General features: G+C 43.8%; 7 protein-coding genes, 4 long non-coding RNA genes and 1 other non-coding gene across 47 annotated transcripts; 9 read left to right on the top strand and 3 right to left on the bottom strand.

The window, feature by feature from the left end:
- Positions 1-152,185: 152,185 nt before the first annotated feature.
- On the top strand, positions 152,186-161,610 carry LOC138915464 (uncharacterized). 2 transcript variants are annotated; one of them, XR_011421437.1, is made up of 4 exons: positions 152,186-152,338; positions 154,215-154,408; positions 156,862-156,999; positions 159,939-161,610. It is a non-coding gene; the product is annotated as an uncharacterized lncRNA (long non-coding RNA). The 2 variants fall into 2 exon arrangements; XR_011421438.1 differs by having other exon boundaries at positions 152,222-152,338; positions 158,521-160,334.
- A 19,440-nt stretch (positions 161,611-181,050) lies between these two features.
- On the bottom strand, positions 181,051-188,135 carry LOC138915463 (uncharacterized). 2 transcript variants are annotated; one of them, XR_011421436.1, is made up of 4 exons: positions 187,372-188,135; positions 184,621-184,703; positions 183,621-184,015; positions 181,051-182,792 (listed from the first exon to the last, which is right to left on the bottom strand). It is a non-coding gene; the product is annotated as an uncharacterized lncRNA (long non-coding RNA). The 2 variants fall into 2 exon arrangements; XR_011421435.1 differs by lacking the exon at positions 187,372-188,135 and adding an exon at positions 184,986-185,082.
- A 49,807-nt stretch (positions 188,136-237,942) lies between these two features.
- On the top strand, positions 237,943-587,105 carry ASAP1 (ArfGAP with SH3 domain, ankyrin repeat and PH domain 1). Of its 4 annotated transcripts, none has more exons than XM_023648976.2 (30): positions 237,943-238,310; positions 275,922-276,006; positions 312,680-312,806; positions 433,738-433,810; positions 457,011-457,156; positions 479,631-479,705; positions 480,202-480,251; positions 486,594-486,723; positions 487,992-488,077; positions 497,996-498,071; positions 499,214-499,300; positions 505,055-505,155; positions 511,821-511,890; positions 527,872-527,959; positions 529,958-530,006; positions 534,919-535,082; positions 536,653-536,786; positions 538,865-538,956; positions 544,625-544,811; positions 545,059-545,144; positions 546,204-546,319; positions 546,476-546,543; positions 547,540-547,647; positions 549,828-550,053; positions 560,712-560,882; positions 569,201-569,270; positions 571,717-571,775; positions 579,307-579,806; positions 581,668-581,790; positions 584,452-587,105. In XM_023648976.2, the coding sequence occupies exons 2-30, from the start codon at positions 275,948-275,950 to the stop codon at positions 584,524-584,526; spliced, it is 3,396 nt and encodes a 1,131-aa protein (XP_023504744.1). In that variant the 5' UTR covers positions 237,943-238,310; positions 275,922-275,947; the 3' UTR covers positions 584,527-587,105. The 4 variants fall into 4 exon arrangements, with proteins under 4 accessions (XP_023504744.1, XP_070077927.1, XP_070077925.1 ...); XM_070221824.1 differs by lacking the exon at positions 237,943-238,310 and adding an exon at positions 275,429-275,798; XM_070221827.1 differs by lacking the exons at positions 237,943-238,310; positions 275,922-276,006 and adding exons at positions 334,389-334,957; positions 335,293-335,373 and having other exon boundaries at positions 312,674-312,806.
- A 21,551-nt stretch (positions 587,106-608,656) lies between these two features.
- Positions 608,657-763,263, top strand: CYRIB (CYFIP related Rac1 interactor B). 24 transcript variants are annotated; one of them, XM_070221809.1, is made up of 14 exons: positions 609,450-609,775; positions 649,615-649,667; positions 709,962-710,000; positions 730,391-730,473; positions 731,387-731,469; positions 738,165-738,286; positions 743,437-743,542; positions 749,808-749,944; positions 751,020-751,097; positions 753,363-753,479; positions 754,394-754,473; positions 755,724-755,850; positions 757,294-757,364; positions 762,520-763,263. In XM_070221809.1, the coding sequence occupies exons 5-14, from the start codon at positions 731,397-731,399 to the stop codon at positions 762,581-762,583; spliced, it is 975 nt and encodes a 324-aa protein (XP_070077910.1). In that variant the 5' UTR covers positions 609,450-609,775; positions 649,615-649,667; positions 709,962-710,000; positions 730,391-730,473; positions 731,387-731,396; the 3' UTR covers positions 762,584-763,263. The 24 variants fall into 24 exon arrangements, with proteins under 24 accessions (XP_070077903.1, XP_070077920.1, XP_070077907.1 ...); XM_070221811.1 differs by having other exon boundaries at positions 609,464-609,535; XM_070221806.1 differs by lacking the exons at positions 609,450-609,775; positions 730,391-730,473 and adding an exon at positions 608,894-609,134.
- On the top strand, positions 740,395-740,519 carry LOC111775116 (small nucleolar RNA SNORA25). The gene has a single exon (XR_002810617.1). It is a non-coding gene; the product is annotated as a small nucleolar RNA SNORA25 (small nucleolar RNA).
- An 8,042-nt stretch (positions 763,264-771,305) lies between the features above and the next one.
- On the bottom strand, positions 771,306-786,393 carry LOC100068503 (gasdermin-A). Its single transcript, XM_023648971.2, has 10 exons — positions 786,006-786,393; positions 784,079-784,302; positions 783,378-783,564; positions 782,419-782,593; positions 776,323-776,428; positions 775,464-775,511; positions 774,434-774,597; positions 773,920-774,061; positions 772,695-772,768; positions 771,306-771,993 (listed from the first exon to the last, which is right to left on the bottom strand). The coding sequence occupies exons 1-10, from the start codon at positions 786,251-786,253 to the stop codon at positions 771,727-771,729; spliced, it is 1,635 nt and encodes a 544-aa protein (XP_023504739.1). The 5' UTR covers positions 786,254-786,393; the 3' UTR covers positions 771,306-771,726.
- Positions 786,394-786,917: 524 nt separating this feature from the next.
- Positions 786,918-798,406, bottom strand: LOC138915462 (gasdermin-C-like). Of its 2 annotated transcripts, XR_011421433.1 has the most exons (5): positions 798,123-798,406; positions 796,836-796,981; positions 792,344-792,528; positions 789,176-791,150; positions 786,918-787,232 (listed from the first exon to the last, which is right to left on the bottom strand). XR_011421433.1 is itself a non-coding variant. In XM_070221801.1 (3 exons), the coding sequence occupies exons 1-3, from the start codon at positions 792,427-792,429 to the stop codon at positions 787,207-787,209; spliced, it is 279 nt and encodes a 92-aa protein (XP_070077902.1). In that variant the 5' UTR covers positions 792,430-792,524; the 3' UTR covers positions 787,066-787,206. The 2 variants fall into 2 exon arrangements, 1 of the variants encoding a protein (XP_070077902.1); XM_070221801.1 differs by lacking the exons at positions 796,836-796,981; positions 798,123-798,406 and having other exon boundaries at positions 787,066-787,232; positions 790,984-791,150; positions 792,344-792,524.
- Positions 798,407-808,854: 10,448 nt separating this feature from the next.
- Positions 808,855-838,398, top strand: LOC100068487 (gasdermin-C). Its single transcript, XM_070222035.1, has 10 exons — positions 808,855-809,260; positions 820,487-820,704; positions 821,398-821,581; positions 823,569-823,737; positions 832,820-832,931; positions 833,989-834,036; positions 835,794-835,948; positions 836,280-836,409; positions 836,871-836,944; positions 837,632-838,398. The coding sequence occupies exons 2-10, from the start codon at positions 820,491-820,493 to the stop codon at positions 837,869-837,871; spliced, it is 1,326 nt and encodes a 441-aa protein (XP_070078136.1). The 5' UTR covers positions 808,855-809,260; positions 820,487-820,490; the 3' UTR covers positions 837,872-838,398.
- A 39,101-nt stretch (positions 838,399-877,499) lies between these two features.
- Positions 877,500-907,064, top strand: LOC138915048 (gasdermin-C-like). 3 transcript variants are annotated; one of them, XM_070221798.1, is made up of 18 exons: positions 877,500-877,899; positions 884,083-884,300; positions 884,994-885,177; positions 887,214-887,382; positions 896,675-896,786; positions 897,823-897,870; positions 898,447-898,473; positions 898,760-898,786; positions 900,066-900,092; positions 900,379-900,405; positions 901,685-901,711; positions 901,998-902,024; positions 903,304-903,339; positions 903,625-903,651; positions 904,500-904,639; positions 904,953-905,082; positions 905,543-905,616; positions 906,302-907,064. In XM_070221798.1, exons 2-18 carry the CDS (start codon positions 884,096-884,098, stop codon positions 906,539-906,541), a joined length of 1,527 nt encoding a protein of 508 aa, XP_070077899.1. In that variant the 5' UTR covers positions 877,500-877,899; positions 884,083-884,095; the 3' UTR covers positions 906,542-907,064. The 3 variants fall into 3 exon arrangements, with proteins under 3 accessions (XP_070077899.1, XP_070077900.1, XP_070077901.1); XM_070221799.1 differs by lacking the exon at positions 901,998-902,024; XM_070221800.1 differs by lacking the exons at positions 901,685-901,711; positions 901,998-902,024 and having other exon boundaries at positions 877,542-877,899.
- A 39,960-nt stretch (positions 907,065-947,024) lies between these two features.
- LOC100068406 (gasdermin-C) lies at positions 947,025-973,508 on the top strand. 4 transcript variants are annotated; one of them, XM_023648964.2, is made up of 14 exons: positions 947,028-947,383; positions 953,676-953,893; positions 954,587-954,764; positions 956,799-956,967; positions 966,327-966,438; positions 967,497-967,544; positions 968,123-968,149; positions 968,436-968,462; positions 969,752-969,787; positions 970,073-970,099; positions 970,944-971,083; positions 971,397-971,526; positions 971,987-972,060; positions 972,746-973,508. In XM_023648964.2, exons 2-14 carry the CDS (start codon positions 953,680-953,682, stop codon positions 972,983-972,985), a joined length of 1,422 nt encoding a protein of 473 aa, XP_023504732.1. In that variant the 5' UTR covers positions 947,028-947,383; positions 953,676-953,679; the 3' UTR covers positions 972,986-973,508. The 4 variants fall into 4 exon arrangements, with proteins under 4 accessions (XP_023504736.1, XP_023504732.1, XP_023504735.1 ...); XM_023648967.2 differs by lacking the exon at positions 968,436-968,462; XM_023648966.2 differs by lacking the exon at positions 970,073-970,099.
- An 8,370-nt stretch (positions 973,509-981,878) lies between these two features.
- LOC138915461 (uncharacterized) lies at positions 981,879-1,009,031 on the top strand. Its single transcript, XR_011421431.1, has 3 exons — positions 981,879-982,019; positions 995,179-995,271; positions 1,003,914-1,009,031. It is a non-coding gene; the product is annotated as an uncharacterized lncRNA (long non-coding RNA).
- Positions 1,009,032-1,015,016: 5,985 nt separating this feature from the next.
- LOC111775034 (uncharacterized) lies at positions 1,015,017-1,145,200 on the top strand. Of its 2 annotated transcripts, XR_002810505.2 has the most exons (4): positions 1,015,017-1,015,182; positions 1,016,833-1,017,188; positions 1,067,889-1,068,029; positions 1,141,509-1,145,200. It is a non-coding gene; the product is annotated as an uncharacterized lncRNA (long non-coding RNA). The 2 variants fall into 2 exon arrangements; XR_002810507.2 differs by lacking the exons at positions 1,067,889-1,068,029; positions 1,141,509-1,145,200 and adding an exon at positions 1,023,112-1,023,794 and having other exon boundaries at positions 1,015,019-1,015,182.
- The last annotated feature ends 8,233 nt before the right edge of the window (positions 1,145,201-1,153,433 follow it).

Raw genomic sequence — 1,153,433 nt, 5'->3', positions numbered from 1 at the left:
AGCCTGTTTACAGCAGAATACAGTCCTGAGGACGGCTGGGAGCTGGCACTGGCGGGCACTTCTGCCACTCAGACAGAGGAGGCAGAGAGAGCGGGCAGGCGAGGAAGCTATTTCAAGTAGGCATGTAACTACCAACTACAGGGAGCGCGGGGACGGGATGAAAATGCCTGCAAGGCAGGATGAACTGAAGCCTCCTGGAGGCCAAAACCGCAGATAATAGGATCGAGGCGAGGTTAAGAGACACAGTAAAAGGAACCAAGAAAAGAGAGAGACAGAGCAGAAGTTAGGATTCTTCTGTTTATCTCCTTCAGCTCAGGTCACGTCTGCCTTCAGAGCCAGTAGAGTCCCCGGTCCAAAGGCTGCCTCCGCCTCTCCTAAGCTGCAGCGCCCAGGAGACTGACATAATCTCTCCGAGCCTCAGTTTCCCACATATGTAGAAAGGGTCTAGCCATCCCTTCCTTATGAGGTTGCTGTGTCAATTCAGTGTGATCCCGTGTAGAAAGCAGCGGCTCACCACTAACCCAGCCCGCTGAGCTCCCAGACAGGGATGAGAGTAGGCTGGTTCAGAGATAAGTTTCCCAAAACTATAGGCGGGTGGATGCTCTTCTGGTTCCAGCACTCCGCCATGGGTGGGGAAATGGCCCCAGACAGAAAGAGAAGGGTAGGCTCGTCCCAGCTCAGCCCTTTACCCTGTGTGCCTTAACATCTCCTGGCCGAACTCAGCCTCCAAATGTTTTTGATCCCCTCGGGTGCGAGGCGCTCTGCAAGAAACCAGGGACAGCATACTGAACTACACAGCTGTGGTCCTTCCCTGTAGACCCCTGGGGAGCAGAATAATAGACAAACTGCAAATAACTGTGTGATCCACGCACCAGAGGACAAGTTCAGGGTGTCATGAGCAAGAGTGATAGCAACACAGTGGGGACAGTTTGCTCCACACTCGTCAGTTCTTGTCTGAGCACCTACCTTGTGCTGGGTCCGGCTCTACCTCTAGAGGTACCATGAGAATCACGCGGACGCTGTGCTAAACACCCTAGTGAGTGGACAACCCCATACACACAAAGGCAACTTACAAAATAAAGAACTAGAATTACTTTTGATGGTGGAAAGTGCTTTGAAGAAGAGGGATAGAAAGTGGGGGCTACTATACATAGGGGGAGTCATCTCTGAGGAGGCAACATTTAAGCCGAAACCTGGAGGAGCCAGCCATATAACACCTGTCTCAAAATGAGATGATCCTGTAACGACTCATCAACTGCTACACAAACACATGATCCCTTCAGACTTTCCTAAGCCCGCATCTCAACCCCCTCCCAGCCTGACTCCTCAGCCTCGCCCCCAGTGCCCCAGGGGGGACCAATTAAGACACAAGATGCCATCCTGGGCCCTTCTCTGTGGGAGTCTACACGTCTCTACTAGACCGAGGTCAGAAAGCACCTCATGGATCTTGCTGTCCCTTCACCTCTGAGCAGCCCTCTTGCCACCAGGCCAATTCAAAGAGGATTAGCAATTAGGCTCTGCTCCAGCCCACGGGTCAGGGAAGCTCAGGGAGCAGCGAGAGCACTCAGTCTCCCAATGCAAGGAGACCAGATATACGAGGTCTGTAGAAGCCCTTGGAACGGAGACAGCCTTGTCTTTGGGACCCGCTTTCCTTTGCTGCCATCCTGTGGTCGAATTTGGGAACAAAAGCCTGGAGCACGGGACGCTGCTTCCTACCTTCAGTCATAAAAGTTGGCTGCCTCCAGCGTGGCCAGGCACTGTCCTAGGCGCTGGTGCTGGACACGGAGACAACACAGACCAAAGCCTCTGTCCCCACGGAGCAGACAGCCTCACTGGCCGTCTCAGACACCGCTGTGTAAAGGCTTACACGTTCCCGTATGCCAAGGAGATGACAAGTTTAAAGAGGCAAAACGTTTGCCCAGACCACACAGCCTGCAAGTGGAAAAGCAGGGTTTGAACTGAGAACTCCTTCTGCCCAGCACCCTCCTACCTTTCCATCAGTCAGTCAGGATGAGGGGAGTTGTCTCTGAGTCAGGAGCCCTATGACAAATCCTAAGGGAGCAGCAGTGTGCTAAAATGAAAGAGCCCCCAGCCGGGACCCCGGAGACCTGGGTTGAGTCTTGGGCCTACCACTTTCCGGCTGTGTCACCTTTAGCAAAACACTAAGTGTCTCTGATCATCTGCAAAGCGGGAATAACAAGACCTGTGTTACCGAGCCCATCCACGCTTTCTTCGTTCCGCCGCCAACATTTATTGAACACCTAGCCCGGGTGAGCATTGTGCTAGGAGTTGACCAAAAGCTGGTGGAGTCTTTGCTCCCCCCACTCCCCCCCTCGTGCTGAGACAGCCTCAGGCCATCCATCTCTCTAAATATCACCCTCTCTCCTGTTCTTTAAGCCTGCTGGCCCTTTGCACCCCTCCAGTTTCTCCTAGTCTGGCTGCCTCCTTCTGTCCTCATGGCCCTGCTCTTCAAGCAGTCTCCATGATCAGTCAGCGTAACGACCCCTACCCTTCTCCACCCCGGGCAGCAACCCTGACGGAGCACCAGCAGCAAAACCACGCTGATTGGGACCCCCTTACCTCCAAACTCCTCAGACCCTCCTATCACCTACTAACTGCCTGAAATGTGTCCTCCTTTCTCCATCCCTATTGCTGCTGTGCCCTTAAGCCATTGACCTCTGTTTCATTCCCCGCCCAGCTCCCCTGGCAGGAGCTGTCCAGCCTCGTCATCTCATTGCCTCACCGCCTGCTCTCTGCAGGCTGGCTTCTGTCCTCGCCTCCTCCCAGGTGCAAAGTCCTATTGACGCTCTTCCCGCACATGGCACAGCCCAGAGTGTCCAGCGTCTGTCTCCGTGGCTTCCTCTCCCTTGGCTCTGTGCCCAACACATTCTCCTGCCTCTGGACATTCTGCCCTGGCTCGCTGTCTGTGGGAGGCATCCTGTCACTTAGGCTCTGCTGAGAAATTCAGTCCCATTCCTGTTGTCTAAGTTGTCCCCTGCTGATCTCCCCACTCCCAGCCCCAGCCCTTGGCCATGTGCTCTAAGACCCTTCCAGCCAACACAGCATTTTCAGTGCCTACACTCTAGAAGGTGGTCTGAGCACGTCTCTTGAATTATCTCACCTATTCCTCTCAACAGTCTTATTAGATGGATGATATTACCCTAATTGAGGCTTATCCCAGATAAGGCTGAGGAGCTCAGCCAAGGTCACAAAGCTAGTACATGGGACAACCTACCTCCAGTGCTTCCTTCTTGCCCGTGACGTGCATCCTCTGAATTTCACTGACAGAGGCACCATCAGAACGTTGGTTTCCTAACAAGACGTTCCTGAGAAGTTGTGATGTCCCTGGACTATAGGTTCTTTGTAGAGGAGGGGATTAACTAGGCCTTTCGATGATATCAGAAGTAGTTTTCCGTCATAGCATTTATCACAACTGTTAATAGTACATTCATTTATGTGATCATATTTTAATGGTTTTCCCGTCCAGATTGATCTGGCTCTCAGTAAATAGTTACATTAGAAGGGAAAGACAGAGGAAGGGAGGAAGAAGAAAAGGGAATCTGAGGGATGGATCATGCAGGCAGGAAGTGGTCAAGACCATGCAGCTAGAGAGTGGTCAAGCTTGGGATGTGACCCCTGAAAGTCTGGCTGCAAAGCCCATAGTACTAACCAAATGCAGCACTGCCTGCTCAGTGTTTGTAAGGTCAGAGAACTCACTCATGCCGTGTACAATGCACAGAGGAGAAAAAAATGTTAGGCACACCATTCTTTAATCAGTGCCAAGTCCCTTCTTGGGCTCCCTGTGTGTTCGTTGTTTAAGTATATCTTAATCATTAGTGTCCCCTGAGTTCCTTTCTCTCCTTCTCCTTGCCTCCCTCCACATCAGTACAGTCTTCCGGGGATACCCAAATCCACGGATGCTCAAGTCCCTTATATAAAATGGCGTAGTATTTGCCTATAACCCACACACATCCTCCCGTACACTTTAAATCATCTCTAGATTACTTTTAATACCTAATGGAATGTAAATGCTATGTAAATAGTTGTTATGCTGTACTGTTTAGGGAATAATGACAAGGAAAAAAAGTCTGTACATGTTCAGTACAGTTGCAACCATGGTACCCTTTTCGATCTGCCGTTGATTGAATCCGCGGATGTGGAACCCGCGGATAACGGCATCCGCGGATACGGGGGGCCGACTGTATATCCCGGGAGCCGCGTCAATACACCTAAGATTCATTCATTCATTCAACAAATAACTATTGACTCTGTGCTAAGTTTTAAGAATTTAGAGGGGGGAAAAAAGCATTCACACAGCCCTTACCCTCTCCAAACCTACACACTAGCAGAAAAGGCAAGTAATTATAATAAAATGGGATGACTGCCACAGTGAAAGAAGTGCAAGATGCTAAGCTATTTTCTCAAAAAACGAAAAAAAAGAAAAGAAAGCTACCCTCCTCCGTGCTAGGGCTACAGTTTGACATTAGAGCTGAGATTAGTCATCCTCCCCATATTTGCCATGCAGCGTTTATGTAATCTTGGTGTTCTACCACGTCTTTTGATACTGGGTATTTTGAAGACATTGTGCGGCTCTGAGCAGCACCAGGGCACTAAGAAATTCCCAAGTTCTTTGGAAATCACTAAATTGGATCCTTTGGGGCAAATGCCTCTGAACTGAAGAGCGGATCTTGCTGGCTCGTTTCTCTGGTCTCTCGTGCTAAGGTCCCACCAACCTATAAAGAGATATGGGTTGTATGGGTGATGTCGGCAGGAAGGGGAGGGGAGGGAAGGTGTTGCCCTCCGGAGGGGACTTGGTTTCTGTGAGATTTGGTGAAGGGTGATTCCTTGGAGGCCACTGAGCCACCTGGAGATGCATTACCTCTGGGCATAACGAAGTCGAGAAAATCTCCAAAGATTCTGAAAGGTAGATTAGTTTCTGTCCTAAATTATCCTAGGAGGCCCTCAGATAACAGAACAGTAGGTGGAAAGATTGCAGAGAGGAAGCCTGGGGTCCAGGGCTCTTATCAGCTAACAGCAATTTACTCTCGGGCATGTGTTTTAAATCGCCCGTGCCTAGCGGGTTTGTACATCAAGTGAGCATTTTTGTAAGTAATGGAGTGGAAATATAAAAGGCAGTGCACGTGGAAAGGACAGGCATAATTCTGTGAAAGTTTTGAGCCACATATTACATATACAGCATGTGAGTCCTACAGGGTCACAATGTAATTAATACCTATTTCTACCTGTGAAGAGCAGTTAAAAATTTCAAAAACCAGTGCTTGAGGTGGCAGGATTAGATGTTTGTATTCTTCATTTTCCTTCACAAACTTTCTGAATTTTCTACAATAAAATTTTGTTACTTTTGTGATAACCATAAAAAGTGGGGAGTTTTTTCAATTTTCAGTATGAAAAAATTCAATTGTGGGGAAAAATTGAAAGAGTAATACAATGAATGCCTGTGTACGCTTTGGCTAGACTCATAGCTGATAGCACTTATCATATTTGATACATGGCCTTTTGCCCCTAAGTTCTTCTGACTCCTAAGATCTGGGGCATAACCACATACAATTAACATGCCCAGGAAATTTAACATGGATGTAATAATGTTATCTGATATACAATCCATATTTAAATTTCCCTAGCAATGTCTTAAAACCATAGTTTCCTTTGTTTTGTTTTTGCTCTTTTTTGTAAAATCCAAGAGTGAGTCACTATTGCACTTGCCTTTGGTTGTTTTTAAAAGCACGTGTTTTTTCACTATCAAAAATAGAAAGGGGGCCAGCCCAGTGGCGCAGCAGTTAAGTTCACGAGTTCTGCTTAGGTGGCCTGGGGTTCGCCGGTTCAGATCCCAGGGCCAGACATGGCACTGCTTGGCACACCATCCTGTGGTAGGCGTCCCGCATATAAAGTAGAGGAAGATGGACGCAGACGTGAGCTCAGGGCCAGTCTTCCTCAGCAAAAGAGGAGGATTGGCAGCCAATGTTAGCTCAGGGCTAATCTTCCTAAAAAAAAAAAAAAAATTAAAAAAAATAGAGGGCCAGCCTGGTGGCCTAGTGGTTGAGTTCAGTGGGCTCTGCTTTAGCAGACCAGGTTCGGTTCCTGGGCACAGTGGCAGCCCACATACAAAATAGAGGAAGATTGGCACAGATGTTAGCTCAGGGTAAATCTTCCTCAGCAAAAAAAAAGAAAAGAAAAAAGAAAGAAAGAAAGCAGGAGAGGGCAGAACAGATAAAGTGTCCCTTGACACCAAACTGGAGCATATGTTCATAGGGTGGCCATTGTTTCACAGGGAATTTGGGACCCGGAGTGTGCACACTGTGCCTGCAGGTGCCCTTCAGCTCCTGATTGGGCACAAGTAGTGAGGTTGAACCCTTGGTAAAACCCCGGTGACAGCAGGGCAGAACACACATCCCAGCACCATTATTTACCATCCAGGTGACCTTGGGCAATTACTCACCTCTCTATGCCTTGGTTTCTTACCTGCTGATGGGATCGTCACAGAGCTCACCTCATACCACTGTCGTGAAGGAGTCAAGGGTACCATTTATAGACAGCTGGCTCATAACTAGTGTTCCAAAAACATTAGCTGTGGTTATAAATAATATTATCTCGATCACCGTCAGGGCATTTTAATCAGGATATGCCAACAGACCGTCACTCTGAGATGGCCCCATGGCTTGTGCCACAAAAAAGAAGCTTCAACGCATCAACCATGGAGTAGAGTGCAAGCATGAAAAGAACAGGGACGTGACACGCTAGGGAGGTTCCGCCGTGGCCTCTTCCTTTCAGCTGGTCTCTGATGGTCGCTTTTATCCCTGTAGGACAGTACAAACAGTAGCCAGGAGGTTCACGTCAATGATGCAGCAGAAAGTACACGACAAGGTGAGGCCAGCATCCTATTTTGAATCCCAATTCCTTTGCTAAGTCACCCCTAGGCTTTGAGCCCCATCTAACCTCTTTGGGCCTCATTTTCTTTAACTGCAAAATTCAGAGTGCTGACCAGCATGCATCCCAACGTCCCCTGATCCTCTAGGATGGATTAAATAAAGCAACAGTCCAACATGAGTGCCGATTCTGGCAATGACAACAGTAAAATTAGTTTGAGGTCAAGAAAAGGAAGAAAACGGAGAACAAGGCGCCACTAAAATGACGGAAAGCAAATTATTTCTTTGTTTCTCACAACTTTCAAGTGCGGAATGCTTTCATCAGAACGGACAAAGCATTGATCCAGCTTTCCATATTCTTAGACATGATCAATTTTCTTCATTCCACGGGACCAACAAAAGCTAAAGGTCAGTCCAACAAGTACACAGATAAAAATTCTGGGTCAACTCCCTCCGGTCACTGACTCAGTCTTTTGGTCATAACCCTCTCCCTGTTAAAGTTCTTCAAACAGCTCCCCAAACATATTCTAAGTCAAACAAACAAAGTGTTCTGGAAATTTCTTATAGATGGATTCATATATTTTCCAAATAGTTTGGACTCTGAATCAGAATTTGTGGATCCTGAAGTATTTAAATTAATTTGACAAGCATAAATCCCCTGTATAAAATGTTATCTTTGTATCATTCCCCATTGTGATCAATCACACCCAAGTTCCAGCCATCAGTAGCTCTCTGGACCAGAGAAAGGAAGAAATCCACACGTGGGGCTGCTCTTCACCCGGGAGTGTTCTATTTCGCATGTTGGAAAGACATTGGGCAATTTCAAACCATCGTCTCCACTCTTAAGTTATCTGCTGCTGTCTGTTTGAAGATCTCAACAGAGAAGTTTATTAACAGCCATCCCCCAGGGAGGACAGACAGATTTAATCAGTTCTCCAGACTCCAGGACAGAGACCATTTTGACAGTTACCTGTGATGGAGAAAGTACTAATGTAGCTAACATTTACTAAGGGCTTACTATTTGCCAAGTAAAATACTGATGCTTATGATGGAAAGCCATCTCTGGATATGTGTCTTTCTCACCCATAAAATGCAGGACAGCACCAAAATCTGAGAGCTTAAGACGTACTTGATCCACTAACATAAAATCCTGCATAATATCAACATGAACCAGGGCACCCACTTGACAGCAAACAAGGGGCATCAGTGGGCACATGGCATGGGAGCCACTGCTCCTTTCCCACACCACACCATGCAGAATCCGACAGCCTGATAGAGTGATGAAATGGCCTGTTGAAAGCCACAAAGGAAGCACTAGTTTGGGAAAATACCTTGTAAGGAGTGAGCTCAACCCTCCAGGATGCACCCTAAATCAGTGATGATATTATGATCGCTGTGTGCCCAGTAGATGGGATCCATGGGGCCAGCAGTGGAGATAGTAGTAGGCACAGTCATGCTAACTACCACTCCCAGTGATCCACTTGGGAAATTTTTCCTTCCCATGCCTGCAACTGTCCGTTGGAAGGCGTTCTTCACCATTATCTCCAGGAACAAACCCTGAATGGGGCTGTAATGCAGCAGCATTTCCGTTTGGGCTTGTACTGTCTACGAGCTGACCCATCTGTGCACCAACCTCGGCAAGTTTCCTCCTCTCTCAGTTGATCATAAGGGACCTCAGGTGGCTACAGGTGTGAGCTGAGGGAGAAGCCAGTGCAACAGTGGCAGATGGCATGAGGTCTGGGCTGCAGGCTTGTGTAACTCACTCTGCCCTCTGGACCTGCTCAAGCCTGATTCTGCTTCCATTTTGCGATGGATGTTTTTCCTGGGCCTGCTCGACCTTAGGACTTGGTGGGTCTTGACAGAACCCAGTTCAGGAGAGGAAGCCCTGGCCACAGGGTCACTCGTTGTCCACAGTCAGATGATACTTTTCAAATAGTGTGTGGTTCTCTGCCGTAGATGACATAACCTTGCTCCAAAGCCTTACATTGTGAGTGTCCCACTGTAGCTTACCATAAGTTCTACGCAGTCTTCTTGTGGCAGACACTTCACACGTCTCAAGGACTGCCAGATTACGTGACTCAAGTGGCTGAGCTGCTTGTACTGCAGCCTGGAGTGAGGATGGTCCTTCACAGGTGCCCCAAATTGGGGTGAGGGAACCCAACTTTTGTAATACCTGTAAGGATGCAGGCTGCCCTAGGGTAGCATCGTAAACTAGGATGAAGCTACAGTCAGTCCGCAGAGTAGGACACTGATGGGAGTCTTCAGCAGCCCCCACTCCCAGCAGCTGGAGGATCTAGAAGTGGAAATCTAGCAACGTGACAGCATCCACCACGCACACCGTTACTAGAAACCAGCCTTCCTGGGTAGTTCTTACGTGGGCAGGGCTAATCCCTGTATCTTCTGTGTTCTGGGAGCCCTGTGTTCACACCCCTATTTCAGCACTCATCCTAAAGCATCTGAAGTTCTCTTTCTCTTCAGATCGATAATCAATTCCTCCAGCACAAGGAATATGTTTACTTAATGGTTGCACAGTACCCAGCATACGAAAGGCAATCAAAAAAGGTTTTCTGTTGGGTAAATCAACAAAAAATCCACCACGTGATTGGGAGGTTCGAATATGCTGGAAAACAGATAAGGCAGCTACTATGCACATCTGCCAGTGACGGGACTCAACACTGGTATTTGCCTTCCTCATGGATCCCTCTGGTTTTATATCCAGGGAACTTGGAGCAGTTGTGTCACATAAAGGACTTTCGTGCTAAAAACCTACTCATCCCTCACCTGTGTTTAAACTGCTTTATCATACTTTTCTGTTTCTTTCTTTCTTTATCCTTTTTTTCAACAAATACTAATTGAGTGCTTACTACAGAGCAGACCAGCTTCTACGGGCAGTCCCGGGGTTTGAACCCAGGGGGCTGGCTCTGGAGTCCTTGTTCTTCGGCAGTAACACAGCAAAGATGATTTCCTCCAACTCAGAGCTATAGGCTAGTGGGAGAGGAAGGCAATATACAATTTAACAAATAAAATAATTTTCCATTGATACCATGACTATATGTTTAGGCGGGAGAACCGACTGGTTGGTGACATTTAAAGTAACAAGGAGGGCTCGGTTTAACATGGCGAGCAGGGAAAATCTCTGTAGGAAGATGATTCAAACTGAGACCTAGAGGGCGAGAAGCCAGTTATGAGAAGGAGCACTGAGGGGCAGAAAGGAGCTAAAGGGAGACCGGTAATGGCTGGAGACACATTTGAAGATACGGGATTAAGCAGACCACGCTCTGAATCTGAAGAAAGTCATGAGATTTTACCCAGTGTAATGGGAATTTGCTCTTGATGAGAAAAGTGTCAACATCAGATTTTAAGAGGACCACTCCAACTACCACGTGGGGAATGGGTTTGGGAAGTAAAGTGGAAGCAGGGGACTGTTAGGAAGCTGCACATCGGTCTACGTGGGGCTGAAGTTCACCCTCGTTACTTACCCTCACTCCTCTTCTGCTGCCCTTCTCTCAGATCAGAGCCCCCAAACACCCATAAAACCCACAAGGACCCAACTGTTTCTAGACAGAGGGCAAGAGTTTTCAAGGGAGAAATCTCATACCCTTCTAAGTTAGCTATTTCCTTTTAGTTAGCTAGCTTTTGCTCTTTCCAACACCCTCAATAGTGACTAATAAAATGAACAACTCTCACCCACCCACCCAAACACCCCAAATTAAGAACTTAACATCCTATTTATAGTGTCCTTTACCTGGAAAAATTAACAGCAGATGCCAAATAATGGCAGTGATTATTAATTCTCCCATGAGAACCATTTTTAGGAAGGATACAGATTGTGTCTTACTCCACCACCTCCATTCCACCCCCTCCCAGCTGTTTCCTCAAGCTGGGTTCCCACTCACCTGCCTGACAGCAGTGCTCATGCGGATGGAGCATCTTGGCGAGGAGGGAGATGAAAACCAAAAACATCCAATATGCAGAATTGTAGCTAAACTAAAAAGAGTAAGAACAACATATGGCTATCATTGGTGAAGAGCTTACTACCGATCAGGCACTACGTTAAGAACTTAACACACCTTTTCAAAGAACTGAAATATCTCACCAATTCATTGCCAAGTTATCATGTGGGATCACACTGGAACCTTAGCAGGTGTCCCCAGCACAGCAAAATGCTACAAGCCACATATGGGAAAAACATTATGGTGGTTGCTTGGTATTTACAAAAATCCAGCCTTCAACCTATTCAAATGTCATCTTACCTAATCATCCATTTTCCATCCCTGAGTTTGAATCTCTGCATCTTCTCCTGCTCTGCTCTCCGAACTTACTGGTTAAAAGATTTCCTCATCTCCCCACCAGCCTGCACTCGTTCCCAGACTTTGATGAGCATCTATATCCTGGAGGCAAGTCCCCTCATCACAGGGTCCCCGTAATGACCGTGGTGACAGCTTGCCTCTGTGAAACCTACCTCTGTGTCTCACTGCCCTTCCAAGATTGGTCCCAGGGACTTAAGGAAGATGCGGAGAAGCATGATGATAACACTTTCAGCAAATTAATCATTACTCAATGAGCTCCATGTAACCTTAATTTTTTTCAATTGTCTAACTGTCCTTCCTGCCCCAGGTTCCTTGTAGTCAGTCAGCCTTGACTACATGCAAATACATCAGTCACTGTAGTCAAATGCAATAACAGCCACCACAATACTTCCCTCCTCTCTGTACCTATGCACTTTCCAATGTCACTTGCAGCTCTTCCCATCAAGAGAATGGGATCTATTTAATCGTAATTTGTATCTGGGCTGGCCTTGGACTTGTATAGGCCAATGGAATGTGATGACAGCAATGTGCTATCAGTTCTGAGTCTAGTCTTCAAGAGCCCTTGCACACCTCTGCTCTCCCTTGGGAAATCCGTCACTGCTGTGTGAACAAACCTGGGCTAGCCTGCTGGAGGATGGGAGACCATGTGCAGAAGAAGAGGGGAACACCAGCCAAACTCCAGAAGCAGAGCTGTCTAGCGACGTCACTTCAGCTGATTGCAGACAGATGAGGAAGACTGCTCAATCTAGAACTATCCACCTGAGGCATAGATTCATGAGCAATAGTCATTCATGGCCACTTTAAGTCATGAAGTGTAGGGAAGTTTGTTATGCATCAATGGATAACTGATACAGTCAGGAACCCAAACAGCTATTTGAGAAAATTGTCCAAATCACCATCCTCATCTACTCACCCATCAATCTCAGCTCTTACTTGTTCTGAACTCTTATATCCATGACTTCTACCTTGAAAGCTACTTAGCCCCTCTGAAATGAAAATGGGTAAACTCTTGGTGCTTGAGATTCAGTTCTACACAACAGACTCTGCTTTGAAATATAATATACCAAAGTCTTTCCTATTAAAAAAAAACACTGAAACCTTAATCATGTAGCCATGTGGCAGACACACGTTAAAATGACCCTCAGTTAGTCATAGCCAACCCTTCTGCTCTAGTGGTTAAGATTCAGAGCTCTCACCACTGTGGCCCAGGTTTGTTTCCAGGTCAGGGAACCACACCACCTGTCTCTTAGTTATCATATTGTGGTGGCTGCATGTTGCTGTGATGCTGAAAGCTGTGCCACCAGGATTTCAAATATCAGCAGGGTCACCCATGGTGGATGGGTTTCAGCAGAGCTTCCAGATTAAGACAGACTAGGAAGAAGGACCTGGCCACTCACTTTGAAAAAATTGTCCATGAAAACCCTAAGAATAGCAGCAGAGCATTGTCTGATACAGCGCTGGAAGGTGGGAGGATGGCACAAAAAGAGTACCGCTCTGCTGTCCACAGGGTCGCTAGGAGTTAGAATCGACTCAATGGCACTAACAATAACAAGTAGTTATGTCTTTGTATAATCCCCTCTCCTTCAGTCCAGGTGGAACCTGTGACTTGCATATAGCCAATAGGATATGACAAAAGTGATGGGATAGGCACTCCATCTTAGCAGACTAAAGTGAGAGGTTCTCCTGCTGACCCTGAAGAAATGAGCTGCCCTGTCATGAGTGGGTTATGTGGCAAGGAACTGTGGTGGCTTCTAAGACCTAAGATCAGCCCCAGGCTGACAGCAAGCAGGAAAGCAGGGACCTCAGTCCGGCAACCACAAGGAACTGTGTTGAGCCAACAACTACATCATCTTGGAAGGGGACCTTGCAATGGACTGAACATTTGTGTCCCTTCAAAATTCGTATATTGGGATCCTAACCCCCAATGGGATGGTATTTGGAGGTGGGACCTTTGGAAGGTGATTAGGTCACAAGGGTGGAGCCCTCACAAATGCAATTAGTAGCCTTACAAAGGAGACCCCAGACAGCTCCCTTATCCCTTCCACCATGTGAGAAGACAGCGAGAAGAGGGCCGTCTATGAACCAGGAAGGAGGTCCTCACCAGATATCAAATATACTGGCATCTCATGCTCATCATCACTAATCATCAGGGAAGTGCAGATCAAAACTACACTAAGATATCACCTTACATCCATTAGATTGGCAAAAATATCCAAAACCAAGAGCGACAAATGTTGGAGAGGCTGTGGAGAAAAAGGAACCCTCATACACTGTTGGTGGGAATGCAAACTTGTGCAGCCATTAAGGAAAACAGTATGGAGATTTCGCAAAAAGTTAAAAATAGAAATACCTTATGACCCAGCCATCCCACTACTGGGTATCTATCCTAAGAACCTGAAATCAGCAATTCCAAAAGTCCCATGCACCCCTATGTTCATCGCAGCATTATTCACAATAGCCAAGACGTGGAACCAACCTGAGTGCCCAGCAACTGATGGTTGGATAAAGAAGATATGGTATACATACACAATGGAATACTACTCAGCCATAAAAAAGGAAAAAATCGTCCCATTCGCTTCAACATGGATGGAACTTGAGGGTATTATGTTAAGCGAAATAAGCCAGACAGAGAAAGATGAACTCTATATGACTCCACTCATAGGTGGAAGTTAACATATAGACAAGGAGAACTGATCGGTGGTTACCAGGGGAAAGGGGCGGGTGGGGGGAGGGCACAAAGAGGGGACACGGGGGAGGGGTTCATTGTGGAGTCCTGAGGGGGAGATCAAGGGTTCAGATTTGGTGCTGTTGAATTTAACCTATCTGTGGGACACTCCAGTGGAAATGCCTTCAAATATGGAGAACAGAACGGCCTCGGGTGAAGGCAGAGAGTTGGGAGTCACTGGAGTTCCAAAAGCCTTTGAAGTGGTGTACCCACAACGTGACTAACAATAATGTACAACTGAAATTTCACAAGGTTGTAAACTATCATAATCTTAATTAAAAAAAAAAATGCCGGCATCTCAATCTTGGACTTCCAGCCTCCAGAACTGTGATAAATAAATTTCTCTTGTTTATCAGCTAGCCACTCAACAATCTTTTATTATAGCAGCCCAAACAGGCTAAAACAGACCCCAAGCTCCAGAAAGGAATGCAGCTCAGCTGACAGTGATGCAGCCTGAGAGACTGAGTAGAGGAACCAGCTAAGGCTTGCCCAGACCCCTACCCCACAGGAACTATGAGCTAATAACTGTGTGTTGTTTTAAGCCACTAAACTTATGAGAATTTATTACACAGCAATAGAAAACTAAAAAAATCCTATTTCTAGTTACTGCCCTAAATCTCTCACTCATCCTCTCGGAGTCCAATTCCTAGAAAAGGTAGTGGATTCTGGTGTGGCTCACATCCTCACCCACTCTTTGCTCCTCAGCTCCTCCCAATCTGCCTGCTGTCCCCAACTTTCCATTGCTATGGTGTGCGCCAAGGTCTCTAACGACCTTTACTTTAGTATCTGCATATTACTGGAACCCTCTGCAACCTTTGTTCTTCTTGATCTTCTCTCCTACTTTGAGGTTAGGAACACAGTTCCTTCCTGGTTCTTCTCCCTTCTCTCTTCTTAGTCTCTTTTGCAGCCTTTTCTCCCTTGACCTGCCTCTTACATAGTGGCATTGCTCAGGCTTCTGCCTGTGGCCCTCTTTTCTTCTCACTGCCCCAGGTGACATCATTGGTAACAAAGGCTTTTGGAACTCCAGTGACTCCCAACTCTCTGCCTTCACCCGAGGCCGTTCTGTTCTCCATACTTGAAGGCATTTCCACCGGAGTGTCCCACAGGTAGGTTAAATTCAACAGCACCAAATCTGAACTCTTGATCTCCCCCTCAGGACTCCACATTGAACCCCTCCCCCGTGTCCCCTCCTTAAACATTACCTCCTTCCAGTTGATGACCCAGACCAACCAGTGATTTCAGATTACCCTCACCACTACCCTTTCTACATAGCTGCTCATCAAACCCTAGGGCTTCTCTGTTCCACACCTCAAATCCATTTCTCTTCCTCATTTTCATTGCTATTGCCCAGATGCAGACATTAGTTTTATTTCTTGCCTGGATTATTACAACAGCCTCTTGATGATCAATTCTTCATTCTTTTCTCAATGCCCCACACATTACTGAATGCTCGCCCTAAAGTGGAAATCTGATTATGTCAATCATTTGTTTAAATTCCACTGAAAACCTAACTCCCAATGGTGTCAGGATAAAATACATATTCCTTAGCATAGCACCAGGTCCTTCAAGATGAGCCCCAGCCACCCACCCATCCAGCATCTTTCCTGTCTCTCCTCCGCATGTACCCAACATGTCTCCCACCCCTCGGTGCTCTGGTGCGTGCAATCCCCCCACGTCTCCACTTGCTGCTTCCTGAAGACTCAACCCAACCTTCACCGATTCTAGAAAGCCTTCCTTCACCACCCTCACCACCCGTCTTGTTTCTCCCTGTGCCCTAGTTAAGCACCCCCAGACGCCTTCCTCTTTCCTTGCATGCATCACACAGGACTATGGGCCTCTGCCACCACACCGTTTCCTCCTCAAGTACCAGGTTGGCTGGTATTCCAAGAGCCCATTATGTGACTAGGACAGGGGAGGCATCAATAAATGCAAATCTGAATTAGGGAATGAGTAATCAGGAGTATGAGTGCACGAGAAATAGGTGGAGGAGCTTGGAGGTAATTTAGTTGAGAAAAGATTCATAGGGAATAGGCAATCTTGGCTAACATATAAAGGGAGGGTGGGACTTTTTATTATTATTATTATTATTGTTATCATTATTGTTATCATTATTATGATTGTGGTAAAAACACTTAACATGAGATCAATCCTCTTAACAAAATCTCGAGTTACAATACAGTATCATTGACTATAGGCAGAGCAGATCTCCATATCTTATTCATCTTGCTTGACTGAAACTTTACACCCATTGATTAGTAACTCCCCATTTCCTCCTCCCTGCCAGGCCCTGGCAACCACCATCCTCCTCTTTCATCCTATAAACTTTGAAATCAGGACCTAGAAGAGAAATTGATACCACTGTGTTCATTGCAGCACTATTCACAATAGCCAAGATGTAGAAAAAACCTAAATGTCCACTGACAGATGAATGGATGGAGATGAGATTTTTCTGGAAATGGTCCCAGCATTCGCCAGTGGTAAAAATTGTGGGCAAGTGAGTTTTATTTCAGTTTTATTTCAGCCCCTGCAACCAAAATCAGCTCCCACCAGTTTCCCTCATGTCAGAGACTCCTCCGGCTGCTTAGGTCAGAGACATTAAAGGTATCTCTGACTCCTCTCTTTCTCTCACAGCCCACATTCACTCAGCAAACCCTAGGAGCTCCACCTTCAAAATAGTAAATCATGATGGCCACTTTTTCCCATCTCACTGCCACCACTTTTGTCAAAAGCACATCCTCTCGTACATGGACTGTTGCAATAGCTTCCTGACTGATGACCCTCCTTCCACTCTTACTCACTCCATTGTAAGCTTTAAAGGGACCGAGGAGGACCCTGTGAAAAAGTAAATCAGATCATTTCAGACCTCTACTTAAAACCCTCCAATAGCTTCCCATTTCAATCAGCGTAATAAAACTTAAATCCCAATGATAGCCTAAAAGTAGTATCCAGTCTACTCCAACTTACTCTCTGATTCATCTCTTCCTCTCCACCTTGTTCACTCTGCTCTAGCCACACTGGCTTTCTTGTTCTTCCTTGAACACACCCAGCTCACATCTGCCTCAGGACCTTTGCACTACCTGCTCCCTCTGACTAGAATGTCATTTCCCCAAATAGATTCATGGCTCATTTCTTTGTCTCCTTCAACTCTTTGCTCAGATATTACCTTGTCAAGGAGACCTGCCCTGGAGCCCCGTTTCATTTTACACCCTTGTTCCCCTTATTTTGCATTTGTCACACTCTTGCATGGAATTTAATGTACTTATTTATTGTTTATTCTATCATCCTTCCGCTAGAATGTAAGCTTCCTAAGGGCATGAATTTTTCTTCTGTTTTGCTCACTGATGTATCTTCAGTATCTAAAACAGTGCCGCATGCAGAGAAGGGGACCAATAAATGAGCAGGTCCCTTTGAAGGAGCCAGTGAATGTAAATTTTTTTAAAAAATCTTTTAAACCATGAGCATCCGACAATGGAACGAGCTGCCTTTACGAGCAGGGAGCTCTCCATCATTGGAAGGATCCAAATAGCTGGCAACTCCCTGACCAGCTTCCTTCAAAGAATGGAGGTCTGAATCCGGGGCCGCTAAGGTCCCTGCCACCCTTAGGATTCTAAGATTCTTTGATTCCTACCTTTCCTAAAGAGCACAGCTGCTGTGCCCCCAAGATCGTCAAAGAAAGTGGATCCTTCTACAACCATTGTCTCCACTGGCTTAGACTTCACACTGAGTCAGTCAAAGCCAGGGGGCTTCTCCTCCTGGCGAGTCAGTGTGGCTGATCAAACAGGGAGGGAAGTGTCCAGGGCAAGACTTGATCAGAGTGTTTTCAACGTGGTGGTATTTCGCTGGGCTCCACGTCTTGCCCCACAGTGCTGCACATAACTCCAAGCAGAGTGAGAGGAATCTTCTAGTGGATTAACTGAAGAAACTGATAAGAGAGCCTAGCACAGTGATAAGCAAGAACACTCCTTCTTTCCTGACATTTTCTTGCACAACAAAACATATATCTTTTACATTTCCCAGACCAATCAGAGTGGGAAATTATCATGCTGCCTTTTCTTCTCAAATACTGCCCTGCGACCGCCTGCTGGCTAACTAATGTCTGTTCCAGCCCAGGACTGGAAATAGCAGCCCTTAGCTAACAGCAAGAGCCAAAAATATCATATTCCTTCGGTGGAATAATTTAGTCACTTTAGACTAGACCCTTCATTTACTGTCCTTATTTTCAAAAGCAATGTTAAGGTAGGTTGTTTTATTCCTTATAGACCAACGAAAGCTCCATATACAGGAAAAGAAAGCATAACCCCTAATCCTCATTTTTTCATTTATTCAAATAATGTGTATTGAGTGTCTGTGTATCAATGCCAGGCATATACTAAGTGCTAGGGACAACAGGGAACAAGTCAGGGGCGTAGTTTCGGTCCCTATAGACTTCTGGTCCAGCAGAGAGATGGATACTAAATCAACGTTTTTTAAAATGATTATATAATTGCAAATGTGGTAAGAGTTGAGAGAACAAATCAGGAGGCGCTAAGTGTGTTGAACAGGTCACTGATGTAGCCCCCACAAGATGATGCTTCTTTCCTGTTTCCCTCAGTTGAATGCAGAGAAGAGCCTCGTGGTGGGCAGGAATAGCTTCAGGGGAAGACTCTGCCCGACCAAAATCACAACACAAGGGATGTAGGAAGGAAACCTCATCAGGTCAAATGTGTCGGGCAGACAGAGTAAGTCCACTGGTGCAACGTCTGTCCTAGCCTTTTTCTAAGTTCTCTTCTGGTACAGCAGAAGCTGGGAACCTGAAAAACTACATTTCCCAGGCTCCCTTGCAGCTAGAGTTCTGGACGAGATTCAGGGTCCCCCTACTGGTTTTGCTCCCTCAGGACACGAGTTCAGAAGTAAATTAACCAGAAAGAGGATAGGCAATGGGCAAGGCATCAGTTTGCTGGAGCAGCTGTAGAGGAGATGTCACGGCTGTAAGCCAGTAGTTGCAGCAGCATCTTCTTGATCCCCACATCAGGACCACAGGAGTGTTCCTTTGGAACCAACTGTTGGGAAAAAGATGCTGATTCCCCCAAAGCACCAGATACTTTTTGTGCCCTGTGCAGCATCCCTTCAGCTCCCTTGGCTTTAGCACAGCTGTGGCGGACAGTTCTACAGGCTGCCCTCATCCCACCTCAAGCCTGCACCATGGCATCTCTCTGTTTCTCTGCCTCAAGGCTTTCTCCAAAGTTGTGGAAGTTTGTCAGCCCATAGAGATGCTACCCATAATTCCCAAGGTGTTAATATCCCTGGGGCCAACCCTCAACCAACAGGGAACAGGTGCCGTGGATAAATGCCCCAGCTTCTCATCCGAGGAGAGATCATTCTGAAATGCATTCTGCCTGGCTCCTTTTAGAGGAATACCAGTTGCCCACAGTGGTCATCTGCCCATTAGCACACATTCTATTAGCTCTTCCCTGTTTCACTCTCCCCAGTGCCTCACTCTGGCTTTACAGATAACCTTCTAAGGGAACTACCAGCACCCAAGTCTCATCTCAGGCTCTGCTTTTGGGGAAGTCGAATTAAGATACCCAGCTTACAGATCAAGTCAGATGCACTGATTCCCTCTTCAGGCCAGTTCTGCAGCTGTTGCTGGACACCCAGCCCACAGCTGGCTTTTCCAGCATCACAGTCAATTCTTTAAGCAGTAGTTCCCTGCCTCAAATCCTTTTCTAATCAAAATCTCCAAGGTGGTTTGTCAGCTGTACTTGAACGCTGACTGAGACAACATGGTTTCCGTATACTGAAAGTCCTTCCCCACCCTGCCACCTCCCGCCCTGGTCCCTGGAGAGGCACAGTGGAGGATTTCTAGTCTGACGTTGCTTTGATTGCAATCCCAATGGAGCCATTTCTTCCCAGCAGATGAAGAAAACTGCACCGATTGCTTTATTTCTTTTCAGGTCTGATATATATCCCTATTATTCTAATTTGCAATTTTATTTTGCCCACGTATGACACATTTACTTATGAAAAAAATCCCTTAATTCCCTGTTTTTGTCCTCTTTGGTCAGGATAAGACCTTTGGACAATATTTACCAACGGAGAAATTTTTAAGATGTGAGTATACAATGGTTTATTAATGTTTTATGAAAACACTCAGTTCATACTTTTCTATAAGAGATTGAATGATTTCAGTGTTAAAACTAAATATTACTAGTGGTGAGGCATATGGTAAATGGGGGTGAGGTGAGGATCTCTTTTTAAAATGTTGAAAATACATACAAATACAGCAAATATTATAACAAACATCCAGAATTAACAAATGATGTCATACTTGCTTCCAGTTTCAGTCTTTTGTGAAAAAAAAGCTATAAAGATGTACAGATAGAGCTGCAACCCCTTATGTCATCCTTCCCATTCTAATTCTCCATCCACCTTCACCAAACGCATCCACTGTCATGAATTTCATGTTGAAACTTCCAGTCTATTTACATAATTTTGTTATAAGATGAATCCATAAATATATAAATAGTTTGTTTTTCTAATTTACACAAATGATACATTATATTAATCCCTCTGTGACTTTCTTATTTTACTTAGCATTAAGTTTTTAAATCTATTCGTCTTGGTACATATGGTTCTTTTTTATTCATTCTAACTGCTCTGAATAATTATATTCATTTCTCCATTCATCCATTGATGGACATGTAGATTCTTTCTAGATTCATGCTATTAAAAACTTTACTTCAATGACTACCCTTACATGACTCTCCTTGTAAACATGTGTGAAAGTTTTATTAAGAGATATACTTAGAAACGGAAATGCAAAGTATATTCTCTAGGGTGTGCACATATTCAGTTTTTTTCTAGATGTTGCCAAACTGTTTTCCAAGGTGGTTTTAGTAATTTATAATTCTATCGGCAATGTATAAAGCTTTTGCTTCCTCACACCTTTGGCAACACTTGGTATTTTCAGAAATTTTTAATTTTGCCAAGCTTCTGGGTGTGAAATGGTATCTTATTTTGTTGTTTGATTTGCATCTCTGTGATTTACTGGTGAGGTTGAACATCTCCTCTTATATTTATATGTGAATATAAATTTAGGAATGACTGTGCACCAATTATGTGCATGTCTCTATTGTGCTGCCTGTTTCCTATTGACTCACAGAATGTGTGCATATATGTGTATTCTGCGTCCTAATTCTATCATGCATGTTGTTATATCTTCTTCCAATTTTAGCTTATATTTTAATTTTGCTTATGTTGCCTTTCTCGTTAAAAAATTTAACTTTTGATAGAGTGAAATGTACCGAAATTTTCAATTATAATTCCAGATTTTTATCTTATTTAAGAAAATATTCTCTCCCCTGGGACAGAGTCTGGCTAACTGTTTGTCAAAATCCGTGTTCTCTCTTTCTTGACACACTGCTAGACCACAACATTTCCCAATACCCCAACTCGGCAGTTGGCTGGCGGGGTGCTAGGAGAAGTGACGTGTGTCACTTTCAGGCCTGGCCTCTAAAACCGATGCTCTCTTTTCCTTCATCAGTAAGTTAGATGCAGAAGAGGCAGAGAGGACCCCAACACCTGAGAGTATGGCAGAGCCACTAGATGAAAATACCCTGGGTCCCTGAATCCCACCATGGAAGGCTACCCAATGAACATCTAATTGAACTGTGACATGAGTGAGAAACACCTGTTTTATTGCATTAGAGCACCATCAGCTGATGTTTTATTTGTAATCCCAATAGGGCCTACCTGGCCTTTACCAACTAGCACATCCACTGAATCCAAAGCTTACTCTCCTATATTTGCTTTTAAAGTGGTAAAATTTTGCTTTTTTACATTTAGAGTTTCAAACCTTCCAGAATTTGTTTTCTATAAATAGTGTGAAATAGGAATCCATTTTTTCCTTCTGACAAGTTAATTGTGTCAACTCTACATTTTAAATATTTATTAGTCTTCTCCCCACTGTCATCTCCATCATATGTCAAGTTCCCAATTTTATGTATAAATCTGTTTCTAGACTTCATCCTGCTATGTCATGTACAGGGTGCCTGAGAAATTGAGAAACATGAAATAAATTTATTTTTAAATAATGTATTCATTGCATTCTTCAAATCACATGCTCAATTTAGTTTTTATCAACCTTCAGATGCTTTCTTATATCTCTAAATATAAAGCAATGAATCTGATTATCAGTGTGAGATTAGTACAACAAATGTCCTATTTTCCCTATGTTTTCAGACTTTTTTGGACACTCTGTACTGTCTTTATTATATTTTTCAGAGAAACTCATAACTTATTATAGATAATATAGTTCAGTCAAATTTAATCTTATTTAAGATCTTTACTTCAATCTGATTAGGTATTCTTTACCAAAAAAAAAAAATCTTGCCTATTTATTTAGGATTTAAATAACAACAGAAACTAGAACATTTAACAGACCAGAAATGGAATATATCAAACACTTTCATGCGCAGAGATTTGTTTTATGCTTTTCCTTTAATTAAAGCTAATTTTCTTTATAAAGAGAGACTCCAGTTTCTGATTCTCCTTTTTCCTTCCTCAAAGAGCTATATTATATTAATTCCTATGTAAAACCAAAAATTCTTTGGGAGATTTTTATTAAAGTTGCTTTTGAGAGATAAGTTAATATAATATTTCTTTTATACCCTTGAAGAATATTTTGTAACTTTCTTTGTACAGGACTTGCATGTCTTTCATTAATTTAATTCAGGTACGTTTATGTTATAGTTACAGATTAGATTTTCTTTCTATCCTATATTGCCTATTCTATTTTCTATTATGTTTCTAACTGGCTTTTGCTGGTGTATAGGAATACAGTTGACTTTCGAATCTCAGTCTTGTTTATTTTTCTTCTTTCTAGTACCATCCAATTCATTTTATAACTTGTCTGAAGATTTTGCTGCACTTTCTATGTAGGTGATCATATTATTTCAAGTAATAATAAATGTATCTTTTTGTCTCTAAAGATTAGAGACTATTTCTTTTTTCTTACCTTATTACATTGATTTGACCCCCAGAAAAATGTTGAATAGTTGATGATGGTGGATTTGTTGATTATCTCATGTATTTTTTCAATTTCTTGCTTTTTATTCTTTAAAGCTATGTTATTGGGTACACACAAGTTTAGAACTTCCCTCAGATAATAAGCTTTTTATTATTGTATAGTAACCTCTTTTATCTCTATAATCGTAACTCCCATAAATGCAGGCTGTGCACATATAATTCTGCTTTGTGTTTACCTTCTAATTCTCATGGTAACTTCATTCTTTGTGTGTTTTGTGATTTACAGTCTCTAGTTTTCTTTTTTTTTTAATTGAGATGTGGCTCACACATCCCCGGCTTTTAAAATAAACCCAGTTAAAGCTATAAATTTACTCTTGAGTACTGTTCAACTGCATCTCGCACATTTTAATATGTAGTGACATCTTAACCTTTCATTCTAAATATTTTTTAATTCTTTTGTGCTTGTTATAAGGTATATGTTATGAGGCGTGTTTTTTTAAATTAGTTCAAATGTATCTGTATATTTATAAGTCATATTTTACTTGTAAATTTCTAATTTAATTGCATTTTGGACAGGAACATGTTCTCTATGATGCCTTTGGATTTTGTTAAAACTTTCTTCATGGTTTAACATGTGGTCAGTGTTTATAAATTTTCTATGTGTATTTGGGAAAAAAATACATTTTCTATTTGTTGGATGAAGGAATATATATAATATCAAGTTTATTCTCAGTTTTCAAACTTCTGTATCCTCGATGCATTGGTAGCTCTATGACATATAGGTTTCTGAAATAAAGACATTAAAATCCGCTCTCAATAGCATACGTGTAGCAATTCTTCTTATAATCCCATCAATTTTAGCTTTACGTTTTGAGCCTAAATTGTAAGGTCAGCATAAGCTCATACTTATTATATCTTCTTTGTGAATATTTCTACTGTATTATGTGTTGTATATTCACCAGCTGTTACTATTTAACAAACCAGCTAAAAGCTCAATAGCTTAAAAGAATAAGCATTTATTATTACTCATGAGTCTATGGGTCAACTGGGCAGTTTTGTTGATCTGGACCAGGCTCCACTAATCTCAGCTAGGCAGGTTCATGCATTTTGGTCAGTTGATGGGTTGGCTGGGAGATGGCTGTTCTAGGATGACCTCAATCACACATCCAGTGTGGGCCAGCTGCTGGCAGTGACAGCAGATGTAATGGGGCCATGGTTCTCCTATCATCTAGTAGGCTAGCCCCAGCTTGTTCACATGGCACTGTCAGGGTTCCAGGATCACACAAGGCCTCCTTAAGACCTATGCTCAAAACTGGCACAATGTTACTTCCAGAACATTCTCTTGGTCAAAAAAAGTCACAAACGAGCTCAGATTCAAGGGGTAAGGAAAGAAACTCCTCTTGATGGAAAGACCTACAAAGTCACTTGAATTGAGCACACTTTTCAAGTCAGTCTATCACGTGCAATGACCCTCATTATCCCTAATAATGCTTAAATATTTAATGCACTTAATAATATTGACCTACTTATTTAATATTACTTTATATTTTCCCTACAAAGTCCAAATTTCTTGAATATCTCTATTTCCAAACAGGACAAGAAGCTTGGCATGTTTTAAATCACTGGAACTACCCCATTGTCAGCTTTCATGTTATTCTTGTCTAAAATTTTACTTCTGTCATTTTATTTAAATACAAAAATGCATGTGCGTGTGTGTGCGCACAAGTATGTAGATTTTACTGTAAATAGTTACTTACATATTTCACTAATTTCTCTGTTCACAGTTTCTTCTTGCACCTTACTTCTTTCTTCCACATTCATTTTTCTTCTTGATGAGTTTTATTTTATAGGTTTTTCAGCAAATATGTGTGCGTTGTAACTTCCTTTACTCTTTGTATGCCTGAAAATATCTTTGCTCTTATTCTTGAACAATTGTTTGCTTTTCTATATTCTGGGGTGATGGCTATTTTCTCTCTATACTTTGGGGAGGGGAATGGAATATATATATATATATATATATATATATATATATATATATATATGTATATTACTTCAAAGCCAGAATTTTGAATATATTATTCTTATGAAAAGGGTAGTTTTAATCATGAATTGATTTAAAGGAATTGATTAAAGGAAAATAACCAGTAAGGTAAAAATTGTGCATATGTTACTGGAAAAACTGAAGTATGAGGAATGACTTTTAAGCCACCCTAAGTTCCCTCCGTTCCATGCCCACATCAGCCAGCTGTCCCCCCAGGGCCTCTGTGGACAAGCTGGCTGAACTCTAAATCTGAAAAAAGCAAAAGGTTAGAACTTATCTTTCTACAGTCTTTTCCAGAATTCCCTGACACTTTGCAAAAGTGCTACCTTTATCCTTTTCAGTTTAGGGGAATGGTAAGCGCAGGATCCATTTGGAAAGGAAGAAACTAGAAATAGTTGGTCATTGAGGCATGAAGAAACCTCTGAGATGTTCTCAAAGTCCCTAAGAGGAGAATCCCCATTTACAGGGCTACTGTCACCTTTGCTCCATAGATCTTGATTTTGAGAACTCCATTCCTGTCGCTGCCATCTGTTCTTCCAATGAGCCTACCATTTAGATGCAATTCACAAGATCCTCCTTTTAACGCTATTAAGTGAAGCAGTCGGTGGAAATTTAATACCACGTCTCCCCCGACACAGCATTAGGCTAAACTCGATACCCAAGCTGAAGTATTTCCTGTCAAATGTCCATATGTTCCCATTACCAGACTGCGCTTGTTTAGAAGGAAAGTAACTAATGCTCAGAAAATTGAACTGAGTCAATGCTCAGTGGGCGAATTGCGCTGCCGAGTGAACTGCTGGCTCCACTCTCTGTGGGCTTGTTTTCCATCTGTAAAGTCCAAAGGGAGAGGGGATTTGTCTGCAAGTTCCCAGGGCTCAGGACTCCAGGAGAATGATTATTCTCCTTAAGCCTCACGACCAAATAACAGAGATTGGACAACATTTTTAGAAACTAGAACATTCATTCTTAGTTAGGATAGAGAAAAATGGACGCAGTCATATGTTCCTGAAGGGAATGCAAATTCCCTTTCTAGAAAACAGTCTGGTAGTATCTATTTAAAAACACATGCTTCCTCCCACCGTTTGCATAATTTTGAGAGAATTCAGTGTACAAATTATATAAGGATATTTATATATTGTATATTATGTAAGGATATTTACTGTATTGTTATTTGTAATGGCAAAACACTGGAAACGACTTCAGCATTCATCAACAGGGAGTTGGTTGAAGAACTACAGTGTCTTTGCTATGAAATATAGTGTAGCTCTTAAAAATAAGGCGATGTGTGAGCCAGTGCTGAGGGCCGAACTCTGCTTTGGTGGCCTGGGTTCAGTTCCCAGGTGCAGAACCACACCACTCGTCTGTCAGAAACCATGCTGTGGGGGTGGCTCACATAGAAGAACTAGAAGGACTTACAACTAGGATATACAATTATGTACTGGGACTTTGGAGAGGAAAAAAAGAGAGAGCTAGAGGAGGATTGGCAACAGATGTTAGCTCAGGGTGAATCTTTCCCAGCAAAAAAATAATAAAATAAAATAAGGAGATGTGTATGTGTTGAACTGGAGGGATGTACATAGTGTGTTATTAAGTGGAAAAAAAGTTTTAAGTGGAAAAAAGCAAGTCACAGAGTAATGTGTAAAATATCACCCCATTTTTCATTTAAAAAAGAAAAACTGCATATACAAGTGTATACATATGCACAAGAACACACACATACGAAGGAAGAAACACATATGTATATATGCAAAAATATGGAAGAATATGCCCCCAAAAAACGATTAACATTGGCTAGTATGAAGAGAAGGGATTGTAGGAAGGGTAGGGAAAATTATGAACTTTTTAAATATCTTTCTTGTTGACTTGTTGCAATGGTCCTGCATTATTTTTATAACATAAAAAATAGAATAAAGTTATTTTAATTGAGTACAAAGTATTCTGATACTGTAATATCAACAGCTTAAATAATGTGATCAACCCCATCATTCCTAAATTGAGATAAATCATGAATTTACCTACTCACTAATTCTGCATCCAGTCCCTCTACATTTGGTAACGCCTGACTTGCACCAGGCACTGCGCTACATTCTAGGACACAGCAGGGAACAAAATAGAGACAGGTGTTGCCTTCAGGGAACTTACAGTCTACAAGGTGGAACAGAAATGAAGTTAGTAAAACATAAACAAGTTGTGACAAGAGCTATAAAAATATGGGATACTGTGAGAGAATCATAGGGTGGGTATGGGGGCTCCTTGGACCGTTTGACCAAGGGAAATCACTCTGAGAGAACACATATACGCTGAGACCCAAAGGTTGAGAAGATGTAAGCCAAGAACATGCTAAGAGCTGGGATGAGCATTCTGCCAACTCCACAGGCGGAGGCTGGGTGGAAGAAGCATCTGCGGCAGGCGGGGTTTGATGTATACAGGAACTAGAAGACGACCAGTGTCTGGAGCCCTCTGAGCAAGGGAAGGTAGAATGAGATGAGGTCAGAGAGAAGAGCTAGATACTGCAGAGCTATATATGCCACAGGAAGGAGTTTGGATTTTGCTGTGAAGTACACAGAAAAAGTGAATGCAGAGAACTGCCATGATGGGATTTATGTTATGAGGCAGACATTGTATAGACGCCAGTGATACAATCCCCAACTTTGAAGATCCTAGCCAAGTGGTGGAGACATTTAAACAATAACTATGGTGTGGTGCTGTGACAAAGGGCTATGGAAGCACAGGGGAGGGAGAACCCAGGGAGGTTCCACTGAAGATATGACATTTGATGTGGGTTTTAAAGAACGATTAAGAGTTCACCTCAGGGCGGAGCCGGTGGTGTAGCAGTTAAGTTCACATGCTCCGCACTGGCAGCCCAGGGTTCGCTGGTTCTGATCCCAGGCACAGACCTACACACCGCTTATCAAGCCATGCTGTGGCAGGCATTGTACATATAAAGTAGAGGAAGATGGGTACAGATGTTGACTCAGGGCTAATCTTCCTTGGAAAAAAAACAAAAAAAGAAAAAGAAGAGTTCACCTCACCAGGCTGGGGCCAAGACAGGTGGGGATGGGAGTCAGGCAGAACCTCACAGGCAGATGGGATAGTGTGCAAAGACATGGATGCCTAAGTAAGAAGAACTTCAGGGGAAAATGATCTGTATTTCCATATAGCTGGAGCATAAGGTACGGGCAAGAGGGAACAGGAGTGAGGAGGTAGGTGGGGCACAGGTTTTGAAAACCTTTATGCGTAATCCTACTTTTTGGAATTTATCCTTTAGGACACATGATTTTAAAACAGAAATGGGTAATAACCAATTTTAATAACCACAAAGTACATTTCAATCCATCACTCCAGAAACTTTGTGCCATAAAAGAGGAAGATGTGATCATAATTTTTGAATTGGATTTGCTGTCATATGGTAAATGTGTATTTAACTCATTGAGAAACTGCCAAACAATTGTTCAGAGTATTTGTACCATTTTTAACTTCTACCAGCAAGGTATGAGAGTTCCATTGATACCACTGTCTCGCTAACACTTGCTATTGCCGTTCTTTGTAACTTTAGCCATTCTGGTGGTGCATAGAGGGATCTTATTATGCCTGACACGGAGCATTGTTTCATACACGTATTGCTCATTCATTTATCTTCTTTCAAAAAGTGCCTGTTCAAGACTTTTGCCCATTTTTAACTGGAATGTTTGTCCTTTTATTACTGATGTGCAGAAGTTCTTAATATATTCTGGATTCTTTTGCTTCACCTCCAGTCTCATTCTAGGTGGAAGAATGGAAAGAAAAATGAAACTTGGCAGAAAATGAGGAAGTACAAGAGAATGAATATGTATACACCATCTAGTACATGTCAGCCAGTTTGCTGGGTAGATTTCATTTGTTATTTAATTTTGTCCTCAACGCAGCTCCTGTAAATTAGGTGTTATTGATCCCATTGAATAAATGGAGGAACTGAATCTCAGAGGGTTTGGGAGACTGAGCCGAGATCATCCAGCTAGGATGTGGCAGAATGCAAGCCAACTAGAATCCATATCTTGACCTCTCGGGTGTTAAGAGTTGCCTCTCCAGATGGACCTCAGCTCACTCAAGATTCTGAGGTCAATGGGGTTAACGTAACCTCTCTGTACTCCTCTCTAAAGAAAGTCATTTATTCCCAAGTCCCAGCTTTAATTGGAGGATACTAATCTGCTAATGGCCCTTTTAACTGAGACACATGTCCAGCATCTTTCACCAAGGGACCACATCTCTTGTCAGTACTGGCTTTCAAAGAGCTGCCCATCAATGCCTGTTACTCCATCTGCAAATTCTCCACCCTGTGGCGGTGGCCTCCAGTAGACAAGCCAGGCCCTCGCCTTGCCATTTAGCAGTAACAGGTGACAGACAGTCACATCCACAAAGCAAGTCAGCCAGTCTTGCCCAACATGTGAGCCTTGAGGATGCTATGCAGGAGCTGGAAGCGAAAGGGTCCACGCAGATGCAAACGACATCGGTATTTCTCAGACACCAAGACTCTTAGAGGAGAAAGGCACCTCAGAGAATTGAATCCAACCCTTTCATGTCACGATGGGAAACTGAAGACAAAGTTCTCTTCTTAAAACACAGTCTGACAGTTTCATCCCCATGCTTAATGGCTCCCCATCAGCTACAGAATAACAATCATAATAATAACAACAGCAACATTGTATTTCATCTAATACAATCTGTACCATTCCTTGTTTACCACTAAGAAAAAGTATCTGCCAATTAAACTATGACACATAATCTTGTGGGATGTATGACTTGGTCACATCAGCATCTTGTTGCTTTGAAATTTTTTTCATCTATTTTGAGGAATTTGGCAATTTCTGTTGCCATCAGTTGCAATGCTTGGTATTTGCCAGGCAATCCTTCTGTATATGCTGTGGTAACAATATATAATACAGCATCATCTCTTACAGGTGTCTCCCTTCTTAGAGCCTGTAAGGGTACTTTTTTCTGGATTTGCAAATAAATATAGAATTGTTGTTATCCCTCCAATGAATATTTGCTTCATGAATTTCAGGTCTACCTCCTGCTGCTCTGTTTCCATGCCTTTCTGCAAATACAATAAAATTTTAATCCAATACTAAATCATAGAGTATTATTTTAAATATATTTTAAATGGCAACTAATTTCAACACCCATCATATCGATAATGCATATCATGCAATTGAAGCCAGAACAATATGGACAGCTATGCCCAAGTTCACATGTGCACAAAGATAACCCTGTCACATCTGCTGCCTGGACGGCAGTGATTGCAAAGTACCCTCTACCCTAAGTCACATCCAAAGTTCAGAGATGTTGTACTATGGAAGAAGAAAAATGTGCATCTAGGAATCAAAGAATTATAAGAATAAGAGCCAGCATTTAATGAGCACTTACTATATGCCAGGCATTTTTCTAAGTCTTTTTCAAGACTTAGAAAATTATCTTGATAATTTATTAAGAATTTTATTAAATTTAATTATCATCACAACTCTAAAAGAGGGGTACTATATACCCATTTTATAGATGAGGAACTAAGGCCCAGAGAAACTGACAAACTTTCCCAAGGTCACATGGCTAGTAATTAGCACAACTAGTCTTCAAACCTGCGCAGCATTGCTCTTGAGATCTCCTAACGCTGCGCTCTGTTGACTCTCTAATCTAAATTTTGAACATTCTCATTCATGAGCCTGTGCATTTGGGTCCTCTCTATTCTCTGCAGCCTCGTCTCACACAGCTTTGTCCTTAAACGCCATGCTCCCACATTGCCTTCACACTCCACACTGTCACCCTTTCTTGTCTTTGCTCACACCCTTTCTTCTCTGGACTCCTCCTCTTCTATCACTTCCCCTGGGCAACCCTCCCTCATCTTTCAAGACTCAGCTGAGATGCTATTTCCCTCCGGGAGCTTGCCAGGATGGTGCCTCCCAGACTCGAGTAGGTGCCTGCTCTGTGCATCAGTGACACTTGAACTTCCCTCTATAAGAGCATTTATCACATTGCATTTTTATTGCCCCAATTCAGAGGTGGTAGTCAATCAACATGCACTGGTTCAGAGTCCTGGCCAGCAACTGACCTGATCACATGGACCTTTGTGCTGGTGAGTCAGGGCCTTGGGGCTGCCAATCACTGACTGATGTTGATGGCACGGTGCATGTCTGTCTCTCCTAACTAATGAGCATTCTTCACATCCTCATCATAGCGCCCTGTACCTGGCACACATTAGGAACTCAATAAATGTTATAGAAGTAAAGTCAATTGACATTTGCCCGTGGTCACACAGCAAGCAACCACAGAAGGGGTCTGTTCAGCCAGCCTCAGGGATTCAGGGGACAATCTCTGGAGGATCTGTCCCATCCCGATTAGTGGGATCAGCATGAGGACAAGAAAAGAGGTAGGAAGAGTGACATCCGTGAGAAACAGCAGGCTTCATGACGTCAGCCACAGCGGGGAACTGGGAGAGGCAGGGAGCCCCAGCTCATTCAGCGAATGTCAGAGCTGCGAGAGCCCTTTAGAGACTCGATGTACCAATTTCAGGAGGGGGAAAAAGAAGCCCAGGAGGGTAGTTCCTGGCCTAAGGCCTCTCCGGCCCTTGCAGGTCCCACCTCATGCTCCATCCTCTCCACCCCACAGCCAAATGGGCTGGCTGCTGAGCTCTTTCAAATTCAAAGGCAAGGATCACAGCAGGTAGACTGTAAGTAGACTAGGAATTATAAAAGGACCACCTTCCTCTTGGAAGATTCTCCTTCGGCCAGGAGCTTACTTGCTGCATTTAGGAACAAGACGAATGAATCCGAGGAGTTAAAAATGACTTTGAGAGACATGCCCAAGGAACATGCTGATGGACTCTGTCAGGACAGCTTCCCCAGCTCGTGATCCTAAGTATTCTGGCAGAAATCCATCATCCTCGTCGTAAAAGGCAGGCGATGAATCTGGGCCAAAAAGTAGAACATTAGGACTGGAGGCGGCACCAAATCCGGTCAAAACTGGCAGGCAGTGGGACCTCCCCCCAAAGCATCAATAGGCTTCTCAGCACCTTGATTTCTAATCAATTATAGAGGAGAAAAAAAAAAAGAAGCATCCTGGACCTAAAGGAAGAGTCAAGAAGTCCCTCAAGGCAGGAGGGGTGGGGGAGACTGTGAAAACAAAATGCTGACATTACTGAGCCCCAACTTTGTGTGGCTTTACATGTGTTATTTGTTTATCCTCAAAGGAGTTCTATGGGTCATTATGCCCATTTTACAGATGAGAAAACTGAGGTTCAGAAGGTGCCGTGTCTTCACGGTAAGTGTGATGTCAGTCAGCGGTTGCTCACCTGAAAACAGTCTAGGTGTTTTACACTGAAAAGGATTAGATGGGTTAATCCTAAATAGGCATTAACAGCTTACTAAACTGTTGGAAGAACCCAATAAATGAAAGTCAGGGGGTGGGGGATGGATCTGCCCATGGCTCGCTTTCAGGTTTGCCACCACAGCCGAGGTGTAAGGATCATCACCCAAAGATGAGGATGGTGCAGGAAGATGCCCTCCGGGCCGTGCCCCCTTCCAGAGCCCCACATTGGAAACAACTGTCAGGGAAACTCAGAAGCTGCTGCAAAGAGTTTCACATCTACCAGAACCGCTACTGGCAAAACCAACGCGGCTTCCATTTCCCTTCTTCCTTCTACGACTCAAGCACATTGCATTTCACAGGAAAAGGCTAAACTGTGTGTGTAACCAGGCTGACGGACAAATAGAGGAAATATACCTCCCAGGCTTCCAATCCCTGCAATACAGGGAAGAACACAGAGAGACGCGGGAATGGTGCTGGGGCTAACAAACAATGTCCGGAACAACAGCAGGGCTGGAAACTGCTCAGTTCTGTCTGATTCCAAAACTTACACTTTATCCACCCACCGTCCTTCTAACTTGAGGAGGATACATAGGAAAACAAATAAAAACAAAAAAAGTTAAATGTTGCTATCGGATGATAAAAAGGAGTAGAAAGTTAGGCACTTTTTTCAATATTTAAATTGAACGGCAGTTGACCTGCGCAGGGCCGGGAAAGTAGTTCTGTACTCAAGCAGCTGGAAAGAGTTTATGGGTCATGATGATTTACCCGTCTCTGTGCAGGTATCCATTCAGAAATGACTGAATCCTGAACTCACGTACGCGGAAAAAAGCTAACAATCTTACAATCTCCTATCAAACACCAATGAACAGCTTCAAAGTTTGTGAAGTGGTTTTACACATGTTGTCACACCTGAGCTTCACGACAACCTGGCGATGGAGAAGGCCATCCATGACTCCTGCTCCGTGTCACAGGAGAAGCAAAGCGTGGCCCTCGAGAGGACTGACCTGGTGCTCGGCACCAGCGTGGCTCTGGGCTGACATCAGACCTCTGCACTCTCATCCCAGTTCCTCTGCTTCCTCGCTGTGGGACTTTGGTCCAACATGTCACCTTTCTGGAACATGAACACTGACTTGTTTATTTATCCGACAGAATTGTTGTGAGGACCATCCATGTCAACACATTAATTAAACATCTATTCTGCACTACGTGCTGAATTAAACTATGCCTGTGAGGAATAAACTCGGATAAAGTTAAAGAGTCATACAAGTGCCAACAATTAGCAAACCAACTTATTTTCTTGATAGTTGCTTCTTTCTAATAAAAGCCAAATGTAGGGGGAAATTTGGCTTAGTCTTCCAATTTATTTAATTCTTATTAACTGAAACTATAGAATAAGAGAGACGTCTCTGCCCTAAAGAGAAAGGATATGTAAAATATGACAGAGAAGACAAAACATAAGCAGCACATCTTGTCCGGCCCTCTTTTCCTCTCAACCTCTCCAGGACCTACAGTGTATGTACTAGTCAGGGTTTTCTGGAGAAACAGAACCAATAGGATATATATAGGAAGAGACTTATTGTAAGGAATTGGCTCATGCGACTATGAAAGATGAGAAGTCCCACAGTCTGCCGTCTGCAAGCTGGAGACCCAGGAACTCTGGTGGTATAATCCAGACCAAGTCTGTAGCCTGAGAACCAGGGGGACCAATGGCATTGATTCCAGTCCAGGTGTGAAACCCTGAGAACCAAGAACGCCAAGCGCAGAAGATGGATGTCCCAGTTCAAGCAATCAGGCAGGAAAGGCCGAATTCTTCCTTCCTCTGCCTCTTTGTTCTAATCAGGCCCTCAACAGATTGGATGATCCCTACCCACGTTGGAGAGGGCAATTTGCTTCACTGAATCCACCAATTCAAATGAGAATGTTAACCGGAAACACCCGCAGAGGCACACCCAGAAATAATACTTAATCAAATATCTGGGCACCCCATGATTTGATCAGGTTGACACATAAAATGAAACATCATGGTGGGTTTCATGCAATGGAGATATAATGAAATGCTACCTTTTTTGTCGTTACTATTTCATGGTAGCTAGGCTAGTCTCTACAGCTGGACTGCAGCCTTCTTGAAGGCATGACAGATGCAGGGCAATTAGTTTTTATCTTGAATGCCAACACTTATTGAGTGGAGGACCTCACTACTCAAAGTGTGGTCCGCGGACCGGCAGTTTTGGCATCACCTGGGGACTTATTAGAAATGAAGAAACTAGGACCCAACACCGTATCTACTTACTAGGAATCTGCATTGTAACACAATGCCCATTTAGTATGCCCATTAAAATGTCATCGGCGCTGACTTTGAGAATGGTGGTAAGTAAAACTGTGAGGCTCTCAGATGCAAAAAGCACTTTAATGTTTCTGTGATATCTTTCATGGCAAAAGGGAGCCAGAGGCAATAGGTGTCCCAACTTTGGCAAAGACCAGATCTTATATTTCTCTATCTCCAACATCACCTAACACAGTTCTGGAAAGAATTTCAGTACAGTATATTCATAATACCCATATAATGAATTCCTCTTAACCTTTTACTTATAACTTAATTTATAGATATCGTTAAGCCAGATAGATATCACAAACACATAAGATTTCCTCCACAGTATAACTGTAACGAAGGTGCTATGGAATTCACAGAGACAGAGAGTAGGCTAGAGGTGATCAGGGGCTGGGAGGGGAGGGGAGAGAGAGAAGTTGTTGCTGAATCGTTAAAGAGTTGTTGTTTGAGGTAATGGAAAAGTTTGGGAAATAGTGGTGATGATTGAATAACATTGTCAATGTAACTTAATTACTGCCACTGAACTGCACACTTAAAATGGATTAAATGGAAATTGTGTATATATAGTATATATATATATATATATATATATATATATATATATATGCATATACCTACAATAAAAATTAATTAATTTATAAAAAAGATAGAGTTGCTATGGGCTGGGGACACTGGTTTGATATCATTAGGCTGGGATCCATAGGCTGGTAACCAGTAAGACTCAAATCCTGCCTTCCTCCCATTCCTGTGAGGTCTCTAAGTGGAAGGGGTGTAAAAAAAGTCTAAGCAAGACAAAGGAGTATTTATTACCAGCTAATTGGCTGCTTAATATTCACAGAAGATACAAAAATGTTGTAGATTTTCCAAGGGAAGTGAAGGATGACAACTTGGAGAGGAACCAGGTGACTGGAGGTGGGTGGAGCCTGTGCCGGAAGCTAGCAAAGAGTGAAAGACATGACCTGGCCAAGGGTACGGGGATGTTCCAGATGAAGGCAATGGAATAGGGTGAGGAAGACCAAAGCATGCCCGGACTTGGCAAAGGACTGCAGAAGGTACATCATGGTGCAATTTCATCAAAGAACTTTATGGTCATGATAAGGAATCATCATTTTTGACCATGGAAACCCCCACACATCAGCACTAGTGTACAAATTATGTATTCCTCTACCCTTTAGAAGATGAGAGACTTTAGTTACAGCCTCACAGCAAGTTGGTGGCACAACCTGGGTGAGATGTCATGTCTCCTGAATCCCAGTCCCTTGCCTTCTGCCATTTTGAGTCAAGCACCATGGCAAGGATGGCCATCTATTGCAAATTAGTCATGAGATTCCCTCATTCTTTTGTCACAACAGGCAATAACTTATGGTTTGAAATGATCAGTACAATTCTTTAATAAATTTTATTAAAGAATGGGTCCTTCTTTCTTGTACTTTTATACCACAGACAACCATTTCTCTAGTCCTTTGAAATCTAGCCATTGTTATGGTGAAAGGTCAAGGAGTCAGAACGAACAATTAGCAAACGCATGAATCTGGGCTCTGTTTGTTCTTCTTTGCGAGAGATAATCATGTGTTAGCTGAAGTTAGACCGTATGAGTCAATTATGTGTTGGCTGAGCAAAACCACTGTTAGGAAATTCAGAAGTTATAGTTGAAACATACAGAAATTCAAACATGTTATCATTTACTCCAGAGACTGACTACTATGGGGTAACTGTTTCAAGCCAAGGAAATCACCATCTTACCTTCAGCAATAACTATGGATTGTGTACATAGGGGTGACCCACTGTCCTGCTTTGCCAAGGGCTGAGAGATTCCCAGAAATGGGACTTTCAGCGTTAAAACCAAAAGTCTCAGCTAACTGGAGCAAATTGGTCACCCCATGTGTGCACCTACTATGTGCTAGGCACCATGAGGAAGTGCAGAGAGAAGTGAAGTATGACCCTTTTCATTAAAGACATTGCAGCAATGGCAGAGGTATTTTTAGTGTTAATATGCCTTTATCTTTGCAATTTCATGTATCTGACCTTTTCTCTCCTCATCCAAAGGCATCCGTCTGCTGGGGAAGTGGAGGAATGTGTATGATTAGGACTTTGACAGCAGAAATGCAAAGAGAAAGAAAATACATTTGGATTCAGCTTTTGACTACTAAAATAGAATTTTCAAGACAATATTTTGAAAACCACACTTTATCAAGATATGGAGTATATATTCCTTAAGCGCCGATTAACATATCAAGAGGCAGACCTGGCTGACTTGAACATTGAGTTTTTTCTAAGCAAGGCACAGAGAGTGCTCAGGATATGACATGGTGGAAGTCCCACGTGATGGATAGGGAAATTGGTCATCTTTCTGACCCAGTGGGGAAAGGAGAGTGAGGTAGGGGAGCAAGCCATCAGAAACAAATGCAATGGCTTCTACCCCCAGAATTCAAAATAGCGGGTTAGATAGTTCGAAGGCCTTGCCAGACATCTCTGGTGTCCAGGCCGCCTCCCAACGTGGGACAGCCACACAGATTAGACTGATGGTTTGGCATAGTTAGGCAGAGAAACAGCCTTAATTGGCATTCTGGAGCCTACCTCAGCCCCACCCTACCCCCAGCACAGAATAGACCCAGACATCTCTGCATTCCTGGGGAGGAAATTGGGAGGTAATTTGCACTGAGAGCCCCAGCTGACCTCACAAGGCCACCATGTCAAGAGGTAAAAGGCAAAGCCGCATGGACCACAGAAGTGGGCACTCCAGCTGGAAGCAGGATACAGGGCATGCAGCATGTGAGAGAGAGACAGACAGACAGACAGAGGGAGAAAACAAACCCCAAATTCACCACCTGAGCCTCAAGGTCACCAGTGCAAGTGACTTGGAAACGATTCCAACCATCTAGACAGCAGCAGAGTCACCCCTCACCCACAGATCCAAGGCCTCCCTCCCCATAGCCACCAAGGCACCTCCGTCCTGCTCCCCAGCCAGACAACATCTTAGGAAGGGGGGTAGGGGACGGTAAACTGAATGACTGAGCACTTACGAAAATGGGCTGCTTGAAAGTGCTAGTGATCGTTTAAGCCAGAACAGACTTAGATATAATTTACAGGCAAATAAGATTCTCTCCCCACCCCCCAACCCCAGCCTTCCCTCTCTCTCAGCCTTCTATCCTGTGTCGTGGGGGCTCATGAAGATCCCGTCAATTCTTGGAAACAAGGAAGCTCCTTTTCTTTTTTCTTTCTTTTTTTTTTTTTTTGTGCATATAAGTATACACTTCCTTTATATATGCACATTTTTTTGGCACATATAAAAAAAAAAGAAATATTTTTGGACCCCACCTCACAATTTGTAGATCAAAAGGGATCACAAAGGGAATATGAGCAAATTGAAAAGGAGAGGGGGTAATTTAAAGATAGGTCATCTCATTACCTGGTGGTATGCCTTGAAAGTACAGGCACAGGCCTGGAACATTTTAAGTGAGGAAGACTTTCCAGAAGACCTCATCTCATCACGTAAGTGGCGTCGACGAAAATAATCCATAACCAAGCTGTAAATGAAAATTTGGATGAGTTTATTCTGAGCCAAAATGTGAGGACCATGCCCCAGGGCCTTTCTTCCTGAAGGAAGAAAGGGCACCAAAGAAGTGGGGTGTACAGAGTGGGTATATACCCTCAAAGAGGATGTTTCGCATATGATTGAAATGTCCCTTTTACAATAGTCATGAGACTGCTCTGTCGGCACAGCGATTGATGGACACAGCAGGTAGGTCTGCTGTCTCGGTGGACACAGCAGGGTGGCAGGTCTGTTGTGTCGAGCTGGGTGGTCAAAGGCGAGTGCAGCAATCAGTTCCTAGCCTAAGGAAAGATGCTTAAGGAAATGCCAAAGTCGGGGGAAGTTGCACCTTTATCTTAAGGGCATTTGTTCTTGTCTTTGGGACATAGGAAATGATTTAAGCAAATATACAATGCATGCGCAGCGGCCACATCAGGCCCTTTTGGGAAAACAAGGTCAGGAGGAATTAGGTTTACACCAAATGGCTTCCTCATGTACTCCAATATATCCTACTGCTTGCAATTTCCATTTGTCAGAGGCTAGACTGAGTTGCAGTGACCAACAACCCCAAAATTTCAGCGGTTCAGAAACACAAAGGTTTATTTCTTGCTCTTGCCACATGGCTCTCGAGGGTTGGTGGGTCTCTGCTCGCTGTAATACTTCAGGGACCCAGGGTAATGAAGCAGCCACCATCTGGAACTTTGCCAGTCACTGTGCAGAGGGAAAAGAGCCCAGAAGGGGTCTCAAACCCTCAATTTAACGCTTCAGCACCAAGTGATAGCAACCACTTCTACTCACAACTCTTTGGCTTGTCCTAACTCCACGACCCCACCCAACCACAAGGGGGATGGAAAGCTTAACACTACCATGTGCCCTGGAAATATGTGGCCAACCACATGTAAAATGAGACTTTGTTAATTCCTTACATCATGTTCTTTCGACATCACATGATTCAAAGTCAAATTGGCTACATGTATAAGCTTATTAATTGGCTAAAGGTTTAATCAGCAGCAGACAGTAAAGCGTAACATTAACCACATCATTAGACTAAATGCTCTGAGGTCAGAATTCATATCATATGTGTCTCTTTAAACTACAGTGTGTAGTCTTTACCAATGATTCTTTACTACAAGTGATATTAAGGCCACTCCAAACTGGTTTGTGTAAAAAGGAAATTGATTGCTTGATGTGGCTCAAGAGATGTGGATTTCAGGCAAAGCTGTATCCAAGGCTCAAGTGATATGACCTTTGTTTTTCCACTCTGCTTTCTTTGCAGAGCCTTCATACTCAGGCAGCTCTCCCCCTCGAGGTCCCAAGGTGTCTGCCAGCAGTGACTAGAGCTGAATGCTTCCTTCTTCAGGTTGGGGGAAGACAGCCTGCTTCCTGATGGTTCAAAGTAAAGTCTCCTCATTAAATCATGTGCCCATTCTTGAATCAATCCCAGTAGCCAAGGGTGTGAATTGTGTGGAAAGGCTTACGCCAATCAAGGCTCACTCCAAAAGATGGGGGTGGGCATCAATAAAAACGGATAACCTGTATTGGGCACTTACTATATGTCAGGTGGTGTCATAACAACTCCACATGCTCACCTGATCCTGAGAACAATCCCACAAGCAAGTCTTTATCATTGTCTCCTTTTTATGACCGAGAGACGGTTAAGTAAGGTTCAGTAAAGGGCTTATGTTTACACAGCTGGTAAGTGGTGGAGCTGAGATTCTAACCCAGACATTCTGATTTGGGAGCCCACGCACGTAACTACTATACAAAACTGGCCCCCCATCACGTCCAAACTCCTTAGCAGGGAAGTTTGTGGTACAGTGAGGAAGCAGGAAATTGCTGCTGGGGAGGCAACCAGCTTATGTCTACTACAGTGTTCAAAGAAAAACAACTTTAATGAGTTACAGGATGCATGTAATCTAAGCTAGACCAAAATTCCATGTAATAATTATTATCATGCAAAACTGTATCATTTTCATTAACATCCTGATTACCTACACGTAGGCATCTAGTTGCATCGTTTCCCTAGCATCCTGTGTGGATTTTTTAAATTGAGACTCTCTAAAGGGGGACTCTGACATGAACCCAGGAACAGCCCTCTCCACTCCATGAAGCATGCCCATTTTCTCGTGCCCACCTCTGGCTCCTTTCTCTTAGGTCTCCAGGGTTGTGTCTCCAAAGCCACTTGAGGTGGACTCACCAGTGCATTTCTTCTCACCGGTCTCTTTAGAGAAGAGGAACACTCTCTCCAGAAGCTTGTCCTCCCAGCAAACTTCTCCTTACATCCCTTTGGCCAAGACGGGCCACACAGCTGTCCCTTAACCAACCATTCACAAAGCAAAATGGGATGAATATGATTGGCTTGGACAAATCAGGACTCATTTCCCTGGCTGGGCACCACCTCCTTTCCCAGCATGCTGCCAATATCCAAATATAACCAGCTTCTGTTCAACAAGGAGGAAGGCGCAGTGGTTGTGGGTGAGGAAGCATCTGTATCTCCCGCATCCCGTACCACGTCTGCTGCTGCAGAGTCTCCGTGAGGACAAGGATGCTACGCCAACAGCACAACCCCTTTGCCTGGTTAACAATGACTCCAGTCACTTTGTGAGTACTTTTGCCACCACCAGGCACCTCTCCTGTGTCACTCTCCTTTGTCACCTCTGGGCATCCTGGGCTACCACACTAAAGCCCTACCCTCCTTGCAGTGCCAGACCTTCTCCAAGCAGCTAACACAAATTGTTTGCTCGTCGTGTTCCTGGCACTATGATCATGTATTAACCTTCAAACACTGTGACCAGAAACTCTGATTATCCACATTTTATAAGCGAGGAAACTGAGGCTGTGAGAGGATAAGTAAACTACCCAGGATTATCCACTAAAAAGTGTTAGCAGGTGGATTCTAAGCCAAGTCTATTGAACTCTGGATTCTGACTCTTAACTGCCACCCATCCTGCTGGATTCATTTTACATGGATGCAGAAGGCAGAACTCTCCTTTTGCATTTCTCTGGTAGTTGAGCAACAAAGCAGCCCTCCTGAGGGCTCAGATGTCTCTGAGTTTTAGTGAAAACGATTCTCCCAATTTTTAACTTAGAGCCTGCATTTCTCTCCCATCCCATCCCCGAAGATTTCTCAGACGTGAGGAAGTGGTAGCAAACCAGAGATGGAAGCCTAGACACGGGCGTCATATTGGTTTCCAAGTCAGCGCTCCCAGCCACTGTCTAGAGCTTTGTTACAAGACCCAGATTCCCACCAGTTTCCTCCTCCATTCTGTTTCTGCTTCCGTTAGAGTGAGCTCTCCTCTAGGAAGGGCCTCAGCCCTTCATGCAATACTCCCGCCCCACCCTTGTCACCTCATCTGCCCAAAGGTGTCCGAATTCCCCACAGTGGACGCTGCTTAGGCTCAAGCTGGGTCTCCCTTTATTCTGATTCTTCTTCATTATTATTCCACTTGATAGCAGTAACACAAATGCCTTACATTATTATTTTTCTAAATCATTATATAAATGGCATCGTGCCCAGACAGAAAAAAAAAAAGGCACCTAAAAAGCAACCTTCTGGAAGATGCTTCTATGATTTTCCTCATCGGAGCACAAGAATCTTGACTGCCATTCTCAGAGGAGGTCTATCCAGTCGGGAACTTGGAGGGGATCTGTAACTTGAGATTTTATTACTAACCCAGATAATAGTTGGATACTCAGAGATTTATGTACAATTAACTCAAATCCCTTCTCTGTATGGTCTGTGGAAGCCCAGAGCCCTCTATGATTTCCATGCCTTTCCAGATCTTTTTCTCATGAGCTCATCTAGTCAATGCCTATATCTGCATTGACTGTCACCATTTTGACCCATGTCACTCAGACTCAATTCCTTATTCACTTTCCATAAAATAACCGCTCATGGGAAGACTTCTGTGAGTTTATTTAAATCATATCAAGCATTAATTTTTAAATAAATTTAATGAATAAAAATTAAATAATTTAACTTCAGTAATAATAAACATTATTTAAATTCCCTGAATATTTGTGAGTCACAGAGTAAGGCAGACTCAGAATACCCCACTGTATTAGTCTTCTCCAGCTGCCATAACAAAACACCATAGACTGAGTGCCTTAAATAACAGAAATTTATTTCTCACAGTTCTGGAGGCTGGAAGTCCAAGACCAGGGTGCCAGCATGGTCCGTTTGTGGAGAGTTCTCTCTTCCTGGCTGGCAGGCAGCTGCCTTCTCGCTGAGCCCTCACATGGCCTTTCCTCTGCGTGCACAGAGCAGAGAGAGAGAGATCCCTCTCCCCCTTATAAATAACCAACTTTCCCTAAAGAACTGGTTATCATTCCACTTCACCACAAGGGGGCAGGATCGGAGACAGCTGGTGCTTCCTTCCAGCAGCAAAAGCAATTCTGGAAAAAGAGCACAATATTAAAACACAGCTAGTAAATGATAACCAGCTTCCAGAGCTCAAGCATAATAAATATTTTCTCATAAAGCAGAACCTGCCAGGAGTATTTGATTTGTTCTACAGCCGAGTATTACATGATAAAGCAACTGAGCCACTGGATAATTCCAGAGCCGAGCTCTCAGTGAGGAGGGCAAAAAAAAGATTTGATTTATGTGGAAGACAAAAAAAAAAGCAATGGTAGGAGTAAAGAAGAAACTGTAAGGGATGTAAGAATTAAAATGAAAGATTTTGAGTTTAAAACTGTAGCCTGTAAAAAAGGAAAAATGAGAATGAGAAATCTAATCCTATTGAGTTTGGGAATCAAGCTATAACAAAGCCCAGCATAAAAATACTCCTTTAATATATGGAGTCCAAATGCTGGAGACTGTTTCATTTGTTCACTGTCAATTAAGTCGACGAGGATTTACCAAGTGTCTCCTGCGCATCAGGCTCAGAGTTAAAAACATCATGGCACAAGAAAGAAAGAACTGTAGGCTTGTCCACAACATTATGGCAGCATCCAGAGAGGACCGTGAAAGCTTCTCCAGGGAGGTGACATCCTAGCTGAGCCCAGGGGAGGTCAGCCTGTCCTGGTGAACGGAGGGTGATGGGGCACAGGAAGGGGGCCCTAGAGAGGTGCTGAGCAAGGCAGGAGAATAATGCAGTCAGAGAGAGCAAATACCCAGGGTGGTGAATAACTGAATTCAAATAACAACATCCTGTTCAGAAGGCAGGGGAAGAAATGGCAGAGAAAGTGGCCGGAAAACTAAGTAACGCCAGAAGAGCTTAAACATTATGGGTAATAAAAATCACCAAAGACTCTTAAGTGAAGGGTAAGAAAGACCCTGCCAGTGCTGTTAAGAGAGGTCCCTCTGGGAGCACTGTGGAGGGTTGATCAGAGTAGAGACAGACTCAGCTGGAGAGGCCAGTAGGAGGTGTTTGTCCCGGCCCAAGTGGCCCACAATGACCTTGACAGTAGGACAAAGAGGAGGTGCAGACTCAAGACATATTCAGGAGGCCAGTAGAATGCAAGAGAGAAGATTCCAGAGTGAGTCAGCTTTCTAGCTCAGGAAGAAGAGGAAGGAGAAGGCAGAGGAAGGGGAAAGAAGGCAAACCCAGATTATTAAGAACATAGAGACTGGCCCAAACTGTGCTAAGTGAGTGGGCGCAACACTGTGGATTTAACCAGGATAAAGATATAGTTTGTACAAGAAAGGATTTACCTCACCTAAAGAAAAGTTTGTCACTTGCCCCAGCTCCTGGTTGGTAACCTCTAAGCACTTGGAATATCCTGCCTGAAAAAACGTCTTTATTTACCTGGGACCATGGCCCACACCTGAAAGTCTATACTAATGATGTGATTTGGGAGGGGAGGCCTTGGGCCATGTGGTATCAACTTGACCTCTGGAGAGCCTGAGACTAAGGTCAGCCACAAGGGCTGTAAACCATACCTATGTCACCAACCCCCCATAGAAAGTCGGAGAGCAAGGCTCAGGTGAGCTTCCCTGCTTGCAGTACACCATGGGTGCCGCCATGTCATTCCTGGGGAGAGTAAGTGCTGTCCACACGAGTCCACTGGAAGAGGACAACTGAAAGCTCGAGCCTGGAACTCTCCTGGACCCCGCCCTGTGTGCCTCTTCTTGTTGCCGATTCTGATCGGTATCCTTTCACTGTAATAAACCATAACCGTGAGTATGCTGGCCTTTCTGAGTTCTCTGAGTCCTTCTAGCAAACCGCTGGACCTGAGGATGGTCTTGGGACCTCCTGAACTGCACAGGTGGACAACACAATGCTAACCACCCACTGGAGACCTGGTCAGAATGATGATAATCATGATAGTGACCTGGCACTGTACCAATAGCTTAATCCTCAGAATAACCCATCAAATAGGAATAATTACTTCCATATTATAGTTGAGAGACTGAGGTTCATATGTGTGTTCCAACTGATAAATCAAGCACCTTGCAGTTAGAATTCTGACCAGGTCAGCTGACTTCAAAGCAGATGTTTCCAACCTCAGGCATATAATGGAGAAGAAGGGTTAATATTTTGAAATATTAACAAGGTTTGGTTTGATTTTGCCTTATACCCAGTGACCCTTTCTCCGCATTTAAGCAGCAGGTAGGACATTCAATGTTTATTGGCTCAGGGAAGAGATGACCCAGAAGAATGCAAGTAGAAAAAAGGATGGAACTGGGGGATTCAGTTTATAGCACCTGGCAAAAGCATCAGAAGAATGCATGGTGAGGACGATTGTGCCTTGGTCTCCCTGAGACCTCGTGGAGATTTGTGGTCAGGGATGAGAGGGGACAGAGCAATGGCCTCACGACTGAAGCCCAGATGGGCACATCCCATGCAACGCTGACAACACTGAGCAGCAGTGCACTCAGTTCCTTGGAGGTCAGCAAACCTCCGAGAGCTTAGACGCATCCATCACCAGGCAAAGATGCCCAAATGGACCAAATCACATTTCCACCACCTAAACCTAAGAGGCTTGAGATCAAAACCAGATTCCACGGTAGAAAAACAAAGCAAACTACATTTCTGGCACAGCTGAGGTCTTGAACCTAGATTCATGCCTGCTGCCCAGGGCCCTACATGCCTGAGGAGTGGGTGATCTGCCCAGGGGCTTTCAGCACAAACTTATAACAAGCACTGCACGGTGCCATGTGCAAGTCGGTCTCAGCTGCTCGGTGGAAGCAGATGGTTTCACTGCAGTAACTGTAACCCATGGGTAACAGTCTTTATTTAGTCTGCCAGGTCCCTGAGAGTGTTCATTTCTGCTTGCTCAGAAGAGGTTTGCAGGGACTTCTCTGGTGGGACATGTAGGGAGATGCCTGTCGAGTCCCGCCCGTGATGGCAGCATTCACAGTTAGAAGAATGGAGACAGCATCCCAGAGGGGGGCTCTGGGGGTTTCAGAAGAGCCCTGGACTGAGAGTCTGGAGGCTGGAGGCCAAGCTCTGCCACAATCAGCAGTGACCTTGGGCAAGCAAGTCAACCTCTCTTCGCTTTAGTTTCCTGTCTTAAAATAGAGGCAATTATTTCTTCACTGCTTAGTCACAGGAGTGAGACGAGCAGGGAATGAGGTCAGGAACTGAAAAAATAAGGACCAAAGAGCAGCTTGCATGGTCCCATTGTCCTGCCCTTCTTTCTTCTCAGCTTCTGCCATCATCGGTTTCAGGGCTGCGTCCTGCTTTTGGGAACATGCGCTGACCTCCGGTGTTGGAGAGCATAAGACAAAGTCCCTGCCCTAAAGGCGAGCCTCAACTTACAACCCCCCTGCACAAAACCTTCCACGGGCTTCCCACTAGCCTCAGAGCAAGTTCCAAATTCCTCCTAGGGTCTTCACCATACCCCACGGGACCTGACCCTGTGCCTGTCTCCATCCTTGCCACTTTGAGATGTCACTGTGCTCATTCGGCTCCCCCTACACCAGCGTTTTTGTTGCTCTCAAATGCTCCAAGTCTGTTCCCACCTCAAAGCCTTCATCTTTGCTGTTCCCTTTGCAAGAATGCTCTTCCCTCAGGTCTTTTCACACTCCCTCCCTCCCTCACTATCTTCGGGTCTCTGAGCAACGTCAATGCCAAGTTTCCTCCATTCCGTTCCCTCGCTTGGCAAACAACAGGTCGTCTTTCAGTTCTGAGCTTGAACATCCATCATATCAGCAGCTGAGCATCCCGCGTCCCCTCCGCTCTCCCCCCACACATGCTCCACCCCACCCTCTTCTGCATTTGAAACCCAGCCTTCACAATTCCAGCCCTACAGGCTGCCGAATGACTTCGAATTTTAGAAAACAGCCTGCAAATCCTGACTGCCATTGTCTCTCTTTACCTTAGTCCCCCTTCTAATTGTTCCCTGCTCACAGCTTTCCTCAGGAATTTAAAAACTTTTAAAGGCAAGTTTTGAAAGAGCAATAGCAACTGGTGGGCTGCCGAATGTCTCAGAAAAACTCACTTCCCACCCAGCCCTATAACCAGCTCAGTAAGCCACATTGATTCTCTGGGCTTCCAATTTCTCGTCTACAGAAACAAAGGGCTCTAACCACAGGATCCCTAAAAACTCTTTCAGTTCTGGCAATTCCTTTACAATCTCACCACAACCAACCGTTGCATTTCGTCGCCTATATTATTTCCCTGTTCCTCCATGCTGTTTAGGATTCATCGAATCTGAAGTCACATGTACCTTTTATATAGTCAAGACCCAGAAGGAAAGGCTGGCAAGTTGTCGAGGAAAAAACCGCCCTAGTTTACTCAATAATCTCTGCCTGATACTGCTTTTCCAACCGTGTGACTAGCGTCTATTTCTCTAGCCCAGCGATTTTCTTTGCCTTTAGGTTCAGTGAAACAAAAGAACTTTCCTTAAGCTAACTAAGCTAGGGAAGGGCTTGGATTCCAGACAGATCTTCTGCACACACATGGCTCCATTTGAAAGACTTCCCTATTGTTTTTGGAAGCCCCGAGAAAATTCAGCATATGCTCAAATTTTTTTTAATGGTCTCATGAAAATGAGTCAGTTTATAGTGTGTTTTGAACTGAGTTTTACATTCCTATGGGTTTGTAGCTCCTGACATTGGTGAAAAGCTACCTCCGGAAGAGTTGAGTAACTCGAAAAATTCTGATGCTGATTTCTACAAACCAAAAGCCCCAGTCTCGTGGTCCTGAGATGGTTTTGTCCTGACTTACTGCAGTGACCTCAGAAAACCTGGCTTCTCACGCACAGCGCTAAACACGTCACGTGCTTTGTATCAGTTAATGCTCCCCGCTGTGCCAAGTCCACGGCTGCATAACCAGCCACCCCAAAAGGCCGTGGCCTCAAACAAGAACATGAACTTGCTGCTGAATTTGCAGTACAGAGCATGGTTCTGTAGAAATATTGTCTCCTCTCTACTCGGCATTGGCTAGAGCAACTTGAAGGCTGGGGGCTAAAATCATCGGAGAGCTCCTTCGATCGCTTGTCTCTTGGGCTGGGAAGATCTGAACAGCTGGGAACGGAACAGCTGGGGCTCCTCACACATCCCTCTCTCCATCTCTGTGTTCTCTGTATATGCTCTCTTTGACATGCACTCCAGGACTTCCTACAGGTCATCTCAGGGCCCCCAGGGTGCATCTCCCAAGAGAGAGTGCCAGGCAGAAGCTGTATTGCCTCTCATGACCTAGCCTAAGGTGCCATGAGGAGTCAGTTCTGCCACAGTCTGTGGGTCAAGGCAGTCCCAAAGGTCTGGGGAAGTTCAAGGGAAGGAAACATAGACCCCCACCTCTCGATGGAAGAATCCACATCCTAGGAAAAGCACATGGGATGGACGTGTATTGGTGTTGCCATCTTTGAAAAATAAAACCTGCACACTCCCCCCAGTCTGTCAACTAGATATCAATGTCCCCAAGTACAGACAAAGAGAATGAGCCTGACAAAAGTGAAGAGACTTATCCCAGGACCACAGAGTGGATAAGTGACAGGGCCAGGGTTTAGGGGAAAGGGAACCTGGAGGATGGAAGTTTTGAGGATTAGAGGTGAGAAGAAGCTCCCCACCCATCCCTGAGTCACTGCAAAGGAAAGGGGCAGAAGAGGCAGAGCCAGGAAGCATGGGCTTCGGCTGTGTCCCAACGTGAGAATACGATCCACGGGGCCAGGAATGAGCTTGCTCACATCTTTACCCCGGCAGCGTTTAGCACAAGGGGACAGAGTGGTAAGGTGGGAAAGCTCAGGCATTAGAATCTGCTCTAGGTTGAAGCTGTGGGATCTTGGTCAAGACTCCTAACCTCTCTGAGCTTCAGTTTCCTCATCTGTTACATGGTAAGAATAATAAGAAGGTGAAAATAGATATTGGGTAGACCTAATAAGGCTTTATGGAAGAGTCGAGATGCTTGTGTGTAAAGTTCTTGGTGTATAGCAGGAAATCAGTTAATGGTCGCTATCATCATTAGGAATTTTCAATAGATATTTACAAAGCTGAAACAAATCAATAGGTTCTGGGAGTCAGTGTTTGTGTTAATACTTGTGTAGGCTCAGGTGGAAGGTGTGCTGGGACCTTTCATATTTGGGTTGATGAAGAGAAAAACAAAGCTGGGTCTGAGCAGAAATGGTGTAAAGGAGAAAGTGTGCATATTCAGGAGAATGGAAGCAAGTGCTCATTACACAGCTGAGGATGCTGGAAACAGACAACTCTATTCAAACTTGGTCCATTTGCTTAATCTCTCAAAGTACTAGTTTCCTTACCTGTAAAAATGAAATAAAGGTCCTGACCTGATGATCTTGGCATATAAATGAAATAATCAATATAAACACCTAGCAAACTGCCCGGCATATAGCAAATTTTTAATAGATATTAGTTCTTCTCCCTTTTTCCTTGATATCTGAGGAAGAACGGTGTTTTGCTCATGTTAATTCTTCATATTCAATAAAGTTGTTGAGTTGAATTTACACAATGAATTGATCTGGGCCATACAGCCATGCATTCAACACATACTTATTGAGCACCTACTATGTGCCAGAACTATGCTCTGTCAATTGTCACACTATGGTGGCTGCATGTTGCTGTGATGCTGAAAGCTATGCCACCAGGATTTCAAATACCAGCAAGGTCACCCATGGTGGACGGGTTTCAGAGAAGCTTCCAGACTTTAAGATAGATTAAGAAGGACCTGGCCACCACTTCTGAAAAAATTGGCCGTGAAAACCCCATGAACAGTAGCAGAGCACTGTCTGATATAGCACTGGAAGGTGACAGGATGGGGCCAAAAGACTGGTCACGGGGTCTGCTCTGCAGTCCACAAGGTCACTGGGAATCGGAATTGACTCCACGGCGCTAACAACAACTGTGTGCCAGGGACAGTGCTGGCTGCCCAGTATACAACTGAGAAACCAAAACACAGCCACTGCCCTTGAGGAGCTTCCAGGGCAGAAGGGAAGACTTGGCAGGAATTGTCAAGTTGTAGGACAAAGATAAGCCTTTTGTTTCCTCCTTGTCGTCTCTGCTAAAGTCTGGCTCTTCTGTGTTAACTCCATAGTCTCCATGAATGTGTGCTCATACATGTGACAGCAGCAGGATAGAAGCCATTGCTAGTCTGGCCAGAGCTCAGGATGGTTATAGGCAACAAGCCTTACTCTGCCTCCCTGGCTTCCCCATCAACCTCCAAGCTGCCAAGACACCTGGAGGCAGGACCAGCTGAGGAGGAAGGCAAAGTGGATTGAGACCTGCTGGTGTGCCTCCTGCCGCCTCCTTCTGCTTTCCTTGACTTTTCCGTTGCACCCCTCCCTCTGCCAGCTTCTACTTTACAGCACAAACACCCATGGGTTTTCAATTCTACTCCATATCCCAAAACCGCTCTCCACAAGAGATGTGTTCACTAGTTGATACAGAAATTTCTCTGATTGGCATAACAACTCTGCAGGTTAGGTTTCATTATCTCCTTTTTACATGGGGCTCAGAGAGGTTCGGTGTCTCAAGGGGTCAAGCCAGCACGTGGTAGAGCTGGATTTGAAGGCAGCGCTGCCCAGTTCCAAGTTCACCTCAGCATCAGTTCAGTTCCGTTCAACAAGCATCTAACACACACCTGCCTTGTGCCCAGCACTGGGGAAACAGCGATGAACAAGATAGGGTTGCTGCTCCCCAGGAGCTCACAGACAGGCACGGAAGACAGGCACACCAGGAGGAGTTTTAAACTTAAGATAAACAAGATAACGCGCTTAAAATGGTTGGCGTGATACCTGGCTCATAGAAAGTTCTCAATCAACATCAGCTACTGCTACTCTGAATATGAGTGCCAAGAGACAGGGAAAGGAAAGAGGGTCATGGAGCACAGACATCCCGATCTTGGGTGCATCAGATGTGTCCTCCATCCTGCATTCTTTGCACTTTAACTCACGTTGTGTTCAGTTTAGAGCATCATTTTGAAGAGATCCAGGGAAAGACTGGAGCAGCTCCAGGTAGAATGTCCAAGGGGAGAGGAGTTGAACTCTATCCAGGAGGACATCAAGGAGATGTCGAGCCTGAGGCAGAGAAGATTGAAAGTCCATTAGGAATTTTATTTGCCTGCTTACAAAAATGACCAGAAATAGTACTCTTTTTGTTTTGTTTTGTTTTGTTTTTTAAATCTTAGTGAAAGAAGCCTAAAGGTAAGTGTAGCAGCTCCATAAACATTAGTGGCCAAGCTCCTTATATCTTTCTGCTCTGCCAAACTTAGGACTGGCTTCTGCCCTCAAGGTTGCCTCATATTCCAAAATGACTGCAAGAGTTCCAGTCATCCTGTCTTCACTCTAGTCAGAAAGTGGGAAGAAACCAGGATGGGGAGGGAAAGGGGAAAAGGTCAGCTATTATCCCCTTTTAAGGAATTGTCTTGGATGTCCTCCACAACTTTTGTTTACATCTCTTTGACCAGAATTTAGTTACATTTCTCCAGCTAACTGCAAGGAAGGTCCGGAAATGCAATCTTTAATTAAGAACATGGTGCTCCTGAATAAAATTTGGGGTCTGTTTCTAAGGAAGAAGGTGAAAATAGATATTGGGTAGAGAACCAGCAGTCTCTGCTACAAGGATCGCAGCATCTGTCTCCAGGTACTTACACACAAGTGCTCTCAGGAGGGACAGGAATGAGTGTACTGCATAGAGGACAGAATTGGGAGTCAGGTTTCAGCTTAACCCAAGGAGGAAAGTCTCCATTTTCAGAGCTCATCAAACCATGAATGGGCTGCCTCTTGCTATACAGAGTTCCCCTTTATGGGAATATTCAAGCCGAGCCTGGATATAAGCAGGAGGGAATGCTGGGCAGAGACTGGGGACATCAAGATCAGGGCTGTGCTCGAGGAATGCTCAGATTCTCTTTCTAATTGTGAAATGGACAATCGTCCCCTGTTAAATCATTTCAGGTGTGCTCAGCTAGGGGAATAGGCATTTCAGGAGAGTAGGGGCGCATCCTAAAGTGCCTGGGAGCCCCCCTGTAGACAGTTACACACTCTGCCTGTGCATCTGTGCAAGAAGGCAGCATGGGAACCATCTGCCTATTTCTTAAATTGTATTTAAATTTTAAAGATATAAAATTTATCAGAGAAGAATTAGGAAGTGCCAATAACGGGAAACAAGGAAAATAAAAACCATCTATAATCGCTTTAATGGGAGTCTGACAGCTCTGATGGAAAGAGAGTGGTCTTGGAGTCAAATATTCCTTGGTTCAAATGCAACTGACGCCAGCTACCAGCTCTCTAAGCCTGGAGAAGTCATTCAGCTCCTCCCAGCCTCAGTTTCCTGATCTGTAAAATGGTAATAAGAGCAATTACCTTGAAGAGTCATTGTGACAATTAAATTTTTTCTAAATGCCTGTAGGGGACATGACACATATGTACTTGATACATAATACATCATCAAAAATGTTAATTTCCTTTCTTCTTTTCCACTATCTGTCCATACCACTATAAACATTTAGAGTATTTTATTCTAATCTTTATTTTGTTTTTAGGCTTAATACTATTGCAAATATGTTTTTGTGTATTTAATTTAATATATGTCAGAATTTTTTTTATAACAGATTCTTCATAAACATAATTTTCAAGGCTGTGTAGTACGCTGGCTAGTGGATATATCATAATGAATTTGCTGTCAATAATTGATATATTTCACCTACATTTATATAGAAAGAAGAACATTTTGTGAATAAGGCTTTTTTTTTCATGTTGCATCATTCCTTTAGGACATATTTTTAGAAGAGAAATCATTGTACTAAAGAGTAAAAATAATTTAAAGCCTTTGATACAGATTGCCAAATTCCTTGCCAATATTTTATTTTTACATATGAGCTGGTTTCACAATTAAGTTTTTGTCTGTTACTCCTTATAAATTGTGGGCTGCTTGAGGACATAAGCTGTGTGTTTCCATCCTGTAACCCTATCCGCTATTACAGGGCCTGACTGTAGGGTATATTTTAATAAATATTTATTTAGTGAATAAAAATGGTCGTGTCTGTTCACATCCCCATCAGCGTGAGAATGCCTGAGCCATTACATCCTCGTGACAACTGAATATACTGAGACTAGGGGGAGAGGACGCAGTGGATCCAAAGGACAAATTCCTAAATATAAGTCTGCCGTGACTTTTCTAGAAACTCCTGGGCTATTTCAAAACTTATAAAGGCTGGCAGAACCCAAGTTTCTGACTCCTCATTCAGTATCTGTCCTTCCTAACTTCTATGTACACTTGGCAAAAGGACATGTTTAGAAGCAGTCTTTGACTATTAACAAACGCCATGAGCTTTCTGCAAAATATTTATACAGTCTCTATTGCTGTGTAACAAACCACTTCAAAACTTAGTAACTTGAAAAAAATTAACAATTATTTATTTAGCTCCTGATTCTTCAAGTGGATAAAGTTTAGTCTGGGCTGAATTGGGCAGCTCATGTGGTCTTGACTAAGCTTACTCACATATCTGTAGACAGGTACCCGGTCAGCTCCGGGCTCAGATGGAGTCTGGGTGATGGAGGATGAATTGTCTCACCCTCCAGCAGGCTAGCCCAAGCTTGCATACATGGCATCTGGAAGAGCTCCAAGAATGAGAGAGTGGAAGCATGGATTGCCTCTTGAGGCCTCAGCTCAGAACTGGCACCATCGCTTCCACTATATTCTATTAGCCAAACCATGTCACAAGGCCAGGCCAGATTCAAAGAGTGAGGGAACAGACTCTGCTTCCTAGACAAAGGAGCTGCAAAGCCCCACTGCACAGGATGTGGATGCGGGAAAGGAAGGAACGAAGACTTCAGCCATTTTTGCAATTGATCATCATTTCCCCAACTGGTGGAATGCATCAGTCTCCTGGGTGGAGTTACTTAATCTTATCCAACTGGAACTTGAAGATTGTTTATCCTCAATAATAATTTATATAGCGTCTCAGAGATTTAAAGTATATAAAACCATGTTACCTTGGCTAATTTTTTGTGTAACCATCACTTTAGGCACATCGGGCAAGGGCTCCCAGCCTCAATATTTAGATGAAAGATGAATCTCGAGGAAGCTCAGCCGACAGGGAGGCTGGTAGATCCAGCAACTCCCTAAGCCAATCCTGCTTCGTATTGTCAGCACAGAAGTGGCTTATCTCCTTGCTTCCAGTGAATAGAAGCCACAATTCCATTCACTTCTAAACTGCACCACATTGTTCAGAAACATGTGATAACGGTTGGGGTGCGGGTGAAATTAGAAGAGAAGCTGTCACCAGTCCATTTGCACCTACCCTGCTTCTGGCAATGGTGTTCTGAGTCAGGCTCTGCGGCAACATTAACAGCCAGGATTTGTGCTGAGAGCTTGCAGAATCCTCCGACGGGCTCAGCTGTGTTCCCTATAACTTGGGATCTGTGAGATGTAATTTCAGGCGGCAGGGGGAGAAAAGTCCAGCCCTCCACCCCACAGCTCTGCTTGCTTGAAATTCTCATAATGGAACACCAAGGCATTCCTTTCACAGTGAGAAATCTTTTTTAAAATATAAACCACTAGGACATTAATTATTATTATAACAATTATATAATACGTTAGATAATTATGCACATATACACAATATGTATAGGCCTTTAAGGGGAGACCAAGGCATTCCTTTCACAGTGAGAAATCTGTTTTAAAATACAAACCCTAGGACTTTAATTATTTTTAATTTATTGTAATTATTTTTATACTAATTCTATAATGTATTATATATTGGACATATATATTATTCTTTGGCAAGTAGAAAAGCCATCACAGCAAAAACATAAAGATTCTGACTTTCAGAACACGTCCCTTTATATTAACACAACTTTATCTCAGACAAGGCACATTTTACATATTCTGTATCATTTGCTCCTCGTAACTGTCCAGCACATCACTTAGAATGCTTTCAACTTCAGGTAACAGAAACGCCAATTCAAAACGGCTTAAACAATAAAGGGTCTTATTTTCTCAGATACCAGAATGTCTGAGGGTAAGGCAGTTTCACAGTTTGTTCATTTGTTTCCTCATCAACATCTTCAAGGACCTAGGGTCTTTCCATCTTCCTCTTCTGTCACCCTGTACCGGTCAACCTTGCACCTCATGGTCCAAGGTGGCCCCCACGTGTCCAGATACTACGTGTGGACACACGATGTTCCCCAGAAGAAACACCATTCCTGTGGCCTTTTCTGGATCCCTATGACTAGGAAGACGCAAAGCATCTCCTCAAACCCGCATCTAGCTCCAGAGCCGGTGCAGTTTTTACTGTTCCAGGCCGGCTTTCAGGTGATCCTACCTTGGTTACGGCTAATGACCGAGTGATTTGTTGACTCATTTTCAGCAGGGAATTTAAAATAGTAATTACCAGGTTTGACTTCTTCCTAAAGAGGAAGTTTAAATTTAGCTTCTACCTGCAGTTCTCTGCTGTGACTTTGGAGCAAATCTTTTCAACATCCCATAGAAAACACTAATTGTGTCACACAGTTTGGGGATCAACCAATTATCTGCTATTCCCACTGCAGATGCTAAAAAGTACCTTATTATAGGGCCTGAGGAATACACACTTTGTTTATCACTGTGACAGGGAGCCCAGAACAGTGGGCAGGTCTTCAAGCTGGCTGCCCGGGGCAAAGGAGAGAGAGTTATCCTTGTTCAAGCCGGCAATTTATTCTGATGATGAAGTAATGTTCTTGTGCCCTGCTATGATGTAAAAGCAAGCAAAAAACAAAATACAAAAGTGAATTAAATGAGTAAATGCCCACCAGGACCCAAGTGCCACAAGCCAGAACTTAAGAGATGACATCAACAATATCACCCGGGGTGCAAGAACACCGACTCTGGCACATCCCTGGCTGGGTTTCAATCCTAGCTCTGCCCCTTATTCGTGTGTGATCTTGGCCAAGCTGTTTAACTTGTCTGTGGCTCACTTTCTTCCTCTGTGAAAGGGGATAACAGGATAACATTATCTGATGGAGTACGCAAAGGCCTTAGCACTGTGGCGCATAGTGAGCACTAGCTACTATTATTTCATCCCATTATCTCCTTTATTGGAATGTTTCTAACTCCCCCGTAGGATGGATGGAATTGGGATACTAGTAGCTACCACCTAGAGCTGTTATGAGCATGATAGGAGATAATGTGGGAAAACATTCGGTTAATGGCTGCAAAAACCATGAGGACTCACAGGACAAATGAGGTAGTGAGTTGGCAGGTCATCCAGGTAAGCTCGCCCTCCTGCGCCACAGCACCCCTTCTCTGGACACACCGTTTCTTCCCCCATCACGGTTTTCTGAGCTGGTCCCTCCATTGCTCAGCATCTCCCAGTGGCTGCCCATTACGCTGAGAATCAAGTGCAGGCTCCAGGCAACTGACGAAGGACCTGGCTGCGGCCCCGTCTCTCACCTCATCTCCTGCTGCCCCTGCCCTCGCTCGCTTGGCTCCAGGGCCTCTAACTTCTTTCTCTTCTTTCTCCACGGTCAAGTTCCTCCTCTTCTTAGGACCTTTGCCCTGGCTTCCCTCTTCCCTCAATCTTTGCAGAGCAGACTCCCTCTTGTTATTCAGAACTCAGGCTAAATGTCACCTCTCTGAAGATGCCTTCCTTGGCCACACACTCTGAAGTAACGCTGAGTCGCTAGCTAACGGATAGCTTCATTTTAAGTACAATGTGAATGTACTTAAGGTCACTGCACTGTGTACTTAAAAATGGTTAAGATGGTAAATATTGTGTTACATATATTTTACCACAATAAAAAAATTTGTTTTAATAAGACTGTGACTTCCTTCTTGTTTGCACCCTCTCTCTCTTTCCCTCTTGCTTGCTCGCCCTGATGAAGCCAGCTGCCATGTCGTGAGCTGCCCTGTGGAGACGTCCGGGTGGTAAGAAACTGAGTCCCTCCATCCAGCAGCCTGGGAGGAACTGAATTCGGTCAAAAACCATGTGAGTGAGTTTGGAAGCAGGCCCACCCTTATGTGAGAGATGCTTTAACTGCAGCCTGTAAGAGAACTTGAGACTGAAGACCCAGCTAAGCCATATGCAGATTTCTGAGCACAGAAAGTTTGAGAAGATGAATGTTGGTTGCTTTCTATCACTAAGTTGGAGGGGAGGGGTATTCGTTACACAGCAACAGATAATTGATACAATAACTATTGATTGGTTGGTTTGTGGGTAAAACAAGGAGACAGCACCCTAACCCAGACAAGAGGGGCCCCTACTCTGGTCTGGCTCTTTAGAAGGTCCTGATTTCTCCCTCCTCCTCCACACTCACCCCCTCCCATTGGACAAGGGACCCAAAGGGCCCAAGGAACACACTCACCCTATGCTCCAGGCACACAGACTCCAGAGTGCCCTGCCCAAGTGTCCCTGGGCCTGCCTGTAGGGTCTAGGGGGACTTTCCCTTCTGAGGATAAACCATTCCACTGCCAGCACAGCCTTAAGACCCAGAGACAGCTGTTGGGGGTGGGGGACGGCCTGAGCCTCGATAAGTGGGTTGGGGCACCCACAGTGCGTCAGCCTGATTGCCTACTTTTACATATTCAAACATACGGCTTAGTGCCTCCGTTAGTCCTCTTATCCCTGACCCTACAAATCTTAGAGGCAGCCCTGAGTGAGGATGATAATATCTGACGACTGAATGGGATCATTTATGAGCAAGGACCTATCACAGAGTGGGACGTGCAGTGAGTTACCAATAAATCACTGTTCTCTTCCTGCTTCCAACATTCCTGTGACCAATACAGAAAAACTGACTCACTGGATTTGCCGTAAAGACCAAGTTTCTTCCCAAAGCATCCCTGACTGACAGTTCTGGGCCTTCTGGGGTGAAATGCATTTCTTGCCTGGGAAACCTCACAGCTCTGCTATGGGAAGGTCCTGTCAGCAACCCTTGAACACACGCTTCCTGTAGTTTTCAGAAAGAAGGAACAAGGTGTGGGCCCACCTGCCAGCGGGGGCCTTTCTGACCCTGCCTTCAGGACCTCTTCAGAGTTTTGGCAATGGTTTGGCAATGGGCAATACGATTTCTTCTTACCAGGAAGCAAGAAAAGGGGAGAAATGCCCAAGTTTCTTGGGAGATGAAAACATGCTGCTTGATCTTCAAGTTGTTATTTCTTCAACAAATAGTTTTTGGAGAAAGTATAGTAGAAGGGAGAAGAGTTATATCTCTCTTTATCCAGTTAGTGTGAGAAAGATCTAAGCTTGAGTCCTGAGCTTTGCCTCTCACTGGCTATTGGGCATGTTCCATAATCCCATGATCCATCTAATCCCAGCGTCCTCATCCATCAAATGAGGATTAAGAATAGTTTCAATTGCCTCAGGCTGGGCAAGGAATAAAAAGAATGTGCTTAGGACAGCACAGGCTCCTCATCTGGAAACGGGGGTTAAAATCAGTCCAAACTCTTAGGATGGCTGTGTGAACGAGGTTAGCTCATGTAGTTTTGGTCTATCACCTACCACATGGGAAGGGCTTGCTGTGGTTGAATGGGGGCCCTGCAAAAAAACATATCCACCCAGAGTGTATGAATATGTCAGCATTTGGAAAAAGGGTTTTTGCAGATGTCATTAAGTTAAAGATTTCAAGATGAGATCATCCTGGATTGGGGTGGGCCCTAAATCCAATGACAGGTGTCCTTAGAAGAGAAGAGAAGGGGAGAAGACACCCAGAGGAGAAGGCCATGAGAAGACACAAGCGAAGATGGAAGTTATGCAGCCCCAAGCCAAGGAATGCCTGGAGCCACCAGGGGCTGGGAGATGCAGGGAGTGTTCTCCCCTAGAAACTTCAGAGGGAACATGGTTCTGCTAATGCCTTGATTTCTGACTTCTGGCCCCCAGAACTGTGAGAGAATAAATTTCCATTGTTTTAAGCCACCAAGTTTGGAGTAATTTGTTACAGCACACTTAGGAAAATATAAAATACCCAGTACTTAATAAATGTACACTATTACTATTGCCCTTCTTGGCCTCAGTAGAGTTGGAAAACCTTCTACCATGTAAGGAAGGCATACTTCTGTGAGGTCCCAGAGCTGGGACACAAAGGAGAAGGTCCATCTGGAGTTAACACAGTTCCCTGCTCCTGCCTTGCACCCGACCCCTCCTGCTGGGCGGGGCTCCAACCTCCAGTTGCCTTTGTGCCAGCGCTTCTGAGGCTGGCAGCATACCCTGAGCCAAGAGATTCCAAGCCATCGCATGAAGGGAATAATTGTCAGTGAGATCCCAGATTGTTTTGTCACATACACTTTGCAATATGACAAGTAGGCGTCCAAAATATGCTCTAGGAGGGGGGAGCGAGAAATTTTCCAAAAGCCTAGTTGGCAGCCCGAGTCATTCTGCTGAATCAAGTGCCAGTCTAGTTCTTGGCTTCGCTCCTCCTGCCATGTGATGCTGTGTCACTCAGGATGGGGAGTGCCAACTGAGTGCCACCAGGAAGAGAAAACCCTGCTCAGTGGGGTTGGAAGCATCAGCTTGACTCAATTGGCTGCTTGGGGATTTTTCTAGATGACATCATAATAATAGCTGAATTCCTAAAATCATAAAAATAACAACCCTCAATAGCTATTAGGTACAGCCCCTGTGTGAGGCACTGTGCTAAGGCAGTAATGTGCTCTCCCTTCTTTATCATCACAATAATTGTTGGAGGTGGGAATTATTATTATGATCCCTCTGTTACAGACAGGTAGGCTGCGGAAGAAGGAGGTCAATTTGCCCAAGATTCCATTTCTAGGAAGGGATCGAGGTAAGGCTGCAACTCCCATCAGCCTGGCTATAAGCTGGAGATGGGAGCACTGGATGCCACTGTGTACAGCCACTTTGCATCAGATTTTACAGCTTGTTAGAATAAGGACCATAGCATCCTCACTCCCACAGAGGGTGATTGCTTGTATGTGGGGCATACTCCCTCTGACTGGCTATTCCAGTTAGGAGATGAGTGAATAAGACTTAAAACGTGGAAAACATACGTAGTTTAAATGGAATTATTGAAGTAGGACGGATTGAGTTTTCTCCCTCTCCCACCTCTTTTCGTGGAGCCCTGCACTTAGAGATGCTAAAGTAAGAGAAAGTCTTTTTGTCACGTAACTCGGGGCTAGGAAGGAGACTGACATTCTTTTAGCACAATATGGTACAAAAGATATGTTACCAAGAGGTTAATCTTTGTAGCTGAAAAGGTTTAATTGAGGCCAGATTATTCCAAGGGCCTATTCCCGTCCCTTTTCTACTCCTAAGGTCTTACTATAGATTGTCCACCCAGCATTCATTCCTCCCTTCTTCCTTCCTAACCAAATTTCAGTTTTGTTATACCTCTCCCACATCAGACCAAGTGGTGGTTGACCTCACTCCCAGGTCAGGGATGGGCTTGATTAACCTAAGAGTAATCCTATTCTCTCTGCCAATGATTGGTTTAGGAATGGCCATCCCTCAATTCCAGCCAAGGAAACATGAGAATTCTTCCAGGGTGAGCGGTGGCTTGGTGGCTTCTGGAGAAAATGTCTTTGCTTCTAGGAAAGAGCCATAGGAAACAATGGATCCTCCTTCTTTCTCTAGATCGTGTCATGTCTGGATATGATGCTCAGAACTGCTGCCATCCTCTTATCACCAGCCTGAGAAAGAGGCCAGTTCATGATGGCAGAGCAGAGAGATAGGGAGAAACTGCTCCTGAATGCCATTGTTGGATAGCTGATTCAACTGGCTTTGGATCTGCCCTGCCCCCTGGAATTCCTGATATGTGAGATAATAAATTCTCTATTGTTCAAGCCAGCTTGAGTCAGGGTTTTGTTTCTGCCACCCAAAGCATCCTGACTAATACAGGATTCAAAGCAGATTCTCTTCCCCCTCCTCCTCCATCCAGTAGCTGAGCTGAATGCCGCTGAGAATTACCAACAAGCCATTCTAGAAGCTGCACTCAAGAGGAGGAGAGACTTTGTGTGTGTGTGGAGGTTGGGGGGGGGGGGGGGTGATGGAATACAACAGGTTCAAAGGACTGAGGAATTGTAGGGAACAGAGACAAAGAACAAAGTTGCAAAGGAGAGGAACCCCCTGTGCCACCAGAAGGGGTGGACACACAGTGTGTACTCTGCAATCTAGGACTAAGTCTGCATATTCATGGGCAAGTTGAGTAAACTAGAGCTGCCACTGTTGGATCTCTACCATCTTGTTTACTCTGAATGTTTTAGATCATAATGTTTGAACCTAAAGTATAGAAGTGATTGAATATTCTCCATAGTCTCATATGGTGCTTCCTTGGCCAACAGTTAACCATCCTTTTGGAGGCCGTATCACTCTTTCTTCCATGAAATACAGCGTACCATTGGAATTACAGATTTTGGCCCCAGCAGAGCCTTCAACAGCCAACTAATCCCACCCCTCTCATTTTGTGAATGGGGGTCCAAGGGCTGGGAAGTGGGAGTGATTTCTCTGAGACAGAGCAAAATACTTTCGTGGCAGAGCCAAGACTGAAATGTAGGTCTTCTGTCTCCAAGCCAGCACTCTCCCCACTACAACACCATTCTCCCCAAGCATATACCAGGAATTGTCAATAGATTTAACAGCCAGAACAGTTTTCCATGGTCAAATAAACTTGGGAAGTGTTGCATTAAATAAATCATGTTAAAGATTTTTCTAGTAAGAACTTCTCACAGTTTTTTGTTTTGTATTTTAAGTTTGTTTGTTTGCCAGTGATGCCTTATGAATCTTTAAAACTGAAATATATACTCTCAAATCTGTTGGACCATGGAAACTTTCTTTCTCCCAGAACATCTTATAGGAATTGTGTTCTGCAAATTATATTTTAGCAAATGCACAACACTGATCTATCTCCATAAGAAGGGAATGAGGTCAAAACACAAAAGGAAGCAAAGCCAGGCAGAAGTGAAAAATGAATAGATGAATGGTTAGATGGATGGATAGATATCGGTGGGTGGATGGGTGGGTGGGTGGATGAATAGATGGATGGATGGATGGATGGATGGATAGGTGGGTGTGTGGGTGGATGGATGAGTGAATGAGAGGATGGAGAAAGGCAAATAATTTGAGCCCCTGACCTACAGCAGACTTGTTATGTGAACTGATACATTTTTCCTCTTAAGTTAGCTTGAAATATATGTTAGTCAGGTTTTGTTGCTGTTGTGTTAATAACGCTTAATAAACAATCCCCAAATTTCAGTGACTTATTACAAGAAATGTTTATATTATACTCTTGGGTCAGCTGGGCCAGGCTAGACTCTAGGCTTCTGGTTCTGTTCAGGTCTCCCTCATCTGTCTTCATTCCAGGATCCAGACTGATGGAACAGAAGCTACCTGGTGCATGTTCTTCTCGTGGGAATACGGGGAAATTCCAGAGAACTGGTGAAAATTTGCCTCTTAAGATCTCAGTTTGAAAATGGCAGCTTGAAACTGCTATTTCAAGCCACATTCCATTGGCCGATGCAAATCTTATTGTCAGAGCCCCAAATCAATAGGGAATAAATCCACCCTCTGCCCACAGGGAAGCCAAGACAAGAGCAGGGAGGAAATGAAAACTCGTGGACAAACCAAAAACCTAACAGAAATTATTACCTACACCCCAAAGGGTCCTGAAAAATTCAGTCAACTGGTTAATTTGTAGGTTCGGATTTGGTAAAGTACCTTTAAGCTACAGAATATTTCATAGCTAGACAAAATCATCTGGTTTAGGCTCGTCAACTCTTCCTCACGCCCATGACATTTCTGTCTTCTCCACTCATCCTTATTTCAACCGTCTCTTCAGATTCGACATAAACCATTGTTTCCCTTATGTGTGTTTAATACAGACTTTTACAACCATGCTGTGGATGAACAATTCAATCTCTTATGTGGTGGGGTGGCCTGAGAGCCAACAGCTCAATCAATGTTGGCAGAGTTGCCGTCTTTGTACAGCAATGGTTGTTCGTTCAACTATTTGAATGTTTCCATTGCATTCACTATCTCCTAAAAACGAACTGCATTAGAAAAAATGACAGTATTGATCTTAGCAAGAAGAAATATGGATCTCACAAACTTAAGACATTTGTGATAGAGATGGCAATAACCAGGCATGCTTAAATTGCGAACCTTGAGTTCAAGAGGATCAAACCGTCAATTCAATTATGAAGGAAACAAACGAAATCAAAGAACGTGTCTATTGTTCTGAAACTGTGTTGTTGAAGACTGCGTTGTAAAAGTGACATATAATTGGGATTTGATGATATTTTTAGTCCTCTGGGGATGCAGAGGCGATATGTAAGGTAGAATTTGCCTTTAAACATTGACTTTCAGATATCTTTTCTGAGGGACGCACTGAAGGAAAAGAAGAGAGTTATTGCCTGTATTTATAAAATATTAACGTGAACATGGCCACCTGCCAAAACTGTGAGCACGATTCGAGAGAGCGCATTAATCAAGAGAGTGTGGCAGAGGGTATTGTCGCATACAGAGACCTAGTTCAAAATTCTAAGACTTTGGACAAATTACCTGACCTCAGATTCCCCATCTGTAATATGGCAGACAGTACCACCGACATCTCAGGGTTGTTGAGAAGTCAAAATGAAATAATACCCCACAACTAGAAGGACCCACAACTAAACTATGCAACTATGTACTGGGGGGAGTTGGGGAGAAACAGCAGGGGGGGAAAATTAAATAATGCTAATTAGCTAAACCTTCTTACTATAGACCAGGCACTGTTCACGGACTTTCATATGTTCACACGTTACATACAACCCTCTATGAGTGGTTATCCATCTTTTACAGAGCAAGAAACTGAGGTACAAAGAAGGTAAGTGACTTGCCCAAGGTCACACTGCCAGCTAGCGTAGAGCTGGGGTCTAGCCAAGGCCATCTGGATGCACAATCTATGTTCTTGACCACTTGCTATAGACTGAGTGTTTGTGTCCTCCCAAAATTCATATGTAGAAATCTCATTCCCAACGTGAAGGTAATTGGAGGTGGGGCCTCTGGGAGGCGATTAGGTCCAAAGGGTGGAGTCCTCATGAGTGGGATTAGTGCTCTTATAAAAGAGACCTCAGATTGCTCCCTCACCCCTTCCTCCATGTGAGCAAACAGCAAGAAGATGGATGTTTGTGAACAGCCAAGTGGGCCCTTGCGTGACAATGAATCTCTTGGCACCTTGATCCTAGGTTTCCCAGCCTCTAGAACCATGAGAAATAAACACTTGTTGCTGAAGCCATCCAGTCCATGGTATTCCGGTATAGCAGCCCCAACTTGTGACTGAGCCACCCCTACGCTATCGAGCCTCTGGAGAAGGGTGAGTGTGTGAAGTGTGACAGCACAGATTCCTGGGAAGTGTGCATTTCCTTCCTTCCTTCCCTCAGTGAGGACCATGAGAGGCACTGAAAGCATCGCTGGGAGCCTCCTGTGTGTGCTTGTAGCTTTTGAGCGTCTCCTGGATGACGTACGAGTGAACGGGCACGTGTGAGGCAGCTCTGCCTCCTCCCGGCTCAGTGACCCTTGGCAAATCATCAGGCTCCCTGACCCTCCACTTCCTCGCTTCCAAACGGGGCTGAAAAGACTTGCCCCTGATATTTTACAGAATTACTGTGAGGTCTGAGGAAATAACAAACGCAAAAGCCCTTTGAAAACTGAAGTCCTCTGCAAATGCTGGATTTGTCTTGTCAGATAACGCGGCTGATCGTCTAAGGTAACGTGCCAGACCCTACCCTCCACAAGAGATGGCCCTTCCAAAGCTTTCTCCTCCTTCCCCACCAAGCGTAGACCTATTCTAACGATGCCCTTCTTGCTAAGACGTGTTTGAAATATTTCTTTGGAAATTATTCTTGCAGCTGGTTTACAAGCCAAATGAGAAAATCTGTTTCATTACCTCGCAGACAGACCTCCATTTCATTCGGGGAGCCAAAAATAGTTTTTCTGACCTGTTCTCCCATCTTATTCCTAAGAAGCAGTTCTGAATGATTTATGTCTATTTTAAAAAAATCAAATCCACCCTCGGGGAGAAAGATCTGCCTCATGGAGACGATCAAAGGAGCTCGCCGCGGGAACCTGAGAGCAGTGTCGTTATCTCGGTCACATTTTACGCTCATCAAACTCGAACGACTGTGCCCCGTTGTACCGGCCGGGTCTGTGAGCGAGGGCATAGCCTGTCAAAACATCAGGAAATGCACCCCTTGAACCGTCTTTGGACTGAAAAGAACCTCAGAGGTCATGTTACCTAAATCATCCCACTGGTTCCTTCATTCATTCCTTCAAAAACGCGTTCACTAAGCACTTGCCCAGCGTCGATGAAGACGTCAAGGAGAAGAGGGAGGATGCTGCCCTCCGAGCATCCACGCCAACAAGAGAGGCACACAAGTAACCACACAAATGCAAGAAAGATGTGCTGCACGCTCTGAGAGAGGCCTGCGATTGCTGGGAGACGGAGAGCCTGGCCGGCCCGGCCCGGAAGCCCTGGTTCTCGAGCTTTCTGGTGGAGGGGCGCTGGGGCTGGATTTGGAAGGACCGGTTAGAGTTAGCAAGGTGAAGATAGGCAGGGCATCTGGGAAGAAGGAGGCACACGTACCCAGGTGCACCAAGAGGGGAAGCGCAGGACGCCTTCAAATAAGAGCCACACTGGGGAGCCGTGCACCTCCAAGGTGGCCCAAGGATGCAACCAGCCCCAGACAAGTGGGTTTGATCCACTGTGTAGACCTGCGTACCAAATGCTAAACCACTTGACGATATTTCAAATGCAGAGTAGGGAGAGGGGGATCCTTACCAAAATTTTTAAACTTCTGGATTCCCTAGAAGCTGGTAAAATGAATGGGCATTTCTCTAGGGAATTATCTGTCAGGCTGAGAAGTGCCTGTCCTGTTGGGTGGGGGCCTACTCAGCCTCTCTGGCTGGAGTTTCTCCTACAGCTGCCCAGTTGCCTCATTCGTCTTGCCTTCCCGGCTCCTGTTGGCACTGACTTGGTCACCATGCTTCCTAGCTGGTTGATACCATTTACTATGCCTCATCCAGAAATTCTTAAATTGGGGTGCAAGAGTTCAAGATTCAAGAATTCAGGAGGAAGCCATGAATTTGAAGGGGAACAAAATTTACTTTTTTTTATTTTTATTTTTTATTTTTTTTTTGGTGAGGAAGATTGGCCCTTAGCTAACATCTGTTGCCAATCTTCCTCTTTTTGCTTGAGGAAGATTGTCACTGAGCTAACATCTGCACCAATCTTCCTCTACTTTGTACGTGGGACACTGTCACAGCGTGGCTTGATGAGCGGTACATTGGTTCAGACCTGGGATCTGAACCCACAAACCCCAGGCTACCAAAGTGGAGCTCATGAACTTAACCACTACCCCACCAGGCCGGCCCTATTACTTCTTTTATTTGCTAACCTCCAACTGAAATTCAGATCTTCCTTCATTCATCAATGTAGGCAACAAGCCACAGTAGTATTCATAGTCCCTCCACTCATGGCTTCGTTACCAACAGGAACAAATGCTATTCTCATTTCATAGAAGGGTTGTTGCAGAATCTCAAAATGATGTCTGCATTCATCACTGCTTTGAAAGTGCCGTACATACTAGACCCACCACTGGATCTTATTATCTAACAATTCAAAAAGCAGATATATTTCATACATCATAAATATGATAGGTTTTTTAATACTTCGATCATTTTTCAATAGAATCAGTTTCCTTCATAATCCTACATATTTCACTCTATGCATTTAATTCATGACTCTGAGAAGGGGTCTATGGCACAAAAAAATTTCTTAATAATCCCTCACATAGGCAGTTCTATGTGCTTATAAACACAAATTAGCACGTTTACTTCTTGCTATGACTGATCAGTGATGTGGCTTTTACAGATGGAGAAACTGAGGCACGAGAAGATTCAGTGAACTCCTCACAGCCAGTAAGTGGCAGGGCGGGGCTGGGAATCTGAAGAACCTGGCTCCCGAGGCCATGCTCTCAACCACTGAGCTGTCCTGCTTTCCAGAGGAGCCTGGAAACAGGTACGGGACCAGAGTCTCGAGGCCTCAGTTTGGTCCTGGAGGTGAGTAGTACCTGCCCTAATTGTGTTGGGGCTTAATCAGCCTCTAGGCCTGAGCTTCTCCCACACACACATGAGGATTTTCAGCAGAAGAGGAGATGGTCACATCTGTGCTGGGGGAAAGACAATTTTTCTAGCAACAGAGGAGAGTGAATGGAGTGGGGGAGCCTAGAGTGAGGGAGGCCATTAGGAACCCAAAAAGCAAGGGGAAGACCCAAACCAAGGCAGTGTCAGCGGGCAAGATAGTGATGGTCCACTCCTATGGTCTTTAGGCTGTGGCATCAACCCACTTTGGTCCCCAGAGAGTGAAATGGCTTGAATCAAGTTTGAACCCTGAAATCTAAAAAGGTTCTTTTTTTCACCAACTCTACCACCCCAAATCAAGAAAATGGAAAGGTTATATACTGGAGCCAGATGTAATCCATGGGGGGGAAATTGCCAGTTCTTTAGAACATTTTAGTTACTTGGGTGGTCGGGAGAAAGGGTTTGAATTTCCAACAATTGCCAATTCAATTCTGCACCCTTGGGTAGACCTAATATGCACTAGGCACAGTGGTAGGCTTGAGAAGCCTTACGCTGTGTGGCCCACGGAAGGTGACCTGGCATTTCAGGCAGGCCAGTGGCTCATTGGGTGGGGCTATCCTGTGCACTGCAGGACATTTAACAACCCTGCGCTCTGGGCATTAAACACCTGTAGCACCACATCCCATCACTGTGAGTCAAAAAGTGCCCCCCTACATTTGCAAATGTACCCGGCTTGAGAGCCACTAGGCTACTGACAAAAGCAAGAATAACAGGCACCACTGGACGCAAGTGCATAAGAGTCATTCCCACAAGCCTGCAGCAATGTTCTGCTATTAATAATCTGATACTGACCGCCAATTCTCCCCAAACGTGATCCTTTACTGCCTCCTGCCCTGATCCATGCTGTTTCTCCTTCAGACACACTCTGCTCCTGTGTTTATTTGCCTGGAAAGTTCTTAGGATCTGGCACGTGGTCAGAACTCAATAAACATTAGCCATTGTGAGTATCTGCTCTGTGAAGACGAGGCAACTTCCCTGGGGAGGATAAGGCACACTTTCCGTGTCTGCTGTGCTTTGTGCTCACCTCCATAAAACAAGGACTAAACTGAACCGTGATGGTTTGTTTCTAAACAGAACATAAATTTCTAGTAGACACTCAAAGACGTGTGTTGAATGAATGAATACATAATATCTTAATTTGCCCAGTGATCTGCAGCAACCCTCAGCAACCCCAAGAGGAGAGAGATCAGGTAACGTTTCCATTTTGCAGAGAGGAAAACCACACGACTTCTCTCCCCAAAAAACGACTACCAAAAAATACCAAGTATTGAACGCTTAATCAGTGTTCAGCCATGTACTGTCACTTTAAATGCACAGTATCATGTAATAGTAGATCTAAAAGGTTAAGTGGCTCTCCTAAGGTCAAGTGCAAACAGCCAGTGAGCTGTGCACAGAGGTCTTCTACCTCTCATCTGTGGGGCTCGTCACGGGGCACAGCGCAAATCCAATAAGCACACATCAGGATTTCCAAAGAGGGACATATTAGGGCTAGAACTCTCTTTACAAAGGGGTTTCAGGATGATACCTTAAAAAGCATGAGCTCTCCTAATAATTTAAAAATTTTCTGACTTGCAAGAACCCATTTTCTCACCCAGTTTTGCAGAAAGGCACTAGTTGCATGAAGCAGGGCCCACTTAGGTTCCTGGGAACCCAGACATCTCAGTTGGTGCCAGGAAGCTGGTGAGTGTCCTCAGCCCATAGGACCCGCCATGTGGATCCCCTCCAGCCCCTGCAATACCTCCACTGACGTGAGTGAGGGGGTGCTTGGTTCTACTTGCTTGGAGCTCACCCGAGAGGGAGACCACAGAGCGTGCTTGGCTCCAAGAGGGAGCGCTCTGGGCTGAGGTCGGGGGCTGCATTTTGCATTTGCCTCAACACTTGGGTGGTCTTCAGGGCTGCTGCCAAGGAGCACATCTTGCAGCAATTTAGCTGGGAGACCACAGAAGTGGGGAAAGCGGCAAAGCGTGCAGTGGGCTTGGAGGTGGGCTCCACGCCCCTACCACTGCCAAACACCTCTGGCCACCCACAGGACAAAAAGGTGCTTCTGACCCGCGCACAGTACTTCTTCCAGAGGCTTGTTCTCATGCTGGACAACCAACTACCCGTCACTCCCCTCCTGAGCGTCTATTGACTCAGATTTAAAAATAGGGGTGGGGACGTCCACCACTCAGGTCTGACATGAGGATGGGATGGTGCCCTGGTTAAGCATTCATAGGTGTGAAGGGAGCGATGGAGAGAAAGAAAACCTCTGTGACCCATGAGGCTGAAAGGGTGCACAGTTCAGCTCTGAGGCTATTTATATTAACTAGATGCACCATTCCAGACCTTTCTGGAGTAACAGAGATGGAAGAGATACAGCCTCGGCTGTCAAAGCCCTGACAGGAGGCCTGGTTTTCATTTTCTTTCAACTTGGAGTGACCGAGGGGAAGGCAGTTGGGATGTGAGAGGAGAGCGAGCTCCCTGGTGGGTGGGACAGAGGCTGAAGAAGCTGGACCCCACGAGGCCTCCCCCCTTGAGGCCTGGGGCCTGGGTCAGATTAAACCCCAGGAAGAACTGGGTGACATAATGAGGGCCTGCTGTGTGTCAGCCCCGTACTGAACCCATCCCAGGCATCATCAGATAGTCTTTGAAGTTATCCCAGAATGAGTGAAGATTGTCTTCAGCCCTACAAAGGAGCCATCATGACCCCTTTTCAGAGACAAAAGATGGTTCTGTGTACAGGTGTGGGCTCCGGAGTGGAGAAGCTATGGGACTCCAGCAAGTTGTTTCACCTGAGCCTCAGTTTCTTCATCTGCAAAATGGAGAACATGACTTAGCTCCCTCCCAGGTTCGTTTAGGGAGTTTAAAAGCAATATACGTTTAGATGTTTAGCACAACATCTGGCTTATCAGCTTATCAGTTGTGGCTATCATGATGTGATGATAGCTACATAATCAAGAAAAGGCTAGATAGTCAACATAATATGTTAACTGTCCAGAACACAAGATGTTTAACAAATGTTGGCTTTTTTGCTGTCCAGCCACCCCTGAGCCCTGCACTCCCAGCACATAGTACAAAGTAAGCAGTCCCAATGCATTGCTGCCTACGGGAAATGGTAGAGAAGACTTGGAGCTGGTCAGCTTCCTCTAGATCTGTGATTCTATCAGCATCTTGTGCTGGAGCATCCTTTTGGGAACAGGAGCATGCCTCTCCCCCTGACAGACACACGCACACCACTGGCGTTAACATCTCAACCATATGTGGGTCCAGGAGAGGAGCAATTTTCAGATGCACTCCAACCCGCTACCCCTTGACGACGGTGCAATCACTTGCCAAGACCGTACTTAGGAAAGAGCCAAAACCTGGCAGCTGGAGCTACACTCTCCTGGCCGCCCCAGCGAGCCCCACGCCCCCATCTCCTTCACCTGATGGTAACCCTGTGATAGGGGCCCTGCCGTCCTAGCCAGGCTCTGCTGTTTTCCCACAAGAGCAGCCACATACCAGAGGTCGGAAGGATGACAGGAAGACCCTTAACCTGAGCATGAACATCTCCAAGAATTTTTTTAAGGGACTTCACTTTCATATGGCAGCTGCACAAAGGCACAGACAGAAATAGTTACTGCAAACTGTTTCCCTTCAAGCTCCTCCTTCAAAGGAGATGAATATCTTCACTGGGACCGCGTTTGTTTCAGAAGAGCCGATCCCAGCCCCCGGTCAGACGAGGTAGGGAAGAGCATTCCTGGGGAGCAGGGCCACAGCGTGCACATCACCAACGGCTGTCGGAGTTGAGAACGTGGAGCCACCTCAGAGTCACGGCCATCCGCACAGGCTTACATGGAACCAGACACCCCCAAATGGGAGCAAACGTGCCCCCATTGGAAGGAGAGGAGGTGCCCATTCTCCTGCCTTTCGTTTTCCCCTTTCAGAGCTAGCTTTGTGATCCTGTGGGTCTGGAGCTAAGACCAATGCTGTTGCCAGACACTGGGATTCTTTTCCCTCACTGGTTAAAATCAGGGCTTTGTTTCAATAGAGCACATTGAGTTTTCATTAAAGTCAATTCAACCAGCACGTGCTGCAGGCCAGACGCAGCAGAGACGCAGGCTTACTAACCATCCTTACTAGCACACCTGACACAGGGTCTTGACCTGGGAAACGCCCAGTCACTAAGTCGTGATCTTCCCAAACTCCCTCCCCAGGATCTTGGATTTCGTTAAAGGCGCCACTTCCCCAGTTACCTTCTCTTGGAGCCCACAACCACCTCAACGCCTCGGTTTCCTTCAGCAACAGGTTCAGACAATTCTAACTGCTAAATGACTCAACATCCATCCTTCTCCATGGGGTCCTTGTTGCTACCATCCTGCTCACCTTGTATGATTTCTGTCCAGACTCACGCCAAACTGCCCTTATTGGATGCCTCAGTTTCCGCACTTCCAAACCATCTTCACTCTGCATCCAGAATCATCTTTCTCTAACCCAGTCGGACCATGTCCCAACCCAGCTTAAGCACATTTGACAGATGCCCATTGCTTCTCAGAGGAAACTCTTCCTCTTTATTTCACAAGGCCCTTCTCAACCTGGGTTCAGCTTGACTCTCCTCTTGTCTGCAATTACTCCTCCACTCCTCTCACATTCCTGCAGGGCCTCAATTACAAGGAACCACTGGAAGCTGCCCTAACGTGGCTTTGGACCCGTTCTCTGTCATCTGCTGTCAGGTAACAGTGAGCTGGGCACACTGTCCTGCCTCAGTGGGCCACTTGACCATGTTACCCTCACATCAGTATCTCTAGTCAAGGTGGTCACATATTCTCTGCTGGGGCGGGAGCAGAGAGCTTGTGTGTACCTGGGGATGTTGGAAGGGGATGAGGAAACTCTTGGATTGGGGACTGAGTTGCTGGAAGAAGGCTGAGCAGAGTCTCAGGGCATAGAAGAACACTAATGCACACTGGCAATGAGATGACGCTTACCTATCGGGGGTCCTCACAGGATGGCTCCACACTGCCCAGCTCCCACAGACCCTGAATCTGGGGGTCCATGCAGTCTGCTTGATAGAGACTTGTAATTACACAATCTTGTGTTCTCTGGATCTATCCTTGCCTCTCTTGTGTGGCAGATGGCAGGATGCCCTCAGCTATCTCTTCTCCCTAGTCCCACAGTGGTAGGCTATTAGCTGGGCACATGGCTGCCCAAACTGGTCAACATCTCTTAGCTTCCCTTGCAGCAAAGTGAAGCCACGTGACTCGTTTCTGGCCCACAAGGTGTGATCACAAGTGGTATGCCCTTGAAAATAATATGTGTGGATTCCTGTGGTCCTTTTGGCCTTTCCGGCTGGCTGGAGATGGTGACCACCAGAGTGGACACTTTGGAAGTAGACATGGAAGTTACATTTGAGGATGACAAGTCTGTCGTCTTCCCTGGAGTTCCTGCCTCTGCAATATTATATGGGAGAGAAATAAGGGTGTATCTTATCAAAGACACTTCACTTTGGGGCCTCCATTATTAAATCAGCTCAGCTTATATCCTTAGTACCCAACCCATGGTGTCTTTATATCTAAGCTCCTGCCACAGAAAACTTGCTTAAGAATCCAAGTCTTTTTCTTCCATTTAGACCTGTGGCTTTGGGGAACAAAAGTCTGGATTTGCCCCTTTGTTTCTAGTTCCAGAGTTGGTGGATAATGTCTAGTTAGGGGTGAGGGAGTGGAAGGGAGCAAATGTCCTAGAGGATAAGTAGGAATCTAGCCACATGATTGGGGAAGCATGGGGGTTTTTTGCTCCTCTCTGCTCACCCACCAAGTACATTCCCCAGAAATGGCACCCTTTCAACTATTTCTAAGTTCATACATTTATATGACTGTTAGAGTCAGTACAAATGTTCACAACTCTTCTGGTGTTTTCTCTCTGAGCACATGTTAAGCTTGCACAATTCCTCCCTCTTCAGCTCAGGCACAGACACATGACTTGCTCCGGCGACTAGAACGTGAGCAGTGTGGCGCGTGTCCATTCTGGGGAGATGTGTTCATGGCCGGTATAGGGCATTGCAGTGCTCCTTTCTCCTGCAGTGGTGACCATGGCAGCTCACCTTGAGATGGAGCCTCCATCCTCCTGAATCCCAAGTGAACAGGCTTGGAGCAGCACCCCCATCCCACCAGCCACGGACATGCATTATTACGAGCCACCAAGATCTGGAGGTTGTTTGTTTCTGCAGCATAACTTAGCCTATTCCTGACTGATACGATGGTTATTAAAACTTTGATGAAAATCAAAGCATTAGATGAGGTATTATTGAGACACAAATGATGAGACCGTAAGACACTGAGAGAAGGCAATTCAAGGGTGATGCATTTTTTAAGTATTTCTTTCCCCACCAATGGGCCCATATTCTCTTCTCCTTGGCTCTGCTCCTAAATGGAAGAACCTGGTCAAGTGGCATTTCAGGGTGGGGGCGTGGGAATCTTCTGGCTCTGCAGGGAAGGGAGATAGAGAGAGCTGGGGGAAGTATTTTATCACTGGCATTGTCTAGCATTGCCGGCACATGGGATACTAGAAAACAGAACAACTGTTAGTCAGTTTATTCTTTTAAGTTATTTAAGACAATGCACCCTTTATTATTTTCACTGGGTAGACACCTTCCACCACTCCCCATAAGTATGTCACTGCCCTGGCTTCCTCGGGGTACAAGTGGACGAATTCAGTGCATGCTGGAGAGCTAGGTGCTAGGGTAGAGAACATCTCACCAATTAACCCTGAAATATTATGTACAACGTGAGTGTTGCTGCTTCTACCAGATGGCTTCTATTGCTTTCTTTAACTGGTAAAGTCCTTCATGGCTCAAAACCAAGTTCATGTGCCACCTCCTGTGTAAATCTTTCCATGATGCCCCCAGGCAGATGTCATCAATACTCAGCTGTGATCCCAGAATATACTTTTCATACCACTGTTACAAAATGACAATTGTTTATTTACATGTCTTCCTTTTCCACTAGACAACGAGTTCTGAGGGGTATGGTGCATGTTTCCTTTATCTTTGGGTTCTTATGCTGAGCACAATGCCTGGCCCAAAGTAGACACTCAATACATATTTATGTTGACTTTGCAAGTGTTTCTCTAGTTCCTGTCATGTGCCAGCCACCGGACAAGGCCCTGTACATACAAAGACACACAGGTCACGAGCTGTGAGAGGCATTCTGTGACCTAACTGTGTCCCCTGTTCAGGAAACGTCACTCTCTTTCTTTGCTGCCTGGATGGGATGGAAAGTCATCCTTTCATTTGTGAGCTACATCATGCATCAGAATGCAGTCTGCTTTATGGCCTAAATTATCTATTTTCCTGAAGGTTGTTAAGGGATCATTGAAGACTGCCTACTTGCCAAAAATCTATTTGGAATAAAGAAGATAAGAAGGTCATTTCATCTTTGCCATAATCATTTCTTTCCAGCCACTGAGCTCCCCAAAGGCTGGGCCTCCCCTGCTTCATCAGCATGTGCCTTTGTTCTCAACATGTGATTGTGTCACAAGGAATGATCCAGATATTTCACGGGCTGGGAAGCTTTCATTTTTACTGCCAGTCTGTTGCAGTATTTGGCAAGGAGGGGAAGGAGTTATTATATTATGTGATTTCAATATTATAATAATAAGTAATATTAGCTACCGTGCATAGAGTGTTTAGATGTGTCAGACAAGACTTTGAGCAATGCTCTTTGCATACATTTTTCTCAACGGCTCTTCAGAATGGCTCCGTGACATGCATAATTTTATTATTCCCATTTTACAGATAAACAAACTGTGATATGTGAAGGTTAAGCAATTTGCCCAAGGTCAGACAGCTAGGAAGTACAAGATTCAGAAACCATGTCAAATTCGTGTGTCTTCAGATCCTAGACCCACAGTGCTACCTTATGCAGTGATGGTTTGAGCCAGCTTGTAGTGGCTCAAGAGAGCTGACTGGACGCATCCTTTACCAATCCACATTCAGGGATGCCATGTTGGTAGCTCGAAATTGGCCATGGTAGGAATAGTTACACCATAGGAATTGTCAAGCTCTACAAACCAGGGCTTCTGTTCTTCTGGAGACACAAATGTGAAACATTTACCAGCACACCAGTAGATGTGTGCTTCCTGGCTGGGAGGAAGAAAAGAAAAAGAAAGAGGAGGGAAGGAGGAAGCATTTCTGTTTTCCTGAGGTTTTAAGTCTTCTGGCCCACTTAACAGAGAAACAATTCTGGAATATAGCCAGCTCAGAAGGAGAGCTTCAAAAAGAAATGAGAGTCTCTCTCAATTTCATCCATTCTAACACTCTGTGACTCCAGAACTAAGCTTTCTTCCCTCATCTGAATCAAGAACCTGCTATGTGCCAGGCCCTGTTCCTGGGAGCTTATATCTAGGGGCTGAAATCTTTATGCCAAAGTTCTGTTCTCGCAGTTGGAGCTGTGGGACACGTGAGTCCATGACTGGGGCTCCCAGGCAGTTTCTGGAAAATGAGAACCAGCAGGAGGAGAGCTGGGGAGTGTCCAGGTCGGGGAAGTGTGCACCCCTCACAGGTATTCTCCTTGGGTAGCCAGGATAGGTGGGGCTCCAGGAACACCTGGGAGGCGCGGCTTCAGTCACTGCCTTCTGGCATCTGGGTCAGGCCCTCCCTCTCTCAACAGCCTCACAGGCAGGGAGAAGTGGGCTGGGCTCCAGCCTGGGGCAGCAGCCAAGGAAAGGTGGGAGGAGACCCAGCTTGACACTGATTTCCTCTTAACTACGTGACAGCTAGCTAATTTATTAAATTCATGGTTCAGGGCTGAGACAGTAGAGTAGTGGTCATGGGGGTAGCCTCTAGAATGGTCTGTTGGTTTCCAAATCCTGGTTCTACCACTTTTAGCTATGGGACATTGGGTGAGTGGCTTCACCTCTCCTGTGTCGCAATTATCTACCCCATAAAATATACATGAACATGTTCTCTTTGCTCACTCTTGTGCAATTCTATGTGCCAGGCATTTGCATTATTTTAACTCATTGAAATCTCACAGCAGTCCAATCTTATTGTCATTCTCCCATTTTTCAGGTAGGAAGACTGAGGTACAGAAAGATTGAGCACATGCCCAAGGTCACACAGCTTGAAGTAATAGAGCCAGGATCCAAACTTAGTCAGTCTGGCTCCCCATTCCATGGATATAACCCCTCCTCTACTGCCGTCTTGATAATAAAGGATGACAACTGTGTCTGCCTCATGAAGATATCATGAGCATTAAGAGAATTAACATACGCATTGTACTAAGAAAAGCATCTAACCTTTGCTCCTTCCTTCCTCAGGGAGGACAGACAGCCAGATAATTCCTTGGTTAGATTTGTTCATTAATTACCAGCTATTTGTTGGGGGCCTCTCTTGTTCAGGGCCCTGAGACAGGCACTGAGGACACCAAGGAGTGTAAGACAGAGCCTGGCTTCTAGGAGCTCACAGCCCAGTGAGAGAGACAGACAGGTGAGGAGACAATCACAGCGGAAGGGCATTCATGTGATGTGGACAGAAAGATGGGGACAGAGAAATAGAGATGAGGTAGGACCAGCTCTGAATGAGGCTGTGGCTTGTGGCAACTTCACCAGAGAGGTGATCCTTGAGGCAGGCCTTAGAGGTCACGCTCAACTCAGCAGGGGCGAAGCTGGAGGAAGGGCAGTAATTATGGGCAGTGAGAACAGCGTGTGCAGGGAAAGTCAGTTGAATAAACATTTAAAGAATGGTGAATTTTGGGAAGTGTGGGCAGCCTGTTGTGACTGGAGCCGAGAGTGGTTTCAGGTGGAGTCTGCGGGGAAGTAGAAGGGAGTTAGGGAGGACATGAGCTGGTCAGATCGATAAGAGGAAGCACGATTTTTGCCTTATTTTCCATGCTAAGGGTATTGCACTGAATTCTGAGAGCAATGATGGGCTCCTGAAGTCTTTCAGATGGGTTATGGCACAGCAGGATTGGTATTTTAGGTGAGTCCCACAGGTGGACAAGAGAGGGCAGAAGGGGACACTCTTGGAAGAGGGACGAGGAAGTAATTCTGGAATGCACAAGTGTACTAAGCTCAGACCATGCAGGATCCAGCACGGAGAGGGCCAGCCCCCCTTTCCCGTCCTCACTCTCACCCCTTTGTGGGGCTAACCAGTGTTAACAGCTTGGTGTGTATCCTTCCAGATGTTTTTCTACACGTGTATCTATGTGTGCATGTATATATCCTGGTATCTTTAAAGGAGGCGGTTTATGTTGACATATCCAGGGATCAGATGTGTCCACATCTCGCAGAGCCTCCGTGGTCCTGGGATTAGTTAGCGGAGGTGCAGGCACTTGTGAGAAGCCAAGTTGGTACAACACAAAGACCCCTAGACTGTGATTCTGATGCCTTGGGTTCTGAGCTGGACCTCGCCTCTTACTGATGGTGTGTCACTGGGCAAGTTTCTTCTCCTCTCTGGTCCTCTTGAGGTTGAACCGGAGGGTCTCTGCGACGGACCTGGTCATTTTCCACTCAACATCTATACACCCTTCTCCTGGTAATTCTGTGTCAGTTTTCTCTTGGAAACATCCCCTTCCCCACCCCCAAATGCTTTGAGAAGAAGAAGGCTCAGTCCTCAGTTCTAGGGGTAGACTCTGTGATCAGACTTGGCCAATCATAATACCAAAATCCCCTGGCCCTCGGGGTTAGCCCTGTGACCTCCCCATGTTGTTTCTCCGCATAGTCTCTTCAGCAGGGTAGACAGATGTTTCTATACTGCATCACGTGCCAAAGCAGAGTTCCCTTCTCCTGTCAGTGCATTACAAGTTTATGTCATGAATGTATGGTGAATTTTGTCAAATATTTTCTTCTACATCCCTTGTGATGATCATATGGCATTATGAACTGAATATTTTTTTCCCCTAATATTCATTTGTTGAAGCCCTAAGCCCCAGTGTGGCTGTTTGGAGATGGACCCCTAAGCATATAATTAAGGTTAAGTGAGGTCATGAGGGTGGGGCCCTGATCCAATAGCATTAGTGTCCTTATAAAAAGAGATGCTAGGGAACTTGTGCTCTCTCTCCCCACGTGCAGGCACCAAGGAAAGGGCAGGTGAGGACAGAGGGAGAAGCTAGCCATCTGCAGGCCAGGAAGAAAGCTCTCATCGGAAACTGAATCAGGTGTGACCTTGATCATGGACTTCCAGCCTCCAGAATTGTGAGGAAGTAAATTGCTGCTGTTTAAGCCTCCCAAACTATAGGACTTGGTTACGGCAGCTCAAGCAGACGAATAAATATGGTGTTTATTTTCAAGTCTTCTAATATGGTAAGATGCATTGATTTTCTAATGTTAAACTAACTTTGCATTGCTGGCATCAACCCTATTTGGTTACAATATATTATCCTTTTTGTATATTGGTGGTTCGTATTTGCCAGCTTTTGTTAGGGATTTTTGTACCTAGATTCATGAGGGATATTGACCTGTAGTTTCTTTTTCTTGTAATGTCTTTGCCTCGTTTTGGTATCAGGGTAATACTGACCTCATAAAATGACCGAAAAAGTGGTTTTTTCCATTTCTACTTTCTGAACAATTTTGTGTAAAAGGGGTGTCACTTCTTCCTTAACTGCAGGTGGAATTCACCATGAAACTCTCTGGACCTGGAGTTTTCTTTGTGGGAAGCTTTTATTCCCTCCCAGAGAATAGGGACTTTATTAACCACAGCAGTAGCAGCAGACATAGAACCTGCGTGTTCTTGAGCCAATTTCCTGAGTCTCGCTTCCCACAGAGCGACACAAAGAAGGCCAGGTAACACCTGCACGTGCGTTGTGTCATGTTACAGGAGAGGAACCCAGAGCTTAGGGATCCTGATTCTTTTCAAAATGGGCAGAAGAGAAGCCTGCTCTTTGCTCCAGAGAAAGACATTATCTCAATCATCCAAGGCTGTAAGCAAATCGGTCCTTCGTACTAGAAGGAGACACTCTATCTTCCACATCGATTCACTTTAAAAACATCCTTGAAAAGATAGTGCAGAATAAAAGCAGTCGGTGCCTCTGCTTGCAACACACGCAGGAACACGAGAGACCCACGGAGAATTGTCTCCCCATAAGCTGTGAGAAGCTGCAGTCCTTGGCCATCATTGTATACTCACTGGGTAATGTTTTAAAAGAAAAGGAGTGTGCATCAATTTTTTTTCGTTTATGAATTGGCCTGTCTTAAATTGCTTGTCTTGCAAATTTGTTTCTGGTATTGACTGTATCCTCTAAGGTTCATCTATCAGTTTTTAAACGCATCAGCCAGGGCTTTATTTCAGCTTCTGCTTCCGTTCACGTTGAGATGGCTGTCTCGATATTTCTCTGCCACAGCTCCACAGTGACTAATCCCAGTAGGGACAGCAGTGGCCCAATAGCTTTGCAGTTGGCGTATTATGCAAAGCTTCAAAATTGCAGCAATTTCCTATCACCCGTTGGGAAATCAAACTTAAGCCACATAAATGTGATTCTTCATATTAGTAATAGTAAACAACGTACTTTTGTTATTGTCCACATAAAATAAAAGGAAATTATTCTTTCCGGAGTAAATGTATGTTCTTCTGACAATAAATTTGAAAATTCTTATCATACCTATGAGCAGAGATAATCAGTTTAATTAGAAGATATTAAGACTCGTGAAACACACTCAAATTTTATATCACATGTCTAGAGTGAAAATTGAGGTTTCACTACATGTTTCCTATTTTCTGACAAAAGAGATTTTCAGCGTTTTCTGTAGCCGTGCCCATTTGCTCATTCGCCAACTACTTGTTGACTGCCTGTGTCAGGTTTACAGTAACTGTCCTGAATTTCACTTATTTTTATTAACTCAAGTGTACTTCCGGTTCAATGTGCAACATTTACTTAATTAGAAAGTAATTGCTGATAAGAGCAAGGTTGTTTAGAGCACAGAAATCTGAACTTCCAGGCGTTGATGGATAACCATTGTCATCTTAGATCAGTTCCAAAATCCAGTTTAATTCTCTTTTGTTTTGGCCACAAGATTCAGAGAAAATGTTGATGCACTTAAAACTTAGTTGAGAATAGTGACCTTAAAAATCAGGGTCCTCAGTCAGTCTTCTCCTTTCCCTTCTGATGTTTTAAGCCAGCTTCTGCTATTACTTCCTTGCTGTTTAGAGAATCTTCTCTAGCCATCCTTTAAAAAATGGGTCTGATGGTAACAAATTCTCTTAGTTTTCTTTCATCTGAGAATGTCTTTATTTCCCCTCCGTTCCTAAAGAATAGTCTCACCAAACATAGAATTCACAATTGACAGTTCTTTCCTTTCAATGCTTGAAAAGTGTTGTATTACTTCCTTCTGGCCTGCATGGTTCTAGGCGAGAAATCCTCTGCCATTTGAGTGGGTTTTCCCCTATAAGTAATTCTGTTATTTCTCTCTGGCTGCTTCCAAGGGTTTTTTCCTTTATTTTTAGTTTATGAAAGTGTCACTTATGACACTTTCCTGGGTGGATTTCGTAGAATTTGTCCTGCTTGGAGGTTTTTTAGCATCTTGAATCTGTAGGTTTATGTCCTTCCCCCATGGTGCCCATCCAGTGAGCCTTTACTTTAATAATTGTATTTTTCAGTTCTACAATTTCTAATTGGTTCTTTTTTTTTATAACTTCTTTTTCTTTGTTGCAATTTTCAGGTTTTTCATTTGTTTCAAGAAAATTAATAATTGATGGTTGAAGCCCCTTTATGATGGCTGCTTTAAAATCCTTGTCCATAATTCCAACATCTAATTCATCTCAGTGTTGGCATCTAATAATTGTCTTTTCTCATTTGAGCTATGGTTTTCCTGATTCTTGCTATGACAAGGGATATTTTTATTGTATCCTTAACATTTTAGATGGTACATTATAGACTCCAAATGCTGTTTCTTCTTCTTTTTTAGTAGGAAGTTCCCCTGTTGAGATATAGATCAAGGGCCTGGTGGGTGTATATGTTCCTATGGGCCCCACCCAACTGACTCACACTGCCTCCTGCCAGATGGGTGGGGTGGAGGTACAGCTTGGCCCTGTAGATACACCCTGCAAGTTGGTGTCCCACTTCCCAGTGAAAGTGGGACACCAACTTACACCACCTAATTGCCTCCAAGTGGGGAATGTAAGCTCAGCTCCCCCACTGGGCCCTGCTGCCACCAGGAATGGTGGAGGACTGATTCACATTGCTTTGTTACTGCAGAGTTGGGGCAGAAGCTAAATTCTCTGCTGGTCCCTGCTGACACCAGGGGAGGGGAGAAGAGCAGTAGGTGCCAACTAGCCCCACCTCCCACCACCTCATTCAGCTTCACTGATGCCAAGCAGGGGTGAAGACTCAGCTTCCCACTGGGCCTCACTTACGTGGGGAGGGGAGAAGGAGGACAAGTGGAGTTCTGGCTAGACCCACCTTGCACTGCCTTGTTCAGTATCACTGATGCCAACTGGGGTGGCTGGACCCCATTGACACTACCCCAGAAATGGTACTAGTGCACCATTTAGACAATTTCTGCTGTTATCTCTTCATATTCACTTATCTTTTCTTATGCAGCATCTAATCTATGTTAACTCATTCAGTATATACATATTTTTTTATTTTTTGTTAGGAAGATGGTCCCTGAGCTAACATCTGTGTCAGTCTTCCTCTGTCTTGTATATGGGACACCAGCACAGCATAGCGTGATGAGCAGTATATAGTTCTGTGCCTGGGATCTGAACCTGTGAACCCTGGGCCACCGAAGTGGAGGATGTGAACTTAACCACTATGCCACTGGGCCGGCCCCAGTACATTTTTTATTTCAGATAACATATTTTTCATCTCTGTCAGTTCTGTGTGGCTCTTTTTTACATCTTCTGCGTCTCTCTTCATTATGATCATGCTTTCTTTACTTCCTTGAGCAATGATACATATCTATAGTAGCTGCTTTAACATCCTTGTCTTCTAATTCCATCATCTCTGTCACTGATTGATTTTTCTCCTGGTTTTACATCATATTTTTCTGCTCCTCCATGTGTCTGGTAATTTTTTATTGGATGCTGGACATTATCATGTTATCGGGTGTTAGATTTTATTTTATTCCTCTAAAGAGTGTTGAAATATTTCTAGCAGTCTGTTAAGTCACTTGCAGATTAATTTGATCTTTTGGGGGCTTATTTTTAAGCTCTTTCAGGACATGTCTAGAGTAGCATTTATTCTAGGGCTGATTTAACCCCACTGCCAAGATGTGGCTCTTCTGGGGTTCCTACCGAATGCTTTGGTATTCAGCAAGTCCGCTCCACTCTGGTAGAAACAGGTAGAATGATTGCATGCTCTGTATGAACTCTAGAAATTGTTTGTTTATACATTCCTCATAATCATTGTTTTCTTAGAAATTGTTGGTGTCCATCCCTATGGGGTTTCCTCTTATACCTGTATAGATTGGAACTCTTTCTTTACATAGGCCCCTCCTCTCCAGAAATCTGCCCCACAAATTCTTGCTGACTTGGCATCCTCCAACTCCCACCTCAATCTTCCCAACTCAGCAAGATTTTCAGGCTCTCTTTGGGTTTTCTTTTCCCACACTGTATCCTGGAAACTGCCGCCAGCCAGTAATCTGGCCCAATCATCGGGCTCACCTCTTTTGCCTTCTGTCTCTCAGAGATCACATTCTTGCACTGCCTAACTACAGTGTTTGAAAACAATTGTTTTATATATTTTATCTTACTTTCTTGTTTACAGTGGAAGGACAATTCCTATAGAAGTCAATCCTTTATGATTTGGAAGAAATTTCAACATATATATTGTTGAATAGATGAATGGCTATGACTTGCTCATGACTCATCACAGAAGTAATCAGTGTGGGAAGGGAAATGCAAAACTTTGATTGGGTAGGCCTAAGTCATGTGACCACTCCAGGGGCTGGGATAGACTAAACTCCACCAAAACTTCACCTGAAACACATTAGCTGAGAGTAGGGGAGAGAGTACTTACCAAAGGAAAATTTTAACATAATTACCAGGAACCAGGGCAAGGAATAGTGGGGAACAAACACAACATATACATTATACATATCTAGCCCAGTTCTCTGAAACAACCCAGTGGTCATCCAGAATCTTCCTGGATTCCTGCAGTGACAAGGAACTCAGCACTTCCAGTGGCAACCCATTCCATCTATGGTCCGTCTTAACCCTGAAGAAGTTATTCCTTATGCTGAATCAGAACGTGCCTCCTCCTCATAACTTCCACCTATTACTTCTAATTTTGCCATCATGAGCCACAACAAGTCCAAATCTTCTTCCCACGTAATAGTTCTTCAAGTATTTGGGTCCTTTAGAACAATGGATGATGGTATGTAGGAATGAAATTAAACCACACCTCTGAAAACTACAGCAGAGTCTACAGATCGACTATTTGAGAGAGTTGTTTGGTTACTTCAATGTGGGATGGATGTAAGTGGCTATTTTAAGTCATTCACTATTCAAATAAGAACATATTGGTTATAAACATAGACTTTGGACTAGGATTTGAATCCAGGTTCTGCCATCTACAGGCTGTGTGGCACTGGAAAATTTACTACGATCTTACTTTCTTCATTTGTATAATAGAGAAAAATAATGGCTTCCTACTTGTGAGGATTTACTAAGATAATATTTGTAAGGTACATGTTTTAGGGTCTATTAAACAGTAAACATTTATGAAATGGTAGCTGTTATGATAACAGTTGCTCTGGAAAATTAGTCAGTTCATTCAGCACAGACCCTATGCTAGGAACTGGAATATGGGATGAATCAGACTCTTATTGCCTTCTAAGAAGGCAACCAACATTAATGTGTTAAACATGAGACTAGTAATAAAAACAACATGCCTAGGAAGAAGAGGCAAGAACATTTTTCAGAGGAAGTGATATTGAAGGCGGGCCTTGGAGAATCAGCAGTTCTCCAGGTGGCCGAGTAGGGGTGGAAAGGAAGGAACGTTACAGGCAGAAGGAATTTTAAAAGCAAATTCACAGAGCTGCTATAGCCATTTTAAAACATAGCCCCCAAATTCTTTGTCACACCTTCCTTCAAGAGACAGAGTCTATGTCGTCAGTCCTGGAATCTGAGTTCTGTGACTGCTTGATCAATAGAATACAGTGGAAGTGAAACTGAGCTCTTTCCAAGCCCAGGCCTGAAGAAGCCCACACTTCTACTTCCTGTGTCTTTGAACACTCACTCTTGGAACCCACCTGCCATGCTGTGAAGAAACCAAGCAACCGCGTGGAGAGGCCATGTATGAGTGTTCCAACCGACAGCCCCAGCTGAGGTCTCAGCCCCCAGCCAGCACCAACGGCCAGCCATGGAAGTAAACCATCCTGCAAGCAAATCATCCGTGGAACTCGGTGGAGGCTGCATGGAAGAGAGATGAGCCTGCCCCGAGGAGCCCTGCTCAAACTGCAGATTTATGAGCTAAACAATGATGATTGCTGCTTTAAGCCATTCGTTTTGCAATGGTTTGTTATGCAGCAATAGCGAACCAGAACAGTGAGAAAGTTGGCAGAATGTTCATTGACTGGTAGATACTCTGATTTTAGAAAGATCATAAGAGACAAAGCAGAGAGCGGTGGACGAGGCTCTTGAGCTATTCCACGTGGAAGAAAATGAGGACTTTCTGCAGGCTGGAAGCGTGGGGATGCACAGCCATGAAGACAAAGTGTGAAGTTGCAATTCCAGACAACCTCTAGTGCAGTATTGCTCATGCAACAGTCCATGTCGAAAATATCCTATAATCACATATGCTCCATAATCACAAACAAAATATATTAAGATATGAAAGACTCTTTCCAAATATATTTTTCCAGCCACATAGCTGTTATTTCTGTGGAAGCCTGTTAACACACTGTAGTAGTTGTGTTCTACGGGTCCCACTTTGAGAAATTCTGCCCTCGCATTCTATCCAAGTGGATAGAAGATTCCAGAACTCATCTCATCTTCGCTATTTTAGAAAGGTCCCAATTTCCCTAAAGGGTTAATGTATAACTCACAAAAATTTCTCTCTCCTGGCCTCACTGTTGCCTTGGGAGAATCTGATTCAGAGGCACAAGCCACAGTCACGCAGAAGCTCTCAGGGACAAAGCGGGTTTATGTTTTCCAAGAACCAAATCAACACCAGCAATGCTTTGACTTCACCACTTCCACACCTTTCATGAAGACTTGTCAGGCCCAATCTGTTTACCGACTGGCACATCCCAGGCTAAACCGTCCCTGGGTTTAAACATGTGGTTCCTCTGTTTTCCTTATTCGGGCCAGGTGGGTTTTCCAAAATTTCTGTATAGCAGACCTCTCCTAGCTTCTACCAAACCTACAAAACCATGTCCACAACCTCAGCAAAGGTCAGTCTTGGTGGACACAATGTCGGGGGTGGGGGGGCAGTCACATGTGATTTCTATTCATTCAACAAATTGTCTCTGAGCACTGGGCTTGGCACAGAGCACACAGCAGGAAACAAGACGGATGAGGGCCCTGACGTGATGGGGCGTATAGCCTAGGGATGAAGATGGGCAAAACCAAATGAAGACACGAATACATGCAATGATTACAGACTGTGGCAAGTGCCTGAAGGAAACCAATGAGGTGCCAAATGGAGATAATGGAGCAACTTGGTTCTATTTTAGACATGATGGACAGGGAAGATGACTCTGAGGAGGTGATAGTTGAAGATGAGGAGGAGAAAGAGCATTCTGAATAGTGGTAGCTTTAGCAGCATCTAGAGATTTCTCAGTGAGCTGTACAAATCTTTAAGATCCTACTGAAGGCCCACTTGGATCAAGGCCCACGGTAGGGAACTAACAACCAATTTTGGAGGACCACGTTTCCAGTTCTATTGTGATGTTGTCATAGTTTGAATTCTCCAGAAGCAGACCCTGATGCAAAGATTCATGACAAAAGTGATGTATTAGCAAGAGTTTCCAGGAAAGTCAATAGGGAGTTGGGAGGGGAAAGGGAGGAAAGGGAAGAGAAGGAAGCCAAGCAAAGAGTCAATATCAAGCAAAGTCTCACAGAGAAAAACTTGGGGTTAATCCCATAGGAGCTTCAGAGACTGCGTAGTCACACCTGAGTCGTCCCAATTAGAGGACAAGGGAACTGGAGAACTTACCCTCCTGCATTCTTCATCACTAGTCAGAAGCTGCCTCCCAGATGCTATAAACTCCCAGGCACTTCTCATCTTTGCAGACCACAGGCCAAGCAGGCTCCAGTAGCCTGAAGCCACCTCGCTGACAAAGAGACACAGAAGCTGGCTGACGGGACTGATGACCGCGGGCTTCAATGTGTCACAGCCATCTCCTGCTGCGACTGTATTTATCTATTTGTTTCAGCTGAGCTCTCCAGTGTTTATTACAGTCATTACTGCCTGTTAGGAGGCAATCGATACCCAGTTGAACCTCCAGGTATCGCGTTTGTAACCTCAGTCAATACTGTCTCAGAATTACAGTCATTAGGAAAGCACCGAGCATTCTTAGCTTAAGCTGAGAAATGCTCGTTATCATCCTCCTCAGAGCTGTAAACAGATCCAAAGCCATACGATGTCTAATGCCACGGAGGATTGTTTATCTGGGAGTCCACATTCAGGAAGAATCCAAAGGATATAACTAGTCTATGTAAAATTTTTAAAACTTCATCCATTTTAAAAATCGTGACAGTGAGATCATTGGAAAACAATTTGCCACAGTGTGTGGCACTGAGCTGCAGCCATCAGCTGATGGGAGCAATTGGAGGGTATCATGGAAGATGGAAACATATGATCACAGGATGACACGCTCGCCTCTCTGATAATGGTTCTCAGTGATTATTCTCAGTCATTTATCTATCTATTTTAGACAACCTGCTGTGCCCAGCCATAAGCTAGGCAGTGAGAGCTAATGGGGATAAAATTCAACAAGAACCCTTTCCATAGAACTTAGCCTATGAAGAACAGAGATGACTAAATAAGCAAGAACAATAAAACATACTGCATTTTGCATGAAACAGAAGACTTTGGGAGCACATGGAAGGGGCATCTTTTATTTTCTACAAGAAAGTGCCAAGGGAAAAATTCTTACATGAGTAAGCATTGGCCAAGGGACAAGGGTGGGATCAGCATTTCAGGCAGAGGGAACAGTAAAATGAAAGCTGAATGTCAAGAGGCTAAAATCCTGGGGGTGGAGGAGGGCAGTTTGGGAACTAAAGCAGTCACCCACAGCTGGAGAAGAGCATGCACATAGTGGAAGGAGGTGAGAAGAGGTGACACCAGGAGGTAGGCAGAGGCTAGCTTTTGAAGGTCCCCAGTGGAATTTAGATTATATTCTGAGGGTAATACGGGGCCTTTGAAAAGTTAATTTTAAATGAATATTTTTGGAGGAAGCCTCCTTATCTTTATATTTAAGCAAACGTAGATACAGAACTTTATTCTGTATTTCCTTTAGAAAAAATTCACTTGATTTTTTAAGATAAAAACAGATAGAAAATTTGCAATGTAAGGCGGCCTGTAACTGGCCTCTGCCCTCAGGGGTACTTTCGTGGGAAGGTTCTCCAAGTACTGCTTGAATGTCAGTTAGTCCTCCTGAAAGGAGGAACTGTCAGGAAATTAAGGAATTTGGAAATCCAACTCCTGAAAGACAGGGACCAGATGCCCATGTCTCTCTGAGGCTGTCCACTTTGATCTCAGGTGGTTTCTTGGACCAGTGTTGATGGAGTCTGGCTTCCACGTATACAAGTCAAATTCTTTGAAATCCTCACACATATTTGTACAAGTCAAGCACAGTTTTAATTTCCAATATCCACTAATGTACTATGACCAAGGCACAGCCTTTTTGAAAAAGAAATCTAACTACTTTGCATATTAAAAGTGAAAATGAGAATGCATTCATTTATTCAGTAAGTATTTATTGAGCACCTACTGTGTGCCTGGCACTGTTCTGGGCACTTGGAATACATCCGTGAGCAAAGCAGACTGATCCCTGCCTTTATCTTAAGCTTATATTCAGGAGGTTGATATTTTTTCTTTCCTGATGCCAGGCTAGCAGCCAGAGAAGATGACACACATCTATGCCCACCCTTTCATATATTTGTCTTTGGGATATTATTGTCTGGGATAAAATGAGCTTTCAAGCCTGTTAAACCATGCAGGATCTCTAAAAATATCAACGAAGTGGATTTTATTCTCAGCAACATTTTTATCCTTCTGATTGGTTTCTAAACTTGTACTTCATACTCATCACGAAGTGTGAACAAATCCAGCCACAGCATTTGAAAAGCATTTAACAATGTACCATCAGCCTCTAACCAGGCTATGCTATTGCAGCCCTCTGAGATCTCCTCTGACTCCCCAGCCCACGTGGGTCTCTGGTCTTGGGTTGCTGGCGGAAGTGGACCCAGTCTCATACCTCCCCCTGGGCTGTAGCTTGGTCCTATCTGTTGAGTGATGTGCACGTGTTGGGCTGTTACCTTCTCGACTAGATTCTAAGTTCCTTTCGAGAATGTTCCTTTCCAAAGGCTTCTCGTCTGGCTTCCAAACAGCCAAGCAGACGCTAGCATCTTCTCTGAATTTATGAAACAGGGATCAGTAGAAAGAACTAACATCAAAGCCAATAATAATAATAGCAATAGTAACAACAGCAATGATCCTACTAGCACTTACCTTTCTTACAGAACCTTACAGCTGACAATGGCTGCCGTGTCTATTTTATTTCCTTGGTTCTCGCTCCAATCCCGTGCAGTGCGCTCCTTGGGGATCATCAGTAATTATTACCAAGTGGTGGGTGGGAGGAGGGTGGCGATGTGGATTTGGTAGAAATTTGTGGGGTCAATGCCAGTTTTTCAGACAAGACATTTAGTTTTAGGTCTTGTGATTGCTTTTGGTCTATTTAAAAAATTACATAACACATGTTCACTGTTGAATTTATAGTAAGCAAAAATAAAAATAAAATAAAATAGGACAACAATCTAAAAGTTTACAACCTAGAGAAAACCCACTGTTTGATGAAGAGCCTTTGAGATTCTTCCCCATAAATAGAGTTGTAAGTATATGCATGTGAATTCAAAGGAATGCATGATATTTACTCTTTTAACTTGATTTTTTATTTAATGTTATATTATTGACATTTTCTATGACAAAAAGCATAAATCTACACAACCTTTATCTGATACATTAAATTGATGAACCATAGTTTATTGGACATTTACATTTTCAGGGTTTTGCTGTTATGTATAATGTTGTAACAAATGTTGTTTATTACATCTTTCAATTATCTGTTTATTTAGGATGATTTCTTGCAAGTGAAATTTCTAGGTCAGAGAGCATGACTTTGTGTGTGTGTGTGTCTGTGTGTGTGTGTCTTTTCAGCTATACTGAACATGTAGGAATTGAGCATTATATTTAAGACGGGAACATTGTATAAATATATTCTCCCGGCTAATTATGAACATGCCCATCTTCCCATATCCAGGACCAAACTGGATATTATTAAATATATGTATTTATATTTCTTTGGCTTCCCTTCTTCCTTCCTTCCTGAATAATTCAGTCCAAAATCCGTTTGGCAGACCTGAATGAACAAGGTGGCCCCATGGGGATCAGGACCCAAGGGAGAAGAGCACCCAAGTGGCGTGTCAGCCCAGCAAGATTGGGAGATTGGTTAGATACAGGAGGAGGTGGACAAATAAGTATGTATTTGAAGATAATGGGAGCCAGGCTTTTCACTGTTACAGAAAGGAGTTACACATAGAAAAAGGCAAAGCCAGAAGGAGCCATGTGGTATTGAATTAGAGAACGAGAGAGCCTGGAGGCAATAATGCCCAGGTAAGAATGAGCACACCTAGCCCCCAGATCTTGGTTCCTAAATAACATTCTCCATTAAATGGAACCAGGGCTCCTTAGAGAAATGGCTCATTCCAGGGCCGGGCCAGAAAAAGTATAAGATGAGCCTGGAATATCTTGTTGTACTAGAAAATGCTCAAAGTGCTAAAGAACGATGGAGCACATCAAAGGGACCCAGGATCCAGTCTGAAGGGGCTCCCACTGGCCAAATCTGGAACAATCTGAGTATCAAAATAAATCAAGATAATAATGGATCGGGTGCCACTGAATAAGTTAAGAATCCATACCCCGACATTGATAAAAAATATGTAAATGAATAAATAAATGAGAAAAATAAAAAGCTCTTCCTCTCAATAGAATGCCAACTAATAAATGCAGAAAGAATTAAGGAATTGGAAAATCACCATTTGGCAACTGGTTTAGTAAAAGTTAATTCAGGCGAGAACCATCAATGGTGCTAATAGTAGGGGAGGTGAAATTGAACAAGGAAGAGGATATCTACATAATCTCAAAGTATCTCCCACAAAAATACTTATTAATTGCATTAATTACAAGGGGGGAAAGGGCAACTTTACAGTGGAGAAGCCTGGCACCTTGGTGGAGTGATCAATGTTAACACCACCCGTCGTGGTTAACAGCAGCATCGTGTGCCACTCGATGAGATGCAGTGAGATCACAGCATCACTTCTGTGAAATTCCCACCAAACGGTATAACCTGCAACCAATCATCAGGGTACAGCAAACTCACAGTGAAGGACACGCCACAAAATAAATATCCTATGGTGTTTAAAAAGTGGGTTTTTTTAAAAGTCATCATCCAAGAAGTGTCAACGAATCAGGAGAAAACACCAGATATTCTAAGTGCATTTTACACTGTCAAAACCTTATGATGGACCTTGAACTTGGCCAGCATCCAACCCCATTATTAATAAGCTTTATTACTATTGGAATAATAACTGCTGTAAATTGAAATAAAAGAACGTCATATTGAAAGGAAAAAACAAATGTCGAAGTCAGGAATGTCAAGGCAGTCCGGAAGAACCATTCCACTTTGAAGGAGGCTGAAGAGACACGACCACTAAGGGCGACTGAACTGGATTCCTTTCCTATCCAGGGCATGATTGGGACATTAGGCAAAACTTGGATGGATCCTTAGAAGGAAGGAATGTGAGCATTCTTTATACTGTTCTTGCTACTTTTCTGTAAGTTTGAAAGTATTTCAATTTTTTAAAAAAAAGAATAATAAGTAAGTAAACTATTTCTTTGAAAAGCATTGAGGTCATACACTTTAGAGGAGATATGACATTTTATGGATGTTGTCTTAAGTCTTTCCTACTATATTAATCCAAGCCAAAGTCTTTTCTTGCTGTTTCCCAGAAACTCTCTTTCAATAAATCCCCTTTTAGCATTTCCTCTGGCTTACATAGTTTCTTGCAAGATGCCAATAAGTGCCTTTCACCTTGGACTTGACCTGCCTGGTGGTCTCATGAGTCGACGCCACCTGTAGATAGTGTAGGCCATACTAACTCCCACCAACGCAGTTTCCTGCCTTTTCGTTTTCACCTGAACTAGAGACCTTCCATCCAGGCATTCATACTGCTATTTAGAGAAATTAGGTCTGAAACAAAGGTCACTCCCAGGGGACATGGGCACATTTAAATGACTGCCTTGTGGAGGCAATCTGCCCAGTGCTAGTGCACTGATGTCTCATTTGATCCTCACAAGCTTATGATGGAGACACGTTATTATTTCCACTTTAGAGATGAAGGAACATTGTCCTAGAAAGATTAAAAATAACTTTTGGCTTGAGGAGCAAGTGGAGTGAAGATCAGGCGAACATAATAAAATCAGCATGTTTATTTCCTAAACGTGGTCAATCACACTGGCATATAATCCACATCCAGCTCAGGAAATACACCAAGAAATAACTGCTATCTTCATAAAAGTCAATGTCTTTAAATAATCCAATTGGTGCAAATTAATCATGGTTCTGTAGTTGACAATAATAGCTATCATCACTTGAGCACCTACTATGTATGAAGCACTATGTTAGAATATTAATAAGTTATCTCGTTTGTAAAATGCCACCTTCAGCATCTACTGATATGATCAGTATTTTTCTCCTCTAATTTTTAACATCCATGCCCATCTTCCTCTACTTTATATGTGGGACACCTGCCACAGCATGGCTTGATAAGCATAGGTCTGCACCCAGGATCCAAACCGGTGAATCCTGGGCCAGCAAAGCAGAGGGCGCAAACTTAACTGCTCCATCACCAGGCCAGTCCCTCTTCTCTAATTTTTTATGTAACGTGTTACTTGCTGGTTCCTGATATTGAACCATCCTTGCATTCCTGTAATACACCCTGCTTAGATGCAGTGTATTCTTTTGACATGTGCTGGATTCCACTCCCTAATAATTTATTTAGAATTCTTTCCTCTATATCCATAATTGAGATTTCTTTTTTGTGTACTATCATTCTATTAATGTAATACTGACTTTCACCTGAACTACTTTAATCCTCACAATCACACTATAAGGTATATAGTCGTATGTTACTGATAGTGAAAACTGAGCTCAGAGAAGTGAAGTAACTTGTCCAAGTTCCATGCAGCTAGTGCAGTTGGGATTTGAGCCCGAGCATATCTCCTTCTGCATTGGACAGGGTCTGGTTCTCATCCATCCTTCACTTTCCAGGCACAGAAAGAATTTCACACCCAGAAACAGTGCCATATACTGGTCTGGGATCCTGGAGACCCAGTGCTAGCTTAGCTCTGCCTCTCAGGTCAGAGGAGTTGGACAGCTCACCTCCCTTACTGGGCCTTGGTTTTCTCCTCTGAAAATTGAGAGGATTGTTATAGGCAATTACTAAGATTCTTTCTAGCTCTGTATGCCCTCTCTCTAGACCTGTTTTTTTAGTGAGTCTACCGTATGGATGGAAATATGGCATGCATTAACTTTGTGTATATACACGTGTGCGTATGAGAGGAGGAGAGGAGAGGAGAAGAGACAGCAGAAAGGAAAGAGGGGAGGTGAAGGGACAGAGGAGGGGAGGGGAGGACAAGTTTATAAAGGAAGATAATTTGTCTAAGGGGCTTAATTCCTTTCTACAAAAACCTGCCATGTGTCCATTCTATCCCCAGCCTTTCCTATGCATTCAGCTCACCCCTATAACATATATCTAAACACATATAAAAGCTCAGCTTCAGACAGAAGTGTTCATTGCTGATAATAATTGGGCTGCTGCCTTCTGCTTTATGGTACTTGATCTCATCCTCCCCAGCTACCTAACCTCACTGACCCTGCCCCTCACTTCAAGATGCCTAAATCACAGCCTCCTGCAACCTTTTTGGAATATGTTCCTCTGGCTTTGCCTAGAGTGTTGGCTCTGGAACTTGACCCAGTATTTGCCCTTGGCTTCCAAATACCACCACTACAGGAAAAACGACTCTTGCCTTTTGCCCTGAACCAATGGGAAGGCTCTGTCCCCAGAGTTGGTGTTATCCTCTCCCTGTTCTTCAATGTCCTTTAACTGTCTCTAAGTCATGATGTTGGAGTTAAAGAACAAGTGACCATTATCGGCTCAAGGTATTTCTTCCTTAGAGTCTTAAGGGCAAGAAACAACATCAAGCAGGGCTTCCTGACTAATGGGTTAGAGATGGGCCAAGACACTGATCCTCTTGGGTCTAGGGCAACAGGGAGGGGCTGGGAGCTGCTTGAACCCCAGCGTTACTCGCTTCCTCCTGGGGGCAAGTTAGTCAGTTTACCCCAGGACTCTAGGTGTTCCATGAGGTTGGGAAAACGTTAGGAAGCCTAGCTTAGAGGACTGGTCTAAGAGAAGCCAAAGAGTCAAGCATCTCAATATCTCTACATCTCAATAGACCTGGTTCTATTGTGAAGGAGACGTCTGATTTTTTGTTTTTATTTTATTTTTATTGTTGTTGTTGTTTTCCTTCCCAATGTCTTTCTCTGATTTTCTGATCAGGACACCAATTTCTGCTTTGAGAAGAAGTTACTAGGTTGGAATGATGCTACACTAGAACTGCTGGCAGCCATCTTCCCAGCTGTGTGAAGCTGTGGAGGAGAGAACGAGGCCCCTGCACAGAGAAGAGAGAGCTGAGAGAGGAAGAGGGGAGAGAGATGGGAGAGAAAGAGAGTCTTGTAGAGAGTTTGACTCCTGCCTGTTGTTAGATCTACCCAGATCCTCACTGGCAGAGGGATTTCTTTTCTCCAGTCCTCATGTTTCCATGAGATAAATTCCACTAGAAAAATACATCTGGCTTCCCTCTCCACCCCTTTCTCTCTCCTCCTCACCATTTGATTGATAAGGTGGAAAGAGTCTGATAACCATTACCCAAAGACGTTTTAACAGACAGGATTAAAGTGTTAACAGTTACTACTTCCACGTGGTCTCCCTCTCTCTTGAACTTCCTGCCCATCGAGGAGAGATGATCCCTCATATTCTTGCATCCTAGAGTGTGTGAAATGCTTCCTTTTCCATCTCTCCTTCAAGACCAGAGACCTCACCCAATTTATCTTTGTAATTCCAGCATTGACCACAGTGGTGCTTACACATGTAGGTGCACAGTAAACATTTAATGAATAAAAGAACATCTGGATTGGATCGCAATGTCTTTCAACACTCTACTGATGCTCTCGGGAGAACAGGAATATTTTTGTGGTGAATTTGCCTATACCGTGCCCTTCACAGACTCATCTAAAGGGCAATTTGCTCTGTCTGGAAAATAGTCAAGAACCAAGAAGTAAGTTTCCACGGCCGTATGGGACTTTAACCAGAGTTTCAATTCCATTTAGCAAATGTGTTTGCATGCCTCCTTTATGTGGATGCTGAGCTAGAAATACCCTGGGCTCCCAAGCTCCTAGGAGAATTTAATTTTTTTCCCATAAAGCGAATGTCACCTCGAAATGGATTTGCTCATTCTGATTAGCTAAGGCTTTTTGAGACTGTTCTGCCCTTCCTTTGACATATGTGTTGAAGTTGTCTTCTACCAATATATGGATTGAAGATTAATTCACAGTGCATTAGAAGCCTTCAGCTTGTTCATGCTTGGTCAAATTTCTAGCTATTCTATTACTCTGAATATTACGTTTTCAATCAACCACTGATTTATTATCATTTTTAAAACAGCCCATATTCAGTTTCCCCAATCAGCATTTCTGGAAGTCTCCTCAGCAGTCTATCTTGTCTTTGGGTGGATGCAGACAGTCTCGGCAGTGTCTGAGTAGGACAGAATGCTTGTTTGCAAAGCAGGATGAGGGAACAAAGGTCCTGCGTCTCATTGAGTAATGGGACATGACTAGCGTAGCATCCAACCTTGGCCATCACACAGTGATATATGGGTTATAGACTCAAAGAGAGCCCTTCATTACATCTCAAGATGGAGCAAATTCGAGCAATGGAAAAAGACCTTTAGTGGATGTATAGTCCACGTTGTGTTAGCATCAAACACCAACAAGTCTATCAAGGAGCAAAGCAGGAATTGCTGTGCCCTGTAGTAGAAAGATCAGGAGTCTGGGAACCCGATAATTTGAGTTCCGTTATGCGCTGCTGTGAGCTCACTGTGACACATTCCTGAAATTACATCATCTTCTCTGGTCCTTGATTTGCTCATGTGTAAATGGTGAAACGTGGTGAGAGAGGAACAACTGAACCAAATTATCTCTAAAGTCTCTTCCATGGAAGGCCATGACCTTGAGTTAACAGCATAACACTTTCCAAGTCTCTGGCTTTTCTGGGACTTTAAAATGCAGGGCAAGGCCTCCTCATTTTCCCAGTCAGACCACTCACCCCTTCCCCATAGTGGCTATTTTCAATGCTCTGTGTTCTTCCCAATCCTCTATACTCCATCTTCTTACCCCTCACCGTAGCAGATGGCCCTGCATCCACCACACAGAGGAGATGGAAGCCATTGGGTGGGAATTTCCCAAATCCTAATACCATCCCTGCCCAACCACCTACATCCATCCTGTGATTGCCACCTTCTCTCCTGGCCAGCACAGGCTTTTCGCAGGCCTCCCTCTGGTCTGAGACAAATCCTAACCTGGATCCAGCCTCCTACCTTCAGAGGCACTTTGGAATGTTGGTGATGATCTCTCTCTCTCTCTCTCTCTCTCTCTCTCTCTCTGTCAACCCCTACCCTTCTCTTAGCCTTTAAACATACCAGCTCCCTTCCACCCAGCATCAGCCCTCCTTTGATCTCACACCTCCCTCCTGGGCACGACTCCATCTTTCTTCTCTCTTTCACAGCCAAGTGCCTTGACTGAGTTGTCCTGTTCTGCCTGAGTGAACCTCAGGCTCCTTGTCCACCTCCTCAACCTTACCTGATACCTCAGCCCCCTGCAACATGCCTTCTGCCCTCTCCCTCCACAGACATGGCTCTTGACTGATGACCTTTCTGTTGCTAACCCAGCCGACACTACATCACTCATTTCACTTGTCTGCTCTGTAATTTCAACATAATGAATTTCTTCCTTGTCCCTGAAATCCTCCTTCCTTAACTTCAGTGGCACTGGATTGACTGGTTTTCCTCCCTTCCAGAATGTCTCCCATAATTCTCCCTCCCAACCTGGGCAAGGCCCTCTCTTTTCAATTTTTTTTCTTTCTTTCTTTCCTTTTTTTTTTGGTGAGGAAGATTGACCCTGAGCTAACTTCTATTTCCAATCTTCCTCTTTTTGCTTGAGGAAGATTGTCCCTGAGCTGTGCCAATCTTCCTCTATTTTGTATGTGGGATGCCACTACAGCATGGCTTGATGAGCAGTATGTAAGTCCATGCCCAGGATCCAGACCCGTGAACCTCAGGCTGCTGAAGCAGAGTATGTGAACTTAACCACTATGCCACCAGGCCGGCCCCTCTCCTTGTCTTTTTCTTTCACTGGAATCTGAATGTCTTGAAGGTAGTGACTATTTCCACTCCTTTCTCTGTATTCGTTGCACAGTGCTTGTAGAAGCCTCTCGATATCTGCTTTAAATGAACGAATGAATGAATGAGAGGTTTTGAAGGATAGGCCTTCCTTTGCTCACAGTCATTTTAAAATTCTTTTTTTAATTTTCAATTTTTTTTATTTTTTATTTTTCATCTTTTTAATTGCAGTAACATTGGATTATAACATTATATAGCTTTCGGATGTACATCGTAATATATTTCAAATTCTGTGTAGATTACATCGTGTTCACCAGCCAAAGACTGATTATAGTCCATCCCCTCACATGTGAGCCTAATCGCCCCTTTTGCCCTCTCCCCCTTTCCCACATGGTAAGCACCAATTCTCTGTTGCTATGTGTTTGTCTGTCGTTGTTTTTATCTTCTACTTATGAGTGAGATCATATGGTATTTGACTTTCTCCCTCTGACTTATTTCACCCAGTATAATACCCTCAAGGTCCATCCATGTTGTCACAAATGGCCGGATTTCGTCATTTCTTATGGCTGAGTAGTAGTCCATCGTGTATAAATACCACATCTTCTTTATCCATTCATCCCTTGATGGGCACCTAGGTTGCTTCCAAGTCTTGGCTATTGTGTATAATGCTGCATTGAACATAGGGGCGCAGGTATATTTATGCCTTGGCGTTTTCAGGTTCTTTGGATAAATACCCAGCAGTGGAATAGCTGGATCATATGGTAGATCTATTCTTAATTTTCTGGGGAATCTCCATACTGCTTTCCGTAGTGGCTGCACCAGTTTGCACTCCCACCAGCAGTGTATGAGGGTTCCCTTCTCTCCACATCCTCTCCAACACTTGCTGCTTCCTGTCTTGTTAATTATAGCCATTCTGACCAGAGAGAGGTGATATTTTAAAATTCTTATGCAAAGTCTTACTACATCAATAAGATTATCTCAATTTAATAATAGTTAACATTTATTCAGTGAATGCTATGGGCCAAGTACTGCTCTCAGCACTTTGCATACAGTAATTTACTTAATTCACATAGCAGCTGTGGAGGTAGGTATTGTTATTTTTCTCCCAATTTACAACTGTGGAAACTGAGGCACAGAGAGGTTAAGTGAGCTGCCAGAGTCACTCAGTAAGTGGCAGAGCTCTGCTTTGCAAAAATCCTGTCTTATGCCAAAGTCCCTTTCCACTCTCCAAAGAGCTTACTTGGGAGTGTTTCCTCTCAACTCATCATTACCAAAAATTTGGGAGGTTAGGAGACTAGGTAAGAAAAAACGTGGTATATTATTGGTTCTTTAAGACACCAAAGCCATGCTGTCATTTCAGGGGTATTACCATGCTCCACAGTTTCCACAGTGAGACGCTTCCCTTAGTACTTCCCCAGGACGAGAAGTGAAGGATCTAATTGGTGTATTTTGTGAGCAGGAAGCAGCGAGCACCACGGGCCAGTCTTTTTGGCTCTCACTGTCTCCTTGGGACCTGGCCTGTATTCTTTATTGGCTCCCTCTGCCTTGGGGTAAGCTACCCAGGACAGTCTCTAACCCAGGGATCGAGAAGGGAAGAGACCTGCAATTGTCCACCTGCTCCATCTACGGCCCAGAGGTAAAATGAATGCAAGGGGAAAGAGCTGTGGGCCATTTGAGCCTCGGGTCCATGCCCCCTTCCCTAATCCAGCTGTGCTAGTATTGAAGGTAATTATTTTGATCCCTTTATGACTCTAGTGTCCATATCCCAGTTGCCTGGGAAATCAGAGCAGATGGGAGATGAGGAATGTGCCCTTCAGAGTCCATTGGGTTCAAGTGGAATATATTGCAACTATGTCCTAGTTTCTATATTTACAAGCCAAATACCATCAATCATTGATTCCCAACCTCTCCTGACATAAGGAAACCTTTTTAATATCAAAAATTATTACAAATGCCCACATGAGAATAACTGTACTTTTGAATCCATTGGTAATTCAAATAGATAAGGGCTGTGAATTTAGAATGTTTGGGCATGATTTTATATTTGATTATATGTGATAGTATCTATATTCATTTGAAAGACGCTTATGGGAACCTCACAGAAAGCACTCAATAAATAGTTGGCTATTTCACAAGTAAATTACATACACATGATATTTGTATTTATGAGGTCTAATGATGAGGTTTGTTGCAGAAACAGACCTGCAGCTACCTTGAGGCAGCTCACCCCTCCCCACTCTCTGCCAGGAACCTGTATCTTATGAATAATGTAAGATGTACATGATCTTAGATGCTCTAACTTTGCATATAGATGAGCATGTGTACATACTGTGGTTCTAAACAAGCCTGACTTTGCTTACTATTCGTGACCACTGTATCAGTCAGCATTCTCCAGAGAAACAGAACTAAGAATGTGTATGTATATGTGTGTGGAGAGAGAGAGAGACAGAAAGACAGACAGAGAGAGAGCGAAAGATTTAGTATAAGGAATTGCCTCACGCAATTGTGTGGGCTGGTGAGTCCAAAATCCATAGGGCAGGCCCACAGGCTAGAAACGCAGGCAGGAGCTGATGCTGCAGACTTGAGGCAGGAATTCTCTTTCTCAGGAAACCTTAGTTTGGGCTCTTAAGCCTTTCAACAGATTGGCTGAGGCCTACCCACATTTTAAGGGTAATCTCCTTTACTTAAAGTCAACTGATAGGCGATATTAACCACATCTACAAAACACCCTCACAGCAACACCTAGATTAGGTTGGATTTAAAGACTGGGTCCTATCACCTATCCAAGTGGACACATCTAACCATCACAGACATTTTTCTCCATTTCTTTACACCCACATAATGTATATGTCCATCTGTGTCAATAGATAAAGACATAAAAATTATTTAAACTCTGGATCTGCTTTTCTGTCTTTATTCATGTTTCCCTGATTGGGGACCATGAAGGAGCTGACAAACCACTTGAGCTACTTTTAACATTCCAAAAGGCTGGCGAGGATATCCTATGTTTTCTGATTAAAATAGCCTTTTTTGCTTTTGTCTGGAATGATATCTGTTCCACTTAGCAAACTAGTTATTTTATACCAAAGCAAAAAAGGATAATTTAATAAATGCATTGTACTGGAAGATCTTTTGAAATATGCAGTTTACTGTGGGAAAATATTTCTAGGTGACTTCAGTGGGGAAAATATTGGCATGAAACCAACATACAATGAAATCAAAGAGCCTTCTGCTTTAGGTAGTATAGAGTCAAAGCCTTGGATGAAACTCAAAATTCAAGCTCATTAAGCAGTTCCGTGCCCAGCATCTGTCGATCCTGTCTGCAGGAAGGAATTCACGGTTTTCTCAACCAAATGGAACAGCGCTGCTCCCATGCAGCAAGCATCCAAGTGTGGTGGGGCTCACTGCTTCCTTACTTCTGACCTGCGCTGCCTCGCAACCTCCCAGTCTGTGGATTCCCCACTCCTCAGACAAGTGTCTGCTCTGACTTCATCCCCCGCCCCAATGCCCAGGGACAGACTTCTCCACTCCACTCAACGCCATCACTCAATGCCACGATGCTATCTTCAAGGCAAAATGCCCGTCCATCTTCTGCATCCCCACCCATCCCTGACTCCAGGAAACCACTCCCAGCCTGCTCTCCTGGGTCCGCATTGCTCACAAGCTGGCTGCCAGGCATTACTTGGAGCATACGGTCACAGAAGTTAATGTCTGCTGCTCCTCGGCCAGGAGCATTGAGCCCACCAAGGAAGAAGCATCTGGATTGCACATCAATGCCTATGATTCGAGGGTCTGCCTCATAGCTGTGGACTTGGGGCTCGGGTTAACATCTCTCTCTCATATTTGGTATTTCTTGTCCTTGCCCACGGCCCTCATAACATGTATGGGATCCTATCCCAAACCAGCAGCGGCATAGGCCTCTCACTGTGCCACTGTTTCAGCTAGCTTTTGAGGGTGTCCCTTCTCAAAGCCCCCAAGACTGAATTCCAGGGCTACACAGTCAGGATTTGAGTCAAACCATCTCAAACTCTACAAATTTAATGAAAATGCATCTAGTCATTTGTAAGTGATATGATAATAGGCAGAAAATTAGTGTGTGTATACATACATATATATACATAAACATGATATATAGTAAATATACACGATATTTCCATATCATGCTTAAGCAAATATGTATGAAACAATAATAACTCGTTTCTGAGCACTTATCTCTGCCAGGCGCCGTGATACAAACCCCATATGCTTTGCCTTCGCATGATTAAATCTTCATAATAACTCAATAAGGTAGTTACTCTTTGCCTCCACTTTATAGATGAGGCTCCATGCTCTGCGATGTTGCACACGTGGGCTTGCGAGGCCTTGTGTCCAGATGTGTTCTTTGCCTTCTTACAGAGGATCCTGCTCTCTGCTTTACCGTTAGACCAGACTACCCCCCGCGCCGCGCAGGGAGAGAGGCAGGTGATAGATAAGATCATGGGTTCTGACCCACACTACCTTGGTTTAGATCCAACCTCTACCACTCACCAGCTGAAGGACTTCCCAGGATTCTCTTGACCTCAGTTTCCCCATCTGTGAAATGGGGATAATAAGAGAACCTGCCTCCTGCAGTGGTTGTGAAACGCAGTCAGTGCCAGGTTGCTTGCCCTGTATTACACCTGCCTGGTTATCCTGCCCTTTGAACATGGTCCCCGGCCAATAACACCTCCAGCCAAAGGGATGGCCAGATGTCACTGCCTGTTTTAGATGGCAGATCGTTGAGACTAGGTGGGGGAAATGTTGGTTAGTTCTTGAGATGGGAGAAGACAGGGAGGGGCCAGGGCATTTGTTCTGCTCATAGGGAAGGACAGGAGCCTGGCAGAGGGGGGCGGGGATCAATTAAGAACAGTGGGAATCTCGTCTCCTGCCTAAGCACAGGGTAGGCAGACAGTTAGCAAGAGGGAAGGGATGGAGTAGGGAGAAGCTACCCGCCCTGGGCTGACAGAAGACAGTCTAGAGCAGCGGGCAGGGATGCCGGAGCTGATCCCTGAGGGCCCGAGTGTAAGCCCTGACCCCATCGCATCTCAATGGTACGTGTTTGCCAAATTGTATACTGTCTTTTTGGTTCAGTGTGCCTATCTGTAAAATAGGCGTGATAAGAATACTGACCACCAGCCAGGACTGTGAGAGCTAAGTGAAATAATACTAAAGCACGTAGATGAGGGCCTGGCTCAGGACACAACATCTATTATTTATTATTATTATTATTATTATTATTATTATTATTATTATATATTGTATTAGTATCATATGGCTGCCGCGACAAATTACCACAAACTGAGTGGCTCAGGACAGCAGGAATTCCTTTTCACACATTTCTGGAGCTCAGAGGTCTGACATCAGTTTCCCTGAGTGAACGTGAAGGTATCGGCAGGGCCGGTTTCTTCTGCAAGCTGTGAGGGGAGAATTGGTTTCCTTGCCTTTCAGCCTCTGGTGGCCGCCTGGGTTTCTTGGCTTGTGGCCCTTTCCTTCTCACACAAAGCACGTCTCTCCAGTCTCTGCTGGCATCCTCACATTGTCTTCTCCTCCTCTGTTAAATCTCCCTCCACATCCATCTCATAAGGACACTTGTGATGATTACCTTTAGGGCCCACTCGGATAACCCAGGAGAATCTCCCCATTTCCAGATCTCTAAGCTAATCATATCTGCAATGTCCCTTTGCTATATAAATAACATCCCCAGGTTCTGGCGTTAGAATGTGAATATTTTAAGGGGTCATTATTCAGCCAACCATGTAAATTAATAATAGCTTGGCAACGGATGACAGTATGATCCACAGTATAAAAATAACAGGTGAGCGGATAACAATGATGGGAAATCTGAGGCACAGAATAGCCAGAGGAGTTTGGAGGAGAAATTGGTATGGATTGAGAGTGCTAGTTACGTTCCTGATGCTGGGAGATGGTGAGGATTAAATGAGATACTACCTGGCCAGCACAAAGTCAGTTCTCGAAAACTGCCAGCTCTTAGTGTTATCATGGTAGCTCCTTATCCTCAGCTTCCACTCTGGATAGGGTGGTACCTGCCTTCCCAACATTATCTCATCTCTCCCTGTGTAGCAGGTGATTTGAGTAGCACTTACCCCATTTTCAGAGTGAGCTGAAATGGTCTAAGTGCCATAGTGGTTGGTCCAACAGTTGTCATGTTATCTAAGATGATCCCATCCAAATTAAGATGTCTTTGATTATGGGAAAGGAGCTACACATAGGTATCTTACTACATGAAGGAAACAAGCCTAAGAAGAAGCCAACACACGGATAAGATGGAGTTGGAACCAACATTATGGCAGAGGAGTGGAGCCAGATCCCTGATCAAACTATGCCTGAGTCCTACCTCTGGACTTTCCAGTTATGTAATGCAATGTCTCCTTTATTATTAAGCCCTTTAGAGTTTGATTTTCCCTTCCTGGTCACCTAAGTCATCTTGGGGACAAGTAGATATTGTCATCCTCAGTTTGTAAGTTAGGAAATTGAGGCTCAAAGAGATAGGTGACTTACCAAGGTTGTATACCTAGTACAGAGCATCATGAGGATTCAATGCAGGACTGACCAACTCCATAGCCAGTGCTGTTTTCCCACCAAATGTGGCTGGAGCTGCTTAATCCCTTCCCCCCACCCCCCATTCTGACTACTGGGAGCTGTCTAACAGGTACCGACAGAGGGTCAGATGGTCCCTCCAGTGGAGGGAGCCACACGAAGGTGGAAAACTACATAGCGCCTGACAGAGACCACATCTGCAATCCCTCAACCCACACCACGGACGTAGGAGGAATGAATGACCCCGGAGGCTGCATCTCCTGGTATGTGTTTAACATCCTCCTTCCCAGGCTGACTCTCCTTCAGAAATGACCTCTGGAGAAATATTGCCCTTCAGCTCCTCAGGAAAGCAATCTCAGCTACATTTTCATTCTCTCCTAACAAGATGTTATAATAAAAGCTCAAAGGAAGTGGGACAAAAACTGACTATTTTCAAGGCATCTAGTGAGTGCCATGACTTACTCAAAGCACGTTACACAGGTTATTTTATTTCACATAACTCTGTGAGTAGTATAATTATGCTCATCGAGCTCATGGGGAAACTGAGGCACTGTCAGGTTAGGTCACTTGCCCAGCTGGTGAGTGGCAGAAGCAGTGTTTGAATCCCAGGCCTCCTGAACACTGCATACTGTCTGTTTCCACAATACCACTTGGCACCCTCTAAAACTATTCCCATGACCATTGTTTCTGGGATGTTGCCAAATGCAATGACCTCAACACCATCAGGCAGAAGAGCCCAGCCCAGGAGGTAATGAGAGAGAAAATGCCAAAGACACATGGAGGGCAATGGGCAGGTAGTCAATGGGATTCTTAAGTGAATTCACAGGCAATCACAAAAGCCTGCTGGGTACAAAGATAACTTGGGAACATCTTGGGGACCAGATGGCTGGAGTGGATCCCCCAAGGACAGCCATGATCTCAGACTCAGTAATTACTATGTTCCCAAAGGAGATCCAGAGGACAGTCATAAAAGGACCAATGACTCATGCTTGAAAAGGCATAGATAGGTTTTTGCTGGCCCCACAGAGGAAACCAGCCTTTGATGTTGGGGCAGGAGCTATTGCCTGAAGAAGGATGGAAAAGGCACCCGGGCATTGAGTCTTTTCTTGGCCTCAGCAATAAGCTAGCAGCCCGTGTTTGAAAACCATTCTGTAAATCAGTGTTCAGACTCTCCTCCCACTCACCGGCCCAAGCAAATGACAAATTATGATGTGGGAACCACACAGAATGCTTGGTCATCTCATTGCCTGTGTGTCTCCTGGAAGGCAAGTGGGCTGGCATGGTTTTCACATGTAATTTTCAAAGGTGCTATCAATTTTAAACTCATCCAGGGAGGGCCGTTGCTGGGAAGAAAATAACATCAACAACCCAAGGGCTCCAGGAGATGTCCCTTGACTGCAGGGGAATCTCCAAGTTTCTGTTCAGGGTTGAAAAGAAAGCCCCATTCTTGAGAATGAAGACAGAGTCAGGCCAGGGGTGGAGCAGAAGAAGAGCAGTTTCTAGGGCCTCCGGTTTGCAATGGAGGAGGGCACAACACGGAGGAAAAAGAAGGGAGTGGGGAGTAGAAGGTGGAGACCACGTTGGGACCAGAAAATACCTGAGGTTTATGTGTAAACCTATAAATGGCAAAGTTGGTTCCTTCTGAGGGCTGTGATGGAAGGATCTATTCCAGGCCTCTGTCCTTGGCTTGTCGACGGCCGTCTTCTCCTCCCTATGTCTTCCCATGGTCTTCTCTCTGTATGTGTCTGTGTCCAAGGCTGTTTCAACAGTTTGCATATAGGATTGAGGTCCACCATAATGACCACACTTTAATTTGGTTACCTCTTTAAAGACCCTGTTTCCAAATATAGTTACATTTAAAGGTACTGAGAAGTTAGGATTTCCATATACAAATTTGGGCAGAAGGGGGACAGTTCAACCCATAACAGGGTCTACTTTGTGCCAGGAGCTTTACATAAATGATAAAGCAAACATGTTTTCCTGCAGGTCTGGGAGCACCTGCAGGTCTAGGAGGTCAGAGTCATTAATCCATCAACTAGAGAGAGACTAGGAAGACTTCTCAGAGAAGATGACATGAAAACCGGGCTGGAAGGGTAGAAAGCTTTCACCAGTTGGGACGGAATTTTAAGCAGACACAAGTGCATGTGCCAGTGCTTAAACAGATGGAAGAAGGAGCCATGTTGAAGAGAACTGGGTGGAAGGAAAGGGCTGGGTGGAGGGATAATCGGACGTGAAGGTAGAAAGACAATCAGAGATCAAATCGCAAGGCGCCTCCCACGCCAGTCAACAATATTAGTAGACTTGATCCTCTGTGTTGATTCCATAAACACCTTTTATCACAAAATCATTGAGGCCATAACGTTAGATCTGGAGGGGCCATAGAGAACCACCACTTCAAATTTCTCCTGTTACAGACGAGCAAAACTGTGGCTCAGAAAATACAAGAGTTTTGCCCAAGGTCACACAGAGAGTTCGCAGCACAGAACTTGCACCATGACCCAGAGGCCTCGACCCTCTCTGGTCTCACAACATCACACATGGCCCCTGAGACTCTGCAAGTCCTAAGATTTACATACCCAAGCATCTCAGGGCTCCCGGGGATTTGAAAGGGGGGAAATCCCTCCTCTGTCACCCTTCCAATCACAATAACGCTATACCGGATCATAAGAGGGGCCAGGAAAAACAGTTACCTCCAGTGATCTACGGTCCAAGAACCGAGACCACCTACCATGCCCTGGCCTGAAGCAGGTCCCACTTCAATTTTGAAAACAACACTCTGAGCGCAGCCAGCCTGCTGGCCATGTGTCTGCATGGGCCCCTGCCCTTGCATCAGGATCCAGTAGCCTCAACAGCTCTGCATTCACTTGATCTTGCTGTCATTTATGAGGAACAGGAGATACAGGCTGATCAGGGAGCAAGGCACGATTTACTTTTGGCTCTTTTTCTGAGGGAAATTAACTCCAGATAATGCTGCCAGGATGAAGGAGTGGTGGCGGAGGACTTCCTTTGGAAACGGAGGGCAGCTGCTGACCCTGGAGAGGGTTATATAACAGGGAGGCTAAAGAACCAACCAGGACCCCCACTTGGCATGGAACCTCAGCTCACAAATTGTGTTGATCTGATGAGCCTGGATCTGCCAGAGAGTCACAGAAAGTCACACCCAGACAGAACTTTAGAAGATTTCTTGGCTATCTCTCCTTTAAGATGTGGGGAATTTGAGGCAGAGAGGAGACAAACGACTTGCCCAAGGTCACAACTAGGTAAGTGGCAGAGCCAAGCTCACAACCCAAGTCAATCGGCTCTCAGTTTAGTGCTTTTCCCACTATAGCCCGTCACCTTCTTCAAGAAAGAATGGATAGCAAAGGCTGGGGACCCATCACCTTCTTACTTGAAGGGCAAAGCAAGGTGCCATCTCCCCACCACTATCCACCACCATCCTTCCAACTGCTGTATCCTCCCTTCTGCCAGGGATGACGTTTTAAGCAAATTTCAGGATTGAATTGCTGGGTCAATGCAGATGCTGGATTTCTTCAATATGAATAAGTTGACTAGATTAACATGTCATAACCTTGGATCCTGGGGAGCCAGTGAGGACTGGGAGGGAAAGAAGGGGGAGTGGGGGTGGTAGCAGAGGGCTTCAGGTCAGGTAAAGGTTGGGTGACTACCTCAAGGTGGGAGAGAAAGGATCCAAAAGTGGGAGAAGAGCTGGTGCAGGTGGCATGGTCAGCCTTGGAATTGGATGAAGCCTGTCTCTTAATGGAGGACTTAGGGAGGGGACCAGGTGAGCATGGGTCTGGGAATCATGAGAGGCAGCTGGGGAGGGGGTGGTCCTAAGGTGCTAAGCACTCAACCTCACTGTGCTCCCATTTACTCAACTATCAAAATCCAGTTCTAACGGCAACTCTATCTTCTCCCAGGAGGTTGTGGGCAGGGAGCTGGGAACCATGAGCTGCAGAAGCAAGAAAGACATTCTCCCCCAGGTTGGATTCCCCAGGCGATACGGAAACATTGCAAGGAAGTGGCAGGACAGGAAGTGTGCTTCACGGAGACACCTGGCAGCAGGTGTGAAATCGGCAGAAAGAGACGGGATGGTGACTGGGAGGATGGAAGGGCTTGCGGCAGAAAACAGTGAGCAAACGGCTGAAACTGTCTCGGGGAGAGGTAATGAATTCCATTCAGCCGTTAGCTGGTGTTCTTACCGTACACATTGGGAATGGTGAGGTTTGACAGGCCCGAGGCAGCTTTCCAGAATAAAGGTAAAATCAGTCATTTCACAGGAAAACCAAAACAGAGTTTCTTCGTCTAATTGATCCCTAAGCTAGCACTGCCTCTGCCCCCAGCACTGCTCCACTTCAACCCCATCCCTGCCCATCCCTCCCCACTCTGTCCAGCCTTCTCCCTCTTAGGGCAGAGGGCAGAGCTGTTATCAGTTGACCTGTTGTGAGCCCCATGCATGCGCACACGCACGTACACGTACTAGAACGCCTACTTAGATTCTCTTCGCTTTTTTCCATCAGTCAGATTGGTAAATACCATATCTGATCAAACTGTAGCAGAAGGAGTGCCTGAGTTGAGCCTATAGGAGCGTGAGCACAGTAACCATTCCTCAGCTATCTTGTCCCCATTGTCCCATGGGGGCTCTGAGATAATAATCCTAAAAGCAGCCAGAACTAGTTCTGAGACTCAGACATGTGGCGTTGGGCAAATCACTTCTGCTCTCTGGGCCTCAGTTCCCTGATCTGTTAACTGGAACCTCATTTAAGATGATCTCAGAGGCCCCTTCCTTTTCTGACTATCATTGCCCTAAATCCTCAAGCTTTCCCCTACATGCCCTGCGGAAGGTTGAGGCATGTGGCTGATTACGGCATCCTTCAGTCTCCCATGCACACATCTGCAGAGGACATCAAGCCCCGGGGACCTGCTGGGATTAGCTGAGTCACTGTCTCAGCTGATGATATTGTAATGAACTCTGGGAACGGCTCTGGAACCGGGGGCAGTGGGGAGAGCAGGGGTAGTGGTGAACTGCAGGAAACCCCACGTGGGAGACGGCTTCCGCCACCCTGATCCCATGCCTTCCGACCTAGAAATGTAGTCTTGCTGCCTGTCCCCCGTGGAGGCCCCTAAGACTCCAGTTCGCATCTCCAGCCAGAATCCCCACCCTCAGGGCTTGCGGCCTGGGGCACAGGGCTGAGAACCAGCAGAGAGGGCGTGGTCTGCAGCCACGAATGGATTTTCTTTACCAGCCCACCCAAACGTTGTTTGGCTACCATCACTCTGAGGTTTTTAGAAGTGAAAAAAAGACATGGGGCAGAGGGGGACGTGCGGACTCTGGAACACTTCTGTTTTCTCAAGGGCGTCACAGTAGGTCCAAAATGACTTTGGGTTTGAAAGTGAAATGCTGGTACAGAGCAGATTCCTGACGAATGTGGCCCAGATGTTTCCGAGCGATTTATTTTTGTTAATGGAAAATGGCTGAGCTAATAACCCTCGGAAGGCATTCCCTTAGGGAGAGCTGAAGTCTGCTCTGCTTCTCTGCTCCTTGTATTGCTTGCGGTTTTCTTTGAGAGAAGAAAAGAAAGAAATTGGATGTAGGAAAAAGTCCAAGTAAAAACTTTGTCCTTTTGATAGCTGATGCCAAAATCCCAAGCCTAGATTTTTTTGACCTGATTTCTATCAATTCTCAAACATTCACTGAGGTCTAAGCATTGCTTTTCTCAGTTAATCATTATCTCCTTTAATCTCGATGGAAGGAGGAGCCCAAGGCTCAGAGAGGTGATGAGTCCTGCCCAGAGTCACCCAGCCAGTAAAGGTGTGGCTGAGAATCCAACTCAAGTGTCAGTTTCTAGACCAAAACTCCTCCCACCACAGCGCTCCTCGGGGAAATGACAGGGGCCCCCAAGGACTAAAAGAGGCCCTGGAAGGTCTTCTAATTGATCCATCTGCCTTGTGTCAGCACCTCCATTTTATGCCGTAAACTTAGTCAGAGCGTCCTTACAGGTAAAGCACTGCTGTTTGACATCCCCTCTCCCCACCATCTCCAGTGGGGGACTATAGTCCAGTGCTGTACTCACGACAAAGTGAAAAGGGCTTTGAAGCAGACAGAACCGGGTCTGAATCTAAGCTTCACCCCTTAGAAGCTAGGAGACTCTGAGCAAGTTTTTTAAGTTCTCTGTGCTCGGTTTCCTCATTTTCAGCCAGTAAGCTCTCTCTCTCTCTCTCTCCCCATCTCTGTAGCTATAGCTGCAGCAAATCGCAGAGGTGTCATGAGGACAGTTTTAGCCCAGCGCTTGGCATGGAATCAGCTCTCAGTAGATGGTGGTTATTGCTCTGTAGCTATGGAAATGAGTGAGTAGTGAAGGTGTTTCTTCCTCTCTGTGATGCTAAGAGAGACTCTATGATCTTCGAGGTTAAATATAAGGAAAAGTACACAAACCTCCTCCTTGGTGGGGGCTGTCCTTAATGTATTTGCCCTGCTGGAAACTGGCCACCTCGTGCTTGGAGGAACATGCAAATGACATTATGGGGACAGGAAAACGGCTTGAGGGGCACCATGCATGCCGTGACCTGTTTCCACATGCTGGGATCGTAGGACTAGGTGGAATCCAGCAGGATCAGCTTGTTCAGAACCTGCATGCAAGTGAGATGGAACCTAAACCATCCCCAGGGATCAATGATCGCATACCCGCCATGAGACAGAGAGAGAATCTCAAATCGTCGTCTTAGCCTTTAATACGAGCAGGACAGATAGCGAGAAGAGCGTGAGCTTCGGAGTCAGGCGGAGATGGCTTGAAATCCTGGCTCGGTATTTTCTCTCCATGAGATCCTGGGCAAGATGCTCTTCCTCAGAATCTCAGTAGAAGTGGGACCACAGCATCATATGAACTGTTTTTAACCAGATCAAGTGCATACAGCACCTAGGACACTCGGGCCCAGAGGGCAGTCAGAAGGAGTGTGAATTCTCATTTTTACTCACTCTCTGCAAAGCTGTTGCTAGCATCCTAGTTGCAGGTGAGAATGTCGAACTCCAAGACATAAGGGGACTCATCCAAAATCACAGACATCAGGAACAGGCGTGGAATGAACCTGGTTCTCCTGCATCCCAGTCTATTTCTGTTCAAAGGTGCAATAAATATCCACTGAGCATTTAATTATACCCCATGCAATGGGAGAGGGGCTGGGCGTTTCTAGAAGATCCAGGATCCCAAGGAGCTCACATCCTAGTGGGAGAAACATGTATTTGGCAAATATTCATTTCACCCATAGAGTATTTTTGGAACTGTGGTAGATGGTAGAAATGCAGTGGTGGACCTGACAGACATGGCTTTGTCCTTATGGAGCGTATAGGTTTGAGGACATGTGTTATGCACGTATTAAAGTGGAATGTGCTAAGTGCATGGTTGGGGGAATCCTCCAGCACGGGGACTCACCAAGAAAGCCACGTCTTAGTCATGTCGAGGCTTCTGGAGTGGAGCAGTTGGTCAGGGAGGGAACAGGAGGCTCCGGGAATGGTCTGGAGGACAGAGACCTTGGAGCCTTTGAAGAACTGGAGGAAGCTCAGTGCGCTGTCTTAGGCGAGCCTGGAGAAGTAGGGCTGGGCCCTGGAGCACCTTACAAGACAAGCTAAGGAGCCGGGATGTTTTAACGAGGCCAGAGCGAAACCTTCAAAATATTTTAAGCAAAGGAGTAGCATTTACGTTTTAGAAAGATTACTTGGTTACAGTTTGGAAAAAGGATCTGGGGTGAAGGAGACAGCGAATAAACCATTATCAGTAAGGCAGCAATGGTTGTGATGGATGTGAAGGGATAGTCAAAACATTTAACAATCAGTATCAGATGGCCATCAACCAAATAGAATGGAAAGCTACTGAAGAAAGTCCAGGAGACCCCCAGCATCATCCTTGAGGGTCCCAGCAAAGGGCTGGGCTGCTGGATGGCATGGAGGGGGCATTCATGGGAGGGGTGTTGGTGGTGAGGGCAATGACTCTTGAACAGTTAGCATTAATTCAACATTTCAATATTTTAGCCATAAATAAGCTTGTCCTAGTGCATTCCATTGTGAATATCAGCTGGTGTGAGGCTAAAAGTGAAGCGTTTCTGGATCCTGGAGGAAGTTCAGCAGGTTCCATTGCATTTCACCTGTGAGCAGGTAGCCAAGGAAAGGTCCTTCCTATGCTCACGGTCTGAGCACCTTGAATCTTAGAATTCTGGGTGAGATAATTATGACTTTGGAGAAGGATGTGTCACATGGAACAATAGGGACACTGCCACACTAAAAGGGATGTGGTCTCACTGTGAACTGATGGCAATCACAGCTAGAGAGCATGTCCAAGAGCACCTGCTGTCACCAACCAGGCTTTGTCTTGGATTCACCCCAACAGCTCCCACTCTTGAGACCCTTGACCTCTTTCCCTTTGTCGTGACCCTGACCAGGTCCTTGGTGAACATGGCCACTCAATTAATTTTTCTGATTCTTCTGTTTGTTTTGCATTCTCTGCAAACACCAGACCTTCCCAGCTCCTTTTTCATTTGTGTCTGTGTCTTGCAGTGTCTTCTACTTAACCGTCCATCTCAGTGCACACCCCTCATTCCCTGCCGGCACTCCAGCTTTTCTCTGGGGGAAGCCGTGCTCCAGGCAGACACCAAGATTGAGTGTGGTGTTTGCTGCTTTGCAAATTAAGATCGTCAAATCAGCAAAGCAGTTCATTCACTCGTTCATTCCATCGTTCAAGCTTTCCTGCCAGGGCAGGAAATGCTTGTGATGCTTGTGGGGTTCATCATGGTTCTCATAGCTCCAACACTCTGCCTGGAACCTACTGTGCACTCAGCAACCGTGAATAAATGGCTGACTGTGTGAATTCTTTGAGCATCTACTACATGCCTGTGCTGCGCTAGGGCTGCTGAAGATTCAACAATGAGAAAAAGATGGTCCTGCCCTTAGTGAACTTCAATCTAGTCATTCATTCATTCACTCATTCATTCATTCATTCATTCATCTAGCCTTTAGGGCCGATGGAGTGCCCACTTTGTGCGAGGCACGATGAACAAGGAGCAGCTTCTGAACTCAAGCGGATCATGGTTAAGGAGCGGAGAGAGATAGGGGAACAATTACAGCGCGAGAGGCATCTTCAACCGACAGATTGTGTCACTCTTGAAAAATGAAGACGGGAAACAAAACCAGAGTTTCTAAAGCTCTTTTCGCATTAGGTATTGACTTTGGCAAGAGGATGGAGAGTGGGTGGTCCTACTCAAATGATGAGGCCCTAAACCCTGAGCAAGGGTTTTCCAAATCCATCTCGCTTCAAAGGTTTAAGTCTAATGGGGGGAAAATGCGCTCGGGCGGCTGACTGGGAGCCAGACCTTGAGCTCATGCGTGAGACTCCTGCTGTGGAAAGAGCACCCTTAGACCCTCGGCCGGTCATGAGGGCAAAGCCTTGCACAGGTTCATTGCATCAGCTCTTTCCTGTGGCAAGATACAAAGCTCAGAGCAAGAGAAGGTGTTCCCTCAACATGGTCACGTCTGGACTGGTGAAAGTAGGAAGCGTTAGACCTGTGTCAGCATATTTAAGAGTCAAGCCTCTGCACTCCTTCCTCATTCAAAAAACATTTATTGAGCACCCGTGAGTGCCAGGTGCTGCATCAGGAGCTCGATGCATGGCCGTGAGATGTAATCCCTGCTGTCACAGACTTCATAGGCAGATGGGGCTCTCAGTCTATGCCAGGCAGCATTCTAAATAAGCCGTTTACAGATGTGGAAACTGAGGCACTGAGGGGTGAACTAACTTGCCCAGTGATGCATTCTCAGTAAAGAAAGAGCTGGGATTTGAGAGCGCACGTATGCTATCGCACATCCCTAGACGAGGGAACAACATAAGAGACTTTATCAGATACCAAGAGCCTCGAGTAACAAACCTAGGAGTTAGAGGATGACTGTGATGGGAGGGCAGGGGAGTAGGGAAACTCTGAGTGGCCGGAACACAAGGGGTGGAAGTAGTCGGCTGTACGCTGAACTGCGGAAGAGCATCCTGGGCTGTGGGAAAAGCAGGGGCCAAGGCTCCAAGGATGGAAAATGTCTTAGGCATCAAACAACGGGAGCACAGAGGATGGGAGGAGCAGCCTGAGAGGGCGTGGATGGAGGCAGGGCTGGTCCTATGGGGTCTTGAAAGTGAAAGAGGAGCTTAGAGTCTGGACGAAGAGGAATCCCTCAAGACTGACTTACCAGGGGAGGTGTGCCGGGCCCAGTTTGTGCCTGAGGATAAGGTGATGATGCAAACTCTGCGAGGATGAGAAGCACAGGCCCTGAGGACAGGTAGCCTGGGCTCACACCCTGACTCTTCCACTGTGGGCAACTTGTCTTTTCCAAATCTCAGTGTCCTTCATTTACGAGGAAGAGATACTAATACCTCCCCTATCAGATTGCATGGAGGCCATAAGGAGAAATTAAATGTGAAGTGCTTAAGACAGCGCCAGCCACACAGTCAGCAGTCTGTGAATGTTAGCTTTTATATCCCTGTCCCCACCTTCACTTCCCGCTAAACACGGCTTATGGCAATCGCATTCTGGCAGGCCCTGTAATTAAAAGTAATAAATGCTCAATGCAGGGAACTTGGAATGCACAGAAAGGCACAAAGAAGAAGAAAAACAATCATTCATATTTACACCACCAAAAGAAAACCATCGTTAATACTTTGTGGTTTTGTAGTTTCTCTTTTTCAACGCAACCTCACATAAAGTACAAAGATGTTATCATGTTTATAGATGGTTCTATAGACTGCTTTTCTTTCTTTTCTTTTTTTTTGGTGAGGAAGATTGGCTCCAAGCTAACATCCATGCCAATCTTCCTCTATTTTGTATGTGGGATGCCACCACAGCATGGCTTGATGAGCAATGTGTAGATCCATGCCTGGGATCCAAACCCGCGAACCCCAGGCCGCCAAAGCGGAGCATGCAGAACTTTAACCACTTGGCCATGGGGCAGGCCTGGAGACTGATTTTCTTTTTAACCTGGTAATTGTTGGGGGTTGGGTTCTCCAGAAGCAAACACTGAGACAGTTTCAGGGGTGTGCAAGATGTTTACTAAGGATCAACACCTGTGGGGGGGAGAAGGAGGCAGCAGAATTGGGTGGAGGAGAAGTCAAACTTTAATGCAGGTGTTACGTCTATATGTATAAATATATACATAATACACACATATACCCACATACATACATGCATATATTCATATGTGGATAGATAGATAGATACAGGAAAGGATGGATGGATGGATGGATGGATAGTTAGATAGATAGACAGACAGATAAAAAGATGGATGGAGGGATGGATGGATAGATAGATAGACAGATAGATAGATAGATATACAGGTACAGATATATAGAGATTCTGACAGGAAACATGAAATCTGTGGTTATAAGAACAGACTGGTTTTTACTCACAGAGTCTATTGGCACCAGTTCCCCACAGGATAATGCAATGAGGGCCAGAAGTGACCCTGTGCATTCATCAGGGTTGCACTGTAGTTTGCAACTCCCAAATTATGAAACTCAGACCTTGTATAGAGTGGCTGCTGCTCTGCCCACACCTCCCCGGGAGAAAGAAAGGTTTTTACATGGAATATAAACATGTGTCTCTGCAGGAGAAGAAAAGGCATGCCCAGGCCTTTGACGGTAGAAGGTGAGTGGGTGGCTGCAGGGGAGCTGAGTCTCTAAACCTCTTGAGAACAATGTACTCTTTCTAACTTCCAAGGGATCTTAGCAATTCACTCATCCTTTAACCAAACTTGCCAACGTCCTTTGCTCAAAAATCCCGGACCACGCAGAAAATGTGAAAATATTCCTGGAGAATTGTCTCCCAACAGCAGCCTTGACACACCTGGGCCAACCTCATGGGGAGCTCTGGAGCATAAATGATGTACCAGAATATTCTGCACTGGGTGGAAATACCCCTGCTCACACTGTCACTGGATGTGGGCCGGCTGAGAAGGATGTGCCCTTGGCCGAGCCTGCTCTCCACAGCGGACACAAACCCTGAAGCAGCTAGCAGACGTAGTAGCAAGCCCTCCCCTGGACTCGGATCTGCGCGGCCCAGCTCGACGACCACCACAGCAACACTGTGAACATTTCTCACATCAGTGGTTCCTAATGGTTGCATGGTATTTCATGGTCCTCATTACCCTAATGGACGAACATCCCATTATTTAGAACTTTCTGCTGTTCTAAATCATGCTGCCATGAATATCCTAGTAGATTACATCTTTGTATTCTTCCCTGATTTTGTTTCCTGAGGACAAATTTCTACAAGTGCAATTCTAGGGCCAGGTGTCTGCATGTTTTTAAGGCATTTGATACATTGTACCAAACTGGCCCCCGTTAGAGCTGTGCCTAATTACTGCAGTGGCTGAGCCTGGGGGCTTCTCCTGAGTCCTGTGTCATTGATTATCCTTACTCCTTTAAGGCATTGTTAATGTGATAGGGGAAGCAAAGGTATTCCACTTTCACTTTTATTTGCATTTCTTAAATACTGTGGCTAAACACTTTTCACATGCCGTTTGACTATTTTGATTTCTTGTTTTCTGAACTGCTTGTTTACATTCACTCTTCATTTTTCTAATGGAGCGTTTTTCTTTTCCTTACTGATTTGAAAGATCTCTTAAATATATCAACTCACTCTCCTTGTCGTATATGTTGCCATTATTTTTCCCACTTTACTGTTTGTCTTTTCATCTTGTTTATAGCATTTTTGACGTGCACGCGTTTTACTTTGTGTTAGCGCCAATTCATCAATCTTTTCCATCTTAGATTCTGTCCTTGTCATTATGTTTGCAAAATTTGATTCGTTTTATAACCTATATGCAGAACCCTGATTTCACCCTATTAAATTTGACCCAGTTAATCTCGGTTCATAGTTGCAGGCTGCCCAGGTCTTTTAGAATCTTGATTATGTCACCCAGCATTTCAGCTCTCCTTCCCAGCTCTGAATCAAATGCAAATTTGATCAGCGCTCTTTCCATGACTTCATCCAAGTCGTCCATCACCCCTTTCACATTTCTCTAATCATGTTCATTCAACTTGTCTGAACTGGAGCCAAACGGAGCCCTCTCTACCACCAGCACAGCAGCCAACTGGCACCAGGCACTGACGTGGGAGAGGAGACAGTCTCTGGCAACTGGACGCTTGGCCTGGTCCAAGATGCCCGTTTGGATTAGTGTTTTCACAGCACCTGTCACCCTTAGAACCATCACTTCATGGTCATCATCGTTTATTTATATTTTCTGCTCCCTTTGGCATATCTGTATTTTTCCTTTCTTAGCCAAGTAAACTCTTTGTGGGATGATGAGGGACATAAATATATAAAAAATAATCACGTGTTAGATGACAACAATGAGGTACGGATTGGCAGGGCAAATTGTCCAGGGTCACATTAGAAGTTCAATTCATTTCCTTGGAATATTGGACAAGACATTAAAGATGATCTGGGTCCCCACCTTCCCACCCTCTCCCGCCTGATGCTAAGATCTTTTCTGCATCATATGGGTTAATTATAGCCACCATTAATAGGGATCATCTGGGATCCAGATAGTTTTCTTACATGGTCTCTAATCCTTTAATTAAAAAAAAAAAAAAAACACTTTGCAAGACAGGTATTGTCTCCCTTTAAAGGAAATAGAGGCTCAGAGAACTCAACTCAAGATACAAGTCCAAGATCACACCGTTTGAAGATGTTGGAGCCTGATTTGAACTTGTATCTCTCCGGATTTAAATCCCAACCAAGTTGACTCCCTAGCCAATGCCAATCATCCTGCTTTCTTTGCATGCCATCAGGGATGGGAACTCATTCCTGAAGACGATTCCAGGAGTGCTCCAAGGTGGAGAATTCTGGAATTGGCCTAATTTCCCTTTCTGTGCCTTCTCCCCCTTGAAGATACGCAAAACTGCTCTTCTCGCCCTTCCTCCAAATAAGTCTTCTTATGATCATATTCTTCCTGTCTCCTCAGATGTGTCAACAGTTCCTCATATGACAGAGTTGGGAGACCATTCATCTGCTCTTGCTCCAACTTGGACTGTCACTCATTTACGTCCACAGTTGAATGGCATGCTCCAGATGGGCTCTGACATCAACAGGACTTCACCTGGTGATGGCCAGCTTCTCTCCTTCCCTTCCAGGAAGTCACAGAAAGAAGAAGAGCCTCCTTCCCTCACTGACCACACCCTACTTTCTTGTATTCTATTCTCAGGGGGAGGAGTTTTAGAGCAGATGTTTGCTTCTTATACTCACAGTAGCCTGGCCTCTGAACCCCCTTTTCCTCTGTATGACTTTTTCGTACCTGTTTTTGAGTCCAGCTCCTATCCTTGCTTGATCATTCTTGTCTCATCTCCCAGCCTTATCCTGGAATTCCTTCCAATATTCATTGAACATTCCATTTTGGAGATGCATCCCCTCACCTCTTGATGCTCAGAAGGTGAGGGCAGATGAGGAAAGCTCAGAGTTCCTGATCAGGGCTTCTAAGGTGGGCAACCACCCAGCATAGAGCCAGTGAAGGCTCTTTCAAAAGTGACTGGTCAAGTGCCTGACTTGTCTCCTATCATTGCATCTTGGAAAGAGTTGGAAAGGGGGAGCTGGAAAGGTGATGCCCCAAAGCAAGGAGGCGGGAGAAGGGAACGGCACTTCACAGTCCTTCTGTGGTCGATCTCATTTCTAGTTACTGAGCAATGTCTTTTCTTTGTGGTCTGAGCCCACATGCTTATTTCCCTCATTCCTAACATGAGAATAATAATATTACCTTCCTCATGGGCTTGTTGTGAAAATTAAACGATATAATGACTGTAAAGTGCTTAGAGCAATAAGTGCCCCACAAATGGTGGCTATTAGTATTTTCAGCCTACTTGTAGATTTAATTATTTCAATTAACAAAGCACCAGGCAGCGGATGAGAATAACACCCTTACATTTTTACCTCTTGCTTTAGAGCTTTCTCATACATCATCTCCTCCAAGCCTCATTACAACCCTGGAGGAGGCAGCATAGCAGACCCTTATTGACCTTCACATAATGAGGATGCAATGAAGACTTGGATAAATGAAAAAGTAGTACCAGAATTTGTCCATGACTCCCTATCACCACGTTTTCCCCCATCATCCTGTTTTGCTTTTAATGAAGGTTGTTGAGAAGCAACAAGGATTGACTTAGATGAGCCTTAACTTCTGTCTGACAGCCCCTACTTCCATTTTATTCTTATTCTGCCTCCTTCAGCACCCTGTAGGAGGACTCAGCAACAGCCCCCAGTTTGAGGCTGAGGCTTATCCCAGGCCTAACTCGGTCATTAAAATAGCAGGAAATTACTCAGCCCTGTATGTTGCTTCATAGTTTTGACCTTCACTAGCAACTCTGGATTCAGGCCAGCTCTCAGCTCTGGACTTCCACCTTGCAATAAGAACTGTGAAAGATCTGGGATTTTACCCTACCTAAAATCTAATAGGTTAACCTACTACAATTCTTGGGTGCTGGCAGAAGATGCGAAACTCTTGGGTCAGAAACAAAGGAGAGCTTATTATTCACAGCAATAGCAGTAGCCAGAATATCATCATTGATGCTGGTTTCCTGAACCCCAATTCCCATAGGGCAATACAGTGAGGGCCAGGTAACTTCTGCACACACAGTGGGCTGTGTTACAGGAGAGGAATCCCAAATTTAAGAAACTCCAATCTTTTAGAGAAGCTGTAAGCAAGGCTGCCCAACCTTTGCCCTGGAGAGAGACATTATTGGTCAGCAACAAATCTGCCTTCTGCCTCAGAGGGAGACACTATTTCTACATTCTGGAGCTATTTGTTATACAAACATTTCCCTCGGAAGATAGTTTCCAACAAAAGCTCTCAGTGCCTCTACTCATAAGATGTGCAGAAACTTGAAAGACCGGTGGAAAATTGACTCCCAATACCTTGTCCTCCCACCTCTGTGGTCCGCCCAGTTATTCCGCTCATAGGTTCTGGGACATTCTCAATACGTATAATAAATAGCCATGGCCTTCCTAGGCTTATCACAGCACTGTTATGAAGTCAAAAGCCAGGAGATTTTTTTAAGGCTATTGTGCCTTGTGCTGCATGCCGGCCTCACGGACACAGGCAATGTGCCTGGCTTCTCAGGGAAAGATGAAGTGTGATCCAGAGTTCTGAAACCAGTATGGATATGAGTATGAAATCTGAGATAGATTAGAGGAGACGCTGGCATGGTTTGTATAATGATGTCCTAACCCATTTCTCTAATAATCAAACTTAAGGAGTCTCTAACAACGAACGTTAACTTACTGCAAGGTATGAGCAGTTAACCAATATAGCTTCTCTTGATGTTTGCTCACTTGAAGTTTATGAATCCTGATGGACAAACACAGAGCTGGCTCAAATCAAGGGAAGTTCACTCTGATTGAGCTGACCTCTCACTTTCATGGCTCATCTAAACATTCCTCCATCCTTTTACCATTAGATAAAGATTTATTGCAGTGTTACCTTGTGCTGGGCTTTTAAGCTTAAATACTAAACACCAAGGTGCAGACTGAACAACACCATTAGCCTGGCCGGACTAAAATGACCTGCCATGAAGTTCCTTCTGCTCTGCCAACATGAGCTTTGCAAACACGTACACTCTTTTCTCTAGCAATTCCACATTTAGGGACTTATCCTTGGGAAACGATCAGAGATGGACAAAATGGCTTTTCTGAGGATTAAATAAAGTAATACAAACACAGTGCTAAGAACAGTATCTAGCTTAATATATTTCATTTAAATGTTCGGCTCAGTTTTACTTATAAGTGAATAGAATTTAAATAACCTAAATCTCCAACAGTAAAGGATTCTTTAAGTAAATTGCAAAATGCAGCTAAAATGAATCATAATATGGACATTAAAACCATACTGTAGCTGGGTTCTGCTAATGTTTAGGATGTATGCTGCACTAGCTGTAACAATAGGAAAGCACTGATAAACTAAAAATATCACAGATATCTAGGAATAAATTAACAACAGATGTGAAGACCTCTACTCTGAAAACTACAAAATGTTGCTGAGATAAATCAAAGATTTAAAAAGAGATTAAAAGAAGAAAGACATACTGTATTAATGTACTCAAATATTTAATTTTGCTAAGATTTAAGTTCTCCCCAGATTGATCAATAAATTCAATGACCTTTCAGTCAAAATCTCAAAAGGATTTTTTGGTAAACATTAATAAGCTGATTCTAAAATACAGATGGAAATGGAAAGAACCTAGAATAGCCACGATAATCTTAAGAAGAACAAATTTGGAGGACTTACATTAACGTATTTCAAGATTTACTATAAAGCTACAGGAATTAAGATAACTGTTAATTACAAGTAGACAAATCAATCAATGGAAATGAATAGAGAGTTGAGCAACAGGTCAACATATATCTGATGACTTGTTTTTTGACAGAGGTACCAGTACAAATCCAGAGAGAAAGAAAAGTCTTTTCAATAAATGGTGCTGGATCAACTGAATACATGCATGCAAAAAAATAAGGCTTCATCTCTATCTCACATGATAAACAAACATTAATTCAAAATGAAACTAAACTATAAAGCTTCTTGACAAAAACATAAGAAAATATCTTCTTAAACTTGGGGTAGGCAAAGATATCTTAGTCTATAAAAGGAAATAATCATAAATAAAAACTTGATAAATGAGACTTTATCAAAATTAAAACTTCTGTTCTTCCAAAGACATTGTTAAGAAGGCAAAAAGGCAAGCCACAGAGCAGGAGGAAACATTCATAATACAGCTATCTGATGAAGGGTTTGTATCCAGAATATGCAAAGAATTGCTATGAATTATGATAATAAAAGACAAATGTCTCAGTTTTTAAAATGGGCAAAAGACTTGAATAGGCACTTCAAGAAAGAAGATAGTTTAATGGCCAGTAAACATCTGAAAACATGCTCAATTTCATTGGTTGTTAGAGAAATGAAAATTGAAAACCATAACCAAAGAATGCCCACAAGTGCGTAAAATTAAAAGACTAACAACACTGTGTGGTGAGAATGTGGAAAAATGTGGAAACCCTCATACTGGTGGGAATATAAATTGATACAACCGCTTAGGAAAAATGTTTGGCAGTTTCTAATAAAGTTAAACATACACCCACCCTATGACCTAGCAACCCAAGGGTATAAATGAGGACATTTGTCCACAAGAAGATACGTACCAGAATGTTCACAGCTCATGTTATGGACTGAATGTTTGTGCCCCTACAGAATTCATCTGTTGAAACCTCACCCTCCTCATAGTATTAGGAGATAGAGCCTTTGGGAGGTAATTGGGATTAGATAAGGTCATGAAGGTGGAGCCCTCATCAATAGGATTAGCGTCCTTGTAAGCACCACAAGAGCGCTTGCTTCCTCTCTCTGCTCTCTGCATGTAAAGATACAATGACACGTCGGGACCTGGAAGAGAGTCCTCATGAGAACTTGAACTCAACCATCCTCACACCCTGATTTCAGACTCCCAGTCTCCAGAACTGTGAGAAACAAATTTCAGTTGTTTATGAGCCACTCAGTCTATGATATTTCTGTTATAGCAGACTGAACAGACTAAGACAGCCCAAAATTGCCAAAAACTGGAAACAACTCAAATACCCACCAATAAAAGAATCAATAATCAATTTGTGGTATATTTTTGCAATTCATCAACTTCTTAAAAATGGACACTGTCTACATACAACAAGGTAAATCTCAAAAACATTATGTTGAGCAAAAAAGAGGAAACATGAAAGTATATATACTCTATATTTCCATTTAAATGAAGTGGAGGAACAGGGAAAATTAATCTATAGTAATAGAAATCAAAATATTAGTTAGGATAGAGGGCAGGGGGCAGGAAGTAGATTAACCAGAAAGGGGCATGAGGAATTTTTCTAGGGTGATAGAAATGTTCTGTATCTTGATATGAGTTGTAGATACATGAATATACACATATGTCATAAGTCACTGAGCTATGTGCTGAAGATTTGTACATTTTATTGTACATGAATTATATTTCAATAAAGTACAGGAAAAGAACGTATTATAGATATGGCGTGGGAAAATGTTTGCGACATTATTAAGTAAAAAAAAAAGCATCTGCGTAAGAGCACACAATACGATTTCAATTTTGTAAAACACTGAAAGAAACACAAACATATCTATAAACGATGTGTATGTAGCAGGATGAGAGTTTCTTTTTCCCTCATTCAGGTCTTGTCCTCCCTTCCCCATCACCTGAGGGTTCTTTGGTAATTTAGTGAGGAGACAGGATGTTTCATTATCATGATAACATCTCAGTGTGATGCTATGAGAGAGATTTTCTATTCCAGAGAGGATAGTTTGCTTTCTTGCAGATGCTCTACCCTAAAAAGTCTGAAAGATCAAAAGGCCTCCTCATAAGGAGGGGAGGAAGAGAGAAGAGCAGAGAGAGAGAGAGAAGAAAAAACAGGAGCGGGCTTGCGGGACAGGGAGGGAAAGGAGACCATGGCAATAAAAAAGAGGGGGATCTCTGGTCCCTGGTCCCGTTTCTGAGCCAGAAGCTGTCTGGATTACAAAATGACTCACATGGCAAAGAGTTGTGGATGCCTCATCTCCAGGACTCCATATTTGGTTCTCATTGGTTACTGCTTGAACTAGTTTTCTTGCTGGTAATGAGCTGTCTCTGTAGGCCTATCCAGATATTATATGTGTAACTGAAGAATAACAAATGTGTGGGGAAACGTCTGGAAATTTGTGGACCAAGCTATTGTTAAAAACAAGAAAATGGACCCAAAGTGGAGTCACTGATGCTAAGCCCCATGTCGTCAAACTGGGACTTAGTGTTGGCTCTCCCAAAAAAATTAAATCTTAAACCAGTCAATCAGGAGTCACTCGATCAGCACTAGTGAGGTCACCTGCCTGATTGATCCCTGCCATCCCCTAAGGGAAAGTGACTTGCAATAACCACTCTGCTTTTTTGTCTGGTATAACTTCCTTGTTCCCACTCCCTTCCACCTATAAAAGTCATTTTGTACAGCTCCTGGGAGCTCCTTTCTGTCTGCTAGACTGGAGGCTGCCCAATTCACAAATCGTTGAAGAAAACCAATAAGATCTTTAAAATTCACTCAGTTGCATTTGCTCTTGAACACTTCTCAGTAGTTGCCCCCTACTCCTACACTCACGGTTAGAGCCCGCACCCGTTTTGCACCCTCCAGGGAAGCCGCTAACTCCAGAGGCTGACCTCAGTAACTCTGGGCTGCTGCTCCTCAGTCGTCACTGACTTCCCTTTGCAAAGAAGCCACTCAGAGTTCTTGTGTTCTTGATCCATCTTTAAAAGGCGCCACCTCCTACAAATTTCAGACGGTTCCCCAATACGGCTGTGGACAACCATAAAACCAAGTCTCACAAAAGTTGGGATTATGGCCTCATTAATCTGGGTTCACATGGACAGACTGGCTCTTTTATTGAACGAAAAGCAGAAGAGCAGAGGCTGGCTTGCAAGGGCTCACTCCCTTTACCCAATGCACGGTCTCCCCTCCCCAGATCTCTAGATTCAAATTCTGTACGTTCTATTTGATTCCAACTTCTGCCAGGATGCTTCTCTCTAGTTCTGGCTAGTATGGGCTTTCCCCCTCTTGGCTGCCTAGACCATTTGTAAATGCACGAGTCAGAATAGTTGATCTGAAAGAGCCCTCCCTACTTCCCCACCTGCCCCCTCAGCACCCTGGGCAGCAGCTGTAACATCACTACAGCTTATTGAGCACCTATATATTTACATATAGTAAGTCTCCAATCTTTGAAATAGGCCTGAGCACCAGGAGGTACTACCTTATTTGGCATATGAAGAAAGTGAGGCTCAGAAATTTCAGTGCCTTACCCAAAGCTGTACCACAACAGACCTGGGGATGGATGTCAGTGCTCTTTCATGCTGCCCATCCATCCGTCCATCACTGTGCTGACTATATTGCCCTGATAGTACTGGGTTCCATGCCTGTCTCCCACTGGGATCTGAACTTCCTAAGGGCAAGGACTAAATCCTATTCATTTTTGTATCTTCTAGTCTGTAAGACAGTCTGGGCACTCACAAGCTGTAAACAAATCTGACCTGAGTTCAGTGAGTACCTAGATGCAGAGTTTCCCAATTGTCCCTGATGGTCACGCAGAGGGCTGGTTAAACATACAGGTTCCTTTTTTTTTTTAATAGATTGGCACCTGGGCTAACAACTGTTGCCAATCTTCCTTTTTTTTTCCCCCAAAGATTGGCATCTGGGCTAACAACTGTTGCTAATCTTTTTTTTTTTCTGCTTTTATCTCCCCAAACCCCCCCGTACACAGTTGTATATCTTAGTTGCATGTCCCTCTAGTTGTGGGATGTGGGACGCCGCCTCTACGTGGCCTGATGAGCGGTGCCGTGTCTGCGCCCAGGATCCGAACCCTGGGCCGCTGCAGTGGAGCGCGCGAACTTAACCACTCGGCCAAGGAGCCGGCCCCCATACAGCTTCTTATACCCTTGGGCATTCTGACTCAGTTCTCAAACTCACCCCAGTATTTATAATTTTAACAACAGCCCAAGAAGATTTTTATCAACATGCTTCTCATACCACAATGTGAATACAAATTCACCTGGGGAAAATCCTCAACAAAATACTAGCAAATCAAATATAACAATACATTAAAAAGATCATACACCATGATCAAGTGGGATTTATTCCAAGGATGCAGGGATGGTTCAACATCTGTAAATCAATCAACATGATAAACCATATCAACAAAATGAAGAATAAAAGTCACATGATCATCTCAACAGATGCAGGCAAAGCATTCAACAAGATGCAGCATCCATTTATGATAAAAACTCTGAATAAAATGGGTATAGAAGGAAAGTACCTCAACACAATAAAGGCCATATGTGATAAACCGACAGCTCATATCATACTCAATGGTGAAAAACTCAAAGTTTTCCCTTTAAGAACAGGAACCAGATGATGATGCTCACTTTCACCACTCTTATTTAACATAGTACTGGAAGTCCTGGCCACAGCAATCAGGCAAGAAAAAGAAATAAAAGGGATCCAAATTGGAAAGGAAGAAGTGAAACTATCACTATTTGCAGATGATATAATTTTGTATACAGAAAACCCTAAAGAATCCACCAAAAAACTAGTAGAAATAATAAACGACTATAGTAAAATTGTAGGATACAAAATCAACATACAAAAGTCACTTGTGTTTCTATACACTAACGACAAAGTAGCAGAAAAAGAAATTAAGAATACAACCCCATTTATGATCACAAAAAAAAAAAATTAAAACCTGGGAATAAATTTAAGCAAAGAGGTAAAAGACTTGTATATTGAAAACCATAAGAGGTTGTTGAAAGAAATTGAAGAAGACACAAAGAAATGGAAAGATATGCAGTGTTCATGGATTGGAAGAATTAATATAGTTAAAATGTCCATGCTTCCTAAAGGAATCTACAGGTTCAAAGCAATCCCTATCAAAGTCCCAGTGATATTTTTCACACAAATAGAACAAAGAATACTGAAATTCATATAGAACCACAAAAGACCTCAAATAGCCAAAGGAATCCCGAGAAAAAAGAACACAGCTGGAGGTATGACACTACCTGATTTCAAAATATACTACAAAGATAGTAATCAAAACAGCATGGCACTGTCACAAAAACAGGCACAAAGATCAATAGAACAGAATTGAGAGCCCAGAAATAAACCCACATATCTATGGACAGCTGATTTTTCAACAAGGGAGCAAAGAACATAAAATGGAGAAGGGGAAGTCTCTTCGATAAATGGTGTTGGGAAAACTGGACAGCCACATGTAAAAGAATGAAAGTAGAACTTTACCTTACACCATACCCAAAAATTAACTCAAAATGGATTAAAGCCTTGAATGCAAGACCTGAAAACATAAAACTTCTAGAAGAAAACATAGGCAGTACGCTTTTTGACATTGGTCTTAGCAGCATCTTTTCAAATACCGTGTCTCACCAGGCAAGGGAAGCACAAGAAAAAATGAACAAATGGGACTACATCAAACTAAAAAGCTTCTGCACAGCAAAGGAAACCATCAACAAAATGAAAATACAACCTAACAATTGGGAGAAGATATTTGCAAACCACACATCTGATAAAGGATTAATATGCAAAATATATAAAGAACTCATACATCTCAACAACAAAGAAACAAGTAACCCAATTAAAAAATGGGCAAAGGATCTGAACAGACATTTTTGCAAAGAAGATATACAGATGGCCAACAGGCGCATGAAAAGATGTTCGACATCACTAATTATCAGAGAAATGCAAATCAAAACTACATCTCACGCCTGTCAGAATGGCTGCAATTAACAAGACAAGAAATAATAAATGTCGGAGAGGAAGTGGAGAAAAGAGAACTCTCATACGCTGCTGGTGGGAGTGCAAACTGGTGCAGCCACTATGGAAAACAGTATGAAAGTTCCTCAAAAAATTAAGAATAGAACTACCATATGATCTAGCTAGTCCATTTCTGAGTATTTACCCAAAGAACGCAAAAACACAAATACATAAAGATATTTGCACCCCTATGTTCATTGCAGCATTATTCATAATAGCCAAGACTTGGAAACAACCTAAGTGCCTATCAATGAATGAATGGATAAAGAAGATGTGGTATATATACACAATGGAATACTACTTAACTTTAAAAAAAAAAAAGGTGAAATCTTGCCATTTGTGGCAACATGGATGGAGCTTGAGGGTATTATGCTAAGTGAAGTAAGTCAGACAGAGAAAGTCAAATACCATATGATCTCACTCATAAATAGGAGACAAAAACAGTAACAACAACAAATAGACACAGAGATTAGATTGGTGGTTACCAGAAGGCAAGTGGGGAGGTAGGAGGACAAAAGGGGTGACAGGGCATACGTGTATGGTGACAGATAGTAATTAGTCTTTGCGTGGTGAACATGACGTAGTCTACACAGAAATCAAAATATAATGATGTACACCCAGAATTTATATAATGATATAAGCCAATGTTACCTCAATAAAAAATAAATAAATAAATAAATTGACCCACCTTAAAAAAAATTCACCAGGGGATCTTGTTAAAATGCAGATTCTGATTAAATAGAGTTGGGGTGAGGCCTGAGATTCTGCAGTTCTGCTAAACTCTCAGGTGATAGCAGTGTTGATGGTCCACGGATCACACTTGGAGCAGAAAGACTGGACCAGACCAGAGGTTCTCCTCTTTCATATTAGAAATCACCTGAGCACTTTTTAGAACTACTGATGTCAAAGACCCTTTTAATTAGGAAAGCAACAAAGAAAAAGAAAATATGCGCATCCATATATCTGACAAAGGATTTATATCCACAATATATAATGAACTCGTACAACTAAATAATTGGAAGACAAACACACCATTTTTTAAATGGGCAAAAGACTGGTTGGGAAAACCGCACTTACTGGTCCAGGTCTGCGGTGGTGGCATTAAATATGTAATCTCAGGCCCAGAGAGAGCCAGCTGTCTAGGGATTAAGGGCAGGATACACCTGCAGAGGGAACAAGCAGGCAAAGACTCTAAGTGGGGAATGAGCTTGGTGTGTGAGCAGATGAGGGAAAAGAGGGTAGGAGACTAGTTAGAAGAAGGCAGGGATTTGGAACTCAGAGTGTGAGCGATGTGAACACAACCTGATTTGCATTTTTAAAAAATCATTCTCTCTGTTTTGCAGAGAATAGATTTTGGGGGGTGGGGTGGAAGTAGGAATAGAGAAGAAAAAGGGAGACTATATGAAAAACTGTACAATTCAATAGCAAAACAACAAATAACCCAATTTAAAAATGGGCAACTGACCTAAAGAGACATTTTTCCAAAGACATTTCCAAAGGACCTGAATAGACATTTTCCAACAAACAGCCAACAGCTACATGAAAATTTACTCAACATCACTAACCATCAGGGAAATGTCATTCAAACCACAATGAGATATCGCCTCACATCTGTTAAGATGTCTATTATCAAAAAAAGAGATAAGAAATGCTGGCAAGGATGTGGAGAAAAGGGAACCCTCATGCACTGTTGGTGGGAATGTAAAATAGTGCCACTATGGAAAACAGTATGGATGTTCCTCAAGAAATTAAAAATAGGACTATTGTATGATCAAGCAACTTCTGGGTATATTTCTGCCACTTCTGGGTATATATCCAAAGGGAATTAAATCACTATCTCAAAGATATCTGCACCTCCATGTTTATTACAGCATTATCCACAATAGCCAAGGTATGGAAATAACCTAAATGTCCACTCATGGATGAATGGATAAAGAAGGTGTGGTATATACAATGGAATATTATTCAGCCTCAAAAAAAAAAGGAAATTCTCCCATTTGCAACAACATGGACGTTCACTTATGCTAAGTGAAATAAGCCAGACAAAGAAAGACAAATACTGCATGGTATCACTTATACGTGGAATCTAAAAAATAATCATACTCATAGAAACAGAGAATAGAAAAGTGATTGCCAGTGTCTGGGGAGGGGTCGGGGGAGGGAACAGGGAGAGGTTAGCATAAGGGTACAAAGTTTCAGCTATAAGATGAATAAGGTCTGAGGAGCTAATATAAAACATAGTGACTGTGTTTGACAGCACTGCGTTGTATAATTAAAATTTGCTAAGAAAGTAGAACTGTGTTCTCACTAAAAAAAAATAGATAAATATGTGAGCTGATGGATGTGTTCTTTAACTCGACAGTGGGAACCCTTTCACAAGTGTACATGCATCAAATCATCACATTGTGCACTTTAAATATATTACAATTTTACTTGTGAATTGTACTTCAATAAAGCTGAAGAAATAAAATAAAATGAGTGAAGGGAGTGAGCCAGTCACTTTAAGAAAAACAACTGACAGTATTAGTTGCCAATGGCAAAATTCAATTTTCCAGATGAAGATTAGAATTTCAGACAATTTCCCAATGTTCCAGACTCTTTTGACCAAATTGGTGGGGATATTAATGAATGTGATTTTTTGATACTGAAATGAATATATATATATAGTATATACCTGTATGTATGATGAAAAATGTTAACAACTGGGAGATCTGTATAAGTCATCGAGCCAATATTTTCCAAATGACCAATGCATGTTGTTTAAAACCACGCAAGGGTGAAAGATCCATTCAAAGTGCAAAACAGGTAGAGATTTTAATGGAACAGAATACAGAAAGATTTTAACTGCAAAGTCGCTGAGTTCTCTGTGTGCTTTTGAGCGCTGGTGAGGACCTGGCTTTAAATTGTTAAATCTAGGCAATGCCACATTGACTGTCCCAGATTTTATCCTATGCTCAGGGCCAAGAGGGCAATTTTGGAGGGGCTAAATTTGGAACCATGTAACTTGTTCTCAAACTCAAGAGTCATGCTCTGTGATGTGGTCCCACGTTGGATCCAGACTGTTAAATTACATATGAGGGAAAAAGCTTCCCTAAGAGGTAGTTTCTTGCGCCAAAGTAACTCTTTAGCGAGATTTCACTAAAGCAGTCACTGGGGAGTAGGACCATGCCATTGGTCACCTGGTCGCCTGTACCAGCTGTTTATGGCTAGAGTCTGTTCCGACTGGTAAGAATCTGAGTAGACAGGTTTTATTCATTCATTCAACAAATATTTACCAAGCTCCTACTATGTGCCAGGCAAGGGCAGATTTGCTATGAAGCTAAACAAGGATAACCTTCCACTTGCCTCTCACTTGCATAAACCCCTTCCACAGATTCGTATAGTCATGAGTGCTTATAAAGTATAACAAGTAAGATGTTTTACCCATAATTGGTTAGGACCACTGTCTCTTTCAACTTTAGCCTTGCCTCGTTCATACTTCCCCTCATGTTGGTTAATGTGGGAAGAGTTGCGTCATTTGGGGAATTCGGCTTAAGCTGAGATTGTGGATTCATTTGGTGCGAGTTTAGTGGGCTATATTTATGTGGCTGCAGCCACTTCCATGTATGGTTACATTATTGTTAGCTGTTCCAGAAAGGAATGATGTTCAGACATACTCTTACCGCCCACAATGCCAACCCACTGAGAGTCAGGATACAAATAATGTCCAGGGCCAGAAATGGTTTATCGAGATGTGAATGGTTTCTTTGGTGCCTGACATCAAAAATATGGGGTAGTGGAGAAAAAATGAGGTGCAAAAGCAAGCCTGTGGAAAATCCTTCTTAATTTTGTAGCTCGTATATGAAAGAAATTTGATAGTTTCCCAACTTTGACGTTACCAAAAGCAGATTTTATGTAAAGCTGAAAGAAACTTTCCTGAAATATCATCAATAAAAAAAGCAAATTTCAGTCAAGCACACTAGAGAAAAGATGGAATTGTCTTTATATTATCTCTGTAGAAAATATTGTAAAAGTTTCTGCCTATTCTATTAGTTACTGAGAAATATGTTCAAGTCTCTCGCTCTGGCAGCAAATTTGTCTATTTTTCCTTGTAGCACCATCAAATTTAACTTTGTTTATATTTGAGACTACATTATTAAGTGTACACAAATTTAGAACTGTTATATCTTCTTGGCAAATTGACTCTATTTTTATTACAAAACGCCTTTTTTATATCTTGCAATTCTTTGCCTTTAAGCCTGTTTGGTCTGATATAAATACGACAATACCACCTTTCTTTCCATTTTCCATTCTTTTGTTGTAATTGCTCATATGATTTAGATGTGACTCTTTTAAGATCATATGCCTGAAATTTTTTTTAAAATCCATTCTAACAATCTGTGTTTTTTAAAGGAATATTTATCCTATTGACATTTAATGTGATTACTGATACATTTGGGTTTAACCAACCATCTTACTAAGTACTTTCTATTCATCTACCTATTGTATTCTTGTTTTCTTCTTCCTTGCCTTAGTTAAGATTGAGCAAAAACAATTTTTATCTCATATCTTTTATATCCCCATCTATTAGCAGGGAAGTTATATACACTTTTATAGGTATCGTGATAGTTATTCCAGCGATTGCAATATGCATCCTTGATTTATCTAAATCTAATATTACCCACTTCCTGGACAATGCAAAGTTCTTAGAACACTTTAACATCTTTCCGACTTGCATACTACTGTTGTTGTGTATTTTAAATATGTACGTGTGTGTGTTTAATTTTAATTACATGTAGAAGGGGTAATTTTCCTTCTGTGTGAAGAATACTTTTTCACATTTCTTTTAGTGTGAGTGCTACAATGTGTTAGTTTTCCTGAAAATGTCTTTATTTTGCCTTCATTATTGCAAGATACTTTCAGTGGGTATCGTATTCTTGGTTGACAGACTGACGGTCATTTTTCAGCACTTTAAAGTGATGGTTCCTTTGCCTCTAGCTTCCACTGCTTCTGTTGAGAAGTCAGCTGTCAGTCTTATTTTTCGCTCCTTTGAAGGTTACAGGGTCTTTTTTGTCTAGCTGCCTTTAAGATTTCACTTTTCATTTGATTTTTAGCAGTATTGCTATTGTTTAGGTTTTGTAGGGCTTCTTGACTCCATGGTTTGATGTCTTTCTTACATTTTGAAATATCTGTCTCTGCTTCTTCAAATATCACACCCCATTCTCTGTTTCAACTTGGACTCTAATTTATTCTAAATTAGACCTCACAAGGTTTCGTTTATAGTTCTTACCTTCTTATTTTTTCATCCTCTGCTTCTTCTTGTTTCATTCTGAATATTTTCTTCTGAACTATCTTCCACCTTACTAATTCTCTCTGTAGTTGTCAAATGTATTGCTAAACTCCACCCACTGAGTTCTTAATTTTATATGTTCAGTTTTCTAGATTTAGAATTTTCATTTGGTTTCCTTATAGCTTCCAGTTTTCCTCTAGTATTCTTAATTGTGTCTTTTATCCTCTTGAGCATGATAAGCGTGGCTATTTAAAAATCAACTGTGGGTCCGTGACTTCTATTGGTTTTTCTTTGCTTGTTTTCATTCATGTGGTCTTGTCTCCTTGTATGTCTATTTGTTTTTAATTGTGTTCCAGACATAGTTCCTATAAAAATATTTGTAAAATGAATGATTGGCCTAAGATGTGTCTATCCTCCTCTGGAAAGGATTTACATTTGCTATTGCCAGGCGCCTTGAGACATTACTACTCCAGGATCTCCTTAATCCAGTATGAAAGATTGAACAGTTTCAAAGCAGAGCCCCAGTCCATGAGAGAGCCTATCTCTGGTTCATCCTTACAGCATTTAGGGTGCCACCCAAAGTTAGGGATATCCACTGGGCTCTCCTCCCCAGTATCCTTGAGAGTCAAAAGTGCTGCAGCCCTTAAGCTTCTTGACCTCTCTCTCCAAAACTGACACACTTTTCCCTGGAGGAAAAAGTAGCCCCAAAAACTGAGATCATCTCCCTGGGCCTCAGTCCTTTCCTGCTATCGGCATGATAATTTTTTTTTGTTATCTTGTCAGCTCTCTAGTCACTTTAAGAAGATTTTTAAAATATTTTGTTCAGCTTTTCTAGTTTTTTTCAGTATAACGGTTGGTTATTGATATGTAGTCTGTCGTTAGGTCAAATTTATTCTTTCTAAAAGTGCATTTTCTGTCATTTAAAGGGTTTTTGAATGGGTAGGCAACCAGATACATTTGCTTCACCCACCTTCTTGATTTTTGTCATTCACTACTATCTTTGTTGCATCAACACTTAGCACTATGCCTAGTACACAATGGGTACCAATGAACGCATGCTGCATGACTACTGCTGTCTAAACGATGCCCGACACAAAAATATAAATCCCTTCCTTGCTTTACAAAAGTCATTTTATGTCCTAACTGCTTGCTTAATCATCACAATCTCCCCAACATTAAGCCTGTCCCTGCTGCATAAAAGACGGCACTTGGAGGAACAAGGGAATCGCCAAGGAAACGTCCATTTTCCTTTGGGTTTCCTAGACAGGTAAATTTATGAGGACGCTTGGTAGGTGTTCAGTAGTTAAGTCAGAGAGACTTTTTTTTGCCTCTTCCCTCCCTTTTGTGTTAATAAGAAAGCCTGGGGATCCTCTGCAGGTGGTCTCAGACTTGAGTTTACAGGAGCTGTAATTATAGTTTTAGAAGGGAAAAATCTCTCACCAAAAGTATTGATCTGATTAAAACAGCAACTAGAAAACATTCAGGAAGCAAGAAAGTCACTTTCTCAAGCTGTGGATTGATTAATGCCACTAATGCTCAGTGGGTTTCTGCAGTCTTTGGGATGCGGATTTGGAGCATGGAAGAGGAGAGCCTCCAACTCTGATCTGCTCCAGGTTCACTGAATCAGAGTATAATCTATTGCATTTATGCCAGTTCAACTTGTCTGAGCATTTAATCCCCCAGTGCCTCATGTTTTTGTTGACTATTTCCTGCATAAATACTTGTCTCCCCAGGTAGACAGTAAGCTCCTGGGCAGACGTACCAAGATTTGCATTGCTTTTGTGTCCCTTTATAATACCTAGCACTGTGCTGGGATCTATCAAGCATGTGTCCTTCCATCTTACGTCCATCTATCCATCCAGTAGCCATCCATCCATCAATTATTTCAGCCTTCCACTCTCTCTTATTAATTATTCAATGACATCTACTATTTGTCAAGCACTGAAGGTGAAATGTTGAATAAGATTTGAGGAGCTCTTAGGCAACCATAGCAGATTCCAAATTTTCTTGCTTGTGTACTTCCATGAGGAAAAAAAAAAGTTTGAGCATGTATTTTCAATACATGCATTTTTATTTACATTTATATAAGTTACAAATAAGTGATTTTTACTTCTTATTAATGATACAAAACCCTCAATCTCACCAAAATAAAATTATCAATAACAATAACATATTTTTAGTTAGAGCAATGTGATTCAGTATGCATCCTTATTTTTTAAATGCTGGTTTCATTTTGTAACATGGCACATCTAAGTTCTGGTTTTAAGTTCAGTTTATTTCAATACTTGGTTTAAATGACCTTCATAACTAACCAAGATACCTCCTAAGGATTCATCGGTCCAATCAAAGGATTACAATGTGGCTATACTAGCTACATTATGATACTCATTTCAATTCCACCTTCAATTTTCTGAGGATTTTTGATAAAATTTGACTAGTAAAATTTCATCTTCTCTGATCTCAATCAGTGGTTCTTGCAAACTAGTCAGAAGATGTTCTATCTCTTTATATTTTGGGGGGAAATGGACTTAAAATCCACTGAACCCCTTTATTTTGAAGATTTAAAAACAGATTAGAAAATATTGTTTCCAAGCTTAAGTGCACAGTTAGGAGACGTTTTTACAGAAGCTAAGCTGCTATAATGAAAAGAACTCAACAATTGTTTAGGAGTCAAGAGACCAAACTTTGACCATGTAGTAGCATATGACCTTAGACATATCACTCATATTTCTGAGCCTGTTTCCTCATCTGTAAAGTGTGGATAATAACACCCACCTCATAAGATGATTTTAAGAATTAAATGCATTAGAAAGTAAATACATGTTTGGTATCTCACAGGCATTCAATAAATGTTGGTTGTGTCTGCACTGGTTTAGTGAACATAATTAGAATTATCTGTAAATTTTAGGGTTTTTTTTTTAATAAAGAGAAACTTGTTCATGAAGAAAAAAGCAGGATTTTAAGGCTATTAATGGTTCACTGGTCTGTATATGTTGAAAAATTGCTTAATTATCCATTTTTTTCCTTCCTGGGGGTAACAAAATTAAAAGTTGGATGACAACTTTCAAGATCTTTGATGATGTTCTCAAGCTGATGAATTAGCTAACCCTGGAGCTCCGTAGCTTAACTTAGATTTTGCTTGGTTTTCTATTACTTGAAGCTGATGTTAATGGATAACTCTCAGGTCAGGTTCTCCAGGAAAGAGACTCTGAGATGGTGGTTGATTGGGAAATACCATCAGGATCAACAACCATGAAAAAGCGATAACAACAGGACTGGACAGGAAAAGGAGTTGAAGTGCAATGTCATTTCAAAAGATTTCTCAGCCAACCCCATGGGGAGCTCTGGGACCAGGATAGACAATTAGACCAATGGAGGCAAGGGGGCCAGTCCTCTATATTCCTACTTTATGACCCTTGCATTGACCAGTCATTGGGTATGAGTTACTCCCAGGAAGGGGACACGGCCATGAACCAAGCAGCTCTCCTCAGCTGAGAGCAACACTTGGGGAGATACTTAGCTGTGAGCCATCAGCAGACAACATTGGCAGTTACTAGAAGAATGAACACATTGGTCCTGAAGGGTGATGGGGCAGCACCCCAGAGCACCCACCATATACACTGAATCTCCAATTCCAGTTGCTATGTAAACAGACGGATTCTCATGAAAGAGGTACACGATAGTTAGATCTGCTTACTATAACCAAAAATCCTAAATATGCTAAATCAGGAAATGGCATTGTCAGTTTGGTTCTTAGAATCTTTGAGCCGGAAGGGACCTCAGAGATTTTGGAACTCACCCTCCTCATTGTTACAAATGAGGGGACTGAGGCTCATAGCATAGTAAATTCCTTTTCCCAAGGTCACAGAACCATTCTAAGTCTCTGGTGGTACCAGATACAGAAGTGTGCTCTTTTGACTCATTCATTGCATTGAATGCATTGCATTGCATGACTCCAGTCCTGCATTTATTTGGCAGACGTCTCTGGCTAGCAAGATATTATGCAAAAGTTCTACCATCTATATTTAGGATGTTTTAAATAATTCTGAAAAATTATCCTCAAGAGCCTCTTAGCCGTCAAGATTTTTGCATATATATTCCATTAGCATAATTGATTAAGCCATAAATGTCTCTATAAAATTAAACATAGTCTTATGTTATCCAAGTATATTTAAGCTCTTGATGACAGATCAGAAATTTATGCAACCCAACTTTTATTCAATTCTAAGGAAGATAACTAGTTCTAATACAGGCTTCATCTGAGTAATCAGTTTATTTTCATCAGTATATTATAAGCTCATAATTTTGTAGCTTCTGCACATACATTATCTCATTTAATCTACCCGGAAACTGTGACATGGGCACAGAGCAAATTATTAACTCCGATTTAGAGATAAAACTACATATCAAGAGAAGTGAAATGGCTCACTGAAAGACACACATCCAGCAAATGGTGAAGTCAGGACAAAATTCAGGTCATCTAGCCCAGTGTAGCAAACACCCTAAGGTGACCCCCAATGAGTCGTGACCTTGTATATTCCCCTCCCCCTTGAGTTCTAGCAGAACCTGTGTCTTGCTTAGACTATGGCAAAGATGATTGGATGTCACTCTTCTGGTTACATTTTGTTATGTAAGACTCCGTAACTGGAGAGAGGCACTCCTTCTGGTCTTGAAGAAACAAACTGCCACATGTGAGCAGCTTATCTGGAGGTCCACATGGCAGGGCACTGTGGGCAGCCTCTAGGACCTGAGAGTGGCCGCCAGCCAACAGCCATCAAAACTCTGGGGCCCTCAGTTAAGTTCTGCCAACAACCTGAATGAGCTTCAAAGCAGAATCTTCCCTATGTGAGTTTCTAGATGAGAACACAGCCCAGCTGACACCTAGTTGCAGCCTTGCAAGACCCTGAGCAGAGGGTCCCTGGGTTCCCATTTATACAAGAGACATGCCCAGACTCCTCACCCACAGAAACTGTGAGATAATAAATATGCATGTTTTAAGCCGCTAAGTTTGTGAAACAATAGGAAGCTAATACACCTAGTCTTCCTTCCAATGCTCCCAGCTCAGTCAAAACTATACATCATCTAACTCCCAGGGCTCCACAGTCAACCTTCTGGACTTAACCTCAGTTCCACCACTGATGATCTTTGTGACCTAAGTTACTTAGCCTCTTTGTGCCTCAAATTTTTCAGTAAAATAGGTGTGATAATGATAGTGCTGACTTCATGGTGTTCTGAGGACTGAAGAAGACCATCTATAGAAAAGTGCTTTTCAAGTGCATGACACATAGAGAGGCTTCAGGAAGTGTAAGCTACTAGTATTAGTCTTAATATTGGTATGAGTAATTGTAGCCAATACTATTCTCCTCCATTATCTGTTTCCCAATTTTTCTATAACAATAGAAATTTTAGCTGAACATATGACTACTCATCTAAAGACTACATTTCCCATGCTCCCTGGCATTTAGATGTGACCACATGACCAAGCTCTGGCCAATAGGAAGGTGTGTGTGCAACTTTCAGGTCATGACATTGCTGACTCCCTGAAACAACCATGAAAATTGCCTGTTGACAAAGCAAAACTGAGTTTATTGCTTATAACAACAAGAGAGACCACTACCTTAGCAAAATCTTTGTAGCATCATGAAGTAGGAAAGGTTAAGGTAACATATTAATGAAACTTGAGAGTCTGGTTTAAGGTCAGTCTTTCACTGGGGGAGGGACTTGATTGGGATTAGGCAGAATTTGTGACATAGTAGTTAGAATTGGTAGACTCTGTGAGGGAACTAACCCCTCATGGAAACCAAGCAGCCTTCAAACCCTTTGATGAGCCTAGTTGAGCATCACTTGTCCTAAGTGTTATTTACTCTAATGAGGACTATCTGAGTAGTCTATTTTTCTAATAAGCGGTTTTTGAGGAAGTTCTTGAAACCACTGTAAATTTACTTACAACTCCATCTTCCTTGGCCAGAGTTTTCTAGAATGATAAATTCATGTAAATAGAGATCACCGATAGTAAGATTAAGTTAAGCCAGACGGTGATCTCTGCTCTCACTTTTAAAGAGAAGGAGCATGCCTTCTCCTTTCCTTCTCTCTCTGTCCGTGACCAAAATGCAGGTATGACAGTGGGAGCTGCAGCAGCCATCTTGAACCACATGAGGGAATCTGCATGGTGAGGATGGCAGAGCCACAAGATGGAAGACCACAGGTCCCTCAGATGTCCATCCACTCCACCGCCTTGGGCCCCTCATCTGGACCTTTATCTGAGAGAGAAATGTAATTCCATCTATTTCAAGAACACAGACTCAGAAATTTTTGAAACATGGTTTTCATTGTTTACTTGAGAGGGATTAACAACCAGAATTAAGCCAGGGACTATTCCACCTCGGCCCTTACATCTATTTTGTGGGTTCCCATTTATACCTGAACAGAACCCAAGGCCCAGCATCACCACCACCTCTCCAGGAATAGTTTTGGGATCTTCAGGGAAAAGTGGCCATTGTACTGACACGCTGAAATTTTCGAGGTTGATAATTACATGTAAAAGTGATACATCTGTAGATTTTTAAAATGATGAGGGAGAGGGGTAATAGGAAACAAGGTAAAACGTACATCAATAAGGAAATTTAGATACACATTAGAAAAGAATGAAAGCCACAGTATTCCTTCAGAAGCGCAAAGGGGAGCATGACGTTGAGGGAGTAAAATATTGAGATTTTTGTTGGCTTGTTGAGCTTTTCACTTTTCGAATATGTGGCACAAAGTTCTCTTGATAATGGGGCTTCATTGCTCCCCATTCTGTGGATGTGTAATCCACGCATCAGTAAAGACTGTTGTCAGTTCCACAGTTAGAAAGAGCTCAGTGGTTTTCCGGTTCACCCCAGCAATCCTGAGAGGTCATTGATCTTAGATCTTGAGGCAATTCTTCATGACTTAGTTATGAAATTCACCATTCGCTGTAGAAGCCACAGGGTAACCCCTTTTTACTTTAGTTTAAAGCTTCGTAGGGTGGTGACAACTTTGAGGTTATCAAGTTTAAATATCAGTAATTTGAGGAGTCAGGCTCATCTTGTTTTCGTGATGGTTTGGGTATAGTGGTTGCTTGTTGTCCACTGGCCTCTGAGTTTGTAGTAGAGAGCCAACTTGCAAAACTGTCAAATAGGATTTCACAGGGCACAATCCATCCTCCTGGGAGGCAGTTCTTCATCCAGAATTCCTTCATGTAGACAGCCTCCCCGCTGGAGTGCCTGGGTTGGCATGGAGTCCAGTGTTGTCCTGGCAGCTCACACTTAAGAGGAGAAGGAATTGGAATAGAAATGTGTATTGGATGAAGACAGTAATATGTCCTCCAGGGGCTGCAGCCACCGTAATCTGTCCCCTGATGGTGTCATCTTGTCTACAGCCCCACAGTCCTTTGAACTGCGGCCGTCATAATCGTCATGACAATTGGAAGGGCCTCAGACCACCTGAGGGTTGCTTTTTGTTGCACTTGGCTTCATCTACTAACGGAGATGTGGAACAGACCAGGCTGCCTAGACTCTTGCTTGTGACCCTATTTATGAATGTTAGTGTCATTTCTTCTATAACTTCAAGAGGAGAGCCCACATTCTTGGGGGGTCATTGCCTAATTCTAACAAAAGTCTGAAGCTCCCATCCTTGTTGATAAGCTCCCAATGTATACACATCTTTCTCCCTCCAGCCCTAGATTTTTGAAATCAATGATTGCTTTGGTCTGAATGTTTTGTCTCCCCCAAATTCATATGTTGAAATCTTAATGCCCAATGTGATGGCATTAGGAGGTGGGGCCTTTGGGAGGTGATTAGGTCATGAGGGCAGAGCCCTCATGAATGAGATCAATGCCCTTATACAAGAGGCCCAAGAGAACTCCCTTGTCCCTTTCCACCATGTAAGGACACAACGAGAAGTCTGTGACCTTGAAGACCATGCTGGCACCCTGATCTTGGACTCCCAGCCTCTAGAACTGTGAGAAGTAAATTTCTGATGTTTCAAAGCTATTCAGTCTCTGGTACTTTGTTATAGCACCCCAAATGTACAGGCACAATGACAGTCTAAGAAATGTAATTTTTTAAACTTTGAGATCATATGGAATCTTTCATTCTTTTATATTCTTAGGACCATACAGTTCTTAGAAGATACTTAATGTTATATTCAATGGAATTTTTTCTATTTTATGTGGCTTTGTCTAACATGCAGTCACAACGCATAGAGTCCTTACATTCCCCTTAGTCAAAAAATGTTTTCAAATATATGATTTACATGCCCAGATACACCATAGTTAAACTGCCAAAACAAAAAAAAGTCTTGAAAACAGCCCCAGAAAAATGACACATCACTTACACGACTACTTTTCTCCTTTTAAGTTCTTTGAAATATGTGTGATAGTTAAAAGCAAAACTGAGACATTGTCTGGTGGGATTTTCAATGCGTGTACATGAAATACACATGACAACAAAACAGAGGGAACGGCATGGGGACCTACAAGATGGGTAGGTTTCTGTATTTCACTAGAAATGGTAGAATAGCAATTCTAAGCAGACTGTGAAAAGCTAAGTATGTATGTTGTAATCCTTTGAGCGACCACCAAGACAAGGCGTATAAAGAGGTATTGTCTTAGTCAGCTCAGGCTGCCATAATAAAACGCCATAGACTGGGGGGCTTCAACAGCAGGAATTCGTTCCTCACAGTTCTAGAGACTGGGGGCCTGAGATCAGAGTGCCAGCAGGGTGGGCGTCTGGTGAGAGCTCTCTGCTTGAGTTACAGACAGCAGCCTTCTTGCTGTGTCCTCATATGGCCTTTCCTCAGTGTGTGCAGAGGGAGCAAGACAGAGAGAGAGAAAGAGAGAGAAGGAGAGAGAGAGAGAGAGAAAGAAAGGAAGGAAGCAAGCTCTCTGGTGTATCTTCTTATAAGGGTCCCACCTTTGTGACCTCATCTAACCCTAATGACCTCCCAAAGGCCCCATCTCCTAATACTATCACATTGGGTCTTAGGGCTTCAACACATGAATTTTGGGCAACACAACTCAGTCTATTGCAGATATAGTCCAAAACTCCATAGATATATTGAAATGGAATACTAAAAGATATTCAAATAATTCAAAAGAAGGGTGGAAATGGAAGACAGAAGAACAAAAGCAAACGAAAAAAAAATGATAAAATGGTAGAGCTACATCTAAACATGTCAATAATTACATTAAATGAAGATAGGATCCCCATTTTGGGGATGAGGAAGCACTGGCTCAGAGAAGTGCTGTCACTTCACCAATAGTGCACAGAAACAAGGGGCAGAGCCAAAGTTCCAGCTCAGCTCTGCCCAGGCTCCCAGGCCCACCCTCTTCCGACACTCTAAGCTTCTAAAGTCTCATCACACCCTCCAGGTAGTCATGAGCCACAGGTCTGCACATGGAAGATGCTAGTGCCCTCAGGCAGAAGACAGAGTCAGAAATCAGACTGCCAACAGGCTTGCTGCTCCAAATCTCCAAATCCCTGGGCTTCTGCACTGCTGCTCACCTCCCTGTTCTTAACGGAGAAGGGACCCGGCAATGCCCACACCCCTAAAGGCCAGCCTTTGGAAGGAGGAGGAGGGAGGGATCAACCCAAGGAGCACGTTGTAGATAAAGCAGCCTCCAAAAGTCTCAGACCAAAGCTGCAATGCCATCAGACGAGCAGCTGAGCCTCCTGGCAGTTCTAGTGCTTGTTGCCACAGCGTGTCCACGAGGTCTCAATAGAGCTTCACAGACGTGGTCTTTTCCAAATACAGAGTTCTCTTTTAAGCACCCTCACTCCACCCCCTGCAACTCCAAATGCTGCTCTGGGCTGGTTTTTCATCCCTTCGGGCTGACAGGAGGAAAGGTCCCAAGCTCCTGGACAAGGGTCTCTCTGAAGTGCTGCGCTTTGCCCAAAGAAGCAAGTTGCCAGGAGAAAGTCTGACCTTTAAGGGACTCCCTCTCCGCGCTCTCCTTGGCATAGTCCAACCAGAATTGGCCACCTTACGTCTACCACCAGAAAACCAGAGGCAGAAGCTTCCCAGAAATGGGCCCCCCTCCCCTCCATCCCCAGAGGGCAGCATCCTGCCTTTCCATCTCAGAGTGATCACAATAAAACTGCAAGCATTCCTTTATAATAACAGTAATAATAATACCGCTTCCATCTGTCAAGCATCTAATTGCCAGGCAAGGTAGCTTTTATTATCCTTATTGTACTACTAATAATGGCTAACATCGTAAAACTGCTTGCTTTATGCCAGGCCCTGTAAGAAGTCCCTTTACTGCATTATTTCATTCTCTCCTCACGTCAAATCTAGGAGCAGGCAATATTATTCTCATTTCCCACCAAAGAAGTTGAGGCTCAAAGAGGATCATCAGTCAACCAGGAAGCGGAATAGCCAGGACTGGAAACTGCTTCTGTCTCACCCCAGAGATCAGACTTCTGATGGCAGCATCATCCTCAGGGCATAGTTTAAAAGAGCAATAATAATATGTCATAATGTTAAACATTAGTAAATAACATTGTCACCAGGATCCCCCAACAAAATCAGGTCATAAGGAGGACCACACCACAATGAAGAAATTCTCTCTTCCAGTCACACTGATGTCTTGATTACATGGTATTATCTGCAGTCAGTATGACATTGTTCTGGACACAACTTTCATGCATCCATTTCAGTTTTAAGTGAGCATCTATTATATTAGGTACCGGTAGAGAGCACAATGAGTAATAAAAGAAGTTCCACACCTTTGCAAACATTTGCAATCTCATGGGAGAAACAGACAATTAAATAATAAGTTAGAGTAGAGGATGATAATGAATAAGATAAGGGAAGAACATGGTGACACACGTGACACAGCTTTAGAGGGTGTGGGAGGGAAGACTTCCCAAAATGAGCAAAACCTAAGTTAAGACCTAAGATTGGCTGAGAAAGTCAGACAAGTGTCTAAGAAGAATGTTCTTGGCGAAGAGGAACGTGCATGGGAAGACCCAGAGGCAAGAGAGAAAGTGGGTAACTTTGAGAAAGAGAAAGGGGTTCCTAGAGTGTAGGGTTTGGCGGGCAGAGCAGTGAGAAATGTGAGGAAACAGGAGCCAGGTCGTGCAGGGCCTTATTAAGGACTTTGGACTCCAACCCCTGAGCAATGGGAGCCATCAAAGGCATTTGGTCAAGAACGTAACCTGATCAGATTTTCATCTTAGACAGGCCCCTCTGAGTGCAGTATGGAGAAGACCGTAAGGGATCAAGATCAGGCAGAGAGCCCAGATAGGAGGCTGTTGCAGTCGCTCAGCTAAGAGATTGTGTTGGCCTGATGGAGTAATGGCATTGGGGAGAACTGAATTAGATCAAGAGAAGCGAAGAAAAAAGGCCAGACAGACCTAGGGATGGAGAAGATGTGGGGGAGAGAGAAGGAAAGAATCAACACTGATGACCAGGTTCTGGCCAGGGCAGCTGAGTAGTCACTTGCTAGCACTGATCCTCAGAGAGACGAGAGGAAGAGCCAGCTGGGGCAGCGTGGGCCAAGGCAGAGATCAGCTTTACTCAAGTTGGGTCGCGATGCCTGTAAGACCACCAAGTGGGAAGTTGCCTACGCAGAATATGAAGGTCTGGAGCTCAGGAGAACAACCTCGACCGGAGTTATAGGTCTAGAGACATCGTTCACAGAGAAATGGTCATTGAAACCACAGGTGTATGTGAACCTACCGAGAGAAGGGATGTACTGGGAAGAGAAGCAGGCATGAGGCAGAATCCTGAAAAAAACTAAGAATTAAGGAAAGTGCTGAACAGAGGGAGCCAATGAAAGAAACTGAGGAATGATCACAGTGATAGGAGGAAAACCAGAAATTCTGGAGCCGGAGGAAGAGAAGCCTGCAAGAATGACTTCAACAGTGACAAAAGATGAGAATTAAAGGTTCTTCACTGGATATGGTGACAAAGAGGTCGCTGAGTACAGAATATAATCCAGAAGAACAGAATCTTCCCTTCCCCATTTCAAGGAAACAACGGCCTTAAGAGACAAAATAAATTACCAGAGTGAGTTATTCCGGTTCCCTGAACAGAGGCAGAGAAGAACAGGAGACCTGCCGCCATGCTGACTTGGGACGACATTCCAACTCTGCCACTTCCCAGCCGTGTGGCTGTGGCCACATCATTGCACCTCTCAGAGTCACTGATCTCCACGTGTAAAATGGGGTTAACAATAACCAACCTCAAAGGACTGTTGTGAAAATTCAAAAAGATCATGCACAGAAATTACCTGGCACATAGTAGGAGGTCAGTAAATGGGGAACTATTATTAACAAGGAGTCAATTCATTATATCTGCACATTTCTCCCTTAATTTATAGCACATAAATTTTTACCGATATTCCCACAAGGACAGGCGCTGCAAACGGCAACATTTCTCCTGCCGGTTTATAGCCTGACAGATTCACAGAATCAGCCCCCAGTGAGTAGGGTGGCTCTCCTGTAGGTACAATGTGCTTATTTCAGGCGCCACAGTGGGGCTGGGTCTTTTCAGGGGACAGAGCCAAGATGGGGGACAGAGCCAAATTTTTCAGGAAATTTGCTTCCCAGGTGGAGATGCAGAATAGACAAAGAGGCATTGCACTGAGGTCAGACTCTGGGAGTGCTGGGGCAGCCCAGGACCTGGGAAATGAAGAGGGAAAAGAATAAGGGACAGAAAGAATAAGAGGGCAGACCTAGAACATACAGCAGACACTGCAAGTGTGGCAAGGGGTGACTTAGAACAGGCATCTGGGAGCCCCAAGGGCTAGAACTGAAGACAAGGGCTAGAACAGGGCAGAGATAAAAGGTTAGAGTTAGGGAGGTGCCCATGAAAACAGGAAGGAAGAAAGAGCAGTGTCCTGGAACAAGCGGTAACAAGGTTTGAGAAATTGAATATGGACAGCAGGAGGGAAAGGGACTGACCCAAAAATGGCTGCAAAGTTACAAGAACCGTCTTAGCTCAAGCCACCAGCCCCTGTCTTTTGTTTTGTTTTGTATTTTTGTAACAGCTGTCTTGAGATATAATTCACACGCCACACAATTCACCCTCTTAGTGTATAATTCAATGGTTTTTAGCATAATCACGGAGTTGTACAACCATCACCACAATCAATTTAAGAATATTTTTTCCCTCTCCCCAAAAAGAAACTCCATACTTTTAGCCATCACTCTCCCAAAATCTCCATCTCCCCGAGACCTAGACAACTACTAATCTACTTTCTATCTCCATGGATGCTTTGCCTATTCTGGACATTTCGTATAAATGGAATCATACAATATGTGGTCTTTTGTGACTGACTTCTTTCACTTAGCGTGTTTTCAAGGTTCATCCATGTTGTAGCATGCGCCAGTATGTCATTCCTTTTATTGCTGAATAAAATTCCATTGCACAGATATACCACATTTTATCCATTCACCAGCTGATGGGCACCAGCATCTCCTGCCTGAACTACGCACCCCACCCCCATTGGTCTGCCTGCATCCAGTTTGCCCTACCACACATAACATGACTCTACCACTTAGAATCCTCTAAGGAGCCCCATTGCTTTGGGTATTAGTCCAAATGCTCAACATAGCAAGGAAGGCCCTTTAGGATCTGTCCTCAATCTCATATCCAAGACCAGACTTGCTCCCTTCTGAATTTCCAATAGCTCCTCAAAGGCACCATGTTCTCACATGCCTCCAAAACTTTGCAAGGGCTTTTCCCTCTGGAAGCTCCTTGAAAACAGGCATCTTTGGCTGGTTTTCTTGTTCATGCACCTCAAGCACCTAGATGAGTGACTGGCATAAAGTAGTTGCTCAATAAATATTTGTGCCTGCAAATGTTCTATCTCGAGAGAGTAGGCAGCCTGTAAGACGGCCTCCAATAACATCCCATGACTCAGGCCCTGTATGACCCTCCCCTTGAGTATCAGCTGGATTTAGTGACTCACTTCTAAGTAATTGAATATGACAGAAGCGACAGGATGTCACTTCCAAGATTAGATGATAAAAAACTGTTGCTTCCACCAGGGACCCTCTCACTCTCTTACACTCTTGTTTGGATCACTTATGCTAGAAGAAACCAGCAATCATGCTGTGAACAGCTCCGTGAAGAGCGCTGCATGACATGGTGACCCTCAGTCCCACAACCTGGGAGAAAATGAAGCCTGCAAACCACCATGTAAGTGGGTGTGTCAGCCAGTCCTTCAGCCCCAGTCGTCTTGAGATGAGACCTCAGGCCTGGCTGACAGCTTGACTGCAGGCAGAGAGAGACTTGGAGCCAGACGCATCTAGCTAAGCCACTCCCGGATTCCGGACCCACAGAAACTGTGAGATAATGCTTGTTTCAAGTTATGCAAAAATAGATGGGGAATAGAGATTTTGCTACTAGGAGCGGAGTGCTTATGTAACAAAAACCTAGTATGTGGGAGTGGCTTTGGAACCAAGCAATGAGCTTGGAGCAGAATGTTAGTGAAAGCTTCGAGCATCTTCAAGACAGCTGTTCATAGAATTTTGGACTTTGAAGATACTATGTTGATGGCTTGCAGGAAAGTAAAGAAAATCTTATTGAAAACTGAAATAAAGGGGATACTTGTTACATAGTAGCAGAAAACTTAGCAACACTCACCTGCAGCCAAGCAGAAAGTAGAAAATATCCCTAATGAACTGCGTAATCTAGCTTCTGAAAATGTTCCCAAGCAAAGTGTTGAAGATGCTGCCAGGTTTCTTCTTGCCACATACTGCAAATATGAGAGGAGAGAGAGAAACGGAGGAAAGGGCTGCAAACAAAAGACAGAAAGGACTTGATGGCTTGGAGACTCCTCAGCCTCCATACGTGGCAAACGAAGCTAAAATTTAGAAATGACTTCTGAGCAAAGATCAAACCCAGGACATTTCTAGGAAAACATGGCCTAAAGATAAGGCCAGGGGTGTGAATAAGTCTTGAGATGATTGCAGCCCCAACCACAGCTTGACTACAACTTCGTGGGACCCCTTGATCCAGCAGCATCCAGCATGTGGCTCCCAGATTCCTGACCCACAGAAGCTGTGAGATAAGAAGTGCTGTCTTCAGATGCAAAGTGCTAAGTGTGGGGGTAATTTGCTACACAGCAATGGGTCACTAAAACATTGAGCTTCTGGATAGGATGTCGTTTAGAGGAAAAAATGTTGTCTGATAAACAAAACTAAATAGCATCTTTTTAAAAAGGCTGAGGCCATAAGCAACAAGAGTTCATCTTCTTCCCACCAACGTGTTTTAAATACACTGACTTTCCTTAGGTAGTGGCCACAGAGGACAGAGACGTGTGGTGAGATGGATGGTTGCTGCCAGCTGGACTCACAAGTCTTTCCTCCTGAGGGGATTAAGTGGTGTGTTTTCCTGGCCAGGGGAAAGAAGAGAGGCGGGTCTCCCCTCCTTCCTGGCTCCTCACATATTCTCTTCTAGGTAAGGTGGTAAGGATTCTAGGTTCTTCCCATTCCCAGGCAATGGAGTAGAAATCTCTCGCCTTCAGCTTTCTCCTCCTCTGACTTCCCACCTCATCCCCACAGAACAAGACTCATACCCAGTGAACCAGCGTGGGCCAAGTTCTTTAAATGGGGATTTAGCAGCTGAAAAGTCAAAGAAAAGCCCCTCTCACCAGCCTTCTCTTCACACCACCCTAAGGACTTGATCCTGGGCACACTGACTTGTGCATACCTTTAAAGAACCTCACAAAGATGTGTAGGAAGAGAATATGGGAAGGATCCAGAGCACGTGATGATTCCTGCTTTGGAAAAACCTTGAGAGGTGATCTCACCCAACTTATTCTACCACGCCTCCCCCAGCACCTAAACTGTCCACAGATCTCCCTTCATGCTAAGCTGGATCCAGTTCCACTTCTGTCACTTGGACTCAAACAGCTCTGATTGATACTGCAAGCCCGTGCCCTTCCTCCACCTTCCCCTACAGCCCTGGCCGACCACGGTGGAAAGTAGCCCATGTGCCCCTGAGAATCAGGCAGGCCAAGCTCCCCAAGAAAAGACAAAACAACTTGGGAGAAACCAAATGTTCCATACATCCCTGAGGACGCCACTGGGGCTTTCAGATACAGCCGAGGACAGTCACCACATGGCACAGGGTGGTGGCAGATACACGGGACTCCTCAAGGCTGAGATAACCCAGTCCCAAACATGCCTGGTCGCTCATCCAGGAGGATGCTACCATGCCTCCTTTGTCCTCTCCCTTCTTCAGCCTGGGCCCTCAGAGGTGACAGCATTCACTCTACAGTTTGGGAGACCGGCACACACACCAAAAGTGATAGCAGCTGGGCCGGCCTCTGAGCTGTTCTCCAGGCCTGGGAGGGACCAAAATTCCCTCATCCTGATGTCAGGGCCACTCTGTGTTCCTACTGGCAGCAGACGGGCAAAGCAGGGACTGAATGTGTAGAACTGACAGATATAGTCAGGGAAAGGCTGGTAGGAAAACGCTGGAGGTTCATGGGAGGCAGGGAGCACAGGGTGGAAGGAACTAGAAGGCTTTCTCCCTATTCCTCACCTACCCCAGATTTCTAGAGAGCAGATTTTAATACCACAGTGGATTCCAATCCTGGTTCCGTGACGTCACCTTTCCGAGTCTAGGATTCCTTACCTATAAATGAGGATGCCGGTTCCTCCCTTGCTGGGTTGTTACAAGCACTAAATTAGATATTGTCTATAAAATGCTTGACACAGCAGCAGGCACAGAATAACCTATCAAAGCAGAGCCACTATTATTGGTTATTGTCATCTATTCTTTGTGCGCGTGTGCCGTGGAGATAATTACAATCATCTTCCGTACTGGGGTCGTATTTTATAATTTCCAACCTACACCACATATATTTTCTCCCTTAGTCCTCCATCAGCCCTCTGAAGGAGATTTTATTGCTGTTACTATTCCCACTCTATGAAGGAGAAAACTGAGAAGAGAGAGAGAGAGAGAGACATGGAGACAGGGAGAGGCAAGGGAAGAAATCAGAAGCAAATTGCTAATTGGTTTCTACCTACTCAGAAGTGGGTCAGGGAAAGAGCACCACACCCTCAAAGAATTCAGGCTGTGTGCGCCAACATCCTCTTTCCAATCTCAGGAAAAATAAGCAAAAAAAAGCACACCCAAAAAGAGGGAAAACAGACACTGGGATCAGAAGCTGTGGACACACATACCAGTTATGCCTCTTACACACTGATGATGTCCTCAACTGCAAAAGAGCGATAAAATTAATACCTACAAGATGGTGGCCCTGTAGGAGAGCAGAATTTGCCACCCTAAAATATGTCTCTTTGACTTGATTATTTTTGAGAACAAAAGACTCAGGTGGAAACTTTGACCTTCCCCCTAACTGCCTAAAAGATTTTAAGACAGAAGGTCTGTGCCAGGAAGCAGCTAGCACCATAGATAACCATAACATGAACTAGGTGTGTAGACAGAGAGGAACCTAGCAAGGCCCCTTTGATCAAAGGCCTCTCTGTGTCCCATGGTTTCTGCAAGGCAGGGCAAAGATTTGTTTACCAAACATTTGCTTTCCCATCTCCATGTGAATTGCCTCCCTTCTCTTTGAAGTCCCAAGGCACTACTCCCAACATCTTTTACTTTAGCTGAAGATGGTATTTATGGTGGTGGCTTTGGCCAGTTTGGAGAGTTCCTCAGTTTTCCTGGGCTCCTCACATGTATACATGTTATTAAACTTTGATTTGCTCTAGTTATCCTGTCTCATGTCAATTTAATTCTTAGATCAGCCAGAAGAACCTAGAAGAGTAAAGGAAAATTTCTTCCTTCGCTACAGACCTAATGGGGTTCAGGGCAGAACACCAGAGATGCACCACTCTGATATGCAGATTATTTTGAGCTGAAGACAATAAAGGCTCAGAAGACTCAGGAAGAACATTTGAACTTCCCTCAAACTGCCTAAAAGAATTTAACACAGAAGGTCTGTTCCAGGAAGGAGGTAATACCATAAGATAGCTATAGTATAATATAAAATAGGTGTGATAGAAAGGCATCAAGAAGCCCATTTTTGGCCCAGAAAAACTTGTTTAACAAACATTTGCATTTCCATCTCCATGTAAATTGTCTTCCTCCCCTCTGAAATCCCGAACCACTACCCCAACATCCTCCTTTGCCTTCAGCTGAAGATAGTATTTAAGGTGGCAGCTTTGGCCAGATGGCCAAGTTGCTCAGTATTCCTGGGTTTCTCCCATGTATGCAAGTTATTAAACTTGTTTGATTTTCTCCTGTTATTCTGTCTCATGTCGATTCAATTCACAGTCCAGCCAGAAGGACCTAGAGTGAGTAGAGGAATTGTCTTTCGGCCCTACAGTCCTCTGAGGATCAAATCAGATGTTAGAGGTGAAAGGGCTTTCTAACCATAGAACAGTACCTATTTTTATCATTATTGAAAAGGGTATCTTTCAAGCTCTTCTCCAGTCTCCATTTTCATCTTGCAAATTCTCAAATTACAGATTTCTCTAGTCTTACACTTTCCACGGTATTACATATCTCTATCAAAGAGCTGAATACATTACATTGTTATTATCTATTTACATATTATCTTCATTATCTATTGCCATATGAGCCCTCCCCTTAAACCATGAGCTCCAGGAAGTCAGGACTGTGCTGTGTCAACATTATGTCCAGGTCTAGCCCAGGGACTAGCATACAGTAGGTATTCAATAAGTGCTCACTGTATAAAGAAATGAATGTGTCTCCAGTTTCTCTAATTTAACATCACTCAGGACAGGTCAGAGGAACTCTAAGAGAAAGCCAAAAAGGAAATATTCTTCTCTCTCTTGGTCCCTCCATCTCTTCTCCACTTCATTGAGTCGTGCAAATTTAGAACAAGAATAATGCAGAACAAACTTTGAAACTAGTGTTTAGGAGGATGCTTTGTATTTTTAGAGACCAAAGAGGAAAATAAACGACAGCAATGTAGGACTAAGAGAAGCTGGTGAAATTTCAATGTGTGGAAATAACCAGAGGCAAGGGATTGAAATGCTATCATGGGATCCAATACACAAGGCCAGAGGGTAGAGCTCTGATGCCGAAATTGGCCACAGGGCCATGCCCTGCTGCAGACTTGTCATCACAAAGTCAGTTTAGCGTGACTGCCAGGGGCTTAGTGAGCCAGCCAGGGGTCATAGTAACTTCAACCAGGATAGAAACAAATCTGGAGGGTAGACTCTAGCCAGAAACTTTGGCCAACATTTTATCTAGCCAAAGTGATTATCCTAAAATGCATTTTTAAAACACACTCAAAGGCAAAAATTTACTTTTTAATAAATAGGGCTGGAACAAGTAGGTAACCATTTGGAAAAAAAATAAAATTAGATCCATACCTCACACCATACACAAAAATAAACCCTGAATGGATCCGAAATCTAAATGCAAAAAAATGAAACCATGCAAGTACTAGAAAAAAAGATGGGTGAGTTCCATTCTAAGCTGGAATAAGTAAAGGTTTTCTAATTATGACTCAAAATCCAGATGCAATAAAAGAAAAGATTGATCAATTTGACCATAGAAAATTTTTTAACTTTTGCATGACAAAAACACCATACAAAGTCAAAATGCAGCTAAGTGGGAGACAATATTTGCAAGCTTTATCACAGATAAAGGGCTAATTTCCCTAGCATGTACTCCTGAAAATGGGTGGAGAGACCAAAAGCCTGATAGAGAAATGGGCAAACTTGAGTAGACAATTCACAAAGAAATATATAAAAATGGCCCTTAAACATATGAAAAGACGTGCAACTTCACTCATGATTGGGAAAATGCAAATTAAAATCATAAAGAGATAACCATGTCCCTCCTATTGGAATGGCAAAACTACAAAGATTACTAAGACATGCTTTGGGTAAGGCTAGGGTGAAACACGCCCTCTAATATGTTACTGGTGAGAATGCAGAGAGCCACACACTGCTCGAGGGGGTTGAGCAACATCTGATGAAAGTACACACGCATTTGCCTTTTGACCCAGCAATCCCAGGTCTAGGAATTCACCCCGAAGTTATATCTCCAACACTACAAAGATACATATGCAGGAGGTCATTCAGGGCAACAGCATTTACAATTGCTACATGTTGGAAACAACCTAAGTGCGCATGCACAGAAGACTGGTTGAAACGCCAGTATGTGCACACAATAGAGTGCTATGCAGTTGTAATAAAAATAAAGCCAAAACGGAGTAATTTCCAGAAAATATAGTTAAGTGAAAAGAGAAAGTGCCAAAGACTGTCTATAGTATGCCAGCTTTTATGTAAGAAAGAAGGGGACATTTTCTTGTTAAACGTATCTGCTAACTTGAGCAGAAAGTATCACCAGCAGGATAAATTAGAAACTAAAGAAATTAGTCACACACAGGGTTGAGTGGGAATGGGATCAAAGGACAGGAGGGCGGGAAAGGGAGAAAAGAGACGGGGAGTGACACTTCTCTGGATATACTTTTTTGCACAGTTTTGACTTTTAGAACTGCATTGTGTTTCACACACTCAAGAAAAAAAACAAAGTCAGAGGAGAAAAAGCAAAATGGAATGCAAATAGAAATAAATGAACCTAACTCTATTTCAAATGCGTAACATAAGCGACTTTAAGAAGGGCAATAAAAAGATCCTGCACCAGTCTCGGACATGGTATTTTGACTAGATGCCCTCAGGCTCAAGACAAAAAGAACTGTCAATAAATATTGAGCCTGCGGTCTTGGGTTTGTTTTCCACAGCGTACAGATTAGCCATTCCACAGCGATGTCGTGTGTGTTCTAGGATTCAGTAAACGAGACTGAGTTTGTTCACTGTCAGAGAAAACGGTTTCAGACACGGAATGCGGAAGGCTGGAAGGAACCCACCGGTGTTGAACGGAATCGGAGGCGTAAGTGGGAACTTCTATAAATATATAAAATATTTATAGTTTGGGAATTGCTAGATTAAACCAAATCAACAAAGTTTCCCTACTGCAGGGTTTCTCTGGGTCTTTAATTTCCTCATACATACTCTGAATCTCCCGCAGAGGATATAATACTCCGTGGTTTCCAAAAGTATTTGACCATGGAACACTTTCCCATGGGGTATGACACAGGACTAAAGCTCATCCGACAGCTTTCAAGATGGGCAGAACCAGGCTGGCAGTTCGGGCGCTTCCTAGCTGGGAGATTTGAGCAAGCTCCTTTCATCTGCAAAAACTGGGGGAAATGTGAGTTCTGAGAGGTATGGTGAAAGTTAAATGAGATCGCAGCAACTTATTAATTTTTCACTTTTCTCTTTCTCTTCTCTCCCCATTCTCCTTCTCTTTCCCTCCCTCCTTTCCTTTAATGCTCCCATCTTATCCCCTCAGGGAGCCAGTTCCCACGAGCCAGCTTCCACACAGAGCCCCTGGTAGGACTGACAGTGCCGAGAGTACAAATGACCAGGCCAGCCCGCCTGAAAGCAATTAGCTTTGTGGAACGCTGTGGCCTTTTCTTTCCTCTTTTTGAAACTGGCTCTGCCTGAGCCCAGCACCTGGGTGACAAGCTGGATTTTATTTAAGAAGCCAAAAGAAAAGGGGAAAAAAAGACGTGGAGGGCAACTAGCATGGCTTGCAGAAAATTAGAGGCCCCTCATTCTGGTCTTCAGGAGGCAGGAAGGTGGCAAGCGGAGGGCAGAAGGGTCACCCTGACCTTCCCAGCTACATAGACGCTGTTTTCCTCATGGAGGTGAAGAGCTTCTTTCTCGTGGATTAGCTTAGTCTTGGCTGGAGGGATCTAGGTCATGGGTTGCAGGATGAGCAGGCAGCTCTGATTGGCTGGGAAACCCCCAACCAATTTTAAGTGAATTTAAACCAAGCCAAACCCAGAGGAGGCCACGTCCTCTGAGAGTTGGGGACACGGTTGGAGAAGGGAAGGTGGAGATGAGTCCACTGGGATTTCTGATTTCTGAGAGTTTTATATCCTCCGTGGGTAATAACCCAGGCCCGCCTGCAGGTTCAGCCTCAAAGCTCGATGATTCCCCAAATGGGGATGAAAAATCCCTGGGAGGTCCCCTGGCAGCAGAACAAAGGGAGAAGGACCAGATCCGCCCGAGGGGCCAGACAGAGTGGCTCAAGTGACCAAGACCAATTCCATCCTCTCCATCCCAAGGGAATGACAGCCTTGTTCCACAGACCTTCCTCTTACGGTTCCTCACAATGGCACTAATAAGATCGGCCATCTGTTGGGCACCTTCTGTGTGTCAGACACTGTGCTAAGCACTATAGTGTATATATTTATTATATTTTCCTATTTAATCCTGGTAACAGCCCTGCCAAGGAGATATTCCTTTACTTAACAAGTATTTGCCTATTGAATGCATTCTATGTGCCAGAAACTGAGCTGTAGGTACTGTTAATATCATGATGAATTTACAAATAGTGGAGGAATCCCATTCTACAGTAAGGAAACTGAGGCTCGGAGAGGTAGAGTAAGTTTTGATCAAATGGCTCCCATATACTTCAACCAGTTAATGAAGGCACCACCGCAGCCCCCCAGCCGAGGCTGTGTGTGGACAAAGAGGAAATGTCTCATTGGAAGTGGACAGCACCCTAAATATAAGCCTTCACAGGAAGTTATTTTCTTTCAACAAGAAACTGAACTTCTTTTCTATCGCGAGGACAGGTTCTCCTGTTAGACAAGCAATGATTTGTCCATTACTTAATAATAAATAAGATGGTCAGCAAGAGTTTCCTGAGTAAGACTTTTAGACAGCACGTGTAACCACTCCGCCTCCACACCTAGGGGAAGCCCAGCGGATGTGAGAAGAAAAGAGAAACTGAGGCACAAAAGTGCTGAGTAATTGTCTTCCTTTGATCAGAATCACATCTAGAATCTCGTCCATCCAGAATCACAAAGTGCTAGAACCAGAAAGAGGATTCATGCACTCCTAAAGAACACCGTGTGGATGCCTCCCCAGTGTCCATCCGCTTCTCTGGGTAAGAAATCCCAATTTTCACAAAGAAAGCCACATGTCCCTTTTGTAGCCCATTTACTTTGGAGAAGCTGGTGTTGTTCCGGCTCCAATCAGGCATCCCATTCCCTGCCTCAGTTATGGATTCAGAGATGGGGATGCTGTTGACGGGTGAGTGTTCTCCAATGAGGTGCAGGCAGATGTCTGATAAACTTCTAGAAAAGAAGTACCAGTGCTCTTCTGAGACAGTGTCCTCCCTTTGGCTTTGGAAGAGGAAGCAAGGTGTCCCTTGCCTCAAAGATGAAGCTCTATAGAAGGCAAAGCAGACAGCCTGAAAGAAACTGAGTCTTGAGCACCTCACTGAACCACTGAGCCAGCTGGAAGCTCACCCTCACTGTGAATTTTGCAGTAAACCCCCTGTATGGCTTAACCCAATTTTAGTTGGGTTATACGGCACAGAGGAACAGTGGCCAATATGAAGCCAAACTTGTCCTCCTTACATGTAAAGAAACTGAGGCCCTCACAGGTCCAAGGACATGCTCAAGGTCACACATCGGGGTTGGGGGGGGAGAGTCAAATTCTTTCTGGAAGTCTCCAGAAGGAAGAACACGATTCTAATTTGGAATTTCCCTAAAAATGAACTTCTACCACGGATTTCCTGTGGGGAAGAACATTCCAAAGTTGGAGATACCCAGTAATAAAATAGGGTGCCCTTGAGGAAGTTAGATTCCCCATCATAAGAAAGGTTCAAGCAGAAAGACAAAAAGACTCAATGGCAGAGTTGCAGAGCGAGTTTAGGTCTCACGGAGATGGCTTGTCTGCATGTCCCTGACTGCATGGGCTGGAAGGGATTCCAGAAGCCACCGTGTTGGTACCTAAGAGTTCTTTCAACATGGAGGCTGTCAGCAGAACTAGGACAAGCACCCTGAATCTCTGACTCCTAGTCCAGGACTCTGCCTACCGTGACACCCAAGTTGTCCTAAAGAAGTGTGATGTGCAAGGGGTGTCAGCAATAATGGGAGGCAGCCTAGTGTCGTGGCTAAGAGAATCGGCAGTGGAAATAGAGCTGGCCCTTAGACATATGAAAAGATACCCAATCTCATGCATAATAAGAGAAATGCATACTGAAACTGCACTTACATACCACTTTTTAAATCTGTCCGATGGCAGAAACCCACAGGTTGACAAGCTGTTCAGTTGATGAGGCTGAGCAGAAAGAGACACTGTCAAACTTGCTGGTGGAGCGCATATTGGTATAAGCACTGTGGAAGATGGTTTGGTAGTATTATAAAAAATACAAATGCGTGGCAGGCCTGGTGGCATAGTGGTTAAGTTGGCAAGCTCTGCTTTGGTGGCCCCAGGTTCACAGGTTCAGATACCGGGCATGGACCTACACACCGCTCATCAAGCCATGCTGTGGCAGCATCCCACATACAAAATAGAGGAAGATTGGCACAGACGTTAGCTCAGCAACAATCTTCCTCAAGCAAAAAGAGGAAGATTGGCAAGGGTTGTTGGCTCAGGGCAAATCTTCCTCACCAAAAAAAATAAATAAATAATTACAAATGCGTACACTCTAACTTAGCAATCCCACTTCTGGGACTCTGTCATACAGATATGCTTGCACATGGGTGGAATGACATGTATCCAAATAGAATCATTGCAGCAGTGCTTGGAATAACAAAAGATAGAAAGGTTCTATGTGTCCACCCATAGGGGACTGGGAAAGTACTGTGGTTTATCCATACGATGGAATGCTATACAGCCACAGGGGAAAAAAATGAGGACACTCTATGAATTGCTCTAGAAGGAAGTTATGTTGTTAAGGTGAAAAATTCTTGGAAAAAGGAAAATGCATAGTAGCATGTAAAATGTATTACCTTTTAGTATTTCTTATATTTGTGTGAACCCTAGAAGGAATCTGGTAGAAGTGAGGATGTGTGGTTAGAGGTTGGGAAACCGGGTGCCTGGGAGTTCCTGAGTGGATGGGAGTGAAACTGTTCACTGTTTACTCTTTTAAGATTATATAATGAAAATAAGAAAATCAAATGTTTTTATTTAACAGTTATTGTAATTTCATTATGTCCTACATATTCATTTTAAAAAATGGAAATTATAGATGTAACAGATATGGGTTTTGCCTGCTCGTCATCTCCTTGGGGAATCACTCCTCCCTAACCTTCGGTCCTTGGATTTGGGGAGACATCTGTTCCAAGCCAATCCAGTCAGAAAATTCCAACTCCCCAGCAAAAGGGTCCACTCAGAGTGGGCATAGGACCCAAGCATGGACACGTGGAGACAATTCTGGGACTCCGGCCCAAACGATCAGAAAATAAACAATCTCTTTCAAGTGAGTTTACCTTGCTGGTAGACTTTGAGTTTAGAATGGCTGTTGGCCGTCTCTGCTACCTCATGGGGAAAGCTGTGGTGGATGGTTCTCTGGGGACTCTGCCAACAGCCCAAAGTGTTTGCTTCCAGGGTTTCTTCGACGCCAGCAGACGCCAACAGAAGCCTGCTCATCAACCCGCACGACAGCCTACAAACACCAGGGAGTTAACACCCCTAGGTCCTCAACCCACAGGAGCAGAAGCCAAGGATAAACATCAATACCCCCAGGTAAACTCTCAGGCAGACATTTCTGAGAGGCTTTCTTGGCAGTCCTCAGAAGTCTGGGTCAGAGTCCAACCCCACTGCCCAAAGCAGTGACTTTGATGACATACCTGTACTGGTCAGGGTTCTCCAGAGAAATAGTACCAATAGAATATATACATAAACATGTCTAATGGGAGAGATTTATTTTAAGGAATTGGCTTATGTGATTGTGAGGTCTGGAAAGTTCAAAATCTGTAGAATGTAAAACAGTCTGAGGTCTATTTTTAATTTTTTGAGCATATAATCTAGCAGTTCCACTTCTGGGTATTGACCTGGAAAACAGTTATTGGAAAAGATATATGCATCCCTATGTTCATTGCAGCGTTATTTACAATAGCCAAGATGTGGTAGCAACCCAGGTGCCCATTTATAGATGAATGGATAAAGAAGAAGTAATATATATATATATTCGAATATTACTCGGCTGTAAAAAAAAAAATGAAATCTTGCCATTTACAACAACATGAATGGACCTAGAGGGTATTGTGACAGAGAAAGACAAATACCATATGGCTTCACTTATATGTGGAATTTGAAAACAAAACCCATGAACAAACAAAACAAAACAGAAACAGACTCATAGATACAGAGAACCAACTGGTGGTTGCCAGAGGAGAAGGGGTTGGAGGGTGGGCAAAATAGGGGAAGAGGATTAAAAGGTACAAACTGCTGGCTAAAAAATAAATAAATCATGAGGATGTAAGGTACAGCATAAGGAATATAGTTAACCATATTATAGTGAAGTTTCAGAGTAGTAACTATATAGTGGCTACTAGGGGGCAGAGAATGACTAGGACTGACTGTGATGATCAGTTTTTAATGTTTATAAATACCAGATCACTATATTGTACACCCGAAACTACCATAATGTTGTATGTAAATAATAGATCAATAAAACGATTAATGAATTTTTCAAGAAAACAAAAATCTGTAGAGTGGGTGGCAGGCTGGAGAGTCAGGTAAGAGGTGATGTTGCAGTCTCGAGTGAAATTCACAGACTGGAAGCTCAGCTGGGCTCTGTGTGTCCCGGTCTGGAGGAAGAGTTGCGTCTTCAGGAAACCTCAGTCTTTGCTCTGAACAGCCTTCAACTGATTGGATGAGGCTCACCCTTATTATGGAGGGTAATCTGCTTTACTCAAAGTCGACTGATTTAAATATTACTCACATCTGAAGAAAAGCCTTACAGCAACATCTAGACTGATGTTTGACCAAACAACTGGGCACCATAGCCTAGTCAAGTTGACAAAAAATTGCCTATCACAATACCCTTAGATTGACTTCCTCCTTCACTCATTCTCCCATTCCCTCACTCCTGCTCCCTGAAATTGCTTCCCAAGTAAGTGACCTGCACAAAGTCCTTGTCTCAGGCTCTGCTTTCAGGGGAGCCCAGCACACACCACATAGAACACTATTGGTCATTTTCCCCGGCTCAAACTTGTCATACATTTCATTATTTAACCAGTTCTTTTTTTTATTTTTTTGCAGAGGAAGATTCACGCTGACCTAACGTCTGTTGCCAATCTTCCTCTTTTTGCTTGAAGAAGATTTGCCCTGAACTAACATCTGTGCCAGTCTTCCTCTGTTCTGTATGGCCACAGCATGGCCACTGACAAGTTCCGCACCCATGAACCAAACCCAGGCTGCCAAAGGAGAGTGCACTGAACTTAACCACTAGGCCACTGGGCAGGCCCTATTTAACCATTTCACACCTCTTTCCAATGTCCTTCAAATGCACTTTGATTATACAAATGTAACATAATTATTAATTACATACAATACAAAGCAGTATCATATAAGTGAGTGCTCAAGTCTATAAATATCGTGACTATTTAGAAAAGAGGGCAATTCCTGCGGGCTGTCATGGTCAGAAAAGGTTTTAAAAAGGAGGAGAAATGTTTTCTGATCTTGCAGGATGAAGAAGATTCGGATAGGTGGAAAAGAGAGGGACGGTGCCTCCCACAGGAGAGGGGCCACCTGACACAGTTGACCATTAGTGAACCCGAGCTCCGTGCCCACCACTTTTCTAAGCATTGTTTATGGATTAACTCATTTAATCCTCATAATAACTTTGTGAAGTACCTGTATTATTTACACTGTATAGACAAGGAAACAGATATAGAGAAGTTTAAGAAACTTGCCCAAGGTCCCATGGAGCTGGGATTCCAACCCAGCCGGCCAACGCCAGGTCCCACACTGGCAACTCCACCATTCTCGTTAGGCTGTCATGTGTCTCTTTTGAGCTGAGCTGAGGAGCTAGGTTTTCAGTTTTGTTTTAATTGTGGTAAAATACACATAACATAAAATTTACAATCTTAGCCATTTTTAAGTGTAAAGTTCAGCAGTGTTAAGTTTATTCACGTTGTTGTGTAACCAATCTCCAGAAATTTTTCACCTTGCAAAACTGAAACTTTATACCCATTAAACAACAACTTTCCATTTCCCCTCCCCCAGGAAGCCCCTGGCAACCACCATTCTGCATTCTGTTCCTATGAGTTTACTAATCTAGAGATCTCATACAAGTGGCATTGTACAGTATTCATCCTTTTGTGTCTGCTTTTGTCAATTAGCATGATGTCTTCAAGATTCATCTATTTTGTAGCATGTATCAGAATTTGCTTCCTTTTTAAGGCTAAATAACATTTTGTTGTATGTATATACCGCATTTTGTTTATCCATTCATCAGCTGGTGGACATCTGGGTTGCTTCCACCTTTCACCTAGCGTGAATAACGCTGCTATGAATATGGACATGCAAATGTCTGTTCAAGACCCTCTTTCAATTCTTTTGGCTATATATCCAGAAGTGGAATTGATGGATCATATGGTAATTCTAGTTTTAATTTGTTGAGGGACGGCTATCCTGTTTTCTATAGCAGCTGTACTATTCTATATTCCCAACACCAGGGCACCAGGGTTCCAATTTCTCCACATCCCCAGAGGAGCTAGGTTTGGACCCTTCTGATACGAAGGCAGGACATCTGAGTAGAACTGTCCAGGAGACAGCTGGAGACACCGACCATGACTCAGGTGAGAGGACGTACTGCTGACAGATTTGGAATGTATCCGGCGAGAAATGGGAGAAGCCATGAAAGATCAAAGAGTTCACTGATGACAGCGGAGGAAGGAGAGCAGGAGATGGGGACTAAGTCTTGGGGAATGGCCCAGTTGGATGGCACATTAATTGGCAAATGGCAGCTGCTAAATGTTTTTTAAAAACTCGTGCTCTCTGTTAAACATTCCCCTGCAGTCCCCGGATTTGCTTAGCCAACCCTTTTGCATATTAAAATAAATACCAACTTCTCTCTGATGGAGTTACTCAAAATCAAAATTAGAGACTCTGGTGATAGTTAACATCTGTAGAGGTTTTTATTTTTCATATATGTAATCCTTATAACAACCCTGTGGCGTAGACATTATTATTCCTCCTGTATAATCTTCTGGGGGGTGGGGGTAGACAGGAGCACCTCCAAGAGAGGGACAAGCTCTCCTGGCCTTGTTGCATACTCCCACCCAGGGGGCAATTAGAAGGGAATTTCTAGACTTCGGGCGCTGACAATGATGTGTCTGCCAGTTGGCAGGGATAGCGTGCATTTAAAGTGTATGCACAAAGATCAGAGGTTGTCAGGGGTCTGGGGAGAGGCAAGGACGAATAGGTGGAAAACAGGGAATTGTTGGAGCAGAAAATCTATTCTGTGTGAACCCTAACGTAAACGATGCACTTTAGTTCATAATAACTAACCCAGACTTATAAGTTGTGGAGCCAGGACTGAAACTCAGATCTTCCGATGCTAGAGTCTAATTCTTTCTATTATTCCATCCCACATCTCTAGAGGAATAAGGTCTTCTTTGATATTTAAATTTTTTTTCCAGCTTCCGAAGCTTCTAGTTCTCTAACCACTAACTAGCAGTCAATTACAGGGCGCGCACACGTGTGGGCGCATGCATGCACGATAACGTTTGAGTGTGCTTCACCCAGATCCTGTGGCTTTCCAGCTCCTTAAGTCAAACTTTTAATGTGGGGCAGGACTGTGTCCCCAGGGCTAGCCTTCCACAGAATTATACGAAGAAACACACCGAGAAAACCAAGGCTAGGGTCAGCACAGGGAGATTAAATCACATAGAGATACCCAGGGCTTTATGTCCTTGAAGAGAATGATCTTCCTGTTCGTGGAGGAAGAACAAGATGGATTCAGTCATTCGGTAAACATTTACTGGGGCCTTGGGAAACATAGATGAGTAAGATACAGTCCTTGTCCTCCAACAATTCACTGTCTCAAGGGTAGGGTGGGTAAGGCGAGTTAACATATAATTACGTGCAGGGTAATACCCAAAATATTTTACGACTGGAAGAGTATGGAGGCCAACCAATCGGAATGGATGCTCCACCATTCAGAACACACTCCAGCCATAAGTAAGCCACCTGGACACTCTCATATGTATGAGTCAGCTCGGGCTGCCATCAGTACCGTAGATTGGAGGCTTGCACAACAATGAGCATGTACTCAACACGAGTGAACTGTACACTTAAAAATGGTTAAGATGGTATGTTTTATGTTTTGTGTATTTTGCCACAATGAAAAATTAAAAAAAAATTTTTTAAGTAAGGGAGTGGTCAACAGGGTTGAATTCTGCTGGGAGGTCCAGAGAGATAAGAAGAAGACAAGTGCCCTGGCCTTATGGACAAGGAGGCTGCGGGTAAGGCTGCAGGAGCAGCAGTGGGGCTGAGCAACCCCATGCCGGTGGTTTTGGGAGAGAGTAGGAGATGAGGAGATGGAAAGCCAAGAAACTTCCCTGAGAAGGAAGGACGAGATGTGTCCACAGCTAAGGGAGGATGGGGCTGTGGGAAGGGCCTTTTTCCCTTCTTTATTAAATTCCTCTTTAAAACTGCAAAATTAGAGCATGCTCACCAAAACCAGTTACACAATACTTCAACCCACAGAGAAAACACAAATGATCCTCCCTACCCACCTCCACTCCAAGCCAGATTACTTCTGTTAACAGCCCAATGGTGCTTCGGCATCTTCTTCATGCTTAGGCTGACTTTATTCGTGTGTAGTGTGTGCAAAGGCCCTGAGACAGAAGCAGGCCAGGTTCAAGGAAAAGTCTGTGTCTTTGGGGAACGTGAGCAAGGAGGACAGAGGTAGCCTAGGGAGGTAGAAGTGAGGTCATGTGAAACCCGTGATCCTGTATTTTATTCCAAGTGTGCTAAGAAGTGAAGGGAGGATCTGCGTAGGGGAGATATGATCTGTATTATGTCCTCAGGGATTACTCTGACTGCCGGGTGAAGAAGAGACAACAGCAAGGGTTGAAGTAGGGAGACTAACTAGGAAGCCATAGCAGAAGTCCTGGTGAGGAACATGGTGGCTTGGCCCAAGATGGCAGCGTCGGGGTGTTGAGAAGTGGCTGGATTCAGAAGATATTTTGAAGAGAAAGATGACAGCACTTGCCCCTGAATTGTGCCAGTTTATCAGAGTGGTTAAGAAAAGTCCCCAAACTCAGACAGCTTGGAAGAGATGGAGCTGGGATTCAAGCTCAGTTCATCATTAGAGTGGAACACTGAACGAGTGTCCCTACCCTCACGAAGCCCACATTCTAACCAGGGAGAGCCAGTGTACACAGCAGGCACGACCCTGAAGCCAGGTGGTCGTGGTCACATCCCAGCTCTGCTCCTTAGCAGCTGTGTGACCTTGGGCAAGTTACTTGACCTCTGTATGCCTCAATGTCCCCATGTGTGAAATATATATATATCTTCTCCTGGTTCCTGGCACAGAGCTCCTAAAAATGTAATTTCCTAAGTGATAAGAGCAGTAGGAGCATCTTTTGTTCTAATATTTGGTCTTTGACACAGGAGTCCTAAGTCCCGTGAATGTCCTGGGTGATAGGAGTGTCTTTTGCTGAATGAGGTGACTCTTGGTGGGCTCCTGCATTGCTTCAGGATGCAGGCTGGCCACCAGAAAGACCAAGCCATGATTAGAAGCTTAGAACTTTCAGCCCCACCCTCATCCTCTGGGAAGGGGAGAGGGGCTGGAGATTGAGTTCATGATCCATCGTGCCTGCGTGATGAAGTCTCCATAAAAATCCCAAAAGTACAGGATTCAGAGAGCTTCTGGGTTGGTGAACACATTGATGCGCTGGGAAGGTGGCGCACCTCCACTCCACGGGGACAGAAACTCCCGCACCTGGGACCCTTCCAGACCTCACGCTATGTACCTCTGCATCTGGCTGTTTGTCTGTATCCTGTATCATATCCTTTACTATATAATAAACTGGTAAACGTGTTTCCCTGAGTTCTCTGAGCTGTTCTAGCAAATGATTGAACCCAAAGAGGGGGTCGTGGGAACCTCTGATTTATAGGTGGTTGATCAGAAGCATAGGCAATAACCTGAACTTGCAACAGGTGTCTGGGCCGGGAGGGACAGTCCTGTGGGGCTGGGCCCTTAACCTGTGGGGTCTGTCCTAACTCCAGCAGGTGTCAGAACTGAATTGAACTGTAGGACACCCAGCTGGTGTCAGAGAATTGGTTGGTGTGGAAAAACAGCACGTGTGGTGTCAGAAGTGTTGTGCGTGTGAGAGTAGAGGAGAAATACAGGAGCGTTTTTTCCAACTCTTCAGGTCTAAGAGGGAAATCGTCATCCTCATTGCTACCTCATTGCCTGCCGTGAAGAATAAATGAGCTCGTATACAAAAAGGGCTCGGAACAGTACTTGGCACAGTAGGACACCCTTTATAAATGTTAGGTAAGATTACTGCAGAGGTCAAGTTCCTAACCATTATGCTATTGGGCCTCAGTTTTAATTTCCCATCCTGACAATGCAAATTAACAATGAATTTCTTCCTTTGTTCTGCCAAATTGAGAATGTAATGTTGAGGGCTCACCAATGGCAATTGACTCTATAGATACGAGAAGTGAGAATTAATAATAATAATAAATAGTAATTAACATCTGTTAATTAGAAAAGTTGCCATATATGTCTAGGTATATAAATGCATTGAAATAAAATGGTAAAGATCAACCCCAAAATGATGACACTGCATGGACAGATCACGATGGGATTAGGGGTAATATTTGGTTTCTTTTCATGTTCCTTTTTTTTCAGTTCTCCGTAATGCATCTGGATTCATTTCCTAATCATAAAAGCAACCATAAAAGTTATTTTTTAAAGTAATCTCTGGGCAAAGGATTTGTAAGCCCAAAGGAAACTGGAATGCACCCAGGTTCGTTCCCTTTTGGTTTCATCTGAGGACGTGCCCTGAGAAATGAAAAAACACCAACTCTTCACCATCGTGCCAAGGTGAGGCCACAGAGGGACAGCTCAGAAGTGGCTTCTGACCCCAGGCAGCCCTGAGCCAGGGAAGAGCGGGAGAGCAGCAGCTGCCGGCCAGCTCTGCAGAGAATCCTCGCTCTCGAAGAAAGTGGGGCGCAGGGCGGCGAGGTTGGGAGAGCTGACAGCACGGCCTAACCCTGAACCACACAAGGCCAGACTCGCCTAATTAATCATATTAATCGCAAAGAAGGAGCTTTAAGCAAAAAGGCACACTGAACCCATCGTGCAACTAAAGAATATTCAAGCTTAGAAACCCCCCAGTCCAGCTGCCTCGTCAGGCTGCTCCACCTGCAATAAAACTCAAAAACTCTCCGGGTCAAGACTTCTTTGCTTCCGCTCCGCACGGAGCCTCGCACAGGCCCAGGTCCACAGGAAACGCCGTGCTTTGGTTATTTTAATCTATATCTCTTGTTTTCCCTCAGCAGCATCTATCGCTCCTTTTCCCCGTAAAAATCCCCCAGCATCCCTCCCAACTCTTGGCAGCCTGTCAATCAAGGTGACTTCCCTTCCCCTGCCCAGGAGGCGGGCACTGACCCTCAGCTAAGCCAACCAGATGCTTTCTGCCTTCAATAGGGTCCGAGTGGATCCTGCCACCTCCCCATGGCTCCCTCCCTCCCCACCCCCAACAAGCCTTTTCATGGAGTCAGATATTACCCAAATCCCTGGAACTGAGCTGGTCCTTATCCTTTCAGAGACCTGGTTCTGCCGCTTTTCTCCACTTCTGAGAGTACCCCAAGATCCTTCCAATAGAGCCCATTTTTTAATTTAAGAAAGCCAGAGTTCTGTTTCTGTTGCTTGTACCCAAAGGACCCAAACTATGCTATTCAGCATCAAGAAGAAACTTAAGTAAAAACAATGAAAATAATTAACATTGATTTGGCTATCGCTATTAATAAATTACTTTCATCCCCATTGTCTCCTTTGGACTTCCAGCAAACCAGTCGCTCAGAGAGGTTCAGTGCCTTGCCCAAGGCCACACAGCTAGTAAGGGACCAAAGGATGGCTTCAAACTAGCTCTTCAGCCTGCCAGACCAGAAGCTCCACAGCCTGGAGGGGACCCTCTCTTGCATCACCCCTCCTCACCCCAGTCAGTCCTTCCCTGGCTTTGAATTTTTCTCTACTTTTCGGTTGCGAGTAGGTAGCTTACAAATTCGTCAAGGACAGGAAGAAACTCTTTCTCTTGCCACTTCTTTTCCAGGCCAGGCCTCCTCTGGGAGTCTAAGTGCTCAGACCCCGTGCAAGTTCTTGACGCTAGGACCTCTCATGAAAAGCGGAGTGAGCAAACGGGCAGACCTCAGGCTTCGGGAGCACTCATGCTGCAAATATCTGGTCCTCAGGGCACAGTGGTGAAGAATGCAGACGGAAACCTTGCATTCTAGGGGAAAAGATCTTCTACAGGTGCACAAATAAATATATAATACAATACCAGGTAGTGACAAATGCCCTGATGATAAAGCAGAGTGAAGGGCTGGAGAGCGGAGTTTTGCATAGACAAGCGCGTTCTATCAGAGATTGCACTGAGGCGAGAGAGCAAACCAGGTGAATATCTGGGGAAGAGAGTCCAGCTGAGCCACAGAGGGCACGGAGGGGCTTCTGGTGTGCAAGGAACTGCGTGGAGGCCCGTGCTGCTGGCTGAAGGGGGCTGAGGGCGGAGCTGGCAAAGCAGGCAGAGGCCAGAGGAGGCAAGACCACGAGGGTCTTGGTAAGGACTTCGAATTTGGTCCCAAGTGTGATGGGAAGCCGTGGGAGGGTTGTGTGAAGAGACTAGCATAGTCTGATTCTATTTTAAAAAATCATTCTAGCGGGGGGAAACAACCCAACTGGCCATCAATGCATGAATGGAAAAACGAAATGTGGTGGATCCATACGATGGAATATTGGTTCAGCCATAAACAGGAATCAAGTACTGATACATGCCAGACACAAAAACACACACTATGGGATTCCACTTATGTGAAAGATCCAGAATAGGCAATGGACTTCCACAGAGACAGAAAGCAGATTAGCGGTTGCCAAAGGGAGAGGGGATGGGGAGTGACCATTTAATGGGGATACAGGATCTCCTTTTGGGGGTGAGGAAAATGTTCTGGAATTAGATAGTGATGATGGTACACAACACCATAACTGTAAATGCCACTGAACTGTACGCTTTAAAATTATCAAAATGGTGAATTTCATGTCCTGAGTATTTTATCACAATTTAAAAATAATAAAAAATAAACAGCTCACCTGGCTTACATGTGCAGAGAAGGGCTGGAGAAAGAATAAAACAGAGACCAGCAGGGAAGTTCATGCCGGCTCTGCCTCAGGGTTAGGCTCATTCCTTCCCCTCTCCAAGCCTCAAATCCTTCACCGGTAAAAATGGAAACTCTCACAGGCCCTACCTCTTGGGCTCGGCGAGAGGAGTGGTCCATTACTTTTGAAGCGACCCAGGGCTCAGTCCATGGACCTTTCTTCTTTTCAACTCAGACTCAACCCCGTGGAGATCTCGTCCAGTCTCACGGCTTTAAGTTCCATCTCCCAACTCGTCTGCAGCCACCTGCCTCCCTGAACTCAGCTGCTGACGCCGCATCTCCACTTCAGTTTCTAATGGGCACCACCAGCTTCACGTGTCCAAAGCAAACCGTTGATCTCCGCCCCGCCCCTCGCGTTTGACCTTGCTCCCTATGTCTGTAAATGAAAACTCCATCCGGGGGCCGGCCCGGTGGCCAAGCAGTTAAAGTTCCACGCACTCAGCTTCGGCGGCCCTGGGTTCATGGGTTTGGATCCCAAGCATGGACCTTCTCCACTCATCAGCCATGCCGTGGATCCCACACACAAAATAGAAGACTGGTGCAGATGTTAGCTCAGGGGAATCTTTCTCACCAAAAAAACCTCCATCCTTCAGATGGAGGCCAAGTATCCAGGAGTCCTGGACTTACCTCTCTCGCGCCCTCCTCATTCAATCAGTAAATGCAGCCGACTATGTCTTCAAAATATATCCAGAATCCCACCGCTTCTGGTCCAAGCCACCATCACCTCCCACCTGGATTACTGTAATAGCCTCCTGGTCCCCCCAGCTTCTGCCGTTGGGCCCCCTTTAACCTATTCTCAACACTACAAGGAGAGACCCTGTTATAGGTGAGATCACGGAGATCCCCAGCCAGCCCTCCAACAGCTTCACATCTTATTCAGAACAAAAGCCAAATTCCTTACCTTGGCCTACAAGGCTTTACATGACAAGCGCCGCTTAGCTCTCTGGCCTCATCTCCTGCCACTCTCCTGGCTGGTGGTGCTTCAGCCATCTCCTTGCTGCTCCTTGAACAAACGCTTAAGACCCTCACACTTGTCCCTTCCACCTGGCTCTTCTCCCAGATACCCATGTGGCTCACACCCTCACGTGTTCCATGTCTACACTCCAAGGAGATCTTCTCTGATGCCCCTTCAGGACTGCCAGATAAAGCACAGGACCCCCAGTTAAGTTTGCATTTCAGATAAACAAGGAGTAACCTTTTAGCATAAGTACGTATCATGCAGTATTTGGGACTTTTTTTACATTGGATATACTTAAAAATTATCTATTGTTGGGCTGGCCCAGTGGCCGAGTGGTTAAGTTCGCATGCTCCGCCTCAGAGGCCCAGGGTTTCGCCGGTTCAGATCCTGGCCGCGGACCTAGCACTGCTCATGAGACGGTGGTGAGGCAGCGTCCCACAGAGCACAACCAGAAGGACCCACAACTAGAATATACAACTATGTACTGGGGGACTTTGGGGAGAAGAAGGAAAAAGAAAAGATTGGCAACAGATACCAGCTCATGGTCAATCTTTAAAATAAAAATATCTATTGTTTATCTGAAATGCAAATCTAACCAGGTGTCCCGTATTTTTATTTGCTAAATCTGGCAACCCTGACTAAAATTGAAACCATCACCTCGATGCTGGTAAACCCCCTTCCCTGCCTTTATTTTTCTCCTTAGCGTTTATCACCATTTCATGTATCATTCACATTACTTACTCACTTTATTTAGTCTGTCTACACTCGCTAGAACTGTGCTGTTCAATACAGCAGCCACTGCCCACATGTGGCCATTAAGCACTTGAAATGTGGCTAGTACTAGTGAGGAGCTGAATACTTTATTTTATTTCAATTAATTTAAATTTTAAAGTGGATAAAATTATTGAAAAATTGATTCAGTTATTGAAAAACTTTTAAGTGTGTTTAGAACAACTTGCATAAGAGAATGTACTTTTTCAACTATAAATTTTATGAAATCAAAATACAGATCATGTATTTCCAATGAAAATTTAGCATTTAAATTGAAATGTGCCAAAGTGTAAATTACACATCAAATTTTGAAGACTTAGAACAGGAGAAAAAGAATGCAAAATATTAATAACTTTTTATATTGATTACATGCTGAAATGATAATATTGAGGGTATGTTAGAGCACATATACTGTTAGAATTAATTTCACTTGTTTCTCCTTTATTAATGTGGCTTCTAGAAATTTTTTAATTGCCTATGTGGCTCACATATTTCTTTTGGACAGCGCTGCACGAGAAGGCAGGCTCCTTCTGGGTCCAGTTCCCCTGGAGCAGAGCTGAGACCAGACTTGGGGACCTACAGTTTATTCTGGAATGTGATACCAGAAGAGAAGGAAGGGACTGGGGATAGTGAGAAAGAAGTAAAAGTCAATATGAGTGTTCATTATCGAGGACGCTGTGGTAACGGGGAGTCTACTCCATGGGGACTTCCTGAAATGTTACAGGAAATGCCTTCCATAATTGTCTCCTTAGAGACAGGAAGCTGAGCCTTTATCCACCAGCTCCCGGCCCCATGACTGCACGTTGAGGGCTCTCCCGGGGTGTTCACTCTTTCACACTTGTGGGTTGCACTTGTTCATGGGACGAAGAAGTTTGCACTGCTTTGGAAAACAGCAGAAAACCCCCTAGTTTGAGTCTTCGGTAGGACGTTGGCAGTCTGAGGCCAGAGAGCTTGCGAGAGACTGTCCACCACATCTACAGCTGAAATCAGAGGAGCACCAAGGGGACGTGCTGGGCACAACAGGGGAAGTTGTCTTATTCAGCTCTTAATCCCCAAAGCCTAGAACAGTGCCTGGAACATAATAGACGATCCATAAATAATTTTGTGAAAAATGAATAAAAATATCTGCATTCAAAAATCTGCTGCTGTGTGCTCAGTATATAATTGATCAGTAAATAACAGTTCTTTTCACTATTTTCTGTTTGACTGCCAACTCAGAATTCCTGGCTTCAAATTTCACTAGTTTTTTTGACCAGAAATTGCTCCTCTCACTTCTTAATAAACAATAAATACCATCACCTCAACCTTCTCCTGGACGTCATGGCAACAAGTCTTCTGCGCCTTCCTCCGCAAGACCTAAGGCGGCAGACAGGGCTGAGAACTTGGAGTATGACTCCCCCGACAAGAAACAGTCTGCCCCTTCAACCAGCCTTCTTTGGACATCAATGTCAAAGGGGACAGGACAGCTTGGGGTGTTTATTCCCAGCCCGTAAAAGACACAGAGTGAATGTCATTCTCTCTCCTCTTTAGCACCTCCTCTATTCCTTTGTGCACAGAGCAAGTGCTAATAAATGCTTACTAACACCTTCCAAGCTTCCATGGAAAGGATCCACGGCTGCTGTAAACCCACTGCCTACCAGCACCCCAGCATCCACAGATGACCAGCCCCTGGGAAAGTCCCTATACTGCCAAGTTCCAGGAAGCACCGACAATACTGCACGTGCTTATAGGCGTAAAAAGGGTAATTTGCTACTTGTAGGGACAAGCCTTTCTTGGATGTTAATTTATCTCTTTAACTGAGGCAGTACAGTTTCTGCTCCTAATCAAGGCCCATAATTATCTGCACCTCTTACTGCTGCTTACAACATTCGTCTCCTGCAAGACCGACCTTCTAGCTGTAGTTACAGAAAAGCTATTCCTCCAGCTTCACTGAGAGGCAGTTCTCGTTTCCTGGAGGACCCCGGTATCCTCGCAGCAGGTGAAACCAAAGGGTGAATGAGTGATTCTGACCCTCCCAATGGGTAGAAGGATGCAGGGAGAAAGGAAGAGGAGGAGACTCAACTAAGGAAAGAAAACATGTAGAAAACGATTCCACCATAGAGACTTGTCAAGCAAAATTATCTCAGAAAATGTGGCTTTAAGATCTGGAGGCTCTGGCCCAGCCAAAGTCAAATGATCACCGTCTCCTATTTCATCTTCCTGGGCACATGGGAAAACTACGTTTCCCAGCAACCTTTGCAGTTAAGCTGCTGCCCATGTGATCAGTTCCAGCCAATGTGCTATGAGCGAAATGATATGCAGCATGCTCTTTTTTCCTGTGTCATGGCCTAATTGGAAGCCATGGGTTGAGATGGTGCATCACAAAATAGTGGAGCCCAAATCATGGAATCACTGTGGAGAGGACCGATGCCCAGGAAAGCACCAGACTGCGTGAGTCAGAGACTGAGATGCTGGGTCGATTGGCTCCTACAGCATAAACCTGGCCCATCCTGAGCAAAACGGAGACTTTCTGTTACTTCCCAATCCATATTTAAAGAGTTTTGTGAAATATTCAAGGATCCTTGGTTGAATGGGACATTTCAAAAGTTATATAGTTCAAATAAATGGGGGAAATGAGATACACACAGGGAGGTCTCATCATTCACCTAAGTGCTTGACTTTCGCCTCAGTTTCCTCCTGCGTAAAATGGGAATAAAAACAACACCTATCTCAGGGACTTATCTTGAGGTTTTTAAAAAATACTCCTTTTAACAAATACGTATAGTACTCACCATGGCCAGGCGCTGTTCTAAGATCTTTACCAACGTTAACATATTCAATCCTTGTATTAGTTTCTTAGGGCAGCTATCACTAGGTATCGTAAGACAATAGAAATTTCTTCTCTCTCAGTTCTGGAACCTAGAAGTCTGAAATCAAGGTGTCCCCAGGGCCATTCTCCATCCAAAGGCTCCGGGAAGACTCCTTCCTTGCCTCTCTCCCAGCTTCCAGCAGCTCTCGGCAGCCCCTGGCATTCCTCGGCCTGCACTGTATCACTTCGGTCTCTGCCTGCATCTTCACATGGCCTCTTCCCTCTGTCCTCTTTATGTCCGAATCTCCCTCTCCTTTCTCCTATAAAGGCACCAGCTGTTGGACGTAGGGCCCACCCTCATGCAGTATGACTCTAACCTGATTACATCTGCAAAGACCTTATTTCCAAGTAAGGTCACATTCACAGGTTGTGGAGCTTAGGACTTCAACAAAGCTTTTTGGGAGACACAATCCAACACATGCAGTCCTCCTATGAGATGGGTAGTAATATTATTCCCATTTTACACATGAGGAAACTGAACACAGAGAAGATAATATGCTTGTCGAGGGTGAGCCATCCAGCTCCAAAGTCTGTGCTTTTCTCAAGACGCTGTGATAAATGTTAGGTGTCTCATGTGCCAGGCTCAGTGCCAGTGGCTGGAGACACAAGTACGGGCAAGAGAGAATCTCTCCTTCCCCAAAATTACAGCAGAAAAGAGGGAATAAAACAATAGCCCATGTAATTCAAAGCAGAAAGCTCTAAGAGTTATCAGAGAGATTGAACAGAATGCTAAGGAAATGAGAAATTACATCACAGAGAAATAGAATCCAACCTGGACATTTAACCGGTGATGGTGGGAGCAGACGACGTGGCAGACAAAACAGCACAAGCAAAGGCAGAGGGATGGGGAAGACTGAACATGTTCTCAGCAAGAGGGAGGGAGTGAAGTGCGGCAGTGTGAAAAGTGAGATACGACGCTGGAAAAGCAAGTTGGGGCCTCATGACAGAAGGCCATACGACAGATAACAGCAGTACTAATGTAAGCGATGTTGACTGAGTTCTTCCTCTGTGGCAGGCACTTTTCATAGGTTCCCACATCATTATTTTATCAGGCTAAATTGGACTTGCTGTTTGGAATGGCTGTCATCCTTGCTAGCCTGTGAGCTCATGGAAGTACGATTTGTGTGTTTTCCACTCTGTGCTCAACCTGGCACACAGGAGATGCTCAGTGAAGGAAGGAGGCAGGGATGACCTCATCCTATATCACTGGGGAGTCACTGAAGGCTTCTGAACAGGTCTGGGATGTTACTGCAGACATGGAAGTTGAGCACGAAAACTCAGCCCAGCCATTTCTGATTTGCCCCTAACTGGGCCAATATTTATTTCATTATCCTGACAACCATGAGACAACCAGAGTTGTCTCACAGAAGCTGTGCAATTCCAGCTAAAGGCAAATAAATGATGTTCTAGATGACCAGCATAACTACATAGGAGGACTGGTCATTACTTCCTGTAGGGACTTCTAAGGTATAAGAAGCTCCAGTCCAGAACCACAGAGACAGAATAATCTAGTATGCCTTCTCACAGCATTATTTGTAATAGTAAAACATTGTAAACAACCTAAACATTGATCACTAGGGAACTAAATAAATACATTTTGGTACATCCAGTTTGCGCAATATTGTATATATACCCAACAAAAGTACAATGTAGATCTATTCGCACTTACACAAAAAATTTGCAAGCAAGGTGTCCAAGAGTATGCTGAAGGGCACCCTGGAGACTTTGTGGAATTTTTTTTCTCCCCAAAGCCCCCTGGTACATAGTTGTATATTCTTCGTTGTGAGTCCTTCTAGTTGTGGCATGTGGGACGCTGCCTCAGCGTGGTTTGATGAGCAGTGCCATGTCCGCACCCAGGATTCGAACTGACGAAACACTGAGCCGCCTGCAGCGGAGCACGCGAACTTAACCACTCGGCCATGGGTCCAGCCCCCTGTGGAATTTTTTTTAAGTGAGACCAGTTAGTGACAGTCTGATTGCTCCATTGCAGAGTTCCCATCAACCAAATGGTTCCATCCATTAACCATCCTTTGATAATTGCAAAATGGCAGCTTTCTAATTCTGTCCTTCGTTCCACATTTCTTAGCTAGAATTCTTCTACAAAGGTCTTTCCTTCATCAATAAGAGCTACTTAGTTGTCTGAACATACGCTTCATTCAGGAGAGGCAGGAGATCTGCTTAATACTTTCCTTTTATTGCCTATTTTGAGAGTAAGTTGTTGGGGTCTTAATTCTTTCCAGTGGTAACCAGCACATTTAATGGATGGTTGCTTGGTTTTTTGTGTTTTTTCAATTTCTCTTTTTTATGTATGCATTATGAATTATGGTTTTTTACATGTTAAATGTGTGTTCAGACAGTCACGTTCCTTATTCTTGCTGACGTTTAAGTTGTCTCATCTTTGGTCAATGGGAGCCACTTCATGTGAACCCCTGGGACTTTTAGATGTGACCATTAACCTTTGGTGGCTTTTTTCCTTTCCCTGATGACAGCTGCAGGTGCCCCAGACTCATGTTATGTGTTTCCTCTTCCAGCCCTGGAAGAAGCGTCCCTCTTCCAAGGAGCAGCCCTGGTTCCTTTTCAGGGGAATGGGATAGAGAACACACATAGACTTTTACTTGTAAAGGAAACTGACGAGAGTATACACAAGAAACTATTAGCAACACTCGCCTCTGGCTTAAGAAATCCGATCTGGGGTAGGCAGGAGACTTATTTTCCTTGTCTGCCCCTCGGTGCTGTTTGAATTTCTTTTACAAGGTGCATGCATTACTTTTTTTTTTTTTTAACACTGACAACTAGTTTAGAAAATAAACAATCTCTAACAGTGAAAAGATAGACCATGTCCCAGGGGAAGGGACTTTCGGGAATCACTGAGGAGCTGGGAGAGTGTATTTGTTTGCTTTGCTTTTATTTAATTAAGGAGGAGGGGAGACTGGGGATTCCTCAGCCCTGAGCTGTTTCCAGCTGCTCAGAAGTTTGTCTCTGGAAAGTGCGTCTAACTGGATGGACGTCAGTTGCCACATTTTTTCCTCTTGGTTGCTCTGTCTGTTTGTTGTTACCGTGTTTTTACAGCTTTTGGAAATGGTATGAAAGTAGAGATGGCTCATTGTTTGTTTCCTGATCTTCCCTCTCCTTATGTCCAGTCTCTCCCTGGTCACAAAACACCCACGCGCTGTCACCTTTGACCCAGGATGGCCAGGTTTTGTTTCCATGAGGTGTTTCTGGTGGATTCAAAAACAGCAGCATGGAGCCAGCCCTGTAGCGTAGTGGTTAAGTTCCTGTGCTCCGCTTCAGCGGCCCAGGGTTGGCAAGTTCAGATCCTGGGCTTGGATCTACACACCACTCATCAAGCCGTGCTATCATGTCATCCCACATACAAAACAGAGGAAGATTGGCACAGATGTTAGCTCAGGGCCAATCTTCCTCACCAAAAAAAAGAAAAAAACCCACAACAGTAGTATCCAATGAATTCTACTCTTCTTGGTGCCTTGGGAGAATCCAGGCCAGTCACTCAGGCAACAACTGGCGCTGTGTTTCTACTTTCAGCATGGTGCCCTCATTTCATGCCAGGGGCAAAACTCTGACACTGGCACTGTCCAATTGATGGCAAATTCCAGAAGAAGCAAAAACAGAGAAGGAAGACCGTGTACCCAGCGTTAAGAACACAAGCTCTGGGGCCAGAGAGATACACACGGGTTTCCGCCAACTCCAGACAAGTCACTCCACCTCTCTAAGCCTCCGTGACCTCTTCTTCAAATCACGATTCAAACAGCGCCTCTGGATACGAGGCCGGGTCTGAGGATTCAGCAAGCTCACGCTAACAAAGCCCTTAGCACAATGCCTCTCACACCAAATGATCGATGCTGGAAGTGATGTTGCTGCTTCTGCTGCTGATGGTGCTGACTTCCACGATGCTGGGCTGGTCCCTTCCTTCTCGCTCCTCCCATAACCTTGCCTCTGTTTCCATAATGCTTTCCTAGCATTGGGGTTAGCCGTGAATAAAAGAGTTTTTCAGTAGTTGTGGTGCTGATTATTGTTATTGTCGGTGTTGTTACTTTTAAATTCCAAACAATAGCTTTCCTGTATGGGGGAGAAGCACCTCGTGGGCAGTGTGGGGCGGCAACATGAGCATACCTTTATACAGACAGACCCGGGCCCTAATTCCAGATCAGCCCCTTGCTGGTGGGGTGCCCTTGGGCAAATTGTTTAATAATTCTGGGCCTCGGTTTCCTTACCTGTAAGACAGGCATCATCATCACTAATTCATTCAACTAGTTTTTATTAAGTTTTCATAGGTGCTAAATACCATGCTGGGGATATAAGAACAGAGAAAATTTAAACCGAACTGGAAAGAAATCTCCCTCTGGAGTTCTCTGCTCCAGAGAACGGTGATTAAGAGCGTGGGCTTTCAATGTAGACAGACTCTGAGCTCACAAGCTGTGTGAGCTTGGGCGAGTTCATCGCCTTTCCTCACCCTCAATTCCCCCATCTCAAAATGGCGGTGGTAAGATGGCGCCTTCCTCGTGGACGGTTTTGAGGCCTCAGTGAATCCTGATGGGAAGCCCTTAGTCCAGGGCCGGCACCAGTAGGCGCTCAGCAAGGGTTAGCTGCTATGATGATAACTCAAGTGCTGCCAGCGCCCTGTGGGAAGTTTGTGCTGGTTCCAGTGGATCATGACACAGGGAGGTCAGGGATGTGGGAGTCAGGAAAGCTTCACGGACGCTGTGATGTCTGACAGAGCCTTGAAAAGTGAATAGACGTCTGCCAAGAAGGGAAGGGAGAACCAAGTAATGCACTCCAGAAGCTACAGGGCGATCATAAAGGCAGGAGCATAGGGCACAGGCCAGGGTGGTTGGCAGGGTTGGGGTTGGGGTGGCCGTGGGGATAAGATGGGCAGAGTCAAATGCTGGCAGGAACCAGAGCACAGGGAGTCTTAGATGAAATTCCAAAAACCTTGGGCTTTATTCTAAGGGGACTAGGGAGCCATTGAGGGCCCTTTGGAGCTGAGAAATGATGCCATTAGATGATCGGCTTGTAAAGGGTCTATGGATTGCAGGGTGGAGAATGGCCTGGAAGGGAGCAAGGCTGGAGGCTGGGAGCCCAGTAAGGAGATGCTGCCACAGCCCCTGGAGAGGCGAGGAAGGGCTGCACCAGGCAGCCGCGGCGAGAGCAGAGAGCAGCGCCCTAGCCGAGCTCTGCTCCTGAAGGCACGGGCTCCCTCTGCCCCAGGATGGGTCAGGATCCCGTCTCCCTTTCTCTGCCCCCTCCACCATCTCCCTTTCCTCCCCCTGACACCCCTCACCCCTCTACTCACCCCTCTATCCTTTTTCCTTTCCTCTCCTCTCTCTCGGAACTTTGCTTAGAGCAGGGAACTGAAAAACTCAGCTTTGGTTTGATCCAGACGTGCAACATCTCAGGAGGCTGGAGCGAGAGAGAGAGAAAAAGGCAGGCACGGAGATTCACTCCAGCGTCAATTTTTCTTAAAAAAAAAAAAATTTCCTTTGGCACGAGGCCAAACCCCATGGGAAAATTTATCACCCCTTGTCCCATGGTGATTTTTCCTCCACACACCGCCTTTGGACCTCATTTTTCAGGCCACCTCTGTAGCCCAAGAGCTGACAGCTGCTGGATCACCACCTTCAATCATACCTTCCGTCCACAAAACGTGAGAGTTAAGCTTACTGCAGGTACTAGGCAGGCACTGGGCATACAGCAATGAGTAAGACACTGAGCTTACACTGGGGAGCTCACAGCACAGAGAATTCCAGTACAGGGTAACAAATCTTATGGCCGAGGTCCATATGAAACCCTGCAGGACAATCATCCTCATGACCGATTTACTGAGCTCTCACCATGTTCCGGGAGCAATGCTGGGCCCTTTCTGTGAATTACCGCAGCAAAGCCTCAGGAAACCCTGTCCGCGCTGTTTGCCACCGTGTCCTAGGCACTCAGCACAACGTCCAGCACACAGTGGGCCCTCAAGAAGCACTCCCCTGAGAAAACAGCCCTCTGAGACAGGTCTCAGTCTTGTCTCCAGCATACAGGTGAGGAAACTGATGCTCGGAGTGGAGAGGTCCCTGGTCCAAGGTCACAGAGACGGCAGCAGAGCTGGGAGTCACAGCAGGTCTGGCTCAGCCCACGGTCTTGACCGCTGTGCTGTAGGGCGGGTCATAGGAAGGAAGGGCTAAGTTGTCTTGGAGAAGGATAAGGTGGAGGATGGCTTTCCAAGGGAGGTGATGTTTGAGCAGGCCCTTGCAGAATGAGCGGGCCAGGCACACAAGCAGAGAAAGAGCATCTGGGAGGATGGGGTGGCCAAACGTCAGCTGCATCTGGAGAAGCAGCAGCAGCAGATAAGGCTGGAAAAGTAGGGAGAGGCCAGAGGATGGCGGGGGAGGCTGCGATCTCATCCTCTCCCTCCCGCTTCCCCTCCCCACCCCCCCACCCCCCCACCCCACCCCCACCCGCTTGCGGCTCTGCTCTGGAAGGCTCCTCTGAACAGCGCAGGAGCTTCCTACGCCTGCCTTTGATTTCTTTTGTAGCTGGAGTCCCAGTGCTTTGTGTTGGCTGCAACATATAATATGGAATTTCTCTCCCGAGCAATTCTTCATCTCCAGCGACCCACTGGAGGTGATTTGGGCACATGTGTGTGACATTGCAGGGGCTCAGCTGTGCAAGCCCAGGACACCCCACGGCTGCCGCCGCGCCAGCTGCCCAGCCAAGATGCTGGCGCCCCTGCCAGGGGACCGAGCCCGCCAGCCTCCCAGAGGTGGCATCAGTGATGGATCCTATTCCTTTTCCCTATTTCTCTTTTGGTCTCTCCCATGGAGAGGAGGGAGAGAGCGGGGACAGCCATGTTTTCATCAGTGTCTGTGTTTCCAGCGCTCGTGGCGTGGCTGCATCTCTCTTGGAACACAAATCACCGTCTACCTTGAGGTCATGGAAAGGTCGCAGGTCTGTATCAAAACTCGGTTGGGTTCCAGTCTCAGATCTCTGAGACGGACTGACTGTATGACCTGGCGGGGGTCGGGGGGGGGGGCATTTTAACCTCTCCTAAGGACCGGTTTCCTCATCTGCAAAATGGAAATGACAGTAATATATAACTCAGAGGGATGTTATGAGGTTTGACACTCATCCATGTAAAGCACCAGGGGTAGCTTTGGCACGTAGTAGGTGCTATGGACTGAATGTTTGCGTCCCCCAAAATTCACATACCGAAGCCCTAACCCCCATGTGACAGTATTTGAAGGTGGGGCCTTTGGGAGGTGATTAGGGTTAAATGAGGTCATGAGGGAGGGGCCTCTGTGATGGGATTAGTGCCCTAATGAGAAGAGACACCAGAGAGCTCTATCTGTCTCTCTCTCTCCACTGTGAGGGGATACAGCAAGAAGGCAGCCATCTGCAAGCCAGGATGAGGAAGCCCTCATCTGGAACCAAATCAGCCAGCACCCTGATCTTGGACTTCCAGCCTCCAGAGCTAGGAGAAATAAATTTCCGTTGTTTGAACTCCCCAGTCTGTGATACTTTGTTACAGAGCCCAAGCTAAGACAGCAGGTGCTCGGTAACTGCCAGACCATCTTGCCCGTGTCTTGTCTCCCTTCTCCTTGTGGGCGAGGTCCATCTTAAATCTTCTTTGTTTTCTCCCCTGTAATGCCAGGCAGAGTGCCTTGTGCAAATTAGACACCCCATGAATATCAGTGGAAGAATTAGAGAGTGAGGGAAATGTGCAAGTGAGTTCAAAAAGAATGAGTGAGTGAGTGATTGAAAAGCAGAGAAGCAGCCGGTGGAATCCACTGATGGAAGCAGCAGCTTCTCTTTCTCTCACGTCTTCTCCGGGCACAAACATGGGTCTACCCAGTGGGCTGACCCCTACAAGTCCCTCCCAGCTTTCCAGAAACCTTGCAGGTCAGCACAGCCCGGGCACTGCTGTGGCTCCTTGCCCCAGCACCAACCACAAAGCCTTGAAACTCGCAGCTTGCATAGAGGGTCCCCCACACCAGGCTTAATCAGGGGCCCCCACCTCTTGTTTGCAGAGAGGGTCCCCACTCCAGGTGGGAACAGAGGGGCACCCACCCCAGGCCTGCAGAGAGGAGCTCTCACTAGAAGACAGACCTGCTTAAAGTGGAAATTGCATAAAGAAAGCCCAGATTACAGTGTATTCACAGATTTTTAGCTCTGAAAAGCCCCTGGGTTCCCCAGCCCACCCCACAGCCCTGACAGTCAGAACGTTGACATCAGGGCGTTGGCAAGATGCCTTAATTTATAAATGTCTTTGTTTCCCCATCCTCAGATATCACCTCCTTAGCCCCATCTCCCTCACCCCCGCCTGCCTGAGTTTGCACAAAAACACCATTTGTGGCAGCGAGACTCCCAACCCTGGCACGGAGCCACAAAGTGAAGTAATTGCGCAATTAGAACTTAATAGCTGGATTTAATTTCGTGTTTTTTTTTTTTCTTTGCATCTCAATTGTTGAAAATGTGCAGTGCCCGCCTTCGAATGTCTGATGAGTTCCTCGTGTCTGCCCCAGGAAGGGACAGGGTTGGGAAGGGCAAGGCAAAGACAGCTGGCTGGATTTTGCATCTCAAAGAGAATTTACAAAGTTAACCTTCCCCAGTGGCTGGAGGCCAAGAAGGAGGGAGAGATTTAACTCCAAGATTTGGTAGCAAAAGATTTTTCGCTTGAGGCCGGATTTTCAGTGACTTTCGACAAAAGCTGTGCCTGAGCTTGGCAGATGTGTGGCAAATCATTGCATTAGCCACCGTGCATGGAGGACACACTATGTGCAAGGCACGATACATCATTTCCTCTAAATCCTTCCGACAGCTCTACCACCACTGTCCATCTTTTTATAATGAGGAAACTGAGGCTCAGAGAGGTCCAGTAACTTGTCCAAGGTCACACAGCTAGTTAATGATAGAACTAGAATGTGAAGGCTGGAGGTAGCTTTTTTTCACCCTCCTCTCACCAAAGGGCCGAGCACAGCACCCTAGGACCCAGTAGCCACTCCAGAAAAGATGGTGACACGTGGATCTGGAAAATGAGAGGATGGGTTCACTCTCCCACATTTCCTCTTTAAGAGGAGGGAGGCTCTGAAATCCACACCATCCACACACATCCACCCACAATGCCACGCCACAGGCCTCTCTGATCTGCCCAAATGGCACTGGGCGCAGCCTTTCGAGAGCTTCTCAACAGCTGCTGCTGCCTCCAGCCCCTTTCCCTCTAGGCCCTGGGAACATGAGACCAGCTTCCAGCACCGCAGCGTCCACCAACTTCCTGGGCATCTCCTGAGCACTAATGGTGTGAAGAGGGCACCCCACGCGGCTCAAGGACCAGCCCGGTCCTGCCTTCATCACGCACTGCTGATGGACGCCTCGGGAGCTGGAATGCTGCTGACAGCAAAAGCTCTGGGAAGGGCATTTATCTGCACGCCTGGCTCAGGGTTCCTCTGCATCTCATCCTTTTTGTGTTTATGGTGCAGTCATGAATGCTAGAACTTTTGGGGGTTCACTAGATGAAATGGGCTCCTCAGAAACCACACTACTCACTTGGCCCCCTTTTGCGCTGTGACCGTTTAAATGGAAAGTTTGGTGCCCTGACCATATTCTCCTATATCCCCGCATGAGGCCAAGCCCTCACATGTGTCAGCAAACGAGCACAGCCTGAGTCTGCACCAGGGGCTGGCAAACCGCAGCCACATCCAGCCCGCCCCCTGGTTTTGAACAGCCTTCAGATAAGGATGGTTTTTGCATTTTTCAATGCAAGAAGGGGGGAGAAAAATAGTATTCGCGACACACAAAAAATCATATGAAGTTCAAATACGAGTGTTGATAAATAAAGTTTTATTAAAACACATCCACATCCATTCATTTGCATATTATAAGTGGAATAGTTGTAACAAAGACTGTCTAGCCCACAAAGCCTGAAATATTTACTGTCTGGCCCTTAACAGGAAAAGTTTCTTAATCCCTGGTCTATACCACGTGACTTACCCATTACAGCTACTTTGTACCCTGTTCTGCACCTTCTTTCAGAACCCACTTTTCCTGCCGGGCTCAGATACCGCCGCAACAGTCAGCTCGCCTCCACCTTATGTGGAGTCTGAGCTCCAGCCCATAACGCAGTAATAGGGCGTGGCAGGTCCCTAATAGGACACTGATGGACCCAAACCTTTGCCCCCATCCCTGCCAGCAGTGAGGATGGCCCAGCGACAGAGCGTGAGCTTTCAACTTAAACCACCTGCGTATGAGGCCCAGCTTCTCCGTTCACTGCCTCCGAGGCCCTCACTCAGTGTCCCTGTAAACAGGGAATAATAGTAATACCCACAGTGCCAGGTTGGTGTAAGGATTAAGTAAAAGCATACCGGTAAAGGGCTTAGCCCAGTGCCCACCACACAGTAAACATTCAATAAATGTTAAGTTGTCGCTGCTGGGTCAGGCAGACAAGGATGTGATCCCCAAACCTTTCTCAGGAGCATTCCTCGCCTGTGTGGTCCATTTCCTTCCTCCACTTCTGTCACCCACTTTACCTCCTTTCTTTCCTCCCGCCACTCAGTTCCTGTCTTTTCTCTTAGACATTATTAACAGCTTCACTCTGTCCTTTGCTGCCACTTAAAATGTTTTGCAACTCAATTTTCCCAACTGTAAAATGGGCATGAGCTTTCGTCCTAGTCTACTTGACAGGGCTGCTGAGCAAATGAGACAAGGAAAAGGGTCCAGAGAACGGATATGCAGCATGCAGTGCCCCGTGCAGGTGTTACTCATGACGCTTAATATCTTGGAAGCAAAGGACACTTGTGTTATGGGTCAAATTATGTCCCTCAAAACGGTATATTCAAGCCCTAACCCCTGGTAGCTGTGAATGTGACCTTATTTGGAAATAAGGTCCTTGTGAACGTAATCAGGTTTAAGATGAACTCATACTGGATAAGAGTGGCTCCTAATGCAAGGACTGGCGTCCTTATAAGAAGGAGATTTAGAGACAGAGAGAAGAACGCCATGTGACAAAGGGGGCAGAGATTGGAGCCATGAGCTATTATCCAAAGAACACTAAGTATTGATGGAATGCATCAGAAGCCAGGAAGAGACAAAAGATACTTCCCTACGGCCTTCAGAGGGAGCGCAGCCCTGCCGACCCCTTGATTTCAGACTTTCAACCTCTAGAACTAGGAGAGAATACATTTCTATTGTCATAAGCCACCAGATCTGCGGTTACTTGTTATGGCAGCCTGAGAAACTAGGACAGTGTCAAGGGAACGCTTCCCGGGCCAGCTCCCCAGAGGATCCAGGTGGTACACACTGTTTACTCTGAGAGGCCACCTCCTCGCTGGGTCCCCCATCACATGAGCCCCCAGACCACACTCCACGCTGCAGGATACCGGCTCATATTTTCCTTCCACTCGATACTGTGTCTGTCTCGCCATCGGTGGCGCAGCAAACACAAGGCAGCCCGCTGCACCCGGACCTCAGCAGAGCAGATGCCAGGCGGCACGGCTGCTGACGTCAGCGGGCACTGTTCCAGGCGGTTGTGTTGGAGCAAGTCCTGCCTCGCTGCCGGCCTTTGTGTAGCTGCAAAGGAGAGAAATGAAAGAGAACCCATTGCAACCAGGGACGAGCTTCTGCCTGGTACTTGGATCTCATCAAGTCCTAGTGAAAATGAAAAATTACCTCTGATGTCCCCAGGGCTGGAGTTCATCTGTTATTAATGAAACCCACCCCAAAATAGAGCTCAGAGGCATGAAGCTTAGTCTTCTTCTTTTTTTTTTTTCTAACAGTAAAAGAAAGTATCTGTCTACTTCCCCCAGGTAGCCTTGTCCACCTCCCTGCCTATACCATTCTATTCCTTTCTCTGAGCATGTCCCTCCCCAGGCCCAGATTTAATCCAGCTCAAAGGCCACCTCCTCCATGAAGCTTTCCGGGATCCACTCCAACCAGGGCTGGCTCATGGACATGAAACCTGTGCAGTCACACAGGTCCCCGAGCTCAGAAAGACCCAGGTTTGGGTTAATACTCTGCAGTCTCCATCTTGAAATTCTTTTTATGTGTGTGTGAGGAAGATTCACCCTGAGCTAACATCTGTGCCAATCTTCCTCTATTTTGTAAATGGATGCCTCCACAGCATGGCCACTGAGTGGAGTAGGTCCGTGCCCGGGATCCAAACCCTCGAACCCAAGCCACGGAAGCAGAGGACATGGATCTTTAACCACTCAGCCATGGAGCCGGCCACACTTAATTATTTTTGAACAAGCAGATTTGTGTGTTCATTTTGCACTGGGCCTCGAAAATAATGTAGCTGGTCCTGACTCCAACCTTCTCCAGCCAACCAGACTGGACAATCTCTCCTCCCTCTTGACCCTCATAATTCTCTATTTATCAGTAAATCTCTGCATTACTCACTCCAGGACCAGTTATCAAGCACCAGTGAGGGTGTCAGACACTGTTCTGGGCAGTGAAGATTCAGCAACAAACAGGATAGCTCTGGTCCCGGCTCTTGTGGAGCTGGCAGTCCAGTGTGAGAGGGACGCAAAGAACAAAGGATTAGAATGTGTACTAGTCTGCTCCGGCTGCCGTAACAAAATACCACAGACAGGGGGGCTTAAACAACAGAAATTTACGTTCTCACAGTCCTGGAGGCTGGACGTCCAAGATCAAGGTGTCAGCAGGGTTGGTTTCTCCTGCAGCTTCTCTCCTTGGCTTGCAGAGGGCCGTCTTGTCCCTGCGTCTCCACATGGTCTTTACTCCGTGCACGTGCACTCCTGGTGTCTCTTCCTCTTCTTATAAGGACACGAGTCCTGTTGGATTAGGACCCACCAGTATGACCTCACTTAACTTTACCTCCTTAAAGGCCTTGTCTCCAAATACAGTCACCTCGGGAGTTAGGGCTCCAACAGATGAGTTGGAGGGACACAATGCAGCCCATATCACACTGTCTTGTCACAAGCCTCTGCACATGCTGTTCCGTCTACTTAAAATGCTCTTTAGGGGCCTGCTCCATGGCCGAGTGGTTAAGTTCGCACGCTCCGCTGCGGCGGCCCAGGGTTCGGATCCTGGGCGCGGACATGGCACCACTTGTCAGGCCACGTTGAGGTGGCGTCCCACATCCCACAACTAGAAGGACCTGCAACTAAAGATATACAACTGTGTACAGGGGAGGTTGGGGAGATAAAGCAGGAAAAAAAAAAAAAGATTGGCAACAGTTGTTAGCCCAGGTGCCAATCTTTAAAAAAAAAAAATGCTCTTTATTTCATAAACTCCTATGCATCTTTGGGGTCTCAGGCCTGACATTGCCACCTCTCAGAAGCCTTCCAGAGTTGCCCAGAATCCTCCACATCTCACAACCCCCCAGCACCCCAACCACCATGTCACCGGGACGTGCGATTAATGGATTCGTGTGCACCTCCTCCATCCGGCTGTGGGTCCTGCTGCTGCCGGGGCTTGTGCTTCTGCTTCCTGTGGCATCTCCAGCTCCCAGCCCTGTGCCTGCAACACAGAAGGTGCTCGATTCATCGATGTGGAACTCTCCATGACAGGAAGGAACGTGAGCTCCTGGTAAGACCAGGAACCCCCTGCAACCCCGCAAGGCATTTGGCAATCATTGAATAAGGGATTAGATAAACGATCACCCACAAGGAAAAGCATTGACTCTGCTCCCCCTCTGCCAGATTCCCCGCCATGGTTTGCCCTCTCCACCACATCCCTGCACACCATCCCACTCAGCTGCCTACCCCACTCCACGTGGGACGGGAGGAACGGAAAACCCACCCAAACCATCCAAGAACCCCAATAGGAAGGAGGTTTCTCAAAGAGACTTTGGAGTCGTGAATCTCAGACAGGGATCCGTAGACACACCTGGAATTCTGCAGCCCAGGACTCCCCAATGATACACACACAGGCGTGCATGAGCATACACACAGGCATGCATGAGCATGCACTTCTCCTCCCCGGGGCACAGTTCGTCTGCTCCATGCCACACCAGCGTGTTCCGAGTGTAATTATCCATCGGAGAGTCTGCTCAGGAAAGCTTGGCCCTGGGGTCTCATTCAAAGTAGCCAAAATAGAGAACTAGAAAAGCACCCCAGATGCAATTCCAACGCCTAGAAATTGTGCGTGGCACAGATGTGCTGTGTGTGAAAGCAAACCAGTGTTCCTGGAACTGAACGCAGGCGAGGAGGACCGGAATCTCACACAGTTGCACATAAACACGCATGTGTATGTATGTGCACACAAGTAACTCTCTCCATAGATATTTGTATATGTGCCTCGCACACTGCCCATGGCTCCCACTAGAGTCAGTGTGATCCTCAAACCCTGGGAAGGCACAGGGACATGACAGTAGAGCCTGTGAAAATATACAAGATTTCCAGAGGTGAATCTGCTGGAGAATCAAGAATGGTGTAGGATAGAGAATTAGATTCATTCTGCTCCCCACCCCCCAAAACAAGTGGAACCAGGATCAATGGGTGAAAACGATGGAGACAGGTTGCAGCTCAATCTGAGGGCAGAATGGAATGGACCACTTTTCTGGCAGGAAGTTTGACATCCCAGGAGGTGGCCACACCCAGTCCGGGCAAATGCTCAAAGGAGTTCTTATGGTGGGGTTTCAGGACTGCCCAGGGCTGTTGGGTTCTGGTAAGGTTCTATGATTTTAATAAATATATCCCAAACACACCCAGCTTTATGTAAGTTCTATTAGTGCTTCTCTTATGAGAAAAATTGAGTTAGTTAACATTAACAAGTAATAATTGTTAAATATTAACAGTCGTCATTCACAAAGAGAATTTCTATATACCAGAAACCAACATATACGTGTTACGTGTCATCTCATTAAAGAGAATATTAAAGAGAACTGTTTTTGATCTAAGCGACAGAACATTCAGTTCAAACTGGCTTAAAAGAAAAAGAAAGTTATTGAGTTTCTTAAGTGAAAAAACCAGAGGTAGGAGAGAGGGGTTTCAGGCTGTGTGTGACCCAGGAGCTTATAATATGTCATGAGGACTCTAGTTCCATTTTTCTCTGCTTCTCTAGGCCCTTCCTTCCTCTCTGTGTTGGCTTTTATCTTAGCTGGCTCCCCGTACAGGAACCAAAAATGGCCAAGAAGTTCTTGATCATGAGTCTTCACTTCTTCCTGTTTTCCAGGGAAAAACACATCGTCTTCAATAAAAGGCCCAACAATGGTCTCTCTGCATCTCATCGAACCACACTATGATTAAGTAAAGAATCCTGAGATGAAGAGATATTCCTGGATTATCTGAGTGAGCCCTGAATGCCATGACAAGGGTCCTCATAAGACAGAGGCAGAGGGACACTAGACATACCCAGAAGGGGAAGAGGCAATGTGACGACGGAGGCAGAGATTGGAGTTATGCAGCCACAAGCCAAAGAATGCCAGCAGCCACCAGAAGCTGGAAGAAGCAAGGAACAGATTCTCCCCTAGGCCCTCCAGAGGGAGTGCAGCCCTGCCAAGACTTTGATTTGGGCCCAGTGATACTGATTCCAGACTTCTGGCCTCCAGAACTATAAGCATACATTTCTGGTCTTTTGTTTTTTGTTTTGCTTGAGGAAGATTGCCCCTGAGCTAACATCTGTGCCCATCTTCCTCTATTTTATATGTGGGACACTGCCACAGCATGGCTCAATGAGCAGTGAGTAGGTCCGTGCCCAGGATTTGAACCTGCAAACCCCAGGCCCCCAAAGAGGAGCATGCAAACTTAACCACTATGCCACTGGGCCTGCCCCTACATTTCTGTTTTTTTAAGCCACCAGTACTGTGGCCACTTGTCACAGCAACCTCAGGAAACTAGTACACCATCTAATACCCATATACTTCTGGGACAGGCACCATAGGACATGCTCATGTCACCATACAATCTCGTTTTGGTACATGAACAGAAGGAGTCCTCTTGAAAGCCATTCCTACACTGGGGTGGCTAGCAATAAATTTACTATATATGGACATTCCTGTGAACCACATAAATATACCCCACCAAACAAAAATGCATGCCCAACTCATGGATGCCCACGTCACAGTCAGATGCCCAAAATTCTCCCAGGCACCCCAACGGTATCCATCAGCGGGGGAGGTACAAGGAAGGGAAACTGGAGTGGGAAGAGACAGTAGTCTTAGCCAATTGCAAGTTAAAGCTCTTACTTTTGCAGGTTTCACAAAAAAGTTTATGAGCATACGAAGATGCTGCTAGGGTCCCTCTCAGAACTTTGCAAGTGGCTCTGCAAGCAGGGGGTCCCGAAGCTTCGGCTTCCATAGCTGGGGGGTGAACTCACTTCCACCTGATGTACCTTTAACATGGTCCTTTTGGCTGCACGTTGAGCCCAGATTATAAGGGACAAGGGTAGAAACAGAAGGCCTGCCGGGAGACCCTTTCACTAATGCAGGTGTGAGGTGAAGCCATGGGGATGGGGAGGGGTGGTCTGGCCAGGATCTGGACGTATTCCAAAGGTCGAACCAGTCGGATCTCCTGATGGATTGGATGTGGGATGTGAGACCACCAAAGAAGTCAAGGATGGCTGCACACTCTTGGTCTGAGCAGCTGGAAGGATACTGTTGCTCTGAACTGAGACAAGGAAGACTTTAAAAAAACCTGCCATCCTCTGTCCTGGCGCCCCCATCACACAGGGGAAGTCCTCTACCTTTGAGGCCAAGGAGAGAGTCCATGATTTAAAAAGAGACCGAATAGTCTCTGTATTTCTTTTTCTTCTCTTTTTCTTTGCCTTTGCTTTTCCTCTAGGCCTTTCTCTTCCCTGCTTCTTCTATTTCCCCCAGGAAGCACCTGTTTCTCTCCACGCCGCAGGTGATGGTCTGCCCCAGCCCTGGCGTGGTGTCCGTGCCACATTTAAGTCTTCAGTCTTGACTACAAACTGTTCTCGTCTGCCCTCGGAATGGTGCACAGGAACTTCAGAGGAGGCTCCCCAGGGCAGAGAGCAGAATATGCTAATTAACTGGCTCGTCCCCACCCACAGCCTCGCCTCCCTCCTTCTGTGCCTCTGACAGCCGGCTCCTCCCACAGACTGCGGAAAAGCGAGCTGAACCCTTTGGAGCCTGAAATACCAAAGTCTGCACTCTCTCTGCAGGGGAGTCTGGGAGCTGAAATCCTACAGCCACAGCTGAAATGCTGTGTGGGTGCTGTGTATGTGAGTTTGTGTGCATGCATGTGTCTATGTGTGTGCGTGTGTGTGTGCGTATGTACCCATGTATAGACATGTGTGCATATGTGCGTGTGTGTGTGTACCTGTGTTAGGATGTGTATGTGCATGTGCATGCATGCATGAATGTGGGTGTGTGCGTGCTTGCATGCATGTGTGTGTGTGTGTGTCTGTAAGGGCCTGGTGTCATTACCAGTTCTTGGGCCTAAACCTACTTTCCACTGAAAGTGACAATGTACGATTAATGAATCTGTTTCCCTCACTGGCTGAGAGCATCTCTTTTGTTGAAGCTGCTCCTGAACGGAACAATAATCATAGTCTTGACAATGATAACTATACCCCCGACAGTCAGTTGGTGCCATTGTCACCCACTTTACAGACATGAAAACTGAGGCTGAGGTTGTTTTCCCAAGTCACCAGGTGGCTCTTTCCCAGCTCTGGTCCTTTGTACTTGGCTGTTTTCTTTATCTGGAATTCTCCTCTCCAGACTCTTCTGCAGCTAGGTCCTCATCCTTCTCATCCCTCTCATCCTTCTCATCCTTCGAGGCGCAGCTCAAATGTCACCTCCTCCAGGAAGCCTTCCCTGACCACCCTCTACAGTAGCTCCCCCATCACTCCCAGTTTCTCTCTATCGTTCCACACTATTTTCTTCTTGAAACTCGACACAATCTATATTATTATTTGTTTATTTGTCTGCCTGATTCGATTGTGTCTTTCCCCACCAGAAAGGAAGCTCCTTGAGGTGGTGGTCTGCTCATTTTGACTCCCTCACCCCAGGCACTAGACTAGGGCTCCGCGAAGGCAGCTCAGTTTTACTCTACTGGTCTCAGCATTGTGTGCCTTCCTCTGCATGGCTGTTCACCGCGTTGGGGTGATTCTTATCCACGCTGTAGGCCATGCTGGGAATTTGTATGCCCCTTGATTGCACTGGCACAAGGTGCCATCGAGTGCCAGGTGCTCCAGGAGCTACAAATGAGGAAAATGGCCTCTGTAGGATGGATATGAACCGGATCCTCCAGATAACAAAAGACACAGACGCAGCCTGTCTGCAAAGAGAAACTATTATTTGTAAATTAATAATGCCAAATAATTACAAAGCCAAGGAGGGGAAATATCCAGCCAGGCAAACATGTCGAATATTAAAATTTCAATCTATCAATTCAATTCTCATTTTATTCCTTCAACAAAAATGACTGTTGTACACCTACTACGTACCACCACTAGGTGCTGGGAATACGATGTTGGGCAGAACCAGAAGCACATGTAGAACCAGATGTGAAGCGAGAAGGAAACAAACATAGTTCCATTGGAGGATGAAAGAGGAAACTGACGGCCTGAGAGGTGGCCAGCAAGGGCCTCCCTGAGGAAGTGAATCTTGAATTGGGACCTGAAGGATGAATAGGAGTTGAGGGACAGAGTATCCTTTGATTGGAGGGAGTATAGAAAGTTCCAGCAACTAGAAGAAAGCCAGTATGGCAGAATAAAGGGTCAGGGGTCCACAGGCAAAAGTTCACCAAATACACTAATAGAGCTGAGTCAGTTGTCAAAATACTGAAACACTTCAGTACCATTTGATAAATTTAGCCACTTCCGTTGGTCCCTTGGGTGCCCCCTCCCCCACGGCCCAGCTCCTCCTCCCCCAGAGCTCCAGGGACTGCCCCATGGTCCAGCAGCTGGAGTTAACCCTGCCTAAGCAGCAGTTAAAAGGTTTAATCCTTGGAGATATTCAGAAGCAAGAGGCCCTGCAGGGCATGGTCGTGGGAGCCTGGTCCCTATCCAGGAAAGAGGGAATATTGAGGTGCTTGCCGACTGCGGGGCTGGGAATGCACTAGGAGCAGGCGGACGCGACCATGCGAGACCCAGCAGCAGAATCTTTGGCTTCTCAGAGATGAAGGTGACTTGGAGTAGGGTGTTAGCTCCAAAGACAAGGGGCCCGATTCCGGGGATATTTAGGAGGTAAAATCGACAGGACAAACCGAAGGGAGAGCGAAGTGTCAAAAAGGACTCCAAGATGTCTGATTCGTAGAACTGGAGAGACCCAGAGAAGGAATGGCGGAGGGGCCAACATGGGGTCACTTAATTCGAAGACATATCTTTCTGCTGATGAACTCATGGACCTAGCATCAAAGACTCTAAGATCATAAAAGAGAGACAGCCAGGTACTCTGTGCCTCCACTGGGCACTCACACCACCACCACTGAAATCGTCTTCCCCCTAAAATAATTAAATTTAAGTTTGGTTAAGCTTCCAGACCTTTCAATGTCCAGTGGACGTTTTCGCGGTGATGGATATCTTCTGTAATCTGAACTGTCCAGTACGGCAGCGGTGGCCTCGTGTGGGCACCGAGCACCTGAAATTTTATTTAATTTAATTAAGTTGTGGCTAGTGGCGACTATATCGGACGACGCAGCTGTAGATCAAACTAAGGATTTATAGGAAATACGAGGGAAAAAAACCATACCATGGGCATGCAACCCGCAAAAGCCAGACAGGAGAAATTCTGCAGGACCAAAACAAAGAACGGTTTCCTCTACAAATAAATTGCAAGGGTTGAAAAAAAGAGAGAGGAAGAGGGAAATCTATCGATTAAAAGATGCTTAAAGGACATATTAACCCATCATGACGTGTGGATCTTGTCTAGATCTGATTCAAACAACAAAATTATCAATAAAAACAACCTTTACTAAACAATTAAAATTTGAACACCATCTGTATGTTAAGGATGATGTTAAGGAAACATTATTAATCCCTTTTAAGTGTGATAATGGCCTTGTGGTTGTGTTCATTACAAGTTCTTATTTTAAAGAGATACATACTGAAATAGTTATGGATGATGTAATACGATGGCTGGCATTTGCTTTAAAATAATAAGGGCGGGGAAGTGGGTGGCCACGGGAATAAGACGAGACTGGCCCTGAGTTCATGGCCAGGAGGCTGGGGTGGGTTTATGCAGATTCAGGAGACTGTTCTGTCTTCTTTTGCATATGTTAGAACTTCCCCATATTATAAAATTAAAAATTAAATTAAGCAAAACTAACCTGCCCTCAAATAAAAAATATTTTAGGCGTAATCTTGCTGGGCCGTGTGGGCCCCCTATAGATGCGCTGTCGTAACATCCCTTGTCCCACCCTGACAGCAACAGGACAGCAGTGGACAGACAGCTCTTGTCTCTACCAGCCAACTTCTTCTCAGTCTTATGAAAGCAAAATAAAGCTTAATGGAAGATGCTCTTTTATCTTTACCTGCTAAGAACCACTTTTACCTTCCCAGGTAGGGCCACATGTCCATGAGGACTAATGAGGATACTGATGAATACTCTTTCGCAGAATCGAGGTGCCAATGGCTTACACAAGACCAGAGCTTGATTATTTCTCGCTCTGCAGGAGGAGGTGGGTTTCTCTGGTCCATGACTTGGTCCAGGGAGATCACCCACCAGGTCTGAAGCACAGGTTGGTAAAAACGGCTCTGAGGTCCTGCATTAAAGGGACGCACCTGCCTGGGGACTGTCGATTTCTGCTCACTGTTGGCTCTCAACACTTAGCATATTGCAGTCACATCCTGGCAAACCACTCGCCTGGGATATGGTGTGCTTTGCACATAACCAAGACTCAATAAATATTAGTTTAATTGATTTAAATATACGTGTGCCTACAAATATATGTGTGATATATACGTAAACATGTTTATGGAGAGAACCTTGCCCAAACAGCATATGGGAAACTGTTTAATTTACATCAGAATAGAAAACAAGGGAAGAGCGGCTGAAAACTGCTCCACTGTCAAAGGAATTCTTCCTCCAGTTAAACGTGGAAAATAAACTGTCCACATCCGAAGAGAACACCATCAGGGTTTCGGTTTGCAGTCGTCGTGGAAGAGCCATCACACACTTTCCCCGTTCTCTTCCCATCTCTCTGACCATCCTTTATAAATCTTCTTTATCTGCCTGTTTCTCAGTGATGTCCCCGGGGTTCCAGCCCTAACCTCCTGCGTCCTCACCACATGCTCCCCTGATAGGTTCAGCAGCCCCTGTGGCCTTGGTTGCCATCTGTACGCCTACATCTCCCCAGAACCCAGATCGTTGCCCCAGAGCTCCTGCCCTGAACACACCGCCCATGGTCATCTCTATGTGGGAGGTCTCGCCCCAGCGTGGCTCCCTCCTTGGGGGGAACCTGCTTCGCCTTAACCTCTTTTAACCTCTGGCCCCTTGCTGTCTACCCCCAGCCTCTCGGTTCTCGGTTCCCTCGCACTTATAAGACAGCTCAAGCTCTGCTACCTTCTGGGTGTCCACACGGCTCATGGGAAACTCAGTCCATTCCGGGCGCCAGAAAGGCTGCTCCACTCTGCTCCCACCCCAACAGGTGGAGCGTGGGATGGGCCAGGCTGCTCCATGAGCAGAAGTGCAACAGGGGAAGGATGTTCCAGACACATCACTTCGAAGCCACCCCCACCCCCTGCCCCAAGCTCTGTAAATAAATGCCTCCACTGTGGCTTGGGGACCCAACGCCTCACATTCCATGTGGTGCCGCAGAGAGGGCTCAGGCACACAGCCCGCCTGGCAGTCATGGCAATCACTAGGCCACCAACTGGATGTGGGTGACATGAGGATCATAATATTGACTATCATATAGGGTTGTAGTGAGGATTGAATGAGATAGTGTTTGTAAAGCATTTAGAACCATGCCTGGCACATAATAAGTGTTTTTGTTTTATGTTTATTAAGTAAACAAACAACAAAAAAAGCACACATGAATTTGTTGAATGAGTAAATGAAAGAGTGAATGCAACCCAACAGACCTGGGCTCTACCGGCATCCCTGCGTGTATTTGCTGTGTGGCCTAAACCCTCGGGACTCAAAGTGTGGTCTGTGGACCCAGAGCTTCCCTGGGCGCAGAATCTCAGGCCACAGCCCAGGCCAACTGATCAGAATCTGCCTTCTAGCAAGATTCCCGGGTGATCCGCATGCATGTTGAAGACGGAAAGAGCACCCCTGATGCTCCCATGCTGTTCCTCGTCATTCCCTCACTTCTCCATCTGTGCTATGGAAGAGTGGATTAGATCCATGGGTTCCTCAGGGAGGACACTTCCAGGTCGGAAAGGCTTTGGGCCACACAAGCTGAGACCATCACAGCCTTTACCTGTCCCCCTGGCTTACTTTCACATCATCCCAATGGGGAGCTTCAATCCGCTTGGAACAGACACAGCCCTGAGCAGGGCCCTGGCTCACCCTGTGGGAATCCACTCACACGTGGTCCGTGGAGAATCCGCTCTTCTCTGGGAACAAAGCCTGGGAGTAGAGGGAGCCAACCCACTGGCACATCAGCCTCCCAACTGGTCCTTGTGTCTTTGATCTTGACCTTTAATCCATTCTCCATACTGACCCCAAAGTCAACTTTCTATGGCAAATTTGACTGCTGACTCTCATTTCCCTTCAGTGGCTCCCCATTGTCCTGGGGATCGAGTTCAAACCCCCTTAGCCTAGCCCACCGGCTGCTTCCCAGCCTGTCTCCAACCCACCTCTGCAGTTAACATTTGTGTACATTTACATATACCATATATGTATTTCTACAGACATTCTATGAATAGATATGCATATATATGATATTCACCACCTTTTACTTACACTAACTGTCATTAATATCGACCAGAGTCTTTCAAACTATGGATCATGATGCATGAAAAGGTTGTAAAATCAATTGATTTTGGTCACTAAACATGTGAGCTTGTTTGTTTGTTTTGTTTTGTTGTAAGGAAAAAGAATGAAACGGACTGGAACAGAGGAGAGCACATCTCATATAGAAAGATCGAGTATTGTTTCACATAACTTCTGTTTGAGTTTCTTTTTTATCAAGCCTATTGAGGTGTAATTTGCGTATAATAAAAACTCACCCTTTTTAAGTGTAAAATGTGATGTGTTTTGACAAATACATTCAGTCCTGTAACCACATCACCATCAAGATATAGGACATTTCCACTACCCCAGAAAGTACCATGGTGTCACTCTAAAGTCAGTCCCGTCCCCATCTTCACCTCTGAAAACCACTAATTTGCCTTCTGTCACAGAGTTTTGCTTGTTTCCATGTTAAACAGTTTTTGGGTTTTTTGTATGTTTGTGAGCTCCATGATGACAGGGATTTTTTTTAATCTGTTTTACTCTCTTTTGTCTCTTCATGCCTGATTCAGTGTCTGAATGTGTCGTAGTTACTAAATATTTGTTGAAAGAACATGAATGAACAAAAGAATGAATGAATGAATGAATGAACCAATTTGTGATGTAAAATATAATTCTTATGGTGGATTACAGTCAAAAAACCTTGGAAGTCCCAGTTGTGGACAATGCTATAGGGTCAGCATATTTGGGAGTTGGTCCCACATCATGAAAGTGCCACCACATTGCTTTTAAAAGCTGCAGAGTATTTCACAGTAAGAGCGCATGGTACTTCTGTTGATATATATGTGAGTTATTTCTCATCTTTTTCTCTTAATCACATCCTTATACATATGTCACTAAGCGAACGTGTGAGTGTGTATGTACGACACATTCTGAGAAGCAATATTGCTAGGGCAGGGGTCAGTGCGTTTTTCATTTTGAGAGAGATCCCTAAACAGCCCCGCGAAGAGGTTATACCAGATTGTGCTCCCACCGCAGTCATGGAGAGCCCGCTTCCCGCCTTCACAATGCACGAGCAGACGTCTTCGTTTTCCCCCGTTTAACAGGTGAGCGTGGTATCTCACAGGAGTTTAGTTTGCATTTTTGTTAGCAGTGGGAGTGAGCACCTTTGATGGGTTGAAAGGCCACTGTTATCTACTTTCCTATAAACTCGGAGCTCTCCACTCAGGCCCATTGCTTTCCTTCGGGGTCCTCAGTCCTTTTCTGTATTCATCTGCAGGAGTTCAAGCGGATATTAAGGAAATTAACTTTTTGTCTGGGCCTCACATGTTGGGAACATTTTTTTTCCAACCAGGTTTGTTGCTTACCTTTTGCCTTTATAGTAATTTTTGCAATGCAGAAAATTCTAATTTTATGATATCATACATGTCTTATACAGATTCTCATATAGATTCCGGATTTTGTGCCATGGTTAAAAAGACAAAGTCCTTCGGCATTTGGATATTATTTAAGTAAAATCTCCCATGTTTTCTTTTAATACTTTTATGAGTCTTTTTTTTTTATTTAAATCTTTGCTCCATCTGGAATTTATTTCAGTTTAAGGATCTAAGAAAGTATCTAAACCTTATTTTAGATGGCTACCATTTGTCTAAACATAACACCCTTTATTAAATAATCTCCTTTTCTCCCACTGATTTGAAATGTCCTCTTAATCACAAACTAAATTTCTATGCCTATTGGGATCTATTTCTGGACTTTCCACGGTGTTTTATTTTTCTATTCATGCATCACTACCAAATTGCTCAGTCTATCTTAGCTTTAGAATATATTTTAATATTGTTCAGACCTACACCACTTTTTATTTTTCAGAATTTGATTATTCTTATCTGTTTCTTTTTCCACATAAAGTTTAGCGTATTTAATTCTAGAAAAAATCCTATTTTTTAATTGGGATTATATTCAATTTAAATATTAATTTAGGGCCAGTTGGCATATGTGTGACGTGCAGCTTCCTCTCTTACAGACACATCTTTCCATTTATTCATATGTTTGTATATATTCCTTAGAAGCATCTTCAAATTTTGTTCATTTACCTCTTACACGTAACTTGATAACTGTATTCCCAGGTGTTTGTAGCTATTGTAAATGGACTTTTTTCTTCTGTTGTATTTTTCTGTTTAATTATATTGGAAGATACTTTGCTACCCCGACATCTATTGTTGGCAATGTTTTCTAACTGAGTACCCTGGGTGCTGTGAGCATAAAGTCATATTCATGTATAATAAGTTGACCTCCTCTCTATTGTTCACTTCTCTTGTTTCTTTCTCCTTTCTAGTCTCATCAGTTATGTCTGTGACCATTGACTAATAGTGACAGAGATCATGGACATGTCATGTTCTAAATTTAAGGGGACTACTTCTGGGATGTCACTGTTAAGCACATGGAGTGTATGTCCCCACTCCCCCACATTGTGCGTGCCCCACTGTTTTTGCAGCTGAGACTGGAGGAAGGGTGGCCCTAGGGAACAGAGGGAGAGCAGAATAGGCCCAGACAATGAGCAAAGTAGGTGAAGTCTATGTGTCCAGCCCGGGTACTCCTGGAGATGCCTCCTTCTCCTCTCTCCTCATCTTCCAACCTCTCAGCCGGCCTTCCTCCCCCACTGCGACTCCGCATCCCTCATCACGAAAGCTCACTGGAGCTCAGTTTCCAGTCCCAGCCCTGCCACTGCCCTCCTGAGCCTCAGTTTTCTCATCTGAAGGTAAACTAATACTAACCTGCTCGGGGTGCTTCCTAGGGTGGGCAAGAAAACCTCTTTTTTGTAAACAGCAGTGCAACCATGAGGAGGTCAGGCCACAATGGCCCTCCAGCCACACAAACTCTACTTGTAATGATCACCTCAGCTCTCTAGCCAACCGACCCTGAATGGAATTGCATGCATGCGAGAGATGCCGTAGGACTGTTTTCCTTTCAACTGTGTACCTTTCTTTGCATTGCATTGCATTGCCACTGCATTCCAACAGGCTCGGAGGACCAGGAGGAACCTCCCCGGTTCTGTAGTCCTGGCTCTCAGCCCCAAAGCAGAGCCCCGCACTTCCCAGGAAAGGAAAATAAACGGTAATGACATTTCTGACTGGCGCCCTGGGGCCTTCAAGGGCAGGACTGCTTTTTTCCAGGTCAAGCTGGTTGAGAAGCGCCTTGACAGCTGTTCGCAAACACTCACTGAAGCCAGCATCGAGGACCTGTCTGCCTGCCACCGCCAGTCAGCCTCCTCCAGCACCGCAAATGGCTATCTGTGGGGCAAGGCACCAGTCTGTTAAAACCTAGGCAGCCACTTGCAACTTCCAAAAACATTTTCCAAAATGCAATGAAAAAACAACAGATTGAGAGCGGGGGGAAAGATGTCTACTACAATCATGAGTATAGAGGATGCTGTCCTTTAGCGAATAGATAAGGAAATCCTCAAGATCATCAATGGATAAATGGACAAGGACGTGAATAATTTCCAGGAGAAACAATCAAGAGACATATGAGGTCTTTTTCTATCTTCTTTGTTATTTATTCATAGTTTCTTGGTGTTCTGCAAAGAGCGTTGATATATATTACTTTGGCAATCAGAAAAGAATTATTTTATTAATCTAGACAGCTATTTCTAAAAAGGCCTAAGGCTTCTTCTTTGCTGTCGTGTTCTGTAGCTAAACAACACCCAATGTGCGTTTAAACATCAGAAGCCGACAGATACTTGGCACTTAGATTAAGAGCCACCCTGGGCTCAGGAGAGAAGCCATGAGAACTGTGAAGGGAAAGAACGGAGGTTATGGGCCCTTGTCTACTGTCAGACGTCCTAGGTTTGTGTACCAGCTCGGCTACTTAGCAGCTCTGTGACCTTGACCAGCACAGTCAGGCTCTCTACAACTCAATACCTTGTCTGTAAACTGGGGGCAACAACATGTACCTTCCAGGGCTGTCGTGAGAAGTCACGGAGATGAGAAGTCACAGAAAGGACTGCTGTGTGCCCGGCACATGGTAAACCGTCAGTAAACATCAGATTCAACTTGCACTGTGACCATGCTTGAAGAAGGGCCATTCAGGATCAGGAAGGAGCCCTATCAGGCGGGATCTTAATCCTAGTCTACGGGACTTACTGGGTGACCTTGGGCAAGTCACATCACTCCTGGGTCCCAGATGATCCCAGAGGCCTCTTCCAACCCGGACATTCTGACTCTTATTCGCAAATCATCCCTGTGGGTCTGCTCCAGGCTCGGCGGGGTCACAGCTCTCTCTCCCAGTCTCTGCCCTCGCGCAGATGGGATCCCCGTGACATGGTGCCTTGGGGAAATGCCTGGCTCATAGCTGAGGCTCTGACGGTAGGAAGCTCTCACCAATGGGTGCGCCCTCCCTTCCCCAGGGAAGCCGACTTCTTGTTTGGGCCTCTCTGTCATTTCCATGGAGACAAGAGACAGACCAGGAGGGTATTGAAAAGTCCTTCCTTCAGGAAAAGGCTCCTCCCTTCCCCAGGGAGCCAACACTCCAGTGACGCAGTTTCCTGGATCCATGAAACCGAAGGGATTTCCCATCCCAGACGTCTCTGGGCCTTGCTGCAGAACGGAAACAAGGCCAGGTGGCCCCTTTGAGGCGACGCCCTGGGGAGCCAGTCCAACCCAGACGTGGCTCTGCCTCCACCCGGCAGCTTCCGTCTACTTGGGGGCGGATCCGTCCTCTCCTGCAGGTACCTGCTTGCCCTTTGGATCCAGGAGGATTTTTCCACAATCCCTTCTCTGCGAGCCGAGCCCTCAAGCGCCAGAGGACGAAATCTCACAAAGAAGACCTGGGGTGGATGGTCTCTCCTCTTGGCAGAGCTCACGCTACTGGCGCCACACACCCACCTGGACAACCTCATGCCTGATTCCAACGCCCCACCCTGACTCGGGAGCTGTACCCACCTGAGGCAAGTCCCTGAATCAACAAAGTCGTCCGGCTGGATGCTCTTCTTGCTTCTCCTCTCTGCTTTGCTGGGCCCTCTCTTAGCGCCCAGGCCCCTCAGATGCCCAGGGCCACTGTATTACCAGGGGGATAGCATGGCTGTTGGAATCTTTCGTTCCATTACCAGTTCTGTCACCTGCTATCTGAGTAATGTTAGTCAAATCATGAAATCATTTTTTATCTGTAAAGTGGGAATAATAAAATCTGCACCATAGAGTTTTGAATATTCATCAAATGCCCCCTGAGCACTGACTCAGGTGCCAGGCTTTCTAGCAGGTGCTGGAGATACAACAGTGAGCAAAAATTACCCGAATTCTCCAAAATTAACAGATACGACACTTGAAAAATTCCCTGTGGACTTCCGTCTCTAGCTATGATAGAGTATCTTGTATCACACCAACATTGTTTCAGAGAACAGCTGTATAATCTGGATAAAACACACAAAAAAAGTTTGAAAGCATAGGCCAGTGGTTCTTCACCTTAAATGTACATAAGAGAGCTTGTTGCATCCATTTCCTGGGCTTCATCCCCGGAGATTCTGACTCAGTAGGTCAGATTTAGGCTCATGAATTTGCTTTTGCAAGAAGTTCATGGATGACGCCGATGCTGCTTTCTAAGGACCACTCTGAATTATCATGGCAGAGGGGGACCACCGAGGCACCAAGATTTTGGAGATCCAGATGCTAGAGAGAGGGAAGTAAGTACCCTGTGGTGAGCCGGACATTCTGCGCTGCTTTTCCCCTTGAGGCATCTGCCCATTTTGAAGCCCCATGGAACTGAAAGACCAAGCAGAGCAGCTGATGAGCTTTCACCAGTGTCACGCTCCTTGGGAGACCAAAAATTGGAGTTCAGGGCTACCATGACAGTCAGGGGTTAAGGAGCCAATATGTTAGAGAAAAGTGAACTGCAGAGAAGTGGTCCCAACGTTCTGGACATCTCTTCCCCAGAGACATTTTCCAATTCTAGTTCCCTCCTGCCCACGCCATAGGCCTCGTGCCTGCTGTCCGGCTCTCTTAGGTCTGCTTGAGCATCCACTCGCTCGGAGTCCCCATCCACACATGCACAACCCTGACGTGCAGTGGGTTTAATGCCCCGTGGGGCGAAACTTTGGCCAGTGCAAGACAGAAGCCCCTGGATAAATTATGCCCCTGGGAAGGGTCCTGAGATACAGCCCACATGGTTTCTTGAGGGCACAGCCCTGCGAATTGAGCAAACAGTTTCTCTTACTGGTGGCTGGGCAATACTGCCTTTTCTCGTGTTCTTTCCATAACACTAGCAGATTTCTGGTATGCCACATGACAAAGTGAGACTTTCCCTTGCTGCCATCATCATCAAAATGTGTCTCTTTCTTGTAGTAATAATAGTGAACATTTAGTCAGTGCTCACTCTGTTCTAATTAACGTTCTTAATGCTTTGCACATATTAACCCATGCAATGCTCACAATAATCCTGTGAGGTAGGCACCAGTATTACCCCATTTTACAGATAGGAAAACTGAGGCACAAAGAGGTTTAAGAACTGGCCCAAGGTGTCACAGCTGGTGAGCAGTCGATCCAGGATTTGAACTTGGGTCCTCCTGCCACAGAGCCTCCTTCCTTAAACTCTTACAGAGCCTCTCAGAGCATCACTACCTTATAGCACCGTTTAGGAAGAGTTTTCGCATCTGTGCTGTTATCTGAGCCGAAGCGGCAATCTCATGATATGTACATGGGGAATATAATGCTATCTCGTTTCAAGTGGGAAAACTGAGGCCCAGAGAATATTAGGAAACTTCCCAAAGTCCCAAAAGCTAGCAAGCAGCAGAATTGACACCAGAAATTAAGCCTTCCAGTTAATAATAAAATAACTTTATTACCATGTGTCAGGCATTACGCTGAAAGCTCTACAGGCTTCATCCATCTTTGCTCTGAGGGCAAACCTATCAAGCAGTTCTTAGTTCTTCCCCTTTAGACAGAGAAAACCAAAATGCAGAGACGTCGCAAGGTTACAGCTAAGAAAAAGCAGAGCTGACCTTTTTATAACAGCTCTGTTGAGATCTAACTGAAGCACTGTACAGTTCACCCACTTACAACGCACAGCTGAATGGTTTTTCATATATTCAGAGAGTCGCGCGACCATGGCCACAATTCACTTTTGACCATTTTCATCACCAGAGCTGGAATTTGAACTCAGATCCATCTACCACCAAAAGTTATGCCCTTACTCGCTACAGTATGTTGCCACCAAAATCCCGGGTCAAAGCCACACGCATGCTACAACGCAGGGTCTCAACCACTCCAAAGCCTGGCCCTTTCCATACGAGACCCTGCGCACCGCCTGGGTTGCAGAAATCCCTGAGGAGGAGGAGGACGGTGCAGAGAGAGCACCCGGGACCCAGGAGCTGAAATGAAACCAGGGCCAGCCCCTCTCTCACGTTTGCGAATCTCACGTCTATCTCACACCCTCAGGGAGAAGGGGCTCGATCCAGGCTGACTGGGTTGAAGCTGGAAATAGAGAGAAGTGGGTCACCGTGATGAGGGGCCAAGGATGGTACAAGTTGATGGCCCAGTCCTGAAATGTTCACTGGTGGTGGGAGAGTAATCAAGAAGAGCTGTGGGGGTCAGCCCGGTGGCGTAGTGGTTAAGCTCACATGCTCCACTTCAGCAACCTGGGGTTCACCGATTTGGATCCCTGGCGTGGACCTATGCACTGCTTATCAAGCCATGCTGTGGCAGGCGCCCCACATATAAATTAGAGGAAGATGGGCATGGATGTTAGCTCAGGACCAATCTTCCTCAACAAAAAGAGGAGGATTGGCGGTGGATGTTAGCTCAGGGCTAATCTTCCTCAAAAAAGAGAAAGAAGAACTGTGAAGAGTGAAACAAATACTGAATCTTGTGCATTCATTCATGCAATGTGCACTTATTGAGCACCTACTATACACTAAGTCCCGGATTAGGCATTGGGGTGGCAGAGATACTTTTCTTCAACTTGTTCACAGTCAGTGGGAGAGACAGAGAACAATTTTTTTTCAATTTTATTTCTTTTTATTTTATTTATTTATTTATTTATTTCGAGGAAGATTAGCCCTGAACTAACTGCTGCCAATCTTCCTCTTTTTGCTGAGGAAGACTGGCCCTTAGCTAACATCCTTTCCCATCTTCCTCTACTTTATATGTGGGACCCCTACCACAGCATGGCTTGCCAAGTGGTGCCATGTCTGCACCCAGGATCTGAACCGGCGAACCCAGGGCCGCCAAAGTGGAATGTGCGCACTTAACTGCTGTGCCACCAGGCCGGCCCCTTTATTTTTATTTTTTTTTTAAGATTTTATTTTTCCTTTTTCTCCCCAAAGCCCCCCTGGTACATAGGTGTGCATTTTTAGTTGGGGGCCTAGTTGTGGCATGTGGGACACCGCCTCAGCATGGCCTAATGAGCAGTGCCATGTCTGCGCCCAGATCCGAACCATAGAAACCCTGACCCGCCGAAATGGAGCATGCAAACTTAACCACTTGGCCGCTGGGCCAGCCCCGAAAACAAATTATCATAATGCATTTAGTCATTCATTCCATAAATATATATTGAATACTTAGGATGCATCAAACACTGTCCCAGTTGCTGTGGATCCAGCGATGATCAAGACTGGCACAATTGCCAGCTGTGCCCCAGGACATTCTCCCCTCCTTCCACAGTAAGACTACATTTCCCAGCTTCCTGACAGCTAGGTGTGGCCCTATGACCAAGTTCTGGCCAATAGGCAGAAGAATGGCCAACGGTACAGGAAGTGGTGTGTGCCACCTCCAGGTCATGACTTTAAAGGGCAGGGGTGTGGCTCTTCTTCCTCCAGGTCTTCCTCTGTTCTGCTGCTGAGTGAGAACGTGGCGGCGAGCCATAATGGATCATGCAGACAAGCGGTCCCCTTGCGTTGCCAGAGTCACCAGAGAGGAGGCTCGTCCCTGTACCATGGAGCTACCACATCAGCCTTGAGCTGCTTCCACCGAGAGGAGCACGCCCCTGCTTTAAGCCGTGGATATCTCAGTTTCCGTCATAGACGTCAACTCTGTATCCTATCGCACAGAAAACACAGCCTCTGCTCCACAAGGCAGGGTGTGGAAGGGAGACTGAAGAGCCTGAGTCTGAGAAGAACAGAGGGAAGCAGTGCAACTCGCAGCGGTGAACCCGGATCCGCCCACTTCCCAAGAAGGAAACTGAAAGAGCTCTGAAGGGAGAAGCCAGCAGTGTGGAGAATCTTGAATTTGCCATACACATATCCTTGACTCTTTCCAGCACTGGTTGGAATACTTAGGGCCCCTAGAACACTGTATCCATTAGGATGTATTCAGCTGCAACTAAGAGAAAACCGTTTAGAGTGGCTAAAATATGAGTGCATCCATTACTTACTAAAGAATTCTAGAGGCGGGTAATCCCAGGGATGGTTTAGCAGTTGGCATCACCAAAGACCATGGTTATTTTCATCCTTCTGCTCTACTAAGCTCACTGCTCATTCTTAAGCGGAGCACCTCGTGGTGGCAAAATGGCTGCCTAAGCTCCAGGAACCATGTTCTCATCAGGCAGAAAGGCTCAAAGTGGAGGTAGGAAAGAAGCTAGGGGACAGGGCAGCAAGAAAGGACTTTCTTATTTATCCTTTACACAAGTGTCCTCCCAATAGATATTTTATTACATATTAGTGGTCAGAACTGGGTCTCATGACCACTATTATCTGTAAAGGTAGTTGGGAAAGTGAATATCTGGCTTTTTAAGTCTCTATTGAGGTTGTGAGCAAGGAAGAAAGAGCTGACATATTTTAACACTTAAGGGAATCACGGAGAGGTATTTAAGTCCCTGTCCAGAGCCGCATTCTCCCTCTGGGGTTGTCCTGGTTAAGACTGGGGCCTGGATACCAATCCATTTATTTGTTTTTTTAAGTTTATTGAGATACAACTTGCATGCCATCCAACTCACCTATTTCAATGTATAACAGTTTTAAGTGTACACACAGATATGTGCATTTTTTTACTCTGTGTGAGTGTGTGCTTGTGTGTGCGTGTGTATGTGTGCATATGTGGTGGTGGTTCTCAGGAAGGCAGGAAGGACATGTCCAGGGCTCACAGGGGAAGAACAGGGGTCCGCCCTGTCCCGTGGCCTCAGGGCTGCCTGTCTGAATCCCCTGCATCTCTCCTTGGTTTGGGGAAAAGCTAAAAGCTCTGCAGATGCTGAGTATTTCTGTAGAAGACATGCTCACAGAGATGAAATAACTCGCAGGTGGCTGTTTGCATCCGAAACAGCATCTCCAGAGCCTAAAGAATGGCTTCCATCACGCTGACGTTTCTCAGGACCAGAGGCCAAGCTGCAGTCTGTCAAGGGGCTTCTCAACCTGGCCCTGGTGTAGCTCCCAACACATTTCTCTTCACAGGCTCCCAAATGTGATCCTGCTCATTCCCCTGCCTATAATGAGCCCCCTCTCATCTCTGCTTGACTACTCACCCATCCCCTGGCTAAACCTTTCCACTGGGAGTAAAATCCAGACTCCTTCCTACAGTCCATGGGGCCCTGCATGCTCTGGCCCCACCTACCTCACCAACCTCATCTCCTTCCACTCTGCACTCTAGTGACATACCCAACACTCATTCCTGCCTCCGGGCCTTCGCACATGCAGTTCCTGCTGGCTCAAACCCCATTCCTCCAACTGCTTGCAAGTTTGGCTTTCTTAACCTTCAGGCCTGTCCTGATCACACAACCTGAAGGAGCCCCATCTGCCCTGGGTATGACCAATTACAACACCTGTTCGATTTTCTTCATAACACTCACTTGATGAAAATTGTCCTGTTTATTAGCAGTTCCTCTGTGTTTTTATCTGTCCCCCTCCCCACTGCTAGATCATACACTCCATGAGGGCAGCCTTTTCTGCCTTATCCAGCAGAATAAACTGAATATTCAGAGTAAACAGAATGCTTGTGTGTCTCTAGCACCTAGCAGAGTTCATGTCCCCATAGCAAGCGTGGATTTGCTGAGTAAAGGACTGAGAAGCTCAGTTTAGGTGGAATCAGCCACATGCCTGAGCTGGGAATAATCTCCCTCCTCTGGTGATGAAGCCACGCTCTCTGCCTCTCTCAAGGTCCTCAGCGCCGTCTGCCTGTGAACTTGCTGTGCAGTTATTTATAGTTTTTCTCTCCCCTCCCAGACCTCAGCTCCTTGCTCTAGCTCCTAGATTCATCTCTGCATCTCCCGCCTCCTCCCAGCCTTTAGCAAGGTACCTTGTGTTGTCGGTGCTCTATCAACGCCGAGTGAGTCGTGTTGACTGTCATCGCAGACACCTAAGGATAATTTGGAATTCTGTGCCTCTGCATACCAAGCACCATGCTCGTCACTCTGCTCAAAATGACTATGAATTTATGCGAATACGATTTCCAAAGATTAATAGTGCTAGGGCGATAGAACTGAGTAAACACGTGGCTTTGCTGGCAGGTTGTTCTGATGATAATTTTCTCCCCACATTGCGCATAATTGGATTGGCCGCATCTGGGTTGTTTTGCACCAAGTCTCTTCAAAGGAGGGTGATTAAATGCAGAGAAGGTGAAAATTAAATGCAACAATCTTATTAGGGGAATGAAAAAGTGACAAATGTCACAGGGCCTCTAGAAGGCAGCAATGCAGGGGGACTTTTCCAGGGCCGAGGTTAACTTGAGTTTAAGGGGCTTCAAGGGCTGTGACTGTTTCCGGCCTTGCAGGTGCCCACCACCAGCGCGGAGGCTGCATTAGCTGGTCTGCATGTTGCTGGGGTCGCATCCTGCTTTCTTGGTTTATGGAGATCTTACCAGATGTTACCTAGCGGTGGATGGATGTGGAGAATGTTTTTGCTTCGCCATTTGAAACACAACTCCCTCTGGCACACATGTTCTTCCGAAGGCTCCATTCCTACGCTTCCCTGACACTCCCCGCCTCCCCCACCCCAGCATGCTTCTGCCAGACCATATTTCAGGTTCCCAAACATGTCATCTTGCTGCACAGCCGTTTGCATGCGTGGCTTCTTCTGCCTGGGGATGCTCTCTGCACGTCACTACGCCCCACATCCATCTGGCATGAGATTCACGCTTATCCATTAAGGCCAACTCCAGCCACCCCTCCTCAATGAGGCCTTCCCTGAGTGATGAGTCCCGCCTTTGTGCCTTCACTAGATCTTGCTCTTGCCTTCATCATGGCAGTTGTCATGTTGAGTTGTCGGTGTATTTCTGTGGCTCCCACTAGAGTGGGAGCCCAGAGGCAGGGACCGGGGCTTTGCTATCTCTGTAGCTCTTGTGCCTAGCACAGAGGCTGGCACACAGCAGATGCTCAATTAAATGTCTGTAGAACACAGGATAGAGGACACAGGTCAAAGTTCCGACTGCCGCCCGGGATAGCAGAGTTGTTCTGTGGACACTATCGCCAGACTGCCTGGGTTCAAATCCTGCATCTTGACTTGCTCGACGTGTGACCTTGACCTTGACTTTGACCAAGGTAGATGTAGTCATTTCCTCATCCCCAAGTTAGGGATGATGACGATGATAGTAACAACAGCGCCCACCTCATAGGGATGCCTCTGGCATGAGATATTAATACAGCATGTGGCGCTCACACAGTGCCTGACCCACAGGGCCTGTTGCTGTTACTGGCTCAGCCATTTCTACTCCTCTCCTCCGGAACAAACTCACAATTGCTGAGAGGCTCCAATGACGTGGCGTGATATATGCAATTGCCTGAAAGAAGGAAAAGTATTACACAAATCAGGCGAATCCCCATGTCACGATAAATTATGAACTTCTATTTGGAAATTCATTTGAATATGTTACTCCCTCCAAATAAATTAGAGGACGTGGAAACATTAACTTGAGTGAAAAATAAAGTAAGTGTAGTCATTTCTAAATTAGGCCAAGCTCACTAGGAATAATTGTTCATCTAACCCCTTGGGCTAAGATGGGGATAATCTGCTCCTGGTGCCCAGTGGTGTTCTTGTTAATACTACGCTCCATTCTCACGCCCTTTGAACCATCGCCTCTCATCACCCTCTTTATCACATCATGCAAAGGAGGAGGGACTAGCTATGTGTCTCCCAATCTTTTGTTTCAAATAACACCAGTACAAGTTTTGCCTTATCTGCTTAATGTTTTTTCTGTAGGTTGACTCACTTTTTAAATTTAAATAAATTTATTGACAAAGAGAACTTGATATAGAAAATGGAAAGCACTTGCCATAAATAAAAAGTAACCAAAACAAAAAAGGACTACAGTGCAAACTAAGCCTGGTTATTGGATTCCAGCTACATGCCATTGCCTCGTTCGGGCACTTTTCCGATGGGCTCCTTCCTCTTTGTTCAAGAGGAAGATGGGAAAGTGTTACAGTTACTAACCCCAAGCTGAAACTTTCCTCATATTGTTACAAGAGGGTATGAAGGGGAAAAAAGTTACTGTCTTTCTCATTTTGTGTTTTAAGATTACCTAATTCCCTAATAGTTCATGACCTAAAATTAGCTCATGCATCCAAAGGCGTATTTTACTGGTGGTACCCAGGTGGCCCCGGGGAAACACCGCCCACCCGCTGGGAAAGCTTTCTTGTGGACTAAATGGCATCGAACACCCACCCTGAACACGGTCTCGACTCCTTCTTCTCCCTCACTCTACACCAATCCATCATCCTGTCCTGTCTATTCTGCTCCTTCATATCTCTTGAATCCCTCCCTCATCTCCGTAGGCAACACCATCTCCTTGGTCAGGTCCTCATCAGTTCCCCTTGGATCAGGGCAGTATTCTCCTCTAGCATCTCTCTGTCTGCCAGGGCCCTTCTGCCTCTTGGTCCATCCACCATATTCCTGTCAAATGGAGGGCCTAATAAATGTTCACAGAATGCATAAGATTCTATCTTTAAAGACCCAAGCAATAAACCACCATTCAAAAGTGGTTTTCTTAGAGACAAGTTGGAGTGAGGATGAGGTCTGGAATTTTGGAAAAAAGGGATGCACTGATCAATGAGGTGAAGCTGGGAGCTCTCTGGAGCTCCAGAAGACTGAGGGAAAAGGATGGAATGTCCCTTCCCACCCAGAGGAAGTGGCCCTGCCTCCTCCACCTTGCTGGTCCCTTAAGGGATTCCTGCCCAGTGTGCTCTGTGTGTTGTGTTCTGCGGGGCTGTGAATTGTATCCGTACCTTTCTCTCCCCGCCTAGACTGTGAGCTCATGGAGGGCAGGGAGCATGTCTTAGTCAGCTTGTACATCCCCAGTGCTCAGCACATTGAAGACTCACCAGATGAATGCTGGCTGAATCAAACTGCTGAAGCCAGATGCTTACAGATTTCACCTCACCTGTCCCCGATCGGGAACTTCTGTGCCAAGCCGACAGGATCCTTGTCACACATCCAAGGCCTGAACACATCCCAGTGCGGTTTGCAAGCAGGATAATTTGTTTCTTGTTGGAGATCTTGTCAGCCTGTTCCCTACAGAGGTGCAGCTTTAAAAAAAAAATCTTGGCAGAAAACAAATCCAATTGGAAAGCAACTTGGAGGGAGGTTAAGCAACACTCCCAAGGCGTCTCTTCCAACAGCCTCTTCCCTACGTCTTCAGATGTTCAGTGTACGGATAACCGTGGGTCACTGCCATCGTCCCCTGCCAACAGTATAATTAAATCATCTTTGTCAGTGACTGCTGGCCCCCGAGGACCTTGCAGAGGGAAAGCCATTCATTTAAAAGCAAGTTCAGCACAGGCTCTATCCTTTGCTCCCTCCACCCAGGCACTTTTTCCTATTATTTCATGAGTACTGTGTGCCAAGGCTGTAAGGTAGACACTTTAGTAATCCCACCTTCTGCAGCTGCAGGATTGAGGCTCAGAGAAGTGAAGTAACCTGTCCAAGGTCACACAGCAATCACAGTGACCAAGACCAGTGTTCCCAACCATTACACACACTGCCCAGGCATCCCACACCACCAGCCTCAGGCCATGGTCTTTAGAGGAAGGGATGCTCTAAAAACACATGGATGGGAAACATTCCCCAAATCCAGGGTCATGTAACAGAACAGATGTGAGGATTTCCAATCAGACACTCTCCACCACTGCCAAGGAGTAACGACAGCAGGGAGTGTTTCTTGAGCACTCAGTAAGGCACTGTTTTATTATCCTCAAAAATTCAATCACGTGGTCTCATTATCCCCATTACAGAGATGAGGAAACTGAGGCACAGAGAGGTTAAGGAGTTTTCCCAAGGTCACAGAAGTGACATGCGAAGGAGCTAGGATTTCTTTGAGCAAATCCGTATTGAGTGCCTTCTGCATGCAGGTGCTATTCCAGCAACCGGAGAGAGCAGTGAGCAAGATGGTCAGCAACCTCCTCCATCCGTGCTCCCTATCTTATTGGTCCACGTGCCTGAGATATGATGATGATGATGACAAATAAAATTACCACTGTTGACTGAGTACCTACTATGTGCCAGGCTGCAATTTGCTCAACTACAAAATAGTGCTGGTATTGCCTATCTTGTGGCACAGAGCAGGAGCGTACTATCTCACTTAATTCCTAGACGAACTCCATAAAATACTGTAACAATGCCCATTTTACCGTCGGACAAAGCATGGCTGAGTCAAGTGAAGTCACTTGCCTGTGAATCCAAGTGCTCCCCAGCCCCCAGTACCCCATTCACATCACATCTCACCTAAGAGGCTTCCTTGGCCCACCCCACCCCCAGCCTGGCCACCTCCGGCTCCTCTAGATTCTTATGACAATTATCTGAACAATCAGGAGACAGGCATCTAAAACTAGAGAAACATAAAAATGCGTTAGGCAATTCTTGTAAGTGCTGGTGTAAGGTCTGGGCTCTTCCCACAGCCCCCACCCCCCACACACCCCCACTGCCAATGGGAAGAGGCTTTAGGGCTTTAGCGGCAGTTTCTCTAAAATTCCGGGCCTTTGTTCTTTGAGAGACAATCAGTCCTTTATCCGGGCGGATGTGCAGAGCCAAATGCAGGTGGTAGCGCTTTCTCAGAAAGGTGAGTTCGCTCCGTGACATTGTTCATCACCAGAAAGGAATTGGGTGTAGCCAACACTGAGAACACTGCTCATTGTGACAAATAAACTCTGGGCTGCTCTCATCCACCCTTGAAACACCAGAGAAACAACTGCTTAGGCCTGGCCAGCCCAGGATAAACCTCAAGAGTGTCACATAGCACATCCATGGGACCAAGGGACAGGGGCCTTCTGCCTAGACTCTGATACCTTTCCTCACAATCTTCATTGGTAAACTCCTGTGCATCCTTCAAAACCCAGATTAAGGATCATCTCCCTTGTGAATTCTCCCTGACTCTCAGAGGCAGATTCAGCCCCTCCTTCCTGTGTTCCCCATGCACCTTATTTCTATGCTCATTAGAGTATATCCCATATTATATATGAATATTAACCTTTATACACACATGTACATATTTATATTTCTTTTTAGGCTGTGAACTCAACAAAGACTTCAACCCCATTCCTTTGTGGTAAACTTCACCTGCAAGGCCCAGGTCAAATGGCACCATCTCTGTGAAGCCTTCCCTGATTCCCCCCACAGTACTTTGTACAACTCTCCACCATAGCATTTGAATCTCCATGCCTCTGTGTGTGTGTGTGTGTGTGTGTGTGTGTGTGTGTGTGTAAAATCCAGTGCTCCCTCCAGGTCATGAGCTCCTCGAGGTCGTGACTGTTTTATAGTTTATTTCTGTATCCTTGGTTCTTCCCCCAGGTACTGAATGCTTGCTATTTGTTTGAGGCTAGGAAATCCCGAGGCCCATGTGGTGGGCTTCTGGATGCAGCGGAATTGAAAGAACCACAGTCCAGCAACCAAAGTAATGAGAAGGGATGGCATTCTTTGCCCAGGTATCTGCAAGAACTTGAAAGGAGATGCCGTTTACAACTTCCAAAGCTCCTTTCCTCTCCTCCCCAATTCTCTCATCCTCTGGAATTGCTCTGGAGCCTTTGATTGCCAACCCCACCTCCCCTTTCCCCCCGCCACTCACACACACACACACACACTCACACACACACACACACACTCACACACACACACACACACAAGCACCATGTCTAACACCAGCCTGTGCGGCTGGTTTTCCCTCCGTGCATCCTCTCCCTTCTCCCTGCCCCACCCCTATTTCCCCACCCCTGTCTCCCCATTCTTTATTACCTAGATCAACTTAGTTTTTCTGCCTGCTTTTGTTTCCTTTCTACTTGAAGCAAGAGTCCCTTCCCCTTTTCTTCCATATCTATGGTATTCTCTCTCTCTCTCCCCCTTCTCCCATTTTTATACCCTTCCCCAAGTCTAGGGAACAGGCTGGCAAAATTCTCCCTTGGAAGGAGGTGAAAGGACTCAGCGTGAGCAGGTGGCTGGGTACCCTGAGGGTGCCAGAGGCTGGAAGCATCCACATGCTAAGAAATCTTGTCTGGGCCGCGTGTGTTTATGGAATGGATGGAGACATGGATGCGTGGGCTAATCTACTCATTTATCCACTCAGTGCATATCTATACAGTGCCTGCGATACACCAGTTACAGGCACTAGGGAACAGCCCATGACAGGAGGAACAGGTAGAAATCCCATGTGATAAGGTACACTCATCAAACATTCCCTTTTCCTGGGAAGAGGGTCACAGTGTACATTCCCAACCCTCTGGGATGTGAGTTAACCTGTTTTAGGCAAAAATCCCAGTGCTAGGAGCCTCCATCTCCATTTGTTGGATAGGAACACGAACTCAGAGCAGTCAAGTCAATGACTCGAAAGACAGGAGGAAAATACGGGATCCTAGGCATTTGCCTAAATTCAATGAATATATTGTCCTGCTTGGAAATCCATGATGGAGTCTTTTGGCCCATTGACTGTTCCATGCAGTCATTTTAGGAATTGGTTTGAGCCAAAAGGCCAAAATTGAGTCATAATATAAATATATTAACATAATTATTATAACAACAATGATAGCTACCATTGACTAAGCATTTGCTGTGTGCTAGGCACAACGCTATACCCTCTTCCACTGCACGATCTCATCCAGTTCTTTCAACAGTCCTGCAAGATCCATACTATAGACCAGGAGACTGAAACTGCAGGGAGGTTAAATAACTTGTCCAAGCTCACACAGGGTCCATGCCAGAGTGAGGATTCAAACAGAGACCTGTGGGATTCCAACTATTGTGCTCTTGCGGTAACAACAGTCAACTCCTCTCCATTATCCAAGCTTCCCAGTGCACTCAGGGTAGTTTCCAGGATGCTGTGAACCAGGGTGACCTTTCCGGTCCTTTCTGACCTTTTTGCTCCTTTCTCCATCCCTTGGATCCAATATCTCCATCCTCAAACACACACGCATGCACACACACACACACACACCTGGTAAAGGCAGTGACTTAGAGATGCCATTGGTGGTAAAAGAAAACATGATCCACCAGTTGGTGATTACTGGAAGGCAGATGTGGTCTAAATAGCCTCAGCACCCTGAACAGCTCCTTCCCACCCCTGGGATGTCACTGGTAGCCTTTATAGCCCCTGCATAAGCCCGGGAGCCTGGGGAGCAGCTCCAGGGCCCTCGGCCTGCTCCATTGTGAATTGGCCTGCTCTGTTTTGGCGACTGACTCTGCTCTGCACTTCATAGCCTCTCCCCCTGATTCCACCTGGTGCCCAGCCTCTGGGTTGACACTTCATCCACACTGCCTGTCTCAGCTGTTGCTTCAGAACGCTGCCCTTCAGCCAGAGCCGGATAGAAAGAAGTGGGGCCTCCGGCAGGCAAATCATCTCATGCCCCTTCAAATGGATACTCTAAGTATTCATTCAGCATTTATTTAAAGGAAAGAAGCAGGATGGAAAGAAGACTGCTAGTGGCCACCCCAGCCTGTTCCCGTTATCACAGCAATTTGGCTCCGAGCTCACACATCCCACTTCACAGCCCCCACAACTGACCCAAGTCACAGCCTCCTGGGAGGGCAGTTAACAGCCTGGGCAACTTTTGGGAGATCTCTCCCCATAAGCATCTTGTCGAAGTACTTCTTACAACCATGTCCTGTATTCTTCTTGGAAGGCGTGCCAGAATCATTATTTCCTCCATCTTCTTACGTCTCCAGCATTGGCTGTTTATGTTTTAGTGCCCGGCTAGTGGATCCCTCCAGCCCCAGATCTCTCTAAGCTCTAAACAGGGCCCCTCAGATAGTCCTGCTCCTCCCAATGCTCACAACAGACTTTCCAAGTCTCCACCCAGGTGTAGGGGATCCCGAGCTGAGCAGAAAGGGAGTTCGAACAGGCTTATTTCCACAATGTTAACACTTCTGTAATGCATCTTATAATCGATGTGACCATGGAATGTGGCAGTACTTCTGAATGTTTCCCCAGAAGCTGTGATTGAATCAGAGAACAGCCTACAATCAACGGGGTCTTGGAAACACTTGCAGCCTTAACTCCCAGACACCGCTCCACAGCCCACACACCCAGACAGAATAATTTTGTCTTAGCCGTTTTCCCACGGCACTCCAGCTCTGCCTCTTTCATAACCTTTGTCAGGGTGCATTATCACTGTTGTTTGTGTGTGTCTCACCCATCAGACAGTGAGCTCCTCAAGGGCACAGGCTGTCTAATTCCTTTACATCCTCCAATGTCAGCACCATGTCCAGAGCTAAGGAGGCACTGAATTCGATTTGGTTGAATTGGAAAGAGACTGGATACAGATGACTCATCCAGGGGAGATATATCAGGCCTAGGATCTAGAGGTTTGGGGTTTTTTTTCACTGATGATGTAGCTGGCCTTGTCTCTCTGTGGGGGCTTCAATGCATTTGTCCTGGAGTGAGAGGACCCAAGCAGATGATGGATTTCCAGGGAAACTCCCAACCCCGGGACTGGGCTCCCATGAAGGGTCCCTTCCTTGGAGCTCTGCCTGGCCCCTGCATGGAGCTCAGGGTAAATAAATTTAATCGATGACTCACATTGGAAATTGGAAGGAACAAGCTCTTGTATCATGGAGCCCTTGCTGGCAATTGTATCATTGCTTGTTTAGCCTCAGGTTTTCCGTAAGATCTTTGGGGACTTGACTCCAGCCAGATGACCTCATGCTGATTGAGATCTATGATGTCCTGTGTCAGAAGTAAGGCTCTGAGAGAACTATAGTTATGCATGAAACTGTGTCATCCCCACGCTCCCTAATGAATCAGGCCAAGGATGAGCTGTTGCAGTCGCCATTTTGAAAAAAAGCTATCACCAAATTCACCTGCCAACCTGTCTCTTTTTAATAATTTTAATATTCACCGACATGTGTTTGTGTTTCTGTGTGTCAGATACAGTCTGTTGCACATAGTAGGCACTCAATAAATTTTTATGGACAGAAAAAATGAGTGAATGTTCCCTCCATGTTATCTCTTTTAAAGCAAGCACACAATGACTCCTTGAGGTGGACACCAACGTATTGTTTCACTGAGGCTGCCATAACAAAGTACCACAGACCAGGGGGCTTAAGTGACAGAAATTTATTTCTCGTAATTCTGGGAGCTGGAAGTCTGAGATCGAGGTGTTGGCAGGTTGGTTTCTCCTGAGGCCTCTCTCCTGGGCTTGCAGGTGGCCGTCTTCTCCCTGTGTCCTCACGTGGTCTTCCCTCTGGATATGTGTGTGTCCCAGTTTCCTCTCTGCATAAGGACACCAGTCAGATTGGAGTAGGGCCCACCCTAACGACCTCATTTTGACTTAATTACCTCTTTAAAGACCCTCTCTCCAAATACAGTCACATTCTGAGGTCCTGGGGGTTAGGACTGCAACATATGAATTGTGGGGGACACAGTTCAACCCATAACAACAGTTATTCAGACGAGGAATCTGAGGCTTGCAAAGTGACTTGCCAACACTTCCTCGCTTTGCCAGAAGAGAAAATGCATGTGCCCATATCAGTGATCAGCACCATTTCTCTTTCATCAAACCAGGGCCTTACAATGGCCTACAGACCCTGCATGATCTGGCCTTTGCCCAACTGTCGCTTTTTCACTGAGGTCTTCCCTAATCATCCTATTTTATTTTGTTTCAGTTTTTTGGGTAATGTTTTATTTTTATATAATTCCAAACTTAAAGAAGAATTGCAAGACTAGAACAAGAAAGTCCCGTGCACCTATTACTCATATTCACCAATTATTTACATTCTCCTTATTCTCTGTGGTTACAAAGTTGCTGTGAATACTGAATCATTGCTCTTAGGAGAAATACAGGGTTAGGTTCCGGCCAGCCTCTGGTCACAACATTTTCAACAATTGATCAATACACAACCTTGTTTTACATGTGTTTCTGTGTAAAGACACTTTGACATATTTTGTTGCCTAACCATCCTATTTTATTTATTTATTTATTTATTTTGAGGAAGACTAACTCTGAGCTAATATCTGCTGCCAATCCTCCTCTTTTTTTTGCTGAGGAAGACTGGCCCTGAGCTAACATCCATGCCCATCTTCCTCCACTTTACATGTGGGACACCTGCCACAGCATGGCTTGCCAAGCGGTGCCGTGTCCGCACCCGGGATCCGAACTGGCAGACCCTGGGCCTCCAAAGTGGAACATGTACACTTAAGCGCTGCACCACTGGGCTGGCCCCCTAACCATCTTATTTTAAATCGCAATACTTCTCACCATGCCCTGTCCCCACTTCTCTCAGTTATTTTTCTCCATGGCATTTATTTGCCACCCAGGATAATATATATTTTGCTTTTTTGTTTCTTTATTGCCTGCTTCTCCCCAATGAAATGTCAGCTCATAGAGCAAGATCTGTTTGTCTTGTTCACTGCTGTGTTCCTTGGCATCTGAAAAAATGCCTGGCTAATAAATGCTTGCAGAATGAATGAGTGAATAAATGAACCAAGCTCGACTCCTTGGGACCACTGCCAATTCTAGTGCAGGACTTCATTAGGCACCTGGATACAACTGATGAGGAGGGGATTAAAGCAGGGTGTGAATACCTGGTAGCCAGGGTCTTTGAGAACCACTTTAGAAGCAGCCCACCACACTCAGGGATAACCCTCAACAGGGCACACCTGGGCTCTTCCTGCCTCCTCCATTACTCCTCCCAAGAGAGGAGAAGTGACTGGTGAGTTTTAGAAGCAGGAACTGGGAGGTGTAGGTCAGCCACTCCTTCTCTCTTCCTCCTTGGGATCCACCTGTGTGTGGAGAACCAGTCCCACTTCACTACTGGCCATGCAGAGGCTGAGCAGTGAAGACTCTGTCCTCCTGGGACACATTTTCCCTTTTCTAGAGCTACTGGGGACAGCGCTGTCACTATAGTTTCAGATTTAGGCAGCCCACTCCACTGCACACCTATGCCACAATCCCCAGCCTCACCTTTATCTAAAACAAAGCTGATATTTTTCTCACCATCTGCCTGACAATTTTGTTTCTCTCAGTTGGCTTAGAGCTCAGGCAAGGATGAAAGGTGCCCCCTCAACCCCAACACCATTTGTGAAAGACCCGGAGTTTGGAATCAGACTAAGCTGAGCAGAGCCAGCATCATGGACATGGGACCCGTGCAGGCACTCAGAAGGGTCTTGCTCTCAGTTTAATGCTTTGCTGTCACCATCTCGAAATTCTTAATAATTTTTAAACAGAGGGCTCCACATCTTTTTGCACTGGGCCACACAAATTATCTAGCCAGTTTGAACCTGAGTTTGATCCTGCTTTGCCACTAGCCTCTCAGTCTTGGCACGTGACTATCCTTCTGTGCTTTTCTCATTTTCAAACAAAGGGCTGAGGACAATATCTAGCCCTAGGGTGACTGAGAGTCTCCAATGAGGCAGTATTGGTGCGACTCATAAAACTGTGCCCAAATGTTTAATCTCCAATGATTGAATCAGCCAACTCTTGGGTGACAGATGCGCTTCTGCCCAAGATAGATCCAGACCAGAATAGCTGAACAAAGGTGGTAGGAGGAAGGGGCAGGAAAGCCAGTCCAGTTCCAGCAACAAAGCATCAGTCTGAGATTCCGACACAGAAGCCAGTCTGCCCTGTATCCCAGCCATTCTATGAGCAGCTCCCACAATGCACTGCCGATGTGGCCACACCCTCTAGGGTGCCAAGGTCATGGTGGGACATGAGTCCCCAGGAGACCCAGACCTCAGGAAATGGTGAGTGAACACAGGAGAACTGGTACCCTGAATGTTCACGTTCCAAACTAAGAGGAAATGTTTGCAGACATGAGGCTATCAACTAATCATAAACTGTTGCCTGGAAAAAACCCCCAATATCAATGTCTCGTTAATATAGTTCACTGAGAAACACCAGGAAGAGATGTTTGCTGCTTGTATAATTTACTGCATTTCATGTTTAAGCTGAAGCATCTAATTATACAATTATGAATCATCCTGATTCAAATAAAGTTCACCAAAATAATTTCCTTATGTAACGTTATCTTCCAATATACCTGCTATCTTCATTTCATTATGTGCTTTTATTCTGCCAGAGTCTAAAGATCTAATTGTATTTTTAAAGTGTCCCATTAAACCAAAATAACAATTCGCTACAATAACCATCAAGAACTAGTCGGTCCCGACTTGTATTACATTTTGAAATGTCATGCTTTTTTTTAATGGTTGTTTTCCCAGGAGAGTTTATAGCTTCTGCAATTAGGCAGCCTTTACAAAGCAGGGTTTCAAATGATTTTGTTTCAAACTAACTGAGCATTTCATACGCCAATTTCCTCTGCCTTTTTTTAAACTACTAATAATGACTTTCATGCATCTCGGTTGTTTACAATTGACGGATACAATCACATTTGTTGTTTTATTTGATTCTACTTCCAGACCCAGGCTACAGGCTAGGAAAGGGCGTAGGTCACCAACAAAGCGAGAGACTCGGGCCAACACGAACGCGAAAAGAATTTACTGGCAGGAGAGCAGGATGCTCAAGTATCAACAGGCGGGCTGGCAAACCTGGCTCCGACACCAAGCGGGGACCGAGGGAGGCTGCGCAGCCGAGAACACGGCCAAGGGCTGTCACAGCCATAGTCTAATTAGAGTGTAGCCACCAGGACTGCCAACCCTGGACATCACTCGGGCTACTGGGCTTTGTTTCCTTTTTAACTGAGGTATGACTTAGAGTGAAGTGCATAATTTTTACGTGTACATCTTAAATACGTCTACACCTGTGTAGACCACTCTGTTCAGAAAGCAGAATATTTCTAACACCTCAGAAGGCTTCCTCACGGCCCCTCCCAATTCATCCACCATCCCCTCTAAAAGGTAATCACTTTTCTGACTCTATTGGCTTCGATTAGTTTTGCCTGGTTTTGGACTGCACGTAGGTAGGACCATACAATCTCTACTCTTTGGTGCTTGGTTTCTTTTTTTCTCTCTCCCATCATATCTGTGAGATTCATCCATGTGGTTTCTTGTAGTAATGGTTCATTGTTCCTTTTTTTTTTTGCAATTGCAGTATAAATACTTCGTGGTATGATTTTACCAAAATGTTTCACCCACTCTCCTTTTTATGGACATTTGGGTTATTTCTAGTTTTTGGCTATGATGAATAACGCCACTGTGACAATGCTTATACCTGTGTTTTGGTGGACATGTGCACTTGTTTTTCTTAGGAATAGCAATTCCAGTGGAACTGCTAGGTCCTAAGGCAGGCACAGATGTCCCCGCAGTAGATATTTATCGATGGACTTTTGAATCTCCTGCAAGCAGCGTGGACGTTATCCCCTCTCCCCGCATCTTTGCATCATTCCCTGCGCACATAAAATCCTCAGAGTGTTCAATCATTCCAACGCAGACCCCTAGCCCCGCCTAGCAGCCCTGGGCAGAGAAGGCCGCCCTTGGCTGCTTTCAAAGGATGAAGGGGGGCTGCCGCATGCATTGTCATTTACTCTTCATTTTGTTTTGATCCACTTTTTTTATTTTTGAGGAAGATTAGCTGTGAGCTGACATTTGCTGCCAATCCTCATCTTTTTGCTGAGGAAGACTGGCCCTGAGCTAACACCGGGCCCATCTTCCTCTACTTTATATGTGGCATGCCTACCACAGCATGGCTTGACAAGCAGTGCCATGTCTGCACCCAGGATCGGAACTGGCGAACCCTGGGCCACCGAAGCAGAACGTGCGAGCTTAACTGCTGTGCCACCCGGCCAGCTCCTTGATCCACTTTTTAAAAATCAAATAGGTTTATTTTCAAAATCACAAACAATATCACTTATCATAAATGAAAGGTGGCTGTTCAAAGTGAACAACATGGAAATGAAACAATGTTATTAGATTTTAATTATTCCAGCCAAGGTTCTGAACCTGAGACCTATCCTGTCTGTGTTAAAATGGAACATTTTTTAAAAGATGAGACATTAGCAAGTGTTTAAGCTGTGCTAACAATTTACTAATAGAAAACTGAGACTTTCTCTCTGAAATAAACAGAACTACGGAAAGAGAGTCTGGAAGGGGGTGACTTCCTCACTCTCTGATTCTGCTTTTTAACATTATCGTATTTTTGTATGAGGGGAATGCATCTCACATTCTGGAAATAGTCCAAGATGAACTAAAGCCCAAAGAGGGGAAATGACTTGCCCAAGGCCAGACAGCAACATAATGGCTGAGATAGGAAGATCTTTAAGCTACATATTTTGTGTTGTTCACTTATTCATTCAACAAACATATCATAAGAATTTAATCCATGCCAGGCATCGAGGGAGAAGTAGGTAGCAGGTGGTTATAGACTCTACTTATAAGGAACTTAGAGTCTGCTCTTTTCTGCTTTAATGTAGAATATTTCGCTCACCAGTAGCCAAAGTAGAAATCAGAAATAGAACCAGAGACGCATTAGAGAAATGTTCTTTTATTTTCGGTTGAACTTCTCTGGTCACACTGTCATCCTAGTCAGGGCTGGCTCTGAGGACACGCTCCCTGGAGGAGTTCCAGGCCGGAGACAGCTCACCTGCCCAGGTGCTGATGAGATTCCTGCCATTGGTCATTTCTTCAGGTTATTGGCATCACTAGCAACTGTGAAAATGCAAATGATTTCTGGGGGGTTATGCATTTGAGTCTCTCTAAATTTGTATTGCATCTGGCTGCATCAACTCTGTCTTCTACTGATAGAAAACAGAGTCAAGACCAGGATCTCAAAACATAATGAGGGGCCAGTCTTCATATCTTGATAAATTACAAACTAAGACCACACACACACATACAAACCAAATCTATCAATAATTACATTAAATGTAACTGAACTAAATAATCCAATTTAAAGATAAACATTGTCAGACTGGATTTTAAAAAAAGAGCAGCTACATGCTGCTCTGAAAAGACACACTTTAAAGACATAGAAAAATGGAAAATAACAAGACAGAAAAAGATATAGAATGCAAACTCTCACTAAAAGAAAGCTGGCATAGCTCTACTTCAATCAGAAAATACAGACTTTAGGTCAAGAATCATTACAAGAGATAAAAAGGAACATTTCATAATGAAAAAAGTTACATCGACCAGGAAGATAGAACAATTCTAAATTCAGAAGCATCTAATAATATAGTCTCAAACACATACAAAGCAAAAAGTGACAGAACCGAAAAGAGAAATAGACAAATCCACCGTCCTTTGGGAAACTGTAACACATACAGAGACACATATGTCTTTCCTTGCTATGTGCTCCATCCTCCTTTTCAAAAGATTTCATGATTGTTGACATTTCGAAGAGTGATCCTAAAATTTTTAAAGAAAACTAGAAATGTAAACAATTATAGACAGTATTCATCATGGCACATTTTAAAGAATTAAGCAAAAACTAATGCAAGCTATAATTTACCATAACCCAAGGGTCAGCTGAGGTCATCTGTTTTTAGAGATGAGCTGAATTAGGGCTAATCCCCACCCCACGTGCGGTAGGAAGCCCCACGTCCCTCCGGTAAATCCAGAGCTTGTGGGGGCGGCGTCTCACGCTGACGCCCCACCTCCACCGAACTCCCCACTCTCTCCTGTCTCACCTTACGCCCTGGTCCTTGCTCACCATCCTGGGTCGTCAGTTGGAGTGAAGCCCTTTTCTTAATAAATTGGGACCTCAGTTTCCCTACCTATAAAGGAGGAAATTGAACAAAATGCTCTAGTAACCATGAATCTGTGATGTCATCCTCAGTCATGAGACCTCACTGCAAATGTGCGTCTAGGACAGGAGAGCCGAGGACAAGCCCAGGGCTTCGAGGGGCTGAGCCACAAGCCGGGGAGCTTCAATGAGGGGGAGCAAGAAGGACGCCTGGGGCATGGAGGGGAGAGGGGTCAGTGACATGGTGCAGTTCACATCTTCTTGTTTTGTTTTGTTTAAACATAAAAGCATTTTGCAAATGAATTTTTCTATGTAATGCTAATAGTCTATTCCTTGATCTTAAGATGCCATTGACTATAAAATGTACCATTGATTTAATACACCTGATCGGGAATAAAGAATTGAGTGGTGAGCTTCTTCTGATGACATGGAAACATTCAAATGCAAGGAAATAAAGAAATTTTCTAGAATTGACAATAAGTCATATGAAACAGATAAAAAGGCCTGTGGCTCAGGCTGAAGGGCAGAGGAGGACTCGGATCCCTGAGAGCCAGCCTCCTCTCCCTCTCCTTGCCTGTCCGCCTGCAGCTCCTAAGGCGCCTTTTCAGAACCCTGGAAACTCCTTGGAAAGGAGTTTCCACTGGCGTAAGGGAAGAGGCTTGCGTTTTGCAATCAGGCAGATCCATGGCCTTGAGCAAGTGGCTTCACCTCTGAGCTTCAGTTTCCTCCTCTGGGGAGAATAAAATGTACTTATTGGGAGGACGCAAATGAGATCATGGAAAGGACCCAGCACAATGCCCGGCCTGTCTTAGGCAAGTGGAGAAATGTTAGTTTTCTTCCATCGCTCCTTGAGCAACAGACAGTAGAGCTGGATTCTGGTTCGGTCAACCATCTGTTGCACGCAGCATATGAGGAGAATCCAAAGCAAGGTGGGCGGTGCAGAGGAAGAATCAGCAAGACAACCCTGCCTGTTTCCCATTCAGGGCTGAGAGCAGCTGCTGGGGCCTTAGGGGGTCAGGAAATAATAATCCCTTTCTTCCCCTAGCGACCATGGAACCAGGGCAGAGAGGCGGTGCACACAGGAATGGCAATCGCAATGGCATGTTTATGGCTGATAAAACTGAGGGTAGGTCATGGCTTTATACTTCTAGCTGAATGGTTTGCTAGCACTCTTTGCCCGCTCTAGACCTAGGGACATTCCAGCCCAAGGAGAGTCCGGGCCATGCAGCAGGCATGACACTCAGGCTTGCTGCCTCCTGCGGTCTGTCCCAGCGCTTGGAGCCTTTTATCGGCTTAGCTCCACCCACTGGTCGTCACCACCAATCACATGCTCGAGGTCCTGGAGTGTTACTAAAGGAGGTCCCTCCGCGGAGACACAAGCAAGGGGAAGGAAAATCACCATCCTTGCAACCACGCCCCCCCATGCCTGCCTTGATTCTGAATCCCTAAGGCAGTGGCCTAACCTACAATCATTTAAGAACGACCTTAGGGTCTTGTTTATAGTGCTTTTCATTCCCTCCATCTACCATTTTCTCAGATTCTGCTTCTGGAAGCCCAAAGGAGGGCCCAGGAATCAGTATTTTAATAAGCATCCTTACAACACAAGTTTCACAATGTTGGAACTTCTCCGATTCACCGTTTACTGCCACAGCACTCCGGAGACGCTCAATGGGTAAACCTGTATTGTTGATTGACTGACAGGGACCACCTTCAAGAAAACCATCCTGTGAGCACACATGTGTTCACTTTGAGACATCAAATTGTAAAAATCACAATTGCTTCTTTACTTTTCTCATTCTCTCTCTCAAAGGAAAAAAATTGGGAGCTATTTAAAACCAAAGCCTGCATCTTGTTCTCTGAGGGATCCTTGGCCGTGGATCCTAAATCTGATCTCATCACTCTTTCTGTTTAAAATCCTACAGGGACTCCCCATTTTTCTCAGTGAATAAGCTCAAGTATAATGACCTACAGAGGGCTCAGTGACCAGGTCCCACATTACCTCTTCTGCTGTCATCTACTCTCAGCCTTTCATTCTACTTCTAGAATGCAGTTATCAAACACACCAGCCATACTCCCTCTTGAAAGCCTTTGAACTTGCCATTTCCTTTGCTTAAAATGGCACCTCCTTCAGGTCTTTGCCCAAAGGACACATTCTCTGTGAAGCTCAATCTGACTACTCTTATTTAAAATGGCAGCCTCCCACAGAATGGGAGAAAATATTTGCAAATTACATATCCGATAAGGCATTAATATTGAGAATGTAAAAAAGAACTTCTAAAGCTCAACAACAACAAAACCAACCCAATGCCAAAATGAGCAAAGAACTTGAACAAATATTTCTCCAAAGAAGATACACAAACGGCCAATATGCACATGAAAAGATTCTCATCGTCACTAATCATTAGGAAAATGCAAATCACAACAATGAGATGCCACTTTATACCCATTAGGATGAATACTATCAAAAATACAGAAAACAGGGGCCTGCCTGTGACATAGCAGTTAAGTTCACATGCTCCACTTCAGTGGCCAGGTGCACAGGTTTGGATCCTGGGCACAGACCTATGCCACTCTTCAAGCCATGCTGTGGAGGCAACCCACATACAAAGTAGAGGAAGACTGGCATAGATGTTAGCTCAGGGCTAATCTTCCTCACCAAAGAAAACCACAAACAAACAGAAAACAACCAATGATGGTGAGGATGTGGAGAAATTGGAATCCTTGGGCATTGCTGGTAGAAATGTAAAAAGGTGCAGTTGCTGTGGAAAACAGTATGGTGATTTCTCAAAAAATTAAACATAGAATTACCATATGATCTAGCAATTCCACTTCTGGGTAGATACACAAGAGAATTGAAAGCAGAGATTCAACCAGATATGTGTACACCCTCGTCCATAGCAGCATTATTCACAATAGCCAAAGATGGGAACAACCCATGTGTCCATTGACAGATGAATGGATAAACAAAATGGGGTATATACATATGATGGGATAGTATTCAGCCTTAAACAGGAGTGAAAGTCTGACATATGTTACAATATGGATGAACTTTGAGGACGTCATGCTAAGTGAAATAAGTCAGCATCTTGGGGAAATGGGGAGTTAGTGTCTAATGGGTACAGAGTTCCAGTTTGGGAAGATGAAAAAGTTTTGGAGATGGATGATGGTGAAGGTTGCACAACAATGTGAATGCACTTAATGCCCCTGAACTGTGCACTTAAAAATGGGGTTAAAATGGTAAATTTTGTTATGCCTATTTACACAATAGAAAGAAAAATGACAGCCTTGGCTCCACCCCGTCCCAGTCCTTGTGACCTCCCCTTCATCGATCTTCTGCTTCTCTCTGCTCCATGGACCTTATCACCTCTGATATATGATGTCATTTACTAATTTTCTGTGCTGATTTTTCCCCACTAAAATGTAGGCTCCACAAGGACAGGGATTTTTGTCTCTTTTATTTATTTTTTGTTCACTGAGATATTCTAAGCACCAAGAACAGTGCCTGGCACATAGTTGATGCTCAGTAAATATTCGTTGAATGAATGAATCTAGGAAATGCTCAATAAATCCTTGATGAATACATGAATCAATGAAGGGGCGGATGGATGAAACGATGCTGTCACCAGGCTTGCCGGGTACCACTTTCCTTTTAGAAGTCCCTACAGGCACACTGTAATCCCATTCTACACATGAGTAAAGTGAGGCACAGGTGGGAGTAATGATTTTTCCACAGTCCAAGGAGAAGCCTGGCTCAGAGACCACCTTCAGAGAAAATAGCAAATCCAATAGGAGAGAAACATCCGCTCTCAATCTCAGAAAAATACGAGATTCACCTGCTTATCTTTTTTTAGCATTTGCCCTTAGGAAAAACTTGTTCAACTTACAGTTGGAAAAAAGACTTCATGTTTTCTAGCAATATCGCTGCTGGATTTTGTCAATCTTTTCCTAACAGAAACCTAGTTGGTACCTAATGGAAAAGAACAGTGACAGATTGGGGTGAAGGGAGAGCCACAGCTTGGATGAAGTGTTGGCGTCTAACACAAAACATAATTATTTAAAAAATAGCTTGAAGTTTCCAGATATATGACTTGAAGTTGCCTAACCTTGTTAGGATTGGGGGAGCGGGGTGTATGGTTTCCTGGGGATCTCAGGAGACCAGGATTTATTCCTGGTTTTAACATTTTAACACTCTCTGCTTAAATAACTTTCCCTGTGGGGTCTCAGCTTTATCATCTGAACAGGATGGGGTGTGGGGACACAGGCAATGGGATCTCTAGGGTTTCAGAGCTAAGTTTGCGTGGAAATGACAGGTTTTGCTTAGTTTGTGTGCTAGAGATAAAAACGGCAAAGAATTCTAAAGATCCTTCCATTCACACTTTACGTCTTGTGTTTGGATTGGGGTAACTGATGAAGAGTGATGGGACAGGGGCCCCTCGGAGGCATCCCCGTGGCCATCCCTGCAGAAGGAGATGGCAGCAGAAGAGGCTTAGTGAGACAAGGTACGAACAGAACTGCATCTTGAGTTTCTGGCCTAGGGGACCCTGGAGACATCAGTCTGGGCAGGGACTCTGTGATTCTGTGCCTGGTGCTGGGAGAGGGGCAGGGCCAGGAAGCTGGGGGGAGGGCTCAAGGGCAGAGGACGGCCACAAAGGGCTTGGAGTAGATGAAGCTGAGAGGCCTGTTTAGAGCCCACATGAGACCCCCTTGGGAATCCCAGAAATAACTGGGTCAGACTTTGAGGGAGAGGGGGTGAGATCTGCCTGGGCAAGTGAGGGCAACCAGCCTGTGAAATGCAAGATGTGACTGTAAATGGAGTGAGGACTAGAGAAATTCCAGGTGCAAATTAATTAACTTTTTTCTTTTTTTTTTTTTTTTTTGGCTTTTTGGTAAGGATGATTGGCTCTGAGCTAACCTGTTGCCAATTCTCCTCTTTTTTTCCCTTTCTCCCTTTCTCCTCAAAGCCCCAGCACATAGTTGTACATGCTAGTTGTAAATCATACCAGTTCTTCTATTTGAGATGCTGCCACAGCATGACTTGATGAGCCCTGTGTAGGTCTGCACCCAGGATCTGAACTGGCAAACCCTGGGCTGCCAAACCAGACCGCACAAACCCCACCGCTTGGCTACGAGGCCGACCCCTAATTAACTTTTAAGACAAATTAATGAAAAGATATTAAAACAATTGAAATCGCTCAAAGGCTGTTCAATGGGTAGCACACGTAGATATTTGAGACAATCTGAAGTTTTAAGTATACTCATTTAATTGCCATTTGGGCTGATGTAGGAAGTTTGTGGTTAAACAAGCTGACCTTGGGTTTATGGCTGTTTAAAAACATAATGGCTATTTGGATTCATTTCAGCAAATTTGGGTCCACATCATGGAAATAATAATCCTGTTCTTCTCTGCACTGGTTAGATGCCATCTGGGGAGTTTATTTATTTCTGTGAGCCATATTTGAAAAGTACATGAATAAATTGTCATGGGGGTCAGACAAGGGGAACTGGGTGGAAAGAAGGATCTAGAAATCTGTTATCTGAGAAACTGAAGACCTGAGAGATACTTGGGGAGGATCATCAGAGCTGGGTCTGAGTGTTTGAAAAGCTGCTGGATGGGAAGAGGGGTCGGGCTTGCTCTGTACTGTTCCAGAAGGTAGAATTTGAAACATAGAAAGGAGAGTTATAAGGATAGAGGCCTTGGCTCTATTTAAGAAAGAAGTTTCTATCTGATTGCTTCTTCCAAGGAGGCTGGCCTGAGCTGGGAGCTGAGTCCTCTGGGTCTGTCTAGGGCAGGGCCATTAGCTGTGGGAGTCTGGGGCAAAGACAGCCACTGGGGCAGAGGCACGCCAAGTCGGCGAGGGAGAACAGTGCCGAGACCACAGGCGGGAATGGAGAAGGAAACGGGAGAGGGGCCAAGCCTCAGGAGCCAGGCAGAGATAGATGGGGAGCTAGCAGCATTGGCCCAACCTCAGCTGGCCGTCACCCATCAGCGATGCTATGGAATATGTGCAGAGCCATTATCTTAAGGAATCCAAGTTATAATGGAGCCCATGAGCTGGTCTCTGGCAAAGTCTGTGTGTCAGGAAATGCTCTGATCCTGGAGGTGTTCAACAAATGCCTGGTGACCATCATACTTTCATTGGTTCAATGATTTCTTTTTAAATTTTTAATCATTATAAAATACATGTGACATAAAATTTATCATCTTAAATTTTCTTATACTGTGCCATTTTTAAGTGCACATTCCAGTCTTATTAAGTACATTCCCATTGTTGTACAACCATCACCCCCACCCATTTCCGGAACTCTTTTTGTCTTCCAAAACTGAAACTCTGTACCCATTCAACACTAACTCCTCATTACCCCCTCCCCTAGCCCCTGGCAACCACCATTCTTCTGTCTGTCTCTATGAATTTGGCTGTTCTCAGTATCTCGCATAAGTTGCATTATATAGTATTTTTCTTTTCGTAACTGGCATATTTCACATAGCATAATGTCCTCAGAGTGCATCCATGTTGGAGCATGTGTTAGAATTTGCTTCCTTTCCACGGCTGAATAACATACGTATATACCACATTTTGTTTATCTATTCACCTATCAATGGACATTTGGATCAATTGTTCCAAAACTGGATCAACTTTGCACCAGGCCCTCTGGCAGGCACTGAGGTTAACATGATGACTATGATCCTCAAGGACCTCCCAGTTTACCTGGGAGTGGGGGCAAGGGCTGTGGAAGGGGAGTGAGAATGTGGCACATATGTAAATTGATTTTAATATTCAGTTCCCATATATAAAGACCCTCCGTCAGGGTCCACAGGGGATACACAGTATGTATTATATCATATACATAATAATATTACAAATATTAAACATGTAAATTGATTGAATATTTTAATAATTCACAGTGAAAGGAATAGGGGTGATGTAGAGGGAGAGGTGAGACCCTTTCTTAAAGAAGCAATGTCTGAGCTGAAGAGATCAATAGCGGTAGAGAATCTTTTTTGAAAAACTTGCATCTGGACGACCTTGTAGCCAGTGGCCCCCAAAAGCTGGGGATCAGCTGTATCTAACACCTTGGGACAGCTTTTAAGAAATATCCAGCCAAGTTCCCAAGCCCATAAATTCAGATTTGGCGACCCTAGGGGGAAGGCAGGAGTTTGCATTTTAAACAGCCCCTCCTAGGCGATTTTGATGTACCAATGCCTTGGCAGGCTCTGGGGAAACACTGAAGATTATAAGGTCAGGTTTGCACTTTAGATAAACTTCTCTGACCTCACGGTGGAGGGAGTAAGGACAAGGAGACAAAAAGGACCCAAGGTAGAGAAACTAGTTCCAGGCCCTCAGTACAATATTCCACGGACTGGAGACACTGAAGATGAGCATATGTGGTGTGTTCATCCTTCCATTCGTTCAAACAATATTTGGTACACACCTATGATTTGTTACTTGGACCACACTATGCTGAAAAATCCCTTCCTTTTCTAAGATTCTATATCCTATTGATTCTATTTAAAGACGCTCTGACCAATAGACGGTGGCAGAAATGAGGCTGTGTGACTCTGAGCTTGGGCTATAAAAGGTGACGCAGCTTGCTCCTCTCCTGCTCCTCTCAGAACCCTGCTGCCTGGTCAAAAACCCCAGACCATCCTTCTAGAGGATGTGCAAGAACATAAGGCAGAGAAGCCCTTTGGCTGACCTGGGAGATGACGACAAGTGTACTAGTGAGGCCAACTGAGATCAGAGGAAAACTGCCCAGCTGATTCCAGCCAAGTTGCCAATCCACAGAATTAAGGGCCGAATGGTTCTTGTTTAAGCCACTAAATTTTGGAGTGCTTTGTCATGCAGCAAAAGCTAACTGATACACTCCCTTTCGCCCTAGGACATTTATGCATGCTTAAAACCCTCCACTTAAAACCCTTTTCCCTCTTTCTTTGCCTAGTTAGCTCTATTCATCAGGATCAGAAGAGTCTTTCCTGATCTTGATTAGGTTAAGCCCTTCCGTTGCAGGCTTGATGCATTTTTCACCTCTCTGCTAGCAGCACTACAGGCATTGTAATTTTACATTTATTTGTGTTTATTATTTGAGTATGGTCTTTCTCCCCAGTAGACTCAAAGCTTCATGAGTCCAGGGAGAGTGTCCATTTTGTTCACCATCATATTCCAGCACATAGTACAGTGCCTAGCACACAGTAGGTGCCCACTGAATATTTGTGAATGAAAGGCTACGTATAGCAGAGGAGGAAACAAGCCTTCACGGGTTCCTCTTTAAAATAATAACCCTCACACCAATCCTCCCCTCCCACTATCACAGGAATTATAAACTAGGAGAGCCGCTGTATGAGAATGCATCTTGTAATTTTTAAAGGATTATACAAATGTTAGTTCTTAATCGTTAGTGTTATTATTCTAGGGTGGCAACAGCTGGCTTTGGGAAATCCTCTCTCTGTCTCATTCCCCTGAAACAGCCCCAGGCAGTTTCCTAGCAGCTAGGATTGTGGCTGGATAAGCAATTTACAGGCTGAAAGGCTTGCCTAGAGTTAAAATGCGTATATGTAAATATCTCTGCAGTGCAACCTAGCAACTAACCTCTGGGCTGGTTAATTGCAGAACTCGGTGGTAATGATACCAACCCTGAGTTCAATTAAGGACTATTTACAAAACCACCGGGGGAGGATTTTCCGCTTTTTCTGAAACAGTAGGCACCGACTAGAGGGACTTCTTATTTTGCACGATAAATCGATGGCTCAGATACACCATAAACTCCTTACATTTGGAGTCTGCCAACTTCATGCCCTATTTTGATCCCTGGAGCTCAGTCTGCAGCAAGAGAACACGAGGCTAATGGCAAATGGCTCCAAAGACAGATCCTCTGTGTGCAACTTTTCTGAGCCTCAGTTTCTTCATCTGTAAAATGTACGTATTAATAGTCTTACCTCATAAGTTTATTTTGAGATTAAATGAGACAATTTTGGAAAGTGCCTTTAGAGTCGTTAGCACAGTGTTAGGCAAAGAGGAAGCACTCAATACATTTTTAGCTATTATTGGTTATCATCATCATAGTTAGTTCTTAACACACACAGCTGCTTCTGCTCTGGACAACATACCAGCTCGAGAAGGGTGCTCTGAAATCTGCCTTGCCCAATTTTGCTTTCTCAAGAAGTGAGCGGGTTTCCCCACATAGCTGAGGAGCGGTGACGTTTCATAAGGTGTGCAAGCAGTCATTTGTGAGATGGGTTGAGCACACATGTGCGCCGGCACCCTGACAGGTGCTGGGTGTATAGAGGTGAATAACAGTCCCCGCCCTCAGGTCTACAGCGGGAGACGCAGTGCACTGCAGGAAAGGCTCCACCAGTGTTGATCCCCAGATGCTATAGGAATATAAATGAGGGACTGACTTCCCCCACAAAAAAAAGGTCAGGGAAGGCTTGCTCTGGGCTGCCTGAGGTTCCCAGATGGGGAAGAGGCTGAAGCTCTTATTAATTCCCACAAAAGGGAAGAGGACCTTCCTTCCTTAAGAGATTGTTGCAATGACCCATTTGTCTGACCCTTTTATCATAAAGCTCCATTAAAGCTGGAAATGAAGCTTTTAAAGTTAATAACCTAAGGATGGAAAGCATTTTCCCCCATGCTGAGCATCTCCGGAGGAAATGCCATTGGGTGTTCATGCTACAGGACTCTTTCAGGTTCAGCTTTTGCAGAGGGGGGTTTTGTTAACAAGGTGATGAGAATGACCTCATCACATCTCACCTTCTTGTGACCTGGGCTCAAGGAGTGGCTCCAGGATTGATGATGACTAGATATAGTATGGTGGCCAGGTTTTCAGAGAGAAACACCTCCGTGGGCATTAGGAAATCTAGATTCTGTCCCTGACAATGCTGGCCAGGCATGCATAACCCTGCTCCAGTCATTAACTTTTCTGTGAATTGGTGAGTTCAACTTGAGACTGTCTAACAGGTGTTCCCACCTCAGGTGGGGGATCACTGCTCACTGCGAGCTTCTGTCTGTCCCTTTCGCTGGCTCCTTCTCCTGCTCTCCCAACTGGAAAAACCAACCAATCAACCAAAATCCTCCGTGGAACCCCTCGAAGCTTCATGTTACTATTCCATCTCTCTCCCCTTCATTACTCAGTAGCTTGAAAAATAGTAACAAAAATGCTGGTACCAGAATTAAAAGAAAAGAAAAAACACTGACTACTTATTATATTCAAGCACTATTCGTGGCTTAATTCATTTAATCCTCCTGACAACTTTATGATAGGGGTACTTTTATTATCCCCATTTCATAGCCAGGAAACTGAGGTTTAACATTTTAAGTCACTAGGCAAAATCACACTTCTAGTAGGTGGTTGAGCTGGAATTTAGACCCAGGCTACCTACCACAGTGCAGGTTCTTCACCACCTCGCTGGGTACTTATGTGTGCTGATCCCACTTCCCATTCTTTCCTTACCTCCTCTCCCCCTCAGCCCCGGCCCCCCGCCAGAATGTTTTCTTCTCTGCACCAAGGATTTCCAGGTGGCCCAAATTGGAACCTCTTAGAGTGGACACTTGTTGGGTTTTGGTGCCCAGTATCCATTTCCTCTTCCTCAAAGCACCTGGTTTCCTGTGGCATTACCTCTTCCCCATTGGCTCTTGTCATGTGTGGGTGAAGTCAGGATTCCAGCCTTCTCTTGGCTAAGAGGCAGGGGAGCGGCACAGGCTGGAATCTGAATGGTAAGCAGCAAGGTCAAGGAGGCTGGAAGAATTTGGCATTCTGTTCAGTCCATCTGAGCGGGTGCCAACAAATTCAGTAATCAAGATAAAAAATATTTTAAGGCAATATTTTTAAAAAGGAAAATTAATGTAAAAATTCCAAGATGAACAAAACATCAAAATTTTAAGTAAAGACAGGGTCAGTATGACTGAATTCTCCTTTTGCCTTGGGCTCCAGTGTGGCTCGCCATGGCCCTGCTGAACACTGTCCCCCTCGGGGGGGCCTCTGTGTCTTGCCTTCCAGCCCTTTGCACCTGCCTCATGTTCTTTGTTCCACTGACACTGATGGATACACAAGGGGGTTTGGGGCTCTGCTTTTGCTCATGTGGTCCTCTCTGTGTGAAAGGCCTTTTCTCCTTCCACACTACCTTGCTGACGATCTCACCCTCCCTCACCAGTGTACTTCTCCATGCATCAGTTTCTCCATCTATAAAATGGGGGTAATAAATAGTACCTAATTCATAGCCTTGTGGGCATTAAATGAGCATTGATATCCGTATAGCACCTGTGTCAAGGTGAGCTCTTAGCAACTGCATGGATACCATCATTCTACAGTACAGCAACTGCTGACATGCCTCCCAACACCCAAAGGTCGGGGAGCTGCTCAACGATGGCTAGATGGAAAACTCATACCTAGTTCCCTGTCTACATTTCTGACCCCCCAAACTCAATTACAGACTCCTCTTCCTCCAGCTTCTCAGTAAATGTAGATGTCCCCTGGGGCTCTTGCTTAAATCTCCCTTCTTCTTTCTATCTACTCTTTCTCCAGGCCATGTCATAGATGTGCACAGCCTCAAGTGCGCCTTCTTGTCTGTAATACATCTGTGTCACCCATATCTCCAGGCCCAAATTTCCAAATGCTTGCTAGATGTCTACCTGTGCCTCCATACCACTGTGAAGGTTACTAAGAACAGCAAGTGGCGACTGAATGCTAACTAGGGGCTCCAGACTGAGCCACGTCCTTTACATGGATTACGTCACTTCATCCTCTCAAAAACCTCATTTACTGAGAAAAACCAAAACCAAATAGAAGCCAAGAGAAGAGAAGAAAGTTGCCCAAGGTTATGAACCAGGGGAGGGGTAAAACCAGGATTTGAACCCAGGCAATCTAACTCTGCCGTTGGAATAGGTGCTTCTGCTGAAGAAGATTATCCACAGTTGCAGTTTTTAAGTAACAATTTTAACGTGACATGAGGAAAAGATGATAGAGCCGTGGTTCTCAACTGGGGGCATTTTGCCTCCCAGGGGACATTTTGCAACATCTAGAGACATTTTTGTTGTCTCCTAACTGCGAGGGTGCTACTGGCATCCAGTGTGTAGAGGCTAGGGATGCTGCTGAACATCCGACAAAGCACAAGAAGCTCCCCACAACAAAGAATCATCTGGTCCAATATGTCAATATGGCCAAGGATTAGAAATGCTCCATTAGAGAAATCGCTATGAAGCAAGACGGTGACAAGTTACTTTAGGATGTTAGCTCTTTGGGTACTTACTCCTCCACTCACCAACTGTGCAGAGCCCTCTGCCTCCCCCCTTCCCACCACCCTTAAGCCCACCACCTCCTCTCCCCAGCCCAACAAAACCGCAGGCTCTTACCCACCACCCACACTGCTTTCCTGGCACAAAGCACAAACAGGAACTCATTATCTTCCTCCTCAAAACCTTCCCCTCCCATGCTCTTTATCACGGTTAAAAATACCACCCTCCTCCTCCTCCTCACAGGTGAGCACCATTGTCCCCACCTCGCATGTTCTCACCACCGCCTCCCGCTCTCCCTCCAACCTTCAGTCACCAAGCTGTGTGTGTGCCCGCTCCTGGGCATCTCTCCTGCACATCTTTGCCTTTCCTACTTCACTAACCTACTTCAGGCCAGAATAGCTTCTTATGCTATTTCTTTTCCAGTTATGAGGCTGAAGTGACTTTTTATTCATCTATATTTGAATGAATTCATTTCACCCAGAGTGTGAATTTCATGAGGAATTAAACTAGGGGGACTTTAAGAACCCACCTAACTCCTAATCTATGAATCCAGAAAAAGCTCATGATGGAACTTGCGGGTTCTGCCCCTTTCTCTCTGGTCCTCTACTCCAGTGGGCCAGGGGGCCCTCCTCTGGTCCAGGGCTTGTCCCCTCCCACCGCACCCTATATCCCATCCCCTCTCATCCTCAGGACCCGTTCCATCTGTGACGTCACCCTTCCTCTAACCTCTCCCACTCTACTGGGACCTTCTCATCAACCACAGATGCTCCCTCGCCCACTCTCTCTAAAGAATCCTCCACCCTTAACTCCCACTACCTAGACTGCCATGTTTCTGAAAGGAGTTGTCTGCACTGGCCGTCTCCCACTCACTCCTCAACCCACTGCAATCTGGTTTCCAATCCCTCCACTTCATTGAGAAGCTCAAGCAAAAGTTATCAGCCTTCTATTATCTACTGTCAAATAAAATGGACACTTGCTTTCCAATCCTTATTTGACTGAATTTTCTGGGGCATTTGAGAGTGTTGGCCATTCCTTCCTTCTAGAAGCAAGTTCTTCCCTTGAACTCTGGTGTTCCTTCCACTTCCCTTCTCTGACCACACCCTCCCTGTCTTCTTTGTGGGCACCTCTTCCTCTGCCGCCTACGGTGTCCCTCAGCATTCAATCTCCATCCCAGCATCTTCTCACTCTACACTTCCCCCACGGGTGAATTTGTCTGCAGCCTGCACCCATAGCTTTAACCACCAGGAAAGGCAGTATAGGGTGGTAGTTAAGACCTGGACTCCCAAACTCCTCTACGCACTAAGTGTTTGACCTTGGGCAAATTACTCAACACTCCTGTGCCTCAGTTTCCTCAACTGTAAAATAGCGCAAAGCTTTTTAGTCTCATCGCTTTCCACGTCTGAAGGTGCACTATTTCCTTAGATCATCTAGCACCTTGTACCCAAATATATTACGTGCTCAAGCTCAGTCTTTCTCAGGCACATAGCGGGTGCCTGGTCGACATCTGTGAATAAATGAATGAATGCTGTCCTGGATTGAGTTTCCCCGGAAACAAATCTTGAGACAAGGAATTGGGTGCAGCTAGTTTATTTTGGAGGTGATTGATCCCAGGAAGAACAAATGAGGGAGTGAGGGAGTGAGGCAGGGAAGAGAGAAAAAGCATGAAGAGTGACTTAAGGAGTGTTACTGCTGGGGGCCACTGGACTCAGTTCCTCTGGGGACCCTCTGAGGAACTGTGTTGAAAGCACGTTAGGAGTGTTGCCCCTTAGGGATGGGAGGCTGGGACACTTACCCACTGGTTGGTTGGGGACTGCTCCAGGGCTGTTGGACACTTCCAGTCTAAGACCCCACAGCCCCGGAGACGGCTCCAGGCAGAGAGGAGGAGAGGTGTGCACTTCGGGGGGACAGCCCCTTGGACAGATGGCATCAAACTGCAGCTGCAGCTGAGCTCAGAGGTGGGCCCAGGGGACTCAGAGTTGACCATCATCAGCACACGCACCTTTTGCTCTGGCTGGCAGGCCTGGGCCTCCTTGTCTACCTGGATAAGCCCTACCTCTTCCTTGAAACTTAGTTCAAGACCACCCACTTCTTGGAAGTGGTTTCTAACCTCCTGCTATAGAGTGAATGTTTGGGTCCCCCTCAAATTCATAGGTTGAGATCCTACCCCCCAAGGTGATGGCGTTCGGAGGTGGGGGCCTTTGGGAGGTGATTAGATCATGACGGTGGAGCCCTCATGAATGGGATTAGTGCCCTTACGAGAGACCCCGGGGAGATCCCTCACCCTTGCCCTTTTTGCCATGTGAGGACACAGCGAGAAGACAGCTGTCTGTGAACTAGGAAACGGGCTCTCACCAGACGCCGAATCTACGTGCACCTATCTCGGGCTTCCCAGCCTCCAGAACTGCGAGAAGCAAATTAGTGCTGTTTATAAGTCACCCCATCTCTGGTGTTCTGTTACAGCAGCCCGAACTGACTAAGGCACCCCTCATGCTGATGGAGGAACCCTTCTCCCCGCTCTGTGCCCATGACACCCCGGACAGACCTCTGTAAGAGTAATTATCTCTCTGCCTTCGGATTAGAACTTTCTTGTCTGACTTTCTTGGACGGCAAAAACAGTTCATCTTTGCAGATCTAGTGCCCTGAATATTTCTGAGCACGTTATAGGCATGTAACCAGTGCCTCTTAATGAATTTGCATCCACCTGGCTCAGCCCCTCCCCCTCGCCCCCCCCCGCCCCCCCTGCCCTGGCTCAGAGTAAGCAGTCAATAAATGTAGGCTCCTTACCTTTCCCTCCAACTCCGAGTCTGCCATCTGACTTTGGGAAAGCCCTCATCCAGCGAGCATATAATGTGATAAATACAACGTGATAAATACGTGCTTTAAATGAACAGAAGTGCTGGGGGAGCCCAAAGGAGGGAGCTATTAACTGGGACTGCACCAATGAGACTGCAGTTATGTCGTCTGACAGTCTTAATTACTTATAGTTCTAACTTTCCAGAACCATTAATAGGGCGTCTGGCGCTTCTTCCATTACACTGGGCTTTCCCATTGGAGGGCCCCTCCACCAAAGTGAAAGAGACAGGGAGCACAGGCACAGAGCGAACCTGCCACGCCAGTCTGGTTTGCTCCTTTCCTCCATTTGATATGTCTTTGTTGAGGGTCTCCTAGGGGTTAGCACTGTTCTCGGCACTGGGACACAGGAGTGATGGGGACAAGCAAAAGTCCGGCTCTAGTGGGGCTGGCTCGTGCAGGAGGAGACAGATGATAAATAAGCCACCAAATAAACAGGATAAATTAAATAGTGACAAGGGCTATGAAGGGATGAAACAGGGCACGTGATGTGCGGGAGAGGTGGGGGTGGGAGCACAGGTGCCAAAGACAAGTAGATCAATGGTTGGGGAAAGTCCCCTTTGAGGAGCTGACTTCTGAGCTGTGAGCTGAGCGCCAAGAACAGCCAAGTGGAGATTCTTCCAGGCAGAGGGAACAGCAGTTGCAAAGGGCCTGAGGCAGGACCCTGGATTCCGGGTGCCAAGCCCGGAGCTTGTCCCACAGCTTCTGATCACTGAAAAAGAGTTGCAGGAAAGAGGCAAACCTGGGTCTAAAAACTGATGTCTGGTCCTTATTTAGAGGAGAAGAGCTGATACCCAACTTTCAGTTCCTCGTGGGTTCGTTTCAAGCTTCAGTTTCCACTCATGGGCACGTTGTTCCCTCTTCAAAGTCTGATTGGGCTTCAAAGGAATTTGAAACACTTACAGCAAAACCACCGAGCTACATCCTCCAGGTAGAAAACCCCAGTGTGGCATTTCCATGGGAAACCACAATGAATTACTCCCACTGGCAGCCTAGCCCAGCCCTGACTGGACAGAGATTTGCTTTGGTTTTCTCAAACTTTGCAAAGCCTCTCCAAATTTTTTCACAAACCCCCACAGAGGCCTGACGCTCCGGTTAAGAGCAAAAATCCCCAATTCGGTGAGGTTTGCTGAGTTTCAGATTTCACCAGAAGGGGGTCTGCCATAGCCACTAACCTTTTCCTTGGCAGAGAGTAGTGTCTGAAATGCTGCAAAGAAAAATAATCACTTGGTGATTAGGAGAGAAATGAAGTTCTAAGGGTTTGTAAGTAGACATGAATACTATGCGTAGCACACACCCCATGGGTTAAAACTCTCCTTTCTCTGATATTTCTTATGGTAATAAGGATAATAATCATGGCTATCATTTATTTGAGCATTTACAATGTGTCCGTCTCTGTCTAAACATTTTGTCTCCAAATCAACCCTACGAGGGAGGTATTACACCTCATTTCACATTTGAGGAAACCGAGGCCCAGAGAAGTTAAGTGACTTACCTAAGGTAACACAGCTTACCAAAAAGGCAAAGTCCAGATTCCAACCTACATCAGAGTTCAACGTCCATACTCTTACTGTCCATACTACTACTATACCATCCTGACCCAGAAAGTTCCTGCCTCTCAGCCCTGGGCAAAAATGAGGAAATTAGCCGAGGGGAAGCAGTGAAAGGGGGCAGCCAGGTAAAGTCATTTCTGTTTTGAAAATAGGGGAAATGGCCAGGAGATTGTAAGTTCATCCTCTGCAGAATGGGAGACAGGCCAAGGCCCTCTCCTGGTGTCGGGGGCCTTAGAAAGGCACCTCCCAAGGCCAAGGATTTATGTGGACAAATCCCACCCTTCCACCGCCGGACAAGGAGGGGGCAGGCCGGCGGGGGTGTGGGGGACCCCGCCTGCCCCCCGCCCGCGCGCCGGCGGCCCAAGGGTTAAGCGAGGCGGGAGCCCCCGGCGCGGAGCGGCCGCGGGCCGGGAATGCTTAGTCAGGATCCCGATTTCCTGTCGAAGGGTTTGGATTTCCTGAAACCCGCGCCCTCCGCCGCCGCGCGGGATCGTCCGAGCCGCTCGCGCCGCCGCGGCCTCCTCCCCTCGGCACATGGTCGCCCGCCCCTTCCTGCGCCGCGCTCCGCTCCCGCGCTCGCCGCCGCCGCGGGGCCTCTGCGCTCGGCAGCCCGGCCCGCGCCGCCCGCCCGCCGCCCGCCGCCCGCCCTTCCCCGAGCCGCGATCGCCCGCGAGGGCGCCGGGGCGCCGAGCCCGCGATGGAATAATGCCCAGCGGCCCGCCCGGTCCCGGTGAGTTGCGGGCGCCCGGACGGGCTCGGCGGGGCCGCGCGGGGTCGCCCTGGGGCGTCGGCGCCCCCTGCCCGCCCCCCGCGCGGAGAGGCGCCGGCCGGGCTCCCGGCTGCATCCCCGGTCGGGGTCCCCGGGCGCCGCAGGGCCAGGCGAAGGCGCGCGGGGGGTCTGCTCCGCCGCGGCGGGCGCCGAGGTGGGGCGGGTGGGGGTCCTCCCGGAGAGGGGCCGGGACAGCGCGCCCGGTGGCCGCGGCCCCGCCGATGGGGCGCCCTCCCTGCGCGGAGGCGCGGGCGCCGGCCGCGGCATTGTCTCTCTGGCGCGGCGGCGGAAAGTTCCCCGCCGTTCCTGGAAGGGCCGACCCGGCCCCCCGGCCCGGCCCCCCGGCCCCGGCTGGGACGCGGCTCTGCCACGCAGGCCCCAGGCTCCCGGGAAACGAAAGTGGGGGATACAAGACCCCCACTCTGGGCTTGGTGTGTGTCCCCGGGAAGACTGGGAAGTGGCGTGTGTTTTTCCGCTTGGACCATTTGGGGACCTGCTGCATTTTCTGAGAGCGACATGAAGTTTAAAAGAAAAAAAAAAAAACCTCGCTGGCGTCTGGTATTCTGCGGTTTCATACATCCCGCGAGTTCTTCTCGGGCATTCCTAAAGCGGTTTCCTTTGGTAATTTATTTTTCCACTAGCGCAGGGGGACAGATAGCCAACTTCAGACCATCGCCAACGTGATCTGGGCTTTCCCTGCTCTAATCAGAAAGTACGAGAACTTTCTCCTACTTTTTCCCATAGACTCGCTCAGGTTGTCTTGGCGTGAGTGATTCGGGGAGCGTGGGTTGCTGAGTAATGTTTTGGGATTGTAAAACATAACTCAATGTGGAGGCCAGTTTTATCTCTGTTGCAACCTTCACCCCAAGGCCTTTCCATTTTGCAGCTGGAGGTGTCTGTATAGCAGGAAGATGCAGGTCTTCTGGAAGCATCAAACCTCAACAGTTTAGAAAGAAAAAGGATATTTGAGAACGGTTGTTTCAGCCCCTTCTTGTTAAACAGATGAGGCTGGGAGAGGTGACAAGACTTACCCAAGGTCACATGGTGGGTCTTCAGACTCCCAGTCCAGTGCTCCTTTCACTATGTCAGTTGATGGACTGTCAGCCAGGAAAGATTTGGATATGTGTCTTCTTTGCATTATAGCTTTCATTGTTTTAGTGCCTTCTGTCCTTCTCTTTTTCTGTCTTATCGATTATTACTGTTGTTTTTGAGATATGCAGTTATCCATAGAGGGTTAAAAAAAAATCCTCAAACCCTACTGCAGCCACCAAATGGATTTGAAATATAAAATGGGTGGCTTATTATCTAGGGAATTACTTTTCTCTATCCCATTGTTTTGTGGAAAAATAGAAACTCCAACTCTAAAAAAGGACAGTATCTTAGCACGTAATGTACGGTGTGATGTCCCCTAGAGTTGATTTTCAGCCCTCCTGTATCTTGTGAGCTAAGCATTCCATCTCTTTTCCTCCTTCTTCCGAATGGCTGGTTTTTCATTTTTAGTATGTGATAATGTTGGAGAGTAAAGACTTTTGCGCAAGCTTGCCATTTGGTGAAGGAAATTGAAATTCTCTCCACCTACCCAGTCCTCACCAGCCATGGTGAGCCAGATTTTCAAAAACATTCAGAGCTTTGCAAGCCCCAAAATGAGTGTGTGCATTCCACTGGGGCCCCTCCCCTCGCCCCTCGGGAGCACCCACCACCCAGCTGGCATCTCCACAGTGCACCCAGCTGGCTGGAGTCTAGAGGGAGGAAGGGAACCTGCATGACCTGAAACAGTGTTGTTTCTGCATCTTCCTTCCAAGTTCTCAGTTGTATTTGACTGGATCCTGCTGCCTCATTCTCATTTTTCCCCTCCTGTGTGTCTTCCTTTCCCTTCTCTCCTAGCCACTATATCTGGCATGGGTTCGAGAAGAAGTCTTTTCTATGGGATGCATGACTGATCCCCACATAAGCAGTAGTGGCAATGACAGCTAGCATTTGTTGAGTACTTGCTGTATGCCCTAGACATTACCTCTTAGGAAGTCCTAAAGAGGAGAGGGAACTCCTGAGGGAGCCTTGCCCAGAGAGGATGACACTTTGCAGACTCACCTGGAGTTGAGTCATCCTTTCATGCATCCAGCACACATTGGCTAAGTGGGAGGTGCCAGTCCTGCAAAGGTGAACAGGACCCTGTGTTCAAGGCCTTCTCTTTCCAGCCTCATCTTTCAGTGTCAGCCTCACACTTTCTCTTCGAATTGGTCAATTCAGCAAGCCTGTTTTGAGCACCTTCTCTGTGCTGAGCACTGGGTGAAGTCCCCAGCATACAGTGATGGACAAGATAGGCCCGTCCCACCCTCATGGAGCGTGCATTCCAGTGGAAGAGCTAGGCAAAAACAAAGAAGCGGGTAACTTCTAAGAAACGAAAGATTGTGGTTCTTGTTATCAAGGAAACACAAAAGGGATTGAAATCATGACCAAAGCGAAGTGGGGTGGGGTGGAGGTGGTCCTAGTTTTGCTAGGGAAAGGCCTCTCTGAGACTGAAGGGTTGAGAAGGAACTAGCAGGGCTGAGAGGTTGCAGGGGAGGGCATTTCAGGGGGAGGGATCAGAATGTGCAAAGTCCTCTGTGCACGAAAGAGCTTGATGTATTCCTGGGAGTAAGGAAGTTGGGGGGCCAGAGTGTAAGGGAGCCATGGGGAGAATGACACAAGGTGAAATTTTCAAAGGAGGCTGGGGACAGATCCCACAGCAGGTTCTAGGCCGTGTTGGGGAGGTCCCCTCACTATATGAAGGGAAGCATTGGTGAGTTTAGTCTCAGGAGTGGGATCTGATCGACACTTTTAAGAGGTTACTTTCACTGCTTTCTGAAGAGTTGATCACAGAGGGTGAAGAGTGGAAGCAAGGAGACCAGATAGGAGACCATCGTGCTGATTCGGGAAAGACGGTGGTGGCTTAGACCAGGGTGGCAGCAGTGGAGGTGGAGAGAAGGGAGCGTAACCTGGGCAGATCTTGGAGGAAGAATTGATGAGATTTGGCGATGGATTAAATGGAGGCGAGGCAGAGGGAAGGACTCTAGCATGACTCCTGGGTGCTGGCTTGAACAGCTGGGTGTCCTGTGGGGAGAGAGGGAAGACCAAAGGAGGAATGTGTTCGTGGAGAGAATCAAGTTCTGTATTGGCCATGCTAAGATTGAGATGTCTGCAGGGCATCCAGGTGGAGATTTCAGACAGACGGGAGGGCCTGTGACTCTGGATCGCAGAGGAGACTTAGTGGCTAGAGACGCTGTGATGGACACGACCAGCCTGGAGCTGAGCCACCAACACGTGCTTGCCAGCACACGTCCTGCTGTGTCATTTCTCTGAGGGTCTGCTTACATTCTTCCTCCTGCCTGGAACATTCTTCCTCTCTCCCAGGCTAAGACCTGCTCATCTTTTAAAATATACCTGTGTCTTTATCTCCTTGAAGATGCCTCCAGCTCCCTCCCCTACTCTCAGATTCCTGTGTTTACCTTCATCATCGTGTTCCATCAAAGTTACCTTTTTATAGCATCTGATGGGTATGAAAAACTTGGTGCAGGCCCTGACACGTGGTAAGGGCTCAACAAAGGTTAGCTGCTATTTTATTATCGCTATTAACATTGATGGGAGTGATAGGCATATGAACAAAAATTCCATGGTATTAGGGTAAGTGCAGTGAGAGATGACATGTTTGTTTCATGTGGCTGCTGTAACAAATAACCCCAAACTTGGTGGCTGAAACAACACAGATTTGTTCTCTAACGGAGCTGGAGGTCAGAAGTCTGAGATGAGTCTCACTGAGCTAAAATCAAGGTGTCCGCAGGACTGCATTCCTTCTGGAGGCTGTGGGGAAGAACCTGTTTCCTTGCCTTTTCCAGCTTCCAGGGCCCTCCTCTGTACCTTGGCTCGTGGTCCCCTTCCTCCATCTTCAAAGCCAGCAGTGTTGGTCTTCATCCTTCTCATGCTGCTGGCTCTCTGGTTTTCCCTTCTGGCTCTCTGCTCCACTCTTAAGGACCGTTTGGTTCCGTCAGGCTACCTGTGTCATCTAAAATAATCTCCCTATTTTAAGATCAACTGATTAGCAACCTTAATTCCATCTTCAGCCTTGATTCCCCCCGTTGCCATGTAAGGCATGGAGCCTAATGTATTCACAGGTTCTGAGGATTAGGACGTGGACATCTTTGCAGGCTCGTAAAAGGGTGTTACAGGAGCTCTGGGGAGAGGCCCCTAACCCAGTGGGGCAGGGGAGGTCAGGGCATCTTCCCAAAGGTAGTGATGCATGGGCGGGGGTCAATCTGCACTTGAATCCTCACTGTCCTCCCAAATATTCATTCCCTCCTCCAGGTTTATTCATTCCGTCATTCAAGCTCTTCTCCATGCCCGGCTTTATGTGTTGGGGAGTTGAGGGTTCATTTCGCTGTGCCTTCTTCAGGCTGCAGGCCAAAGTATTCAACCCAGGGACACTAACTCTTCTCACCCGACCTCACAAATAAGTTAAATTCGCCAGCTCGTGAAAATGCTCTCCCAGCCTGCCAACCCTGCATCCACTCCCGGGAAGGGGTGGCGAGTGGGAGGGGTTGAGACGCTCTTTAGAAGTCTGCTGTGTGGTACTTTCTTTAGACGTCTGCTGTGTTTAGTTTCCCAGCATAGCGTGAACCCCAACACGAGTGCCTTTTGGACGGCTAAAACCTTGGTGCCACAGCCACCGCTAGTACCCCCAACCTCAGTCCCCCCTGTTCCCAAAGCAAGCCACAAGAGAGGTCTGGAGAGAGCGTGTGGTTCCATCAGGACAGATCCATCTGAACCATTAGAGGAACAATAACTCGAGGGCCTGGCCTCCTAGTGGTGTGTGGCAGGTGGCCTCATCTTCTGGGAGTAAGGGAAACACACCATGGTGTGTTGTAGCCACGTTGCTGCGAGCGGTAATTAAGACCAGATTTCAAACATCCTCTCAGTTATTTGGAGAAAATGGGCGTCTGTCCCAGATACTCCCCAGAAACAGACGGCTTCTCGAGTCTCTAAGCGCCTCAGAGAGCCACTTTCCCTCTGTTGGTCCCCAGCGTGCTGAGTTGCAGAGACAAGAAGTCGCTTGCTGCCTGAGGTTCCCATCCCTTGCAAATGCCCCGAACCAGCTCATCTCGTAATATTTTTGGCGTTTCCTCTTCCTCTACCGCTCTCAGTCAGGAAATGCAAAAGTGTGGAGCGTTAGGAAGACAGAAAAGTGAGCAAGCCGTGTCTTTGCACTGGAGGGGTCCTTCTTGGAGTCTGGTTAAACTCAGGATGAAGAAGAGCCATCAGCGCTTCCCCCAGATGTGGCGGGGAGTTCCGGAGAGCTGAGCCGAGCCGGGTGCACATCATCTGTGGGCAGAACAGGAAGCAGGGGATCAGGAACACGCCTGCTTGTGGCTTCTGGGGAATGGCTTGCATTTCCCGCATCTGGGCTCCTCACGAGCGAATGTTCCGTCAAGGCTTCTGCCTTTATAAAACTCCGCCTGTGCGGAACAATACTGGGTGCCACTTTCATTGTCATTTTGTATCTAAAAACATTATTCTTTCAAGTAGAAACATGGAAAGAGTGCCCGAGTAAAAGACCATGATATATGCAGCTTGCCCTCAAATGGTTCAGAAAACGATTATATATATGTTATAAAAATTATATATGAGGGGCCGGCCCTGTGGCCTAGTGGTTAAGTTCATGCACTCTGCTTCGGCAGCCCAGGGTTTCACTGGTTCGAATCCTGGGCACTGACGTGGCACCGCTCATCAAGCCCTTTTGAGGCGGTGTCCCACATGCCACAACTAGAAGGACCCACAACTAAAAAAATATACAACTGTGTACCAGGGGGCTTTGGGGAGAAAAAGGAAAAAAAAAAAAAAATCTTAAAAAAAAATTATATATGAGTGAGAAAAAAGGAAAAAGCAAATGGAGGACAACGTTAACAGTAGTTGAAGTTGGGTAAGGGGCGTAGTAGTGTTCTTTGTACTGTTCTCATTCTTGAAATTATTTCCCAAAAGGAGATTGGTGCCAATTCACACACAAAACAGAAAGAGTGCTCAGTCATCCTTTTGTCATTGTGACCTGGATGGGTCCAGGATGGCTCAGGGGAATGGTCAGTGGACAGGAAACAAGAAGATTCCGGGGTTCACGACTTTTCTTCTGTTCTTGCGCTTTCTGTAACTGAGCTGAGATAATGAAGGAAAAGCATCCTGCACGAGGATGCTGTAAACGGGAGCCATCGTTAGAACGGTCTTGTGTAGAAATGTGTTCGCTCTTGTGGTTGCCTCACCTTCAGACTGAGCATCTTGAAGGGGGTGGGGTGGCGCTCTGTGTCGTTCCTCTCATCGCCTGTGCCCAGCCCAAGCAAATGGCACGCACTGGACTGGCAGGCTGAATCAGGCGCGTTCCTTCTGTTGCTGGGCTGTGTTATGTTTGTCAGACTTTCTCATCCCTGAGGTTGAATTTTTAATGAATCTACGCTTTATTTCTAGAAATTCTCTTTGATTCTCTTTCAGATCATCCTGGGTTTTAATCTTTGAGTCTTAGCCTTTCCTTAGAGTTTCTCATTCTTATTTCCTGTCTTTGTTTTAAACATGCTGACGTTCTCTTTCAGATTGTCCTGTTGTGTTGATTCGAGAGGTGCCTGTTCTCCCATTTCCTGCGACTTCTGGCTTGGGGGGTGTGGTGGTTCATCCCTGAATCTCCCTCTCCTGGGGAGCAGGAGTGGCTCTGCAGGGCGGTTTTATGCTTCAGCTCCTGCTCCAAGGGTTTCCTGGGTCCTGGACAAGCTTCTGTGGTAGCTTCTGGGTCCGAGACTTTTCACATGAGCCCGGTGTCTACGTATGGGCTCTACACCCATCCCTGGGGCTTTAAAGTTTACACAGGAGCCCTTTTCCCCCACCCAGACCTTGAGGCAGACACAAGCTTTTTGCCATTTCTCAGGCCCTCTTTCTGAGCAGGCTGGCATCCCTTTGGGGTCCTGGCTTTGTAGAGGGGTCTCAGCTCTCCTGTCCTTCTCATCGACACTGAGTGGAAACCAGCCAGCATAATATATTCAGTCTTCTTTTTCAGTCTAGGAAAAGAAAGAACATTTACAACAATGTAAAAATGACCATTCTGAGAAAAGAAAACCAGGATCCTTATCAGAACAGTACAATAAAGATTTGGTTCAGCTCAGCACGCACTAACAGCATCTCCTGTGTGTTCACCCTGCAGAACAGGGGTGGGGTGGGAGAAGGGCAAGGGAGAGCTGGGCCTTAAAGTGCCCTTTGCATCTTTGGAGCCCCCAGGGCAGAGAAGACAATGAATGGTTAGGAAGAAAGAAAGGAAATTTCTGTGGTTGAAGAAGAGTAATCCAGATGCAGAGGACGTCATAAAATGATGGAAATAGCACTGAGTTGAGATTCAGAAGTCCTGAGTTCTAGTCCAGGAATTGGTATGACTGGTTATGTGACCTTTCCTAGCAGTCTCTTCCCCTCTTGGAACCTCACTTCCCCACCTCTGTAAAGGGGGTGATGGGTCTGGTCCTGACTCCCCTCCCCCCAGGTCACAGTGAGATCATGAGGGTGGGAGGTGGGAGCCTCCGAGTGTAAGGGGTCTCTTGTCTTTAAGGCTGAAGGCACAGCATGTCCTCCAGCAGCACCTTGCCGTGGAGACTCTCTCCGCCTCGTACCCCCCGTGGCCCTGGCTTTTCCAGGGAAGGACTGTAGGCGTTTCAGGTCCTTAGAGCTTGTCCATACTGTTATTCTTTGGCATATGGTCAGCACTTGGGCACTGGGGGGCTGAGCCGGCTCCTGTCTCATGTGATGTTCTTTCCCTTAGAAGTTTCCCCTGGGACTCCACAGACGAGGGCCGAGGTGCAGCCAAGAGCTGTTGTGGGATGGAATTTGTGCATGGCATTGCCTTCACGACCTTTGACCTGATGTTCTCTGAGGCTGCTCCCCTGGGCAGTGGAGCTTGTGATCTCCCAGGGTCTGTCCTTTGGCCAGGCCGGAGGTGATTTGGTGGGTGGAGGGTGGGAGCATTTGTCATGATGCAATGGGGAAACCACTGGACCTGGAGTCAATAATGATAGCTAATATTTATTGTGCGTCAATACATGTCAGGCACTATTCTAAGCAGTTTTCCTATGGAAGCTCATTTAATCCTTGTATAACCTTATAAAATAGGCATTATTTTTATCCCTTCTTGTGCATGAAGAAACTGAGATACACAGAGGCTAATTAACTTCCCCGAGGTCATATAGCTCGCAGGTGGCAAGATTTTAAGCACTGCGATCTGCGGTCAGTGCCCACACTCTTGACTCTGATGCAATATTGCCTCTAAAGACTTGAATTTGAATGCATGCCCTAATTTCTCCTGTGGCCTCGGGAGTGTCTCCCCTTAGCCTTTCTCTTAGTCTTCCTGAGCTTCAGTTTCCTCTTCTGTAAATTTTGAAAAAGCTTGCAGGTTTTTAAAAAATGTATTAGATACGGCAGTATCTACAGAAAGTGGCTGAATGAGTGCCTGGCACATAATTGGTACTGAACAAAAGTGAGTGGGTTCCAAACGGGATAAGAGTTCTCATTTGCCTGATCAGTGGGGAGAGGGAACATGAAAGAACTAATTCGATTTAAAGAGTCTTCACTGTGCAGACTTTTCTTGCATATCCTGCTCTGTGCCAGGCACCAAGGATGCAAAGATGAAAAATCAAAGTCCTTGTGCTAGAATATCTTACAGTTGAGTAGAAGAGAAAGATGTGCAACTTCATCCTTTTGCACTGATGCTGGCCCACCCCGTAGGAGAGTTATGAAGGAGAGGCCATGAATGCAGGGGAGGGAGAGGATGGTCCCAGTCGGAGGGTCAGAGAGCATTGGGGACGAGTTGCCGTCTGGGCTGACCCTTCTAGGATGGGCAGGGTTTCCAGAAGTAGAGAGAGTGGGGAAGGGTATTCAAGGCTGCGAATGGCTGGATCAAAGTCTTTGCAGTAGGAATGTGCTGGTCATTTTTTGGAGGTCTAAGGAACACTTGTGTTCAAGGAGAAAGGTAAAACTCTCGGTTAAAATAAAGTGGCATTTGGGGTTTCTCCCTGGAATATAGTCATCGCTGCTATTTCCTGTCCCCTCACTGTCATGGAACTGATCTAGAAAAGCAAACTGTGGTGTTGTTTATAGAACTTCCCATAATAGCCTTTAGCAAGTTTCCTCTCCTAGGACAGTTACTTCCTCAGACTAAAATAGCCCGGCAGAGGGTGGAGAAGGGGGCATCTGCAGACTACACTGTTTTAATGGTACCTGTGGAGGCGGGTGGGTGAGAAGGTGCAGCAGACCCTGTTGGCTGCTTGTCCAACAGCCTTTGCCCTTCTTCCTCACTGGCAGAACATTGATCTTCAGAAGTCCACCTTCCAGGGCCTTTAAGGGAGGTCAGTCCCAGCCCCAGGGGGTGGGGGTGGGGGCGGGAATCGCTGTGGTCCTGTCCACCTTGGCAATGACTGATTTAGGCATGGGCATGTGACACAGCTCTGGCTATGAAATGTGAAGGGACATTTGCTGGGAGGGGGAGGAGGATGGGGAAAGATTTTCCTCCATCTTGAAAAGAGATGTTTAAGAAGAAACATCCTTTCTTCTGCTATGGGACATAGTAGAGTTGACATGGGATATCTGGATCTGTGGCAGCCATATTGGGACCATGAGGGGGCCTTGCTTAGAGACAACATGTTGAGTGGGTCCGAGCAGAAAGATGGAAGGAACAAGATACTGAACACCCTACTTTTAGACTATTTTGAGTGGAGTTTTCTCTTACTTGTAGCCAAAAACACAACTTAACTGATATACAATGGGATGGCCACCTGTCATGACATCTAGATGATTCAGGGTCCACTGCACCCTCCTTTACTTCCTGATGCTCTAGCTCCCCCACCCTGTTTGAAATTCACCACCAAATCATACACTTCTGTACCTTCACAATCTTTCTCTTTTTTTCCACCTGAATTACCCTCTCCCTATCTGCTCCACTTACCAAAAATCTAACTCATTCTTTATAGTTGGGCTCAAAGGCACCTTCTTGGTGAAACCTTTCCAGATCCTTCTTGTTGTAATTAATTATTTTGTTCTTTGAGTACCTGTAACATTTGTTGTCCCTTCTCTCATCCCTCCCTTCTCCCCCCCCCCATTCTTTATTAAGTGCCTACTATGTGTCAGCTGCTGTGTTGCACACTGGCACCATCCTTTATGAATGGGGCCAGACATGCACAGAAAGTCATGAGCCGGGGTATTTCGTGTGGTCGTACAGGAACGTAAGGTATCACCAGGTTCTTATGAAGAGGTGCTGACCCCAGCTTTCAGGGAGGGTCAGAGAATACGTGCTATTGGGTGTGATCCTTGAGTTGAATCTTAAATAATGAATAGTAATTAGCTCAGAAAAGAATGAAGCGAAGGGAAGGAAATTCTAGGTGTAGGGAACCCCTAAGCAAGGACGGGGATGGTGGAAATATCATGGTTTGTGCTGGGAACTGAGTGACTCAATATGGCTGGAACGTAATGTTTGGGGTAGGGTGCATTGAGGCCAGAGAGGAAGGCAGGAGCCAAATCCTGAAGCCTGGACTTTGTCTTGAAGCCACTGAGGAGCCCTTGAAGGTTTAAGGTGGGGGCTGGTAGGACGCTTGCCCTTTAGAAAGATGATCCTGGCTGCATTGGACTGAATGGATAGGTGGCTGAAGGCAAGACTGGAAGCTGGGAGGCCACTTAGGGTGCTCTTGTAGGAGTCTGGGAGCAGGTGGCCCTGGAGATGGAGAGGGAAGATGAAGGCAGGAGGATGGGCCAGCTTGGGGATTGATGGGGTGAGGAGCATGGGGAGGAGGAAGAGCCATTGATGACACTGAGCTTTCTCGCCTGTTCGTGAGGCTAAGTCACGTCTGTGTCTTGCAAGACTGCAGCCTCCTTAGCTCCTGGTCCTGCGATCAGATCCCCTAGAGTGCTTGGTTCTGGACTTCAAGGGAAGACGGGCTGAGGAAGAAGCAAGTCTGTCCCTCTCTTCTTTCTTATCTCCTCCTCCCACAACTTCAGCTCTTCGGTTCCTGTTTAAGTGGAACAGGAAGTGGAGCTGTGATGTGGTTTTCCTGGTGTCCTTGCTTCCTAGTTCTGAGCCTCGAGGAGAGGGAAGATTTTCTTACTGCCTGTCGCCCATTTGCTTTTCTTTTTTGCTCCTCTCCCAAACCAAACCAGTTCTGAATAAGCCTGTTCCAGCTTCTCCCGCTGTGCATCCCTGCCCTTCCTGCCTCAGATCCTGGGGGATCTCCCCTGAGTCTTCCAGCCTTTTCCTAACTCACTGCCCTCCTCTTAGTCTTGCTCTCAGGGGAGTGTCCTTCAGACCTCAGATCGGGGTCACCCTCCTGCTTAGCAAGCTTCGCTACCCATCTCCAGTGCCTGGGCGGTCAGGTGAGGAAGAAAGCAGCCTGGATTCTTCAGCTGCGCTGACCTGGGGTCAGCCCTGGCTCTCTTCCTCCCTGAGAGCCCTCGGACAAGTCGCTTAACCTCCTGAGCCTGCGGTTCCCCACCTGTGAAATGGGGGTGGGCTGCCTTATGGAGTGACAGCGGAGGGAGGAAGTACATTCAAGTGCCTGCCTGAAATACACACACAGACACACCACACACAGACGCACACGTGCCGCAGACACACACATGCCACACACATGCAGCCACACACGCAGACACACACACGCCACGCACACATGCAGACACACACATGACACACACAGACACGCGCAGACACACACATGCCACACACACAGACACGCACATGCCACACACACACTGACACACTCATGCCACACACACGCACACCACACACAGACACCAGACACACACCACACACACTGGTTTTCTGTCTCCCCTACAGTCTTATTCATCTCGGTGAATCCTTAGAGCCTGCCCCACAGTGGAACAGATGCTTAGTTTGTGTTTGGTGAATAAATTATTCCTTCCTTCTCTTTTAGCTCAGACAATCTCTTTTTTGCTAAATCTGAGAAACTCTTTCAAGTTGTCCTCTAAGGACCAGAAGGAGTGGGGCCCTGCCGCTCTGGGGAGTTCGTGGGGAGGAGGAAGCAGAAGTCAGACTCGGGCGTGGGCTTCTGACTCCACGCTCCTCGCTCTTTCCATTGACCACCCCATGACTTCCTGGGCAGTCAGGAGCCACCCACTGGGGCAGGATGCCAGGGTTCCAGATGTATCATCCCGAAAAAGGGTGGGGGCCCTGCTTACAGCTCTTATAGACGTTTGCATCAGCAGGGCCGCTTGAATTAGTCAGTGAAGTCTGCATGCGTTTTTCCGAAAGAATCTTAGTGGCCATAACGTGTGTGTGGGGGTGTTCCCATCCTGGAACGAGTGGCGAGTTGGTTGGGGTAAGTTGAGTTCAGCGATGATATTTTAAACTTCGAGTTTGAAGGAAGTCACAGTGCCGAGCGTCTGCAGATGGGAATCGTGTCAGAGCGGACGGAGAAGGTTTGCAGAGGGTTATCACACCGTCAGAAACAAAGTTGCGGTGGTGTAGACGATTGGGTGAGTTTGGATCCTGGACTTAGGTGGAGTCCTACTCGGGCTTTTACTGGCTACTTGCTTTGCTTGGGTAAGTTCTGGGTGTCCCTGAGCCTCAGGTTTGCTTCTTGTCACCTGGGATTGTGGGGAGGACTGTGTGCGGTGGGACACGGAGAGAGTGAGAATAGCTCCTGGCACACGTTCACTCCAAGGGGAAGCGAGAGCTGTTCTGATGATGATGATTGCGAGCGGTTGAGTCGTGTCCTCTCCCCTAGTCCTGCAGAATGTGGCCTTATTTAAAAATAAGGTCTCCGCAGAGGTAACGAAGTTAAAATGAGGTCACTTAGAGTGGGTTCTAATCCAGTATGGCTGGTGTCCTTATAAAAAAGGGAAATTTGGATATGGAGGTAGACATGCGCAGAGAGAAGACGATGTGAAGACACACAGGGAGAAGGCAGCCATGTGACTGGAGGGATGCATGTACACCCGAGGAACGCCCAGGATTGCTGGCTGCCACCAGAGCAGGAAGAGGCAAGGAAGGATTCTCCCCAGAGCCATCAGAGGGAGCATGCCCCTGCCCACTCCTTGCTTCCAGAATTCCAGCCTCCAGAACTGTGAGAATAAACTTCTGTTGTTTAAGCCTCCCAGTTGTTGGTACTTTGTTATGGCAGCCCTGGGAAACTGAGGTGATGGTGATGGTGATGATGGTGATGATGACGATGATGATGATGGTGGTGGTGGTGGTTTGGCATCTGGCCCAAACACTGACCAAAAAAAGATGGTCACACGTGTCTGCCATAGAGAGGCTTCTGGCATTAATTCAGCGAACGCCGGCATGGGTGTACCTTCCAATTCTGCAGTCTAGTCATGCCTCCAAGTGGCACTTGTTACACTTGTTAACTTGATGTTGTACTAGGAGATTAGAAGTCAGCGCGCCCAATCTGGAGGCTGAGGAGGACGCTGAGGAGCAGTTTTTCAGCAAGCGAAGTGACGTTCCGTCTGCTTTGTGACTGTTGAGAGAGGATCCGTAGAACAGACAGGGTATGATGGGCTGCTTTGGGGCCGAGGACGGAGACCCGTACCGCACAGGACAGTGCCCACGGCCCGTGTGTGCCAGGGGTGGGAGGAGGGGAAGCAGAAGGGGTGGTTGCTGGGGGCTTGGGAAGCAGAAACGCCTTGAGCCTGGAGAAGGGAGCAGGGACAAGAGTGAGGAGGAGGAAGGATTGGCCTTCATCCTGCCTCCAGGAAGGGGAGCTTTGTGACTCTGCTTTAGAAACGTCCCTCCGATGGGGCTCAGCTGTACCCTCTACATCTCTTCCCTGTGCCTCAGCCTCCCTGTGCCGTGCGTTGAGAGAATTCAAACTGGAGGAGAGAAACACCAGGTTGAAGGGAGGGAAAAAGTGACAGCATGAGTCCTTCTGTGTCACAGAGACAGTGTGTTGTGGTAGAAAGAACATAAACTTGGGCGTGAGGTAGTCCTGGGGCAGAGTCTTAGGTGGGGAACCCCAGCTCTCTCTCTTGCTTTGAGAACTTGGGCAACTTTGAGCCTCAGTTTCCCCACCTTTCCGCTTGCGCAGAGTGGGGATTAAAATGAGATCGTATAGGACAAGTTTGTGGCACCTGGGAGGCCCTGAGTAAAAGTCGCTTCTTCCCTGCTTCACCCCGTTTACACACGGGACTCTGGAAGAGGACTTGCGATGCTTGTAAAGCTCAGTGATCAGAGGTGGAAAGAGAGGGTTGGCATCTGGAAAGGCCTGCACCTCATGGAGTAAGGACGCTGTGGAAAACCAGGGGGCTGCGGCCCTGGGAGGGAGGCCTGAGACAGATGCTGGGGCTTCTGGAAGACTGTGATCACGTTTATTGGCAGGAGTAACTCTCATTGTTCTCCAACTGCTTAAAATACTGTAGAAAAGCAGGTAAAGCCTTCCATCCTTGGATGGCTTAAAAATAGCCGCCGGGCGCAGAGCGGCCAGTGCTGTTCTCTCCCTGAGCCGTCCATCCGCCGTGCCCTTTCCAACCACTCCTGCTCACGTCTCTGCCCAGTGGGGACCCCCGTGCGTCCTCCTCCCAGCCGCCCTGGCTACCAACCTTGGTATTTATTGCGCACATGTTTATTTGCGTTTCCACTGCACACCAGCATTCTTCTAGAGGCTGGGCTACGGCAGTGAACACAACAGAGAAAAATCCCTGTCTTCATGAAGCTTACATTCCCACTGGGGGAGACAGACAGCTAACAGACATTGAATGTATGGATGTGAGATAATGGAAAGTGCTTATGGAGAAAATTCCTCTGAAAGGAGGCTGAGGGAGTGTGCATGTCAAATGGGGTGTCCAAGGAAGCTCTCCCTGAAAAGGTGACATTTGAGCAAAGACCCAAAGAAGCTGAGGGAGTGAGCATGGAACAATCTGGAGTAAAATGTTTGCTAGACAGAGGGAATAGCTAGTGCAAGGGCCCTGGGGTAGCTGCATGTGCGACATGTTCAAAGAACCTCTGGTGGCTGGGCATTTTGAGGACTTCTGCTTTTACTTTGAGTGAGAAAGGCAGTTCTTGGAGGGTTTTGAGCATAGGAGTGGAGATGATCTTGCTTACTTTTTTGCTAGGATCCTGCTGTCTGCTGTGTAGAGGGTGGGTTGAAGGGGACAAGAGTAGGAGCAGAGAGACGTTTAGGGAGGTGTTGCAGTAATGCAGGCAAAAGGTCAAAGTGGCTTGGATCATAGTGGAAGCAATGGAAGTGGTGGGGATGGTTGAATTCCGGATTTATGGATTTCCCCTCCCTCGCTCAGCTCATTCAAACCATCCCCAAGCCCTGCTGGCTCCATCCCAGGGCGAGTGGGAGGACCTTGGAGATCCTGTGCGTCAGGTCCTCTAGACTGTGAGCTCCTTGGAAGGGACAGCAATGCATTTTCTTTCTTTGGTGTCCCTGGCACCTTGCTCTGTGCCTGATGTCACTGGTAGCCATTTTTAATGTTTATTATGCAGATGACGAGCCTGTCATCCCCTGGTCCCTAAGATAGGTTTTGGAGCCATCTCTGGTGCTCCCAGTATGCCCCTGAGCTTACCCTATCCGAACATCTGTCACACCAATCTCTCATTGTCTGTCCCTTCCCTCTGCTGGTCTCTGAGCCCCATGAGGCCAACATTGTCTGGCCACTGTCATAGCTTAGTGCCTGCCACCTGTAGGTGCCCAGGAGATGCTCATGTCAGTGAACAAATGCACCTGGTCCCTTTCATCACCTGCTGAGAGCAGGGTGTGACACCAGTGTCACTTCTGATCCCAGCATGTCACTGGGAGAGTTAAATTGTTAAAAAGCCCCGAGCTTACAAGGTGGCCCTTGCGCCTTCTGAAGGGAAGAGCAAAGCAAATACCGACGTGGAGAGGTGTGCATGCTGAAGGGCCCTTGGCAGTGGAGTGAGCTCCGAGGCTTGTCTGCGCGGCTCAGGCACGTGGATAACCGTGTCAGGAGACTGGGGCACGTGGCTGCTGATGGGCTGGGCGTCCTCCCGGGCCGGGAGACCCAGACCGACTGGGATGGTGTATCCAGAAATTCTGGTTGGCTGGGTTTTGCCTGTATGGACCAGAGAATAGACAGCCATGGTCCCGTGTGAGAGCATTACGCCCTGCTCCCATTTCCCAGCTCAGCTCACATTTATTCATTTTGTTTCTTAACTTCAAAGTCTTTCACAATTTCTTTTTTAGCAATTTTTATATTATATTTTTGTAGCAGCTTTACTGAGAGAGAATTCACACGCCATAGAATTCACCCCTTTAAAGTGCATAATTCAGTGGGTTTTAGTATATTCAGTTATGCTACCGTCACTACAATCAGTTTCAGAACATTTTCATCACCCTGAAAAGAACCCCATCCATCCCCATTAGTAGTCATCTCATTTCCCCCAGCGTCCCCACCCCCAGCCGTAGGCAGTCATTGATCTACTTTCTGTACAATTTCTCCCCCCCACTCTGAATCTAAACATAATACGTGCTCTTAGAATGTTCAGAAAGAACAGGCAGAGGTAAAAGGAGGACAGCGATCACCCATAATTATCCAGCCACCGAGAGAGAACCACTGTTGTCTGTACACATAGACTCACAGTTACATGGTTTCTCCACACAGTGACATTATCTTGTACATCCTCTTTAATAATCTGATTTTTTTCAGTTGATATACTGGGACTGCCTTTCCAAGAGGGTAAATCTAGATTTACAGGATCTTTATATGTGTGTGTGTGAGGAAGATGGGCCCTGAGCTAACATTCGTGCCCGTCTTCCTCTACTTTATGTGGGATGACGCCACAGTATGGCTTGACAAGTGGCGCTAGGTCTGCGCCCAGGATCCGAACCTGCGAACCCCCGGCCGCCAAAGCAGAGTGTGCAAACTTAACCACTACGCCACTGTGCTGGCCCCCGAATATGTGTTTTGCTCATATTTTTATTTGGTATGTTTGTTTTTCTTATTGATTTGTAGTTGTTCTCTTAATATTAATGTTCAGCTATCTCCTCAATACCTTATTCTGGTAAATATTTCTATCAGAGATCTTCTGAATTGTTTGGAGATCACTACCAGCTTATATGTTGGTTAGGATGAATATTGTGTAAAAACAGTGACTAAAAGAAAAACTTAGGTTGGCATCCCAGTGTTAGCCCAAACCCAGGTTGTATCTTTGGGAGCATCATTTTCCCTCTCTGGACATCGGTTTTCTCATCTGTATAGTGAGAGGGTTGGCTAATTGATATCAAAGTGAAAAAGAGAAGAATTCTATGATTTTATGGTGAGTGTAGCGCTCTTGGTCCACCTGTGCTTATTTAGTATCATTGAGTTTTAGATATTATGCCATGTTCCTTGAAATATCAGAATGTCATAAACCAAATAGAAAGTGGCATAAATTGGACTCTAATAATAGTTGCCGACTGACCTAAGCCAGCTGGTAATTTAATTCTGTTCGGTACCACACTTTGACATAGACTTGGCCGTCAGCTGTGATCTTGAGCTGCTTGTTCTCTCTCTCATGGCCTCAGTTTCCTTAAACTGTAAAGTGAGGGAGGCGAGGGTGGAGGTGGAGGTCATTGCCGGCGCCATCTTTATGATTCCTTGTTAAGAAGACTAGAAGGAAGTAATTGTGAGGAAATTGAAGCTTCAGCCTACCTAATGACCTGCGCTAGGTCCCCAAAGTAGCAAGGGCCAGCTGCATTTGAACCCAGGATCAGTGCCTCTGAAGCTCTGGGTCTTTCCCTGGCTCCAAGCGCCCTCTGGGCCACAAACCAGGATCTGCCGGGAGGATCGGCACTCACCAGGCCCACTTCAGTGTGCTGTGAATCCCCTCAAGAGGTTGATCGGTGGGAGAGAGTTTTGGGGACCCAGGGAAGGAGGAAGTACGAAGATTACAGGGGAAGTGTCTGGATTTCTAAGGACAATGGGGTGAGTCTCGGCAGAGAGGATTTAGGAAGGGCAGCAGAGAAGGCCAAGATAAGTGAGAAGGCAGGAAAACACACTGCGGGAGCGGGGCGCCCAGGCCAGAGAGCAGGCGCTGGATGTCCCGGGTCATTGGGTCTGTGAGGCTTACCTTTGTAAGTTACAATTTGTAAAAAACAATTATTATCATCCGTATTTATGCCACTTTCCATTGAGTTGATGACATCCTGATATTTAAAGGAACGTGGTATGATATCTAAAACTCAATGATACTGAATAAATACAAGTGGACCCAGAGCACTGCCTTTATCATAAAATCAAAGAATTCTTTTCTCTTTTACTTTGGTATCATTAGCCAACCCTCTGATTCTACAGAAGCGAAATCTGAGGTCTGGAGAGGGAAATGATTTTTTTTTTTTTAAAGCAGTTTGATTTATGCATCTTATTTCTAAAACCCAAAGCTCAAATGAGGCCAGGCTGGTCCCTGTGCAAGATGAACCAGCAGGGCGTTCTTGCCTCCAATTAAGAAGCCGGGTCTCGTCTGGAAGAGCTAGTTCGGATCATGTCAATTTTTCTGTATGGTTGTTAGGGTGTCCACTCCAGAACGCCCACAAGGCCCTCTGTGATGGCTCCGTGTTCCTCTTCAGCTTCATCTTTCACACTTCCCCTCTCCCGCCTCCTTCTCCCCCTCTCTCCCCTCTTCCCACCTCCTCCTCTTCCTCTTCTTCCCCCTCTGTGTCTTCCCTGCAGCTTTTCTTCTAGATGCTCCCACCCCCCTCACACTTCCCCCCCTATTTCAGGCCCCCACACCTTTCCTCAGGTTGGTCCCTCTGCCTCCAATGCCTGTAACACTCATCTCCTTGATGAACCCCTTCTCCTCAGCTTGAGTGTCTCCCCTTCCAGGAGGCCTTTCCTGACCAGCCTGACCCCCGGGGGGATTGACCATCTCCTTGTTTTTGCCCTCACTCTGCCTTGCGCAGGCTTCTGTCAAGGCATCTGAAACATTTAATGACTTGTTTTGTTTATACCGCTGTCTCCCTTGCTATTTTGTGGCTTCCTGCGAGCAGTTATGCTGTTATTTTATCTGGAACCCACAGAATCTATCATGGCATTGGACACACAGTAGGTGTTCAGTTGAAGATTTTTTGGGATGAATTAATGAAACCTTGTTTAATTCAATTCAGTCACTGTTTCTCACCAGGAAGACCAGGATAGTGTATTAATTTGTAATACGGTGATCAGAGCTGCAGGAACAAATAGTCCCTACGATGTTTAATGGCTCAAATATAAGAGATTCTTTTTTTTTTTGTCACTCATGTGAAAGTCCCAAATGGAAATTTCTAGTTCAGGGGGTGGCATTCCATGTGGTGACTCATGGACCTAGGCTTCTCCCACCTTAGTGGTCCAGCTGCCCCCAAGGGCCTTGTCATTGTCTGCATCTGCTGGCAGAAAGAGCGTGGAGGAGCCACACCTGCCTCTTAAAAGCCTTGGCCTCAGAGATGGCAAATATTTCTACCCTCGTTCCTTGGCTGGGGCTCTGACACGTGGCTACGTCCGGGACATGTAGTCTAGCTATGGGCCCAGGAAGAAGAAGAAACAGAGTTTTGAGAAACAGCTAGCAGTCTCTGCCACAGATGGTGACTCGGCCTCAAAACCCCTGTCACATGAGGCTTGTGTGAAGGAAAGGGGAATGTTTGTCCCGGAGAAGCAGGACTCCTGGTAAAGTCCTGTGCGACACTTATTAGGGACTCTATATTTGCTCTATAATGAGGCTAACAGTAGCTCAGATTAATTGAAAACTTGCTCTTTGCCAAGAGCTGTGCTGAGCGCTTTGTGTTTCATCCTTACTTATATTCATCTTTATTTGATAGATGAGGAAACTGAGTCTCAGAGAAGTAACTGGCCCAAGATCACACAGCTTGTGAGGGATGGAGCTGAGATTTGGGCTCCGGCAAGGTGATGACAGAGCCTGCCTGGTCAGCCACTCCACTGTGTGTTCCTCATTTGAACCTGATACCGATACTGCCAGGTAGATGTTGTTATTGTCACTGAGGGAGAGCCATCATTTGGTGTTAAGAGGAATGAATGAAATCATCTTTTGAGCTCCACCTAATGTTCTAAATACATTTTATACATTCTCCTAAGTTAATGTCACAATAATCCTAAACCAACCCAATGAAATTGGTATAATTAGCCCGATTTTACAGCTGAGGAAACTAAGACTCAGAGATGCTTAGAGACTCACCCGAGGTCACCCAGCTGGGAAGTGGTTGAGTGGGTATGTCAATTAGGATGCTTCCTGCTGCAAAGAAGACACCTGGCTTAAATGAAACAATGGGGGAATGTATTGACTCACACAGCTGCCAGTCTAAACTGGGTGCAGGGGGTGGTCAGTCATTGTCCCCACAGGACACACACAGCGCCCTTGAATTAAGATAATTCAAGGAGAATTTCATAAAGGGATTTTTTTTTTAATTGATGTGAAATTAACCAGTAAGCATTTTAAAGCATATAATTCAGTGGCATTTAGCACAGTCACAGTGTTGTTCAACCATCATCCAATCACCCTACAAGGAAACCCTGTACCTGTTAAACAGTCACTCTCCAGCAACTGGGCTCCAAGCCCCTGGCAATCACTAGTCTGTTTTCTGTCTCTATAGATTTGGCTATTTTGGGTGTTTCATATAAGTGGAATCATACTATGTGTGGCCTTTTGTGTCTGGCCTCTTTCACTTAGCATCATGTTTTTGAAATTCATCCATGTTAAAGCATGTATCAATACTTCATTCTTTTTCTTGGCTAAGTAATATTCCACTCCATGGAGAAACCACATTTTGTTTATCTGTTCATCTGTTGATAAACGTTTGGGTTGTTTCTACATTCCGGCTATTGTGAACAGTGCTGCTCTGAACATTCATGTACAAATACAAATTCATGTACAAACAAAAAACATTTGTTTTGAAAACCTGTTTTCAGTTTTTTGTGGTGTATACCTAGGGATGGAATTGCTGAGTCATCTGATAACTCTATGTTTAACTTTTTGAGGACCTGCCAAACTTCTCCAAAGCCGCTGAATCATTTTACATCTCCCCCAGCAATGTATGAGGCTTCCAGTTTTTCCACATCCTCGCCAAGACTTGTTATTTCATGGGGTTTTTTTGGTTTGTGTTTTATGGCCAACTTAGTGGGTATGGAGTGGGATGCCGTTGTGGTTTTGATTTGCATTTCCCCGATGACTAATGCCTTTGAGCATCCTTTCCCTGTGGGCCCCGTGAAGGGATCTTTAAGAAGGTATGGGCAGATGTAGGCCATGCCCAGGACAGATGGCCCTGGGTTCCCGTGCCCTGCGTAGTTTTGCGGGGCTGGGAGGGAGCAGATCCTGGAACCTGGAGACAGCGATGGCTGTGCGGAGGGGCCCTGACCAGGGCTGAGGCTTGGGTTGAAGAAGGTGACCAGTGTGCAGTGACCCCCAGAGAGGGAGCCGGAGACGGGAATGGATACCTCAGCCTCACCCTCTCCTCCCTCCCATCTCCTCCTGCTGGGGTTCTCTGTTGACTAGAACTCTCCTGCAGCCTGAGGGGTAGGGAGCCCTTGCGTTAGTCCCTAGAGGTCCATTTGGGGTATGGAAAGGGGGGAGCGTGGAGTGCGAGGGGCGTGGGATCCAGAATTAGCATCTGTTCCAGGAGCCCTGGCTCCAGTATCCTGCTGTTCTTCCATCTGTGCTTTGTGCGTTGGCTCCTCCCTGAGGCTGGTAGTGAGCCCGGCTGCAGCTGTTTTGAGCTTCCCATCTTTATTGTAACATCCAGAGGAAGAGAGAAAAACACCATTTCCAAACCCTCTTCTAGATGATCGAGAAAGAGCTTTCCCTGAAACCTCCAGCTTCAAGTCTCGTTGACCCAGGTTGGGCCACATGTCCCTTCTAAACGAATTCTTGGCAAATGACTAGGGTGTTTTTGAACCGCTGGGCCCACACCCGGGAACATGCGCTTCCTCGGAGGAGGGGAATCCCAGATGAAATCAGGAAGGAGGAAGGGTGCTGGGTAGAAACCCGTGGTGCCCTGCCCAGGGGATGCCTTGGAACATCCATGTGACGAAAGCCCACGCTTTTTCCGTTCCACCCCGCACCGTTCCAGGGGCGAGAGCAGAAGCCGGAACGAGGCCTGCTGGGGGCGTTTATGCCCTCGCTGCTGCAGGGGCTGTGGTGTTCCGCTGCGTCATGCGGGCACTGGGCCATCTCTAGCCAGTGCTGGCCTTCTCAGGCCTCCTGCAGAGGGTCATCCCTCCTTTGGCCCACATCTGTGATAATGATCCCAGGGAGTGAGGCCTGACTTGATCAGAGCCAGCGATCTGAGTTCAGGGAACGGGATCTTTTTGTAGATTTTGCCGCAAAACACAGAATTTTAAAAACCTTCCTATCCAGTGATTCTATTTATATGAAATCTCTACAACAGACAAATCTGTAGAGACAGAAAGTTACGCTATTCTTTTGCCAGGAGTGGGTGGAGGAGGAATGGGGACTACGGCTGATGGGTATGGGGTTTCTTTTCGGGGCGATGAAAATGTTTTAAAATCGATTGTGGTGATGTTTGCACGACTCTGTGAATTGCATTAAAACCATTGAACTGTCTACTTTAAATTGGAGGGTTGTATGGTGTGTGAATTGTTATCTCGACAAAGCTGTTACAGAAAAAAACAGACATAAAAGCGCGATCTGCTTCTGTTCTCTTCGTTTTACTTAAAGTTGAAGTTGTCTGCTACTTTATTCCCTAATAATAAAAATTACCCGTAGCTTACACCATGTTTTCTTTTTCCTCCCGTCCTCCTCCTCCCTGCTTTCTTACTTTCCTTCCTTCTCGCTCTCTTTCTGTCCCCTAGTTTCCTTTGGATAAGTACCCCCCTCCCTTAGTCTCTGTAGATCCTGTGGGCCTGACCCAACCCCTATACCCGTATGGGCACATGAGCAATACCCAGCCAGTCGAGTGGTTCAGCCCTGGCCACAGAGATGGGTTTAGGGATGCACACAGTCAGTCACCCTGAGACTTGAGTTAGAACTAGTGGGAAAGAGTCTTTCCTTCCACAGGGTTTGCTGAACTGGGCCTGGACATAAACCCAAAGGCCAGTGGCCCCTTGGAGGCAAGCCTGCCTGAAATACCACCCCTCACCCCTCCAGGCTTGCAGAGCCAACCGATGGACAGTATAACCCCTCCCCGACCACATCCTTTGAGCCCCTGCATTTAGCCATGCCCGAAGTCAGATGCGTCCCTGGGCTTTTCAGTTTTATCAGCCTGTAAATCCTGTCCCCTCCCCCCTTTTCTTCTTAAGGCAGTATTTGTTGGGTTTTCTGTGTCATAAATAAGTCTAGGTGTGGCTTCTGCACACTTGGGCCCTCCGGGCCCATGTGATTCAGATGACCCCTCTCCATGACTGTCCCAGAGCCGTGAGAGGGGACCGCTCTTTCCGCCCTCATCTCTTGTATTAGAATGAGCCAAGAAAACTGCTTCCACAGAGGAAACAGGCTGATGCTGGAACGTCCCGACCCAGCACACCAAGTCCTTCGTAAGGGCTCCTGGATGGGCATCTGGGGACCGCCCCGTGGCCTTCCCCTGCACCTCCTGTTGCAGATCTGCTTGTCCGTACGTGTGCGTGCAGCTGGGCATGGATGTGTACTGGGAGCTGTGGCCTTTGTTTCTCACATGGGGTCCCCCCTTTTTTTCTTTCCATTTTGGCTGTGTGTTGTGCACTATTTGAGTCAGACTCATTCAAGATTTTAAGTGTTTGGAACAAGGGCGAAGGGGCCCGGTGTCAGCTCAGTCCTCCATGTTGCCAGAGCGAAAAGTCTCTGATGCTCTTTCTGTTTTGTCTCCCCGGCTCCAGGAAGCATGGTGGTTGTGGGGCCTGGGCTTTATGATTCTGGTTTTATCACAGGGGTACCTGAGGCCTTGAGGAGCCAATGGGCTTTCTATCACATGGTTTTGCCTCCAAAGCAGGTACCCAAGGCCAAATCTCCTGCCACTTTGGGGCACTGATATTCCCACCTCAGACTATTTCCTTGTGGTTCTTTGTCATTTAGGGAAAATAGGGTTGGGGAAGGTGGGAAGCCTTGATTTCTAAGAGAAGTTTGGTTCATACCAGGCGCGAGAAGAAGATGCTCAGGGTAACCTACGTTTGAGGCGGTTGCAAGCAAGAGGCTTGCAGGGAATCCATGGCACTGTTTAACTGGTGTTGACTGGTTGGCACCTGAACTCTGATGGGAAATGAAAGTGTGCTGCGGAAGTCTTGGCGTGAGGGTGTTTGTTTAGGCGGTCATTAATTAATTCATTCAACAAATGTTCTCTGAGCCGGACACTGTGCTAGCTGCAGGGTCTTCTGGTTTTCTCGAAGTCTCCTCCAGAAGAGTAAAGATGGGAGGCAAGGCTGCTTTGCTTGCATCTCTTGAACTTGCCTGGGGTTTCCCAAGAGCCTTCGAATCTGATGGGCATCCTGAGTTTGGTGACTCCTGGGGTGGCAACACTGAGCGGTGAAGGGAGTGGACTCAAGCCTGCAGTGAGCCAGCTGCATCCAGGCTTAGCATCCCGTGCAGGTGTCGCCTGCCGCACCTGGGAGACAAACATTTGTGAGATAGAAAAGGTTTAAATCTTCATTTGAAGGAAAGAGTCTTGACTTGGGGAAACTTCATTTTGAAAAGGACCCTTGTAAACAGTGGCTGGTCCTACTAGGTTTACAGGTGGTGAAATTCCTAAGATGCAGAGATGGATTTCCAGAAAGAAGTTTGAAGATTGGGGTTGTGCCATCAGTGGCGTCCTGGTCACAAGGCTTCCCCAGGGAAGGGCTGAAAGGTGACTTCTCCAGGGCGTTCTGTTGGACTGGAGATGGTGGAGTGGGAAAGCTCAGTTTAGGTCGCACGAATATTTCCCTATAGTTTAAAAGGAGCCCCCAGTTTCCCATTTTGACAACTCGCACAGAAGTCTTTCTGCTGTTTCCCTTGTTTGTTTTTATCTCACTCTTCTCATGTTTTCAGTCAACAGGTGTTTATCGAGCACCTGTAAAACACGTTGCATCATCATGTCGCATGACTTTATTATAGTGTTGAGCCTTCGACATAAATTGCCTCTGCCTTCAGGAATGAGATGAAACTAATGAGTCAGGCTCCTCTCTACAGGCACACCCGCTCTTCGTTTTCTCTGCCAGATTGTCCTCTTCCTCTTTCAAAGCCGTCTTCTTCCGGGAAGCCTTCCTTGATTGAACCTGCGCCCCTGTAACCATTCAGCAGATACTTTTGTGTGCCTGCTGCACCTCAGCCCTTGTGCCGGGGCCTTGCGGGTCAAGGTCCACGATTTAGAGAGGAGCAAGTCATGGTCCCTGACCTGGGGGAACTTCTGGTATTGAGTGTGGTCATGGGAGCAAAGGTAGCCTTTGTATATGGAGGTTTCCAGTAGGTTCCTGCAGTTGTGTCAGTGTGGTGTTTTCTTATTTCCTCTTCTTGGGTATGCTTATTGAGATTGTAAGTCACTGAGGGAAAGTGTCAGCCCGTCAGAAAGTATTTATTGTGTTATTATGCTTTGTCCATTATTCATTCAACAAATGTATCATTCATTCATTATTCAATTATGTATCCAGTCCTAGAAATTGGAACCTTGTGCTCTGTTGGTGGGATTGTAAATGGGGCAACAGTATGGCAGTTCTTCAAAACTAAAAAGAGAACTGTCTTGTGATGTGGCAATTCCACTTTGGGTATATCTCCCAAAGAATTGAAAGCCAGATCTCAATGAGATGTTAGCACAACCCTGTTCACGGCAGCATTATTCACAATAGCCAGAGGTGGGAGCAATCAAATGTTCATTGATGGATGAATGGATAGACAAAATGGGGTATATACATACAATGGAATATTATCCAGCCTTAAAAAGTGAGAGAAATCTGACAGATGCTACAACATGGACGAACCTTGAGGACATTATGCTAAGTGAGAGAGCCAGTCACAAAAAGACAGTGAGTTATCTGATTCCACTAATAGGAGGTATCTAAAGTAGTCAAATTCATAGAAACGGGAAGTGGAATGGTGGTTGCCAGGAACTGGGGAAAGGGAGAAATGAAATGGGGAGTGGTTGTTGATGAGTATGGAGTTTCAGTTTTACAAGATGAAAGAGTTCTGCAGATCTGTGGCACAGCAGTGTGAACATACCTAACACAACTGAACTGTACACTTAAAAATGGTTAAGATTGGGGCCAGCCCGTTGGTGCAGCGGTTAAGTTCGCACGTTCCGCTTCGGCGGCCCGGGGTTCACTGGTTCAGATCCCAGGTGCAGACATGGCACCGCTTGGCAAGCCATGCTGTGGTAGGCATCCCACGTATAAAGTAGAGGAAGATGGGCACGGATGTTAGCTCAGGGCCAGGCTTCCTCAGCAAAAAAGAGGAGGATTGGCAGTGGATGTTGGCTCAGGGCTAATCTTCAAAGGAAAAAAAATAGGTTAAGATGGTAAATTCTATGTTATGTGTTTTTGTTTGTTTGTTTATTTTACCACAATTAAGTTTTTTTTCCTCAATTTTTTATTTTTATTTTTTTATTAATGTTATGATAGATTACAACCTTGTGAGATTTCAGTTGTATATTTTTGTTAGTCATGTTGTGGGTACACCACCTCCCCCTTTGTGCCCTCCCCCCACCCCCCCCTTTTCCCTGGTAACCACCGATCAGATCTCCTTATCAATATACTAACTTCCACCTATGAGTGGAGTCATATAGAGTTCATCTTTCTCTGACTACCACAATTAAGTTTTAAAAATATATGTCTCCAGTCTTTTAGAGCAGGCATATTCTAAGCACTGAGCTTTCACTGATGAACAGGCCAGACTAGGTCCCTCCCCTCATGGACCTGCACTGTGATGAGCAGCTAGTGCGTGCCAGGAATTGCACAAGAACCTCCAGAGGTAGCTGCTGACTCTCCCACTCATACGGATGAGGAAGGGGAAGCTGAGAGGTGAAACAGCTTGGCTGGAATCCCAGAATGAAACCCATATCCAGGGGTAGGAGGGCTGAGCACCTGGAGCAGGGGGCCAGGCGGCTAGGGTTGCAGTAATTCAGACACAGGCAGGACCTGGCTCACCGTGCTGGTGCAGGGTGCTTGGGAGCCTGGCTCAGCAGGCCAGACATTGTGACGGGTATCGGCGCTGTGCCTCGGATGTGGCAGAGGGGTCGGCAAGCATTTGTCCAATGAAAGCTCTATCTTGGGCTGTGGCTTAGAACTTGCCTCTCTGTGCGCTCACAAGTTCTTCTTACTGTCTTTTCTGTCTGCTATGTCCCCATTCCTCCCTCAAAACCTGCTACCACCTCCCCCGTGAGGCCACTCCGTGTCTGATCCTCTGTGTTGCTTCTGTACCTTATGCCAACATCCATTTTTTGCAGGTACCAGCAACTACTGATTCATCTTTCTGCCTCCCCCTGGGGCAAGGTGCCCAACTTGGATTAGCACCTAATGGCATCTGTTCAACTGTTGTAGGAGTGAATGAATGAATGGTAAAAGAGAAGATAGAGTCAAATATTTATTTCATAGTTTTACAATATAATGGGCGTTCATTAGATCTTGTTACCTGTGGACTGACAAGGGAGGAATTCACTTCCTTTTCTTCTTAGAAGTGCAAATATGCATGGATTCTAAGCCTGAATTTCTGAGTTACAAATGGAGAGGAGACTGTGGGGTGAAACCTCACGTGGGGGCAGGTCCACGTTCGTGGATTTTGGGTGTTCTAAAGAAGATTATGTAGGCACCTCATTTCTCACATTTAAAGCTTTCTCAGAACTTCTCTGGGCTTAAACTAGATGAGATTGGAAATTTCTTAGAGATACTTTATTTCCTTTGATTCTGAGATGCCTTTGATTGCAACATGCATTCTTGACATCATCACAGCATTGGAGGAGAAAACAGAAGCTCTGCCACATTAAATTTCATTGATAGTAAGACACAGTGTGTTCCAGAAATGGTAAAATGTGAAAATACGGCTGTCACGGAACGGAGGGAATAATGTGATTACAAAGAGCGTTGTCAAATTGGGTTGCTGATGCTGATCGGACCTGCTCCAGGGGGTTAGGAGTGAGCTTGATGGGCGAGGCCAGTCTTGCTGGCTTGTTAAGGGTCTTGTTTTAGTTCCAGCACCAGGGAAGAAGTACATACAGCAGAGACCTCTCTCCTGAGGCTGCCACTGCTCTGAGAGGCTGGTAGCGGAAAGAAGAGTCTTCTGGAATCAGATAGATCTAGGTTCCACTTACTAGCTGTGAAAACTCTTGCAAGATGATCATCCTGTGCAGCCTCAGTCTCCTTCTCTGTAAAATGGCACAATAATAATACCTGTCTCCTCGGGTTGTTATGAGGATTAAAGAAGTTATTGCTGTGTAGTGTCCGATACACATAGGAGGCATGCAGTATATACTAGCGACATTATTTTTTCAACTATTATTTAATCTTTCAGAGCTGTCACCTCCTGTGTAAGACGGGGATCATAATAAGAGCTGTGCTTCTCACTCCTCGCGCTGGGCGAAGATTCAGTGCGATTGAACGGGGCCAAGTACCTGGTGCCCACACAGGACCTGCGTGGTGCCTGGCGGGCTCTCAGCAATGGGGGCTTCCTGCAGAGGGGTGAACGCCTTTCTGTGCAAAACCCTTTCCATCCTGGTTCTCTTTTCCTTGGGCATGCTGGAGGCTGGGACACTCAGATGCTGCTCCTGGAAGGTGACTTCCAGGCCTTGGTGTATCCTCCCTGACAGTCCCTGGGGTAGTGGCCAGTGGACAGTAACATGATGACCAGCTACAGGAACCATGTCCATGGCGCTCGCCGTGCTTAGAGGCCACCACGTCGGGACCCTGGGCTGCCGATGTTCTTTCTAGTTGTGGGTTGTCACGGTCGTGGCAGCTGTTGACCATACATCTGTTCTCTGCTGGCACTTCTCACACCCTTGTCTGAGGGCCACACCTGGGAGTGTTAGTTCCCTGGCACTTCCACCTTGCTCCTTGGTGGCCAAGAGCAAGCTCTCAGGCAGAAAGTCTCAGGTGTTGCTTGCAGTAGGATGCACTTGGCCTTACGTGGACTCGTGAGTGATACCTTGATAGGCAGTGTGTGGGCATCATCACCCATGTGGGCACCATCAGAGGCTGCTGCCATCCCCACTTTCCAGAAGAAGACACAGGCTCGTAGGGTGAAGTTCCTTGCCCCAGGTCACACAGCAGTCAGGTGGGAGAACCAGTGTTGGAATGTAAGGCTTCCTGCTCCAAAGGCTCTCCTCGTCCCACTGCTTGGGAAATTCCCCCAGCACTGGGCTGCCTGCTGCTTCCTTCTCCTGCACAGTCAGCACAGATGGCTCTGGCTCGGCGTGCTCCCTGGGAGGAAACACGACGCGGTTGTTTGAAAGGCCCTCCGTCGCACTATTAAAACAGTTGGTGGCACAACAAACTCAGGCGCCCGCAGATTTCACGTTCCGCATTTGCTGTTCTCCCCAGGGGTCCCTGAAGGAAATGTGTAGTTTTGTGGTGGCACAGACTGAGTTGAGTCTGCCTCTGCTGGTGTGAGGAGTGGTCACGTGGCTGGAGAGGGAGCCTAGCCAGCCTCGCAGTACACGGCTCTCAAGGTTACTCGGTTTTTCTCTTCTCGGCTCACTGAGGCCGTTTCTCTGGCATTCACTTGTTTTAAGATTCACCAAGTTCTCAGGATGCAACTTTTGAAAATGTTGAGGATTTACTCTTCACCTGTGGTATGTAGGTTCCTATGGCACCCAGTACTTTGCCTTTTTCTTATCTCCCATGAGGTTATTTCAGATCTGATTCTCTTACACATGGGCTCTAAGCAGAGACCATGTCTGTATTGCTCACCGTTATTATATCCTTGACATTTAGCTTAACAAATGTCTTTTCAATAAATGAATGGATGAATGGGTGCGTTTCCCCAACAGATGATTCTCATTATGGGAAGCCCTCGCCAATGGGAAATACCATGTGGTAAGCACTTACTAGTGAGGCAGGTCCTGTGATGTTGTGTTCACACCCAAATGAGGTCACTTATGAGAGCTCATCCTGTCCGTTGTTTCTGCATCTGTCCCCCTGACCCCACTAGACTGTGAGCTTGACCCACCCAACTTTGCCTCCCCACTGTGTGGCCCAGTGTGCGGTACATCCAGGGAATAGAATGTAGACATGTGGTCACGGTCATCATGAATTTATAACCCAACAAGAGGGTGCTTCTACTCTTATGAATCATGGGCCCTCCGCAGTGATCTCTTCTTTGGAGAGGACAGACCCAGACCATCTTTGATTGTTATCTTAACTGACGAGTGAGGCAGGGGGACAGGGCCCAGGCTGAGGTCCAGAGGCATCAGCATTGTTAGGCAGAGCACCTCAACGCTTCTTGGATTTCTTGGGGTGGCCTTCTGCAGGCTCTTGTCTGTTTCCCTCTGTAGCTTGATTGGGTAATCCCGGGCAGGTGGAGTCAGTGGGAGTGGCCCATCCCAAACACTTGCTGATGGGGAGGAGGAAGGGGGGATTAGGAGAAACAGCAGGAGTCCAGAGTTACCTGGCCACAGGCCACAGGTGTATAACTTGGAGCTCCTCACGACAGGCAGGGAGGCAGGACTTGTTGCTTGCTGGGGGCTATAGAAACTGAGAGACCTAGGTATCGGGCTGAAATCCCCATGACCAGGTCAGACGGTCTCGGCATTCACCATTGAAGAATCGCCCCAGGAGAGGCGGTTTGACTTACCTATTTAAAACAATCAGAAAATAATACAGGACGGGAGGTATTCAGTCATAATCCATACCGCCTTGCCTAGTGTGGTGAGTAAATCCCTGAGCTTTGAAGTCAAGCCATTCCAAAGCTGAATCCTGAATCTGCCACCACCAGCTGGCCGTGTGACCTGAGAAATGTTACGTCACTTCTGTGAGCCTCAGTTGCCTTACCTGTAAAACTCAGTCACAGTTCCTTGGAGGGTTGTGGTGAGGACTGAAGGAGATAATTAACGTGCCTGGCACGGATCTGGTACACAGTGCCCAATACGAGTTGCTATTGTTATGGCTGTTGTTATTATTATTATTAGTGCAGTTCAGAAATGGACAGATTGTTGGGCTAGGAAAGTTGGAGAAAGCTTCTTGAAAGAAGGGGAATTTCAAGTGGGACTAGACAAGTTGGGCTTCTGATGGATAAGAGGGAGACTGGCATAAATATACGTTCGGGCTGTTTTCTTTAGGTCCCCGATTTGCTAAGTAGAGCTTCCACAGAACAGGAAAGAGCCGCATCAGTAAATAGGAAAAATGTTTGGCATGATGTTATGGGAAAAAAAGAAATTGTCCAAGCCGCAGCAGCTGCAGATGACTCAAGAGTTCATAACATCCTCTACAAAAGGATGCGGATCGCAACATCCGTGAAGTCACTTCTGTGAATAAAACCCGGCACCTATTTGGGGATTGGCAGTAAAGAAGGGTTGATGCGCCCAGTGATTTATGTCTCTTATTCCTGCATGACATGCAGGAATTGCTGTCCTGACTGACATACCGTAAGTCACAGAATAGAATTTCAGTGGAGAAGCAGAAATGTGGGTGGATTAAAAATGCGATGCTTGTTGGTAATGAATTCTGGTTCGCTCTAGCGGGTCCTTGCTTTAAATCCTCCATCACTGGTGGCCGCGGGAAATGAGAAGTTGTAAAGAAGAGCACAGGAGTTGAGAGCACACGTTCACTCCCTCCTCTGACGTGTATTTATTGAGCACTTATTTACAGACGCTGTGTTTTCCCTGCCTGTAACTTTGAGCCCACCCTGGAAGGCACTGCAGATGGTGCCTGTTCCCACGGAGGGCTTCCTGCATCTCTGTCTGTGGCCGTCCCCCGGCTCTGCTTGGCCAGTGAGGCAGAGGCGTGGGTGCATCAATGCTCCAGCTTCCTAACCCCTGGCACAGTGCTGATGTGTATTCTCCTCAGTCTCTCCGAGGGTCCCTGGTGGGAGTGCTCCCCTGGTGCCTAAGCGGTAACCTGCACGACCTTGGACAAATTCCTTAACCTCTGAGTTTCAGCTTCTTATAGGATGGTTGTAGGAGTAAATGAGACAGTAACATCACTGCCTCCACTCCTAGGTACCCTTTATTCAACAAGTCCTCGGGACCCATACATTATCTTACTGATTCTCATGGTGACTCTATGAGGCAGGACTTTAATTATCCCAGTTTTAAAGATGAGGAAACTGAAGTAGGAAAGGCTAAATAACTCACCAGAGAGCCATAGTCTGAGTTCTAACCCAGATGCATTTGTTGTAAGGGCCAGCATTTTTTATTGAGGTCACATTGGTTTATAACATTATATAAATTTCAGGTATACATCCTTATATTTTGACTTCTGTATGCACTACATCATGTTCACCACCCAAAGTCTAATTGCCATCTGTCACCTTACAGATTTGCCCTTTACCCCTGTTGCCCTCCTTCCTCTCCTCTGGAAACCACCAATTTGTTCTCTGTGTCTATGTGTTTTTTTTTGTTGTTATTTTATCTTCCACCTATGAGAAATCATACGGTATTTGTCTGTCTCTGTCTGAGTTATCTCACTTAGCATAATACCCTCAAGGTCCATCCATGTTGTCACAAATGGCAAGACTTCATCTTTTTTATGGCTGAGTAGTATTCCATTATGTGTATATACTGCATTTTCTTTATCCATTCGTCAGTTGATGGGCACTTAGGTTGTTTCCAAGTCTTGGCTATTGTGAATGATGCTGCAATGAACATAAGGGTGCATATATCTTTTCGAATTAGTGTTTTCATGTTCTTTGTATAAATACCCAGAAGCAGAATAGCTGGATCATATGAAAGTTCTATTTTTAATTTTAATACAGTTTTCCATACTGGCTGTACCAGTTTACACCCCCACCAGCAGGGCATGAGGGGTCCCTTTTCTCCACATCCTCTCCAACACTTGTTACTTTTTGTCTTCTTAATAACAGCTATTCTCACGGCTGTGAGGTGATATCTCCTTGTGGTTTTCATTCGCATTTCTGTAATAATTAGTGATGTTGAACATCTTTTCAGGTGTCTGTTGGTAAGGGCTGACCTTTAATAATAAGCCAAATTGTTAGAGTACAGGATCTAGCAAGAAAACTATTATTCTTCTTCTTCTCATCATCATCATTAGCAAGTGCCCAGCGTATAGTAGTTGCTCCTTATTTGTTGAATTTAGAAAATAATGAAGGGGGCCAGCCCGGTAGCATAGTGGTTAAGTTTGTAGGGTTCACTTCACCAGCCCTGGGTTTACAGGTTTGGATTTGGGGTGCGGACCTATGCTCCGCTCATCATACCATAGAGGCATGCAACCCATATGCATAGAGGAAGATTGCCACAGGTGTTAGCTCAGCAACAATCTTCCTCAAGCAAAAAGAGGAAGATTGGCAATAGATGTTAGCTCAGGGCCAATCTTCCTCACCAAAAAAAAAAAAAAAAAAAAGGAAGAATGTTAGTCCCTTGAGATCATGAACATTCTTTTGTTCTTGGCTCTGTCTTCAGGAAGCAAGAACAATCCCTGGTGCATGGTAGGTACAAAACAACTGTTTGTTGAATGAATGAATATGAAATGGAATTTTTTTAGTTACTGGTAGTTTCTGGTTCTAAGAAAATCATGTTAATTGAAATGCATTATTTATTTCACTCTTACAGAAACCAGTTCCAGGAAGGAAATAGCTTTAAGAACCCTGACAGTATTTATCTCTAGGTGTTGGGATAATAAAAGATTTTAGTTTTATGCCTTAATATTTTCCATGATGGACCTGGATTCCTTTCTTAACTGGAAAGAAATAATCTTCAGAAAAAAATCAGTCTCAAAGCACAAATGGATCCTAAGGCAGCATGAGGGAGACACTGACATGTACGTGGATGCTGACCTAATTTGAGTGGGTTCAGAGTCTAGAGAGCGCAGGATGTGAACTGACTTTGGTGTCACAGCTCACACAGCTCTTTCACACACCATCTCTCTGGAAGCTCACACCAGTCTCGTGACGTAGGCCAGACTGGGATTAGTGGCCTCGTTTCACAAACAAGGGACCTGAGAGCCAAAGAGGCTCGCTGACTAGGACGAGGCTCTGCTTGGGGGCACAGCCGGACTGGAACTCTGGGCATTTGACTTTAAGCCCAGTGGCCTTCCCACTCTATCCCAGCAGCCTCTCATGAAGACCCATTAAAGGGAGTGGGACAAGGGCACAATGGACCAGGGACTCATGTGACAGCTGTCTCTGAGCATCTGCAAGACCCTTGTATGGAGGCAAAGCCTGGCTTGGATGTTTTGAGTCAGACAGCTGGGGTCAGAATCCCGGTTCTGGCAGACACTGTCTTGGACACGTTGTATCCTATCTCTGAGTCTCGATTTTCTCATTGGTAAAGCTGGCCCAATATCCACCTTGCAGGATTGCATGAGGGTCACACTGGCACCAAGGAGGTGGGTGTTCAGCTCCACCGATTGTCATCACATCTGTGCTGTCTGTGTGCAAGACTTTCATTATTCCCAACCTGTGCTGATACTCCTTGGTGTCCATAAATTGGTGTTCCCATGTGTATGAGTCAGTTTTGGCCAAATAACAAAACCTCAGACTTGGCAGCGGCTTGCTTGATGGCAGATATTTATTTTCAGGCTCCTGGGTCTGTGGGGCAGTTGTGGTTTGGCTGGCCTAAGTTGGGGTCGGCTGGCTCAGGCTGGCCTTCTGGTTGGGCTCAGATCTGCTCCATGTGTCTTCGATCTGGGGTCCAGACTGAAAGGCAGCAGCCGACAGGGCCGAGGGAGACATACTTCTCTCCTTGCACATCCTGGGGGTGCAAGAGGGTTAGGATTGGGACCAACACACTGTCACTTCCATCCACATTCCGTTGGCTAAACAAGTCAACGGTCCAGTCCAGGATCCAGTGGGTCAGGGAGCTAACCACCACCCACTGTAGAGGGAAGCATTGCAAAGTCACGTGACCAAGGGCAGCGACGTATAATCCAAATTCAGGTTGAGAGTGAGGAACTGGGAGCGGTGGTCCAGTCGAGGCACCGTCTCAGCTCGTACACTTGGATGGAGCAGGGAAAGGAAGAGACAAGCAAGGGGGGGGAGTGGGCTGGGAGAGTCATGGATGATTTGTGCAAGTCTCCGGGCCTTATTTCTCACAGGCGGGTACTGAGTGAAGTTGCGACCAGGGGGTGAATGTTCCAGGAAGATCGCAGTCTGTGATTCTGAGGGAGAGCCTATGTTATTCTTATGCTGCTACCACACTGTCTTGACTGCCGTAGCTTTGTTGTAGGTTTTGAAATCGGGAAATGCGAGTCCTCCAACGTTGTCCTTTTGTTTCAAGATCATTTTGGCTATCCTGAGTCCATCCCATTTCCCCGTCAACTTTAGAATGAGATTACCAATTCCCCGTCTAATTTAAATGTGTGCTTCAAGATTCAGGAAGATTCAGTCAATCCCTGTTGCCATCTCAGGTTGAAGGAAGTGACTCGATCATTTATCTAACAAATGTTTATTAATATTTTGCCAGACACTGTGTGGTTGTGCTGGGGCTACACCAGGGAGAAAATCCAAACACAGTCTTTGTACTCACATAACTTATAATCGAGGCAAATCAACAGAGGTTAATCAGGCTTCACATTAATGAATACACAATTAAAACTGAGGTAAATTTTGTGATCTAATCTGGAGGAGCAGGAAGAGTTTCCCTGAGGAAGTAAGATTTAAGGAAGTATAGGTGTTAACTAGGCAAAGTGAGTGACGAAGGCTTGCAGGCAGAGGGAGCAGCATGGGCAAAGGACCTGGGGCAGAAGGACCATGGAGAGTTCCAGGATTTGAAAGAAGGTCATATGGCTGCAGCAGTGAGCCTGAGTGGACAAGATGAAGCCAGAGAGGTGGGCAAGAGTCAGACCACATTAAATGATTTGGATGTTTACCTTAAAGCACTAAGAAGCCAGTGAAGAATGTTAAAAGCTGGGGGTGGAGAGGTGGAGATGACGCAATCAGATTTCTGTTGCAGAAGTTTCATTCTGCATATGGTCAGTTTAAGGTGTGGACCTTATTTGGATCTGGATTTTTAAAAACAATTGTTAAAAAAAATGTGTAACATTTATGAGACTATTAGAAATTTTAACTTTGGATTTTTGGTGATTTCAAGGAATTATTATTATTATTATTATTTAAAGATTGGTACCTGAGCTAACAACTGTTGCCAGTCTTCTTTTTTTTTTTAATTGCTTTTTCTCCCCAAATCCCCCCAGCACATAGTTGTATATTTTAGTTGTGTGTCCTTCTAGTTGTGATGTGTGGGATGCCATCACAACATGGCCTGATGAGCGGTGCCATGTCCGTGCCCAGGATCCGAACCGGCGAAACCCTGGGCTGCCAAAGCGGAGCATGCAAACTTAACCACTTGACCACGGGGCTGGCCGCCTTGAGGAATTATTATAATCTTTTTAGGTGTGGTAATGGTATTGCAGTTATATTTTTGTAAAAGATCTTATCTTAGAGATACATGCTCTACGATTTAAGACTAAAAATAAGATGTCTGGAATTTGCTTTGAAAGAATAATGTGGGGAGGGGAAGGATAAGGGCGTGGATGGGGTAGATTAATTACAGGTTGATGATAATTGGGGCTGGGTGGTGGGTACATGGGGTTCATGATACTCTTCTCTTTTTTTGTTTTGGTACAAAATTCTGCATAATAAACCTTAAAACAAAAAAAAAGAAAAGGATTATTCTGACTTCAGTGTAGGGGAGCAGATTTTAGAGGGAGAAATGTTGACGAGGGGAGACTAATCCAGAGGCAGTTGCAGTGGCCTGGGGAGAATGATGGACGCTGGGTTCAGGGCTCTGTCAGTGGAGATGGAGAGAGAGGGACACGTTGAGAGATCTTTAGGAAGTAAGGGAGACCCAACTTGGGGGTGGATTGGATACTGGGGTGAGGGAGATGGTAGGTCAAGTGTCCCTCGGTTTCTGGTCCCAGATGGAGGTGCCACTCTGAGCTGGGGATCACTGGAGAAGGACCAAACAGGTCCCTCGGCTCATGTTGTTTTCCCACTCCCAGCTCTATTTCCCCTCCATTCTGCAAATATTGGAGCTGCTCCCTTATATAACACCTTTTATCCCAGACTTCCTGCGTGCTGTGCACTCAGCAATTAATTAAGCGCTGGTATGCATGAATTAATTAAAATCCTCTCTCAGCTTCAGAGCGGCTGTCCTGAAATAGGGATATTCGCATACATCTATGTCCTTCCTGGGGCTGGTTCACTTTGCTGGGCGAACACAGCTGCAGGTGCCTGTCTGTCTGTCTGTCCGTGGCACCTGTCAGCACACTTTAATTTCATGTTTAGGAGCCCAGGTCTAGAGAAGTTAATGACTTGTAAATTGCTCTCCAACGTAGAGCTAGAAATAGAAGGCGAGAAGGATTCCTGAGCACTTGCACAGATGCAGCGATGGAGACGTCAGCCCCAAAGTGGATGGCTGAAATAGTGGTCTCCTGGCTGTTTTCCTTCTCCTTCCTGGACAGCCATTCTGTGGGGTAAGGACGTTCCTAACAAGGGTGCCGGCCTCCAAGTGAAATCGCTTGTTGGTCTGAGACAATGACTTCTGCCCTGTCCCGCTGGATGACTCTTGTTGCCTTTTTTCCTGCCCCCCCATCCAGGTAATTTCTGATGTGACGGCTGAGACATGAGATCTTCAGCCTCCCGGCTCTCCAGTTTTTCGTCGAGAGATTCACTATGGAATCGGTGAGTGGTCTCAGCGCATCCTGTCCAGGGGGCCCAGCTGGGGACAAGTAGAGGGATTCTTTTTGGGGGTTGAAATGCAAAATTTAATGAAACTCAAGCACTCGAATCTGACGGAGACCCCATGGGTGTGAATATAAGTGGCATTCAGATCTCTGGCATTTGCAGAGCTGTAGACTTTTTAAAGTGTTTTCCATCACGTGGGCTATCTCCTTGGTATAGAAGCAGAGGTGGCGGGGTGATGGGACTAGACAACCACGTCAACACTGCCAACAGTAACAGGTGCTGTTTTAGCCGAGTGGCTCTTTAGAAACATTATTTCATTCAGTGCCCTCAACAATCCCACCAGGTGAGAATTGCCACATTCATTTTACAGATGAAGGACTCACCCAGCTGGATTGGAGGTCAGTAGTCCTGATTCCAGGTCTTCTGCGTTTTTCTCTCTGCCATGTTGCCTCTTGATAGTCGTACGATCTGCCCCATTTTGCAGCTGGGGATACTGAGGCCTGGGATGGGGCACGTGATGGGGTCTGAGGAGTCTGGCCTCGTGGGTGGAGGTTTGTGTTAGAGGGTGGTAAAAAATTAGACCAGACAGGAAGAGCCCTGAAAACGAGGCAGAGAAAACTCGTAGAGTCTGAGAATCTTAAAGTTGCCAGGGTTTCTTGACACAGGGTCGATCTGCTGTAGCTGGCATTTCCCAGAAGTCAGCTCAGTGGTGGAAAGAGTGTGGGTGCTGGGAGCGGGTGGTTGAATCCTGGCTCTGCCCCGACTTTGTGTAACCTTAGGCAAGTTGCTAAACTTCTCTGTTTCTTCTGTTTTCTTATCTATGAAAGACGGGTGATAATATTTATGTTCCAGGTTTTTTGTGCAGACTAGGAAAAAAGGTATACAATGAAGTGTCTTGCCTAAAGTGGGCACAGAAAGCATTGTAATTATTCCAATTTTGGGGATGAAAGTAATTTGTAAGGATAATTAGACAAGCAAAAGTGTTCTGAATGGGTGGGAGAGGTGAGGGGCTGGAGGCTGGGACACCAACCTGAGGGGCGTTGATGTGACCCAGACATGAGGTCATAGGGCGCTGTTGCCACCTTCCAGGATAAGTGAGACTTTGCCTGCTTATTTTCATAGTTTGACCATTACCCAAAGTTTTATTTTATTTTGTTCTATTTTTTAAATCCAGTCCAACACAAAAGTGACATTTGTTTTTGCAGGTGTCTTTTCAGGTGATAATTATAACTGCAATAACGGTGCATTATTTAGGATTAGGTTTTGCTGTGAATCATGTGAAATCTAAAAGAACATTGACTTGAAGATACAAGTAAATTTTCCTCCTTATGAAAGTTCAGACACAGGTGGTGCAGGGCCGCTACAGCAATCTGTGAGAGACCCAGGCTTCTCCTGTCTTGTTTCTCTCCCATGTGGGCCTCCATTCCCAAGGTCACCTCATGGTCCATGTTGGCTGCTTCTGCTCCAGCCATCACATCTACGAGAGGGAAGAAGGACAGGGAAGAAAGGCAGGCCCCTCCCTTTCAGGGTGCTTCCTGAAAGTTGTACTTGCTGCTTCTACTTGTATTGTATTGCCCAGAAGTTAGTCCTCTGGCTACACTTAGCTACAAGGAAGGCTGGGAAATATGATCTTTATACTGTGAGACTAGTGCTTACCAAAATTGATAGTTGTTATTATACAAAAAGAAGAGAACAGACATTGGAGGACAAATCTTTCTTTGTTGTGCAAGTAGTTATTGAAAGATTACGGTTAAGAGGGTAGGCTCTGTAGCCAGGCTGCTGGTGTTTGAATCCTGGATCCATGGCTCCATAGTTATGTGACGTTGGGAAAGCTCCTTAACCACTCTATGCCTCAGTTTCTTCATCTGTAAAATCCTACATCCTTATATGGGCTCCTTTGAGCATTAGATGAGTTAAGGTAAAGAACTTGGATCAGTGCCTGGAACATAAGTTCTATTAATGTCAGCTATTACTGCTACTGCTACTTCTATTACCAGTACTACTACTAATACTATTACTATGAGTACATCTATCACCACGATTACTACTTCTACTATTACCATTACTACTGCTTCTACTATTACCATTACTGCTACTTCTACTATTACCATCAATACTGCTTCTACTATTACCATTAATACTGCTTCTACTATTGCTATGACTACTTCTATTACCATGATTACTACTTCTACTATTACCATTACTACTATTCTACTATTACCATTACTACTACTTCTACTATTACCATTACTGCTACTTCTACTATTACCATCAATACTGCTTCTATTATTACCATTAATACTGCTTCTACTATTGCTATGACTACTTCTATTACCATGATTACTACTTCTACTATTACCATTACTGCTACTTCTACTATTACCATTACTAGTGCTTCTACTATTACCATTAATACTGCTTCTACTATTGCTACAACTACTTCTATTACCACGATTACTACTTCTACTATTACCATTACTCCTACTACTACTACTGATACTATGACTCCTTCTCTTACCACTCCTGCTGCTTCTACTGTTACAACTACTGCTTCTACTTTAGTACTACTCATCGTGACCACTACTTCCACTTTTCTGCTGTTGCTGCTGCTGCTAGTGCTGTTGCTACTGCTATTTCTATTACTATGCTGTTACTGCGATACCACTGTTGTTTACCAGGCACTGCACATACACTTACAAATTTTATACCCATAGCATGGTAAGTATTATTTCCCCCACTTTGAAGGTCAGAGTCAGGGAGGGTGGGAACCTTGTCAGATGTCGTGCAGTGGGCAGGGTGGTGCTTTAGTCCTGGGGGCATCATCCTGGGGTGGTGACTGGAAAAAGCATGAGGCGGGCTTCTGAGATTCTGCGAATGTTCTGTTTCCTGGTCTGGGTGCTGGTTACACAGGTTTATGTATTTATATGACACTTCAGTAGAAACGAAGCATGGGGCGGGCAGTGGTGGGGCATGGGGGAAGCTTCACCTGGTTCCAAAGCCTGTGCTCTCCTCACCATCACACAAGGCCCGACACTGTCATTGCATTTTGTTTGTTTGTTGGCTCATTCATGTGACATATATCGATCAATTCCTTATTCCTTATGTGCCAGGAACAGGGCTGGAGTGCTTGGAATGTGAAAGGGCAGGCAGCAGACAGAGCCCTATCCTCATGGGGCTTTGTCTCTGGAGAAACAGGAGAGATGTGAACACCATCCCAATTGCCCTGGTTTGGCTCAGTGTGGGACGCCCTGGGGCCACAGGAGGGGCACATAAACTAACCCACCCACGCAAATAACATAGATGTCCATCTCAACTGACTCCTTTGATAAGAATGCGTTCCCACATCAGCGGGTGAGCCGATCACATGAGGGCTACGGGGAAAAACACAAAGCCGTGCCCTCCGTTCCCTGCCAGGCGGCACTGAGAAGGGGTCAGCTGTTCTTTTCCTTGTTTGTCACTGTGACTGTTGTTGACCTCCACCTGGCACCCCGTGGAGCAGGCAGCGCTGGAGCTTGGAGTTCAGTAGACGAGAAGGGGAACCCACAGGGCAGACATTTTCTATATCTATCAAGGCAGAAGTCCAGGGACCTCTTACTTTGTTTGTTTGTTAAAATAAATGTATGAATGAATGAATGAAGTCACATCCCACAACAATGCAGTTGTCACCCCTGGGAAAGCTCAGGTCCAGGGGAATAAAGAACAAGGTGGTTCCTTTCTTCACCTCACATACCACCTGGACAGCCGAGGGCAGACAGCAGCTGTAAGTGGAGCTGAATCCTGAGCCAGCAGGAGAAATCATTTGGCCCTATTTCCAGGGTTTTTCTCCATAGGTAGAAATGAACTGACCTAAACATTAGACCCTCCTAAACCAGGCCCAGGAGAAACCTCTGTGACACGCCCTTTGGCCTTTCCAGAGGTCATTATCATGCCACCAGCTGTCAGCGCAAATTGAATTTCCCGGAGCCCAGCTGATGTCCCTTTTTGGCCGCAGGGCCGGGGTCAGGAATGAACGCTGCTCATGGACGGGAAGTGTGTCCCTCGAGCTGAGCTCGGAGGCACTGACCTCTCACCTCTGAGCCGCATTTCTAAGATTGTTGGAAGGGTTGGAAAGCCTTCTGATTTCTGGATACAAAAGAAAAAAGACATGTGTTTTAAAAAAACAATAGCATTCAAATTCCGCTGTGAAAGCCCTTTCAATATAATTGAGTCTGTTTAAAATTCAACCGGTTATTCCAGGGCGTCTGCCGTTCCTCACTTAGATACATAAAGGAAGGAAGTTTCTACCTGTGCCAGGCCCGATGCTGACTCTTGGGGAGATAAATGAGTAAGACTCATTGCTCCAGTCTTCCTGAGCTTATTGTTCATTCATTTAAAAAAGTTTGTTCATTCTACAAATGATTATTTGACGTCGAATTGGCTCTGGTCTCTTGTCGAGATAAAAGACATAGTTCTTCCTTCTGTGGGGTTTATACTTGATTAATTTTTTCCCTTGCTCACTCAGCAGACATTTTCTGAACACCTACTGTATGCCAGGGGTTGCACTAGCTGTTGGGATACTAAGATGAACAAAAGATAGCTTCTGTCTTGATGGAACTAAAAGATTGGACAATATTGTTTTCGTCTCCCAGGGCTGCCATAACAATAACAAAGTACTCTGTGGCTTAAAACAATAGGAATTTATTATCTCACCCTTCTGGAGGCTAGAAGTTCAAAATCAAGGTGTCGGCAGGGTCGCTCTCTCTCTGAAACCTGTAGAGGAGAGTCCTTCCTTGCCTCTTCCCAGCTTCTGTTGGCTGGCATTCCTTGGTGCTCCTTGGCTCACAGCTGTGTCCTTTCAATCTCTGTGGCCTCTGTTGCCACGTGGCCTTCTCCATGTGTTTCCCACTTCTTCTCTTACAAGGGCACCAGTCATATTGGAATAAGGGCCCACCCAACTTGTCTGACCTCATCTTAATTTACATCTTAACTGCGTCTGCAAAGACCCGATTTCCAAATAAACTCACATTCATGGGTACCCAGGGCTAGGATGTCAGCAGTTTTGGGGGGACACAATTCAACCTGTAACAAATATAGATAACGTTGTGAATAAAGCACCTCCATGGGTGCCTGCTGCTCGGTGGGTCCTGAGTAGGTGTAATTGTCCACCCTCCCTTCTTTCCACTTTGTCTCAGCATCTAAAGCATTCACGCATTGAGGGCAGGAACCCTGTGTTGCTCTGAGCGAGTGTTTCTGGATTTTTTGCCAGGGAACTGGGGCAGGCATTTCATCCCTTGCCTACAGGGACGTTCTTGTGCCTTCCCCAGTGGACAGGCAGAGCTCTTTCCTGCTGCTTGCGTCAGTTTTTATTTCTTGGGGAGTTTGATGAGAGAGTCCTGGGGAACACCCGCCTCTCCTGGAAGGCCTGGCCTGGGGGTCAGAACTGTGGATTCCTGTCCTGGCTCTGCTGTGGGCTGGGGCATGTCATGCCTTTTTCTGCCTCGGGCATCTCATCTGTACCTCCTCCCAGGGCTCTGGTGAGGACCAAGTGGGATCAAACCTGTAAAGGGTTCGCCAGAGCGCCTGGTCCATAGTAGATGTTGAGTGCGTGTCGGTGGGATCATGGCAGGGCGTGTGACACCTCCCCGGGAAAGACGCCCCCGCTGTGCCCAGCTCATTCAGCACATTCCCCTCAATAAAGACTTTTGTTCAGTGTTCAGTGCCATTCACCGTCAGAACATTTCCCTGTAGTCTTTCTAAGGAAAGTTTTTTGGAAATAGAGAAAACACCCCTAGCACAAAGATGTCCAGTGCGGCCTCATTTCAAATGGCAAACGGTTGCAAACAAGATAAAAACCTGCCCTACAATGAGAAATGAGTTAACAAATTAGGGCGAAAGGATAAAAAAAAAACTTAGGGTAAAACAATGAAGAACAATGTAGCCAATAAAAAGAAGATTATGATTGCTTTTTAAAATTTCTGAGAATGCTCATGATATAAATATCCTGAAAAAAAAGGAAAGTTTTATTTTTGAGGAAGCGACTTAATTTCTCTGTGCCTCGGTTTCCTCATCTGTAAAATGGAGACAATAACAGTACCTAGACATAGGATTGAGAATTAAATGAAATAATACCTATGAAGCACATGCTCAGCACCTGGCACATATTAGCTGCTCAATAAATGCTAATTTTTACTGTTGTTATTTATCATATGGCCTAAATTGTGTGCCAAATATAGAAAAATATTTGGAATAAGTGCCACAGTTGAAACACTATTTTCCCTTTTAGATAGCTTATTCAAGGGACTTCCTTCTGTCTGTCGCTCAGCAGACGTTGACCAACCTCTGCATCAAGCACCCTGTTAGCCCACAGAGCAGTAGATTTCAATCCAGGAGTGTGCATCAGAATGCCTTTTGGGGCTTTTAAAAAAAAAACACAGATGCTTGGAGATGCTAATTTAATAGATGTGTGGTGCGTCTCAGGCATCTGCAGTCTTAAAAACATTCCGCAAGTGATTTTGATTCTCATGGTTGATATAAAGCAGAATAACTCCCCTCAAGAAGTTTGCAAACCAGATGAGAAGATGGGAGCAACAGCTGCATGGAAAGAGAAACCATAATGTAAGGCATAATATTATATGATGCTATAGGTTAGGGGCTCCGAACTCTGGCTCCCCGGCAGAACTCTGTAAAAATAAGATTCCCTTGACTATACCCCTAGACGTATGGAATCAGAACCTCTCAGAGCGAAACCTTTCCGGGAAGTTCTGAGGATCAGTTAAAAGAGGAATGTTGATGACGACTGTCAGTGGGAGAGCAGGTCAGGGGAACCAAGAGGGCGTCTTTCGTCTGGGGTTTTTGCAGAAGCTCTTTCTAAAGAGGTAAGATTCCAGGTCAGGCTTTTGACAATGCCTCTGCGTCTCATCTTTGCATCTCCATCCTCCTGCTCCCAGCACCTACCCAAGGGGCTGCAGCATAAATTGAGGACCAGACTTCTTCCAAAGCCATTTTCTTCAAGCCATGAGGCTGATATATTTCCTCTAGTTGGCACTAGTGAATGCATTTAAAAAAATTTTTATTGATTAATTTTTAAAAAATTGTGATGAAATACGCATAACATAAACTTTACCGTCTTAATGATTTTTCAGCATATAGTTCAGTAATATTAGGTACATTCACATTTTTGGGTGACTATCACCACCATCCGTCTCCAGAACTCTTTTCATCTTGCAAAACTGAAACTCTGTACCCATTAAACAACAACTCTCTATTCCTTCCTCCCCCAGCCACTGGCAACCACCATTCACTCTACTTTCTATCTCTGTGAATTTGACTACTCTAGGTACCTCATGGAAATAGAGTCATACAATATTGGTCTTTTTTGTGACTGGCTTATTTCACTTAGCGTAATGTCTTCAAGATTCATCCATGTGGTAGCCTGTGCCAGAATTCCTTTCCTTTTTAAGGCTGAATTATATTCCGTTGTGTGTATATTCCACATTTTGCTTATCCATTCACCCACTGTGGCCATTTGGGTTGCTTCCACCTTTTGACTGTTATGATAATGCTGCTGTGAATATGAGTGTACAAATATTTCTTCAAGAGCCTCCTTTCAATTCTTTTGGGTACAAACCTAGAAGTGGAGTTGCTGGATGATATGTAATTCTGTGTTTAATTTTTTGAGGAGCCGCCATACTGTTTTGCACAGCGGCTGCACCATTTTACATTCCCACCAACAGTGAACAAGGGTTACCGTTTCTCCATATCCTTGCCAACATTCCTTATGTTCTGTTTTTGTGGTAGTAGCCAGCCTAATGGATGTGCTGGTGAATGCTTTTAGCAGGGACAAATCATTGTCAGCTTTATATCTCGCTTCTGTTGTATGGGCCAACGAAGAAATTGCCAAGCATTTATTTAAGCCACAGGCACTGGGAATACAGACCTAAATAATACGTGCATGGTTCCTGCCTTCAAGGCTCTCAGAGTGTGTCAGGGAAATAGATTTGTGAACAGTCTGATATGATGAGTGTAATAATATATCCTTAGGTAGCACGTTATGCCTTGAATACAGTTAAAAATGGTAGGAAATGTCGACGGACTTTAGTGCCTTGGTGTAAAACACAAGCAGTACATCATTCAAGTGGACTTAGAGTCCTGATGTCTGGGCTGTCCAATGGAACTTTCAGCACTGTCCAGCAGAACTTTCTGTAATTATGGGAGGAAATGTTCATTTTCTGTGGTATCTACTGGCCACAGGTGGCTGTTGAGCACTTAAAATGTGCCTAGTACAACTGAGAAATTGGATTTTTAAAGTTTATTTAATCTTGATGAATTTCCATTTAAGTTGAAATTAGCCCGAAGTGGCCAATAGCTAGTGTATTGGATGTCGAACTAATAGAGATCACCTTACATGGTTCTCCAACTCGAATATGCACATGAGTCATCAAGGGATCTGGTTAAACAGTAGATTCCCAGGCCCTCCCTGGAGTGTTTCTGCTTCCTTATGTTTGTAGTGGGGCCAAAGCTTCTTCGTTTTAACACCCACCACAGGTAATTCTGGTGCAGGTGCAGTTTGAGAAATGCCAAGCCTCGCGGTTTTCGATTTTTTGTATCAGAATATTTTCTTCGGATGAAGGCTTAAGAGAGAGCTCAGTGTGTAAAACAGACAAGAGCAGAGCTGTTCTGGTTAAGTAGGACTGGGACCCAGAGCTGCATACACGTGGGGGACCACGGTCTGTTCTCCTGGGCGAGGTTTCTTGTAGCACAATTCATACGACCTGATCTAGCACAATCTCGTCACTTTATGAATCTGAAACCATTAGATTGGTTTTCTAATAACCATAAGCATGCCAGAACCAATTTAACAATCCGTAATTACTTCTGGAAATGCAAGTTGAAGCAGAAGTACAATGTTTTAACTCGGGCTGCTACAACAAAAATACCATAGACCGGATGGCTTAAACCACAAACATTTATTTCTTACAATCTGGAGGCTGGAAAGTCTGAGATCAAGGCGCTGCCGATTCAGTGTCCAGTGAGAGCCACCTCCTGGCTCATAGATGGCGGTCTTCTCCCTGTGTCCTCACATGGCAGAAGGGGTGAGGGAGCTCTCTGGTCTCTTTCATAGAGGCCCTAATCCCATTCATGAGGGCTCCATCCTCATGACCTAAGCACCTCCCAAAGGCCCCACCCCCTAATACTGTCACATTGGGGGTTAGGATCTCAACATAGGAACTTTGCGGGGACACAAACGTTCAGTCCATAACAATCACTACATTAGTAGGCCATTGTTTTCCTTGCCCTGGACATTAACCACCCATCTTGGTGTCACATGAGGAATTGCAGAGTGGTGATTAAGAGCTCAGCCTGAGTCTGACCTAGATGTGAATGCCACTCCACCCTCAGAACTCACTGGGTGGTCCTAGGCAAGTTTCCCCATCTGTAAAATGGGTATAACAATATCTTGTTACATGAGATAATACACGTAAAACCCAGCACTTGGCACTTAGTATTAATTATCACAACAACCACAACAATAGTAGTAAAAGCTGACAGTTACGGGGCATTTAACATGAGCCAGGCGTTTTCCTCTTCTAAGCACTTGCTGTTTATTAACTCATTTCATCCTTTAACCCTGTGAGGTAGACACTGTTGTTATTTGCATTGTAAAGACAAGCCGAAGCTTCTGGAGGTTTGGAAAGTTGCTGATAAGTGATAGAAGTAGAATTCAGTTGTGGGGAGTCTGGCCCTGGAGCCTGGAATTTCACCTTTTACTCACTGCATTGTTAAATCATCCCGAAGCTCTAAGGAAAGCCTTTTAAGATGAGCCCTCTCCCCACCCACTCCCAAATCTGAAAGCATCAACTCAGCTTCTGGGAGGCGTTTGACCCCGCTGACCGCTCCCTCCCTCTAGAAACTGTTTTCTTTTGGCTTCCACGGCACCAGGCTCACTTGGATTTCTTCTTGTGACTCTGCCCTCTTTGTCAGTCGGGCACCCCTTCCTCCAGCCAACCTCAAAATGTTTTGGAAGACCATCTGTATGCTGACTGCTTCCAGATTATCTCCAGCTGAACCTGTCTTGGAGTTCCAGACTTGATTATTGCAAATATCCGATTAACGTCTCTATTTGGTAGTCTAGCAGGCACCTGCAGTTTAATGTGTCCAGCGTGCGTTATTCTCTTCTCTCCCCCTGCATGAGATCATGCTATGCTTCTGCTTAAAACTCATGAGTGGCCCCAACACCCCCTGCCCATTTTACTTAGAATGAAATCCAGACTCACAAAGGCCAGCATGATCCAGCCCCTGCCTACCCCTGTGCCCCCTTCTGCCCCCACCGCATTCCCTCAACACACTTCAGCACACTGGCCTCTTTCTCTTCCCACACTCGGCAAGTGCTGTCCGTCTCAGGACTCTGCCTCATGTTGCGTCTCTGCCTGCAGGGCCCCTCTCCCTGCATCTCCTGTGCCCTAACCTCTCCTGTTCACAGGGGTGACATCTTCTCACCCTGGAGTCTCAGCTAGGATGCTCTTTCCTCGGACAGATCTTTTGTCACCACCCCATTCTCTCTGGCTGCACCCTGGACGTTTTCTTCCCAGCACTTGTAACAATCTGGAATTATTTGTTCACCGTCCCCCCCCCCGCCCAAGACCACAGGCAGTGGTAACGGCTGCTTATTTACTAATGGCACCCTAATGCCTGGCATCGAGCCTGGCACATAGTAGATGTTCAATAAATACATATTGTTGTTGAAATCAAACCAACGGCCCCTGAACAATCATGAACATCAAATGCCAGTTCTAGGCCGGTTACTCGTAGAATCCTTTCCCAGGCCAGGCCGTCCTCCTGTGAGTATACTAGTGATTGAAGAGTGGGTGGGACCTGAGCATTTTTACGGACCTTGGTCTCTGTTTTCACATTTCTCCCTGCTGGGTCATCCAACATGCTAGAACTCACAAAGATAATCTTAGGGAAAACAGCAGCCTCGGCCACCTAATCCATATTAAAGTTGATTTGATTTTGGTTTAAAATGGAAACTGTGTGCTAATGCATTTTACAGATTTCAGTAGAGAACAATGTTCTCTGTACAAAAAGAAAAAAGATTGAGATGTGGGACACTGTGTGGGTTACCCCAGTGCTGAAAGCTCCTGAAAGGCGTTCTCTGCAAATATTTGGGGTTTGGTGCTCATAAACAACTACACAGGTTTCCCTGCGAATTGATAACCTCAGCAACAGCAGCGTCGCTTCCACGGTGAAGATGTGCTTGCCAAGCTGAAGCGTGGAGTGGCTGTTTTTGGCTGAGCTGCAAAACTGAAAATGGGGGTTTACAAAGTCACTGCAGACAGGTCATTAACACGACTGGCTGCACTGCGCTCTGCCGCGCTCTGCATTGCTGCTCTCTTTTCGTCAGCAGCAAGATAATTGGCTGTTAGATTCCTGAGCCACAGACCATGGCTGACGGCAGTCCACTTCAAGCTGCTTCTCCAAGTGAGGTACAGTTTTCAGAAGTTTCCAAACTGTGCGAGTTTGCTAAGAAAGGAGATTGGAAGTGAAGTTTTCACCGATAATTCTGAGAGTAGAGATTGTGTGTCTACAGTGTGCAAGGTTCTGTACTCAGGCCTCTGGCTGGCGTGGTGGCGGGGCCGCTGTCTGAATTCCCTCATGCCCCGCTCCATCTTCCTTAGGACCAGGCATGAGGTGGGGACAGGCAGGAGCTCAGAGCCATGGGTTAGGTCACGAGGGAATATGTTTTTGTATATACCACACAGTTTTAGTTTTGGGCGATAGAAACCCTACTCAGATCAGCTTAGGCAATAAAAATTTTTACTTGTTTATGTAGCAGAGGGCTCTTGGGGTAAAACCTAGCCCCAGGAATGATTGGATTCAAAGATTTAGTCTTTCTTTTTTGCTCTCTCCATCACCACTGAATCTCTCCCCCATCCCCTCATCTCTCAGTAGCGCATTCCCCTACGCTGGCTTTATTTGCAGAGTCTCCATGTCGTGGCTTCCAGAAGCATCTGTCCTGCAGCTCCTGGTCTAACAACCTCCGTATCATACAGAACTTTTCTTCCCAGAAGTTCTAGCAAAATCTCTAAATTGATTCCTGTTGGTCCAACTTGGGTCACGTGACCCAATCACTGGAGACAAGGTGATGAACAGGCTCATGTCACCTGACCATCCCCAGAGCTGGGGGTAGAAGGTCAGCACCATGGGAACCAAAGGACTGAGAGCTGAGAGAGGTTGGCTTTCCCAGTGGGAACTTGGAGTACAGTCACCAGAAGAAGGAATAATAGATGCTGAGAGGCAAAAACAGCGGTGCCCACTCCGCTCACCAATTCACTGCAGGTAGGGAGAGCTGAAGTGTGGCTCAGGTTCCAGTCAGCTTCCTTAGGAGGCGTTCCAGTGTCTCTGTTCTGCTTTGGCTCTGTTAAATGAATCTCGAGCACACCTCCATCAGCCAGCAACATCGCTCACCTCTGGAATCGCTCCAGGCGGTATCTGTGTGTGGACAGCGTCTGCCTGTGTTTCCCATCCTCTATTCTGAGCTCCTTTGTTCAGCTCATCCCACTGGATCAAAGACAGAGTTTGGACCTCCAGTCCCTGCCTTTGACTGCCAGCCTCCTCTGAAACATGGGTCCATGTCTCTGCCCCCTCATGTCAGGCAGCCCCCAGATCCCATACCCTTCCCATGAGTGCAGCCTCCGCCTGGTGGGCAGGAGTTTGATGGGTTGAGAGGCAGATCCAGGAGCGGGTTGGGAAGCAGTGAGGGCTCCCACGGTAAGTGCTGTGACACTGTGGTGGTCCCTCCTGTGGCTTCCTTGTCCTCAGATAAGTATAAACCTTTGCCCTCTGCCCTATTCCCCCAATCCGGCCTGCCACTGCTTCACTGCATCTCCACCACTCGCCTCTCCTTTACTTTCCAGCCAGACTCGGGTTCTCTTGGTTCCTTAAAGAACTCTGTTCCCTCCATTGCTGGGGCCTTCCCAGATGCTGCCCCTTGGCACGAACACTCTCATTGCCGCCTTCTCCTCTTCTCCTTTTTCCTCATTAACTCCTGCCCATCCGAGTCTCAGCTTAAAGGGCACTTCCCCAGGAAAGCTTTTCCTGACACCTCTTCCCAACTCAGCTAGCCTCCTCACTCTGCATCTCCACAGAACCTTATGCAACTCCCCATGTTCTATGGGGATGGGGGGTGGGGAGGGCGTACCATCTTGCCTTTATTCATGCCAGTCTCTGTCTTTCTTACTAGATTCGAACTTCCAGGAGGGTGGGAACCATCCCAGTCTTGGTTACCGCTATCCATAGCTTCTAGGATAGTACCTAGCCCATAGTAGGCACTCAATAAGTGTTTGTTGAATGAATAAATGACTGGAGGCAATGGCAGCCACCGAGGCAAGTGATGTGTGAGAGGATGACTTATGCAAGTTCCCCAAATAGTAACAGGCACCCCCCCCTCTCTGAAGCCCACGTCTTCTGACTCCCAATGTCCTGCTTTCCCCACCTCTGCCCAGCAGTGGGGTTCTCTGAGGAACAGGAGAGGGAGGGTGATGATTATAACACAGAATGAATGATTGTCTGCAGACCAGGTCATAAATTACATAGCGATGTTGACAGCTTTGATGTTGCACCTGACAAGTTGTAATTGCCCCTTCCTTCGAGCTGGTCTGTCTTATACATGGAGAAGAAGGTAGTTTATGTGTTTATTTTAATCAGCGAAGACCTTCCTTCTGTGCTGGAACTTGAGAGCATTCCATTTCACCTCAGAGTGTCCCATCTGGTTTGAGTCTTTGATCGCTCTTGGGTTGCCATTGTCTTATTTGGTGATAAAGTGACTGGTGGGACCTGGAGGGAGCATGCCTGGGACATTGACTTACCATGTCATTAGCAAATTTAATGTTAGAGGACTCTGGCTCCCCCTTCCCAGGGGTTCAAATAGGGTTCAGATGAGTGCGACCTGTGTCACAAAGGGCAGTCTTCACCTTGAGCAGGTGCCCAGCCCTGGAGAGGCGCCAGGAGACCTGGGTCCTTCTTTGGGTACCCACACTGACGCGGCGATCTGGGCAAGTCCTTACACCTCTCTGGGAGAAATACTGTTCTGTATCTGTTGGGCATCTTTCAGTGGCAGTCACTGGAACAGAGAAGTCCAAGGCTAGATCTAGCTTCAGGCACTCCTGGATCCAGGGACGCCACTGGAACTGTCAGGACTCGGTCTCTTTGTCTGTGACAGTACTACATACGTAAACATGAGAAGACTCTCCCATCTAACACTTCCCTGTTGTGTGACCTTGGGCAAGCCACTAACCACGGCGAGCCTCAGTTTCCTCATCTGGGGATAATAGATCCCTCACACGGCTCAGTGAGCATTAAATGAGCCAGTTCATGAAAGCACTTAGCACAGTGCCTGGCGCCTAGTAGGTCTCTTGGTTCTGCCGTTGTCTCTACTGGCTTCATTCTCAGGCAGACTTTCTCCCCTCTCTGGCCCTTAGTGGTTCCGGGCTCACAGCCTTCTGGCGTCTCGTCCACGGTGAAGAGAATTTCTTTTTCCCCAGGGCAGTCAGGGATGTGGACATGGGTCTCAGGCTCCTTGGGTGCAACCAGGAAGTGTTCCTCCTGGTAGCTGGAACTTGGGGAGCCCCTTGGGAGAAAGATCTGAGAAGCAAGCAGCCTGCCTGCCAGATTGGGCAAGAGTGAAGTTGGACCAGACTGAGGGTGGGATGTTAATTCCAGGTGGAAGATTGAACAAAGAGCCTTGCAAGTCCTTGTTTACTGAGAGGGGGATACTAGTAGAGAGGGTGACGATTAATGTGTGTTGGCCAATTATGATCTGCCCTTCTCTACCCCTGTGCCTCTGCACGTGCTATTCCTCTGCCAGGGATGCCCCACTCACCCTGCACACTCCCCATTCATCCTCCGAGAGCCAGCTCTTGGTGAAGCCCTTCCCGGCTAAAGTAGCCATCACCGCCCACCCCAGCCCCTTTCCCCATCATTAACTGCTTTTCCATTTTGGAACAAGCAACTACAGGGTGATGGCCCTATGTGCTGGGAATACAAAAGACAGTAAATCACAGTGCCTGCAACAGAATTAGTTTGGTCCTTCTTCTCTGCTCCGTTTCTCCTCTGTCAGAGCAGTTATTGGTTCATTCATTTATTCAACAAATATTTATTAAACACCTTCCCTTTGGCTAGGCATTGCTCTGGGAGCTGGGGATTCAGTGGATGATGGGAGAGACAATAAAATCAATAGCTAGTATTAATGAACAAGATAATTTCTGATGGTGTATAATTTAAGAAAATAAAGATAAAGAGAGACTAAGGGATCGGGAGTGGGATGGGAGGGACCCTGTGGAGTGTGACATAAAGGATGACAAGGAGGAAGTGTGCAGAGGTCTGGGTGCAGGGCATTCCAGGTGAGGGCAACAGCATCTGAAAAGGCCCTACGGTGGCACATTCCAGGAAGGACAACAAGAAGCAAGGCTGTGGTATGGGAAGAGAGGAAGAGGGTTTGGCAAGTAAGGTCAGGGAGGTGGCCAGTGGCAGGATCAGGTGAGGCGTTGAGACCCCGTCAAGGGCTTAGATTTTGTTCTAAGTGCCTTGGGAAGCCATCGTTGCAATTTCTTGTCCAGCCTTGAGTAGATGCTCCTCATTGGTCTCGAACACCGTGCTGTTCAATATGGTAGCCACCAGCCACATGTGGCTACTAAGTACTTGAAATGTGGCTGGTCTGAATTGAGATGTTCCGTAAGTATAAAATATGCCAGTTTTCAGAGACTCTTTATGAAAAAAGGATGCCAACTGTGTCATCAATAATTTTTCTATTGATCACATGTTGAGATGACAATATTTTGGATATATTGGGTTAAATAACATTTATTATTAAAACCAATTTCACCTATTTCCTTTTACTTTTTAATGTGGCGACTGAAAATTTAAAACCACCTGCCTTGCGTGTGTTGCATTATGTGGCTCTTGGACAGCACTGCCCTAAAAGTGCCTTCAGCCGATGCTTTCACTTGCCCGGGTCGTAGTCACCTCTTGACCTGTCCATGTCCCCCCTCGAGGACTGACTGCATCCAGGTGGTGGTTCTTGTCTTGTGCAGAGTCTTCAGGGGCAGCGTTGGTGTCCACCTGGATCCCCTTGGTGCACCCCGGGTCCCGTGTGCTGGGCGCCAGAGGACGCTCCTCCTGAGGTGGTCTCTGCCTGCTCCGGCTGCATATGGGTCAGTGCGGAAGCGCGGGGGTTCACTCCCCGGGAGCAGCGTTCAGCCCGTGAAGGACAAGAGTTGGGGATAAATGCTCCAGCCTCCTTGCCCTGCGGGTGCACAACTCTGAGGTGTGTTCTGTAGCATCTCCCAGAGGTCCCCAACAGGACTGAACCCCAGTTGCCCTCAGTGATAACCTGCTCTTTAACGCACCCGTATTGGCTTCCTTCCCTTCTCCATCTTATTTCCCCATTCGTCTACCTGGGATTGTTTCCTTAAATCCTTGTCTCAGGCTCCACTTCCTGGGAAACCCAGCCTGAGACAAATAGGTGTTGAGGAGAAGAAAGAGAGAGATCATTTCTCCAGCACGTCATGGGGAACAGGGGTGGGGATAGAGCATGGGTGGCAATGGGACAGGCTTCCTGGCCAGTATGCTCCAGCCTCTGGACCTTTGAGCCAGAGGACAGGGAGCAGGGACATTGCCAGGCATGGGGCGTGGTGGCTGGCTGGTCCCGAGTGCCTCTAGCTATCACACCCAGAGGGACAGATGAATCAGCAGCTGAGTCATTGAGCACAGAGCTGCCCCCGTGAGCGCTGTCCTCCTGTGTCAGTCCGGCAGAGGGGCTCAGGTGTGTCTCCCAGCTGGGAGGAGGGAGGGAGTGTCCGGCACATGCCATGAAGTAGAGTGTTCATGGGTGTGATGTCTCTTTTTCTAACACCACTTCTGACCCCAGGCAACTTTCCAATTCTCTGACACCAACTGGGTGTCCCAACAATTCAGTTCATCCCGACACAAACTACTCAGAGTTAGCACAGACCCCAAAGGTTAAGGGCTCAGTCTTGCGAGACTGCCCCTACTTCACATGCCAGTTGCAAGTCCCATGTGCTACTTCTGATTGACCAGCTGTAAATTTGGAGATTTCCACAAGCCCCTCCTCAGGTTTGATAACTCACTAGAATGACTCACGAATTCAGGAAAGAGCCTTACTTCTGTTATCAGTTTATTATAAAGGATACAGCTCAGGAACGGCCAAATGGGAGAGGTGCACAGAGCGAGCTATGGTGGTAGGCACAGAGCCCTGCGCTCTCCAGCTCGCTGCCCTCCCAGCACGTTGATGTGCTTGTCAACCCGGAAGCTCCCCCATCCCTGGCGTTTAGGGGATTTTGGAGGTTTCATTACATAGGCAGGATTGATTAATCCCTTGGCCGTTGGCGATTGAACTCCAGTCCCTATCCTCCCCTGGAGATTTATCTGATGACCATCCTGAAGCTATTTAGCCCCCTACCCACGTCTCATCTCATTAACATACAAAAGACTCTCTTATCACTCAGGAGATTCCTAGGGTGTTAGGAGCTCTGTGCCAGGAACCAGGGACAACACCAAATAAATTTGTTGTTACACCACAGTGGGGCATAGTATTAGTGAGATCAGATGAGGAAATGTGGGAAGACCGGTGACTGGCAAGTTGCCTGGATCATGACATGTTGTATGTTGGCGTGTGCATTAGAAGGAGCGAGAGAAGGAGGAAGGTGACAGATCTTGCTGTACAGAACTGCTGGTGTTGCATCCATTCTTCAGCAGTCATGCATTGCGCCTGCTGTGTGCTCATGTTGTCCCCAGGTCAAGGCCAACTTTGTAGCCATATTGAACCTTCTCAGCATCAAACCTTTTCATGGCCACTGCCGGCTTCGAAGTTCTCCCTTGCTTTAAGGGCAAAGACCAACTTCTTGGCTGACATTCAAAGCTTTCCCTGGTGGTCCCCGCCTCCCCCTGGCCTCAGCTCTCTGACAGCCTGGCACATGTCCTTTACACTCATTGCACTGAGCTTTTTGCACTGCCCCACATCTGATGTGCGTGTCAGGCGTCCACGCACATGTACCTGTTGTTCCCTCTGCTTAGAATACCCTTTGCTAGCCATCCTACTAGCTAACTTCCCCTCCAGGACGCATCTCAGCATCACCTCCTCCAGGCAGTCCTTTCCCATCTCCTCTTTACCATTGCCCTGTCGCTTCTCCATGTCCCCTGAATCTATTTCTCCTAGCACTTCAGCCATTCAACAGATACATATAGGGCACTCCCTGTGTTGATGGTACTGCACACTTAAATAATCTGTCAGCATCGATGGTGTGCCAGACGCTGAGCTGAGCACACTACTTGTATTATCTCATTTAATCCTCACGACCACCCTATGAAGTAGATACTGGCATTAACCCCATTTTTCAGATGGAAACTCAGGCTAACAGAGATAGTAAGTGGTGGAGCCAGGATGCACAACCCAAGCCATCAGACCCCAGAACTCTTGGGCTTCACTGGGAAACAGTATCATCTTTTATTATTCTGCATTATACCTCAATTGTCTGTTTACTCTGCCTCCCCGGATCAGTCCCGGCCCCAGCAGGAAGCAGATGGCACACTCAAAATAGGACCATTTGAGCAGAGTTTAATAAAGGACTCATTTGAGAAGTGTGGGTGCAGGGTAGGGCAACCGCAAGGGATGGTGGGGCACTCCAGGCTCCTTTGAAGGTCTGAGGGGCAAGGGAATGGATGCCTCTGGGAAGCGGGAGCCAGAGAGGCTGTGTGCAGAGGCCCTCAGACTGCAGCTGAGAGGGTGCAGCCTGGAGAGGAGGGGAGGCACCCCTCCCTGCACGCTCTTCCTCCAGTTGCCTTCCGTACATCCCATTGGCTGAACTCAACTGGAAGTCAGAGGGCTAAGGAGCCCTGAGATGTGTCCAGAGCAGGACAGGGAAGGGTAGTGAGCGAGGGGCCTGGTGGGTCACCTGCACACTCTCTGGTCGACTGTAGGCTCCTTGAGGGCTTGGCTCTGCCCTGCTCCTATTGCCACCTGCAGCACCTCGCTCAGAAGCCAGCAGCCTGTAGGTGGTGGTGTGTGTATCGAACGAATAAATGAGTGACTGATCTTTAGTAAAAAGTCTCCTCCCGCAGTATCTGCTTGTCAATCATGTGTGGACTCAGGATTCTAAGTGTGTATGTATGTGTCTGTCCATGCTATTCTGAGTGTGTATGTGTGTGTCCTTGTTATGTTTAAGTGTGCATGTGTGTGTCTGTCCGTGTTATCTCTGAGGTTTGTGCTGGGGAAAAGGATGGCAACGTCCTTCCAACTCTGAGACGCCTGGTTCTTTTCAGTGGTTCTCAGGAAACTTTTCACACTTCTTGCGCTATTTGAACTTGGATGAGAAAGTGGAAAAGTAGACCTTTTTTAACAAATTTAAAAAGCAAGTAAATGCCGTGCTGATCTCCCATTGGCTGCACCCGGCCACAATTACTGAGCTAATTGAGTCTTATCCGCCAGCCTTTGCCTGAATTCCTGAGATCAGGAAAGGAAAATCAGCCCTAGTGTGCAGTCTGCGGAGACCCAGCTGTGTGGACCCGTGGGAGGCGCTGGCACCCAGGGCGGAGCGCGCAGCCCAGCCCGTGGCCACATTCCCACACCTCCTGGTCCCGAGGCCCTCTCTGTGCTTCCAAATTGAAATCATCTGAAGCAGTGCGCCCAGCCAGAGAGAGAGAGGAAAAACAACCTGAATTACTGTAGGATGTGCTCCTGGAGCCCACGTTTGCTGGGTTAAAGGACCCAAAAGGAAAACTATAATTCCAAATAGGTTATAATTCTTGTCTTCCAGTTTGTGTGTGGTGTGTGAGTGTGTTTGTGTCTCTGAAAAGACAGGGGTAAGTTATGTCCTCCCTCCAAGGACCTCAGATCAGGTAGAAATCCGTGTCTTCCCATTTGTTGATTTGCTGCTCAGGTACATGTGCAGGGATGAAGCTGTAGACGGCTGATGTTGAAAAAACAGTACCGGCTTTGAAATCACACAGACCTGCTTGTTAGGATGTGGGCCAAGTATTTAACCTCTCTGTGCCTCAGTTTGCTCGTCTGTAAAATGGGGATCCTCTTGCATCCCTCACAGGTTGTCTAAAAGTTAAAGGAGGTATAACAGAGATAAAATTCTGAGTAATGGGTGGGCACTAATGGGTGTTCCCTTCCTTTCCCTCCATTTTTTGCTGGTAGAACTCCACTTGCCTGCTCTTTCTATTACACTTTTCAAAATCCTCTCCAGTGAAACCAGAGGGACGAGACCTCATTTCTTGTCTTTTTTTGCTTGCATTACTTTTCACCTTCCTCCTCGGCTCCCCCACTCCCACCCCCAGCCATAGCCAGAACCCGCGGGGGCCTCTTTTCCAAGCCAGTTCTCCAGGGCATCCCTGTCCTGGTCCATCCTACAGTGGCCAACAGAATATTAACCAGGGAGGGTGCATGATGGCTGAGGAGCATCGAATCCAAGGGTTTAGAGCCCTGCGATGAAGCACTAGTCAATAACCATAAACCATCCCTGACATTGGCCTAGTTCCTCTCCACCCGTCAGTCCCCAGGTCCCCACCAGGGAAGGCCCGTAGCTGAGACCAGCAGTGTGGAGCAGTTGGGAAACAGGGGTAGTCAAGATGCGTATTGGGAGGGTAAGGCAGCGGATCAGGGCTTCAGTGAGGCTAAGGTCCCAAAGCTGACTCTCCTTAGGGACTGCTCCTTGAACGGGCCTCGGATGATTCTTTATAGTGGAGCCTCTTTTACGTTTAGCCTTGAAGGTAATTGCAGATGCCTTGCAGATGGGGGCTCTGTGGCCAGTTATGCCACTGTCCTTAAGGGATAAATCGTTTTAGCTCTGTTATCCTCTTTGTATGAAAAGAAGCCAAGATGCATTTGGCTCCCGCCATTTTCCAGAGTCACGGGTTGGGCACCGCCCATGGAAGCTAGACACCGTGGCACAGGTTAGGATGCAAACTTGGGTCAGCTTGACTTCAACATCTGTGCTGCTGCTCCAGCAGGAACCAGGTGATGATGAAGCTAGTTTGTTGAGTGGGGCAAAATCTGCAATGTATTACAGTCAGCACGTACCTATGCTTGTTAAAAACCAATTATGCCGAAATAATATACCCACCACAGCCCAGAAGCTTGACCCTAACTAAATGCCTTTTGCATCCTCAAGAGGAGACTGCGTTACGTGGGAACATGATTCCAAAACTTTGCAGTCTCAGGGTTGATAATACTAGGATCTGGGGGTTAAACACTAGAACATAAACTACCGCCCAGATCATCTCCATCCCAGATCCACGGTGAATATGTCTCTTTTGTCTGGTGGCCTTCAGCTGTGGTGTGGTTGACAGAGAAGTGATCCTGGAGTCAGAAGAACTGATTCCAGGGCAGATGCAAATGCTTAGTCGCTGCCTGGTGGGAGGTGGGTTTCTTAGCCTCCCTACAGTTATGCTCTCTGGACGGGGTTGTGGTCAGGATGGAATGAGAAATACTGGGATCACCAGGTCCCTTGCCTGCTACATGATAAGTGCTAAACGTGTTAATTTCCTTCCTACTTGAATCTGTTTAGCTTCTCCCTCCTTAAGATGGTCGGTATTAGTCTGCCCCTGTCATGAATATACGTGTGTTGGAATCAACCTTGGCATAGATAAGAAAGCTCAAGGAACAGAGGTACCATGGGGTTCCCGGATGTGCGACCATTTTCTGGCTAGAAAAGTTGGCCCCTTTTTATAGAGATTTTTTTTTAAAGATTTTATTTTTTCCTTTTTCTCCCCAAAGACCCCCAGTACATAGTTGTATATTCTTCGTTGTGGGTCCTTCTAGTTGTGGCATGTGGGACGCTGCCTCAGCCTGGTTTGATGAGCAGTGCCATGTCCGCACCCAGGACTCGAACCAACGAAACACTGGACTGCCTGCAGCGGAGCGCATGAACTTAACCACTCGGCCACGGGGCCAGCCCCTGAGTTGGCCCCTTTTTAGAATCAAAGAATGTGAAAGATAGCCTGGGCCAGATCTTCTATGTGTTTGTGTCTGTGTAAGTATGTATGTGTTTATGTAGGTATTTATACTCCACTGTATTCTTCAGAGAATAGGGCAAATTACATTATAAAATATACCAACCAATGGAAAGATATATGCATAAAATACATATTTAGGACCAAAGATAGGCTGGAATATAAAGACCAGGGGTGGAAGTGTAGCATCCTACAGAGTTGTTACTTTGAAACTGCAGATTTCTTCCCGAGCTTATTTATTTTTTTTGGTGAGGAAGAGTGGCCCTGAGCTAACATCTGTGCCAGTCTTCCTCTATTTTGTATGTAGGATGCCACTATAGTATGGTTTGATGAGTGGTGTGTAGGTCCACGCTGGGGATCCGAACCTGTGAACCCTGGGTCGCCAAAGTGAAGCACACAAACTTAACCACTATGCCAGTGGACCAGCCCCAGTCTTCCTGAGCATTTATACATATATCATTGTATATGCAGTACTTCTATAAACATTATTATGTGTCTTTTGGTGAACATATGTATGCATTTCTTTTGGGCATTCACCTAGGAGTGAAACTGCTGGCTCATATTATTCATTGATTTTAATTGGCATCATTAGATCAAATAATAATTGTAATAACAGTTTCATGGAAAGCAGTGAAGATTCACACGCAGAGTAAAGTCTCAGTTCTTTGGACTGAATGAACCTCTATGGGACACAGAGGTTGTACCCTGACATGTATTAGCTTATTTCATATTCATAACAACTTCTGAACTTGCTGTCATTAGCCCCATTGTAGAGATGAGGAAGGTTGAGTCCTTCGCCCAGTGTCATACAGTTTGCAAATGGTAGCGTCCAGATTTGACCCCAGGTCTTTTCACTGCTCCTCTGTGCTCAGCTTGGCCATTGCTGCTTTTCTTGAGAAATTTGCATTTTCTGCAAAGCCTTTGAGCAGCAAACATTTTTTTGTTTTATGTTGATTTTGCTGGTCTGATTGAAAACTCTTCTAAAAGACCTGCATCTGGCATGGTACCTGGAACATAGCATCATGCCTCCGACCCCTCCTGATTCCCAGGTTCATCATTTTCGGTATCACTTCTTACTGAGCCTGGCACCAGTAGAGCAGAATGGTTTGCCCTCATTAGTAGGCACATGTATTTAGAATTTCTTTTTTTGTGGGGGGTGTGTGCCAGCAAATTTCTGTAGTTTTTTGTTGTTTTTTTTTTCCTTCCGTCTTTGTAGCCCGTCCTCACTGTTCCCATTATACCTGCTGTATTCAGTGTACAAAGGCCTAAAAACCAGCTCACCAAATGAGTTAGAATGGAGTATAACGTAAGAGAAAATGAAGGCCCCGTGAGAGCTGGGGGGTGCTCCTATGATTAAAAATGCATGCGTTTTGGTGCATGGGCTTTGTAGAAATGAATTTGGCTCCCTGGGGAGCTGTGTGGTTTACTCCCTGGTTCCTAATGTTCTAGAAGAGATGAGATGGGTGTGTGTGTGTGTGTGTGTGTGTGTGCACGTGCGCACACACACATGCATAATGTACTCTCTTAGAAAAGGGAAAATGTAGGGTAAAAATTCCACCCCTGGTCTGGAGAAAGATTAAGTTTTAATCTGAATTCTTTCTCTTCTCACTTACTTGCAAACATATACAGACACGTTACCTATAATACAAAAGAACAAAATAAGATGAATTTTTTACCCTCATAAAGAATATTTGGGCTACCAGCTCTAGCCATTCATAGTGTGTACAAAACCAGATATATTAACCAGTATGGAAAAATCTTTCCTTCCTCCAAATGTTTCGTCCTCACTGACGTCATTGTGGCTTGAATTCTTAAAACCCTAATGAGAATGGAGGAAAACCAAAGAAAACTCAGTCTTGACCCAACAATACTGTAGCACCCTGCTGTTGACTTATAAATAATACGTCACTAATAAAGATCACATCTATTTATATAAACAAATAAGCCAACAAGAAAACTGTGATGCTATCTCAGTTGTGGAAAGGCCACTACTGTTTGTCTTTCTGGCAGGGAAAATAATTCTGGAATTTTAAATAATTGCTCTGGAAAGATTGTGCAGAACATTGATTTTAAAGCAAAGAAGTCTTTGAGCTTTATCATCTTACTTCCTGTTTGCAGTCTGCCCTGTCTCTTTTCTCTTAACCAAATTGTGCAAAGATTGTGTAAACAAATTTGCCTCTTCAGAAATCCACTCTGTGGGAGCCTCTTGGCTCCTCTGTGGCTGTATTTCTGAAGCAATTCCTGAGATGAAGTTTAAGGCTTACAAAATGTAATGTCTGTACTTGGTAAATGGAGACCAGTCTTTTCACTGATTCTCTAGCTCCACGAAATTGGCCTTGGTGACTGTCTTCAGAAGAATTCAGTAGAATCTCTAAGCCTCTGAATATGGAAACTAAAACATAAAAGACAACTTGGGGAAAATGAGTCTGGTAGAACACTTCTAAGTTGGCCAATTTTGAGATTTAGCCGTTTTTATACATTCTTGGTTGGTTCAGCATGTTCACAGGTCCAGTGTATAAGTTAAGATTAGATTTCACTTGCATATAAACAAAAATGCAAATAACATTTGCAATGAGGGTCTTTTTTTCCTCTCTCTCAGGCCAAAGAAGTCTGGAGATAGTCCAAAGCCAGACAGTGCCTCCCTGATTATCAGGGAGCCAAGCTGTTAAGGTCTCTCTGCTTATGCCATCCTTATATTACCTCATGACCCAAAATGACTGCTGGAGTGTTGGTCATCACATCCACATTGAAGGCAGCAGGATGGAAGAAGAGGGGAAGGGCAACAGAGGTGTTAGCTTTTCTTAAGGCACCTTCCCCAAAGTCCTACATAGCATTTCAGTGTACATTTCGCTGCCTAGACTTAGGCACACAGCCATACCAGCTGTCGTGGAGGCTGGATGATGGGTCCCTTAGCTGAACACAATACTGCCCCAAATCAAACTTGGGCTCTGTTACTGAAGAAAGGGACACTGGATAGAAGGGCCAGGGAGGTGCTACTTGTACAAAGAGTGTAGTAGAGTGGGAAAGGCTTGAACTTTGAAAAACTGATAGACCTGTGTTTGAATCTTAGCCTGTCCACTTACAAGTTGCAGGACCACTTCTCTGAGCCTCAGTTTCCTATCCATTAAACACAAGAAGAGAAATAGCTACTTTCTACAATTGTTGTAAGGTTTAAACAAAATCATGCCTGCAAATTGCCTTGTATGTAGTAGGTACTAAAGGTAGGCATTTAGTTATTATTAATGAATACATTGTGCCTTCTGCCTGCATCAGCATATTATTTATTTGAGATATAATTCACATAACATAAGATTTACCCTTCGGGGTATATAATTCAGTGGTTTTAGTTTATTCACAATCACCACCATGATCTAATTCCAGAACATTTTCATCACTCCCCAGAAGAAACCTCGTAACCATTGGCCGTCACTACTCCTTCCTCCTTTCCCTCAGCTTCTAGCAACCACTAGACTGTTTTCTGTCTCTGTGGATTTGCCTATTCAGGACATTTTGTATAAATGGAATCATATAATATGTGACCTTTTGTGTCTTTCACTTAGCATAATGTGTCTTTCAGTTTCGTCCATGTTGTAGGACATATCAGTACTTCATTCCTTTTTTATGGCTGAATAGTATTCTATTGTATGGATCTGCCACAGTTTATTTATCCATTCATCCACTGATGGACATTTGTGTTGTTTCCACTCTTCGTCTCTTATGAATCATGCTGCCGTGAACATTCATGTACAAGTTTTTGTGTAGCTAAGTGTTTTCATTTCTCTTGGGTGTATATTTAGAAGTGGAATTGCTGGGTCATATGGTAACACTGTATTTAACCTTTGAGGAAGTGCCAGTTGTATCCAGGGCTGCTGAACCATTTTACAGTCCTCTCAGCATGTGTGATGGTTCTAGTGTCTCCATGTCCTCTCCAGCACTTGTTACTTTCCATCTTTTTTATCATATCCATCCAGTGGGTGTGAAGTGGTGTCACATTGTGCTTTTGATTTGCATTTCCCTAATGGATAATGATGTTGAGCATCTTTTCATGTGCTTATCCATTTGTATGTCTTCTCTGGAGAAATGTCTATTCAAGTCCTTTGCCCGTTTTTAAAACAAGTTGTCTTTTTATAGTGGAACTCTAAGAGTTTATGTATTTTAGATGCTAGATCCTTATCAGATACATGATTTGCAAATATTTTCTCCCATTTTTGTTATGTGTATTGTCTAATTTACTCTGTCGTAAACAATCCTTTGAGGTGGATATTGTTATCTCCGTTTTGCAGATGAGGAAGCTGAGGCTCTGAGGCAGTGAATATCTTGTCTAAGTAACACATTTACTATCTGTGAAGATGGTACTGGAACCCAGGAAAAGATTAACCAGGGCTCTTTTCATTTTATTCGTAGAAACCCGTCTCAGATCAGCTTCTGCTACAAAAGAAGCATAGTTGCTCACATACCTTGGAAGTCCAAGGGCGGGACTGGCATCAGATGGGATAGAGTCTGTAGACCAGTGGTTCAAATTATGTCACTGGGACTCTCTCTCTCTCTATCTCTCTCTCTCTCTCTCTCTCTCTCTCTCTCTCTCTCCCTCCCTCCATTCTTTTTCCTCTCCCTCCCTCCATCTCTTGCCATCTTTTCTTAGCATCATTCTTAGGCAAGTTCTAAGTACCAGTGGCAAAGATGGTCGCCAGTAGCTGAAGGCTTACTAAGTCCTTTTGAGCTAGACTTCCAGAGAAAGTGTACCTCACTTTTTACCCCGGAATCCTTATCAGTCCTCCACTGGCCTTTGTTGGGTTAAATGCCTATTGGAGTACCCATTGATGCTGCTTTCAGGAGTCTGAGATACTCTGATGGGACAGCCTGGGTCCAGCCCTTTGGGTGGGAAGGTAGAAACATATGATTGACAGTCTCTGAAGAATCACATGGAGTCGGGGAGGGGTAGTTCCTAAAAGAAGGGGCTATGTGGGGCAGACAGAAAATATGGTTGATGTCCTACAAGGTCTGTCTGAACGGCTAAGTTCAAGATGCCAAAATTAGTTGGAGGGTAAATGAAAGTTAATTCCTGAAACAAAATATTAAGAGAAAAGTCAGTTTATTTGCAAAAGACAAATGTAAGATATTGAAAGTAGTGATCCCCAGATCCCGTCAACAGTGAATCCTCTGCTGTCCACTCAGACATAGCAATTTTATAAATTAGATTGTATAATACCTCGAAATCTCCAAGGTCAGAGCACAAAGACTGATTTTTCAAAAAACAAAATAAAAAACAGGGAACAGAAGCTAGATGCGTCTGTTAGAGGTTTGCTAGCAATTGTAGAGTTGGTTTTTTTTTTTTTTAATTAGAGCCCCTAGTGTGATTCTGGATGTTCACATTTGAGAATGATGTTCACCAAGTAGCATATGCTAAGCAGAAAAACTCTGCAGTAGGTGGGCAGTTTTCCTTACTGAAATTGAGAGATGCCCTACATTTGACATAATTCTGGAATTTCACGTAATTCACAGCAATAGATTCATATACTCTGGGGTGCCCCTAACAGGAGCCCCCAACCCGGCACTGATGACCTCCAGACTGTTCTTCACTTCCATGTAGATCTTGAGGGAGAGCTGGGGGCCTTGTCGTGTTTGACATTGGTTGTGACACTGATGTCAAAAAAGAATTCATTGAATTACAGTATGTTATTGCCCTAGGACCTCAGAGAGCTTCTGCTCCAGGTTCCTGGTTTTAACTACAAGGAAAAGGAGACCCAAGGAGGTGAAAGGATTTGGCCGAGGGCAAGGAGCTGACCTCCCTGGCATGCCATGTTCCATCTCAGTGCTAAAGTCACAAATAGCTGTCATTTTTTCTTCTTGAGTAGTGTTTCAGACGATCAGCAGCTTTGAAAACTGCTCATAGAAATAGGTCTTACCTGGGCTTTGGGCAAAGCAGAGAAAGAGCCATACATGAAATGACTTTTGGACTTGACATTCATGGGTCACTTATTTTAAATACATATTTATTTTCTGTTTGAATTCTTTGAATGTTTCATCAGTTGTGCTGAAAACTTGTATCTCTACCTAAGTGTGAGCTCCTTGAAGGGCTGTGTCTTACGTATTCTTTTTTTTTTTTAAATTTAATTTTTACATGATTTTGTCATTCTATTACCTCTTCTCCAAGTCAGGAGGTTTTTGTGTTTTTTTTGGTGAGGAAGATTGGCCCTGAGCTAACATCTATGCCAATCTTCTTCTACCTTATGTGGAATGCCACCACAGTGTGGCTTGACCAGTGGTGCTAGGTCTGCACCCGGGATCCGAACCTGTGAACCCTGGTCTACTGAAGCAAAACGCGCAAACTTAACCACCACGCCACCGGGCCGGCCCCCTGTCTTATGTATCTTTTTGGCTCCTGAAGAGTCTAGCATAGGACCTATTTAGAATACAAGTGATGGTAGTGGTAGCTAACACTTATTGATCATTTACTATACACCAGGCAGGGTGCTAAGCATCTTGCATGGATTATCTCATTTAAACCTTAGGACAACCTTATGAGAGAGAGATCTTCTATCTTCCTCTTAAACGTAAAGAAGCTGATATTAAGCAAATTGCCTAAGGTAACAATTCCTAAGTGGCAGAACTAGAATTTCTGAATATCTTCTGAAAATTTTCCAAATAATCTGAATCCAGATTGTATGCTCTTAACCACTAGAAAGGTTACAAAGGTGCTTAATAACTGTTTGTGGAGTGGCAGTGCACTGATGGGTTCCAACCTAATACATCTTCCCCCCATTGGGGGATGTCCTCAGCAACTCAGAAGACAGTGGTCTCATCTCTGAAAATGTCCAAGGGGGAAAGAACTTGTCAATCAGGAGAGGAAAGTGGACTTGGCCAAAGAAGGAATCGCACCTACACTCTGCGTGTGCTGTGGGGCCGCCCGGGGTTGGGGGAAGGGGTGGTTGTTTACAAAGATATCTTGACTGATTCCCAATGTTAAAGTCACAAAACATCTCTGTCCTTGTTTCTCATGATTTCTTACCTTTTATAAAGGGACTCTTAAGGAAGGGCAGGGGGTGGGATGGGAAGACTTAGAATGTCCATCTACTGACGTTGATTGTCCTCAAGCTCCCAGCTTACTTAATTGACTTTGGAGATCAGGAAAGGAGAGAAAGAGACAGAGAATGAAAAAGGAGGTAGGTACTACTCCAGGCTCAGACTACTCAGAGTCTTCTTGCTCAAAATTAGGGGCATCAGTTAAGTGATCTGTGCCAAATTTTATATGGTTACCGTTTTTAAATGGTAGGCAAATGTCTATAGGCCTTCCTTGATACTATGATGCAAAGCCCAACATAATATGTTCTTAACTGGGAGTTTCAGATATCTTTTCTGGACACAACATCTTTAACTTGTCTTTTAAATATAACTAGGGAAGGTAGAGGAGTGGGAAAACCCTTGGGAACCAGAATACCTGGGATTGGGCCCTGGTTCCCCACAAATCTGCCTGTGCATGCTGGGCAAGTCATTCACCCACTTGAGAATCAGTTTCTTCATCTGGAAAAATGAAAGGATCAGAAACCACGTTATCCTTGAAATTCTCCCTGGCTCTGGTAGTTTGTGATGACGTTAGATGATGGAAGCGACTCTAAGAACTAGGATGCCTCTTTTCAGTTCTCCTCCCCCAATTCTCTCACACCCCTCCCCGAGTAAATGTTCATTCCTTCATTCGTCCATGTGTTGATTCTTTCATCCATCCCTCGTTCCCTCCATCTCTTCAGTCAGTGTCTCTTAAGCACCTGGGTCTCTGGCCTGCAGCAGTGACTGGAGAACCCCCTCGTCTCACGGAGCTCAGCCTAGTGGGAGAAATAGAACTATTTGGAAAATGGTGCAGTGGAAAAGGGTGTCATAAGAGAGGCATGTTCTCAGTCTCGAGCTAGCGCAGAAGTGGGCATGAGTAAGTGTGATCAGCTAAACTGAAAACAAAACAAATTCCTCCGCAAAGAAAAGAAACCTGGATGTTCCAGCAGTTTTTCTCATTTTTCAGGTTAATGTTTCTTTTTTGAAATAAACTAAGATTTAAAATCCCTCACTCCTACAGATTGCAAGTTTTTAAGAATCCCATATAACACCACAATTTTCCTTCACTAGAGGTTGTTTTACTTATATTAGAAATGATGTTGCTCGTAAAAGGGAGCCAGTTAAATCCAAAACACATTTATTGGGGGTCCCCTGGAGGCCTGTACTAGGCAATGCCTTCCATGGGGAAGAAAAGGCCTGCAGGGTTTGAATTCAGACTGGCTTTGAATAGTTCTCCACTTATTAACTTGACCTTGAGCAGACTGTGCCTGTCTCCGAGTTCTCTCAGCAGAAAGCATGGGACCACACTAGGCCACTGGGGAGATTTCAGGAGATGGTACTTGTAAAATGCCCAATCTGGGGCTCCAGGAACCTCCTGTCCCCTCCCTCAGTTCCTTGGGGATGTAGGTGATACAGAGAAGGTCACCATTTAGTCCCCCGGTGCCCTCAGGGAGTGACAGTCTGGGAATTTTGTAACGCAGGAAACTCAGCAGGAAGATCTGAGTTCTGAGCTGAGCCCTGCCACTAACAGAGCTATAGGTCTCCGGAGAGGTTCTCAGTGTCTCCATGTGCACATGAGTCTGAAGTCCCTCTGAGCAGTGCCAGCATGCTCCTGTTGCTACGGCAGAGGGAGAGAGGCAAGATGACAACCATCCATGCAAAGATTAATCCCAACTGGAGGACTGGAGCAAAGGGAGTGCTCTCCAGACCAGTCAAGCTTACATTTGAGTTGAGCTTGTAATGAGTTCCCCAGGAGGAAAAGAAGATAACACATGGGCTCCAACAGGAAATTATCCTGGGGCTGTAGACCCATTGTCTTGGATGAGCACGGAGTGCAGGGTGGCGAACCACATGGCTGTGAAATCAGACTGCTCAGTCTTGCTCCACCACATGCCAAGGTGACCTCTAAGCTTCAGGTTTCCCCTCTGTTTAAATGGGGACCATACCAGCACCTGCTGTATTTGGTTGCTGCCAGTATTAGGGGAGGTCGTGCCTGCAGTGGCTCAGAGTGGTATAAGGCATATAATAAGCACAACACTTATTAGTTGATATTATTTTATAGGACAGAACAGAAATATATTCCTGAGTTCATTCTGTTGATATTTGCACTATGAGCCCTCTGGATTCCCAGTGCACCGCCTGCCCCTTTTCCTCCTCCCTCCATCAACAGGAACAGGGAGGTAGAACAGAGAGCAGTTTTTTGTCTCCAAACAAACCATGCTCTCCTCTTTACTTACTGAGAACACTCTAGTGGTTTTACTTGGAGTATTTAAATTAAATTAAGCACATTTGGGACTAGAATGGGCTTTTTAAAAAAATTATTACTACATGAAATTGCATGAGTGCACTTGGGAAGCACTCATACAAGGCACATGACAAAAGTCTTTAGTTTAGGAAGAATATGGCAGCATGAGCCTAGTGCTGAAACACACAGACTCAAATACATCGTTCCCTCCTCCTCGCCCCCCCCCCCCACTTTCCTTTCTTCTAGCACATCATTAAGATGGTAGAAAATGAATTTATGAGTTACCAGGTGAAATAAGGAAATAAGAATACTTTCTTGGTTGCTTGGGTTGGGGAAAATACGTAACCAGAGGTATAGTCAAGAGACCGATTTTGCAGGTGGCGGAAAAAGTACTAGATTTCATCTGCCAGGCTCAGAGACATTAGGTCGCAGCAAGATTTCATCGTGTCTCAGTTTCCATTATTGTAATACTCCCATATCAGGACTGTTATGTGAGTGAATTCAGACACTGCATATAGAACGACGAGGGCAGTGCTGGGCCCAGGAGAGCAACTCAGAAAGCAGTATCCTATAACCCAGGAGCCTCAGGTTTCTCTCTGGTAAATCTGGGATAATTGTATTTACCTTATAAAGTTGTCACGATATTTAAAGAAGGATATGTGTGTCCAAAATTCTATACTTAGCAAAATGTCTGGTACATAGAAGGTCTCAGTGAATTTTTTGTGGAAGCAATATCAGAATTTACATCTCCAAGTAAGTGTTCAGTATTCCCATGAGATCTGAAAAGTATTGTTTACTTATGATATGTCAGACCCTGCCAAGCCCTTTATGTGCCTTAGCTCACTGAATCCTCAGAGTACTAAGAGAGAGCTATTTTCATTGCCCCTATTTTGCAGATCTGAAAACTGAGACTCAGATTGAATTACTTTAACAAGGTCTGTTAGCATGGCAGAGATGTGAGCCCAAGTCTTTCTCATATGAGAATCAGCATATAACTCATGCTCTTGCAAAATAAATGCCCTGTTCTATCCTCTAGAAGTTGCCTTGTTCAAAATATTATTCTTTACAAGAAATGTGATCCCTGAAAACAAGGCTTTTATTTTATGGTGTCCACTCACTTCTGATCCTGATGAGTATTTATCCTATTTGACTCTAGATACGGTTTATTTAGTTCCAAAATCCAGAACCATCACTAATGGATCTGACCTCACAAAGGATACTTACCAGAATAAAGCCAGGTCTCTGGAGACTATTCCCAAATCCAAGATCCCAGACTTTGGGAATTCCTGTGCAGCCTCCCCTCCCCCTCTTCTTTCCTCCTCCAGGTGACTAATTTAGAGATATATCTGAGTCGTGGAATGAAAAGAGATGTATTTATAGTCATACTTCACATAAAAAGGGAGTTCAAAGGGAATAACATTGGTTGATTGTTCACTATATGTCAGCCACTTTATCCATATCTTCTCATTTCATTTCACATAACAACCTGTAGCATAGTTTTATTATTACCCTAATTTTGCAGATGAGGAAACAAGGCTAATAAGTGACAGAGCAGAGATTCAAACCTAGGTTCACATATCACAAAGCATATTCTCTTCCCACTGTATCCCATTGCTCCTGTCCCATGAAGCCTTTGGGAGCCTTTGATGAATGCTGTTAATTCCATCCCATCAGGTTGGGATGCTGGCTAGCACTGTTGACCAGAGCATCAATAGCTCTTCTTGGTTTCTTGGGCTCACAGAGCACCCCCAACTCCTCACAGTCACTCTCCCACCCCTGGTATGTTGTTAGCCATCTTCAAATGCACCCCCTTGGTTGTTAGGCAGATGGATGAGGGTGAAGCCTGCAACTAGAAATATGACTCAGCCAATTCCCTGATGACAGTGGGGCCAGTAGTACCACCACTGTCCATAAGAATAAGCCTCCGCTATTCTTACTGCCTCTTTTCAAGGAGATGGAGAGCATCCTGCAAGAACCACTGTCTTACCCCAGTCAGCAGTGCTCAGAGTAAGAAACTGGCATGAGTGCAAGAGTGTTGAATAGTCTTTGATGGGGATTATGATGTGACAACAAAGATGATGCCTGCTGTATATAAAGCCGGGCATGCACAACTATAAGTGTGTGTGTCTGTTTGTTTCCTGGCTCTGGAAAAGATGATGTATATTTCTAAGCAGCTCCACACAAAGAAATCCAGCCTTTAAGTTTTGCCTACACCAGGCTCTATTCGCTTTTAGATATACAGGAATGGTTTTCAGGGTATTTGAGAAAATGAGAGGTGCAGATGGTTTGCACCGGGGCATGGTTTCAAATTTAAAGAGGATTATGGCCCATGAACTCTAGAAATAGCGGGTAGAGGTGTGAAGCTTTGAAATTCTAATTGCAGACCAGACTGAGGAGGTATATACTTACCGGGGCACAATATCTCATTGTTCACATATTCCTTTCTTGGCCAGAGGAGATGGAGAGGAGGAGCAGATATATAACATAATCTTCAAATGAAACTGAAACAACAGTTGATGGTAGCAGTTTGGGCTTTCTGGTGAATTCAGTCAGGAAAGAAATCCCCGGCTGTTTACTACCGCAGTTAGCTTAGCTGCTTGTAATAATCTTTATTCCTTGCGTCTGTAGACCTGAGGGTATGCACAGACTCAGCTCCAGCTGGAAGGGAGCTGTGTGGTCATTTTGACACCCACCCCTTTATTTTACAAGTCACAAGGTGACAGCAGCAGTTATTAGAAGAGAAAGGTCTGGAATCCAGGGCTCCTGGAATTGAGACAATTATTCACTGACTCTAGGCTTTTATAATGGCTTTTACTTATGGGGTGTTTACTATATGCCATACAAATGGGATGGAAGGAGCTGCCGGCCCAGCAGAGGTGACAGGCACTAGATGACAACTTGGAATAGAGGGACGAGTAGAATCAATGCAAAATCAAAGTCTAAATTGATTTCCAGACCAGACGAAGAGGAGTGGATGGAAGTCTAAGTGCTGGGTGTAATGCTCTTTACGGCTTCATGGAATAGCTTGCTCCAAGTCACAGAATTTTCCAGATGCAGGATGACCTAGTTGGTATGTGGAACTATACTTCTGGGTGGCTCATAGACCAAAAGCCAACGTTCTGTCAACCACTGCACATGAGCAAGTGACCTCTAGAGACAGGTTTTCAACTGCCTGCTATCGCCATCTGGCTGTTTCCCCAGAACCTCAACCTCAGTGTGTCCCAAACCAAACTTTGAAAGGAGAAAGTGGGTGCCCATTTATTTATTTACATGTTTTTCAGAATGCCTCTCAAAGTTGATTTCTCAACACTTCACTTTGCCAGGGGAGTCTTTGTTGGTGGTTGGTGCCTTAGGAACATCTTCCTTTAGTTAGCTGAAACACTTGTCTACCTGACAGTGATGAGCATTCGCTGGAGGCACAGTGCTGGTTCAGTACAGACAACACAGGGAGACCAACCCTCCAGCTCTCATAATGGCTTTGCTGTCCACAAAGCAGTTTCTGGTCCATTATCACTTAACAGCCTCATGGTGGTGACCTTACATTTCCTCTACACGTGAGGCAACTGAAGGCCAAAATCCCATAGCCAACAAGATATCTATGGGACTCCGCTTCTCTTCTTTTCTGCTTAAGATGTCACCTTGGCAGAGAGGCCTTCTCTGAGCATTCCTTATGCTATAGAACCCCCATCACTTTCTTACTTTATACATACTCCACTTTATGTTACGTATTTGTTGGCTGTGTTTCCCTACTAGAAGTAAGCTCATGAGAGCAGGGGCATTGTCCTTACTAAATCTTCAGGGCACATAGTAGGCTCTTAGTAAATGTTGCCACAGTAGGCGAGGTGATGCGTTTTCATTTGACAACCACTCGGTTGTTTCTCTGTGCCGGCCCAATGCTAAGACAAGGTCCCTGCCTTGGGGCACTCCGTTGTAGTCAGGGGTAAGGACCAGAGAACAGACTGATAACCATAGAAGATGGCAGGAACTCAATCCTAGGGGAGGCCACAGGACCAGCCTTCCACCCGAAGGGGGCGCATTTGGGAGATGAGTTTATAAGGTCGCTCCTATTGGTTCCAATTGCAGGAGCCAGTCGCGGGGAGCTTTCTTTTCTTTTGCCTTTTCTTTTTTAAACCAATTTCATCTGCAATCAATGGTGAGAAATTAAATGGATTCCTTGGACTAAGTCGATTGAGCTGGTTAGCCATCTGCCGGGGCCGAGGAATGAGCAATCTGTTGGTACTTTTTCCGCTGAAATTTGGCATCTGCTTAGCATTGTACACCATTTGCACCTCGGGAAGTGCCTTTTACACTCCCTGACCCTCGTCTGTCCTCTGGGTTTAAAAAAAAAAGTGCTAATGGGAAGATTAGAAAATTGTGAAAAAGCAAAAAAACTCTTATTTGTCTTCACTTAGCATTTGAGCGATCTAAGCGGCGGCGAGCGCCCTGCGAAGGGACCGCGGGCGGGAGCGGGCGGGAGCGGGCGGGAGCGGGCGGGAGCGGGCGGGAGCGGGCGGGAGCGGGCGGGAGCGGGCGGGAGCGGGCGGGAGCGGGCGAGCGGGCAGCTGCAAGCCTGGTCGCCGGCCGGCTCCTCGCCCTGGCGCCGCCCGCTCGGCCCGCGGCCCTCGCAGCAGGAGGCGGCTCTCGCGGCCTCGCCTCCTGCACCCACACGAGACTGAAAAAGCACGCGCACAACTTTTTCTGGTCCCCCTTCTTGCAAAACGCTCGCGGAACCAGCTCGCTGAAGTAATCGCTCCGGGGGCGGCCCGACACGCGGGCTTCCGGAGCCAGGAGAGCCGCGCGGCCCCCGCCCGGCGCCCGCGTCAAAACGTGGCCCGGGAGGCGGGGCGCGGGCGGGGCGCGGGCGGGGCGGGGGCGGGGCGGGGGCCGCGGCGGGGGGCGACGGCGCGTGCGCAGAGCACTTCCTTGTTTGTCCCCGTGACTGAAGCGGGAGCGCCGCCCGCTCGCCCGCCCGCAGGACTGTGCGCTCAGTCAGTCGGTGTCCTCGCCGCCGCCTGTCAGCGCGTCTGAGGAGGCAGCGCCGGCCGCCCCGAGCCGCTCGGCCCCGGCCGCCCCCGCGCCGCGCCCCCTCCCCGCCGCCGCCGGCATGAGCAGAGGGAGGCGGGTCCCGGAGAGCCCCCTGCCTCGCGCGCCGCTCGGAGTTTGAAGGGCCGCGCGCCGAGCGCCGCCGCTGCCGCCGCCGGCTTCGCCCGCTCTCTCTCCCGCCGCCGCCGCCGGGGACGGGAGCCGCGCCAGGCCGGGCGGCGGGTGGCGGGCTGCGCGGGGCGTTCATGAGCCGCCGGGCGGCCCGCGGCCCCGGGAGCCTGCGCCGTGACTCACCCCCCGCCCCCGCTTGTGTCTCGCCCCCCTCGGCAGGATGCCGGACCAGATCTCCGTCTCCGAGTTCATCGCCGAGACCACCGAGGACTACAACTCGCCCACCACGTCCAGCTTCACCACGCGGCTGCACAACTGCAGGAACACCGTCACGCTGCTGGAGGAGGTAGGTCGGGGCCGGCGCGCCCCCCGGGGACCCCGGCCCGCCCGCCGCTCGCAGCCGCTGCCTCGCAGTGGGATGCTCTCGATTTCCGAGCCGGGGAGGGAGGGGGTGTTGGGGCCTGGGGGAGCCACACCCCCTCCGGGAGACCCCTCCCCTCGCTCCCAGGTGAATGGGGGACTTCGGATGTGCAGCCCCCTGCCCCATTTGCCCCGGGGCCGATCCCCGGGGGTTGGAGGTGGGGAGAGGACTGAGCGAGCTCTGGACACCCCGAGGAAGAAGAGGGAAGTCCTCTCCCTGTCTTGCGCCCTTTCTGGATGCCAGGCAGTCTGCTCGGCTCTTTCGGCATCCTTGGGACCCACTCATAACCCGAAAAGTAGGTGGAGTCAGGCCACCGAGGGCAGAGGGAGGCGAAGCAACGTGGCCAAGGTCACCGGCAAGGGACTGGGAGATGGTCAGTGAATGCATCTCTCCATGGCCCCGCTGGGCCAGGCAGGTTTAGCTGCTTCGTTAGGCAAGGGCCGGTGGAAAAATCCCGGAGGAATGAGAGGGAACTCGGGCTGGGACTGCCTCCACCCCAGGATTCCTCCTCCAGGTGCCTGAGGCCCTGGGTGGAAAGAGAGATCTGTGCAGACGGGTCCCCACCCGGCTCCCCTCGCCCGAGGGTTTGGAGAGCTCGCAGGCGGCTGCGCCAGCAGGACTTGCCCACAGGGCGCTCGTACGCTGTGAGCAGAGACCTGAGGCCGATGCTGCCTGGAGGAGCTGGCCAGCCGGGGAGAAGGGAGGCCTGAGAAGGCAGGAAGAACAGCTCCTCTTATCTGGACCCTTCATGAAGCCTTATGGGTGTCTAGGGGCAGGGCCAAGGGCGTAGCAATTTCCTTTAAAATTTTTAAGAGAATTGGTGTTAGGGCGGGGTGGGTAGGTTAGGAGCAACCCGGGAGCCCAAGAGCTGCAGACGCCTCTGAAGCTCTATAAAAATAGGACATTTGCCCTGGAACTCTGCACCATCTGTAAGTGCCATAAAGCACCACTCCCCTCCAAACAAGCCAAACCTATTTCAACTCGAAAAGACAGCATTGGGGAAGTTAGGGAGGAAGATCGTGTTCCCTGGGTGGATTATCTTGTGGTTGGCTTATTGGAGGTTTGGGGAGCTCTTTCTGATTTATGCTCACCATGGCCAGCCCTCTGTTATGTTGAGAAACTTGGGCTTCTGTGGGTGGACTGCTCTTGATATGGCTTTGATGCTCTTCAGGCCAGGTTACATGCAGAACTGGCATTCTGAAGCCCAAGGGGTCCTAAATTTCAGGAGGGGAGAGATTTCTGTTCATGCTGGGTCCATCTTGCTTGCCTGATGCTGCAAATTCTATGCCAGTTGAGGATGCTTCTAGAGTTCTCTTTGTAGCTAATGTTGGGTTATTGAACTGAATTTTGAAATTCAGTTGGAGAAATACCACCCAACTTAGTTTGTTTGAAAGCCAGAGATAAATAGATCTTTTGTGTGTATATGTGTCTTTGTGAACTGTCGGTCTGTTGCACCAGCTCAATTGGTTCTTAGCATCTGGGATTAAACTGAGTTGCCAGGCATTCCGTCTCATGCTGGGTCTGTCCTTCACTTAATTGTGATAAATTGGAATATGTTGATATAGGAGCATTTTGCATCCTTTTTCTGTACTAACTGTGTATGTCTCTGAAGGATGTGACATTGATTAGACTGAGCGGTTATTTTCCTTCTAGATAAATTCTTCAGTGCCTGCTAATAGAGCTGTCAGTTATTTTAACTTCCCCTCCTCATCCTGTACACTCAGATAGTGTCACTGTATTCTGTTTGTGTGGGATGTGATAAGGGTAAGTAGTTGGTGATGCTCTTTGTAGGGGTATGTGCCTATATTTTGCAGCTACATCAGAGAATAGGGTGAGTGTTAAATTTCATGCAGCTGCCCTTGCTCTTAGTTTGAGGTAACTCAATTTAAAAGCAAATGCAACAGATACATTTTTTTTTGGTGAGAAATACTTTTGTAAGCTTAGGTAAAAAAATAGATCTAATCATAATACAAATGTCATCACCTATGAACTTGAGAAGGAATTGGAACAAGGCTAGAAGTTCAAAAGTGTCATGTTAGAGTACGATTATAATACTCCTGTTCTCAAAAATATAACAGTAAATGTTTCATCTAGAATGGCACAGTAACTTTGTAATTCTTTTTCTGAACTTGAGTTCAGTGCTGGTCAAGAAGTCATTGTCCCCCATCTGCATCTTTTAACTCTTGAATCCTATTCCATGAGGTTGGACTCATGAATAATTGCCTTTTGCATAAATCTGAAATAGACCCTTTGGTTCCTTGTTGGTAGATCGCCACCACAGTTGAATTTTTGTTTTTAACTCTAAGCTTACGTATATGGAAGGGGTACCTTATGATAAATATCTTAAGTGGATCAGAATTCAGTTCTTAAAAAATATGGGGCTTAAGGTTATTTCCCTCAAAATAGAAGGAAAAGTTTTGGGGCAAACCACAAAATCTTGTTAGCATATGCTTCACAAGAGAGATGCTTGGACACTTTCAGAACGCTGTTTGTGCTGTCTTGTGGTTATTCTTAGGAATAGGACTTTTGGGTACTTTTTTGGTGATGTGGAAACTCAGGAGTAGGAATTCATTTGGGCAGCTTGGAATTTTTTCTTTTTGAAAAGTCTTTTTCTAGTTCTAGTGATTAAATAGCTTCTTGTCTATTTCGGTAATTTTTTTGCCCTTTGGATTCCTAATAAACATACATAAGTCTCAACTAAAAATCTATGTTAGATCTCCAAGATTGGAACCCCAGATTACCCCACACTCTCCCTTTTACTGTGTCCTGTTGGCAAAGAGTGTGCTTTGCTTTGCAGATGTTGGTGCTTTTATTTAAATTTCTCTGAGATGAGCCCTCTAGGAAATGGGTCAGAAATATATGGTAAAAGAGGCAGAGAGTTTACTTCCGGGCTTCCCTCTGGAGGCGAAGGGTCCCACATGGCTCTGGGAGTTATGGTGTGGCTGGCACACAGTGATTGCCTGCTTTGGGGAGGCAGGAATGGATTGGCTGCCAAGATTTCATCCTGGTGTGTGAGTGTTTTCCAAGCAAAAAGCCAGTGTTTTGCTTATTCAGCAACCAAAGCACACTGACGTGTGCCATTTTACTCGTGACCGTTTGGAAGTTATGAGTAAATGACTGAGACCAGGAGAGGACAGTTTTCCCAAGAAGGGAGCAAGCAGGCCTTTCAGGACCCCTGTCAGGGCACAGTAGGAGAGACTCCGTTTAAAGGCATAGGTTGGTCGATATTTAGTGCTTGTTGAAAGGGGGTCAGCATGATAAACAAAGGGCTGCTGGGTTATTTGACAGTGGGCCAGCGTTTTATACTCAGTGACACTGGAGGAGGCATGCCATGCCCATTGATTGAGCAGCTGCTCTGTACCAGGCCCCTTGTAGGCACATGGCATGCATGATAACATTTAACCCTCATCCAAGCTTTGTGAAGAAAGGATAATTGTTATCTCCGCTTTACAGAGAAGAAAATTGAGGCCTAGAGAGGTGAAATGGTTTGCCCCAAAGTCAAATGGCTAGTAAGTAAATGGAGTTAGAAAATCCTTTAACAGTTAAGACATAAAATAGATGTTTTACATGGCTGCAGAGGCATAGTCAGTGGCTTTGTAGAGAATGTAGGAGGCTTCTTCCTGTTCATTGTACCTTTTAATTTTGGTCCCATGAAACAGAGGTGCCTCAGTTCCTAAGTGGCTTAGTTTTTCTTCTTGTTCCCATTCGCAAGAGTTCTTAGTAGTAATACTTGAGTACACTTTTTTGCCCCCTGTGCTTTCAAAGATTTGGGTATGGTTTTTCAGATTCAAATGTGGGGACTTATTTGGGCATAATCCGGGAACAGCATTCACTCAGCACATTTTGGGGAGCACCTGCTGTGTACAAGTCACTTTGCTAAGCCTTGCTGAGCTATTGGGGTTGTTTTCTGGATTGTGATACAGAGAAACAGCGGTCTTTGAGAAGGAGATAAATAGGGCTCTCACTCTTAACAAGGTAGAAAGGAGCCGTTCATAGGTGGGGGGAATATACAGACGTTCACCCCAGCAATACAAGCCAAGTCACTCAAAATACCACTCAATCAGCATACAAGTCCAGTGCCGGTCGCATGCCCAGCAGTGTGCTGGGCCCTGGGGATACCAAGATGAACAACCCTGCCCTCAAGAAGCACAGTCTAAAAGTTTTCTTAAGGGGACTGACCATTGAGTGTGGGTCTTGCATTAAAGGTCAACTTGTCCTAACGTATGCAAATGATGTGCTTAGTTCTTTTTGAAGGCACAGAAATGTTTGGCTAAATGAAGAAATGAATGAAGGTATGGAATGTAGATTGGTTATCAAGGCCTCTTTCATACGAGTTATTAGCGTTCCTACTGTGTGCAAGGCCCATACATACTACTGTTTAATGCTTACATTCACCCTACTGTTGTCGTTGTCCCCATCTTATAATAGTTAAGTATTTTGTTAAGGTCACACAAACAGTAAGTTGGGGATTTGGGAATGAATCCCATTTGTAGAGCTTCTCCATGCATGCCAGGCGGACTTCGTCTGTGTATGTTCCCCCTCCATGCGAGTTTTAATTTTTACCCATATTCTTTTGGGCTGCTTCTTCCATGCTAATGACTGAAAGTCAGCAGTCTTTGGTAAATGCTTTGACATCGTTGAGTGTTGTTTCATGGAATCTCACACATAGGACCTCTGTGGCCAGGGCTTGGAGTCTGACCTTGTTCATCAGCTCCCAGTGTTCTAGAATGCAAGAGCATTATCTAAGTTTTGAAAGCTAGTAAACTTAGTAGGAAGTACTTCTTCTATAGCAGCTGCTAAACGTGGTTGTAGTCTTAAAGAACAAGTCTCAGGAAGGGTTTAGATAAAAATCAAGGTTGGTCCTGTGCATTGCTTAAAGAAAATGTGCTGCCTTTGTCCCTGACCTCTGGAAGATAGAACAGCAAAGGGTGATCAAGCCTTCCCTTGATGCCACTGTCCCACACAGAAACCTGGGCTCTGTGGCCCGACCGTCGGGCCCAGGCCTGAGGTACTTAGGTGAACTTCCTCTGCACGTAACCAACACAGGTCAGTGAATGAAGAACACAGTTGCCTACAGAAGCACAGGGAGACGGAAACTCCCTTTATGTACCAAAACTCATGCTTTTTCTAGAATAAGGTTCAAACCTGTTAGCCAGGTATTCCAAGCCAATGCTCTTTGCCCTTTATATACATTTTTAGGGTTTAAAAAAAGTTTTCCACATCTACCATCTAATAAACCCCTGTGTGGTAGCATTCCTATCATTCTTTTATATATGAATAAACCAGAGCCCAGAGAGGTAAAGTGACTTGCCCAAGGTCACACAGTAGTAGATGATAGACTTGGGCTCTGAATGCAGGATCTCTGGATCTGACCTTTCTGTTTGTTCTGTGTCTCACTGTGTTTTGGGCTTCCTGTCAGCTAGTTTCTTTTGTTTTGCAAGGCCCATAAAAAAAATAGCTACTGATTATTTTTCTTAATCCTACTTGATTTCTAACGCCAGAGAGGAGGAGTTGGAGTAGAGAAGAAAAAGGAAAAGACAGTTTCTTTTCTCCGTTCTTTCTCTTGTTAGACCTCTCTTCAAATCTCTGCCATTTGTAGTCAGAGACAGTGCTGCCACCGGTCCTCCTTGGGCTCTGAGGAAGTGAAAATGGCCCCGTGGCTTTCAGCTGCACCCTGGCATACTTAGTCTGGGACTGTTGACCAGCCTGCCTCTGCCTGGGAGCTGCCCACAGCCCTGGCTGAAGAACCACTACTCTTGGTTGGGGTTGCTGCAGGCTCTGGCTGTCTGCCTTCTGCCTTCCTGGCCATCCACAGCCCTGCCTTTTGGCTGGGTGCTGGGAATCATTGGACAGAGTTGAAGGGACCTGGGAGAAAATGTAATCTAGTGCTTGCCAGCCTGGGAGCCTAGTCTCCGAGGGGCCCATCAGAATCGTAGTGGGGCTCTAATAGCCACTTGCAGTATTCCAGAAAAATTAGGAGACACTTCTCCTAACAGGGTTCAGCATAACTCACATGCCAGTTGTCTTTGCTTTTGGTCGAAATACATCAGCTCAGTAATGTAGCTCTGATAATCTTCCGCTGATCAGATGCTTGGATTGCCGTTACAGATTGCTAAAATTGGGAAGCAAACTGTTATCTCCTTCTTGTGATTGGTTTGCCAGAAGAACCTTCGAGTTTTGTATCCCCATGAGAGACAGCTGAGGCGGGATGAGAACCCACGCAGACCTAGTTGAATCGTATTGCTTTCACATGTGGAGACTGAGGCCTAAAGATGGGAGGGAAATATTTCCCATATTTAGGCAGGGATTTGAGTTCAGATCTCCTGACCCCCAGCCTGGGCTGTTTGCACTCTGCTCTCCAAAAGGGCTATGGAGGCTGGTCGTACATGGATGGGGGGCACCTTTTCTAGTGCCGCTGCCTAGAGCTTGCTTCCAGGTAGGAGGGGTGGAGGGTAAACCTGAATTAGGAACCTGACCTTGCTAGCCAGTCTGCTGGTGTAAGTCCTGGTCTCACAGGACGTGCTGTGTGAGGCCCAGCAGCCCTGCCTCATGCTGGGCTCAGAGGCTTTCATTAGAAGGATTGGTGGTGGTGGATGTTCAGACACTATCCAGACCTTTGCCTTTATGTCTGTGAGTCAAGGGAGCCTCAGAGAGGTGGTTTCCATTTACGTAACCTGCTCATTTGGGGACTAGAGTCAGACCTTGGCCTCAGCCATTTCCACATGTATTATTTAAACATGAGTAAGTGATGGGCTAGAGATCAGTTGCTTCCAAGCCTCAGTTTCCTCATTTGCTAAATAAACGGTGGTGTGGTGAGTGTTAAAGGAGATAATGCATGTGAAGCGCTCAGGTGACTTCATCACTGATAAAATGTGGCCCTATGAATGTCAAGGTCTGACCAGTCAGATTAGTAAGCCCTCCTCCTGTGGGTCAGGGAGGAAGGAGGTGAGAGGCCTTCCTTGATGGGGATGGGGAAAGGCAGGCAGAGTTCCCCTCTGTGGACCAGTGGCCGACATTTGGGTTCAGGAGGCTGGAGTTCCTTGCCCAGGTTAACTGCAGCGCTGTCGTCTCCTAGTCTGTGTGGGGCAGGTTACTGAACCTCACTGGGTCTTAGTTTCCTCGTGAGGATGGTACCCACCTCTCAGGGAGTCATGTACATAAAGTGCTTAGAACAGCACCCGGCAGAAGTGCTCTGTAAATGATTGTTCTTAATGTCTTCATTGCTACTGCTGTGTATTATTATTCACTTAGCTCCTTGAATGTGTAACTGGGAGGACAAGACCTGGTAGACTCATTCTGGAAGGGTGGGGGATGAGGAGGTCAGATGACAGCCGGGTGCCTTCAAGGACGTGGAGCTGGAGGCACAGAAGGGACTAGAGGGAGGAGTGGGACACCGCTAAGCACTTTGACCATTGAGGGGTCATAGTCAAAGCCAATTTGATCTGAAACAAACTGTCAACCCCGTTTTACTGTATACTCAGCCCTTGGTGGGTGCCACCCTGAAGTAAGGGAACCAGTGACCAGTGCTGCCTGCTCTGACCTGGGCCAGACTAATGGGTTTTTATTTTTACCTCACTGTCCATGCTGCTTTGTGTCACTGCTGGTTCTTTCTGTTTCCTTCCCCCCCGATTTCCCTCTGCCACGTCCCTGCCATTGATGAATGAGAGCCAAGATGGTGCTGCCTCTTTTGATTTTCACTGGGGCTTTAGGATAATGAGCTATGTTCTCTGTACATCATACATCCAGATATGTGATTTTGGTCTTTGGTGGGAAGGTGCTGGGGGAAGTGTTTATGCCTCGGCCTGACGGGGGCAGAGTGTGGCAGCTAGGTTGTGGGCTTTACTGATTGCAGCTTGAAGCACTGAGACCACAAGGAATTCTATTTTGGTTTGGAGGCAGGCGCCTTAAAGTGAAAAGGATCTGTCCTTGAATTTGCATTTCTGTGTGCCTCATGACTTCTTCCCAGTGTCAGTAAAATGAGTGTTCGTTATTTTGGGGGCAGGGGTTATGTCAGACCTGGAGGCACTGTCCCCGCTTGGTCTTAAGAGCTTCTGGGGGTTCACAGTGGGCTGTTCCGGCCACAGCGCGTTCTGAGCAGCCCTGTGTCGTGGTGCTGTTTGTGGTCACTTACGTAAGAACTGAATTTTAATGCCGAGGCTATGGTATAATTTTCCTAAAAGGACTGGAATATATGTCCCTTTGATAAGACAGCACCCAATTTAGCCACCCAGAAGCTAGGAAAACAGAATCAGAGCCTCATGCACCAGGGAGGTAAAGCCCAAAAGACAGTGGCATTTTGGTACCAGCTGTTACAGAAAGCAGACTTGGCTGAGCTGAGCTAGACCATCTCTTGCCCTGCCACATGTACTTTGGATGGAGAAAAATATAAGCTCTTCCAAGCTCTTTCTACCGTTAATACAGTCTGGATACCACGTATTTCTGTAGCATTGTGCTGAGGGGCCAGGGCAAGGATGGCAGTGTCCCCAGTGCCCAGCCCAGCAGTGTCATGATGACTGTGTTGTTATGAAACAGACTCGACAGAGCTGGAAAAGGCCTTCAAGACCAGCTAGTCCACCTCCTCCTTCCTGTGGATGAGGAACCTGAGGTCCAGAAAACCCAAGTGTGTTAGGCAGTTTTGTTTTTTTGTTTTTGCTGAGGAAGAGTTGCCCTGAGCTAACATCTGTTACCAGTTCTCCTCTTTTTGCTTGAGGAAAATTCGCCCATCTTCATCCTTCATTGGAGTGAGAGCTAACTGAAGAGGAGAGAACCACACAGGGTTGTCGGGAGAACTGGTGGGGAGGGTCAGGCAGCTACAGGCCTGGCCCCCAGAGCACTGAGAAGATGGTAGTTTCTCTGCCCTTCCCTCCACAAGTCTCGCCTCCCCTTGACCCTTCTGCTCTGTATTCATTTGGGACATTTTGAAGGGCTGTGGTCCGAGCACTATGCTGCCTAGTTGTAGCTTTCCTGATGTGGTCGAGAAAGACCAACATCCCACGCAGGGTGTGGGCAGAGAAGAAACCCCTCATTGCTGTTGAAATCCGAAGTGACAACATGGTGCTCAAAAACAGCCTTCCATATGGGGCTGGCTCCGTGGCCGAGTGGTTAAGTTTGCGCGCTCCGCTGCGGCGGCCCAGGGTTCGATCCTGGGCGCGGACATGGCACCGCTCGTCGGGCCACGTTGAGGTGGCATCCCACATCCCACAGCTAGAAGGGCCTGCAACTAAGATATACAACTATGTATGGGGGGTTTGGGAAGATGAAGCAGAAAAAAAAAAAAAAATGAAGATTGGCAACAGTTGTTAGCCCAGGTGCCAATCTTTAAAAAAAAAAAAAAAAAACAGCCTTCCATAGATTCTGAGGATGGACGGGAGACTCGGCAGGGCGGCCGGGCTGTGTTCGGGAAATTGCCTGCTTCGATTGGCCTTCTCCTGCCATTCGATGACAGAAACAACTGAGAGGCCTGCTCAGGGCTCGCAGCTTCCCTGCCACGAAGCGGTGTCTTCACTGACCAGTTACGTGCAAAGTAACATTTGAGCGTCTTCGTTGTTTGTAATGTGGGGGGGTCTTCTGTTATGTTTCATTAATCACTTTTGTTATGTAAGCCCATTTCCTTTTCCTTGTAATGTTTATTCACATTAATAGCACTTACATAAATTAGATACTCCTTATTTCCACGAAGTGCAAATCAAAATAAGCATTCACTGCTGGCCCAGCAGCTGCTGCCGCTTTAATAATAGTAATATTTTTCATAACAAAGCAAGTAGAGTGCACGGCCTCCCAGTAAATAAAATGGTGCCAAGTCAGATCATGCTGTCACTGTCCCAAGGCTTCTGCATTTTGCTTATAAGAGTTTGAACAGATTCGGCATCCTCAAACACTACAGTTAAGCCCCTGCTCTATTCTGGCCCCACCCACATCTCACTTAATTTAATTGTTCCAGCAGCTTGTGGGGAGGGTCCCCTTTTCCCACTTTACAGACAATGAGCTATGCTTAGAGGGGATTCGGCCCCATCTGTGCTCTTTCCCCCTCAGACTCATCCTCAAGAAAAAATGCTTTGTACTGTGAATGTAATGCTAATGAGCTAGAACAATCAGGAAATAGGCTTCAGCTGAAGCATGAGATATTTAGGCTAGAGTTGAATAAGAACTTCCTGGCATGGTATTAATTTTTCCCCTCTAATTTTAGGATAATTTTGTCATGGACTAGCTATTCAGCTAGATTATGTACTTACTCATGTTCATACATGTCTCTACTTTTAGTAGATTGTAAGTACCTCAGGTCCAGGGATCCCCCCCGCCTTTTTTAAACCTAGTTGGCACTCAGAAGTTTGACTGAAATAATGAAGGTTGTAGTGAAACTGCATTCAATTTGTAATTGTTGAGGGCAGGTCTGGTAAAGGTTTTCCAAATACTGCTGTCTGTTTTTCTACACTTCAGTTATATGCCTACTGACTGCATAGAGCAATTGGAAAAGTCCTTAATTACTGAATTTCCAGAAGGTCATGCCACAGATTCATGGCAGACCTGGATGCCCAGCCAAATTCTCTGTCTGTCCTTCTGGTGTCTGCAGCCTGCAGTCTGTCTCTGGGTTAGTATGTCAGGAACAGTGATCACTCTCACTTTTTTTTTTTTTGAGGTAACATTGGTTTTTAATATTATCTAAATTTCGTGTGTATGTTATTATGTTTTGATTTCTGTATAGACTACACATCACATTCACCACTGAAATTCTAGTTGCCATCCGTCACCATACACATGTGCCCCTTTACCCCTTTTGTCCTCCATGCCCATTGACAAATAGATAAAGGAGGTGTGGTGTGTGTATATACACACACACACACACACACACACAGACAATGGAATACTACTCAGCTGTAAAAAAGATGAAATCTTGCTATTTGTGGCACCGTGGATGGACTGTGAGGGTATTACGCTAAGTGAAGTAAGTCAGACGGAGACAAATGCTGTATGATGTCAGTTCTCACCTTTTTTTTGGGGGGGAAGATTAGCCCTGAGCTAACTGCTGCCAGTCCTCCTCTTTTTGCTGAGAAAGACTGGCCCTGAGCTAACATCCATGCCCATCTTCCTTTACTTTATATGTGGGACGCCTGCCACAGCATGGCTTGCCAAGCGGTGCCATGTCTGCACCCAGGATTCAAACCGGTGAACCCCGGGCCACCAAAGTGGAACGTGTGCGCTTAACCACTGCACCACCGGGCTGGCCCCACCTCTCACTTTTTGAGTGCCAGCTCCATGCTGAGTACTTCACATACAGTTATTTCTAACCGTCATGTCACCAGCTAGTACATGATGGAGCCAGGAAGCAAACCTGGGTCTGTCAGGCTCCATGGCCCACATTCCCCCCGCCCCCCGCCAGCCAGCATTACTTGGTTGTGCTTTAGCTGCAAAGTGCAAGGGAACGGCAGAGAGTCAGGTTATCGTTGACTTTCTTAGCAGAGACAGACATAAGTGTACACACACAAACAAGATGCACGTCTGCCTGTGGAAAAGGAAAGCATCTTTCCCTCCTGATTTGTTTCCTTCTGGTGGGAGCCATTTAAATTTAGATAGTTTACATTCCATTGCTGGAGCAGCCAGTTCATGGTGTGGGTGGTATTGGAGGGATTAATGAGAGAATTGGTATTTTCAAAAAGAGTTGACCTCTCTGATTTTTCTTTATAAGTGGCCAGTAGTGAGTCATGATTTTATGAGCAGTTGTGCCCTGGGTTTCTCCCCAGCATTTTTGTGTTCTTTTTTTTTGTTTTTAATAAAGATTGGCTCCTGAGCTAACAACTGTTGCCAGTCTTCTTTTTTTTTTTTTTCTGCTTTATCTCCCCGAAGCGCCCCTTACATAGTTGTATATCTTAGTTGCAGGTCCTTCTAGTTGTGGCATGTGGGACGCTGCCTCAACGTGGCCTGATGAGCAGTACCATGTCCACGCCCAGGATCCGAACCAGTGAAACCCTGGGCTGCTGCAGTAGAGCACGCAAACTTAACCACTCGGCCACGGGGCCGGCCCCATTTTTGTGTTCTTGTAACACTTCACCAAGTGCTTTCGTTATGTCTTGTCTCATTTCATCAACACAGCACTTTGTTAGGCAACAAAGCCACCATTTCCTCATTGGACAGATGAGGAAACTGAGGCTCAGAAAATTAAAATGACTCGTCAAAGGTCACAAGACTGAAAAAGTAGCGCACTGAGGCCTGAGGTTGGTTCTGCCTTCCAGTCTCAAGTGGTGTGTCCCCGCCCATGCCCCCAATAGCTCAGCGTCTGAAAGACACACCTCCAGATGTTTTGTCAAGTAATTTTTAACTTAAAGACTACTTTTTGAATAAAGAAAATATGGACTGTATTATGGATAATTTTGTAATACTTTGCATAGTTAGATTTCCCCTATACACATACACGTTTTGAGGTCTCTTTTTTCCCTAGTAGCCCAGTCCTCCAGGTGGTTTTTACTTTGGGGATGTTTCTGTTTTAGTTTATTGATTTGTTTTTAACTTTTACCCATCTATATACAGAAGTAGGAAGACCACTATGAATCTCCACATCCCTGTCACCCAGCCTCAATAGTGATCTCTTTTGGCCCGTCTTGTTTTCATCTCTACCCGCACCCCTGAGTTTTTTTTTTCCTGCATTTTGCCCCAAATCCCCCCAGTACATAGTTGTATATTTTAGTTGCAGGTCCTTCTAGTTATGGCATGTGGGACGCCACCTCAGCATGGCCTGAGGAGCAGTGCCATGTCCACGTCCAGCATCCAAACCAGTGAAACCCTGGGCTGTTGAAGTGGAGCATGTGAACTTAACCACTCGGCCACGGGGCTGGCCCCCCTGATTTTTTGAAGCAGTCCTAGGTATTGTTTCATTTCATCCATAAATATTTTAGTATGTATCTCTAAAAGATAAAGACTTGAAAAAAGAAAAACTGAACTGCATTATGATTATCACACCTGAAAAAAATGAATGTTTCCCTCAATATTATTAAGTATTCAGTGTTGAAATTTCCCCAGTGGTCGTCTTCTTTTTTTTTTAATGGTTCAAATCAGGATTCAAATGAGATCCATATGTTGAAATAGACTGATGTATCTTTAAAATTAATTTATGGGTACCCCCCCTTTTTTTTTCCTTGCAATTTATTTGGTGAAGTGGGTGGTTTGTCCCATAGAGTTTTCCAGTCTGGATAGTACTGATTGCATCTCTCTGGTGTCATTTAACATGTGCTACTATCTATTCTTGACATACTTTTGTTCCTAATGATTTTTCATTTTGGAGAATAAAAGGAATTTATTTTCTTTATTAGAAAACGAGGAAAAGCATAAAAAAGAAAATTTAAAAGTCATCCATAATCCCACCAGCTAGAGATAGCCACTGCTGTCACTTCAGGTTTATCTTCCAGATTTATCTGGTCCTGCTTAGTTTCATTTAATACATCATGAGTTTTCCTCATACCATTAAAAAGTCTTCAGTAACAGTTTATGAGGCGTGTCATTGTGTTAATGATACTTCCCTCCTTCCCTTAAGTTGCCCCCAGCTGAGGAGTTTGTTTTAAATAGTTGGCTCAGCAGTTGCCCCAGAGGAGGACCCGTTGTTGCAAACAGAGCAGTGAATATTTGTATGCATCTGTCATTATCTGCACTGCTGCTGATAGATTCCTAGAAGTAGGTTTATTGGGTCAAAAGCCAGGTCTCTTGGTAAATTTCTGATACAGTTGTCATATTGCCAGAGTCCCCTAGAATGGTAATCTGTGGCACGTTCCACCCCAGCCCTGGGCAGCCTCTGAAAGCTTTTCTTCACACAAGCACAGCTTTGAATGAGGCCTTGACTTAAAAGTTCCTTCAAAGCAAAAAATTAGACTTTGAGTCTGCTGGTTCCCCCATTGATGCGTTTGTGCACTAGACGATATTGTGAGTAGTGAAGGAAAAAAGGAGCATCGTGAGTGTTTTCACACCGTCTGCTTAGCAACCGTCTGCTTAGCAGCGTCGAGAGCCGAGAGCCGATGTCATCCCAGTGTCATGGGGAACTGGGCAGCCCTGCCTTGTGAGCCCTCCAGCCCCTGGGTGGTGACCTCTCTGCCCCATACAGTCTCTGAGGGAGTTTCTGCTTCCTGTGGAAATAGGTTCGATAAGGCCTCTGCCTCATGGGTTCAGGAATAAAGAAATAGCATTCACTCTGAAAAGAGGGACTAGCTAGAAGACCTGACGTGGCGTCTGACTCCTAGTCAGAGTGTCACCTGGCCTCAGGTAGCTCCTCCTCTTTCTCCCTTGCTGCCTGGACAGTTTCACTTCCCTTTTTTAACTCCAGGGGACATTTCTCCCGCTGAGAAACTCCTTTGGGTTAGTATCTTTTGCGGACCCAAGTATTGTCACACTATTCACCCGTGGTTGTGAATTCGTTAGTTGGGTTGTTTCCTGCTTAACACTTGGCTGAGAAGACGGGAGGGGAGATGTTTTGGAGAGGGGGCGCCTCTCCAAGTCAGGTGCGCGCTGGGGCCAGGGGTTTGGGAGCAACCTGAGGGAAGGCGAAGCAACGGAGGAGAAGGTGCAAAAGCCACATTAAGTTGTCTTTGCTGAGAGTTGGCACAGTGTTTTTAGAAGCCAAGTTGTGTTTCAGATGTCCTGGAGTTGGCTCTTGGCTAGGGATCCCCATCACTTTGTCATGTGAATTTGTTACATTATGAATTTCTAAGGAGGTTTTCCTGGGCCAGCCTGGTGGTGTTAATTTCTCAGTTCCAAAGGTTTCAGAGAGGCCGGTTCTTAAGTCAGAGACTGCCTCTGAAGATGTTGGGCCTCTGCTTCCCCAGGGAATCCAAGCAGTGGCTTTCTGGAACATTTTTCCTGTGAGATTTCAGCTTAGAGTGGCCTTCTCTAAGTCAAGGTTGACTCTTGGTGGAATGTGCTAGGTTCCATGCTGAGTACTTTACATGTGGTATCTTATGGACTCTTGAGAACATCTGGAAAGTAAACAGTATTAACTTCATTTTACAGATGAGAACATTGAGCATAGAACGATACAGTGACTTGAGCCAGCGATGCAGTCAGTGGGGAAGCTGGAGTTTGTGTCTCGAAGGCTCACGGTCTTTCCCTCATTGGTGTCATCCTTGCCCGTTTGGTACCCTTCTTCATTCTTCTTGTCCCTTTAAGACTTCCTCTCAGGGTCCCAGGACATTCTCCTCCCCACCCCACCGTGATTGCCCTGTATCTCCTTACCAAAGTGTGCTTTCAGCGAACTCTCCTGGAAGAAAATGTCACCACTGATTCACTTACAGGTATTAATGCCTGCTGAGGCGTGCAGCAGCTCGTGCCTCCCGGAGCTGTGTGCACGTCTGACAGTGCACGATGCCCTGAGCCAGCAGAAGGGTGGGCTTCCAGGCATTGTGAGGAAGCAGCTGGGAGGTCCTTTAGGTATTGAGCATGGGGATCCGCTCACATCTTACAGCGTGGTTGGCTGTCGCTCCCCACCCAGCCCTTAGAAACAATTCTAAGTTAAAGATATTGCATAATTTAATCTTTGCCTCAGCCTTAGGAGGTAAATTCTCAGGCCCCTGTTTTACAGATAGTGGAAGCCGCCCCAGAGAGGTGCCAAGCTCTTGACATATTTTATCAGTTGACTGTCAGCAAATCTCTGATGTAAGTAATACTTGAATTTTCAGATGAGGCTTGGTGGTTGGCAGTTTCCTGGCTCAGGTTATGCACTGCTGGAGGGAGAGAACCAAAGTTCAGACCTTAGTGTCATCTGTCTGCCTCCCAAGTCTCCAGGTCTCTGCTCTTAACTGCTGCTGCTTCACTTCTTACCCAAGACCCCACAGCACTGCCCGGCCAAGTCTGCTCACGGTGCCAGACACCGTGGGCGCTTCACTGGGGCTAACTCTCCCCAGCATGAGTAATGGACAGGAACTTGACATTGTGACACTTGAATCATACATCCATTTTGGGGAGCAGGGTGGCCTTCCTGGTGCTCTGTGCCTGCGCCTACCCAGGCCCGCGGGGGTGGTGGGCATGCTGTGCTCTGGAGCTGTCTGTTGAGAGGTTAGTGTCAAATTCACTTCCTGCCATAAGACATCATGTCAGTTGACTGAGTTTGATCTATTAGCACCCCCACAACCATGTGGCATTACTAAATCACTAAATATTGGTTGAAAAAAACACTCTCTGTAACCCCCCCCACAAAAACAACCAACAAACCTAGTGTTTTACTAGAATGCCTCCTGGAAAAGTTTCAGCATCCATTGCAATGATTGAGCAGTCTTAAGAAGCATTCAGGAGTCATTATAATATTAAAATAGCCACAATTTAGTAAGCTTTCTTTCGGAGCCTAGTGCTATGGTAAGTTCTGTATGTAAATATTTCTAATCCTTAAAACAGCTTTGCAAGAGTCTCCATTTTATAGGGAGAGAATAGATGCTTAGACAGGATCGGTCAATGCCCACATTGCCCAGGTGGTCTACAGTAAAGCTAAGTTTCAAACCAGGCCTCTTCAACTCCTCAAGGTCACACCACCACCTTAGGCGTGATAGCCTATTTAAAAAAAAAGGAGACACGGAATGAAAATTTTTAAATTCATAGTTTAAAGATATGTAAACGTTTTATGCATTGAGTACAAGAGTCTGAATAACACAAATATTAGTAATTGAGTATTTAATTTCTGCTCATGCCCTTTTCCCTAGAAACGTTACAGTGTGAAGGGAGAAAGGTTTGCCCTGCGCCTGGCATAAATTGTTACCCAGGGTGAGTTAATGTATGTTTGTTTCTGAAGCGGCAGTGGTTGCTTCCTGAGGGCCTCACCTTGTCTGACTCTCTCGTAGGATAAATTACTGTGTTAGTCTGTCTCGTAGGTCTCAGAGGAGACCGGGTGATTTTTCATTCCCTCCGAACTTCCCCTTTGCCTTGCAGCTACCCGTTCTTTCTCACGACTGTGCGATGCTTGGAAAACAGTGGCTTATTTGGGGTCACTCCCTTCTCCAGCCCCTCCAGTCAGCCTTTGCTTCACGTAGAGCCCACTCTGTTGGAAGGTTGGTTCTCAGCCTGTCGCATCACTGTTTTGAGGATGGGACTTCATCTTACTCATTTGTTCATCTCCAAAGCCTGGGAGCCAGTAGAATGGACCCCATTTGAATGAACAAATGAATACACTCAGGCATGCACACCCATGCACGCGCACCCATGCACACGCACCCTGGGGGGCCTTGAGGAATTTTAGGCAAAGGTGAACCTGGCTCTTCGTGTGGAAGAATTGAGGGTAAGGAGAGTCTGGGAGGAGTACTGTCTGTAGGACTGACCAGGAAGGGAACAGGGAGGAATTTCAGGGCTTGTAAGAGTTCAAGGGAAGTAATGTAATCTTAGCATTTTAGAGCCAGAAGGAGCCTTCCAGGTCATGGAGGTCAGCCACCTCATTTTCCAGATCAGTGAGGTTTCTCAGCAGCCCTGAGTTTGCAGCCACTGCCCACTTCAGGGCACAGAACCAGACAGATCTCTTTCAATTAGTGCTTTTATTGACTTAAACACTTACAGATCATTGCATTGTTTTGTGTTTTAAGTAATTGATTTCGTTTTGTGTTTGAGCCCTGGGATGGTTTTGTCAGGAAGGAAGAACAATTTAAAAAATTCCAGGAACTAATCAAATAGAACACTGCCTTCAAGTGGAAGAGAATTGCCCCATGCTGAATCTTGTGATAGCCAGGCTTGCCCTCTCTGTTCCTTCCTCTTCTCCACTTCCCCTTCTTACATTCTGTTCTCTCCCCTTTGCTCTAGTCAAGATTCCTTGTAAATTTGCTGACTCCTAAGACTTGCTCTCCACAAAAACCTAAATTATCTGTCCACGTCTTTTCTACAGCATGATCCTTTCACAACTGAAAAGGCCCCCAGCATCTCACATGCATCTGGCACCTCACAGTTTACGGACAATTTCTGTGTATGTTACTTTACTCTGTGAGGTATTGATGAAGAAATGACAGCTCAGAGAAGTTAACTTGCTTCAGATTTCACAGGGGCTGAGTGCTGATTACATGTTGATTTCTGGGGTGATGACTCTCCTGTGCGTGGCTTTGTCCATTACAAAGACCCCATTTTTCCTTTAAAAGTCTCCCTGAGGAAGAGTGCTCTACTTATGTGTGTTAAGCCTACCTAGAATTCCTTGAACTTGAAGGTTACTTGCTCTCTCTCCTCCCTCCTCCATCCTCCCTCTCCCCTGACTGCTGTGCTGCGTGGTGGGGGAATAAGGTGCCCCTTCGTCCTCGGTGTTCTGTTCACTGCCCCCACGCTGCGAGTCTGATTGTCAGGGAGTTTAATTGTCAGGCCGGCAGCCGCATTTCTGGACCAAGTGCTCAGCAGGAAGAGCCCAGTAGCAACTGACTTGGGGGAAATTGCCATGGAGGTCTGTGATCTCTTGGAGCCCCAAGTTGGTCAGAGCAGCAGCAGGATGTCAGCACTGGTGTGACAGGGAAGTGGTGATTGTCTTCACTTTGCAGCCAAGGAAACCCGGGCTTAGAGATGTCGTGCAGTTGGAAGGTGACGGAACCAAGGCCGCCGCTACCCAGCATGTACATTTTCCACCACACCCCACTGCGTGCTTTTAATAGCAGGAAGGAAAAGTTCTGCGCAGATGTACATGACCAGCTAGAGTCATGGGCAGTATTGCAGAATGTTTGCTGGGGTAGCTGTGGGCACTAAAGCTATTCAGGAGTGGTCGGGATGATGTGCTTGGAGGAGGGTCCCACTCTTTATTTACCTGAGACACGTCTGCTGCTGCTGGCTACTCTGTTGAACACTTCCTGTATGGAGAGTACTTTCATTTTTATTGAGCACTTGCTGTGTGTCAGATGCCATTTTCAATTAACTGCATCCGCTTGTTTAAATCTCACAACCACCATTTAAGGTAGGTACTGTTGAATGCCTGCCACTGCCACTTACTGACTGCTCTTTTGGCAAAGTTACTTAACATCTCTGTGCCTTAGGCACCAGTTGCCAGCATCACTTGTAAGTCTGTGCTTTATTCTCAACTGTAGTATTTACACCGTCCTATTGCCCAGTGCTGTTGTAAGGGTGAAGAGAGTGGATGCACGTGAAGCATCACGAGCTCTGTAGATAATCTGACCCCCGCAGTGCCTCAGTGTGTGACGTAGGGCAACACTTCACCCCTCTGAGCCTGTGTCTTCATCTGTACGATGGTCATAAAGATACTGACAGGAGTGTTGTGAGGCTAAAAGGAGACAATGGCTCTCAGGCACCTGATGCTTTACACTGGTACATAGTAAATGCTCCATATGAATGGTAGCCGTACCGTCCCCATGGGAACTGGTTCTCACTCTTTTACATATAGATTAGATTATAGGATCGAGGGGTCCTGTTAGCAAGGCTGACCAGTGGCCACTCTCTGTTCTAACTTAGGGGAGAGAACGTTTTGATGAAAGGGAACATTTCAGGTTGGGGATAGAGAAAAGTTAAAAGATGATTATAAAAACCAAAGAAAATACAAGAAAACAAGTGTCACAGAAGCTCTTTGAGAAGCTGTGGATAAGGTTCTGCCAGCCTTTATACTTTAATTTTCATGGGATGGAATGAAAGCTCCCCCTACCACCTCCATATACACCCAGCTTTTATTTCCTGGTAAGATTATATTTCTGTCTCATCAGTTCAGGCTGCTAAAACAAAATACCGTGGACCTGGTGGCTTATAAACAACAGAAATTTTTTATCCTCGTTCTGGAGGCTGGAAGTCTAAGGTCAGAGTGGCAGCGTGGTCGGGCACTGGTGAGGGCCCTCTTCTGGGTTGTGGACATGCTGTGTCCTTACATGGAAGAAGGAACAAGGACATTCTCTGGGGTCCCTTATAAGGCCACTAATCCCATTCCTGAGGGCTCCACTCTCGGGAGGTAGTTACCTTCCAAAGGTGCGCCTCCTGATACCTTCCTCTTGGGGAGATTATGAATTGTTGAGGGGGGCGCAATGCAAACAGTCAGTCCATTGCAATAGCATTTTTTTGTTTTATTATTTATCATGGACAAGTTACAATTTCATTATTTGGGGAGGACTACCATGCTTAATTAGCATTCAGAATTTGTAGTTTATAACAAGGATTCTGTTTGGAGTGTGTTCATTTTTGTTACATTGTGGAGACTTTCTGAAAAAAACAACATGTTGCATTGATTATCAGTGAGGAACCAGAGGCAAGTGGTTGGTGGTACAGGAAATGAACCCAGTTGCCAGTTAATATAGCAGTTAAACTGATTGACATTCCTGTAATCTGTCTGAAGCATGCACCATTCATTTGGAGTTACGGTGATAGTCTTAATAAGTAGATGCTAAATCAAACTTTAAAAATGTCATTTAACTTGGAAAACACATGAACGTCTTTTAAAATATTTTGGGATCAATCCTGTCCTTTTAGCAGCCTCTGCTGTTATTCTCTCGCTGTTGGCTGGCCAAGCCTTTCCTTATTTGCTAAGTTCTGGTGTGAGCTTGTCTGACTGCTTAGCTGTTTGTCATTGCCCCTATTGTAAAGGTTCTTAAAGTATAGTCTTGGGGTCTCTGGGGGTCCCAAGGCCCTTTCAGGGGTTCTGTGAGGTCAAAACTACTTTCGTAATAATAACAAGGCGTTATTTACCTTTTTCACTCTTATTCTCTCATAAATGTACAGTGGAGTTTTCCAGAGGCTATAATGATGTATTTTGGTGTCACTCTCTGACAGCTAGTTATGTATGTGTTCCTGAGTGGGAACATTTTCTCAGTTTTAATTTCTGTTGCAGCCAGTGTCAATAGGTAGAGCCCACTTTAAAACAGTACCAACGTCTTTGGGGTCTTCTAATATTTTAAGGATGTAAAGGGTTCCCAAGACCAAAAAGTTTGAGAACCATTGCTCTATTGGGCAGAGCCCTCCACAGCAGGCCACCTCACAGGTCACTGGCCAGCCAGTGGAGGAGCCTCCCACGAGCCAGGTGACAGTCCTGGTCCGAGGTGCCCACCCTGGGCAAAGACCATTAAGGCTATTTCTCTCAGCAAGTGGACACTGGGCATGGCAGTCACCCTGACTTCCATGTCCCATACAGACTGCCAAGCCTGTTCCCTTTCTTTTACACCAGGGGACCTTTTATTTCTGTAGATGCAGTGTTTTCAGCTTGTCTTCCTTGAGACACGGCATCTTTTTTTGTGATACTTGTAATTTCAATTAACTCATAAGGAATTTGAAAACAGAAGGACCAGGGTTTAGTAGAGTTGAATCCCTTCTGGCAGCTATTCTGCAAGGGTTGTTTTCAGAATGAAAACAAATGAGGAATTGTGGAGTTAGCGACTTTCTTCCGAAATTGAGTAATACATTCATGAGATGAAAGGTTGGACATTGCAGTTTTTCTGGTGATTTTCGTTCTAGACCTTGAGAATTCTTCCGTTGTGTGACTCCATCCTGGTCTGCGTGGTAGAATTTTAATGGCACAGCTGCTCTTCCAGACCCTCCTCCTTTTTTCCTCCTTCCGCTCAGTGGTTTGCCATGAGACCATCCCTTCATCCTTTTTTTCAGGTCTGCAGTCCTTCCTTCGTCTGACAGATGCTAGAGTTGTAGACCACAGAGGAGGGCAGTGTTATGTGTCAGCTTCCATCTGATAAGAAGAAGGGATGGTTCAAGATCTCTACAAAGCTTCTGCTGTCTCTGATATCCTTCTTGGTGAAGCCTTGGATGCTCAAACCTGTGCTGAGGCCAACATTGAGGCACCCAGCACCCTGCATTTTTGTTGTTAATTTACAGGCCTGTCTTTGTCTAGACTAAAATGAGCTAAAATCTACATAGTAACTATATCTTACTCGTTTTCTCATTTATACTGGTTATTCAGTACCTGTTTAAAGAACATGTGTAGCTCATTAAATATTCGTTGATTGAATATATCAGTCATTCAGTGATGTCTTCCTCCAAGTAGGGGTCAGCCTGAGACTAGAGGAGCCCCTCAGAGTGACATATTTATTCAGCAGCTGGGGCCTCAGAGAAGGAAACTGCTGGTACCAGGACTCCACCTCCCCTCTCTTGACCTAAGCAGTTCTGCTCTGGCCGTAAACTTGCATACCTCACTCAGCCAAACAAGGGCCCTGCAGGTGGTGAGCTCACCTTTCTTGGAGAAGGCAGCTTGGTGACTTATGTTGCTAATCTGACGTGCCCCATGGAGCTCTCACCATCTTATACTGAGAAGTTATCACTATATTATTCCTCCCAGCTACATGTGGAACGCGTCTCAAAGGGAGTAGTAGGGTATATTTTTCTCCATGTAGTTACTTTACAAGTGTATTTTAGTGCTCCATTTACATTTGTGCCCTGAGTGCTGGTCCCGCTGGCATACCCTGGTTTTGGGTCGGTTCCAAGCAGTTAGAGCAGGGTACCCGGACGCACTGCAGTGTGTGTCTTTGTTTCTGTTTACCTGAGTTTCTTTCTGCAGGGACTCCCAGCGTGTCTGCTCGCAGCCTAGCACCAGTCACGTGAACAGTTGGGTCACAACACAGATGTAGAATGAACGAATGTGAGTGTATGTTGCTCGAGAGCATTGGTCTGCATCCCGGTTTTTGTTAGCACATCAGTGCAAGGAAGTTGATCTGATTAGCTGTGAGGCACCTTGGGGAGACCCTGAGGAGAAGAGAGAGACCATAAGGAGGAGGTCTGTAGTGGCTCTCATTCTAGATGGTTCCAGTAGGGAGGGAGCAGCTTCTAGAGCCTCTGCCATAGTATCTTGAGGGAGAGGAAGGAGTTTTTTGCATTTCTGTAGTTCTTTCCCATTTATAGTGGTTGGTTGGGCTCTCTCTCTCCATCTCCCACCTTTTGTCTCTCTTTTCTTTTCTGACCCTGGTTGCATTGTGTGTAGTTGTTGTCCTGTTAACTGAGGGGTAAATTCTAGGACCTGTGCAGAGGCAAATAGCTTTAGTAGTAGAGCTGGAACTTAAACTCTCTTCTCCTGACCCTCAACTTGGTTCTCCTCCGTTACTCCTGGACTAAAAGCCAGGCGGCAGAGCAGACCACTATGGTGCCCCCACCCCCGAGCCCGCATGCCAGGAGTGCCATTGACGCAGTGGGGAATGCTCTGACCACTGAATCATTTCCCTGGAGCTGGCTTTGTGAGTTAAGTTTGCTCCCCTTTGTTTAGTTGCTGGTGGCTTCTATATGGGTGATTTTTTCCAGAAGAATATGACTGTTCTTATTTGTTTTTAAGAGCCAGTGATTTCACCTTAGAAACATTGTGGACTTTTCCTGTTCTGGTGCCAAATTGTGGACTTTGATAAACAGAGAAGCTGTGTATTTTGTGTTTGCATTGGCTCTTAAAAAAACCCATCATCTTTGATAACATTTTTAAGCCATCCACAGGGCGTTTTTCAAGCCCCTTACAGTAAGAGGGAAGTTCCCCATAATAGTCCATTTATTGCATTATTAATTTCAGTTGAGTGCTATTTAATTATTGATGTTTTATTGAAGGCTGGTTTGGCCAACAGAAGCGAGTGGCTTGACTGGGAAGAGATCCTTTAGTCCCTAATGCTAGGCCCGAACATCAGGGCACTGTTACCTGCGAGCTCAGTGACTAGCTCTAAGAGTCAGTTGTAAGCTAGGGTTTTGCTGAAATCCTCCAGCTGTTTTCTTATGGTGAGATGTGAGAAGACTTTCGCCTCTAACTGGAGCTGTTTGATGGAGAAGTAGTTCCTCTTAAATGTTCTCTGGTGGTTTCATTTGGGTTTTAACATCATTCTAGCTCTTCTTCTTGGTCTAATGTCTGGTTTGGCTGCAGAGTAAAATTTCCCTTTCTGCCTCACTAGCATCTTTTACTGAGGTTGTAAATAGGTACCTTTGTTTTTTTTGTAACTAATTTTGAAATGAGGACTGTCAAAAAGTGCAGTGCTTCCCCTTGGTTGGCTTTACGATGCTTCTCCCAAATCATAAGAGTGTAGGTTTTAATGTTGATTCCATTCTTCCTGCCTCCCTCTTTATTATTTCTCTTAAATACCTTATTTGGTACATAGGAGCCATTCGTCATGTATTATTTCCTTTAGTTTGCTGCCTTGTCTTTATGTAACTTGCTTTGTGTTTCATAGACTTAGGCCGGTGTTTCTCAAACTTTAATGTGCATACACTTCACCTGGGAGTTTGTAAAAATGCTGGTTCTGAGTTAGTCGGTTTTGGGTCAGGCTCAGTATTGTGCATTTCTGACAAGCTCTCAAATGATGCCGCTCCTGCCAGTCCACAGACCACACTGAATAGCACGGATGAGACTTGTTGATCTACAGCCTTAAACGCACTCTCGTAGGTGTGCACACATACACTCCTTTGTTTAACTTGGCCTTCTTGTCCTCTACTGTGATTATTAAGTGTGAGGCAAGAATCACTGCCTTGGATTGGTTGACCATTCATTCTTTCAGTAAACATTATCTTGGGTCATACAATTGGGAGGCCTGATGGTTTTCTGAGGGCTGTTTCTGAGGCTTCTTTCTGCGGTATTTTCATCCCAGGTGTCCATCTGTGGTGGGCAGTGATTGGATGGTATTTAGATTCAGGTGGTCTCCATTGCATGCAGCTTGCTCCCATCCTGGGCCTCCATTCCCCATGTCTCACTTGGAAATCTTGTTTCCCAGTAATCATACTTCATAATCATTCAGGTGCCTACAGTTTGCATGTTTTTTAACATACTGAAAACTTACTGCAAATTATTGGACTGACTCAGCAGCACCATAAAAGTAATAATTTCACTAACCCCTTGTTTAGGCTCATAGTTGCAGAGTAGTTAATCATGATGTATTCCCGGGGCTTTCCCAGGAGCTGCATTTCCCATCTGACCTCTGAGGTCTCTCCCTGACCAGAGAGCCCCAGGCGTCACCAGTTGGGTGGCATGGGGAACACAGCCTCAGCAGCAGGGGCTGCTGTACCCTTCAGCAACCACGAAGGGCAAAGTCAGGCCCAGAATCTGCCCCCCAACTCTTTCTTTCCATCTCTCTTTCCACTTGGGTGTTGTATACTCTCCAGACACTGTTGATTTCTGGATTTGGATCCAATCTTTCCGTATTCCAATACACATGAGTAGGGCGATTCCTGTCATTCACTGTGCCAGTTCTGAGTAGAAGACAGTGTGACCAACCGGGGTTTGACCCTGAGGGACCTGGGTTTGGATCCTGGCTGTGTCGCTCTTTATTTGTCAGATTACTATACCTCTCTGTGCCTCAGTTTCTCCAAGCCTTGGTTTCTCCATTTGTAAAATGGGGATCATATACTGACCTCATAGACAGTGAGGATGAAAGGAATTAGTCTGTTTAAATGCCTGGTGGAGGGTCTGCTTCATGATAGGCCTCCAATTAATGCTCATTCTGGTGGTGATGAAGATGACCAGTGTCATCAAACGGAAAGGAAGGGAACCCAACCCGAGAGAATAGTTGGGGGAGATCTTGCTCATGGCAGGGGAGCAAGTGATGGACAGGAAGTGTGCATTAGCTCTCTGGACCCCGGTTCACTCTGAAGGGAGGAGAGAAGAAATCAGTCATCTTTATGCTTGTGTAAATGACAGCAGTGTGACCAAAGAAGATTTTGGAAACGAGAATGAGCACAGGAAGGTAGTGAGGGCAAGGAGGGAGGCTTGATGTTCTGAAAGGGAGGTGCGAAGATCTGGGATGTGCTTGGATGATCTAAAGGGAAAGTTTATTAGTGACAAAAGGACTTTGTTAGTAGGGTGGTTGTTCTTAATCACATTGCTGTTTTATCTTAGTAGATGGAGAACTGTTGGTATTTGAGAGAGAGGCCCAGTTTTTCCAGAGTCTGAAAAGGGATTTTTGTTGATGTTGTAGTATAAAAAGTGCTCTGTGATAGGGTACGGGGCTGCCAAAAGTGTGAAAGGAACAGGAAAGCGCCACACACATGAAATATAATGGATCTTTCATTCATTTTTGTGTTTTGTTTCCCCCAAATTGTTAAATAAAAGTTTATTTTGGTCACATGCTACAGCCAGAAGTAATTTTTAAGCCATCAGAGTGGTTGTGAGGAATTGGAATAGTATCAAGATAACTGTCTTTGCTTCATTGTGTGAAGTTCTATTCAAGTTTGGTTACTTGTCTTGTGATTTAAAATCTAAAAATAGGGCCATCCTGGTTGCATAGTGATTAAGCTCAGCACGCTCTGCTTTGGCGGCTGGGGTTTGTGGGTTCAGATCCCAGACGCAGACCTAGCACTGCTTGTGAAGCCATGGTGTGGCGGCATCCCACATAAAATAGACAAAGGTTGGCACAGATGTTAGCTCAGCGACAGTCTTCCTCACAAAAAAAAAGAAAAGAAAAGTAAAAAACAGACCATATATGTTGTCTCCTGAACTCTACCTGAATTGGAGCCTCCTTGGGGAGGCTGAGGTTTGCAGAAGACTTGAGTAGTGAATGCCCGAAGAGCTGGAGTTTCGCGATAGCGTTTCATCAAGTGTTGTTCTTTTTCCGTTACCTGAGAAATCTACTTGATACACCCGATTTTTGTTACCTGGAAATGAAGGTGTAACTCTTTATTTGTGGGCCTCAGCAACTTTCTATGGATTATGGGATAATGTCTCTTCCACTTTGCAGCCAAACGTAGAGTCTTCTGCTCCTTTGCCCTCCTTTCCTGCTGCCTGAAGGAGCAGGAGCAACTTGAAAGCATCTTGCTGTTTCTCATCTCCCCGCCTTTCCCCGTAGCACATGAGCGCCTGCTCGTCCTTCTGGACTGAGCTCAGATGTCACACCGCCTTTCCTAACTTCTCTGTCCTTGTTCATGCCTGGCCCACACCTGTGGTGCTCCGTGGGTCCTGCTCATGGCTGTGGATGCCTTCTGTGGTCTCAGCTTCCATAGTACAGCACCATGCTTGTCACATGATGGGCCCTGCAGAAATAGTGCTGAATGAATAAATACATCTAGTTGTCTGTGATAGAGTTTCGTTGTATCCATACGATCAGCAAAAATATTAATCTTTTGGTATTGTGACATTGGCTGTAAACCTTTCTGCTTCAGAAAGGGAAATACCATGTCATAGTGTTTGTAAAAATTTTAATAGTCATGCCTGTTTATTGTAGAAATAAGGAAGGAAATCAAAATCACCTGTAATCCCATCATCTCAAGACAAAGTTGACATTTTGATGTATAATTCTTTGGAAAATCACCTTTTAAGTAATCCAGTTGGTTTGGATGGGGGGAAGTGCTTAAGGAGGTGAGGGGTAGATAGAAAGATAGTCTAAAGTAGATGTATAATTATAATTTCCCCTTGAGGTTTGAGAGCCACTTGTGCAGAACAGAGCATGACATGGTTTGGCCTCCACACAAAAGGTCAGTGTGAAAGGTGGAACTGTTTGGTGCTAGAATCTCTCTGAATGTTGTTATTGCCAGTTTTCTCTGTTACGTGGATACATTTTTCTTAGACAGTTCATCACTTTATTATTTCTCCTTTTTAAAAAACATTTCTCTCTAGCCACTATAGACTTCTTAGATTTTTATATAAAATATTTTCTAAAGTATTTTTTTATAAAAATGAAATGAAAATTATGCCTGTTGTACTGTGTGTGCCTTCAAATTGTGGACGACCATTGGCGTGTTAATGGACTGCTCCTTCCAGGTGGGGAAATGAATAAAGATCCCCCTTTTACTTGAAAGAAGTGATAGGAGAAGTAGAAAGTAAATTTAAGGTATGGTTAACTAGGGAAGCAGGCTTTTTATTCTACTCTCAGCCATTTAGAAGCTGTTTTTTAGTGAGAAAAAGAAAGTTCTTTTGCATTCTGGAATACTTCCAAAAGCATTGCTATTGATGCTGAATTCCATTTTGGATTTGGAATTATGAAATTTTTTAAGTGTTGAAATAAAAACTAGTTGTTCTTTGTATTATCGTTTATTTGAGAGTACAAATAATGATAAATACACTAAACTACAGTTACTTAATCACAGAAACTAGTATAAAAGTGGTTATTTAATTTGGAATGGGATTGAATGTTCAGAAAATGCAGGTGGCATGGATGGGTTTATGGACAGAATTAGGTTTCCTTTCTCAGCAGGCGTTGAGGGAGCTAGAGTGTTTTTATTAAACCCACTGCCGGAGGTGGGGGCGGGTGTAGGCCTGTGCTGGTCCAAGAATTGGGTGTGCTCGCTGAAAGCACCTTAAAAATGCAGAGCAGAAGCAGGAAGTTTCAGAAGAAGCTCTGACAAATAAGATTGTTTCATCAAAGTTGAATGAAAAATCCCAGATACTGGTTCTGAAATTTTTGCTCTATGACCCAAAACGAAGTAAACAGAGAAGCCTCGAAGGGAGGCCTGTGCTCTTGTATTTGACATAGTAGCCACAGCAGTATCTTCTGTTTTCTGTGTAAGCCTTACAGTGTAGTGTATGCCATCACAGGGTCTTGGGATTTAGTGATTCTGAGGTGGCTTGACCTAGACGTGGGGCCACAGAAGTCTGCAGGGACCCACTCTGTGTTTCTGGCTTTGGGCCTCAGTCTTCCCACTCTCCAGCCTGTGTGGATATGGTCCAAGTGGTGATAGGGGCCCTCCTTGCCCATTCCCCTCAAAATAGCCACACCTCTCATCTCATTCATTCCTAATGAAAACATCATTCCCCTCTTCATTAACACTGGAACCCACCACGCTAACATCAGCTGCCATTGAATGTGTGCCTGCTGGGTTTTAGCCCTTCTTCATATATTCTCTGTGTTCTTTACATCGATCTGCTGGGAAGTAGTCTTACCCTTGCTTTGCACCTTGGGAGAGTGAGCATTAGAAAGGCTTGTCTGACCAACATCATAACTAAAAAATGGCAGAGGCAGGTTTTGAACCCAGATCTTTCTGATGCCAGAGCCCATTTTGGCACACTCTACCAAGCTACTGCTAAGAAAAAAGATGGGCGTAGAAGTGGAAGTGGGTTTGTTTGACCTTTGGGCACACTGCACCCATTAGGACTGTAGAATTGGAGTCTGTATTCTTCACAGCTTCATGTATAGGTGTCAATTTGATACACTTTTATAGGCTCAAGAAGGATTATATGTAAAGACAGGCAGAATTCCCAGAAGATGACAAAAAATAAACCGTGGATTTATTTGATAAAACCCTGTATTCTCCCACCTCCCCTATATGGACATATATACCCATTTAATGTGGGAATGGAAACGGTGATCCATCATAAAGCTTACCTACAGGACATATGCCCTTTGGAAATATAAATCTTAAATGCTCAGAAAGGCCTCACATCAGACTAATAAGTTCTCTTTAATTTGATTCTGACATGGTTTGAGTACCTCCTGTATGCCAGGTCTGTGGTAGATGCTGAGAAGAAGGGTAATGGAATGAATTAGATACGATTTCTGCTGAAAAGGTGTTCCCAGGTGAATGGGGACTAGGGGGAAGGTACAGAGTTAACTGTGATACAGCATACACTGTGGTCTGTGCTGTGGTGATAGTTCAGAATGCTCTGGAAGCATGAGTGACGCCACAACTCCTTCCAACTGGAGAGACCTTAGAAGGTCCTTTCTGACCTAGACCATGAAGGATAGATAAGTAGAGCATTCCAGGCAGAGGACACTGTTTGAGCAAAGACCCAAACTGGGAAAGTACAGAGTGGAATGGTGACTTCCATTAGTTGGGTAGTAGGGGTCAGCATCCCCATGGTAGTGATGTTGGCTTTATTTCATGCCTCTTCAGTTTGATTTGATGAAGTGATCAATCTCTCTCTCTGTCTTTCTCTGTTAAATGCCTTTTATGTTTTGTGTTTTGTTGGGATGTGTGTGGGAGAGATTCATTTCCAGCTGGGTCCAGCTGCAATGAAAATGTCCTCTTTGACAAATTGAGGAATTAGATTACAGCCATTTCTCCCTGAAAGCCAGGGCACTAGCTGTAACATGAGACATCCTCCCTTTGCGGGCAAGACAGGAGGGAAGTGGTGATTTAGGGCTGCTGGGTCTGTTGACTTGAAAATTATTTGAAAAAATAGGACTGTGTTGCTCCAGTTGATTAATAAATATGGCTCCTCACTGAGCCACATAGGTTTTCTCCAAGGAGAATTTAGGATGGCGCTATCTGAGACTGCCCCAGTGGAGAAGGACAGCATATGCTAGGCGGTTAAAACGTTTTTATTGAAAGAATTAATGCATTTATGTGATTTTCTATTTGGTTCCTATTTCAGAGCTCTTCTTTTTTCTTAAAATGTAAAGGACTCTCAACTTCTTCAAGTTTGAAAACACTGGAGTTTTTAGTTAGCTACCCATTTAATGTGAGCCAGTAACATTTGCATAGGAGATCTGGTGTCAGGAGACCAGTGTCACTTGTAGAACTTGGAGCGAGTTGCATAGCCATCTACCCAGGCCACTCTCTACATCTGTAAGATGATGGATTTGGACCTGCTGACCTCCAAGGACTTCTTACACAGTAGCCCCTCGGAAGTGGAGTGAATAAATCCGAGGTCCTGGATCCTTACTCTGCACTTGGCAATGTAGCAGCTCTGCGAGTTCTCACGGTCTTAAGTGGAAGGAGCCAAGTCAAAGCTGTGAGGTTCTGTAGTGTCCTCAGCAAGGTAGCTTCCCATCCACGTTGCACCGCAGCTGAATGCCATATTTTGAGAGATGCGACAGAGGCCAGCATGGTAACAGAGCTGGAAGTCATTTTGTAGAAGTGGCTCAGGGAACTGTTGTGTCACCCAGAAAACAAGCAGCGATGGTGGGAATGGGGACCGACGCTAGCCTTCAGACAGTTGGAGAGCTCACACGCCCTACGTCTTGAGCTCAGTGTGAGGAAGAGGCACCCACCTTCTGGGCTGAATTGAAATGAGGTGTCTCAGAGAGCACTGGGGCCTCAAGGGGATGGTTTAAGCTGATGCCATAGTCCAGCTATTAGACATCTGGTCAAGGAAAGTATTGCCCTGGATTTCCAGGTAGTCTAGGAGGCCTTGCCTCTTTCGACTGTTACAAGTCTATTCTGAGCCATAACTAATTAATTGGGTTTTTACAGCTTTAGTCTTAATACTGCCCATCTCCCTCTTGGAAATAATTTGGTACAAGGTGTGGTTTGTGCCCAGGGCCTACCACAGAGGGCAGATGCTTAGAACTTCTTGCTTTTGTTTGGCAAAATTACACATATTTCTTTGTCCTCTCTTATTCCAAAAATTAATACAGGTTCATTGTAACAAGAATGATATAAAGGTTAAGTCACCGTGTGTTCACTACTTTGAAGACTGTTAGCCACTGTGTTACATGGCACAATAGATAAGACCACACAGCTTTGATCTGGTGGTCCTGGTTTTGAATCTCTGCTCTACCACCACTTACTAATTGTGTGAACTTGGTCACGGTCCTTTTTGTTACCATGTGTCTTGGTCATTTCCCTATCTGTCATAGTACCCATCTCAGATGGTAGTTGTGACAATAGATGAGAAATGCATGTAACACACTTAGCACAGTGACTGGCGCATAGTTGAATGCTCCGTAAATACTAACCAGCTACACTGGGGATGGTAGAAGTAGAATTAGCAGAAGGTAATAAACCTCTAAATGTGTATATATATATATAATTTTTTTTTTTTACAAAAGTAAAATCCTTTTAAATAATCTGTTTTAAAACCTGCCATTTCCCCTTAACATTATATTGAGCATTTCTCTATGTCATTAGTCTCTCGAACCATAATTTTTTATAACAGCTTTATTGAGATATAATTCACATAACCATGCTGCAGCCATTTAAAGTATACACTTCAGTGGTTTTTAGTATATTGAGTTGTGCAATCAATTTTAGAACATTTTAATCACCCCAGAAAAAGCCATGTACCCATGAGCAGTCACTCCCCATTTACCGCCAACCCTCCCAGTCTTCCCAACTAATCTACTTTCTGTCTCTATGGGTTTGCTTATTCTAGACATTTCTGAACTCTACTTTTTTTTTTTAATCTTGCTTAGGAAGATTGGCCCTGAGCTAACATCTGTTGCCAAGTCTTCCTCTTTTGCTTGAGGAAGATTGTCGCTGAGCTAACATCTATACCAGTCTTCCTCTATTTTATATGTGGGATGCCACCACAGCATGGCTTGATGAGAATTCATTTGGCGGCCCAGAATTCGAACTGGCAAACCCTGGCCTGCCAAAGCAGAGCACAGGAACTTAACCAGTATGCCACCGGGCAGCCCCCCAAACTATGCTTTTTAATGGCTGCACAGTATTCTGTTGTGTGGATGTACCTGATTTAGCAGCCAGTCCACTGCTGTTGGACATTTAAGTTACTTTCATTCTTTTAGGTAATGCTCATATTGGGCCTCTTTGATCATTTCAGTAGAGTCACCTGGGAATCATAATTAGGAAATAACAGGAAATCTTCAGCTGTGGTGCTATATTCTTGTGCTGTGAGATGCTCCTGGAACCACTGAGGAGGACCAACCTGGAGCCTAAGCCCCACTACCACACCCCTCTGAGGTCCAGTCGTGGCTGTCCAGGGGCAGCAGCCATCTGTGAGGGACAGAGGAAACAAGTGACTTATTGAGCAAAGCTATTGGAAGACAGACCAAGCACGGGGCCATAGTTGTCACCAGCTCTTCAAATAGTGCCACAGTCTCAAGCCCAAGAACAAATCCTAGTGGAACAAAGTGCAGGGAGAATTATCCATCACACCTGTGCAGAAGGGTGGAGCTCCTCTTTGCCTGCTTCTCGGGGTGTCCCTCCACTTCTTCCTTCTGAGTCCTGCTCCTGTGGTGCAGAGACTGAGTTGGAGAAGGGAGGAAAAGCCGGAGGACGTCTGATGTGCCAGTCTAAAGAGCTTAAGTTAAGATGACTTGGGAAAAAGCGATCCTAAAAAAACAGGCCGCTCTTCGTCTCCTGATCTCTTCTTTGGGATCATTTTCAAGTCCCAGGGCTGGGAGAGCTGCATTAAGTTCATGCTTTGCGTTTAAATGTTGGGATTATCGTAGGAGAATCTGTTTCTGCATGCTTGCCGTCTGGCTGTCTTACTGTGTTCAAGTTTAGAACGGTCCCATTCGTTTGTTGTTCCTAGTGTTTTCTCTACCCTTTGCTGGCCTCCAGATGGACACACTGTTAATTCAGTTTCATTGGCATTGAGGAGGCTGTTCAAGCCTCTTTCGGAGGAATGGAAATGAAAGTTGTTGCAACAGGAGCCCAGCAATGTTGCATTGACTGCCATTCAGACACATCAGTCTGTTCATGGTGTGCATCGAAACCTGTGTTTTATTTGGGGTAGAAAATTGCTTGAGGCATTTTGGCTTCTTTGTACTTAAATTGGGGATCCTAGTGCAGCTTTGACTGTTTTATAAAATTAAAGAATGGAAGTAGAAAAGTGTGGAACCTTGCAGGCACCTGAATTCTCAGGCTTTTGCCAGCAGGCTCAAGAGTACAGTAATCGTGATAGTGGGCCTGTAAAAGTAAGCTCCTTTGCGTAGTCTGTTGTGCATTAGTGTGTTGAGGCTTTCCTCATTCCTCATCCCACCGTACTAAAAGATGTGTTCTGGGAGGTGGGCAGTGAGGCACTGCATCGATGCCACTTGTCACCACCTCCTCAAACCTTCTCTGATTTCCCACAGCACTCCACCTCAAAGACATAGAGATGGTGGTTAAGGGATATGCTGTGGAGTCAAAAAGACCTAGGTTCCTAATCCAGCTCTGCCAGCATAGATTACTTCAGTTCTGTCCATTTCCTCATTTGTGAATTGGAGTCAGTGGTAGTACTTTAGTTAAAGGGTTGTTGTGAAGATGGAAGGAGAACATTCCATGTGCGGTATGTAATAATAGCACAGTTTCTGGTTATTTGGTGCTCCGTAATGGCCATGGTTACTGTTACTTGTGGTGATTTGGAGTGACTGAAGCATCTCTCAGCCTCAGTTTTGTCATCTGCAATAGGACGAAAATACCTGTCTCCACAGCAGTTTTGTAGGGACCAGGTGAGACAGTGCTGGAAAAGCATTGGCCTGGCTCCTGACTCGTATCAGGCACTTGGCACATCAGTGTGTGGTAGTTAATCAGTCAGCACGTCATCCTGTGTTGTGTTCTGTACCCTAGTCCTTTTTGCATCGGTCCCCATCAGGAACTGTAAGCAGAGGCTGTGCGTTCATCTTTGTGTATCCCAGGATGCCGAGCTCAACACAACAGCTAATCAACTTAGCTGTTTGTTTGCACTTGCGGAGCACATAGTTTAAGAACAAGTATCTCTTAATACGCTCATAGAAAGAGCAAAATGTGATAAATGGTTCCGATGTCCTTCTCTTAACAAGGGTGCTTGTGATGTGGTTCCCCAAACTCACACGGTTGGTAAGTGCAGCTCACCACTGGCCGCTCCTCACGGCGGCGCACTGTGTGAAGTTGGCCTCGGGCTAGAAATCTGTATTACCTGAGCCAGTGTTTAGACATTCTGCGGTATCTACCTTTGAAAAGCTTTGAAAGAAAAGCGTTCTCCGATATGTCAACTTCTCCTCCCAGTTAAAAAGAAACCACCAGATTTAGTCCCAAGAAGGAGCTGGATATAAACTCCTCTTGGTTTTCAGAAAAGGAAGGGTTGAAAGCTCACACGGTAATCGCTACTGCTGCTCTTCTCCCACCTCTTCCTCCCTGCCCCCAACACGTCAGTGGAGTTCTGGTCCCCCGGTTAATGAGAATGTTCGGGTTAGGAAAAGACACGCTCCCCTCGGGAAGGGCCTGAGGGCAGGGCTGCCAGTCACGGCAGCTGGGGCTCGGGCTCTTGGAGCTTTGTGGTCTCAGCTGTCAAGCTGTGTTTTACAGGTTTCAGTCGCGCTTGCTTGGCTTTTGTAGAGCTCAGGGCTAGACTGTCTGGAGACCTCGCCTGCTTCTTGCCCTAGATGCCCATGTTCTGCTTCCACTAGCTGAGGAAGCAAGTTGCCACTAGCCAAGGGCCTTTTGTTTTTCCAAAGGGGTGTTTTAAAAACCCAGTGCTGAAGGTGTGGGCCATGTGAATGTTTATTAGAAGAATCTTAAGCAGCTAGATAAAACAGATGAAGTAAGTTCCACTGAAATTTCATAGCCCTATTCATGTAGCCATAAAATCAGAGGCCTGTATTTTAACTGATTTTATGAATTCTTCTCCTTAGATGCTGTAGAGTGAAATAGGATATAATTAACTCCTTGAGCACATGTGAGTCATGCAGCGCGTGAGCAGTCAGCTCCTGGTTATCTGATGTCCTTGTTGTGAGCACTTGCCCGAGACAGTTCATCTCACTGTGCCTCTATCTCCCCTTCTACAGCACAAGGGGGTCAGGCTTAGATCTTCTTTAAGGCCTTTTAACTGTAGCTTTTAAAAATTACTTCTCTGCACGTGGAGCCAGCTTTCCAGTTCGGTATGGGATTCGACGTTTGAGTCCCTTCCTGCTTCCAAGACAGCCCTCAGTGCTCTCAGCCACTCTCCCAGACCCACTGTTGGCTGACCTTCTCCTTCCATCCTGGGAAAGGAGAAGCCAGCCGAATATTTCTGGAAGCACAGGAAAAGTTAACAGCCTGGGGAGAAGTGGGGCTGAGTAATGATCCTTGCAGGATTGGGAGGGCCTGCCAAAACCAGCCAGACCTTCCTGATTAGAAGCTCCCAGCCCTTTACTGCAAGTTGGATTCTGCTGATTAGATGATTGGCCCTGAGGGTTTTGTTAGTTGACATCTAAGGGAGCTGGCAGGGCAGGAGTGGGGTGGCCTAACATGTTTTTGCTCCCCTGGAGGAATAGAGGGTGTGACATTGTGAGGAAATCATAAACAGCTCTGGGAGCCCTGGGCAAGAAGGGAGAAGCTCTCCTGCATCTGCTCCTCTGTGCTTCTGGGTCTTTATTTATCCAGATAAGAGGTTTTGGTGCCTGGCACTCTGTTAGGCCCTGGGATACAAAGGTGAGAGCATCCCTTGAGGGCCTCGCAGGCTGGAGGGGAGATGCCTATCGTTTATCACACGTCTGCATAGTGCCCAGCATTGCGCTAGGTGCTTTTTGTACATGTGTCCACCTAATTCTAACACGGTGTGATGAGGAGTTCACAGTGGTGCCTGCCAAGGGCTGAAGGAACATAGAAAAGAGGGAGGGAACCATCCTGGCTTGAGATGGGGAATAGGGGAGACATGGACAGTAGAGGGAAGTAAGAGGGGTTGAACCTGGCTTTTTATCTTTTATTTTATTTATTTTTTGAGGAAGATTAGCCCTGAGCTAACATCTGCTGCCAATCCTCTTCTTTTTGCTGAGGAAGACTGGCCCTGAGCTAATATCTGTGCTGATATTCCTCTACTTTATATGTAGGACGCCTCCCACAGCATGGCTTGACAAGCAGTGCGTAGGTCCGTACCCAGGATCTGAACTGGCAAACCTGGGGCCACCAAAGCGGAACGTGTGAACTTAACCACTGTACCACTGGGCTGGCCCCTGGCTTTTTAAATGAGGCAGGAATCTCAGCTCTGTTACCAATGGCATTGGAATGGTGTTGACTTTCTCATCCAGCAGTACAGGGATTAGCAAGTAGAAAGCTATGCCTTAAGGAGACACACATTTGTCTGAAAGAGCCAGGAGATTTTAATACTGCCTTTCCCTGCATCTCTTAGTGTTGGTTATAGCTGTGAAAGGCTTATTTGTTGTTTTCAGAAAAGTGAACCAAGGAAAGTATGTTCCCTCTTGCTTCCCTGTACTGGTGTTTAAAAACACCAGAGTTTCCACCCTTGTTTCTCAACCCACATCCCTTAAAGATCGTCCAAAGTGTCGTGCTTCCATTTGCTTCAGTGTTGGGAGACATGCCCTCCAGGCGCATGGTGATGAACCAGAAGAACAGTCTGGGCACTGCCGTGCCCTCATGAAGAGTAGTTGGCTCTTGGTGTTTAAAGAGCCACCAGTTCTCTTCCGTCTTTGAGCAGTAGCTGTCATTAATGACTAGAGGACTCTCTTCTTTGCAGCAAATGTGTTGGTATTTCCTTTGCATTGCCCATTCTGATCTTAGTCTTTCTCATCCAATTTGATTCCACAAATGCCTACTGTGTCAGGAAGCCTAGGTGGAACTGGTCCTATGCATAGGTCGTAAGAAAGCCCAGATACGTGGGCTGGGTTCTCCTTGCAGCTCTCTCAGTCTCCCTGGCCTGGAAATGATCTGTCCTCCCTTCTCTACAGTGGAAGTCTTTGTATCTCTTTTTGCCCTTATTACATTCTCCCCTTTGTTAGTTATTTATATGTGCATCCAGTAGCTCGTACCAGATTGTAAACTCACCTTCGCAAGGACTGTGTGTTCTATACATTTTTCACAATCCCCAGCATGAGGCTTTACCATAATAAGCACTCAATAAATATTTGCTGAACTGAGTCCAGATAGCATTATGTATTTTGAGCTGAATGCTCATCAAGCACAAAAAGAATTATTTTTAGAAAGATCAATTAATATTTACTTTCTCCTGTCTAGTTCCTTGCCCCCAGTTCTATATTTAGTTAAAGATATGTGTCTCCTCTGCATCTTGAAGGACGCCAGCCTAAAGATTAGCATACAGGGTAAAATGAGGTAATTTGGGGTAAGATCAATATAATACCTCTGTAGGAGGCAGCGGGGACTCAGACGCCTGAATTCAGCAGATTGTAGTAACTCCATAATTTCTTAGCATCTAACACAAAGAAGGAGTCATGGTTAGTTACAGCATTTTCATTTTTTACCACAGATGGCATAAAGTTCATCTGCAGAGAGACTTCCTCTTGGTACTAAACTGGAGTATAAATTTTTATCACTCTGGTGCTTATGCAGTTTGTCACTGCACATACCTACCCAGTCAGTCTTCCTTTATAAGTTGTTTTATTGAATTGTTTCTTTGTTTTTCTGTGTTTTACCTGCTGCTTCTCTTCTCCACACGTCATTTTTCTCAACAAGAGACTCTAGAGATTAAGAACTGTGTCAGCAGTAGCATCCTCAATACAATATTTATGATTTGCTCTCCCAGCTCAGGACTCTCTGCTGGCACATTTTTTCAAAGCAAGTTTAATCTGGTAAAGAAAACAAGTCAGTTAGATTCAGATTTAGCTTCTGTCTTTTGACCGTCTACTATGAGCTAGTCACTTGTACATACATTATTTCATTTTATCAAAGAAAATTATAACAGGGAGAAAATTCTGTGATTGTTAAGAACTTTGCATCTCATACTACGGAATGACTTTTTTGGGGATTCATGTTATGGACTGGAGTGAGATAACCGATGCTACAGGACAAGCATGGTGTATCTTCCTGGAATATCAGTTTTACTCAAAGATTAAGGTGGGGAGAATGGGTGAACTTAGGTAATGTAAATGACCAGTAATCATTTTATATTTAGATAGTCATATTTAAATTAGAAATATAGAGGAGAATGCAAAATATGTGTGCATGTTGGTGACAAAACAGAGACTTTATTAGGATTAGGTACTTAGGGTAAGTGCTTTAGGATATACCCTCCGACTTCTAAGGGGTACTTTGTGGAAGAGTTGGAGAGAGAACCCCGATCTAGTGGGTCCCTCTGTTGTCTTCTTGTGGATGTAGGTCTCCAAGTTCACACCCCTATTGGCTGAGGTGGAACTGGAACTCCCAAGTGATTGATTGTCCTTTGACCCTACCCCATTGCCTGCTTCTCCTTGCCCTTCAGAAGCTTTGGTGCTGGACCAGATACCTATGTGTAAGCTCAGATGGTCAAATGGAGCTGCACATGAACATCAGCGTTTCTCACAGAGGTGGCAGAGTGGGTTGTCAGCTCTCGACCTGCCTCTCTGCAGTCACCTGTCTGTGTAGCCACTGGGGCTTATACCACATTTTACTATAATCCATGCATTTTTCCAGGAAAGTGACTACCCTTTGGAAGATTTCATTAGCTACTCTTCTAGGACAAGATGGCTTAGTATGCCAGAGATGAAATTTATGTCTTAGAATCACAGAATTTCAAAATTGGAAGGGCCCTTGGTCTTCTAGGCCAATATCCTTTTTTTATATGTATATGGGATGGGACAAAAAGATTTCCTCACATTTCTGGTTTTCTCTATTTGCAGTTAGGCAGGTGGCTAGCCTCTTAGTTGTTTACCTATTTTATTGTTCTGATACCTTTAACAGAAGACTGGACATATTGCTTTCGTGGGTGAAGTGTGAACTAGGGCATTGGTGTTAATGTCTGCTGACCTGATCAGTGTCTCTGGGTAGGTAATTTTACTCTTTTCCATAGATAAATTCCACTTTCAGAGTGGCTTATTAGAAACTATAAGAAGCTGTGAATTTTCTCAACTGTTTTATTACTGACACTGACAGAAAGGATTCTGGTCCCTGGTAGCATGGAAAGCTAGAACTAGGTTGGTTATAATTTTCTTTCTAACTCTTTCTGCCTCTTACAGTCCTAGTCTTCTCACTGTCTAAATCTAGGTGTCAGGTCTTATTTCTCTCTCTATTTCTTACCATCACAAATCCTGGAAACATGCGACATATGCTCATTGATATTTCATTTTGGCAGTGAAACCAGACTGCTTGATAGGAGTGATGAATTTGGTTTCTGCATGATAAATATGTTGACTTTTCTGATTATAAAAGTAATGTCTCCTTATTATAAAAATACAGGAAATACAGAAAAACTTAAAATTGCATAACACAGTTCCGAGAATTCACATAGTATTAACTAGACAGAAGTATGTTAGAGTTCACATTTCTATCCATTATAGAGTAATAGTTGATATTATATATGGCACATGTAAATAGTTGTTATGAAGTAGTTATTGTGTCATGTTATATCTACAGATTTATGTTCTGCTTTTTTCACTTACAAAGTTTTTTCTTCATCTCACTAAAAGATTTTGCCTTCTGTTGTAGTGGCTGCACAATATTCTATTGAATAGATAGATCTACTTTATTATTCATATTCCTCCGTTGATGTTGGCTTTTCCATTTTTTACTGTTATTATACACACATTTCTCTCTCTCCTTTCTGAGGACTCCTTTAGGAAGGGATTTCAATTGCTAAGTTTAAGGCTGTTTTGACACATTGCCAAATGCTCCCCAGAAATGTTACATCAATTAATGCTCCCACCATCAGGGTACAAGCATGTCCCCTCTCCACGGGCAAGGTAGTCTCTGACCCCCCATTCTTAGGGTGTGCAAATATTTGCTCTGTTCCGGACTCCCTCAGTATTCCCACACGCCTCCAGTGAGGCGACGGCATACTGCTCATTCAGGGCCGGGGGCAGGTCATCATCACCCTTAGACTTGGCCTCTTCCTCCCCATTTATTTTTTAGTCTTCATTCACTAATAACATAATCTGTCCGGGAAGTGCCAGGGATTTTTCTCAACATAATTTCCTTCCTTTTTTTTTTTCTTTTTTTAAAGGACAGAAATGGCTCTCTTAAAATTAGCAGCAGCTGGGGGCTGCTTCTGGCTACGTGATCCAACACGACAGTAACTTAAATGAGGGTGCCATTCTATTTCTGGCTGCACACGCTTCCTTGCCATCATCTTAGCATTCTTACCAAGGTGCTCAGCTCCCGTGCAGTCTCTTCTCCAAGTAACCACAGTAGTTGCTACAGAGGAAGTGAAATTGTAAAAACACTTCGGCAGACTGACAGCCGTGCTGATTGTAGGAGTGGCTGCTCTTAAGTTCTAATAAATTGTGTTCATTTTCTTATCATTTCCGTTCGGATACAGCAGAAGCTTCAGCTTTTTATTCTCCTTTTCGGTTTTAGAGTTTCTTGGTTTCTTCCCTTCTCGAGTCTCCTGAAACTGGCCAGTGTTGCCGTGGAGAGACCAGTGAACTCCTTTCGCCCCACTGCTCTCACCTGGCCATCTTTTCCATGGACCTGTTCTCCCTCTGGTTGGTTTGACTCAGTGTCGTATTTCCAAGGTGGAGGAAAAAAGATTTCTTCAAGCGTTGGGTTCTTATTTGAAGTTAGACAAACATAGGCTAAACCCCAAGTCTATCCCATCAGTTTTAAGACCTAGGGAAAGGGACCTACCTTTGAATTCACTGTTGTATCAGTTGCCCTTAGTCAGATTGTTTCACCTGCGGGCTCGTTGTGTTGCTCTGAGGATGAAAGGAGATGGTCATGAAAATGCCTCCTACAGTGCCTGGCATGTAGTAGTGCTTGGCAAAGAGCAGTTCTCCTCCTTGTATCTCCTTCTAACCCCGCCTATATCCAGCCCCTCCAACCCCATGTCACAGCAAATGCCCCTTGTTGGAAAAACATCATCTGTCCCATGGATTCCATCAGATTCTTCTGCGTTCCCTTTTCGTCTTGTCGTAGAAATTCTTTCAGTGGGTGCTTTCTGCACACCCATTTGCAAACAGTTTCCTGTTCCTTATTTTAGCTGTTTCTGTAGAAGTAGCAAATAGTGCAGCAACCATTTCTTCACTAGTGCTTCCTCAGCTCTCCCCTCTTTCTTTCTTTCTTGTTGCTGTGGCAGTGGGCAGCCCGTTAGTTCTTTGAGGAAAGGGCATCCCATCCCATGTTCACCTCTTTAGCCATGTTACCCAGGTTAGCAGTTGTCACTGGTAGGCAAGAGATGATGTATAAAGGACAGGAGTGGGTGTACACCTCCCTGGCTGGCTCACTGATTTATTCATACTTTTATCCATTTATTCAGCAACCATTTGTTGAACTTCTGCTATGTTCCAGACGCTGTCAAGCACGAGTAACACGAACAGGGTGGCAACAGGGCCCCAGGCCTCAAAAGCTCACCGTGATGTTAACCGGTTTCTAGGAAGTGCAATAAACCATGGGAGGTGTTATGATAGTACCTGTATGGGTTCTGGTGGAGGCATAAATGGTGGACTTGACTTTTCCATTTGGGGGAGGAGGCTATAAAAAGCCTTCATGTAGGACGTGTGTTCGTCCTGATTCACAGAGAAGGTGCAGCCCTTCATTCCTTACTTTGAACTACGCCCTGGTGGAATCTGAGAAACTCACGGGCAGCTCAGTGAGTCAGAGGTTCAGTCCTCTTCCTACAGTAGTTGAAACCCTGACAGTGTCTTAAGGCATTTTGGTTTATCATAGAGATGATTTTTCCCTGCAAGGGTCATTCCCTTTTGCCAGATTTTGGCTGAGAAGGGGGGGTGTCATGACCATTTTGGCTGTATGGTGTTAGCATGTAATGATGGGGGCATGGGTGAGTGAAGACTAAAAGGAATCTTCACTTGGTTGGGTACTATTCTTTTGAATTTTATATGAGAAGAAACTCAGAGTTTATGTACACTTTTTGAGATTTATTTTTTGTTTTTAATATATTTGTGGTACTTGCCTGAAAGATTTATGGACAACTATATAGATTTAAAAGAAAAATTAAAAGATAGGAAACTAAAAGCAAAATAAGAATAGGGTGTATAATGTACCAAATGATATTAGGGCCTGGAACATTCAATAGGGTATCCTATACTGATAAAAGGCTGGGAAACATTGGCCTTCAATCTCTTTGGACCTTTCTTCATGAATTCCTGTCCATTTCATCATTTGCCATAATTTGATCGTTGGCTTGTAATAGTTAGGATTAGGTAGAGCTGCATATTACAGAAAAAAGCAAAAACAAGTTAAGAGAGGCTTAAATACGGTAACAGTTGTGGGCTGCGTAACGACATGTCTGTCAACGACAGACTGCATATGTAAGATTGGTACCATATGGCCTAGGTGTATAGTAGGCTATACCATGTAGGTTTGTGTAAGTGCACTCTGTGATGTTCACATAATGACAAAATTGCCTAACAACACATTTTGCAGAATGTATCCCCGTTGTTAAGCGATGCATGGCTATAATTTATTTCTCTCCCACCTAAGAGGAGTCTGGACATAGGCCTGGAATGCCAGGTCTGTGGTGCATCGGTGATTCAGGCTTCTCTTTTTGCACCCCAGCTTCCTCAGCACATGGTTTCTGTCTTCAAGGTCACATCTTGGCTCAAGGTAGATGCTGGAGCTCTGGCTCTCATTTCTGAGATATAGATGCTAAAGAAGAAAGGCAAAATTGGGCCCTCCCAAATGCGTTAGTTTTTTCTAGAACTCACATAACACTATGATTTATTGGCTACATCTAGCTTCAAAAAAGACTGGGAAATGGAGTCTTTTATTCCCCGTGGCAAAATATCTTGCTAAAAACTGAGATTCCGATACTAAGGAGAAGAGGAGAATGGATGTTGGGGCAGGCAGTCAGCAGTGTCTGTCCCAAAGCCACGTCACGGGATACTTGGGGTAAACAAGAAGCAAAGCTCAGTGCAGCATAGAGGCAGAGGAAGTCAAGGAAGAATGTCGCTGAAGGCTGAATGTGGACACTGGAGTTGCTAAGAGTGATCTTGAGGTGGAAAGAATTGTGAGTTAGATGGCAAAGTCATCGAAATATTATTGTCTTGGAGCTCAGGAGAGAAAGGTGGTTGGCACGACCTCAAAGACAAGATTGTTGGATGATGATGGGATAATGGTGGCTGCGGGTGGACTTGTGGATGGGAACAGACAGTAGAAAAGGACTAGCTCTCTTTGAGAATAAGTCTTGAGGAAAGGAAGTGAAAGGCAGAAGTGCTTTCCTCTCCCAGCCTTACAGAAGATGGAGAATTGATTCTCAGCAAAGAAGAAACTCCAAGGGCGTGTGGGAGGGATTGACTAAAGCCAGTGGGGAGGCGAGGCATTAAACCAGACAAGAACAGAAAGGAGGGAATAGGCTAGGGTGGCAGCTATATTACAAAGAAAAAGGGGGCTGGCGTTTGGAAGTTAGGGAGGATGAGAATGGATGGGCAGAAGAAGTGTTAGTGAATCAGTTTGGGTCTCAGGGTTGCCTTTTTTGCATTTTCAAGTGTCCTCAGTGTGCCATACACTGCAGTGGGCATTTCGTTGGCAATTCCAGGTCGGTAGGCCAGCTGTTGGCAGGAGGCAGGTCTGTCTGTCCCACTGAACCTGGGAGCCCTGCTGAAGGAGGTTTTCTGCTGTGGATTCTTCATGGGAACACGGGACTGGGGAGCACAGAGGGACCTGTTTCTTGGCCCCACTTGACCTAGAGTGGCCTCTTCCCCCTAGGGAATTGAGGAGAAGGAGCCTCTTCCTTGCGCTCTGCTCACCTTTAGGACTTTTCTTCCCACTTGCTTGCAACTCTGTCTTCATTATGAACAGGTTTGTGGATAGTCCTGGTTTTGAAGACTTGCCCTCCCTCCTTAGACTCACCTTTCTGTTCCCGGTTCTCTACTCTGATCCCGGATGGGGCACAATAAGTATTTTACATGCTCTCTCTTGCTTGTATGCAAAGGAGTAGACATTTTGAGGAGTAGTCACGGACATTTTTTGTTTCTGTTTCTTCTTTTTTTAAATCCTGGAATGACCTCTCTGTGCCACTAGCATGATTCGGGGCTGCCTAACACTTTCCTTATAAAACTTGCTACTCTGCCTGCCCAGCTGATGCATACTATTAATTCTTTCCATTCGTGCACTACTTTATGGCTTACAGAGGTTCTTCCCTCTTTTCTTCTCTGATCCTCTTAATAGAACTGTGATGGAGGCAGACATTACTTATCACTTGTTTACAAACTTAGGCTCAGAGGTCACCCAGTTAGCTTGTGGGAGACCTGGGGTTTGAACTCAGCTTGTCTGTCTCCCTTTCTCACGCGTAGAGTTGAAAATCTAGTCAGTCAGTCTGCTGTCTCTGAAACAGTTGTCTGCGTATCCTGACCACATCTAAACCAGGCTTCGATGGTTAATGTTTGGTGTCATCTGTGGCTCAACTCCCTTCCGTTTGCAGTAGTTAGAGCATTTTGACTACATAACAGTTCCATCCTGGCTGGATTAAGCGGGTTTATGCAGATCTCACCCTCACAGGTGCCTCTGCAGAGTGAGCATGCTGTAGTGCTTGCCCAGATGTTGGTTCTGGATAGGCCTGGCTGTGTGTGGCTCCTAGCGTGGGTATTAGCTCTGTTAATGTCAATATTAACCACCACTTAACATTTCTGGCCTCTACCTCACCATTTTCCAGTTGAGGAAGAAACATGTAGTTCCTGGACCATTTGTTACCTCTGCAAACCTCAGTTCTCTCATCTGTAATATGGGCACAATGATTGCCACCTCCCTTGTTGTAAAGATTAAATGAAGTACTCTATAAAAGGAGCTCAGCACCAAGTCTAGCAATACAGCTGGCACTTAACATATGTGCCATTTATCTCCTCTTCTTCCTCCTCTTCATCTTTTCCAGGTGTTTGGAGAGCCTCAAAAACTGGTATGAAGGTTAAAAAATAAAGTCAAGGATGTCATAATCTGAACGCTCTGCCCACTCAGTAGAATTAATATGTGGTGTGTAAGTGCGGGGTGCAGACGTACCTTTTTGACCCAGAGAGAGAGGCTTGCACCTGACTCTTTTCTGAAAAATGTCCTTTTCCGACCATCTCAAGGGTGACTCATTCTATCCTTTCATTGATGATGCTCATTTACATGCAGTACTTTTATTTTCAAATTGACTTTCTGTCACACTGAGTTAGTGGTTCCTGGGCTGTCCGCCAGCCTAGGGGTGGACTGCGAAGAAGTGTGTGCAGGAAGCCAGCAATCTGCGGGGCTGTACTGACGTGGGGAGAAAAGGACACGAGGATGTTCTGAGTGCTGAGGTGGCATTCACTGCAGACGGGGACGTTTCTTCACACTGGAGGCTTTCGTGCCCTTTTCCCTCTGCAGAGACTGTTAGACAGTCAGCGCTGGTAGACTTAAGTCATGAGTTTTTCAGTTTACTCAGAATGTGGAAAATGTTTAAGATAATTCATAAGCTTTGAATATTCTGGGGTGGTGGTTTTAGGCAGTGAAGTTAAATTTTTTTTTCTTTTCTTTAACTGAAACCTCTGGTTTTCTGTGAGGATGTTGATTATGTGTTCTGCCACCTAACGGAGTTTCTCATTTTCAAATTGCAGCTCCATAGTTGGGCATTATAACTGTAATTTGAGGATACCACAAGGCTAGTCTGTTAACTCTGCAGATAACCCTAGGGTGAATTTGCATGAAGGCGTTACTTTAAAACAGTTTTCTTCTCTGATCATTATTGCAAAGCAAAAACAGCAATTTCCTTTCTAAGGCAAGAGATTTGGAAAGAGGGTTAAATTTATGTGTGATCGTATTGAGAGTAAGGGCAGCAGAGGTGAGGAAAGGGAGTGAACCTTCTAAAATTTTTATTTTAAGGTTATTTTATTTTTGTTGAAGGTGGCAGTGGATGGGTATGGAGGCGATATTTTATTTTGGGGATCCACCAAAGTTAGTTAAAAATGATCTGTTGGCCATAGAGTTTTTTATTCGTCAGTCATCAGCGTGGCACCTAAGCAGTCCTCAATCCTTCCTCAGTTCTCTAGTTTAGTTAGTTATTCTTGTGCCAGATCCATCCAGTTTTAATTTACACCTGGAGAGACCTTTTTCAGACAGCTGGAATAAGCCAGTGGTTCTCAAACTCTGGTGTGCATCGCAGTCACCTAGGCGGCGTGTCAGAACACCTTGCTGGGCCCCACCCCCGGAGACTGAGTCAGCAGGTCTGGGGTGGGGCCTGAGAACTCGCCTTTCTAACAAGTACCCAGGTGAGGCGGATGCTGCTGTCCAGGCACCACACCCTGAGGGCCACTGAAATAAGCAAAGCAAAGATTCCAGAGAGCCTATTCCAGCTCTGAAACAGTTGCTGTGTATGGCGCACCAGACCGTTGAGAAGGATTGACTCTTAAAGCTTTGAAACAGCAGACAGCTAAATGTTTAAAAAAGAGAGAGAGAGAGAGGAGCTGTTATTGATGGCCTGTGAATTTCTTTGTTTTCATTCTCTTTGTGATTTTGGCAGAACTCATGCATCTACACCTATGTCTATATATATATATTTTTTATTTTTATTCTGAAAAATGTAAAATAGCACAAAAGGCAGAAGGGGATAACGAGCCCCATTGTATTCAGCATCCAGCTTCAATAACAATCACCTTACGGCCGCTCCTGTCTTCTTGCTGTCCCACCAGTTTCCTCTCTGCCCCCACTGGGCTCTGCAAGTTCCAGGCGTATCATTTCATAGAGATCAATCATCTCTAAAACATAAGGGCTCTTTTCAGAAAATAACCACAATACCATGATCACACTTAAAAATTAACAATAATTCCTTAATAGTAAATATTCAGCGTTCACATTTCCTCAGTGGTCTCAAATGTTGATTTGTTCAAATCAGCATTCAAATAAGAGCCATACGGCTCTGTTGATTGATAGGTCTCTTTGGGGTCCCGCTCTCCCCCTGCCTTTTCTTTCCTTAATAACTTATTTGCTAACGCAACTGTTCCTTTGTCCTATAGAGTTTCCCACGTTCTTTGCTGGGATTTTGCTCACTGCATCCCTGCAGTGTTTGACGTGTTCCATTGCCCCAAGATTTCCTGAAAACAGATCTAGAGATTTAATCAGATTCAAGTTTGATTTTTTTGCGGGTGGGGAAGGGGAGGGTGGGGTGGAGCAACAGTGCTGCGTAGATGGTGTTGTTCACTTGAGTCAAGAGGCATATAGTGCCTGGTGTGCTCATTCTCATTCTCTCTGTGCGCTCTCTCTACGGTAAGATTGACCAGGCGGTTCAGGTGTTGGCAGCCAGTTTTCTGTCTCGTGTATTTTTTGGTTTAGCAGCTTTCAGGAGGAACAGACTGCCGGCAAGCGTGAGGGGCATCACCTGACAATGTGACCTTAGGCGAGCGTTCGCTGCGCTCATGCACTGGTCTCACCCCACCGTGTCAGTTTCACCGTCTGTGCTGTTTTGTTTAATTAACGAAGACTTTATTCTAAGTTTTGATTCACAGTAGTATTTTATCCCTGTACTGGCTGCTTTCTTTGAGTGACTCACAGTTAATTTCAGGTACATTGGTGTAGAACTGCAAACTATTGCCATGACATAATGCCCAAAACAGTGCTTTTGGGTAGGCAGAGGGCTGTAGATTAGGAATCTACAGATTGAGCTGCTGGCTAATGGTACATGCACATGCATGCACACACACAATTTAGGCAGTATTCAATTGTGTGGCTGTCAAAGACCTACCAATTTAATATCTTTATATTTTTTGAAGTACAGATAAAAACTGACCTGTTTAATCTAGACCAAAGGCAGAAGACCAAGGTATATTTCCATGTAGAATTTAGTTAAATGTTGATATACAAATGTCACTTTGTACTAGAGTGAATGCCCCTGGCTTCACAGTATAATAAAACATTATTATTTGAGGAAGGAGCTTTAATGACCATCTAATCCAGTCCCAGAGGCCCTGCCAGAGGAAGGGACTTCCTCAAGATCACGCATTGAATTAATGTGCTTGCTCTGCAGGAGCAACACTGGATTGGCCCAGGAGGTGTCTCCAGTAGTTAATGCCCATTTGTTTTTGCCAAGCAAAAGGCCACCTCCTTTTCCACGGGGACTCAAAAGGTGCTGGCACTTACTCAGAGGCCCAGAGGGCTAGCAGCAGAGGTTGGCCTTCTTTGGGCCGTGAACTGACCCATGCCATTTGAAGGGTAAGTCATTTTGGCAAGTGAGCTCCAGTGGTGTTGGCATCCCAGGACATCTAAAGAGAGAATAACAATTTTTCACATTCCCTGAAAGCATAGAAAAAGAAGTCAGGTGTCTCTGTCCTTCAGCTCCAGGTAGTTGTCAAGATCAGGTGCCGTGTTACTGTGTCCCCTTCTCAACCAAGGCTGGAAAGAACTGGAGAGACAGGGTGATGTTGTGGAAAGAGCACTGGATTCGAAGTCAGCAGTCTGTACTTTCTATCTAGGCTTTGCTGCTTTGTCCACGTGGCCGGGCCTTAGTCTCTTCATATGTGAAACTAGTGGACTGATTGTTTGAGCTTCTCTTTCTTGACCGAAGCTCTGTGACCTCTAATACATGGTTTAACCTCTCTGAAATGGTTTTCTTGCACCTGGAGTTCGGAGACTGGACTCTAAGATTCTGGAACTCCATTTACTTCACACACACACCAAGAAATAAAGTAAAAGTGGTAAGCCAAGTGTTTGTATTTCATGCTACCTTTTTGTTAATTCTCTTTCTTTGGCTCCAGGCTTCCTTGTAATTGATATTCAGTTTAGAGGTAAAAATTAAAACTGTGAAAATGGCTGTGAGCTAGAATTTGTTTTTATTGTGACTTTTCAGTAAGAGTGTGAGAAATAATCTTGCAAACTGTGAGGAAGGGATGATGCATTTGTTGCATCTGGAGGAGGCCCAGTAAATTCGTTCTCCCCTACATAAATTTTGGGCTGAATTATGAAATAAGATGGCGGAATAAGGCAAACGGAATCCAAATAGACCATCTTTAGTCCTGGTAAAGCTGTATTGCATGGCCTGGCTTCTGTCTGTGGGTAAGTAGACTTCCTAATGCCGAGCTCCAGGACTTAAAGGCTTGTCTGCTCAGCAGCGTTGCAGGAGCAGAACAGAAGGTGAGCATCTCCCTCCCAGGAGAGGTAAGAGGAAATGACTGAGTCTGCAAGGCTCAGCTTCTCCTCCCCTCTTGCCAGTTACTCTGTCCCCCTTAGGATCCAGTGAGTGCGGGAGCAGGAGAGAGACAGGGTGTCACACCAGTGGAGTGCCCTCCCATGGAAGGAGACATCTGGCCAGAGTGGGGAAGAAGCGTTACCGCCAGCAGCGTTTGTGTAGGGACATGTGGCAATCAGTGTCTTCCAGGTGTCTTCCTTGGTAGCTTGGCAGATGACATGTTTCCATCCTATTTAAGCAGATCTGTATTTTCCTAGCACAATGATTTTAAGTTCCTAGGAAGCAAGGTGTTAAGGAGGCTGCCTACCCTAGAGTAACAGCTACCTTTTATTTGGCACTTTCTTTGTGCCAGCCATTGTGCTAGGAAGCATTTTGTACTTGCATATTCTCACTTAATCCTCACTCCAAAATAAGCAAATAGTTACCATTGTCATCCCCATTTTGTAGATGAGGAAACTGAGGCTTAGTGAGGTTAAGCAGATGCCTAGGGATCGCACAACTAGTGTAAATTAAGAAAGTCACGTCATTTTATTCCATTCTGACTCTCTATTACATGTTCCTTAAATCTGCCATCAAGTGACTCCCGGAAGGTAGCTGAAATAGCATAATGGTTAAGGAAAATCTTCAGCACCATGGCCAAGAAAAAGCCGTCAGAGGAGATGCTCTGAGTTCGTCAGTAGTATCAGCCTCATATGTGAGAAACCCGTGCTTTTTTGGTAGGCTGTGAGATACAGATATAGGTACAGATATATACACTGATGCCGGTTCCACTTACTGATGGTATTGCTACGTGCCAGGACCTGTGCTAAGTGTTTTACACATACTGGTCTCTTTGAAATGTTAGTATGATAGTATGTTTAAAGGGACTGCTAAGAGCTGCAGCCTGTCTTACAAGTGCCCCATTTATCTGCCCTTAAGCCTTCTAACCGTGCATATACAGGACCTCCTGGACTAAAACACCCTTTAATGTGATCCACTAAAAGACAGTCTGTTATCTTTGGGCTGGAAACATCCCTCACCCAGAGGATGTTCACTATCAGAGAGAGGGTGGTCTGGGAGGTGGTACAGGTTGCAAGTGTTTCTTCTTAAACAAGAATTCCAAATGTTTCTTTCTTTCCTCCTCCTTTTAGGGATGTCATATTCTATTTAGGTGTGTTAGATGAAGTTTAGTTCCGGTCTGGGTAGTGTTCAAGCTCCCTTTGAAAGGCACCTTCAGTGTCCAAGGCCAGGAGCTCAGCTCCAGGGATCCTGCAGTGTTTGTGGCCAGCTCCCTTAGGCAAGTCACTTCCATCTTTGCAGTGGGTGGTGGTCGTTTAGAATTTAACAAGGTGAATAAGCAAGAATATACTTGCACATGCATGTTGCAGGCTAAGTTTAGATCTCCTCATTTAGAAGTGCAATGAGTAGCAAATCCTTACAAGTCGCATTTAAATTACTGCTTTTTAAAAAATTTGCCCTTTTTATTGGAGTTATTTGTTTTATTGGCAAATAGAATTTTTTTTTTTTGAGGAAGATTAGCTCTGAGCTAACATCTGCCACCAGTATTCCTCGTTTTTGTTTTTTTTTTTTGCCAAGGAAGATTGTCCCTGAGCTAACATCCATGCCCATCTTCCTCCACTTTATACGTGGGACGTGTGCCACAGCATGGCTTGACAAGCAGTGCATAGGTCTGCACCCTGGATCCTACCTGGCAAACTCCCGGGCGCTGAAGTGGAACATGCGACCTTAACCGCTGCTCTACTGGGCTGGCCCCTGGAAAATAGAATTTTAATTATCTAACACGGCTTTTGATTGTTTGGCCTAATAACCTTGCTTTCTGTAATTATAGATAACTTGTATATTGCTTATTTTTTCCCTTTTTTAAATAATGGTTTAACAAATTAAAAAAATGCATATGCATTGAAAAAAGACTAGGAAGAGCTAGAGCACGGTGTCAGTAGAGATGGTCTCTAGGTGATAGAATTGGCCATTGTTATTTTAGTCTTATGTTTTCTGTACTTTCCAAGATTTCCATCTATATGGATATTTTTAAATTAATTTTACAAAATGTAGCCATTGGGAAAAATTTGAAAAACAGAGCAAAATATAGGGAAGAAAATCTAAAAATCACCCGGGTCCATCCATCACTCAGGTCACCACAGCTGGCATTCGGTGGATCGCCCTTGTCACTTGGAGTGTGAACAGCGACTGTGCTGCATTTCCCAGGCCTGTGATTTGCTCCCCTTGCCCAGATTTCTGACAGTCTGCCCTCCCCAGTGTTCTCATGGAGTGGCTATCTTGCCCGCAATGGGAGCCCCTGCTGAGTCTAACATATAAGCCCCCTCCGCTGTAGACCCAAACAGGGGGCAGCTCACCAAGGAAACACTGTCCCTCTTAAGGTTGGTCTTCAGTCCCAAACTTGTACAGCGTGTGTTCTGGTGGAGTGTAATCTGCACGCCATGTTGGCATCACGTGAAGCTTGTTTATTTATAATAATAAACATGTAGATAATAAATATGTAGGGAAACTGGGACAGTTTCTGCACTGAGCCCATTAAGAAAACTTTCTATGAGTGTGGGCAAAGTTTAAACATTATTTTCTCATTTCCTTTAACAGGCATAAAGCATCCCTGTTTAACACACCTGTGCAAGAAAGTTTTCAGAGGCTTTTTTTTTTCAACTGAGAATATGTGATTTGGTGATGGAATCTATAAATACAGTGACCCATTTTTAACTAGATTGGTGGTGTGCTTTTCAGCGAGACTTTGTGGTTTAGCTAATGAAATCTTTCGGAGATGGCCCTCTGAACCTTCTGTCTAGTTATATTGCTACTGCTGCTTTATGACTTAATTGCCTTTGTGGTTTAATTCACTTCATGACACATCCATCACGATGGAGTTTATACTCTTCACCCGTGTGTGTCCTCGTATTTACTTGATGACTCCTGGGGTCAAGGAGAGGTTGAGAGGTGGTTTTATGCTATTTAAAATAAGTGGTTGTTTTGTATGGGCTAATTTGTCTTGTTTAATTAAAACGGTCCTTTTAATTTTAATTAGTGCCTAGAAGCTCCTTCCTCCTCACAATTGTCTGTTCCATAATACTATCGGCTGAGCCTATAAGAAGTCATTTTTTTCATTTGTAGAGAATTAGAGTTTATAAAGTCCTTTCATATTTATTCTATTTAATCACTCCCACAGTCCCCTCCCAAAAACCCCAGTATGGCAAATATTATTATCCTCATTTTGCAGATGAGGACACTGAGGCAAAGGAATTATAGGAAGAGTGTACCAAATCGTATGGCTAATGGAGTGCAGAACTAGGACTTTCATTATAGTAACTGGACAGTTGGGGTATTACAGTTTAGAAGACAGCTTCTGTTTCTGTTGTCTGTTATCATTGGCATTGCCCTGGTGTTAACATCTTAAAAATATGTCTGAAGGCTCATGCTAAGTTCTGGATTTTGAGAGATTTTTAGCTAAACCTAGGAAGTTAGCTTGGTCACAATTTCCGTTTTTGTGGACATGGCCATGAGTTCCTGTGGCAGTACAGCTTGCGATTCGCTAATGTTAAAAGTCTGGTTTTGGAGGAACCAACATCTGAGCCGATCTCTGTTGGCATTGAGTCTTTCCATTTTCCCCTAGTCATGGATGAGGTATCAGGAATTTCCAAATGCATCCCAGTGTAAGTCTTCCCACCCGTACCACTCTCTATGTAGAGCCCTTGGTGGCTCCCCAGTGCTTGCATGGTGAGAGCCACACCCCTTGGCACCGCCAATAAGGCCCACTTGGCTAACTTCTCTCTCTCCCCCCTCACCTGACTGCTGCTCTCAACTCACGCCCAGCAGTTACACACACACCTGTGCGTCATCCCGTGATGTGTTTGTTTACGGCAGTGCAGCTATCTGCTTGTTCACGTAATTGGGTCTACTCACTGGGAGGAGGCAGTCCAAGGGTCATATCTCCTGAAGTCCCTTCTCGGACTCTGCTAGCTGTCACTCTGTCAGACGGGGCTGGGGTAGCTTCTCCTCTGTCATTTTATAGAAACTTGTACACCTCAGTCTGAGTATTTATCCTGTTGAAACAATTTGTTTACGTGTCTCTGCCCACAATTCCACCCCCAAGACTGAATTTCTTAAAAGTAGGCCCTGTGTTTTTTAAATAGTAGGCACTCCGAGAATGGATCATCCCAGTGCTTAGCACACTCACTCCTTGATGCGTGGCAGGTGCTTCAGTACCTGTTTGCTGAAGGATGAAGGAGTAAAAATCTAAGGCTTCTGTGGTCAGTCTTCAGCTCTTAATTATCTGCATGTAACTTACAACGGTGTGGGTTGTCTGTGGCAGATAGGGAGCCCACTGGCTCCTTTTCCTTTGCCTGTGATGGTTGTTGACTCTTTTCCCTCATTCTGCACATTCACTCCTTGTGAATGATGTGTACTGAGGGAATTTGAAATTATTATTTATGTCTGTCAAAACTGTACGTGTTGAAAAAACTAACTGTATTGCTCAGAAGACCACAAAAATGACTTCGGAATTATCTGTGTTTAGGATTGTCTTCCTCCCCTTCTTCCCTGATGCTAATGTTAGTAAATAAACTTGACTACGTAATATTGCTTTATCAAAAGATCTTACACTTACTGAGGGAAGTTTTGCTTAAGATCCCACGATAATTTTTAAAGAACATTTGTATTGTATTCCAAAGGATTGAAGTTCACTTCATCCCTTGGGTCTGTCTATATTCAGACTTCTCATTTTGATCATAACATGGGGTTGGTTATTTTTGAGTTTGAGTTTAGAGTTGAGAATCTATTTTTGTAATCCAATTGTAGAAAACAGTCTAGTATCTTATTTTGAATTGGGCAACTGTGAAAATCTTAGTTTGTAGATTATCTCTTTGTTTGGAGTAGAATTTTGCAGCTATGACTTGTAAAACTTATTAAGATGGATAGTTATGTGTGTCTAAAATATTCTGTAACAATTAAAGGGGCTTGTGCTAGTGTTACAAATTCAAGGATGTATTGCTAGGAGCAAATTGAGTTATGGATTTAAAATGTGAACATTTCCTAAATTAATTCTGTGTCAGGAAATGGAGATAACATTTGAGGGAGGAAACTGCTCACTGAAGCTGTGCAAATGTTATTCTCTCAAGTGTATTTTAATACTAACATTAAAAGATATGTATTTTATGTATTTGGAAAGGCAGCTTACTAAAGGAGTGAGCATTTTGGAGCCAGAAACACCTGGTTTCAAGTTCCAGCTTATCACCACTTAGTCCTTTGTGACTTTGGGCCAGCGTTTTTACTTCCCTGAGTCTTGACTTCCTCTTGGCAGATCAGAGCATAGGAACTGGGAGATAGGGATGCTTATCCTGTTCCTCCTACCTCACCAGGCTCTTAGAAGATCAGGTGAGAGGTAGAGGGAAACATCTAAATTGTTGAGCACTATATGTCTCTGTGTGTGTGTGTATATATATATATATATATATGGATGGATTTCCCATGGAGAGAGGGTTGCATATTGGGGGTTAGAGAGAAAAGGATAATGAGAAAAACCAGAGGCAGGTGACAGGTAAGATTTTTGCCAGTTTTCTCAGGACTTCGAGACCCCTTTGAACCACTGGACACAGGAGCAGACATCCCTGGTCTCCTTGGTGTGTGACTTAGAGCTAAATCTACTGGCACATTGCTGTCTCTTGTACATGCCATAAGTCAACAGCCCTTATTTTGAGACCCTCTTTATTTTTTGCCACAGCCTCAGATAAAAATTTATGACCTTCAGTTAATTAAATACTATTTCCTGAACACTCACTATGTTCATTTATTCAGGAAATACTCAGTTGAGCGCTTACTGTTGGATAGTAACTGTTTCAGGCGCTGGGGACTACAGTGGTGAAAAAACGTAGACAAAATCCCTGTCTTCTCAGAGAGTACATTTTAGGGGGAGGCAGACAAAGCAAACAAATGTAAAGATAAGTTCAGGTAGTGATAACTGCCATGAAGAAGACAAATAGGGTGACTTGGGAGAGCGAGGGTGGGAGGGCTTAGTAAGGATTGCCCAGAGATGCGTTTGAGGAAATTACCTTTGAGCTGCATCCTGAGGTGTGAGAAGGAGCCCCATGAGAAGAGCTGGCTGCACCAGAGCTCCAGACTGAGGGAGTGCCTGGTGCAGAGGCTCTGAACTGGGGTGGCTGGGAATAGTGAACTACATGGTTCTAGTTTTGTTTGGCTCTGTCGTCTCTGCCCTGAAAGATTTAAATTTTTAATTGGAGGAGAAAACACTATAGAGATCAAACATGGAGGTGGAGACTACAAATAAATGTTAGGTTACATGGGATGGTGCATTGTGAATGCTAACAGATTTATATGGTTCGTTGGAATTTACTTCAAGAGGATATCCTAAATATATGTATGAAATAGCTTTCCAGTTCCATTCCTTTCATCCTTACATCTGCTAATTTAATCTTGTGCAAACAGCTGGGTTTGTTCCTCCTTGTACCCTAAGGTTACTGGCCTCTATCCCTTGGTCTCTCGAGTAAAAAGTTTAAGAGGAGATGAAGGACCAGCTCTGCTCAGACCTTTGACCAATTGATCATGTGAACTCTCAGGGGCTTGGTGCTAATGACAATGGATAAGGTTGTTTCTTCTGAATTGATTTTGTGGCTTAAAAAAAAGGGACATTTATCAAAGGCTAAAGGGATTGTCAGTGTGGGGAGAGGGACATTAAAAAAGAAGCCATTACCCAAATAACTGGTTGAAGAGAGTCACTTATGATGTACATTTACAGTGACTTATATTAGTAGAAGTCAGCAAATCTCTGAGTGAATGACTTGTTAAATAATAATACTTAGAATAAAAGCTAACGCATAGTAAATGCTTGCTACTAAGGCTTTTCTGTACCTAATTCTTGTGAATCCTCCCAAGAACCTGTAAGGTTGGTATTGTTGTCGCTATTCTTCAGGTGAGAAACCGAAGGCTTAACTAGATTAACCTCCTTGCCAAAGGTCTCATAGTCAGTCGGTGGCTGGATGGAACTTGGACCCAAGTCTTTCTGACCCCAGAGTCCTCCTTAATCTTAAGAAGTCATGGCTTCCCTTGATGGTGTTGGGTCTATAAGCAAAGGACATTACAGGAATGTTGTCTGGGGAGAAGACAGATGAATATGAATAAGAAGACCTGTGTGAGTATAGGGAGCCCAAATAGCTAATATAGTGGCTTGGAATAGGTATAGAGGGGCTACTGGATGTGAAGTTCTTGGTGCTGATCCCTAGGATACCTCTCTTAGGGTAGCATGGGGGCCAGTGAAACAGCTGAGGGTGAAGTCCATTTGTGTGCTGGAGTTTTGGAGTTGCTTATGGCTCAAATCACTTGCTAATTTTGACTTGAGGCTAGTTTAACCTGTCTGGTCTTTAGTTTCCTCACTTCTAAAATGAGGATGATTGATTAGTCAATTATATGAATTAAGGAATGAATCCATCATTATCAGCTGAGTGCCTACAATGTGGCGGGGATTTTTTAAGCACTATGGATAGAGCAATGAAAATCAGACCTAGGTGCACTCGTTGAGCTTATTTTCTCATAGGTGCAGACAGTCAAGAAATAAGCAAATATACAGTTTGTGAGGTGGTAATAGGCGCTAGAAAGAAAAAGGGATGAGATAGAGAATGGTGGAGGTGCGGGAACATGAGGGCAGGCTTCATGAGCAGACTTGAAGGCTGGGACCACAGAGTTAGCTCTCGTAGATTGGCCAGGGGCAGTGCAAAGGTAATCAGGGAGGAGCATGCCTGGTATGTTCAAGAAATAAGGAGGTCCTGTGGCCGAGGCAGAAGTGGAAGGAGAGTTTGGAAGGGGGCCAGATCCTGTAGGGCCCTGTAGCTATTGTAAGGACTTTGGCTTTTACTCTGACTGAATAGGGAGCCTTTGGAGAGTTCTGAGTAGGACAGTTTTGAGTTGACTTAGGTTTAAAAAGGATCCTTCTGGCTACTCTGGAAATTAGACTGTGAGAGTACAGGGTAGAAGGAGGAAGCCGGGTTAGGAGACTATAGGAGTGAGTTTAGGTGAGGTTTCCATCCAGTTGATGATATGCCTCCTGCACTGGTTTGAAAACATATGCAAACATTTGAACAAGGTGGAGATAAAAATAAGATTGTCAGGTACAACTACTGGGTTGGGCAGGTGCTTACAAGACCGTTAGTTTTGTCAATCGAAGTTGCACCTTGTGCTGATTCAGGGAGGGTTGAGTTGTGAAGGTTGCTTTGGCCCTGCCCATCATTCCATGAGACTGCTAGACATTATTAGATTCATTGATTACGATTGTTTTTCTCTTTATTCTTCTAATATATTACTATTATCATTAGTATTAATATTAGCCTGAGAGCAGACTTAAAGAAGAGATTGTAGGGTGAAATGATTTTCCTTTTTTTAGGATGAGTGTGTCAGACTTTCAAACATGACTTTTCCTCTGGAAATTAGATGTTTGTTTTTACTTCAGCCTGGGACAGAGAAATAATAATGCAATGTGCTCTTCTCTGAACCCTGTACAAGGTTAATACATATTTGGTTCTATCATAAGACTTAAGAACCATTTTCTTAGCAAAAAGATGGACTGTATCCTAAATGAGTGGTACTCAGTGGGAATGAGGGTGATTTTGCTCCCCAGGGGACATTTAGCACTGTCTGGAGACATTTTTTTTTCTTGTCCATAAACGTTTTTATTTTAATTAATAGATTTTTTTTTTAAAGAGCAGTTTTAGGTTTACAGAAAAATTGAGCTGAAAGTACAAAGAGTTCCCATATATTCCCTCACACCCCCCACCCCAACTCCCCATTTCCTCCATTAAGAACATCTTGCGTTAGTGTGGTACATGTATTACAGTTAATGAGCCAACGTTAATATGTTATTATTAACCAAAGTCCATAGTTTACATTAGAGTTCGCTCTTTGTGTTGCACATTCTGTGGGTTTTGACAAATTTATGACATGTATCCATTGTGACTGTATTACATACAGTTTCACTTCCCTAAAAATTCCCTGTGCTCCATCAGTTCATCCCTGCCTCCCTGCTTCCTCGCAACCACTGATCTTTTGACTGTCGCCATAGTTTGGCCTTTTCCAGAATGTCATGTTATTGGGCTTGCACCGTGTATAACCTTTTCAGATTGGCTTCTTGCACTTAGCAATGTGTCTTTAAGGTTCCTCCGTGTCTTTTTTTCTGGCTTGATAGCTCATTTCTTTTTATCACTAAATAATATTCCATTGTCTGGATGCACCCTAGTTTGTTTATTTATTCACCTGATGAAAGACATCTTGGTTGCTTCTCTGGAGATGTTTTTGTCACCAACTTGGAAGAAGCCAAGGATGCTGCTAAACATGCAGCAATACACAGGACACCCTTACAACAAAGAATTGTCCAACTCTGAATGTCGGTATTGCTGAGGTTGAGAAGCCCTGTTCTAATTATATCCTAAAAGATATAGACAGAGTATGTTAATCATGCACTTTTGGTTTTGCTGTACTAGGGGATAGTTTGAGAACCCTAGCCTTACGGCAATCCCCAGGAGCCGGGTGTATTGTAAATTCCATTTTGTGAATGAAGCAACAGGCTAAGAGATGTTAGGAGCATGCCTCTGGTCGTTCTGCTGGTAAACGGCCGAAGCCAGGATCAGGTCTGCAGCTTCTGTCTTTAAGCCCAAGGATGACACTTGCACCCCACCGTAGTATTAGGTATCATTGGGGTCTTCCCTTCTGCGTTATTTATGGATTCTTTTTTTTTTTTTTTTTTAAGATTTTTTTTTATTTTTTCCTTTTTCTCCCCAAAGCCCCCCGGTACATAGTTGTGTATTCTTCGTTATGGGTTCTTCTAGTTGCGGCATGTGGGACGCTGCCTCAGCGTGGTCTGATGAGCAGTGCCATGTCTGCGCCCAGGATTCGAACTGATGAAACACTGGGCCGCCTGCAGCGGAGCGCGCGAACTTAACCACTCGGCCACGGGGCCAGCCCCTGGATTCTTTTGTTTTTGACCAAAATGATCTTCCTTTTTTTCCTTGGTGACTTAAATTTCTCGTAATCTTTTCAGTGCAATTCAGTGAAAGTTCTTTAAGTACGTAGTAGGTCACTCAGTGTTGGAGAAACAACAAAGGTGAAGAAGCTGTGGTCTCTGGCCTCAGGGAACTGTCAGTCTAGTTGTCTTCTGGTTCTTGTTTCTTCACAGTTCTCTGCCCTTTGAGGTGGAGGCCCCAGAAGATAAAGGTAGAGGGATGTATGTCCTTGGGTGACTCAGCTCTTGCTAGTCCCGGAACCAAAAACCTGTTTTCTCCAGGGAACCGTTTGCTTAATGAAACTATAGATACTCGCACACCCCCTGCACCCCAGTTGGCGTCTGTCTCCAGGGCTTGGCCGCCGTCTCTGGTCTTCTTCCTGTGGCCCTGAGTCTAGGGCTCCCGGCAGATGGCACCTGATCTGGATAAAGAAGTTGGTTGTTCTTTTCAGTGCCCGTTAGAGGCCTGCCCTCTCGATCTGTTCTTCCTGTTTGCTGTGAAGAACAGCTGGCAGTATTGGTTTAAAAGCCAGCATTTTTATTTGTTTGGGGTTTTTGCCTATTCATTTTTAGCATTTCTCTCTCATCTCTTCCAACATTGGAGATAGCTATTCATAGTGACACATATCGTGTGTCTGGGGAAAATGAGTCCCCCCTCCCCCAAAACACTGCACAAACACACAACCCACCCCACCCTCTCTGAAGTGTATTTTTTTAGCAACCCTGGCTGGTTTCTGTCATGTTTATTTAATCTTGAGAGAGTTTTCTTATGTAAGGTTGGTGCAATGCCTTTTTACTGGTTTTTCAAATCTTTGTGCAAACGAGTGAATGTGTCAGGCTGTGCATGAATGCACATGTTATACATGATGTTAGCCCACAGCCACGGCCAGATTATTTATTTTCATGCCTTTCTCTCCTTTTGGAATGTCAACTCCTGGAGCGCAGAGATTATTAGTAAGTATTTGTGTACTTACCAAGTAGCTGGCTCTGGGCTCTATAGGTGTTGGGGAAACCTCTGCCTTCGTGGAGGTCACGATCTTCTCTTTACATCTCTGACCTGTTCATTCTGCTTCTGCAAATTTTCTCCTGTTTGCATGCTTTGTTTAGAATTGCAAAAACAGAGAGCCACATGAGTGAAATCTGTGAATGGAACACAATAAACAATAGTGCATATGCATATCTATTGATATCAAAAGGTAGTCCTGATATGTGAAGTGGAAAACAGCAGGTTATAAGACAACACAGGATGGAAGTATCATCCCATTTTATGTACTTTTATAAGAAAAATCTGAGAAGATGTCCAAAAAGTTTAGCATTAGTTATCTGTGGATGCTTGAGTTTAAAGATGGTTAATTTTTTCATAATGAACATGTTATACAGATTTAATCAAATAAAGAAAGAAACAGAGCAAGAAAAAACACCATTGTCCCAGATGCTCCTGCCCTGGAGGGACTCATGTAAATAACAGTGACCGTTCAGTATAGCCATTGCTTTCTGTTTATTCAAAAACTACATATTGAGTGCCAGCTGTACGCTGGGCACCGTTCTAGGAGCTCAGGCTACAGCCGTGAACACAATAGACAAAAGTCCTTGCCTACTTAGGGCATCATTCTAGAACACAATTTATATTCATTTCTGTTGAATAATGGAAATGTGTATAAAATGCTACTAGATAACAGAGAAGGAGCAGAAATGTATGTGGATTAGAGTCATGCCGGAATTTCCATTGTTATGCAGAACACACTATTTTGTTTGTGAGTGGAATAAAGGAAGCCGCCGTGTTCGTATACTTATTAAAAGAATGAGGTCTTCTCCAACTAGGCGTTGGTACATGTCATTCCATAGTTACGAGGTAGAGGAAGGTAGCCTAATGAGTTATGCAAGCCACTTATCATTAGGATAGTCTGCGTGAAATGTAAGGTACTATTTCTTGTCATGTCCTGTGTTTATGCTCGTTCCCCATACACTCATCTGAACTAATGGGCTTTTTGGCATCATCTCCTTAAATGCATCAGAGGGAATGAATTTCTCCCCTCAGAAGCCCCATTACAGCTTTGTCAGGCAGGGTTTTGATTTAGCGATAGCTCTACATGCTTTCCAGACACAGGATGGCAAGGAGGGAGGGCCCCTGCCCCTCAGTAAGTGCAGACAGCCCCTTGTTAGAGATCAGTCATCTCTCTGACAGATGCTCTTCTGCTGAACCTGGACCAGACAGGAGCCAAAGGATTGGATGTTGTCTCTTCTTCCTGTCTTGGCCAAAGGGTTCAACCCAGTGGTGGGCTTTTATTTTAGGAATCCAATTGTTTAGAAAGGGGAGAAATAAAGCAGGAAGAGATGATTTCTTTTTAGAAATCATGGTGAGGCTTTCTTATAGAGCAGTCAAGTTTGAGTTCCTTCAACTTCATTACATGTTTCAGAAATTGAGAACTTGCCTACTAGTCTGAGAAATGATATGACCGTGGTTCTCCACCTCGTCTGCATGTTAGAATCATACTGGGATCCCAGGCCACACCCTAGACCAGTTGAATCAGAAACTCTAGGGGAGGGGTCTGGGTGGTAGGATATTAAATCTTCCAGGTGGTTCCAAGGTGCCACCAAAACTAAGAACTTCTGCAAAGTGGTTATTCCAGCTGCACAAGGCAGAGGTTGACCTTCTAAAAATTAGGAAATAGGGGTAATATAAAAATGTTATCCTTTCCTTAAAAGGAGAAACATGTGAGAGGGTGAGTTCATTTAGATGTCCTAACTTGGTTTGATTTTAAACCCCCCCAATTAATTAAGGCTGAAAGCCACATCTGTTGTTCGCCTGTCTAATGGCCTGGTCACTGAGAAATTCTGGAAACATGTCACCCTTTTGCATTGACTGCAGTGTTTGTGTGTGAATTTTTCTTTTTCTTCTTGTTTGGCCAGGAAACTGTATGTATTTTAGCTTGTTTGTTTTTCCTTCTCTGTTTTGGCTAAATTGTTTTTCAAGGAACTGGCTGACTCCTCGTTTAATTAACTCCCGTCTCCTGTGTATGTGGCTCATTTCACAATCCACCCTGTCCTTTAGTGGTTGTCTATTCTACCAACAGAGATTTGTATGAAATCTATTTATACTATTCGTTTCTCTGAAGCGCGTTATTTCTGATCTTGAAATGTAATGTTTTTAAGTGTTTTTAATAGGAATTTGTTCTCCTCCTCTGAACTGCCTTTGTTGTTCCTCCTGATTCTGAATTTATTTAACTCTACTCTGGAAAGTTCCTGCAGTGTCCATCTTCTGGATTACCATCTCTTTAAATCCTAAATCAGTTTGCATTTTTCCATAATGTTGAAATGCAAGACTTCCTCTGCCTTTCTATCTTGTCACAATTTATGGGGAGTGACAACAGTGTTTATTTAAATAGTATAGCAACCAAACCCAGATATAGTTGTTTTCTAGGAAACATCCTGTCTGGGTATGCATCCTGTAAAAAGAAGGGGAGGTTGTCATGCCAGATAGTGCTGGCACACAACGGAGGGGACAGTAGACATGATCTGCTAGTGTTGTCCAGTGACTCGAATTGCTGAGTTTATTTGTGGCCCACTTTTATGTCATCCATCTCCTATACGTACATGCAGCACTGAAACAACATCATTCTTGTTGCCGGACCTCCAAACCTTGGAAAGATAACTGACCATTTGCTCAGGATCCCTGGGCTCCACGGAGTGTAGTGTGGGGTGCATCTGCACACGGCACAGTTCACAGCTTGCCTGTAAACAGTTCACAGCCTCTGCATCCGCTCCTGTTCTCACCTAGCCCCTGGGCAGCTGTGCAGAGGCACAGATATAACCTATTGGGCACCCGGCCTACCCCCACCCCCCTTTTCAGCCTCTCCTTTTAATCTTCATTAGTCTGCTCTCTTTTCCCACCTTCTTAGGAGGCCATCCATTTTGTCAACAAAGAGTTTTGTTGGTTTCTAAGTTTATACTGTGTGCCAGGCACTCTGCTAGGTGCTGGGATGCAACTGAGTACAAGACACATGTGGTTTCTGCCTCCCTAACACCTGCAGTCTGGTGGGGCAGACAGACAAGTAGACAAGAATTTACAGTGAAATATGCTAAGTGCTGTGGTGGGGAGAGGGCAGGGGTGCTTAGAATCCAGGTCAGGGGACCAAACTAGTCTACTGGGTCAAAGGAGGGTTTCCAGAAGGAATGACACTTCAGCTTGGACCTGAAGGATAGAGATGGGAGAGAACTTACCATTCTTGGGAAACCGTGTTTGCTATAGCTAGAGCATGATGGGGAAAGAAGATGGCAGTGGGACTGGAAAGACAGCAGGGCTTTATCCTGGGAGCAGAAACTTTTAGGGTTTGTGGCAAGGAATTGGTACGCTCTGTTTTGCCTTTTAGAAAGCCCACTCTGCCTGCAATGTGGGGAATGGATTGGAGAGGGCAGGCATAAATGAAGGGTAGCAAAGATGAACCAGTGAGAGCTATTGGTGGCCTGGCCTAGGAGGAGGAACTGGGATGGAGAAGGCTGGAGAGAGAGAGACTCAAGCGATGTTTAACCCGTAACTGCCCGCTGGGGAAAAAAATGATGCTTGGCCCCTGAAAATGAGGGCTTATCCTGCTTGTCTGTTATCTTGGGTCTTTGTGTTCTCTAACATGTTGAAACGATGCACATTAGCTTCCTACTGATCAAGACATTGCCAAGGATGCCGCTACTTTTACAGGTTCTGTCATTCCCTTGGTTTCCAGATCCTTGAGCTAAAGCATTGGATTGGTTGGGCAATATCCATCCTCACCAACTAGCTCTTTGTCATTTAGTTTGAATCCTAGAGTCCAAGAATGTTAGAGCAGAATGATTCCTTAAAGTTCATCCCCTCCAACCCCCACATTTCAGCAGTGAGTACATGGTGGCCAAAGACGGAACTGCCTTCCTCAAACACCCACGGAGAAGTGGGACTGGAACCAGATGTTTCAGCTCCCAGTTAGGTGATGCTGCGGGCCAAACAGCTGCTTCTCTGGCCAGTTTAACTACAAGCATGTGTTGCTTCGCCCAATTCCCTTCTCCCACTCTTCTCAGCTGCAGTAGGCTGATCTGAAATGTGTGGCAGGTAAATGAATCCAGTCTGGCCTTGGGTGTGCTGTTCTTTAAGGCCAGGATTCTCCAGAAGGAATGATGTATTATCTCCCCGCTTTGCCCTTCCTTTCTTTTTTCACTCCTTATTTTCTTCAACTCTGACGGCAGTGAACTCGATCCTGAATTCCCCTTCCTGAAGCCCCTGGGTGAGTGGCAGGGGGCAGTAGGACGCTGGGCTTCTTTATGGCTTTATGGTGGTGAGGGGTGGTTCTGCTGCAGATTTAATTTCTGTAGATTACAGCCTGGCAGCTAGGCGCCTGGGCATAGGACTCAGCCTGGGTTTGAATCCCAGCTCTGCCACTTGTCCATTGGGCAAGGAACAGTCATACTTAACTAATTAGACTGCAGATTTAGAAAGCTATATATTAGGAAATCCAGTACAGTGCTTGGCACACAGTTGATGCTCAATAAATGGTAGATATGTTTACACCATGTTATTGCTCTCTGTCCGTTTACTGTGGTTTCCCAAACCACGGATTTGATCACCACACGCCTGTCCACCACAGTTGCCCTCGTGTCGATTCCTTGGTGAGATGTCAGAAGTGTGGGGTCTTTGTTTCCACCCTTCTGAGTGATAGATGTCCACTCTTGTCTCACCCACCCTCCGTGAACCCCATCACTTAACCTTGAGAGCTACCAGACTGTGGAAGCTCCATCAGACCTTGGGCAGGGAGGGGGTTCAGCCTCAGTTACAGGTGCCTGAAGCAGAGGAACAGATAGAACATCTGTGGGAAGAAGTTTTCCTTGCTTTGAGAGCTTGCTAATTTTTTTTTTTTTAACTTTTTGTGTAGTCACCCTTATGCTCTGAAGAGACACAGGAACATTTACAAAGAAAGGGTAGGGAAAAAAAACAAGAAATGAATTTGGTGGTACAGAACCACAAATCCTTCCTGGATGCAGGATCCAAGAATGGCAGGAGGTTAATATTTGAGAACCAAGAAGTGTCATGAGTGATCAGCCTCTAGCTTCTGCTCGGCAGGGTGACGCCATGGGTTTAACAAAGGAAGAAGAAAGTGAAGGGGGAGATAGTTTAAAAATGCGGGGGATCCTGCCTTCCATTCTCCCACAGAGCTTTGCCTCAGAGTGAGCATGACTTGGCTGTTGAGCGAGGTTTTCGCAGAGCTAAGGGTGACTCTCATGAACAAAGACACCTGTTTTTCCTGCAGAGAAGCATCCGGATGCAAGCGTCAACTCTATCTGGTATTCAACCAGATAAATCTCCACTTAGTGAGAAGTGCCATCTTCACGAGTAGGGGGCGTCTTGTCCTTTGAGAAGTCAGTGCCCTGAACAAGACTGCACAGAGTAAAAGAAGGCTAGGTTTTGACAAGTCTGAGGTTCTTCTGAGAGGAGATGATCTGGAGGGCTTAAAGGCTGACCAGCTCCCAGGAAACTCCACTGGGCTGGGGTTTCAGAGGTGAGCAACCTGGCGCTTTGGCTCTTTATAGGAGAATCTAGCAGTCCCTTTGATTGGTGGTATTTTGGGAAGTAAAAGGAAGTGCTTTGAGAGGCAAAGATGGGACCGTAAAAGAAAAACAAAATTCTATTTAATATAGACAGCTCCTAAACTTAATATATTTAACTTTGAAATGTAGCACAGTCAGGACTTAGTCCAAAAATATTCCTGAAATCTCTGTGAAACCCAGGTAAGGACTGATTAAAACAAATCTTCTTGTGCCACGGCTGCATGATATTTTTAGGAACCTTTCTGAAACCAGTGGCAGCACAAATTCTAGCTCAGCATCAAGCCCACCTACTGCACAGCAGCCAGTTTGCAGCTTATTAGGAAAGACTTTCTGCCCCACGGGGGCAGGCCTTCCAGGGACCGGTCACGTGTAATTAACAGCTGCACTGACTGTGTGTTTACTTTTTGCCAGATGTTTTGTATACATTATCTCATTTAAACCTCACAGTAGCTATAGGACAGATACTGTTATTCCTGTTTCACAGCTGAGGAAAGTGAGGCAAGGGATTTTTATGTAGTTTGCCCAGGGTCACATCGCCAGTAAGTGCCCAAACTTAGAGAACTCAGCTCTCTGATTTAGGAACCACTGCTCTTTCCAAAGTGGTTCCTGGGTAATCATTGTGGTATAGTCTTTCCAGAAAAATGAGTTACCTTCAGGCCTTTAAACCCATCTGGGGAAAAGCTTAGGACATTTTTACTATTCCCCTATCTGTTATATGCTAGGCCCTGTCCACATTCCTGTAAGTTGGCTTTGATCATCTTTTTGACTTGCAGATATGTTAATTTTAAAAAGAAGGCATCTCATCCTCTTTTTAATGGCTTCCGTTCTCTCCCAAGTTAAACCAAAGAGTCGCTTGTAATTGCCTCAGTAATTGGACTGTGACTTCAGATGGCTGCTGGAGTTGGCCTTTTGCTGACTTTGTGTTCAAGAAATTCTCTGTTCATTAGCCAAGTGAAGGGCTTGACTCGTGACACTCTTCCCATGCAGAGGCAAAACAGTGGCCCTGATAAGGGGGCAGAGAGCTTCGATTTACGGGAAGTCCACTGTGCACTGGACGCTTTGAAGACTTTAAAAACATGGTCTCGTGTCATCTTTCCAGCAGCCTTGTGAAGGTGCTGTTGCTGTCTTCATGGTACAGGCACAGAAAGAGTTAAAGGCACCACATAGCTGATGAGTGGTGGATTTGGGATTCAAACCCACTTCTGTCCAGCTCCAGTCATTTCTCTCTGTGTGTGATGAATGGCCTGGCTGGCTTAAGAAGGTAGGGCTTCTTGGAATGCAGAGGAGATGACTGAGGCACTAGAGGGAAACAGTGGTACCTCTCTTGGCTCATATCTTGACTTTCTTTCAGGACCCATCACCTAATGCTTCATATTAGTATTGTGAAAATCTTAGGAGTAAGTAGAGAAGGGGTTCTAAGTCACAGAACTCTTATAATGGGCAAAAGGCAGTTTGTTTTGGTTATTGGATGGAAAAACCCTCTGGTTGACTAAGAGAGAAAACTTACAGTAGCAGCCAGCATTTCTTTTACATTGGTGTGTCCCGTTTCCTCACCTACCTTGTGTGGATGTTAACACCCACTTCGTATGGTTATGGTGAGAATTGAGAAAGGAGACAGTGATGTAAAGTACTGCCGAGTGTCCTGCACTCACGTAGGTGCCCCTGTTGCTTTAGTGAGCTGGGCGTAGCCTTGTCTTACTCGTCATTGCTTCCTCGGCACCTAGGCTGCTGCAAGGCTTGTACATGGTGCACGTTCAGTAAATGTTGGTGATTGTTGATTTCTTTTCCCCCTTCACTTACTGTACAGGTATTTGAGCCCCTAGCTTTGTGCCAGACAAGGAGGACGTGGGGCATTCATAACACCAGAGGCATTTATAAGTCTCGTGAGATATATGATCATTTACCAAACTAATCCAAGGAAAGTGACCCACTGGTGAGCGGTGGTCAGGTGGCGTCCTTTGTGGTTATGGAGTGCAAAGCTGATGTTTGAATCCCTCCCCAGCTCTGTGGCTGATTGTGCTGGGGATGGGGGAGTCCTTACTACTTCTGGCATTGCTATCAGAATTGGACCTTCTGCTGTCATTCTAAGGTGGGTTGGACCTGAAAATGTCTTGTGAGCACTCTTTGACTGAAGGATGATTTAATGTGTCATGACACCTTTTGGCTTGAGGAAATGATGGCTTGATGGGGAATAGGGGATGGATGTTGGAAGTTAGGAAAGAGCCAGAAATTAAAGTGCTGCCTCAGTTGAGTGACTGAATCCACTCTTACCTGGTGAGGCAGCCACTCACTGACTTGAAAGGGTCTTAGTGGAGCCCTCAGTTTCTTGCTACTCGCCGTAGGGTCTGGGGACCAGCAGCATCAGCATCACCTGGGAGCTTCTTAGAAATGCAGAATCTGAGGCTCTGCTCTAGAACCTACTGAATCGGAATCTTTATTTAGTAAGATTCCCGGGTGTTTGTGTGCAGTGTGGGAAGCAAACTTTGGAAAAGAAAGGGCAGTTCTGTAGATGTTGAGCCTAGGAATGAGAATGTTGTTCTGGAGTCATTGAGTGTCAGTTGTTGAGCAATCGCAACCAATTAGGACTTATTTCTCACTTTTTAAAACTTACCAAATATTTTGAGCAGCAGAATTCCAGACTGAGCTGCTAACTTCATAGAGGTGCATGATTGCCTATGAAAACAGTAGTACAATAGGGTTAAAAACCATTTTACGTGCATCCTCTCTGATCCCACAGTCTTGTGAGATAGTGTCAACTCTAGTTTATAGATAATAAAACTGAAAGCACAGAGAGGTTATGTGAAATACCCAGAGTCACACAGTAAAATCAGTTAGCAGTATTTGAACTGAGGCCTTAAAACTCCTAGGTTCAGATCCTGCTTTTTTTTTTTCATCATCTGATGTTTCCACATTGAGATATCAAAAATCCCCATCAGTGCCCTTGCTTTTGCGTAGGTGCACTTGTGCACAGAGGGGGCGTGAGACAGTTGTAGGTGGAGAAGAATCTGGACCAGGAATGGAATTCTGCAGTAATCGACTTTTGGAAAGTTTCATGGCTGTTTCAGATTTAGAGCCTGGAACAGCAAGCCACTTCCCTCCTACTTCTTGGCTCACATTCACCTCCAGCCCTTCTGTAAAGCCCAGCTCAGAGGGCCCCTGCTCTGTAAACCTTCCCTCTGATGGGGGACAGATAGTGGGTTGCTCCATCAGTGTTTTATTCATGCATATATTACAGATCTGATTACTATATCTTAACTACCTGTCTTAAGACCTTCCTATCCAGACAGCCTGTAAGTTCCCTGGGGATGTCAAAAGAAGCCTGTTCACCAGTGTAGCCCCAGACCCGGGCTTATTTTGGCCCTCCATGCGTGTTAAATGTATGAGTGCATGCATATATCATCCAGACTCTGTTTTCGCTCTTTTTCCCCTACTCTCCCCCCATTGTCGCCTTTTATGGGTTTTTATAGCGTTCAGAGTGGGGGCAGGAAGTGTAAGGGTGGGAGATAAAACTCAGATTTTTAGTTTGGCTCCTGCAGCAGCTTTTGGGAAAGTATTTGAGGAAGGGGAGTCTCGCTTGGGCTTGAGGATGATCTGGTCCATTTCCCTGGATAAATAAGCATTGACTGTGGCTGCAGTTTATGTGGAGTGCTTGCACATTATGTGTCCTCCGTGTCCCCTTGTAAGCAGTGGAATGTAGCAAGTGACACTCTAGGAAGCCCAGACTTGTCAGGCTTTTCCACCGTTTGGAGAACTTTACTTATGGTGGCTTAGGATCTAGTGAATTCATTCTTGTCTGGAAGTATAAGTGGGAGTGAATCTTACCTCCTGCTAAGGAAATGGGGGCTTTGGCTGCTTTTTCAGGTGTGAATGGGACATATTCATTTATTCACTCCACTAATTCACACTGCTCATTTATTTACTCCTTTGCTTTCCCTCATTTTTCAGACTTACCTACCCCTACTTCTGCCTCCTCCCCGCTTCATCTTGGTTCTCACTAGGACCCTGTGGGAGATAGGAATATAGCAAGTATTTTTGCTGGGTGGGAGTTGCCATCTTACACCTTCCATTTTTCTTTCCCAACGACATCAGGGAGAAGCGACAGGAGATGACTTTCTGCAGACCTTTTCCCTTAATGAGGACAGTAGGTCCTAGAGTAGGGATGTGTGGAGCCAGAGATGAGGGGTCAGATGAATAAGAAACTCTTTGGCTTGGGTCTTATATAATTATTTCCCCTGGAATTAATCCACTTGGAATATATACTCTAGCAATTGTCTGTTTCTGGCTCCAGCATTTTTCTTTGGGTGTCAATCCTGGTTTCATCTCTTGAGTTTTTTCAGCAGGAGAATTTGACATTCACATTCTAAGAATGTTCTGTAATGTTTCCATTTACATACCAGTTTCCTTCGTTTTTGGCTGGAGGGGTATGTGAATATATACAAGAATCTGAGGTTCATTTTTAGCTGCAGCAGAGGCAAGCCCCAGGGGAAAAGTCAAGATAACTGGATTCTTGAAATGGTAACTTGGCAACTCATCTTTTCTGTTTCTTAGCCTGCAAAACGATCTTTGGTTTTAGAAGATAAGTAGCTCCTACTTGTGAAGGTCTTCGGTGGCATGATGCATTGAATGCATCAAGGGGCCTTGTGATCCTTACTCCATTTAACCCAAGGCACATGCCATCGGCTTGAAAGCATATCAGAGCAAGGGGGGAGAGTATATGTGATAGGTTACTAAAGTTGGTCATGCCTTTCTGGCCCAGGGAAAGGAGGGTGAAGTAAAGTCCTGTGTGTTAAAATGCAGGTTTTGTGGTGGTTCAAAGCACCTGTAAGGAAATAGTCCCAAGGTAACAATCAGCCAGGGGTTTGGGATTGGTGGAAGGAGTTTGACATTTTCAAAGGTCTCATAAAGGAGCCTGCTGCCTGGGAGGAATGACCGCCGTTGGAATGAGGGATAGCTGGAAGGACTTCAGGGGTTCTTTATGAAGTTAGGCACACATCCCCGTGTGGACTCGGCTAGGCCAGGCATCATATAGCCCTGGCTCATATGCTCCTGTTTCCAAAAAGGCTTCTCCAGTGTGCCATGAGAGCTTATAGTTAAAACTTGGGAAGAAAGGGGGGTCCCGGATCTCTAGGTGAAGGTGTTACTGCATATTTATTGAATTAATATGCAGACAAGACTTCGGAATGCCCTGTTCCCCCTTGATCTTAGAGAGACTGTAAGAGCTGGCTGAGCTCTGTAAATGCGGGACTGCAGGTCGGACACTGCAGCTCCACATAAAACGTTTCCTGAGAAGCATTAGCAGGGAGATCATACCTGTCACAGGGGCTCTGTGTTTCCTCATAAGTATCCTTTTTCTTAACTTTTCCTATAGCAGCTATTGCAAAAGCATGGAATTATTCCATGGAGTAAGTTCTGGGCAACTAAATTGAGGAATGATGCCCTTGAAGTCACAAACTAGAACCAAAAAGGTTAGAAATCCATGAAAAGTCCCAGCTTTATCAGGAAAAAGCCACAGATGAAAGTCTCACGGAGTTTCCTGCTTGGTTGAGGAGATAAGCCTCCCACGCTTGGTGGATTAGCAGGAGAGCCACTGGAGGCTGACTGAGCCATCCGTGTGGCTGGGGCTCAGCACAGGGAGCAGAGGTCCGTGGAGTGTTGTTGGAGGAGAACTGGAGCAGGGCTTGAAAGCTGCACTTCGGGGTGCCTCTCTCCTGCTTGATGGTTGATTGACTATGTTTAGAGCATTCCGGGGAGAGGGGCCTGGACGGGAGGAAGGTTATTGCAGGGACCAATGGGGCAACAGAGTGCATGTTTGAAGTTTGAGGGAAACGTCAGATCAATTTATCAAAACTTTCCTGCGTCCCTCCTGTATGCTGGCCTGAGTGCAAAGGGCTAGGGGTACAAAGTTAACAAGTCCCAGACATGGCCCTGTAGGAGTTTACTCTATTAAAGGACACAAATAGCTAATAATGCTTTGTAAACTATGACATGATTATGGCCCCTGACATATTCTAGCTCTGGTTCTTGCACACCAACCTTGTGAGGAAGGCCTTCTTCCTAGTTTGAAGAAGGGAAACTCAAGTACAGAGGATTTGGGGGATTTTCCCACAATGCTGCGCTTTACTCCCTGACTCAGAGTTTATATCCCCATTACTGCATGGAACTGTTTTTCCCTTGGGCTGGGAAAAATTAGCCTAACTAGGCCTCCCCCCAAATCAGTTTAACTCCCTTCTCAAAGATGGGTAGATGGATGGATAGATAGATGGAGGGATGGAGGATGGATGGATGGATGGGGAGGGAGGGATGGATGGATGGATGGATGGATGGATAGGTAGATTGATATATTGATTGATAGATATGGATGGATGAATAATAGGATAAGACATTCAGCAGTATTCTTCAGAGGAAGGTGTGACTGAAGATCACCCTCTATGTTGGCACTTGTTCCATTTGTTCAAGGTCTTCCTAATCTAAAGTGACCTCCCCTACCCTTTCTTATCTGTTATTATTCCCCAGCATCCTTCATGTGGTCCTTCCATCCCTCTAGTTCACCTAACCAGTGCCTGTCTAGGTACTGTGCCTTCAGCAGGGAATACACAAAAATGTGTGAGGCTCAGTTCCTGACCTCTTGGTGCTTATGCATTCCAACATTGTTCAATTAGAATCAAATAATTCTACTTACCAGCCTCCGAGTTCCCTGTCATGACACACTCACCTCTGTTTCTCCGTTTTGTTCCTTGGGGCCTCATTACCAGGAAGGCACTCCCTCCTCTTCTCTGATCAGCTCCCTTCAAGGGCTCCCTCCAGGCTGGCCTTCATCCCTCAAATTGTACTCCATCCTTATTTACCTCCTTCAGCCCTCCTTTCATCTGTAGCACAGTCCCTTTGGCATGAAGGTCTGTGCTCTCTTGAGCTGTTTCCTCACAGTGTTAGTATATCTTACCTTGTTAATAAACTGGTGCCTGGGCTAATGTTCCCTGAGAGCACGGACTTGTGCTTCCGTATCGTTTCATAACGATGAGCACAGAGCCAGTAAGGGTGTTTGCTCATTCGTGCATTCCTTTGGACGGTCGAATACTTTGTTTAGCTCAGTAGATGTGTTGGATGCTCTGAATCTTGATCATCCACTTCAGTCCAAGTGTGAAAGAGAGCTTGAGGGTGATGGCAGTGAACCCATACTGAGCATTTGCTGGGTGTCAGGCACTGTTCTTACTGCTTTACTTTCTGTAACTCGTTTAAATCCTTGTAGCAACCCTCAGTTTACAGAGGAGAAAACCGAAGCCCGCGGTATTAAGTATCTTGCTCAAGCAGGATTAAAACCTCAGGGATTCTGGCCTCCAGACACCATCACATGAGAGATTCTTCTACCTGCTGTGACTCTCAATTTTCTAAATGGTGTTTTTCTAGATATCAAAGTAAGCGATAGGTTTAAACTGTGAACAGAAATAGAATCTCATGCACAAGGTGAGATGAACATCAGTAAAATGAATGCCAGCCTTGTTTTTAGTTAATTGAGAATAACTTTGTCAGTTTGTTTTGTGGCACCTTTTTATTACGGCCCCATTTTCACCAAAGCTCATCGTTAGTGTCGTATAAGTAGTAGTGCACTGTACCTCGGGTGGTCTTGGTTTCCAAAACTTGCGCTGTCCTTTGATGCTCTGAGACCTAGAGCAAATTACTGTGCTTCTCTGAGCCTTGTTTTCCTCATCTGGAAAGAGAGTAATTCTACCTGGGAAATTTCCTGTGAGGAGTGAGAGAGATCACACACGTTATCTTCCAGTTCCACACCTGGCACACAGTGGGTGCTCAGTAACCAATGGCTAAAAAGAAGAGATATTTCAGGAACCTGCCGTTAGCAGCCAGGGATTTCCTCGTTTAGGATAGGTCCTGAATTATTTGTTATATCTGTGCTACTAAGGCCTTGGCTACCTATTTTGTTTTTGTTTCTTTTCAATCGATATTTGGAGCATTGTTGGTACTCAGCAGGGAGAGAACATCATAAAGTTAGAGCAGAAACCAGAGGCAGCACGCCTTCCCCTGTGGTGTGCATAAACAAATATTTCATGTTTTTAAAGACAGTCTGGCTATTACCTATGGAAGATAAAAACTGATATCAGCTTTATTCCAACTAAATTTGAATGCCAGATTGACACTGAATGTGGCTGCTTTCCCAGAGCTTTCAGAAAGACAAAACCAACCTGTTGTGTTTGTTTAATTTTCCGAAGATGTCAGGGTTACAATTGGCTGGGTATTTTAGCTGCTACACATATGATGACTCTCTTCACTTCAGTAATAAAAACAAATTTTTTTAAAAAGATGGCTTTTGAATGGATAAATATGATAATAATTACATTTTTCCTTGATTTTATTTAGACCACCAGAAATGACTCTAATGATAACATCATTTTGTTTTGGCCAATGTGCATAAAGTTCTCTTCATTCATGAGATTCCATGTTCGCTAGTGCTCACAGGCTGGCACCGAGTCAGTTGTTTTTTTAACTTAATGGTTTGAAACTCCTTGAGTATTCTATTTTTATTTGCACATGTTTCTGGATGTTCTGTAAGGATGATGGACTGTTTAAAGTCATTACTGGTATGTCCTAGTATCTCTTTTGCTAATCTTCCCTCCATGCTTCCTGTGGAAAGATGAGTGTGGGTTGCCAAGCCTTCCTTTTGTTTTTGGTCTAGTGTTTCCTGAAGTAATTCACTCTAAATTTTGTAGTCAAGGAAGACTCAAATGTTAAGGAAGCACTAGGACCATCGTTTTTAGAGACTGGTTTTTACTTTTCTAGGTCTTGACTAGAGTGTGGCTTAGGGAGCTTTTCCAGTTCTCTTTCACAGGCTTTAGGACCAGTCTTTGTGGGTAGCCACCCACTTATGATGAGTGGGTAAAGGGAGTGGGAAGGAATGATCAGTTTCATTACCTCCTAAGGAGATCACACTTTATTGGGGGGAAGGGATATCGGGAAGGATGTTTTCTTCTTCTTTGCAAAGCTGTCATGCTCTGTCAGTGGTTGCTGAGATACTTATAAGTGTGTTCCTAATTACCCCTCCCTCCCGGTGGCTGCATGTTAGTCTCAGTCTATATCTGCATCTCAGTCTAGGTATGGTCACCGTGCTTCACTGTTGCTGGTTCCCTAACATACCCAAAGGAAGCCATTGGTCTTATTGAGTGGTGACGTTTGTCTGCATGCATCCAGCTCATCCCCTTCCTGTTTATTCTCAGCCCAGCTTCTGTAGTGCTTGCTTTTCATGAACACGGCGCCTTACCCTGCCTGAAATCTTTCTTGAGCTCCCCACCACCTTTAGGGAAAAGTTTAGCTATCACAGTTGGCTCATGTTTTTGCCTTTCTGGCCCTCACTTGAACCTCACACCCTGTGGGCTGAATTAGACTATAATCACTTAAATCCGATTATATATACAGTTTATGGGGTCTGGCTGTTTTTAGGATACTTGTTTGCCCACTTTTCGTTTTTCTACTCTCATTGCTCCACTATTTTGAGATCTCGGATTATGATTACTAAATTTCTGAGTCTTATGTATAGAATTTTTTTTTTAGAGGCACTCTTTAGGCTCCCCAAAACTTTCAAGAAACACTGCTATTCAATTGGCCACCTCAGTCCCTTTCCAGGGATGGGTCCTGTTCATGAGAACCTCTGTCCTGCTTGTCACTGTGCTGGGAGTTTAGGGATGACGAGATGGTGCTGAGCCTTACAGAGCTGTCCCCATCACATGCTCAGTCTGCCACAAGGTTGTTGTCGATAGAGTCAGAGAGAAAGCCACTCGTGAGGTGTCCAGACTAGTTCCTCATGGTTTCTGCTGATTTCCTGTGTCGGATGAATTTCTGCCTGTCCTGAAGCTCTTCATACTGATATGCTCAGGAGAACTTTGCCTTCCATCCAAACATGGGTTTCTCTTGAGACGTGGCACCATTTTGTTAGGCCTTTCGTCTTTGTGGGAGTTTATCTTGCAGCTGCTGACAGTGGTTCTACTTTGTCCGTCAAAGCAGATCTGAATTCCTCTGCCTAGTTTTAAGGGCCCCTACTCTCTGACTCTTCCTCTTCTATCTAGTCTCACCTACGACTTTCTGTTCTTACGAGGCTCGTCTCCTCTCTCAGCTCCCAAACACTATTCCCACACATTCTTGCGTTGGCCATTCTACTCTTATCCAGCCGTCGGCATCCTGCCATCTTTTAAAGCTAATCCCAGATTGCATGTTCTCTGCAAAGCGGTCCCTGCTGCTCTAGCCTGCATGGCTACAGTTGTCTTCTCTCCTACAGGAGTTACTGCAGAGCTCACAAACTAGTGGCCCCCTTACGGCATCCAGTCCACAGATGATTTGTGTGTTCCACCAAATTTGACCTAGTTGCTGTCATTTAAATTTCAGGAAACTTCACAGAAGTATTGGATTTCTGGCTTGTTTTGATAAAGCAGACAATCTGATAACACTGAACTCTCTTTCCTGAGTGGCAAAAGCCAGCTAACGCCAATTAATTAGTGGCTGCTTTTCTTAAAGGGCAACTTTTGTTGTCATTTTGCCACAGTCATATCCTCTCCATAGTGTAACAGTCCAAGCTCGCTTCTGTTATTAATTTATCTTCCTGGCTCCAGTAGCCATTTGCATTTGTAATCCCTTGGTTTCTAGTCTATGTCGTCCTCTATCCCTACCCTCTGTCTCTTTTCAAATTGTTATTTCTGTGATTTTCATGAGAATAGGGACGGCAGCCTTTTGCATATATACATATATAGTTTCCTCAAGAGTATCCATACTCTGATGGGTAACTCTTCTACCAAATCAGTAATTGGTTTTGGTATTTTAGCTTGAATGCCATGGTGGCCATTTTAGCTTGAATGATGTACACATGACAGAAGATTTTTTTTCCTTCATCTGCCCTACTTGGCTTTAGCAGCATTTGAAAGCCTTAGTACACTAGTACGTTCATGAACAAATCCTGTGTAACGCATCTCAGCATCTCCGGGGCTGAGCACAGAGCCGTGGAGGGTGAGCCCCAACTGGAAGGAGCGTGATGGGGCAAGAGAGAAAGAGAGGGAGACTTCTTTTTTAGTCTTTAGGCCTCAGTTCCAGGATCAGCGTCTCCAGGAAGTTCTCTGGTCCAATTTAGATGTGTTTCAGTTGCCTCGCCATAGCATTTATTGAGTACTTCCTTTTGCATACTTTATTTAATCTTTGCAACAGTCTTGGGTGGTAGCAGCTCTTACCCTATTCTACAGATGTGGACACTGAAGCAAGAAGTTAGGTGATGAGTTCCCTAATAAGTCGTTTGAACCTAAATTTGTCTTGATTCCAGCATCTGAGGCCTTACCCTCCTAAAGCATATCCCTCTGTACTGGTGTGATTCACGCCATGCTTTTTCCTTCCTGTCTATGAACGTCTGGAGGTTAAGGAATGTGTCTACTTATTTGTGTATTCTCAGCGCCTAAAACAAGACAGGCGCTCAGGAAATGTTTAATACAGGAGGTATGTGTGAATGTGTTTCGTTTTCCCCCCAGCTTATTTGTAGATCTTTTCTGCTTCTCTCTAGTTAAATTCTCTTGTGGTCCTGTATTTGAGAGTAGGCTTTTTTTCTCTTCAGACAATCATTTGTGTTATAGAAAGGGGAACGGTACTTAAAATATTTAGCCTTTCAATTTGCCAAAAGCGGATCTTACTAAGTGTTCATAATTATATTCCCAAGTCAGGATTGATAATGAATATCCATGCGGAGGGCGGACGCCACCAGTTTTATTGCAGTTGGTATACCTTAAGCAGTTTCACATGAAATCTTTCAAATGTTTGGATTCAATTGTTTTTGCAAATAGACTGATAATAATTAAGCCATTTTTCAAAAAGGAAAGATTAACAGACAAATACAAATGAAATTTATAGTTTTGTCTATGGCGTCTAAAAATATGGAGTCGCAGTATCATTTTGTTTGTTTTCCCTTTTGTTCTATTTGGTAACATAAGTAGAAAAATAATTATTTGCCAGATAGATTATTGAACCCCTGGAACACTGTATAATTGCAGGATCGGATCTTAGGTCTTTCTACTTTGACAGTGTGATCAATCAAATTGGATTATAATTAACCAATTGCAAAATGTGGAACGTAAGATGCAAAGTCTCTTAGAAGAAGATGAGCTGTAATCGTGAATCTTGATTCCTGGGGTTCCCCACATATCATCGTATAGATGTGTCTCAGAACAGAATGAATTAAGTTGCATTTTTTTTAAAAACACTATTTTTTAAACTTCTGGTAAATCTTCCAGTCTGAAAAACTGAACCAGTACATTAGTTGTACATTCACAGTCCGCACACTTTGAGATAGAAGTCCCTGTTCTCAGAAAGGTCTGGCATAATTTAAAAATCAAGAACCAAACAAGGTCCCCCCCACCCAATAGTAAATTTTCAAATTCAGTTAATAAGCATACATCAATCTTTCTATGGAAAAAAATCCAGAAACAATGATGGCGTAGACCATAGAGAGATTTATAAAAACTTAAAAGCAGGGAGAAAAGCCATAAATGGTAGGGAAACGTTGTTTTTGTTGATCTGTAGATCTCTAATACTAGTAGCTACCTTTTATTGAGTGGTAGGATTATTTATTCCTGCCAACAACCGTTTCAGGTACATGTCATTCCCAGTTTTACAAACGAGGTAATTGAGTCCGCCGAGATGTAATAACCTACTCCGCGTCTTATAGCCCCAGATTGTCTGACCCAAAACCTCTGTCCTCTTCTGCTGTCCAACGCTGCCTCCAGATATGACGCATTTTCTGTGTGCATATACATGCATACATAGTCTAAACCTGTTTGTTGCCTGGAAAAATAACATGTTGTTATACGTTATTTGAGAAAAGTGATCCCATAAACACACATATTCATTCACCCATTCTTAGACAAACCAGTGACTGTTAGGCTACGTGTATTCTGGGTTACTTTCAGTGCAACAATGCTGTTAATATCTAAGAACAGTGGACCGATTGACAAATTCGCATATCCTTGCTTGTTTGCTTTTAAATTTCAATAAAATTGCAATGTGGTTGAATTCTGATGTAGAAAATTAAATTCACTTTTGGTACTCTTCCCAGCTCCTAATAAATAATTGTTATAAATTTTAAGTAACTAGATAATTTTTATTGTTTTATTATGAATTTTCATTCTTAAACAGAATCTCTGATGAGTGTTTATGAACCTCTCTCCTGCTTTTCTTTGCCTTTTATTGACGTGGATAAATAATTACAGTTCAAAGCTAGAAGAGTCCATTAGAGTGACTAAATTATAGTGCATGAATACACTCTAAGAAACCTCCAGTCCCAATGCTGAGAGTGCTGACATGATTGACTCCTGTCTGTCGTGGTGGACTGTATGTCGAGAACTCCTTCCAGCAGTAGTGCGGGTTTGTGAAGACTTAATTGTCAAAAGATGCCATAACCGTTATCACACCTAGACTCTGTGCACAAAATGCCCAGGGCTTTTGGGAATTACAATGACAGTTAAATACATAGCACACCACTTTTCTAAACTTGGCTTCTAGACCGGAGATCAGTTACCAGTTTTATGCTGAGGGATTCTGCTGATATCCATATATGAGGATAAAGGAGGTAGAAAAGGGGCATCAAGGAATATTAGGAAGTGCACTGGTAAAATCATCTTTGTGCAAGTCCAACTGTACTAATCACTGGCCTTGTGACCACCTTTTAAGGCCTCTTGATCCCTCCAAACCATGGGTTCCTCGTCACCAAAATGAAGGCAAGAATATTGACTCCAGTTATCTCTTTCTAATGACCAAATAAAAAAGGACCATGGCAGTGCCAGTTTGAGATACTCTGTAACAGCGGAAAGTTACTGAACTGAGACAGACTCAAGCTTCTAATGTGGTGCGTAGTTGATGTTAACTGAGAGTTAGTTCCTGTCTCCTCTTTTGAGCCTTAGGTTTTGTATTGGGTTTTCGTTCAGGAGGGGCAGTGGGCTCCACACAGAGTAGGGTAACTCTCAGTTCTGGAGGCCCCAAACTACTCAGTGGACCAGCTTCCCACCTAACACCACATGCTCTTCCTTCCCTGCTTTCACATCTCTTTTTTTTCTTTCTCTCTCCGCTACTTCATCTCTTGGTCTTTCTCATCTCTCTTATAGAATATTTTTAGAGTTGAAAGAGGTCTAGAAATCATCTAGTCAAATCTGTTTATTTTACAAATGAAGGCAGTAAAGCCAGGAGATTAGTATCTTGCTCAAGAGCACACAGCTAATAGGGAGCCAAGCTGGTGAACCTCATATGCTCAGTTTCAAACGCTGTTTTCACCACATTGTGCTGCTGCTTCGATTTGTTCCCATGGACTAGGGCTCCCCACTCCCATTTAAAACTATGGTTCAGTATCTCCACAGAAGAGGATTTCACCCTCCCGCCAGCCATCACATTCCCTGCGGTGGGACCCAGGCCCTCACGTTCCCTGGTTGTCGTGTTCAAGGCTCCACGTACGACAGCTGATGCGTCTTGCAGAGAAGCAGATTGGGGCAGAACGTGTGGGAAACTTCCAAACCCGAACCCTGAGTCTGTGATTCAGACCTTACATGAGCAGGGAGTCATTGCCTTTGCCTCCCCCACATGCTTCTGGGTTAAAGCACCGCAAAGTTCAGAGGAGGGGGTAGGATTTGTGTACGTTTGTTAATTTTTTTCTTCTCTCATTCTCCTTGTGAATCAAGTGCTGGAGTTTTGGGGGTTTTGTTTTTACCTGACAAGTAGATGGACTGAGAGTCGAAAGCCTGGCTCTGCTCCATTCCATATTGGCTGTGTGACCTTCTAGAACTCGGCTCCCTTCAGCTTTCTCATCTGTGAAATGGGTTCGAGGGTTCCTGCCTTGTTTGTCTCGAGTTGTTTTAAATCAACTAACAGATGAGGAAGGGCTTGGTAAACATGCCACAGGCCCTCTGATTGTGAGGGCTTTTGTGAAGAGGTTTTACTTGTTTTTTTAATGCTTTTTTTTGGTGAGGAAGATTGGCCCTGAGCTGACCTCTGTTGCCAATCTACCTCTTTTTTTTCCCTCCTCAAAACTCCAGTACATAGTTATATGTCCTAGTTGTAAGTCCTTCTAGTTCTTCTGTGTGGGAAGCCACCACAACATGGCTTGATGAGCGGTGTGTAGGTCTGTGCCCAGGATCTGAACCTGCAAACCCTTGGCTGCCAAAGCAGCATGTGAACTTAACCACTACACTACAGGCCGGCGCCCTTTGAAGAGATTTTTAAAGCAGGAGGTAAAACACCTGGATTTGAATTCTGGTTCTGCCCCAGCATGGTTACTAGGTGGGGTGAAAGGATGATGGTTGGCCCAGAAACAATAGCTGTCTCAGTGTTCCACCCCTGTGGATTGATATTTAACAAGGATATTTAATGCATATGGGCTAAATACCCTAGGAGTTATTTGGGGTATTTTTGTCCTTTATCTGTCATCTCTTTTATCATGTGTCTCAGTCCAATATGTGTACCCCTCCAGCTACAAAACTGGATGGTATGTATTGGAAAAAAAAAAGAAGAATAGAAAAGAAAAAAGAAGCATTGATTTGCATGGAAGACTTTTGCAGAGAAGGAAAAATGTTTTCTTCTCATTGGCAGATCCTGTCTTCCTGTGTTTCTAATGAAACAGAAGCCAGTGGGTCTCTGGTTTATTCTTTGTTTCCACTCTGACGTTGTTGATGTCAGCAAAAAAATGCAGTTTGTTTTCTGGAGAGGGTCATGTTTTCTTTTTCCATTTAGCCGTGGTAGATTCTACCTGCCACACCCCTCTAAAATAATAAAATATGTTTAGAATATGGGGTGGGACTACAGCTTTCTATGGTCAGATCCATCCTAAAGATCTGGGCTCAGAAAATTCTTGTGCAAATGCTCATGTGACTACAGTGACAGACGTGCATAACACTGCCTAATCGTTATTGACTATGCTTGTTCGCTCACTACTATCTACGGAGCGTCATGGGGAGTTCAGGAGCCGTAGTTCAGGATGTTAGTGCTAATTTACGTATGCTAACATGGCCTTTTGATTTTTCCAGTTTCAGCACACTCATTAGGTCTGTTCTTATGGCACAGAGAAATAAATGTTCGGCCCCATTGAGGACCAGCCTACTCAGAATTTCTTCCTTTCATTGCTGAGAGTACATTCATTTGCCCAGCTGAGCTGCACCCAGATGGTAGTCTGCCATCTGTAGTCTGCATACTGTCCTGCTGAGTTCACTGTGATGCGCCCGCAAATGCCTGCAGCTCTCAGCCAGCTGACGCGATAGGAGCTGAAAAAGACATTTATGTAATCTGGGGACAACTTTGGAAAGTCCTTTGAGAACTCTCACAGAAAGCATTTCCAAATTTGAGCTAATGGCTCCTTGTGTGTGATGTTTCTTAAAGCATTCGAAAACCGTTTCTATATCTGTACTTCCTTTATTCCCGCCCGTCAGACTCTCCTTTTTGGTGTCACATTGTTACATTTTGAGTTCTGTGACACTAATTTTGGGTTTCTGTCACGAGAACACTTAGTGTCACATTGCTTACTTTGTGTTTGTGTTTGGTTTTTAACATTTTTGTTTTGGTTACATTTTTGAAGATGGGATTATGTAAACATTTTTCCATGCAGCAAAAATGGAATTGATACTTTGAATTTGTTTTTTGTTGTGGTGAAATGAATTTTCTGGTTCTTTCACCTCAACCCAACTTTAACTGCTCTGTTTTGTTGTCTTTAACTCAGTGGATGTAGAAAGTCGGCATGGCTTAAGGTCACTGGTGTTTTCCTCTTGTTGCCTGCAGATGGTAGTTATCTCACTACCTCTGCACATTCTTGCTGCAAAGTGGTTGCTCCAAGGAACCACTTGGAGATGATGGGCAGACTAGATGAGACAGAGACAGTTCAATTCCTGTTGCTTCCTGATCCAGTCTGGCAGCTGCTTTCTCCTCAGTCTTATTCGAATTACCATGGCCTGTCGTTCTCAGCCAGAGCAGGCACCATCCTCATGCTTCTTGGAGATGCTGATCTGCAGGGTCTGGAGTGGGGCCCAGGTGCCTGTGTTTAAAAGCACTCACAGGTGATTCTATTGTGGAGGGGTGTGGGCGGGGCTAAGGAAGGCAGGACGGGACCTGCTGTTAGCCAGCGAGGCCTCACGTAGATGGAACACACTCGAGGAACTGGGACGATTTGTTTCGCCCTAGGGACTGGCCTCCCTCAGCAGCAGGCAGAGTTGGTCCGTCCTCTGCCTTTGGGTCATTTAGTTCCCTCTCCCTGCCACTACTGCACCTGACACTGTGAACTCCTCTACTCTAGCTCCTTGCCTTCTGTTGACTCAGTTTCTGCCTCATGCTTGAGAGTCACTCATGCTGCTGCAGAGCTTTTTCTTGAGTGTGTGTGTTTCCAGTTTTTGTTTTGTTTTGTTTTGTTTAGGAAGATCAGCCCTGAGCTAACATCTGCTGCTAATCCTCCTCTTTTTGCTGAGGAAGACTGGCCCTGAGCTAACATCCCTGCCCATCTTCCTCCACTTTATGTGTGTGACACCTACCACAGCATAGCTTGACAAGCCGTGCCATGTCCGCACTCGGGATCTGAGCTGGTGAACCCCGGGCCGCCAAAGTGGAATGAGCACACTTAACCACTGTGCCACTGGGCCGGCCCCGTGTGTGTTTCCAGTTTTGACTCCCATATTCAAGTGCCACATCCAGGACCTATCCAGGACCCTCATGCCAGGTGGTTTTCTCTCTCAAGGTAGTTGTCAGTAACATGGACCATCAGGTGTCTTAGCAGGCGCGCTCTTTGTATCTTGTGATTGGGTATAATAGAGAAAACCCACATTTTGAATTAATAGTTATGAGTTCCAGTCTGAGCTCAGCCACTTGTAGCAGTGTGATTTGGGGCAAGTCGCTTAACCTTTCTGAGCCTCAGCTTCTTAAAGGAGAGGCTAATAGAGCTTTTCTCACAGTAATACAGTAGAATGTATGTGGAATCGCTTTATAAACTGTTACACAGAGAGAAGACATTGTTCTTATAGCTGGAGCAGTACTGTCCCTTCCCCTTTTTTATGATGACTCCCCCCACCCCCGCTTTATTGAGATATAATTGACACATATTATAACATTGTATAAGTTTACTGTGTACAACATGGTGATTTTATATATGTATATATGGTAAAATGACCATAATAAGGTTAGTGAACACATCCAGCACCTCACATAGTTACAAGTTTTTTTGTGTGTGTGGTGAGAACTTTTAAAATCTCCTCTTAGCAACTCTCAAATAGACGGTACGGTATTGTTAACTACAGACACCATGCTGTACATTAGGTCCCCAGAACCTACTCATCTTAAAACTGGAAGTTTATACCTTTTGAGGCCTCCCTCCCCCACATTTTCTTTTTTTTTAACAAGTGAGGAACTGGGCTCTGGAAGTTTGCTCTGCCTAGAGATACCATACCTTATTAGTAGGGTGCCAGACCTAGAAGCTAGGCCCTAGCACTTCTTTTTATGGTACATTTTGTTTTTTTAAAGATTTTATTTTTTCCTTTTTCTCCCCAAAGCCCCCCAGTACATAGCTGTGTGTTCTTCATTGTGGGTCCTTCTAGTTGTGGCATGTGGGACGCTGCCTCAGCGTGGCTTGATGAGCAGTGCCATGTCTGCGCCCGGGATTCGAACCAACGAAACACTGGGCCACCTGCAGCGGAGTGCGCGAACCCAACCACTCAGCCACGGGGCCAGCCCCTGTGGTACATTTTTTCATTGCAGAGCATCCATTCATTCATAGGAGGTCCTGGATCTGAATCTTGCCCACTCTCTCTCCTTCGGAGAAGCTTGCCTCTTTGGACCTTGTCTATTTCCTTGGTCACTCTGCTTAGAATCTCTTGTTGGAACCTCTGATAAAGTGCAAACACTGTCAGGACATTTACTTCTGCATAAATGTGGCTGCTGTTACCTTCAGCCCGTTTGTTAGTATCTATGTCCTTTTCCGGTTCTGTTGTTCTAGTCCTCGTGAGGAATATAAACAGTTTTCCACATGCCTTTTCCATTGGAGAGTTCGAACAAAAGAGCAAACAAAATTGATCTATCCAGTCTCTGATATGGCTCCTTTAGTAAGCATTTCACCTCTCAGAGTGAGCAGTTAGCTCTGCCCGTTCCCCTGTTTTGAAAGTGCTTTCTGGCTCCTACTGGCCGTGAGAGAGTAGGAGCTCACTGGCAGGCCAGGAAGCCTCAGGGGGACTGGTAATTGAGAGAGGGGTATTGACCCCTCGGTCATCAGTCTGAATGTGCCTAAGTGAGTAGCAGCCCAAAGCCATTACTGCAGCCTTCCAGGAATCTTTGATAAATGAATTAGTGGGCTTTCTATAGTTCTTGATGACCTGTAGAAAGCCGCATACAGGCTTCATTTGTTCATCCATTTGTTTCCTTCTGCTGGGGCCAGGAGTATAACTCCGTATGTGGAAATCTCCCAGCTGTGGATTTCAAAGCACTTGGAAGAGGAAAAGGAGCTACCATTTGTTGGCTATTTTCTGAGTGCTACAAGCTTTGTATACTCTCTAATTTCATTCTCTCTAAAACTCTAGAGATGGTTATGATTATTTTACAGGTGAAACAACAGAGTCTTAGAAAGTAAAAAACTAGCCTAAGGTTAGCCAGCAACAAAGTGCCCAGCCGATATTTTAGTATGGAGCTATAGTCTCAAGAGTCCGTGCTGCTGCGCTTCACTAGATGGTCTGTGTTCCAATCAAGGGTCGAGAACTGTGAGGAAAAGAGAGGTGCATCCTCCATTCCCACCTACAAGTGTGGGGGAAGTAAGAATAGCAGCAGGCCAGCGAGGAGGGCTTTACGAGGACCATAAGCACACATCTGCTCTGTGCCTGGTACTCTCTTGAGGAGAAGGAGTACATTGCCATTCATTCTTCTTGCTCCCAAGGAAATGGGCTCTTGCTCATCAGACTTGAATAAAATGAAATAGTATATCACCAGGTGTCAGTGCCCAAGGTATATCCCTGACAGTGAATCCAATAGGAGGTAGTGAGAAGAGAGAAGTTGCCATATCAAATTGCTAGTCTTTGGCACAAGTGGGAGGTTAAGCACCCCTTTCCATGTTGTCCACTAGGAAAACTTGGGCGTACTAAAGGTAAATGACAGTTGGAGGTCGATTGAGTGGTCTGTTGCAAGGGTTCGGACAAGAAGCCTCTGCTTCCTGATGCTTCAGCCTGGTTCTCTCTCAGCTAGATATTTTTCTCTCTCTACCAACGAAAAGAGCATAACCTCCCCACTTCTGTACCATCCTCCAAAAAAACCCCAAAATGCCCCTATGTACAGTGTAAGTGAAGACTTGGCCTCTGAAAAGTAATGCCAGCAAGGCCCGTCCTCCGTGCCTTGGTGATAGGATGTCACTCGCTGCATCCTCATAGGAACAATAGTAAACCGTCATAGTAACAACAATCTGTCATCCTGTATCTCAAGGCCTGCCATTTTGACTTGTTCTTCCCAAGAGTAAGCAGTACGAGTAGGGAAGTGCCCATAGAAGAATAAAAAGAGGATCGTGCTTAAGATATTCTGAATTATAGAATTTTATTTACCCTAAAGGAATTTTACTGCAAACATTTCATTTTTACAGATGGGGAAACTGAGGACCAAAATAGATAAAGGCCTGTCAAGAGCTCAGAGCCAATTTGTGGCTGAGCCAAGACTAGAACCCAGGTCTCTCTACTCTAAGGCCCAAGCTCTGTGTGCTTCCCCAATTTCCTTCATCCTAGGGAGTGTGCTGGGGCTAAGAGGATTTTGACCAAGTCTTGGGGGTGAGAAGAATGAGCTTTGTTATCAGAGCAGACAACATCAATGGGTTTCACCTGTGTGCCACTTGCCCCCCCCCCCATAAAGGCAAAGTGCGCAACCATGGCTGCACATTGGAATCACCTGGGGGCTTTAAAAATACGCCTGGGCCCCATCACACACCATTTGAAACCACTTGTCCTTCTGCAAGTGTGACCTGTCTCACCTAGGATTGTCTGTCATCTTAGGCATGACATTGCAAGGTTTTCTCCAAGTACGGTCTGTGGACGACCTCCATCGGGATCCCCAGGGGTGCCAGTTAAGAAGCAGATTCCAAGGTCCTGTCTGTTTTTCCTGGGTACAATCTCCTGGTGTCTGAAGCTGAGCTTCCACATTTATAGCAAGTTCCCCAGGTAATTCTGATGCAAAACCAGTGTTCTGGACGTAGGGTACTTTTCTTGTAGTCCGTCCTCCCCCTACAGTGCCCTGCTGACCTTTCCCAGCGCTCTGCTTCTGCTCTTCCCTTCTGCCGTGCCAGAGCTGGAGTGGAGGGAAGCAGGCATGACCCTGCCTCTGAACTTCAAGGTTTTAGACTGCTTTTGATGTTTCTTCCCTTCTTCAGAAAGGAAAGAGATTGAGAATATGGGCTTTCTTTGTATTAATTTTAAAGCGACAAGTGATGATGACACTAAAGTGAACTTTTTAAAGAAACTATACATTGATCTGTTGGTGAATAAGTGGTAGGATTGTGTCTTTCTCCATTAGCCCATCCTTTTTTTTTTTTTTAGCTTAATTTGTGAAGTTACCCTTTGCAGTGTCACTAGAAATATGACTCTTGCTCGGCACCAGCCCTGAATTCAACATATCAGAACAAGTGTTTCTCCCTTTCCTCTCTTATATGCAGGGATCCAACAGAGAAGTGAGACTGGAAAAGTGTACTGCCAGTTAATTTACAATAATCTCCAGAGAAATAACAACATTTCTCCCATCTGAGTTTTTTCACTTCTAGCACATTTAAAATTTCACTGTAGTCTTTTCTTTCTGGCTCTAGAATTTCATATTGTGCTTATTATAAAACAAACAAAAGAGGTATACTCTTGTGTGTAATATTCCACAGATAAAACAATTTAAATAAACAGACAAAAAGCACCCCTCAGGGATGCACAATTGCAAAATGCATTTTCATCTGACTCCTTTTGAAATTTGAAATTTGAAAATTGCACATTTTCTAAGAAAGAAACTGCTTCTCTCCCTTCTTCCGATTTCTCTCTTTAGATATTGGGATTCCTTTAGTGTTTCTGCAAATCTCTTTTGCTTGCTACTATATTTTGCCTTACATTATTAGTTTTGTGTAAGTTAGCAAGATCAGAGAGAGGCTGAAGAGTTTTGCGTGGGGAAGCAATTTTTAGAGGTAAGGACTTTCAGGGGCCTTCCTCCCTTTCCCAACCTTGCTACCATATATGACTCCTATAATATGATTTTAATTAAATGTGATCTATTACCGTTTTTTCAGTTCTGTCTTTACCTTGCTCTAGCGCAGTATAAAAGGTGTGTGATATCTATTCTAAAAGCTCTGTAATGTTGAAAAACAAGCAGATTTATTATGGCAGGGTACACTGGACACCATAATTTCATGGGATTTTCTGAATGTTGGAAACTGAAGGAAACATGAACAGGACTGGAACACAAATGGAAAGTGATATTTGAATTTACAGATGACTTTTAGCAAGTTACTTATTTTCTCTGTTTCTTCATTCTAAGACAAATCTATCTTTATTACTTCATAAGGAGGACTGTTTAGGGATTGAGGATATTCTTGTAAAGTGCTTGGCTCATAAGACTGAGGGTAAGAAGAGGGGGATGAGCTTATCAAATCTTGGTTGAATATGAATCACCATCTGGAATCAACTCTAAGGCTCTAACAGGGACCATTCTGTGACCAAAGGTCTGAATCTGTGCCTTGGGAGGAAATGTCTCTGTTTTTGTTGTTTTTCTGAAATAAATCAAGTAGTGGCATCATGTACATTTAAATGGGAGAGAGGCCATCCCTCAACACTAAAGCACATACTTGCCTCCAAGGATTCAAAACAAGCCCTGGCCAACAAAATAAAGAATAATATACAATTAGACTGCCAGTAGTTGGGTGATTAAGGATCAACTCATCCAACCTATTAGTTAGTAAATTAGTAATTCTTGCTTTTTTTTCCTCGTCTGATATAAAGACATGCAGTTTCTATTCCCACAAAGATTTTATGCCTTATAAAAATAACACAAAATGGAAGGAAGGGAAAACCAAACAAAGTGGCGCACGTTGTTATAAACAAGAGACAGGAGAATGGTGAACTAAATTTAGTAATTTAGGAGTGGAGATAACTATGTGAAAATGTGTAACTTCATTGAGGACCATTTTCTGATGTTATGAAATCCCAATAATGAATGCAAGTTTAGCCCAGTGGGTGATCAGCCTAATAGTTTATAGCTGAATGTTTAATTCCACTTTAAAAGCTTTGTGGCTTTTATCATATTTATGAAGAATGCAAAAGAAGACGACCAAGAAAAATGGCGATACTGGGTGGTAGATGTTGGAAGCTAAATTTCCAAGTTAGGTGAATATCTGAACATCTGAGCTCAGCGTGCAGAAATGGAAGAAATGCTATTGATTTCCCTCTTCCTCCTTGAGGTGATAAGTATTCTTTTTTACCAAAACTATGTAAGGTATGTTTTCTTGGTAAAGAAAAACAAATACCTGTGTGGCATATAAGCAATGTAGTGTCTTCATAGCACATCATTATAATTTGTATTTAGTTTTTAAAAAAGAACAGAATGAGTCTGAATATACATATGGGGTAAACTGCCCCTTTAACAGGATGTGTGCTGAAGGATCCCCTTTCGTCACGGTCTTGGGCACCTGTCAGTAGATACTGCTTAATCCAACACAGTCTTAAGAGCAGCCCCATTCTGGATTGGAACAATGAGAAGGTGGGGAGTGAGAAGGATTTGGTGCTCACAGGGCAGATGAGACAAGTCTGAGCAGCCCCACAGCTGGCTCTGCTGATCGGCCAGGACGTCACTGGGGACCAGGAGAAGCAGTTCTTGCTTCCGATCAGTGTGGTCCTCAAAGCCCTCCCAGCGTGCACGGGTGCCTGGGGAGGAGACGGTGACTTGTGTGGCCAGGCAGATGGTGGAGCACTTGTTTTCTGTGCCAGTGACTCATCTGACGCTGCAAGATGAATGACTGCTTGGGTAAAGGTTATAGGGAAGATTTCTCTACCAAACAAGGGAGATTAATGTGAATCACCAGGAAAAATTAGTTTGAGCAGACTAGGAAAATGACATTTAAAGGTAGAGAGAGAGAGGAGATTCACATCTGTGACTCTTGTTTGAGCATTGTTTTTTCCCAGCACCTTCTACCTGCAGAACAAAAATGAGCTTCCTGAGATACCTCTGTGTTATGGAGGGGTTTTGTTTCTTTTGTTTTTTTAAACCCAAATGTTAGGACCCAATTTTCCCAAAGAAATATACAGGATGAAGCTCTGGCCTAATTGGTTTAATTTTTATGTCCTTATGCATGTTTGAGTTGAAAGAATATTTTTATTCACATAAAGCAAAATATCAAAATGAAAAGCTTTGAATATATAAAAAACTTGTCTGAAAACTAGTTACCCAATTAACCTGTTTAATGAGGGAAGTTATTTCTTTATACTTTTACATACAGAGCGGTTTCTGTGTTAGAGATCACAAAGATGGGACTTGAAAGAATGTTAGAGTCAGGCACTGTCAGAAAACAAGGGACTTCAGAAATATTCTAGTCAGGGGCTGGCCCCGTGGCCGAGTGGTTAAGTTTGCGCGCTCCGCTGCAGGCGGCCCAGTGTTTCGTTGGTTCGAATCCTGGGCGCGGACATGGCACTGCTCGTCAGACCACGCTGAGGCAGCGTCCCACATGCCACAACTAGAAGAACCCACAACGAAGAATACACAACTATGTACCGGGGGGCTTTGGGGATAAAAAGGAAAAAATAAAATCTTTAAAAAAAAAAAAGAAATATTCTAGTCAAACTTCAGGTCACAGTGCATTAATGGGTCATGAAATGAACTTACTACAATCCTTACCATACAATCCTTACCAAACAAAGTTTGATCTTACTGGAGAGGGGAGCCTAGGTCGAAACAGGGGAGTGACATAGTCTTGACCTTTTGTCTTTGATGTTTGGTAACTTTGTATACTTTGAAGTAATGCCTCAGACTACTGTGATTCCTGGGTGCCTGGAACGCATGCTTGGCCTACTTATCTCATCCAGAAACCAGATAACGCAACAATTAAAAATAGCTCTACAGTGACGTGAATGCAGAGGCCTAGTCTGATAACCGGCAGCCCCTACCTTTATGTACCTTTCATCTTTCCCAAGACGGTGACTGCTCTGGTAGTGACCCTGAGGCTGCCTCCCATTGTCTGGGTGGTGACTGCTCTTTGGTTGGGAAACAGATGTCCCTGGTGCACATGGAGAAGAGAGCCAGTCACACACAGTTATCAGAACCTACATTTTTTTTACACAAAGGTGAGATGATCACCAAGTCTAGGTGACACTTGGAGAAGGGACTTTGGTGGGTGGCATGTGTGACCTGAGTTGCAATGTAGCATATTGACACATGTTTAACATTCTTGTTTCTTTTCTGCTGTTGACCCTCCAAACGTGTGTAAACAGCCATTTGAACTGTCACTACCTGTATTCCCAGGACATCCTGTTAACAATGTTTTGTCCACTTCCTTGCAGCTGGACATACGGTGAAGGTCACACAATGGCTATTTTATTTGGAAACCGTATCACAGAAATCTGCATTAGCATTCTGTGTCTGGCTGTGTGGGTAAATCTGAAAACCTCAGATTTTACTTTCAAATTCATCCACAGCTAAACCAAACTCTGCCTTTTTCCAGAGTCTGAAGAATGCGTCCCAGACAAAAGGCCAATTTCAGTTGACCTTAATTCTCCCTCCATGGCATTCCTTCAGTTCTGTGTGTTTGAAATTCAAGGCCTGTTCTGGTTTCAAGTACACTTTTTTAAAAGTCTAAAACAGAAATGTATTCTTGGACTGATAATGCCTCACGGAGGCCAATAATGGTTTTATGTACAAGCCACAGTACTTTTTTTGTTAGTGGTTTAAGAGCTTTCGACTGTTCCCTCTCCTCCTCCCCCTTCTCCTCCCTCAGGTTCCTTGAATCAGGCTAAGTAACTTGATATTGCTCTTGTCCTGCATAATGTAAGTGAACGTTGGCAAAATTGTTGGGGGAATGCTTCAGGGGAAAGAATTTAGTTTAACAAACAGTAGTATAATTTTGTGGAGACTGCAAATGATTCTTGAACTGGACAGTTATCAAGAAGCCTGAGTGCCGTTTTTTTTCAAGTTAATATACCATGCAACAATAATGAATTTTGTAAATATTTGGAGAGAAAAGATCATCCACCATCCCACCACCCTAACCCAACTATTTTTAATTACTACTGTTCCGTCCTTGTTGCTTGCATTCATTGTTTTTAACAGTTGCCACCTTGAATTTTGCTTTTTCACTTAGCACAAATATTGCTCCATAGATTTGTCATCTTCATTATTTCAAGGGCCACAAAATAATATCTGCATATAGACATTTCTTGATTTTCTAAACCATTTCAGTGTTATTGGGTCTTTAGAGATTGCCTGCATTTTGGCTGATTCCATCAATGCTGTGATCCACTTCTTTGAGTCATTAGCCATTTTTCCCCTATTGAGTGATTTCCTTGGGATGCTTTTCCAGAAGTGAGATTCTTGGACAAAGGGAAAGGAGCACCAACTTTGGGAACTTGCGCTGCTGTATTCCTTTCTCACAGTGTTGTGTAGCACCACTAGCCACAGAGAAGAGTCATGGTTTTCGGAAAGACTGTTCTTTCAGCTGCTCCGGCTAGCTCAGGGCTGGTGGCTTACAGGGCTTCTCTCTAGAGAGAAGGCCTCTCCCAACCTCCCCTTTAATAGACCCCTTAGGAGGAGGCCTTTCCAAGGAGAAAATCTCAGTCACAGCTGAGTTCACTGCCGTTATGAAGGAAGTGTATCCTACCCAGAAGGCTGAGGAGGTTCCACCCTGACCTCACTGTTTTTGTAAGGATGGGGTAGAGAGGTTCTTTCAACACACAGTTCACTTAGAAATTACAAATCAGATTTTTATCAAGGAGAGGGAGTTCTGCCTAGATATCAGAATGGTTAAAGGCCCAGCTGTGGTGTTTGACTGGTCTGACTTCCGTCTCCTCCGTTACCTCCTGTGTGACTACAGACAAGGTGCTCAGCCTTTCTCATTTGTAAAATCATCATCATCATCATCATCATCATAACTGTATCTTCCCCCTCTCATTGGTTGTAAGATTTAATCTGATTCTCCATCTAAAGTGTCTAGCACAGTGTCTTGCGTAGACTGAGTACTCAGTTAAGTCTTAGCCATCAATATTGTATCATGGCAAGGCACTTATTTCCTTCTCCCTCAAGGTCCATGAATTACTTGAGTACTACAGTTGTTATTTACTCTCTTTCATTGAATCCAGTAACCCTAGAAGCTGGTGTTAGGGTTACCTGTAGGCTTTGGTTGAGCAGTGGATTCTGTGCTCTCTACTGGTTTTACAAGGGCTCTTAACTGGAGTATATGAAAGGCGCTGGCTGGACTTCTTTAGTGTCCTGATGTGGCTGCCTTAGTTCTCGGTACCTGTAGGAGGTATTTAAGAAGTGGTTGACAAGTGATATGTTCTGAAAAGCTCAAAGAACTATGGTTGTTAGCTTTCCTAAGCTTCTTCACTTACCCCTCCACTCTTTCCCTCTGATCTCGCCTGGAACTCTGTTAGACTGGCACTGGACCTTCCCGTTCCGTCTTCTGTGTCTCGTATTATCCTACTTTGTCCCTTTTTGTGCTGCTTTCTTAGGATAATTTCGTCAGTGATGTCTTCCGGTTCACTGATTCTCTTATCAGCTATGTATAATATTTAACCATTCCTTTGATATGTATTTTTTAATTTTTGGAAAATTTGTTTAGTATTTTTTCACATCTGTCTGTAGTATCTTGTTCTTTTCTCATTTTTATTCTTATTTTAGGTCTTTTTGCAAATTGTATAATCTATTCAATAATTAGCTCAAATTTTTGAGGAAACTTGTTCTTTCTGTTTTCCTATCTGCTGGTTCTCACTCAGTCTAGATTATTTTCTGTTACGTTTTTTTTGTATTTGAGGAAGGTAATCTCATTATCAGGAAGGCTCTCTTGGTGGGCAGTTTCTGTGGCCTGATTGGAGTCCTTATTTTCCAGAGTGGTTGGTTTTACATTCGATTGTCCCAAGGTGCTTCCAGCTCCAGCCACTTTTGTTTTATTTAATTTTAAAACGTTTTTAAAAGACCTCAAACTTACTGAAAAGTGGTAAGCACAGTCCACAGAGCTCCCCACCGTCATTTGAGATTGTTACTGATTTGAAACCCACCATCCTGAATGTCCAGACCACCTTTTATAATCACTTTTCAGCTTGGGAGCGCCCAAGACATGCAGGTGGAATCACTAATCCTGTAATCTCAGGAGAGGCTCTCCCACTCGCCCCAAACAGACAGACTAGCATTCTCGCCTCTCCCTGTGCCGGTGGGTGGATTTTTCTTACTTTCTTGCAAGCTCACTATGGACATTAGTTGTACTTGATCCAGATGCTGAACTGTTGGAAGTCCTTCTTTTACTTTTTTATTTTGTATTGGGGAAAGTAGAGGGAACTCCTTCCCAAGTCCCGATTGCTTATTTGATTGTTCACTCCCAGAAACATTTATGAATAGCTCCCCTTATTCTGCTTACGCCAGGTGCTCTGGGGAACCCTGAAGGAAACAAGACTTGACCCCTGTCGCAGTTCTTATTTAAGGCCACCGTTGGCTTTCTCTTGCATTGAGAAAAGGGCCAGATCCTTGGCCCATTTCACAGTAGTCTTTGAAAGATCCCCTAATTTTTCCCCCCTCCCCTTGCATACCAGAGATTCTAGTCCACGTAGCTTCTTTATCCCTGTGCTCACCCCTCTTTCTTAAAATGTCTTTCCTTTGATGCTTGAAGAACATTTACTCTTCAAAGCCAGGTGAAACACCACTTCTCTGGGACGTCCCCTGACTTCCCAAGCGGAACTTCTGCAGCCCTTTGTGTCCATAGTTACCATCTTGTGCCATCATTGAGGTTCACCGGTGCTGCTCCAGCACTGTCACCACCTGGCATGTTTCTGGAAGGAACGGATTTACCCTTTCTCATGTTTGTACTCACAGGGAGAGACAAGCACATTACTTAGCACATACTATGCACTTAATAAATTCCTGAGTGAGGTGAAATATTTGTGTGCATGAATAGCTAAATAACAATTAAAGAATACAATTATAATTTTTAAAAAGTGGTTTAGATAATCATTGTTTTCCAGTTTTGAAAAGGGAGAAACGATGTAGGCTGGCACTTCTGAGGTGGTACTTGGCCCAGTTCTCCAAGCACTGCTGGTAGCTCTCTGGGCAGCACAAGGGGAGGCCAGTCCCACCGCCCCAGCTCAGCTGCCAGGGGCTGCGCTGCTTTTGCCAACTGAGCAACAGAGAGGACTGGGCCGCCTGAGAACCGTGTCCACCTGCATAAGGTGCTGGTGATCATGGGGTTGTAGGAGGCCCACAGCGCCTTCCCACTGGTTGAAACATGGAAGGGACAGGAGGGACGAGGCATCAGCGGTTTTCTCTCAGTTTAAGAGACTCAGGTGTTGGGGCCGGCCTGGTGGCACAGTGGTTAAGTCCAGACGTTCCACTTCTCGGCAGCCCAGGGTTCACTGGTTCGGATCCTGGGTGCGGACAAGGCACCACTTGGCAAAAGCCATGCTGTGGTAGGCGTCCCACCTATAAAGTAGAGGAAGATGGGCATGGATGTTAGCTCAGGGCCAGTCTCCCTCAGCAAAAAAAAAAAAAAAAAAAAAAAAAAAAAAGAGGATTGGCAGTAGTTGGCTCAGAGCTAATCTTCCTCAAAAAAAAGAAAAAGAGAGATTCAGGTGCTTAATCTTGCTATCTGGCCAGCATTCCTTATTTGATTTGCCTTTAGGTTAAATCCAGCCCCATTGTTGTTGAGTCTCATTGGCTTCTCTCCTGGTATGTGGAGGAGCACTGGAGAAATTGTGTATGTTGATCTGTTTACCTCCACACCATGTCATTTCCCAGTCATTGTTAGGAATCCTCTGCCGTTTCCAGTCGTAGTGGTGGTTTTTTTCTTTTTGCCTGTTGTAACAGGGGCTAGAATTTCACAGTTGTCGGTGTCTGCAACATAGAGGTGTATGGGACTCATAGAACGGCCTCTTCTTACCTGTGTGACTGTAAACAAGCTGCTTAGCCTCTCTGAACCTGAGTGTCCTTATATATGAAATAATGAATAATGCCTACCTTGCGAGCTGTTGAAATAAAAGATTAATGAGCTCTGTAAAGTGTCTCTGTGTGGCTGGCTCATAGAAGGCACTTGAAATTGTAGTAATTATTATGGAATGCATATAGCTGGTGAATAAGCCGTAGGCCCTGGAACACGACATTGCTGAGCTTGGTTCTCTGATCTTGCTGTTGATAGCTCTGTGGCCTGCAGAGGTTAATAATACTTGATGGGGTTGTTCTGAGACATAAATGAAATAACAACGAGCGCCATTTCAGTGAGCTCTCTAGTGAGCAGAGGCTCACTTAGACTTACTCAAAAGTGGTAATGGTTGGGGGTTAGTTCCAGACGACTTCAGGATCTTGGTGAGGTCTCCCTCCCCTCACACTCTTGCCTGGCCTTGCCTCTGTTTTGTGCATTTTTTCTCTCCTGCTTAGTCATAGTTTGTGTTTCTTCTTTGAGGCTTATCTACCTGGCCCATCATGGCCTCTCCTCTCCCACCTTTTCTTTTCTCTTTTCTAGGTCAAATTCCTCAGAGGGTCAGATCTGATTGGCCCAGCTCATCTTTCTTTTCTCCAGCCACATCATGGGTTGCTGGGAAGCCCTAGGTCAGGCTTCCTTCCCTGGTCCATTTAGCAATAGCTAAAGGGAAAAATCTGATCCCTCGCTGCAAAACCTGGCTATGTCTTACCTGATCTTTGAGTTGGGGCTTTTTGAAGGTAGGCGTTGTGATCAACACACACAGTCAGACACTGTATGCCAGGTAAATGGGAGCAATTCATATTAGTGAATGTGTTAAGTATTTTTGGAGATCTTTTTCTATGTTTCCATGTTATACAAAAGCAAAAATATTCCTGAGGCAAAGGGTTAAGGATAACTTCTGGTTTCTGGAGCTATTTCTTCTCTCTTGATGCAAGGCAGATCTTTGGTTGGAATGTTACAAACTCTGGTACAATGAGTCAAGACTTCCACTGGTTTGCATTTTTCATTAGCGTGTCATTCAAGGAAATCCTGGCTATGGGGTCATGGAACAGGCCTCTCTGTTTATGTTTCTGCAGAAGTAAAAAATTTGAAGCATTTAATAATACATCTCAAGATAAACTTGTATTTGAGATCTGTTCTAGCACATTTTGAGGGAATTTTCAGTGGAGCCTATTTTATAAATATTTTCAAAATTTTGTGATAGCCTTTATCCCAACATGGATCATGGAGAGTGAGGGATCCTTACAGTCTAAATATTAGCTAAAGGCGTTTGAGGAACTAGGAATTCCAACTTTCATTCAAAGACTGCTTTATACTTAATAAAGAATTATTTTTCATCCCAAGTGTTTACAGTGAATAAACCTGTAACCTGTCTAAAATCCCACGTGTACTTTATTTTTAAGCAGCACCAGGAACATGAAGACAGTCTATAAAATAATTTTTTTCTCACATGCTGGTTGTTAACTAGTGAAAAAAGTGTGTACGGTTTATATTGTCCGTGTCTAGCAGTTATTTTTCTTTTTGGAGCATATGGTCTCTTAAGTTTTTGCAGTAATTGTAAAGTTCATTTGGTTTTTTCCTTTTTACCTATTAGCCATATTCTTTTATTCACTCTGCATGTTTATTGTGTACGTACAATATGTAGGAATTTTGATAGTTACTGGAGGTCAGCTGTCAGTAGTCATGGAACAAGAAAGAATGAAAACTGAGAGAGAGAGGGGCAGGGAGATCCTCTGCCTCTAATCCTGCCCCCTCCGAAATCTCCCCACCTCAGGTCCCCTGGCCTCCTCCACATGTACCATTCGCAAGAGCTCTCGAGATTTTATTGTTGGAGGTTCTTACTCTATGTCAACTATGTGGTTGCCTTGGGGTACGTCCACCTGAGGAGTTGTCAGCCTCTAATTTAGACAGACCAGAGTAGCTACTAAACATCCCATGTATGAGGTCTTCCTGGCAGTCTTTTCTCACAATCAGAGAGGCCCTAGGTTCCCAAGCCTTCCCCACTCATCCCTACCCACCCGCCCCATGCTTCCATAGCATCCCAGCCCAGTATTTCTTGAGCCTCCCACCACCCTACACCTCTCTTCCTAGTCTTTCTCAAGCTTACCTCCTGGAGGAAGGTTGAATTTCATCAGGTGCTTAGGTCTTCATGTTAGGTGAAAGTGATATAAAGGCAGGAATACCCTTAAAATTGCTAAGAGTCCATGTTCATGGCCAGCACATCAACTGTCATCCGTTTTCTTTCCAGTACACTATTTGTTCACTTGAGCACCAGAGAAAGTGTTGGCGTGCATTTAGGGGCTGTGATATCATCAGTAGACATACACATATACAAACATACGCATGTGTAAAACACCAGGCTAACTTCCGAGCTGGTGAGATCCTTGGAATACACGAGGCTCAGCAGATTCTTTAATCTGTCTTCCATAGTCTCAGTGGCCTGGCCTCCTCACAGTGGGGTTTGTGTGGGTAGAAGTACCCGCTCTTTTTAACTAGTAATTCCTCTCCCACACTTTTTTCTGAATACGTATAATTGAATCCATGTGAATTACATTTCTGCTTGAGGTTCCTGAGAAATGGGAGACTCTAAGAGGCCTTGAAATTTTCTGGAAGTGTATTTTATCTGGGCTCGGGGCAGGCAAATTTGGCTTTATGCACTACAATAGAGTTTGTTTGTTTTAAAATAAGACTGTTTCCCCCACAAATCTTTAGGGCCTCGGAAAGAGGCTTTGTGTTCACCCTGTGGCTGTGTGTACCCCTGGCCCACCTCTGTTTATGCTGTAGTCCACTGGTTGGAGAAGGAGGGCAGGTCAGCACATAGAGACCCACTGGGTCCCTTTAGAGGCCTAATTGGCCCATGTTTCCTACACCCATTGGGTCATCCCAACATCTCCTCTCGTACCCACTGGGCTTCCAAGCTGAAGACCCTAAGTGCCATCCTGGGGCAGTCTGGAACTCCAGTTGCGTCTTGATAGAGGGAAAAGCCACAGGGGTAGGAGACAGACGTGAGGTTAGTCCTGATGTTAAACTATCCTGTGAGACCTTATCAAGTCATTTAACCTCTCAGGATTTCAGTTTTTCTTTTGCTTTAAAATAAACTATGGCAGTTAGAATATGTAATCTCTAAGGGCCTCCCGGCTCTACAGTTCAGTGAGATGGGATGAACTTTTGGCTGTTAGAAATAGAGAAAAGTGGCTGAAACATTGTTAGTATAGAGTCTAGTTGAACTGAGTGGATGCACGAGAAGTAGAAGACCAACACCTGTTCACACAAGGCTCCTGTTCTAGAGGCCCAACATGGTGAGCGACCCCTGTAGAACAAGCAGAGAGCGCTCAGAGATTTGGCAGGAAGAGACTACGGTAATACAGAATGTACCCCTGTAGTAGAGGGCACACGCTCTGCCATTTTCCTGATTTGATTGTCATCGTTACACTTGCGTTGTAAAGACCTTATAGTGTCACAGAAATAACAGGAAACATTAGGAGTGCCTACTGAATGGAGAGGAAAAGATGGATTCTTGAGTTTTTTGCCCTAACTAGACAGTGTGTAAATGAACAATGTTAGTTGGCCATTCTTCTCCCTTTCCAAAAAAAAAAGGGAATCGTAGCCCATCCTCTACCCATTATCCCAAAAATGTTTTGAAGAGAGAGGAGTCACTTGGTAAAGCATTTTTTATAATCTTTAGTGTGGCTGAGGGCTCATAGATAAACACAACTAATTTGAAAGCCTTAATATTTCTTAATCTTCATGCAAGAAGTAGTTAAATGCATATAATTTGCTGGTCTTGGAAGTCTTGCCCTATAACTGTGAGGGTCATTGATCTCAGATCTCATCCAGCCTTCTATGATTTCTTTCTCAGGTGAAGACGTTGTAGAAATGCAGATACTTCCCATCCCCCACCCCCTCCTGTCCATTATAAGAAACTGAAATGTATGGAAGTCGTGTGAGGCAATGTGGCATAACTAATTAGTGAGCGAGCATGACAAGATAATGATGGTTCATTAGGTTTGATTTTAAGAACAGCATTTTTAATTTATGCAAATTTTGCTTGAAAATTTTGTATAGTCATAACCAACCCATAAAAGGCGCTTGCTGGATCAGAGCTCTGCTTTCTTTTGTTTTGCCCATCTATTCCATGGATATTAGCTTCAGACTTGAGAGAAAAGTCAGACAGCAGGAGAGGCCTTGCATCCAGGGTGATTTCAGTGTAGTCTCACAAAAGAGGGCTGGCAAGGGTTTAAAGTGAATTTTAAGCATTTAAGCATCCACTTTGAGGTTTTTCTTTCCATAGCACTAACTCGTGAGAAATTACTTCAGTTATTAGCTGAAATGAAAGGGGACCAATTTAAAAGGAGTAGAAAATAGGAAAATGTTTGAAGCTTGTTGGGAACAAATAAAGACTGGGGAAAATCCCAAGGGAGGGTTTTCTGATATTTAGTAACCCCAAGGCATGGAAGAAAAAAAATCCAGCCCATCTTACTGAATGAGTCATCACTTTATTTCTCTGAGTTGCAGGCAGATTGTTATTTTTAAATCAACTCGGGTCATGAATTTTGTGAACCATATTCTGTGGGGACAATTTTTTTCTTTCTTCTTCTTCTTTTCTTGCCCCTAGCCTTCAAAACAAAACAAAACAAAATCTCTAAGTAAATGGACAGATGCCCTTCTGAAAAAAAAAATTTTTTTTAAATTGATGGGGCAAATAGGAAAAACACTCCTGTACTACTTACTCCAAAATTGAAAAAATTAAAGAAACATGAAAAGAGAGACAAGGACATTTCTTGGGTTTTTTTAAAGAAGAAATCAGCAAGTCAGTCAACAATCACGAATTATCTATCTACCATAAGAACCCACAACTGTTGCATTTGGAATATAAGAACTGTGAGAGAAGAGAGCCTTAATTGCATGGAGTTAGAGTCTCAGAACTAAAAGTACTGTTAATTGAATACTGGCTGTTTACCAAGCACTTGCTGCATCCCTGATCCTCCTCTTGGCCCTGTGAAGTAGTGTGATGAAGGGTCTGACTCTGAGAGGGATTAGGAGACTTGCCCGTACTCACGAAGCCGTTCAGAGACAGAGCCCAAATCCAGACCCAGGTCATCTGGGCTCCGGTGTCTGTCTTGTTTCCACAGCACTCACATGACACAATTGGAAAGTCGTGAAGGAAGTACTCAAGCGCTAAAGCATATCCATGGGCCTTGAAGGTGGAGGATGTGGGTGACTGTCAGGGAGGGCTGGGAAGGTTTCACAGCTAGAGTGACCCTGTAACTTATCCAAAATGGGGGACAGTGCGAATGGCTGTATTATTCATTATACCAGGACAGTGGGTGTAAACAGGGATTGTCCTTGGCAAGCCGTCTGGGTCATGCGCTTCATGGAGGAGACAGACTGGGGCGATGGGCAGATTGACAGTGACTTTCTCCTCAAGCATCCTGAACATGCCCTGCCATCTTCCATCGTGGAGCCATTGCCCAGAACATGGGTGGAATCCATAGGAGACCTTGTGACATTGGGGCCAAATGTGAGTCACTGGCACAGATCTGGTGGTTCACTGGCAACTGGAGAACCTAAAATGGCACCTCCTCCTCAGGCACAGCTCATTGTCATTACTTGGAAAAGGTGAGGTCAGCTCACCCAAGGCATTTTATAGGGAAAGTTGGACTTCTGCATTTTTATGTTAAATCTCCCAAGTTTTAAATGTTTGGAAGCCAATTCAAGAATCTACAGAAGATATTATGCAAGCCACATTTTAAAAACTCATGCAAGTTGAATTTGGACTGTGAACCACCCATTTGCTTTCTCTGATATAATTGTAACAGACTTTCTGGAATATTATGATCCAAGTCTGTGTTACCCAAAATGTATTATGTGGAGAACTAGTTCTGAGATGTTAGTAGGCACTTCTAAAAAAGGAGAGAGGTGGGAAGTGTGCTTTTGAGTCCAAATAAGTTTCGGAAATACTATGTTAAAGTTAAAATTTTTAAAAAAATTTTTTAAATAGAAATCTCATGGTCTTTTAATATATTAATGCTCTATGAATCTTCAAAAGGGAGTATAAGTGTGGAGTATTTCCCAAACCTATTGGCTGTAAATCCCTTTTCCCTCACAGCATTAATTGGACTCGTTGGGCACAGATTTTGGGCACTACCGGTCTAAGTGAATAGTTCTCAAATTTAAGGGTATTCTAAATACGTGAAAACTCTAAAACCCTGTACTTCACCACAATTCTACCTGTCAAATGAAAGTTCATGGAATGAAGTATTCACCATGAAGCCCTACTGCTCGTGCCAAGCCCTCCAGACTTGCACTGTGTGACACGTTAGCCAAACTCGATGTAATTTACTGTGGTTTGCCTGGGACTGGGTTTGACCCACTCATCTGTTCATAGTGGGCCTTGTCATTGGATAAGGAAGGCACTGTTTGCTCACTTTTGACAAGTGGAATCATTTGGAGCATCTCTGGGACATCTGGATAGTGAAATGTCACTCGTCATTGTGCTAAGTGGCACTATAGCAGCTAGACTCTATTTAAAAGGAGAAAAAAGCTTTCCTTGAGGGGGGACATTATAGTTACTGCGCTGGGCTCACTCAGGCTCTCCGAGAAGTGGCCACTGCACATGTTACTGAAGAATGAGCAAAGACACTGGAAAACAATTAACTTACTTTTTATAAAATTGTCGATTATAAGTTGGGATGCTTTCTTAGAGCCTTAATACTCCAGCTCCATTTTTTTTAATGTTAGTATTTGAAATGGAAACGACTTTTTAAGCCTTAATATCTCTTTAATTTTACTCCCAGTAGTATATTAAAGAATCATTCAAATAAAATTTATCCCCTCCCTTTACAGTATGACTCAATCTACAAAATGTAATTTAATAAAAGCTTTTATATGTGTTTATCAAGAAGACTGTGAATTTTCTTTTATCATTCCTTCAAGCTATATTTTTTTCTTGAATATTTTCTACATGCTTCGCTTCTAGGTAAATAGATTTTTGCCTTGGCAGACTTATCCCCCAAATATCATAGGGAAGCATTCATGTTTGAAAACATTTTGTATCTAGCTACCTAATAAATGTGATTGAAGTAATCCATCAGGATCCCAGAAGTCAGGGATCGTCTCTGTATTCCTCAACTCTGGGATATTGTTCCCACCAGATGCTTGTCAAAGGAATGAATTTGTAGGGTGGAGATTGAAGTTTTTTTCCAAATCCTCTGTAGATGCATCTCCATTCCAAGTAAGCTTAGTATACCAAATGTCGGAATGGATGAGGGTGATTATTTGATTACAAGAGGATTTATTCAGATAAAACAACAGAACTTGATGCCTGTTGAGGAAAGCATCTCTGAATGTTAATGTGCATCTTTGAGGAAATAAGATTTCATTTCAAAGGTTTGATTTGTAGAAAACTTCTTCAACTCTTGTAAACAAAAAGATTTACCTCTATGGAAACGACACGCAATAGAGCATAATACTCATTTGTGCTCGAGAGCGAACTCTGCTGCCTCATCCCTGTTTTCCCCGATATTGAATCAATAGGTCCAGGGGTCTAGTGAGCATTTTCCTGCTAACAAGACATTCTGTTGGATTGGCTGTCCTGAGGGAGCTTTGTTTGAAAGGGCGTGTGTTAAGGACCAGCTATTGTGTGTGGAGGTTAAAGTGGGGCTGTTCCACATTAACCATCGCACCTTTTTAAGATGCTCCTACTTGTCTATTAACCACCATCCTAAATTGCAGTCAGCGGTAATTTGCAAGAGGCCTAGTTAGATCTTTTTGACATTTCTGGTATGTGACAGCTTTTTAGAAGTCAAAATCTTAAGACCTTTTGTCAGTGTTGTGACTTAGGGGCACGTGAATTATTCACACACTAAAAGATATCATTAGTGCTGCTACTGCTTCATAATCATGTTTAAAACATGCGCAACTGAAAACTGTCCTTATTGAAAGAAACTTGATCATTTCACAGTCATGCCAAAAAGAAGGTCTTTCTTAAAAATAAATACCTTTATTTATGAAAGTGAAAAAGCTGGGCGTTAAGTTCATCTTTAACAACAGAAATGTATAGGAGCCGGATGACATGTCAGAGTGATGGAAGGCTGTGCAGCCCCTGGAGTGGTAATGGCTGTGCCTGTGCAGAAAGAACGAGCAAGAGTCTTTGCAGCATAATAATAAGATAAAAAAGCAGAATACAGATTGCATGTAGAACATTGATTAGTTACATAGAGATCATGTACATGAACAAAGATGGAAAGTCAAGAAAAAAGAAAACAGTGTTTTTAGAGTCATGGAGTTATGGGTAAAGTTTAAATTTTTTAATTTGCTCAGTATTATGTAAAGGAAAAACACCAAAATTTTCTCAGGTTTTTCTTAGTGCCAGTAAAGCGTGTGTCCAGAGTGCCTTGTGTTAGGAAACAGCAGCCTTGAGAGAAATATCTATTTTAGTTTGCTTTTAGCCATGTATTATCTTTAAGGTTATGGAACACCTGTAAACAGAAGAATTTTTTACAAATTATATTCTGATTTGGGAGACTTGAGTTTTGAGACATTTATTAGCCAGATGGGCCTAGAAAAAAATCACCTCGTCTCTTGGAGCCTTCAGGTCCTCAGAAAGGAAATGAGGAAATGAGATGAGAATAGTTAAAAGTGACAAGAATAAATATAAGGAGCTGCTGTTTTATCCTGGAATAACGCTAATGCTATTTGATGCCATCCCACGTTCTAAGTTAACATTATTAGACTGGTTGCCGCTACTTAAGAAAAACCCATTGGCATCTTTGGCAGTGTCTTGAAACGCTGGACAGTGGTGTCGTCTTCTCCCTGTACACAGATAGTGAACTGCCCCTGAGCTGCGTTTTTGTCTCGTCTTACTCCACATTTCCCACGGTTCATTAACAGAGCCATGGTTTCCAGACTTGCTCATCTCCGAGTCAAACCTTTTTGAGCATGGATTCCACATGCATATACTTATACCTATAAACACATATATTATGCATACTTTTCTGACTAATACTGTATAATTGTATAACATAAAACAATACAAACAGAAGTTCTACTGTTTTTCTTCCCACACTACGGTGGACTGTCTGGTGTGCCTTCTAGGGAGGTCACCAATCAAAAGATCTAGTCTGAGTGGAAAGTTTTCTGTCTGCATCTGCCTTTTCTTTTCCTTCTATACATAGCACCACCAGCCGTGTAAAAGTTGTTCTTGCTAACTGTATATGTCTTGAGAACCTTAGAAAAAAATTAATTAAAGTACCTGCACCTGCACGTTCTAGGCAGCATTTGTTGAGGGCTTCTGTTCCAGCACCATTCTCAGCACTTCATTTGCATGGATTACCTCACTTAATCCACGTAACTCTGAGATGGGTCGCTCATGAGGAAACTAAAAGCTAAGCTGGGTTTATTAACAGGCCCAGGTCGTGTAGGTGGAAGGAGTGGAGCTAGGATTTGACCCCAGGCAGTCTGGTTCCAGATTCTGTGCTCTTAACCACTGTGTTTAAATGCCAGCATCCAGTCGGCAGTTACGTGATTCCCCATTTTAGGTAAAGTTGTGTGATTAAGCCTAAATGTCTGTGAACCGTGAGCAGCGTATTTTAAATCTGGTCAAGACCCAGATGTACAAGTTTAGTGGCCCCTCAGAACTGCTGGGAAGTTAAAAGGCGGACCAGCTCAGTGGGGCCTAATCTGTCTGCCAGGAAAAACTCTTCTGTCCTGAGGTAGAATCTTGGTAAATTCTAAAGATCCTGAAAAGATGTGACTCAGGAAGCTCCTTTCCGGTCTAGCTTTTAATTCTTTTAAGGATCTCTCATTATCTTATAACATGGAAATGGTGTTTTCATGACTATTTTTTGGTCTTTAAATACCTTGTTGTACCTATAATTATTATTTTCCCAAGAATGGAGCTGAAATTGCTTCAAGATGAAAGAGCCGTGGTGCTTGTGGGTGGGTGTGCTCCTCCGAACTTAGAGCTACAACAGAAATTAGAGGTTCACAAGGTAATTGCTGTGATTACAGTTTTCTTTTTGGCCCCAGACAGGAGCTCTTGAAACACAATATTCTACTAATTTTTTAAATGTACAGTTTGCAAGGCAACAAGGAAATTACTGAGAGGAGTATGTACTATTTCTCCCTTGTTTTCTATGAAAGTTAACATCTTGTTGGGTCTTTTGCAAATGCTGAGGGAAAAGCAGACACTGAATGTATTACAGACATTGTTAAAAGGCTTTAAAATTTTTAAGTACTAAATCAACCATAAAATGCTGTATAAAGAAATTATTTTAAAGGAAAAATTCCTAATTGTAACAGTCCTATGTAGCATCAGCTTTTAAACATCTCTGTATCTCTCTTCTCATTTCTAGGTAATTCACATCTTTATAATATATGTAATTTTACATTCTAAATAGTGGTATTTCATAATATTTATGCATATCACATAATAGATCCTCAATAAATGATAATCCTTGATCCTTTCTAATTGTTGTATTTGTAATTTTTAGTAACCATATAATAAACCCTCCTGTTTGTTTCATATTTTACTTTGCCATTTCCCTGTTTCTTGGATTTAGATTATTTCCAGCTTTTTATACTGTAAAACCTGGTACCATGTTTTATAGTGTCTCTTTTTTGTTTCTTATTGAGGGAGTGGTGGTAGTTTGCATAGGAATTACTAGGAGTGGGATCATTGTTGTCAAATTTAAGAGCAGTATGTCACATGGAATACAGTTTGTCCCATATATCAATTGTGACTATTTCTCTGAAGCCTCTCCATTCATTGTTTTTAAAACTTTTTCTATTTTTCACAGCTTTATAAGATAAAAAAGACTTCAGGATTGTTTTACTTGGAATTTTAAAATGATCGGTGGGATTGAAATTATTTGCATATGTTTACTATTTTCAATTTCTTGTCTTTTGTTCTCCTATTCTGCTCGATGTCCATAGCAGCAAAATAAGAGTTCGACATACTAATTATATGTTACAGATGTCAACTTTTTCCCTTTTTTGTTGTTATTTTTCCCTCTTAGTTCTTTTATCTTGGTTTTGTGAAAAAATTGATTGAAGTCATGTGTCTCTTTCCTGGTAGTATCTGTTGTTGACGTTACACAATCGTTAGGCCTCTTTAATTGATACACATAGTATAATTTTTGAGGCTTAACTTTGTTGGATTTTTTTAATATAGAGTTTCCTATCTTATGTCAGAACAAACGTTGTTCTATAGGTGTGCAGAAAAAAACCATTCTGATTTTAATAATTATTATTTGAGTTATTTTAATTGAGAATTGCTGGGTTATAAAGTTAAAAACATTTCTTTAAAACATCCCAGTCTTTGGTATTCTGATGTGCACTGGGTAACAGAAGAAAGGTATAGTTAGTGTATAGTGTTTTCCAAATTTATTGTGGCCTCTTTTCCCCCCAGAATACTTTCCAGCCTCTCTCAGAAACAGTTTTCTACAGATTCCAGCAGGGGAAATGCCACTTTAATCCGTTTCGTTGTTTTTTTACCCTGACCAGTTTTTTTCATGAGAAACAGTCCTTCATTTTTGGTAGTCATCTCCGTGCAAATGTGTAGCTGGGATTTCTTGGTCTCCTCTGTCAAATTAGGTCCGTCTTTCTTTGTAAAAAACATTACTTAGCAGTGACCAGATCTGCAGTCAGCAGCTCTGAGTTTGTTTTGGAGAAGACGTGAGGGGTCTAAACTCAGCCGAAATGGAGAAGTCACCAATGACGGATGGCTTGTGTCCCCTTCAGACTTTGGTCCTCGGAAGCCAGGGAGGTGAGCCACCTATGGAAAGCTTAGCATGTGATGTGATAAGAAGTGGAATGAAACATGTTCTGTCAGTGAAGAAGCAGTCAGATGTGGCAGAAAGGACACACACTTTCGAGTTAGACTTTCCAGGGTGAAAAGCCTGGTTTTGCCCTTTCCTAGTTTTTCGGCCCTGGACACTTGCTTGGACTCAGTGTCCTCATCTGTAATAAGGCATTAGTAGTGCTTGCTTATAAGATTGATAGAGTCTTTGAATACAAAATTCAAGATGAACTTTTCAAAACATTTCTTGGAGGACAGAGGATGCAAAAGAGGGACACAGAATGCCTAGAATTGGAATCTGAGACTAAATCTATGGGTTTTTTAATTCGATATTTGTATTTATTGTGAAATGATCACTGTGATAAGTCTAGTTAACATTCATCCCCATACATAGTTACAATTTTTTTTTCTTGTGAGGAGGACTTTTAAGATCTACATTTTTGGCAACTTTCAAATATGCAATACAGGATTATTAATTGTAGGACCACCTCCTCGAATGGGTCTATCCTTTTATGTGCCTAGAAATCGTAAATGTAAGATCTTTCCCCAGGCTCATTCACTGTTGCTGCCAATTGTGGTACTTTTAAAAAATTAAAATGTCTTTCATTTAAAACAAAATCTAACATGCTAAGAGAGTTGAGGCAGTGGACTAATGTGGCTAGTAGGTGAAAATGTTGGATTTTCAGAGAATCAGAGGCAGAAGAGGCTGCACATTGGTCCAGTCTTCCAGATTTACGGATCAGGAAGCAGGGACCTGAGGTGTCTGGGGGCAGACTCAGATTCAGATGCCTGGTGTCCTGGGATCTTCCCCGGGGTTCTCTGTGCACCGTGAACAGATAGATCCTCTGGTCACATGTGCCCTGGGGTGGGGTCAGGAAGCTGGCTCTACAGCTCTGGAAAGGAAATGAGTACATATGTAGTATCTTAAAAGATTAATAGCTACCATTTGTTGGAGATAAAAATGTGAGAAAAAAGTCATTATGGTAAGTGCTTTCGTAGCAGGAGGGCATAAAGATTCTTTCTCAGAGGGAAGGGGGAGGGTTTCACAGAAGAGATGATAAAACCCAGTCTTAAAGGTTGACTGTGAGTTTGCAAGATTACCAAGAAGATGGTAGACAAAAGGCCAAAGACAGAAGTATTATTGAGGAAGGAGAGAATTGGAGCCACTGGAATTAGCGTCTCCAGAGTCACAGATGCCAGAAAGGGGCTTCGTATGTTTGGGCACCATGCATTTGGGGTGCTAGCAATATAAAGTGGAAGGTCAGAAGACAGAAGTGGGTGTACTGCAAAAAGGAGTCTGCGAAAGTAGTTTGGGGTGAGGTGGAGAAGCACTTTATAGGCTATGGCTGGGGTTTGCGCTGTATGCTAGATTTTGTGGTTTTTTTGAGGACGATCAGCCCTGAGCTAACGTCTGCTGCCAATCTTCCTCATTTTTTTGCTGAGGAAGACTGGCCCTGAGCTAACATCTGTGCCCATCTTCCTCTACTTTATATGTGGGACACCTACCACGGTATGGCTTGCCAAGTGGTGCCATGTCCATACCTGGGATCCGGACTGGTGAACCCCAGGACGCCAAAGTGGAGCGTGCACACTCAACCGCTGTGCCACCGGGCTGGTCCCCCATATGCTAGGTTTTAAAGCAAGAGAGTGACACAGTCAGATTTGTCGTTTAGAAAGGCTGCTCTGGTGTCCGTCTGGAGGGTGAAGGGGGAACAGCTCAGATGCTGTTAAGGGATCTGCGTGGGGCATATTCAAGTCCTAAAAGCAGGAGCCCTTGGAGTGGGTTTGAGAACTGCTGCAGGGGTAGAACTGGTGAGATTTAGTGGCCTGTTGGGTACAGAGGGTTAAACAAGAGGAATGTGACCTCAGGTTCCAGCTGAGGAGCTTGATGCCATCTGCTGAGGTACTGAATCGGTGTGGAGGGGGAAGGAGTATTTTTGGAGGAAGGCTTAAGTTTGGGGTGTGGTCCCAGAGGAGGAAGTGGATTGAGCCATAACAGAAATACTTAAAAGAAGTTCTGTTTATGAAATAACCGGCTTGTTGGCTCTTCTCTTTCCAATCTTGCTTCTTTACCTTCCATTCCCAGCACAGCAGCGAAGGTCGGGAGTAATCGCCTCCTTCTTCTAAAACCCCGGTGGCTCCATCTTTACCTAAGCATTGCCTTCAGAATAAAATGCAAACTCCTTTCCATGGCCTTTCTTCCCTGTGTGATCTGGCCCCGTCCATCTCTTTATCCTCCATGTGGCCACTTGCTTCGGCCACCTGGTCTCCTTGATGCTTCTAAACACCAAGCATCTCTCTTCTCAGAAATGTTGGTATACACTCGGTTGTTTTTCTGCCTCCCCCACCTTGAAGCAGAGAACTGTCTTGTCTTTGCCAGGTATCCCCACGTCCAGTATGGACCTTGGCATGTGGGAGGAGTAGATATTTATGGATGGATGAGCCCAGTCTGTGAGTGTTCCTGTCCATCCCCCTCGCAGTCCTGAGCACAGACTAAATACTTGAGTGACCTTTCTGTGGACCACAGCAGGACTAGAAATAGCAGGTAGAGAAGCTATCCCTCTTTTAAAAATAAGCTCCTATTTTCTTTGCTGGTCCCAAGGTTAAGCCAACCAATTCTTTTCAAGGATTTTTCTACCAGTCAGTCTCAGTGGTGTTTTCAATAAGTTACTGGTATTTTAAAGTACACCTAGAAGCTTTCACAAGCCTCTGCATCTCCATGTGGTGTTGTGCTTAGTTATTAATATTAAGCCTATTTTCTGTGTGCAGGTGCACAGGCCAGCAGTCAGTTTTAGTGAAAATGATGCCCGGCATCGAGTTCTCAGTTAGTGAAGCAAAGGCTGCAGTTCCCAGGGTGCACTTGAAGCGAAGTGGGAAACCTCTCTGGTTTTGACTGTGCCGCTTTGCCTACTGTGCCGAGCACAGTAGTTGGCAGATGGACTGACATGAAATGGTTGGTGGGCAGCTCGGTGGCACAACCCCAGCAAACTGCAGGTTGACTTCTTCCCACTTTGCTCTCCTCCCTGCCCCACCCCTCAACCTTCTTAAAGAGCTACTTTGGGTTCTCAAGCAAAGTGCCCATCTCACTTCTTCTTGGGCTCCTTCATAGAGAACTACGCGAATGGGAAGGAAGAGGTTTTTGAAGTTGTTTATCTAGTGGCCTGATTACTGAATCCTTGGCTGATTTTGTATTTTAAAGGTTCTTTGGTCCTCTGGACCCCACTCTGTCTAGTTGGAAGGTCGGAGAGCATGATGCTTATGAATATAGCTTTTAGGGTCAGGAAGACCCGGTTTTGAATCTTGGCACTGTCTCTGACTAGCTTCTGGATCTAGGGCCATTCTGAGCTTCAGTCTCCTTATTTGTAAAATATGGGTGATAAGAAACCTCTGCACACATTATTGTGAGGATTAAGTAAGATAAGATGTATCAAACATGTTCATCACATTTCAACATGTTTTATCATCATCAGTATTGGGGAGAAGGGAGGCGAGAATGAGCTAATATAAGAATCTGAGGACAGTTAAAGACAGAAAGGAAGGGAAGAAGGAAACACCTGCCTGTACCAGGTGTTGTGTGAGGAAAGCATGAGTACGGAGAAGATGACTATCTTGACCATAGTCTCTCAGAGACGTGATGCAAGGTCTCCCTGACCTCAAAGCCTGCACTGTTAGCCACAGCATCCTGCTGCATCTCGAGATGGCACCTGGCACCACGACTAGGCCCTGCTTCTTCCAAGTCCAGGGATAAACACCAGAGGCAAAGGCTGGCCCTGGTAACAAGTGGTAGTTGAGTGCTGGAATGTTGATATCAGATCACGTGGAACTGTGGGCACCCACGTCTGGTAACGAGTGCTGGATGGTGTGGGGCCAGCAAGGGCTCCAGCTGTTAGCTGCAGAGAACGAGCTTAACAAAGCAGAGCAAGACTTGGCGCAGCCCTCAGAGATGGGTTAGGTCTCATCACAGAAGATGCAGAATATGTAGAATGGCTGTGCTTCTTTATGACGGCAGGTTCGACTTTGAGGGTTTTGAAAGTGATCTGTTCCGCTTTCTTTATTCACATTGCTGGCTCCTGGCATCAGTGTCAGAGGCAGAGTGGTTTAGCGGAAAGAATATTGAATACAAAAGTGACCCTAGGCCTTCCCCTCACTCAGAGGGCAGTTACTTCCCTCTCTGAGCCTGTTTTTTCCATCTGTAGAAGCGGGGACAGTGAGGGCAGGGGGACAGGTCCTTGACCCCACACAGCTGCCTCTGCCTCCGTTACGTATCGGACTTCTGTATGGCTGCCTTTGCAACCTCAGAGTGGTTAATTGAGGCGACTCTGTTTCATCCAGGTCCTAAGTCTTCACAGGGAAAATAAAATTATTTCATCATTGATACCTCATAGATGTACTGTCTTTTGAAAGACAGGATGAGCCCTGGGGAGATTAGAAAATGAATATTTCTACACGTGTCACCCAGGCAAAAACTGTGTGCTGCTGTATTTACGTTAGTTAAGATGGTGCTTCCTTCAAGTGGTTGGTGTAAACACTTAGATTTTTAAAATAAATAGCACATGAGAAATAAACAGCAGCATTTTGTATTCAGTCCTTGTTCTGTACACCTTTAATTCTGGATGCTTTTAATACAGGCAGATTCATTTGACTGATCCTTAATTGAGCCCATACTCTGGGCCTAGTGTGGTCCTTGGTCTAAAGATGTGTGCACACCCAACAGGTAATGTGTGCGTACACAGGAAAGTGGACTTTTGTGAGTTACAGTTTTGTGCAGTATCTTTTCTTTGTTAAGTGGGTGGTATTTTCCTGCATAGAACAGATCCTTAGAATTGTTCAGGAAGTAGTGCTGAAGGTAGTACACTGACTCTTTGCTACAGATCTAAACTGAAGAAGTAGGGCCCAAACCCTTGTAGTTTAGCAGCTACAGATCTTTGCTGTCTGTGGGTCAAATTCTACCCTATGCAACCATTCAGCTATCTAGGCACAGTAGAGGACATTAAATGTTTCTGATTGAAATCTATGAGCACAGGAGAATCTGAATCTTAAGGACACTTTTTCTAGTCTAAAATAGCACAGATAAACAGCTTAAAACCTCTATTTGTGGATGACTTGTCAACTTTCCATTTTTTTGCTAAGTTATGCAAATCAAATTTTATTTTAGGTTGATCGTTTCCCCTTGTGTAGCAGCCTCACTCAACTCATATTAATCTTGAAACTAACAAGCGATAACATCTTGACCTCTTCCTTTCATAAAGCTTCTGCTGCTGTGTCTGTCTTCCTCTGTTTGCAGGTATTCTGTGCCGCTGCTTCCTGGTTAGCCTTACTGTAACTGTTGGTGGTGTATAGCTGTCACACAGGATGGTTCTCAGCACCCCATACTTCTCCTCCTCAAATTGACAGACCTGTGCTTCCAGCATTTGAGCTGAACACTGAAAAAAAAAAGAAAAGAAAAAAAGAAAGAGAAGGAGCAGACCAGCCAGGCCCCTTGAGATCTGGGAAAGAGTTTTGAAAAAAGGGTTTCAGCAGAGAGGTCAGCAATTGCAGAAGCTCTGTGGTGGGAACAAGCCTGGTGGGTTCAAAAAGACTGCGGCTGTGGCATAGACATGAATAGCGGAGAGTGTGGGAGCGAGAGAAGTCAGAGGGTGGCAGGGCTGGATCACATAGGGCTTGCAGGCAGTAGTGAGGACCTGGATTTTATTCTAAGAACAGTGAATTCATTCATCCTTCCTCGTCTGTGTGTGCGCGCGTTTTCTTGTCACTCAATTTGGCAAATTCTTACCGAGCATCTTCTGTGTGAAGAAAGAAACAAGCATAAGCTTTATCCTGGTATTATCGTTAGAGAGCTTTTAGTTGATTGAGTAGAGAAGAGACACAGGTACCTAAACTCCTAAAATACAAGGTAAAGAGTGGAATGATATGGGCAGTGGGGATAAAGCCCCACGGTAGCAAGGATGAATATTTTATGAGTAAGTTCCCTCGTCAGTCTTGTCAAAAGCAGTAGCAGGCTTCCCGTTTGTTCTAGCAAAGGATGTTGGTGTTGTTTTGCTGTGGCAAGTAGAAGGGAGAGGGCATGCAGCTGGGGAAGTAGAGGTGCCTACAGTGTTGGGTTTGCACACTTAGGCCAGTGCCTGACACAGAGTAGTGTTCATTATGTGCCAGGCACAGTTACTAGGTGAAAAAATGAGCAAATGGTAGAAAAACCTGAGTTTGATGATTCCCCCCAGCAGATACTCCCTTGCATGCTTTGTGACCCCTCCTCTTTTTTGAGGTAGTAGACATTGTTCTTTGTCATTCTCTCTTCCGGCACCTTCATTCACAGTGCTCTTCAGTATCACATCAGATTACTTTCTAGGCTCATGCCTGATTCACATGATAATTATACACTTACACATTCTAGTATATGGGGCCTTACAATGGGTAAATAATTTATTGATTTGGCTATGAGGCTGCATGAGAACCTACATCCCTGTTTCATCCTCAGAGACTTTATGTGAATGTTAATTAGGCAGCCAGCCTCTCCTGTAGCCTGAACACCTTGCTCCCCAATCCTCCCTGCTCCCTGTGAGGTAGCACGATCGCTCAGCAAGCCGAAGGCTGGAGCAGTCAGGATCTGAACCAAAATTAGGCCAGAGTAGTCTTCCCTTGCTTTCCCTATTAAAGGAATTACCCATAAGAACATTTGCTTTGTGATGATTATGGCACAGATGCATCTATTAAGATGAATTTTTGAAATTACCTCTCTGAATGCAACTATAGTCATGTGCCACCTAAGGACGTTTCGGTCAATGACAGACTGCATATAGGATGAGGTCTCATAAGATTAGTACCATACAGCCTAGGTGTGTAGTAGGCTATACCATCTAGATGTGTGTTAGTACACTCTCTGACGTTTTCACAACAAAATTGCCTAACGACACATTCCCCAGAACATAGCCCCGTTGTTAAGCAATGTATGACTGTATAAAGTAATAAAGTGGAAACACAGCTTTTTTCCCCCAAGCGAGTAAAAATTCTTTCCATTGAAGAAATCCCTTCGGTAGTACGAGTACTTGTTTCAGAAATGTTTTGCTGTCACTGCTCCAGATCTTTCAGGAATTTCTCTCTTGGAAGCACCTTCAGAGGTGAGGGTAATGACAGCCAGCAGTTTCTGAGCACGTGCTCTGTGCAGGGCTTTATGCTAGCCACTTCCAGGTACATTAATATATTTAGGGGCCAGCTAGGTGGCATAGTGGTTAAGTTCACCTGCTCCACTTCAGTGGCCCGGGGTTCGCTGCTTTGGATCCTGGGTGCAATCTACACATCACTCATCAAGCCATGCTGTGGCGGCATCTCACATAGAAGAATTAGAAGGACTTACAACTAGGATATACAACTATGTACTGGGGCTTTGGAGAGGAAAAAAGAAAAAAGAAGGAAGATTGGCAACAGATGTTAGCTCAGGGCCAATCTTCCTCACAAGAAGTAAATAAGTTAATTAATTAATTAATTTATGCTCAGTATCCCTGGAAGCCAGGTGTGATGTCTGTTGACCTCAGCATATCTCTAAGGAATTTTATGCTATTATGTTATTTTCATCCATCGTTTCCTTTCTCTATAAGTATGTGCATACGATTTTGCTCCAAAGACTTGTCCTTATTTTCAAAAATCACATCTACCCAAAATAAGAATAGTGTCCCCCTCTTGAGTATATTGAAAAGAAGGAGCCATAGGCTTAGAAAGTAACTCTAAAATAGAAAATCTTAATGAATAACAACATTTAACATAACGTGTATTATATTTCAATAAAAGGTTTAAGAAAGTTACCAGAATGACCATTTTAAAGTGCAAAACCAACTTAAAATGTGTAAATTTTGTCTATACTGTTAACCGTTACTCTTGGTACTGTATGGTCGTTTCTTTAAAGGTGTGACTGTTTATACATATAACATACATACATTTAAACTTTGGCTATTCAAAATCTTTAGGGGAAAAATTACAGAAGCCCACATTTTCTCAATCCAAAACTATTTTATTCAACCATTTTCAAGGTAAGTCTTATGTCACACACCTCCTGTTTTGTGGAGCTGAGAATACTGAGGAATTCATTCATTCAGTTATTTGTTACTTCATTTTGTAAGCGTTTTTGAGCCTCTACCATCTGCTAGGCCCTGGTCATGGAATTCAGCCGTGAACAGGTTACGTGGGGCCCTGTCTGCATAGAGCTTTCATTCTTCTAGGGAGGGAGGTGAGCACCATAAAAGTAAACACATCATGCCCAGGATCGTTTCTGGGTGTGGTGGTGCTGCGGGAAAACTAGCACGAAGGGTGTTAGCAAGTCAGCAGGTGGGCTGGGGTGTGCGCTGCTTTAGGCTGGCTGTACACGGCCTCTGCAGGAAGGGCCTTTTCATCAGAGGCCTGTGTAAGGAGAAAGAGCCAGTCATCTGAAGAGTTTGGGTGAGAGTTCCAGGCAGAGGAATCAGCTGGTGCAGATGCCCTGAGCCAGGAACAAGTCTGGCTGGACTCGTGTGCGTCTGTTGGTACACTGTGTTGTGACCAAGGGATGCCACTGAGCCTGGGGGAGTACGAAAGGTTCCATGTCCTACCCTGAGTAGCCTCAGACTCGTAGGGAATTTTTCATTCTTATATCTGGTTTGTATAATTTTTCTGAATCCTGCTTGCCAGCTCTTATGTATTGCCTCTGTCGGTTTGGTTTCTCTGGCAGTCTCTCTCTAACTTGCAAAAAGCCGCTTTCTTCTCTTTATATTCAGATGACCAAACCTGTTAGAACTATACATGAAATAAAAGAAAAAACTCTCCACATCAAGGTTGAAAGTGCTTTTCTAGGTTAACACCCCTGCTCTTTAGTAATGTAGAGAATGTGAACTTGCTGTATTGCACAATTTTAGATAGGGAAGGTGGTTACTCTATTACTAGAGATAAGCATATTCTCCTGGATTGTTTATTTGTTCATTTATCCTCCCTCCCTCCCTCCCTCCCTCCATCTCCCCATCTCCCCGTCTCTCACACACATATCCTTTCAAGTTGTTTAACTTCAGGTGGAAACTTAGAAATGGAGGTACATATTTTAACAAATTCAGAGATGTAATAATTTTATAGCCTGTATTATCTGCCACTTTTCTCTCCACCTTTATTTAATTTTAGGCATACGACATCTCAGAGGATGTCACTGCAGGTGGTGCCTGTCTGGCAGTTGAGGGAATGGCACTCTGTAGCACATTCAGACATGTTATTTCTGGAGGCAGCCTTGTTTGATTGAATGACAGTGTTCCCCAGCTCTGTTAAACATGGAGCCCTTAAGACTGCATTTTACTTGGCTTCTTTTTGCTAGTGGCCAAATACTAGAGTATAAAAAGAGAAGTGTCATCCAGACTTAACTATGACTGTTGCTGTCAAACGCGGGTGTTATTAATAACGTTTAGAAGTGAGCACATGAACTTTACACCCTATTAGTTTATAGATGAGTTGGTAAGAGTTCAACATAAATTATGAGACTTTTCCTGAGAAAAAATAAAGCAGGTAGCGGGTCTCATAAAATGTTAACGGCTGAAATCTTCCACATCCCTTTGCTCACGTGGAATCATTAGCTCTAAATGTGCATGGACATTAAAGCCTGCTCGTTAATTTATCTTTGCCTAGACCCATCCTTATGTGGTCATCACTCCCTCAAGCTGAACAGATAGATTGTCTTCTTCTGGAAGCAGATCCTTTTTTCCTTTCTTGAAAATAATTAAGAAATGCTAAGATCCAGGGAAAGCACTGGGGCACCTTCTATGGTGGGTATAAGGGGTATGGTTGAAAAAGCATAGGCTGGTTCTTCTCTTAGTCAGTGCGTGACATTTGGCAAGCTGTTTTACTTCCCTAAAGCCCAGGGGTTTTCATTAAAAAAATAAAAGAGAGATGGAAGTAATACATATATAAAACATAAATGGGGGACCCAGCCTGGTTGCATGGTAGTTAAGTTGATACACTCTGTTTTGGTGGCCTGGGGTTCACGGGTTTGGATCCCAGGCATGGAGCTACACACTACCCATCAAGCCATGCTGTGGCGGCATCTCACATATAAAGTAGAGGAAGATTGACACAGTTGTTAGCTCAGGGACAATCTTCCTCAAGCAAAAAGAGGAGGATTGACAATAGATGTTAGCTCAGGGCCAATCTTCCTCACCAAAAAAACAAACAAAAATTGAAAAAATGATAAATAGTAGTGGATATCGTTAGGATTCATTTTTAAATGTCCTTCCTGCAAAAAGGATAAACGTGTGGGATTCGGTCTCTTAAATGGGTACTTACTTGCACTTATTTGCATTGCTTTCTTTCCCTCACATACTCCCAGCAACCTAATGCCTTGTAATTTCTTAGCACAGATTTGTCTCTGAAAACTGATGGATAGTCCCCCTCTTAAGATGAGGCTGTTTTTGGTTTCAGTTCATCACTGATGTCAGTGGAATGCAGAACTCGCTGGTGGTTGGGAGATCAAATTCTGCTCTCAATATCTGGGTTCAAATTGCTGTTCCGCCACCCTGGGAAAGTTATACTTTCTGAGCTTGTATTTCCTCATCTATAAAATGAATTTAATAATAGGACTTATTTCATAAGGCTTTTGTGAGAATTGAGATAATCTGTGTAAACCTCAGCATCCTTTGAGGTTCATACTTAAGCATTTTTTTAATGGTACTTACTTTCCCTCTTTATTTTAAAGTATAAATCTCAAATCTTTGAAATAGCTCAAACTCCGTCTCTTCCCTGAAACTGTCTCTTAAAATAGTTTCCTTAAGCATGGTGTACAGTATCACTGGTGTTAGATGAGTTGATTTGAGGTACTAAACAGATGAGCATTTTATATAGTTAGAGATACGTAGTAATTTTTTGGGTATCTTCTATTAATGGTAAGTGATCCTGGTTTTCCATTTATGATAGCTCTTTACAATGTATTTAAGTTAAAAAAGATGTGAATGGATTTAAAGAACAAAATTAATTAAATAAGAGTGCTGTAGGACATGACTGTGACAAATTTGTGGAGATGGAATGTAAGTGATGGGCATGGTGGAAATAGCATTTGACTTACAGTCTGAAAACTCTGGATTTTATCCCAGCATCCTGTTAGATTTGGGATTTGGTAGACATTAGTGTTAATTGTGACTTAGCACTTTACGGCTCTGTGACTTTGAGCACCTTAGTTAATCTTTTCCTCCCTCCCCTCCTTCTTACAAGGATTTATTGAAGGCCTAGCACATTTCCTTATCTGAAAAATATAGATGCTACTTCACAGCACTGTAAAGATACAATGCCGAGAGATAAGATGTAGAAATCATACGTAGCTTATCTCCTTGGTATGTCTTCTGTACAAAGCTTATGCCTGGTCTAGTAAGTGCTCAGTAACTTGAGTCCTTGTGTTATTTAGGACTTGTGGATGCAAGTGATAGAATCCCAATTTCAACTAGCTTGGGACAGAAGAAATTTATTATCTCATGTACTCAGTCTGTAGGAACATTAGCAGTGACATATGCCTTGGGGAAAGCTGGAAGCAAGGACTCAGATGCCACCAAGACCCTCTTCACCTCTTGTCTCTGGTGCTTTGTCTCTGTTAACATCGTTCTGTCTCGCCAGATTCTTCCACAGAGCTAGAAACAGAACCACTGGCCATCCCCAGGCTCACATCATCAGAAAGAGACTGCACATTATGATCCCTGTTCCCAAGCCCAGAAATCTTAGCAAGGACCCTGATCCCAGCCTGGGTCATGCCCACCTGGCCAGCCATTGGTGTCCAGACTACAGGAGCCGAAGGAAAACGGCAGCACCCAGTTGAACCACATGTTTTGGGTGGCAGGAAAGACCATTTTGCAGGAGAAGGGGAATTATAGAGGCCTGCTGCCGTTGCGTTTACCCCTTTCGGTCTCCTGGGTGACCTTCAGGGAGGGAAGTACTTAACTTCCGTGGACTTCAGTTTTCTCATCTGAAGTTTTGAGGTTTAGCTGATGTAAATGGATATGAATGCACATGTAGTGTTTTTACATTTTATGTATCCAAGTTTATTATTATTGCTGCTGCTATCGCTCGTGCCTTCCAGATCTTGACACACCATCCATGGTGTCCCCAGCCTGTGGATCATTGACTGCTGGGGAAGCAGAGAGAGACTTGAAGTTATTTTAGAAAGTTAGGTCGGTGTTGCCATATGTATACCTATATTGATCACCCCCTTTTTAAACTTGCTTTTAAGTGTAATACCTATATAGGAAAGAGAACACTTCCTAAGTGCACTGTTTGATGTATTTTCACCAACGGAACACAATTGCGTATCCAGCACCTGAATTAAGAATCAGCAGTGACAGTCCCCTGGAAGCCCCCCACCTTGTAGCACAAGTAGATTAATGTAGGTGTATTGATTCATCATCTAAGAAATCATTTACAAGCACTACGAGCATCCTGGTAGCATTTTCCATGCTGTGCTTTTTTAGTAAACAGAATTTTTAAATACAACTGGCGTTATATCATAGAATTTTTTTTTTTTTTGACACTAAAAGGAATCCTCAAATTTAAATGCGTTGTTCAGAGCTCTTCAGGTCACTCTTACTTTCACCTCTTAAATGTTTTCTTTCTGGCTGAAATTGCCATTATGTGATCAGATGTGTTTTGTTCCCTGGGTATGTGTCTTTCATGTCTTTCGCTTGCCTTTCTCCCTTCCCAGGTGGTGAACTCTCAAGTCTTACCATCGCTTAGGGGTCCTGTATTTCCTTTCTTGGGCATAGCTTAGCATGGTCACCAGCTGACTGCAGGTTATCCATTTCACCCAACACTCAGCTTTGTGGAACGACTCTGCATTTATCCCCAAAACATAGCTACTCAAATCCAGGGCACTTCATTCTTTGAAATGGTTCATTGTTAATAAATATGTCAGCTTGCTGTTGCTCCAGTACTCAGCAAAACAAATGCAGTCACAAGTGAGTTTTTCTTATTTTTTAAGTTTACCAAGTTTTCCAACATCTTTTTCTCCCCGTTTTTCTTTTTTAGGCTCTAGACCAAGATAGAACAGCCTTACAGAAAGTGAAGAAGTCTGTAAAAGCAATATATAATTCCGGTCAAGGTAAGTACTTACTAAGGCAGATAGCATGAATTATATGTAATGTCTGTAGTTTTCTCTTTATTTGTAAGATGCTAGGTTTATAGAAGACTTGTTACAAATGGAAAAATAAGTAGGTCAAAGAAATTTGGGTTTTCTCTTTTTTCCTCTCTCTCTTCTATCAGCCCAAACCTGTTACTGTTTCCAAAGTAAAAAGTAGGAAAAATATTAGTTGCAATGGGTTTTATTAGACACTTAAAAACTTAGTAGACTTACAGGTAATTTTGCCACAAGCGACATATGAAATATGTAGAAACCTCTTTGTAGTTGGGCAATCTGTAATCCAGTGGCCCTAGACACATGAGGACCTTTTCCTTCTGAGGTGTACCTGTACACATTTGAAAATCAGTTACCCGTGACGGGCGTGGGGTGAAAGTTAGAGGAGGGAAAGGGGCAAGGTTAAATTGAGACCTGGACAGACCTGCCAGCTAGAGTCGTGTCTTGTGGCTGAGGGCGTGCCCGGTAACCTGTGTAACTACATGTTTTACCTTTGGTCTAGTGACTTTATCACTTGGAGACAAAAGTATGTTGTCAGTGGGTAAGAAGAAATAAACCAAATTAAGATAAACAATGGATAACCACAAGAAATGGTAGGTTCCAGCGCCCCAGGGAAGGAGAGGCTTGGAAATACAAAATGAGTTTCAAGGTCTCTGACTCACATCTTTTGTTCTCATTATTGCGGTACTGGCTCGCTCACCCAGAGGTCAGGTCTCTAAGAAATCGGTTGTCTGTAATGCAACAGAAACCTGGGAGGGGAAGGCAGCCAAGGAGAATGGAAAGGGCACAGGCTTTGACATGGACCAATGTGGGTTTGCATCCTTGCTCTGCCCCTTAGCAGCAGTGTGACCTTGAACTGGTTGCTTCACTTTGTTGAACCTCCTTTCTCCTCTGTACCACGAGAATCTTGGTATGACAAGGCTGTTGAAGGGGTTTAATGAGCTAATACCTATAAAGGGCCTACCACCTTGCGGGAGTACTTGTGGGAATTCAGTAAATGCCATAAATTCATATCTTATATAAAGTTTGTGTTTTATTTATATTTATATTCATAATTGTCATAAAATTATAGAGCTGAAAGGAACATTGAAAAAGGAAAAGTCCGACCCTCAGATTCTTTATCACCTTCCTCTCCTTACCGGAGCTGGGAATGAGAAGTCTCACTAAACTGGAAACCTAAGTCTCTTGTCTTCTTTAAAGCCCCGAGGCCTAAGACACTCTGTCATCTTAATTGTTGACAGATTTTGTACCCCGGTTCCTTGATACCTCTAATTTCTTTATATCCAATAAAACACTAACTTCTAATTAAGGTAGATAAATGATCATTGTATAGTTAGGTAGTGACCAAATGTTTTAAGTCTTGGCCTAAATTATATACCTGCTTTGTAACTTCCGTCTGAGCTTCGTTTTAAGGAGTTAGCATGATAGCCCTTTATAGATGTGAGCTCTTCGGGCAGGGGAGTGGGGTAAATAACTAGCAGGTGGTACAAAAGGGGCTTCTGAGGTGCTTGTATTGCCCTATTTCTTGATTTGGGGAGTGATTACATGGTTAAATGTGCTTTTTGATAATTCATCAAATGCTACACTTAGGATTTATGCACTTTTCTATATGTAGGTATGTGTATTATGCACCAATACAAGTATATTTAAAATTTATATACAAGTAGATTCAATGAAGCATTTGCTGTATTTGGAAAAACAGAAAATAAATAGCGATTTGTTAAATAAACAGTAGTATATCTATATAATAGAATACAGCCTATATAAAAAAGAAACTCAGGTCATGTAGATCTCAGTTTGAGTCCTAGCTTTGTCATTACTTGTTAAAGTCAAGTAAATTATTTAACTTACCATAAAATGCGAAAATAATATCTAATTTGTAGAGTATTGTATGGACAAAATGAGGGAATATTTAAGGTCCCTAGCACACTGCCTGCCACATAGTAGGTGCTTAACTCATGGTAGATGGGAAAACATGGCAATCAGATCAATTGCGTGGGTGTCTTCTCTATATTAATTCAGTCATCCTACAAATAATGTTGGACCAATCTGATTTTATAAAGAGCTTAATGAGCCATTCTCTGCCTCAGGAATAAGCGTCAGTTCTCACTAATGTTATGGTTTATGCTTGAGGCGAGGTGTTACCATGTTTATTCTGCTGGAGGTGCCATGTGACTCTTTTTTTCCCAAGTGTCCTTGCTCAAGACACATTTCCTCCCTTTGCCACAGTGATTACATCGTTCAGCAGCTCACACAGAGTCTCTTTTACTTGGCGAGGATGTGCTTCATCTTGCTCTTTCGTTGGTCCCAGCTGTCCTGGATATGGCAGGAGGCAGAGGTTGCCCCAGCATGTATGTAAGGTGGAGAGTTCAGGGGGGGGTCTGCAGAGTTTAGTTGCCATTTCCTCCATCAGATTGTTCTCTTCTCGTGGATGGGGGTCACAGCTAACTGAGCTCTGAATCTCCCCGCCTGAATTCAGAGTTGTCCTGTGTACTCCTTAGGTCTGCACTAGCTTCTAGCTTCTAGTCACATAGGGCTTTTAAATTTAAATTAATTAAAAGCAAATAAAATTCAAAATTCAGGTCCTCAGTCTCAATAGGACTCACATTTTGAGTGTTCAGTAGCTACATGTTACTAGCAACTACAATATTAGATAGTGCAGACACGGGACATTGCCATCATTGCAGGAAGTTCTTTTGCTGCTGTAGGAGAACATACATTCCATTGTATTATAATTGTTGACTGGTCTCTCTTGCATTATACCAGTGAGTCTTAACCTTGGCTGTTCATTAGAATCACCTGAAGAGTTCTTAAAACACAAAAACGGGAATCCCTCCAGCCTGCAGGCCAAGAGTTGTTCCAGAGTAGGACCCAAGTACTGGGATTAAAACAAAATTCCTCCCCAGCTGGTTCTAAATGCAGCTAGATTTGAGAACTGTGTCACTGGCCTGTGAGCTCCTTGATCAGGGCCGGTATTGTGTCTTTCATCTTTGTATTTTGTGCATTTTTCAACCTAGTTTATTAGTTGTTCAACAGATATTTACTGAGCACCTATTACATGCTGCTATTCTGGATATTGGGTGTATTGGACAGAATCTCTGCCTTCATGAATTTTGCAGTCCAGTGGGAGAGAGAGATGTTAATCAGGTCATCGAACCGAGAAGTATTTATAATTGGAAACTGGAAAGTGCTATAAAGGAAAGCTTACAGGATACAAAGAGGGAAATAACAAGAGGGATCTGCTGAAGTTTGAGGAGGGTGCTAAGGGGGTTAGCTTGGAGGACATGACGTTCATTGGGTGTTTATATCATGCTGAGCTAAGCTGAACAAGCCTGTGAGGCAGGTCTGCCGTTATCCCCATATTATAGATGATGGAGCTGCAGCTTCAAGAACCAGACTGTCTTGTCCAAGATGCCACACCTAGCAAATAATGGAACGAGAGCCTAGCTAACTCCAGTTTTGCTGTTTATAGCTCTGTATGTGTCTTCTCTGTGACAGTTGGCAGGGGCTCAGCAAGTGTAGAATGAATTGCCGCATATTAGCTGGATGGGTCCCTGAGAAGCTCTCCGTGTGAGTGGCTGTTAAATATTCACTAATCTCGAATATTTGTGAGTGAATCGATCACCTGTAACCTCCTAGCAGTGTAATCCATAGGATGACTTTGGTGGTTCCCAGATAGGGATAGCAATAGTAGTTATGGTGCCGGTGGCTTGGAAATGTGGCATAAACTCAGATCTTGCAGACTCCCGGGCCTGGTAGGGTGTCTGCAGTCACCAATGAGTATAGCACACCCAGGTTTTTGGTCAGCTTGTGTGGGCAGCACTATGACATTTAATTCTTAAAAAATAGCTAGATGAGTAAAACAGTGATGTTGCAGATCTTTCCATGATACATGCTCAGTGGAATCTAAGCTGTTCCCATCCAAGGGCATTTGGCCTTGTCCAGAGAAGCCACAAGAGGCTGAACTCTGATATCTGTTTCCCAGTGTGTTTTCATAATTTTCTTGTTTTCTCACAGTGCTTTAGTGACACGAAACCCATCTGATGCTCTTGAAAGATTTGAGAAGCACTTCTACATTTCTGGTTTGAAATTACCAGCCAGTACTCCCTACCCACACCCCAAATGATTTGAAAGAGGGTTGAGAATGGCGAAGGATCTTAATCTTAAAATATCTTTATTATTTTTGCACAAAAGCTTTATCAGTATTAATTAGTAAACAGTATAATAATAACAGAAATTTTACTGGAAAAACAAATTATCTCCATGTAAGCCTTTTAGTTTGAAAATGGCTTTTGGAATTTCTCTCTTTCTCTTACTGCCCCTACTGTATATGAGGACATTTTAAAAACAAAAAACTGAATTCTGTGAATTTCTTGCATCAAGGGAAAATTTTCCAAGCCATTCAGTTTTCCTGTGTTGTTTTTAAGTTTTAAAGTCTTAACATTATTAATCTGTGAGCTATATTGTCATTTAGAAAGTTTGCCTTGGTGTGTGTCCCCCACTTCCTTCTTTCCCTCCCTCCCTTTCTTTCTCCCCTAACGTATGTTTAAAATAGCTAGCGGTTTCTTCAACATCTTAGAGGTTTTAAAATATGTTGCAATCTTTGACACTTTTCCTTTCAAAAGATGGACCCAATTCTTTTCCCCTTGAATGTGTGCCAGACTTATAACTCTCTTCTAATGAATAGAATGTAATAGAAGTGATGCCCTGTGATTTCCAAGGCCAGTTCATAAAGAGCTTCCACCTGGTCTCCCCCTCCCCATCATTTGTTTTGGAAGAAGCCAGGCGCCATCTTGTGGGGACACTCAAGCAGCCCTGTGGAGAAAGGTCTCCCACCAAAAACCACTACTGAAGTTAGTCTGCTGGCGCTAGTCAAGCCTTCAGGTGACTGCAGCCCTGGCTGACATCTTGCTCTCAATCTTTGGGCGACACCCAGGGTCAGAACGGTAGAAGTGGGACTGGCATTCATAGGACTTCTGCCCTTGCAAGCGTGGCCATGTGTATACATGTCATAAGCCCACTGTAAATCAGCATGTATCTCTTGAGAAAGAAGAGCTTTACTGCATCTCAGTTAAAAAATGCTGTTAAAAAAGTGGTAACACAGTATACTTTTATAAAATGGAAGAGTCATGTGATTCATGGTAAGCATCAGTGTACCAAATTTGTTGTTCTGTCAAATGACTTAGTTGAATTGAATTCGTTAATCTTTTTGAATGGATACATTATTATTACCAAAGCGCACACATGTACACTTTCCTTGGGAGTGAAGACCCAGGCTATTTCTGCTATTATGTCTTTTTCTGTGGTAAAAATATATGCGTATACTTTTTGCACAAATCAAAAAGTATATTTTATTATTATGTGGTAGCTTCCATACAATTTATGCCAAGATATATTTGGAATACACTTTAGCTTCTTAGTAATATGTGGTGCCCCCTAGAAATCTGTAACATTGTTAGTCTGAAAGTTGGGATTTTTAAATCCTTTAACTTTAGTGAATAAAAAAAAAAATGACAGTATGCTGCTGGCCCTGTGGTATAGTGGTTAAGTCTGGCATGCTCTACTTCAGCAGCCCAGGTTCAGATCCTGGGCACCAACCTACACCACTCCTCAAGCCATGCTGTGGTGGCAACCCACATACAAAATAGAGGAAGATTGTCACAGATGTTAGCTCAGGGCTAATCTTCCTCAAGCAAAAAAAACGAGGAAGATTAGCGATAGATATTAGCTCAGAGTGAATCTTCTTCACACACCCCGCCCAAAAAAAGACAGTGATACGTAATTTGATTACAGGCATATGATATGGAAGTCTTATTTCTAAAATACAGCTGGATGGTCTTAAACAGTTCCATAGCTTTTTCACTTCAGGAAAGAAAGCTCTTGCCTTTCTCATTGGCCTCCCTTTTACTCCCTTCCTTTTCAGTTAGAATTACCTAGCAAGTAGTTTTATAAGAACATTTGTGTTTTTCAAAGCAAAATTAAAATGTGATGTTTGCCTTAAATTTTCATTTTTATAATTTATCTATTTTAAGAAATAGTTCATAGTATATGATGAAATCTAACATTTTAAAGGTAAAGTGCTAAACAAACTCAGCAATGGATAGAAAGTGAATGTTTTTGTATCTAAATGAGTCCTTTTTAGCTGTTTTTTTGGTTAACATTTTCTCAAATTTGAAGGCATAGTGTGAATTGTATTCTAACTAGAGTTGGTAATTAAGTTTGATGTCTTAGCATGGTGTCGTATAATGGTATTTTTAATCCTGTTGTTTTCAATGGGGAGAAAAATTTTCCTAACAGGGATAGATAGATAAAATAGATAACAATTTTAATAGAATGATAGAGAAAAATAAAGTGTTGAGAGGTATGCAGAGAGCAACTAGTGTGTTGTTAGGAAACTTTCTCCTTTTTGCTGTTTTCCAAGTTTGTAGATAATAATCTGATTTTAAAATTTTTATTTTGAATTAAAGTAAGCTTGTTAGTAAAAAAGAAATAATTTTAAGTCTTCCAAAGTAGAAGGTTTAGATAGAAATACTATGGTCATCCCTAAGTATCCTCAGGGGATTGGTTCCAGCACCCCTAGGAGATACCAAAATCCACGGATGCTCCAGTCCCTTATACTCTAACATGGTGCGTTCAGTGAATACAGTCGGCCCTCTGTATCTGCGGGGGTCACATCCACCATTCAACCAACCGCGAATCGAAATTAGTTGAATCTGCCCATGCAAAACCCTTGGAACTGGAGGGCCACCTGTTCAGTAAATATCTTTTAGTGGCGGTAGAGATTTGAGCAAATTACTAAAGAAATTACTTTGGGCCCTCAAGGCCTTTTGCATTCTTGCAGGTCCTTTATTACTCCTTAAGAAGTAAAAATAAATTGAAATAATGAGTTCCTTCAGAATGGTCAAGGAGGGAAGCTTTTTCCAAAAGGGAGTATAGATTTCCAGGAGAGTTTTACTCCTCAAATTATGTGGGGATAAACTGGAGGAGTTTTACAAACTGCCTTTAAGAAATTGAAGTTTCTTTCCAGAATAATCTTGTAACTCTAGGCTGTTTAAGTAAGCCGTTGGCTCAGATATTCTGTTACTTGAAATCAGAAGCCGTTGTGTGTGTATGCACTTCTTCCATTTTGCTGGTCTGGAATGAATGTTCTCAATTTTAAAATGAGTTAATTTTCTGCGATGTATGCTTGCATCTTATGGGAGCATACTTCATGAGAAATTAATTCATTTTAAATAAAATTGGGAGTGCTCCTTCCACAACCAGTAGTTTGGGGTTTTTTTAAGCCTCACAAAAATACTCTGAAGGTGAATATAAAAACCATGTTTCTCTGCCTTAATGGCCCAATTTTGGTAGAAATAATAAATTATAGTACCATTTGTTGAGTGCCTACTTTGTGCCGGGGGCCTTAAATACATGTATGTTGTCACCCACGCATCTCAGCAGTCCTGCATGGAAGACGTTATCGTCCCCAAGTTAGGGTGAAGGAACCTGGTTTACAGTACTTACACAGCTAGTAAGTTTAAATTTAAATGTGCTTTAAATTACTTACACAGGGACTGGCCCGGTGGCGCAGCAGTTAAGTGCACACATTCAGCTTCGGTGGCCCGGGGTTTGCAGGTTCTGATCCTGGGTGCAGACATGGCATCGCTTGTCAAGCCATGCTGTGGTAGGCATCCCACATAGAAAGTAGAGGAAGATGGGCACAGATGTTAGCTCAGGGCCAGTCTTCCTCAGAAAAAAGAGGAGGATTGGCAGCAGTTAGCTCAGGGCTAATCTTCCTAAAAAAAAAAAAATTACACAGTTAGTAAGTAGATACGAGGCTTGAAACATAGGTCTTTATGATCCAAATGCTGAGGCAGAGTTGCCAGATTATTAACTGTCAGAGGTGAGTGACTGCTGACCCAGGGTGGGACATCGAGGATTCTGTGGAGTGCAGGACACATGGACACACTGCCCTGGAGCGCCTTCCACATGAAGAGAGACAGACAAGTAAAACAAGCAAGTAGACATATGGCATGAAAGTGCTAGATGGGTCAGTTAAAAAGAGGAGCAGTTTTGTTACTTTAATACTTGGTAGCCACAAAGGATTTCTCCAAACTTACTCCTACTACTAGGTCCTCTGTAATTAGCAGAATTCATATATGAACAATGAAGCACTTAGATGGTATATTCTTTTATAGAGGCTAAACATGCCTCCCGCACACTCTTACTGATTTGTTGTGGGAGAAGTCTGACAGATTTGGGCTCACACGCTGATTGAGCCCCTGCTCGGTGGCAGGAGAGCACTTGGTCAGAGAACACTTCAAGCAATTGGTTCTTCATTTCTGAAAATGGAAAAATAGTTTCTACCTCATTGGACTGTTGTGAAGAATAACGCATGTAGCGCAGGTACCCAATAATGGTCATGGTGATGGTTACCTTCATCCTCATCAATTTGAGGCTTTCTGAAATAGTAGGGGGAAATCAAGGCACACCCAGTTTGTCGCCTTGGATCCACCACCATGTAGATATGTGCACATTGCTTCACCTTGCCCCCATCCCACCTCAAGCTTCAGTTTTCTGATTTCTAAAATGAGACAGTAATACTTACCTTGTTGTAAAAGGTGGGAAAAACAAATTTAAAATATTTAGTATGATACTGGGACATAGTAATCCTCAGTGATAATTATTATAATTAAATGCAAAAATTTAATCAAAGCTGGAAAAATTTCAGCCAATATTTCTTCAAATTGTTTATTTTTTATTGTATTCTCTTTTTTCTTTCCAGGACTTCAGTTACATTTGTGTTAGACTGCTTGATATTCTTCCACAGGTCATTAAGACTGTTTCTTTATTTTTAATTTATATACTCTTTGTGCTTCAGTTTGGATAATTTCTACCTACCTATCTTCAAGTTGATTGCTTATTTCTTCTTCACTGTCCAGTCTGTTATCAGTCTCATCCAATTAATTTTTTATTTCACTACTGTAGTTTTTAATTTTTAGATTTCCATTTGGTCCTTTTTTAGAATTTCTGTCTCCCTTGAAATTCTTCATCTCTTCACCCATTTTATCCATCTTTTCGTATAGATTCTTGAACATATTTGTTGTATTTATTTTTGAAGTTGTTGTATGCTAAATCCAACATCTGGGTTGTCGGTAATTCTTTTTCTCTTGGCTGTCTTTTTTTCTCTTGCTTTTTAGCTGCATTTTTCTGTTGCTTTGCATGTCTAGTAATTTCTGTTTGCATAGTAGATGTGGTGAATTATATGCTGTGGAGACTCTGTCATCTTCCTCTGAAGTGTGCTGTGTTTAATTCTAGTACACAGTTAAATTGCTGGTGATCACCACCACTTTGATCCTGTGAAAGGCTTTCTTAGAGTGGGTTTATTTTAGTTTTACTCACAGTCCTAGGATATAGCCCTTAGTCCTGCAGTATGTTCCAAGAGGCTCCATATTCCTAAGGTATGATTCTTCTGAGGTTTCAGCCCAAAGTGTTTACCAGGCCCTGCTGCCTCTGTGGGGCTTGAATTCTGTACTTTTTCCTCAGCATTGGGAAGTGGCTGAAATCTGCCCAGCCCTTTCGATGTTGTTTTCTCTTGGACTCCTTGAAGTATCATTCATGCATGTGCAGTTCAGGGTCAGGCAAGGATTTGAAGGGAGAATATATACAGATTTGAGGGCTCCCCTTTCTGTGTTTTCCTGCTTTCTAGGATTTCCCTCTTCAATTTCCAGCTCCTAAAGCAATCCCAAACTCTGACCTCTAACACTTCAGTTTGGTAAAATGCCACTTTCTGCGTGAGTTCTATTCTCTTTGCCCAGCGTGGACCGAGGTCTGCCCTCAGGAGAAAAGCCAGTAAAATTTGATATTCCCCCGTGGGGTTCCCTTCCTTGAAGGGTAATATCCCCTCCTGTTTCTGTCTGCTTGTCTTGGCTCTCCAGTGGCTTCAAACAGTTGCATTTTTATATTTTGTCCATCACTTATAATTGTTATTGACAGGAGCAAGAGTCTGGCACAAGTTACTCTGTCAAGGTAACAACGGCAGACCTTTAATTATAAAAATTATATATGAGTGAGGCCGGCCCCGTGTCCGAGTGGTTAAGTTCGCGTGCTCTGCTTTGGTGGCCCATGGTTTTGCCACTTCGAATCCTGGGCATGGACATGGCACTGCTCAGCAAGCCATGCTGAGGTGGCATCCCACATGCCACAACTAGAAGGACCCACAACTAAAAATGCACAACTATGTACTGGTGGGCTTTGGGGAGAAAAAGGAAAAATAAAATCTTAAAAAAAATTGTATATGAGTAATTCATTTATTAACCACTTGTTGAGCATATAGCTACAAGGGATTGACAGAACGCTCTTGGTTCATGGGTGGTTACTGTGTTTTAGGGCAATTGGACTCATGTAAATAACTATAATATATGACAGTACATGACAGGTGACTCAAGAGTTATGTCTTCAACTCTGATTAGTGGATCACAAATACCTGAATACAGAAAATTGGCATTTCATTTCTTCAGTCAAAACTATCATGTGCTGGGGAGGTGAGTGGGTAATAGGGTGAAAGGAGAAGCAGTGATGTCTGCACTTTTTTGTTGTTGTTTTATGTGGAATGCCTGCACAGCTTGGCTAATGAGTGGAGTAGGTCCATGCCCAGGATCCAGACTCATGAACCTGTGCTGCCGAAGTGGAGGGCGTGGAACTTTAACTACTTGGCCACGGGGCAGGCCCTGATTTCTACATATTTACGCTACAGTCACGCTTTATTTGAGGTTAGGTTTTAAAGTCAGCATGAATGGAAATTAACCCATGGGGTCAAAATCCTTGAATGGCCTGTAAAGTACACTTGAAATATAACTCATGTGGTGTTTTTACAAAGTATTGGCATTCCTTTAGGAGCCCTGGTACTTAAAACACACACAATCTTTAAGGCATTCTCCCTTAGTCTCCCTGTGAGCAAGTGAAGAAAGAGCAGGTTGTCACCATTCCTCCTGCCCGTCACCCCGGGACATATGCTCATTGAATGGAATGGGACCCCAGTGCCATTTACATTGTTTTTACTCACTCTCTCTTGTTCTTTCAGATTTACTAAGTTAAATATCATCAGTTAAAGGCACAGATGTGTGACACCATTGTGGTTTTCAGTCCTTCTCAACTAGTCCTTTTAACTGTTTAAAGATTCAAGTTAATGACTATCTGGTTTTCTTTAAGGACCACCTTTCTGCCTTGAACAGACCCTCCTTGACAGTTACACTCAAGATGCTACACCCTGCCTATACCTTGCTGCCTCTCATTCCAGTCTGCATTTTGACCACACTCTTGGATGGCTTTATGTCTCATCAAACTAGGGTTGTTTTTTCCTTTATAGAGATGTTGCAGTGAAACTGTAGCAGAATCTGGAGGAAGGCCAGGGCCTTCGGTTTTATTTCTCTGTATGATGTTTTCCCCGGGGTTGCTTAAATCCTACCTCTTTGGCACATGCTCTCCTGACCATGTGGAGCATCACATGTGAAGCGAATCCATCACAGTTCTTCACATGAGGCACCATCTTAAGGCCCCCGTGCTCTGTGATAACCTCTAGAGAGCAGTGTTGTGTGTGTTGAATTCCTTTTGTAGTTTGGATATGGGCATCAATTTTAAAGTGTCTATTTCCAGCACTGGAGGGATTCTCCAGTTGAGTCTTTAGCCAGAAGGTAACTACTTATGGTCTTTCTGATGCCCTGTTTGTGTATGGAAATCAACCACGTTCCTATTGATTCTGAAGTGTTTTTCGTTGATAATCAATGCCATAGGACAGAACAGTTGGAGGTTGACAGAGGATGACTTTGCATGGCCAGTTTGTCACTTGCGTTCACAGACTGCAGAAGGATATTCTCAGATCTCCCATGTGTCAGATAATTGATCAAACCTATACTTTTTCTTTGTGGAGAATTACAAGGGGCTGTCACTCTGGAGCACCACGGGCTGATTTTTTTTAATGGCATTTTCAGTTTGGTGCTTTTTCTCATTGTGAAAGTATAGTGTATTAACATGTTTGCTGTGGAAAATTCAGATGAGCTAAAAGAAGATACTAATCAGCCATGTGTTTCTCTTTAAAACTCTTTGTCACTGTGCATGTTCTGAGTCACAGACGGCACACTTGGGTGGCACCTGGCACCTTTGTGACTCTGCAGCCCTTGTTTTCTTGCTTGTCTGCACTGAGGCTGATGCCTTTCCAGAAGTGCTGAGGTGGAGAGACCAGTACTGCTGTGTCTTCGGGCGTGTTCTGTGCTGGCGACACCAGGAGGGGTGGAGGAGGCCTGCCGAAAGAGCCATGGCTCCCAGGCGGGAGAGCTGGATGTGCCCTCTGCTCTGGCTGGAAGTACAGAGTGTTTCTTAGCCAGTCCGTCCCTTTCTCAGGACCTCAGTTTTCTTATCTATGAAGCAGAGAAGTTGATTTCTACCCTGTCTATTTATGAAATAGTTGGCAGTTATAAAATGAGGTGAAAATTGTTTTGCTCTATGGCCTAAAATGCACCATACATCCCCTGAAGGGAGTTTATGGGGTCCAACAGATGGGGTCGCCTTTCCCCAGCGACCGAACCAGAGGCCCGCCTGTGCCTTTGATCTCTTTTGTAGGCGTGGTGCCCTCCGTCAGACTCACTGGACTTGGCCCATCCAGGGCGAGCAGCTTTGTCCTTAGAGTCCGCTAACATTTTCTCTGTGACTGAATGTTCTGGGCTTGTAGATCCCTTTATAATCTGGGAAAAAACAGAGCTTCTCCTCTGAATTAAGAAAAACTTGCAGAATTTTTCAGTCAATTTTAGGAGTTTTTGGAACCCTGAAATTGAGGTCGGAACCACTGATTGACGTAGATAGTACGTTAGTCCATAATATATGCATATAATATATACAGTATTACTACATAACTAAATGGTTACATAAATAAGCATTGATTGGAAATGTATGCTTAAAAATGTTTTGCTGACAGGGATGGATGATTGAAAATAGTCTGAGAGCCCCAGTCTGGAGGCTATCTGCTCGGGCCAGGTCCTCTCCTACGCTACTTGATCTATTGGGGCAAGAACCCAGTGAGGTTTTATTTTATCCCTAATTATTTTACACACAATTTATAAACCAAGAAGCTAAAGCTCAGAAGGACTAAGGGATGCATCTAAGGCCACGAACCTAATGGCTTAAATAACCTTTATATCCCAGTATGGGTGCTTGATGAAAGTTTATGAATTGATAGTGAAATGTGGAGCTGTGTTTTTAAATTACACCTGTTTATAAGAAAACTTAGCTCCATTGGATGGTGGGTAGTGAGACTTTGGGAGGCTGGAGTAGGAGAGGAATTGGTTGTCTCCTTTCTGGCTATTCTTACGGGCCAGATTGCAGAGCATGAAAATTACCTAGAGAGCCATCAGCAAAGCAAAGTGTGATGTGTATTTTATCTGGCAGTTAGGAAGCCTGAATGATGGAGCCAGAAGAGAGAACATTTCTGCTTCTGCTGTAATGGAGCAATGTTCGAGGGCCGTTTAAATGCTGACTAATAGCCCTGTGGAACTCTGCAGGCGTCTTTTCTTAGGGCTCTGTTAGTTAATGGATTTGTCAGTGCTGCGGAAATGGGAGTCTGCATGCTGAGTTTCCAGATAACACCCCAGGGGCTGAGGCAGATTCTTGCAGAGGCTTGGCTAGAACTTTGAAAGAACAAATCCAAATTCAAAATGACCTTGCAAAGTTAGAGGAATGAATCATCCAAAGTGGCACAGAGAAAGGCAATTTAAAAAAAAAAAATATGCACAGAGCTTTCTGCCTCCGAGGACGTTGCCTTTAATCTTAATAATAGACGTTTGCACTGAGTGGTGGTGGGAACAGAGGAGGAAACTGAGGCCCTGGGGAAGTGAAATAACTTGCTTGTAATCAAGTAAATGTTGTATCTAAGAAAATACAGATGTTGGACTCTAGATCCAGCCCTCATCCCCCAATAACACAGTGTCTGTAAAATTAAAACCAATTGTTTTCAGGGTCACAGGCTGGGTATTGCTGGTTTTATGGATTGCTGTGGCAGAAAGGATCTGAGCCCCAATCTGACAACAAACAGGAAAGGAGGGCAAGTGCTTTAAAACCTTAACCTGCCTTGTTCTAGACCAAAGGTGGTGAGCTCTCAAGAAACCAAAGGCCCTGTGTTAGTCTCTGCCCTGTTTCTGCCCACTCACACGGACACTAGCTTCTCTACCACTTGATGGTGCCTTTCATCGTATGCTGTTACCTCTGACCTGGAATGTACCTTACCTAAGGCTACTTGTTAACCAACTACTAATTCCTTCTTCAAGTTGCTGCTCAATTAGCATCTTTTGTGAAACCTAACCTGTTCTATCCAAGTTTTCTCCATGTGTTCATTTATTCATCAGATATTAAATGGGTGCCTATGATCGGCCATGTTAAATAATCAATATATTTTCATACAGAGGAACGAAAATAAAGTTAGAACTCTTGCTCATGCCATAAAATAAATCCATTGCTGATGGATTAAGTATTTAAATATTAAAAAGAGAATAAAATTAAACTAAATATTAGAAAGTTTAGGAACATACTTTAAATAATATTAGAACCCTTCCTCGTGCTATATAAACAAATACATTGTATTTGATTAAAGATTTGAATGTTTAAAAAAAAATAGACTAAACATTAAAACATTTAGGAACATAAGCAAGGCAGGAAACATAAAAATCTTGGGTAAAGATTGGTATTTTTGACTTCCTGAAATTTTAAAAAGTTCTGTATGGCACAGGACACCATAAACAAAGTTAAAAGACAAATAGGAGAAAATATTTGCAACACATATTATGAAAGAGTGCTAGCCCTTATGCAAGACAGTCTTCTTAGAAATTGATAGGAGAAAGACAGGCAGTGGGATAACTAGGCTAAGTATGTAAACAGGCAGAAAAGGAAATGTGAATGGACAATAAAATACAAAAAGATACTCAGCCTTACCATAGTCAAATTTTTCACGTCCATGTGGCAAGAATTAAAAAGAACGGTGGCATCTATGTGCTGCTGAGGTTATAGAGAAATAGACCCTTTTATATCTGCCTTGCTCTTGGGGACGTGAATTGCTGCAACCAACCTCTTTGGAAAGGAACGTGGCAGTATTAATCATAATTTGAAATGTGGACCCTATCCTTCAACAGTTCTGCCTGTGTGAATATATCTTTCCAGAGATAAAGTAACAGCATGTAAAAGCTTGTGTATAAGGATATTTATTGCAGCATTGTTTTTTGGTGCCAAAAACTGGAAGTCTCTCAGCAGAGGGATAGTTATATAAATTGCAGTAGAGTTTATTATGGAATATAATCACAGTTAAAATAATTAATTAGATTTAATTATATTGAATTTCTTGATCTTTATTCAGTAGGAAAAAAGCCATGGAGTTTTGTAGATAATTCCCTTTGTTTTTTAAGTGAGAGAAGGGGAGAAAACCCCTGTGTGTGTGTGTGTGTGTGTGTGTGTGTGTATGTTTTAAGCATAGAGAAAATTTTGCTGAGATACGCTCCAGATTATTAACTTTGCTTATTTCAAGGAGATGAGATTGGGGAAGGGGAAAGGCAATAATTTTTATCTTTATACATCTCTGGATAGTGTATGAATTATTTTTGTAATTTAAAAAACAAATGGAATTAAATTTTTTAAAGTGTGATTAGTGCTACAAAGTATGTAGAAGATAGGATAAAAGAATTTATCACTTCCTCCTCTGTGCCAGCTCTGTAATTTATGACACATATTACCTGGCTTTATTATTGCAGTTGTAACTCATTGTATTTTATATGCCTGGCACATGGCCAATGCTAAATGTTTTTTGAAGGAAGGAAAAAGACGTGTTCTGGGCGAATTCATTAAATGCAATGAGCATTTTACTCAGCACTAACTATGTGCCAGGCCCAATGCTGGGAACTGGGTATATACAGCAACAAATTAGGTAAAGCTGGGAACTTGGGCACTGCAAGAGGCCAAGGAGAGAGTGAATGACAAGCTTGCCTGGAAGGGTACACTTCTCTTTGACCTTGAAAGAGGCAGGCTAAAGCCTGGAGTGGTGATGGAACTTGGCGGACTGGGGAACTTTGGCTAGGTTGTATGGCCATATCCAAGCTATCCTCCCAAAGATTGTTCTAAGCTAATGAAGATAAAGTGATGAACACAAGTTGCTCTGGACTCTTGGCACAGAAGATAACTTGCATAAAGACACTGAAAAGGAAGCTAGGCTCCCCAGAAGGAGAGGTGGGAAGCTAAGGAGGTGAGACTCACTGTGGAGTGAGGGATGATACCTTACAGTTCATGAATACTCACCACAGGCCAGACCCTGGAGGAGGCATGTTATAGGCTTTTCTCATCCAGTTCATGTAATAGCCCCATCAAGTGTGTGTTATGCAGTTAAGAAAGTGGGAGTCAGAGATGACACATAAATTGCCCTAGATCCACAGCTGGTAACTGGAAGACCTGGGATTTGATCCACAGTTGTCTTATGTATCCGGGAACCCTCCCCAAAATACCATGATATTTAGATTACATCTAAATGTTCATTAACATCATGACTTCAGCCTTCAGCCTCAGGATGACCGAAGTAATAAAAGTAAAGATATTTTTAGAGGCTTGCCATGTACTTTATAGATACTATCTATCACATATGAAATTGAGACCAGGAAAAGTTAACTGACTTTTCCAAGGTCATACATGGCTGGTCAGGACCAGAGTGGGATTCAAACCCAGGTCTGTGCACCACTCAGGCTTGTATCCCTCCACTAAATGATGCCTCAGTGAACACTGGGTTGTGCTTGGTCAAGGTCGAAGATGCTCTTGAGGATGGATTTATTTTGAGTGCTTTCAAGGGCTTATACTCAAATAGAAATAGTCCTTTGTGACGTTATGGGGTTCTCTGTTGTTGCTGCTGCTGCTGCTGTTTTCCCCAAAGAGCTTTCACATTAATTCTGGCATCTTCACCTCCTAGCCGTCAACTTCCAGAAGTAGGCTGGGTAGGTATTATTAGACCTGTTTTATAGATGAAATTAAGGCCCCTGAGAATCTTAGTCACCTGACCGAGATCACATGGTAGAGGCTGGAGCTAAGACCTAGATTTTCAGGTTCCTCAATCACTGACATCTGTCTCAAATTAGGAAACTTCTAGGGGTTCCAACACTTAACCAGGCATATCGGGTAAGAGCACAGGCTCGCCTGTCATCACCACTTATTAGCTGTGTGACCTTGGGCAACTTGTTTAACCTCTCTAAACTTGTGTCTGCATCTATGAAAAGGAGATAATAATAGCATGTTCTTTTGAGGCTTGAATGAGATAATGCAGGAAAAATACTTAGCATAGTTCCTGGCATATTAAGTAATCAAAAACTTTAACTGCAATTAATTATTAACAATTATTATAATTATAATTGTTATAATTACTTTTTATTGAGGTAACATTGGTTTATGACATTATATATTATAATTGTTATGTCATTGTCGTTATTATGAGGCAGGAGGTCTTACTCCTCTTTTTTTCTCAGTGGTTATCGTTAAGCCTTTCATATAGTAGATTCTAAATAGATATTTGTTGCACACATCCTGGTATCCATGACAGTGTTTGCTGAGTCTGTCAGTGGACAAGGTTGGGGTTTAGAATCAGATGAAGCTGGGATCCAGTCTGGATTCACCATTGAGTTTCACTCTTCTTATCTGTACAACAACTGCCTTGAAGGAGTTGTAGTATTCACTGTGCTGAATCCCACGACACAGTCAACGTGTAATAAAGGGCAGCCATGTGACAGTGACAGAGAATCCCAGGTTGGATTGACAGGCCACTTGGGAGGTTTTGTCACTTTCCCAGTTGGTAAGGTCTAACACAGGGTGGGAACTAGGCAAATGTCCCTTGGAGAAACACCTGTTTGGTAATTGCTGTAGTTCTGAAAATTCTGAGAAGGGCCTCATTGGAGGAATATACAAAGTATTGTCGTAGAATATTGAATTTTAATGTAGTCCGAAGACACTTGTTTTGGCCAGCCCTTGGGAATGTGGACTCTGAGTGCTGCCATTGACTTCAGAGTATTGTTAGAAGCCCCTGCCACCTGGCAAGAGGCCAAAAGCCTGACTTCACTGCAGTGGCCCAGGAAAGGCAGCCTGGTGTTGTCGTCATTGTTATTGCCCTTGTCATCATAAATATTTATTGAGCTTATTGTGTACTGCTTAGCATGCAGTATCTTAATCTCCCCAGTACTTCTAGGAGGTCAATACCATTATTATCTCCATGTTACTGCAGGGAAAGATGAGGCTTAGCAAGGTGAGGTTACCTGACCAAAGCACTACACAGGGTAGGTGATAGAATTTGAACCTAGGTCTGTCGCATTTGAGGATATGGGGCAAAGTTCCCAGCTGTGAGATCAAAAAGACCTCAGTTTAAATTCCCTTATTTAAGAGCTGTGTGACCTTGGCACCTTTTTGTATGTACACAATGAGGATGATAATGGTACGTATCTCATAGACTTGTAGTAAGAGTGAATTAATTGATGTACGTAAAGTGCCAAGTGCAGTGACTGGCATACACCGAATGCTCACCAAACACTGTTATTAGTGGAATAGTATGTCACTACTTAGGAATTGCTATGGGATTAAATGTTGGAATGTCTGTAAAGGCCTTTTCAGGCTGCGTGCAACATAGTAGGTGATTCCTATATGTTAATCATCTCCCCAAAGAAATGCTGGCAGTTGAAATCCTGACTAAGTGGCCCTTTCTAGTTCAGTTAGTAAAAATATATTGTTTTGTTCTTTTTTCAGAGCTGAAAGGAGTCACCTAGCTCTTAGAATTATCTTACATTCTGCAACAACCCCATAAATGCCAGACATCCCTACAAATATTTGAAAAGCATGGATCTCCATAATGGATGGATCCAGTTTCTCTCCCTATTTTCTTTTATCCAATCTCTCTCCTCACCTAGTTCCCCAAGTCCCCACTTTACCAACCTCCCAAAAGTCTTCTAGCACTTGGATATAGTAAAGATGTTAAAACAGCTTTATCCTGCCCTCTAAAGTGTCCTAAACTGATCAGGCCATTTTCTGCCTCCTCTGTCCCTCTCATTCAGTCTCACTCAGGCCTGTGAGTGCTCCCCCCACTGAAGCCCTTTATTCCCCTCTTCTTCCCTCAACCCCTGAATTTACATTCCGTCCAGATTGCTTATTGTACTCTGTAATCTGTCCCTCCTTCTGCCTGTGCGCTCGTCTTTCCTCTGCTAGAATCATGTCTCCTTGCCCTCTCTCTCTGTGCCTGTTGAAAACCTGCTTGGGAAACCCTTAATTTTGTACAAAAGGATGTGTGTGTTTATATAATCTTTCTAGTGAGTTGTCAATGTTAGATTTATAATGCAGTATGTAAAAAAATACTTAAAACATGTAAGACATAGGTTCCTATGCTGTTTGATATTAAATGCATCCCTCTATATTATAACTAATCGAAGGTAATAATGGCTGATTTTCTGGGGGCACATGCTGCATGCCAGGCACTATTTTAAGCACCTTATGTTTAATTCCCATCATTGCTACCCTCACGAGGATTAGTAGTAGTATTCCAAGATATTTCTTACTAAATTAGCTGATATAGTTAAGAATGCATGTCTACACTAGCAAATTTCACATACATATATATATATATGTGATATATATACACACATACTTATGCACATAGATATATATATTGACTGTGTGGTTATTCAGTTGTGGAATTAGCAAAACATACAGGACCCAGGATCTAGCCTACGCTTAGTTATCCAATCTCACTTTCTTCCTCTCTCAGGTCACATTTTATGTTTCATCTGCCAGATAAGCATAATTGTTCCCTTGCAGAGTTCTGGTGAGGGTTAAATATGATATTGTGAAAAGCAGTTGGGTCAGAGAAGGTCCTCAACAAATGCCAGTGCTCCCTTCTGTGGCGTGTCTCTGCCTTAGCCAAGTCCATCTTATTTTTTTGATGAGTCTATCATCCATGATAGACTGAGAGCTTCTCATAATTCTTTCTAACCCCTGCATCAAAATCCAAATTCAGGGTAATGGCTCTGTCTAGGAAGGGAGGGAAGAGATTGGGATTGAGTTGAGGGGCAAGGGAGTGTGGAGAGGAAGCATTCGGTGATATTGTATTTGTTAACTGGTCGGTGGGTACATGGGTATCCTGTTAATCTAAACATTTTGATATCTATCATTTGAAATAATTTATCATTTCAAGTAAACAAAACAAAAAGCCTAATACTTAGGTTTTACTGCTGAAACACTTCCCCTGAGAGCAGTTGAAATGAACAGGCAGCTGCATTCTTTGTTTGCTGGCCTCCAAAAGCAGAAAAGAAGGTCTGGTGGATTGGGATTCTCAGTGGTGAGGTGAGGCTCTTTGGCCTCAAACAGAAAGTATCAGGGTACCTCCCGCTTGTAAGGGAGATCAAATATGTGCATCTTGTCTGTCTAGCTGATGAGGCCTTTCTTTTGTGCTTTTCTGAGCCACTTCTTTGAGTGAACCTGGGCAGTAACCAGAGCTGCATTTTATCTTTTTTAATATCTCAGCCTGAAATGCTGACATCCACTGTAGGCATCATGAATTTTTAACGTGGTGATGATCAGAAGGCTGCTCGGGCCTCATTTCACTTCGCTGAACTGCTGTGACACTTGTTTCCTTCATTGTGTTTAGATTTCTTTCCTCCCCGTCTGGGACATTCCCCAGTCCAGACTCAAAAACTGTTTCATGAGTTCCTGTTGCTCCCATGCTGTTATTGAGGGTGTGTTTGAAAGTAAAATATTTTAAAGTTTCATCTCAATTATTGAACAACCTAGGAGATTGAAAGAGGGAATGCTTCTTACATTCCTAAAAAGAAAATGAACAACTCCAAGTCAACAAATACTTACTGAGCCCTAGCTTGATAAGCCTAGCTAACGGAAAAGATGCAGTGGTGTTTGCTGGGTGAGGATGCAGAGGTGAGCCAGAGGCAGTCCCTCCTTCTCGTGGTCTAGTGGCAGGGAAATATTTGTACTTACACAAATATGAAAGAATGTACTGGAGAATATTGCAGTAGAGTTACAGAGAATTGTGGGCAAGGAAGGATCATTGCCGACTAAGGTAAGGCTTTATAAAGAAAGAGTTGATGTTTGAATTAAGCCTTTAAAGATATGATTTTGTTGAATACTTATTTGTTAATTTATTCATTCAATAAATATTATACATCTACTGTGGGCCTCCATACAAATTCGTGCTTCCCTCTAGCCATGTCAGAGGAAGAGAGAGGTGGAGAGTTGAGTAGAGGCATCTGAAACGTTTCCATGTACAAGTGGTACCCATCACCTCCACTCAACATTTCCTTGGTCAGTGCAAGTCACATTCCATGGCTTGTTACTCCAAGAGTGTGGGGCTGTGGAATACTTTTTTCCATAAGCCTGCAACGGTTGGGAACCTGGATATCTGTTACCCATATCCATAATGTCTGCCATAAGAGTCACAAGATCTGATGCCTATTTAACAGGATCACACTGGGTGCTGTGTTGATAATAGACTGTAGAGGAGCAAGAGCTGCAACACACGGACTCTTGCAGGAGGCTTTTGCAGTGGACGAGGCAAGAGATAATGTTGGATGAGGTTGATAGCCAGGGGGATGGTAAGAAGTTGTCAGATTTTGAATGTGCTTTAAAGGGAGAGGCAACAGGATTTGCCAGTAGATTACATCTGGGATGTAAGAAACAGTAAAATCAAGCAAGACTTGATGAGTTTCAGCCTGAACAACTACAAGAATGTATTTGCCATTGACTGACTGAGATGGGAAACTGCAGAAAAAAGAGGGTTGGGGCAGAACATCAAGGGTTTGTTTTAAGCATAAGGTTGAACATAGTTATTGGGCATCCAAGTGGAGATATTGAGTAGGCAGTTGATAGATAAGTCTCTATTTCAGGGGTGGGATCTGGGCTTGGAATATTAGTTTAGGAGTTGTTAGTTCTAAAACTAGAAGTTTTTTAAAGCCATAAGACTAGGTGCAATCCCAGGAGAGTGAGCATAGATAGAGGAGAATAAAGGCCCAGAGACTGAGCCCCAGGGCTCTCCAACATGATGAGGTCAGGGAGATGAAGAACCAGCAAAGACAATAGAGAGGAGCAGGCCTGAGAAAGGAGGACAGTCAAGAGAGTATGATGTCCTGGAGGCCAAGTAAAGAAAGTGTTTCAGGCACGTGGGAGTGATTATTAAGTATGGAACATTCACTCTCCAGAAGCACTTTTGTATACTTTATATCAACTCATCAGCACCACAATCTTGTAAGGTAAATATTAGTCTCATTTTACAGATCAGAAAATCAAAGCTCAGAGGGAGGAAATTTATTCACAACTGTTTTATTAATACGTCTGATATGGCAGCTGGGATGGTAGCCACGGAAGCTAAAAAACGGATAAAGTAGCAAGCTCATAGGTGGTAAAACTAACTTCCCAACTTAAATCCATTTGATCCATGCCTCCCCGGTTTGCACCAAGAGATGGTATGTGAAAAAGCGCCCTAAAAATGCTATCCTTCAGGGGCCAGCCCCCATGGCGTAGTGGTTAAGTTCAGTGCACTCTGCTCCAGCAGCCCAGGTTCATGGGTTCGGATCCCAGGCACAGACCCACACCACTTGTCAGCCATGCTGTAGCAACAACCCACATATAAAATAGAGGAAAATTGGCACAGATGTTAGCTCAGGGCTAATCTTCCACAGCAAAAGAAGAAAAAAAAAGCTATTCTTCAGACCTGGGGCTTAGACAAAATTAGAGGAAATTAAGATTAGTTGCAGGGAAAGACAGAACCTATGGGTTTTTCTTTTGCATTCCAAGATTGATTTTCTAAGGAGAATTTTCTCCTTGTTCCCTGATAATCATTGTTTCTTAATTGCTTGAAAATGTCATGATGATTTGACCCCTGAACCTATGGGGAGTCTGTGGATTAATGGGCTATAAGTGAGCTAAACACTGTGGAGGACAAAGGGGAGACCTCCTTTAATAGAGTGAGAACATTCTGCGCACAGCTAACCGCCTCCTGGACATGTTCAGTGAATAATTGATGCAGTTTCTCTTTGCTTTCCTTTTGAGAGTTTCTCATGATCAATCAGTGTTCACAGTAACTTGTCATTGTTGCAAATAATAGCTCAGACTCCTCTTTCTTCTTCTTTTTTAGATCACGTACAAAATGAAGAAAACTATGCACAAGTTCTTGATAAGTTTGGGAGTAATTTTTTAAGTCGAGACAACCCAGATCTTGGCACTGCTTTTGTCAAGTTTTCTACACTTACAAAGGAACTGTCCACACTGCTGAAAAATCTGGTAAGCTGTTTCATAAGTGATTTTTAAAAATTACAGCCCGACCAAAGTGTAATAAGATCGTAAAGAGAACAACTTAATAATCCTCTCCTCACCCCTCTGTCCTAGAGGTATAAAAAACAAAAAGCTTTTCAGGCCCAGGGATGGAATCACATTTAAAGAAAATACCGTTGTGAAATTCCGAGAATTTGTACCCTGAAAGCAGGGCAGATGTATTGAATCTGAGAGCAACTGGTTAACCTGAATTCTCTTCCACGTTCTACCACTGTTTTGTTTTTGTTTTTGTTTTAGATAAGTTTGAGCAACATTTGCTTTTTAATTAGTTGAAAGAGTGTGATGATTTCTGTGTCAGACGTACATTGGAAATACACATTGCAAGTGTTACACCTCACGAGACCTCACACCTCACTAGTAAAGATGATCGTGCCGTGCATTTTGGTCCCTGATGTACAAATGATTAACCTCCCTCAATTCCCCACATCCTTTTAACCCCCTGCCAAGAAAAGATTTTGAGATTTGAGGAATCTCTGGTTTCAGAAGTAGATGGCAAGAAGAATCCCTAAAAATCTGAGACCCTAGAGGTGCTGAGCCTAGGAAGCAGACACAGAGTTGGGATAGGGGCACCCGTATGCCACGCAGTGTTGTCTGGGCATCACCAGTCTGCCCACCACCCTTTTGGTGCTTTATGCCACTGAATTAGTCTTACACAATGATTACTAATTTAAAGAAAATGTAGGTTGAAAATAGAAATATGTATTTTCAAAAACTTGAGAAAGGATCATTTTAAACTTAGGATGTACATGTTCCTACCCTTTGGGGTTTATTTGACAAGTCCGTGATATTTCTGTAAATTTTAGATGATTTAAATCTCTTATTTAGAAGGGGCCCTGCATTTCTCCTTCCTCTGGGTATGGCCTGCCCTTTTGCTGGTGGGGTTGCTCGAAGGGTGGTGTGGTGGGAAGAAAGGAAGTGAAACAAGCCTCTGATAATTCACTTTGGTAATAAGTGGTACAAGACTCACTCGGGGAGGAAGTTCTGTTTTCCCTGAGATAGGCGCTTTAACAGGAATGTCTTGCTAACCTTTAGTTTCCGGGAGACCAAGTGTATTTGGCTTAGGTCAAGGGTCATCACTTCGCTACACTGTGGGTTCCTTCCCACTGTGTGGATTTATGCCATCCACACAAGTTAGTGGCCATGGGAGCATCATTCCTTGTCTCTGTTTGATTGTCGAATACATTTGCCTATCTCCACACAAAAATGCTGATATTACCCAAATGCTTTAATGAACCTGGCGTCGTGCTTTATGTGGATTATCTCATTTAACAACTTAGAACAATCCTACCGTTATTATACCTTTAATCCAGATGAGGAAACTGGGGCACATTGAGATTATGTGACTTGTTCAGGCACACTGTTAGTAAGTAGACGTGGACCCAAACGTTCTATCTCTGCGTCAGTCGTCTTCACCACCCTACTCTGTGCTGCCTCTGGCACCTCGTGCTCGGGCGGTTGTACTTCCCTAGTGAGAATACATGCTGGTCTGGCGGTTCCCCTAAACACACCCCATGCTGCAGGCCTCCTTCCTCCATAGCTAGTCTCCTTTAAGGAGTAGAAGTCTAAGAAAGATCTGAAGGAAATTGCTGGAAGATCCAATTCAATTAATTAAAAAAAATAAATAAAACCTTTTCCCTTTGAGGATGGTGAGGGCATTCCTGACGAGGGGGCAGATAGAAGAATCTGTTCCTACTGTGGTTGGTTCCTCAGGGAGCGCTCTTCTGACTGCATATCCGTCAGTCCCAGGAGGTGACACAGCCAAACAACGGTCAGCAGCTTGCAGCTTCCCTTTTTATGTTTTGCCAGGAAAGGGAAGAGCGAACCAGGCAGATTTGGGGGCCACGCCTTGGAGAGAGGGCTCAGGGGAAGCCAACCCCCCCAGGGAGGGAGGGCTTGCAGCACCTACGGTGCCTGGATGAGGAGTTTGAGGGAGCACCCCCCGGGAACCAGTATTTTTCAGGAGATTCCTGAAAATTCTATTCTCTAAGGCTAGTGAAGCCTGGAAATATTAAGCAATAATGAACACAGTTGAAATTTAGAGAGTAAGATAAAAGACGGTACTTTGATATTTTGTAGACTTTCTAAATTGTATCCCCAGTTCAACCAGCACATACCAAATGTCTATTGTATTCCGGGGTCTGTGGTAAATACCGAAGAATGTCATTTTCCAATTAAGATATCACTTAGAAACAGGTATTTTAAGTCTATATTGAAACATTACTTATTTTCATGGAGGAAAAAAGAAAGGATAGATTTGGGGGTCAGGTCTAGCTTTCCGCTTTTTTTTTTCCCCTCACTTTTCTTTTTTTAAATTGGCCCTGAGCTAACATGTGTTGCCAATCGTTTTTATTTTTCTTCTTTTTTTTCTTCTTCTTCTTCTTCTCCCCAAAGCCCTCCAGTGCATAGTTGTGTATTGTAGTTGTAGGTCCTTCTGGTTGTGCCATGTGGGACACTGCCTCAGCATGGCCTGATGAGTGGTGCTAGGTCCCCACCCAGGATCTGAGCGGGCAAAACCCTGGGCCGCTGAAGCAGAGTGCGTGAACTTTACCACTCGACCACGGGGCTGGCCCTGAGCTTTCTGCTGTTGGCTAACTCTAGATGGAGAAGAACTTTCATTATCTGTGTGACTTGGAAGCAGGAGGTTTTGCAAGTGTATTGTGTTGAGGGGCTTCTGAAGGTTGGTCCTGAGAAATACCGACCCAGTAAGTGATGATAACGACCTTAGTCACCAGGTAGACGTTCCTTTTTCTTTTTGTGAACTTGCAGTGATGGTGGAGTATGATGAGTTATGCGAAAACTCCCAAGAACTGCACAGATGTTGGTGTTTACATCAGATAGCGCCGAGGCAGGGTCTTGTTAACCGGCTTCTGACTTCTAACTGGCAGGCCTCTGAGGACTGTGAAGAGGACTGCAGTTGTAGCCATTACTCTGTGAGCACATTCCTGAGCTGAGGCACCAAGTCAGGGCTAATTTGCTTTCTTACTGCCCCTGCCTTCCACATACTAGAAAACAGTCTTTGTAAAAAGTTGTTTTACATCGTAATATAGGATGAGAGAGGCTGTGAGGTGTAGGTAGGAGGAATATGGGTTCTGGTCTCCCTCAGACCTGGAATTCCAGCTTCCAGCTTGCTTACAAGCCTTATAGCCTTAGGCAAATCACTTAGCTTCTCTAAGGCTAGATTTTCTTATCTGTAAAAAAGAAATAATAGTATCTATTTCTTGGTAATGGTGGGACTTCATTGAGATCATGGAAGTAAATTACGAAGCACAGTACCTGCTTAATATTTACAAGCTTTTATTAGTTATTTATATCTTCTCTTTTGATCTTTTTGGCAACTCCCAGTGTAAGGGCAGGTATAGGTAGTCAGATCTCACCTTACTGAGAAGTGCACCACATCTCCAAAAAGAGTGGAATTCGGGCTTGAGCTCAGCTTCCCTGACTGCAGATCAGACGCTGTTTCAGCGGTGCTGCCCCACGGATTACGGAGTCAGGATGTCGCCTTTGCAGACTGGGTGGACGCTGATGGCCCACCTGACATGGCAACTGGAACCTGTGCCAGTAGTCATCAGATTCCTGTGCACGTTTAGCTTGCATAGTACTTTCTTGTCTACGCTTTCCCTTTCATTTCTTTCGTCAGTGAATTACAGTGTATTGGAAAGAGCGAGAGTGTTAGCCAGTAGTCCTCAACCTTTTGGTCTGAGCACTCCAATCTTAAAAACGATTGAGGACCACCAGAGTTTCTGTTTATGTGGACTGTTTCTATCTATATTTACTATCTTAGAATTTAAAACTGAGAAATTTTAAAATCTTTGAATTCATTTTGTTGCAATAAGTTGTTTTGGTTGCAGTAGACAAAAAATACAGCCTGACACAGGTCCATATATCAGGAATAGAGAGGAGGACTTGAAGAGCCTTTTCTGGGAATTTTCAATATTCCTCTTTGATACTCCGTCTAAACTTAACAAGTGGTTGTTTCTTAAAAGTTAGTAGCAGTGTGAATCTGAAACTATGTTAATGTTCTTTAAGGATTTGGAAGCTGTCAAACTCATGGTGACAGATAGAAGTTTTCCAAAATTTTAACTTTTCTCCAAAAGCTCCCATTTTATCATAAGCAACAATTACTGTCACTTGTTTACCTCATAGTGACGGGCTCACCTTATTCATTTTTGAGAAAATGTTTACCATAAACCAAATCTCAATATCACAGTTTGTCAGTCATTCTTTTAAGGGGAAAAAATGGTGGTCCACTAAAAATCTAACAAAACCAGCTAGTTTAGCTTGCAACTCAAAAAATTGCCTAAGTGCCTTTTCTCAAGATAACTGTCATGTTTTGGTACACCTTGGAAGTGCTTTATGCATACTTCCTATTTCAGCAAACAGAATATAAAAAAGACTCGAGTTGATGTGTAATAAAATCAGTAATTTTTACTATTTTGTCATTGGCATTTTTTAAAGTGTGCTTTTTTTGGAGCCAGGGGGAGGTGAGGAAGATTGGTCCTGAGGTAACATCTGTTGCCAGTCTTCCTCTTTGTTTTTTTTCTTTTCTTTTCTCCCCAAAGCCCCAGTACATAGCTGTATATCCTAGTTGTAGGTCATTCTAGTTCTTCTATGTAGGATGCCGCCACAGCATGGCCTGATGAGCAGTGCGTAGGTCCATGCCCAGGATCTAAACCAGCAAACCCCAGGCCACCAAAGTGGAGCGCATGAACTTAACCACTCAGCCACAGGGCCAGTCCCCTGTCATGGGCATTCTTGAATGAAGATAACCTTTTCTTTTTTTACTGCAAGAGCACGACCATGAAGAATACGGTGACTGCAGTTTGTGGCGATGCCTTGATTCTCACTAAGGCACCAGCAGTTTCACCTCCGTTACTTTTGCACTGTCACTGCAAATGTCGAAAAAGTCAGATAAAACCTCCTAGCATTATTGTGAAAATACTTTTGACCTCAGGCCCTCTGTGGGGTCCGTGATCCACACCTGGAGAACCACTGGTATCAGAAATGAAAGGCTCTGTTAAGAGTCCAGCCCTGCTACTGAGTGGGTAACATTGCCCAGCTTAGAGCACGAATTTCCCCCCTGGGAGAATGAGGAAACCTTCCCCACCTACCCTCTTGCTGTGCGAAGATCAAGTCCTATCACCCACGTGAGAAGCTTTGTAAACTGCAAAGTCCCTGAGTCACACACAGAGGATTGTTGCCTATTAATAGACTACATTAATGTAAATACTACTGTGGCATTAATAGTCACTGCAGGGTACTTTTTGTATTTATTTTTTTCTTATAAAAAGAACACATGCCTAGTGGGAAAAATTTAGAATACAGAGAAAGTTGTAGTTTCTCTTCTATATTCCCCCTACCCAGAGATAACCGTCATTGATATTTGGGATTTATCTTTCTAGTTCTCTTTTCTGCACCTTTTCTCCCCCCAAATAGATGAACTCATATGTTCTAAGAAACTTTTTGTTTCACTAGATTTCACTTAGTGTTGGCATTAGAGCGTCACACACTTTCCCTAGTTGGGACAAGTTAGACTCAGAAGCACAACAGAATGTGACTCCCCAAGGAGCCCCTGTGTGGATTCCCCATCCTCGGCAATTCAGCCCTCATCCCCGTTGCAGTCTTGTCCTCTCCCTGCTGTGAGAGCCAGTGCTGGGACATCTGCTTGGTGGGAACCCAGGTCCTGGGCAGGAATAGGAGAGAGGACTTGCCTATCCAGTGGAACTATACAAGAAGACCTTTTGTCTTTGAGTTTCATGTTCTTTCTACCACTGTGGGCTTTTGACACCTTAAAGTGTCAACAAGAAGTTCCATAGAAGAGTGACTTTAAACAAGTGAACCTTGCCATTTGTGTCTTTTTCTGATTAAAGTCTAAGTCATCCGGAATTATAGAGATGCAGAACATATCAGTGGTTACCAGGGGCTGGAGAAGTGGGCCAAGGATGTGACTATGAAGGGAGTTTCTTTGTGTTGATGGAGCAGTTCTCCATGTTCATCCTGGTGGTGGCTGTCCTGATCTATAAATGTCATAGAGCTATACACAAAGACATGCAAAAAAAAATAAGTGTGTGCAAAAACTGGTGAAATTGAAGTGAGGTCTGTAGCCTAATTGATCGTCTTGTGCAGTGTTGATTTCTGGGTTTTGGTAATGTACTGTATAGCGCATGTAAGATGTTACTGTTGGGAGAAGCTGGTGGATGGGTATAAGGGACCTCTCTGTGCTACTTTTGCAAATTTTTTAGTGAGTCTATTATTTTTTTTTCCTTTTTCTTTTCTTTTTTTTCTTTTCTGAGGAAGATTAGCTCTGAGCTGTCATCTGTGCCAATCTTCCTCCACTTTATATGTGAGTTGCTGCCACAGCATGGCTGATGAGTGGTGTAGGTCCACTCCAGGGATCCAGACACACAGACCCAGGCTGCCGAAGTGGAGTGCACCAAACTTAACCACTACACCACAGGGCTGGCCCCTATAATTCTTTCAAAATAAGAAGGTTAAATAAAAGTGTAAATCATCCAATTGCAGTCAGGGAGACAAAGTAGGGAAAAGTCTTTAATAATATAGCTATTGTTATATAAAAATTTCAGTGTAAAACAAACATACAGACCAAAAATAAAACTCTCCCTTTTCTGTTGTTCCTTTAGACCGCTGATCTGTGATTCCACTGCCTTTCACGTCTACAGGTGTTCTAAACTGGTCTTTCTCGTCTTTTGAATTTCTCCCTCTAGAGTTCTTTAGTGGTAACTGTTCCCCAGAGGTAAAGTGAAGAGCTGTTTCCTGCAGAAGTGAATCATGTCTGAGTATGTCTAGGGAATGCTGCCTCTTAGTGGTGAGAAGCCAGAGAAATGTCGACGTGATCTATGTTGTTGCTGTTGTGTTTAGTATGTTTGTGGCGAGGTTTTAAGTGCATGTACTTTTATGTGAAGTGCCTATCATAGGTTTGGTTCATAGCATATGCTTACTAGATAGAATTTTTTTTAATTATAAGAAAGATTTCTTTAGCTGACTTACCAGTCTCTTGGCAAAGGTGTTACAGAGTCAACAGTGAATTGCATCCATTGAATTACCAAACCACTAAATGGGACCGGAAAGAAGTAACTGGTGGATTGAAATAGATTCTCATTGTGTGGAGGAAAACCATGTAAACCATCCCTGAAGAGTCCCCCGTATCAGTAGTTTTAGAAAATATATTTAAAACCTCTCTTAAAATAGGAGGAGGATTCTTGTCCAGCCAGGACTCTTCGTGCCTCTGGTTCCTTCTCTTCCCTGAGCCTCTGGACAGTTCTACACTTTCCCTAAGAGCCTGAGTCTCCTTTAGCCGTTGGAGGGCAGTTATTGCTTCAGAGCTCTTGAAGCAAAGCAAAGGTTTCTCCAGCTGCATAGCATTTCCTGTTTGCGATCTCTGACTGCCCAGCATTGTGGTTGGGTTAAGGATTTTTTTATTTTTAATTTTTCTTCTCTTCCCCCTCAAATGAGAATAGCTGGAAATGTGCAGACTGGATCTAGATTTATAGCAAACAGACTATTTCTCAAGTTTCTTCTTTGAAATAATGAAAAATGTAGAGAGCGTTGGTAGCCTCTGGGTACCCTGAATTATGTAATACATTTAAAAAGCCTTGTCTTCTTAGAAAATGGTAATCCATACTTGGAAGTTTTCAGCATTTGATTCAGCAGAGCTCATGTCCTGACATGCTTCATTGCCAATTAATATTGTGGGACATTCTATGAAGTAAGATCTATCCATGTGGGTGGGAGGGTGGGTAAGAGGGAGGTTTTCTTTTTCCCTTCTATTATAAAAATCATACATTTTTACTAAAAAATTTCAGAGATATAGAAGAATTTAAGAAAATAAAGATCATTATATAATTCCAACTTCTAACTGTTAATATTATAGTATGTCTTTAAATAATTTCATAGATTTATACATAGAGATGCTGATAATTTACACAACACAAAATGTGTATATATATAATCCAAGTCCACAGTCTCTTATCTAAAAACCCTTGGGGTTTGATGTGTTTCACAATTCAGAATTTTGCAGATTTCAGAAGGGTAACAGGGTGCTTATGCCATATATTATGTAATACCCCCCAGTGACTTCTCAGACAGGTCCTCATAATTAAACAGTTTTATGTCTGCAGTGAAACATGTGAATATTTACATGAGATGGAATAAATAAAGACACTGAAGAGTCCCACCTCACTTCAAGTCAGAGCTTACCACCAAATGAATTTATCTCAGCTCAGGTTTTGCTGCCAAATGAGGTTTTTTTTAATATAACCTTGTATTATACATATGTTTCTCAAACTTTTTTTTAAAGCTTGCTAGCTCTCCATGACCATACAAATAAAATTGCAAAGTCACTTTAACAGGCTACAGAGTATTTCATTGTGTAACTAAACCATCACTGATTCCCTATATAGGCTTTGAATTTTTAGATTCATCAATACAGGTGTATCTTGTATTAAATACATCCACTATACAGAAGTCCTGGTACCCACAGGCCAAATTTTGAAATGGTTTGTTTTTCTTTTGTTTTTTTTAATTTGAGAATTTACATTAAAAGTGTTTTAAATAGGAAGTTCAAATAATACATTTTAAATAGGACTGAATTTTCATCTTGTGCATTTTGCATGTAGTAAATAACGCTTTTAATTTGAAATTTGTGTGTTTGTATTTGTCATTGTTGTTCCACCAGGAACAGACTCAAAAAACAGCATTTTGACGCCGGAAGAGACTTAGTGATGCATGAGAGAGGAGGGAAGAAAAAGGAAGAAAGGAAGGGGAGGGAGAAAGAAAGTGGTTGCTTGTTGGAGGAGAGAGTTTCTTCAGCCATAGGAATGATCTGAATGTGGAGGAGAAAGTCTCAGATTGGTGCTGGAATGCATCAGGATGTCCCTAACATTTGCGTGTCAATATTTCTTTTTTTTTTTTTTTAAGATTTTTTTTATCTTTTCCTTTTTCTCCCCAAAGCCCCCTGGTACATAGTTGTATATTCTTCGTTGTGGGTCCTTCTAATTGTGGCATGTGGGATGCTGCCTCAGCGTGGCTTGATGAGCAGTGCCATGTCCATGCCCAGGATTTGAACCAACGAAACACTGGGCCACTTGCAGCAGAGCGCACGAACTTAACCACTCGGCCACAGGGCCAGCCCGTCAATATCTCTTTTAAACAAAGATAGAGCTAGTCTCACCCTCAGAGTCTTGAGGCAGGTAAAATTTTTGTTATTTTTATGGCTAACTTTTGTTCATACAAATAATAATGTTAACAATCACGTATGTTTATAGTGTGCCTCTTATATGCCGGGCTCTGTTTCAAGCACTTCACATGTTGCATTAGCTAGGATAGGCAAGGATATGCTGCAGTAATACATTGACCCCCAGATCTCCATGGCTTAGCATAGGAAAGGTTTATTTCCTCCTCTTGCCCCACGTCTTCTCAGGAGTCTGCTCCGCACAGTAACTGTAACTCGCAGACCTGGGCCGGTGGAGGCTTCTCCTTCTCCGCAGGGCTTGCCATGGCAGAGGCGGGGAGAAAGTGGAGAATCGGGAAGGCCTGTCACAGCTCTCCTGGATCTGTTAGTTCGTTGGTATAAACTGTGTTCTTGGTCCCACGTGCAGGGGACAGGAAGTAGAAGGGAGCAAATGGAATATTTGGTGAGCATTACTGTTTCTGCCTCATCTGTATATAGCCTCATTTACTCCTCACGTCAGCCCTACCAGGTAGTTGCCGTAGTTAGCCTTCTCTAACAGCTGAGAAGGCTGAGTCACAGAGCACTGAGTAGCTGTCCGAGCCAGCATTCAGACACAGGTGGTCTGCTCCAGAGTCTGTGCTTCTAAGCCGTCCCCTGGACTGCCTCTCCAAAGATAGGGATGTCTTTTTATGGACATGAAGTTTACTGTTAACTTAAGTAAAAGTCTTGATTTAAAGAACAAGTAAAACAATGGCCCAGATGTTACAGGAGTAAGGCAAACACTGTTTTCGAGACCATTAACAGCCGTCTCTTGGCTTGATCTTGGTCCTAGAAGGCTCCAGAGCTCCTTCTTCAGGCCCAAATCTGGAGGCACATTGTGCGAAGCAAATGCACCTATTTTCCTTGGCTCAGGGCATTCTGCCAGACTCAGCCTCACCCTCACTCCTTTGAGCCCCTCCACTCTTCCTTCATCTCCTGTTTCCCATCCCAGGCGTCTTACCTGGATTCTGCCATTCCACATACCTGCTTCAGATGAAGTGTTCTGTCTTGAACTGATTTGGGGTTCCTCGCAGAGTCTCTCCTCACCTCCACTTACCGTATCCCTCAGACAAGGCCACCTCCTCCAGATGCAGACTCTTGGGCAGGTACTACAGCTAGGCCAGGGCGCCTTCTTCTGGGCTGCTGTCAGCCAGCACCGGGGAACAGGGATTAGTGAGGTGAGCATGGCTGGATTTCAGGCTCCTCTTGTACAAGCTAGGTGGATGCTTTGAGCTGTGTACATCCTGCGAAACTGCACAGCAGCCATGCTGAGCCCCGTGCGTCTGGCTCTCTCTTGCTTGGGAACAGGAGTATCAGAGTGTGAGATGCCTTCCTCTAGGAGTTTTCCTTGAAACACGAATCCCGTGCCTTGTTCTTCGACAAGAGTTCTGGGTTGAGAAGCACCTCTTGTTACCCTGGGAGACTTCCAGTGCACATTTTATAGTAAAGGCTCAGAGACATCCTACGATGAAGGAAAGCTGTCCAGTTCACTGCTTTCCTAACTTGTCTGACCACAGACCTTCTTGTTGTGTAAGAAGCAGTAACTTCCCATGTACCAGTTTGAGAAATGCTGATTGAGATTTTGCCAGGTCAGGTGGTCCATTTCATTTGTTGTGTGGTTTTTAATTTTATTCCATTTCACATCTCTTCTAGAATTTATTATTTACATTTCAAGATGTAATGTCTGATTTTTTAAGCTGGTTGCTTCTTTACACTTTGCCTCTTTATTTTAAATTATACCCTTTGGTGCCTTTGGTACCTTTAGATTTAAACCTGAAGAAACGGCCTACGATTCAGTCTTAAAGTAGTGGCTGACTACATCTTCCACTAAAAACGAGTGGGCCCTTTTATTGACTTATCGCCTGGCCATGTTAAGCCATTGAAAATTCAGAGAGCTGGCAGAAGTAGCATGACTTTGAAGTCAGATAAAACTGAGTTCAAATCTCTGCTCCACCAGTTTCTCAGCTAAGTCACCAGAGGCCGGTGCATTTATCACTCACTCATCCGGAAGGCAAGGATATCAGGAAGAGATCCTTGAGCTGAGCCGTAAATAATGAATAGATGTTTGTGAAACTATTCTCTTAGGCTTGCAGAGGCTCTTTCCCTTAAATAGAAACATGAAACAGCGTAAAGCTTTGGTTGATAGACTTGATATTTAGAGTAAGGTGCACGTCTTTACTTTATACATCAGTATTTACAGAAAAGAAGAAAACACTTTACTGACTGTGTTTACTAACTGTCCACTCTGTTCCAGGCTCTGTGCTGATAAGCCTGACTCTCACTTTCTCTGTGAGGTTATTTATATAGAATGTTTTAATAATTTACTTAATTTTATGGTGAAAGATGGACATGGGTATAGGACCAGATTTTTAAAACTTCCTGCTTTTTGTTGCCCACAAGTAGAGAAAACTTACTTGATTTCCTGGCAGCAGCTGGCAGCACAGACATGAGATCTAAGAAGACTCCTTTTCTGCCAGGGTGGCCTTCAACGTATCAACTGGTGGTGAATGTCACAGCCACCATTTAGATAAATTCTTTGAATTCTAAAATTTTCAATGAGGATCAAGTGAAGCAAGTCTTAAAGCATGAAGCTATGGACCCAGCAGACAGAGTCGGGCAGCTCAGGCAAAGGGAGCAGCAGGTGCCTCTGTCTTGTTGTCAGTTAAGTGAAGATGGACGTGTCTACTGTGAGGTGTTACCATGTCCTCCTGGTAGTGGTAAGCCCTTTGTGCTCGTTCATGCTTATTATTTTAGATTTTTTAATTGTGTTAAGAAGGTGCTTCCTAAGTAACAGTTTGTTATTGTAAAACATATAATGTGTGATAAAGATGTTCCATGAAGGCGAGGAAAATGTGATTTGATACCACTTACACTGTGGTTTTGTTCTAGTTTAAACATGGCAAATTATAGATGACATGCTTGGAAATGAAATTAAAGGTCTCCAAGTTGATCATGAACTGACTGATTAATCATTTCGATCACGGTAAAGAAATTGTTAGGGTCGGGATGACTTTTTTAAACCAAAGACTGGCTATCTAGGCCTTATTTTCTTTTGCCTTCTCATTTATCTTGGTCTTATAAATCTTAGCTACTCCCTTTTTCTTGTCATTATCCTCAGATGGAATCAGATGCTGCACATAATGCAAAGGGAAATGAGGCTTTCCTTTTCACTCTTGATGTAGGAGATGATGTTACAGCTAACCCATCATTTACTTAAATTGAATTAGACAAAATATAATTGTATTATTTTACACTAAGGAATTCTCATATTCCCCGGTACTCCTACACCACCCAATTTTCTCGGTAAGACTGTACGTTCCACTTAAATTCCATCTTGTCAGTTCCTAATGCCATTAGCATCAAGCTGTGATTTGGTTCCCACTTTTCCTGAGGTCTTTCCCAGATCTCCCAGAGCATTCACCCACCTCATAGTAATTATTCCTTAGACCTTAGGCAGGTGATTTCCACTCTCTGACTGTAGGTCTCCCTTCTCTAAAGAAATTTTGGGTTTTCTTCTACTCTGGATGCCCTTAGTCTAAGGCAGTGATACCCCAACTTGAGCTTGCATCCATCTCACCTGGAGAGTATAAATATAGGTTGTTGGCTCCATCCTCGGAGGGTCTGGTTAATTTAAGGGTTTGAGTTTTCATTTCTAACAGGTTTCCAGGTGAGGCTGACACTATTGGTCTGAGGACCACACTTTGAGGACCACTAGTAACGATTGTCATTCTGGGCAGAGATCCAGAATTTCCTACTCTTAGAGAGAAGCTACAACTTTTTTCCTCCAAATTCACTACCTGATTATTCGTACTTTTATACATGCCATCTGGTTTGTATCTCATATTAGTAAATCAAGTAAGTTGAATGAGAAGTGGGCTGTTGGTTGATTATATTGCCCTCTTGTGTTTCCGTTCATATATCTTTTTAATAACGTGAATACAAAATTAATACCAGTTCATTGTGAAAAACTTAGAAAATACAGGAAAAAGAGACTAAAATAAAAATCATCAACAATCTTATTTTCCACTGTTAAGGAATTGAGATATATCTGTATCTATAAAATCTTCTAACATTTTTTCTGTTTGTACATGCTTTTTTTCTTATGTGTAATTTTTGTCATATAATTTTTTTAACAACATTGAGTCCATACTGTGGTGCTATTTTGTAATCTATTTTTCACATATTTATGTATTTTTGAAATGTTTTCCTGCCTTGTAAAATATTGTGGCCTGAGACCCTTTGCTTAATTGAAAGCCTGCAGCCTCTCCCTCCGGAGCACGGTCTGCAGAACCCAGAGGCACTATCCAGGACATCGTTTCCTACAGCTGTATAGCATGCCCATCATTTGCACCAAAATTTATGTACCCAATCTTCTATTTTGAACATTTCCACTTTTTTATTGTTCAGGCTAACAGTAGAGAGCATCTTTGAAATCTCTGCACATGCTGTGATTAGCATGAATTCAGTTTGTAATATTTTCATTCTCCTTCCTTCACTATTGTTTGAGTCGGTCGGGAAATGAGGAGAAACTGCTTGTAGCCCAAGGCTCTGGTAGGCATATCAGTCCTTGCTCTGGTCAAAGAAAGAAGCTCAGGGGCCGGCCCCATGGCCAAGTGGTTAAGTTTGCGCACTCTGCCTCGGCGGTCCAGGGTTTTGCCAGTTCTGATCCTGGGCACGGACATGGCACCACTCATCAGGCCACGTTGAGGCGGCGTTCCACATACCACAACTAGGACCTACAACTAGAACATACAACTGTGTGCTGGGGGACTTTGGGGAGAAGAAGAAAATAAAAGATTGGCAACAGATGTTAGGTCAGATGCCAATCTTTAAAAAAAAGTAAGAAGCTCATTTTCTTGAGATATTTCAGACGTTTTCAAAAGGTTGTATTTATATTGCACCAGAAGTTTTATCGTGGACATTGTGGACTATAAAATTTAGGGCTTTGACAGGAGTTATGAATTGAGCCCTCTCACTCTTCGGCATTAGTACGGAACTGTTTAGTTGTTTTTTTGTTACTTTGGTTGGGGGGAGGACCAGGGCCGCTCTTCTGCTCATGCAGCAGTGGAGTGTCTCCCTGTAGCTCTTTCACCCAATTGGTCTGGGTTTTTTCCTACTGTTCAACTGTGTCTCAGTAGCTCATTTTAAGCTGTAAGAGTATTACAACTAGAAGGTTCTTTAGAGACCTTATAGACCTCTCATTTTGTCAGTGGCAAGAATGAGAAGTGAGTGGCTTGAACTTTCACAGCCAAGTGGAGACAGGTTCAAGTCTGGAGCATCCTTTCTTCTCCAGTTGTCAGACAAGGCCTGACAGCTACTGGATGGAGGGTATCCTTGGTCTGTCGCCCCTAACCATATCCCGGGAGCAGTTCTAACTCTCCAGGCCCTCTCCTAAATATGCCCCCCACCTTCCATTCTGATGCCAAGCGCTCCAGGAAGACCAAAACTGGTTCAGGTTCTGTAACACTTCTGAGTCTCAGAAGAGCTTTCCTAGTTTGGCGAGGAATTCATTTGTTCATCCATTTACTCCATCAACAAGTATTTTATTCAGTATATATAGCATGTCTGCTGTGCTGGGGGTTTAATGTAACACGGTGGTGGACGCAACAGTCATAGCCCCTGCCTTCAGGAGGCCTTGCTCTAGGCAATAAAGAAACAAGCGATTGTGAAATGTAGTCCTCTCTGAACTGAGCCTGTCCTGCCTGGGTGAGGCTACTAGGAGATTAGGGAGGAGAGACCTATTCAGAATGGTTGACCTCACTCAGGAAGTGAAATGGAGACTAGGAGACTCTGCCAATAGCCAAAGGAAGAGTGGTCCAGATAGATGGTAAAGCGTGTGCAAAGGAGGGGTGAACTTGATGGGTCAAGAAGCTGAAAAAGGGCTGGCGTGGTTGAAGGGTAATAGGAATGAGTAGAGGAGCTTAAGACAGGTTGTCAAGGCCAGACCTAAACTGGGAGGTTGGATCCAAATCCAGTTCAATGAGAAGCCATTGATGGGTTTTAAGCAAGAAAGTGATATGAGCTGATAATCAGTTTAAAAGATCAGTCTAACAGCATGACACAGGAAGTGAGAATGGCCTTTGGGAGTCAGTAAAAACCTTAATTAATAACCTGACCACCTGCTTTACTGTTTGATCCTGGGCAAGTTACTTAACCTCTCTGAGCCTGTTTCCTCTTTAATTAAGACAGAGACCCATCTTGCAGTGTTGTTCTGAGCCATAGCTTTAGATAACATATGTTAACACAGTACCATCTGTCATTTTAATAAATCTAGTTCAGGCCACTCTGCTTAGATTAGCACATGGTGTAATGGAATGCATTATCTTACAGTTTATGGAGACTGCCTTGCAGAATGAGGCAGGGAGACAAGAACTAGGAAGCTTACCAGTGGAGAGAATGGGGTACAATATGAAGGACATTTGGGAGTCCCCACCACCAACCCAGCCTCAAAAGATCTATTTCAGTATCTATTTTCAATATTTCTACCCCTACTGCTGGGCTTTTCAAGTGTAAAGAATTCTAAGAAAAAACCCAGTTCCATTTTTTAAGGGTCTGTATTGTGCCAGGCATTTTGCACACATTGGGGCCAGTATCTGCATCTCACACAGTCCCCTTGGCAGCATGTGGAGGGGCCCTATCAGCCACTTTATGGGTGAGGAGACAGGTCTCTAAAAGCCTGAATGACTTGCTCAAGCACACACCCTGCTAAGTATATGTTACCCGCTTGACCCTGTGAGCACTGGGCGCTCTGGCTCCTGGGAGGGTGAACTTACAGACCCCTGGGCAGTGGTGAGGTGGTGTCATTACCTCTCGTCTGTGCTGGGTTTGTAAGTTCCCTCAACCTGAGAGCAGTAGACTTTGTTTTCCTTAATGCATATGCAACCAAATAAAACTTAGTTTAATAGGTCACTCATAACTGATAATAATTGTTCATGCATATTTATAGTATGTTATAGTTTTTAAAACTTAAAAAGATTTTATGCTTAAAAAGATGGTCCCGTAAACAGTTCATTGACTTTAGAGGTAGACCTGGTTTGTGGTTTGACCCCGCCACTTAACCCGTTGAGTGTGTTTGAACTTGTCACTTAATAATACCGTGTAGGTTCTTAGGAGCAGCAGATGAAGCAGCGCATGTAAAAGCAGGCAGCCCCGTGGCCTGCTGCAAACCGGGAGCTTCCCTGATGTCAGGCTCTCATCCTCTCCCACCAGCGTGGGCAGTACTTGAGGAAGGTGCCAGGGCACCCATTTTAAAGGCAGGAAACCAAGTCAGCAAGGTCCAGCAGTTGGCTCAGAGTCACCTAGGCCAGGAATGATGAGTGGCCACATGCCTCTGGGCGTCTTAGCTCCTGCAGAGAACTCATTCCTCTGCATCATAACCCCAGGGAAAGGGCCTGATGAGAAGGCACCAGTTTTAAATAGCTTCTAGGTAGTAAATAACTCTCTAGGGCATGAAGGAGTTAACTCACTGGACAGGATACCTAATTCATACCAGGGAATCGTCAACTTAACTGCTGGGGGCTGGCTCATTATTTTAATTGGATTTTCTGATGTGTTGAGCAAGTCAGCAGATTTGCATTATCCTTACTTTCAGCAAAACTGTTTCTGTCTGTAGAAGGTAAGGAGAGGGAGAGAAGCAGCGGGCAGTGGAGAGAGAATGTCAGAATTAATGCAGGATGACAGAGCAAGCAAATTATGACCTAGTTAATTGATACAGTTTTGCATGTGCATGTAGGGGTCGTGGGGGTACCATTTGTAGAGCTGTGCTGCTCTCTGCTGCTCTCACAGAGGGAAGAAAACGAGGCACTGCTGAGTCACCGCCCCTCCACTGTGCTCTAGAGAGCCCCACCAGGCACTCACCCTCTGGCGAGCCAGAAGTTACAGCACTGTGATGACCGACAGCTGCCTCTGGGCTCCTATTTGGGGATCTGGCCAGTTAGTGAACAAAACAGATGAGATGCCTCTGCTTAAGCATACCTTTTAGAGAGGGAAGACAGGTGATAAATGAGTAAACAAGTAACAAGATCATTTCTGTGGTAGTAAAGGTATACAGGGGTAAAAAGAGTCAGTGCAGAAGACGTGTGTGTGTGTATGCACAGAGGAGAACTGTTCATCAAGTCATCGCCAACGGCTGGGGTTACAGGACTGTTTGTATAATGTCTGGTAGTGTTTAAGCAATTGTAAGGAATAAACGGTTAGTTTTATCAAAACCAATATTAATTACGGTTTATTTGCTTAAACAAGTCATTTTTGCATCATTATGCAAAATGATAGACTTCAGCCATCTCCTTTTCTGATTTATTCCAAATTTCTGGTTGGGTTGGATGTGTGTGTGTGTGTGTGTATTTATATATATTGTGGGTTAGGCATGGGGTTATTTATACTGTATATTTATATATATAAATTCATGTTTATACACACACACACACACACACATAATACTCCCAGGGGAAATTCCCTTTTGTCAGGAAGGAAGTAAACAGCAGTTTGTTTAGAAAGCAAATATGTGTACCACACGCAAACATCATTCCTAAAAAGATTTTTAATGTGTTATTTACTTAATAAAATTTGGAAGGTACTCTTTTTAAAACATACTCTTCAACAACCTCTTATAATCTTGAATCATGTAAAGAATTTAGGTTAATTCAACTTTGTCATTAAAGGAGAGGAAATGGATTGGAAGTTGAGTAAGTGGGAATGGAATAATCAATAGAATCTTACTAAAATAAATGGAAAATAATCACATCATAAATTTGAAAGGCTTTTTTAAAGATCCATTGAAGATAACGAAGGCAATCCAGAAGCCTGTCCACCCATATTATTGCTGTATCATGTTGGCCACAGTGCCATTGTCATGGAGAAGCTCGTCCGCCCATATTATTCCTGTATCATGATGGCCACAGTATGGTTGTCATGGAGAAGCCTGTCCACCCATATTATTGCTGTATCATGTTGGCCACAGGGCCATTGTCATGGAGAAGCTCGTCCGCCCATATTATTCCTGTATCATGATGGCCACAGTATGGTTGTCATGGAGAAGCCTGTCCACCCATATTATTGCTGTATCATGTTGGCCACAGTGCCATTGTCATGGAGAAGCTCGTCCGCCCATATTATTCCTGTATCATGATGGCCACAGTATGGTTGTCATGGAGAAGCCTGTCCACCCATATTATTGCTGTATCATGTTGGCCACAGTGTGGTTGTCATGGAGAAACCAGTCCACCCATATTATGGCTGTATCATGTTGGCCGTGGTGCCATTGTCATGGAGACGCCTGTCCACCATGTTGTTGCTGTATCATGTTGGCCATGGTGCTGTTGTCATGGAGATGCTTTTGCTATGCATCAATTTGTAAGTCTTGCTCAGGCCATGAAAGGGATTCCTGAAAGAACTAGAAAATAAACAAACAGGAAAATTACAGAATCCTACAACTGTGAAGTCATGTAATCGGTCTCTGTCACAGAGCACACCTTAAAATATCTGAGAAAATAGATTTTCTCTTCATGAGGTCTCCAAGGAAGGAAATGTAGTTCTGCACCTCAATAAGTATTTCCTAAAAGTTTCCTCCTCTTGAGATTGGTCTGCTTTTTCTTTGACTTCTGTTTGTATCTTTATAGTGACAGGCAGTTACTATTCACTTTTTTCTTTTTTTGAGGAAGATTAGCCCTGAGCTAACGTCTACCACCAGTCCTCCTCTTTTTGCTGAGGAGGACTGGCCCTGAGTTAACATCCCTGCCCATCTTCCTCTACTTTATATGTGGGGCGCCTGCCACAGCATGGCTTGATGAGTGGTGCCATGTGCACACCTGGGATCCAAACCTGCGAACCCCAGGCTGCTGAAGTGGAGCGTGCAAGCTTAACCACTGTGCCACTGGGCTGGCCCCACTATTCACTTTTTACTTAAAACAATCTCTTTTGCCAGTTTTTATAAATTAACCTACTTTTTCCTGGGAAGTAAGAAAGAGATCGTAAGTTTTAATTTTTTTTCCATACAGCCTTTTCATAGGGTCATCACTGGGGAGATTCTGTATTCATAATACACACTATTTTTGCCTTCTTGGTTTCTTATCAGTCCCCAAGAGTATGTGTGTGGATAACCACAAAGAAATTCTTAATTCTTGGGGTTTTCCATCAATGCAACTACAGTCCACTGCCTGCTGCCCCATGCCTAACCACAACGACAACACTGAACGCTTACAGTATGTGATTGTTGTGTGGTCAGTACATGGCTTTTAAGGGACTTTTCCTTTTGAACAACCCCTACATTCAGTACTAACCACAGAGTTTCCTAATTCTTTTATTGTTATTTTGTAATACAGACTTCAGATTAAGGTGTCAATAACATCAATGTATTTTTTGCTTTCTCCTGCTTCATTTCACCAAGGATGTGAGGCATTGATGGAAGCCCTGATTTAGGACTAATAGTTAAAAATGGCTTATAATCACTATCTCTGTATTTTTGTTTTAGAATTTTTACTTTTTTTGAATAAACAATATAGTGCTTGTTACCAAAAAAATGCAGAAGGGTACACAGTACAAGGCTCCTCTCTCACCCTCTGTCCTTGCCCACCCTGTTTCCATCCCTGGAGGGGACCAGTAGCCAGAGTTTAGTCTCTGTCCTTTCAGAAATAATTTAAGCATAGACATTTTTTTTTTTTTTTTTTTTTGCTGTTTTGATACAAATCTTTGTACACCATGAATACTATTTTACGCTTTGCTTTTATCACGTAACAATTTATCTTGGAGATAGTTCCAAAGTTAGACATAGAGAGCTTTCTCATTTTTATGACTAATGTTTAGAACTTTCATAATTTATTAACCAGACCCCTGTGGATAAGCACCACACTTTCCATCAGCATCAACAGTCCTGTAGAGAAGAACCTTATACACACATGATTTTATGTTTCCTTCATTCTGCAGACATTTCTGGAGCACCTCCTCTGTGTTAGGCAGCATTCTGAATTCTGGAAGTATAGCAGTGAACGCACAGTAGAGCTTGCATTCAAACTGGGGATACAGTAAACAAGTACATATAAGTAAATAGTTAGGGATGGTAGGTATTTTGAAGAAAATAATGCCAGGATCTCCACGAACAGAGGAAAGGCGGGTACCTGCTTGATTATTGGAAGGCCCCTACCTCACTTACTCACCATCCACACAGACTCCTAAGACCCCCAGGATAGCCGAATGCGGGGGGGCTTGTGTCCCAGGAATGAGATGGGTGACAGTTCAGAGCAAAATATCATTCCAGCTGTCTGTCTAGGGCAGAGGGTGAATCCTATTAATCTTTATTTTTCCCATCTCATACCCAAGGCCGGTGGCTTCAACCTTTTTTTTCTTTATTATTACCTGCAAACCCTCACCCCAAGGAGCCTTTTTAAAGACATTCTTTCTCCTAATTCCTTCCCCCATGAAATTTTAATATCGTAGATGTTCTCTGTATCAGTTTCTGTACTGTGGCCCTTTGGAAAGCCACAAAATTGTAATATCTCAGATTTTTTTTCACTCCACTCCCCAGGAAACAATGCCCTGGACCCTCACAGAACTAGACTCTGAATCTATGGCCTTCTCACTGTTGGCTGGTCTACTGGCTTGCCTGTTTCTCTGTTTGGATGGTGTTGAAATTACATAGACAGAATTGTCTTGGTAGGAATCTCTGTCTTTGAAATGAGAAAGAAAGAGTTGGTTGTTTCTCATCCAAGCCTTCTGGTGGTACACACTGGAAAACCTTCCTTGTGTGTAAAGTCAGTGGTCAGGGAGAGCAAGACATAGAATGACTTGTGAGCTGCGGAAGCCAGGAATGAGAGAACCAGAGGAAAGGGTTAGAGAGAAACTGAGAACCAAAGGGAAGGTCTCTCTGTTCCTGCCCCTCTCTACTCCCACATTGCCCTGTTTGTATTTAACAGCCCATGCGTATTAAAAATAAACATGTATTCAGCCCTTCCTAGGTGTCAGGGAGTAAGCTAGCACTTTTCGCGTACGTTAACTCATTCCATCCTCCCAGTAGCCATCCACAATGGCTTATAATATCCTCACCTTAGAGATGTTAAGAGGGTCACACACAAAGCTTGTGAGTGTCAGCGTCCTTCCTTCTCGCACCACTTTGTCTCTCCGCCTCTAATACAACACGTAGTGTCATAATGTGGTTGTGTTGGTTGCGTACTGACTGTGTCTGTCCCTGGGATGCGAGCTCTCTAAAGCCAGGAGCAGTATTTTCTCCATCTTTACCTCCAGCCCCTGGCATAGTGGGTGTCACAGAACTGGTACCTGGTAAATGACAGATGGAAGGATTTGTTGGATGGATGGACACACTGACAATTGAATACACTTACACTTGAATAAAATTATTTCTTGAATGAGGGAACCCACCAACTTCTCCATCTATAACCCAGTTCTGTGGGTCCCTGCCGCCTTGGTTCCATGCCATTAAAACTGATTTCACCAAGATTGTAGGGATCGCCTTGAAGACGGACTATATGATAAACTCTTCCCTGTCTCTACTTGTCCATTCCTTCCTTCTTCTCTCCAGCTGGGGAGCAGCTCCCTCTCCCTGTCCTCTGTAGACTCCATCCTGAAATCAAGGAAACCCAGGCCACTGCCTCGGAACGGTGAAAAAACCTGCACCGCAGCTGCAGACGGCACTTCCTAAATATCTTGTCTTTCTAACGGAATCTAGGCCCTGAGGCTACAGTTGTGAGCAGGATAGTCAAGCTCCCTGCCCTCACTGAGCTTATGTTCTGGTGTGGAAGACAGAATACACATACAGACAAACCGGTAACTTCAGATACTGATAAACGCCACAGAAGAATATAGAAAGGAGGCAGTGAAAACCAATTGTACAGTCCCCTGCTTACTCTGACAGACGCATCTGAAGAAAAGTCAAATTAAGATCTACCATTTCAGGAGAAGCAAGGAAAGTTCTAAACATGATCTGAGGAGTTGTTTGTACAAATGTACGTACACTGCAGCGTAGTGGTTCAGAAGGCAGGCTGTGGAGCCACACTGCCTACGTGCAGATCCCAGCTCTCTGCTCACGTGCTGTAGAGTGGGGCCAGGTGTGCCCCTGACCGTGGACGTGTCCTCAGGCCGAGGGAGACGGTGCGTGCAGAGCCCTCCCACAGAGCCCCAGTCAGCAGGAGCTGGTCCATTGTTCTGTCCGCACTTTCTCGTTTAACCCACCTCTGCTTTGTTTTTCAGCTCCAGGGGCTGAGCCACAATGTCATCTTCACCCTGGATTCCTTGTTAAAAGGAGACCTAAAGGGAGTCAAAGGAGTAAGTGTTCAGAAATTTGATTTTCGATTTAACTTAAAAGGATTGATTTTTTCTCTTTTAAGATCATAATGGTACTTGTATTTGAAAGGCACTCTCAACATTGTTAGCGTAAAAAATGTTGTTGGAAAATGATCACTGGAAAAGATGTGCCACTTTGCGTAATGTTATTGACTGAGCACAAGATCAGACACTTTTAGGAATGTTGGTGAGAGCCTAAGTGGGTGGGGGCTCTGCGCCCGAGTCTTGACTTCGCGCTGTGGACCCAGCCTCTCAGGACCACGGGGTCCTGCTTCATCAATGCAGCTAGGAACGCTCACCCTTCAACTCTCTCAGGCTACCCTTGCAGTGAATGGTGTGATGTGTGTGAAAAGCGTCTTGTTTAAAGTTTCAAGTATCCTATAAAGGAAAGCATTTTGCTAAGATGTTACTTCAAAATTATTTATTCACCTGTAAGCAAAAGAGCATTCAATTTCAATTTCATTTTCTCTTTTCTAAGGATCTCAAGAAGCCATTTGACAAAGCTTGGAAAGATTATGAGACGAAGTTGTAAGTGGTTTTTTTTGTTTGGTTTGATTTGATTTGGTTTTTTAATATTGTTGTGAGTTTCCTAAGAAAAAGAATAACTGGAAGAAGGGGAGAGCCCTTAACTAGTGTCTCCTGGACAAACAGTTATTTAGCCCGTCCTTGTAAGGGCCAAGAGGTCGAGTGTGCCGACCTAATTAAGTGGCACAGCTCCCAGGCCAGTCATCTGGAGCAAGATGCACTTTTGCTGTCAAGCGTTTTGGGATCATGGCTGATATTAACTATCAAGTTGGAGACCTATGGCTGTTATACCTTCTCTTTCATTATAGTTAGCATATAACCATAGACCGTTTGCACTTCTGTGTGACATAGCAATTGGGAAATCATAAAAACAGTAGCGAGCATTTGTGACAGCTTTCTGCCTGCCAGGGCCTGTTCAAAGTATTTTACACGCATGACCTCCTCACACCAGCCCATCCGTGTGCAGCTTTCACTGTCTGTTTATAGGTCAGGAAACTGAAGCCTAGAGAGGATAAGGGGCGGGCGGAAGGTCATAAAGCTAGTGAGTGTCAGCTGGCACACAGTCCAGTCTGTTGACCCCGGAGCCTGGGCAGCAGAGCGCGGCCTCTGCAGTCAGGTGGCCTCCCACGGGGTTATCGTGAGGGATTCGGGCGATATGCGTGAAGCCCTCAGTGAGGGCCTGGCTCCTCTTCATACTGTGCGTTCCTTTATTATTATTACCCTGACACATTTACAACACCATGAGGTGGGGTGGGAGGAGCAATGTTATTTTAAAGCATTTAATAAAAAGCTTGGCTGTAAAGATAACTATAAACATAAAAGAGTAAAAGCATTTCCGTAGGCAGCAATAACAGCAGAATGAAAACATAAGCAAAAGAAAACCAAATTTAGGATAAATATTTTTTCCTGAACTACTTTTGTAATTGCTTATGTAATAATTGCATCGTTGGGGACTTGCTGCCTTAGGAATACTTTTGTGCCTTGACAGTTTCAAATGTGGGTGAGAACAAAAAGGTTCTTAAAAAGGCCAGCTGATGGAAGTGAATGCTGTGGGCCATGGCATCTTTCTGTGTGAAAGTGGGTCGTGAGCACTCACACTTGTGAGCCAAGTACTGTCCCTGCCCAGAGGCAGCTGCACGCACTTGGAAGGAAGGGAACTGAGTACTTACAGAAGGGGCGGGAGTGCGCAAAAGGGGGGGAAGAAATCTCAGCTCCTGACTAGTTGTGGAGCGGATCTCCTTTGTAGGACATAGGAATAACAAAACAAGGCGTAACGTGTGCTCTGTCAACTAAAGTACTGCCGATGCTGGGTGGTCTCACTGTGTTTATGTGAAAATCCACGTGTTGGTTGAAGACCTCAAAGTGCCAGGTGGTCAGTATTGTGAATATCATAGAACTGAAGTGTTCTAAGATGATCTGGGCGCTCCTCAGGGCCCTTTGCTCACATGATGTACGAACTTATCTGACTGTTCACTTTTCTGTATTGTCCTCCAGAATCTGAGCTCGGTGAGGGCAGGGACCACGTTGTACTTGTGTATGGTATTCATCTCCCAGTGCCTAGCAGAGTCTTTGGCACATAGCTGGTACTTGGGGAATATTTATTTAGGGAATAAAGGAATTATCCAGACTTGGAAATATACAACAGGAGTAGCGAGTTGAGTGGGTTCTAATGTTAGAACCTCACCAAAAAGATTATGGTTTTATTTTTGTTTTTTATTTTTTTCTCCCCAAAGCCCCAGTGCATAGTTGCATATACTAGTTGCAAGTCCTTCTAGTCCTTCCATGTGGGATGCTGCCACAGCATGGCTTGACAAGCGGTGTGTAGGTCCACACCGAGGATGTGAACCAGCGAACCCCAGGCCACTGAAGCAGAGTGTGCCAACTTAACCACTATGCCACCGGGCTGGCTCCTATTTTTGTGTTTTAATAAATCCCTGTCATCAAATTATTTTCCTAAGATAGGCTTCTTTCTCACTGATGTGCAGAAAGAAAAAAAATAAGCATTTGTTGGTTTGATGTAGTAGGACTTATTTGATTATGGGTTACAGAAAACTAAATGGCTTGTGCAAAAATAAAAAAAGTTAATTTGTTAGCTTTAATAAGTGAGGAAGCTGGACGTTTTCTGCGGTCTTCCATTTAGAAGTTGGGAGGCAGTGAGGTGTCGTAATTAAGAGCACAGACGCAGGAGGCAGAGATCTGTGTGAGAATCTGGGCAGTGCCACATAACCAGTTTTGTGACTTTCAGCCACCGTACCTGGATGATCCTCACCTGTGAAATAATATACAGATTACCTACTTCTCAAGATTTTTGTGAGGACAAAAGAAGTTAATGTGTTGAAGCAACTGTCATAGTTGTCTAGCATAGGGTAGACACTCAAATGGTTTCTATTAGAGTTTTTAATGGTGACATATTCTGTGGTCAAAATAATACGTGTACATAAAACATCAAATAAGACTTGCTCTAACTGCATATAATAGAAACCCCAAATAACAGTGGCTTCAACACTGGTTTATCAGAGAATATAAAGCATTCCAGGGAGGACCACATGCTTTCATAGCACTTCTCAGGCCACTTACGAACTTGTCTTGCTGGTCACTTGTCTGTGTTGTCCTCAGAATCTAAACTCAGTGAATTTATGCTGCACCTGACGGTCCAGGGCTCTTTGTCTAATGATGAAGGGGAGAGTGTATATTAAGTAGCCAAAGAATGTGCTTCTGATGGGGAAACACGGCAGCCCCCTGCCCACATCTCCTCCCCTCCTAGTCTCTGTCCTTGTCCACCTCTTACCTCTGCCCTGGTTTGTTTATCTCCCTGTTCCTCAGTATTCTTTGTCTGTTCTTTCTTGGTCTGTCTGACATGTTGCCATCTGTGATAAGGATTTAGCTCTCTTGCTCAACCACCCCCCCATCACTTTCCCACCCCTGATCATCCAATATGATTAATACAATTTGTGGTTAAACCAGTTGTCAGTAATTAAATTTTTATGAGTATAAATATTCATTGCCAATCTGAATGGTGTATTATGATTGAATTTTCTCTCTCTCTCTCTCTCTCTCTTTTTTTTTGGTGAGGAAGATTAGCCCTGAGCTAACAACTGTTGCCAATCTTCCTCTTTTTGCTTGAGTAGGATTGTCCCTGAGCCAACATCTGTGCCAGTCTTCCTCTGTTTTGCATGTGGGATGGCACCACAGCATAGCTTGATGAGCAGTGTGTAGGTCCACACCACGAACCCCAGGCCACCAAAGTGGACCATGCGAACTTAACCACTATACCACTGGGCTGACTCCTGAATTTCCATCCTTTTTTTTTTTTTTTTTGGAGGAAGATTAGCCCTGAGCTAATATCTACTGCCAATCTTCCTCTTTTTGCTGAGGAAGACTGCCCCTGAGCTAACATCCATGCCCATCTTCTTCTACTTTATATGTGGGATGCCTACCACAGCATGGCTTGACAAGCAGTGCTATGTCTGCACCTGGGGTCCAAACTGGCGAATCCCGGGCCACCGAAGCGGAACATGCGAACTTAACTGCTGCGCCACCGGGCTGGCCCCTGAATTTCCATTCTTATAGTACAATTTTTTGCTTTTTCTTAATGAAATAATTGCCTCATTTCTTCATTTGCTTAGTTGTATATGAGTCTTTTGTGAGTTTTTATTATCGATTCCAACAGATGTCCAACACCTACCAATTTTATTTCCATTTGGAAAACCCATGATCTATATTATTATGATTAGATATCTATTATTATGACATTCTCCGTCACTTCCTCCTTCTCCCTCTTGGAGGCGTCCTTCCAGGGCCCTTTAGATCAGCAGACTGCCGTCATCCTGGGACTGCCCTTCAGGGACATCTCCTACTTCCTCTTTCCTGATAGAGTTCCGTATTTTGCTGGCACATCAGCTCCAGTCATTTCCAGGGAAGAGCTCTAAAGGAGGTAAAATTTTTAGGTTTTGGCATGTCAAAAAAATATCTTCATTCTGCCATCACACAGGATGAGAATTTAGCTAAATAGGAAATTCTAATTTTATAATCATTTTCTCTTGAAATCTTGAAGGCATTGCTCTATGTTTTTCTAATTTCCAGTGCTGCTAGAGAAAAAATCTGATACCTCTCTGATTCTCATTTCTTTATGTGTGACATGGGGGGTTTTGGTTTATTTTCAATTAGAAAAGGTCTTCTCTTATAAAAGATTTCACAGTTTCTTCACGTGCCGTGGTGTGTTGACCCTCTGTTTGCAATTTTTTAGTTCTTAATTTTGGGGAAATTTTCTTTTAATTCCTCCCATTTGTTTTTTTCTTTTTATTCTTCTAAAACTCCTCATCATATAATGTTAGATTTCCTAGATTGTTCTTAGAATTTCCTTCTCTTTTCAGTCCTACTTGTCTATGTTATATTTTAGGTTATTTCTTCAATCTTTTTTTCCCACTGTTTCAGTTGACTTTTTATTCTGGCTATCGTATTTTAAATGTCTAAAAGTGCTTTTTCTCAGTTAGTTGGGTTATTTATTAATTTTTTTGTTCTTCTTATAGTTTCTGTTTCTTGTTTCATAAGTGCAATATTTTAACTCTCTGAAGATTTGATTACATTTTAGAAAACTTTTTTCTGCTCCCTTATTGCCTCTGGTTCCCTCCCACCCCCCGCCCATTTGTTATTTTGATCTCTCGCTTTCATTTGGAGCCTTTTCTCAATTATCTTACAACCCTTGCCTGCCCATTCGTATTTGAGAGCAGGGCGCCCAAAAGTTGATGGAAAGCTCGTGTACGTCAGCAGGGCTTGTCAAGAAAACAATGAGCTGCCTTTTTAGGTTTTAAGTTTTAGATGTCAAGATAGCTTTTTTTATCAGGAATATTCTGTTTGTCACTATCTAGAGGTCTGTCTGCTGGGACCCTCAGTTCTCTGCACCCCCTGTCTAGTGATTGTATATGACGGTGTTCTGGAAGCCACACGGGCCAAGAAGGCAGGGAGCCCTGTTGTTTCGAGTATAGACTTTCTCTTACTCCTTCTCTCATCAGACCTGCTCTTCCAAATATTTGTTGAATTCTCTCATCCTTTTTTGTCTCCAATTCTTATCTTTGGGAGATTATACTTTTTCAATGACTTTACTATCATTTAAGTGGGATTGCTGAAGGAAGAATAGCTAAATACATGCGGTCAAGTCACCATGTTCCCCAGCAGTCTACTATTGCTATTAAGTTATGCCTGCCCCTCATGTTTCTTCCCAAGCATCTATAGCTTCCTGCTTCTCTTCTCACCCACCCCAGTGGAGAGAGAGCTGAGACTTATTCTCTTTAGGGTAAAATCCCTGCCATCACACCTGTTGGACTTCCAAGGTGGCATGATAAAAGTGATGCTTAGATATAGCATTAGAGTATTAGAGTGAGTCCCATCCAGGTTTGTACAAGATTTTCCATTGGGTCAGTGGGGTGACTTTCCACTGTGTTTGTAGTATATAGACAAAGTTACTGGCTTTCTTTGGAGTTTCATTTCCCACCACCGTAATTTAAAAGAAGACTTGAAAGCTAAATCAGTTAGTCTTTGCATTCACAGCTAGAAATTATAGGCTGTTTCTGAAATTAGAACTCTGTTTTCAAGTTAAATGGATTTTCGGAAAGAAGGCTGTGACCATTAGTGTGTTCTTACCAGAGTGTTATCTGTCATCACCAGGCATTAGCTCGGGTGCTGTAGGTTTAAAGTGGGCCCTTCTTATTTCCCTGGTTCCCTCCCAGCCCCCTCTCTACTGAAAAAGTTTTCATAGGATTCCAAATTATAGATTGGGATTTCTCCCAGTCCTTATTTTGTACAACCCAGTGCCAGATGGTTGAATGATTAAAATATGTTATTGGGATATGGAAACAGCCCAAGTTAGAGAAATATTGCAGATTACCTTTGACTAATTTTTGTGCCTGCCCACGAAGACCCATTATATAGTTTAATAGTCTTGAAATATTTCTGAGTCTCATAATCTATTGATAATCAAGACTTGCCTCAGTTCTCCAACTTTGTGATTCTTTTTCATCATAAAGTGCTTTATCCAAGAAAAAGTAAACTGTCAAAATTTCTTCACACCAACCAAAATGTAAGAGAATTTATATGAATCTATCCATGTGTTAAGAGCAAAGTTAAAATGTAAGAAGTTTCCCAGATGAAAATCCATTCAATGTGTTCATTCTCTTGGAACTTGGAGTTTTACTTTTGATCGATGTTACCAACTTAAGTGTTCCTGCCTCTTAACTCTAATCATTAAGAAATAATCAAGTGGCTCTCATTAAGGGAAAGACGCGAGTGTCTGTGGGCTTTGTTCTGTTTTGTTTTTTGTTTTAATGATGACATCTGCTTTAATGACAGTACGAAAATTGAAAAGGAGAAAAGAGAGCATGCCAAACAGCACGGGATGATCCGAACCGAGATAACTGGAGCCGAGATCGCAGAAGAGATGGAGAAGGAGCGGCGCCTCTTCCAGCTCCAAATGTGCGAAGTAAGAGCAGACTCTTCAGCCATTGGCCTAGAATCTTCTTAACAGTAATCTTTCCTGCCAGTCAGCAGTTTTTATGCTTAAAAGCAGGCTGTGTTTGATTATTAGAGGAGGGGACTGTTTCCTAAGGATTCTAATCTCCATTTTTCTCCAAGCCTTTTGGGATCCGCCATTTCACTGTTGTCTCATATTTTGAGCCTGGGTCCTATGGGGCTCTTTAAGCCAAAACAGGATTCTTGGTGAGAACTTTAATGTTGCTTGAGAGTGAGTGTGGAAAAAAAATTCTGATGAGGGATAACACTGATGAATATTAAGTTTTTTGGTACAGGTTTAGAGCATGTTTTTTTTTTTTTAACCATGTGTCCAATTTGAATGAAAGTTTAAATGAAGTAGTCATTAAGAAAGTCTGAGTTCGTGAAAAAAATGCAACAAAAAGCATGCTGCCCTAAACTTAGAGCAGTGGTTCTCAAACTGAGTTCCCATTGAGCCCTGGCACTCCTCGACCTAGAGGCCAGCCCATTCTAATGCTGATGTTAAGTGATGGAATTCCTTTTGCAGTCTTCAGACAGTATTAAAATGGATGGAATTTTCTCAACTTTTAAGTTTTTCTTCCTTACATTTTTTTCTTTCCTTTTTTTCCCCGTCATAACCTTTGGCTCCTTCTTGAACTTGCCTGCTCATGAACACTTCCACACAATAAAACAAGTGAACAAGAAGCAAACAGTATCAACAGAAAATCTTGGCCAGTTGTGAAAATCAGAGCTAGTAGTGTTTAGTTAACTGCATAAACTAGTAATGCATTATTTTTGTTCTGTTCTTTCATTTTTGAGTGGCAAAAATTCTTTCTAATTCACCTCCTTGGTCTCAAAAGTTGCAGTATCTTATGACCTGTTCCTCGAGAGAATGCTGTTTTTCTTGTTTTCTGCAAAGAATAATCCATCTTTCAGGTTTTGACACATGAACTGTAAGTTTGAGAGCCACTGCACCAAGGGGAAATAATCAGTTATTCCAGAATGTTTTGCTGTGTTTGACTTCTGCTTGTCCGGTAAACTACTCTTAAGCATTTATAAAATGCTAACACTCTAATCAGTTTGTTCTGTACACTTGTGGCTGTGCCGAATCAGCGTTCCCTGAGTTAAGCCCACACTGTCCAAAGGCAGCTGGGGCTCAGTAACTTGTGCAGATTCCCGATTGGTGATCTGCCACCCGAACCCATGACTGAAGAACTGTGTCCATAATGATCAACATACAATTCTGTTTTATTTCCACAGTATCTCATTAAAGTTAATGAAATCAAGACCAAAAAGGGTGTGGATCTGCTGCAGAATCTTATAAAGTATTACCATGCACAGTGCAAGTAAGTGGAATGTTGCAGTCATAATTATTAGCCCAAGTAAAGCCCCTTCACTTCATTGGTTTTCTTAATTCTTTCTCTCTGGTCTTCATTTGATCACTATATATAGTGATATAATGACCTTCCACACCCAAATGATAAGAAATAGTATTGTCTTCAGTCTTCATTGTTTTCTATAAATCAGTAACTCAAATGAGTGCAACTATTTGGCTCCTCAAAAATGCTGTCTTGAGATTAAATTGGGGATTACCAGGGGGGGAGGGAGGGAGGGAGGAGGATGAAAGCGGTGATTAAGCGCATGTGTGTGGTGACGGATTGTAATTAGTCTCTGGGTGGTGAACAGGATGTAATCTACACAGAAATAGAAATATAATGATGTATACCTGAAATTTATATAATGTTATAAGCCACTGTTAACACAATAAAAATAAATATATATATATATTTTTTTTTTAAAAAAATGCCATCTGTCTTAAACTGCTAACAGTGGCATGGACAGCCTGTGGCTGTCTTGTTGCAGATATGTATGTTTCCCTGTCACTAAAGAGGCATTCTTAGTGACCCCGTCCCCCTTGTGCCTTACTTGGCATTTTACCTATTATTTGGTCATTTGTACCACATGTTCCTGCTTGGGATTGTTTGGGGGTTTTTTTTCATAATCTAAATTAAATGAAATAAATACTTGGGACGTTAAGAATACTTTGTGTTTACTCTTGAATCCTCTGTGATCGCTGGTGTGCTTTGAGAGCGTCCTTGCTGTAGACTGGCACCATGTTTGCTTCTTTACATGGCAGGACTACCTGTTTATTATGTTTGAGATCCTCTGGCACCGAATTTGCTTATTTACTTGTTTACTATTGGGTTAGCTTTTCTGGGTTTTCAAATAGAGCGTTTGTGTGAAAATGTGCCCATTACTATTAAAGTCTGTATTGAGTCGGTGGAAGTTACAGAGAAAATAGTGCAAGGACTCTCCAAAGTGGTTCAGACAGCTTCCATATTTGTAAGTAGAATAACATAAAGGTCATGAGGACTAGATAAAATGCTTACTCTCCAAAAAATTTAAATTTATAATGTCCTCTTATTCCTTTTGATAATGTTATGTCTGGGAAGATCTTTGTATTCAACTGAGGCATTTAAGGAGGTCAGCATTAATATTATGGGAAATGCACAAGGCTTGAGTCAGACAGAGAGATGAGTTCAAATCCTGGCGCTGCAGCTGGGGAACCGTGTGATCTGCATTGGGTGCTTCTCTAAACCTCAGTGGCCTCATCTGTAAGTGGGGTGTAGGTTCATAGACCCTTCTCGGGTTCTGGGAGGATGTGAGAATGCAGTGAGATGATGCATGTGGAGAGCTTAGCCCAGTGCCTGCTACATTGTGCGTGTTTGCTGCTGTGATGGTTCTAAGTGGCATGAAAAACCATCCGTATGTGTATTTTATTGTCCAGGATTATTTCTCTTCAGGAAAAGCTTTTTAGTAATCGAATTGTTATGTACATAAATTTGATTTGTTAACTCTTCTCCTCTTTTCCAAGTAAATTCTACCTGGTATGAATGTGTATCAGATATTAAAAAAATAATAATACATTAAAGTGGAAACAGATTCACATTTATAAGATAAAGTTTGCCTACAGAAGTCTCATAGTGAAGACCTGGACTGACATTTGGCTTCATAGTGTAGTGAGGCACTTATGAAACTTTGAAATGTGCTGTGGTGGTCCCTGGTTTTAGTTTAGGGTGGAGTTTTTCATCTTTCATCAATTTTAGTTTTCCTAGAAACATATCATTGCTTTGAGACTTTTGCAGAAATAAGTGAATCTCTCAGTCTTCTCAGTTACGACACTTTGGCAGCAAATCTGATTTCACTTGATTTTAGAAATCTCTTTTGATCTCAAACTTCTCTAATTCTGTAGAGGAGGGTTTAACCTAAACAAACGTGAGTTTCCCAAAGTGTAAGATGTTTTGTGAATTTTACATATATTTGCCTTTGTTGGTAAAGGTGAAAAAAAGAGCAACTCTAACCTATATAGCTAACACATCCTCCCTTTGTACTTTTTCTCTTGCCTTTTTCTCCTTCCCACAAATATTTATTAATCTCCTAACAAAGGCCAGGTACTTTGGCAGGTTCTAGGGTACAGAGGTGAAACAAGGCTTCTGCCCTCTGGAGTTAATTATGTGGTATAGGGAGTAAGACAGTTCTATCACTAATCCTAATGGGGCTAGGAAGTAACTAATAACATGGGGCATCAACAGAAGGAGAGACTTCTGACCTGGGAGACGAAGGACGGTTCCTTGAAGGCGGTGGTGGCACTTGGGATTGGTCTTGGAGGATGACAAGCATTTGGCCATTGGAATCTGGTAAAAGCGTGTCTCCCCAGGGCAGAGAAAGATCAGCCGAAGGAGATCCTACCCAGTAAAAACTGCCTTTTGGGGAGAAATATTTGAAGATATCAAGTAGTAGAACTGGGTTATAATGGGATTCAACCCTAGCTGCCCCATGGTTGAACCCCAAGAACTCCATCACAGCAAGAAGCCAGCATAGTTCTCTTTCAAGGACTGCTCTTGCTCTCTCCTACTTGAGTCAGTCCCTCAAAACCTTCAGTATTCATATAATGGACCTGTAAGGCATCCTCTACTTAGACTTTTAAAAAGAGAGAGATTTCGTATTCTAAGTCCTTATTCCAATTCCCAAAATGATTTTCAGTACAAAGTCAGGTGGTGCTCGAGAATGAGGTTGCTCCGGTAATGCCTAGTGTAGTCGTAGCGCCGCAGTGGGGATGCAGCTGCTACGATGGAGAAATAAAGGGGGCAGGTAAGAAGAGCTTTTGACTTTTTGTTCCCCATTTCAGCTCACCCACACCAATTACTGCTCACTTTCAAACATGAACACTGTCAGTACGTGCTGCTTTCAAAACAAACATATTATCCTTCTGCTCACCGGCTCCTTTTACCACCTAGCAAGTACCATTATGATCTGCACAATCGAGCACTTACAAACATCACTTTATTATCCTTCATCTTACAGGTAATAATGGCTAACATTTGTCAAGAGCGATCAGGAAATTGTAGCTCAGAAAAGATCAGTAACTTGCCCAAAGTCACATTCATTCATTCATTTAAAAGATGCTCAATAAATGTGTGTCAAAACAGACAAAGCACAAGAAACCAAAGGGAAAAAAATGGATAAATTGGACTTGAAATTAAAAACTTTTGTGAGTGAGCACTTTTGAGAAAGTGAAGAAATAACCCACAGAATGGAAGAGAGTATTTGCACATCGTTTATCTGATAAGGGTCTTGTATCCAGAATATATAAAGAACTCTTACAACTCAACGACAAAAAGATCAACAGTTCAGTTTAAAAATTGGCAAAGAATTTGAATAGCCATTTCTCACAAAAAGGTATACAAAGGCCAGAAAGCACATGAAAAAAATGCTCAACATCATTAGTCATTAGTGAAATGCAAATCAAAACCACAATGTGATACCACTTCACGCCCACTAGGATGACTAATGGAAAACAGCAACAACATAACAGAAAGTAAGTCTTGGTGAGAATGTGAAGAAATTTGGAATCCTCAGTACCTACTGGTAGAAATGTAAATTGGTTCAACTGCTTTAGAAAATAGTTTAGCAACTTCTCAAAAAGTTAAATATAGAGTTATATGACCTGGCAGTTCCACTCTTATGTATATATCCAAGATAATTGAAAATAGGTATTTAAACAAAAATGTGTTCATGAATATTTGTAACAGCATTATTCACAATAGCCAACATGTGGAAACACCCAAATATCCATTATCTGATGAATAAATAAAATATAGCATAACCGTACAATGGAGTATTACTCAGCCATAAAAGGGAATGAAATATTGATGCATGCTCCAACATGGATGACCATTTAAAACATTAATTCTGAGTGAAAGAAGCCAGACACAAAAGGTCATATATTGTATGATTCCATTTAAATGAAATGTCCAGAAAAGGCAAATCCATTGAGACAGAAAATCCTCCCCCCCTTTGCTGGGGGACAGGGGAAGGGAGGAATGGGGAGTCGTTGCTAATAGCTAAGGGTTTCTTCTTGGGGTGAGATGTTCTGGAATTAGATAGTGGTGATGGTTGCACAACACTGTGACTATGCTAGAAACTACTGAATTGTACACTTCTAAATGGAAAATTTTATGTTACGTGAATTTTATCTCAATTTTTAAAAGTGCAAACAACCCCAACAAAACAAAAGCAAAGATTCATGGAACTTACAGTTAGAAGGTGACAGAACTAAGTCTTCAACCCGGGTCTCTCTAACTCCAGAGTGCATGCTCCTAGTTTGCCGGAAATTGGGACTGGACTTTTATTTTAAGACTCTCCCTATGTGAGTCCAATGTACCACTCTCTGCTGTCTCTTTGATCTGAACATCAAGATGTATTTGCTGTTACTTAGTACTTACACTAACTCCTGTAACATTTAAGTTTCTTAAATACCCCAGGACATGCATGGAATGTGTCTGGGAGAAAATGTCACCCTGTTACCTAGACAGCTGGAAATCACCTTAGTCAAGAAAGTACCTTAGTCAAAGCCCGAAGCTTAAACATCAGGCTTTCAGAAGGGGTTGATGGTTGATATGTTAAGAGGTCGCTTTATTTTTTTATTTGTTTTATGGTTTGATCTGTTTTATAGTACCATACTCTCTGTGGTACTCCAGCGTATCCTAACTTCTTTTGAAAATAATATTGTGCTCTCTGAGCCTTTCAGCCTTTCTAAGCCAAGGAGAACATGTGGTAAAGGGTATCAGAGAGGCACTCTTGTCTCTCTCTTGTAAATTAAAATCAGAAAGAACGTAGTGTTTTCCTTCCCCATCATTGTTTAGACAGAATGGCTTAGGAAAGAAGTGATATTTGCAGTGATTCTCTCAGGACAGAGGAAGTTCTGGTTCATTCTAAGAAGGATAGTCATGAGCTTGCACTCTGTAGCTGTGGGTGTGTTACAGCATGTCAGTGTAAATGTGAGGGTCCTTCAGCCCATCATTTGGCAACTTATACTTTTCTAGCACCCTATGTCATTAAAATATGGTCATATTTCTTTCAAGCTGCTTATTTAAAAAGTGAAGCCAATGCTGCTGTGTCTCTAGGGTCAAAGAAATAATGGAGCCCATTTTGCTGGCCTGTGGCCAATCGTGTATTGAACTGCTTCTCTGTGCCTGGCATTTTAAGAACATTATCTCAGTGCTCACAGGAATTCCCCAAGGTACATGGGAGGATCTCTGTTGCTGGTATAAGGACACTGAGGCACAGAGATCCAGAATTCTGCTGTTTTTCAGTAGGAAAGCCAGGATTGGGAACTAGATCAACTGGACTTATTAATTACCTGTGCTCCAGAGATAGGAAAACTTATATTCAGATCCACATCTGCACTTAATGACTAGATGATGCTAGTCAAGACACTTGACCTGAGGCCGGCCCAGTGGCACAGCAGTTAAGTGTGCACATTCTGCTTTGGCGGCCTGGGGTTCGCCGGTTCAGATCCCGGATGCAGACATGGCACCGCTTGGCACGCCATGCTGTGGTAAGCGTCCCACATAGAAAGTAGAGGAAGATGGGCATGGATGTTAGCTCAGGAGCAGCCTTCCTCAGCAAAAAAGAAAAAGAGAGAAGGATTGGCAGCAGTTAGGGCTAATCTTCCTCAAAAAAAAGACACTTGACCTCATTGGGCCTCAGTTTTTTATCTCTCTCACAGGTTAATACTAATAATTACCTTTTTTTTTTTTTTAAGATTTTATTTTTTCCTTTTTCTCCCCAAAGCCCCCCGGTACATAGTTGTATATTCTTTGTTGTGGGTTCTTCTAGTTGTGGCATGTGGGACGCTGCCTCAGCGTGGTTCGACGAGCAGTGTCATGTCTGCGCCCAGGATTCAAACCAACGAAACACTGGGCCGCCTGCAGCAGAGCGCGCGAACTTAACCGCTCGGCCACGGGGCCAGCCCCAATAATTACCTATTTTGATGGATTGCAATGAGAATTTTAAAAGGGGATCTTCCATGAATTGTGCATCATGGTGAATGACTGGCATAGAGTAAATACTCAGTTTCAGGCTAGCTGCCGTTATTATTATTACTGTTAATCATCACCATCTGTTTTCCAAGATCTCATTATATTTCAGTAATTTAAAGAGAGAGTGGCTAAGGGACTAGTGGGATGTTGTAGAGGTAATTTCCCCTTCTAATAGGAAGGCCTACATGTTCAAGTTGAATGATAGGAAATCAGAACTGACACTTGTGCTTCGCTTTCCAGTTAACAGAATACTTTTATATGTAGTAGCTCTTCTGATGCTCCTTGGAGCTGGAAAATGTCCACATTTGGCGATGAGCGTGCTCTTACTGAGACAGGGTCAGTAACCTGCCCAGGGTTATACAGACAGTAAGGCCTGGAGCCAAAATACATACTTTTGACTTGTACGCCCATACATTTCCACTGACCCAGAGCCAGCTAAAATAGAGGGAGAAGGAAATGGAACAGAGGAGCCCACTGCCCTCGGTGAGACGTTGTGCCCATAGCTGAGACTGAACAGCTCAAGGAGGGTTCAGGTACAGGAGGAGGGGTCGCCAGAGGCACAGTGCGGTTAGCAGCATGTTGGCCGTTGCTTTTTGTGGTGTTACTAGTGATTCTCAGGACGGTTTTTTTCTCCTTGCAACCAGTCCTCTCCTCCTGCTCCTGTTTCTCACCAAAAACTAGGAGTTGGCCCTAACATAACTTTCTGAGAGAGCCAGCCTTGATGGCCTAGTGGTTAACGTTTGGCGCACTCCACATCAGTGGCCCCGATTTGGTTTCCCAGACATGGAACCACACCACTTATCTGTCAGTGGCCGTGCTGTGGTGGTGGCTCACATAGAAGAACTAGAAGCACCTACAACTAGAATATACAACTATGTAGTGGGGCTTTGGGGAAGGGAAAAAATAAAAAGAGGAAGATCAGCAACAGATGTTAGCTCAGCACGAATCTTTCCCAGCAAATAACTTTCCGAGAGGGCCTCAGTTCAGCCTTGTCCTCCCATGCTAAACATTGATTCTCTTCATTGATTTTGTTTTGCCTGAGTAGTATATGATCATTTTTAGAAAAATTGAGTACATGAAGTTCACAAAAAAGAAAAAAAACCTATAATCTCCTCACACCAAAGATTACTAGGTTTGCGTATATGAAATTGGATCATACTGTAGGTTAAAATGATTCCTCATTATGTTGATTCTTCTCAGTCCACGTTTTTGTAATGTTCTGAAGAATTTAACTGTAGGGAAATAGACTTGTTTGGGTCTTTTTTCAGCCTTTTAATTGGTAGGAATTTGTCCCCTTCCAGCTTGCTCTCACTGCTGATAAATAACTTTTCATTTTTATCAATAACATCTCAAACTAAAACAGTGCCCTTTTTCTCCTTAAAATTTATGTTTTATCACATTCCTTGCATTCTATTCAAGTCTCAGTTTGCTTACTCTTTTAGAGCAGCACTGTCCAACAGAACTTTCTCAAATGATGGAAATGTGCATATTCTTTGCTAACATGGTACCCGTGATCCACTGTGGCTGCTGAGCACTTGAAATTTGGCTAGTGAGACTTAACTGAATTTTAAATTTGTTTAATTTTAATTAAATTACCTGCATGTGACTAATGGCAAACATTGAATTGGAAAACACAGATCTTAGAGCACTGTCATTTAAACTCAGCTTTTTTTTTTTTGACATCATTAAATTCCCTTCATGTTGAAAGTGAAAATGGGACACTTTCACAAAAATATCTGCAAAGAATCTATACCCCTCTGGGAGGAAATAACTCCTTGTATGATAAACCTATACAGCTTTAGGAAAGAAAACCAGCATTTACTGAACACATCCCAACTGCCCAGCGCTTTGCTGAGTGATTTCATGTGCCTTCTCTGTTTTGTTTACCCCATTTAATAGAGAGAACATGAGTACCAGTTAAGTGACTTGCCAAACTCCCATAGTGAGTAAGTCCTAGAGCACAGATTCTAGGCCATAATCATCTGACCCCAAAGCGCTTGCTTTTTCTGTTATAAGGAGTCCCGACAGCATCCATCTAGCACTGAAATGTTCTACCTTCAAAACCCTTCTCCGGAAATTCTTTAAGTGCCGTTTCAGAGATCAGTATTGGTTTTCCTATGATTAGCTTAGTAGCTATACTTCTGCCTCCTTGGTACACACTCCTTGCCAGATGTAGAAGATGCTGGTTCAGATTGACACTAACGCATGGCCTGCTCTGTGCGGAACATTGCCTGCTGCTCCAGGATTGGCACTTAGGCCTGGGCACAGGCGTGTGCTCAAAGATGCCATCCCCGTGACTGGCGAGGCTAGGGAAGGCTGCTTGGGGAGGTAGCAACTGAGCTGAGCCTCGACAGAATGAGAGTTTGGCAGACAAGTATAGTGGGGAACGGCATTTCAGGCAGAGGGAGCAGCATATGCAAAGGCTTGGGGGGGCAACTAGAAATAACATAGCGTGGCTGGAGCCCAGAGTTTTTAAGGGAAAATGGTAAGAGGTAAAACCAGAAAGATATTCAAGGGCCAGAACATGAAATTTATTCAATTTGGCACCAAAAAGTTTAACTTTCATCCCTAAAGACAGCGATGAAAACCTGAATGTTAGAAGGTGAGAGTTTAAATGTAGCTTTCTAGTTAAGTGGTTAACCAAAAAGCCCTCTTTTCTCCCATTCTTGTTGCTGAAAGACTTTGTAAAGATAAGGTTTCTCTTCCTTATTTTAGTAAGGGTTCTCTGCTGAAGATGTGAATCTTAAAGAATTTTGGAACTTGTGGGATTTCAGTAATCACTCATTGTTACCATTGAATGTACTTATTAAGCTAAAAAGATACATGTGGATCCCAAAGCGTACCCTAAAAATTCTTGATAGTGCTTCATTCTTACCCGCTTTCGGAGCATTTGCTTGTGCTGGACCTACCGTGTTACAGAGATAAGAGACAGTCCTCATCCTCAAGGAGCCCAGCCTTTTGTGTGGCGGCAGAAACACAGATAAAGTGTGTTGAGAAATAATCTGCCGTGCCAGCATGGTTAGCGAAGCTTCAACCAGGTGGAGAAAGGTCTAACCCTGAAACACGTGGGGCTCCTGAGTGGAAGTGCTCAGAGAAGAAATCTCGTCTCTTGTTCGTTAAGAGCAGGGTGTCAGAATCAGAACCTGGACCTGAATCCCAGTTCTGCCACTTAACAGTTGAGTGAGCAACCTGAGCAAGTTAAGTACTCACTCTGTGCCCCGGTTCACCATTTAACATGAAGACGTAGTTGAAGTGCTTCTTAACTTGTATTTGGATTGTTCTGAAGAGTAAATAAAGTAACCTTTGTGGGGTGCTCAACATGCTTGGCATGTGGTGAACGCTCAGCCCATGTCAGTTCTCGCTGTTACTCAGGGAGGAGTGATGCATCCTTCTTATATACACGTGGAAGGGTAAAGCTTTCCGAATCCATCCGTGCCCTCAATTCGACGTCCTGTGTTCCACCTGTGTGTTAAGACGCAGGGGTCTCTGGGGAACTGAAAGAACGCTGACCTTCCTCCAGCCTTTATTTCTAGTTCAGTCACGTCTCTCCTGAGAATGTCCAGTCTGACTTCATGATATTCAGCTGGTAAATGTGTCTTTCAGTCTGTTTTGAGTTCAAATGTGGCACAACCAGGAAGCATTATTCTGTGTACAGAAGGGCATACGCAGTGTGAAATCAGTGAGTTGAGACTGCAACTGTTATTTGTAGTGTCTGTGTGATATCTACTAGCATGTCAAACATGTCCATAATGTGTTTGTTGGTGCATCTTTCTATAATACTGAAATTAGTTTTATATAAGTATTTTTAGATTTTTCAGGTAATTGTGGTTCATTTGTGTTTTTATACTGCTGGTAAATCTCTAACGTTTTCCCTTGTAGTTTCTTTCAAGATGGCTTGAAAACAGCTGATAAATTGAAACAGTACATTGAAAAACTGGCTGCTGATTTATATAATGTAAGTTCTTTATAAAATACATGCATTTTAACTTCTTTTGTAGATAACAGTCAGTGAATTTGAAATCTGTATTAGAAGAGAATTAAAGAAAAGAAGACAAGGTTAGGTGATATATCAGTATGGACCTAGCGTAGATAACCTGCCGTTTAACTCTGAAAGTCATCAGTGGTCACATAGTCCAGAGTATGTTCTGGAGGCATAGGAGGAGCAGGGAGGGGAGTATATAGCCCTTGGTTCTAGATGGCTCTCCATTCAGGGTTCAGTAGCATCACACATGTGTGCCTTTCAGTCCACAATTGCAGGAAGAAATTTTGATCCTGGAAGGATAAAAATTGTGATGATATCTCAGTAAGCAGGTTTATGAATTATTTTTTTTTTTGCTTGCTTATTTTATATTTTCTCTCTTTTTTTTCCTTGTGTCTAGGTTTTCTTTTATAATAGGAGAATCGAGAGGAAAACTTTTTTAAGAAAAAAACTAAATGCATATGTAGAAATGTCAAATTTGTTCCCCATAAACCACTTAGCAAAGAATAATATTAAAAATAGATGTTTCATGAGTGTAACTACATGTGTTCAAATAAGACTTTGGTGTTACAAATAATACCTGATGTTGTGCTATAACTTTAAAAATACACAGCTGCATATTTTTTCCAACTTTCTTTTTAAAGTTAACATGGTTCAGGTTACAGTTAAGCTCCAAATGATTAAAAAGAGCAGAACCGGTCCCTTGCCCTCATGTGGTACTTCATAAACTTTCATATGCACATTAGTCCACGGGATTCTTGTCATTCTTGTGGTTCTCTCCTGGCCCATTCGGTCACATGGTGGTGTCCCCACTACCACCCTTTGAAAAACCAGAAGCAGTGTTGTTTCTTAATTTTGTTTGAAATCATACTTCAGAGTTAGTTGTCTAGCCTCGATGTATTATTTAATAAGAAAGCATGTTGCATTATTCACTAATTTCAAAACTCACTGGGACTTTCATAAGATGAGAAAATTGTGCCTCCCATATCAAAAATTAGACCGTGTGAAGGACTTTAATAAGGAAATAGCTATATAATTGAATTCTTTGGTGAGTGGTATGTTTGGCTGAATTAACCTCTGCTCATAAATGTAACAGAAGAAATGTTTTTCTCTCATAGATAAAACAGACCCAGGATGAAGAAAAAAAACAGCTAACTGCACTCCGAGACTTGATAAAATCTTCTCTTCAACTTGATCAGAAAGAAGTAGGTGATCTGAGTGTTTCCAGCAGAGCTAATGATGTAAGCGCGGCTGCTGTGATAGCCTGTGTGTTTCCCGATCCGCCAAGCAGTCACGTTGACAGCTTCCTGCAGGGTGGTTTGGGGACGAATGAGGTACAAGATACAAGTGTGCACCTACCATGTTGCCCAGTGTGGAAAATATTTTAGTGCCCTTTCCCTCCTTATGAAAAAGATGCCCCTAGCCCGCAGTCTGCAATTCCATGACCCTAGATTCTCCGTCCTGGCTTTGAAGGTATGTACTTCAGGAGGGCGTCCTCTCAGGCCGCTGAAGGAGAGGCAGTGAAGTGCACTCGCCATACCGTCCTTACATCATCTGTGTCTTTATGGGCAGCCAAAGAGACCTGTCTCATTTTGCCAGGGAAATAGAGGTGTAGTCTGATGGAGAATCCTATAGGAGTTTTGCCCCATGGTTAGGAAAGTTAAGGTGAGATAATCCTTGGATATTGAAATGGAGTATATAATGCAGGGGAGATGTTAGATGAATGCAGTACAGATCCTTAACTATAAATGTCAGTTGTTCATTTGCTGTTCAAACATTTAATTAATACCTACCTAACGTGCCAGCAGCTGTTTTGGGCACTAAGCTTTAGTCCCTTCTGACAAGGAGCTCAGTATCCAGTGGAGAGAGTCAGCTGCAGAACAAGGAGTCATGCCTAGAGTGGTATTGATGCTGTAAGAGGTATATTGGGAGATAGCGTGCCGGCAAGAGAGGAAACTGAACAGGCTCGAACATGAAAACTGCCTGCTGTATTCAGCAGGCTACACACAGTTTAGGGCAAGGTGGGTGGAGGAGTGAGAGATGCGGTTTCTGAGGGGGAAACTCAGGCCTGACTGTGGAGGACCTTGGGTGCCAGGATAAAGGGATGGACTTCATGCCAAGGGTGAATTAAGTAGTGAGCATGGGAAGAGGTACAAATTTGCCTTTTTTTATTATGAAATTATTATGGACTGAATTTAATAATCACATAAAATATAGCAGTTATTATATTGTCAGTTCCTCATGATATTAGTTCACAATTGGAAACTATTTTTAAACTCCTAAAATTTCTGAAAGAGGTTCCGAGTCCGAAACAAAAACAAAGCAGACCCCCTGCTCCAGCAACACTAATCCTTTAAAGGAACACTGAAGGTCCTCTTTACTGAGTGAATGCAGGCCTCTGTTCTTCTTCCCCAAATCCAGTTTTTATATGCACGGTGGGTTTTCTTAAAGTGAGAGAAGTCTGTAGCCCTTTAGCACTGGCACCTGCAGCCTGTGCGGTAGGCATCAGTGGCCTGGAAGATGGCATGCTGTGTACCAGTGTCGTCTGCAGTCTCAGCCAGCGTCTGCACCTGTGCTTTGAGGCCTCCCTGCGGCTGCTCACTGCTGGCATACAAGTCCTGGAAGTAGTCTCCTTGAGTGATTTCTCAGTGTAAGAGCAATAGCAAGACTCAAATGGAGGGGGTGAGAGGTTGATCTCTGTCTGGGGAGAAAATGATGAGTTTTGGACTGACACGGATGTGCTTAACCACTTCCCCCCTTTGTTCTGTTGCACAGGATTACCTCCTTCCTATGTATGGAAGCTTTGTTGGAAAAAGAAAGGACTATTACAGTCCTTGTTGTTTTGCATAGAGACTGATGTATTCTGCTCATGCTAGCTGAAGAGCAAAGTGGCACAGAAGCCTCTTATGTACATGAGGAAATGCACATGATTTGATTTTAACTCCACCCAAATTAATAAATGAGTTTTCATTAGTACCATGTCCAGAGGATTTTACAAGTAAAGAATGTAAAATCTTTATACAGCATGCCTATCCCATTCCCACAGTTTGTCATCTGTCATTGCAAAATTATGTTTAGAAGGTAATGATTTTAATGACTTAAATGCGAAAGGAGACTGTCCACCAGAGCGTTCTCGCCACCGAGCTACTGTTCAGGAAGAATATTAAAATAATCTAAAAAATGACCCGAGGAATGAAAGGCCCGTAAGAAGTTTTTTAACTTCCTCACCTTCACCAAGTTCAGCTTGACTCTGTTAAAAGAAGCTCCTAGAATTTGAACTGTAAATGGGATTCCCAGGTTTTTGGTAGACTTATTGTTTTCTTGTCAAAATAAAATTCTTTGTTGACTTCTGGCAGAAGTTCTATGAAATTAGTTATCTTAAGCTTTGATATGCTTTGATATAAGCTTTGACTCCCAAAGGGACTCTTGGCTACATAACTTTTTAGGGTTGAAAATATTATTTTTAATGATGATACCCATAAATTGTTCCAAAAATTCCACCTTTCTCTTTTGAATCTGTCTCAGTAGCCCATCAGAGCTGGTTTGCACGTTTTTTGACAGATTCTGTGTTCTGCTCACCTCTTTTTTTTACGGTATCAGGCACATTTCCTGGTGCCCAAAATGACCCAATAAATATTTAGTAAGATGGAACAGAAGGAATCCTTTGCCCACTCCATTCATACCTTACATTAGAAATTTGAAGCTTCTGTAATAGTTTAGTTTTAAATTGGATGCCAGAAACATATATAACCCCATTAAATAAATGAGTGTGTAGTTGCTTGCAGTTTAAAAAGATTTGAGATTTTACTCCTTAATAATGGATTTTGTATCTTAATAAGATTTTCTAATAACAGAGTAAGGTAATTTGTACTGCTAATAGGGAATGGCAAATTGAACTAAAAAGGAATATCATGGTTTCATTCTATCGTTTACGTTTCTCAGCTCACATCATGGAATTTCCCCATGATTTTATTTTAAGTTCATTGTTTAAGTTTAGTTTTATATTTTGTGCCTGAATGAGTTTCCTATTTGCATTTCTCTTTCCTTGCTACATGTTGATTTCTATTCTGCTATCAGAGGATTCAGGACCAGTTTCATTCCTTAAGTTGTGTTTTGTTTCGTTTTTTTAAATTATTGTTAGTGTTAACAATTCTCTGAGATTTACTTTTCTAAAAAGAAAATCCTTTTTTCATCTATCTGGAGTGCCCTTCCAAGCAAGCAGAATGGCCATCATTTCTCAAAGTACAGAAATAATAATTTGTGTGACTTTCTTGAGCCATAAAACTCATTAGTAGTTAAATTAGGATTGTTGACACGAGATGTCTGAAACGTATTGCTTCCTTCTTGCCTGGTTTAATGGAATAGGCTCTGAGATCAAAGCCTAGAGCTCAGCCACTGGATTCACCTTTGAAGGCATGTATGTTTGCTGTAAAGCAAGGCCTATTCGATCGGTTTGTTATTCAGAATTTAAAATTTATTTAAGCTAGTAATAGATATATGTAAGGAATGTCTTAATGGTAAGTTCACAGAGTCTAATAGTTTTCATAAGTTACCAGGATAAGTACTTTTTATTTTAAAACTTAGGCTTTTATTTTAAAGGTTAGCAAACTGGTTAAGGTGAGAGATGCATAGTTTTAAAGCTTTCAGACAGACTGGGAATTACGTAGGCAGATAAAGAGAAGTTAGTTCGCTGAAAAGGGTTCCAAGGAAGAGAGTTGTTCTTTTAATAAGAATTACTGTCCATGGAGATTTTGTTTTCAGGGTTTTGAGGAGGTGTAGATATGGCAGCGATCCCTGACTCCAGATCCGTAGTTGAGCAATTTTCCTGTGATTTCACTGGGGTAAAGCAGAAAGCTCTCTGGATTTCTTTATCCCAGCCTCCTGTTGTGTCCCATGCCTCCAGTCTCTACCACCCGATCTGAATGTCCATCCTAATTGTTCTTTAATCGTATTATGGACACATTGCCACCTCCTTCACCAAAACCCTGTGTCATTACTGTTGTTACTGAGACCGTCGCTGGAGGCAGTGGTAGAGGAACGCTGCCCTCTTGGGCCAATCTGAGGAGTAGTACAGCCCCACAGTCATATCTCATCCAGAGAGCAGGGAAGTACCTACCAGGGAGGACAGCACAAGCCAGAGTAAACTCTGAGTACAGGGCGGTGGCCCAAAAGTGAACATGTAGGGGAATTTTTCAAGAGATTCCTACTCCCCACGTCTCCCCAGGTGATTAGAATTGTCCAATTAGAGGTTTCAGCTGGAGGGGATCTGCCCATTTAGTATGAGTCAACTTGCCTGTTAAAGTGTTCAGTTGGCTCTCATTTACCCACACGAGAGAGCAGGGCAGCGTGTGGTCAAAGTGTGAGTGCCCACCTCAGAGACAGCGGTTGTGTCCTGTTGAGTGTCCTCAATACCTTCTCTGTACCTGGTTTCTAGGAGGTGTTCAGGACGTGCTTTTGAGCACAGAACTCATCACGGGTAGAATAGCCTTACAAAGGTGCATTGTCCTAGAGATGTCCCTTCAACTATTGTTAACATTAATTTGCATTCACTGAGCACGCACTATTTGGTCCAGAAGGATCCTGAATGCCAGAGCGAGGCTATCCTGACCGTGGAGGCATGCGGTACACGAGCCATCAGTAAATCATGGCTGATTTAGTCTCCTGCCGCGTCACCATCGCATTTCAGGTGTTGCTTATGAGCTGGATATTTCTATTAAGTTCTCTTGGGGGAAAAAAACAAAGAATCCTCTTACGATTTGTAACTGTTTTTAGATTTTCCGAGTGATTCACTTGGGTTTCCCTGAGGTATTGATTCTCTATATACACATTTCGAGGTTTGTGAGCCGTTTTCTCTTGGTGAAATATGCACCTCATGATCTTCCAATCAGCTCTTTTTTCTTTTCTAACTCAAATGACCTGAAATAAAACTTGATAAAGATAAGTTTATTGTCCTATCACTCAAAGTTTATCATGAGTCTAAAGATGTTTATGTTCTCGTGTTAATTATCTTTACAATGATGTTTTCTCTGTGTGTTATAAAAAGTGCTTAAATTATGAGCGATAAGACTATCAATGAAATTAACTATATTTTCAAATGTTCTCTGCCTTTTTTCTCTGTTGCTTTTGCCCTTCCTGATCGAAGTCTAGGAGAGTAAGTCAATACTTTCTGTGAGAATGCGTTGTCCTACTTCTGTGTCTAAAGCCCCATGTTCTCATTCGACAGTCCAACATTCTTCATTTGTTTCCTACATTTTCACGGTGTGATGGCTGTGTCTGCTCGTGCTGTCTTTCGAAACGATGGGGAGTATCAATGGAGTGCTAATGTTCAACCTGGCTTGTTTGCGTCTGTGTTGTTCTGTTGGCCCTTGTCACACTTTCACCACATCATACACTTTTCACTGCCATAGAGTCATCTTTTTTAATTAAAAGCGTGCTTATAGGTATATTTTACAGAGCTCCAGTTAGTTACAAAATCAGAATTTTATAACAATCCATAATACCTCACTCAGAGGTGTGCTTCTTATCGTGGGTATTTTAGCAGCATATGTGAAGGGAGAAAGGTGTCCCTCAGGGAGGAACACATCCAGGTTGCATGAACTTGGTTTGTGGTCCACTTCCATTTTCCAGCCCTTCCTGTGCTTGCCTCTGCTGCCGGTGTAAACAGGTTTGAGTCATAGAATAGTCTGTCTCTGCCGTGTGTTTGTTTGAAGTAGAGCTGGATTCTGAACTAGACATAGGAGACATGATCCCCACCCCCTCTCTGCCTGGGATATGCTTGTGACTCTGGTGATTATTTAGCTGCCCAGCTTCCTCCTTGAAAATAAAGGCAAGGACCTGACAGTCTTAAAGTTCCATCATTCTCTTAGTGCTAGACCAACCGGCAAGGGCTCAGTGGCAGTAGAGTCAAGGATTTGAGAACTGTCCGAGTGTTTGTTTAACGTGTGGTTTCTCTTTTCTAGGACTCCCAGAGCCGGCAAGGAGGATACAGCATGCATCAGCTCCAGGGCAATAAGGAATATGGCAGCGAGAAGAAGGGGTACCTGCTGAAGAAGAGCGACGGGTATGTATGGGCCGGCCTAGCGTTCCTGGGTGCGCTTAGCATGCTTGCTGGGTGTCAGTAACCTAGGAACTTCTCCCAGCCTCTCAAATAGGAAAACACACTGAAAAGTTTTCTAATGCACTAGGTTCAGACCTTTAGCACTCAGGTTTTCCTCAGGGAAATCTGAGCTTTAAGCTGCTGTCTTTAGAAGCACAGTAATTGTTGGCTCCTGTGACTTGTAACGTGCCATTTTAGGAATGCAGGAGCCGAGTAGAACATGAGGCAAGCAGATGGCTTGCTGACTTCACACTCGCCCACCTCTCTGCTTTTATTCCTTCCAGTTTTCTCTGCTAGGATGGCCACCTGGCCGCCCTAACCCCAGCCTTAAGAGTCAACCTTGATTCCCTCTTTCCTCTTACATCACAGCCAATCTAACAACAAACCCTTCCATTTCTTTTCTTTTTTTTTTTTTCTGAGGAAGATTAGCCCTGAGCTAACATCTGCTGCCAATCCTCCTCTTTTTGCTGAGGAAGACTGGCCCTGAGCTAACATCCGTGCCCATCTTCCTCTACTTTATACATGGGACGCCTACCACGGCATGACTTGCCAAGCGGTGTCATGTCCGTACCCGGGATCCAAACCAGTGAACCCCAGGCAGCCAAAGCGGAACGTGTGAACTTAACCGCTGCACCACCTGGCCGGCCCCAAGCCCTTCCATTTCTGACAAGAAATAATACATTTCTTGCTATCTCTGTGGCGCCGCTCTCGATGAGCCACCGTCATCTCTCCTGGACTGTTTCAGTAGCCTGCTAACTGGTCTCTGTCGCTCACTCTTCCCTTCTCTACTTTGTCTCCACACAGCACTCAGAGCAGGTTTTCAAAAACAAAGCACTTCAGGTCCTCCTCATGCTTGAAGTACCCGGTGGCTTCCCGTTGTGTGTCAGCTCTCGCCCCTGCCTCTCTCCAGCCTCGCCTTATGCCATTGTTCTCCTCTGGCCCTGACACACTGGCCTTCTTTCTGTTGCTTGAACAAATGATTCTGCTTCAAATAAGTGCATAAGTAGAATCTTGATTATTCACTCCACTAATTGCCACCTTTTTTTTTTTTAAGAGAAATCCTCTTGTTTTCTGATTGCTTGTGGATATGTGCTCCTTTATCTAAGATGCATACATTTTTTGTTGTATTTTAATTTGTTTGTTAAAATTGTCCATATTTCTCCTATAAATTTCTGGAATCACAGTCACTTTTGCTCATCATTCTACTCATGTGTTCAACAGGTGTCTTCGGGGAGTCTTACTATATGTCAGGCACTGTTGTAGACACTGGGACTATAGTATTCAAGAAAAGAAAGGCCTTATCCCTATAGAGCTTACGTTCTAAGGGGGGAGACAGTAAAGAGGAAGTAAATGGGAGGTCAGATGGTAACAGCGCTGTGGAGAAAGATAAAGCAAGGCAAGGGGTACAGGGTGGGTAGGAGTGGTTCTTGCGGTCATACAAGGTGGTGAGGGAAGACTTGGGTAAGGTGACGTTTGAGCAAAGACCGGAAGAAAGTGAGGGAATGATCTATGTAGAGACCTGGGGGAAGAGGGAGGAGCCAGGAACATGCCTTCCACTGTGGTGACACTCGAGAGTTCGGCATAGCTGGAGTAGAGTGACAGCTAGCAGTCCCAGGAGACAAGGTCAGAGGTGGCAGGGCGCCAAACCATGGGGGCTTGGGGAGCCATTGGTTGAGATGGGGAGTCACGGGAGGATTTTAAGCAGATGAATGCCATAATCTGACTTATTTTGAGGGGTTCTCTCTGGTTACCACGCTGAGAACAACGTGTAGGGTGTAAGAGCAGAAGCTGAGAGACAAGGTAGGAGGCCACTGCAGGAACCCAGATGACGATGATGAGGGATGGAGGGGATAGCCATAGAGAGGTGAGAAGTGCTCAGATCCTGGATAATGAAAGTAGGGACGGCAGGATTTTCTGATTTGGGGTGTAAAGAAAAAAAAGCATCCCCAGCACATAGCACAGCACCTGGCTCTTTGTAGAGTCAGTGAATCTTTGCTGGCCATTAATTGAGTCCTACAAAAAAGTAAAAGAAGAAAAGAAATACGAGTTACCAAAATCACAGCTTGAACCTGGGCTCTTTTTAAGTGACACAGTGATCAAACTGTAGCCCAAACTGCATGGTATCTAGTGTGCACAAATTATTAATTCCACAGTTAATGTACTGGAAAGCCTGAGGCTCAGTGCCCATTGTTTTCCTGACCACCTGTGCAGTGGGCATCTCTTAGGAATGTGGTGACCAGTTACTCTTTCATCAAAAGGAAAGTTAACGTGTGTCCTGTTGTAGGCAAGGGTGTACTGTTAGCTACCTTTTGAAACAGAAGTATGGAACCAGTCCTATTTCTAACAATACTCACCTAAAGTCACAATGATTTTCTTAAAATTATAAGTGCCTGTTTGTGGTTAATATCAACATGCTCAAGAAAAGTCAAAAGAGTCTTTTCTTAGGTATTGTTTAGTTCAAACCCTAAAATGTTCAAGGATATCACCATCTTGTGAGCATCTGTTGTGTGCCTGCCAGACACTGCCAGGTACCTCTCATTTATCTCATTTGACACCTTCTATAGACAAGGCGACTCATCCAGAGAGATTAAGTAATTTGACTCAGATCATATAACCAGTAAGTGTCAGAGCCCCAATTTTTCCTGGTCTTCTGACTTAATGCCGGAGTGTCTCCCCTTCGTGTTTCAAGGGGCCTCCGCTGCTGTTGATCACCCTTGGGATACACAAGGCATATACTGGCGTAAAGTCACCTACTTGACTCCATTCTTTTGGTCGATTCTTCCTTCAGGCACTCATTCCACAGACATTTATTAAGCACTCTAGTGTCTGAGGCAGCCTGCTAGATGCTGAAAGGTAAAAGGTGAGCGAGATGTCGTCCTCACCCTCACCTTGCTGCAGTCTGTTGGGAGGGTATAAGGCCAGAGCTGTTGTATCCTAGAATTGGAAAGGAGGTTGGAAATCGGGTGACCCAACCTTCTGATAATTGCACAGAAAGCAAAGATGAATAATAATAACCCAGAATTGCTTGTGATTGCTTTCTGTGGAGGAGGAAAAAGTTGGAATGCTTATGCATGAAGACAGACTCATTTGCTAACAGTCACTGCTGATGTGTCGTGTGATTTTCTGCTAAGGATCATTTGCATTAGTAATTCCCAACCTTAGTTTTGTAGTGCTCCTTGTTACTTAGAGGATTCTTACACAATGTGAAAAACAATTTAAAATTTTTTAAATAATTTTAAAACTTTTTAGCCCAAAGGCATTTATTAAGAGGCAAAGGAGCAATTGCTTTACATATGTTTTCTCAAAATAGTCCTAGGAGGTGGGCATTGTTATCTTCATGATACAGGTGAGGAAAATAAACCTCCAAGAGGCCAGCAGCGTGAGCAGCGTCACGTGGCTGCTGGCTGATGGCGCTGGGATTGAAGCCCAAGTAATCGAGCGTCAGAGTTGGTCCTCGTTTAGTCGTATCAGGCCACTTTCTAATGGGAAGTTCCTGTTCTGGTGATTCTGTGTGGCGCTGTCAGAACAGATGGCAAAAATCCTTAGTAAGTCTGTTCAGGAGCTGTCCAGACCCCAGCAGAAGTCTGTGGAATAAAAGCTCTGAAAGCATTCGCAGAGATGGGGTGCTGTGCGAGCGGATGACTTGATACTGGTCCCCTTCCTCTGGCGACCTGGAGGCACCACATGAGCAATCTCTATATTAACCAGAGCAATTAATGCTTTTGTGTTACTTTCCTTGACTTTTATTGGCAATTCAAGAGAATGTGGTTTTTTGTTTTCTTTTGTGTTTCCTTCATACACGTGTGTCAGGAAAAACTAATCAATAAGACCTAACTTTATAAATAAAATGAATAGACTGAGCCAGAACAGCTTCCCCAAGATTGACTAGATTAGGTTGGTTATTTGATACTTGAAATGTTGATAGAGAAGGGTGACACTGGTTTCGGCTTAATGTGTACAGGGAATACCTCACCTGTCTTAACAGGCTTTTGTGAGTATAAGATGGAATGCAGAAACTTGTAGAGAATTGGTTACATTAACCAAATATATCGTCATTCAACAGGTATCACCTCGGATCAGACATTCCCTGGTTGGTGATTTAGCTGTAATTTGAGGGCGATTTATCAGTTAGTAGTTTATTACCTCCTGAGGAGTCGAGCATTTTGAGCATAGTGTGTTCAACTTACCTTTGGTCACGATGTCAAATTCTTCTTTCCCTCTGTAAAGCGTGCTTTGGAACAAACCCATGCTTCTAGGACTAGGTCCATATACAAGAAGACAATATTATCTGTGTTGAGAGTTGGTTTTAAATTCATGTTGTAGCAGGCTGCTTACAGGACTAATATAAGAGGGAAAAGGAAACACAAGATGATACTATTTTAAGTGCCTCAGAGAAGCTGTGGTGGTCTCCTCTAAAGTTCTTGGTTTCCATGGCTACAAAAGGCCTGCGAAGCCTTCTCGCCTGGAGGATCACCATTCCCTGCATATGCCATTGACCTGATGGAAATGGTCCCAGCTAGTGTGTTTGGACCTGCCTGCACGTGTGCGCATCTGCCCACCTGCAGCCTCTCACCTGTACCTGGAGCTTCACCAAAAAACCCCTCCAAGTTGAAATTAGTTCTGTTCGGCTTTGTCCAACCTTCAGCGTCGTCAATTCAAAATTTTCGAAGTGTGTATCAGTCATAGCTACTTGTGAATGATTTGGCCACAGTTCACTTTCCCAAATGAATCGTGAACGATTCTCTTACGGGGCTCTGAGGCATCCTTTTGGCTCTGAAAGAATCCTAAAAGAGAGGGGGACAAATTACCAAAAGTGATGTTGCTTCATCCTTGAGCCCTGGACCCTGAGTTACTTTTTCTGTGTCCTGAGGCAGCCCCAGCCCCACTCTTCTTTGCATGGCAGACATCTTGAATTACTTACTTTTTTTGTTTTTTTGAGGAAGGTTAGCTCTGAGCTGACATCTGCTGCCAATCCTCCTCTTTTTGCTGAGGAAGATTGGCCCTGAGCTAACATCTGTGCCCATCTTCCTCTATTTTATATGTAGGACGCCTGCCACAGCATGGCTTAAACCGGCGAACCCTGGGCCACCAAAGCAGAGCACACAAACTTTACCCACTATGCCACCAGGCTTGCCCCTTCATTTTTTTTAATCCAATTTTTAATTACAGAAGCAATAGATTGATACAACCTTCTTGTGAAAGATTCACAGATAGGTTTAAAACTCCTTAACATCACCCCTAATACAAGTCTGGGCCCCCTTCCCAGAGGAGTCCTTCTGTCAGTGTGGTATGCCTCTTTCCAGATCCTCCCCTGTATGTTTCTACATATGTGTCTGTACCCGTGGAAAATTTAGAGTGCTGTTTTATGTCAGAAATTTTTAATTTTTTTTTAACATTACTAGATGATACCTGAATCATCTCAAAACAGCTTGCTTTTTTCAATCAACAATGTGTTTTCGGAATCTACCTAAGTCAGGACATACATAGTTATATTTTTTTAATTGAAGTATAGTTGACATACAATATTGTATGAGTTTCAGGTGTACAACATAGTGACTCGACATTTCTTTACATTACAAAATGATTCCCCTGGTAAGACTAGTAACCATCTGTCGTCATACAAAGTTGTTACAATGTTGACTGTATTCCCTATGCTGTGTATTATATCCCCATGACTTATTTATTTTATGACTGGAAGTTTGTACCTCTTAATTCCCTTCACCTGTTTCACCCATCCCCCTACCCCCTTCCGCTCTGGCAACCACCAGTTTGTTCCCTGTATCTATGAATCTATTTCTGTTTTGTTTGTTCGTTTTGTTTTGTTTTTTTTAGATTTCATATATAAGTGAAATCATACAGTATTCTGTCTGGCTTATTTCACTTAGCATAATACTCTCTAGATCCATCCATATTGATGCAAATGGGAGGATTTCATTCTTTTTTATGGCTGAGTAATATTCATATATATATGCCATATATAGGTATATATATACCACACCTTCTTTATCCATTCATCTGCTGATGGACACTTAGGTTGCTTTCGTATCTTGGTTATTGTAAATAATGCTGCAATAAACATAGGGGTGCACATATCTCTTTGAATTAGTGTTTTTGTCTTCTTCAGGTAATATCCAGAAGTGGTATTAACTGGGTCACATAGTAGTTCTATTTTTAATTTTTTGAGGAACCTCCATACTGTTTTCCATAGTGATTGCACTAATTTACATTCCCACCAAGTGTACGAGGGTTCCCTTTTCTCCACGTCCTTGCCAACATTTGTTATTCATTGTCTTTTTGATGATAGCCATTCCATAGTTACATTATTCTTTTAAACTCCTACGTAATAGTCTGTGTTATGGATGTAACTATAAAATGCATTTATTCTCCTGCTATTAGATTTTTGTTGTTTCCCATTTTCACTATCAAAAACAGTGCTATAATGAACATCCTTGTAGATGCCTACTAGTCTAAATTACCTTCCACCTGGGGTAATAAAAGGCAACCAAAAGTTTTTGGTTTGGGTTTTGGTTTTGTTTGGGGGTTTTTTTTTGGTAATGATTATTACGCATAACACTGTATAATTGTGTGAACCAGATACCATATCAGGTTGTGTTTGACTCACTCTTTAGGCTCCGGAAAGTGTGGCAGAGAAGGAAGTGCGCTGTCAAGAATGGGATTCTGACCATCTCCCACGCCACAGTAAGTGTGTCTGGTAATTTACCACGCTGCACCTCTTATGCCTTCTGGCCACGTGGACTAGACAGCAAACACATGATGAATAACCTGCACTGAAATTTCCCCCAAGTATGTTCCATCTATGGGGTTGGGTCAGATAGTTTAGAATATTCCTTTACAAAAGAAATTGGTCTTAGCTTGTCATGTGGTGTGCTGCCTCCTTAGGTGGCTCCTCCAGAACTTTTTGGTTTTGCTCCCTCAGACCAATCAGGTATTCTTTTATTTTATAATCTTATCTTTTGGGAAATCTTAGTGGTTTTTCTGAAAAAACTAAAGTTGTCTGAATTATAAAGATGACAAAGGATGTTCTTCGCCTGAAAAAGTAATGTAGGAAATGAAATGTTCAATCTTTTTCTTTATTGTTACTATTTATTTAAATTACTCAAAAAGACTGTCATGTTAAAACAGTGAAATAGTAAAATGTCTCAGTTATGACTCCTCTTTCTTTAGGAATAAAGGCAATTTTATAGAAAGTGGAAAATAATAAAGCTAAGTTATTAACACACATATTTTATTTCCCTTCAAAATGTTGTCAGTAAATATACACATACATTATGTAGTTACAGTTGATATTTACGGTCTATCTAGAATTTTTTTATGTATTTTGTATTGCTCATTTCTAACTAAAAGTCCTGTAATTTTGATAGACTTGTCAAAAAAGGTTCAATCTTGGTGGTTGTCAAAAACGTGCACAGTAAAATAAGTAATTACTATTTTTCCCTTTTAAAACTAGCAAGAAATTATTTTTTATCCTTAAAGATGCAAAGATCATAATGAGAAATGTATCAAGCGGGAATGGAATTGGCAGAATATACCAGGAGTCTTTACAAAGACGCATGCGGTTGAACCCTGTAATCCCAGCTTGGAGAACAAGCTCATGGGTAAATTTCAGTATCCTGTGCCAGGTGATGTCTTTGAGTTATGATAAGCAGTTAATCGCTAACAGGATAGTAGAAATGAGGGATGAACATTTATTACAGTGGCAGTTTTTCATTATTCACAACCACATTTAGATTTCCCTCTATGGAAGAGCAAAGGAAGTAGCACTTACTAAGCACTTCTTCATGCCAGATGCTTCGTTAAATTTATTTTACTTAATCCTCCCTACATCCCATGTGGTATTATAACCTTCATATTACAGGTGAAGAAACTGAGGCACAAAGAAGCACATGACTTGGCTAGTAGCTGGCAGAGTTGGAAACTCAAACACGGGTCTGTCTGACATGAGTCCTTGTGCCCCTTCCATTCTGCCTCTCTTCCTGGAGGACCCCATCATCTTACTAGACCACACGCCCCCCAGGGGCACTTATCAGGTTCTGTTCGTCTGTCTTGAGCCCCTTCACAGACCTTGACACTCGGAAGGTGGTCAGTACATATCTGTGACCAAACCCTTCCTGCTGGATGATTGCATGCATCTTAAAAATCATTGGCCTTTGTGGAACCTGAGCGGTTACATCACCTCTGTCCCTTGCCCCCTGCAGAACCTTTGGGCTGATTCCTCAGACGTCTTCAGCTTCCCTCAGGCAGCCCAGCTGAGATTTTTTTAACCATCATGCCTGTTGTGACCAGCCACCCCACCCATCTGATGTCAGAAATTCTGCTGGCAGACTTAGATCACTTAGTAATTATCGCTGAGGCTGTCAAACAGTTATTCGTTCATTCAGGATCTTTTATTACACTGCCACTCTGCCATGTGCTGGACTAGGCATCAAAGATGCACAGGTGGAAAATGACCTGCTCATATTTAATTCCATGCATAGTTACCTTAAGAAACAGAAGTCCTGTGAAGAACTTCTGACAGTAACGAGAACGTTAGTTGATACTAAGCAAGCAGTTACTAAGGGCCAGGTTAGAGACAGTACTTTACTTGTATTACTGTATGTGATTGTTGCCACAACCTACCAGATAAATGCTGTTACTGAGAGAGCTTAGGCGACTTACCCAAGTCAGAACGACTGGTGAATTCTGGGATTTCACGCTTGGAGCCTCCCTGAGTGCTGAATGGTCAGTGATCGCTGGCCGTGCAGGGACCCACTCTGCTCTTTATTCTGGTGACTGAAATACTTGTGGGGCCGTGTCATAAAGATTTCTGATCACAGGATCCACGATTGGAAACACTCAAGGGAACAGATAACGTTTATTGAGTATTCACCACAGGCAGGGCGTCATGGTTCTAAGCACATATCCACAGCCTGTTTTATAGCTTCTGTTATTCCTGTGTTATAGGTGATAAACAGTCTCCATTCTAGGGCTGTGTTTCTTCCTGTGAGAGTGAAGATTCCCACCATCTAACTCGGACTTTTCAAAGGCAGTCCTGGCAGCAGCAGCCTGGGGCTACCTTTTTTTGAATGCTTGCCATGTGCCAGGCATTCACTAGCACAGTAATGCCTTGTAACGTTTAATCCCCAAAACAACCCTAAGTTAGAGGTGATGTTACCTTCAGTTTTCAGCCGATGGAGCTAGGGCTCAGAGTTGTTCCCTTACCCAATTGACACAGCCAGCAAATGGCATGGCTAGGAATTTGGTGCAGGTCGGGACTCCTCTCTTCAACATTCCCACACACCCGAAGACTTGAACTCCCCGTCACCTGCAACCCGAATTCATCCCCAGCATAGGGTCCCAGATTGGGCCATCACAGGACAGCCCTGAAGCGGGAGTGTCTGAGAGTCCACGTCTGGGAGAGGCACGTGCCTGTACATGCAGGCAGGAATTCTTGGATGGCCCAGCCCAAGCAGGGCGTGACTCCCAGCCGTGATTTATTTATAAGAACAATACAATGCAGACAGCCCTGCACTTTGTGATAAAAACCTCAGTGTGGTCTCTCCTGGTTCGGATATCCTGTACTTTTGGGCAGCTCCGAGGTCGACCTGTCTCTGGGCCAGCTCCAAAGGCATCCAGGGTGGTCTGTAGACTGTAAAGCTGCAGCAGTTAGAATGGCGCCCTTCCCAGTTCACGGGCCTGTTGAGAGGTTTCTGCTGCAGCTCTGTAAGGTGTAGATGGAACATGTGGGCAGCAGTTGCCTGGATGTGATTGTGCCTGGTCTTCAGTCAGCTTTCCTGAGCCAGGCTCGTGTCTGACATGGACTGATTTTATTAGCTGAGTTAGGTGTAAGTAGTGTGGGTAAGCAGAGACAAAAACCAGAAAACCCACGGGGGAGATGTTACTCCCTCTCCTCTGCTCCCGGGGAGCATTCTTCCTGTTGAATATACTACGGTGAACGTTTCTGACCATCTGACTTTATATCGAGGGGGAGTTTTTAGTCAAAGATTCGCACTGTGTCCCCTAACTCTCTTTACCTTCTTCTTCCCTGGGATTCGTCTGGCTATGACAGTCCTCAGTAAGCATTCGACAAGCTGTGTAATGGCCTTATCGTGTTCCATCCACTTGCCTTTCTTAAGAACTTGCAGTGGAAGGCAGCGCAGTGTGATGGAAATCACGGAGCTGATGACATGATCAAAGGCACTGCTTGCTGGTAGTTAGATGACCTTGGACAATTTGCTAAAAATAAAAAGAATGCGTTCTCTTCTACCCTTCCTTTTTCTTTCCTGCCAAACACATTGTTGTGGCCAAGCGAGCTGTTGATATGCTTTCTTAAGGCTTTAATCAACAACAGATATCACGTCAGCTGCATTGTTAACTGGCTATAAAAATGGACTTTGGCATCTGTCGGGTTGAGTCTGAATCCCAGCTTTGCCATTTACTTTGTGACATTGAGAAGAGTATGTAACTCCTGAAGTTTGTAGTGAGGATTAGAGGAGATCACATGCTGTGTGTGGGCACTCAGTGAATAGTAGTCATGGCTATTAGTGTTACTTCATTGGATGTCACTGGCAATACTGAAATCTGTTGACAGGCAGCCTCTCCTGCCACAGACATGGGAAACCGTGGGTCTACCTCTCCAGCCCCAAAGCAGCCCAGGGGAAAATGGCTTCCTCCAACTAACTTTGGATTCCCTCCACTGATTTGTGTTAGTCCTTTCCCCACTTTTGTGGCTTTAGGCCACGCTTTTTTGCTGCCAGGTACGTCACTGGTAGTCACCTTCCTGCTCCCACAGAAAGATCTCTATAGCCAGTTTCCGCTGGCTCTTCCTGACTTTGCAGACTCCATTGATGACTTAGAATCAGATTGAAAATCAAGAACAGCAGCTTCCTGGGAAGACATATGGGATTCCATGATCTTTGGAAAAGTGGGTAAAAGGAGCTTTTGTTGTCAGAAAACTGAGAGCCTTTGTTTGGGACCCCTTAACACCAGGGAATTCCTGCCTCCTGCTTGAAAGGCCCCAACCGGTGTCACTTTTGCAAGTTGTTCTTATCACAGTGACTCAGGAAGGGGTCAAGTGTGCCCTTTAGATTAATGAGGCTTGGTCTCTTGGCTTGACCACCCATGCAAGATCTGCTCCAGGGGCCATTCATCTCCCCAGCTCACTATTGTAAGAAGAAATACATTGCTGTGTACACCTGCAAGATTTGCAGCCTGTTCCTAAATGATTTCATCTGCAAATTCATTGCTTTTCACATACCTGTTCAAAGACATAATTTTTTTTTTATTTACTATTCAAAGTAATACAGCAGTGTGGGAATCCAGTGAGAATCTCTGAATTTGCTATTACAGTGATAATATTGAGAGCAGCTTCCATTTATGGACCATCTGTTGTGTTCTAAGCCCAGTATAAGATGATTTTTGTTTCAAAATACCAGTTCTCATAGATATATGCCCACGTTTTAGTCAGCCTCAAAGCTTAATAAGGATAGTGAAGTTTATATCAAGCCACTAAACTATTGTAAATAGATTTCTGTATCTTTGAATTGTTTGCTTGTCCTTTTTTTTACTACAAGCATTATAGTATATAATAAATATAAAACAAATTATCAAAGAAAGGAAATATAAGAATTATAGTTGAAGTACTACTTTATTATAATAATCCTGAAAAATTAATTTCAAAAGTATAAGAAGCTTTGCTTCTCCAGACCCCTTGCTTCCTGAATATATTAACCTCAGTGTCACAGAGTTCAAATATGGGTTGAAAAAGAAAGATGACTACCATTTATTGTGCTCTTAGAGCGTGCCCTGCACTCAGTCTTCAAGCCAGCCCTACGAGATTGGTGCCAACATCTTCGTTTTTCACTAGTCTGGAAGTTCTTACGAGGTGGAAACTATGTCTTAGCTTTGATTTCCCAATACCTAGCAGACTGCCTGACATATAGTTAGTGCTCCGTGAATGCTTTGTGAACAAAATTGCATTTTACAGATGAAGAAACAGACTCAGAGAGATTAAATCTCACGCCTAGGGCCATGCAGGTTGGAAACAGCAGGACCAGTTTTCAAACCCTAAAGCCTGTGCACTCTCTATAAGCCTTTCCTTCTATGCCAACTTGTTGTTAGGTCTCTGAAAGCTTCATGAATTATAATTCTTTGAAATGAAATAAACTTCTTACCTTGTAATTGAATCAGACGTAGGATGTTAGGGTAGAGAAGGCTGTCAGGGTTTCCAGGAAGGGAGGAGAGGAGTCATGAAGATATTACAGGGATCTGTGAATTTATCTTTGAATCTGAAGACTGACTTTTTAAAGTTTTAAATTTTTCAAATGCCTAAAGATGCTCTCCTGTTTAACACCGTAACAATCATTAAGTTCATAGTTAGTTTTTTCTCACTCAGCCAACACTAGAAATACTTTCAGTATCCCACAGAAGTCCACAAAGAAGGTTTGGTGTTTTACTCTTAAAGGTTGGGAATCCAGCTGGACTGGACCAGGGGAGCCTCTTTAGATGATTCTTAGTGGGCTGATCATTGTAAAGGTGGGAGATGACGAGCACAGCCGTCTGACTCAACCTGCAGTGAAATGCCCTTTCAGCTACTCATTGTGTGTGACTTTTGTTAGGATAGTTAACTTTGCTCCTCATCTGTGAAATCGCGTAATAACAATACCTGTCTTTCAGGGTCATGAGAATTAAGTGAGGTGATGCGTTTCAAGCTTTGTAGAGCCTGGACCAGGCTAAGTGTTTTGTGAACTTAATAGTGTGATTATCTCATTGAGCTGAGGTGGGATCTTGGAGCCAGACTGCCTGGATTTGAATTCCAAATGACACTGAACCCTAGTGATGATTTCCCCATCTAAATAAAATGCAGCTATCAATTGTGCCTAATTCATAAGTAGGTGTACAGATTAAATGAGTTCATTGATTAAAAGTAATTAGAACAAATGTGGGGCAGAATTAATGCTCAATAAGTGTCAGCTGTTATTATTACTGTTACTGTTATATCTTCTTCCCTCATGTATCACTACCTCCATGTTAAGCTGTGGTTTATTGGAATTCTTTTGTGTAGCTTTTTCTGTATTCCTCAAGGTACTTTGTGAAGCCAATTTGGGTACCTGTCCTCTCATGGGAATTTCATTCTGCCTGTTAGAGGTTAACAGCACCTCTGGTGCCTTCAGGGCATTTCACTAAGCAAGAATTTGCTCTGTCTCTCCCTGTCCTTGGGGTCTTTGGACTGCAGACTTTCCCCAAGAACTGTTGTTTTTCCATCGCATCCAGAGCCCTAAAGATAACCTGCCACTGAGAGGGCTTTAACAGGTGCATACACGTCCATTCAGGAGGCACAGGAGACCTGCAGAATAGATTGCTCTCTCCTTGCAGTGTGTTTTAATAACCTTGTTTCTGTGTTTGGTCTTTATGGCCTTCTGAGGCTATTCTGGACTCGGCCCGAGTCCAAGTCTTTGTCCCCATTGTCACTGCAAGAAGAGAATATTTTCTTTTCCCAAAGAGGTTAGAAGCAACACTATGAATTGTAGAAGGACAGACTTTGGAGCTGATTAGACCTGGGCTCAAACTCCTGAGCAAGCTGTAAGACCTTGGATAAGTTACTTAAGTCTTTGGAGCCTCAGTTTTCTCCCATGTAAAATGGGTATAATTTGCTTATTAAAAGTGTTTTGTCGAGTCCTTTCTAAGCAGGCACTGGGCCAGGCACTCCAGAGGCAGTGATGAATTAGTGGCCCCCGCCCTCCTGGAGCGTGGAGTGGACAGAGGCTAGGTGCTACAGAAGAAGTGAGCAGGTGCTGTGAGAGAAAATAAAGGGGGCGTTACATTAGCGTGGTCAGGGAAGGCTGTTCTGAGCAGGGAGCAGGGACACTCAGTGAGGAGCAGTCCCAACAGAGCAAAGGGGATAGTCCAAAAGCCTGCGACCAGAAGGTGCGTTCAGGAAGCCAAGAGAAGCCAGTACGGGTAGAAATGGTATCACTTTCCTTATTCTCTTTAAAGAGTCACTTAGAGGGCCAGCCCCAGTGGCCTAGTGATTAAGTTCAGCATGCTCCCCTTGTTTGGCCCGAGTTTGGTTCCCGCGCGTGGACCTACGCCATTCGTCTGTCAGTGGCCATGCTGTCAGGGTGGCTCACATACAAAAAGAGGAAGAATGGCAACAGACATTAGCTCAGGGTGAGTCTTCCTCAGCAGAAAAAAAAGAAAGAGTCATTTGGAGATTAAACTAAGACTCTCTTTGAAAGCTATTGCTATGTCTATATTCTGGATACCAAAAAAAGACAACATTCAAGGATGAACTGAAAAAATACTTTATGGTTGGTATAACAGAAGTTCCAATTAGGCAAGAACCATAGAAAATTGTATAACATCCTGAACTAGTATTATTTTAATTCCTTATTTGAATTTTCCCTCTCCCATTTGAACAATAGTTCTCTGTTTTACGTCTCTTCCATCAGCTTCAGGTGGTGCCATTTTCCCTCATCTTATCAGCCAGCTTCTCACCCTGCTTCCTTTGTGACATGGAACTCCCTCCCACCCTCTTTTTTTTTTTTAACAAAAAAACAGAGTTGACTTTCATAAATGAAGTTGAAAATGCAGCCTCAGATCCAAAGGCACTGGTGTTGAATCTTAGTAGTTGTTACTGCACAAAGTGGAGATTCTCTGCCCGATGTGTGTTAAAAAAACCAACAAAAAACAGTTATTATGGCCTCAGCTTTTGAGAGAAGAAAAGGCTTTATTGTGAGGTCAGCCAGCAAGGAGACAACAGGCAACAATCTCACATCTGTTGCCTTGATCCAGGGCTTGGGGCACAATTTATGGGAAGAAGGGCAGGGTGGTCTGAAGTGTGGAGATAGATCATTGGAGGTAAGGAGAGGTGAGGTAATTGGTAACCTGCGCAAGTGTAGTCGAGCTTCATAGTTCTTCATAGGACACGTGTTCATAAGAGGTGGGCTTAGTATGATCTGAGGGTGGTGTTTTCGGCCTCTTGACATCAAAGGGTCACCTATCAGGCATTTGCGCAGGCCCAGTTGATGGGTTGGTGGTCTCAGGTGGCCTGAATTGGACAAGAGGTATCTCTCAGTTTGTTAAAAACAACTCTTAATTACTCTGTTGATAAGATGGGGTCAACAAACTGGTCGTAGTGGGCCCGCACTTACATAGTCATGGTCTCCAGCAGAAGAAACAGTTGTTCCACGCAGATAATGCTTTTTGGACATATAAAATAAGCACCACTGTTTCCAAAACCCAGGGGATCCTTATGGAATATCTTTGTTGGCCTCTGCCACATTGCAAATGCAGAGCTGAAGACAGTGACGTTTATTAGAGGGCTTCTCAAACTCAAGTTCCATAAACTATAAGTTTAGAAATGTCTGGTTATGTCTTACAAGTTGTTTATTCTTCTAAATAATACATTCAAGAGGGATTTTTACTATATTTGAGTTCCGGTAAAGAGTCTTTTCCTTTTCACTGTTTGAATCCCAAGATTATATATTAACAGTATCAATATAGACTCCCTGGTTTATTTCAGATGAAAACCCTTATCATTTCCATCTTAATTTACAAATGATTGATAGAGGCTGCACTTGGCTGAAGGAATTCAGCCATTCCTAGCTCTGAGGGCACCTTAGAACCTTTGGTTCTGCCCCCGGATTGCTTCCCAGGTCATTCTCCTCTTCATCCAGGGCGGAGAGCCATTGAGGCCTCCCCCACTGTTTGCCAGTGTTATAATTTAGGGGGATGTAGGGGCAAGTTGTAATGTGGAAATCTAACCCCAATAGGAAGGACTTTGGTAAAGTTTGTGAAGTGGCTTGTCGACCTCATGCCCAGCTTGGCCAGTCTGGAGCCTAATTCTCACCATCTCCTTTATTTTAGTCTCCCAAGTTTCTGGGTCCTGTAACCCACTCTTCTGGTTCCTCTCAGTCTGCCAAGTACATCACTTGTAGTCACCTTCCCGCTCCCACAGAAAGATCTCTATAGCCAGTTTCCGCTGGCTCTTCCTGACTTTGCAAACTCCATTGATGACTTAGAATCAGATTGAAAATCAAGAACAGCAGCTTCCTGGGAAGACATATGGGATTCCGTGATCTTTGGAAAAGTGGGTAAAAGGAGCTTTTGTTGTCAGAAAACTGAGAGCCTTTGTTTGGGACCCCTTAACACCAGGGAATTCCTGCCTCCTGCTTGAAAGGCCCCAACCGGTGTCACTTTTGCAAGTTGTTCTTAGGAAAGGGTCAAGTGTGCATTTAGATTAATGAGTCGTGGCCTGTTGGCTTGACCACCCATGGAAAGTCTTCTCCAGGGGCCATTCCTCTCCCCAGCTCACTATTGTAAGAAGAAATACATTGCTGTGTACACCTGCAAGACTTGCAGCCCGTCCCTAGAAGATTTCATCTGCAAATATATCTTTCTTACACATACACACATTCTGCCAACTGGACATCAGTCCTCTGGTTAAAACAGTTGGGAGGTTTAAGAGAATCACGGTCATCCACTCTCTAGGATGAATTAACTTCAGTTAGAGGATCATCCCTGAAGCTGTCTCAAGGGTCACTAAAGGGGTAGGGGAGCTTTAATTGTGGCCGCAAGATAGTAATTTTAGAAGGTGGAACATGTCAAGAATGGGTGGGATTTCTCAACAGGAATGGTAAGTGATCTCGAGGGAAAATGAGGGAACTGGCGTTCCAAGGCAGGAAGAACCGGAAAGGAAGAATAGGAAAGATGTTTTCATTTACTCTACAAATGTCCTAAGGGCTTGCCTTAAAGGGAAACCACGTGATAAATGGGAAAACTCTGAGAAGAAATTCGTTCAAATCTCAGCTTTGCTTTTTACTTTCTCTAAAGCATTGGTCAATTTCCTTTCACCTTCCTGACCCCTGGTTTCCTCGTCTGTAAAATGGCTGCAGTAACAGTACCTAGCTCATAGGGTTATTGCTAGAATTAAATAAGAAAATTTATATAAAATAGCCATTTAGGTGCGCAGTAAATGAAAACTGTTACTTTGCCCCAAATAAACCAAAATACTTTTCAAAAGCTGGTAGTTTTAGTGTACTAAAATTTAGGGGATAAGATCTGTCTACAGTGGTAGGTGTTGAGCGTACCTAATTCTTGCCAGGGGGGTGTTGTTGTGGTTATTGACAGCATGCCAAATATATGTGTCCCTCTAGGGCATGGTAGGTCTAAATAAATATTTATCAAACGAAAAGTTAGAAGTGACCATAATGATCTGAACAGCTCCGTTACCAAGCACTAGCATAGGAAGTGAAGCAAGCTTGCTTTGGTTTTTTTTTAACCTCTTTCCACACAGCAGCCTCGGCCTGGCTGGGTCTGCGTACTTCTCCAGTAATTAATGATGTTCACTTCTTGTTTGTGAAGCAAAGCAATTCAACAGGATGATGGGGGAAATAATTTCATTTCTGGATATTAATTCCAGCAGCAGCTGTTTTCTGCTAACAGGGAATATGCCCGCGCTAACAACTTCACACTTCCAGCAAAAACACCACCGCGGTGTGCATGAAGCTGTCTGAGGACAAATGTGTGGTGTTTGTTTTCTTTCAGGCGACACAGAAACATTTAATCAGCATTGACTCATTCTGTTTCTACATGCATTTCTGCTTACGTTTCTGATGGCTTTCCTAGCTGAACGGCCACTTTTCTGTTTTGGGCCGCAAAGCATCCTGTCAGAGTGATAATATCTCCATCACTGTTGTTCATGGAATATGCCCAGAGCTTCCCTGGTTGAGACATTTTCAAAACCCAAAAACTTGAGAATAGCTTTGCCATGTGCGCATGTGTGTAAAAGGAACACGTCTGTGTATATTGTTAATTGAAAAAAGCAGTTTGCAAAACAATATATACCAGTTGGACAAGCCCATGTTGTTTTTTAAAGAACACATTTCACAGTCATGTCTTGTTAAAATCAAGGTTTTAACAATGATTATCTCTGGGTATAAAAGTGGAATTAACCAGTAACGTTCAGTTTCTTCTTTGCACAATCCCTGCTCTTCGCCTTTCTTCAGTGAGCGTGCATTATTTTAATGAAAGGTAAAGTCTGACTAGGACACGCCTGAGAGTTTCAAGGAACAGGGCCACAGATCTTCATTTTTGAAAGGTGTTGTAACTGTGTGGAGTAGAAGCACTTGTAGGTTTTGAAAGACACTGCTCAACAGCAGAGCCCACAGGGACAGCACAGCTTTCCTCCACTCACCATTCGAATTCCTGGACTGGGTGATCCACATGCTGTATAGAGGTTACTCTTGGAATAATTATTAAAAATCTCTCTTTTTAGCTGTGTCTTGAGTTCCCAGCCTGCAGTACCACGGCTGTAGCTTTAATGCAGGCCTCATCATTGCTCATCAGTGGTACTCTCTTGGCCTCCTCCAGCAGCTGCCCCCCCTGAATGCAAGTCTGATTGGTCACGCCTCTGATTAACTCCTTCTGTAGATGCCCGGGGCTCCTGGGATGGGAGTGTGAATTCCTTAGTGCCACGTGCAATGCCCTCGCTGCCTCCTGTCAGCATCACGTACAGCACTTGTCCCCTCTCCACACAAGTGCCTGCACCTGCTCCTCCTTATTCTTTCTGCTCCTCTGCCTTATTCACTCCCCCTCCCCCTCTAAGTCCTCACTCACGGTTGAGGTGCCTCTGTGGCACCTTATCGAAGTCCTTGGTGCACTCAAGCTCAGGCCGGGACCCCCCGGGCACCAGGCACGTTCTGGGTCCGTGGTTGGGTCTGGTTCCCATAGCTGATTGATGGCATGGACCACGTGTTTTTCATATGTGGTTAGAATCCGGTAGAGACCTAATAAGTATCTTGTCCAGTGAATAAATGAGTAGGTATTTCAAAAAGCCTTCTGAAATGTCCCTTATCGTCAATTATGTAAGTAAGTAATTAGGGTAGAATCTGATAACCTGAGAAGATATTACCATAGGGGTAAATCTTTGGAACCTCTGATCTGTTATTTCTGTTCCTTCCTCTTCTCGGAAGGAGATGTTCTCGTGTGCTGGGGCATCCGGCTGTTCCGAGGGTTCTCGTGTTGCTCTCTCCACAGTGGAAGCAGAAGCAGGAGCGGGCTTTGGTCCACTCAGACCTGGGTTTGGTTCCAGGCTCTGCCCTTTCCTTACTGGGAGATGTTAGGGACCTTTGTTAACCTCTCCGTGCATCCATTTCTTCGTCATAATTAGTAAAGAAACTTAAAAGGCTTCCTCACAGGTAGTACCTGAGGTAGTATATGTAAGGCCCCTCGAATGCATTCATTCGGTAAATATTTACTGAGTGCCTGCTGTATGCCAGACACATTTTAGTGAGCAAAGCAGAAAAATGTGCGCCCTCACTGAGGAGAAAGACAAGCAGCAAATTTGGAGTAATGAGAGCCAGGGACACAGGACAGCAGGGTGAGAGGGGATGGAAAGTGACTGGAGGGTGGTCAGGCCAGGAAGCTTCTTTCTGAGGAGGTGCTGATTGCAGAGGCCTGGGGCCCCTGAGGGAGTGAGCAGGGCCATGTGGGAGGGCAGGCGGGGTGTGGGAGCGGCGAGGGGGAGGCCCGCGCCCTCACCACCCAGCAGAGGGAGCTGCGGATACTGGGGCAGGAGCCAATGGCCGGAGGAGCCTGGAGGCAGTGTGCGGAGGTCGGACAGACACTGGGGTTTTTATTCTGGGTATGGTAGGAATCATCAACAGTAAGGACTCATAAATACGTGTTTCCTTAGTTTTCTTTCCACTTTTTTCCTTTTCTCTTTCCTTTCCTTAAACAATATGAAAGCATTTCCTGACCTCTTCCACAGTGACGTAGCCCAGGGCAAGTCAGTTAGCCTTGGTTTGATTTTAGTCTGCCAAGATGCCGGGAAAGATTATCCCTCCTTTTAATCAATTTACCTATAAATTAGTCCTAAATGTTGAGAAAGTACTCTAAAATTTTGGAAAGTTCTGCAAAGCTGGATTCCTATTAGTGTAGTGCTTCCTGAGCCTTCTGGTCCTGGATCCGTGGACCTTGGTTGAGCATACCACTCCAGTTTCTGGTATTCTTGGGCTCAGTACTGGCTATGTCGGATGCTTCAACAGTCGAAAATTCTGTTCTTTGCTCCTCAGATTCGCTTTTGGGGTGAGAGGTCATTTCTCAAAAGTCTCACTGGCATTTGGGGGAGAGAACACTATATACAGGCAAGATGTATCTGTGTCAGATGAAGTTCGTGTTGGTGTGGCAAAGGTCAGGCCAGTAGACTTGACAGAATTCCACGGGAAGAAATATCATATGTCATCGTCGTTAAAGTCATGGATCATGGGGCCGACCCGTGGCCGAGTGGTTAAGTTCACACATTCTGCTTTGGCGGCCCAGGGTTTCCCCAGTTCGGATCCTGGGCACAAACATGGCCATGCTGAGGCAACGTCCCTCACAGCACAACCAGAAGGACCTACAACTAGAATATACAAGTATGTACTAGGGGGCTTTGGGAAAAAGAAGAAAAAAAAATTGCGGATTAGTCATGGAATGGCTTAAACTGTATAAAACCTTTACCATCAAAAGCCTTCTGGTGATAGGCTTTGGAGTAGTCCCTGCTTAGAAATGAGAGGTGAATGGTGGTGAATCAGTTAATACTGAACTGAGTGTTTTTTCCTTTTTTCAAATTTTTTATCTGTTACTTGGTTGTATCTGTTGGTAAGGTTGTTCAGAAACAGTGGAGTAACGTAGATTTGGGGAAAAGAAGAAGTCACCTAGTTAACCCTCTGCCACATTCAAATGTGAATGGTGTCTTAAGTTTTTCAGAGAGATTTCCCCACTTACATTAAGAAACTTGAAACCTCTTATTATGCATAATCAACTTAAGCTTGGGAAGTTCTTCCTTATGTCTGGCTCAAATCTACAATTTGAGTGCATTTCTTCTCTGTGCAAATGGAAAACAGCTGCCCAGCCTTCTTCTTTGACAGCCCTTTATGTACTTGAAGATGGTTATTAAGTCACTCCCAGCTTCTTTCCTCTAGACTAAATAGTGCCTGTAACTCTTCAGAGTTCTCATTTTCCACTCCTTTAATCATCTCTGGATCTTCCCTAAGCTTTTCTACATCCTTCTTTGAATGTGGATGCCAAATTGGAACATAGGAGTCTATGGAGAGTCTCACCATTAACCAGCGTTGCTATCTTTTCAGGGTGTCAGATATCATTGTCATTCGTGTGGGAAATCCAGCGATTTGATCAACATCCCACGAGATGAGATGTAGGACTGACAGTTCCTTCCACAGTGGACCAGGCGTAGGTTTGTGGCTGCAGTTGCTGGCTTTGGCCTTTAGCAAGCCAAACTCCAGGTCTATTCTAAGAAAAGTTTTCGGGCCCACGACCTCCTGCCTCGCCATGCTGGGTTTGTTGACCGGTTCTGTAGCACAGGAATCCTTTCCCAAGCGCTGTTTCCTCTCAGGCAAAACTCTCCCGTACAGCATTTGCCTCCAGCATCCATGTCCAAGTCAAATGTACGTGCAACGAACGTCAAGTCCCTCGGGGTCCCTCACTTCCTCCTCCACACAGCTTGCTTCAGGACAGATTAGGGATTCAGGACAAGGCACATTGTTTTCTGTGTCTAATCTCATTCAAATCACAGAGGGAGGAAGATGTCCAGAATTGTCCAGCAAGCACAGGAAGGTAAACAGAAATTGATGTCCAGTGCCCATTACTGAGAATCAGAGGTGCAGCGTGTCATTAGAATTGTCTTGATCATATGCCATCTCTGTTGTTTGGGGCTTCAATTGGGTCACTGATAAGACCTCTTCCTACCCCCTGTTTTCCCTTAAAACCTAAGTTCCTCGGGTGGAAATGCTCCTAGTGGGGGGTGTTCAGAATCGTGACTGTCAGTTGGGAAAGGTTTGCAGGCCTGACTAAAGAGGTCCGTGGGTGCTTCAGCAGGCTTCTCTTCGAGCAAAGCCCAGCCCGGGCACTCAGACAGGTCACTCCTTGGTTAGCTCCTGCAGGAAGCAGGCATGCTGGCATGAGCCCTTGGCCAGCATGTGACCTTGGACAAATGCAAGTAGGAAGGCAAGAAAGAGTTTTGAGCAGAATGATTACATGGCGAGACTCCGTTTAGGCAGAGGGTAAATTAGTGTGACTATCTAGATACTGCAGGGTCTGCTGAACTATGTGTGACCGAGAGATTTGCTGCTAAGTGATGTGAAATCCTTATTATATTTTCCCTCTCTCCAGATATTGGGGCTCATTAAACAATGTCTCACAGGTGGTAATTGTCCTTGTACTTTTGAGAGGAGTAATGTAAATTTCACATTGCAACCAAAATTTATGGATGCCTGGGACATTGGGTTTGGGATGACTGACTACTGGGGTTGTTTTAAATGAGTGAATTAAGCTACATTTCACAGTAAGACACAGTCTTGAGAGTGTCAGCTGTTTGTGCTTGGATGTATGTAGGTTCCAGAAAGGTGCATATCCATGGACCATGCCCATTCTTCTTCAGAGTGAGGTGGATTATCTCAGTTCCACTCTGATTAATCACCAAGATATCTGTACATGGTTAAAAGATATTTAGTAGGCCACCTAAAAATGTTTCCTTCTGTAGTCAGATTCAGAATTCTAACGGGGCGAGTGAGACTTGATCACGTCGACTGCATGAAGCTGCAGGCCTGCCCCGCAGGGCCCTGAACCTGCAGGCGGGAGGGTGGTGCTGCATGTAACTTCTCGGTTTCCTCTTTTTTCCAGTCTAACCGGCAGCCAGCCAAGTTGAACCTTCTCACCTGCCAGGTGAAACCGAATGCAGAGGACAAGAAGTCGTTTGACCTGATATCACGTGAGTCCTTGTTCTCTCCGGTCGTCACTGTGGCTTCTGACAGCTGCACGTTTCCGTTCTCTGGGCACGGAAGCAGCAGCTTTCACAGCAGGGCTCCTTGCCCTCCCTGCACGTGCAGCTCCAGGAAGACCCCTCAGTCTCTTAATTTTCCCTGAGCCCACCTGCAGGTGGGAGGGCATACCAGTGTCAGCTGTGACCCGCAACAGACTAGAATCTAGATTTGTACATTAAACTAGACTGGTTCTTGACCGTGCATACACAGCTTTATAGCTTTATCCCCTGGGAGAGATTTTTCTAAGTACGTTCCTATTTCTCTCCTAGATCTGCTGAATCAGTTTTTGGTGTGAGGCCCAGACATAGATATTTTTTAAGACATCCCCAGGTGCTTCTAATGTGTACCCATGGTTGAGAAGCACTGGCATAGAGTTGGGAATGCAGATGCGCCACCATATCTGTACAACTGATCTGCCCGGTTTTATCCTTGGAAAATCAGGCTCTTAAAGGAGAAATGATTTCCTTGCTTCCAAGCAGAACTGCCTGCAAACTGCATGAATTGACGATGCTGCGTTCCATCACTCTCTTACTCCATGGCTTGGAATGTGCTGTTCTCTTGTGATGAGGGTGCATAAAGACTCTCCCACCCCCCAGCCTGTAGCCTGTATTCTCACAGTCTTCTGAGAGTGGGGAAGGTTGTTTTCCCCGAGGCTGGTTCCCTGTGCTTACACGGGTCTTGTGGGTGTACTTACTGACCCTCACAGTAGCCGTGGGGACGTCTTCCTGTAAAGGAAGAGGATGGCAGTACCCTTAAAGTGACTCTCGTGAGCACTCTGAAATCCTGCGGTGCTGACCTTCAGGATTCCTCCCCTTCTGTAAAGCCCCGCGGGGCAGCCGCAGCCTAAGCTTGTGATCTGTGTGTAGATCGCAAAAATACTTTCCTGCCCCCTGGAATCTTCCTGGTATAGTTACATGAATGAAAGCCCAGAAGACAGCCCCAACCCTGAAGACTGGATCAGCCATGAGACTTGCGATGGAGTCTGAGCTGGATTCTGCAGCTTCTACTGAAGTTCAGATTCCCCATGGTTTTTATGACCAAGAGATTTCTCGGGTTATTGATGAGAAAGAAATATGAAAAGTTGGAATTATAATGTGACTTCAAAAGGCTAGGAAGACCTAGTTTTGAGAACTTGTAGGTTTTTAATAATAGTCATCAGTAATTGAAGGTCTGGCATGTGCCAGGTGATTTATATACACTGTGGCTAATCCTCACAAAGGCCCTATCAGTTTCCTCTTTTACAGAAGAGAAAACCGAGGCTCAGAGACATTCAGTGACTTACACAAGGTCACACAGCAATAAAGCAGGGATTCAACTGAGTCTCTTAGGCTCTACTACCCCATGACCCGTTCTTGGACATATACACCCTCTCTCTCTCTCTCTCTCTCTTTTGCACCTGCCCAAACTGTCCAAATTAGGCTGCTGCCTCCTTACCTGGGTGGCAGCTTGAAGGTGACCCTTGAGCAGAGGTTGTAAGCCTGATTCAGCCAGAGAGCAAGCTGGGGCAGAGTGTGCCTCCTTGTTGGAGCTGCCCCGAGTTATGGATCAGTTCTGAAAAGGGAGTTATCTTCTCAAGGAAACACAGTAAAAGGCAAATTGAAAACAACAACGAAAATACTCAATTGACAGCTAGTGCTCTCCGATTTGTCACTGAAATCCACTTTGGTCAGGTAGGACCTGTCCCCCTTCCCACTTTTTTTTTCAAAAGAAGTGCCAGGTGTTTACATGGTATTTGTGGTTATTTTATTGTATTCCTATTGCACTTCAGAAAAATAATATTGACAAAGTGAATTGTGTAACTGCTAAAACAGAATGGTATAAAAAAAAAATATTAAAATCCTACTTTTACTCTGTTTTCTTTTTTTCCAGGAACTGTCAGTTTTTGCCTTATACCTGAAGGGATTCTGCTTTCTAAGGTTTCACTTTTTTTCTTTTTTGTGTTTTAGATAATAGGACGTATCACTTTCAGGCAGAAGATGAGCAGGATTATGTAGCGTAAGTAGTTTTGAAATAAGGGCACAGTGTTTTGAATTGAATAAGGCACCTCTCCCCTGCACAATATACCTTACAGTTTTCTTTTTATTACTAAGCACCACTCCTGGGGGTTCCACGTGCTTATTTCTCACCTCTGGGCCTTCACATGTTGCTCTTCTCTCTGCCTTGGGTGGTCAGTAAACTCCAGTGCCTCTCTCCGGGCTCTGCTCAAGCCTCACCACCCTGGCAGTTTTGCAGCCTCCTCGCACCCCTCTGTGATCCCCTGATTCAGTCTGAGCCCTCTAGAGACTGAGAGCTTTTTGAGGGCAAGGACCGTCGCCTCCTCATCTTTTAATCACATAGCCTGCACTTAGGAGGGGCTTGCTCAGTGCTTGGTGGCCACGTGCATGAGCCAGTCTTCCTGGATCCTTGGCTGTCAGTGTGAGAGGATCAGGAGAGCCTGGTCCTGAAGGAGCAGTGTTGGCAGGTGCCTCCTGTGAGTGAGCATGGCTCAGTTAAAGGGAGCCTGGCGTAGTGGGAAGGGCTGGGCTTGGTGTCACACACACCCTTGGGTTGGAATCCTGCCCTCATCTGACCTGGTCTGCAACCTTAGGCAGCCCCCTCTTTTGATGTTATCCCTGGTCCTGAGCCATCTGCATTCCCTCCTCCTTCCTGGAGCCTGCCGGGACCAAAGAGGCAGGATGTGACCATTGCATTCTCAGCTGCTTGTGTGAAAGCTGGCAACTAAACATTTTGTAGTGTTCAAATCGATGGCACACGATAAATATTATTCTCCTTCCTTAATTATTTACATAGAGCCCCAGAATTCTCTTCACACCCTTTTCGCCTTACACTCGCTTCTTTTCTGTCTCCCCCTTTTCTCCTCCTCTGAAGAATTTTACGCTTTCCCCATCTCAGGGGAGAAATGATCAGGGATCAGAAAGAATAAGAAATGGGTAGAAAGGGTATAAAGTTGGGAGAAACAGAATAAAAAGCGGGGGTGGGGGCGGAGATGAAGGAAAAATAGAAACGTCTGCTGATCGATTCATTCATTTGAATGTTTAATGAATGCCAACCACATGCCAAGAACCATGCAAAGCTTTGAGAATACAACATGAAGTTAGATGGAGCCCTCCCTGAAGGGACTGGGTCTCTGCTGGAAGACAGGCAGGTGACCTTGTGCAGGGACAGAGGCTGCAGGGTGCTGTGGGGACACAGATGAGGGACGCACACCCTTGGGGGTTCTTGGGGATGGCATTCGGAGATGACTTCCAAGAGGAGGGTAAGCAGTGCGCTGGCTCGTGTGAGAAGGTTGTAAATACTCTGCACTCCAGGTGGGCGGTTCTGCTGGCCTAGATGCGGCAGGAGGGAGTAGAAAGGAAGCGATCGATGGCTAGATGTTGTGGGGATAGAGCTGGCAGACTGGAGGGTGACTGCAAACTGAATGAGAATGGGAGAAGTCAGAGGGGCTGGCCTTCCACTCTCAGGTTCAGAGAGAGGTAATATTTATGGTAGAAACAGGTAATACTTATTGAGACCTTACTGTGCTAAGTGTAGGTCACAACCCCAGAGTATTATCCTAAGTTTGAAAATGGGGAAACTGAGGCCTGCGTGCCTGTGGCCACAGTCCTGGTACCCTGGGGGTCTTATGCTCAAGTTAGAGAAGAAAGTCTGCCAGCGTACAATGGATGCGTAATGGCCCCCAGTATTGAGGGCCTACTGTGAGCCGAGCAGCAGGGGCTCACCTGCATTCTCTCTCATCCTTTCGAACACACCAAAAGGTTGGCATAATTATGCCCGTTTTACACAAGATTAAACAAGCCAAGTGAAGTTAAAGGACTTTTTTAAGGTCTCAAAACAAAATAACAGATGTGTGATGGGAACCCCGGCTCTAACGCCCGTGCTGTTTGCAGTCCATGACACTGGTTCCATCAGATATTCAGCTGTATGGTTGAGAGTCCCTGGGTTATAGGATAGGAATTCGGAGGCAAGACGATTGAGAAGTCCAAACCGTCACCTTTGCCTTGACTGGTTAGGAACTTCAGTCTCCTGCTCTAGGAGCAAGGGAACAACAGCAGGGGATTGTTTCAGGCCCCTTTTGGAAGGTAGCAGTGAAAGATACTTCAAGCAGATCAGCTTTCCTGGGTGTGGTGGGCGTTACTGGTTCCTGCTAGAAAAGGTATCACATGCAGTCACAGGTAGGGGGCACTCCTGACACACGTCCCATTAAGTTTCCTGGATGGAATTCCAGAATCACCTTGGAATATTGCTTCCCTATCTCTGATTTCACTCTTTTCTCCTCTTTTCCTTTCCTCAAAGCCCTGAGTTGGGGCACAGGTGAGAGATCTGTGTGAGGCCTGGAACACATCCTCTTCGTCTTGGTTCTCTCATATCTCAGACCCAGGCCTGTAATATTTTATTGACTCTTATGACTTACAGGTAATTCAGTCCCAGTTTAGTCAAAGAGGTATTGGCTTCCTGCCTGCAGGACTTAACACCCTTCATTAAAAGGGCTGCTTGGCCCATCCCGCAGTTGCTGCATGTTTTGCACTCGGAATTCTCTTTGGGTGCTGGTGGTGGTGCTAGGGGGCTTCGTTTTGAGTGATGTAGGAAGTGATGGCATCCTACAGGGAAAGCACGTGTCCCAGAGGGAGGCTCAGTGCTTCATGTACCTCCAAGTTGCAAAAAGGCAGTCTCTGCCTCGCTGAGTTCCTTTCTCTTGTGGAAGTGTCCGGGGAGATGTGCTGAAGAAACCCCTCCCCGCGAGGAAGGAGGCAGTGCAGGTCTGAAGGCAGGCCTCCCTGACTTCTAGGGCAGAATCTCCCCGGTAGTGGCTTTCTGACCTTGGAAAGATCATCCTTCTCAGTCCTCTTGTCAGTAGCACGGGGATTGTATTCCTCGCTTGCAGGATTTTGAGAGAGCTGTGCATTATTTTATTTCTCATACTTTTTTGTATGCCTGTTACTTTAAAATAATTTAAAACTTTTTTTTAATTGTCAAAAATAGTTTCTTTGATTCTTGACTCATTTGACATGTAACTGTTCCATTCCACCAAATTGGAATTATTCTGCTTTTCTGATTATCATAACAAATGTCTTTATTTGTCATGAGCTCTTGAGTAAAGAGGCAGATGTGTTATGAGGGAAGGATCCCTGAAGAAAGGTGTCAGCAGCAGTGTTTCCTCGTCCTAGTCTGACATCAGTCCAGCTGCTGGGCTGTTGGGCGAGTCATTTAACCTCTCTAGGCTTCAATTTGCTCACCTATAAAGCATTATAACCCTAACTCAGAGGCCTGTTGGAGAATTATATTTCAAAAATTGTAAGTACTTGGCACATAGTGCATACTTAGTAATATTAGATAGCCAAAATATCAGAATTCCTAAGGAAAGCAAAATAGAGACTCAGCAGTCAAAGCAAAAACTCCAGTTTCATCCATGCTGCTGATAAAATGCACAGTGGTCAGGCCTGTTGAACGCAGTTTCTTGCATTGTTTTTAACAAAATAATTTCTAGTTTCTAACTTGAGACGAAGTGATGGAAAAAATATTATTTAATTTAAAATGTATTATATGCCCGCCCCCTTGCCCCATTCCTAGACACTTGGTTTTGAGGTGTTCGGTTTTCTGCATCACAGTGGGAAAGCTAAGTGTGTTTCACACCACACACTGAGGGTGAGCGCCACCTGGAGTCTAAGGTGTGACTTGCAGGTCACGTACGCCAGGTAGTTTGGATTTTAGTTCTTGCAGTCTCTGTTACTTATTCAAAACGTTTTGTGGATAGTCCTTTGGTTCATATCCGTTTCATCCCTCAAGACACACACAGCAATCTAGAGACTAAGTTCTGGACCTCTGTATTCTCTGTTAAGAGTAGTTAGCTGTCTGTGCAGTCAGTGAGAACAAACTGTTTTGGAAATGTTTTTCAATTTTTTTCTTTAAAAAATGAGTTTGGCTTTTTTTCCTCATTCATGAAACTAGTACAAGCTTATCGTAGATTTGGAAAATTATAGAAAGCATAGTTACGCAACCCAATCCATTTTTCCTATAGAAAATCACTCAGAAACAGCTAGTATTGACATTTAGGTGAATTTCTTTCTAGCCTTTTCTTCCCCAAACAAAATGCATAATCCATACATACAGTTAAATTTTGGATTACATGCTGTAACAGTTTTTTTCCTGTTTATTTCACAAAACATTATATTGTGAGCATTTCCCTAAGGTCATCCAAAAAATAGTTGAAAACTTCCATTTTAATACCTGGCTAACTAGTCCACTTTGTAGGTATTTCAAGCTATTAATCAGCCCCTGTTGTTGGGTATTTAGGTGTTTTATGCATAGGTTGGTAGTAGAAGGTTTGTTTGGCACCTGTCCTGGTCGTCCTGTGTATATAATTTAATAGCCTGCACTTTTCATTTCATATTATACACGTTAGTATGTTTCCATGTTAACATGCCTTTTTCATAAGCATAAATTTTGATGGCTGCTGGTGAAATATCCCTCCGTTTTCACTTTTAAGTGCCCCACTGACATGGACTTCCAGAGAGCAGATGCTTTTTGTAAACTCTTTTTCCTGCTTGCTATTCATTGCTCCCAATTCTTTCTCATCCTTGGGTTGGGTTGGTCCCACTCTGGGTCCTCCACATTCTGACATTCCCTTTATTCTGGCCAAATGGAAATGCAAGCCCTTGTGTATTTGTGCAAATCCTCAGTTATATTGATCTTTACCTCTCTCATCTGTTACTCTCATCTCTCATTATCTCCCATGTGTTGCTTTTCACTCTTTAACTCTCTTTCCTTCAGATTTGATTTCTTTCATCTTTCTTCACTTTATCACTGTCTGGGGGTGCAGGGGTCTCTTTTGGTCACTCTTGATGAAAATAGACTTTTTGCAGTGGAGGGAGAAGGCCATGGCCCTGCTCTTCTGTGTTTTCGACAATAGGTGGATATCAGTATTGACAAACAGCAAAGAAGAGGCCCTCACCATGGCCTTCCGTGGAGAGCAGAGCACAGGGGAGAACAGCTTGGAAGACCTGACAAAAGCCATTATCGAGGATGTCCAGCGGCTCCCTGGGAATGACGTCTGCTGCGATTGTGGCTCGTCAGGTATTTGCCCCCCAAACTTGAGCTGGCGTCTTAAACATCCCTTCTCTTCCTGTAGAGTATAAGTGAGCTGGTTATTTAAAAGCCTCCTCTCCTTGTGGATAGAGACACACACCCAGCACGTTCCCCCCTTGAAGCTTCCCCCCTCCAAGCTGCTTCTGCCCATGCTATTTGCTCTGCCTGGAAAGCTCTCACCTGCTCTCCCTACGTGGTCGCCTGCCAAAATGCTGCCTTTGCTGTAAGGTCCAGTTCAGCAAGCACCAGTGCCAGTATGGAGAGAGCACTGGACACAGAGTCCATCATCCAGGTGTTGAATCACCAGCCTACCACCCACAGCCTGGACAACCTCATGCCAAGGTTTACTATTCTAGTCTTTGATTTCCTCATCCTAAAAATGGAATAATAAACCTCAGCGGTTACGAGGACTTAGTGAAATGGTGCATATGAAGTAGACTGACGCCCGGTACATTACTTCCCTTTCTTTCTGCTCAGAAAAATGTCCCCAACCTCCACATCACATTGGTGTCCCAACTTCTGTTTTCAAACAGCATCTGTGTTACCGAGGTGTTGACAGTAGCTAAGGTCTATTCAGTGCTTACATTGTAATAAGCATTGTGCTAGTTGTTTTGCTTATTTTATTGAATCCTCACAGAAGCTCTGTGAGCAAGATAGTAATATTATCCCCATTTTCCAGATGAAATACTAGAGAATTCAGAGAGGTTAAGTGACTTGCCTAAGGTCACACAGCTAGTAGGGGTCAGAACGTAGATGCAAACTTATTGTTCTTAAGCATTATGATGTACTTTGTTATTGTTTTACTTGTGGAAATGAACTTCTCTGCACAACATTCCTTAAGCTCCTCAGAGAAAAGCCTCCTGTTTTGTTCTGTTTTCGTGTACGTGTGTGATAGTGACTCACACAGTGTGAAAATACGGCTGAGGAGTAGTGGTAAATACTCAAGTATTAATCAATCAAAAAGAAGCTTGCCACAGAGAGAGAACCCTGAAGGTTCTGGTAACATAGAAATATTTGTTCCCACTGTTCTGGAGCCCTTGGGGGTTGTAGCAAAGGCTTACGTCTCTGAAAGCAACTTCTGGTGTTCGATATTTACAGCTGTCTTATCACCAAGAGGTGCTGTGGAGAAGCCATAGACAAGACGATGGGTTAAAGCGAGTGATACCGTGGGGGTTAGTGACACTGCAGAACGCAGTCTCTGTGCGCTTACTAGCAGGCCTTCAGTCCAGCACTGTCAGGGGTGATGCTGGCCGTGAGGGACCGCCTCCCGCAAGGCATGGGATGTTTCATGGGACCTCGAAGAAAAATCTTCCTCACGCTTTCATAAAAGTCAATCTCTTAATTTTGCTTTTGATTCAGTATTGGAAGGAACTTAAAAATTTGTCTCACCGCGCTTTTTGCCCTCTAACAAGCTGTTCACTTCTGTAATAGTCCCTATGCTATCCCGCAAGCAATCATGTCTTCCATTTAAATGTTTCCCTTATAAATCCTAACAAGTTTTACTGTTTTAAAATTAGATATCTTGTTTGTTTCTTTGTCTTCAAAATCCTTTCCACAGAACCCACCTGGCTCTCGACCAACTTGGGTATTCTAACCTGTATAGAATGTTCCGGCATCCATAGGGAAATGGGGGTCCATATTTCTCGCATTCAGTCTTTGGAACTAGACAAATTAGGAACTTCTGAACTCTTGGTAAGTAGTGACCCGTATTTTGGAAGAAAGCTTTAAGTTTATTGTCGTGAATATATTTAATACATTGCTTCAGGGTTTTTTGTTTCTGCTGAGTACGAAGAATTCTGATTCCTGAATTTAGTGAATTTGCATAGATATTTAAAATGTAAATTTTGTGGTATGTAACGTTGGCTATTTCTATTTTCTGTTCGAAGAACTGGTGAATCATACATTTCTAAAATTAGTTCAACTAAACTGGCTCTTTTCTTCTGGATTGGGCTTTTTCAAAGCTGCTTTTTTTCTTTGAGAATTAGTTTTTGTATGATTCACTGTAATAGCGGTAAAGGGAGTTAGGGCTGAACGCACATGTTCCCTTTACCTCGTGGCTTATGTTATTAAAAATAACTAAAGAGTTTTTCTCTGTTTTTGCTGTTTGTAAGTTTGTAAAAGTACACATGAATTGAGAGCGACCTGTTAGCTACTGTCGTAAAAGCAATCACTCCCCAACCCATAGCTTCATTAGGTGGTAAGGAAAAACCTTTGTGAAGGCAGGGTGCTTGTAACTCTCAAACGTGTGCTTCCCGTAACCCCTGCCCCTCCCAGCGCAATTCACCTAACTTGGGAGCCCTCCTCATTCCAAGTTAAGGTGGTCCCCTCAGTACACGAGATGAAGGAAGAGAAGGCCCTCTTGCATCCCCCATGATGCCCTGTCTGGCAGTGAGCCCTGGTGCACTGAGAGAGATGCACCATCATACTGAGGGTGAAAGAGTTGGAAGTAAAATAGGGCTCCCTCTCAGACAGAAGGCTCTTCAGCAGAGCCTGGGCGACTGTGAGGCTCAAAAATCTGAAGGCCAAGCTCACCACTAGCCTTGTCTGGAGAAAAGTACCCAAAAGTCAGGGCAGTTAGTCACGCAGCCAGCAGCCTCTGTCGTCTGAGCACCTGTTCAGCACTGCTGGTCTGTCTTGTGTGGTACGAGCCCCTTGATTTAGGAAGTATCATACTGGTGCTCGGCTCTCTAACTCACTTCAGGATGACAGAGAAAAGGCTCAAACCTGGTACCTGAAGCATTCTTCTGTAGTGTGGAAATGGTGTCACTCCATCTCCTTGACTTCTATTTATGAAACCCAGTTTTAAAACTAGAAACAGGGAGAGTCCAAATCCTAAACGCTTGCTGTGCAATAAATCCAGGATTTTCCCCCAGAGACTGGATGCATGAGTGTTTCTTAAATTTCGCACTGATCCCCAAATTATCGGAACGACCAAAGGCCCTTTGGGACAAAATTTCTTGGAAGCAAAATGCTTCCTGAGGCGTCTTCATTAGTTGCCTGCAGCATCTTAATTTGTACCCCAAATATATAAGAATCCTACATTCTTTTCTGTCCGTGAGAGGAGATCTCAATCTACAAACGAGGCACGATGATGGTTGAAAAGCTGTTGCTGTTCGTTAAGCATTTAACGTAGATTCACATGTGGAAGCTGCTCTGCGTGATCTCAGACAGTTCGTGTGTGTGTGTAGGACCACAGCCTATTCTGTTCCAGCATTTATCACACATACGGTAAAAATGACGGGTTTCTGGGCCGGCCTGGTGGCATAGTGGTTAAGTTCATACGCTTCACTTCAGCGGCCCAGGATTCACAGCTTCAGATCCCGAGTGCAGACCTACACACTGTTCATCAAGCCGTGGTGGCATGCTGTGGCAGCATCCCACATATAAAACAGAGGAAGATTGGCACAGATGTTAGCCCAGGGACAATCTTCCTCAAGCGAAAAGAGAAAGATTGGCAACAGATGTTAGCTCAGGGCCAGTATTGCTCACCAAAAAAAAATAATAATAAATAATTATTGGTTTCTTATCAATGGCCCTGCTAGTCTCTGAGCCCCTATGGGAGGCAACATGGTTCACCTGTCTCTGTACTCCTAGCACTCTGAAGTTCGGGCCCTGACACATCATAGATGCTCAGTAAATATGTGTTGACCAGGTGGATGGATGGTTTATATCATGAATCAAATAAAGGAAAATACATAATCGGTTTAGAATAGGAAACTTCTGACCTGGCAGTGCAGAGTTTGCTATATTGTGTTTTCTTTGTGTTACAGCTGGCCAAGAATGTAGGAAACAATAGTTTTAATGATATTATGGAAGCAAATTTACCCAGCCCCTCACCAAAGCCCACCCGTTCAAGTGATATGTAAGTAGTTCTAATGCGTTGAATTCTTTACCATTCTATAATTGTTTTTCTACCCTCCCAAAACACTTCTTGGTGGTTGTAGTTTTTTCCAGAGGAAATTCTATTATGAAGAAAAAGCAGAGTAAAAAACGTGTTTTGAAATACATCTCTGGAATGCACGGATCATTCCATCGTCCCCTTGTGCTGGGTCCTTGTGGCCACGTGCCTGCTCTGAGGGGGTAAAGCCTCCTCGGGACAATTATCTCTAAATCATGGCGCATCATGATAAATGAGGCACACAGAAGCAGTGGGAGAGTCATGTCAGACTGGCAAAACTCCAGGTACTTAGCAGCCCGCTCAGCAAGACTGTGGGGAAACACCTTCTGTCTCACGTGTTGCTGGTGGGAGGACAAGAGGTACGCTCTCCATGAGGAGCAAATTAGCCATATTTATCACAATTGCAAATTTATTAATCTTTGACTCAGCAGTCCCACTTGTGGGATTTATTCCTCCTCTCTCATAGGAGAAGTTTACAAACAAAGCAAGTATCCATCCATAGACGTCTGATTAACTGTTTCATGGCATAACCACACAGTGAGACACATGCAAATGTAAAGAAGAATAAGAAAGCTTCTGTGTCCTGATTGGGGACATTCTCCACGTGGCTGTGAAGTAGAAACAGCAAGGTGCAGAGCATTGAGCGCACACGCTGCCTTTGGGGGGCTGAGGGCGGGAACAGGTGCACGTGTCCCCCCCGGCCCAGACCCACTATCCAAACTCAGGAACTGAATTTGGGTAAATTTGCTGACAAATCCCTCGCTTTCGAACTCTACTCCCTCTCTGGACTCAGACACGAAATAGGTTTTGGCAGTGAAGAATACATAAATGTATATATTTCTTTGAACTTGTGTTTGCGTGAAGACACACTGGGAAATACACAGGAAACTAATGAAAGTCCTTACTCTGGGGCGGGCATGGGCCTGAGACTCTCAACACCTATTTGTATCATTTTTATTTTTGAATCATGTGAATCTTCAAACCTACCCAAAAATGTTTACGTGGAATTTACAGTTTAAAATTTTTAAATACCATGAATGAAGAGGAGGAAAGAGATTTAATTCCAAGCCGAGCTCCAGGGGAGGCTGTGACGGAGATGCCAGCCTCCGTGCTCTGGCAGCCCCTCCCTGCTGGTTATTCAGGCTCCAGATTTGCTCAGCGTGGAAACTCGTATGGGACTCATTCAAGGAGCATGTTATTTCCACTCTGAAGTCATGAAATAAAATCTCCCAGAAAGCCTCTCGGCAGTTGTTTTTTCTTGGATTCAGCAGATGCCTATTTTTCGTGTTTACTCTGTTCTGTTTACATATGTATGTATTGTGTTAGATGCTGGGGAAACAGCAGAACCAGACTGGATGTCAGCCCTGTCTTCATGATCCCAGAGGCCTAGAGAGGAAGAGAGGTATTAACCAGGGCAGTAAGCGGTTGATTAGTTAGTCATGGTTGTGGTAAGCGTCAGAAGAGAAGTCGGGCGTGTTGGGGCGTATGTAATACCCTCACCTTATCTGGGGATGTCTGGCTTAATGATGATGTCAAGCATCATCCTAGCACAGAAGCAGTTGAGTGTCTTTTGCACACTAATGAGCATAAATTACACTGAGAAATAAGACTTTTCAGGAGGTAATTTGATCATAAAACAACCATGAACAGATAGGATCTGAGGTTCTGAAGTCCCTTCACAGACTTGGTGACAGTAGGTGCTCGAGCACACACGGTGCGGTCTTGCCCACACCAGCATTTCTGAAATGTTTCCACAACCCAGACCTCGAAGGCATCACTTGAGGAGAAGTTTCCTGGTAGCATGGATTTTATTTCCTGTGTCTCACGGGGGAGACTGCATCAGGACTGCCCCCGTCAGACCTGGGCCTCAGATGGTCATTTGGCCTCTGTGAGGCCTTCCCCTTCACAGTGTGTGCGACCCTCGGCATCTCTGGTGTGGTGGTGAAAGTCCTAGACTGCAGCCTGACCACCGGAGCAGAGCCTGGCCCTGCCGCTTCCTAAACCCTGTGATCTTAGCAGCTAACTCCAACTTTCTGTGCCTCAGTTTCCTCATATGAAAAAATGTACCAACCTCTTAGGAGTGGGAAGGATTAAAGGGGTTAACTAAAAAGTACTTGGAGCAGCCCTTGGCGTGGAGTAAGTGCTAGGTAAGTATTTACTATCATCATCATCATCATCATTATTATAATTCTGTTATTTGGCCAGCAGCCTGGCAATGAGGTGAATCTCCTGTAACACGTAATTCAGTAACTCACCTGTTATTAAGCCACTTCTGTGTTCCAGGCACACTTTTAAGTACTGAAGATACAATAGGAAACAAGACAGTTCCTGTCCTGCTTATCTTCTGACTGGGGAAGGGAAACAGAGAATGAGAAACTAAATCCTGTAATTTCACACAGTGATAGGTGTTATAAAGGCAGGGTAATGGGAGAAGGGCTGGAAGTGAAGGGGCATTTTCCTTAGGGCAGACAGGGGACATCTCTCAGGACATGACATTGGGGTGGGGATGTAAGGATGTGCAGGACACGCATGGGAGAGAGGGGCCAGCAGATGGAACAGTGAGCACGGATGCCCTCAGCAGGGACAGGCTTGGTTAAATCGAGCCATCACAAGAAGGCAGTGTGGCTGGAGAGGACCGAGCAAGGAGAGTGGTGGGAGATGCCATGTGAAATGGAGGCAGGGCCAGGTCACACAGGGCCCTATAGGTCCTGGAATGTTTCTGGACTTTATTCTAAGTGTTATTGGGAGGTTTTAAACAGAGGGAGTGACGTGAGCTCAGTTATGTTTTACATTTAAAACCTTGAAGCTCATTGGTTCTCATTCAGAGGCACTTTTGTCCCCTAAGGACACATGGCAATGTCTGGAGATGTTTTGTTGTCATGACTTGGGCGGGTGCTACTGGAATCCAGTGGGCAGAGGCCAGGGATGCTGCTAAACATCCTACAATGCATAGGACAGCCATCCATAACAAAGAATTATTCAGCCCAAAATGTCAGTAGGGCTGAGGTTGAGACACGCAGCTGTAGCTGATGAGTGAAGGACACACTCTCTTGGGGGAGGTGGAGACAGACTAAAGAGACACTGTTAGACTAGATCCACTGAGAACTGGAGGTACATTGGACTAAGATGGTGGCAGTGAAGGTGGTGAAAAGTAATTGAATTCTCAATATATTTTGAAGGGGGGCCAAATATGGGGTGCTTAAGGGAATTGTCAGGATAACACTCTAGGTTATTGGCCTGTACCATTACCTGAACCAGGGTAGATGGGAAGGACCAGGTTTAGTGGGGACAAAAAAGGAAAGTTGTCTTTCATCAGCTGTAGGACTAGAGCTCTGGTGTCCAGACTTTCAGATGAGTCTATTTTCTGCCCTCCCAGTTGCCCCATGTCAGAAAGCCTTTGGTTGCCAGAGGACTATGGGCGGTGTGTCTAGAAAGAGTTGAACATACTGAGTCTAGTGAGAGCTCAGACTCTGCCCAGAGCCACAGAGTTAGAGACCCAAGGTTGGAGGTGACCTTCAGGGTGACCCCAAGGCATCTTCCCATGTGATACCTGAGTGCCCTCTGCATCATTTCTGCCAAATTATTGTTAGTGTCTGCATGATAGTTCCAGCAAGAGGAAGCCCCCTGCAGACCTTGCTGCAGCCTAGCTTAATGCTTGGGACAGTTGTCCCTGATGTAGCTCCCTGTAACTTTCCACCATTGATCTTGGTTCTGCCCTCTTGGATAATACTGAAAAAGAAGCTTTGAAATGAACCCATAGCCATGCATCACTCTGTGCCATCCCTATGCTCTTGCTTCCCCGGAAGGTAGTGAGTAAAGTAGGTGTGATTATGGATAGTTTACAGATGAGGAAACTGAGGTGTACCAAGATCTTGATTTACCCAGGGCCACGAGCATTGCAGGTGATATCAGGCAAGCCATTTAATTCTTATGTCTGATGCTCCTTCCATCACAGAGTCGCTCCCTTTCAAACTTTCTGTAAGTCACATGCAGCGGGAGACTCAGAAGCCAGGCTTAGGCCATGCTTTCAGGTGTCTGAAAGTCTTCCAACTCACCAGGCTGTGCGATCCTCAGAGGACTTTACCTAAGCACAAAGGACACCGTGAATGTAAGATCTTGGTTACTGAGCGGAATCTACAAGTCACCCAAGACTGTGTGCCACCATCAACCAGCTCAACTCTTTGCTGCCAAGCCAAAATGAAGGAAGAAGCATCAGCACAATTTTAAACAGTGTCACCTGGCTGTGGGATGTGTGAAACGACAGCAGCTATCACAGATGGAATGGCTGTTTCTGAGCGAGAAACTTTATGTCCCTTGTGTTAGAGCCCTCTCAGAAAGAAGAAAGTGTACCTCTTAGGTGCTGTACCTTCTTTAGTTCAAAGTATGCCAATGAATTATTGTCGCCATTTTCAGATGAAAAAAACTGAAGCTCTTGAAGATGAAGTATTTTGCCCAAAATCACATAGCTGGCATACTATAAAAGTAGACTTTGAATCCAAAATCTATTTATTGTCTTTTTTTTAATTGGCTCATGTACTGGGAAATTCAAAGGGTGAGTTCAGGTACAGCTGGATCCAGGATTTTGAACAATATCAACAGGATGCAAACTATCATCATCTGGACCCTAGCTCACTCTCGCTACTCTTGTCTCTCCTCTCCTCTGAGCTGGCTTCCATTTCAGCCTTTCCCCAAAGGTGGCAAAGGTAACCGTCAGTCCACTTAGGTCATATACTCACCCCTGCACCTGGGAGATGAGCTCAGAACCACGTGAGCTGAAGTAGAGAAGGGGTGAGTCCTCAAGAGCAGGAGAAATGCCCCCTGCCCCCTCAGCTCTTGGGCGTGTTTCCTGCAGCAGTCTGCTACTCCCGACGGACACCTCTGTGGGAAAGAAAGCTCGTCACTGTCCTTCCAGAGCTTGGTGCTTGGCCTGTGCCAGGGGCTTTCAGGACAGCCTTTCTGTGACTCAGTTTCCTTACCTGTTGAAACAGGGAGTTACAGGGGCCGGCCCGGTGGCACAGCAGTTAAGTTTGCACGTTCCACTTCTCAGCGGCCCGGGGCTCGCTGGTTCAGATCCCAGATACAGACATGGCACCACTTGGCAAGCCATGCTGTGGTAGGCGTCCCACGTGTAAAGTAGAGGAAGGTGGGCACGGATCTTGGCTCAGGGCCAGTCTTCCTCAAAAAAAAAAAATAAAAATAAAACAGGGAGTTACATCAGATGCCTAAAATCCTTTCCACAATGCTCTCAGAACTTTTAATTGGTCTTTTAGAATTGTTTCAACTTTTTAACTTTTTAAATTTCTTTATATACTCATATGTATCTGAGTTTGAAGTAGTGGTAAATAGATTTCTCGTGCTGTTGCTCCAGGGGGAAAAGAAATCTGCTGTTATCTGTGTTCCCGTTAACTTTGTAGCTATGTATTACCTGCGCATACTAGTAAATATATGTGTTTCTTTGTTCTGTCTTTCTTGGAATAACTTGCCCTAAAACCTGGTTTGTTTGAATGTTGAAAAGAAGTGTATCTTAATTAAAATAACTCTTCTCAAAGAGAACCATTATCAGAAAAATGTAAGTTTTCCGTAGCTCTTGGAAAATAAAAACTCTTCTTCCTTTTGTCTTGCTCTATTTTAGGACCGTACGGAAAGAGTATATCACTGCGAAGTATGTAGATCATAGATTTTCACGGAAGACCTGCTCATCGTCATCAGCTAAACTGAGTGAATTGCTTGAGGCCATCAAATCCAGGGATTTACTTGCACTAATTCAAGTCTATGCAGAGGGAGTCGAGCTGATGGAACCGCTGCTGGAACCCGGACAAGTAAGGCTTCACCGAGATCCTAAGCTGAAAAGGAGTGCAGAAAATCTGTTGAAAAGATGACTCCTTTTATCGTAACACCACATAATGAAGCTCTGATATGTTGAGTGACCGTGTCTAACTCAGGACAATTTGAGAGTGAAAAGGGTTGCTATGAATTGTCACTTTGGGGTAACTGACGTGAACGAAGCTGCTCTAGGCAAAGTCAGACTTACGATTACCCTGTTTTTATTTATCCTTTCCTTGTTAGGAGCTCGGGGAAACAGCCCTTCATCTTGCAGTCCGAACTGCAGACCAGACATCTCTCCATTTGGTTGACTTCCTCGTACAAAACTGGTATGCTTTTTGTTTTCTCTGAATATGCCTTGTAAGTTAACACAAATCAGTCCTATCAGTGGCCTAGATTAGGAATCACAAAGAGCCAGAAATTATTTTAGGCTTTGCAGGCTTGAGGCCTCTGTCAAAGCTATTCAACTCTGCCATCATGGTGTGAAAGTAGCCATAGGCAATATGTAAATACGTGAGTGTGGCCATGTTCCAATAAAGCTTTATTTACAAAAACAAATAGAGGGCCAGATATGGCCTGAGGGCTGTGGTTTGCCAACCTCTGATCTAGATAAGTATGAAATCCTGTTGTGTTCAAAACTTGCTGCATTAGGAGAGGTTGAAAGTGAGAATTAACAGCACAGGGTCAGCAGGATCTTTGAGTTGTCATTGTTCCTAAGTTTAATAAAAGACAGCAGTGCATATGGCTGACTCAATAGCTAATTCAAATTTGGGAGGTACTAAAAGCAGTATAATATTGGACACAGGAGGTTTGGGCTTGCTGGATTCTCTATTAGGTAGTTCTGTAAGCCACAGATTATAAGGAGGAGCTGGAGCTCATCCAAAGACGAAGATCAAAATAGTGAGTGGATTTGAACCCATATATGGAGAATGGTGCCAGGATATAAGCCAAATAGTGTGAACACCCCAGCCTTTTCCGTAGAGGTAGTACAGTGTAGTGGTTAGGAGCTGCCTCCGGAGCCATCTGCCTGTGTTCACATCCCTGCTCTGTCGTCCGTATCTTAATAATCTTGAAGGCAAGCACTTGACCCTGTCTGTGCCTCAGTGTTTTCATCTGTAAAATAAAGGTTATGATAGTACCTACCCCATAGGGTGGTTTGAAGATTAAATGAGCTAATACTGTCACATAGTAGACACTCAAGAAATGCTGGTTTTTATTGTCATTATGTTGCTTATAGATTTAGGTATAGTGTTAGAAATATAATTTTCCCTGCTTATAATAAGTAGATCTCAAATTTGACTCAGGCATTAGCACAAAAGTAAGTGGTTAATCTGTAGTTTTAAGTTATAGGGTGTCATTTTTTTCTAAGAATATTTTGATGTTTTCAGTGGGAACCTGGACAAGCAGACAGCCCTGGGAAATACGGCCCTGCACTACTGCAGCATGTACAGTAAGCCTGAGTGTTTGAAGCTGCTTCTCAGGAGCAAGCCCACCGTGGATGTCGGTAAGAGTGCGGCGGGTGTCTCTTAGGAACCATAGTAAGAGTGTTTGGTTGGCTAAAACTGAGACTTGCATGTCACGTTATAATTTGATTATTGTTCCTTGCCTCTTCAAGATATATGCTTAGATAATTATGCAGAGTTATTTTGCCCTCCTTTAGTTAACCAGGCTGGAGAGACTGCCCTGGACATAGCAAAGAGACTGAAAGCTACCCAGTGTGAAGATCTGGTAAGCAGAAATGGAAGTGGGAGACTCATTAGACCCCAACTTAAAACGTCATTCTGAGAAACTGGCATTGGCGATAAAAGAAGCAGGTTCCTTTGTTTGAACATTAGTAGAGAAATTTAGACAGGCACTAAGACTACATTTGATAAAAATGGTTAAATGATGAGTTTGTCATCCACGTGTCTTTTGACTACAGTTATGAGGCAGGAGCTGAAAGGCGTTTGAGCAGTGTTATTACCAGACAGGCTTGTGGACTGAGGTCTCGCTTTTTATCTCCCAGACTGTAAGGCTTTCTCTGTAGCTTGACAGTAAAGAAGACTTGTTTGGGAAGGCAATTCCAAAACTTTGGCAAGTAAAGTTCAGAGTGTTACGGTTTTAAAGTGTGAACGCACCGCCCCCCCCCGACCCTCCCAGGCTGTGCGCACTCACCTTTTTGATCCCCTTGGTTCTTGCTTCTTACTCTGGGCTGAGCATGATTCTCTGAACCACAGGACAGGAGGATCTGGGAGAGCTGCCTTCCATTCCTTGGAGCGTCTGCTGAGTGCCAGGTTCCAGATCCAGCCCAACAGTTGTCCTTCTGTATTCTCTTAAGAACCCTTTGAGGAAGCTACAGTTATCCCTATGCCCATTTTATGGATAAGAAAAGTGGACATGGATTGAACTGGGACTGTCTCACTTCAAAGACCAACGCTCATACTTGACTAACTCTCATTTCACCTTCCGGCCGGGATTTCCCATTTTGAGGCTCATTTGAATATTAAGAAAGTATTTAATTTTGGAGAGAAGTCAAGTCATCGAAATAAGGAAGGCTCTGCCTGTATTTCTTCGCAGTTCCTCTTCAGCCCTGTAGCAGCCCAGCTTGTACAATGAGTTTTGCCTACACTGCAGCTACCGGCGGTTCATTTGAAACCAGGGATAAGATGAATTTGCTCCATGTTTATATAGTCTTAGGGTGTTTGGCATTTAAATTAAGATGGTTCCACCTGTTGTTGCTTTCAGCTTTCCCAGGCTAAGTCTGGAAAGTTCAATCCACATGTCCACGTAGAATATGAGTGGAATCTTCGACAGGAGGAGATGGATGAAAGCGATGATGATCTGGATGACAAGGTGAGTGTGAATAATGCCTGAGAATTACTAAACCCTTCTCCCACTTACTCTACACTCTGTGGACAAGATCCTTTCTTCGTGAGATTGATTTCAGTCCTGGGACCTGATGTACTAGGGCCATTTTCTTTGGTCAGTCTTTAGTCCTTGTTGGGTGCCACTTAATAGCTGTATTAGAGTTCTCCAGAGAAGCCGAGCCATGAGGATGTATGGAAAGAGAGAAAGAGGAATTTATTTTAAGGAACTGTCTCACATGATCTTGGGGGCTGCAAAGGCCAGCATCCATGGGCGGGCTGGCAGGCTGGCAATTCCTGCAGGAGCTAAGGTAGAGTCTTGAGTCTGAAGGCAGTCTAGTCTGGAGGCAGAATTCCTTCTTCAGGGGTCCTCAGTCTTTTCTCTTAAGCCCTTCAACTGATTAGATGAAGCCCCTCCATATTATGGAGGGTAATCTTCTTTACTCAGAATCTGATTTAAATGTTAATCACATCTAAAAAATACCTTCACAGCAACATCTAGACTGGTGTTTGATCAAACACCTGGGCACCATAGCCTCGCCAAGTTGACACATAAAATTAGCCATCAAAACAGTTAATTAATAAACAGAAAGTCATCATTTATTGAGTACTTAAATACGGACTAAGCAGCAGAAGGCATGCCTGTGTTATCTCAGACCATCTGTACCGAAAGCCCGCTATGGCATTATCATTGCCCCCGTTTTACCGAAGGAAACACTGACACACACAGATTTTGCAACTCGTCTCAAGTCCTACAGCTCCTAGAGACAGTCTCGGGGATTAAAGCCAGTTCTGTCTGACTCGCACAGGTAGTTCTTAACTACCTCTGAAGGTTCGGTCCTGCGTTTTTCATCAGACATGTATTGAGCATTTCCTCTGTCCCAGGCAGGGTGTACGGAATGGTCAGGGATGGTCATAGAGAGGTGTCCTAAAGGCATGTACCACTTAGAGAAGAGGTCAGTTCTAACACAGTGGATGCCATGATAATGAGAGTGGGGAAGTTCCTGAGAACGTCCAGAGGACAGAGCAACTGCCTCTGCCCTGGCCTGCAGCAAAGACCTTATCAAGGAAGTCGCATTGGAGATGGGTTTCTGAGGGGAGGGAGGAGCTTGCCAGGCAAAGGAGGAGGAGGAACGCATCCCTCCAGGGAGAGAGAGGAGCCTGTGCCGAGGCCAGGGGCTGTGACGGAGCCTGGAGTCTGAGGGTGGTTAGAAGCGTGGTGTGTGGGGTGCCTTTGCTTGGGGAGAGGCGGGAGGCTGCGCTGCAGAGCCAGACAGCCCAGATCACGAAGGGCATTGCAGGCCAAGTTTGGCCTCTTGGCTTTTATCCAAGGAGTCACAGGCCAACAGAGGTTTATTGTCCGAAGAGCAAGGTTTCCTACCAGCTCTGGCCACAGTGTGGAAAATGGGCTAGAATTTAAAGAAACTAGAGTCAGGGTCTGTTCAGGAGGCCAGTGCTTCCAGTGGGAGCTGGTGGGTGTGTGCTCTGGGAATGGGTCTGAAAGTTGTCTGTGAGCTCCCCGTGCAGCACCCCGTGGTCTGGACAACACTGAGGTGTCTACCTTGGGAAGTTTCATGGATCCTGCTGCTGTCAACAGGAGTGCAAACACCAGTGACCCCTCACAGGGAGGTGGAAATGGTTTGGAATCCAAGAGATTGGGGTGGGATCTACAGATCTGAGTCATCAGCATTAGAGGTCAGTCAAAGCCACAGGTGTGGAGGAGGTTACTTTCTAAGAGGATGTAAAATGAGAAGAAAGGTGAGGATGGAGAACTTGGACATGAAAGGGTTGAGCAGGAAGGAAAAGTGAAGGTCATAGATTACAAATGCAGCGGGTGGAAAACCGTTCAGCTGTTGGTGAAAGTGTCCTGCATGGGTGGGCATTTGTCAATTGAAAGTTAACTCTAACTGTGACCTCTCGCTTCTGAATACTGCTGGTCGCTAACCAGTGTCTCCCTCATGTGACTGGTAATGGTGACGTGAGAATCACAAGTGTGGTTTCTGGATCCTTCGCTTGTACCGTGTCGTGGCTCTTAGGCTCCCATTGTAAGCACTGAGAGCTGCAGGAACGCAGATTCCCAACAAGCCCACCCTGCGGCGGTCCTCTGTACACCTGAAGCGTAGTCCTTGATTATTGTCTCACCCCCTGCCCTGTGCTTTCATCTGCCAGCCGAGCCCAGTCAAGAAAGAGCGCTCCCCAAGACCTCAGAGCTTCTGCCACTCCTCCAGTATCTCCCCCCAGGACAAGCTGTCACTGCCGGGATTCGGCACTCCAAGGGACAAACAGCGGCTCTCCTACGGCGCCTTCACCAACCAGATCTTCGTCTCAAGCACAGACTCGCCCACGTCACCAACCTCGGAGGCGCCTCCACTGCCTCCTAGAAACGCCGGGAAAGGTACGGGCTTCGGGAAGGGCCTTGTGACTCCCTCCTCAAAGCTGGTGGTCAACCCAGCTTTGGGGTAAAAACTGCGAGGAGCATTTGAGTGGCAGAGTACGGAATGTGATGTCAGGGACAGTTTGAAATAGGGACCTTGCCGTTTGCCAAGCACTCGTGCATTATCTCATGTTAACCTCACACAGTCCTGTGAGGTATGTGCTTTTGTGCGCATTTCACAGATGAGGAAACTGAGGCTTAAGGAGGTAGAATGACTTGCCCAAGGTCACACACCCGGTAAATGGTAGAGTTGAGATTGAGTCTAAGGTCCACATAGGCTCCAAAACCTGTGCTCTTTCCTGTATAACATGGGATGGAACTTCAGGTCTTTGGAAAGTTCTTTCCTCTGTGCTGAGATGCCTCTCTCCAGAAGACATTCATAGCAGCAGTGATAGTTATGAAGTACTTGCCTTAAGAGGGGCACTCAGCCCAGCACTTCCCATTTCATGCTCACAAAATGGGGTCGGTACTACAGTTGCTGGCATCGTGCAGACGAGGGGACTGTGGTTCACAGACGTTGAATAACTCGCCTGCGGTTCTCAGCTGTTTGGGATTCTGACCCAGGTGCTGTGACCCGAGCCCACAGTCCGTATGCCCTCTGATGAGGGCTGCTTTTCCATGGGACACACGTGGGGCAGAATCTTACCCAGAGGAGGGTTCTTATGCAGTGCTTTGTCAAATGCCTCTGCAGGGCAAGCACCACGGGCTACAGTCCACCGCCCCATTCTGTAGCAACAAAGAGCTGCTCGTGGATGCTGAATCCACAGTGTGCCCTGCTCAGAAGGGCGATGTCTTCCCACCTGTGCAGGGATCATTCGAGGCACAGAATTCCCAGCATTAAAGGGTCACCCCAGCCAGGGGGACATTGAGAGGTACCCAGAGCTGTCGCTTTGACTTTGGTCTCAGCCAGTAAATCCAAACGCAGGGTTCTCCTGTGCCCTCAGCTCATGCTAACGCAGGTTTTGGGGCCCCTCAGTACACAATGCCGTGCCTATGTGAATCACACTGGGGCTATTTTCTGGGAAATGTGAGCTTTATTCAAAACAGTGTTTTTTCAGAGCTTATTCTCCATTCAGATAGTGTTATAAATGGGAGCTGTGTTCTTAGACCGCAAATGGCCTCATAGATCATGAAATAACGGAGAAAAGTTAAAATAAGGCTTTGGCATGAACGGTGCTCATCAAGGATAACCAGTGACCATAAGAGTAACAGCACTTGTAAGCCAAAGGGTTAACCTGCTGGTGTTTTTCTTACTGTTCCATGAATTATGCTAGAATGTACGTACATAAGGCGTCGGAATCCTTTTTAAATCGCTAGCACTGCAGGTCGCAGATCAGTAGTACTATTGCTGCTCACCTCTGGGTAGCGACATTCCCCATCAGGACGGCAATCCGAGAGGAACAGAGATTCCCTTTCTGCACCCTAAAGAGGACTGTGAGAAACCTCCAGACCAAAGGAAATGATCGAAGAAGTCACTCTGTAAGGTTCACATTCACTAATTAGGGTTACTGACAAGGGGTGATGAGCTGTCTACAGGCAGGGCCTGTGCCGGCTCAGAGATCCTCCAGGTAACTGAGAACCTTGCAAAGGTCTACGGGAGAAAAGGACACCAGAGTGCTGGGGCCCAGAGGCTGCCTCACCTCCCCCACCCGCTCGTCATTTTATCTCAAGAGAACACGGAAACCCATAAAATACACTCTCTGACTCAGCGCCAAGCATCTCTCTTCTGCCTGAAGAAATTCTAACTAGCTCTTTACCAAAGGCCCAGAAGACAGAGACCAAATTTATTCAGTGACCCAGCTGCTGAGACAAGTGCTTAGAGACTTGGCCGCGCAACCGTGGTCAGCTAAGGATACACTGCTTACCCTCCACCCCCCAAAAATCCCGTCCTTGAAAACAGAAACCCCTTTTTACCGAACTCAGTGTTCTTCCAGGCCGCTCTTAGCAGGACGTCGTATTCGGAGACTTAGCCCGAGCAGGTGAGACGGGAGCACAGCCTTCGCGTGACTTTTGTGAGGAACTGGAAATGTGAGCCACGTCTCGTGGCTAGGTTGGCTCGTGTGCCCTCACATTTGGAAAAGTGATAATGGTTAGAAGGGAGTTCTTAGAAGACGTTGTTGAAGATCAGCTGACGCTCTGTGCACAGATAATTCTCTGTTTTGAAACCCTTACACTTTTTTCGTTTCCTTCATTGAGCTGATAGAACCATTTGCAGGAAAACAAGGACATCTTGAATCTGCCATTTGGGTTGCTCATCTTCCATGGCAAGTAACGAGGAGGTCTCTGCTCGCAGCAAACGCCATTTCCACAACTGTGAGTGTAGGGGTCTGAAGATGAGGGCTTCCAGGGAGGCAGAAAGAGACGCTCATGAAGTCCCCCCGATAAGAGGAATGCGGAGGGGAGAAGTAGGAAGAATTAGTCTGAATCCAGCTCAGGAGTGTTTTCAAGAAACTCCAGCTGCCTCATCAAAATGCAAGGAAGTTGGACCTAAATTGCCACCAAGAAAAACCCTGTTATGTTAAAGCAGAGCTGCAGGCCAGGTCAGAAGAACTCAGCGATCCAGAGCCCCACACTCACCACCCTTCAGCCTTCGACAGAATCCCTTTGCTGCCTAACCCCTCTTCAGATGCGATGTCCAACGAGACTAAATTAAAGCTACAAATTTGAGTCTGCAGAAGTTTGTTACTCCTGATCAGCGGTTCCCCACCACCCCCCACTTTACTATGTTTGTTAAGACTAGACGTTCTTCAGTCTTGCCAAGATTGGCTTTTTTTAGTCTTTAAGTTAAGATTATGTTGTGGGACCTGCATTTTTTAGAGCTAAAAGGATGCTGAAAGATTAACCCAACCTGCAACCCATGGTACAGCTCAGAAAACCGAGCCCTGGAAAGGTTAAGGAACTTACTTCAGGTCACACAGTGGCTAAAAGAGGATGGAAAACTAAAATGGGCCTTCAGATGTCAAACCAGATCTTCTAGCTTCTTCTTTTCCATGTTGGGGAAGATGGTCTGTTTCTGTCTTGCCTTCCTCATGGAATTGCCGTCAGGATGCAATGAGGCGATATATGGAGAAAGCTTTGTGTAAAACGCAAAGCCTGGGCTGCTGTGAGAGACTCCTGGTAGGATTGTTAGGCTGTGACTCTACAGATGTTTCTAGAATGTGGTGAGCAACTTGATACCTATCCCACAGAACAGGTACTTGAAACAGATATTGCTCGTTTATGGTGCGTTTGTTTTACTCTATTTGTAAGTAAGTTTAAGCTGTAGAACTGCGGTTTTCTCACATTGTACAGTTCCATCCCTTTTACGTAGCGATGACAGAACTGTACCTGACATGAGACAGTCCTGGAGATCAGTGGGAAGTGGGATTAATGATTAGTGGGAAGGACAGGAAGCATTTAGCTCCGCATCTGGCACATAGTGAGTGCCCCCTGGAGCCTGTGCTGCTGGCATTGGGGCCACTCCAACTCCTCAGCCCTGAAAGGGTCCTTTTGGGAATAGGGCTGGTGAGGTCCCCCAGGTCTGGTAAAGCAGCAGGTACTCTGAACAGTGAAACTCTGCACGATGTAGACACCTTAACTCAGGAAAGGATTTGTTACATCAGTGAATGATAAATTTGATCTCGAGAAATTTATTTAACTTAGTTAAAAGAACTAACTTTTCTGGGACCAGCCCCTTGCCATAGTGGTTAAGTTCATGTGCTCTGCTTCTGCAGCCCGGAGTTCATGGGTTTGGATCCCGGGCACGGACCTACACACCACTCATCAACCCACACTGTGGCAGCATCCCACATACGAAATAGAGGAAGATTGGCACGGATGTTAGCTCAGGGACAGTCTTCCTCAAGGAGAACAAAGAAGATTGGCAATAGATGTTAGCTCAAGGCAAATCTTCCTCACCCAAAAAAAAAACCTAACTTTTCAAGCTTCTAGAAACACCAACAACTGATAGGCTAACTACAATTCATTCCCATCTGCTCATGAAGTCAGTCCCCTAGAGTCAGGCGTAACGCAGCCCTCTGAGTGTTGTCTGGATGCCTCTGAGTATTCACCCTGCACTTCGTACGTGTCTTCTGTGATGTGGCCTCCCTGCTTCACACGGACCCTAGCCCCGGTCTGATAAGCTGGCAGGACATCCACACAAGGCATCCTGAGGCCCCCACAAATGCTTGTTCACAACTGCTCAGTGTCACGGAGAGTATCACACCAGATGCCACCCTTGCCTTCAACTCAGGTGAAGAGTCAAATACCCTCCTTAATCTAAGAATAGAGCTAGAGAGTAACACACTATCGAAGGCAGATCCACCCGTCGAGCCAGACCACAGCCACCTGGACAGCTGCGAGCCCCTGTGAAGCCAAACTTGACTTTCTCCTCTTCCAGGAAGCCTTTGTCCCCTTGCCCCACCCAGGAGACTGGGGTTCCTTCCCCCATTAGTGCCAGTCCTGTCCCTGCCCTGGTCTCACTGTAACATTTAGCTGATCTCGCTGAGTTTCAGGTCTTCATCTGGAAAATAAGGAATGGCCGTCTGCCTTACTGGTCACTGCTTGGAGAACGTGGAACAGTGTCTATAAAGTGACTTGCACACAGCGAGCATTCAATACGCTGGAGTTTGTTTGATCCTGCTGCATCGCTCAGGTCAACAAACGTTCTGGGCACTGGGAAGGCAGCAAAGAGTAGAGAAGGAGCACCCACTTCGGAGCTCACCCTTCAGCGGGAGAGGGAGCCGAGCGATGTGCCATAGGGGCAGCACTGGGCTCACTGTGGGCGCAGGGAGGAGAGGCGCCTCTTGCAGGCTTGAGGAGAGGCCCGAGGAAGTCTTTGTCTCACTGTCTCCCGCTTACAAGACCAAACCCCTCAAGCACAGGGGCTGTGAGTGAGCTGTCCTGGCATCCCTGGTGTAGGGGGTGGGGTGCTCCACCCGTGCTTGTTGAATGAATAATCAGCCGAATCAGTGAGAGCATATGCCAGAAATACGTGGCTGGAGTAAGGAGGGGCCACTCATGAAACTAAACCGGATGTCCTGGGGATGTGACCATTGACTTGCTGAAAATCTACAGAACGTTTGCAGCATTATGCTAGTACACAGTTGTGTAAGCATCCTGTACACCATTTCTCCAACCTTCATTTGAGGTCTGTGGCGATAGTTAGAGAAGGCAGAGGGGAGTGGAGAGGGAAGACCTCCTTGGGATGTGAAGGTGGCCTGCTATCATGAAAGTGCACTCCTGGACGATTCTGACTTGCCCTGGAAATGTTTTCCTATTAGCAGCATTATTCATATATTGATGACTGTACAGTTTCCTGGATTTTTTATCTCAGCCATTTGGATGGCTGGATTTTAAAGCTTCCCGTGGGCTGCTCTCCTTTATTGATGTTGGATTTTTTTCTTTTTTTGGTCCTATTATCAGTCTCCCCCAAACCTTTTTAAAGCATTACACATCTGTCACCTTGTCACTTCCTGGCCGAGAGGGCATCTGTGATGTTTGCCCTCAGCAGTGGCACTGGCACAGGCTCGCTAGCAAAGTCACCTGACTGCCAGGGTGTGGAAAGGGAAGCCGGGGAAATCCTTGTTGTGCTTCTTGTGGGTAGGAATGTGTGAGTCATTGTTGAAGAACCACCCCTGAGCCCCTTGAATCCTGGTGCTGTTCTCTTAATTACCAGTGTCCTGGACGGAGATTGAAGGATAAGAGAATAGCTGATGCCGTGTTCTGCATGTAGCGCGGCGTCATGCCTGGCGTCACACTGCTGTGTGGGAATCCTGGCCGCCTCTGCCGCTGACTTACTGCGTGTGCCTGCACGCTCCACGCCACCTCACCGTACCTCTGTCTCCCCATCTGAGCATGGAGACGATAATAGGTTCTTCCTTCTGTACCCACAGTTCTTCTCTAGATGAATATATCGTGTCTTTATTTACTTTTTAAAGTAACAAACTTTTCACTCTTAAGCTCTACACTATGAAAACCATTAAAAAATAATAAAATTTTCATTTGTATTGTCCAGAGCTGTATAAATATTACATGTCATTAACACTTATATATGGCATGTTAGAATATGTAAATTCACTTATACAGACTATTTTTTTCAAAAATTATCAGGATAATTTGTAAAGCCATCTTCTGGATCCTGTTTTTCTTTGAAGTTTCAAAAATGTACTTTTATTTGGTCTCCCAGCATAGAAGAACTCTGGGTTTTCTGTTTTACTGAAAACCAAAGGTACAAGGATATTGAAAAAGAATCCTCCTGTCTTACACCATGAATTACTTCCACAGACTTACATTGAGTGCCCAGGGTGTACCAGGCTCTGAGGGGAGAAAGACAATGTGGATCTTGTCCTCAGGAAGCTTGCAGCCTGGGAAGGCACAGCTCTCACACGAGGTAGAGACCATCTAGTCTGTTAAGCCTTGTGAAGTTCAGAGATAGAAGCAATTGTTCCAGGACCAAGGGGATGGATTAGAGAAGGCTCCTGGATGAGGTTACATCGGAGCAGACTTTTAGCAGATGCACGCAGTTAAGTCTCTGAATGTTCCAGCCGGGTGGACGTGGTGCATTCATAGGAAGGGAAGCAGGGCACTGTCGGCTGAGCGCCCAGCCTCGAGTCACACAGAGCCCACTTCACTCGCTGTGACTGGCCAGTTATAAACTGAGCCTCGGGTCTTACCCTTAAGATAGGTGGTCATGAGGTCGTGATAACAAAACTGCTTTATAAGATGAGCTCTAGATAATGTGTATTAAACTCATGTGTATTAGGTTAGGCACACAACACTCAGTAAATGGTAGCTCTGGAGAATTTAGGAAACGGAGAAGGAGATTTGAAAAACGTGCTGATTGTGATTTTAGGAATGGATTTTTTTATATGTATATGCTTAGGTGTAGGTGAATGATTTTTCAGAAGGGCAGTTTTTCTGGGCTTAAAATGAACGGATTTCCTTGTTGTTGAAGATGGAATCCTGTCTGGTGAGATTTGATTCAAACCACCTCTGTGGTCAAGAAGATGATGTTTTCCCATGCGGGAGCTTTCATGACCAGCGGAAACGTCAGTTCCCAGGAGGGTCTCGGGAGATAGCTTCAGCCTTTCGAGCCTTTAAGTGGTTGGGCCCAGGAACATGGAACAAGTGCTTTGGCCTGCAGGCTACTGTTGGGCTGCCGGCGTGAGCACGGCGGCTTCAGAGATGTACAGTGTCGTCGTGTGCCTGAGCTTCCTGAGCTCGGGCCACGTGCTGGGCACACTTCAGAGGTGGAGACCTCAGTCAGAGGCCCCCCTGAGCTGATGACATTGAGGTGCCCTTGGCGGCACAGCTCAGGGGCGTCCAGTGGGGACCACTAGAGTTAAAGGCAGGGCAGAAGGTGCAGATGCAGGGACCAGGAGGCTGTTGGAGATGCAGGACAGCAACCCAGGCATGTGACCCTCAGGAAGAGCTGAGGGCTCTCTGTCTCCTCTTAGAAGACCTTCTGATAACTTCACTAACCTCAGAATTATTCATAGCAGCTTTGGAACACTCGACGCATATTTTTAAGAAAAAGAATTAGACGATATTTGACATGATAGCCGATGTTAGTGGCAAATGAGGTTTGGGACGTTTTCCCCTTGCTGGCACAGGCCCTGGCAGAGTCAAGGGAGAAAATTGACTGTGCACGTCTCCCGCACGTCTATTAACCTTGCCTCTTAACTCCTTTTTGAGTTTGTTTGATGCTGTGTTTATTCTTTTTTATTTATTTTTTTTGTTTTAGCTTTCTTTACCCTGCCAGAATTGCTTCTTTCCTGACTGAGCTAATATTCAGGTGTATTTTCATAAAACATCCCCTTTAGTGCTTAGAGAGCCATTACTCATTTTGGAAGTCTTCTCAGCTCCTTAAATCTTAAAAAAATGGTCTGCTTTTCTGGGGTCTAACATAGTGTTTTTCAACCTTTTTTAACTGATGCCCTGCCAGCCAAGAGGATGTTGTGGCACCTTCCTTTCTGTAGCTTCTATTACAGAACAATAAGTGGGTCTGTGTTTGTTTTCTATGACATTAGATTATGGTATTGAATATTCCTTTCTAAACTTAACACTGTCCCTCCCTATTTCCCCTTCTCCGTAGTTTTTGATCAGTCACCCTAGGTGAGACATACTGTCTTCCTTAAGAATCACGAGCCTTAAAATGATAGAAGTTAGCAGTTTATTCGTTTATTTATTCAGTACTTTGTTACCAAATTCAGTTTCCTCTATACCAGGACAGAGACAAGCCTCGCCCGAGTAGAGCCTGCAGCCTGGTGGGGGAGACAGGCAATAAGCAAGTAAACAGAGACAAATAATTACAGGTTGTAATAGCTGATGTGGAGAAGACAAGTCTGTAATGACATGCGGAACACTGATCCCTTCATTTTTGAAATGATGATTCAGGAGGCTTGATTTTGCTTGGTCGGTGGTTATAGGACGACACTGGTCCGGTTGCTCCTAAAATCACGTACACATACACCTTCGCCCAGAGACGTGGCTCCCTTAGCATTTTGTCTCTGGCAGTTTTTGTCTCCCTGCAGGGTTTGGAACTGATTGAAGGACCTTTCACATTGCAGTGCGTCAAAAAATCCCTAGATGGCGATGAAGAGGAAATCGCTGGAGAATCCCGGCATTGTCTATTATCTATTCTCCATTTATTTCCAAGAGGAAAGTTACACTTCCTAATACTGAGCATCTGTTGTTGTTTTCCTCGTGTGCCCAGGGCAGGAAATGCTGCTCTGGCGTTCAGGAACAGCAGCATCAAGATGGGTGTGCCCCTCGCCAGTCCCAGCTCTGCCCCTCACGACCCTAGAAGCTTAGTCACGCCAGGGCCCCGCTTCCCCGGCTGCAAAATGGGGACTAATAGCTGACCCAGCACCTCACGGGGTTGTTATGCATATCAAGCGGAGTGGCGTGTACGAGCATATTTTGAAAACTACAAAGCATTATACAGACAGGGCTGTAATAACAAGGACTTTGTTACAAAAATAGTTTCTGGAACGGCAGTGACTGGTGCCGTCATTAGGCATTGATTTGGGGTAAGAGCAAGGCCTCTGACATATCAAACCAGTAGGACTGAGAGAACAAATTAGATACTGGGGCCGTTTCGTCCTAAAGCAGATGATCACTTTACGGAGATCAACAGGATTTACTTCCAAGACAAGAAACTGGTTTAGGTCAGCGTTGATCGTGGGGCTATCAGAGTTTGTTTGACCCAGGACGGAGGCTGGCAGTAAGGAAGCTTTTCGTTGAGCACGCAGAGTGTAAAAAGCTCTTTTGGAGCCTTTGTGGGTCACCAGGTATCTACCATCATGTGTAAAACATCTGGCGTGGCAGTGTTCTTAGCTTTTTTTGTTGTTTCTTTCCCCCTTTTTTCTCTTAGTGCTTGTGGAAGCAGTTTTCCATGAACACAGTTAAACCGTATACCTGGTAATAATCACAAAGAGATATTTGTCAGCTTGCCAGCATATGGTGCGCGGCACCACCCGCCACTTCAGTGTCCCATTGAATAAACAGAACTAGTAACAGACAACTCGCAGAACAGCTCTTCAAAACAAACTCCTTTTTTTTTTCCTCAAAACATTAGTTCAAAAAATCAACTTTTGCAGTAATGGTTTTGTGTGTGTGTGCATGATATTAACATCATTGCTGCCCTCCTGTCTTATACTTCTGGAGAAAGTTGTCTTTTTTTTAAATCTGAGGAAATCAATGTCTAATTTGTATAACTTGTTCAGGCTTCCAATGTAATCGGTGGTTTATGATTTCTAAGACAATTCAGAATTGGAGGAAAAAAGATTCTGGGGATTTCCCTTTTTTCCAAGTAACTGTTTACATGAGATCTTCATTATTTATAAGTGATTAAAAAAAAGCTCAGGCAAAGTTTTCTGACTAAAATAAAAAGTAGTGGAGAGAAAAACCCTCTTCTATGAATACTTTCGTGTTTCAGCCTGTGGCCTATTGAAAGGTTAGCGCATCTCTGCTTTTTCTCCATTGATTTTTCTGGCAGTGCTGTGTGCCTTCTTACTCAGTAGATTTTGCAATGATTCCAGTGGGATATTGGTTTTAAATGTGTGTTTTATTTTTCCCATTGTACCTAAATGATGATCTAAACCCATTAGCATTCCATGTTGACTGGCATTTTGTTACTTAAAAGTGCCCACTCTCCCTTACTTTGTTTTTCTTGTGTGGGGGGGGGGGTTTTGTGTTTTTTTTGATGAGGAAGATTTGCCCTAACATATGTTGCCAATCTTCCTCTTTTTTTTTTTTTTTTTTGCTTGAAGAAGATTAGCCCCGAGCTAACATCTGTGCCAGTCTTCTTCTATTTTGTATGTGGGATGCCTCCACAGCATAGTTGATGAATAGAGTAGGTCCGCACCTGGGATCCGAACCCAGGAACCAGGGCTGCCGAAGCGAAGCACATGGAACTTTAACCACTTGGCCACAGGGCCAGCCCCTGTTGTAATTTTTTTTTACCGGCAATTTTTGAAAACCTTTGTGAGCTATTAGGTTGCTGGAATTGGCCATATCCAGCGTATCCTTTTGTCTCTGTGTGTCATACCACATTTGATTGTGGAAGTAACTGCATACTGGCTGTTCTGTCTGCGAGACTGGGATTAACCTTCCTGCCCCATTCGATTCCTTTCTAGGTCCAACTGGCCCACCTTCAACACTCCCTCTAAGCACCCAGACCTCTAGTGGCAGCTCCACCCTGTCCAAGAAGAGGCCTCCTCCCCCACCACCCGGACACAAGAGAACCCTGTCCGACCCTCCCAGCCCACTACCTCACGGGCCCCCAAACAAAGGCGCAGTTCCTTGGGGTAAGTCATCCTACAGTCAGGGCCAGCGCTGCCCGGCCCAGGCAGTGCGTGGGGCTCCATGGGCAGACGGAGCAGACTGCACACAACTCGGATGAGGGCTTGGATGCGTCTGAGTAGGATGGTACTGCCTCTTGAGGCCGAGAAACATTTTGGAAAATATTTAGGGCCATTTAAAAGCTATGGTGATAATAAGGTGCCAAGCATTCCCTGTGCACCAGACACGGTGCTCATAAGCCTTCTACCAGATCTCTCTCAGTCACGGTAGCAACGCCGTGAGACAGATACTGTCAACCTCATTGACAGACGAGGAAACAGGCTCAGAAAAGCAGAGTGATCCCTCCTCCTCATGGCAGCCAGAATGGTTTTCTCAAAGTGTGAGTCAGATCGTAGTTACTCCTCACTCTGCGCTTCAGATAAACGCAGGCTCCTTCTGCAGGACCTAGGGGGCCCTGCGCCCTCTGCCCTCATCTCCCAGCGCCTCCCAGCAGCTCTGCTCTCTGCTCCACCGCACCCTCTTCTTCCACCTCTGGGGTTCCCCAGCTCTTTCTTTCCTCAGGCCGGTCCTTCCCTGTGCTTGGTCATGCACTTTGAGAGGCTGGCTGCCTTCATCCTTCTCAGCTTCAGTGTCTGTCTCCCCAGCCCTCCTCCCTCAAGGAGCCCCCGACCCCCTATTTCCTTCAGACCACCTTCTCACAGTCGATAAGTCTTCTATTCGTGTTTGGGTTTTGGTCTCTCTCCAGTGGGAACTCCCTGAGAGCAAGGACCTTGTCTGTCCTGTGCTCTCCTGTGCTCTCAGGGCCTAGAGTCGAGCCCAGGCCACAGTAGGCACTCGGTAATCAACTGGAGAATAAACACACCCAGCCAGAGTCAGTCAGTTTAACCATTTCAATAACAAATTTCCATCCACAAGGTACAGAATTTCCATCTGTGTCGATCTTTTTACTTCTCCACAACTCTTCCCTAGCCTGCCAGCAGTTTAAGTCAAGAACCAAGTGTCCTCCCAGCGCCCGGCAGGGTCCTGGGCCACGATGGGCACAGAGAGTCTTTGCTCAAAGTGCATGCTGGTTGGCATGTGTCACCTCCCCTTCTGATGAGTCACTGTGGCTTTTTTGTTTTTTAATTGTAACTGATAGGTAATTCAGCTGAATGCTTATAAAGACCTCATCAAAAGCCTATGTCAAGTGTTCTGAATTTTTGGAGTTTTTGCAAAAAACCATACTACCGGGGCTGGCCCCGTGGCCGAGTGGTTAAGTTCGCGCGCTCCGCTGCAGGCGGCCCAGTGTTTCGTTGGTTCGAATCCTGGGCGCGGACATGGCACTGCTCATCAAACCACGCTGAGGCAGCGTCCCACATGCCACAACTAGAAGGACCCACAACGAAGAATATACAACTATGTACCGGGGGGCTTTGGGGAGAAAAAGGAAAAAATAAAATCTTTAAAAAAAAAAAAAAAAAAAAAGAAAAACCATACTACCCATTTTCAGACTGGCACACCTGTCTGATATCTGGCCCAGATGCCACACTGTGTGCATGAATATGTTTGCGTGGTCAGCCATTCACTCAGCATACTTACGTATGGTATGTATGGATCTTTTCAACCCATATGCTCAGGGAGCTCATGGTCTAGTGAGGGAGACAGACAGGTAAACAACTAAGTAAATGTTCTTAACCAAATACCGTGGACCTGCTGAAGCGTGGAGTGTTACACTGCAGGGGAAGGCCTCGCAGAGGAGGAGACGCTTACGGTGGGTGTTAAGGAATCAGTCCCCATGGGAAGAACAGTGGGGAGTGCGGCCCAGGCACACGTGAGCACTGTGTGTGTCCTCGATGTCTCCAGAGGTTGCATTGCAGGGCCTTCAAGAGGCCCCAGATTTCACCCAAAAGGACTTTCCCCACATAACATTCCATCGAAGGTCACCAGTGTCCTGTGCACATTTTCATACCACAGATCACAAGTTAATCTTTTCCAATTTCACCTGACTGATCCTGTTCAATGGGTTTTTATTTCTGTGTAAAGTTTGTAGTGCCCCTCTGCACCTTATAGACTCAGTCGATCTGCGGGTAAATTTACCAAACTTAAGAATCCTCCCTTTCTTAAGATTTCTTTCACATCACTCAGCAGCAGGACTAGAAGCTGGTATTTTGTTTGTTTTGGCTTTTTTGTGGGTGAGGGGCATTTTTCACTGAGCAAGAAAGTCACCACTTGAAGAGAGAGAGTCAGTGCCGCCTACAGCCAGCCTTGAGGGACAAAGATCAAAACCTGTCCGTGGCAAAAAAAAAAAAAAAAAGTGACCATTCTCCTTGTCTGGAGTTTGGGTGGTCACGCACAGACAGCCGCACATGGTGGTTCTGGGACTGTCAGGGCTGTGGTGTGTTGGAGCGTGTGCACATGCCTGAGTGTTAGGTGAAGGCATGCGCAGACGCAGGTCAGTCACGGGCATCTCATCGGGGAGCATAAAGTCGCTCCAATTCTAGTACTCACGCTTCATGTTGCGGGACCACTTGCTTGGTTTTATCCCTGGCTGTCTCCTGCTGATGTTGTATTCCAGAAGCCAGAGACAGGGGCCAAACTGCTTGTTAATAAAGCGCTCGAGGGTCAGACCCCTAGGCAATATTTAGGATGCCTGCAGCTCCCTCTGGGAACCCATCTCTCCAGGGCTCCTCTGTCCCCGTGAACCTCCCTCTCCCAGCCTCTGAGAGGAGGGCCTTGGACTCTGTGAGATCAGGACCAGGGCCTAGGGGTAGCCGCCAGGCGTGAGTAGGTGAGAGAGAGACACCCTGGGCTCTCCCCAGCCCTCACCTGCCCACCCCCTGAAACAGGACGTGCCTGCCACGTTCCCAAACTACATTCTTTCATCTGAGATCTGAGCCTTTGCTCATAGTATGCCTTCAACCTAGAATTTTCCACTCATTTGTATTGATGCTTCCTCATCCTTCAAGGGTCCTCTCCAGGGCCCTGCTTAAAAGGCCTTCCACAGTGCGGCCACCGGCCCCCACTGCCACTCTTTGTTCCCTGTGGCATAGGGACTGTCACACAGGTTCTGTTTGCTTCTCTGTCCTTCCCAGTGCATCCGGAACTCCTCAGGAGGGCACATGCTGTTCCTATCTCAGGGGAGCAGAGGGCTCCAGCGTGGACCCCATGTCACACTTCCCGGATTCTTATCTCACTCTACCACGTGGGAGCCCTGTAACTTTCAGCGGTTCTCTTTGAATTGTTCCATACCTCAGTTTCTCCAGCTGTAAACTAGGGCTAGTTAATAGTCCTTATCTAATTCTTAGCCACAGTTCCACAGAGTAGGAAATGCTGGGACCTCAACTTTAAGGACACTGAGACTCGGAAAGTTTAAATCACCTGCCCGACTTCTCATAGCGGCTCAGTGGGAGCCAGGATTCGTCCCCAGCCTGGGGCTAGAGAGCCCACGCTCTGCGCCCTCTCCGTGCTGTGCTGCATCTGCACGTGATAGCTCGGGGGTTCCACCAGCTGCTGCCCTTCTCAGTGGTTGTGTCTCTGCCCGTGAAGCAAAGACAGGAGGAGGCATGTCAGCCATACCTGGCCGTGCCTCCTCATCCATCTGCACACAGGGCCCTGGTGTGTGGCGAGGGCCGCTCCGAGCTTTCTCCCTGCCAGAACCACAATGTCCACAGCACTCAAAATAGCCCCGGCCTCACAGTACTGCAGTCCCGCCACTGGGATGAACTCAGCCATCTGTCTCAGGAGACTGCCAAGGCCGGCCTCTGGGCCGAAAACAGAGAGGTCTGTGGGCAGATTGGGGTTTTGTGGGGACTTTGATTTTTGAAGTGGCATGTCATTAAACCTCACCTTTGGAGACAAAGTGATTTGTTTATAACCTACTTGATAACAGGCCAACACGTATTTTAACACACTTTAAATAAAGTTGGCAAGGAAATGAAGACAACAGGAGAATAAAGGTAGCAGAGTAAGATGAAGTACAGGAGTGTGAGCTCCTCACAGAAGGCACAGCCAGGTCACATATGATGGCTGGGAGTAGACCGCAGATTTGACACTGAGGTCCTTACAGAACAGAGCAAAGAAAAATACAACTAATTGTCCAGTTCATGGTGGCCGTAAGATGACCCCCTTCTCACACTGGAGATCCTTGTGATTAATACCTGAGAGCAGTTGCCCCGGGACCTCTGTTCTTTGGCAGGTACTCAGAGAAGTGTCCACATCACACATCGTGGGAAACCATAACGTGCACTGAACAAACATTCTGGAAGCCCGAGTTCTGATCTGGGTTCTGCCAGTCCCTAGCTAAGTGACTTCTGGAAATCACCTAACGTTCCTCATCTTAGGCCACTGGGTCTAAGTTGTATAAGCTGCTTTTTGTAAGGTAGGGCAGATAATGGATGAAAAACTATGCCAAAGATTGATTCACTGCTCGTATTTCAAGGCCAGAACTTGCAGGTGAAAAGCCTCAGTATTTGATATATCTGATATATCTGATCCAAAGCATGCACGTCTACTTATTAGAAGTAGTAGTAGCTTGTAAAAGAGGCTTTGGGTAGAAATTTCCTTATTCTTCCTTTTTCTTGCGTTTCCCAACGTATGTTCATGTCAGCTCTACCCTGTCCACCCTCAGCCCCGCTGTGCATTTGGTTCTGGAAGTATTAAGGCCTGCTACCATTTGTAGATCGTTCACATGTACCAGGCACCCCGTGCTTGTTCATACGTTATTGCGTAAGCCACCACAACCATTCGGTAAGATAGGGACTCCCATTGTCCCTAGTTTACTGATGGGGAAATGGAAGCCCAGAGACGTCAAATGACTTGCGTAAGATCACAAATCCAGTGACTTCAGAGCTGGTTTTTGAACCCGTTTCTGACTCTGAGGTGCATGTAATTATCCAGAAGACTGCTGGAGCTTCTGTGCCCTTCACTCTTGGGCCAGTGCCCCCCTCTCTTTCCATAAACTCTTGGCCCACAGCTTCTGAGCTATAGTGAGTGACCTCGAGTCTTGGCAACAGCTTTTTCAGTTGCCCGCCCAGCGTCTCTCACACACGTCTGTGTAATAGACTAGAATCCTTCTCCAGATTGCACGTAGAGGAAAAAGGAGTGAGCTGCTTCCATGTTTTTGCTCCTCCCTCAAAAACTATCCTATTTTGAGAAAGTTTTCTAAGCCACGCTTTTCTTCCTAGGCACAGCAGGTGACCTTTGCCTAACTCTGAGGATGACAGGGCTCCTGTCTGCCAGAGCACAGGGGCCTGTGCACCAGGCCTGTGAGAAATCAGGCAGTGGGCAAGAGGTGGCTGAGTCAGCACTGTTCGTCCTGTCTTTTTCAGCAGCACCTCGTGCTGGCCCTGTGCCAGGTACTGAGTGAGAAAGTAGGTTACAGAGATGAACAAGGCAGAATCCCTGACTTTGAGATGCTTACTCATTGAGTAAATCATGATCATTTCTATTACATTCCAACCAAGAGCTACGAATAATGTGAATTACCCTTTGTGTCGTGCTCTCTGTGGTCCAGCGCTATTGTCAGCATGCCACGGTTTATTTCTTGTGATGCTCATACGCACCTAGTGGAGTGGGTGCTGTTGTTCCCATTTTATAGGTGAGGGAACTGAGGCTTAGTAGACAAAGCGGTGTAATCCAGACTCATACCCCCTGGTCAGTGGTACAGCTGGAATTCAAAACCAGGCTTGTCTGGCTCCAAAATCTGACCCTTGGCCTCTTGTCTATGATTAATGGTTGTAGGTATACAAAAAGGAGGGAGTGATCAAGTCTCACTAGGGAAGAATTCTCAGAAATTGACTTTGGCATTATTCATTGAAGGTTGCATAGGAATTCACCATGACTGGGAGGGGGATAGGTGTTGCAGTGGGAAGGAACAGAGGGCACAAAGTGGCAGAGACTTACAACACATGTTAGGGCTGGCCTCATGGCATAGTGATTAAGTTCAGTGCGCTTCACCTCGGCAGCCCAGGTTCACAGGTTCAGGTCCCTGGCATGGACCTACACCACTTGTCAAGCCATGCTCTGGTGGTGACTCACATATAAAACAGAGGAGGATTGACACAGATGTTAGCTCAGGGCCAGTCTTCCTCAGGGAAAAAAAACAACACAGACACAGTGTCTTTGGAGGATGAAGTCACCTTGAGTGGCCAACGAGTTAAATGAAGACTCTGGACACTGGGGCTCTGGGCATCCGGCCACAGCCCCTGATGTGATGGCTCATCTGTGTGACAGTAGAGTGCTGGCCACAAACAGAGCCAGGGGCTTTTGCAGCCCTAATGGCCTCATATTCAGTCTCATGTGTAATAGGGTCAAGAATCACTGATTTGGAATGTTTTCTACTGGAAAGGAAATCAGCACATGTAACAGTTTGTTCCACAAACTTTCCCTGACATTTTGACTGTTATGGCTCATCTAAGTCTGAAAGGGTGAGATTTGATGCCCAGTCCTGAGGACTCACATTGGGCACCGTGCTGAAAAGAAATGCCTGCCTCGAAGGAAATCACGGAGAATTTCATGGGAGGCTGCCAAAGAAGCCCCTCCGTTTAAGTTAGAGGTTTGTGGAAACATACTGTTGGTTAGAAGGAGCATCTTGGTCAAATAACACTCTGTGTGAAAGTCTTTGGCCCTGGCAACCCCAGGTCAGCTTGTTTCTTCTTGTTCTGATGTCGTGGAGTTGCAGGAAGTTCTGTGCAGGAGGCCCCATCTGAGCACTGCCAGCCTGTCCCTCTCCTGTAGGGTCAGTGGGACGGGAGGTGAGAGAGTGGTGGTGTAGGACAGACGGTGGAGGTGGATTGCTCATCTCTGTACCCAGCTCTCACCATGCCAGCTGCTTGACCTTGGGCAAGTCACATTACCTCCCTGTGTGTTTGTTCATAGGTAAAATGGAGGGTAATTGTGTATCTCACAGACAATTACTATGCGGTCCTTAGCACAGTACCTTACTCATAGTAAGTGCTCCATAAACAATAGTAGCTATTATTAACGTTGCTGTTGGGGCATCGCAATGGGTAATGGGAAGCAGTGGACTGTGGTCGGGGCTTCTAGGTACAGCACTTAGCAGTGTGACCTGCAGACCTTCATTTCCTGATCCTTGAAGTGAGGGTAGTGACCCCAGTTCCTGCTGTCGCTGTGAGGAGGAATGGCATTTGGACGCTGCTGGTGCTGTGGAGCAGACACCCCGTGCCGTGGGCATGAGTTCAGTTCTTTGCTCCGCCCTGTCCTCTGCATCTGCCCTCCTGTTTCTGAGCCTCCGCAGTCAGCCCCTTCCCGATGCCACCTGGGGGGTATTAGGGGCATCTGGTTGGGGAGGGAGGGGTCTGCCAAGGGAGGAGGACGCGGAGTTTCCAGAGCAGTCATTGGAAGAGCAGACAAGGAAGCAGACTAGAGCCCCAGAGACAGCTGCAGGTTCTGGGGTTCTCTTGGGTGCCTGGCAGCTTGGGACAGGGACTGTGTTCCTCCCACTGTGGAATGGGTCACAGAAGAGCACACGTGTTTTCTAGCCAGTCTTTCTTTCTCCTCCTGGACACAGTTTCTGGTTTTGCCACTCGCCCACTAGAAAGTGCTTCACCTGTTCAGGTGCCATGTCTCCCCAGAGGACGGTCCCCTGCCCCTCTCTCCAGTCAGTTTTAGGCACGATTTCCTCCTGTTTTCACAGCACTCAACCTTACTCAGCATCCGCCTCCTTCCGCGTTATTAGTGCAGTTCATGCACCCGCATCTCCCAGGCCCGATCACGCCCGCGCGAGAGCAGTGAGGTGTTCTATGCTTCTCTGCCTCCTGCTCCACGTGCATGCCTTGCACGTGGCAGATGTTTAGTGAATGTTAGTGTTTAATGAATAAGTAAATAAGTGACTGGAGGCCTTGCCCGGCAGATGGCCAGTTATCACCACCCTGCTGATAGTGTCCACACACACACACAACTTGTAGGTTGTTTCTTCCAAGTCTGGTTCCCAGGGGCTAGTCTCCTGGCGTGGGAACCGCTGAGTGAGCTTGAAGTTTGGTGTTTTGTGTTTTTTTTGAACTTAGAAGTTTTACTCTTTTTTCCCTGCCCCTAGCCAAGGACTAGATCCCGCGCCAATGGGACTTCCCCAAGGCCCTGTGATCTTAGAGGCCTTGCTGCGGAGCAGGCTGCTCGTCTCCTTGATATACTCCTTTAATAGTAGTGAAAACAGCATCAGAGCCCAAACTGGTGCATGGTTTTATTTTAATGTCAGAAATGCATACTTTCCTGCCTTGAGTCTTTTAAATTCCTTTCTGGAACCTGAGGGGTACCTGTCTTTATCCCCATATTACATTACATCTCCCTGTCTGAAGACGCAACTTTTCACATTTGATTTTCCTCATAGGTAACGATGTGGGTCCATCATCTTCAAGTAAGACCACGAACAAGTTTGAGGGGCTGTCTCAGCAGTCCAGGTAAGCCGTCTCTCTCCTAGGGGACTTAGAGTTGCAACGGACAAAATTATAGAAATGGTTTTTAGCAGCAATCTACTCAAAGTATGGTCTGCCAGCTGGTGCTGATTTTGATGAGAAACTAGATATTCGCCCCTAATTTGCATACACACCTTGTTGCTGAGCCATGATAAAGAGTTCCTGCCTGGCACGGGTCTGCAGACCAGGATTTTGAGTAGCACAGCTCTTCTCCATCCGGATTCCAGGTGGGAACGGACTTCGCTCCCCCAGTGATCACAGAGCCTATCAGAATGAGTTTGTATTTTAAAGTTTTTAAGGAAGTAACTTCTTTTCATTACTTTCCCTCTTGACTCCTTTTGCAAACTTAAGAATGAAAAGATACTCCTCAGGGAAATCTGATTTTCAAACATAAAAATATGACTCTTTGGCACAACCAGAGTCACTCACAACTGGAATATACAACTATGTACTGGGGGCCTTGGGGAGAAGAATAAAAAAAAAAGAGACTTTCCAAGTTCCCTATTTGTGAGATTTTTTTTTAGGCTAGGCTAGAAGTGGCCATGCCTTCTTCTCTCCTTTCACTGAAAGGGGATACTTTGGAAGATCTTCTGTGGGCAGCATTTGTCCCATCCCAACAAAAACAGTTTTCTCTCGAGGCGCAGTCTGACATGAGGACACGGAAAGCCACATCCAGACCGAAAACCTCAGGGAGAAAAAGTCTGGCCTGTGTGGGTTGCTTTCCAGAGTTTATCAAAGATAAGAAACGAAAATCTTCATTTCTTTTAATGCCACTATCTTATTTAGTCTACAGTCCTGTGAGGTAGGCCCCATTGCTGTTATCCTGTTTTAAGGATGAGAACCCTGAGCCCCAAGAAGTTAAGTGGGGGCAGATGGCAGACTAAACTCAAACCTGGCTGTCCTCCAGACCCCACGTACCGTAGTCCCCCTCCCACAGGCCCTGCTCGTCATTCTAACTCAGTCCTCCTCCTTCCACCCTGCTCCCAGGGACTCGAAAACTGCAGTGCCGGTGGGCTTCTTCCAGAGGGGGAGAATGTCTAACACAGGGAAAGTGCCCACAAAATGTTTTTAAATGGAATCAAGCCCCCCAACTCACGCGTGCACATGCACGCACACACATGCACACAGCACCACCAGCCAGCAGTGGCCTCATGGTCGTTTGCATAGGAAGAAGCCCTTGTCTACACAGATGCGTTGTCCACCCAGGGCCATCTGTGTCGGGCCTTTCTGAACCTCTCAGCTTGACCTCGGTGACTTGGTCAGGAATGACCGTCATGTTCACATCAGTCATTGGCGAGTGTGCTCCCCTGAGAAGGTGCTGAGGCAGGCCATGAGAAAAACTCACTCCAAAAATGTTCGCAGCAAAACCCTCGCATGTTTACTGTTGCTGGTTCAGCAGTGGTTCTGTCTCAACAGTGTTCTCCTCCAGTAGCCCCAGGGCAGTGGGATTTCACGTGAGCCGAGGAAAGAGCAGTTAAGACCCGGGGTGATATGCGTCCAGGAGAGAAGACGACACGTGCACTCCATCTCCTTTCTTTGACTCTATTTTTATTAGTTGGTTTGGCTTATCCTGTTCTTTTAAATGCAATTAGGATAAAAAAGAAGAAAAACCCCAATTCTTAGCACATGAGAGGAAAGAAAAGGAGAAATGAGATAGTGAAAGGGGCTCTTTGCAGATAGGACTCAGGCCCTTGGCTGGCACTGCTTTTTGGGGTCTGCAGTGCTCTTGGGGTCCCCTGAGACTCATTACAGCCTCTTGTTAAAGGAAGATGGCAGGTTGCACCTACTCGATGCCACTTGCAGCACTGCCATTTCAGCGGTGGCAGGGGTGTGGAGGTGAACATCTGATTACTCAGACAACGTGGGGCCGGCTTCTGTTCCAGGGGCGTGGGCATTTTCCTGCTCATTTACACGTCCTCCAAAAAGAGGGGAAGTCTGAGGTCTGAGAACCGAGCTGTCCGCCCTGGTGCAGTGGATGATTGAAGGGCTCTGGAGTCAGACAGAGCTGAGTCTCAGTTTCCAGACCTTCTGCCGGTCACTGCAGTTCCACACACTCTGGTTTCCTCATCTGCAAATGGGGTGATGAGAGTTACGTGTGGGATCACGTGGGATGGAGTGACTTCTGTATAATAGGCTGGGGTCACGGGCTGCAGTGTGCCAGGCACTTCCATAAACATCCTTACCTCTGGGAAGAGATGTCGATGGGAGAAGGAGTTAGGCTTTATTCAGGCGGTTGGGGTGTTTTCGCCTTTTCCTGATCCTCCCCAGCCAGGCAAATTTGAATTATGGAAAATAGACTATAATCTTCATTAAAGAAATTTTGAAAGGGTTTTTTGATGATTCTGAAAACTCCTGTGATTTCCTTGAATAATGTATCACTACTGATATTATAGCCCTTTTAGATCCTAAATGATTCTTATTTATTAATTAGCACCGGTTCTGCAAAGACTGCCCTTGGCCCAAGAGTTCTTCCTAAACTACCTCAGAAAGGTAAGATTTCTCTTCTTCGTCTTCACACGTAATTAGAATGTCACCATACCCTCCAAGGGGACAGGGGTCTCTCTTGTTCATTGCTCTGTCCCAGATCCTAGAGCAGCACCTGGCATGTAGTAGATGCCCTAAAAACACCTGTTCAATGAAGAAAGGTTTTTATAAACTTTAATTCTGTGATTAGCAAAACAGCATACTTTTCCTGAGCAAACACCATACTTTTTCAGAAGATACATCATTATCATCTCCAGGTACCATTCCTTCTCGTCCCATCAGAGAGACTGGGAACCAGGGCCAGCTCTGCCACTCACTAGCTCTGTGGCCTGGGCAGGGGCCTCAGAGGCTTCAGTAAGCCTCAGTTTCCTCGCCTGTAAATGGGGCGAGAACACAAACTGCATGAGGTTTTAAGGACGAAAGGAGATCCTGCTTCAGAAAGGCCCTAGCTACCGGGTGGCACAGACCTCCTTTCCCGGGACGGCATCCATCATGAAAGTAGTGGTACTCGTGCTCGGCGAGGTACAGGAAGGCAGTGTGTGTACATGTGGCTTCTTTGCCAAGCAAGGACACACAGCTCTTTGAGCGAATCTTGTTTAATCCTGATGGAGCTTTTCGTTTGTGAGACCAAAGTGTCCACCTTCTCACCACAGCAAAAGCGAGAGTGCCCGCTTTCCTGTGTTGCAGTGCTCTACTTAGAGATGCCGAGCACCCGCAGAGGCGTTTGGTTCATTCCGTCCATCCTCACTTGGGCCCACGAGGCCAGCAGGGCCCACATTAGGTACAGATGGAGGCTCAGAGGAGCCCAGTGGCCGCTCTGTGGGTTTCAGTGCTGGTGGCGAGACTTTGACCCCAGCACAGTGCTCTGCTGCCTGGTTTGCATAGAAGTCAAGCTAGGGGTTAGTGGTGGAAGCTGGAAGTCACTGCTTCCAAAGATACTCAACAGAGGGGCATATTTGCAGGAGCATCAACTGATCAGGCGAGGCTCCTGTGTAGCAAGATGAAGGGAGGGAGTCCCAGACGGCCGCTGATTGATTCTCCGTGGAACACAAAGAAAGGCTTCCCCTGCGTTTACTGAGTCTTTGTCTACAGTCGTTGGAGTTTTTTTCTTTTAACTACTCCCAAAGGGCTGTCCTGATGCCATACAAGTTAGAGACAAGTTTCCCAGGCACTATTCTCACGTATCTAAAATCTGCCCCAGATTCCCCCGTGTTGTTCACCCGTTGATCCCGCACTGCCCCTGACTCCCTTCCACCTGCCTGTCCAGCTTCCTCAAACCCCAACATGAGTTAGTCCTCGCTGGGATGGACCGTGGCTGCTGCCCCCTCTCACAGTCCCACACTGCTTTCCTGCCTCCTTCCTCCTGAGCCAGCGTCACTCCCGCCGTTCTCCCTCGGCTCTTCGCACCCCTGCCGGCTGCGTTCTCCTCAGCCGCCTGGCCCTGGCTCTGACTGCGCACAGCTCGCTGTGGCTGCAGAAGCACAGGTGGGGTGGTGGTTCTGCTCTGCTTCGTGTCCACGGCCTCAAGCCGTCCTCTGGTGCTGCACGGCCACCCTCCCCGCTTCCTCGATCCCTCTGCTCGCCATCTCCTAGCCCGCTCCTTCACGCCTTCTCTTTCCTCCTCAAAGTGACTTTGCTTCTATTTTCTCAGTGAACCAGGACATAAGCCCACCCCCTACCACCACCGCATGCCCCAGCGCCCCTGCACCCGGCAGGCGGCAGGCCGTGTCCTGGGGAAGACCCTGTCCTCCTGCACTGGACCCTGTCCCCTCCCCAGCTCAGGACCTTGCTCCAGCACGTGTTGCTCCTTTGCGTCCGTGTTCTCTGAACCATTCCATCAGAATATGAACGTGCTGTTCACGCTCTCACCTTGACCCAGCTCCTCCAGCCACCCCGTCACTGCATTGCTCCCATTCGTTCTCTTTGTGGGTTTTTTCATTATTTTTGAAATTTCCCGTAATAAATGTTTATAAAACAAGACGTTTGTACAAAAATACAAAGATGTTTTAAAAAACAGAATAATATGATGCAGCGTCCCCCACCCCACCTAGATACTTATCTCCCATCTCCAACACTTATTAGTTTATACTTGATCTTGTTTCATCTATTTCCCCAACCCCATCCTCAAGAATTCTATAGCAAATCTTAGACATCATACCATTTCATACACATACAATACCATTATTACATCCAAAAAATAAAAAAATGGGTGCCCGCCTGGTGGTGTAGTGGTTAGGTTCGCCCGCTCTGCTTCAGTGGCCCAGGTTCACAAGTTGGGATCCCAGGCACAGACCTACACCACCCATCAAGCTGTGCTGTGCAGGTGTCCCACATGCAAAACAGAGGAAGGTGGGCACCGATGTTAGCTCAGTGACAATCTTCCTCAAGCAGAAAGAGGAAGACTGGCAACAGGTATTAGCTCAGGGCCAGTCTTCCTTACAAAAAAAGAAAAATCAAAAAATGTCGTATCTTCACATATCCAGAGTTCACATTTTCAGTTGTCTCATAAATGTCTTTTTTTTTTTTTTTTACAAATCGATTGTTTAAATCAGGATCGAATGAAATAAGGTCCACACTTTCCAGTTGATGGATTTGTCTCAGGTTTCTTAGACTAAAGGTGTCCCTGCATTCTCTTCTTTCGTAGTAATTTATTTGTTGAAGGAATGGGGTTATGTGTCCTGTAGAGTCTTTCAGTGTGGATTTTGTTGACCGCGTCCCCATGTGGTCATTTTACACGTTCCTCTGTCCTCTGTTTCCGGTCAGTTGGGAGCTGAATCTAGAGGCGCGATCAGGTACAGGTGCAGGTTTTGGCAAGACGCCTTCCTGGGCAGTGCTGTGTTCTTCTGGCAGGAGGTGCGTCCCGTCCAGTTGGCCCTCTCTGGGAAGTTTGCAGGATCCCTTCCTCCCTCCTCTGTTAAAACCAGCCCATGAGGCCACTGGCCAGTGGCCAGGTCTCAGCCCTCATCCTGCTCAGCCGTCTGCAGCTCTGTTCTCCCCTCATTCAGACTCCGCGCTTGGCTCGTGGATGCCACCCTGGTCCTTCCGGTGCAGTGACCGCTCCTGCCCGGCCTCCCGGGCTGCTTCCCCGCCATCTCCCCCTCCAGAGGTTGGCCTGCCACAGGCCTGGTCATGAATACTTCTCTGAATTTACTACCACTCCCTCGGTGACCCACACAGTCTCAGAACTCTAGAACCACCTGACACCTGCTCATTACACAACCAGCCCCAGTGCCCTCCTAGGCTGCTCGCACCAGCCTGTTCAGTGTCTCTACTCCCATGTCTGATGGGTTCTCAATGTGACAGTTTGAAGAGACTCCTGACTCCCCTTCGCTCGTGCCCCACCAGCAGTGTCCTCTTCTGTTGCAGGCAGTGCTTTCCTTCCCGGGGTCCAGGCCTTAAAACCTAAGAGACAGGCTTCACGCCTGTCTTCCTCACACAGCCCAGATCCAATGTTTCCAGATGCTGCTGCTCTACCCACACTGTTTATCCAAAGCCTGGTCCCTCCTCAGCATGGCCCCCACTCTCACTGTGGTCCAAGGGACGTCATCTCTTGCCTCGACCATGGCCACCCCCTGTCTGGTCTGCCTGCTTCCCTCTAGCCCTGTGGGCTGTTCTCAACAGAATGACCAAGGTGATCCACACTAAGTCAGGTCACGCCTGCCCCGTCATCCAGTGGTTCCCTGTCTCACCCAGAATAGAAGCACAGTCCTTACAGCGGTGCACAGGGCCTCCCGTGACAGAGGCCTGCCATCTCTGTGATCTGGGCCCTGGCTCCTCGCCTCCTTGTGTATTTCTCCCTCCCCACACTGGTCTCCTTGCTGCTCTTGGAACACCCCAAACACGTTCCTGCCTTAGGGCCTTTGCATTTGCTGTTCCCTCTGCCTGCACGCTGCATACTCAGCTGCTATTAGACAGGTCCAAGGTGCCTGCAGGGGAGATGTTGCATGCCCTGCACTGTGTTGCCTGGTGACAGCGGTGGTAATGCTGGCTTTGATTTGGGATTAGAAAAGGCTCTAATGGCCAGACAGCCCTCTGTCCCCATCTGTTTCTCTCACGTGCAACTTACCGGGGAACTGGCATCTGTTGAGCACCTGCTATGAGTCAGGCACTCGCATCTCTTTGTCTCCTGTACTCCCGTCAGCCCCCGTGAGAAGGAACTGATGTCGTCCGCAGTTTTTGTGTGAGAAGTCTCAGCGGGCTGAGCTTGCTCCGGCCTACACAGTTCTTTGGCAGAAGAGCAGTTAAGCTGGGACGCGTGCGTAGGTCTCTTCCTCCTGAAGCCGGTGCACGGTACTTCTGTCTAAAGTACTTGAGTCCACCGGGATTGATGGGCCCTGCTCTGTTCCTGGGTGCACTGGGTGCTGGGGTGAAGCAGCGGAGAGGCCTCTGCCCCCCCAGCGCTCAATCCACGTGGCCACCAATACAGGCAGGTGACTGGACGATCACAGAGATGCAGGAGGCAAGCCAGGGGGCGTGTGCAGAGGTCAGGCTGCAGCCAGCCCAAGAACCAGGGAGCTCCCTCACCTGACACCAAAACCCTCTTTGGTCTGTGGCTGCCATCTAAGCACCGGCGTTCTTTCCTAGAGGGTCCACAGGGACATTTCTGGCCTCCTCAGCTGGAGGCAGAGGGCGCCTGTGATGTTGAGAGGGACGGGGGTGTGGCTTCTCATCCCTCCCGCCCCCTTGAGCGTCCTCCACCAGCTGGCACGTTCATGTGAGCTGCGTCCTGGCCACGTTTTGCTCTTTTTCCCTCCCAAACATCACCCATTTTTTAAAGTCCTTTGGGCACCTTTTAAAAGGCTTAATTAAAGCCTTGTCAGCTGGAGACAGGCTGCAATAGGAGAGCCATTTTTTAAATGTGGGTTTTGGTAAAAAGCAGTATTATAGAAACTTGAAGGGATTTTTTTAATGAACAAAATTACTCCTAATTTTGCCACTGTTACGACTCCCTGATTCCTCCAAGAGCACACGTTCTTTGTAGTTGTCAGCACAGTGAAAGCACAGTTGTGCACGCTGGTTCTTTCCACTCTGTGTTTCGGCGTCAGCATTCTGCGTGTGTCCACGAGCTCTTCCTGGTGTCGTCAGGCTGCGTGCTCTTCCATCAGGCAGGGTGCCGTCCTTTACTCGCACCCCCTTTCGTTGGAGATGGGGGCTGGAAGTTTGCAGGGTTCTGCCTCCTCCTCCTCAGTGACGTTCTTAGGATCGGTTCCCAGGAACGGGATGGTCACAAGCCAGGGTGAGGCCTTTCAGTGGGCCGTCCTCAGTGCCAGGTGCTTCTGTTGCTTTCCGCCCCGTCCGCCTGCACGAACCAGCTGCACCATAACCTCCCAGCACTGAATACGAGTTGGAATTCTCATTCCTTAAATGATTTTAATGTGCCTCGCTGTAGCAGTGGGCCCTGTGTAGTCCAGTTTTGGGACAAGGTTTGCTTCCGACTTTCAGAATGCAGTTCAGAGAGGACTTTTGATTAGAGAGGGGGAAAAAACAAGACCAGTTTGGAAATAAAATAGCCGAAGGTTGGGCAAGCTCCCCTAAAGGAGAGACTCTCTTTTTGTTTTGTCTTTTCTTATTATAAAAGTAATATATAGTCCTTCTAGAAGATTTGAAAAATACAGATAAGCAAAAAGAAGAAAATACAAACCACCTGAAGTCTTAGCATGTAAGATAAACAATTGGGTATATCCTTTTAAACATTTTCTATGCTTTTTTTTGTTGTATGTTTAAGTTTTTAGTTAAGCTGACTTTTGTTCCATAATAAATCCAGAAACGTTTTTTATGCCAGAAGTTACACCACAGGATCACTTTTACTGGCTGCATAGTGTTCCATTATCTGGTGCCATCACGTGTTAAGCACTCCCTGCTATTCCACGTTCACACAGCCTGGAGTTTTTTCTCTGTACACAGTGCTGTACTGACACCAGCACAGACATCTCGGTGCCTGGCTTTGATCCTTTTTTAGGGTAAGTTCCTAGAATTGGACTTGCATGAGGGCTTTGGCTGCCCCACACTTAAACAGTTTCTGTTCCCCTGTAAGTGCAGCCCACAGCAAGGCCTTCTGGCTCCACCACCTCAGGGAATCCCCAGCTTTTCCCCTTCCCCACTGCCTCAGACTTCTATTTGCCAGTTTTTAACGTCCAGCAGAGGCATCTGATGAGCCTGCTTTAAGTCTCTGAGCCGAGCCACATCTGCTGAAGCTCAAGGGCCGGTCCAAGCAGGGTACCCTTGAATTTGATTTCCTTAGGAAGGGCTGTGGCTGGGCAGGCCAGGAGCAGAAACAGCTGCAGTACAGCATGTGACCCTTTATAACCCCGGGGTTTATCTTGTCTTTCTTTCTTTAAAAATAAAGTTTAAGAATATCTTTCTAACTATGTTGTATTTTTAGTTTGACTCACCCAAGTGTGCCTTAGTCAGCTCTTTCCTCACCGAGCGCATACTATGTGCTTGGCCCCGGTGCCAAGAGCCAGAGTTATGAGAATGAGCAACAACGTGAATCCTGGCCTCGAGGAAGCTGGTCTAACAGTAATGATAAGAATACTCTTATATAATAGTTAGAGCCTGCCAGGTGCTGTTGGCAGTTCTTTACACATGTTAACTGCTGGTTTAGAGATCAGGAAGGTGAGGCACAGAGAGGTTGTGTAATTTGTCCAAGGTCACACAGTAAGTGGTAGGGCTGGACTTGGAGATGTGTCCTTCATGTCCTAAGTTCTCTTGGATAGAGCTGTGCAGAGAGCTCAACAAACTGTGGGAATAGCTCAACAAACTGTGGAATGCCCAAGCTGTGGATACTAAGCAGCCACTGAAGAAACTAAGGAGAATCTGACTTAGGAATACACCCAAACATAAGTGGGGAAAAAAGCAGAGTTGCAGACAATATCTGTATTGTAATCCCATTTATAGTTTTTAAAAGATATATTCATTCATAAGCACCTGTTTGTGTGTCACCAAAATGTAACAGGTTACCTGAGAGGGGTGGTGAGGGGACATCTGTCACCCCGTGTGTCATCTAGTGCATGAATCAGGTAAAATATGGGAATTAGTAATAAATGATGATATAGTTGTAGAATGCAACATGAAAAATTATATCCTGCTAGTAAAGAATTTTTATTAACATGGCAAATACTCTTGCTAAAGCAGTGTATGAATAAAAGCAGGTAAAAGTTTTATCTATGGAAAATGTGTAGAAAAGTCCAGAAGGAAATACATCAGAACAGTTAAAATGGCTACGTTTAGGTGCTAGGCCTGTGGAAGCCTTTTAACTCTATACAGTGCTTTCCAATTTTCTGTAGTCTGTATTGTGTTTATAGTTGTGTTTTTTCCCCCAGTTCTGCATTAGTTGGGACATCCTGTTCTTACGTAACTGAGGCATAAAATCATGTTTAAAACCAGACCGCCTGCGCCTGGGCCTGGCCCCTGAGCTCTTGCGTCCCGGACGCTCCCTCCGGTCGGTTCTCTTCAAGGGGACACAGAGGAGGAGAGCAGCACGGCCCGCCCCATGTTCCCTTCCAGTGACCTCCCTCTTTGTGTTTGCTCCGCACAGTGGCACTAAGAAAAACAGAAACCAGCCATCATCTCTCTCTTGACAAAGCCAGTGTCCCGCCCGAAATCTTTCAGAAATCGTCACAGTTGGCAGAGTTACCACAGAAGCCGCCGCCTGGAGACCTGCCCCCAAAGCCCACAGAACTGGCTCCCAAGCCCCCAGTCGGAGATTTGCCGCCTAAGCCAGGAGAACTGCCCCCCAAGCCACAGCTGGGCGACCTGCCACCCAAACCCCAGCTCTCAGACTTACCTCCCAAGCCTCAGATGAAGGACCTGCCTCCGAAACCGCAGCTGGGAGACCTGCTGGCCAAGTCCCAGGCCGGAGAGGTCTCCCCCAAGGCCCTGCAGCCCTCAGAGGTGCCCCAGAAGCCACACCCAGTGGATCTCTCCCCAAACGTGCAGTCCCGAGACGCCCTCCAAAAGCAAGCCTCTGAAGACTCCAACGACCTCACGCCCACTCTGCCGGAGACGCCCGTCCCGCTACCCAGGAAGATCAACACGGTGGGTGGGCACGGGGGCAGGCCCTCGCAGGCCCCCTGCTGCCCTCTGACACCCGGCGGGAGGGTGTGTGCTCTGGCTTGTGCAGACGGAGTGGAGCGCGCTCACCCAGATGGCTCCGGTCAGCACTGCGGAGGAGCGGGGCCTGTGGTTACAAACGCAGGCCCTGGGCTCCGGCAGCCGGGCTGCAGGCTCCGCCGTCAGGGCCTCCCATAGGTGTGGGACTTGGCCCGTTCCCTACCTTCTCCAAGCCTCAGTTTCCTCCTATACAAAAAGGAGCTGATACAGTCACTGAGCACATGGGCGACAAGCACAGTGACAGATGAGCTAGCGCTCAGCAGCGGGCCCTCTGATCTGGGGACCTTGAGGATGACACTGCTCCTTTCTCGCCTGGTGAGAGAGCAGTCGCCCTCTCAGGGTTGCGAGGATCTTCAGCCTCAGTGCTGCTCACTGCATCTTCCTGGAGGGATCGGAGCAAAGCTCAGAGAGACTTGCACAAACACATAATTTGCTTGAAGTCTCACATTCCATCGTTTCCATGAAATGCTTGCTACTCCATAATATACAAATTTTATTTTAGTATAAAAATGCTTTCTTGCCAAAAAATCATTTTTTGGAAAAATGATGCTCCAGGGGGATCCACGTGTGCTGTTTGTCCTGCCCACGGGGCACTAGCACCCTCGGTTGAGGAGCAGTTAATGGGGGGACTGAAAGGCCTCCCACTGAAGTGACAGCTCTGCCCCCACTCACATTTTATTATAAAAACGATGTGGCAATAATAGCGTGTCACTTCAGTACTAAAGGAAAAGTAAAAGAAAACCCATCCTGCCGCAGGTCGGAGACCACATGGTCAGTGCGGTAGATGCTGTTGCTCTTCGCGACGGCAGTCTCCCATTACCCCAGGGACTGCTGATGGCCTTGATGTGTGCAAAATTCCAGTTCGTGCTGCGTGCTTGACAGTTGTTCCACGATCTCATTTAATCCCCCCTGTTATACACGATTGCATAGGGCCTTCTCGGTTGCTCAGAGAGTCAGAGTTGGGAAGATGAGATCAGCTCTGGCACGGTTCTACCAGCTTCCCAGACCCCCCAGCACAGCCCTGGGAAGGGAGCTGCAGAAAGGCACCGGGTCCTCAGGGTGACTGAGGGAGAACCAGGGGACAGAGAGGAAGTCACCGACCCAAAACCTTCAGAGATGTAGCTTGCTTTTTTATTGCTAATTATGTAATGAGCTGGGCGCCAGAAACATCCTTTAGAAGATGATTTCTCTATTTCCGTCTTCCCGTTTGCAAAGAACTGGAAGTCCAGCAAATAAAAGCCTAAGGCAAAATGAGTCAAAAGTTACAACTTTTTGGGGAACTGCCTGGAATGGTCCCCACCCCTGCTGCTCCTGCCCTGTTTAACCAGCGTGTGCTGACGCGGGGCTTTGCACGAGGGGACTGAAATCTGTTTACGCTGCGCATTCGGTGTGCAGAAGCTGCACATTCTGCTTTACATCATGTTTCCCAAACCATTTTTAGACTCTGCTGTCATCTCTGCGAGTGCCATCAGGGGTGGGGAGCGCAGAGAGCTGCGTGGTTTTGGCGAAGCGGGATTTTGATCCCTTCCCATGTTGTCTGCTTTCCAATGAAAATACTGGGTGACGGCCGCCTGCCATTTCCGGCTGTGCCCTGATGCTTGGGGAGGAGCGAGGGGCTGTGGTGTCTTAACAGCACACGGCACACAGGGCACCTGGCAGACGTGCTTCCCCCCTTTCAGAGTCAAGAAATGGAGGCTGCACAGGGTTCAGTCACTTGCCCGAGGTCAGTGTGTCCTTCTTCCCTTCTGTCTGTCCTGTCAGCTAACACCCAGTCTCTTTCCTAAAGGGGAAGAATAAGGTGAGGCGAGTGAAGACCATTTACGACTGCCAGGCCGACAATGACGATGAGCTCACCTTCAACGAGGGAGAGGTGATCGTCGTCACAGGGGAGGAGGACCAGGAGTGGTGGGTACGTGCGAGGACTGTCCCTGTCACCCGTTGGCTCAGCATGTCGGGCGGGCTCCCTGCCGTGAGTAAGGGGGCGCCCCAGGGCCCCACCGCCCAGTCACTTACCCCGCAGCCGTTTTCACTGGATGTCTTTTCTGTTACTATTATGTGCTGGTGAAACAGCCGTGGAGCTTTGAGACGGGTCAGGAGAACTGAGATCACATGTGCTATACCCTTGTTATCACACAGCAGCCTGCGAGCTGTCACTGTTTTCTGATTTTTCAGCTGCAAAACCAGTGCTCAGGGAGGTTAAACATGTTGCCTGTAGCACACAGCTGGGAGGCAGGCGGTCCAGGTTCCGAAGCATCTGGGAGTCAGGCGCCTGTGTGCTTTGCATTCCTTGCACGCTGTCCTGGCCACGAGGCAGGGCCCTAGTTCTGCTCAGGCCCGGCTGTTGACCACTCCGCCGTCCTCATGCTCAACCCTCAGTCCAGCCTGCACTTCTCTGTGTGCAGTGGGGCATGATACCTTTCTCATGTGGTTTCAGGAGATTATACAAGAATATCTACGAAAACTCCTTTTACGTGAAAACCTGCCTCCCAGGTGTCAGGAAGGGACGGCATCACTGTGCTCACACAGTGGTCGTTTGGAGATCTGGGGCCCGTGGAAATGCCCAGGCTCTCTGTGGCCCGACACGTCCATCGCTGGGGAGGCTGCCTGAGGAGTAAGCCTCCAGCGGGTGGCGGCCTCTTAGGAGTTTCCTAGTTGACTGTGTCCCAACACCGGTGTGGAAGTTCTGCTTCCTTGGCAGCCTGAGCCCCTCCTGCCCAGAAGGACCCAGTTCTGTCTGCTGAGAAAGGGACCTGTGGTTCACGGTGGACCCAGCAGAGCCTGCTAATGCCCGGAAACACGTGTGTGTGCAGACACACACACACACACACACGTGTACACAGGCACATGCGTGCACACCTTTGACTTTTCTTCCTTTGGGCCTGGGCAGTGACTGCGGATCCTTGATCACAGCTGTAGGGGTTTTGCTTAAACTGAATCAGCTGTTCTCAACAGGGCAGTTTTGCCCTCCAGGGATATTTGGCAATATCAGAGACATTTTGATTGTCAGGACCTGGGAAGGGTGGGTGCCCCAGGCATCCAGTGGGCAGAAGCCAGGGGTACGCTAAACACTGTACTCCCTACAGTGCTCGGGAGAACAAAGAGTGACCTGGCCCAGAGTGTCAGGAGTCTGAAGTGGTGAGGCCTGTCTTTCTCTCTCTCAGGCAGGAACGAGCGGGGGTGGCCCAGCTGGCACGTCCAGCTGCTCTGTTAGAGGTGGACCTGCTCCTGGCATGGAGCCTTTTGGAGAGCCAACCTAGAATGATGACAAGGAGATGGTCTCTGAATCACTTATTCGCTCTGTGACCTTGGATAAGCATGTCCCTTCTGTAGGCCTCAGTTTCCTCCTCTGGAAAATGGGACATGAGTGACCTTACCTGACAAGGATGTCTGAGAACTCACTTTGTGATATGTTAACATTACTATGAGCAGACAGTGATCACATTCTTTGCTAAGAAACTGGGACTACAGCAGAGGCTCCTGAGAGAAGAAATGGAAGGTTTTCATTGGTGTCTCTAGCATCATTCTCAGCAGAAATTCTGTGTGCCATCAGCACATCTGCCAAACCAGACAAAAACAATGCTGCCCATCCCACCAGTGACTTATAATTTGTAAAGCCCTCTCATGTGCATCATGCCACCCAAGACCCCATGAGGTAGGTAGGTCAGGGCTTACCATTAATTTTGCTCTCAGGATAAAACTATGCACTGTGGCCCCTGTGACCGCCCCAGGGCGCAGCCCTGTAAATAAAGGAATGAGCCCTGGGCTGGCCGCAGGGCTCTTGCTCCGGCCCCCTCCACCTGGCAGGTTCTTCATGGAGGCACATGAAAGCTGGCCTGGCTCTTCGAGCCTCCTGCTCTCTGTATTTGTCGTTTGAAAGCAATGTGCACTTCTTCTCATTCTTGCTACGGAAGGCTTAGGATAGGCTTCTCTTTCATACAGTTAATACTCATGGAACTGAGATAAGTAGGAACCTTTTGCAGGTAACCATGGCTTACAGGCTCAGGCAGCACACAGTAAAATTGCCATAGGCCACCATCAGTCTCAGACTTTCACAATATCCTCTCCCTCCAGCAACCAGAAAGCACGTTCTTAGCACACAGCAACCCCTTCCACATGGATGATTGATGGAATCGCACAACAAGCCTGAGGAGAAGGGATGTTTTAGCCCCATTTATAGATGAGGCTTAGCAGGATTTGTCTGAGGTCACCCAGGAGGAGAGGCAGCAGACTCCTGGTGAAGGGCATGGACTCTGGGGTCTGCAGCCTGGGGGGACTGTGGGCAGGTCACCCCACCTCGCTGGGCCTCTGTCCCTCCGTGTGTAAAAGTTGGTCGCAGGAGTGGCCACCGCATGAGATCCATGTCAGCATACTGTCTGTTGTACGTTCTGTCGCGGCTGTTTTGTTCTGTAGTTCATTGTCAGCGGCTCTCCGTAGCTCACCAAAGGGGAAAGGAGGGGAAGCCTGCATTCCCCCAGGTCTGTGGGCAAACTCCAGGCACGCTCTTCCCCGCGGGACTGGTCCCAGGGAGCTGCGGCTGCCCCGGCCTGACGACTCTCTCTTCTCCCCGCAGATTGGGCATATCGAAGGGCAGCCTGAAAGGAAGGGGGTCTTCCCAGTGTCCTTTGTTCACATCCTGTCCGACTAGCAAAAAGCAGAACCTTACGACTGTCCACATCCTTCATGCAAGACTGCTGCCTCCACGTGATCCTGTGCACAACGTGTATATAGCTGCCGTTACAGAGCGAGCAACCCCCGGAAAGGCCGCCTCAGGAGGGGAACATGGCGTGTGTTGTAAATATCCTGTGGTCTTCTGCCTTCGCCAGTATTAGGGTAGCCTGGGGACCCGGCGCGCCTTACTGGTTTGCCAAAGCCATCCTTGGCGTTTAGCACTTACATCTCTCTCTATGCTGTTTTCCAAGCAAACACACAGAAACAGGAATATAGGAACTGCTGGCTTTGCAAATAGAAGTGGTCTCCAGCAACCGGTGAAGGGCATAGAGCTGACTCTGTGTCTAACAGTACAGTATTCTCGATTGTGTTACTGAAAATGCAACATTAGCGAAGAGGTGGGTTCTGTTTTCCAGGTGAAACTTTTCGTCCGTGACAGACCAGCCTGTAGTTACCTGTGTACACGGTTTACAGCTACAAAACCTACTTGGGTATTTATTACAGAAAGTGCTCAGTTAAACGTAAGTGTTACTCCTCCAGCAAAACCTTCACTGACCCAAAACCTTTGGTGGCATTTAAAGTGCCCGCAGCCTCACGCAAGTTAGGACAAGTGGATTACACTGTCTTATGATGATGAGCACCCACCCCCGAGATATTACCTCATTATGCAAAAACAACATATCCTTCATGACTATTTTGACAAAAGCTTAAAACACGTCTGATGAAGTTCAACTTCCAGGAACCAAGGACTGCCAGAAAATACTAGCCTCTACATTATGCATGCATTTAGAAGCTTACCTGAAATCTGCCTTTTATAAAGGAATAGTATGGATAAGTTGAACTGTACATTTTTTAAACTTGATTGCCATTAAAGCAGAAATTATAAGGTTGCAACAGTATTTGTTTCTAGTCAGTCATTTGGCCTTCTCGAGAGTGTGAATTTACAGATCATCTTATGAATTAACATCTTCCAAATGTGTTAAAGCATCTAATGCGTCCATTTTAAATTATTTTCTTAGTTTTGTTCTTGATAAATTTAAACTTTTAAAAGATTCTTCAAGCAGATGACAAATTTAAAAGTCAGCCCTTCACACAACGTCCCCACTGTAGAATCCAGGTGCTGAAACCAACCTTTTCTTTTCCCGTGCTCCTTGCAGCTCCGTTCGGTAGATACCTTCCCTCCAGGGCTCTGATCGCTGCTGCGCATCGCACTGTGAAAGCTCTCCCTGCAGTGCGTCTCCCCTCCCGGCTTGCTTTCCGTCCCAGCCGTTTATCAGACCGTTAGAACGTCACGAGTGTTTCGGTCTCATACGTCCGTCTGCCTTTTGACAAGAATACAGCACTTTCACTCCGCAGTCAGTGGGTCTGCTCTCTGATTCCAAGGCTCCTGTGTCGTTCTGGCACCCGTTTGTGTAAAGTGCTGTGTTGGCAACACCACAGAAAACTTAATATTTTTAAGCAGATCGTCTTGGCAGTGGGTGAGGCTTGTTCATTTCACAGAAGCACAGCTCCCAGCCAAACCCGTGGGAAAAGCCCTGTCTAATAGAGGCCCAGTGCTCGGGCAATATTAATTTAGTTGTGCTTACGTGATTACTGGGAAAACTTTGAATAGCCACCTAATCCATAAACCTTGCATGACAAACCTGCAGCCTGTCTTATCAGCCGTTATTGGAAAATGATCTTAAGCAGTTGCTTCCTCAGTGTCATGGCACATGTGAATCCCACGCAAAACGAGAACGTCAGGAGCCAGCTGGTGAGCTGGGGTGTGGCTGCCAGTGTTCGCAGCCTCATCTTCAGAGCTGCACGGGTGTCAGGGACGGGAAATCCACCAAGGTTACTGATGTCCCCGTTCATTCATCTACACGTTTGTGTTAAAGAACTATTCATTTTTTGTGGCCTACACTATTTTCAGCTGATCTCAAACTGGTTTTTAAAAAAAACAGAGAAACTAGATATTTAAAATTACACGGAGTCCATGTCTACTCTTCTTCCCCTTTTGCAGCAACTTAGACAAAGCCATTTTTTAGTACTTTTTTTTTTTTTTCTGATTTTTTTTGTGTTTCCCATCAGGAATTTGAGTTCTCTCTAACCCAGCTTACTGTGGGACATAGGAAAACTAGATAGAAATGCCTTTGGTGATCTCGGTTGAATTTAAATCTGATATTGTTCTTAAACTCAGTGAGCCACTATCTGCAATTTTGTACATGATATAGTATTTTGAAGGTATGGAACCTTACGGAAAAAATAGCTAATTCGTTCTTTTTTCCCCCAGAGGGGAAAGTTATGTTCTGCAAATAGTGTGTGTCTTATTTTACTGTTGAACAGCAATCGCTATTTATTTTTTTATTGCCTAGAACTTCAACATGTTGTATGGGAACCCCATAGTAGCGCTAGTGGAATTCCAAACCCCATCCGTACGTTACAGTCAGTCATCAGCACACTTGTCATTTCACATGTATGTAATGTGACAGATTTTCAGTACTGTACGTGTTAATTTCTACTTTTTTTAATATTTAAAATTGCTTTTAAATAAACATATTCTCAGTTGATCCCAAACGTCTGACATCAGGCCGTTTTGTGAGTTGTCCGCTCCTGTTTGGATTGGAGGAAATCAAGATTTCGCTTGGCTGTGTTTGGGGGGTGTGGTTAACACAAGTCGCTCCGCCTCCTATGGAAAATCCCGCTTTGGATGCGTAAAAATGTGCGTGCGTCGCTTCCCTCCGCTGACAAAACGTGGACCTCAGCGTTTTGGGCCCCCCTCCATTCCCACGCCCACTTCCACAGCAGCCGCTCCTGCTCCTCTTGAAGTGGACAGGGCAGGAGGAAGAGGGAGGGGGGGTGCCTCCGTGTCGTGAGGATCGCCTGTGGATGCATCGAACGCTCCTGGGCGGTGCCCAGCGCAGACCGGGTGTTGCGCGTGCGCTCCTTGCACGTGGCTGTTCCTGCTGGTGCCGCCATGCATGGAGCAGACCAGGTCCAGTACTGTCCAGCACACACCTCTCGGCTTCACAGAGCTTGAAACTGAGGTTCAGAAAGAGTCCTTACCCTGCAGGAGATGCCATGGCCGGTAAACCCCCAGGTCAGGCGTCTAGACGGTGGTTCTGGCTCCGAGGCCATCAGATTTCTACCACACGGAACACGGTGTCTGTCTCGAAGTTCTAGCCAGAGGAACACGGTGACGGAAAGCTAGCTGAGGTGCCAGCATTGAAGATGCTCAAGTGTTGGTCTCGGCTTTCCTTGTGTTTCCTTTCCTGAAAGTGGCTAGAGTTTAATGTCTGTTCACACACCTAAACAGGATAAACCCTGTGCTGCCAAAGGAAATCGGCTTGGGAGTGGAAGCCAGCGACTTTGTCAAGATATATCTGGGAGAGGCTAGCATAATTATCTGGATATTTCGGGCAGAGGGGCAGCCAGCTTTCCATCTAATTGCAAAATGTTATAACGTTTGACTCGGTTGTATATATAGGTTTGGTTTTGTTTTTGAGGAAGGTTAGCGCTGAGCTAACATCTGCTGCCAATCTTTCTCTTTTTGCTGAGGAAGACTGGCCCTGGGCTAACATCCGTGCCCATCTTCCTCTAGTTTATATGTGGGACGCCTACCACAGCATGGCCTGCCAAGTGGTCCATAGGTCCACACCCTGTACCTGTGTTTGGTCCTCTGTGAGGAGTACATCCTCCTCAGGTGCATCTTCAGATGAGGAAACCTGACTGCAGAGCTGAAGTGACCTGCTCAAGGTCACAGTAAGTATCGGCAGCAGCACACGCCCAAATCTTTGTGGCCTTGGCACAGGCTTCCTCTCGTCCCTCCTCAGCCCTGCTTTCTCCTCTTCCCTGACCTTGTGGCCTCCTCCCTGTTTTAATTCTTCCCACTCCCAGGATGTGGGGGTGTGGCAGGAGTGGGTGGGCTTGACGACGACGACGATGATGATGATGATGATGATGATGATTAGGATAACTCCACCTATTCTACTTTGCCGAGCCCCCCCGCCCCCACGCCCCGTGTGTTCTCAGCCGTCCCGAATGGAAACCTTATTTCCCGGCATCTGCAGTGTGGAGGTGGTTCGGAGCTGGGGGGTCACATCTCTAGCAGGCGGGCCTCCGCTGAGGATGCGTGGCCTCCACAGTGGCCGGCTGAACAGACCCGTCTCTACAGCCCGCAGCCTGGGCTGAAGGCGAGGTCAGCTGAGCCACGTCACCTTAGACATCTGCCGCGTCTGCATTCCACAGACATCCTCTTTGTGTCAAGACCATGCCGGGCCTGTGTTTGCGCAGACGAGCCCTACACTCTGTCCCTGAGAAGTTCACAGGCTGGGGAGGGGGACAAATAATCAGTGATCACTATGGGGCCCACCCGGCGGGGAGCTTCGCAGAGGAAGGGGATCTGCGCTCAGACTAAAGGCCTGCACGGAGGGTGAAGGCAAAGAGCTCACTGGCACAGTGTGGTGTCTGTCCCCTGAAGACACAGGCAGGGTCCCCTGGAGCAATCAAGGGCCCTGACCCTAACAACAGCTCACCTGCCTCAAGGGCCGCATGTGGTCAGGGCATGGGGCCACGTGCTTTATCAGCAGGACCACGTTCATCTCAGCAGCACTATGACACGGAGCTCTTAATTTCCCCATTTTACAGTTCAGGAGCCAGGCTCAAAGGTTAAGATGTAATTTGCCAGAAGTCAGGTGGCTCGTGAAGGGCGGAGGCTGGACTTGAACCCTGTGCCCATGTGGCTCCCAGCCACAATCCTGTGCTGCCTCTTGGCTGCTACTGTGACCTTGGCTGCCCTTTTTGAACAGAAACTGGGTCAAAGCTGGCTTGCCCCAGTCTTCCCTGGACAGGTCAGCCTGCCAGGGAAGTGTGGGCCACAAGATGCAATGAAGTTTACAATTTGCAGAAGTGACCCGTTTGCCGGAAGGGCCCCACGGTGAGTATTTCTCGGACAGCTGTTCAGCAGTTGGGAGCCAGAGGTGGGACTGGCGCCTGGGGTGTCCTGGTGTGTGTAGAATGTGACCAAGGAGAAAGCAGTGAGTGTGTCTGTCCGTGAGTACAGCAGCCCCATGTGCAAACACTGAAACACTTGAACTCCTGAAAACAGGAATTAAAGCTCAGATAAACACAGCTGTTTTGCAAAACTCTTACCACACAGCAAACCCTCATCTTAGGCTCAGAAGGCTAGAACTTTGACCGTGTGCAAAACCGCCAGGGGAGAAGCCTTGTTCGGCTTCACACTTCTGCAGACAGAATTTGAAATTTCACTTTACCGGTTGGCAAATGTGTCCTCGGCATGCTGGCCTGAAGATCCATTAGGGCCAGGTTTTCAGATTTGGGCCAGCATCACCTGGAGCCCTCAGGAGTAAAATCAGATTCCTGGGCCCTGTCCCTGGAGATTCGGAGTCATTCTGAGTCGCAGGAAGAACCCAGGAATCTGCAGGTAGCCAGCATCCCCAGTATCATCCATGAGTGATTCCCACACACCACCAGGGGGACTGGGTCCCTCTCACCTTCTCACAAATGATAAGAACTTTCAACCTCGCCTTCCCCAGGGACAAGTGAGCAATCAGACACACAAATCTACTCCGTGCTCAACCTGCAGTTGGTGACAGTCCAAGTATTCCATGAACGAGTGAGCACATGCAACCTCCTGGCAAAAGTAACTAGACGAGCGTGCGCTGTTGAAGGGGGGAGTCATGTTAGCATGGGGGGCATCATGCTTTCAATGGCATGGGGGACACCCACCCCCACCGAGGGTCAAAGCCGGGGAGCCTCTGATCAAATTTGCTCTGCCCACTTGCACTGCACATTGCTGACTCCCACCCGGTAAACAGGCGGCCTGACAATGGACCTCTTTTTATGGTGCATTAAGCTGCAGAACAAAGATTCACAAGAATACATTGTCTGAATGTGCAAGCTTAGTTCCTGCTCAGCTGGAACCACTTAGAGAACTCAGACACCAGGACTCCCCTGGCCTGCTCCACCTCCGGATACAGTCGACGACTGCTCTCTCCGGAGCTCGTTTCATGGCTCTGCCACTGTAAGAAAGCATCAGCACTGAGGAGCAGGCAGCACACCCAGGCTGTCCTGTTTCCCTTCCAGACTAGTGCAGGTGGCCTGGGCTTCTCTGTCCCACCTAAAGCCAAGGCCTAGTCTGCTCTCCACCAAAATGGAAGGTGCCAGAGTGGCGAGCCAGCTTGCAAGGAGAGGGGAAGTGAAGCAAGTGGGGGAGAGGAGGCAGAGAACAGGAACAGAGTCAAAGTGAAGCTGGCTGAGAGCCTGTCTTCTAAAGCTGACCGTATGCATGCCCCATGACCCGCAGACTCCCAGGTGGAAGTGTGTGCATGTGCCGGCCAAAAGAATAGACGAGCGTCGAAGGCAGGGCTGTGTGTAATAGTAAAAACCTGTGAGCTATCCAGATGTCTGTCAACAGTCGGATGGCTATAAAAACTGGGGATTATTCACACAGTGTACACGGTAATGAGAGTGAACACCGTGCAACCACATGCAACAGTATGGATGAACGTCAAACAACGGCAAGCGCAAGGAGCCAGACTCGAAAGAAGTCACCTTGGATTCTACAGAATGTACAAAACTAGGTAATCCGTGTGGTTACAGGTCAGAATCGTGGTTACCCAAAGGGGATCCTGGGGATGCTGGGGGGAGGGACTTGGTGGTGCAGATGGCGGTTCTATTTCTTTCTCTGGGTGCTGGTCACACAGGTTTTTTCAGTTTGTGAAAATTCATTGAGCTGTTCGCTTCTGATATGCGCGCTTTTCGTATGTGCATTATTCTCAGTGGTATGCTGACAAACGTGTAACCAGCTCTCAAAAAAAAATATTTAAAAGCCTTTATTTGTAGCATTTGCCAATTCCTGTGGTGTAAATATTTCTACCCTGGCTGATTACAAGCTACCAATGTGGTGTCGCTGAATGCAGTCAGGAAAAGAGGCACGCGATCCGTTCTTGCAAGCTAGATAGAGCCAGCTCCAGCAGACCACTGGTTATACTTCAACAGAAGTTTCAAAAAAAATAAATAGGGGCCGGCCCCGCGGCCGAGGGGTTAAGTTCGTGCGCTCCACTGCGGTGGCCCAGGGTTTCACCAGTTCCAATCCTGGGTGCGGACATGGCACCGCTCATCAGGCCATGCTGAGGCGGCATCCCACATGCCACAACTAGGAGTACCCACAGCTAGAAATACACAGCTATGTACCGGGGGGCTTTAGGGAGAAAAAGGAAATAATAATAAAAATAAATAAAGGCCCTTCTGATCTAGCTTCCTGCTTGGCCCCCTGTTAGCAACCCGTCATCAACCTCCCACCCCCCTACAATCTGTTTTTAAAAACTTGTATAACAGCTTTAGTGTGATATAATTCATATACCGTATAATTCCTCCATTTAAAGTGTGCATTTCAATGACTTTTAGTATATTCACAGAGTTGTCCTGTCCATGAAACGTGGATGCTACTGCTGCCTCACAAGGTGGACCGAGAACCGACAACGTGGAACATTTTACAGTAGGCCTTCTTGTATAATTTTTAACTACGTGTACATTTTACTTTGATAAATATTTTTTTAAAATGAAATGTAAGACCTAATCTGGTCTGGTGTAAATTAGGGGCTCCATAAATGATAATCCCCTCCCTCCTTTGCTACTTATGCCCAAGAGCCCGGCACAGCTCCCTCACCCCTCCACCTCTGGAGCATTCTTAATTGCTCGTAACTGCTTTGAGTGGAGGACGCATGAACCTGCTGCCTGTTAGTGCGAAAAGGCTAAATACCATTGCTTTTGCTTTTTATTATTAAATCAGAGACAGACAGAAGTGTTTCTCAGCTTCTTGGGCCAATGAGAACTTTACCGACAATTGAAACTAAAAGAAAGTGTCATTTTGCTCTCCTTTCGAGAGGAAACAGCCTTTGGGCCCCAGTGAGGGTTTCTCGGTCTCCCCCACAGCATCCGCCACCCCACCCCACAGAGGGGAAGCCCAGCCGGGCATTCTGTGCCCCGGGAGGCATGGGGCCGGGTCTGTTCTACGAGCCACCACCCTGATGAGTGCCACAGTTGGTTTGCTTCAGAAGTCAGGCCACAGAGAGGCCTGGGGGCGGGGACAGGTGGTCCCAGACCCTGGGGGAGCCGGTCTGGTGGTTCTGAAGCTGGATTGCTTTAACAAACAGGTCTGCTGGGGGCGTGGAGGGGCAGGGGTCACAGACATACTGCCACAGGCTGAGCGGTGAGTTTAAAAATGAAAAATGAAACTCTTATAGAAGTTCCTCATCCATGCCCCTCGGGACCTCAACAGTAAAGTCACTCCCTTCCATGAGTCAGGCTGGGAAATGCCAATGCCCTGACAAGGCCTCACCTCCATCACCTCGGCTCCAGCACCCTCCCTGCAAGGCAGGATTCCTGCGGCACAAACACACCCCGATCGGCGATCGGCGAGGGGCCCGCTCCCCGCGCCCTTGACGCCCCTGGGGACAGGAGGGCCCTGAGGCGCCAAGCCCAGAGCTTGCCGAGCTACTCCTCTTCGCCTCTGCCAACCAGCCCATTATCCTCTCCAGTCTCCAGGTCTTTGTTCTTCCTCTCCTTCACCCGTGGGTCTCAAACCTGAGCGTTTAAAACGCAGACCCTGCAGCGCCGTCTCGGAGATTCTGAGTCAGCAGGCCACAGTGGAGCGGTGGGGGCCCGGGACTCAGTCCTCTTACTAATCTGTGCAGGTGGTTCTGACGTGGGTGGTCATGGGCCATCCTTTGACAAATAACATTCACATATTTTGACTTTTAATCAAAGCCACATGTGGGTATGAAAGTAAAAAGGAGTGCTTAGATGGCAATGGCCGGGTCCTGGCCTGGCCTCCACCGCTTGATCCCGCCAGGCCTGTCTGCCTCCCCTCAGCCCCTTCCAGCCCAGGAGTGCTCTCTCCTCCACACGCTCCACCAGCGCCTTGTCATCCCCTCCTAGGGCTCAGGCCGCTGAGCAGACGTTGAGCTCCTAAGGGGCACCAACTATGTCTGCCCTTCATGCTCCCTGCAGCAGTGAGCACATAGTGGGCCCTCAAATACCATCAAGGGGCCACTACACCTGACCCCATCCCACCAAAATCTTCGAGAGAAGAAGGGCGTGAGAATTACAAGAAGTGGGCATCTTTCCTCCCGGCCTGGTAGAGGGTGTTCAGAAACATCTAGCCCCTGCTCTCCAAACGGAATCCAACTGAACTCAATGAACAACATCCTGTTTGTGCTTGCACCCATCAGGAGGGGAGAAGGGATGAGGAGGGCAGCCCTGCCGGGCAGCAGGGGCAGGAGAAGAATTGGAACTCTCTCACCACGCCCCCGCCCCCGGGCTGCAGAACCCAGGAGGGTGGAGCCTGGCTCTGGCCTCGCCTGGATGCAGCCAGCTGGTGGCCTTGGGCAAGCCTTTCCCTCTATGTTTCAGTTTCTTTGTCTGCAAAATGGGTTACATAGCTTTGCCTGATCCTGGCACACATACACGCCTGCATGTGTCTATGTGTGTATGTGCACACGCACTACACTTGTGTGCATGTGAATGTGTGCTCTTGCTATAGACTGAATGTGTGCCCCCAAAATTCATATGTTGAAACCTAACCCCTAATGTGAGGTGTTAGGAGGCGGGGCCTTTGAGAGGTGATTAGGTCATGAGGGTGGAGCCCTCATGAGTGGGATTAGTGCCCTTATAAAAGAGACCCCAGAAAGCTCCCTCGCCCCTTCTGCCACGTGAGGACACAGCGAGCAGAAGGCCTTCTTCAGAGGCAGATCGTCACCACACACCAAGTCTGCTGGGCCCTTGATCTTGGATTTCCCAGCCTCCAGGACCGTGAGAAATAAATTTCTGTTGTTTATAAGCCATTCAGTCTACGACAGTGTGTGATAGCAGCCTGAACAGACTAAGATGCACACAGTGTGTGTGTGATTGCGCACACGTGCGTGGGTGTGTGTGCAAGCTTTGAGCACAGTAAATCACTGTTCTGTTAGACGAGGTGATTCTTCCCCTTCCCTGACCTTCTGGAAGGTGGGCATGTCTTGTCGCTCTCCTGGCTACTCGGCTGTAACAAGTCACTCCTGCGAAGTCAGGGTGAGGGGGCTCCCTCTCAGCTCCTCCGAGCCCCCGTCGGCTTCCCCCCGGCTGCCCCGGTGCTGGGTCAGAGCTTCAGGATACCGAGCTCCCTCAGGCTGCAGACAGATGCCCGTCCTGCCACCTTCCAGGGCCTGCTGACCGCAAAGCCTTCAGGCACCTGCTAAAGAGGAGGGCGGCGGGGATCCTGCTGTCCAGGGAGCTCAGAGTCGGCTGGATTCCCTGAGAATGTTCACCCTGAGGAGGAGCCCTCCCTGATCCTTTTGTCCCCGGGCCCAGGGAGGTCAAGTGACTTGCCCAGGTATTTATTAAACGCTTAGTATTTGCCAGGAACCCTTCTAAACACTTAAAATACATTAATGCGTTTTACCCTCGAAGCAACCGTGTTCTATTCTTATTTCCACATTATAGATGAGGCCACTGGGGCTTGAAAGTGTCATTTCCTATTATCGCTAAAACAAATTTCCATAAACTTAGTAGTTGTCAACAGCACAAATTTCTCCTGTCTGTTCTCGAGGTCAGAAGTGTAAAATCAAGGCATTGGCAGGGCTGTGCTCCTTCTGGAGGCTTCAGGGGAAAATCCATGTCCTTGGCTTTTCCAGTTTCTAGAAGCTGCCTACATTCCTTGGCTTGTGGCCCCTCCTCTGTCTTCCAAGTGTATCACCCCTACCTCGAGTTACATGGTCACATCTCCTTTTTCTGGCTTTGACCCCCTCACTACCCTTTAGAATTAATTGTGATTATGCTGGGTCCACCCCGATAATCCAGGAAAATCTCCCATCTCAAAATCCTTAACTTAATCGCATCTGCAAAGTCCCTTCCTTTTGCCATGTGAGTTCATATATTCTCAGGTCCCAGGAATAAGGACCTGGACCTCTTTGAGGAGGGCCCTTATTCTTGCCTATCACAGAGAGCTTCAACAACCCTCCTGAAGTCACACAGCTAGAGAGCAGTCTGGGTCAAGTGACTCCCAGGTGGCCTGCTTCCTCAAACCACGGTGACTACACGCCTGTGATCTGTGAGCTCCACCCTGTTCTCACCGAGCAGCTTTTTCAGAACAGCCACAGGTGGGCAGGGCCATCTTCCTAGACTCAAACCCCATCTGCCTCCGACAGCCATCCTGTCTTTCAGCAAGCATTCGCTGTGCGCCTAATGTGTGCCACAGCCCAGGACGTAGAGGAGATCAACACCGATCGTGCCTATGTAAACGTCCAGAGTCCAGTCAGCAAGTGAATGCCCACAATATTAAATAAAGCAGTTTCCAGGAAGGGGGCAGTCTAAATTATAATAATCCTTTTGGCAATACGTAAGAGGCATCAAAGATATTAATACACTGAGAAAAATTCCAACTCTTGGAAATTTTTCCAAGAAAAATAAAAGATTTATACTATGCTGTCATTTAAAAAAATGCATGTGACCAGTTAATTATGGGACATCCACCCAATAGAATAATATAGCCACAAAAACAGAACTGCAGAATATACAAACAAGCTTCATACATGATGTTTCAGGGCAAAACCTAACAACCAGTGGGGGCCTGACTTACAAAGCTAAGTTGCATCCTGACAACAGAAATTAACAGCTGTCAAAAAGAAGAGATTGGAAGTTGTCCACGTGTCAAAAGAGAAAGATCCCCGTTGCATGCATGGTTTATGCATGGAAAAATTCTGGAAGGATTTGAGTGCATGATTCTGAGGTCAGAATTATACGTCTGCACATTTTTATATATATAATATATATTTATATTATGTAGAAAATATATGTAATAAACTGGTGGTGACAAGTCTTGGCATGGCCACTTTGGAAAGTGGGTAGTCATATTTAATAAAGTTGGAGCTACACTCTCTGCCTATCACCCAGCCCCTCCACCCCTGGGTACCTGGAGGTTCTTTCCTGCATATGCACAAGGAGACATGGAAAAGAATGTCTCTGGAAAGGCACTGTTTAAAGGAGCAGAATATTAGGGTAAGGAGGATGTCGTCCACAGAAGAATGAGTGAAGCAGTTGTGTTAAGTGTATAAAGTGGAATACGGTACACTGTTGAGTAATTCTTGGAACGAATTAACCAATTTTTCAGGTTGTCTTGTGTCTGGGTGCTGTTCTAATACCTAAAAATGCCCCCGCTCCCATGGAGGGTGCACTCTCCTGGAGGAGCAGGGGAAGGAGAGGTGGAGAGAGGGAAACACTCGGGTCTTTCACCAGGTGGTAACAAGCGCGATGAGTCACTAGATGGGCAGACACAGGCTACATGTAGCAACAGGAATAACCAGTGTGGGGCAAAAAGAAAGTTGCAGAAGGATTCATACGGAAGGAAACCATTTATACGAAGTTGTAACAATCTACAAAATTGTGCACATTGTTGAAGGATACACGGGGTGATTGACCCCTAAGTCAGGGTAGTGGTTATCTCAGAGGAGCAAGGGGGAGTCATGGACATGGAAGGTGACACGGAGCTTTCCCTCTGTCTCCCCTCCCAGAAGGAAGGAAGGAAGGAAAGGAGGGAGGGAGGGAGAAGGGAGGGAGAGAGGAAGAGATCAGGTGCAAATATGATGAAATGTCCAGATAGGACAGAGCATGTGGAGAAAGTAGTCCAGGAGGGGCTGGCCCCTGGCATAGTGGTTAAATTCGGCATGCTCCCTTTCACCGGCCTTTCTTCAGGCCTTTGTTGGTGGGTTTGGATCCCAGGTGTGGACATACATCACTCGTCAGCCATGCTGTGGCAGCAACCCACATACAAAAAAAAAAAAAAAAAAAAAATAGAGGGAGATGGCATAGATGTTAACTTAGGGCGAATCTTCCTCAACAAAAAAAAAGAAAGAAGGTAGTCCTGGAGTGGGCCCTGGAAGGAAGGATGCGATGTGGTCGAGGTCTGTGGCAGGCAGAGGAAAGGACATTTCAGGAGGAAAGAGCTGCCTGGACAGACAAGCATCCTTCATGTCTTTATGCTGGAACTCTTTGATGACTTTAAAGAAATGAAAACCCAAACTGTTTTTCCTTCCCAGACATAAGCTGGAGTCAGGATGGCTCCTCTATACCATGCCCAACCTCATCCTGGCCAACTGGTTCATTTTGCCTCTTGTAGCCTCTCCTCCTTGGGCAATTGCAGCCGGAGGCTGGGGAGAAAGTGTGTGGGGTCCTCCTGTGAAACACCGCTGCGCAACCTCTGCCTGCAGACGCGACCAGCCGCGCTCAGGAAGGGCTTCTGTTTTACGAATTCTTCCAAGAAATATTCACAGGGCACCTGCTGGGTGTGGGGCCCTGTCTGGGTGCTCAGGACACCACAGGGAATAGGATGGACGAGATCCCCATTTCCCTGATGCACACATTCAGTGGCAGGAAACAGAGAGTCAGTGAGATCTGAGAACAAGTGTCATGGAGAAAATGACAAGATAACCTGATAGTGACTAGTGTCACTTGGTAATCCCAGGGTAATTTAGAGGCCTCTCTTTCTCCCTCAACAAAGTTTAAAATGAACTTCTGTCTAACCAAAAAAAAAAAAAAAAAAAAAAATCGTTTTAGGCTTATGATTCTCTTTCACCGAAAGAAGAGGGAATTCAGATTAAAAGTGTCATTTTCTCAACTGTTAGTTGGAAAAATCACTTTACTCTTTCTGTCCCTCTGAAATACCCTCACTGTGCCAAGAATGTGACTTTTACAAACTGTGTTTCTTTGATGATAAATGTCTGTCCTTCCCCTGTTCTTGCCACGATTGGTTAGCAGCGACCACTGCAGGAAAAAGCTAGATCTTTCTCTCACTAATCGGGTGGCATCTCCGAAGATTCACCCTTTTAAACTAGAAAACAAAAATATCAAGGGAGCCTATGATGATTATAAGACTTTATCTCATTCTTTCTTTTTCTTTTTTCTTTTTTTATTATTATTTTTTGTGTGTGAGGAAGCTAGTCCTTGAGGTAACATCTGTGCCTGTCTTCCTCTATTTTCTGTGGGACACCACCACAGCATGGCCGATGAGCGGTGCCGTGTCCATGCCTGGGATCCGAACCTGCAAACCCAGAACCAACGAAGCGGAGTGCACAAACTTAACCACTACGCCACCGGGCCAGCCCCATCATTCTTTCTTTTTAAAAAGCAATTTTTTCTCCCTTTTAAGGATAAAAGTCACAGAAAGAATCACTCATTCTTCTTTCCAGAAACGTTTCACGAACACCGCTCCGTGTTTGGTGCTGGGCGGGGAGATGATGTTAGATACCTTCCTGTGCTCAGTGTCCTGACTGTTGGGTCCCCAGACAGCCACACCACGTGACAGACAATGATAAACGCCATGGAGATGCATGGCTGCAGGACTTGAGGGCAGAACAGAGATGCCCTTAGCAGGGCAGTCAAGCCGCACCCCCGGGAGCTGGCGGCAGTGGGGCTGGCTTTGAAGGAGAGAAAGGATTCCCAAATGAGGCAGAGGCTGGGGATGTGATCCTGTTCAACCTCTCTCGGGAATCGCTGTCCTTGCTGCCCGTTGTCCAATGTCCCCAAACAGTATTTTTTTCTGTTTCTCTTAGTTGTTTAAACCTGAAGAATAAATCCAGTCCTTGATACCCCGACCTTGGCTAGAAGTCCCCCCAAATCTGTTTTTATTGTTAACACCTCTTCCAGTTGGTGACCCCTACTCTCCTATTAGTGTGTTTACCTAGTGGCTTGGTTATTAGGTGTCCAAGTGTGATTTTGAATTCTAGAATCACTTCTTATAATGGGGCCAACCAGAGGCTTAGGGTCCAGAGACCAGGGTCAAGTCCAGCTTCTGCTACTGAATGGATGACTTTGGGCACCTCCTCGCCCCTCCAGCCACCATTTCCTTTTCTGTCTGATGGCAGGTACGGTCCCAGCTTCACCTCAGGGAACGGAGGTTTGAGGGTTAAAGAGAATGTGTGTACAATCCCTCTGTAAATTGTAAAGTTTTTGTATGGCCATTTTCACAGACCGTCGCTTCTATCATCCAAACCAAGCTGGTGCTCAAGGAATCCTCTGATAGTAGGTTAAGTAACCTATAATTATAAACGGGAACGAAAGGCAATTACAATCTATTGGAAAAAAATCAACCGTGTCAAAGACAAATGTCAATTGTACGAGTACATGTGGCATTCATCTTTCGAGGATTATCTGTGCTGTTTGCCACGTCCCAGGCTTCATTTGCATGTATAACCAAAACTATCGCTACAGATCATTTTTCTTAGAACCCACAGGGGGATTTTCCTTTTGCGTGAGTGTGACAGAAGACTAATTCTTACATGTGCACTTTTCCTGCCAAATCATGATAATGAAAGAAGACTGAGGACCAAACTGACCTCATTGGCCAACGCCCCGTGTGCCTGGTGCTGCCCTGAGCCTTGAGCCGCGGAGTCTCATTGAATTCTGCTGGGGCCCCTGGAGCCGGGCTGCCCTCATCCACATCTCACTGACGAGCAGCAGGCTGAGGCTTGGCGGTTTCACGGAGTGAGTGCCAGAGCCTGTCTCCAAAACCTTCCACCACGAAAGCGATCAAGTCGGAGTCTAAACAGCCAGAACATGGGGCTGTTAAGTTCACACGTTCCGCTTCTCGGCGGCCCGGGGTTCCCCCCTTCGGATCCGGGTGCTGACACGGCACCGCTTGGCACGCCATGCTGTGGTAGGCATCCCACATATAAAGTAGAGGAAGATGGGCAAGGATGTTAGCTCAGGGCCAGTCTTCCTCAGCAAAAAAGGAGGAGGATTGGCAGCAGTAGTTAGCACAGGGCTAATCTCCCTCAAAAAAAAAAAAAAAAATAGCCAGAACGCTTCCAACTCAGACCCTCAATCACCTCTGTGTGTGTGTGTATTCTTTCAGGCCCAATCTACTTCAAGAAAAAAGAGGCAAATGGCCATATAAGCTTATTTTAAGAATTCCTTCTTCTTTTTTTTAATACAGCTAGAGGAATTATGCTAGAGTCAATTTACATCAGTGGTCCTGCAACATTTGTTTCAGTTCATTCGTTCATATTTATTTATTCATTCATTCATTCAGCTTATTTATTTAGCACTCACTGAGTTCTAGGCACTATGCCAGATACACAAAAATAACATAGAAAATAATGACTTTTAGAAGATGGTGGCCTTAAATCGTGGTTAACAGGATGGATGGAGGCATCCGTCTGCTCACCGTGTGGCCTCGGGCAAGTCATTTAGACTCTCGGGCCTCAGATTCTTCTTTTGAAAAATGGAGCTAACAAAAGTGCCAACCTCTAAATGAGGTGCTGTACGCCATGCACTTAGCCAGGTGCTGGGCATATAGTCAACGCTCCATAAATGTTGCCTGTTGACACGTGGCCAAGGCACAAACAGCAGGACAGGAGCCAGTGGGCTCCAGGGAGCCACTCCCCTAAAGGACGTGATCCTGAGTCTCTCTCTGGCTCAGCTCCAGGGCTCAGCGTCTCCTCCCTCGGGTCCCTGCCCTGTCGGCTTCGATCAGAGGTGTGCCCCTGTCTATGGGCATGTCACAGCTGCTCTCTCTTCTCATGCGCCAGCTTTGGGCTCCTTGCTCAGCTCTGCCAGCATTTGACCTCTGCCACCCTGGCCTTCACAGTTGATGTGTCCCCCTCAGAGTTGGCAGCTGCGGGTGACCTTGCCCAGAGGCTCAGGAGCTGCTGCCACGGTGACTATTGGGTGAGAAGGAGGGCAAGGCCTATTCTAGAGCCCAGGGTTCCTCAAACCTGGGTGTGCATCAGAACGACCCAGCAATGGTCGTTCAAACGCAGATTCCTGGACCCACCCTAACTTATTGAAGAATGGGGGGGGGGGGGGATGTGAAACCTGTATTCTCTACAGGTACTCCAGGGGATGCTGACACAAGTGGCTCTGGGACTCTGCTTTAGGAAAACTTAATTTTCTTATCTGTGAAATGGGAATAATAATAAAACTCCAGAGTGTTACTATAAGCATGAAATGCACTTAATTTCATAATAAGAAATTTAAAAAGAACACACGGTTGGGAGTCTGGAGAGCTGGGCATTAGTCCTAACTGTGTCTGTAACCTGTTCTGGGACCTTCCGCAAGTCCCTCAACCTTTCTGTGGTCCCGACTCCTCGCGTGCGAGGGGAAGGGGATAGCAGTGCCCCGTCACTGTCACAAGGGTGCTGCCTGGCATCACAGGAGACCGTGGCTATGGAAGTCCTCTGAAATGTGGGAAGTGCTGACCTTCTGAAGCACAGTCCCGTGGAAAAGGAAAACCGAGCATGCCAGCGGGCAGGAAGACATGCACGATCCAGAGGATCCGGGCCCCGAGGGGCAGCTGGAGGCAAGGAGGGTTCGACCAGGCGCAGGCCGGGGGCATCCTGGGGGAGGCCGGGAATGGTCTTCTGTGCATGGCTGAAAAGAGGCCAAGAGGAGGAGGCAGCTTGCAGGTGAGACAGGAGACGTCCACACCGCAGTGAGGATGGAGGGACCAGAGCCGTCAAGATGCGCTGAGCCCACAGCGGTGAGATGGGGTGAACGAGAGTCAGACGACCCACAGGGGGACAGCTGGAAAATGCCACTGGAAATCGAACGGACAAACCCGCATTACAGAAGGATGTGTACAAGGATGCCATTTATGTAAAGTTTAAAATCATGTAAAACAATATTCCACATATATTTTATAGGTGCATATATATATGTGTGTGTGTGTATAAGTATAGCTGTATTTGACAAACACCTATATGCCACTTGTGGCAGACACTCTCCTAGGTGTTTTATAAACAGTAGTTTGTTTAACCCTCAAAACAACAGGCTGAGTTGATACTATTCCTGTTTCCCGTTCGCACATGAGGACCTTCAGCCTCAGAGAGGGTAATTAATTGGTCAAAGTCACACAGCTGGTAAGTCAATGGCAGAACCAACATTTCCACCCAGTTATGCTGGCTCTATTCTGGCTCGTGTTCCTAACCACCGTGCCGGCTCTCTGTGACAACAGGAAAGACTGACTTTAGGACAGTGGTTACCCCGGGAGGAGGGGGGAGAGGAACAGGGGAGAGTATATAGGGACCATCGACTTTATCTGTTATGTTTTGGGCTTCTTTTTCTTTTTTTTTTAAAGAATCTGAACAAATATGACTATATTAGTTTCCTAGGGCGGCCAAAACAGAGTACCATAGACGAGGTGGCCGAAGCAACGGAAATGTATTTTCTCCCAATTCTAGAGGCTGGGGTTCCACGGTCAGGGTGTCGGCAGGGTTGGTGCCATCTGCAGAACCTCTCCTTGCCCTGGAGATGGTCCTCCCTGTGTCTGTGCGGGGTCTTCTCTCTGTACGTCCTTGTCCTAATTTCCTCTTCTTTGAAGGACGCCACTCACAGTGGATCGGGGCCCACCCAAATGACCTCATTTTAACTTAATCACCTCCTTAAAGGCCCATCTCCAAATACAGTCACATTCTCAGATACTGGGGGGTAGGGTGTCACCATATGAATTGGGTGGGGGCACAATTCAGCCCGTAACAGTGGCCAAGTCATCAGAGATGACAGAGATTTATATTAATCTCTATACTGCTTTGTATGCATGAAATATTTCACAATAAAAAAGTCAGTGTGATTGATTATAATACTGGGCTCACAGTAACGATGAAGCAACACTGGGTGGGAAGGCGCAAGAATCCAGGAGGAATAAAATGGCCATGTGCGGCTGCTGTGCAATCTGGATCAGGCTTCTCAGCCCTGGCTGCACGGTAAAAACACCAGAAGAACTTTGAGAACATTCTGAAGTCGGAGCCCCACCCAAGACCCATTAAATCAGGATCTCGGGCTGGGGCTCGGGTATTGGAGGGTGAACAAGTTCCCTGGGGGGGTTCTAATGCCCGGGGCTGAGGCAGTGGCTCTCCATTGTTGACTGTGTTGGGGTCGCCTGGAGGGCTTGTTAAACCCAGAGTGCTGGGTCCCACCTCTGAGTTTCTGAGTCAGCCAGTCTGGGGTGAGGCTGACACTTGGCTTTTCTCGATAGTTCCCAGTGCTGCTGCTGCTGCGGCTGGTCCGAGCACTGTACCTTAAGAACACTGCTCTGAGAGCTTGCACACTTGCAAACTGCAGGCAGACACCTGTTGTTGGATGAGCGCAACATTTTGTAAAGATTGGAACATGAATGCCTAAGGATGGGGCACATCCTTTCTCCTTCGCCACAGTCCCCACCACTCCCTATTGCTCAGTCAGGCAGATTTCTCTGCATGAAGGGTGAGAGTCTGCAGAGAAGCTCTGCCTAGTGGCTGGACCTATCAGGCAAGGTTGGTGGCCCTTTTTTCATTGACATCAGTGTCTTTTCCCATTTGTCCATCCATTCATTATTCAACGCACCTTCATTTAGTTCCTGTTATGCTTCAGGTACTGTACTAAGGGCTGGGCCCACAATGCTGAATAAGACACAGTGTCCGCCTTGGAGGAAATGACACTGAAGGAGAAACAGTAGTCTCTGTCTCGCATGCTCCTTCTCTCCTGGGCGAGTTTCAGGCTGTCAGTGGCCTCCCAGTCTATGGTTTAAACCTCTGTAGGATGAACATCCTCACGTATAAGTGAATAAAGCATCAGGAGTCAACACTGTGCATACAGTGTGATTGCAACTATTTTAAAATGCATTTAAAACAGACTGAGAGATAATACGTCAAAATGCTAAGAAAGAGTGGTTGACTCCGGAAAGGGCATTATGGAGGAGTTTTGCTTTCTTATACTTTTCTCTCTCAATTTTTTTCTATAATGAACATGCATTACTTTCATAATTAGATAAAATAACTCATAGAAACACCCTCCCTTTCCTGTGCATGTATGCACGTGGGCGTGTGTATGTGTGTGCGCGCGCACACATCTATGCTTGTGGGTCAGGGGAGAGAGACTGTTTCTGCTTGGAGAAATGACTCAGATTTAGTGAGTGGCTTTATTTTTGTGTGATCAGCAGGGGGGAATTTCTGTCTCTTATCAACAAGGGCCATTTGATTTCTCGCTGAACACGCTGCTGATATAAGATCGCATCTCCACATAATTGAGTTTTCCTGGACAACGAAAGTCGACCCACTCTCACAGCAATTCGTCCTTCAGTAACCAGTCCACAGCAACGCCTCTGAAACAAACCCCACTCCCCAGCTTTTCGGGAGGATTCAGGCTCTTAGTGGAGTGTGAAAGGCTAGTTGCTCCTCCACAAAAGGATTCCGGGGAATCTGCAGTATTTTCACTGGCTCCCTTGCTTTCAGTGGTAACTGTCACTTTCTAATGTCCCAGTGACAGCCACGCATCCTTCTCTGGAGATCTCTGAGCAGCGCGGAGCTGGCTACGCCTGTTCGACCTCATCGCTATTGCCCACCACGCATGGTGCCAGCACGTGGGAAATCCGCACAGAGCTGCTCCTTAGTCGGTGCGGTCCCAAGTCCCTACACTGCGGGAAGAGGTTTCTACAGTTGCCCCAAGAACTTCTTTGGTTCCTCTTCCCCATGGACTCATGTCTTGAACGATTTCATATACCATTCACAACCACGACTGCCAGGTTGCATTAAGCACCCTCCGGGTAAAATTGTACCTATGCTATTGCACTCAGCCCCCATGACAATCCTCTGGCATAAATGTCATCTTCACCCCATTTTACGTAATGAGGAAACATGAGGCGCAGACAGGCCAGCTGCTTTCCCTGAGGTCCTGCAGCTGACAGGAACGAAAGGCGGGATTCGAATTCAAGTCTCTCTAACTCGACCCAGAGCTTTTCCAGCACGCCATCAGGCTGTTTTTGCAGAAACACAAATGAAGTTATAAAAATAATAATAAAAATCATGCTAACAAAATTGCATTATTCCATACTAATTCCTTTTACTTTCGATCATTAAAGGATCACTTATACACACTGCCTGCTCACGAGGAGTGACAGCCCCCAGTTGCTATGATGCTGACATTTCGGCTCATCTGGGCAGCCCTAGTGTGGATATGCTGCAATACTGAACATGCGCTAAAGGTCCTGCTCACCAGCTCCTCCCCTCCCCACACCAAGTTTTCTTCCTTCTTCCCTGTTTTTTTATTCAGGTGAAATTCTCAGAACCAATAGTTACCCATTTTAAAGTGAATGATTCAGTGGCATTCAGTACACTGACTATGTTCTGTAACCACCACCTCCATCTAGTTCCAGAACATTTCCATCACCCCAAAAGGAAACCCCGTATCCATTAAGCAGTTACCCCCATTCTCCCCTCCCCTCAGCCCCCGGAAACCATCACTCATTAGCTTTTGACGCCCTGGTTCCACTTTGAGACTCCTCCCTTAAGGCTGTTGGTTCTGAACGGCCGGACGTGCGGGGACCCTGACGACCGGGTAAGTGGAATGTCACTGAGCTTGCCTTTATCCTGGTGGGTGTGGAGTCTGCTTAATTGCAAAATACTAACCAGCAGGGCGGAGACGGAGTCCTGTGTCTCCTGACTTCCACCTTCTGCACCCTCTCCACATACCAGCATTCGCTCTGGTGACAAAACACATGCACAGCAGGGACATGCACAGCTTTGAGGGGCTTTTGTACATATGATGGGAAGAGCCAGCACTTTGCTCGAAAGATGTGTGGACTGTATGTGCTCTGGGAGAGCAGGAGTCTAAGATTGAAACTAAAATGTGCATGCCGTTCTTATAAAGCATTATAAAAGCATATATATAAAGCTTATAAAGCATTAAAAATTCAGTGTCTCACACAGCTTACTTAACAACAGAAGATAATGTTATTATCCCCACTTTACAGATGAGGAACCTAGAGTCAGGAGTTAAATGACTCGCCCAGGGTTGCACAGATGGACATTGCATGCAGGCCATTCCGACTCCAAAATCAATGCTCTTTACAGGATGCTAGGTGTTACCGACTGAATGTGTCCACCCCCAAATTCATATAAGTCAGCCCTGCTGGTCTAGTGGTTAGGATTCAGTGCTCTCACCACTGTGGCCTGGGTTCACGTCCCAGTCAGGGACCCACACCACCTGTCCGTCGGTTGTCACACTGTGGCAGCTGTGTATTGCTGCGATGCTGAAAGCTCTGCCACTGGGATTTCAAACACCAGCAGGGTCACCCATGGTGGACAGGTTTCAGCGGAGCTTCCAGACTAGACAGACAAGGAAGAAGGACCTGGCCACTCACTTCTGAAAAAGTTGGCCATGAAAACCCTATGAACAGCAGCACAGCATCGTCTGACGTAGCGCCAGAAGGTGAGAGGATGGCGCAAAAGACCAGGGGGATTCCACTCTGCCGTCCACAGGGTCCACAGTGTCTGGAGGGGTCGGAATCGACTCGATGGCACTAACAACAAAATATTCATATGTTGAAACCTAATCCCCAACGTGATGGCGTAGGGAGGTGCTGAGGTCAGGAGAGCAGAGCCTTCATAAATAGGATTAGTGCCCTTAGAAAGAAAGAGACCCCAGACAGCTCCCTCCTCTCTTCTGTCCTGTGAAGACGCAGTGAGGGAGGTCGTCTGTGAACCAGGAAGCAGGCCCTCACCAGACACCAAATTGCCAATGCCTTGATGGTGGACTTTCCAGCCTCCAGAACTGAGAGAACGAGATAATCGTTGTTTAAACCTCCCGGTCTGTGGTATTCTGTGATAGCAGCCCGAACAGACTAAGACACTAGGCTTCTACCTGCCATTGTCAGATGACGCCCCAGGGAAACACAACAGGTCTATGCAGGGGTGAATCGGCAGACGTTTTCCCAGGCATTATCCCTAGCTTTCCACTTACTTGAATTTGTCAAATCTATCAGGACCTGATTGAGCCAAGACTGGAGGCCAGCATCATCCTCTCAGCCTCACCGTGTCTAGTGAGGGGAGACACATACATATGACTTGGACTCCTCATCTGAGGCATCTCTAAATTCAGTGGAGTGCAGGCTAAGCGTGATCCAGCCCCTGCCCACACCTTCACCTATTCCTTCCTGCTTGTCCACCCCCTACATATGTACTCTTTGTTACATTCCCTCCAGTTTGCAGTTCCCAAGCATGCCAGAAAGTCCCTCCAGGTCCTACTAATGTGTTAGGTTCTACACATGTGCTATTTAATTTACCCCTCCCCCTAACCTAAAGAAGTAGTTGTCATCAATTCCATTTCACAGATGAGCAAACTGAGGCTCCAAGTGGCCAAGTGCTGGGCTTTGGAGCCAGACCATCTGGGTTCACGCCCAGCCCTCCCTACTATCTAATTAGTATGACCTTGGGCAAATTCCATCTCTCTCCCAGCTCCAGGATCTTGCACAACACGGAGGATGATGAATCGGCCTCATGAGACTGTTGTGAGAACTCAAGTAGACGGGCACAATGTTTGGCACCTGGTAGGTACTTCAAAAATGTGCGGAATTATCCATGCCCACTTCCTAAGCTGCCGAGAAAGTAAGGGTAACCTCCGCTCAGCCCTGTTTGATTCCAAACCTTCTCCCTGCTTCTTGTGTCCATAGCTCAAGACCCAGCTGCTTCCCACGTCCCCACCTGGCCGCGCAAGATAGGCGTCAGTTTCCCTCTTTTAGGAATGACAGCCCTGATGCTTAGGCAAGCTGCCGTGTGCTTCTTTTTCTCCACTTTGCCTAACTGCCTCTCAAAACTTCAAGGGAGGGTTTTCTGATCTCCTCCTGCTGCCCTCTCTGTGGTTCCCTCCGTTCCAAGTCGAGTACACCCCCTTCCCCCTTCTCTACACGCTGTCCTCTGTGCCGCTTTCCTGCGGATACGGAGTCACACAGCACCGCCCCCCCACCCCCAACCACCACCAGAAGGCTCTTGGAAGTGCTGTTGGAATCATCTTATCTCGGTGCCCCCAGCTCCTAGCACTGGGCCTGGGCAAAAGAAAGGGCTGTAGACACCTTTGTTAAGGAAACCAATGGCTTATAATCAGGTAAATCGGTGCTCACTATGATCTGGTCACATCCCAAGCCCTTCCTCCCCCACCTCCAACCCCTCCTGGGGGTAGCTGGGGGCGGACAGTGGACAGACAATGAAAGCTTTGATGTCACTCTTTGGATGCCCTGCTAGAGGTCAGTGGAAAGATACTTTAGAGAACACTGTCTATATGGCTGAATTTCAAGATAATGGTAGATGGGCTTGAGGGCTGGGGCGCAAGGCAGAGGGAAGAACCACCATCTCAGTTTCCTAGCCATATCTTGTGACATGGAGAAAAATACCTTCTTTGCCATTACAGACAAGGGGAAAGACCGGGTCTCCCACAGGAGCAAAGCTGGAGTTACAGCGAGCAGCTTTTGTCTGGGAATCTCTGCGCTAAAAGTCCTTGGAGAGCCACTTACGACAGCAGGACGCCCCCACTCTCTCTCCCCTGGCTCTGCTTTCTTCTTCCTCATAGCGCGCAGGCCACCAAATGCATCAGATATTTATTGCCTGTCCCCTCCACCTGCCACCCCCCAGGCAGGGATTTTGTTTGGGTTCCCAGCTGTGTCCCCAGGACCTAGAACAGCGCTGGCACTTAGTAGGCCCTCAATAAATAGCTGTTTAGGGCCAACGCACGATTGCATGCACATCCTGTCAACGACCTCGCCGCGGGGTGGCCCGGGCAGGGATTGGCATCATTCCCAAGGTGCAGGTGAGAGGGGAGAGGACCAGGGGCAGGAACCTGGCTGGTCTGAAGGTCGGAGGCCTCCAGTTCGAGCTGGAGCCCTGCCAGACAGGCTGTGACCCTGGGTCATCAGAGCTGGACCTTCCTTCCACCGGGAGGACCACGAGCTCCCCAGCGCACCCCGCGCCCGCTTGCCCGCCCGCTGTGACTTGCCCAAGGTCACCCCGGGGCCAGGCCAGGGCGGGTCGGCTGGGGGAGCAGGGGCCCCCGCGGCGCCCGGACCCCGCTCCCGGGCCCCCGGCGCCGGGCTCGGGCGGGGGCGCGCGCTGACGCGGGGCCCGCGATGCGGCGGGGCCGGGGCGCGGGGGGAGGCGGCGGCGGCGCGCGTCCTCCTTTTGTGCGAGCGCCGGCGGCTCGGCTGCTCGAAGGTAAACAGCGTTTCCTCTTCCTCCTCGAGGCGTCTCTTCCTTTTATAGTTATTTCTCGCCTGGCACTCGCCGGGGCCGCTGCGCCGCTGCTGCCGCCGCGCCGGGGGCCGCTCGCAAACCTGTGGCGGTGACGTGCGACCGGCCAACCCGGAAACGGCGGCGGCGGCTCCGAGGCTCCGAGGCTCCGAGGCTCCCTGCTCCAGCGCCCGCGATCCCCTCGCCGCTCGCCCGGGCCGCCAGGTACGTGCCCGGGGCTCCCCGGCGCCGCCGCCCGGGCCGCCGCGCGCGCCCTTGGAGCCGCTTTGCACCCGGAGAGGGCGCCAGGCGCGGGGCGCGCGCGTGATGGGTGCGGGCAGGGCTGGGGGTGCCATGCGATCCGGGCCGCGCCGCCGCGGCTGCAGAGGGGGCGCCGCAGGGGGTGGGGAGCGGCCGGCACGGGGGGGGTCCCCAAAAGATGCGCCTCTGGGGGTCTGGGGCGGGAGGACGCGGGGGGCGCACGCTGCGGGGCCGCCGCCCGGGTCCACCCAGCTGCGGGGAGCGCGCCGCGGCGCCCCGCGCCTGGAGGGGGCGCGTGCTCGTTGGCTGCACCCCACAGACCCCTCCTGGGCGCCAGGTGAGGGCGCGGGGTCTGACCCCTGACGTGGTGCAGCCCCCCAGCCAACTTCCATTGGGGGCTCGGAAGGCCAGTCGCTTAGAATTGAGGAACTAGAGGAGGGGAACGCCATCTCCACTGGCCTCCCGACTTCCTCCTGGGGTAACCACCCGCCTCTGTTTAAAGAACACTTCCTCTTTGCCCTTTATCTTCTCATCATCTTTTTTTTTTTTAAATGGAAGTTCAGTGTTAGCAGTGTTAACGGGTGAATGCCCTGGCAGCCTGCAGGGCTTTCCTGGGGCTGTGTTCACACCGTGGGTCTCCAACCCTTGTGTCCTGTGTCGGGGGTGGGAGGAAAGAGGAACCGAGGACTTCCCTTGCTGGAGCCCCCCGGGGGCTGTCTTTGATCCCCACCCTGCTGCAAGAAATGGAGCCGGTGGGGGAGGGGTTGAGCGGGAAGGAGGCCCCGCTGGGGAATGTCACGTGGACTTAGCACCTATGTTTAGTTCCTGGCCCTGCCACTCACTAGCTGTGTGACCTTGGGCAAGTTGCTTACCCTCTCTGAGTCTTAGGCGCCTGTCAAATGGGTTGCTTTGAGTTGGGCCTAAAGAAAGTGAGCGTGGGTTTCCTGGCCTGGAGGGGGTGCAGTAATGGAAAGTGTCATTGTCAGTCACCTTTAATTTCTACATCCCCAGCGCCTAGAAGGGTGCCTGGGGCATATGGAGGGCTCTCCATAGATATTTGTAAAATGGATAAGTGGATGGTGAATTTTGAGAAGTGAGTGGGTGCGGTTCCGCATTTTGACTTCCTTGCCCTGTAACATCCATCCCACAAACATTTTGCCACCTGGGATCTATATAATCCACCGCTTTCTCCGAGGAGGATTATCTTGTGAAAATATTGACTCTTTGTGAAAGGAGCTTAAACTCTGACTTTGAGCTTCCTCCGTTCTTGGAAGATGCCATTCGGTGGAAGGGAGAAGGAAGCATCATTTTGATTGCCACCACCAGGTGACAGGGCGGTCAAGGCGGGCTGCCAGGACTGACAGCTGGGCCGATTTCCCAGGCCTGGGGGTTCCTGTAAACGTGGAGGAAGCTGGGGAGAGGTGCGTTTTCTCTGTCGGTGGGGCACGCAGGAGTGGTCAGCTGGCCTGCGTTTTCTTCCGGGGGAGGCACGTTGTAATGTGCACTTTCTGGATCCTTGCTGGACTCACCACGGGCAGGGCAGAGGGTGTGTGCTGAGGGAGCCCAGGGCGGATTAGTGCGCAGGGGCCCTTGGAAATGGCCTTCGGATAAAGGCCCTGTGTGCATTTCTGCGCTTCACTTTGGGAGATTTCCAAGTCATTTTGCCTTCTCTGCCTTCCGTGCCTCCCTTTCCTTCTCAGCTCCCAGATGCTTCTGTGCCCCACTCTGAGGACCCTTAGTTCAGAGGGTATTCCACATCTGGAGGGCGGGAGATGAGCCTGAGGGCTCCTATGATCTTAAGAGTTGACGGCAGGCACCTCTGTTCACGGCCAGCAGCAGTGTGAGCACGTGCAGAGTCATTTTCAAGACGTGGAGTGGCCGTGGATACCTGTGAGGCAGAGATTTGGTTCTTGTGTTGCTAGACTTCAAGAGAGGGCAGGATCTGGCCCAAGACCCTCAGCCCCGAGTGGCAGATTCCGGACCCTGCCCGAGTCTTCCGTCTGCACAGCTCTCTCGCTGTTTCCTGTAGGCTGTGCGCCCTCCGAGCGGCCTTTGGGTTTCCCCTGGCACCTGGCAGGCTGTCTGGCATATGCTGGGTCTGTGGTGCAGTCAGAGCGACAAGAGTGACGTCTGTTTCCCCTTTGTGCATTCTGTCTCTACCTCAAGGTCAGCATACTGGCCCGTAGGTGACCTTGAAATTGTTCTCTGGCTGTCTCTCCCAAGTGTGTCTTGATTGCCCAAAATGGAATCCCGGTCCATGAGCCTGGCAGCTCTTACCTGGGGATCCAGAGACCATGACAGGAGGGACTTCTGAGGGACACCAGTGCCAGGAGGCTGTGGCCTCAGGTTCAGCATTACTGCCATCCCCTTGATTGAAGAGACCATCATCATCTTGTGGCTTTGGCCATCTGGGGCTTGGCCGGCTTCCGTGAAACCACCTTCCAGGGGAGCGTTTTGGGGGTGGTGTTGTGTCAGTGAAAAATCAGATTTAAAATCTGTACATTTTAGCTGTGGGGTGGCTGTGGAGCCTTAGAGAGCTCATCTCCCTCTTTTCCTCATCTAGAAACAGGCCAGATAACCCCCGCCCCTCCCTCTCTGTCTCATGGGTCCCCGGTTAGAGGCAAGATCCACATTCACACCCCACGTTTCCCTCCTCCTGCTGTGTGCCCGTCGCGGAGTTTCTTCACCTCGAGGAGCCTCAGTGTCGTCGTCTGTGAAATGGGACGATACATCGTGGGGTTGTTTTGCTCATCGGATAGACTGAGTGGAGCCCTTAGCATGGGCGCCGATTAATGGCGATCGTCATCAGTGATTATTATCACCCTCATCAATAGGAGTCGTTGCTGTCTCTTCATCTAGACCATGAGCATCTCGAAGGGTGGACCGTCTCTCTTTGTGAACTTGGCCTGGAGCTTCTCCAGAGAGTCCGTTGGGGTGCGAACGGGAAGGCTCATTTTATTCTTTTTCTCCTTCCCCTCCTGGGGACACTTGATAAAGGCCTGAGGAAGAGTCACTGTGGTCCTGTTTTTCATCCGTTTCCTTGCTCATAAAGGCAGCCCTTCGTGTGCTCTGGCCCTCATTTCATCTCTTCTCACAACGTTCGCATGGACTCCTTCCAGCTTCCAGCCGAGACCTGACTCCCCTGGGTTCTCAAATGGACTGACCCAGCTCCTGCTGCTGCCACAGAACTTTGGGAGTTTCCTTCATGATCTTAAGAGGGTGACTGGCCTCAGCAGGTTGAAAGAAACGTGGTAATTTCGTAGCCAAGGATGCCCCGTGAAGGGCAGTTCTGTTTTTCCTCTCATCCTTTTCTCCTTCTCAAGGCAGCTTGCCTGTGGGTTTAGAGGCCAGATGGCCTGGTTCACATCCTGGGTCTCTTGCTTACTAGCTCTGTGACTTTGGGCAACATACTTCCTGTCTCTCTCTGGGCCTTCTCCACCTTTCAGAGGAGGACTAATCATCGCCACTTGGAAGGGTCGCTGTGAAGATGAGCTCAGAGGTCGTGTGGAGATGCTCGGCACGGTGCGTGCAAATGGCGGTTGCTTTTCCCTCCCCTTCTGGGCTTCTTTCTGTCCCCACCCCAGTCCCATCGCCCTGTCCCTCTGCTAACAGGGCACCAGTTCCCACTGGAAACCAAGCCCTTGGCTGGCAGCTGCTTCCTAGATTCAAGTTCAAGCCTCCGTGTTTTCTCAAACCAACTGTTGACTGGCCATCGTAGGGCGTTTCCGCCGGATGGAAAGATCATTGTACCAGAGCTTGTTGAGAAGGCTAAACTGGGGAGTCCCTGAGTTTACGTTCTGTCCCAGTGATTTTTTTTTTCTCCTTTCCAAAGACTGCCATCTGCTCCAAGGGAAAGGGGACAACATGTTCGTAAATATATAAATAATCGAAGTCGACCAGGAGGTTTGTTTAAAGAAGTGTTGCTGAGAGTGATTTTTATAAATATTTAAGATAATCTGAAACCGCTAGAGGAATGGCAGGGTTTATTAAAAAACTGAAGACGTGTTTTGGAAACGTTCCTTTTCTTTCCAAGTTGAATAAATGTCAAGAGTAGAAAATGAGGGAAAGGCATTTTCTGAGCATGGAGGCAAGGCCCGTTAGGGGGCAGGCGGGCCGCCGGTTGGTGTGTCTCTGCTGCCAGATGCTGGAAGGTGTGCAGTCACTCATTTACGGGGGTTCAGGGGTAGGAGGGCGAGGGGAGCTGGATCCACGGAACCAAGGGTGGAAACCAATGTTGATTTCAAATCAACATTTTTGAAAACTGCCCCGGTTTCCTTGAAACTCACAGGGCCGGTGGGTAACACGTGCCTGGAGTCACCCTCTGGGCTGCACATTTCCCATCCTGCTTGTGAGAGTCAGTGGCAGGCTTCTAGAAGGTTCCTAAGGTGAATGTCCTTTGGTTTATGACGGGCTCTGTTTTAGCGAGTCCTGCTCAGGCCTGCATGTGGGAGGCCTCTAGAGGGCAAAAGCGAAGGATGTGGGGTAGGGGCGCGTCAGAGCTGGAGGGCACCTTGGAACAGTGTTTCCCAAACTGGAGGTGCCCCCAGATGTCCTGCGGATTGCCTTGCAGATTCTGAGTCAGAGGCTGGGTGTGGGCCGAGATTCTGCGTTTCCAGCACTTTCCCACATGATGCTCTGGTTTGTGGACCACACTTGAGTAGGGAGAGCTTGGAGGTCCCCCGTCCCCTCGTTCATTCGAGACCAGCTGATGCTGAGGATGCGAATCTGAATATGGCACCAGAGGCTCCTGAGGCAGCTGATAGGTTCGTTACTGGAGGAGGCAGACATGCCCAAAATACAGACGATAAAAAGGTGGAGGCTTAGAACGAGCACGGTGAGAGCACGAAGCGCTTGTGGAGAAGACAGCCCTCCTTTATCTCCCAGGCGGTGCCTACTAAGCCCAGCAGGGCCTGGATGCCCTGAACAGTTGAGGTGGGATGGAAGCAGGGAGGAGAGAAAGGGAAGCAGTGAGCGCGTCCCAGGCCTTTGCTTATGACTGTGTTCTGGAAGGGCTGGGCAGGAAGCTCATGCTTGAGTTGCAGCTTTTAGGCATCCAGTACTCTTAGTTTAACAAGAAGGAACTGGGACCCAGGGGGGGAAGCATCTTGTCCAAGAGCAGACCCAGGACCGGGGCTCCCAAGCCAGGCTTTTCCCACGGCCCTGCAGTGTCTGCCTGTGAGCGCCTTGGGGCATCCTTAATGCAAGGTTCTGGGGCCAAGGGGATGCTGGGTGCTGGACATCCTCCCCCAGCTCAACAGGTGTCTCTGCCCCTGACCTTCCTTTGTCAGTGGACTGAGGGACTAAATCCTTACATCTACGGTCAAAAAAAATGCCCAACACAGAAAAGGGGCAGCTTTGAAATCACCCACTGGGTCAGAGACTAATGGCCTCCTCGCTCCCCCCGCCCAACCCCCATCCTCTGATAAGGACGGGGAAGGGCAGTGAGGTGCAGTCATGCAGAGGAGTTAGTGGGGGAAGACACTTGGGCAGTGGGAGGAAGAAAAGCTCCGTCCTTTCCTCCTCTGTGTCATACGGTCTCCTGTGACCGGCTCTGCCTGGCCACTTGGAGCTGCTTGGGATTTAAACCCAGTGCCCACTCAGCAAATACTGTTGCCTTGGGGAGCTGAAGGCTCCCAGGCCCCGGCATGCAGGAGCTGTGTGACCTTGGGTAATCGTGCACCTTGCTGAGCTAGAACTGTCATGGCTAAACATTTGCCTCTCTGTGTTGTTTGGAGGACTAAATGGGATAATGTGTCTAAAAACTCCTAGCAGAGCACCTTGCAGAAACATCCCATACATATACTGCCTCCCCCAAGGACACAGTCACAGGTGGGTGAGAACCCATTTGTCCAGTGCTAATTTTGGGCCAGGGCTATCCTTCTGGCAGAGATGGGGTATGAATCTGATGGGAGGAGAGGGGTATTTCTTTAAGATAATTTCATATTTCTGTGGTGTCTTTATGCAAAACTGAATGCTGTGGTTGGCCCCTCTGGCGTTCTCCTTTGAAAGGGGATGGTGTCAGGCTGAAGAACCATGGACTTGGGGGAGGTACATCTTGGTTCACACCTGACTCCCTCACTGCGAGGTCTTTTGCACATTGCCCAGTGTCCCCCAGCATCCCGGTGCCTGCTTTTCAGCCTGTTGTGGCTCTTAAGTCAGAAAGTGTCTGAATGTACCTGACATCTAGTAAGTACTCAGTAATTCGAGTTCCCTATTCACACGATCTCGGGGCTAGGACTCAGGGAGAGGAGTGTAGACTCAGGGAGGCCTTCCTGCCAGTCATGCACTGGCCCCAGCTTTGCTCAAAACCAGAGTTGAAGTCAAATGCAGTAGATTGCAATGGAAGTGAAACTCAGGCAATAACATCCTCTACTCTGCTCCCTGAACTCTGGTTTTGCGTCTTGAGGCACCAGAAGCTGGCTGGGGAGCATGAGATCAGTCAGGCTTGTGAATGAAAGCCTGGTGATATTTTACAGTCATTTCTGAACATGCCTTTGTGGCTGTCAAGTGTTCACTTCTTTATGGAGGAATACCATTCATCCTGCGCTTCGACGGCAGTAATTTGAGTGAGTACCTACTGTGTGCTGGGCCCTGTGATGGGTCCATGTGAGAAACAAATAGTGTGTGTCCCACTGCCACCCATACAAGTCCCAAGGGCCTGAGCAGCTGAAGAAGGAAGGATTTTGGATTTGTTTCCTTGGGCTAAACCAAGCCTTGCCCCTCAGGGCCCATTCTTGTCCTCCAGGAACTGGAAAAGCTCTCTGGCTAGGTTTGGAGAAAGGATGGTAGGGGAAATCACAGGACACCAGTGGACATCCCAGTGGGTCGGTTGAAGTGCGGCCAGGACTGGGGAGTGAAGCAGCATTTCCGATCCTCTGCACGGTCATTTACGGCCCAGACAAAAGCCTTGCTAACAGTAAGGCTCCTGTAAACATCATGTTGTGGGTTTTTGTGATTTGGGGTGTTTTTCTTGGTCTCCCTTCTTGAGGATGGACAACGTGTACCTTGCATATTTTTTTCCTTACATGCACAATACCTCTGCAAGACGTTATCCCCATCTTACAGATGAGGAGACTGAGAAAACTTTGAAGCTGATAAAAAGCAGAGCTGGAATTTAGATGCCCCACGCCAGCTTCAACGCATACCCACTCTTTTTACTCCCTCTTTCAAGGGAACCTCAAACATAACTCGAAAAGTCTCCAGAGGGGGTTGTGTACCAAAGACCAGACACTGCTGTCGTGAGATGCTGTGAGACGCTGCGAGATGCCGTGAGATGCTGCGAGATGCTGCTCGCCGAGGGCGTGGTTTTCTTGCAGGGCATCTCGTGGTGACAGGCGTCTCGGCAACCTCGTTGCCCAGAACCACCTACTGTGAACTTGTCAGCCAAGGAAGTTCAGAATTTAGAAATGAATCTTGCAAGGAGATTGCTTGGGCTAATTTGAGTGGTGAAGTTTTTGGTGAATTCAGTGTGAAACTGACTCATGCTATTAATACCCTTCTTGAAGCGTTTGCTGTTGGGATTTGTAGCATGTTGCATCCTCTGCCTGCACACACTCCTCCCCGCTCCCCGGGAAAGATTTGGGGGAGAGAAGGGTCCTGTGGCTTCATGCTTTGGGGCAGTTGAATCTTTTTTTTTTTTTTTTTTAAAAAAGATTTGCCCTGAGCTAACATGTGTTGCTAATCTTCTTTTTTTTCTTCTTCTTCTTCTCCCCAAAACCCCCCAGTACATAATTGTATATTCTAGTTGTACGTCCCTAGTTGTGGCATGTGGAATGCCTCCTCAGCATGGCCTGATGAGCGGTGCCATGTCCGTGCCCAGGATCCGAACTGCTGAAACCCTGGGCCGCCGAAGCGGAGCTCATGAACTTAACCCCTCGGCCACTGGGTGGGCCCTGGGGGGGTTAAATTTGAAAGGACACTGGTCCTTGTAGACTTGAGAAAGTAAGTGGACACTGGATTAATACCTCCTCTTACAGTGTTCCTCCCTTCCACTTTCAATATGAGAACTTGCCAGAATGTTCTATGCATGTGTTCCCTCTTCCTCAGTATTTCCTTCATCTGACCATATCTTAAGCTTCAGCATCCCCAGGGGAGGGTCAAGAATCCACATTTTGGACAAGCACTCTCAAGTAATTCTGATCCTGTGATCCCTGTTCGAGAAACCCAATTAGAGAAACCCCCCAATGCTATAATCTTTTGCCCGTGTGCAATCTGTTTCTAACTCTGGATGTGCTGGGGTGGGGCTGTTGGTGTGAGACAGAGGACGCTGAAGATCACCTAGTCTGGTCCTTCCCAGCCTTTTTCACGCCATGCAGGAAACAGAATTTGTAAGGCACGGCTTGGGGGGATGGGCAGTAAAAGCGGAAGCATCTCTGAACTGGAGGTGACTGACCCGGGGCCTACTCCTCCCAAGTGCTAAGGAGGTCAGTGTCTCAACACACGGTAACCTCATCTTGGAATCCTGCTTGGGAAACTCTGATTTTGCATCTAAGTGGGATGCCCAGAGAGGTGATGCGAGTTGCCCAGAGTCACACAGGAGTTTGAAAATCATCTAGGCCACTCATTGGAAGAACGAGGGACCAGGCCAGGGACGTGGAAGCCCTGCTAGGGGCCACACAGCCAGCTTGGAACAGACGGGCTGTCCTCGGGAGGCAGGTTATAAAGCCATGGGGCCCTCCCAGCGCTCAGCAGCCCGGGAGTCCCGGTTTCCTGTTCTGATCCAAGACTGATTTTCTGCTGGCACCTAATGGACCACACAGCCCTCAAGACCTGAAAGCACCAAAGGAGGGGGACCTTACACAGCAGGGTCAAGCCTCATTCTAAAGTTCGGAAGTCAGCACAGCAGCAAAAATTCATAGTGAAAATGATTCCGGACAGTCTCCTAACTCGCCCCTGATGGACAGTACACATGGTTTTGTGTATGTGATCCTGTTTAGTTGCATGTTTGTTTAAATATATGGCATACACAGTCATGTGCGATATACAGTAAAGTACAAGATACAATACCCCCAAAATAAAACAAATACAAATAAACATAATAGGCACAATCCACTTTTACAGTATTTAATTTTTTTTTTTGCTGAGGAAGATTAGCCCTAGCTAACATCTGTGCTCACTGTCCTCCACTTTATATGTGGATTGCTGCCATAACAGGGCTGATGAGTGCTGTAAATCTCTGCCTGGGATCCGAACTGGTGAACCCAGACTGCTGAATTGGAGTGTGCCGAACTTAACCACTATGCCACCACCAGGCTGGGCCCTATAGTTTTTTAAATGAAAAAAAATACATTTGTCCCTTTGTGTCTAGTTGAGTCTGGCTGAGTTAAATGAGCACGCAATGTCATTCTATTGCGTGTCACGATGCAGTGAGGACGTATTCAGAACGTGCAGTGTCCGGGCCCAGTAGTGGCTGACAGATATTACATGTGCTGTATAATTATTCTGGGGTCTCTCCTGCTTGAGTGTGATTAACTTTGGGGGGATTTCTTGGGGTCCAGCTGTCCAGTGAGAGAGACCCCGTGGACAGAAGACCCAGTGGACAGGAAGGAGGCAGCCCCTTGGCCTAGAGAGATCTGATTCAATTTTTTTGAATAAAGCCGGTCTTTCTGGTCACAACAGCTCCTAGATTTAGGACCTTTGTGATTGTCATGGATCCTGCGTCTCTGGAGTCTCTGGTTGAACGCGCCATCCTGGGCTGCCATGGGGACCCCTGTTTGGGAGGTGGCCCCTCCTCCCTGAGGCCTCGCCTCTGGGTGAAACTGTCTCTTTCTCAAGCAGTGTTTCTCCAGGTTTCAGTGGGGACGTGCAGGGGGAAGTCTAGAAAAAGGACATTTGCATGCTTCTGACTTCACCCCAGCCCTCCCCCTCTCAGAAGTTAATGAGGAATAAAGGAAGTGTGACCCTTGGAAGGCCCCCCGCCCCCTACCCACAGCAAGCCCCTCCCCGCTGATCACGGCTGGAAATGCCTCTCTCCAGATAAGCTCATCTTTGTCTCAGACCTTGGACACTTAAAACCGAGAGAAAAGGAACCTGATCTTTCATGGGGATCAGATTAAATAGCTGTTGCGGCAGGAGAGGGGAGGACTTCATTCCACCTTGGAGCTTAGTCTCCACCGCATCACGGAGCTTGCACACGCTGACGTGCAAAGACGAGATGTTCCAGAAGGACTCCCTCCGTAGAAAACCCCTCGGGTGCCCCTGTCCCATGCCTGAGGCCTCTGAAAGGTGTCATCCCCTGAAGGCACTTGCAACTTCTTGCTGGTGGCCAGCTGGATCCTCAAACGACCCTTCTGGGCAACCATGGCAATTTATGTCAAGAGCCATGTAGAGGTTCATAAGCTTGGACCCAGTGAACCCACTTCTGGGAAGCTCTCCTAAAGAAATCGTAAAAATTATGGGCAAAATGTTGCACGAAGATCTTCAGCTCAGGTTTTTTTAGTTTTTTTTTTTTTTTTTTTGGTGAGGAAGATTAGCCCTGAGCTAACATCTGTGCCAATCTTCCTCTGCTTTGCATTTGTGGCTGATGAGTGGAGCAGGTCCACGCTGAGGATCTGAACCCAGGCCACCGAAGTGGAGCATGGGGATCTTTAGCCACTCGGCCACTGGGCCGGCCCCCAGCTCAGTGTTTTTTACAATAAGAAATTAACCGAAGTGGAAATAACCTAAGTGTCTGACTATAACTGAAGACTTGAATCGGTTCTGCTGTAGCCACTCAAAGCGAGGGCCAAGGAGGCTGGGAGGATGCAGAAAAGCAGTCATTTCTAGGACCAAAGATTGGAAAGAAATACGCACCCAAATCGTGTCAGGTATGGTTGGGGGAGACGAATGTGGATGAATTTCTTCTTTTCTCTGTTTTGCACGTTTTCTGTAATGTGGTTATGTTAGTTTTCCCGGAAGCAAACCGTCTCCCCTTCTCTTCTCATCTCTCTTCCCAGGAACCTAGAATTCTGCCATTTCCAGGGAAAGAAAGAAAACCAGAGTTTAGATCCCTTTATCAATGGCCTATGACCAAACAGATCAATTATTTCCAGGGAAAAGTAAGATGATTGACTAAGAGCAGAGTGTTTGGAGCAGAGGGAACTTCTGTTCAGGTGCAGGGAGCTGCTGTCCTGTGTGTCCGGGGGGCTGAGCTATAACCGGTCGTGGGATCGCAAACTTCCAGACAGTCCCTGTGGCCTTTAAAACGCCGTTTCTCTCCAGTTCTGTGTCTGCCGTGCGCTTGTCATCTTTGCCTTCGAAAGGTGCCTGGAACGCAGGTGCCGAATGCATATTTGATGAATCAGTGTGTGAATTAATTCTCTGCTCTGGGTAGAAAATTGAAATTGGAGTGTTTTTAAAGACTCATTTCAAACCCCAAGAGTTATCATTTTTAGGTGTGTGTATATGCGTTTCTGTGATTTGATATGACAGGGGCACACATTTTGGCATCTCAAGTAGGCATTTATTGAGTGTCCAGAAATCCCTTTTTCCGCTTTGCTCTCCCTCTCTGTTCTCCTGCCCTGCACCTGCCGTCTGCTCTCGAGCACCTGCCAGGGGAAGTGGTATGTAAATGATCGGTGGTGCTGCTTTGGATGAATGAAGAGAGGAACCCCAGCCGCTCGCAGGGCCGGGCGGCTCACCAGGCTGAGTCATGCCTGTTCCTCGCCCTGGCAGTTTCGAGGGTCACAGGAAGAGTCTGGAGGACGAGAACACACGGTGAAGAAGCTGAGGGGAGAGGCTTCGCGTGGCGCCCACCATCTCCTGTGATCCCCATCAGCACCCCGCGCCGAGGCTCATTCACGGAGCCGGAGGCCACTCAGGAGAGGCAGGGCTGCTAAAGGGTTAGTGCTTGGGACGGGTTGGAGCGGTGGCAACTCCACGGTTTTAATAACCTGAGGGTGTCTGTCTCCTGTGCTCCCCGGGGCGGGAGGAACCCCCGCTGCTGATCCCCTGGGTCTTGCCCCTGCAGGGTGTCACCAGCTCTGCTAGTCGCTTCAGGCTGTCGCTCCCTTCTCTGAGCTCCCTTCCCTTCCCTTGGAGTAGGGATCAGGAAGCATTCCTTACAGGAGGAGGAAGTCGAGAGTGTGTGAGGCCCTCGTAATATGTGGTGGTATGTCTGTCCCCTCCCCACGTCCCTCTCACAGTGACCATAACCTCAAGGTGCTGCCACCTGGCTCCCTCCCAGAGGGGTGTGACTGCACTCTGGGCAGCAGGGGGTCTTCTCTAGGTCCACCCTGCTCTCCTCTCCCCTCCTCCTGCCCTGTCCCCTCCCCGCTCCCGCCTCCACTCCTTTCTCAGAGCACGGGCCAATTCCTCTGCTGGAGAGGAGAATGGAGAGCTAACTCTAGGAACACACGGCTATGAATAGATGTGCTGCAAGGAAGCGTTTTGCCCAGTTTGAGCCAAGCTGAGTATTGTCTGCACTGAATTAAAGATGAGCTTCCTGGCTCTCTGTTCTCCTTTGCATTGACCAAAAGCTATGTCTTGAATCTCAAAAAAAAAAAAAAAAAAAGGAGGGGCTGGTCCAGTGGTGTAGTGGTTAAGTTCGGTGCTCCAATTCAGCCACCTGGGTTTCACAGGTTTGGATTCCAGGTGTGGACCTACATACTGCTCATCGAGCCATGCTGTGGTGGTGTCCCACATACAAAATAGAGGGAGATGGGCACAGATGTTCACTCAGGGCCAATCTTCCTCACCAAAAAAAAAAAAAAAAAAAGGAAGGAAGAGAAAAAGTTAGAAAGGGGCTTATATGATAGAAAATAAAGTCTTAATAACAAGACTTTACATCCAGAGAGTGCTTTGTGTTTATGCCATGGCCTCATTCCGTGAAACATTCCTGAGCCCAGGGACTGGGCCTTTTCTGTGTTACGTCCACAGGTCAGGCTCACAGAAGGCCTTGCTCCAAGAGTGTTTGTAGAATGAGCGCATAGCTTTTTCAGACATTTGAAGCCCAGAGAGGTTGACTGATTTGCCCAAGGCTGCACAGCTCGTCAGGCCAGAGTCGGGATTTAATTTCTTAGCCCTGGCTCTTCTTAAACTCCACTTGGTGGCCTCCTCGCAGATGCACTTCGGTCCAAAGCCTAATTCATGAAAAGGGCATTTACTGAGGCCTCATCCCTCCTTTATGAAGGCTGGTATTTCTTGTCCTCTCAAAATTAGCCTGTTTCATGGTGGCCATGTAAACTGTCCTCCCCTGCTTTCCCCTCCCCCGCCCCGCCCCTGCCACGTGTAAGCGTCTTCCCGGTTGTGTGACAGTCACTGGGTTTCCTCCAGAGGTCCTGGAAGCCCCCAGGGGCTGTGTGATTTGGTGAGCTGAATGTCAGAGTGAGCTTGTGGCTTCCTCTGGGAAGCTGGAGCTGGACAAGAAGATGCTGGTCCTCGGTGAGTGAGGACACTTGCTCTCTCTGCGATAGTCCCCAGGTGGGCTCTCCTCTGGGCCAGCCACGCTTTGTTGTCCCAGCTTTTCCATTTTCTTCTCTGTGGGAAGGGTCACTCATTTGCCAGATGCGTCCAGAGCCCTGACTGTGTGCCAGGAACAGTGCTGTGGTCCTGTCCCTCCCAGGAGATGCTGCCCGGTCCCCTCAGCCAGCACTGGACCGCGTCTTACTTGAGTCCCATGCGCCTGCAGTCTCTAAGGATCGTAGGAGGTGTTCAGAGGCCGCCTATGGGTCGACTCCACTGGGGCAGCCTCCACACCCCTCTCCCCACTCCCTTTTCAGGTCCGGTGGGTGAAAACCCTGTCTTTGGTGTTTTCTTCTTTATTTTCCATTTGCAACAAGCATGAACTATGTGCCAGGATTTGGGTTAGGTGCCCTGATACATCGATTAACAGGATGCAGACGCTGCTCACAGAGGGCCCTGGACATAAAAACAAATCTTGGTATTACTAAGCAAAGTGTTACAGTTATGAAAATTTAAAAACTTACAAAACAATGGATACATTGTTTAGGGGGAACAGTCACATGTAATAAAAGTATAAAGAGGGGCCAGCCCGGTGGCGCAGCAGTGAAGTGTGCATGTCCTGCTTTGATGGCCTGGGGTTCGCCGGTTCAGATCCTGGGTGTGGATGTGGCACCGCTTGGCACGACATGCTGTGGTAGGCATCCCACATACAAAGTAGAGGAAGATGGGCACAGATGTTAGCTCAGGGCCAGTCTTCCTCAGCAAAAAAAAAGAGGAGGATTGGCAGCAGATGTTAACTCAGGGCTAATCTTCCTCAAAAAAAGAAAAAAAAAGTATAAAGAAATGCACAGCAGTGATCAATACCAAATTCAGGAGAGTGCTTACCCCTGGGGAATTGGGGAGAGGGAGAGGATTGGGGTGGGGTACCCAGGGGACTTCACTTGTATCTGCTGTATTTTATTTCTTAAGCTGGGTGGTGGGTATGAGAGGTGGTTTTGTCACTCTTGATACATTTTTTTGTGTGTCTTCAATCTTGCACGGTAACATTTTTAAAATAGAGTTGCAAGCAAGAGGTGATTTGAAGACACTAGCCTGGGAGGGTCTCCAGCCAGATACAGAAGTTTCTCCTCTCTGCACGTCTAGCCAAGTCCAGGGCTTAGCCAGGCTCACACATGCCACATGTTGAACTGAACTCTGTCTGGAGGGGCTGGGGAAAGGCTTTATAGAGAAGGTGACGGTTTGAGTTGATTTTTGAAGGCCAATGCAGGGAACAGCATTTCAAAAGGAACAGCATGTGCAAAAGCAGGTAGACCAACATTCAAGAAGCTGCTAGGTATGAATGGGTGGGAGGGCTCAGCTTTGGGGTGGTCCTTCAGTGTGTTTTGCTCTTAATCATTATACTCAGAATGGCTCAGTATCTAGGTTAATTTGGAGTTGACTCAGGATGGACTCCACTCTGGTATTAAAACCAAGTCAGTTTCAGAGAGTGCTTCGATGTTTGTTGGGCCTCAGCACTGTGAGAGATTGGTCCCAGCCCAAGGAGACTGGAGGGTCAGCATCAAGTGCAGAAAGCCATTGTAAACTGAGACTCTGGTAAAGGAGTTGCACTCCTACGGTGCAAAAGCTGGTGAGAGAGATCATCTCTTGTACAGAAAAGAGCCAAGGTTGCCATTGTCTGACACTGAAGACTCATCTGGGAGACCGCTGCCTGCTCCGAAGAGGAGGAGGAGGAGGCAGGAGGGCCAAGCTCTCTCTGAGTGGCTGGGGGAATAATGTATATGCAAGATCATTTTCTTCGAAAACATTGCAAAGCCAACGAAACTCCCCGGGGGGACCCAGATTAGAGCTGGGAGGGGCAGTTCCATCAGTGCCGAATCACAGATGTTGACTGTTTTCTGGGCCTCTCTGGTTACCCTCCCAGTGTTTTCTTTAATTGTGGAAACTTGTTCTTTAGGGTGTCGTGAAGGTTGGCCCTGAGCATCACCCCTTATTTGCCTCCCTTGATCTCTAGGAAGTCACCACTTCCTGGGGGCTCCTGGGGGACCCTGGGGGCTCCTTGGGGCTCCTCACTGTCTTTACCACTTATATCCAAACTCAGGCCAGACTCCCACGCGTGTTTCAGTAGAGAGGACATCCCCACACCCCAGCTTCCTGCCTGGGCTGGGGAAGAACATGGTTGCGGGATGCCGTCACTGAAAGGGACCTTGGCCAGTGTCTAGTGCAGTGGCCAGATAAGGAGACTGAGGCCCTGAGGGGTGAGATGACAGTGAATGTTCTGGAAGGCGGCACCCTCAGCTTTTGACACTTCACGAGGTGCTGCTTTTACTCCAAGCACAGGTTTTCCCCCTGAAGGCTGTCCCCAACTAACCCACAAGTCCACAGAACTTTTAAATCCAGTCTCGATGAGCTATGTGACAAGCCAGTGGTAGGAGCAGGGTGGGGAGGCCATATTAGCTGCATCGTGACGCTCTGGCCGGGTCCAGAGGCACTTAGCAGGGCTCTCCCAGCGGGGACCCATCAATCCTTCAGGCAGTTGCGGTTTACGTCTCACTCTGGACACTCAGGCCCTGCACCGCCGTGCGCCTTGGCCCTGGGCGTGGAGCATCCTCCTCTGAGTTTTGTATAATCACAGTCATGGTTGAAAACTCACAGCGCTTCCCCCTGATTTTATTAGCTAGTCTTTACCCACACTTCATCTGCTTTCTCTTAAACACTTTTTTTGGGTCTGTGTTTATAGACCCTGAGTAAACACAAATCCTTGACTTTAATTGGGAAGCCAGCCATGGCCACAAAGGGGGCTCACTCTGTCTAGTTCTCTCATACTGGGGATGTTGGAAGGAGAGTAAACGAAGGCAGGGGATCCCCAGTAGCTACGACAGTGACCTGGGAGTGAGAAACTGTGTGTTCTCCCCACCCCTTTAGCAGACTGTGTGCCCTGTGTCAGCTTAAGGTACATCTTGACATGACCTGCGATGGATCGCTTGACGTTGACTGCATTTCATTCATTCATTCGTTCATTCACCAAAGGGACACCCCCTTTTCGTCACCCCGTTTCACGCTCCGACCTTAGAAGGCAGGTTTTTGCCCGTGTCCGCTCCTGCTTCGCTGCCTCTGGAATAGAGCATACCATACATGCTCGGTAAATGTCTGTGCGGTGACTGAATGAGAACCCGGCGTTCCATCATTAGGAATCCATTTCTTTGTCTTAGTCACAGGCCTCTATCTTCAGGGTATCTTAAAAAATACCCCAGGGGGAGGGTGTAGACAGCAATAAGTTGATTGCAGGAAGGCAGACGGGACTCTGTGGTCCCCGGGAGAGGGAGAGCCGGAAGCTGGCTGGGGTGACGAGTCGGAATGGAAATTGGTATGAAGAGAATGGGCTTAGAGGCCCAGCTGGTTTTCCCAGCAAGAATGTCTTGGATAAGTCATCCAAGCTCTCCGAGACAAGCTTCCTGATCTAGAAACCTAGGGGGTACTGCCAATGCCGGGTTCTTTGAGTCTTCCCTGCCCTGTCCCCCTTGGTTTCCGTCTCCCCCATGGCCCCTCGGTCCTCCCAGCCATTCCCATTGGTCCTTGCTCAAGGCATTCATTCTGCTCCCACTGTGTGCCCGGCCCTGGGGATGCAGAGCTATATGAGATGGATGAGTCCCTTTTTCGTCCACATGATACAGGGTGCTCTGCGCCCATGGAGGGGGGGTGGGCATCCAACCCAGCTGGAGAGATCAAGGAGGGCTTCCCAGAGGAAGTGGCTTCCAAAAAGATCGGGGCTGTGTTTTATTACTCTTTAGATTCCCAGCTCTGAGCAAAGTGCCTCACGTATAAGGGGTATTCAGTGAACAAGTCATGAATGAGCGAATGCATATTAAAAAAATGCATTATAAACTGGAAAGTGTAGTGCAAATGGCGGGCGTCAGTATTATGATTTGTGGAGGGTAGTGCAGGGGTATCTAAGGTGAACTCTGTCCCCTAGTCTCCTGAGGACCAGCTGTTGCCAAGAGCTAGGGTCTGCCCTAGAGCACAGCCAGCAGGTGACAGTGTCAGCTCTGCCTCTTGTCCCCACCACTTGGGGGAACAGGCTGCCCAAGACTTGACGTTTTTAGCCAACTCAGTAGCCAAGAGGGTCCAGATTTGGACCAGCAGCCTGAGTCCTCCTGACCACGGTCCTAGGGCTGGTGGCTGATCACAGAGGTAGCTCACTGGGGGTGTGTGTGTGTGTGTGTGCGTGTGTGTGTGTAAAGAAATGGAGCGATGCCCAGCAACTGCTGACAGAGGTCTGAGGCACACACTCCCATTGCCAACCTCTAACCCTCCACTACAGTGGCCACCCCCAAAACGAAACTTCTTTCATCCTCTCCTCCAGCCATCAGAACTTCTAGAAGTCAGGGATGGTGACTGACTCATCTTCGTTACCCCAGTGCCAGCACAGGACTTGGCACATTGGGGTCTTGGGACAGATTGCAGAACGAATGAGTGAACGAATGAACGAATGAATGAATGAACTTCAGATAATGACCTCCGGTTATCCAGGATGGAGCTGAAGCCTGAGGTCTTCATGGGGTCGGGGAGAGGGAGGTTTCTGGAAATGACCTTTCGCTACAACTTTAGATGTTTTGCAATAGCAGATGCTTGAAATTCTGCTTGACACTTGCTCCCTGTGGTGAGAGATGAAGAAACACTTCCTTTGTTCACACTTGGCTCTGAGTCTGTGTAGACACACACAGGCCTCTCCCTCACTTCTGCCGCCCGGAGAACCCCTGATTCCCTGGGTGGGACCCAGTTATGGTGACACGGGGCTCCTGGATCTGCAGTCACTTGATTCCATAGTTTGGTGAGTTGGTGTGTCTCAGGGGCACTTTCTATATTTTGGGGTGCTCAGCATCTTTCAAACCTTCCTGTTTGGGGGACCCCCAATGTGTAAGCCTTGGAGGGAGGCAGTTAGAGGTCCTTGAGTCGAGTCCAGTGGAGATGGTGAGTGTCCTTGCAGACGTCCAGTGGCGTGGCCTTGGCCACTTTCCCCCTCTGCCGAGACTCCTCTGCTCCTTTTCCCCAGCCTGGTTCTCCAGCCTGCCTGTTGATTCTGGGAACTTCCCGTTATTTTCTCATTGGATTCCTTTTTTTCCGTAAAATAGTCACAACTGACTTCTGTGGTCTGTAACCCTGACTGACCTGTACCGCTGAGGCCATAGGGAGGCACCTGTCCCTAACATGGGCCCTGGTGAGATGGTGAGATGGCAAGCTTGCTGTGATGCTCCCCAATCTCCCGCTTTTTGTGATGTTGGCCTGGTCCCTTTCCCTGAAGACCCAGTCTGCTGCACGTCAGGTCAGCAGAACTCAGCCACTTGCTGTGTCACGCCTCGCTGTGCTGAGACAGGGAGGGATCCAGAGATAAGGAGTCCATCATCCCTGCTTTAAGGGCCTTACGGTCCAGGGGTGGAGACAGGCACACAGTTGGATAGCCCCTCCCAGGACGATGGGAGAACGCGGCAGGCAAAGGTGCTGTGTCTGCCCAGGGGACTCCTAACCCTGATGGGGGACCTGCAGAGAAGAGCCGAGGTTGGTGGGATGCAAGGATTTAGCTAGGCTCAGTGAGGGCTCAGCATAACCAAACCTGGGAGGTGGCAGGTGTTACCATGGGCGGGGGCAGAGCGTGGTGGATGAGCAGTCATTATGGATGATCCATATGCTAGGGGTCAGGGAACACTTTCTGTAAAGAATGAGATGGCAACTATTTAGGGTGTGTGGGCCATATGGTCTCTGTTGCAACTGCTCTGCTCTGCTGTGCTAGTGTCGGAGCAGCTGTGGACAGTCCTTAAAGGAGTGAGTGTGGCTGTTTCCAATAAAGCTTTATTGACAAACACAGGTAGTGGGCCTGATCCGGCCCGTGAGCTGTGCTTGGCTGACCCCTGTTGTACACCATGCTAAGGAGTTTGTATTTTGTGTTGCGATTATGGAGAATAGATGTACTTCAGTTGCTGATAACCATAAATGTCCAAGGATAGGGCAGCCTCTAGGTGGGGTTTGATCTGGGCCCTGGCTCATTTCTTTGCTGTTCTCTCAGTTCTGCCCTCCTGTGTGAGCTTCGTCCTCAGGCTGCCTCCCTCGTGGTGGTAACGTGGCTTCCGCAGTTCCAGCCTTCACATCTACTTCTCCTCCCGAATTCTTATTGGATCACCTTAGGTCATGTGTACACTCTGGAGCCAATCACTGTGGCTGGTAGAATGCTGTGTGCTGATTGGCTTAGGCCTGCGTTCCCACTTCCTTGAATGGCTCCCTGTGACAAAGGGATTAAGACCACTGGGGCTCCTTGCCTTAGTCCAGCCAGTGGCCGCCTGGAAGGGAGATACGGTCAGTCCTGCCCAAGCTGCGTGACTGCTGCCCAATGGGGGAGGGTGGGATAAGTCCATACACGAGAGGATTGAAAGCAGAAAATCCATGCTGCCAGATACACCATTTCCAGAAAAATCACACTGGTGACACTGTGGAGAAGAGCCAGGCTAGAGGCAGGGACGTCATTAGGAGGTCGTTTCTGAGGCTGGGTAGCCGGCAGTCAGGCAGGGGTGCTGGACCTTGAAAGGAGAGAATGGATCTGAGAACTGTTCAGGGGATGGAGTTGACAGACCTCGTGACCAATTTACTGTGTGCGAAGGCGCTGATGGGGAGGGAGGGAGTAAGAAAGATAAAGTTATCAAGAAATGCCAGTTTCTAGCTTGGTAACAAGTATAACTAGATGAAGGACACATTGGTAAGGGAAGATGTTGAGTTCTTTAATGAACAAGGTGAATGAATTAGAGGGTGCCTTCACCCAAGGTCACCTTCCTTGCCCACCCACAACAGATCCCACCTTTGATTTTTAGAATTTAGGGACAGCCAGGAAAAGCTGTGTTCCCCTACAGGAAAGGTTGTTCTTCCTCCTTACCCTGTATTCCTTTTTGCCCTGGCTGCCAGGAAGCTCAGAGCCAAATTTGTGCTTACTCACAGAAGCTATAACCAGCCCTTAGGTTCAGTCTATTTGCATCATTTCCATGGTCATTTTCTTTTTCTGTTTATTATCTTCATGGATCCTTTTTTATGGCAAGCTCTCTGAGCCCTCTTTTGGAAAGAGGCAAGGTATAAATAAATGAATGATAAAGAAAGGAGGAAATAAGGACACTGTGTTGATCCAGAGCTCTGAATCTCTGTTCCTTTCAGAAGTATTGGTCTGAGTTAAATTCTTCTAGTCTGGGCCAAGCTGGCTGATCTTGGACAGTAGAAATTTTAGGCTCCCGGAGGATGGGGAGTGTGTCACCCTCATCTCATCCTCCGATATTTATCTCAGGCTGTTGCATACTAGGTGCTTATGAAATGTCTGAGTAGCGCAGTGAACTGGTGATGGCTGAGTCATATGCTCCCTTTCTGAGTGGGGCTCACGGGTAGCCAGCAGGCTTGTTTCTTCCTCTTTGACAAGTGGGCAGGGTGCTGGGAGGGTGTTTTTCTCTCTCTCCAACTCATTCTTCAGACTGGACCTGATCTTCTGAAGGTGTAAATCAGATCATAAAGTCCCTCTGCTTAAAACCCTCAATGGCTTCCTGCTGTCATTTAAACACTAAGCAAAACCCAGGGTCTGAGGACCCGGCCTCTGCCTTCCTCTGAACTCCGTGCTGCCTCTCTGCCCTTCTGGGCTGGCTGCAGCCCCCCAGCTCCTGTCGTTCCCCAGAGATCTGGGCTCTTTCCACCCTTGGCGCATGCTGTTCCCTCTGCCTGGTCCTGTGTCCCTGGGTCTTCACAAGGCAGATGCCTCCTTCCTCGGTTTCCGTCTTTCCTCCTCTGACAGTCTTTCCTGTGGCTCTCCCCTTTGCTCCATCTGACACCCCATCCTTCCCTTCGTAGCCCTCCTCTCGACTCGTAGGTAGTGTGTGCGGTTCGCATGCTGGTTCTTAGGTCTCCTGCACCATGGTGAAGGCAGAGACCACATCTGTCTGCTATTTGCCTCGGCTCCCCAGAGCCTGGCACCATGTGGCGCTTGCTCAGTAAATGCACATTGACTGAAACTTGGCTGGCCATCCATCCCTTCCACCACTGTTTATTGAGTGCATACTAAGAGCCAGCAGGCACTACACTAACGCCTAGGGAGGCAGCAGAGAAGGAGAGCCGCCCTGGCGGTTTCATTTCAGCTTTGCTGTCTGTTCTGCCTTTAAACGATGTGGTGTTCTTTTTTTTTTTTTTGCAGAGGAAGAAATGCTCTGAGCTAATATCTGTTGCCAATCTTCCTTCTTTTTTCTTTTTTCCTCTCCAAGCCCCAGTGCATAGTTGTATATTCTAGTTGTAGGTCCTTCTAGTTCTTCTACGTGGGATGCCACCACAGCATGGCTGCTAACAGATGAGTGGCATAGTTCCATGTCTGGGAACCGAACTCGGGCCACTGAAGTGGAGCACACTGAACTTCAACTGCTAGGCTCTCAGGGCTGGCTCACCATGTGTTGTTCTTTACCTATTCATTCATATACGTGTGTATACGTGAATATATATGCATACATACATGCACACATACATGCATGCATGCATGTATGTGTATATGAAACATTTACTGAATACCTGTGTTCTATATATAGGCTTTTATATATATAAACATGTCTATATATAAAACATGCATATATATGTATGTACATGTGTATGAAAACAGGCATTTCTCGAATACCAACTGTATGCTACAAATAAAAGCATGTTTATATATAAAACATGCACCTACAGTATATATACATATACGTGTGTAGGTATCTATACTGTGTATATATATATGAGCATGTGTGCATATATGTGCATATGCATCTGTAGATATATGTAGATATATGTCTATTGTATGTATAGTAGGAGAGCACAGCCTAGTAGAAGAGATGGAGAAGATAACAGCCTCTGGAGGGAGTGCAGTGTGGTGGGCAGGGCCTGAAGCTGAGGAGACTGGGCAGAGAGGTGACCCTCGGCAGTTACCGTGAGGCGGGAGCGGAGAGGGGGTGTCAGGCGTGGGTGTTCTGAGCACAACCTGCCGCCAGAGCGGGACTCAGTCCTGGTTACCTTGAGAAGGATGGTCTGGCCGTGCTGCCTGCTGAGGGCGTGACTCGAGTGGCTCCTTACATGTTGATTTAGGTGCTTGTCAAAATCAGACATCGCCTGGGATGAACTTAATTTGGGTTCTTGTAAAATAATCAACGAGATGGGAATTTCCGAACTCCGAGAGACTTACGTCCGTGCAGACATGAAACTTCTCTTTTTCCTTAGAATTGACACTGGAGTGGGGACCGGGGCTGGGGGAGTCAAGTCAGAGAGAACTGAAGACGTTTCTCCTGCTCTCCCCGCATCCCCTGCCTCATCTAGAACTTGACCAGTCATCCTGGTCCTCTCGCCGGGATCTATCGTTCTCTTGCCCCATTCCCTCCTGGGTCTTGAAGCCAAAATGAGGACCCTTTCACTTCATTGATGCTGCGTGTGGTCCCCTAGGACGGGGCTCCCCAGGGCTTCTTCAGCTTGGGGCTTCTGGACGGGTCACCTGTGTGAGCCCTGCATGCTGGCCACATCCCACACTGGCTATTTTGTGTCTTCGTAACAGCTTTATTGAGGTATACAGTAGACAGAGTAGTGGCCTCCCAGAGATGTCCATGTCCTACCCCCCAGAACCTGTGAATGCATTGCCTTCCCTGGCAAGAGGGATTTCGCAGATGAGACTAAGTTAAGGACCTTAAGGTGGGGGGATTCTCCTGGATTATCTGGGTGGGCCCAATGTGATCACAAAGGTCAGAGTCAGAGAAGGAGGTGTGGTGATGGAAATGGAGGGTCAAAATCAGAGATTCAAAGATGCTACGCTGCTGGCTTTGCAGATGGAGGAAGGGGCCACGAGCCAAGGAATGCCAGCAGCCACCAGAAGCTGAAAGCCAGGGAACAGACTCTTCCCTGAGCCTCTGAAGGGAGTGTGGTCCAGCTGACTCCTTAATTTCAGCCCAGGGAAGCCCACTCTGGATTTCTGATCTCCAGAATTATGAGATAATCCATTTGTACTGTCTTCAGCTGCTACATTTGTGGTAATTTATCACACCAGCCATAGGAAATTAATGAAGGTATATTTTGCATACCATGAAATCTATCTATTTCAAGTGTACAGTTCAGTGATTTTTTTAGTCCCTTTACCGAGCGGTGCAGACGTGACCATAATAGAATTTTAGAACCTTTTCATCACCCCAGTAAGATCCGTCCTGTCTATTTACAGTTAATCCTTGTCCCCACGCCCAGCCCTAGGTAACCGCCTATCTACTTTTTGTTTCCATGCATTTGTCTATGAACTTGCCTTTGGGGCATTTCATATAAGTGGAGTCAGATCATATGTGATCTCTGGTGTCTGCCATTTACTGAGCGTAACGTTTTTGAGGTTCATCCACGTTTGAGTGTATCAGTACTTCATTGCTTTCGATTGTGGAATAATATTCCATTGTACGTAGACACCACGGTGTTTCTCCAGTCGCCCGTTGATGGACGTCGGGTTGTTTTCAGTTGAGGCTGCTGTGAATAACGCTGCCGTGAGCATACGTGTGCCAGTCTTTGCGTGGACATAGGTTTTCATTTCTCCTGGCTGGATACCTAGGAGTGGAATTTGCTGGGTCGTGTGGAGTTTCGAGTTTAACTTTTCGAGAAACTGCCAAACTGTTCTCCAAAGGGGCTGCACTATTTTTCATTCCCACCAGCAGTTTGTGAGGCCTCCCTACACTGGCTTTTAATTCTCTAAGGATGGTGGCTAGCACAAGGGGCTGAGCACACCTACGTGCCTGTGTGTGTGTGTACACGTGCACGTGCACGGGCAACGTGTGTTCGTATGTGCACACCTGGAGAACATTTCCGAGGTCCTGTTTCCACTGTTTGTAATTGGCTGTAGCCAGAGGTGGGAGGAGAAGAGAGAAGAAAAGCTTCTCTCTTTCTTTTCTGGGCTTTGAAGAGGTAAGCAGTTCCAGCAGCTTCCCCTGCACCCCTTTCCCACCCAGCCCCCCGTAGAAGCTCCACAACTGAATAAATAAACAGTCTGTTGGGGTTCTAGATCGCGATGCTTGGTCCATCCTGCATTCTCTCATCGCCAGGTTCGTTTGGGGCATTTGTCGAGATTTGGGGTTTTGGCATTGAGTGAGACCTGATGTTGGTACTTTTAATATAAACAAGGAGGCAGAAAGTTCAGTTCATCAGGACACTTGGACAAGTCGAAGGCTTAACTCGGTGTGTTTCTTCTTTGCCCCAAGCAGGCCTGCCACCACATTAGCACAGCCCCATCCCCTAGTTCCAGTTTCTTCTCGTGAGTTCTGCTTTCCCCCCACGTCTGAGCAGGTCTAGACTCCTCCCTGGGTGGGGTTGCGGGCTGGGCATAGACACAGAAGGTTCCGTCTGTGCATAGACGTCTGCCCTAGAAGGGGTCGGGGTGAGCGGCCCACCCCACGTGGGGGCGTGATGGGCGGGCTGAGCTCCGGCGGTGAAGCCTGGTGGTTCAGTGCGGGCTCGGGCGGCAGGCAGGCCCCTCTCTGTCCCTCAGTGACAACAGCAAACAGAACACAAGTTACTTGTGGACAGAGATTGGTCAAAGCATCTCGCAAGCATGACATATTCTATTGATTGTATGGTGGGAAAGGGCCATATGGACTTTGTGACTGACTCTGAATTCCATTTGATTCTATGAGGAAACAAATGAGCAATGTCGTGGTGCCTGTGTGAGGTTCTCAGGCCTTTGAGGAGAAACTTGACCATGGAGCTTCTGGACTATGCTCGGATGACCAGGTTGTAGAGCTGGACCCCGGAGCTAATAGGGCCTGGGGCGCATCTGAGCCACGGGTGGTTGGTCCTCAGGCGGGAAGGCAGCCACCTGACCTTGCCCCAGAGAGGGGTGTGGATGGGATGGTGTTGGCTGGGCTGAGCCGAGTCTCTGAGGATCGTGGCCTGTAGGTTCAACAGTTGACGGGTGGCAGGAAGGGAAAGACCCAGCGAATCTGAGGTGATAGCCTGGCTCAGCAGAGTGGCCTAGCCCTAGAGTAGAGCTCAAGGGCCTCGAACCCTGTTCCGTGGATAGTTCAGTGGCTGTTCAGCCATTTTCGAAGGTGAAGAAACTGAGGCTCAGAGAGGCTAAGTGACTCGTCCAGGGCCACACAGTGAGTGAAAGGAGCAGCCAGAAATTCAACTCCAGGCTGTTTTTGAAATCACTGTCACCTTGCAAATTGAGATTGATAAAATTAATCTCATCTTTAGAGATTAGTGAGATATAAACCAAACAACACAACACCAAGCAATGAATGAGCATCCTCATGACAACTTGGCTGGGTCCAGGAGAGGGTAGGCATTTTCACAAAGCACCACCACCACCCAGGTCCACATTAGGAAGTAGATACTGCCTGTCATTGCACAACCAGCAGCTGTTATTGTCTGCTGCCACTCTTGGTGTTGTTTACGGGCCCTAGAGAGGGTGAGAAACCACATGAAGCCGAAGGCCTGGAAGGCTCCAGTCACCCTGCCAGGAAACGCAGGGACCCCATTTTTCAGACACCCGGCGAGAAGTAGTGCGAAGAGCAGAAAATGCGTACAGAACTTCTCGTTGGCGGACCTTGCTCCGTGAGCATGTATTAATCAGTGTTGTGATACAATAAATTAAAATGGAGGGAGTTATTTATGAACGTCAGGGGGAGAGAGCAGAGAACCCGGTCTTTGTCCTGGCACGCCTGCGTTGTGAGTGTGACTGTGGGGCGTCATTTCACTTCTCGGAATCTCAGTTTCCACTTCTGTAAAATGGGAAAGTTGCACCAGACGATCTCTAACATCTATTTTGAAATGAAACTCTTTGCACGTTGCAATTATAAATGCTGTCAGTTCATGGTCAGTGTGGAGAGAAGTTTTAATCGTATATCTTTTCCTGTGGCTTTAGATGAAATTTATGCCGTTCAAACCATTTCAAACAGTCTTAATTTACACAACAAAGGCTTATTCAACCCGGAGCCTCTTTCTGTCTCAGGTGGGTGTTAGGAAGCTTTGGGGAGGGTCTTGATCGTCATGAGGGGGAAGAGGCTGTGTTTATGAGGTTCTTGCACATTTACTTAACCCCTTTGAAGAGCAGGCTTTGACCTCAGTGGACACAGGATGTGGGTTACAGAGCAGCAGGGGTCCCTGTTGTCCTCAAAGGGCTTATGGTGTCAACTGCGACTGTGAAAACACCTACCGTGTGGAAACATTGCTCCTGTCAGAGTGCACAGTTGCCTGGAGCTGAGAGAGCCTTCTGTGTAGGTCCGTGTGGCTGAACTAGAGGGTTTGTGTGGAGAACACAGGGCATCGGGCCGGATGATGCTGGCTGTAAGGTGTGTTACAGGAGCTCGCGTCACCGTCTGCAGGCAACGCCAGCCACTGAAAGATTTGTATTAGAAAAGGTCCTTAGTGGCAGCGTGGGAGATGGAGGACGAGACTGGAGTCTGGGGGTCCACCTGAAAGAGGAGTGTTCTGTTTGCACAAGTGGAGGGCTGAGGGCCTGCGGCCAGCCTCCCAGAGGCCATCAACAAGCCGCCAAGTCCGATGAAATGGCAGCCAGGGCAGGAAGCAGGGCCTGGTAGCAACCAGCAGCTTCTCCTTAACTCACTGAGAAGTGTGTTAGTTGGGGCTCTGGGTTGCAAGTGACAGAAACCAAATTCAAGCTAGCTTCAGTTTAAAGAAGGTCATTTATTGTGTCACGTAACCCAGCAGTCAGAGGTCGTGGGTCCGGGGCCTGGAGCATGCTGGCTGGGTTTGGTCTCCCTCCGTCCTTGGCCTTGCTTTCGCCTTCTCATTTCTCCAGAGATCTCTCCCTTAGATGGGATTCGGGCTTTCACCCTCTCATGTTAACAACTCTGTGGGGGGAACAGGCCCCCCTTCCCAGGTGGCTTCAGCCAAAGTATAGAGAAAGCTCTCATTGGCCAGTTAGGGTCACATGCCTGTTCTTGAACCGGCCATTGGTTCTGGAAGATTCTGTGCTTTGACTGCCCTCCCCTAGGTAATATGCTAGCCTCTGGAGCCCGTGGAGGGGAAGGTTAGGGGCTGCCCCATGGGAAAACTGGGATCGTAACCAGAGGGGTCGTGGAGGTTGGGCAGGCAAGACGTCAGCTGTATCTTGCAGGGGGTTTGGCGCCCACTTTCCTTTTGCCTGGTTAGGGAGGCCTCTATCGCAGTGTGACCTGAACTCAGATGGAGTGAGTGGCCTAGAGGGAGGGAGGTACCGTGGTTCTGTGGCCTGTCCTTGGTGCCACTGCCACATGGAGGGGTCTCTCCTCCTCTGCCTCTCTCTTCCTTCAGCAAACATTTATTGGGGCCTTGTCCCTCTTCTGAATCCCTCAGAACTTTGTCTGCGTCCTTCCTGCCCCTTCCCCATGCCCAGGGATGCCAGTCAGAACATTTGACGTTGGGCACTCCTTAGAGTACTTTCTAGAAGCTTCCACAGTGTCTTGACATTCATTCTTTCCTTGCTGGATCCTGGGGAAGATCTGGGAGTGCTGGGGGCGGGCCGCATGGGGTAGGGCTCTGGACAGCAACTATTTCCCAATCTGTTTGGAAGTGTTTCAGTCTTTGAACAACTGGTACAGCCAGGCTGGCGTGAGGCAGCTGAACGCTTCCTGCGGGTTTGAAGGCTGTCAGGGTGGGGCTAGAGTAGAATGTTCCTCGCTTCCATCCCCCTTCCTCTCCACATGCACACCCGAAAATGGTTTCCAGTGGGCCTTTCAGAGAGGGAATGTGCCATTGATTTTTGTGGAGGTCGATCGAGAGAAGCCGGAGTGATTGCTCTGGAAACGGCGGCCTCCCCCTGCCCACCCCAGGCTCTCGGCTGGCGCTCTGCGGTGGTTCCAGATCGACTGCCCTTTCCGTAGAGGTTCGACCAGGCCACCTCTGCCCACACTCACTCTCTTTGCGTCTAAGCATTTATTTATTTTTTTTCCTGTGAGCAATTCAGGTTTATAGGCCTTGGAGAGTGTGCCCATATTTGATTTTCATTAAGGAAGTCTGGAATGAGGAATAGAAAAAGTTACTTCTCATTTATTATTTCTGGAGGACCTGGGGGTGGATAGATGGTGCCACATGATTGTCTCCAAGAGAGGCCAGGCGAGGGAGCGTGGAGTGGGTCAGGGTGCTCAGGGGGGGCCCATGGGAAGAGAAGAAAGTGAAGGAGACAAGAGGGGGCACACTTTGCAGGCGCTTGTGGGCCAGAATCGGGAGCGTGGAGCAGGCGAGGAGAACGGAGCCCTGAATGATACCTACCACCTGTTACTACTTCCTGCTGGCTGGCCATCTGATCCCGTTAACTGATCTCAGTAATCCTCACCACGATCTTTAGCGGTAAAGAGTATCATTTCCATCTTACAGCTGAGGAAGCTGAGCCCAGAGAGGTTAAGAAACGTGTCCAAGATCACCCAGCTACTAATTGGCAACCCGCATGTGTCAGGCTCCATAGCTGTGCTAAAGACCCCACGAACTGTTTTGAGGATAGGTGGGGTCCTATAAGTTAGAGGCCTGGAATACTGAAGATTTTATCCTGACTGGCAGAGCCTGTATCTGGGCTGTAAGAGGAGAAAAAAAGGCATGTGGGTGGGGGATGGTGGGGGATGCGATGGGCATTGAGCTGGGGTAGAAGGGAGAGACTGGGCTCAGGAGCCCAGAGTTCCTGTCCCAGCCCTGCCCCCAGCATCATGGGGCCTTGGTGAGTCATACTGTCTCTAGGAGCTGGTTTCCTTTTCAGTGAAATGAGAGCAACAACCACAATAATAGCGTTTATTGTGGGCTTCCTTAGGGCTGGGGCCAACCCTGGGACACTGGGACAGAGAGGTGCGTGGATTGGGGCTTCCGCCCTTGGGTGCTCAGGGTTTAGTGGGAACCGAGGAGACTGCCCACCAGGGCTGCACAGGAGACAGTGGGTGGGCAGGTGCTCTGCCATTTGGGGTGGGAGGGAGGGGAGCAGCTGGTGTCCCAGCTCTGGCTTCAGGGCCCTGCAGCCCTCTGACTGTTGCCCCTGCAGCCAGAGGGAGGGAGCCATTAACAAGGGGACTTCCTCCCCCAGCCCTGGATAGTGCCTCCCTGCCAGTGCTCATCAGTCTCCCTCCCAAGCTTTCAGATGAAAATTACCGAGTCCCCAGCTGTGCAGCCCATTCACCTGGGAGCTTTCTGCAAACACCCCGATTCTCCCAGTTCTGGGGAACACTGTTTTAAAAAGCTCCCCGGGTGATTCTGATCTGCAGCTTGCTGCTCCTGGGACCCACCGCCCATTCCTGCCCAGGGAGTGGATTCGTTAGGGCTCTAGGGCCTGGGAGAGGCTCCGGGAGGATGGGGACTGTGCAACCTCTGGGCTCCCCTCTCCCGGCATCCCGACCCAGAGGGAGGGAGTGGGGGCTGCCGCCCCATGGCACTTTCCAATGGGGCACCTTCTAATGGCACTCGGTGTCAGCCAGCCGCAGGCCTGGTACAGAAATCGCAGCGTGGCGAGCCCAGCAGGACAGCCATGCAGTTCAGAAACAGAATTTAAACCGCATGGGGATTTTTGGAGATCTGGTTGAATTGATACCCACTCGTGCATTCTTTTGGGTTCAGAATCAGACTCTTTTTTAGCATTTTTACATAGATTTGGTTTAGCTGCTTCTAAAAAAAACCCTATTTCTTGAAGTTCTGCTAGGGGCCAGCCAGTCTCCAAACATTGTCTCATAGTACATTTGTAAGAATTACAGATGAAGAAACAAGCTTCCCCGAGAAGTTGTGACACATTAGCAAAGAACGGAGTCAGGATTTGGACCCAGGTCTGTCTGGCTCCGAAGCTCGTTCCTGTACACAGAGATGGACCCTGGTTTCACATACAGTCGTGCGCCGCATAACGATGTTTCAGTCAACGACGGACCACATGCGTGACAGTGGTCCCATAAGATCAGTACCGCAGAGCCTAGATGTGTAGCAGGCTGCACCATCTAGGGTTTGTGTAAGTACCCTCTGTGATGTTCGCACGATGACGAAATCACCTAGTGACACATTTCTTAGAATATATCCCAGTCCTTGAGTGATGCTTGACTGTGTGCAAAACCAGAGCTGTCGTCCATTACAGGAGCCACTAACCACATGGGGCTATTTAAATTGAAATTCATTAAAATTAGGTAAAATAAACTCGGTTACACTAGCCAGAGTTCAGGTGCTGTCACCACATGTGGCTGGTGCTAGCGTTTTGAACAGCGCTGATATAGAACATCTCTATCGTTGCAGAAAGTTCTGTTGGATGGTGCTGAGCTAGAGTGACCACAAGGCACACACAGGGCTCTGGGGCCGGGCCTGTATGCCTGAGGATGGCGAGAGGAGGGGGAATTGGGAGCAGGCTGTGTGACCCTGTTGGCGACCACCAGTAGAACAATCAGCCATCCTGGTTTGCCGAGGGCTTTCCCGGGATTTGAGACTTGCTTTGCTGAAGCTGGGAAATTCTCCGGCAACCTGGAATGAGTTGGTCTCTGTGCACTACACAGTTTCCATGTAGATAGCACTACTGGGCTCAGGCCCAGAACAAAGGGTTTAACAAAGAGTTACTCAAAGGTCCGGGGAGCAGCTAGTTGGATGAGACGACGTCATTCAGATAGAGTGGGAGGAGCGCTCTGAGAAAGGGGAGCACCAGTACGATGTCCCCAGCAGGAGCCCCCATCTGGACTGAAGGCTCCTTGAAGGGGCACACCTGACCTGAGAAAGGACACCTGGGGAGCAGTTAACCAGGTGAAGGACTTTGGAAGTGGGAGGAAGCTAATGATCATCCCTGGGTATTTAGGATTTGGGGAAACTGGGTAGCTGGTCCCAACTCTGCTATGATCCTACTGTCTGACTCACAGGCTAGGTCCTTTCCTTCCACGTTTCAGATTCTCTCACCTCTAAAGTCAGGCAGTTAGACCAGATGCCCAGAGATAATATTCTGTACCTCTCCCTATGTCCCTTTTTCAAGTAAATAGTGATACATCTTTAAGGGTCACCGTCCTTACACTGAGAAGCTGTTTGATGATCGCCTCTCCGTTATTTCAGAAACACTGTCTTTACCTTGCTTGTCTGTTAGCCAGCTTCTTCCCATTTCTCTCCTTTAAAAAGGGAAGGGCTAGAGCTAGCTTGCAGGGTTAGGGTTTAACTGAGACAGTATCAAGTCTGGCACACAGTGACTGTTCAGTGCACATGGTTCTTTTCCTTCCTTCTCCACCTTCCTGTTATGTCTCTTAAATCAAAGGGGTGCTGAACTGGACTTCTTGAAAAAGAAAGAAGATCGCTTACTAAAGTACACAATAAAAATTAATATTGTTAGTTTAAGGAGATGATTGGTTAAAGCTTCAAACTATTTATATGTTAGGCACCCTACTTGCTTGTCTTTCCCTTCCCCCTAAAATCTCTGAGAATTCTTAAGGTTAAAGGCAAATTTATCATTTGGACATAGAGTTGCAAGTTCCACAGTTTCCTTAAAAACATTTGTTTAATATATAAGCAGACCATGATGCTATGGCAAAATGCAAGACGTGTGTGTGTCTTAAGCTGACATCAGCCTATGTAAGGAGAGTGCTGAAGCAAAAGATATAGAAACCATGTTTGGATTTTATCCTGCTTCAGAATTTGATCCTGAAAATGGCCCATAGTTCTCGGAGGAACGCAAAGGGAAATGATAATTAGTAGACGCTACTGCTGAGTGTTGTCTTTGAAAGGGAGCTGCCTGGTGTAGTAGCAGTTTCTCCCCAGATCTCAGGCCCCGAATCCAGGAGACAGGTGTGCTCCACCTTTCATGGTCCTTCAGCTTAGAGGGTCATGATCTCAGGGAAGATAGGATGTGAGTAAAAGAGGCTCTAGGGGTCATTATTCCTTCAATGTCAGTATAGTAAAATATTCGAAATTAGCCTTGGCTACTTTGGGGTAGAAAAATCCAAGCCAGAGAATTTTTATATACTTGCGGTGGACCCTACAATCAGTGATGTCTCTCAAAAGAATCCCAAAAGGTGTTTGGGATTCCCATCTGGGTGGCGGACATCATTGAAAGTCCGAAGTACTTTGTTGTTCCTGGTATTAGGATTGTAGAAAGTTGATATATTTTTAAATACATGTGTGTGTGCGCATACAACCTTCATATATAATTCTTCATGTTCCGAGTGTATTTTGGGGGTTTTTGCAAATAGAAGTAAAATCTCTGGTTTTGCAAGTAGAAGCAATATTGCTGAAGATAGTGGGTCCTGTTGTCCGGTAAGAAGAAGATTGTCATGGCTAATTAGCACCAGTTATGATTAAGAAATTAAACTGCTGGGAATGTGTTTCAACGGACACTTCCTCCCCTCCCCCCCAATATGTTAGCTTCTTTTCTGGACCACATACTTGGCAAATAATAATAATACAAGTTGACAGAGCCGTGGAGGACCTGGGTTAATTGAAAGGGACATATTCTGGATGGATCGGGGAACACTTTAGAAATTCCAGCAATGGGGAGGGCTCCTCCAAATGCGTTTATTTTCAGGCTGCATCCTTGGTTCTTTCTGGTCCTGGGACAATGTGGGGAGATGGTGCCCGCAGTCCCATGAGTCCATTCTCTGGGGATCCCCTGAGAATCTCTTCCGGTGGCAATTGCAGACATTGCAATTTTTCTGACGGCAAATGCAAATGATCCAAGACAAATTGGAATCACCTGTGTGAGGCCTTCCCCACAATCATCTCTTACTAGTAATTTAGTGCTTGGGCGACCAGAGTGAGTTAGAAAGAGAAGTTTTAATATGTATTCAGGTAGTATGAATGTCCAACTATCCAACATACTATACACATTTAAGTTAATAGTGTAGAAACTAAAATGAATATTTCTAGTACTAATAATGGTAATATCAGTAATAGTAATAATAATACAAGGTGCCCCCCCCAAACTGCTTATGATCTCATTGAAAGAGTCAAGAAAAACATCAGATGTAAAACAAAATGGCAAATGATTAAGTGATGGGAGTTGGGAGGAGAGTATGATTGATGAGAATGGCAATAATCTTAACATTGTTATCCGCAACTGTTTCTCTCCTTATTTATTTATATTTACTTATTTCCTAGGTTCTGATTTTAAATATTTAGGGCTGCCACTGTGACCCTATACTTTGTGTTTCTTTGTTGCCCCGTAGTTGCCTTTGTCAGAGTCCTTGTCCCCTTGTGTGCAGTAGCCAATCCACATGCTCCCCTGAGTGCGAGATCCTGGAACATGGGAACCGTGTCCTCATCTCCATCTTCCTTGTGCCTTTGAAGCTGCCTGGCATGTGACAGTCAATGTTATATTCTTACTGAGCAGACCAAGCCGTTGCTAGCCAAAGGCCCGTGTGTGATCACTTTTGGCCTTGTTGTCTTAGTCCCTTGGGGCTGCTATAACAAAATGCCACAGGCTGGGTGGTGTGTACACAGCAGAAATTTATTTCTCACTGTCCTGGAGGCTGGAAGTCTGAGATCAGGGCGCCAGCCTGGTCGGGTGAGGGCCCTCTTCTTGTTGGATCCGCAAGTGGCAGAAGGGGTGAGGGAGCTCTCTGGGGTGCCTCTTATAAGGGCACTAATCCCATTTGTCAGGGCTCCACCCTCATGACCCACGCACCTGGTAATGCCCTCACGTTGGGGCTTAGGATTCCAACGTGTCGTCGGTTCTGGAGGGACACAAACGTTCAGACCATAGCACTTATCATTCACGTATAATATACCTACAGAGATGTGCACATCATGATTATTTTTGGATGTGTGTTTTTGAGTGCAGTTGATTTAAAACATGAAATGGGAGACTTTAGGAGATAGAAGGCATGGGGAAGCCAAGCATCAGGTGTGGGCTGTGGAAGGGTCTTGTGATAACGGGCATGCGTCCAGAACCGAACCCAGCGGATGCTCAGCGTCCCTGTGGGATGCCTCCTGTGCTCAGCACAACGGGGGAGAGATGAGGGCTGCAGTTGTTCATCCGAGCAGGGCAAAACAAAAGATTTGGGAATGTTCTTAATAAAACCTCCCCATTTTGATTAAAAAATTGTATTTCTTTTTTTAAACAGATTTTTGGTTTCTCAGTTGTAACTGAGGGGTAACGTGAACTCACATAAGAATCCCCTTCCTGATTCAGGCTCGGGGGGCAGTTGTAGGGAAACGCTGGACTGAGAGACCATTTTTAACTAATTGCAGTGTTAGCATTTCCAAGTCACTATGGAAACCGCTGAGCATTAAGAAGTCCGCTTTCGCAGTACCCCCTTGAATGGGTAAACTAGCTACCTGGGCAATGATCACATTTAGTATTTTCTCCCACAAAATTATAAAGAAGAATTCATTTGCATAAAAGTCTGCTTTCAGGGGCCGGCCCCGTGGCCAAGTGGTTAAGTTTGCGCGCCGTGCTTCGGCAACCCGGGGTTTCACCAGTTCGAATCCTGGGCACGGACTTGGCACCGCTCATCAAGCCATGCTGAGGCGGCGTCCCACATGCCACAACTAGAAGGACCCACAACTAAAAATACACAACCATGTACTGGGGGGCTTTGGGAGAAAAAGGAAAAAATTAAAAATTAAAAAAAAAAAGTCTGCTTTCATAAGTTTGTTAACCATTGCCCTAGTAATTTTTTACTTCATTGCCAAGTCCTCCTAATGGTGTCAAATAAATTTCAGCCTAGTTAAGGAGAAATATCATGAATTCTGACTAATAATAACAATTATAAATAGCTAACATTTATTGAGTTTAGTATAAGCCACTGTTCTGGGGGAAAGCTTTATTAAATAAGTGATTAAGAGTTGTTGAAAATATTACAGAGCTCTTGTAATTGAACAGGATTATGGGTATACGTTTATAATTTTAGTAACAGGGATAAAACGAATCACGGCGAAGAAAAAACACGTGATAAACAAGCCCATAAAATTACAAGATGAATTCGCTGAGGAGCAGGAGTAATTATTTGGATTATTTTTGTTTAATTACCATTTATTAAGTGTCTTCTGGGTCACGGGCACTGTTAGGTACTTTTACGTCTGCTATTTTATTTAATTACAATGAGTTCCTCACTTCCAGATCGGATTTCCCGTGGGCTTCCTTTGACTAATGAGTTATTCTAGCTGCTGCTCCTCAGTGCCGTTTGCACATTACAGTCACCTGGGGAGCGTTGGAAAACTATGATGCCGGCGTTTCATCCTTAGGGAGTCTGTTTAATTGTGCCGGGTTGGGACCCAGCAACAGTATTTTAAAAAAATTTGCCTCTCTCGCCCGTGAACCCTGGTTAAGACGGGGTGAGAACCACTGTGTGAGACTATTTGAGATGTTATTTCGCTTGCAGAAAAATACTGACTTCAACTCTTCAGCGATAAGCAACTCTTGCGAATTTCAGGAGCAGAGTTCGCTGTGCCGGGTGGAACAAGCCAAACACCTGTTTTCCTTTGTTTCCTTTCTGGGATGTGGGAAGTGCCAGAGTAACGGGTGAAGGAAGCAGGCTAGGAAATGTTGCCCTACGTGTCTCAGACCCAGAATTTCCAGGTGCGCTTAATTTGTCGCCTGGTTTTGCCCTGTGGTGTTTATCAGAAACATCATGCCAGTGACTTGCATAATAAGTTGTTTTTTTTAAGAAAAAAGGACTCTATTTAAGGAACTTCTACACCAGAAGTAATTCTCTTAATGAAATACATACACAGGTATCCAGTACAGATCTGTGAATAAAAGCGTCTAAGAGGACACACAGAATGATGGGGAATTCTTTTGGGGGAGAGGTTAGAGGTCGAAACGGCTTCTTCAAAAATCGTCTTTGATGTCATAGTAAAGTTGTTTAATATCAAAACATTACAGAAAAAACAAGAGAGAATTAAGTGGTTTGGGGAGCTCAACTTTTCTTTAAAAATTGCTGTAGCCTTAGATCATATGGTAGAGAATTAGTCTAAAAAATGATCCATAATCAAAAACATATCCGGTCTCTAAAAAAGTTCCAATCATCTCCATAAATAGATTTGCCTCGATGGGAACTTTTAGTCCTGCCTAGAAAATCCCAGGAGTCGTGGAATGTGGTGTCACTGGTGGTCGGATAAAGGAAGGCTTCCGTTAGACCTGCTGACATTAAGGTTTTCTCCTACAATAAGCCATGTTTCTGGTACAGGTGACAGGATGGCCTTCCATTTAAGAACGTTGTGCCCCTCTTAAAAACATTCTATCTCATTTGCTAAGAGACCTTGGCAAGTCCTATCATTCTTCTGGACCTGGGGTTCTTCATTGGTGTAATGAGAGGATTGTCATTTTCAGGCTGGGCTTCGCAGAGGCCCTGGAGTGGCATAGAGAGCCCCGGGGAGGAGGGTTGAGTTGGCACAACTCTGGGTCTCGGGGTGTCCGGCCCTGGCCTCAGGCAGAGCTGCTGTATGTGGGGGCGGGGCTCTGGGTAGCTGTTCATCTGTAGAGAGAGGAAATCAGTTCAGTTCGGCATGCATTTTTGAGAACCTACTATGCGTGAGGAAGAGTACCAGGTGCTGGGGACACCAGGATGACCAGAACACAGTGTCAGCCTCCAGGAAGATTAAAATGTCCCAGAGGAGACAGACAGGCACCCAGATGATTCCAGCATTTCTTCAGCTAGGTCAAGGCGGGTGGGAGAGGGAAAGACCGATGGTGTTTTTGGAATCAAATGACCAGTAGAGGACAGCTCCCTCCTTGAGTCACTGCCTAGTTACTCCCGAGGGGAAAAGGAAAAGGAAGGACGAGGGCCCATGTGGGATGGCTGGAACCTCCCTCGTGCGGTGGCATGGACTCAGAGACTTCGGCATGCTGGCAAAAGGGCTGTCAGGGAAAGACCTGGGCTCTCAGGAGACCACAGAGTCCACCCAAGGGCTGGAGGTCGCCTAGTCTGGGCAAGCTACCCTAGCGAGCCCACCCGCCTACATATCCAGGCCCATCTCTCTTCCTGCCTCTTGTGCTTGACCATGTGAACCAGCAGTTTAGCCCGGGCCTTTGCACGTGCTGACAATTCTGCTTGGATCCTCTGCTGCCTCAGCCGGGCATGTTCTAACTTGTCTTTTAGTTCTCAGCTTAGATATCATCTCCTTGGGGAAGCCTTTCCTACATCCATCACTTTCCATCCCGGGCTGAGTTCATTAAATACCCATTTCTGTGATTGCCCAGCAACACTGTTGTAACGTTTTTTCATACTCCATTGTAGTTGCCTGTCTGTCTGTAATTGCCTCACTAATCGATCACTTAACCAGGTCCTGTGGCCCAGTGGTTAAGTTTTCGTGCTCCACTTCGGTGGCCCAGGGTTTCCCCGGTTCAAATTCTGGATGTGGACATGGCACCGCTCATCAAGCCATGCTGAGGTGGCATTGCACATGCCACAACTAGAAGGACCCACAACTAGAAATACATAACTGTGTACCGGGGGGCTTTGGGGAGAAAAAGGAAAAAAATAAAAATAAAATCTTTAATCAATGAGAACTCCTAGGTGGCTGGGATGGTTTAATTCATGGAATTATCTCCACATGGAATCATGTCACAATGCTAGCACATCATAGGTGCTCAGTAGATATAATTCTTGAATTAAAGAGTGTCCTCATTTGACAGCAGAGGCTGCAGGAGCTCAGAGAGGTTCAGTGACTTGCCCAAAGTCACACAGCTCTGAGAGACTGAGAAGAGGTTGGAGCCCATGGTGTGAGTCTAAAGAGGAGACAAGATCAGATCCGGTTTCTAGAGCTATAGACCGGGTTCTCTCTGCCCATATCATGGAAGTGAAAAAAAGTCACCCGTTTTGAGATGACCATTTTTCTTCTAGGGGAGTCATACCCTGCCTCCTGGGTTTGTCTCTAAAGTGGTACTAAGACCAGCTTATTCTTTGTGTTCTTAGAACAAAACCGAAAAAAAAGAGTCTTGTGAGAGTGAGTGAGTATACTTTTTCTAATTTGTAGGACTTTTGCCCAAGGGCCTCAAATTTTTCCCAATTGAACAACTTGTCCCCATTTTCTATTTTGTAAATCTGATCAAAGAATCAGAAAGAAAGAAAAAAAAGATTCTTTTTGTATCCGGAAGACAGCAAGAGGAGGCAGCAGAACTGTAATCATGGTTCTGGGCGTGTGTGCGTGTGTGGTGTGTGCATGCACACCCACGTCGAGTGTGGGGCGTGTTGCACACATTTGAGGACATAGCTTGTGAGTACACTTAGATGATTCTTAAATTAAATCCCCTCTTTTTTTGGCCACTGAGCAGTTCTATGGTTATGACTTAAAAGGGAATTTTAAACCACACTCGTGTGACAACAAGAACAACAAAAAGGAAACCCGTACAGTCATATGTTGCATAATGATGTTTCAGTCAACAACGGACCACATATACGAGGATGGTCCCGTAAGATTAGCGCCACAGAGCCTCGCTGTGTGGTAGGCTGTACCATCTAGGTTTGTGTAGGTGCGCTCTGTGATGTTCGCACAATGATGCAATCGCCCAGTGACACACTTCTCAGCGCGTGTCCCCATCCTTAAGTGACGCATGACTGTCCTGGCAGACAAAAGAGGTGGCAGAAACAGCAGTAATGGTTGAAATGATCAGCCGATAGACATCTCCCACGACAATCAGGCTTGGCCTCCAAGCCTTCTGTGAAGAAAACGAGGCTGGTTAAGTGGCTTCCGGTACTTGCAGCACCCGATGAAAAGTAAAGAAAAAACACTAAGGTAGCTGCAGGTTTAATCAAAGGAGAGGCCAGGAAAAGACATTGTTTCTCTTTCACACAATAATAAGAGTGTCTAGACACTTCAGACCTTGCTCCTGTCTTCACACCAAATGCTGGTGAGTGTGTTTGAATGGGATATGGTTTAACTCTGGTTTTATGAAAACTCCCTTTGATTCATAAGTTTTTGTCCCTGTAAGAGATTTCGAGGGTGACAAGGATGGTGTATTGTACGTGTTTGTTTTCCTTTCTCTGCAGTGGAGAAACCTAGAACAGGAAGTGATTCAGGCGTAGAATGACTGAGACTAGGGCAAACTCAAGTTGAGCCGAGTGTTTTGCTGGGACCAAGACTTCTTGCTGTAGCTTAGAGTTCCGGCATCCTTTATCTTCGAATTCTGAATCTGAAACAACAGTCTGGCCCAACCTGCTCTCTGTGGGACAACTCAGTCCAGCCAAACGGTCCCTCAGTCATAGGAGTTTGGTTTGGGTCTTTGCTCTTTACTTGCTGTGCAACCTGCAGCAAGTTACTTAACCTCTCTGAATATCCACTTCTTTGTTTGTAACACACAAGACTATTTTGAATATTAAATGAGAAAAATGTTTGTGAAACATGCTGTGTAAACTATAAATGGTCTGAAGAAATATTATTTGGAGTCGTTATTCCCAGACTGTGTATCTGGTATGGGAAAAAATAACAGTGGCTAGGATTTATGGGGGGTTTATTGTGTGCTGAGGACTTACTGTAACTTGCTGAATCCTTGCTGTAACTCTATTTTACAGGAGAAGAAACTGAGGCCTGGAGTTTGAGTAATTCGTTCAAGGTTACCAAGTGGGTAAGTAACAGAGGCGGGATTGACCATGGCCGGCTGGTTCCAGGGCTGAGAGCTTCGTCTGAATTGTCTTGTTCAAGCTTCACAACAGCCCTAGAAAGTGAAGTTCAAAGAAGAGACGTAATTTGCCCAGGATCACTCCACTAATAAAGGGTTGTCGTCGTCTGTTTGGGCTGCTCTAACAGAGTACCATAGACGGGGTGGCTTATAAACAGCAGACGTTTAATTCTCACGGTTCTGGAGGCTGACAAGTCCAAGATCATGGTGCTGGCAGATTTGGAATCTGGTGAAGGCCTGCTTCCTGGTTCTTTTTGCTATAACCTCACGTGGCGGAAGGGACAAGGGAGCTCTCTGGGGTCACTTTTATAAGGACACTAATTCTATCCACAAGGGCTCCCCCTTCATGACCCATCACCTCCCAAAGGCCCCACCTCTGAATGCCATCACATTGGGGGTTAGGTTTTGGGGGGACACAAACAGTCTATTGCAGGAGTAGAGTTGGGATTCACATCTAGCAGTCTAGCTCGAGAGCTGGTGCTGTTGACCTTTGTTAAACTTGTCACTCTTGTAAGACCCCTCATGGGAAACCAAGTCTATGAGCCTGGGTACCCTCTGCCCCCAACAGAGCACTTCCCTTGTCTGCTTCTTCTTTCCCTAAGTTCCTGGTGTCCTCACTCACTGGCCTCTGGAGAGGATTAGTCATAGAATGGTGACCAATTGGCACAATGTTATGCAGGAGGCTCTCATGCATGCTTTTCACTTTTAATTGAGGTGTAACTTACATACTTAATCCTACCTCTCGATGAATTTTTAATATGTTACACCCATCTAGCCACCACCCGGATCAGGATAGCTCCCTCAGGCCCCTTTGTAGTTAGTACAGCTCCCTGGAGACAACCACTCTTCTGACTTCTGGAAGTCAAGTCCTATCTGTCATATCATAGATTCTTGTTTCTAACACATCCAGATCCGAATATACTTGCTCAACAAAAACAAAACAAAGTAGAGATAAAAATAACACTTTATATCACGTGGGTGATCCTGTCTTTCCACCCATTGGGCATCTCTCTTGGAGTGAAGAGGAACGGGAGGCACATCTGCTGTTTCTTCTGTTGGTCTTTGTTCCTATGGCTTTTTAGAGTGTGAGCATCTCGTGCCATTGAGTGTGTTTCTCATATTTATAGATTTTAGGTATCATAAAACATGGTCCTGAGCTCCAAGCCAGCTATTTCTTCTGGTGCTTAACATAAGAAACCCAATTAGATGCTGAAGGAAAGACTGGTTGTGTCGTACCTAACAAGAGAGGGTTTTGTCGGTCTCCATTATGAGACCTTATTATGGGATTTTCAAGGAGCGTTTTGACTCCTTTCAGTTTTTGTATTACGTGCTGACTGTAGGAGCTAACCCAGGAGTACAAGGCAGTTGTAATGTGGACAGAACTCAACACGGGTAAGTGGTTCTATTAGATTTGGTGACCTGGAGCACTTCTGGCAACAGGGTGGACCTAGCTGATTTGTGTGAGTCCTTCCTGATATGAACATGGAGTTGACTGAAATTAATAATTATATCTAGGGGAGCTCGTCAGAAAGGGAAGTCCACAACTGTCGAACATAAAGAGAGAAATCTAAGCCAAATGGTTATGTGAGTTGAAGCCTTGGCAGTTTATGGGGCTTTTGCGCCCAGGAATAGGCTGTAGAGCCTGGGGGTGAAGGTTTTTTTTTTTTTTTTTTTTATAAAGATTTTATTTTTTCCTTTTTCTCCCCAAAGCCCCCCAGTACATAGTTGTATATTCTTTGTTGTGGGTCCTTCTAGTTGTGGCATGTGGGACGCTGCCTCAGCGTGGTTTGATGAGCAGTGTCATGTCCGCGCCCAGGATTCGAACCAACGAAACACTGGGCCGCCTGCAGCGGAGCGCGCGAACTTAACCGCTCGGCCACGGGGCCAGCCCCAAAGGTTTTAAGTCTAGATGGAATTGAGCCCCCAGGAGCCTTAAACATCACACTTCTTCCTGAAAAGGGGCTAGAAAAACTCCACTCTTGGGAGAAACAGAGAGGAAGCTTGCCTTGAGTGGACAAAAGTCACCAGCAAGACTGGGGCTGTACCATATGTGGTTGTGGCATCTCTATTGTTATTTTCTGTGAGATATGCGACCCCCCACGCTGAGAAATTACATAAAAACTGGCCTAGGACCATGGAAATCCCTAGTGCAAACATAAAATTGCTCCATGGGGATATTTCAACCACCCAGACCTAACAGGACTCCCACAGAAAGAACTACCTCCTCTGAAGATGAGTTCACAATTAAATAGTATGAACTATTCAGGAAGTGAACTGCTTTGAGTTGAAAGTAATAGAACCATGTAAAAGTGACTATAAAATAGTATGTTTAAAATGATTGAAGAGTAAAGATGATATCAAAAATGTAAAGAAAGATGAAAAAAGAATAGGTTGATTGGAAAAGCAGCCAAATTGAAATGAAAAATGGCCCTTGACGTTAAATTCAACAAAAGAGTTAACTGACAGATTAGACATAGCAAAAGAGATAATTAGTGAACTGGAAGATAATAATAACAGTTTACATCTGTTAAGTCCTTAGTATGTGCCAAACACTGTTCTGTGTACTTGTATTAATTCTAATCTTCAGAACAAAATTATATAAGGAAGGCATTACCATTATCATCTATGTTTTACAGATGAGGAAACTGAGGCATAGTAGTTTAAGCCATTTGCCCAAGGTCACACAGCTGGAGCTGGGATTGGACCTCAGGCTGTCTAGTGTAGCCTAGAGTCTGTGTTTGTGATTACTATGCTTTAGAAAATCATCAAGAATAAGCACTGAATGATAAAGAGATGGGAATGTGAAAGGATGATAGAGCGGCATAGAGGAGAGAATGAGAGGGCGTTGCTTATGTTTAAATGGAGGGACTAGGAGAGAGGCAGTATTAGTAAGGATTAGATGTCCCTGCAGATGTCCTCCAGCCCTTAGACTTTTTCACAAGAATTCGTGACCATATCGAGGGCTGAAATATTCAAAGAAAGGTGGCAGAGCCTCAGTTTCCACTGTAGTATACATTGATGTGCTGATATGTTTGACAGAGGTCTCTCTAATTTGTAGCATTTGCTGATTTCTATGGCATAAGTACTTTCACCATGACCACTTTCAAACTACCCACATGATGTAACTGAACATGGAATTGGGAAGAGATGTGCACAGTCAACTCTCTTGAGCCAGCGTGAGCTGGCTCAGCATGCCAGTGGCTCTGTGTGTTCCTTCTGTTTTAAACGCTGATCTCCGGGTTGTGCATCCAGGAATGCAATTTTCAGGAAGTAGTAATGTCACCAATGCCACCCATGGTGGTCTAGTGGTTAAGATGCTGTGCTCTCACCGCCGTGGCCCGGGATTCATTTCCCGAGCAGGGAACCACACCATCTGTCTGTCATTGTCACACTGTGGTGGCTGCATGTTGCTGTGATGCTAAAAGCTATGCCACCGGGATTTCAGATACCAGCAGGGTCACCCATGGTGGACAGGTTTTAGTGGAACTTCCAGATTAAGACAGACTAAGAGAAAGGACCTGGCCAACCACCTCTGAAAAAAGTGGCCATGAAAACCCTGTGAACAGCAGTGGAGCATTGTCTGATAGCCACAAGATGAGAGGATGGTGCAAAAAGGCCAGGCAGGGTTCCACTGTGCTGCACACAGGGTGACTAGGAGTCAGAATCAACTCAAAGGCACTAACAATGACCAAAAACGTTAATATCATATGTGATATATCACAGGGGCAGGAAGAGACAATGGGACAAGAATGGAGCTCTGCCTCCTTTCTTCTCTTGTATTTAAAAAACAAACATTTTGTGAATGTGGGTGGAGAAACTGGCATACTTATTACACTGTTGGTGAGAGTGAAAATGAGTATAATCTCATTGAAGGACAACTTGGCACTATCTCCCGACATTTTAAATGCATGTACCCTTTGACCTGCAATTGCACTTGAAGGATCTCGTCTTATAAATCCTATCTTTCCTATAGTTACACATGTTGTGTGTGAAGATATGTGTAATGTATGTTCATTGCAGCATTGTTTGTAATAGCAAGGCCTTGGAAGCAGCTGAAATGTGTGTCAACAGAGGATTGATTGAATGAATTATGGTATATTCTTACAGCAGAATACTGGGCCACTATTTAAGAAAGTAGGTCATACTATGAGAGAATGATCCCCAGGATATATTCTTCTTTTTTTTATTTTTCCTGCTTTTTCTCCCCAAATCCCCCCAGCACATAGTTGTATATTTTTTCTTTTAGTTGCAGGTCCTTCTAGTTGTGGCACGTGGGACGCTGCCTCAGCATGGCCTGATGAGCGGTGCCATGTCCGCACCCAGGATCCGAACCAGTGAAACCCTGGGCTGCCGAAGTGGAGCATGTGAACTTAGCCACTCGGCCACGCAGCCAGCCCCCAGAATACATTCTTAAGTTAAAAAAGAAAGGCAATATATATGCAGAAAAGTGTATGTGGTATGCTTTCACGTGTGAAAAAAAGAGGGAGGTGTGAGTACTTATGCACACCCAGCCACACACTCACGTGTTTGTGTATGCATAGACTTGCTGAAAGGACACTGGAAAAGAAGGTGGTTATGGGTCTGTTGACCTCTTGAAGAAAAAGCCTAGGTGATTATGGATCTAGGATGGATGGAAGATATCTTACTACATATCCTTTTATATTTTTTTGAATTTTTAAGCATAAGCATGTAATATTTTTTCTTTTAAAAACAAACTACTGTGGGAACTTTCAACATGAAAGCCCCTCTTATTTTGGGGGGAGGTTGCTAATTTCCAACATTTATTGAGCACATGCCGAGCACCAGGCACTTCTGGTGCTGTCTGGTTTAGTCCCCACATGCCCACATGCTGGGGGTCTTTCTGTTGCTGGCTCTGCCTGGATCCTAGTGGTTGCCTGGTCTGTGTGTGGTAAATGGTCATCCCATTTTCAGGAAGAAGGGAGGTAAAGTCTTTGTGCTAAGTCATGTGGCATGCAAATAAAGGAAGAGGAATTCAACAGTGATCTTAAAAGTATTTTAGAAACAGCGGAAACCCAGCTGCTTCCTAGAAATCCCAGTTATCTGGAAGGCATCTCAAGCCTTTCTCACTCCTGCCACTGATCCCTGGCCCCTCTCTTGGGACCACATGGAAGTGTTCTGCCAGTATTAATTTTTCCAACGGTAAGGTTCTTTGCTCTGGGAAGTTGGAGCTGTGTTTCTGGATCCAGTGAATCGCCGATGTGTTTAGAAACAACAAAGGCAAGGAGAATTTGTCCTGTGGTGTCCTCCTTTTCTGACTTATTTTATCTTCTGTTGAGTATGCATCACCAAAGGTCTGAGACACTAGCTCTGTTCCTTTAGAAAGACCAACCTTCAGGGCCTTTCTTAGCAAAATAGATGTTGCTGGAGGGGCTTCTATTGTTGTTATTGTTTCCTGCGATCAGTCACATTTCTAATGCATCCAAAATGTTTTGTGGAAACAGAGGCTTTCTTCTCTCTCCTTTTTTATCATTTGGTCATAAATTCAGTAAATAGGTTATTCATCTTGAAAGGGCCGTTTTTAGGATGCTGTTGTGATTTGATCAACAGTAATTCAAATGGGCAGGAAAACTGGAGTGAAAACTTAAGTCTAGAGAATCAAAATAATAAAAACTGACCCGAGTATTACTTAAGAGTGTCATATGGTGTGTAACATTGCGATGAGATTCTTGCAGGTGAGTGCTGTTGACCTTGCCAATTTGCTGTCTCTGGAGATGCTTTTCTGTGGGCTCTTCAGAGAGCGCCCTTGACCCCTTTAAGTACCGTTGCCCCGAGTGCGATGTGAGGTGTAGTGGTTTTTGTTTACTGTGAGATGGATGTGGATCAACAGTGTTATCTTGACTCCTCCAAACAGCAATTCTATCTTCTCTGCCTGGATGCAGATACAGAGTAGATTTAAATGCTGTTTCTTGTGTGAGGCCTTTCCTGACTCTCCCGCTCTGTCTTCCTATTGCTCTGTGTGGTATTTAATTAAAGCAATTATCTTTCAATGATTGTAGTTGTTTGTAGCTCTCTCCACATCAGACTGAGTGCCAGGAAGGATGGCATGGATCATCTCGCATCATCTGTGCAGAGCCGGCATGCAGCATATGTCACAGCACTTCAGATTTCACTAGTCAGGAATCTTTTGACCTCGAAATAGAACCCCAGCTTGAACTGGCTTCCATAGAAAGGGAGTTTGCTGGTTTACGTAATTGAAAAGTACAGGGATGGAACTTAAGGCATGGATCTTAAATGGTCTTTCTAAAGCTTATGCAATTTTCGCCATATCTCAGTGCTGCCCACCATTTTTTTTCAGATTGTGGTAGCAAGATGGCTGTCAGCAGTTTTAGCAGAAGGAAAAAAAGGCCGCTCTCCCAACAGTTCAACAAAAGTCTCAGAATTGAGTTTCACTGTTTCTGATTGGTCTTCTCTGGATAACTTGCTCCTCCCTGAACCAATCCCTGTGGCCAGGCAAGTGCGATGCTCTGATGGGCCATCCTGGATCAAATGCCCACCCCCCGAAGAAGCTGGGTTAGGGTCTGCCCCTCCCAGAGCACAAGGACTGAGAATGAGGGAAGGTGGATGTTCCCCGGGACAATCTGGGAACCGTTTGTGAATGGTGGGTGGGCGAAAGTCAGGATGTCCAATATAGTAGGTTTTAATCAGTGTACTCAGCGAATGAATTAACAGACAAATGAGCAAACGAGAGCGTGCTGCTGATTTTGTGAGCTGGTTATACAATATCTGGAGTGGGGTTTTAACAGATGGAGCTTTTACAGAGAGGAAGGATAAAAGAGAGCCTTGAAATCAAGTCATATAAGGATGACATTAAATTAGCTGAAATATTTAACAAGAGACAGCAGACATACGAAAGCTGTTTACAAATGTCTGAAGGGCATTCATAGGATGGAACATTCTGGGTCCCTACTTTGTGTCATAGGTGCTGGGCTAGACACTTTATCACCCCACTTTTATTTTCGTTTTATTATTATTATTATTATTTTTTGGTGAGGAAGATTGGCCCTGAGCTAACATCCATTGCCAATCTTCCTCTTTTTGCTTGAGGAAGATTGTCCCTGAGCCAACATCTGTGGTAGTCTTCCTCTATTTTATATGTGGGATGCTGCCACAGCATGGCTCAATGAGTGGTGTGTAGGTCCATGCCTGGGATCCGAACCCGTGAACCCTGGGCCGCTCATGCGAAGTGCACAAACTTAAGCACTACACCACCAGGCTGGCCCCTATTTTATTATTTTTTTATTAGACAACTAATTTATATTCATTATAGATAATCAAAAAAATGCAGAAAAAAGAAAAATAAAAGTCCTCCCATAATCTTATCAACTAGGGCTAATTGCTGTTAATATTTTGGTGTATATTCTTTCAATCTTTTCTCCCTATTTATAGCTACATTAAAAAAGAAATCTTATTGAATCTTGGTAATTGTGTTTGTCAGAGAAGGAAACTGGCTGCAAGAGGTTTGGAACTTGCCTGAGGTCCCAAACATAGGCACTAGAACTCTAGGGCCAGGATTCTGTCCACACGTGTCAGCCTCAGCAGCCCTCTCTCGTTTCTGGGTCTCTGATTTATTTACCTGATGCAGAACCACAGTCTGGGTACTAACCGATAGAGTTTTACTGCTGTTCTGTTCTGAGAATCTTGATTTCATCACTCACTGTGGATTTACTCACTCATCTTCATGTATTCAGAAAATATTTTACTGGGTGCTCTCTGGGTGCTGGGGGTAGGCCAGTGAATGAGGCAAGGCCCCCCTCCTCCTGGAGCTGACAGTCCAGCTGAGTTCCACATCATTTGTAAATGGTTAAGTGACAGCCCCTAGGGATGTTCAGATTTGCAATACTGCCGATTACTCTAGTCCCACACCTGTTTCAGGAAGAAACCAGCAAAGCAAAGAGGAAGCACCAGAGCCAGAAAGCTGGATGGTCTAGTTTTATACGTGCCCTCTGCCTGAGACTCCTCTCCTAAAAGGAGTGGGTGTGTGGCGAGGGGTGGGAGGCCCAGGGTAGGCTGTCCTCACCCTCCCAGGGCTGGCTCTGCTGGATGAACCGGAGTGTGACCCTATTTTCTGAACCCCAGATGAGAATCCCTGGTATGAAGCAGGGTTAGCTGAGCAGAAGGAGGGAAATGCGTATTGCTTGAATGCAGCCTATTGAGGTGCTTTCGCATGGCTCCCCTTTCCCAGGGAGGAAGCTATTATTATCTTCATTTTGCAGATGAGGAAGCTGAGGCTCAGAGCTGTGATTTGAGCTCAGGTCCATCTGATGGCTCCACATCCTGTGAGCTCCCTCTTCATGCCCCCCTGATCCAAACATGTTTGAGGAGTGGGGCTTGAAAAGGTTCTGAAACTTCAGGTGATTTGTTAAGTTTCATTCCATTCACTTATTTAAAAAAGTATTTATTGAAGGCCTAGGTTCAGAAACTGTGTTAGGTCCTGGGACACTGGGTGACAAGACCAACAAGGGCTCCTGCTCCCAGGGAACTGGCAGTCTGAGTTAAATCATTGCAAGAGCAATGAGGTTTCTGCACAATCCTTTGTTCAGTGATCCATTCAGCCGCGCACAAGGATGTATCAAGGATGCTTTGAGTTGCGAGGGACAGAAAACTCAGTTCAAATTGGATAATTGATAGGAGCAGTTGAGTGGTTCGTCTAACCCTAAAGGGGAGAGGTATGTAGGTTTCAGGCACACTTTGATAAGGGCTCTAGCTTCATTTCTTTGTGATTCTTCGGGCTCTGCACTTCTGTCTTTTGTTCTCAGGTTGACTCCCTTCATGGTAGTAAGAAGGCTAATAGCAGGGCTTCTGCATTGCACTGTTTGATGCCAAGAGACACCACATGGAATACGCATGCTGTAAGAAGTGTAGAGAAGAGCTGTCCAGTGTAGTGGCCTGGCTGCCAGCACATGCTTGTTAGTCCTCATCTAGGGAGAAAGAGCTACCGGTCCCAGCCCAGAGCCATTGAATCACATTTCTGAGCTTCCCTCTGATTGGATCATCTCAGGACACACACCCATCTCTCAGCCAGTCACGATGGCAGAGGAAATGAGATACCACTGATTGGCTTAGACCACTTGGGACCCACTCCTGGAGTTGGAGATGAGGTCTGAATGACTGAAGGATGCTCCCTGGTGGGAGAGGAATGGAGTAGATGTTGAGGGGGCGGTGTGTAGGATTTGGGTATAGAAAGATGAGGAAGGCATTACCTCCTCTTTTGAATAGCTCATGTTCTAGTGAGCTTTGTGAGATGTTGGCAATGATCAGAGGAAGGGCGTTTACATTTATTGAATGCTAGGCACTTGAGATATGTTTTCTCAGTTAGCTCTTATCATGCCCCTGTCAAGTAAGTATTTCCGTTTTACAGATGAGGAAACAAGTGCAGAAGATATGTTGCTTGCTGGCTGTCACACACCTAGGAGGAGAACCCACCTAGGAGGAGAGCAGGTGTTTTGAGGGTGTGGATCCTGCATTCCTTCCTCCTTTTTGTGATGGTTGTAGAGAAAATAGATCGTTAACAGAGACCCTACAAAGGTTCATCTAATGACTCCTCTAAGATATCTAATCAGGATCTTGGGAATAGTTACTGCTTTTCATTTCAAGCTTTTATTAGAGGAATCCTGCCTGCTTTTTTTTCCTTTAACTCTAGACGGGAGGAAAACTCCTCTCTCAGATCCAGATAAGCAACAGATAATTGAACGAGCTTCTGAGAAAAGCAGAACCATTGTCAACTCACAATGCATCAGAAGAGACGGTTGCATTCAGATAATTTTACAAAATTGACTTCTCTCTCCTTTTGACTTTGTTGCCTGGGGCTGCCATTCAGTTTTAAAATAATAGAGTAACTATTATGTAATCGTACACAATGCCTCTTTCCCCTGGGCTCAAGTAAACTCATGTGTTCAAAATACAGAATACATTTTTTGGTAAAGAGTTTATGATTCCTAAATCATAATGCCAGTATGATTCCTAAATTAAACTGCCAAAATGAGGGCAAACAAGCTGGATTTTCTGATTTTCTCCAGACTCCGTAGAGACATAACATCCAATAGAGCAGGAGATGATTTGCCAAAAAGCATTTGTGTGCTGGTGGCAAGGTGTCTGTGTTTGTATTGCTCCCTGCAGCCAACGTGCATGTCTTGTGCTTTGCTGCCAGGTGAAAGAGTATGGATCTCCTGACCTCATAGATCTCCTGACCTCATCAATCTCCTGACCTCACTTACCTCCACCCCATCAGATGTAATTTCTTCCTGGGAGAAACTAACAAAAATAAGGAAATGAAAACAGTGATTGGTGACAAGTTGGTGCATAAGGTTTCCAACTTAGATGCTGGACTTTCTGAGTTCTTGAGTCTGCTTTTCTTTTCTTTTTTTTTCTCCAGATTATTACTGATAATAATTAATTTACCTACCCACATTTCTATTTCTATTCTAGGTTGTCTACTATGGTTTGGGTCTTGGGGACAGAGAGTTGAGCAGAGCGTAGTCTCAATTACTGATAGCCTTCAGTGGCCCTCCTCTAACCAAGTATCCTCCCAGTCTGTCCACACCAGTATAATTTTTTGGTTCTCATTTACTCTGGGCCTGGCAAACTTGTTAAATTGGACCTTGGGAAAGATGTGAAGACGAGAAGGTCTTGAGGGTCAAGTGCATGCCTTAAGTGTCAGGTAAACACCAGAAACACAAGGTTGCTGGGCTCATCTTGATGAGCCTAGAGAGTGACCACTGTGGTTGTTATTAGGGCTGGTATTTAGGGGTTCTTTGTTAACTGCAGTGTAACCTAATTCATCCTGACCGTTGTGACCACCACTCTCATGGAGGCGGCAGGATTCATGGAGCCTGGCCAGCTTGCGTGTGCATGTCTGTGTATGCGTGTATGCATGCAAATATATGTTTGCATAGGTGTGAATCTTGATGCCTCTTCGACAGTGGTTCTCAAACTTGTTTGCACATTAAAATCATCTGGAGGTCTTTTAAAATTCCAAAGCCTGGGCCATACGCTAGACGAATTAATTCACTAACTTTGGGGGTGGGACACAAGCGCTAGTAGTTTTTAAGCTCTCCAGGTGATTCCAATGTGCAGACAAATTTAAGAACCACTGGTCTATGAGAATTATAATAATAACATTATTACTATTATTTGAAGAGGAGTAGGGATAATGGTAATGACGTGGTACTTGCCACATTATCATTTACCCACTGCTGCCTGTATGCCATGCAGTGTCCTGGGTGTATAACAAACATTATCATGTCTAATTTGCATGGTAATCCTGCAAGCCAGCTCTGTAGGTGGTTGGAGAAGGAAAGGAGGGGGTCATATCTTTTAAACTGCTGTCAGCTACAGAGTTGCTTAAGCTAGATTGTCAGGTCAAGTCCAGAAAGAGAGAGTTTTTGGGCTCATCTTCTTGATCCCAGAGTGACCACTGTGGCCATGTTTGGGGCTGAGATTTAGGGGTTGTTTGTTACCACAGCATAACCTGGCCCATCCTGACGGTTGCAACCATCCTTTTAATAACCGCAATGGATTCAGGAGTCGATATGCAAAAGCACAGTTTGCAAAGTTATAAATTGAGGGTGAGTTTATTTTGGCTTGTGGCTTGGAAAGAGAATTGAGCGTAGTAAACCAGGCTATTAATCTTGGGTTGGTTGATTCATCCATCAAAATCACGCTGTACGTGTTTCAAGGAATCAGGTTAAATAAATTGATGAAACATTACCTTGTGTTTTTGTAGCGCTTTTCTCAATGGGGTACATGGTGCCATACAAACCTCATACCATTGCTAGTCTTTTTGGTACATCCTAGAAAGACTGTCAGGTGTGAATAGGGCTGTGTGTTACTGCAAAGTAAAAACAGGAAATAGTTTACATTGAAATGCTTGTTCAACATCCTTAGAGATGCCTGACTGGCATCTTATTGGGAAGGTAGGATTTTGGTGGGGAAATATGAGAGTGTTGGAAAGGGTGTTTGTAGCAGAGGGAACAGCATGGGCAAGGCACAATAGCAGGAAATAGTATTTATAGGAACTCTGTAGGCAGTTTAGTATGACTACCAAGAAAGAAACCATTCTCCACTCTTATGGGTGATTGGAAAGTCTTATAGAACCTGCATTTCCACTTGTTTCCTCGTCATTCAGCACACACATCTAACACTTTCTTTTTCATCTTTGGAAGAGATTTGTGTGTAATGAAGGGCAAATAAGGATCATGCTTTAATTGGTCTCCTATACCCTGGGGGATCACACCAGACATCATACCAAATGTTGCACCCTGCTTATGAGTAGAAATGTTTTACAAGACTCTGTTGACACTCAGTGATCTAGACTCACCTTTGGAAATGAACTCAGCAGTTCTCTGACAGTGTAGACAGGAACCCCTGTGACCTTCACTCTGGGCTTAGAGTCTAGGCCTGGAATTGTGCTCCTGCGAGCCCCCTCTGGGCCCCTCTTGGCTCCTCCGTTTTCCTAAGTGTAAAATGTTGGCCTGAAGGTGAATTGCAAGGCACCTTCCCCGTATAAAATTCATTCAGAAACTGATGCAGTCAATCATTAATACAAGTGGCCTATTAGATAAAAATGCCATAAATGCTGAAATGGACTTTCAGCGTTTCTCCAAGACACCTTGGAGAGATGCTTCTTCTCCAAGTTCATCTTCTCCAAGTTCATGGGTTTAGACAAGACCAGAGCTTGGGCACGGTGACTTTCTCCTGCCCGCCGTCCTCTGTGCATTACACCTGAAGGAGGCATGCCTTCTCATTAAACCTGTGTTCTAATATGAAGCCAGCATGAGGATTTTAGAGAGGAAGCTAGCTCAACCAGGAAAGCTTCTTAACTTGGACCATATTGGATGGCTCTTGGAAAGGTTTTTTTTTAAACCTTATGCAATATCATTTTTTCGGTAGCTTCAAAACTCAAAACTGTGAGGACCTAAACCTTTACACACTCTTTACTTGTGTTTGGCATACTCATTGTTCTGTCTAAAGCTCTGTATTTCATTTGTTGGGTCACAAAGCTAGTGACTTAATTATTTTGGCTACTTTGGGGAGGGTTTCAATCTCATCTCCTCTGTGTTGCTTATCTGATTTCCTGGCTCTAGGGCTGTGGCCACCAGGGGCATTCAGAGTATGATTAAGGCCCTAGGCCTGGTTAACTCAGGCTGGACTCGTGCCGTCTCTCTGACCAGCTGCAACTGTTTGGGGGCATGCCTGTGCCAGGCTCTGTGCTGGCACTGGGAGTGCAGTGGTGACCACACAGCATGGCCTCTGCCCTCCTGGAGCTAACAGGTTCAAGCAAGTCCACAAAGTACAGTTACAATTATGTTATGTGCTGTAAACAAAAAGCACAGGGTCCTGAGCGCTCTCACAGCGAGGGATCCAAGCTGGTTTGCTCCAAGTTCAAATGCATGGACATGCTGAAGAGCTCAGGCAAGCAGTTGGGGGCTGAAGGCATTAAGAGCAGGATGCGACCCCGAATGCAAGAGAGGACCAGGTGAAGGGTTGGAGATGAAGCCCACAGTCAGCAGTAGGGTCCGCTGATTTGATAAAGTTCAGGACCAGGCCCTCCCTGGACATCTTCTCCTGCGTGCTCCCCTCTGACTTCCCAAAGCCAAAAGGAATTATTTTTATTTTAATAATTTTTATTAAAATTGTAATTTTCCAGGCCGCATGTCTGTGTCCTTCCTTTGGCAAGGGTGTGTTGCTTTGTATGGTAGGAAGGTGGCCTGCCATTCAGCCTCTGGGAGGGAAGGCTGTTTCCTGTCCCTCGTGTGGCCCTGGGTGGAATTGTGGATCAGATGATGAGTGAAAAGGTGTACCGCTCACCAGTTAGCCTAAGTGTGTGGGACTCGTCGTTCTTCATCCACAGCAGCAGGTCACAAGAAGGCTCAGACTGCTGAGAACAGGAACAGGTACCACCCTTGGTGCCCCTTTGTGCTCAAATTCACCAAAATGCTCATTGATTGAGGCAGTTAGTGGAGAAAGTCTATCAACTTGGGAATAGTTTAAGAGGTATGAGCTGGTGATTAAAAGTTCAAAGTAAACTGGCTTTTCTTCTCTGCATCATATTACCTCATTTTCTTTCTGCTCTGTGATTCTGTTTCCATTCGTAGAGTACCTACCCGCCAAAAAGCCTTCTATTCGCTTCTTCCCCCCCCCCCACCCCCACCCCAGGAAGATTAGCCCTGAGCTAACATCTGCCAATCCTCCTCTTTTTTCTGAGAAATACTGGCCCTGAGCTAACATCCATGCCCATCTTCCTCTATTTTGTACGTGGGATGCCTACCACAGTGTGGCGTTTGCCAAGTGGTGCCATGTCTGCACCCAGGATCTGAACCGGCAAACCAGGGCCACCGAAGCAGAACATGTGCACTTAACTGCTGTGCCACCGGGCTGGCCACTCTATTTGCTTCTTGACGCCCACCTTCAGGTTCACTCACATCTCCCTTGGCGCCTTCTTCCAGACCTCTTTCATTTTCTCCTGTCTACACACTTACCTGTTTGTATGCTTTCTTTTTAAACAAACAAAATTGTTCAGAATATTGAAGGAAAATTTAAAATAAATTATTCCATCTCTACTCTCATTCCGTTATCACTGAGTTTGAACTTCTCTGATTCCGTCTACCATTTCCCCATCAGGGTACGTATTTTATATTAATGGCATTCTGTTTATATTCTTTTGTATTTTGCTCTTTTAACTTCATATTCACAATTTTTCAATCAACAAATGTTAACTGAGCTCCTACTGTGGGCCAGGCTCGTTCTAGGGGCTGGGGATAGATTGTCAGTGAACAACCCAGACATAGATCTCTGTGATCCTGGAGCTGCCACCAAGTTCACAGAGAGAGACAATACACACAATACAGATTCTGTTAGGAGGTGATCACTGTTACGGAGCAAGCAATAGAGTTAAAGAAGGTGGGCAGTATTAATTTATAAAATATTTTCTCATGTCGCTATGATCCTCCTGTGTACTTAGTGGTTGTCTCTTATCCTTAATGTTGATAATTATAATTTATTTAGAACCTTAGGACTATCAACGTTAAATCTGGACAGGACTTATGAGTCACTAAGAGCAAACCCTTCATTTTTGAGGTGAGTTAACAAGTCCAGAGAAAAGAAATGACTTGCTCCAAATCATACAGCCCCTAAGTGGCCAAGCAGGGGCTTTTAAATTTTAATTAAATTGATTTTCATTAATTCTAAAGGCAGTTCTTTCAGGATCCTGCTGTGCTGTTTCCCTATTCTGGGAAATTTAATTTCTTTTTGGGTAATTTTTTTTTTTTTTTATAAAGAATGCTGCAATGGGCAACTTTCTACTATTTGATTTGACAACTTTCTACTATCTTAATGAAGGTAGCAAGTGAACAATAGCAACAACAATAACAATAATGAATGATAGAAAGAGCTAATATTTATTGAGCACTTAAATTTGCCAGGCACTGTGCTAACTGCTTTATGTGAAATAACTTAATTCTGACAATGAGTGCCATTATTTTCCCTTTCTCTCTCTTTTTTTTGCTGAGGAAGATTTGCCCTGAGCCAACATCTGTGCCAATCTTCTTCTATTTTGTATGTTGAATGCTGCCATGGCATGGCTGTCGACGAGTGGTGCATGTGCATGCCTGGGAACTGAATCCGGGCCACCGAAGTGGAGTGTGCTGAACTTAACCACTAGGCAACAGGGCCACTTTCCTATTTTTTTACATATGAGAACATGAAGGGATTCATGCTCGGGTCTGTCTGAGTCTGAGCTCTCAGCCACCACCTAGAGCCTTCTAAGTTTGAATACTAAAACAGCAAATTTCAAAAACCAGGATATCAATATCTATCAATATTTATTTAACACTTAAGAGTTACAAAAGAATATTTACATATTAGGGTTAACAATATGTACTTGCTGTTTTTAGGGTAAAAAGTGGTCATGTATTAGCAATTTCATATGTTCATCTATTCCAGTTAATCCTCACAATAACAGTGAGCTAGGTGCTTATTGTGCCTATTTTACAGATGGCAGTCTAGTATTTTAGATGGAGTTTGGACCTTGGGTGATTTAATTAATGTTTGTAGAGAGAAGGAAGGAAAGGAGGGGTGGAAGGCAAGGAAGGTAGAGTGACATGCAAAGTAAACAGCTGCCAAGATTGGGGATCAAATCCTGGCTCACAAAGTGGTAGCTTTGTGACTGCCAGCAAAATACTTCAATTCTTTGTGCCTCAATTTTCTTATCTGAAAACTGAGAGTAATAAAATCTCTCTCATGATGTCATTATAAGGATTGAGTTATAGAATGGGTAGGAATCGTTTTGTTCAAAACTCGCAGAAACTAAGCCATGGATCAGAGAGGCATTGGTGATAGTAATTCCTTCTGTCATTATTATATTTCAAAACAAACTGCTTTCTCTTTCCTCTAACCATGATGTTTCTGTAAAACACACAAAAAATCTTTTTTAAATGGCATCAGTAAATTAATGACCTTGACACAATTAGGGATTCTCGTTCTTTACAGATAAAGTTTCCCTCTGATTCTGATGGAATGCCCTGTAAGGTGGGTGGAACGGCAGAAATTACCCTCTATTTGGGTTTCTAGGTCACAGTAGGTTGAGGTCCTGGGAATGGATGGCCTGCCCATCTGTTCCTCTCCCTTCCATTCCTGCCGTGCCATCTCAGATTTTATGACATCTCATGCCCTCCTTCAGGTGACCCCCTCCTGTGCCTGTGTATCTTGATGAGGTGGCCTAGCCACAGTGGAGGTGGGTAGGTGGGCAGAGGTAGTGAGTGGCTTTGATCACTGAGCCGTCCTGATGGAGTGGAGTCTGCTCTTTCTGTCTCCTTCACCACGGGGGCGTGGGGAGGCTCTTCTTCATGGAGGGGTGTGACTATCAGAGCTGGAAATGCCAAGTGGCTACTGAACAACACAACAGGCTAAAAGCGCTTTGTGGAAAAAGGGCAGCACGTCCTGAGCACACCCTCTTGGATTTTTCTGCAGCCAGCTTGTCTCTAAATGGGGCAGTGGGCTTTGGGCTGCAAACTGCTTACAGCATCAGTAAACCCCGTCCACCCGCCTATTCCTCTTGGGAAAAACTTTGCCTCCGGGCAGGGTTGGGAGGGAGAAGTGCAGGCTTGCAGGAAGTCTTTCTTTTCCTCTTTTTACCACTAAAATCTTGGCAAGAAAACAGGCTCTTTATTTCTGTCGCCTGTATCAGCAGCAGATTCTGAAATTGAACTCCTAGGCACCGTCCTGGCTTCGTCATACATCGCTTTTCCGGCTGCAAACAATTTTGCTTCTCTAGAAGAGGGGGACTCTAATAACGCCAGGTGGTGAATGGGCGGTGGGGAGTACACTTCTGTAGAAATACAGCTCGAGAGCAATACAAACAGAGAGAAAAAATGGGAAGCTTGTCAACAGGGAAGTGGTGTATTAAAACAGTTTACCTTTGTTAACACTGGAGAAACTTCTCCTTTAGTTTAACACTAGATTTGTGAAAGACTCTATGGCATAGCTGCATGGCAGAGTGTTATATAGCCTTTAACAATGACGTAGCTGAAATACCTTTATTAAAGAAAGGTGATTAAGATAGATCATGAGAGAGGGCCAGCCCGGTGGTGGAGTGGTTAATTTCACATGCTCTGCTTTGGTGGCCGAGGGTTCACAGGTTTGGATCCTGGGCATGGACCAAACACTGCTCATCAGGCCATGCTGTGGCGGCATCCCACATATAAAATAGAGGAAGATTGGCACAGATGTTAGTTCAGGGCCAATCTTCCTCACACACACAAAAAAAGAGAGCTCATGAGATGAAACAGCAGATTATAATTCAGTATATGAACCATTTTTATAGAAATATATGCATTTTCTTTATATAGATATAGACAGAGAAAAGCATTTGAAAGGGTATCCACATGGTGTGGGAGGTTGGGTCATGAGTTTTTTTTTCTTTTATTATTTTCTTCCTTTTCCTCATCTGTATTTTCAATTTTTTTCTGCAATCAAAATGTATTATTCACATAATCAGGGTGAAAAAAAGGTATAGGGGGCCAGGAACTTCCGTTTTGTTACCCAATCCTTCCTCATATTTACTGAGGGTCTTCTAGGGGCCGGGTGGGCACAGTGACACGTGTTGGAGTGGGCAGGGTAGCCCTGTCCTCTGCCTTCAAGGAGCTGATGTTTTAGTGAGAAGCTTTTTTTTAGTTAAAATATTTTTAAGCTACAAAATAAAAATAATTACAGGTTGCGATAAGTACTGTGAAGGAACACAAGCCAGCGATGTACTAGGGAATGACTGAAGGGAGGCTGGGGTTCGACTTTAGGAAGGGTGGTGGGGAGGACCCCTTTGATGAGGTGACCCTTGAACCTGGAGGCCGAGAAACGGCCCGGGGAAGCAGCCAGAAAGCATCTTCGAGGCACAGGGAAGGACCAGCAGATGCAAGGCTGTTCGAGCCCCCTGCCTCCCTGCAGGTCACTCAGAGGCCTGCGAAATTAGACCTGGAGCTGCCCGCCTTTGAGGAATGTGTTCCATTTGGAAATGTGATGGAGGCTCATAGATAGACCTTGTAACTCGGGAAATACGGCCATCAAGACAACTTTATGGTTCCTGAGAGATGGGCTATGTTTTGCTAAATAACAGGAGCACGTTGGGTTTGAGCTGTGGCTTTGTACTTGGGTTCTTTTTGAATAGCAGCTGTGATGCCATCTTTCAGTGCCAGATGAGCTTCGAGCCCTGCCTGGGGATTCTCAGGTCTCCTTCCTGTGTCCTCTTCTACATGCACTCAACTACCTCCTTAGATGCTCATCCGTAAGGCATGACCCTGGAGTCTTAGTGCTTAGCCTTGAAACCCTGGCTGGGGCAGAAATCTTTGGAAGGTGCCTCTTTTTTCAAGGATTCAGTACCTGTATTCATTCATTCTGTGAAGAGGAGGAGGGAAGCAGTTGATCAAAGTCCCTGAATGTTAGCTTGAGGACTAAACTGTTTACTGCAACAAAAACTATATGCCAGGTGCTTAAACATATTGAATGGTGTTATCTGAGTTAACGATGGCAGCAGCTATTCACAGAGCCCTCTCTAAGGGCACTTGGGCAATTCAAATCAAGGACCAAATAGTGTTCAGATCTTTTGACCCAGTAATTACAATCTAGGGAATTTGTGCTGAGGTCATAATTTTTTTTAATGGAGAGAAACCAAGAAAACAAAGGTATCTGTAACAGCAGTAATGCTCAATCATGGCATAGTGCTTTGGGGTTTTGAACGTATTTTCCCGTACAGTATTTTTATGAGAGCTGCCCAAAATTCCGGTGAAGTAGGTTCTTATGCCCATTTCACAGACAGGAAATTGAGGGTTAGAGAGACAAATGAGGGCCTCTAGCACATGTGTCAGTGGGTTTGCTCAGAAACTCAAGGTACTATGGTGAGAGTCAGAAAGCCTAGGGAGGGAACTGAAAATGATGATTGAACTTAATCTATGCCTAGTTCTGTCCCAAATGTTTTACAAATTTTATCTAAGTTAATCCTTACAACAAACTTGTGGAGAATCTGAGGCTCTGAGAAGCTGAATAACTTGTGTAAGTTATAGAACAGCTTTCACCCCCTGGCCAGGCGAAATCCAGAGCTTTGCGGCTGTTTTAGTTTTGCTTGATTGCCCTCTGCTTCACAAGAATGCATTACTGAATGAATGAATGAATGAATGAACGAAAGGATTATGGGAGTTAGGACTAGAGAACCAGCTTCCATACAGAATTAGACATCAGGATTCCCATGGGTGGTAGGTGCTTTTTCACAGCTCTGGAGTTTTGACATGCAATACGGTAGCCCAAGCTTCTCCCTAGAGAGTTGCAGCTTCGCTGGCCTTGAGGCCACACTTTTCCAACACCTTCATCTAAAAGCTCTCTTTCGTCGCTCAACTCATCCCTTGCAAAATGCCCGGAGCCGAATGAGTTTTGGGCAAACCAGGCATGCAGGGTGTGGACCTTTAAGCAACCGAAGAAAACCAAGCTATTTCAATATGATGAAATATTCTGCAGCCATTAAAATGATAAATGTGACTGTAGAAATATGAAAAAGTGTTGGGAAATAGTTGCACATAGCTGAAGATACCAAGGAAAGCAATACGCATTTTCATGGATAAAGGTTGGAGGAGAACTGGAATGAAAACTGTGTCAAGGTCTCGGGATCAGATGGTGTCACCATCCAGTTAGTCTGCCAAGCTAGGAACGTCAGGGTTATGCCCCACAGCTCCTGCTGCAGCTTCCTCCGGATTCAACTAGTCACAAACTCCTGTAGATTCTAGATCTGTAAGTATCTTAATGCTGGTGCCAGTTCTTCCTCCCCTCTGAGTTTCCTAACCCAGGCTCTCATTATCGCTCACCTGAACCCCAACAGCCTCTTCACTGGTCTGCTGGCCTCCATTCTCTTTCCCACCGTGGTCCATACTGGACATTGTGGTCAGAGTGATCTTGATACAAAACACATCTGATTATGTCTCTCCCTTGCTTAGAGCTTCTGTTTGCTTGTTGCCTTCAGAAGGCAAGTTCAAACTCCTTAGCGTGGCCTATTGTCCTTTATAATCTCACCACCCCAGTGTTACCCCCAGCATGTCATGAACTCCTCTTATTCTGCCCATGTGCCTTTTCTTCTCGGCCCTTCTCCCATCTCTTCAAGACCAAGCTCATCCTCTCTGAAGCCTTCACAACCAGCGGTCCCAGGGAGTGTTGGTTCCTCCACCCTCCTAAGTTACAGTGAATCATGCTGTGTTGTAATTGTGAGGCTGCAGCTCTTCCGCTCGCTAAATTCTAAGCCCCTCCAGGGTAGGGACCACCTGTCTTACTGTCCTGCACCTTAGACCCTCAGCATGGTGCCTACGACATAGTAGAGGTGCAAAAATGGTGTTGACTGAATGAATCAATGACTGAGTGAAACAATTTATAATGTTTTAAAGTTGATTTAGTAAAAAATAAAAATTTCAAGGAAATCAGCATTTAAAGAAAGGAACAGGATTTTATGAGATTTTCAGTAGGGCTCTTGACCCCAAAATGTTCAGAACCATTTATCTCCATGGTAATGATCTGCTCAGCAAACTGAAAATACCCCTGTGAGAGGTAACATTTACACTTTAGTGTTAATGAAAAAATCTGAGAGTTTTGTAACAGGATTAGGATGAGCTAGCTAGATGGGATGTTCTGTTTTTGTATGTCAAGAGGGAGCATTTATGTTTGAAGAGTAATGGGGGAATTAGGGAAATAAAGAAGATGCTGCGCCCTCCCTTGGCCGCATCCCAGTTCTCTGCCCACCAGCCATTTTTGCCCAGAGCAGACCCTAGAACAAAGTCTCATTTATCTGAAAGAGCTCTGCGTGGCCCAAGTCTCAAGTGGCGCCCGATTTCTGTTCTCAGACCGATCATTTAACACCTCCCAAGGGCGTCTCCGCGATACCATCGCAGGCCATAACGGTGCACCTCTCGGCTCTGGGGAGCCTGTCAAGCGCATCTACCGGGTCCGGAGTGGGAGTGAGGCTCAGTACCTAGCGGAGGGGGAAAGGCGTGCCCACCAGCCCTGCCATTCCAGGCGTGGGGGGGTGGGAGGGTCTGGCAATTAGGCTGGTTTCAGCTACAAAGCGTCCTGGTCTCCGAGTCCCGAGTTCCAGTTCCTGCCATTTCCGAGCTCGCTGACCTGAGGCAGGTCACCGCCAACTCTGAACCTGTTTTGCATTTGTAAAATGAGAAGGCTGCACGACCCGGACCCACCCAGGCACCGTCTCAGTGCGAAGGTGCTGCCCCTTTAAGGAGGGCGGGGGAGCGGAGGACGTGGCCGCGCCCCCTTCCTCTCCTCCCCGCGCCCGCCAGACCACCTGTCTCCGGCCTCGCCCCGCCTCCTTGGGGAGGGGCGGGGGCGCAGGGGGCGGGGAAGGAAGGCAGAGGATTTACCTTGCGGGGCGGGCGCGCGGCGCATGCGCACGGCCGGACAGGTCCGCGGCGCCCTCACTTCCTGGCATTCCTCCCTCCCCCTCCTCGCCGTTACCCTGTACATCCGGGTCACTTGCCCTCCCCGCTCGGAGCCGCTGCCGCTACCGCCGCCGCTGCCGCCGCCTGGCTCGTCGCGGCTCCGCTACAGGGGCAGGTGCGGAGGGGCTCCCGGTCCGGCCGCCGCCGCTGCCCCGCTCCGGGCCCGGGGCTCCCTCTAGCGCCGCTGAGGAGCTGCCGGCGCGGCTCGAGGAGGGCGGAGGAGCGGGGCTGGGAGAGGCTGGAGGCTCGCGCGGAGGGTGAGTGGTTTATTTTTACCCTTCTCCCCGCTTCCCTCACGCCCCTCGCTTGCCGGCTCCTCGACCCCCTGTTGGCGGAGAGGCGGGGGCGGTGGGGCCCGCGCCGGCGCGGGGCTCCCTGGTTCCCCGGCGCGGAGGGCCCGCCCGCGGCCATCCCGGCGCGGCGGCGGCTGCCCCTCGGCCGCGCGGCCCGGCCCCCGCCCCCGGCGCCCATTCATTCGGGTCCTCCCGGCCGCCGCCTCCCCTGTCCCGCGCCCCGCCGCGCGTGCTCGCCGCCCCCCACCCCAAATCCTGCCGCCCCTGACCTTTGGCTCCCCGGCCCCCCTGCCCCGTCGGCGTCCCCCGGTCCCCGGAGCCCACCTCCCTTTGCTCCTCGCGGCCGCCTTTCCTCCCTCGCTCTCTCCGTGTCTCGTCCCCACATGCACACCCCCTTCTCCCGGGGACGCCGCCACCCCTGGGCACCCGGCCCTCCTGTCACCCGCGTTGAAGTTGGTGTCTTTATTGCCCCCCCTTCCACCTGTGCGCCCAGACCGTCCAACTTCTGTACTGCATTGACCTCTTAATTTCCAGCATTTGAAGCCCGGCCTCGCTGTCCTAGGGTGTGGTCTGAGTTTGTTTCCAAAACACACAATTTCTACTATAATTACCCCAATCTATGACTGTCAAACTGTCGTGGAAGTGGCACTTGCCTTGCGCGTGTATGTGTTTCTCTGGCTATTCTGGGCCATACCAAATATGATCTTCTATTTATTTATTTATTTTCCTGGAAGAGTACCTATGATGGATTAATTTTCTCCGAGTGTAAAATTTGGCAGAAGATTGTTCCTCTTGCTCCTCCTCCACATTCCTCCTCGCTCGGTTCCGTGACTGATTTGCAACATTACCTGTTAATACTGTTTGTTTCTGAGACTTTTTCTGGTCTCATTTGGCAACAGCAGTTATTGGGCATCCCCTGGGGTGCAGAATACTGATGGAATGCCTGAATTCTTGCAGTACCACAAAGTGCTGTTCTGGATAAAACAGAGATTTTTGGAATTTGTTTACACTTTTTTTTCCCCTCCCGTAAATTTATTGAGTTTGCCATCTTTTTACTCCTTAATCTTTATGTGAGAAATGTCTGTCAGTCAATTTTGTGTTTGTATAATCTAGCAATTTGGCAGACTGACATTCCAGAGGAGAGTTTTGTATGTCTAGAGGAATTTCAATCATTTAGGTGTTTGGGGACTTAGTGCAAATCATTTTATGCTAATACACCTCAAGAAAAATACACTGATCCTTTTAATTCCTTAATTGTGTTTAATAATAGAAACAGAAGCTTTGTGTCTACAACAACTTGATAATTCGGCCTTATTTGATAGCCCATTTGTAAAGTGTTGCATTTAACTAAAACTGCCTGATCGGCATTTGTGAAATGAAATGACAGCACTTTTTTTTTTTTCCCATGTAACTTTCATAGTCCATAATGAACTCCAGGGAAAGGTCTTAGTCCTGAAGTACACCTACCTGCCTATCAGTACTATACAATTGTTATCAATAACAATAGCATTTTCGAACAGTCCTTTCTTCTGGGGGCTTGGGTATTAAAAAAGGCACTTGGCTGATTGTCCCCATTTAGGTTTTGGATAACCACTCTAGCAGTAAGATTTCTTAATTCAGTCAACATTGCAGTTTTTTGGTAGAACCATTTTGCTAGTGTTTTTTAATTTCCTTGAAACTTTAAGAGTTATGTAGCTGCCTCAGAGGAAACTCTTACTTTGTAAAATGTTACAGGATGTATAGTATGAACTCTAGGTTATTTGATAATTGGATAGAGGCTAGATTTTTCTCTCCTAAGAAAGGGGTTGATCAAAGGGAGGCATGATTAGTAAATTGATTCTAGTTGCCCCAGCAAAAATATAATTTTAGGTGTTGAATAAAACTAAGTGAATGTAGTTTATTTCTGATAGATTACAGATGACTTTTAACATAATCAAACTTAAAACTAATTTCTCTGAACTTTCCCCAAAAATGGGTAAAAAATTATATGTTAAGCAGTGTCACGCTTTGGATTATTTGACTCATATTTCAAATGGTCATTTTACCTTTACTTAGTAAGTGATTGATTGAGGGATATAGAGGATGCTTATTTTATTTTACTCCTAGTCTCCTTGGGGAAAATACTGGACTGTCACTTACATGAGGCTACTTAACTCATTAAGTATTGATGCACTCAGCTGTTAGAGCCTATAATTTTCTCTTTCACTGTTTAAGGAAAACAAAATTATAATATTTGGAAATATTTAATTATATTGTTAGTGGCATGCCCACTATTATATTTGCTCTCTCCTTTTCTGTTACTCCACCAGAGTTTAGCACAGTGCCTTGCTGGTGCACAGCAGATATGCAATAAATGTTTTGAATAATTGAATGAATGGTAAGGTCAAAGAGTTTTCAACTATAACATCATTTTGTAATTATGGGGCAAAAGTTTTGGAGAAAGATGTTGATTGCTCTCAGCTGCAGTCTTCTCAAGTAGCTTGTATATTTTGAGGATTGCTATATTTGATTATTTAAACTATTTTGAGATCTTTGGTGAGAAAAGTACAATAGATTGGCATTTGGTGTTATGCCTTAGTTCATTGAATGGATTCATTCACTTAGAATAGATATTTGATATGTCTGTCTTGTCAGCATTCATGAGCAATAGTCAATTCAGACAATTTCTTGTGCATTTAAAGTTCCTAAAAGTCAGCATAAAAATTTTTGGATGCATAAGCTCATCCTATATTATGACCAGTTCACTAAATTAGGTTAATTTTTCAAGGAATATTTTTTCATACGGCAAAAATGAAAGGCATAATCTGATGACAGTGGTTACTTAATATTTCAGTTGTGATGATGATGATTAATGTTAACAGTAACTAACACTTACGGAGTGTTTATTACTTACCAGGCAGTGTTATAAGACATTGAATCTTTACAACAACCCTTTTAGGGAGGGAGGTAGTTATTAGTATTCTCAATTCACAGACTAGGAAGCTGAGGTTAAGTAATTAGTGACACAGCTACTTCGTGATAGAGCTGGCTCTTGGCTCTTAAATATTATGCTGTAATATCGAACGCCTACTATGTGCCAAATTCTCCATATACATTAGGTTTGTTGTATGACAGGCTTGTGAGGTGTGGGTTAATTCCTAATTAACATTAGGAAAGTAGGGCTCAAAGAGCTCAGGTAACTTGTCCAAGTGTGCCCTCAAATAGGATGAAGAAGGCTGGTGTTTCAGCCCAGGCCTCTATGACTTGTAGTCTTTACTAAAGTTCTATTTCAAAGTACTAATTTGAGCTCCTGTACTTTATATTATATATTTAGAAGGCATGCTTAAAACAGCACATCTCAAAACTTTCTCAGCTGCCACACAAGATGGGTAATGTTGACTTGTTCTCTGTGGGAGCAATACAGGATTATAATTTCTTCTTCACTGACTGGAGCTTCACCCCTTTCCCGCTCGGGCAAGTATATTGGAATGCAGCTGAGTGACATTGTAAAACTTTGTAAACAAGGAAATCATTCTTAGAATTTTGATTCTTTAAATATACACATTTCTTGTGACACATGCCACATCCTGATAGTGGTACCGTGGGTGAGAATGCCTGTTTTCAGAGATATTGGCTGATTTTATTTAATTAGAAGACCTAATGCAAAGGGGTGTGTGTGTGTGTGTGTGTGTGTGTGTGTGTATTTTTTTTTAAAGATTTTATTTTTCCTTTTTCTCCCCAAGCTTCCCGGTCCATAGTTGCGTATTTTTAGTTGTGGATCCTTCTAGTTGTGGCATGTGGGATGCCGCCTCAGCATGGCTTGATGAGCAGTGCCATGTTTGCGCCCAGGATTCGAACCGGCGAAACCCTGGGCCACCTAAGCAGAGCGTGCCAACTTAACCACTCTGCCACGGGGCCAGCCCCCCAAAGATGTATATTTTTTGTAGCTATTTTATTTATTTTGAAAAGATGACGTTAGTGGTATGGTTGTATTTGACACTGTGAAGCTTTCAATCCTGCACAGTTATTTTCTGCCATGCAAGTAATCTCTACCTGATGTATTCTAGTTCATGCATTATGTGTGGTATATATTAAATCTAGACTGATACACATGCTTTTTCCTGGCCTAGAATACTTCTTCCAGTCATAAATTGGCATGTTCTCAGATAATCCAAATTAGACTGAATATTAATTTAGGTCAATAATTTTCAGAAAAAACTTTCTATGAAAAAAAATCATGACATTCCCAGATATTGTTATTTGGGGATTATTTATGTCATTTCTCTTAGGGTAATAGAGAATTAAAGGCACTAGTTTAAATGAAATTTGAGATTTAGTAGGTCTTGAAGTGGACTTTTATAGTTTGTTGACTTGTGCTCTTATTAAGAGATTCTACTCATTGTAAAATTTTAGTATATATGGACAAAAACCTTGTATTTAAGCCCTGATTTGCTCTTGTCTGATAGTGTGAAGATTCTCAGACTATAAGATGGGAATAATAATGTCTCTATGTGCCTCACAACACTCTTGCAAAATTTTTATACTAATTTCAGTGCAACATAATAGAGAAGATAGACTCTAATTTCACGAAAGGAATGCATTTCCAAGTTTAATGATCATTACACATTTTTTGTTTTTGATCATGTATTTCTTTGACACCTGGCACGGTACTTGTTGTATGATTACCATTAATCACCTGAATAGTTATTGAGCACATAAGCAGGGTTATGTAACAGTGAATAAAGTGTTAGTGGTCCCTCCTTATGGTAGAGTAGAAGATAGAGAAAAATAGACTATGAATTCAGTGCTCTGTGTTTCACAGGTACCTAGTCTTAAATTTTATGAGTCAGGATAAAAGCTCACGTTGTAATGCCATCTAAACTAAGACCTGAAGAGTGGACCAGTAGTCAGGCAAAAGGGAGAATGCATGGGCCCAGGAAGAGGGAAAGGCAAAAGCCCGGACGTGAGAGGTCACGTACATTTTAGAAATGGATACTGGTTCTGTATGGCAGTAATATAAGATGTAAAGGAGGTGTGGGAAAGAGGTACACAGTAAGCAAATTGTAAGGCATGCTGCATGAGTCATGTTAACAAGTTCGGGTCAGTTTGGACTTAAGGCTATGGGGAAACCTTTATAGGATTTTAGGCAGGGAGAGAGTGAAATACTCGTTTGTCCCTTCAAAAGATTATTTTGACAACTTTTGGAGAATGGATTGAAGGTGAAATAAGATTGAGTACAGGGAGGCAGATTAAGAGTATGTTGCTAAAGTCCAGGAAAGAATTTATGTTGATCAGTACTTGAATATTGACAGTGGAAGGATGTTGTTGAATCTGTAAGATTTGGTGATTTACTCGATGTGGGCTGCATTGAGCCAGTGACTTTGTTTCCACTGGTAGAATAGGGGATAAGTTTCCGCCAGAGGGCTCGCTACCATTTTTTCATGTAAAGACGACTTGTTGCTGGGCCAAGGGAAAGCCAGATGTATTCTCAAATATGCATTTTCATTTGACTCTCCACATTGTTAGTCATTGAGAATGAGTTGACCCACCCCAAAGTAGGAATATCACTCTGGAGGCTCATGAGGCCTCCATGAGTCAGGCGTTCAGTTTCCACAAGAGCCTAGTAGCAAGCTGATAGCTGCTTTCCTAAAGGAGTGTGCCGGATAGCTGTGTCAGGGAGGCACAGAGTCCAGAACCCCCACAGGCACCTCCAGGTGGAAGCTGCCTCCCTTTGTCAGAGGCTTCAGTCACTAAAATCGTGACTCACAGAGACTTGTAACTCAAAATGGTTGTTAGAGTTGTGGGGCCTCAAAGGTAGTGGCACTTTTCTACATGCAGCCCTTCTTGATTGAGAAAATCCACTCTGGCACTTATAGGATGGGGAAGTACAACCATGTAACACATCAGTTCCTGCTATACATTAGGATGTAGAAGTGACAACAGCAAGGCACTGAACTGGCCCAAAGAGCCCCGTCCATAAGTCACATTCATTTCCCTTTCCTACCGTAAATCTTTCCCAAACCCTATTAGCTGAATCTGGATGTTCCTCCCTCCATGGGACCAGATAGGATGGTGACCTGTGTGCCTGTATCCAAGAGAGCCATAAAATTTTGAGTCCTTCCAAAGCTCCCTGGGCAGCCTCAGAGGGGTATGCATGTCTTTCAGTCCCTTTTGAGGGTCAGGGAGACCTCAGTCCCATCACTTATTTTTCTCTGTAAAGCAGAAGAGTTTGTGGGTAGAAGTAGAGAGGGATGGAGAAGGAGGCATGGAGGGAGAGAGCAACCCTGTCTCAGTAATCAAGGCACTGTATTCACTTTCAGTCACTCCCTCGTAGTTCAACCAAAGGAACTTCTAATACGTTTGGTCCGTCTGAAGCTCTGTATTGGCAGCAACATCATCATTACTTAGACAGTCTCTTTTAGCTTTGGGGATTTCTTGGTTCAGCAGTCACAGCCACATTGCCGTTCACCTGGAGACAAGGGGCTTGTTGCCTCATTGTCATGACACATCCCTTCCTCTGCCAGCCCAGAGGAGAAATGAATAACAACCAGGTCACCTTTTGGGTGATGGATTTCAATCCCACTTCTCTGCTCAGTTTCTAAACGTTAATTCAGCTCCTGTTCATCAACATGTAGGAGAGTTGGGGATCCTTATTCCCACCTTCTCCCCACCTACCACAAGGATCAGTCTCAGATCCTAGGATGTCATCTCATTTCTCAAAATTCTGCCCTTGGAGGCCTTTATCCTCTCTCTTCTAGAAAGTCATGGCTGTGTCGCCATCTCATCTTGTTGCCAAAACTGTCCAGAACCATGACAGTCTGAGATCTTACCTTACTTGCATGCTACTAAGTTACTGTGCCACATTTTCATCGATACCGGTAGAAGACATGACTCTCCATGTGTCAGAGAAGAAGGACAGTTTATTACTTTCAGTAATAGCAGTAGCCAGAGTATCACCATTTGTGCTGGTTTCTTGACCCTCAGTCTCCAGGGTGAAGTGAAGAGGCTAACTCTGTGGCTATGTTATTGGAGAGAAGCCCTGAGTTTAGGGAACCTAGATCTTTTAGAATGAGCAGTATGCGTGCCTGCCCTTTTCTTTGGAAGGATACTTTGTACTTACTGTATTGGATAGTAAGCATGTCTGTCCTTTGCTCCAAAGGAAGACACTGTCTTAATTTGTCAAGGCTGTTACACAGACATCCTTGAAAATAAAGTCAAGAGAGAAGGGCAGTTGTACCTCGGCTTGCACATTCAAAAAAGACCTGTGAGAATGGTTTTCCAACGTATGTGAATTGTACCTCAATAAATCTGCCTTAATGTAGTGAGAACACAGTACGTGTTATTGGTGTTCATTTCCTTGATCTGTTTTTTTGGACAAACCTATATGCAATGACATTGGTGGGATTTTGAGATTAATTTCCTCCAAGGAAAGTTGGTAACTAATAACATTTACTCAAAAAGTAATGACTAACATGTTCAGACATGTTTTGATTTGAAAAAAACTGTATCTGGTCTTTTAAGAATTTCATGGACATTAAATTAAAGTGAAATATGAAAAAACCACCTTGGGTTGCAAGCTTTGAGATTACTTTGATTTCGTTTATGTCAAACTATAGTTCTCTGCTTAAAATTCTGGCAAATTCTAACAAACAAAACATTGTTAATTAAGCACAACATTTTAAAGGGAGGCTTCTTTTGCTTTAGATCTTGGGACAGGGTAGATTTAGGGGAATAAGAGAGGCTAGCATTGTTTGGAGGGAGGTTTAAACTTATAATTTTTCATGTTTTTTTTTTAAGGGGATAAGACTCCGTTTTTATCAATTAGCATGTTATAAATCCTCCCTTCTAGTTATTTTCTGTAAACAAGTGTTCTAAACATAATATTTGGAAAGCTGACTTGCTGAAGATTTTTTGTTAGATTTGAACTTGTTTTGACTTAAATATTTAGTGTGTTCTGATAGTACATAAATATATTACCAAGTTCTTTTTAAAAGTACAGAGAAGTCATCTTCGTTTATTCCATTCATTTGGGTTAAAGTGTACATGAATTTACAGACTTGGAAATGTAAGATAATCTTCTACCTGTCATGATGCCAGTTCTAAGTAGCTAGTGGGTAAAGTAGATTGATGCCTGAGAATCAAGGGCTGAAGACCTTGGAAAAGAGTCTGATAATTGGGACTTCGTATATTAAAATATGAATATGGTTAAACTAAAGCTTTTCTTTTTTATTTATAGAGCAGTGTGTTGAAGCAACAGTCAAAATATGTAGCCTGGGGTTGGCAACCCTTTGAAATGGGGTGCCAAAGTTCCATTATAGTATGTGTCATGGTGACAACTGGCCTGTGTTCTGTCTTTGGTATGTGTCACTGACCCCTTCTTAGTAATCTATTAGCCTATTAAATGTGTCTTTTAAGAACTTTATTTTAGCTGATTTTCAGTGTTCTTCCTTTATAAGCAACTTTTAAAAATAGTGTATATTGTTTAATAAAGTCAAATTTAATTTTTTAAACCGTTCTTGGTTTGCCTAGTTTGGGTAGGCAGATAGCCTAAGTATGTAAATAATTTTAAAAATATTTAAGAACTTTAGGATATACAAGCAAAGCCTTTTGTGAAGTTCTTTACTATCTCTGGTCTCTCTGATCCCTTCTAGAATCTTATTTGGGCTTCACAAGTAAGAGATGAATCAACAGTTTTTTAAAAAGTATAGCTAGTTTGCGGTAGTATAGGAAACTGTCCGCAAGTCATAAAGTAGGGCTAAACAGGTGCTCTGAGACAATTTTCCTAGGCAGTTTTTTCTCCTTCTAGCAAGGTTACGTTGCATGTCAAGTCTCGTTAACTAATTCGCTGTACCTAACCTTTATATACACCCTCTTTCCTCATTCTCTGTAAAATGGGAAATGTAAGCAATTCTTTTCACGGATTAGTGAGAATACTGAAAAAGAGACTGCCAGGAACTATTTATTACTTGAATAGTAGTGAATAGATTTAAATATTTAATGTGTTCTGGTATTTTATAAATATATTTACCAAGTTGTTTTCAAAAGTACAGAGAAGTCATCTTCCACTTATTCTATTCATCTGGGTTAAAGTGTACATGAATTTACCTTCAGGCCGTGTCTCCTTAGATGTGGCCTTGCTGGATTTCTGTCAGGAAGTTCTGCAGCAGGCTTTGGATAGTTCTGCCTTTGTTTTTAGTCTCTGGTATAGGAACATACAAATACATAATATACATATGTGTGTGTGTTTTTGTTTCTGTATAGCTGTATTCCTCTTATAATCTTGTATAGCCGAAGGACATAATTAATGTGGAAGAAGCTTATGACTTTTTTTTAATCTTAGTAAAGACGTGGGGCTAAAAGAGATGTGCTCCCATGACTCTTAGAAGTACGCTACAAAAAAGTAGAAAGGAAAAATCTCCTTTAGTCCTGACAATAGAGATAAGTGTTTTTACGTGTGCTATTTTGATATGCTATTTTCATGTATATTTTCTTTTAATACAGTTTTGTTACGTTACTGATTTTTAATTGGGCGTCTAGAAAAAATAATTCCTTCAATACACATAATCATGTGCTAACTTTTTTTCGCTATCTTTTTAAAGACAATTTTATTGAAGTATACAGATTAAATTCACCCATTTTAAATGCACAATTCAGTGATTTTTAGTAAATTTACTGGACCATAGTTCAGTTTTGAAACATGTCCATAAGCCCAACCCAGTAAGTTCCCTGTCCCTTATTATACTTCATCTTCATTTCCTACCCCCAGCTCCAGGCAACCACTTACCTAGTTTCGATCGATTTTCCTTTTCTGGTCATTTCTTATTAATGAAATCATTCAATATATGTTTTTTTGTGTTTGGCTTCCTTCACTTAACATAATGTTTTTGAGGTTCATCCTTGTTGTTGAGTGATTAATACTTTGTCCCTTTTTATTGCTGAGTAGTATTCCATTATTTGGATAGGACGTATTTTCTTTATTCATTCACCATTTGATAGACATTTAGATTGTTTCTACTTTTTGGCTATTATGAACATTTGCCTGCAAATATTGTGCCTTTTGGGTAGATGCCTAGGAATGGAATTGCAGGGTCATGCTAAGTTTATGTTTAACTTTTAAAGAAACTGTTAAACTCTTGTTCAGACTGTACCATTTTACATCCCACCGGCAGTATATGAGGATTTCACTTTCTCCAAAGCCTCCCAACATTTATTGTCTTTTTGGATTATAACCATTCTAGGGGATGTGAAGTCGTATATTATTGTGGTTTGAATATGCTTTTCCCTAGTGACTAATGATGTTGAACATGTTTTCAAGCCATTTTCATGTCTCTTTTGGTGAAATGTCTATCAGATCTTTTGGCCATTTTTAATTGGGTTGTCTTCTTACTGAGTTGTAAGAGTTCTTTATGTTTGACATTCAAGGCTTTTATTAGATACATGATTTGCAAATGTTTTCTCTGTCTATGTTTTATTTTATTTTCTTAATAAGATCTTTTGAGGTGCAAGGTTTTTGAATTGTGGTGGAGTCCAGTTTACCTTGTTTTCTTTTCTTTTAAGTATCATGCCTTTGGTGCTGTGTCCAAGAAATCTTTGCCCAACTCAAGATGATGAGGTTTACTCCTAGGTTTTCTTCTAAAAGTTTTCTAGTTTCAGCTCTTACATTTAGGTCTGTGATCCATTTTTAACTTTTTGTGTGTAACATGAGGTAAATTTCTCAGTTCATCTTTTTGTATATAGATATCCCTTGTCTCCGCACTGTTTGTTGAAAAGATTATCCTTTTCCCCATGGAATTGCCGTGGTATCTTTGTTGATAATCAGTTGACCATAGATATATGTGTTTATTTCTGGACTCCCATTTCTGTTTCATTGATCTACATGTCTGTCCTTCTGCCAGTACCACATGTCTCCACATGGCTTGATTACTGTAGCTTTTCATACCATATTTTAATAATGCAAATAGCATTCTTTCCTTGTAAAAATATATGCTTATTTATAAAAAAATTGAAACAATATAGAAAAATAAAAGAAGAAAACAAAAATCACCATCTAAGTAGTAACTGTTTTGGTGAACATCCCTCCAGACATTTCTGCACATATATGCATGTTGTATGAGTGCACACACACCCTCCACAATTATACATAAAGACACATCAGTATTTGCCCACGCTCATTGTTCTTGTGTACTTTTTGAGTGAATGCGTTTATTGTCAGCTTTAAGAGAGAACTGATTATTTTTCTTTCTTCAGGCACTTTTGTAATTCTCTGAGTTTTTACTGACATAAACTTCTGAGAAGAGTGAAGACTTTTTGGGCTAAGAACTATGAGTGCTTTTTTCTTCATAGCATGTTAGATGGAATTTATTTCTAACTTCATCTGCTGAAAGATGACTTGAAAACAAATTTTTAAATGTGTGCTCTGTGAATGGATGGCAAATTATGTGTGAAAATTTAACAAAACTAATCCCCAAAACCAGTTTTAAGCGTTTGAAGTTTCCATAAATTTGCTCTTGAGTATGAGATTAACTTTTTGGCAGTTGTGATGAGTGTGGAGCCAGTAAATAGATGTGTATGGTGATAGAGTTTTATTTGCAGTCGTGTGAGGACTGGTCCCCGCTGCAAGCTTGCTTTTACCATGTTAACAAAGGAATAAGAACCTTTGCTCTTTTGCCCTTTGCGAATTCAACCTTGTAACCCTTGATGAAGCTGGATCCTGAGATGCTTTCAGTAGCCATCATGGAACTGTGACCAAATGCTGAAACACTTCTCATCTGAGTGTAGGTGAAGTGCCGTCATCAGAAATTCTCCTGACATTCATATTTTTCTTGTAGGATGATTTTATATCGTGAATCCATGGTGTAAAATCACAAGTAGAGATGTCATAGGTATAGGGGAGCATACAGATTATGCTTAATTTTAAAAAATTGAAATTTAATCTGTGGCAGTGGCGAGCCATTAAAGGTTTTGAGTTTGGGGAGTGACATAATGAGAGAAGTTTCAGAAAGCCACCCTCACATTGGTTTAGTGGAAGTTTGGTGTTTGAAAAAAAAAAAAGACATGGTTAAATTGTGTGGGAAACTGGATTGCTCAATGAAATTATATAAATGAGGTCTTTCTGTATGAGATTTTGAAAACTTAAAACTTGAAATAGATTTTCAGATGACAAATGGACTCTTTACAGATGGGAAAGCAGTACACTAAAGTGTTAATGGTGGCTAGGGCTGTGTGATGGGATTATGGATTTTCCTTCCTCCTTTTTGTGGAAAATTTAGAAAAATCTTAAATATATTATGTTATAAGATGTTAAAATGGAACTCTTTTATTCCGAGTTTGGCCCTAAGTCAATAGATGCACGTTTCTAAAGTGAGTTGTAAGAACACCATACAGGTCTTGGAAAAGAAAGAGCCAGAAAATGGATCTTGTGTGACTTCTGACACCTACCCCATATGTTGGTATAAAAGGATTCAGGAAGTTGGAAATTAGAAGAGCTTTTGAACTGAATTGTTGGAAATTGGAAAAGAGTTTTTGACCCATGTTCTTGGTGTGCTAGGAGTTTCTCCTAACCTCTCCCCTCCCGTCTTAGAGCGCTTCCTCTCATGTACAGAGGCTTTATGGTAACGACTTGGAGAGCCTTAATTTATAACTCATGCAGTTTGGCAGACACAGTCGGTTGATGTCTGTCTCACTCTTGCATAGGTGGAAGAGAGATGTCTGCTCTAGCAGCACAGCAAAGCAAGGTTACTGTGTGAGTACACTGCCCATCCTCCCAAAGTTCTTTGGGGCAAGGGGTACATGTTTCCTGTGGACCAGGTGAGGGCCACTAGTGAGAGAAAGCCGGTAGGAGCAGGATGGTATGGGGTGGAGTGGGGAGGAACAAAAGGCTGGATTCCCAGAGGAGATGCGTTGTTCTGCATCAAGGGAGTTGCAGTGAGAGACTTTCCTAGGGCTGGAGTGGGTGAGAACTCCAGGGAACCCCTGAAAGCACAAGTTTAACTTTTCCAGCCAAGAGAGTCCCCATGCCCTCTGCTGACACGTCCTGCCTCACCCGAGGTTAGTCCAGTGGAAAGGAGGGGAGTAAAGCACAGTGCTTTCATACTACCCAGGCAGAGCTGGGACAGAGGGAGAAGCTGTAACCTTGAATGAAAAATTTTGATGATTATACTAAACTGGATCTATCAATTTCTAAACTCAGTTTTTATAATTTGAAAATGACCAGAGTCAATAGGCTTGCCTAGAAAAGTTCAGGGACATTAACTACCACCATAGTTAATTTTAAAGGACAATGGTGGACAAGAAGTTGTTTTGTGATTATATTCCACATTTTCTGCATGTTCAAGGTAGTGGTTATAGTTGTTTTTCTAATAAGAAAGATATCAGTGGAAGTGAATTTTTACAAGAAGGATGTGCCCATTGAGGCATTTTGGATAAAATGTTGTCAACTTTGGAACCAGGCAGATCTGTGCTTGAGTCGGATCAGCCTCTTGTTAGCAATGACATGAGGTAAGTAAACCAGTTTTTAAGGTTCATTTCCTCATTTACTTTTGTTTTTAAAGATTGGCACCTGGGCTAACAACTGTTGCCAATCTTCCTTTTTTTTTTTCCTGCTTTATCACCCCAACCCCCCGCCCCGTACACAGTTGTATATCTTAGTTGCAGGTCCTTCTAGTTGTGGGATGTGGGACGCCACCTCACTGTGGCCTCACGAGTGGTGCCATGTCCGCGCCCAGGATCCGAACCTTGGGCCGCCACAGCAGAGCGTGCGAACTTAACCGCTCAGCCACAGAGCGGGCCCCTCTCATTTACTTTTTATAAAGAGGGTGACATCACCTGTTCTCCAGTGTGCTACGCAAAATTTATGCTATCAAAATGCCTGGTATGTAATAGGTATTAACAAATATTAATAACTTTTTTCCCTCCCTTTAGCAAGTGTTTCCTATAGTTTTAAATGTTTTTACTCTCCTTAACATGTGTTTTACTTCTAAACATATTCCTTAAAAATACCAAATGGATTAGGAGATTTAGTATGACTGCTGGATGCTATCAGGGATATAAGAAATGTTAGTTTTTAGTATAGCTAAAAATTACACTTTTAGGGGCCGGCCCTGTGGCCGAGTGGTTAAGTTCACGTACTCCGCTTTGGTGGCCCAGGGTTTCACCAGTTCAGATCCTGGGCGGGGACATGGCACCGCTCATCAGGCCATACTGAGGTGGCGTCCCACATAGCACAACCAAAAGGACCTACAACTAGAATATACAACTATATACTGAAGGGCTTTGGGGAGAAGAAGAAGAAAAAAAGATTGGCAACAGAGGTTAACTTAGGTGCCAATCTTTAAAAAAAAAAAATTCCACTTTTGATTGGAAATGTGGAAGATTTTCAGAGAGAATGAAAATTTGTTTTACTTATGTGTTGGTTTTTAGTGAGGAAACATATGAATTAGGGGTCTAAAGAAAAGGTAGGCCCAGGTGGAAAATCTTTTCATTACTGTTCTTGGAGCAATTTGGAATATATAAAACTAAAAGAAGGCATCTTATTGCAACTTGGTAAAAAACAGTATCATTCTGCTGTTGTTTTTTCCTTAAAATGTACTACTTTTCCTGGAAAGTTTTTTAGTTCTTTATTTGATGTATTTTAAAACGATCTTGGTATTTTGTTGTCTTTCTGGATGTTCTCTTATACTTTTTTAATGTTCAAATTTTTATACTTTGAAACAAAATTTTCTTTTTAATGATATAGGCACCTCTTAAATGTCTCAAAAAGTTGATTTATATCATCTGTAATTTCAGAGTATCTTTATTGTTTATACTCTACACCTCAGGGTTATGTTTGTAATGTAGTTAAGTTTTGCTTTTTGTAGGAATGGCTTTAAATTAGGAAGGAAGTTATAGTTAACCTTTCTGTTTGAGTCCAGAATATTCTTTATAAATCATTCAAGGGTCTTTGGTTGCAAGTTGATGAAACTGACAGGGTAATTTGGACGGAAAAGGAACTTACTAGGATGGTGGCAGGTAGCTCACAGATTTGGTGGAAAAACTAGGAATCCAGGTTCAAAACATGAGCGGTAACCAAAGGAGGACGAGCATCAAGAATATACAACCCAGATTGTGTTTCAGGAACAGTCTGGTTAGCACACTGGGTGCTGATCTCTTGTTGCTGCCACTGTGAGTGATTTCTCAAGATAAGTCGTGGGAGTGGAGGTGCGGTGTTTGTGGGCTGACCTTCCCTGACCTCCACACTTGTGCTCCATTACCCTCCATGTCATCATTTGGAGGCCCTTGACCTGGCAAATTTAACATGGCCAAGATGAAACTCCTGGTGTTTTTGTAACCCCATACCTTCTCCTTCCCACCAGCCAGTTGGTCTTAGAAGTTGTTCTGTAATCTGAATTTGTCAGGTTTATGTCTCCTTATAAGTAGATTCAAGCTAAACATATTTGACAAGTATTTTACATAGGATAATATGAGGACTTACCATTGTATCACATCAGGAGGCACACAATGTCCCTCACATTTTTTGATGATAACCAAGCTTGATTCCTCAATTAACATGGTGTCTGCCAGATCTCTCCACTGTAAAGGCATATTTTAAAATATAGATTTTTTAAAAAATCACATGATTTATTTTAAAATCATATTTATTTATTTTTTCCAATCGGAAATATCTAGGTAAAAATTACTGATGATATGAAAGTATTCATAACAGCAGTAGAAATATTGCAATGAAACATTCATTTGGTTTGTGGGTATTTATCTGTTAAATCATTTAAACTAAGATGTTTGCGAAATAGAGGTACCACAAAACTAGTTTCTTCCCCATGTAGCTTGAAGTTTTGATTTGTTGGTTTGCTTTTCTATTCTTGTGTTTATCCTAATGTTTTGAGAATAAAAATACTCAAATACACTGTTTTGAGCATGGAGCACAAAATAGTACGCGTGCATGTTGACACTGATTTCAGGAAATGGACAATCCCTCCTTACTACATAAAAGGCAGCACGGGGCAGTATACACATGTATGCCAAAATCTGAGAATACTGAATGTTTTCCGCTTGTTTATCTGTGCAAAACGTCTAAAAGTTAGGAAAAACAAAGTTCCACTAAAGACTTACCAGTTCTTTTGAGAAGTTAAATTAACCTATATGATACTATTGCTTTTGTAGTTGTATGTATTGATGTTTTAGCTGTTGAACCCATTGGATATCATGTGGCTACTTTCATTCTTAGGAGAATGGCCTGTGAGACATGTAGGTAGTTTTTAAAAAGAGAAGATAAACACAGGAAAAAATCCATTTCGTCCCAGGATGTGTTGCATGTTTGCCTATGTGTTTTAAAGATAAAGCTTTAACATATAAATATATACTCTTTGGTCCTTAAAGAGAAATTTTTAGAATAGAACATGCCCTTTTTTGGAAGTGTTTTTCCCTCATTTGTTTGTAAGTTCAGGCTTGAATGGTCAATATCTGGAATTATCTAAACTGCAGTAAGTAGAAATAAAAGAAGGGCAAACAGATTAAGGTTCAGACATGTATAGCAAATAGAATAGTGATTGTTGAAAACATTGCTGTAGTTTTTGTATTTGGTGGGACTGAAAAATCTTACCCATTGTTCTGTGGAATTCTTGATGTTGCCTCAGTCTCAGTTAAAAAAAGTCTTAAGGACTTTCGTGTTAATGTATTATGTACCCCTTGTTAGCAATCAGATGTATAGCATTTAAAATGCCTCTTTTAGGAGGAGAGAATATTCTCCTTTTCCAGGTTAGTGGATATGCATATATAAATCCTAAAAAAAGAGTTTTACTTAATTTAAAGCATATGAAAAATGTCTTTGGAAGTTGTTAGTGGTGGTGTGTTTTGAACGTACAAGGCAAACTCAAACGTCATCACTTCTTTAGCTTTTTCTGAACTGTCCTCTAGATGTAATTCAGTTACTCCCTCATCTGTTTTCCCTTAGCAGTTTAGCCACAGAACCCTAGTATAGCATTTTGCTTAATTACACTGTGTTGTAGTAATTTGTTTACATGTCATCGCAGAGACTGGGAGCTTCTGGAGGGCAGGTCTTGTCTTACTCAGCATTTTATACAGCTGGCCTGTTGGAGGTCCTCTGCTAATCTTGGTTAAATTGCCATTAGGAGCAGTTTAGCAATTTTTTTAAGATTATGTGACAAGGCATTTTTTATAGTCTTTAAAAAAAATCTGTTATTTGATTGCTGCCAAGACAGCTGTGCAGTAATTTCACGTATCAGATATACAGTATCTCTCCAAAGTGGTTAACTAGCTTGTTGCAAATGAGTTGTTTTGTCAGCCTGGAAAAACCGTCATCTGTATAATCGTGGTCAACATGTTAAGAGTACTTTATTTAAAGTCTCTTTATTACTTTACTTTTTAATAGGAGAAATTAATACAATTTTCTAAATTTTGTCAGTTATCTGCTACCTTTATATTGATCTCTCCATATCTCATTTTCCCAAAACAAATCTTTTTAGCAGGATGACCAGTTTTGTGGGGCCATAACTCTTAAATAAGTTGCATTTATTCCCATCTCCTTAAATCTTTTATCAGTTGTTTGCCTATTCAGTTGTCCGCTCATTCAGCATATACACACTGGGGACTAGAAGGTGTCAGGCATTGTTCTTAGAGCAAGGGCTGCAGTAACTGGACAGGCTGTGATAACAGCTTTCAGTTCTGGGAAGGAGCCAGACATTTTGATGAGTGATATGATGTGTTATGGGGCCCGTGAGAAGATACTTAACTCACACTTGGAATATACCTTCTCTCATACTATCCTGTCCTCTAAATTTCTGTTGTAATTGTGGTCTGTAACAATAATCTGGTATGGAGAGAATTGTTATGGACTTGTTACTTTTTATATATGCAAATATTATTTCCACAGGAAGTCATTAACCTCTTTCAGGATAAAGATTGTCTTACTTCTTTGTATCTCAAGCACTGCTGGAGACGCAATAAAGATTTTAATAATATTTGTTGAATTGACACACAGAAACTCCATAACTGTATGGTTCTGCTTAAACTCTTTGGGCCATTAGAACTAGGAAAAGGATGGTACTAACAGCACCTGTGCAGAGAGGATGCTGTTGGCTTAATGTGACAGGTAAGACCTGGGAAAAGAACCAGTGTAATAGGTGCTCCTCATTCTTTTGAATCTCTCAATCTTATGAGTAGGTATTATCTTCCTTTCTACAGATGAAGAAAGTGAAGCTTTGAGAGACTTAAGATTCTTCCTCAAAGTTAAAAAGCTAATGTACTCTTTCTGTCAAATTACATCTTATGTGGATCCATATTTTTGCCAGGAAGATGATTAAATATTTGCTTTGGTCATGGAACTGTCTGGAATTAGAGCAATATATGACAACCTGGGCACAGAGCTTCTCTCTGGAGCTCACAGGCCAAATGTGGATCAGGTCTGTAATGTTGGCCTTGTTGATGTCATGCTGCAGTAGCTTGAACTAATGGTGCGCTGGCTTGTTATTTTAAGCAACACAAATCACAACTTACCTTTTAAACCAGCCAGATTTTGCAAATTACTTCTCTAATTTTTAATGATATATTAAGGATCAAATTTTTTTTTTTTTACTTTTTATTAGGATTATGATAGTTCACAACCTTGTGAAATTTCAGTTGTACATTATTGTCAGTCATGTTGTAGGTGCACCACTTCACCCTTTGTGCCCACCCCCCACCCTGCCTTTCCCCTGGTAACTACCAATCAGTTCTCTGTCTACATGTTTAACTTCCACCTATGAGTGGAATTCGGGTCTTTTTGTTGCCCCATATGAATTTTAGGATTCTTTGTTGTATTTCTGTAAAGAATGTCATTGGGATTCTGATTGGGATAGCGTTGAATCTGTAGATTGCTTTAGGTAGTATGGACATTTTACCTATGTTTTTTCTTCCAATCCATGTGCGTGGAATGTCTTTCCATCTCTTTATGTTGTCATCAATTTCTTTCAGGAAAGTCTTGTAGTTTTCATTATATAGGTCTTTCACTTCCTCCGTTAAATTTACCCCAAGGTATTGTTTTATTTTTGTTGAGATTGTGAATGGGATTGTGTTCTTGAGTTCTTTTTCTGTTAGTCCGTTGTTAGAGTTTAGAAATGCTACTGATTTATGTATGTTGATTTTATACTCTGCAACTTTGCTGTAGTTGTTGATTATTTCTAATAGTTTTCCAATGGATTCTTTGGGGTTTTCTATATATAAGATCATGTCGTCTGCAAACAGTGAAGGATTAAAAAATTTTAAGAGCAAGATGTGTGCATTTGATTTTATTAGTGGTTCCTCGTTTTCTTTTGCATATGTTGATTTTTCATTCTAGTATAGTCACGCGCCACGTAACGATGTTTCAGTCTATGATGGACCTCATATACGATGGTGGTCCCATAAGATTAGTGCCAAATGGCTTAGGTATATAGTAGGCTATATCATCTAGGTTTGTGTAAGTGCTCTCTGTCGTGTTTATGTGGTGACAAGATAGCCTAATGATGCTTTTCTCAGAATGTATCCCTGTTAAGTGATGCATGACTGTATATGGAATAATGCTACTTTAAAAAATTGCATAGTTGACTCATAATACAGCTGACTGTATTTTGAAATTTGTGATATGCAGTTCAGACCCAGAAGGTTGAGAATATGTTATGCTTAAATACATACTTTTGTAGAGCATTATCTTAATTTTTGGCACTTTAGGATGTTGTTGCTAAATACTTGCTTATGTTATATATTTCCAGCAATACAAAAAAATAGGTATGTCAAATTAAGATGGGAACTTAGGTTTGGGACTTTGGATTTTCCAACTGTGGAATTGTCTGTGTTTCTGTTACTATCAAGTGTAATTTTCAGAGGTACTCTTCAAAATACCACAATTGTAGAAAAGGACACCATGGTCTTTGTGTTCTTTGCTTCCAAAATAAACCATTTTCTTTCTGCTTGTGTAAGTTAGATCTGTTGATACTTAATGTATTTTTTACATAGGTTAGATCTATCAGTGTTTACTATAATTGAAAGTGAGCAATCAGCTGTTTTCTTCTTCCTTATTGTATAGCTTATAGTATGGAGTTGAACATCATTTTTATGCCTTGGCCAAATTGTCATCCTTCTTCCTTAGTTTGGATCACCTTCCAACATTTTATCCATTGTGTTCTGAATGTCGTGAAATATATCCAAGAGTTCCTTAATATGATTTTTTTTTTTTTTTTTACTGGTGTCACTTCTGGGACGTCTTCGTCCTTTTCATTGTAACCACTTTCCTCATTTATGTTGATAAGCTCACCTTCACAAAGTTCCTCTGACTGCATATTTAAGTCTCTAATGGTGGCAGTGTCAACATTCTCACAGTCAACTGTTTCTTCTGTAACTCAATTTATGTTCCATTAGGATTTGACTTCCAGTGTTATTGCTTTTGTTTCTTTACTGCACTTTTACCTTTGGTGGCGAATTCCCTTGTTTGGTTATCCGTATATGTAAAATGTCACATGAGTTTCTTACTGGGAGACAAGGAGGGAAAACAACTACACACTTTGCAGTCTGTGTGTGAACTGAATAACAGATGTTCAGTGATCAGTCACTGACCATCTTTGAAACAAGTGATGTGGTTGGTCACTGATAATGATATAAAAGGTTGGAGAGAATTAGAAAACTCTAAAGCATTCTGTATTTTCAGTATCTTCATTTCCCATTACATTTTAAAGAGACTAGACATTTTAGAAAAAATATATTTATGGGTATGGTTTGTACATAATAATGATAGCATCAACTTACATTTATAGAGTTCCTTGTTACGTGTCAGGAACTGTTTTAAGTGCTAAACACATATTCATTTATATACTCCTCACAATAACCCAGTGAAGTAGGTATTACTGTTATCCCCTCTGCAGATGAGCAGACGAAGGCAGAGAGAGGTTAACTTGTCCAGTGCACAGCCTGGCGGTCTGGCTCCGTAGCTCATGCTTTATATGGTATGCTTTGCAAATCAGTACTAGTTTATAAACTGTTGCCAGTCTGCAAAGAATTGGAATTTGCATTTTGCATGTCTTTTAAAAACTTCATTATTCTAGTATTCTGGGTTTTTTCCTAGTAATTTTTACACAAGTGTTGGACCGTGATGGATGGAAAATTTAAAACAAAACAACTGTCCTTCACACAGAAAGCGTGAAGAAGCTCAGTAGGCTATGCAGGAAATACTGTGTAGTACTCTAGAAGTGACCTGTATTCAAAGAAGATGCCTTGGTCTTCATAGAAAGATTAGCTAATATTCATGTATAATATATATGTTATATATATATATATATAAATTGTCTCAATGAAGAATTTCAATTAATCGAACAACTTCTGCTTCTGATTGTGATGGAAAAGAAGGTTTTTACTGTAATTATAACACCTTAGGAAAAGTCAAGGCTTGTCTCAAAAGCTTCTGAGATATTTAGGCATCATTTTGAAAATGGAGCGGATCCCTGAAAGTTAAGGTATTAAATTGTGCCATTCACCTTTGTGCTTTGCATGTAGATTTATCAGTTTCTTTAACAGTGATAGGAGAAGCGCATACTTGTTTCCTGTCACCATAAGCATGCAACACAGATGAAGAATTCACTGAATCATTTCACCTCAACCTTTTTTTTTTATTTTTTAAAGGTTTTTTAAAAACTTTTTATTAAGATTATGATAGTTTACAACCTTGTGAAATTTCAGTTGTACATTATTGTTAGTCATGTTCACCTTAACCATTTTTAAAAGTGTTATATCACTTTATCCTATTGATCACCGTATAGAATTGTTAAGGGAAAAAAAATGATTTGCAAGAAAAGAAAGGCAAAAAAAAAGAAAAAAGAAAAACCAGTCCTAAGCCTTTGTTTTCATTTGAGTGTCTGTTCTCTGTTCCAAGTCATCCTGCCCCAGCCCCAGACTATAGCCTAACTTCTCCTGCTAGCCTTTGAATGCTTACTCATTTGGCTTTAAAATTATTTTAGTATTTGATACATATAAAATGTATGAAACTTATGTAGGTTATAAAGTATTAATAAACGTAAAGTGAAAGTCCATGAACTCACCACTCCTTTAGGATCTAGGAAGTTACATTGTTCTTTCCCTATACCACCTCCTTACCAACCCCCCGGGCCACCCACCCCCCCCCCCCCCCAGCAAAAGTGCTCTCCTGAATTTTGTGTTTGTCACGTTTATAGCTTAAAAAAAATCACATATATCTATATCTGTAAGTAATATATATTTTAGTTTTGCTGTTTTTTGAGCTATATAAAAATTGTCATGTAGTCTTCTGAGCCTTTTAATGAATTCATCATTGTTTCTAAAATTCATCCTTATTTTTGCAGGTGGCTCGAGCTTTTTGTACTGCTCTGTAGGTTTTTGTTGTGTGAAAAAGTCGCAATTTATTTATTCTCCTATCAATGAACATTTAGATTGTTTCCAGTGTTTTCTGTTTTGTTTTCTCTATAAAAAAGAATGCTGTTTTGAGCATGCTTGTACATTTCTCCTGGCATTCATATACAAGCGTTTCTCTAGGTACATACCTGAGAGTAGGATTGTTAGATTATAGGGTATATTCAGTGTTCAGTTTAACAAGATAATACTAAAGTTTTCTAAAGTGATTATAACGGTTATAATCCCACATGTTGAGTATCTAAGAGTAGGTATCAATACACATTTTTCTCTACACTTAATATTGTTAATTTCTCAAATTTTACTAATTTAATGGGAGTGAAATGATATTTTACTTGGTTTTAGCCAGTAAGTGTCAAGGCTGAGGATTTGCCTTTTGTGTTTCTTTTTTTTGAAATGCCTCTTCATGACTGTGGTCCATTTTTCTACCAATTTCTTGTCTTGTTCTTATTGAGTTTAGCGGTTCTTTATATACTAGACACTAGTCTTTTCTCTGTTATATGTGTTCCCAGTATCTTCCTGTAGCTTAGTGATTTATATATTTAGTTTCTTTAAAGTGTCTTGATAAATAGAAGTTTTTGATATCAATAGGATCAGATTTATCAGTCTTTTCCTTTGTGGTTAATGCTTTTAGTATTTTATTTAAATTATGCACTCCTTGCCTACCTTTGGATAGTAAAGAACCCTTCCTATAGTTTCTTCTAAAAGTTTGTTTTGCCTTTCAACTTTGTCTTTAATCCCATCAGAATTGATTTACATGTATGGTGTAGCATAGGGATTTTACTTTTTTCTATATGAGTAATCAATTAACCCAGCTCCATTTATGCAACAATCTCTTCTTTTCCACAGTGATCTGTTGTGTGGTCCCTTAACATTTACCTACTCTTCATCTACGTATGTGTTTGTTACTGGACTATATATTCTTCTTTTGGACTGTGTGTTCTCTTTCATTTGCCGGTTTGCCTTTATATTAATACCATCCTGTCTTAGTTACTATAGTTTTATTTTACATCTTGGTATCTGATTGGACTGATTGATACCACTTGATTCCTTGATCAGTTTGACTGTTCAGGAGTTTTTGCTTTTTTGGGTAAATTTTAGAATCCACTGATTAAGATTCATGGAAGAATCTTTTTGGGATTTTGGTTGGAAATGCATTTAATGTTTATATAAATTTGAGAGAGAATTGACATCTTTACAGTATTGAGCCTTCCTTTTTATGAACATGGTGTCTTTACATTTATCTATGGCTTTCTATAAAGTTTTATGATTTTTTTCTATGCAGACATTGTGCAACGTTTGTTAGACTTAGTCCTAGTTAGTATATTTCTTTTTGCTACGATAAATTGTGTCTGTGGGGGAAAATTATCTTTTGTGCTTTTTACTTGAGAATAGAAATGCAGTTGAGATTTGCATATTGATAATAACATTCAGTTACCTTGCCAAACTCATGAATTGTTTTTTCCTTAAAAAATTTTTTTAATCTTCAGTCTCTTTTTCTTGACTTTGAATACTGGCTAGGACCTACAGTACAGTGTTGAATGGAAGTAGTGATAGTGGACATGGTTGTTTCACTTAGATTTTTCAAGGGGAAGTTTCTAACAGTTCTTCATTAAGAATTCTATCTATTATAGCCTTTTGGTAGAGGTAGGTACCTTTTATCCTGTCTATTCTTACTTGATTAAAGTTTTTTTTTTGATTACTAGTGAGCATAGCTTTCATGAAAAGCTCTTTCTACAGCCTTTGGGCTGATCATATGGAGTTTTTTTCCTTTAATCTGTTAATGTGATGAAAAGCAGTTTGTAGGTTTTTCTGAATTAACTTCGCATTTCTGAGATGAGCCAAATTTGGTCTTTTTTTTTTTTTTAAACTTTTTAATTGGAGCGTAGTACTAGGAATGGGGAGAATGGTGGTAGTGGGAGGGATGGGGTGATGAAGCAGGACAAGAAGTAGAAAAGATAGTCATTTCAGTTCTAGTGCAATGACTTATGATAATTTTGGAGCATGTATACTTTTAGTAGGATGTATAAAACCAAGTAGGCATTTATTTGATCTTTTCTAAAATTGACCCTGGAGAAAATAATATTTTCCTTATATGTAGAATTGTAAAGCTCTATTTTTCTTATGTTATTACCTCTCTTCTTATTTACTGTTCCTTTAAAATTAAATCATGTCTGTAAATTTTATAACGGATTTTGAACAAATGGAGTAGATTAAATGAACAACACTGAAAACTACTTGTATCTTTTCTTTTAACAAGCATTTAATTTTACAGAATTTGAGCTTATAGAGCTGCAGAGTAGGGTATGTATTTGTTTTACAGAATATATCTTAAACCTCTGGAGTCTTTAGGTTGGCACACTTGCAGCACCTGCTGGTCAAATGCATCTTATTGTCTGTTTATTGCTGTATATTCCAAAACAGACCTGAGTCAAGGTATCAGAGAAGTCCTATTGTAGAAAGCTCAGTAATCAGGGCAAGGTGTTGACAGTAACCCGGAGATCCAGAAGTAAGAAGATTCTGCATAATATTCCCAAAGCCTGGTGATCATCTTAATCTAGCCCTTGTCTCAGGTTTTCCAGTCGTGCTGTTATGGTTTATTTTTTAAGGAATTATTCTTAATTTTATAGTAGAAATTAGTGTGGATGTAGTATTTATTTTACAGAAAGTCACATTTACAGAAAGGAATATTGTAACCATTATTGCTTGAAAGAGTTGTTTCCTGAAAAATAATTCTGTCTCTCTCCTTCCCTGGCCGGCCCCCCACCCTGACCCCATGACTCTGGGTAAGCTACTTAACCCTTTAAAGCCTCAGTTTTCTCGTCAAGGAAAAGAGGCTAATAATTTTATCTCATTAGATTTTTGGGCTTCAGGTAAATAAATCATGCAGGAGTTCTTAGTACAGTGTCTCAAACACAGTGAGTACTTATGAAGTGACAGCCAAGTAGACAGAGGGATAACCTTAAAAGACCATATTTAACTTTCTCATATACATTTATATTGAGTGATCCAGGAAATTCAGACATGAAAGTGATTCTCTTATAACTAAGTAAGGCCTTAATAGAAAAATGAGAAAGGACTAGTTTTACAAATGCAGAGAAAAAATAGTTAACCTCATTAGTAGTTCAACAAAAGACAGTGTGAAAGAAGGCACTATCCTGTATGTGTGTATGTGTACATGTGCATACTTTTTAAACACTGAAGTTCATGTCCAGGATGCTGTGATATTGGCCCATGAGTGGTTCTGATGGCATTATAAATTGGAACACATCTTTGGAAAGCAATTTCGCATTGGATATCAAGGTCTCTACATATCCTAAAAAATTTTAAGTTATTTCAACAAGGATTTGTATTGGTTATAACCAGGATAAGTATGCATTGTCCTCTGCGCAAGGGAGCCACATCTGTGGGTATGTCAGGCACAATGTAGACATGTCATTTCTGGGATCAGGGCCTCCAGGTCATGTCTTGGAGCAGTGGTTAGTGGTATATAAACCCACATTGGCACCTGTGGCGTGCTGGACTTAGGAGAGCTCCTATGCATACACTCCCTGTCCTCACTGGTGTGTACGGCAGTGTCTCGTCCAGGCTGAGCTCCAGGCACCCCATGAGGTTCTTCCTTTCACTTCCCTGCCACCTTAGAGGATGATTCTCCTCCTTTCTAACACTGTCCCCTACTCCGTGTTTGACAGGACTTACATGGTAGTCTCATCTGAGAAATTTGGGACAAGCATGCCTGGATTGGCTTAGGCATGTTTGTGCCTTGATGTCCAGGGGTTATGTTTGTGAGTAGGCAAGAATGTGACCCATGTGTACAGGGACACACATATTCACAGCCAAGGCTATTGCTTGTGGGGTTTTGGAACCCTAACTCAGGCAGAACTACCTTACATAGTGTTCAGGTTGTACAATAAAATGACTAGTTCATAATTTGAGAATGGGATAATTCTAATTTGCACAAAATATTTAGGTGCTTTTGGAGGCCCAGGCTATAGCATGTCCAACAGTAGGAAATTGTTTGAAAAAAATGTGATATACCCATATGATAGGATGGTACATAATGATTTTGGAAGAATTTTTTTCTTTTTCTTGCTGGGAAAGATTCAGTCAGAGCTAACATCTGTTGCCAGTCTTCCTCTCTTGTTTTTTGATTTTTTCCTCCCCAAAGCCCCAGTACATAGTTGTGTATTTTAGTTGTAAGTCCTTGTAGTTCTTCTATGTGAACCGCTGCCACAGCATGGCTACCGACAGACAAGTGGTGTGGTTCCATGCCCAGGAACCGAAGCTTGGCTGCTGAAGTGGAGCAGGCTAAACTTTAACTGCTAGGCTATCGGCTCGTTCTGGAAGACTTTTTAATGATGTGACAGTATTGCTTATGATATGAATGATTAAAAAAACAGGACACAAACAAAGAAATTGGTGTTCAGTTGTGTAAAAATATGCATAGAAGAAAAATTTGAAGGGAATAAAATTGTTACAAGTAGTGACCTTTGGTTGTGGGGTTACAGGTAATGTAACAATGTAGTGATATTTTTCTTTCTACTTTCTCTGTACATATATTGAAGGGAAAATTAAAATTAAAGAAGTTTTTAGAACCTACAAAAATAAAGTCATGTTCTGAAGACCTGGTTATTTATTCAGCTGTTGCTTGTAAATTTACTACTTCTTGGAGATAATACCACTTTTTTAGACTAATGAGAAATGTTGATAATTTAGACTTTCTGGACCATGGGTTTACAATAGAGATTAAGAATTTCCTGATAGTGATGATTTTAAAATGCGAAGGTAAGTTAATATTTAATATATGTAATATCAAAGCATTGTATAATTATATAAGGTATTAGTTATTACATAATATCAAGATTGATTATATATTATATATACATGATTATCTATATAGAAAATGTAGTTCTGAGCATAGTGAGGAGGGGGGCTCTTAATGTAACCTTCCCACTTTCTTCTGATGAAACCATTTCATGGTGGTAATCATGGCATAAGGTGACATAGAAACCTGAAATTTGTATTCAGGTATTTGAGCTCTAGTGTGTCTGAGACATGGATATTCTTAAGTGTACTGTGCTTGAGGTAGAATGTTAGATATGTATATATTATTGTAATTTTAGTATTAAATAAGTAAAGATTTGACCATGTTCAACAAAACTGGCATTTCCATTAATCTTCACACAATTATTTTTATTGAGTTCATAATAGTTTACATCATTGTGAAATTTCAGTTGTACATTATTTCTTGTCTGTCACCATGTGAGTGCTCCCCTTCACCTCCTGTACCCACTCCCCACCCCCCTTCCCCACTGAACTGTTTTCCTTGTCCATGTGTTTGTTTATATTCCACATATGAGGGAGTCATATGGCGTTTGTCTTTCTCAGTCTGTCCTGTTTCACTTAGCATAATTCCCTCCAGGTTCATCCATGTTGTTGCAAATGGGATGATTTTGTCTTTTTTTTTTTTTTTTTTTATAGCTGAGTAGTAGTCCATCGTATATATGTACCACATCTTTGTCCAGTCATCAATCTATGGGCTCTTGGATTGTTTCCATGTCTTGGCTGTTGGGAATGGTGCTGCAATGAACATAGGGGTACATGTGTCACTTTGGATTGTTCATTTCAAGTTGTTTGGGTAGATACCCAGTAGTGGGATAGCTGGGTCATATGGTATTTCTATTTTTAGTTTTTTGAGGAATCTCCATACTGTTTTCCATAGTGGCTGCAACAGTTTGCATTCCCACCAGCAGTGTATGAGGGTTCCTTTCTCTCCACACCCTCTCCAACGTTTGTCATTTTTAGTCTTTGTGATTACAGCCATTTTAACAGGTGTAAGGTGGTATCTTAGTGTCGTTTTGATTTGCATTTCCCTGATGATTAGTGATATTAAACATCTTTTCATGTGTTTATTGGCCGTCTGTATATTTTCTTTGGAAAAATGTCTCTTCATATCCTCTGCCCACTTTTTGATCAAGCTGTTTGTTTTTTTGTTGTTCAGTTGTGAGTTCCCTATTTATTATGGAGATTAACCCCTTGTTGGATATATGATTTGGAAATATTTTCTCCCAGTTGGTGAGTTGTTTTGATCTTAGTTTCTTTTGTGTTGCAGAAGCTCTTTAGTCTGATGAAGTCCCACTTGTTTATTTTTTCTTTTGTTTCCCTTGTCTGAGAAGACATGGTATTTGAAAAGATCTTATGTCTTATGTCAAAGAGTCTGCTACCTATATTATCTTCCAGGAGTTTTATGGTTTCAGGACTTATCTTCAAGACTTTGGCCCATTTTCAGTTTATTTTTGTGTATGGTGAAAGATAATGGTCTACTTTCAGTCTTTTGTGTGTGGCTGTCCAGTTTTCCCAACACCATTTATTGAAGAGACTGTCTTTTCTCTATTCTATGTTCTTGGCACCTTTGTCGAAGATTAGCTGTCCGTGGAGGTGCGGTTTTATTTCTGGGCTTCAGTTTTGTTCCATTGATCTGTGTGCCTGTTTTTGGACCAGTACCATGCTGTTTTGATCACTGTGGCTTTGCTAGTACATTTTGAAGTCAGGGATTGTGATGCCTCCAGCTTTGTTCTTTTTTCTCAAGATTGCTTTAGCAATTGGGGGTATTTGGGGGTCATCATATGAATTTTAGGATTCTTTGTTCTATTTCTGTGAAGAATGTCATTGGGGCTCTACTTGGGATTGCATTGAATCTGTAGATCGCTTTGGGTAGTATGGACATTTTAACTATGTTTATTCTTCTGGTCTGTGTGCATGGAATCTCTTTACGTCTCTTTATGTCGTCATCTATTTCTTTCAATAATGTCTTCTTGTTTTCATTGAATAAGTCCTTCACCTCCTCAGTTAAATTTATTCCTAGATATCTTATTCTTTTGTTGTGATTGTAAACAGAGTTATATTCTTGTGTTCTCTTTCAGTAACTTCATTATTAGAGTACAGAAATGCTACTGATTTTTGTAAGTTGATTTTGTACCCTGCCACTTTACTGTGGTTGTTAATTATTTCTAACAGTTTTCTGATGGATTCTTGAGGGTTTTCTATATATAAGATCATGTTGTCTGCAAAGAGCGAGAGTTTCACTTCTTCACTATTTGGATTCCTTTTATTCCTTTCTCTTGCCTAATTGCTCTGGCCAAAACCTCCAGTACTATGTTGAATAAGAGACATGATAGTGGGCATCCTTGTCTTGTTCCTGTTCTCAGAGAGATGGCAGTCAGTTTTTCCCCATTGAGTATGATGTTGGCTGTGGGTTTGTCATATATGACCTTTATTATCTTGAGGTAATTTCCTTCTATCCCCATTTTAAGAGTTTTTTTTTTTTAAATCATAAATGGCTGTTGGATCTTGTCAAATGATTTCTCTGCATCTGTTGAGATGATCTTATGGTTTTTATTCCTCATTTTGTGAATGTGGTGCATCACATTGATTGATTTGCAGAAGTTGAACCATCCCTGTGTCCCTGGTATAAATCCCACCTGATCATGATGTATGTTTGATGTATTGCTGTATTTGGGTTGTCAATATTTTGTTGAGGATTTTTGCATCTGTGTTCATCAGCAATATTGGCCTTTAGTTTTCCTTTTTTGTGCTATCCTTGTCAGGCTTTTGTATCAGAGTGATGTTGGCCTTGTAGAATGTGTTAGGAAACGTTCCATCTTCCCTGATTTTTTGGAATAGCTTGAGAAGGATAGGTATTAAATCCTCTTTGAAAGTTTGGTAGAATTCCCCAGGGAAGCTATCTGGTCCTGAGCTTTTATTTTTTGGGATTCTTTTGATTACTGTTTCAATCTCTTTACTTGTGATTAGTCTATTCAGATTATCTATTTCTTCATGATTCAGCTTTGGGAGGTTCTAAGAGTCTAAGAATTTATCCATTTCTTCTAGATTGTCCATTTTGTTGGCATATAGCTTTTTCTAGTATTCTCTTATAATCCTCTGTATTTCTGTGCTATCCATTGTTATTCCTCCTCTTTCATTTCTAATTTTATTTATCTAAGCTTTCTCTCTCCCTTTCTTTGTAAATCTGGCTAAGGCTTTGTCAATTTTATCTGTCTTCTCAAAGAACCAGCTCTTTGTTTCATTGATCCTTTCTACTGCCTTTTTTCTTTCGATTGCATTTATTTCTGCTCTGATTTTTATTATTTCTGTCTTCTGCTGACTGGGCTTTGTTTGTTCTTCTTTTTCTAATTCAGATAGGTGTAGTTTGAGATTGCTTATTTGGGATCTGTTTTGTTTGTTAAGGTGAGCCTGTATTGAATTAATTTCCCTCTTAGTACCACTTTTGCTGCATCCCATGCGAGTTGTTCTGGTATGTTTTCATTTTCATTTGTCTCCAGATTTTTTTATTTCTCCTTTAATTTCTTCAGTGGTCCATTGGTTGTTCAGTAGCATGTTTAGTCTCCACATCTTTGTCCCTTTCTCAGCTTTTTTGGTAATTAATTTCTAGTTTCATAGCATTGTGATTGGAAAAGATGCTTGTTATTACTTCACTCTTCTTAAATTTATTGAGGCTTGTCTCATTTCCCAACATATGCTCTATCCTTGAGAATGTTCTGTGCACACTTGAGAAGAATGTGTATTCTGCTGTTTTGGAATGGAGTGTTCTATATATGTCTATTGCGTCCAACTAGTCTAGCTTTTCATTTAATTCCACTGTTTCCTTGTTGATTTTCTCTCTGGATGATCTATCCATTGATGTGAGTGGAGTGTTGAGGTCCCCTACTATTATTGTGTTGTTATTAATATCTCCTTTTAGGTTTGTTAATAGTTGCTTTATGCACTTTGGTGCTCCTGTGTTGGGTGCATAGATATGTATAAGTGTTACGTCTTCTTGGTGGAGTGTTGCTTTGATCATTATATACTGCCCCTCTTTGTCTCTCTGTACCTGTCTTACCTTCAAGTCTACTGTGGTTCATATAAGTATTGTGAGACCTGATTTCTTTTGTTTGCCATTAGCTTGGAGTATCATCTTCCATCCCTTCACTGTGAACCTGTGTTTGTCATTGGAGCTGAGATGTGTTTCCTGGAGGCAGCATATTGTTGGATCTTATTCTTTAATCCATCTCGCCATTCTGTGTCTTTTTATTGGAGAAATCAATCCATTTATGTTTGGGGTGATTATCAATATATGAGGGCTTAATGCTGCCATTTTGTCCCTTGTTTTCCGGTTCTCCTGTATTTCCTTTGTTTCTTGTCCTATGTGTTTTGACCTGTCAATCGAGTTATGTAGTTTTGTATTTTGTGTTTCTTTGTTTCCTCCTTATTTATTATTTGTGATTCTCTTCTGCTTTTTTGTTTAGTGGTTACCGTGAGGTTTGCATTCAAAATCTCGAAGATAAGATAGTCCATTTTCTGATGGCCTCTTATTTCCTGAGACTAAACTGATTTAGTCCCTTTCATCTTCCCCTCGTAGGTTGGTTTTCTCACATCTTATTCCATCTTATGTTATGAATTTGTGGTTAAAATGACAAGATCATCTTTCTTTTTGGTGTTTTCCTTCCCTTTATCTTTAATGTTATAGTTGAGTGTTGGCTAACCTGTTCTGATGTATAGCTACAATTTTCTGATTTTGTCTACCTGTTTATCTCCTTACTATGTGCTTTGTAACCCCTTTCTCCCTTTTTTTTTTTCAGGTATGAGGGCCTTCTAAAGGATTTCTTGTAGGCATGTTTGTGTGGCTGTGAACTCCCTTAGCTTTTGTTTATCTGGGAAAGTTTTTATTTCTCCATCATATCTGAAGGATATTTTGGTTGGATAGAATATTATTGGCTGAAAGTTTTTGTCCTTCAAAGATTTGAGTGTCATTCTAGTCTCTCCTGGCCTCTAAGGTTTCTGCCGAGAAATCCACTGAATGCCTGGTAGGGGTTCCTTTGTAGGTTATTTTCTTCTGCCTTGTTGCCCTTACTATTTTTTCTTTGTCATTTACTTTTGCCAGATTCACTACTATATGCCTTGCAGTAGGTCTTTTTACACTGACATATTTAGGAGATCTGGTAGTGTGTTCCACGTGGATTTCCATCTGCTTCCCTAGGTTTGGGAAGTTCTCTGCTGTTATTTCCTTGAACAGGCTTTCTGCTCCATTCACCTTCTCTTCTCCCTCTTGAATACCTATAATTCTTATGTTGCATTTCCTAATTGAGTCGAATATTTCTCAGAGACTTTCTTCATTTCTTTTTAGTCTTAGTTGTCTTTCCTCCTTTATCTGGAGCATTTCAATATGTATGTCCTCAATTATGCTTATTGCTTCTCTGTTGTCCACTCGAGCATTCAGGGAGTCCATATTTTGTTTTATCGCATTGATTGTGTCTTTCATCTCCAATATTTCTGATTGATTCTTCTTTATAGTTTCAATCTCTTGTGACGTAGCTCCTGAACTTGTTGAATTATTTCTCTACATTCTCTTTTAACTTGTTGAGTTTTTTGATAGCTGTTTTGAATTCTCTGTCATTTAGATTACATATTTCTGTGTTTTCAGGACTGATTTCTGGATACTTGTCATTTTCTCCCTGGTCTGGAGAGTTAAAATAATTTTTCATGCTGCTAATAGGACGTGGCTTTGTTATTTCACATCCTGGTATTATTTGGTCACAGTTAAAACCTATCGCCACTGGATGGGGGTCAAGAGCCACGTATTCTGAGCCCTCTGCATCCTTCTGGGATCCCAGGCACTGTAGCTAGCACTGGGTGGGTAGGAGTGAGAGTCTCTTCTGCATGTTCTCAGGGTTTTCTTGCTCTGCTCTCTCTCTGCTCTCTTGGGGTGTTGTCTTGATGAGGTTAACCCTACATTAGCTTTCACCTCAGTAGGGGCTTTCCCGTAGCTTGCAAGGGATCTTGGGGATCTTTGATGTTCCTGTGAACGAGCATCCCCTCCCCCCTTCCTTCCCTCTTGGAGGCCACACGCATTCCAGAATCACAGTGTTTTGGGGAGGGAGCGAAGTTTTCTCTTACCCCCGTTGCACTTCCTCCGAGGCGGGGTGGGCTCCAGCCTCTCCACCCTCCGATGTGTGACTGTTTGGGTCTCTCATAACGTCTTTTGTGTTTTGTGTATGTCCTCTGTTGGAGTATGAATGTCTTTTTTGTTGTATGGTGAAGGGGAGAGATCTCAGGAGAGCTCATTCCACCATGATGCTGACATCACCAAACCTCAATCTTCACACAATTTTTGAGACTATTTTTGCTGTTTTACAAATAAAGAAAACTGATGCCCATGTAACAATTTAAATAAGTGGAAATCTCCATTTTACAAATAACAAAACAGATACTCTAAGAGCTTAATATTTTAAATAAGTGGAAACTCAGTCCAGGTCTGTCTCATTCTAGAACCAGTGCTGTAAACCATTTTGCTTATATTTCCTTTTTACTATTATGGAATATAAATTCTTTTCATATATATGTTTTTTGCTTTCTCTTACAAATTCTCACGATGTTCTCTTGATGTGTTTTTATGTACCTTTGCATTAATTATTAAAACATTTTTGATTTTCCTTATTTTTAATTGTTATGTGATTGATTTTGTTCTCCATTTTAAATTTCTTATAGTTCTTCAAAATACTCCTTTAAAGATAAGGTATTATTCTCTTTTTTGATTTAATTTTGAGAAATTAGACTCCAATCTATCTAGGATGTGTAGGCTGAGAAGGGTGTATCTCAGTTCCCCATGGGATTATTTCACTACCCATTTATGAAATAAAATTTTCTTTCTTCATTGTCCTATGATAATTACTTTATGCATTCCTCTTGTGGAGTATTCTTCATGAACCTTCTGTCTCCTTCTCTTGCTTGTCCAAATACTGTTCATTCTTCAAAATCTATTTCAGCTACCATGGCTCCATAAAGTCTTTCCGTCTGGTGTCAAAGATTGGCCCTGAGTTAACATCTGTTGCCAGTCTTCCTATTTTTTTTTTGTTTTTTTCTCCCCACAGTCCCAGTACATAGTTGTATATCCTAGTTGTAGGTCATTCTAGTTCTTCTATGTGGGATGCCATTGCAGCATGGCTTGATAAGTGGTGTGTAGGCTGCTGCCCAGGATCTGGACTGGCGAACCCTGGTCTCCTGAAGCAGACCACCTGAATTTAACCACTTGGCCACGGGGCTGGCCTCCATAAAATGTTTCCTAATACCTGATTTCCTAGCTGAAATCTCTTCTCTTAATTGCCTATATGTAGATATTTCTCATGAAACTTCATTTTTACCTTGAACATTTTAATTGCTGTCGTGAGACTACATGCTTCTACAGAGTGCGTTCAGTCTTTTTCATCATAGCATCTCCTAGAGTATCTAGTTTGGCACTGTAAACATAAGAGACTTTCCGATAAATATTTGATGTGTGGCTTTTTTGCATTTTATATACAATTGGACCTATTCTGATTTCTCTGTTCCCTTTTCCTGAATTTATACCAGTTCCACACAGTTTTAATTATTAATGAGTAGGACTGGTCCATCTCATCTGTTTTTCAAAAAATTTGTATAGGCTTGAATTTTTCTTTTTTCTAAAATAGATATAGAATAACCTTTTCAAGTTCTTAAATTAAAACTTACTTTGATATTTGTTGGAATGGTCTAATAATACACTTTTATAATATCGTCTGATCTGGGACTATGGTCAGTAGGCCTGTTAGCTCAAGTGTTCTTTTCTATTTTTAAGGTGGCTTTTAAGATTTCTTTGTGTACGTCAGGGGGAGCTTAAACAAATTGAATTCAGTTAGATTTTATCATATACCCAAACGAAGGAGGAATGCGGTCTAAGTTGCATAACCAGTTAGATTTATGTACCATCATTTGAAATACTGCAAAACTGTAAATGTGGGTAACATAATGCTCTGAAGTCATAACTTGTATGTTTTATGTCTTGCTGGAGGCAAAGAAATTTTAATACTTACTTGAAGAACATCTAGCATTGTGAATTTTAGATGCCTGGATTATCTAATTTACATCTTATCTAATATTCACTACTTAGGACCTGACATTTGATTTCTAAGGTTGAAATCATTTACACATCTTTCATTATTTGTGATTTATTAAGAATTAGGATAAATAGCGTTTTTTTCCCATGGTTTTATGCAAGTGACACTGGTTTTTCTCCTGTGGTTTATGAAAGTGGCCAGCCAAGCCATTTGCTTTGTTGATTTCTGGGTGGCTGCAGTCGGCCTTAAGGAAGGAAGTTTTTCTTTGGCAGAAAAGGCAAAAATGTGTTTATTCATTCCATTTGTAGTAACATTGATCCAAAAGGAGCTTTTGAGGAAAACCAGAGTGGTTAAGCTTTGAACATAAATAGTTCCCGTTCATCTCCTAAGTGATAAAGAAAAGTAAAAGATTTAGGATTAATAACATATAACTTACAGACAATACAAAGTTCTGGGGCAGAAGTTGCAAACTGATGGTTCGTCAACCAAATATAGCTCTTACCCTGTTTCTTTTGGCCTACCGAGTGTGTCTAAGACTTATCTAATAGTTGATAATATCTAAAAATTATTTTACATGAATATCCGGCACTGGATCACCTGCATTTTTTAGCATGGCATGTTAATATCAATGGCACCTTTTAGATTAGACATACACCTTTGTTTGCCCTGCTTAGCACTTCCAACCCTGTATGCATTTAACTTTGTAACCCCTATTCTAGATGCTCTTGAATATGGAAATAATAGTAGATCTAATAGTGCTAATGCAGTTGAACCTACAACTTTGAGTTTATATGAGAAAGAATAGTAGATGTGAAGATTTTAGGTAGTGAGAGTTTGAGTGGAATATTGGTTATTCTACCCGCAAGGTGCTGGTGTTAACACCTTCAAGCTTCTAGATTTGTAGATGTCTCAGGATGGCTGATAAGTTCCTGAGGGTATCTCTTATTGCAAAGCCAGTGAGCGGAAAGTGAGCCCCAGTAGCGCAGCTAAGCAGAGGTGCCTTAGCTGGAGTGAAAATGTGAGGTGGGACACAAGAGGTGTCCCCTACACCTCAACCCCTTGTATCTTCCATTAAGAGCCATTTAGTCCAGTCTACTACAAAGCTTTCAAGGTGATGGCTGGCCACAGTCTCTACATTAAACTTATAACAGGAGGGTTAGTCGAATAGTGTTTATTATTTCAGTCCTCCAATACTCATTCTAGATTTTCCTCACCTTCAGCATTTTCCTGGTAGAGTGACCCAGACCTTCTTCCCCAAGGGATCAGTGCCCTTAGTTGCTTTATCCTTGTCTGGCCGTAGTTGCTACAGCTGCCCATTTACAGTTATTGCAGAGCATGGCAGCCCAGTCTAATCCCCCAGGTTCTCAGTATAGTCCCTCCTATCCCCATCGTGTAGCAGCAGCCATAAGTCCTCATGGTTGTTAGGGTCAGTTTACAGGACCCCGCGTCCCCACCCGTGCAACATAGTAACTCCTTCCTTAGCATGCCAGTCCAAAGTAAGGAGTCCAGAATGACCAGATGATAGTTGTTGCCTCAGAATTCTTCCTCTGTCTCCTAGTAGAAACCCCTTTTCTCTTCCCCCAGAATCAGAATTTCTAATCCACTGGAGCCTAAAGTTGTCAACTCTACTTCCATCTCTTAGTTCCTGGACCCGTGTTCCTGTTTATTTGTCAGAGATACAGCACCACATTTCAGCTGTTGGAAGACAGCTGAAAGTGTCAGATCACTTGCCATCTTGGAAGGCAGTTCTCCATCCCTTCAAGATGTCACCAAGCACTTTTATACACAGAAATTGTTTGTTAAATCTAGGTCTCTTGGCTTATAGAATAAACAGTTAAGGAAAGAAATTTTCACATAAAGGTGACTAGTTATATTGGTCAAATGTTTCTCCTCACTGTGTGAACAAAACTAGTTTGTTATAGTGGCTATAGCTGCTGTTAGTTTCAAAGTTAGAATAAATGGACTCTGAAGATTTAGTTTTCCGTAAAACTGTTTTAGGCTTTGAAATAGTAAAACCAGTCTTAGGAGAGGACTTTGATTCACTTGAGTTGTGCCAAATGTGCCTCTGGCAGATATTAGGTTCTTAAATATAAAGATCTTAGTACCTGTAGTAAAAATGATTTTTTAATACGTTGAAACTAAATGAACTTAAACTGTGATAAGAATATACAAATATGCCTCCTTTGATAATTTTAGGCCACTGTTACAAGAATAAAGAGGAATTACTAATTTTCCTCTCCTGTTATCTCCTGCTTCATAAGCTGTGATGAGAACTGTGTACTTTTCTTGGTACACTTATTAGTCTTTGAGTGTCCTGAGGGTGACAGCTAGAGTGTCTTATCACCTAATAATATTTCTCGGGGCTTGACATTATGCCTTACTGTTAGTGGGTCCTCTGTATATAGTTGTTGAGTTAATCCAAGGAGATATAGATAGATATATGGGTGTGTGTGTGTGTATATATATATATATATATATTCACACATATGTAGCATATGCTTGTGATATATGATAACAATCATGAACTTTATCATTAGTTTTAATAAAATTAGTTTTAATAAAATTAGTCTTAATAAAATTAATAAAACGATTAGTTTTAATAAAATTAAACTTTGTTTTAAAGTATAGTAATGTTTTAGACTTTCTCTTTTTTCTTTCTTTAAACAGATAGAGGGACAAGAACTGAATCACCAGCACTGGCTGAAGGTAAATATGTCTTTGGGGGAAATGATTATTCAAATACAAATGAAAAGTTATGTTTTAAATAAAAAACTACATTTGCTAAACATAATTTAAGGAAAATGTTCTATACATAATATTGAACTGCTAAAAACGTCTTTAGGAAATACATTGTTTAGTTTCTGGCTTAAAGAGGAAGTAGTGGGGAAAATGTAAATTAATTAGAACGTTTCTTTACAGCTTTCTTTTGATAGGAGAGGTATGTTTTTCTTTGAATTTTTAAAAATCATTTTAGCTATCACCAGGATAGTTGATTAAGAAAGGTCTAATTCTAGTAGTTAAAAAATATATATATTTGGAAGCTAGAAGGGAAGACACTTCTACATACTTTTTAAAATAAGAATTCTACCTGTTTCTGGTTTGGGTCCTTTTTTAAAAGTCTTAGAAGTAAAGAACACAACAACAGCAACAACAACAAAATACTACCATTAAAGGATCCTGAGTACTTAACCATTTATAATCTTGTAATTGTTTTAATTATAACAAGTTGATAGATGTTTGACAATGTAATTTTTCTGTAGATAAACTTCTTCTTCAAGTGAAAATGATCAGCTTAAAAATATCTTTCTGTGGTCTTCCTATTCATCAGCAGAGATATTTGCATTTCGAAACTTACCTGTTTTATCAGAATTGATATGACAGTTATCATAATGATCCTTTGGAATCGTAATCACCTCACCTACTCTGTATGTTACAGTTCAGGAGTTCTTACCCATTTTTTGTGCCACGTGAATCCCTTCTCAGCATAATGATTCTAATAATGACTCATGATTTTATGAGGTAAAATACATAGGATTAAAAAAGAGAAACCAGTTATATTGAAATACAGTTAATAGTAAAAGTGCAAATTTTTGATAGGGTAATGTATATGCTTCTTACATTAGAGATTCAGCTTTAGCAACAATTCTGCCAAATACTGTAATTTTAAATAGTGATGTTTGCAATAATTGTAATATGAAAATACCTGTAATTTCCATTGATGAGAAGTTCGTAGGTATTTCTACTACTACCGTGGTTTGTTGCCTGTAGTCTTAATTGAAGGAATTGCTAAATTGCACATAGAGGTTAATGAAGAGATTCCCATCCAGATTCACAGGTCACTGAATTCTCTTTCTGGACCCCAGATTAAGAACTCCTGTTCGTGAAAAGTTAGCTAGACCTTTCTTTCTCCATCATATTTGAGTAAGTGTAGTTTTTTATATTCTGTATAACTAATCTTAAAGAAGTGGAATTACACATCTGTTTCTTTAGAGATATCCTAATGGTGTAGGCTAGAAGTTCTTGAGACAGCTTTGAAGAAACTTCTTTTTGGTGGTCAGTAATCACAGAAACAACATATTCTGTGGAAAAGGGAGTAGAAGGTAAGTGTTAAGCCTTTGAGAGTTCCTGCCTTCAAAGAACTCCCATTCTAGTTCAAGGAACATGAAATAAACATGTAAAAAATAAAATATCAGTTTGAGAAGCCAAAAGTTTAACAAGAGAAATGTCACAATTAATTGCCACAGGAAGGATGCAGATAGTAAGTGCTCTAATGTTTGTGTGATGGAAACACAAAAAAAGGTCAAGACTTGTAAAAGTCACCAAGTGTTTTGCAGTTACTTCAGTAGTATGAGCTGTACCACGATAACCTACCAACCTAGGCCAGGAAGAGTGTAGAATGGTGTGACTAAATTTGAATGTTTGTCTGGCAGCTTGTAGCTGACCTCAAATAAAGGGAATGGCAGATGTATTGATGTTTGGTTGAAGCAAAAACACACTAATATTTGTTTTGAAGGGGACATGATGGAGTATCAGACTTTTGTTTTTTTTGGTTGTGGTACTTGATTTGTTCTATCAATGTGATCTGGCCCTGATGTCATATTTTAAAGATGTTCCCAAAGCTGCACTGCCAGGGTCATTGGATTAAGCCCCATTTTTTAAAAACTAATTTGCTGCTTTTGCCTAAGTCACCAAGTGTCTTTAGTATTCAGTTCCTTCTTTTACAAAATTAAAGAATTGAGCTACATGATTTCACATCATTTCATGAACCCTGTATTCTGGGCTCAGATTTTCTGTTCTTTCTGATTCCTTTCACTTCCCCCCTTTGTCTTTCCTTTCTCCCTACCAGCAACTTAAGACATATGGTAAAAATATTCAAAGCAGTTAAGTGATTTGAACTTTGGTTTATATAAATATTGCCCTTGTATATGCTATGTGAAACAAAAAGTTATAATTATTAGATAGCATTCTTAGTTCAAAAAAGTTTATATATGATATATACATCCTGCATTTTGGTCTTACTTAATGGTTTCAAAAATCCGTTTAGGTGCCAGCCCCGTGGCCGAGTGGTAAAGTTCAAGTGCTCCGCTTTGGCAGCCCAGGGTTTTTCCAGTTCTGATCCTGGGTGTGGACATGGCACTGCTCATTAGGCCATGTTGAGGCAGCGTCCCACATACCACAACTAGAAGGACCCACAACTAAAATAGACAACTATGTACTGGGGGGATTTGGGGAGAAAAAGATATCAGGTCTTGTCTTTTGAAAATAATCATGGCGTATGCATTTTTAAATTTACTCATGGACTCTGTCTCTATTCTCCAACTGCAGTAAAATAATAATTCTTAAAATGATGTAATGAAAACGTATATATTAGGTTATAATTACCATTTCCTCTGCAAGATCAAAGTGGAATGAATGACCTTTGCTGGAGTCTTTAGCATTAGAAGAGATACTGATTTATACATGTAGAAAAATTGTTGAAGTACATACTTTAAAATTATATAATTATAGAAGAGAAAATTTATAGTTTGTTTGTGTATTCTGTTTGATTGTGATGAACCTGGAGAAGTTCTATTTAAGAGAATGATTTTAAGTGAAGTTCAAGAACAAGTGAAACATATGACTATGCCCTCCTATAATTTTACTGTATTAAATTCCTTTAGCAAGCCAGGCTCAACAGAAAGACCTGATAAATGGTAGAGAAGTGTTTCAGGACATCTTTTAGTTGCATCTTAGCATTTTTCTAGTTGTCATATTTGTTTTTCTTAAAATTTTCTTTCTGAGAATTTTATTCTTAGAAATTTTGGTATTAGTATTGAGTTAATTTCTTCCAGGAACACTTGAAATTTTTCTTTACTCTTTTTGGATGAGTTACGTATACTTTCGTTTGTGACTAAGAAGCGATATGGCAAAATGGTTGAGAGAATTGTTGGGAGCCAGGTTTGCCTCAGTGAGAATTTCAACTTCACTGCTTACTAATTGTTGACCTTTGGCAAGTTACTTAATCCTTCTGACCTTCAGGTTGTTTGCTCAGAAGTAAAGTGAGGACTGTAGTACTAACCAACCTCATAAAATAGTTGAGGATTTTATAAGATAATACTGTATATATAGTACTTAGCATGGTATGTGGCACAAAGTAAGATTTCATTTCTTGACTTTTACTCTCATTTAGTACTTACAGCACCCAAGGCCCCCTGCAAAGGTGCTTTGGATACAAAAGTTGTTATAGTCACACTCAGGGAAAAATGGTTCTATTGCCCTTAGTTCTTTCTGTTTATCGTGTGAGAGAAGGTCCTTAAGATGAGTATTTCCCAAATAACTCCTTCTAAATTTTATTCTCTTTCAGAAGCTAAATCCTTCGTAATTACTAGACAGGAGATAATCTTGGTTGTGATTTTTGCATTTATGAGTATATATGTATAGTCTGATGGATAGCTTTTCTTTTGACTTCAGTTTAATATATTTTAAGGTATTTCAAATATTTAATGGGTTGTCAAGTGGTACAGGGATTGTTTGTTTAGTTTGATTCCTGGAGGCCAATGAGTACTGGGACCAATGAGGAGAAATTAACCAGTGGGTAACTTTCAGCTTAATACAGATTTTGTGTGATTTTTGGTGGTGTGATTCATGTTGGATTAATTCCATTTTAGCATGCCATGGTCAGTTTGGGCTGCTATAACAAAGTATCATAATCTAGGCGACTTATAAACCACAGAAATTTATTTCTCACAGTTTTGGAGGCTGGAAGTCCCGAGATCAGGGCACCAGCACAGTTGGGTCCTGGAGAGAGCCCACTTCATAGACAGCCGTCTTCTTGCTGTGTCCTCACATTGTACAAGGGATGAGGGAGCTCCCCAGGGTCTTTTTTATAAGGGCACCAGTTCCATTCATGAGGGCTCCACCTTCATGACCTAGTCACCTCCCAGAGGCCTTAGCATCACATTGGGCAGTAGGATTTCAACATATGAATTTTGAGGGGAGACAAACGTTCATAGCAGCATGGATGGTCCTTTCCTGGTCTAAGATTCTCTTATTCATTGATGATTAGATATGAAGCCATTCTGCCTGATGTCTTCCACTCTTCATAGTGATATTAATGTTAAGCAGAGACCCCAGTCCACTAAAAAAAAAAATGAGGGATACCTCATTTCAGAGAATACTGTATCTTTTAACTCAAATTATGAGAGAAAGAAAGTAGAAGGACAAATTTTAAGAACCTCTTAACCATTTCAGTTGTAGTGGGGTAACAGGGAATGGTGCTTATTCCTTGTCTGCCAAATTCTGGCAGATTTAATTGAGATTGGAGGCCTCCTGCCTTTCCCTTGCCTTCCTCCACTTAAATCTATCTGGGGAAGAAAGGATGGTGGCAGGTGTGGATCTCATCTTTTTGCTACCATGAGGCCTCCTTATCTGCGAGTGAGGCCCGAGTTCCTTGCCTATTTTGCTGTAGTTTGGTGACTAGAAGAGGAGTCCAGAGGCTCGTGTTCCTGGAGGGTGAGGTGGAATGTTTATATGTACTGGGCAAAAACATTTCTGTAGTCCTTGGTTAATCTCCATGAAAAATATATATAAAAAGGTGCTATTTCTGAGGATGACTGTTGGACTTAGGATAAGAATTTAAGGATTTTGGCTTTCATTGCTGTAATACATAAGAACATGAGAAACACAAATGAAGGTTACTTCAGCAGTGATAAAGAATATTGAGACAAAATATAATTGCTGTCCAGACCAGCCTTACTGTGTTAGTAATAAACCTTTGCCTGATAACCTTGCCCTTGATTGAGTTTCCTAACTTTTGTGGAACTTTGTCTTTGAATTATTCCTTGGTAGGCAGTACATTCCATAAGCTTACTCCCTACTCTGTAAAGTTTCAGTTTGTTTCATTTGACCTAAAGCTATACCTTTTATGGGATCCTCTTAGTTTAGGTATGCTTTTCTTTGATAAATAAGCTTTTTTACTTGAATTGTAATTCATTTGTTAATTCAACAAATATTTATTGCATGCTGGCTGTGTGACAGAATGTCTGCCAGGGGTTAGTGTTTCAAAGATAAAGAAGATATAGACTTAGATGTATGAAAGAACATTCCTATAAAACTTAAGTAACTGACATGTTCTATCTTTTATAAACTGTTCTACAGAATGGAAAGAGCTAATATATAAAATAGGCTTGATAGCAAAACCAGTCAAGAACAGAGAGAAAAATTATAGATCGGTTTTACTTATGAAATAATCTAAAGTGAAATATTAGCAAACCAAATTTAGGAATATTTACATTTATAAATGACCAAATAGAGTTGATCCTAGGAATGCAAGGATGGTTTAGCAGTAGAAAATGTGTTCATGTAGTCTGCCATATTCATAGATTAGATGAAAAAATGGTTGCTATTATAAAGGTGGCAGTTCTGCCTCAGAATGATGTTTATGATATCCCATTTTTTGTGGAAGTTCACAATCACATGGGTGAATAAAAGGCCAAGAATAGCTAAAACAATTTTGAAGGTGAATCGTTGGTTACACAATAAGCACAGACCACAAAAAGATGAAAAATTGGACGACATGTGGCAAATGGCACCACTAAGACCTATTACAGACAAGGAGAAAGTATTTACCATGTATATAAGCATCAGAAGATTGGTATCCAGAACTCCTATTTAGAATTCCTAAAGCCCAGTTTGGGGGAAATAAAAATGGGTGGTATATCAGTTGGATTTGAGTGAGGAAAACATCCTACTCTAGGTATTTCAAACAGAGGAAATTTAATATAGAGGATTGGTTACAAAGGTATTAGACTGCAAGAGCAAAAGGGGGAGGGGGAGGAATAAAGTGGCAAAAAAAAGATGGGGTGATGCTACTGCTACCAGATGTAAGCTGCTGCCACCACTGGACTGGAACCCACAAACTACACCTGCTTCTGCCTCTAACTGGGGCATTAGATACTGGAATCACCCCCTCTGAACTGCTCCTACAGCAACTGCTGGTCTGCCCTGGCTGGAAATAGGAAGCTTCTCTGTTTCTCCCGCCTTCTCCTCACCCTCCAGTGCCCCTTATTGGCGTAACCTGACAGGAGCCCAGCTGGCAAGAATGTTTGGAGCATGTGATTTACAGATTCTAAGCCTCAGCAGTACAGAGCAGTGTGTAGAAAGGTAGGTGTGGGACTGAGAGATAGTGAGAAAATAAATGGCACGGGTGGCAAAGGATATGAATTATACATTTTACAGATGGCCTGAAAACATACAAAGCAATGCACATTTTTACTGGTAATTAAGAAAATACAAATTAAAACATCAATGAGAAATTTCATAATCTAAAAATTAAAGCTTGAGGGTTTTGAAGCATGGGGGAGAGGAAATCTTTTACTAGTGGAGCACTGAATTGATAGAAGTACTTTGGAGAGCAATTTGGCACAATCTAATAAGGTTACAGCAGCCCTTTGATTTCCAGATTGCTGTCCTGTGGAAACTCTTGTACATGAGCACAAGGATATGTCGTGTGTGTAAGGATGTGTAAAGCACAATTTGTTAATAGAGAAAAATTGAATATGCATTGTCCCTCAGTAGGGGAATGAATAAATAAACTTGTTTTTTGAACAGTGAAATAATATCTAACATCTAAAATGAGTGAACAGGGATAATTCTCAAAACACCATTGAGTGAGAAAAGTGAATTTTAAAGGAATATGGACAGTATATCATTTATGCAAATTGAAAAGCACAACAGTATTATGTTGTTTATGGACACATACATTTGTAGTAAAAATTTTTAAATATGTTTGGAAAGGAAGCATACTTTTCAGATACTGATTCCCTTGGGAGATGGGAGTTGGGAGGAGAGGAAAGTTGGTTGGGGGAGACTGGGAGGTTAACTGCACAAAAGAGTGGAGAGGTATCTGAAGCAAATATGGCAAAATGTTATTGCTTTCATCTGGGTGATAGAGTGTGTGAATATGATGGGTTTTTTGTGTTTGAGTTATTTTCTAATTTAAAGAAATAGAAAACAAGAAAGAATTAAGTATCAGCCTTTTGGGGAAGCCATTGGTTAGGTGTTCCTTTTTCTGTGTTCATAGTGTCGTTTTCATACTTCTGTATGGAAGCATGCCACACTTCTCATCTGGTCTCTTCCACTTGGATGTGGATTTCCTCTATGCCAGGTATTCAGTATCTGTTACAGTGATTAGCAGACAGGAGCTAAGGAAAGGTGGTTTGATTTAAAACAGCAGTAACCACCACCAGGCATTGTGGACACTAGATAAAGAAGTATTCCAGATTTTATATAATGGTAAGGTATTTTATTTAGTAGATCATCCATGTGTTGTTGCGTGTGTACTGGAAAGAGTTCAGGCACCTGAATTCCAATCCACTGGTTTTGGTTGGGCATCTTTGTTGAGTCACTTGTGTTCTCTGAGCATCAATGACTTTACATTTTTAATTTTTTAAAATTATCGATGCATACATAAGAATGTATATACCTTTATTTGTAAACTTAAAAACCTAAAAATAAAAGACTCTCATGAATTCACCAGTAACTGTGGGACTAGAACACGGCCCAGATTTCGAAGTCGCCCCAGTCTATGTTCTTATCTCTCTCCAGGATAACCACTATCTTAAATTTTGTGTTTGTTGTTCCCTTGCGTTTTAATATATATATTTTACCGTGTATGTGTGTATATAATTTTTTCATGGATTTCAAAATAGTGGTAAGTTTTAAGAAAATGAATTTAGAATACTGTTTTTTGTCTAATGATCATATATTTTCAAGAGAATCCTTCATAATAAATCCTTGTACATAGGTAATTTTGAGTTTTGGGCTTCTTTTGCATATTTCCATTACACACCATTCTATAAATTCCTAAATTACTTACCTTTGAACTTTGTACTGTCCCTTTGCATATCCTATGTCTGTACCTGATGCAAGACATTTTAGCAAGAAGCATTTCTTTGCTTTCTTGTTCTATGATTGCAACTTAAGCAGTAATTTGCATTGGTGTTTTAATTTTTAATGGCTGGAAGCATGGAAGAGTACTAGTACTAGTAATCTCTAAATCATACTCCAAGGTGCTGTGACAGTCTGATGGAATACTAATTAATTAGGGTTTACTTCCGTTTCAGGAGCAGTATTGGTCTCCGAATTTATTATATTCATTGCACATGGCCAGGCATCCTAGTGAGTCTTTTATTTAAAATAGCTTAAATAAGATTTTTCATTTTAAAGTACTAAATCTAAGTGTATCCACTAGATGTCAGCATTAGGAAAGATGCAGCGTAACGTATCGAGTCACAACCAGAAACAATGTGGGAGATTCAGTCTAATAAATAAATTGACTTGTGTAAAGTCATGTATTTTGTGATGGAATCAGGAGTAGAGATCGTTCCCTTCCCTTGTTTGTTTATGTCACGTTTCTTTAAGGCAAGTAACAACTCTATGTAATTACTAGACTAATAAAATATATTGATCTCGACATGTGCTAGGGATTCATGCTGAGATTTTAGTACTACTGTGATGGTATTGTAGCTGCGAACCCAGCATTAATACCTGAATCCTGCTTCTCTTCCTTTACATTATACGGAGGAAGGAGAATCAAAGGATCACTTTATTGATAGCTAAACTAGTACCTGATGATAGATTAGATGGTGTTGGTAAGGTTAGAGATTCAGCTACTCTCTAGAACTTTCTCTGTATCAGTAAGATTTCAACCAGGAAAGCTTGGTATTTTACTTGCTAGGTATTTTAAAACAGGGGACTTAATATATGGGTTTATTTACGCAAGTGTTGGAAGCCTGAACAAAAAGAGGTTACTGAAATCTGAGTGTTTTTACTAATAACATTTCTGACACCTATTCTGAACTATTTTCCAGCACAACTTCTGACACCAAATATGTGACTTTTTTCCCCACATTGATCAGTTCTCCACTCTCCAGACACCAACCGGATGTCCTAAAATTCATTTTGATTCTGACACTAACTCTGTGGAGTTAGTGCAGACCCCACGGGTTAAGGGCTCTTCACTCCAGACGCCAATTGCAAGTCCCAGGCCTACTGTACTTCTCACCAGCCAGCTATGAATTGAGGGTTCCCATGACCTCCTCAGCAGATTCGATGATTTGCCCTAATGGCTCACAGAACTCGGAAACACTTTGCTTGCTAGTACCAGTTTATTAGAAGGGGTTTTATAAAGGGTACAAATGAACAGCCAGATGAAAAGGTACATAGGGTGAGATTCGGATATGTCCTGAGTCTAGGAGCTTCTGTTCCTGTGGAGTTGGGGTGTGTTACCCTCCCAGCATATGAATGCATTTACCAACCTGAAAGCTCCTCAAACCCTGTAATTTATGGGTTTTTGTGGAGGTTCCATTATGTAGGCATGACTCATTATAAATCATTGGCCACTGGTGATCAGCTCAATCTCCAGTCCCTCTCCCCTTCCTGGAGGTCGGGAGATGGGGCTGAAAGTTTCAACCCTCTAATCATAGCTTGCTCTTTCTGACAAACAACCCCCATCTTGAAGCTATCTAGGGGCCTGCCAGGAGTCACCTCATTAAAACAAAAGGGGCTCCCATCACCCAGGAAATTCTGAGGGATTCGAGAGCTCTGTGTTAGGAACTTGAAGATAAAGACCAAATATATATGTCTTCTTATATCACTTAAGGTAACTTAAATATTAAAGGTAACACAGGAAGCAACCATTCATTCTAGAGCTGGGGGAACAAAAGGGAAGGGGTAGGTTAGGCAGAATTTAGGAGCTCAAAGGAGGAACCCTGTGAGGCTGGAGCTCAGACCTCCGAAGGGGGCCTGCCACTACACTGCTGCTACGAGTTCCACACAAAGCTAGAGCCTAGAACCATCGCTGTGTTTTGCATGACAGGAAATGCTGACAGGACTTGACAAACAGAAAGGAGGACCTTCTTTCTTCCCATGTTCCAGTTCCCTTTTAGTCTCTCCTATTGATGGAACCTAAGGAGAAGTCAGCTGACCAGTGGCTGGGAAATGTACTTTACAGCTTTTTAGCCCCAGCATCACAAAGCATATTATAGAAGGATAGGCTTGGGGATGAGAGAGAAGTGATAAATAACCATCAGCATTCATTTATCCATGTTGATTTAAGTACAATGATAACATTTCATGCTTCTCAGAATTCTAGTTCTTGGATAGCTCATGCTCAGATTGTCTGTGAGTACAGATGGAAGGATAAAAACCCTATGAATATAGACTCCCAGAGGGGATGCTAAATCTACTTATTTTATCAAGTTCAGTGGAACCAGGAGTGGGGAGAGAATTGAAGTCCTGGGAGCTCAGGTTCTACTTAAGCATGTTTACGATATAAAGATCGGAAAACAGGAAGGGCAAGATAAAAAGGGAAATCTTGGTTATGACTTAATGAACAGATATTTGTTGCCCATTCGTTGTCCTTATGCTAAAACAAGATACTGTTTAGCAACTCCTCTTGTTGGAAAGAAAGGGGGTAAAGAAAGAAGTGGAGAAGCAGGTGCAGGAGGAAGGTTAGGGTGTGATGTGCATTTGGAGTGCTATCAGAATGCGTAATGTAATGTCAGGGTAGTTATTACAGATGCCTTATTGGTGACATGCTTGAGCTGGTTATTTCTCTCCATTATACTGGTGTGCAACTGTTGGAGGTTTTCACTTAGAGTTAGTAGTTTGTTTGATACCATCCACTGCTATGTTCCTGATGTGAGTTGCAGCCATATCAGAAGCTCAGAAGGAATTGTGATTATACCTCTCCTTTAAATTATTGTGTACCTAACTGGTCCTTCAAATAAAAGAAATGTTACTGGATCCTACCTGTTTATAGTTATTAAGTTAATGCAGTAGATATTTATTGAATATTTGCTCTGCACTATGTTGAAGATTTGCTTTGTGTGCTTGTATCAGAGGTGCACAAAATATGCATTTGGACAATAAGGTCAATATTCAGCTAAGGCCAAAGCTGAAAATCATCATAGAATAAACTTCTGGGATATATTCATAAATCTGAAAATTTATCAAAATTTAAGTATTACAGTGTTATTAATTTTAATAGTTTTTGGGGGGGGTGAGGAAGATTGACTCTAAGTCAACACATGCTTTGCTAATCATCATCTTTTTGCTTGAGGAAGAGTGGCCCTGAGCCAACATCTGTGCCCATCTTCCTCTGTTTTTATGTGAGACACCACCACAGCATGGCTTGATGAGTGGTGTAGGTCTGCACCTGGGATCTGAACCTGTAAACCTGGGCCGCTGAAGTGGAATGTGCCAAACTTAACCACTACGCCACCAGGCCAGCCCCAATAGACAGATTTTTAAAGTTTGACATATTGAAAATTTTTTTTCTTGTACTGTTGTCGCTGCTAGATTACTCCTGGAGTTCCTCTACTGTTCATTTGCAATATTAAATCAACATTTGCTTTCAAGTGGTGATGCTGCAGTTTCATAGAAGCACTTCTGAAAACAAGACTTGTGCGTTGTTTGAAGAAGATGGTGCTTGAGTGTTTTCAGAAGCAGGTGTGTTAAGTGAGAATGTTGATATCATTTGAATTTTTTTGAAGGTCCTACTATTTTAGCTTGTACTTGCTGCTTTATGCAATCACTTGAGAAATGTTTGTCCTTAAACCCTAGATCTAGAAACATGACATTGGAGTTAAGTAACTGGCTTTCAGGACAGGAAAACTGTGAGTTTCTACCTGCCTTTCAACTTTGCCTTCACCTGATTTCAACATTTTCTGTGTAGTAGATTGATTAAGAAGGCTCTTTTCAACATGTGTCATATAATATTTCTAGTTCCTCTCTAAGAGCACATCAGTTTGGTCATTTCTTCAACAGGTTTAGCAGGTGAATTACTTTCTCTGAAAGAACCATTGCTCATTAGTAGTTTTTTTTCTGTTGGCATTATTATTATCTTCAGAGTACAGTATTAAAACTTTATGTTAAAGCAGATTCTTTAACATATAATAACTGCTTGATTGAGTATCTGACAAAGCAATTCCAGAATCTCTTGTATATCTGCTAGTTTGTCTTTGAAAGGAGAATTATGAAAGTGATTCACTATATTTTTGCCTCCGCAAAATATTATGTTTTGTTATATTACATTGTGTTATAATCAGTTTCTGAACATTCAACTGAAGAGTGTGAACAAAATGTAAGCTCTTCATTCCCTTAATCACTCCTGACCTTCATCAAGTGTGTTCCATTGTCAGTAAAAATTGCATCATATTTTTCCTTACTGATTTTCCATTCTGTTAATATTTCTTCAGATTCATGGTACATGTGTATGAGAACTAGAAATTTCTTAGCAGACAAATAGAGCAGAAGCATAGTTGAATTCCACATTAACCCACCATCTTGTCAATTTTAAAGACTTCCAATTGTTTCTACAGGTCTGAATGTCTGATGAGATAGAGAAATAGCATATTTAATATTCAGTAATATTTTTATTTGCAATAGAATATAATTCAGGAGCATTTTATAGTAATATGCTTTGTAGAAGATCTTTTTGCCTAGGATTCAGAACTTGGATAAATATAAGAAATTCTTTGTCTTCAACACTAAAAATGCTTGGCAGTTTCTAGTGATCATTTTTGACACATTTTTTTCACATTCACACATTTTTAGTAACCATAAATTGGAAGGTATGGAATTGTATTAAAGCATTCTTATGAAATCTGTTGTTTTGGAGTTTATTATTAGAACAAAATATGTTTTCAGTATCTCCTTTCTCTCGAAAATTTCATGTTTCTTTTTTTTTTTTTTTTTAAAGATTTCATTTTTCCTCTTTTCTCCCAAAGCCCCCCAGTACATAATTGTGTATTTTCAGCTGTGGGTCCTTCTAGTTGTGGCAGGTGAAATGCCGCCTCAGTATGGCTTGATGAGTGGTGCTATGTCCGCACCCAGGAGTTGAACTGGCGAAACTCTGGGCTGCCAAAACAGCATGAACTTAACCACTCGGCCATGGGGCCAGACCCTCATCATATTTCTTTATGTTCTTTATTCAGTTATCTGGGTTGAAGATGATCATGGATGTTGTCTTGATTTTGGAGTTTGTGCTCCTCATAAAATTTTGAGGGGGCAGAATTGACACTCTGCTTTTAATTCTTTCTCCGATAATGTGAAGAATTCCCAAATAGGACTTTTAAGGAAGACTTAAGGTCAAAAGGAAATTAAATACAATTTAAAGCCACATTTTAAAGCTTATTTTATTTAATGAGATGAATGCCATTCAGTTTTACAAAGATCAGAATTATGATATAGGCTAGTCTCTATTCTTACTTGTATTTTGGAGCCATATTTGTGGCTGTAGAAAGATAGTATGTTCTTCCTAAATGACCTTGACAAGCTCTAGACTTTCTTGATATTCATATTATCTGTCAGTTTATTTCCCTAATATTTAACATTTCAAACGTTCTTAGGTGTGCATATAATTAATAGTTTTTACTGAGAGAGAGAGACAGACAGACACTCTTCATTGATTTGACTGGGGAGGCAATGAGCTCCTTCTAAATTCTCAGGGCTTTTTTTTTCAACTCAGCTTTCAATTATCAATGTTTATTTTGGTCTTTCCTCTCCCCTCCTTGGAACACTCCTATAACTTACAGACAATTTTTTGTTTTCTGTATATATTTTTAATCATGCATATTCGTCTAATATTTATGACTGCGTACAACATTCCAGGCATTGTTTTAGGTGCTGGGGATAGAGTAGTGTACAAAACAAAGGCCCTTCCTTCTTAATGTTCTTCTTGCCTGGAAGACAGAGTAAATAGATAATCAGAGGAATGAATGTGTGTTAGATGGTGATAACTTATCAATTTGGAAAGAGGATAGAGAGGAGAAGATATACCATAGATAGATGGATCGAGGAAGCTCTCTCTGAGATGGTCTAATTAAGCAGTGACCTGAAAGAAGTGCAGTAGCTTGTCACTGAAAGGTCTGTGGACAGAAGATTCTGGGCCAGGGAAAGATAAGTACAAAGGCTCTGAGAAGAGAGAAATCTTCCTGTGTTTGAGACGCTGCGACAGGCTGTTGTAGAGAGTGATGGCAGATGAGAGGAGAGTGAGCCCAGGAAAGATCATGTAGGATTTTGTGGGACCTGGTAAGGAGTTGGGATTTTATTCTGAGTACATTGCTAAGTCACTGCATGTTTTTAAGTAGAGAAAATATGTGGTCGATTTATTTTCTTAATAGATTGCTTTGCCTCTTAGAATAAGGAGAGACTGTAGTAGGAGGCAAAGGTAGAAGCAGTTGGGAGGCTTTTGAAGTAATCCTGGCAAGAGGTGATGGTGGCAAGAAGGAGGTAAGATGAAGTGTCCACTAAGCTAATGAGAAAAGTGTATTGAGGAAGTGGGAGTGTCAGTTATGTCAAATGCTCCGGAGGGTGAAGTAAAGTGAGGAGTTGAGAATTGACCATTGATATTAGCAACAGGGAGGTTGTTTGTGACCTTGCCAGAGCAAATTTGGTGGTGTAGGGTTGGGCAAAAGCCAGTTCTTAGTGAGTTTAACAGAGAATGGAAGGAGAAGAATAAAACACAATGAGTGTAGACAACTCTTCTTAAGGAATTTTGCTACGAAGAGAAGCAGAGAAGTGAAGGAAATAGAATCAAGGTAAATTTTTGTTTTGTTTTAAGATGGAAGAAATAACTGCATGTATGCCAAAGGGAAGAGTACAGAAAACGAATAGCCATAAAATAGGAAGGAAACTCAGGAGAATATGTCATCCTAAATATCAAATGAAGAAAGTGTTTCAGGAAGGAGTGAATGATAAACTGGGTCAAAGGCTGGTAAGAGGTCCAGTAAGTTGAAGTATGAGAATTGTCCTTTGGATTCAGCCAGATGCAGGTTTCTGTGACCCTGACAGGGACCAGCTTCATTGCAGTGGTGAGAATAAAAGCCAGATTGAAATGAGTTGAGAGAATGGGAGGGGAAAAAGTAGAAAGAAGTAACTACAGACAGCTCATTTGACAAGTGTTACTATAAAGGGGACAGGCAAGATGGCATGGTAGTGGAGGGGACGGGAAGCCTTGAGTAGCGAGTGGGAGAACGGGTACCCTTCAGGAAAGGTTATCCATCAGGAACAGGTGCAGGGGTGGAGTGAGCAGTACTGATGAAGAGGTGGTAGAAAGGATAGTAGATGTTTCTTTTTCTCTTTTGTAAAAAACATAGTGAGGTCATTTCTTGACTGTGAGATTGGAGGATAGATTCTTGGAGGTTTGAGGAAATTTAAAAAAAAAGCCTTGTGGAATGGTCACCTGGTAGAGTGGGAGAGTAGATTGACTGGAGATATGTGGTAGAATTGGTAGGCAAATTGAGGATGCACTTCATGTTTGTGGTCATATGTTTAAAGTAGTGGTTCTTGACCAGGGGCAGTTATGCCACTGGGAGATATTTGACAATATCTGGAGATGTACTTGATTGTCACACCTGGGTGCTGGGGTGATACCAGGTATCCAATTGGTAGAGGCCTGGGATGCTGCTCAAAATCCTGCAATGCACAGAGCAGCCCCCATGACAGAGAATTATAGGGTTCACATGTTGTTAATGCCAAATTTAAGAAACCCTGATTTATGGTAAAGCTAGTCAGTATGTTTATGAGTGTTTTTTCTTCTCACCACTCCCCTGAAAATGCTTATTAAGCTTGTAAACAGGACATGGAAGAAAATTGCCACTAAACAGAGTCATTCAGATTGTGTTAAGTATGCTGAAGGAATAAGTTGGGTGATGTGATAGAAGGTAATGGGACGAGGCTGCAACTACTATTGATAAAGTTGGCAGACAAAAGCTTCTCTAAAGAGGGGATGTTCAAGTTGAGACCTGAAGGATGAAAAGAAGCCAGCCATGGGAAAATCCTTAGGACTGGCATTCTAGGCAGAAGCGAGGGCATTATAAAACCCCTGAGTTGAAGAGTAAATGAAGTAACAGCATCTCTTAAGAATTTTCTAGAAAGAGAGAGGAAATAGTATAGTATTAGCTGTACCGTACAGTTGTGTTTCTATTGGCTTCTGTTACTCTAATTAAGGAAACTTTTTTTCAAATGTTTTATGGGAAAATGGTCTAATGTATTTATTAAGTGCCTTTTGTGAGCTCAGAAATACATTCCACAGACTACCGGCCAGGAAGAGCATGTTCCTTTCCAGATAAGTCTCCAACTTTGAAGCAAACATGTAACATAAGAGCTCATAGTCACAGAATTCACCAGAAATATTATAAACACTTGAGGTAAATTATATCTGGTTTCTGTATATTAAATTTGCATTAAATTTCTTCTTAGTTTATTTAGTAAATATTTATAGTATTTTGTTTAAGTCCAAAGATTACAATAAAAAGAAATTTGAAAGACCATTCTTTAGCTTTTTCTTTCTAAATTCAGATTGTAAGACTTACAGTTTATTATTCTAAATTATAATGTTTATTATTTACTTTGAAATATTGCCTCTAATATGTATCACTAGTATTTTGGACCAAGTTTTGTATAATTTGAAAAATCTTTTAAACCTTTTGGTATCTTTCATATCAGATTTATTTATCTGAAACTTAGAAATCTTGTTAGTCAGAACTCTTTTAGATGCAGATGACAGAAACCCAGCTCAACTAAACAGATAAAAGGGAAATCGGTTGAAAGAAACTAGGATATGTTAAAACCAGAGGAAAATCTAATAACTAAACTGAGGGAAAAGGCAACTGGAACTCAGGAGCAAATGGAATCAGAAATTAATGACTTTAGGACACTTTCTGTGACTCTCCGCTGCATGTTGGCTTCGTTCTTTTGTGACAGAGTGGCTTTCTCTGTGGCAGGAAACGTGGCTGCCACACATAATCTGAAGCCTCACATTAACAAGTTCTGCTACTAGGAACAGATCCTGTAGGTCAGTGCGATTGCTCTGACAACAGCCGAAGCAATAGCAGCAAGTGGATTGCCAGGCGTGGTGTTAAATATTTTGCTCATATTAACTCATTTAATGATTTTATGCACCCTCTACAGTAGATATTATTATTGCACACATTTTACGGATGAGGAAACTGAGGCATGGAGAAGTTAAGAAACTTGACTAAAGTCACAAAGCGTGGAAGTAGCAGAGCTGGGGTTTGAACTCAGGCATTTGGTACTACCAGAGCAGACAGTTAGCTATTGAAATCAGTCACACTGAGGAGATGGAAGGTTTTTTGTTTGTTTTGTTTTTGGCTGAAGAGTTAAACTATGTAAGACAGAGATATGTTTATAATTTTTTAATTTATCCTTATAAAAAAGATATGACAACTGATATTATAACAAGCTGTTTTCAGATCTTTGAAAAATTCTCAGTTTTTGTTCAAAGGGACGCACATGGTGTGGGCTGTGCACACAGCATGTGTCCTGTGTGCTGTGTGGTAGAGGGACTTTCTGCCTTGGATTGCAGTTGTCCTGCATCAGTGGTTCTCAGCCAGTAGTGATTTGGCCCCCAGGGGACATCTGGCAATATCTGGAGTTATTTTTGGTTGTCGTAACTTGTATGGTAGGTTACTACTGGCATTTAGTGTGTACAGGCCCAGGATGCTGCTAAAAATCCTACAATTTGAAACAGACCCCTCACCCCCCAACAAGAATTATCCAGCCCCAACTGTTAATAGTGCTGAGGTTGAGAAACCTGTGCTAGATAAACTGGACCATTTTCAAACTAAGTGTCTCTGTTTGGGATGAAGAGGTAAGAAGAGTGAATGGGTCAGGACCAAATATGCAGGGTGAGGGCTATAGGGTCACATTAGGCTAGAGTGCCTCGAAGGGAGGACTAAATAGTGGAAGAAGTTTGCAGGAGATGTAGGAAAGTGGAGCAGACAAACTTGGCTAGTTTCAGCGTTCTCCCTGAGGATCGACTGCGTACAAGTAACAAGGTAAGGAAACCTGACCTCTCCCTTCTCCCTCTCTCCTGTGCCTGATGACAGTCTCATAGGACTAATTTTAGAACAGCATTTCAGCAATATTCTTGACAAAAATGGGCCTTGTGATTTATTCTGAATTATAACGTTGAGATTCATTGATCAGTTGAAGACTCTGGTTTGTATTAAAAGAAATAGAGCCGTTATTATTTTTCTTAAATTATTTTGTGATTTTTGGGTTATAATTGTACAATAGCGAACTTTTATTGAATGCTTTTTGTATGCCACTGTGCTAAGTCAGTGCTTAATCTCCTTGAATTCTCATGATAACCCTTTAAGATAGTTACTATGATTATGTATATTTTACTGATGAAGAAAATGAGTCCCAGAAAGGTTAACTAACATCCTCAAGCTCAAACAGCTAGTAAGCTAGAGTTAGAATTCTAGTTTGATTCCATAGACTAAACTCTTAACACCAAATGGTGTTAGCTTTTTCCTCTTACAAACAATTAATTTCAGTCTTTTCTCATGCTTATTTCCCATTTGTAGTTGAAGTTTTGTTACTACTAGGTAATTCTTTGTATATTTGGTCACAGTTCTTGTTAGAGAATTTATATATGTTTGGAAACAGATATTCCATATATGTTTGAAAACTTTTAAAAATGGAAGCTGTGAAATATCCTATTTCCAAATGGTTCCTAAAAAAAGTCTATTGAATAAATTTAGTAACCAATTTGGGGTAATTATTTGGATGTGATGATTTTGAAAAAATGCGTATATTTTCCTTATATGTAAAAGCTTGGTGGTATTAAACTTTTTACAATGTATGAAATAATTAAGATGAAATATTTTCCTCTTAGTTTTAGTCTTAGCTAATCCATCTGTGTAAAACGTTGTACAAAATCTTTCCAGTGAAATTCTGTGTAATAAGGATTTTAATATCAAAAATATGGTAGATCTCTACCTCTGCCATTGGGAGAATATTGTTTTAAAAGAGAGGGGACCCTTCAGTATTTATCATATTTGTGAATAAATTAGATTAAACATTTTCTAAGAAGTGTGTGTGTGTCAGTCCATCAGACTTTGACCTCTAAAGCAGACAACTGTTACGCATATACATATACTGTTATTTCTTCTTGGGGAAGCTTAACATTAGGAACCTGTGCCATTGTGCAGGGAGTAGGTGGAGGAAGGGTGGACAGCACAGGTGGACAAAAGTGCTCACTTTTTACAGACTGCTTGTAATGGGGGTGAGTAATAAGGTGTCTTCTTTCATTGATAAAAATATTGTTACTTTCACGTTTTGTTTCATTTGCACTTGGCAGCAGTTCCATATTTGGAGAAAAAGCACTGGGATTCCGGGAGGGGCGGGTGCAGGGAGCCCATGGTCTGCCTTCCCTTTGGTCACTGCACCTTCCAGGTGTGAACCTGGTTTCCTGGATGTTCCTGACACCTCCTTCCACCTTCTTCCTCGCTGAGGCATGGCAAATTCGTGGGCAAGATTTATGCCGATGTCTTATTTTTACTGTTTTTCTTCTGTAAACTTACTAAGTTGTGATAATTGCTGGCTCCCTTTTTGCTTGTTTGCTGTGTTAACTTCTAAGTTACATACTTTGTGTGGTTGTATATAGTTGAAATTGTTGAAAAATCAATCTATGAGTTAAATAATAAAAAGTTTGATTAATCTTAGGAGTATAGAAGATGTAAGAAACATTGGTTTATGTGTGGTAAAATTTTTTAAATGGGTCATTAATTGATAATCCCTTCAGTCTTTAATGGTTAAATGTGGTTTGAATACTGTCTTCCTTGTATTCCCAGTAGGATTTGATTCTGCAAGAAGGAAAATATCCCTATTATTTAAAAATAAGGGTCTCAATATTTACTTATTTGAGAAATCTATTTTTGATGTTAATTTAAATTGAGAATAAATGCCTCAAACATTTTAAAGGAGCACAGTCTGGGTAACCCGAAGGACGAATTCATGCCCTGGCATAGATATTAATCAAATGTAAGCATTACAAGTTGTATGTAAAAATCTAACCTTTTTTCCAATCTTGATTTATGTAACTTTTTTGATATGTGGAAAAGAGGGACAGTAACCATAAACTCAGAGCCAAATGTGCTTTTGTTGTTCCAAATTTTCAATGCTAGAAGCATATAAACCTGCACCTGTTGGTAATTATGAGCAAGCCAGCCTTTACCGAATCCCAGGCCTCTGCTTAAAATTTTTTTACTGGAACTAAATGATGTTGCCATTTTTATTTTTAGGTTTGCTGGCATGGGTAATCTCATTAAGGTGCTAACCAGGGACATAGACCACAATGCAGCACATTTTTTCTTGGACTTTGAAAGTAAGTCTCTTTAGCCCTTCACAGCTGGTGCATAATGGTAAAGGTGAAAGATAATTATACTCACACCGCAGTGAAGGCCAGCCAGAATATTTGTTAATAAAATATGGGGATCAAACAAAGTTTGCATGATTTTTTTCTTAATCATAGGCAAACATCACCATCATATGTATAATTCTTTAGTTTTTCATTTGCTAAAATCATGTTGAGTCTGTAGCCAGTGCTGTCCTTTCATTAGTCCATGAAGCAAGTAGCCTTATGATGAACATTCTAATAGTATGCCTTAGTGACTCTGCCTAGCAATCTGTTTGCTTATAATCCGATGATAATTATATAAAAAATCAGAATTGTGCTGCGTATCCAGAATCACTACTTTAAATAACCTCTACAAATTATTAATAATCCAAATTTGGTTAGAAATATATGCTCTATTTAATGGCATACAGGCAGTAAGTTTAATATTTTGCTATTTTAGCGTGAAATGCAAAGGTGAGCTGCGGCCAAAGTCTTAATATTTGGCTTTGAAATAAATTGTTGTTTCAGTGCAATATGAGGATTACATGTGAATAATTATTGATCAGAAATTTCTTTTTCAGAAGACTAGCACTATTGGAATACTTACAGAATTTTTCATTATAAGGCCATTAATGAAACTTGTCTTGGGAGAATTTTGAGAAGAATTAGACCAACAGTTGTGCCATTGTGTGCAGAAAATCCACATTTCACCTCTAGGTCCTACATATCAACACCTTGAGAACCCGGTTTGCTGTCTGCCAGAGCACAGTCTGGGTAACCTGAAGGACGAATTCATGGCCTAATGAACATTTTCCCTGTTATTATTTTCTAAAAAAAATAAATTTCAAATGTTCTTTTTTATAAAGGGATATTTTCTCTTTTCTCATTCTTGTCTTGACAGGTACCTTAACATGGGGAATCTTCTTAAAGTTTTGACATGCACAGACCTTGAGCAGGGGCCAAATTTTTTCCTTGATTTTGAAAGTGAGAAGATGATTTTATATCTATTTCTCTTTGCCTGCAGTAGACTGCGTTTGTCTTGCACTAAATGAATGTTTCCACTTTGCCATCTTTTTAACTGCTTTGCATGACTGAGCTATGAATTGTTTGAGTAAAATTTCTGGTGCCTTTTAGAACTGGAAGTCATATTCTGTAGACTAAATTGTGATAAAATGTTTTTACTTGAATTTTTTTGAGATTCATATCTGTTGGACATTATAATTTGAGATCTCTAATGAAAACATTTGAGATTCTCTAATGAAAATATTCTTATGAAAAAATTTTGATGGAAAAGACAAATGCTACTTCAAGATTTGTTAATAGAGGCACTATTTGGGGGAAAATTTATTGCAACTGAGAAAAATTGACTAGGTTTCACTTACTCTGTGTACCTATTGAAGTATTTTAAATACAAATCTGTTCATGAAGGCCATTCAAAGCTCAGTAATTTGGGCATAATATTAAAAGGTAAGTGTGAACCTGAATTATTTAATCTTTGCAGATAATTTGAAAAGTGGAGAAATTCATTATATGCATTTATTTCAGGAATTCATTTTTTTCTAACTCTAAATAAAAAGAAAAATAATGGGTTCACAGACCTTTAAGTAATTTGCCTTCTGTTTGTTTTATGTTGCATGACCTATTGTAATATGGTCTAAGAGTGGCAGGTAAGTGTCATTGACCCTCGTGCATGTTGAAAAGCTTTTGCTTTTTTGGCTGTCAGTATTGCTTTAGCTTGTCTGGTTGTCAAATTGAGGACAATGATATTAAATTGGTGTTTTAGTGTGAATGTTGCTGTTTTAACTGATCATAAGAAAATTGTTAGGAAAGGGTGAAGAGATAGCCCTGAAGTTATAAATCATGTGGTCCCTTGGATTTTTATCTGAGATTAAAACATTTCAACAAATTTTCAAATACTTAAAATTTAAGACCTTTTCTGGTTTTAAAAACAAAATAAAGAAATTCCTTAAAATAAGTTCCCAGAAAGTCATTACATTTTTCATCAACTTCAATTTAGTTTATGTGATATTATACAATTCATTCTATTTTATGAATAATTTAATGTATTTTTTCTTTAAACCAGGACAATTCATATGAACACATCAATTTATAGCTGATCTCCATTTTATGAAATAATTTGGTCTCTGATATTTTTCTACTTTGATTATGTTTCTATAAGTGTTCTGTTATAGTTTGGGTACTGTGTGTAGACTAGTAATAGTAATGTCAATATCAGGACCATATTAAATTGTTGGGTTTTTAGGGGAAAATGTTATTTAAATGAATATTTTCTTGACCCTTCGCAACAATTTAACCGGGCTATTTTAAGTGCATGTTTAGCATGAATTTTAATCAGCTTGGGGATGTTGAGCAGATTGCTGACTTGAAGATTATCCTTTCAGATGAGGCAGCTTACATTAGAGCTATACTTTAGTTTATTTGCGTCTGTTTCAATCTTGGTCTTGTATATCTTTCTGCTCTTCTGTCTCCTTTTTACTCTTTGTCTCAAATTCTTTACATTTGCAGAATCTTGGCTTTGATATAGTCAAGATCTTGTTCAAGACTTGGCACTTGATCTTTTTATAAATGTAGCATTATTTTGTGGTCAAGTGAGAAGCATGAATTTACTGTAGTATTTAAAATATTATTTTGTCTTGGTTTACCAATCTGTGGGGGTTTGGATCATTATCCTTAAAATTTAAATAGGTAATTTAGTGGCAGGAAAAGGTTAAAATTGCTAACTGCACCAACAATAGCCACAATGAAGATCCATATATAAAGTGTTAACTTCTTAATGGCAGATATAAATTAAAAAATGGTATTTGTTGACTGTATCAGCCAATGTAGAACTTTTGAGTTGACACTTACTGGTATACTGTAAATGAAATTCAGTGCAAACACACTATATGTAGACAAGAGTTTGCCCACTATTATTTCTTATTTAGATTTTTAAATGTTTGCTTTTGAGTCTGACATTAGAGTTCTCTTAATCAATTTTACCTCTCATCTGGATATTTGCATATTTGTCTTTTTGGAAATATGCATTTGTGAAAGTTTACCTTATCATTAGGCTACTGTAGTGACTTTAGCCCATCAGGTGGGTCCTCTCTTAAACTGTTTTATACCAGACTCAAAATGCGAATACAATTAATTTGCCAGTTCCTTATGATTACTGAGAATAAAGGCACATCTCTCATTAAATAGAGTACTTAGTACTTAATTGTTTATTTTTAGATGAACAGTGATATTCAGGTTACCAGAGTAATTTAGTTTTACTGTTTCCGTCACTCTAATTGGTTAAATCTGGCTTATTGTGTCTCCATGGTTGGGCAACTATAGAAATAATTCCATACAGATAGATATACTGGCATTTTGTATTAAGCTATATACAAATTAACTATCCTAGTAAATTTAAAACATGATTTAATGGAATCTTGTAGTTTACAAAATGAAGATTATATCTTTAAAGTAAATTATTACTCGCGTAATTTATGCACAGTCACACACGTGTACTGTTTTTCACTTCAGTTCAACATACATTAATGGCTTGCCTCCTGTATGCCAGCCAGTGGGAGGTGAGGATGCAAAGATAACTAAGAAACAACCCCTGCCTTTGGGGAGTTGTCAGTCTAGAAGGATAGATAGAAATGCAAACGAGTAATTTCCTTTGCATAATTTACTTTCAAGATTTAGATCAGGAAGGGATTAACTTTACCTAGTAGTGAGTAGATTGGGCAGCACAGAAGACTTTCGGGTGGTGACATTTGAGTTGGGTGTGGATTAGAATAGTTCAGGCTAATTTAGTGAAGGACATTGTAGAAAGAAGTAACAACATGTACAAAGGCTTAAGGCGTGAAATGACATTCTGTGTTCAATGAAACATACTGTTAGCTACTCTTGAGGTGCTAGAAAGAGGGTCTTTTCCTTAAAACCAGTTGCACCTATATGATAAGATTTTATTTTAAGAATAATGATTCAATTAAAATATAAGGCCAAAACTACCCCATAAAATTTGGCAGCGGTTAAGCTGATGAAGTTATATAAAAAGCACTGAATTGGGGCCTATATATCCTCTTCTAGTTCTTGGAATTATTTTATGACATTGTTAATTTATAGCTCTTTCTGATGACAAATCTTTAGCCTGAGTAACTACTATGTCTATTAGTTCACTAAATTGTGGTTCTCGGGAGAAGAGGGACTACCGTTTATTCTCGTGTCCCTTCCCAGTCGTGGCATAGTGCTTTGTAAACGAAAGTAGTTCGGTATTTGTTAGTTCACCTTGATTTGCTTATCTCCAGGTAGACCAAAATAGAAAAGTAAATGTAGGTGGTCATTTGTAAATGAGAAATAGAATCTTACTTTCTTTGACTCTTTGTATAGTGCCTTTCCATTTAGTCATACATTTCCTCTAATTCTTGTGTCTTTTATGTTACCTGTTTCCCCCATCTTTAAAAATATTGATACTCACTCCTTTAGTCTAACTTTATTTTCCCATTTTTACCTCTTGCCTAGTTTAGGTTGTTTGTGCCCTGTACTTTGAAATATCTTTATTCTGGTGGCATTTTCTTATATTTATTTTTCTAAAATGATATAGGATTATATTTTTCAGAGATAAAAATACATAATAGCCTCCTTTAACTCATGCTGGAGCATATTTATATCTCTATACCTTCTCATTCATTCAACAAGTATTTATTGTAAGAAGTCTACTAAGTACTGAGTTTATAGTGTAGTGGTTTGTACTGTACGTTGAGGTCCCTGCCTCGATGAAACTTACGGAGATAGATCGTAAACATTTACTGAATGAATGAAAGCAAGATTAAAGCAGAAAAAACACTTTTCACAATTATAATTTTTATGTGACTTGGTTTTTATTATTTTCCTTTTGTAGCTGATCTTTGCCCCCATTTGTACCATAACAGCATCAATTTTAGCAGTTATTTTCAGTGACTCTTCCATAGGAAACTGGGGGAAATTATTAAAATATTTAATTTTACCTTCAAACAGTAAGCACAACTGAAATATGCTTTGATTTCCCTTGAACAGTTTTTTCAACTAAGCTTGATGAGAAATCAGTCATTCTACTCTCAGTAGTAGATACATTATTTTGCAATCAAATGAGTGTCCTTTTGGTAGCTGGCTAAGTGGTACATTTTTCTTCAAGTAATAAAATTTTTCGTTCTTTACTATGAAAAATCAAAGTGACAAGTCTTGTTTGCATTATATAATATCATTTTTTGAAAAAAATGCTTTATTCTGTATAGCCTTTTGCCCTCCCTAGTATCACCCTTTTGCATGACTTGCTATCAGTAAAGTAGTGCTTACCTGTCTGCTATTTTCTGTTTGTCTTCATTTCTATAGCAGTCTTCAGCAGCTTTCAAAATTTTAAATGTGACTTTTCTGTGACAGTCTAAAAAATGTTTAATCAGTGTGGTGCTGGGTGTTTTTTCCACCCTTAGGGGAAACTGGAATTTTCTCCTTTATTTTAAATTTCTTGGTACTTATTAAACCTTAAATAATTATTAACCACTTCCAAGGTCTATCTAAACCTCCCTGATAATGTTTCTTTTGTACGTAAGTCTCAGTGTCACATTTTTCCGTTAACAACTAGTCACCACATCAAAAATATGTAGTTTAGTATTTTTAAACTTCACACATATCTTTTGATATATAATAGTCAAAATATTGTCCTTTGTCATGAATTCCCACTTCATGAATTCAAACTATGATATGTGTCTACTATTGATGTTATGTCTGTAGTTTCACAATTCCATAAGAAAAAGTATAAAACTGCTGTTATTGCATGTAAAATGTATTTTTCTCTACTGCATCTGGTGTAAGTATAAAAGTTATGAGGTATACTTTTTAAAGCGTCTGTCTAACTATTACTTTGGAGAATACGATCTGGCTAAATGTGAGAAAATATTACTGCTGAATGATAAACCCTGATTTTTAAAGAACCATTTAGCTACAATATCAGTATTTGCTCCTAGTAATACCTTTATGGCTTTGGACACAGAGTCTTTTTAATTTTTCAGTTGGCTCCTCTTGTGTAATTATTTTGTCATAGTATTTTCATTAAAAAAGAAAAGACACATGATTTCTGAAAGGAAATTTGAAAAATACGGGAACAGATATGAGAACACAAAATCTTAAGTCGATTTTGCATGTAAATGTTACTTTATTATTGTTGCCATAGTACTGTTTTAAATATGTTGAATTTAAAATTTGATACCGTAATTGTTAATTTAAAAAAGTCTATATTTTTTACTAATTGGCAGGTTGTTAGGTGGAATTGAATTATGACGTGACCAAGCACAAATAAAGTTACAGATTTTAGGCATGTTGACTTCTAGTTTCATGTGTGAACTAAGTTTCTTTAAATTTTCTAAGGAGAGGAGTAAATAGATCATTGTGTATTTGTAGAGAGGAAAGGAGCCTGCAGAAAAATCTAGGTACTAATTTTATATGATTGGTAAAGAGATTTATCAGAAATTTTGTAAATTCAGTTTATAAATTTGATCTGCCTCCCCCAGCCCCAGAAGGGAAAATGTTAGCATAGAGGTGTTCTGCCAGCATAATCTCTCTCTAAAACATTACGCTAATGGTAATGTTTATCATTTTAAGTGCTTCCTGCCTTATCTCTGATACTGAATGTGGTCTTTGAAAGATTTATGAAAAACTCAATTTCCTCATGAAGCTCCCATTTCTCCCTCCAAAAAATAATCAAATGTATTAAATAAAAAGATTTATCCTTAGAGAAGCAAATGACCAAGTTAATAAAAGCAAGATTTCTGTTACCTCGAGGCTGGCAGAGAGAAATCCAGATTTAATCATCTATTAACCTCTGTTTTGTGGCTAACACCACAGGTGGTGGAAATGCCCATATGTTTGTGTATCTGATTATGCTTTTTATAACTATGATTCTTGCTTCATTTTTCTCTCACTCAATCTCAAGTATATAACAACTCAGTTTTTGCTTTAGTATTTCAAAATTTCCGTGGATAGTATTGTAGCTTAAAGTGTCTAGTTTTCAGCAGCTTAGTAATTCTGGAGCAGTTTCATGATTGAACTCCTCTGCACAGCAGTCTTGCCCTGGTGTTAAGCAGCAGAGTTCATTGGTACAGGATTTAGAGTGGTCCCTAGAAGAGGGGAGCATGTGAACACTCTTCTTTTAAAACAGTTCTTCATTATTTATATCAAAGGTCAGTCATTAAAGTGAACCTTATGGGGAAAAAAGTAGTTTCGATCTTAAACCATAGGTGAGCAAGATAATATTAATCAGCCTTTCATTTCTGTAGTATTAAAATAGCTCATTACTAATGCGTTTGCAGTCATTTTGATAGTGATGAATGTAGTAGAAAAGGTGATTAACATGATCACAATTTAAATTTTGAATTATAATTCTCAAGTTTATTTAATATACCAAGTCATGATTTGTAATTTAAAAAAATAACGTTTGGTGTTCCTTTGCTTCTTTGTGATATTTACAAACTTGAGGCTAATTATTCAGATGTAGAATTGTGGAAAAGTTATTGATCTTTTCTAAGAAGTGCAAAGTTAACATTGAAGAAAATGTTAGTCATCTTTAGAAATTTGGATTGTTAATTGCTTAGAGTTATACATGTAGTAAAAAAATCACGTGACTGTAAGTTTTCTTGTGCTTTCCTGCTGTTTAGATGCCCAGCCTACAGAGTCTGAGAAGGAAATTTATAATCAGGTGAATGTAGTTTTAAAAGATGCAGAAGGCATCTTGGAGGACTTGCAGTCGTATAGAGGAGCTGGCCATGAAATACGAGAGGTAAAGCATAAACATTTTCTGATAAACTAAAACTCACTGTGTCCCTCTTGTTTTTAATCTCTGTTGTTTCCTATACTTTAGAACTCTCTGTTGCGTATTAAGTATTATATTTAAAGGAAGATCACTTGCGTTATTTCAAAAGTGGTTGCAGTGGTATAAGGGTAACAGGAAAACAATGTTCTATAAATAGGTAATTTATATATATTAAAGAAAAATTTATTCTTTTGGTTGTTCTCACACCTGAAATTTATAGTATCCATGGCGGACTATATTGTACTTTTTTTGGAGGAGAGGCGAGAACATAGCTCTGTGGCTTTTTGTTCTGCCAGTCTATTTTTTGTGCTTCTCCTAAGCTTCCTAGGAGAAAGCTGAAATCATCTTTGCAGTTTGGACTCCTCTAACCCTGTCTCACGACTTTACAGCACAGACCAAATGTTGGTGTGGTCTCCCTCAATTTTCTTCTCCCAAACCTCTGAGCTCATCCAGATTTCCATCTGTCTCTTTTCCCATTTCTTCTGTTTTTTCAGAAGAAGCTATGTCCCTACTTCTTACCAAGTCTAACTTCTCTACCTTTGTTCTCCCTCCTACTCTGGAACTTTACTCTTCTAATTATTCCTTCTCTTAATCATGTCTTCTATCTTTTTTCTTTTATTGACTTCTTCCCCTCAGTGTGTACACCTACTCAGGTGTCCTATCCTACCCAAGGAAACTCCCTGGCCTCTGGACCTTCTCTTTCTCTCTTATTACCACATTTCCTGAGGGCATAGCCAACACTTTGTTTCTTCATTTTCCCTCACCCTTCTGCTTCTATTATTCTTCTCCATAAAATAGAACAAAAGTTATCAAGGATGAATCTGGTGGATTGACAATCTATATCCAACCTCATTCCTCTAATGATATTTGGAGTATAGTGAAGGCAGAATTAAGTACAGGCACCAGAAGATGATGATTCAAGAAATGTTTTGGACTAAGGGGACACAGGTTTTCGTGACTGACTGGATGTTTAATATAAAGGAGAAGGGGAGGTTAAGTGATTCTGTGGTTTCTAGTTTAGGTGAGCAGTTGGTGATCCATTAAGTGAGGGAAATTTTAGATAATGTGAATTCCATTTTTCACCTCTCCTGCACTGGATTGCTTGTTCCCTGAATGTCTTGCACACATACACTTCCTTGCCTTTGTTTTTGTCTGGAATATGCCCTTCCTTGTTTCTTTTCCTGTTCAATTCCTAGCCTTCTTTCAAATCCCGAAAATCTCCTGCTTCCCCCTTCCTCTTTTGCCCTAGCAATTTGCACACGTTTCTTTTATGGTAGCCATCACTTTTTTTTTTTAAACCGCTGATATTTGACGTTTCTCTTTCCACCACTGTGCCTCCAACTTGAGGAGGGTGAACCTGGTCTCTGACTAATTTTTGTGTTATCAGCACCTGGTGCAGTGCTTGTAAGCAGTTAGCGGCTGTTGAAGAAATAAAGACAACAGCTTTACACTAATCTTGTCAACATCATTAGCTTAGGTAAAACCTTAACATCTCAGTAAAGCAAGGCATGTAACAATTTCTGTGGAATTCAAGTTCTCTGAACATTTAAACATACTTTGAAAAATAAAACGTTTATGGAAAGTAAAGGTTTAAATGATCAAGCAGGATCTTAATTTACTAATTGGTAAATTCTTCTTTCCCTATAAGTCACACCAATTCACAAGTTGTTCTAAAAATGTTTCATAGTGTCTCTAAGTTAAGTGTTAGTGCTAAAAATTATTTTTCAATTGTTCATCAGTGTTATATCATTAAACTTCTTTAAAGTTTGTGTTATAAATGAGTTCTTATCATCTGGTTATACTTATCTCCCATAAACAATAAAGAAAAAATAATCTCGTTCATTATAGAGACAAACACCATTACTTATTTGATTTTTTTTTTTTAAGTGGAACTCTTAGGATTTGTAAAAATCTTCCCAAGTGGTAGAAGGGTTACTCTGCTTATGTGTGGGAAGGCTCACTATAATAAAAAATAGTGTTTTCCCCAAAGTCTTTATATTAACTTAATTGAGTACATATTAAGATTTAGTTGTAATCTTCTAGAAGAGAATAAAATAACAGAAAAGTTTATGTATAGGTCATTTCAAAGAGGGCTTATGGAGCTGTGAAACCAGGAGCTCTTAACGCTATGACCAAAGATTGAGTTCTCCATAGGATGCCAGTCAGTCAGTAGTGCTGTGTTTCCTGAGGAGATACAAAATGTGGCAACATATAGTTCATTCACAGTATTCCTAGATTGGACATGTGAGAAAGTAAATTAAGGTCTCAAAGTTAAAAAAAAAAAAGTTTGTATAGAAAAATAACACTGAAGAACACTGAAACATAACAGGAGAATAAAAATCAATGGTAAGAGATTCACCTTATCAGGCTTTGAGAATTATTACAAAGATCTCACCATTAAACAGTTGGGTAAAGGAATTAAGGACAGAAAAATAGGTAAATAAAATATGTGAGCTAGAAACTCGTGTTAAAAAACAATTTAAATCTTTGATAGATGAGGGATAAATGTGTATTAAAGCAGTTGAAGAAATTTTCACTGAGGAAAGCATATCATTTTTTGGGCTTATCTGTAAACAGAAAGATTTCTGAATAGTAGAAAAACAATTTAAATTAAGAAAGGAAGGTACAAATAAAAGCAGAAGATATATAAAATATGCAAAGAACAGATAACACCCCCGTATGTGTCACAGGTCAGTGTAGAGAGTTAATAGACTTGGTAGAACAACCTTTCTACCTATGAAAATGCACAGACAATAGAGGATGTTCAGATTTGCTCCTAAGTGCCTATCGCTGTCAGGTTTTACTGCACATAATGATAAATTGTTAAAAGCTCAAAATTGGTTAGTTTATGAAGAAACAGGTTGTCCTAATTAATGCAAGTGGTATTGTAAAATGGTTGTCCTTTTGGAGGTCAGTTTGGCAATGTGTAAAATAAGATCTATAAAATTATTTGTACTCTTGCACCAGATATTTAACATTTTAGAAAATATTCTCAGAAATCACACAACTAGAATATGCAACTATGTACCAGGGGGCTTTGGGGAGAAGAAGGGAAAAAAAAAAAAAGATTGGCAACAGATGTTAGCGCACGTGCCAATCTTTAAAAAAAAAATTCTCTGAAAGACTACCATTCAAGAGGAAGATAAATGTAAAAAATTTTATGGCCACTTTATTCATGGTAGTAAAAATGTGAAAGTAACTCATAGAAGTATTTTGAGGATAAAGTTAGATATTCCATGAAGAAAGCATAGCACAGTGCCTGACATGTAGAACATACATTGAGTTTACCATTATCACTATGCTAATGATGTGGAATGAGATATATTTTGTTTAAATAGCATTTTGTTAAACATGACTCTAAAATAGAATAAAAGTTAAGATAGAATCTATTAAATAAATAAAGCTTATTCTCTAGGATAAAACACTAGAGAGAGAATGAGAACTTTCCACGAATGTTTTGTAATATCCATAACAGTTGTAACAGCTTTGAAAGTGAGAGAATACTGCTCCACGACGACGTTACCATTGACATTTACTAAGTGCCCTTTGCATGCTGGTCTATAAGGGGTGCTGTACCAAAAACAGTATCAAACAGCAGTCAAACTGGTGTGAAAGGAGAATGAACCAGAATTAAAAAGAACCATAAAATGTTGTCATAAAAGAGCAGCCAGTGTCTTCAGTTCTAAATCCAGGCAAGACAGAGCCAGGGAAATAGTTAACTCTACTAAGGTATGAAAATAGGTGGCATTTGCTAGAGTATTTTGATATGGCATGAGTAGATATTTAGAAAATCATTTTTAGATCCTTGTGAGAAAAGTTGGATAGGCTTCTCAAGAGAGGAACATTAAAAAATTTTTCTGTTTGCTTATTTCCTGAATAATAAATAAAATAAACAGATTTTTACTACTTGATATAAAACGTTGCTGAGGCTGGGCTTGAGGCTAAAAGGAGTTTTTTTATATACATCAGGACAATAGCACAGTCCCTTTGAAATATTCAGTTTAGCTTGTTTGAAGATGTTAGAGAAAGCAAGCCAGGTTGTTGAAGAAAGCCTTGTTTCATAAAGGATTAAGAAAAGCATCTGTAAGAAAAAGGAAGATGAAAGCAAGAAAATATATTTGGGGAGCAACCGTCTGTGTTCACAAAAGATTACCTATGGTTTGAAAGACCAGGCAAAGAAAGAGGCATATTCATGTTCATATTAGAGTATCTAGATTGTTTCATTTTCTCCCATTTCTGATTTGAAATTAGTTTTTCTTCATCTTATTCAGGAAAGCCTAAGAAAATTTGGATTCCAGAATAGGATTTTAGTTATAGGGAATAAGAATCTTTGACAATTTCTACGTCACATTTTTTAGGTTGATTTAGGTTCTTAAGTGTTTGGTAGGTTTTTTAAAACTAGTTTGGACCCTACAATTTGAAGTATTGAAAGTTTCTTGGCCTGTTCCGAGAGTTGGCGTCTTGTTTCATTTATTGCCTTACTTTTTTGGTTGCCTTTTATTCCACTAAAATAATTCTTAGAGAACTACTAAGAAAGTCTGTCTGTGATATGGGAAACAATATAAAGTTGTTTCTTTTTGTGACTCTAAAAGTATCAAAGCATATTTAACGAACATAGAGTGTGTCGTTTTTTATTCCGTTATATCCATATCCATTGCAAGGGTGACTAAGAGTGTGTTATAGCAGGTTTAAAGTAGCCACAGAGGGGCCGGCCCGGTGGCGCAGCGGTAAAGTTCGCATGTTCCACTTCTCGGCGGCCCGGGGTTCGCCGGTTCGGATCCCAGGTGTGGACATGGCAGCGCTTGGCAAAAACCATGCTGTGGTAGGCGTCCTACAGATAAAGTAGAGGAAGATGGGCACGGATGTTAGCTCAGGGCCACTCTTCCTCAGCAAAAAGAGGAGGATTGGCAGTAGTTAGCGCAGGGCTAATCTTTCTCAAAAACAAAATAAAATAAAGTAGCCATGGAGTTGCGAAGCTGAGCATCCCTGGGTCCATTATTCCTTACTTTATAGATTATTACCAGGGTTTCCTCCATTTGCCGAAACCTGTATTTTAATGTAAAAATAACGTTGTGATTTTTTAAAATCTAACTATTTTTATTCTTTGGATTTTGAAGGCAATCCAGCATCCAGCAGATGAGAAGTTGCAAGAGAAGGCATGGGGTGCAGTTGTTCCACTAGTAGGCAAATTAAAGAAATTTTATGAATTTTCTCAGAGGTTAGGTAAGTTGAAAGTTTTGTAATTACTTCTCTAGTGAAAAAGACATTTATTGACACCAGAACTTATTTAGAGTATTTTGTGTTCACATTGCTAAATTTATGTTACATAGGTAAGGCCAGTTTGTTAGACTATAAGGTTTTAGCATAATCGTCTTACCATCCTTATGAACCCAGGTCTTTAATTCACTTAGACCATGTTCGTTGACAAATTATAACTTCCACAAGGAAATCTCTGATTTCTTTGCAGCCTAAAGGGTCCTGTTATGAGAAACCACTTGGTAGAATTTCTCTCCAGCTCTACAGCAGATCCTTTCCCATATGTGGGAACTAATCCTCAGGTTCCTGGGTTATTTAGAATTTTGTGATCTTAAAATCGTTGCTGATTATCATCAGTTCATGTATCTAAAACTGTACATGATGAGAAATAGGAAGCTAATGACATACCTAGAGCTGTCTACGGAGTTACTGAAGCCCAAAGAATTCAAAACCGTTTGCTTTTTCCCTTTCCTGGGAAAAATGATTCAGAGATGAGAATTGTGCCTTCAATACAATAAGTAAGCAAAGTTGGAATTCCCTTGCTTGGAGAAGGAAGAAGGCAGAGCAGGTAAGATTGAGCTGCTTCTATAATTTGAAAGACATAAATTGGAAGAGTTTTACCTGGTGAAGTTGTGGGCTTAGTGGAAGAGCGGCATACATGTATGTCAGAAATATGAGACATTTAATTTTAAGTTATTGACACATGGTTTTGTATAGTTTTGATTGGTGAATCATATAAACATGTTACACATTCTAACTGAATACATACGATTTGATAAGAAAAACAGACTATAAGATAGAAGTCTAAGTCAACTGGGGCTCATAAGCTGAGTTTAGACCTAAGATTTGATTTGTTTGGCCCAGTTGACTTCTATCTTATAGTCTGTTTTTCTTATCAAATCGTATGTATTCAGTTAGAATGTGTAACATGTTTATATGATTCACCAATCAAAACTATACAAAACCATGTGTCAATAACTTAAAATTAAATGTCTCATATTTCTGACATACATGTATGCCGCTCTTCCACTAAGCCCACAACTTCACCAGGTAAAACTCTTCCAATTTATGTCTTTCAAATTATAGAAGCAGCTCAATCTTACCTGCTCTGCCTTCTTCCCTCTCCAAGCAAGGGAATTCCAACTTTGCTTACTTATTGTATTGAAGGCACAATTCTCATCTCTGAATCATTTTTCCCAGGAAAGGGAAAAAGCAGAAATTCCTAATTAGTTGCCAGGTTTAAAAATTGGTAATTATTCGAGTTTTATATTCTCTTGTTTTTTCGAAGTCTGCAGTTGCTTTGGGAAAATCAGTAGCTTACGCAACAATTGATCAGTTGATCTGCGTCTCATTTTGCCAGAGCTCAGTGGCAAACCATCTCTGTGCTTATTAGTTAGGACATGTGCTTTCTAGTTGGCAGGAGGTCCCTATCACTTGTTAGTTTTTTGCATCTTGCCCTTCTTATACCTTTATATTAGCTACTTGGCCATTTGTGTGACTGTTTTAAAATTAAAATTCTATTTTAAAAAAAATGCCTATGTTTTAGAAAAAAGTAAGAGAATGGCTCTATTTTCTTAGATGCAGTACAAACTGTTAAATGTAAAGACAAATAGTGGCCGGCTCCGTGGCTGAGTGGTTAAGTTCGTGCGCTCCGCTGCGGCGGCCCAGGGTTCGGATCCTGGGCGCGGACATGGCACCGCTCGTCCGGCCACGTTGAGGCGTCGTCCCACATCCCACAACTAGAAGGACCTGCAACTAAGATATACAACTGTGTACGGGGGGGTTTGGGGAGATAAAGCAGGGGGAAAAACAAAAAAGAAAGATTGGCAACAGTCGTTAGCCCAGGTGCCAATCTTTAAAAAAAAAACAAAACAAAACACAACTGAATTATAAGAATGATCCCTGCCTTCAACAGGATTATATCTGTGTAGGAGAAAGAGATAAATTACTAAAAAAAAAAAAAAAAAAACACAAATAATAGTGGAGATAGAAGTGTTTGTGTAAACTGTCTTTCTTACTAGAAATAAGAATTGTAAGTTATTTTCCCAAGCATGCCAATCAGTTCTTTCATACTATTTGCCTTTCAATCAAATTTCTCCGTGGTCTGTAGCCTTGTAACCTCAGAGAGCCTACGTCTTTTAATCTTGGTTCTCTTGACTCCTACTTATTTAGAGTTTTTCTTTTGTTGCTAATTCCTAGCTGCATTTGAAGTTAAATTGCTTTGGCTGATGCTCGGGTCCTATTCAAGCTTATCTTGGTCTCTTAGCATTTGCCAGTAAAAAAAGAATAATTAATAGGCCAAACCAATCAGGCTTTACATGTTTTCTTATATTTTAACTATTGGAGTTAAAACAGGCTAGTGGTGTGTGTTCCATCATGGTGTTGTATTCCATATCAGCAGAGGCATATAGTAATAGGGCAGTTGATAGCAAAAAGCTATCAATTGTTATGCTGTCATGTGGGAGCCTTGTGTAATATATTTCATTTTTGTAGTCTAGGGGCTTCTGTAAAGTTAGGAGCAAAGTACAAATTTAAGATCTCTTGGCCAATAACCTGGTTAATAATGTTTCCAGTTTCCTTGCTGACATGATGCATATCCTTGCTTGCATATGATAGAAACTCAGTGTTTGTTTAATGAATGAGTGAGTGAATGCGTGATGGATTAATGATTATACACATATGATCTAGCAAATATGGGTTGGGTATGTAGGAGAAGCAATAATTATGGATTTTAGGCTTTGGATGCATAGTGCCCTATGTTTGAATTCTGGGTATGCTGCTTATTAGCTGTGTGGTCTTAGTCACATCACTTAAATTCTCTGAGCTCGAGTATCCTATCACCTCCAGTCTGTTGAGCCCTCTGCTTTATATACCACTAAACCTCTCTTGTCTCTTCTCTTCCTACCTCTCTGCTGAGCCTGAGATGAGGTTAAGCACCATAGATAGCACACAGAGAACCACACAGCTATGATGATGTGCATGGTCCTTCATGATCTTGCAATCCCAAGGAGATTGTTGCTTGGCCTGAGCACTACAGATGTACCATGGGGTGCAATCTAGAAGAGGGACTCTGATCCCTTGCCAATTTGCATATTTATAGAGGCATCGGGAAGGGATCACTTGACTAATTTGGAAGATTCTGAGCTTTGCCGACAGGGTTGAAACTTGCGGGCCTGGGAAACATCAGATACTTGCTTGTTTCAGTCTGAGGCCTTCCCAGTTGAGGTGGCTGCCTGAGGGAGGGTTGTGTGACAAACTGCTTTGTGTTTCCTCAGTCTTCCTCCTGTTCTAGGGACTTGGCTGTAGGGACTGCCTCTAGGAGTCATAATGAGTGAGTCTCTCCAACATGTTGACTCCTTTTCACTGGGCTAACTTTATCAAAATCTACTCACAAGGTCCCAAAGTGCCCACAATAATTGTGGTCATGTCTCTTGGTGTTTTCAATCCCCTACAGTTCACATCCTTTGGATTTTCTTCTGAGGAGTCAAGGACTGGTCTTTGATAGTAAATGGATGGCAGTGGAGATTAAATGGCTCTTGTCTCTTAAAGGGCAACTTTCTGCAAAGGCCTTCTCTTCCCAGTCATCCAGTTGTTTTCCCTTCTTGTTCTACCTTTTGGCCTAATCTGTCTTTATTATTTCTCCCAGTTCTTTTCTTTGCAACCTTCTTATATAACTTTGGTGTCTGCACTGCTCTACCAGCTCATTTCTTCCAGAAATTAGGGCTTAGCAGTCCATTAATTTCCTCCTTGTCATTTACCTTTTCTGCGAATCATAACCACGTGATTTTGTTTTAGGAGCTTCATCAGAGAGAGCAGTCTCTATGCCATCTCTTCTTTGACCTCCCTTTCTTTCCAACTCAGCCAGAGACCTGGGCCACCTTCTGGGATCCTCAGTCTTTGATTCCTCTCTTGACTCAGGGCATTGTAGGCTGGTAGGACTGTCTTGTATCAGCAGAGGCCTCCAAGGTAAGAGGCTGATCTAGCTGCTTCAAAGGCAGATAAACAGTGTTCGCATCTGGAGTTTCCCTATTATAGGTCTACTGTTGAGGGCTTCAGCCATTCATGGACAGACGTTCTCCAACTATGGTCATTGGCCATCCCAACTCAGCCAAGAGACCTGACTCTACCCCTTGGAGGGGGTCTCCCATTCCCCAAAGTGGTGGAACACTGTGAATGGTGGAATTAACCTTGAGGCTTGATAAAACCTTGGAAATGCTCATTTCTTTTTTTCTTTAACAGCCTGTAACAGTGCTGATGTTTTGGGCTTTTTAAAAATGGTTTTTGAGGTTGCCATATTTCTCAAACTTTGCTTTCCACTTACATTAACACTGACACGTGGAATGAATATTGAGAGAAGTGAATCATTTTTCAAAATAGCCAAAAAATGTTTCTTCTCTTAATTGATCTTCTTCACATGCTGTCTTGCACCTCTATAAGCCATCCATACTCCTTAATCCATTCTCCACATTGCAGATGAAGTGGAGTTTTTAAATGCTAATTTGATGATATCAATACCATGCTTAAATAGTTTTTGCAGGGACGTTAGGATGACAAGGCTAGGGTGTTTCATATAGCACACAAGTTATCTGCATGTTATTAGGCTCCTCTCCTTTTGGCCCTCTCTCTCCCACTTGTATTGGTCTTCTTGCAGTTCCTCTGCTATGTCCTGCTCTGCTCAGTTCAGGCTCTGGCTCCCCGCCCTGTCTTTTTGCAAACTCTTGCTCATCCTTAGTGCACTCCACTCTCAGCCCAGATGTCACTTATTCAGGGAGGTCTTTTCCTGAACCTTCAACTAGGTAAGGCCTCATTTTTATACCTTTCTATTGTACCGTGTACTTCTCCTTCTTAACACATATGACAACTGTAATAATTTGTCTTTCTTCTCTCTCTGTAATTAGGCTCCATGAGGGCATAGGGCTTGTCTGTCTTCATCTCTGTTTTTTCCCCTATGCCTGGCCTGTAGTAGACAGTCAATATATTTTCTGACTTTGTATTAAGAAAAGATAATAGCTATCATTTGGAGTTACCATGTGGATTACAGATAATGTCTCTGAAGTGCCTGGCTCAGTACCTGGCGCATGATAGACGCATGAGAAGCGCCTACTATTGGTGATAATCCATAAATTATTATTTTTTAAGGTTGCAGAAGGCTAGGTAGAATATTGCTTTATATGAGAGACACAGTTTATTATGGTGGAAAAAATAGAGCTGTGGAGTCAGAAACACCTGGCATTTACTAGCTATATCTTTGGGGTCTAACCTCTTTGAAACTCAGTGTACCCATCTGTAACGCCACATAATAGTTGATGGTGAAAGTTAAATGAGAGACTAGGTTAAGCGCATAGTATGGTGTTATTCATAATTAGGTCTTCATAAATAGTAGAGCTGGTTTTCTTTAAGTTGAGTTGATGATCTCACATAAATTTATGATCATTAATATTTGTTTGTTAATTTGACATTTGTTCATTATTGTCAGATTGTTGTCTAACTCTGTAAGCTTGTTTTCTCTGAATAGAATCTAGCATTTTTTTCTGATTCTGTAATATGTATCAGAATTAGTTTTGATTTCTGTAATTTTTTTGAAGTGAAAAATTAGTATTTTCATTTTTAAACACAATATTTATTAGTCTGGCATTCCAAAAATAACACTTGTTTCAGTGGGACCATTTTATTTATGTAATGCATTAGAATGTTTATATTAAGGTCCTGAAATACCAAGCTCTAAGACACTCAGGAAGCTAATTATTAAACCAAGTATTTTGTGTCCTTTAGTAGCTGAAAGAAAGCAGTTTGTGTTTATAAATAAATAGCATATTCAAAGTATGACAAGTTGGTAATTTGTTCATAGCCATGTACAGATTTGATTGTGGACCCAAAGCCATTTTGAAGTTACTCAGCTATAGGTAACAAGTACCATTTCATAAAAATCAACACTGTGTAGAATGGTGAAAGTAATATAAAATTTGCCCTTTGATCCTGGTGTTTAATTCAAATTCACTTTCTGCATTATTTTGAATTTGGGTTTACAGAATTATAAAGTTGAATTAGTCCCCTTAAGGCTTTTATTCTGTTAAATGGTATTCAGTTGTAGTGATTATATTTAGCTAGTGTGGCTTTTAAAGAGATCTTACTTTTATGGGAAGCAAAATTACATTTATAAATTGCTCACTTTTTAATAAACAAATATCAGAGAGATACAAACAACTTAACAATTTTATCTTTTGTTCTTTAGAAGCAGCATTAAGAGGTCTTCTGGGAGCTTTGACGAGTACCCCATACTCCCCTACCCAGCATCTAGAGCGAGAGCAGGCTCTTGCTAAACAGTTTGCAGAAATTCTTCATTTTACACTCCGGTTTGATGAACTCAAGGTGAGATTTTCTTCTGGCCCTGATTGTTAGGAAAATCATGAGTCTTTCAGTGCACACTGGGAGGAAATGCCTGGAGACCTTGTTAAAATGTGTTTAAATGATATCTACTGATCCTTAAAAATGGAAAACTGGATGTAAACATTGTGCAGATCTCTTGATATATGCACAGCAAATAGCAAATGACTGAATATTCGGTCTTCATTTGACTTTGTTTCAAAAATCTTCTCTGAAATAATACTGACTTTTTCTAATATTTTTTTCTTTCCTGCTCATCTCTAATTTTTTCCCAATATTCTTTTATATAAAAATGTTAGGGTATTTTTTTTCTCTTTCCCTCTCTTCTCTCTTTCCCTCTCTCTCATTCTCGTTGTTTCCCTTTCTCTTTCTCTCTCTCTCCCTTTCTCTTTTCCTATCTATCTATGTGTAAACGTCCTATTGTTAGAAAGAGTGAGTGTAAAGAAATAAGCACTGGCTTTCCTATCAGGAGCCCTGAGTTCCACTTCAGGCTCCATCACAGGATCCAATCATAAGGCAGGTCCTTTAACTTTTCAGGGCCTCAAGTTCCTTGTCTAGAAAATGGAAGAGCTGAATTCATAAGTCCAACATTTCATGATTCTATCATAGACCACCATTCTCTTATTAATGTACAAGTGGCTTGTATATAAAATTTTAGTCTGTTCAGTTGCTCTGTTGACCATATATACATGCTTTTATTGTAATAATTCAAAACTAGTGCCTACGTATTCCTTTTTGTTCTTATTTGGGAATAACGTTTTTTGGTAAACAATCTTTTAGTATTATTACCTGAAATTATTGAAAGAAGGAAAGTATACTGACTGTGACAAAAAAAAATAGTCTGCACAATTTTATATGTTCAGTAAGGACTGAATAAAGTGTTAAATAATTTAAGTGTGAAGAGCCATCTTAGAGGATACCAGTTTTAGTTCTTAAAATGGTATTACAAATTAGGGAATGTTACTTAACTGGTTAAAACTGTGTTTAGTAGATTTTTCACTTAATTTTTACACTATCATTTATACATAATACCTTTTTCTTTCACAAATGTCTTCTGTAGATGACAAATCCTGCCATACAGAATGATTTCAGCTATTATAGAAGAACGTTGAGTCGTATGAGGATTAATAATGTTCCAGTAAGTTAATGCTTTGAATTACTGGGTGGTAATAATAACCCAGCTCTTTATTTATTGTCTATTCTTTTATTTGTTCATTTGCTCATTCATTCAGATAAAGTTAAAGCTAGTAATAAAGTTAGTAATTATGGGCAACCACAGCTGTGGGAAGAAAGAGCAAAATGTAGTAAACCATATGGTGTTTACCTGTTTTTCTACTTAGTCCGTTAAATTCCCATGACTACTTCAATGAAATTGCTTTTTGTCTGTATAACATTGATAGTTATAAAATTTCTCTTTATATTCCCATTTTAACTGCACAAAAATTTTGTGAGTTAGTACTTATGAGTTTTTTGTCCCCATGTTCTTAGAATGGAAGAATTCTAGAGAGAAACTGACCTGGGATAGAAGTACTAACATTGGCAAGGGGGGAGAGCAAGGTCATGGACTTTGAGCACTTCTGTGCCCAATCTGGTTCTTTGAGAAAATGGATTCTGTGCCCGTTCCTTGTCTAGCATAGCATCTCTTCTCATTTCCTTAGGCTTGTTAGTCTCTTGACTTCTCATCTTAAGCTATTTAATACCCGTTTCTACCTCTAAGGAGTCACATGCCACGAATAAAACCTTAAATAAGGAGAAAGTGTTATCTTTTTCTCTAGGTATTTTGAGGACCTATATCATACTAATAGGTGTGAAAAATAGAGAAATTTCTAGGATCAGCCCTAGCCTCAAGTAGATAGTTTAATAAAGAAATACTATGTAAATATGCAAGGAGTGGTAGGTGGCATAAGAGGTTGGAAAAAAGTACCAAAGGATACTGTTCATTTTTTTTTTCATTGAAAAAATATTTTCTGAAGTGGTTTCTCTAAGATAGGCTCTGGGTTGGAGGAAAGATTTCTCTTCCATGAAGCATCTGTTGTTTGCATCAGTTTGGTTTTGCATAGACCAAGTCCTGCTGTGAGGCTGACCTTATCGTCTGTCTTTTTTATACCCACCATATAAAATAAGTAAAAGCAAAACACCAGTCCTCTATGACAGCCATCCTGCCATCACTCAAGGCCAAAGACATTAAAGTCATCTTTGTACTGTGTTTAACCTTCAGTAATTATAAGTAAATCCAGTCACTGTCAAGTGAAATCTCTCTCAGATCTCTTCCCTGTCCCCCTCTTCATCTCTTAATACTTCTATCTCAGTTGAGAGCCTAATTCTCACTCTCCTGTTGGCAATCATTCTGTAGCAGTAGAACTCATTTTCTGACCTAGAGTCTTTTCCTTTTTGGTACAGTCTGCCCACTGTCGTCAGTTAAGTTTCTTTAGAAAATTGAAGGGCCGGCTGGTGGTGCAGTGGTTAAGTGCGCACGTTGTGCTTCGGAGGCCCGGGGTTCGCCGGTTCGGATCCCAGGTGCGGACGTGGCACCACTTGGCAAGCCATGGTGTGGTAGGCGTCCCACATATAAAATAGAGGAAGATGGGCACGGATGTTAGCTCAGGGCTAGTCTTCCTCAGCAAAAAGAGGAGGACTGGCAGCAGTTAGCTCAGGGCTAATCTTACCCCCCCCCCCAAAAAAATGACTTCATTTCTTATTCCTTTCTTCTGACACTCTAAGTGGCTCCCCGTACTTAGATACGAACTTAAGCTATAGTCTCACCCCAATCTTCCTTCCCAACCTTATCTTTCACTAGTTGCTGCCCCTTATTACACTGAATACATTGAATTACACGGAATTACATTCTGCTAAGTCATTGGAGGACATGCTCCTCCCCTTGACTGGTTGGAATACGTTGTTTACCTGCCCATCTTCACTTGCCAAAGCCTGACTCTTCTGTGCGTCCATTTTAGTTTCTTCCAGTCTATCTAACTTAATGTTTCTGTCACCCGCCTTTTCCATCATTATCTCTTAGCATGTTATTGTGGTTGCTGTGTGGATTCTTGTGTGTTCCCAGTGGAGGCAGGGTGCAATGTCAGTCATCTTCCTATCTTCCATGGAATTTAGAACAATCCCTTTTATACGTTAGGCAGCCCATCAAGGTTTTATTTAATTGCTTAATATCATTTAAAATATTTTAAAGGTTAATCTTTTAAAAAATTGCTTAATGTCATTTTTAGTATTTGTGTTCTCAAAGAATATTTAAGTATTATGTGTACTTGAGGGTCTAAAATATAAGAGTATTTATTAGATTAACTTAACAAGCGTTAATGAGACAGGCACTCTGCCTAGGTTCTTTTATAAATGTTACTATATTTAATACTTTATGAACTGATGCCAAGTACTCATATTTTCCACACAGGCAGAAGGAGAAAATGAAGTAAATAATGAATTGGCAAATCGAATGTCTTTGTTTTACGCTGAGGCAACCCCAATGCTGAAAACCTTAAGTGATGCCACGACAAAATTTGTCTCCGAGGTAAGCCTTGTCTAGGACGTTGTGCTTTGCCTTGTTACTCTCCTGCCTGTCTGCATACATGATGACCTCAGCAAGTCTCATGACTTTTAAGTCCCATCCCTAAGCTGATAGACTCCCAGTGTATACACTGAGTCGTGTCCCCTTCCCTGACACCCACATGTGCACATCTACCTGCCTGTTTGCAGTCTCTTTGGTTGTATTGTTGACACCTCAACGGTATCATGACCAAATTGAAGTCTTGATTTTTTTCCCCCACCAACTCTGCCCTTTCTCCAGTCTTTCCTTTCTCAACTAACAGTAACACTGTACAAGCAAATAAGGGTTATAATTCTAAATTCTTTTCTTTATCTCATCCCCTATATCCACTCCATCAGACAGTCTTAGTGGCTCTCCCTCCAGAATACACCCTGAATCTGAAAACTTAACCCCTGTCTTGCTACCTCTCCAGATCAGTCTACCATCCTCTCACCTGGAGTACTGTGTTAATGTCTGACTGTTCTTATCTCTTCCACTCTTGCCCTGTAATCTCTTCTCTAAAGAGCAGCCAAATAATCTTAAAACATAAACCACATTCCCTTCATCCTCTGCCTAAGATGTTTGCAGTGACATCCCAATACCCTTAGGATAAAATCCATATACCTCATGGCCTGTGAGGCCCAGTCTGCATGTTGCAGTTGTTTCCGTCCAGCTAGAATGTAAGCGCCTCTTGGGAGAATGGGATCTTGGCTGTCTTGATCCTAGCTGTTTCCCTAGAGCTCAGAACAGTCCCCGGAATCCAGTGCACATTTTACAAAATTGACCGGAGGAACCAGATTTTAAAGTTGCTAATTTTTCGTGTTATGCTGAGTTTAAATTCTGCATAAGTAATAACTGTTGGTCACTTTTACTTTTTTTGTTTTCCATACACTTTACAGAATAAAAATTTACCGATAGAAAATACCACAGATTGTCTAAGCACCATGGCTAGTGTATGCAGAGTCATGCTTGAAACACCGTGAGTATCAGCTGATCTTTTTCCCTTTAACTTTCATGTTGAAATGTTTGTCCAGATATGAATATGTCATATTTGGAAGGTGGAAATCAAGTATATCCCACGTATCCAATGTTAACATATGAACAAAATTAAAATAATTTGACAGCCTAATGTAGCTTGTGGTTAGGTATGAAGTACAGCTGGTTTTCAGGTGCCTCAGACCAGTCAGACTAACTTAAACTCTTTGGAATGGGGATTTTGTGGAGCTTTTTTGGGTGTGGGGGATGAGTTTTGGTTATGCTTCTCATAACCATTCTCTCTCCCTTTTCACTAGAGAACCTTGCCTGTTTGCTAGAGAGTTAGAGTTATTCTCCTTGTCCTTTTCTCTCAGTATTAGTTCTCAGTCTTCAATTTTTTTCTTAAACACTAACCTAAATTCTCTTCTGGGTTTCTCCTCTCCCTCAAACCATTTATGGTGTGCACCACAAAGTTTTCTGGCTGGATTTTCCTGACAGCAGGCAGAAAAAAATCTCTCCTGGATTCCTGGATAATATATGGTTTTACTAGATAACTTTTGTTTTTGTGGAGCTTTTTATTTTCCAAAGCACTATAATATACATCATCTTACTGGAAAACCTTATGAAGTAAGAGGGCAACTACTCAGCATCATCATCATTCCAATTAGGGGAGCAACCTCCTGGGAAATGGAGGGACTAATGCACAGTGGATGACCCCACACATGTGCCTGGATGTCTCTGTTTTTGTTCTGGACTTTCTGCCATGCCATGCTGCCTTCTGTATAGACAAAAGTTCTATTTTCTTTTTCCCAAATGAGAGAAGAATATGATTAAATTTTAGCAAATTAAAACTCAGTAATACAATAATGTGTTTAGATCAAGATCGCCCCTAAATTGCAAAAATACTTGCTCTGTTAAGCTAGTAACTTTTTTCATCATAGTAATCATAATAGCCTTTACAAAGCGCCCATCCCCAACTTGTACTTTGGGGCTACTTTTAATTTCTCTAAAATTGTCTGACCCCTGCAGGCAGAATGGGTAGCATACTAAGGTGTGTATAGAGACCAGAATATGTAAATGATAGCTGTTCCACCCACCTCATTTCTCTGGGAATCTCATGCAGAGAAGGAGGTGGTGCACAATGTTCTCTCTTTTAGAGATCAACAGGATACGTCTTTGAGCATCAGCTGAGAGTTGAATCAGCTCATTAGTTTGTGATGTGCTTCATCCATCCATATCTTTTCTACCCTCCAGGGAATACAGAAGCAGATTTACAAATGAAGAGACAGTGTCATTCTGCTTGAGGGTAATGGTGGGTGTCATAATACTCTATGACCATGTACATCCAGTGGGAGCATTTGCCAAAACTTCAAAAATTGATGTAAGTTGTATTGTTTTATATAATTCCCAATAATTTCCATACATGGAAATCATAGACTTTTATTTAAAGAGCTGGCAGACTGCACTCTGTTGCAGAACTCAGGTTTATAGTTTGTGATAGTGGTGGATTTTGGTCTCCTCTACTCTCTTGCAGTATTACTTACAGCCTGTGTACAGATGTAAAATGATTGAAGGATAACTGTATTGTTTTTCAGAGTATCTCCATGTAGGGAAACCTCATACTCATAAGTGGTCCTGCATATTTGGCAACGTAAATAGATAATCAGGCATACGAAATTTTTTTTTATTGTATCCTTTCATTACTTTGGCTAAAGCCCATTTCAAACAAAAGTGTATATTAAAAGTCAGTAGAGGTGCTCCAGTGAAGAAAGTTGAAAACTACATATTTTCCCTCCTCCCCTCAATCATCATAAATTGTGGCTATAGCCTGGGTTTCTCTGTTTTGTCATTTCTCTCCTCACCTTGTCACATCTGGTTCATCAGAATTATCACCAGTGTTTGGTGAGAATTGTGTCCAGTTTCCCTTTCACAGCTAGTTCAGGCTCTTAGCATTTCATAGGTAGATTGCTGATTGCTAGCTGGTCTTCCTGCCTTCATTCATAGCCATCCTATGTAAAGAGAAATGAGTTAGTATTTATTGAGTGATTACTGGGTCCCAGGAATTTTGCATTTGTTCTCCCATTTAACTCTGAAAATACTCGTAGGATGTAGGTGTTATCTCCCTCGTACTAATAGAGAAATTAAAGCTTAGGGAAATGAAGTAGTATAGTTGCTAGTGAATGATAGAGCGGGATTTTGAACTCACATCTCCATGGCTTCCAAAGCCTGTGGTATCTCTGCTATGCTGTGGTTTTTCACAATAACCAGGCTCATCTTCCTTACGTACCATCTTCGTTGAGTTGTTCCCTTGTTTAATAGCCTGTGACAAGCCCCTGCTGCCGTCCCCATCAGTTCCACATGAGTGCTCCTGGCTTTCCAGGCCCCTGTACGCTCCCCTGTGCGAGTCGTCTCAGCCCTGCAGAATTCTGTCCTCTGTGTGTGATGTACGTCATTATTGTTGTTATGGCGTTTGTCTGCCTCTTTTCCTTGCCAGCGTGTCCATTCTGTCCTTTCCAACGTTACTCAACACCTTTTCCAGGAAGTCTTCCCTTCGCTGACCCTTAGTTTCTCATGAGTGTGGGTGGTGCTTCAGTTTGACTGATTGGGTTCTCAGGAAGTTTTGTTTGGCTGACAAACTGAAAATAACAACACTTGGGTAGATTTTTTTTTCTTCCTGTTCTAAGAATAATTATTTTGACATTTCTAATGTGTAATTTCTTATGAGTTCTGTAATTATGGTGCTAGTTTAAGTATTACTGTTTTGAAAGTGAATGTTAGATGAAAAGAAAGATGTTTCACCTTTTCTGTTTCCTTTTTTCCTCAGATGAAAGGTTGTATCAAAGTTCTTAAGGACCAACCTCCTAATAGTGTAGAAGGTCTTCTCAATGCTCTCAGGTGTGTATATGTACATGTGCATGTGTATAGGAAAAGTTTATGTAAGAAAATGCTTCCAAATGTGAATAGCGCAAAGGATGTGAACATAAATGTTCCATGTAGAAATGCAAAGATCTTGTTTTGCTCACTGGTAATCTTGCTTTCAAATGTTGGTTACAGGATTTTTATAATGAAGTGGTGTGTGTGTCTGTTTACATAAGTGAGAGTAGCAGTTTTGTTTCTTTGCTGAAGATTTTGGCTTTCATGTTTTGCCTCTCTTAAAGCAGAGATGCTTATCGTTTATTTTTTAATGAAAGTAATACATGCTAATTATAAATAAAATTCATCAAATACAGGAACATTTAAAGAAAAAGAAGTCATATTATCTCACTATTTTGGAACAAACTGCTGTTAACATTTTGGTATATGTTCTTGTAGAGGTTTTTTCTTTACACTTAAAGATAGTCATAGGTTTATATAGTAGTTATCTTTTTACAAAATAATACCATACAAACTGTTTTACAACTAACTCTCTTCCCTTAATATAGTGTAATTACATTTCTGTGTTCAGAAATACAGATCTCTATTATTTTTGTATATTTTGTATAGTGAAAAAACAGTCATTATTTGAGGTCTTTTCTCAGCATAGACTATTTGATTTAGCTAAGAATGAAGGAATATTTTTAAATGAAAATCTCAACACATTATAACATCTTGACTACAGAGATTTAATTGGTGATATAATTTCCCTAACATACAAGATGATTTGCTCATTACTTGATTATTTGGGGTTTACGCACAAAAATTATATGAACACAGAAATATTTATGTAGTGACTTTTTGAGGCCACAGGCCATCTTTGCGTTTCACTGCAGTGCATTGTAGTTCACAGAATAGAATGAAGTGATTTCCAATTCACTGTTATATTCCCCGCATATTTTGTGAGCAAAACAGATTGTATTCCTCTTGAATACTTAGTCGCACCTGGTACGTCATAAAGTGAAATCTAGGCTGCGTCATTTCAGCTGAGTGGAACCATCAAATGATTTTATTAAGGTTATGAGAACTATTCTGTAAGCAGCGATAACCTAAATAATCTAAATGCACATCGGAAAGATTAAGGGACATAGTAAAGCAATTAAAAATTCTTACAATGTTACGCTATTTCATCCATTTCAACCAAGTCTACTTTTTAGAATTTTTTACTCCTGAGGTTTTTGCAATGCAAACTTCATTGGTTTTACCAGTATTTATGGTGGTGTGAATCTTTCCTACTTGGTCCCCTGCTGAACGAACGCCCACTGGGTCCAGGCAGCCTGACTTCTCCCAAGCCCTTTTCTTTTGGATTGGTTAGACTCTGAAGCCGGCAAATGACAGGAAATCTTTTTTAACAAGTAAGAGAGAATTGAGATTCAGAAGGTTTTAGTGTTATTTCTTTACCTTGAAGGGACTATGCTTAAAACATTAATTTAAAAACCCAAGAGTTTACTTTTCTTTTTTAGAGTGTAAAGGGAGGTCAATGTCTTTTTCTCTAGAGTTGGGGCAGAAGAGGGCAGTGGCAGTGAGTGAGCGATGGAGTTGAGGGCTCCACGCAGCAGTCTGTGAGGGAGAGGGGAGGAGAAGCAGCAGTGAGGCGGGAGCTGCCGGCACTTCCCTTAGGTTTTCTTTTCAAATATAGAATGGAGGGGCTGGCCTAGTGGCATAGTGGTTAAGTTTGCATGCTCCACTTCCGCAGCCTGGGGTTTGCGGGTTCAGATCCTGGGCACAGACCTACATACCTGCTCATCAAGTCATGCTGTGCTGGCATCCCACATGCAAAATAAAGGAAGACGGGCACAGATGTTAGCTCAGTGCCTATCTTCCTCAGCAAAAAAATACGTATATATATTAAAAGTATATATATTTATAAAAACTAAAAATTCGAAAATGAAGGTTTTTTGCAGTGACAACTCTTGAACTGTCTGTATTCTTAGTGACCATATTCTGTGTCTGCTTCTTATTTTTTCACCTGGAAAGTTCTATAAGGCTAATTAGTTTAGTTGATGCTGTGGAGTGGTGGTTATAATTAGTAACATTTTTATATCACTGTCAATGTCCAGCGCAATTTTATATGTAGGACTTATCTTCACCACAGATAACTCTGTGAGGCAGGTGTGGCTATGGGGTGTTGGAGGTGTCTCCGTTGTACAAAAGAGTTACCTTAAGATCTGGAGAGACTAAAGATTATACAGCTAAGTAAATGTTGGAGCCTTTTTTCAAATTCAGGATTTCATTCTTGAAATCCCAAATACATGATGTCACACTGTTGAGCCTTAAGTTTGCTATGTACTTGAACTTCAGTGTGCTTTGGAATCGCCTGGGTGGATATGAAAGATGCACACTCCCAGGGCACCACCTCCAGAGCGTCTCTTCCTTGGGTCTGGCGTAGGCTCAGGCACCTGCATTTTAAATACACGCCCCGGCTGACGTAGGTAATGCTGATCCTTTGAGAAACACTGCTTAAACTAAATCAACCAGCCCTTAGAGTGCTTCACTCAGAGCAAAGGAGATACTGTTAAGAAAGCATTTTGTAATCCCAAAAGTGCTGTGCAAGTTTTAATTGTTATTTACACCTCTACAAAATGGAACCCCTTTTTGCTGAATTACTATTTTTTTTAGTGAGTACCCAGTTTACTAGAGATGTTCACTCCATAGTTTTCCTAAGAGCCAACAGTTAATAACCAAACTATTTTAAATGTGAGTATAATTGTGCATATATATATTGTTTATTTTGAATGCTTTTCTGTAGTAATTATGTAGTACCTCCAGCTTACAGTATGTGATTATGAGAAGGCAACAAGTTATGTCTACATTTTACAGGTGGAGAAATGGAACCAAATACCTTTAAGCATAAGAGGAGAGAGCTGGAGCTGGGGGGTTAAAGTTCAGTGCTAGACAGTTGCCTTCTTTATTAAATTTAAGAGTAAAGGTAAATAAGTTTTCCTTCAGTAGAAGAGTCGTATGCACTTGGGAAAGGACTTGTTTTTTGTGCACAAAGTCAAATGATGCCATACGTGTTCATACATTACTTTCACATACCTCAGACATTACTGGCCTTTTCCTGATGCAGTGTGGTGATGTCATAACCTCCATTGACTCTGTCTGGGGAAGGATCTGAGACCCGTGGAAACTCATGACCACATCCCATGGAAGGAACGAGAACTTGTGCCTGAGTAGAGAGAAAAGCACTTACAACTTTGCACGGTCACAGTACCTTGCTGAGTAGTAATACTTTTAAGTACTCTGTAGTGGAAATTTTGTTATTCATGTTACTCGGCTCTTTGCATCATCCAGTTGTACAAAAGAGGGGGGCGGAAACAGAAATGAAGGGATGGATGTTGAAAATTCTTTTCTCCTGACATCAGTAGGATTATGTGTAGCTATGTATACTTTATCTGCACTTGGTAACTGAATCACGGGTTAAGTCTGCTGCGTCACCGACCTCTTAATTAATATTCCTTTATGGATTTTCATTTCCAGCCTGGCTGCTTACCTCCTTATGTTCCAGCCACAAGTTCTTATTTAGCGCCTGTCATGTGCCAGGCACACTGGGATCTGTTGAGTAACGTGGGAACAGTGGGAAGTGGGAACAGTGGGAAGTGACTTCCAAGTAAAACTGTAGAGAGTATATCAGATACTTTGTTTCTTTACCTATCCAAACAGTTACTTGAGTATAGGTCCTTTCTTCAGTTTTTAAAATTGATTTGAAATGAACCTAACAAGAATTGAGTTTTAATTTCCTTAACACAGAAAGGCTATCTGTGTGTACCTGCTTAAAATGATATAGTCCTTAAAGATTATTTGTGAAATTCTTGTAAGCCAAATTAACCAAACAGCATTTAGTTCTGTCTAAATTATCTCCAAAATGTATCCCGCAGTCAAGCTTTTGAGCACCTGTTTCCATTGCTGCTGATCTGGTCCAAGCCTTGGTCATCTGTCTCTTAGACCTTTGTCATAGCCTAGCCCCGTGCTTGGTCCCTCTGCTTCTCCTTCTGCTCCCTCCGGTTCTCCCTCAGCAGCCAGAGTGATCCTTTGAAAACATAAATGAAATCACACAGCACTTCCCCACTTCATGTCCTCCACTGGCGTCTCTGCACTTCGAAGAATCTCCAGACTCCTCACTGTGGCCTGTAGTGTCCCTGTGACCTGCTCTTTCCTGGTCTCTGTGGCCCCATCTAGTACTTTCCTCCTAGGTTTACCCCTTCTGGAGTATTCATGTGTTATCATCTTTCTCTGTCTGCTAGGTTGTAAGCTCTGGAATAGTGCCTAACACGTAGTAGGCTTGCTTATTGAATTTCTGCCATGTAGAGGAATCCTATGGTGAATCTTCTCATAAAATAATCACTCTTAGTGATTCTTTTTTGGATTCTTTATTTGGATTTATATGCTTTATAGCAAAACACCTCTGCCTAGAAGTAAGGTGCTGAGAGAATTGAAGCGTGTTGGGATGTGACGGTTACAGCTGTAGTAGCTGAGCTGACTTAAATACAGAATAGAACAGGGGTCAGCGAACTTTTCTCTAAAGGGCCAGAGAGTAAGCACGTGCTTTAGGCTTTGTGGGCCACATGGTTTCTGTCATAGCTGCTCAACTCTGCCATTGTTCCAAGAAAGTAACCCTAGAAAATACTTACATGAATCAGCATGGCTGCATTCCAGTAAAACCTTTTATGTAAACACTGAAATTTGAATTTCATATATTGTACATCTTAATATGAAATAGTCTTCTTTTGATTTTTTACCCTAGCTATTTAAAAATGTAAAGTATGCTTAGCTTACAGGCTTTACCAAAAACACAGGTGGTGGGCTGGATGTGGCCTGCAGGCCGTGATTTGCAGACTCCTGGCTGTAACAGTTAGTTCCTGTGGGTGACATGTCACAGCTCATTGTTTACTTGAGAATTGAACCAGATCGATTCAGGGAGGTAAACAGCTAAGGTAAGCAGCTGTTGGGTGTTCTGTGTGAAAAGCGGTAGGGAGGCTAAGGTAGGCAGAACCTGAACAGGGTTAAAGCTGGGAGGAGGCCTGATTTGTGAGAGGTGCCTTCCCTGGCTAGTTGCTCATCTTTGGTAGTTTAGAACTCAATGCAGGTAATGTTGTCGTTTTAAATTCCCTAAAATCGATGTCCTTTTTACTTTTAGGTACACGACAAAACATTTGAATGATGAGACTACCTCCAAGCAAATTAAATCTATGCTGCAATAACAGTTCTGGAACAAGCACCTGCTGTAGACAAAGACAGTATTCTGCAGTGACTGGGAATGCACAGTTTTTAGTGATTGCAATTCCTCTCTCATTTACTCTTGCTTTGTATTTCTGTCCTCTGTTCCTCCTCCCTCTTTTTTAATCATGTTCTTGTTCTTAAGACTTCTTTTCTGTGCCAAAATCAGTAAAGTTATACTCTGAAGGGACATTGTCCTTTCAAACAGGCCATCTAAGGCAGCTAATTATGCATTGCATTGGGGTCTCTACTGAGAAAAATTCTGTGACTTGAACTAAATATTTTTAAATGTGGATTTTTTTTGAAAACTAATATTTAATATTGCTTCTCCTGCATGGCAAAACTGCCTATTCTGCTATTTAAAAACCCTCAATGACTTTATTTTCTACTGCCGCTTTTTTCATGTGCAGCCAAAATGAAAATGTTTAAATTAACTGTGTTGTACAAATGGTACCCAACACAAACTTTTTTTAAATTAGTAAGACTTTTGTTTAAAGTTTTAAGTTTGCATTTTGACTTTTTTTGTAAGGATGTATGTTGTGTGTTTAACCTTTATTAACTAACGTTACAAACTGTGATGTGTGCGTAGAGTATTACGTATGCATGTTCATGTTTAAAGAATGGCTGTTGATGATAAAATAAAAATCAGCTTTCATTTTTCTAAGTGTGGCTTGGTTCACTGATGTTTGTTTTTAGGTTTCTAAAGCTTTCCCTGTGTCTATTTTTATGGAATGCATACACTCATTGCACAATTTTCCCTCCTTTTAGGGGGAGCTGGGTCCTTTTAATAGTATATTTCTTCATTATTGTCTCTGTACACAGTTTTGCTTTTAAAATCTTGCTAGTTGCAGTGAGACCAGCGAGCTTATCATTAGCTTGACTTTTATTCTTGGTTTAGTCTTGTCTGGATGTAGTTGTAGAAGGAAAAACGCCCTCTTCCTTGATTCCTGTTTCCCGGGAAGGCAAGGGCAGCACCTTGCAGCAGAGCGTGTGGGATAAGCACTGCCCGTAATACCAGGAGGCACTTCCCAGGGGAACTTGAAGTCCGTGATCGCACTAGTGTGGAAAACTAGCATGTGTGTTATTTTAAGATCATAAAAGCTTAATCATGAAATCTGAATGTCATCATTGGGAGAAGCTTCTTAAAGATTGCTTAGTCCAGCCATGCTGGTTGTTTAATGAGAAGAGTTTCTGAGCTGTGAGACAGTTAAGAGGGTTAACTCTGGAAGAGAATCCCAGGGCCTTCCATCAAAACCTTCTGGCTCAATAGTGCCGGATCTTGACTCCCACAGCCCTTCATCCTGGAAGCCCTGCTGCCCTCTCTGGCCTTCCTCCCACGCTCTCCCGCTCACACCCTGCCCTCCAGCCGGGCTCAGCTGCTTGCTGTTTATATTGTTGCATGTGGGGTCGCACTTCCATAACTGTGGTGTGGCCGGTCCCTGAGCCTGTTATCCTCTTCCTCCCTCATGTCCTTCTGTTGAGCAACAGCTCTCATCTTTTGAGGACCAGTTTGTGTCACCTCCTTCACGAAGCCTTCAGGATAACATTAGCATGTCTTCTAGGCACCTTCTGAGAGTATTGTAATGGGTTAAATAGTGGCCCCCCAAAAGATAGGTTTACCTGGAACCTGAAAATGTGACCTTATTTGGAAGAAGGGTTTGCAGGTGGAATTAAGTTAAGGATCTGGAGATGAGACCATCCTGGATTAGAATGGCCCTAAATCCAGTTACATGTCCTTACAAGAGAAGGGGAAACAGACACAAAGCAGAAGGCCATGTGAGAATGGAGGCAGAGACTGGAGCAATGTGTCTACAAGCCAAGGAAGCAAGGATTGCTGGCAGCCACCAGAAGCTGGGAGGGAGTCATGGGACAGCTTGTCCCTTACAGCCTCCAGAAGGAAGCAACCCTGCCGACACGTTGATTTCAGACCTCTGGCTTCCAGGACTGTGGGAGAATACATTTCTGTTGTTTAAGTCACCTAGTTTGTGGTGATTGGTTCTGGCAGCCCTAAGAGTCTAGCACAAGCATCTCGTCAAACACCTCTGATACTTCACTGCACCTGTAGGTATCTCTTCTGATCCTATGAGAGGATAGGGTGAGAACTTGAGAGAAGAGCCGCGTCTGATGATCCCTCAGTATCCCAAGGATCTTGCACAGTACCCAAATTCGAGCAGGTGCCAAGTGACTGCTTGAATGGAGTGAGTGAATAGAAATGAAAGTAACGTCGCAGCTGGAATAGGTAAAATAATGCTGCTGTGGCCTTTGCAGTTAACATAGTTCACCTTCTGCGTATTGGAGATGAAGTGGAAAAATGTCTAACTCTAGACGGGGTTAGCAAACCAGCCTGTGGGCCTGTCTGCCTGACACCTGTTTTTGTACAGCCTGTGAACTAAGAATAGTTTTTACATTTTTGAAAGGCTGGAAAAAATCAAAAGAATAATATTTCCTGGCGTATGTAAGTATGTGAAATTCAAATTCGTGTCCATAAATAAAGTTTTGTTGGAACACAGCCTCGCTCATTTGTTTACATATTATTTTTGGCTACTTCTGTGCTACAACAGCAGAGTGGAATTCTTGTAACAGTCCATATGGCCCTCAGAGGCCAAAATATTTCCTATCTGGCCCTTCACGGAAAGTTTGCCGACCCCTCATCTAGTTACAAGAGCAGGTTTCTTTGAGAGCCTCGTGTGATAGAAGCACACTGTTGCAGTGTGCTGGAAGGAGCTCTCTCTGCAGCCAGGAAATGGATTCCACTTCAGGTCTGTTAATTGCCATTTAGATAGCCAGAGAGAACAAACAGCATCTTTCCACCTGCCAAGTTTACCCTCTATTCACAGTGTCTGTCCTTAGGATCGAGGATTATGGGGCTGGCCATGGGCTCATCAAGAAAGAGGCCAGGGTTAATTAGCAGAGTCCACCCTGCATACTGGAGGGAGCTGTGACCCTGCTCTGGTGTAGATCTATCTTCTGTCACTCCAAGCCGGCCTCCTTTTACCCCCTCTCGCCTCTAAAACACAGCTCTGGTCAGTATCTCTCTACTCCCTACTTGAGCCCCGTGCCTCTTCATGACATAAAGGAGCTGTTGCCTCCTCCCTTCCACCCACTATACCCGTGATGATCTTCTCACCACCACCCTGTGTCCACAGCCCTCCACGAGGTGAGCAGAACATTTCAGTTGGCTGTTTCCTCACTGTAGAGATTGGGGTTAAGAAGCACTCTGGAGTATTTTAACATTGCTCCAGGCCTTTAGACTAGTCGTAGGATAATTGGCGTTGTGCTCAAACCTAGGTGTTTTGAGTTGAAATGCCATTCTGGTTCCATTTGAGATTGCAGGAACCGCCATTCCGTAAGTTCTTATAAAATAATTCCTTACAGAGCTTACTTCAAAATCTTTAGAATACAGCGTGATCGTGGAAGATGTAATGGACAGATCTGTGGATTAAGAGTCAGGAAACCCAAGCCGTATTCCTTCTTTGGAACTCCGTTTTCCTCATCAGTAAAATGAGAGAATTGAAGCAGATCTCTAACATTGATTCTATGGCGTGCACCACGTGTCTCACGGACGGACTGCACAGGCAGCCGTGGTGTGAACAGATAGAACACACTGCAGAGGTGGACTGCAGTTTAACCCTAACTCAGTGTGACTTTGGGTGAGTCTCGTGTGTCCTCATTTATAAAACACAATTCTCAAACTACCTTACCTCTCTTCAGTGGCCCTGAGGAATATGCTAGATAATGCCCAGAACATCCTGTGCATATCAGAAGTGCTCCCTGTCTTACTGTGCCCATCGTGACATTTGACTGTATTAAAAACAGCCATGGAGCCGATCCCAGGTGTCCTGCCATTGGTATGTCTTGTTTTGCATTTATCTTAAGAGTAGCCCACAGTACCAGTTCCATCTACTTCTCTCTGTCAATGACAGTGCTGGGCAGAGCTGCGTAATTTTAACGAGCCCCTTAGAGATCCTGTAACTGATTAATAAAAACTTACTGAGTGGTAGCATCAGTTTTCTAAATGAGCAAGTGATTAACTGCGTATTTGAAACTGAAACTATCAACACAATTATTTCAATTGTTGAGCTGCAGCCTGGTGACACACTGCTGCGGTGAGCGTGTTCACGAGCTCATCTTTGTGTAGGTAAACATTTAGTAAATTCCTATCCAGAGCCCACCATGTCCTAGGACTGTAAAGATGGATTCCGGGTAGGGCCTTAACAGAGGTGGGAGCAGTTTTCCGGGTGTATAGAGGGCATTTGGACAGAGGAAGCCACTTGAATAAAAGTCAATGTTGGCAAATATTCTCCAGTATGTGGTCTGAATATTGCGTGGACATGAAACACCAGGATCTTTCAAGTATTGTTTCTTGGAAAATTCCTAAATAATCTGTGGTTGTAGGAGGAATGGTATGGCTTTGGTAAGTGAGATAGACCTGCATTCAAATTTTATGTCATCTATATTTATTCTTCCCATCCCTAAACCCGAATGTACTCATTACATCACTATTCCACACTTTGCTCTCTTCACTTTACATGAGTTGGAGATTGCCCAATAGTATTACATAAAGAGCATCTTCGTTCTTTTTGAGTGCTGTGTAGTATTCCATTACGTAGATGTACCCTAATTCACTTAACCAGTCCCCTATTTGATGGACTCTTAAGTTGTTTCTAAACTATTGTCATGTAAGCAATGGTTTAAGGGCAAACCTTGTGCACACGTCTTGCATGTATGCAAGTATTACATGTCTGTCGCACTCCATGTCAGTCACCTCCGGCCATGCTAATCTTGCTCCCCCTTGAACACAGCGTGGGGCACTCCACTGTCCAGGTCCTTTGCAGTGGCCAGTCCCCCTGCTGGGGTTGTGGATGGTCATGCAGACTTTGTTCAGATGTTATCTTGCCAGTGAGGCCTGCTGCAACCCTCCTGCTTACAGTGACAGCCTCCCGACACTCCACACAGCCTTTCCCCTGTGTTTGTCTCCCCTGCACTTACCGCTGAATGTGCTGTTGTAGCCTCAGGTTTCCGCGGAAAGCAGAGCCTGAGTAAAGGCTATGTGCTATGGGTAGTTGGTTTTAGGAAGTGATCCCAGGGAGCGGAACCAGAGGCTGGGTGGAGTGAACCAGGCCAGGAGGGAAAGCCAGTACAAGGCTGGGCTCTCCACTTGGGACTCTGTGCCCCTGGCCCCTCTGGGGAGCTGTGTAGAAAGCATCTCGGACCTGTCTGGAGGGCAGACGAGGGGAGCATCTATCCACCAATGCCCATCTTCCGTTTGTCAAGGGTTGTGACAATGGGAGAGGCCTGGCCCCTGCCATCCCTGCCTCCTTTCTTTGTCCTCCCCTACCCTCAGACTTACCTCCCAGAACAGCCCACAGGTTGTCAGTGATGACTGGGAGTCATGCTGTAGGCCAGTGTCCTTGACCAAAGTGGAGTCCTAGGGCCCGTTCAGCTCTAAGGATACCCTGGGTTCCCCCAACGGTGTCCAGCAGTCTCCTGTGTAACACTCAGCACAGCGGGCCTTAACAAAGTGACCATGAAGTTTTGTTCAGTGCCTGTGTCCCACCCCAGGTGGTCAGTTCCATAAGAGCAGGACCGTGTCTGTTTCCTGCACCATCGTATTCCCAGTGCCTAGACGTAATCAGTTACTAGAGTCTATAGTACAGTAGAGGATGCTAAGGCCATGGGAAAATTACAGTGGATTGGGAGTGCTGGGTGGGCGGGCAGTTTGCAGTTGAATAGTGCTGACGGGTAGGTCTCACTAAGAAGGAACTTGTGAGCCAAGACGGGGGGGGGGAAGGGTTAGCAGTGAGGGTCTCGGGGAAAAAGCTCTAGACAGAGCAGAGCAAGCGCAGAGGCCTCAAGGCTGGGGAGTCTGAGGAGCAGCGGGGTGCCCGTGTGGCCAGAGCAGGGCAGCCAGGGAGGGAGGCGCAGTCTGAGGGTGATGGCTCGCAGAGCCGTAGAGGCCACCAGGTCAGCACACAGCCATCAGAGGGCTCTGAGTGAGGAGGGCTGCGATCTGACATACTTAGGCTCTCTCTAGGGCTGTGCCAAGAATGACCCAGGTGAGGCAAGACAGGGGCAGGGAGACCAACCAAGCACCTGCAAGGATTGAGCAAGAAGTGATAGTGGGTCGCTGAAGTGGATGTGGTGAGAAGTGACCAGACTCGGGGTATATTTTGAAGGTAGAGCCATAGCTGTCTCCAGCATACTAAATGTGGGAGGGTGCGAGAGTCAAGGATGGTCCTTGTTTGGGGCATGAGCCCCTGGAAGGAGGGAGGGAAGCGAGAAGGTGGTGGGTGGAGCATATCGTGCGGAGTGGGACGATTATTTTAGGCTCAGTCAGCAGTGGCATCTTCCGCCAGTCAAGAGCTTCTGCCCTGAGAGGCTGGATCAGTCAGCCTGGGTTCCGTGGATTTCTCCCGGGGGCATTTGGCAGTGAGAGGCTGGGGGGAGGGAGGGGCATGAGGGTGGCCAACAGGACAGTCCGAGCAGGGGAGAGAGTCCAGTGTACGGGTTCTGGTTCCTTTTCTGTCCTCCTCAGGCTTTATGGCTTCCCTGGGCCCCATCTCTCTACCTGTGAGAGTACAACTCTGCGGTCCCACCTCAGACCTGGAAAGGCCACTAAGGCAATGCTAGCTTCCAGGCTGTGCCCCATCTGCCTCTTTCGAGGGGTCCGGAGAAGGGAGAGCTGCACAGGGGTGGCCGGAGGTGGAGGAGGCGCCCATGCACGGAGAGACGGCTTCCTTCAGACCCCCACGGCTGCGAGGCAGCTCCCCTGTCCGCCTCCGCTGCTGGCCCCACGTTCACAGCTCCTGGGACTCTGACTTAGCTGCTGAAAGGGGATTTTAGACAAGGACCATCCTGTGGGCACCGATGGGTGGGCTCTCTAGGTCCTACAGAGGGAGGAGACCCATCTTTATTGAGGGGTGCAGTATGTAAGCAGGCTACTCAAGAGGCATGAGCACGTGGAGATATTATTACCCCTATTTTACAGGTGAGGAAACAGAAGTTCAGAGAGGTTAAGAAACTTGCCTAAGGTCACACAGGTACTGATAGGGCTGGTGTTCACCCCAAACCTATCGGTTTCAGGGCTCTTGCTCCATGTTACATTATTTTTCTCCACCTTAGATGATAGAACCCTCACTTTCTAGAAATAGTTTAATCAATACATTGTTGGTTCAAATTGTGATCATCTCTAATTTCAGGCAAAAGTTACTTTTCAAGAAGGTTGAACTTAAAAATGTATGTGTTATGGAACCACGTTTATTACCGTGTTCACCAGAGAATCCTGTCGTTGCCACTGGATGTCTATTCCCCCTCCTGCGAAATGAGAGAAGACGAAGTTCAGAGAGGGGAGGATGCACGAGGAGGAGGAGGATGGACGGTGGTGGGGTGAGGGGCTGGGGCATGGTGGTGAGAGGGGCTGGGCAGCTGCAGGGGGTGAGGGGATGGGAAAGGAGAGAGGATTTTAAGGTAGACTATGTCTGTGGACTCATTTAAAGTCATTTAAGACGTGAGTAAACAATGAACCCCCTTTAATTTACTTGTGGCTGTTTAACTTGTTGATAAAACATGAGGGGCTCTGAGCCCCTAAGAGCAACGTGCATAAGGAGAGACGTGATTGATTGGATGGCCTGACAGCTCTGGCGACGGAGAGTGGAAAGGTATCTCTGTTCTTGCTTCGCCCACAGGGAGGCGCCGTGTCAGCGCTCTCCCATCAGACAAACCTGGAGAGGCTAAGATGCAGTGAAAGGACGACAAGGTGCATTATTGCCAGAATAGCCGTCAAGCGGTTGGTGTGAGGCCTGCCAAGTTCCCCTTGCCTACAACCTCACTTCTCATGTTACGGAGAGTGCTTAAGGACAGGCACACAGTACAGTACATTTTTAAAGAGCAGGTTTACAAACTATAAATACGTTACCAAATTGTCTGCCAGATAATTTATACGTGTGCAGGGAAAAAATGCTGAAAGGATAAACACCAATAGGTCAAGACTGGTTATCTCTGGGGAGTGGAATTAGGGAGATTAAAATGTTCTTCACACACTTTTTTACAATGACCATTGTTTGGATTGTGAGGTAAGTTTTATGATTAGAAAAGAATAAAATGATCTTGCTCAGAGTGGGCAAACCGGGCGGCCTGCCTGCCGCGTGAGCACTCTCCTGCTGAGGTTCACTTCGTTCTGGGTCTGCGATGCCAAGAGCGCTCGTCTGGGATCGGGAGGCCTGGTCCCGGTCTGCTGGCTGTGATGTGTCCTCAGGCTCTTCCCCTGCTCCCTGTCCACGTCCCAGCACATGCACATGCATGCACACGCACACACACTCTTCCACTGCTCGCACACACATGCACGGCCATGCTCGGTAACGTGAGTCTTACCAGAAACACTTCCCATCATGAAACGAATCCAACTGCTGCTCTGGGGAGATGCCGGGGGTGAACCAGGGTTATGGAAAGAGCCTGGTCCATGAGTCAAGGGCTCTCATCCCACCCCAGACCCTGGCCCACACCCCCGGTCCGTGTGGCCCGTGGGATCTCTGAGGGGCGCAGCTGCATGAGACCCGAGCAGTTTCATCCATCGCTCTCATTTTACAGATGGGAAAAGGGGTGATTGACCAAGTCCTTTGTTAACCTAGAGAGAGGTCCTGCAGCCTCCTCCAGAATAGTGACGCTATTAACAATATAGACATCACATAACAATAGCTGACAGCCAGGGACTGTTCTGAGTACTTTATGAACACTAACTTTTTAAATCTTCACTACAGTCTTATGAGCTAGGGATTCTGATATCTCCATTTTGCATGGGGTGATTTGACGGGATCTGGAAGTACAGAGAGGGAGTAATGTGCCAAAGCTGCACAGCCATCAGTGGTGGAGCAGTGAATGGAGCCCAGGCTGTTCTGGAACCACCTCTACTGCCTCTTAGAGAAGAATCCTGATCCAATGTGGGACCCTAAGCTAACGGGTGCCCCCCAGATCTGGACAGGTGACTACTGTCTGGGGACCAGTCCTGGCAGAGCCCCACCATCACCTGTGGCCACCAGAGGGACAGCTGCGTCCTGGGCCTGCACAGAAGTTCTGGGCCAGCAGTTCCCTGGAGTCAGGACGGCTGGGACCACAGGATGTGGCACCCTTCTCAGGCATCAGCAGAGGGGGCCGCAGGGCTGGGGTTGGCCACTAGCTGCAGCCCTGCAAGGGACCCATACAGTGCAGACAACTGTGGCACCACATCAGGGTCCCAGAGGAGCTGGTGGCCGGGTCCCTGCAGCTCCAGCCCACAGCTCTCTACCAGGCTCAGGGTGAGGGCCGCGTCCTCGCTCTGTAGCGATGAGAGGACTTCCCGTGGGAGGGAGAAGGGTGTTTCCTCCATCTGATTGAAGTTTGCCTCTAAGATGCTCTCCACCTGCAAAGAACCACCTAGAATGAAGAGGCAGGTCTCCCAGCCCCTGGATCGGCGGAACCCCGCTGTGGATGGGAGTCTGGGGCCTCCTCTCCCCAGCACATCCCAGCCTCAGCCCCGTGGCCTTGCTCCCTGCAGGACTGGGGTCCCAGGTAGTGTACCCCGACACTGCCCTTCCCGCACTGGCTGGAGTCAGAGGTTCTGACACTCCTAGTGCTGCCAGGCTCTGGGCACACTGTTCTGCCTAGAGACCCATCCCTGTCTTTCCGTCTGAACAGTGTGGAGGTGTCGCCCCTCTGGGAAATGCTCGAGCCCCATCGTCGGTGCCCCCACAGCCGCCCATGCCAGCTAAATCAGGCCCTGTCTGTAACCACCTGTCTGCGTGTCTCCTTGACCAGACTGCGAGGGGTGGGGCTGCCCCTTTCACCTTCGTATTCTCAGACCCTAGCTGAGGGCCTGGCACAAGGTAGGGATGCAACACGGTCAGTGAACAAACACGCACAGGACTGAGTGTGGCCCACCCAGTGGAGGCTGCGCGGGCCTGGGGTCTTGGGGGTCAGAGCCCAGCGTGCGTGCTCTCTGTGGGTGGGGGCTGGGTAAAGGGGCTGACAAAGGGCTCTCAAGGAATTGGGGACTGGATACCCCAACCAACCACTTGGTGTTTCCCCAGATGTCCCCCTCAACAGTACCTCCCAGGCTCTCACCAGCTCCAGCTGCCGAGGCAGGATCCTTCTCTCCAGGGACTGGGCCAGCAGGCAACGCTGGGTGTCGCTCAGCACTGGGGAGAGATGGGGGTTGAGGCACCCGTGTGTCTCCTTGTAGGCCCTGGGAACTCCAGGAGGAAGGCCTTGGATGTTGGAGCCGTAAAGCCAGGAGAAGCCCCACTAGGTACCTCTGGGGCCGACTTTCCCGAGAAGGTTCTGGCTGCCTGCCCTAGAAGTGCTGAGCAGTCTCAAGTTAACTGGTGCCCCTCCCACCCCCTCAGTCTCCCTGAAACACAGTCGGTTAAGGCTGTAACACTTCCACTTCACAAAGGGCTGTCACATGTCTTAGTGCATCTGCTGGCCCAGCGGCGGTGCCAGCTCATCACTAACCAGGAAAATGGTGGCTCCTCGTTCTGTGAGTGGCAGAACTAGGATGAGAAGAACCCAGGTCGGCCTGATCCTGAACACAAAGCTCCGACTTCGAACAGCAGCATCTTTCCAGCCCCGCGGGGCAGGCCCAGCCTGACTGGCACGTCTGCATCTTAAGCTCCTTGTCACACGTGGGGAGGGAACTCAGGGAGGCTGGGCACCTATGTGTGCAGACACGTGTTCAAGGGAGTGGGCATGTGGGTAATACAGACAGTAACTCTTGTTTTCTTGGAATGGACATTTCTGGCGGGGCGGAGATTAATGACAAATGATTAATAGAGTGACAGAAGAAAGGAAGAAAGTGGAGGAGACAAGTGGAAAGGGGACTGCGGGGTCGGGGAGGGCGCTCATGGCGAGGCCTGCAGGAAGCAGTGGCCTCTCCGTGTCAGGGGCGGGTCCGAGGACCTGCTGGTCGGCAGGGCTGGTGGTCGGGAGAAAGCACTGGACCCGTGGAACCTGCCAGGTGCCTGTCCATCACCAAATCTGATTGCCAAGGGGCCTGCATTTGTGACTGCCTGCTGCTCACTTCTGGCCCCCAAATCTCAGGCCGGTTCCTCTTTTGGGTGATTCTCACCCAGAACTATACAGGGAAGGGGATTCTGGGAAACAAAGACGCCACTTCCCAAGGTGACAACAGCAGCCCGGTCCAGTCTTCCAACGATCTTCTGCCACGCGCTGCCCACGAGCGGGGAGGATACACCAGCACTGGCGCTCCGCAGTGCCAATGGGCTGGAGCCTCAGGGGGCCTCCCTGTGCCCTCTTCCTCCCAACCCCAGTCCCGGGGCACCCCTCTTACCCACTAGCGCTCCAAGAACGCAGAGGATGGCCCGGCCTTTCGAGGTCGACAGGCTGCCCGAGGGGTCCTGGAGGGTGCTTAGGACGCAGGCCCCAGGGCCGCCCAGCTGTGCCGGCACTCCAGTGTCCAGGGCCTGCTCCAGCTGCAGGGGAGTGGCAAGGAGAGGCAGGCTTGGGTCTCCCCTCTGCCCTCTGTCCACGCACTTCACCATCCAAGCACCCATTCCCCACCCCCTGGCACCCTGTCCCCTCATGTCACCAATGAGGCTGGGACGAGCCTGGGTTCCATGCCAGCAATGCTGAGCCAGGGACCCTCCTCTGGGCTTCAGTGAGCAAATGCTTGGGAGGGTCTGACGCACTAGCTGGCACAGGGCTGTGCCCACTTACCAAGGGGCCATCCAAGATTGTGCGCCACCAAGACCCAGAGCACATCCCATTCCTGCCTCTCGTTGCCCTGCCCCACCCTGCCCTGGATCCCAGCCCCCCACCCCGGGTCTGGCCCATGGGCCCCTGACCGTGTCCTCGAGCTCCTGCAGTGCCTGAGAGTCCTTGAGCAGCTCTTGGAGGGCATCCAGCAGTGTGTGCCGCAGCCCAGGGAGCAGCGTGGCCATGTCCTGCAGCTGGGCACCCACCTGCCTCTGCAGGCCCTGGAAGTTGGGCTCCTCGTCTAGGGTCCAGCCTGTAGAGACAGTGGGTGGGCACTTGTGGGCTCCCATGCCCGGGCCCCTGCCCAGGGCCAGCCAGACCCCAGGTGACCTCAGCCTGACAGGGAGGTCATCATGTCACAGACCTGGGCTGATGAAGCTCCCACCTCATGCAGAGTGTTCATTTATGTGCTCACTTCTCCTTCGTTCCTTTGTTCCTTCAATAAGTGTTTATTGAATGCCTACCACATATCAGGTCCCAGCCACGGGTCTTATCCTTGCCTTTTCCCACAGCCCCCCGGCCCCCCATCACTTACCCCAGCTCAGGGCCAATGCTTCAGCCAGAAGGAGAAGAGCCACTTCAGGGTCTGCTCTGGGTCAGTTCCTTAGAACCCTTGCACTTGGCTCCATCCTGCCCAGCGGCCCCGCTGGGATAGCTAAGCCAGGGCTTCCCACTGTCTAAACACCACCGCAGCAGGGTGGGGTGGGTGGATCCAGCAGCGCCCAGACACCCCTGCCTTCCTACTCTCATCCTGTTAACAATGCAAACTGCCTCCTGAGAAGCCTCCAGGTACCCAATGCCATCCAAACATCATGACCGGTCCTCCTGACCTGGCGAGACAATGCCACCCTCCCTTTGTGTGGGTGGGAAATGAAGGCTGGTATGCGGGGAGCTGGAGCTGAAGCAGGTGAGCGCCTCCCAGGCTCACCATCCTTCCACCCACAGCCTCTCTCCAGTTCTCTTGGTTCATCTCTATCCCCCTGGGAGAGAGCACACAGCCCTCCCTGTGCCTGGAGTGACTACGTGGTGGAGGGAAGGGACCACAAGAATGTCAGGGCATTCTCTATGGGAAGCGGTGATTTCTGGCTGGGGTTGTGGGCCTGGGTGGGGGCCACTTACCTCCGCCAGTGTCTCTGCAGAGCTTGCCTTCAGGCAGGTACAGCACAGCTGTGTGGGAGCACAGGTAGGGAAGGCATGAGTGTCTGAGAGGAAGGCAGAGAGTCAACGATTATGGAGCTCCTTGCTGTGCCAGGCACGGAGCCAGGGACCTCACAGCTCATCTCCTGTGGCCTCACAGCCTCTCTATGGACAGGCAGCAGACACCCCTTTACCGACGAGGATGCTGAAGCTTCAGACATTAGGTGACGTCCCCAGGGCCACATAGATGGCAAAGGGCAAAGCCACCACTCAAACCTCAGTGCATTGGACTCTCAAGTTTGTGCTCTTTCCAGGAGGGCAGGGGTGGCTGTCTGGATCTTCCTCCTTCTCCCCACCCAAGCCACAGATCCAGGGGGCCAGAGTGGAGCCTCCAGAGGGGCCTCGCCCTAGGCTCAGTGTCCAGCCCCGTCTGTGGTCTGCAGGGCTCTGGGCTGAAGCACTGACAGGTGAGCAAAACCCACCGCCTCCCGCCGGCCACCCCTGGGCCATGGATGGGCAGGACCACTCCGGGTCTGCAGGAATCTTTGTGCTACTTACCTGACAGGACCCTTCCTCCAGCTGAGAGCAGCCCCACCCCAGGGCAAGTGGCACAGCTGGGCTCTGAGCCCTCCCTGATTGCTGACCTCAGCAGCCCTCTAGGAAAGTCAAGTCCTCTTAGGAGCTGCTGGAATGCGGGCCTGGCTGGCTGATTGCTCAGGCCAAGGGGGAAATGGCTTCTCTTTCTCTCTTCCTGGCCCACACTTGGAAGTAGCCCCTCCCCCTTCCTCAGCCCTCCTGGATGGACAGTCCCATCTCCCCTGCTCCTCCAGTCTCCACTTACCCCAGCGATCCCCTTCAATCTCCAGCTGCAGCACCCTATAGGCCAGGACAGTGCCCCTCGGGACGGTCACCGTCTTCTCCTTGGCCATGTGGCTCTGACCCTGGAGCTAGGAGGGAGGCAGGGAGAACAGGACATCCGGTCCACACAGGGTTCTAGGACCTGCAGGAAGGGGTCTTGGGGCAGACAGGAGCCCGGGATGGGAGGAGACCTGGGAGGAGGAGCTACAAGGGTCTCTTGACGATCAGGGGCTGCAGAGGTTGGAGGGGAGAGGAAGACCCAAAGGCTGGGGACAGGGCACACTTAGGCACAGCAAGAATAGCATTTTGCAAAATATGTTGCACATATTTCCAGAAAAAACCCCAAGGCATTCTGGGATCAAAGCACTACACACGGGCATGGGAAAAGCTCCACAGAGCCCCACGATGAAGAAACGGGCTTCATTTTATCTCACTCAGCACCGCCCGGAGTGTGGAGTGTTCACTTTGAGACACGCTGAACTGGAGTCATGAGGCATTGCAGCTGGATAACCTCCAATGGCCACTACGTGATCCTCCCTCACTTGACAGGTGGAAACCGTGGCACAGAGAGGGGAGCACTCCTGGAAGCTGGGACTCCAGAACTGGGACCGGTGGTGCACTGTTATCACCCCACTTCCACAGGGAAAGTGCTATTTAAAGTCATAGTAACAGAACAAGGCACATGGCTGTCCTGAACAAAGACCACGAATCCCAGCTCCTTTGCAGCTAGATGTGGCCACATAACCAAGTTCTGGCAAAAGTGAGCAAAAGTGGCGTGTGCAAGTCCTTCTCTCCCTCCTGCAGGCTGGAAGGTGGACACAGTAACTGGAGCTACAGTAGCCATCTTGGACATGAGGGGGAAGCCATAAATTGAGGGTGGCAGAGTGACAAAACGAAAGAGTTAGGTCTCTAATCACTACTATCTGTCAGGACAGCCCTGAGGCTCCTATCTGGACTTTGATGTTAAGAGAGAAAGCCGTTTCTTGTTTAGAGCCACTGTCATTTTAGCTTTTCCATCACTCACCACTAGTGACTAACTGTCCTGGTTTTCCCAGGACTCTCCTGCTTTCGCCCTGAAAGTCCTGTGTCCCAGGAAAGCCCTAGTCTCGGGCACACTAGGAAGGCTGGTCACCCTACATGGAACCAATGACCTGGAGTCTCTATGTAGAAAGGATCAACAGCAAATCGCTTTATCCTAAGATGGCTCCCTACTCTCCAGCTCTCCTCCACCTTCCCTGACATCATCCCCCGTCTCCTTCTCAAAACTGACAGGCGGGCGAGTCTGTCTGCAGCCACATCTGCTGAAACAACCCACACTACAAGGCCAGCCACCTGCTGTGTCAGAACAGGGCTGCAGTTTAACCGGCTTGATTCAACACACGGGGGTTTGGAACCAGACAGGCCCAGGTTGGGATTTCGGCCCCACTGCTGACCAGCTGTGAGCTCCCAAGCAAGGAGCTTAAGTTTCCACACCTTACGGAATCATCAGGAGGGATGGTGGAGAACAATTGATAGAGAGCATTTTGAAGAATGTTCTAGCTCTGACACAGTAGTGAATCGTGGCAGCTAGGAGACTGACCTCAGGGGCCCTGTACTCACCTGCACTCAGGTGGGTGGGGAGAGGTGGGGCCAGCTGGGATGCTGTGAGTTCGACTTAATTGGTGGGAGATCAGAGTCCCAGAGCCCTAGAATGCTAATGTGGGGTCCACCCTTCCTGCATTACCGTGGGGACCTGAGCCTCACAGAGGCTCGATGACACATGAACAGAGCTGGTGAGGAGCAGCTCTGGGGCCTGAAGGCAGGTGGAAGGAAAGGTGAGTGTCACTGCCCCCAGCGTGTCCCAGGCATTTTCTCACATAGCTGCTGAATCCTCACCCCGATTTCCCAGCCCAACTTCACGGACCAAACTCAGAGGGTCAAGTGACTTGCCCAAGGCCACACAGCCAGCCAGGGCCAGAGCTGGGATTTGCAGTCGGGCACGCATGGTTCCCAGGTGGATGAAAAACCCCTGACACTGTGATACCAACCCTGGCAGCACATAAGAATCACCTGGGAGAGTTAAAAAATACCAGGGATTGGGTCCTGGTCCAGACCAATGAAAACAGAATTGGGGTAGGGTGGAATGTCTGGGCATTAGTATTTTAAAATAACAAAAAACAAGACACCTCTCCAGGGGATTCTTATGTGCAGTCAGAGTTGAGAACCATCACACAAGTGCCCAGGAATTTCATTCTTGTTTAGATGGGGTGATTTTTTAAAATGTTATTGCAGTCATATTGGCTTATAACATTGTGTAAATTTCAGGTGTACGTTATTATATTTCAGTTTCTGTATAGACTGCATCCTGTTCAATACCAATAGTCTAGTTTTTATCCATCACCATACATGTGTGCCCCTTTAACCCTTTCACCCTTCTCCCACTCCTTTCCCCTCTGGTAATCACTAATCTGTTATCCATGTGTTTGTTTATTTTCCACATATGAGTGAAATCATATGCTATCTGTCTTTGTCTGACTTATTTCACTTAACATCATACCCTCAAGGTCCATCCATGTCGTCACAAATGGCTTGATTTTGTCTTTTTTATGGCTGAGTAGTACTCCATTTTATATATCTCTCACATCTTCTTTATCCATTCATCCATTGATGGGCACTTGGGTTGCTTCCATGTCTTGGCTATTGTGAATAATGCTGGAATGAACATAGGGGTGCATAAGTCTCTTTGAATTGTTGATTTCATGTTCTTTGGACAAATACCTAGTAGTGGGATAGCTGGATTGTATGATATTTCTATTTTTTGAGAAATCTCCATACTGTTTTTCACAGTGGCTGCACCAGTTTGCATGCCCATCAGCAGTGTATGAGGGTTCCCTTTTCTCCACATCCTCTCCAACACTTGGTATTTCTTGCCTTGTTAATTACAGCCATTCTGATGGCTGTGAGGTGATATTTCATCATACTTGTGATTTTCACTTCCCTAATAATTAGTGATATTGAACATCTTTTCATGTCCCTGTTGGCCATCTGTATGTCTTCTTTAGAAAAATGTCTGTTCATATCCTCTGCCCATTTTTTGATTGGGTTCAGGTTGTTCATTTTTTTGCTGTTGAGTTGTACCAGTTCTTTATATATTTTGGAAATTAACCCCCTGTCAGACATGTGATTTGCAAATATTTTCTCCCATTTGGTGCATTGTCTTTTTGTTTTGTTGATGGTTTCTTTGTTGTGCAGAAGCTTTTTAATCTGATGTAGTCCCATTTGCTTATTTTTTGTTTGTTTGTTTCCCTTGCCTGAGTAGACATAGTGTTCAAAAAGATATTGCTAAGACTGATGTCAAAGAGTATACTACCTATATTTTCTTCTAGTAGTTTTATGGTTTCAGATCTTACATTCAAGTCTTAAATCCATTTTGAGTTAATTTTTGTGTATGGTCTACTTTCAGTCATTTGCATGTGGCTGTCCAGTTTGCCCAACATCACTTGTTGAAGAGACTTTCCTTTCTCCATTGTATGTTCTTGGCTCCTTTGTCAAAGATTAACTATTCATAGATGTGTGCTTTTATTTCTGGGGTCTCAATTCTGTTCCGTTGGTCTATGTGTCTGTTTTTGTGCCAGTACCATGCTGTTTTGATTATCATAGCTATGAAGTATAATTTGAATTCAGGGAGTGTGATACCTCCAACTTAGTACTTTTTTCTCAGGATTGTTTTGGCTATTCGGGGTTTTTTGTTCTTCCATATAAATTTAGGATTCTTTGTTCTATTTCCATGAAGAATATCATTGGGATTCTGATTGGTATTGCATTGAATCCACAGATTGCTTTAGGTAATATGGACATTTTAACTATGTTTATTCTTCTAATCCATGAGCACAGAATATCTTTCCATTTCTTTATGTCTTCTTCGATTTCTTTCAATAATGTCTTATAGTTTTCAGTGTATAGGTCTTTCACACTTCTTTGGTTAAATTTATTTATATTTTATTCTTTTTGTTGTGATTGTAAATGGGTTGTATTCTTAACTTCACTTTTTGCTAGTTCATTATTAGTGTATACAAATGCAACTGATTTTTGTATATTTTTTACCCTGAAACTTTACGGTATTTGTTGACTATTCCTAGCAGTTTTTTCTTGGATTCTTTAGAGTTTTCTACACATAGAATCATGTCATCTAGGAATGGTGAGAATTCACTTCTTTCTTTTCAATTTGCATGCCTTTTGTTTCTTTTTCTTGCCTAATTGCTCTGGTTAAAACTTCCAGTACTATGTTGAATAAGAGTGGCTAGAGTGGGCATCCTTTTCTTGTTTCAATTCTCAGAGGGATAGCTTTCAGTTTTTCTCCGTTGAGTATGATGTTGGCTTTGGGTTTGCCATATATGGCCTTTATTATGTTGAGGTACTTTCCTTCTGTACCCATTTTATTCAGAGTTTTTATATAAATGGATGTTGGGTCTTGTCAAATGCTTTCTCTGCATCTGTTGAGATGATTGTGTGATTTTTATTCCTTATTTTGTTAATATGTGGTATCACATTGATTGATTTGCAGTTTTGAACCATTCTTGCATTCCTAGAATAAATTTAGTTTGATTGTGGTGTTTGATCCTTTTAGTGTATTGTTGTATTAGATTTCCTAATATATTTTTTATTTTCATTTTAAAATTTTTTGCTGGGGAAGATCAGCCCTCAGCTAACATCTGTGCCAATCTTCCTCTATTTTATATGTGGGTAGCTGCCACAACATGGCTGACAAGTGGTGTGGGTCCACACCCAGGATCTGAACCTGCAAACCTGGGCCACAGAAGCAGAGCATGCTGAACTTAATCACTAGGCCATGGGGCCAGCCCCTTGATTTGCTAATATTTTGTTGAGGATTTTTGCATCTATGTTCATCAGTGATATTGGCCTGTAATTTTCTTTTTTTGTGTTGGCCTTATCTGGTTTTGGTATCAGTAATGTTGGCCTGATAGAATATGAAGCTTCTCCTCCTCTTCAATTTTTTGGAAGAGTTTTAGAAGGATAAGTTTTAAGTCTTCTTTGAATGTTTGGTAGAATTCACTGGGGAAGCCATCTGGTCTTGACGTTTGTTTTTTGGGAGGTTTTTGATTACAGTTTCAATCTCTTTGCTAGCGATTGGTCTATTCAGAGTCTCTATTTCTTCTTGATTCAGTTTTGGAAGGTTGTATGACTCTAAGAATTTATCCATTTTCTAAGTTATCCAGTTTGTTGGCATATAGCCTCTCATAGTATTCTCTTATAATCCTTTTTATTTCTGCGATGCCATTGTAATTTCTCCTCTCTCATTTCTGATTCTATTTGTTTGAACCCTCCTTCTTTTTTTTCTTAGTGATTCTGGCTCAGGGTTTCTCAGTTTTGTCTATGTTCTCAAAGAACTAGCTCTTAGTTTCATTGATCATTTCTATTGTTTATTTTATTCTATTCTGTTTATTTCTTCTCTGCTTTTTACTATTTCCTTCCTTCTACTGACGCTTGGATTTGTTTGTTCCTCTTTTTCTAGTTCTTTTAGGCATATGGTAAACTTTTTTATTTGAGATTTTTCTTATTTGTTGAGGTAGGCCTGTAATGCTATAAATTTCCCTCTTACTACTGCTTTTGCTGCATCCCATAAGAGTTAGTATGTTGTGTTTTCATTTTCATTTGTCTCTAGGTATTTTTTGATTTCTCCTTTGATTTCTTCATTGATCCAGCAGTTGTTCAGCAGCTTGTTATTTAATTTCCACATATTGGTGACTTTCCTAGCTTTTTTCTTATAGTTGATTTCTAGTTTCATAGCATTGTGGTCAGAAAAGATGCTTGATATGATTTTAATCTTCTTAAATTTATTGCAGCTTGCCTTATTTCCCAACATATGGTCTATCCTTGAGAACGTTCCATGTGCACTTGAGAAGAATGTGTATTCTGCTGTTTTGGATGGAATCTTCTCTATATATCTATTAAGTCCTATATAGGGCGATTCTTAGTGGGGCAGCTCTTTGGCAGGATTTAGGGTGGTGGGCAGGGCCCCTTGGTGGCTTTCATGACCCCCAGCACACCCACGTTTGCACGCCCAGGGCACACCCTGCACCTGTAAATGGCTCAGCCCGAGGAGGGAGAGCTGCCCTGCTCCCGCAGCGTTGATGCTGCTCTGAAGCGTGGTGTCCTGCATGGTCTCCACGGCCTCTGTCACCACATACAGGCTCTCCCTCTCCTTCCGGTTCTGCAGCTCCCTGAAGAATGAGGGCCTTGGAGTCCTCAGTTTCCTGCAAGGGTGTAGGAGGGGGCAGGAGAAGAGGCAGAGCTAGAGAGGGGCCTCTGCCAGAGCTCCCGGGGCCCAGGATCCCCTGGTGTGGCTGGCCTGTACTTAGAGGCTACTGATCTAGAACCAGGAGGCATGGTTGGAAAATGGGAGAAACTGAGGAAAGTCTGAGATGTCTGTTTCTACAAGGTTCAAAATGTCCAGACCAGAGGCCACAATCTGGCTTTCCTCAAGCCAAATGGGCAAAAGGCAAAAGTTATTTGGCCTACATGGTGTTTAAAAATTTTGAGATAATATTAAAATCGGTAAGTTTCACATCAAACCCCTGATTTCTGGCTTCTCTTGAAAAATAGTGCCACTAAGTTCAGATTCCTGCCTGGCAACAACCAGCAGCAGCTCTAAAGCAGCTGCCAGCTTCAGCCAGGCATGTGTCTCCCAGTTTGCCACAGGTCACACCACTCCCTGTCGCCTCACATCCAGCAGCTCCCATATTTCTGTTTTGTTTCCTGGCCCTGAAATCATCTGGGTTGAAATCTCTGACCTAATATTAGTCCCTCTCATAGCCACTCTCTCTTCCCTTTGCCCCCTGAGTTCACAGCTAACAGTGGACTCCCCATCCCAACCTACTCTTCAGAGTGGCTTTACTCGATTTCTCAAGCTGGCAGGAGTCTTGGGCTTTTCTCTCTTGCCCCCCACACCCCACTCCAGCCTGGGGGGGCACCTGTGACCACAGACAGACCTCAGCCAGGAGAGCCCCACCTGCTTGGTTGACCCGCCCTGACTCTCACCTCTTCTCCACCAGCGTCTCCCAGGTGTGAGGGGAAACCCAGAGGGTCTGCACCACCAGGGTAGTTGTGCGGGTCACCCCGCTGCTCCCCATCACCTTCCCCTGCAGCCCGGCGCTCACGCTCATGGCCCCTGTCACGGCTCCTGACACCACCTCCTGGACGTGGATGGGTTCGCTCCGGCTCACCTCTGTGGGGAGAGAGGTCGAGGCTGGAGCCAGGTAGCAAGGGAGGCAGAGTTGAGTGCGGCTACCGTCTCAGCCCTGGATTCCAATTGGCCCCTTCCTCTTACTGGTTGGGGTATGACCTTGGGCAAGCCCCTTAACTCTTGGAGACTCAGTTTCTCCATCTAGAAAAGGGGATGGAAGAATGACAGGGCCTTCCTCTACAGGTGGTTGTCAGGAATAACTGAGAAATTGGCCACACAGCAAGCCCTTAATTCATGTTAACTATTATTGTGTTTAAAATAATTATCATAATTACTTATCACACAGCCAGGGACAGAAGGAAGAAATTAGTTCATCCTTCTCCCACATGGGAGGCACCCGCTGCACGGGGTGCCCAGGGAACGCTGCAGGCCAGCAGCCCTGGGGGCTCTGGGTGCCTGGGTGGAGGATGTCAGCCTGTTCATCCATAGGAACGTTTTTTCGAGCTGCCCTGCAGTCCCTTCCACTCTGCTGCCCACGGGCCCCACCTGAAGGTACCTGGGACGGGGGAGTCGGGCTCCAGCACATCCATGAGGGAGAAGACCGTGGGGATGAGGGGCGTGTCCCAAGGCCAAGGGTGGCGTCTGAGCTTCTTCCTCACCAGGCAGAAGGGACGCAGGTGCAGGGCGCTGGTCAGGCTGTCAACGGGCACCAGTTCGCCTCTCCTGCCCAGCTCTCTGACCAAGCTCTTGGTGTCCCTCGCAAAGAGGGACGACATGTTCCTTGGGGGGGGGGGGGGCACAAAGGGCATGTGTCAACCCCGGGCAGCAGATGCAGGGGCCTCGGTGATGGCTGCCTGTGGGCTGAACTTCTAACAGAAGGTGAGGAGTGGGGAGCCCTAAGCAGACTGCTCCCAGCTGCATCTGACTCAGGGTGGCTCCTTACATAGGCACACAGGTGGAAATCACAGGTGCTCAAACCCCCTGGGAATATTCCTACACTCACTCCCCACGTGGAGGCATGGGACTGAGAAGCTCCAGGGCCAAGGACTTCCTTCCCCTCATTTGAGAACAGGTGTTCCCCGGGAACATTCCTACATCCCTCTGCACCCTAGTTTACCCATCCAGAAATTGGAAGTTTATTCATCTTTACATAAAACATTTACAGACATTTATTATTATTTAGAATAATGCCTCCTCCATCGGATTGTTACAGGCCTAACGAGGTGATGGTAAAGTACTTAGAACAGTGTGGCATGTGTTGATAAGCTGTCACCCTTTGCCGGCTGGCCCCACTTCCCTTCCTGAGCTCGCGGGGACCCCGGCAGGTCTAAAGCATGTCCCCATGCTTGGATGGGGTGAAAGGAAAGGGATTCCTCTCTCCGCTCCCTCCTCCCAGCATACACAACTGAGTTTTCTGAGTAGAAGCAACTAGACGAGCCTCTAACCTCCCCTCCTCTGGGCCCCAGTACCATTTTGTTCAGACGTCTTTGATAGCACTTGCCATTTCAGTGGGTGGGCACTGGGGAGCCACAGCAGGCTTGTGAGAAGGACAGTGACACTGCAAGCCAGGCTGTATTTTAGGAAGAGCGCTCACAGCCCAGTGAAAGAGATTTGAGTTGCTTATCACCACAGTCCAGGGGAGTGCACCGAGGGCTCCAACGTGACGGGAGGGGAGAGACTGGCCCACTGTCCTGTGCCCAGGGCCCACAATACTTTTAAGGGTCATGAAAATGTTTTATTTTAAAATCAGGAGAAAAAAAGAAACTTTTAGGTCTAAGAGAACGACTTAATACATAATATATTCGTCTTTACACCATACAGTCTTTTTTTTCTTTTCTGTCCAACATTTAGAGCCAAAGGGAAACTTACACATGGTCGGGAGTGGGTTTGATATCTTTATGGAGGAAGGGGCCCAGAAGGTGACCGCGCGGCCTCGGGAGGGGAGGCAGAGGGGCCCCAGACAGTCCTGCGTCCAGGCCCGCAGGGGGCGCCAGAGGAGCGACCGCACGAGCCCAGGAGGAGCCGCTGATGTGTAGGGGGCAACCGGCAAAGGGGCCGGCCCAATTGACAATTCAGACTCAGGGAGATGGAGACAGAGGCTCTTCAAAGGAAGGGGCCTGAGACGGAAGGGCGGGGAGATGGCTGGGAGGAGCTGCGGGGCTGCCCTGCTCCGAGGAACCGCGGGGGGGCGCCGTCGCGCTCTGCACCGCCACCCCGCCTCCATCCCACCTCCATCCCGCCGCCACCCCGCCTCCACCCCGCCTCCATCCCGCCTCCATCCCGCCAACTCGCCATCCAGCCATCCCACCTCCATCCCGCCTCCATCCCGCCAACTGGCCATCCTGCCATCCCGCCTCCATCCCGCCAACTCGCCATCCCGCCTCCATCCCGCCATCCCGCCTCCATCCCGCCATTCCTCCAACCCGCCATCCCTCAAACCCACTATCCCGCCATCCCGCCAGGACCCGGGGTCCCCGGCCTACCGGACGCCTCGCCGGCTGCCCCAGGGCCGTGGCGGGGTGACTGTCCCAGACTCCAGGCTATGGCCCACGCAGGAACTCTCTAGGACCCCTGCCCAGGGCCACAGGGTTTCCAGCCCTGCCCCTGCCCAGGGGTCGTGGCCCCGGGAGGCGGTGGCGGGGGGAGGCGGGGGTCTCCCATCTGTCTCTCCAACCCTGACGCTGACACATCCGGGGATGATTCTCCAGCTTTCAGTTGTCAATGGTAACATTTACGCTTTGTTTTTCTTTCTTTAAGCGGTTATAATTCATGTAGTTTAAAGAATCAAATTGTTCTACAAGATTTCTTTTAAACCTCAGAGACCGCCCCCAAACCCCGCTCCCCTCCATGGAAACCCCCCCAGGGGCGATCACCGAACTCTTTTTGGTTGCTTGTTTTTGTAATTACCTCTGTTAGCGCTCTTTTATAAAGGGCTCAATTGAGGTGTAATTCACATACCACACAATTCACCCAGTATTACTGGGTGATATTACTACCCAGTAATAATATGGACATTATTATTATAATTATTGTGATTTGGAAATTATTACACATTTTCACTACCCCCCAAAGAGCCCCTCAAACCCTCCTCCTCCCCCCATTCCTCCTAGCCCTGGGCAAACACTGATGTATTTTCCGTCTCTGGATTTGTCTCTTCTGGATATTTCATATAAATGGGGAAACACAATATGTGGCCCTGTGTCTGTGGTCTCTCAAACGATAAGCTTGCTCTTGTAGGCGTTATAGGGCCCCCCTCCCTCTGCACCACACCCAAGTCCCACCCCCTATTTTCCCCAAAGTATGTTACAATTCTCTTTGTTCATTAATATTATTATGACTACATAAGCTCTACTCAGCTACTAATAAACCCTAAATATTTTTCCTTTCCTGTAGGATTTTTGTTTTGTTTCTCATCGTCCTTTTTCGTTTTTTCTTCTGTTTTCTGTGCATTTATATCTAATTAAATCCAAACTTTGCCGATGGCTTAAATCTCTTCTTAGTATGCTCAGCTTCAAGGTCTTCTGTCAGTTTCATCTTCCTGGAGGAGCCTTCCGATCTGCCCAGATGGGGCCTGGTTGTCCTCTGGCCCTGGTGCTGAGTGTCATCCTGGGAATCCCCCTGTCTCTCATCCACACGACATGTTTCCCAGTAGCCAGCGTCTTCCTCTTGAATCTCTCTTCCATTTTAGTGTATCACGTCCTCATAGCTTTCTGGAAAAGGGAACATGGGCAGTAATGTTTTAAAAACTTTGTCTGAAAATGATCTTATTCTCCCTGCAAATTTGATATAGACTTCTACGTTGGAAATAATTTTCCATCAAAATTAGGGAAGGCATTGCTCCCCTGCCTCGAGTTTGCTGTGTGGTTGTAGTTTAAAGCCACTCTTATATCCGATCATGTAAATAACCTTTGTTTTTCTCTCTGGATTTTCGCTTTGTCCCACACGTTCTGAAATGTCACATAAATGTGTTTTGGTATGGGTCCATTTTCATCCATTTGTGTCACATTTGATGGGCTTTTTAATTCTGTAAACTCATATCCTAGTTATGGGATGTTTTCTTGAATTATTTAATTGATTATTTCATCTCCATTTTTTTCTTTTGGTATGTTTGTGCTCTTTCTTTGAAACTTGTTTCATTCAGATGTTAGTCTTCCTAAACTTCTCTTTCCAATTTCTCATTTTTTCTGTCTTATTTTTCATCTCTTGAGTTTTTGCTGTACTTTTTGAGAAATTCTGTCAACTTTATCTTCTAATCCTTCTATTGAGTTTTTATTTCTAATAGTTTTAATTTTTTTTTTTTTTAAAGATTGGCACCTCAGCTTACATCTTTTGCCAATCTTTTAAATTTTTTTCCTTCTTCTTCTCCTCCCCAAACACCCCAGCACATAGTTGTATATTCTGGTTGTGAGCGCCTCTGGTTGTGCTGTGTGGGACGCTGCCTCAGCATGGCCCGAGGAGTGGTGCCACGTCTGCGCCCAGGATCCAAACCGGAGAGACCCTGGCCTGCTGAAGCAGAGTGTGCAAACTTAACCACTTGGCCACAGGGTGGCCCCAATAGTTTTAATTTCTAAGAGCTCTTTTTTGTTCTCTCAGTGTTTCCTTTAAAACAGCAACCCATTATGGTAATATTTTTGTCTGAGGATGTTAATGGTGTTTAAACATAAAGTATATTACTTTCTTCTTTCTACATGGTCTGATTCCTCTGAGCTGATTTTTCGTTTGTTTTGGTCTTGGACTGTTTCTCAGGTGTCTGGTGATGCTTGTCTGCTCTCGTTTTGGAGAGAGGAGTCAAAAATCAGCCAGAAAGCTTGAGCAGGTGGGGCGGGGGGTGGGGGGAGGTGTGTGGGGGGGTGGAGCTTATTAACTGTGAGCTTCACTAGAGGGCAGTAGTGCTTAACTTGGTTGTATGTTGGAATCATCCGGGAGACTTTGAACCTCTCTAAGCCTGCCCTCACCACAGAACAATTACATCAGAGTTGTGGGGGTGGGACCCAGGCATCAGTATTTTGTACAGTCCCCCAGTTGATTCCTGGTGCACCTAAGGCTGAGAACCTCTGCTGTGCTGTTTCCTTGGGGAAACCAGATGTCCTTATCAGTAGGTCTTTCTCTTACGCTGGGTCTCCAGGGAAGAATCTTCTAGTTTCCTGCCTTGAAGGTAAAATCCTGGCTGCCTGCCTTTTGGGAGCCCAGTGCGGGAAGAGGATGGACGTGGCCTTCGTATGTAGATGGTCACTAATTCCTTTGGTTTTCGGTTTGATACCCTAGCTCACAAAAATCTGACGCAGAGGAATAACCCATTAGACTTGAAGGTCAAGTTCCCCGCCCTGGGAAGTCCTCCTTCTGCTCTTGGGATGGTCTCCAGGATGCTACATAACATAGTCCAGAGGATGGGATTCTGAGGCTGGAGCCTGGAATGATCCACCCACAATGATATGTTGGATAACTTGGGCTGGTCACTTTCTAGACCTCAGGCTGGTTGCGTCACATGGTGAATTGATCTCACTAAGCCCTCCTGACCTTGGAGAGAGGTGAGATGTGAGGATGAAGGTCATGATATTTGAAGGGTTTTGGAAAGTTGCATCTAACCCATCACTTTCACGAGGTCCGGAGCCAAACCTGTGACTCTCCCACATTCTCCCCAAATCGCTCTTACCCTTTATGGCTTCAAGGCGGTAATGATGTGGAGCCTTGACATGAGCCATAGATCTCTTGAGTCCTCGTACATCTCATTGTGGATGGAAGCACCAAAGCCATCCAAATGACCCAAGAGGTTCCGATCTAGCTATAGGAGACTGTTATTATTGGAAATACAACAACAACAATAATAATATTGTTATATAACTTTGCCTGTGTCTTTTGATTCTATAAATGACTAATCAAGGTGGGGAGTGAGGGCTCTTTTACCTCTTCCAGGGGATTCTGAGCATCCTCAGTATGTGTGGCTGCAGTCACAGGTCCAGTGTCCTGGATCTCAGACATGCTTCTCATTCCCCTGGCATTGCCCCTTTCCTCCTCCCCAATGTATCTTGGTAGCCATGTTTCCTATACATTCCCCTTTTACATCTTTAATCAGCCTTGGGCAGCTGTGGGACCCTCTCACCATGTCCCTGAGGTCCTTCAGGGCCCCTCAGTCCCTTAGCATGGCCAGGATATTATGGAATATAGCATCCTGAACATCCTTTGGGAGCTGGGCCAGTGCCTCCGATTCCTGGGAAACCTCCTCTTGTAGGTGCTTGAACTCTGCCCTCAGCCATCAACATCAACCAGAGAATGGGGACAATTCTTAGATTAGAACATTCCTGAGATGATAAGCCCTTCCCCATCAACATGAGCCAGCATCTCTATCCCTTTATCTACCAAACCGAAAGCATCTCTGTGGATGGCACGTTTGAGTTCTGGGGATGGAGCTGTCATAACAGGCTAGAAAGATGGGCAATCCCAGTGCTCTGAAATGAGGGGGCTGAATGCAAGGAGGAGAGAAGGAGATTCTGGAAAGTGGTCCTGGGAAGTGGAAGAGAATGACCTGGTGCTCATTTCTGGGACATGTGTAGACAGCTGGGATAGCAGTACTGGCCACACAGCTGAGCAGTTGCCCTCCGTGAAATGACAGGGTTTTCTCCTCCTGTTCTCACACAACCCAGTCCACCGACCTAAGCAGATGGAAACCCAAAGCTGAACATCAAAATATTCTCCAAACTGGAGTACCGTTCACTTGTTTCAAGCTTCTTTGTCCGCTGGACTTGGACTCAGGACCTGGGCGAAGCCTCAGTCTCCTCGAGGACTAATGCATGGATCTTGGGAAAGTTAGTTCACATCTCCACTTGTTTTCTTTTTAGTTCCTAAATCTCTTAAGTGAGGACACATTACACACAGAATACACTGTGTGCGAAAGCCCAATATAACACACATGAAATTTTATGTCCCTGAATCACAGTTCATGCTGAATAAATATTTGATAAATTAATTTAATTAAAAAATAGTTGGCTCTTGTGAGTGAGTGATGTACATCATATGTGCTTGAGCATATTTAGATCTGAATCCATAAAACTTTCTGCTCAGGGTCTCGCAGTATTTGGGGACTTTAACCGCCATGTTTCTGTGTTAGTGATCCCTTGTTTCCTCCAGCCATAAAACTGCACATGTACATAGTACAGCAGCCACTCTTCTGGAGTTTCCAGAATCCATCACTTACCCAAAGCAGGATATAATCTCAAATAATTAAATCGATTTCCCATTTCATCAATATCAAAGAGTCCCATATATTGAAATACTAAAATGAGGATATTAGAACATACTCTTGGGTCAGGAGTCAGGATTCTTTGGCACATGAGATGTGGGAAATAATAATCCCATCCATTCAGCCCTGAAGACAGGTCCTAATAGGATCCAGAGGCCCTGGGAAGTGAGGCTGGGCTGGCTGTGCTCTTGGTGTCCCCATCCCCCTTCAGGACAACTCTGTACCTTGACACCAGTATTCCAAGGTACAGCATTTCCACAACATGTTCACACTGCTGGTTTCATGCAGCACAGGACTGTTGAGCATTTCCACAGCCTCTGTCACCACATGTGGGTTCACAGATGTTTTCCGGCACTGCTTCAGAAATGATGGCTCTGGATCCAACACTTTCCTGGGTATCAAAGGGAGGAGCAGGGTCAGAGTGGGAAGAGATGCCCTCCTGGGTTACTCTAGGTTACCTTTCTCCTCAGGACCTGGAAGGAGTGCAGAGCCTGTAGACTTTGACAGGTGATTCCCCCAACGGGAAGAACGTTACTGGCTGATAGGTTAAGTTTCCTAGAGCAAAAGAACATCTCTGAAACGCATGTTGGAGGGGCCGCCATTCTCTGATGGGGGTACAGGTATGAGTGTGCATGCCATATTGTGAAACGATTCTGCATTTTCCAAAATTCTATCTCCTGTGGTAGGGGCTGGCTTATAGGGTTCCAGCACTAGGGCCTCTCACCAGAAGAGGCTAGAAGTAGACAAGCCCACATGTTGTGAACAGTCCTCAGGAGACCCTACTGTTGAAGCAGGGAAACCACACCCATCACTGTCCAGAGGCACAGTCAGGGTGGGATGTGGAGCAGACAAAGCAGGGAGGATTCTGGGTGATTTTTCTTGATTAGCACAGGTGGATGTTTATGGAGTCACTGTCTTTGGTAGGTGGTTGGAAGGGCTGACTTGAAGATATCGATTCAGGGCCCCGTCAAAGTAACTTTTAGTCTCTCTAAACAGTCTGTGATTTTAACTAGTTGCTTATTTAATTTGTTGCCTTTGTAAAAATAATATTTAAATTGACATCTCTGCTTTTAAAAGGCATGAAGACGTAAGGAGGTCTTTGTTAAGCTCTTAGAGGACCATTAGATATTCATCTTTGCCTGTGTCCATGGAGGAAAATGAATCCCAGGGCACTGTTGTGTACTATATTACACAGAGTTTCAGAGTTGTTGTCTCATTCAATTTAAATTATTTGTTATTTATTTTTTATTGCTTATTTCCTCAGTTCCTGCCCTTTGCCTGTCCACACCAAAGATAAGTGGTTTTAGGTCAAAGATTTTTATCTGTTTTGTCTTTGTTCCATCCCCAGCACATAATAGCACAGTAATAGATAATTACTGTGTTAATAAATATATATTAGATAAGTAATAACTATTAGTTGAATGAATGAATGTCTGAATGTGTACTCAAGAAAAGCAGCATAATCTGGGATGTTTTCTTCATTCTAAGCCTCGGCAACAAAACCTACTGGATACCTCTTTGCCCATGAGGAGAGCACCTTTTGGGGCTCCGCCGACCCGTCCCCTTCCTCTCCCACAGCCTCACCTCTTTTGAAGGTCTGTCCAGTTACAAGGTGGGATAGCAACAGACCAAAACTCAAGGGAGAATCCATGGCACTCAGCAGCTTCCATGACACGCTCATTTCCAGCCCAATGGTATTATATCCACACGAACCTTCTGCTTTTGGACCACAGGGTCAATGAAGAGGAACAGCTCTGCCATGACAGTTTCTGGGGACAGAACAGGTGACCTTAGGTTTAGCCAAGAATTCATTGGAGGAGCTAGTATGGGAAATGGAGTAACGGTCCTATTTTGCCCCAACCCTGCTACTCATTTAAATCTATTGTCAAGAAGCTAACTAATCAGTGGATATTTTAAGTATAAATTACTGCTGAGGACAAATGTTTGAATCCACTGTGGGGACCTGGATTTGGCCACCCCAAGATATGTCTCTTTGGCATGATGATTATTTGAGGCTAGTTACTTTGCAGACAGGAAAGCAACTGAAAAGTAGACTTTACTTACCCTTTGTAAGAGACATTTACATTGTAAAGGAACTCTCCACCTGTAAAGATATCTCCCTCTGTACCAGGAAGAAGGGGAGATGACCTTGTCTCTAGAAACTCTTAATCAATGGGGAAGGCAAGGACTTAAATCTGCATTTGTTTATTGTGCTTGTCTGGTAACCTCCTGTAACTGACTTCCCTCCCCCTCCCAAAGTTGACATTTCTTTAAGGATTAAGCATCTCTCCTTAGGCTAGGAACTGATTGCTGCGCTCACCTGTGGCCACCCAGCTTGAGACAATAGACTTGCCTCCTGCTACGCCCTCCAAGATAGCAGACCCACTACCTGCTGTGTCCATCAAGCGCTGTGCTGACAGGGCAATCTGTGACTATTGTGGGAGGGACATTTCAATCATATGTGAAACACCCTGTTTGGGGGTATATAACCACTCTGTGCACCCCACTTCTTCGGTGCCCTTTCTTCCTTTGGGAAGAAAGGCCCCCGGCCATGGTCCTCATAAAGCTTTGTTTAATTTTCTCTTGCTATTCTGTCTCATGTGAATTTAATTCGTTCTCTGGCCAGACGAACCCACACTAGGTAGAGGAAATGTCTTCCTCCCCTGCACCACCCAGGGGTTGGTGATCTGGGATAATGTCCTAACTCTGAGAAATGGGGATGTCACTTGCACACTGGTCCAGGAAACCCATGGCATCACCTTTCCAGGCACAGGGTCTCCTGCAGCAGGCACAGCATCCAGCCCCAGGAGGGAGCACACTGGGGCAGAAAATGTTTGGGACTGCAGCAAGACAGACTTGGGTGTGGATGCTAGCGCTACCAGTTCCCTGGTATGTAACATGGAACTAATTATTTTGTAAGCTTCAATTTACTTTATGTAAAATGGAGATAACGTCCTTAAGAGGCTGCTGTGTGAAATGAATTAACAAATGCCTAGGTCCAGATGATTAGTAGATTCTCAAATAATCTTAGTTCCTTGCCCCGTGTCTTTAGGCAAGGCTCATGCTGAGATCTCCCTGTGTGGGTGTCTCAGGGATTCTTGCACGCTGCACCACTTCTCCCTGTGCACTCTCATTTTTCACTCCTTGCCTCCTTTGCCTCTGGTTGCCAACACCTGGGACTGAAGAACTTGGCTCCTGGATGTCCATGAGGGTGTATTCAACTGGAACATCAGGTTGTTTCAACAACTGTGAGTGATTCTTTCTCTTCTTCTGTAATACTGCAAGCTGATGGAATTTGTTCTCACTGAACTGGTGCTGACACGTCTCAGGTTTTTGTCTCCAAGCTTTGACCCAATTCTGGCTAATACTCTCAAACACGGAGTGCTTATTGCTAGGAGCTGATAAAAGGGGAGTACAAAGTTGATTTGGGAGGGGGAAGAAAGTGGGTAACCTCTCATGGATGCTTGATAGTTTTCCTAAAGAAAAGGATATATATATATCTTTTTATATCCTCATATATATATGAGATTAACTTAGGTTTTAACTTAGAATAGTGACTAGACAACTCTCTTAACTTTAGTATTCTGAACAGAGTCTAGGCTTCCGAGGGAAGCACCATTGTGAAGTTCATTGCTCTTTATGGCCAGTGTAGAAAAACCTGTGTATCTCCCAACCTCAACCCAAGGATGCTCTAAAGGCCCAGGAAGGACTCAACACTATCATCAACTGGAGGGCCAGATGGCAGGTTAGGTGTGTGTTGAAAATTCATTGGTAGTGGTGGAGGAGTTGGTAGTGTTTCCAATGTGAAAGTGAAGGCCTCACTGAGAAGTGACATTTGAACAAAGACTTAAACTGAAACAGGGAGTGGGGATTGAACTATGTAGCTAATTGGGGGAAGGAATTCCAAGGAGAGAATTAGCAAGGGTAAAGAGGGTGGGGAAGGAATGCCTGGCATAAGAACAGGTGGAACGAATCAGAGAATTCCTCAGAAAGTGAGGGCAAGCTGGTGCAGGCCCCTGTTGGTCATAGTCATGGCTTTGTTTTTCCTGGAAGTGGGATGGGCATCTATTGGAGGAGTTTGAGCTCCTGAGCGAAAAATTGAATGCATCTTTTGAGAAGAGACCTGTGGCTTCTGTGTGGACAATAGATGCAGGAAGGCAGTAAGGGCAGAAGTAGGGAGTCTAGTTAGGAGGGTTGCAATAATCCAGATGATGGTGGAGAGGGACAGGGTGTTGACACTGGAAGTGATGAGAAGTGATCAGATCCTGGTCTACATTGAAGGTAGAGCCAACATCTACAAAAAGAGTCCTTTGACTATGTGACCTCCATGGCTTTTTAAATCTCTGACACGTAGAAAGAATTGGGAAATTGCTATATAGACATCAGAAAAATAATTCTGAAACAGGTTGTTTCTTAGGGAGTGAGGTGAGCAAGGGAGGTTAAGGACCGGTAGCTGTTGAAGAAGCAAGAATGTGAGACAGAGGATCCTTGAGTCATAGAAAATAAAAGGGAGCTGGCATGGAAAGTCCAGAGAATAAGTTATATGCACATTTGTCACTGTATGTGATGTCAGTGTACTCAGAAGGACAAGTTTATTTTCCATTTTTCCTTTATTTGCCCATTTTTTAAAATGTGTATTGTCTGTCTCCCGAAACTAAAGTCAGTCTTTGGAGTCAGGATTCTGTCTTACTAACACCTATACTCCCAGCACTAGAATCCCGACAAAGTGCAGACAGTATAGACCCAGAACCTAGAAACTGTAGCTGGTACTCAGTAACTGTTTGTTGACTGACTGGCTCAGTGAGGGGAGAGCTTCCAGAAACTTAAATTATTCTGCATAAGAAAGGGGAGAGAGAATGGGGGAGAGAGCAGAGATCAAGAGCAAAATGGCCGAAACTTGTAAGACCTTGGGTGAGGGGTGGAGGAGGCGTAGAAGCGGGGAGACAGAGAAGTGGGAGGGGGAAGGAGGGCCGGGGAGAAGAGATCTGCATAAAAACCTGTGGCCAACGCTAACCTCAAAAGTTAACTAATGGAGAATTTTCAAGAAAATAACATGTGCTGTGCAATGGCCGCCCGAACCTCAGTCTCCCTGTGAGATCTTAAGTAAGTCGACATCACTTCCTAACTTGGCCACTACAGCATGGGATGACGAGCTTCGCTGCAAAAATTGGACACTCCTGTTGGGAAGTTTGCCAGGAGTGAAGCAATGGCAGCTGTGGAGACGAAAACAGGTGAAGGCAATTTACACACCAGCAGGATTCCTTCTGGGAGGAATTTGGAGTTTTTTCTCCTGCTTTTCAGGATTGCTGCCTCCTCAACAAGAGGCAGCATAGGAGGGTCAGGGATCCTTAACTGCTCCTGGCTGTTTGATTTACCAGATTTTCCCCTTTTGCCCTTCCTCTGGAATGTTGGAGGGTGCTTCCAGACGGAGAGCATGGAAATATGTAAGGGAAGCTATCAGCTGTTTATTATGATCACCTTGGTTCTAAACCTCATCAGTTCTGGGCTTAATAATGTCGACAAAAATAATCCATAACCAATCTATAAATGAAAATTTGGGTGAGTTTATTCTGAGCTTAAATCTGAGGATTATAACCCAGTAGAGTCTTTCCACAAAGGAACAGAGCACTCCAAAGAAGTGGGGGTACACAGGGTGGTTATATACCCTCAAAGAGTATGTTTCACATATGATTGAAATATCCCTTTTACAATAGTCACGAGACTGCTCCGTCAGCACAGCGATTGATGGAAACAGCAGATAGGTCTGCTGTCTCAGTGAATGCCGCGGGGTGGCAGGTGTTTTTCCTCAGGCTGGGCGGTCACAGATGAGCGCTGCAATCGGTTCCCAGCCTAAAGAAAGATGCTTAATCTTTAATGAGATGCCAACATTGGGAGGGGGAGAGAAGTTGCACCTTTATCTCAAGGGCCTTTGCTCTTGCCATAGGGAATCTCTAAAGCAGATATACAATGCATGCTCAACGGCCTCGGTCAGGCCCTTTTGGAAAGACAAGGTCAGGCCGAATTAGATTTACACAAAATGGCTTCCTTATATACTCCAATATACCCTATTACTTGCCATTTTTATTTGTCATTTTCCCCTTTTGAGCTCTAATCTTTCAATAGAAAGCATTGATGATCATTCTCCCTTGGCGCCAGGGTGGTTGCTGCCTGTCCTGGGTCCATCATGTCCCTCGGTGCTAGGCTTTTATTTCATTTGTTTGCCTAGTTGTCCATGTTGGGGGGAAATAGTGGACAAGCGTAGAGTTATATATATGTGTTAACAGAGGAAGCATTTCATATGTCATATAATTTTCAATTAATTTTAGATTGTTGCACAAACGTTGTATATGTGCTTTTCTATGACACTTCACATTTACATTGTATATGATTATAGAACAAGTACAGCAACAATAATAACTCAGCATTTTTAAAAGGATTGGTCTGAAGTGAATTCTTAGTCATAGTCTCTATCAGAAAAGGAAATTTGTCCAGGGTTATAAGACAGATCAACCATTTCAAGCCGTCGAGCAATCATTACTTTAGTTTGTATGCTACTCTTACAACACTGAGTAAAGAAAACAACAATTAATTTGAATATTATGACTAGTACAAGAATTCCAAGAAGTAGTAGAAATAGGAATTCCAATCCAGATCGGAAAAGGGAACTGATACCAGAAGGGAGCTAACCAAACAATTCAAGGCTGGGTGTCAGATCGCATAAGGCATCCACTTGCTCCTTCATGTGTTTTAGCAGAGATGACACATTGGAAGATTTATCACGTATAAAAGCACAGCATCCAGTCTGAATGATTGTATATGTACCACCTTGGGATGCAGTAAGAATATCTAAAGCCATTCTGTTTTGAAGGACAGCCTTTCTCATTAAAGACATTTCAGTATTTAAATAAGGGTACTCCTGCTTGACTATCATTAAGGGCTTCTTGAGTAAATTTAGTCAGAGATTCCATGTGTAATAACTCCATCTTTTAGCTCCAAAGAAGGAGCAAATATAGTTGAAAATATAGCCATACCAGTGGAACACTGAACAATCCCATCCGGCCTTAAAGAGAGGGAGATTGGCAACAGATTTTAACTCAGCCTGACTCCTTCCCTGCTTTTAAAGGAAATTCAGGGTGCAGTGTTTTAGCCATCCAGGCAGTAGCCAAGGCCAAAGATTTGTTCCACATAACCACTGAGTTCCATTAGGAGTCACTCGATAAATTCCTGGCCTTCAAGACCAGTCTGTTCCAAACTAATCCCTTTCTTTAAGTATAATAATATTCCAAAACAAATTATAAAATAGGTATACAGTTTAAGCATAACAAAAGCTTAAATGAGGAGATAGAAGGTTGGGAATACAGGCCTGGTCCGGAGTCTTGGGACAGCTGTCTACAACAGATGTCGTCATCGTCTCCTCCTGGTATGGTCCTTTCCAACTGGGCTGTATAGAGTCTCATTTGGTGTCTCTTTCAATAAATAAATTCTTCAGGTTATAGTCCATGATCCTTAAGTTCTGGGAGCTCTGTGAAAGAATCTTTCATTTTACTTTAAGTACCTCAATAAGACTGTGACAACAATGTAATATATCCCTTAAGAAAAACTGGTTCATATATTTCTTCATCTAATTGCATAGGCTGTTTTATTATTATTTCAAAATGAGACAGCCGATGTTTATAAAAAGTGTAGATCTAAGATTAAGGAGCACTAGCACAAGAGCTTTTGGCCGTGAGAGAGTAAATGCTTCTGAAACCTTGCCAATTAAGTTCTAGTTGTGCCATTAGTTTTACCAATCCTGAGGATCGAGGATGGTAAGCGCAGTGGAAATGCTGCAATACTGGGCAAACATTACAAACAGATTTGAGTTCCCCAGTCACTGTGTAACTCGGGAGGAATTCCTCAAACAGGAATTATTCTCTCTAATAGTAATTTACCTACTGTTAAAGCCGTTGTTCTTCTGCAAGGAAAGGCCTCAAAACAATGTGAGAACATACAGATCCTTACAAGACATATTATTCCTTGAGATGGTGGCATTTGGACAAAGTCCAATTGTCATACCTCAAAGCGTCCCTTAGGAAGGGAAAGTGGCTTTGTGACTCATGAAGTGGCTTCTCTGGATTATACTTTGGGCATATAGCACAAGTAGTAGAGGCTATATGACCCACTGGGAGAAAGTTGCCAAAAGTGTTATTTTCCCCTTTTGTTGCAACCTACATATATTATTTTTCTTCTTCCGTGGTGATTTCTTAAGCCTGTAGAAGGAAATCTTTTTACTGGATTAGCAGAGTTAACAGAAAGTAGCAGGCATTCTTGAGGCTGGACAGCATATCCAACTTGATAACCATCCTTGTTTATCATTTAAGTAAGACCCATTTGTAAACCAAATTAAACAATAGAATGCAGTTGTGGTCTTCTCCCCTTGTGATGTTGGAAGCAACGTAGCTGATGCGGAGTCGGTGAGCTGAGGAGTCAAAAGAAAGATTTTTTTGGACTCTCTCAAGGTCTGGCAGTAGTGCTCTCCCATCTAGAGAATAGCATGGGGACAGGACCCATGGGCAGGAGGAGTTGCTGCTGCAAACATGGGTTGACAGTAGAGCTAAATCTAAGGCATAGGCATGTGAGTCATCTCTTTACAAGACAAAGGAAAGAATATGTAAAAAATTTAAAATGGTATCAGTGCAGGTGGGGTCTGGCTATTGGGTGGTCCTATAACTTTCAGATAAGAATCAAATTGGATTAAGTAAATGCCAGAAGCCACCACCCTAAATACTATCTTTAGCTAGAGACAAAGGAGGACGTTGTTGGTGGGGGGAGTCAGCTACATAAGGTCACCAGACAAGCACAATAAACAAGACATAAGTCCTTGACACCCCCATTAAGAGTTTCTAGAGATAAGGTCTTCCCCTGTTCCTCCTGGTGCAGAGAAGGAAATACCCACAGATGGAGACTTCCTTCACAAACGCAAATGTCTCTTATCAAAGGGCAAGCAATTTCCACTTCTCAGAGCCTCCTTCTCATCTGCAATTTTCAACAGTAACCAGCCTAAAATAATCCTCATCAGTAGCAAGGTTAAAATAGTGAATAACGTTTACCTACACAATATAACCTGAGGTTTATTATCATTTACTTGACAATGCTTCTCATGCAATTTAGCTTTCCAAACAAGCCTAATTAGTATGCCTCCTTTATAGGAAGAGAGAACAAATTTCTTTGATAAGTCCAAGGGGCCCTCTGAAAATCCTCAGAGAAATTCTCTTCTTTCATCCAGGTCAAAGGAAAACCTTTATTTGGACTTGACTATTTGTTTGAGGGAGAAGCTTGTCAAAAATATCAAAAGATTTTTAAACACTTAAACAAGATCAAGAGGATGCTGATCCTGTCATTGTAAAACAAGGGTCAATGAAACAAGGCTCACAATATTTAATCAAAGTGACAACAGCAAAAAAAAAAAACAACAAACCTTAATAGAGAGACCTCTGTCTTTTTGCACCTAGGAAATTACCTTAACAAAACATAGATCTTCTGTAAACTTACTCAGAAGGAAAAACCTTTTATAATCTTATCAAGAGCAGACTAAGAGTTTAGGAAAATTATCCTTTTAAAAGAGAAAGTCAAATTTTAATTTCTGCACCAGCTTATTTTTAACACTAAAACTCATTCACTTAGTTGGATTTATTTTAATCTTAGCCAACTTGACCAGGCATAAAACTCCTTTCAGAATTTCTCCTTCACAAACCTTCTACAACTTTCTTTTTGCCTTCAGAATTTGTCCCAGGTCCTTTTTTTTTTTTTTTCCTCCTAGTACTTTAGGACAAATTTATCTTTCTTAACCAACCAAACAAAATTTCCATTCTTTCTTTTTTTTTAAAAAAGATTTTATTTTTTCCTTTTTCTCCCCAAAGCCCCCAGGTACATAGTTGTATATTCTTCGTTGTGGGTCCTTCTAGTTGTGGCATGTGGGATGCTGCCTCAGCGTGGTTTGATGAGCAGTGCCATGTCCGGCACCCAGGATTTGAACCAACAAAACACTGGGCCGCCTGCAGCGGAGTGCGTGAACTTAATCACTCAGCCACGGGGCCAGCCCCAAAATTTCCATTCTTTTTATACCTTCTTTACTGAAAACTTACACCTTACTTTCCTTGAATACAGAGCTGTTTTTCTTATTAATTTCTAGCAGCTTTAATCACATATATTAGAACTCTTTAACCTTTAGCAAACCATAGCAAACACTAAAAAGGTAAGCAATTACAAATTGTCTTTTATCCCAGCATTCTAAACACTTTTCATAATTTCTAGAAACACGCCACACTTTACAGTAAAACACCCAAAGACTCTTCACCTCTCTGCAATAAGAAGCCAAAAGTAGATAACTTAGATATGTTTAGCAATGTTTGTGTTCTATCCAATCCAAAAATGACCCAGATACTCAGATTTTCATCATTTAACTTAACTTAGCAAAACTCTAAAGTTTTAAGTTACCAAAAAGAATTTGGAAGCTGTTTTTTCCCAAGTATACAGACCATAAAACAGTTATTTTACCCACTTTTGTCTATTTAAATCATTTGTTCCCAACAATTATGTTCAGATTACCCACAAAAACTTCATGAGACATTAGACAAACAGCTGTCATTTAAAGCTATTATTTTGCTGACGAATTTCTAACAGACAACATGAGCTTATTTGACTAGTAAACCCAGGCTGCATATCTGCATCATATTCAAATACCAACAACTTTTGAGGACATGCCTTTTCAATCAAACCAACAACTTAAACTTTCATTAACCAAAGATTAACATATATCATGTTAACTTGAAAGACATTTTGGTTAGAACTTTTAGAAAAACTTTTTGTAAGTGCTTACTTTAAGTCAATTGAATGGAGCTCTTTAGAAATTGTACCATCTGGAGGTAAAATATAAAAACTTTTGTAACATATATAGACACACACAGACAGACAGACATATAGACAAACATTTTCCTTACATTTGACTTTGGTGTTCTCATAGCAGACTGCGGTGAAAAACCTTGTTTTCCCAGTTTTTTTCCTCTTTCTTTCTTTCTTTTGGTCTTAGCAATCTGGCTTGGGATTCCCCTTTGTTAAGCAATTGCAATCACAGCATGAAGCCAACTGGTCTGGAGGAAAGGCTGCCCATTCGGGAACTGATCGAGCTGTTTTAGAAGCTCGATTTCCTGCTTCTCTTTTAATATTGTTTTGTTATAAAATCCGAACAACTTCTAAAGACAATGTCGTGGGTCAGAAAGTGTGCTGCTTGTGAGTGTTACTACCTATAGAAAGGTCGTAAACATTCTCTTACATGCTTCGGTTTTTCCCTCGGGCCGCCTAATACCGCCATGGGAGCTAGGAGTGCAGGGTGACCAGCCCTTATGTGCGTGTCCCCGGACGAGCCTGTAATTAATCACCGTGAATGAGAGTGGAGTTCCCCATAGGACCACTGCACGTTGCGAGGATTGACCCTCTGACACTCCCACTGAGGTCCTTAGTCACCTAAGGGCGCCTTTTGGTAAAGGCCGGGAGGAGCAAGTGTCCTTTTTCTTCAGAGCTGAACACGTTCAGTCTCTCATTTCTCTATGAAGCAGTTTGTTCAGACTTTATAAACACAATTCTTTCCAATTTAAAGCCAAATTAAAAACGTCAGCCTTTCCCATTCACTCCCAAGTTCCTCTAGGCTCCTCTGGCCTAGGAACTTCCCTCTAGGCTCCTCTGGCCTAGGAACTGTACTGGTACCCCTCAAACCTCTAGTCTTAAGACCTTACCCAGCTCATATAAACTCTTGGACCATCAACTTAAGGAGGTCCGGGTTTCAGGAGAACTCACCAGGGTCACCTGAAGAATACAGTGATCTGGGGGCGGGGCTCAATGAGCCCTTATTGGTACCGAATGCCGGTTTAGTGTAGATTCCAGGTGGCCTCCGGGGGGTTTCTCTGAAATCCTGCCACGACTATGCCAAGAACTGTCATCGAAAATAATCCATAACCAATCTATAAATGAAAATTTGGGTGAGTTTATTCTGAGCTGAAATCTGAGGACCATGGCCTGGGGGCTTTCTTCCCAAAGGAAGAAAGGGCACCAAGGAAGTGAGGTGTACAGAGTGGTTATATACCCCCAAGCAGGACGTTTCACATATGATTGAAATGTCCCTCCCACAATAGTCACAAGATTGCCCTGTCAGCACAGCGCTTGATGGACACGGCAGGTAGTGGGTCTGCTCTCTTGGAGGTAGTAGCAGGAGGCAAGTCTATTGTCTTGAGCTGGGCGGTCACAGGTGAGCGCAGCAATCAGTTTCAAGCCTAAGGAAAGATGTTCAATCCTTAAGGAGATGCCTACATTGGGAGGGGGAGGGAAGTTGCCACCTTTATCTCAAGGGCCTTTGTTCTTGCCGTAGGGAATATCTAAAACAGATATACAATGCATGCTCAACAGCCACAGTCAGGCCCTTTTGGAAAGGCAAGCTCAGGCAGAATTAGGTCTATACCAAATGGCTTCCTCATATTCTCCGATATATCCTATTGCTTGCCATTTTTATTTGTCAGTTCAGTTCTATGATCTGAAAGTTTATCAGAAAACTGTAATCCAGAGTAAGTGTCAGAGTCTTTTCCATGAATTCCTCTGAAGATGAGACATATTTGCAAAAGCAAAAAAGCATCAGAGTAAAACAACTGACTGTAAATAACGAAAGACTTAAAAATGGCAATTGACAGAAAAGCTTATTATTTCTGTGATATACAACATGTTAAACTAATAATTAGACTTATGACTGAGAACCAGGAAAGATCAGAATTTTAGGAATGTTACATAATTTTCAAAACACTTATATCAGTAACATTTACCCACATAATACCAACTAGGAAAGATTATCATCGCTTATCTGACAATGCTTCCAAGGTAATTTAACAGACCAAATAAGCCTAATTAGTTTAGAATCTTCCATCTTATAGGAAGAGAGCACAAATTTCTCTGTGAAGTCCCAGGGGCCCTCTGAAAATCCTCAGAGAAATTCTCCTCCTTCATCCAGGTCAAAGGAAAAACTTTACTTAGCAATTGAATTTTTTTTTTTTTTTGAGAGAGAAGCTTGTCAAAAATGTCAAAAGATTTTTAAAATACTTATTTAAACAACGGTCGCTGTGAAACAATGCTTAGGTATCAACAGCAAAAAAAACCTTAATAGAGAGACCTCTGTCTTTTGGCACCTAGGAAACATAAACATAGATACAACAAAACATAGATCTTTCGTAAACTTACTCAGAAGGAAAAACCTTTTATAATTTCTTTATCAAGAGCAGACTAAGAGTTTAAGAAAATTATCCTTTTAAGAGAGAAAGCTAAATTCTAGTTTTTGTACCAGTTTACTTTTTCATATTAAAACCCATTTACTTAATTGGATTTACTTTAATCTTAGTTAACTTGACCAGGCATAAAACTCCTTTCTGAATTTCTCCTTCACAACCTTCTACAACTTTCTTGTTACATTCAGAATTTGTCCCATGCTTGCTTTCTTCCCTTCTAGTACATTAGGACAAATTTATCTTTCTTAACCGAACAAACAAAAATACTTCCATTCTTTATACCTTCTTTACTGAAAACATACATTTTAACTTTCCTTGAATGCAGAACTGTTTTCCTTATTAATTTCCAATAGCTTTAATTATATATGTTAATTAGAACTTTTAACCATTAACAGACAAAAGGTAAGCAATTATGAATTGTCTTTTATATCAGCATTCTAAACACTTCATAATTTCTAGGAACACATCACTTTACAGTAAAAGACCCAAAGACTTTTAGCATCTCTGCAATAAAAAGCCAAAAGTAGATAAATTTAGATGTTTAGCAATGTTTGTGTTCTATCCAATCCAAAAATGACCCAGATACTCAGATTTTTATCACTTAACTTAGCAGAACTCAGGATTGTTACCAAAAAGAATTTGGAACCTGTTTTTTCCTCCCCCTCTGTTTTTTTTTCTTCACTCTTAGGAATTAGTGATGGGCTAGGTAATATTCCTGGAGGGGGGAGGTGATAATCCTTTTTGAGATAAAGGAACTGGGTGGAATCTGAACTGCCTTTAGAGCTGTATTTCCAGTCTTGCAAGGATTTTCTAAGGACAGTTGCTCTTGATTTCCCAGAAACTGGATTGTAACTTGAATGACATTTTAGGTTGATCTACCTGTCCAACCGCATCATAAAGGCACAGAGAAACCCCTCAAGTTTTCGATTTTACAGAAGGTCCAGGTTCTGGTCAGGTTCAGTCTGAACTTAACCTCGACTTGGTGACAACAGAAGAGATGATGAACAAAACAGATAAAGAAAGGAAAAGAAGAGATCAGACCTCACCCTCATGGCCTCTTCCAGAGGGTTATCAAGATAAGAGTCACACAACAGTTCCTGTGCAGGGCACACGACCCCAGCAGGACAGTTCACAGAATAAATCACAAGTCTCCTACCCTCATAACTGACTCAGTAGGTGACTAAAATACTCAATGAGTCAACCATCAAGAGAGGGCACCCCACTTGGGGTCGCCGGGGTGATCAGGCCCGGAAACCCAAAGTTGGGGCTCCCAGGGGTGGAGCCTTTGACTCTTTAAAGATTTCTTTGTTTCCCGGTTGCAAAGCTCAAAAGGAGACGAAAATGGACATTGTAACTCTAAGAGAGATGAAAGAAAAGGAGCCATTACCTTGAAAATTCCCCCATTGGGGTTCCTGTAGCAAGGGATGATGTAAAAAGTCATTAAATGATTTCAGTGCAGATGGGGTTTGGTTATCGTGCGGCCATATAACTTTAGATACGAATCTGGTCATATAGATGGGCATGTAGGTGAGGATGCCCTGGGCTTCTCTCCCTGGGGCAGCCCTAATTCATACCTTGAAAATCCACATCATAAACTTTAAAGACATTTGGGTTAGTTCTATTCAGAAAAACTTTTTGTAAGTGCTTACTTTAAGGCAATGGAATAGAGCTCTTTAGAAATTGTAAGGGTGCCGAGGGAGAAGAAGGAGATGAGCTCTGAGATTCCAAAGGCAGCTGCAGAGGAGATGGAAGAGATAAGCGGGGTGGGACGGTTTCTGACTTCTTATCCTTTTTTAATTCAGATACAGTCTCTGCCAATTTATGGTTAGTCTCCTGTAAATAATTCATTTTATCATTATTATGTTTTGAAGCCTCTAAATACCAATCATAATAAGCTTCCCATTCTTTTGCTTTAGTTTTAGAGCTGGCTCTTGTCAGTGTCACAATCCGATGTACACATCAGGATAGATGCGGAGAGGGCTGATGGCCACTCTGAGTTTATTATAACCAGTGTTTCAATATATACACAGCTTACATCTGTTAAACATACACAGGTGTTCTGGATGAAGTAATTAGCAAATGCCAAGAATTCTTAGTGATTTCTCAAGGAACCCTCCCTCGGCCTCTGTTTTGATGTTATCATGTTATTGCTGTGCTCGTATATTTTTATCTCACAAGAGGAAAAGCCTCATAGGCAATGGCTCCTCCTGCTCCCAATATCGATATCCTGTCTCCATCTGTGCCCCTGGGGGACCGATGCCTGGCTTAGGTTGCCTCCCCCTGGAGGTCTTACCCGTCATTGGCTAACTGGCCTTCTCACCTCTGGGTCACAGTTTGTTGGCAAACCTTTTCCAGGGATTATTAACCCTTCCTGCATCAGGGGCAGCTACAGCTCTTTCTACTTGTGCACGCAAATACAGTAGCTTTGAGATATCCAATGTTCCCCACTTTGGCCATTTAAGACATAAGTCATTCTTAGTTAATCCTTCCCATTTTGTTAAATACTTGTAAGCATTGTTTCCATACGCATTATACATGAAACCAGCTGGAGTCCCAGTGGGAGGTTGTCCATCTGGGAGCTGGCCGGCTTTAGAAGCACGGTTTCCCATTTTCTTTTTGCTTGTCTGTTTTTTTTTTTTTTAAAAATAAGGTCTGAACAACTTCTAAGGACAGTGTAGTGGCTCAGAAGTGTGCAGCTTATGAGTGTTACTCCCTATAGAAAGGTTGTAAACACTCTCTTACGTGCCTTGGTTTCTCCTCCGGCAGTCTAAAACCACCATGGGGCTCAGAGCACGGGTGACCAGCACTTATGTGTGCATCCCTGGACCAGCTTGTAATTAATTACCATGAATGAGAGTGGAGTTCCCTACGGGGCCGCTGCATGTCTTGAGGATTGATTCTCTGACACTCCTGCTGAGGTCCTTAGTCACCTAAGGGCGCCTTTTGATAAAGGCCAGGAGGAGCAAGTGTCCCTTTTCTTCAGAGCTGAACACGTTCAGTCTCTCATTTCTCTATGAAGCAGTTTGTTCAGACTTTATAAACACAATTCTTTCCAATTTAAAGCCAAATTAAAAGGACAACCAACCCAGCTCACTCCAAGCTCCCTCTAATCTCCCATGGCTTAGGAATTCCCTCTAGGTTTTTCTCCACCTAGGAAATGTACTGGTACCCCTCAAAACCTCTAGTCTTAAGACCTTACCCAGCTCATATAAACTCTTGGACGGTCAACTTAAAATAAGGAGGTCCGGGTTTCAGGAGAACTCACCAAGGTCACCTGAAGAATGCAGTGACCCGGGGGGCTCAATGGGCCCTTATTGGTACCGAATGCCAGTTCAGTGTAGATTCCAGGTGGCCTCTGGGGGGATTTCTCTGAAATCCTACTGACTACACCAAGAACTGTCGATGAAAATAATCCATAACCAATCTATAAATGAAAATTTGGGTGAGTTTATTCTGAGCTTAAATCTGAGGATTATAACCCAGTAGAGTCTTTCCACAAAGGAACAGAGCACTCCAAAGAAGTGGGGGTACACAGGGTGGTTATATACCCTCAAAGAGTATGTTTCACATATGATTGAAATGTCCCTTTTACAATAGTCACGAGGCTGCTCTGTCAGCACAGCGATTGATGGAAACAGCAGATAGGTCTGCTGTCTCAGTGAATGCTGCGGAGTGGCAGGTGTGTTCCTTGGGCTGGGCGGTCACAGATGAGTGCTGCAATCGGTTCCCAGCCTAAAGAAAGATGCTTAATCTTTAATGAGATGCCAACATTGGGAGGGGGAGAGAAGTTGCACCTTTATCTCAAGGGCCTTTGCTCTTGCCGTAGGGAATCTCTACAGCAGATGTACAATGCATGCTCAATGGCCTCGGTCAGGCCCTTTTGGAAAGACAAGGTCACGCCGAATTAGATTTACACAAAATGGCTTCCTCATATACTCCAATATATCCTATTACTTGCCATTTTTATTTGTCAATAAAAAAACTCAGAGTTCACTGGACTCATGGTTCCCAAGGAGTGAAGTTAATTTTCTGTTTCTAGATTATCAGACAGCAGGGCAGGGCCCTTGGAATGTGGGCATGTGTAAGAGTGTATATGCGATTAAAACTTTTCATTTCAAGTCTATTGTTTCTACAATGCACATTTTAGAAAGTAAAACTCAATTTTGGTAAATCTTTTGGTCCAGTGGCGTCATGGAGAAGGCTCACTGTGATCTGTGTCCTGAATGCAGTGGATGTCAAATTCCCCAGATGGAGAAGGGTGGGCATGAGACTTTTGTGAATATTGAAAGGAAGAAAAAAGTGAAACAAATGCCTTGTGAAATACTGTCAACTGAAAGGAATTGTGTTTTCGAGTGCCAGTCCCAGGATATTACAAAAACCTGCAATGGTGGCCTTCCTGGTCATTTAATTTTCCGCTGCTGTAAGCATTTTGTTTAATCCTGTAAGTCTACAGGCAGTAAGTGGAAGGAGAATGGGTTTGGGGCAAGTTGTTTTTGTTCTCTTTAAAAATCTTCTTTTATTTATCTTAAAGATAAATATTCTTGTAAGATTGGATTATATAACATGTGCATAGCACTTGACACAACAAGGTGTTAAAAATGTTAATTCCTCTTGTACAGATCCCCACAACTAGGCAGTTCAGAGGCTCTCCCCAGGGCCCTGGCATCTTGAATCTTACTTCTACCTTTCTTGCTGATCCTCAGTTGCATTTTACATACACCGCCTTTAAGAGGGAACATGAGCCAGATAAGTTGTTTCAGCCACAATGAAATCTACAAATCAAAGACTTGTTGAGACAGTTCTCTTTGCATCAGGAGAAGAGCATTGCTTCTGAAGAGATCTCTCTACTCTGCTCTGGGAATGCCTAGCGTATATATAATCAAATGTTGCCTCATTCTGGTCCATAGACTTTTGGAGGGGAAGGACTTGAGAGCTAAGATTCTGTGATCCAGAACTCGGCTCTCGACTTGGTCTCCTGGAAGAGAAGACGGGTGATTCTATGCTTGTTTTTCCAGGATATTGCATTGGAAATTGAGTTTGGGATCTGTTGGTGGAAGGAAAACTCTGTGAGCAGAGTCACATTTATCTGTTCTCTGGAGTTTGTCTGGGAAACTTTGCTTGATATCAGGAGGTCTGAGGACTGGAAGGAGGCCTACTCAATTGGAATCTTTCTCTATAAGACAAAACAATATACAATCTGGTAAGTTCTAACTGGGGTTCAAGGATGAATAAGAAGAGATGATACTATGGTCAGAGACAGAAATGTTCAGGATGGATTTGTAGAATGAATAGAGGGTTTGGTATTGTTTTTTTGCATAATTTGTCCCAAAAAGAAGGCAGCAATTCTTCCTGAAGTTCTCCTTAATAAAGGAGAATTCCTGATAACAACATGCAAGCATGTGAGGCTCAGGGAGGTATCTTTGTTACATTCTTATCCTGCTCAGTCTTAGAGGATCTTCTTTAGTTTCTGTAATTCGCTGTTGTCCACTGATCTCTTCTGTGGCCCACCCTAGACAGAGTTGAAATGGTCACATCATGGCTTTTACATGAACTATTGAATATTCTTTCTCTTTTCAGCCACTCAATGAATGTTCAAAAACTGAATTCTACATAACTGGGAAATCCTAGTCCTATTTGCACAGAAGGGAGCAATTTAAACGGACTGGTCTCATTCAACGAGCTCTGTAAAATTCCATGAACACTTTTCCCTGTCTAGCTATTACATATTCAAGTTCATGACTTCATTTACACTCAAGTTTCAATTTCCACCTATGCACAGATAGCTCAAACATTTTTATCTCCAGGGCAGTTCTCTATTCTGAGTGCTGATCTATTTTAATCTCTTCTTGGATCTCAAAATCAACATATCCAAATATGAGTTATTTTCTTCCTCTTCAAACAGGTCTCCTTTCAGTGTTCCCTTACTCAAGAAAATGGCGCTGCCATCATCCAGCTACCAAGCCAGAGACCAGGAAATCTTTCTTTATCTCTCCCTCTTACTCATGCTCCCACAAAAGCTACCACTGACTCCGTTTGATTTTATAGCATCTCCTTACTCATCATCCTGGTGTAAGCTGCTGTTATCTCTCACCTGAAACATTGCCATAAACAGCTTCATAACTAGGCTACCTTCATCCACTGTTGCCCCCTTTCAGACTGAGGGGTCGTTTTGTATCACAAATCTATTTAGTTCACTCCCTTCCTTAGTTGCATTCTCTATTGTTTATTGCTGGTATTCAGGAACACTATTGATTTTTGATATTGATCTTATATCTAGCAACCTTACTGAATTCTGACTATCCTAATAATTTATCTTTTGATTCCCGTGTCTTGTACATAAATGTATCATCTGTGAATAGTAACAGTTTTGATGTTCCTTTCAGATCTCGTTCTTCTCATTTATTCCCCTTTTATCACTGTGATGGATAGAACCTCCGGAAGATTATTGAATGGCAGTGGTAGGAATGAACACCATTGTATTATTTCCATCTTTAAAGGAATATTGCTAGTGTTGCACCATTAATTTGACGTTTGCTGCAGAGTTTTGATGCATTCTATTATCAAATTCAGTGAAAAAGTCCCTAAATTCCAAATCTGCTCAATTAAAAAAATCATAAATGGGAGCTTTATCAAATGATTTTCTTACATTTCCTGCAATGATCACATAGTTTGTCCATTAATATGTAAATGTGTAAGTTATAGTACTAGATATTTTAGAAGTAAATGATTCTTGCCTTTATTGGAATAAACACATGATTTTCTAAAGACATTTATGGGTTGAGTTTGCCAATATTTTGTTTAGGTTTTTTTTCCCCCTGAGATTCTGAAAGTTTTATTATCATGGAAATTAGCAGAACATTGGAAAATTGGGAACTTCTTTTCTTTTCTTTTTTTAAAGGTTGGCCCTGAGCTAACATCTGTTGCCAATCTTCCTCTTTTCTTTTTCTTTTTTTTCTTCTCCCTAAAGCCCCCCAGTACATGGCTGTATATTCTAGTTGCTGGTCTGCTATGTGGGACACTGCCTCAACATGGCTTGATGAGTGGTGATAGTTCCGTGCCCAGGATCTGAACCAGTGAAACCCTGGGCCACCAAAGTGGAGCATGTGAATTTAACCACTCTGCCATGGGGCCAGCCCCAGGAACTTCTTAGCTAGCTGTTATAGGTTTGTTAGGAAGGAAACATATAAGAAAATATCTCTTTAATTCAACCATCACTTATTATCTCTACTGATTGACTGCCAGACCACTTCCGAGCCTTCATCACCCCCCTCTATGAAGCTAAGAAACAAGTAAACTCTGAAAACTTTGCAATGTTAATTTAAACCCTTTTGCCAATCTAACTCTTTTAAAAATAGACTTCATTTTATTTTAATTTTGTTGATCCTTTCTGTTGTTTTTCTAGTCTCTCTTTCATCTATTTCTGCTCTAATCTTTATTATTTCCTTCCATATGCTAACTTTGAGTTTAGTTTGTTCTTCTTTTTCTAGTTCTTTGAGGTGTAAAGTAGATTATTTGAGATCTTTCTTTTTTCTTAATGTTGGCATTTATCACTATAAAATTCCCTCTTAGAACTGCTTTTGCTGCATCTCATATGTCTTGGTATGTTGTTTTGTTTCCATTTTTGTTTCTCTCAAGATGTTTTCTGATTTCCCTTTTGATTCTTCTTTGACCCATTGGTTGTTTCAGAGTGTGTGGTTTAATTTCCACATATTTGTGAATTTTCCAATATTCGTCCTGCTATTGATTTTTAGTTTCATACTATTATGGTTTTAAAAGATATTTGATATGATTTTCATCTTCTTAAATTCATTAAGACTTATTTTGTGGCCTAACATATGCTCTATCCTGGAGAACTATCTGTGTACAATTGAAAATAATGTATATTCTGCTGCTGTTGGATAGAAAATTCTGTGTATGTTTTTAGGCCCATTTGGTCTTTAGTTTTGTTCAAGTCCTCTGTTTCTTTATTGATTTCCTGTCTGGATTATCTATTAATTGTTGAAAGATGGATATTGAGATCTCATACTATTATTGTACTGCTGTCTATTTTTGCCTTCAGTTCTGTTAATACTTGCTTTATATATGTAGGTGCTCCAATGTTGTGTGCATATATATTTACAATTGTTATATCCTCTTGATGAATTGTCCCCTTGATCATTATATAATGACCTTATTTGTCACTCATGACAGTTTTTGACTTAAATTTCAATATGTATGATGTAAATATAGTCATCCCTGCTCTCTTTTGGTTACCATTTGCATGGAATATATATTTTCATCCCTTTGTTTTTAGTCTCTGTGTGTCCTTAAAGTGAATCTCTTGTAGACACCATATTGTTGGATGTTGTTTTTTCAATCCATTCAGCACCTCTGTGTCTTTTGATTAGAGGATTCAATCCGTTTGCATTTAAAGTAATTGCTGATAAATAAGATTTACTATTGTCATTTTGTTAATTGTTTTCTGACTGCCTTATTTTTCCTTTGTTCCGTTCTTCTTTTCTTGCTGTCTTCCTTTATGATTTGGTGATATTTTGTAGAAGTTTGTTTTCATTCCTTTTTCTTTATCTTTTGTGTATCTGCTAGACTTTTTTTTTTTTTTTTTTTAAAGATTGGCACTTGAGCTAACAACCATTGCCAATCTTCTTTTTTTCGCCTGCTTTTTCTCCCCAAATCCCCCTGGTACATAGTTGTATATTTTTAGTTGTGGGTCCTTCTAGTTGTGGCATGTGGAATGCTGCCTCAGCATGGCCTGACAAGTGGTGCCATGTCTGTACCCAGGATATGAACTGGTGAAACCCTGGGCTGCTGAAGCAGAGGGCGTGAACTTAACCACTCAGCCACGGGGCCAGCCCCTAGAGGTTTTTTCTCTGTGGTTACCATGAGGCTTATATAAGACATCTTATACTTATAACTGTCCATTCTACTTCAATCATATATAAAAACTCTACCCCTTTTATTTTCCCCACATTTTATGCTATTGATGCCACAATTTGCATATTTTTATATTGTGTACCCATTAACAAATATTATAGCTATAGTTATTTATTTATTTTATTTTTATTTTTCTCTGAGGAAGATTTGCTCTGAGCTAACATCTGTTGTCAATCTTCTTTTTTTATGTGAGTGGCCACTACAGGATGGCCACTGACAAGTGGTGTGGAACTGAACCTGGGCCCCCAAAGTAAGCATGCCAAACTTAACCACTACGTTACTAGGGCTAGCTCTAGTTATTTTTAATACGTTTGTCTTTTAACATTTATACTGAGTTAAAAGTGATTTACTCACCCGTATTAAAATATTACAGTATTCTGAATTTGACAATATACTTACTTTTACCAGTGAGTTTATTCTTTCATATGTTTTTATCTTACTAATTAGAGTCCTTTCATTTCAGCTTGAAGAGCTCCCTTTAGCATTTCTATTAAGGCAGGTATGGTGGTGATCAACTCCCTCAGTTTTCGTTTGTCTGGGAAGGTCTTATTTCTCTCTCATTTCTGAAGGACAGCTTTACCAGGTACAGTATTCTTGGTTGGCAGTTTTTTTCTTTCAGCTCTTTGAACATATCATTCTATTCTCTCCTGGTGTGCAAGTTTCTGCGGAGAAATTTACTGAGAGTCTTATTGGAGTTCCCTTGTATGTAATGAATCACTTTTCTCTTATACTTTCAAAACTCTCTGTCTTTGAATTTTTAGAATTTCAATATAATGCGTCTTGGTTTAATCTTCTTTGCATTGATCCCATTTTGTGTACCCTTGTGCTTTAAGGATCTAGATGTCCATATCCCTCCCCAGATTTTGGAAATTTTCAGCCATTATTTCTTTAAATAAGCTTTTTCTCCTTTCTCTCTTTTCCTTTTGGGCCTCTTATAATGCTTGCTTGGTTCTCTTGATGATGTCCCACAAATCTGGTAGACATTCTTCACTCTTTTTCATTTTTTTCTTTTTATTCCTCTGACTGGATAATTTTATTTTATTTATTTATTTTTTTATTGAGTTAATGATAGGTTACAATCTTGTGAAATTTCAGTTGTACATTAATGTTTGTCATTCGTGTTGTAGGTGCACCACTTCACCCTTTGTGCCCACCCACACCCCACCTTTCCCCTGGTATCCACTAAACTGTTCTCTTAGTCCACATTTTTAAATTCCTCATATGAGTGGAGTCATACACAGATTATCCTTCTCTAAGTGGCTTATTTCACTTAACATAATTCCCTCAAGGTCCATCCATGTTATTGCAAATGGAATGATTTTGTTCTGTTTTACAGCTGAGTAGTATTCCATTGTATATATATACCACATCTTCTTTATCCATTCGTCTGTTGATGGACACTTAGGTTGCTTCCATGTCTTGGCTACTGTAAATAATGCTGCAATGAACATTGGGGTGCATAGGACTTTTGGGATTGCTGACTTCAAGCTCTTTGGATAGATACCCAGTAGTGGAATGGCTGGATCATATGGTAGTTCTATTTTTAATTTTTTGAGGAATCTCCATACTGTTTTCCATAGTGGCTGCACAAGTTTGCATTTCCACCAGCAGTGTATGAGGGTTCCTTTTTCTCCACAACCTCTCCAACATTTGTTACTATTAGATTTAGATATTTTTGTCATTCTAATGGGTGTAAGGCGATATCTTAGTGTAGTTTTGATTTGCATTTCCCTGATGATCAGCGATGATGAGCATCTTTTCATGTGCCTATTGGCCATCCGTATATCTTCTTTGGAGAAATGTCTGTTCATGTCTCCAACCCATTTTTTGATTGGGTTGTTTGATGTTTTGTCGTTGAGTTGTGAGAGTTCTTTATGTATTATGGATATTAAGCCTTTGTCAGATATATGACTTGCAAATATATTTTCCCAGTTAGTGGGTTGTTTTTTGTTTCCATCCTGTTTTCATTTGCCTTGAAGAAGCTCTTTAGTCTGATGAAGTCCCATTTGTTTATTCTTTCTATTGTTTCCCTTCTCTGAGAAGACATGGTGTCCAAAAAGATCCTTTTAATACTGATGTCAAAGAGTGTACTGCCTACGTTTTCTTCTAGAAGCCTTATGGTTTCAGGTCTCACCTTTAGGTTTTTGATCCATTTTGAGTTTATTTTGGTGAATGGTGAAAAAGAATGGTCAATTTTCATTCTTTTACATATGGCTTTCCAGTTTTCCCAGCACCATTTGTTGAAAAGACTTTCTTTTCTCCATTGTATGCACTCAGCTCATTTGTCGAAAATAAACTGTCCATAGATGTGTGGTTTTATTTCTGGGCTTTCAATTCTGTTCCATTGATCTGTGCACCTGTTTTTGTACCAGTACCATGCCGTTTTGATTACTGTAGCTTTGTAGTGTGTTTTGAAGTCAGGGATTGTGATTCCTCCCGTTTTGTTCCTTTTTCTCAGCATTGCTTTAGCAATTTGGGGTCTTTTGTTGCCCCATATGAATTTTAGGATTCTTTGTTCTAATTCTGTAAAGAATGTCATTGGGATTCTGATTGGGGTAGTGTTGAATCTGTAGATTGCTTTAGGTAGAACGGACATTTTAACTATGTTTATTCTTCCAATCCACGTGCATGGAATGTCTTTCTATCTCCTTATGTCATCATCCAATTATCTCAGAAATGCCTTGTAATTTTCATTATATAGGTCCTTCACTTCCTTAGTTAAATTTACCCCAAGGTATTTTATTCCTTTTGTTGCAATTGTGAATGGAATTGTGTTCTTGAGTTCTTTTTCTGTTAGTTGGTTATTAGAATATAGAAATGCTACTGATTTACGCAAATTGATTTTGTACCCTGCAACTTTGCTGTCTTTGTTGATTACGTCTAACAGTTTTCCAATGGATTTTTTGGGGTTTTCTATATATAAGATCATGTCGTCTGCAAACAGCGAGAGTTTCACTTCTTCCCTCCCTATTTGGATTCCTTTTATTCCTTTTTCTTGCCTGATTGCTCTGGCCAGGACCTCCAGTACTATGTTAAATAAGAGTGGTGATAGAGGGCATCCTTGTCTCGTTCCTGTTTTCAGGGGGATGGTGCTCAGTTTTTGCCCATTGAGTATGATGTTGGCTGTGGGTTTGTCATAGATGGCCTTTATTATGTTGAGGTAGTTCCCTTCTATGCCCATTTTGTTCAGAGTTTTTTTCATAATTGGCTGTTGGATCTTGTCAAATGCCTTCTCTGCATCTATTGAGATGATCATGTGGCTTTTATTCCTCAGTTTTTTGATGTGGTGTATCACGTTGATTGATTTGCGGATGTTGAACCATCCCTGTGTCCCTGGTATGAATCCCACCTGATCATGATGTGTGATCCTTTTGATGAATTGATGAATTCTGGTTGCCAAAATTTTGTTTAGAATTTTTGCATCTATGTTCATCAGTGATATTGGCCTGTAGTTCTCTTTTTTCGTGGTGTCCTTGTCAGGCTTTGGTATCAGCGTGATGTTGGCCTCATAGAATGTGTTAGGAAGTGTTCCATCCTCCCTAATTTTTTGGAATAGCTTGAAAAGGATAGGTATTAAATCCTCTCTGAAAGTTTGATGGAATTCCCCAGGAAAGCCATCTGGTCCTTGGGTTTTATTCTTTGGGATGTTTTTGATTGCTGTTTCAATCTCTTTCCTTGTGATTGGTCTGTTCAAATTGTCTGCCTCTTCTTGAGTGAGCTTTGGGAGATTGTAGGGGTCCAAGAATTTATCCATTTCCTCTAGGTTATCCATTCTGTTGGCATATAGTTTTTTGTAGTATTCTCTTATAATCCATTGTATTTCTGCAGAGTCTGTTGTTATATCTCCTCTTTCATTTCTGATTTTGTTTATTTGAGCTTTCTCCCTTCTTTTCTGTGTAAGTCTGGCTAGGGGTTTGTCAATTTTATTTATCTTTTCAAAGAACCAGCTCTTTGTTTCATTGATCCTTTCTACTGCCTTTTTCGTTTCAGTAGTATTTATTTCTGCTCTGATTTTTATTATTTCTCTCCTTCTGCTGACTTTGGGCTTTATTTGTTCTTTTTCCTCTAGTTCAGTTAGGTGTTGTTTAAGATTGCTTATTTGGGATTTTTCTTTTTGTTAAGATGTGCCTGTATTGTGATGAATTTTCCTCTTAATACAGATTTTGCTGTACCCCCATATGAGCTGGTATGGCATGCTATCATTTTCATTTGTTTCCAGGTATTTTTTGATTTCTTCTTTAATTTCTTCAATGATCCATTGCTTGTTCAGTAGTGTATTGTTTAGTCTCCACATCTTTGTGCCTTTCTCAGCTTTTTTCTTGTAATTAATCTCTAGCCTTATAGCATTATGATCGGAAAAGATGCTTGTTATTATTTCAATTTTTTTAAATTTGTAGAGACTTGCCTTGTTTCCCAACATATGGTCTATCCTTGATAATGTTCCATGTGCACTTGAGAAGAATGTGTATTCTTGTGTTTTAGGATGAAGTGATCTATATATGTCTATTAAGTCCAATTGTTTTAGTTTTTCGTTTAGCTCCACTATTTCCTTGTTGATTTTCTGTCTGGATGATCTGTCCATTGATGTGAGTGGGGTGTTGAGGTCCCCTACTATTATTGTGTTGTTTTTAACATCTTCCTTTAGGTCTGTTAATAGTTGCTTTATGAATCTTGGTGCTCCTGTGTTGGGTGCATAGATATTTATAAGCGTTATTTCTTCTTGATGAAGTGTCCCTTTGATCATTATATATTGTCCCTCTGTGTCTCTCTTTACCTGTCTTATTTTGAAATCTGCTTTGTCTGATATAAGAATTGCAATACCTGCCCTTTTTTGCTTGCTATTAGCTTGAAGTATTGTCCTCAACCCCTTCACTCTGAGCCTGTGTTTGTTCTTGGGGCTGAGGTGTGTTTCCTGGAGGCAACAAATTGTTGGATCTTGTTCTTTAATCCATTTTGCCACTCTGTCTCTTTTTATTGGAGAGTTCAATCTGTTTACATTGAGAGTGATTATTGATGCATGTGGACTTAATGCTGTCAATCTGTCACTCATTATCTTGTTTTCCTGCGTTTCTTTTCCTGTGTGCTTTAGCCACCCATTTAATACTGCAATTTCTTATGCTGGGTTTCTTAGATTTTTCCTTATTTATGTTTTGTGGCTCTGTTCTGTTTTTTAGTTTAGTGGCTACCCTGAAGTTTGTACTTAGAATCTTGTGTATAATATAGTCTATTCTTGGTGGTCTCTTACTTACTTGGCCTGGACTGATTTAGACCCTTTGCTCTTCCCCTCCTAAATAATTATTTTCATTTCTTATTCCAACTCGTGTTATGAATTTGTAGTTAGAGTGATAAGATCATCCTTGCTTTGGTAGTTTCTTTACCTTTACCATAAAGCTATAGTTGAATATTTGCTATCCTGTTCTGGTTCTATCCATCAGTCTCCCTACTCTTTGGTTTGTGACCCCTTTCTCCCTTTTTTCTTTTTTCAGATATGAGAGCCTTCTTGAGGATTTCTTGTAGTGGAGGACTTTTAGTTACAAATTCCATTAACTTTTGTTTGTCTGGAAAAGATTTAATTTCTCCCTCATATCTGAAGGATATTCTTGCTGGATAGAGTATTCTTGGCTGAAGATTTTTATCTTTTAAAGCTTTGAATATGTCACTCCATTCTCTCCTAGCTTGTAAGTTTTCTGTAGAGAAATCCACTGAAAGTCTGATAGGAGCTCCTTTGTAAGTTATTCTCTTCTGTCTTGCTGCCCTGAGTATTCTTTCTTTGTCTTTCATTTTTGCCATTTGTACTACTATGTGCCTTGCAGTAGGTCTTTTTACATTGACAAATCTAGGAGATCTGAAAGCTTCCTCTACACACATTTCTCCATCAATCCCTACATTTGGGAAGTTCTCTTCTATAATTTCATTAAGAGCACTTTCTGCTCTATTTTCCTTTTTCATGTTCTCGGGAATTCCTATGATCCTTAAGTTCTTTCTCCTCATTGAATCCACTATCTCTTGGAGATTTTCCTCATTTTTTAAAATTATTAGTTCTCTTTCTTCCTCTGTCTGGAGCCATTCAGCCCGTCTATCTTTGATTATGTTAATTTGCTCTTCTATAGTGTCTACACGGGCATTCAGGGAATCCGTCTTCTGTTTTATCTGGTCCATTGTGTTTTTCATCTCTAGTAATTCTGTTTGATTCTTCTTTATAATTTCAATCTCTTTTGTGATGTAACTCCAGAACTCATTGGCTTGTTTCTCTATCTTTCTCTCTACCTCATTGAGGTTTTTGATTATAGCTGTTCTGAACTCATTTTCACTTAGTTTACCTAATTCCAAGTCCTCAGGACTTAATTCTATGTTTTTATTGTTTTCCTTCTGATCTGAGGCTTTTATAAATTGCTGGATGGTAGAGGAGCAGTTTTTTCCCATGGTGGTAGAATTCGGTTGCAGTTACAGCCTGTCGCCACTAGATGGGGGCCGAGAGCTGTACGTTCTGAGCTCTCTGCCTTCGGGCAAGATGGCAGCGCCCAGCGCGGTTTGCCGGGAGGGAGGGGCTGCTTTTCTCCTGTGCCATCTGGATTCGGATCAGTTCTGTTCTCTGGTCTCCCCGGGCCCTGGGTTTATGGGGTCCCCGCTCATGGATGCTTTCCCCTGTCTGTGGGGTGCTGGGACCTCTCCACTTGACTCCCACAAAGGTACTCTTGTCTGTGGGTCATTGTCAAAATTGGTGTTTCTGTGGAGCGATGAGGACTCAAAATTCCTGTTCTGCCATCTTGCTAACATCATTCTTTGAAATTGAAAGTGTTTAACGCCAGCATGAGAATATCATCCAGGTGGATGACTACCTATACCAGGCTCTTGACTCATAGGAGAGGTGATTCACTCTATAATTTTCTAGTGAAACAGGGTCCACTTAGAACAACAATGCAGGCCTCTGGATTTTTTGATTTATCCGTCTCATTTCCATTGTCATGAAGGCTACACTCTTGTTCTATTTCAGTCACAGCAAGATTGTATAAATTTTGAAAGGCATGGATTTTACACACTGAACATGGGTAATTCACACAAACATAAAAATCAGTCTTCTAGTGGGTGATTAAAAATCATACAATTTGGCCAGCTTGATCTTAACTACCATGGCATAAGAAAGTACATGTGTTGAATTTTTGGAAGGGAATTCTTCTCCTCTTTGTCACTTCCAACAAATTAACTAAGTGCTCATGGGTCCCTCTGACCTGGGTGGTACTCTAGTCTAGGTATCTCATCTCTGTTCACTAAAGATCATCTCACTAGATAGTTGTTTAAGTAAGACTTAGGCCCCTTCCAGCTTCCAACATGGGCTTAATTTGCATTTATATCCTATCTCGTTGTGTAGAGAGGACAAATACTTCTCTATGAAGTATTCAAATTACTGTCAACTTTCTGCATGACACATAGAAACTCATTTACTATCAACTGTAGACCCAACTGATCTTTGTACTCCCCTTCTGTCTGCTCCTAGCAACATGCCCTCTATGTTTGAGAGAACTAGCAAGAATATCACCAAAGAGATTGGAGACAAAGATCTGAGGCCTGCCAAAAACTTGTTGAGTGCCACCAGAATACATCAGTTTTCTTTATTACTGAAGAGGAAGACTCACTCACAGTTCTGGGAACAACCTGAAGTTCCAATTGAAGTCTCCCTCATGGACATCCTCGAACCAAGTTCTTCAGTCCCAGGTATTGTCAGCCGTGGGCACAGGAGACAAGGAGTGAAAAACAGTGGAGCTCAGGGAGAGGTGGTGCAGCACGCAAGAAATTCTGAGACATCCACACAGAGAGATCTCAGGATGAGCCTTGCCTGAAGGCAAGGGGCGAGGAACTAAGATTGTTTGAGAATTTACTGATTATTAACCAAGGAATACATTAGTTCATCTAGTACTTACAGCAGCCTTTTGAGATAGGAATATTATCCCCAGTTTACATAATAGTAAATTGAAGCCTACAAAATAATTAGTTCCACATTACATACCCGGGAACTAATAGAGCCAGGGTCCACACCCACGTCTTTCTGGCTGCAATCGAAATATTTTCTGCCCCAGTGCTCTCCCTTCTAGGACTGGATGCTGTGCCTGCTACAGGAGGCCCTTGCCTGGAAAGATTATGATGTGGGTCTCCTGGACCAGTATGCAAGTGATGTCACCATTTCTTAGGGTCAGGATATCATCCCTGATCTCCATCCCCTGGGTGGATTCAAACATTTGTCCTTGGACGTAATTTACTTTTAAAATATTAATTGATTAGTTAGCTTCTCAACTGAGAGATTAAAATAAGTAAGCGGGCTGGGGCAAAATAGGACTGTTATTCCATTTGGCACACCAGCTCTTCCAGTAAATTCTTGGCTAAACCTAAGGCTACTATTTCTGTCCCTAGAAACTGTCAAGACAGGACAGTTCCACATCACTGACACTGCGGTCAAGAAGTGGAAGGCTCGTGTGAGTGTGAATGCTGGAGTAGAAGCGGGCTTGTTGCCGGAAGCTGCTGAGTTCTATGGATCCTCCCTCCAATATCAGATTGTTACCATCCCATTCCATACCTGGACAGACCTTCAAAAGAGGTGAGGCTGTGGGAGGGGAAGGGAACGGGTTGGCAGGGTCCCAGAAGGTGCCCTCCTCTTAGGCAAAGAGACTTTGTTGCTGAGGTTCAGAATGAAGAAAATGACATCCCAGATTATGACGCTCTTCTTGAGGATTCATTCATACACGCATTCAACTTAATAGTTATTAGTTATGTAATAAATATTTACTAAAAAGGTTATTATGCATTACAGTGCTATTTTGTGCTGAGAATAATGACAAGACTGATCAAAATCCTTGTCCTAAAGCAGATTATATTTAGTGGAGTAGGGGACATGCAATGAGTGAGGAAATGTTATAAAAAATAAATTAACAAAGTATTAATTTAAGAGAGACAAAGACTCTGAAATTCTTTGCTTAAATAAAGTATGCATCAGTGCCCTAGGATTTAACTCCTTGCACGTGGGGAAAGAGACAGATCTTTAATAATCCTCTAAGGGCTTAACAAGAACTTCTCAAGTCTTTACGTCTTCTAGAGACAGAGATGTCAATTTAAATAATATTTCTATCAATGCAAAGAATTATTAAAGTAAGGAACTAATTAAAATCACAGACTGTTTAGAGACTAAAAGTTACTTTGACAGGGCATGCACAATTTCTGTATTCCTGGTGTCTTGTCACACCCTTCTTAGGACTAACATCTGCAAAGACTGTTCATAGTGCAAAAGATGATTTGGGTTTCTACAGCTGCAAGAAAAGAAAAAAATTTTGTCCTAGGAATTTCTTTCAGTAGTTAAAGAGGCTACAGTTTCAGGGATCCATTTTATTATCTAGCACCAAGAGAAATAAGTAAGCCTGAGCTCAAAACTTTAAATGTGAAAAGAAAGGCAATTAGATACTTTTAATAAATGGGATGCAGGGCATGTAATGTGTTTCAGCTAAAAGGTGGTCACAGATTGTGACGGGGGCTCTGAAGGTAAGCAGGAGGTGAAAGAGACTGGCTGGATGGAAGGGAGTCTGTTTGTGTTTCTCTGTGGAGCTAAAAGTTGAGCTCAGACCTAAAGAATGAAGGAAGCAAGAGCACGAGGGTCTGACAAGCCCTGGGACAGGACAGGGCTGGATATTTTCAGGATCAGCAGGGAGCCCTGTGATGTGGATGCTTAGTCAACCTTGAGGAAGGTGATATAAAATGAGGCTTGGAGACAAGCAGATATCAGATGACACAGCACCTTAGAGCCACATAAGGGGCTTGAATATCCCCCCAAGGGCAATGGGAAAAGCCAGTACTGATGCTCAGTGACCTCTTCCACTGAAAAGCATGTTAAGGGTCTCTCAGTGGTCCATATGGCTGTCATCCAGGGCACTAACTTCAGTGGCCTTGAGTATAATCAGAGTTGAGTCTCAGACTGAAATGGACATGAAATTTGTCTTCAGTCCTTCAGACCTCTCACACCTCCCCTGAATCTGTATCTTCAAGTCAGCCCTTCCAACCACCTATTAAGAACAGTGAACCCGTAAAGACCCACCTGTGATAGTCATGAAAAGTCACCCAGAATCCTCCCCGCTTCGTCTGCTCCACATCCCACCCTGACTGTGCCTTTGGACAGTGATGGATGTGGTTTCCCTGCTTTGACAGTAGGATCTCCTGAGGTCTGTTCTCAACCATGTGGACTTGTCTACTTCTAGGTTCTTCTGGTGAGAGGCCCTAGTGCTGGAAACATATAAACCAGCCCCTACCAGAGCCAATAGAATTTTTGAAAATGCAGATGTCTTTCACAGTATGGCATGAACACTCTCATACATGAACCCCTGTCAGAGAATGGGGGCCCCTCCACTGTGCATATCAGAGATGCTCTGTTGTCCTAGGTAACTTCACCTATAAGCCAGTATCTTTCTACCCATTTGGGGATCACCTGTCAAAGTCCACAGGCTCTGCACACCTTCTAGGTCCTGAGGAGAAGACTAACCCGAGTATCCTGAGAAGGCATCCCTTCCAACTCTGACCCTTCTCCTCTTTTCCATCCCCAGGAAATTGTTGGATCCAGAGCCATTATTTCTGAAGCAGTGCCGGAAAACAGCTGTGAACTTATATGTTGTGACAGAGATAGTGGAACTGCTCAACAGTCCTGTGCTGTATGAAACCAGAAGTGAGAACATTTTGGGAAAATTTTCCTTCACTTGGAATATGTTTGTTAAGGTATGGGATGGGGACACCAAGTGCATAGTCAACCCAGCCTCACTTCCCAGGGGAGTCTGGATCTTAATCAGTATCTGCTTTCAGTTGTCAGAAAGGGTGGGGTCATAATTTCTCACTTCTTCTGTGCCAGTGAATCCTGATTCCTAACCTGAGACTATATTCTAACATCCTCGTTTGTAGTGCTTTAATATATGGGATTATCCAGTATTGGTATAATAGGAAATAGATTTAATTTTGTGGTATTACATTTTGCTTTGGGTAAGTAATGGATTCTGGGGAATCTAAAGGTTTGGCTGCTGTACTGTATACATGACCAGTTTGTGTATGGCTAGAAGAAGTGAGGAACCACTAACAGTAAACCTCAGCAGTTACAGTACCCTAATGCTGTGATACCCTGAGCAGAAATGATTTAAGGAGTGAGATTTAAATACCTTCAAGCACATATGATTTACATAACTCACTCTTAATAGCTATCATATTTTTAACTGATTTAAGGAAATTCACATATCAAATATTTTGTGTCTGTTATAATGTATTTTGCACAATATATATATTTATGTGTAATTTGTCCTCACTTGAGAGATTTAGGGAAAAAAACAAACCAAGTTGAGAGCTAACTTTCCCAAAGTTCTTGATTTTGTTCTGGAGGAGGACCAGGCTCCACTCACATTATTTGATTCCAAGTTCAGTGGACCAAGAAATTTGAACTGAATAAAACATTACTATAGTTTGGAGGATATCATGACATTCAGCTTTGGGTTTCCATGTGCTTGTGTTTGTTTAACTGGGTTTTGTGAGAACAGAAGGAGAAAACCCTGTGTCATTTCACGTAGAGTGACTGCTCAGCTGTGTGTGCCACCTTCCTAGCTGTCTATAGTCAGCATGGTTCCAAATGTTGGCTCCTGCACAGTGATCTTGTTAAACAGTTTGCTTATCACCTCTCGTTCATGGGTGCAGCAATTTTGTTTTGGTCAACCAGACAAAAGATCAATAAGGAAATGGAGGACTTGAACAACTCTTTGTGGACCAGTTGGACGTAGCAACACTATGTAGACCATTAGACCTAACAGACATATACAGAACACACCATCAGCAGAGCAGAACACACATTCTACTCAAGCACACATGCAACATCCTTCAGTATAGTTATATGTTATGCCCCATGTAAGTCTTACCAAATTTAAGAAGATTGAAGTCACACCAAAAATCTTATCTGACCACAATAGAATGAAACTAGACGTCAATAACAAAAGGAAAACTGGAGGGGCCAGCCCCACAGCTGAGGTGTTATGTTTGCACACTCCACTTTGGCTGCCTGGGGTTTGCCAGTTGGGATCCTAGGTGCAGACCTATGCACTGCTCATCAAGCCATGCTGTGATGGCATCCCACACACAAGAACTAGAATGACTTACAAGTAGGATATACAAGTATGTACTGGGGCTTTGTGGAGAAATGGAATAAAAAAAAAAGGAAGATTGGCAGCAGATGTTAGCTCAAGGCCAATCTTCTTCACCAAAAAAAAAAAAAAAGGGCATACCTTCAAAATAAAAAAAAGGAAAACTGGAAAATACACAAATATGTGGAAATTAAAGTCTGCACTGTAGAACCTTCAATTTTACGTTTTTGATATCATCTCTAACCTCTTTTTTCTTCTGTGTGTATCTCTTATCCACTCATCATGGAAATAGATAATTTTAGTACTTTTGTCTTTTGACCTTCATGTTATCTTCATAGCTGGTTGATCTGCTACTTTGACTATATATTTGCCTTTATCAATGATTTTATTGTGCTTTTTGGTTTTTGGATAATTATCTTATTCCTATTTGTGGTCTTCTCTTTTCCGCTTAAATAAGTCCCTTTAGTATTTCTTGTAAGGTTGCTTTCTTGGTGATAAACTCCTTTAGTTTTTGCCTGTCTGGGAAGCTTTTTCTATCCTTCCATTCTGAATGATAATCTTGCTGGGTAGAGTATTTTTGGCTGTAGACTTTTTCCCTTCAGCACTTTAAATATTTCATGATACTTCCTTCTAGCCTATAAGGTTTCTGCTGAGAAGTCAGCTGATAAGTCTTCTGGGGTCTTCTTTGTATGTAACTTGTTGCCTTTGTCTCACAGATTTTAGAATTCTCTCTTTATCTTTAATTCTTAAAATTTCAATTACAGTGTGCCTTGGTGTGGGCCTCTTTGAGTTTATCTTATTTGGTGCTCTCTGTGCTTACTGTACCTGGATGTCTGCTTCCTTCGTTAGGTTAGAAAAGTTTTCAGCTATTATTTCTTTGAATAGATTCTCTGCCTCTTTTTCTCTCTCTTCTAATGGGACACATATTATATGAATCTTAGGGTGATTGACATTGTCCCAGAGATCCTTTAGACTGTCCTCATTCTTTTTTCTTTTATCTGTTCAACTTCAGTGATTTCCTCGTCTTTCATCCAGCTTGCTGATCCTTTCTTCTGTATCATCTATTCTGCTATTGAGCCCCTCTAGTGAATTTTTCATTTCTAGTATTGCATCTTCATTTCTGATTGGTTCTTTTTTATATTTTCCAGTTCTTTGTTGAAGTTGTCACTGAGTTAATCCATTCTTCTTTCAAGAGCAGTGAGCATCATTATGACTCTTAGTTTGTACTCTTGGTCATATTAATTTTTTATCGCTCTTTTGTTTAGTTCTTTTTCTGGGGTTTTGTCCTTTCCCCTTACTATGAACATATTCCTTTGTCTCCTCATTTTGCTTCTTTTTTTTCTGTGCTTATATTTATGTGTTAGGTAGGTCAGCTATGTCTTTTGATCTTGGGGAGGTGGCCTTATGTCAGAGATGTCTTATGAGGCCCAGCAGTGTGCTTCCCTCTCGTCACCAGTTCCAAATGTTCCAGGAGTGTCCCCTGTGTGGGGTACATGTGTACTTCTGCTGTGTCAGGGTTGCTCTTGCTGCAGGTGCTTGTGGAGGCTAGGCTGTCCCCCTAGCCAGTTGGTTGTAATGCTCAGCTGTATGTAGCTGCTATGGACACTTCAGTCACTTTATCAGGAATGGGGAGCCCCAGCACAGTTGGCTGCAAGGTCTAATAGTACATTCCTGTTGCAATTTTTCTGCTAAGTGAGTAGGCCCCCAGCATGGCTGGTTGCTAGGCTTATGGTCTTACAATTGTTGTGGGCCTCAGGACTGCAAGGCTGTTTTCAGCTCTCTCATGATTTCAGCTTACTGGGTCTGGCTCCAGGTATGGGCGCACCCAACTGTTTCAGGCTTTGGAAGGTAGAGATGATCCCCTATGTGGCTGTTTGAGAAGCACAACTCTAATGCAGCTGACAAGCCCCATTGCCTGCAAAGCCACACACCTGGTCAACATGGTCCTGCTCCTTGTGTGTGCCTGACCCCCTGAAGCAGACCCAGTTGCCCCACTACAGAGTCCCAACACACTCCACCAAGGCAGGCCTACCCCTCATGCATGCCCTCCCCCATAGAGGTGGACCCACTTGCTCTGCTGCAGAGGTTCCAGGCATCCCACTTATGTGGGCCCACAAGTTGCCTGAGGGCTTGATGTTGAGTGGGGCCAGTCCCTAGGGTGAGTTGCCCTGCCCTGGCTGAGTTGGATTAAATTGGCACTCTAGGGGGTGGGGCAGACCCTGGGCTAACCGGCCAGGGGAGGAACTCCAATGGAATCTGCCAGCATCTGTGTCAGCAAACCTGTACTAGGTCACAATGATGGCTGCTGCCAAAGTCTCAGTCCCTAGGGTGGTGTCACTCTCAATGAGATGCACCCAGAGCTTAGCAAGTGAGTCTCTTTTCACCAAAGGACTGTGCAGGTTTCTTTCTGGTGACTTTAGGTTGCTTTCCAAAATGGGTGAATTTGTGCATGGGTCCTTTAAACAGCAGGCTTTTCCCCCCCTTATAAGATAGCTTCTCTTGGGGTATTCCCTGATGTAGTTAATAGCCAGCAAACCCCGATATTATGACACTTGTTTCGGTTGTGCTTAATTCAAAAGCTGCTTATTGTGGTAATGCTCCTCTGCTCAGATCCCCTACTCTTCCAGGGAAGCCTTTGTACCTTAAGATTGCTCCCAGCTGGCTGTGAAGTGCTGTGGGTTGAAGGTTGATTTTTCCTCTCCAGGAGGGAATTTCTGCCTCTTCCACTGTAGTCAGTGCTGTCCCTTGTTGTGGGGGTTATTTTTATCCAGTTTTCAGTTTTCTCTCAGGGGTAATTGTTCCAAGAGTAGTTGTAAATTTGTTGTGTCCATGGGAGGACATGAGTTCAGAGTCTGCCCAATGCCACCATCTTGACACTGTCTCCTCAATTTTGCAAGATGAAAAGTTTCTGGAGATCTCTTTCACAACAAGGTGCCTAAGTTAACACTACTGTACTGTACACTTACAGAACATAAAACTTACCATTCGGACCATGTTTATCTTTTCCACAATGAAAATTAAGTAGGAGGGGTACATAATAATAAAAGTGTTATAAAAATTCAAGTAGCTTCCCTTATCTGTATAACTGAAATCCATCCTGCTTTTATAGCAAAATGTGGGGCCTTACTTATATCCTCAAATAACTTATTGTCATGTTCCTGTTGAATAGGGTACACATTCATAAAGACAAAAAAAAAAAAAAAAATAGTAGAAACAGCAGCAGACAAGAAATGTCAAAATTTAGAAAATCCTACTAAAAAGTAGACAAATGGTAACAGACCCTGGAAAGCAAGAATAGTGGAGCCCCAAATACATCAGGGAAGGAAGCCTAGAAACAAGAACCCCTGAAAGTTTCAGGAATTGGAGGCCTCAGCTACCTCTGAAGAGAGGGTACAGGTGGGACTGCACGTAAAAATATTGGTTGAAAATCTATGTAAGGAACACTTGGAGTTCCAGATCCCTTTCCCACATCTGCATAGCCTGGAAACTACCCTCACACTCCACCCTCGCCCCAGTAGAAGACTCTCTGGAGAATTTAAACAATGTGGGCTCTCGATTTGAAGAGACTGGTTACAATGAAGGATGGGGGTAAGGGACCATATTGGAAAAGGGAAAACAAGTGAAAATCCTTTTTTTGTGTGGGGAATCTGAGCCCTATCACCCCATTCAGCTCTGGGCATCCTGCCTCCACCTCCTATAAGCCCCAATACCTATATCCCAGGCACAGAACTTAGGGGTTATTCCCTGGGAATATTAACCAGTCCAAAAGAAAAAACCCAACATCCCTATAGTTGGGGATGCAAAAGAAATAGCTTGGTCCCTGCCTGATCACCCCAAAGTGGAATACCCCACTCAACAAACCCTGCCATTGCACACTTAACCTCTATCATCTTTATAATGCCTCATTTGTCAATAAAAACCACAGAACTAAAAATCATAAGCACTTGAGGAAAACCTTAGATATACACATACAAAACCCTACACTGAAATTAGGAAACCTGAATATACAAAGACAACTCAGAGAGGAAAGAAACACCTTATTTCTCAAAGTGATATATAGAGTTTCCATGAAAGTATGATGCTCTATAAAAAAGAGTATTCATAGCTCTTATAAATTAAAAAAATAGTAGCAAAATGTCATTTTTTTGTGAGTTTATTACTACTGATCAAACTACATTGATACATCATTATCACACAAAGTCCATAGTTTTACGTTACGGTTCATTTTGGTGTTATATATTCTTTGGGTTTTGACAAATGTATCCACCATTATAGCATCATGGAGAATTGTGTCACTGCCCTAAATATTCTCTGTGTTCCAATATTTATCCTCCCTCCTGCCAACACCTGGCAACTACTGATCTTTTTTTGTTGTCTCCATAGTTTTGTCATCTCCAGAATGTCATATGATTGGAACCATACAGTACTTAGCCTTTCAGATTGACTTCTTTCGTTTAGTAATATGCATTTAAGGTTCCTCCAGGTCTTTTCGCGCCTTGATAGCTCATTTCTTTTCAGTCATGAATAATGTTCTATTGTGTGGATGTACCACAGTTTATTTATCCATTCACTTACTGAAAGACATTTTGGTTGATTCCAAGTTTAGGCACCTAGAAATAATGCTGCTTATAAACACCTATGTGATGATTTCTGTGTGGACGTAACTTTTCACCTCTTTTAGGTAAATACTAAAGAGCATGATATCTGGATTGTATGGTGCTAATACGTTTAACTTTGTAAGAAACCACCAAACTGTCTTCCAAAGAGGCTGTACCATTTTGCCTTCCCTCCTACAATGAGTGAGAGTTCCTGTTGCTCCACATCCACATCAGCTTTTTGTAGTCTCACTGTTCTGGTTTTTTGGCCATTCTAGTATGTGTGTAGTGGTATCTCATTGTTGTTTTCATTTTCATTTTCCTGATGACATATAATATGGAACATCTTTTCAAACGCTTATTTGTCATTTGTATATCTTCTTTGCTGAGGTTCTGCTCAGGCCTTTTGCCCATTTTATAATTGGGTTTCCTTATTGTTCAATTTTAAAAATTAACATTTCTTGCAAGGCTTGTCTACTGGCAACGAATTCACTCAATTTCTATTTGTCTGAGAGAGTCTTTATTTCTCCTCCACTTTTGAAGGATATGTAATTAATTATAGGTTGATTTTTTCCCCCTTAACCCTATATACATCATTCCACTCTCTTCTTGTTGACATGGTTTCTGAGGAGAAGTTGGATATAATCCTTAAATTTCCTTCTCTATGGATAAGGTGTTTTAATCCTCTGACTTCTTTCAATATTTTTCCTTATCATTGAATTTCTGCAGTTTGAATGTGATATTTATAGGTCTAAGGTCTTTTTGTTTTTTGTTTTTTTGGCATTTATCTTGCTGGAGTTCCCTGAGCTTCCTGGATCTGTGGTTTGGTGTCTGACATTAATTTGGGGGAAATTCTCAGTCACTATTGCTTCAAATATTTCTTCTCTTCCTTTCTTTCTTTCTTCTCCTTTATATATTCACATTACACATATTACAGCTTTTGTAATTGTCCAACAGTTCTTGAATATTCTCTTCTATTTTTTCACCCTCCCCCCACCCCGAGTTTTGAGGATTCTCTTGAGATATCCTCAAGTGCAGAGATTTTTTTTCTCAGCTGTGAAAATGAGCCAATCAAAGGCATTCTTTATTTGTCTTATAGTGTTTTTGATCTCTCTGGAATTTCTTTTTGATTCTTAGAATGTTCATTTCTCTGCTTACGTTACTCATCTGTTCTTGCATTTTGCTTATGTTTTTCATTAGATCCCTTAGCATATTAATCATAGTAGTTTAAAATCCTCTGTATGATAATGCTGGCATCCTTGTTATATCTGAGTCTGATTCTCATGCTTGCTGTGAATCTTCAAACTGTTGTTTTTGCCTTTGAACATGCCTTGTAATTTTTTTTGAAAGTTGGACATGATATACTGGGTAGAATGACCTCTGATAAATAGGCCTTTAGTGACGTGATGGTAAACTCTAAGGGGCAGAGGGTACCATTCTATAGTCCCGTGATTGGGTCTCAGGTTTTTAGTGAGCCTGTGCCCTTGTTCTGTGAATTTCACAAGAGCTTCTCAGTACTCTCCAGGCGCCCCCCTCCTTAGGTAGGACAGATGGCTAGAAGGAGCTAGATTGGATATTTCCTTTTCCCCACGTGGAAGGATAGAAGAGGCTGTAGTTGGGTGTTTCTCTTCCATCAGGTTTGTTTGGCTGTCGTAAAACCCCAATAGGTTAGGCTCTAGCAAAGTAGTTTCTCTTAAGGCAGGCCATATTAAGGAGAACAGAATGCTCTGAGAGATTTCAAAATGGTTGCTTTCCCCCTCCCACTGCCTGAAGCATGAGGGAATTTTTCTCTGATATTCGCTGTGAGAATCTGGTAGAGCTCCTGGAGAGAAAACTCACAAAAGTGCGAGGCCCCTCTCACGACTGGGTCCACTGGAGTTTTTAAGTCCCAGACTTGTCCACACTGAGCCTCCAGCAATTTGTCAGCTATAGTTCAGGTTTTCCTACTGCAGCATTGGTTCCTGTGGAGGTTTCTGCTCATGGGTTTCTGCCCTCATAAAAGGTGATGCGCTATATATGCCTTTCTGTCTCTCCAGTTCTCAGGGCACTGGTTTGCTCTGTGACCTCGCTGCTCTGACAGATCTAAGAAGAGTTGTTGGTTTTTCAGTTTGCTCAGCTTTTTACTTGTAGTTAGGATGGAATGACGACTTCCAAGCTCCTTACACATTGGACTAGAAACTAGAAGTCAAAAAATTTTAAAAATAGAGAAGTCAGAAAATTTCCAAAAAAATTAAGAAGACAAGAGAATATTAATAAAAAAATTTTTAGAGGATCAAGAGATCCAACTTCTGAATAATAGCAATTCCAGAAAGAGAGAACAGAGACACAATGCTGTGGGGGAAAATCATTGAAGGAATAATACAAGAAAGGATCTGAGAACTAAGGAAAATGCCAACTGCAGGCGTAGTTTAATGAGTCAACAAAGATCTACACCATAGAACCTAGGTGTGAAACTCCGGGCACTTGCTTCAAGAAGAAAATCATGAATATTACTAAAAAGGAAAAAATAGTCGCATTCCAAGGAGTTCCAGCCTGGAATTCCATGTCCAGTCAAATGTCAATCAAGTTGAGAATAACACAAAGTTGTCTTCAGATATACAAGGTCTTAAAAAATGTACCCTATACATCCCTAGAGAGAATGAGTAGGAGGCAGAGAGGGCACATGATTATCACATTAATTAAGTGATAAAGGAAAGATCTGGAGTGAGGGGAAGCAGTCTCCCCAACAGTAAACAGTGAGTATTAACTTAGACAGACACTGGATATGAATATTTTAGGAAGATGGGGGAAGGAGAAATGAGGAGTGAGAGGAAGATTAGGAAAATGAAATCCTCATCATCAACAGGATAAAGTACATGGATATACTTAAATCTGGTAAAAAAAAATCAGATCATTGCAATATAAACATGAGATTGAGAAATGTGAAGGTAAATACTGGACAAAAGAAGGAAAAAAGCAATAACTGGAAATCAGGATTAGAGGGGATGAGATCAGAGGACAGCTGAGTCCTTTCCTCATGAGCTTTCTAGATCTATCTGAGTTTTCAAATCACATGTGTCTATCACCCTGTTACCTGGTTTCTCTCCCCAGGGTGAAGGAGCGGGAGAGCGTCTCAAAGTGAGAGAGAAGGAGCTGACTCTGCAGAAGGGCATGGTGATGGCCTATAAGAGGAAACAGCTGGTTTTCAAGGAGAATGGCTGGGGTAAGCAGAGGGTGAAGGAGGAGATGCGGAGAGGGGTTCTGCTTCTCCTGAGAAGAGAAACGAGACAGGGAGAGACCATCAGCAGGCAACCTTCCCTTCTTCGCCTCTTGAGGGAGAGGAGGAACATCATTTCTCAGCTGTCCATGGCACACACACGCCCCAGCACCCACAGCCAACCCCTAGGATGGCCTGACGGAAATGTTGCTACAGGAGATAGAGTCTCTTACATGGAGAAGGACAAAAGGGGTGCCCAAGGGGGAGGTGTCCTTCACACTGGGAAAAGTGCGGCCCTAATCCTGACCATCTTTATTCATTCAAGGTCCTGCCATGCTCAGCAGCTCACCTGGGGGAGCCACAGAGCCGTCCCCAGGTTACCCCTAAGATCCCACCACAGTCACAAACAGAACTGCAGATGTTGTGTTCTAACAGCATAATGCAGGATTTTATCTACATCTCTTCCCTCCCTCACTAGCCTCAAAATGAACAGTGTCCCAACACATTGGCTATGGGTTCTGACTCCACACAGACAAACCATTTGCATCAAACCACACTTGCATACATAGGCGGAATTGTAATCACTGAGAAGACCACTAGCTCACCAAACCTGGCGTCTCCCTGCCAAAATGTAAGTCCCTGCTAGAGGTCAGCCTGATACAGTGGGGTCCAGGTCCTTGGAGATGAGGAGATGCTCTCACCATACACGCAGACACACACACACACACACATTATGCACACACACACTCTCTCTCAATCCTTCCTGAAGGAGGAGGGAGGAAGCACTTCCCCTCACCTTACAAAGGCGGTTCCCTGCATAACGATCACTGAGGCCCTTATTTAAGGGTGCTCTTCAGAGAGTCAGATTCAGGAGACAGAGTGAGCTCAGGGACTCTGAGTTTCACAAGCATCCCAGCTGATTCTGACACAAGGGGTCCCCAGGCCACCCTGAGATAATCTGCTGCATCAGGCCAAGAGGGATCCTTGGGGGCTGCAGTGTGGGGCATGAATGACTCCAGCAGGAGTGACTTTGTTTCTCCTGACCTGGCTTCTTTCCATCCAGACATTCTTCTCATCTCAGATGATGACAAGCGGAACACCTTTCCAGAAGGTGAGTCCTAGAGCTGAGTGAGCTCTCTGTCTAGACCTCATACTTGCTGAGCCCTGACCTCTTTTAGAGGCTAAGAGCCACGAAAGGGCCTCAGCCCCACAGACCCCAGGGAGACCCTCCCCTGGCCAGACTCCTCCACTGCCTCCCAGTCTCTCTTGCCTTTGACCTTGGCAAGGGCCCCTGGCCACAAGGAAAGCCACCTTTCTCCTTTGAGGACCGGCACAGGGGTGTGTGTGTGTGTATGTGAGTGTGTGTGTGTGTGTTTGTGTGTGTGGAGGGGAGACTAACTCCCGATGAGTCAGCACTTCTGCTTTCTTTCCAGGGAAAATTGTGCAGCATTCAGGGATGGGTCAGTGGATGTTTTTGAGCAGGAAAGTGGGATCTTATCCCTCCCCCAGGCCTCTCTGCAAAACCGCAACCCCAATGTTGCCTTTGCTGCCCTTCCCCAGGCACGGGGATCTGGCCCCTGGGCAAGGGGCAGGGATGGATGGAGAGGAGCGGGTTGGGGAAGTAGGGGGCAGAAGGTCAGAAAACTGTATGTATTGAGAGACTAACCCTTGGGTGGGGAATTTCATTTCTCTTCTTGGCCTCACAGGAGAGATTCCTCACAGCCTACAAAGAAGTGAATGTGTGTGAGCTGGAGGCGGGGATGGGTCCTTCCTGCACACATCTGGTGAGCAGGGCAAATTGCCCCAGACTTTGTCACCACTGCCCCAGGGCGTGGCCCTAGTTTCTACGGAATGGGGAGGGTTGAGAAGGCTGAGGAGGTGGAGGGATGGACCCAGATGAAGCAGGAAGAGGTTAAGCAAGAGGGAGGAGGTGGTAGGAGGGCAGAATCCTCCAAAGTACCTCTAAAGCAAATCTAGGGGGATGAGAAAGGAAGATGACCACTTGTGATTCCCTTCTAGCAGGAATAGAGACACCCTTTGGTCAAGGTGAGTGTTTATTAAGAAGGAAACTGATCCTTCTGGGTGGGAAACTGCAAGGCTGAGAACCCAAATGGGAGCTTTCCATGCAACTTGGAAAACTGCACTCTACTCCCAAATTTACAGTCGTGCTTCTTCATTCATTCATTCATGCATGCGTGTAACAAACACTTACTGAGGACCCATTGGGCAAAGGCATTATTCGGTGCACTGGGGACATAGCAGTGAACTAAATGGAAATCACCTCCCAGAAGCCTCCATTCTGGGGCCCTATTCCTCTCAGCAGGCGTCCATGAGGCCACCTGGAGTGTCCGGGGAGAAGCAGAGTGCCCCCAACACCCACTGCTTGGTGAATTCTGTAGGACATAGATGATACAGGCAGAATGATGAGATAAGAAGGGTGACCATCTTTGGGGCTACCCCCCCAAGCACTTCATATATACAAGCCCATTTAATCCTCATACCATCCCCACCCAAAGGATGTGGAATCTGAGCCCACAGCACCTAACATTCTCATCTCTAGAGCCCAAAGCTGGAATCCACATTATTCCACACACGTCCAGAAACGAGCACCTTGTCATTCTCTTCCACTTTCCAGAATCTCCTTCTCTCCTGCCAGCATTCTGCCTGCTCATTTCAGAGCACTGGGATTGCCCATCTTTCTATCCTGTTATGACAGCTCCATCTCCAGAGCTCAAGCATGCTATCCACAGAGACACTTTTGGGTTGGTAGATAAAGAGATAGAGATGCTGGCTCATATTGATGGGGAAGGGCTTATCATCTCAGGAATGTTCTAATCTAAGAATTGTCTCCATTCTCTGGTTGATGTTGATGCCTGAGGGCAGAGTTCAAGCACCTACAAGAGGAGGTTTCCCAGCAAATGGAGGCATTGGCCCAGCTCTCAACGGACGTCCAGGATGCTATATTCCATAATATCCTGGCCATGCTCGGGGACAGAGGGGCCCTGCAGGACCTCATGGACATGGTGAGGGGGTCCCACAGCTGCCTAAGGCTGATCAAAGTTGTGAAGGGGTGAATGTTTAGGAGATATGGCTACCAAGATACATCGGGGAGGAGAAATGGGGCAATGCCAGGGGAACGAGAAAGATGTCTGAGATTTGGGACTCTAGCCATGTGCCCAGTGACCAAGGCCTGCGAGTGCAGCCCCCGCATATGGAGGGCATGTGGAATCCCCTGGGGTGAGGTAGAGAGCCATTATAGCCACCCCTTGGTTAATCACTTATAGACACAGAATTTACAGGGAAAATATCATCATCATCATCATCATTGTCATCAATAATACTTGTCTTCTACAGCTTGAACAGGAACACTTGGGTCATTTGAATGGCCCTGGAGGCACCATCCTAAATGAACTGCGAAAGGACTCAAGATATCAATGGGTTAAACCAAAGTACCCCATCCTTTACCTGCTTGAGGCCATAATGGGTAAGAGTGATTTGGAGGAAGAGCGGGAGAGTCACAAGGCTGGTCCCCCAGAACCCCTGAAAGGGCTGAGTTAGATGAACTTCTCCAAAGCCCTTCAGATATTATGACTTTTCATCCTCACATCACGCCTGTCTCCAAGGGCTAATGGGATAAACTCTACATGTGACACAGAGCCTGAGGCCTAGCAAGACTGGCCTAAATCCAGCTAAGATATCATTGGGGCTGAATGATTCCCGGCTCCAGCCTCATAATTCCATCCTCTGGACCATGTTATGTAGCATCCTGGAGACCATCCTAAGAACAGCAGGAGGACTTCCCAGGCAGGGAACTTGACCTTCAAGTCTCATGGGTTTTATTCCTCTGACTCAGAGTTCCTCTCTCACAGGGTCTCCTTGTTCACAATAGGGAAGAAAATCTGACTCTTCATCACTGTTTTTCCCCATATGTCTCCCTGTCCCCAGTACTGAGTGACATCCCACATGATCTGCTGGCCCAGTCCAAGGAGAAGAGGATCCTGTTCCATCAGCGGGAGCTGGTGAGAAATCCCCAGGGGCCAGCATCCAGGGAAGAGGGTGAGGGAACCAGAGATAAGAATGAATCAGAGAAAAGAGAGATGGCACAGGTTCCTGCTGGGAGGGGAGTCCGGCTCCCTCTGTGGCCACTGGGGCTGCATCTCCTTCTGGAGAGCAGGTCCAGCAGGTATGAGGCTACCTCAGGAGGGGGTCAGTTTCCATGGCAACCCCTGCAGAGGCACCCACAGTTCTAAAATAGCCATACAAGAACATGTGTTTGGGAGCTCAGGGGATCTGAGTAACAGCCCTGCTTTACTTACACGGTCACCTTTTGCAAATTGCTCTCTCTCTCTCTCTTTCTCTCCATAGATATGTGTATATAAGTACATCTATGCATATAGATGTACACATATACATACACGCATTGCACACACATGCATATACATATCTAATTCCCGACACCACTGCTCTGCAGGGTAAATGTTAGTATCACCATTTAGCAGCTGAAGAACCAATGCTCACTGATTTCCAATAACGTGTCCATAATCACATCAATCATAGGCCATGATCAGGACATGATTCCTGGTCCCCTTGACGCCAAAGCTTTTTCTCCCTTCAGTTACCCTGCATGACCTCTGGCTCTTGGGACGAAGGTTTTCTCTTCCTGACCTCAAAGGCTGACTTGTAACCTCTGACACTGTTTCTTCTAGGTGAGGAGCATCCTGGAGCCCAACTTCAGCTACTCCTGGAACATTCCCTTCATCATCAAGCGCAACCTCCTTGCCCCACTCCAGGGGGAGGGTTTGGCCATCACCTATGGCCTGCTGGAGGAGTGTGGCCTGAAGATGCAGCTGGATAGCCCCAGGTCAACCTGGGATCTGGAAGCCAAGAAGCCCCTGTCTGCCCTGTATGGGATCCTCTCGATGCTGCAGCAGCTGGCGGAGGCCTGAGGCTTCCCTCGTGGGTGGTCAGTCCAGAGAGGCCTGGCCCCCGCCCCCAGTCTATGCTGTGAGTGTCCTCGATGGGCTCAGGGGACCCAGGGTCACGCCTCTCTGCCTTTCCCGGTGGGATAGAGACAGGGATGGACGGAGACTGGAGGGAAAGTCCTGGGGTGATGGAAATCTCTCTGTCTAGATAAAGGTTTACGCATTTGTCAAAACTCCTCCAATAGTGTGCTGAAGAATCGAGCATTTCTCTGTAAATTTTACTTCAAAACAATGTAGACAAATACTGAACTCTAGTTAATAGTATGCATTCTGAATTGTTTTGGGTGAAGTGCGCTGATGTCAGTAATTTACTTCAAAGTGCACCAAAAAATAAGGTGGATTGATGATAGAAAGACATATATGTGACCAAGGAAATGTGGTAAAATGTTAATAATTAGGGAATATGGGTGTAGGATATATGAGAGTTCTTTTTTATTCCTGAAACACTTTGTAAGCCTGAAATTGTTTCAAATAAAAAATCACCCCCCTTATCTGTGTTTATATGTGTGTGTGTACATGTTCGTGTGTGTATGTATTTTTTTCTCCACATCCTTAAGAAGGCTTGTTATAGCTGCCTTTTTTTTTTTTTTTTTTTTGCTTATAGCCGTCCTGGTGGGTATGAATTGATATCTCATTGTGGTTTTTATTTGCATTTCCCTGATGGTTTACGATTTTGAGCATCTTTTCATGTTCTTATTGGTCATTCATATATATTCTTTGGATAAATGTCTATTGAGATCTTTTGTGTTCTTAAAAATTTGGTGATGGAATGAATATTCAGAGTGATGTAGAGAGAATTTGGGTCAAGAATGACAGAATTGGGTCTAAGTTTTTGGCTTCTGCAGTGGGCTTTTTGTAGTGCTGTGTTTTGAGGAGCTATAGCTGCAAACCAGGCTTGGGTAGGGAAGATCTTACCTGAACTTTGGGTGTATTGAATTGGAAAGGTCTGTGAGATCTCCAAGTGAAGGCGTTGAACAGGTGGTTTGAAATAATGGTGTGGAGTTGAGAAGAGAAGTTGAGTTCAGGATGTAAGTTTGGGAGTTATTGCTCCATAGAAGGTAATTGAAGGCATGGGGATAGATGAGGAAGATTGACTTCAGAGGCAGTACGTGGAAGAAGAGAAGTATTCCTAAGACCGAGCCTGAGGATCTCCAACATTGAAAGGTGGTTGGAGGAGGTTGAGCCAGGAAAGGAAATAACAATGGGGTGGTATAGTAGGCAGAATTTTTAGGAATGGTCCCGAAGATCCCATGCCCTCATCCCTGGAAACCCGTGACTGTGACTTCACTCATGTGATTATGTTATGTTGTACAGCACAGTTGATCTTAAAAATGGAGATATCCCATGGGTCCAACCTAATCAAATAAATCCTTAAAAGGGAGAATTTCCTTCAGCTGATGACACAAGAATTCAGAGAAATTCCAAGCAAGAGAAGGATTCCCTGTGTTGTCACTAGCTTTGAGGATGGAGGGGGCCACGTGAGAAGGAAGAGTGGCAGCTTTAAGGAGCTGAGAATGAGGCCCCTTTAGACAGCCAGCAAGGAAACCTGGACCTCAGTCCCGCTGCTGCAAGGAGCTGGATCCTGCCAACAACCTGAATGAGCTGGAAGCAACTTCTTCCCAGAGCCTCCAGAACCTTGACTTGGCCTTGTGAGACCAAAGCAGAGAGCCCAGGCAAGCTTGTCTTGAATTATGATCTACAGAGTGTGAGACAATAAACAAATGTTGTTTTAAGCTGCTAAACTTGTGGTAACTTGTTGAACAGCAATAGAAATCAATGCAGGGGGCTAGAGGAAGGAGGAAAAACCAGGAGTGTGTTGAATCATCAACATTTTAGGAAGAGTGTTTTTCAAGGAGAAAAAGGCCAAAAGATTTGAATGTTTCTGAGAAATTAAAAAAAATTAATACGTAAAACATATGTATTAGGTTTAGCGACATGGATGTCATTTAGGGAGGTCAGCAGGTCTATTTGTGGGGAGCGATGGGCCCTGAAGTCGCCCTGGTGTGGGTTGAGGAAGAATGGGAGGTGAAGTCGTGGAGATGGCAAGGGTGGACATCTCGAAAAGTTCCCTCCCTGTTGGCGGGGAAAAGAAGATGGTTCTAAGGCAGTAGGTTCCTCGGGTGGGAGGCGGTTGGAGGGTTGGGTGAGAACTTCTTTCCTCTTGAGTAGGACGGAGGACCAAGAGGAAGCATCAGCAGTGAGGGAGAGGTTGAAGATTCAGCAGAGATAAGTGATACGGGTGAGTTATTTTACTTGAGATTTGGGCTTCCTCCCTTGTAAAATGAAGTTTTTTTGACTAGATGATTTCTGTTTATTTCTAAGGCTCTCATATTGTGTGATTATGGTTGTCACTTTTAGCTAAACTCCCAGTCTTGCTTGGTTCTTACAACGCTTTGGGAATTTCCTTTGGTTCAAGTCACCAAAGTCCTTCTAATTGAGGGTCCTTGTCTATTCTTTTGACCAACTCTCTCCTCAAACACGTTCCCAGGTGTCATATGGGCATGCTCCCCCTGAAGGCTCTAGGGCACAATCCTCCCTTTCTTCTTCTGGCTTCTGGGAGATGCCAGCGATTTCTGACATTGCTTGGCCTGTGAATGCATCACTCTGATCTCTGTCTCTATCTTTTTTTTTTTAAATTTTTATTTTTTTCGGATGTACATCATATTTCTAATTCTGGATACATTACATCATGTTCACCACCCGAACACTAATTATAGTGCATCCCCTCACATGTGACCCTAATCACCCCTTTTGCCCTCCCCCCTCCCCCCTTCCCCAATGGTAACCACCAGTCCAATCTCTAATGCTATGTGTTTTTTTTTTTTTTTGTCGTTTTTATCTCCTACTTATGAGTGAGGTCATATGGTATTTGACTTTCTCCCTCTGACTTATTTCACTCAGCATAATACCCTCAAGGTCCATCCACGTTGTCACAAATGGCTGGATTTCGTCATTTCTTATGGCTGAGTAGTAGTCCATCGTGTATAAATACCACATCTTCTTTATCCATTTGTCCCTTGATGGGCACCTAGGTTGCTTCCAAGTCTTGGCTATTGTGTATAATGTCACAATGAACATAGGGGTGCAAGTATCTTTATGCCTTTGTGTTTTCAAGTTCTTTGGATAAATACCCAGCAGTGGAATAGCTGGATCATACAGTAGATCTATCCTTAATTTTCCGAGGATACTCCAAACTGCTTTCCATAGTGGCTGCACCAGTTCGCACTGCCACCAGCAGTGAACAAGGGTTCCCTTCTCTCCACACCCTCTCCAACATTTGTTGTTTCCTGTCTTGTTAATTATAGCCATTCTGACCGGAGTGAGGTGATACCTCATTGTAGTTTTGATTTGCATTTCCCTGATAGCTAATGATGTTGAGCATCTTTTCATATGCCTGTTGGCCATCTGTATTTCTTCTTTGGAGAAATCTCTGTTCAGATCTTTTGCCCATTTTCTAATTGGATTGTTCATTTTTTTTGTTGTTGAGCTGTATGAGTTCTTTGCATATTTTGGATATTAACCCCTTATCTGATATGTGGTTTGCAAATATCTTCTCCCAATTGTTAGGTTGTCTTTTCGTTTTGTTGATGGTTTCCTTTGCTGTGCAGAAAGTTTTTAGTTTGATGTAGTCCCATTTGTTCTTTTTTTGTTTTGTTTCCCTTGCCCGGTCAGACATGGGACTTGAAAATATGTTGCTCAGACCAATGTCATAGAGCGTACTGCCTATGTTTTCTTCTAGAAGTCTCATGGTTTCGGGTCTTACATTCAAGTCTTTAATCCATTTTGAGTTGATTTTTGTGCATGGTGTAAGGGAATGGTCTACTTTCATTCTTTTGCATGTGGCTGTCCAGTTTTCCCAACACCATTTATTGAAGAAACTCTCCTTTCTCCATCGTATGCTCTTGGCTCCCTTGTCGAATATTAGCTGTCCATAAATGTGTGGGTTTACTTTTGGGCTCTCAATTTTGTTCTATTGATCTGTGTGTCTGTTTTGTGCCAGTACCATGCTGTTTTGGTTACTGTGGCTTTGTAGTATAATTTGAAATCGGGGAGTGTGATACCTCCAGCTTTGTTCTTTTTTCTCAGGAATCCTTCAGCTATTCGGGGTCTTTTGTTGTTCCATATAAATTTTGGGATTCTTTGTTCTATTTCTGCAAAAAATGTTGTTGGAACTTTGATAGGGATTGCGTTGAATCTATAGATTGCTTTAGGAAGTATGGACATTTTAACAATGTTAATTCTTCCAATCCAAGAGCACAGAATATCTTTCCATTTATTTGTGTCTTCCTCGATTTCTTTCAACAATGTTTTATAGTTTTCAGTGTACAGATCTTTCACCTCTTTCATTAAGTTTATTCCTAGGTATTTTATTCTTTTTGTTGCAATTGTAAATGGGATTGTATTCTTAATTTCTCTTTCTGCTACTTCGTTGTTAGTGTATAGAAACGCAATGGATTGTTGTACATTGATTTTGTATCCTGCAACTTTACTGTATTCCTTTACTATTTCTAAAAGTTTTTTAGTGGACTCTTTAGGGTTTTCTAGATATAAAATCATGTCATCTGCAAAGAGTGACAGTTTCACTTCTCCTTTTCCAATGTGGATCCCTTTTCTTTCTTTTTCTTGCCTGATTGCTCTGGCTAGGACTTCCAATACTATGTTAAATAAGAGTGGTGACAGTGGGCATCCTTGTCTGGTTCCTGTTCTTAGAGGGATAGCTTTCAGTTTTTCTCCATTGAGAATGATATTTGCTGTGGGTTTGTCATATATGGCCTTTATTATGTTGAGGTATTTTCCTTCTATACCCAATTTATTTAGATTTTTTATCATAAATGGATGCTGTATCTTGTCAAATGCTTTCTCTGCATCTATTGAGAGGATCATGTGATTTTTATTCTTCATTTTGTTAATGTGGTGTATCACGTTGATAGATTTGTGGATGTTGAACCATCCCTGCATCCCCAGAATGAAACCCACTTGATCATGATGTATGATCTTTTTAATGTATTGCTGTATTCGAATTGCTAGTATTTTGTGGAGGATTTTTGCATCAATGTTCATCAGTGATATTGGCCTGTAATTTTCTTTTTGTGTGTTGTCCTTGTCTGGTTTTGGTGTCAGGATAATGTTTGCTTCGTAGAAGGAGTTAGGAAGCCTCCCCTCCTCTTCAATTTTTTGGAAGAGTTTGATAAGGATAGGTATTAAGTGTTCTTTGAATGTTTGGTAGAATTCACCATGGAAGCCATCTGGTCCTGGACTTTTATTTTTTGGGAGGTTTTTAATTGCTGTTTCGATCTCCTTACTGGTGATCGGTCTATTCAAATTTTCTACATCTTCTTAGTCCAGTTTTGGAAGGTTGTATGTTTCTAAGAATTTATGCATTTCTTCTAGATTATCCAATTTGTTGGCGTATAGCTTTTCATAGTATTCTCTTATTATCTTTTGTATTTCTGAGGTGTCCGTTGTAATCTCTCCTCTTTCGTTTCTGATTTTATTTATTTGAACCTTCTCTCTTTTTTTCTTGGTGAGTCTAGCTAAGGGTTTGTCAATTTTGTTTATCTTTTCGAAGAACCAGCTCTTGGTTTCATTAATTTTTTCTATTGTTTTTTTAGTCTCTATTTCATTTATTTCTGCTCTGACTTTTATTATTTCCTTCCTTCTGCTGATTTTGGGCTTTGTTTGTTGTTCTTTTCCCAGTACCTTTAGGTGCACTTTTAGATCGTCTATTTGGGATTTTTTCTTCTTTGTTGAGGTAGGCCTGAATTGCTATAAACTTCCCTCGTAGAACCGCTTTTGCTGTATCCCACAGATTTTGGCATGTCGTGTTTTCATTTTCATTTGTCTCCAGGAATTTTTTTATTTCTTCTTTGATTTCTTCATTGACCCAATCATTGTTCAGTAGCATTTTGTTCAATCTCCACATTTTTGTGGCTTTTCTTGTTTTCTTTCTGTAGTTGATTTCCAGTTTCATACCTTTGTGGTCAGAAAAGATGCATGGTATTATTTCAATCTTCTTAAATTTATTGAGACTTGTTTTGTGGCCTAATATGTGATCAATCCTGGAGAATGTTCCATGGGCATTTGAAAAGAATGTGTATTCTGTGGTTTTTGGATGGAATGTTCTGTATATATCTACTAAGTCCCTCTGGTCTAATGTGTCCTTTAAGGCGAGTGTTTCCTTATTGATCTTCTGTTTGGATGATCTATCCATTGGTGTAAGTGGAGTGTTAAAGTCCCCTACTATTATTGTGTTCCTGTCTATTTCTCCTCTTATGTGTGTTAATAATTGCTTTATATATTTAGGTGCTCCTATGTTGGGTGCGTAGCAATTTACAAGTGTTATATTTTCTTGTTGGATTGTTCCCTTTATCATTATGTAGTGCCCGTCTTTGTCTCTTATTACAGTTTTTGATTTAAAGTCTATTTTGTCTGATATAAGTATTGCTACCCCCGCTTTCTTTTCTTTGCCGTTTTCATGGAGTATCTTTTTCCATCCTTTCACTTTCAGTTTGTGAGTGTCTGTAGGTCTGAAGTGTGTCTCTTGTATGCAGCATATACATGGATCTTGTTTTTTTATCCAGTTGGCTAGCCTATGGTATTTGATTGGAGCATTTAATCCATTGACATTTAAAGTAGCTATTGATAAATATGTGTTTATTGCCATTTTGTCACTTTTTCTTTTTTTTGGGGTGTTTTAGTAGTTCTCAGTTCCTTTCTTCTTCTCTTGCTCTCTTCACTTGTGGTTTGGTGGCTATCTTTAGTAATGGGTTTGATTTCTTTTGTCTTACTTTTTTTCCTGCTTGTTATAGGTTTCTGGTTTGTGGTTACCGTGAGGATCCTATTTAATATACTATGCATATAACAGTCTATATTGAGTAGATAGACTCTTTAGCTTGACCTCTTTCTAAAAGCCCTACTTTTTCACTCCTCTCCTGCCACATTATATGTTTTTCATATCATATATAGTCTTTTGTTTAGTGTGTGTATATCCATTACCCTCTTATCATTGAAAGAGGTAATTTTAGTACATTTGTCTTTTAACCTTCATATTACCTTCACAGGTAGTTGATCTGCTGCCTTTACTATACTTTTACCTTGCAAGTGATTTTATTGCCTGTTTTTTCTTGTTGTTGTTTTGGTTTTTTTTGATAATTTTTTTTTCTTTTATCTCTATTTGTGGTCATTACTTTCCCACTTAAATAAGTCCCTTCAGCATTTCTTGTAGAACTGGTTTCTTAGTGATAAACTCCTTTAATTTTTGCCTGTCTGGGAAGCTCTTTATCTCTCCTTCCATTCTGAATGACAGCCTTGATGGATAGAGTATTCTTGGTTGTAGGTTTTTTCCTTTTAGCACTTCAAATATGTCATGCCGTTCTCTTCTCGCCTGTAGGGTCTCGGCTGAGAAGTCTGCTGACAGCCTGATGGGCTTCCCTTTATATGTCACTTGTGGCCTTTCTCTTGCTGCTTTTAGGATTCTTTGTCTTTAATTTTAGACATTTTGATTATAATATGTCTTGGTGTGGACCTCTTTGGGCTTCTCTTGTTTGGAGCTCTCTGTGCTTCCTGAACTTGGATGTCTGTTTCCTTCCTCAGGTCAGGAAAATTTTCCTCTATTATTTCGACAAATACATTTTCTGCCCCTTTGTCTCTCTCTTCTCCTTCTGGGACCCCTATAATCCGAATGTTAGCATGCTTGACATTGTCCCAGAGTTCCCTTACACTGTTCTCATTCTGTCTAATTCTTTTTTCTCTTTTCTGTTCTGCTTGGGTGATTTCCTCTAATCTTTCATCTAGCCCGCTGATCTGTTCTTCTGCTTCCTCTACTCTGCTATTGAGTCCCTCTAGTGAATTTCTCATTTCAAGTATTGTGTTCTTCATTTCTGATTGGTTCTTTTTTATATCTTCCAATTCTTTGCTGATGTGCTCACTGTGTTCATCCATTCTTCTCTGCATATCTGTGAGCATCCTCATTATATTTTGCTTGAATTCCTTGTCAAGGAGGTCACTAGTTTCTGTTTCACTTAGTTCTTTTTCTGGTGTTTTGTAGTGTTCCCTTGCTTGGAAAGTATTCCTTTGCCTCCTCATTATGCCTCTTTGTGCTATTTTCTTTGTACTAGGTGAGTCGGCTATGTCTCCTGATCTTGGAGAAGTGGCCTTATGTATGAGATGCCTTATGAGGCCCAACAGTGTGCTTCCCTCTCGTCACCAGACCATAAGAACCAGGAGTGACCCCTTTGTGGGCTACTTGTGTTCTTCTGCTGTGGCAGGGTTGCTCCCACTGCAGGTACCCAGGGAGTCTGATCTATCCTTCCCTGGCCAGCTGTTTATAAATCCGGTTTGGAGGGGCCTCAGCACTGTTGGCTACAAAGTCTATTAGCACACTTTTATTGCAAGTGTCCTCTTAATTGGGTTTGTACCCAGTGTGGCTGGTTGCTAGGCTCAGGGGCGTACAGTTGTGACAGGCCTGAGGCCAACAAGGCTGATGTCAGTTCTCTTAGGAGTGCAGCTGAGTGGGGCTAGCCCTTGGCATGGAGGCACTCAGTTGTTTCAGGCTTTGGACGGTGAGGCTGATCCTTTTTAAGGCTATTTGTGAAGCACAAGTCTTCTGCTGCTGATAAGCCTCACCCACCTCTGGACCACATACACTGTCAACACAGTCCTGGTCCGTGCACACTTCTCAACCCCCTGGAGGGTACCCCACTGCCACACTGCAGAGGTCCCCACCTGTGCCCCAATGCCCCCCACAGTTCACCTGGTCCTCACACAAGCCCTGCCCCACAGAGGCAGACACCCTTGCCTGCCTGTAGAGGATCAAGGCACTCAGTCAATGCAGGCTGAAAAGTAGCCTGAGGGCTTTCTGTTAGGTGGGGCCAGTCCCTAGGGTGAACTGGATTAAATCTGTGCTCTAGTGGGTGTGGCAGCCCCCTGGGCTAACAGCCCAAGGGATGCACCTCAATGGCCCCCACCTGTGTCTGTATCAGCACGCCTGGACCAGCTCAGAACAATGGCACCCACCAATGTCTCAGTCTCAGGAGAGGATCCTCCTCTCACCAAGATGCCGCCAGAGCCCACCAGGTGAGTCTTGTTTCACCAAAGGACAGTCAGCCTTCTCTCTGGTGATTTTAGGTTGCTGCAATGAGTGAGTTTGTGCGTGGGCCCTTTAAGACCCGGATCTTTTTGGCTTTCGGCCGATGGGTTTTCTGGGGTGTCCTCGCTGCAGTTAATAGCCAGCAAAGCCAGATAGTAAGACTCCCATCTCATTTGGGCTGAGTCCGAAGGATGGTTATAGCCGTATTGCCCCTGCTCTGGACCTCATTCCTCCAGGGAGGGCTGCGTACCTTAGGTTGGCTCCCGCCTGGCCAGCTGAGAAGCTCTGCTGCTCCCAAAGGTGGCTTTTTTCCTCTCCGGCTGGAGTTAACTGCCTCTTCTGCTTTCTTCAGGACTGTCCCTTGTCGTGGGGGTTCTTTTTATCCAGTTTTCAGTTTTCAATCCAGGATGATTCTTCCCAAAATTGTTGTAACCTGGTTGTGTTCGTGGGAGGAGGCGAGTTCAACGTCTGCTCACAGCGCCATCTTGACGAGAACTCTGCCTCTGTCTTAACGTGGGCTTCTTCCTTGTGTAATTGTTTCTGTGTCTCTTCTTACAAGCACATCAGTCATAGTGTGTTTATGGTCCAGTACAATCCAGTATGACCTCTTCTTTTTTTTTTTTTTAGCTAAAACAATTTTTAATTGAATTCATAATAGTTTATATCGTTGTGAAATATCAGTTGTACATTATTTCTTGACTGTCACCACATAAGTGCTCCCTTCACCCCCTGTGCCCACTCCCTACCTCCCTTCCCCTGGTAACCACTGAACTGTTTTCTTAGTCCATGTGTTTATATTCCACATACAAGTGAAATCCTATGGTGTTTGTCTTTCTCAGTCTGGCTTATTTCACTTAGCATAATACCCTCCAGGTCCATCCTAGTGGTTGCAAATGGGATGATTTTATCTTTTGTTTATAGCTGAGTAATATTCCATTGTATGTATATCCCACATCTTCTTCATCCATTCATCGGTTGGTGGGCATTTGGATTGTTTTCATGTCTTGGCTATTGTAAACAGTGCTGAGATGAGCATAGGGATACATATGTTACTTTTTTTTTTTTAAAGATTTTATTTTTTTTCCTTTTTCTCCCCAAAGCCCCCCGGTACATAGCTGTATATTCTTCGTTGTGGGTCCTTCTAGTTGTGGCATGTGGGACGCTGCCTCAGCGTGGTTTGACGAGCGGTGCCATGTCCACGCCCAGGATTCGAACTGCCAAAACACTGGGCCGCCTGCAGCATAGCGCGCGAACTTGACCACTCGGCCACGGGGCCAGCCCCACATATGTTACTTTTGATTGTTGATTTCAAGTTGTTTGGATAGATATCCAGTAGTGGGATAGCTGGGTCATATAGTATTTCTATTTTTAGTTTTTTGAGTAATCTCCATACTGTTTTCCATAGTGGCTGCACGAGTTAGCATTCCCACCAGCAGTGTACGAGGGTTCCCTTCTCTCTACACCCTCTCCAACATTTGTCATTTTTAATCTTAGTGATTATAGCCATTTTAATGGGCATAAGGTGGTATTTTAGTGTAGTTTTGATTTGCATTTCCCTGACAATTAGTGATATTGAACATCTTTTCGTGTGTTTATTGACCATCTGTATCTCTTCTTTGGAAAAATGTCTGTTCATATCCTCTGCCCATTTTTTGGTTGGGCTGTTTGTTTTGTTGTTCAGTTGTGTGAGTTCCTTATATATTATGGAGATTAACTGCTTGTCAGATGTATAATTTGCAAATATTTTCTCCCAGTTGGTGGGTTGTCTTTTTGTTTTGAAACTAGTTTTTTTTTGCCTTTCAGAAACTCTTTAGTCTGATGAAGTCCCACTTGTTTATTTTTTCTTTTGTTTCCCTTGTCTGAGAAGACATGGTATTTGAAAAGATCCTTTTAAGTTGGATATCAAAGAGTGTACTACCTATATTATCTTCCATGAGTTTTATGGTTCAGGACTTATCTTCAAGTCTTTGACCCATTTTGATTTTATTTTTGTGTATGGCATTAGATATAGGTCTATTTTCATTCTTTTGCGTGTGTCTGTCCAGATTTCCCAACATCATTTATTGAAGAGACTATCTTTTCTCCATTGTATGTTCTTGGCAACTTCATCAAAGATTAACTGTCGATAGATGTGCGGTTTTATTTCTGGGCTTTCAGTTCTGTTCCCTTGATCTGTGTGCCTGTTTTTGTACCAGTACCACACTATTTTGATCACTATGGCTTTGTAGTACATTTTGAAGTCAGGGATTGCGACGCCTCCAGCTTTGTTCTTTTTTCTCATGATAGCTTTAGCAATTGGGGGACTTTGGTTGCTCCATATGAATTTTAGGATTCTTTGTTCTATTTCCATGAAGAATGTCAGTGGGATTCTGATTGGGATTGCATTGAATCTGTAGATTGCTTTGAGTAGTATGAATATTCTAACTATGTTTATTCTTCCAATCCACGGCATGGATTCTCTTTCCATCTCTCCTATTTCTTTCAATAATGTCTTATAGTTTTCATTGAATAAGTCCTTCACCTCCTTGGTTAAATTTATTCCTAGATGTTTTATTCTTTTACCTGTGATTGTAAATACAATTCTATACATGAGTTCTCTTCCTGTAAGTTTGTTATTAGTGTTGAGAAATCCAACTGATTTTTGTAAGTTGATTCCATACTCCACAACTTTACTGTAGTTGTTAATTATTTCTAATAGTTTTGCGATGTATTCTTTAGGGTTTTCTATATATAAGATCATGTCATCTGCAAACCACGTGAGTTTCACTTCTTCATTCCCTATTTGGATTTCTTTTATTCTTTTCTCTTGACTAATTGCTCTGGCCAAAACCTCCAGTACAGTTGAATAAAAGTGGGGGCCGGCCTGTTGGCTGAGTGGTTTAGCTCACGTACTCTGCTTCAGTGATCCAGGGTTTCACTGGTTCGGATCCTGCGCACAGACATGGCAGCACTCTTTAGGCCATGCTGAGGCAGCGTCCCATATAGCATAACCAGAGGCACTCACAATTAGCATATACAACAATGTACTTGGGGGCTTTGGGAAGAAGAAGAAGAAGAAGAAGAAAATAAGATTGGCAACAGATGTTAGCGCAGGTCCCAATCTTGAAAAAAAATTCAAATTCCTTGTTTATTCTTGAAAATTCCTATTTTGCCCACTTGAAGAAAAAAGTGGTGATAGTGGGCATCCTTGTCTTGTTCCTGTTCTCAGAGAGATGGCATTCAGTTTTTCCCCATTGAGTATGATGTTGGCTGTGGGTTTGTCGTATATGGCCTTTCTTATGTTGAGGTAATTTTCTTCTATCCCCATTTTGTTAAGAGTTTTTATCATCAGTGGCTGTTGGAACTTGTGAAATGCTTTCTCTGCGTCTATTGAGTTGATCATGTGGTTTTTATTCCTCATTTTGTTAATGTGGTGTATCACATTGATTGATTTGTGGATGTTGAACCATCCTTGTGTCCCGGTATAAATCCCACTTGATCGTGGTGTATGATATTTTGATGTATTGCTGTATTCAGTTGCCAATATATTGTTGAGGAATTTGCATCTGTGTTCATCAGCAATATTGGAACTTAGTTTTCCTTTATTGTGTTGTTCTTGTCAGGCATTGGTATCAGAGTGATGTTGGCCTTGTGGAATGTGGTAGGAAGCATTCCATCTTCCCTGATTTTTTGGAATAGCTTGAGAAGGATAGGTATTAAATCCTCTTTGAAAATTTGGTAGAATTCCCCAGGGAAGCCATCTGGTCCTGGGCTTTTATTTTTTGGGATTCTTTTGATTACTGTTTCAATCTCTTTACTTGTGGTTGGCCCATTCAGATTATCTATTTCTTCTTGATTCAGCTTTGGGAAGTTGTAAGAGTCTAAGAAATTATCCATTCTTCTAGATTGTCCATTTTGTTGGCATATAGCTTGTCATAGTATTCTCTTATAATCCTTCGTATTTCTGTGGTACCCATTGTTATTTCTCCTCTTTCATTTCTAATTTTATTTATCTGAGCTTTCTCTTTTTTCTTTGTAAGTCTGGCTGGGGGTTTGTCAATTTTGTTTATCTTCTCAAAGAACCAGCTCTTTGTTTCATTGATCCTCTCTATTGCCTTTTTTGTTTTGATTGCATTTATTTCTGCTCTGATTTTTATTGTTTCTCTCCTTCTGCTGACTTTGGGCTCTGTTTGTTCTTCTTTTTGTAATTCGGTTAGGTGTTTTTGAGATTACTTATTTGGGCTTTTTCTTGTTTGTTAATGTGAGCCTATATTGCAATGAATTTCCCTCTGAGTATTGCTTTTGCTGCATCCCATATGAGTTGGTATGGTATGTTTTCATTTTCATTTGTCTCCAGATATTTTTTGATTTATCCTTTAATTTCTTCAATGATCCATTGGTTGTTCAATAGCCTGTTGTTTAGTCTCCACATCTTTGTCCCTTTCTCAGCTTTTTTCTTGTAATTAATTTCTAGCTTCATTGCATTGTGATCAGAAAAGATGCTTGTTATTATGTCAATCTTCTTAAGTCTATTGAGGCTTGCCTTGTTTCCCAACATATGTTCTATCCTTGAGAATATTCCAGGTGCCCTTGAGAAGACTGTGTATTCTGCTGTTTTTGCTATATATGTCTATTAAGTCCAACTAGTCTAACTTTTCATTTAATTCCACTGTTTTCTTGTTGATTTTCTGTCTGGATGATCTAGCCCTTGATGTGAGTGGACTGTTGAGGTCCCCTACTATTATTGTGTTCTTATTAATATGTCCTTTGAGGTTTGTTAATAGTTGCTTTATGCACTTTGGTGCTCCTGTGTTCGGTGCAGAGATATGTACAAGTGTTATGTCTTCTTGTTGGAGTGTCCCTTTGATCATTATATACTGCCCCTCTTTGTCTTTACCTGTCTTATCTGGAAGTCTACTTTGTCTGATATAAGTATTGTGACACCTGGTTTATATTGTTTGCCATTAGCTTGGAGTATTGTCTTCTATCCCTTCACTCTGAACCTATGTTTGTCACTGGAGCTGAGATGTGTTTCTTGGAGACAGCATATTGTTGGGTCTTGTTGTTTAATCCATCCTGCCACTCTCTGTCTTTTCATTGGAGAATTCAATCCATTTACTTCTAGGGTGATTATTGATATATGAGGGCTTAATGCTGCCATTTTATCACTCACTTTCTGGTTCTCCTGTATTTCCTTTGTTTCTTGTCCTGTGTGTTTCAACCTGCCAATTGAGTTATGTCATTTTTTATGTTGTGTTTCTTTGTTTTCTCCTTATTTATTATTTGTGTCTCTGTTCTCCTTTTTTGTTTAGTGGTTACCATGAGGTTTGTATTCAAAATCTCATAGATAAGATAGTCTATTTTCTGCTGGCCTCTCATTTCCTTTGACTAAACCAATTCAGTCCCGTTCCTCTTGCCCTCCTAAGTTGTTTTCTCACATGTTATTCCATATCGTCTTGTGAGTTTGTGGTTAAAATGGCAAGATTATCTTTGTTTTTGGTATTTTCCTTCCATTTACCTTTAATGCTATTCTTATTTGCTCACCTGTTCTTATGTATAGCTACAATTTTATGATTTTGTCTACCTATTTCTCTCCTTACTCCATGCTTTGTAACCCCTTCTCCCTTTTTTTTTACAGGTATGAGGGCCTTCTTGAGGATTTCTTGTAGGGGGGTGGGTTTTGTGGCTATGAACTCCCTTAGCTTTTGTATATCTGGGAAAATTTTTATTTCCCTAGCATATCTGTGGGATATTTTCACCAGATAGAGTACTCTTGGCTGAAAGTTTTTGTCCTTCAAAGATCTGAATATGTCATTCCAGTCTCTCCTAGCCTGTAAGTTTTCTGCAGAGAAATCCACTGAAAGCCTGATAGGGGTTCCTTTGTAGGTTATTTTCTTCTGCCTTGCTGCCTTTCGTATTCTTTCTTTGTCATTCACTTTTGCCAGTTTCACTACTATATGCCTTGCAGTACGTCTTTTTACATTGACATATTTAGGAATTCTGGTAGACTCTTCCACACAGATTTCCATCTGCTTCCCTAGGTTTGGGACGTCCTCTGCTATTATTTCCTTGAACAGGCTTTCTGCTCCATTCTCATTCTCTTCTCCCTCTTGAATACCTATAATTCTTATGTTGCATTTCCTAATTGAGTTGGATATTTCTCAGAGACTTTCTTCATTTCTTTTCATCTTAATTTTCTCTTCTCCTCTATCTGGAGCATTTGACAGGTCTATCCTCAATTACGCTGATTCACTCCTCTATGATGTCCGCTTGAACGTTCAGGGAATCCATATTTTTGTTTCATCTCATTGATTGTGTCTTTCGTCTCCAATATTTCTGACCAATTCTTCTTGATAGTTTCAATCTCTTTTGTGAAACAGCTCCAGAAGTCATTGAATTGTTTCTCTACATTCTCTCTTAACTCAAGTTTTTTGATAGCTATTTTGAATTCTCTGTCGTTTAAATTATGTATTGTTGTGTCATCAGGACTGATTTCTGGGTACTTGTCATTTTCTCTCTGGTCTGGAGAGTTAATATAATTTTTGCTACTGGTAGAGGGCGTGGCTTGATCTTTCACAACCTGGTATTATTTGTTTGCAGTTACTCCCTATCACCACTGGGTGTGGGGTCAAGAGCTGTAGATTCTGAGCTCTCTGCTTTCCACCAGGATCCCAGCTGCTAGAGCTGGCACTGGGCAGGTGGGGGGAGGGCCTCTTTCTTCTGCTTGCCCTCATGGGCTTTTTTGCTCTGCTCTTGCTATCTGCTTCTCTGGGGTGTTGGCTTGATAAGGCCGTCTGCATATTAGCTTTCACCTTGTTAGGGGTTTTCCCCCAGGCTGTGGGACCTTGGGGATCTTTGATGTTGCCACGAAGGAGCGTCCCCTCTCCACTTCCTTCCCTCTCAGAGGCTGCCCACAGTCTGGCATTGAAGTCTTTTGGGGAGGGAGTGAAGTTTTCTCTTCCCCCGTTCCACCTCCTCAGAGGGGGCTCCAGCATCTCCATCCTCTGATATGTGACTATCTGGGTCTCTTAGACGTCTTTTGTGTTGTGTGGATGTCCTCTGTTGGATGATCAATGTCTTTTTCATTGTATGGTGAAGGGGAGAGGTTGCCAGGAGAACTCACTCTGCCATCATGCTCCTAAGAATCCCATTCTTGTTTAGATGGGGTAATGCTCAGTGGGGCAGTTCTTTGTCAGGAGTTAGGTATTGGCTGGGGCCCCTTGGTAGATTTCAGGACCCCCAGCACAACCGCGTTTGCACTGCCCATCCATACTCTGCACCTGTGAATGGCCCAGCCCAAGGAGGGACAGCTGCCCTGCTCCCACAGTGTTGATGCCACTCTGAGTGTGCTGTCTTGCATGGTCTCCACGGCCTGCATCACCATGCACAGGTTCTCTCCCTCTCCTTCCAGTTCTGCAGCTTCCTGAGGAACCAGGACATCGGAGTCCTCAGTTTCCTGCAAGGATGTATGGAGTGTGCAGGAGAAGAGGCAGAGCTGGGGAGGTGCCTATGACTGGGATCCCAGGGTTCAGGCTCCCTGAGTGTGGCAGGCCTTAATTAGGGCCTGCTTGTCTGGGGCTAGGTGGGGATGGTGGAAAAGGGGAGAAACTGAGGAAAGTCTGAGACATCCATCTTCTACAAGGTTCAAAATGTCCAGACCAGAGGCCACAATCTGGCTTTTGTAAGTTGCTTTGGGCAAGAGGGATAAGTTACTTGACCTACATGGTATTTAAAAATGTTGAGAAAATAAAAAAATTGGTAGGTTTCACCCGAACTCCCCAATTTCTAGCTTCTCTTGAAAAATGGGGCCACTGAGCTCACGTTCCTGCCTGGCAACAACCAGTGGCAGCTCAGAAGCCACTGCCAGTTTCAGTCATGTATGTGTCCCCAGTTTGCCACAATTCACACCACTCCCTGTTGCGTCACTTCCGGCAGCTCCCACATTTCTGTTTTGTTTCCTGGCTCTAAAAACATCTGGGTTTAAATCTCTGGCCTAATATTAGTCCCTCTCACTGCCCACTCTCATCCTTGGGCCCCCAGAGTTCACTGCTAACAGTGGACTCCCCATCCCAACCCACCCTTCAGAGTGGCTTCACTCCAGGCCTCAAGCTGGCAGGAGCCTTGGGCTGTTCTCTCCTGCCCCTAAACCCCACTCCAGCTCGGGGGAACTGTGCCCACAGACAGACTTCAGCTTGGAGAGAACCCCACTTGCCTGGTTGACCCACCCGAACTCTTACCTCTTCTCCACCAGTGTCTCCCATGTGTGGGGGAAACCCTGAGGGTCTGTACAACCACGGCAGAGCTGCGGGTCACTCCACCACTCCCCATCACCTTCCCTTGATGCCCAGTGCTCACGCTAATGGCCCCTGTCATGGCTCCTGCCACCACCTCCTGCACATGGATGGGTTCGCTCTAGCTCACCTCTGTGGGGAGAGAGGTCGAGGCTAGAGCCAGGTAGTGAGGGAGGCAGGGTTGAGTGTGGCTATGGCCTCAGCCCTGAGTTCCAATTTGGCCCCCTGCTCTCAATGGTTGGGTGTCACCTAACTCTTGGAGCCTCAACTTCTTGATCTAGGAAAGAGGCTGGAAGAATGACAGGGTCTTCCTCTGTGGGCGGTTGCCAAGATTAATGGAGGAACTGCCAACATGGGCCCTGGCACACAGCAAGGACTTAATCCATGTTAATTATTATTGTGTTTAAAACGATTATCTTCATTACTGATCACACAGATGGGGACAGAAGGAAGAAATTGGTTCATCCTTTTCCCACATGGGAGGCACCCGCTGCACAGGGTGCCCATGGCACGCTCCAGGCCAGCAGCCTTGGGGGCTCTGGCTTCCTCAGCAGAGGATGTCAGCCTGCTCTGCAGGAATCTGTCTTTTTGTCGAGCTGCCCTGCAGTCCCTCCACTCTGCCGCCCATATAAATGGGTAAGAGTTTATGGGTGCAATAATTATGTTTTATGGTCTGAATACTTGAAAAAAACAGCTTTCAAATTCTTTTTGGTAACTTAAAACTTTAGAGTTTTGCTAAATTAAGTTAAATGATAAGAACTTGTTGAGTATCTGGGTTATTTTCAAATAAGATAAAATATTGAAAGATTATTGCTAAACGTATCTAAGTTTATCTACTTTTGGCTTCTTATTACAGAGAAACTAAAATCTATTTGGATCTATTAGTAAACATGTCTTGTATTTTATTGAAAGATTGTACTACAAAGGTAACACGTTTCTAGAAATTATAAAAGGTATCTATGACTTTGCCAAGCCCCAAAATGCTAATGTAAAAGAAAGTTTAAAATTGCTCACTTAGCTTTTACTTAGAAATTAAGGTCTGTAAGGGTTAAAAGTTCTAATTGATATACGTAATTAAAGCTACTAAAAATAATAAAAATAGCTCTGTATACAAGGAAAGTAAATTACATTTTCAGTAAAGAAGGTATGAAGAATGGAAGTATTTTAGTTTGTTGAGTTAAGAAAGTTAAATTTGTCCAAAAGTATTAGAAGGGAAGAATGAAAGCATGAGACAAATTCTGAATGTAAAAAGAAAGTTATAGGTTTGTGAAAGAAAAAGTCTAAGAGAGTTTTATGCTTGGTCAAGTTGGCTAAGATTAAAATAAATCCAATTAAATAAACATTTTATTGTTATTCTTTTGAGGAAGATTAGCCTTGAGCTAACTACTGCCAATCTTCCTGTTTTTGCTGAGGAAGACTGGCCCTGAGCTGACATCCATGCCCATCTTCCTCTACTTTATATGTGGGATGCCTGCCACAGCATGGCTTTTTGCCAAGTGGTGCTACGTCCTCAGCCGGGATCTGAACCGGCGAACCCTGGGCAGCTGAGAAGTGGAACGTGTGAACTTAGCCACTGTGCAACCAGGCGGGCCCCTAAGTAAACATTTTAATATAAAAAGTAAGCTTGTATAAGAATTATAATTTGGCTTTCCCTCTGTTTGCCCTTGACTGTTTTACAGTGACAACATCAGCAGACTCTTGACCTTGTTTGACCAAGTATTTTAAAATCTTTTGATACTTTTCACAAGCTGCTCTCTAGCCCCCCAAGACATATTCAAATCCTGAATAAAGGCTTTCTTTTGACCTGGAAGAAGGGAGAGAATTTCTCTGAGGATTTTAGGGACCCCTGAGACTTCTCAAGAAATTTGTTGTCTCTTCCTGTAAAGGAGGGGATAGTATTTAGGCTTGTTTGGTATACTAAATTGCATGGGAAGCATTGTCAAGTAAATGATGATAAACCTTCTTAGATTATATTGTGTAGATAAAGATTATTCACTGTTTTACCCCTTCTACCTTGCTCCCAAGAGGAATAGACCACAACTGCACTCTATTACTTAATTGGTTTACAGATAGGTCTTATTTAAACTATAAGCAAGGATGTTATCAAGCTGGATATGCTGTCCAGCCTCAAGAATGCCCACTACTTTCAATTAACTCTTACTAAGCCGGTGAAAGGTCTCCTTCTATAGGCTCAAGAAATGGCCAGGGAAGAAAAGCAATAAAGGTGGCAATGAAAGGGGGGAAACAATACTTTTGAACACTTTCTCCCACAGTGACTCATAAAGCCTATACTTGTGCTATATGCCCAAAATATAATCTAGGGAAACTCATGGATTACAAAGCCACTTTCCCCTTCCTAAGTGACCCTTTGAGGTATGTCAGTTGGACTTTGTTGAAATGCCACGATCTCAAGGATATAAATATATCTTGTAATGGTCTGTATGCTCTCACAGTGGGTTGATGACTTTCCTTGAGAAGAGTGACATATTTAGGTAAATTAAATCTGTTTGTCCACTAGTGCTCTTCACTCTCAGATCTACGTCCTTTGGTAAGCATCGGCTGTCTCCTTTTGAAATAATACCAGGACAGCCTATGCAATTAGATGATGAAATATATGAGCCAGCTTCACTTAAGGGAGATATTACATTGTTGTCAGAGTCTCATGAAAGTTTGGTAGCTGATTCTTTTCACAGAGAGCTTCCAGACCTTAAGGATCATGGACTATAACCTGGAGAATTTATTTATTGGAAGAGGCATCATATAAAAGACTCTTTGCAGCCCCATTGAAAAGGACCATACCAGGTACTTGTAACAAATTCATGTGCTGCAAAATCAAAAGGCATAGACTCATGGATTCACATTTCTTGTTTAAAAAAGACCTCTCCACTTGAGTCAGTTTCATTTCCTATTCCTGACACCTGACTTCAACTGACCAAGACAAATATCTCCAAACCAGTTGGACAATATGGCATCTGTTGTAGACAGCTGTCCCAACAGTCTGGACCAGGCCTGTTTTCCCAACCTTGTTACCTCCTCATTCAAACCTTTGTTATGCTTAAACTGTATACCTATTTTACAATTGTTTGATTTAAGGTTTCAAAATACTATTGTATTTGAAGAAAGTGACTGATTTGGAACAGACTTGTCTCAAAGGCCAGGCATTTATTGGGTGGCTGCTAATGGAACTCAATGCTTATGTGGAACAAATCTCTGGCCTTGGCTACTGCCTGGATTCCTAAAACCCTGCACTCTGAGTTTCCCTTGGATGCAGGGAAGGAGTCAGACTGAGCTGACACCTGTTGCCAATTTCCCTCTCATTAAGGCCAGATGGGCTCATTCAGTGTTCCACTGGTATGACCACAGAGCAACTAGCTATAGTGCTTCCTTTGGGGCTAGAGGATATCATAACACATGGAGAAGCCCTTAACAGTAGTCAAGCAGGAATAGCCTTATTAGATACTGAAATGTCTTTAATGAGAAAGGCTGTCTTTCAAAATAGAATGGCCTTATATAGTCTTACAGCATCCCAAGGTGGTACGTATATATCATTCAAACTGAATGCTGTGTTTTATACCTGATGATTCCTCCCATGTATCATCTCTGCTAAGGCGCATGAAAAGGAAAAAGCAGATGAATGCCTTAAGTGATCCTATACCTGGTCTTGATTTGTTTAGTTGGCTCTGTTCCAGTATTGGCTTCCATTTGGGTTCTGGATTGCAATTCCTATTTCTATTACTCCTTCAATTTCTTGTATTAGTCATAATATTCAAACTAATTACTGTTTTTTCAGTGTTGTATGAGTTGCATGCAAGCTAGAGTAATGATTACTCAGCAACTTGAGATGGTTGATGGATCCCACAACCCTGAATGAATCCCCTTTTATTAAGGTTATGCCTAAGAATTTATTTTTAAGCTAATCATTTCAAGTATTGGATTACTTGTTCTACAATTGGTATAAACAATGTAACTATAGGAAGTCATGTAAAAACACATGAGCAATGTTTGTGTGATAATCTAAAACAACTGACAAGTTACATAGCCTATGGAACATTTCCCCTGTTAATATATACCTCTATGCTTGTCCACTATATCTATTTCCCCCCAACGTGGATAACTGGGCAAATCAATGAAAGAAAAGCCTAGCACTGAGGGACATGATGGATCCAGGGCAGGGAGCAACCACCCTGATGCCGAGGGAAAATATTTTGATCAGCAATGCTTTCTATCAAGAGATAATTGATGAAAAGGGGAAAACGACACGCGATTGTCACATTTTGAGGTATATGGGGTAACTATTTGACTTCAAAACTGATTTGGCTTCAACTAACAAGCCTGACATATGGGCTATCAAACATACCTTGACCATCTGCTTAACCACTAAAGTAAGGAAGGCACTTTCTTAAGATAAGAAAGCATCCTTCCCTTCATACACCCTATTGGTAATGCCCTGTTGGTAACCCCTGGATTAGTGCCTTTCCTGACATCAGGGTCATGTTGACCTGCTAATTTGCAACTGAATACCTCTTTGAAACTTTGATGGAAATGTATCCTGGGTGCGTTTAATGTATGTTCCTTGTCGTAAAAAGATACAAGACTGTACTGAAACCCATGCTTCTCTGGAACACCTTCTAAGCCCTTCCTGGTGTAGGGGAGGAAAACATTTCCTCTTCCCAAATGGGGGTTAGTCTGGCCAGAGAACAAATTAAATTCACATGAGACAGAATAGCAAGAGAAAATTAAACAAAGCTTTATGAGGAACCATGGCCCGGGGCCTTTCTTCCCGAAGGAAGAAAGGGCACCGAAGAAGTGGGGTACACAGAGTGGTTATATACCCCCAAACAGGGCTCTTGATGGAAACGGCAGATAGGTCTGCTGTCTCAGTGAATGCCACGGGGTGGCAGGTGTGCAGCCTCGGGCTGGGGGGTCACAGATGAGCGCTGCAATCGGTTCCCAGCCTAAAGAAAGATGCTTAATCTTTAAGGAGATGCCAACGTTGGGAAGGGGAGGGAAGTCAGTTACAGGAGGTTACCAGAGAAGCACAATAAAATGCAGATTTAAGTCCTTGCCTTTGGCATTGATTAAGAGTTTCTAGAGAGAAGGTCATCTCCTTTCTTGTTCCTGGTACAGAGAGGGAGGCACCTTTACAGATAGAGATTTACCTTACAAATGTAAATGTGTCCTAACAAAGGGCAAGTTCCATTCCTCAGAGCCTCCTTCCCTGTCCCAGTTTATCAAAAGCAATCAGCCTCAAATAATCCTGATGCCAAAGAGACGTATCCTGGGGTGGCCAATTTCACGTCCCTACACTGGGTTATATTCCTCACTCTGGCTCATAACAAACTCACCTCAATTTTGATTTATAGGTTGGTTATCGATTAATTGCATCAACAAAAGTGATCATCTGGCCTTGGGAAAGGGAGGCAGAGGGGCCCCCAGTTCCTATGTTCAGGGCCTGCAGGGGATGCCAGAGGCCCATCCTCACCAGCAAGGGAGGAGCCACTGTTGGGCACTCAAGTGACTTCAGGTTGGGACTTCTGAGAGGACCCTGAGGCAGGGGGCAGCCCAATCAGGGATTCAGACACATGGAGAGGGAGAGAGAGATGGTCTTCAAAGGAAGGATCCTGAGAAGGAAGGGCAGGGAGAGGGCTGGGAGGAGCTGCAGGGCTGTCCCCTTCCGAGGAATGGGCAGGGGCACTCTCGCGCTCTGCACCTGCCATCCCTCCAACCCTCCAACCCTCCAACCCTCCAACCCTCCAACTCTCTAACCGCACATCCCTCCAACTGGCCATGCCTCCATTCCCCCAGGACTCAGGTCTCTGGCCTTCCCAGTGTACATGACTCCTTGGCCCCGTGCCCCAGGTCTGTGGCAGGGTGACTGTCCTAGACCCCTTGCTATGACCCATGCAGGAAGTCTCTAGAACCTCTGCCCAGGGCCACAAGGTTTCCAGCCCTGTCCCTGCCCAGGGGTCCTGGCCCAGTGAGGGTGGGGTCTCCCATCCAACTCTCCAACCCTGATCCTGACACATCTGGGTGTGATTGTCCAGCTCGCCACCTGGCCTTTAGACACCTGCTAACAATTATGCTTTGTTTTTCTTTCTTCAATCAAAGTTATACATCTACTGGTTTAAACAATCAAATTGTTTTACAAGATTTCCTTTTAAACATCAGACCCCACCCCCCAGCCCTGCTCCTCTCCTTTGACCTTCTCAAGAAATCATAGCAGAACTCTTTTGTTTGCTTAGTTTTATAATTACCTTTGTTACTTCTCTTTCTTAAACAGCTTAATTGACATATAATTCACATACCATACAATTCACCCACATTAGAAGGCCAGGCACCTGCTGTGTCAGAGGCAGGGCTGTGATTTAACCAGCTTGATTAAACACATGGGCTTTGGACCAGACAGGCCCAGGTTGGGATTTCAGCCCCACCACTGACCAGCTGTGAGCTCCCGAGCAAATAGCTTAAACTATTTGAGCTCCAGTGTCCACACTTTATAGAATCAGCAGGAGGAATGGTTGAGAACAATTGATAGAGAATATTTTCAAGAATGTTCTAGCTCAGAGACAGTTTTGAATCATGGCAGCTAGGAGAGTGATCTCAGGTGACCTGTACTCACCTGCACTCATGTGGATGGGGAGAGGTGGGCCAGCCAGAATGCTGTGAGTGCCGACTAGTTGATGGGAGATCAGAGTCCCAAAGCCCTAGAACAGGAGTGTGGGGTCCAACCTTCCTGCTTTAGGTGGGGACCTGAGGGCCCCAGAGGCTCGATGACCGGAGAACAGAGCAGTTGAGGTGCAGCTCTGGGCCTGAAGGAAGGTGGAAGGAAAATTGAGTGTCATTGCCCCTAGCATGTCCCAGGGACTTTTCTCACATAGCTGCTTAATCCTCACCCTGATTCCCCAGCCTAACTTCAGGGATGGGAGAAATTGAACTCAGAGTGTCAAGCGACTTGCCCAAGGCCACACAGCCAGCCAGGGGCAGAGGTGAGATTCACAGTCAGGGATGCCTGGTTCCAAGGCAGATGAAGACCCCCGACACTGTGATATCAAATCGGCAGCACATAAGAATCACCTGGGAGAGATAAAGAAATAGCAGTGATTGGGTCCTAGTGCAGACCATTTAAAGCAGAATTGGGGTTGTGGTGGGATCAATGCCTGGGCATTAGTACTTTAAAATAACATGCAGTCAGAGTTGTGAACAGCTACACAAGGCCCAGGAATCCCATTCTTGTTTAGATGGGGTGACTCTTAGTGGGGCAGCCCTTTGGCAGGAGTCAGGGTTGTGGGTGGGGTCCTTGGTGGCTTTCAGGACCCCCAGCACACCTGCGTTTGCACCCCCAGGGCACATACTGCAAGTGTGAATGCCCCAGCCCAAGGAGGGACATCTGCCCTGCTCCTTTGGTGTTGCTGCAGCTCTGAAGTGTGGTGTCCTGCATGGTCTCCACAGCGTCCATCACCACGTACAGGCTCTCCCTCTCCTTCCAACTCTGCAGCTCCCTGAGGAACAGGGCCTCGGAGTCCTCAGTTTCCTGGAAGGGTGTGTGGGGAGGGGGCAAGAGAAGATGCAGAGCTGGGGAGGGGCCTCTGCCAGGGCTCCCGGGGTCCAGGTTCTGGCCTGGTGTGCTGGCCTCTACTTAGGGACTGCTTATCTGGGGCTAGGATGCAGGTGCATGGCGCTAGTCAGGCTGTTGGTGGGTACCAGTTCATCTCTGCTGTCCAGCTCTCTGATCAAGCTCTTGGTGTCCCTTGCAGAATGGGATGACGTGTTCCTTGGGGGGCAGAAAGGGCAGGTGTCATCCTGGGCTGTGGATGTGGGGGCCTTGGTGAAGACTGCCTGTGGGGCTGAGCATCTAACAAAATGTGGGGAACGGGGAGCCCTGAGCAGATTGCTCCCAGATGCATCTGACTCAGGGTTGTCCCTCACATCAGCACGCAGGTGGAAATCACAGGTAGTCAAACCCCCTGGGAATATTCCTACAACCACTCCCACCTGGCATCATGGGATCAAGAAGCCCCAGGGCAAAGTGCTCCCTTCCCCTCGTTTTAGAACAGGTGTTCCCTGGGAACGTTCCTAAATCCCTCTGTGCCCTGGTTCCTCATCCAGAAAGTGGAAGTTTCTTCATCTTTATATAAAATATTTGTAGACAATTATTATTATGTATAATAATGCCTCCTCCATCAGATTGTTACAGGCCTAACAAGTTGATGTCAAAGTACTTAGAACAGTGTGGCATATGTTGACAAGCTGTCACCCTTTGTGGGCTGGCCCTACTTCCCTTTCCAAGGTCGCAGGGGCCCAGGAAGGTCTAAAGAGGGGGAGATTGGATGGGGTGGGATGAGAAGGGGTTCCTCTCTCCTTTCCCTCCTCCCAGTACACATAACTGAGCTTTCCACATAGAAGCATCTAGATAGCCTCTAACCTCACCTCCTCCGGGCCCCAGTAGCATTTCATCTAAAGTCTTTGATAGCACTTGCCATTTCAGTGAGCACTTACTGCAGTGGATGCTGGGGACCCACAGAAGGCTTGTGAGCCGGGCAGTGACATTGCAAGCCAGTGTGTGTGTTTCAGGAGGAGCACTCACAGCCCAGTGAAAGGGGAGGTTTGAGGAGCTTGTGACCAAAGTCTGGGGGAGCACACTGAGGGCTCCAACGTGATGGGAGGCATGAGACTGCTCCACTGCCCTAGAGGTTAGAGGGAAGTTGAAACCGATGAGGAAAAGGTTAGAAAAATCTTCCTTCTCCTAGAAGAAGAAAAATAACTTTAAGATCAGCTTTCCTGGCTCCAGCTGTGCTTACTCAGCATAATCAACTGTTCAAAACTAACCAGGTCTTTCTGTCCCTCCTTAGTACATGAGTGAGCTGCCTTTCCCTGGAAGTCAAGGTCCAGACATCCAGATTCAGCCTCACAAGGCCAAAAGCAGGGTGAAGATGAAAACTAACCAGGGTCTTGCCCCATGGCCAAGTGGTTAAGTTCGCGCTCCGATTCAGTGGCCTAGGGTTTCACTGGTTCCAATCCTGGGCACAGACCTAGCTCCACTCATCAAGCCACACTGAGGTGGTGTCCCACATAGCAGAACCAGAAGGACGTACAACTAGAATATACAACTACATACTGGGGGGCTTTGGTGAGAAGAAGAAAAGAAAAGATTGGCAACAGGGTTTAGCTCAGGGCCAATCTTTAAGGAAACAAATAAAGCAAAATAAACTAACCAAAAAAGTCCAGGCAGTCAAGGGAAAAGAAACCCAGTTCGAGGCCAAATGCAGGCTGGTGGGAAGGCACCAAGCAGCAGGGCCACGTGTTCCCCTCCCCTACCTAAGACCCCATCACATGGTCCCCCTCCCCTACCATCCCAGCTGGCCACACCTCCCCCGACCCACATGAGTGCCAGTAAGTACAGGGCACCTGAGGTCATTCTCCTCACTGCCATGATTTAATACTGTCTCAGAACTGGAACATTCCTCAAAATGTTCTCTATCAGTTGTTCTCATCCATCCCTCCTGATGATTCCAAAAGATGTGGAAACAGCTGCTCCGAGAGGTTAAGCTCCTTGCCGGGATCACAGAGCTGGTCACTGGTGGGGCTGTATCCCAATCTAGGCCTGTGTGGTTCCCACACCCATGTGTTTAATCAAGCTGGTTAAACTGCAGCCCCACCTCTGAACACAGAAGGTAGCTGGCCTTCTAACGTCAGTTAATTTTACGGTATATGAATTATGTCTGAATTAAGCTGCTTAAGAAAGAGAGATAACGACAGTAATTACAAAACTAAGCAATCAAAACAGTTCAGTGATGATTTCCTGGGAAGGTCAATGGGAGCAGGTGGGGCTGGTGAGTGGGGTCTGAGGTTTAAAAAGAAACCTTGTAAAACAATTTGATTGTTTGAACCAGTGAATGTATAACTATGATTAAAGAAAGAAAAACAAAGCATAATTGTTATCACGTGTCTAAAGGCCAGGTGGAAAGCTGGAGAATCACCCCTGGATGTGTCGGGGTCAGGGTTTGAGAGTTGGATAGGAGACCCCGCCATCTCAGGGGCATGACCCCCGAGCAGGGGCAGGGCTGGAAACCCTGTGGCCCTGGGCAGGGGTTCTAGAGAGTTCCTGAGTGGGCTGGGAAAGTCATCTGAGGTATCATGTACCCCTGGGAGGGCTGCAGACCCGGGTCCTGTGCCTAACGGAAAAGTTGACCCCTCAGATGACTTTCCCAGGGCCGTGGAAGGGTGGCTGTCCCAGACTCCAGGCTACAGCCCACTCAGGAACTCTCTAGAACCCCTGCCCAGGGCCACAGGGTTTCCAGCCCTGCCCCTGCTCGGGGGTCATGCCCCTGAGATGGCGGGGTCTCCTATCCAACTCTCAAACCCTGACCCCGACACATCCAGGGGTGATTCTCCAGCTTTCCACCTGGCCTTTAGACACGTGATAACAATTATGCTTTGTTTTTCTTTCTTTAATCATAGTTATACATTCACTGGTTCAAACAATCAAATTGTTTTACAAGGTTTCTTTTTAAACCTCAGACCCCACTCACCAGCCCCACCTGCTCCCATTGACCTTCCCAGGAAATCATCACTGAACTGTTTTGATTGCTTAGTTTTGTAATTACTGTCGTTATCTCTCTTTCTTAAGCAGCTTAATTCAGACATAATTCATATACCGTAAAATTAACTGACGTTAGAAGGCCAGCTACCTTCTGTGTTCAGAGGTGGGGCTGCAGTTTAACCAGCTTGATTAAACACATGGGTGTGGGAACCACACAGGCCTAGATTGGGATACAGCCCCACCAGTGACCAGCTCTGTGATCCCGGCAAGGAGCTTAACCTCTCGGAGCAGCTGTTTCCACATCTTTTGGAATCATCAGGAGGGATGGATGAGAACAACTGATAGAGAACATTTTGAGGAATGTTCCAGTTCTGAGACAGTATTAAATCATGGCAGTGAGGAGAATGACCTCAGGTGCCCTGTACTTACCGGCACTCAGGTGGGTGGGGAGAGGTGTGGCCAGCTGGGATGCTGTGAGTTCGACTTAATTGGTGGGAGACCAGAGTCCCAGCGCCCTAGAACGCTAGTGTGGGGTCCAACTTTCCTGCTTTACAGTGGGGACCTGAGCCTCACAGAGGCTTGATGACCTATGCACAGAGCTGGTGAGGAACAGCTCTGGAGCCTGAAGGCATGTGGGAGGAAAAATGAGTATCGTTGCCCCCAGCACGTCTCAGGCATTTTCTCACATAGCTGCTTAATCGTCACCCTGATTCCCCAGCTCAACTTCACCAACGGGGAACTCAAACTCCGAAGGTCAGGTGACTTGCCCAAGGCCATGTAGCCAGCCAGGGGCCAGGTTGGGGTTCGCAGTCAGGGATGCCTGGTTACAAGGCTAAGGCAAAATGCCCGACTCTGGCCCTGGTGCTGAGTGTCATCCTGGGAATCCCGGTCTGTCATCTCCACGAAATCTCCTTTTCTTAGTAGCCAACATCCTTCTCTTGGATCTCTCTTTCATTTCAATGTATCACATCCTATTATAGCTTTCTGGAAAAGGCAGCATGGCCAGTAATTCTTAAAAATCTTTATCTGAAAATGCCCTTATTCTTCCTTTATATTTGATGTAGATTTATAGGTTGGAAATAACTTTCTGTCGAAAGTGAGGAAGGCATTGCTCCCCTGCCTCTGGTTTGCTGTGTGCTTGTAGTTTAAAGTCACTTTCATGTCTGATTTTGTAAATAACCTTTGTTTTTCTCCCTGAATTTTCACTTTGTCCCACAATTCTGAAATGTCACATAAATGTGTCTGGTATGGGCCCATTTTCATCCATTTGTGTCACATTTGATGGGCTTTTTAAATCTGGAAACTCATATCCTCGTTATGGGATGTTCTCTTGAATTATTTCATTGATTATTTCCTCTATGCCTTTTTCTTTTTGTATGCGTGTTCTCTTTCTTTGAAACTTGTTTTATCCAGATGGTAGGCTTTCTAAACTTCTCTTTCAAATTTCTTATCTTTTCTGTCTTATTTTTCATCTTGTGAGTTTTTGCTGTACTTCTTGGGGAATTTTCTCAACTTTCTCTTCTAATCCTTCTGTTGAGTTTTTATTTCTGTTATAATAGTTTTAATTTCTAAGAGCTCTTTTTTATTCCGTCAGTGTTCCTTTTAAAATAGCAACCCGTTATTGCAATATTTTTTCTCCTATTTTTCTGAGGATGTTGATGGTATTCAAACATATGGTATATATACTTTCCTCTTTCTGCGTGGTCTGATTTCTCTGAGCAGATTTTTCGTTTGTTTCTCAGGTGTCTGGTGATGCTTCTCTGCTCTTGTTTTGGAGAGAGGGGTCAAAAGTCAGCCTGGAGGCTTGAGCAGGTGGGGAGAGCTTATTAACTATGAACTTCAATAGAGGGAAACAGTACTCAGTTTGGTTGCACATTAGAGTGGCCTGGGGAGACTCTGAAGCTTTCTATGCCCACTCTCACCACAAAACAATTAAATCAGAGTTGTGGGTGTGGGACCCCAGCATCAGTATTTTTTACAGCCCCTTAACTGATTCCTGTGTGCATCTAAGGCTGAGAACTTCTTCTGTGCTGTTTCCTTGGGGAAACCAGATGTCCATATCAGTAGGTCTTTCTCTTAGGCTGGGTCTCCAGGGAAGAAACTTCTAGTTTCCTGCCTGGAAGGTAAAATCCTGGTTGCCTGCCTTTTGGGAGCCCAGTGGGAGAAGAGGATGGACATGGCCTTCGTATGTAGATGGTCACTTATTCCTTTGGTTTTCAATTTGATACTCTAGCTCACAAAACTCTAAGATCGAGGAATAACCTGTAAGACTTGAAGGTCAAATTCCCTGCCCTGGGAAGTCCTCCTTCTGACCTTGGGATGGTCTCCAAGATGCTACATAACATGGTCCAGAGGATGGGATTCTGAGGCTGGAGCCTGGAATGATCCACCCACAATGATATGTTGGATGAACTTGGGCTGGTCACTTTCTAGACCTCAGGCTGGTTGTGTCACATGGTGAATTGATCTCACTAAGCTCTCCTGACCTTGGAGAGAGGTGAGATGTGAGGATGAAGGTCATGATATTTGAAGGGTTTTGGAAAGTTGCATCTAACCCATCACTTTCACAAGATCTGGAGCCAAATCTGTGACTCTCCTGCATTTTCCCCAAATTGCTCTTACCCTTTATGGCTTCAAGGCGGTAACGATGTGGAGCCTCGACATGAGCCATAGATCTCTTGAGTCCTTGCACATCTCATTGAGGATGGTGGCACCAAAGCCATCCAAATGATCCAAGAGGTTCCGATCCAGGTAGGGGAGACTGGTATTATTGGTAATACAATAATAATAATAACAATAATAATAATAATATTGTTATATAATTTTGTCTGTGTCTTTTGAGTCTATAGATGATTAACCAAGGGTGGAGGTGAGGGCTCTTTACTTCTTCCAGGGGATTCCAAGCATCCTTAGTATGTGGGGCTGCACTCTCAGGCCCTGGTCATTGTACCTGGGGCCAGTGTTCTGTATCTCAGACATCCTTCTCATTCCCCTGTGATCACCCCCATTCCTCCTCCCTGCTGTATCTTGGTAGCCATATTTCCTAAACATTCCCATTTACAACTTTGATCAGACTTGGGCAGCTGTGGGACCCTCTCACCATGTCCATGTGGTCCTGCAGAGTCCCTCGGTCCCTTAGCATGGCCAGGATATTATGGGATATGGCATCCTGAACATCCTTTGAGAGCTGGACCAGTGACTCCATTTCCTGGGTAACCTCCTCTTGCAGGTGCTTGAACTCTACCCTCAGGCATCAACATCAACTAAAAAATGGGAACAATTCTTAGATTAGAACACTCCTGGGATTATAAGCCCTTCCCCATCAATATGAGCCAGCACCTTTATCCCTTTATCTACCAAACCAAAGTGTCTCTGTGGATGGCATGTTTGAGTTCTGGGGATGGAGCTGTCATAACAGGCTAGAAAGATGAGCAATCCCAGTGCTCTGAAATGAGGGGGCCAAATTCAAGGAGGAGGGAATATTCTAGAAAATGATCTTGGGAAGTGGAAGAGAATGTCCCAGTGCTCATTTCTGGGACGTGTGTGTACAGCTGGGACAGCAGCACTGGCCACACAGCTGAGCAGTTGCCCTCCGTGAAATGACAGGGTTTTCTCCTCCTGTTCTCACACAACCCAGTCCACCGACCTAAGCAGATGGAAAGCCAAAGCTGAACATCAAAATATTCTCCCATTGGAGTACTGTTCATTTGTTTCCAGCTTCTTTGTCTGCTGGACTTGGACTCATGACCTGGGTGGAGCCTCGGTCTCCTCGAGGACTAATGCAAGGATCTTGGGAAAGTTAGTTCACTTCTCCATTTGTTTTGTTTTTGGCTCCTAAATCTCTTAAGTGAGGATACATTACACATAGAATACACTGTGTGTGAAAGCCCAATATAACACTCACACAAAATTTTATGTCCCTGAATCACAGTTCATGCTGAGTAAATATTTGATAAATTAATTTGTTTAATTAATTTGAAAAAGTATAGTTGGCTCTCGTGAGTGAGTGATGTACATCATATGTGCTTGAGGATATTTAGATCTGAATCCATAAAACTTTCTGCTCAGGGTCTCGCAGTATTTGGGGACTTTAACCGCCATGTTTCCGTGTTAGTGATCCCTTGTTTCCTCCAGCCATAAAACTGCACATGTACATAGTACAGCAGCCACTCTTCTGGAGTTTCCAGAATCCATCACTTACCCAAAGCATGATATAATCTCAAATAACTAAATCTATTTCCCGTTTTATCAATATCGAATAATCCCATATATTGAAATACTAGAATGAGGATGTTAGAACATACTCTTGGGTCAGGAGTCAGGATTCTTTGGCACATGAGAAGTGGGAAGCAATAATCCCATCGATCTTGCCCTGAAGACAGGTCCTAATAGGATCCAGAGCCCCTAGGAAGTGAGGCTGGGCTGGCTGTGCTCTTGGTGTCCCCATCCCCCTTCAGGACAACCCTGTACCTTGACACAAGTATTCCAAGGGATAAAGCATTTCCCTAAAATGTTCCCACTACTGAATTCCTGCAGCACAGGACTGTTGAGCAGTTCCACAGTCTCTGTCACCACATGTAGGTTCACAGATGTTTTCTAACACTGCTTCAGAAATGATGGCTCTGGATCCAAAGCTTTCCTGGGGATGAAAGGGAGGAGAAGGGTAGTGTGGGAAGGGATGTCTTCCTGGGTTACTCTCCTCAGGACCTGGAAAGGGTGCAGAGCCTGTGGACTTTGACAGGTGATTCCTCAATGGGTAGTTTCTAGGTTAAGTTACCTAAAGCAACAGAATATCTCTGCTATGCATGGTGGAAGGGCCTCCATCTTCTGATGGGCGTACACGTATGAGAGTATGCATGCCATAACGGGAAAGGTATCTGCATTTTCCAAAATTCTATTGGTCCTGGTAGGGGCTACTTTATAGGGTTCCAGCAATAGGGCCTCTCACCAGAAGAGGCTAGAAGTAGACAAGTCCACATGGTTGAGAAGAGTCTTCAGGAGATCCTACTGTCGAAACCAGGGAAACCCACATCCATCACTGTCCAGAGGCACAGTCAGGGCGGGATGTGGAGCAGACAAAGCAGGGAGGATTCTGGGTGATTTTTCTTGACTAGCACAGGTGGATGTTTATGGAGTCACTGTCCTTTGTAGGTTGTTGGAAGGGCTGACTTGAAGATACAGATTCAGGGAAGATGTGAGAGGTTTGAAGGACTGAAGACAAATTTCATGTCCATTTAAGTCTGAGACTCAACTCTGATTCTACTCAAGGCCCCACTGGGGTTGGTGCCCTGGATGACAGCCGTGTGGAACACTGAGGGACCCTTAACTTGCTTTTCAGTGGAGGAGGTCACTGAGCGTGCAGTAATGGGTCTTCCCATTGCTCTTGGGAAATTCAAGCCCCTTATGCGGCTCTAAGGTGCTATGCCATCTGATATTTACTTACCTCCAAGGCTCATTTTATATCACCTTCATCCTGGTTGGCTAAGCTTCAGCCTCGCTGGCCTCCCCCTAGTCTTGAAAACATCCAGCTCTGTCCTCTCCCAGGGCTTTCAAACCCTTCACCTGGACCCGTTTCCTCTTGCTCTCGTTTCCTTCATTCTTTAGGTCTGAGCTCAACTGTTAGCTCCACAGAGAGACCCAAACAGACTCCCTTCCCTCCAGCCAGTCTCTTCCACCTCCTGCTTACCTTAGAGCTCCCATCACAGTCTGTGACCACCTTTGCAGCTGAAACACATTACATGGCCCACATCCAATTTATTCAAAGTATCTGACTGCCTTTTCTTTTCCATATTTAAATGTTTGACCTCAGGCTTACTTATTTTACTTGGAGCTAGCTGACAAAATTTATCTTAGAAATTGCAGCCGCTTTAACTAATGAAAGAAATATTAAGAAGAAAAATATTTTTTTCTCTTTGTGAACAGCTACAGAAACCCAGATACTCCTTAGCACCATAAACAGTCTTTGCAAATGTTATTTCTAGTAAGGGCCTTGCAGGACCCCAGGAATACAGAAATTGTGCAGCGCCCTGTCAAAGTAACTTTTGGTCTCTCTAAACAGACTATGATTTTAACTAGTTGCTTATTTAATTTGTTGCCTTTGTAAAAATAATGTTTAAATTGACATCTCTGTTTTTAAAAGGCATGAAGACTTAAGAAGTTCTTTGTTAAGCTCTTAGAGGATCATTAGACATTCATCTTTGCCTGTGTCCACGGAGATAAATTAAATCCCAGGGCACTGTTGTGTACTTTATTACACAGAGTTTCAGAGTCGTTGTCTCATTTAATTTAAATTATTTGTTATTTATTTTTTATTGCTTGTTTCCTTACTCTTAGCCCTTTGCCTGTCCACACTAAATATAAGTGGTTTTAGGTTAGAGATTTTTATGTGTTTTGTTATTAATTCATCCCCTGCATATAATGGCACAGCAATGAGTAATTACTGTGTTAATAACTATATATTAGATAACTAATAACTATTAGTTGAATGAATAAATGAATGAATGAATACCCAAGAAGAGCATCATAATCTGGGATGTCGTTTTCTTCATTCTGAGCCTCAGCAACAAATGGATGCCTCTTTGTCCATGAGGAGAGCACCTTCTGGGGCTCTGCCAACCTGTTGCCTTCCCCTCCCATGGTCTCATCTCTTATGAAGGTCTGCCCAGCTATGAGGTGGGATAACAACAGACTGAAACGCGAAGGAGGATCTACGAGACTCAGGAGCTACCCCACACACTCATTTCTAGCCCAATGGTATTATATCCAAATGAGTCTTCCGCTCTTGGACCACAGCATCACTGAAGAAGAATGGTCCTGTCATGACAGTTTCTGGGGACAGAGAAGATGATCTTGGGTTTAGCCAAGAAATTCACTGGAAGAGCTAGTGTGGGAAATGGAGTAACAGTCCTATTTTTCTCCAACCCTCCTCCTCATTTAAATCTCTCAGTCAAGAAGCTAACTAATCAATTGATATTTTAAGTGTGCATTACTGCTGAGGATGAATGTTTGAATCTACCAAGGGGTTAGAGAGCAGGGATAACGTCCCGACCCTAAGAAATGGTGACATCACTTGTACACTGGTCCCGGAGACCCACGGCATCATCTTTACAGGCACATGGTCTGCTGCAGCAGCCACAGCAAACAGCCCAAGGAGGAAGCACACTGGGGCAGAAAGTGTTTGGGTTTGGAGCCAGACACGCCTGCGTGTGGACCCTGGCTCTTCCAGTTCCCAGGCGTGTGATGTGGAACTAATTATTTTGTAAGCTTGTTATGTAAACTGGAGATAACGTCCCTGACTTAGGAGGCTGCTGTATTAAATGAACTAATAAATGTCTGGGTTCAGGTAAGTAGTAGATTCTCAAATAATCTTGGTTCCTTGCCCCATGCCTTTAGGCAAGGCTCATCCTGAGATCTCCCTATGTGGATGACTCAGGGATTCTTGCATACTGTACCACTTCACTCTTTGCGTTCTTTGCCTCTGGTTGACAGCACTGGACTAAAAAACTTGGCTCCTGGATGTCCATGAGGGTGTATTCAACTGGAACATCAGGTTGTTTCCACAACAGTAAGTGATTCTTCCTCTTTTCATGTAATATTACAAAGTGATGGAATTTGTTGGCATTCAACAGGTGTTGACAGGCCGCAGGTCATTGTCTCCAAGATTTGACCCAATTCTCGCTAATTCTCTCAAACCTAGAGTGCATATTGCTAGGAGTTGATAGAAGGGGAGTTGCAAACTTCATTTGGGAAGTGGAAGAAAGTGGATAACCTCTCATGGATCCTTGATATTTCTCCTAAAGAAAAGAACATATATATGAGATTAACTTAGGTCTTTAACTTAGATTAGCGACTAGACAATTCTCTTAACTTTGGTATTCTAAACAGAGTTTTGGCTTCTGAAAGAAGCACCGCTGTCAAGTTAATTGCTATTTATGACCAGTGTAGAAAAGTCTGTGTATCTCCCAACCCCAAACCAAGGATGCTCTAAAGGCCCAGCAAAGGCTCAACGCTATCATCAACTGGAGGGCCAGATGGCAGGTTAGGTTTCTGTTGAAAATTCATTGGTAGTGGTGGAGGGGATGGCAGTGTTTCCCATTTGAAAGTGAAGGCCTCACTGAGAAGTGACATTTGAACAAAGACTTAAACTGAAACAAAGAGTGGGGATTGAACTACGTAACTAGTTGGGGGAAAGAATTCCATGGAGAGGAATTGGCAAGTGCAAGACTGTGAGGAAGGAATACCTGTCATAAGAACAGCAGGAATGAGTGAGAGAATTCCTCAGAAAGTGAGGGCAAGCTGGTGCAGGCCCCTGTTGGTCATAGTCATGACTTTTTTTTTCCTGGAATTGGGATGGGCATCTATTGGAGGAGTTTGAGCTCCCGAGTGAAAAATTGAATGCATCTTTTGAGAAGTCATGTGTCTTCTGTGTTGACCATCGATGCAGGAAGGCAGTAAGGGCAGAAGTAGGGAGTCTAGTTAGGAGGGATTACAATAACCCAGATGATGGTGGAGGGGGCCAGGGTGTTGGCACTGGAAGTGTTACTGCCGACAAACGTAGGTTCTTTACCTACCACACAAGAGGGGCCAAATAAAAACTGGAATGCTAGGCTTATGGCAAGGAAGGGGTTTTTATTTTGGGTGATATCATCCATGAGATGAGAGTGAGCCCTCAGATTTGTCTCATTTTGTCTTGTCACCCTGAAAGATGGGAGGCCAGGGGTTTTAAAGGTTTTTGAGGAATGTGGATGTTTGTGGAAGGCAGGGAGTCAGTGGCCTTGATGGTTAGAGTTTTCCCACCAGCCTCTGTTTGGCCTTGGGAGGCTTCTTACAGGGAGGAGGATGATAAGGAATTTGCAGGTGGGCAACCTTGGCTGTTTGTCTCTATGGGGGATAGTGGATTCTGGAGCCAGGAAGCCAGGGAGTAAGCAGGGAATGAGTGCTTTTGGTTTTAACCCCATATATGCTGAGTTTAATGTAGGGCAACTGATATCAGGGCCAGCATCAGAAGTGATGAGGAGTGATCAGATCCTGGTCTACACTGAAGGTAGAGCCAACATCTACAAAAAGAGTGATTTGGCTACGTGGCTTCCATGGCTCCCTAAATCTCTGACACAGAAAGAATCAGGAAATTGCTATGTATACATCAAAAAAATAATTCTGAAACAGGTTGTTTGTTAGGGATTCAGTTGAGCAAGGGAAGTTAAGGACTGGTAGACATTGAGGAAGCAAGAAGGTGAGATGGAGGAACCTTGAGTCACAGAAAATAAAGGGGAGCTGGCATGTAAAGTCCAGAGGATAAATTATACGTACATTTGTCACTGTATATGCTCTCAGTGTACTTGTAAGGACAAGTTTATTTTTCATTTTTTCTTTATTTGTCCATTTTAAAAAATGCGTATTGTCTGTCTCCCCACACTAAGTGTCAGTCTTTGGAGTCAGGATTCTGTCTTACTAACATCTATACTCCCAGCACTAGAATCCCGACAAAGTGCAGACAGTATAGACTCGGAACCTAGAAACTGTAGCTGGTACTCAGTAACTGTTTGTTGACTGACTGGTTCAGTGAGGGGAGAGCTTCCAGAAACTTAAATTATTCTGCATAAGAAAGGGGAGAGAGAATGGGGGAGAGAGCAGAGATCAAGAGCAAAATGGCTGAAACTTGTAAGACCTTGCAGGTAGAGGAGGAAGAGGAAGGGGCAGGCAGAGAAGCAGGAGTGAGTCATAAAGGGGGAAGGAGTGCCCCAGAGAAGAGATCTGCCTGAAAACCTGTGGCCAAAGCTAACCTGAAAAGTTAAATGATGGACAATTTTCAAGAAAATAATGTGAGCTGTGCAATGGCCATGGGCACCTCAGTTTCCCTGTGAAATCTTAAGTAAATCTGTGACTGCACAAAATTGAGGTTCTCTTGCCTGATGCACACAAAGGCAATTAAGTACGGCATCAGACCTTGGAAAAAGAGATCAACTTTATTCTGAGAGATCAGATGGGCCTACAGGAAGAACAGTGGGCATGTGCCGTCAGATCTGTCTCCCTGAGTCAGGATTTGGGGCAAACTTTAAGCGATAAGGAGAACAGGCCGGCACATGGAACACGGTGGGACTGGTTTTGATTGGCGGGCTTCAAGCATTTATGCCGAGGTTCTAAACATTTACGATGAGGTGGAGAAGGAATTTGAACACCAGATCTTCCTGAAGGAGGGACCCCTCACTTGGATAAGAGTCTGACTTCCAAGTTCTGGTCGTGCCTGGTCCTTGGGTTCCATGGAAAGGGGGATCTTCGGTTTTGTGGTCAAGTCAACATTTCTTCTTTTGTGCATGACCTGGCTAAGTGACTTTGCAAATTTTCTCAAAGCAATTCTTGATCATTCTGTGGTTAAGAGATGGGGTCAGTTGAACCTGTCCTGGAGGGCCTGTGATTAAAATTGAAATTGCTTCCTAACTTGGCCACTATAGCATGGGATGACGAGCTTCCCTACCATATGTGCAAAAATTGAAGACTCCTGTTGTGAGGTTTGGCAGGAGTGAAGCAATGGCAGCTGTGGAGACAAAACAGATGAATGCTACCTACACACCAGCAGGATTTCTTTCAGCAGGAATTTGGAGATTTTTCTCATGCTTTCCAGGATTGCTGCTTCCCCAACAAGAGGCAGCATAGGAGGGTTAAGGATCCTTAACTGCTGCTGGGCATTTGATGTCCCAGATTTTCCCCTTTTGCCCTTCCTCTGGAATGCTGCAAGGCGCTTCTGGATGGAGAGCAAGGAAAGGTGTAAGTGAAACTATCAGCTGTTTATTATGATGATCTTGGCTGTAAATCTCATCAGCTCTAAGCCTAATAAAAAAAACAAACCTCAGGGTTCACTGGACTCACACAACTCTACCAAAACAGGTAAGTTTTCCCTGGCTTCTAGATTATCTAACAGCAGGGCATGGCCCCTGGCATATTGGTGTGTGGAAGAGTGGTGTATGTAACTAAAATTTTACATTTCAAGGCTATTGCTTTTACAATGCAAATTATAGAAAGTAAAACTCAATTTTGGTAAATCTTTTGCTCTGGTGGTCTTATGGAGAAGGCACACTGTGACCTATGTCCTGAAAGCAGTGGGTAGCAGATTCCCAAGGTAGAGAAGGGTAGGCATGGGACTTTTATTAATGTTCAAAGAAGAAAAAAATGAAATAAATCCGTTGTGAAATACTGTCAACCGAAAGGAATGTTGTATTTTTGAGTGTCAGTCCCAGGATATTACAAATACTTGCAGCTGTGGCCTTCCTGTTCATACAATTTTCATCTGCTATAAGGATTTTATTTAATCCTATTATTCTGCAGGGAGTAACTGGAAGGAGAATGGGTTTGGGGCAAGTTGTTTTTGTCCTCTTTGAAAATCTCCTTTTTATTTATCTTTAAGATAAAGATTATTGTAAGATTGGATTATATAACACATGCATAGCACTTGACACAACGGGGTGTTACAAACGTTAGTTCCTGTGGTGCAGATCTCCACATCTAGGCGGTTCAGGGGCTCTCCCCAGGCCCCTGGCACTGTACCTGTCCTTTATCCTGAATCTTACTTCTATCTTTCTTGCTGATCCTCAGTTGCATTACACATACACAGCATTTAAGATGGAACATGAGCCAGACAAGTTGTTCCAGCCACATAACTGGAAATCCATAAATCAAAGACTTGTTCAACCAGTTCTCTTTGAGTCAGGAAAAGAGTATTGCTCACAAAGATCTCTGTTTACTCTGCTCCGGGAACGCCTAGCGTATATATATATATAATCAAATGTTGCCTGATTCTGGTCCATAAACTTTGGAGGGGAAGGACTTGAGAGCTAAGATTCTGTGATCCAGAACTCAGCTGTCACCTTGGTCTCCTGGAGGAGAAGAGGGCTGATCATATGCTTGTTTTTCCAGGATATTGTATTGAAAATCGAGTCAGGGATCTATTGGTGGAAGGAAAACTCTGTGAGCAGAGTCACATTTATCTGTTCTCTGGAGTTTGTCTGGGAAACTTTGCTTGGTATCAGGAGGTCTGAAGACTGGAAGGGCCCTACTCAATTGGAATCTTTCTCTGCAAGACAAAACAATATACAAACTGGTAAGTGCTAATTGGGGATCGAGGATGAATAAGAGAAGATACTCTGATCAGAGATAGAAATGTTCAGGATGGGGTTGTGGAATGAATAGATGGTTTTGTGTTTTGCATAATTTGCCCCAAAAAGAAGGTGGCACTTCTTCCTGAATTTCTCCTTAATAAAGGAGAACTCTCGATAACAACACAGAATCATGTAAGGCTGAGGGAGGTATCTTTGTTACATCCTTATCCAGCTCAGTCGTAGAGGATCTTCTTTCGCTCTTGTAATTCTTTGTTGTCCACTGATGTCTTCTGTGGCCCACTCTAGACAGAACTGAAATGGCCACATCAGGGCTTTTACATCAAGTATTGAAAGTTCTGTCTCTTTTCAGCCACTCAATGAATGTTCAAAAACTGAATTCTGTATAGTTAGGAAATACTAGTCCTGTTGGCCCCGAAGAGAGCAATTTAAACAGATTGATCTCATTCAATCTGGTGTGTAAAATGCCATGAACACTTTTCCCTGCCCAGCTATTACATATTCAAGTTCATGACTTCATCTACACTCAGGTCTCAGTTTCCACCTATGCACAGATAGCTCAAACATTTTTATCTCCAGGGTAGTTCTCTATTCTAAGTGCCAATCTATTTTAATCTCCTCTTGGATCTCAAAATCAACATATCCAAATACGAGTTCATTTTCTTCCTCTTCAAATGGATCTCCTTTCAGCGTTCCCTTACTCAAGAAAATGGAGCTACCATCCGTCCAGTTACCAAGCCAGAAACCAGGAAATCTTTCTTTTCCTTCCCTCTTCCTCATGCCCCCATAAACGCCATCATTGAGACCATTTGATTATATAGCATCTCCTCACTCATCATCCTAGTGTGAGCTACTGTTCTCTCTCACCTGAAACATTGCCAGAGCAGCCTCTTAATTGTTCTACATTCATCTACTGTTGCTCCATTTCAGACTGAGGGGGTTTTTCTGTGTCACAAATCTATTTAGTTCACTCCCTTCCTTAGTTACATTCTAACAAGCTTACTGAATTCTAACTATCCTAAAAATGTATCTGTTGATTCTCTTGTCTTGTAGGTAAATATATCATCTGTAAATAATAACTGTTTTGATGTTCCCTCCAAATCTTATACTTTTCATTTATTCTCCTCCCATCACTGTGATGGATGGAACCTCCAGAAAATTGTTGATCTCAATAAAACTAGGAGAAAAAAACCTCAAAAAAAATTTAAAAAAACCAAAAAAGATGAAAGCGAAGAAGAAAATTGTTGAATGGCAGTGGTGGGAATGGACAGCATTTTATTATTTCTGTCTTTAAGGGAATATCGCTAGTGTTGCATCATTAATCTAGCATTTGCTGTAGAGTTTCGATGCATGCCATTAACAAAGTAAGGGAAAAATTCCCTAAACTCCTAACTTGCTAAATTAAAAAAGTCATAAATGAGTGCTGAACTTTATCAAATGATTTTCTTACGTTTTATGCAATGATCACATAGTTTTCCCATTAATAGGTAAATTTGCGAGTTATAGTAATAGATATTTTGAGGTAAATTATTCTTGCCTTTATTGGGATAAACACAATCTGATCACAATTTTTAAAAGAATTTTATGGGTTGAGTTTGCCAATATTTTGTTTAGGATTTTTCCCCCTGAACCTCTGAAAGTTTTACTAGCACAGAAATTAGCAGAACATTGAAAAATTGGGCCTTAGGTAGCTATCATAGGTTTGTTAGGAGGGAAGCATGTAAGAAAATATCTCTTTAATTTATCCATCACTTATGTTCTACTGCTTGACTACCAGCCTACTTCTGAGCATTCATCAGCCCCCTATAATAAGCTGAAGAGACAAATACACTCTGAAAACTCTGGAATATTAATTTCAACCCCTTTGCCAACCTAACCTTTAAAAAAAAAAGGCTATTTTATTTTAATTTCATTCATCTTTTCTGTTGTTTTTCTAGTCTGTATTTCATTTCTTTGTGCTCTAATCTTTATTATTTCCTTCCATATGCTAAATTTGAGTTTAGTTTGTTTTTTTTTCTCATTTATTGTGGTGTAAAGTATGTTGTTTGTTTGAAATCTTTCTTTTTTCTTTCTTTTCTTTTTTTTTTTTCCTGAGGAAGATTAGCTCTGAGCTAACTACTGACAGTCCTCCTTTGTTTGCTGAGGAAGCCTGGCCCTGAGCTAACATCCATGCCCATCTTCCTCTACTTTCTATGTGGGATGCCCACCACAGCATGGCTTTTGCCAAGCGGTGCCATGTCCACACCCGGGATCCAAACTGGCAAACCCCGGGCCGCTGAGAAGCGGAATGTGCGCACTTAACCGCTGCGCCACCGGGCCGGCCTTCTTTTTTCTTAAAGTAGGCATTTATCACTATAAAATTCCCTTTAGAATGGCTTTTGCAGCATCTCATAAATTTTGGTATGTTGTTGCATCTCCATTTTTGCTTATCTCAAGATATTTTTGATTTCCCTTCTGATTTCTTCCTTGACCCATTGGTTGTTTCACAGTGTGTGGCTTAATTTCCATGTATTTGTGCATTTTCTAATTTTCATCCTGTTATTGATTTTTAGATTCATACTGTTATGGTTGGAAAAGTTACTTGATTTGAGTTCAATCTTGTTAAATTCATTAAGACTTCTTTTGTGACCCAACATATGATCTATCCTGAATTATCTGTGCACACTTGAAAATAATGTATATTCTGCTGCTGTTGGATAGAGCGTTCTGTATATGTCTGTTAGGCCCGTTTGGTCTCTAGTGTTATTCAACTCCTCTGTTTCCTCTTGATATTCTGTCTGGATTAACTATCCATCGTTGGAAGTTGGATCTTGAGGTCCTCTACTATTACTGTATTGTTGTCTATTTTTGCCTTCAGTTTTGCTAATATTTGCTTTCTATATGTAGGTGCTCTGATGTGTGAATATATATTTATGATTGTTATATCCTCTTGATGAATTAACCCTTTTGTCATTGATGATGATTTCGTTTGTCACTAGTGATAGTTTTTGACTTAAAACCTATTATAGCTGATGTAAGTATGGTCATCCCTGCTGTCTTTTCGTGACCATTTGCATGGAACATATTTTTCCATCCCTTTCTTTTCAGTCTATGTGAGTCCTTAAAGGTAAAGTGAATCTCTTGTAGGCATAATATTGTTGGATCTTGGTTTTATTAATTCATTTAGCTTCTCTATGTCTTTTGATTGGAGAATTTAATCTATTTGCATTTAAAGTAATTGCTGATAAAATAGGATTTACTATTGCTATTTTGCTAATTGTTTTCTGACTGTCTTATTGTTCCTTTGTTCCATTCTTCCTTTCTTGCTGTCTTCCTTTATGATTTGATAATAATTTGTAGTGGTTTGTTTTGATTCATTTGTCTTTATCTTTTGTGTATCTACTAGAGGTTTTTTATTTGTGGTACCAAGAGACTTACACAAAATGTCTTACAGCTGTCCATTTTACTTAACTTAAATCACGTATAAAAAGTCTACCCCTTTCATTTTCTAAACATTTTATGCTATTGAAGTTACAATTTACATATTTTTATATTAGAGTATTCTGAATTTGAAAATATACTTAGTTTTATGAGTGAGTTTATTTTTTCACATTTTCATGTTACTAATTTCAGCTTGAAGAACTCCCTTTAGCATTTCTATTACGGCAGGTCTGGTGCTGATCAACTCCCTCAGCTTTTGTTTGTCTGGGAAGGTCTTTATTTATCTTTCATTTCTGAAGGAGAACTTTACCAGCTACAGTATTTTTGGCTGGCAGTTTTTTCTTTCAGCACTTTGAATATATCATTCTACTCTCTCCTGAGGTGCAGGGTTTCTGCTGAGAAATTCACTGATAGCCTTATTGGGGTTCCTGGTATGTAATGAATCACTTTTCTCTTATACTTTCAAAACTCTCTGTCTTTGAATTTTTAAAATTTGCCTATAATGTGTCTTGGTGTAATCTTCTTTGCATTGATCTGGTTTGGAGACCCTTGTGCTTCAGGGATCTAGAGGTCCATATCTCTCCCCAGATTTTGGAAGTTTTCAGCCACTATTTCTTTAAATAAGCTTTTTGCTCCTATCTCTCTTCTCCTTTTGGGCCTCCCATAATGCTTATTTGGTTCTCCTTATGATGTCCCATAAACGTGGTAGACATTCTTCACTCTTTTTCATTTATTTCTTTTTATTCCTCTGACTGGATAATTTTAAATGACCTCTCTTTGAGTTCACAGATTCTTTCTTCTGTTTTCCTAAGTCTGCTATTGAAGCTGTCTATTGCATTTTTCATTTCATTTGTTGTACTTTTCAGCTCCAGAATTTCTGTTTTTTTTTTTTATGATTTCTATCTCTTTGTTGAACTTATAGTTTTGTTTATTTATTGTTTTCCTAATTTCGTTGAGTTGTCTATCTTGTTCTCTTGTAGCTCATTGAGCTTCTTAAAATAATGATTTAGAATTATTTGTCAGGAAATTCATTTATCTCCATTTCTCTGGGGTTGGTTACTGGAAAATTATTGTATTTCCTTGTTGATGTCATTTTTCCTTGATTTTTCACACTCCTTGAAGTCTTGGGTTGCTTCGTCACATTGGAAGAAGAGTCACCTCATAAGTCTTTACTGACTGGTTTCAGGTTAGAAAGATTGTTACCAGTCAGCCTGGCTAGATATTCTGGAGGTCTCTCAGACCTTTTTTCTAGATGCACCTACTCCACTCCTCTCGTTCTCTCTTTCAGGAGAAGTCACAGGATTGTATGTCTTTTCTCAATTCAAACAAATCCAGACAAGTGGCTGAGAGCCTCAGGCAGTGCCCTGTAGTATTAAGGGTATATACATTGGAGTTGAGCCAGTAGGCTGCGTGTACTTGTGTACAATCTGCAGAGATTTGTGCATGCTGAATGTGGGGTCACATGTGGGGGACCATCACTGGGGGGGCATGTGGAGTGCTGGGGGCTAGTTGGGGATTCCACAGTTGTTGTGTCTTACAGGGTTCATGAGCAGGCTTATTGGTGGAGTCCATGAGGCAACTAGTAGAATCAGTGACCCTTTGTTGAGCTCTAGCTGCACTCAGAGTATTCAGCCATGCCAATCCTCCTCGGTGTGTTGGGTGGGAGGAAAAAGAAGTGGGCCTCTTGAGAAGCATCTTGCATGGCTGGGGAAGCTAGGTGCTCACTATGCTCTCACTTTCCCCCATGGGAGAAACCATGGGCAAAGGGTGAGTCCTTTGGCCCAATTCAGTGTCCCTTGACAGTGAATTGTGCTGTCTTGGAGGAAAGGTGATGTGGGTAAAGAGGAAATGTTCTTCTTACCCTCTTCAGTGTGCCTATTCTTGGATATTTGCTCCAATAGGGTGCTGGGACTGCTCTCCTTGATTCTGGACTCCCACAAAGTTACTCTTGTCCTTGGTGGTTGTCAAAATTAGCGTTCCTCGGAAGAGATGAGGGCTGAAAATTCTTATTTTGCCTTCTTGCTGATATCATTCTCTGAAATTGCAAGTGTTTAAAGGCAGCATGAGAGCATCACCCAGGTGGATGACTACCCATAGCAGGCTCCTGATACATGAGAGGTGATTCACTTTATAATTTTCTAATGAATCATGGCTCACTTAGCACAACAATGTAGGCTTCTGGGTTTTTTATTTAATTATCTTCTGTCCATTGTCATGAAGGCTACACTCTTGTTCTAGTTCAGTCACAGCAAGATTGTATAAATCTTGGAAGACATGGAATTTACATACTGAACATAGGTAATTCACCTACATATAAAAAGCAGTCCTCTAGTGGGTGATTAAAAATCTTAATTTGGCGAGCTTGATCTCAACTACCATGGCATAGGAAAGTGCACATAGTTCATTTTTGGAAGGGAATTAATTTCTTCTTTGTCACTTCCAACAAATTAACCAAGTGCTTACTGGTCCCCCTGACTTGGCAGGGACTTCCAGTCTAGGTATCTCATCTCTGTTCACTAAAGGTCATCCCAATAGGTAGTTGTTTAAGTAAGACTTAGGCCCTTCCAGCTTCTAACATGGGCATCATTTGCATATGCATCCTACCTCATCATGTATATATGACATATACTTCTTTCTACGAAATATTCAATACTCTGTCAACTCTCTCTGAAGGATACATGAAAACCCATTTAATCTCATCTGTGAGACCCAACTGATCATTGTGCTCCCCTTGTATCTGCTCCTAGCAACGTGCCCACTATGTTTAAGAGAACTAGCAAGAATATCACCAAAGAGATTGGAGGCAAAGATCTGAGGCCTGTCAAAAACTTCTGGAGTGCCACCGAAATACAACAGTTTTCTTTATTACGGAAGAGGAAGACTCTCTCACTGTTCTTGGGACAACGTGAATATCCAGCTGGAGTCTCCCTCATGGACATTCTGGAACCAATTTCTTCAGTCCCAGGTATTGTCAGCCGTGGGCACAGGAGACAAGGAGTGAAAAACAAGGGCACTCAGGGAGAGGTGGAGCAGCAGGCAGGAAATTCTGAGACACTCACACAGGGAGATCTCAGCATGAGCCTTGCCTAAAGGCAAGGGCTGAGGAACTAAGATTTTGAGAATTTGCTAATTATTCACACAGGTATACATTAGTTTGTTTAATGCTTACAATGGCTTCTTGAGGGACAAATATTTTCCCCAGTTTACATAACAGTAAATTGAATCTTATAAAATATTTTGTTCCATGCTGCATATCCGGGAAGTGGTAGATCAAGGATCTAAACCCAGTCTGTCTGGAACCAAATCACCAGCATTTTCTGCCCCAGTGTGCTCCCTCCTGGGGCTGGATGCTGTGCCCACTGCAGGAGACCCTGTCCTGCGGAGATGATGCCGTGGGTCTCCTGGACCAGTGCGCAAGCAACGGCACCGTTTCTTAGAGTTAGGATGTTATCCCTGCTCTGCAACCCCTGGGTGGATTGGCTTCAGCAGTAATTTACACTTAAAATATTAATTGATTAGTTAGCTTCTTCACTGAGAGATTTAAATGAGTATGAGCGTTCGAGCAAAATAGAACTCAGTCATTCCGTTTTCATTCAAGTTTCCAGCTGTTCCAAAGTGAATTCTTGGCTAAATGTAAGGCCACCTTTTCTGTCCCTAGAGCCTGTTAAGGAAGGACCATTCCTCCTCCGTGATGCTGCAGTGCTGAAGCTGAAGGCTGGTGTGAGTGTGAATTCTGGGGTAGAAGTGAACGTGTCTGGGGAGGCTACTGAGTCCTATGATGACACCCTACAGTATCAGATTGTTACCACCCCATTCCCAACCTGGACAGAACTTCAAAAGAGGTGAGGCTGTGGGAGAGGAAGGGGACGGGTCAGCAGAGCCCCGAAAGGTGCTCTCCTCTTAGGCAAAGAGGTGTCCAGTAGGTTTTGTTGCTGAGGCTCAGAATGAAGAAAACAACATCTCAGATTATGCTGCTCTTCTTGGCTATTCATTCATTTATTCATTCAACTAATAGTTATTAGTTATGTAATAAATATTTACTAAAACGGTAATTACTCATTACAGTGCTATTTTGTGCCGAGAATAGAGTAATGAGAAGACTGACCAAAATCCCTGACATAAAGCAGATTATATTTGTTGGGGTAGGGGACGTGCAATGAGTGAGGAAATAAGTTATAAAAAATAAATTAGCAAAGCATTAATTTAAGTGAGACAAAGACTCTGAAACTCTATGTTTAAATAAAGTATGCATCAGTGTCCTAGGATTTAATTTAACTCCGTGCATGTGGGAAAAGAAGATCTTCAATAATCCTCTAAGGGCTTAACAAAGAACTTCTTAAGTCTTTACGCCTTTTACAAACAGAGATGTCCATTTAAACAGTATTTCTATCAACACAAAGAGTTATTAAAGTAAGCAAGTAGTTAAAATCACAGACTGTTTAGAGACTAAAAGTTACTGGGACAGGGCATTGCACAATTTCTGTATTCCTGGTGTCTTGTAAAACTCTCATTAGAACTAACATTTGCAAAGACTGTTTATGGTGCAAAAGAGTATTTGGATGTCTATAGCTGCAAGAAAAGAAAAAAAATTTGTCATAGAAATTTCTCTCAGTGGTTAATGAGGCTGCAATTTCAGGGATACATTTTATTGTCTCGCACCAAGAGAAATAATTAAGCCTGAGCTCGAAGCTTTAAATATGAGAAGAAAGCCAATTAGATACTTTTAATAAATGGGATGCAGGGCATTCAATGTGTTTCAGCTGAAGGCACTTACAGGTTGTGATGGAAACCCTGAAGGTAACAACAAGAGTTGGTGAAAGAGACTGGCTGGAGGGAGGGGAGCCTATTTAGGTCTTTCTGGGTAGCAAAGAGTTGAGCTCAGACCTAAAGAATGGAGGAAGCAAGCAAGAGGAAGAGGAAAGGGGTCCAGATGAGGAGTTTGAAGTCCCAGGGACAGGACAGAGCTGGATCTTTTCAAGACTAGGGGCAGTCCAGTGAGCTGGAAGCTTAGCTAATCTTGAGGAAGGTGATATGAAATCAGGCTTGGAGGTAAGTAGATGTCAGATGGCATAACACCTTAGAACGACACAAGGTCTTGAATTTCCCCCCAAGGGCAATGGGAAAACCCAGCACTGATGCTCAGTGACCTCCTCCACTGAAAAGCAATTTAAGGGTCTCTCAGTGTTCCACACGGCTGTCATCTAGGACACCAATCCCCATGGGGCCTTGAGTAGAATCAGAGTTGAGTCTCAGTCTGAAATGGACACAAAATTTGTCTTCAGTCCTTCAACCCTCTCACATCCCCCACCCAAATTTATATCTTCAAGTCAGCCTTACCAACCACCTACCAAGGACAGTGAATCCATAAAGACCCACTTGTGCAAGTCATGAAGAATCACCCAGAATCTTCCCTGCTTTGTCTGCTCCACATCCCACCCTGACTGTGCTTCTGGACAGTGATGGATGTGGGTTCCCCGGCTTAAACAGTAGGATCTCCTGAGGACTGTTCACAACATGTGGGCTTGTCTACTTCTAGCCTCTTCTGGTGAGAGGCCCTAGTGCTGGAAAACTATAAATCAGCCCCTACCAGGGCAGACAGAATTTTGGAAAATGCCGGTGACTTTCACAAAATGGCGTGCACACTCTCATACCAATACCCGCATCATAGAATGGGGACCCCTCCACCGTGCATATCAGAGATACTCTGTTGCCCAAGGGAACTTAACCTAGAAGCCATTATCTTTCTACCCATTGAGGGATAATCTGTCAAAGTTCACAGGCTGGCACCCCTTCCAGGTTATGAGGAGAAGAGTAACTTAGAGTAACCCAGGGGGGCATCCCTTCCCACTCTGACCCTCTTCCTCCCTTTCCTCCCCAGGAAAGTGTTGGACCCAGAGCCATCATTTTTGAAGCAGTGCCGGGAAACAGGTGTGGACCTGTATGTGGTGACAGAGACAGTGGAACTGCTCAACAGTCCTGTGCTGCAGGAAACCAGCAGTGGGAAAAGTTCTGGACTATTTTCCCTCTCTTGGAATACTTTTTTCAAGGTATGGAATGGGGACGCCAAGAGCATAATCAGCCCAGCCTCACTTCCCAGGGGAGTCTGGATCTTAATCAGTATCTGTTTCCAGATGTCAGAAAGAGTGGGGTCATTATTTCCCACTTCTCCTGTGCCAATGAATCCTGACTCCTAACCTGAGACTATATTCTAACATCCTCATTTGTAGTGCTTTAATATATGGGATTACTCAGTATTGGCAAAATAGGAAATTGATTTAATTTTGTGGTATTACATTTTACTTTGGGTAAGTAATGGATTCTGGTGAATCCAAAGGTGTGTCTGCTGTACTGTATACATGTCTAGTTTTGTGTATGGCTGGAAGAAGCAACGGATCGCTAACACATAACCTCAGCAGTTACAGTACCCTAAATGCTGTGATATGCTGAGCAGAAATGACTTAAGGAGTGTTATTGAAATATCTTCGAGCACATATGATTTACATAACTCTCTCACAATAACCAACTATAATACTTTAAGTGAAGCAAATTCATTTATCAAATATTTTACGTGTGTGTTATAATGCACTTTTGCACAGTAAGTATTTACTGTGTAATTTGACCTCACTTAAGAGACTTAGAAAGAGGTGGGTGATTTTTGTCCTTGAGTAGGACCAGGCTCCACTCACATTATTTGATTCCACATTCAGGGGACAAACAAGTTTGAACTGAATAAAACATTCTTACAGGTTGGAGGATATCGTGACATTCAGCTTCGGGTTTCCATGTGCTTGTGTTGGTGAACTGGGTTTTGTGAGAACAAGAGGAGAAAACCTTGTGTCACTTCACATAGAGTGACGGCCCAGCTGTGTGTGCCACCTTCCCAGCTGTCTACAGCTAGCATGGTTCCAAATGTTGGCTCCTGCACCGTGATCTTGTTAAACAGTTTGCATATCACCTCTGGTTCATGGGTGCATCAATTTTGTTTTGGTCAATCAGACAAAAGATCAGTCAGGAAATGGAGGACTTGAACAACTCTATTGGACCAATTGGACTTAACAACACTGTATAGACTATTAGACCTAACAGACACATACAGAACACTCCATCAGCAGAGCAGAACACACATTCTACTCAAGTGCACACTGAACATCCTCCACTATAGTTCACATGGTAGGCCCCATAGAAGTCTTACCAAATTTAAGAAGATTGAAGTCATACCAAATATCTTTTATGATCACAAAAGAATGAAAGTAGCCACCAATAACAAAAGGAAAACTGGACAATTCACAAATATGTAGAAATTAAAGAGCACACTATTGAACCTTCAATGGGTCGAAAAAGATATCACAAGGAAAATCAGAAAATATCTTGAGACAAATTAAAATGAATACACAGTGTACTAAAACTTAGGTTATGCAGCAGAAGTTGTAAGAAGGAAGTTTATAGCAGTAAATATCTACTTTAAAAAAGAAGAAAGATCTCAAATCAACAATGTAACTTTACACCTCAAGGAAGTAGAAAAAGAACAAAGTAAATCCAAAGTTAGCAGAAAGCAGCATATAATAATGATTAGCATAGAAGTAAACACAATAGAGAATAGAAAAACAGTAGGAAAAAATCAATAAAATTGAGTTATTTTCTTGAAAAGATCAACAAAATAGACAATTCCTTAGACTAAGAAATAAAAAAAACCAGAGAAGAGTCAAATATCAGAAACAATAAATGAAAGAGGAGACATTAGAAATAAAAAGGATCATTAGAGAATACTCTGGTCAATTTTACACCAACCAATTGGATAACCTAGAAGGAATGGATAAATTTATAGAAACATACAACCTCCCAAGCCTGAATCACAAAATAATAAAAAGAAACAGACCTATAACTTGTAAGGATATTGTCAGTAATTAAAAGCCTCCAAATAAATAAAAGCCCACAACTAGGTGACTCCACTGGAGAATTCTACCAAACATTTAAAGAAGAATTAACACTAATCTTTCTCAAACTCTTTCAAAAAATTGAAGAGGAAGAAATACTTCCAAACTCACTTGATGGGGCCAGCGTTACCCCAGTACCAAAGCCCCACAAAGGTTTTACACAAAGAGAAAGCTGCAGACCAATATCCCTGATAAATATGGATGTAAAAATCCTCAAAGAATATCAGCAGATCTATTTAACAGCACATTAAAAGGATTATACATCATAACCAAATGGGATTTATTCCCAGAATGCAAAGATGGTTCAACAATGTGAAAATCAATGAATGTAATGCATCACATTAACAGAATGGAGGACAAAACCACATGATCATCTCAATTGATCCAAAAAGGCTTTGGCAAAATTCAATACTCTATTATGATAAAAAAAACACCAAAAAAACTTGGAATAGAAGGAAATTATCTCAACATAACAAAGGCCACATGTGAAAAGCACACAGCTAACATCGCATTCAATGGTGAAAACCTGAAATCTTTCTAATACCAAGAAAAAGACAAGGATGCCCATTCTTGCCATTTCTATTCAACGTATTACTGGAAGCCCTAGCCGGAGCAGTTAGGCAAGAAAAATAAATAACAGGCATCCAAATTCAAAAGGAAGAAGTAAAATTATCTCTGCTCACTATGACGCAATCTTATACGTAGAATCCTCTAAAAATTACACACACGAACAAAATGATTAGAACTAGTAAATAAATTTAGCAAAGTTTCAGGACACAAAACCAATATACAAAATTAGTTGTTTCTATACATTCACAATGAAAAATCCAAAATGAATTTGAGAACAATCCCATTTATGTTCTTAAGAAAAATATACTTAGGAATAAACCTAACTAAGGAGGTGAAAGACTTATACAATGAAAACTGGAAAACATTGCTGAAAGAATTGAAGAAGACACAGAATAAATGGAAAGGCATCCAATGTTCATAGACTGAAAGATTTAATATTGTTAAAATGTCCATACTACTCAAAGCCATCTACATTTTCAATGCAGTCCCTGTTGAAATCTCAATGGCTTTTTTTTCCATTCCTGGGAGAAAAATCTTAAAATTTATATAGAAGCTCAAGGAATCTCAAATAGCCAAAATAATCTTGAGAAAAAAAACAAACCTGACAGCCTCCCACTTCAAAACATATTGCAAAGCTGCAGTAGTCAAAACAGTATGGTATTTGTATAAAGACAGACATATAAATAAGTGGAATGGAAGATAGAGCCCAGAAATAAACAATCACATATGTGGTCAAATGATCTTTGACAGGATGCCGAGACCACACAGTGGGGAAAGAATAGTCTCAAGAAATGGTCTTGAGAAAACTGTGTATCCATATACAAAAAAAATGAAGTTGGATCCTTACCTTACACCATATTCAAAAATCATTTCAAAATGCATTAAATAGCTAAATGTAAGACCTGTAACTGTAAAATCACCAGAATAAAACATACGGGGAAAGCTTCACGACATTGTGTTCAGCAATGATTTCTTGCATATGACACCAAAAGCCCAGGCAACAAAAGCAAAAATAGACAAATGAGACTACGTCAAACTTAAATACTCTGTGCAGCAAGGGAAACAATCAGCAGAGAGAAAAAGCAACCTATGGAATGGGAGAAAATATTTGCAAGCCATGCATCTGAAAAGAGGTTAATGTCCATAATATGTGAAGAACAACTACAAATCAACAACAACCACCAAAATGACCTGATTGAAAAATGGGCAAAGGACTTGAACAGATGTTTCTCCAAAGAAGATATACAAATGGCCTACAAGCACATTAAAAGGTGCACAACATTACCAATTATCTGGGAAATGCAAATCAAACCCATGCTATCACCTGGCACCTGTCTGGAAGGCTGCTATAAAGAAAATAGAAAATAACAAGTGTTGTTGAGGATGCAGAGATGTTGGAATTCTTGTGTACTGTTGGTGGGAATGTAAAACTGTGCAGCTGCTGTGGAAAACAGTATACAGTTTCCTCAAAAAATTAAAAATAGAATTACTATATGATCTGGCAATCCCACTTTTGGGCATATATCCAAAAGAATTGAAAACAAGATCTTGAAGAGAGATTTGCACACTTGTTCATTGTAGCATTATTTACCATAGCCAAGTGGTGGATGCAAATTAAATGTCCATTAAAGGATGAATGGATAAAGAAAATGCATATACATACAATGGAGTACTATTTGACCTCAAAAAAGAAGGAAATCCTGTCATATGCTACAACATGGATGAACCTTGAGGACATTATGCTAAGTGAAATAACCCATTCACAAAAAGACAAATGCTGCCTGATTCCAATTATATGAGACATGTAAAGAAATCAAACTCTTAGAAAGTAGAATCATGGTTGGCAGGGGCTGAGGAGAGGGATGAAAAGGGCATTGTCACTTAAAAGGCATAGCGTTTCGATTTTGCAAAATGAAAAATTTCTAGAGATCTCTTTCACAACAATGTGCCTAAGGTAACACTACTGTACTGTACCCTTACACATGGTTAGGATGGTAAATTTTGTGTTGTGTGTTTTTTTCATAATAAAAATTAAATAGAAGAGCCGCATAATAACAAAAATGTTTACAAAATTCAAATAGCTTGGGGCTGGCCCCATGGCGGATTGGTTAAGTTCGTACACTCTGCTTCAGTGGCCCAGGGTTCGCTAGCTCAGATCCCTGGCACAGACTGCTCATCAAGCCATGCTGTGGTGGCATCCCATGGAGAAGAACTAGAATGACCTACAACTAAGATATGCAACTATGTACTAGGGCTTTGGGGAGAAACAGAAAAGAGGAAGACTGGCAATAGATGTTAGCTCAGGGCCAATCTTAAAATAAATTCAAATAGCTTAACTTTTTTTGGTCTAACTGAAATCCCTCTTGCTTTTATAGCAAAACGTAGAGCCTTACTTGTATCCTCAAATAACTTATTGTCATGTTCCTGTTGAACAGGGTACAAATTCATAAAGACAAAAAAACGTGGAAACAACTACAGACAGGAGATGTCAAAATTCAGAAAATTCTACTAAAAAGGTAGACAAATGGTAACAGACCCTGGAAAGCAGGAATAATGGAGCCCCAAATGCATCAGGGAAGGACGTCTAGACAAAATCCCTGAAAAGCTCTGGAATTGGAGGCACCAGCTACCTCTGAAGAGAGGGTATATGCAGGGTTACATGTAAAAATATTGATTGAAAAACTACGTAAGGAACACTTAGAGTGCCAGATCCCATTCCCACATCTGCATAGCCTGGAAACTACCCTCACACGCCACCCCTGCCCCAGTAGAAGACTCTCTGGGAATTTAAATAATGTGGGCTCTGGATTTGGAGAGACTGGTTACAATGAAATGTAGGCGTAAGGGATCATATTGGAAAAGGGAAAATAAGTGAAAGTCCTTTTTCTGTGCGGGGAAAGTGAGCCCTCTTTCCCCATTCAGCTCTGGGCATCCCGCCTCCATCGCCTATAAGCCTCAACACACATATCCCAGGCACGAGATTGAGGAATAAATCCCTGGGAAAATTGTCCAGTCTAAAACAAAAAAACCCAACATCCATACAGTTAGGGATCCTCCAAAAACAGCTTTATCCCTCCTGATCATCACAAAGTGAAAACCCCCCTCCACAAACCCTGCCATTGCACACCTCACTTCTATCATCTTTAATAATGCTTCACTTGTCTGTAAAAAACACACAAGTAAAATCCTAGGCACTTGAGGAAACACACACAAAAACCCTACACTGAAATTAGCAAACCAGAAGAAACAAAGACCACTCAGGGAGGAAAGAAACACTTCATCTCTCAAATTGACAATATTTTGTTTCCATGAAAGAATAACGCTGTATTAAAAAAAGCAAAATTTATTTTTTTTGTGGATTTGTTACATCTGATCAAACTGCATTGATACATCATTAGGGTTCATCTTGATGTTATACATTCTTTGGGTTTTAGCAAATGTATGATGATAGGTATCCACCACTATCATATCATACAGAATAGCTTCACTGCCCTAAAAATCCTCTGTCTTCCACTACTTATCCTCTCTCCTCTGAACTCCTGGAAGCCATTGATCTTTCTATTTTCTCCATAGTTGTGCCTTTTCCAGAATGTCATATAATTGGAACCATACAGTATTTAGCCTTTTCAGATGGGCTTCTTTCACTTAGTCGTACACATTTAAGATTCCTCCACATCTCTTCATGCCTTGATAGTTTATTTCTTTTTAGTGCTGAGTGATGTTCTATTGTCTGGATGTACCATGGTTTATTTATCCCTTCATCTACTGAAGGACATTTTGGATGCTTCCAAGTTTGGGCACCTATAGAGCTGCTCATAAACACCAATGTGATGATTTCTGTGTGGACGTAAGTTTTCACCTCCTTTGAGTAAATACCAGGGAGCGTGTTGGCTGATTGTATGGTAAGAATATGTTTAGTTTTGTAAGAAACCACCAAACTGTCTTGCAAAGTGACTGTACCATTTTGCATTCCCGCCTGCAATGAATGAGAGTTCCTGTTGCTCCACATCCACATCAGAATTTGGTGTTGTCAGTGTTCTGGATTTTGGCCATTCTAACAGGCGTATAGTGGTATCTCATTGTTGTTTTTATTTGCATTTTCCTGATAAGATATAATGTGCAGCATATTTTCAAGTGCTTCTTGCCATCTGTATATCTTCTTTGGTGATGTGTCTATTCAGGTCTTTTGCCCATTTTATAATTGGGTTGTTTTCTTATTGCTGAGTTTTAAGAGTTAACATTTCTTGCAAGCCATGTCTACTGGCAGCAAATTCTCTCAATTTCTGTTTGTCTAAGAGAGTCTTTATTTCTCCTTCACTTTTGGAGAATATAGAATTCTAGGTTGGTGTTTTTTTACCCCCTCAAAACTATGTACTTCACTCTGCTCTCTTCTTGTTTCCATGATTTCTAAGGAGAAGTCAGATACAATTCTTAAATTTCCTTGGTAAACTGTTTTTATCCTGTGACTTCTTTCAATATTTTTCTTTGTCATTGAATTTCTGCAGTTTGAATATGATATTCATAGGTCTAAGTTTTTTTGGCATTTACCTTACTTGGAGTTCTCTGAGCATCCTTGATCTGTGGTTTGGTGTCTGACATTAATTTGGGGGAAACTCTCAGTCATTGTGCTTCAAATATTTCTTCTGTTCCTTTCTATCTCTATTCTCCTTCATATATTCCCATTACATGTACTACAGCTTTTGTAGTTGTCCCACAGTTCTTGGACATTCTGTAGCATTTTTAAAGTCTTTTTTCTTTTTCGCTTTTCAGTTTTGAGGTTTCTATTCAGATCTCTTCAAGTGCAGAGATTTTTTTCTCAGCTATGTCCAGTCTCCTAATGAGCCAATCAAAGGCATTTTTTATTTCTATTATAGTGTTTTTGACCTCTCTAGTGTTTCTTTTTGATTCTTTCTTAGAATGTTCATCTCTCTGCTTATATTACCTGTCTGTTCTTGCATTTTGTCTATGTTTTCCATTAGATCCCTTAGCATATTAATCACAGTAGTTTAAAAAACCCTGTCTGATAATTCCAACATCCACGTTATATCTGAGCCTGATTCTCATGCTTGCTCTGATTCTTCACACTGCTGGTTTTTTGCCTTTGAGTATGCCTCGTACTTTTTTGTTGAATGTTGGACATGATATACTGGGTAGAATGACCTCTGGTAAATGGGCCTTTAGTGAGGTGATGGTAAGCTCTAAGTATTCTATAGTCCCATGATTGGGTCTCGGGTTTTTAGTGAATCTGTCCCCTTGGTCTGTGAACTTCAGAAGAGCTTCTCAGTACTCTCCAGGCCACCCCTGAGGTAGGACAGATGGCTAGAGGGAGCTAGAGTAGGATATTTCTCTTTTCCCACATGGAAGGCTAGAAGAGGCTGGAGTTGGGTGTTTCTCTTCCATCAGGTTGGTTTGGCTCTTGTAAAACCCCAATAGGTTAGGCTCTAGCAAAATAGTTTCTCTTGAGGCAGGCCATATTAAGGAGAACAGAATGCTCTGAGAGATTTCAGAATGGTTGCTTTTCCCTTCCCAGTCCCTGAAGCATGAGGGGATTTTTTTGATATGCATTGTGAGAACCTGATAGAGCTCCTGGAGATAAAAACTCATGAAAGCTGAGGCCCCTGTGATGACTGGGTCCACTGGACTCTAAGTCTGAGACTTGTCCACACTGAGCCTCCAGCAATTTGTCAACTACAGTTCAGGTTTTCCTACCCAAGCACTGGTCCCATGGAGGTTTCTGCTCTTGTAAATTTTGATTCTCTATATCTGCCTTCTGTCTCTCCAATTCTTGGGGCACTCATTTGCTCTGTGACCTCACTTCTCTGACAAACCTAAGAAGAGCTGTTGGTTTTTCAGTTTGCTCAGCTTTTTACTTGTGGTTAGGATGGAATGATGACTTCCAAGCTCCTTACATGTTGGACTAGAAACTAGAAGTCAAAAAGCTTTAAAAATAGAAAAGTCAGAAAATTTTCCAAAAAAAGTAAGAAGAGAAGAGAATATCAATTAAAAAATTTAGAGGATGGAGAGATCCAACTTCTGAATAATAGGAGATCCGGAAAAAGAGAACAGAGACACAGTACTGTGGGGGGAAATCTTTGAAGAAGTAACACAAGAAAGGATCTGAGACCTAAGGAAAATGCCAACTGCAGGCATAGTATAATGAGTCAACAAAGATCTATACCACGGAACCTAGGTGTGAAACTCCAGGGTACTTGCCTCAAAAAGACAATCATGAATATTTCTAAGAAGGAGAAAATAGGCACATTACAAGGAATTCCAGCCTCGAATTCTATGTCCAGTCAAATGTCCATAAAGTTAAGAATGAAATAAAGACATATTCAGATATACAAGGTCTTAAGAAATGTATCCTATATGTCCCTAGGGATAATGAGTAAGAGGCAGAGAGGGCACATGATCATCACATTAATTAAGTGATAAAGGAAAGATCTGGAGTGAGGGAAAGCGGTCTCCCCAACAGTAAACAGTGAATATTAACTTAGACAGACACTGGATATGAACATTTTAGGAAGATGGGAGAAGGAGCAGTAAGGCGTGAGAGGAAGATTAGGAAAACAAAATCCTCATCATCAACAGGAGAAAGTACATGGATATACTTAAATCTGGTAAAAAAAAATCAAGTCATTGCAGTAAATCTGAAATTGAGAAATGTGAGGGTAAATAGTAGACAAAAAAAGGAGAAAAGAGAGGTAGCTGGAAATTAGGAGTAGAGGGGTGAGATCAGAGGACAGCTGGGTCCTTTCCTCATGAGCTTTCCAGATCTATCTGAGTTTTAAAATCACATGCGTATATGACCATGTTACCTGGTTTCTCTCCCCAGGGTGAAGGAGCGGGAGAGTGTCTCAAAGTGAGAGAGAAGGAGCTGACTCTGCAGAAGGGCATGGTGATGGCCTATAAGAGGAAGCAGCTGGTTTTCAAGGAGAATGGCTGGGGTAAGCAGAGGGTGAAGGAGGAGATGGGGAGAGGGGTTCTGCTTCTCCTGAGAAGAGAAACGAGAGGGAGAAAGACCATCTGCAGGCAACCTTGGCTTTTCCACCTGTTGAGGGAGGGGAAGAGCATCATTTCTCAGGCGCCCTAGGCACACAAACACCTCAGCACCCGCAGCTACTTCCTAGGATGGCCTGATGGAAATGTTGAACAGAGTCTCCTACATGGAGGAAGACAAAAGGGGTGCCCAACGCGGAGGTGCAGCCCTAATCCTGACCACCTCAGTTCATTTAAGGTCCTGCCACTCTTGGCAGCTCGCCTGGGGGAGACACAGAGCTGTCCCCAGGTTACCCCTAAGATCCCACCACAGTCACAAACAGAACTGCAGATGTAATGCTCTAACAGCACAATGCAGGATTTTACTTATATCTCTCTCTCAGTCACTAGCCTCAGAATGAACAGTGTCCCACCACACATGCTGCGGGTTCTGACTCCACATGGGTGAACCATTTACACCAACAGCAACTGCATACGTGGGCTGAATGGTGAGTGCTGAGAACACCACCAGCTCACAGTCCCTGGTGTCTCCCTGCCCAAATTTAAGTCCCAGATAGAGGTCAGCCTGATACAGTGGGGTCCAGGAGATGAGGTGATGCCCTCACACACACACACACACATTACGCGCACACACACACACACATTACGCACACACACACTCTCTCTCAATCCTTCATGAAGGAGGAGGGAGGAAGCACTTTCCCTCACCCTACAAAGGCAGCTCCCTGCATAATGATCACCGAGGCCCTTATTTAAGGGTGCTCTTCAGAGAGTGGGATTCAGGAGACAGAGAGAGCTCAGGGACTCTGAGCTTTATAAGCATCCCAGCTGATTCTGACATAAGGGCCCCAGGCCACCCTGAGACAGTCTCCTGAACCGGGCCTAGAGGGAGCTGGGGTTGGGGGGCGGGGGCTGCAGTGTGGGGCATGAGTGACTCCAGCAGGAATGACCTTGGCTCGCTTGACCTGGCTTCTTTCCATCCAGACATTTGTCACATCTCAGATGATGACAAGAAGAAGACCTTTCCAGAAGGTGAGTCCCAGAGCTGGACAGGATCTCTGTCTAGACCTTAGACTTGCTGAGCCATGACCCCATTTGGATGCTAAGAACCATGCAAGGGGCTCAGCCCCACAGACCCCAGGGAGACCCTCCCAGCCAGGCTCCTCCACTTCCTGCCAGGCTGCCCTGCATTTGATCCCGGCAAGGGCCCCTGGCCACAAGGAAAGCCACCTTTCTCCTTTAAGGGCCAGACAGGTGTGTGTGAGTGTGTGTGTGTGTGTGTGTGTGTATGTGTGTGTAGGGAGGGGAGACTAACTCCTGGTGAGTGAGCCCTTCTGTTTCTCTTTCCGGAGAATATCGTGCTGTGGTCAAGGATGGGTGAGTGGATGTTTTTGAGCAGGATCTCAAAACATGAGGGGTGGGATCTGATCCCTCCCCCAGGCCTCTCTGCACAACAACAGCCCAAGTGCTGCCTTTGCTGTCCTTCTCCCAGGGCCTGGGATCTGGGCAATGGAGAAGAGGGTGTCAGGGAGGTGGGGGCAGAAGATCAGAGAAACCATGTGTGTTCAGAGACTAATACTTGGGTGGGGAATTTCATTTCTCTTCTAGACATCAGATTTCGCATCATGCACACAGGTGAGTGTGTATTTGTTGGAGAAAGGGATGGGACCCTTCCTGCACACATGTGACAAGCAGGGCAGACTGCCCCGGCCTTTGCCACCACTGCCCCAGGGCCTGGCCTTAGTTTCTGTGGAAGGTGAAGGGTCAGGAAGGCGGAGAAGGTGGAGGAATGGACTGCGATGGGGCAGGAAGAAGTTAAGCAAGAGGCAGGAGGCGATATGAGGGCAGAACCCTCCAAAGTACCTCTAGAGCAAATCTGGAGATGAGGAAAGGAGATGACCACTTGTGATTCTCTTTCTAGAACTACAACAGGAATGCTTGAGGAAAGGTGAGTGTTTATTAAAAGGGAACCTGGGCTTCTGGGTGGGAAAATGCAAGGCTAAGAACCCAAATGGGAGACTCGGAAAACTGTCCTCTACTCCCAAATTTACAGCGTTACTTCTTTATTCATTCATTCCTTCATTCATTCGTTCATGCAACAAACACTTACTGAGGACCCAAGGGGCGGAGCCATTATTCTCTGTGCTGGAGACACAGCAGTGAACCAAATGGAAATCGCCTCCCTGGAGCCTCCATTCTGGTGACCTCTCCCTCTCAGCAGACCTCCTTGAGGCCACCTGGAGCCTGCTGGGAGAAGCAGCGTGCCCCCAACATGCACTGCTTGGTGAATTCTGTAGGGCATAGACGATACAGACAGGATGACGAGATAAGAAGGGTGGTCAGGTGTGCAGGTACCACCCCAAGGACGTCATGTAGACAAACTCATTTAATCTTCATACCATCCCCACCTAAAGGACGTGGAATCTGAGCTCAGAGTGCCTAGCATTCTCATCTCTAGAGCCCAAAGCTAGAATCCACATTATTCCGGACACATCCCTCCCCAGGCCTCTCTGCACAGCCACAAGCCCACATGCGGCCTTTGTTGTCCTTCCCCAAGGCACTGGGATCTGGCTCCCGGGCATCAGGCAGGGGTGAATGGAGAGGAGCGGGTTGGGGAGGTAGAGACAAAAGGTCGGAGAAACTGAGTGTCTTCAGAGACTAAAACTTCAGTGGGGAATTTCATTTCTCTTCTAAATGTGCAAGTTCCCACTTTCCAAGGAGGTGACTGTGTGTTTGCCGGAGGTAGGCATGAGAGTCTTCCTGCACACATCGGGTATCTCCTAGGAGAAGGAGAACATGCCCAATACCCACTCCTTGGTGGATTCTGTAGGACATGGAAGATACAGGCAGAAGGACATGTTAAGAAAAGTAGTCGTGTGTGCAGGTATCTCCCCCAAGAACTTCACGTGCACAAGCTCATTTAATCCTTATACCATCCCCACCTAATGGATATGGAATCTGAGCCCAGAGCACCTAACGTTCTCATCTCTAGAGCCCAAAGCTGGAATCCACATTGTTCCAGACAAGTCCCTCCCCCTGGCCTCTCTGAACAACCGCAACCCCAAGGCTGCCTTTGCTGTCCTTTCCCAAGGCACTGGGATCTGGCCCCTGGGCAACAGGCAGGGCTGGATGGAGAGGAGGGGGTCGGGGAATGCGGGCAGAAAGTCAGAGAAACCGAGTGTCTTCAGAGACTAACTCTTGGGTGGGGAATTTCATTTCTCTTCTAGACAACAATATGTTCCTCCTGAACACAGGTGAGTGTGTATTTGCTGGAGAAAGGGATGGGACCCTTCCTGCACACATGTGACAAGCAGGGCAGACTGCCCCGGCCTTTGCCACCACTGCCCCAGGGCCTGGCCTTAGTTTCTGTGGAAGGTGAAGGGTCAGGAAGGCGGAGAAGGTGGAGGAATGGACTGCGATGGGGCAGGAAGAAGTTAAGCAAGAGGCAGGAGGTGATATGAGGGCACAACCCTCCAAAGTACCTCTAGAGCAAATCTGGAGATGAGGAAAGGAGATGACCACTTGTGATTCTCTTTCTAGGAGAAGTAAAGGAATGCTTGAGGAAAGGTGAGTGTTTATTAAAAGGGAACCTGGGCTTCTGGGTGGGAAAATGCAAGGCTAAGAACCCAAATGGGAGACTCGGAAAACTGTCCTCTACTCCCAAATTTACAGCGTTACTTCTTTATTCATTCATTCCTTCATTCATTCGTTCATGCAACAAACACTTACTGAGGACCCAAGGGGCGGAGCCATTATTCTCTGTGCTGGAGACACAGCAGTGAACCAAATGGAAATCGCCTCCCTGGAGCCTCCATTCTGGTGACCTCTCCCTCTCAGCAGACCTCCTTGAGGCCACCTGGAGCCTGCTGGGAGACGCAGCGTGACCCCAACATGCACTCCTTGGTGAATTCTGTAGGGCATAGACGATACAGACAGGATGACGAGATAAGAAAGGTGGTCAGGTGTGCAGGTACCACCCCAAGGACGTCATGTAGACAAACTCATTTAATCTTCATACCATCCCCACCTAAAGGACGTGGAATCTGAGCTCAGAGTGCCTAGCATTCTCATCTCTAGAGCCCAAAGCTAGAATCCACATTATTCCGGACACATCCCTCCCCAGGCCTCTCTGCACAGCCACAAGCCCACATGCGGCCTTTGTTGTCCTTCCCCAAGGCACTGGGATCTGGCTCCCGGGCATCAGGCAGGGGTGAATGGAGAGGAGCGGGTTGGGGAGGTAGAGACAAAAGGTCGGAGAAACTGAGTGTCTTCAGAGACTAAAACTTCAGTGGGGAATTTCATTTCTCTTCTAAATGTGCAAGTTCCCACTTTCCAAGGAGGTGACTGTGTGTTTGCCGGAGGTAGGCATGAGAGTCTTCCTGCACACATCGGGTATCTCCTAGGAGAAGGAGAACATGCCCAATACCCACTCCTTGGTGGATTCTGTAGGACATGGAAGATACAGGCAGAAGGACATGTTAAGAAAAGTAGTCGTGTGTGCAGGTATCTCCCCCAAGAACTTCACGTGCACAAGCTCATTTAATCCTTATACCATCCCCACCTAATGGATATGGAATCTGAGCCCAGAGCACCTAACGTTCTCATCTCTAGAGCCCAAAGCTGGAATCCACATTGTTCCAGACAAGTCCCTCCCCCTGGCCTCTCTGAACAACCGCAACCCCAAGGCTGCCTTTGCTGTCCTTTCCCAAGGCACTGGGATCTGGCCCCTGGGCAACAGGCAGGGCTGGATGGAGAGGAGGGGGTCGGGGAATGCGGGCAGAAAGTCAGAGAAACCGAGTGTCTTCAGAGACTAACTCTTGGGTGGGGAATTTCATTTCTCTTCTAGACAACAATATGTTCCTCCTGAACACAGGTGAGTGTGTATTTGCTGGAGAAAGGGATGGGACCCTTCCTGCACACATGTGACAAGCAGGGCAGACTGCCCCGGCCTTTGCCACCACTGCCCCAGGGCCTGGCCTTAGTTTCTGTGGAAGGTGAAGGGTCAGGAAGGCGGAGAAGGTGGAGGAATGGACTGCGATGGGGCAGGAAGAAGTTAAGCAAGAGGCAGGAGGTGATATGAGGGCACAACCCTCCAAAGTACCTCTAGAGCAAATCTGGAGATGAGGAAAGGAGATGACCACTTGTGATTCTCTTTCTAGAAGAACTAAAGGAATGCTTGAGGAAAGGTGAGTGTTTATTAAAAGGGAACCTGGGCTTCTGGGTGGGAAAATGCAAGGCTAAGAACCCAAATGGGAGACTCGGAAAACTGTCCTCTACTCCCAAATTTACAGCGTTACTTCTTTATTCATTCATTCCTTCATTCATTCGTTCATGCAACAAACACTTACTGAGGACCCAAGGGGCGGAGCCATTATTCTCTGTGCTGGAGACACAGCAGTGAACCAAATGGAAATCGCCTCCCTGGAGCCTCCATTCTGGTGACCTCTCCCTCTCAGCAGACCTCCTTGAGGCCACCTGGAGCCTGCTGGGAGACGCAGCGTGACCCCAACATGCACTCCTTGGTGAATTCTGTAGGGCATAGACGATACAGACAGGATGACGAGATAAGAAGGGTGGTCAGGTGTGCAGGTACCACCCCAAGGACGTCATGTAGACAAACTCATTTAATCTTCATACCATCCCCACCTAAAGGACGTGGAATCTGAGCTCAGAGTGCCTCACATTCTCATCTCTAGAGCCCAAAGCTAGAATCCACATTATTCCAGACACATCCCTCCCCAGGCCTCTCTGCACAGCCACAAGCCCACATGCGGCCTTTGTTGTCCTTCCCCAAGGCACTGGGATCTGGCTCCCGGGCATCAGGCAGGGGTGAATGGAGAGGAGCGGGTTGGGGAGGTAGAGACAAAAGGTCGGAGAAACTGAGTGTCTTCAGAGACTAAAACTTCAGTGGGGAATTTCATTTCTCTTCTAAATGTGCAAGTTCCCACTTTCCAAGGAGGTGACTGTGTGTTTGCCGGAGGTAGGCATGAGAGTCTTCCTGCACACATCGGGTATCTCCTAGGAGAAGGAGAACATGCCCAATACCCACTCCTTGGTGGATTCTGTAGGACATGGAAGATACAGGCAGAAGGACATGTTAAGAAAAGTAGTCGTGTGTGCAGGTATCTCCCCCAAGAACTTCACGTGCACAAGCTCATTTAATCCTTATACCATCCCCACCTAATGGATATGGAATCTGAGCCCAGAGCACCTAACGTTCTCATCTCTAGAGCCCAAAGCTGGAATCCACATTGTTCCAGACAAGTCCCTCCCCCTGGCCTCTCTGAACAACCGCAACCCCAAGGCTGCCTTTGCTGTCCTTTCCCAAGGCACTGGGATCTGGCCCCTGGGCAACAGGCAGGGCTGGATGGAGAGGAGGGGGTCGGGGAATGCGGGCAGAAAGTCAGAGAAATTGAGTGTCTTCAGAGACTAACTCTTGGGTGGGGAATTTCATTTCTCTTCTAGGCTGCACAGAAGAGATTCTTTCCATGCTCCCAATAGGTGAGTGTGTGTTTGCTGGAGGTGGGGCTGGGGTCCTTCCTCCACACATGTGATGAGTGGGGCAGACTGCCCTGGCCTTTGCCACCACTGCTGCAGGGCCTGGGCTAGTTTCCCTGGAATGGGAAGTGTTGAGAAGCCCGAGGAGATGGAGGGATGGACCCGGGTGGGGAAGAAAGAGGTTAAGCAAGAGGCAGGAGGCCGTAGGAGGGAAGAAACCTCCAAAGTGCCTCTAAAGCTAATTTGGGTCATGAAAAAGGAGATGAACACTTGTGATTCTCTTTCTAGGAAGAATAGAAAAACGTTTTGGGCAAGGTGAGTGTTTATTAAGAGGGAACCTGGGGCTTCTGGGTGCAAAACGCAAGGCTGAGAACCCAAATGGGAGGTTTCCATGAAAGTCGGAAAACTGCACTCTACTCCAAAATTTACAGCCTCATCTCTTCATTTCTCATTCATTCATTTCTGCATTCATGCAACAAGCACTTACTGAGGACCCATTGGACAGAGCCATTGTTCTGTGCACTGGGAACATGGCAGTGAACCAAATGGAAAGGCCACCTCCCTCGATACTCCATTCTGGTGATGTCTCCCTCGCAGATCTCCTAGACAGCCCAGAATTTCCTGGGAGAAGCTGAGAACCCCCAACACCCACTGCTTGGTGAATTCTATGGGAGATAGACAATACAGGCAGAATGATGAGATAAGAAGGGTGGTCGTGTGTGCAGATATCAATCCAAGCATTTCATGTAGACAAACTCATTTAATCCACATACCAACCCCACCTAAAGGATATGGAATCTGAGCTCAGAGAACCTAACATTCGCATCTCTACAGCCCAAAGCTGGAATTCACATTATGCCAGACATGTCCCAGAAATGAGCACCTGGTCATTCTCTTCCACTTCCCAGGACCACTTTCCAGAATCTCCTTCTCTCCCTGCATTTTGCCCCCTCATTAGTTCACTGGGATTGCCCATCTTTCTAGCCTGTTATGACAGCTCCATCCTCAGAGCTCAAACACGCCATCCATTGAGACACTATGGGTTTGTAGATAAAGTGACAGAGACGCTGGCTCATGTTGATGGGGAAGGGTTTATCATCCCAGGAATGTTCTAATCTAAGAATTGTCCCCATTTTCCGGTTGATGTTGATGCCTGAGGGCAGAGTTCAAGCACCTACAAGAGGAGGTTTCACGGCAAATGGAGGAACTGGCCCAGCTCACAAAGGGCGTTCAGGATGTTCTATTCCACAATATCCCGGCCATGCTTGGGGACCAAGGGGCACTTCAGGAACTCATGGACATGGTGAGGGGGTCCCACAGCTGCCTAAGGCTGATCAAAGTTGTAAATGGGAATGTTTAGGAGATACGGCTGCCAAGATACATCAGGGAAGAGGAATAGGGGTAATTACAGGGGAATGATAAGGATGTCTGAGATTGGGGACCTTGGACCTATGCCCCAAGACCTTGGTCTAGGAGTGTAGCCCCTGCATACAGAAGGGGTTGGGAATCCCCTGGAGGAGGTAGAGAGCCATTACCCTCACCTCTTGGTTAATCGCAGAATTTACAGTCAAAATAACGTCATCATAGTCATCGTCAATAATGCCTGTCTCCTATAGCTCGAACAGGAACCCTTGGGTCATTTGAGTGGCCCTGGTGGCACCATCTTAAATGAACTGCGAAAGGACTCAAGTTATCTACGGGTTAACCCAAAGTACCCCATCATTTACCTGCTTGAAGCCATATTGGGTAAGAGTGATTTGGAAGAAGAGCGGGAGAGTCACAAGGCTAGTCCCCAAGAGATCCTGAAAGGGCTGAGTTAGATGAACCTCTCCAAAGCCCTTCAAATATTATGATTTTTCATCCTCACATCACACCTGTCTCCAAGGGTGAGATAAAGATAAAGTCTCCATGTGACACAGCCTGAGGCCTAGCAAGATGAGTCCAAGTTCACCCAACATATCATTGGGGGTGAATGATCCTGGCTCCAGCCTCATAATCCCATCCTCTGGACCATGTTATGTAGCATCCTGGAGACCATCCTAAGAACAGCAGGAGGACTTCCCGGGCAGGGAACTTGACCTTCAAGTCTCATGGGTTTTATTCCTCTGCCTCAGAGTTCCCCTCTGACAGGGTCTCCTAGTTCACAGAGGGGAAGATAATCTGAGTCTTCATCACTGTTTTTCCCCAAATGTCTCCCTGTCCCCAGTACTGAGTGACATCCAACATGATCTGCTGGCTCAGTCCAAGGAGAAGAGGATCCTGCTCCATCAGCGGGAGCTGGTGAGAAATCCCCAGGGGCCAGCATCCAGGGAAGAGGGTGAGGGAACCAGAGATAAGAATGAATCAGAGAAAAGAGAGATGGCACAGGTTCCTGCTGGGAGGGGAGCCCGGCTCCCTCTGTGGCCACCGGGGCTGCATCTCCTTGTGGAGAGCAGGTCAGCGGGTATAAGGATACCTCAGGAGTGACTCAGTTTCCATGGCAACGCCTGCAGAGGCACCCACAGTTCTAAACTAGCCACATAGGAACACATGTTTGGGAGCTCAGGCGATCTGAGCAACAGATCTGCTTTACTTACACGGTCACCATTTGCAAATTGCTCTCTCTCTCTCTTTCTCTCCATAGATATGTGTATACAAGTACGTCTATGCATATAGATGTACACATATACATACACACATTGCACACGCATGCATATACATATCTAATTCCCGACACCACTATTCTGCAGGGTAAATCTTAGTATCACCATTTAGCAGCTGAAGAGCCAATGCTCACCGATTTCCAATAACGTGTCCATAATCACATTGATCACAGGACATGACCAGGACATGACTCCTGGTCCACATGACGCCAAAGCTCTTGCTCCCTTCAGTTACCCTGCATGACTCCTGGATCTTGGGACAGAAAGTCTTCTCTTCCTCTCCCTGGAGGGTGACCTGTAACCTCTGACACTGCTTCTTCTAGGTGAGGAGCATCCTGGAGCCCAACTTCAGCTACCCCTGGAACATTCCCTTCACCCTCAAGCCCGAGCTCCTCGCCCCACTCCAGGGGGAGGGTTTGGCCATCACCTATGGCCTGCTGGAGGAGTGTGGCCTGAAGATGCAGCTGGATAGCCCCAGGTCAACCTGGGGTCTGGAAGCCAAGAAGCCCCTGTCTGCCCTGTATGGGACCCTGTCGATGCTGCAGCAGCTGGCGGAAGCCTGAGGCTTCCCTGGTGGGTGGTCAGTCCAGAGAGGCCTGGCCCCACCCCAGTCTATGCTGTGAGTGTCCTCGGTGGGCTCAGGGGACCCAGGGTCACGCCTCTCTGCCTTTCCCGGTGGGATAGAGACAGGGATGGACGGAGACTGGAGGGAAAGTCCTGGGGTGATGGAAATCTCTCTGTCTAGATAAAGGTTTATGCATTGGTCTAAACTCCTCCAATAGTGTGCTGAAGAATGGAGCATTTCTCTGTCTGTAAATTTTACTTCAAAACAATGTAAACAAATATTGAACTCTAGTTAATAATATGCATTGTTTTGGGTGAAGTGTACTGCTGTCAGTAATTTACTTCAAAGTGCATCAAAAAATAATGTGGATTGATGATTCACAAACAGATCTGTGACCAAGAAAATGTGGTAAAATGTTAATAATTGGGGAATATGGGTGTAGGATATATGAGAGTTCTTTTTTCATTTCTGAAACACTTTGTAAGCCTGAAATTGTTTCAAATAAAAAATTACCCCCCAAATCTGTGTTTATATGTATGTGTACATGTTTGCGTGTGTGTGTTTGTATTTTTTAAGACTTCTTATAGCTGGGTTCTTTTTTTTTTTTTTTTTGCATATATCCACCTTGGTGGGTTTTGCATTTCCCCAATGGTTTATGATATTGAGCATCTTTTCATGTTCTTATTGGTCATTTGTATATATTCTTGGGATAAATGTCTATTGAAATCTTTTGTCTTCTTAAAAATTTGGTGATGGAATGAGTATTCAGAGTTATGTAGAGCGAGTTTGGGTCAAGAATGACAGAATTGGGTCTAAGTTTCTGGCTTGTGAAGCTGGGTTTTTGTAGTGATGTGCTTTGAGGCGCTGTGGCTGAAAATCAGGCTTGGCTGGGGAAGATCTTACATTAACTTTGGGTGCAATGAATTGGAAAATGTCTGTGAGATCTCCAAGTGAAGGCGTTGAACAGGTGGTTTGAAATAAGGGTATGGAGTTGAGAAGAGAAGTTGGATTCAGGAGGTAAATTTGGGACTTATTGCTGTGTAGAAGGTAATTGAAGGCATGGGGATAGATGAGGAAGATTGACTTCAGAGGCAGTACGTGGAAGAAGAGAAGTATTCCTAAGACCGAGCCTGAGGATCTCCATCATTGAAAGGTGGTTGGAGGAGGTTGAGCCAGGAAAGGAAATAACAATGGGGTGGTATAGTAGGCAGAATTTTTAGGAATGGTCCCGAAGATCCCATGCCCTCATCCCTGGAAACCCGTGATTGTGATTTCACTCATGTGATTATGTTATGTTGTACAGCACAGTTGATCTTAAAAATAGAGATATCCCATGGGTCCAACCTAATCAAATAAATCCTTAAAAGGGAGAATTTCCTTCAGCTGATGGCAGACGCATTCAGAGAAATTCTAAGCATGAGAAGGATTCCCTGTGCTGCCACTATGTTTGAGGATGGAGCGGGGGCCACCTGAGAAGGAAGACAGGCAGCTTTAAGGAGCTGAGAATGAGCCCCCAGCAGATAGCCAGCGAGGAAACCTGCGCCTCACTCCCAAGCTGCAAGGAATTAGAATCTGCCAACAACCTGAATGAGCTGGAAGCAACTTCTTCCCAGAGCCTCCAGAACCTTGACTTGGCCTTGTGAGACCAAAGCAGAGAGCCCAGGCAAGCTTGTCTGGAATTCTGATCTGCTGTCTGTGAGATAATAAACGAATGTTGTTTTAAGCTGCTAAACTTGTGGTAACTTGTTGAACAGCAATAGAAACCAATGCAGGGGGCTAGAGGAAGGAGGAAAAACCAGGAGTGTGTTGAATCATCAACATTTTAGGAAGAGTGTTTTTCGAGGAGAAAAAGGCCAAAAGATTTGAATGTTTCTGAGAAATTAAAAAAAATTAATACGTAAAACATATGTATTAGGTTTAGCGACATGGATGTCATTTAGGGAGGTCAGCAGGTCTATTTGTGGGGAGCGATGGGCCCTGAAGTCGCCCTGGTGTGGGTTGAGGAAGAGTGGGAGGTGAAGGTGTGGAGATGGCAAGGGTGGACATCTCGAAAAGTTCCCTCCCTGTTGGCGGGGAAAAGAAGATGGTTCTAAGGCAGTAGGTTCCTCGGGTGGGAGGCGGTTGGAGGGTTGGGTGAGAACTTCTTTCCTCTTGAGTAGGACGGAGGACCAAGAGGAAGCATCAGCAGTGAGGGAGAGGTTGAAGGTTCAGCAGAGATAAGTGATACGGCTGAGTTATTTTACTTGAGATTTGGGCTTCCTCCCTTGTAAAATGAAGTTTTTTTGACTAGATGATTTCTGTTTATTTCTAAGGCTCTCATATTCTGTGATTATGGTTGTCACTTTTAGCTAAACTCCCAGTCTTACTTGGTTCTTACAATGCTTTGGGAATTTCCTTTGGTTCAAGTCACCAAAGTCCTTCTAATTGAGGGTCCTTGTCTATTCTTTTGACCAACTCTCTCCTCAAACACGTTCCCAGGTGTCATACGGGCATGCTCCCCCTGAAGGCTCTAGGGCACAATCCTCCCTTTCTTCTTCTGGCTTCTGGGAGATGCCAGCGATTTCTGACATTGCTTGGCCTGTGAATGCATCACTCTGATCTCTGTCTCTGTCTTTTTTTAAAAAAAAATTTTATTTTTTTCAGATGTACATCATATTTCTAATTCTGGATACATTACATCATCTTCACCACCCGAACACTAATTATAGTGCATCCCCTCACATGTGACCCTAATCACCCCTTTTGCCCTCACCTCTACCCCCTTCCCCAATGGTAACCACCAGTCCAATCTCTAATGCTATGTGTTTTTTTTTTTTTTGTCATTTTTATCTCCTACTTATGAGTGAGATCATATGGTATTTGACTTTCTCCCTCTGACTTATTTCACTCAGCATAATACCCTCAAGGTCCATCCATGTTGTCACAAATGGCTGGATTTCGTCATTTCTTATGGCTGAGTAGTAGTCCATCGTGTATAAATACCACATCTTCTTTATCCATTCGTCCCTTGATGGGCACCTAGCTTGCTTCCAGGTCTTGGCTATTGTGTATAATGCCGCAATGAACATAGGGGTGCAAGTATCTTTATGCCTTTGTGTTTTCAAGTTCTTTAGATAAATACCCAGCAGTGGAATAGCTGGATCATACAGTAGATCTATCCTTAATTTTCCGAGGATACTCCAAACTGCTTTCCATAGTGGCTGCACCAGTTTGCACTGCCACCAGCAGTGAACAAGAGTTCCCTTCTCTCCACACCCTCTCCAACATTTGTTGTTTCCTGTCTTGTTAATTATAGCCATTCTGACCGGAGTGAGGTGATACCTCATTGTAGTTTTGATTTGCATTTCCCTGATAGCTAATGATGTTGAGCATCTTTTCATATGCCTGTTGGCCATCTGTATTTCTTCTTTGGAGAAATCTCTGTTCAGATCTTTTGCCCATTTTCTAATTGGATTGTTCATTTTTTTGTTGTTGAGCTGTATGAGTTCTTTGCATATTTTGGATATTAACCCCTTATCTGATATGTGGTTTGCAAATATCTTCTCCCAATTGTTAGGTTGTCTTTTCGTTTTGTTGATGGTTTCCTTTGCTGTGCAGAAAGTTTTTAGTTTGATGTAGTCCCATTTGTTCTTTTTTTGTTTTGTTTCCCTTGCCCGGTCAGACATGGGACTTGAAAATATGTTGCTCAGACCAATGTCATAGAGCGTACTGCCTATGTTTTCTTCTAGAAGTCTCATGGTTTCGGGTCTTACATTCAAGTCTTTAATCCACTTTGAGTTGATTTTTGTGCATGGTGTAAGGGAATGGTCTACTTTCATTCTTTTGCATGTGGCTGTCCAGTTTTCCCAACACCATTTATTGAAGAAACTCTCCTTTCTCCATCGTATGCTCTTGGCTCCCTTGTCGAATATTAGCTGTCCATAAATGTGTGGGTTTACTTTTGGGCTCTCAATTTTGTTCTATTGATCTGTGTGTCTGTTTTGTGCCAGTACCATGCTGTTTTGGTTACTGTGGCTTTTTAGTATAATTTGAAATCGGGGAGTGTGATACCTCCAGCTTTGTTCTTTTTTCTCAGGAATCCTTCGGCTATTCGGGGTCTTTTGTTGTTCCATATAAATTTTAGGATTCTTTGTTCTATTTCTGCAAAAAATGTTGTTGGAACTTTGATAGGGATTGCGTTGAATCTATAGATTGCTTTAGGAAGTATGGACATTTTAACAATGTTAATTCTTCTGATCCAAGAGCACGGAATATCTTTCCATTTCTTTGTGTCTTCCTCGATTTCTTTCAACAATGTTTTATAGTTTTCAGTGTACAGATCTTTCACCTCTTTCACTAAGTTTATTCCTAGGTATTTTATTCTTTTTGTTGCAATTGTAAATGGGATTGTATTCTTAATTTCTCTTTCTGCTACTTCGTTGATAGTCTATAGAAACGCAATGGATTGTTGTACATTGATTTTGTATCCCGCAACTTGACTGTATTCCTTTACTATTTCTAAAAGTTTTTTAGTGGACTCTTTAGGGTTTTCTAGATATAAAATCATGTCATCTGCAAAGAGTGACAGTTTCACTTCTCCTTTTCCAATGTGGATCCCTTTTCTTTCTTTTTCTTGCCTGATTGCTCTGGCTAGGACTTCCAATACTATGTTAAATAAGAGTGGTGACAGTGGGCATCCTTGTCTGGTTCCTGTTCTTAGAGGGATAGCTTTCAGTTTTTCTCCATTGAGAATGATATTTGCTGTGGGTTTGTCATATATGGCCTTTATAATGTTCAGGTATTTTCCTTCTATACCCAATTTATTTAGAGTTTTTATCATAAATGGATGCTGTATCTTGTCAAATGCTTTCTCTGCATCTATTGAGATGATCATGTGATTTTTATTCTTCATTTTGTTAATGTGGTGTATCACGTTGATAGATTTGTGGATGTTGAACCATCCCTGCATCCCCAGAATGAAACCCACTTGATCATGATGTATGATCTTTTTAATGTATTGCTGTATTCGAATTGCTAGTATTTTGTGGAGGATTTTTGCATCGATGTTCATCAGTGATATTGGCCTGTAATTTTCTTTTTGTGTGTTGTCCTTGTCTGGTTTTGGTATCAGGATAATGTTTGCTTCGTAGAAGGAGTTAGGAAGCCTCCCCTCCTCTTCAATTTTTTGGAAGAGTTTGACAAGGATAGGTATTAAGTGTTCTTTGAATGTTTGGTAGAATTCACCAGGGAAGCCATCTGGTCCTGGACTTTTATTTTTTGGGAGGTTTTTAATTGCTGTTTCGATCTCCTTACTGGTGATCGGTCTATTCAGATTTTCTACATCTTCTTAGTCCAGTTTTGGAAGGTTGTATGTTTCTAAGAATTTATGCATTTCTTCTAGATTATCCAATTTGTTGGCGTATAGCTTTTCATAGTATTCTCTTATTATCTTTTGTATTTCTGAGGTGTCCATTGTAATCTCTCCTCTTTCCTTTCTGATTTTATTTATTTGAGCCTTCTCTCTTTTTTTCTTGGTGAGTCTAGCTAAGGGTTTGTCAATTTTGTTTATCTTTTCGAAGAACCAGCTCTTGGTTTCATTAATTTTTTCTATTGATTTTTTAGTCTCTATTTCACTTATTTCTGCTCTGATTTTTATTATTTCCTTCCTTCTGCTGATTTTGGGCTTTGTTTGTTGTTCTTTTCCCAGTACCTTTAGGTGCACTTTTAGATCGTCTATTTGGGATTTTTCTTCTTTGTTGAGGTAGGCCTGAATTGCTATAAACTTCCCTCGTAGAACCGCTTTTGCTGTATCCCACAGATTTTGGCATGTCGTGTTTTCATTTTCATTTGTCTCCAGGAATTTTTTTATTTCTTCTTTGATTTCTTCATTGACCCAATCATTGTTCAGTAGCATTTTGTTCAATCTACACATTTTTGTGGCTTTTCTGGTTTTCTTTCTGTAGTTGATTTCCAGTTTCATACCTTTGTGGTCAGAAAAGATGCACGGTATTATTTCAATCTTCTTAAATTTATTGAGACTTGTTTTGTGGCCTAATATGTGATCAACCCTGGAGAATGTTCCATGGGCATTTGAAAAGAATGTGTATTCTGTGGTTTTTGGATGGAATGTTCTGTATATATCTACTAAGTCCCTCTGGTCTAATGTGTCCTTTAAGGCGAGTGTTTCCTTATTGATCTTCTGTTTGGATGATCTATCCATTGGTGTAAGTGGAGTGTTAAAGTCCCCTACTATTATTGTGTTCCTGTCTATTTCTCCTCTTATGTGTGTTAATAATTGCTTTATATATTTAGGTGCTCCTATGTTGGGTGCGTAGCAATTTACAAGTGTTATATTTTCTTGTTGGATTGTTCCCTTTATCATTATGTAGTGCCCATCTTTGTCTCTTATTACAGTTTTTGATTTAAAGTCTATTTTGTCTGATATAAGTATTGCTACCCCCGCTTTCTTTTCTTTGCCGTTTTCATGGAGTATCTTTTTCCATCCTTTCACTTTCAGTTTGTGAGTGTCTGTAGGTCTGAAGTGTGTCTCTTGTATGCAGCATATACATGGATCTTGTTTTTTTATCCAGTTGGCCACCCTATGGCATTTGATTGGAGCATTTAATCCATTGACATTTAAAGTAGCTATTGATAAATATGTATTTATTGCCATTTTGTCACTTTTTCTTTTTTTGGGGTGTTTTAGTAGTTCTCAGTTCCTTTCTTTTCCTCTTGCTCTCTTCACTTGTGGTTTGATGGCTATCTTTAGTAATGTGTTTGATTTCTTTTGTCTTACTTTTTTCCTGCTTGTTATAGGTTTCTGGTTTGTGGTTACCATGAGGATCCTATTTAATATACTGTGCATGTAACAGTCTATATTGAGTAGATAGACTCTTTAGCTTGACCTCTTTCTAAAAGCCCTACTTTTTCACTCCCCTCCTGCCACATTATATGTTTTTCACATCATATATAGTCTTTTGTTTAGTGTGTGTATATCCATTACCCTCTTATCATTGAAAGTGGTAATTTTAGTACATTTGTCTTTTAACCTTCATATTACCTTCACAGGTAGTTGATCTGCTGCCTTTACTATACTTTTACCTTACAAGTGATTTTATTGCCTGCTTTTTCTTGTTGTTGTTTTGTTTTTTTTCGATAATATTTTTTTCTTTTATCTCTATTTGTGGTCATTACTTTCCCATTTAAATAAGTCCCTTCAGCATTTCTTGTAGAACTGGTTTCTTAGTGATAAACTCCTTTAATTTTTGCTTGTCTGGGAAGCTCTTTATCTCTCCTTCCATTCTGAATGACAGCCTTGATGGATAGAGTATTCTTGGTTGTAGGTTTTTTCCTTTTAGCACTTCAAATATGTTGTGCTGTTCTCTTCTCGCCTGTAGGGTCTCGGCTGAGAAGTCTGCTGACAGCCTGATGGGCTTCCCTTTATATGTCACTTGTGGCCTTTCTCTTGCTGCTTTTAGGATTCTCTCTGTCTTTAATTTTAGACATTTTGATTATAATATGTCTTGGTGTGGGCCTCTTTGGGCTTCTCTTGTTTGGAGCTCTCTGTGCTTCCTGAACTTGGATGTCTGTTTCCTTCCTCAGGTGAGGAAAATTTTCCTCTATTATTTCGACAAATAAATTTTCTGCCCCTTTGTCTCTCTCTTCTCCTTCTGGGACCCCTATCATCTGAATGTTAGCACGCTTGACATTGTCCCAGAGTTCCCTTACACTGTTCTCATTCTGTCTAATTCTTTTTTCTCTTTTCTGTTCTGCTTGGGTGATTTCCTCTAATCTTTCATCTAGCTCGCTGATCTGTTCTTCTGCTTCCTCTACTCTGCTATTGAGTCCCTCTAGTGAATTTCTCATTTCAAGTATTGTATTCTTCATTTCTGATTGGTTCTTTTTTATATCTTCCAATTCTTTGCTGATGTGCTCACTGTGTTCATCCATTCTTCTCTGCATATCTGTGAGCATCCTCATTATATTTTGCTTGAATTCCTTGTCAAGGAGGTCGCTAGTTTCTGTTTCAGTTAGTTCTTTTTCTGGTGTTTTGTAGTGTTCCCTTGCTTGGAAAGTATTCCTTTGCCTCCTCATTATGCCTCTTTGTGCTATTTTCTTTGTACTAGGTGAGTCAGCTATGTCTCCTGATCTTGGAGAAGTGGCCTTATGTATGAGATGCCTTATGAGGCCCAACAGTGTGCTTCCCTCTCGTCACCAGACCATAAGAACCAGGAGTGACCCCTTTGTGGGCCACTTGTGTTCTTCTGCTGTGGCAGGGTTGCTCCCACTGCAGGTACCCAGGGAGTCTGATCTATCCTTCCCTGGCCAGCTGTTTATAAATCCGGTTTGGAGGGGCCTCAGCACTGTTGGCTACAAAGTCTATTAGCACACTTTTATTGCAAGTGTCCTCTTAATTGGGTTTGTACCCAGTGTGGCTGGTTGCTAGGCTCAGGGGCGTACAGTTGTGACAGGCCTGAGGCCAACAAGGCTGATGTCAGTTCTCTTAGGAGTGCAGCTGAGTGGGGCTAGCCCTTGGCATGGAGGCACTCAGTTGTTTCAGGCTTTGGAAGGTGGGGCTGATCCTTTTTATGGCTATTTGTGAAGCACAAGTCTTCTGCTGCTGATAAGCCTCACCCACCTCTGGACCACATACACTGTCAACACAGTCCTGGTCCGTGCACACTTCTCAACCCCCTGGAGGGTACCCCACTGCCACACTGCAGGGGTCCCCACCTGTGCCCCAATGCCCCCCACAGTTCACCTGGTCCTCACACAAGCCCTGCCCCACAGAGGCAGACACCCTTGCCTGCCTGTAGAGGATCAAGGCACTCAGTCAATGCAGGCTGAAAAGTAGCCTGAGGGCTTTCTGTTAGGTGGGGCCAGTCCCTAGGGTGAACTGGATTAAATCTGTGCTCTAGTGGGTGTGGCAGCCCCCTGAGCTAACAGCCCAAGGGATGCACCTCAATGGCCCCCACCTGTGTCTGTATCAGCACGCCTGGACCAGCTCAGAACAATGGCACCCACCAATGTCTCAGTCTCAGGAGAGGATCCTCCTCTCACCAAGATGCTGCCAGAGCCCACCAGGTGAGTCTTGTTTCACCAAAGGACAGTCAGCCTTCTCTCTGGTGATTTTAGGTTGCTGCAATGAGTGAGTTTGTGCGTGGGCCCTTTAAGACCCGGATCTTTTTGGCTTTCGGCCGATAGGTTTTCTGGGGTGTCCTCACTGCAGTTAATAGCCAGCAAAGCCAGATAGTAAGACTCCCATCTCATTTGGGCTGAGTCCGAAGGATGGTTATAGCCGTATTGCCCCTGCTCTGGACCTCATTCCTCCAGGGAGGGCTGCGTACCTTAGGTTGGCTCCCGCCTGGCCAGCTGAGAAGCTCTGCTGCTCCCAAAGGTGGCTTTTTTCCTCTCCGGCCGGAGTTAACTGCCTCTTCTGCTTTCTTCAGGACTGTCCCTTGTCGTGGGGGTTCTTTTTATCCAGTTTTCAGTTTTCAATCCAGGATGATTCTTCCCAAAATTGTTGTAACCTGGTTGTGTTCGTGGGAGGAGGCGAGTTCAACGTCTGCTCACAGCGCCATCTTGACGAGAACTCTGCCTCTGTCTTAACGTGGGCTTCTTCCTTGTGTAATTGTTTCTGTGTCTCTTCTTACAAGCACATCAGTCATAGTGCATTTATGGTCCAGTACAATCCAGTATGACCTCTTCTTTTTTTTTTTTTTTTAGCTAATACAATTTTTAATTGAATTCATAATAGTTTATATCGTTGTGAAATATCAGTTGTACATTATTTCTTGACTGTCACCACATAAGTGCTCCCTTCACCCCCTGTGCCCACTCCCTACCTCCCTTCCCCTGGTAACCACTGAACTGTTTTCTTAGTCCATGTGTTTATATTCCACATACAAGTGAAATCCTATGGTGTTTGTCTTTCTCAGTCTGGCTTATTTCACTTAGCGTAATACCCTCCAGGTCCATCCTAGTGGTTGCAAATGGGATGATTTTATCTTTTGTTTATAGCTGAGTAATATTCCATTGTATGTATATCCCACATCTTCTTCATCCATTCATCGGTTGGTGGGCATTTGGATTGTTTTCATGTCTTGGCTATTGTAAACAGTGCTGAGATGAGCATAGGGATACATATGTTACTTTTTTTTTTTTAAAGATTTTATTTTTTTTCCTTTTTCTCCCCAAAGCCCCCCGGTACATAGCTGTATATTCTTCGTTGTGGGTCCTTCTAGTTGTGGCATGTGGGACGCTGCCTCAGCGTGGTTTGATGAGCGGTGCCATGTCCACGCCCAGGATTCGAACTGCCGAAACACTGGGCCGCCTGCAGCATAGCGCGCGAACTTGACCACTCGGCCACGGGGCCAGCCCCACATATGTTACTTTTGATTGTTGATTTCAAGTTGTTTGGATAGATATCCAGTAGTGGGATAGCTGGGTCATATAGTATTTCTATTTTCAGTTTTTTGAGTAATCTCCATACTGTTTTCCATAGTGGCTGCACCAGTTAGCATTCCCACCAGCAGTGTACGAGGGTTCCCTTCTCTCTACACCCTCTCCAACATTTGTCATTTTTAATCTTAGTGATTATAGCCATTTTAATGGGCATAAGGTGGTATTTTAGTGTAGTTTTGATTTGCATTTCCCTGACAATTAGTGATATTGAACATCTTTTCGTGTGTTTATTGACCATCTGTATATCTTCTTTGGAAAAATGTCTGTTCATATCCTCTGCCCATTTTTTGGTTGGGCTGTTTGTTTTGTTGTTCAGTTGTGTGAGTTCCTTATATATTATGGAGATTAACTGCTTGTCAGATGTATAATTTGCAAATATTTTCTCCCAGTTGGTGGGTTGTCTTTTTGTTTTGAAACTAGTTTTTTTTTGCCTTTCAGAAACTCTTTAGTCTGATGAAGTCCCACTTGTTTATTTTTTCTTTTGTTTCCCTTGTCTGAGAAGACATGGTATTTGAAAAGATCCTTTTAAGTTGGATATCAAAGAGTGTACTACCAATATTATCTTCCATGAGTTTTATGGTTCAGGACTTATCTTCAAGTCTTTGACCCATTTTGATTTTATTTTTGTGTATGGCATGAGATATAGGTCTATTTTCATTCTTTTGTGTGTGTCTGTCCAGATTTCCCAACATCATTTATTGAAGAGACTATCTTTTCTCCATTGTATGTTCTTGGCAACTTCATCAAAGATTAACTGTCGATAGATGTGCGGTTTTATTTCTGGGCTTTCAGTTCTGTTCCCTTGATCTGTGTGCCTGTTTTTGTACCAGTACCACACTATTTTGATCACTATGGCTTTGTAGTACATTTTGAAGTCAGGGATTGCGACGCCTCCAGCTTTGTTCTTTTTTCTCATGATAGCTTTAGCAATTGGGGGACTTTGGTTGCTCCATATGAATTTTAGGATTCTTTGTTCTATTTCCATGAAGAATGTCAGTGGGATTCTGATTGGGATTGCATTGAATCTGTAGATTGCTTTGAGTAGTATGAATATTCTAACTATGTTTATTCTTCCAATCCACGGCATGGATTCTCTTTCCATCTCTCCTATTTCTTTCAATAATGTCTTATAGTTTTCATTGAATAAGTCCTTCACCTCCTTGGTTAAATTTATTCCTAGATGTTTTATTCTTTTACCTGTGATTGTAAATACAATTCTATACATGAGTTCTCTTCCTGTAAGTTTGTTATTAGTGTTGAGAAATCCAACTGATTTTTGTAAGTTGATTCCATACTCCACAACTTTACTGTAGTTGTTAATTATTTCTAATAGTTTTGCGATGTATTCTTTAGGGTTTTCTATATATAAGATCATGTCATCTGCAAACCACGTGAGTTTCACTTCTTCATTCCCTATTTGGATTTCTTTTATTCTTTTCTCTTGACTAATTGCTCTGGCCAAAACCTCCAGTACAGTTGAATAAAAGTGGGGGCCAGCCTGTTGGCTGAGTGGTTTAGCTCACGTACTCTGCTTCAGTGATCCAGGGTTTCACTGGTTCGGATCCTGCGCACAGACATGGCAGCACTCTTTAGGCCATGCTGAGGCAGCGTCCCATATAGCATAACCAGAGGCACTCACAATTAGCATATACAACAATGTACTTGGGGGCTTTGGGAAGAAGAAGAAGAAGGAGGAGGAGGAGGAGGAGGAGGAGGAGGAGGAGGAGGAGGAGAAGAAGAAAATAAGATTGGCAACAGATGTTAGCGCAGGTCCCAATCTTGAAAAAAAATTCAAATTCCTTGTTTATTCTTGAAAATTCCTATTTTGCCCACTTGAAGAAAAAAGTGGTGATAGTGGGCATCCTTGTCTTGTTCCTGTTCTCAGAGAGATGGCATTCAGTTTTTCCCCATTGAGTATGATGTTGGCTGTGGGTTTGTCGTATATGGCCTTTCTTATGTTGAGGTAATTTTCTTCTATCCCCATTTTGTTAAGAGTTTTTATCATCAGTGGCTGTTGGAACTTGTGAAATGCTTTCTCTGCGTCTATTGAGTTGATCATGTGGTTTTTATTCCTCATTTTGTTAATGTGGTGTATCACATTGATTGATTTGTGGATGTTGAACCATCCTTGTGTCCCGGTATAAATCCCACTTGATCGTGGTGTATGATATTTTGATGTATTGCTGTATTCAGTTGCCAATATATTGTTGAGGAATTTGCATCTGTGTTCATCAGCAATATTGGAACTTAGTTTTCCTTTATTGTGTTGTTCTTGTCAGGCATTGGTATCAGAGTGATGTTGGCCTTGTGGAATGTGGTAGGAAGCATTCCATCTTCCCTGATTTTTTGCAACAGCTTGAGAAGGATAGGTATTAAATCCTCTTTGAAAATTTGGTAGAATTCCCCAAGGAAGCCATCTGGTCCTGGGCTTTTATTTTTTGGGATTCTTTTGATTACTGTTTCAATCTCTTTACTTGTGGTTGGTCCATTCAGATTATCTATTTCTTCTTGATTCAGCTTTGGGAAGTTGTAAGAGTCTAAGAAATTATCCATTCTTCTAGATTGTCCATTTTGTTGGCATATAGCTTGTCATAGTATTCTCTTATAATCCTTCATATTTCTGTGGTACCCATTGTTATTTCTCCTCTTTCATTTCTAATTTTATTTATCTGAGCTTTCTCTTTTTTCTTTGTAAGTCTGGCTGGGGGTTTGTCAATTTTGTTTATCTTCTCAAAGAACCAGCTCTTTGTTTCATTGATCCTCTCTATTGCCTTTTTTGTTTTGATTGCATTTATTTCTGCTCTGATTTTTATTGTTTCTCTCCTTCTGCTGACTTTGGGCTCTGTTTGTTCTTCTTTTTGTAATTCGGTTAGGTGTTTTTGAGATTACTTATTTGGGCTTTTTCTTGTTTGTTAATGTGAGCCTATATTGCAATGAATTTCCCTCTGAGTATTGCTTTTGCTGCATCCCGTATGAGTTGGTATGGTATGTTTTCATTTTCATTTGTCTCCAGATATTTTTTGATTTATCCTTTAATTTCTTCAATGATCCATTGGTTGTTCAATAGCCTGTTGTTTAGTCTCCACATCTTTGTCCCTTTCTCAGCTTTTTTCTTGTAATTAATTTCTAGCTTCATTGCATTGTGATCAGAAAAGATGCTTGTTATTATGTCAATCTTCTTAAGTCTATTGAGGCTTGCCTTGTTTCCCAACATATGTTCTATCCTTGAGAATGTTCCAGGTGCCCTTGAGAAGACTGTGTATTCTGCTGTTTTTGCTATATATGTCTATTAAGTCCAACTAGTCTAACTTTTCATTTAATTCCACTGTTTTCTTGTTGATTTTCTGTCTGGATGATTTAGCCCTTGATGTGAGTGGACTGTTGAGGTCCCCTACTATTATTGTGTTCTTATTAATATGTCCTTTTAGGTTTGTTAATAGTTGCTTTATGCACTTTGGTGCTCCTGTGTTGGGTGCAGAGATATGTACAAGTGTTATGTCTTCTTGTTGGAGTGTCCCTTTGATCATTATATACTGCCCCTCTTTGTCTTTACCTGTCTTATCTGGAAGTCTACTTTGTCTGATATAAGTATTGTGACACCTGGTTTATATTGTTTGCCATTAGCTTGGAGTATTGTCTTCTATCCCTTCACTCTGAACCTATGTTTGTCACTGGAGCTGAGATGTGTTTCTTGGAGGCAGCATATTGTTGGGTCTTGTTGTTTAATCCATCCTGCCACTCTCTGTCTTTTCATTGGAGAATTCAATCCATTTACTTCTAGGGTGATTATTGATATATGAGGGCTTAATGCTGCCATTTTATCACTCACTTTCTGGTTCTCCTGTATTTCCTTTGTTTCTCGTCCTGTGTGTTTCAACCTGCCAATTGAGTTATGTCATTTTTTATGTTGTGTTTCTTTGTTTTCTCCTTATTTATTATTTGTGTCTCTGTTTTCCTTTTTTGTTTAGTGGTTACCATGAGGTTTGTATTCAAAATCTCATAGATAAGATAGTCTATTTTCTGCTGGCCTCTCATTTCCTTTGACTAAACCAATTCAGTCCCGTTCCTCTTGCCCTCCTAAGTTGTTTTCTCACATGTTATTCCATATCGTCTTGTGAGTTTGTGGTTAAAATGGCAAGATTATCTTTGTTTTTGGTATTTTCCTTCCATTTACCTTTAATGCTATTCTTATTTGCTCACCTGTTCTTATGTATAGCTACAATTTTATGATTTTGTCTACCTATTTCTCTCCTTACTCCATGCTTTGTAACCCCTTCTCCCTTTTTTTTTTTACAAGTATGAGGGCCTTCTTGAGGATTTCTTGTAGGGGGGTGGGTTTTGTGGCTATGAACTCCCTTAGCTTTTGTATATCTGGGAAAATTTTTATTTCCCTAGCATATCTGTGGGATATTTTCACCAGATAGAGTACTCTTGGCCGAAAGTTTTTGTCCTTCAAAGATCTGAATATGTCATTCCAGTCTCTCCTAGCCTGTAAGTTTTCTGCAGAGAAATCCACTGAAAGCCTGATAGGGGTTCCTTTGTAGGTTATTTTCTTCTGCCTTGCTGCCTTTCGTATTCTTTCTTTGTCATTCACTTTTGCCCGTTTCACTACTATATGCCTTGCAGTACGTCTTTTTACATTGACATATTTAGGAATTCTGGTAGACTCTTCCACACAGATTTCCATCTGCTTCCCTAGGTTTGGGACGTCCTCTGCTATTATTTCCTTGAACAAGCTTTCTGCTCCATTCTCATTCTCTTCTCCCTCTTGAATACCTATAATTCTTATGTTGCATTTCCTAATTGAGTTGGATATTTCTCAGAGACTTTCTTCATTTCTTTTCATCTTAATTTTCTCTTCTCCTCTATCTGGAGCATTTGACAGGTCTATCCTCAATTACGCTGATTCACTCCTCTATGATGTCCGCTTGAACGTTCAGGGAATCCATATTTTTGTTTCATCTCATCGATTGTGTCTTTCGTCTCCAATATTTCTGACCAATTCTTCTTGATAGTTTCAATCTCTTTTGTGAAACAGCTCCAGAAGTCATTGAATTGTTTCTCTACATTCTCTCTTAACTCAAGTTTTTTGATAGCTATTTTGAATTCTCGGTCGTTTAAATTATGTATTGTTGTGTCATCAGGACTGATTTCTGGGTACTTGTCATTTTCTCTCTGGTCTGGAGAGTTAATATAATTTTTGCTACTGGTAGAGGGCGTGGCTTGATCTTTCACAACCTGGTATTATTTGTTTGCAGTTACTCCCTATCACCACTGGGGGTGGGGTCAAGAGCTGTAGATTCTGAGCTCTCTGCTTTCCACCAGGATCCCAGCTGCTAGAGCTGGCACTGGGCAGGTGGGGGGAGGGCCTCTTTCTTCTGCTTGCCCTCACGGGCTTTTTTGCTCTGCTCTTGCTATCTGCTTCTCTGGGGTGTTGGCTTGATAAGGCCATCTGCATATTAGCTTTCACCTTGTTAGGGGTTTTCCCCCAGGCTGTGGGACCTTGGGGATCTTTGATGTTGCCACGAAGGAGCATCCCCTCTCCGCTTCCTTCCCTCTCAGAGGCTGCCCACAGTCTGGCATCGAAGTCTTTTGGGGAGGGAGTGAAGTTTTCTCTTCCCCCGTTCCACCTCCTCAGAGGGGGCTCCAGCCTCTCCATCCTCCGATATGTGACTGTCTGGGTCTCTTAGACGTCTTTTGTGTTGTGTGGATGTCCTCTGTTGGATGATCAATGTCTTTTTCATTGTATGGTGAAGGGGAGAGGTTGCCAGGAGAACTCACTCTGCCATCATGCTCCTAAGAATCCCATTCTTGTTTAGATGGGGTAATGCTCAGTGGGGCAGTTCTTTGTCAGGAGTTAGGTATTGGCTGGGGCCCCTTGGTAGATTTCAGGACCCCCAGCACAACCGCGTTTGCACTGCCCATCCATACTCTGCACCTGTGAATGGCCCAGCCCAAGGAGGGACAGCTGCCCTGCTCCCACAGTGTTGATGCCACTCTGAGTGTGCTGTCTTGCATGGTCTCCATGGACTGCATCACCATGCACAGGTTCTCTCCCTCTCCTTCCAGTTCTGCAGCTTCCTGAGGAACCAGGACATCGGAGTCCTCAGTTTCCTGCAAGGATGTATGGAGTGTGCAGGAGAAGAGGCAGAGCTGGGGAGGTGCCTATGCCTGGGATCCCAGGGTTCAGGCTCCCTGAGTGTGGCAGGCCTTAATTAGGGCCTGCTTGTCTGGGGCTAGGTGGGGATGGTGGAAAAGGGGAGAAACTGAGGAAAGTCTGAGACATCCATCTTCTACAAGGTTCAAAATGTCCAGACCAGAGGCCACAATCTGGCTTTTGTAAGTTGCTTTGGGCAAGAGGGATAAGTTACTTGACCTACATGGTATTTAAAAATGTTGAGGAAATAAAAAAATTGGTGGGTTTCACCCGAACTCCCCAATTTCTAGCTTCTCTTGAAAAATCGGGCCTTTGAGCTCACATTCCTGCCTGGCAACAACCAGTGGCAGCTCAGAAGCCACTGCCAGTTTCAGTCATGTATGTGTCCCCAGTTTGCCACAATTCACACCACTCCCTGTTGCGTCACTTCCAGCAGCTCCCACATTTCTGTTTTGTTTCCTGGCTCTAAAAACATCTGGGTTGAAATCTCTGGCCTAATATTAGTCCCTCTCATTGCCCACTCTCATCCTTGGGCCCCCAGAGTTCACTGCTAACAGTGGACTCCCCATCCCAACCCACCCTTCAGAGTGGCTTCACTCCAGGCCTCAAGCTGGCAGGAGCCTTAGGCTGTTCTCTCCTGCCCCTAAACCCCACTCCAGCTGGGGGGAACTGTGCCCACAGACAGACTTCAGCTTGGAGAGAACCCCACTTGCCTGGTTGACCCACCTGAACTCTTACCTCTTCTCCACCAGTGTCTCCCATGTGTGGGGGAAACCCTGAGGGTCTGTACAACCACGGCAGAGCTGCGGGTCACTCCACCACTCCCCATCACCTTCCCTTGATGCCCAGTGCTCACGCTAATGGCCCCTGTCATGGCTCCTGCCACCACCTCCTGCACATGGATGGGTTCGCTCTAGCTCACCTCTGTGGGGAGAGAGGTCGAGGCTAGAGCCAGGTAGTGAGGGAGGCAGGGTTGAGTGTGGCTATGGCCTCAGCCCTGAGTTCCAATTTGGCCCCCTGCTCTCAATGGTTGGGTGTCACCTAACTCTTGGAGCCTCAACTTCTTGATCTAGGAAAGAGGCTGGAAGAATGACAGGGTCTTCCTCTGTGGGCGGTTGCCAAGATTAATGGAGGAACTGCCAACATGGGCCCTGGCACACAGCAAGGACTTAATCCATGTTAATTATTATTGTGTTTAAAACGATTATCTTCATTACTGATCACACAGATGGGGACAGAAGGAAGAAATTGGTTCATCTTTTTCCCACATGGGAGGCACCCGCTGCACAGGGTGCCCATGGCACGCTCCAGGCCAGCAGCCTTGGGGGCTCTGGCTTCCTCAGCAGAGGATGTCAGCCTGCTCTGCAGGAATCTGTCTTTTTGTCGAGCTGCCCTGCAGTCCCTCCACTCTGCCGCCCATATAAATGGGTAAGAGTTTATGGGTGCAATAATTATGTTTTATGGTCTGAATACTTGAAAAAAACAGCTTTCAAATTCTTTTTGGTAACTTAAAACTTTAGAGTTTTGCTAAATTAAGTTAAATGATAAGAACTTGTTGAGTATCTGGGTTATTTTCAAATAAGATAAAATATTGAAAGATTATTGCTAAACGTATCTAAGTTTATCTACTTTTGGCTTCTTATTACAGAGAAACTAAAATCTATTTGGATCTATTAGTAAACATGTCTTGTATTTTATTGAAAGATTGTCCTACAAAGGTAACACGTTTCTAGAAATTATAAAAGGTATCTATGACTTTGCCAAGCCCCAAAATGCTAATGTAAAAGAAAGTTTAAAATTGCTCACTTAGTTTTTACTTAGAAATTAAGGTCTGTAAGGGTTAAAAGTTCTAATTGATATACGTAATTAAAGCTACTAAAAATAATAAAAATAGCTCTGTATACAAGGAAAGTAAATTACATTTTCAGTAAAGAAGGTATGAAGAATGGAAGTATTTTAGTTTGTTGGGTTAAGAAAGTTAAATTTGTCCAAAAGTATTAGAAGGGAAGAATGAAAGCATGAGACAAATTCTGAATGCAAAAAGAAAGTTATAGGTTTGTGAAAGAAAAAGTCTAAGAGAGTTTTATGCTTGGTCAAGTTGGCTAAGATTAAGGTAAATCCAATTAAATAAACATTTTATTGTTATTCTTTTGAGGAAGATTAGCCCTGAGCTAACTACTGCCAATCTTCCTGTTTTTGCTGAGGAAGACTGGCCCTGAGCTGACATCCATGCCCATCTTCCTCTACTTTATATGTGGGATGCCTGCCACAGCATGGTTTTTTGCCAAGTGGTGCCACGTTCTCAGCCGGGATCTGAACCGGCGAACCCTGGGCAGCTGAGAAGTGGAACGTGTGAACTTAGCCACTGTGCAACCAGGCCGGCCCCTAAGTAAACATTTTAACATAAAAAGTACGCTTGTATAAGAATTATAATTTGGCTTTCCCTCTGTTTGCCCTTGACTGTTTTACAGTGACAACATCAGCAGACTCTTGACCTTGTTTGACCAAGTATTTTAAAATCTTTTGATACTTTTCACAAGCTGCTCTCTAGCCCCCCAAGACATATTCAAATCCTGAATAAAGGCTTTCTTTTGACCTGGAAGAAGGGAGAGAATTTCTCTGAGGATTTTAGGGACCGCTGAGACTTCTCAAGAAATTTGTTGTCTCTTCCTGTAAAGGAGGGGATAGTATTTAGGCTTGTTTGGTATACTAAATTGCATGGGAAGCATTGTCAAGTAAATGATGATAAACCTTCTTAGATTATATTGTGTAGATAAAGATTATTCACTGTTTTACCCCTTCTACCTTGCTCCCAAGAGGAATAGACCACAACTGCACTCTATTACTTAATTGGTTTACAGATAGGTCTTATTTAAACTATAAGCAAGGATGTTATCAAGCTGGATATGCTGTCCAGCCTCAAGAATGCCCACTACTTTCAATTAACTCTTACTAAGCCGGTGAAAGGTCTCCTTCTATAGGCTCAAGAAATGGCCAGGGAAGAAAAGAAATAAAGGTGGCAATGAAAGGGGGGAAACAATACTTTTGAACACTTTCTCCCACAGTGACTCATAAAGCCTATACTTGTGCTATATGCCCAAAATATAATCTAGGGAAACTCATGGATTACAAAGCCACTTTCCCCTTCCTAAGTGACCCTTTGAGGTATGTCAGTTGGACTTTGTTGAAATGCCACGATCTCAAGGATATAAATATATCTTGTAATGGTCTGTATGCTCTCACAGTGGGTTGATGACTTTCCTTGAGAAGAGTGACATCTTTAGGTAAATTAAATCTGTTTGTCCACTAGTGCTCTTCACTCTTAGATCTACGCCCTTTGGTAAGCGTCGGCTGTCTCCTTTTGAAATAATACCAGGACAGCCTATGCAATTAGATGATGAAATATATGAACCAGCTTCACTTAAGGGAGATATTACATTGTTGTCAGAGTCTCATGAAAGTTTGGTAGCTGATTCTTTTCACAGAGAGCTTCCAGACCTTAAGGATCATGGACTATAACCTGGAGAATTTATTTATTGGAAGAGGCATCATATAAAAGACTCTTTGCAGCCCCATTGAAAAGGACCATACCAGGTACTTGTAACAAATTCATGTGCTGCAAAATCAAAAGGCATAGACTCATGGATTCACATTTCTTGTTTAAAAAAGACCTCTCCACTTGAGTCAGTTTCATTTCCTATTCCTGACACCTGACTTCAACTGACCAAGACAAATATCTCCAAACCAGTTGGACAATATGGTATCTGTTGTAGACAGCTGTCCCAACAGTCTGGACCAGGCCTGTTTTCCCAACCTTGTATCTCCTCATTCAAACCTTTGTTATGCTTAAACTGTATACCTATTTTATAATTGTTTGATTTAAGGTTTCAAAATACTATTGTATTTGAAGAAAGTGACTGATTTGGAACAGACTTGTCTCAAAGGCCAGGCATTTATTGGGTGGCTGCTAATGGAACTCAATGCTTATGTGGAACAAATCTCTGGCCTTGGCTACTGCCTGGATTCCTAAAACCCTGCACTCTGAGTTTCCCTTGGATGCAGGGAAGGAGTCAGACTGAGCTGACACCTGTTGCCAATCTCCCTCTCATTAAGGCCAGATGGGCTCATTCAGTGTTCCACTGGTATGACCATAGAGCAACTAGCTATAGTGCTTCCTTTGGGGCTAGAGGATATCATAACACATGGAGAAGCCCTTAACAGTAGTCAAGCAGGAATAGCCTTATTAGATACTGAAATGTCTTTAATGAGAAAGGCTGTCTTTCAAAATAGAATGGCCTTATATAGTCTTACAGCATCCCAAGGTGGTATGTATATATCATTCAAACTGAATGCTGTGTTTTATACCTGATGATTCCTCCCATGTATCATCTCTGCTAAGGCGCATGAAAAGAAAAAAGCAGATGAATGCCTTAAGTGATCCTATACCTGGTCTTGATTTGTTTAGTTGGCTCTGTTCCAGTATTGGCTTCCATTTGGGTTCTGGATTGCAATTCCTATTTCTACTACTCCTTCAATTTCTTGTATTAGTCATAATATTCAAACTAATTACTGTTTTTTCAGTGTTGTATGAGTTGCATGCAAGCTAGAGTAATGATTACTCAGCAACTTGAGATGGTTGATGGATCCCACAACCCTGAATGAATCCCCTTTTATTAAGGTTATGCCTAAGAATTTATTTTTAAGCTAATCATTTCAAGTATTGGATTACTTGTTCTACAATTGGTATAAACAATGTAACTATAGGAAGTCATGTAAAAACACATGAGCAATGTTTGTGTGATAATCTAAAACAACTGACAAGTTACATAGCCTATGGAACATTTCCCCTGTTAATATATACCTCTATGCTTGTCCACTATATCTATTTCCCCCCAACATGGATAACTGGGCAAATCAATGAAAGAAAAGCCTAGCACTGAGGGACATGATGGATCCAGGGCAGGGAGAAACCACCCTGATGCCGAGGGAAAATATTTTGATCAGCAATGCTTTCTATCAAGAGATAATTGATGAAAAGGGGAAAACGACACGCGATTGTCACATTTTGAGGTATATGGGGTAACTATTTGACTTCAAAACTGATTTGGCTTCAACTAACAAGCCTGACATATGGGCTATCAAACATACCTTGACCATCTGCTTAACCACTAAAGTAAGGAAGGCACTTTCTTACGATAAGAAAGCATCCTTCCCTTCATACACCCTATTGGTAATGCCCTATTGGTAACACCTGGATAAGTGCCTTTCCTGACATCAGGGTCATGTTGACCTGCTAATTTGCAACTGAATACCTCTTTGAAACTTTGATGGAAATGTATCCTGGGTGCGTTTAATGTATGTTCCTTGTTCTAAAAAGATACAAGACTGTACTGAAACCCCATGCTCCTCTGGAACACCTTCTAAGCCCTTCCTGGGTTATATTCCTCACTCTGGCTCATAACAAACTCACCTCAATTTTGATTTATAGGTTGGTTATTGATTAATTGCATCAACAAAAGTGATCATCTGGCCTTGGGAAAGGGAGGCAGAGGGGCCCCCAGTTCCTATGTTCAGGGCCTGCAGGGGATGCCAGAGGCCCATCCTCACCAGCAAGGGAGGAGCCACTGTTGCGCACTCAAGGGAGATGATGGTGACTTCAGGTTGGGACTTCTGAGAGGACCCTTAGGCAGCGGGCAGTCCAATCAGGGATTCAGACACATGGAGAGGGAGAGAGAGATGGTCTTCAAAGGAAGTGCCCTGAGAAGGAGGGGCAGGGAGAGGGCTGGGAGGAGCTGCAGGGCTGTCCCCTTCCGAGGAATGTGCAGGGGCACTCTTGCGCTCTGCACCTGCCATCCCTCCAACCCTCCAACTCTCTAACCGCACATCCCTCCAACCAGCCATGCCTCCGCTCCCCCAGGACTCAGGTCTCTGGCCTTCCCAGTGTGCATGACTCCTTGGCCCCCTGCCCCAGATCTGTGGCAGGGTGACTGTCCTAGACCCCTTGCTATGACCCATGCAGGAAGTCTCTAGAACCTCTGCCCAGGGCCACAAGGTTTCCAGCCCTGTCCCTGCCCAGGGGTCCTGGCCCAGAGAGGGTGGGGTCTCCCATCCAACTCTCCAACCCTGATCCTGACACGTCTGGGTGTGATTCTCCAGCTTGCCACCTGGCCTTTAGACACCTGCTAACCATTATGCTTTGTTTTTCTTTCTTTAATCAAAGTTATACATCCACTGGTTTAAACAATCAAATTGCTTTACAAGATTTCCTTTTAAACATCGGACCCTGCCCCCCAGCCCTGCTCCTCTCCTTTGACCTTCTCAAGAAACCATAACAGAACTCTTTTGCTTGCTTAGTTTTATAATTACCTTTGTTACCTCTCTTTCTTAAACAGCTTAATTGACATATAATTCATATACCATACAATTTACCCACATTGGAAGGCCAGCCACCTGCTGTGTCAGAGGCAGGGCTACAGTTTAACCAGCTTGATTAAACACATGGGCTTTGGACCAGACAGGCCCAGGTTGGGATTTCAGCCCCACCACTGACCAGCTGTGAGCTCCCGAGCAAATAGATTAAACTATTTGAGCTCCAGTGTCCACACTTTATAGAATCAGCAGGAGGAATGGTAGAGAACAATTGATAGAGGATATTTTCAAGAATGTTCTAGCTCAGAGAGAGTTTTGAATCATGGCAGCTAGGAGAGTGACCTCAGGTGACCTGTACTCACCTGCACTCATGTGGATGGGGAGAGGTGGGCCAGCCGGGATGCTGTGAGTACCACTTAATTGATGGGAGATCAGAGTCCCAAAGCCCTAGAACAGGAGTGTGGGGTCCAACCTTCCTGCTTTAGGTGGGGACCTGAGGGCCCCAGAGGCTCGATGACCGGAGAACAGAGCTGTTGAGGTGCAGCTCTGGGCCTGAAGGAAGGTGGAAGGAAAATTGAGTGTCATTGCCCCCAGCACGTCCCGGGGACTTTTCTCACATAGCTGCTTAATCCTCACCCTGATTCCCCAGCCTAACTTCAAGGATGGGAGAAATTGAACTCAGAGTGTCAAGCAACTTGCCCAAGACCACACAGCCAGCCAGGGGCAGAGGTGAGATTCACAGTCAGGGATGCCTGGTTCCAAGGCAGGTGAAGACCCCCGATACTGTGATATCAACAAACCCGGCAGCACATAAGAATCACCTGGGAGAGATAGAGAAATAGCAGTGATTGGGTCCTAGTCCAGACCAATTAAAGCAGAACTGGGGTTGTGGTGGGATCGATGCCTGGGCATTAGTATTTTAAAATAACATGCAGTCAGACTTGTGAACAGCTACACAAGGCCTAGGAATCCCATTCTTGTTTAGATGGGGTGACTCTTAGTGGGGCAGCCCTTTGGCAGGAGTCAGGGTTGTGGGTGGGGTCCTTGGTGGCTTTCAGGACCCCCAGCACACCTGTGTTTGCACCCCAAGGGCACATACTGCAAGTGTGAATGCCCCAGCCCAATGAGGGACATCTGCCCTGCTCCTTTGGTGTTGCTGCGGCTCTGAAGTGTGGTGTCCTGCATGGTCTCCACAGCGTCCGTCACCACGTACAGGCTCTCCCTCTCCTTCCAACTCTGCAGCTCCCTGTGGGACCAGGGCCTCGGAGTCCTCAGTTTCCTGGAAGGGTGTGTGGGGAGGGGGCAAGAGAAGATGCAGAGCTGGGGAGGGGCCTCTGTCAGGGCTCCCGGGGTCCAGGTTCTGGCCTGGTGTGCTGGCCTCTACTTAGAGACTGCTTGTCTGGGGCTAGGATGCAGGTGCATGGCGCTAGTCAGGCTGTTGGTGGGTACCAGTTCACCTCTGCTTCCCAGCTCTCTGATCAAGCTCTTGGTGTCCCTTGCAGAATGGGATGACGTGTTCCTTGCGGGGCAGAAAGGGCAGGTGTCATCCTGGGCTGTGGATGTGGGGGCCTTGGTGAAGACTGCCTGTGGGGCTGAGCATCTAACAAAATGTGGGGAACGGGGAGCCTTGAGCAGATTGCTCCCAGATGCATCTGACTCAGGGTTGTCCCTCACATCAGCACGCAGGTGGAAATCACAGGTAGTCAAACCCCCTGGGAATATTCCTACAATCACTCCCACCTGGCATCATGGGATCAAGAAGCCCCAGGGCAAAGTGCTCCCTTCCCCTCGTTTTAGAACAGGTGTTCCCCGGGAACGTTCCTAAATCCCTCTGTGCCCTGGTTCCTCATCCAGAAAGTGGAAGTTTCTTCATCTTTATATAAAATATTTGTAGACAATTATTATTATGTATAATAATGCCTCCTCCATCAGATTGTTACAGGCCTAACAAGTTGATGTCAAAGTACTTAGAACAGTGTGGCATATGTTGACAAGCTGTCACCCTTTGTGGGCTGGCCCTACTTCCCTTTCCAAGGTCGCAGGGGCCCAGGAAGGTCTAAAGAGGGGGAGATTGGATGGGGTGGGATGAGAAGGGGTTCCTCTCTCCTTTCCCTCCTCCCAGTACACATAACTGAGCTTTCCACATAGAAGCATCTAGATAGCCTCTAACCTCACCTCCTGCGGGCCCCAGTAGCATTTCATCTAAAGTCTTTGATAGCACTTGCCATTTCAGTGAGCACTTACTGCAGTGGATGCTGGGGACCCACAGAAGGCTTGTGAGCCGGGCAGTGACATTGCAAGCCAGTGTGTGTGTTTCAGGAGGAGCACTCACAGCCCAGTGAAAGGGGAGGTTTGCGGAGCTTGTGACCAAAGTCTGGGGGAGCACACTGAGGGCTCCAAAGTGATGGGAGGGGTGAGACTGCTCCACTGCCCTAGAGGTTAGAGGGAAGTTGAAACCGATGAGGAAAAGGTTAGAAAAATCTTCCTTCTCCTAGAAGAAGAAAAATAACTTTAAGATCAGCTTTCCTGGCTCCAGCTGTGCTTACTCAGCATAATCAACTGTTCAAAACTAACCAGGTCTTTCTGTCCCTCCTTAGTACATGAGTGAGATGTCTTTCCCTGGAAGTCAAGGTCCAGACATCCAGATTCAGCCTCACAAGGCCAAAAGCAGGCTGAAGATGAAAACTAACCAGGGTCTTGCCCCACGGCCAAGTGGTTAAGTTCGCGCTCCGATTCAGTGGCCTAGGGTTTCACTGGTTCCAATCCTGGGTACAGACCTGGCTCCACTCATCAAGCCACACTGAGGTGGTGTCCCACATAGCAGAACCGGAAGGACGTACAACTAGAATATACAACTACATACTGGGGGGCTTTGGTGAGAAGAAGAAAAGAAAAGATTGGCAACAGGGTTTAGCTCAGGGCCAATCTTTAAGGAAACAAATAAAGCAAAATAAACTAACCAAAAAAGTCCAGGCAGTCAAGGGAAAAGAAACCCAGTTCAAGGCCAAATGCAGGCTGGTGGGAAGGCACCAAGCAGCAGGGCCACGTGTTCCCCTCCCCTACCTAAGACCCCATCACATGGTCCCCCTCCCCTACCATCCCAGCTGGCCACACCTCCCCCGACCCACATGAGTGCCAGTAAGTACAGGGCACCTGAGGTCATTCTCCTCACTGCCATGATTTAATACTGTCTCAGAACTGGAACATTCCTCAAAATGTTCTCTATCGGTTGTTCTCATCCATCCCTCCTGATGATTCCAAAAGGTGTGGAAACAGCTGCTCCAAGAGGTTAAGCTCCTTGCCGGGATCACAGAGCCGGTCACTGGTGGGGCTGTATCCCAATCTAGGCCTGTGTGGTTCCCACACCCATGTGTTTAATCAAGCTGGTTAAACTGCAGCCCCACCTCTGAACACAGAAGGTAGCTGGCCTTCTAACGTCGGTTAATTTTACGGTATATGAATTATGTCTGAATTAAGCTGCTTAAGAAAGAGAGATAACGACAGTAATTACAAAACTAAGCAATCAAAACAGTTCAGTGATGATTTCCTGGGAAGGTCAATGGGAGCAGGTGGGGCTGGTGAGTGGGGTCTGAGGTTTAAAAAGAAACCTTGTAAAACAATTTGATTGTTTGAACCAGTGAATGTATAACTATGATTAAAGAAAGAAAAACAAAGCATAATTGTTATCACGTGTCTAAAGGCCAGGTGGAAAGCTGGAGAATCACCCCTGGATGTGTCGGGGTCAGGGTTTGAGAGTTGGATAGGAGACCCCGCCATCTCAGGGGCATGACCCCCGAGCAGGGGCAGGGCTGGAAACCCTGTGGCCCTGGGCAGGGGTTCTAGAGAGTTCCTGAGTGGGCTGTAGCCTGGAGTCTGGGACAGCCACCCTTCCACGGCCCTGGGAAAGTCATCTGAGGTATCATGTGCCCTGGGAGGGCTGCAGACCCGGGTCCTGGGGAATGGAGGGATGGCGGGTTGGAGGATTGGAGGGTTGGAGGGTTGGGAGGATGGTGGGTCCAGAGCACGAGGGCTACCCCTGCAGTTCCTTGGAGGAGGGCAGCCCCACAGCACCTCCCAGCCCTCTCCCCACCCTTCCTTCTCAGGGCCCTTCCTTTGAAGAACATCTCTCTCTCCCTCTCTGTGAGTCTGAATCTTGCATTGGGCTGGCCTCTGCTCTGCGTTGCCCCTCAGGGTCCTCTCAGCCAGCCCAACCTAAAGTCACCATCATCTTTCTTGAGGGTCCAACAGCGGCTCCTCCTGTGCTGGAGAGGATGTGCCTCTGGCTCCCCCTGCAGGCCCTGATGGCAGGACCCTCTGGAGCCCCTCTGTCTGCTCTTCTCCAGGCCAGGTGATCACTTTCTTGGCCCTTTCCTCTGTAAAGATTTCAAACCAATGTGATTTAAGATTGTATCGGCCAACTCCCAACCATGTGTAAGTTTCTCTTTGGCATTAAGTGCTGGACAGAAAAGAAACGAAAAAAGTGCTATACTGGTATTAAGACGAATATATTATGTATTAAGACATGGAAAAGATAAAACCCCCATCTTTTCCATTTGAGGAGGTGGATCTGAGTTCTCCTGCCCATCTCCTAGTCTGGCTGCCTTTCCATAATAAACCTCTTCCCTTGCCACAAGCCTGGCATTCCAGTTTTTGGTGCTCATGAGCAATTGATAAACAAACCTGTGTTTGTTTGGTAACAAAGTGAGGGGTCAACTTTTCCGTTAGGCACAGTACCCAGGTCCCACAATACTTTCAGTGCCCATGAAAATGTTTTAATTTATTTTAAATCTGAAGAAAGTAATAAACTTTTAGGTCTAAGAGAATGTCTTAATACATAATATATTCGTCTTAATACCAGTATAGCACTTTTTTCGTTTCTTTTCTGTCCAGCACTTAATGCCAAAGAGAAACTTACACATGGTTGGGAGTTGGCCGATACAATCTTAAATCACATTGGTTTGAAATCTTTACAGAGGAAAGGGCCAAGAAAGTGATCACCTGGCCTGGAGAAGAGCAGACAGAGGGGCTCCAGAGGGTCCTGCCATCAGGGCCTGCAGGGGGAGCCAGAGGCACATCCTCTCCAGCACAGGAGGAGCCGCTGTTGGACCCTCAAGAAAGATGATGGTGACTTTAGGTTGGGCTGGCTGAGAGGACCCTGAGGGGCAACGCAGAGCAGAGGCCAGCCCAATGCAAGATTTAGACTCATGGAGAGAGAGAGAGAGAGATGCTCTTCAAAGGAAGGGCCCTGAGAAGGAAGGGTGGGGAGAGGGCTGGGAGGTGCTGTGGGGCTGCCCTCCTCCAAGGAACTGCAGGGGTAGCCCTCGTGCTCTGGACCCACCATCCTCCCAACCCTCCAACCCTCCAATCCTCCAACCCTCCAACTCTCCAACCCGCCATCCCTCCATTCCCCAGGACCCGGGTCTGCAGCCCTCCCAGGGTACATGATACCTCAGATGACTTTCCCAGGGCCGTGGAAGGGTGGCTGTCCCAGACTCCAGGCTACAGCCCACTCAGGAACTCTCTAGAACCCCTGCCCAGGGCCACAGGGTTTCCAGCCCTGCCCCTGCTCGGGGGTCATGCCCCTGAGATGGCGGGGTCTCCTATCCAACTCTCAAACCCTGACCCCGACACATCCAGGGGTGATTCTCCAGCTTTCCACCTGGCCTTTAGACACGTGATAACAATTATGCTTTGTTTTTCTTTCTTTAATCATAGCTATACATTCACTGGTTCAAACAATCAAATTGTTTTACAAGGTTTCTTTTTAAATCTCAGACCCCACTCACCAGCCCCACCTGCTCCCATTGACCTTCCCAGGAAATCATCACTGAACTGTTTTGATTGCTTAGTTTTGTAATTACTGTCGTTATCTCTCTTTCTTAAGCAGCTTAATTCAGACATAATTCATATACCGTAAAATTAACTGACGTTAGAAGGCCAGCTACCTTCTGTGTTCAGAGGTGGGGCTGCAGTTTAACCAGCTTGATTAAACACATGGGTGTGGGAACCACACAGGCCTAGATTGGGATACAGCCCCACCAGTGACCGGCTCTGTGATCCCGGCAAGGAGCTTAACCTCTTGGAGCAGCTGTTTCCACACCTTTTGGAATCATCAGGAGGGATGGATGAGAACAACCGATAGAGAACATTTTGAGGAATGTTCCAGTTCTGAGACAGTATTAAATCATGGCAGTGAGGAGAATGACCTCAGGTGCCCTGTACTTACTGGCACTCATGTGGGTCGGGGGAGGTGTGGCCAGCTGGGATGCTGTGAGTTCGACTTAATTGGTGGGAGACCAGAGTCCCAGAGCCCTAGAACGCTAGTGTGGGGTCCAACCTTCCTGCTTTACAGTGGGGACCTGAGCCTCACAGAGGCTTGATGACCTATGCACAGAGCTGGTGAGGAGCAGCTCTGGGGCCTGAAGGCATGTGGGAGGAAAAATGAGTATCGTTGCCCCCAGCACGTCTCAGGCATTTCCTCACATAGCTGCTTAATCCTCACCCTGATTCCCCAGCTCAACTTCACCAACGGGGAACTCAAACTCAGAAGGTCAGGTGACTTGCCCAAGGCCACATAGCCAGCCAGGGGCCAGGTTGGGGTTCGCAGTCAGGGATGCCTGACTCTGGCCCTGGTGCTGAGCGTCCATGCTGGGAATCCCGGTCTGTCATCTCCACAAAATCTCCTTTTCCTAGTAGCCAACGTCCTTCTCTTGGATCTCTCTTTCGTTTTATTGTATCACATCCTATTATGGCTTTCTGGAAAAGGCAGCATGGCCAGCAATTCTTAAAATTTTTTTTCTGAAAATGCCCTTATTCTTCCTTTATATTTGACGTAGATTTATAGGTTGGAAATAACTTTCCGTCGAAAGTGAGGAAGGCATTGCTCCCTTGCCTCTAGTTTCCTCTGTGGTTGTAGTTTAAAGTCACATGTCTGATTTTGTAAATAACCTTTGTTTTTCTCCCTGAATTTTCACTTTGTCCCACAATTCTGAAATGTCACATAAATGCATTTTGGTCTGGGCCCATTTTCATCCATTTGTGTCACATTTGATGGGCTTTTTAAATCTGGAAACTCATATCCTCGTTATGGGATATTCTCTTGAATTATTTCATTGATTATTTCCTCTATGCCTTTTTCTTTTTGTATGCGTGTTCTCTTTCTTTGAAACTTGTTTTATCCAGATGGTAGGCTTTCTAAACTTCTCATTCAAATTTCTTATCTTTTCTCTCTTATTTTTCATCTTGTGAGTTTTTGCTGTACTTCTTGGGGAATTTTCTCAACTTTCTCTTCTAATCCTTCTGTTGAGTTTTTATTTCTGTTATAATAGTTTTAATTTCTAAGAGCTCTTTTTTATTCCGTCAGTGTTCCTTTTAAAATAGCAACCCGTTATTGCAATATTTTTTCTCCTATTTTTCTGAGGATGTTGATGGTATTCAAACATATGGTATATATACTTTCCTCTTTCTGCGTGGTCTGATTTCTCTGAGCAGATTTTTCGTTTGTTTCTCAGGTGTCTGGTGATGCTTCTCTGCTCTTGTTTTGGAGAGAGGGGTCAAAAATCAGCCTGGAGGCTTGAGCAGGTGGGGAGTGCTTATTAACTATGAGCTTCAGTAGAGGGAAACAGCACTCAGTTTGGTTGCACATTAGAATGGCCTGGGGAGACTCTGAATCTTTCTATGCCCACTCTCACCACAAAACAATTAAATCAGAGTTGTGGGTGTGGGACCCCAGCATCAGTATTTTTTACAGCCCCTTAACTGATTCCTGTGTGCATCTAAGGCTGATAACTTCTTCTGTGCTGTTTCCTTGGGGAAACCAGACGTCCATATCAGTAGGTCTTTCTCTTAGGCTGGGTCTCCAGGGAAGAAACTTCTAGTTTCCTGCCTGGAAGGTAAAATCCTGGTTGCCTGCCTTTTGGGAGCCCAGTGGGAGAAGAGGATGGACATGGCCTTCGTATGTAGATGGTCACTTATTCCTTTGGTTTTCAATTTGATACTCTAGCTCACAAAACTCTAAGATCGAGGAATAACCTGTAAGACTTCAAGGTCAAATTCCCTGCCCTGGGAAGTCTACCTTCTGACCTTGGGATGGTCTCCAAGATGCTACATAACATGGTCCAGAGGATGGGATTCTGAGGCTGGAGCCTGGAATGATCCACCCACAATGATATGTTGGATGAACTTGGGCTGGTCACTTTCTAGACCTCAGGCTGGTTGTGTCACATGGTGAATTGATCTCACTAAGCTCTCCTGACCTTGGAGAGAGGTGAGATGTGAGGATGAAGGTCATGATATTTGAAGGGTTTTGGAAAGTTGCATCTAACCCATCACTTTCACAAGGTCTGGAGCCAAATCTGTGACTCTCCTGCATTTTCCCCAAATTGCTCTTCCCTTTATGGCTTCAAGGCGGTAACGATGTGGAGCCTCGACATGAGCCATAGATCTCTTGAGTCCTTGCACATCTCATTGAGGATGGTGGCACCAAAGCCATCCAAATGATCCAAGAGGTTCCGATCCAGGTAGGGGAGACTGGTATTATTGGTAATACAATAATAATAATAACAATAATAATAATAATATTGTTATATAATTTTGTCTGTGTCTTTTGAGTCTATAGATGATTAACCAAGGGTGGAGGTGAGGGCTCTTTACCTCTTCCAGGGGATTCCAAGCATCCTTAGTATGTGGGGCTGCACTCTCAGGCCCTGGTCATTGTACCTGGGGCCAGTGTTCTGTATCTCAGACATCCTTCTCATTCCCCTGTGATCACCCCCATTCCTCCTCCCTCCTGTATCTTGTTTCCTAAACATTCCCATTTACAACTTTGATCAGACTTGGGCAGCTGTGGGACCCTCTCACCATGTCCATGTGGTCCTGTAGAGTCCCTCGGTCCCTTAGCATGGCCAGGATATTATGGGATATAGCATCCTGAACATCCTTTGAGAGCTGGACCAGTGACTCCATTTCCTGGGTAACCTCCTCTTGCAGGTGCTTGAACTCTACCCTCAGGCATCAACATCAACTAAAAAATGGGAACAATTCTTAGATTAGAACATTCCTGGGATTATAAGCCCTTCCCCATCAATATGAGCCAGCATCTTTATCCCTTTATCTACCAAACCAAAGTGTCTCTGTGGATGGCATGTTTGAGTTCTGGGGATGGAGCTGTCATAACAGGCTAGAAAGATGAGCAATCCCAGTGCTCTGAAATGAGGGGGCCAAATTCAAGGAGGAGAGAATATTCTAGAAAATGATCTTGGGAAGTGGAAGAGAATGTGCCAGTGCTCATTTCTGGGACGTGTGTGTACAGCTGGGACAGCAGCACTGGCCACACAGCTGAGCAGTTGACCTCTGTGAAATGACAGGGTTTTCTCCTCCTGTTCTCACACAACCCAGTCCACCGACCTAAGCAGATGGAAACCCAAAGCTGAACATCAAAATATTCTCCCATTGGAGTACTGTTCATTTGTTTCCAGCTTCTTTGTCTGCTGGACTTGGACTCATGACCTGGGCGGAGCCTCGGTCTCCTCGAGGACTAATGCAAGGATCTTGGGAAAGTTAGTTCACTTCTCCATTTGTTTTGTTTTTGGCTCCTAAATCTCTTAAGTGAGGATACATTACACATAGAATACACTGTGTGTGAAAGCCCAATATAACACTCACACGAAATTTTATGTCCCTGAATCACAGTTCATGCTGAGTAAATATTTGATAAATTAATTTGTTTAATTAATTTGAAAAAGTATAGTTGGCTCTCGTGAGTGAGTGATGTACATCATATGTGCTTGAGGATATTTAGATCTGAATCCATAAAACTTTCTGCTCAGGGTCTCGCAGTATTTGGGGACTTTAACCGCCATGTTTCCGTGTTAGTGATCCCTTGTTTCCTCCAGCCATAAAACTGCACATGTACATAGTACAGCAGCCACTCTTCTGGAGTTTCCAGAATCCATCACTTACCCAAAGCATGATATAATCTCAAATAACTAAATCTATTTCCCGTTTTATCAATATCGAATAATCCCATATATTGAAATACTAGAATGAGGATGTTAGAACATACTCTTGGGTCAGGAATCAGGATTCTTTGGCACATGAGAAGTGGGAAGCAATAATCCCATCGATCTTGCCCTGAAGACAGGTCCTAATAGGATCCAGAGCCCCTAGGAAGTGAGGCTGGGCTGGCTGTGCTCTTGGTGTCCCCATCCCCCTTCAGGACAACCCTGTACCTTGACACAAGTATTCCAAGGGATAAAGCATTTCCCTAAAATGTTCCCACTACTGAATTCCTGCAGCACAGGACTGTTGAGCAGTTCCACAGTCTCTGTCACCACATGTAGGTTCACAGATGTTTTCTAACACTGCTTCAGAAATGATGGCTCTGGATCCAAAGCTTTCCTGGGGATGAAAGGGAGGAGAAAGGTAGTGTGGGAAGGGATGTCTTCCTGGGTTACTCTCCTCAGGACCTGGAAAGGGTGCAGAGCCTGTGGACTTTGACAGGTGATTCCTCAATGGGTAGTTTCTAGGTTAAGTTACCTAAAGCAACAGAATATCTCTGCTATGCATGGTGGAAGGGCCTCCATCTTCTGATGGGTGTACACGTATGAGAGAACGCATGCCATAACGGGAAAGGTATCTGCATTTTCCAAAATTCTATTGGTCCTGGTAGGGGCTACTTTATAGGGTTCCAGCAATAGGGCCTCTCACCAGAAGAGGCTAGAAGTAGACAAGTCCACATGGTTGAGAAGAGTCTTCAGGAGATCCTACTGTCGAAACCAGGGAAACCCACATCCATCACTGTCCAGAGGCACAGTCAGGGCGGGATGTGGAGCAGACAAAGCAGGGAGGATTCTGGGTGATTTTTCTTGACTAGCACAGGTGGATGTTTATGGAGTCACTGTCCTTGGTAGGTGATTGGAAGGGCTGACTTGAAGATACAGATTCAGGGAAGATGTGAGAGGTTTGAAGGACTGAAGACAAATTTCATGTCCATTTAAGTCTGAGACTCAACTCTGATTCTACTCAAGGCCCCACTGGGGTTGGTGCCCTGGATGACAGCCGTGTGGAACACTGAGGGACCCTTAACTTGCTTTTCAGTGGAGGAGGTCACTGAGCATGCAGTAATGGGTCTTCCCATTGCTCTTGGGAAATTCAAGCCCCTTATGCGGCTCTAAGGTGCTATGCCATCTGATATTTACTTACCTCCAAGGCTCATTTTATATCACCTTCATCCTGGTTGGCTAAGCTTCAGCCTCGCTGGCCTCCCCCTAGTCTTGAAAACCCAGCTCTGTCCTGTCCCAGGGCTTTCAAACCCCTCATCTGGACCCGTTTCCTCTTGCTCTCGTTTCCTTCATTCTTTAGGTCTGAGCTCAACTGTTAGCTCCACAGAGAGACCCAAACAGACTCCCTTCCCTCCAGCCAGTCTCTTCCCCCTCCTGCTTACCTTAGAGCTCCCATCACAGTCTGTGACCACCTTTGTAGCTGAAACACATTACATGGCCTGCATCCAATTTATTCAAAGTATCTGACTGCCTTTTCTTTTCCATATTTAAATGTTTGACCTCAGGCTTACTTATTTTACTTGGAGCTAGCTGACAAAATTTATCTTAGAAATTGCAGCCGCTTTAGCTAATGAAAGAAATATTAAGAAGAAAAATATTTTTTTTCTCTTTGTGAACAGCTACAGAAACCCAGATACTCCTTAGCACCATAAACAGTCTTTGCAAATGTTATTTCTAGTAAGGGCCTTGCAAGACCCCAGGAATACAGAAATTGTGCAGCACCCTGTCAAAGTAACTTTTGGTCTCTCTAAGCAGTCTATGATTTTAACTAGTTGCTTATTTAATTTGCTGCCTTTGTAAAAATACTATTTAAATTGACATCTCTGCTTTTAAAAGGCATGAAGACTTAAGAAGTTCTTTGTTAAGCTCTTAGAGGATCATTAGACATTCATCTTTGCCTGTGTCCACGGAGATAAATTAAATCCCAGGGCACTGTTGCGTACTTTATTACACAGAATTTCAGAGTCGTTGTCTCATTTAATTTAAATTATTTGTTATTTGTTTTTTATTGCTTGTTTCCTCACTCTTAGCCCTTTGCCTGTCCACACTAAATATAAGTGGTTTTAGGTTAGAGATTTTTATGTGTTTTGTTATTAATTCATCCCCATATAATAGCACAGCAATGAGTAATTACTGTGTTAATAACTATATATTAGATAACTAATAACTATTAGTTGAATGAATAAATGAATGAATGAATACCCAAGAAGAGCATCATAATCTGGGATGTCGTTTTCTTCATTCTGAGCCTCAGCAACAAGTGGATGCCTCTTGGTCCATGAGGAGAGCACCTTCTGGGGCTCTGCCAACCTGTTGCCTTCCCCTCCCATGGTCTCATCTCTTGTGAAGGTCTGCCCAGCTATGAGGTGGGATAACAACAGACTGAAACGCGAAGGAGGATCTACGAGACTCAGGAGCTACCCCACACACTCATTTCTAGCCCAATGGTATTATATCCAAATGAGTCTTCCGCTCTTGGACCACAGCGTCACTGAAGAAGAATGGTCCTGTCATGACAGTTTCTGGGGACAGAGAAGATGATCTTGGGTTTAGCCAAGAAATTCACTGGAAGAGCTAGTGTGGGAAATGGAGTAACAGTCCTATTTTTCCCCAACCCTCCTCCTCATTTAAATCTCTCAGTCAAGAAGCTAACTAATCAATTAATATTTTAAGTGTACATTACTGATGAGGATGAATGTTTGAATCTACCAAGGGGTTAGAGAGCAGGGATAACGTCCCGACCCTAAGAAATGGTGACATCACTTGTACACTGGTCCCGGAGACCCACGGCATCATCTTTACAGGCACATGGTCTCCTGCAGCAGCCACAGCAAACAGTCCAAGGAGGAAGCACACTGGGGCAGAAAGTGTTTGCGTTTGGAGCCAGACAGGCCTGCGTGTGGACCCTGGCTCTTCCAGTTCCCAGGTGTGTGATGTGGAACTAATTATTTTGTAAGCTTGTTATGTAAACTGGAGATAACGTCCTTGACTTAGGAGGCTGCTGTATTAAATGAACTAATAAATGTCTGGGTTCAGGTAAGTAGTAGATTCTCAAATAATCTTGGTTCCTTGCCCCATGCCTTTAGGCAAGGCTCATCCTGAGATCTCCCTATGTGGATGACTCAGTGATTCTTGCACACTGCACCACTTCACCCCGAGTGCTCTTGTGTTTCACTCTTTGCCTTCTTTGCCTCTGGTTGACAACACCGGACTAAAAAACTTGGCTCCTGGATGTCCATGAGGGTGTATTTAACTGGAACATCAGGTTGTTTCCAGAACAGTAAGTGATTCTTCCTCTTTTCATATAATACTACAAAGTGATGGAATTTGTTGTCATTCAACAGGTGTTGACAGGCCGCAGGTCATTGTCTCTAAGATTTGACCCAATTCTCGCTAATTCTCTCAAACCTAGAGTGCATATTGCTAGGAGTTGATAGAAGGGGAGTGCAAACTTCATTTGGGAAGTGGAAGAAAGTGGGTAACCTCTCATGGATCCTTGATATTTCTCCTAAAGAAAAGAACATATATATGAGATTAACTTAGGTCTTTAACTTAGATTAGTGACTAGACAATTCTCTTAACTTTGGTATTCTAAACAGAGTTTTGGCTTCTGAAAGAAGCACCGCTGTCAACTTAATTGCTATTTATGGCCAGTGTAGAAAAGTCTGTGTATCTCTCAACGCCAAACCAAGGATGCTCTAAAGGCCCAGCAAAGGCTCAACACTGTCACCAACTGGCGGGCCAGATGGCAGGTTGGGTTTCTGTTGAAAATTCATTGGTAGTGGTGGAGGGGATGGCAGTGTTTCCCATTTGAAAGTGAAGGCCTCACTGAGAAGTGACATTTGAACAAAGACTTAAACTGAAACAAAGAGTGGGGATTGAACTACGTAACTAGTTGGGGGAAAGAATTCCATGGAGAGGAATTGGCAAGTGCAAGACTGTGAGGAAGGAATACCTGTCATAAGAACAGCAGGAATGAGTGAGAGAATTCCTCAGAAAGTGAGGGCAAGCTGGTGCAGGCCCCTGTTGGTCATAGTCATGACTTTTTTTTTCCTGGAATTGGGATGGGCATCTATTGGAGGAGTTTGAGCTCCTGAGTGAAAAATTGAATGCATCTTTTGAGAAGTCATGTGTCTTCTGTGTTGACCATCGATGCAGGAAGGCAGTAAGGGCAGAAGTAGGGAGTCTAGTTAGGAGGGATTACAATAACCCAGATGATGGTGGAGGGGGCCAGGGTGTTGGCACTGGAAGTGTTACTGCCGACAAACGTAGGTTCTTTACCTACCACACAAGAGGGGCCAAATAAAAACTGGAATGCTAGGCTTATGGCAAGGAAGGGGTTTTTATTTTGGGTGATATCATCCATGAGACGAGAGTGAGCCCTCAGATTTGTCTCATTTTGTCTTGTCACCCTGAAAGATGGGAGGCCAGGGGTTTTAAAGGTTTGTGAGGAATGTGGATGTTTGTGGAAGGCAGAGAGTCAGTGGCCTTGATGGTTGGAGTTTTCCCACCAGCCTCTGTTTGGCCTTGGGAGGCTTCTTACAGGGAGGAGGATGATAAGGGAATTTGCAGGTGGGCAACCTTGGCTGTTTGTCTCTATGGGGGATAGCGGATTCTGGAGCCAGGAAGCCAGGGAGTAAGCAGGGAATGAGTGCTTTTGGTTTTAACCCCATATATGCTGAGTTTAATGTAGGGCAACTGATATCAGGGCCAGCATCAGAAGTGATGAGGAGTGATCAGATTCTGGTCTACACTGAAGGGAGAGCCAACATCTACAAAAAGAGTGATTGGGCTACGTGGCTTCCATGGCTCCCTAAATCTCTGATACTCAGAAAGAATCAGGAAATTGCTATGTATACATCAAAAAAATAATTCTGAAACAGGTTGTTTGTTAGGGATTCAGTTGAGCAAGGGAAGTTAAGGACTGGTAGACATTGAGGAAGCAAGAAGGTGAGATGGAGGAACCTTGAGTCACAGAAAATAAAGGGGAGCTGGCATGTAAAGTCCAGAGGATAAATTATACGTACATTTGTCACTGTATATGCTCTCAGTGTACTTGTAAGAACAAGTTTATTTTTCATTTTTTCTTTATTTGTCCATTTTAAAAAATGTGTATTGTCTGTCTCCCCACACTAAGTGTCAGTCTTTGGAGTCAGGATTCTGTCTTACTAACATCTATACTCCCAGCACTAGAATCCCGACAAAGTGCAGACAGTATAGACCCAGAACCTAGAAACTGTAGCTGGTACTCAGTAACTGTTTGTTGACTGACTGGCTCAGTGAGGGGAGAGCTTCCAGAAACTTAAATTATTCTGCATAAGAAAGGGGAGAGAGAATGGGGGAGAGAGCAGAGATCAAGAGCAAAATGGCTGAAACTTGTAAGACCTTGCAGGTAGAGGAGGAAGAGGAAGGGGCAGGCAGAGAAGCAGGAGTGAGTCATAAAGGGGGAAGGAGTGCCCCAGAGAAGAGATCTGCCTGAAAACCTGTGGCCAAAACTAAGCTGAAAAGTTAAATGATGGACAATTTTCAAGAAAATAATGTGAGCTGTGCAATGGCCACGGGCACCTCAGTTTCCCTGTGAAATCTTAAGTAAATCTGTGACTGCACAAAATTGAGGTTCTCTTGCCTGATGCACACAAAGGCAATTAAGTACGGCATCAGACCTTGGAAAAAGAGATCAACTTTATTCTGAGAGATCAGATGGGCCTACAGGAAGAACAGTGGGCATGTGCCCTCAGATCTGTCTCCCTGAGTCAGGATTTGGGGCAAACTTTAAGCGATAAGGAGAACAGGCTGGCACATGGAACACGGTGGGACTGGTTTTGATTGGCGGGCTTCAAGCATTTACGCTGAGGTTCTAAACATTTACGATGAGGTGGAGAAGGAATTTGAACACCAGATCTTCCTGAAGGAGGGACCCCTCACTTGGATAAGAGTCTGACTTCCAAGTTCTGGTCGTGCCTGGTCCTTGGGTTCCATGGAAAGGGGGATCTTCGGTTTTGTGGTCAAGTCAACATTTCTTCTTTTGTGCATGACCTGGCTAAGTGACTTTGCAAATTTTCTCAAAGCAATTCTTGATCATTCTGTGGTTAAGAGATGGGGTCAGTTGAACCTGTCCTGGAGGGCCTGTGATTAAAATTGAAATTGCTTCCTAACTTGGCCACTACAGCATGGGATGACGAGCTTCCCTACTATGTGGGCAAAAATTGAAGACTCCTGTTGTGAGGTTTGGCAGGAGTGAAGCAATGGCAGCTGTGGAGACAAAACAGATGAATGCTACCTACACACCAGCAGGATTTCTTTCAGCAGGAATTTGGAGTTTTTTCTCATGCTTTCCAGGATTGCTGCTTACCCAACAAGAGGCAGCATAGGAGGGTCAAGGATCCTTAACTGCTGCTGGGCATTTGATGTCCCAGATTTTCCCCTTTTGCCCTTCCTCTGGAATGCTGCAAGGTGCTTCTGGATGGAGAGCAAGGAAAGGTGTAAGTGAAACTATCAGCTGTTTATTATGATGACCTTGGCTGTAAATCTCATCAGCTCTAAGCCTAATAAAAAAAACAAACCTCAGGGTTCACTGGACTCACACAACTCTACCAAAACAGGCACGTTTTCCCTGGCTTCTAGATTATCTAACAGCAGGGCATGGCCCCTGGCATATTGGTGTGTGGAAGAGTGGTGTATGTACCTAAAATTTTACATTTCAAGGCTATTGCTTTTACAATGCAAATTATAGAAAGTAAAACTCAATTTTGGTAAATCTTTTGCTCTGGTGGTCTTATGGAGAAGGCACACTGTGACCTATGTCCTGAAAGCAGTGGGTAGCAGATTCCCAAGGTAGAGAAGGGTAGGCATGGGACTTTTATTAATGTTCAAAGAAGAAAAAAATGAAATAAATCCGTTGTGAAATACTGTCAACCGAAAGGAATGTTGTATTTTTGAGTGTCAGTCCCAGGATATTACAAATACTTGCAGCTGTGGCCTTCCTGTTCATACAGTTTTCATCTGCTATAAGGATTTTATTTAATCCTATTATTCTACAGGGAGTAACTGGAAGGAGAATGGGTTTGGGGCAAGTTGTTTTTGTCCTCTTTGAAAATCTCCTTTTTATTTATCTTTAAGATAAAGATTATTGTAAGATTGGATTATATAACACATGCATAGCACTTGACACAACGGGGTGTTACAAACGTTAGTTCCTGTTGTACAGATCTCCACATCTAGGCGGTTCAGGGGCTCTCCCCAGGCCCCTGGCACTGTACCTGTCCTTTATCCTGAATCTTACTTCTATCTTTCTTGCTGATCCTCAGTTGCATTACACATACACAGCATTTAAGATGGAACATGAGCCAGACAAGTTGTTCCAGCCACATAACTGGAAATCCATAAATCAAAGACTTGTTCAACCAGTTCTCTTTGAGTCAGGAAAAGAGTATTGCTCACAAAGATCTCTCTTTACTCTGCTCCGGGAACGCCCAGCGTATATATATATAATCAAATGTTGCCTGATTCTGGTCCATAAACTTTGGAGGGGAAGGACTTGAGAGCTAAGATTCTGTGATCCAGAACTCAGCTGTCACCTTGGTCTCCTGGAGGAGAAGAGGGCTGATCATATGCTTGTTTTTCCAGGATATTGTATTGAAAATCGAGTCAGGGATCTATTGGTGGAAGGAAAACTCTGTGAGCAGAGTCACATTTATCTGTTCTCTGGAGTTTGTCTGGGAAACTTTGCTTGGTATCAGGAGGTCTGAGGACTGGAAGGGCCCTACTCAATTGGAGTCTTTCTCTGCAAGACAAAACAATATACAAACTGGTAAGTGCTAATTGGGGATCGAGGATGAATAAGAGAAGATACTCTGATCAGAGATAGAAATGTTCAGGATGGGGTTGTGGAATGAATAAATGGTTTTGAGTTTTGCATAATTTGCCCCAAAAAGAAGGTGGCACTTCTTCCTGAATTTCTCCTTAATAAAGGAGAACTCTCGATAACAACACAGAATCATGTAAGGCTGAGGGAGGTATCTTTGTTACATCCTTATCCAGCTCAGTCGTAGAGGATCTTCTTTCGGTCTTGTAATTCTTTGTTGTCCACTGATGTCTTCTGTGGCCCACTCTAGACAGAACTGGAATGGCCACATCAGGGCTTTTACATCAAGTATTGAAAGTTCTGTCTCTTTTCAGCCACTCAATGAATGTTCAAAAACTGAATTCTGTATAGTTAGGAAATACTAGTCCTGTTGGCCCCGAAGAGAGCAATTTAAACAGATTGATCTCATTCAATCTGGTGTGTAAAATGCCATGAACACTTTTCCCTGCCCAGCTATTACATATTCAAGTTCATGACTTCATCTACACTCAGGTCTCAGTTTCCACCTATGCACAGATAGCTCAAACATTTTTATCTCCAGGGTAGTTCTCTATTCTAAGTGCCAATCTATTTTAATCTCCTCTTGGATCTCAAAATCAACATATCCAAATACGAGTTCATTTTCTTCCTCTTCAAATGGATCTCCTTTCAGCGTTCCCTTACTGAAGAAAATGGAGCTACCATCCGTCCAGTTACCAAGCCAGAAACCAGGAAATCTTTCTTTTCCTTCCCTCTTCCTCATGCCCCCATAAACGCCATCATTGAGACCATTTGATTATATAGCATCTCCTCACTCATCATCCTAGTGTGAGCTACTGTTCTCTCTCACCTGAAACATTGCCAGAGCAGCCTCTTAATTGTTCTACATTCATCTACTGTTGCTCCATTTCAGACTGAGGGGGTTTTTCTGTGTCACAAATCTATTTAGTTCACTCCCTTCCTTAGTTACATTCTAACAAGCTTACTGAATTCTAACTATCCTAAAAATGTATCTGTTGATTCTCTTGTCTTGTAGGTAAATATATCATCTGTAAATAATAACTGTTTTGATGTTCCCTCCAAATCTTATACTTTTCATTTATTCTCTCCCATCACTGTGATGGATGGAACCTCCAGAAAATTGTTGATCTCAATAAAACTAGGAGGAAAAAAACCTCAAAAAAAATTAAAAAAAACCAAAAAAGATGAAAGCGAAGAAGAAAATTGTTGAATGGCAGTGGTGGGAATGGACAGCATTTTATTATTTCTGTCTTTAAGGGAATATCGCTAGTGTTGCATCATTAATCTAACATTTGCTGTAGAGTTTTGATGCATGCCATTAACAAAGTAAGGGAAAAATTCCCTAAACTCCTAACTTGCTGAATTAAAAAAGTCATAAATGAGTGCTGAACTTTATCAAATGATTTTCTTACGTTTTATGCAATGATCACATAGTTTTGCCATTAATAGGTAAATTTGCGAGTTATAGTAATAGATATTTTGAGGTAAATTATTCTTGCCTTTATTGGAATAAACACAATCTGATCACAATTTTTAAAAGAATTTTATGGGTTGAGTTTGCCAATATTTTGTTTAGGATTTTTCCCCCTGAGCCTCTGAAAGTTTTACTAGCACAGAAATTAGCAGAACATTGAAAAATTGGGCCTTAGGTAGCTATCATAGGTTTGTTAGGAGGGAAGCATGTAAGAAAATATCTCTTTAATTTATCCATCACTTATGTTCTACTGCTTGACTACCAGCCTACTTCTGAGCATTCATCAGCCCCCTATAATAAGCTGAAGAGACAAATACACTCTGAAAACTCTGGAATATTAATTTCAACCCCTTTGCCAACCTAACCTTTAAAAAAAAAAGGCTATTTTATTTTAATTTCATTCATCTTTTCTGTTGTTTTTCTAGTCTGTATTTCATTTCTTTGTGCTCTAATCTTTATTATTTCCTTCCATATGCTAAATTTGAGTTTAGTTTGTTTTTTTTCTCATTTATTGTGGTGTAAAGTATGTTGTTTGTTTGAAATCTTTCTTTTTTCTTTTTTTTCTTTTTTTTTTTTTCCTGAGGAAGATTAGCTCTGAGCTAACTACTGCCAGTCCTCCTTTGTTTGCTGAGGAAGCCTGGCCCTGAGCTAACATCCATGCCCATCTTCCTCTACTTTCTATGTGGGATGCCTACCACAGCATGGCTTTTGCCAAGCGGTGCCATGTCCGCACCCGGGATCCAAACTGGCAAACCCCGGGCCGCTGAGAAGCGGAATGTGCGCACTTAACCGCTGCACCACCGGGCCGGCCTTCTTTTTTCTTAAAGTAGGCATTTATCACTATAAAATTCCCTTTAGAATGGCTTTTGCAGCATCTCATAAATTTTGGTATGTTGTTGCATCTCCATTTTTGCTTATCTCAAGATATTTTTGGTTTTCCTTCTGATTTCTTCCTTGACCCATTGGTTGTTTCACAGTGTGTGGCTTAATTTCCATGTATTTGTGAATTTTCTGATTTTCATCCTGTTATTGATTTTTAGATTCATACTGTTATGGTTGGAAAAGTTACTTGATTTGAGTTCAATCTTGTTAAATTCATTAAGACTTCTTTTGTGACCCAACATATGATCTATCCTGAATTATCTGTGCACACTTGAAAATAATGTATATTCTGCTGCTGTTGGATAGAGCGTTCTGTATATGTCTGTTAGGCCCGTTTGGTCTCTAGTGTTATTCAACTCCTCTGTTTCCTTCTTGATATTCTGTCTGGATTAACTATCCATCGTTGGAAGTTGGATCTTGAGGTCCTCTACTATTACTGTATTGTTGTCTATTTTTGCCTTTAGTTTTGCTAATATTTGCTTTCTATATGTAGGTGCTCTGATGTGTGAATATATATTTATGATTGTTATATCCTCTTGACGAATTAACCCTTTTGTCATTGATAATGATTTTGTTTGTCACTAGTGATAGTTTTTGACTTAAAATCTATTATAGCTGATGTAAGTATAGTCATCCCTGTTGTCTTTTCGTGACCATTTGCGTGGAACATATTTTTCCATCCCTTTCTTTTCAGTCTATGTGAGTTCTTAAAGGTAAAGTGAATCTCTTGTAGGCATAATATTGTTGGATCTTGGTTTTATTAATTCATTTAGCTTCTCTATGTCTTTTGATTGGAGAATTTAATCTATTTGCATTTAAAGTAATTGCTGATAAAATAGGATTTACTATTGCTATTTTGCTAATTGTTTTCTGACTGTCTTATTGTTCCTTTGTTCCATTCTTCCTTTCTTGCTGTCTTCCTTTATGATTTGATAATAATTTGTAGTGGTTTGTTTTGATTCATTTGTCTTTATCTTTTGTGTATCTACTAGAGGTTTTTTATTTGTGGTACCAAGAGACTTACACAAAATGTCTTACAGCTGTCCATTTTACTTAACTTAAATCATGTATAAAAAGTCTACCCCTTTCATTTTCTAAACATTTTATGCTATTGAAGTTACAATTTACATATTTTTATATTGTGTATCCCTTAAGAAACATTATAGCTATAGTTGTTTTTTTAACACGTTTGTATTTTAACCTTTATACTAGACTTAAAAGTGATTTACACATCTGCATTACACTATTAGAGTATTCTGAATTTGAAAATATACTTAGTTTTATGAGTGAGTTTATTTTTTCACATTTTCATGTTACTAATTTCAGCTTGAAGAACTCCCTTTAGCATTTCTATTACGGCAGGTCTGGTGCTGATCAACTCCCTCAGCTTTTGTTTGTCTGGGAAGGTCTTTATTTATCTTTCATTTCTGAAGGAGAACTTTACCAGCTACAGTATTTTTGGCTGGCAGTTTTTTCTTTCAGCACTTTGAATATATCATTCTACTCTCTCCTGAGGTGCAGGGTTTCTGCTGAGAAATTCACTGATAGCCTTATTGGGGTTCCTGGTATGTAATGAATCACTTTTCTCTTATACTTTCAAAACTCTCTGTCTTTGAATTTTTAAAATTTGCCTATAATGTGTCTTGGTGTAATCTTCTTTGCATTGATCTGGTTTGGAGACCCTTGTGCTTCAGGGATCTAGAGGTCCATATCTCTCCCCAGATTTTGGAAGTTTTCAGCCACTATTTCTTTAAATAAGCTTTTTGCTCCTATCTCTCTTCTCCTTTTGGGCCTCCCATAATGCTTATTTGGTTCTCCTTATGATGTCCCATAAACGTGGTAGACATTCTTCACTCTTTTTCATTTATTTCTTTTTATTCCTCTGACTGGATAATTTTAAATGACCTCTCTTTGAGTTCACAGATTCTTTCTTCTGTTTTCCTAAGTCTGCTATTGAAGCTGTCTATTGCATTTTTCATTTCATTTGTTGTACTTTTCAGCTCCAGAATTTCTGTTTGGTTCTTTTTTATGATTTCTATCTCTTTGTTGAACTTATAGTTTTGTTTATTTATTGTTTTCCTAATTTCATTGAGTTGTCTATCTTGTTCTCTTGTAGCTCATTGAGCTTCTTAAAATAATGATTTAGAATTATTTGTCAGGAAATTCATTTATCTCCATTTCTCTGGGGTTGGTTACTGGAAAATTATTGTATTTCCTTGTTGATGTCATTTTTCCTTGATTTTTCATGCTCCTTGAAGTCTTGGGTTACTTCGTCACATTAGAAGAAGAGTCACCTCATAAGTCTTTACTGACTGGTTTCAGGTTAGAAAGATTGTTACCAGTCAGCCTGGCTAGATATTCTGGAGGTCTCTCAGACCTTTTTTCTAGATGCACCTACTCCACTCCTCTCATTCTCTCTTTCAGGAGAAGTCACAGGATTGTATGTCTTTTCTCAATTCAAACAAATCCAGACAAGTGGCTGAGAGCCTCAGGCAGTGCCCTGTAGTGTTAAGGGTGTATACATTGGAGTTGAGCCAGTAGGCTGCATGTACTTGTGTACAATCTGCAGAGATTTGTGCATGCTGAATGTGGGGTCACATGTGGGGGACCATCACTGGGGGGCATGTGGAGTGCTGGGGGCTAGTTGGGGATTCCACAGTTGTTGTGTCTTACAGGGTTCATGAGCAGGCTTATTGGTGGAGTCCATGAGGCAACTAGTAGAATCAGTGACCCTTTGTTGAGCTCTAGCTGCCCTCAGAGTATTCAGCCATGCCAATCCTCCTCAGTGTGTTGGGTGGGAGGAAAAAGAAGTGGGCCTCTTGAGAAGCATCTTGCATGGCTGGGGAAGCTAGGTGCTCACTATGCTCTCACTTTCCCCCATGGGAGAAACCACGGGCAAAGGGTGAGTCCTTTGGCCCAATTCAGTGTCCCTTGACAGTGAATTGTGCTGTCTTGGAGGAAAGGTGATGTGGGTAAAGAGGAAATGTTCTTCTTACCCTCTTCAGTGCACCTATTCTTGGATATTTGCTCCAATAGGGTGCTGGGACTGCTCTCCTTGATTCTGGACTCCCACAAAGTTACTCTTGTCCATGGTGGTTGTCAAAATTAGTGTTCCTTGGAAGAGATGAGGGCTGAAAATTCTTATTTTGCCTTCTTGCTGATATCATTCTCTGAAATTGAAAGTGTTTAAAGGCAGCATGAGAGCATCACCCAGGTGGATGACTACCCATAGCAGGCTCCTGATACATGAGAGGTGATTCACTTTATAATTTTCTAATGAATCATGGCTCACTTAGCACAACAATGTAGGCTTCTGGGTTTTTTATTTAATTATCTTCTGTCCATTGTCATGAAGGCTACACTCTTGTTCTAGTTCAGTCACAGCAAGATTGTATAAATCTTGGAAGACATGGAATTTACATACTGAACATAGGTAATTCACCTACATATAAAAAGCAGTCCTCTAGTGGGTGATTAAAAATCTTAATTTGGCCAGCTTGATCTCAACTACCATGGCATAGGAAAGTGCACATAGTTCATTTTTGGAAGGGAATTAATTTCTTCTTTGTCACTTCCAACAAATTAACCAAGTGCTTACTGGTCCCCCTGACTTGGCAGGGACTTCCAGTCTAGGTATCTCATCTCTGTTCACTAAAGGTCATCCCAATAGGTAGTTGTTTAAGTAAGACTTAGGCCCTTCCAGCTTCTAACATGGGCATCATTTGCATATGCATCCTACCTCATCATGTATATATGACATATACTTCTTTCTACGAAATATTCAATACTGTGTCAACTCTCTCTGAAGGGTACATGAAAACCCATTTAATCTCATCTGTGAGACCCAACTGATCTTTGTACTCCCCTTGTATCTGCTCCTAGCAACATGCCCTCTATGTTTGAGAGAACTAGCAAGAATATCACCAAAGAGATTGGAGACGAAGATCTGAGGCCTGTCAAAAGCTTCTTGAGTGCCACCAAAATACATCAGTTTTCTTTATTACTGAAGAGGAAGCCTCGCTCACAGTTCTGGGAAGAACCTGAAAATCCAACTGAAGTCTCCCTCATGCACATTCTCGAACCAATTTCTTCAGTCCCAGGTATTGTCAGCCGTGGGCACAGGAGACAAGGAGTGAAAAACAAGGGCACTCAGGGAGAGGTGGTGCAGCATGCAAGAAATTCTGAGACACTCACACAGGGAGATCTCAGCATGAGCCTTGCCTAAAGGCAAGGGCCGAGGAACTTAGATTTTGAGAATTTGCTAATTATTCACACAGGTATACATTAGTTTGTTTAATGCTTACAATGGCTTCTTGAGGGACAAATATTTTCCCCAGTTTACGTAACAGTAAATTGAATCTTATAAAATATTTTGTTCCATGCTGCATATCTGGGAAGTGGTAGATCAAGGATCTAAACCCAGTCTGTCTGGAACCAAATCACCAACATTTTCTGCCCCAGTGTGCTCCCTCCTGGGGCTGGATGCTGTGCCCGCTGCAGGAGACCCTGTCCTGCAGAGATGATGCCGTGGATCTCCTGGACCAGTGCGCAAGCAACGTCACCGTTTCTTAGAGTTAGGATGTTATCCTTGCTCTGCAACCCGTGGGTGGATTGGCTTCAGCAGTAATTTACACTTAAAATATTAATTGATTAGTTAGCTTCTTCACTGAGAGATTTAAATGAGTATGAGCATTCGAGCAGAATAGAACTCAGTCATTCCATTTTCATTCAAGTTTCCAGCTGTTCCAAAGTGAATTCTTGGCTAAATGTAAGGCCACCTTTTCTGTCCCTAGAGCCTGTTAAGAAAGGACCATTCCTCCTCCATGATGCTGCAGTGCTGAAGCAGAAGGCTGGTGTGAGTGTGAATTCTGGGGTAGAAGTGTCTGGGGAGGCTACTGAGTCCTATGATGACACCCTACAGTATCAGATTGTTACCATCCCACTCCCAACCTGGACAGAACTTCAAAAGAGGTGAGGCTGTGGGAGAGGAAGGGGACGGGTGAGCAGAGCCCAGAAAGGTGCTCTCCTCTTAGGCAAAGAGGTGTCCAGTAGGTTTTGTTGCTGAGGCTCAGAATGAAGAAAACAACATCTCAGATTATGCTGCTCTTCTTGGCTATTCATTCATTTATTAATTCAACTAATAGTTATTAGTTATGTAATAAATATTTACTAAAACGTTAATTACCCATTACAGTGCTATTTTGTGCCGAGAATAGAGTAATGAGAAGACTGACCAAAATCCCTGTCGTAAAGCAGACTATATTTGTTGGGGTAGGGGATGTGCAATGAGTGAGGAAATAAGTTATAAAAAAGAAATTAACAAAGCATTAATTTAAGTGAGACAAAGACTCTGAAACTCTATGTTTAAATAAAGTATGCATCATTGTTCCAGGATTTAATTTAACTCCGTGCATGTGGGAAAAGATCTTCAATAATCCTCTAAGGGCTTAACAAAGAACTTCTTAAGTCTTTATGCCTTTTACAAACAGAGATGTCAATTTCAACAGTATTTCTATCAACGCAAAGAATTATTAAAATAAGCAAGTAGTTAAAATCACAGACTGTTTAGAGACTAAAAGTTACTGGGACAGGGCATTGCACAATTTCTGTATTCCTGGTGTCTTGTAAGACTCTCAGTAGAACTAACATTTGCAAAGACTGTTTATGGTGCAAAAGAGTATTTGGATTTCTATAGCTGCAAGAAAAGAAAAAAAATTTGTCATAGAAATTTCTCTCAGTGGTTAATGAGGCTGCAATTTCAGGGATACATTTTATTGTCTCGCACCAAGAGAAACAAGTAAGCCTGAACTTAAAGCTTTAAATATGAGAAGAAAGCCAATTCGATACTTTTAATAAATGGGATGCAGGGCATTCAATGTGTTTCAGCTGAAGGCACTTACAGGTTGTGATGGAAACCCTGAAGGTAACAACAAGAGTTGGTGAAAGAGACTGGCTGGAGGGAGGGGAGCCTATTTAGGTCTTTCTGGGTAGCAAAGAGTTGAGCTCAGACCTAAAGAATGGAGGAAGCAAGCAAGAGGAAGAGGAAAGGGGTCCAGATGAGGAGTTTGAAGTCCCAGGGACAGGACAGAGCTGGATCTTTTCAAGACTAGGGGCAGTCCAGTGAGCTGGAAGCTTAGCTAATCTTGAGGAAGGTGATATGAAATCAGGCTTGGAGGTAAGTAGATGTCAGATGGCATAACACCTTAGAACGACACAAGGTCTTGAATTTCCCCCCAAGGGCAATGGGAAAACCCAGCACTGATGCTCAGTGACCTCCTCCACTGAAAAACAAGTTAAGGGTCTCTCAGTGTTCCACACGGCTGTCATCTAGGACACCAACCCCAGTGGGACCTTGAGTAGAATGAGAGCTGAGTCTCAGTCTGAAATGGACACGAAATTTGTCTTCAGTCCTTCAAACCTCTCACATCCCCCACCCAAATTTATATCTTCAAGTCAGCCTTACCAACCACCTACCAAGGACAGTGAATCCATAAAGACCCACTTGTGCAAGTCATGAAAAATCACCCAGAATCTTCCCTGCTTTGTCTGCTTCACATCCCACCCTGACTGTGCCTCTGGACAGTGATGGATGTGGGTTCCCCGGCTTCAACAGTAGGGTCTCCTGAGGACTGTTCTCAACCATGTGGACTTGTCTACTTCTAGCCTCTTCTGGTGAGAGGCCCTAGTACTGGAAAACTATAAATCAGCCCCTACCAGGGCAGATAGAATTTTGGAAAATGCCGACGACTTTCACAAAATGGCGTGCACACTCTCATACCAATACCCGCATCATAGAATGGGGACCCCTCCACCGTGCATATCAGAGATACTCTGTTGCCCAAGGGAACTTAACCTAGAAGCCATTATCTTTCTACCCATTGAGGGATAATCTGTCAAAGTTCACAGGCTGGCACCCCTTCCAGGTTATGAGGAGAAGAGTAACTCAGAGTAACCCAGGAGGGCATCCCTTCCCACTCTGACCCTGCTCCTCCCTTTCCTCCCCAGGAAAGTGTTGGACCCAGAGCCATCATTTCTGAAGCAGTGCCGGGAAACAGGTGTGGACCTGTATGTGGTGACAGAGACAGTGGAACTGCTCAACAGTCCTGTGCTGCAGGAAACCAGCAGTGTGAAAATTTCCGGACTATTTTCCCTTGTTTGGAATACTTTTGTCAAGGTATGGAATGGGGACGCCAAGAGCATAGTCAGCCCAGCCTCACTTCCTAGGGGAGTCTGAATCTTAATCAGTATCTGTTTCCAGATGTCAGAAAGGGTGGGGTCATTATTTCCCACTTCTCCTGTGCCAATGAATCCTGACTCCTGACCTGAGACTATATTCTAACATCCTTATTTGTAGTGCTTTAATATATGGGATTACTCAGTATTGGCAAAATAGGAAATAGATTTAATTTTGTGGTATTGCATTTTACTTTGGGTAAGTAATGGATTCTGGTGAATCCAAAAGTGTGTCTGCTGTACTGTATACATGTCTAGTTTTGTGTATGGCTGGAAGAAGCAACGGATCGCTAACACCTAACCTCAGCAGTTACAGTACCCTAAATGCTGTGATATCCTGGGCAGAAATGACTTAAGGAGTGTTATTTAAATATCTTCGAGCACATATGATTTACATAACTCTCTCACAATAACCAACTATAATACTTTAAGTTAAGTGAAGCAAATTCGTTTATCAAATATTTTATGTGTGTTATAATGCACTTTTGCACAGTAAGTATTTACTGTGTAATTTGACCTCACTTAAGAGACTTAGAAAGACTTAGAAAGTTAGTTCACAACCGAGTTGTGTACTAACTTTCGCAAGGTGGGTGATTTTTGTCCTGGAGTAGGACCAGGCTCCACTCGCATTATTTGATTGCACATTCAGGGGACAAACAAGTTTGAACTGAATAAAACATTCTTACAGGTTGGAGGATATCGTGACATTCAGCTTCGGGTTTCCATGTGCTTGTGTTGGTGAACTGGGTTTTGTGAGAACAAGAGGAGAAAACCTTGTGTCATTTCACGTAGAGTGACTGCTCAGCTGTGTGTGCCACGTTCCCAGCTGTCTACAGCTAGCATGGTTCCAAATGTTGGCTCCTGCACCGTGATCTTGTTAAACAGTTTGCATATCACCTCTGGTTCATGGGTGCATCAATTTTGTTTTGGTCAATCAGACAAAAGATCAGTCAGGAAATGGAGGACTTGAACAACTCTATTGGACCATTTGGACTTAACAACACTGTATAGACTATTAGACCTAACAGACACATACAGAACACTCCATCAGCAGAGCAGAACACACATTCTACTCAAGTGTACATTGAACATCCTCCACTATAGTTCACACGGTAGGCCCCATAGAAGTCTTACCAAATTTAAGAAGATTGAAGTCATACCAAATATCTTTTATGATCACAAAAGAATGAAAGTAGCCACCAATAACAAAAGGAAAACTGGACAATTCACAAATATGTAGAAATTAAAGAGCACACTATTGAACCTTCAATGGGTCGGAAAAGATATCACAAGGAAAATCAGAAAATATCTTGAGACAAATGAAAATGAATACACAGCGTACTAAAGCTTAGGTTATGCAGCAGAAGAAGTCGTAAGAAGGAAGTTTATAGCAGTAAATATCTATAAAAAAGAAGAAAGATCTCAAATCAACAATGTAACTTTACACCTCAAGGAAGTAGAAAAAGAACAAAGTAAATCCAAAGTTAGCAGAAAGCAGCATATAATAATGATTAGCATAGAAGTAAACACAATAGAGAATAGAAAAACAGTAGGAAAAAAAATCAATAAAATTGAGTTATTTTCTTCAAAAGATCAACAAAATAGACAATTCCTTAGACTAAGAAAAAAAAAAACCCAGAGAAGAGTCAAATATCAGAAACAATAAATGAAAGAGGAGACATTAGAAATAAAAAGGATCATTAGAGAATACTATGATCAATTTTACACCAACCAATTGGATAACCTAGAAGGAATGGATAAATTTATAGAAACATACAACCTCCCAAGCTTGAATCATGAATTAATAAAAAGGAACAGACCTATAACTTGTAAGGATATTGTCAGTAATTAAAAGCCTCCCAACAAATAAAAGCCCACAACTAGGTGACTCCACTGGAGAATTCTACCAAACATTTAAAGAAGAATTAACACTAATCTTTCTCAAACTCTTTCAAAAAATTGAAGAGGAAGAAATACTTCCAAACTCACTTGATGAGGCCAGCATTACCCCAGTACCAAAGCCCCACAAAGATTTTACACAAAGAGAAACCTGCAGACCAACATCCCTGGTAAATATGGATGTAAAAATCCTCAGAGAATATCAGCAGATCTATTTAACAGCACATTAAAAGGATTATACATCATAACCAAATGGGATTTATTCCCAGACTGCAAAGATGGTTCAACAATATGAAAATCAATGAATGTAATGCATCACATTAACAGAATGGAGGACAAAACCACATGATCATCTCAATTGATCCAAAAAGGCTTTGGCAAAATTCAATACTCTATTATGATTAAAAAACACCAAAAAAACTTGGAATAGAAGGAAATTATCTCAACATAACAAAGGCCATATATGAAAACCACACAGCTAACACCACGCTCAATGGTGAAAACCTGAAATCTTTCTCTCTAATACTAAGAACAAGACAAGGATGCCCATTCTTGCCATTTCTATTCCACATATTACTGGAAGCCCTAGCCAGAGCAGTTAGGCAAGAAAAAGAAATAACAGCCACCCAAATTCGAAAGGAAGAGGTAAAATTATCTCTGTTCACTATGACAGAATCGTATATGTAGAATCCTCTAAAAACTACACACACAAACAAAATGATTAGACCTAGTAAATAAATTTAGCAGTTTCAGGACACAAAACCAATATACAAAATTAGTTGAGTTTCTATACATTCACAATGAAAAATCCAAAACGAATTTGAGAACAATCCCATTTATGTTCCTAAGAAAAATATACTTAGGAATAAACCTAACTAAGGAGGTGAAAGACTCGTACAATGAAAACTGGAAAACATTGCTGAAAGAATTAAAGAAGACACAGAATAAATGGAAAGGCATCCAATGTTCATAGACTGAAAGATTTAATATTGTTAAAATGTGCATACTACTCAAGGTGATCTACATTTTCAACGTAGTCCCTGTTGAAACCTCAATGGCTTTTTTTTTCCATTCCTGGGAGAAAAATCTTAAAATTTATATAGAAGCTCAAGGGATCTCAAATAGCCAAAATAATCTTGAGAAAAACAGCAAACCTGATAGCCTCCCACTTCAAAACATATTGGGAAGCTGCAGTAATCAAAACAGTATGGTATTTGTATAAAGACAGACATATAGATAAATGGAATGGAAGATAGAGCCCAGAAATAAACCATCACATATGTGGTCAAATGATCTTTCACAGGATGCCAAGACCACACAGTGGGGAAAGAATAGCCTCCTCAACAAGTGGTGTAGAGAAAACTGTGTATCCATATACAAAAAATGAAGTTGGATCCTTACCTTACACCATATTCAAAAATCATTTCAAAATGCATTAAATAGCTAAATGTAAGACCTGTAACTGTAAAATCACCAGAATAAAACATACGGGGAAAGCTTCATGGCATTGTGTTCAGCAATGATTTCTTGCATATGACACCAAAAGCCCAGGCAACAAAAGCAAAAATAGACGAATGAGACTACATCAAACTTAAATACTCTGTGCAGCAAGGGAAACAATCAGCAGAGAGAAAAAGCAACCTATGGAATGGGAGAAAATATTTGCGAGCCATACATCTGAAACGAGGTTAATGTCCATAATATTTGAAGAACAACTACAAATCAACAACAACCACCAAAATGACCTGATTGAAAAATGGGCAAAGGACTTGAACAGATGTTTCTCCAAAGAAGATATACAAATGGCCTACAAGCACATTAAAAGGTGTACAACATTACCAATTATCTGGGAAATGCAAATCAAACCCATGCTATCACCTGGCACCTGTCTGGAAGGCTGCTATCAAGAAAACAGAAAATAACAAGTGTTGTTGAGGATGCAGAGATGTTGGAATTCTTGTGTACTGTTGGTGGGAATGTAAAATTGTGCAGCTGCTGTGGAAAACAGTATACAGTTTCCTCAAAAAGTTAAAAATAGAATTACTATATGATCTGGCAATCCCACTTTTGGGCATATATCCAAAAGAATTGAAAACAAGATCTTGAAGAGAGATTTGCACACTCTTGTTCATTGTAGCATTATTTACCATAGCCGAGTGGTGGACGCAAATTAAATGTCCATTAAAGGATGAATGGATAAAGAAAATGCATATACATACAATGGAGTACTATTTGACCTCAAAAAAGAAGGAAATCCTGTCATATGCTACAACATGGATGAACCTTGAGGACATTATGCTAAGTGAAATAACCCATTCACAAAAAGACAAATGCTGCCTGATTCCAATTATATGAGACATGTAAAGAAATCAAACTCTTAGAAAGTAGAATCATGGTTGCCAGGGGCTGAGGAGAGGGATGAAAAGGGCATTGTCACTTAAAAGGCATAGCGTTTCAATTTTGCAAAATGAAAAATTTCTAGAGATCTCTTCCACAACAATGTGCCTAAGGTAATACTACTGTACTGTACCCTTACACATGGTTAGGATGGTAAATTTTGTGTTGTGTGTTTTTTCCATAATAAAAATTAAATAGAAGAGCCGCATAATAACAAAAATGTTTACAAAATTCAAATAGCTTGGGGCTGGCCCCATGGCGATTGGTTATGTTCGTACACTCTGCTTCAGTGGCCCGGGGTTCGCTGGCTCGGATCCCTGGCACAGACCGCTCGTCAAGCCATGCTGTGGTGGCATCCCACGGAGAAGAACTAGAATGACCTACAACTAAGATATGCCACTATGTACTAGGGCTTTGCGGAGAAACAAAAAAGAGGAAGACTGGCAATAGATGTTAGCTCAGGGCCAATCTTAAAATAAATTCAAATAGCTTAACTTTTTTTGGTCTAACTGAAATCCCTCTTGCTTTTATAGCAAAACGTAGAGCCTTACTTGTATCCTCAAATAACTTATTGTCATGCTCCTGTTGAACAGGGTACAAATTCATAAAGACAAAAAACAAAGTGGAAACAACTGCAGACAGGAGATGCCAAAATTCAGAAAATTCTACTAAAATGTAGACAAATGGTAATAGACCCTGGAAAGCAGGAACAATGGAGCCCCAAATGCAACAGGGAAGGACGTCTAGACAAAACCCCTGAAAAGCTCTGGAATTGGAGGCACCAGCTACCTCTGAAGAGAGGGTATATGTAGGGCTACATGTAAAAATATTGATTGAAAACCTATGTAAGGAACACTTAGAGTGCCAGATCCCGTTCCCACGTCTGCATAGCCTGGAAACTACCCTCACACGCCACCCCTGCCCCAATAGAAGACTCTCTGGGAATTTAAATAATGTGGGCTCTGGATTTGGAGAGCCTGGTTACAATGAAAGGTAGGGGTAAGGGATCATATTGGAAAAGGGAAAATAAGCGAAAATCCTTTTTCTGTGTGGGGAAAGTGAGCCCTCTTTCCCCATTTAGCTCTGGGCATCCCGCCTCCATCGCCTATAAGCCTCAACACGCATATCCCAGGCACGAGATTGAGGAATAAATCCCTGGGAAAATTGCCCAGTCTAAAACAAAAACCCCAACATCTGTACAGTTAGGGATCCTCCAAAAACAGCTTTATCCCTCCTGATCATCACAAAGTGAAAACCCCCCTCCACAAACCCTGCCATTGCACACCTCACTTCTATCATCTTTAATAATGCTTCACTTGTCAGTAAAAAACACACAAGTAAAATCCTAAGCACTTGAGGAAACACACACAAAAACCCTACGCTGAAATTAGGAAACCAGAAGAAACAAAGACCACTCAGGGAGGAAAGAAATACTTCATCTCTCAAATTGATAATACTTTGTTTCCATGAAAGTATAATGCTGTATAAAAAAAAGTAACAAAATTTATTTTCTTTTGTGGATTTGTTACATCTGATCAAACTTCATTGCTACATCATTAGGGTTCATCTCGATGTTATACATTCTTTGGGTTTTAGCAAATGTATAATGATAGGTATCCACCATTATAATATCATACAGAATACCTTCACTGCCCTAAAAATCCTGTCTTCCAGTACTTATCCTCTCTCCTCCGAACTGCTGGCAGCCACTGATCTTTCTATTTTCTCCATAATTTTGCCTTTTCCAGAATGTCATATAATTGGAACCCTACAGTATTTAGACTTTCAGATTAACTTCTTTCATTTAGTCATATGCATTTAAGTTTCCTCCACATTTCTTCATGCCTTAATAGCTCTTTTCTTTTTAGCGCTGAGTGATGTTCTATTGTCTGGATGTACCATGCTTTATTTATCCCTTCATCTACTGAAGGACATTTTAGATGCTTCCAAGTTTGGGCACCTATAGAGCTGCTCATAAACACCAATGTGATGATTTCTGTGTGGACATAAGTTTTCACCTCCTTTGAGTAAATACCAGGGAGCATGTTGGCTGATTGTATGGTAAGAATATGTTTAGTTTTGTAAGAAACCACCAAACGGTCTTGCAAAGTGACTGTACCATTTTGCATTCCCGCCTGCAATGAATGAGAGTTCCTGTTGCTCCACATCCACATCAGCATTTGGTGTTGTCAGTGTTCTGGATTTTGGCCATTCTAACAGGCGTATAGTGGTATCTCATTGTTGTTTTTATTTGCATTTTCCTGATAAGATACAATGTGCAGCATCTTTTCAAATGCTTCTTGCCATCTATATATCTTCTTTGGTGATGTGTCTGTTCAGGTCTTTTGCTCATTTTATAATTGGGTTGTTTTCTTATTGTTGAGTTTTAAGAGTTAACATGTCTCGCAAGGCATGTCTACTGGCAACAAATTCCCTCAATTTCTATTTGTCTAAGAGAGTCTTTATTTCTCCTTCACTTTTGGAGGGTATAGAATTCTAAGTTGGTGTGTTTTTACCCCCTCAATACTATGTACTTCACTCTGCTCTCTTCTTGTTTCCATTATTTCTAAGGAGAAGTCAGATACAATTCTTAAATTTTCTTGGTAAACTGTTTTTATCCTGTGACTTCTTTCAACATTTTTCTTTATCACTGAATTTCTGCAGTTTGAATATGATGTTCATAGGTCTAAGTTTTTTGGCATTTACCTTGCTTGGAGTTCTTTGAGCATCCTTGATCTGTGGTTTGGTGTCTGACATTAATTTGGGGGAAACTCTCAGTCGTTGTGCTTCAAATATTTCTTCTGTTCCTTTCTATCTTTATTCTCCTTCATATATTCCCATTACATGTACTACAGCTTTTGTAGTTGTCCCACAGTTCTTGGATATTCTGTACCATTTTTAAAGTCATTTTTCTTTTTGCTTTTCAGTTTTGAGGTTTCCATTCAGATCTCTTCAAGCGCCGAGATTTTTTTTCTCAGCTATGTTAGTCTCCTAACGAGCCAATCAAAGGCACTCTCTATTTCTGTTATAGTGTGTTTGACTTCTCTAGTGTTTCTTTTTGATTCTTAGAATGTTCATCTCTCTGCTTATATTACCTGTCTGTTCTTGCATTTTGTCTATGTTTTCCATTAGATCCCTTAGCGTATTAATCACAGTAGTTTAAAATTCCCTGTCTGATAATTCCAACATCCACGTTATATCTGAGTCTGATTCTCATGCTTGCTCTGACTCTTAAAACTGTTGGTTTTTTGCCTTTGAGTACGCCTTGTACTTTTTTGTTGAAAGTTAGACACGATATACTGGGTAGAATGACTTCTGGTAAATGGGCCATTAGTGAGGTGATGGTAAGCTCTAAGGGGAGGGTAGTATTCTGTAGTCCTGTGATTGGGTCTCAGGTTTTAGTGAGCCTGTGTGCTTGGTCTGTGAACTTCACAAGAGCTTCTCAGTACTCTCCAGGCCCTCCCCCCTCTTAGGTAGGACAGATGGCTAGAGGGAGCTAGAGTTGGATATTTCCCTTTTCCCACATGGAAGGCTAGAAGAGGCTGGAGTTGGGTGTTTCTCTTCCATCAGGTTGGTTTGGCTCTCATAAAACCCCAATAGGTTAGACTCTAGCAAAACAGTTTCTCTTGAGGCAGGCCATATTAAGGAGAACAGAATGCTCTGAGAGATTTCAGAATGGTTGCTTTTCCCTTCCCAGTGCCTGAAGCATGAGGGGATTTTTCTTTGATATGCATTGTGAGAACCTGATAGAGCTCCTGGAGATAAAACTCACAAAAGTTGAAGCCCCTGTGATGACTGGGTCCACTGGACTCTAAGTGCGAGACTTGTCGACACTGAGCCTCCAGCAATTTGTCAACTATAATTCAGGTTTTCCTACCCAAGCACTGGTCCCATGGAGGTTTCCGCTCTTGTAAATTTCGATTCTCTATATCTGCCTTCTGTCTCTCCAATTCTTGGGGCACTCGTTTGCTCTGTGACCTCACTTCTCTGACAGAACTAAGAAGAGCTGTTGGTTTTTCAGTTTGCTCAGCTTTTTACTTGTGGTTAGGATGGAACGATGACTTCCAAACTCCTTACATGTTGGACTAGGAACTAGAAGTCAAAAAACTTTAAAAATAGAAAAGTCAGAAAATTTCCCCAAAAAAGTAAGAAGAGAAGAGAATATTAATAAAAAAAATTAGAGGATGGAGAGATCCAACTTCTGAATAATAGGAGATCCAGAAAGAGAGAACAGAGACACAGTACTGTGCGGGGAGATCTTTGAAGGAATAATACAAGAAAGGATCTGAGACCAAAGGATAATGCCAACTGCAGGCATAGTATAATGAGTCAACAAAGATCTATACCATGGAACCTAGGTGTGAAACTCCAGGGTACTTGCCTCAAAAAGAAAATCATGAATATTTCTAAAAAGGAAAAAATAGGCACATTACAAGGAATTCCAGCCTCGAATTCTATGTCCAGTCAAATGTCCATAAAGTTAAGAATAAAATAAAGACATCTTCAGATATACAAGGTCTTAAGAAATGTATCCTATATGTCCCTAGAGAGAATGAGTAGGAGGCAGAGAGGGCACATGATCATCACATTAATTAAGTGATAAAGGAAAGATCTGGAGTGAGGGAAAGCGGTCTCCCCAACAGTAAACAGTGAATATTAACTTAGACAGACGCTGGATATGAACATTTTAGGAAGATGGGAGAAGGAGCAGTAAGGCGTGAGAGGAAGATTAGGAAAATGAAATCCTCATCATCAACAGGAGAAAGTACATGGATATACTTAAATCTGGTAAAAAAAAGTCAAATCATTGCAATAAATCTGAAACTGAGAAATGTGAGGGTAAATACTAGACAAAAAAAAGAGAGAAGAGAAGTAGCTGGAAATCAGGATTAGAGGGGATGAGATCAGAGGACAGCTGAGTCCTTTTCTCATGTTTTTTCCAGATCTATCTGAGTTTTCAAATCACATGTGTCTATCACCATGTTACCTGGTTTCTCTCCCCAGGGTGAAGGAGCGGGAGAGCGTCCCAAAGTGAGAGAGAAGAAGCTGACTCTGCAGAAGGGCATGGTGATGGCCTATAAGAGGAAGCAGCTGGTTTTCACGGAGAATGGCTGGGGTAAGCAGAGGGTGAAGGAGGAGATGGGGAGAGGGGTTCTGCTTCTCCTGAGAAGAGAAACGAGAGGGAGAAAGACCATCAGCAGGCAACCTTGGCTTTTCCACCTGTTGAGGGAGGGGAAGAGCATCATTTCTCAGGTGTTCTGGGCACACACACACCTCAGCACCCGCAGCTACTTCCTAGGATGGCCCGATTGAAATGTTGCTACAGGAGATACAGAGTCTCCTACATGGAGGGAGACAAAAAGGGTGCCCAACGCGGAAGTGCAGCCCTAATCCTGACCATCTCTGTTCATTTAAGGTCCTGCCACTCTTGGCAGCTCACCTGGGGGAGCCACAGAGCTGTCCCCAGGTTACCCCTAAGATACCACCATAGTCACAAACAGAACTGCAGACGTAATGCTCTAACAGCACAATGCAGGATTTTACTTACATCTCTCTCTCAGTCACTAGCCTCAGAATAAACAGTGTCCCACCACACATGCTGCGGGTTCTGACTCCACAGGGGTGAACCGTTTACACCAACAGCAACTGCATACATGGGCTGAATGGTGAGTGCTGAGAACACCACCAGCTCACAGTCCCTGGCATCTCCCTGCCCAAATTTAAGTCCCAGCTAGAGGTCAGCCTGATACAGTGGGGTCCAGGTCCTTGGAGATAAGGGGATGCCCTCACCACACACACACACACACATATTACGCACACACACACACACACATTACGCACACACACTCTCTCTCTCAATCCTTCATGAAGGAGGAGGGAGGAAGCACTTCCCCTCACCCTACAAAGGTGGCTCCCTGCATAATGATCACTGAGGCCCTTACATAGGGGTGCTCTTCAGAGAGTTGGATTCAGGAGACAGAGTGAGCTCAGGGACTCTGAGTTTCGGAAGCATCCCAGCTGATTCCGACATAAGGGCCCCAGGCCACCCTGAGACAATCTCCTGAATTGGGCCTAGAGGGAGCTGGGGTTGGGGGTTGGGGGCTGCAGTGTGGGGCGTGAACGACTCCAGCAGGAATGACCTTGGCTTGCTTGACCTGTCTTCTTCCCATCCAGAAATTTATCACATCTCAGATGATGACAAGCAGAAGACCTTTCCAGAAGGTGAGTCCCAGAGCTGGACAGGATCTCTGTCTAGACCTTAGACTTGCTGAGCCATGACCCCATTTGGATGCTAAGAACCATGCAAGGGGCTCAGCCCCACAGACCCCAGGGAGACCCTCCCAGCCAGGCTCCTCCACTTCCTGCCAGGCTGCCCTGCCTTTGATCCTGGCAAGGGCCCCTGGCCACAAGGAAAGCCACCTTTCTCCTTTAAGGGCCAGACAGGTGTGTGTGAGTGTGTGTGTGTGTGTGTGTGTGTGTGTATGTGTGTGTAGGGGGGAGACTAACTCCTGGTGAGTGAGCCCTTCTGTTTCTCTTTCCGGAGAATATCGTGCTGTGGTCAAGGATGGGTGAGTGGATGTTTTTGAGCAGGATCTCAAAACATGAGGGGTGGGATCTGATCCCTCCCCCAGGCCTCTCTGCACAACAACAGCCCGAGCGCTGCCTTTGCTGTCCTTCTCCCAGAGCCTGGGATCTGGGCAATGGAGAAGAGGGTGTCGGGGAGGAGGGGGCAGAAGATCAGAGAAACCATGTGTGTTCAGAGACTAATACTTGGGTGGGGAATTTCATTTCTCTTCTAGACATCAAATTTCGCATCATGCACTCAGGTGAGTGTGTATTTGCTGGAGAAAGGGATGGGACCCTTCCTGCACACATGTGACAAGCAGGGCAGACTGCCCCGGCCTTTGCCACCAATGCCCCAGGGCCTGGCCTTAGTTTCTGTGGAAGGCGAAGGGTCGGGAAGGCGGAGAAGGTGGAGGAATGGACTGCGATGGGGCAGGAAGAAGTTAAGCAAGAGGCAGGAGGCGATATGAGGGCAGAACCCTCCAAAGTACCTCTAGAGCAAATCTGGAGATGAGGAAAGGAGATGACCACTTGTGATTCTCTTTCTAGAAGGAGAAGAGAAACAATTCATGCAAGGTGAGTGTTTATTAAAAGGGAACCTGGGCTTCTGGGTGGGAAAATGCAAGGCTAAGAACCCAAATGGGAGGTTTCCATGAAACTCGGAAAACTGTCCTCTACTGCCAAATTTACAGCGTTACTTCTTCATTCATTCATTCCTTCATTCATTCGTTCATGCAACAAACACTTACTGAGGACCCAAGGGGCGGAGCTGTTATTCTCTGTGCTGGAGACACAGCAGTGAACCAAATGGAAATCACCTCCCTGGAGCCTCCATTCTGGTGACCTCTCCCTCTCAGCAGACCTCCTTGAGGCCACCTGGAGCCTGCTGGGAGAAGCAGCGTGCCCCCAACATGCACTGCTTGGTGAATTCTGTAGGGCATAGACGATACAGACAGGATGACGAGATAAGAAGGGTGGTCAGTGTGCAGGTACCACCCCAAGGAGGTCATGTAGACAAACTCATTTAATCTTCATACCATCCCCACCTAAAGGACGTGGAATCTGAGCTCAGAGTGCCTAGCATTCTCATCTCTAGAGCCCAAAGCTAGAATCCACATTATTCCGGACACATCCCTCCCCAGGCCTCTCTGCACAGCCACAAGCCCACATGCGGCCTTTGTTGTCCTTCCCCAAGCCACTGGGATCTGGCTCCTGGGCATCAGGCAGGGGTGAATGGAGAGGAGCGTGTTGGGGAGGTAGAGACAAAAGGTCGGAGAAACTGAGTGTCTTCAGAGACTAAAACTTCAGTGGGGAATTTCATTTCTCTTCTAAATGTGCAAGTTCCCACTTTCCAAGGAGGTGACTGTGTGTTTGCCGGAGGTAGGCATGAGAGTCTTCCTGCACACATCGGGTATCTCCTGGGAGAAGGAGAACATGCCCAATACCCACTCCTTGGTGGATTCTGTAGGACATGGAAGATACAGGCAGAAGGACATGTTAAGAAAAGTAGTCGTGTGTGCAGGTATCTCCCCCAAGAACTTCATGTGCACAAGCTCATTTAATCCTTATACCATCCCCACCTAATGGATATGGAATCTGAGCCCAGAGCACCTAATGTTCTCATCTCTAGAGCCCAAAGCTGGAATCCATGTTGTTCCAGACAAGTCCCTCCCCCTGGCCTCTCTGAACAACCGCAACCCCAAGGCTGCCTTTGCTGTCCTTCCCCAGGGCACTGGGATCTGGCCCCTGGGCAACAGGCAGGGCTGGATGGAGAGGAGGGGATCGGGGAATGCGGGCAGAAAGTCAGAGAAACCATGTGTGTTCAGAGACTAACACTTGGGTGGGGAATTTCATTTCTCTTCTAGCCTACATGGAAGAGATTCCTTCCGTCCTCCCAATAGGTGAGTGTGTGTTTGTTGGAGGTGGGGCTCGGATCCTTCCTCCACACATGTGATGAGTGGGGCAGACTGCCCTGGCCTTTGCCACCACTGCTGCAGGGCCTGGGCTGGTTGCCCTGGAATGGGAAGTGTTGAGAAGCCCGAGGACATGGAGGGATGGACCCGGGTGGGGAAGGAAGAGGTTAAGCAAGAGGCAGGAGGCCGTAGGAGGGAAGAAACCTCCAAAGTGCCTCTAAAGCTAATTTGGGTCATGAAAAAGGAGATGAACACTTGTGATTCTCTTTCTAGGAAGAATAGAAAAACGTTTTGGCCAAGGTGAATGTTTATTAAGAGGGAACCTGGGGCTTCTGGGTGCAAAACGCAAGGCTGAGAACCCAAATGGGAGGTTTCCATGAAAGTCGGAAAACTGCACTCTACTCCAAAATTTACAGCCTCATCTCTTCATTCTTCATTCATTCATTTCTGCATTCATGCAACAAACACTTACTGAGGACCCATTGGGCAGAGCCATTGTTCTATGCACTGGGAACATGGCAGTGAACCAAATGGAAAGGCCACCTCCCTGGATACTCCATTCTGGTGACGTCTCCCTTGCAGATCTCCTAGACTGCCTGGAATTTCCTGGGAGAAGCTGAGAACCCCCAACACCCACTGCTTGGTGAATTCTATGGGAGATAGACAATACAGGCAGAATGATGAGATAAGAAGGGTGGTCGTGTGTGCAGATATCAATCCAAGCATTTCATGTAGACAAACTCATTTAATCCTCATACCATCCCCACCTAAAGGATATGGAATCTGAGCTCAGAGCACCTAACATTCGCATCTCTACAGCCCAAAGCTGGAATTCACATTATGCCAGACATGTCCCAGAAATGAGCACCTGGTCATTCTCTTCCACTTCCCAGGACCACTTTCCAGAATCTCCTTCTCTCCCTGCATTTTGCCCCCTCATTAGTTCACTGGGATTGCCCATCTTTCTAGCCTGTTATGACAGCTCCATCCTCAGAGCTCAAACACGCCATCCATTGAGACACTTCAGGTTTGTAAAGTGACAGAGACACTGGCTCATGTTGATGGGGAAGGGTTTATCATCCGAGGAATGTTCTAATCTAATAATTGTCCCCATTTTCCGGTTGATGTTGATGCCTGAGGGCAGAGTTCAAGCACCTACAAGAGGAGGTTTCCCAGCAAATGGAGGCACTGGCCCAGCTCACAAAGGGCGTTCAGGATGCTCTATTCCACAATATCCCGGCCATGCTTGGGGACCGAGAGGCACTTCAGGAACTCATGGACATGGTGAGGGGGTCCCACAGCTGCCTAAGGCTGATCAAAGTTGTAAATGGGAATGTTTAGGAGATACGGCTGCCAAGATACATCAGGGAAGAGGAATAGGGGTAATTACAGGGGAATGATAAGGATGTCTGAGATTGGGGACCTTGGACCTATGCCCCAAGACCTTGGTCTAGGAGTGTAGCCCCTGCATACAGAAGGGGTTGGGAATCCCCTGGAGGAGGTAGAGAGCCATTACCCTCACCTCTTGGTTAATCACAGAATTTACAGTCAAAATAACGTCATCATAGTCATCGTCAATAATGCCTGTCTCCTATAGCTCGAACAGGAACCCTTGGGTCATTTGAGTGGCCCTGGTGGCACCATCTTAAATGAACTGCGAAAGGACTCAAGTTATCCACCGGTTAACCCAAAGTACCCCATCCTTTACCTGCTTGAAGCCATAATGGGTAAGAGTGATTTGGAAGAAGAGCGGGAGAGTCACAAGGCTAGTCCCCAAGAGATCCTGAAAGGGCTGAGTTAGATGAACCTCTCCAAAGCCCTTCAAATATTATGATTTTTCATCCTCACATCACACCTGTCTCCAAGGGTGAGATAAAGATAAAGTCTCCATGTGACACAGCCTGAGGCCTAGCAAGATGAGTCCAAGTTCACCCAACATATCATTGGGGGTGAATGATCCTGGCTCCAGCCTCATAATCCCATCCTCTGGACCATGTTATGTAGCATCCTGGAGACCATCCTAAGAACAGCAGGAGGACTTCCCGGGCAGGGAACTTGACCTTCAAGTCTCATGGGTTTTATTCCTCTGCCTCAGAGTTCCCCTCTGACAGGGTCTCCTAGTTCACAGAGGGGAAGATAATCTGAGTCTTCATCACTGTTTTTCCCCAAATGTCTCCCTGTCCCCAGTACTGAGTGACATCCAACATGATCTGCTGGCCCAGTCCAAGGAGAAGAGGATCCTGCTCCATCAGCGGGAGCTGGTGAGAAATCCCCAGGGGCCAGCATCCAGGGAAGAGGGTGAGGGAACCAGAGATAAGAATGAATCAGAGAAAAGAGAGATGGCACAGGTTCCTGCTGGGAGGGGAGTCCAGCTCCCTCTGTGGCCACCGGGGCTGCATCTCCTTGTGGAGAGCAGGTCAGCGGGTATGAAGATACCTCAGGAGTGACTCAGTTTCCACGGCAACACCTGCAGAGGCACCCACAGTTCTAAACTAGCCACATAGGAACACATGTTTGGGAGCTCAGGGGATCTGAGTAACAGATCTGCTTTACTTACACGGTCACCATTTGCAAATTGCTCTCTCTCTCTCTTTCTCTCCATAGATATGTGTATACAAGTACGTCTATGCATATAGATGTACACATATACATACACACATTGCACACGCATGCATATACATATCTAATTCCCGACACCACTATTCTGCAGGGTAAATCTTAGTATCACCATTTAGCAGCTGAAGAGCCAATGTTCACCGATTTCCAATAACGTGTCCATAATCACATTGATCACAGGACATGACCAGGACATGACTCCTGGTCCACATGACGCCAAAGCTCTTGCTCCCTTCAGTTACCCTGCATGACTCCTGGATCTTGGGACAGAAAGTCTTCTCTTCCTCTCCCTGGAGGGTGACCTGTAACCTCTTACACTGCTTCTTCTAGGTGAGGAGCATCCTGGAGCCCAACCTCAGCTACCCCTGGAACATTCCCTTCACCCTCAAGCCCGAGCTCCTCGCCCCACTCCAGGGGGAGGGTTTGGCCATCACCTATGGCCTGCTGGAGGAGTGTGGCCTGAAGATGCAGCTGGATAGCCCCAGGTCAACCTGGGATCTGGAAGCCAAGAAGCCCCTGTCTGCCCTGTATGGGATCCTCTCGATGCTGCAGCAGCTGGCGGAGGCCTGAGGCTTCCCTGGTGGGTGGTCAGTCCAGAGAGGCCTGGCCCCACCCCAGTCTATGCTGTGAGTGTCCTCGGTGGGCTCAGGGGACCCAGGGTCACGCCTCTCTGCCTTTCCCGGTGGGATAGAGACAGGGATGGACGGAGACTGGAGGGAAAGTCCTGGGGTGATGGAAATCTCTCTGTCTAGATAAAGGTTTATGCATTGGTCTAAACTCCTCCAATAGTGTGCTGAAGAATGGAGCATTTCTCTGTCTGTAAATTTTACTTCAAAACAATGTAAACAAATATTGAACTCTAGTTAATAATATGCAATGTTTTGGGTGAAGTGTACTGCTGTCAGTAATTTACTTCAAAGTGCATCAAAAAATAAGGTGGATTGATGATTCACAAACAGATCTGTGACCAAGGAAATGTGGTAAAATGTTAATAATTGGGGAATATGGGTGTAGGATATATGAGAGTTCTTTTTTCATTTCTGAAACACTTTGTAAGCCTGAAATTGTTTCAAATAAAAAATTACCCCCCAAATCTGTGTTTATATGTATGTGTACATGTTTGCGTGTGTGTGTTTGTATTTTTTAAGACTTCTTATAGCTGGTTTTTTTTTTTTTTTTTTTTTGCATATATCCACCTTGGTGGGTTTTGCATTTCCCCAATGGTTTATGATATTGAGCATCTTTTCATGTTCTTATTGGTCATTTGTATATATTCTTGGGATAAATGTCTATTGAAATCTTTTGTCTTCTTAAAAATTTGGTGATGGAATGAGTATTCAGAGTTATGTAGAGCGAGTTTGGGTCAAGAATGACAGAATTGGGTCTAAGTTTCTGGCTTGTGAAGCTGGGTTTTTGTAGTGCTGTGCTTTGAGGCGCTGTGGCTGAAAATCAGGCTTGGCTGGGGAAGATCTTACATTAACTTTGGGTGCAGTGAATTGGAAAATGTCTGTGAGATCTCCAAGTGAAGGCGTTGAACAGGTGGTTTGAAATAAGGGTATGGAGTTGAGAAGAGAAGTTGGATTCAGGAGGTAAATTTGGGACTTATTGCTGTGTAGAAGGTAATTGAAGGCATGGGGATAGATGAGGAAGATTGACTTCAGAGGCAGTACGTGGAAGAAGAGAAGTATTCCTAAGACCGAGCCTGAGGATCTCCATCATTGAAAGGTGGTTGGAGGAGGTTGAGCCAGGAAAGGAAATAACAATGGGGTGGTATAGTAGGCAGAATTTTTAGGAATGGTCTCCAAGATTCCATGCCCTCATCCCTGGAAACCCGTGACTGTGACTTCACTCATGTGATTATGTTATGTTGTACAGCACAGTTGATCTTAAAAATGGAGATATCCCATGGGTCCAACCTAATCAAATAAATCCTTAAAAGGGAGAATTTCCTTCAGCTGATGACAGAAGAATTCAGAGAAATTCCAAGCATGAGAAGGATTCCCTGTGCTGCCACTAGGTTTGAGGATGGAGGGGGTGCCACCTGAGAAGGAAGAGTGACAGCTTTAAGGAGCTGAGAATGAGGCCCCCCCAGATAGCCAGCGAGGAAACCGGCACCTCACTCCCACAGCTGCAAGGAGTTAGAATCTGCCAACAACCTGAATGAGCTGGAAGCAAGTTCTTCCCAGAGCCTCCAGAACCTTGACTTGGCCTTGTGAGACCAAAGCAGAGAGCCCAGGCAAGCTTGTCTGGAATTCTGATCTGCTGTCTGTGAGATAATAAACGAATGTTGTTTTAAGCTGCTAAACTTGTGGTAACTTGTTGAACAGCAATAGAAACCAAAGCAGGGGGCTAGAGGAAGGAGGAAAACCCGGGAGTGTGTTGAATCATCAACATTTTAGGAAGAGTGTTTTTCAAGGAGAAAAAGGCCAAAAGATTTGAATGTTTCTGAGAAATTAAAAAAAATTAATACGTAAAACATATGTATTAGGTTTAGCGACATGGATGTCATTTAGGGAGGTCAGCAGGTCTATTTGTGGGGAGCGATGGGCCCCGAAGTCTCCCAGGTGTGGGTTGAGGAAGAGTGGGAGGTGAAGGTGTGGAGATGGCAAGGGTGGACATCTCGAAAAGTTCCCTCCCCGTTGGCGGGGAAAAGAAGATGGTTCTAAGGCAGTGGATACCTTGAGGGAGTGGGGGTTGGAGGGTTGGGTGAGAACTTCTTTCCGCTTGGGCAGGACGGAGGACCGACAGGAAGCATCAGCAGTGAGGGAGAGGTTGAAGATTCAGCAGAGATAAGTGATACGGGTGAGTTATTTTACTTGAGATTTGGGCTTCCTCCTTGTAAAATGAAGTTTTTTTGACTAGGCGATTTCTGTTTATTTCTAAGGCTCTCATACTGTGTGATGATGGTTGTCACTTTTAGCTAAACTCCCAGTCTTGCTTGGCTCTTACAACGCTTTGGGAATTTCCTTTGGTTCAAGTCACCAAAGTCCTTCTAATTGAGGGTCCTTGTCTATTCTTTTGACCAACTCTCTCCTCAAACACGTTCCCAGGTGTCATATGGGCATGCTCCCCCTGAAGGCTCTAGGGCACAATCCTTCCTTGCTTCTTCTGGCTTCTGGGGGTTGCCAGCGATTTTTGACATTACTTGGCTTGTGGATGCATCGCTCTGATCTCCGCCTCTGTCTTCACATGGCCTTCTTCCTTGTGTAATTGTCTCTGTGTCTCTTCTTCTAAGCACACCAGTCAGAGTGGATTTAGGGTCCACTCTAATCCAGTATGACCTCTTTGTAACTTAACTAATTGCATCTGCAAAGACTTTATTTCCAAATAAGTCCACATTCTGAGGTACCAGGTGGATGTAATTTCCAAGTGAGCTTTCCTGACCTCAGGGCTGTGAAGGGGTGCGCATGTCTGTATTGGGTCCAGGGGGAGGTGGGCAGCAGACTGAGGAGATGGGGAGTGCCCCCCTAAAGCCACTTAAAATCCTGCTCTGGACACACACCCAGAATGTAAGCTGCTGCCAATTGGGCTCACAGGCTGCCAGTTCGGTATCCTTCATGGGCCAGAATAATGAATTTGTTGCAAGTAAATTTAAAAGTCACTGGAGACTCTGGATACTGAGTCGGGGAATAGATTGGAAGAGAGGCATGCATGGAAGTAGGGAGAACATTGAAGAACTTTCTCTAACTCTCCAGGCACTAGATGGTGTATTTTAAGAAGTAGGAGCTTAAAAATTGAATATACTGAATTACAAGGGTGCAGGAATAGAGGGATGCCAGGAATACCTATGAGGTATTTTTTTTTGTTTTTGTTTTTTTAACTTCATTGCTGTAAGGGATCACACCTTTGTGGTTTATCTTTCGAATGACAGCGACTGACAGTATCTTCTAGCGAATTTCCAACTTTTGCCAGAAGGTGGCAGCATTGTCAAGCAGCCGGAATCTTGTTGCTGCTGTCAGAACCTCTTTTTTTTTTTTCCGCTCTGGGACCTATTGAATTAAAGGCTGTCTCTCCCACTTTCTGCTCTCCTGCTTTCCCTCCCCCACCCTCCCTCCCTTTCAGCTTCCTCCCTGCTGGGTTAACAGACAGTGGTCTGGGAGAAATGGGGCAATGGCAGAAGGGGTTAATACTGGCTTATTTGATGCCCTCAGAATAGAATCTCCCTCTTAAGCACCACTTTGATCGTCTTAAATGACTCCCTTAAAGATCTCTGGGAGGTAAGACCTGAATTACGGAGAACTTAGAGCTATGTTCAATGTTCCAGAAAAGTTATACCTTGGTAAAATGTCAACCACTTATGGAGGAATTATTATGGATTCTGTGATAAATCTGATTGTTTCATGCTGACCAAAAGCCCAGGTTGAGAGTTTTAAATGTCTTTCAATAAGCAGGGAAATATCATTTCTAAATAAATTCAACCAAGCAACAAAACTCTTTCAAAATATTGGAACCTTCATCAACACATATGAAAACAAGGGCGGTGAAAATCTTGGATTCGCTATCTTGGTGGAAGCAAAGCTTGTCTTCAAACACTTAGAAGACAACTGTGATTTCTCGGTGGGGACAGCTGCAAGAATGGGGATTGCCGTTGGACAGATCACTAGCTTTGTGACTTCTGGTAGATAATTCAAATTCTCTGAGCTTCATTTTCTCATTTATTGGGCTGTTGTTGGATCAAATTAAATAACATATGTGGCGAACCTACCATAGCCCCTAGTACATAGGTGATACTCAGTGAGTTTTTCTTGACTGAATTGAACTGATGGCAATAGTAATGTTAAGTTTTAGAGGCCTGCTGTGTACCTGATGTCGTGGCCAGACTCAAAATCAGTGGGTGAGAAGACGAGGAGAATGTAATTCTCTGGTCTGAGACATTTAAATTACTATTTTAAATTTTTAGATATTCTTGGGCAATTGAACATATTGAAAAATATCTCCTCTCTGGAGTCGGGCGATAAGCAACTTGGGTTCAGAGGCTGGATACTATTTTCTTGCCTACCTCCTGGCAGGTCGGGGAATGTACAATATCATTGTTAAAAAGAAAAGCAAACATCGGTGCATCTTTGCATTTGAATGCAGCTGGCCCTCAATTATCTGAGGCTGGCGAGAAGGCAAGTCTTGCTTTTAATCTGCAGCATCCTCATTGTCACAGAGGAAGCAAACCAGTGATTTGCTGCCTTTATTCACGTGTCTTATTTCTACAGAGATGTGTAGCCTGCCCTCACACTGACCGTTTCATATGGTATTGGAGACAGGGAGTGTGTGAACCTGGATGGGGGAAACTCTTGGTGCCATGTCTTCCTCTTTAGCTTTCTTGGGGCCAGCAGAGGGCAGGAGAGTGTGCTCCCCACCTGCCTCCAGGTGTGTAGGGCGCAGAGGCAGGAGGAGGTCTTCCAATCAGAGCAGCCCAATTGGAAAGGTCCTGGAAGGTATCTTGTCCAACTGGTCTTTGTATGCTTGAATTCCTTTGATCATGTTGCTTCAGGAGAACATAAGAAAATCCCCAAGTGGGATCTAAGATCTTAGTCCTCCACACCACCTTCTAGTAGTGTCTTTTTCTTCTCCTGAGAAGAATGGATTTCTCATGCTGTGCCCTGTGTTAATGATTCTTACCCTGGATACATCAAGGCCTTATATTCCTTCTAGATGTAGCTCCCTTTCACCCCAATAAGGGAGGAGGATTATGCAAATTCTAATTACTTTTTTGACAATTTCTAATAGTTCCTTTTTTGATAATTATACTATTTAATGGTTCATTGTTAAAAAGTCTCTTTTTTATTGGTGAATTATGCTCTTGTTTTTGTGTATGAATATGTATGTATAGGTTTCCATAAAAAATTAGGGACAAGCTTGTTGTTACATGAGTTGTTCCCCATTATTTACTGAGTGCACACAAGATGACAGGTGTTGGGGAGACAAGAGTGAACCACACACTCTTAGGGGGTTTATCTTTCAGGAAGCTGTCATCTCAAAAAAGGTGAAAGAAGCTTATATTACCTATTGCTGTGTAACAAATCATCCCAAAACATAGTGGCTTAAAATAGCAAACATTTAATCATGTCTCCTGTTGGTGTGGGTCAGGAATTTGGGAGTGGCCTTAGCTGGGTGGTTCTGGCTTGAGGTCTTTCCTGTGTTGACAGTTGACGTTGGCACAGGCCACAGGCATCTGAAGGCTTCCCTGAGGCTAGAGACTCTGTTTTAAAGATGGTTCTCTCATGGCTGTTGGCAGGAGGCCTCAGTTCCTCATCACGAGGGCCTCCTCCTCATGACATATTAGGAAGATTCCCCCCGAGTGAATGATGATGAGAGAGAGAGAGAAGAGGAGGAGAAGGTGTTGATGCCTTATATGACCTAGTCACACACCGCGAATGCTGCTGTATTGTATTTGTTAGAAGTTATTTGCAAGTCCAACTCCCACTTATGCTACATCTCTTGATGGGAGGAGCTCAAAGAATTTGTAGACTTATTTTAAAACCACCACATAGTTGTACAACTACGTTTTTAGATGTCTTCCAAGGCCATGATTCCCTCAGGATGCAAAAGCAGGCCCTTGTGCCCAACAAATATTTATTGATCACCCACTACTTGCCAGGAATCCCAGCATTGAAATATTCCTCTTTGTTTCTTCATGGAGACTCTGGAAATAGTAAAACACACTTTCAGCTTCTTTAAAGCTTTGAAAGACTATCTCCTAGAGTAACCAAGAGATAGACCATCTAACCAAGGTAAGGATGCATGCCGGCCAGGTGCACATTAAGAGTGTGATTGTACTTGATTCAAGTGTATTCTGGGTCTCTTTTTATTTTGGAAATCCTTCGTCTTTTGTAATGGTTGCCTAGCAACCAGAGCTTTGCTCAGTTCACACCAGGAGTGTTTGAGTGGAGTTGCTCAATAGCATTAAAATTCACTGGGTTTCCCAAGCAGCAGAGAAGCTGCTGGATGCTGAGCTCTGAGGCCACCTGGCAGTGCAGAGGGTGGACATCGAGGTGGGAAAACCCTGGGAGCAGCTGAGTTTGCCTAGTTTTGGGGGAGGGATGAGCATACATGGCCAGCATTTCTCCTTATAGATGGCTAGGAATGACATGATTCACGTCTGAGAAAGGATGACATTTGTTTTCAAACGTCCTTGACACTTGCTTCAGTAGCACTTGAATTGAAACAGGAGTGACACAGAAAATAGAACACGGCTTGTTTGTAAGTTCCTCACATCTGTGAACACTCTACAGTTTCATGATTAGAAGCTATACATTTTTGGGATGTTGACACATAGATAACTCAAATCCAGTGGCTTCCCAAAATTTGTGCTAGCTCAAAACAAGAAAATCTGATTAGAATCCCTTTTTATATGTTCTGAAGTAAATTAAATACCGTCAATATCTACTGAGCACATGATATTTGCAAGGTTCTGGATTAAGTGCTGTTGAAGGGCAAAAAATGATAATGTTTGACCTGTCTCCTTCATTCATTTGATCAATCAATGTTTAGTAAGGGTACAATTTTCCAGGGACTCTGCTAGGCACTGGGATATAGACATAAATAAAATTGATATGTTCCCTGTCCTCATAGTATTACATTCTAGTGGGGCTCATGATATAATGGGGAAGAGAGAAAAACTCATGTAGCTATCCTGGGGAAGGAGAAGGGAAAAAGGACCCCACTAGGTGGATGAGGATTTTAATAGCTACACAGGAAACCCTGAGCCACCAAAATCTGCATTTCTGGATGCTTTGCTGGGAACGCCATCCATGATGTATAGGTTCTTACACAACAGACTTGTTTAAAAGCCTCACTAGCCCAAGGCGTCCATTTGGGCTACAAGAAATAAAACTGTAGCTCCCTCCATCACAGTGATTATGCCATTAAAGCTACATCTTTTTCCAAGCCCCTCCTTCTCATTCAAGGAGGGCTCTGAAATTTCTCCCTGTGCTTGCAAACTACTGTCCCCAAACACTGCGGGGCCTCCAGTGGGGAGTCATTGAAGGCTTGTGAACAGGAGAAAGAAACTGCCAGAGATATTTTCAAGATGAATTCACTGAGAGGGAACAGAGCTAACTGAAGTGGAGTGATATTGGAATAAAGAAATATAGTTAAGAAGTTTACTGGAAAGATGTTTTTATCAGTCAGTCAATCAATCAATCAATCAATCAATCATTTGTCAATCTCTATCAGGTATCTATCTACCTAGCTATCAATCTGTCAATCATCTATTTAACCTATCTATCGTCTGCCATCTATCCGTCTTGGTGATTTGCAGTTCTTCCCTATTTTGCTGCAGCAGCTACTCAATTATGCTTTGGGGAAAAAAGTCAACCTCCAAGTCATTATAATTCGGGAGGAGGGGGCTGATCTAACCCCCACTCTGGGGCCGGGGTCAGCAGACTAGTTCAGGCCAATGAAAGTACACGCAGCACGTTGTTCTCAAGCCACGGTAATCATTTACAGAATGCTTGCTGGAACAATGGGGCAGATAACTTCTTACCAGTGGGGTTGCTCATTGGTAGGATGTAAACCCAAAGCCGTGTTTGCCATTGCTTGAGGAGAGCGTGACTGACGGTGACGTCAACTTAGACAATTAGAGGGGAGACATTGAGCATGATATTTATTAGTGATGAGACCCTGGATCCAGCCTTGACGGAAGTCTATTTTCAGTTACTTCGGCCAATAAATTATCTTCTTTATTAAAAGCAGTTTAACTTGGGATTTCTGCTATTTTCACAAAAAAAGCCCTTGCTACTATGACAGAATACTTAAAACCGATGAGTAGTAGCAAGGCTTTCATAGAGTAAAATAATTGAAATAAGGGAAATTTTTGAGAACTGCAAAAGAATATGGTGGATGAAGGAGAGAGGGAGGAGGCAGTAAGATTTCGCATCTTGTGCCTGATGATTTGGAGGATGGTGGTATCCTTAACTGAAATAAGGAAGTCAGGAAAACGATCTGGAGTGAGGCAAAGGCTTGAAACCCATTGCAGACATGTTGAGCTGCCAGTGCTGGCTGGGCATCCAGCCCAGTAGTTGGGAATTTGGGACGGAAGCAAAGGAGAGAGATAATTCTAAAATTCAAAATGGGAAGGCAATAATTAAAAACAAGACTGTCGTGAGTGAAATCACCAAAGAAGAGCATGGGGCTGGGTGTCGTAATCTGCTTGGCCTGCCATAAAAAAATACTATAGGCTGAGTGGCTTAACAGAATTTTATTTTCTCATAGTTCCGGAGGCTAGAAGTCTATGATCGGGGTGCCAGCATGATCTGGCTCCTGGTTAGCAGACAGCCATTTTCTTGCTTTTCCCAGGTGAATGTTCCTGGGGAGACACTGGGGGCGGGGAGGAGAGAGAGCGAGGGGAGAGAGAGAAAGGTCTTTCTCTTCTTATAAGGACACCAGTCCTATCAGAGTAGGGCTCCACCCTTATGACCTCATTTAACCTAAATTGCCTCCTAAAAGCCCTATCTCCAAATATAGCCTCATTGGTGTTAGGGCTTCAATACGTGGATTTTGCAGGGACATGATTCAGTCCATAGCACGTGTGTAAGAAAGATGGGTTGTGGGTAGACCCATGGAGAGGACTCAGGTTAGGACTCGAGAGGAGGAAGAGGAACCAATGAAGGTATTTCTCGTCCCAATGTTTTTGTGTTTGTGTGTGTGTGTGTGTGTGTGTGTGTGTGTGTGTGTGTTCCTGATCCCCTGGGATCCATTACTCTTATCAGTCATTCTTTAAGACAGTTCAGATGGCACCTCATCCAGGCAGTCTTCCCTGCCCGTCCCTCACATGCACCTGAGTGTGGGCTTCCTAGGATCTGTTTCAGTTTCCTGCTGCATTCAGCACGTTTTGCTATCAGCATGTCTAGGAGTTTGCGTCTGTAAAAGACTCAGCGGGAATTTGAAACCAAATTTCCCTGACTCTAGAATCCGGGCTTTCCTCACTTTGCTTTGCTCTGATGATTTCTAGCCTGACTATGTTGTAAGACAATTGAGAACCTAAAATGAAACAATGTGTCCAAAATTGCTTTGTAAACTGTAGGTTAGTATATGAATATAAGCTGGCATTATTATTATAAGCCTGTAACGGACTGTGTGTTTGTGTGTGTTTGAGGTGACATTGTTGCAAATGTATATAATATTTGTGCATATGTTCAATAACATGTAATAAAGCATGTGTATATAAAAGTACAGAATAGCATTAATTTTTTATGTGTTTGTAATTCTTCTTATAAGTGTAGTCATATGTGATATATGTATGCTATGTATGATAAGTGCGTACGGGGGTGAATATTTATCTCGGTACTCAGGAAACAATGAAGTTTTTGGCTTTTAAAATGTACTTTATTAAACAAGAATTCAGGCAAAAAAAGAAATGGATGCGGTATGTCCTGGTATCAGAACAGTGTAAATACTCATATTCATAATCTCAGATGTTGACAATGATAATAGTGATTGATCTGTGCATGTGGATTTGTGGTTTTCGCCTGTAGAGTGGGTCATGAGCACTCTCTTATTTGTTCTCACCACAACCCCATGAGGGTGTCTGTTTTGTATCCTGGGAGAAGCACAGACTTTGACAGTTGGCAAACTCGGGCTTCCATTCTGGCTCCTGCCAACTCACTAACTTTGCTCTCCTGAGTGCATTATACTAGTGACACTGCTGAGTGCCTTTTATGTTGACCTTCTTTTACATGTTACTGTTTCTGAACTTCACAGGAACTCTCTAAAGGGTAGAGATTATTATTCCCATTTGCAGATGTGAACGCCACATCTCAGAGAAGTTATATAATGCACTGTGGTCAGAGAACACATTTTGCGTGACTTGAATTCTTTTAAATGTAGTCAGTTATTTTATGGTGCAGAATATAATCTATCTCAGTAAGTGTCCCACGTCCCCTTGGAAAGAATGTGTATCATGCTGATATTGGGCGGTGTGTTCTATAAATGTCCTTTGCGTCTAGTTGGTTGATAGCATTGTTCAAGTCTTCTGTAGCCATACTGTTCTATCAATTAGTGAAAGATGGGTCTTGAAATCTCAGACTATAACTGCCAACGTTTCTATTTCTCCTTTTGGCTCAAGCAGCTTTTATTTTGCAGAGTTTTTAGTCATAATCACTGGAAGAGCTGGTCTGTGCTCAGCGTTCTCCATCTTGGCTGGCACTGGAAGGTTTTACTTATCTTTTCCTGTTAACTAGATAAAAAGTTCCACGAGGCAGGGGCTGTATGTTATTCATCAGTGTCCTTTTCATGAGGTGAACTATGCAACTGTTTAAGGATGTGGGCAAAGACCTTAATCTGCTATGATGGACTCATTTTCTAACCAGAGGATGCAGAGCACTCCATCGCCACCTGTGAATGCAAAGTGCTGTTTGCATGGATGATGTGGTCCCAAAATGCAAGAATTTTAAGCTACTTTTATTTATTTATTTTTTGGGAGAAAATTTGAAATTTTATTCACAGAATCCATGGAAACAGAATTGTCAGATATTTTGCTCAGGACTAAGAAATAATTTGGTACTATATAGATTATAAAATAAGATACCATGACTTTATAGGAAGATGCGCATTTTCAAAACCTCCACTCTTGTGAATGTGCCTCAGGAACTGACTTTTGGAGCATTGTGAGTGACATTAACCAATTAGAGCTCAACATCTGTCTGCTCACATGCTGGTCACGGGTCCACAGTCCTGGATTTCTGCCAGTTCTCCATGGTACATCATGATCAACATAGATAAAATGCAGAGTGTAGTGACCATATTAATTTGCATCGGCTGCCATAACAAAGTAGCACAGACTGGGTGACTTAAACAACAGAAGTTTATTCTCTCACAGGTCTGGAGGCTGGAAGTCCAAGATCAGGGTGCTGACAGGTTTGATTTCTCTGGAGGCCTCTGTCTTTGGCCGCCATCTTGCTGTGTCCTCACGTGGTCTTTTCCTTTGCACACGCACATCCCTGGTGTCTCCGTGAGTGTCCAAATATCCTCTTCTTATATGGACACAATCTGATTGGGTTAGGGCCCACCCTAACAGACTCATTTCAACTTCTTTAAAGGGCTTATCTCCACATAAGTTATAATCTGAGGTACTGGGGGTTAGGGCTTCACCATGTGAATATTGATGTTGTGGAGGGGGACACAATCCAGTCCTTAATAGTGACTGATTTAAAAAAATCAACCAATAATAGAATTTTACCATGACAAACAATATGAGTGAAAAAAAAAAGACAGAAAACTTCAATAAGTGTACAAAGAGGAATTTTGGAAAAATGTAACTTACCTTATAGATGCCTGTTGCCATGGAGTTTACTAAGTCTAGAACTGTCTCTAATCAATAAATGTCTATTGAATGTGGTGTTTTGGCAAGGTTTAGACATTCCTGAACCTCCTTTAAGGTTTTTGCCATATTCTTGTAAAACCTGGGCTATAATAATTGAATATTTTCATTTAAACTGACTTTCTTCTTTCATGTGAAAAAATCCGAACAAAAAAATTTTATATCACTACCATGAATGGAAAATCAATATCACTGGCTATATATAGATGACAACAGTAAAATATATATATATATATAGAGTGAAGATAGAAGATTATTAAATTCTTTCTTGCTGGCCAGGCACCAATCGCGAAATATGTTGTCTTTGTAACAAGTCATGTCCTTTGGGAAATACTGGTTGATGGCTGGATGGATGAGTGAAAGAATGAACAGAAACAGACTGTTTCTGTCTCTCCGTTGAATAAAGATTTATTAAGCCTCTCTTCTGCGATGAGCACTGTCTCAGTGATCATGGAACAGACGAGGTCTAGGCCCTCTTGGCACTTTGATCGGGCAGCTTAAGTGAAGGAGCGGCACCAACTTTATCTGAGAGAAGGTTTTGATGGGGACAAAGCAGGGGATAGGAGGACGCCTTGAAAAGATGTGCAGTGTAGAGGTCATTAGAGATCAAGACTGGGTGCCAGCTGCTGCAGGCTGTCTCTCCCAGTTGCAGCATCCCAGCTCTCCCTCCCTTTCAGCTTGACCTCAGCTGGGATGGGCAGTGTGAGCTGCTTCCTGTGATGTGTTTGGAACCATCCCTTAGTAATATAACTGTCTGTTCCAAACATCTTTACTTAGCATTTAGTGAGAACCCGACCTTTTTCCACCCAAGGCCATTACTTATATCAGTGGTCTCTGTGTGTGCTCTTAGCCAGAATAAATCCCCCCCGAGTCAGGGGCAATAGATCATGGGCTCCATCATTTACGGCCTATAAATTAAAGGGTGGCTGGCAAATCTGGCTTCTGTGCCTGGCTGCTCGCTCCTTAGATACACAGTGTCACTCTTTTATCGGAGGATGGCGGAGGCAGGCTGTTTGGTCTCCTTCTGAAGCCCCTGAAAGACAGTATTTACTGGCTATGGAAATACCTTCACCGCATGTTTATTTCTTTGAGACACTCTGCCCCAAACTCATTGGCTCCTTGTTCTTGTCTCTGTCCTGAGCTGTCTGGGCATTTAATGGCTTGGGTGGTACGCTCTCCACATTTCCAAGGCTCCTCAGTGGCAGCAGAATACGCTTTTAAAAGACCCACCACACCCAGAGTGTTTGGGGTTTCATAATGGCAAAGAGAGGCTGTCTTCAGCCTCTGGAGGTTGCATTCCTGAGACAGGGCGTTCCTCCCTTTCCACTGAAGCCACAAAGCTCCATTGATGGCAGGACCATCCCATCCCTGCTCCTCGAGGGACTCGGCGCCACTCTTGGGGCTCCTGCTTCCCCACGGCCATCACAGCACCTCTGAGAACAAATGCATGACTGTGGAATCATAGCTCTCAGGAGGAGCATTGACTTTATAGGGAGATGGTTCTCGAGACATCTCTGTCAGTGTCGGATTTCGGAGAATGGTGCTGTCTCCATATTTGGGACAAAAGTGTTCTCATGTAAGCAGTCCTAAGATGCCTCGGTTTAGCCCAAAGATGCCTCATGAGGATCCAGGAGGGGATGGGGGGGGGATGAGGGAGTGAGCCTGCTGCAATCCTGGGATTGCAGAGTTGGAAGGTATATTAGAGGTCATCTGGTCCAACCCTTCACCAAATGCAAGAATCCTTACCCTGACATTCCTGACAAGTGCTCATCCAACTGCAGCCTGAATATGTTAGGCCCACCTGGTTCCCAGCCTTGCTAAGCATCTTTTGCTGCCAGCTGGAACCTCTCAGCCTTGTCTATGAATCCCACCATGCCAAGCTCTCAGGAACCCCGCTGTCCCAAGGTGAGAGAGTTTTACAAAACTCTGGATGAATTGAATGAAGTGAAATGTCAGGTCTCTCCTGCTGTGACCTCCATCTTTTCCCTAGTGATCAGGCAACTAGGATGAAACTTTATCCTGACACGAGCCACCTACCCCTTCCTTCCTCTCTGTGCTCAAGTCCTTGTTTTCATAATGTAGATACTTCCCCGCCCTGCCTTGCCCTAGTAAGATCTCCCCGGAGCTTGTAGCCTTGTCCCTGAGCCCCTGCCCAATGATTCAGGTCTTGCTGGTTGAAGGCAGACCTCCTAGATGCAGACGCATCCTTCAGAGTATAAGTTGCTCCCGGTTTCTTGTTGCTGTGCTCTGTCTCTCATGGATGGTGGCAAACCTGAACTAGCACCCATCATCAGTGAATATGCCCTACACCGAGTCAGCCTCTTGGGCTAGATGGACTTGCAGCTCAAACCACGCGCAAAATGTTGACTTTCAAATCCTGGACCGTCCTGGACCATCTGTATCATCCAGCTGCAGCTAATCAGGATATTCCTTAGCACTAACTGAAAAATGAGAATGAAACTCTAGAGGTGGGAAATTTATTTAATGATAAAAATGTACCACATATTGACCAAGTAGTACAGGCCAGACACTTTGCAATGCATTTTATGTGCATCAGATCCCCAAAACCTAGGACATAGGCTTTATGATCATTATTATTCCTGTGTTCAGAGCGCAGGCACTACAGCTGGAGTACCTGATTGAAATTCCCACTCTGCTACTTTCTAATTGGGACCTTGGATAAGCTGCTTCGCCTTTTTGTGGCTCAATTTTCTCATCCACGGAGCAGGACCACTCACGCTTACTTCAGGTGGTTGTTATGCACCGAGAGCATTTAGACAGCACCTAACCAGGCCTAGAGACGCTGAGTTACTTGCCCAGCAATACACAGTAAATGGTGCAGTTGGCACTTGCCAAAAGGCCCTCTCACTCTAAGGCCCATTTCTTCCTCTACACATCACTGTCCTCTTTCTCAGCCTTGAAACCTGTGAGATTAACCTGGGTAATGCCTTAGGTGGCAATTCTTTGTAACAGTCAAGTACCTTGCTTACAGTGATTTTGAGCTAGTCACCTTTGGATTCCTGAAGACCATATTATTAACTGCTTGTCAAGAAAAAACAATGTCTCTGGTATCTTGGTTAAGAGAATGTAATTGGCTTTGGGCACACCTGCATCTGCATCTGGGATCAGGCTCTGCACTTCCCAGCTGGGTGATCCTGAGCAAGTCAGCAAATCTCTTCCTCCATCGGTTTTCTCATCTGTAAAAGAAAGAGAAGGAAATTTATCTCACAGGGTTGCACTGGATTCCGTTAGATGACATGATTAAGAGTAGATGTGAAGGCATCTTGTTAACCTCTTTAAGCTTTTGTTTTCTCATTTGGAAAGTGGAATGATTATACCTGCCCACAAGGATTACATGAGAAAATGCATGCAAAGAGCTCAGCACACCGCCTGGCACAGAGCGACTGCTCAATAGATGCCAGCTGTCATCGTCATCGTCCTTAAGATGTCCTGTGCAAATGTAAACAAGAATGTGTTTGCTTTCCTCTGATGGAGGGTTTCAGCTAAGCCATCCATAAGGTACCCTCCTACCTCTTGGACGAATGCATGAAATTGCAAGATCGTTGCCCAGCATTAGCACATGGAGTATGGCTGTGAAGCAGATTTTTCCGCTGCCTGCAGATAACTAGTCTCCAGGGGGGCCTCAAACCTGTGACCCTGTCTTCATTAGCCATGTGAACTGGCTGGCCCAGTCTGCCCTTGGTAATAATTCCTGCCAGGTCACAAAGAATATCTTACCCCATGAGCCTTGGGTTAATACCAACCTTTGACCTATTCACTTAAAAGGTAATAAGCAACAGAAGCATTCATTCATTTACACAGCAAACATTTATCAAGGGACATTCTTGAGTTTCTGAGTTCATCACGACTCGGTGTGCCTGCTGCCGACTCTTTCAGGCTGCTGCATTCTTCCCAAGATAAGAACAAAGTCAGGTATCTGAGTTTCCTAGTATTTGGGCCATCCATCACCTTTTCTCTTCTCTCCACACCCAGTCGAGTCAGGAACTCACATTAAAAGGGCTTTGAGCTGATGACTCTGAGAAAGCCCAGGACCCCGATTCCCTTTCCTTTATGATCCATTAGCAGGCTGATGGGTGACGGCTATAGAGGGAGCTGAGCCCAAGAAAGCCTCAGTGACAAATGCAGAACACATGTTTGCTGTCGCGAGGATGTGGCACTTCCTCTACACATGCAGGTCTGCTTAATTCAGTTCAGTCCAGCCAGTTTGGGGTAAGTGCCCAATTGCTTACTCATTCAATGATTCATTCATTCATTCGTCAAACATTTTTTGAGTGTTGTATACAAGTACTGTACTGTATTGCATACTGGGCTGGTTACAAGAGAAATCTATAATGCTTACCCTTTCTGCATTCTAATGGGAGACATGATTTGCATTTGCAAAACACCCAGAAAAGAATTACATGCATGGGGAGAAGAAAAAAAATATTTACTTCATTTATCATTCATGCATTCATTCATTTAACAAATACTTATTAATTACCAACTGTGTGTCATGTACTGTGCTAGATGCTGGTACCCAGAGATGAACAACAAAGACAGTTCCCACCATCATGGAAACTTGAGAGACCGCCTTAGATTAGGTGATCAAAGACCACCATAATTAAGCTGAGATCTCCATAATGAGAAAGAGATGGCTGTGCCAAAGTGGGGAAAAGGCAGTCCAGACAGAGGGAACAGCATATGCAAAGCCCTCTTTTGGGAAAGTGATTGACATTTTTGAGGAGACATTTTAAAAACAGGCTAGTGCATTTGTAAAGAAACAATAGAAGGAGAGAACATCAAGAGATGAGATTGGAGAATTAAGAAGCGGCAAGATCATACAGATCCTTAGCAGGCCATGCCAGGAGTTTTGTTTTTTTTTTTTGAGAGCAAAGGGAAACTGTTGAGTTTGAAGCTGGGCACCATCAGAATTCCATCTACTGTGTGTCTCTGTGTCAGGCTTTGTGCTGGGAACTGTCATATTAAAACAGACGAACACTGCTGTGGCTGAGTTTAGCATCTCACCCAGTGCTATTTATCCGTTTTCACAGTAGCACTCAGCAAGCTGAATGCAACTAATTGCTCCAACGTGTGGGATAGAAAGACATTATTCTTCAACATTAGCAGGACAAGTTCACTGAGAGCTGGAGATAGAAGCCCTGTGGATGGGGTAAGACTTGTGCGAGGTCTTCTTGGATTCTCTCTGGACAGCGGGACTAGAATAAGCAAAATGAGGGGAGGTGTAAGGAAAACATGGGGACTCCCTCCTCCCTCCATCCTCCTTTCTTTTCTCTCTACATGTGTTACCTCATTTAACCTCCTAACATCTTTGTGGAGCAGGTGTTATTACCTCTGTTTTCAGATGAGGAAATTGAGGCCCACAGAGGTAACTAGCTAAGGACAGTCCGCCAGCTGGTGACACGGACCTGCCTGGAGTGGGAATGGTTTTCACGTCCAGGTGGCATACCAGTGAGAAAGCCAACAGTTCTCCTGGATCTGAAGAGCACCATTTTAAGTGCTGTTGATTAAGGATGGTACTCCAAATTCCCATCTGGCAATGCTTGGATAAGGGCCGTGTCGTAGGAGGAAACCCACCAGTGCCTACTGGCTGGACCGCTGTAACTCCAGTGCTCTCCCGTTTCTGTTCCTATGGTATCTCTCACCAACATGTATGGAAGACACCCTTTATGGCTAGGGCAGCGATTGCCTGGGGCGCTGAGTCCTGGTGAGCATGGGAGTGTTGTCTTGGCCATTTTCCCCTTTTCAGGTTCAGGGAGGTTACTGTGAGGCTGGGCTTGGAGGATTGCATCTGCCTTCTCTTGCATCTCACTCCATCACCTGCCCTTCTCTCTGCAGGCCCTGGAGCGATTTTCTCCTTGCGAAGGAAGCTCCCAGAAGCAACCAACATCCCCTTTTCACCCAGGCCTAACTGGCCAAACTCACCCGGGTCTGTGGGACTCTGGGCTCTTCTGGAGCAGCTGATGCTCCAGCCAGGGCCTCACTCAGGCTTCAGGGACTGTTTCCTTGGCTATAAACTCTTAGTCCCATCTAGACAGAGCTGGCTTCATGACCATGTGACCCGTGCTGTCACACAGAATCCCATGCTTGAAAAGGCCCGTGCTTGGTTTAAAGTTCTGTTGCCATAGTCTTGAAATTCTTAATAATTTTATCTTTGAACTTGTGTTTTGTAAGAGGAGGCCAACGGGACAATGGAGCATGTGCAGTACACGTGTCCACAGTGCCTCACTGCTCCAGTAGGCGTAGAGCTGGCGGTGCGCCGTGGGTGCTGAATTCCGATGGACGTGACATCATGTCATGATGGCATAGAACAAAAGGCAAGGGTGGGTGACCCAGAGTTCACCTCCATTAAGTCCTTCCTTGTCATCAGCAAACCAATGGGAGATATAGGTAGAATACGTGTGTATCAAGAAGTGACATAAAAACAGCCACGTTATTTTCGTGCTGTTTCCACCATTCTGATAAGAACGAAATACGAACCGCTAAATTCGAACGGTGTAACTTTGGCAATTCTGCACGTGAGTTAAATGCTCTCCTATGTGCATTTAAAACTGGCATCGCATAATATGAAGAGGAACAGTACAATTCATGCTAATGACTTAAAATTTAAAAACTCTTTCCTTAGAATGACATTAAATAGCAAATAAAATAAAACATGACTAATGGAAAGAGAGGCCATGAAAGAAAGGAAAAAGCTTTCTATTTTAGTTTGTCTAAGGGCACTTTTTTCCTGCTTTTTGAACAGGTGGCCCTGTATTTCCATTTTGCACAGGGCCTTGCAAGTTATATAGCCATCCCTGCATTCAGGGCTTATCCAGCCAAATATTTTGAGATGCCTAACCTGAACTGCACAGGACTTCTCTGGGCATTTCTTCAGCAATGTTGAGAAGATGGCCAAGCTTGCTGTGGTTCTTTGCATTCCCTGATCATGTCACCCTTCCAGGTACTGGGCATCCAGAGATGAACAGATGCCATCTCTGCTCTGTAGGAGTTTATAGTCTCGTGAGGGGAAGCACAAGTAGCGATGTCATGGGAGCACAGGGCAGGGAACCACTGTGTCTGGGGGAGGAAGGCAAGGACAGATTGGATGAGAGGCTGCCTTATTTTGCTCTGTTTCCCAGAAGCTAGCACAGTGCCTTGTCCATAGCGAGCGCTCCATAAATGTTTGATGAATGAACAAGTGGTATAATGAACATGAAAGCCCCATATTAACTGCTGAATCCTATAGGAAGAGGAGAGTTATCATTGATGTGGGGGAATAATGGGGTTAGAGAGAATACAGCTTCTCCAAATTCAGCCAGAGCAGAGCAGTGTGGGCTCTCCTCTGTCCACAGGAGTTTTGATCGACTTTTTTCCTCCAGGCACTTTTTGGGCGTGTTGTAAGTTGTCCTACTTCTGTGTCTATCTAGACGAGGTTTCTATCTTGGGGTGGGGAATGCTGCCTGATATCAAATGACTGCATGTGATTTAGTTGTTCCTTCCGCAAATATATATTGAGCACCTACTGAATGCCTGGCTCCACTTTTGGACCAGGAACCACACACACTCAGGCAAAGAAAAGACTTGTATGTCATTGTGTCCAGCATTTCCCAGGCACGGACCATCAAACTGGATGTTTTCAGTGGGTCCCAGAAGAATGGGGAAAATAGACTGAGGTTCCAGAAAGCTAAGTTCATGAATTTAAAGGATCTCCTTTATTCTGAGATCATGTTCTTCCTTCTCGTTAAAATGTGCTTTTCTTCCCCCTAGAATGACTACAAAACTAGATGATTGTCTTAATATCCATTCTTGTCAAAGAGTTGGCAACCATCTGTCAGTCCTGTGATTTTTTTGGTGGTGAAACTTTTTATGAGTCCAAGAAATATAAAATCTAGAAATGTCTGTTTGCGTCCAATTCAGTTCCTCTGTACTTAAGTTTGTCATCCAGAAGCATCACCATCCTGCTCATTGCCCTGAACAGAGTACACAGAAATCCTCCTAAGGGCAAAGAAACTCCCTGACTCTCTGTAAAAATTATCCTTAACATTTCTTTCTGTTAATTGCTATTTTATTTCCCTGTAATTTCTCATAGTAGGTCTCTGCCTGTGAGGGCTGTTCAGATGTTATCCATATGAATGCATTGATTGATTGATTCATTACCCAGTTGCCTTTTCAACCATTAGCTAATCTTTATTGAGCATGACCCAAGTGCCATGCATCCTACCAGGAGCTGGGGACACGAAGATGATGACAAAATAACCCTTTCATGTTTCTGAGGATGATTCTTATGCCCCCTCCCCTCTATGCCACCACTTTACTCCTCTGGGCTTCTCTGCTTCAGATGAACCATCTCCAGGCTTCAGCCCCTTTCATATCAGAAGGTATTAAGTTTCTACATCATTTGGATCCATCTTCTCTGAATATCCTTCACCTTATCTAAATTTCTCTTAAAATATTCCCCCTGAAATTGAGATATACCATGTGTAGTCTGATCATCTGATCAGTGGGGTTTATGTAAGTACTATCACCTCCACCATTCTGCATATTGTATTCTCATTGATGCAGCCTAAGGAATCACTGATTTTTTTTGGGGGGGGGCAGCTGCAGCACACCATTGATAATAATAATAATTGTTTATATGATATTTTCTATATGGCAGCCAATGTTCTAAAAAAACGTTACGTATACTAACTCATTTAATCCTCTCAACAATCCTACAGGTAGGTACTATTATTTTATAGAAGAGGAAATGGAGGCATAGAGAGGTGAACAGCTTAGGCCTGTGTCCTTAGGAGAAGGAGTGTTTCAAGAATGTCTTGCAGATGTTCTGTGTGGACAGAACGTCTAAGACAAGCAAAGAAAGACCCTTACTTAGCCCCCAAGGCCAGGACGCAATTCTCCCTGGTTGGGGGAGCGGAGAGCAGTCTGTAGGCTCCAGAGAAGTGAAAATCCAGGTGACCGGGGAGGCGGCAAGAGCCGTGCAAGGGAGAGCTGGGTGGTTGTCATGGGAGACGGGACTGAGGGCAGCTGGCAAGGGATTCCCAAGGCCGCAGCCTGGACCAGAAGCAGCAGAGAGCTGTCCAGCCCGACGCGCTTGGGGACAGGGACACGGGCATCTTTGTAGTCCCCTGTGCGGACAGGAGATAATGACCAAGGCTGCCCTCCAAGTGCCGCCCTGCATAAGACCCTCAGAACCTTAAAGTGACTCTATTAGGGGGACATTCGCAGTGATGGAGGTGGCAGAATTGAGGTTGAACGCAGAAATTGTTTTATAGTGCCCTGTTCGTGTGATGCCAGGAAGAAGGAGGGAGGAAAGCAGGAAGAAGCAACAGAGGCAAGGGAGGAATGAAGAAGGAAGGAAAGAAGGAGGGAGGCAAGGGAGAGGAGAAAGGAAAAGCAGTCCAGCTTCCCTCCCTCTCTGGTTCCCACCCTCCCCCCAGGGCAGGCAGTGGCCTCAGCTGTTTCATTGCATGAGTGAGTGAGCACAAGGCTGTCTGCAGTTGGTCATGGGGAGCAAGAAGATCATTAGCCGTGGTGATTTATTACGGGCCAAGGCGCTGCACTTTCGTGCCTATCACAGAAGCCCTTGAAGCCTCATGATGAATGAGAAGCTGGTACTGTAAGCGGAGATGCTCAGGGGCAGGGACAGGGCACAGGACTGGGGCACTGGACCAGGTGGACCTCATCTTGGCTCTACACTGACGGCCAGCGTCTTTGGGCAGGTCGCTTTTCTCTGGGCCTCGGATTTTCCCATCTGTACGTTGAGGGGGCTGAGCATGATGATTTTCTTTGGGGGAATGGTCAGTTCATTGCTGCGCTTGTCTTATTCTGTGCTCATCCCCAGTGAATAACAACAACGCCCTCATATTCTACTGTATCCACGTCTGTTAGCGGGATCAGTGATGGCCGCTCATGTTGTCTACGTCACCCTCCTCACTTCCCGTAACTTCCTTTCCCTCTAAATCCCAAGTCTGTTATGCAGCCTTTGAGGCACTGGCTCGGTTCATGCTCTACGTCCTCGCCTCTCTTCCCCCTACAACCAAATTCATCTCACCTCCTTCTTTCTGGGCATCTCTGAAAAATGGAGTAGAGAATCTGTGTATCATCTTGGGGTATTAAAACCTAACCTCTAAAATTGAGTCACATAGTAGACAAAGGCACAGGTTAATCACGAGAGGGATTTCTTCATTCTCCCCACCTCTTAGTTATAACTGATTTAAAACACTAATTATATGCTCAAAGCAACATAGCTCTATGATGGCGTAAAATGCACAATTCATACACGACTTGAAGCTGAGACGGGGAACTTCAAAGGAATGTCCCCCTTCCAGGGGCTAATGTGGGTTTCCAGGTCAGACTTCCATGATTCCCTATGGTTTTCTCCTGCTCTTGGGCCTCCTTCCTTTGCAAACCCTGGAAAGAACTGATTTGCTCTATTTCTCCTTCCTGCCAGATCATCTATTTTTGTGATACCCGGGACTTGGGGAGCCTTCAGGACTGTCTCCCCTGCTGAGGAGCCTTGGTGGGTGAGGAGCGAGCTCAGAAGGTAAAGCTCTTTGGGGTCAAGGCTGGATCAGGAAGGGCTGGTGTGGGGTCGAGAAAGGGCACTCAGCCTGGGGAAGAGAGACTTGAGTCATCGAGGGAAGAAGAGAACCTGGGGGTCCAGACAGCTGAAAAGAAGACTCCATCAGGCAAGACAAATTTAAGAGAAGGTGCTCCTGCCGGCAGAGGGGCTGTGGGCTCAGCTCAGCTGGTGGAACACGGGGCACATGGTCTCAGTCAGGGGCCTCATGAGGTTCAAAAGCCGAACCAGTGCATGCTGGCGGTACCACTAGGCTGCTGAAATGAAGATGCTGGAAGCTGGCCCAGATGTCCTGGCATTAGCACCCCATGCTAGCGTTGGTCTAAAAAAGGAGGCTTTGAGGCCGTGGCCTAGAAAAGGAGCAATACTTTCAGAGTGTGGTCTGGGAACGATCTACCTAAAAAAGCCACCTGGGGATGCTTGTTAGACCTGCCAGCATCCTCCTCACGGGACCTGTGGCATCAGTGCTTCTCGTGTACACTGAAGATTCAGAACCAGATGTGAACCCAGGAGGAGTAGCACCAAGTAGCTCTCTTTAGGGCCTTGTGGTCCAGCTCAGCTTCAAGAAACAGGCCCAGGACAGGACTGAAGTTGAACTCAAGCAGAGTCCGAAGTGGAGGAGGTTTCAGGCCCACTGCAGGCTGGGAACCCAAGGGCTTTTGACCCTGAGGAGCCCTCTGCTTGTCAGCACTTGTCAGCATCTCTGAAGGCACGCAGCACAGTGCCTGCCACACAGAGTGGGTGCTCCGGGACAGCTCATCCTCCACGTGCGTGCAGGGAGGACCCGAGTGTCTGCGTATTGGCCTGATTTCTGGCTGTGCCCAGAGCTCCAGGGGCATCTCTGCAGTCCTCGGGGCTCAGAGCCGGCTCCCTTCAGCAGCTGTCCCATGTCTTTTGCCACCCCTTCCCCAAGCTCGTGCAGACTGCAGTGCCCGCTCTCGGCAAGCATCCCTGGCCTCCTTCCAAGACCCCGCAGCAGACCCGGCTCCCCTTGAAGGATGGCGCTATTCAGAGAGGTGACTTTATCCTGCCCCTCAGCTGGGCCCAGCTGTTTCCAGCTTGGAAAGGACCCTTCACTTCCTGTTCTTCATTTGTTCTGGGATAAAACTCAATGCTCGCTTCAAGGTTTCTAGACCACCCAGGACTTGGGGCTTTGTTGGAAGAGGCCCTGGAAATGCTGTTGGCTCTGGATGCCGCCATGGTGGGGGAGGGGAAGCAGGGGCCAGCAGCAGCGGTGGGGTGATGCCTGGAAAGAGCATGGGCCTCTGGTGACCATGGCTTAGATCCTGGCTTTGACCAGCAGGTACCTTGGACGTGTTGATCCCTGGGCATCCACCCCTCGTCTACATCATGGGAACAACATAACCATCTCGACAGCTTCTTGTGACGATTAAATGAAAAGCTGTGTGTGCATAGCTTTGTCTATAACCTTGGGAGAGACGGAAGGTGCACTTTATCACCGGGATGAAAAGCACACTGTTCGACAACCACCTAAGGAGCAAGAGGGAGCTTTCCGTCTCAGTCTCAGTCTGACTGGGATGTCCACGAGTCCCTCCTCCTGACATCCCTCTTTCCTTCGTCCCCCCTTGTCCCCACGTGCACACATCCCTCCGGCTTCGCCTCACTCCCCGACACAAGTTCACGCTCTGATTCCACAGGTTCTATCTTGTTCTCTGGCAGTGTTGAGGGTGGAATGGATGCCTCAGCTCATGTCAGTCCCTTTTGTGCGACTAGAGGTGGGGGCAGAGATGGAGCTGGGTGGGGGGCGGGCGCAGTGGGGAGGAGATGCCCTTGTCCAACAGTGAAACATCTCCAAGACGTACTTTTTTGTTTGCTCATATTGACCACGTCTTATTGCATAATTCCACGATGCTGTTACATTTTTCTTCTTCTTATCAAGACATCCTCCCAGGAAAAGATGGAGAGGGTTGAAAAACCCCTGTGGTCTTATACAAAGTCCCTAGCGCAGCTCTGGCCGTCAACATATGCTAGCCGTTGTTATTATTGACAGCAATAATAGTAACAGTGGTATTTCCAATGGGTAGGTGAAAGAAGGCAGGTGATCTTACTTCTCTAGCATTCCAGAAGAGGGGGAGGTGGTGGTGAATTGGTGCGCTGATGACAAGGTAGCCTAGAGCCGAGGACACCTTCTCAGCTGGGGGTCTCTGACTCTCAAGAGTAGGGGTGTGGAGCATGGCTGGGTGGAGCTCAGGTTATCAGCAGCCCCTAGTAACAGAAGCCAAAATATTATCTCTGGCTAACACATGCTATCTAGGTTGTCCAGATCCACCAACGAGAAGTCAAGTACTTAGAAGTGGACAGTGGCCTGTGTATGAGTGAACACCTTTAATCAAAACTCAGATAAGCTGGAGCTTCAAATAATCAGCTCTTTGGAGGGAGGGAGGAAGTAGGGGGGACTGTATCTTTAAAGGAAAGAGTGATACAACTGTTGAATGCCTACTGTGTACTTTTACAACCAACCCTTGAAATAATTATGTTTATCTTTATTTTAGAGATGGAACATCAAAGCTCAGAGAGGTTAAGTAACTTATCCAAAGACACACAGTCATGTATAGAGGCAGGACTCAAATCCCAGGCCCAGTGTTCTTTTTACTCTATTATGCTGTCTTTCACAAGGGTTCTATTATAAGGAAATAAGCTTATGTTGTTATTAAAATCTGTATTAGTTTTCTATTGTTACTGTGAAAAATTGCCACAGACTTAGTGGCTAATAACAACATTAACTTATTCTCTTATAGTTCTGGAGGCCAGAAGTCTGAAATGAGTCTTAAGTGTCTAAAATCAGTGTGTTTGCAGACTACCATTCCTTCTGGAGGCTTCCTTAGTTTTTCCAGCATCTACAGGCTGCTCACATTCCTTGATGGCCAAGGAATCTTATCATATCATCTGTTCTCCCTCTGCTTCCATCCTCACACCGCCTTCTGTCTGCGACTCGGTGACTCTGACCCTCCCGCCTCCCTCTTATAAAGACCCTTGTGACGACCTTGGGATGACCCAGGCTCCTCTCCTCATCTCAAGATCCGTGACTGAGTCTCATCTTCAATGTCTTCTGCCATATAAAGTTACAGCTCCCAGGCATGAGGACCTGGACATCTTTGGGGCCGTTATTCAGCCTAACACAATATCAAGTAACGTTTTAAGTCAGAGCTTCTTGGGGTAATCTCCTCCCCTTTTAAAACCTGCATTCTGCACTGTTCAGCACAGTGATGCCTTTAGAATGAAGACCTTTAGGACTTGCCACATGATAATGACTGCTTACATTTATTAAATGCTAACCATGCATCTGGCAGAGCTTTAAGCTCTTTACTACAACCTCACTTCATATTCACCAGCCTAGGAAGTTGGTACTATTATCTGCATTTCTCAGAGGAGGCAAATAACAGCACAGAGAGGTTAAGCAACCTGCCTTAGATCACTCTACTAGGAAGTGACAGACGAGTACCCGGCTGTCTGACCCCAGGACCCGTGCCTCTCACCGTGAAGCTGCCTCCCAGGGCTGTGGGCTCCAGGAGGACAGAGGCTGAGTCTGTTTTACTGACAGCTGTATCTGCTGTGTGTGTCCCTATGGAGCCTGGACCATGGTAGGCGTGAAACCAAGATGATTTATTAATGAAAGCATAAGACACCAAAAGCCAGTGGCTTGATAATTTTTCTGAGTGGAGGCAGTAAGTGAGAGAAGGAGATTTAGGCGTGCTGGAGAGATGGAATATCAATCCCAAGAATTAAACCAACTGGCATTTTTGCTTATGTTGCCAGTTAGCAGGAAAATAACTTTTTCTCTTGCATGGGAAGTTTCATTCATCTGAGCATTCTGGTTAGTTCTAGTATACAGCTCCCCGAGGACGAGGTCATGGTCATGACCGTCGACGTGCTCTATGGGTTTGAGACCTGACCCATATATCAGTGGGCAGTGGGGTCCCTCGATCTCTTCTCTCTCCCATCCTGGCCTTTGCCAGCTGCTGGCACGGCAAGGCTGCCTCTCCCCTGCCCTCCCCTCTTTGCTCGAGGCAGCTGTTAGGCCCACATCTGTTTCCTTGGCTGCAGTTTGGTCCCAAGAATCATATTAGTCTCAGTGCTTACATGAAACCAAGGCCAGGAGTTTGGGGTCTAAGCTCATTTTCAGTTTGAGAATCTCCCAGCCTCATGTGTCGCCTGAGATCTCAGTGGGTGATCTACGTGAAGAGAGAGTCAAACATGTCCCATCTTCGAGCTACAATCAACGGCTCAAATGTGGCAGAACCACAGGGCTTGGTCTTGTGCGTAAGCAGATCAGTGGTCTCATAGCGGGGGTCATACACGGTGGGTAAGGGAAATTCTCTCACTCCCAATGACGTCTCCCAGTGGGGTGTGAGAGGAACCCTTGTCTTCCATGATGTCTTTGCCCAGCCTCACTTTTTTTTATTATGCAGATACTCTCTGGGAAGATACAAAGTTTGAAGATGCTAATTAATCACATCCTCTTATTACTGTAAGTCTAGAACTTGTTAAGCAATTGGGAAAGGAGACAGGCAGTTGGAGGCAAAACCATCAACTTAGTTACTAGTAGGAACATTGCTGGGATGTGATCCCTTTGCTTGGTGGCAAAGCCCAGTCTTGTTTGGGGGACCTGAGTCTCTCCAGGCTAATGGCAAGGCTGCGCCTCGGCCTTGGGGGCTCCTCAGTTCTGTACCAGGGCTCCTCACACACCAACTTGCCTTCTTGACACAACAAGGCTTAATGCACGTCCAGTGCCCCTTACATTCAATGGGTTCAGACTCCTATATTCCCTGGTGATATGTTTGATGCTTAATTCTTGGTGGCGCTGGGGGTGGTAGAGTATTTCACGGGGGAGGCAGGGCTGGTTAGGGTCTGGCTCTTCTTAGAAGCTTGCGCTCCAAGGTGATATCACCCATGTCCAGCAGATGGCGATGTTGCCACATGCAAGAGGAGTTTTGGCCCACGAGTTGAGTGGCCGCCCCTCCTTTTGCAGAAAAAAATAAGCAAGTTGTTTTTCTTTTCCTTCTTTGAAAAATGGAGGGAGAGCTTTCTAAAAGGACATATACTTCTAAGCTTTAGGTAGGATTTAAAATGAATTTGAAAGAAACCATATCCTCTTCTCAGGCTTATACTGTCTTTCCCCTCTGCTGGGTTCAACAGTATCTGTGGGCTCTCCCTCCCTCCATCCTTCCTCCCTCCATCCCCCTCCTCTTCCCTCCTTTCCTTCCTCCCTTTCCTGTGTTGGCACCACTTTATTTATTTAACACATGGAATTTTAAAACAATGTGATGTAAATTAGGAAAGATTACTTTGGTCCTTGTTAACTGCATCTACAATTCCATTTCAAAACATGCCTAAGGAAAAAAAAGACTAGAAGGAAACGCGCCAAAATGTTAACAGTGGTTCCCTCCTTTTGTAGGTGGGATCTAAGTGATTTTTTTTCTTATTGTATTTCATTGATTTTGTTTTATAAATTATCGTATAGCAAAACTGACTGACTTTGGCATACATGCTGTGAGCTTTAGCATATGTGTAAATTGCTGTAAACACCAGGTAGCTGCTTTCTCTCTGTTTTTGCCCTCACCACACCGTCTCAGCCTTTCCTAGTTATCCTGCATTTCTGCCCATTCCTTCCTGTTCTCTTTGCCTGGCTTCTCCTTCTCTAAATGCTTCTGAAATGCTGGTGTGTCAGCCTTTTTTTTTTTTTTTTTTTTTTTACTAGGGGCTCTATCCCATGGTGCTCTCATCCACTCCCATAAATTCTGTTAATCATCTTCGTGCCAAATGGCCCCAAACTCTACCTCCAATCCAAATATCTAGGTTCCATTCCAGATCCATTTGATGGGACACCTTTGGACATCACCTGATGTCCCATAGTAGCTCCAACACTGCCTGTCGTGGACTAACTCATTTTCTCTTCCTACTATGAGTGTGTCTCTCTTGCATCGCAAATCTCTGTTAATGGTGACACTGGAGTCCTGGGCTCCCAAGCTGGAAACCTCACAGGCACCTTTATGCTCTCTTCCCATCGCCTTCTGCATGAACCGGTGGTCAGACCCCCTGTGCTGTGTTCTAGGCGTGTCTCTTGATCCATCTTCTCTTCTGGACTCTCATTGCCTTTTGCCCTGTTCTGGGCCCCTACCGTATGTTGCCTGTGTTCACCTCGAAAACCCAACCAGTCTCTTAGTCTCTAGTTTCTCTTCTCTCCTGTCCATTCTCTCCACTGCCAGCATGGGCTGCAGCTGAAGCACAGATGGGCTCATTTCACGCCCATGTTTAAAACCCTCCAAGAGCCACAGGATGGCATTCAAAGGCTCCTGGGTAACATCCAGTGCTTCCTCAATGGCGCCCTGAAACTTGTCAGTCTCATCTTCCTCTACTGCCCTGGCCCAGCTCCAAGTGTCACTGATGGGGACGCTCCAACTACTCCACGCTCTGTGGGCCCTCGCACGTTCTTCCGCCTGTAACCATCCACTCTATTGTCAAGAATTAGTTCGAAATGACCTCCTCTATGCAGTGGCCTTGACTCTCTCAGGAGAAGTGAATTGGTCTTTCTTTTGGGGATCTCCTGCAGGCTGACTGTTGGGAGAGGGGAATACTCCCCAGAAGAGATGGTCAGAATCTAAAGGACCTTGATGACATGAGGAACTGTCAGAAAGTATTAGAATGAGATAAAGACCAAACAAGGCTTAGAATAGGAAATAGGGGAGGAGAACAAAGGTTTAAAAGCCAGACAGGGGCCAGCCCCAGTGGCCTAGTGGTTAAGTTCAGTGCACTCTGCTTTGGCGGCCCAGGTTTGGTTCCAGGGTGTGGACCTACACTGGTCAGTGGCCATGCTATGGCAGCAGCCCACTTACAAAATAGAGGAAGATTGGCAACAGATGTCAGCTCAGGACGAATTTTCTTCAGCAAAAAAAAAAAAAAAAAAATGAAAGCCAGAGGGATTGAAGGTGAGAGCTATCATAGAATGAACACCTCTTAAGTGCCAAAGGTATTGTGTGATTTGTCTTATTTAGTCTTCACAACAACCATAAGAATCTATTTTTCATATTAGGAAGGTGAAGTTCAAAGAATTTGAGTTACTTGCCCAAAATAACACAGTTGGTGGCAGAGTCGGTTTTGTGTGAGTCCACAACCTTGTGCTTCCAGTGTGGGAAACACGCTGGCAAAGGACTCACTGACATGGCTCTGGAGGGAGCGGTTTCTAAGTCAGAATGTATCTTTGGACATCGCCAAGCAGAGTAGACCCAACAGTCATTTGCTAATGGCATACATCCTCCATGATTGCTGGCATTCAAAGGAAGCTTCTTCAGCACAAACCATCTAACATTCCCTGAGCAAGCAAGATGAGAAAGCCAGCTCAGCAGGATAAGAGCGGTCGCTTGCAGCTGGTGCCCAAGCTTCTTTCTCCAATGGACCCAATACCCAGCTTGGAACAGACAGCAGGGGAACAGGGCCCAGAAGCAAGACCACCTCCTGGGCCTACTGGAGTCACTCCTGGCAAATAGCATGGGTTGCCAGAACACAGGGCCCACCTGCTTTCATAAGTGGGAAAATGAAACAAGCAGTCCTAGTCAAGAAGGGCAGGAAGACAGGGAGTAGAAACCCTCCGTGCTGGGGTTCCGGAGACCTGGGATCCAGCTCTGATGCCCATGAGCTCTGTGGTTTGGGCAAAGAACTGGGTGTCTCTGAGCCTCAGAGCCCCTTGTGGATCACAATGCTTACCCTACACACGAGGATTTAATGAGAACGCAGTGTTGCTAATCTGCAAATAACACGTCTGCTTCCCCAGGAGCCTGCGAACTCCTTGAGGGCATACGACTGCCTGCTTCATCTTCATGTTTCTTTTACATAAAAATAAAGAAACAGTTAAGATACCATGTATTCAGGGCTTTACAGCTTTTAATAAAGACAAGGGTTTCTCTTCTAGGATTCTGAAGATAATACTCTTCCACATGGAGTAATCGATTCTATTCATTCTTTTCAACAACTCTTTGTTGATCACTTACTGTGTACCACGTAATGCGTGGGTTCTCGATTGATGGTGATGACAAAACCCAACACGGCCTCTGTCTTCATGAAATTGCAGTTCTAGTGAGGGGCATAATCATTGCACACGTGCACAAGTACCAGTTGAGTTCCAAGAAGGAAAAAAACCAGGGAAAATGGATGACTGTCTTGGGAGAAGGGGCATGAGTTGGTCTTTTTCGGATGGTGCACAGAGATGGTGCACATCTCTGAGGTGGGGACATCACAGGAAAGACCTGAAAGATGAGTAGGAGCTGGCCAAAGAGGGGGACGGGGGTGGGGACATTCCGAGCAAAGTTCTTTCTAAGGCAGGTGTCATTTTGATTCCACTCGAGGAAGTTCAGTTCTAGAACTACCTTTTAACAAGAGTCTCACAGCTTGTGCTTTAAAAGCACTCACAGACTAAGGCTCCCGGCCCCAGGCAAGCTGGAAGCAGAGGTTTTCATCAGTACACAAGCATAATGCATCAATACAACTGATGTCAAGGTCCCCGAGGGGTCCAGGGAGAGGGAGGTCTCTGCCAAGGGTCTCGGGGCCATGTGCAGGAGCTGCCAACAACAAAGAGACTTCTGTTCCTGCAGGCCCGTCCTCCACCCCAGCCCGGAGGCACAGCCGTTCGTTTGACCCCTCCTTCTGCTGCCTGTGTGTGAAGACCCCCGCTCCAAACAACTTCAATGGCAGAAGGCAGCTGGGAACAGCTGGGAACTGTTGTTAGCTTCTGGCAACGTCCTGGAATTTCTTCCTTGTGGATCCTGTGCCCCTGAGCTGCTGGGGGCCCCTGACTTGACCTGAAGTTGAACTTAGCCAAAGGGTCCGGGGCCAGGAGTTGCCTCCATGTCAGCTCTGATAGCAGCATGAAATTGCTCAACCTTTCTAAGAAAGCTGAGGCTGCCTTTCTAGCCATTCCTGGGATGGGACAACTATCAGAGGCCACATATTCTGCAAATCCATTCACGTTTTCCAGGGGAAGAATGGTGCATGAGACGGTGGCCAGATAAAACACTTGCTTTTGTTCACAAATACCTCCAGCAGGTCCCATATGAGATAGCAATGCTCTTGGTGGGGATGAGGCAGAGAGGGGTGGCTTCAGATAAGATGCTGCTTGAGGAGAATCGCTGTTTTCAAGGGTGGAGGTGCATTATATCCGTTAATGGGTTCGTCCAAGGGACAACTTTTCATTCACAGAGTTGGAGAACGGGGAGCTGCAGCAATTCTAGTCTTTTTAAACCCTTCTTTTTAAAGCAGGAGTGAAAAGAGGCCAAGAGAGGGGTGGCAACTTTTCCTAGATCACGCAGCAAGTCAGAAGTAAAACTCTGTGTAGAATTTGGAGCCTCTGATGTGGATTGCAGTGCCTTTTCCACTGTACAACTGCTTAAGCCTTGCAACCCAATACTTCATCTTTCCATCCTCTCTTCCCTCTACATATTTATTTATTCATTGGCTAATCCATCCATCCACACATGCATTCCTTTCTGTGTTCACTCATCAACACTTATTAAGAATACAAAGATATGGGGCTGGCCCGGTGGCGCAGTGGTTAAGTGCGCATGTTCTGCTTCAGTGGCCTGGGGTTCGCCGATTCAGATCCCGGGTGCGGACATGGCACGGCGTGACAAACCATGCTGTGGTTGGTAGGTGTCCTATATTTAAAGTAGAGGAAGATGGGCACGGATGTTAGCTCAGGGCCAGTCTTCCTCAGCAAAAAGACAAAAACAAAAACAAAAACATAAAAATGGCTATGACAGCTTTTCAAGGAACGATATCGTAATGGGGCAGACACCCATGAGTACAGAGCAGAGGTACCAGCCAAGCGGCATGGGAGAGGCAGAGAGGGGGATGACCACGGAGAGAATGCAGAAAGCTCCATGGGAAAGATGGCTTCTGAGCCGTGCCTGAAAGAGGAGGAGAACTGCATTTGTTGAAGAAGAACACTAACGCTTTAGCGCTGGACCTCTAGAGGCAGCATGAAGGATGGATTGAAGAAGTGAAATGTTGGCATCCAAAAGATGAGTTGTTACAGTCAATTCATCCAATAAGCCAGCAGCACACCCTTCATGTCTTCAGGGGCCATCCTTGGTGTTGGGCGCTATGAGGATGTCACGATGGAAAGATCCACCCTTTTCCTTGAGGCACTTACCATCTTATGAGGGAAAAGGCCAAGTGTACTCAAATAAAACAGTGAAAGGCAAAACTAGCACTGACCTGAGCTGTGAGCCCAGGATTCTGGCCTTGCTCCGCCGTTTGCCTGCAGGTGTTTCAAGGCCAGGATTTCCTCACCTGGGAAGCGGTGACACTACACCTGCTCTCCCGTTCTAGTGAAGAGCAGAGGGCGGGTCCAATCCTGAGCCTGTTCCTTATTAGTTGTGTGACTATGAGAAGTTATTTAATCACTCCGGAGCTCAGTTCCTCATCTGCAGTGTCTGCAGGGAATAAGAACCGTGTCCTAGGCCGCGTGAGGATTGTCTGAGAGCCGTGGGGAGCTCCCAGAACACTGCCTGGAAAAGAACCCACCTCAAACAAGTGCTCATTCTTTGCCCCACACTCCCGTAGCTCTGAGAGTCTCTCTTTTTTTTGGTGGGATGGGTGGAGTCAAGAAAGGTAATATCTATGATGATGTATGGTAATATATATGTAATAGGCAATGCCTCCCGTGGATGCCCAGGGAACCTTGTGTGCATTTCTCCATGGCGGGTCTGGAAGCTCTTGAGGCTGAGGTTCTGGGGCTTCTCTCATGTCCTGTCCTTCTCCTTGTAGTAAGGTGCTGGACTGGCCTTCTGGACTAGTGAATCCTTTCCTAGAAGCATGCGGAAGTGACAGGCATAAACACAGTGACAGACTGCCCTTGACTTTCTGGGGCAGAGACAGCTTCAGACCTTCTGCCTCGTTCCTCTTGTGAGGACCTGTGAGTCTATTTTGTGGATCAGAAGCTCAGCCACAACCACTTACAACTACTTTTTCCAAATCATTCATCCGATCCTTTTTATTCTTTCTTCTCTGTTGTTCTCATGTCCACCTCTGCTTTTCCAGGCTCCCTGCAGCCTCCACTCACTCCATCCTTTATCACTTCACGCTTTGCTTCTGGCTCTAGCAGCAGATCGGTTCTCCATCCTTCCTTCTGGTCCATCTTCCCGTCCACAGCTGAAAAACCCTTCTGCTTTGATCATGTGATTGCAATGCAAGCGAAAGATGCATGGGACTCTCAGGGCAAGGACGCTGCTGCCTCTTTCCTGGCTGGACTTGTTCTTGTGGAGACCTTCTCTGCTTTCACTTTGTTTTGTTTTTCTGAGAACAATTATTTCATTATAATTCCATTTCTCTTTTTTTGCTGAAGGATCAAGTGCAAACACCTGCCATTTGAGGCAATGCCCACATCGAATGCAGCCTTTTCAGCTCGTCCACAACAAACTTCTGCAAGTATAACATGGTGATTAAGAGCATGGACTTTCAGTACAGACTGTGTTCAAATCCTACCTCTGCCACTTACCAACTGTGTGATCTTGGGGAAGTTACTTAACCTCTCTGTGTCTCTATTTTCTCATCCATACATTGAGAATGATAATACTCCACACCTCACAGGGCTATTGTGAAGGTTAAATGAGATGATTCATGTAAAATTCTTAGAACTTCACCTGGCATAGCAGGTACTCACTCAATATTACCTGTTCCGGAAACCTCCATCCTAAGTAAATCCATCTCTATTGATGGACTGGAGTGTGCTTTTGACTTTCCTGCCTCTGATTTCAGAGGTTCCTTCCGCCACCTGGAATGATCTCTCCTTCCTTTTGCCTCTATCCAAATCCTTCTAGTTGTCCCGAGCTGAAGACACTCGAGAGGTGGCCTGGGCCCAGGCAGACCCTTGTTCCCTCTCTGGTTCCACAGCTGAGTGACTGTGGGAGATGGTTTGGCCTCTCTGGGTTTCCGCTTCCCCTCTATGAAGTGGAGATATTTATACAGACCTCGTGGAGTTGTTGGAAGTGAAACGCTCAACCTTGGGCAGGTAGTAGGCGCTTAACAAATGAGAGATATTTTCAGCCAAGTCTTGCTCGTCTTTCCTGCTGAATTTCCCCTCTGAACTCTTCTAGTTCTTATAGATTCTACCGTTTATCTGGCCATTCACTGACCATGTTGCTCTTCGTATCACCTCTTTTTTTTCCTGCTTGGAACTATTGTTGGAATTTTATTACCACTTAGCTTTTCAAACATACACAGTATCCTGCTCAGTGCAGTGGGAGTTCCTTGAAGGAAGACTCTATGCCAACATTTCTAACCTGACCCCAGTTTATTGCGCAATCTCTCTGCACCAGGAGCCCTGTGTGGATGGGGCTCACATTTTCCAACCTTGTCTTTTTGCGGTGGTCCGTCGGCCTGGTGCAGCCCAGGGCTTTGAGGCTGCAGCTCTCTCATAAGTGTTTATCTTTTTGCATCTTGACCTTTGGGTGGTAGACTCTCCCTCCCCCGTCTTGGACTTTTCCTGGCTGCCCCGTTGACCAGCTGCGAGGCTGACACCAGCCCCTGGGTCCAGAGCTGGGCCGGAGCAGATAAGGGCTCATTCTCAGAACCAGCACAGCGATTGTTGGATGCCTTCTCCTTGTCGCTTTCTTCTCTGTGAAAACATGTGCCTGGGAATTGTATTCCAAGAAACAATTCAACGGTCCTGTACCCCAGACATCTCCTCACCTGAGATAGGGCCTGGGTGTCAGCTCTAAGGAAGGGAAAATGTACAGCGGAAAGGAAAGTTTCCTAGACAATGACGCCACCTCTGCAGCAATGGCCTGGAGACTGGGCTGCCTGGGGGCTGGTGAAGACCAAGCCCACCCTCCGATGAGGGGCTGCCGGCACTGCTTGGGCATCCTGTCCCATCCCAGGCACGGACCTCCTGAGAGGAGCAGGCGCTATTGCACCTGCAGAGAAGCACTGGGTGCAATGATGGCAGCTCTCCGAGGCCTCAGCAGTGGAGTCGAGTGGCTGAGGCCATGGCTGCTGGAGCAGATAGGCCCTGGACAGAGTCCAGAGTCTGGAATCCTCATCTTGGCTGTCAGTCTCTCACTGAGTGATCCTGGGCATGTCTCACAACTTTTTGGGCCTCAGTCTCCTGCCTAGAAATGAAGTGTGTCATATCAGTGGTTGAAATGTTTGTTTTTTAAAAAAAATTAGAATGCTTTAAATTTTTTTCCAAAAAAGAATTGTATGCATATTTCGAGTTTATAAAACAGATAAAAAGAGCAGCTCTGTGAGAAGGAGGTTGGACTGCCAGGGTTCTATGTTTAGATCTTTCCTGCTCTTCCCTTCTACCATGCGCATTCTCCGAGGCATGCGCTTGCAAGCCTGGCTTCTCCCCACACAGTTTGAGTCCCTGGACTAGTTACTCTCAGCCGTGCTTTCTAGGCCTGCCAGGCTGTGTCAGCAATTCTCCCACCCGCAGAGATGGAGGAGCAGTGCCTGGGCACTGGGGCCAGAGTCAAACTGGTCACCCATCACGACCCCTTCACAAACCGACCAGAAGGGATTCTGGTCAGTGTACTGGTTGAATATTGGTCACATTTGTGTATCAGAATCATATGTGAAGTGTTTTCAAAATACATGCTTTTGGGCCCATTCAGCTTCATTTGAATACAACTTGGGGGCTATGATTTTGAACAATGTCTGCAGGATCTTGGTAAATGCTCACCTCCAAACAAATAAACAACCCTGAGTCAAAACACTTAACTTTATGCTGCATCTTTCGTGGGCTAGGTGGTCTCAGGGAATGTGTGGGATGAGAAGGGACTTGAGTTGACTCTGAGCACAGTCAGGGCAAGAGTAATGCCAACAACATTATGGGGCACTTACTCTAGGAAAGCACCATGCTTAATGGTCCATGGACCGCCTGTGTGTTAGCTTCCCAGCTCTGCTTTAACGAATTACCGCAAATTTGGTGGCTTGATAAAACCCTCGCAAATTGATTCTCTCACAGTTCTGGAGGCCAGAATCCAAAATCAAGGTATTGGCAGGGCTACGTTCCCCTCCGAAGGCTCCCGGGAGCGTCCTTCTTTGCCTCTTTTCACGTATGAAGACTCCAGGGTTCCTTGGCTTGTGGCTGTGTAACTCCAATCTCTTCCCTTCTTTTCATAGAGACTTCTTCTCTTCTCCCTGTATCTTTCTCTTGTAAAGACACGTCACTGGCTTTAGGGCCCACCCGGGTAATCCAGGGTAATAATCTCAAGATCCGTAACTTAATTACATCTGCAAAAACCCCTTTGTCAAATAAAGTCACATTGATAGGTTCTGGAGGTTAGGATGGGGACACACCTTTTGGGGGGGGCCACCATTCAAACCTTTACAAAATATTGTTAACCCTGCTGTAGAGATGAAGAAATCTGGGTTCAATCCATGGTGGTAATTTACCCATGGCCCCTCTGCTGGTGGGTGGCAGAGCTGGGCTGGGACTCATCCTCAGGCCTGCCTTAAGCATTGTCTACTACAAGAGCATTGTAGAACATCACGGAATGTGTGGACCATGCAGAGGTAGGACAGTCCTTAGTGATCCAGCTTGCAGGGCTGTGCTTTGCCCACAGAGGGTGCTCCATGTTGATCTGTTATCCAGGTGGTTATTGATTCTGAGGCCTTGACCTGAGCTTCTGGGGATGGCAAACGGATCTATCTGCCTCTATATGCCTAGCACAGTACAGAAAATGTCAGATGAATGAAACTGAATGCCTTTAAGAGGACACTGTGCTTCTGTGTCCATGTACCATTGCAGGGTCTATAGCTTACAGTTAGCAACGGAGCAGCGATGCTCTGGAAAGGGCTGCATGGGGAGGCAGAGCTTCCTCTGAGACCCAGCTCCTGCCTCCCTTCCTGTCTTACCCACAATCTACTTGAGGGACTTCAGATCAGTCATTCTGCCTTGCTTTCCAAGTATGTCAGGTGGGGTTAATAACACTCTTCCTACAGATCTCACAGGCTGTTTCTATGTTTTGTTGATTTAGAGGGGTCCCATCTGAAGGCAGGAGGAAGTAAAAGATAAAGTTTCCAGGCTCTTTCCAGCCCTAGGGTTTTAGGAAAAAATTTAATCATGTTTTACACCGCCAGATGTAAGCACATATTGTAACTGTGAGGGCAACATGAAATAGAGGACAATTATGTTCTTTTACTGAGATTACAGCAAGAAACACTCGGCTTAAACTTTGACGAGAAGGATGGGAGTCAGACAAAAATCCCTTTGTGATGTCAGGGGATCCGTTTCATGGGAATGGGGCCTGAGACTGATTTCTCAGAGGAGAGTTTGGGAGCTAGGGGGACTGGGGAGTGCAGAGGGCAGGAATTAAGGGTGATGAAACATTTTGACATATGGAAAACTTTCCAGAAGTGAAGGCTGTAAAACCTTGAAATGGGTGACTCAGGAATGCGAGACGGTCTTGGAATCGACAAAACAGAGGCCAGATTCCTAACGTTCATCTATTGACTTGGAGGTCTTTCTGCCTGGTAGAGGGAGGAGAGGCCTCGTATCTATCCAATGTGGTTGGAGCTTGGGTCTTGGAGTCAGACAGATCCAGGTCAAGTTGCTCCGTTGTCATTTACCAGTTGTTGACCCTGTGCAAGTTACTTAACTACCCCAGGGTTTCTGGTTGTAACAGTGATCCTGGTACCTCCCTCCTCAGGTTGAGCATGAGGATTAGATGAGCCCAGGTCTGTAAAACACTTAGCACAGTGCTTGGCGCACAATAAGCTTTTTAAAACATATGTTCTGACATAGATGTGAAACCCTGTCATCCTTGTTTGTGCAATGTGGACAGTTTGGAAAAGCTCCAGGTTGGGGCAGGAGAGTTCCTGTGCTGTTAAATGACAAACCCTTTCTGTGTTTCCAAATGAAGGCAAAGCAAAACTTGATATTTTTGATGAAAAACTTTCAGTCAAGGCAAGGCTTGGTGGAGCACCAGAAGGACCTTGTTTTCTGTGACTGTGGGTCTTGGGCTGGGTGTTGGAATGCCCCTGCCCCCCCTGACTTCCTTCTGCTACTTTGGTGACTGCCCGCAGACGGGCCAGCTCCCAGTCATCTGAAACACCACTCAGAATGCAGCAATTTGCAATCCGTTCCAAGCTGGAAGTGAGTTTTCATGTGATGGGGCCGCACCGCTCCGTGACTCTGTAACTAATTCTCCCGGTCCTGGCAGCTCTCCAAATTCTTGGGATGTGATCAATTGACCAAACGATGTCAGGTCAGATTCAAGAGAAGGCTGGATCTGGGATCTGGTGTGAGAGCTCCCAGCATGGGAAACACTCAAGCCTCAAGTTTCTTTATGTTTTTCTCTGCTCTTTTCAGGCAGCTCTTTTTAGACAAGGGATATACAACCCTCAAAGTTGAGAGAAATTAAGTTTAGGTAAAAAAAAAACCCCCGAAGCTGTAACTTGATGACTAAAGAAGTCACCGTAAGTGGCCAATGTTCATTTTTACTGAACCAAAATAATGGAAATGAACTGAATTGCCTTCAACACATTTTTGTGAGCGGCTTTGGCCCTTCATCACTCTGAAGGGACTTTATAGAAGAAATGTTGCCCTGCAAATCCCAACACTAGCTCTAGCACCAACGGGGCTCCAAACTCACCGTGAAACTTTGAGCAAACCCCCAACATCTTGAGAAGTCAGTTTCCCTATTTCTAAAATTAGTCGGCTTCAGAGTTTCCTTCCCTATTTAAAATTCTTTGATGTCCTATCAAGTTTAGATAAATTCACTGTTGATAGAGCCATAAAAGAATTTGTAAAGATCTCTTATGTTTGTGTAGTGCTTCATTGTTTCCTTTGTTGTTTAGAACTCTCTGAGGTTGGCTAGTTGGGTTGTGTTACCCCAGCGTGTAGATAGGAAACTGAGGCTCCCACAAATGGAGGATCATGGCCGTGACTTTTTGGCTGGTGAATGGAGGAGGTGAGAATAAAACCCAGATCTTCTGATATCTAGTCCAGAAGTTCTTTCCAATCTTGATACGTAAGACTGTTGACAGAGCAAGAAGCCATAGCCAACCACAGCTGGTCTCGGTCAGAGGCAAAGTCCCATTCGGCTTGTTTTTCTGAATAATGGTCATTGGCCACCTTGGGTGCCTCTTTTAGGTTCTCATTTGGAGTTCAGTTTATAATAAAGTGCGCTCCGTGTTAAAAATGCGGATTTCCAAGGTGAGTCTTATAGCCACGCATGCAAAGGCAACACAGGTACAGTAGGAGTTTAGGTAAGGAAACCAGGCAGATGGGCATCTCTGCTCCACCATTAACTCGTTCCTCATCCACCTTCGTTTTTACATCTTTAAAATGGGTGATACAATATCTAATGTTTAGGATACTCAATACCTAAGTTCCCTTGCTCTTTTCATCTTCATTTGTAAATGGACTATTTGGTGTTCATTACAAATGATGTCATACAGGAACATTGAATGCCAGAAAGATGATTGTCATATATTGCTATGGGAAACAAATGATACAAAGTAGCATGTTTTGAATGAACTCATTTTTGTATAAAAATGCAAAATAAGGTATACAATGAAGAGAGAAGAATTATCATGCTTGGGTTAATAATGGATTTTCTATGTGTGGTGGGACCATAAATGTTTTTCACTTCTTCTTGCATTTCTACTTTTCCTTAAATATACAAATCGACCATATGCTAATGCAGTTATTAGTTTTTAAACATTTGTTTTTTTTAAGGTGTACAGGTGATGATTCTATTTGATTGGGAAAAAAACTGGATAACCAGTTTACTTCCAGGTGGTTGTTGAATAAGACTGATTCCCAAATATTTTCAAAACAGACACAAATTGTGTCATCCCCAGTAATTGCTAATTAACCCTCTTTTTGTTCAATTAAGACAGCCGCTCTCAGCTGCCCGTGGGTCAGTAGGATTGAGAATGCTGCTGCCAAGCGCAGTTGGGCCTGGGCTTCACATCTGCTGCTTCCCTTTGCCAAACAGCTGTGTTCTGAGCAAGCAGCGTGATGACACTCACCTGCAGGAAATGTGGCTCGTGGAGCTGGTCTGCAGGCTGAGGGACAAAGAGCTGACGGTTCCACTCCAGCAGGTGGGGCAGCCAATCGGGAAAGGGCTAGAGCAATGCAAAAAGAATGTCTGTTGCTCTTAGTAATGAGTGAGGGTGCCCCAGCTGTTGGATAAGACCCTGGGCAGGATACTGTTGCAATTTGGCAGAGAACACACAGTCCTTGGGCTCAGGACTTGCAACACAGAGGATCCTGAAGGGAGTTTTCCCCCAAGTTCTGCAGTGGGGCTGGAGAGAGACAGAACAGCAGAGAGAGAAAATGGCGCACACACATGTTAAGGCACCAACTGAACACACATATTTGCTGCTCAAAGGTTTATTTTTGTCACATTTCTTTCAGTCTTGTCAGAAGCAGAGAGGGGTACCTTTCTCTGCGCTCAGTAAGTAATGGCTCTCCAAATTAGAATACAAGGTAACCTTATTTCATGCACGTGTACATTTTTATTTTAATTTTTGTATTTAAGTGTATTCTTTTATTCTTGAGTTTTGTTTTGTGGCAAGTGATATTCTTTTTCCATTTGTGAAAGCAAGTGTTCTTTAAAATCTACATTGATTTAAGCAAAAAAGGGGTCACTTCTAAGGTTATTAATAATATTGTTAGAATGTGGAATTGGCAAGAATCTTTAAAGTTGTGAGGCAAACAACTGAAATGTGGGCAGCAATATTCTTCACCAGCCTGAGAGTTGAAAGACCTGGGGCTCTGCTGTCTAATCTACTAATTGATGAATATAAGCCAGTGGCTCCCGAACCCGTCAGCACATTGGGATCACGTAGTGGGGGAAGGGCTTCAAAACTACTGCTGCCTGATTCCCATCCCAGAGATTTGGATTTGATTGGTCAGGGGAGTGGCCTGGGTTTTGCAGGTAGTGAAATATCCCCAGGTGATCCTAATGTCAGGCACGTTGGGAACCACTGTCACAAGCACATTCCTTGGTGTCCCCGAGCCTTCATTTGCTTATCTATAATATGGGCATGTTGAGTGTCTACTAAATAGGATCTGCCGTGTCCTCCATGTTGTTAAAAAAATAAGCAAATATCTTCACTCGAATGGTTCAACGCTTTCTCCCTGAAAGCGATTCCTGGATAGTGTGAGACACGGGTTCTAGAAGGAAAAGAAAATATCAATGCAGGTCTAGTCTGGGGCTGCTGGTGCAAAAGGAAGGAGGTGGAACAGAACATGGAGAGGAAAGAGATGCCTCGCAGAATCTCTTCTCCAAGCCAGCTTCACTGATAGTGGGGCAGAGCTAAGGTCTGGATCCAGGCGATACGGGGAGCCATGGCCTAGAGGTGTGACCGCAGGCATTCCCCTTTACTTTTTGGGTCTCAGCTTCCGCATTTGGAAGAAGAGGAGGTGAATTAATTGGTCAATAAGGTCCCTTCCATTATGCCTGGGAAGATCTACAGGGGCTTCCACCCTCCCACCTATGTAGTTTCTTGGCTTTTTGCCAATGAAATCCCCCAAGGGTCGGTAGATGGCAGTAGAGACTTTCGAATCAGGACTTTTGGGTTGCTTGGCCCACCTGATTTCATCCTCCCACCCTGACAATGCTGGGAATGCTGCCCTGGAAGTGTTTTCTGCTGCTGACCTCAACAGCTGCTGTCTGAATTTACTCATTTGTGAGTCACAAAGGGGAAAAATTTAAAGGAACAGCATTTCTTTGGCGTCTACAGCCCACCTAGGGCTCTGCCCATAGGACCATGCTGGGGCTCAGAGCCCCGTTATATCTCTCCTCTCTCGCTGGGGTAAGACCTTGCTGTGTCTGACATTAGGCACATGTTCCTGCAATGGTGAATAAGTCAGGGAACCTGGGCATGCATAATAGGACTTTTGGGGTAAGAGAGAAATCTGGATCATTTTTAAGGCAAAAAGAGAGAAATCTGGGCCATTTTTAAGGCAAAACCAATTTCTGGGAGGGACTTAAATTTGTACGTTATTTTATAGTTTTAAAGGGCATCCATATACCTGACCTCATTTCATCTTTGAAACAGCCCTTTAATGTTGGTGGAAACAAAATTTTCAGCTTCATTTGTTGGATGAGGGAGCTGAATCTCAGGGTAGATGGGAAAGTGATTTGGTCAAAGTCACCCTGCTCTAAGGTGGTGATCAGAACTCGAACTCAAGTCATGTGACCCCTTAGTCCAGGCCTCTTTTTGTTGATTAAAGCATATGGGCCGACATGTGCCACACTGGATTCCTGTAGGTACTTGTCAGGTTATACATTTGATAAATCTTCATCATGTACTGACTGTGTGTCAGGCACTTAACCGTGTTCTGGTAATGCAGAGATGAAAAATAAATAATTGCCTGTACATATTCCTTTCTATGTTCCAGGAACTGTTCTCTTTACTTTAAAAATAATCATCAATTTAATTCCTCACAACCATCCTTTGAGGTTGGTATTGCTTTAACCCAATTTAGAGGTGAAGAAACTGAGGCACAGAGAAATTATGTAACTTGCTCCAGATCCCTCAGTAAGTAGTGAAGCTGGGAATCAAAGGCAGGCAGTAGTGTTCTTGCCTTTTTTCTTTTTAAAAACAGCTTTATCAAGATACAATTCACAGACTCTACAATTCGTCCATTTAAGGTATACAATTCAATGGTTTTTAGTATATTTGACAGAGATATGCAAACATCACCATAGTCAATTTAGAACATTTTTCCTCACCCCAGTAAGAAACCTCATACTCATGGGCAGCTGGCAGCAGAGTTCTTTTTTTTTTAATTTTAATTTATTTTTTTTTAAGGAAGATGAGCCCTGAGCTAACATCTGCTGCCAATCTTCCTCTTTTTGCTGAGGAAGACTGGCCCTGAGCTAACATCTGTGCCCATCTTCCTCTACTTTATATGTGGGATGCCTGCCACAGCATGGCTTGCCAAACGGTGCCATGTCTGCACCTCAGATCCAAACAGGCGAACCCCGGGCCGCCGAAGCAGAATATGCGAACTTAACTGCTGCGCCACTGGGCCGGCCCCTGGCAGCAGTGTTCTTAACTGCTATACTATATTCTCTCTCCATGGATGAAGTCTGAAGATGCCTCCCACATTCCAAGGGTTCTGCCAGCACTGGACAGATTGTTATATTACGATGCCATAAACATGATGATAGTCCAGGCCCAAAGAAAAAATAGGGTACAGTGTAAGGAAGATCTTCAAAGCAAGGACTTTCACTCGAGAGTGAGAGGGTGGTTTTCTCTACAGGGCCTGAGTTTTCTGTTTATAACAGAGCTGTGGATTAATGGCTCAAATACTCCTGGAAATTAAAATAATATTCATGGACGGGATACTCAGAACTTGTATGCCAGGGGTGTGTTACTGTGATGTTATCAGATTAGCCAAAGACCCCTTTCAGTCCTTGGGGGAAGGTGCTGGGCAGGCAAGAGGATGGGGCACAGTCTTGGGTAAACAGAGGCAGGGGAAGGCCCCGAGAGCTTGGTATTTGGGCTGTCATGAGGAAACTTGTTCGGCTTCTCTGTTTTTCCCAGGGTCGATCTGGTATGATAAACTTTTCCAGTGGTGAAGTTGATCTAGGATACGCTTTATCTTAGAAGTTACAGAAACTTGTAAGGAGCAGCCAGAGGACCGAGGAGCCCACAGCTGGGTTTTCACTTCCTCCTTGTGTACTGCTGCCTCAGCTTCTCAAAGTTTATGGTGTTTATGAAGATCTGTAACAGCTGGCGCCAAACCCAGCTCCTAGGAGAATCGCTTCTGGGAGGATGCTGAAGACCGCATTTCAGCTTCAGGAATGGGGAGAAAGTAGAGTTGAAAATCTCATTTTCATAACATCATCATCATCATCATCACAGCTGCCGTTAATTGAATGCCTTCCAAGCGCCAGATGGTATGTTAGGGATTTTTCGCTTCTTTCGTTTAAATCTCATGATAAACTTGCCAGGCTCCCATTCTTACACCCACTTTAGTGGGGAGGAGGAGCAGAAGAGGGGAAGTCGTTTGCCCGAGGTTCACAAGGCTAGAAAGCACCAGGGCTGGAATTCTAACCCAGGCGCCCAATTCAACTCGGTTTGCCCAGGACTTTCCTGGTTTTAAGACTGAAAGCCCCATGGCCCAGCAGCCACCTCAGTCCTGGGCTAGCTGGGACAGTTGGTCAGCCTAATATCCAGGTCTGTTGCATTCTGTCTGCTGTGCCTGTCACCTAGGTGCTGAGAAGTTTCCTTGGCCTCCCTCTTGACAGCAGTACCAGCTTTGGGCTTCCCCTTGAAACCCTCTTTGGGATGTACCATGCTCCTCCCTATCTGTCTGTCAGTGCCTGCTCCCTGGCGCTGCTGGGAGCCTTGTCTCCTCGCAGCTCTTTCGTGGCCCATCAGTTGCCTACTGCTCTCGTTTTGAGTCAGGCCCTTTACCATTGATCCGTTTGGAGCTTCCCCCAAGCACACAACCCACCTCTGGCTACAAACCATCTGAAGATGGGCTTGAGTTCCAGCTGAACCACCTCTGGCGATGCCCCGGAGAAACCACTTCACCGCCCTGGAGCCTTTGGTTCCTCATCCAAGCCGGGATGACAACAGTACTCACCTCCCGCTGCTGTCATAGAGTTGAACTTATGTGCAAGATATGAAAATTGATTTTAAACATGAAAGGCATGCATGTGTTGGTTGTCATTGCTGTTGGCCACTTCCTACTTTCCCTGCCTACCTCAGAAAGGACAAACGACTTCAGTGGCAGTGTAGACCCTGACCTAGCATGGGAGGTTTTGGTACCTGCTGGTCTGGTTACCCATAGCTTGTGTGTGTTGGGTTTCTTCTCTGCATTTTGTGGATTTAAAAACAGGGTTTTATGAGTGCCTGAGAATGAGTTTGTGAAATGCCTGGTCTTGTGTCTGGCTTGGTTTCAAGGTGGAAAAGGGGGTTGGAACCATGTGTCTTGAATTCAACCGTCTAGACCCAGCACTTGGTACACTGGCTCACAGTGTTGTCAATAAGTATTTGTGGCATGAATGCATCAATGAATGAATGTGAGACAATACAGGCCAAATAAATGATGGGGAGAACATTAGAATGGGAGAAAAAATTGCTTTGCAAGGTTAAAAATATTCAATGCAAACAAGCTGATTTCTCATAAACCACCTTAAATCTTTCCCAGAACAAGGGAGCTCGTGAAGAAATACATTAAATAAGTAGTGTGATAACTACACTACTAATTTACACTGGTTACTTTATCTTTTCATCTCTGCTCTAATTCTTTTCGTTTTTTACCATTTCCTTGCTGTAGATACTCTTACCCTAAGCACATTCTGGCTGTTCACCTCTTGTTGTTGACTGAGCTCAAATATGAGCCATTTTTGTTGTATTTACTTTAGAAGCATTTAAGTAGGTTATTCGCCGCCGCCCCCCCCCCCCCCCCCCCCCCCCGGGCCCCTTGCCAAACCAGCGCAGAACTCGCGGCCATTTTCAATCATTTCTGTTATTTCATCTCATCTCTCTGGTTACTCCTTCTCAGTCTCTTTTGCTGGTTTCTTTTTTCTGCCCAGACCCCTAGCCCAGAGGTCCAGGGCTCCATACTTGAGACCTTTTTTTTCCATTTACACTCCTTCCTTGGTGATCTTATTCAGCCTTTTGGCTTCAATTATTATTTATATCCCATGACTCTCAAATTTGTATCTCTGGTCTAAACCTCTCTCCTGAACTTGTAAATTCAGCTGCCTATAGGGGATTCTCACTTGTACTTTTAATAGACGCCTAAACTCAACATGTCCCAAACTGGACTCCTGATCTACACCTCACCCACCCCTCCCAACTTGCTTCTCCTGTGGTCTTCCTCCTCTCAGCTGAGGGCAGCTCCATCCTCCAGCTGTTCAGGCCCAAGCCTTTGGTGACATCCTTAACTCCTCTTTGTCTCTCATCCCCACTTCAGATCTGCCAGAAACTCTTTAGTTCAACTTTGAAATACCTTATTTACTTGATACTGAGATACAGATTATGTATCTCCAAATTAGGAACGTGTCCCACAAACTGGCATCTTAAATCCAATGAGATATGGTATATTAAGGATTTGGTCATTTCTCAACCCTCCACCATTAACACTCAGGTCACAATTGGAACCTTTCTCACCTGGATGACTATCATAGCTTCTGGAGTGGTCTCCCTGCCTCTCCCTTGACAATCCTTTGTTTATTCTCAAATCACAGCTAGGGTGACTCTCTTAAAGCATAAATTAGGTCAAAACCTGCCAATGACTTCCCATGTCACACAGAGAAAAAGCCGGTACCCCAATAATGTCCTACAAGGCTGTACGTGACCCGATCTCTCTGATCTCATTCCTGTTCTATTTACTCCTTACACATGCCTCCCCAGCCACCCTAGCTTCCTTGCTGTTCTTCAAGAAAGCCAGACATGTTTCTACCTTTGGGCTTTTGCCGTGGCTGTTCCCACTCCTTAGAGCATTCTCTCCTCAGTTATCTGTTTGGTTGACCCCCATATCTCTTTTTAAGTTTTGCTCAAACATCATCTTATCAATGAGGCTTACTTTGACTCTCCAATTAAAATTGAAACTGACCCCTAACCCTAGTACTTATCTCCCCTTCTCTGCTCTTTTTTCCCACAGCACTTATGACCTCCTAGCATGCTTTACAATTGACTTATAAATACCAATCTTCCATTACAAGAATGTAAGCTTCACCAGGGCAAGAATTACTTTGTTGGTTTTGCTTGCTGATGAATCCCAAGCACCTAAAAGAGGTCCTCATGAATATTTGTTGAATGAGTGAATGAATTTCAAATTCAACAAAAGCAGCAGGAATCAGAGAATCAAAGTCGAGCTCGCAGCCTTGTCAGAAACACTGGGGTGATTTCAGTGACTACAATGAATGTTTTCCCTTCCACCCTTTCAAAATAAGACTCCCAAAGCTGAAGCTATTATTGAAAGCAGCGAGGGAGAAAGGGGTGGGAAAGATGGCTCATGAAAAACAGTGAAGTCAGCGACTTTAGTGAGCTTAGGTAAGTCAGAAGCTGGGCGGCCATGTGTGACTTTCATTAATCATCCTCTTCACACCACATCAACACAAGTGACCACTTTTGTCTGCACCTCCTGCCTCTGGTGCCATGATATATGGCCTGAGAAGAGTCCTGGGCACTAATAGTTGAAGAACCCAAAAAGATGAATGCTCACGTCCTGGCCCATGAAGGAAGAGTTAATCACAATGAGGGGTGTTGGGCCATGCAAACCTGCATTGGTTTTGGGCTTCCAAGCCTGGCCTGGCTGTTCTCCCCACACAAACGCCTGTTATCCTGGAAGAAGAAATGCACTTATGCATAGCTTTGTGACCACTTGGTTGCATGACTGTCTGGGATGTCAAATGGAGAGGAGGACAGATGAGGGCACAGTTATGAATCAGACAAAACAGTGGGATTCAAAACCCCTCTGTACAGCATCTTTCCCCTCCTTTCCACCCCAACAGAGGGCTCCCAGGTGAGAGTATTTATTATGGACAGAGATCAAGAATCTCATTTTGCCATTTCCTACACCCTTGGGCAAATTATTGATTCTTTTTAGTTTCCCCCATAATTTATAAGGTGATAATCTCTTGTAGGTCTATAGAATTTTAGATATCACTAATGGCTTTAATACTTATTAGCTAATATGATCCTCTCAATTATGTAAGGGCAGGGAAGATATAATTATCTCTATTTTACAGACAAAAATCCCCCCAAGATTCCAAGAATTCAAGCCATTTGTCTGGGGTCACAAGGCTAGTAAACAGCAGAGAAGAAATAAAAATTCAGCTTTTTATTCCCTCTAAGCCTCTAAAATTTCCAGAGTCTCTTACATATTTAAATTGAACTCATTGACATTGAAATAGAGTAACTAATGGTAACCCTACCAAGGAAAGATTTTCTTAGAAGCGGAAGATAGCCGAAGGGGGTAAAGACAATAGTTGACCGGAAGAACTCAAGCCTGAGTTAACACTTCTTTCTTCATTCATTCATTTCACAGGTTTTTCGAGTACCTGCTTTGTGCTGTGCACTCTTCTAGGTATTTGAATTTTAGGACCCATGGCACCCAAATCTTGAAATGTCTTTGTGTGGTAGGGAAGAAGATCTTGCAAGTTCTACAAAAGTTAACCACCCCACACGAGTATTCATATGTGGTCAGTGAGCACACCCTAGGGCATTTGCGGTTCCTAGAAAAAGCCATGCTTTTATTCATGCTGTTCCCCCTTGTGCAATGCCCTTCCCTCAACTGGCTGCCCATCTACCTCTGCACCCCTTTGAAGATTCGCCTTAAACATCACCCCTGGATGAGACCTTGCTTGAAACCTCACCAGTTCCCGTAGAGCTGACCACTGTCAATTCTTTGAACCCTGCGGACTCTCACATACTTGCAATCCTTCCTAACATTGATTTATGCGTCTGTCTTCCTCTACCAGACTCTGAGCATCTTGAAGGAAGAGATAATATTCATTCAGAAAATTTTGTAGAGCGTCAAAAAGTAGAAACAATTCAGAGACAACCGTCAGTAACATTTTCAAATATTTCATTATATACTTCAATATATTTTCTAAGTGTGAAATCATGTGGCTTTATTTCCTCTCTTCTAACGCGAAGATGGATTTTCCTCTACTTTGAATGCTTCTTGAACTGGGACACACTTTACGACTGATCTTGTATTAGGTTGTTATTATTATTACTGGTTGTTATTATATATTATTATTAATATTGTAGTACTTATTGACACACAAATTTGATATTAAACGGATGGGGTCTTAAGTTGCTACCATCTAGAGTTGAGCTGCTGCTGTGTGTGTGTGCATTTGTGTGTGTGTGCATATACTGTGCTTTCCAAAATATATATGTATTCATAGTAGTTTCTATACTATACCTACATGTATGTTTATAAGTATGTGTATATATATATTCTGTAATGTGTGTTGACTGCATGATATTGTGTTGTGAGCATTTTCTCATGAGAGTCAATATTCCTTGGCAATAAATTTTAGTGGCTGCCTGGTATCCTAATCTATGGACGAATCACACATTCTTTGATTATTGTTGGCTCTGTGAGCTGTTTGCAGCTTTTTGCTAATAGATGTTTGTAATTCTAGGGTGAGCATCCATGCACGTATATCTGATTACATCCTTCAGTTAAATCGCAGAAGTAGCATCATTAGTCCAAAGACATCCTTTTAATTGGCCAATCCAATCCAGGACAGGTCTAGTTCTACTAGCCATGGTCCACTGCAGTGCCACCTTCCAGGACCATAAAGAGAGAGAGATGTTAGTTACAGGCCCCTTGGTGGCTGCCTGAGGGCACTCAAAACTTCTTTTGCAAAAAAGCATTGCTGCAATTTTGACAAACGTATTCAGTCTTCTATAAAAGATAAAATGGAACAGTAAGATTTAAGCAAAACTGTTGCATGGTGACCCTATCCTTGAACCCAGGTTACTTGAGTCCTGAATGCCCCAAACTCCAAGTTGAATCCTGAGTCCTCGAGTCCTGAATGCCCCAAGTTGTGCAAAACTCTGAGGGGAGGTGGGTATGAGACCAACCCTTCCAGACTGACTTGGACCTAGGAAAAATAACGGAATAAGGGAGCAGCTTGAGTTTTATGAAAGCATGCTCTATTCCACCTTTTAAACATTAATTAAACACCTTCTGTATGTGAGCACTGTTCTGGGTCTGGGAATGCAATAATAAACAATATCCAATTCTTGCCTTCAAGAGGCTCAGAGACTAGTGGTGGGGGGGGGGTCAGAGTGGTAAATACCAGCGTCTAATTAAGTATCACGGTTGTTTTGTTGGGTTTACAGGTAACAGCCAGGGCAAATAGGAGGAAAAATTAATTCCAGATGGGAGAAGAGAAGGCTCAGCTAAGAGCAACCTTGAACTGAGATGGAAAAAATGAATGAGAATCTAACGCACAGTGAATGTTGAAAAAATTTGATTTTCTGGCTCCTTTCTTCATTACTAGTATCAACACTCCTTTATAATTTTTACTGAAGGCCCAATTATGCTGTTTCCAGGGGAGACACATTTAACACCGTGGCCTGAGAGGGGATGCAGACCAATGGGTACCTTTCAGACTGGTCAGCAAGAGTAAACCTGGGCAAATCTCAGAGGCTGGGATGACACTGATTAAGAATGGCTCCTTCCCTCAAGATGACAAGATTTCTCCTTCCCCAACGTGTGTCCTGTAATAATTCAGTTTTGCTACAAAGGCAGAAAAGGAGAGAATAACCTTCTGGAAAGTGCCCCTGAGGTGTGGGAGCAGATGTGAACATTAGTCTGAACAGTTTAATGAGCCATTGCTGGGGGATCACACCCAGTAATTTACTAGGATGTTGATAAGACCTTCCTCATTTAGAGGTCACTTATCTGGCCACATTGGCTGTGTGACAAACATCTGAGAACAAGGAAATGCGCAAAAAGAGATTCAGAGATGTCAGAGCCAGTGTCAAAAGCCTATGGAGTAAAGTAATGTGCTTTCTGGCTATGGTGCAGAACTTATTTTTTCTTACTTAAGAAACAGTTCTAACTTGGCAATCTGGTTTCCCAAGACATAGCAGATTAGATACAGAAAATTAAAAGTGTGAAGAGGAAGACGGTACAAGATTGAGCTCAGGGAAGCTACAAAAAGTCCAGAGACCCTGATAGAGAACAACTAGGAAAAAGGAGAGAAAACTCTAATTGGCCATCTTCTAGCATTTTGTGCAAGGGCAACAGCATGCTATCGGTCACTAATTCCCACGGCACTAATATGGTGCAACGGATGATGACCCTTGCAGGGTCACTGAACAGGACTAAGATTAGGTTTAATGTCCTCAATTTACAGAGCCAAGAGAGCTGAGACACTTTTCCTTCCAAAATAGCTAAGATATTTAATTCATACTTAAAAGTTGTTTTTTTTTTAACTTGAAAAATCCTCTCATTTGAAATTCCTCTTTCTTGATAAAACTAGGTTAATGAAGTACTACTGTCTCAAAAGGCAGCTACTATGAAGAGGCAAAGCAGAAGTTGTCTGTGTGTGGGGTGTCTGGAGCATGAGAAAGCAGTGCGTACAACAAAGGAGGCGATGGAAAGAAAGGGGATGTTATGCATAAGCAACTCTGAGTAGTGAGTTGTGGCTTCTTATAGGTTTCCAGAGAGCACTAGGGGAGATGAGTTTGGAGATGTTAACAGAGGTCAAGTCATGGAGGGCCTTAAATGGCAAGGGACACATGTTAGGAAGGAGAGTCAAGTAGGCAGATATATGCTTAGGAATAAGCATTTTGACCATCACAGGGCAGAGGGCGGCCTGAGTGTATTAGATGCTTCACCATTCTGTCCTTTCTCCAGAATGGCTCCTTTATCCCCATCAGAGTGACTAGGGGGATGCTCATTTCTTCACTGTGATTTCATTAGTAGATGGATGAGATAGGAAGGCCATGTGGACATCATGACAAGGAGCTCTATCCATTGCCGGCATGTCTCCCCCTGAGCCTTCCTTCCTTGATCTGTAACATGGGGACCCTTATCCCTGCCTTCCTTTCTCTTGGGGCTTTAGTGAGGATCAAATAAACAAGGGATGGAAAAGTGCTTTATAAAACGAAGTACTCTCCTTTTGTTTTTCCCATAAAAAATATCTTCTGCAGCGCCAAGTATGGAGCTAGGCGTAAAACAAGAGTGTGATAAACAGACTGAATTCTGAAATGCTTCTCAGATCTTATGTTGGATAATCTTGGTTTGCCCCCAGATCTACTTTCTATCCTTCTCCACCTGCTCTGCCCCAGGAGACTGAAATCAAGGAACTGTGTCTTCTGGGCTCCCTTGCTCTCTAGCTTCTGGTTGGGTTTTGCCAGTAGAAGGAACTAGCAGGAGATCAGAGGGGGAGAGGAGGAGAGAAGACAGGGTATTTAGCCATGGTTAGACAGGAGTTCTTTCCCACCAGCTAAGTCTGCAGCTCCTGTTGAGTGGCCCCTCTCCCATGGTTTAACTCTCACCAGGTTTTGGTGATATTCAGGCCTTGATGTGGCAATGGCTCCCACGGTTGCTAGTCCTTGGATCCTCCACCATCCTTTTCTGGTTCTCCTAACTCTGCCCACACCTTTGAAAACAGTCCCTCCATGAAACTCTCTTCCATTTCTCTTGTGAGTGTGTCATCTCTCTTGTGGCAGGACTCTCATCTACCCAGATGTCATAGGACTTTGATTAATATCTCAGTTCAAGTTATGGGAATTATTTAGAAGGCTTCTTTTGTCGTTAAACTTTCAACCAGTTTGGGGCTTCTGTATTGATCTTTCAATTATTCACTATAAGTCCATTATATTGGAAATTTGTACATCCTGTGTTAAATGCCCCACCAAACCAAGATTCCTTCCCCTCCCATTAAAAATTACTTTAAATAAACTTTATTAATGTATAATGTTGATGCAAGAAAATGCGTCTACTTTAAATGTACAGTTTGATGCTTTTTGAGAAATATATATATATACCCATATAACCATCATGTCAATCAAGATGTACGACATTTCTATCACTGTGAAAGATTTCCTTGTGCCCTTTCAGCCTCAATCCTGGCCCTAGGCTATCACTTATCTGCTTTTCCTCACTGTAGATTAGATTTATCTTTGCTAACTCTTCCTATTGATAAAATATGAAAATTGATAAAACACCATATGGTGTTTATTCTTTTGGGTATGGCTTCTTTCGCTTTGGATAATGTTTTGGAGGTTGTTCCATTCTGTTGTGTGTGTCAGTAGTTCATCCTTCGTTACCACTCTGTGTTGATTCCTTTGCCCGTTGGTGGACATTTGGGTTCTTTCCAGTTTCTGTCTCTTGTAAATAAAGCTGATGTGAACACTCATGCACCAGTTTTTGTGTGAACACGTTTTTGTTTCTCTTGGGTAAACGTCTAAGAGTGGAACTGTTAGGCTATATGGTGAGAGTATGTTTAACTTTATAGGGAAGTGCCAAATGGTTCTTCAAAGTGATTATACATCATTTTACATTCTCACCAGCAATGTGTGAGAACATCAGTTACTTCCTTGGCAACACGTAGCGTTTTCAGTCTTCTTAATTTTAGACATTCTAATGGATGTGTAGTAGTGTCTCATTGTGATCTTAATTTGTATTTCCATAATAACTAATGCTTTCAGCAGTTTTTCATGTACTTACTGGCCATTTGTATATTTTCTTTTGTGAAATGTGTCTGTTCAAATGTTTTGCCCTTTATTTTTTCGGTTCAGTTTGCCTTTATTTTTTCAGTTTTTAATAGGCTGTTTTGCCTATTATTGAGTTGCAAAGTTCTTCATATGTTTCTGAATACAAATTCATTATCAGATACATGTGCTGTGAATATTTTTTTCCAGGCTTGCCTTTTCAGTTTTTCAGCAGTGTCTTTGAAAAGCAGAAGTTTTTAATTTTGATGGAGTATCAATTTTTTTCTTTATGCTTCATGGTTTCTTTTCTTTTCCTAAGAAATCTTTGCCTAACCCAATGCCACAAAGATTTTCTCTTGTATGTTCTAGACGTTTTATGGTTTTAGTGTTCTGTTTAGTTCTATAATCCATCTCAAATTAATTTTTGTGAATGATGTATGGTAAACATTGAGGGTAATTTTTCCCCATATAAATATCCAATTGTTCCAGCACCATTTGTTGAAAAGAATATTGTTTTACCCTTGAATTACCATGGCTTCTTGGTCAAACACTAATTAACCAATTCAAAGTTCAATTTCTTGACTCCGCATTATTTTCCTTTGGTTTCTATTTCTATCCTTATGACAGTACCACACTTCTTGATTACTAGAACTTTATAATAACTCTCAAACTCTCCAATTGTATTCTTTTTCAAGATTGCTGTGACTATTCTAGGTGTTTTGAATTTTCATATAGTTTTAGAATCATTTTGTCAATTTCTACAAACAGAAAAGCCTGCTAGGGTTAATATTGGAATTGTATGAATCTATTGATTAATTTTGGGGGAATAACTATCTTAATAAGATTGAAACTTTCAATCTATGAACTTTAGCACATTTTTCTATTTACTTAGGTCTTCTTTATATCATAGGTTTGAGTTTATAGATCTTACATATAGTTTAAATGTATCCCTATGTATTTCATGTTTAAGAGACTATTTTAAATGGTATTTTTAAAACTTCACCTGTAGTTGTGTTTTGCTGGTGTACAGAAATATAATTTCTTATTTCCCTTTTAATGCTAACCTTTTATCCTGTGACCTTTCTAAAATCATTTGCTAGTGCCAATTACTAGCTTTTCATTTTTGTAGATTCCTTAAGGTTTTCTTCGCATACGATCAGGCCTTCTGTAAATAGAGACAATTTTACCTCTCACTTCCCAATATGTTTTCCTTTTGTTTCTTTCCTTCCCTCATGGCACTGCCTGTGACTTCTATAAAATGTTGATTAAAATGGTGAGAATAGATATGGAGAACAGATTGGTGGTTGCTGGGGAGAAGGGGTAGGGGGAGGGCAAAAAGGGTAGAAGAGCACATGTGTACAGTGATGGATGGAAACTAGACTTTTGGTGGTGAATGTGATATAGTCTATACAGAAGTCAAAACATGATGTACGTCTGAAATTTGTATAGTGTTATAAACCAATGTGACCTCAATTAGAACAAAATGATGAGAGCAGACAGCTTTACTTTGTTCCCAAATGTAGAGGTAAACAGTCTTTCACTACTATGTAAGATATTAGAGTAGATTTTCCATAGATGCTCTTTATCTGCTTGAGGAATTTCCTTCTATTTCTAGTTTGTTGAGAGTTTTTATTGTGACTAGGTTTTCACATTTGTCAAATGCTTTTTTCTGTACCGATTGAATTGGCCACGTGTTTTTTGCCCTTTATTCTGTTGACATGATAAATTGCATTGATTAATTTTGAATTTTAAAGGAGCTTTGAATTCCTGGGATTGGCCGTTTTTACATCGTATGTTAAATTCCTACCAAACTGAGGTCTGGACCCAATTTTAATTCAGCTATAAGAGTGCTTATTTTTTGGACCCGATGATTGCTTATGTGACATTGCTCCCACTTGATATGGAAGAGACCAGGTTGAGTTAGGGACCCCTTCTCGTTTTAGAAATGTACATTTTACACCAAATTACAATTGCTACTTTCCTTTTTTACCATAGTGTCTTCCCCAACTAGATATGAACTTTCTAAGAGCTGAGACTTTTATCTTGTTCATTTTGTTAATCCTGGTGCCAAATACACAATAATATTAAGAAGCACAATAATAATTATGGAAAGGTGCTTTACCTCAAATACTTCTAATTCTCCCCAAAACCCACTAGGTTGGCTTTCTTAGCCCATTTACAGATAAGGCTCAGAGAGTTGAAGTCCTTTGTCCTGGGTCACCCAGCTGGTAGGCACAAGTCCATGATTGGAAGCTTATTCTCTTTCCACATTGTTACAGAATCTCTTACATGGTAGGCTATTAAAGAATTATTTGTCCACTGATCGGCTGAATGAGTAAATGAATGAATGAATGAAAGCAACCTTTACCCCTTTTTTTTCATGAATGGAACAGGTCCACCTAATGAGAAAAAAATCAGCTTGGAAACTGGTATGTTGGCAAGGCGTGAGGGAGGGGGAGCTGAGGGGTAGGGAGCACTTGCTAAAAAAAAGAAAAGGAAGTATAAACTATAAATTTACTTGACAGGGTTGCATCTCTGTGGCTTAGACGTTGGCCACTTCATCTTGGCATGATTATTATATAACAGGAGGATGGAGAAATGGCCGGAAAGTATTGCTTCCTATTACATAACTCTTACTATGTGCCTGACAGCATTTCTGATAATGGGAGAACAGAAAGTATGCCTGTCTCCCAGTGAAAGGTTTCAAGCTTCTTGCAGTGGAATTAGCCTGGTCTTCAGCCGTTTAGAGCGTTACAGCAGTGCCTGATTTCCTCAGAGAGCTTCAGGCTGTCTCCCCCGGCCCCTGTCTCCACTTCCCCTCCCCCAGGAAATGTCTTGTATTCACCTGCTTCACAAACACTTTTCAGATCTCCTAAATACATGGTCCTTTAGACCTGAAAGAGGGATTTCTGGTGGAGAATACAGTAGAACATTTGAGTTTTGTCAGCGGATCCAATTGGCCCCAGTGAGGCTGAGCCATGTATTTTTGCTTCCTCACAGTTTGATGTTTTGATGATAAGAAATTGGAACAGTCTTCGAATAGTTCCTACTTGTCCGGTTTGTATGTTTCAAAATGCTGTATGATAGACGAGGCAGACTCTGCAGTGTTCTCCTAGCAGATCGCTCTGAGTCAAGCCACCTTGCAGGTCAGTGGGGTCAACCTTCAGAGCACCCGAACCAATTGTGCTTTTTCTGTCTGAGCCCCTCCGTTTTGACCTGCACAGATTCTGTTCATTGCCCAGCAGCTGTTCTGTGTCAATCCATCAAACCAAATGGTCACCTCCCATGTCATCTCTTTCCCTGCTACCCAATCTAAAGTTGCCTCTCATTCTTTTTCTATCTTATGACACTGTTTTATGTTCTTCATGGACCTTACCTTTATGTCTGTACTTTTTGTCCCTCTCCATTCATTTCCACATTTATTGTCTATCTCATGGGTTGGCAAACCATTGTGTGTCAGACAGAGCCTGCATGTTTTTGTAAATAAAGTTTTATTGGAACACAGCTACACCTATTTGTTTATGTATCGTCAGTGGCTGCTCTGGCTCTACAGGGTAGAGCTGAATAGTTGTGACAGAGACAGTCTGGCCTGAATAGCCTAAAATATTTACTTTCTGGCCCTCCACAGAGAGTGTTTGTGGCCCTCTGCTCTCTCTCCCTGCTTGTCTCATTCACTGCTGATTCCCTGGCAATTTCAGACACATGGTGGAGCTCAATACATATCTGTCAAGTGAATTTAACCAATGAGGGAACACGGGACATTGCGACTGGTTTTGACTCTAGGTGTGTATGTCTTTTGAGCCCTTTTTCCTTCAGGCAAAGGGAACTAATAGGCCATGTCTATGTGTATGTGCCCACGTATATTTATGCGTCTGAGAATGAGAAGGCAGTGAGGCAAAATGGACATTACACAGGTTTTGCATCCAGACAGATCACCATTCCAGTCCTGGTTCTGTCCCTTAGTATCTATATGACTTCAGAAAAAAATTCCGCCTCTTACGCTTTGGTCTCTTCATCATAAAAAAGGAGAAAGTGATACCTACCTTTCCTGGTTCTAGTGAGCGTTTTGGAGCTAACATTGCCTGACTTTAGATGCCCAGCCCAGGCCCAGGAGTGTATAGCAGACTGTGCTTAGCTTTCTTGAACTAGTTTGAAAGAACAGAGTAGGGGGGAGTCCAAAGTATGGACAACATTTTGGCAGTTCTGCTCAATTCAATCAACTGACCCAGCAGACGTTTATTAAGTGTCTCCTGCCTTCCAGGCACTATGCTACGTTCCAGGAATGTAGAAACTCTCCAAGAAGAGCTTAACAGCTCTCAGTTCCTGGGTACCTAGATGCACAAGGCCAAGTGCTACATGCTGGTGAATGCGGAAACAGACAAGACACAGTCCCACCGCTGTAGGCCTTCTGATCTTATAGAAGAGATCAGACAAGTTCATCTACTACACCTTAGCAGTGGAAGGTTCTAAGAACCACAAGGGACAAGCAGGCGCTGAAGAAGATCTAAAGAAGAGGATATGACCACATCAGATTTATTTTTAGCTTCGGACAGAGAGGCCTACAGTGTTGTCAGCCTTTTCTCTTCATATAATCTCCAGTCCCCTCTGATTTTATTTTTAAATGGGCTTTATTTATCTATCACCTATTCTGATATCTCAGATCTTACTTTTTTTCCTAAGTAGGTGAGCAATATGTAGTAAATTTAAAAAAGTAACAATACAAAGATCTAATTTTATCGCAGCTTGAGGGGAAGATGGGCAGAAGTGATTATTGCTAGCACACCATTTTTTTTTCCTATGTGGAAAGAAAACTGAGGGATTGGCTTTGAGCGTTGGTTGGTTAGTCACATGTGGGTCAGTTAGGCGGGCCCATCTCCACCTGTGTCTTCCCCCCAGGTTTTGTCTATTAACTGAAGCAGCTGTAGGATCACAGACATGGAGACCACTGAGGAAACCTCTTGGTTCATTCTCTTTTTTTGAGAACCTATTAAATAACTTGTAGATATAGTGCTAGGACCTGAAGATACTGAGACGAACAGTCAATATTTTAAAACTCTGAGTTCTAAGCTCATTAAATGCTGTATACATGTCTTATAATTGAAAAATTAAGAAAAATATGAAAACTAAGTAGCTCTTATCTCTCAACCATTCATTGAGCATAAACTCTGCGTGAGACACCAGGCGTTGGAAAAACAAACATGGTCCCCCTCCACTGGAAGCTTTTAGTTTTGTGGGGAATTTTGATTGGTGAATAGTCAATTGCTGGACTTTTTTAAGTTTTACGATTGAGAGTCAGGGTATTGTAGTTCCTGGGTTCAAATCCCAGGTCTACCCATGACAATCTGTTTGACCACAGGCAACTTATTTAATCTTTCACTGCCTCCGTTTCTTTATCTGTAACATGGAGATAATAATAATGTCTAACTCATAGTCTTGCTGAGAGGTTTGCATGAGAAAACAGTGCTTAGCACATAGTAGGTGATCAATCCATGTTGCTGATGATGGTAGAAGGAGTCATGTGGAGCTAAAGGAATGCAGTGTAGAGGGTGGGGTGCCCAAACATGGTTCTCCACTTCTCAGAAAGGATCTTTCCCCAAATTTTCCCTTATGATCTAAGAATGATGTTTGCCTCATCTGTATTGCATCCGTCCTCTGTGACATCGATTCACTCATTCTCCAGGTTATTTTTCTTTCTTTCCCTCACTGGATTTCTCAGTGAATCCTATGAGTCCAAGATATTTTTGATTTTGTCTAATGGCAGGCATCTAGAGCCCTGAGATGGCAGCTTTCTAAAAAGTTGAGTGGTCCCTGTGTCATTCGATATCCATTAACAGAGCTATTTGAAACTTTAATATTCTTCAGATGGGGAGGAGGTTGCAGGTAGCATGCTACAATCACTTTTCATGTTCAACTGATAGAGAGGGAGAGTAAGATATGTTAGCTTCAATCATAGTTTATTAAGCCACAGAAGGACACGATGATTTTTACATCCCATGCAATTGGGTACAGTCTATTTCTAACAAGTTATGGATAGAAAGGTAAAAATATACTCATCCATTGAGTTGCAACTATGGGCCAAGTTGTGTGGAAGGCACTGAGGATCATGAAGTAAGAGATATTTTGTGTCTCTTGCCCTCATGGTAATACAAAGAAAAGTCTAATCCTTGTTGTTGTTGGGGAAAAAAATCAAATGATATTAATTAAATACTTCCTGTGTTGAATTCATAGGTAACTTTTCAATCCATTTCAGTTCAGTTCAGTTCAACTCATTATTTATTGATAACCTACCCTCATCTACTTTGAAAGTGGTCCAGTTAAAACCCAGGCAAATGTGCCTTTGGGGGCTTCCCAAGAGCATGAATCAGGTGGGGGAGTTTTCTCTTTTGGGTTACAAGAGACAGAAACCCAAGTCTAACAATTTTAGGCCAAAAGGGAAGTTTTGGGGATGACTCACATAAGGCATGTATTCAGGCCAAAGATAAGCGGAACATCACCAAGATTTGCTTTCCTCGTGTGTTCTCTCTCCTCTTTGTGTTCCAGTCTCATCATCTCCTACTTCAGTCTGGCTCTCCCACCAAGTAAAGGAACACAGCACTGGAGTCCCCACTTCCATCACTGCAGAGCAACTGAGGCCTTGTCTCATAGGTCTTTCCAGTTGTCAAATACCAGGGAAGGCCTCTGAGTGACCCAGCCTAGGTCACCTGCAGCCAACCGTTCTAGTTCATAAAAGGACAAAGTTGATTTGCTTTATCATCATCATCCTGTAGACTCCTGCTGAAACTCACATAGCACTTTGAAATATGGAAGAGGAGAGGTTCCCAATTAACTTCTGATTATGTAATGACCTACTCATCTGATTAAAAAAGCAATGCTGTTCACTCTAGGAAATTTAGAGAATGAAATTTTAAAAGTACAAAGAATCACACTATCCAGAAACAACTGCAAAGATAATTTAAAAAGAATCTTTTTATTTTGGAATAATTTTAGATTTACAGAAAAGTTGCAAAGATAATATGAAATGTTTCGGTATGCCCTTCCCCCAACTTCCTCTAAGATCAGCATCTTGCACAATCATGGTGCATTTGTCAAACTAAGAAAATAGTACAGTGCTATTAACTAACTCAAGACTTTATTTGGATTTCACTAGCTTTTCCACAGTGTCCCTTTTCTGTTCTAGGATCTGACCCAGGATCCACAGTCGTTAGGTCTCCTTTGATGTCAGACAGCTTCTCAGTCTTTTCTTGTTTTTCATGACCATGACTGATTTGAGGAGTATGAGTGGGGTATTTTGTAGAATGTCCCTTGGTTTGGATTTGTCTGATGTTTTTCTCCTGATTAGGTTGGGGTTAGAGGCTTTGAGAAAGAATACCACAGAGGTGAAGTGCCCTTCTCATCATATCATTTCAGTGGTACATGCAATCAACATGACTTATTCTTGGTCAAAAGTTTCTCCACTATAAGTTAACTATATTTCTCTTTCCATACTTTGAAAGTGAGACACCAAGCTCAGCCCACACTCAGGAGAGGATAATTAAGCCCCACTTCCTACAGTGGGGGATGACCTACATATTTTAGCAAAGGTAGTCTTTAATATAAATTTATCTTGACCAAAAAAGAATCATACTGGATGGGCTTTTCTGTAATCTGTTGTTTCTCTCTTAATAATACAGCATGAATGGATTTCCACATCAAATATTCCTCTACAACATGACTTTTTTTTTGGTGAGGAAGATTGGCCCTGAACTAACATCTGTTGCCAATCTTCCTCTTTTTGCTTGAGGAAGATTGTCCCTGAGCTAACACCTGTGTCAAACTTACTCTACTTTTTTTTTTGTATGTGAGATGCTGCCACAACATGGCTTGATGAGCAGTCTGCAGGTCCACACCCAGGATCTGAACCCGTGAATCTCAGGCTGCCAAAGCAGAGCTTGTGAACTTAACTACTATGCCACTGGGTCAGCCCCCAACATGACTTTTAATAACTATTCAGTATCCAGCTGTCTGGATATATCAGAATTTAAACCATTTGTCAGTTTGGACATTTAAATTATTTCTAATTATTTTTCCTGGATCTTATGAAAACCCCTGTTAGTAACACCCTTCTAGATAAATCTTTGTACAGTTATGTTATTTAAGGTAAAAATCTTAGTAAAAAAGATGTATCAAAGCATATGCATGTTTAAAACTTTAGGGGTATATATTGTCAAATGCCCCTAGAAAAGTTCTATCACCATTACCTGCTACCTTTGGCTTGTTTCTCATGAGGTCCCTGGTGGGAATTAGGCAGAGAGGACGTGATGAGCAGACTTGGGCAGAGCTGCCATCACTAAGGGCAGCTTAACGGGGAGGAGTTGAAGATGAGGGCTGAACCACGTTCCTCATTTACCAAGCCTGGGATCATTTATTTATCTCCTTATCGAGAATGGCAGCCCCACAATTTATTTATCTATATAAAAAAGTCTTATTAAAATTCATATTACAAAATAAAACACCCATATGGAAAAGTACATAAAACAAATTTAACTATTGGAAATAACTTTAAAGTGAACATTTATATAACTGTATTCATACCTATAGTTATTAGGAATGGGAATGTTAATTTCTTCTGTTGAGTATCTGTGCCCAGACATTCCCTTTCCAATGTCCCCAAATCCACCCTGAGTCCCTTCCAGTTCATCCCTCTTTCCCCTGGAGTTGACTATTATCTTGTCTTTAATGGCAATCACTTCCTTGCTGCTTTATTTTTAAAGTTATAAATAAGATACATGCTCCTGGCAAAGTAAACAAACAATGCAGAGGTTTAAAAAGTAAACATTTAAAATTTCTCCCAGCACCCATCCTCTTCCTAGGAGTAGCAATTATTAACAGTCCGGTACCTATATAGCCTTCTGGGTCAGCGTTATCCAATAGGACTTTCTGCACTGGTGACGTGTTCTATTTCAACACTGTTTAATGCAAAAGGAACTAAGCACATGTTAACATCGAGCATTTGAAATGTGGCCAAGGTAACAGAAGAACTGACTTTTAAATTGAACTAAAGTTTAATTAATTTAAATTTTAGTAGGCGCATGTGGCTAGTGGCTACCATATTGGACAGGATGGTTCTATATTTTGGAAGCACGTTCTCACATGCTGGCGTACTGGGTCCTCTCAGCATCTTACACATGAGGAAATGTACATCTTCACGAGATGAAGGATGAGCCCAGGTCTCCCAGCCAGCAGTTACAGCGGTCCCTTCTTGATGCCCAGCACTCTTTCCACACTGCCTTTCTAAACATAATCAACACCACTACAAAGTTCAGCTGTGCATTTGATTTTTTTTTTTTTTGAAGCATTTGTCTCAGCCCAAAGTCTCAGCTGGAAGTTGAGCAGCCCACTCAAGGGTCTACGTGGTTTGGTTTCAAAAACGGTGGGGTAAGGGTGATGTTTCTCTCCCCCAGTGACCTTTTTTCTCTGGGTCCACATTTCCATGCAGCTATTTTTGAAAGCTGAATTTTGTATAGACTCGTGTTATCACCAAAGCGATCTTACTTTTAAAATAATTATCTCTTTTTTCTTTTGAGACAGGAAAATAAAAACAAAAAGGAGGACAGTTCCTGTTTGAGCATGAATTAAATGGTATATTTTTAGAGCGTGGCTTATGACCTTCTAATTGTCTGTCATGAGGCTCACGTTGAAAGAACTCGGACCAGGAGTTGCCAGATGTGAGTCCCGGTCCCACCTCTGCCTTTGGTAGTGTGTAGGGGTCATCTGAGTAATAACTTGGTGAATCATAGGCTCAGGGACTGTGTAGGAGAGACCCAGAAGCATGATTGAGAACTCTTATGGTGAAGGCACTTAGTCTTGATGGATCCCCCATCCTGTGCATAATTTCCATGGCTCTTATCACACAATTGAGATTGTCTCCTCACTGGACAAGAAGGCAGAGGTGGTGTAATACTCACCTTGGCAAGCTTAGCTCTTGGCAAAATCACTCACCCAAAACAGTACTGAAATATGTGTTCAATTGAAAGAAGGAAGAAAGGAAGGGAGGAAGGAAAAAAGGAAGAAAGACAGGAAGGAAGAGAGGCAGAGACGGAGGGAGGAAACAGCACCCTCGTTATCAGTTAATTACTTTCCTTTCCTTATCTCATACTCACTCCTTCTGACAACTGAGTAAGAGAGATAGGGATGAAGAAGCTGAGGCTCAGAGAGGTCAAGTAACTTGCTGAAGCCCACACAGCTGCCAAGGAGAGGAGTTTCTGTTCTACAGGCAATTAACAAAGCTAGAATCCAGATTCCCAGATTATCACTCTCATTCCCAGAGTTGTTGAGAACGGTGAAATCAGTGTCTTTGCTGAATCCCTGTGCCCCAAGGAAAGCCCCTTGGGTGACTTGAGAAAGACAGAGGTCTTAGATCAATTCTTCCCTGCAGCCCTTTCTCTTCCTGACATTAAGCAAATCTCAGATCGGGTTCCTGGGCTGACATTCTCATACATATGGATTTAGAAAGGGGACCAGCTTTCTAAATGGGCCCAGGGAAGTAAATTAATTTCACTGAGGCCCCCTCGGCAATTTGGAGGGGCCTCCCTCTGAACCATTTAATCCCATCTTTTGCCTGAGTTTAGCATGGGCACTTTTTCTCCTTTAAATAGCGTCTTCCTCTTCTACTGCCGTCTCATCAAACTCTGCTGCAGAGGGACAGGCCAGGAGGGGAGAAGGCTCTGGCCCACCAACCTTGGGAAAGGCCAAAAAGGAGGGCAGGGCTGACCCAGCCTTGGGGTCCCTTGAGCTCCGGGGCCTAAACCCCTGTAATGACCTGTGCTGGAGAGAGGCTTTGTAAAGCCCATGAAAGAAAGTGGGCCTGAGGAAGGCCTTGCCCTTCTCCCCCACAGTTGTCAGAGGGCCTTGGATTGCTTCTAATGACTCGGTGGGGAGAGGACACACTTCGCTGGAAAACTGCTGCCTGTGACAAAAACGGGGTGCCAAGACAGGCTGTGCAATTCCTGTAGGTTCAGGTTTTGCTCCCACTCCCCACCCGTCTGGGACACCCGCATGTCTCCACCCCGCTCCTTTGTAGGGAGCTATGGCAACTGACACTTAGATTCCAAAACCTGTCACATGGTCCCGAGGTCACAATCCAGAGCTAGCAGACATTAGAAATAAGTGACTTATTTAAAAAAAAAAAATTCAAAAACTGATAAAATAGAAAAGAACAGACATATCAAGATAGTATAGGAACGTATTAAGGGGCAATATATTGTCACACAGACTGGGGTTCCAACCCAGACTTAATCTCGCTGAGACTCAGGTCTCTCAGTTTGCAGTGAGAATTAGAGCTAAAAATCACCAGCAAAGTGTAGCTTTGCTGACTGAATGGTGGCTACTCAAATGAATCTATGTTATCAACTAGTCTAATCCCTCATTTCTTGGATGAAGAAAGTGAGTCCCAGAGAGGGGAAGTGACTTGGTGGAGGTTGCACAGCATGTTAATAGCAGGGCTGAGATGAAGACACTTTGGCCACTAAAATCAAAATGCTATCAGAGGAATTCTGTGATCAAAGTCCGTCTTTATTTTAAAAGCTGGATTTGCAGTGCACACAAATTGGGACATAGTATCATGTGCATCTGAGAGATGTGAAAAATGACCGCACATTTCCTTTGGAATATTGTGATCATATTTCTGAATGGTGTTTTCTTTGGAGCAGAAATGAAAAACCATAATTTTTTAACCCAAGAGCTGACATGCTGGGTAGTTATTACTGCTTGAGCATGGAGTGGCGTAGAGACCAGTTCGGTTTCTGGAAAAAAATAATAGAAGTGGGAAGAAAGCTTGAATGACAGCTGGCAAGGAGCTGTCTGTTCTTGGAGCCTGAGGCCACCAGAGTCAAGGATCTCCATTTTGATTAGAAATGATTTTGATATGGTTACTTTAATTGATTTCTTGGCCGGTTTGATTGGGGGGTGGTATCCTTACCTTTTGTATAATGAGTCAAATACTTTGCTTAATCTGAGGTTGTCAGAGACTTCTCTAGAGTACGAATGACTATTAACATAGCTCTTAATTAATATATATTAATATTGCCATTAATAAGATTGACAATGCCCAACCCTTGTATGATCTCCTATAATTCTTGTGAAGCTTTGAAGAGAGAAGTATTTTTATCACTTGTATTTATAAGATGAAGAAATCGAGGCTCAGAGATAACTCTCTAAGTGTCATTAGCCCAGGAAGTGACTATGGTGGACACTGGACGTAAGTCTTCTGACATTATGTGAAGCATTCTTCATAGTCACCTAAAGAATGCTCAGGAAAGGAGTCAAAACCCCTGGTGCTCGATGCTTTGGGGGTTGGGGGTGGAAAGTGGGTTTATCCTGTGCTTCTGGATGATAACTCAGATGGTGTCTGACTGACTTTCCTCTCCATGGAACCAGCCTAGCTCCCCTTCGGCCACTGCCCTCTCTCACTCAAGACAGGGCAGGTTTGTCTGCACACTGTGGTCCATACATTCCTCTCGGGGAGCTCTCTTCACATCATGTCCCCTTAATTGAGCCATAATAATGGAGGCTCTTCTTTGCTCCTGATTCCTGGAGTCGTGCTTCCTGCTTTGTCCCCCTGTTCCTATCACTGGGCTTTACCTTTGCTCAGTCTTTGGCAGACATGTTGGCTGCCATCAGCCAATGGCCATTACCCTCTCTTCCTTGAAAACGGAACTCTGCTTTTGCTTGGTGTCTACCCTCTGTGGCCATTGCAGGAGACTGGCCTCGGCACCAGCCCCAGGCTCAGGGAGTGACTCCTCAATGATCTAAGCCAGTTATCATGGGACCAATCCGCTTGGTAGTGACTGGTTTAGGCATGGGCTTGTAACTCATTTTGGCGGATGAGACATGAGTGGATGACAGCTCAGGGCCTTCTGGCAAATTTTTCCTCATTTTTAGAAGGGAACTTTGAGCACTCTGCTGCTGCTCCTGGATACCAATATGCCTACATATGATGACTGGAACTACAGCCACCAATCTGGGGACCATGAATGTATGAGCCTGAGGAGAACATGCTGCGCGTGGCAGCATAGAAGGTTGGAAGTAACCTGGGTCCTTCACGAAGTTATTGAGCCATCGAATTAACCAACCCTGTTAACACCTCTCCTCCAGGCATTCTCTTAGTGTTTGAGCCACTTGGATTTATTTTTATTACATGCAGCCAAAAGCATTGTCACTGATAAAATACAGCATCCCAATAATCTATCTACCTCCCCAATCCCTTCCGAGGTCTTTGTTTTTGACACCTCCACGCTCTCCACTTCCTGAGACCCCCTCTTCTTGAGAGCATAACCTTGTTCAACATCTCAGGAGAGGAGCTGGGAGTAGGGCTGGGAGGCATTGGGAGGGGAGTGGGATCACAAAAAGGTGCCGCCCTTCTACCACCTGCTCTTGTGTCTCACAGTCTGATTACCCACACCACTTGGTTTAGTGTCTTTTAATTTTTGAAGAGTGGACCAAGGGCAGAAAACGTGACCACCCCTCCTATTTCCTACCTACTATTCTTCCAAAGAAACATCTCCCTGGAATTGCCTGTTAAAGTCCTGTTAGAAGGCAGCCCCCCTTCCCCATCCCCCATGCATCTTGCTGCCTTCTCCTATTACCAATTGTGTATATGGACAGGGCTGCCTACCCTCTTGGTGCACGTCCTTTCCTGCCAGATGGAGTCTCCACTGTTACTTCTGTCCCGAGGTAACTCTTGCTGCCCAACCTTCATTTATGGCCTAACGCCAGGCATCTCCCTGCCTACCCCATCGGACTGAGATAATAGGCTGTTATGGACTGAATTCTGTCTCCCACCTCAAATTCATATGTTGGAGATAGGACCTAACCCCCAATGTATTTGGAGATAGGACCATTAAAGAGGTAATCAGTTTAAATGAGGTCATACGTGTGGGGCTCTAATCCCATATAATTGATGTCTTTGTAAGAAGAGGAAGAGACACCAGGGATTGTGTACACAGAGAAAAAAGGCCATGTGAGGATGCAGTAAGAAGATGGTCATCTGTGAGCCAAACAGACCTCAGGAGACACCAACCCTGCCAACACCTTGATCTTGGCCTCCAGTCTCCAGAACTGTGAGAAAGTAAATCTCTGTTGTTTAAATCACCCAGTCTGTGGTATTTTGATATGACAGCCCTAGCAAGCTAACCTGTATGTCATGCCTCATATTCCAGACCTGATACGCAGAGTTTATTGCCAGAATATCCTTGAATTCATTCCTTCATTTGTCCTTTCATTATATTTATTCCATCAATTGGAAAGGTCGTGTAACACAGTATGGAATTTCCAGAGTATGGAATTTTAGTGTTCTGTTGAATACTAGTCCTGCAAGATATTCTGTGAAGAATGGGCTCTGAGGTCATATATGTATATATGTACTATCTCTACCTGCAAATTGATAATGTGCACTTTGATATCAAACACTCTGAGTCCTGCAGAGAGAGCTGGCTGAAGCTATTTGAGTAGGCATTGACAATGTCTGGGTTTGGCTCTGTAGCCCTCTGTTGACTAGCATCTATTAATATCTGTGAAGCATGTGTTGAGAAATGCTGATCCTGTTTTTCAAAGCAAAGCCTTGAAGTCAGACAGTTCTGCCACCTACTTTGTGAAATTAAGTTTTCTCATCTGCAGAATGAGGCTAATAGTCCCTGTCTAGAGTATTGTTTTGAGAATCCGATGAAAGAATCTATGCACAGTGCCAGCACAGTCCAATTCTATTTTTGTTCCTTCGTCCTCTTCATTCATTCATTCATTCGTTTATCCAGGAATTCACTAAGTGCATATTTATTGAGTGCTAAAGTGTACAAATCTTGCTGGATGGAAATATTCTGAGCTTTTTGATTTTCTTGCTGCTCTGAGCTGTACTTAGGTCTTGAAGACCTGGAAAAACTCAGTCTACACCTCTTGCAACTCTTTTCCTCAGGCTCTGTTTTTGTAAACCACGGCCTGTGATTCCAGGGCTCCTCTGACTTCATGCTGGCCACTGAGAAGGCAGCCTAGCTCTGCCTTATTAAATGTGTAGGTTCTGTGTGGACCCCTGGCTTTGTGGACAATGAAAGTCAAAAGCTTTAATGGTGCAGCTGGGACCAAGGAAGCAAGAAGCCAGGTTAACCCACAGCATCATCCTTGCCAACACTGGGTCTGCTTGATCACAGGCAGAAACATTCTGCAGCACAGCTTCGCTGTGGGGTCTCTTAGTTTGAAAGTTCTTGAGAGCTCAAGGCCTTTTGTGGTTTTCATTTTTGTGTAATCCAGATTAAGTCCTATGAGTAGATAATGCTCTGATTGAATCATAATGCCGAGTAAATTCCACCAAGTCAGAAATCACCAGCAGAGTCAGTTTTGCCACGTATGTTCTTGTGAGAGGCTTGATGTTAAACTCTTTACTTACATTGCCGTACGGAATCTTCACAAATGATCCAATTATTATCCCCATTTTATAGATGAGGAAACTGAGGCACAGGGAGGTTAATTTGCTCAAGCTGCATAGCTAGAAAGTAGTGGAGCCAGGATTTCAAGGCAAGCAGTTGGACTCCAGAGCACAGCCTCTGAACCACTGTGGTCTTCTCAGTTCAACTAATTACTACCTTAGGTTTACAGATGTGGAAACAGGCTCAGAGAGGTGAAATTATTTGACCAAGCCACATGGCAAGTAAATGGCAGAGCCAAAACCTGATGCCAGGTCTCTCTAGCTCCAGTGTGTTAATACTTTTTTTTTTGTGAGCAACATTTGCCCTGAGCTAACATCCATTGCCAGTCCCCTTTTTCTTTCTTTTTTTTTTTGCTTGAGGAAGATTAGGCCTGAGCTAACAACTGTGCCAGTTTTCCTCTATTTTGTATGTGGGATACCTCCACAGCATGGCTGATGAGTGGAGTAGGTCTACACCTGTGATCCAAAACTGCAAACCCTAGGCCACTGAAGCAGAGCAGAGGGATCTTTAACCACTCGGCCGTGGGGCCGGTCCCCTGTTCATACTTTTTCTTTGGGAACATCTCTCCCATGCTGCATGGCGCTGCCTGCGGTACTGCATATGTAACGTGGAGCAGCTGGTTGCAGCCTTGAAACAATTCCACGTACTGCGATTTATCAGTCCCCTGTTTACAGATGAGTCAGAGTCAAGGTAACTTGCCAAGAACACACAGCTCTGTGTGTGGGAGGCTAGGCTCTAATCCTTCCCTCATGGGTTGGCCTCCAGCTGGAGAAACTCTTTCTTCCACTCACCGTCTTGCGAATTCCTTCTCATCACTCAGATCTCCCCTCAAATGCCACTTTCTTGGGGTGGCTTCTCTGATCCTCTGAACTAGTCCAATACCCTCTTTGGAGATTTGTAGAACATCCTTTAATTTTCTTCCCCACTTTTTAATGATCTATTTGTGTGATTATTTTATAAATACTTGCCTTCCCCTTGACTGTCCACACTCTGAGACCAGAGCCCCCATCAGTGTTGTTCAGTAATACCTCCAGTGTATACCATAGCATTTAGCACATAGCTAAAAATGGTAGCTATTATTGTACACAGCAAAAAAAAGTATATGTATATGTTTATACATATAAATGATAGTGTTATATATAATGGCTATCATTTATATATATGCATATACATAGATACATACATATATAAATGATAGTCATTATGTCCATCCAGTTCCTTCTCATTATGACATCAATCACAGAGATGACAGTTGGCAGAATGATTGTTGCAGCTCTCTGATTCCTTGCTCCTGGCAGACATTGCCAGTCAATCACCATTCTCTCTTCTGCTGAGACCCAGGGGAACCTCAAAATCCTTCTCAAGGCAATGCTCCAGGCAGCCACACTTGATTCATTGAGCTTGGCTCCACAAATGAAACTTGGCCATCCCAGGTGGGGAAACTATTCTCAGATAATACATACAATTGTACAACCATAGTTTTCTGCAACTGACATCACCTAAAGAATTAAAAAAACATATTCATGCTTGGGGTCTTCTTCTAGAGATTCTGATTAATTGGTGATTCTAATGGGACAAGGACCACTGGCTGATCAAATGGTGTCTATTTTTGTTGGCTCTTGTCTGGATTCTATTTTTCCTTGTGTCGTGCAAGTTATGTTTATTTTCTTTTACGTGTAGTGTGTAATAACCCTACAGTGGCAGATTGGGCATTGAGGATACAGAAATGACGGAAGATTGGTCTCAATTCCCTAGTAGCTCTCACACTAATGAAAGAGACAGATAAGCATGAAGAACTCTTAAATGAGGCAGATTGTTATGACTTAATTTAAAGATGCATGAAAGCGCAAGGGAACATGTGACAGAGGAAGAAAGAAATTCTACCTGGGAGGATTTGGGAAAACTTTTTGAGGAAGGTTGGAGTTGAACTAACTCTTGAGGTCCAGGTGGGCTGGAAAATCATAGTGAATCCAATCGCGGAAGACTTTGAATGCCATATGGAGCCAATGAAGTAAACAGAATGACATGGTTCTCAGAGTTGATCTTCAGGAAATAAACTTTGGCAGCAAGATGGAAGATGCATTGGAGAAAGATGATGGAGACTGGAGAGTTGGTATGAGGTCTCTAGTCTGATTTATGGCAGTGGACATGAAGCATAGAAGGGGAAATCATATACATAAATTGAAGGTGGCATGGGATTTTGGCAATCTGGGAGAAATACTGAATACTTCTCAAGGGAAATCTATGAAAATTAATTGTGTCCTTGCTGTAGTTGCTTTGCATCATACTGTGAACTCCTTGGAAAAAGATTTGCATTTCTAATCTGAGCCAGGTACTGTGTCAAATATTTTACCTATATCTTCTCATTAATCTTCATAACAATTCCAGAGTTATTTTTATTTTATGGCTGAGGATACTCTTGTTATTTCCACTATATGGATGAAGATCCTGAAGTTAGAAAGATATTAAATAACATTCTCAAGGTTACACAGCCAGTAAGTGGCGAGTCAGGATCCAAACACAAATAGTTTAACCCCAGAGTACATGCATTGAACTGGGATGATTCTGCCTTAATTTTTATTGTTCTGTTCCAGCGTCTCAGACAGGGGACAGTTTTATGCTCCTCTCTACCCCCTCCCCCACCCCCAGGAGACATTTAGGAATTTCTGTAGACAATTTGGTGGTTCCAACTGGAGTGGGGGTTGCTACTGGCATTTAGTGAGTAGAAGCCAGAGATGCTGCTAAAAACCCTACAATGTACAGGAAAATCTTCACACCAACCCCTCTCCCCACAAGAAAGAATTATGCAGTCCCAGATTTCAATAGTGCTGAGGTTGAGAAACAGTGTTCTATTCTCAGGGCCTAACCCAGTGCCTGGCATATCATAGGCTGGCTCTACGTTTGTTGAATTAAACAGAACTACTGAACAGGCATTCATATTTATATATTTATATAAGTTAAATATATGTGAATCTAGCTACTTACAAGTATGCATTTTTTAATCCTGATGCATTCTCCTGATCACAGAAATTTCCCTGTGTGTGTGTCATCTTTATTTCCTGTCAACTCTGTAACTTTGGGGTGATGTTTCTAATTTATCCTATTCCAAGTCTTATCTCCTGTAATTATGCTGTCTCCTGGCTTGGCCATTGTCCCATGGATAGGAATTTCATTTTAAATCCTCCAGTTGGTGTAGTGACTTAGAAAAGATTTGGGGGTTTTTGAGTGTTTTTCTTTCTTGTTTCTACCCCATTCTGTTGGAATTCATTGCATCACCCTATACTTTCCTCACTTGATTACATGGTATGGGCTAGCAGGGGGGTTTAGCATCCTCTTTGGGGGATGAGCTGCCTATTCTGGCCCACCAAAGAAACTCCCTGAATAATCAGATCCTTGTCAAAGCTCACTGAATGAAGTGATTGTAGCTGGAAGCCTTGGTTCCCATCCAGAAGATGCTATGTTCCTGAACTTGGGTGATGTGGTCTCTGGAAGTTCTATTCCTTGTTGTTAACCAAATGGGCTTTGCAAATCTGACCTGATTACATTACTCTATATCAGATTTCCAGCTGACAGCTGTTGCTCAATCTTCTCCTACCCCCAGCCTCTGATATGCTCTGGGATTTTTTTTTTTTTTGATGATAGCCACTTAAGAGCTTTGCTCATTTCCCCAATTCCTAACTTCCATGTTTTCAGTCCATTCTGTCATAATTGCTTTTGGTGCAGCTGCAGTTAGGGAGAAGGATACCCAATTGCATTATCTGTTTTAGCAATACGGTCATTTTTAGGAAGGAGCTGAGGAGTAGAGGAGTCATCTTGATCTGATGAGAGAGCAGTTATCTTCTCCAATGAACCCCAAAGTCTGGTTCTAGGGGCGGACTGTGTTTAATTCAACCAGATTCTCCAAAGATGCACAAGGACAAACTAGTGGGCATGGACAGTCCTTATAGTCCTTATGGTTTGCTCATACCCACATCTTTAATTCCATTTGAACTCTGTGATCCCTTGAGTTGTTGAATACCGTGTGCATCTTATATCTACTGGCCTGTAAAGGCAAGCGGTAACACTAGCTGAAGTTGAGGAAATCCCTAAGGACCACTCTCCTACCTGTTGCTCCACATGTAAATTTGCTTGATAAGTAATGATGGTATCAGTTAAGATGCATTACATTATAAACAACAGGAAAACAGACAACTAACTGAAAATTCAGAGACAAAGCTTCAGCCTCAGGTAATGCTGTCACTAAAGACTTCATTTTTTCCCGTCTTTCTTTCTGGCTTCGCACTATGTCTGCTTCTTTCTTTGTTCTCAAGATACATACCAACAGGTCCTGGAGTAACATATCTTCTTGTCTCATCCAGAAGTTGTGAAAACTTCTTTCCCTGAGATTTCTCAGGATTTAAGTCTTGAGATTTATTCTGAATTAGCTAAGGTTACAGAACTACCCTGAATCAACTTTCTGGCTAGTGGTGAGCATGGCCTAAGTTATGAGCTCTGCTCCGGGAGAGCAGATGGAAGTCACACCATTAGGAAAGAGGGTGGTGGATGGCAAAGAGATAGCCAACCAATGCCCATTATGAAATTTATGCTTGGTCCTCTTGGCATTTGAATATCAGCAATCTCTTAAAACATAGTTTATCCTATTGCCTTCCTTTGTGTTTGAGGAGCCCCCTTCACCAAATTTCTGACCCACTCACTACTACTGTCTGCATGGCCACTGCCCAAAAATCTAGTCATAATTCTTTCTAACATGGCAGAAAGGGTGATAGAATTTTGATAACAATCTTAACTTTAAAGCACTTGTCATTCAGAGAAATGTTATTAATGAAAATGCATCCATTTATGTACTCATTCATTCATTTATTCTAACATCTCTTTATTCTTCATTCTTTTATCTATTCATCCATCCCATCAAAAAAACATATATGATATGCATCGTTTAACGGCAGGGATATATTCTAAGAAATGTATCGTTAAGCAGTTTTGTCATTGTGCAAACATCATAGACTGTACTTACACAAACCTAGATGGTATAGCCTACTACACAACTAGGCTATATGGTACTAATCTTATGGGACCACCGTCATATATGAGGTCCATCACTGACCAAAATGTCATTATGTAGCACATAGCTGTATTAAATATCTGCCATGTGCCAGTCATTGTGCAAGGTACTAAGCTACAAGGATAAACAACACACTAAGCTCAAGGAGTTAAAAATGAAGTAAGAGAAACAGGTATATAAACAATCAACAGTCATAAAATATTTTTTGTAAAATGACAAAGAGGTCTTTAATATATAGCTATACGTAACATAGCTACTTCCCTGAACTCCATTATCACTGTTTTTTTGTATGTTGCAGTCAATTTCTATTTCTTACCTATTTCCCTTGTCAAAATGTCCTCAACTTGCCACTACTCCTCACCCTATTTTTGACGGCTGCTTTTCTTTTACTTGTTGACATCATCTTGCATTCTACTTCTAGGACTCCACAAAATTAGTAACAAAACCATTTAGTTGCATGTGCACCTGGAGTTGCCTTAACAAATGTGTGGTTGATGACCAGAAGAATATCAACACTTTCTAAATAGTTCCTCAATTTCACTGTGGCCAAGACTTCTTAAGCAAGAAGGTTTTTTTTTTTTTTTGAGGAAGATTAGCCCTGAGCTAATATCTGCTGCCAATCCTCCTCTTTTTTTGCTGAGGAAGACTGTCCCTGGGCTAACATCCATGCCAATTTTCCTCTATATGTGGGATGCCAGCCACAGCATGGCTTGCCAAGCAGTGTGTAGGTCTGTGCCCAGGATCCAAACCAGCAATCCCCAGGCCACCAAAGCAGAATGTGAGAACTTAACTGCTGAGCCACCGGGCCAGCCCTAAACAAGAAGTTTTTGATTATACTATTGCTGCAAAAGTGAAACGTACTTTTCTTTAATCAAATTTTGATTTTTCAAAGTCAGCTGTTTGCTTCCTTTCTCTTAAGGAAGAAGTGTCTCCCACATGGGAAAGGGCCCTGACTGTCACACGGGAACAACAGAGCAGTGGAAAGGAAATGAGCTTTGGACCTAAGTTTGGACTTCTGATTTGCCATTCATCTGCTCTGCCACCTTGACTCCTAATCTCAAGCCATAGAGTCTTTTTCTGTCAAATGGGGCCACAATTCCTCCTGCACAGGTAGTGTGGAGTTTCACATTAGACGTAGATACGTGGGAGCATAGCAAGCATGGTAGTAGTTTATTTCCTCTCTCCATTTCTCCTTTCCTATTTCTTTCTTCTTTTTGACCGAAACAGTCTACTGTCTATATATGAATGGGTCACGGGGGTCAGGGTGTGAGAAAGCTTTGGGCAGGGACTTGTAGTATGTTTTTAATGCTGTCATTTATTTTATTATATAAATGACTTTAAAGTTTAAAAATTTCAAAAACAAATATACAGCCTATATAATTCGTATCATTAATCAAGTCTGTTGCCATAAAAATGAATATAGCAAATGATGAGTTATTATCTTCTCAAGCAAAGTGACGTATTTTGCAGACTTCTAGCTAAGGAGGCTCTCAGTGTCTTAGTTTGTGCCTTAGTAGTTTGTAATGTTAGTAGACCAACAAAGAAGCAAATATTGTCATCAAGTGTAACGAAAGAAAACAATATTTATTCAGCAGCCTCTATGAGCTAGGCTCTGTGCTATGTGCTTTCTGCCTCCACATGTATTTTTTAATCCTCCTCAATAAAATATCCCAGATTCTTGGACCTCAGTGTCAAGAGAAGAATGAGCTATCGCTGTTGCCTTTGCAAGCTTTTCTGTTTCATCCCTGGCATCGTTAGCAGTTGTTGTGGGAAATCTCTCAAAAAAGCCAGGCATAGCAATTGGTAATGCTCCACACATAATGGGCCTATTGGCAGATGAGGTTACAACTTGCTTCTCACATCCATCCTGAGAAATGCAAACCTTTACGTGGCCTGTTTATTTATCCAGTCTTCCACTTCCATTTTCTTGACATAGACTCTGAATTTGTAACAATTTCTGAAAAACTACTCTGTTCACGAAATACTATACTTTTACAAGCTACCACTTCAACGTCATTTTCTATTGCTTTTCTACAAGGAAGACAAATTCCATGAATTTAGCTAATGCTAAAGTTCTGTGGCTCTTGCCACCCCAAAAAAAGTCTAAATTCATCTACTTTCTCCATGTTCTCTGCAACTGTTCTAGTCTCTGTTATTTCTCACTATACTGCTACATAGTGGGAGGTTTTTTGAGTGCTTACCATGTACTAGACACCATTTTGGGTGTTTTGTGCGTATGAGTGCATTTAATCCTAATAACATCTTTGGAGGTTGGAAGTATTTGCAAACCTATCTTCAGATGTAGAAACTGAGGTACCAAAAAGTTAAACGTTTTGCCCACAACTCGTAAGTGATGGAGCTAGAAATCAAATCCAGGCAGCCTGACTCTGGAGCTCATGCTTGGACCGCTGCCTACTTTTTTCACTCCAACATTTATGCAAGAGTTTCCTAGCAGGTTTCCCGGCATCCACTCTTGATCTTCCAGGAATCTTCACCCTGCAGCTTGTTCAAAGCTCATTCTGATTTTATCATCCCCTTGCTTGAAACTCCTAATAGCTCTTTTCTGCCTTAAGTATAAAGTCTGGACTTATCATGGCCCACAGGGCTCTGTGCGGTTGGCCTTGCCCATCTTGCAGCTTCATCTTGCTATGGTCAGTCTTTCTCTCCTTAGGTGCGTTGGCTATTTGATAATACAGTGGATTATGTAGTGCTCTGTGGTTCCACAAGGGCCCTTCCAAAAGTGGTCTTCCACCTGGATTGCTTGGATTTCTCTCCTTGTATTCTGAGTATCAGATCTTACTGCTAACGGATTCTCTCCTAGTCTTGGACACCAATGACTCCCCTTCTGCCCTTGTTTTCTTCCTACTTTCCTAGTTCTTTCTTTGTATCTCTTTGTGGGCTTCTGTATATCCCACTGTACCTCTGGGATATACCACCAGTTCCTGGACCCCCCTACTCAACACCCCACCCACCCATTCTCACTTATAAACTCTTTCTTGGTTAAGCAAACCTATGGCTTAAACTGATGCTGCTGTGGATTATTGTCAAATCTCATTCTTAAACGTCATGCTGGACTTTAGATTCTTATATACAGCTGACTCCTAGAGGTGTCTTCTGGGAATGTGCCCAAAGACTTCATATTTAACGTGGCCTATACTGTGTCCATTACCTTCTCTTGTAAACTGCCAACTGCTCCTATATTTCCACAATACATGGTTTTTCCATCCATGCAGTCATCTGGACCAGAAACCTTGAGGTCATCCTTTACATTTCCTATTAATTTGCCAAGTCTTCAAGTCCTGTCAAATCAATCTTTAAAGTGTCTGTTGAATATTCTTTGTCTTCATTCCTACTATCTTTGACTTAGATTTAGACATATATCATATCTTATCTGAAATATTGCAAAAGCCATCCAAATGGTTTACCTTCTAGTTCATTTTTCATACTACTCCTAGAATGAGGAATCAAATCAAAGGGCTCAATTCTCTGTGATCAATATCTCTGAAAGTCAAGAGCATCCCACTAAACTAGAAGTGACGTTGATAGACTGTCAATGACTTGGTGATATAAATTCCCCTAAGTCCTGGCTACTTCACGGAACCCTAACATTTCTATGCTGAGAATGCCAACAACAGTGGAGAAAGCGTCAGGGACAGTAGCTGCCATCACCACTTTCCTACAATAGCCTCCAGCGTTTATAGCACGCTGATGGTAAACTGGACCCAACTCAAACTTTCCACACTTATTTTATCTGTGCATTGATCTGGAAGTGACCTTCCTTGCAGCAGTGCATTTAAATTAAAAAAATCCATACCTTCTCCAGAGGACTCAGCTTCTCTTTGGGAGCCCACCTCCACTGGTGGGTACAGTATAGGTGGGATTGTAAGGTGCCCCGCCCTCCTCTGGCAAGGGGTAGTTACTTGACTCAAGCAAGGCCAAGCAGACTTTCCACTAGGACTTTAAATCTTAAAGGATGACATAAGAATGGAACGAAAGTTTAGGGGCTCATTTACTCCCTTGGTGGCACCTGAATGAGGTGATTTAGTCGTCCTTTCAACCAGACCCTAAATGCCATGCTGATTCCTGTCCCAATGTATGTTCCTTTTCCAAGCCTGGCTCTCCAGCCTCTAGCCTTCTGTCCATTCTGTAATCTTCCAAAATATCTTGCCAGTGAATTCTTCTTCTTTTTCCTTCCTCTTCCGTCTCCTCTCCCTTCCCTTCTTACTCCTCCTCCTCTGCGTTCTCCTCTTCCTTTGACTTAAATTAGCCAAAGTGGGTTTCAGTTGCCTGCAAACCATAGAACCCCAGTTGCTGCTGACATCATCTTATGGAAACTTTTTGTTTCAGAGATAGGAAAATTGAGGCATATCTGTAACTTTCCTCAAGTAACATGGGGAGTTAGTGGCAGAAAGTGAACTAAAAGGATATTTCATCATTCCTAGTCTAGTGTTTTTTATAGCATAGCGGTTCAAGAATAAGCCCTAGGCCCACAATTCCTTGGTTTGAATACTGGTTCCACCATGTATTTATCTGTGTGATTTTGGGTAAGTCACTTAATCTCTTTCTGTCTCAGTTTTCTTACTTGTAAAAGGGAGATAATAGCACCTACTCTCTAAGGTTGTGGTATGGATTATATTGCTTAATACTGTATATATAAAGTATGAATATACAATACCTGGTACATAGTAAGAGAGATAAATGTTAGTAATCACTATTGTTGTTATTTTTACTGCATTCACTAGCCACTCAGGAATATTGTTGTTGTTTTAAATAGTTTGTTTTTCCAACACAGCTAGAAAATTTTTAATTGTATTATCCAAGTTTTTCTTACTTAAGGAAGTCTAATTCAGCACTGCCTCAGCACCGCATCAGCAGCACACCAGGAAAGGTGCTTGTGGCTTGGTAGCTGATAGTTTTTTCTCTCTCTTTTTTACTCTGAAAAAATAAAAAAATTAAAAAGAACTGTTATTTTCTTCTTTTTTTTCCTAACCAATGAAATGGACATCAAAGTACAGAGTGTTTGACAAGAGGACCAGTTGGTTCCATTCAAGGGCACATTATGAATTGTTCGTTTCTGACAGGGGGAACGATTCATTACATTTTGTTTACGTAGCACCTTCTGAGGGTCCGTTTCTAAGTGGCCCACAAAAGGCTTGTTCTCACTGGAACGCACTTGTCCTTCAGGGTTCCCAGGGACTGAAGATCGTGTGTGCAAATAAAATAAACTCACCCTGAAGGCCAGTAATTTAGATTAATAAAGAGCTATGTTTATACAACGCCATTAACAAAATTCTACATGGCAAGTTGAACCCCGTTTTCTCAGGCTGCGCCATTTCTCAGAAGACTTGATGAAGAATGGCTAGTTTGTGGGTATACAAAATGAGGAGAAAGTCTTTCATAGTCCTCAGACCCCTGAGAGATTTCTGTGACTCTTGTTTCTCAGGAAGATTCTGTATCTGTAGGAATCATCCATTCATCCTCCGATCCTTCCATCATCCTTTTAGTCAAGTGCTTATTTAAAAAAACTTTCAGGTACGTGTTAGTACCAGCATCCCAACTCGTTTGCTCATATCTAGCCCCTCTAGAAGCAGTCAGAGAGGAAGCATATTAGGGGTGGGGGCACCTACATTATCTAACACCCACTCGCTTTTATCTGGATCCTCATAATATCCATGTGAGATAGGTAGGGCTTAGTTTAATTCTCTCTGTCTTTTAAAAGAATGGAGACCCAGAGCAGTTACAAGATTTGCCCAAAGGAAAGGAAGATCCCATTTACTGGGTACCTATTATGTACTAAACATGATGTCAGAGGTTTTCATATTCATAATTTTATTGCATTGTCTAGAGAACACTGTGAAATGTGTGTGCGTGTGTGTCCTTATGATAGATGCAGAAACAGACACACAGAAAAGTTACAGAATTGCTGGTGTCACCAGGAAGTGGGAGGCTGAAAAGTCCATGGTCTTCCTATGGCTTCATTCTGCCTCCCTGGAGACCACTGGGGTCAAAGCCCTTACCCTCTGTCAACCCCAGTCCCTCTGTGACATCCTGGCTTTCTTCCCCTTTTCTTCCAAAGTTTCAATATGAAGGGCCAGAAAGGAAAACCACAGCGTCAACACAAATAGCTGAGGAAGGGCTAGGGTGGGAGGAGGGTCCGTGGGACTGTGTGGTCGTATGAAGATAACGTTTGCCCCCCTGGCTGAGGAGGCCAGGGAACGTGTGCCCCCTCCTAGGGCTGCCTTTCCCACTGAATTTCCTGACCAGTGGTTGATCAGCTTTTCCCTCCTCACTTACACCCCACTTACCACTGAGGGAGCTTTTGCTGAGACATCTTTGCAAACTCCTCCTCAAAACTCTTTTCTTTTGGCTCCTGTGCTGGCTCTCAGCATTCCCTTTCCTCTCTGGGTACTTGTCTCTCTTGCCTTCAACTCCCACCTCTAGGTGATCCCAGATCTGCACCTCCAGCTCAGGCCTGTGTCTTGAGCACTATCCCTCCAGTTCATGATGGCCCTTTGCATCTGTCCATCAATGAACCCTACCCTTGCATCCTCTGTTCCAGATAACAGCAACATTCACATCTAGTGTCTTCTAGTCAAAAGGGATGAAGGTAGTTATTGATTCACTTATTCTAGTCTTTTTTTTTTGAGTACCTACTTGAGTATCAGGTAACAAGCTAAGTGCTAGCATACAAAACATAGAAAACAAAGTCCTAATCTTCATGAAGCTTCCAGTGCATGATGGTATAGTGTGTGTGTCTGTGTGTGTGTGCGTGGGGCCTACATCTGGAACCAGTCAGACTTCTCTCTGCATAGTGCTTGTTCCTCCATTATGACTCTACTTTCTTCCGGCTGTTGTGTGTTATTTTCCACACATTTGTCACCCCCTTTTGGGTCTTAGCCCCCAGATACTTTCTTATTCATCTCTGTGGCCCTCCCTGCTCAGGAAGCTGGTATAGTACAGAGCGGGTGCTCAATAAATATACTTGAATAAATGAATGAATTTAGAGGCCAAGGTGTGGATGAATAGAAAACTCATCCCTCACTAACTACCAGAGTAGAATAACCTAGCCCTTCTTAACTAGTACTACTGGTCATATTGCTTTAATCTTAGACGTCCTTTTAACATACTGTGTATTTGAATCCAGTTCCTTGGAAGTAAGAATTAGTAACATATTTTAAGGGTTTATCCTTATGCTAGGCACTGCCTGGACATTCTTTTTTGGTAATTTTTTTCTCTATTAAAAATTTCTTTATTGAGGTAACATTGGTTTGTAACATTATATAGATTTCAGGCATACATCATTATATTTCTATCTCTGTGTAGACTATATCACGTTCACCACCCAAAGACTAATTGCTATCCTCAGTGTACACATGTGCCCTGTCACCACTTTCAGCCTCCACCCCCCTTCCCCTTTGGTAACCACCAATCTAATCTCTGTATCTGTGTTTGTTTGTTGTTGTTGTTTTTATCTTCCACTTATGAGTGAGATCATATGGTATTTGACTTTCTCCATTTGACTTATTTTGCTTAGCATAATACCCTCATGGTCTGTCGATGTTGCCACAAATGGCAAAATTTCATCTTTTTTTTTATGGCTGAGGAGTATGCCATTGTGTATATATACTAAATCTTCTCTATCCATTCATGCTGAGGAGTATGCCATTGTGTATATATACTAAATCTTCTCTATCCATTCATCCATTGATGGGTGTTTAGGTTGTTTCCAAGTCTTGGCTATTGTGAATAATGCCACAATGAACATAGAGGTGCAAATATCTTTTTTGACTTAGAGTTTTCTTGTTCTTTGTATAAATATCGAGAAGTGGGATAGCTGGATCAAATGGTATTTCTATTTTTAATTTTTTGAGAAATCCCCATACTGTTTTCCATAGTGGCTGCACCAGTTTGCACTCCCACCAGCAGTGTATGAGGGTTCCCTTTTCTCCACATCCTCTCCAACACTTGTTATTTCTTGTCTTGTTAATTATAGCCATTCTGACAGGTGTGAGGTGATATCTCACTGTAGTTTTAATTTGCATTTCCCTAATAATTAGTGATGTTGAACATCTTTTTATGTGCCTTTTGGCTATCTGTATATCTTCTTTGGAAAAATGTTTGTTCAGATACTTTACCCATTTTTATTGGGCTGTTTATTTTTTTGTTGTTGAGATGTATGAGTTCTTTGTATATTTTGGATATTAACTGCTTATCACATATATGGTTTGCAAATATCTTCTCTCAATTGTTAGGTTGTATTTTCTTTTGTTGATGGCTTCCTTCGCCGTGCAGAAGCTTTTTAGTTTGATGTAGTCCCATTGTTTATTTTTTCTATTGTTTCCCTTGCCCAGTCAGACATGATACTTGAAAATATGCTGCTAAGACTGATGTCAAAGAGCATACTGCCTGTGTTTTCCTCTAGAAGTTTTATGGCTTCAGGTCTTATATTCAAGTCTTTAATCCATTTTAAGTTAATTTTTGTGTATGGTGTAAGATAATGGTCTACTTTCATTCTTTTGCATGTGGCTGCCCAGTTTTCCCAACACCATTGATTGAAGAGATTCTCCTCTCTCCATTATATGTTATTGGTTCACTTGTTGAAAATGAGCTGTCCATAGATGTGTGGGTTTATTTCTGGGCTTTCGATTCTGTTCCACTGATCTGTGTGTCTGTTTTTGTGCCAGTACCATGCTGTTTTGATTACCATATCTTTGTGGTATATTTTGAAACCAGAGAGTGTGTTACTTCCAGCTTTGTTCTTTTTTCCCAGGATTCCTTTGGCTATTCAGGGTCTTTTGTTGCTCCGTATAAATGTTAGGATTCTTTGCTGTATTTCCATGAAAAACGTTGTTGCGACTTTGGTAGGGTTTGTATTGAATTTGTAGATTGCTTTAGGAAATATGGACATTTTAAGTATGTTAATTCTTCTATTCCATGAACATGGAATATCTTTCCGTTTCTTTGTGTCTTCTTTGATTTCTTTCAACAATGGTTTTTAGTTTTCAGTGTACAGTTCTCTCCCCTGTTTCGTTAAATTTATTCTTAGGCATTTTATTCTTTTTGTTGCGATTGTCTGAACACTTTTGTGTAATCTGATTTCATGTTCCCATAGATCCCAGGAAGTAGTATTATTATCCTTCCTTAGAGACAAGATGCTGAAGCTTAGAGAGGTTAAGGGACTTACTGAAGGTCATATAGCTAGTATGCAGCAGAGCTAGAGTTTGAACCATGGTCTGTCTTAATCCAGTAACTGTGTTTTCAGAGCCCAGCTGACAATATTTCCAGTTCATTAAAAGCTGAAATCTGTATGTATCCAGCTAACGATTCAGTCACCATTTAGTTTGATGTCATTCAATTTTATACAATCACAGGTCCTCCAAAACCCTTGAATTGTCATGGTAAAGGAAATCTCAAACCTGTTAGACATGAGTTTATTATTTCTATATTTTTACACGTCTAGGAAACAAACTTCCCCAGGAACGAGGTGCACTTTTCAGCTCTTTCTGGCGGAACTGCGTGTTGGCCAGGATGGTGATGATCAGTGAGCGCCGACGGGATGTCGATTCCCTCCACAAGCTCCTATCTGTCTGCGGCCACCATCAATAAAACCCTTTAAGCAGATCTGTACATTTGGGGGCCGGCTGGCGTGGCACGTGCCATGAAGAACCCCCTCCCCAATAATCAAACTCTTGTGAGCTGCCCTGAATGAGATTCTTTCTCCCAGGAGAAGTATATGTTTGTTTGTTGGCATGGTCCTAATGACTTAAAGAAAAACGCCGGAAACCAGCACTGCCCTCTTCCCTGAAAGGAACATTGCCCCTTTGTTCGAGAAATGCATTTGCAGAACGGCTTCTGAGTAAGTCCTTGGAGTTCCTCATGGTTTATATGTCTTTGTAAGCTCCTGGCATTGAAGAACCGAGGTTTTTTTCTTTTGCTTTTTTCCCCTTAATGAATCCAACATTGTATCGAACACTCTCTCACTCAATTTTGATAAAACCAACAACTCACAAAGCCAGTTTGAGCGGAAAGAGTAGGAACATGAATGATATTCACTATCGTTGTAGATTGTTTAGTGTTAGAAGGTTAGAAATGTGGATACTGAGGCCGGAACCCCAATATTTTCTTATATTCTCTTGGTTCCAGAATAGCCTCACATTTGTTTTAGTAAGTGCAATGCTGCTCAGATGTACAGCGTTTAAAAATACCTTCCACACACCTGTGCACAGTCTACCTTTTGATTTTCTCAACATGTCTGTGGGCTGAGTTTGAGAGAGGCAATGTGGTATAGCCCAGGAAACTGAGGGCTGTATGATAAATGGAGGTGGTTACCAACCTGCCTTCCTTGCCTTCTCTCTGTGATATCGGGGAAATTCTTCACGTCTCTGAATCTCACTTTCCTCTATCTGCAAAATGGAAATAATATGGCTATTTATCGTAGGATCAAATAAGAAAAGATGAGTTGCCTAACACGATCACAGCAGATGTGCTTAGCAAATAGCCACCTCCCACCTCCCTCACCTGCTTTGAAAGGTAAGGACCTGGCGTGGCACAGAATAGACAAGGTGCGTTAGTATGCCAGGACTGCCATAACAAAGTACCACAGACTGGGTGGCTGAAACAGCAGAAATTTCTTTCCTCACAGTTCTGGAGGCAGAAGTGCAAGATTAAGGTGTCTTCAGGGTTGGTTTCTCTCCCCTTGGCTTATAGATGGTCATCTTCTCCCTCTGTCTTCACATGGCTTTCCCTCTATGTGCGTCTGTGTCTTAATCTGTTTTTATAAGGACACTAGTAAGATTGGATTAGAGCCCACCCTAATCACCTCATTTTAACTTAATCACCTCTTTAAAGACCCTACCTCCAAACACAGTCACACTCTGAGGTACTGGGAGGTTAGTATTTTAACATAGGAATTTTGGGGAGACTCAATTCTGCCCATAACACAAAAGGAGCCTGGTTGGTCCAGTGGAAACATATGGCTGATTCTGCACATAAAAGAGAGTTCCCTCTCATTCCTCCTTCTCCTAATTCTTGAGTGAGTGGCATGCATGTTGACACTTGACTCTTCTCCCAGTTTTTATTTGGCATAAGTCCTGTCCTTTGTCTCATTACCCCAACTAGATGGAAAGCCCCTTGAGGTCAGAATGTTTCAGCCAAATTTGTGGCTCCCAGCTCATGTTTCACCGTGGTGGGTATGTGAGAAATACAGTTTATTCATTTCATTCACTGTGCCCGGATTATAGCTGGGGTCTCAGGAAAGGTTCATGCGTTCTTTCAGCAAACATGTATTGAGCACGAATAACACACTCTTTGTTTTCAAAGAGCTCACAGCCTACTAAGGAAGACAGACTAATAAACATCATTTCAGATTAATAAACATAATTTCACTGAAGTGTGACAGACATAGTAGAGAGAGCTACAGGAGTGTAAGGGTTGGAGTTTGAGAGGAGAGGAAGCTGGTCTCGGAAGCCTAGAATTCTAGAATCTTGCTACTGAGAGCATGGTCTGTAGATCAGCATCATGGTGTCACTCGAACTTGTTCTAAGTGCAGAATCTCAGGTTTGAACCCAGACTGTGGAATCAGAATCTGCTCTGATTCTCAACTTGCAGTCCACACACTGAGAACTTAAGTGCCCACAAAAGATGGAATGTAAATGAGTACAACAGGTGAGTGTAAGAAAAGTCGTATTAGGCTTAGTTTCTATTTTATTTTCCCAGCAGGGCTGTAGTAAGCTTACCTTTACCACCCCTGCTGGGATCCCTCCTACCAGTATTGATACTTCTACCGGTATTGACACAGTTGCTGCTGCCACAGTGTAACTGCTATTGCTGCCTTGTCCTCCCACAGCCATTTTTTTCTTCCTTTCATTGAATCCTTTCCAACACCCTCTGAGGTGTTATCAACATCTCCATTTTGCCAGAGAGCGAATGAGGCACAGAGAAGTGGCTTCCTGAAGGTCACTTGGCTGACAGTTCCAGAGTCCAGTCTCACCTTGAGCCTTGCTACTTGACCCCGAGAAATTTCCTAGGCCACCTCCCATTGTCCAGCCAAGGCCAAGCTGAACGCATTGCAGATGCTTAGGTTCAGAATGTTGGAGTGAAGAGGGCCACCCTGAACTGTCAGCCTGGTGACAAACTCCACTTTTTATTTGAAGGGGACTTTTGTTGTTGAGTGTGGGAAGGAGGGATACTGGTCGGTGGTAGGTGAAGGGAATCAGTTTTCCCCGTTTTCCCTAGAAGTGAGGAGAGGGGGTATGGTACCCGGCCTCAAAGCTGGCGGGGGTTATGTTCCTTCTCTGTTGCTTAGCAGAGAATACAACCCCTTTCAGGGGCCCTGAGCATCTCTGAAGCTATTGGTGTCTCTGGCTAGGTCTTTTTAACTTTTTAGCTGTGTGGCTGTGTTCAAATCACCTTCTCTCTTTGAGGCTTGGTTCTCTCAATTGTAAAATGAAGAGACTAGAACTATACCCATCATAGAGCATATTCACAGGGCTCAAGGAGATAATAAATAGTGAGGGTTGTGCTAGGCACAGAGCAGGTCCACCGCAAATGTTAGTCTAAGGAGCCAACAGTTCTGAAAGCATTTTGTAGATGGACTTGGACGAGCTGTACACACACGCGCAAGAATAATTCTCCATGGGCTGGGGCATCCGCCAGCTTGCCCATGAATCTGTCCCCAGACTAGCAGGCCTGGGCTGTGGATGCGTTTCTGGCTGCCCAGAGGCCGGTTTTGCAAAGAGGAGCAAACAACACCATCTATTCACAGTCTCGCAGGCTCCTCCTGCCAGAGCCCACGAGGGGTTTGGATTCAGAGGGCTATTGAAGGGAAGCCACAAAGACACGTTTTCTCCCCTGCGGCCTGGAGTGAAGACAGAGGGGCCCAGGCACAAGAAGAGGGTTGTTTCGCATCAGCCGGCAGCCGGCACATTCTGTCAAAGCAGCTGAAGGAGAGAAGTCGTCAAAACACCCAGGAAAAACAAGAGCTCTGGCGTGGGCAGCAGATAAAAGATAAGGAGGGCGGCTGCCGAGGCACACAGGCCCCCTTCACTGAGCACTGGCAGCCACGCTCTCCCCATTGTCTGGACCCGCGGGCTGTGATGATGGAAGCTTTCTTATTTTTCTTCTTAAAGAAAGAATTTATGTCAGAGGAAAGAGAGTTTGTGTTGTGTGATCAGTGCCTGCCAAATGAAAATCTTTGGTTGTTAAAATAGTGAGGCACACATTCAAACTGGCCCTTTGTCCCTGGCGGTGGAGAAGTTGAAGGCCCCCTCCATCTCAGATCTGGCTCCTGTCTCGACTTGGCTTTGCTGCACCGCTGTCCTTCTTGCTGCTGCTGCAAAATGAAGGCCAACTGCTTCAATGGCCATCTCTGCTCCCATCTGGACTCTGCTCCCATTCCCCTGAGGTTGCAGCCACCGCTCTCTTTGGATGGCCTCTCACCCTTCCTGTCTTTGTTTATATTGTCCCTTTTGCCTCCACCCAGAGGGAATGACCTTCTCCACCCTTCCTTGGCATGTCCAAGGGCACCTCAATTCGACATATGCAAAATGGATCTTGGTATCTTAAACCTGACGCCCTGCATGAGAAGCATCCTCTGAGTTTCTACTTTGGAGAGGATTAAAGGACTCAGTCCAGATTGGTGAAGAGGGGGCTCAGGAACCAGGGGGTTTATCTTACATCTGATGAGCATTCTACCCTACAACATCCATATCAAGGAACTGGGGTGGTGGGGCTGAGGAGAATTGCAGAACGAGGAACTAATGGCTTCGCCCTAAAAAGTTCTTTGCAAATGATGATCTTATCCCCGTCATTTCTTCTCCCCTGCTGGCTGTCGATGTTGGTTTGGATGGAATCTATGCGGAGGTGGTATTATTCAAACCAGCTGGACCCATTGCTTTTCAACAAGCTCTTATTGAAGGTAGCTGTGTGTGCATCACTATCAACCGGTGAGGAACAGCAAGCTGCTAACACTCCATAGAGAGAATCAGAGATGGAGTCAACTCCGTAGACGCATAAGCAGGACCTCAGCCTTGACAGACTGAGGCCGGTTCAACTCACAAGAGAGGCAAGTAGAAACCTGGCTTCCCATTTGGGGATAATGAGAAGGCTTCCTTCCCAGGAAGCAGGGGATCCTGGTAGCCCTGTCCTGCCTCTCAGTCCATGGAGAGCCAAGGCCCTCAGAGGATGTATTGGGAGCAGGATGGCTAAGCAGGGGCTCACCCAGGCTGGCTTGGAAAGCAGGAAGAGTTTTTCTTTTTTTCCTTTTAGCATTTTAAAAACTAAAAAAAAAAAATTTTTTCTAAAGGAGAATAAACTCAAAGTTGTAATCTCAGGGTACGCATTTACAGTATCTTCTTCGACTTCAGCAGGCAGAGGAGGCGAGGAAGGGCAGTGCGGGTTGAGGACCCAACTCACGGCTGAGAAGTGCATTTTGCCGGGTAGTCGGAGGCAGCATGTCATTCTATGCAGTTAGAGCACAGCGTCGGTGGTGAGGGACAACTCAGATCAAAGTGCCTGGAGCTTAGTGGTCCATGAATAAATCAAAGTTCCTTTCCTTTGTTCCCTTTTTCCTAAGCCTCACCTGAAAATCTGCTGGCACTCACTCACTGTTAATCGGGTGTTTTTTTACTATATGGACTTTAGTTAAGGCTCTTACTTTATTTTTTCCATCTAGTATTTTAAATTATAATACAGGCAATTAAGTACATTTGGTTAAAAAATTTAACCACTACAAAAGATGCTATCCTTTTTTCAGCAATAAGCGCTATTAAACTTTTCTTAGGTGTCCTTCAGAAAGTTTTATGTATATATAAATGTGCACATTTTTTCTTCTTTTCAAAAGCAATCATATTATGAATACTCCTCTGTCCCTTATACTTCATTTAATAAGGTAACAAAGAGCTCTTTATTATCAGCATATAGAAATCTACCTCATTCTTTTTAACAGCTGCATAGCTTTCTGTAATTTATTTAGTCAGCCTTTTATAGTTTTCCATAATTTTCAATGAAAAAAATTTCATTAGTGAATATCAATATACATATATCTTTGCAAATATATCTGTGTAGTCAGTTTCAGTAGACCTAGGAATTGTGGGTTAAATGGTATGTACATTATATATATATTTTTTAAAAAAAGATCTTGCCAAATTGCCTTACAAGGAGAGTGCCTCTAAAAGTGAATAGCTGTTTTTCCACACACTCATCAATATTGGGTTTATTAGATTTAAAAAATATTTGCTGATATAAATGAAAATTAGTATCCGATCGTTTTAAAGTACATTTCTTTATGTATGAGTGAGGTTGAGTGTTGTTTTATGTGTATTAACTATTCCAGTTTATTCTTCTTTAAAGTGACTGCATCTATCTTTTTCTATTTTCCTGTTGGATTGTAGATCTAGTTGTTATTGATTTGTAATCATACGTAGCGGTAGGCAGCCTTTGGGATGGTCCCTGATGATCTTTGCCTCCTGATATTCACCACCCTGTGGTAATCTCCTCCTCCTGGGTATAGGCTGGACTTATTGACTCACTTGCAATGAGTACAATGCAGAAAAAGTCATGAGATCTTCCTTCTGATATTAGGTTATGAAAAGACTAAGGCTTCTGTCCTGGGTGTTCTTTCTTGTTTGCTGGCACACTCTCTATCTCTTTCTCTATGGGAGCCAGCTGCCATGTAAGGAATTCTGGGTTCTCCTGAAGGAGAGGTCATGTGCAGAAGAAGGTTCTGGATGATGAGAGGCAACTTGGGGGAAACTCAGTCAATCCAACTGACAACCAGCACCAACTGCCTGTCATGTGAGGTTGCCATCTTGGAGGAGGATCCTGCAGCCCTAGGCAAGCCTTCGGATGACAGCAAGCCCAGCTGGCAGCTTGATTGTGGTCTCATAAGACCCTGAGCCAGACTCATCCAGCTAAGCTGCTCTCAAATTCATGATCCACAAAAGCTGTGAGATAACAAATGTTTGCTTTGAGCCACTAAGTTTTGGGGTAATTTGTTTAGCAGCAGTATGTTAACAATACATATGTTGCAAATATTTTCCGAGAAAACTATAGTTTTGTTTTGTTTTTATTCACAATGATTTTTTTGTTTCTTTGTTTTGGTGAGGAAGATTGGCCCTGAGCTGACATCTGTGCCAGTCTTTCTCTATTTTGTATGTGGGATGTCGCCACAACATGGCTTGATGAGTAGTGTGTAGGTCCGCACCCAGGATCCGAACTGGTGAACCCTGGGCCACCAAAGCAGAGTGCACGAACTTAACCACTATGCCACCAGGTCAGCCCCTACGATGATGTTTGTTGTTCAGGAATTGGAAATTTTTATGAAGTCAAGTTGATCAATCTTTTCTCTTTTAACTTCTGGTACATCCAGTGAAATTCATGTGATAATTTTCTAAGTTGATAAAAGTTTTTCGATGAACTTTTTAATTAATTAACTGATTTGTGTATATTATATAAAAGTATTAAGAAAAAAATTGCTTACAGTATATTGCCAAAAGAAAACTGTAAAGATTTGATGTCATTCCTTTATTTTTTGGATATATTTTGCGATGGGGGAGATCAATTTTTAACACAGTTTTGCGTCTCTGTTTTTGCAGTTGATAATTATTCTTGCTATACTTATTATGTGTCGATCATAGGTCAGATGCTCTGCCAGCTTTAAAAAATGTGCATTTCTTTTCGTTCTTAAGAACACTCTATGGGATAGACACTAATATTGTCCTTATTTTAGAGATTAGGGAATTGATGCTCAGAGAGGACTGTTTGTTCCAGGTTTAGTTTCAGTAGGTGAGCCAGAATTGAAATGTAGGTCATTTTGATCCCAGGGCTGTTATGGGCTGCAATGTATCCACACCCTTCCCTTGCCCCTTTCCCAAACAAATATGTTGACGCCCTAACCCCCATGACCTCAGAATGTGACTGTATTTGGAGATAGGGCCTTTGAAGAAGTAACTGAGGTTAAATGAAGTCATTTGTTGGTGGGGGTGGGCCCTAATGCAACATGACTGGTCTCTTTCTAAGAGGAGAAGACTAGGACACAGACACGCACAGAGGGAAGACCACGTGAGGACACAGGGAGAAGACGGCCATCTACAAGCCAGGCAGAGAAGCCTCAGAAGAAAACACCCTGCCGATACCTTGATCTCAGACTTCTAGAATTGTAAAGAAATTGCCTCCAGAATTGTGAGAAAATAAATCTCTATTGAAGCCACTCAGTCTGTGGTATTTGTTTGGCAGCCCTGGCTAACTAATACAAGGGCTGAAGGGCCGACGTCGTGGAGTCTCCTGCCTCTTAACATTCACATTATTTCAGGAGCATGTGTGTGGGTGCGTGTGTGCATGTGTCGGTAAACATTCTTTGAAACCATCACCATCATTTTAATCACTAGATGATGTTACTTCGAGTAGGTATGCCAGAGTTAATTTGACTCTACTTCTGTGGTTGGATATCTGGATGGTTTCAATAGCTTTGAATTTTTAATATCTGTGCAATGAATGCCTGTGTTATGGAAATCTCCTCATTTGTCTTCTAGGTTCTTAGAAGGAGAATTACTTGGTCTAAGACAATAAGCGTTTTTAGGGCTCCCTAATTTAAATTAAATGAACGCATATAGTGCCTTTCCCCAAATAAACACTGTCAAAGAGACTTTATTCAAATCAAGATATGGCCCAGTCAATGCAAGCTATGAAGGTTTATGAGGAAAAAGAAAGATTAGGTTCTCTTGTTTATATTTACAATTGCAATCTCTTTAATACAACGTTGGAGAAACCGGAACAGTGAGGGAAGTCAGACGGATTTGCATGTCAATCCCTGGGTCTGTCTTTCATTTGCTGTGTGGCCTTAGGCAAGTTTATTAACCACTCTAGACCCAAGATTCCTTATGATGTTGTAGGGAACAAATAAGCAAATAAATGTAAAATGTTTACCACTATTCATATATACACATTTTAAAAAACAGAGTAAACAGGTCTTGCCAGGGTAAAGAGCTACCTACATAAGGTTAGCAGTATTCCCATGATGTGGATGGTGAGGTTTTAGATCCAGGTTTAAAGAAAACTCAATAAAAAGGACTTATTTTGAGACTAGGACTGTGCTAGACACTTTTATATTTATTATTTCGTATAATTCTCATCATAACTTTCCCGAACAGATATTATTATCTTTATTTAACAGATGAGGAAATCCAGTCTCAGAGAGGCTAAGTAACCTCAGCCTTAGTCTTAGGGTCACAGGGACACTAAATGGGCTAGCCAGCATTGGAGCCCAGTTTTGTTAAATTCCGAGTCCTATGTTCCTTCTCCGTATCTACATTGCTTCATCCAATTAAGACAAAATCCATTAATGCACCATATTTACATACTATTTGTAAAGCTATATACTAAATTCATTATTTATACTTCGGCTCTTTCATTTTCAATTTTGCTCAGATTTCGCCTTTAACACAGAATCTCGCTTGGTTCATCAGGTTGCGGTCGAGTGAGTTGGGCAGGAGCTAGGATGATTTAACTTTTGTGCTCATAAGGCTCTAGGATAGCTAGTTATAAATTTCTCCTCATCCGTTCCCTCAGAGCCCTCTTTGGAAAATAAAAGGATTGCAACCTGATCCTGCCTCCTGCTCTTTGATTCTCGTTGCATTCTTTTTGGATTAAGGGTGTCCAGTTTCCTTGGGAGGGAAAAAATATGGCCATCCAAGGGAGGAGAGTACAAGCCCCTTCAGTAAACTCCTTAATGGGAGTTTTTATGGGATGTATTTTCACCTCATTGAGCTTTTTATTTCACTAAGATTCTTTCATCCACCCAAGCAGGTGAAGAAAATGGGAGAATGAGGGCAGAGAAAAGAATAGCTTTAGGAACTTGAAAAGAAAGAAAAAACCAAGAGAAGCTGTCTCCACATTGTTTGCTTATAAGTTCTAACAAGCCATCAGACCAGAAACAAAAGGGCAAAAATTTATACTCTTGATGAGCAGTTTGGCATGTAAAGTAAGTCATTTATTAAGAGAACTGGCCAATTTATTTAGACATTCATTTCATCATTCATTTGTGCATCATATGTACACTCATTCATTCATTCATTCATCGTTTGATAGTTTGAGCGTCTATATTAGAATTCTTCTTTTTAACATGATCAGGACCTGTAGTTGACCAGTCAATCAAAAAGATCTATAAAGAAGGGAATGATTTTAAAAAATACATGTATAATTAATGTTTTTTGTTTATTTTTACTTAAAACTTAAGTTTATAAATTCATTCACCCATCTTCCGATACAAGGCATTTGTGTATTGGTTTTCATCCTCCTCTCAAAAAAAAAAAAAAAAGACACTCATAATCATGCGTCATTCATATTTCTAGTTCTAGTTTCTTTAAAGTGGATCAAGAGCTTAGAGATACTTTTGAAGAAATCTGATTTCAGACTTCCAACTTTTTACAACGTTTTTCCTCCAATGTTTTATGATTGTTTTGCCCAAAATTAATTCAACAAAGAATTTTAAAAACCAACTTACTTTTATCAAATTTTTCCAAAGAATTCAACTTAGGTTTCATAGAAACAATAATTTTTTTATATACTCAGATTCCACAGGTTTACAGGTTATTTCATTAAATTACACGTTAGTAATATTAGCTAACTTTGGCGGCTTAGGCTGTGTCAGGTGCTGTGTTCAGGGCTTGACCTGCATTCACTTACTGTTCGTTATAACCAGCCCATAGGCCAGTAATATAATTATCCCCATTTCTCAGGGGAGAAAATGAACTGGTTTGAGAAAAACATACAGATGACTCTTGGTGAGCATATATCTCAATGGATGGGTCCAGAAGGGTGTGATGTAACAGCATGTAGCCTACTAGCTGTAGGTCTTAGGTTTGTGGGCATCAGTCAATATGTGTGCACAAGCTGGGAGTAAGCCAATTAATCTGAATTTAGAAGGTGCAGTTAAGAGGACTTTTAGAGTCATGGAGGGAAGGATGGAGTAATGGAAAGAGCAGGCATTTTGAGGTGAAACCAACTTGACAATTATTGACAATTACTAGCTACTTAACTCCAAAAACCTCATTCCTCATCCATAAAATGTGAATAATTATACCTTATTGAGTTGTTTATTTTTCATTTATTGATTTATTCAACAAGCTTTTCTTAAGCACCTTCTAATGTGCCAGGCACTGTAGAAGATTTCATTAATGAACAAACAGTAAGTTTCTCTACCCTCATGGAGCACACATTTTGGTACAAGAAATAACTAGCTAAATAAGTAAGCAGAAACAATCAGAAGTGCTAGGAAGGAAAATAGGGTAAAATGATAAAATCAGAATATGAGGATTCCTTTGTTCATTCATTCATTTACTCATTCACATATGTTGTCAGCTAATGTTCACCGAAGGCTTATTATGTGACCCAGGCATTGGGCAATGATGAATAAGATAACATGGCAATTAAATAAGACGCTACAGCATCACAGATTTAAAGACGAATGGTAGACACTCCCATACCTGCCAGAAGCTCAGTCTAGCTGGGAAAATCACTGATGAAGTCTCATAGTACAATAAGCACTCTGTCAAAGGAAGTACAGAAACTATGGGAGCTCAGAGCACAGAGAGATTCTGTAGTTTAGGACAGCATACAGCATCCAATCAGCTCTCAGGATCATAGACGGACGACTAGAGCAGTGGGGAATATTGCTTCAGAAAACTGAGGCATAGCGAGGAGAAGTGACCTACCCAGGGTCTCATGGCTCGTGGACGCCATGGTTGTGTTCACAGTACATTTGAGGAAGCAGGTCTAAAATTGTGTGGGACATTGTGTAGTGCTTACGAAAGCTGCCTAGAGTGGAATTCGTGTTCTTAGTTATGTGTCTGAGCCTCTGGGACAATAAAACCCTTCTGACTCTTAGGTGCTTAGCTTAGTTTATCAGTAAGCTTATGTACTGCCTCTCCTTGTGTGTACAGGGGATGCAAAATCAAACTTTTGAGAGTCAGCAAGGGCAAGATTTCCAAAACCAAAGAGGCGAGGGAGACAGGCTGGCTGACGTTTTGAGAAATCTGAGTTGCTATCCATCTCCAAGAAATCATCCTGAAACCAATGGACAGGTAAGCCACTTGTTTAAACTCATTCATTTATTCATTCATTCATTTACCAAAAGCTCACTGAGCCCAGGCAATGAATCAGACACTCTGTTAAGTGTGGAAGTTACAGAGGTGAACAATACACATCCCTTCTCTAGGGAGCTGTTCCCTCACAGTGCTTAAAAGATGGCTGTTTTACAGAAGATGGTATCTATTACCCAGGTGGCTGCTGTTTTCCTGGAGAACAATAAGACTCTCTCTCTCAATGTCTCTGTGAAAGATGGAGAGAAGGGGGAGATGCTCATGTCAAGCTGGTTTATTACTTCTGAATACTGAAGTCCAGGCTCCAGCAGCACCCTTCAAGATGCATTTAGGAGATGTGCTAGAGGGCTACAGAGTTCCATAAAATGGGACCAAAGCTCTTTGGGTTAACTACCAAGAGCCCCATCTTTCAGGGCTCCTCATGCTCGGGGCCATTTTCCTGAGGGGCAGAATCTGGCAGCTGGAGCATTCCAGAGCCCGTGGCTCTTTGTTATTTCCCCTTGGAGGGTAATGGAAGTAGGAAACAGTAAGAACGATGGAATATTAAAGGTTGGATGGAATCTTTAAGATCTTTGGAAATACTTTAATCATATATTCAATGAAAACTTACGGAGTGCCTGCTCTGTGCCGGGCACTGTTCTAAGCACATGGGATAGAACAGTGAACAAAATGGACCAAAAGACCTGTGCTCCTGGAGCATGTATGCTAGTTGGGGGAGGAGGTGAGACAACAAATAAGTAAATTGTGTAGAATTTACACATTGCAAAAAGTAACACAGAACAGGTGAAAGAGATTCAGGAATGCTGGTGAGGGGAGAGAAATTGCAGCATTGAATTGAGTTCGGACATCTTGAAGCAGAACACCTGTAGGACTTCGTCAGCTGTGTGGGTCATTAAGGCAGTACACCTATATTCTGTATTGCCACCTTCCAAGATCATGGTAGGACCTCACTTCCCAGCCTCACGTGAGGCCAGGAATGATTATGTGACTTGTTTCGACCAATAGAATGTGAATAAAGGTGATGTGTGTTCCTTGTAGACAGAAGCCTTAAGAGCCGTCATTTTGCCTTGGCCTCACACCCTCTCAGGATGGGGCCTTAATCAGCTTGGGGCCCCGAGTGACAGCAATAATCAGAGCTCCCCCACTGACTCACACTGGATGTGCAGCAGGAAGCAGAAGCAAACTTTTGTTGAATTAAGCCTCCTGGCCCAACCTGATTAACACATGCATTGTAATTCTCACTTGAATTCAGATAGCCTGCAAAGGATGGTCTCATACATTCATTGCTGTAAGAAATTAATTAGAAAGTCATATACATTTCAAAACTTAATGACAGAAAAAATAATAAATTAAGAGAAATTCAATATTTTATTTGATCAAGATCAACAAAGATAAAGCAAAACATTTCATTTTATAGTTTTAATTATAAATTAATACCTACTAAAAGCCTAATATATTGAAAACCAAAATACTCTCTTTGATTTCCTGTTTATATTGTAGACTTTGGAGTCAGAAACTCTAGGATTCAATTCTTGGACCTATCACGTGCCAGCGGGGAGATCTTGGGCAAATGACATCACTTTGCTGAACTTCCATTTACTTACTTGCAAAATGAAAACAGTAACACCTTTGAGATGTGGGGTCCTTATGGTTAAATAAGATAAGGAAAGGGCTCTTAGTTGGGGACAAGGTACTGATGGTTCAGGTTAGCAGTAGTGGTAATTAGGAATGTTGCTGCCAAATGGACAGTGACATCAGCAGCGCCGTTAAGAATATTTCTATCCTTTTGTTGCAGCAAAGCAGGCAGATCCTGTTAAGCACATAATATCATGAAAACACGAATCACATATTTTACAAATCTTTTGGTACTCTTAAATGAGGTTGCTTTATAAAACATTGGTTGAAAAGGTTGTTAAAGGTTTTTTATAACACAAGATTATAACACCTAGACCCACAACCATCGAATAAATGACTTACATGAATGTAACGATTCATGGTTCAATGCTAACTAGGGACAAAAGACCTGATTGCACGTCAAGCACCTGTGCCTCAGTGGCCCTCATACAGTTTCCTGGCACTTTTGTTATGTTATAGCACTTTTTTTTTTTTTTTTTGGTTCAGCATTTCTTACAGTCACATTGCTACAAAAGAATAAAAGATGTATGTGATCTTGTGTGTGTGTGTGTTTCCCCTACTTTCCCAACCTGTTCTAAAGTGTGGTAGTATTTGGGCTTTTCTATCTTTACTCTTAGGAACAACCCATGGTCTCCCTTTTTCTTCTCCTTTGCCAGTTGTGGAAATGTGTTATTATGGATGTGATGGGGTGGAGGAAATGTTGGGTCCCAATAATCCAGGAGGTAAGCAGCAGGACTGGGGAAACCGAGTGTACTTTCCAGGGGGCTGTACATGGCAAGGAGGGCCGTGTTTTGGGAATAAGGCTTTGGAAGAGGGCATCACGAGAGGAAGATCTGACAAGATGGCAGAGTCCTGTCAAGGGAGAAATGATCTTCCTCTGCTATGATATCCCAAGTCTGCAGTGTAGTCTGTAAATTCACCAGATGTTTGACTTCAGTGGCTTCTTTCTTTCTTGGAAATTGGCAGAGAGTATAACTGATATGACAGGTATGAAAGTGTGAAGGGAGATTGATGGGACTAAAAGGAAGAGAATTTGGGGAAATCATAAGGAAGACCCTGGATTGAAATATGTTTATATATTGAAGGGGTGGGGGAGTTGAGTCAGGTTTACTTGCGGCTCAGAGCTCCTAAGGGACATCTCAGTTACACTCTTTACAGTACTTTCACTTTATATACTCATTTCACATTCTGTCACAAAAACAAACAAGCAAAACTATTAGGCCCATATGGCAGGGATTTCTTTTCTCATATTGCAAATAAGTAAACCAGAGCTTGCTTTTATTTTAAATAAGTTAAGATGTGTATAGCTAGAGAAACCACTAAAAAAATGTCAAAAATATACTGAAAAATTATTAAAGAAATGAAAATGCTACGTTAAAAAATATTCACTAAATGAAAATGAAAGCAGTAAAGAGGAATAGAGGAATAAAAAAACATGAGACATATAGAAAACAAAGTAAAATCATTTGAAAATATGGTTTTCAAAGCTAGATGTTTTGGGGCTCATCTCTCGGGTGCAGGTCTTAAAAGTTGGGGTGCCCCATGTGGGGCTCAAGCCGTTCGCTCCTCAGGGAGTAGCTCCAGGTTTTGAGTTCCCTCTGGATTGTGGGTCACTGTGCCAGGAACGGGATTTATGGCAACTTTGTGTCCTAGCCTCTTCTACCTGTTGTGATATGGGCCTCCTCTCATTTGCCTGACAATGTGGAGGAGTTGCTCAGACAGTTTTTTTTTCAGAGGAAGTTTTTCCATATGTGGCTGCAGATTCGGTGTATACCTGGGAGGACGTGAGCCTAGGAGCTTCCTACCGGGCCATCTTTACTGGCTCTGAAGTGTTTTAAGTAAAGAGATCAAATAGATAAATGCCTCTAAAAGCTGTGTAGAGGATGGATCCATGGTGGGCAGAGGGGAGCAGGAGTGGTTAAGACCAGCTATGAGGCTTTTGTAGGATGCTCTAAACTAGGTCAGTAGGTCAGTAGATAAAGGAGAACAAACACATAAAGAGGTGATATCATTAAGATTTGGTGACTGAGAGGAAGTAGGTGATATTCGGATAGATGATGATGACTTTGACTGAGATGAGAAACATAGGAGGATGGGTGAGTTTAATGATCTTGAGAAGCCTGTGGTATATCAAGCTGAAAGTGTCAAATGCACAATTGAATATAGGACATAGGTGAGGTGTTGGCATGGAAATGCAGACTTAGGAGATATCAGCATAGAGATGGTTGCTAAAGTGATGAGAGTTGATTTGTTACCCAAGCAGAATGCCTATGGAGAGAAGAAAAGTATACTAAGGACTTAATTCCATTATTTGAAAAGTGGGAAGAGGAGAAGGAGCCCATGAATAATAATCAAAAGGAATGACTAGGAGGAAATGAGGAGTATCAAGCAAGGGAAAGAGAGTTTCTAAAGAGCTGTGAGTAGGCGACAATCCAATGCAGTCGGGAGTCCAGTTAGAATAAGACTGAAAAGTGTTCCTAGTTTTGGCAATATTTATGGTCACTGGAGACCTTCCAAGGAGCAGTTCCAGTGGAGTAGTGGGAGAAAAGGGAGATTGTAGTAGTCTGGCCAGTGAATGGGAGGTGAGAAGTAGGGACAGCAAGTGAAGAACACTCTTTCTGGAGCTTTCTAGAAGAAATGTAGAGTAGAAATAGAGTCGCTGTAGGAGGAGAATGTTAGATCCCAAGTGTTTATATTCTAGTACAGAAGGCACTTGATTCTCTTTATAGGGTCATGGGAGAAAGCCCATAGGGAATGGAAAACCTAGAAGACCAAAGGTAGAGGCCAGAAAGAAGAGGAGGAACAGAAACCATGAGGAGCGCAGGTGAAGGGTGGTTGTGCAGAGAAGGGGCCACAACTCATATCCTGAGGGCTGAATAATGGCCCCCAAAGATGTCTAGTCTCAGTCTCAGAGCCTGCCAATGTTACCTTTTATGGCAAAAGAGACTTTGTAGATTTGATTAAATTAGGTGGATCTTAAGATAAATGATCCTGGATATTTTAGGAGGGCTTTAAATGTAATCACAAGGATCCCTTTTAAGAGGAGGAAGAAGGAAATCTGACCATAGAAAAAGAGAAGGCAGTATGACTACACGAGCAGTGATTGGGTGATGTGGCCATAAACCAATGAGTGATGCCGGCCACTAGAAGCCAGGAGAGTCAAGGAATTGATTCTCCCTTGGATCCTCCAGAAGGAAATACCTCTGTTCACATCATGACTTTAGCCCTGTAAGACTGATTTTGGTCTTCTGACCTCCAGAACTGTAAAAGAATAAATTTTTATCACTTTAAGCCACTACGTTTGTACTAATCTGTCACAGCGGCAATAGGAAACCAATACATCTGATACTGGAGGAGCAGAAGATACAGGAATAGCTGATTTTGGGAAAGTGGATGGGCAGGAACTTAAGTTGTCTATACCTCATATCTTCAATTCTTTGTGGAATTAGGAAGCCAGCTTATATGGTAGGATGGTGAGGATCAAACAAGAAAGTTGAAAGGAAAGGTCTTGGGGGTAAATGAGAGAAGTCGTTGACCTAGCAGAAGAAAAAAAATTGACTAGTGACCTTGATTCTCCAAGGTTTCGGGTGTTGAGGACAACACCTTTGAAGTCGAGCGATGGAGACATGGTGCTGCTTTACACCTCAGTGATTTTCTCCATCTGTGCTCAGCCACACCAATAGAAGAGCAAAAAAGGTGACTGCGAGTTTAATTCGGGTTTGGGGTTTTGCTAGGTTGTGGGAATGGCGTAGTGGGAAGACAGACGCGCCTGGTGACTCTCCTGATTCTGAGCCCAGAGGAGGGGAGGCAGCTCCCTAAAGTACTTCCAGGGCAGGTTTAAGTTAATGAGGTGAGGAGGAAGAGTGAGCATTCAGTGGAAAGGCTGAAGTTACAGGCAAGCAAGGTGCTGGGCAAACAGTGGGAACACGTGAGAGGGAGAACAGAGAGCACTGACTTGGGGGGCAGAGACTCCAATAGCACAAATGATTGGGGGTGACCAGAACAGAAGACACGACTTGAAAGGGCTTGTGACTTGAGAGGTGAGCAGACAGGGCAGGGAAGAGAAGCAGCTGGATTTGCAGCTTGTCCCGAGGCTCCGAATGGTAATCTGGGGAGAGTCATTATAGAGACCGCTTGCAGGCAAGTCTGTCATGTGAACTGGGCACTGTGGGGAGGAGTGACGATGCTTAAGTCCTGTCTAGCTGGAGGATTCTGATGGTGGGATTCCAAGCTCTAATGTGCACGCTTTGCTACAGTTCCAGGTTGGCTCAAAATCCACTCTGCACTGGGTGGAGCTTAGAGCAGAACTTCGTCTCCTGTGTCCCATGGCCAAGTCCTTTAGGGGGGCTTGATCATACTGTGCCCAGTGTCCTTTCCTTCTGAACAATTAGAAACCCTGACCACTCCAGGCAGTTTTATGTCTCCATGCCTTTGCTCATGCTATTTGTTCATGCCAGAATGGGCCTTGTGTACCTCGTCCTCCTGGTGAATTCACCTTTCAAAACCTAGGTCAGCTGCCGTCTCCTCCAGGAAGGCTTCCTTGACATTCTCCACTCCCAGCTTTCTGTCCCTCCAGAGAGATGCTCGCTTTCTCCTCTGCCAACTTATTCTTTGCAATACTCGCCCTATTACATGGAATTGCAAGGTCTTCTCATTGTCTACATTTTCTTTCTCTCTCCTTAGACCCTAAGTTTGTTGTGTCTTGGTCACTTCTGTATTCCCAAAACTCAGGAAAGAAGATCTGCAAAAAACTGAAATGAACATTGAGAGCTGCTTAAGTGAAGGAGTAATTCTGATCAGAGTGGTGATCGGGGACGTGGGTTGATGGCTTATATAAGCCTTAAGCCTATTTAATCATTCTTGGTTGAGTTACCTCCTTTCTCCAAAACCAGTTGCTTAAAAACTCATTGTTCAAAGAAGAAAATATGGTGTAGATTTATTCTCCCAAAGGCCAGCCCTATCTGACTGCTAGGAAATTTCAGTTTTGAGTGGAATCACCTCCACGTCCTCACCCTCTACCAATGCCCAAGCCAATTGCTTACTTACTTATACCCCCATCAGAGACCCACAGTCTCCCCTTTCTCACACCCCTTCTCCCTCCTAGATCCTGCCACCTGTTTTCCTAGGCATGAAAGAGCTCAAGTCTGGAGAGAGGCCTAAACTCTCTGTGAACCTCATGTCAAATCACATAGTTTCAGAAAACCCAGATGCAGTTTGAAATTACAGTTAAGATCCCCTGGAAAATAAATGACACGAACAGCTGAAAACCCCGCCCCCACCACCTTCAACTCCCCTCCCCCTGTTTTTTATGCTTTTTTCCCTCCCGCCTCTTCAGCTCTTTAGAACAAAATTTGTTCACTGGGGATACGAAACCTGAGCCTTGCACAAGGGTGCACACCCCAGAGTGGAGCGTTGATTTTGTCTGTCCAGGGCCCGCAGCTGCTGGAGGGGGCAGGGTTGGGTGTGGGGCACTTGAAGAGCTCTCTGGAAGTCCTCAGGAGAGTTGCTGTTGGAGGGTCCTTGGGGGCTGCCCCCTCCTGTTTTGCGCAATCTATCTTTAGAGAACTGCAAGTTCATTTCTCAGAAGGGCCCCAGAACTGAGATGACTTCTAAACGGACAAACCACTTCCTGCAACTTTTAACTGAATTGGGGCTGGGGAGCTGTGACCATTGGAGGGGGGGCTCCATTCAGACCCGTCCACCCTCATGTCTTTCCACAGCCCACCCCTGGCTCTGGGCCACGAGAGATAGGACAAAGAGTGGGCCCTAAGGCACGCAGGAGAGGTCACAGCCAGAAGTGCAGCCTTGCTTCCAGGGGCTGGTCACTTAGGGTACTTTAGAAGAGGGACAAGGCCCTGTCCGGATACCCCATTTCAGGTTGGGCCCTCCTGCACTTAATCTCTGAGAGCCAGCATCGGACAATCCTTTCTGCTCCCGTGCATCCTCCCTCAGGCAGGGGTCAGAAGGCTGTTCTAGAAGGGAATGGCTTGAAGCCATTCAGAAATGGCTTTGAGTCTCCTAGTCGATGTCAGCAATGAGCAGGCTGTCAAAAGGCAAACATCCCAAAAGGATACTTCCAAGCCCTTGGTGCAGCAGAGAAAGAGTCTTAAAGCATAAGCTGGCCTGGGCTCAGGTCTTGTCTCTACCATTTAGTATCTGTACGGCCTTGGGCAGGTGCCAACTTGTTTGAAGCCTAGTAAATTGCAATTAATAATAGTAACTACTACGGATAATTATTATGAGGTTTGCAGGAGATAACATATGTATAGTTCTCACTTCAGCGCTGGGCATATGCAATATGTTCGATAAATGCTACTTCTCACTCCCTCAAAAATAAGAATAATAACTCAAACTACTTTTGGAAGTTTGCTAGGTGCCAGGCCTTAGCACTAAATATACATGGTCTGTGTATATCATTACAATGACCATATGAAGTCGTTGTATTATTATTGCATCTTTATGGAGTCTCAGGTTGGGCAGTGGTGGTGTCCCAATAGGATTCCAGCTCTAACTACAAAGCCCCCTTCTTTCACTCTCTCATCACACCTTCTGGATGCCTCTTACTCAGGTGCTGGAGCAACTCTCCTGCAGCTTCAGGGACTCCAGAGCTCCCCACTTAGTGCCACCCTGTTCTTCCTTCCCTGTCCCTCCTGCTTTCATAAAAAATGCCACCTGGCCCACATCAGCCAGGTGGCTGTGAGCTAATGAGCTAGGTCCACGTTGGAGTTTGGGAGTAGGGCTGCCAAATTCAGGAAGAAAAAAATACAGGTCACGCAGTTAGATTTGGATTTCAGATAAATAATAAATACTTTATTTTGGTAGATGTAGGTCCTAAATACTGTATGGGACATAACTTACGCTAAAAAATCATTTGTTGTTTCTTTGAAATTCAAATTTAACTGGGCAACCCTCTCCGGGAGACCGCAGTTGATGTGGAAGCAGTATTGTTCTTGGGGCAGAAGACCTCAGATCCAGTCTGAGCTCTGTTATCCGCTCTCTATTCTTAGGAGAGTCACCTCCTCTGTCCGAGCCTCAATGTCATCGTTTTTAAAAAGGGCATGAGAATCTCCCCTTGCCCTACAATTTAGTACAGTATTTAATGAGTAAACGGCCATCTCACGTTGGTTCTTACAATTTCAAGTCAATGATTTCAGTGAGCATTTTTTATTGAATGATGTGTGCTGAGCGGTGGAGATAGAAGGATTCATGAGACACGACCGTGGCCTTTGGACTAATCACAGTCTGGTTGGGGATTGTAGACAGGTAGACCAATGTTTGCAAATGAGTGTGCTCTGTGTATCGATCGAGTGCCAGGGAGGCATGGAAGGGGCCTGCTCAGCTATGCCCGAAGAAGTCAGGAAAGCTTCCCAAGGAGATGATGCTTAAGCTGGCCCTTGAATGAGGAGTATAATTTCATGGCCACCTGTTTTCTTTGAAACCCACTCTCTCCTTTTTACATACTCAAACACTCTACTTTTATTTGTTAACTACATTTTAGAGTAATGAACACGTCCAGTTGATTACCCTTCTGCACTTCACATGTACTAGTCATTAAGCCTCTAAGTATCATTAGTCCCATCTTACAGATGAGAAAGTTGAGGCTCAGAGGGGTCAAAGAACATGCCCAAATCACAGAGCTGGGAAGAGGAGGACGAATAAGATCTGTGGCTCCTAACTACTATTGAGCCTATGAGTTTACCAAACTTACCAGTCCAGCCTGAAAATTATAGCCAAGAGGAAAGAGGAGACTGAAGTTCTCAAAAACATAAACCATCAAATGTGAGTGGAAAAGGCAGTTGGGCGTTGTCTTGGAGGCCAGGCTCATTTCTGAGCCAGCTTAGAAGTTTAGCATTCCGCAGACCCCCTCTCTCCAGCATAGCAAGGTGGAGGCAGGCGCCAGTGGCCTTTGTTGTGCAATGAAAGGTTACCTGATCCCATTGGTTATTTGATCACAAAGCTTTCCGATGTTTCACGTTGAGCCAGAACCTTGGAAATGCAGAGTATAGATCTAATTTCAAACCCGACCCTTTCTGAGTACCAAATACTGATGGAGAAAGGAGCTAGAATCGCTCCTTCAAGACAATTCTCTCTGCAATTCAGAGTAACGGCTTTCAGCTGAGGTGTGCAATGGGGATAATACCTGGGAGCTTCCAGAGTTTACAAAGACAGGTGCCTGGCATCTATCTTATACTGAGGGGGCTGCTAACGTAATGATGATTACTTTTGTCTTAGTCTTACTCTCATGTTGTTTCCTCTCTTTTGGATACACACATGTGTGTTACAGATGCAAACACATATACACCATAATATTTGAAACACCACATCAAATTGGGAGAAATATATTTTTGATTTTACTAACACGAAACCATCATATCCCACGTTACGCATGTAACGGTATTTGCAAATGAAGCAACAATTTGTTAGCTCACTCATTCATTAGTTTATGGGTTGGTTCATTCAACAAACGTGTTTAATGACCATCTGTTATGTGATGGACTTCGTGCTGGGTGCTGGAGGATGGAGCTAGTGATGGGTGGGATTTGAATAGTCAATATTAAATCCTATGCAACAGTAGGGGCAAGTGGCATGGAAGGAACTGGAACATTGCAGCCACATATACCTGAGTTTGAAACTGAGCTCTGCCACTCACTAGCTGTGTGTCCTTGGGGAATCCACTTAACCCTTTGAGCCTCAGTTTCCTCATCTGTAAACCAGGCCTAATAAGAACTATTTTATTAGTTTGTATGATAACCTCATGACTAATTACCTATTAGCATTATGCCCATTTTACAGATGGCAGCTGTGGCTCAGAGAGGTTTACTGTGTTGCTCCAGATCACACAAGTGGTGACTAGCAGATCTGAGTGTTGACCCCTGGCCTTCAATTTCCAAGTGTAGTCTTTTTCTATTTCTTCTCAACTCATTTTTTAGCCCAACTAATTAGTTAATTACTACTCCCTCAAAGCTATTTAACGAAACACTTCTTTATTCTGCTATGATTATTAGCTATGAACACACCCTCTTGGGTCTGTTTGTTTAAACTTTTAAGAGGACAGCCACCACCACGACGAAATTAATTTTACTTTTCAAGGTGAGCACAGCCCTTGGAGAACATTATGACTATGCAAACCTCCCATGACTGGTTAAGTGCAATTTCATGCCAAACAGTCTCTGGACTTGAGGGAGTGTCTGCAGGCGCCCACCTTCTCCCTACCATGGAGTGCCAGCTCCGAGAGTGCCCCGGTTTGGTCTTTCAGGTTTTTCTGTTCATCTCCTCAATTCGCCTCATGAAACCATAACCTCTTGGCTTTCTAATAAAGGAACTACGATTCTAGCCCTATTCAGCTATGCGTAGGTAATCCCAGAGAGCTGGATCATTGCATCTGGCTATATCTGTGTCTACCCAGGAGATGGAGAAAGCGTCCAGCACTCACTGAGGATCCAGTTTGCTTGTCTAGTCAGACTTGCAAGCTCTTTCTCTTTCCCACAACACGAACATCTCTCTCTGGGAAGCTCCACAAGTTTATTAATGTACTTCTACATTAGATTCTGACCCCTTCCACTCCCCCCAGGCTGGAGTCCTTGACCAGAGCATATCAGAATATGCCTCAATTTGGAGCTGACTCATTTCTCTGTACCTAGTCGGGAGCAGGGGCATGCGTGTGTGTGCGTTATGGGGGTGAGCATGTTGGGGGGCAGTGTAAGGGTGGAAGTTTCTCCCACCCAGTTTGAACCAGGCCTTCACATTGCATGGTGCATTGATACATGCTGGGCACCATTAAATCTTTGGAATGGAAGAGATTTCAGTGTCATTTTCTGGCCTAACACTCTGACAGATATTTGGGGCCATCTTCCTAAAGTCCCGCCAACCAATTGAGCTGCACAGGGCCCAGTCTGGGCAGGTTTTAACAGTGGCTGTGGCTAGTCTGGGCAAAACAAAAGCTGTCCCCATGATCCAGCTGACATTTGAGGTGTCCAGTGGTAATGTCTTGAATTTTAAGAAAAAGTTAATATTCACTTGCATATCTAATGCATAAATACATTCTCCTATGATGATATAGTAAAATATTACAGATAAGACTGAAGTCCCCTTTGGGCCGTCTTCTCCCATCCCCCCAAATTTTCTCACAGGAAACCATTCTTAACATTTAGTACGCATCCTTCTAGACATTTATCTATGTCTTTAAATACATGTTTGGGTACCTCAGTAGGTATGTGACCTGGACCTCTGGTTCTGTGGCACAAGTCTAGGAAAGTTTCTCTTCAGAACTGATAGCCTTTCCATTCTGACAGCTGTCACTAAGGGAAGGGAGAGAACAGTGGGCTCATGGGAAACCAGACAATAGCCCTAGGCAGGTCACGTCTCAATAGGAAAATGAACAAAGTTTGTATTTTGACTTTTAATGACGTAGGGCATTGTGTAGTCCCTATGGCAATTTCCCACTCTTCCCTCGCCTTTGCTCCATCAAGGATGACCCGGAAACATAGAATCTCACCTGTATTGTTGGGGGTGCAGGAGAATTTAGAAGCCATTCTTTGCTGTCGCTGAGTTTTAAAGATGGAGACGTGGAGGAGAGTCTTCCCAAACTTGGATTAACTTTACCGACGATGCATCTCTTTCAAACCATTTGTTGGTGGATGTGATGATCACTGTTGTGCTCGGCTCTTAAGGTCGTTGAAGGGATGAAATGAAATAATAAACTGAAATCTTATTGTAGATGACAAGTGCTGGCTTAAGGGACAACTGTAACATAGTGTTTAAAAATATGTTCTCTGGAATCACGTTTTTATCTGAAAGGCTTGATTTTAAGTCCCCTTGAGACTGAAATGAGTGAAAAACCAGTGAGAACAATTCCAGCTCTGGACAGAAGGGGGCACTCTTGCACTTTCTCTAGATTGTTTTAACTCAGTGGAGGAAGCGGGCAAAGTCTTGTCCCCATTGTCCAGTTTAATTCTTGGGTCACTGTTGGGGTGGTGGGTTACATTGTGCTTGGTCTCTGGGACTGGCCATTTCATGACTCCCCAGAATGCAAAGTGTCCAGGCGCAGGTTGATTTTACCAGTGTTTTTTCTAGGACGGGTAGGATCAGACTCCAAGGCCCAGGGGGCATATGAAGAGTCCAGCACAGCAAACACTTATCCGATGGTGCAAATTGCACCAGGGACCAAAGTGCCACCTGATTTCTGCATGATCTATGTGTGCTGGTGTGATGCACTGCAGGAGAGATATCCTTCTGCCTTTCAGCAGGAATGGAGGAGACTGTGTTCCACTATGGGTTCTAGGACATAAATTTTTAAGATCCCAGCTGGCTTGGCAATGATAGCTAGTCCTAACGATGCTGCTCTATTGTGTGGATGGGTAGTTATGGGACACCATCACCAAGGGAATGGGCCCATTTAGCATCATCTCTCATCTTGTCATAAATAGTGGAAGGTCTGAAGACAGGGATGAAAAATGAGTGAAACACATTCGGCATCTGGGGTTTCCAGAAAGCACAGCCAGACTTCTCTGTAGAGTAGTATGAGGAATTCCCCAGTGTTAATAATTAATTTACCAACTTTGGTTAATTCCTCTCTCTCTTACTCCTTTTTTTTCTCTCTTTCTATATATGTAAGTTACAGCCGTGATGCCCTTTACCCATAAATACCTGTGCGTACTTTCTAAAAACACAGACATTCTTTCTCATAATCACAGTATTATCATCAAAACTAGGAAATTCACATTAATACAAGACTGTTACCTAATCTTTAGACCTTATTCGGATTCACCAATTATTCCAATGATATGCTATATAGAAAAAGAAAACTCTGGATCATGCTTTGAACTTATTTGTGTCTCCCGAGCCTCTTTAATGCAGAACACTTCCTCCATCTTTCTGTCTTTTATCACAATGACAGTTTACAAAAGCACGGGTCGGATATTTTGTAGAATGTTCCTCAATCTGGGTTTCTCTAATGTCTCCTCATGATGAGATTCAGGTTAACGCATTTTCAGATGGAATATCATATAAGTGATGTTATGTCCTCTTCCTTGCGTGTAATCAGGGGGCATGTAATGTAAGGTCAATTTCCGCCGTTACTGGTGGTGTTGACTTTGATTAAGGCGAAGTCTGCCAGGTTTCTCCGCTGTAAAGTTACTGTCTTTCCCTTTGTAATGAATAAGCTTCTTGTGAGAAGAAACTTTATGATGTAAGCATTCTGTTACTCTTCACACCTTAAGCCACTAGTTTTACCAGGCATTGATGATTCTTCCCTAACTTTATTATTATTGAAATGGTTGCCAGATAGTGGTTTTCTATTTCTATCACTTTCTGCTTTTGTTAGCTTTCTACCATAACGAAGAGATTTGCCTTCTTTTGTATTTATTTACCTGAAAGTCTGCTCCGCAGTGGTTCAAATCCTTGAGCACAAGTAATTTGAGATGGTAATCAGAAGCTGAAGTTGTGCTTTGTAGCTTGTAAAGAATGTTAACATCCATCTGTCTCATTTGTCCTTTGCAGCTAGCCAATGTAGAAGGTGAGGGGGTCCTTCTATTACAAATGAGGAAACTGAGGCTCCAGAGAGGCCCCTGGATCATCACGTTACACTGTAAAGTCAGGATTTGGTTGTGTGAGCTCCCCGAGGGTAGGGAAGGTATGCTAGTCACATTTAGATCTTCTAAACACTCAGCCGGGCAGGTAATCCATCCTGGTTTGTTATATGAATGAATGAGTGAATGGATGGATGGATGAATAAATGAATAAGAAGACATTCTGTTTGCTCAAATCTGTCCCTTATCTTCTCGGTGATTCATGGAGATCTTTTTTTCCCCTGTTACACCAAAGCCTAATGCTGGAAGTTCCCCTGGGAAAGGAGCCATTTGTTATGCACTGGGTTCTAAATCTTTGCTGAAGAGTGTGATGGGCAAGAAATGGAACTGTCTGGACCTTTGTGAGTCTGAAATGGGGGGTGGAGGCAGGAGCCAAATGGAAAGTACACAGAGAGTAATGCCACTGTATCCCAAAGAGAGTTTTTTCTAATACAGTCCATCGCTGGCTATAGGTCAGGCCAGGCCACAATCCCAGTGAGGGAGAGTGGCAGGCAGACTCATGATTTTGACTCCAGTCCAACGTCTAAACACCATTAGCCAGGCAGGACAGAGGTTTTCACCAGCTTCCAGTGGAACCTGATGGTTTTACGGTTTCCACCTGAATCTTGCTGAAGCCTGGGGCCCCTAACCCTGCTTGCTTGTTCAAGCCCTTACCCACAAATGCAGCTCAATGTGGGCTACTGAGTGAAACAGAATCAAAGCCAAATTAAAAATAATTCTGGAATAGAATTTGAGCCCAGAGTATTATGGAGGCTTGGCCACCAGGTTGTATTAGCAGGAAGGACTGGCCTATGTAAATTTAATTGCTGAGAGGTTTTTATTTTTAGCTCTTGCATTTAGATGGGTGGCTGGAATGCACAGATTCTGATTTTATGACTAAAGACTCCACCATCTCATTTCTTCTAGGCCTCAGTTTACTATATTTTATACAAAAGGTATCAGATCAGATGAGGGCTTGACAACTTTAGAGCTATGATGAGTTAACGGGGGCCAGAAATAAGTAACAGTACGTGGTGGGCGCTGGGGTGAACTGGGGACTGTCTGCCTGATTCATGTGAAGAGCCACTCTTAAGCTCTAGCCATGTTGGGATGCAGACTTCGTGTTGCCGGACTTTCCTATTTCTAAAGAAAAGCAAGAATTACAGTTTTCTTTGTGTGATATATCCTACAACTACATAAAAAAATAAGAAGAAAAAAGCTGTATTGTCTAAACAAAACGTATCTGCCAGTTGGATTTGAATCTGTAGGCCACAGGTTATCATCAGGACTGGCTAATCTCTAAATGACTTTCTCGATCCAAAATTCAACAGTCAGTGCTTCTTAGTTGGCTTATCTCCATGCATGACCTCTAACCTCACCTTCTTGCTATTGTTTGTTGTGATTCCGGGGTGAGAGTGGCACAGCAATAGTGTGGTCCTTCTCGGAGTGTGTTCAGTAAATCCCGCTGGTTCCACGCCTTCAGAGCAACAACAGCAATTCCTTTATCCAAGAGGCTGGTGGCCCTGCTCAAAATGAACTGAGAGCCTTGAAAAGGTTCCTCTAGTCTACCACACCACTGAAATAATGGTGTGCTCTCTATGTCATTATTTATTTAAAAAAGATTGCATTGCATGAAGCATTATGGGTGGCCAGCACAAAACTGGGCATGTGTTAATGGCACCAGGGTCCAGAGTAGCTGTGTTCTGAGGGTGTAGATTGCACCCAGCGAGTGGTCCTTGGAATCTCTCTGGTCACAAGGAAGTTTGAAAAAAGGCAAGGAGAATTAACTCAAAGGAAAGCCAATCCTTCTGCAGGAAAAAAAAAAAAGTCAAAATTATGTTTTCTACTCTTGATGGGTCAGTTGAATGATTTAAACCAAGTTGTTAGACTCACAGGCTGTTGGCAGCCCTGCCCTCTCTACCCATCCCTGCCTCCAGGCCAATGAGGATGGAGTGAGCCTGTAGATCATCTGACTTGATCCAGAAGCTTGTAGGGGCCTCCAAAGTAGACAGCTATTAATGATATCTGAAGGATCTTCCTGTGTTCCTTCACACTCCAGAGTGAGCACAACCAGGAATGGTTTGGTTCTGCCATTCCTCTGCTCAGAACAGCAATGGCTACCATTTTGTTTATTCTAAAAGCCCAAACCCTTACAATCACCTGCATAACCCTACCTGCTCTGGCCCCGTATCTCTCCGCCATCACCTCCCCCTCCTCTTTCCCTTGCTCACTCAGCTCCTCCCGTCCTGACCACTTCTATTGTCCCTTGAACACACCAGGAACACTCCTACCTTAGGCCCTTGCTTTTCCTCCAGGTGGTCATGTAAGTGACACCCCATCTTCCTCAAGACTTTGCTTAGATGTCATCTTTCTAAGGCTTCTACCCTCAACCCTGTTTAAAATTGCAACCCCTCTTGCCCTCCGTCATCACTCTGTCATTGCTCTGCTTTTATAGATTTCACTGGAACACATTCCAACACACGAGATAATTTACTTATTTACTGTTGCTCCCTCTGTTTCCCTCCACTAGAATATGAGTCCACCAGGGTAGAGTGCCTCGTTTTGTTTATGATATGTCCCAAGAACCTAGAATGGTGGGCATTCAATAAGTACTTATTGAAGGAATGAATGGACTTGTCTTCCTGCCCTACTGGTTCACTGGGGTGTTGTGATGAGACCAACAGCAATACTGAAACACAACCAAGAGATTCCTGCCCTGCTTCTCAGGGATGGGCGATTCTCAGGGGTGAGAAGCCCATTCACCTTTTGATGAGAAATCACCCTGAAGGAAGGAGGTTATGTAACCCTGAAGCTTTTCCTAATCAGTTGTACCCTAGGAGGGTGAGGAAACCTGACTGGTCAGAGGAGTGTCTCCCACCTAAATTTCTCCAGCTTCCTGTTCTAGGAATGATTAGCCACAGAAGTCAAAGAGAAACCAACGGAAAAACAAGTTTCCTCCAATCTCCCTCTGCACCTTGAGGCTTGAGGTTTATGATGATTACGGTAAAGCTTATCCAAGAGAGCTGTGACCGCGACCATGCCACGGCTCCTTCCCCTGGCTGGTGGTGATGCAAGGGCCAGGGCTGAAAGGAGGGCACTGGGGTATCCGGAGTGGAGGACCTCAAAGAAAAGGCATCTTGAAAAAATATGAGCTGCTCTGAGAGATCCAGCCTAGCAGCTTCCTGAAAAGGAACCACATTTTGTTGGTTTCTCATCCCCTAACTCTCCCTCTCCTTTCCAGTTCTCTTCCCCTCCTCTCCGCAACCCCCACTAGAAAGGATAATTGTCTTGTTTCCAGACTAGGTTCTGTTGCAAGGAGATAGTTTGGGGACAAGGATCCAAAGGCAGGCAGACATTTGGAATCCTACCCCCACTGAGGATCCTGTGTTCCACATCTGCTTGGGACGTCAGACAGCTGTGTTTAGGGCTGCGCATTGGCATAGGGGCTGGGGCAGGATTTCAGATGAAAGCCGAACTTGGTGCTCATGATGTGGCTTAGGTGTAGACAACAGCTAATGCTTTCATAAGCTTGCTAGATGTCTAATATGCACAGGAACTGCAGTTTCTAACTGAGGGCTCACTAGTTAATGAACAGAAGAGGCGATTTCATGACTTGACTATATTTTCTTCTCTTGGAATTTTCAGCTAGGTCTGCATTTTAATCCAGAGAGTGAATTTGCAGGTCCTTGGCATGTAATTCAGGGAAAATCCTCAAGAATTTTCTGTGTATTGTTCTTAATTTCCTAACATTTTTATTAGTTGCAGTCCTTTTATTGTCTTAGTTTTTTTGAGTCTTACTCTCCATGTTGTAAAATTTGAAATACGCATGATATTTGAGATATTCAATTTGATTTATTCTAGGTGGCTACATTTCTACTTTTAAACAACAACATTTCTCTTGCTCCATAACACAAGAAGACCATATCAGGGGTTTATTTAGGGCAAGTATCTTGGACAGGCCATATTTAAAAAGGGCACAATATTGTGATTTATAAGAAATACATATATTTGGTCATTCAGATGACCAAAATATGTTTCTTGTATATATTTAGTCTTCATCCACAGTTTCTGGCTAACAGCTCCCCAAACTCTTGTAATTTCCTGAGTGATAAGAGCAATAGAAGCATCTTTTGTTATAATATTTGGTTTCTTGGCCTCAATTCTGGAAAATGCTTCAGTACCATAAAGGTGAAATGGGTGTCTTGTTCATAACAAGCTCTTTTCCACCACAATTGGGTTTCTGTGAACGAAGGTGACTTTTGGAAAGCACTTAAGATGGGGGCTGGTTGCCAGAGGAGCCAAGCATGAATAGGTGGTTGGAAATTTCAGTCCCACCCTCTGATTTCCAGGAAGGGGAGAGGGGCTAGAGGTTGAATCAATCATCAGTGGCCAATGTGTTAATCAATGATGCCTATGTAATACAGCCCGCGTAAAAACCCAAAAGGAGGGGTTTTGGAGAGCTTCTGAGTTGGTGAATATGTAGAAGTGCTGGGAGAGTGGGGTGCCTGGAGAGGTCACGAAGCTCCGTGCACTTTCCCTCTACCTTGCCCTACACATCTCTTCCATCTGGCTGTTCCTGAGTTATATCCTTTTATAATCAACCAGTGAGCTAGTAAGTAAAATGCTTTCCTGAGTTCTGTGAGCTGCTCTAGCAAATTAATTGAGCCCAAGGAGGAGGTTGTAGGAACTTCTGATTTATAGCCAGTTGGTCAGAAGTACAAATAACAACTAGACTTGTGATTGGCGTCTGAAACCCAAGGAGGGGGTCATTGGAACCTGCAATCTATAGTCAGTTGGTTAGAAGCACAGGTGATAACCTAGGCTTGTGACTGGCGTCTGAAGTAGGGGGGAAAGTCTTGTAGGACCGAATCCTGAATCTATGGAGTCTCATGCTGTCTTTGGATAGATAGTGTCAGAAGTAAGTTGACTTGTAGGGCACCCAGCTGGTGTCCCGAGAATTTTTGTTGGTGTGGGACACGCTCCCCCTCTGCCCCTGCACACACACATTAGAATTGGGTCCAGGAACCCAGAAGATGGAGTAAAGTATTAGATAGTCCCAGAAACTGGAGAACAGATTTGGCAAGATTTTGGAATGCCATGCAAATTTCCTATAAGTAAATCTCTTATTGATCAGACCCTTTATAAAACAACATCAGAAAAGTGAAAACATTATAAAATTACAGGTTGATGGCTTTTCAAAAATAAACATTCCCAAGTACCTAGCTCCTAAATCAAGAAACAGCATGTGACCAAATCTCCAGATGACCCTCATGCTCCTTTCCCATCTCTGCATCCTCCAAGGGAACCATTACCCTGATTTCTAACCATGCTTGTTTCGAACTTTATGTAACTGCAATCATAGAACACATACTCTTTAGTGTCCAGTTTCTTTTGCTCAACATTATGTTTGCGAGAATTAGCCATGTGTCTGTATGTAACAATGATTTGTCCATCTTCCTTACTGTTTATTATTTCATTATTTGAATATACAAAATTTTATTTATCTATTCTGCTGTTGAAGATATTTAAGTTGTTTCTGATTTTCACAACTACGAATAGTTATGCTACAGACATTCTTGTTCACATCCTTTAGAACACTTGTGTATTCATTTTTCTTTACCTAAGAGTGAAAATGCTGCATCAGAGGGTACACATGTGTTTGACTGAGGAGGATATCACAAAATGATTTTCTAAAGTTGTACCAAGTTACAGACCCGCCGGCAGGGCAGGACTGTTCTGATGGCTCCACATTAATGCTATGTAGTATTATATCCACATTATATAGCATAGCATCCACATTAACGCTATGTAGTGTTGGTGGTATTTTTTATTTTAGACATTCTAGTAGGCATGTAATGGTATCACATTGTAGTTTTAATTTCCGTTGTCCTGATGACTAATAATTTTGATCATCTTTTCGTATGTTTACTAGTCACTTGGGTATCCTTTTTGTGAAGTGCCTGTTTAATATTTTACTCATTTTTTCTATTACTTGTCTTTTACTTATTGATTGACGGAGTTCTTTATATAATCCAGAGTTGAGTCCTTTGTCAAACACATGAATTTCAAATATCTTCTCCTATGTTGTGGCTTGCCTCCTTCTACTCTTAATGGTTTCTTTTGATGAAAAGATTTAAAATGTTAATTTGTCAATCTTTTTCTATATGGTTAGTTGTTTGCGTGTATGTCCTGTTTAAGAAATTTTTATTTACTCAAGGTACGAAGATATTCTAGGGTATTTTGCATATGCTCTATGGTTTTACCATTTTCACCTAGATCTATAATCCGTCTGGGATTTTTGTGTCTGTTGTAAGATAGGGAGTCAGGATTATAATGGCACCATTTGTTAAAAAGACCATTCTTTCTCTAAACTGCAGTGTCACCTTTGTATGAAAGAGTGACTACAGGTATGAGTCTGTTTCTGTGTGCTATTTTCTGTTTTATTGGTCTATTTGTCTATATTTGTTTTGCCTTGATTATACATAACTCCATAAAATATCTTGATATCTGGTAACGTAAGTCACGTAAGTCTCCTAACTCTTCTTCAAGACTGTCTTGGCTCTTCCCGACCCTTTTCATTTCCTATAAATTTTAGAATCAGCTGGTTAATATTCATGAAAAAAACCTGAGGTTTTGATAGGAATTGCATAGAATGTAGAAGTTCATTTGGAAGAACTTGATATCTTTATGTATTGAGTGTTCTGATCCATAACCGTGGTCTATCCCTCTGTTCGCTTAGGTCTTTCAAAATTTCTCTAAATAATGTTTTGTAGTTTTCAGTTTAGAACTCTTCCATATCTTTTTTCAGTTTTACCAGTAGATATGTGATGTTGTTTGATTTTTTTTACAAATGGTATTTTTAAAGTTTATAATTATTTAACAAAATCATTTATTAATTTCAGTATGTTTTAGATCTTAAGGATTCTCAATATATGCAGTCACACTGTCAATGAATCATTGTAGTTTTCTTTCTTTCTTATCAATCTTATGTCCATTTAATTTTCTTGCTTTATTACACTGGCTAGGACTTCCAGTACAATGTCAAACAGAAGTTGTTGGTAGCGGGTATCTTTGTCTCATTTTCTGTCTCAAGGGGATATCTTTCAATATTTCACCATTAATATGACGTTGGCTGTAGGATTTTTTTAGATCAGAAAGAGATACTTCTAGGTTTTTAATAAATACTCTTCTCTAGATAAAGATCTTTTATATTCCTAGTTTACTGACTTTTTATCATCTTTATCATATCTACAAAGATGACCATCTGATTTTTCTCTCTTATCAAAATGGTAAATATTGTTGATTGGCTACATCAGTTACATTTCTGGAATAAGTAGATTTGGTTGTAGGCGTATTATATTTTTCATATATTTCTGGATTTGAAATATTAACATATTTAGGATTTTTTTCTTCTATGTTCTTGAGGGAGTGTTCTTAATATTATTTTGTTTTAGTATTCTTATTAGGTTTGAAGATCAAATTATGCTGGCCTTATAAAATGAGTTGGGAATTATTTTCTCAATTTTATTTTTTTCCTGGAAGAGCTTGTGTCATACTGTTGTTATTTCTTCTTTAAGTATCTAAAAGAGAATTCAGAAGTGGTCATCAAGGCCTACAGTTTTCTTTGTGGAGATATTTTTAATTACAAGCTCAATTTATTTTTTTATTTTTTATTTTTTTTTTAAGATTTTATTTTTTCCTTTTTCTCCCCAAAGCCCCCCAGTACATAGTTGTACATTCCTTGTTGTGGGTCCCTCCAGTTGTGGCATGTGGGATGCCACCTCAGCGTTGCCCGATGAGCAGTGCCATGTCCGCTCCCAGGATTCAAACTAACGAAACACTGGGCCGCCTGCAACAGAGCACGTGAACCCAACCACTTGGCCACAGGGCCAGCCCCTATAAAGTCTTTTGACCCACAAAGTCAACATCCACCTCTATAAAATAAACCTTGTTTTTTCTTAGTTATTCTCATTTCTTCTTGGTATATTCTTCTTATATTTGTATATAAATATACTAAAAAAATGGATTCTTAGTGTTTCTTTTTAGTATATTCTCTTCTATTTCAAATATGTTGTTTTAATAGTTCCTCCTAACGCATGTTTTCAAAATTCTTTACCTTTATGCATATTTATTTTAAAGTGTGAGTTTCCAAGTAGGAGCCTGCCTTCTCATGGTATTCCTTTAATGTGGACCCTATACATCTGTTAATATAGTCTTGGCTTGGAATACATGTTTAGGCATCTCTATTGCACTCTTGGTATATATTAAGATCATTAGGATATTTTATTCATAATATCTTTTCCCTGAAAAATATATAACTGATTATTTGAACCAAATTGCAGACCAGTTAGTTTTTATCTTCTTGGTATCAGTCCAACATTCTAGCTTATTGGAATAGCTTTTTTTTTAAAAATTGAGTTAATGATAGGTTACAATCTTGTGAAATTTCAGTTGTACATTAATGTTTGTCAGTCGTGTTGTAGGTGCATCACTTTACCCTTTGTGCCCACCCCCCACCCCACCTTTCCCCTGGTACCCACTAAACTGTTCTTAGTCCATAATTTTAAATTCCTCATATGAGTGGAGTCATACACAGATTATCCTTCTCTTGCTGGCTTATTTCACTTAACATAATTCCCGCAAGGTCCATCCATGTTATTGCAAATGGAATGATTTTGTTCTGTTTTACAGCTGAGTAGTATTCCATTGTATATATGTACCATATCTTCTTTATCCATTCGTCTGTTGATGGGCACTTAGGTTGCTTCCATGTCTTGGCTACTGTAAATAATGCTGCAATGAACATTGGGGTGCATAGGACTTTTGGGATTGCTGACTTCAAGCTCTTTGGATAAATACCCAGTAGTGGGATGGCTGGATCGTATGGTAGTTCTATTTTTAATTTTTTGAGGAATCTCCATACTGTTTTCCATAGTGGCTGCACCAGTTTGCATTCCCACCAGCAGTGTATGAGGGTTCCTTTTTCTTCACAACCTCTCCAACATTTGTTACTGTTAGTTTTAGATATTTTTGTCATTCTAATGGATGTAAGGTGATATCTTAGTGTAGTTTTGATTTGCATTTCCCTGATGATCAGCGATGATGAGCATCTTTTCATGTGACTATTGGCCATCAGTATATCTTCTTTGGAGAAATGTCTGTTCGTGTCTCCAGCCCATTTTTTGATTGGGTTGTTTGATGTTTTGTTGTTGAGTTGTGAGAGTTCTTTATATATTATGGATATTAAGCCTTTGTCAGATATATGACTTGCAAATATATTTTCCCAGTTAGTGGGTTGTTTTTTGTTTCAATCCTGTTTTCATTTGCCTTGAAGAAGCTCTTTAGTCTGATGTAGTCCCATTTGTTTATTCTTTCTATTGTTTCCCTTCTCTGACAAGGCATGGTGTCCGAAAAGATCCTTTTAACACTGATGTCAAAGAGTGTACTGCCTACATCTTCTTCCAGAAGCCTTATGGTTTCAGGTCTCACCTTTAGGTCTTTGATCCATTTTGAGTTTATTTTGGTGAATGGTGAAAAAGAATGGTCAATTTTCATGCTTTTACATGTGGCTTTCCAGTTTTCCCAGCACCATTTGTTGAAAAGACTTTCTTTTCTCCATTGTATGCCCTCAGCTCCTCTGTCAAAGATAAGCTGTCCATAGATGTGTGGTTTTATTTCTGGGCTTTCAATTCTGTTCCATTGATCTGTGCACCTGTTTTTGTACCAGTACCATGCTGTTTTGATTACTGTAGCTTTGTAGTATGTTTTGAAGTCAGGGATTGTGATGCCTCCCGTTTTGTTCTTTTTTCTCAGGATTGCTTTAGAAATTTTGGGTCTTTTGTTGCCCCATATGAATTTTAGGATTCTTTGCTCTAATTCTGTAAAGAATGTCATTGGGATTCTGATTGGGATGGCATTGAATCTGTAGATCGCTTTAGGTAGAATGGACATTTGAACTATGTTTATTCTTCCAATCCATGTACATGGAATGTCTTTCCATCTCCTTATGTCGTCATCCAATTCTCTCAGAAAGGCCTTGTAATTTTCATTATATAGGTCCTTCACTTCCTTAGTTAAATTCACCCCAAGGTATTTTATTCTTTTTGTTGGGATTGTGAATGGTATTGTATTCTTGAGTTCTTTTTCTGTTGGTTCATTACTGGAGTATAGAAATGCTACTGATTTATGCAAATTGATTTTATACCCTGCAACTTTGCTGTAGTTGTTGATTACTTCTAAGAGTTTTCCAACGGATTCTTTGGGGTTTTCTATATATAAGATCATGTCATCTGCAAACAGCGAGAGTTTCACTTCTTCCCTCCCTATTTGGATTCCTTTTATTCCTTTTTCTTGCCTGATTGCTCTGGCCAGGACCTCCAGTACTATGTTAAATAAGAGTGGTGATAGAGGGCATCCTTGTCTTGTTCCTGTTTTCAGGGGGATGGCGTTCAGTTTTTGCCCATTGAGTATGATGTTGGCTATGGGTTTGTCATATATGGCCTTTATTATGTTGAGGTAGTTCCCTTCTATGCCCATTTTGTTCAGTGTTTTTTTCATAAATGGCTGTTGGATTTTGTCAAATGCCTTCTCTGCATCTATTGAGATGATCATGTGGTTTTTATTCCTCAGTTTGTTGATGTGGTGTATCACGTTGATTGATTTGCGGATGTTGAACCATCCCTGTGTCCCTGGTATGAATCCCACCTGATCATGATGTATGATCCTTTTGATGAATTGATGAATTCTGGTTGCCAAAATTTTGTTTAGAATTTTTGCATCTATGTTCGTCAGTGATATTGGCCTGTAGTTCTCTTTTTTCATGGTGTCCTTGTCTGGTTTTCGTATCAGCGTGATGTTGGCCTCATAGAATGTGTTAGGAAGTGTTCCATCTTCCCTAATTTTTTGGAATAGCTTGAAAAGGATAGGTATTAAATCCTCTCTGAAAGTTTGGTAGAATTCCCCAGGAAAGCCATCTGGTCCTGGGGTTTTATTCTTTGGGATGTTTTTGATTGCTGTTTCAATCTCTTTCCTTGTGATTGGTCTGTTCAAATTGTCTGCCTCTTCTTGAGTGAGCTTTGGGAGATTGTAGGAGTCCAAGAATTTATCCATTTCCTCTAAGTTATCCATTCTGTTGGGATATAGTTTTTTGTAGTATTCTCTTATAATCCATTGTATTTCTGCAGAGTCTGTTGTTATTTCTCCTCGCTCATTTCTGATTTTGTTTATTTGAGCTTTCTCCCTTTTTTTCTTTGTAAGTCTGGCTAGGGGTTTGTCAATTTTATTTATCTTCTCAAAAAACCAGCTCTTTGTTTCATTGATCCTTTCTACTGCCTTTTTTGTTTCAATAGTATTTATTTCTGCTCGGATTTTTATTATTTCTCTCTTTCTGCTGACTTTGGGCTTTATTTGTTCTTTTTTCTCTAGTTCAGTTAGGTGTACTTTAAGGTTGCTTATTTGGGATTTTTCTTGTTTGTTAAGATGTGCCTGTATTGCGATGAATTTTCCTCTTAATACAGCTTTTGCTGTATCCCATATGAGTTGGTATGGCATGCTATCATTTTCATTTGTTTCCAGGTATTTTTTGATTTCTTCTTTAATTTCCTCAAGGATCCATTGCTTGTTCAGTAGTGTGTTGTTTAGTCTCCACATCTTTGTGCCTTTCTCAGCTTTTTTCTTGTAATTATTTTCTAGCCTTATAACACTATGATCTGAGAAGATGCTTGTTATTATTTCAATTTTTTTAAATTTGTAGAGGCTTGCCTTGTTTGCCAATATATGGTCTATCCTTGAGAGTGTTCCATGTGCACTTGAGAAGAATGTGTATTCAGCTCTTTTAGGGTGAAATGATCTATATATGTCTATTAAGTCCAATTGTTTTAGTTTTTCATTTAGCTCCACTATTTCCTTGTTGATTTTCTGTCTGGATGGTCTGTCAATTGATGTGAGTGGGGTGTTGAGGTCCCCTACTATTATTGTGTTGTTTTTAACATCTTCCTTTAGGTCTGTTAATAGTTGCTTTATGAATCTTGGCGCTCCTGTGTTGGGTGCATAGATATTTATAAGCCTTATTTCTTCTTGATGAAGTGTCCCTTTGATCATTATATATTGTCCCTCTGTGTCTCTCTTTACCTGTCTTATTTTGAAATCCACTTGGTCTGATATAAGAATTGCAACACCTGCCTTTTTTTGCTTGCTATTAGCTTGAAGTATTGTCCTCCACCCCTTCACTCTGAGCCTGTGTTTGTCCTTGGGGCTGAGGTGTGTTTCCTGGAGGCAACAAATTGTTGGATCTTGTTCTTTAATCCATTTTGCCACTCTGTGTCTTTTTACTGGAGAGTTCAATCCGTTCACATTGAGAGTGATTATTGATGCATGTGGACTTAATGCTGTCAATCTGTCACTCATTATCTTGTTTTCCTGTGTTTCTTTTCCTGTGTGCTTTAGACTACCCATTTAATACTGCAATTTCTTATGCTGGGTTTCTTAGATTTTTCCTTATTTATGTTTTGTGACTCTGTTCTGTACTTTATTTTAGTGTCTACCCTGAAGTTTGTATTTAGAATCTCGTGTATAATATAGTCTATTCTCTGGTGGTCTCTTACTTACTTGACCAATACTGATTTAGACCCTTTGCTCTTCCCCTCCTAAATAATTATTTTCATTTCTTATTCCAACTCGTGTTATGAATTTGTAGTTAGAGTGATAAGATCGTCCTTGCTTTGGTAGTTTCCTTACCTTTACCCTATTGCTATAGTTGAATATTTGCTATCCTGTTCTGGTTCTATCCATTGGTCTCCCTAGTCTGTGGATTGTGACCCCTTTCTCCCTTTTTCTTTTTTCAGGTATGAGAGCCTTCTTGAGGATTTCTTGTAGTGGGGGGGCTTTTAGTTACAAATTCCCTTAACTTTTGTTTGTCTGGAAAAGATTTAATTTCTCCCTCATATCTGAAGGAAATTCTTGCTGGATAGAGTATTCTTGGCTGAAGATTTTTATCTTTTAAAGCTTTGAATATGTCACTCCATTCTCTCCTAGCTTGTAAGGTTTCTGTAGAGAAATCCACTGACAGTCTGATAGGGGCTCCTTTATAGGTTATTCTCTTTTTTCTTTCTTACTTCCCTGAGTATTCTTTCCTTATCTTTCCTTTTTGCCAATTTTACTACTAGGTGCCTTGCAGTAGGTCTTTTTACATTGACAAGTCTAGGAGATCTGAAACCTTCCTCTACACACATTTCTCTGTCAATCCCTAGATTTGGGAAGTTCTCTTCAGTAATTTCGTTAAGCACACTTTCTGCTGCATTTTCCTTTTGCACATTCTTGGAAATTCTTATGATCCTTATGTTCTTACTCCTCATTGAATCCACTATCTCTCAGAGATTTTCCTCATTTTTTGTAATTCTTAGTTCTCTTTTTTCCTCTGTCTGGAGCCATTCAGCCTAGCTTCAATTATGTTAATTTGCTCTTCTATGGTGTCTACGTGGGCATTCAGGGAATCCATATTCTGTTTTATCTGGTCCATTGTGTTTTTCATCTCTAGTAATTCTGTTTGATTCTTCTTTATGATTTCAATCTCTTTTGTGAAGTAACTCCAGAACTCGGCTTGTTTCTCTATCTTTCTCTCTACCTCATTGAGTTTTTTGATTATAGCTGCTCTGAACTCATTATCACTTAGTTTACCTAATTCCAAGTCCTCAGGACTTAATTCTATGTTTTTATTGTTTTCCTTCTGGTCTGGGGCTTTTATAAATTGCTGGATGGTAGAGGAGCAGTTTTTTCACACGGTGGTAGAATTCGGTTGCAGTTACAGCCAGTCGCCACTAGATGGGGGTCGAGAGCCGCGTGTTATGAGCTCTCTGCCTTCAGGCAAGATGGCTGCGCCCACTGGCTTGGCTGGGAGGGAGGGGCTGCTATTCTCGTACGCTGGTCTGGGTTCAGATCAGTTCTGTTCTCTGGTCTCCCGAGGCCCTGGGTTTATGGGATCCCCGCAGACAGAAGCTTTTCCCCTGTCAGAGGGTTTCCTCTTATTAAGCCGCAGGAGTCCTGGATGATCCCCAGTTGTGTGGCCCCTCCCCAACTCCTTCCCGACCCGCGCCACAGCGATTGCAGACTCTAGGGGAGGGAGCGATGTTCTCTCTACCGTTCCAGCGCCTCCGATGCCGTCTGCAAGGTTTATGATCTCCGCCTTCTTGGTATTGTAGGTCTCTAACGTGTTGGCATTAGATTTATTCTCTGAAATTCAGTTTTTCCTATCCTTTGTTGTATTTTGGAGGGGAGAGAATCCTGGGTCATCTCACCCTGCCATTTTGCTCTGCCCATCTTCCTCAATTTATTTAATAGATTTAGTTTTATTCACTTGTTCTACTTCATGTGTCTGTTTTGGTAATTTTTATTCTTTAGAAATTGGTTCATTTTGTCTAAATTGTTGAATTTATTAACAGCAAGTTATTGTATTTTATTTGTATTGCATTGCATTTTAATATCTTTAGGTATAAAGTGATGTATGTATTTTTATTCCTTACGTTGGTTGTTTTCTCTGTCTACGTCTCTCTCTTGTGATGGATTCCTCAGTTTATTTGTCTTTTCAAATAATCAACTCTTGAATTCATTGATTTCTCTATTCCAACTTTGTTTTTATTTCCTCAATTTCTTCTATTATCCTAATTATTTTCTTCCTTCTCTTTTCTTTGGTTGTAATTTGTTGTTCTTTTTAGCACTTAAACTTCTTGAAGTGAATAGTTAGACTTGATTTTCCAGCTTTTTTTCATCTCTAACATATGCTTTAGCTGCATGCCACGTTTTAAAATGTCAAATTTTCAATGTCACTCATTTAACATATTTTCTGATATCCAGTCTGATTTATCATTGAATATGAGCAGTGTATTGTCTAATTTTCAAACCTTTGAGAACTTCCTAGTTTTCTATTATGGATTTTTAGTTTATGTCCAGTACCATCATGAAACATATTTCAAATGATCTAAATCCTTTGAACTGTGTTGAAACTTGCTTTGTAGCATAGTATATGGTCAATTTTTGTAAATGTTCCACATACATTTGAAATTGCATAATTGTTAGCACATTTTTTTCTTGCTTTTGTGGAATTTCAATTACATAGATGTATTGTTTTTTTCACTGTTATCCTTTTGTTTCTTATGGTCTTATTTTTATATTTTTGACATTTTTTCCCCTCTGTTCTTCAATTTGGATAATTTCTACTGATATCTCTTTTAGTTCACTCATCCTTTCATGAGCTATATGCAATTCATTATATCTATTTACTGCATTTCTAATTTCAGTTATTGTATTTTTTACTTCTAGAATTTCCATTTGATTCTTTTTAAAAGATTTGAGTTATCTGATATAATATTCTACATCCTGTCATCTATATTCTTGAACATATTAACACAGGTTTTTAAAAGTCCATGTCTATTAAATGCAATAAGTGGATCACCTGTGTATTTGTTTCCATTGCCAGTTTCTTTTTTTCTCAGTCTTGCTTCTTATTCTTCTTAGTTATTGAACAAATCCTGGACATTTTATGTGAAGAAAATGTAGAGGCTTTGGTTGCATCATCCTATTGAACATGGCTTTTCCTTCTTCTTGAGCTGCTTGGCAAAATTAATAATGGGCTTGGAAATGTCATGGCAGGAAGCTGATGCATCAATCAATACTAGAGACACCAGCAGACTATATCATATCTAGATCTGTGGCCAATATTTCCCGTGTCTAGTCTCTCAATTCATTGCAGTTTCACCATAGCCATTTGATTAAAATTTGCAAAACTCCCCTCTTGTCATCGCTCTCCTCTATTCAAAGCCTTCACTGACTGAATTCGGAGAACTGAGATGCAACAAGAAAAGACCACCACGTTTTCTTCTCTAATGGATTTCCAAGTGTAAGAGAGCACAAAGAAAAGGACGAAACTGGAAGCTGGACAAATGTCCTAATATCCCAGCTTTGTGTTTCAGTACAATCATGAATGGAACTTTACCCTTGTTTAATGATGACTGATTGTTCTTCCAGTAAGAACATATTCTTATCAGGAATTCTCCTTTGAAGAAAAATTTTACTTCTTGAATTTGTTATGATGAGCATTATCTGTTAGTTGTAATAAAATAAAAATTTTCTATTAAAATATAGGGATACCTCACAATCTCTCCTAGCTGTATAAATAGTCTGCGGTTTAGCATCATTTGTTATTTGATCATAATATCTCAATTTAAATACCCTCCACTACACACATAAAGGGAAGAGTCACACGGCAGGAAGAAAATGTAATTCAAGGTAACTTTTTTCTTTTAATGAAAACATGCTCGTCTCTTCACCTCTGTGAGTAGAGATTCGACACTATATATAAACGTGCCTTGTAAACTCTAAAGTGCTATAAAAATGAAAGCTATTTTACTTAATAATTAGCATTAATGCTAATAAAATATTGTCCCCTATTAAAATGCAAATGCTCTTGGGAGACTGAGACATTAAACCAATTATGAATGACTTGGTGAGATATATTTCATCAGCAATTTTCCCGAGCAATAACTGAAGTGGTGCAATGGAGTACAGGAACGAGAGGGAGAGAGTGGGAGAGGAGGAAATGCGAGAAAGGACAGACAGGGAGAGAACACATACAATGATGTAGGTCTGAAACACAATATTAATGGAAGGACTGGCAGAAAATAAGATGCAGGACAGGTAAGCAGGAATCAAATCCTGTTGGGCTTTCTGGCCATCATGAGGAATTTGGTTTCTATTTTAAAAGCAGTGGTGAATTTTTGATGAGTTTTAAGTAACAGCTTTTCAGGAGTACTGAAGAGGAATCAAAGCGACCTCAGTGGGATCTTTCATATCTCATTATTGGGATAGAATTTTTATTTTTTTGGTCAAAGTTTACAATTCCCTCCTTCCTTCGAAAATAAGAATTAAGAAGTCTTAGATGGGGGTATAAGTTTCAAATGTAACATTGCGTATAAAGCTTCCAGCCTGGTGCCTGTTACGTAAAAGGCTTTCAACAAAAGACAGCCATGAGGATGAGCATGATGAAGCTCGATTTTCCAAGGTCATTCTCTTGCCAGCGTGTGACATCTTACTCCTCAGGACACAGGGCAAACTAGAATTGAAAGATGCTCTCTTCTCTTTTGCTTCCCAATGCTTTCAACCCATATATTTCTCTTCCTACCCCACCTTCTCTCATATGCTGAAACCTTAGTGTGAATTCCAGGTAAACCCTGAGAGTTTTAGACTCCAGGTTTGCTGTGGAAGTCTTCGGTCCACTGGTATGTTATTTAGCTCTCCAGGAATAACTTGATTTGGGAATTAGAGGAGATTGTCAGCAGGCAGGTCTTCAGCATTATTTCCCCTGATTGCCTGCACGATGGAGAGCAGCTAAGTCCTGGAACTTCTTGAAAAGTTATTCATTCATACGTTGTAGGAACACATAGGAAACTTCCAGTAGAATTTTGGGGAAAAGAGCCAAATGTAGGTTGATAGATGTTTGAGAGATGTCAAAGGGAAGTGGTATTTCTGATGCAAATTTATATGAGTTTTAACTATTTTCAGCTTTATTTGCTGGTCTCTGTAGCATTTATTTACTTTGTGGGTTTTAATTGACTGATCAACATGAGCCTTATTTGGACTTGTGGTCACAGATTATTTTGAGTGTTGGCAACTCTTTAGGGGAGGGTTGAATTTGAAGATAGACACAGTGCTCCAATCCTTGGGTCCTGTGTAAAGCAGAGAGAAAGGGAGGCGGCTAGGAGAAGGGAAAGGAAATAACATTTTTTTTGTACCTACTATGATGCAGATGTTTAAGCACGTACAAATATTAGCTCATTTAAACATCACAGCAATCTGGAAACATAGATATTTTTATGTATTCATTACAGATGAGAACACTGAGGTGCAGGTGGGTTACAAGACAGCCAAAATTTACATAGACAGGAAGAAATAGGACTGGGTTTTCATCTGATGGAGTAGAAATCCATGTTGTTTCCATTGTCAATTTGGGAAAACCCGTTTGGATACTAGAGAAAGAGATTTCTATACCAAATCTTGGAATTTGATTATAGTTATTCACATTTTGGGGAGAGTTAATATCCTAGCCTTATTTTATTCCTCTTCTCTTTGTATTTTACTAAAGCTACTGCATTTTCTTTGGGTATCATTTTTCTGATCCATGAAAAGATGTGATTGGATGAAACTTAGGAGTTTTAAACTGTGATATGTAGAAACTGTGTCACCTTCTCCGGAACTCAGACGCTGCTACAGGCAGAGGTGTGCACGCAGGAAGGTCAAGGAGCAGTGAGCTTAATAGCTTTCATATCAGCAAGAGCTTCTCTTCTTTTATCTCCTTTATGTATTAGACTTCTGGATAATTTTGAAGAAAAGATTTCATGGCTATTTATGAAAAAAGGGAGAGGGACAAGTAATCAACGTGATACCTCACGCGAGCTGGTTTGTACCCTTCAACTTTGTCATGATCCACAGTCAGGTCAACAGATCTGAACTGACAAACTTTAGGTCTCAAAGCCTGGAAGCTCCCGAGAGGCTCAAACAATGAAAACATGTAACCGTCAATGGACCCATTTATGTAAACCAGGAACGAAGCTGTGAGGAGGCAGAGAGTACAGAAGAACCAAGGAGCTGTTCACTGGCTCTCAGTCAACTTGCTGAAAATCCATTTGCCAAGGGCAGTTCACCAAAACACCAATTCCTTGTAAACCCATTCAGTGAAAATAATTTTGCCGAATGATCGACTGGCCTAGTTCCCTGAAAACCATCAAAGAAATGTTTTAAACCAAATCTAGGACAGTTTACTGCAACTGTTTCCTAGGAAGGGCAGATGAGTTTTGCTTAAGGACTACAGCAGAGGCAGGGCTGGGGAAGAAGAGGGGCCGGGGAAGAGCATAAGGCTGCAAAAATAGCAAAATTGGTAAAATTAAAGTCTAATCTTTAGAATACAAAATGTGGACATTTAAAGTGTTCAGAGACAAATATAAATTTCGAGAGAAACTGATATTCAAATTAGCTGGATTAACAAATCTATATCAAAAGTGTGCAGTGACATTTGGATTTTTTCCACTTCTTGGCTATTATGAATAATGCCACAATGAACATTCATCACGTACAAGCTTTTATTTATTATTTTTTTTGTAAGCACATACTTTCTTTTTTTTTTTGGTGAGGAAGAGTGGCCCTGAGCTAACATCTTTTGTCAGTCTTCCTCTTTTTTTTTTTTTCTCCCCGAAGCCGCAGTATATAGTTGTATTTCCTAGTTGTAGGTCATTCTAGTTCCCTATGTGGGATGCTGCCACAGCAGGGCTTGATGAGCAGTGTGTAGGTTTGCGCCCCAGGTCTGAACCGGTGAACCCTGGGCTGCCGAAGCAGAGTGCGCAAACTTAACCACTCAGCCACTGGGCCAGCCCAAACACATACTTTCATTCCTTTTTGGCAGATGCCTAGGAGTGGAATTACTAGGGCATATGGTAAGTCTATGTTTAACTTTTTAAGAAACCATCAAACTGTTTTTCAATGTGGCTGCACTGTTTTGCATTTCACCAGCAGTGTTTGGGAGTCCCAGTGTTTCCACATCCTTGTCAACACTTGTCATTTTCTTCAGGATTTGAACCATCCTACTGGATGTGCAGTGATATCTTGCTGTTTTGATTTGCATTTCCCAATGAGTAATGATGTTGAGCATCTTTTCATGTGGGTATTGGCCATTTGAATATCTTCTTTGGAGAGATGTTTATTCTAATCCTATGGCCATTTTTAAATTGGCTTGTTTGTCTATTTATTATTGAGTTGTAAGAGTTCTTTATATATTCCAGATAGAAGTCCCTTATCAGATACATAAGTTGCAAACATTTTTTTCCCATTCTGTGGGTGTCTTCTCACTTGCTTGATGGTGTCTTTTGAATAACTAAAGTTTTTAAGTCCAATTTATCCATGTTTTTCCTTTATTGCTTGTGCTTTTGTGTTGTATCTAAGAAATCATTGTCTAACCCAAGATCATGAAGATTTTCCTCTTGTGTTTTCTTGTGGGAGTTTTACGGTTTTAGCTCTTCCATTCTGGTCTTTGATCAGTTTTGAGTAGTATGTGGGTATGATGTGAAGTAGGTATCCAAATTAATCTTTTTGCAGGTGGATACTCAATTGTTCCAGCAACATTTGTTGAAAAAGTTTTCTTTGCTATTGAATTTTTTGACGATTTTGTTGAAAATCAGTTAACTGCAGATATAAGGGTTTATTTTTGCCTCTCAATTCTATTTCTGTATATGTCTCTCCTTATGCCAGTACCTCATTGTCTTGATTACTGTCACTTCATCATTACTTACGATGGGCTATGTACTGTGCTGAGTATTTTACATGTGTTACCCAATAGAGTACTTACATTCACCTGGAAACACGTAGAGCCAAATAACTTGTTCAAGATTACCTAACCTGCAAGTAGCAGGGTAAAGGCTCAAGGCTGCCTGACGCTTAAAACTTGTGCTCCTATTCATGCTGTCAGAACCTCTTCCTTCTCTCCTTCTTCCTTTCCTTCCTTCCCTCTATCCTTCTCTCTCTCACTTATTCAATTCACACTTAACTGAACCCTTACTATAACAATAAAAATTAGTATTATTAGCTAACATTTATTAAGCACTTACTATGGACCAGAAGATACACTTTTTCTTCAATGATTATTGGCATACTTAATTGTTATAAATACCCACGAAGTATATGCTTTCATTGGTTTCATGTTAGCGTTCGGAAAACTGATGTACAAAGAATTTACATCATCTGTCCAAGGTCACAGAGCTAGTAAATGATGGATTGGAGATTTGAATTCAAGTAATCTATTCAATGATACATTTTATGATTATAAAGAAAATGTGACAAATAGACTTGACTGATACTAGGTAAATATTTTAAAGTGCTATTTAACATACTGAAGAAAATGATTGAATTATGCACAAGTTGCCTGGCACAACTAACTCTGCTTGGAGAAGCAGTGGAAGGCTCTACTAAGAATAAGCAATTTGTTTATGATATTAAAAGAAGAGTAGGAGTTGCTAATTCCTGGAAGAAGCAAGGAGTTCAAACATTTCATGGACAAAAGGCAGAGAGATGTGAAAATAGCCATCACCTTCAAAGAGTGGTGAGTAGTTCAGAGCAAAGCAGTGCATGGTGGGATAGGGGAGCAGTGAGCATTGATGCTCTAGAGGCTGGGTGCTGGAGCCAGGTTGTGAAGGGCTCCAGCCAAGGTTTTAGCATCAGAGCACCATTTTTAAGCACAGGAATGACGTGATCAGTTTTGACTTACGGCACTACCCAAGGCAGAAGCTGGGAGATGGTGGGTAGGGGGCAGAGTCTGGCAACAGCACGGAAGGAGAGGAGAGGCTGGTGCCGGGCGAATCTAGTTTGTTACTTTGCACTCTGTGAATCTGGGCAATGGGTTGTGTCTATTTTGGGGGGCATGATTTTTAAACAAATTGTGTACAGGATTTAGAGGTGGGCCTAATTGAATTCCATTCCTAACTCAGCTCAGCTCTTGATGCATTTCCCTGGGCTAACTGCATTCTCTCTCTGAAGGTGGTTTCCTGGAACAGAATTAAAAGCACCTGGTTCTTGAGGAGATGCTCAGTATAAGGTAGCTGCATAGCATTGTCTTCAAATACTTCCTATTTACCCAGATTAAAAATATGTGAAGTACGTGTGTTTCTTTTAATGGCTTTATTGGATGATAATTTCCAAATCATAAAATTAGCCCATTGTAAGTGTTCAATTTACTTATTTTACTAAATTTAGAGAGTTTAGTCTAGTTTTAGAACATTTCCATTACCCCAAGAAGTTCCCTTGTGCCTGTTTGCGGTTAATTCCTGCTTCCACTCCCAGCTATGAGCAACCATGGTCTACTTTCTGTCTGTACAAATTTGCCCCTTATAGACATTTCTTAAAGATGAAATATGTGGTCATTCTAGACATTTCATGTAAATGATATATACAGTCTTTTGCATTTGGCTTCTTAATCTTAGTTTAACTGTGATGTTCAGCCATGTTATGGTATGTATCATACTTTGTTACTTTTAATTGTCAAGTGGTGTTCCTTTATAAGGATTTACTACCTTTTGTAAATGCATTCACCAATTGATGGGCATTTGAATGTAAAGTGTGTTTTTGAACAGCATTGTGTGCTATGAGGTCAAAACTCACCAGAATTTTCAGATTAATTGAGATTTATTTTCCTTTGATTAAGTATTTTGAAGAAAGCAAATAACCATGCAGCAAAGACTGTATCAGAGATGTAAAAGGGGAGTTTGTTGTATATTATATGTAGCAACCTCTTTATCTGTATCTATCTATCTACCTATCTATCTATCTATATCTATCTATCACCTATCTATCTATCTATCTATCTATAACCTATCTATCTACCTACCATCTATGTATCTATCAATCATCACAGTTTATTTTAGAATACAAGAGCAAGGAGTAAATCAGGCATTCCCACCTCTAGGTCTCAAATTCCTGAAACAAAATTCTTTTAGTTATATGAGACCTGTCTCTGAATAATTCAATTTCATTCATTTTACTATAGCTGCTAACCAGGATAGAAGTCTTGTTTGCTTTGGGAATATTTTTAACAATGAATCTGGCAACCAGAAACATATTTGGTTGATGCTGAGGCAAGTTGGAAATGAAATCCACCAGAGTTCTTCCATTTTTCACACTTCAGGCTAATGATGTTTTGACTGTAGGAAGAAACCTGTTCCCCTCAAATCAGCTTCAGGTGTGGCTTCCCAGGGTCTTCGTTTGGTCAAAGATCTTTCCTCTGTGCTCGCACCCATCAGAGCACCCACCACCCTTTTCTGAATTTCCTGTTCACTTGTCTGTCTCATTTATCAGGTCTTTACTTACTGGGGATCTAAGTTTTAATTTTTGTAAACCTAACCCATGGTGTAGCCCCTGACATCCCCATTGAATAGATGCTCGATGAAGTTTGCTGAGTGAATGGATATGTGCTAAGTAGACTTTTGTTTTTGCAAGTGGCAGCTATTTTGTATGTATTCTAGGTGGGTTGAAGTGAAAGGGAGCACTTCCTGGCCCCATTTATAATTTCCACTACTATGGTCAGTTATTGAGAAGAAACACCATGTGGTTCTCTTTATTTGCTCTGGGGAGTTCAGTGGGAACCAGCCACTTCTCACCCACTAGCTTTCTGTGGTTGAAGAGTCTAGATCCCTAAATAGCCTCTTCTTTGTGCGCTGGGGTTCTAAACCTGGCATCCAAGTTTCCTTTCAGATCTAAAACTTTGTATTCATGTCCAACTCATGTGATGCCTGACCTCTTAAAGAGGACCTGAAAGGGAAGCCAGCTAGTCTCGTGTCTGATGCCTCACCCCGTCTCATGTCTCTTTGTACTCTGAATACTCTGCAACAGAGGTTGACATGGATGTTTTAATTACAACTGAGAGGGGGTGGGGATAAAAATTAACATTGTAAACACTGTTGCTAGCAGGGAGCTAGTCTACTATATGTGCATATGCCCCCGAGAAAGCCAAAGATGGGAGGCAGAACTCTGGATTGTCCCTCAGTTGGCCTCAGTTCTCGTCTATCTCTTAGAGTGTGTTGTCTTTGTACATTAACCTCAATTTCTAACTACTTCAAACAGTTGATTCTCAAATAGTGATGTGATCACGTTTCTGTGGGGAAACTGACTGTAATGGGCTTCCTGAGAGGTGGCACATGGGACCACAGCAAAGCTTCTTCCAAGGGGATTTTCTAAGGCTAATTTTGACTCTGCAATTTTCAGTTTTTGTGCTGATTCTTGACCTCTTAATTCAATGCAGATCCCCCGGCTTTTCCAGGCTTCCTGTGCATCCCGCCTCACAAGTCTTTCTCTTCCTTCTCTGACTCTGCTCACATTCAAGCCCACATTGCCTCTGCCTGGAAGTTTCCTCTGATCCTCCTCAGACTGCACATAATTTCCTACCCTTCTGTGCTAACAGAGCAGGCTTCTGTGCCTGAAATAAGAATCTGATTAGAAGAAGTGAAGTAGTGGCTTTGTAATTCAAACATTCCTGCTACATTTATTGCTTGACATTTTCCCATAAAACAGATCTTTCTGTCATAAATGGGTCTTTTTGCCCTGAAATACAGTTTTTACTGACAGGGAAGGATGAATACTTAATTACTTTGCTTTAATTACCGATTTGCAAAGGAAGATGTTGCTTTAATAACCACTGCAAATAGTGACAAATGAATTTTTCTTCCTAATTTTCTCTTTTTTGAGTATCCTTAGGGACTCATGGCTTTAGTAGGCCCAATGTGTTTCCATCCACTATAATCGTTACTCCTTTCGGTGCTCCAGTCATCACCATTTTGGGCAACATGAGCTCCTTCGAGCTGGTTCTTGTGTCCTTTTGACATACCCAATTACTATTTGAAAGCTTCTTTGCTCTTGAACATGACAACATGTTCTAGGCTCACCTTGTACCTTCTCTGATCTAGTCCCCAAAGCAGCCAGTTCTCCAAGAAATTCTGATTTTTATACAGCAAAACCTGAGTGGTTGGAGTGGTTATTAGTACCGGGGTGACATTGTTACTAGGTCCTTTCAATGGACTAAGATGGATAATATACGACTAATAAAACCGTATGTTCATTTAACTATTTTGATTTCAATTTCAACATTAGTTTTATACTTGTTGATTTTATAGTTGAATCTTTTATTCTCTTTGACCATCATTAATACAATTCCTCATTTCTTTATTGACAATATAAAGAAAATAAGATTTTTATTACTAACATAAAATAGTCAGGTTTAATTTAAATTTCTTTGTAGTTCTTTTTGTCCATGAAGCATATCCCACTAAGAATGTTCAATCAAGTACTGTGGTCAAAGCATCTTGGGGGAAAAAATAATCGTTTTTCTGTGTGGTTATGTTACTAAATTGATTATGGTTAGACTTATTTGTCTTGGTTTATTTTCGATTTTAGAAATGTTTAAAAAAGTAGCTTTATTTTTAATAGGTAATGAACTTACTTTATTCAAAGGGCATAACATCATAGAAAGGTATATACAAGGACGTTTTCTTCCATCTCTTTCTCCTCCATACATTCCTTAAAGCCCTTCTTGTAAGGTGATCACTTTTATTAGTTTCTTGTTTACATTTCCTAAGTTCTTTTTTTGTTCTGTTTTTTTGCAAATATATGAAACATACAGAGATTCTTATTTTCGTCACTTAGACAAAAGGTAGCATGTTATAACTGTTCTACACTTTCATGTTTTCACTTGGCAATATGCCCTGGTGAGCTCTCCATATTACTATACCAAGATTGTCCTTCTTCTTTATGGCCGCATGGTACTCCACTGTGCAGATGTACCATGGCTTATTTAACTGCTCCCTATTGCTGGACACTTCAGTTGTTCTTGATGTTTTGACTTACAAATAATGCTACCATTAATGACCTTACACATATGTCATTTCATGCTTTTTCAGGTGTTTCTGTAGGGTAGATTTCTAGAAGTAGAATTAATGGGTCAAAGAGTGAATAAATTGGAACTTTGGTAGATACGGCCAAAACCCATGGGAGTTTTATCTCTATGAAATATTAGCCCCCTAAACTGATTCAAAGTGAAAGAATAAATGAATTTATTTTAAAAATACATGAAAACAGGCATTTTAATTTCTTTTTTAATACCAGGTTGCTTTAAGAAATTTAATCTACCAAAATTCCTCTTCTAAAAAGCAAAACAAAACAAAAACAAAAGTAAACACATCAACACCCAGATAGCTCACACTCTCATGTAATCGTTGAGCTAAGTAAACCCAATGTGAATGAGTGGCAGCCCTGGTTCAAATGGCCCACCGTGGTTAACTCTGAAATGCCTTAGTACTTTTCCACTCTGTACCAGCTATGTTCTGTACCAGCCCTGTTCCAGGGCTGTAGGAGGTGCTAGGGATGTAGGCGTGAGTTTGCCCTCCTGAGCTTACAGTCTAGTTGGGTTGCTGAGGTAGACTTTATACATCCAATGACCCAATTAATAGGTTAATTGTTGTTGTGATAAGGCCTGCAAGAAGAAATGAAGGCTAAGATAAATGCATGTAACAGGAGGACATGTCCTTGCCTCGGAGTGGGGTAAAGCTTTTCTGTTTGACATCTGTGCTGAGACCTGAAAGACAAATGATGATAAGCGAGAGAAGTGGTGAGAGGTGGAGAGAAGGAGCAAGAGAGCCATTCAGAAAGAGGAAACAAAATTTGTAGATTCTGAGGTCAGGAAAGAGGTTTTTGCAAGCAACGACGAGAAGGTCAATGTAGCTGGAGCACAGAGACTGGGGTGAGAGGTGTGTGTTGCTGCCCAGGAGATAGGCAAGAGTTAGTTCTTTCATCAGCTCTAGGTAGGTACCACATTTTCTGAATCTTTTGCTTTCCCCACAGTGTCTAGAACATAGCTGGTACAGAGTGGAAAAGTACTAAGGCATTTCAGAGTTAACCACGGTGGGCCATTTGAACACCCATTTCTTGGGTTGAGACTTGGATTTGTGATGTCTTAAATTAGAATGGGATCATTAGAGGACTTTGCTGTCCAAGAAGTGTTTTTCTTCAACCACCATCCAAAGACAGCCTACAAACAAATATGCAGACAAACCCTCTTCCATTTGAAGAGTGCTAGAGCTGGAAGACCTCACCTGCTGTGATATCTGTAATATTTGTTTAGTTTGTGAAGCACCAGGAAGTTATGGTGCATCCCAACCACGACCACGACCTTTCCCTGCATTGTCCCATTTCATCCTCACAACAGCTCTAGGAGGTAAATACTAAGTAGGTGAACTTTGTCTTTCTGTGTCCTTGGCAAGATGGAGGCTCCCCATTGTTTGGGGTAATGAGTCCAATTATTGCCTTATTCTCTTTCTCCCTGGAGAAAACAGTTCCCCAGGAAAGGGACCAAAACAAACAAGAAAACCATTCTGGTTAAGGTGTGATGGTCTGGTAACAATCTAGGGAGGATTATCTCTACCAGAAGGTCTGTACTTTGATGATTTAATACTACCACCACCACCACCATCACTACTGCTACAGGAAGACAAGTAACATTTACTGAGTGCTTCCAATACATATGGGACACCATGTTAAGCATTTTACATGGATTAAATCATTTAATATTCACAACCATCCTAAAAGGTAAGAATTGTTATTATTCCCATATAGAGAGAAAGGAACTTGGCCACAACAAGGCTGAATAATGCCAGGCACGGTCCTAAGCACTTTCCCTACAATAACTTATTTAACACTTACAACAACAACAGGAGTTGAGGACTACTGCTGTCTCTGTGTTACAGATGAAAGAACTGGGTCTCATGGTTCATAAGCTACAGGGCTGGCATTTGGACTCAGACCACTCTAACCACAGTCTTGGCCTTCACAGTGCTAGCGCCACAGACATTGTGGGATGGAGGAAAGTTAAACTTGTCTCTTTGTTCCAATGTGTGATTGCCTGAGGTCTGGTCACCTCATTGCTCTGAGCTCAGTGTCTTCACTAAGGGCTTCGGTGCTTGCTACCTGGCTGGTTTGTTCTGATGATCAATGGAGATAAAGCGAAAGTGTGGTCGAGCGTTTAAGAGGTTCTGTGCTGAGTTCAGTCCTAGCTCTGGCATTTACTATCTGTGTGACCTCATCCGAACATGTGGAACTCTCTGGACTCTACTTGCTCATTTTTTCTGACACTCCAGAGATGTCAGCAACACTCCATGAAGCAATAGTTAACAGCTGACAACTACTCTTTGCTCTCTCTGTGGTCTCACTTACTTTTCATGCCTATTTTATGAAATAGGTACTACTATGATATCCACCTGACAGATGAGACTGCTGAGGATGGAGAAATTTCAGAATCTTGCCAAGCCTCTCTCCTAATATGTACAGGAGCCAGGATTTGAACCCAGACACATTGACCTCTTACCTGCCCCACAAAGACCGACATCTTTGAAAGCAGACAACGCCAGGTTTGAATCCCAGCTTTGCCACATCTCAGATGCAGGTCAGAACAAGTTACTTAACCTCTCTGAACCTCTGTTTACATATGTGTAAAATAGCGGTCCCTGGGAGGCTTGACAGAGATGGTATGCAAAGGCCTCAGCTTAGAGCCTGGTGTATAAATCAGCTGGTAACAAATGTTAGATCCCTTCCAGGGGGCATGTTGGCAAGATAAATTGCTCCCTGAAGCCTGACACAAGGAGAGCTGCCTACCTCAGTCCACCAAACGAGACTTCAAGGAATTAAGTCGGGCAGCTTTAATTGATCATCTTGTAATTTCCACAACTGGATGCATATTAGCGACACTATATCATAGACTAATTACATTCATCACTCCACAGGGCCTGAGGAATACATTGTTCTATCTTTGCTATTAGAATGGGGTTGGTATAATTAAAACCAAAGAGTTCTGCAAACAGCCTGTGGTGCTCTAATTCCAGCAGGCTCTATTTGATCAGAACAATTGCCTATGCTCCTACAGAGTGTGTTACTTTTGGATAGAATTCTCTGCTTAATGCACCATAGGATTGCACTATTGACTGAAGGTGATGGGAGACTAGTCAGGGAGAGTGTAGCAGTTTACTAGGAGCTCGGTGCTTACTGTTTTCAGGGCTAGTTATGTCAGTTTTTATTCTTGCTGTTTAAATAAAGCCTTAATAGGTAGGAGACAGTTGTTCTATCTCTTCCCAATTGACTTGGACACACATACATTTCTTCATTCATTCGACATTGGTTTACTGGGGCTTCAGACTAGCCAGGCACTATACTAGGTACTGGGCGATACAGTGATAATGCTTAAGAGCTGATTCTTGATGTCTAGGGAAAAAAGATCCCAGAATGTGGGAGGTTAAGAATAATTCAGTGAGTCACAATGTTACCAGAAACTTGAAATTAAAAGTTCATATAATTTGTGGCCCAATGGAAAAGGTCCTAGGAGGATGGAGTTAGCCTGACATGGGATGAAGTTCTTACTCCTCCATTTTTTAGTGGTGTGCCCTTGGGCAAGTCATAACTTTGTTGAGCTCCAGGTGCCTCAGTAGTAGGATTGGGATGACAATGTCTGCTTCCTAGGGTTGTTGTGAAGATCTAAGGAGATAAAGTATAGAAAACGCAAATGTTAATTTTGCAACTTACATGTTTGCTTCTATTAGTATCTATTAATTGGGTGATGCTGGGTAAGTTACTTAATCTCGGAGGAAAGTTACTTAAGTTTGGAGTAAGACATACCATTTATTTAACTTTTACCATGTAAAAAGTACTGTCCTAAACATGGCGTGAATTATCTAATTTAGTTCTCGTAATAAGAAAAATATGAAATAATATGAGTTTAAAGACTATTTTTCAGATAGACTATTTTTCAGTTTCAGAAAAACTGAGATACAGAAGCTAAGTGATTTTCCTAATATGACATGGTTAATAGGTGGCAAAGCCAGGGTTTGGACTCTGGCAGCTGGCTCCAGAGGGCTTGGTCTTAACCACTGTGCTGTACTCTGCCTGCTGTGTAATGAGAATGGAGTACATAAGGCCCCTTGCGTTGGTCTGGTGTTTCAGAAAAAAACTTATATCATCTGACTCATTAGGAAAGCCATGGTAAGTATTATGGTCTCCATTTGACAGATATGGAAACTGATGTTCAAAAAGTTAACTGATTTGCTCAAAGTGACAAAAGTAATGTACCATAGAGCATGACATGTATTTTATTTTATTTTTATTTTAGCAAATTGAAATATTACATACATTATTTGATATATTGCATTTTCACTTGACTTTAGTTGTGGTAATTTGAGCACATCAGGAAGTAATTTAAAAAACCCATGATTCATATAAGCTACATAATGTTGTATCTTATGGATACATCTTACGTTTTAAACCACTTACCTATCTTTGGACTTTTGGGTCTTCACTTGTTTGGGAAAAGTGTGTTACTTTCATTCTTATTAACATCCTTTTGCACAAACTTAGATCTTTGTCTGGATTAATGATTGGTTCCTTAGAACAGATTAATTCCTAGCAGTGGAGCAACTGGGTCAAAGGTTGTGAACTCTTCGTGACTGACTATTATTAAATTGCTCTCCAAGATATAGTAACTACTTCATGAATATTTGTTGAAGGTTGAATGAAAGAGAAAGACATTTATCCCATCAGTATAGGAAATCTCTTCTGTATCAGTTTGAGTTTGGTCAAGAAACAGAACCACTCACTACAAGTTTTTTAGGGAAAAGAGTTAAATATAAGAATTAGAGTTTGCATGAGTATGAGAAGAGTGGGGAAGCGAAGGTCTGGCCGGTTGCCACCAAAGATGGGAAAAACCATCCCTAAGGACCTCAACCTGAAGCACTGGAGCTGGTGGAGAAGTTGGAGCTTGCGGAAATGTCCCAGAAGCCACCACACACAAACGGTCGCCATGACTGCAAAGTGGAAACTCATGGAAAGGTCTAAAAAGTCACCACCTCTGGTCAGGAGGATCTCTGGTCCTTCTGCTTCTCTTCTACCTTTCAAATCCGCCGTGAGTTCTTCCCTTCGGCAAACTCTAACTCTGAACCACATACAGGGAGATGATTCTAGGAAATGCAATTCATGCCTTAGAAGTGAGTAATGGTGGTGCTCAGCTGACAGCTGACTATCCACCACGCCTCGTTATATACCCAGCAGAATGATTCTTTGCCAGTGTGAAAGGGGAGAAGTGATAATCTTATTTTAATGTGCATTTTCAAAATTGAGAGTGTGACTTTTTTTTTTTCATGTACTTATTGGTCACCTATTTGTTCAACATATATTCCTGAGCACCTGGTATAAATCAGAGCTCTGGGCTTTGGGGAAACCCTGGTGAATAAGGCAGGTGAAGTCTCTGCCTTTGTGAAGCTTACTTTCCAGGGCTGGGAGACGAGAAAAAGGAACAAAGAGAGGAACGAGATAATTTCAGATAGTAATAAATATTATAGGGAAAAACTGTGGATGGTTTTGAAATGGGCAAAAGAGATAAGTGAATATTCTGGCAATGGCTCTGGACTCTCCGGTAGTGATTTGATTCCATAGGGATGTGGGTCTTGGTCTTTGACTTGGCCGTTTTACAATTCTGTAGAGATACAAGTTAACTTGTAGAAAACTGTTAGTCGTGCAATTAATTCCTGTCCACAAAAATGCAAGCTATGTCTGGTGGAATGCAATTATCACCCTGTCGATACTGAGGATTTTTGCCAGTTTTCCATCCACTTGCAAATTCATTTCAGCATTCCTTAGCTGAATCCATGTGTGGTACTTGGAGTTCTCTGCTGAACAGGTTGTAACATCTCACTGGTTGCCTCATTAATGATGGAGCTAAATAAAACCTTTGATATGTGTTCATTTTATATGTGTATGACACTCATGATTATATCTTCTATTAAAATGTCTAACCATTTGGAACAATCAAATGAAGGAGATAATTTCAAACAGTAAAAAACATCATCAAGAAAGCAAGATAGGTGTTGTTCCAGAAGGTGACTGAGAGGTGGGTGGGGAGATGCTAATTTGGATTAGGTGGTCAATAAAGGCCTCCCTGAGGAGGTGGCATCTGAGCTGAGACTTGAGTGGATAAAGGAGATGCTCAAGTGCGGACAGGAGGGCAGAGTGTTCCAGGCAAAGGGAATAGCTTGTACAAATGTCCTGAGACAGGGATAAGCTGTTATATTCTAGAGATCAATTGCAGTGAGTAAGGAGGCGAAATGCAGTAGGTGTGATCAATGACATTGGCAGGGGCCGGGTGATATTGGGCCTTTTAGGCTATGATGAAGAATTAGGATTTTATTCTAAGTGCTGTGAGAAACTATTGTGGTTTTACACAGTGAAGTGTCATCATCTGATTCATATTATAGAATGGATTTGTATATCTTCTAGGAGTGTTCCGTTCTCATTTTCCTCCTCAAATTATTATTATTATTAAACCTGACATTTTAATTAGCTTATCAAGTCTTATCAAGAATAAAAATCTAGTATTATTTTGATTAATAATGGTAAACAAATATAATCATGAAAGTAATGCATAACAAATGGAGAAACATTTGCTGAATAAAAAATATGCAAGAGGAAATAAAATAATATTTAGCTTTTGGAAATACGGACCATCGCTCATGTAGTATTTTTAGTTTTTAGAGTATCTTAGGGTTCTGGCTACCTCGAACCAGGCGAGATAACTTACATGGTGTCTTCTAAGGTGATGGATCTATAAATATTTATTGATTGACTGAATTTCCCTGTGGCGTCTGCTCACTGGGCAGCAGCAGCTGAGAGGCACTGCCTGCACCAGCAGGTTCCAGGGACGCCTGAGGCTTTCACCCCAAACCCAGTTCATTTCAGGTCACACATCTGCTCTTCCTTCCTCTGAAAGACACCCCCTGGAAGGCAATTCCGTCCCGGCAGTCCCAGGGGGTAGGTGGTGATCTTTCCCCCACCTCCTAACAAGGAACACATCTGGGAAGAAACTAACCAGTGGAAAGAAAGCTCATACAAAGAAAGCAGGAGGAAATTCAGTGGAAGTGCCCACAGGCCAGCAGGAAATGGGCATTTCTTCCAGGCTTGCTGTGAAATAAAGGTCTATTCTTTACTGAAGGATTGCTATTTAAGTCAACGGAATTAGGTGCCCCTCAGATTGAGACATGAGCTTAGAGAAAGGCCTCCTTTTTGGATGAACACTGCCCTCATCTTACCATGGATGAGAACAGACAATGGAAAAGGGACTGACACTCTCACAATGGGGTCTCTGGAGTCCAAATTTCTATTGATGACTATGACAGGACATAGTTTGAGGGGGCATTTCTCTGGATGATCTTTCTTTGTCTGTAGAGGGAAGACTTTTCAAATAAAGGGAAGACTTTAATGCTGAAGGGACTTGGGGATCACTGAATTGTAACTGAAAATGACCAGACCTTATGGTCAGGATTGGACCATAATTATGAAAAGCTGTGACTTAGCTATTTTAACCTAGGGGTTAAGAGGCTAGGATTTGGAGTCAGGCAGATCTCAGTTTGAATCCTAGCTTCTCCATTTAGTAGTCATGATCTTGGGTAAGTTAATTAACCTCTCTGAGCCTCAATTCCCTCATTTGTAAAATGGTGCCGATAATAGCATCTGCGGCATAGAATTGCTATAAGATTTAGAAGGGAAAATATAGCTCCTGTACTTAGAACAGTAACGGAAGGACACAGTCTGAATGTACACCAGGGGAAAGGAATAATAATAAATTAGCAAGGTTCATGTAATCCCATCTAGGAGGGAGGGACCCAGAATAGTGTAGGCAGGGACGTTCCATAGGCCCTAGAGAGATGGGTTTTATTGTGGTGGGGGCAGAATTAATTCTTCAGTTGGAAAAAAAATACCATTCAGCACGGCAGTTGCCATTCTTTGTTATGATTAACTCTGCATGAAGCTAATTTTGTTACTAATGCCGGGTCCTAGGAATTTTCACTCAGATAACAGTGAGCATCTGGAGAGTTGACTCACATTATCTGGTCACTGGACCAGCTTGCACAGGCTAAGCCCTTTGAAGAATCTCAGTTTTCCTATCTGTAATTTGGAAATTAGATGTATTTCCCGGAGTTGCTGTGAGGATTAAATGGCACATAGTAGATATTTATTAAATTCAACTTCTTTTCCTTGTCAATGGATTAATTCATTCAATGAACAGTTCTGTCTAACAGACACTGCACTATGCCTAGGAACACAGCAATGAACAAAAGCAATATATATAGTCTATGCTTTATCTCTTTCATGAAAGATATTTTGCAGGAAGATAAACTTTAGAAAAGCCCTTCAAAGAACTATATTAATGAGTTATTTTGTAAGTGCTATGAAAGAGAAAGTAACAGGTACATTGACAGACCCTACTTAGATTGGGGTCTGTGCACAGGTGGTTAGGCAATGCCATTCTTTGAAAAATAGTGATGTTTTAAGCTGATGCTTGAATGGGTTGATCAAAATTAACCAGAAGAAAGTCTTTTGAGAAGTGGAGAGAACATTTCAAGAACGGAAAACAGCATGTTTCAAAGATCTCAAAGTAGGAAGGGACTTATGGTCTGGAGTGGAAGTGAGCAAGAGGACAGGTGTCCCTGTAGGTTCGGAGGAGATTTGGGTTCCATCATCCCCTCGAGAACATGTGTCATAGCCTCTCTTCAAGGTGTTCAAGGCTTAGAATCATAAAGGATTTCACCAAAGATGTATGTCTTTCTCTTCACCCATACTTGCTCCTTGAAAAATACTGAATTGAGTTTTTTGGACTTGGGACTTGAGTACTAGGGTGACCATATGTCCTTGTTTTCCCAGGACAGCCCTGCTGTATCCCAGAATAAGCAGTATGCCCTTTCATTTTGAAATCTGTCCTGGTTTGGATGATTAATTATGTGGTTATCCTACCCTTAACACATGGGATTTGGCCTCAGCCTGGGGGAGTTCATTCATTGTGTTTCTGGTTGACAGTGTGAGTGGCAAGATGTTCCTTTTTCTGATATTTCCCTTCCTCTTTGGTCAATTGGGATTACACGGTGTTTAAAGCTTTGAGAATGATATCTGGTTGGATGACAGCCATTCAATAAAGAGTGGCAAGTATTATTATTGTTGTGGTGGTGGTTGTCATCATCATCTGTGGGAATAAAGATTTCTGTTGAGAAAAGAGCCTGCAGTGTGGTAGAACCACCAATGACCAGACTGTTTTTCTTTTCTTCAGAAGGAAAGGAAATAATTTTTGGATACCTACTCTAAGCCAGGCTCTGTGCTTGATACTTCCTATGCATTTTACTTCAACAGTATTTTGAAATCTATGTGTCTAGACAAGGCTTTTTCTCCTCTTGGTGCAGTTCTGGCTCCAGCACTTGTTAACTGGATGACTTCAGGCAGATCACTGACCTCTGTGGACCTCAATTTTCTGTTTTAGAGAAGGTTGTTTAAAATGGGTGTTCAAATTCAATTGAGGCAATCAGAGGGGGAGCTCAGATTGGGACTGTAGTTAAGGAAAAGCTGTAATTGTATTTTTTCTCTTGTTGCCCGAAGAAAGTGTTTACAGAATAGGCTTCAAGATAATGCTGCTGAAACACCACCGCCACCTCCAACGGGCTGCTTTACGACTGTGTGTAGGAAGACTTCCCACACCAACTCAGGGGCTTGATGACAGAACCTGACAGCACCACTGGATTTTGGTTTAGCTTTGGGATTCAAACCTCAGCAAGAGTGAGAAGTGGTTTTCTGCTGGCTTCTCCGTTTTTGCTTTGTCTTCTGTCTCTAGCACATGACAGGATCTGGCAGAAGTAGTGGTCAGGGGAATATGATGGGAGAAGTAACCTTTTCTCTCATTGGGGGAGATTTTCTCCATTGAAACATGAAGTGCAACTTCACACGCCTGGGCCATAGCTCGTTGGCAAAGGGCAGTGTGTTAGCAAACAAAAGTGTTCTTATTTTTTTGTCAATGAAAACTCAGTAAACCGCAGGAAGAGATGACAGCGCTTTTCCCACTTCATTCCCATGAATGATAATGAACTCCTTTGTACAGCAAGCCTTTGGGCATTATCTGATGCTGCTGTTTCTGCTGGTCAGGATTTGCACATCTCCCACATGACTCAGGGTCGTGCCGTCTCTTTCCCAGTGGGTGACTGCCTGCTTAGCATTCTGCAGATTCTCAGCTTGGGCCTGGACATCCAGCCACTCAAAATTAGCAAGGCCATGTGGGCCCCAAACCTTCTGACATGGGAACTAGTTCCTGGGGGCATTTAGATTACAATGGGCTTTTCTTATGGTTTTTAAATATACAGTAGCTTTTTGGAAAATGAAATTCACACACACACACTCCTCAGCGATTAGAATTCCCAATGAATCAGAATGTATAAAAATAGTTCTGTAGGGTGAAGGCAAAGGAGCAATATTTAGGTACATGCTACAGACCCTACGCTAGACACTTTCCAAACACTATCTTGTTAAGCCCTCACCAATCCTCCAAGGTAGGGATTCCCAACCCTACTGTATTGATGGGGAAACTCAGTTTCAGAGAGGTTAAATTATTGCGGTAAGATGATCACAAAAAGGGTGGGTCAGGAAGCTGACACCAGTTGAATACCAACTACAAGCCAGATGCAGGGCTAGGCATGTTGTAGACATTTCTTCACTGAATTCTCACAGTAACTTTATTCTTATCCTCATTTATAGATGAAATATCAAAAATTTAAGAGGGTAGGTCATGTTGTCTCATGTCATAGCCAGGGTGGGAAACACGTCTTTGTCCATATCACACTGCCACATGATTCCCCTTTTAGGAGCCAGGGGCTGTTCACAAGTGAACAGGGTTACCTCGAGGATGTGACCAAAAAGGGAAGCTGGCCAGAGCCGACTTAGCACCAGCTCCCACACCTGTGTTGAAAACTGTGTTCGATCCTTTCTTTACTCTCTTAACAAACTTTAAAGACGTACTGTGCACAAAGCATCACAGAAGGCACTGATGTTCAAAACAGCGATTTCAATGCTCGCATAACAAAACAAGGTGCATATATGTTCACTGAGGCAGTAAGCAAAGTAAAGCAGTTTTAAAAACATCTCAGAAACAAGGAGTTGTTGGTTAATGGAAATATACTTGACAAGATCCCCCACACTTTCCAAATATTTCTGTAAATGGTATTTAAATCTATGTACTTCGGAAATATTCTTTTCTTATCATTGAGAGGTCAATTTCCAAATACTACAGGGTGTAGAACTTAAAAAAAAAAACAAACAACCTACCATCTATCGAATATACCAACTTGGAGTGAGGCACTAAGCTGTATATATTATCTCTAAGTTTTACAATAACCCTGAAGGTAGATATTATTTCCCACACTTTCTAAGACAGGAACTTGAGACTGAGAGATTAAGCAAGCTGAAATACCAAGTCTTCGACTAGGATTGGATGGAGCCAAGATTGTGAATTCAGTTCTGTTTCAGCGTTTGCGTGCTTTCTGCTCCTGCAGTCTGCTGATGTGTGCACAAATGAAGCTCACTCTTCAGCTCAAATTTTGGCAGCTTCTCTTTGGGCTTTGTTTTAAAACCCGTGAAGCACTTTGCAATAGTGCCGGATAAAAGCTCTAGGATTTGGGGGCCTAGGGATCTTTATTTTATTTAAAATTTTAGGTGGTGACCCCACTGAAGAATGAAACTATGTACCTTCTCCATCTATGCTTTCTCTTCCTCTGTAAGAGCCTAGAGTGTCTGACATATTGTAGGTACTCAGGAAGCATTTGTTAAATGTAATGTGATATTTTGCTTAATTGCTTTTATTTTCTTGCTAAAAGAAGACCAGAAACAGCCACCAAGAAAGGACATCTTGCCACTTAAGATAGCAAGATGTGGCAATTAACTGGAAGGAAACTGAAAAAGAAACTATAAAAAGTAGATATATGATTTCAAAAGCATAGAAGTTGGGTTATTCGGGGTTGGAACAAATAACCCCAGGCGTGTCCATGACCGTGGTCAAGTTCTTCCTTACCTTTTTCACAGGACAGTGCTCCCAGGAAGATGACACTTGTTCAGCACACGGGGATAAATAAAGGAGGTTGCTTCCTGAGAAGGTGACCATCCTTGGGTTCCAGCCAGCTCAACCCTGTTCAGCCTCCCAGAGAATTAAGGGGGTTTACAGCTTGGCACAGCTGTCCTGTGTGCCCCAGCACATTGATTAGGAAGCGTCGTCTTAGAAGGTGTCACAAAACTATACAATAAGGGGCAATGTCTTTTGCTTCTGCACCCCTAGTGCTTGGCACTGTCAGCCTTCAAAAATGTTTGTTGAATTGAATGAAAGGATGACTTTTCATTTTCCAGAAAAGGCAATATTTAGCATCCTTTGTTCAAAAAGATAGGGCAATGTGGAATAATGCATGTTAGAAATGTTTTGAAATGACAACTAAAGAAATAGTGTGGTAGATTTACAAAGTCTCTGAGCTAGTCAGTGGCAAAGCTGAGAGAGGGCACACTTTCTTCTACTTCTTTTTTTTTTTTTCAGTTAAAGGGTACATGACAGTCCTTCTGCTTGGGAGGTGCACATAGAGTGACCAAAGCTGCCAGATGTTTCCAGTAGATAGACCACTGTGAAGAGTGTGTCATGCAGACAGCTGGAGTTTATTTCTGTGTGTCTGAGAGGTGGAAAGCAGGGAGCTGAAGAGCATTGTGTGTTGCATGGTCTGGATTCTATTTTAGATTTGTGATGATATAGTGCTGTTTTGTGATTATTTGTGTTCTTTTTTAATTTAAAAACTTTCAAATAGATATTTCCAATGTCAAAATTAGAGGAGACCCGTGTGCCTGTGTGAGTGTGATTTCTTTGCTGGGGAGTAACTTGGAAACCATTGCAAGCTGATGATAGCAGCCGTTACAATGTGACTAGTCTGGCATGAATTTTTCCCGAAGATATGCAACACCAATCATCCGAAGACTACCCACCCACCAGAAAAAATAAGAGACAAAAAAAAAAAGAATGATCTTGAAGGAAAGGGAAGAGCTGAAGCAAGCCTGCAAGGGCTTTTTATGGCCCAAATTTCCTTCTGCAAGAAGGTACCTTCTTGAAAGTGATACAGAAGGGCTGAGGTTCTATTTTTTTCTTTAACCATGCTCTTGGGAAGTTGCAAAAGCTGAACAGAAAGTATGAAATCTGGAAGTTTAAAAAAAGGCACAAAACCTCCCAAAAGTGGCCAAAAAAAAAAAATGACTGATACTGAACAACAGGACATTTTGCTCACTTTTAATTGTCCCAAATATCACTCATTTAGTTCACTATCTTTTTTTCTTATTGACTTAGGAGTTAAGGAAGCCCACCAATTATCATCCTGGTCTCTTTCCTATAAATTCTGTTTCCACATCATGACAATTATTCTTGTAGTTTATCATTAATAACAAAGTTCCAGAAATACCACCATGATCAAAGTGAGTCACGTAGATATAGCCTCTGATGCTCAGGAGACACTGGCAGATGTAGCTGAGGAGCGTTGGAGACAAGTCCACTCCTGGGCTTCGTGTGAAAGCTGTTGCACTTCATCCAGGTCTGGTTTGCTGAGCAAAGATGCCTGAGGTCACCTCAGTCTCATTTCTGGAGTGGCCTTCTTTGGAGCGTCTGAGCGGACACAGCACTGGTTTAGATCTGGAATCAGTTGCTGACTCTGCCACTTAACCAGCCGTGTGACCTCAGACATCACTTCAGCTCTCTGAGCCTCAGAACTTCTCCACTGTAAAATGGGGATGCATAACCTCCAGCTACCTCATGGAGTTGATGTGAAAATTAAATGAGAAAATATAGGCAAAGTATTTGGCATGTAGGAAATGCTATTATTCTCCTTCTTCTGTCATGTTTTAGTAGACCCAGTGGGCTATGTGGAGGTTGATAGGTATTTAAACCAAAAATGTATGAGCATCTGTTGTGTGTGAGATGTGTGCATTGAACTTAATCCAGGACTCAGGGGGATGTGGGAGTGTAGGGAACTCACATTTGTTCCCTGTCTGCTGAGTATCAGGCTCTGTGCTGGATCCTCTCACATGTGTCATATTTAACTCTTGCAATAACCCAACGGAGTGGGAGTTATTGCACGTATACTCATCCCCTTTTATGGATCAGGAAACTGAGGCTCAGGGTGTTTCTTACCTTCTTGAGTTCATGAAGCTAAGTCAGTGGTGGGCTTGGGAAAGGAATTCAACTTTCCTTGTAGTTTATCATGCAACTGACCAAGTTCATAATCTCAGACATGTATTTCGGGAAGTTCCCTATAGACAGACCATATCTAATTGCTTTCATTCTTAACAATAGCTGGATGGTAGGGTTTCTGATATACTGATTAACTGTGACCCCACTGGTAGCTTTCTTCTGCCTGAAGACAGTGTTTGTCCCTCAGTCTTTCTGATGTCAAGAGTAGAGAGCTGCCTTTTGAGGCCTTTGCCCTGGGTGCAACGGGGAGAGACAAAGGGATCTTGAACAAGGCTCTCAGCTTTAAGTGTTCCGATTTGGCTGAGTTCTTTCTCAAGTTTTCCAAGCCTTACCTCACTTTCACACCTCTGTGCTTTTGTGTGAGCTGTTTCTTCTGTTTTACAAAGTCTTGTTCATCCTTCCAGCTTCTGCTTGACTATTCCTTCCTATGGCAAGCCTTTCTTTACTTACGTGGAATGAAGTACTTCTTCCCTTATTTTTCGTATGTTTTAGCAGTTATTACAATGCAGTGTGTTTAACTGGCTTCTCTCATACTTCCCGCTAAGCTGGGAGCTTCTTGAGAGTATGGATTGCATTTTACTCCTCTTTGTGTCTAGTATCCACTGCATGGCATGCACATAACTAGTGTATTAATACTAGTAATCAATGAATCAAAAAAGACTGACCCTGTCCTCTGCATTGCTGTGGTGTATCTGACAGCAGTGTTATCCTTTCAAGAGGCAAATCATTCATGCTCATGCTTCAGGCCGTTGCCTGTTCTCAGCATCCTCATTTTCACTCTTCTACGATCAGAGCCATCTCAGAATAGCTCTAATTGATGACTATTTTGGTCCAAACTACACCTAGACTGTTTATTTCTATTCTCTACCTGGGACCCCTGGGGATTCTGATTTAATTGGTTTGAGCCTTTGCCTCACAGAACTAATTGTTTAAATATAACCAGCACAGTACAAGATGCTAAGGCTGCAGCTCTGAGATCTCAGTATTTGAGGAAGAGATACACATGCGTGCAAGAGAGAAACCATTCATGAATGCTGGGGGTGGGGGAGGGGATGACAGTTGAAAAGGATATGAAAGCCGCTGCCCTTTCTCATGTGGGTTGAAACTCCAGCAGAAGATATCAGAGCCATTCATCTATATGATCATTCATTTATCTGTTTGTTCATTCATTCCTCCTGTATAGCCTAGATTATTGCAGGAGCCCTTCAATGATTTCTCTCCCTCTCTTCTGGCCCCTGTCCAGACTATCTTCTGCAGTGCTGACCATGACCTTTCTGTGGTTTCCCGGGTTCACAAGATAAAGTGAAAGCTCCTTAGCATGGCGTCCAAAATGGCTGGTCTAGTCTCTGCCTACTCTGTCCCCCTCATCTCCTGTAGCCTCACACTTGCACCTCTCTAAGCTTCAGCGACACTGGACTCTTAGGGATACCACCGAAGTGTCAGCTCGTTTCCCTCCGTGCTTTTTTGTGGGCTGTTCCCTGTCTTCTGGATTTTTTTCTATTCTCCTACTTAGTTGCCAAAACTCAGTCAGCCTTCTCTCCACTGTAAAGTTTTTCCTGACACTGCCAGTGTAAAGGAGGTGTGAGTCCTTTTTCTTCACCATAGTGTTCTGAGCATAAACTTGTCATAACTCTGATTATGTTGCACTGAACCTCTCTGACATTCATCTTTCTTCCCACTGGTCTGTGAACTTCTCATAGTCAAGGCCCACGTATTATTCCTCAGGAGAACAGTTCCTGACATATACGAGGTGCTAAATAAGCACACATCGAATGCATACATTAATTGTATGCTGCATGCTAAAGTGTTTGAATGTCACCCTGAATCCAAATGGAATCAGTAATAGGTTTTAAGCAGAGGTAGTGGCAGTGCTGGGTTTGTGCTTAGGGTTAGAATAGAGAATGAATGGGGTAGGCCAATACTGGAGGCAAAGAAAGCAGCCCACCTTCTCACCCTCATCTCTAGCCCCTTCCACCATCACTATACTCCACCCACCCTGGAGAGTGTTCACCTCATGAACTTCTACCCTCCCTCAAGTCACAGCTAAAACATCATCTCCTCCCACGAGCTGTCTTTGACCTGTTTCCGTAACACTTTGTAATGTTCTTGATGGTAATACAGTATGTCTAATATGACCCAATGAGACACTATTATGAACCTTCTTAGACAGTTGAGGCAGCTGAAGCTCGGAGAGGTTAAGTAACTTGCCTGAATTACCCAGCTAGGAATAGTAGATAAGATGTGAATGCAAGTCTGACTCAGAGTCACTGCTCCTACCTATGACAATATCTGTATCACGGTTTCTTCCTCTGCCCACATCTCATATTATAGTAGGACACCTCACACAAACTGTTGGATTTAATTTAGTTCTACACTTCCAACCAGTGTATTGGTTTGTATAGGGACATCTGGAGGTCTCAGGATTGTCAGTAGTGTTTTCCTTCTTATTTCCTCTAGGTAAAGCTGATGACCCCAATCCCTTTGTTTCTTTTTCCGGTGTCCTTCACAACTCTTTCATGAGATTCAGTTTTCAGTTGTATCAGATCGCTTTACTCTCTTCCTTTGAAATTTTGGTTTGAAGTGTTCTTCATCAGTCATTCCTGTTGCCCATGAAGCTGTTGTTCCGGTGTTGATGAGATGGCGACCTCCCCTTCCAGGCACCCATTGTTCTGAGGTGGTAGCTGCGATCCACACTTCAAATCCCCATTTCCAGTATCATTTTGATAGCAGGTCCACACTCCCCAAATGCTCCTTTCCCTGCAAGGTTTTGACCTTCAACTAGAAGAAGAGATGAAAGTATTGCCTGGATCTGTAAGCCTTTTAGTTCTTTGATCTCAGGCTTGAGGGAACTTGTATTATGATAGAGTGTAGATAGAGCTGGGCTCAAACTCTGCCTCTACTGCTTGCTAGAACTTCTGTAAAATGGGGGCACTAAGGTCTGCTTTCCCAATTGTGGGGAAGACTCAATGTGATAACGGGTCTGAAAACTCCTTGTTTAGTCCCTGGCTCATAGTCCTGCTGAGCACTAATGACCTCATTTCTTATGACCATAAAGTCACCTTTGAGGGTCCTCATGTTTGGCTACTTTGTGTGAATCAGTCTTGTTGGGTAGAGGCTGATAGGCTTGATGGTGATTCAGGTAAAACAGAATTTTCCACCTGTTTACCATATACCAGACAATGGCTAGACGTGTCCATATTTGTTATATCACATAATCTTACCACAGGGCTTGGCATAGGTCTTCTGTAAAGGGACAGGTAGTAAATATTTTAGGCTTCTCAGGCCACAGGGCTTCCATCACTTCCCCTTAACTCTGCTTTTGTAGTATGAAAGTGGCATAGACAATATGTAAATGAGTGACTACTGCTGTGTTTCAATAAAACTTTATTTGCAAAAAGAGGTAGTGAGCCAGATTTTGCCCACTGGTCATAGTTTGCTGAGCCCTGTATTAGTACACTATTCTGGGCCAACTCTCATTCCTCCATATTGTGGCTACCCACCCCAGAAAGACAGCACATTCCTCCTGTAGCTTCAATAGCCTTCATGTGGTTATCACTGTTCTCTTGGTAAGCAGACATCAACCACCATGGCAATTGGTAACTGAGGCTCTCTGACCCAACTCACTAATGCCAGTGCATCATCCTTGCTTGCCTCAAGGAGAACTCACTGCTTCCTGAGCAGGCTCCACCTCGCACTCTGGCCAGAGCCCCCTCCTCTGTTTCACTCCAATCTGGAAGGCTTCACATTCTTCCACTTGACATCCTCTTCATTTTCTTCCATCCAATCAGAAAGTTTTCCTCTGATTTCCTCCTAGGACTATCTCTATTCCATATAAGAATAGTTTATTCTACGGCAGAGATTTGAGATTTTGTTTCTGGAATTGGACAGATTGGGTTTGAATTCTGGCTTTCTACTCACTAGCTGTGTGACTCTGTGCAAGCTATGTAAACTCTGTAACTCTGTTTTCTTATTTATAAAATATTGAGTGACTATAGCAGTACCTACCTCATAGGATGTTTCTAATTCATGAGGGAATGCAAATACCCTGAGCACACATTGTGTGGCCCATAGGAAGCACTCAATCATTCATTCATCAAATATCTACTAAACATCTACAATGTGCCAGTCACTGCATGTCAGCCTTTAAAATAATATCCAAGGTCACACATCATGTAAATAGCAATGCCAAGATTGAAGTCAGATGTGCTGAACCTCCCAAATCTGATGCTCCTTACCCAATAATGACCTTGGAAATAAATATTTTTAGGAAATTTAAGACTTTTCACTAGTATTAGAGCTTTTGGTGGACTCTCTGCCCAATCTCCTCTTTACATCAAAGTCTTTTATAGCCTCCATAGTAGTTCCAAACACACACAAAATTCAGGCTTGGTGAATATTCAATGAGTGAATGATTTTGGTGAGCAAGCCAATATTCAGTGGATTTTTCAAAAATAACGTAAAAGTCTACAAAGGAGTTGTGTATTCTTTACTTATTCCTACTCTCTCTCTATCAATATTTCTCCCATTATTCATTTTTGCTCTGAGATTGATCTTTTCAATCATTTCTCACAATTACCTAAATCCTACCCAGAATTCCCATTGCATCCCAGACTGTGATGTTCAAACCACAGTTCACACACCACGTATTTGAATATTCAGTGGCTTACTTTGATGCCAAACCTAATTTTCCCGATGTCCCTTGCTGTCTCTCTCTTTGCTTTTGACAGGAGCCAGGCTCACCACAACACACTCGGCCTGTCAGGAAGGCTGAAGAAACTGCCCCTGACCCAAATTTTTGGTGGCTGAGCTGGTATTCCTTTGCCTCACAAAGCCTTTAATTGAAAACAAAACATGGATTTGAACTTGTTTAAAATGTCTCCAAGTTCTGGCACACAGTGAATTGAACCCAAGGCCCCAAGACCTATCATCCCCAGAGAAACACGACATTAGAGGGGACAGAGCTTAGGGTGGGAAGACCTATAGGAATGCAGAGGTCTGTAAAATGGCTCCAACACATTCTAGGGGGTTTGGCAAAAGCCAGAACTCTTGTAGCCAGACACGTTCTGCATGAAGTTTAAACTGATTTGACATTGTGGCAGGGGATGTCCTTGCTCTTAGGGTTTATTAATTCATGATTCATTCATCAGGATTGTGTTTTGTGTAAGGTGTCCAAGATATCTAATGATTCCTGCTGAAATACTGCCAATGCTTTACTTTCCCACTCTCTCTCCTCTTCACATTTTTGGTCAAGATCAAACAGCATTTGAATCTGGTATGTCTTGATTTATATTTAGGTCTTGGAAGTGAAATCGTGTGACAAGCTACAAACTTGGCAAGACCCATTCCCCTCACCCTCTAAAATGACTAGTGTAATTGTCTATTTTAGCTATTCAATTGAGTCCTTTGGTTAGGCTCAGATATCATGTGCAGTGGAATTGTCAAAAACATTATTATCCTTTTAGAAATCATTCAAATAATGTCAAAAAAGACACTATTCTGAACTCCAGGCTCTTACACTCTCAGAGACACATATTGTGCACTGAGAAGTTCTTATTTTGGTGCACACTCCATTATGCCACCAATGGCTCCAGTTGGAAAGTTGAGAGTTATTTTTGGTTCCTCCCTCTTGATATCTAACCAATTCCTAATTCATGCTGATTCCACTTTTTTCATATTGTTTGACTGCATCCACTTCTCCCAGACTCATAGTTCATGCCCTTGTCCTTCCTCTTCTAGAGCATTGCCATAGCTAGCTGAGTAGTCTCCCTGCTTCTAGGCTTGCCCTTTTCCTTTCCATCCATCAGTCAGCAATCATATTGATCTATCTAAAGCATGCATTTTATCATGTCATTCAGTTGCTTAAACATTCTCAATGGTCCCTTTTTCCTTTAAGATAAGATAATGCCCCAAGTAACAAGCACAACCTATAGTGTCCAGCACAACCTGGTCTACGTCTTGTACCCCAGCATCACTTTTCACCATCACCTCTTCATTCTTTAGGATCTACCATATTGAACTCTGGACTGTACGCAAGACAAGCCATATTCTCTTTAATTGCTGTGCCTTTAATTTGATTCTTATTCTGTCTTGAATGGTTCTATTGACTTATCTTCCACTAGCTTTATTCATCCTTCAGGACCCTGCTTAGCTGCCACTTCTTCCAAGAAATCTTCGTAGGTCTGGATTATGAGCTTCTCCTCTATGCTTTTCACTACCTTGTTCTTACTCCTATCATAGCATTTATCATACAATATCGTGATTACCTGTTTCCTTTTTGATTTAAGCAACTAAAGTACAAGTTCCCTGAAGATTATATTATGTCATGGTCACCACTGTATTTTCAATGTCCTCGAAGGAGTTTGAGGGAAGGAATAATTTATTCCGTCTTTATAATTCCCTTGCCGTGTCTGTTCAAGGTATACCAGATGGAGTCCCTTTTTTGAACACACTAAGCTGGATTTCTTTCATGACTCTGTCTTTGTTGTAGATGTTTCCTTGGCCAGAATTGTCTTTTCCCCTCCTCTTCTTTCTCCATGTGAGTTCATCCAGGGCCAATCACATAATTTTTTAATGTTTTATTTTACATTATTTATTAAAACCAGAGCAGCTTAGCTGACTGTATGCATCAGGTATAGGACAGAAATAGTGTTATTTATGCAGAATGAGACATCTTAGAAAGAGTGCTAGAATGGGAGTCAGGAACCAGAGCTCTGGTCACAGTGGTACTGATGACTTGCTGTGTGATCTTAAGCAAACCAGTTCTCCTCTCTGGACCTCACCTTCCTCCGCTTGGCATGAAGAAGGAACAGATTAGATGATCTTTAAGGATCCTTCCAATGGTAATCCCTACAAATTGTGATATTTGAGGTAGGAAAAGGAAAGGACCTTTGTGGAAACATCTGTCTATGTTGAAATAGACCAAAACAATGAGATGAATGTCCAAATAAAATCACTCAGTAAATCCTTGGTTGTCATTGCTCTGCCACTATGTGTGCTATGACTGATTTTGTCTCAGCATTGACTGCTGTGGTCTCTAAGTTCTCTTGAACCAGGCACAGTCTTTGATTTTGGGCAAAACTAGACATGGTTTTCAGTCCTATCTCCGTCACTTACTTGCTATGTGACCTTGAACAAATTCCTTTTCTCTAAGCTTTGGCTTCTTCCTCCATAAATTGGATATCAAGAGTGCGTATTTGTTAAGGTTAATGGGAGGATTGGATTGAGATAATGTCTCTAAAGAACTTAGCAGAGTTTACCTAGTAAGTTCTTAATGACTGGTAGTTACGATGGTGGTGGTGGTGGTGATGATGATGATGATGTTGTAACTTGATTTAAATAGATTGCCACAAGGTTAAAGTAAGAGGATTAGAAGAGAAGATACTTAGGATAGTTACTTCCATATGGTGAGTATTAAAAAATATTGTGAATTGAAATGGTGCACTGCATCCAGCAGGAACTCAATAAGTATTTGCTCAATAAGTAGGAGGGAGAATTTCCTTTTATGCAGATAATGAGAAAATAGTCTTGAGGTTTAACTCTGGCTATTTGAAGGATTTGAAAGTGATGCTTCTCTATTAGAGAAGCTTTGAGTTATCAATGTAATAAGGGTCCAAGGAACCATTTTAGTTAGTCCTTTGGGGCATATTTTCAGGCCAAGATTTCATCCCACAACATAGCTCTTTCTCAGGCTTTGTTCTTCAAACACAAACAAAACCAAGTCTCTTTTCAGTGTTAATATCTTATAAATATCATTTAAATTTTCAGCATTTATATCTTTTCCAACTAATGTAAAATAATGATAGAATTATTATAAAAGGCTGCTTGTTCCATAAAGCTATATATTCACTCGGTAAAGCGACATGCTTTTCTAAGCCTTGAAGAATCTTCTTGTTGAGTCAATCTTTCTTTGGAGAAGGCACAAAAGTAAATGGGACTCTCCAAGGATGAGAAAAATGCTGTGTTCTCTTATAAAGAGGGAAATGTATACCACTGATATTTGTCATAATCCTATATCGCCTTATATATATCCTCATTCATTCCTTCTTCCAACCATAGAAAAGTTATATATCCATCTCTATGGAGTATCCACCATGTGCCAGACGCTCTTGGAGAGCGTCTCATAGAGTGTATCCAATCCTTAACAATCCTACAAGGTAAATATGATCATTTTCATTTTAGCATGAGGAAGTGAGTGCTTATGGAGGTTTAGTGATTTGTCTGAGGTGGTGGGTAGGTAATTTAATTTTGGGTGTGTCTGTTCTAAAATCCATCCTTTTTTCACTCTACCACACTGATCCTTAGCTGGGAGCTGGGCATTATCGGCTTCACTTAGGGTAATTGGTAGGAAGCTCTGAGGAGTTAAAGGACACAAAGCACACAATGAGGGTAAGGCTCTACTGGGACCACCTCTGGGTCCAAAGCTTGCTCCTTTATAACATGGCTGCCTTCTGCTTGGATGGGTTAAGTTGCCTCAAATCCTTCAGCAACTAGAAAAGCAAAGTCAAAGCACTGATGTGCATGAGGAATTGGGAATTATTTAATATTGGTTTGGTTATAATAGCGTCTCACTCCATAACAGACTGATTGTCCATTAAGAGGCCTTTGGTTCAGCATCACATTATGTGCTCAATGAACATGCTAGAAGATATGATCAGAAATATGGCCCCAGTGACCCATTTCAGGGCTTGGGCTTGGTGCAGTCCAGGATGATGTAATTTCTCCATTGAACCATCATTACTGATCTCCTATTATGTGCCAGGCAGTGTGTCGTACCCAAAGTTCTTGACCCTGACTGCCACAAGAAGTATGTGGGGAGATTTGAAAAAATATCAATGTTTAGGCTTCACTCCCAGAAATTCTTACTTGGGTTAGAATGGGGCTTGGACATCAATGTTCTTAGATACTTCTAGCGTGCACTCAGAGTTGAGAGACTCTGGTCTAAAGGTAAAGAGATCAAGAAGTAATGGCAGACATGGAGGCAATAGGGAAGCACTTAAAGGACAAAGCAGTGTTTCCTAGACATAAGTCACTTGTGCATCACATTCACAGTGTTGTCTCCATCCACACACCAACTGTACTGTTACTTACATAACAGATTTCTTTAAAGCTCTCATTGGAAAAAATTCTCTTTAAATAGGAAGCTTCACATACTTACTAAAACTTGAAAACCAGTATCACTTGCCATTAATAGAAGATAAAACATAAAAATAAACAAAATAAAGATATTGCAAACAATACCTATAGCTCATACGCAACATTTTGAGAAACATTGGTTTACAGGGGTAAGAAAATGGGATTTGGGCGATGGACCTGGATTAAGTTCCTAGGTCTATTGCGCATTATCTGGGCACCCCCAGAGAAGTGACCCAGCCTGTCTCAACAGCCTTTTTATTATGTATAAAATAGAGTTAATAATATTTACAAGGTTGTGGCTTTTTGTTAAATAAATGAAATCATTCTATGAGTGCCTAGCTCAGTTCTGGGCACGTAGCAGATAGAGACTCATGAAATCATAGCTTCTTTCGCACTAACTGGCCTTTCTTATTAAAAACTTATGACTAAAGGTGTGTGCAATGCACTCAGGGCCTAGCTTTTCAAGAATTGGGGAATGCTGTCAGGTCCAAGTGTGATTTGACCCAAGTCTTAGAGAGTGAGCGAAGGTGCTCCAGGTGGATGGGATTGAAAGGCATGACACAACCAGGGGATATCATGACCGTTTATCTAAAACCAGCTACAGTGAAAACCAAGTTGGGATGGGGCCGGCGCCATGGCGTAGTGGTTAAGTTTGCATGCTCAGCTTCGGCTGCCCAGGGTTTCGTCAGTTCGGCTCCTGGGCGCGGACATGGCACCGCTCATCAAGCTATACTGAGGCAGCATCCCACATAGCAGAACTAGAAGGAGCTAGATCTAGAATATACAACTATATCCCAGGGGGGTTTGGGGAGGAGAAGAAAAAGAAAAAGAAGATTGGCAACAGATGTTAGCTCAGGTGCCAATCTTTGAAAAAAAAGAAAAAAACCAGGTTGGGGAGTAGCAAAAATCGTTTCTCAAGATTTCGTATTTGTGTATACAGAAACTGAGTGTACTCCGGCAAGTGGCTGTTCATTTGTGACACAGTCTTCTGATGTACCCCTCACCTCCCCCCATTTCTACGACAGAGGGCTCCACTATTTCCAATAATTATAGTTGGATTTCAGGTGAATTTGGCCTTCAGCAAAGATGAGCCTGATGATTCCTATTTTTGTGACTCTGATTATTCCTGCTACTATTAGGCATGGTCTTCTTTGAGCATCCCCTGGAATATTATGATTCTTTATGCAAACGCTTGTCTCCTGCTCTAGCTGGCAGCCAGCACCATGCCTCACAGATTGCTGGTGTAATAAATGATAAACGACTTGCAATGATATACTTGGAGGGAAACAGGCAATTCTACAATTTTTATAAATTGTCAATAACTGTGTCTAGAGTCTCATGCATTTCAAATTAAAAACTTTATGGATGTGGTTTTATCTGTAATATTTGAGACTGATTGACTGATTCAATTTGATCCTTTCAAAAAAGTCAACCAGCAGTTACTGTTTAGTAGACCCAGGGATTCTGAGATAAATAAGAGTTTTTCCCTGACCTCAAGAAGCTGAGAGTCTTGAGCATGTAACAGACAATTATAAATTGTAACAAAAATCAAAACAAAATATGAAAAACAGTACCAACAAAAATGTTGAGCAGAGCTCTAAGAAAAGTGTGCATAGGATGCTATGGGTACATAGAGAGTGGGCAGAAAATCTCGTCACAAATCCAGTTTCATTCAGTGGTCAATGAATCCTTGGCATTTACTCAGAGCAGCCGTCTTTTTCCTTTTCGTGCATTCATCATAACTTGACATAATTATCTCCATAATGACTTTCAAGCTCCATGAAGGCAGTGATGGTGGCTGCCGTGTTCATCACGGAATCCTCCGTGCTTTGCCTAATTAGCACAGTACTCAGCACATAGGGGATGTGGAAGTGAGTGAGTTTAATGACTATGTGGATGAACTAAAACTGGCCACAAATGCATTAAAGAGCTATGATAGAGGCCTGAAAAGGATATAATGTTGGTGCTATGTTCAATACCCTGGAGCACATTCTTGCTTCTGGAAAAGAGATTTCTTTTCCAGTTTAAAGGTCCTTAATTGTATTAGCCTCATTGCCACCTTTCATAAGCTAAGGGATTTGTGGTCCATAAGCACAATTCCAAACGGAGAGACATTCCCAGCAACTGAACGAACACCCAAGAAAGTCAGAGAGGCTGTCTCCAGATGGACCGGATTTACAGGGTGAGAAGAGATATGTGAATCTAGGCCAGAGGCCAAGGTTCCCTATTTATTCAGTTGTTGGTGAGTGGGGGCCTCAACAAGATATAAAAACAACTGGCTTCTGCATACCTGCCCTTGAACGACACACAGGCCAGAAAACTCCATACACAGCCCTTGTGTCTACACTACACTAGGTCAATCTCTTGGTGTCCTAGAAGGAGCACAGGCATTTCAAGAGTGGCTTCACATCCATCTCTGCTACTTTCTGGCTGTGTGGCCCAGGCCAGTCCACCGTACTTCCCCTTGGCTGTAAAATGTGGGGGTAGGGCACTCTGATGTCCAACACAACTGTCGTTGATTGTCCTGGAGATTGGAACCCAAGTCCTGAGTGTGAGACTCAGCTCAGTCCCTCTACTTACTGGCTGTGTGATTTATCAGTGGGCAAATCTACTCTGTACTGTTAGAGGAAGGACTCTTCCTCCTGCCAGAAACTGGGTCTCACTTTGGACACTAAAATCGATCTAGAGTGTGAACTCCCCACTAGACTGTGAGCTTTCTGAGGGCGGGGGCTGCCTTGTGCCCCGTTCCTGCAGGGTGTGGTTCATAGCAGCTCCTCCCCCACTGTTGGTCAGCAAAAGAATGAGGCCTTACCTCTGTTTCAGCGCCAAAGTAGGTGCTGGTGCCTGCCTGTCCATGGACATCCTCTAGATGGCAAACTCAGCTCAATTTTGGACTGAAGTCGGCCTCTCCGGCTGGGGGATGTCCTGGTGTGGAGTAGTTTATTGGAAATCTAGTTTCATCCATTGCCCGCAGAATCTTCAGAATGGCTGCAAGGCTTCTGAAAATGCCAGGCAGCCGGGATGAATCTCTCTACTTGCCCAGGGAGATGATGGGTTTTCTGAAGTGTTTTCTCAACAAGGGAAATGGCCTCCTAAGAGGAGGGGAAGGTGGTGAAAGAGCCTACCTTTCTTCACAGGCATTGCTGGGTGGCCTCACATGGATTCTCTCATCTAATTCTCACAACAACCCTACAAAATAAGTGGTGTTATTATTTCCCCTTTATAAATGATGACACAGAGACTTAAAGACATTAAAGCATCTTGTCAAAGTCAAGCCACTCTTTTGGAAGCACTGGGTTGCTAAAGCATGTCACTCTAATACCTCAGCCACTTTTACCTGTCCTCCCTGTTTAACTCACACAGAGAAAATTAGGGGTGAAGGAAATAGAAATAGTATAGCTTTCCTTTTTTTTTTTTTTTTAAAGATTGGCACCTGAGCTAACAACTGTTGCCAATCTTGTTTTTTTTTTCTTCTCCTGCTCCTCCTCCTCCTCCTCCTCCTCCTTCTTTCCAAAGCCCCCCAGTACATAGTTGTATATTCTGGTTGTGAGTGCCTCTGGTTGTGCTATGTGGGACGCCGCCTCAGCATGGCCTGAGCCGAAACCCTGGACCACTGAAGCGGCGCGCGCGAACTTAACACTCAGCCACAGGGCCGGCCCCTGCGTAGCTTTAGTGAACTGTTTGTATGCAAGAGAACACAGTAAGAGTTGTCAGCTCTAAGCAATCATGGCTGCTTTAGGCTGAGAAGATGACCAGTACCTCAGGTTTTGGCAAGACAGGATTTTCTGTGTCCATGGAATCTGTCACAGCTTCCAGAGAGCTCCTTTTGAAGGACAGTCAACTGCAGAAGTTCTAGATGGTTCTGATTGAGGAATTCTTGTCTGAAATGAGGCTCATTTTCTCCAAAAACGGATTTCTAATTCTTTCTCTAATGTTTTTGAGTTGGCTGACATTTTGGGGAGAAAAGTGAATGGGAAAATTCATCATACATTTATTTAACAGGTATCTATGGACCTCCCACTATGGTTTGGACCATGTTCTGTCAGGCATAATCCATACAAAGTTGAAGCATATGGAAGCTCTGCCTTAATAAAAGGAGACATTGAGACTTCAAAAATAAGTAGAATTTAAGGTAAAAAATGCCAAGAGCTTTGAACTAATTTTGAATTTAGGAGAAATTATATATTCTCAGTTAGGGGACTCTGGGAAGGCTCCATGGAAGAGGTGATAACGGAGCTGAGCCTTGGTGACAATGTAGGGTAAGAATATTCAGGACTACTTGAAGAGCATGCGGAGAAGAAGTAGCGGTGTATGAAAGCCTAGAAATGTTAAAAACCAAAATATATGGATGGGGGAACAATGAGTCCTGCAATTCCACCAGGGTGTAGTGAAACATGGGCGTTACATTCAGGGAAGAGAGACTGGCCTCAGTTTGGTGAGGACTTCTGTGCCACATTCATCTCCCATTATGATTATATTTCTGTTTGTCCTTTTCCTCTAAAGTTTCACTTTATACATTTGATGTATGCTATTGGGTGCATGTAAATTTAGAATTATTACATTTGGTGAGTTGACCTCATATCAGGAAATATATCTCTTTATCTCTAAAACACCTTCTCACCTTCGCACCTTCTCAAGTATATCGATGATATTGGCATAGCTATACTAGAGTTCTCTTGGTGCCATTTTGCATAGTTTACCTTTTAAATTCCTTGACTTTCAAGCTTTCTGTGTCCTTACATTTAAGCTGTATTACATGTAAGCAGCATACAGTTTTTTTCTAGCCTGACAGTGTGTGTCTTCCAATTAGAGAATTCAGTCCATTAACATTAAATGTAATTACTATACTTTTACAATTTCTTATTATTTATTTTTTATTTGATCCACTTGTTTTGTGTTTAATTTTTTCTTTCTAGCTTCATTTAAGAATACATAAATAATTTTAAATCCCATTGCCTCTCTTTATTAGATTTTTAGTTAAACGTTTTTTGTTACGTTCCGAGTAGCTTTCCTAGAGATTACAAGATTGATCCTATATTTATTAAATTTAACATAAATCAGTATTTAAAAAAACTCTTTTATTGAGGTCGTATTGGTTTATAACATTGTATAAATTTCATGTGTACATTCTTATATTTCAGTTTCTGGATAGACTGCATCGTGCTCACCACCAATAGTCTAGTTTTTATCTATCACCATATATATGTGTCCCTTTCCCCCTTTAACTCTCCCCCCAGCCTCTTCCCCTCTGGTAATCACTGATCTGTTCTCCTTATCTATGTGTTTGTTTGTTTATCTTCTACATTTGAGTGAAATGGTATGGTATTTGTCTTTGTCTGACTTATTTTGCTTAGTGTAATAAACTTTTAAAGTCCATCCATATTGTTGAAAATGGCATAATTTTGTCTTTTTTATGGCTGAGTAGCGTTCCATTGTATATATATATATATATATACCACATTTTCTTTATCCATTTGTCCCTTGATAGGCACATGGGTTGCTTCCAAGTCTTGGCTATTGTGAGTAATGCTGCGATGAACATAGGGGTGTACACACGTTTTTGAATTAGTGTTTTCATGTTCTTTGGGTACATACCCAGATGTGGAATAGCTGGATCATATGATATTTTTATATAAATTAACGTTTTACCACCTCCCAAACAATTCTAGGGATTTGAATGCTTTAAATTAATTTACTCTCTATTGATTACTCTCTTTTTTATGTAATTTATATTCATTATAATTTGTCACGTATTTTAAACCCCTTAAAATTTTAATTTTTTTGTATAGTTTATATTCATTTAGTCTTACCAACATGTTTAACATTTCTGTTAATCTTCATTTCTGCCTTAATTTCTGTGTTCCCATTTGGGATCGTTTTCCTTCTACCTGAAAATTTCTCTTTTCTTTTTATGCAGATCTACTGGAAATGAATTATCTCAGTTTTTTCTTGTCTGGAAGTGTCTTTATATTACCTTTACTTTGAAGGTTATTTTCTTTGAGTACAGAGTTCTACATTTGTGTTTATTACCTGTTTTCCAGCCTTTACAGATGTTCTTCCATTGTCTTTGGCTTCTATTGTTTCTGGTGGGAAGTCAGCCTTAAGTCTTATTTTTTCTTCTTTGAAGTTAATGCATTTTTTCTTTGTTTTTGATTTCTTTTCAGTTGTTTGATTATGATATGCGTAGGTGTGATTTCCTTTGCATTTATCCTTCTTGGGTGGCTTAATATCTTTTTTTTTATTTTAGAAAATTGTCAGCCATTTTTTCTCTTTCAATATTCTTTTTGTGTCATTCTTTCATCTTTTTCTGGGACTTCAATTGCATATATATTAGAACTTCATACCTTATCACTCATATATATATACCATTTATATAATTTATATAATGAATTTATATATTCATCATTTATATAATGAATTTATATAATGAATTTATCCTTTATATATATCATTTATATAATGAATTTAATATATGTAGATATATGTGATCTATATCTATCTTTCTATCTAATCTTAACCCCTTTCTGTATTTGTCATATTTTTTACTCTCCTTGCTTCAGCCTATATATTTTCTACTCATTTAGCTTCCATTTGATTAATCCATTCTTCTGCTGCACCTAATTTGCTGCTAAGCCTACCTATTGATTTCTTAATTTTAGCTATTGCAGTTTTCAGTTCTAATATTTCTATTTGAATGTGTTTTGCCCAGCTTTTTTTGTTTTCTTTTGGTGAGGAAGATTAGCCATGAGCTAACATCTGTTGCCAATTTTCCCTTTTTCTTCTTTTTTTTAATCTCACCAAAGCCCCAGTACATAGTTGTATATCCTAGCTGTAAGTCTCTATTTGAATGTTTTATTGGTTTAATTTCTTTGGTGAAATTGTCCATTTTGTCATCCACTTTATTTTACACATCAATCATAGTTAAAAACAATATCTGGGTCATGCGGCAGGCAGAATTTTAAGATGGGCCCCAAGTTCCACCCTCCTTTCACCTGTGTACATTGCATGTATAATTCCCTCCCTCTTGAATGTGGGTGGTACCTGTGAGTGTGATGGGATAACACTCCCTGTTTAGGTTACGATGGGTAACAAACATGATGAGATAGTCATTTCTGTGATGACTTCTTCACAGCAGACTAAAGAGAAACTCTCTGGTGGCTGGCTTTGAAGAAGGAAGCTGCCAGTTTGCCAGAGGGTCACATGGGGAGGACTTGAGGGTGGCTTCTAAGAGCTGAACAAACAAGAAGAAAACGGGGCTGTCAATTCTTCCAACAACTGATCGAACTTGGAAGAGGATCCCAAACTCCAGATAAGAGCGCAGCCTCGCTGATTTCAGCCTTGTGGACTCTGTTCAGAGAGTCCAGCTATACTGTGCATGGACTTCTGACCTTTAGAAACTGTGAGACAGTAAATGATGTTGTTTTAACTCTCTGAGTGTGTGATGGTTTGTTGTGCAGCATTAGAAACTGAATACGGGTCATTGATGGATCTATTTCTGTATCTTTTTAATGTCCATCTTGGTTTTCTTATGTTTGTTAATTTTTTCAATTATTTTATTGAGATCATAATGGCTTATAACATCGTGTAATTTCAGGTATACATTATTTTTGTCCATTTCTGTATAGACTGCATCGTGCTCACCACCCGTAGTTTAACTTTTTTCTGTCACCATACCTATGTGCCCCTTTACCCCTTTTGCGCATCCCCGGCCCCTTTCCCCTCTGGTAACCACTAATCTGTTCTCTTTATCCAGGTGTTTGTTTATCTTCCACACATGAGTGAAATCATGCAGTATTTATCTTTCTCTATCTGGCTTATTTTGCTTAACATCATACCCTGAAGGTCCATCTATGTTGTTGCAAATGAAACAATTTTATCTTTTTTATGGCAGAGTAGTATTCCATTGTGTGTGTGTGTGTATATATATATATAATATATATATATATTCACTAATAAGTAGTGATGTTGAACATCTTTTCATGTGTCTGTTGGCCATCTGTATATCTTCTTTGTAAAAATGTTCATATCCTCTGCCCATTTTTTGTTCAGGTTGTTTTTTTGTTGTTAAGCTGTATGAGTTCTTTGTATATTTTGGAAATTAACCGCTTGTTGGATATATGATTTGCAAATATTTTCTCCCATTTCATAGGTTGTCTTTTTGTTTTGTTCCTGGTTTCATTTGTATTTCAGAAGCTTTTAGTCTGATGTATACTCATTAGTTAATTTTTTTCTTTTGTTTCCCTTGCCTGAGTAGACATGGTATTCGAAAATTTGCTGCTAAGACCAGTGCCAAAGAGAGTATTGCCTATATTTTATTCCAGGAGTTTTATGGTTTCATGTCTTACATTCAAATCTTTAATCCACTTTGAGTAATTTTTGTGTATGGTACAAGATAATGGTCTACTTTCAATCTTTTCCATGTGGCTGTCCAGTTTTCCCAGCATCATTTATTGAAAAGACTTTCCTTTCTCCATTGTACATTTTTGTCTCCTTTGTCAAAGATTAACTGTCCACAGATATGTGGTTTTATTTCTGGGCTTTCAATTCTGTTTCATTCATCTATGTGTCCATTTTTGTGCCGATACATGTTTGTTATTTTTATATTGAAGAAATTGTGTGTGTGTATGTATAGCATGTATGTGGAAAATTGTAGAGGCCCTTAATTATGCTCTCTTCTTCTGGGAAGAGTTCATCCTATTCTCTAATAGGCATCCAGGATAATGGCAAATCATCATAATCCAGTTGATCATGGGGCTCTTTCAAGGCATGGTTGCAATCTTTGTTTGGCTATAACTGAATTTGTATTTGCCCCCAGTTCTAGGTGTAGCCCTGCAGGGATTACAAACTGAAAGCTGGGGTATTCTCTAGAGTTTTCCTTCAAAGCAGGCACTGAGCTTTAATTTTGGATCTCTCAATAATTTGATGCTATGGATTGAATGTTTGTGTCCTCCTCAAATTCATATGTTGAAGCCTAATCCCCAAATGAGATGGTATTTGGAGATGGGGCCTATGGGACGTAATTAGGTCATGGGAGTGGAGCCCTAATAAATGGAATTAGTGTCCATGGAAGAAGAGACGAAGGAGAGATAATCTCTTTCTTCACCATGTGAGCATACAGCAAGAAGGCATCTGCCTACAAACCAGGAGGAGGGCCTTCACCATGAACCAAATTGGCTGGCACCTTGATCTTGGAGCTCTAGCCATCAGAATTGTGAGGAATAACTTTCTGTTGTTTAAGCCACGCAGCCCAGTCTATGGTACTTTTTGAATAGCAGCCCAAACTGACTAAGACATTCGGTATTGGCAAAAACTCTGCTCTACTTTGCCATGGCTTACTTGTATACTTAGCTTCCTGCCTCCTTTAACAAGTGGGCAGGAAATATTTGTCCCTTTGCAAATATTTGTCCTACTTTCTCTGCTTGATCAAATATCTTCAACTCTTGGTTTAAGTGTTGCCTCTTCACTGCCTACTGCTCCTGTCTTCCCTTCCCCATATAAAATTAATTTCTTTCTTGGGTGCCCCTGTGGCATTGCATATGTTATTCTCTTATGGTGTTTACTACGTTTTCTTATAATGAGGTCTACTGTTATTTACCCACTTTTTGAACTCTGAGCTCAAAAAGGCATAGACCAGGGGCTGGCCCAGTGGTGCAGCAGTTATGTGCGCACATTCTACTTCGGCGGCCCAGGGTTTGCTGGTTCAGATCCCGGGTGCAGACATGGCACCACTTGGCAAGCCATGCTGCAGTAGGCACCCCACATATAAAGTGGAGGAAGATGGGCACGGATGTTAGCTCAGAGCCAGTCTTCCTCAGTAAAAAGAGGAGAATTGGGAGCAGATGTTAGCTCAGGGCTAATTTTCCTCAAGAAAAAAAAAAACGGTGTAGACTGGGACATTGTATTCAATGTCTGAGACTGAGCAAATGCTCCATAAATATCATTTAAATGTTGATCGAGCTGTACTAAAATAGAAAGTGTGTTTTTATTTGTTTTAAGATCTTAATCGAAGGAAGCTAACTTTCTTGGGAAGGCTCATTTGAGTGGGCCACTTAAATGCAAATATACAGTGAGGGAAACACAGCCATTGTATTGAGATAACGTATAGCAGAAACTTTTACAACTTTATCAAGAGTGCCGCTCTCCAGATCAATGGTATGATGACCACTGTAGAGGAGGAGGTGAGTAAATCTACACGAGGGTCCCATGGCTTTTTAAAAGAGAAAGGACAACAAACTGGCCTCTCTACCTGAGATTCTAATTAAGAGAAAATTATTGGAGTGAAGCTGGGTGGACCTGCTGAAGATTTGGTTGCAGGAAAAGGCAATGAGATTCTCCAAATAAAATTCCCCTTCAGAATGGAAGACTTAGGCTGATGGCCTGGATCTAAATCACCTTGGGGGTGGAGTGGTTGCCTCATACCGTGAGTGACGTCAAAATCTCTTCCAGATTCAGCCGCCTTCGACCCAGTGCTGTGCTCCAGGGAACAGAAGCCCAACATGGTGGTGAAACTGAACTCTAGTCTCAGTCTGGAATCCTTTCGGCTACTATTGCCCGTGAAAGAGTGAGATCATTTTCCTTCAAAGAATGTAAGTGCTGTCAATAAAGAGCTCGGCTAGTGATGGAGTATTGCTATAGTGACCAGTATTCCATTACAACAACCTAGAATGACAAGAGGTCTTGCCAGTGGCAACAGGCTGGAATTTGGTATCTTTACTCCTCTGATGTAATTTAATTGATATACAAAACATTGTGCATATTTAATGTATACAATTTGATGACTTTGGAAATAAGCATACACTCATGAAACCATCATCATATCCATCACCTCCAGAAGTTTCCCGCATCCCTTTTTATGTGTGGTAAGAATACTCGATGTTAGATGTACCCTCTTAACAAATTTTTAAGTATACAATACAATATTGTTGACTATAGGCACTAGGCCGTAGAGCAGATCTCTAGAACCAATTTTGAAAGAGCTACACTTTTGGACAATATATGCTTTGCGTTTTGGTACAAGTTAGTGGCAGTAGAGAGTCCCAAGGGAAATGACTTCTTACTAATATGGCAAATGAGGGATCAGGCACATATAATTGTAACCAAGGTTGGTAGAACTTACCAGGTCGGTTTCAGGTGCATTCAGTGCATGGAGGAGTGAATGACTGTGTATGCTATTCCCCGACTGCAACGTTTAACAGGGAGGATGGAGACCTTTGAGTCAGAAAGACCAGTGTTAGGAATCTGATTGACTAGCTGTGTAAATGTGAGCAGTGATTTAATCTCTCTGAGCATCAGTTTCCATTTCTGCTGCATGTGAATGTTCATGTCTATTTCAGAAGATTTGTGAGACAATGCAGGCCTCCTGATTCCCACCTAGACCTATCCCCACCATTCACTGTATGTCCTTGTCATAGGCAACCATTCACAGACCGCTAGTTTTTCAAATCCGGCCCTAGAGAAGGGCTGAACAGTAGATGCAGTAAAAGACTGTTTGCTGCCAATGTGCACAAGAATCTATTCTCCACCCAAAACTGAGCGTGAGAACATTACCATAACACATCTTCTACAAAGTCCTATTTCCCCTCTACAGCTAAGATTGTCCCCCTCTGTCAAATGGAGACAGTACTTGGGATCAAAATAGGATCAAAATTCAGAAGGAAACAAAACATAAGTTGAAGAGAAAGTGCTCTCAAAAGGAAGTGAAAATACGGGAGGCTCTAGATTGCTCAGGATTGTGGTTTTAGGTACTAGAAGATCTATTCTTACACTTTGCCTTTTTATGATATATTTTAATAGAGAAAGAGTAGGTAGAAATTTGATGCACAGAAGTATTTTGAATGTACTAAATTCACTATGTATCTGGCTATTAAGTTAATATCCTGTGGTCCTTATGGTTCATTTTGGCTCTCTATAATGCAGGCTCCATAAGGACAGGGGCTAGGGTTTATCTTGTAGATTGTTGATCCTCAATCCTTTCATTGACTCTCTCACTCATTCATTCATTCAAAAATATTTTTGTACTCTTGCTAATTGTTGGACTGTCCTACATGTAGGGAAAAGACATAAAAGTATTCTGCCTTAATAGAACTTTTATTCTAAAATGGGGAGCAGATAAAGATGAATATTTTCTGATAGGATTTTCTAACGAATAAGATGTTGTTAAAGATGATTTGGGGATGCTCTTCTTTAGATAGAGTGGTCAGAGAAAGAATCAGCAATTCAAAAAACCATGAAAAAACATGGAAGAGGGAACATGAAACACAAAATTTTGAGATTGGAAATAGCTTGTCAAGTCCTAACAATTTATAGAAACCAGTGTGGCAGGAGGATGGGGAGTGAAGACCTGGAGTCTGGCACTTAGTAGACACTCAATAGCTATTTAATCTATTATTAATCCATGTGTCCATCTGAGGTCTTTAGCTTTGTAAGTGTCATTCGTTCTCATTGATTTAGTATTGAAACTCTTCAACTCCCTTTTCTTCCTCATCCACCCCGCCCACTCAGGTACCAAGTCCTGTTGTGTTTCTGTAAACTTCCCAACTCTCACTCTTACCCATATTGCCTCTTTTCCCTCATTGTTCCCAAATGCCTTACTGCAAGTCCTCTGAGCTCTAATTTGGACTATAGCAATAGCCTCCTCTTCCTCTAGTCTATAGTCTACATTATTATTGCCCCCCTCATTTCCTGTTGTGTCTTTCCTCTGTTAGCAGCACCTGTGTGGTATCAGAAGATTGACCACACTCATATTTCCAAGAAATGATCCCTTCTGTGCTGATGCTACACCACTGACATCTTCACATTGTGATTGGCTCAAGGAAGGGCCTGTAACCCAGGCAGTGATGGGCTTTCCCATGGTCAAAATTGATAGCTACAGGCATGGTTACATGTCTCAACATAGGTCCACTCAGTGTGAAACCCTGGCTTCATGATTGGATGAAGAGAAACTCTTTCTTCTTTTGGATTGTTATAAGTGCTTGAGGCCTAAGATTGCTGTGGCTGTTTGGCTCTCATGTTGGAAGCCAGCCTCAGGAACATCTGAGAGATGACAGAGGGCTGAGCCTGGAAAATTGTAGAGAAGAGGATTTAAAGACCTTAATCACTTTCCTCAAGCCCTCATCTCCAGACCTCAGTTTTGTTAACTGGACAATTTCCTTTATCATTTGAGGTGTTTTGAGTTAGATTTCTTTTTACACGTGTAAACTATTCAACTCCTGAGTAAGCTACTATCTCAGGTGTGACTTTATCTACCAGATGCTAATGTCTGCTGTAGGAATTATAATAAAAACAATAGCTAATATTTATTGAGGACTTACTGTGTTCTCAGCACTGTTCTAGTAGTTTAGATGTATTATCTCATGTATAGCTCACAATAACCTTATGACTTAGATGTTATTATTAAGGTCATCTACAGAGGAGCATTCTGAGGCCCAGAAAGGTTAAGCAATTTATCAAGGCCACCTGGCTAATAAAGAATAGCAGGTATATTACTTATATATGGTTGCATGACAAATTATCCCCAAATTTAGCAGAACTATATCAGGTTTTATACCAAAAGTAAGTGCTGTAGCCTGGAGAAGACAAATGTTACTTCTGCTCACATGTATTGGCAAAAACCATTTATGTGTGCTGTTACGGGTTGAACTACATCCTCTAACATGATATGCTGAAGTCCTACCCTCTTGGAACCTATGAATGTGATCTTATTTGGAAATAGGGTCTTTGCACATGTTATCAAGTCAAGATGAGATCATACTCGTTTAGGGTGGCCCTAATCCAATATGAATGGTGTTCTTATAAGAAGGGGAGAAAACACAGGGGCAGACACAAGAGGGAAGAATGCCACGTGATGATGGAGGCACAGATTGCAGTGCTGCCGCTGCAAGCCAACACATGCCAAGGATTCCTTGCATTCCAATACCAATCAAAGGCATTCCAATGTCATTCAAACTCCCAGACGCTAGGAAGAAGAAAGAAGGGATTCTCTTCTGAAGTCTTTGGGGGAGTGTGGTCCTGCTGACACCTTGAGTTTGGACTTCTAACTTCCAGAACTGTGAGAGGGTAAGTTTTTGCCGTTGTAAGCCACCCACGTTGGGATACTTTGTTAGAGCAGCCCTAGAAAACTAGTACATGGCCTTAGCCAATCACAAAGAGGTCAGGAGATCCATCTCCAGTGTGACTGAAAAAGAAGAGGACTGCTTATCCGTTAGTAGCACTAATGACTGCAGAAAGAAGCATCATCATGGAAGGTAAATTTTACTGAGGATTTTGTGGATTTCTTCCCAACATGTAGCAAAATCTCATCAGAATATCTGCCTGAGCTGGATGTTAACTGGGCTTATTGTGTGATCATTTCACAATATATACAAATATCAAAGCATCATCTTATACACCTGAAATTAATATAATGTTATATGTCAGTTATACCTAAGTAAAAAAAGAATATTATATATATATATAATATATAAATATATCTCTACCTGAGAATTCTGTCTTCTCTTTTCCAGTGTTTCTCTCCAGCAACTACTCTTTCCTTTCCTTTACAGCCTGCAAACAAATCTCTTTTATTTTTCTTGCAATTCAACTCTTACTTCATTCAGCTAAATAAAAGCCCAGTGGTAAGTCAAACATCAGTCCTGTGGTTCCTCTGATTGGAGGATCTCATGCTAACGCTAATCTGGGGCACTGGCCAGGGGTTGCTTTGGTGCTCCCACAGGCATCACTGGACTGGGTTTTAATACCCAAACATGTTCACAGTACATTTCCACCTTCTGATGAGCTTTAGGTCTTGGGTTGCATCACTTACTCTCATGAGTTGAGCTGCAGTATAGCAGAGACTTTTCCAGCTGTGCATTCCCATTGCCTTACACATTACTGGCACTTGGTACCAGTTTGACTAAAGTATTGGATCATGTCTATTTAATATTTTTGGTGTAGTGCCTTGCCTGAAGGTGTAAATATCGGCTAATGAGTTTGTGCTGTAGGCAAACCTGTTCCGGTGATAGAGATGTGTGAAATCATATTGTAAAGTGTGGGGACTGGAATTGGCCACCCCAAGATATGTCTCTTTGGCATGAGGATTATTTGAGGCTGATTGCTTTTGATAAACTGGGACAGGGAAGGAGGCTCTGAGGAATGGAACTTGCTTGCCCTTTATTAGGACACATTTACATTTGTAAGGTAAATCTCTATCTGTAAAGGTGCCTCCCTCTCTGTACCAGGAAGAAGAAAGGAGATGACCTTGTCTCTAGAAACTCTTAATCAATGTGGAAGGCAAGGACTTAAATCTGCATTTGTTTATTGTGCTTGTCTGGTAACCTCCTGGAACTGACTTCCCTCCCCCTCCCAACATTAGCATTTCTTTAAGGATTAAACATCTTTCCTTAGGCTAGGAACTGATTGCTGCACTCACCTGTGACCACCCAGCTCAGGACAATAGACTTGCCTCCTGCTACGCCCTCTGAGATAGCAGACCCACTATCTGCTGTGTCCATCAAGTGCTGTGCTGACAGGGCAATCTTTTTTTTTTTTTTTTTTTTTTTTAAAGATTTTTTTTATTTTTTTCCTTTTTCTCCCCAAAGCCCCCCAGTACATAGTTGTATATTCTTCGTTGTGGGTTCTTCTAGTTGTGGCATGTGGGACGCTGCCTCAGCGTGGTCTGATGAGCAGTGCCATGTCCGCGCCCAGGATTCGAACCAACGAAACACTGGACTGCCTGCAGTGGAGCGCGCGAACTTAACCACTCGGCCACGGGGCCAGCCCCTGACAGGGCAATCTTGTGATTATTGTGGGAGGGACATTTCAATCATATGTCAAACACCCTGTTTGGGGGTATATAACCGCTCTGTGCACCCCACTTCTTCAGTGCCCTTTCTGCCTTTGGGAAGAAAGGCCCTGGGCCATGGTCCTCATAAAGCTTTGTTTAATTTTCTCTTGCTATTCTGTCTCATGTGAGTTGAATTTTTTCTCTGGCCAGACAAACCCACATTGGATAGAGGAAAAGTCTTCCTCCCCTACAAAAGTAAAACCTACTTTATTAACAGTGGGTGTAAGAGTCCTTCTTGTCTTGTTGATATGTTAAGATTATAAGAAAGGACTGGCTATTCTGCTTTTCTGCCTCAAAACACCCTAGGGACTGGAGCAAATATCAAGGAGCTTGCACGTGTGATTTGAGATCAGGGCTCATGTTGGCTGAAGGGGGATCCGAGGCCAGGTGGCAAGGGGTACCAGACAGAATATTCTACCTGTGTCTTCCCTAGTCCCTTCAACATACATAAGGGCATAATAACTAAAGCACATCTTTAGTTGAAGGGATAGCTCATAGCACAGAATGCTTCAATCCTCCAGATAGCACATGATACATAAATATTTCATATGCACTAAACAACACAAATCATTCCTTCTTCCTAGCAAGTCGAGTTGCATGCATTAGTTAATGTTTGGCTTGGATTAATATTTATTAGATTTCCATTTATGTTAAAGTATATTAAAATATTAATTTAAGCATACATTGAGCAAATCCAATTCTCAACTGTGGAGTATTTGCAATGTGTATGTTGAGTAATTATAGACATTTATAAATAATTACAAGCTATTCCTTTATATATTGCCAGGTATGCCTAAGGTACCCTTTGAGGAAAACAAGTTATACTTTCTGAAGGTGGTTTTGGTCTCTTGGTGCCTATCAGAAGTACTAGAAGATGTAATTATCAAAATGTGCATTACATTCTTTGAACACATTAATAGCATAACTCAAGCAATGGTTTATATATAAATGGCAGACATATATGAATTCTATATGTCTGCCATTTTTGTACTGAGTCCTTAAATACGCTAGGATTTGCTCTAGGAAGTTCCCATTATTTTTATATTCAATACTTATGCCATCACCTTGAGGTAGGTGTCTTGCTTTATAGATGAGGATACGGAAGTTTAGAAAAGTTAAGTAATTTGTGGAATATAATTAGTGGTAAGTGATTAGCAAGGAAGCTTGACTTTGAACACAAGTGTCTCTGACTTTGACAGCTCTTACTTGTAAGCACTAGCTAACAAAGCCTCTAGTAAAGCACACTTTGTATTTATTCTCCAAAATTCGTAAAACTCCCTCGTGAAGGAACTTTAGCAATCTTGTCTAACACCACCACTTTACAAAGGAAAATCCCGAAGCCTCTGGCATTAGGAATATTTCATCTGAAATAACTGAAAAGTCCACACCATAAATGCAATTCTTAACCTATCCATGATAGGAGCTGTATGTTTTTCACCTTTTATCACCCCAAAACTAATGCAACACTTAGTACAACAAATATAGGTATTTGGTGCATGAATGAATGCTTAGTGAATGAGTGAATGAAGTTACTCCCTACTTTTAATTCTTTGGTGACTCCCCCACCATCTTCAGGACAAAGTCCTAACTTCTTATACCACTCAACACAGCCATCCACAATCAGTCCTGCTTAGCTCTCCAACTCATCTTCCATACTAGAGGAATAGGTACATTATGCTCCAGCAGAGGTGAGCTAACTGACAATCCCAGAGTCTTCAGTGCTTGCTTCAGTCTCTCTGACTTGGTACACACTATTACAGGCTGTCTTAAGGCTCCCTCCCTCCTCCTCCCCCCTTCGGCTTCTGGAAATGGTCCCAGAGGTGTCCCTTCTTCCTCAGTGTTTCTGTGGCGCCCTTTGCTATGTCAATCTCCATCCTTTCCCACTGTAGTGCAAGGCAAACCAATTGACAGAGAGCTTGTGGAGGGCAGGGCCCAGGATTTAGGATTTACCCTCTACATAAATGATCTCATTGTATTTTCTCAGAATCATGAGGGGAATGTGTCTACCTTTTAACATACTGTGTACATAAACACTATAGCATTTGATAGCTCAAAATCCATAGATTCAATGCTAAATGTATTTTTAATTCATTCATATTGAACATTATATTATTATGTTCTCATTCATTCCATTGAAAATCAGATTGTTAAAAAACATAAGTAAGTAAGAGGGTACTTACATAATAAGTGAAACTGTTTCCTTATAAACCGTGTATCGAGCATCTGGTAAGTGCCCAGCACTACATTAGACCCTGGTGTTCTTGCAGAGGCTGGGTTGAACAGTGTTGAGCAAGGAATAGATTATAGGGGAAAACTTATTGGTAGTGAGAGAAAAAAAAAAAGTTTCAGGGTAAGGCTAAAAACCAAAGCTGAAAATAAAAAACGAAGAAAGGTAATAGCTTTTTTTGAGCCCCTACCAGGCACTTGCCGTTTTACACACTTTCGAACATTTAATCCTTCTAACGATGCTATGAAGTTGGCAATTATAAGTTGATTCATGTCCCCTTACAAAGCTATGTTGAAGTCCTAACCCCCAGTACCTCAGAATGTGACCTCATTTGGAATAGGGTCTTTACAGGGGTGATCAAGTTAAAATACTGCCATTAGGTTGGGATCTATTCCAATATAGTTGATGTCCTTACAAAAAGGGGAAATTTGGAGACAGACGTGCAGAGAGCGAAGACAATGTGAAGACACAGGGCTAATGCCATCTAAAAGCCAAGGGAAGTCTGGAGCTACCAGAAGCTAGGAGAGAGGAATGGAAGAGATTCTCCCTCACAGCCCTCAGAAGGAACCCACCCCACTGACGCCTTGACCTTGGACTTCTAGCCTTCAGAATTGTGAGACAATAAGTTTCTGTTGTTTAAGCCCCCCAGTTTCTGGTATTCTGTTACGGCAGCCCCAGAAAACTCATTCATTGGCATTTTAATCTCTGTTTTTCAGATGACTAAATGGAGGCTTCCAGTAATATGACACACAGGGGACAAAGCCTAGGTTGGAACAGAGACATTCAGAGCTCCCAGATATTGGCTCTTAGCTGTAAAGGGCACTGAGAAAGCAGGACAGGCAAAACTGCTGAGGGATTGGGGAGATGAAGGGCAGTCCCAGTAGCAGGTAGTACCCAGGGAGCTCGTCTAGCTGTGCTCATTTCTGTTTCCCCCTACGTGGCTGGTTAAACCCAACCCAATCATGAGTATTGCCTTTTACTTAGAGAATTTTCCCCTTCCTGGGTCACGAATTGATCCTTTTCCATGTCTCTGTGTCAAAGAGAATTGGAGCAACTTTTTCAAATGTGTCTGATTTGCATGGGGCCTCAGTCTGAAGAATGACAGTGCAAACCCGAGGAGACCACCTCCAATTAATCACAGTGATCAGTAAGTCAGGTTTAACCTTCCCAGAGTCACATGGAGCATGTCACAATCACAGCTATTGATTCCTGATCAGTGGATGCTGTAGCTCAAAACACTGCAGGTAAGAGAAAGGAATGGAGCCTTTGTTCTCATTGCCACCAAATTGTTCAGACCCTTTAAAGAAACTGTTTATTCTAGACATTTTGTTGAGGAGTCAGGCCCTATTATTTTCAAACCCAAAAGAGTCTAAGGTAGATTGTCATTTCAGCATTATCTTTGGGCTACTTAGGCAATCTTTTAGATTAAGCCAAGATTTTATTAATATACCTAGGCATTGTGATGGCTGCCTTCTGATTGCTGCTTCTGTCTAGCTCACTCCTGCGTCCCCAGCAGGTAGCATACAGCCATATACATAGCAGAACCTCAATAAATATTTGTTGAATGAATGAAAGACCCCAGGGTTTGGAATGATATAGGTTGAGTTTAAATTTGAACTCCAGGTATTCTGTTCCAGGCACTGTGCTAAGAACTGGAGAAGCTGAGATGGGCAGGATTTGATTCCTGCCTTCAAAAAGCTTGTAATGAGGGTAGGGCATGCAAATAGGGAGGCAAAGTAGGCAGGCATAGAAACAGATCTCTAGTGGGCCATAGGTATGCCCAGGGAGAGCATTTCAGCAAGTCCCCTTCGCTGGAAAGGCACTTGAGTCAGCGATACCAATAGGAATCTGAGTGAGCTGTATTCAGAAAAGGAATTCCTCCAATAGGCCATCTGCTTAGAAATAGATATTTTCACATTGCCAAAGGAGAGAGAGGGGTTTTTATGGGTCAGCTCATTCACTGCTGGGAAGGCCCTGTGAGAAATTTTGTGTCCTTGGGCTTCCTGGTAAGCACTGGCAGGTTAAGCTCTAAATCCTTAGCAAGAAAACTGCTCTTTATAATTCTGCTCCATTCCTGTAGGGTACTGGGTGGGTGCCTGAATGATCGATTGGCTTGTTTATTCTTTCCACAAGCATTTATTGCTTACTTACTATAAGTCAGGCTCTGCGCTGTGTACTGGAGGAACAGAGGTGGAGAAACACACTTCTTGCCCTAAAGCCTCATAATACAGAGTCAATAGACAAGCAGTAGACATATAACTACCTTGGTAATAGCCTCTCATGAGGACATACAGAGGAATCGTTTATGAACAAAGATGGAATCACAGCTTAAAGGAATCTACTGAACCTAATGAATGGCTATCAACAATAGAACACTCCATTGACGTAAACCTATGTGGTCCTTAAAAATGAGGAGGGATTCATAAATAATTTGGAAAAAGTTCAGCTGTAATAATAGGTTAAAGAAAAGGGGACAAAATTATCTATAGGCTATTATAACATGCAAAACAAGAATCAAAACAAAATAAGGACATATAAATGAAAAACTGGAAGGATTTACACAGATATGGAAACTGACATTTCCTGGTGTGAGACTGTGCTTACTTTGCTTTTTTCTTCTTTTGTGTATATACACATACTCAAATATATACATGTATACATACTCAAATATGTATATATATATATATTTTGGGGTATTTCAATATATAATTAGCATTCATAATTTTTAAAATGGGACTAAAACACCCATCAACTTTTCTTTTTAAATGTCCTGGTTACTGCAAATTAATGAAGCATTGTAAGTGTGAGGTGTGAGTGAGGTTGTTTTGAAGTGGATGGAATGAATGGTGTGAATCCACTGATCCGTGATGATCTTCATTAGACAGAGACTTCATGAGACACAGATGAGGCCAATTCCAGGATGCAGAATTCGCTGAGAGATCTCATTGTGTCTCCCAAGAGCGATTGCCAAGTTTGCAATGTAAGGAAAAACAGATCAGTCAAGGAGGAAGAAGTGATAAAATCTACTATATCGATTGAATCACGGTCAGTTTTCCTCTTTCCCTTTTTCTCTTTCTCTCTGTTCTCCTTCCTCCTCTCTCCCTATCTGTCTCTTTTCCAGGTATAAACACAGGGCATAAAATATGTAAGGATTTAACATGCTGTCAGGTACCAGGATTTATCTGCATTTAACTTGAAACTGGACAGTGTCCAACCAACCTGCTCTATTATTCATTTACTATCATAAAGGGCATGAAAAAGGTGTCTCAGAATCTGTGGAAAATGTGGCTAAATCATATTTTCCATGCTCTATTTCCCCATGATTCTTGCTATTTGGCATTCATATTATTTATGCCTCTAAGAGTTATCTAAAAATACATTTTTCTGATTGGTACAGTGTTACTCACCTGTCTGCTTTCTTCTGGATTTCAGATTATGTTAGTGGGATGGTGACAATGTCAGTGAGTCAAGGCATCCTTGGGAAAGAAGAGCTGTCCTGGGTCAAGGAAAGAACTGAGGGAAGCAGGCTGGGCTCAGAGCTCAGTTCTAAATTTTTGCCGAATGGGCCCATGACATATTATCTACTAGACTGTTAGCTTCTTGAAGCCAAGGACTATGTTATTCATTCATTAATTTATTCTTATATACCTCCTTAGCACTTAGTATGATGCCTGACACACACATATACTGAATGAATGAACGAATGAATGAACAATAAATAAATACACCTTTGGCATTTTACAAGTGCCCAGTACCAAGTTAATGCTGATACTTTCTCAAGTCTTTATTGGCTAGAGTTCTATACTGCTTAAAATGTATGTGAATTAAATAAGTGATTTATTATGTAATATTTATATAGGATCAATGCTAAATTTGATATAGTGATTTATTCATTCATTTATGTATTCATATGTTCTAACATGGATTGAGTGCCGGCTCAATGTCAGGCCTTATGTTGGGGGTCGGGGAGATGCCTATTCCCATTTGTACTATTTCCTATCATGTGCAGGTAGTTTCACTAACACAGCACTCTTGGATTCTTTCTATCCTTCACTCATTCCTTCCCGGGAAAGGAGGAGTAGCTTAATCTGATTGGTTACTTTAGAATACCTCAGTAGAATCCAATTGTACTCAGTGTTTGTGGCAAATAAGGATGCTTTATGGAGCCTCTGGAAGTCCCCCAAAGAAGAATCGCAGAGCAGATCCACCTGGGTCTTTGTAGTAAAGCCATGCTCCCATTTGCTAATAACTATTCTCCTTTTGAGAAAAACCCTTTGAGTTGCCATTGAGTCCTGGCAGAGACTGAACATTTGACCAATGCACC

The sequence above is a fragment of the Equus caballus genome, chromosome 9, assembly GCF_041296265.1.
Source record: "Equus caballus isolate H_3958 breed thoroughbred chromosome 9, TB-T2T, whole genome shotgun sequence".
NCBI lineage: Eukaryota > Metazoa > Chordata > Mammalia > Perissodactyla > Equidae > Equus > Equus caballus.
This window is presented reverse-complemented; position numbering and strand designations above follow the sequence as displayed.

Excerpts from the sequence above, each read along its gene's own strand:
- ASAP1 (XM_023648976.2), top strand. The coding sequence starts at position 275,948 with ATGAGATCTTCAGCCTCCCGGCTCTCCAGTTTTTCGTCGAGAGATTCA. Across the intron at positions 535,083-536,652 it reads CTGCGATTGTGGCTCGTCAG|AACCCACCTGGCTCTCGACC; the intron begins GTATTTGCCCCC and ends TCCTTTCCACAG. Across the intron at positions 547,648-549,827 it reads ATGATGATCTGGATGACAAG|CCGAGCCCAGTCAAGAAAGA; the intron begins GTGAGTGTGAAT and ends TTCATCTGCCAG.
- CYRIB (XM_070221802.1), top strand. The coding sequence starts at position 608,708 with ATGGAGAAAAATACCTTCTTTGCCATTACAGACAAGGGGAAAGACCGG. Across the intron at positions 753,480-754,393 it reads CGACAAAATTTGTCTCCGAG|AATAAAAATTTACCGATAGA; the intron begins GTAAGCCTTGTC and ends TACACTTTACAG. Across the intron at positions 757,365-762,519 it reads GGTCTTCTCAATGCTCTCAG|GTACACGACAAAACATTTGA; the intron begins GTGTGTATATGT and ends TTTTACTTTTAG.
- LOC100068503 (XM_023648971.2), bottom strand. The coding sequence starts at position 786,253 with ATGTTACCATTGACAACTGAAAGCTGGAGAATCATCCCCGGATGTGTC. Across the intron at positions 782,594-783,377 it reads GAGACGCTGGTGGAGAAGAG|GAAACTGAGGACTCCAAGGC; the intron begins GTGAGAGTCAGG and ends ACACCCTTGCAG. Across the intron at positions 776,429-782,418 it reads TCGGGCTGAGCCATTTACAG|CTCCAGGGTCAGAGCCACAT; the intron begins GTGCAGGGTGTG and ends CCTCCCTCCTAG.
- LOC138915462 (XM_070221801.1), bottom strand. The coding sequence starts at position 792,429 with ATGGAAGCTGCTGAGTGCCATGGATTCTCCCTTGAGTTTTGGTCTGTT. Across the intron at positions 791,151-792,343 it reads TGGACAGACCTTCAAAAGAG|GAAAGTGTTGGATCCAGAGC; the intron begins GTGAGGCTGTGG and ends TTTGATACCCAG. Across the intron at positions 787,233-790,983 it reads CTTGGAATACTGGTGTCAAG|AAAGCTATGAGGACGTGATA; the intron begins GTACAGAGTTGT and ends TCCCTTTTCCAG.
- LOC100068487 (XM_070222035.1), top strand. The coding sequence starts at position 820,491 with ATGCCCTCTATGTTTGAGAGAACTAGCAAGAATATCACCAAAGAGATT. Across the intron at positions 820,705-821,397 it reads ACCAAGTTCTTCAGTCCCAG|AAACTGTCAAGACAGGACAG; the intron begins GTATTGTCAGCC and ends TTCTGTCCCTAG. Across the intron at positions 836,945-837,631 it reads TGTTCCATCAGCGGGAGCTG|GTGAGGAGCATCCTGGAGCC; the intron begins GTGAGAAATCCC and ends TGTTTCTTCTAG.
- LOC138915048 (XM_070221798.1), top strand. The coding sequence starts at position 884,096 with ATGTTTAAGAGAACTAGCAAGAATATCACCAAAGAGATTGGAGGCAAA. Across the intron at positions 900,093-900,378 it reads TATGTTCCTCCTGAACACAG|GAGAAGTAAAGGAATGCTTG; the intron begins GTGAGTGTGTAT and ends TTCTCTTTCTAG. Across the intron at positions 904,640-904,952 it reads TTCAGGAACTCATGGACATG|CTCGAACAGGAACCCTTGGG; the intron begins GTGAGGGGGTCC and ends TGTCTCCTATAG.
- LOC100068406 (XM_023648964.2), top strand. The coding sequence starts at position 953,680 with ATGCCCTCTATGTTTGAGAGAACTAGCAAGAATATCACCAAAGAGATT. Across the intron at positions 966,439-967,496 it reads TTTCACGGAGAATGGCTGGG|AAATTTATCACATCTCAGAT; the intron begins GTAAGCAGAGGG and ends CTTCCCATCCAG. Across the intron at positions 971,527-971,986 it reads CCTGCTTGAAGCCATAATGG|TACTGAGTGACATCCAACAT; the intron begins GTAAGAGTGATT and ends CCCTGTCCCCAG.